Source organism: Schistocerca cancellata, chromosome 1 (assembly GCF_023864275.1).
Source record: "Schistocerca cancellata isolate TAMUIC-IGC-003103 chromosome 1, iqSchCanc2.1, whole genome shotgun sequence".
Taxonomy (NCBI): Eukaryota; Metazoa; Arthropoda; class Insecta; order Orthoptera; family Acrididae; genus Schistocerca; species Schistocerca cancellata.
The window spans coordinates 897,487,553-898,620,951 of record NC_064626.1 but is presented as its reverse complement, the minus strand read 5'-3'; the positions used below and the strand labels follow the sequence as shown (position 1 = coordinate 898,620,951).

General features: G+C 42.8%; 2 protein-coding genes, 2 non-coding genes and 2 pseudogenes across 4 annotated transcripts; 1 reads left to right on the top strand and 5 right to left on the bottom strand.

Moving 5' to 3' along the window:
* Window positions 1-35,212: 35,212 nt before the first annotated feature.
* Trnas-uga (transfer RNA serine (anticodon UGA)) lies at window positions 35,213-35,287 on the bottom strand. The gene has a single exon. It is a non-coding gene; the product is annotated as a tRNA-Ser (tRNA).
* A 188,764-nt stretch (window positions 35,288-224,051) lies between these two features.
* On the bottom strand, window positions 224,052-739,958 carry LOC126112383 (uncharacterized). The gene is made up of 20 exons (XM_049915011.1): window positions 739,947-739,958; window positions 739,389-739,605; window positions 573,898-574,034; window positions 479,198-479,486; window positions 432,067-432,355; window positions 428,059-428,085; window positions 422,750-422,759; window positions 415,902-416,126; window positions 355,373-355,561; window positions 354,122-354,151; window positions 346,474-346,576; window positions 330,312-330,528; window positions 281,445-281,624; window positions 275,615-275,792; window positions 274,123-274,146; window positions 236,155-236,254; window positions 235,928-236,046; window positions 235,806-235,861; window positions 224,263-224,457; window positions 224,052-224,094 (listed from the first exon to the last, which is right to left on the bottom strand). Exons 1-20 carry the CDS (start codon window positions 739,956-739,958, stop codon window positions 224,052-224,054), a joined length of 2,640 nt encoding a protein of 879 aa, XP_049770968.1.
* Window positions 277,036-277,153, bottom strand: LOC126100108 (5S ribosomal RNA; annotated as a pseudogene).
* Window positions 432,606-432,680, bottom strand: Trnat-ugu (transfer RNA threonine (anticodon UGU)). The gene has a single exon. It is a non-coding gene; the product is annotated as a tRNA-Thr (tRNA).
* Window positions 739,959-970,495: 230,537 nt separating the features above from the next.
* On the top strand, window positions 970,496-1,002,575 carry LOC126112217 (uncharacterized). Its single transcript, XM_049915010.1, has 3 exons — window positions 970,496-970,523; window positions 999,084-999,196; window positions 1,002,498-1,002,575. Exons 1-3 carry the CDS (start codon window positions 970,496-970,498, stop codon window positions 1,002,573-1,002,575), a joined length of 219 nt encoding a protein of 72 aa, XP_049770967.1.
* Window positions 1,002,576-1,095,097: 92,522 nt separating this feature from the next.
* LOC126095574 (5S ribosomal RNA) lies at window positions 1,095,098-1,095,215 on the bottom strand (annotated as a pseudogene).
* Between the last annotated feature and the right edge of the window lie 38,184 nt (window positions 1,095,216-1,133,399).

The following is a 1,133,399-nucleotide window of genomic DNA, read 5'->3' as shown; positions in this document are numbered from 1 at the left end:
GCCTTTGCTAATCAGATGCTCACAATGATTGATAGTGAACGATTTGATGTTGGCTGCATCTGGTTTACAGATGAAGCACACTTCCACCTGAATGGATACGTGAATAAGCAGAACTGGCGATTTTGGGGTTCCGAAAATCCATATTGATGTGAAGCGAAACCCCTGTATTCTCCAAAGTTACTGTGTGGGCTGCAGTATGCAACAGAGGCATTATTGGCCCCTTTTTCATTCGAGAAACGGTCACTGGTGCACGTTACGTTGCAATTTTGGAACAATTTGTCGCCACACAGCAAGCGTTAGAGGATCGACCAGGTACTGAATGGTTTATGCAAGATGGAGCCCGACCACATCGGACCGAACAAGTGTTTCGCTTTCTTGAGTAATACTTCGGGAATCGAGTCATTGCTTTGGAATATCCCAAATTTACTGGTGCAGGCAGGGATTGGCCTCCATATTCGCCGGATTTGACTCCCTGTGACTTTTTTCGTGGGGCACAGTGAAAGACATGGTCTGCCCGAAGCATCCCGCCACGCTGGACGAGCTTGAATCGGCGATCTCTGTGCCATGTGAATACATTTCCGTTGAGACACTACGACATGTGATGGCGAATTTCATTCTTCGTTTGCGCCACCTCTGTAGCGCCAATAGTGAACATTTTGAAATCATTGTGATGTGATTGTTTGCAAAGATTTTTTCATACAATTTTTTCACTGATGTATGCTGATATGAGCTGTACAGCGTACAGCGCCATCTGTTAGCAGCTTTTGTAACTATTATTTCAAACTGCTGTATAAACTTCTTACAGCTTTCACAATAAACACACCGTTTACTGCATTCCTCTATCGATCTTTGTTTTCGCGATATTTAATTTTGAAATCAGGGAGTCCTTTTCTGGACACCCTGTAACTGGTGCTATACTCTTCAGCCTACCGACCTACCCACTTTCCTCTCTCGTGCATTTTTATTTCTGACAACCATGTCCTCCTACAGCGTATAACACTACCACTCTTACTGCTGTACCATCGGAGGTGAGGGTATCATCTGGAGTGCCCCAGGGAAGTGTGGTAGTTCCGCTGTTGTTCTCTATCTACATAAATGATCTTTTGGATAGGGTGGATAGCAATGTGCGGCTATTGCTGATGATGCTCTGGTGTACGGGAAGGTGTCGTAGTTGAGTGACTGTAGGAGGATACAAGATGACTTGGACAGGATTTGTGATTGGTGTAATGATTGGCAGCTAACTCTAAATATAGGTAAATGTAAATTAATGCAGATGAATAGGAAAAAGAATCCCGTAATGTTTGAATACTCCATTAGTAGTATAGCGCTTAACACAGTCACATCGATAAAATATTTGGGCTGAACACTGCAGAGCGATATGATTGGTTCAAATGGCTCTGAGCACTATGGGACTTAACATCTGTGGTCATCAGTCCCCTAGAACTTAGAACTACTTAAACCTAACCAACCTAAGGACATCACACACATCCATGCCCGAGGCAGGATTCGAACCTGCGACCGTAGCGGTCGCGCGGTTCCAGACTGAAGCGCCTAGAACCGCTCGGCCACTCCCGCCGGCAGCGATATGAAGTGGGACTAGCATGCAATGGAAATTGTGGGGAAGGCGGATAGTCGTCTTCGATTCATTGGTAGAATTTTGGGAAGAAGTGGTTCATCTGTAAAGGAGACCGCTTATAAAACACTAATACCACCTATTCTTGAGTACTGCTCGAGCGTTTGGGATCCCTATCAGGTCGGATTGAGGGAGGACATAGAAGCAATTCAGAGGCGGGCTGCTACATTTGTTACTGGTAGGTTTGGTCATCACGCAACTATTACGGAAATGCTTCAGGAACTCGGGTGGGAGTGTCTGGAGGAAAGGAGGCGTTCTTTTCGTGAATCGCTACTGAGGAAATTTAGAGAACCAGCATTTGAGGCTGACTGTAGTACAATTTTACTGCCGCCAACTTATATTTCGCGGAAGGACCACAAAGATAAAAGAGATTAGGGCTCGTATAGAGGCATATAGGCAGTCATTTTTCCCTCGTTCTGTTTGGGAGTGGAACAGGGAGAGAAGATGTTAGTTGTGGTACGAGGTACCTTCCGCCACGCACCGTATGGTGAATTGCGGAGTATGTATGTAGATGTAGAACTTAAAGTTGGAGGCAGGTCGTATAACGAAACTATCTTGTTAAAGCAATTATCTTATAAAGCAACAGCGCAGTGTTACCCTTTGAAAGAAATTTTTTGTGTTACCGTAATGTACCTAAAGCAGGTGGCTTATCGGACATGAAAGTCGGAATTACGTAAATGTTTAACAAGTAACAAACAATATTTTACCTTGTCAAACTGTTCAAATTCTGAAGTAAAAACGGTCGCCAGCCTAATTAGGCATAGAAATGTGTAACATCTTTTCAAATATTAAGATATATGCAACTTTAATCGACAGACACAGCCTATACTTTATCACACGAGAGTGCAATGAACTCTGTCACTAGCAGATGATGACGTTAAAGAAAGTGCTAAAAGTTATAGAAGAACAAAGCTATTTGCATAAGCACAACAGATAATGACATACACTTTTGCCTTCAAGGCTTGTTCAAACTGAATGGTTTCAATAATATTACTATTAAAGTGCACTTTAGAATCATAAATTGGACATAGATTTAGTATCACTTTTCAAAGTCTTTTCTGTCTAGCAGGAGATGTGAATAAAGTTCACTGCAAAATTATAAATTGGGCATAGGTTTAGTCTTTATTTTACCAATTACTTTTCTAACTGACATGGTAATAAAAAAAGAGTTCACTAGCAAACAATTTCTCACAGTTCTCTGAAGAAACGAAGTAACCGTTTTCATGGATAATGACATTCCTAGCAACTTTACCTTTAGTGAGGATAAAACAGTAAGTGGGTACTCATGAACCGATATTACACTTATTAGAACAAAATGAACATACAACTCAACATAAATATCAAGGGTCATTAGAACTTTTTCTAATTAAATAACTTTGTGCATTTCGGCAACTTTCAATGGGGGCGGGGGCCCTTAATCTTGACCACTAAACAACACACTTTCATAAACAATTTAAAGAATACCAACTTAAGAAAACTGTTTCATAGTTCTTTACCTTTTTAAACCAGAAGTGAGAAATTTTGGTAGATCACAAAACAAAAATTACGAAAAAGTTCAGATACTATGAGGCTCTCACAAAAGCTACGCTTACTTCCTTCTTAGACTTTCACCAAAATCCACAAAATACTAGATAATTTACTTCACTCAATATTGAACAAATTTAATAACCTAATAGTCTTTCCTTTTGAATATCATTTTTCAAAATTGGGACACTCGGAAGTTGTAGTTAAAACGGTTCGGATCCTAAAAGGTGTTGTGATAAGGAAAAAATCAAGGTAGGTACTTAAATTCAATTATAAGTTACCTTACATTTGAGCACACTAAAACATCCAATGAGCTGATCCTTCTACAATTCCACCATTCCGTTACAGCGATTGCGCAATGTGGAGGCTAGTAGGTCCTGGCAGGTGGATCAATGATAAAGCTCTGTCATTTCTTGGTGGCGATGATATATACTATTTCCAAAACAGAGCTAGCTTACAAATACATCCGTCCGAGGCTTTGGCACATTGGAAAATGGCACAAAAAGCCTCTCTCAGCACCAACACAATCCACTGTTGTTACATGAGCTGTTGGCGGTTCAGTAGCTCGTCTCCGACTAACTCTTGGTTCCACCTTTCTATCCATGCCAACCACATTTTGCGCGCACTGCATGTTTCCGTTCCCGAGAGGAATCACAACACGCTTTCATCTTACAATTTACTAAAAATCCTAATTCAGGATCAGCAATTACATAACAGCAAACAGTCACTTTAAATAAAATAGATCAGTTAGACATATTAGAATTTCTACAAAAAATTATTCACACAGAAATTACAATTATATACAGTAAGTTTTGTCTCCCTCTAAATGAGGCAAAGAATTTAAATAACAGAGACACTACATCGTATAGGAATAAACCATGACATCAAAGTTATTACAAAGGAAAAAGCGAACACTCTTGTGGCATCAATACAATCAAACAATATTTACAATGTCTTAATGACAGAAGGTAGAACAGACAAAAAAAAAAAAAAAAGGGAAAATGTATGACAGTAGAACTATGGAGCTCTGGTGTTACAAGCGGTTGGTTGTTTTGAATGGAAAACATGTTTAGTGGATTTAATTAATTATTTTGAGAAGGCGACGATTTACACCTTCTACTGCAGTTTATGGTCGCTCAACAACAAAGTTATCAGCGCTCAGTCAGCAACGGAACACCAGGAAAAAAAAGTCCACTTGCGAGTATCACTCACGTTCTAAAGGTTTGGTAAAAAGATAATTATGATCAACATTATATTAATACACTATTGGCCATTAAAATTGCTACACCACGAAGATGACGGGTTACAGACGCGAAATTTAACCGACAGGAAGAAGATGCTGTGATATTCAAATGATTAGCTTTTCAGAGCATTCACACAAGGTTGGCGCCGGTGGCGACTCCTACAACCTACTGACATGAGGAAAGTTTCCAACCGATTTCTCATACACAAACAGCGGTTGACCGGCGTTGCCTTGTGAAACGTCGTTGTGATGCCTCGTGTAAGGAGGAGAAATGCGTACCATCACGTTTCCGAATTTGATAAAAGTCGGATTGTAGCCTATCGCGATTGCGGTTTATCGTATCGCGACATTGCTGCTTGCGTTGGTCGAGATCCAATGACTGTTTCAAGAATATGGAATCTCGATCCCTGAGTCAACAGATGAGGACGTTTGCAAGACACCAACTATCTGCAGGAACAATTCGACGACATTTGTAGCAAAATGGACTATCAGCTTGGAGACCATGGCTGCGGTTACCCTTGACGCTGCATCACAGACAGGAGCGCCTGCGATGGTGTACTCAACGAAGAACCTGGGTGCACGAATGGCAAAACGCCATTTTTTCGGATGAATCCAGGTTATGTTTACAGCATCATGATGGTCGCATCCGTGTTTGGCGAAATCGCGATGAACGCACATTGGAAGCGTGTATTAGTCATCGCCATACTGGCGTATCACCCAGCGTGATGGTATGGGGTGCCATTGGTTACACGTCTCGGTCACCTCTTGTTCGCACTGACGGCACTTTGAACAGTGGACGTTACATTTCAGATGTGTTACGACCCGTGGCTCTACCAGTCATTCGATCCCTGCGAAACCCTACATTTCAGCACGACAATGCACGACCGCATGTTGCACGTCCTGTAGGGCCTTTCTTGTTACAGAAAATGTTCGACTACTGCCCTGGCCAGCACATTCTCCAGATCTCTCACCAATTGAAAACGTCTGGTCAATGGTGGCCGAGCAACTGGCTCGTCACAATACGCCAGTCACTACTCTTGATGAACTGTGGTATCGTGTTGTAGCTGCATGGACAGCTGTACCCGTACACGCCATCCAAGCTCTGTTTGATTTAATGCCCAGGCGTATCAAGGCCGTTATTACGGCCAGAGGTGGTTGTTCTGGGTACTGATTTCTCAGGATCTATACACCCAAATTGCGTGAGAATGTAATCACATGTCAGATCTAGTATAATATTTTTGTCCAATGAATACCCGTTTACCATCTGCATTTCTTCTTGGTGTAGCAATTTTAATCGTCAGTAGTGTATTTTATGATTACTTTTGTAATTGTAAATAGTCTTCACGCGTTTGTCGCCGGATGACTTTGTGCAAATTCCACAATATTTCCTCGGAGCAACTGACCTGTCATAACATTGGTCTAGAATAGTCTTTTAGTGAGTGACGTCTGGCAGCACTGTTAGTAAACATAGCGTAAACCGTACGTGCAGGAGGGCCGCTCTGTGATTTTCGGGAGAGTGCGTTTTGGTATGGCACCATCTATCTGCAAATCATTACGCATGTGTGAGTTCCGCGTCTGCGCTGTCTTCGCGCGCGTGTTCTATATGCAGGGCGTCAATATGCAGACACCGTCAGTCGTACCTATTCAACAGCAGGGTTGAACCACCTGAATATGTTGGTCAGTTGCTCCGAGAAAATATTGTGGAATTTGCACAACGTCATCCGACGGAAAACCCGTGAAAACTATTTACAACATATACGTCTGGAAGGCTTGAAGAGTCACACTTCTGTAATTACAAACTATGGCTAATTTTTGTCGTTTTGCATGATACACGGGACTGTCCGTTTCCGACCGAAACTGGTTGCTCAATAAAGTGACAGTACGGCGATGTGCAAATCATTACGGCAGTTAGCTGTCATCAGGCCTTCACCCCACGGCTCATGAAAAGCTGCTCGACCACTGTAGCGCATGCTTTTCAACTCCTTACCGGCAGTCATTGTGCTGGCCCCAGTGCTGGTAGAACTTTGGAATTCATTAATGATTCTTTTCCCCTGATTTCAGGTGACTTTTTACATTCATCCTTCGTAATTTTCAACAGTTAATGTCTGTCAATACATCGAGGTCTGACTGGTCTTCCTTTAGCTGTGCTTCTTTCTGCCCACCACCACTTAAGTCACATCACCAGTTGTCGACTTCGGTAACTTTAGAAGGATTCAATTGTCCCTGATGGATTTGTTACTCATGTGACACTTAATGCCTAGTCCACATTGGAAGTCACTGAGCTTTCCTGACTGACCCACCCTGCCGTTCCTGCTTCTCTACTGATATTATTTTACACTGGCGGGTCCACCGTCGCGACACCTAGCGGTCAAATCCGCATTACGCAGCGGTATCCGTATACTTTTGATGAGATAAGTGGCCAGATTTCAAAAAGCTGTAGAAAGGTAACCACTGCTGAGAATGAAGTCAAATTTGAACAGCATATTATTAACGCAGAAGGAAACGTCATGGAGCAAGAAAAACATTTAACGAAAATTTTACCAACAGATGGCGCTGTTAACTTCTTAACGTAAATGGGATTGGCTACAGATGACGATAAATGGAAATACGCCGGCTACGGTTTGACTTGCACGTTACACCATCCATACTGTTCAATGTGCACTACAGCACTAGTTTGGCAGTCAGCAGTTGTGGAACTGTTAGTTAGGTAAGCCCGTATACCACAGTAAGGGCGTTCAACATCGGACGGGAAAACCCGATTTTTAATTATCCTGAGGCCAAAAAACACATGAAAAGGAAAATGTCATCTGTTTTTAACTGTCAAGGGGCCAAAAGCCGCACAAAATAAAATGAGATCAGTTTCTAGTTGTCGAGAGGCTGGCGCCGAGGCTTGTTCAATATGCTGTCCATCGTTTTCTGCGACAAGTTGAAGTCGAGAGTCATGTTTAGAATGCGTTGCGCAATGCGTGCCTTCAGTTCAGGTGCGTTCATAATTGGAGCACTGACCACAACACCTTTGAGATAGTCCCACAGTAAGAAGCCATACGGATAAAGATAAAATGATCTGGAAGTCCAAGCTGCAAGCAAATGACGGCTGACAATACTAACATTTCCGAAATGCCTCTGCAGCAGCCGCTTTACTGGTCGTGTAATGTGCGGAGGAGCGCCACCTTGCATAAAAATGATGCTACCCACAGATCCACGCTGTTGAAGAGATGGAATTACGTTTGGTACCCAAAAGACTCTCCTAGCGTTTACCAGTGACGGTACGGATAGCAGTAGCTCCAGGACTCATCTCTTCGCAAAAATACTGCCCTATGGTAAACGATGACGTCAACGAGTTCGGTACTGCACAGTCACCTCTGCAGAATGGAGTGGCACCGTTTGATGTGCTTGTAGATTTTACGCTGCCCATATTCTCCAGTTCTGCATGTTGACATGTCTTTGGAGATGAACATGGCCTTAATCTGTCCTCAGAATGGAACTGCCTGGCAGATTAAAACTGTGTACCGGACTGAGACTCGAACTCGGGACCTTTGCCTTTCGCGGGCAAGTGCTCTATCAACTGAGCTATCCAAGCACGACTCGGTCCGGCACACAGTTTTAATCTGCCAGGAAGTTTCACATCAGCGCACACTCCGCTGCAGAGTGAAAATCTCATTCTGGAAACATCCCCCAGGCTGTGGCTGAGCCATGGCTCCTCAGTATCCTTTCTTTCAGGAGTGCTAGTTCTGCAAGGTTCGCAGGAGATTCAAATGGCTCTGAGCACTATGGGACTCAACTGCTGTGGTCATAAGTCTACGCAGGAGAGCTTCTGTTAAGTTTGGAAGGTAGGAGACGAGGTACTGGCAGAAGTAAGGCTATGAGGACAGGGCGTGAATCGTGCTTGGGTAGCTCAGTTGGTAGAGCACTTGCCCGCGAAAGGCAAAGGTCCCGAGTTCGTCTCTCGGTCCGGCACACAGTTTTAATCTGCCAGGAAGTTTCATATCAGCGAACAATCCGCTGCAGAGTGAAAACCTCATTCCGTCCTCAGAATGTTCCATGGCCATTCACTGTCCACTTCCATGCGAGCAAGAAATTCCAGAGCGAACGTTCGTCATGCTGGCGGGTCAGCAGGAAGCAACTCCTTAACATTGGTGATTTTGTACGGATAGCAATGCAGCATGTTTCGTAGTATTTCATGCACCGTGCTCGCAGGCATGTCCAATTTGTGGGCAATTCCTCATGCACTGCGTGTTTGTACACAACCGCTAGATTCCTCCTGCAATGCTATTCATTGGACAAATATATTGTACTAGAACTGACATGTGATTACATTTTCACGCAATTTGGGTGCATAGATCCTGAGAAATCAGTACTCAGAACAACCACCTCTGGCCGTAATAACGGCCTTGATACGCCTGGACATTGAGTCAAACAGAGCTTGGATGGCGTGTACAGGTACAGCTGTCCATGCAGCTTCAGCACGATACCACAGTTCATCAAGAGTAGTGACTGGCGTATTGGGACGAGCCAGTTGCTCGGCCACCTTTGACCAGACGTTTTCAATTGGTGAGAAATCTGGAGAATTTGCTGTCCAGGGTAGCAGTCGAACATTTTCTGTATCCAAAAAGGCCCGTACAGGACCTGCAACATGCGGTCGTGGCCTATCCTGCTGAAATGTAGGGTTTCGCAGGGATCGAATGAAGGGTAGAGCCACGGGTCGTAACACATCTGAAATGTAACGTCCACTGTTCAAAGTGCCGTCAATGCGAACAAGAGGTGACCTAGACGTGTAACCAATGGCACCCCATACCATCTCGCGATGACGAATACACGCTTCCAATGTGCGTTCATCGCGATATCGCCAAACATGGATGCGACCATCATGATGCTGTAAACAGAACCTGGATTCATCCGAAAAAATGACGTTTTGCCATTCGTGCACCCAGGTTCGTCGTTGAGTACACCATCGCAGGCGCTCCTGTCTGTGATACAGCGTCAAGGGTAACCGCAGCCATGGTCTCCAAGATGATAGTCCATGTTGGCGCAAACGTCGTCGAACTGTTCGTGCAGATGGTTGTTGTCTTGCAAACGTCCCCATCTATTGACTCACGGATCGAGACGTGGCTGCACGATCCGTTACAGCCATGCGGATAAGATTCCTGTCATCTCGACTTCTGAAAGCATTATGACTCACTAAGTTATGGATAAAATTTCCTACTGCTACTTTATCGCGTAAACATTGAATGATACACTCTCCTTTCTAATTGGAACGAGGTCAATTTATGTATAAGTTTTATGTTCAGGAAACAGGTCAAGGTTTAGTCTGGGACAGTTGTTAAAGTCCCGGCTTCTATCGAGATCCTCAAAGACGAAGATCTACGAGACAATAATACAGCCTATAGCCTTATATGGAGCAGAGACCTGGACCTTCAACCAAAAGATGGAAAGAAAACTCCTGACATTTGAGAATGCCATCCTCACCCAGATTTTTGGGCCAGTGAAGCATGGAGACGAATGGAGGAAAAGAAAGAACTGTGAGTTGCAGGAGCTATACAAGCCGATGGACATCGTGGCAGTGATCAAAGAAAGAAGTGGTATGGACACGTAATGAGTAGAGAAGGCCAGATCATCAAACGGGCAGTGGCGAAAGATACTAGAGGCAAAAGACCGCGGTGAAGACCGCGCCTCCGATGGATTGATCAGGTCAGAGAGGGCTGAGGCTGTCTGAAGAAGAACACATGGACCGAGTACGCTGGAGAAGGCTGATTGGTGAGGCCAAAGACCGACTGCAGTTTGTGTGGCCAACACAGTAAGTAAGTAGCGATTAACTCGAAATAGAAGGGGGATACAGCAAAATGCAGTGTTAGATACAAATTGGAAGAGGCGTTAGAGATCACGTATCATTAACAATAACCACGATCGTAAAAGTAATATCGAAGATATTTCTAAGATTTAGTTTTGTTTCCTGGGAGCCCCTATTTGTGACGCTGATTTGGAAATAGCGAAAAAGGGATTTGAAATTTCAAATTTAATTAACGTGTTAATTAGCAAAAATAAATTCATTTTAACTCATGAGTGTTACATTGACGTTTTTAAGAAGGATCAAACATACATCAAATAAAAAGTAGGGCATTAATTTACAAGTCACTGAGTGTGTTCTTTCGCCTCTCATTCCTCGAGATGCCCCTCCCAATTTGTATCTAACATTAAATTTTGTTGTATCTCTCCTCTACTCTAACTTAATCCGTACTAGAACTAAAAACATATTTGCTTATTTGACTTTCATTGCACCATGCCATGACCGAGAATAATGTATCATTTTATTCGTAAAATGTGCAGCTCTTTTCAAACCTTTAATAAAATACTAGGGTTCCCATTAAAAAAATTTTATCCTCCATTCATCTTGAAAATCACATTGAACGTCACGGCCATTAGTAGCAATGCGTGACCCTCTTTGCCACCTACAACATTAATTTGATACATTTTTCGGTATCTCATCAGTATCCCAAGTTATTCCTCATTAAAGATTAAAATTGTCCCTCTTGTATATAGGGAAAAATTGTGCAGCTTTTTCTCGTTCAGGAATCGCATTTGAATGCCGATATGTGAAAAGATGGTGTTCTCACTAGTGTAAGATGGAGAAACATCTACCAGCACTTGTCGGAATTCGACAGCGGTAGGAACGTAACCTTTTGGGACTGTGCTTTATCTTTCCGCAGCGCTCCTACTCGTGTTGGTGAGGATACTAGAGCTGCCATAGGAATATGGAATCGACGGGTTCAGAAGGGCCATCATCACCACAATGTGCAGGGCACAGTGGGCAGGTTAATGATTATACTGAAATATCGGAGCATAAGCTAAAGATCAACAAGAGTACGTTGATGCAGGATCTGTCTTCTTAATTTTATGAACTTTGGTAATAATTTTGTTTTTTGACCACTTCGATTCGAAATATGTGGGCTCAATCCGGGAACTACTATATCACAGACTAAAACGTGACAGAGATACTCATTTATCTACTGAAATATACTGTTTCGTACGAAACAAACTTCCTTTACGAGTTACCGTAAATGACTACGGAAAGCAGTTCGCCGTTACATCTAAGGCAGTTTCCCAGTTATTCCTATCAAGGTTAAACACGATTCTGACTGAAATGGTTCAACTTAGCATTTAAGCCGTATTTTGTGTTGCAGCGACGTGACATGAAAATTAAGAGGACTTCATGTCTAAGAACATAAACCCCTGATGAAGCAAAAAGTGGTAAAAATAATGGCGGAATCAAAAAGCGAAAATAGGGGTAAAAGCGAACCAGGTGAATGTACTCCTATTAAGAAGAGGTTAAAAATCAGCCAACAAGTTGCAAATAAATGTTTATTAGCCCTTGACCATGGTTTCGATATTTGTAAAAATGTCTTCTCCAAAAGTAGTAGCCCTAAAAATGTATACACCAGTTACAAAATTATTTTTACAAACATAATAAAATATTAATACAACAATATTTATGAGATAAACGTACTCACTTATAACATCACATGATGGTACAATAGATTACATGAAGCCGGGAGGCACTTGTCATAAACAAAATTGATAAACCAAGAATTATTGCAAGCCATGCATTTAGTTAGCGCCAGATTACATATATTGTAGTTATGAATGAATACTAATTAGTGAATTCCCACAGGTCACAGGATAAAGTACTTGAATTAGTTATATGTGCCTTGTGCCACAGACTGAGGCCAACTGCTACAAAGTATACAGGCTCAAGCGACCAGGAAAAATTGGGCTGCAGAGGTGAGTGAGTTTGCTTTAGCTTATATTTGCACTTATTTCCCCATGAATTTGTAACAGTGAACTTTTGTAAACAGAACTCTATCTCCTGCATACTGAATTTATGTACAATATTACTCTGTCAGCAAAGGTATTAATAATTTTATACGTAACGTATGCCTGTAAATCATTTACATTTTTATTAGCCTTGTAGAGGAGATTTCATACTTAATTATAAAATGTTTTATTGTTATGTTGACAAGAGCCTCTACCTGTGGGCATTTACTAATGAGTACTCATTCTGAAATACATGTAATCTGGCGCTATCTAAAGCAATGGCTTGCAATAATTCTTGGTTTATCAATTTTGTTTGTGACAAGAGACGCTCGGCTTCATCTAATCTATTGTACCATCATGTGATGTAGTAAGTGAGTACGTTTACTCACAAATATTTTATTATGTTTGTAAACATAATTTTGTAGCTGGTGTATACATTTTAGGGCTACTACTTATGAAGAAGATATTTTTACAAATATCGAAACCATGCTCAGGGGATACCAAACCTTTATTTGCAAGTGGTTGGCTGATTTTTTTCTGTTTCGCAGCCATGTTTAAGATTTTGGTACTCATATTATGGTTTTCACTCGAAATTTTCGATGTCTGTACAAATCGTGTGAAGTTTTTTTTTTGTATTGTGAGCTCCGGGTTGCTATTAGGCCACACGACGTCATTAAATAGATGTCGTGGCACACAGCAAAAAGTTTTTTAGGAATGAATAGTGTTTTATGACTATGAATCTAATTTGTCTACTTTTAGTGCTGTGTCAATAAATAAATACATGTTTTAAAATCTCTTCTGTAATATTGTAAAGCAAAGCCAGTAAGTGTGACATTACTTGTTTGATGGGAAGAAGCAAGCAAACGAAACATAATTTCGCACTGTTTTACAAGCGAGAATTATATAAGAGTTCTGTTTCGCCTTTACTGATTCTCAGTTAGTGAGCTGCATTGCAGCTTATCGTCAATCAATCAGCGTCGTTCTTCGCTTTATGCTGAGTTTCCATTTCTCTGTCGAGGACTGGTTGTCCGTTTTTGTAGGATACTACACCGTGTGGGAGCTGCATATACGTCCGTGTTATCAATAGTTATAAATGTGAATGGCACTACAGCAGTGATTGAGACCGATGATTAAGATAGGCGTCCTTTGTGAGCCTCGGAAGTTTCATTTCCGCGTGCGTCCTGTCTCGTGATAGCGTTCGATATTCCACGAGCGCGTCGCCGTTATTAAGGGCTTTTCTGCGAGCCTCTGGACAGAACCATCAATGTTCACTGGCGGTGGATGTACACGTGTCAGCTCTGCAGATTCTTGTGTGGTGAGCGGTGGGAGAACACACGTCCAAGCTGCAGCATGTTCTCCTGCTCAAGTCACGGGCAGGCTGCGGGAAGAAGTTTCGTTACAAGCTTACAGAGTTAATCTGATAACTTATATGAAATCTGATAGTTTCTGGTTGCAGTAAAATATAATTTTACATCGTATACACTAGTGCCAGATTTTATGCCTGGAATCAAATATCTTTCCTACAGTCTTTTGCAAGCTTTCTGGTTTTTTAACTAATCTCCTACATGCTCCATACTTTAACTTGGTCTTCACGTTCGTTAACAAACATAATTAGTATGGTTCTAAAATGCAAATTGTAAACGGTAAAACTATCCTCTCGCGGAGAATGAAAATCCCTTGTAACCTCCCCCTCACTTACCGACCTTAATGACAGTGAAAAATGAAACCGCGTGTACCTAATGGGAGTTTTGGAAAAGCAATCGTCACCGAAGTTAACCTGTCGGTAAAGAGGGAGGAAAGGGTTACATCTAAATGAAAGGAAATGTGCTAATGAAACTGGTGGAAATTAATTTTGAAAAGGGGTAAAGTTAATAAAGAAAGTAAATGTGCAGCCGTTACGTTAACAATTAACTAGCGGTAATTAGGTATTTGAGATTTGGGGGAAATCACGGTCGCCAGTCCTAAGGACAATTACTATAGTAACTGAAAAAGAAAGGTTGTTACACATATAATTAGCACTAGAAGCGTGGCAACTGAAGGTTGACACGTGTAGTGTGAAAACTGAAAGTTTGTCAGAAGTAATAAATTTCGCTACACCCTGACTTAACTTAGCAAAAGAGTTAATGAAACCGGAAAATCGAAAGTTAATTCAGTGACTGAAGTTAATAGTGAGCTTTCTTTCTGAAGCACATCGGAATTCAGTAAAACACGGTTAGTCTTGGACTACCTCAACAATCATTTCAAAAGCTACTTGAATCTACGCAATTTAGAAATAAGAGATTTAACTTTGAACTTGAATTAAATGATTCTGAACAATTAACAATAGAAAAATTTAGTACGTACCAAGCTGAGCTGCAGTCACAGGTAAGCTAAAATATGGTAAAAAAAACTCGCACTCTTAATTTGTGCTTGTGTAATCTGAATATTGTATCCAGCTAACTGAACTTTGAAATTAAAGCAGTAAATGATGTTACTTTAATGCTGGCGTCTGAATTTCAACGACACTCGGGTTCATTCCGGAAAAGGAAGGGACCCTGCTTGGCAATGCAATTGGGACAATGAGCAACAAAGTTTCATTCTAAGTTGCTGTAATTATAGTTACGAAAATGGTACAGTTTGAAAAGCTGAGGTCTGCCATACAGTTCTAAAACTTTACTTGCGTCCAGTCTTCCTTGTCGGTTGATTGAAGGTTTGAAGCCGTCGGTCGAGGAGGTGGCGGCAGTCACTCATTGTCGGCCGTCGCTGTTGCAGAAGCTGGATGTTGGCGCGCCTTCTTCTCGACACGGTCACCAGACGAAACGGGCTCTTGATGCGCGCTAGTTAATGTTTCCCGTCCGCGACACCATGTCAGAAACTATCATCGCGAGTCGAGCGCAATTACATGCTGCCAAACCCCGAAAGCGCGGCAACTCGCGGGAGCGTCACACAACACAACTGCTCCACTCGCTACCCCAGCCAGACTCCTTCCGCTCAGCCCGCGCTCCACGCGGCAGAGTTAACACTACCAAAGATCCTAAACACTTTGATTCTTCACACGACCTATCGACGTAATCGTTCGATAGCAGTTTTCCCTAGGCAAGACCCAGCGTAAAAATACAAATAATATTTACGAAACAAACCAATTATACATCGACATAAATGCATAAATATACAAATAGTAAAACAATTACAATATACAAAGAGACAGAAATGTCATATCTTGAGGTAACAAAGCAAGGAAAAAAAATAGTACAATAGATGGAAATAGGAGGATATGCATTTCCGGCGTTACACGTGCCCCACATTGTCTGAGGATGTTCGTGTAACGTAAACAGACTCAGAAAATGTCCCAAAAAAGAAACAGCGGAAATGCATATGCTCAAAACATCAAAAAAAATTTAGCATTCGCCTAATTAACCATAAACCAATTTTTAGACAATAATAATTGAGTGGAGACACTCCTAATCTTATTCCACTCTGTCATCTTGCACAAAGTAAAACAGGTTGACAACATATCAAAATTCATAAAAAACATAGAAAATGGTTTAGCTATTCCAAAATCATTAAAATTCGTAACACTATATAAAATGGAATACTATTTGCAAAATTGATCAGAGTACATGGTCATAAAAAAACAGGTATATCAAAATACGCAAACTAATAATTAATTACATAGAATACACATTTTTATGTAACCTTTTCATAATTAATTTTCTCGTCATGTCCAATTAACGCTAAACAAGAAAATAATATACAGCAGATCGAAAAAAAAACATAAATATTGACAGCAGAATTCTTTCACATCAGCTGTCCGGGAAGAAAAGCAACTCCACATTCCGTACTCGCGAGTACAAAGAATGCCGACAGCGGCACAAGAGCCGACAGCGGCACAAGAGCCGATAGCGGCTTCGCCTCGCAAGTATTGTTGCGCCTGCCTGTGCGGCACGCTTGATCTCACTCGCCTGCGTAACGGCATTTCCAGAACGTCCGTTTCACTGAATTCTTTAGGAAAAACTCACTCCCGAGTAATCTCAAGAAGTCCCTTAATACTATCACAGTGGATAACTCAACACTGTCCATCATCATACACATGTACTAGCCTGAAACTTAAAACAGCGTCTAAGTACATCAGCAGTGACTAGTAAAACACACATTCATGAAATATTACAGCAAGTTACAAAATCATATTTACATTCCTTAATCTACTGTGACTCAGCTGAAAACTTAGACTAGCAGCTTGGATTTTTCAGATGATTGCTAATCAGTTACTCTTAAATCATTTAGTCAAAATTAATTACTTATTAATTACAACTTCTTTAATGACCTCTAGGTCAGGCAAAAGCATCATAACATGGCACATCCTTAAATCTTACACTCTATATTTACATACTGTACAAATTACCCATTGTGTGGTATTAATCGATCCTAGGTTGGTACAATTTCAAGTCTACAATATTCCGTATACCTAATCGTTTTCCAGAGCTTGGATACTCTAAGCAATAAGCATTTGTGTGAGGTATACCAATGACTTTATATGGTCCATTATAAACAAACTTAAATTTAGAGATTTCATGGTCTATCTCGCTCGATTTCTCATGAGCTTTTACAAGTACTAAGTCCCCGATTGCAAACTTAGCAAAACGCGCTTTAGCGTCATGACGACGTATGCGAGCATCGGCTTTTAGCTTCATTACTTCTCGCAAACGATCTTTTTTCACACCAATACTAATGTCAATCCGTGGAGGGAATTTGATTATCTCTTCCACTAAACTTTTACTTCTGTCATCCAACAGGATTTCCTCTGGAGAAAATCCCGTCGATTCATGTCTCAAGGTGTTCATAATTCTCTCAAATACTGCTACGTATTTGCCCCATGCCCTATGATTGTGATGGCAATAGGTACGGCAAAGTCGGCCTAGCTCGCGCATATACCTCTCAGCGGGATTTCCAGCCGGACAGTAAGCTGAAATATGGATCACTTTGACCCCATTACTTTCCATACCTTCATTCCACAACTTAGAAGTAAATTGTGCCCCATTGTCTGATAGAATCGCCTTGGGCTTACCAATATGAACAAAATAATCGTTCACAAGCTTGCTATAGACCGCTTTGGCCGTAGCTTTCCTAATCGGGTATAGTTTGATGAACTTGGAAAAAGCTTCTAGCACTACTAAAATATAGGCAAAGTTTCCTGATGACTTGGGCAAAGGTCCGTACAAGTCCACGCACAGTAATTCAAAGGTGTCGTTAGGCCTTATACTTTGCATAGGACCACGACTCGTACAGTTGGTAACCTTCACCTTCTGACATAAATCGCAAGTTTTCACTCTGTCAGTAACGCGTTTTAACATGTTGTTAAAATGCACTACTTCACTCAGCTTTTCCGTACATTTCTTAGGTCCACAGTGACCATACGCCAAATGGTAGTAGTCTATTATTTCCGTGACGTATTTGGTGGGCCAGAATACCCGCCAAATATTACTATCTTCACCCTTACGTATGTACAAGATATGATCGTATATCTTGTAATACTTTCTTAATTTCTCTCCTTCTGGACTCCTTTCGTCATATCGGGTTTTCACCATATTTAAACAACCGTCCTCGTTCTGATGACGACGTAGATTCTTACAGATGTCCACTACTAATTTACGTCCCTCAACTTCTTTAAAATAGTATAATTTGACCACTCCATCTGACTCATCTTTCAATACATCTTGATTAGACTCGGGCAACCGCGACAGCGCATCCGCTACGCAATTGTCGGTCCCTTTTACGTAACAGATGTCATAGTTAAATTGCTGTAAATACAGCGACCACCTAGTCAGTCTTTCGTGAAGTAGTTTACAATCCTTCAGATAAGTGAGTGCCTTATGGTCCGTATGAATAATCACCTTACGGTCCCATAGGTAACCTTTGAACTTCTTGAATCCCCACACGATAGCGAGACACTCTTTCTCAGAAATCGTGTAGTTTCGCTCACTTTTTGATAAAGTTCGACTCGCGAACGCTATCGTCCGGTGTTCCTTGTCCTCTCCTTCACCAACTTCTTGGAACAGTTCTACCCCCACCCCGTAATTCGACGAATCCGTTCCCAGATGGAAGGGTAGCGATAAATCAGGATGAAATAGTATGTTAGATCTCAACAACTCGTCTTTTAATCTCTCGAAAGCGGCCTGACACCCGTCAGTCCACACAAACGGAACGTTTTTGCGTAAGAGGTTATTCAAATTTTCGTCATTAAACACTTGTCCTTTTACAAATTTGCGGTAAAATCCTGTTAACCCTAGAAAACTTTTTAACTGTTTCCTAGACTTGGGTGGAGGACAATTCCTTATTGCCTCTAGTTTCTCTGGGTCCTTCGTAATACCAGCAGTGGTAATTACATGCCCTAAAAATTTCAGTTCCTGCTTCACAAATTCGCATTTCTTTAGCTTTAGAGTCATTCCGCCACGGCGCAATGCTCTAAAAACTTCATCTAACAGGTCACAATGGTCATGCCAAGTGGCATTGGCCAACAATAGGTCGTCAACATATACAGTTAATCTTGAACCCAAAGCCGGTCCTAGCACTTTATCTAGGGCCCTGATGAATACGGACACAGATATATTAAGTCCAAACGGCAGTACTCTATACTGATAACACCTGCCCGCAAACAAGAAGGCGGTGTATGGCCTAGATTCTTCTTCGAGTTCTATTTGCCAGTAACTAGCCGTCAGATCGAGGCTAGTCATGAACTTAACGTCATGAAAACGTTGCAAAATCTCCTCCATACTCTCTGGTCTGTCTGTTTCGCGTTGAACGACCCTATTCAACGTGCGTGCGTCAATCACAATACGCACACTACCATCCCGTTTTGGTACAATGACCAAACCGTTATTGTATGGACTCGTACTTCTTTCAATCACTCCCCATTTGATCATCTTATCTATCTCCCGTTGCACTGCTTCCTTTTTGGACAGCGGTATAGCATACGGTCTCACGAAGAATGGTTCGTGCGGAATTACATGCAACTTGCATTTATATCCTTCCACAAGTCCCGGTTTGTCTGAAAACACACTCTTATTCCTCATTATTATTTCATACAGACCTCGTCTTTGTTCGTGTGTTACGTTTGACACACCGTCTACAATACTTTCCAATTCACTTTCTACACTATTGTCAATTCCGAGATTCCTCACATTACAGTAATTCAAATTCATACCTACGTCAATAGCATCCGGCCAGTTAACAATGTGTATAGGCTGGTATTGCCTATGCACACCGTCTCCTGCCTCGTCAAAACTAACTACTATTGTTTTATCTTGTGACGTACATGTCAAAGTTTTGCTTTCGCAATTGATCACTGCACGGTACTTTAATAGCCAATCTAACCCGATAATTACTTCAGTAGTCAAGTCTGGCACGACGACAAACTCTTGTTCAAATCGTGCCCCACATATCTCGAAGTGGACAAAAATCTGTTTTGTGACCGGTTTACTGGCCTTCCCAGTAGCACCGATAATTTTCACTCCTGTTACTGGCATAACTACGATGCCAGGTCTGTCTTTCAGTAACTCAAATATTTTCCCAGATACAGCACTCAATTCTGCACCGGTGTCAATCAACACGTTTAGTCGTAGGTCGTGCATATTAACAGACACTACTATCTGTCTACACTTGTCCTCGACTGTTTCTTTATTTTCCCACAGTAAATCCTCGTCTATATCCAGGTCATTCCAGAAAAAACCATCCGGCTTTGATCCTAAATCCGGCTTATCTGGCTGCTTTTTCAGCCTCTGTTCACATACAGTGTTAATTTCAACACGCTTGTCCTGAGGCTTAGTCTGTAGCTTCACCTCCAATACCGAAACCTTTTTCTGTAACTCGTCAACTAGTGAGTGTTGCTTTGCTATCAATTCATTAATCGTCACCTTCGTTGATTCCACTTTGGTCAGATTAATCTCATCTGCCAATCTACCTGGAGAAATGTGCCCAGTAGTATCTGCAATTACTTCCTCTAGATCTGCGCAATCCACACTGTTATCGTCTGACCGTATAATGTCAGCTCTAACCTCATACACGCTGTAATCTATGTGCTTTTCTACCAATTGCGTCCGGCTATCACTAAAATTTTCGTAATCTTTCTCCTTAATACTCTCGCAATGTTTAAACTGGAGGTTCGCGTCGGATGGGTCGGTTACTTCTACCACTGAAACTTTTGGTAAAGTCTGCCGGTTAGGGCCAGAACTTTCCGTTACTACTTCAACATCTAACTCCTGCGGGACGAAACACGACGAATCTTGCTCGTGCTCCCCCTTAACATCAACTATTTCTAGTAAAGTCTGCCGATTAGGGCCAGAACTTTCTATCATTTCACAAACACTATCTTCCTGCGGGACGAGACGCGGCAAATCCTGCACGCGCTCCCCATAAACACTTCTCCCATACAGACCCCTATAATCTCTTAGTTCGTCGTATAAGCGACCGAACTGCCTTAACCAGACCTCATCCCTCTCTGCATCCCCTCGCTCGATGACGGACGTTTTATCCGACATCTGACCTTCTCTCAACAATTGCGAATCATTCTTAAACTCAATCTCCAGTTCCGCTGTGGGTATTACAGCTGCCAATTTATGATCGATTTCCGGAACACTACTTAAATTGTTCTCACTGACAGCGAATGTATTTTCTACTGCCGTGTATACAGCTGGTCTACTACTTGTGGGCGCACTCTTTTCTCTTAACACTGGCACACTCTCCCGCCGTTGATTATTCCATACGGAATTTTCATAACGGCGACACCTGGGTTTTCTCTTGTTATTGGGCCGCCAAAATTTCTCCACGCCCGCTCGGCCCCTCACCGGCGCGGCTAATGGTTTCCCTGTCTCGTCCCAGCAGATACGCTCCCCAGATGCTGCTGAGGCGGCTGATCACACCCTCTGGCGTTATTACTATTCTGTGAAGCCCGTATCACGTTAGTATGATACTGGTTTCTGTCATTCCTGTTATTATTTGCATTGTACCGATTGTTATTACGGTCCGAGCCATTATTGTTATTGCTGCGGTATGCATTATTCCCATGGTTATCGTTGTTATGGTTGGGGTGGTACTCGTTGCTGTTACCACGGCCTCTACTACTGTCGCGATTATTGCGCCAATTGTCCTCGTCCTCAACTCTTTCCAGGAAATCATTCACTGTCCTATAATTGCTTCCTACGTAGCGTTTTGTATCATCTGGAAGCTTCTTGTAGAGTTCCCAGACTATTTCGGATTCCGTGCGGCGATCACGCAAATATTCCAACTTGCGGATCCAGCCCTCACAAAACTCCTTCATCGAGCCGCGCAAATTCGCATCGAAAGGCCTCGACACGACAAATTCGCGCCAGACACTTTGCTGTTTTTGCTCTGACCAGTATTCAGCCAGAAACAAATTTTTAAACTCGTCAAAAGTCAGGTTCGTAATGTTGAGGTTTAAGCCCCAACGCTTGGCATCACCAGCCAGCACATCAATAACCGCATTAATTTTTCTCTCATTAGTCCATGATCTGGGTAAAACTCTTTCACAATTTTTAATGAAATCCGTCGCGTATATACCGCCTTTTTTCAAGGGGTCGAACCGCTCCTCTTTCGTCAACAATTCCGAACTATGTGCACAGATTGGCACATAGCTCTGTTTTTCGTCAAGTTTCTTTTCTAATTCCGACACTCTCGTAATTACTTGGAAAGTGGTTGTCGCAAGCGTTTCCACTTCCCTCTTTTTCTCTTCGCAGGTATTAGCCTGCTCCCTCACTTTAGTGTCTACTTCGGACACTAAAGCCTTTAAAGTTTCCACCTTCTGTTGATCCTCTTTTTTCACTAATTGAATTTGTTCCGTCACCTTATTCTCGATGATCGGAGCAACTGCTTCTCCTACACTTTTCTCGATTCTGCTAATTTCGGAATCAAAACGAGTATTTATGCTCGCAATTTCCGCCTGAACGCCTATCATTTCCTGTTTAAGATTACCGATTTCGGTATTAATTACAACAATATCTTCTTTGATTTTATCAACTTTTGTATTAACAACTCCAACATTGTTGTTAACAACGTTAATAGCTTTGTTCTGACTGTCTAGCATCCGTTCAATTTTTTCAGACTGAGCTTCTTGCTTGGCAGCCTGAGCTTCTTGCTTGGCAGCCTGAGCTTCTTGCTTGGCAGCCTGATCTTCTTGCTTGGCAGACAGAGCTTTAATTTCTGCCGATTGACTCTTGATTTCGTTAATCAAAACATTCAATAAATCAGTTAAATTCCCGGAAACTACCGGTTTTACTTCCGTAGCGGCTTCCTCTTTAATTGTCCCCCCGTATTCGTCATCAAGGGATTCACATTTGATTTTCACTTCCGATTCCGAAACATTTTCTAAAGTGTGGAATTCCATTTCTGCTCTTTGTTGCGTTTCGGCGGTCGCGTCTTTCATGCTAGCCGCCTGCCCCTGAACAATGGGTACCGCGGTGCGCGTTTTCCACTGTTCGACCGATTGTTCCGTATCCAAGTCTACCAAATTTTGGCAATTGTTGCCTTCACTCATTTTAATAATTTTCAATATAAATGCCAAACCTCAAATATAATTAGGATTACCCCCACTACTTATTCTCGCTGACATAACGGCCTGTACGTAACCAGTACTTTGTTACGAGATTTGCACAATGCAAAATTCGTGTCCAGAACAACCTCAAATCCGAAGATTGTCCTGTCACCAGGTCGCCACGTGTAACATCCCCCTCACTTACCGACCTTAATGACAGTGAAAAATGAAACCGCGTGTACCTAATGGGAGTTTTGGAAAAGCAATCGTCACCGAAGTTAACCTGTCGGTAAAGAGGGAGGAAAGGGTTACATCTAAATGAAAGGAAATGTGCTAATGAAACTGGTGGAAATTAATTTTGAAAAGGGGTAAAGTTAATAAAGAAAGTAAATGTGCAGCCGTTACGTTAACAATTAACTAGCGGTAATTAGGTATTTGAGATTTGGGGGAAATCACGGTCGCCAGTCCTAAGGACAATTACTATAGTAACTGAAAAAGAAAGGTTGTTACACATATAATTAGCACTAGAAGCGTGGCAACTGAAGGTTGACACGTGTAGTGTGAAAACTGAAAGTTTGTCAGAAGTAATAAATTTCGCTACACCCTGACTTAACTTAGCAAAAGAGTTAATGAAACCGGAAAATCGAAAGTTAATTCAGTGACTGAAGTTAATAGTGAGCTTTCTTTCTGAAGCACATCGGAATTCAGTAAAACACGGTTAGTCTTGGACTACCTCAACAATCATTTCAAAAGCTACTTGAATCTACGCAATTTAGAAATAAGAGATTTAACTTTGAACTTGAATTAAATGATTCTGAACAATTAACAATAGAAAAATTTAGTACGTACCAAGCTGAGCTGCAGTCACAGGTAAGCTAAAATATGGTAAAAAAAACTCGCACTCTTAATTTGTGCTTGTGTAATCTGAATATTGTATCCAGCTAACTGAACTTTGAAATTAAAGCAGTAAATGATGTTACTTTAATGCTGGCGTCTGAATTTCAACGACACTCGGGTTCATTCCGGAAAAGGAAGGGACCCTGCTTGGCAATGCAATTGGGACAATGAGCAACAAAGTTTCATTCTAAGTTGCTGTAATTATAGTTACGAAAATGGTACAGTTTGAAAAGCTGAGGTCTGCCATACAGTTCTAAAACTTTACTTGCGTCCAGTCTTCCTTGTCGGTTGATTGAAGGTTTGAAGCCGTCGGTCGAGGAGGTGGCGGCAGTCACTCATTGTCGGCCGTCGCTGTTGCAGAAGCTGGATGTTGGCGCGCCTTCTTCTCGACACGGTCACCAGACGAAACGGGCTCTTGATGCGCGCTAGTTAATGTTTCCCGTCCGCGACACCATGTCAGAAACTATCATCGCGAGTCGAGCGCAATTACATGCTGCCAAACCCCGAAAGCGCGGCAACTCGCGGGAGCGTCACACAACACAACTGCTCCACTCGCTACCCCAGCCAGACTCCTTCCGCTCAGCCCGCGCTCCACGCGGCAGAGTTAACACTACCAAAGATCCTAAACACTTTGATTCTTCACACGACCTATCGACGTAATCGTTCGATAGCAGTTTTCCCTAGGCAAGACCCAGCGTAAAAATACAAATAATATTTACGAAACAAACCAATTATACATCGACATAAATGCATAAATATACAAATAGTAAAACAATTACAATATACAAAGAGACAGAAATGTCATATCTTGAGGTAACAAAGCAAGGAAAAAAAATAGTACAATAGATGGAAATAGGAGGATATGCATTTCCGGCGTTACACCCTATAGACGAAGAGTTGGTACAACACTGCGAGGCGTGGAATGAAGAAAATGGCCTGTCAGATTTTTTCCATGTGGTGTGGAACGTGACAGGTGAGATGCGATATCGTTTTTACTCCACAAGCAGAATTTAGAAGCTGAATAAAGTATGGAGTTAAACTCCATATGTGGTGGTTTTCTTTATTATTATTATTATTATTATTATTCTAGAGTGCGTTGTCCGAATATAAGGTGTGTCTAAGGATCATCAAATTGAGGATCTCTCGAAAGAGCGTCCTGTTAGGTATACCTTTCAGCTACGATTTGTTATAATATATGAGAGGATGCTACATATCACTAGTCAGAGGCTTCCTGTATTCGTTATAACTAGTATGCTACGAAAGTGTACCGTTTCATTGATACTGCAGGACGATGATGTATCAAAAGGACATCATTTTTGCACAATTTATTATAGTTAAGTGAGTGTTTAGAAGTGAATATCTCGCAAGCTATGTTGTAGTTCATAACAGTTACGTGCAGTAGGAATCTATTGTTTCCCTGTTATTCAACTTATATTTTATTTAACTGCTGGACCATCGACACCAATAAGTGTTTTGCAGAAATATACCGCATTCTGAAAAGTACTTCTACTAACGAACTCATCATTGAAAATCGTTAAAATAGTACCTGCATATTTTATTCAACTGAAGTCTTTCATTTATAAATTTCTATATTAATTCGCAATTGCCGAATGATAAGAACCTTCGACCATTCGATTCATATGTGTATTCATATTTTACATTGTAGATTCAGCAGTATTTGGCTTGTAATCCGGCAACTACGTATCCCAGCTCCCAGACAACGAAACCACCCAAAACTTCTAACACTTCAACATTGAGTCGGAGGGTACGTAGTTGGGGACCACCCACACCACCTCATTTCATGCATTTTTTGTTTTTGAAAGCCCGGATGTTATTGGTGCTATTTTTGTGACACCTTGTGGCAACTCGTTCATCACGTCATGGAAGTCACGTAGGAAAATATCCCAGGTGGCGTGTTGTTTCACGCAGTAGATACGGCAGAGTTTTCCCAGACTTTTCATCACTCTCTCTGCTGGCGACGATTGTGGATGTCGTATGGAACCGAAGATGGGTTTGACTCTGTGTTTCCGCAACATCTCTTTCCACTTCTCTGACCGGAACTGAGGTCCATTGCCGGAGATGATCCTGTCGGCATGGCCGCCTTGCGTGAGAAAATCCATGCAGAATGCTCTACATACTTGCTGCGCAGTTGCTTTCTTTAGTGGGGCTGAAGTGACATACTTGGATGTCAGCTCTACTACTACTAGGATGTAGCAGTACCCTCTATTTGTTCGCACGAGTGGGCCCATTAAATCTGTTGCTGCAAGATGCTTCAACTTAGATGGAATCATGGGATATAGAGATGCTTGCGTTGCCACAGTGACGTGCTTTGACTTCCGACACGCTTTGCACTCAGCCAAAACCCTCATGATTCTTCTGTCCATATTCTTGAAATATCACAGTGTGCGCAATTTTAAGTAGCACTTCCTGGGTCCAAAATTTTGCATGGCTTAGGTGTGTGTGCCAGAAGATCTTTTTTACCAGTTCATCTGGAATGCAAACGCTCCAGGGCGCTCCTTATCCCTCACTTCGAGAGAACAGAATGCCTTTTCGTACTAAGTAAAACTGCCTCAGTTTCGATTCCCTCTTGTCTTTCACTCTCTGTTTTAGAACAAATAGACCTGGATCCTTGTCCTGCTCCTAGCTGATTTCCTTGAGGCTCGAGGTTACATAATTCTCAAAGGCAACCTTCTTCATATAGAACAAGCTGTAGTGTTCGTCTTCCAGTGGGTTAGCCTCACTTGTTTCTAGCCCCACAGGTGAATGTGACAGAGCATCCGCAATATTGTTCACCTCCCTGTTATGTATGTGATCGAGAAGTCATACTCCTGGAGCAAGAGTACCCATCTCGTTAGACGTTTGTTTCGGAGTTTCGCTGTGAAAAGGAATTCCAAGGCTTTGTGTTCGGTGTACACTCTTGCTTTTCTCCCATTTAAGAAAAAACGAAATTTCTCGATGCCGAAAACAACCGCCAAAGCTTCTAATTCAGTGGCCGAATAATTTATTTCACATTTGCTGAGGACTCGGTTTCCAAAAGCAATGATTTCGTGAACCATGTTTTCCCCTTGCTGATATCGTTGGAAAATCACTACAGCAATCCCAAAGAAGGAACTGTTTGACGCCATGCAACAGTACTCCTCCTTGTTGGGGTGCGAAAGAATTGGCGCATTAATCAGCGTGGTTTTGAGGCCTTGGAATTCATCTTCCGCTACGTCGTCCCGTTCCCACGGCGTATTTTTTCCTGTGAGCTGGCTTAGCCACGGAGTCGCTAATTTCTTCACATAGATGAATCGTTTGTAGAAATTTGCGAAGCCACGTAGTTGTTTCTTGATTGTTGGCGTGGCAAATATGGTAATTGCCTCTATTTTGTCCGGATCTGGTGTGATTTCTTCCGCGGTATTGATATATCCGAGGAATTTTACTCGTGAGTTTCCTATGCATGACTTCGTGATGTTGGCGGTTACGCCGCATTCTTTGAAGGTCTGTAGGATTTCCCTGAGGATCGCACTGTGTCCTCTCCACGTCGGTTCTGCTATTATGAGTTCGTCCACGTAGGTGGTGATACCTTGCTTAATGGAATCATGTAAGATTCTATCGAGTCCTCTGATGAAAAAAGATGAAGACACTTTAGCCTGAAAGTAGACGTTTAAAGCGACAGCATTTCGTGAATGCAAGGACTGCCGTGTATTTCCTGCAACATGGGTGGAGCATAATCTGCCAGATACTGGACCGCAATTCAAGAGATGAAAAAATCGTAACACGATGAAATTTTGCAGGAGTTCCTACAACTTTTCCGGACGATCTGTCTTTGGCTCAATCATTGTGTTGATTTGGCGCGAATCCAGCACCAAACGGATCGAGGCGTCAGCCTTCTCTACCACTGTGAGTGGGTTGTTGTACATGGAGCTTGTTGGTTCAATGATGTCTTCGTCAAGCATCCTCTTGATCTCAAGAGAAACATTCGGGTAACAGGTACTAACCACACATACCAGAGCTTCGACCAGAAGTTGCTTCCAGACCGAAGTCCAGTCAAAATGGCTCTGAGCCCTATGGGACTTAACATCTGAGGTCATCAGTCCCCTAGAACTTAGAACTACTTAAACCTAACTGACCCAAGGACATCACACACATCCATGCCCGAGGCAGGATTCGAACCTGCGACTGTAGCGGTCGCGCGGTTCCAGACTGACGCGCCTGTTCCAGGCCACTCTGGCCGGCAGTCTCGCATCTCTCCATATATATATATATATATATATATATATATATATATATATATATATATATATATATATATATACTCCTGGAAATTGAAATAAGAACACCATGAATTCATTGTCCCAGGAAGGGGAAACTTTATTGACACATTCCTGGGGTCAGATACATCACATGATCACACTGACAGAACCACAGGCACATAGACACAGGCAACAGAGCATGCACAATGTCGGCACTAGTACAGTGTATATCCACCTTTCGTAGCAATCCAGGCTGCTATTCTCCCATGGAGACGATCGTAGAGATGCTGGATGTAGTCCTGTGGAACCGCTTGCCATGCCGTTTCCACCTGGCGCCTCAGTTGGACCAGCGTTCGTGCTGGACGTGCAGACCGCGTGAGACGACGCTTCATCCAGTCCCAAACATGCTCAATGGGGGACAGATCCGGAGATCTTGCTGGCCAGGGTAGTTGACTTACACCTTCTAGAGCACGTTGGGTAGCACGGGATACATGCGGACGTGCATTGTCCTGTTGGAACAGCAAGTTCCCTTGCCGGTCTAGGAATGGTAGAACGATGGGTTCGATGACGGTTTGGATGTACCGTGCACTATTCAGTGTCCCCTCGACGATCACCAGTGGTGTACGGCCAGTGTAGGAGATCGCTCCCCACACCATGATGCCGGGTGTTGGCCCTGTGTGCCTCGGTCGTATGCAGTCCTGATTGTGGCGCTCACCTGCACGGCGCCAAACACGCATACGACCATCATTGGCACCAAGGCAGAAGCGACTCTCATCGCTGAAGACGACACGTCTCCATTCGTCCCTCCATTCACGCCTGTCGCGACACCACTGGAGGCGGGCTGCACGATGTTGGGGCGTGAGCGGAAGACGGCCTAACGGTGTGCGGGACCGTAGCCCAGCTTCATGGAGACGGTTGCGAATGGTCCTCGCCGATACCCCAGGAGCAACAGTGTCCCTAATTTGCTGGGAAGTGGCGGTGCGGTCCCCTACGGCACTGCGTAGGATCCTACGGTCTTGGCGTGCATCCGTGCGTCGCTGCGGTCCGGTCCCAGGTCGACGGGCACGTGCACCTTCCGCCGACCACTGGCGACAACATCGATGTACTGTGGAGACCTCACGCCCCACGTGTTGAGCAATTCGGCGGTACGTCCACCCGGCCTCCCGCATGCCCACTATACGCCCTCGCTCAAAGTCCGTCAACTGCACATACGGTTCACGTCCACGCTGTCGCGGCATGCTACCATTGTTAAAGACTGCGATGGAGCTGCGTATGCCACGGCAAACTGGCTGACACTGACGGCGGCGGTGCACAAATGCTGAGCAGCTAGCGCCATTCGACGGCCATCACCGCGGTTCCTGGTGTGTCCGCTGTGCCGTGCGTGTGATCATTGCTTGTACAGCCCTCTCGCAGTGTCCGGAGCAAGTATGGTGGGTTTGACACACCGGTGTCAATGTGTTATTTTTTCCATTTCCTGGAGTGTATAAACGTTTTTCCGCAAAGTGCACGAACGACACCGCCCTCATCCCACCTTGAGCCAATCACAGGGCTTTAGAGGAGCTAAATCTCCCCTTCTATACGACAGCGGAAACTCATGTCGAACCAGCGCAAGAGTTAAGAAACCTGCGTCTCTGGAAAAAAAGAAACCGCCAGTTACTGGCCTTTTTAAGTTTTTGTGAAGGGAGAAGGTTTTTTTCCGAAGTCGCATCATTTACCGCGGCAACAAGCGAACAGATACAACCTTAAAGATCTTTATCTAAATCGCCTGTGCCTTGGAGCATGTTAGTTCTAGCTATGAGGTGTAATAAAGACTATCTCTCAACGTTTCTCAGACGCCAGAGTTTCTTCTACGACCGAGACGACCGATGGAAGTGGGTCACAGGCCTATTTGCAGTATCGGCGAACATGAAAACTAGAAAAATTTTATTAGGTGTGGCACAGCACACAATGTCCGGTTTATGACTCCACTGTGTAGATGCGGGCCTTCAATCCGTCGCCCCCAGCCCAGCTTTGGCTGTCGCCAATGGAGGTATAGCTTGGCACTGTCCTTCTGGAGACCTGTCTTGACTAGGGGGTGCTCTGTCGGTTCGCCGTCACTTGCTTTCAACTTCCAACATGCCATTTCTACAAACTAAGAACCATAAAAATACCTAATGCTTTTAGCGCCCTACCAGGCTCCATCAATGACTGCTCAGGCCGTTAATTTTCTAGAGTCTTGTTTAAGTTGTGTAACGTTGTAAGAAAATCTTTATGAAAAATAGGTGAGAGAGTAACTTGCCCTCTCTCAACATTTACTTTGTCGAATGTTTATCTCTGTTGCATACTGATTGTGATGGAATATTACAACCGTTGCCTACACTAGTCAGTAAGAGATAAGTTTCTCTTCAAAAAATAAAGGTGTCCAGTGGGTGCTAAAATAGCAATACTTTCTAGGTTTAGGTAGTTGCACCCCTCGGGGATTTTCCAGTCAGCAGTCCTATACGAAATTTACTTTTATAAAAGAGGAAAAATAAATAGTGGGTGCATTGCAGTGGGCTGTCTTCATAGTCACAGAACATGATTATTGCATGTAGCTCAACAGGTGTCGACACACATCCCTGAAGAGTAAAGTCACGAGTGGCTGAAGAAATTCTGTTATTAAATCCAGTGACCAACAAATATAAGAAAATTGAGACATCTCGTCAAATTCATGTGACCCACACCGTTTTCTTGTTCTTATTATTCTCTTAGAAATACATATTATCGCAATACATCTGTTTACAGTTTGTCTTGAAACTGGATCTCTAATCTTAGCCATCTTTTGAGAAAAGAATTCCACCATTCTTGCAGAAGTTCCCATATAAGGTCTCTGAGCATGTGCTGCGTGACCCTAACACAGCTTGGATCCTCGACCCATCCTGTAAGCGTACAATTAGAAGGTACTAAGAATTCCAGTAGCGCTCAGTACCTGGTGTCACATGTGTGTAGTATGCAAACCAATTTGCAGACTGTAATGCCCCAACGACAGAAAACCCCAATTAACAAACTTTGTGGAAACTTAAAGTAGAAAAGTGAGTCATCTCGACAGTGACGGCAACTATTGACGATAAAATGTACACTGTTACTTTGATTAACACCTATATTATTCAAATACTGAGAATAACATACAAAAAGGGGAGATAAAAGGAAAGGATTATCATAGATTCTTTATCAAACATCTATACAATAAATTCAAAATCATATGAACGAAGGTTAAAACCAAGAAAGTAAGTCAAAGGTAACATTTACCATGGAAGAGAGTTGTAGCCGCATCGAAAAGGAAATTCAGTGCGACTACAATGGAACTCGGATATGGAAATGTTCAGTTAGTTGCCCTTGAGTCGCTCTAGAGTACTTTTGCGGTAGTTGTCCGGATGCAAACGCTATTAGATTGTTTCAGTTTTGGAAGTTTAATAATTCGTGAGACAGAGATTGAAGTATTGCTCAGTCATTCGACTGAAGAAAGTTAATCTTTACCGTTTTCAACACGACGGTATAGTAAGACGAGTGTTAGACTTCAATTGAGTGATACTGGTTTATCGGACTTAGCGTTCGTACTGATGAACAGTTACAAACCTTGAGAGCAATGGATCAACGACACAAAACAATTCGTAGTCTTGAGTAGGACACAATAAAACGAAGACACGAAGAAAGACAAGTACGCCGATTAGTCAAAAGTTGTCGTCAGCGTCACGATTACTGAACTGAACAGAAGTTAATCTTGAATGACATATCGGTGTGCGTGAGTTGTAGGGACAAACAATTAATTACAGAAAGAACAATAAAACCTGAGTCAAAAGATAAATCTTACGTGTCGCCTAACTCATGAAACGGACAATACAAGTAAGTTGATTGACTCTTTAAACATTTTAAGTGACTTAGTGAGTACATGAATAGTGGACAGTGAAAAGTGATTAGTCTGAATCAGTATCACGGCATATTAAAAAAAACCATTTACTCCAACATAAGTTATTTCTGGAATTACGTCAGACCGTTGTTAACAACTTGGCGTAGCAACGGCATAGCAACGGAATAGTGGACAGAAAAATTTCATCCTCGCTATGTATGGTGTGAAAAACGACCGTAACGATGAAATCAGGAATCAAGATTTTATTTCATCACGGAACTAACCGGGCATACAAATAAAAATAAAGATTGCAGTTTACCAGTTCGCACAATCTGAGAAGTCTGTTGCGGACAGATAACAGAATGTTTCTAAAACCACGCGAGGAGTTGTGTTCTTACGAGAGTTACAGGTGCTGTTCCACGTCATACCGACGGGGACGAACATCGTTACGAGTCGCGTCTCCTCCCGGCTAATGAAGGAGGAGGGAAGGGACGTCACAAGATGCATTATTCTACCGTGAGTATACCAGTAATCATATTTGTGGATCAGCGTTCCCGACAACGGATTTTATATGGTCGTCTCTCTTCATGTAGCTCTGTAAAACTACGACTAAATAACAAATCCACTTATTGAGTACAGTGGAAAACTCTGTCAGAGTTCGACTAAAAATAGGTGTATTTTATTCTACTCACAGGCGTTATCTTGCATTTATCCACATTTAAGGCATGCTCATCTTGTATCCTTCTACAATGCTGTTGACTGGCACGTTGACAGTTACGCGTAGCGTCCCCCAAAGCATGTGTAATGCTAGCAACATCGTGACTGCAAATGTGCAGTGTTCGGCGCGATGAGAGCAACAGAATTGGGAGAGTCTGTCTTGTCAACACTCAGTACGTTGACCGTGAAGCCTGCAGTGATGTCAGCATTGGGTGAGGCGATCGGCGGTCGGAGGCAGCAGTCGAATGGGTCCGTGGCAGTACTGTGTTGCACCGGGTACCATTACTGATGGTATTGTTGATCCGTTGTCGATGTTGAGCAAAAGCAAAAACTCAATCAGCCAGAGGAAGATGGGTGTCGAGTGACTGATGTGCACTCGCTACTATCGTCATTTGATGTTCGGTAGAGGTAGTTTAATCACACAAAGCGTCCAAAGGCGTAATCATAAGTGAAGTGAGGGTTATCCTTATGCGGAGTCCAATCTTGTAAACGCTCGTGATACAACGAACGATGCGGCTGCTCCTCGGTTGTGCGTGACAAGTGCTGTAGGAGCATATTTTTCGCTGTCAGGTATTTGTCACTTGGAGGGGTTGCGAGAATGTTGTCGTTAACGATTGCTGCTTGACTGCTTGGGTGGCTGAGTAAGGTGACGTATTTCACATCGTCGGTGACGATAGTGTCCGTGCCGAAGATGCTTTCAGCCAGCCGCTGTGGCGGAGTGGTTCTCGGCGCTTCAGTCCGGAACCGCGCTGCTGCTACGGTTACAGGTTCGAATCCTGCCTCAGGCATGGTTGTGTGTCATTTCCTTAGGTTTGTCAGGTTTAAGTAGTTCTAAGTCTAGGGGACTGATGACCTCAGATGTTAAGTCCCATAGTGCTCAGAGCCATTTGAACCAAGATGCTTTCCGCGGTAAAGAACCAAGCCTGAGGGTTATCGGTTCGGAACAGCAAAAGCTGGAGATGTGATGCCACATGTTGCTCTTCAGGATAGTGTACTGGCAGCAAGGCCGTGTAGTCTGGATGTATGTATACGGCGGATCTTTTAGTACAGTCGATATGGCTGCCGGTAATGCAGCCGGCTGCATGAAACATGGACCGAACGAGGCATCGCAAGGCGCTGTCGGAAGATGATGCGTGACGAACGAGCACAAGTCCAGTGCGTGCGAATGAAAACAAGGCGCAATTGCGTAAGTAGGCTGTTTAGATTTTTATGTTGGTAACGCCACGTAGTTCTCTGTATGAAAATCGCTGACTGCGCTGTGTGCAGTCTATGGCTGGTTGGAGACATTGCTGGAATATTCGCTTGTGTAGTCTTGGGCAGTTGGATGTGAACGGCGTGTAGAGGGTGAGCCGCCAGCAGTGGTGAATGTGGAGAGAGAGATGCCAGAGTTTCGAGAGGTTACTATAAGCGGACGATCTGGACATGTGCCCGCCAGAAAAAGAACTTTGTGAAGATGGATGTCATGAATTGGTAGATATACATATGATGACGTTTGAACATTATTTAGGTAAATACATTGTTTGTTCTCTATCAAAATCTTTCATCTGCTAACTATACCTATCAGTAGTTAGTGCCTTCAGTAATCAGAATCTTTTATTTAGTTAGCAGTATTGGCGCTCGCTGTATTGCAGTAGTTCGAGTAACGAAGATTTTTGTGAGGTAAGTGATTCATGAAAGGTATAGGTTATTGTTAGTCAGGGCCATTCTTTTGTAGGGATTATTGAAAGTAAGACTGCGTTGCCCCAAAAATATTGTGTGTCAGTTTAGTGATGATCAGAGTAAGTAAAGAGACAACTGTCTGAGTACGGTCAGTTTCGTTCAGCTGTTTGAAAATCGAAAAACGTAAGAGTTTTTCCAGCACTGTCATTCTTAATTTTCCAAAGGGGACGGTTCAATTGGACCGAGACAATGCGAATGTTCATGCGACACTGCCGAAGTCGTACCAAAGGCGGGTTCTGCAGCGAAATCAATAAGAAGATTGTGCACTGTGCACCATGTGCTGGATGGTGGCTCCAGGCCTGAACGTAAATTTTTGTATTTATAATAAGTAGCACATGCCCAGCCAGGCAGAATTTTCATTAGGTTTGACGCCATAGGAATAACTGCGCCTACGACCGTGATGTAATCCAGGACAGAAAGAGGATCGGCACTGGTCGTAATATCAGCTGTATTTTGTTGCAGACCAAGATTTCAGCAAACAGTGCAGCTTTCATAAGTGGTGTAAATACAAAATAACACAGGAATCAGACATTGAGAAAGCACACTAACCAGAAGCCATGTCACAGTTTCTGATTGAATTACAGGGTGGTGGAGGAAATGTGCCACAATTTTGTCTCTGAATGAACACTTTACTGTCAAGATAAACTCAAAGGAACATATACTGTCATGGAAAACACTTGGAGAGTTGTTCTAACTCAGCACATGCTCACATCTTCACCATTTTGATTCCTAACTTCCCTCACACAAACGCTTGTGTTAGTGGTAAACCTACGGCACATGGTTTTCGTGATTTCATTGAAAGCTTGAAGAATAAAGCGTCTGATCTCCATTAAATCTTGTGGACGTTTCGGGAAAATTATTCCCCTTAGGTGCTACAAAGAAAGAAGTCACATGGGTTGAGGCGTGGACTATTGGTGGGGGGGGGGGGGGGGGGGCAACATTGTCCGGCTTTGAAACGACCTGGAAACCTGAGTGAAGTGAACCCGCATGTCAAAACGCTCGTGTAAAAAATGTAACACTGTGAAACTTCCTGGCAGATTAAAACTGTGTGCCCGACCGAGACTCGAACTCGGGACCTTTGCCTTTCACGGGCAAGTGCTCTACCAACTGAGCTACCGAAGCACGACTCACGCCCGGTACTCACAGCTTTACTTCTGCCAGTACCTCGTCTCCTAACACTGTGTTTGTAGTATCTAGCCTTGCTCCGTCTTGCTTGAGCCACTGCGTGCTGAAGGGCAACGCGGTAGTAAGAAGTTGTGGAACCAAGTAACTGTGGAGCATGCTCAAATAACGCACACTGTTCATAGTTTCTTCAAAGAAAAAAGGTCCAGTAAGTCCGTGACCGGAAATTGCGACCCGCACTGTAATCCTCGCAGCATGATGATGTCGTTCATGAGGGCCTTACGGATTTTCAGTAGCCCAAAAGCGTACATTTTATTTAACTACAACATCCAAATGAAAATGCACCTTGTCTGAAAAACCAAACGTTGTTGAGAGTTTGTTCCCCATACTCCGCCAAGTGGGCAACAGTGGTCTCGTCCACTTGTGTTTTGCAGTGAGCTTCTGAGCAGAGTTCATCTTGCTAGGGTACATCCGGAGGTCACTTTTAAGAATCCTTTGAATGAAGCATCTGGATATGCCGAGTTGCAGTACTGCCTTTCTGCATGATTTGCCGAGGCTTCCCTGTACAGCAACTCGTACCGCTTCAGTATTCTCCGGCGAACAAACAGGCTTCAGCCAACATCGCTTTGCTGCCAATGTTGACCCTTCCTGAACAAACTGATTATACACCCTGCGAATGGTCCACTTGCAAGGGACCCTTCTTGTGTTAAACTGTTGTCGAAACTGTCTCTGAGTCGCTACAAGACTTTCAGTTCCTTGAGAAAGTAACGCAACTTCCGATCACTGCTGCGTTGTTAGTTATCCATTGTCGGCCATGTTATAAATACTAGTCTCCTAGTGACGGTATCGAGAATTACGTGTCATTTCGTAACTCATTTGTTTTCCCAAGCTCTACTGCTACTACTGGTGAGATGGCCAACGGGATATCTAGAGCGACTTACAAATTATGTACGAAACAAATGTTGAAATATTTCGTGAACTACCTTGCACCTTGTTCAGTCAAAATGTGTAAGAAATTATTTAAATAAAAATATTGATATTATATGAAGTTAAATATTACGATGCAAGTGATGGTTCTCAACACATAATCTGCTGGTGGAATGTAGTGGTAGTACTACGCACCGATCAGATTCAGCTAATGGTCGACAATATTTGGTCGCCATATAAATATTGAAACTTTTCTTTAAGCCAGTAGTAGAATTTAAAACTTGATGCGAAACTACAGGCCACATTGAGGCAGATCAGGAGCTGACAGCGTCATCATCCAGCATTCATTCGCAAATCCTTGAAGGAAAAGAAAACACAGATGGTGAGTAATCTGGAAAATGGAAATTTCTAACCACAAAATTGGTTTAAAGAAGACTGACGCATTCTCATCGACGTGGTTATATCTATATTTTTCAATATTTTCTTTGATACACAACAATTAAATTTCACTCGACACAAAAAGACTTTCTCACATCCATTAAAGTACGTCTCATATCGCCAGAGGATAAACAGGAACGGAGAGAATATAATTGCATTCTTTCAGCCTCAAGCTAATCAAATAATGATTCTTTTATGCACGGTGGTGCGTAACATCTTGTTTAAACATACACTCCTGGAAATGGAAGAAAGAACACATTGACACCGGTCTGTCAGACCCACCATACTTGCTCCGGACACTGCGAGAGGGCTGTACAAGCAATGATCACACGCACGGCACAGCGGACACACCAGGAACCGCGGTGTTGGCCGTCGTATGGCGCTAGCTGCGCAGCATTTGTGCACCGCCGCCGTCAGTGTCAGCCAGTTTGCCGTGGCATACGGAGCTCCATCGCAGTCTTTAACACTGGTAGCATGCCGCGACAGCGTGGACGTGAACCGTATGTGCAGTTGACGGACTTTGAGCGAGGGCGTATAGTGGGCATGCGGGAGGCCGGGTGGACGTACCGCCGAATTGCTCAACACGTGGGGCGTGAGGTCTCCACAGTACATCGATGTTGTCGCCAGTGGTCGGCGGAAGGTGCACGTGCCCGTCGACCTGGGACCGGACCGCAGCGACGCACGGATGCACGCCAAGACCGTAGGATCCTACGCAGTGCCGTAGGGGACCGCACCGCCACTTCCCAGCAAATTAGGGACACTGTTGCTCCTGGGGTATCGGCGAGGACCATTTGAAACCGTCTCCATGAAGCTGGGCTATGGTCCCGCACACCGTTAGGCCGTCTTCCGCTCACGCCCCAACATCGTGCAGCCCGCCTGCAGTGGTGTCGCGACAGGCGTGAATGGAGGGACGAATGGAGACGTGTCGTCTTCAGCGATGAGAGTCGCTTCTGCCTTGGTGCCAATGATGGTCGAATGCGTCTTTGGCGCCGTGCAGGTGAGCGCCACAATCAGGACTGCACACGACCGAGGCACACAGGGCCAACACCCGGCATCATGGTGTGGGGAGCGATCTCCTACACTGGCCGTACACCACTGGTGATCGTCGAGGGGACACTGAATAGTGCACGGTACATCCAAACCGTCATCGAACCCATCGTTCTACCATTCCTAGACCGGCAAGGGAACTTGCTGTTCCAACAGGACAATGCACGTCCGCATGTATCCCGTGCCACCCAACGTGCTCTAGAAGGTGTAAGTCAACTACCCTGGCCAGCAAGATCTCCGGATCTGTCCCCCATTGAGCATGTTTGGGACTGGATGAAGCGTCGTCTCACGCGGTCTGCACGTCCAGCACGAACGATGGTCCAACTGAGTCGCCAGGTGGAAATGGCATGGCAAGCCGTTCCACAGGACTACATCCAGCATCTCTACGATCGTCTCCATGGGAGAGTAGCAGCCTGCATTGCTGCGAAAGGTGGATATACACTGTACTAGTGCCGACATTGTGCATGCTCTGTTGCCTGTGTCTATGTGCCTGTGGTTCTGTCAGTGTGATCATGTGATGTATCTGACCCCAGGAATGTGTCAATAAAGTTTCCCCTTCCTGGGACAATGAATTCACGGTGTTCTTATTTCAATTTCCAGGAGTGTATTATCTGATTCGCACATGGCATTTGCGATTAATAAGAATTACGCAGCAGGACACGGCAAATTACTGTCAAGGTATGCTATATAGCATGCAGTGGTAACAGGAATCTTTAATGATAATTATTGATGCTATCATTTCAGGAGTATAGCTTTTGTAATCGAGGATACCGTTTTTATGAAATATCACGTTTCTTTTATCTTGGCATTAAATACTGTGGTTTCAGTTAAGAAGTTTATGAACTTGGATATTAATTTTAAATGTACACATATACAAATATTTAGAGCAACAACTTATGAGAGCGGTTAAGTTTTATCTCATTAGAATCCCAAAGGATTAGATAGGTTTATCTCATTAGAATCCCAAAGGATTCTAATGTGATAAACTTTAACCACTCTGATATCTTTAGACAAATACTGACACTTTTTATTAAAGTAAATTTTTGCTTCTGTTATGACTTCTTATGGGCTCTTTAGTGCATAGGCTAATTTTTGTTAACTTACAAGTAATCTTATGGTTACCCTGAAGGTTGAATAGGAACAAATCTCAGTTTCCTTCGATCACTACAAACTGTGCCCCCCCCCAATTAGGACAAGGCTCAAAGAAAACCGTGAAAAATCCCAGGCGGGCCAGTTCAGCCATGAGTCACAAATGTTGTACTTTCTCACATTGATTTGATCAAGACTGAATTGATTGTAAAAATCTAGATATTTACTTCATTATCCATGACAGTTATTAAGTTGGCATTATGACTCTGTGCATTTTAAATGTACATATTAAGTTATTCAGATGGACAGTCAATTTACATAAACACGGATTCTTATTTTCTTTTTCAAACAGAATGAATTAATGAGGTGCAAATATAACTTGCATTATGATGTAATCAGCTGAACTGAGCGACAGGAACTGGTTCTAACGAGTTGAAGTGAACTAATACAGTATGTTTGAGTCATCAGATAAAACTGTTACCACCGTAAGCTGAACGATGCGAAAGTTATGTTTTTTCAGTGCTGAATGGTTGTACACCAGTTACTGATTGGCGACATAGTGTTGTTGAGACGCCGGCGAGGAATGTCCGTGGAGATCTATTGTGTCAGTCTGTGAGGCGGCGGCTTAATAATAATAATAATAATAATAATAATAATAGTAATAATAATAATAATAATAATCTGTCATAAATAATAGGAGGATATATGACAATATTGTTCGGCGTATTTTACTGGAGCCTGGAAACTATTTCTGTGGTCAGTCAGAAAGCGATGGAGAACATACTGACCATAGTTCCCAGTCTGAAAGTCCACATTCTTGTCCAGCCCACTGAAAGAAATGTTTATATTCTCTATTTGCTCAGAGGGATCAGGATTATAAATATAAACGAAGATTTTGCGTTCTAATTCATAGATATATTTCGTACAGCTTCACACACACAACATTGTAATATTCATTGTTAATACTAAGAATAATTATCTCTATCCTAAACAACACTATGAACAGTTCAGAGGCGACCTCTACGGTAAGTTCCTATTAAATCGTCCTTCGCCCTGACTTCTGATAATCAAAATAATTGCTCGCCACAAAAGTTGAAAATACGCATCACCACTTGCCACACAGGTTTGTTAACATTATGGGCGGCCCACTAACAGTTACTTCTGCGAAATGTAAGCGATCCAGAATAGTGTACAGTCCTCGCGATTTCACTCCCTATTCAACCGAAAATATGAGCTAAGTTGCTGTCTGGCTGTGACGTCATCTGTGGCATCACGTACTCCGACATTTGACTGAGGCGGAACGTAAAGTGGCTGGGTGCGAAGTGAACAACGTCTTGCCTCTTGGGTGCAGCGGACGGCCAAGACACCTGCTCTTATCTGCTCTATGCCCACGGTAGTAGCCTCTAAACGGCCGCTTTCTCAGACACATAATATTTTATAACATTGTTGTGTTTTAATTTTGAATTTTCTTAATTTTTGTATGAATGTAGTTAAGTTGGATAAAATCACAGAAAAAGTTTTAGCTCGCCTGCGTTTGAACTTTGCCGTCTAGAATTTTTAGAACAGAACTGACAGTAGAACATGACCTCTGAACTTCAACTTTAACAGACCTTGTACTGTTATTATTTACATCCAGGCCTTGAAACTTGTTATAGCTCTGTTATTTAATAGGTTTCATCGCGTGCTGTAACCAAAACTTTCTAGCATTAATATAAGAGATACTTAATCTACTACAAATAAGGACATTTTTGATCCAAATTTAGTTTTCAGCAAATTACTCGAAAACTATTAGAAGTTGCTCAATGGGGTTACACAATGCTTTTATACTAAACTGAAGCTTCATACAATTTTTCATATTTTTAAGTCTAAAATTTAGAGTCTTCAATTTTTCTTACAGACGTGGATTCTGACCAAAATATTACTTTCATCACGTTGAGACCTGTACCAGTTAATTTTGACATACATCTGCACATTATGACCAATTTTTGGGTTACTAGCTTCATTATTTAGCGCCACTTATTTTTTCAAAAAACGATGTATTTAGGGAAAAATATTCATCCGACCAATCTGAGATTTGACAGTTTAAACATTAATATACTGAAGCACATGCTGACAAAGTTTGGAAAAGCCACCTTAACTTTTAATTTCGTTTTTAAATTATGATGCAATACTTGTGTGCTACGCAAAGATACGTTGTGATGACGTGGCGCTATTAGCAATGAACTGTCGTAAGTGCAGGCACACACGCTCGCCTCTGTATCTTTCAAACGATGGTTCAAATGGCTCTGAGCGCTATGGGACTTAAAATCTGTGGTCATCAGTACCCTAGAACTTAGAACTACTTAAACCTAAGGACATCACACACATCCATGCCCGAGGCAGGATTCGAACCTGCGACCGTTGCGGTCACGCGGTTCCGGACTGAAGCGCCTAGAACCGCACGGCCACATCGGCCGGCTCTTAAACGATGCAGCGCTTGTTTCGCTACAAGTCAACGGTTGTGATGTTTTGGAGCAGTATAGACTTCGACACAGATCACCATACACCTCTCTCATCACGATGACGATGACGATGATCATCATCATCATCATTATCTTTAAACTGGACCAATGGATCTGTCGCACTTCGTCTTACATGCAATATTTTCTTCAGTCTTTTCTCTTGGTGTCTCGCGCTGAACTTGAAAGGAATGATGATTGTTATTTTGTAAGCTCAGATATTACATGCCTTTACACTCTCGGTCCATGCTTTGTGACCTTCTTGTCGTGATGTTTCATTTAGGTGGTGTGAGAGAAAGATGGCATCTCAATTACGATTAGAGCCTTACTGCCTTGGGGAAATTGTGGCAGTTATATCTATGACGTGCTATTCAGAATGAGATTTTCACTCTGCAGCGGAGTGTGCGCTGATATGAAGCTTCCTGGTGGATTAAAACTGTGTGCCAGACCGAGACTCGAACCCTTTCGCGGGCATTTGCACTCGGGCAAGGTCCCGAGCTCGAGTCTCGGTCCGGCACACAGTTTTAGTCTGCCAGGAAGTTTGATGACGTGCAATTATCCTTAAGATCGCATGTGAGCGGCTTTAATTTAATCCTCAGAGTGATTTTGCTTGGATAAGGAACTGATGTGTCTTTTAGTGTGTTTCAGTGTAGCCCACAGAGCTCACTAAGTCTAATGTATGTCCTACGTCACCTGAAATTGTACTAGTTGATATCCAGGCCCTGTTATTTACCTGGCTGCTTGCTGGTGGGAGAGACACAAACTGTAACTAGAAAAGTTTATCATTTCGCCCGTATTCTAAATTTTATTGACTGCTGATCAGCGGAGGATGCCCCTCAAGGCTCTGAGTTGTTTGTAGTATTCCATTTAATGAAGTTTCTTAATGTTTTAATTGTAATAGAATACCCTTTGTATTTATCCATACTTATTGTGTTACGTAGGGCGAAAATTGTTTATAGGGTCTTGTTGCCTTTCATTGGTAGCCGGAACGTGGTGCTAAGGTGACCGGATTGGAGGCGCCCTTGCCGTTTGGTCGATAATTTACGACTTGGTCAGTGTTAAAAATAAACACTAAGCATGAAGACCTGCTTAACATAATTGCACCCATACTGTAGTTCAGTACGTTGTTTCTCCGCTCTGTGCGGGTCATTTGAAGATCTGGTACGTGAATGTTAACTAATAGGATTTCCTGTATCTCAGGTGCATCTGCCATATTTGCTATTTAAGTTTGGCTGGGCCATTCCAGCCGCAAGAGCAAGTTCGGGTCCCCTCAGAGCATTCGGTCGGTTCCAACGGCATCATGGTTTTTGCAAAGGCAACATACACATCGGAAATGTTAGCCCGTGAGTGAAGCAGCGGCAAGGGGTTCTCAGTTTTTACATCGTGCTTGCCTCTGTTATGTGTGGATCCTATAGACAAGTTTAGTTTATTGCCAAATATTATTGTGTACACTTTCGGCTCTGTGGCTTTGAGATTTGATGTAATAGTTGTATTTGCTATCTTGTTAGACTGCTTTGTGTCTCCTGTTATAGTGTGTAAGCCAAAGAAGTTGTTCAAATTGTCAATCTCTAAGTAAAATATTAATACTGAACGTTTTAAAATTTCTTGCCTGGTGGTTTGTTTGTGCCAGTTAATTATCTTACGATATCTTTCAGTGACGGACTGAGCGGCTGGTCCCGGCGGAGGTTCGAGTCCTCCCTCGGGCATGGGTGTGTGTGTTTGTCCGTAGGATAATTTAGGTTAAGTAGTGTGTAAGCTTAGGGACTGATGACCTTAGCAGTTAAGTGCCATAACATTTCACACACATTTGAACATTTTTTGAACGATCTCTTTGGATTTTCTCAAATTAATTACTGGTTTGTTTTTAGCAGCGACACATATTTTTCTGAAGTAATATTGACTGCTTAAGAAATTGTGGAAGAAAATGCTTTTCATGTTAGTGCCATGATGAGGGCAATACTTTCATGAAAATTATTCTATTCATTGGTGGTAACCTCTTTGGAGACATGCTATCCCATAATTATGAGATTATTTGTCTTGTTTCTTGTTAGTTCTATAGGGCAATATTATGTGACCTTAAATTTTTTCCTTATTGTCAGACGTGGGTCAATTAAAAATTTTAGTGGGTTATTTCAATTTTCTTATTAATCGGTTTCTCTTGTTAACTGGTGGCACTTGTTATTTGTGTAATAAAGACATATTTGTACTTTTAATCAAACGGTGAATGCTGTTGAAGAAAAAACCTCAGGGGTCCAGTCCTTCTATTTGGATAATTTCCGAGAAACCCTTAGGGTGCCAAGGCCCATATCAGCCACCTTGTGCAGCACATAACCTGTACGATATCTCCTCTCTTGCCTTCCCTACCTGCTATGGTTCTTGCCGCAATTGTGATTATAGTTGTGACTGTTACCATTGATGTGGTTCCTAAGATGAAAAATTTTCCTCAAAGTCATTATAGGGTCTGTGAAAATCATTAAATTGTCTAACTTCTCTATTGTTACTAGTGCTACCAATAGTCATCAATTTGATTTGGTGATTATTACGAATTTTAATGACTTTGTGAATAAGATTAGTTGAATTGGGATGGACATGAAGTTCTCTAAATGTGACTCACTAACATGAATTAATTTTTCAGACATTTATAATAGTAGTTTCGCCTTTACTACGAGTAAAAGATCACAATGAGACATAGGCTCATCCCAGTATCGGATATGATTGAGGTATCCCTAAAGTAACGCCTCAAATTTCCCGGTCGAAAGCTAAACATCTCAGCGTTAAATATCTCTTTGCATAATCTCTCCTAGATTCCTGTTGAGCAGTATTTCGCCACGAAAGCTCCCTGAAATTCGTTATACCTATGACAGGTTACCACTGCCTCAGCTCTCCACAGCGCGGCATATTTTGCATATCCATCCACGTTCATGGTAACATTCAACGAAATGCTTTGATAAACACAACTGGGACTGCCTGTGTTTGATTAATTTTTATTCTGTCAGGATGGTAGCATACTCGGGTAGAGACCCCGTAACAATCTGATTCGATTACAACAATGTGGTGGACAGCGTGGCTCGCTCACAATAAGTCTCTCTTGCTTGTGAATCAAACCCATGAACACCATCTGGACCGTGTATTCATGACTAATTATCATTTACAACATCTTTAACTTGAAACAGTTCGTTAGTAATTCTTTCTTCCCACTAGTTAAAATTATAACACCAATGGAAGAAAAATTCAGCCAACTGCTTTTTTTTTTTTTTTTCATTGCTTGTCATTCAGCAATTACTGCAGTTCGTGAGCTATCACGCTGAACTGAAATGCGCTCTACCATTAACTTCATGATTGATCATCTTCTCAGTTTGTTCATCCGTAGACGACATACAGTTAAAAAAATCGATTAGAAACTACTTACTCTCTGATGCAAATTCTTCCCTTATTTTCTTCTCTTGTTTGAGTGGTAAAATGTTAATTCACTCAGAGACTACTAACAGTCTCAGATAAAGTATCTTGAGCCGTATGAATTTCTTCAACATTACAAGCTTAATGTTGCGAGTATGCCCACCTGCACTCCTTTCAGTCATTAATCTCTTCTATTAACGGTGTTGCCACAAGAGAAATTTTCTTTTTCGTGGGCATAGGTTCTTGCTTTGCTGAGATAACACTAACACGATTGAGAACAGCTGAAACAGTTCCAACTATTGACTCCATGTTATGGAATAATTCCACAAGTGGATCTTTCGATTTAGTACTCTGTGAGACTTGTTTAACATCTACAGCCGCTGTCTGAAAATTTCGTTGTTCGTTAATATCCATTTTGATTTGTCTAGTTATTTTTATCACAACAACCAAAAAATTCTGAAAAATTGAAAAATTTAACTATCTGGGTATTAGAAATGATAATAATTAGTAATAACATTTACATCTAGTTGTTCTAAATGAGATAGCTATGCTACAGCATATCAATAAAGAGAAACAATCTTGGAGCGCACAGCGTCTTAGCCCACGTGGTACGTCAATTTTAAAAAAATCTGTTCCTACTATTCTACACTATATCTACACTACAAATTGAAATCTGAACGATTAGATCAATTTTTATTTGGTGCGAGTCTATCAGATCCCCGTACTAACTGTGATGAAATTTTGTTCATTTTTTTGCTGTCTCCACTACTGAAGTCCCCAGATGCGACAAAAACTCGTGCTCTTTGCATGTTTACGGACTCTAATGGTAATACGAGGCTCCAACGCTCATTCAGCTGCATGTAACAGAAAATTAGAAACATTTAACACACATCCATAATTTCATTATAGAAGCATTTTTAATTTAATTGTCTACTACTTAAAATATTTACTTGGTCCTGTTTATTACGTAGCCCTTCTGATCGAACCGCCTTGCCTGTTCAAAATGTGTGAGAATTTCTTTTGAAGAAAGTGACATATTATATGAAGTTAAACATTACACTGCAAGCTATCATTTTCAACACATTGGCCGCTGGCGGAATGTGTGCGGTAGTACTATGATTACCGATCTTTTTCAACCAATGGTCCACATTATCTGGTCGCCATATAAATAATTATATGTTTCTTTATGCCAGTAGTAGAATTTAAAACTTGAAGTGAAGGTGCAGGTTGTGTTGGACCAGACCATGAGCTTATAACGATAGCAGCCTACATTTATTCACAAATGCTTGAAGGAAAGGGAAACAGATGGCGAAGGATCAGGAAACATCTAATTCCAAAATTAATTTGTGTGGAAGACTGACGTATTCTCACCAGAGTGACTGGATTTATATTTTTCAATGTTTCCTTTGATAAAGAACAATTACATTTCACTCGACAAAAATGGTGTCACACACCCATTACATTACGTGTTATATCGATAGAGGACAAAGAAGAACAGAGACAATATATTTGCATTCTTTTTGCCTCAAGCTAATGAAACAGTGGAATTGGGAAATGATTCTTTTGTGTGCGGTGGTGCGTAACACCTTGCTGAAACATATTCCGTGACTCGCACTCGTCAGAATACGATTAGTAAATATTATACAGCAGGACACGGCAAATTATGGTCAAGGTATGCTACAAGATCTACAAAATGCCAATGGTACCATTACAGACCGTTAAGGGTAGTCGTGTTGGCTCACCATTGCTAGAACGAGACACTTTCAATATAACATCGGCATAGACAAGCATCAGGCTGAGCTTTACAGAACCATGCAGCTAACATGATCTATATTTACATCAACATGGATACTGTGCAAATCACACTTAAGTGCCTGCCAGAGGGTTCATCGAACCACCTTCACAATAATTCTCTATTATTCCAGTCTCGAACAGCGTACGGAAAAAGAACAAATATATCTTTCCGAGCGAGTTCTGATTTCACTTATTTCATTATGATGACCGTTTCTTCCTATGAAGTTCGGCGACAACAAAATATTTTCGCATTCGGAGGAGAATGTTTGTGACAAATTTAGTGAGAATATTTCGCTGCAAAGGAAAACGCCTTTGTTTTAATTATGTCCACCAGAAATCCTGTATAATATTAGTGACACTCCCTCCTCTATTTCACGATAATACAAAATGTGCTGCTCTTCTTTAGCCTTTCTCGATGTACTCCGTTAATCCTATCTGGTAAGGATCTCAGACCGCACAGTACTTCAAAAAGAGGACGGGCAAGGGTAGTGTAGGCAGTCGCTTTAGCAGACCTGTTACATTTTCTAAGTGCTCTGCCAATGATACGCAGTATTTGGTTTGCCTTCTCCACAACAATTTATATGTGTTCTTTCCGATTTAAGTTGTTCATAATAGTAATTCCTAGTTATTTACTTGAATTTACTGCCTTTAGATGGAATGATTTATCGTGTAACCGAACTAGCACTCATGTGGATGACCTCACACTTTTTGTCATTTAGGGTCATTTGCCAATTTTCGCACCATACAGATATCTTTTATAAATTGTTTTGCAATTTGTTTTGATCTTCTGATGACTTTACTAGACGATAAACTACCGCAGTCTCTGCAAACAACATAAGACGGCTGCTCAGATTGTCTCCCAAATCGTTTATGTAGATAAGGAACAGCAGAGGTCCTATAACATTACCTTAGGGAAATCACTTCTGTTTTAATCGGTGACTTTCCGTCAGTTACTACGAAGTGTGACCTCTTTGACAAGAAATAAAAAATCCAGTCACATAAATGAGACGATTTCCATAAGCGAGCAATTTCACTGTAAGCCGCTTGTCTGGTACAATGTCAAAAGCCTTCTGGATATCTAAAATATGGAAATCCTTATCAATAGCACTCAACACTTCGCGTGAGTAAGGAGCTAGTCGTGTTTCACAAGAACGATAGTTTCTAAATCCGTGTTGACTGTGTGTCAATAGGCCGTTCTCTTAGAGGTAATTCGTAATGTTCAACACCATATATATTCCAAAATCCTGCTGCATATCGACGTTAATGATATAGGTCTGTAATTTAGTGGATTACTCCTACTCCTTTCTTGAATGTTGATGCGAACTGTGCAACTTTCCGGTCTTTGGGCACGGATCTTTCGTCGAGCGAACTGTTGTATATGACTTAAGTATGGAGCTATTGTCTTCACTTAAAGCTTCCGGGCTGATAGGCCGTGGTCGATGTATGAAACTGTGCCCTGACGTTTCGTCTCCGACTGCGGGAGACATCCTATGAAGTAAAGCGGCGAACTGCAAAGAAAACTCGAAGAAGCGCTGATTATATAGGCAATGCAGAGGGCGCCACTGTTCATCACGTGGCGTCAGGTATGAGTCTGTCTCTGGTAATACCAACATTCTCGATCGAAAGTAATCGATCGACACGTTTCCGGCGCAACTCTGTCGTCCAAATTTTAGCCAATTTAATATCTTCCTCTTTCCTGTTAAAATTATGCACGCATATATAGAGAGGCTATCGAGATTGATAAACACCGTAAGGAAGGGAGATAGTCTGTCAGGAAGGCGTCAAGTGAATTTTTATCTGCTCTTTTGAACAGGTATATATTTCGTTTATTTTTGGAGGACTTGACGGTTACAATATTCAGTCTCGCTAAGATAACCCTGCGTTCACTAATCAATATATCCGTTTTGATGTTTGTTATTAGCTCAGGATTATTTGTTGCTCACAGGTCAAGTGTGGGCTTATGCCATGCTGGATGGCCAACGCTCTCTATTTCCATTATCCATATACGAAAAAAATAGGTTACGATAAAAATTTTATACGTACGAATAACGTGAAATCAAAATAATTATTGTAAAATTCAATTTTGTCAAGAGGCATATAAATTAAAACTTTATGTTCAACAAAATATTACAACACCAGAAACAAGCTGACAAAAAATTTACAGTTGTTCATTCTTCGCTTTATTTTATAATCTATAAATGTACAATACAATCACCGTATACATGTTTGTAGACACAACGTACTGAAGTTCTGAAATCAGTGTCATGGCTGCCAAGTGAAACTAAAATACAATATCTTTATAATATGCTTATTAGCAAATTTTAGAAAACATAAGTGGCATACATTCATATTAAAAGCTACAGTCACACTAAAAAGGATGAAATCTAGATCTGCAATAAAATAAAGATGATATTACGACGGATGCTGACTGACTTCCTGTGATGGATTAGATGATGTGTGTGAAATCGTATGGGACTTAACTGCTAAGGTCATCAGTCCCTAAGCTTACACACTATTTAACCAAAATTATCCTAAGGCCAAACACAGACACCCATGACCGAGGGAGGACTCGAACCTCCGCCGGGACCAGCCGCACAGTCCATGACTGCAGCGCCTCAGACCGCTCGGCTAATCCCACGCGGCGGTGTGATGGATTACATCACAGTCATGGGCACAACTAATTCCATGGAATCAAGCCTGATTAAAATTCTGCCTAGCTAGGCATGGACTACTTACTATAAATATAAAAATCATAGGGTCCGGCCTGGACTCGCTATGTTGCACATCATTTTCTACCAGTTGTCTATTCCAAAAAATATAGCTCCAATGCATGCATGCACAGGCCCGCTTCAACGAAAGTGGTAAACGAAAAGTGTTAAAGTGTAGACAGAAATGTGAAGTCAGTTTTTATGAGAAGTGAGATTAGGGAAAAGAAAAAATGTTGAGTAACCCTTTATATAGTTTGGATTTTGAATTGAAAAAACTCCTATCTCCATTAATGTTTGACATTTTTTCCGGTGTAGTGATGGATGTTAATATGCTTATTTTAATTTGTATGCCCCTTGTGAAATCATATTTTACTGTAATCATCTTGAATTCATCTTATTCTTATATGTAAAATTTTTTATTTTAACCCACTTTTTCATACATGAATAATGGAAATAGAGGGCATTGGCCATTCGACATGGCGTAAACTGAATCTACATGACTGCTTAAAATGGTCTGTAAAAGTACAATTAATATTTTATTCAATTTTCACATGGTCCTTTGTCAGTGTGCTTCCCCAGTGTCTGATTGCTGTGTTATTTTGTATTTACAGTAGTGCTGTTACATAAAATCTAGACCTGCAATAAAATGCAGACGGTATTACCACCGACGCTGACCCTCTTTCCGTCACGTTGGTCATTTATCGACACACGAAATGCCGCGCGGGGTAGCCGCGTGGCAAAAGGCGCCTTGTCACGGTCTGCGTGGCTCCTCCCCCCCCGTCGGAGGTTCGAGTCCTCCCTTGGGCACGGGTGTGTGTTGTCCTTAGTGTAAATTAGTTTAAGTTAGTTTAAGTAGTCCGCAAGCTTAGGGGCCGATGACCTTAGCATTTTGGTCCCATAAGACCTTACCACAAATTCCCGAAACACGAAGATAACGCCTGCCAGTTGCGTAATCGATGGTACAACATTTAGAGTTTTTATCGCATTTTAAGGTGTTCTTTATTTTTGTTTTATTATTAAAGTTTTTAAGGTTTTCATTTGAAACACCTTGTATATGAAGAAAGGAACAGAAGTGACTGGAGGAGATCGGAGACGTTCTAGAACAGAACTGACAAGCATAGTCTATCCTTCGATTCATGTTTCAGCAATGAAGACAATTGGGCCAAGTGGAAAAGTAGTTTAAGGTACGTTGCTGCATCTACAACAAGCGTCACTATTTGTGTTATATTTCAGTTACTACTTTTATCTTTCGTTTCAAGCCATGTGGAATTTTATATTTCGGATGATCCCCAACACTTGGGGAAAATGTGTCATATTTTGTATACTAGCGACATTTTCCTCGATATGACTAGCAGCCATGAACGTTATCCACAAACAATTGCTACTTAACTAACAGAGAAAAAACCAAAGAATAAGTATATAAATAAACTTTAATTTATCCGATATTTTGCAAAAACAGATATAATGTCTGTAAAAAGAAAGATGGGAAACATGAATTTAGCATATTAAGAAAACATACGTGTACGGATTTAGTTATTAATGAGCGGTCTTGTCACCCACGGTGATACTTCGATGGTATACAGGCCACTAAGATTGCCACTAAGCCAAGAGGAAGTAGTAAAAGAACTAAGTATTTTAAAACAAGTGGCCGTAGCGAACGGATATACATCCAACGAGGTGATGAATATTTATAATAAGATAAAGAATAGGCAAATGAAACAAATGGAAGGAAGTCAAGTCGCAGTTAAGAGGAACAACAAGAAAAAATACGTGACTCTCACTTACAGTGGAAGAATTACAGATAAGGTTGAAAGATGCTTTCGTAAATCCGACGTTAAAATAGGGTTCCGAACAAATAACACGATACAATTGAAGCTCCGGCACAAAATATGTAATAGCAGGAATGAATTTGAGGATTCAGGTGTATATAAGATCAAATGTGATGACTGCTGTAAACAATATATAGGGAAGACTTGTTGGAACTTCGAAACCAGATTCAGGGAGCACACCTACTCTCAAAACAAAATAGCGTTTGGGGCCCATATGGCTGCCTTAAAGCACTCAGTCACGAACACTGAACATTCTGCATAAAGCTCATAAGGGACGGTTTTTTATCATTTTGGAAGAAGTTGAAATATACACTCACAAAAAGAAAGACCCAGATTTAATTCTCAACGAGCAAAGCGAGTTCAATCATAACGCCTATTTTAGTATTCATGACGACTTACTGACATGATCTCTGTTGCGTATAGAAATCCAAGCCGAAGGATGAGAGATAGTGCATGGTGAAAAAGCTGGAAGATGCGTGCAGCGCCTAACGTCGTTGACCGTGCTCTCCTGCACGGCCCTCTTACCCACGGCGATGGACATCAGACGACTGAACGGCTTGCGGCACAACACCGAAATAGCGGGAACCACGGAAGCAGACCATGGAAGAAAACAAGCCTACACCAGCGCCATGGGTATAGAATTCGCTCTTTGTTTTAGATCGTACAAAAATGATAATATTATTGTGTATTTTAATTTTGAGTACAGATTTTAACATTGACATCTATAGATTTTAATTAAGTATTTTTAGAGATCAAAGTAAATAACAAAAATCTACTTAACACAGTATGTGCATATGTAATGTAACAAATGTTCCAGACACCACCTGTCGGTAATAGTTTTATAATTAATATAAATGACGTGCATTCTGCCAACAAATTTTATGTGACGGAGCATGTGAAGGTTGCTGTGTGTGGGCAGGTTACTCCTGTACCTGAAATTTGCAGGTAGGTTCTGGTACATTTGATGTCAATCGGATAGGATGAAAAAGGTTTGCATTTGTGAAATAGTAAATTAGTATCATTATCGTTTAAGATCTACATCTAGATCTACATCTACAGTTATACTCCGCAAACTACCCAACGGTGTGTGGCGGAGGGCACTTTACGTGCCACTGTCATTACCTCCGTTTCCTGTTCCAGTCGCGTATGGTTCGCGGGAAGAACGACTGCCGGAAAGCCTCCGTGCGCGCTCGAATCTCTCTGATTTTACATTCGTGATCTCCTCGGGAGGTATAAGTAAGGGGAAGCAATTTATTCGACACCTCGTCCAGAAACGCACCCTCTCGAAACCTGGACAGCAAGCTACACCGCGATGCAGAGCGCCTTTCTTGCAGAGTCTGCCACTTGAGTTTGCTAAACATCTCGGTAACGCTATCACGCTTACCAAATAACCCTGTGACGAAACGCGCTGCTCTTCTTTGGATCTTCTCTATCTCCACCGTCAACCCGACCTGGTACGGATCCCACAATGATGAGTAGTGCTCAAGTATAAGTCGAACGAGTGTTTCGTAAACCACCTCCTTTGTTGATGGACTACATTTTCTAAGGACTCTCCTAATGAATCTCAACCTGGTACCCACCTTACCAACAATTACTTTTATATGATCATTCCACTTCAAATCGTTCCGCACGCATACTCCCAGATATTTTACAGAAGTAACTGCTATCAGTGTTTGTTCCGCTATCATATAATCATACAATAAAGGACCCTTCTTTCTACGTATTCGCAATACATTACATTTGTCTATGTTAAGGAACAGTTGCCACTCCCTGCACCAATTGCCTATCCGCTGCAGATCTTTCTGCATTTTCTAATGCTGCAACTTCTCTGTATACTACAGCATCATCCGCGAAAAGCCGCATGGAACTTCCGACACTATCTACTAGGTCATTTATATATATTGTGAAAAGCAATGGTCCCATAACACTCCCATGTGGCACGCTAGAGGTTACTTTAACGTCTGCAGACGTCTCTCCATTGAGAACAACATTCTGTGTTCTGTTTGCTAAAAACTCTTCAATCCAGCCACACGGCTGGTCTGATATTCCGTAGGCTCTTACTTTGTTTATCAGGCGACAGTGCGGAACTGTATCGAACGCCTTCTGGAAGTCAAGGAAAATGGCATCTACCTGGGAGCCTGTATCTAATACTTTCTGGGTCTCGTGAACAAATAAAGCGAGTTGGGTCTCACACGATCGCTGTTTCCGGAATCCATGTTGATTCCTAGAGAGTAGATTCTGGGTTTCCAGAAACGACATGATACGCGACCAGAAAACATCTTCTAAAATTCTACAACAGATCGACGTCGGAGATATAGGTCTATAGTTTTGCGCGTCTGCTCGACGACCTTTCTTGAAGACTGGGACTACCTGTGTTCTTTTTCAATCATTTGGAACCTTCCGTTCCTCAAGAGACTTGCGGTACACGGCTGTCAGAAGGGGGGCAAGCTCTTTCGCGTACTCTGAAGATGGTCGTGTGAATAAACATTTTTGCAATCAAGGCGGATTATAAGTAACATTATCCGATATTCTCATGCGGGACTAATGATGATATGCCTACTGATGATGAAGACGAGTTTACAAAAATGTTACCGACTTTCGAGCGGAGAGAAGTTGCCGACAGGTTGTGACGTCCGAAGGCGCGTCCAGAAGGTACGTGGGGGTTTGTCACACGCACTGCTGCCCGTGGTGCCCACAGCGACACAGTATGTGACGCAGAAACGGCCGCCCGCGGTACAGCACTTAATGGAAATTAAAACTCGGGGCTAATTTCCTAAAAATCCGCCGCGCGAAAGTTAATTAGCGCTCCCTGAATTGGATGTCGCCGTTACTCGCGGGTGACGAGCGTGAAATTGCTCCCACCGCGCGCCGCGCCGCGGTGTCCTCGTGGCCAGCAATGCGCTGGCCGGCGGGGAGCCACTCACAACAGCCACACCACGCCCTCGGCTCCCAGAAGGTGGACAGAACAGGGCTACCGGTTTCTTGAGAGTTTCCAGACGTCTGCCACCGTCGTTTTGCAAGAAATCCTAGAGCCTATGAAACTATCAAACTTTTCTGCAGGTCACTAAAGCTTTATACGACACTTAGATTGTCTACGTGATGTCTTTTCTTTCGGGCACTACATCAGTAGTGCCTGAATAAGTTGAGAATCTGGGTCTGACGGAAGGTGTGCTGGGTTAGTCCGTACAGTTGCACTGACCACCGTGTTTGGATGGCGATGGACGAACACCGTCTCACAAGTGGCGCGGCAGAAGACGTATGGCGGTTGGCTACACACATTTTGTCGTATTTTCTACGAGTGGCTCCGGAACACATTACACCTCGGTTTCTCCTATTTCCGGATCAACAGTATTTCCCGCGCACCAAGACCAACGCTGTCACGTGGATCCGTGCGCATGCGGTATACTAATTATTTCACGATGGACCTAAAGATGTATTCGACTTTTGGAACTACCTACAAGAACGTCATTGCAAGATCGTACGGAACCCAAAATACTGACAGTATTTTTCTAATTACTTAGGGAGTGCCCTACGCCATCCTCCACGCAGCTGGATCATAAACAGGTAGAAGAAGACACCCATTGAGTGAGCTGAGAAGACTAAGTTCGAGTCTCGGTGGAAAACATACGACATTCGTGAAGATGTACCTGGATGATGAAGCGTAAGGAGAGTAGCGACACACCCTTCTGCCGAATGTACGCAGCACTTTTTTTTTCGTTTTCCCCATATACATTACCTCAGTGTAGGAACGTGTCGAGATATTGTTTACTTTACTCAGAGCACGATGCGGTGATAGGTACATTTATTTTTGTTGTGGTATAAATTAAAACCAAATTAAGAATATATTGAAAACAGCGAATAAAAATAAGTAAATAAATAAAATTCCCACAAACGATTCCCTTTCACCATTCCTCATTGCTTGACGGATGAGGGGGACACTGTGACCAGGCCTCGGGTTACGACCCCTGATCGCTCTGCCCTCCTAAAAAAAAAAAAAAAATGGGCGCAGTGGTCAGCGCGCCTGTCTAGTAAGCAGAAGATGCGGATTCGAGTCCCTGTCCGGCTCAAATTTTCACCTATTTTCCACTGATTCAAATCAATGCCCAATGGCAGCTAATGACATTAACTCCTTTGTGTCTTGACTTAGACTGTCATCGTAGCTCAACCCTGTCAGCAGAGTCGTAAAACTTTCGCCTCTAAGAACTAATGACTCGCTTAGTGAACAGCTAGAAGGTTTCCTTATTCGTACTTTTCCTAAACTTAGTGTAATATTAGTAATTTTCGCCTCACAAACATTAATATACGCTCAATAGTAAACGCCTGATGGCCTAAAGTTATCGAACAATTGTAAAGTAAAAAAAATGAACAATCGCATAGCAGTGATAGAATCTATTATTCTGTATCTTTGCCGTTCTTGCGCGGTGCCAGTAAATCTCTATGTACATGTATCGATTAATGGTGTAAAAAAGAACTCTGTTGTTTCAAGACAAATGAGGCTTTTGGCGCCTCACCTTTTACTGTTTGTATTCCATGAGAGGCGGACGCGGACTTGCTGCGTTCCGCAACTGTATTTTATATTCTAAGTGAAAGTATTGAGTGAATATGCTAATTGTTATTTTTTCCAATCAGAAAACATGTAGTTTCTTGTAACTGATATCGAACAGACAGAGTCAAGAGGACATTTTGACTGTTATGTATAAAGTATCTAACCACAATGGTCATTTATTGTAATTTAATATAAAAAGGTACGTAGCATTAAAAAACGTGTGTTAAAGATAAGTGTGCTTATTTTCGTAAATTAACCTTGATGATTCCATCTCCTTATTTACCTGTATGATAATTATTTTTGTGTTACTTCATCACCAGAAATACGATCACGCTGATGGGCCGAATGCAGCATGAGGCAGAAGGAACATTATCGTTTTCCTATTATTTCTGAACCAACTCCTTTTTTTTTAATTGTGTAGTGTTGCATTTCTTTTAAAGTCTATAAATCTTCTGGTCCCCTAGTGTTGATCCGGGTATGACTACATCGCGACTATAAAAATGCAGAGAAATGATAATGTTTCTTCCGAACGATCTCAAATATATATATTTATATATATCAATATGCTGCTCTTATTCAGGTATTTAATGCTCAACGTATGTTATTATAATAGTGTAATCAATCCCTGATTCTGTTGCCAAGTGGCCCACCAAAATATTCATTTTTTCGACATTAAAAAAAAAAGTAACAGTTCTTTTTATTTTCGTTCCCCAAGAGCAACGCTACACTTGGCGCCCGAACAGGGACTCGATCAAAAAAAAAAAATCATTTCATTTATGTGTTTAAAAATTTTTCAGTGCTTGTTCTAATAATTGTTTAATTTTTTCATGTGGATGCAATTCAACCGAGAAAGAGAAGTGGGAAACCTTTTAATTAATTCAGAAGAACGATTGATGAAATTACCAAAAAACGCGAGTATTCATCTGTATCACCATCAAGACAGCCATAGTAAGTGAAATTTTTATACGCAGTATCCAAGCTTTCGTAGTGACGTAGCATCTTTCGAGTTGATCAGAACGTAAACCTGTCTTTCCTTGCCTTGAAACAGCTTTACTTCAATTTGTCCATAGTCCATTCTTATGTAGTTAAATTCAGTGAAAGTGTACCATTGTTGTCAGTGCATAAAAAAGTTACGATATGGCGGATAACAACGCTCAAAACTGGTAAAACGTGTGATATTTCATTTGTTTGTAAATAGTAGGAACCATCTTGTCTTCTTGGCGTAAATGAACGTCAGTTGTTACCCAGAGTTTAAATTTCATCTTAGGTCCCAGTAAGCCATAGCACTACGTCACAGACAAACGACTGACGGCAGTGACAAACAATATCTGTAGCATTTTGACGTTTGACAAATAATTCATGAACATGGCTGACGGTAAACAGCGGACACAAACAAAACCAGACGACAGCGGTGATGCGAATGGACCTCACTATCCATTACGATCACGCGCGATAGGTACACGAGCGGAGGCAGAAACAGCCTCGACCGAAGTTTTAGAAGCTGGTCCTAGCGTGCAAACTATTCCCGCTTTTGAAAAAAATGACTTGGCTGCAATGATCGAAGCAATAATGGAACGCAAGTTCGAAAGTCAAAGACAGAGAGAGGCGCAAAGACAGAAACGAGAAAAGCAGGAAAAATTAGATGAAAAGGCCCGCGAAGAAAAAGAGAAGGCCGAAAGACGGCATAATAAAAATCAGGTCCTTACAAATCTGTGTAACTCAGTAAAAGCAGACATAAATTCAGTAAAAACAGAAATAGATTCGGTAAAAACAGAAATAAATTTGGTAAAAACAGAAATAAATTCGGTAAAAACAGACATAAATTCAGTAAAAACAGATCTGCAAACGGAGATAAATGACCTAAATACACGGTTAAATTCGGTAAAGGCCGAACTAAAGGCAGACATAACATCTGATTTAAATACCCTGTTGGGTAATGTCCAAAGCCAAATCAGTAGTCAGATCACGACCATGAGGCTAGAAATTGACACACAAGTAGAGTCAAAAATAGAGGATATTTCAAAACGATTAGATGAAAAAATCGAAGCAGCCAAGGGAGAGATAAATTCAAAAGTGATGGAATATCAAAAACAAGCTGCGACCTTAAAAGAAGATTATACTGCAATCTCTGATGAGGTCAAAGGAGTTAAAACCGCAGTAGACACGATCGAGAATGTTGTTGATGATCTTTCTAAACAGATTGAGACTCTTAATGTAGAGGATCAAATAAAGAATACTGTTAAGGCACATGCTGAAGCATTGTCCGACCACTACCAAGAGTGGATTAAAAACAAAGACGGATTCATAGAAAACAAGGTCAAGAACGAACTCAGGGAAACTGTCAAAAACGTGACCTTTGAAATATTGGCGGCCCCTGGAAAAACAGGAGACACGGTGATGTCAGAATTAGGCCAGATAAGACGAACGTTAGCTCAAGATTTACCTGAATGGCGTCAACAGATAGTTGATGAAGTTCGTACACTAAAATGTCAAGTTGCAAATTCCCCACCTCCCGTGTCAGGAGACTGGAATAATTCACCACGAAGTAATGAACAACAGCAGGTACATTACCGTTCACCATTTGATAACGCTCAAACTCATAGTTCTGTAGAAGCACAAGTTAACCAGAGTACCAGCCCACCCACTTTCGTCAGTTTGATGCAGGAGGAAAGCGTGATCAAACATCGTATTTTTCCGACCTTTCACCCACAGAAAAGAGAAATTCATCCTATAGTGTTCCTCCGAAATTTTTCAGGAATTTTCCCAAATAGCTGGAGTGACCGCCAGCGAATTCAATTCGTTAGTGGATTTATCGTAGGCGATGCTGCCTTATGGGGAACCGAAATGGTCGACTCTTGTAAGAGTTACAAAGAGTTTGAACAGATGTTTTTAGCTAAATTCTGGAGTTCTGGTGTGCAGCAGCGCCTGAGAAAAGAGGTTTACAACGCCGAAGTGTTTAACAGTAAGCGCGGTAGTTTGAGGAGGTATTTTGAAAAGTATTTAGCGAAAATCAAGTTCTGGGATTCGCCGATCACCGCCAAAGACGTTATTATGATTCTAAAAACTAAGCTACCTATTGCGATTAGAGAAAAGTTAGTAAACGTGTCTGAGGACGATACGGACACTTTCCTATCTCTGTTAGACTCGTTAGATCTGATTTACGAGGACGCTAGAGTTGATGTTGGCAACGCTCACTTCAGTGCAGGCGGCCAGCACAATACAGAATATGCAGGCAACAATGGTGGCCGAGCGAAAGCGCGTCACAGCGACAGCCAGTACCAACCCCACAACGGTTTCAAAAATAAAAACACTACGTACTCCAACAGCAAATACAAAAATAAGTACAATAACGGCCAGAGATACAATCCAATATATAATTCGTCAACACCTCAGTACGAAAATGCACATTATAACACACAGTACCAGCAATATGGAAACACGCAACCGAGCAACGGTAATTATCAAAACGATCAGTCTTACGATTCAAATCGTCAGTGGAAAAGAAATAAATGACATAATCAAGGTGGAGACCAACGTACACCTTTCAGTAACGGTTACAATCAACACAAGCCACAGCAAAATACCTTTCAGCCACAAAATATAAACTTCACGCAACAAGCGAACGGACCTTCGGGAAGTCTGAAGCCTAAACGCCCGCATAATACGCAAATTTATTATGCGCAAGCGAATACGCCAGGACAACAAGATCCATTTCCAACCGAGTTCGTACCACAAAACCAACACCAGTTCCAGACGGAAGAAACTTTAAGAAATATAAATCAGCAGGAAAGTAAGCGTCGAGCGGAAAATTAAAAGCAGCACCTTTGAGCCTCCTAGAGGATGCTGCAGGTTTGAATGGGGGCACCCTGTCCCTTAGTCCACACGAAATTAAAGCAATTAGGTATGACAAAGAGACAAACTTACGGGATGATCTAGTAGCAGACACTGAGACGAAAGACAATGATGACGTATGGGACGAACAAGTTCAAGCTTCCATAAGAGTATCAATTGCCAACATACCAGTAATAGCCATTGTAGATACAGGAGCTAATATAAATGTCTTATCTTTATGTTTATTTAAGCAAATATCCTCTGTATGCAAAGTTTTATCATTTCCAATTCAAGGTTGCACCGTATCGGGAGCAATTGGTCCACTAACACAACGTGTAAATCTTCAGACTCAGCTTCAAATCCAGATAGAGTCTATTTCAGTAACGTGCATTTTTCTTATTGTTAAAAACCTATCAGTGCCATGTATCCTGGGTATGGAATTCTTGAGGCATACGAAAGCTAAAATTGACATCGAGTGTGGAATCTGTACTCTAGTAGCGAGCCAGCAACAAGTAACTGTAAATTTGTTAAGAAGTAAGGTGAAGACAAACTTTGGGGTGCTTCGAATAGCTGTACGGCCATGGACTAAAAGACAACAGTACAGTCAGACAGAAGACGTGACAGATCCTGAAAGTGTTAATGACGATGAGTATAAAGACCTAATTCCCGGTCAGAATGAATTATACGGTAAAGCTAGTGAGTCCACTGAATTATCCAAACAACAGAAGAATGAGCTTTACAATTTGTTAACAGATTACGTTCAAGTATTTTCTAAGAAACCTGGACTAATAAAAGGCTTTGAATATCGAATGGATGTCCTGCCCCATTCAACCTACTGTAGAACAAGCTATTCCATTCCATATGCGAGACGAGAAGCTGTCAAGTGCGAGATCAGGAAAATGTTACGCTGGAATGTGATAGAAGTATCTCATTCACCTTATTCGAGTCCTTTATTGTCTGTACTAAAATCAGATGGTAGCGTAAGGCTAGTCCTAGATGCAAGATTAATCAATAAAATTATAGTACCCATAAGAACGAGACCAGAGGCTCTTGAAGAGCATCTGCAGAAATTTCACGGAGTTAAGTATTTGAGCACCCTTGATTTGAAAAGCAGTTACTGGCAAGTAAAACTTGCGCAGGAGTCTAGGAAGTACACTGCGTTTATATTTGCAGGTAGATCTTACCATTTCAAAGTTGTACCGTTTGGACTAAATGTGAGTTCCGGAATTTTTATTTCTGCCCTTGACTATGTACTGGGTCCTGAACTTTTAGGCGAGGTAACAGTCTATGTGGATGACGTTCTTGTAGCATCGAGAAATTGGGAAGATCATGTGGCCCTTCTGCAGAAGATATTTCAACGATTCAGAGAGTATGGTGTTACAGCAAATCTTAAGAAATCCAAGTTTGGAAAAAGTGAAATTAAATTTTTAGGACACATCATCACCCCTGAAGGAATTAAACCCGACCCGGAAAAATTGTCTGCTATAAAAAACTTTCCAACCCCTGTTACAAAAAGGCAACTGAGAGGATTTATCGGTCTTACGTCATTTTTCAGACGTTTTGTTCCCAATCAGGTACTGAACAATACCGCTCTTCACAACCTTTTAAAAAAGAATTCACATTGGAATTGGACGCCGGAATGCCAAGACGGATTTAAGAAAATTAAAGACAGTCTGGTTAACAGTAACATTCTCCATCATCCTCAGATGGATAAGGAATTTTGTATTACTGCAGACGCTTCCTTTGTGGGTATCGGCGCTTGTCTTTTTCAGATTCAATTAGTAAATGGACACGAGCAAATCCAAGTGATTAGCTTTGCGAGTCGAGTGTTATCAGAGTGTGAGAAGTCTTATTCGGTTACGGAGTTGGAGGCACTTGCCGTAATATGGGCTTTTAGGCGATTTAACTATTATATCTATGGAAGAAAAATTAAAGTCTATTCAGACCATCAAGCCTTATCATTCCTCCTTACATGCAAGTTGCAACACCCTCGTCTTACTCGATGGTGCTTATTCCTGCAGGAATATGACTTTGACATTGTATATATTAAAGGTAAAGACAATGTTATAGCAGACGCACTTTCTCGCTCACCTGAGGGCTTACCAGAAACCAGCGAACTGGTGGAACAAATGTCTAATTATAAAGTTTTGTTAATGAAAGATCCAATTCACAGAAAGTATTTTCTTCAGTTATGTAGGCAGATTCAGATTCTTCAAAATACAGATCCAAAGTGGAAAAAGGTTATACAAATTCTTCACGAAAATCCAGCCCACAAGTTGTCCAAGTTTTATAAAGTTCATAACCAAGTGCTATTTCATAAGACGTCTGAGTCATCTGAGAGGTGGTGTGTTTGCATCCCTCGAAATTTCATTGAACATCTTCTGTGGTACACTCACATTTCATGGGGTCACTACGGACCAGAAAAATGTAAAAGGAAAATCTCGACTTACTGTTATGTTCCGAATCTACACCAGAGAATCCATAAATTATTGAGAAACTGTGTCATCTGTCAAAAGGCAAAATCCTTAAACGTTTCCACTTCAATCCCACTAAATCCAATAATTGCTGAAAGGCCAAACCAGCTTCTTAGTATTGATTTGGCAGGTCCACTACCCACCGGTAGGGGAGGCGCTAAATACTTAGTAGCAATCCTGGATAATTTTTCTAAGCACATAAGACTGTACGCAGTAAAATCTTCTTGTGCAAATCCAATAATTCGTCGCATGGAAAATGACTATTTCCCACGATTCGGGGTTCCAGAATCAATCTTGTCCGATAATGCTTCAAATTTCACATCACGCCCGTGGCGTGCATTTCTTGCTCGCCATGGAATCAAACAAATTTTGATATCCCTGTTTCGACCGCAATCGAATCCGACAGAAAGAATCTTCAAAGAATTTAACAGATTTATAAGGACGTACATTCCGAATAAGCAATCTAAGTGGGTAGACTTCGTAACACCTTTCGAACAGATTGTAAACCACCTTCCTCATCTGTCGACCGGATTCACGCCACATGAGTTAATGTCAAGATCAAAAGAAAGGAATGAATGGATAGACCCCCTTCCAAAGTTACAAGACAACGAATTGGACCTAGACGCAAAAATCAGGCAAGCTCTCATATCATTGACAACGTATGCTAACCTCCGAAAAAAGGCATTTGATAAGAAGGTAAACAGAGTTATAGATTTCAAAGAAGGAGAAAAGGTATTAGTCAGGACTCACTTTAAACCATCCCTGTTGTTAAAGAAGAATCGTAAGTGGCAACATATTTATGAAGGTCCCTTTGTGATAATGAGGAAACCACACATTGGTAGCTATTTGTTATCTGACCCTGCCACGAATAAAATCAAAGGATTGTTCCACCATCATGATTTAAGAAAATTTTATAACGCCAGGAATTAAGTTAATTTAAGCTGTATGAAAATTCTAAGGTATTGGAGATCAGGATTAACCAATGAGTAACAAGAATTGAACTGAACTGAACTGACTACGGACGTTAACCGGTGCTAAAAGGAAACCTTATGTATCAAAACAACGTGTCTGGAAAATAAAATACAGAATAAGTTGTAGACAAGTATTAACATGAATAATCTTTATGTAAACAGGAGGACATGTCCTAGAGGCGATTTTCAATTTTAGTTATAAGTTAGTATGTAAGAAAAATGATGTACTCGAGAGGTATTAATTAGCCCCGAGGTACTAAAATGAGGAAAGAGGAAGGAGCGAATTATGCACTTCTCTCGGTACATAGTAATTTGAGAATGAGCAGGAAGGAGCGAATAATGCACTTCTCTCACTAAATAGTAATATGAAAATGATGATTCTATGTGCTTAGTATTAGTAAGTGAAATTTAATCGAGGACAAGTTAATGACCTGTTTTAAAAGGAAATACTTAAACGTCCAGACAAAAGAGGAAAGTTGTGAGAAAAGATTCGATTCCATGAGGTTACTCCCTATTTTCAAATGTGACGTAAATAAGGCACCACCTGTTAGCGCAAAACAGTCGGTAGATTTAACTTGTAACTTCCAGCACAGTGCTGTGCCAGCGATGAAATAACATCTCTTTGAAGTAAACAGATACCTAGGATTAAGCATGAACAAATTGATAACCTTAAGTAAAAGCGTGATGGAATAAAAGGGAAGTTTATTATATAACGCAAAGTAAGATGAGTCCAGACTATAAACAAGCTGAGTAAAAGAACATATGAATAGCATGGTTTATTATGCCAACTTCACGGTACTATTGAGCATTAGCGATACTGCAAATTCACAAGCTAGCAGCAAATAGAATAAGGATCTCGCCCAAGCTTCACAGGTCGCGACAGCAGCAAACAACAACACTCTAGTGAGAGGCTTATATATACAAATGATAATTAATACCCAAGTGCGTAATGCATAAACTTGACTTAGTCTAAGAAATGAGCAAAGAGTAGTAAGCAAGCTGCAGTAAGATACATATTAGATATACATGCTTGAAGTGATAGATTTTATTTTAAGTGCGCACTGCAATATTTATTGTTTTCTCTGTGATTATGTGATTATTGAATCCCTTTCCTAAGTGCAAATCCTTTAAGATCCTTGATCCTATCCACTCCTCAGGATCAACTTGTAAAGATGCACGTGTGCTTAGGAAGTGAGGCACTACATATAAAAATGAGTAGGTTCGCGACGCGCATATTGCTTTTGTAATGCGCAATGTAAATTAAATTTTCGACCAGGTTGAGCAGTAATTTAAATTCTGTCGACGATCTGTGAGTAGGCCCGCTTTGCCCACTTTTCTTTTACGACTGTTTGTATTTCTACACGAAATCCCGAGGCGGAATTGCTATTTTCAAATCTGTCCTCGAACTTTCTTTAAAGACAAGCACATTCGAGAGAAACTTTGACATAAATGAAGCTCCCCTCACAAGTCACTAAATAAAACGAGCAATTTAAAAAAAAATGTATTGGGCCTACAAAATGAATAAGCAAGCGTGATAAAGATTACTATGAATGAAATTAATTTGTAAAGGAGATTGGAATGGATTTGGTCAAAGAAAAAGGACTTATAATAGCCTACCTGTGACCGTAGGCATAAATAAAAAAAAAGACTAATTAAGAAACAATTGTTCTGATTCAAAGTGGTCAATTAGATTAATTCTCGATTTAAATGAACTCTTGTAAATATTAGTATGTAAATCAACTTGTAAACACCGTGTGATGTTATGAAGCGAGAATTTCTTTTAATACACCGTTCACGCAGACGCTCACCACAGTGCAAGTGAAGTTTTAAAGTTCGACGATTTTCAGTGGCAGTATTCTACTGCACCATATGTGTAAAAAAATTCATTGATGTGTGCAGTGTGTAATAATCAGTGTCATTCCACACGTGCAGTTGCAGCGGTAGCTACCACTTACCTGTGAATCCGTAACTGGATAGTGGACAGGAAGTGATATGAGGCAGTTTCGGTGGCAGAAGCTCCCTCCAGCAATCTAAAAAGCACAAAGCCACGATCCGCCGAACAAAAGCGACGCACGGCACCTCAAGCGCGAAATTAACGCTCTGCAAGAAAGCTCCGGTCACGTGCGCGCGCACAGACTGAATTTCAAGATTGCTCGCAACAGTGGAGGCGGACAGCCACCACGTGACGAAATAATGTAAACGTTCAACCGCCAACACAGTTGCTGTGCGCTACATTCTGTAGCAAAAACATTCACACCCAGTACTGAAAGCATTTTGTATGTATCATAAATCTTCCGAGAGACTCTAAGATAGAGAAGTTAACGTAATTAGTATAATGACTGATTGTACACAGAGACAAGTCACAAGGTCACCTCTGAACACTGTTGAAATGTAAACTTTAACGAAAGGTCACGATACGAATGAAAATAAGCACACGAAAATACGTCAAAGGATCCGATCCTTCCTAAATCCCATCCCATATGTATATAAAATTAGTTTTGTAAGCTATTCTAATATAAGATATTTTATCTGTTTCATATGTGAAATAATTCGGAGAGCCACACTCGAGCCCTGAAAGTGAAAGATATGGACTTCCTTGTCGAAGCCATCACCAGTGGCCGCTCTGCAATCCAAGTCTATCATAAATAGCGTATGTGCGACGAAAATAAAAGTACAATTAAGTGCGACAACGGACAAAGCAGTCAATCGACAAGACGATGACAATATAATGAATACAGTCAAAACAGAAAGTTGTGTACCAGTTGTGATAGTCAAATTACTTTTGCAACGTTGAAAAATGAAGTGTGACTCTATTTCCTTATAAAGTTTGTAAATATGTGTACTTATAGCCTTAATTTTAAGAATCATCAAGAAAGACTGAATCCATGCAAACACTGATAGACACACAGAACAAATTCACAATGATCCACCGTCAGTAATTACAAATTGAAGCGTTAATTCTTTTATTATGAAATGAATGTAAAATGAAATTTTTAATAACCTGTATGTTACACCCGAAAATTACAAATATTCCAATGGGCATGAGGATGAAAGTAATACCTTCGGTATTCCTTCCCTCCTCATGGGAGGCAGTGTAATATTAGTAATTTTCGCCTCACAAACATTAATATACGCTCAATAGTAAACGCCTGATGGCCTAAAGTTATCGAACAATTGTAAAGTAAAAAAAATGAACAATCGCATAGCAGTGATAGAATCTATTATTCTGTATCTTTGCCGTTCTTGCGCGGTGCCAGTAAGTCTCTATGTACATGTATCGATTAATGGTGTAAAAAAGAACTCTGTTGTTTCAAGACAAATGAGGCTTTTGGCGCCTCACCTTTTACTGTTTGTATTCCATGAGAGGCGGACGCGGACTTGCTGCGTTCCGCAACTGTATTTTATATTCTAAGTGAAAGTATTGAGTGAATATGCTAATTGTTATTTTTTCCAATCAGAAAACATGTAGTTTCTTGTAACTGATATCGAACAGACAGAGTCAAGAGGACATTTTGACTGTTATGTATAAAGTATCTAACCACAATGGTCATCTATTGTAATTTAATATAAAAAGGTACGTAGCATTAAAAAACGTGTGTTAAAGATAAGTGTGCTTATTTTCGTAAATTAACCTTGATGATTCCATCTCCTTATTTACCTGTATGATAATTATTTTTGTGTTACTTCATCACCAGAAATACGATCACGCTGATGGGCCGAATGCAGCATGAGGCAGAAGGAACATTATCGTTTTCCTATTATTTCTGAACCAACTCCTTTTTTTTTAATTGTGTAGTGTTGCATTTCTTTTAAAGTCTATAAATCTTCTGGTCCCTTAGTGTTGATCCGGGTATGACTACATCGCGACTATAAAAATGCAGAGAAATGATAATGTTTCTTCCGAACGATCTCAAATATATATATTTATATACACTCCTGGAAATGGAAAAAAGAACACATTGACACCGGTGTGTCAGACCCACCATACTTGCTCCGGACACTGCGAGAGGGCTGTACAAGCAATGATCACACGCACGGCACAGCGGACACACCAGGAACCGCGGTGTTGGCCGTCGAATGGCGCTACCTCCGCAGCATTTGTGCACCGCCGCCGTCAGTGTCAGCCAGTTTGCCGTGGCATACGGAGCTCCATCGCAGTCTTTAACACTGGTAGCATGCCGCGACAGCGTGGACGTGAACCGTATGTGCAGCTGACGGACTTTGAGCGAGGGCGTATAGTGGGCATGCGGGAGGTCGGGTGGACGTACCGCCGAATTGCTCAACACGTGGGGCGTGAGGTCTCCACAGTAATATCGATGTTGTCGCCAGTGGTCGGCGGAAGGTGCACGTGCCCGTCGACCTGGGACCGGACCGCAGCGACGCACGGATGCACGCCAAGACCGTAGGATCCTACACAGTGCCGTAGGGGACCGCACCGCCACTTCCCAGCAAATTAGGGACACTGTTGCTCCTGGGGTATCGGCGAGGACCATTCGCAACCGTCTCCATGAAGCTGGGCTACGGTCCCGCACACCGTTAGGCCGTCGTCCGCTCACGCCCCAACATCGTGCAGCCCGCCTCCAGTGGTGTCGCGACAGGCGTGAATGGAGGGACGAATGGAGACGTGTCGTCTTCAGCGATGAGAGTCGCTTCTGCCTTGGTGCCAATGATGGTCGTATGCGTGTTTGGCGCCGTGCAGGTGAGCGCCACAATCTGGACTGCATACGACCGAGGCACACAGGGCCAACACCCGGCATCATGGTGTGGGGAGCGATCTCCTACACTGGCCGTACACCACTGGTGATCGTCGAGGGGACACTGAATAGTGCACGGTACATCCAAACCGTCATCGAACCCATCGTTCTACCATTCCTAGACCGGCAAGGGAACTTGCTGTTCCAACAGGACAATGCACGTCCGCATGTATCCCGTGCCACCCAACGTGCTCTAGAAGGTGTAAGTCAACTACCCTGGCCAGCAAGATCTCCGGATCTGTCTCCCATTGAGCATGTTTGGGACTGGATGAAGCGTCGTCTCACGCGGTCTGCACGTCCAGCACGAAGGCTGGTCCAACTGAGGCGCCAGGTGGAAATGGCATGGCAAGCCGTTCCACAGGACTACATCCAGCATCTCTACGATCGTCTCCATGGGAGAATAGCAGCCTGCATTGCTGCGAAAGGTGGATATACACTGTACTAGTGCCGACATTGTGCATGCTCTGTTGCCTGTGTCTATGTGCCTGTGGTTCTGTCAGTGTGATCATGTGATGTATTTGACCCCAGGAATGTGTCAATAAAGTTTCCCCTTCCTGGGACAATGAATTCACGGTGTTCTTATTTCAATTTCCAGGAGTGTATATCAATATGCTGCTCTTATTCAGGTATTTAATGCTCAACGTATGTTATTATAATAGTGTAATCAATCCCTGATTCTGTTGCCAAGTGGCCCACCAAAATATTCATTTTTTCGACATTAAAAAAAAAAAAAAGTAACAGTTCTTTTTATTTTCGTTCCCCAAGAGCAACGCTACATTAGACATGTCGGAATTTTAATAAGCAAGGTGCAGTGGAAGGCCTTAACGGTGGTTTCTATGAGCTTACAAAATTTCTAAGAGACAGACTGCAGTGTGACAGCCACAATGGGCGTTAGCAAACCAAAGAGGTACTCGCACACAGGTAGCTGTCTAGCTGGTGTGAATGTTTCCTGACTGATAAGCAACACTGTCTAAAGTTAACTTCACGGCACACTTACTGTCTGAACAGCGATAAGTAACGTCAGTATGAAATCAATAATCACTTGATCTCCAATGGAAAATTTAAGAAATTAGAAACACTGTAGATCAGTGGTCGTCAAACCTTTTTGCTCAAGAGCCAATACTGACACTGGGGGCAGCATCTCGGGCAACATGTGTACCGATATTATTATTAACTGGTAACCACTATAAATTTATATGATATGAGGTCCCAGTAGACTAGCTGCCAGTGAGGGTGAAATAAGTTGGCCACCGATCCCGAAGTACTGATCGTTAAAAGTTGCCACCATTTCGGAAATATCGTGTCGGCTCTGTTTCCCAGTTTGCTGCGATCTTTGGCGACATGAAAGTCGTGACAATGTTACTGCTGAAGAATTGTTATCGTGTACTCTGTCACAGCGGATGATTAACTGGTTAATAACGGTCGTTGTATTTAAATGCATGATGGAATACGAGGCACGACTACAGATGTTCACTAAATGTTTTGAACGACATTTTTATTCTACTGATTGAATGGTATTATAACAGTCTTAATTTAATTTCATGGTCCTTGTTACAAAGAAGTGCCGCATTTGAAGATGGTAGTCTCTGTAATGCGCCTTCTCGAATCCATATTACTTCTGTGTCTAAATTTATACGATAACACCTGATCGGCACGAGCCGCGCATACCCTTGAATTGGCAGTTCTGGAAGACAACCAATGAAACATCTCCCCTCTCACATCCTTAAAATATTACTGTCTCTGTAAGTATTCCTGTTTGTTACTGAACAGGGAAACAAACTTTTACGAGTAGGAAGCTTTTAACGTTAGTTGACGTTTTTGGATGATGCTGTTAGTTCCTAGACGCATATTATTTTAAAATACGGCTGAAAAGCGCGGGCCGCGCAAATATGTGATCCGGGTCGCATTCTGTCCGCGGGCCGCACCCTGACAACTGTTATTGATAATTTCACACAGATTGATATAAAAAATTGAATCGCATTGTATCGCATTTATACTAAAAATTATTAATAATGGTCTTGTTTGTGTAAGAAGTATACAGACAAAATTTTACTACTGTGTCAAATGAGGTATAATAATCAGCAAAGTTAAGTCCCTTTACTCCCCAAACCAACCAACCAACCAATAATCAACAAGGGGTCATTAGATGATACTTGCCAAGCTCTATCGCCTGACCGTACGGTATGCTGGGTAAAAACATTTAGCTGTCAGCATTAACAATGCATACCAGTGCAATAGTAACAGTCACTGAGTAACATCAACAAATAATAATTGTCTGTTAATATAACGTGATGGAGAGCACTGTCTACAACATTTTTACTTTTGACAATGTAATTCATTTTTTGAAATGTATGACGCGTAGTAGTCTTTATTACTAACGGGTTCGGTATTCTACGATCTTCTCAGTATCGGCATCAACCAAAATAAAGCAAATCCAACTCCAGATAAATACGAATATACATCGCTTACCTAAAAGGCTGTATACGAAGAAACTCTTACGAAAAAGATTAATATTACTTAATTTTATAACAATTTCAGACACACAAAATTACGTATTACACGTAAAACTTTCATAGTGGTGTATATACAGAACGGCAGTAATTGCTGAAACACAGAAAAGAGACGACCCATTAGAACAGCAGATCGTCATATAGTAAACAAATGCACGGAGTAGATACTAAGGACGGTTCATACAAGCATTCAATGAAGCAGATATGTAATTCGAGCTAACTCCTTATAATCGATTTTACAACAAATAGTTGCAACATTGCATATGGTGTATATGAAATGATTACATTTACAGATCAATAGCACAAACGGTTCTGAGGTAGGACATGTCGATCCATGCTGAAACACCCACATAGTACGTGTTGTAGCTTCTGCGGGCGGCAATGCAGGCGCTGTCACTGTCATCCAGTCGATCCTACAGAAGGCGAATACTGTCCTGGGGAAAGTTACGCCAAGCCTTCTCGACCTATTCACGCAGTTCTGTAAGAGTTGCTGATTGATGAGTCGCACGGGTCACTTCTCATCCCACCATATCCGACTCATTGTCGATTGGAGACAAGCCGGGAGGTTGTGCCGGCCAGGGAAGTTGCTGCAGTTCTTGCAGAGCAGGTTCACTTTCACGGGCAGCGGTGGGCGATCACTGTGCTGCTGGAACAACACACCACCCTCCTGTTGCAAGAACGGCAAAAGGGCAGGTCTAACAACATTCTGTACGCAACGAGCGCTGGTTAGCGTCCCCTCCCCTCCAGATACACCAAGCTTGAACGAGAGTTGTAGCTTATCGCACCCCCAGACTATAAGGCCTGGGGTGGAGCCAGTATGGCTTTGACGAATGCACTCTACGAGGCAGCACTCACCAGGTCTACGTTGTACGCGCCAATGACCATCATTTGCCTGCAGGCAGGAACTGCTTTTATCGCTGAAGAGCACAGTGCGTTGTCCAATTACGCAAGCACCAGTGGAGCTGTGCACGTCGATGCTGTGGCGTGAGTGGAAGACGGCCTACACTGCTAATAACTGGTTCCCTACAGTGTTGACACCCCTGGGCTCACAAGTCCTCTTATCTATACTACGGTAGCCTTACGACCTGCCACTGCTGCCCCTACAATACGACGGTCATGGCAGACGTCTGTGCTGCGTGGACGTCCAAAATCTCACCTATGGATGTGAGAACGTTAACGTGACCACTGACTCCAGCATCGTGGCAGAACTGAAGCAGCACGGCCACCTTGTCTGGCAATTCTCCGAAAAGACCATTCCGCCACTGGGAAGGCCACAATTTGACCTCTTTCAGACTCGCTCAGTATGTTACAGAAAGCATGAGTGCATCTTCGTGGCACGGTTGACTGCTTGCTTTACACGTTTGTATCACACTCAGCCTTATGGCTGTGAGCATTCCCTACTGAAGGGTTGACACAAGTGACTTTCTGGTGGCCATGTCGTTATTCTATTTGTCGGTGGATGACGCTGAAACCATTATCAGTACGTCTACCGTCCACCATTTGGCAAATTACGCACTACTTAAGACTGACAAACTTGAGAATATCACTGATGAGCTAAATAAATAAATAATTTTAATAACTGGGCTCCAAGAAATGAGAAGCACGGTGGAACGCAAGGATACAGCGTATATAAAGGGAAAACAGATCAGAGGATTATGAAGCAATGACCCAGATTTGTAACAGGATTTATAGTGAATATAAAAATAATAGATTCAATAATTCATTTTCAAGAAATATCACCAAGAATCATAACACAAACTCTTAAGATAATCATTAAAACTTAACACAGTAATAAATAGTCTTGCTTCTACGAATGGAAAAAAATTTCTAGCAAAAACAAAGGAAGAGGTAGATAATTTTGTGACCTTCTCGAACGAACTGTGAGCAGAATAAATAAACAGAATTTAAAAATCTTCCTGGGAGACTTCAATGCCCATTTGGAAAAAGGAAGGAAAACAAAGATATAATTGGAAAACGGAGTCCACATAACTTTACAAACAAGAATGACCAAAGACTCTGCAGAGAACACAACCTTATACCTAAATCAAAATACTTCAGAGAAAGCCAAATAAAACATGGAAACACCCAAACTTAAGGACGGGGTAGTGGTAGTGTAGAAAATACCTTTGACATATTTTGGCACGATGCGCCCTCCCCATACATAAAACAAAAGTTTCGAGATGAATCTACTGCCCGGCCGTCTATTAAACCTGAAAAGAACAAAATGTCGCAGAAGTTAGCCCGTTTTCCACATGAGAATATTTTGGGGTGAGAAGTGAAGGGAATTATGTTCAAAGTTCCATTAGACTGATAACTTCTAAGAGACAGATAGTTACAACTTTTCTTTTGCACTGCACGACGTTTTCAACAAACAGATAGCACAATAGAGTAGCTCAAATGGAAAGGAACACTTCCTATTTAAATTTCTGCATCCTACACTGTTGGCAGTTCTGTGTAGGCGGCAGTTACGTGATTTTATTTCTGTGATTACAAAATAGTCGAATGTATGCACTGGGTAGCCGACGCAGCTAGTTCATGACGATTAGGTAAACCAAGTAAATGAATGTAATGAACATGCTACAAACCACTACAGGGAGCCTGTGTGTCAGAATTCTCATCCAGTCTGGCGCAACGTTGTTATGATAGAAAGATGAGTCACAGAGAAGAGGATTTGGTGGTCTATTGGCTTGTAGATAGGTTCTTATACTTATGGTCTGGGTTCGATTCCAACTTCTGCTGATGATTTTCGATAACGAGAGACAAATTCTATTCCCTTCTGGCTACACCAAGTGAAGAAGGTATAATGGCATTGTGGTCTGAAATTCACGTTAAACATGATATTCCTTCTCTAGCAAGTAGACGTTTTGTTGAACCACAATAAAGACAGGAGTCGCGTCACGTAGAAACTCTATCAGCAGTAATCTTTCTTATACTAGTAATTTATTTCTAGAGACGAAACAAACGCTATGTAGGGTCACAGGTCACTTATTCCATCTTTTATTTGAGCTTCTGCATGTCGATAAAATTGGTTATGAACTGGGAATGCAACTCAGACCGCCCTTAACGCGGAATTCTATCCCTTCGTGACAATACAGCTCGACTACAATTTGTTGTTTGTTCAAAACTGCAGATTCCGCAACATCTACACATACTGCGCGTGAATTGGTTCGAATCCTGGCCCGGCACTAAATTTTTCATTATATATTATCAAGCTCTAGCATGAGAACACCTATCTGCTGGTGGATAATAATTTAGATTTTTAATGTATTTTCATTCGTTGTCAACACTAACGATATCTGACGTTTTTTTATGCCCAGTGAGACACAGAACTATTTGCGAGATCACTGTAAGTTCAAGGATGTTATTCCGAGCTGCTGGTGGAGAAAAATTCGGTAGCTGACGTCTCTGCGTGCAGCCAACAACGATATGTGTGGGGTTCGATTCCCAGTCAGCACTTAAGTCTTCATCATATTATTTCTTGTTCAAACATGCTCACATGTCTCTACTAGTGTAGCAAACCCATATTTAACGTTCGTTTTCTCTAGAATATAACAGCGATAGCTGCCAGGTTGGTGTCCTGGGAGGGAAAAAATTAATGTTTCGCCTCGTCATTTCAGTTAAAACCTCTAGCTACTGCCGAGAAAATCCGATATGTCACATTTGATTGTGCTTCGATAACAATACGATTAGGTTCAGGGTTCGAATCCCTGTCCAACACAAAGCTTTACCTCACGGAATTTGTGGTACGTTACTTGTGAAGAAGCAATATTTAACATCTCTCGTAGTTCGTTAACTGGGACAATTGATGCTGGGTAGGAATTCGCGTCCATTAAAAATGCTTACATTATGTAATTTAAAGTTGATATTTCCTAACTGATACTGTCTAAAATAGAGGTATATCGCTCCCTGTATGCCTAGTCAGGAATGACTGTTAGTTTCTGTCAGTCACGAAATCTTTGCTTAGTCTGCATGACCTGGGTTTGAGTCCATATGCAGAACGTGCGGTTCGTCGTGTCATTTAAGTTCATACATATTCTCAACTAGCAGCTCGTTAAAATGTTAAATTTTTGATGTCATTTTGTGTTAAATAATAAGTACGGTATGTTACTTTGAAGAGGAAATCATGAATATGACGTACTTATTACGTGCATTACCTATCTAATATAATAATGACAGTGGTAACATTTCAGGTACGTCATTTACAGTAATAACTGTGAGCTTACAAGCCTTAAGGACAGTCTTATCTGTAATAAGGTGTTCCATAATATTTGTAGTATCGTATTACTACTTTACATCTTGAGTTATTGCGATACAGAGCAGTGTTTTCTAGTGGTGACTTGTTGGAACCATTTTGAATAGTCAAACGACTGTACCGAGGAGCGATTAGGGGACCTGCTAGACAGCTGCGTTATGTGGGTTGCATGCGAATCAGGCGAAATGCAATTCAAGTCGTTCAGATACTTTTGAGCACGACTGTACATAATTAGATGACAATTCTGCTGGAACTGGCAGCGCTTGTGGCAAACTACAGTGGCTGTCAAATTGTCGGTATAGCAACCATGGACTTGATAGCTCTTCTTGGCATCGTAAATTTAACCAAACGTGGTAAACAATGAAACTATGGTAAATAGACCACTTTACGTTCCATCCGAGGCTAATTTACATGCTCGCAAGCTCTTCGTACCTCAATTTATGCCACAATAGCTGACCAAGACTGCCTCTGACCACTCAGTAACACAGTCAAAACTCGACTAACTCGCCACAAAGGTATCGAAGCCTTGCTCTTCAAGTCCACATTTCCCGTCTCGTCGAACTATTTCCGTAGCGGCGGGGCTTTGCTACAGGTTTTATATTTAGCTTCCCTACTTATGGAGCAGTAAAATATACAGAGTTTTTACAAATTATTACAGTCACAGACTATTACACATAAAACCAGAGGTGCAATTGCAACATAATTTCTTAAAACGCCAAAATAATTATCATGAGTATTACATACATTGAAGTGCCAAAGAAACTGGTATAGACACGCGTATTCAAATACAGAGATATGAAACAGGCAGAATACGGCGTTTCGGTCGGCAACGCCTATGTAAGACAGCAAGTGTCTAGCGCAGTTGTTGGATCGGTTCCTGCTGTTACAGTGGCAGGTTATCAAGATGTAAATGAGTTTGAACGTGGTGCTATAGTCGGAGCACGAGCAGTGGAACACAGCATCAACGAGGTAGTGATGAAGTGGGGATTTTTCCGTACGACCATTTCACGAGTGTATCTTGAAAATTAGAAATCCGGTAAAACATCAAATCTCCAACATCGTTCCGGTAGGAAAAAGATCCTGCAAGTACGGGACCAACGACGACTGCAGAGAAGCGTTCATCGTGACAGAAGTGTAAGTCTTCCGCAAATCGCTGCAGAGTTCAATGCTGGGCCATCAAACAAGGGTCAACGCGCGGACCTTTCAACGAAACATCATCGATATGGGCTTCCGGAGCCGAACGCCCAGTCATGTACCCTTGATGACTTCACAACACAAAGCTTTACACCTCGCCTGGGCCCGTGAACAACGACATTTGACTGTTTATGACTGGAAACATGTTTGCCTGATCGGACGAGTCTCGTTTAAAATTGTATCAAGCGGATGGACGTGTATGGGTATGGAGACAACTTCATGAATCTATGGACCCGCATGTCATCAGCGGCTGTTCAAGCTGGTGGAGGCTCTGTTATGATATGGGGCGTGTGCAGTTGGAGTGATATTGGACCCCTGGTACGTCTAGATACGACTCTGACAGGTGACACGTACGTAAGCTCCTGTCTGATCACCTGCATCCATTCATGTCCGTTGTGCATTCCGATGGACTTGGGCAACTCCAGCAGGACACTGTGACACCCCACACATCCAGAATTGCTACAGAGTGGCTGCAGGAGCACTCTTCTGACTTTAAACACTTCCGCTGGCCACCAAACTCGCCAGACACGAACGTTATTGAGGATATCTGGGATGCCTTGCAACGTGCTGTTCAGAGGAGATCTCCACCCCTTCGTACCGTTACGGATTTATGGACAGCTCTGCAGGATTCATGGTGTCAATTCCCTTCAGCGCTACTTTAAACCTTAGTCGAGTCCTTGCCACTTCGTGTTGCGGCTTTTTTTAGTGCTCATGGTGGCCTTACACAGTATTAGGCAGGTGTACCAGTTTCTTTTGCTCTTCAGTGTATTTACACAACCAATGATCTTGACTATGCCGATACACTAGAGCACAATGTCAGCAGAGACCTTGCACGGATTATACATTAACCTATCGATTATTGGTGTTACACCATCACCTCTACTGATCTAGGTCTCAGTGTGAAACCGTGTTCCTTGGACGGTATACGGCGGTGGAGTTTTGATTTTGTGATAGTGGTTCACCAGTGATAGACTTCCGACCAAACAATAATTTCAGAGTTATTGCTTAGCGTTAGCGAACGACAACCTCAGAGATTTACAATTTCTTTTGTGTCAAAAAAATCAGGGAGATTACAAATTGTGCGTTCACACCATATGGAGTTGCGTCCCCGAAGACATTGTTTGCGAATGAGTTCATTTTCTACTTTTTGTAATAAAGTATTATTTATAAGTACTACATAGGAATCTTTCTTGCGTGTGTGGATTCACTCTTGTCGTTACAATACTGACGGTGTGAGAAGAGAACCAGGGAAGTGTTATTCGACTGATAGGGTTTTTACCGAAATACTCGTTATTTCACCGTAGCTTGTAAAATGAATTAGTGCCTTACGGTGAAGCCGTGTCACTAGATAAGTGATCCTCTCATTCAGCTCTTATCACTGCTCTTTTGAACGACCATACACGAACCTGAAGTGACTTTCAGACTAATTTGCAGCACCCGCATTACGAATCACTCCGTGTCTTACAGGAGGAGGTGCAATACCGGTCAAGGGGTAGATCTTTGGGACTGCAATACCGGTCAAGGGGTAGATCTTTGGGACTGGAGTTGGTGATAGGCATTCCGTAACCGAGCGGTCTGATTTGATTAAGACCACATCCACATGACTGGTGTGGACTGATGCTCTCTAAACTGGCGACCCCTACTCGACACAAAGAACAGAATCTCAATGCAGTTGACCGGAGAAGACGGGGATTTGGTCCCCTCGTAAATGAGAGAACCGACGAAATTGATGTAAACTGGTAATGTCTGAGCCGTAAATAAATCCAGAAGAAAGTAGCTTACGGTAATACGATATATCAAAGTTTTTTAAAATTATTATTACAATAGATACTTAACAGGCAAACTGAAACTGACCAGGATGTTGCGCTACAAACACTACTCTCAACAATATGCACCGGTTTATCAAAGTCTTTACGAGGATTTGCATGGAGGAATGTATTCGGTGAGTTCACATTCCCGAACGCACTGAACCGATCCTTATCTAAAGGAATGAAAACGTGGGGGTCGAGATGCCTCGATAGCTTTCCATTCAGAAACCACGGTGAGAACTAAACACGCACTGTTGGTCTGGAATATTTAACTCATGTACAGCAGGAAACATGTGGGAGTAAATGCCCAGATCCTATTTGATAACGTTCTGACATGACGATCCTTCAATTCCCACTTGCTCTGTAAACCGGGGTTGCGATTTTGCTGGAACGTTTTGCAAAATTGTCTCACACCTGAGTAATATTTTCTGGTGTTCGTAGTCGTATCGGAAAGATTTATAATAACGTCTTTTATAATAATGTCTTTTGTGATAACGTCATTGTCATGAACTGTCTAAAACTTTTTCGGAGAAATATTATTTGGTAAAGCTGTAGAGTCAAGTTGAGTAAGGAAATCAGAAATAATCATGAAATGAAAACTATTTATTGCTTTTCTTACGTGATTTTGTGATAAGGAAAATGCGGATAGGTAACTCTGAGGACAATTACACTGGCGCAGATGTAAAGACACTGACCAGTCCATGCCCTGTGCAAGCTGGTGCTTCTTCAACAAAGCCGTTAAATCCTAATCCTGGTTACTGTCAATGAATTGTCGTGACAGTAAAAATAAAAAGTTAATAAGAAAGCAAAGGAAACTACCTTACCTGCCATATGAATAGATACATTTCCTAAGAGATGTGACTATCTATAAATGTTTGTCAAGCCTGTTCTTGTTAAAATTAGAACATTTGTCGAGACGTATGAGCCGTAATGTCAGTGAGGTGAAAACGGTAATTTACCTTTTTTTTGTAATCCGTTAATTACAGTGACACCTGTCTCGCAACCTTAGGAAATATGCCTACATTTCAGAGCACTGTTACGAAACTTGCTTACGGATTGAAACTATGTGCTGGTCCAGATCTCCAAACGGAACCTTCCCTTTCGTGGCCAGTTTTCTTCCTAAATTAGCTATCCTGGTACGTTTCACAACAAGCACCAGAGCTTCATTTCTGCCAGTACTTCTCGACTACTTTTCAGACTTATTCAGAATACGGTTACGGTTATTCTGTCCTTGTGGGTGACTGTCGGAAGGCTGGCCTAACTTCAAGTTCTTGCTGTAAATAGACAAACTTTTTACGGTGTTTTGCCACTATGTTATCAGGTACCCAGCGTATGTTGCCCTACCTCTGGTGTTCAAAACAACTGCAAGCCGTTTGGCATAGCCTTTAGAATCTTGTGGCGTCCTAGACGCATTGGATTCTGTAGACGCTCCTCAAATTCGGAAACAAAAATAATCACAGTAGTTTCTGGAAAATGCAGCTCCCTGGGGGAACGACATAATTCATTAATGGATTCAAAAGGTTAGAAATAATATTACTTCTGTCTATGGCTTCTATGCTGCATTCTGATAGTATCACATTTCAGTGTTTCCCATAGGGTAACACTGCAGCCATCGGAGTTTGCCCCAAGATACATTTCTAGAATAGGAAACGTCGTAGAAGCCGTGGTATTCCGACACGGCCAGTTACTGGTGTAACAGATTCCATGATTCAGTATCCAAAACCGAATTTTCTGCCTCTAGAATTGTAACTCTCTATCAGTTCAGCCACAAATTGCTACATGTTCTGCATCACACAACAGTAACAACTACGACTCCATTTTCATCGATGTGTTGCGGACATGTAACACCTTTTCGACATTAGTTATTTCAGAGATATTCCACCACTTTCGTAAGGCGCTACAGGAAACAGCTGACAATAACAGAACTCCCTCGCGGTTTCTATGGCACTCCTAAGAGCCATCACAACATCAAGTCCTAAGACAAAAGTTACGAAGAACATCTTCTGCCACTCTCTGCTCATGTAATCTGCCCAATGATTGGTCTGTAGCTTCGGCGTTGTTGTATTCTTATTGTACCCAGTCACATTCCCTGTACATTTTCTACAGGAATTCGTTTTTATGGTAGAGCGTTGGACTCCATGTTCTGACGTGTTACACAGTCATCATCTCACACACCGAAATATCTATAAAGGTTCCCGAAGATTGACAGAAATAAGTGTTTATATTGGTTTTGTGTTCGCCATGTAACTATTGATGAATTTCTAAGTGTCTAAAAAGTATTCATTTTTTCGTGTGTAACGAAATGAAAGCAGGTACAAACATTCTTAATTAAGATGGGGCATTTCACTTCAAAAAGATTGCAGATCGAATGATGTATTTCTTTTTCATTCAAAACATCCAAATAATAAGGATTTTTTTAGAGACAGAGAAAGTATATGAGGACATTGAAAGGATAATACAGGACGTAAAGGGAGATGAAAATCTAATAGTCATGGGGGACTAGAATGTAGTTGTAAGGAAAGGGGTGGAAGAAAAGGTTGCAGGAGAATGTGGAACTGGGACAAGGAATGAGAGAGGAGAAAGACTGATTGAGTTCTGTAATAAATTTCAGCTAGTAATAGCGAATACTCTGTTCTAGAATCACAAGAGGAGGAGGTATACTTGGAAAAGACCAGGTGATTCGGGAAGATTTCAGTTAGATTACATCAGGTCAAACAGCGATTCCGAAATCAGATACTGGATTGTAAGGCGTGAGCACATACTGACTCAGATCACAACATAGTAGTGATGAAGAGTGGGCTGAAGTTTAAGACATTAGTCAGGAAGAATCAATACGCAAAGAAGTGGGGTAGAGAAGTACTAAGGGATGACGAGACACGCTTGAAGTTCGCTAATACCATAATAGAGTGATAAGGAATAGCTCGGTAGGCAGTACATTTGAAGAGGAATGGACGTCTCTAAAAAGAGCAATCACAGAAATTGGAAAGAAAAACATAGGTACAAAGAACTGCGAAGAAACTATGGGTAATAGAAGAAATACGTTTGCTGATCGATGAGAGAAGGAAGTACAAAAATTTTCAGGGCCATTCAGTACTACAGAAATATAAGTCGCTGAGCAATGAAATAAACAGGAAGTGTAGAGAAGCTAAGACGATGTGGCTGCATGAAAAATGTGAAAAAATCGAAATAGAAATGATTGTCGGAAGGACTGACTCAGCATATAGTAGAGTCAAAACAACCTTCGGTGACATTAAAAGCCAGGGAGGTAACATTAAAGACTGCAACGCGAGTTCCACTGTTAAATGCAGAGGAGAGAGCGGGTAGGTGGAAAGAGTACAGGGCTATTACAAATGATTGAAGCGATTTCATAAATTCACTGTAGCTCCATTCATTAACATATGGTCACGACACACTACAGATACGTAGAAAAACTCATAAAGTTTTGTTCGACTGAAGCCGCACTTCAGGTTTCTGCCGCCAAAGCGCTCGAGAGTGCAGTGAGACAAAATGACGACTGGAGCCGAGAAAGGTACGTCGTGCTTGAAATGCACTCACATTAGTCAGTCATAACAGTGCAACTACACTTCAGGACGAAGTTCAACATAGATCCACCAATTGCTAACTCCATCCGGCGATTGTATGCGCAGTTTAAAGCTTCTGGATGCCTCTGTAAGGGGAAATCAACGGGTCGGCCTGCAGTGAGCGAAGAAACGGTTGAACGCGTGCGGGCAAATTTCACGCGTAGCCCGCGGAAGTCGACGAATAAAGCAAGCAGGGAGCTAAACGTACCACAGCCGACGGTTTGGAAAATCTTACGGAAAAGGCTAAAGCAGAAGCATTTCTTAAACAGGAGATCGGAAAACCAATGGCTCGGTCGTGGTGGAGATCATGATCAAGAATGCATGTTATGGCCTCCACGCTCTCCCGACTTAACCCCATGCGATTTCTTTCTGTGGGGTTATGTGAAAGATTCAGTGTTTAAACCTCCTCTACCAAGAAACGTGCCAGAACTGCGAGCTCGCATCAACGATGCTTTCGAACTCAATGATGGGGACATGCTGCGCCGAGTGTGGGAGGAACTTGATTATCGGCTTGATGTCAGCCGAATCACTAAAAAGGCACATATCGAACATTCGTGAATGCCTAAAAAAACTTTTTGAGTTTTTGTATGTGTGTGCAAAGCATTGTGAAAATATCTCAAATAATAAAGTTATTGTAGAGCTGTGAAATCGCTTCAATCATTTGTAATAACCCTGTACATTGAAGCAGCAACAAAACGATTATTCACGTTGTTGTGTAGAATGTATGAGTTTGGTGACATACTATCTGACTTTCGGAAAAAATATCATCCACACAAATTGAAGGCTGCAAGAGCTGACAAGTGCGAGAATTATAGCGAGAATTAACAAGCTCTTGCATCCAAGTTGCTGTCAGTAATAATGTACAGGATAATGGAAATGAAAATTGAGGATGTGCTAGATGACGATTAGTTTGAATTTAGAAAAGGTAAGGGCACTAGAGACTGAATTCTGACGTTGTGGTTTGGTTGATAATGGAAGAACGACTAAAGAAAAATCAAGACACGTCCATAGGACTTGTCGACCTGGAAAAAGCATCCGGAAACGTGAAATGGTGCAAGATGTTTGAAATTCTGAGAAAAATAGGGGTAAGCTATAGGGAGAGAGGGGTAACACACAATACGTACAAGAGCCAAGATGGAATAATTAGAGTGGACGACCAAGAGGAGGAGAAGATCAGTGTTTAACGTCCCGTCGACATCGTGGTTATTACATACGGAGCACAAACTCGAATTAGGGAAGGAAGCATCCCGGTATTTGCCTGAAGCGATTTACGGAAATCACAGAAAACCTAAATGTGGATGGTCGGAAGCCGGTTTGAACCATCGTCCTCCCGAATGCGAGTGCAGTGTGCTAACCACTGCCCCACCTCGCTCTGTGACGACCAAGAGCTAGGTGTTCGCATTAAAAAGTGTGTAAGACACCAACACTGTTCAACCTGTACATCGAAGAAGTTTCAGGAATGGAATTAAAACTCAAGGGGAAAGATATCAGTGATACAATTCGTTGATGACACTGGTATCCTGAATGAAAGCGAAGAAGAATCACTTGATATGCTGAATGGAATGAACAATCTAATGAGTACAGAATATGGACTGAGAGTAAATCGAAGAAAGACGAAAGTAATGAGAAGTAGCGGAAATGAGAACAGAAAGAAACTTTACATTAGGATTGATGGCCACAAAGTAGATGAAGTTAAGGAATTCTACTAGCTATGCAGCAAAGTAACCAATGACGGACGGAGCAAGAAGGGCATAAAAAACGGACTAGCACTGGCAAAAAGTGCATTCCTGGACAAGAGAAGTCTACTAGTATCAAACATAGGTCTTAAATTTGAGGAAGAAATTTCTGAGAATGTACGTTTGGAGCAGAGCATTGTATGGTAGTGAAACATGGACTGTGGGAAAATCGGAACAGAAGAGAATCGAAGCATTTGAGATGCGGTGCTACTGGCGAATGTTGAAAATTAGGTGGACTGATAAGGTGAGGTATGAGGAGGTTCTGCAAAGAATCGCACATGATAGGAATATGTGGTGGTGGTGAAAATGTGGACATGTGGGAAACACTGACAAGGAGAAGGGGCAAGATGATAAGATCATCTGTTAAGACATCAGGGAATAACTTCCATGGGACTTGCGGGAGCTGTAGAGAGCTAAAGCTGTAGAAGAAGACAGAGACTGGTATATGTCCAGCAAATAATTGAGGACGTATGTTGCAAGTGCTACTCTGAGATGAAGAGGTTAGCACAGGAGAGGAATTCGTGGGAGGTCGCATCAAACCACTCAGAAAAAAAGTGCTGCGTGGGCGTCCGGAGCCCGGTCATCCTGCGACCATACGTTCCCGTGACTACCGCTGATAGCAATCATGTACAGTGGCTAAGTCTTTCTGCAATATCACAGAAGGAACATCCAGCTTCTCGTACCTTATTATACGACTTCGTTCAAACCCACTGAGGTGCAGACAATGGCGTCTTTATCGGAGAAGAAAGGAATATGTGGAAGACACTGAGAAGGAGAAGAGGCTGTACGCAGCTGTAGAAGACAAAAACTGTAGAGGAAGACAGAGATTGGAATACTTTCAACAAATAAATGAGGACGTAGGTTACAAGTGCTACTCTGAGATGAAGAATTTGGCACAGGATAGGAATTCTTAGCAGGCCACGTCAAACCAGTCAGAAGACCGATGACCTAAAAAAAGAAGTTTGGACAGAAGTCTGCTGTTTTCGGAGTGAAAATCCTAACGGATGACGCAAAATGTTGGTGGAGATCGAGATTAGAGAACACGTTTCTTCAATTGCTTAGAGATTCCAAATCGGAACCAGTAATAATATACGCCAGAACTGCTAAAAGCAACATTCTCGGAAAGATCTGGATCACTGTGTCTTAATAGGTATTATAAGGAGTGTACACGTGAAATATGCTACCAATTGTTGTAACATTAGAACCAGGGCGGCGAGGCAACAATATCGCTACGGGTTTCCTCGGAAACAGCAGCTCAACAGAGCCGCGGTGGCTATATAAGGAGGCTCCCTGTGCATGAAATACAGTCCAGTTCAGCAGCAGGTGAGGGCAACACGGGGTGACGGCAGCTGCGAGTTTTCACCTGAGTGTAGCCAAGTCTGTGACTCGACAGGTTGTTCGGCGACTACGCGCCTACAGGTCTTGGCGTCTGCGACTCTTCACGTCTGCGAGTTACACGCCTGCACGATACGCGCTGGCGACTGAACGCCTCTATGGTTCACCATATCTATGCCGGACTACTCATCTGTGACACCTACATGTGTGTGAACGTACGTCTGGAACTCTTCACCATTTGTGCCTACAGGACTGTGACTCGGACGAATTTAGGACTTCACATCTAGGACTGCTGCGTTTTTGTGCGTTGCTCGTCTGGCTGACTTAGTTTTCCGTTTTATTCGGGCAGGGGTTTTTTATTATTTACTCTGAGTGTTTGTTCTGTTCGTTTGTGTTGATTCTGGCCATTGGCCTACGATTTTACGCTGAGTTTTTAATGTGTTATCGGTGGTTGGCTTTTCCTTTTTATCTCTATGGTCGGCCAACCACTGTCACACTCTGTGTGATTTTAATTTGTTTCGTCTGATCTCTGTAGGGGTATTTCTTGTCCTGTGTCGTCTGACGTCTTTCCTGTTGTTCGTTTTTTATTCTCTTTGGGTGGTTTTACTTTTTTGGAAAAAGGGACCGATGACCGTCGCAGTCTGGTCCCTTTCATCCCCCCCAAACCAACCAACTCCACGCTGCGCGTCTGAGAATCTTTCCAGCAGTACGCGGTCTGCGAGTCTGTGCTGTACCTCCACAAGTCTACGCATCTGCTACTCTACTAGTTACGCGCCCGTGAATCTACGCTATGCATCTACACCAAACGTCCACGAGCCTACACTGTGTCCTCGAGCTTACGCGATGCTTCGGTCAGGAGAAGAACACTGCAAGGGCAATGGCAAACGCCTTATAGCCGCGATGCCAGTCCTGTTGCTACCACGTGTAATACCCAGAAGACCTTGCGCTGGACCTTCTAGGCCATGCGTTGCCTTGCTGGACCGTTCGTCGGTCTTTCGCAGGAGGGTCTTTACGGTTAGTGCTTCAGACTGTCTGGGCTGACCGTTGGCGAGTGAGCACAAAGCGTAGTCTCGTGTACGTGTAGCGTAGGCTGCTTAGCGTAGATTCTTGGCCGTGCAATGTAGAGTCGATGACGCTTACACTCTTGGATACCTCGTATAGACTCGCAGAGCGCGGACTCATAGCGAAGATGCGCAGCTTAGCGTCCCCGACAACTCGATTCGCAGATGTTACAGTACAGACACGCAGTAGGGTCAGGTATGTAGTCCTAAGTCCTAAATACGTGAGTCACAACCCTGCGTGCAAAAATTGTGTGTGTCCCAGATGTACTGCCCCATACGTGTAGGAATCACAGGAAGAAGTCGAGCAGGCGTGTGATTCGCAGGTGTAAGAGCCGCAGACAAGAGTCGCAGAGGCATATTCGTCGGCAGGCAGGTCTGTGGTGTCGCGAACGTATCTGCACTCACGTGAAAAATTCTTGCTGTGTAAAGCTGGCGTCGCTCTGTGCTGCCCCCTCCTGCTGGAACGAACCGGACTGTTTTCCATGGACAGTGCGACACTACGCTGCGGGCCGGTGATGGTGTGCTACGTGTCGGCTACCCTACGTAGGGAGGGACTCTACCGACTCATCGCGCCTGTGTCACGCATGACTCCTCTACATGACAGATGCTTAGCGTCGCCGCCCCATCCAGTGCGTCCAGCTGACTACGGACCCTCAGTTCCGACCAGGGTTTTCGGGAGGTTTTCCTTGGTTGTAAGGCAAATGCCGGAACTGCTTACCCCCCTCCCATCGATACAGAGAGAAACCATGTACAGAAGAAATTGCAAAATAAATACTATAACCTTACTTTGCCTTTGTTTTTACTGAATTTTGACATGACTGCGCCTGTGACAGTTCCATCACTGCGCCTTTGATTACGGTGAATGGCTATCCGACAGCATTGCATGAAGCTGTGGTACACGAAGAGAGATCCGTCGACGCCACAATAGGGGAGCAAACAGCTTTCGAAAGACACTTCCTCGCCAACGTAACGTCAGCGTAGCATTGAGAGACATACGATCAGTGATAACAGTTTCGTAATACTCTACTGTTCAGAGCGTATAGAAGCTTCAAGTGTACCCTATTTATAACAATCTCTGACAGTCCGGTTTTTACTGGTGACGAGATGCCGCACCAGAAAAAACTTTGCGTTGTCAGACGACAGCAAGCGTTTCCTGTATCAGAACGTGTTATGCTGACGGTACGTGCAGATTCCCACTGGAGCTAAGCAAACGTGTGTCTCCATTGTGAACATAGTAAACTATGTTCCCGGTGGAGCCGGTAAGCCTTATTCAGTCTTCGTAAACCAATTAATTTGCATGCTTCGAAAAATCGCAATCTGTCCATTTAGCTTAGTGTTCACCATAACAGAGATCGCTAACGCATGCTTCTGTGATGGCGCTCGACCCGGGCCAAGCTGTTATGTTAGAACCCTGTTAGAATATTTTCACAGCTAATATTTGGCCAGCGGAGAGAAGAGGTGGCGGCGTGAAGTTCCCGAATCACCAGTCTTTGCGCCAGTGTCCTGGATTAAATGCCAAAACTCTCCGCAGTGTCTGATGAAGTGAGGGCATGTGGCACTTGTGATCAGTCCGTCGTAGGGGACATAAAGAGTCGGAGGCCCCCTTCATGCACTGTATAAGTACTCATCACAGTCATCAACGCTGTAGAAATGCACACTTGACACTTCATAACAGGTCAGAGGAAGGCATTGGCAAACCACCACCATTAGAAGCTTGTCCAGGACGGCGATGCTGCATCTACTCCCCTACATTCATTGTCTCAGTACAATACTTCAGTACAATACTCTATGTTATGTATTATGTATGCATCTTACATTTACTTATAACAGCTATAAGAAAAAAAACACTTACTGCGACATGTGTAACATAGTCAGTGGCCAGCTACAGTGTGCAGTACCAAGACGACAAAATGAGCTCACTATCGTCAGCCACTGCTGTTCAGTTACAGAATCCGTTTCTCTTATAGAGTAAAAAATTTGCCATGCGAAACAAGAAAATAACACTATCTTGAATCGAATAAGAGCGTAGTATTACTGACCGTTGCATTTCAACTAAGCCGCGTACCGAACCTGGAAGTTTCTCAACCAGTTCAGAAGAATATTATGCTGGTTCGCGATCAGCACGATATAAAACTAATACGAAAGCTTGTTCAACAGTCTACATATCCACCCACGTTGACATACCATAATACGTCTTGCGGTACGTGGTGGAGGGTACTTTTTGCAGCACTGTCGCTGCCTCTCCCCTCTCCCTTTTTCTGTTCCATTGACAAAACGTACGTGAAAGAAATGATCGTCGGTAAAGCTCCGTACTGCAGCGCGGTATGGGATCTGTATCAGTTAAGAAGTTTGATCGGTTTTGACAAGGGCGAGTTGGAATCGTTTTGAATATATCGAAGTGCGTGTTCAGTAGGGCAGAAATTACATTCTTGGGATACTTTATTTCCTCTGAGAGCTCACGCTCGCTGCCAGAAAAGATAGAGGCTACCCCAGCATAGCTCGATCAGAAATGGCCATGGAATTGCTCCGGTTCTTAGGGGTCCTCAACTTTTATCGTTGCCACTTGCCCCATGCAGCAGGGATCTAAAAACTCTAACGGCGAAGCGAAGCATCTACATCTACATGATATTCCGCAAGCCACCTAATGGTCTGTGGCGGAGGGTACTTTTCGTACCACTAACTGAGCCCTCCAGTCCTGTTCTACTCGCGAATAGCGTGTGGGAAGAATGACAGTCGGTAAGCCTCAGTATTGGCTCTAATTTCTCGAATTTTCTCGTTTTGCGAGACATATGTAGGGGAAAGTAATATGTTGTCTGACTTTTCCCTCCCTTGTAACCTCTGCCAATGGAGTTCGTTAAGCATCTCCGTAACGCTCTCGTGGCGACTAATCGATCCTGTGACGAAACCTGCCGCTCTTCGTTGGATCTTCTCTATCTCTTCTATCAGTCCTATCTGACAGGTAACACAGAGACATGAACAATACTCAAGAATGTGTCGCACAATCGCCTTATAAGCCACTTCTTTCGTGGATGAGTTACATTTCCTTAAGATTCTTCCTATGAATCTGAGTATGGCATCTGCTTGTCCCACTATTTGTTTTATGTGGTCATAGTTGAGGCGATACTACTAGCACTTCCTGCTTTGGACGCTCCTCTCGCGCTTGTTGCTGACGCAAGCCACTGTCGTTGACGCGAGCCAATCAGTAAACGGCGCCCTACTACAATAATATGCAAACGATGCTTGGCAGCCTCTCGCCCTTTTCTCCTTGAAGCTGATGCCAAGGCAGCAACAATAGAGGCGTTTGGTAGAGAATTCTTAGCCCTCCACGCCTCTATAAAATACAGGGTGTACCACTCAAACCTCCTTGATTTCAAAGACCCAGGAAAAAAATCACAGTAGATACGACAATGAAAAATGTACCATATTGTAGAGCATCGCAAAGAATTTTTTTGTTTATCATCAATACACCTCTACATGTAAACCATCTGTAGCACAAAGAATATCGAGTCTATATTCAATTTCTTGCCAAGTTCTATGTAACATTATTTCCTCTGTTATTGGTGCAATCCCATTAGTGATACGATGCCGCAACGTAGGAATATCGTCCACTTTGGTCGCATACAGTCGGTTCTTCACGAACGTGGTGGCCAGGCAACGGGTCCACCGCGTCAGATCCAACGACTGGGAAATTTCCTATCCAGGAACTTGCGAACAGCTATTGACCAATGTGGCGGAGCTCCAGCTTGTTGAAAAATAATGTTGTGTTGGAAGTCTTGTATCTGAGGGCACACAAACTGCTCCAACATGTACAGATACACTGACCCATTCAATGTTTGTTACGCAAAGAAGAACGGTCCAAAACTCCTGTCATGCATTAGCCCACACTACACATTTAGTTTAGGGCTATCACAAACATGTTCAATGACAATGTGGGGATTTTGCGAACCCCAAATCCGAACATTATGCCTATTAACCCTTCCCGATAGATGAAAGGTTGCCTCATCTGAGAATAAACATCTTTCCATGAAGCTGGCATCCTCATCAATACGCTGCAGCTTATCCGCAGCAAATAGTTGTCGGCGTGGTTTGTCGTTCAGCGTCAGATGTTGCAGAATTTGCACTTCGTAAGCACACATACGAAGACGCTAGTGAACTACACGATGCAGTGTTGATCGAGGTACAGTCGTGCTCAAAAGCATCCGAACGACCTGAATTGCATTTCGCCTGATTCGCTTTCAACCCTCATAACGCAGCTGTCTAGCAGATTCTCTAATCGTTCCTCGGTACAGTCGTTTGACTATTGAAAATGGTTCCAACAAATCACACTAGAAAACACTGCTCTGTATCGCAATAACTCAAGATCTAAAGTAGTAACACGATACTACAAATATTATGGAACGCCTTATCACAGATAAGACTGTCCTTAAGGCTTGTAAGCTCACATTTATTACTATAAATGACGTACCTGAAATGTTACCACTGTCATTATTATATTAGATAGGTAATGCACGTAATAAGTACGTCATATTCATGATTTCCTCTTCAAAGTTAACATACCGTACTTATTATTTAACACAAAATGACATCAAAAATTTAAGATTTTCACGAGCTGCTAGTTGAGAATATGTATGAACTTCAAATGACACGACGAACCGCACGTTCTGCATATGGACTCAAACCCAGGTCATGCAGACTAAGCAAAGATTTCGTGACTGACAGAAACTAACAGTCATTCCTGACTAGGCATTCAGGGAGCGATATACCTCTATTTTAGACAGTATCAGTTAGGAAATATCAACTTTAAATTACATAACGTAAACATTTTTAGTGGACGCGAATTCCTACCCAGCAACAATTGTCCCAGTTAACGAACTACGAGAGACGTTAAAAATTGCTTCTTCACAAGTAACTTACATGAAATGCCGTGAGGTAAAGCTTTGTATTGGACAGGGATTCGAACCCAGAACATAATCGGATTGTTATCGAAGCACAATCAACTGTGATATATAGGATTTTCTCGGCAATAGCAAGATGTTTTAACTGAAATGACGAGACGAAACATTAATTTTTTCCTGCTCAGGACTCCAACCCGGCACCTATCGCTGTCATATTCTAGAGAAAACGAACGTTAAATATGGGTTTGTTACACCAGCAACAACATGTCAACATGTTTGAACTAGAAATAATATGACGAAGAGTTCAGTGCTGACTGGTAATCGAACCCCACACATATCGTTGTTGACTACGCACAAAGAGACGTCAGCTACCGTATTTTTCTCCACCAGTAGCACGGAATAACATCCTTGAACTTACAGTGATCTCGCAAATAGTTCTGTGTCTCACTGGGAGTCAAAAACATCAGATACCGTTAGTGTAGACAACGAGTGAAAATACACTAAAAATCAAAATTATTATCCACCAGCAGACAGGTGTTCTCATGCCAGAAATTGATAATACATAATTCAGGTCCAATATGTGGCGTTGTTGAGGAATCTGCAGTTTTGAACAAACAACAAATTATAGTCGAGCTGTATTGTCACGAAGGGATCAAATTCCGTGTTAAGGGCGGTCTGAGTTGCATTCTTTAAGGAACCATTTGCACTCGAGCTCAGACAATATTTAATTTAGTTAACTTAGATTATATGTATCGATTTTTTAAGACAAGAGAATGCAAAATAAAGCAATTAACACCGCTCTCTTGTCACAGCCAGTAGGCATCAGCACACTCTCATGTCATTCGTTGTCCTAGAAGGACTTAATATTTTGTGCGGCTCCACAGTTAGCCATATTGATGTTTATTAGCAGAAAAGAGGCGCAGAATTAATAAGTCGCTCTCATTTGTGAATGATCTGCAATTATTTCCCTATAATTTTACGTACGTGTCAATTATATCGTAATGTATATGTTAAAATGAATATATGTTTTATTTAATCGTATGCTTTTCTTTGTTTTAGTAATTTTAGTCACTCCATTTTCATGATTGAAGCTCAGGTAAGATATTAGACTTTGTCTACAAAAAATTATAATGAGCCCTGGCTACGTTCCGTACATCTTCGGACGTGCGAAGCTCGATAAATTCACGGCGTAAATTTTAATCTGTCAATTACTTACTCAACCAAACACCAAGCAAACAAACAAGTATTATTATTACTATTACAAATTATTACTATTATTATTATAATATTATTATTATTTTAATTTTTTTATTTGCTAAACTGGCGACTATGTGCCAGGACTCATTATTGTATCTGTACTACAACTAATTGTTCTTTTTCATGTACATCCTGACCGGCAACAACCCATGTGACGAGAATATGGAAGAAAGCGAATAAAATCTGGAGACAATTTGGACTGGAAATGCAATCTTCGCATCAAGACGATATGTACGGTAAGACGCAGCACTCGCGCATCCACAATTGATTCCAAGCACATTTTTCATTCAAAATTATTTTTCTCAGCATTAAATTCAATATTCAGTTTCCATTCAGTAATTTTTTCCAAATTCTGCGAAATCTCATTATTCAGACGATTACATACCGATCCAACAATACGTAAGTTACATTGCAAATATGGCCGACATTGTACAAGATTCAAGCAACATGGCTAGTCACCATTAACACGTATGCTACTTTCGATCTTTAAAGTCATCTCTCAATCATTCTCAGTCATTTAAACACACACATAGGCAGTACATTTTCACACTACGCGCTTAAACATTTTTTTTTCTTGCACACAATTTATTCACGATATGGTAAAAACTCGACACCAGTACACAATGGAACAACAATCAAGTAATGCAAACATGGATACACAGACACATTCAGACACAGAAATCAATACAGACACGCAAACACATCAAAATAACCTGCCACACACACACACACACACACACACACAAACGCCGAAAGGAGCAATTCAGAACCAAACCTGAGAGAGCACGTCACGTCTAATGACGCGGCGTGGGCAAGTTCATTTTGCAATCAAAATTTTGCCGGGATACTGAATTCAATTTTGGAAGGCATATCCAATATTAAGCAAGATAATGACGAAAAATTCACACAATTAATGACAGACAATGCAGCTTTCAGAAATGAGATAAAATCAGACTTCGCCACAGTGACTCAAAAGGTAGATGAAATTAATACACGTCTTTCCAAACAGGTTGACGATCTTACGGAAAAATTTGAAAATTTAGAGTTACGACAAAGCGACAATGCCATTCGCATCCATGAATTGACAAAAGCCTGTGAAACTGTTAATTGCAAATTAGAATCAAACACGCACGCATGTGACGAAATCAATTTAAAGGTGAATACAATAGAAACAGAGAGGCAGAACCCCATTTCTCTCGCATTAATTCACAATTTAAAGAATGGACAGCACACAAAGACCAAATTTTTGAAGAATGCATACAAAACAAATTGCCACATATTGTGCACGATTCTGTAGTGGAATACATGAACAATAGGCAAGTAATCGATGACGATATGCAAACAAAGACAACTCAATGCCAAGCACAACAGAATAGTACACCCACAACACATTTTGACACACATAGAAGAAAATCTCTATTCGGAAATGAACACATGTACACACACGAATTTCAACACTCAAATACACAATACACTGACGCGCATAGCAACAGATACCAGAATTCAATGATTACACGGAAAGAGACAGACAAACACCTAACAAAGAAGAAGAAAGTCTATTCAAGCAGCGTAAATTCCAACCTTTTATACCAGGCAAAAACGCTGTACATCCTGTCATCTTCTTAAAAGCTTTTAGGAACGCATTCCCACGTTCGTGGAGCGACCACAAACGCATTGCGTACGTTGTGGATTACATTCAAGGGGACGCTGCTGTCTGGGCTTACCATGAAAGCGACAGATGTGTAACATACGAGCAGTTTGAACGCGCCTTCTTGAATAAGTTTTGGTCACCCACTGTGCAGGAACGTATCCGCAAACAAGTCACTGAACCCGAACACTTCAATCCTAAAAACGGCAACCTGCGCAGATATTTCGAGAAGTACCTAAACATGACACACTTCCTTAATGAACCAGTGAAACCAAAAGATGTGATCCGATCACTGAAAGCAAGACTTCCTTTCAATATTAAAGAGAAATTACTGCACTTACCGGACGACGATCCTGAATACTTTTTGGAAAAGTTAGATGCTGTTGATTTACTGTATGAAGAACAAGAACCAACACACAACTCACGCAGTAGGAATCAACATGTGTACATTGCTACATTACCAAACATGCAGCAAAATTCACAACACACAATAAACATGCAAAACAATCACCAAAACTCACAGCTGCATACAAACAACAACTGTAACTATATACAGGGAGATAACCCGTACAAAAAACGAAGAAACGACCATTTTAATTCAAGAAGGAATAACGGAAACAACAACGGACACAAAGCCAAACAGAAATACTGGCATAGAAACAACAACACAGATTACACAAGAAATGAAACACCTACACCGCACTTTAACCAGAACGACAACCTGTATTATGTGAGACAGTGGTAAACACAGCAACCGCCACCACAAAATCATATTCAGATGCCACAAGGGAATTTTGCACAAACAAGCAACACAAACCAACAAGTGATTTCAGCCAGCCGAAAACAGACAGACGATTGGCAAAGACAATATCCTAATGTAAATATTATTGAGTAGCTAATGAAACTACAACTACACTTGCCAATGACCAGACAAACCAGGTAAACTAGAACCAGTCATTATTGAGCCCCAGGTTGTGACTGAGGAACATTTGGGGGGCAACTTCAATTTAGAAACTACGTTTGAATACACACGTGCTAGTGAAACTGTGAAACAAGAAAAATTAACATTTACACAACAAGAGTTGCCTACACTATTCTTAAGATATAATGAAAGTGGAAACTTAGCTGAAGATCTGATAAATGACAACACACAATGTCACAATGTAAAGAAAAGATATGTACTGTCTTCCACCTCAGGCATTGTAGGAGGTATACTTACTAACATAATTATTGATACAGGAGCTGCTGTCAGTATGATTTCTCACAATTTTTATACTATGATGAAGAAAACTTCTAAGATACCAGAGTTCCCAGTTCAAAACTGTTTAATATTAACTGCATTAGGTAATAAGTCAAGTAGAGTTAATAAGCAGGTATTTGTGACTGTTAATATGGGAAATGGAATCGTACAATGGCCTTTCCTAGTTGTCCAAAGCCTTGCTGCCAATTGTGTATTGGGTATTGATTTTCTTTGCGAGAAGGACTGCACTATAGACTTATCCAAAGGCATTTGTTATTTTAAGTATGAAGGCAGAGACATAGTTTTGAACTTGGACACTCGACTAGTAGACCATAACAAGCACTGTTCTGGCTACAAGATACAGATTATACGTGAGACTGACATAGATTCCACACAACAACCTGTATCACACGGTGAGGTAGTGAATGATGTACTTACACAAATTAATTCTAAGTTATCAGAATGTGATGCTATTAATGAAGAGGAGAGATCGCAGCTTAAACATATTTTACTTAAGAATAAGGATGTTTTCACTAGTAAGCCAGGTAGGATCAACACATATATGTATACGATTGAAGTCAAGCCTCACCAAATCTATTACCACAAGTCATACAATGTACCTCTAGCTCTGCGACCTGCAGTTTGGGAAGAACTAGAGAAAATGATTACATGCAATATTATAGAACCATCAACATCTCCATATTGTAGCCCTTTGCATGTAGTGAAAAGACACAATGGAAGTATCAGGTTAGTATTAGATGCAAGAGCTATCAACCAAATTATCTTACCTGTGATGACACAACCAGAAAATCTTGACGAACAACTTCAGAAATTCTTGGATGAAAAATATTTCTCTACAATAGACCTTAAAAATTCGTTTTGGCAGGTGCCAATAAGCAAAGAATCCAGAGAATATACAGCCTTTATGTTTGGTGGCAGAACTTATCAATTTTGTGTATTACCATTTGGCCTAAATGTAAGCTCAGGAGTATTCATTACTGCACTAAACACTGGACTCGGTGATGATTTACTAGAAACTGTTACACACTATGTAGATGACATACTGATTGCCTCAAAAACCTGGAAGGAACATACTGATACCCTGAACATTTTACTATGGAGATTCACCCAAGCTGGTATCACTGCCAATATTTGTAAATCTAGATTTGCTTGTTCTGAGATCAAATACCTAGGACACATAATCAACACTCAAGGCATTAAACCTGACCCTTCAAAATTAGATGCTATCAGACATTTCCCCAGTCCCACTACAAAGAAACAGTTAAAATCATTTCTCGGTCTATGCTAATTTTTCAGACGATTCATACCTAAACAGTTACTCAATAGCAGATACTTACTAAACTTATTAAAGAAGAACCAGGTATGGATTTGGAACCAAGACTGTGAAAATGACTTTACTAAAATCAAAGAAGCCTTAGTAAATTGTAACATGCTGGAACATCCAGACTTCAATTTGACTTTTGTATTGCTTGTGATGCATCAAACATTGGTTTGGGATGTTGTTTATTCCAACTTGTTAAAACAGAAACTTCAGAACATATTAAGATCATTGGTTTTGCCAGTCAGACTTTAACGGAATGTGAAAGATCTTACTCCACCACAGAATTGGAAACATTATCTATTATATGGGCATTTAAAAAGTTTAATTATTATCTGTATGGAAGACACACCATTATATACACTTACCATCAAGCACTTACCTTCCTTTTGTCATGTAAACTCATTCATCCTAGACTTACACGATGGACACTTGCATTACAGAATTACTCTTTTGAAATCAAGCACATCAAGGGAAAAGACAACATAATAGCTGACACACTTTCAAGACTACCGCAAAGATTACACCATAACAATACAGACTTTGAGAACACACATGATTACAGAATACTACTCATGCAAGACAAACAGTTTACACAATACTACATAGACCTATGCAAGAACATGGCAACACTACAAGATTCAGATCCACACTGGTACAAAATAAAACAAATCATAGTACAACAACACAATGACACTTTACAAGACAGATACATGTTACACAGCAACATACTTTTCTACAAAAGACACACAAATGCTACTAACTGGTGTGTTTGCATACCACAAGATTCTGTGCACAAACTCATTGCACACACTCACACAGTTTGGGGACACTCTGGAACAAAGAAATGTCTAAACAAGTTACAAATGTATTGCTATTTTCCAAACATGAGAAGAAAAATACATGATGTTATCAGCAAATGTCTCATATGTCAAAAATCCAAGCCACAAAATCAATCCACCAAAACAGATTTGCACTCTATCTTACCCACTGGACCTTGAGAGATACTTTGTACAGATGTTAGCGGACCTCATCCAACTAGCATTGGTGGTTGTAAATACATTCTAGCATTTTATGACATATGTTCTAAGCACATCAAACTTTTTGCCATTAAGTCACCCACAGCAAACACCATCATCAGAAGATTCACAAATGATTACATGCCATACTGTAGAAAACCTAAAGCCATTCTATCAGATAATGCCACGTATTATGCAGGATTCATCTGGAGAAAATTTCTAAAGGACAATAACATTAAGAGTATCTTTATTTCAAAGTTTCATGCATCAGCCAACCCTTGTCAGAGAATTTTTAGAGAATTAAATAGATTCATGTGAACTTATACCTCAACACAGCACACAAACTGGATACATTATCTAGCACTTTTTGAGGAAATACACAACAATTTAAATATATACAACACACCCTATACTCCCAGAGAAATCATGTTTGACACAAAGGAAACTAATGAATGGAGCAACCCACTACCAAAATTTTCTGACACCAAACCTTCACATGAGGAAAAGGTAAGGGAAGTACTCATTGCAATTACTGAACAAGCTGACATTAGAAATAAGAACTATGGTGCTAATCTGAGAAGAAGGCAAAACTTTACAATAGGCATGCAAGACCCACTACAAATCGTCATCACCTCTAAAACGTAATGTCAAGTGGCGTCCATTATATGAAGGTCCTTACACAATCATTGATATACCACACCCTGGAGCATATCTGCTACAAAACCCCAAGAATAAGAGAATTTTAGGTTTGTACCCTCACAAAGATTTGAAAACTTTTAGCCATTAACAGAGTATACTGATACAACAACAAGGTAAGTCACATCTGGTACTTCAAGCTGGAAGAAGAAGAAGATATATAATCTTAAGTATCTACATTTTACAGCACCAGCAATAACAGCAGCAGCAAGAAGATAAGACACAAGAAGAACTAACAATTTTCATGCAAAGCACAGTTACAGATTATATTTATTAATACCCTGCAGCCAAGCTGACAGACTAAATGACTGGAGACAATTGCTGCCCTGAACCTGATATATTAATTGGCATGTTAGACACTTGATTTGCTATTCACACTCACACCACAATCCACATGAACACAACATGCACAAAAAACATTCTACAGGAAATGACATGAGAGATTAATTGAGCAAGGCTATATATATATATATTTTATTTTAATTGTAAATGATACTTTGTGCCTGCACTAATTTGGAATTGATTGTGGATGTGACGTGTCATGTCTTACTGTAATCATGACTTTTCAGGACAGATCATCTCCAAGAAGTTTTCTAACCTACTATGAAAGTTTATGTTGCAGGAAACATTTAATGAGGAAGTGTAGTACTGATGTAAAGGAAAATATACTTAAAAAGGAAAACTTTATTCAAAACAAAAAAAAGTGGAAGAGCCCTATAAAAGGAAATGGAATTTCTTAATGTATCACAATACAATGAATCTATAACATATTTTTTTATGTCTGACCCATATGTATTTGTAAATATCTAGTTTAATGCAATTGAAAAATGTAAAATATGTATATGTCTAAGCAAACAATGTAACGTAAATGTATAGGTACATGTTCCACAGAAAATTTTTTATATCTATGTAAACATGTAACAGAAAACTGTACTCAAAGTGAAGTGATATTTGTTATGTTTTGTGCTCTCTGTTGTGAACGAACATTTTGTTTTGCAACGAACAATGTATGAACAAGTTGTGTGCAAATATTTAAAAAAACGGTTCACTGCGCTCATGATGGGACACTATAGGTGACGTGAATCGCAAAACCACGGCACACTTTTCGACGAAATGACGACACAATATCCAGGAGACGACATACGCCTTTTGGAAGACGAAATATAGAGGTTACTGAGTAGATGTAACACGGACTGGTCAGTATGGAACCACTGACACCATGAATTCCTACCAAGACGAAACCACATTTTAACTACGTCTTCCAAAGCACGCTTCAATGCGAGATTCTTGATCTCCAACTTGTTTCTTCAAGAACTTTCGTCTCAATGTAAACAAAACGAGTGACACGTGACATTTATTTTAAAGTGCAAAGTAGTGGTGGGCAGGAAATCGCGTATCTGTTAGAAATCACAGTGACTGAGAAGTCACAGATATCACAGTAGCAACTTTACAGAATCTAACTGCGATTTCAGTCACAGTTAGCAGTCGCAAGTAGTATTTCATATTCAAAGACGTGAGCCATCTATTGCTCGAATTTAGCACTGCTTTCTGCGATTTCAGTGACAAGTCGCAACTAAGAGTCGCAAGTAGCAACTAAAAAGCGCGGTTAACAGTGGCATCTGTTGGCCAAAGTTCGTACTACGTCCATCTCTTCGATACGGTATCGGGTCTAACTGCGATTTCCGTGCCAAATCGCAACTAAGAGTCGCAAGTAGCAACTAGAAAGCGCGGTTAACAGTGCCATCTGTTGGCCAAAGTTCGTACTACGTCCATCTCTGCGATACGGTATCGGGTCTAACTGCGATTTCCGTGACAAGTCGCGACTAAGAGTCGCAAGTAGCAACTAGAAAGCGCGGTTAACAGTGCCATCTTTTGGCCAAAGTTCGTACTACGTCCATCTCTGCTATGCGGTATCAAGTCTAACTGCGATTTCCGTGACAAGTCGCAACTAAGAGTCGCAAGTAGCAACTAAAAAGCGCAGTTAGCACTGCCATCTGTTGAGCAAAGTTCATACTACGCTATTCGCTACCGAGTCAAACTGCGATTTCTGTGACAAATCGCAAGTAAGAGTCGCAAGTAGCAACTAAAAAGCGCAGTTAACATACTTTTCCTAGTGTCATCTGTTGACCGACGTACGTACTTTGTTATGAGAGCCTTGTGCCTCACGAGTTCGATGTGCTGTGTGTGCATATGAAGGGCTTATTTCAATAGTGGTACAAGTCCATTTTTGTTCATTTTGAGATACAGAGTCGTAAAGTTAATGAGCGCTGACAAATCTGCATTTGAGATACCAGAAATATCCAAGCATATGGCTTCTTGCTAGAGATGAACCTTTATTTATGTTTGTTTGGATCACTAATTTCAGACGCATTATAGACAGAAAAGTGGAGGTAATGGACTTGTACCACTATTGAAATAAGCCCTTCATATTATATGACGACATGCACATTCAGCATCAGTTATGGTTGGTCAAATACTGCTGTGACTCTGAATGTATTATATTAATAAGAAACAACATTGCCTTTTTCTCCTGAAAATATCAAGTAACGTAACAAATGTGTTTGATTCTGCTTCCAATATGACAGTTTTGGTTAATACTCCACAGCCTACAGGACTTAGTAGTGTTAACACAGCAGAACTCAGACATCTGTATAAGTGTAGAGAAATGAAAACAGTCATATGAATGCCTCACTTTTGTTCCGACACAGTTCAAGACTCGGAGAAAAGTTTTACACCTGGTGTTCTACATGGCAACTTCACACACAAGAACTTTTTGCCGACACTACTACCACCTACATAAGTAAGCTTTTCCTGTGTTACTTTCAAGTAATGCACTTAAGCTATTCCTGATTTAACTGGAAGATATGTACTTCCCACTTTCATGTCAACAGCCTCAAAATGCATATTGTAGACTTCGGGATAAGTTACAGGTCAGTGTCACACCAAGATTTAGGAGAAAGGGGGGGGGGCGGCATGTCACTCTTCAACAAGTGTTTACCAATAAGTAAGTGGCGGAAAATTATGGGTATAGGGCGGCTTAAACATGTGGAAAATGAGATTTTTATTATTCACTCACTGTATTTGACATTTATTATTCCTTTAAAATCGCACAACAACTTCAATAAAACACAGTTTAATCATTCACACACTTATTTCACAATTATTTCACTTTTAAACTGCAAATCCTCTAAGAACTGTCTTGAATCTTCACGAGTCTCTCTCAACAACAGCCTTGGTGTGGATAGATACGTACAGCAACCAGTAATCAGAGTCAGAACTGTGTCTGCAAAAAAACAAGGATTATTAAACAATTTTTGCTGTCATTAATTACTAGCAATATAATTGACAGAGTAGATTGCTAATATTTGCTATAATGAATATCACATTTGCAAGAACGATCACACTGAAGTAATTAAGTACATCGAAACGCTTAGAAACTAACCTCTCGTCTGACGAAAACGGTCTAAAGACGTAGTGGCAATTTCTTCAGATCTGTTGACAACGATATTTTGAGTTATCACTTTACTGAGTGACTGAAATGTAGTTCAGGTACCTGTGAACATAACAATATGTTACAATTCATTTTTTAAATACGAACTATTACGGTACTGTACGGCTACTTACATATTAATTACACTATTAATATTTTCACAGTTGTTTCTTTAATACAAAATTAAAGTCAACGCAAGAAAAAACGTAAAACATACTTGCCAAAGACAGGTTTGTTGAGATGCAATTTTCTGTGTTGACAGATGTAACTTTCTCATACGGTGGTAAGTCGCAGAAATCGCAGGAATCACAGAAATCGCAGAAGTAGCAGAAGTCACAGAAATCGCAGAAGTAGCAGAAATCGCGGAAGTAGCAGAAATCGCAGAAATAGCAGTGGCGGAGGGATACACGACCTATGTTCCTTAACTGCGACTCTTAACTGCGACAAATCACAGTTAAGAATCACAGATACTCAAAAGTAGCATTCACAGAAATCACTGATATCGGAAAATCGCAGTTTAGCCCATCACTAGTGCAAAGACTTTAGCGCAGTATAAACCTTTACTACCAAGTGACATTCTATAGAGAATATGTTCACATATCTCTGAATATGCACAAAACCTTTAATTAATTTTATTTATTGAATGAACATGTGTAATAACATTTTGAAGTGAAAGAGAACAACGGACTATACGCCCAACAATTTTTTACAAAATAACAGCACAAGTGAATACGAACTGTGAAATTTGTTACAGTCTATGTAGAACTGTTGTACAAAAGTGAGAGCAGTGATAGTACTGAGCCAGTGCACTGCACTTTGGTACCGGAGATCCCGGGTTCAATACCGCTCGGAATCAAATATTTTTCTTTTTTCTTTTCACTTTCATTTATCTTGTATGTAAATATTATTTATGTATTTGTATAGATGTATGACATTTATGATATTATATGTATGTTGAATCTGTGAAACATGGTACGTAACGACTTATGATTCATAACATGATAAATAAAGAAAATACGTCAACAAATTGCTCAGCTGCAGGTGGTACACCTTTGCCTTCGCAATTTGGGGGGTAGTTTAAGGAACCATTTGCTCTCGAGCACAGCCAATATTTAATTTCGTTAACTTAGATTATATGTATCGATTTTTTAAGACAAGAGAATGCAAAATAAAGCAATTAACACCGCTCTCTTGTCACAGCCAGTAGGCATCAGCACACTCTCATGTCATTCGTTGTCCTAGAAGGACTTAATATTTTGTGCGGCTCCACAGTTAGCCGTATTGATGTTTATTAGCAGAAAAGAGGCGCAGAATTAATAAGTCGCTCTCATTTGTGAATGATCTGCAATTATTTCCCTATAATTTTACGTACGTGTCAATTATATCGTAATGTATATGTTAAAATGAATATATGTTTTATTTAATCATAAGCTTTTCTTTGTTTTAGTAATTTTAGTCACTCCATTTTCATGATTGAAGCTCAGGTCAGATATTAGACTTTGTCTACAAAAAATTATAATGAGCCCTGGCTACGTTCCGTACATCTACGGACGTGCGAAGCTCGATAAATTCACGGCGTAAATTTTAATCTGTCAATTACTTACTCAACCAAACACCAAGCAAACAAACAAGTATTATTATTATTATTACAAATTATTACTATTATTATTATTTTAATTTTTTTATTTGCTAAAATTCTCAGTTCAGAACAAATTTTAGCAACATACAGAAGCTCAAATAAAAGATGGAATAAGTGTCCTGTGACCCTACAAAGCGTTTGTTTCGTCACTAGAAGTAAATAACTAGTATAAGAAAGGTTACTACTGTCGCCCTCCTGACTTTATTGTGGTTCAACCTAACGTCTACTTGGTAGAGAAGGAATATCATGTTTAATGTGAATTTCAGACCACAATGCCATTATACCTTCTTCACTTGGCGTAGCCAGAAGAGAATAGAATCTGTCTCTCCCTATCAAAAATCACCAGCAGAAGTTCGAATCGAACACAGACCATGAGTGTATCAACCTCTCAGCAACCCAACAGTCCACCAGACACGCATCTCTGTGGCTCATTTTTCTATTGTAATGCCGTTGCGTCACACTGGATGACAATTCTGACACACAGGCTCCCTGTAGTGGTTTGCAGCATGTTCAGTAGATTCATTAACTTACTTGACTGAATCGCCATGAACTAGCTGCCTCGGCTACCCAGTGCATACATTCGACTATTTTGTAATCACCGAAATAAAATCACGTAACTGCCACCTACACAGAACTGCCAACAGTGTAGGATGCAGAAATATAAATAGGAAGTGTTCCTTTCCACTTGAGCTACTATAATGCGCTATCTGTTTGTTGGAAACGTCGTGCAGTGCAAAAGAAAAGCTGTAACTGTCTATCTCTCACAAGTCTACATCCGCCCATATCCATTATCTCACAACACTGTGGAATGCGGAAGTTCTGTATGATTTGTTGTTGACATCTTGAACAAGCGTAGCTACTCTTCAGCTAGTAGTGTAGCGGTAAGTATAATGCACTATAGACAAAATGTCACGAGTTCAAATACATCCACTGCTAAATTTTTTAAAACGCAATTCTCTTGTCTGCTGAAGTAATCAGTCTAATGGAACTTTTTTTGAACATAATTCCCTTCACTTCTCAACTAAAAATAGTCGCATGTGGAAAAAGGGCTAACTACTGCAACATTTTGTACTTTTCAGGTTTAATAGACGGCCAGGCAGCAGATGCATCTCGAAACTTTCGTATTATGTTTGGGGAGAGCGCATAGTGCCAAAATACGTCAGAAAAGTATGTTCTACATTAGCTGTCATGTGGTAGTGGCATTTTATTCTTCTTCAAACCTTGAGAATTCGCATATATCGTTGACGATTAATTTATCTCTCATGTTTACTATTGTTTAAACATCACTAAAAGAAACACTACGAAATTTGTGCACTGTAATATAAGAAATGAAATAAAACTGCCCACGATAACCTTACGACGAAAGTCTGTTTTAATAAAGCTGAGTATCTGTACACAAGCATGCCTCTATCGAACGTAATAAGTAAAATACTACTCACTTTGATTTCGATTTGGTCTGTGTTTAATTGGTATGCTGTGTCATACTCAAGAGGTATGCAAATAAAGCATTTCATGAATAAAGTTATGTATTCCTAGAAACCCAAAATTTGCTTGTCAGCAACGAAAAGAGGCATTACCCGTTGTGCTGCATTGTAAGTTATTCACCATTGCACTATGAGCCGAAAGTATTTTCTTGCGTTTTCCTTATCGATTTTTGATCTGACTGCTTGTAGCTCTTTCACAGAAGGGATAAAAACGTCACAGTCAGCGAGACTGGAATCGCGACCCAGGACAGACGTTTTCTTAGAGGGCAGCATGTTACCACAGAGCTAGCGAAGAGGTATACATTTTGGGATTCCTATTACGAGGCCAATAGTAACTAGAACTCGTAAATCACTATTTAAAGCACACGATTAGTTGCGATTTCCACGTGCAACGACTTTCCTGTGTTGAAAACCGTAAATGTACAGACTTTTGTACACCTCAAGCGATAATAACTCAGATTATTCTATGGAAATGACAGGAAAAATCAAGTGAACTTTGAGGCTTAATTCCGTGCACACCAGGAAGTAACTCGTCGATCACAGAGCTGCCAAACATACCTTGCCTTGTTGCCAAATCTCAGTTACAGTACCAGCAGGAAAAGACGAACCGATGTGTTCCTACAAAGGGCTGGAAAGTGACCATAGCTGGCATCTCAAAGACGCGGCTGGCACGGCCTGGAATGCGTCTGATTTGCATTTCTGTAACTAGGTTTAGGGACTGGAGCGTAGTTACTAATAATAATCAGAACTGACTGTAACCTTGCATCATAAATCAATAACTCTCATAGTTGTTTATATATTCCTTTCGTAAGTGTACTCAAAACTAAGATATTCATTCATGGACGTGTTCGTGCCTGGCCGAAAGCCGAGCACAACAAAGAAGAAAAATGAAAAAAACAACGTGTGTGTGTGTGTGTGTGTGTGTGTGTGTGTGAGTGTGAGAAAGAGAGACAGAGAGACAGAGAGAGGGAGGAAAGAAAGAAAGAAAGAGAGAGAGAGAGAGAGAGAGAAATATAAAAAAGAATGAGAGAGAGAGAGAGAGAGAGAGAGAGAGTGAGAGAGAGAGAGAGAAAATATTGTTGTAAAGAAATTGCATCATGGTATGTGAAGAAATCTTTAATTAAAATGACATGTTCCACATTATTACGATATTTCGCATTCATGATCCATTCAACAAATATTAATCGAATGAAATCAAATCTAATCAAATCTAATCATATTGCTTGATTAGCCATGAAGAGTCATGAATTACCGAAATATTCGCCAATATCGGTAACCAAATCTAAACTTGAAAATAAAAGACCACAATTTTTGTAATAAACCTGGACTCCTATCAAGACCTTTCGTCTCTGTTAACTAACCACGAATGATGTGTAATATACCTCCATTCATAAGTAACAAAGTGTGCATGCATTTGAAGGTGGAGCGCATGATGAGAAGTTCTGTGACAGAGATACGAAACCAACACGTAATCGGATTGTTAACTAAGTAAAATCAAATGTTATGTGTCGGTTTTTCTTACCAGCTGCTAGGTGTTTGAATCTGAAAAAAGGATACAAATTTTTGTACCTGAGCGACAATCGAATAGCACACCTACCGTCCTTCTTTATCATCCTTGTATATGGTTTAAGAATCAATTGGTTACTCACCGACAGTAAGATGAGTGCGTGTCTGACCAAAAATAACGACACCTATTGCGATTGTTGGCACCACATGAACAGACATTGAAAGTGCATATTAATTTTCACTAGTAGGCCGGTATGCACGTGATAGGGCTTGAAATGAAATTATGAGTATTTTTGTACTGGATCAGTATTCTGACCCACATACTTACTTTTGGATTAGACCTAGAGGAGACTGCAGTCTTGGGGAAAGGATCGAAATGACTGAACTATACTGTTCCGAGAGATTCAGATCCTCGAGAGAGGAGATGCGAATTCAAATCACAGTCCATCACCAAATTTTTCTACGTCTGCAGTTCAATCAAGTACAAGTAATATAAGAGCCCTGTTCCTTTGAATGGCTATCGGTTCATCACATAAAATAAAATTTTCTAACGTAACTAAGTTTACTGGCGGCAGTATTACTGTTTACCATTTCTTCCGCCTATGTCATTTCCCAACGTAAACTGGCTCTGCCCAGTTGGTAATGAAGGAACATGATGTTTAATGTGGATTATGAATTATAACGTCTTTCTCTTGAGGTTACCAGAGGTAAAGTAAATTTGTTTGTGCCTCTTACAAGTAAATGTCTGAATCCACGCATTGCCCCTGAGATAGTTCGTTCCACCAGACCATTGTGGCCATATTTCCCAGCCCCAGTAGTGTGCTGTAACGGATGATATGCTTAGCTTACAAAATTAGTCACGGTGGAAAACGTGCGAGTCTATTATATGGTTAAGAAGAAGCAATCTTCTGACACAGAGATTAAGCTATTCTCATGTCAGGAGGATGTAAAGACTCTTCATTTACTTGCGCCCAGAAATGGCTGTCGAATACTGCCAAACCAAAAGCCAAGGGATCTTACTGCCTTCCGATATACGTCGCTGTCAGTTCTTACATATGATTTGGTCGATGTGATCTGTTTCAAGTTGTGTATGACAGAGAATGTTGTAGAAAATCAATTATTTTCCTTTGCAATAAACAGAAAGATTTTCATTCTAAACTACCGAAATTCAAAATTTTCGCAATATCAGTTCAAATTTAATATTCGCTTCTGTAATGTGGGAAAGTATTTCGCAGCTGCAAAACCTGCATCTGACCCATTGACCTTACGCTCAGTCGCTGACCATAAATTCTAGCTCAGAGTGACACCAGTTTAAGTAACCTAATGTAGCGAAGACTGTTTGCCAAGTGCTCTTTCTCACCAGAAAATACGCAATTAACCCATTGGGCTCGATCAGTACACTATAACAGTAATTTCTGTGTGTATGCAATGCGTACGGATTGTAAAATTTAGTGGTGCTCTCTCTTCCACTTCTATATGCAATATGCCTGATCCAGGCGGGCCTTTTATCATCACAGGTCCTGGGCAGTGCAACATTATACTGGCAACAGTAATGTGCTTTTACTGACAACCTCACTGTTCGTTTTACCTGATTTTGTAATCTTTTAAATACAACAACATGACTTTCCAGTGGGAGACTTTTCGTTCCCGTTTACCTTCTGTGAAATTTGTCAGTAAGCTTTTTGTCTTCCAACCAGCGAAATGCGGCAGAGAACGGTTGGTAAACGATTCACAATCCACGATTTAGTGCCGTTAAGACGATTTCTTTAAACATTGTCGTAGCTGAAGGAATTTAGTTTCTTCTTAAGTCGTCCTATGCAGCAACGTTCACAGTTATCTCAAATAGGAAAAGCTCTTTATCCAGGTACGGAGGTTGTAAAACAAACTTCCCACAGTTTGTGTCAGGTTGATCTTTTCGTCTGATAGCACTGTGTAAGTATTTAGTCTAAGAATTATCACAACCAGTGTTCATGTAGCTGTGGGAACCATTGGTTAAAAACGAGTTTAACACCAGTGGGTACATTACTGCTAAATATTCAAAATGATTATCAATCTTAGACTTAGTTCATTCAGAAACTGTGGCGTATTTATAATATTGAAGCTAGAATGTGTATCCTTTGCTTCCTTGAGTAGGCACTGGATGACATTTACACACACCTATACAATACTATGAATACTGTGAACGCTATAGTTAACGTTGCTCTCAAACCAATTTTGTGTTTTTAATTCTTCTGGGTCTTCAATGTGCAATATGTGTTGCAGATACAGTCTTAGACAAAGAAAGTGACCGGCGTGTCATTCACGTAAGGTGGACAACACAGTCGTGCTCCCCTCAGGATTCTATGTCCGGCAATATGCTCGGTCTGGCAACATTGAAGACAGCAGCACTTCCCAGAGGAAGTTTGACTGCAGTCTGAGTACATCAGTCTTGACTACAATCATAGTCTTGGGGTAAAACACGAGAGTAGGTAATACGACATCTGGCAACAGAAAGCACACGTCAACAAAACTTTCACTGACCCTTTCCTCTCGGTGCTGAAGCTATGAGTTTAATTCAAGCGAATCTGTAATATATTTCGCTTTCTGTCACATTGGTAATAACAGTTAGGTTCAACACTATTTTAGGGAGAGATTTCTTGGCTGGCCATCTGCCTCTGAACACCGCATGCGTCCGAGTTCTCTGGAGCCCATTTGCTGCCTATCGGCGGGACTTGAGGCACTGCACTGCCTCGCCTTCTGCTGACAACGTCTGCTCCACTCGTCACTCTGGACAGTGTAACATGCTTTAATGTTGTTGAGTGGTGACCCATAAAATCTGTCTACGATTTGTGTCTCAAACTCGATAGCAACGGAGGTACAAAACCGTTTTTATTTGATGAGTATTTTATTTCACTAGTATGCAATACATCAATGTGGCACAGAATTAATTTCATTGTTCCTGATCCAGTGTGCTACAATTAAAGCGTCATATTCTGTTCTTTTTCCTTTCACAGGAGATTCTTCAGATAACTTATTTTTGTCATGGATTCATATGTGTTTGTCAAGGCACAGAGAGTAAATGCAATGTAATGCATTTGGTTAGTTTCTTTGAGCCCGCATCTCGTGGTCGTGCGGTAGCGTTCTCGCTTCCCACGCCCGGGTTCCCGGGTTCGATTCCCGGCGGGATCAGGGATTTTCTCTGCCTCGTGATGGCTGGGTGTTGTGTGCTGTCCTTAGGTTAGTTAGGCATAAGTAGTTCTAAGTTCTAGGGGACTGATGACCATAGATATTAAGTCCCATAGTGCTCAGAGCCATTTGAGCCATTAGTTTCTTTGATTCCATATGGTAAATGGATGCAAAACATTGTGTCAATACCTTTCAGAACATGCTCTATAGCTACTCAGGCAAATTACTTGTTTTGAGGTCCATACATTAATTAATGGAGAAGTGAACGCTGTTCAAAAGTGATATTTAAAATATTCATTTGGATTTAAGGTGACAAAAGCAAGCAAAACACAAATATTTCTTGCATCATGCGCAACACACAAACGAAATCTCGCTGTTCTGACGTGGTGGCTGATATATTGCTTGGAAAATATATCTGATTCATGTTGCTAAATACAGCTCTATCAGATATCAATGTGGATGCGTACCAAGCGTATAAAAGTATATTTTGAAATACACAGAAAGGCACAAAAGAGTATTCGACTGAAACATAGCCATGAACAAGATTGTGACAGGGGTCGACAGCATCGACGTCTACCACCTTGCCAACTCGAACGGTGACAGAGCTCGGCCAGTTACTTACGTTTACTGGTATCAAAGCTACAGCATGAAAATACAAAAATGTTAATAACCTGATGATCATTAACTTTGGAACCCATAGTAAAGTAAAGTAGACGTCAGTTGCAAGATTAGTTTGAACACCACAGGGCTTTAATAGGCTCAGACCTGTTGGAGGTGGTATGCCGTAGCTTTCCTCCAACCTTTGAGTCGACTTGCCTAGACAGTTAATAGGGGAACCTACAGTTTAACGTGGCTTTCGGACCACAGTGCAACTCAGCATTTTTCACCCATTGGTGTTAAACTCGTTTTCAAACAATGGTTACCACAGCTACATGAACACTGCTTGTGATACCTCTTGGACAAAATACTAACACAGTGCTATCAGACGAAAAGATCAAGCTGACACAAATGTGGGAAGTAAAAGCACATTACTGTCATGCTTGGGTAGCTCAGCTGGTAGAGCACTTGCCCGCGAAAGGCAAATGTCCCGAGTTCGAGTCTCGGTCCGGCACACAGTTTTAATCTGCCAGGAAGTTTCACATTACTGTTGTCAGTATAATGTTGCACTGCCCAGGACCTGTGATGATAAAAGGCCCGACTGGATCAGGCATATTGTATATAGAAGTGGAAGAGAGAGCACCACTAAATTTTACAATCCGTATGCGTTGCATACACACAGCAATTACTGTTACAGTGTACTTATGGAACCCAACGGGTTAATTGCGTATATTCCGGTGAGAAAAAGCACCGGCAAACAGTCTTCGCTACATTAGGTTACTTAAACTGGTGTCACTCTGAGCTAGAATTTATGGTCAGCGACTAAGCGTAAGGTCAATGGGTCGGATGCAGGTTTTGCAACTGTGAAATACTTTCCCACATTACAGAAGCGAAAATTAAATTTGAACTGATATTGCGACGATTTTGAACTTCGGTAGTTTAGAATGAAAATCTTTCTGTTTATTGCAAAGGAAAATAATTGATTTTCTACAACATTCTCTGTCATACACTACTTGAAACAGATCACGTCGACCAAATCATGTGGAAGAACTGACAGTGACGTATATCGGAAGGCAGTAAGATCCCTTGGCTTTTGGTTTGGCAGTATTCGACAGCCATTTCTAGGCGCAAGTAAATGAAGAAAGACAGTGCGTTTGTGTTATAAAGTGACGTCTTTATCAATTGCTTCAGTTTTTATGTAATCTACGAGTAATTGCTGATATTTGACATTAACATGAAAAGAATAGCCGGCCAAAGTGGCCGAGCGGTTTTAGGCGCTTCAGACTGGAACCACGCGACCGCTACGGTGGCAGGTTCAATACTGCCTCGGTCATGGATGTGTGTGACGTCCTTAGGTTAGTTAGGTTTAAGATGGTCTAAGTTCTAGGGGACTGATGACTTCAGAAGTTAAGTCTCACAGTGCTCAGAGCCATGAATAGAATTCCGTAGACAGGAAAAGAACCTGTTCCTTGCAACTACTTCTATAATGACCAAAAGGCATTAAATGATGTTCAAGCACATGTGTTCCAACAGCGGTATCAAGAAAATGATAGTAATAACGACGGTAATATTGGAATTATACGATAACTTCGCACTTCACATTTTAATGAAAGATTTCTTTACATACCATGATGCAATTTCTTTACAACAATATTTACTCTCTCTCTCTCTCTCTCTCTCTCTCTCATTCTTTTTTATATTTATATTTATCTCTCTCTCTCTCTCTCACACACACATTGTTTTTTATTCTTCTTGTTTGTTGTGCTCGACTATTGACCAGGCGCGAAAACATCCATGAATGAATATCTTAGTTTTCAGTACACTTACGAAAGGAATATATAAACAACTATGAGAGTTACTGATTTATGATGCTTAGTTTACAGTCAGTTCTGATTATTATTAGTAGCTACGCTCCAGTCCCTAAACCTAGTTACAGAAATGGAAATCAGATGCATTCCAAGCCGTGCCAGCCGCGTCTTTGAGATGCCAGCTATGGTCACTTTCCAGCCCTTTGTAGGAACACATCGGTTCGTCTTTTCCTGCTGGTACTGTAACTGAGATTTGGCAACAAGGCAAGGTATGTTTGGCAACTCTGTGATCGACGAGTTACTTCCTGGTGTGCACGGAATTAAGCCTCAAAGTTCACTTGATTTTTCCTGTCATTTCCATAGAATAATCTGAGTTATTATCGCTTGAGGTGTACAAAAGTCTGTACATTTACGGTTTTCAACACAGGAAAGTCGTTGCACGTGGAAATCGCTACTAATCGTGTGCTTTAAATAGTGATTTACGAGTTCTAGTTACTATTGGCCTCGTAATAGGAATCCCAAATGTATACCTATTCGCTAGCTCTGTGGTAACATGCTGCCCTCTAAGAAAGCGTCTGTCCTGGGTCGCGATTCCAGTCTCGCTGACTGTGACGTTTTTATCCCTTCTGTGAAAGAGCTACAAGCAGTCAGATCAAAAATCGATAAGGAAAACGCAAGAAAATACTTTCGACTCATAGTGCAATGGTGAATAACTTACAATGCAGCACAACGGGTAATGCCTCTTTTTGTTGCTGACAAGCAAATTTTGGGTTTCTAGGAATACATAACTTTATTCATGAAATGCTTTATTTGCATACCTCTTGAGTATGACACAGCATACCAATTAAACACAGACCAAATCGAAATCAAAGTGAGTAGTATTTTACTTATTACGTTCGATAGAGGCATGCTTGTGTACAGATACTCAGCTTTATTAAAACAGACTTTCGTCGTAAGATTATTGTGGGTAGTTTTATTTTTTTTCGTATAATACAGTGCACAAATTTCGTAGTGTTTCTTTTAGTGTTGTTTAAACAATAGTAAATATGAGAGAGAAATTAATCGTCAACGATATATGCGAGTTCTCTGACGTTAGGTATAACAGTCTGACAATGCACATCCAGTTTATTGATTACATGGATGCAGAAAACTTGTTCTGAATTAAAGCTGTCAAACAAGGTTTGAAGAAGAATAAAATGCCTCTACCAGACGACAGCTACTGCATAAAATACTTATCTGACGTATTTTGGCACGATGCGCTCTCCTCAAACATAATACAATAGTTTCGAGAGGCATCTGTTGCCTGGCTGTCTATTAAACCTGAAAAGAACAAAATGTCGCAGTAGTTAGCCCTTTTTTCACATGCGAATATTTTGAGTTGAGAAGTGAAGGGAATTATGTTCAAAGTTCCATTAGACTGATAACATCAGCAGACAGCAGAATTGCGTTTAAAAAATGTAGCAGTGAATGTATTTGAACTCGCGACGTTTTGTCTATAGTGCATTATACTTACCGCTACACTACTAGCTGAACCATAGCTACACCTCCTCAAGAAGTCAACAACAAATCCTACAGAACTTCCGCATTCCACAATGTTGTGAGATAATGGATATGGACAGATGTAGACTTGTGAGAGAGAGACAGTTACAGCTTTTCTTTTGCACTACACGACGCTTTCAACAAACAGATAGCACAATAGAGTTGCTCAAATGGAAAGGAACACTTCCTATTTAAATTTCTGCACCCTACACTGTTGGCATTTCTGTGTAGGTGGCAGTTACGTGATTTAGTTTCGGTGATTAAAAAATAGTCGAATGTATGCACTGAGTAGCCGAGGCAGCTAGTTCATGGTGATTCGGTCAAGCAAGTTAATGAATGTATTGAACATGCTGCAAACCACTACAGGGAGCCTGTGTGTCAGAATTATCATCCAATGTGTCGCAACGGCGTTAAAATAGAAAAATGTGTCATGGCGTGCGTGTCTGGTGGGCTGTTGGGTTGCTGAGAGGTTCGTATATTCAACGTCTGGGTTCAATTCCAACTTCTACCGATGATTTTTGATAGGGAGAGACAGATTCCATTCTCTTCCGGCTACATCAAGTGAAGAAGATATAATGGCATTGTGGTCTGAAATTCACATTAAAAATGATATTCCTTCTCTACTAAGTAGACGTTAGTTTGAGCCACAATAAAGTCTGGAGTGGCGACATGTAGAAACTCTATACCAGTAACCTTTCTTATACTAGTTATTTATTTCTAGTGACGAAACAAACGCTTTGTAGGGTCACAGGACACTTATTCCATCTTTTATTTGATCTTCTGTATGTTGATAAAATTGGTTCTGAAGTGGGAATGCAACTCAGACCGCCCTTAACACGGAATTTGATCCCTTCGTGACAATACAGCTCGACTACAATTTGTTGTTTGTTCAAAATTGCTGATTCCGCAACATCTCCATATATTGCGCCTGAATGGGTTCGAATCCTGGCCCGGCACTGAAGTTTTTGTTATGTATTATCAAGCTCTGGCATGAGAACACCTATCTGCTGGTGGATAATAATTTTGATTTTTAGTGTATTTTCATTCGTTATCAACACTTACGCTGTCTGACGTTTTTGACTCCCAGCGAGACACAGAACTATTTGCGAGATTACTGTTAGTTCAAGGATGTTATTCCGAGCTGCTGGTGGAGAAAAATTTGGTAGCTGACGTCTCTTTGTGTGTATTTATTTTTTATTTATTTATTTATGTATTGTTCGTTGGGACCAAATTAAGGAGAAGTCTCCATGGTCGTGGAACGAGTCAATACTTGAAATTATAACACCATATCAGAAACAGATAAAATGAAATATAAAAAAACAGGTGACAAGTCGTAAGTTTAAATAAAGAAAATCAACAATGTAACACTGGAATTTTCTTAATTTTTTAGCTCTTCCAGGAGCTCCTCGATAGAATAGAAGGAGTGAGCTATGAGGAAACTCTTCAGTTTAGACTTAAAAGAGTTTGGGCTACTGCTAAGATTTTTGAGTTCTTGTGGTAGCTTATTGAAAATGGGTGCAGCAGAATACTGCACTCCTTTCTGCACAAGAGTCAAGGAAGTGCATTCCACATGCAGATTGGATTTCTGCCTAGTATTAACTGAGTGAAAGCTGCTAACTCTTGGGAATAGGCTAATATTGCTATCAACAAACGACATTAAAGAAAATATATACTGTGAGGGCAATGTCAGAATTCCCAGACTATTGAATAGGGGTCGACAAGAGGTTCTCGAACTTACACCACATATAGCTCGAACAGCCCGTTTTTGAGCCAAATATACTTTTTTTGAATCAGAAGAATTACCCCAAAAAATAATAGCATACGACATAAGCGTATGAAAATGTGCGAAGTAGACTACTTTTCGTGTTGAAGTGTCACTTATTTCAGATACTGTTCTAATGGTAAATAAAGCAGCATTTCGTTTCTGAACAAGATCCTGGACATGGGCTTTCCACAACAGTTTAATATCTATCCGAACGCCTAGGAACTTGAACTGTTCCGTCTCGCTTATATGCCCATTATGTCTGATCAAAATATCAGTTCTTGTTGAATTGTGAGTTGGAAACTGTAAAAACTGAGTCTTACTGTGATTTAGCATCAAATTATTTTCCACAAGCCACGAACTTATTTCATGAACTACATTATTTGGTACTGTTTCAATATCACACACAAGATCCTTCACTACCAAGCTGGTGTCATCAGCAAACAGAAATATTTTTGAATCACCTGTAATACTAGAAGGCATATCATTTATATAAATAAGAAGCAGCAGTGGCCCCAGCACCGACCCTTGGGGAACGCCCCCACTTAACAGTGCCCCATTGGGACTGAACATCACTACCACTCTCAATATTGCGGAGAATTACCTTCTGCTTTCTGTTCTTAAAGTAAGAGGCAACCAATTGTAAGCTACTCCCCTTACTCCATAATGGTCCAACTTCTGCAGTAATATTTTGTGGTCAACACAGTCAAAAGCCTTCGTTAAAGAAAACACCTAGCGTTCGCAACCTTTTATTTAATCCGTCCAAAACCTCACAGGGAAAAGAGAATATAGCATTTTCAGTTGTTAAACCATTTCTAAAACCAAACTGAACATTTGACAGTAAATTATGTGAATTTAAATGCTCCAGTAACCTTGTATATACAACCTTCTCGATAACTTTAGCAAACACCGATGGCATAGAAATAGGTCTATAAGTGTCAACATTATCCCTATCTCCCTTTTTATAAAGTGGCTTCACTATCGAGTACTTTAATCGGTCAGGAAACCGACCACTCCTAAAGGAAAAGTTACAGATATGGCTAAGTACTGGGCCAACATACATAGAACAATACTTCAGTATTCTGCAAGATACTCCGTCATATCCATGAGAGTTCTTGGTCTTTAGTGATTTAATTATTAACTCAATCTCCCTCTTGTCAGTATCATGGAGGAGCATTTCAGGTAACAGTCTCGGAACACTTTTTTTCTAAGAGCGCTATATGATTCCCTGTTGGGACTAGGTTTCTATTTAGTTCACCTGTTATATTCAGAAAGTGATTATTAAATACTGTACATATATGCGACTTATCAGTAACACGGACATTCCCACTACGCACTAATTCTATATCCTCGACCTGTCTCTGCAGACCAGCCACTTCCTTTACGACTGACCATATGGTTTTAATTTTATCCTGAGACTTAGCTATTCTATCTGCATACCACATACTTTTTGCCTTCCTAATAACATTTTTAAGCACCTTATAATACTGTTTGTAATGGGCTGCTGCATTTAGATTCTGACTGTTTCTAACGTTTTGATATAATTGCCACTTTGTTCTACAAGATATTCTTATCCCTATAGTCAGCCACCCAGGCTGCCTGTTTGTGCTAGTACCCTGTTTTGAACGTTCTAACGGAAAGCAACTTTCAAAGAGCACGAGAAAAGTCTTGAGAAAAGCATTATATTTATCGTCTAATGTATCAGCGCTATAAACATCCTGCCACTCTTGTCCCTTGATAAGGTTTACAAAGGTCTAACAGCAACTGGATCAGCTTTCCTAAATAGCTGATGACTATATTTAACACGTGTTGCAGCACAAAAATCTTTTAGAGTTAAAATTTGTGCATCATGATCTGAAAGGCCATTCACCGTTTTGCTAACAGAATGCCCTTCTAGTAATGAGGAATGAAGAAAAATGTTGTCTATGGTTGTTCTACTGTTCCCTTGCCCTCTCGTTGGAAAGAATACGGTTTTCATAAGATTATATGAATCAAGGAGGTCTACCAGCATCCTCTTCCTTGCACAATCACTTATACAATTAATATGGAAGTCACCACATATAACTAACTTTTTGTATTTCCTATAAAGTGAGCCGGCCGAAGTGGCCGTGCGGTTAAAGGCGCTGCAGTCTGGAACCGTAAGACCGCTACGGTCGCAGGTTCGAATCCTGCCTCGGGCATGGATGTTTGTGATGTCCTTAGGTTAGTTAGGTTTAACTAGTTCTAAGTTCTAGGGGACTAATGACCTCAGCAGTTGAGTCCCATAGTGCTCAGAGCCATTTGAACCATTTGAAGCCTATAAAGTGAACCAAGAATCTCCTCTAGCTTTAGCAAAAATGTTGTGAAATCGGAGTCTGGGTATCTATAAATAACAACAGTTAGAAGTTTAGCTCGATTAAATTTAACCACACCTGCACAACATTCAAACACCTTTTCAGTGCAGTACTTTGAAACATCAATTGACTCAAATGGGATGCCGTTTTTCACATACATGGCTACTCCCCCACACCACATAGAGCTCCTCGAAAAGCTGCCAGCCAACCTGTATCCTGGTAAAGGAAGCCTCTGAATTATCTCCTTATTTAAGAAGTGTTCAGATATACCAATAATTTCAGAGTCAACATCTATAAGCAATTCACTAACTTTATCCCTAGTACCTTGTATATTTTGATGAAATATACTAATTCCCTCACTACTCGGATACCTAAGCTTTGTCAAAAGTGGTTCCTTTGTTAGAGAGACTTCCCTTAAGCAGGAATACCTATCAGCTGACTTCAATCTAAAAACGGTGCAGCTCTAACACCCACTACTGCAGGAATTTTCCCATGAGTGATCCCACCAACCCCACCTATGCTGTCACCTATAAGCTTTGCCAACCTCCCCTTCCCATACCTGTTGAGGTGCAGGCCATGTCTAGTGAAACCCGTCCTGCTGATAGACTCCACCGACACCACTGAAATGTGACCCATGCTTTCTGTCATCAGCGCACCCCCAAGTCTCATGTTATTACGCCTGACGGCTGTATTAAGATGAGGCCGATCGTGACGCTGAAACAGTTCCACGAAATGCACATTCGTGTTGCCAGTCTGAGTGGCTATCTTTTCCAGGTCACCATCTATGTCATACTCCACATCCCTATCAATACTATTACCAGCCCCAGCCACAATCACTATCTTATCCTCTTTAGTAAAATCCCTACATAACCCCCCTATGTTAACAGTCACCTGAGCCAATCCTGCATTAGGCTTCACAATGCTGGTGACCTGGTACTCACTTCCCAGCACTTCCTGCAATTGCTGGCCTACACCTCTGCCATGAGAACTACCTAACAGCAGAACCTTCTTCTTCCTCTTCGACTTTACATTTGTTCTAGCCACTGTAACTACTGAGGTCTGCTGCATACTTCCTACATCTACAGCTACTAGAGATTCCTCTCCACTGGACTCTGACAGTTGGCCATATCTATTGTAAACACCAATAGTAAAACTATCTGAAAATCTTTTTCTCCTAGCAGATCTCTGCCAACAGCCAGCTCCCATTCCCCAACCCCCTTCTCCCTCCTCATCCTATCTAGCTCCTCCTGTGCGTTTTTCAACTGCACCTGAAGGGCACAGATCTTACGCTCCTGCTCCTCTATCAACTTACTCTTGCTACATAACCTGCAGTTCCAGGAGAGGATCTCACCAGAATGCCCACTGGCTTCGCCACTGCATTCCCCCCAGTGAAAATACTTCGAACAAGTCTCACACCGCAATCCACTACTCACGAACCTACGGCAAAGCCCACACTTCTCACTCATGGTAAAATTTTACTTTTTCTAAGTTCCGCTACTACAATAAGAAGATGTTAAAAACCTGACTACAATAATCACAAAATTACTCTACATGGGAAGTAACTACTATTATTAACAGTATTAATAAACAACAAATGTGAATATAACAAAAGAGTAATACAGAAAGAGAATCAAACGTCTAATGGCAAAGTAACGAAGCTGAAAACAGTTCCCAAAAGGTTCTTCTGAAATTATTTCACCAGAAAACACAAAAAACACCGGTTGAAGACTACTAAAGTTCCTAAATTAACCACTATACACAAACAATTAATTAGTACTTAGCTTTCGATGCGCCGCTACAGCTGAACTGGTCAGCGTGGAATGTAAACACAGGTAAGAGGTTACGTTGCTCGATACGAAACACAAATATCGGGTCACAACACAAGAAAGGCAGAGGTGAATGAAGAAACCACTAATAAGGGGTCAACAGAAACATCCGATCTCACGCGTCGGCTTTGACCCGTGACGTAAGGGTGTTGTGGTGTGTGACGTCATTACGGCGCGGAGTTTGGCTTGTGAGTGTGGCGTGTTTGTAGATGTTGCCTCGTTGACGTTACCTTAGTCGGAGTTTTAGGGCCTGTAATATATAGTTTACCTTTTTACTGTACTTTTTGTTTTAACGTCGTCTATGAGACTTTTATCAGTTTGCCATTAGATTGTTCAATCTTTATGGTCTATATGTTTTGTCGCTACTCGTTATGTCTAATGAATCAATATTTTTTCTCTTTTTTATTTGTTTCTTTTTTTTATCTTTTGATTGACCTACACATTGACCTGTAGCGTAGCCCTGAATACGAGGTTAGGTTGGGAGTTTTTTTTTTGGTGGGGGGCCTGGCCTTGAGTACCACTTGTTTATTATTATCTTTGTTTGCTATCAATGTTAGCAGATTGTTCTTGTGAAACCTTTGTGTGTGTTGTTTTTCTATGTGTTTTCGTCTTTGTGATACGTATGCCATATTGGAATTGTCGTTTATGGTCGTTTCCGCCATATTTGTGACGTCATGGGTCAAAGCCAACGGGTTAGATCAACGCTTCCGTATTTCCCTAATAAGTCACTTATATAGTAAATATTATCACAAAAACCGTTAAAATATGTATCTGAAACCTAAAAATATATAAAAACTTAAGAGAGCGATCTCACATGCAGTCACTCGCTTATGACGTCACACCAAAGAGTGTAGTCAACAATGATATGTGTGGGGTTCGATTACCAGTCAGCACTGAACTCTTCGTCATATTATTTCTAGTTCAAACATGCTCGCATGTCGCTGCTGGTGTAACAAACCCATATTTAACGTTCGTTTTCTCTAGAATGTAACAGCGATAGGTGCCGTGTTGGAGTCCTGAGCAGGAAAAAATTAATGTTTCGTCTCGTCATTTCAGTTAAAACATCTTGCTATTGCCGAGAAAATCCTATATGTCACAGTTGATTGTGCTTCGATAACAATCCGATTATGTTCTGGGTTTGAATCCCTGTCAAACACAAAGCTTTACCTCACGGCATTTCATGTAAGTTACTTGTGAAGAAGCAATATTTAACATCTCTTGTAGTTCGTTAACTGGGACAATTGATGCTGGGTAGGAATTCACGTTCATTAAAAATGTTTACGTTATGTAATTTAAAGTTGATATTTCCCAACTGATACTGTCTAAAATAGTGGTATATCGCTCCCTGTATGCCTAGTCAGGAATGACTGTTAGTTTCACCAGTCACGAAATCTTTGCTTAGTGTGCATGACCTGGGTTTGAGTCCATATGCAGAACGTGCGGTTCGTCGTGTCATTTGAAGTTCATACATATTCTCAACTAGCAGCTCGTGAAAATCTTAAATTTTTGATGTCATTTTGTGTTAAATAATAAGTACGGTATGTTACTTTGAAGAGGAAATCATGAATATGACGAACTTATTACGTGCGTTACCTATCTGATATAATAATGACAGTGGTAACATTTCAGGTACGCCATTTATTGTAATAAATGTGAGCTTACAAGCCTTAAGGACAGTCTTATCTGTGATAAGGTGTTCCATAATATTTGTAGTATCGTGTTATTACTTTACATCTTGAGTTATTGTGATACAGAGCAGTGTTTTCTAGTGGTGATTTGTTGGAACCATTTTCAATAGTCAAACGACTGTACCGAGGAGCGATTAGAGAACCTGCTAGACAACTGCGTTATGAGGGTTGTATGCGAATCAGGCGAAATGCAATTCAGGTCGTTCGGATACTTTAGAGTACGACTGTACGTGTCATTCTTGGTGCGCATTCAAGACTTGAAATGTCCTTCACTGTGCTGAAAGCATATTTCTGCACACGTTGAAAACTGAAAACAATTACCACTACTCATGTCTTAAATGTATATGTCTTATAGAAATATCTCGACATACAGTGAATCAAGATATTTTGATTTTATCTACACTCCTGGAAATTGAAATAAGAACACCGTGAATTCATTGTCCCAGGAAGGGGAAACTTTATTGACACATTCCTGGGGTCAGGTACATCACATGATCACACTGACAGAACCACAGGCACATAGACACAGGCAACAGAGCATGCACAATGTCGGCACTAGTACAGTGTATATCCACCTTTCACAGCAATGCAGGCTGCTATTCTCCCATGGAGACGATCGTAGTGATGCTGGATGTAGTCCTGTGGAACGGCTTGCCATGCCATTTCCACCTGGCGCCTCAGTTGGACCAGCGTTCGTGCTGGACGTGCAGACCGCGTGAGACGACGCTTCATCCAGTCCCAAACATGCTCAATGGGGGACAGATCCGGAGATCTTGCTGGCCAGGGTAGTTGACTTACACCTTCTAGAGCACGTTGGGTGGCACGGGATACATGCGGACGTGCATTGTCCTGTTGGAACAGCAAGTTCCCTTGCCGGTCTAGGAATGGTAGAACGATGGGTTCGATGACGGTTTGTATGTACCGTGCACTATTCAGTGTCCCCTCGACGATCACCAGTGGTGTACGGCCAGTGTAGGAGATCGCTCCCCACACCATGATGTCGTGTGTTGGCCCTGTGTGCCTCGGTCGTATGCAGTCCTGATTGTGGCGCTCACCTGCACGGCGCCAAACACGCATACGACCATCATTGGCACCAAGGCAGAAACGACTCTCATCGCTGAAGACGACACGTCTCCATTCGTCCCTCCATTCACGCCTGTCGCGACACCACTGGAGGCGGGCTGCACGATGTTGGGGCGTGAGCGGAAGACGGCCTAACGGTGTGCGGGACCGTAGCCCAGCTTCATGGAGACGGTTGCGAATGGTCCTCGCCGATACCCAAGGAGCAACAGTGTCCCTAATTTGCTGGGAAGTGGCGGTGCGGTCCCCTACGGCACTGCGTAGGATCCTACGGTCTTGGCGTGCATCCGTGTGTCGCTGCGGTCCGGTCCCAGGTCGACGGGCACGTGCACCTTCCGCCGACCACTGGCGACAACATCGATGTACTGTGGAGACCTCACGCCCCACGTGTTGAGCAATTCGGCGGTACGTCCACCCGGCCTCCCGCATGCCCACTATACGCCCTCGCTCAAAGTCCGTCAACTGCACATACGGTTCACGTCCACGCTGTCGCGGCATGCTACCACTGTTAAAGACTGCGATGGAGCTCCGTATGCCACGGCAAACTGGCTGACACTGACGGCGGCGGTGCACAAATGCTGCGCAGCTAGCGCCATTCGACGGGCAACACCGCGGTTCCTGGTGTGTCCGCTGTGCCGTGCGTGTGATCATTGCATGTACAGCCTTCTCGCAGTGTCCGGAGCAAGTATGATGGGTCTGACACACCGGTGTCAATGTGTTCTTTTTTCCATTTCCAGGAGTGTAATACTGTAAATGGTAAACATATTGCGTATAGCTTGGCGAAAGGGCCCTCGATTCGTGAATTAAAAAAAAAAAAAGTTTTCTTAATATTTGTTTCCTTTTACTAACTCGTTTAGAGCAGTCACGCACGTTGTCCGTTCAACACTGTAGGCCCTATAAGACTAAGACTGAACAAAACGTGATTACCGTTAAACGATGAAGGCAGTATTATTTTCTATATAGGAAATTGGTTTTAAGTAGGTAAATTCGTTGAAAATAGCTTTTGTATCTAATACGACTTCTGCTGCCTCGTAAGGAACGGTGTCTCTTTGGTATGGTCGTTTGTTTCTCCACACTCTTCATTTTCTGCCTCTGAGCTATGAGAATTAACAACGTATCACATGTAGCATACCTATTTCTCTTCGCGTTACTGTGCCCGTACTCTTCTTAGTGCAGTATATAAAAATGAGTACTAGCATAGTAAATTTATTTTTGCTTTACCACCATATCACGCCTGAACGTTATTTCAGCGTTGTACATCCTTTTCAGGGTAGAATATGGAACTACATAAGCTGCTATAACTTCTAATAAAGCTACGCCGAGGTGGTGCCGGCCATATATAACCGCTGACTGAAATCCATGATCGTTACGCAATCTTTTGTTGCAACTGCAACGGTGCAATATACTTACTTAGACTATCTCACATCTTTTACATGTGTCTAAGACGAACTGAAAGTAGTAAGAAATTCAGTCGTTGATTTTTATTTCAACTTTCACTTTTTAGTCCTGTCCTTCCTTGACTATCGAAGGAGATGCTTTGAGGCTGTTTAGTTTTTGACGTGTGAATTAGGAGATGACTATAAGCTAAAAAAAAATGTAGCGCATTGGTTAGCACACCGGCCTTGCATTCGGAAAGACGACGGTTCAGGTCCGCGTTCTGATTTAGGCTTTCCGCGATTTTCCTAAATCGCTTGAGGCAAATGCCGGTATGGTATTTCTGAAAGAGCATGGTTGATTTCCTTCTCCATCCTTCCCTAATCCGAGCTTGCGCTCAGTCTATATCTGGCTTTCAAAAATCATGCGCGAGATTTTCATATTCTCTGGCACGCCTACGTTCAAACTACTAGTCATACAGAAAAAATTAACATCATCTTTTCATAGTGAAACGTCCCCTTTGAACAATTATACAAGACTGTGCATAAACTGACACAATATTTTTAGCGCAACGCAATCTGACTATCAAAGATCCCTGCAAAAGAATGGCCCTGAGTAACATTAAACTATACCTTTCAGAAATCACTTACCTCACAAAAATCTTCATTACTCGAACTACTGCAATACAGCGAGCGCCACTACTGCCAGCTAAATAAAAGATTCTAACTACGGAAGGCACTAACTACTGATAGGGATAGTTAGCAAATGAAAGATATTAATAGAGAACAAACAATGTATTTACCTTAATAGTCATAATATATATAGCAGTTCATGACAAATTACAAAACTCCGCCATCTCTCTCCCCACATCCACCACTGCTGGCGGCTCACCACCAACTGCGCAACGCTACGCGCTGTTCACATCCAGCTGCCGCTGCCCAACACTACAATGGCAGACAACAATGCAAACTAGCCACAGACTGCACACAGTACAGCCAGTGATTTTCATACAGAGCGCTACGTAACGTTGCCAATAAGAAAACATAAACAGCCTACTTACATAAAGAAAACATAAACAGCCTACTTACATAGCCCCCACGCTCCCCACAAAAAATTTTACAAATAGTTTTGGCCAGTGGCCAATAATGATTTGAAAATTTTTTTGATAATTACAATAACAAAGATATCAAATGCACACACTTATTTATACAATGTTGGTCAAACGCTAAAATTTTCTCACAGTCCATAAAGACAGTCCAGATTGTTCATCATAGTAGTAATTTCAGTGTTTTTTTTTTCTAAGTCTGAGCAGTAAAAGACAATGCACACGGAAGTAGTGGATGTCCATGCAGTCTTGAAGAAGAAGTGTTGTCCTTCCAATAGAAAGACAGTGCTGACTCTTGACACGCTGACAGGTAATGGGCCACAACAGAGCAAACCCACAGCAGAGTCAGTCGAAGTTTTGAAGAATATTGGTAGGTAGGTCATCACAGTGTAGACCCACTGTAGTCCTGGTAGAGATTGTGGTATTAGTGGGCCACCAGAGGTGCAGACCCACTGCAGTCCTTGTAGAAATAATGGTATTGGTGAGCCAGCAAAGGTGTAGACCCACTGTAGTCCTTGTAGAAATAATGGCATTGGTGAGTCATCAAAGATGCAGACCCACTGCAGTCCTTGTAGAGATGGCCAGCAGCCATCTGTTGTGACTGTGTGGGTGTACAATCACCATTGAAGAGTCTTGCAGTTAATATAGCAAGTCCATAATCACCACTTGTGCACTCACAAAGTTTTTTGAATTGTCCTTAGAACCAGCAATGCTGTTATCCAGCCCCTTGCTGAATTAGTAACACACATGCAAACACTAACAGTCCCTTATAACATGAGAATACAATTACAAAGGTACAAAATACATCATTAAAGAACATAACAATACAGATAACATTTGTAGTACAGGCTTTACAACAGAATAGAAATAAACATATACATCAGTGTTATAGGAGTTATGAGTACCTACATAAAAGATCAGAATAACATTTGAAACATCAACTTCACACATGAACATTAAAACAAAACAGAATAAATAATGTCTAAACATCTTTACAAAGTAAATAACATATTATTAATGCCAATTATATTTGAGGAGAACAGTATTCCTCATCATAGTGAATGTAGCTTAATATTAAAAGAAGAAAAAATTCTATGAAACTACACAGAGACAGGAAGAAAACAAATACACAAGGGTACACAAACACATAGTGGGATAACACAAAAGGAAAGGACAGGGTTCGTTTTCAGTGTAACATTTGGTACTGCAGTCCAACCCAAAACTTCATTCCATATATCGTCCCTCTTATTTCATTTGCTCCAGCCAAAAAAACATCCTATCCAAGCATGCTTTCTGTATTCTGTTCACATCCTCTTTCAAAAATAGTTTTTCTCCACTGTGCACTACTTTTTTGGCCAAACTATTTTCTTATAGCTTCTTAACGCATTTCTTCCAATTCATCATAGTTAGTTTCTTATATAGTCTACCCCTTCTTAAGCTAACTTAAATCTACTGAGCTCAGATGCTAAACTAAGGGACGAGGCAATGCAGCAGCATAAAACAATTAATGCAAACATCAATGACAAAAAATTCAAATTGGCAAAGTAAGCAACAATATTACAACTAATATAAGGCACTGTGCAGCAAACAAGAAATATAAAACAGTAGTAAAACTAGCTTAGAAGTGTAACACAAAGTCAAATTCAGTAACACTATGCCTGGCAAACAGCAGCAGCAAATGCAATAACTTATATCTAAACATGACATAGCTCAAGCAGAAAAAAACATTACACTAAAGACAATAATGCAGACAAGGGAAATGTATATTCACATCTTAATGTCTATGTAATTAAAGTGGTGCACCACAACTATTTCTACAAAAGAAATTACCAAGTACTTGAAAAGAAAATGATATATGCAGTTACTGTTATTAGTCCCTTCTTAGTGTTCTTTCCATTCCAAGAGCTCCTTTTTCGAAGAATGTGGGTCATAAAATAATTATTTAATAAATCTGTTGACAGAAAGTGTTCACATTAGCAAATGCATTTAATTTTATTTTATAAAACCAATGCTGCAACACAGCTGGAAAACAGGTATCAAATGAAATAAGCAATTACGCAAACCAAAGCATAAAAATATCATTCAGTAGTCATGTGACATTTCATAAGTTAGTAGAAATTCTCTCAACTCTTGTAGAAAGACGCTTGTCATAATCAGGTGTGCAGATGTAAGTATCTTTCCAAGTAATGAGGGTGTCGCATTTGCAATGTTTTCTCTAAAGGAATGTCAATGGCGAGGATAATGGCCTCCCTTTTTCTTTCACCTAATGGCTTTCTTTTGTCAGACGACTACCTCTCAGGTGGGCGCCCAAAACGCATTACGTCAAGGTCACTTACCTTTCTCACTGAAATATTTACGACAGCAGTTTCTGCTACAGTGACAGTCTCATATACAAAATTTCACAGGTCAAGAATTTGCATTACAAATCTGTAGAAACAAAATCCTATTGATATAACAGTGTCCAAAAAATTTTCGTCGGCATTGTAATACATTCACGCATTTACATACATTTCATAACTCTTAAAGTGCGATTCTTGGTTTCCAACAACCTTTTTCACAAGTCAGAGTCCCTAAACACTACTCATTATTCCTTACCTCATTATACATATACATATTCGTCGACACGTCAATCTTGCGACGACACTTCAATATTTCATCGTAATAAATACATAGCATAATCAAATTCCTCATATAGCATCAGCTTATTGATCATAAACATACCTCAACAGCATAATACACATCGTCGTCATAATAATAACATCATAACACCTCAGTCAACTCTCAAAATCGTCGTAGCTTCCTCCAATAATTTCAAAACCCAAAAAAATTCTCTGCTCATGTCAAAAGTGTCATCTGCCTCAAACGTACTTTAAAAATCGTGATCCCATACCAAATATATCATTCAAAGCTCTCATAATATCACAATGGGTCTGAAAAAATATGAACAGTTCACAAAGTACAGACAAAATACAATTTCGTAAGTGTGAAGTAATCCAACTCTGTAATTGCGTAAACATGTGTCACTGATGTAAAAAAAGTTTATCTCTCAGTTAAATGATCAGATAGCTGTGTAATTATGTGTTAGAGGAATATGGTACCGATGTGTAAAGTTGTATAAGCAAATACCATATTAGCTAGGGCTCCTTGTGCTTGCCAAACACATGGTACACAAAGTAAGCGTGTACCCCCCTGAGGATTAATGTAATTATACCCTCAGGTGTTACAGATTACAGCAATGGAATGAAATGTATAACGGAAAACCTTTATGTCATTGTACTTCAAATATCTTTAAAAATAAATGTTTTAAGTATAAAATTAATCACTCAAATACGTGTACTGTAGCGCTAAACTGTGCGTCTTATTGTAAGATAATCTCTGTGGAAGTGTCGTAGTTATCGTCCTCCGAAAGCTAAGTTCTGCAGAAGTCAATGTACTTACCTCATGATAAACAAAAGTGAAATGCTTTGCGTATAGATATCTTACTTATTACGCTTATTGCCGTGATGAAGAAAGTACTGTGCTGTAACGTATTGTTGTGCTATGGAAAAGGCTGTCTCATTGTAGCTATACCACAAAAGTTACTACTAAAACATGTTTTGCTTTCCAGAAGAATTCAGAAAAACTGCAGATATCGCTGTTCACATCCAGCTGCCGCTGCCCAACACTACAATGGCAGACAACAATGCAAACTAGCCACAGACTGCACACAGTACAGCCAGTGATTTTCATACAGAGCGCTACGTAAGGTTGCCAATAAGAAAACATAAACCGCCTACTTACATAAAGAAAACATAAACAGCCTACTTACAATAGGAAATGTAATGCAGTTGAATTTTGTACTGGGATACGTTTCCACTAGAGGCTGTAGTTCTCGAGTGACTTTCAAATGCACCCCCACTCCCACACTGAGCCCCCACCGGTCAGGATTTCTAATATGTTGTTCATGGTACTCACTCCTACCACCGTACAAAGATTTCTGACTACACGAACTGTCCCCAATATTCAACCCTCTTTGATCTCTGTTGATTAGATTATTATGCCAGCAGAATAGTCGCCTACTTCGTTAACATTATTAATTTATAAGTGCCCATGAGGGCAATGAAAGAAAACAACTTCTGTAAACTTTGCGCTAAAATTAATTACGTTGACAATTCGATCCAAACTTAACACTTACAAGAACAGTAGCTTCATAGTCGTAAGCGCTAACGAATACAGCGATGTAATTGTTTAATTTATTCCTGTTGAAATTCAAAAACTGTTAGGCAAAATTTACACGAACGTCAGTTTTACTATCTGTAAGTGCTCGACTAAGCTGGTGGCGTAATACGGCCAGTCAGTGAAGAGTAAAAATGGTAGATTGTGGGAAATAATTCTTGGAGTTGCAAATTTTTGTACAGTCATAGGAGGGACTGCCATGAAAAATATACTAGAAATTATGACCAATGGGGCTGAGTGTGGGAGTAGTGATGCATTTGAAGGTAATTTTTGTACGTTTTTGTTGAATAACTCGAAAACTACGGCCTCTAGCGGCAACGTATTCCAGTACAAAATTTAACTTTATTAAATTTCCTACAAAAAGGTCATGTTTATTTTTTCATTAGGCGACAGCAGTAACTCTCGATTTATGCTGGAAGCGAGTAAACTAGGGTTACTGATCAACGATGAGAAAACAAAATATATGGTTCTCTCTCGTCGACAAACTGATATGGACGCCATCAGTATAGGCGATCATAATTTTGTAAGAGTCGAAAACTTCAAGTATCTGCGGTCAATATTGTTGAATAAAAGTGAGATAGAGAAGAAAATACGACGAAGACTAATAAGAGCCAATCGGGTGCACCAGAATGTAAATCACTTATACGCATCGTATCCCAGGAAAGCAAAGTGTCACTAGTGCGACCGGTTGTATTGTACGGTTGCGAGACATGGGCAAGTACACAGACAATGGAAGGGCGCATTCGTGCGTTTGACAGGAAGATTTTTAGGAAAATTTATATTACGGCATACAATGCAGCAACTGCAAGATGGGAAAGAAGGCACAATGAAGATGTGTACCAGCGGTTTAAGAAAGCTGATATTGGGAGAGTGATTGCAAGAAGAAGGTTACGTTGGGAAGGACACGTTCTACGAGTAGCGAGTACCCCCTAACAGAGCATTTCTATACCAGCCAACTGGTAGACATCCAAGTGGTCGTCCGCGAACGAGGTGGAGAGACAGAACCTTAGTGACCATAGAAGAAGCAGACCCAACAGCGAGCATTGAAGATGCCCGAAGCAGAAGTAAATGGGCAATCACATGTAATAAATTTCTGGAATGTTAACTGTTTTGTCATGATTCGTAGACTTCATGTGTTAATCACTTCATTATTTCTATGTATGTTTTATATTTGTATATTTTTGAAACCTTCCTGGCAGATTAAAACTGTGTGTAGGACCGAGAAGAGCTTCTGTGAAGTTTGGAAAGTGGGAGACGCGGTACTGGCAGAATTAAAGCTGTGAGGGCGGGGCGTGAGTCGTGCTTGGGTAGCTCAGTTGGTAGAGCACTTGCCCGCGAAAAGCAAAGGTCCCGAGTTGGAGTCACGGTCCGGCACAGTTTTAATCTGCCAGGAATGTTTCATATCAGCGCACACTCCGATGCAGAGTGAAAATCTCATTCTGTGTATCTTTGTCTTGTGCCATGGGCCCAAGTAACTGTGTATGTGCAATAAGTGATGATGATGACTAATAGTTTGCGTGTAGCGAGCGAGAAAAATGAAAATCTCGGGTGTCGTTTTTGACGGCCAGAAATAGAATTGCAGGTTGCATAAAATGACAGCATTAGGGGCAGCTGAATCACCGTGTTTATGCGAGACTCCCTACACGTACTAGGCCCATTTAAAGACATGGCTTGTGTTCAGAGATTAAACAGTCTTCTGGTTAAACAGAGGCATATAGAAGTGTGAGAATGTTTGGGTGATACTGTGCTTCGAACGAATTAGTGTCATTGAGTGTTATACCACTGTGTTGGTCGTGTTTTATCTGGTGTGAAAAGAGAGGTAGTTTTCTGATACTGATATTTTATTTTATGGACAAATTGGAATGAGCTGTTACTTTGTTCAAGAACAGTGCAAGATATGATTTTCCCAAAGGATTTGTAGCACTACAGTATTAGATTTTTTTTAAACATCCGCAGGTTAAACGGCTGTGCGAGTAATTCCAAACTTCAATACATTAGAGTTTATCTGTACAGTGTATCTATCATTAGCCGCCGCGTTGTGTAAGAATAAACGGTTCATTCAATATATGAAATTAAATCGTAGCCTATGTAATTATTCGTTCTCTTAAACTGATCAGCGATTTCTCTGTATAAAAAATATAAGCAAATAATGGTTATTTGAAAGCAAATAATCCGTAGTTGGTATATGTCAAAGAGTCAGTCATGGGGGATTACAGAGAACGAACGATGGTATTGTTAGTCAGAGGTCTCTTGGAAATGTAGTAGTGCAGTAACCAAGTACCTAAGTTTTCGGATGTGCTTGCCATTATACGACTGATGTGCAAAACCAACTAAAAGTGATTGTAGATCCTACAACTATACCATAAACGTAAAAAGCAATGTTATTGATTTAACTGAAATTGACAGGTAGTAAATGAACAAATGAAGGAAAGTTCCATGAAAAGAAGAAAGCGTCGGGCTACATTAAGCCTTATTTACAAATATAACAACTGGTATTAGAAACATCGCGAAATTGTCCACAAATCAAAACCGCTAATAGAAAGATAAAGCGCAATAAATGCAATACACAGAAAATCGCAATAATATTTTTTTAATCAACTGTAAATGTAGTGTAATTTTACAAATTTGTTTCGGTCTCTAACAAGTAATTCGCAGTGTCATTATACCTGTTTATAATTGACATATGGATAAGGAAATAAAATAGTTAGAGAAATACATTTTATAATTTTATTCCTGTACATTGTCTCGGCGTGTTTTGTGCTTTATGAGTGGTTAAGATTGGCATAGACAGTTTGTTCCTGATCATAAATTCCAGAATATAGTATTTTTATGGTAAAATGTGAAGGATAGGATATGTGTCCCATCGTGACAGGCAGTAGATGTCAGTTGACGATTACTAAGTTTCGCGAAGTCAAGTATTGGTGTTGAGGGTACAAACCCGTTGCGTTGCTGCTAAGTGTCTGCTTTTATGCTGCTGATATTCGAACCATTGCTGATTCCAATCGTGATAAGCTTTTGCGGATCAGAAAGTCACGTTGTGTAGTACTTCACGGTTTTCTGTCCATCATTCTAAACTGTACGTTTTGAGACATTAAAAGGTAATACTTGTGCAGATATGACTACAGTGCGATCGGTATGTATGAAGCTATCCGGATAGGGCTTTCCAACATTTTAAAACGGGCACTATTGTTTATGTTGCCCATTCTTCTGGCACAATGGCTTCGTTTCCAAATGTCATTGAAGGCTTTCGCAAGAAAATTTGTGGCACTTTTGATAGGTTACTGATCACAGAACAATGGATCTGGTAATAGCGTGGTGGTGTTTTTCTAAAAAATTCAATGCTACCAACTGATGTAAATGTAATAGGATCATTTGTTATTGAAAGTAGAGTTACAATGTCAACGAATTAGTCTATATCGGAAGCTGTTTTAGGTTTCCTCGAATGCGAGTAAAACGTTGGCCATAAGTGACTGGATGAGGTACATTTCGATAACTGTGTGTAGAATTTCTTCTAGTGTTTTGCATGTCTTAAGAGAGAGATCGATAGCTACGTTCACATTTTTCTATAAAGAATGTGGTTCTCTGATGTATATTTTTTAAGTATACTTCCAGTCTTGAACGTTCTCGCTTCTTACCAACTACTGGCTGTCGACTGATGGCTACTAACGCTATTTTGTGTTGAATAGCAAGTGCTGTTGCTACGTCTATGTAATCCAAGAAAATAATGCTACTTTCTTATGAGGTCCACATGTTACGTTGGCGTGCAATGTCTTAAAGTATTTCGACGAATTAGCTTCCTTGAAGCCCTGTTTAATGGTTGGATTGTAGGCAGTGACGGGGTTCTGGGTGAGACAGTAATACCTGAGTTTTAATAGGACCTCACGCCTCGGGAATTGGGAAGGAAACTATGTTTGGAAATGGAAATGAGGTGATACAGATATTTTATGCAGGTGGCCACTATGGTGAGAGCTTCCACGGGAAGCCACCGATAAGCTGACTTTCACGGCTTCTAGATTTCCCAGCTGGTTTAGTGCAGTGACTTACAGAGTCTTGAAAGTCTTCACATCATAAGAAGTAGCCAGGGTAGCACACACACACACACACACACACACACACACACACACACACATACACACACACACACACAAACACCGTATCACGTGCATTTTCCCGCTATTGAGAAACCAAAAAGTGGGATTGGCCTTGGAATTGTACAAGGATGCTATCTTAATGGTTTTGCAGAGAAAACGAAGATGCAAAAAATGGTTCAACTGGCTCTGAGCACTATGGGACTCAGCTGCTGTGGTCATAAGTCCCCTAGAACTTACAACTACTTAAACCTAACTAACCTAAGGACATCACACACATCCATGCCCGAGGCAGGATTCGAACCTGCGACCGTAGCGGTCGTGCGGTTCCAGACTGTAGCGCCTTTAACCGCTCTTCCACTCCGGCCGGCAACGAAGATGCAGATCAATCCTAGAAGATAGCTATTAAAAATTCAGAGGCAAAGAATGAGGTAGTTTGACAGTAGGGTGTAGGGAGCAGTTGATTGCTCAAGGAGGGGAGAAGAGTATTGGGAGAGAATGAGGCACTCTAACGACAGACGAAAAGTTGCTATTGCAGAGTGTGGCGAGGGTGGCGTGCGAAGGCACTGCAGAAGCCATGGACGACTGTAAGTTTGCACACCGAACAGCCATATTACCGATAAAATGGTAAAATAATTAACAATTTCACTATACTACACGAATGTGTTTGTGTGGAAAATATAGAGGAATTGTAGTCTAGGAGCGGGTGTAGTAATGGAGAACTGAATATAAGACTGGAGAGCGACCTACTAAAACTGCGTTTACAGTACTGACAAGCAATTTGTAATTAACGTGCCTTTTTTTAGGTGAAGACGGAATCCAGTTGTGTTAAAGAAAATAAAAGTTATTTCATAGTATGATTTCTATTCATTTGTTTTCTTCGACATAATTAGTCTGTCAATTCGGTTCCCTTACATGTTTTTATATTTCATTTTGGTCGATATGTTTTGTTAAAGATGACAACGGCCGCGGAAGCCTACACTCACGCAAAGTTGGTATTGTCAAGTAAGAATCGAGGCGGCGAAGGGCAAGGAAATCACACGCTAAAATAATCGTTGCATAATGGTGGGAACCAATGAACGTAGAGGCACACTTCGACTCCAGATGCGTAGATTCATTTGCCGAACACACTCGAATCGACCACTGAGGCACGCAATCGGGGTTTTGGAACTCATGCTTCATCGTTTATTACGATAAGATCAAACCAATTACACACACATCAAAAAAAGTTTTGCATCACAAAGGTTCCGAGAGTTCCGGAACCTGTACAGAAAATTGGAATAAAGATCAACATGAACATCATTTCCGTTTTCTGTATTGCTCATGAAAACCACACATTGCATTTTGTACCACCATACAGCGAGACCTTCAGAGGTGGTGATCCAGATTGCTGTACACACCAGTACCTCTAATACCCAGTTGCACGTTCTCTTGCAGTGATGCAAGCCTGTATTCGTCGTGGCTTACTATCCAAAAGTTCATCAAGGCACTGTTGGTCCAAATTGTCCCACTCCTCAACGGCGATTCGGCGTAGATCCCTTAGAGTGGTTGGTGGCTCACGTCGTCCACAGACAACCCTTTTCAATCTATCCCAGGCATGTTCGATGGGGTTCATGTCTGGAGAACATGCTTGCCACTCTGGTGGACCGATGTCGTTATCCTGAAGGAAGTCATTCACAACATATTTACGATGGGGGCACGAATTGTCGTCTACGAAGACGAATTCCTCGCCAATATGCTGCCGATATGGTTGCACTATCGGTCGGAGGAGGGCATTCACGTATCGTGCAGCCGTTACGGCGCCTTTCATGACAACTAGCGGAGTAGGTCGTTCCCACGTAATGCCCCCCCCCCCCCCCCCCCCGCAGCCATATAAACAGCAATGAACCTCCACCTTGCTGCACTCAGAGAACAGTGTGTCTAAGGCGTACAGCCTGACCGGGTTGCCTCCAAACACGTTTCCGACGATTTTCTGGTTGGAGGCGTATGCGACACTCATTGGTGAAGAGAACGTGATACCAATCCTGAGCGGTCGATTCGGCATGTTGTTGGGCTCATCTGCTCCGCGCTGCATGGTGTCGTGGTTGCAAAGATGGACCTCGCCATAGACGCTGGGAATGAAGTTGCGCATCATGCAGCCTACTGCGCACAGTTTGAGTCTTAACAAGACGTCCTGTGGCTGCACGAAAAGCAGTATTCAACATGGTGGTGTTGACGTCAGGGTTCCTCCTAGCCATAGCCCATAGGTAGGGGTCATCCACTGCAGCAGTAGCCCTTGGGCGGCCTGACCGAGGCATGTCATCGAAAGTTACTGTCTCTCTGTATCTCCCATGTCCGAACAACATCGCTTTGGTTCATTCCGAGACGCCTGGACACTTCCCTTGTTGAGAGCCCTTCCTGGCACAAAGTAACAATGCGGACGCGATGGAACCGCGGTGTTGACCGTCTAGGCAATATTGAACTACAGACAACATGAGCCGTGTACCTCCTTTCTGATGTAATAACTAGAACCGATCGGCTGTCGGACCCCCTGCGTCCAATAGGCGCTGTTCATGCATGGTTGTTTACATCTTTGGGCGGGCTGAGTGACATCTCTGACCAGTAAAAGGAACTGTGTCTGTGATACAATACCCACAGTTAACATCTTTCTTCAGAAGTTCTGGGAACTGGGGTGATGCAAACCTTTTTTTGATGTGTGTATTTACTACCTCCTCTCGCAATTGTAGTCTATTTTGTGCTTTGTAATCAGCGAAAAATACACTATCTGACAAAAAAATGATACATACAGAAGACGTGGTAGGATGTCAAGTATACAACATCTATGTCTATGTAAATGTTTACAGTTACAATTCTCTCCGTCGCGTTGAACAAGCACCAGAGTTCATTAGTCTTCCTCCAGTTTAATGTCGCTGCCATGACTAGTAGGGCAAATAACGGGCGTGGACAGAGTCAGATGTTGAGTGATCACCGTTAAGGACACAGAAATGCCGCGTACTCTCGTGTCACAACGTTGTCAGCACCAGAGAGATTTTGCAACAGGACTCGTTGTAGGTATCCATTTGGCCGGCTGGTCGAATCGTGCATTATCCAGATTTGTGGGGCATTGGGATGTGAGAGCGGGCCGATGTTGGAATGAGGGCAGGCATATTCGTCGTCAGGGTTCCAGCTGACTAACCACGTCTGTCTGCCACATTGTAACCCTTTCATACGTAACCCTGCCATCTGAGAACAAATGCCGCGAGGAGTGGCCGCGTGGTTAGAGGCGCCATGTAACGGATTGAGCGCCCCCTCCCCCCCCCCCCCCCCCACCGGAGGTTCGAGCCCTCCCTCGGGCATGGGGGTGTGTGTTGTTCTTAGCATAAGTAGTTGAAGTAGGCTCGTTTACACCACAACACAAACAGCTGTGTTTTGAGTGATGTCGCGACTGGGCATCATGGGCTTCTGGTTAATGGCGTCGCATTGCGTGAAGCGACGAATCGCAGTTCTGTACTGTTCCGAATGACCGTCGACGGTGAATATGGCGGCGTTCTGGTTAGAGGTTCCATTCTCCCACGTTTTGGAGAGACATAGCGATATGGGGGAGCTACCGGGTATGACTTCAGGTCACTGCTGGAAATGGTTGAGGGAAAACTGACGCCACAACGGTACATCGACATCCTGCGTCCTGATGTATACCACCAATGCGCCATGTTGAGGTACTCCCGTGGCCAGCAAGATCCCCAGATCTGTCTCCAAAACAACATGTTGTAGCGTGCGTTGGTTGGGTGAATAGCTGTAGCTGTAGCTGGGGTCTCTGTCATCTCTCCTCGTAAGAGTCTGAGTTGATACAGATTATCTAAAGACGAAAGACATGGCCTTCGGAGGTGTAACAACTATCGCTCAGATGTCGGACTTCGTTTCGTACAGCAGGTGTTTCGTCGTCTAGGAAAGAACTGATTAACAAAAAATAGCTCTAAGCGCTATGGGGTTTAACATCTGAGGTCATCAGTCCCCTAGACTTAAACTACTTAAACCTAACTAACCTAAGGACATCAGACACATCCATGCCCGAGACAGGATTCGAACCTTCGACCGTAGCAGCAGCGCGGTTCCTGACTGAAACGCCTAGAACCGCTCGGGCAAAGAGGCCGGCTAACTGATTAACAAAAAGGGACTGCAGGGAAGCTGCAGATCAATGAAAGTCAGTATAGTCTGGCAACGCATCTACATAGAAACTGACACGTAAATGAGAGGTAGCCGTGTCACAAGTTTCCTAAACTATCACTATCAATAATGCAGCCGCTGGGTGAGCAATGGACTTGCAGTAGGACAAGTGAAAGAACAAAACTTCATATAAACAATAACGTCTTCAGAATAAAGAGCAATCCTAGAGAGATTGCAGCAACGAATTAACATGAAGAAATATGAAGAAAGAAGCTACCGCACGGTAATATGTGTCGGGCAGTGGAGCTTACCACGCTTCTTGCGCCGGTATCTCGTAGCGCAAAAGCAGCGACAGCTTAGCACAGTCATCTTAGATACAGCGTGCTTCGTAATTCTAAACATCAGGAGCAGCTCGCGAATGACTAACATACGGCTGTTTCCAAGATAATGAAAGAAACACTTGCCACAAAATGACGCTAACTGGTGCATGATAGCCGGCCGGGGTGGCCGAGCGGTTCTAGGCGCTACAGTCTGGAACCGCGCGACCGCTACGGTCGCAGGTTCGAATCCTGCCTCGGGCATGGATGTGTGTGATTTCTTTAGGTTAGTTAGGTTTAAGTAGTTCTAAGATCTTGGGGACTGATGACCTCAGTAGTTAAGTCCCATAGCGCTCAGAGCCATTTGAACCATTTTTTGCTGCATGATAAATCTCGCGATGTCTACATCTTCAAAAACTGCAACGGAACGGGCTGGAGGGTTGCTCTCTGGGCTACTTAAAGACTCGGTCGATGAACCGCAGTGCACCTCCGAGGCCAAGGCAAGGTCCTTGTAGCCACCGTAACAGAGATTGAAGGTTCCGCTGTTCTATCCGACTGGAGAGACCAAGTTTCTGCCATAATGTTCGGTGGTCCGAAACGGTGTGGATTCCCAGACCGCGGGAGACTTTTTATGTCTGGGCAGCCGTGTGGCTTCAACGACGATTCGACATAATGGCCAGGATATAAGCTATATGTCGCCATCTTGGGCGTTTTCTATCTTCAATAAACGGGGAATGTCAAAATTATCCTACCACATCCAGCCGATGATCCTGTATGCAGACAATACGTTGGTATTGTCAGCAGACCTAGGAAAACTAGTTTAGTAGTATTAAATGTCTAATTAAGATTGACGACTTATCATTCAACTGACAGGTCTTAGTATGGCATCAATTTATTCCGAACTTTACGAGGGGCATTCAGTAACTATACAATACATTTCTTCCTCGTCCAATTTTCGGTCGAAATGATGCAGAATTTGTTATGGGGCATCGTGGATTATTCCCACTTCAGCCGCCTACAGTTTCATGAAGTTAAGGTATGTGGCAGCGTTATTTGTAGCCTTCAAAATGTCGTCTGTAGCAGAGATGCATTCCAAGCAGAAAACTGCCATTGAGTTTCTTCTGGCGGAAAACCAGAGGATCGCAAATATTCATATGATGATGAAGAGGTGCCATACTCCGAGGAGTGTAGGGAACGATGCCTACTAGGCAAGGTCGTAGCGGAGGTGGTTTGCCATTGCCTTCCTCCAACCGCAATGGGGATGAATGATGATGATGAAGGCAACACAACAACACCCAGTCGTCTCGAGGCAGGGAAAATCCCTGACGCGCCAGGAATCGAACGCGGGACCCAGTGCGCGGGAAGCGCGAACGCTACCGTCAGGCCACGAGCTGCGGACAGAGACCTGGCAGTGAACAAAACCACGGTGAGTAGTTGGGCGAGGCGTCTGTCATCATCGCAACAAGGCCGGGCAAACGTGTCCGACCTCCAATGTGCCAGCGGGCCGCACACACCTGACTCCTGTAGTCTTAGAACGTGCGTACACTCTCATTCGAGATGATCGACAGATGCAAACGAATTTCGCCTTCTATATGGCAACGCAAGGCCTCATGTAAGTCTGCTCACCCGAGAGGAGCTCAGAAAACTTCACTGGACTGTTCCTCTAAATGCACCCTACAGCCCCGATCTCGCACCTTCTGACTTCCATCTGTTTGGGATAACGAAAGATGCACGCCACGGGAAGCAGTACGTGGTTGATGAGTAGGTTATTGATGCTGCAAGACGTTGGGTCCGACGTCTATCGGTAGAGTAGTACCATGAAGATGTACAGGCCCTCCCAGTAAGTTACCGGAAGGCCGTCACATTGAATAGAAATTATTTTGAAAAATAGGGTTTTGTGAAGAAAAGAGTGGCGAATAACATGATATATTGTAATACAAAATAGAAACAACCTGCTCTCAAAAAAATTGTTGCATTACTTACTGAATCCACCTCTTTTTGGCAGTTAGAATCTATGATCATAATAAAAGGATTTACTTTATTACTCTCTCTTTATTTGTGATGGGGACTAATCTGGACAGAGGCTGTCTCTTCTTCACGTGCGTTATATGAATGACAAAGTCACAGCGGTACAATGTGTAGGACCAGCTCGAACGTCAATACCTTCCCAGTGACAGCATACTAGATACCAAGGACCAGTTATTACAGTTGTGGACCGGCTTCCCTCTGGAGAGGATAGAACGGCTTTGTGACAACCTTCCCAACCGACTCAATGCATTTGTCCAGAGGGGTGGAAAGTCATACTGATGAGTGGGTTCGTACTGCCGGGTTCTTTGTAAGCTTGACTCGATTCTCTAATCACTAAAATAACATCACATTCCCTCTCATTTCTTTTCCTTTTCCGTTCTGGGGCTCAACTGTTTATGTCGGGCTGTGTAGTCTGTCCGTTGAACATACCAACATTGTCCTGACGTGATTTAAGAAACTCAAGTCAAATCAAATTAATGGTGCGCGGAGTGGAATGCACCATCTTTCGTCGCGTATGAATCTACTGTCTCTTGAAAAATGATTGGTAATCGCCTTGTGCTTACAGGGAGACGGAAGAGTTTCGCTTTAAAGCTGTGGCTCTTTGTAGAGGAACCATAGGGGGCTTTTAGCAGCGCTGCGTTCGTGGTTCGCTCCGTTTGTGACGCGGTGTGTCATTTTTAGGGCGGCGGTAACGGCGGCAGAGTTCGCCGGGAAATTGATTCATATCCCAGCCGTCCGATATCCGGGCTGGCGCGAGCCGGTTCGGCGTCTTAGCAGCCTGCCTGCACGCCGACCAATCAGCAGGCTGCAGATAGCGGCGCTATCTGGCGGCGGCGGCGGCGGCGGCTCCGGGCGGCGCTCCAGTAATTGCAGAGCCGCGTCGCCCCGCTCAGCCACCGCCCATACAGGCGGTGGGAGCCGCTGCGCCTCTAACGCTTCAGAGGTACAAGGAAACCTTGCCGTCGACGTAGTAAGTCGGGCTCACACAGAGATGTGAACGAGATCTGCACTTGGTGCAATAAATGGCGCCTCTTTATAACCCACTAAAACCTCTACCAACTGATTCTTTAAAAAATCGAACGTCTTCATCTACATACATACTCCTCAAGCCTCCTTACGGCGCGTGGCAGAAGGTACTCTGTACCACTACCAGCCATTTCCTTCTCTGTTCCACTCGCAAGTAAAGTGGGGGAAAAATGGCTTATGTATGCCTCCTTATCACCCTTTAACTCTCGTATCTTCCCAGTCCTTACGCGAACTGTATGTTAGCGGCCGTAGAATCGTTCTGCAGCTCGTTTCAAATGCCAGTACTTTTAATTTTCTCAATTTGTTTCTCGAAAAGAAAGTCGCCTTCCCTCCAGGGGGGGATTACCACATGAGTTCCGGAAGCATCTCTGTAACACTTGCGCGTTGTTCGAACCTACCGGTAACAAATCAAGCAGCTCGACTCTGAACTTCTTCGACGTCTTCCTTTGATCCGACGTGGTACGGATCCCAAACACTCGAGCAGTACTCAACAAGTCAAACTAGCAACTTATAGCACTGTGCGATCTCCTTTAGCGCACGTTCCTAAAATTCTCCCAATAAACCCAAGTAACCATTTGTCTTCTCTGTCACAATCCTCACGCGCTCGTTCCGTTTTATATCGCTTTGCAGCGTTACGCCCAGGTATTTAAATGACTCGACTGTGCCAGGCAGGACACAGATAATGCTGAAACTTCCTGGCAGATTAAAACTGTGTGCCCGACCGAGACTCGAACTCGGGACCTTTGCCTTTCGCGGGCAAGTGCTCTACCAACTGAGCTACCGAAGCACGACTCACGCCCGGTACTCACAGCTTTACTTCCGCCAGTACCTCGTCTCCTACCTTCCAAACTTTACAGAAGCTCTCCTGCGAACCTGCAAGTGCTCAGAGCCATTTTTTTGCCAATGGAATTAACAGTAAAGAAATTACAAATTAAAAACACTGAAAGGAAAAACGCTTCCTAACGTTCAGAAAATTATATCTATTCTGTCACGAACGGCGTTTCGGCTTCCCAGGCCATCTTCAGATGACAACTGAGCGTCGCAAACGAAGGAAAACATGATGTACGACTTGAACTGATATTATTTCTGCAGAAGATACAAAAATGACAGTGTATTTACAAAGCAAAACATTACATTTTTGTTACTTAGCAATAATTACATTAACTAAAAAAGGGGTGGAGTGAACAAGCTTTTTATTTGGAGGTACAATTAACGATAGATAATAAGATGAGTTTGAATGAAATATTAAACTTAATTTAACAAAGGCAAAAGGAAACTGAGTCTGATTTATAGTAAATGGTGATCAGAAAAGATTGAAAATTTCTTCTTTAGTCTCCAGCTTCTCACATGTTCTCGTAGCCTGATCGCCACTGCTGTGCCTGACTGAATAATACACACTTTTTCACACTGCTTGGAAGCGATTTTATATATATCATTCTATGTCAAGGGCTGAAATTTGTCTTTACTATTGAACAAAAATTTTGATGTGCTATTGGTATTATAAACTGCAGGTCTGCAGTGGCGACGTTTTAACTTTTGTTGTAAGGTTGAGATATAACCATTGTTGTAAGCGTTACGTTTGATTATCTGCAGTTCTGTCTGAAAAGCTGATTCAGATAATGGAGCAGATACGAGGCGACGCACCATCGAATGGAAAGCTGTATGTTTGTGACTGGGACAGTCATTACCGTATCAGTAGCTACGTTTGTTCTGTAAATGCTAAATAAGTGTGTTCTTTTACTAGTAGCTGTAGTAAGGTCCAAGAAATTTATAGAAGAGCCTGCTAGCTGTAATGTAAACTGAATTTTCTCATGTTGTGAGTTTCAATGCTGTTGTAATGTATTTAATTGTCTATTGGTACCGGCCCGCAAAAGCAGAACATCATCGACATATCAGAACCAGTACCTAAATTTGCAGTTCAATGATTCTTTCTGTAAGAGACCATTAGGAATTGTTTTCCTTTTTAATATTACTATCATATTCTGCCAAGCACCGACGGAAACTTCAGTTAATGTACTAAATTAAACCGTCGTGTCTGAGACTCAGGCTGCATGCATTAACAGTGAAAATGTAGTAAGCGATGAACTTTTTTCCTTCCATTATTTTATGGTGTGTGTCAGCTAGAAATAGTTTCGACAAGGTTTTAAATTAACTGTAAAGTCTGTAACAAGTCCCTAAGTTCCCCCATTCTCAAACACTGGATGGATACAGTTTGGGTAATTTCTGTGGTGTGCGTCACTCTGCCTCAAGATTCTAACGGTAATACTTTAACATTAGAGTATACCTCTTCATGAGCAGATTATGACGGCATGAGAGTATACCGCTTAATGATTAGATTACGACGGCATTTCAAATTTTGAAATTCACTCAGTAATTATATGAAATATTGAAAATCAAATTTCGTTGCCCCTGGAAGTCGTGAGATAGCAAACTACAACTAGGAACTTGCACAGCACACCGGGGTATCCAATTAGTCATAGAGAGGTGGATAAATAGGAGATATTGAGTATAACAATGAGAACGAACGAGACAGTATTCAATTACAAGATGAATGGCAAAGATGTGGAACACGTCACAGCGAAGAACTATCGGGTGTTTCAAAATGAATATCGGCATATTAAGACTTCGCAGAATTCATTTTATTCAACTTACAATTGATACAGTTATTTCTGAAAGGAACCAACGCCAAAATCTTAAGTTTTCTGGGACGAAGGAGAACGTTTTGTGTGTGCGTACATCGAATGTAATAGGTTGGGTTTTCTGATGTTTAAAGAGCAGAATGAAATACATGTTTTACTATGACTGCAGTTGATAGGTTTTGCAATCTCTTTGAAGAAAATAAGGGCAAAAATCTTGGAATAAGGTCATTTTCCTGAGAAAGTAATTCATACTCAATGTCCTGTTATGTTTTTAGTTTTTTCTGATTTTACTCATACATTTCGCAGTATTGTAACTCAAATCAAAGTACGTACGAAATGGTTTCACTGATCACCATCATCAGCTGCAGTAGCAGTGTTAGGTACAGGCCATTTCATCGAATCATCATAGAAATACCTATATCCACGCGGAAGATGATAAAGTAGACGACAGCCACTGGTCCAGTGTAAGCCGTATTAAAATTAAAAAAAAAAGACTTTTCCAGAAATAAAAGATCAAGGGTATTCTTCTGTAATTCTCCTATACATTCAGAAGCCAAAACACCTGATTACCTTGATATGTTCAAAATGCATGAAGTAACATGGCTGGAACTTGATTTTTAGAAATAACAACGGTCACACTACGAAAAGCGAAACGCAAGGCATGGTGCATAAAGATTTCGGTAGATGGCATGCAAATATGATCACCATTGAAAGGGCATTATTCCAGAAGTAAATCCCTTTAAAAATGACGTCGCTGTAACTAAGTCGCAAAAGCATGTTTACAACGTGTGGAATAATTCCCTGTTCAAGCAAGAAGATGTCTCTACGTGTGTAGAATCTAACACCTTTCTTAATTCATTTTCTCAAAATTTGGAGTAAGGCCTCTTCAAAAATTACAATTTCACTTATAATACACCAAATGAAAGAGCAAATCAAACATTTTTTCCCAAGTTTTCGATGTTAGCACCATTCCTCATACGACACACATCGAATCGATAGGCCAGTTATTCCCAAACATTGATCAGTATGTCTGGAGTAACTGTTGCAACAACTGCTTGAACCCTGTTTCGTAATTCGGGTGGATCTGTTAATAGGAGAGGTATGTACGCATGTTGCTTTATGAACCCCAAAGATAATAATCGCATGGCGTCAGATCGGGTGAAGTGCCATGCGCGCCCTTGCGGCCAACGCAGCGGTCGGATACAACGTCATTTAACCCATCACGTACTGAGTAACGCCAATGAGGCAATGCACCGTCTTCCTGCCAAAAAATGGTCTGTGGTACAGCTTCTTGCAGTCGGGGAAACAGCCACAATTCTAGCCCATCAAGATAAGAAACACCAGTTACAATTGCTTCATCAAAAAGATGGGCCCATAAACTTTCCTCAAGGATACGCCACAGTAAACATCCAGTTTAAGGGAATCTCGTTGCAACTGTGCTATCTCGTGATCCCCAGATGCGCAAATTACATGTATTCTCATTTACACTTAGGTGAAATATCGATTCTTCATCGAAGACACCACGATCCAGAAAATCATCGTCACGTAGCAACATTTCGTTTGCAAAGTTGCCCTGTGAACCGTATCTGTAGGCTTTGGAGCTTGTAACAACTGTAAACGATAGCGTCATCTTAAAAGCCTCCACACAGACGTCACTAGAGTTGCTAATTCACGACTAGCTTCCAGAACTGATTTCTTCAGTCATTCTTGTCCTTTTGCAAAGTCAGTCAGTATCTTCAAACTGATGATACCAACTGCGGATGTTATCACCACTTGGAGGATTACAATGGAACTTAATACGGAACGCACATCCAGTCCTTAGAAACTGTAAAACACAAAAAGCTTCCTATTCACTAGTCGCCATCTTTGCTACTAATGCTTTCTAAAGGAATACTCAAGAAACAGGACCACGCGCACAGGTACACAAACAAAACTGTTTGAGTTGCTCTTTCAGTTGATGTGGTCTATGTACACTCCTGGAAATTGAAATAAGAACACCGTGAATTCATTGTCCCAGGAAGGGGAAACTTTATTGACACATTCCTGGGGTCAGATACATCACATGATCACACTGACAGAACCACAGGCACATAGACACAGGCAACGGAGCATGCACAATGTCGGCACTAGTACAGTGTATATCCACCTTTCGCAGCAATGCAGGCTGCTATTCTCCCATGGAGACGATCGTAGAGATGCTGGATGTAGTCCTGTGGAACGGCTTGCCATGCCATTTCCACCTGGCGCCTCAGTTGGACCAGCGTTCGTGCTGGACGTGCAGACCGCGTGAGACGACGCTTCATCCAGTCCCAAACATGCTCAATGGGGGACAGATCCGGAGATCTTGCTGGCCAGGGTAGTTGACTTACACCTTCTAGAGCACGTTGGGTGGCACGGGATACATGCGGACGTGCATTGTCCTGTTGGAACAGCAAGTTCCCTTGCCGGTCTAGGAATGGTAGAACGATGGGTTCGATGACGGTTTGGATGTACCGTGCACTATTCAGTGTCCCCTCGACGATCACCAGTGGTGTACGGCCAGTGCAGGAGATCGCTCCCCACACCATGATGCCGGGTGTTGGCCCTGTGTGCCTCGGTCGTATGCAGTCCTGATTGTGGCGCTCACCTGCACGACGCCAAACACGCATACGACCATCATTGTCACCAAGGCAGAAGCAACTCTCATCGCTGAAGACGACACGTCTCCATTCGTCCCTCCATTCACGCCTGTCGCGACACCACTGGAGGCGGGCTGCACGATGTTGGGGCGTGAGCGGAAGACAGCCTAACGGTGTGCGGGACCGTAGCCCAGCTTCATGGAGACGGTTGCGAATGGTCCTCGCCGATACCCCAGGAGCAACAGTGTCCCTAATTTGCTGGGAAATGGCAGTGCGGTCCCCTACGGCACTGCGTAGGATCCTACGGTCTTGGCGTGCATCCGTGCGTCGCTGCGGTCCGGTCCCAGGTCGACGGGCACGTGCACCTTCCGCCGACCACTGGCGACAACATCGATGTACTGTGGAGACCTCACGCCCCACGTGTTGAGCAATTCGGCGGTACGTCCACCCGGCCTCCCGCATGCCCACTATACGCCCTCGCTCAAAGTCCGTCAACTGCACGTACGGTTCACGTCCACGCTGTCGCGGCATGCTACCAGTGTTAAAGACTGCGATGGAGCTCCGTATGCCACGGCAAACTAGCTGACACTGACGGCGGCGGTGCACAAATGCTGCGCAGCTAGCGCCATTCGACGGCCAACACCGCGGATCCTGGTGTGTCCGCTGTGCCGTGCGTGTGATCATTGCTTGTACAGCCCTCTCGCAGTGTCCGGAGCAAGTATGGTGGGTCTGACACACCGGTGTCAATGTGTTCTTTTTTCCATTTCCAGGAGTGTAAGTTGAACGTAACAAATTCTGCAAAGCCTTAAATCCACGATATTCATTTTGAAACACCCAGTATTTGGGTGTGATAGTAAGAAGCGATATGAAATGGTTCAAATTGGAAAAGTCAGTATTAGGGAAGTCGAGTAGCAGAGTTAGATTTCTTGGTATCTTTCGGAGAAAGTGCAGCGCATCTGTATGCTGAATCGCATGTAAAACGCTATTGTGACCAATTCTAGAGCGTTCTTCGAGCGTTTGGATTGCTTGTCGAGCAAGCGTGACAACAGGCATCGAACGAATTCGGAGGCGCGCTACTGGCGCCCTAACAGTTCCGTACAGCCCGTATGAAAGTGTAGCGGAAGCGCTCGACGAAATGAAATGGGCATTTTTAGGAAGGAAGGCGACCGTGTAAGCCTGTAGGGTAAATTTAGGGAACCAGTATTTCCGGAATAATTCGGGGCGGTTTTGCTGCCACCATCATGTATCTCGCGCATGCGTGATGAGACTGAGGTAAGAGGAATTAGAGCTTTCCAGAGATGCATATTCGTTTCTCCCTCGCGCAGTACACAAATGGAGCAGGACAAAACTCGTTAATATCAGTACAGCGTACTCTCCGCCATCCACTGTACAGTTTCTTGCCGAGTATACAGGCTGAACCGTAACTCCGTCGAAAGACTTTCAGAAGTGGTAGTATTGATGCATACCTCAAGAGCTACGGACACTTCGTCATCTTCAGTACTGTAAGACACGCTCCTGTACTCCAAGGTCTTTGCTTTCCATATTTAGAGGCCTGGGAGTACGGAACAAAACAAGAACAATATACGCAGCAAACATGGGTTCTGAAGGGCATACGTTAAGAGCTATGAGCACCTGTTCAGTAGAAGAGGTGTGTTTCACAGTAGCGAGGAGGAACAAGTGCTCAAAGCTCCTAAGGTATTTTAGAACCCATGTTTACGAGACTTTTTTTCTTGTATTGGTCCACACTCCCACCTCTGAAAGATTGTCAGTGGAGTTCTGATTCACCCTCTATGTGTATATGTTGGAGATCTAGATTTCAAATGTATCGAATTCCATAAATTACAGGAAAATCATAATACAGGTAAATTCAAAATTAATATAGGCATTACAAGCTGCTATAACTGTTTAATGCATAGTGATACATCTATAAATATTACAGAGACTGTAAAAGAAAGTTCAATATTTCAATCGTTGCGCATGCACAGTGAATCGGAAAGTCGAAGCATGCACGGTGATGCATAATTGAAAGGTTTTGTGTCATAAGTGGAAAAGGTGGATCCAGTAGAGAAGATATTTTCCTTGTTAGAATTTAACAGTGGTCGTCTAGCCATCACAGTGCACAGAAGATTGTGTCAGTGATGCGATCGAGCACCTCTAATTGCCAACAATATTTGCAGATTGCATTGGCAGTTTGAAGAAACAGGATGTTGGAAAGAATTCGCCTTTCGTTTGAACAAAAGTCTGCGGAAACCGCGCAGTGAGATAAAAAAGCCAAAAAACACTGTTTGGGTTGTTCTCAATGAGAAGCTGAAAACGAAACCGTACGTAATTAAAATTTTACAAGGATTGGAACAGGATTATAATATCAAACGTGTGAATTATGCTACGGCAATGGAAGCAATGAGGTAAGAAACATTTCTTGCATTTCTAGTTTTCAGCGACGATACGACCTCTGGCACAAGCGAAAATGTTAACCAGTATAGCATTCGACAGTGTGAAGCAGTTAGGACAGATCACCCTAAATATTTCCAGAATGAATAAATATAGCGCGGTGTGGTTGTCGCTCAGTTATAGAGGGCAACATGGTGAGTTTCCTGCCGTTCGCACGTAACTTTTTCTTTTATAGTCTCCGAATTACGACACCGACTTTGTTCTTTTTCTTCTAATGGAACTGCATACTTTTTTCTGTGGCATTTGAAAGAAGCTTCTAAGACAACTTCAAGGACGTAGCATGCGTGGGACTTGATCAGATAATACCAAGATAACAGGGCCGCAAACCACTGTCGCACCGCCGGCCGGAGTGGCCGAGCGGTTAAAGGCGCTACAGTCTTGAACCGCACGACCGCTACGGTAGCAGGTTCGAATCCTGCCTCGGGCATGGATGTGTATGATGTCCTTAGGTTAGTTAGGTTTAAGTAGTTATAAGTTGTAGGGGACTTATGACCACAGCAGTTGAGTCCCATAGTGCTCAGCGCCATTTGAACCATTTTTGAGCCACTGTCGCACCGTCGGGAGAAGAGGTTACACAATCGTCTACCCTATTACACCAGATGTAAGTAAACACGTAACTGAGGTACGGTTCGTGAATTTGTTATCACGACTGTAATACTAAATGCTCGAAATGCTGATCTTGAAGTCTGTTACATGCTATAAAGCGATTCTTAAGAAACAATACCGCACGATGTATTTCGTCTGGAGTTAACGGCAGCACAAACCCGTGTCATAAGGTATATCATGCCTTCGGAAGTCGTCGGTACTTCCTAACTCACCTCTTGTTTTAATTTTCGTCACAGATAAAAGTATAGAAGTAAGTTTCGTGTGCATGCAGACCATTTTGCATTTCCTGAACGACTGTTCCAATGTTCTCCAGCTGTTCTCGTAAGAGGATTTGTTATTACACGTCCGGAATGGGAGGTACATCTGTCATGTTAGTACCAAACTGACTGTCTTGTGTCCAGTGGGATGTCTTCCAATAAACGGTCAACAGCTTATCTAAGGAACTCGAAATACTTGAGTGTATATAATTCCACTAAAACCGCAGGAATCAATGATATGGGTCTTGTAAAACACTCACCAAACGTTTGTAGACCAAGAACTTTGTTTTTATCCGCTTCTTTGAGTCAGTGCAGATTTTCCACTGACGATTAGCGCTTGGTTTGGAAACCGAAGATTCTTCCTTAAACGAAAATTTTGCATAGATATGCCACAGCGCTTTGGACTTTTAGTAGATAACACTCGGCGAACTGTACCCAATTTTCGAAGTCATTGCCATGAAGCTGTGAATGCAGCGAATGAAATGCGATGGAATGTACTGTACACAGGACACTCGTTTGGCTGATCCTTCCCGTACTTTCGAGATGCCTCTTAGTGACATTTGCATTCTGTGTTACTGCTGCTAAAATGTTAGTTTCATTTCTTTCATCTGTTGCTCATCTTTTTCGTTTGTGTATTTTGTTCTCCACATTTCCAGCTTTTAGCTCTTTTTTTAAAAAATTGTTTGCAGAGACACTTCGTGAGTGCTTGTCATGATCTGGATGCTCTTTATCATACAATCGGACCACTGCTCCAATAGTTTGGCGACATTCGCCATAAACGATATTAACTTTTTTCCACTGTCGTATACATTATGTGTACGTTAATAGCTTTACAAGCAAGTTACCTGACTGCTACGACAGCAGTACTCAGATCCATGGGTCTTAAGTGTACAGGTAAACACAAAAACCATACGTGTTTGCCTCTTCTCCGACGTTAGTGGTTTGCGCCACTGTTATCTTGTGCTACTTGAAGAAGTCCCATGCATCCTATAGTTGAAATTCCTCTAGAAGCTTCCTTCAACTGCCACAGAAATAAAATATATAGTTCCATTTAAAAAAAGTTGGTAACGTAATTTGGCGACTATAAACGATAAAAATTACTTGCGAACGTCAGAAATTCGACGTTTTGTCCGCTGTAACTTGGCATAAAGTGCACCTGGATATAGACTGGCAGAAAAAATAGCAACGCCAAAAAATAATTAACATGGAGTAATGAAATTTTGGTAATACGTTTGTCTAGGCAACGTATTTAAGTGATTAAAATTGCAAGCTCACATATTAATGTGAGCGCGAGATAAGCCAATGCAAATGTGAAATGCTGATACATTAATAACAAGTGTAAGCGCCGGTCTCTACATCTACATCTACATGGATACTCTGCAAATCACATTTAAGTGCCTGGCAGAGGATTTATCGAACCACCTTTACAATTCTCTATTATTCCAATCTCGTATAACGCGCGGAAAGAATGAACACTTATATCTTTCCGTACGAGCTCTGATTTCCCTTATTTTATCTTGGTGATCGTTCCTCCCTATGTAGGTCGGTGTCAACAAAATATTTTCGCATTCGGAGGAGAAAGTCGGTCATTTCAATTTCGTGAGAAGATTCCTTCGCAACGAAAAACGCCTTTCTTTTAATGATTTCCAGCCCAAATCCTGTATCATTTCTGTGGCACTCTCTCCCATACTTCGCGATAATACAAAACGTGTTGCCTTTCTTTGAACTTTTTCGATGTACTCCGTCAGTCCTATCTGGTAAGGATCCCACACCGCGCTGCAGTATTCTAAAATAGGACGGGCAAGCGTAGTGTAGGCAGTCTCCTTAGTATGTCTGTTACATTTGCTAAGTGTCCTGCCAATAAAACGCAGTCTTTGGTTAGCCTTCCATACAACATTTTCTATGTGTTCCTTCCAATTTACGTTGTTCGTAATTGTAATACCTAGCCATTTAGTTGAATTTACGGCTTTTAGATTAGACTGCTTTATCGTGCAACCGAAGTTTAACGAGTTCCTTTTAGCACTCATATGGATGACCTCACACTTTTCGTTATTTAGGGTCAACTGCCACTTTTCGCACCATTCCGATATTTCTTCTAAATCGTTTTGCAGTTTGTTTTGGTCTTCTGATGACTTTATTAGTCGATCAACGACAGCGTCATCTGCAAACAACCGAATACGGCTGCTCAGATTGACTCCAAAATCATTAATATAGATAAGGAACAGCAAAGGGACTATAACACTACCTTGGGGAACGCCAGAAATCACTTCTGTTTTACTCGATGACTCTCCGTCAATTACTACGAACTGTGACCTCTCTGACAGGAAATCACAAATCCAGTCACATAACTGAGACGATATTCCATAAGCACGCAGTTTCACTACGAGCCGCTTGTGTGGTACAATGTCAAAAGCCTTCCGGAAATCCAGAAATAAGGAATCTATCTGAAATCCCTTGTCAATAGCTCTCAACACTTCATGTGAATAAAGAGCTAGTAGTGTTTCACAAGAACGATGTTTTCTAAACTCATGTTGACTGTGTGTCAATAGACCGTATTCTTCGAGGTAATTCATAATGTTCGAACACAATATATGTTCTAAAATCCTGCTGCATATCGACGTTAACGATATGGACCTGTAATTTATTGGATTACTCCTACTACCTTTCTTGAATATTGGTGTGACCTGTACAACTTTACAGTCTTTGGGTACGGATCTTTCGTCGAGCGAACGGTTGTATATGATTGTTAAGTATGGAGCTAATGCATCAGCATACTTATTGGTACACAGTCTGGACCATAAGACTTGCTTTTATTAAGTGATTTAAGTTGCTTAACTTCTCCGAGGATATTTACTTCTACGTTACTCAGGTTGGCAGCTGTTCTCGATTTGAATTCTGGAATATTCAATTCGTCTTCTTTTGTGTAGGCATTTGGGAAGGCTGTGTTTAGTAACCCTACCTTGGCAGCACTGTCTTCGATAGTATCTCCATTGGTATCGCACAGAGAAGGCATTGATTGTTTCTTTCCGCTAACGTACTTCACATACGACTAGAATCTCTTTGGATTTTCTTCCAGGTTTCGAGACAAAGTTTCGTTGTGGAAACTGTTATAAGCATCTCGCATTGAAGTCCGTGCTAAATTTCAGGCTTCTGTAAAAGATCGTCAGTCTTGGGGATGTTGAATGCAAGCATGCAAACGTGTATGCACTATGTTTTACGGGTGCCGGATATCAGTTTGTGGGATGCAGTTCCATACCTGTTGGACTTGGTTGGATTTGTTTGAGACTGACGCTGGAGTTGTCGTCCGCTGATGTCTCATATGTGCGCGAATGTAGACAGATCTGATGACCCAGGAGACCAAGACTACATGTCGACACTCTGTAGAACATGTTGTGCTACAGCAGGAGTATGCGGACGAGCGTTATCTTGTTGGAAAACACCCCCTGAAATGCTGTTCATTAATGGGAGCACAAAAGGTCGTACACCAGACTTATGTACAAATTTGCAGTCAGGAACCGTGGGATAAGAACGAGAGTGCTCCTGCTGTCATACGAAGTCGCACCTCAGACCATAACTCCAGGTGTAGATCCAGTGTGTCCAGCACGAAGACACGTTGGCTGCAAGTCCTCAACTCGTCTCTTTCTAAACAACACACGGCCGTCACTGGCACCGAGGCAGAAACAGCTGCCATCAGAAAACACAACAGACCCCCTCTCTGTCCTTCAATGGGCTCACGCTTGACACCACTGAAGTCGCAAATGCCTGCGGTTTGTGGCCAGTAGAATGTGAGCTGAGGATGTCTGACTCTGAACTGTCCTTGAAATAACCGATGATCGTTGTGTCGCTGTGACCGAGCGAGATAGTGCGGTGGTTAACGTACTGGACTCTCATTTGGAAGGGCGGCGGTTCAAAACCGCGTCCGGCTATCCAGATTTAGGTTTCCCGTGGTTTACCTAAATCGCTCCAGAAAATGTTGGGATGGTTCCTTTGAAAGGGCACGGCCGATCTCCTTCCTCATCCTTCACGCAATTCGATCTTGTGGTCCGTCTCTAATGACCTCGATGTTGACGGGACGTTAATCTACCTTCCTGTCCTTGTGCCGCTGTGATGCCAACTGCTGTCCAATTGCTGCTGAAGATGCAGTACGATGCGCCAAACACGATGGTCTTTCCTCTTGATAGTGAAACGTGGCCGTCCGGAGTCCAGTCGTCTTGCGACCATACATTAGCGTGACCACCTCTCCAAGTAATCATGTATAGCGGCTAAATTTCAGCGAAGTCTTTCTACAGTGCCGCAGAAGGGACATCCAGATTCTCGTAGCGCTATTACACGACCTCGTTCAAACTTAGTGAGGAGTTGATGGTGGCGTCTTTGCCGCCTTAAAGGCATTTTTGACTAACATCAGCTCAAGTCCATTCTGAAAAGCAACTAACGGTGACAACCGTTACAGCGTGTACTTAAAACACACCTGAGTTGCATCCTCATGCGACTGGAGCGAAATTTGAGTAAATGTAGAAACACGCGTACCAACATTCGTTTATGGCTCACAACACCTTCTTGATGTTTTTTTTATCGGTGTGTTTATTCATTCTGGATATATTTAGGATAGCCTGTCTCAGCTGCCCCTCATTGTAGAAAAGCATCAGCGTTACTCACTGAAAGGTAATATGTTCTGCACAGTAACAGCGCAACAATGGTGAGATCCATTTTGGTTCACTGAACCGTTTCAACAATTATTTAGCTGAAGATTCGCACTTTTTTAAATCAACATGTTTAGTCGTGCGGAACATGACTTTAATGTCTTGTGCATTTGGCTACCTACAGAGAGGTCAGAGACAGTCTGAAAGCTTGTAAGGGGAGTTGCAGGGTAGCTTGTGCTGAAAAATTAAATGTTAAGAAAAAATTCGATACGCTGCGTCGCTTTCGGGTTAATTGGCATGGAAGTTAACGAATCTGGCCGTGGCGCTCGCAAATTCAAGCGGCCCGCCGTATACAGTCACTGTCAGTTGTCATGATTGCGTAGATGACAGCGCACGAGACTGTTCAGCCTTTGGTTCGGGTTAGATCCTTACTACAATTCCTTGTACAGTTTTTGTGTCGCTCTCTTGTTGAGTATTAGAAAACCGAACGAAGGACAAGTTTGGCAACACCGAATCTGGCGGGCCGTTTGAATGTACGGGCGCAACGGCTTGAATGGCTAACTCCAATACTAATTAACGTGGGAGCGACACAACGTATCTAATTTTTTTCTTAACGGTTGTTTTTCAGCATACGTTACTCTGCAACACCCTTAAAATCTTTTCAGACTGTTTCTGACCACCCTGTAGATCCCTCCGGCACTGAGAGATTTCATTTTGTGGTGTTATGTGAAAGACATTGTGTATGTGTTTTCTTTGAAGAAAGCAATTGTAGCACTCAGAACGTCCATTTCTGTTGCAATCGCATAGGTGGCTCCACATGTGCTTCAGAATGTATGGTGTGAAATGAAATATCGCTTATATGTTGTCTTCATCTACAGCCACATCTACGCCATTCGTCCAAGAAGTTCCGAGACCGATTTTATTCCTGGCGTTTAAGCGACATCAGCGCTGTTAGCTACAGTGACAGCTTGAACTAATAACTGTAAACAACAGAAGCTTAATTCGAGTAGTAAGCTCGGAGCAGGCGGTGTTAAATAGTGGACGTGCGGCCCCAAAATGTCAACATTGTTGTGTCAGGAAACACAATCGAGCAAAATGTGTGTCCAAGACTTTCTCCATAACGTTCTGAAGAAGAGAAAATTGTGTGCAAAGTCTGTCACGCACTCCCGAACAGAAACAACGACGCACTGACGCCTGTCGCTTATTGATTCAAATACAAAAATGCAGGCAGCTCTTTTCTGGATTCGTCACGAGCGACGAGACTTGGTGTTATCACCAGAAATACACATGAAGGATAAACTCTTTGACGACGTAAACGACATTCAAGCCAATGTGACACATCACACTAAAAGACTTTTCTTACACTTTCAAGTCGTTGGTTGGAGTTCCTGTGCGTTGTACTTGAGAGTGTGGGAGGGAAGGGGGCTATGTAGAACACCTGAAACATTAAAACCACCATCTTAACTTTTCTCTATTTTTAATAATCCAATACCGAACACTTTTGGAATGACGAAGTACCCCCATATCCACACTTTGCAAAATGCTGTGAACTGCATGGCAGGGGTTCGTCTCATTGTACTAGTTATTAGTGCTTCTCTCCGTTCCATTCACGTACAGACCGCGGGAAGAATGAATGTTCAGTTGCCTGAGTGCCCACTGTAACTTATCTAATCTTTTGGTGGCGTTCTCTGCGGGAGAGATGCATGCAAAGTTGTAGTATATTTCTAGATTCCTCATTCAAAGCTAGTTCTTGAACCTTTGTAAGTAGCCTTTCTCATGGTAGTTTGCGTATACCTTCAACTGTCTACCACTTCAGTTTCTTCTTCATCTTCGTGACACTCTTCCACGGGACAAACAAACATGTGACAATTCGTGCTGCGCTTTTCTGTATACGTTCAATATCCGTGGTTAGCCCTATTTGGTACGGGCCCCCCACATTCGAGCAATATTCTAGGATGGGTAACACGAATGTTTTGTAAGTAATCTCCTTTTTAGACTCGCTTCATTTCGCTAGTGTTCCACCGATAAGCGGATGTCTGCTGCCTCCTTTACTCGCGACTGATCCTGCGTGACCGTTCCATTTCGTATCCCTAAACATTGTTGGACAGAGGTATTTGTATGAGTTCAAGCGGATGTTCCTGTTTTCGTGCATGTAGTTGTAGCAATTCGGGGAAGCAAAACGATGAATGGGAGTTTCTGCTGGTCTGAATAACACGACGAATTACTGGGAGTGACAAATTTTGCGATCTGGTTTCAGGATTATCGTAGGAGAATCTCACCCCAAACATATATAGCACGAATCTTTGTTCCTTTGAGCTTACTTGTAGCCTTTAATAATAGTTAACTGCGTCCAGGCTAAAAAGGTACGTCGCACACACTACACAATGAGCTGTATCTTTTTTACATTCACGCCAACGCCAAATCAGTTCATTTTACTTAATTCAGATCGAATTGAAATGTTTATGAACGTAGTTGTTTTCTCTTTCTGACTATAGCATTAGCCACGTTAAAGTTCGTAAATGAAACATTAACTATTATTCACAGCTAACAAACAGTTACACGAAACCAGTGATTTTAACTACAGTCAATCAGGGTAACTTTGTACCACTTTTCACCATTTTTGAAAGTACTGGACACAAAACAAATTACACATCGCAACAGACATTTAAATTTTTTGCTTCTATAGTTACTGAGAGCTTGGAGAGTGAAAATGTGTACTAACTATGCCCTACTAAAGTAAAATTTCAGTTTTAATGCTGGTACAAAGTTACACTGTTATTCAGGATAATTTTAATCCAGTCTTCGAAAACAGAGACTTTTTCCTATATCTAATGCTATGGTTACATTTAGATTGTGCCGGAGGGAAATCAGATGTTACTAAGAAGTTCAAATGGTTAAAATGGCTCTGAGCACTATGAGACTTAACTTCTGAGGACATCAGTCACCTAGAACTTAGAACTAATTAAACCTAACTAACCTAAGGGCATCACACACATCCATGCCCGAGGCAGGATTCGAACCTGCGACCGTAGCGGTCGCTCGGTTTCAGACTGTAGCGCCTAGAACCTCACGGCCACTCCGGCCGGCTACTAAGAAGTAAAAACAAACAGGGCTAGTTCAGTACTGCAGGTTTGCTCTGAAATATCAAGATGTTTGTCTGCATCTGGCATTGTTCAACTTGAATCACTGTCACCAGACAGCCAAGGCAATTAAAGGCTAATAACAAACGTAATAGCTTGTAGGAAGTTGAGAAGGCAACTTAAATACTAACTAGAAATCAAAGAGGTAAAAACTATTACTTTTCGTACAGAATAGTGCAAGTAGATGGAGCAGCAGCCATTTGAAATAAAAGTGGTAAGTGTTACAAAGATACTTAACTAGTAAAATGTTATACTCATTGACAGTATACGTTGCATTCAGGTTCCTCAAACAATTGACTAGTAGATAGGATAGCGCTCGCTGTTTGAAAATTCCGATGAATAATGCTGAAAACAGTCACTTTAACTTCAGACTATGGTATTTTGTTTTAACTATCATTTATTCTATGTTTCTCTATCTTTAATTAATTTCAGATTTTAGGGAAAACTTTATCTGTTGTGAAATGGAATTTCCGTCTTAGCGGTGGATTTAACTTTTAATAATTGATCGGGTATATAATTTAATTTGTTAAACACTTCTTTTTACGTACAAATCACATAAGCAATCACAACAGAGCTTATCCAGAATAGGGCGTGTCTAACGCCCAACAGAACAGAATAGAACGAAACCGAAAGCGTACAACGATTTCTGGGCGCGTCAGTCTGGAACCGCGCGACCGCTACGGTCGCAGGTTTGAATCCTGCCTCGGGCTTGGATGTGTGTGCTGTCCTTAGGTTAGTTAGGTTTAAGTAGTTCTAAGTTCTAGGGGACTGATGACCTCAGATGTTAAGTCCCATAGTGCTCAGAGCCAACCGTACAATGATTGTCCTGTCTTATATTCTGTAAAACAATCTAAGATAGGAAGCTATAGCTTCATAAACTTCTGCGTTCGTTCCCTCTTTCCTTCATCTTTGTGTTGTGTTTATATTGAAAATTTCCTTATATTTTCTCGAAAACTTTTATTGAAGGAAAGAAACAACTAATCTAAGCTTTATTCACTTTACCAAAAATGAGCGAGTGGTCACAGAGTCGATAGATTTCAATTTTCACTCGTTGATAACACGATTTTTTCTGAACTTTTAAAACAAGTTGCCAATCTTTACAACATTTTGAAATCTTGTCAAGACACGAATGAATATTTGGCAGCTTTTTCAGCCGGCACTTCATTATAGACAACTATATCATCTCCAAAATGTCTGAGGTTGACAGCAAGGTCATTAATTTACAACATGAACTACAAGGGTCCCAACACATTTTACTTGGAACACATACTTAACTGAATTATTTTTGGACGTTCGCTGCGCCTCTTACGTACAGTAGTGTTCACAGTAGTAATCTATTATACTTGTGGCACAATGCGCCGGATAGCGTTGCTCCAATGTAGATATGGTCTGATGAAATCTTTCCCCATGTTCATCGGAGACTTGCCCAAAAGAAACAACAGGAAAAGAAGCCAAGTGTGAGTAAAAAACGTGGAATTTTAACGACGTGTTACAACCGAGATTATGGTAAGACTGTCGTAGTTCGTCCACTAACACATCGCTGTTGTCCGTTCTCTTATTCCCAAAGAAGTCAGAACACAGTTTTTTTGAACAATTCCAACAGTCCAGTTCAGGAGGGCTCAAAGCTGTGGACAAAATCAGGATCGTGCATAAGTTGTCTACTCTGATAGCTCCTGTATGTTTCTTTCAAAATAGTGGGATAAGCTACGGGAGCTGGAGGATATACATTGCTACTGTGAGGGAGTACCACTTTGAGAAAGGGGCCATCAACGATAAGTCACCATTCCTATGATAGATGTTTCATTCCCATAGCATTAAACAGACCATTCACGTCATCGCAGAAAGAGAGTGAGTCTTGAATTTCAAAGAATGGCTCGAAGGGAGCCTGACGACGTCGAAAGAAACAAATCCTAGCATCTTCGTCCAGTACAGACCCCCCCCCCCCCTCGTTACAGACTGTCGACCTTGCACCGTACCGACAGCGCGGAAGGACTGTGTGCAGCCGTAGTTGTGGAAAGATTGAGCCACCCGGTGGTGGGCGTTTAATTATTTCTTTCTTCGGTGAGAACATCCCTTATTCATAACCGCAACGCCGCGCGAGATTGTCCGAGCGGTCTAGGGCGCTGCAATCATGGACTGTGCGGCTGGTCCCAGCGGAGTTTCGAGTCCTCTCTCGGGCATGGGTGTGTGTGTTTGTCCTTAGGTTAATTTAGGTTAAGTAGTGTGTAAGCTTAGGGACTGATGACCTTAGCAGTTAAGTCCCTTAAGATTTCACACACATTTGAACATTTTTGAACATAACCACAACCTTGCGTATGCCAACTCTTGGTTGCTCAAGCGTTACTTGAAGCAATTCATCTCCTTTTAAGTATTTCAAAGTGACTTTCTAGCGCGAAAGGGCACTCTTTCCTTAAGGAAATGTTTCATGTTGACTATGACAAATGTAATAAAACGAGTATTTACTGAGATCAATGGTATCAGAGGAATCAGCCTGCGGCTGAAACGAATCGGAAGAATTGTATTTTCAGATGTTTTATAAGAAAATCTAAGCGAGAAGCCAGTCTTTTTTTCTCTTTTCTCCATAGAACTTAGAAGACATATTTTGTGTATGTCTCTCTGTAGTAGCATTAGTTTTCATTTATAGTTAAATATATTAAAACGGGTTATATCTATGCTTCATTTAAAAAAGAAATGTACTTCCCATAATTATTAAGTGGTACATGATTTACGATTTGTTTGTAGTATTTGTTTCATAAAAGCTAGTTGGAATTGCGAGTTCAGTTCATCACGGTAAAGAGACGCAAAATGCCGAGTGTAATTCGTGTTCAGCCACTGATTTCATTCTGCTATAAGCAAAGCGCATCGCTGAGATTATTTGCGGATCATTTAACAGTGACTCGCGATCATTTTGAGCATGCACAGATTACGTATAATCTGGCTATTGTGTCCCAACTGTGAACCTGCTCCTCTCCAGTCAGATACAGGCTCCACAGAACTGACGGTAGTGTTAAATTACTACGGCTCGTGAATGGTAAAGACTTCAGAAGCCATTTTCACTTTGAAATCAATGCTTTCTCTTTTAGATGCGCATCAAATGCAATAGGAATAATGCAAGCCACCATCAATAGTGACCGTTTCTCCATTGCTCAATGAGAAAAAAAAACTGTACTCATTTGCTAATTTGATTTTCACACATTCTGTCATTTTATTCAAATACCGGAGCCAAAAACGTCCGTCGCTCCCCCATCAGAGTTGGCTTTTGTGCTTTCCCGACCTGGTATCAATCTCGATATACAGGGTCGTCCATTGGTAGTGACCGGGCCAAATATCTCACGAAATAAGCATCAAACGAAAAAACTACAAAGAACGAAACTCGTCTAGCTTGAAGAGGGAAACCAGATTGCGCTATGGTTGGCCCGCTAGATGGCGCTACCATAGGTCAAACGGATATCAACGGCGTTTTTCTAAATAGGAACACCCATTTTTATTACACATTCTTGTAGTACGTAAAGAAATATGAATGTTTTAGTTGGACCACTTTTTTCGCTTTGTGATAGATGGCGCTGTAATAGTCGCAAACATATAAGTACGTGGTATCACGTAACATTACGCCAGTGCGGACGGTATTTGCTTCGTGAAACATTACCCGTGCTAAAATGGACCGTTTACCAATCGCGGAAAAGGTCGATATCGTGTTGATGTATGGCTGTTGTGATCAAAAGGCCCAACGGGCTTGTGCTATGTATGCTGCACGGTATCCTGGATGACATCATCCAAGTGTCCAGTCCGTTCGCCGGATAGTTACGTTATTTAAGGAAACAAGAAGTGTTTAGCCGTATGTGAAACGTCAACCACGACCTGCAACAAATGATGATGCTCAAGTAGGTGTTTTAGCTGCTGTCGCGGCTAATCCGCACATCAGTAGCAGACAAATTGCGCGAGAATCGAGAATCTCCAAAACGTCGGTGTTGAGAATGCTACATCAACATCGATTGCACGCGTACCATATTTCTATGCACCAGTGATTGCATGGCGACGACTTTGAACGTCGTGTACAGTTCTGCCACAGGGAACAAGAGAAATTACGGGACCATGATAGATTTTATGCACGTGTTCTATTTAGCGATGAAGAGTCATTCACCAACAGCGGTAACGTAAACCGGCATAATATACACTATTGGGCAACGGAAAGTCCACGACGGCTGCGACAAGTGGAACATCAGTAACCTTGGCAGGTTAATGTATGGTGCGGTATTAGGGAAGGAAGGATAACTGACCCCCATTTTATCGATGGCAATCTAAATGGTGCAATGTATGCTGATTTCCTACGTAATGTTCTACCGATGTTACTACAAGATGTTTCTCTGCATGACAGAATGGCGATGTACTTCCAACATGGTGGCTGTCCGACACATAGCTCGCGTGCGGTTGAAGCGGTATTCAACAGCATATTTCATGACAGGTGGATTGGTCGTCGAAGCACCATACCATGGCCCCACGTTCACCGGATCTGACGTCCCCGGTTTTTTTTTGTGTGGGGAAAGTTGAAGGATATTTGCTATCGTGAACCACCGACAACGCCTGACACCATGCGTCAGCGCGTTGTCAATGCATGTGCGAACATTACGGAAGGTGAACTACTCGCTGATGAGAGGAATGTCGTTACACATATTGCCAAATGCATTGAGGTTGACGGACATTATTTTGTGCATTTATTGCATTAATGTGGTATTTACAGGTAATCAAGTTGTAACAGCATGCGTTCTCAGAAATGATAAGTTCACAAAGGTACATGCATCACATTGGAACAACCGAAATACAATGTTCAAACGTACCTACTTCTGAATTTTAATTTAAAAAACCTACCTGTTACTAACTGTTCGTCTAAAATTGTGAGCCATATGTTTGTGACTATTACAGCGACTCCTATCAAAAAGCGAAAAAACTAAAACATTCATATTTCTTTGCGTATTACACGAATATGTAATAAAAATGGAGGTTCCTATCTAAAAGAACGCAGTTGATATCCGTTTGACCTATGGCAGCGCCATCTAGCGGGCCAACCATTGCGCCATCTGGTTTCCCCCTTCAAGCTAGACAAGTTTCGTTCTTTGTAGTTTTTTCGTTTGACGCTTATTTCGTGAGATATTTGGCCCGGTCACGATCAATGGTCCAACCTGTATAAAGCGCAATGTTCTCACTGACTGACTGACTCACTTATCATCGTCCAGCCTAAATTCTAAGGATATAAATTTTAAATTTCGAGGTGTGGTTCTTATACTGTAGGCATCGTTTAAGAACAAATTTTTCGAAATAGTGGATGAAGTATTTTTTTGAAAAATGTCGCCATTAAAGCAATTTTGAAGCTAGTGCTACAAAAATTGGTTTCTCGATCAGAAATAAAGCAATTTATGTTTCAGAATGTTTGGAAGTTTGACACTATGAGGTTCAAATAGTAGATGAAAGCTGGTTTCGAAAGTATTTCATTATTAAGAAACTACTAAAGAATTTTAAAGCTACATCTGCTTCTCGGTCACAAATAAAGAAACACGCCTTCAAGTGATTTGGAAATTGAACTCCTAAGGGCCTGAAATAGGAGATGAGCATTTTTGTGAAAATAGTTTATTATGAAAGTATTTTTAAACCTCACTCTATCAAAATTTAAAGTTGACTTCTCAATTAGAAATTTCACTGTTTCTGTAAATTCAACACCAGTGGGGGTGAAACCGGGAATGGAAGTTTATGGAAATACTTCACTGTACAAACTAAATCTACACTATGTGATCAAAAGTATCCGGACACCTCAAAAATATACGTTTCTCATATTAGGTGCATTGTGCTGCCACCTACTGACAGGTACTCGATATCAGCGGCCTCAGTTGTCATTAGACGTCGTGAGAGAGCAGAATGGGGCGCTCCGCGGAACTCAGGACTTCGAACGTGGTCAGGTAATGGGATGTCATTTGTGTCATGCATCTGTACGCTTGGTTTACACACTCCTAAATATCCCTAGGTCACTGTTCCCCATGTGATAGTAAAGTTGAAAAGTGAAGGGACACATACAGCACAAAAGCGTACAGGCCGACCTCGTCTCTTGACTGACAGAGACCGCCGACAGTTGAAGAGGGTCGTAATGTAATAGGCAGACATCTATCAAGACCATCACACAGGAATTCCAAACTGCATCAGGGTCCACTGCAAGTACTATGACAGTTAGGCGGGAGGTGAGAAAACTTATATTTCATGGTCGAGTGACTGCTCATAAGCCACACATCACGCCGGTAAATGCCAAACGACGCCTCGCTTGGTGAAAGGAGAGTAAGCACTGGACGATTGAATGGTGGAAAAACGGTGTGTGGAGTGACGAATCACGGTACACAATGTGGCGGTCCGATGGCAGGGTGTGGGTATGGCGAATCTTGGTGAACGTCATTTGTCAGCGTGTATAGCAACAAACGGTAAAATTTGGAGGCAGTGGTGTTATGGTGTGGTCGTGTTTTTCATGGAGGGGTCTTGCACCCCTTGTTGTTTTGTGTGGTACTATCATAGCACAAGCCTTTCTTTTTGGTCATCAGTCTTCAGACTGGTTTGATGCCGCCCGCCACGAATTCCTGTGCTAATCTCTTTATCTCAGAGTAGCACTTGCAACCTATGTCCTCAACTATTTGCTGGATGTGTCCCCATCTCTGTCTTCCTCTGCAGTTTTTACTCTCTTTAGCTCCCTCTAGTACCATGGAAGTCACTCTCTCACCTCTTAACACATGACCTATCACCATGTCCCTTCTCCTTATCAGTGTTTTCGACATATTCCTTTCCTCTTGATTCTGCGCAGAACCTCCTCATTCCTTACCTTATCAGTCCACCTAATTTTCAACATTCGTCTGTAGCACCACATCTCAAATGCTTCGATTCTCTTCTTTTCCGGTTTTCGCAGAGTCCATGTTTCACTACCATACAATGCTGTACTCCAGACGTACACTCGACAGCAAAAAATGTGGGTCACGCCTGAATTCCAACGTGTAGGCTGCACCTGAATGTATGCAACCAACACTGCATATCTGTGTTGCACATCGTCGCAACCCTCCACAGTACAGTCGCTGTAAGATACACAATGGGTAGCGCTAGAGTCTACTAGAGAACACCGGTCTTTATGACAGTCTGTCCAGATGTAAAGTAACACCACGATAGTGCAGAAGAGATCAGACAGTCCTTAACGTTAGTAAACTAAACTTAATTACAATAAGTGACATTTAAAACGTTATGAGACAACTAATTTTGTCACATAAATCGTTCAGTAATCTAAAGGGCACAATTACATATTTGAGACAGTATATGGATTTATAAAGTTTTATGGCAATTGGAAACAAGTTTTTTGCTGTCTAAAAGGTTTACCCAACACATACTGAACGTCGTTCAGCGTTCAACGGGGAGTGGTTTCGCATCAACTTTATATAATACTAAGCAGTTAAAATAAAACGTGATTAACGGCGGCAAGCACTCTACGGAAATTCCAACATTAACAGCGAATCACAATTAATATCATAGTTCACATTACTCATCAACAGTTACTTGTACACAAAGTTGTACTTTAAATGACATGACCAACGTCTTCGTTCTGGATCCAGATGCAAACCCAGAACGTAAAGCCATTGTTAACCAAGCATAGCTTTGTGTCTTATCGAGAGTCGATCACTAGGCAGAAAGAGCCGTCAAATATTGACGTTCGCACCAGTATCACTTATCAATTCTCAAATTCAACGTAAATGACGATAATGTTTGTACGAAACCAGGAACCCTAACATGACAATTACCTTCTTCGTAATTAACCTCGAAAGACTTTGTATATTGTTGCATTGTCAAGGAAAAAAGGATGCACACGTTTAAAATTGAAATGCCATCATGTAATGCTGGTGACAAGGATGCAAACCCAGCACCTAATCGGATTGTTGAATAAATACGTAAAATCAGAATGTAGATATCTCAGTTTGTCACCAATAGTGAGGTTGGAACCTTAAATGACGACTGAAGTTGTACTGCCTGACTGGGATTCGAACCCGGCACCTACCGCCGTCGTTGTCTAACCAGGAACAGACGAGAAATGTCCAGTGTTGGTCCACCATTCGCGAGATGGCGCACGTTTAACTAGAAATAAGGTGACGCAAACGTCTATGCTGAGTGAGAGTTGAACGCCGCACACATGGTTATGAAGACACGTTAATAATCAAATTCTTATTCATTAGTAGCTAGGAGTAGCATGTTTACTGGCAAACCTTAATGCCTTTCTCATCTCTAGTAACGTGTTGTCTAATATCTACGATATCATGGTGTTAATTTACAAGTGGTTCAAAATGTTTCAAATGGCTCTGAGCACTATGGGACCTAACATCTGAGGTCATCAGTCCCCTAGACTTAGAACTACTTAAACCTAACTAATTTAAGGACATCACACACACCCATGCCCGAGGCACGATTCGAACCTGCGACCGTAGCAGTCGCGCTGTTTCGTACTGAAGCGCCTAGAACCGCTCGGCCACAGTGGCCGGCCATCTAATGCAGAGCACTTACAAGAAAGAATAGTTTCCTGCGTCATGCTATTGCTATCTAGGTGAAATATTTTGTAGTAGATGTGTTTAACCAACAGCCCAGAACGATTCAGCACTGCTGCGCCGCACGCCTCTGCCTCTGCCGCTCCGTTTGACGTAAATATGTTTACCTCCTCTCCTGGCATCAGTACAAGAGCGGCAAGCAGAAATACACATCAGGCTGTCTGCTGTAATGGCCTACTGGGAGAGGTCTATTCGAGATAGAGTCGTCGGTGGATGTTCCAACAGAGAAGCTGGCAGATGGTATGGCGTACCACATACCACTGCAACGAGATGGTAGAGGATCTGCCTTGAAAGAGGCACCAACAACAGGGCTCCTGGCTCAGGCAGGAAGAGAGTGAGCTCACAGCAGGAAGACAGGGACCTAGTGTATAGGAGCAGAGAAAGTCCCTTTCTGAACGCGAAGCAGTTGCGGCGGGAGACCAACTTCCCCGGCTCCAGTGACACGATTCGTCGAAGTCTGAGAGACGCTGGACTGCATGCACGACGATCCACCGTGAGACAAGAACTCAGTGAAGACAACGTTTTATACCGGCTAGCATTTGCGGAGCTCCATCTGAGGGCGTCGTGGGACAACGTCATTTTCACTTATGAGAAGGTGTTTTCCACCAGTAACGACGGTCCACGAATCGCTTACAAGCCGCAAGGGACTCGCCATCGACGCAAATATGTAACCACGCCGAGAAGTGGCCGGCTTGGGATTTCTGCCTGAGGGGCGGGAATTCAAAAAAATTCAAATGGCTCTGAGCACTATGGGACTCAACTGCTGTGGTCATAAGTCCCCTAGAACTTAGAACTACTTAAACCTAACTAACCTAAGGACATCACACACATCCATGCCCGATGCAGGATTCGAACCTGCGACCGTAGCGGTCGTGCGGTTCCAGACTGTAGCGCCTTTAACCGCTCGGCCACTCCGGCCGGCAGGGGCGGGAATTCTTCACAGGATAGAAGGAACTCTGGACAACGTGCAATATGCCCACATATTGGAAAATGTGATGCTTCCGTCAGTGCGAATGCTGTACGCAGAAGGGGACATCACATTGCAAGAGGACCATTCTCCTATTCACAAGTCTGCATTTGTTCAGCAGCGGCTCTCCACGATTCACGCCAACGTCATGGAGTGGCCGCCACGGGCGGCTGATGTGAACCCCATGGAAAACATGTGGCTGAAGTCGCCAGAACATTAACAGAGAACTGCCCACGAAACCAACCAACTACTGCGGACGCTCTTTGGGACTGCGTCCTGGAAGTCTGGGAGGAAGTTGCTTCATCAGGCCGTTACGTCCGAAGGCTTATACATTCTATGCCAAGACGCATGATACAAGTACAAAATAATGAAGGATTCTGGATAAAATATTAGAGTCCTTAAAATGTTTTGTTATGTCTTCTTTTTCGTCATTTTTCCTCATTGGGAGCTAGTGGAAGTTCGCGTGGCACCAGACAAGATACAATATGGGTTAGTTTTCCTTTGAATTGCCTTTTAATGGAAGTGGGTTTCTTTTGAATATAAAATTTATTAAATATTCTATTTTGATTTCATTTATACCCTGTCTAGATACTTACAAACTAATCAGCGTAGATGGACTCTGTCACAATTGTTTTTGTTATTTCAAATACATCTCTCTCTTCCCCACCACCCATGAATACACCCTCCGTCCTCCACACAATATGCAAACGATTTCATATTATGTTTACTCGTTGTTAATATCTCCTCTATTCTCTCTCACACACTCTCTCTCTGACACTATCGCCGCAAGTGCCCTTCTATTCCATTCCCCCAAAACTTTATAAACAAATCTAGCGGTTTCCATTGACGCTGCATTTTGCCTTTACTCTCTATCATTCCTCTCACCACCTATGAAACCCCATTCTTTGATCTCCCCTTCCCTATAACCTATTATTCGTTCTGAAAACAGTCCTTCCTTATCTCTCGGTCCTAAGATAAAACGAACTGTGGCACACATCTAAGTAAGCAACACTCTGCAAGCATTTCACGCTTATATTTTGCACTTCTGTACTTCTATCTATTTCCAGATCCCGCCGTCCTTCCTGTTTCCCGTCCCTTGACATATGCATCTACATCTAAATGAATACTCTGCAATTCATAATTATGTGCTTGGCAGGGTGTTCTGTGGTCTGATGGATTAATCTTGTATTGATGTGTAAAACGTGTAGGTTTACATCTCACGTCAGGCGTAGATTTTTAACACACACAAGCAACTCTCCTTCACCTCTAGTAACGCCAAGTGCAGAACGCCAGTAAGCTCTGTAGTTCAATATCCGCTGTAAAGATAACATCCCTTCGCGGCCGCCTGGGGCAGAGCGGCATTCGTTTCAGCTGTGACAGATGGAGAAACCCCAGAAGTCAGAGACTCTGTCACCAGCAAGCCGTCGTAAACTAGAACACGTATTTCATTTAATGAACCAATGGCCACGTAAATTCTTAAGGCTGTTACTTTATTTGAAACTGAGACGTTGAAAATTGTGGTGCTGGACTGGGATTTGAATTCGATTTCACTGTGTTCCCGAAGATTGCAAACTCTTCTAGGCGTCCTCGAAAGGCACCTATCTGGTTTCGAATCCTGATCAGCACAAAATATTCATTATTTCATTTCAAGCCCTAACATGTGCACTCCGAACTACTGGTGAAAAATAGTTGCATTTTCAACGTCTCTTCGTGCGTTGTCAGCTATAACGTGTTCGTTTCAACTCACAGCAACGTGATGAGCTTTTTATCACAACATTACAAGATCAAACGTTTCCTTACATCTTTTCAAGTTCAAACTTTCCTCTCCATCCTACTGGTGAAAACGGATTTGGGTTTGACGTTGTGTTCGTTGTGATCACCAACGACGACATGTTGTTGATTCAACTTCTAGCCAGCAGAGTATTTTCCATCAGATCATTGAAAGTACAAACATGCCATTCCTAGCTATTACTGGAAAAGAATTTGATAGTTAAAGATTCTTCATAACCACGTGTGCGGGATTTGAATTTCATTCAGCGCCTGATGTCTAGCTAAACATGCGCCCATTTCACTACTGGTGAACCAGCAATAGCTATTTATCGTCTGTTCCTGGCTAGAAAACGAAGGTGCTAGATGCTGGGTTCGGATCCCAGTCAGGCAAAAACAATTCTATCGTCAGTTAAGGTTCCAGCATTTCGCTATTGGCGAAAACATTTCATATTTATTTAACTTCTGATTTCATGTACAGTCGTGCTCAAAAGTATCCGACCTGAATTGCATTTCACCTGATTCCCATGCGACCTACATAACGCAGCTGTCTACCAGGTCCTCTAATCGCTCCTTGGTACAGTCGTTTGACTATTGAAAATGGTCCCAACAAATCACCACTAGAAAATACTGCTCTGTATCGCAATAACTCAAGATGCAAAGTAATACCACGATACTACAAATATCAGGGAACACCTCATCACAGATAAGACTGTCCTTAAAGCTTGTAAGCTCACATTTATTTGCAATAAATGACATACCTGAAATGTCAGCACTCTCATTATTACGTCAGATAGGTAATACACGTAGTAAGTTCGTCGTATTCATGATTTCATCTTCAAAGTAACATACCATACTTGTTATTTAAAACAATATGTCATTAAAAATTTACGTTATTCAAGAGCAGCTAGTTGAGAATATGTATGAACTTCAAATGACACGACGAACCGCCTCGTTCTGCATATGGATTCAAACCCAGGTCATGCACGCTAGGCCGCGGTGGCCGTGCGGTTCTAGGCACTTCAGTCCGGAACCGCGTGACTGCTACGGTCGCAGGTTCGAATCCTGCCTCGGGCATGGGTGTGTGTGATGTCCTTAGGTTTGTTAGGTTTAAGTAGTTCTAGGTTCTAGGGGCCTGATGACCTCAGATGTTGAGTCCCATAGTGCACAGAGCCATTTGAACGAATCATGCAGGCTAAGATTTCATGGCTGACGGAAATTAAGAGCCATTCCTGACTAGGCATAAAGAGAGTGATATACCTCATTTTTGCACAGTCTCAGTTAGCAAATATCAACTTTAAATTACATAACGTAAACATTTTTAACGCACGCGAATTCCTACCCAGCATCTATTGTCCCTGTTAACGAACTACGAGAGATGTTAAATATTGCTTCTTCACAAGTAACTTACTTGAAATACAGTGAGGTAAAGCTTTGTGTTGGACAGGGATTCGAACCCAGAACCTAATCGGATTGTTATCGAAGCACAATCAACTTTGACATATCGGATTTTCTCGGCAGTGGCTGGATGTATTAAATGAAACGACGAGACTAAACATTAATTTTTCCTTCCCAGGACTCCAACCCGGCACGTATCGCTGTTATATTCTAGAGAAAAGGAACGTTAAGTATGGGTTTGTTACAACAGCAGCGACATGTGAGCATGTTTGAACTAAAAATAATATGACGAAGTTTTCACTGCTGACTGAAAATCGAACCCCAAACATATCGTTGTTGACTACACACATAGAGACGACACTTACCGAATTTTTCTCCACCAGCAGCTCGGAATAACATCCTTGAACTTACAGTGATCTCACAAATAGTTCTGTCTCAGTGGGAGTCAAAAACATCGGATACCGTTAGTGTAGACAACGAATGAAAATACGCTAAAAATCAAAATTATTACCCACCAGCAGATAGGTGTTCTCATGCCAGAGATTGATAATACGTAATGAAAACTTTAGTGCCGGGCCAGGATTCGAACCCATTCAGACGCAGTATGTGGAGATGTTGAGGAATCTGCAGTTTTGAACAAACAACAAATTGTAGATATCGTTAGTGTTGACAACGAATGAAAATGCATTAAAAATAAAAATTATTATCCACCAGCAGATAGGTGTTCTCATGCTAGAGCGTGATAATACATAGTGAAAAGTTTAGTGCTAGGCCAGGATTCCAACCCAGTCATGCGCAATATGTGGAGATGTTGAGGAATCTGCAGTTTTGAACAAACAACAAGTAGTAGTCGAGCTGTATTGTCTCGAAGGGATCAAATTCCGCGTTAAGGGCGGTCTGAGTTGCATTCCCAGTTCAGATCCAATTTTATCGACATACAGAAGCTCAAATAAAAGATGGAATAAGTGTGCTGTAACCATACACAGGGTTTGTTTCGTCACTAGAAATAAATAACTACCATAAGAAAGGTTACTGGTGACAGAGTTTCTACATGTCACCACTCCTTACTTTATTGTGGTTCCACCTAACGTCTACTTGGTAGAGAAGTAATATCATGTTTAATGTGATTTTCAGACCACAATGCCATTATACCTTCTTCACTTGGCGTAGCCATAAGAGAATAGAATCCGCCTCTCGCTATCAAAGAACATCGGCAGAAGTTAGAACCGTCCGAGACCATCATCATATGAAACTATCATCAGTCCAACAGACCACCAAACCCTCTTCTCTACGACTCATTTCTTTATCATAACAGCAATGCGGCACACAAGATGAGAATTCTGACACACAGGCTCGATCGGCGTCGATCGTTAGTAGCGTTGTCTACATCAAGTTTAAAACCGCTGATATTTGCGAACAGATCTTGCAGTCATGTAGTGCTAAGCTTAAATTTAAGCACTGTGATGCGAACATCGGAGAGGTTAAGGTTTTGCATGCAGGATTTGGTCTTCGAACTCTTCGAATTACCATTTGAAGTACCTGCGGCTGAAATCGACGCGGTGCTCAAAAATTATGGTAAAGTTGTTAGCAATGTTGCCGAAAAATGAGCGGCGTTTAAGGTTCCTTTCCTGAACGGTGTTCGGCAGGTTAAAATGGAACTGCAGAGGCACATACCATCTTACGTTACTATTTGTGGATACAGGGCGATCGTCATATATGACGGTCAACCGCGTACCTGCTCTGGGTGCGGTGCCACGGATCACGTTCGTGCTCTATGTATCCAACGAAGGGTGACGCAGTTGCCACCAGGAGACACCGTGCCAGCTAATACGATGACTTCACTAACGCTGACATACACTCCTGGAAATTGAAATAAGAACACCGTGAATTCATTGTCCCAGGAAGGGGAAACTTTATTGACACATTCCTGGTGTCAGATACATCACATGATCACACTGACAGAACCACAGGCACATAGACACAGACAACAGAGCATGCACAATGTCGGCAATAGTACAGTGTATATCCACCTTTCGCAGCAATGCAGGCTGCTATTCTCCCATGGAGATGATCGTAGAGATGCTGGATGTAGTCCTGTGGAACGGCTTGCCATGCCATTTCCACCTGGCGCCTCAGTTGGACCAGCGTTCGTGCTGGACGTGCAGACCGCGTGAGACGACGCTTCATCCAGTCCCAAACATGCTCAATGGGGGACAGATCCGGAGATCTTGCTGGCCAGGGTAGTTGACTTACACCTTCTAGAGCACGTTGGGTGGCACGGGATACATGCGGACGTGCATTGTCCTGTTGGAACAGCAAGTTCCCTTGCCGGTCTAGGAATGGTAGAACGATGGGTTCGATGACTGGTGTACGGCCAGTGTAGGAGATCGCTCCCCACACCATGATGCCGGGTGTTGGCCCTGTGTGCCTCGGTCGTATGCAGTCCTGATTGTGGCGCTCACCTGCACGGCGCCAAACACGCATACGACCATCATTGGCACCAAGGCAGAAGCGACTCTGATCGCTGAAGACCACACGTCTCCATTCGTTCCTCCATTCACGCCTGTCGCGACACCACTGGAGGCGGGCTGCACGATGTTGGGGCGTGAGCGGAAGACGGCCTAACGGTGTGCGGGACCGTAGCCCAGCTTCATGGAGACGGTTGCGAATGGTCCTCGCCGATACCCCGGGAGCAACAGTGTCCCTAATTTGCTGGGAAGTGGCGGTGCGGTCCCCTACGGCACTGCGTAGGATCCTACGGTCTTGGCGTGCATCCGTGCGTCGCTGCGGTCCGGTCCCAGGTCGACGGGCACGTGCACCTTCCGCCGACCACTGGCGACAACATCGATGTACTGTGGAGACCTCACGCCCCACGTGTTGAGCAATTCGGCGGTACGTCCACCCGGCCTCCCGCATGCCCACTATACGCCCTCGCTCAAAGTCCGTCAACTGCACATACGGTTCACGTCCACGCTGTCGCGGCATGCTACCAGTGTTAAAGACTGCGATGGAGCTCCGTATGCCACGGCAAACTGGCTGACACTGACGGCGGCGGTGCACAAATGCTGAGCAGCTAGCGCCATTCGACGGCCAACACCGCGGTTCCTGGTGTGTCCGCTGTGCCGTGCGTGTGATCATTGCTTGTAGAGCCCTCTCGCAGTGTCCGGAGCAAGTATGGTGGGTCTGACACACCGGTGTCAATGTGTTCTTTTTTCCATTTCCAGGAGTGTATGTGGCGGCAGCCCGCACGATCATGGCCAACGTGGAACATTCAGATGTGGACACAATTTCCAACGTCTTGGACGACGACCAAGTGACGCCAATGGAAACTTCCACTGCAGAGGACATCATTGATGTAACCCCTGAGGTTCCAACGGAAACTAACGAGCCAGTGGGTACGAATTTGGCCAGCCTTCACTGTGATGATGCCGGCGGGGTGACCGAGCGGTTCTAGGCGCTACAGTCTGGAACCGCGCGACCGTTACGGTCGCAGGTTCGTATCGTGCCTCGTGCATGGATGTGTGTGATGTCCTTAGGTTAGTTAGGTTTAAGTAGTTCTAAGTTCTAGGGGACTGATGACCTTAGAAGTTAAGTGCCATAGTGCTCAGAGCCATTTGAACCATTTTTCACTGCGATGTACAATCCCAAGGAAACATCAACCTTTCGGTCACTGGCAACAAACAGATGCCAGTCTCAGCGCAAACGGCAGGATTAACTGGTGGGGAAGATAGCGTTTCATCTCCAGAGGCTGACGAAAATGGAAGGCGAGGCAGTTCGCCGAAGAAACATAAGAAAAGGAGGATAGCCCACAAGAATGCTGAGCAAACTGCACCAAGTTTGCGTGAGAAAGGTTTGCAAATTGCCGGCGACCTTACCGATGCCCTACACGGAAACCCTGATGAGAAGCAACAGAGTGGCGCCAGCGATGTGGCAGACACCACGGAGCCCCTTTCAGAGGTCGAAGACCACGCTCTCGCTGAAGGGGAAAAGACTACACGCCGGGTCTTCAGGGATAACTCCACACACCTCCGTCTGGCTGAGACAGCCTCACACACCAAGAGGGACTCAGTTAATGTTGGCGACTGGGCAGATGACGTAGAAGGCATGTCAGTGGACACTGAAACGGATAAGGTCGGCTCGGCGAAAGGTGCTTTCTCAGCTGTGAGGGATGAAGAACTCAAAAGGACAGGACCTGCTTCAACAACTCCGACAGGGGACGCTGACTATTTTTCTGATACTTATTAATGGTTCCCGCCGACGTCTCCATTCCATACTTGGATTGGGACTTCGCACCACTAGCTGGAAATGCCTCCTCCGTTTCAGGACTACAAGTTAGCCACGTTAAATATCAGTAAAATTATTTCGACTCAGAAGCTGTACAGTCTTCGCGACTACCTTTACAGCTGTGACGCGGATATTGTGATGCTGCAGGAGGTGGACGACAACCTTCACCTAGACATTCCTGGCTACGAAGTGGTAAAAAACACCACTACGCATAGCTCCTCCGGTACGGCTTTCCTAATCAAAGAAAGAGTGACCATCTTTGACGTCGAACTACTGGAAAACGGGAGAGGCATTTCGTGTCTAATTCACGATATACGATGTATAACATCTACGCTCCTTCTGGTAATCAAAATAGAGTGCGCAGAGCCCAGTTCTTTGCTACTGACCTGTTATATCTGTTACGACGGAATCCAGAAGACGTGGTACTTGGGGGTGACTTCAACTGCGTTTTAAAGCCTAAAGATCAAAGGCCGAATTTTAATGGTTGTCCAACTCTCGCAGAAACAGTGCGTCAGCTCGAACTGGAGGACACATGGGAAATGCTACATGGGGACCAAAGCTGCTTTACGTATTACACCGCACAAACTGCCAGCCGCATCGATAGCATATATGTGGGGAAAACTCTGAGGGGGCAAATATCGGCAACGGAAACGTGGCCAATATATTTCTCAGACCACTTGACCTACCACTGTACCATTCGTATGACCAGACAGAAAACGTTCCGTGGAAAAACAGGATGGAAATTAATTGTAGACATCCTCCGAGGGCAAGGGCTACGAGAACAGTTGCAGGAGGTCTGGGAATCGAGTCTACACAGACAGGCTACTTTTCCGTCTGTCACGATGTGGTGGTGCCACTATACAAAGCCTCGACTTATTAGGTGCTTGAAGGCCTGTAGCTATGCCAGGAGCCGCTTGCAAAAGGAGACCTTTGAATTTTACTTTAGATGCCCACGTGATTTATACTCCGAAACGTCTGTCACGCACGAAAACACCGTACAAATTAAAAGGATTAAGGCAAAGTTGTTACTACTGAAACGGAAACAAATGGAAGGTCCCAAAATCCGCTCTAGAGACACCAACAGTACTTCCGATGAACATCCATCCTCGTTCCACCTCAGCCCGCATCTCGTGGTCGTGCGGTAGCGTTCTCGCTTCCCACGCCCGGGTTCCCGGGTTCGATTCCCGGCGGGGTCAGGGATTTTCTCTGCCTCGTGATGGCTGGGTGTTGTGTGCTGTCCTTAGGTTAGTTAGGTTTAAGTAGTTCTAAGTTCTAGGGGACTTATGACCACAGCAGTTGAGTCCCATAGTGCTCAGAGCCATTTGAACTCGTTCCACCTGTGCAGAGAGAAACGACGAGCAAGACAAAAACTGATCAGTAAATTGAAAACGGAGGATGGCAGCTTCTTGAGGACTCAGATGGAAATAAAGGATTATATCACTGACTATTACCGGAGACTCTATATGGCAGACCCGACAGATGATGAGATCATCTGCGCCATGCAAGATCTTCTAACAGCGAAACTAGCCGAGGCTGACAGGGAGTCACTGATGAGTGAAGTCACTGCGGATGAAATTAAGATGGCCTTGAGAAAGGCTCAGCCTAATAAATCCCCTGACGCGGATGGACTTCCCATTGAATTTTATAAGGAATACTGGCATCTACTGGAAAATTGTTTCGTGCATATATGTAACGAAATTAGAGCAGGTCTGCAACTACCAGAAGACTTCAATGGCAGTTTATTTGTACTTGTTCCGAAACAACACCCGCACGAAGACATCACTCATTTTCGACCAATTTAGTCCGGAACCGCGGGACTGCTACGGTCGCAGGTTCGTATCCTGCCTCGGGCATGGGTGTGTGTGATGTCCTTAGGTTAGTTAGGTTTAAGTAGTTCTAAGTTCTAGGGGACTTATGACCTAAGATGTTGGGTCCCATAGTGCTCAGAGCCATTTGAACCATTTCATTTTCGACCAATCTCCCTCCTGAATTCCGACTATAGGATTGTGGCCCGCGTGTTTGTAAATAGAATTAAAAACGTCCTAGGGACGATAATCCATCACAGCCAGTCAGCAGCAGTACCTGGACGCACTATCTTCAAAAGTCTTGCGGATTACAGAGAGATCATCTCGTTCAGTGCAATTACACGGCCGACTGCAGCAGTTCTTGCTTTAGACCAATGTAAGGCTTTTGACCGGGTTTCACACCGCTATCTGTTCCAAATTATGAAACATCTTGGATTCGGTGACGACTTCATTACAGTGATTCAAAATATGTACACCGCTGCCACATCTAAGGTAATTGTTAATGGTCAGTTCACCCGACCGATTCCTATTGAAAGTCAGTAAGACAAGGATGCCCCATGTCTATGCCTCTCTACGTAATAGCAATTGAGCCACTTCTCCGGATGCTCCATTGCAAACTTCAAGGCTTAACTGTCTACGCATGCAACATAAAATGTATTGCCTATGCGGACGACGTGAGTGCTGTTCAAAAATGGCTCAAATGGCTCTGAGCACTATGGGACTTAACAGCTGTGGTCATTAGTCCCCTAGAACTTAGAACTACTTAAACCTAACTAACTTAAGGACATCACACACATCCATGCCCGAGGCAGGATTCGAACCTGCGACCGTAGCAGTCACACGGTTCCGAACTGCGCGCCTAGAACCGCGAGACCACCGCGGCCGTCCGTGAGTGCTGTCATACGGTCGGAACAGGAGCTACTGGAGATCACTGACAGTATCACTGAATACGAACGAGCATCAGGCTCCAAATTAAATTATACGAAGACCAGATTATTGCCGATTGGGGGAGGCTTTCCGACAGATGTAACTTGTCCCTACAGGTTGTGCGAGACTGTCAAACTGCTAGGTATAAAAATGAGCAGCTGCCCTATAAGAACAATGGCAGTCAATTGGAAAGAACTCTTGGCCATCACGAAAGCCTGCCTTCAACAAAATAAAAGCAGAGAACAGAATCTGCTTCAACGAGTTCAGTTCATCAATACCAAGATCCTTTCCAAAATCTGGTATGTTGGGCAGGTTCTCCCGGTGGTAGACACTATTGCCAGGGGCATCATGTCGGCAGTCGGATGGTATGTTTGGAGGGGTGAAATATTCAAGGTGGGGATCAACGTCGTCACTCTCCCTCCGGCGGAAGGGAGCCTGGGTCTAATAGATGTCCCAACGAAATGCAAGGCTCTCCTCGTACGTAATACACTGCAGCTGTGCCACAAATACCCCGACAGCGCACTTCGTATGGCCATAAGGACATATCAACCGTACAACATGTTAATACCAATAAACCTGGGGGAAGTGCACTATAAGGCGAATCATATCAGGATGTTTCTCTTAGAAGCCAGCTACCTGAAGTCGAAATCGAGTGCTCCATTAAGTGATCTAACATCTGCTCAACTATATCGGCTGATGAACGAAACTGGAAGAGCCAACCGCATGGTGACGAAGTACCCCTCTACGGACTGGACTAGAATGTGGACAAACATCGATAACAGTGTTCTGGGCACTGACGTCCGATCCACTTGGTACAAAATTGTCAGTCAGACAATACCAACTAGAGAGCGACTCCCTGAAATACATCTGTCGGTGTCAGACAAGTGTCGAGAATGTAATGTCATTTACACCTTACAACACCGTTGTGCCTGTGGTGAGAACGGCCATATATTGAACTGGTGTCGTAGGACCATGGCTTCGATCTGCAGGACAACAACGCAGAACATCTCTCTAACATCGATTCTCCAACCGGATGGAACTTACTATCCGGTAACCAAAAAGAACACGTGGACGTGGTTGGCAGCGCACACACTGCACTACATCATTAATGCCCAGGAAGACCGGACGTACATGGGCTACAGAGTATACCTAGCCACACAGGCTAAGTTACTGATGAGGGACCCAAAATATAAGAGAAAGTTTGGCAATTATATCGTGGCATTACAACTAATGACGATATGACACACCTACGATGAAGAGACTTATAAGAGGATGCTACTGGTGAGTCGCTGTTAATGTTGAGATTTCCTAAGAGTGCTTGTTGCCGTCAATCGAGTTTTTCTACTGGTTCGCCAATATCCAGTTTCCAGAGCCACTCGCCGTTGAGCGACCTTCAGCACGTGGATGGAAAACCTTTTAGAGAGCGAAAAACTTTTTTTCCAATTGCCGTACAGCTTTGTAACTCCATATATTGTCTCAAATATTTAATTTTGACTAAGGATTACTGTACGATATATGTAAAATAATCCGTTTTCTCAGAACTTTTGGAATGTCACTTGTTGTAATTAAGGTTAGTTTATGGGTGTTATGGGGTGTCTCATCGCTAAGAACGTGTTTTCTAATATGTTTTGTATGACGATATTAGTTGACGCTTTGACTGACTGCCATAAAGACCTTTGGTCTGTTAGTAGTCTCTTGCGATACCCATTGTGGGTAGTCGAACGACTGTACCCCACGGGGTTTTGGTGTTTAGAGGACCTGCAACACAGCTACGTTATGTTGGTTGTATTCGGCAGTGACCCACTTTTTTTGCTGTCAAGTGTACATTCTCAGAAATTTTTTCCTCATATTAAGGCCGATATTTGATGTTAGTAGACTTCTCTTGGCCAGGAATGCCCTTTCTACCATTGCTAGACTGCTTTTGATATCCTCCTTGCGCCATCTGTCGTAGGTTATTTTACTACCTAGGCTGCAGAATTCCTTAACCCCATCTACTTTGTGACCATCAATCCTGATGCTAAGTTTCTCGCTGTTCTCATTTCTACTACTTTTCATTGCCTTCGTCTTCCTTCAATTTACTCTCGATCCATACTCTGCACTAATTAGACTGTTCATTCCGTTCAGCAGGTCATGTAATTCTTTTTCACTTTCGTTCAGAATGCCAATGTGACCAGCGAATCTTATCATTGATATTCTTTCATCTTGAATTTTAATTCCAACACTGAATGTTTCTTTTATTTCCATCATTGCTTTCTCGGTGTACAGATTGAACAATAGGTGCGAAAGGTTACATCCTTGTGTTACAATCTTTTTAATACGAGCACTTCATTCTTGGTCGTCCACTCTTATTATTCCCTTTGGGCTGTCGTACATATTGTATATGACCCGTCTCTCCCTACAGCTTACCCCTACTTTTCTCGCCGGCATTTGTGGCCAAGCGGTTCTAGCGCTTGAGTCTGGAACCGCGTGACCGCTACGGACGCAGGTTCGAATCCTGCCTTGGGCATGGATGTGTGTGATGTACCTAGGTTAGTTAGGTTTAAGTAGTTCTAAGTTCTAGGGGATGACAGATGTTAAGTCGCATAGTGCTCAGAGCCATTTGCACCATTTTTGAACCTACTTTTCTCAGAATTTCGAACATCTTACACCATTTTACATTGTCGAACGCTTTTCCCAGTTCGACAAATCCTATGAAGGTGACTTGATTTTTCTTTAGTCTTGCTTCCATTATCAACTGCATCGTCAGAATTGCCTATCTGGTGCCTTTACCTTTCCTAAAGCCAAACTGATCGTCATCTAGCGCATCCTCAATTTTCTTTTCCATTCTTTTCTACATTATTCTTGTAAGCAACTTGGATGCATGTGCTGTTAAACTAATTGTGCTGTAATTCCTGCACTTGTCAGCTCTTGACGTCTTCGGAATTGAGTGGATGATGCTTTTCCGAAAGTCAGATGGTATGTCATCATACTCATACATTCTATACACCAACGTGAATAGTCGTTTTGTTGTCACTTCCCTCAATGATTTTAGAAATCCTGATGGAAGGTTATCTATTCCTTCTGCCTTATTTGATCTTAAGTCCTCCAAAGCTCTTTTAAATTCTGATTCTAATACTGGATCCCCTATCCCTTCTAAATCGACTCCTGTCTCTTCTTCTATCACGTCAGACAAATCTTCCCACTCATAGAGGCTTTCAATGTATTCTTTCCACCTATTCGGTCTCTTCTCTGCATTTAACAGTGGAATTCCCGTAGCATTCTTAATGGTACCACCCTTGCTTTTAGTGTCACCGAAGGTTGTTTTGACTTTGCTGTATGCTGAACCTGTCCTTCCGACAATCGTTTCTTGTTCGATGTCTTCACATTTTTCCTGCAGCCGTTTCGACTTAGCTTCCCTGCACGTCCTATTTATTTCATTCCTCAGCGACTTGCATTTCTCTATTCTAGAGTTTCTGGAACATTTTTATACTTCCTCCTTTCATCGATCAACTGAAGTATTTCTTCTGTTACCCATAGTTTCTTCGCAGTAATCTTCATTGTACATATGTTTTCCTTCCCTACCTCTGTGATGGCCGTCTTTAGAGACGTCCATTCCTCTTCAACTGTACTGCCTACTGAGCTATTCCTTATTGCTATATCTATTGCCTTAGATAACTTCAATCGTATCTCGTCATTCCTTAGTACTTCCGTATCCCACTTATTTGCATATTGATTCTTCCTGACTATGTATTAAACGTCAGCCTACGCTTTATCACTACTATACCTTGATCTCAATCTCTATCTGCTTCTGGGTACGCCTTACAATCCAGTATCTGATTTCAGAATATCTGTCTGACCATGATATAATCTGAGATCTTCCCGTATCACCCGGCCTTTTCCAAGTATACCTCCTCCTCTCGTGATGCTTGAACAGAGTATTTGCTATTACTAACTGCAACTTGTTACAGAACTCAATTAGTCTTTCTCCTCTCTCATTCCTTGTCCCAAGCCCATATTCTGTTGTAACCTTTTCTTGTATTTCTTCCACTACAACTGCAGTCCAGTCCCCAATGACTATTAGATTTTCATCCCCCTTTACATACTTCATTATCCTTTCAATATTCTCATACACGTTCTCTATGTCTTCATCTTCAGCTTGCGACGTCGGCAAATATACCTGAACTATCGTTGTCGGTGCTGATTTGCTGTCGATTCTGATGAGAACAACCCTATCACTGAACTGTTCGCAGTAACACACTTTCTGCCCTACCTTCCTATTCATAACGAATCCTCCTACCGTTATACCATTTTCTGCTGCTGTTGATATTATCCTGCGCTCGTCTTACCAAAAATCCTTATCTTCTTTCCACTTCACTTCCCTAACCCCTACTATCTCTAAACTGAGCATTCGCATTTCCCTTTTCAGATTTTCTTGTTTCCTTACCACCTTCAAATTTCTGACATTCTACGCCCCGACTCTATGAACCAGCTGACAAGGACGCCGTAAGTATTACACTTTCGATTTGTAGATTCTGTTCCAAATTTGAGTGAGATAAATAGAGCAGGTTTAGAGCTATTTAATATCCTAAGTTGTTTTGCGTTGGTGTGCGAGACACACCCCGGACATGTCATCTTTTTTTAATTTTTTAATTTTTTTTAAGATTGCGCTTGGGTACTATGTTGGCCGGGCTAGATTTAAAATGGTAATGGCTCAGTTGTATGCTTTGATGTACAGGGTGTTCAAAACAAAGTGTCGAATACTTTGAGAGGTGGTAGTACTCACCGAAACCAGAAAAATTATTCCAATAAACATGGGTCTGAAAATGAATACTTTCTACACGTGTTTACGGGAGGTGTTCAACGCGGCGTCCATTCATGACAATGCACCGCACCGTTCTGTCCACCGGCGACAGGAATGATGCACCTTTTGAAGTATACCTGGTTGTTGTACCTGCTGGCACGCATTGAAGACGTGACCCTGCAGTGTCCGCACATCGTTGATTGGCGTGGCGTAGACCAATTTCTTCAAGTGTCCACATAGTGAAAAGTCCAGTCGATTGAGGTCTGGAGAACGAGCAGCCCAAGTGGTGAAACACCATGATACCTACGCAATGTTGACAGTACTATACAATAAGACACACAAACACGACGAAAACTAACGAAGCCTACAACACGACTCGAACCACACAACTGGTTGCAAACCGCGTGATGGTACGTAGAGTACTGTGAGTACATCATAATATCCTGACGACACATTTGACGGAGCGCCAGTGCAAAGACTGTGCTAATATCGCAACCAAGCGTCGCGCAGCCCTTCCTATGAGTATAAACACGTGTTTCTCTCGGAGAGTATGCGTCTCCGGACCCACGCTTACTGGACTTATTTTCTTGTTTCGATGAGTACTACCACCTCTTAACTATTCGTCCTTTTTTTTTGGACATCCGATATATATACATGCGTGTGGGTTCTCTGGTAAATATCTGTTTACTTTAGAGTTCTGAGTTTGCCGCGCGTGGTAGCCGCACGGTCTGAGGTTTCTTGTCGCGGTCCGTGCGGCTCCCCCCGTCGGAGGCCCGAGTCCTCCCTCGGGCATGGGTGTGTGTGTTACCCATGGCGTAAGTTAGTTTAAGTTAGACTGAGTAGTGTGTAGGCTTAGGGGCCGACGACCTCAGCAGTTTGGTCCCATAAGACCTTACCACAAATTTCCAACTCTGAGTTCGACGCATGAGTAACTGCTTAAAGGATTGTGGTTGTCTTCCTTTTGACTTGAGGTCGCCGTTGGGATTGTCCTCTTGGTCGTATGAAGAAAAAGTCTCTGCAAAGTTATAAGACTGGTTAATTGGGGAAGCTGTGAGTGATTGCGTCCGGCTACTATGTCCACAAGTGTTTAAATTCTTGTCATACTAATGCTTAAATGCGTGACCGTGTAGGCACAAACCGAGGTGTGGTATTTTAACGAATACTGTCAGTAAGTGAGTGCCTAGAGTTTAATGGAAGTCTATGTGTGCTTCGGCAGCAGTGCCTAAAGATTAATCACACTCTGTGCTGTATGTCAGTGGTGCCACCACTCCCACCCTGTACGATAATTCAGGCACTTTCACTTAACTGTACGGAACTTGCGCTGTAGTTTTTATTTATAGTATTTATGAACTAAGAGTAACCATCACGCGTACCTGTGGGCATTAGGGGACGCAAATGCTTAGTAGTGGTTTTAAGTTGTTAACTCGGTAATATTATGTGACTTTGTTCCTGTCTGTCATTTTTTAAACTAGAGCTAACTTTAGATTAGTGTCTCCACATTACTAACTATATGATTGTAAATTTAAGAAAGGAAATTATTTGGCTGCATTGTTACAGTACTGTAATGATTTGTTCGTATCTCTGGAAAAAATTGCTGTCAGTAATTGTTATTGTATAAATAAACTCCTTGTTGATTGTGGACTTCGTTTGATGGGGAACTAATACCTTACCGCTCCAAACGTAGTTCCTTACCGTAGCAACTAATATCTATCTGACTCGTCTTTGCAGTGATACGAAAATTAAAATAGGACAATACAAAAGGTGCGTTAACATTTATCCTTCTGTTCACTACCCTCAATCTCAATTTCCGTCTCGTTCAGGAGTTCCTGAACACTAACTTTTATATCACTTGCTTTGCTGCAGCTAACATGATATTTTTTTTTTTTTTTTTTTTTTTTTTTTTTTTTTTTTTTTTTTGGAGAGGGTCTTCTTACTATTCTGCTACAGTGGTCGTGGAAGGCTTTACGCAGCCCCCTCTTAACAACCACAAGCGTTTCCTTCGGCATCTCCTTGTCCTTAGCTGTATATGTTGTTTTAGACCTATTACGCAGTAATGTTTGTTCCTTTAGATGCTTCTTTACACTGACCGTATAACACGTAGTTTCCCTCTGATCAGGAACAGTTCTACTAGCTACTTATCCATCAAGTGTATGGTCAATTATTCAGATAAACCTGGGCAACAGTTCTTCTACATGCTTCTCCCCCAGAGCTAAATGTTTCGACTTCGTTATTGAGGTACGACATTACTACATTTTCAGAACACATAAATCTTTCTACAGCACTTGTTTTATGATTGTTCTTCGTAGTTTGCTAATCACTGTTGCTACAACAGCCTCATGGTCACTGATACTAGTTTAAACATTAACATCCCCAAAGAGATCAGATCTATCAGATCCGCTATACTTACATCATGATTAGGCTTCCAGTAATCTGTTCTAGGTAGTTTTCAGAGAAGGCATTTTGTAATGTTTCGCAGGACGTCTTGTCACGCGCTCCACTTACAGAACTATAATTTTCCCAACTGATTGTTGGATGCTGTCCGTAGCATTCTTCATGGTATGTGACAGCATTGTCGATATGTAGAATTCTGCAACGTTTCGACGTCTGTTGCAAATGGGCTTCCTCAGCATGTTATACTGTTGGATAATTAAGGACTCCTCCGACGATGACAGAATGTTGAGAAACTTACGTACCAGTGAACTACGGTTTCGTCTAAAGTTTACGATTACATGTGGAGTAGAGTATGGTGGTACATGAAAGTACTCTATTGTAAGTTTATGCCCACTCTTGATAAATTGTCTTGCATCTCCCAAGAAGTTTCAGTATCTATTTCAATGAATTTAAGTTTGCTTTCTACTGCAGCAAATACATTACCTCCTTTGTGCATGTTGTAATTGTTATGGATGTGCCGCTATAACATTAAAGAGTTATAGCTATTTGTAATTATTCATTTTCAATTGGACTGTACGGCAATAATTCGATAAGGATAAAAAATGGACACAAAACGCCAGTGTTGTTTTACCGCTCTATAAAAGTTACTATACACTAACCAGCGGCGCTCTAACACTTGTCATCTAATGTACACTCCTGGAAATTGAAATAAGAACACCGTGAATTCATTGTCCCAGGAAGGGGAAACTTTATTGACACATTCCTGGGGTCAGATACATCACATGATCACACTGACAGAACCACAGGCACATAGACACAGGCAACAGAGCATGCACAATGTCGGCACTAGTACAGTGTATATCCACCTTTCGCAGCAATGCAGGCTGCTATTCTCCCATGGAGACGATCGTAGAGATGCTGGATGTAGTCCTGTGGAACGGCTTGCCATGCCATTTCCACCTGGCGCCTCAGTTGGACCAGCGTTCGTGCTGGACGTGCAGACCGCGTGAGACGACGCTTCATCCAGTCCCAAACATGCTCAATGGGGACAGATCCGGAGATCTTGCTGGCCAGGGTAGTTGACTTACACCTTCTAGAGCACGTTGGGTGGCACGGGATACATGTCGACGTGCATTGTTCTGTTGGAACACCAAGTTCCCTTGCCGGTCTAGGAATGGTAGAACGATGGGTTCGATGACGGTTTGGATGTACCGTGCACTATTCAGTGTCCCCTCGACGATCACCAGTGGTGTACGGCCAGTGTAGGAGATCGCTCCCCACACCATGATGCCGGGTGTTGGCCCTGTGTGCCTCGGTCGTATGCAGTCCTGATTGTGGCGCTCACCTGCACGGCGCCAAACACGCATACGACCATCATTGGCACCAAGGCAGAAGCGACTCTCATCGCTGAAGACGACACGTCTCCATTCGTCCCTCCATTCACGCCTGTCGCGACACCACTGGAGGCGGGCTGCACGATGTTGGGGCGTGAGCGGAAGACGGCCTAACGGTGTGCGGGACCGTAGCCCAGCTTCATGGAGACGGTTTCGAATGGTCCTCGCCGATACCCCGGGAGCAACAGTGTCCCTAATTTGCTGGGAAGTGGCGGTGCGGTCCCCTACGGCACTGCGTAGGATCCTACGGTCTAGGCGTGCATCCGTGCGTCGCTGCGGTCCGGTCCCAGGTCGACGGGCACGTGCACCTTCCGCCGACCACTGGCGACAACATCGATGTACTGTGGAGACCTCACGCCCCACGTGTTGAGCAATTCGGCGGTACGTCCACCCGGCCTCCCGCATGCCCACTATACGCCCTCGCTCAAAGTCCGTCAACTGCACATACGGTTCACGTCCACGCTGTCGCGGCATGCTACCAGTGTTAAAGACTGCGATGGAGCTCCGTATGCCACGGCAAACTGGCTGACACTGACGGCGGCGGTGCACAAATGCTGCGCAGCTAGCGCCATTCGACGGCCAACACCGCGGTTCCTGGTGTGTCCGCTGTGCCGTGCGTGTGATCATTGCTTGTACAGCCCTCTCGCAGTGTCCGGAGCAAGTATGGTGGGTCTGACACACCGGTGTCAATGTGTTCTTTTTTCCATTTCCAGGAGTGTATGTCTGAGAGCATGAAAGCTCTGCTCTGAGAGCGGCTGAAAGAACCATCTTGGGCTAATTAGATCGAGATATTATTTACTTCACAAATTGCGATGGACTGATGTCTGCAGGTTGGTCACACTTGGACAGCGGTAAGCGTGTTCTTCCTTCACGAACTGCAGGAAAAAATTCACCTCCGATTCAGAACGCCCTGGGACTACGACTCACTGTGATTGCTAATATTTGCTGTTACGCTTTCAGAGTAATACGCGCCTGGGTACCAGGGTAGAGCGTGTTAAAGTTCCGCTTTCGGGACGGGGAGGCGCCGGCTGCGGACTGTCAATCCATACGGCGGATTAACGGCGAGTATTGGTGCGCCGGCAGCCTACCGGTTAGACGATTTCCCACAGCCAACTACGTGAATACTGGGCTGATACCCAGGAAGACAATTCTAAAATATTTAGAAAAACTTTCACCTGAACTGCACTACACGAAGACAGTTGGGATACGAATATTCCGTCCCGGCAGGAGGGTGTGGGGTAAGGGGATGGGGCCAGGAAGGGCTTCCGGCTACCTTTAAACTCACTATCTCAAGCCCGTAACAATAACCACACTGATCCTGTATCGATGTGGGACGGAAGCACAAGGAAAGCCGCTTTCAGAGGAACATGGCCGCTACCACATTCCGACAGGTAAAAACGGTTAAAATGGCTCTGAGCACTGTGGGACTTAACATCTGACGTCATCAATCCCCTAGAATTACTTAAACCTAACCAACCTAAGGACATCCCACAATCCATGCCCGAGGCAGGATTCGAACCTGCGACCGTAGCGGTCGCGCGGTTCCAGACTGAAGCGCTTAGAACCGCTCGGCCACATCGGCCGGCGTTCCGACAAGAGACAACATTCATCATCTACAGTTATTCAGCAGAAAGTAGATCATCGCAAGGAATGACTTTGCCCGATCTGTCGATCTGAAATACACTGAGTCTGTTTTGGATAGCCTTGGGATGTGCATGCTGCTTGCAGTTCTCCTTTCCTGATTCTTTACCTGCAGCTAGCGGCATTGCAAGAAGAGTGATATTCACTTCCTATGGATCTCATATAGACCATCACTAAATCACGTATCGTTGTACGTTCAGTATCGATGTGTGAGGAAATCCCGACTCACGTTCAGTCACCACCATACCAGAGTACTCCGCTGATCTCAGATACACAGACAGATATTAAAATATTATATGCGATTGTATTCAGCCACACAATTCTCCATGAGGACCTTAAATTAGTAATGATAGTGTTGTGTTCATCAGTCCTGGACGTTAAATTTAGTGGCTATCTTTATGATGTTCTGGAAGACGTGGTTATCTACCACAAATTTTTCAATTATATGAGGTACAGGGGTTGGACAAAAACATGGAAACATCACGAGAAATGCATGCTTGAACATAAGGGCAGATGCTAGCCAAACCTGCTGTTGTTTCAAGAGGCACTGAATCGAAGATTTATACCGCATACAGGGAAAGCGGAAAAACATCATTCGCGAAATCATAACTTGGTCGAAAGTGTGTGTTGAAGAGGACAGTGACGAAAAATAAATAGATCAACAGCTGCAAAACTCACTGCAAAACTGGATGTCACACTTGCGAGCCCTGTCAACAGCAAAATAACACGAGTGGAGCTCCATAAGTTGGCAATCGCAGGGCGAACTGGAATTCGTAAACCACTCATCAGTGAGGCAGATGTACGTAACAGGAAAATGTGGTGCCGAAGCAGTAAAACTTGGACGATGGAGCAATGGAGGAAAGCCATTTGATCGGATAAGTCCTGTTTGACACTGTTTCCAACTGCTTCGGTGATGATTTTGACAGCCAGATCACGGTATTCCATGGGCCCCGTCGTTACTCTTCGACATCGCCTTACTGCCAAGCACCGTTTTGGCTCATCAAGCCCACCACATAGTAGATTATTTGTTCCTCAATGGTTATACTTTGTTCCAAGAAGACAGGGCCCCTGTTCATACAGGTCACATAATACAGGACTTATTTTGTGAGTTGTTTGTTGTTGTTGTGGTCTTCAATCCTGAGACTGGTTTGATGCAGCTCTCCATGCTACTCTCTCCTGTGCAAGCTTCTTCATCTCCCAGTACCTACTGCAGCCGATGTACTTGAGGACAATATTATGGAAATGAAAGAGGATGAAGATGAAATGGGAGATATGATACTGCGTGAAGAGTTTGACAGAGCACTGAAAGACCTAAGTCGAAACAAGGCCTCGGGAGTAGGCAACATTCCTTTAGAACTACTGACAGCCTTGGGAGAGCTAGTCCTGACAAAACTCTACCATCTGGTGAGCAAGATGTATGAGACAGGCGAAATTCCCTCAGACTTCAAGAAGAGTATAATTATTCCAATCCCAAAGAAAGCAAGTGTTGACAGATGTGAAAATTACCGAACTATCAGTTTAATAAGTCACAGCTACAAAATACTAACGCGAATTCTTTACAGACGAATGGAAAAACTAGTAGAAGCCGACCTCGGGGAAGATCAGTTTGGATTCATAGAAATGTTGGAACACGTGAGGCAATACTGACCCTACGACTTATCTTAGAAGAAAGATTAAGGAAAGGCAAACCTACGTTTCTAGCATTTGTAGACTTAGATAAAGCTTTTGACAATGTTGACTGGAATACTCTCTTTCAAATTCTGAAGGTGGAAGGGCTAAAATACCGGGAGCGAAAGGCTATTTACAATTTGTACAGAAAGCTGAGCATGAAGATGAATTATCGCATCTCCCTTCGGCACCACAGTTACCAGATCGCAGTATTATTCAGCCTTTGTGGTCTGCTTCAGACTGAAGGGTGCTTGACTGCTGATCACTACTGTTGTCATTAACGGCACTTGGCACTATTTTACAGGAAGCAGGGTAGGTATCGCCTGTATGACAGCATGATTTAGCGTTACGAGAGACGAGTTTTGGAGAAGTCTTGACGTTGGAATACCACTGCTTTCCTTGGTACAAAGCTCAAACTTTTCTCATCGATAATTTCTGTGAGAGAGAGTAGCAGTAATGGCCAAATGTTATTTATAATATTATAGAACCAATTTTTTTGTTCTTTTGTTACCGTAATGCGTGGTACAAAGATAGAATTACGTTCATCGACTAATTTATAATTTATTTCAGTAGTGCCAGTAAGCAATATGTAAGTATTTTGACAAGTAATACAGATAATTAAGATGTGGGTGTACTTTACACTGCAAAGTGTGGTACAATAATCGAATTTTGGTTGTTGCCAGTGTACTTTAACCTGTACGTTTTATCAGTAGTGCCAGGATGTGAGTGATGTGTATTTTTTTAAGGCTTCTAAACGATTAAGTTATGACAGTGGTGCCATGCCTTTTTTATGCTCTAAATTTTGAGTAATACTTCTATTTTTGTGTAAATATGGAGTTTTCGTTCATGATCAGATATCCGTAATTCTGTAATAACACTTGCATATTAGGATAACCAACTTGTGTGTGTGTGTGTGTGTGTGTGTGTGTGTGTGTGTGTGTGTGTGTGTGTGCGCTCGTTTGTGCCTGTGGAAACAACGAGTAACATAAACATTGCATTTTTATGTTGCTGACGCATTTTTACAAACATTTTAGACAAACAAGTACATCATGCAATTGACAAAAAGCATGTGTTTCATAGATCAATTTAGATGTTGAAATATTTAATTTGAGGAACTTACACTCAGTGTGACAAGAGATCAAACAAGCTACGTCCCTATACATATTTTGGTTTGCATGTTGACGGTGAAAATAACATTGTGACATTAGACACTAACATTTGTGTGTGTGTGTGTGTGTGTGTGTGTGTGTGTGTGTGTGTGTGTATGTTGTTATCTTCTTCCCTCCTAAAATGATGCCGGTCATTTTATTTCGTTTAGGCTTTGGACAGACTGTCTACTGTTCGGTTAGCATGCGACATTTGTTTTACGAAATTACATAATAATACGGCAACTGTTGACAGAATTGTTAATAAACGCGTTAACAATTTGTTTTTGTTAGAACAAACAGCAAAGAACAAAACACAAGTGTTACTTAATCTGTAAATGCATGGTATAAACATTGTGTGTGTATGTTTTGATGATGGAAAGGCTTACTGGAAGTTACACCCTTTATGTAATTTTGTTGATAAACGCTTTTGAACATGACGCAAACTTCAGGTTGGTCAAATACTTCTGGACGTGTCACCAGTTTATGCCTTTTAGGTGAATCATACTTATTTTCAGTTCACCTCCGTAGCTGAGTGATTATCGTAGGCATTGCACCTCCACATAACAGAAGAAGAACGGCAGCAGAAAAAGAGAAGCGGAAACAGGGGACAGATCCAATATACCGCTTGTTCGGATGTGAATACCAACATCCAAGATTAAGATCATGAAAGAGTTTCCTCCGTTCAACAGAACCACTTTTAACGTCACCTGCAAATCGTCGAATACAGCTTTGGCGTAACTCACCGTCAGAGAGGTACTGGGACAACCCTAAAGAAGAGCCTGCTAAAGGACGTCACCTCCCATAAAAAACATGGAAGGTCCTCAACAGGCTGAGAACTGGTGTATCTCGATGCAAGATAAATTTTAAGAAATGGGGTTTCTCCCCAGGAGATGAAATACGCGAATGTGGCGAACGGCAAGATCATCAACACCTGCTCAACTGCAGAAACCTCCCAGCTCCATGCCCGATGGACGATCGGGTTATCGCCAATGAAACAGCAGTTCAAACGGCGGAATTTTGGATGTCATATGGAATTTATTCATGTACTTATACTGTTTGTAAATTGATGTCATATGGAATTTAATCATGTACTTATATTGTTTGTAAATCGCTGTCTATCGGCTATATATGTATGTTATGTTCTGGACACGAGTAAATAAATAGAAATGGCAGGTGACGGTCATGCGGTGGACCTAGGTTCGATTGCTGGTGCTGCCAAGGAATTTTACTTTGTGGGAGAGTGGGTACAGGGTGCACTCATCCCCGTGATAATTGTGGAGTCTGCAAAACGGCTGATGGAGCAGCGTGCTGACCGCGTACACCACCATGCTACATTTGCGTGCTGCCGGGAGGCAGGGCATGATACGACAACCAGTAGACGTCCCTTGGTCCTTCATTGCCTTGTGAGGAGCTTGTGTACCTATTTTCATAAATAATACAACTCATGCAGATACTTTTGAACATGGTACCACCTTGGAATGCAGCGTCAGTGGGCTTGCAAAGCATAACCGGGCTATTTCTGCCATTAAAAAGCTTTTTCTTCGAATATTTTTGAATTTATCGCTAACACAGCTGGGTTAGTCCCTCCAACTTTCATTTTTGAATTTTCTGTCAGTCCCTCTTTTATGGTTACGTCATTGTCCCTGGTGTGCAGTTAACGTGCATTAGCACTTGCACTTTTCACAATAATTTAAATGCAAACTTGGCCCTTAATAGGCGTTGTGTTTCTATTCTGCCTTGGTCTTACACCACCACCAAGCTGACAAGACGATTGCCCCAGCCATGTCGTAGCCTGTCACAACTGCCCCTGCCTTAGCGTACTCCTGGGGACACCACTTGCTGTTCACTATCCAAGCCCAGCAGTCTTTTGCATCTACATCTACATCTACATGCATACTCTGCAAATCACATTTAAGTCCCTGGCAGAGGGTTCATCGAACCACCTTCACAATTATCTATTATTACAATCTCGTATAGCGCGCGAGAAGAATGAACACCTATATCTTTCCGTACGAGCTCTGATTTCCCTTATTTTATCTTTGTGGTCGTTCCTCCCTATGTACGTCGGTGTCAACAAAATATTTTGGCATTCGGAGGAGAAAGTTGATGATTGGAATTTCGTGAGAAGATACCGTCGCAACGAAAAACGCCTTTCTTTTAATGATGTCCAGCCCAAATCCTGTATCATTTCTGTGATACTCTCTCCCAAATTTCGCGATAATACAAAACGTGCTGCCTTTCTTTGAACTTTTTCGATGTACTCAGTCAGTCCTATCTGGTAAGGATCCCACATCGCGCAACAGTATTCTAAAAGGGGACGGACAAGAGTAGTGTAGGCCGTCTCCTTAGTAGGTCTGTTACATTTTCTAAGTGTCCTGCCAATGAAACGCAGACTTTGGTTAGCCTTACCTACAACATTTTCTATGTGTTCCTTCCAATTTAAATTGTTCGTAATTGTAATACCTAGGTGTTTAGTTGAATTTACGGCTTTTAGATTAGACTGATTTATCGTGTAAACGAAGTTTAACGCGTTCCTTTTAGCACTCATGTGGATGACCTCACACTTTTCGTTATTTAAGGTCAACTGCCACTTTTCGCACCATTCTGATATTTCTTCTAAATCGTTTTGCAGTTTGTTTTGATCTTATGATGACTTTATTAGTCGATAAACGACAGCGTCATCTGCAAATAACCGAAGACGACTGCTCAGATTGTCTCCCAAATCGTTTATATAGATAAGGAACAGCAAAGGGCCTATAACACTACCTTGGGGAACGCCAGAAATCACTTCTGTTTTACTCGATGACTTTCCGTCAATTACAAGGAACTATGACCTCTCTGACAGGAAATCACAAATCCAGTCACATAACTGAGACGATATTCCATAAGCACGAAATTTCACTACGAGCCGCTTGTGTGGTACAGTGTCAAAAGCATTCCGGAAATACAGAAATACGGAATCGATCTGAAATCCCTTGTCATTAGCACTCAGCACTTCATGTGAATAAAGAGCTAGTAGTGTTTCACAAGAACGATGTTTTCTAAACCCATGTTGACTGTGTGTCAATAGACCGTTTCCTTCGAGGTAATTGGCTCTGAGCACTATGCGACTTAACTTCTGAGGTCATCAGTCGCCTAGAACTTAGAACTAATTAAACCTAACTAACCTAAGGACATCACACACATCCATGCCCGAGGCAGGATTCGAACCTGCGACCGTAGCGGTCGCTCGGCTCCAGGCTGTAGCGCCTAGAACCGCACGGCCACTCCGGCCGGCTTTCGAGGTAATTCATTACGTTCGAACACAATATATGTTCTAAAATCCTGCTGCATATCGACGTTAACGATATGGGCCTATAATTTAGTGGATTACTCCTACTACCTATCTTGAATATTGCTGTGACCTGTGCAACTTTCCAGTCTTTGGATACGGATCTTTCGTCGAGCGAACGGTTGTATATGATTGTTAAGTATGGAGCTAATGCATCAGCATACTTCGAAAGGAACCTAATTGGTATACAGTCTGGACCAGAAGACCTGCTTTTATTAAGCGAATAAAGTTTCAGCACTTAAAGATTTTGCATTTTGATAATAAATAACTAAACAATAAGAAACCAAACCTAAACCATTCTTCACTACTCCGAGGATATTTACTTCCACGTTACTCATGTTGGCAGCTGTTCTCGATTCGAATTCTGGAATATTTACTTCGTCTTCTTTTGTGAAGGCATTTCGGAAGGCTGTGTTTAGTAACTCTGCTTTGGCAGCACTGTCTTCGATAATATCTCCATTGCTATTGCGCAGAGAAGGCATTGATTGTTTCTTGCCGCTAACATACTTCACATACGACCAGAATCGCTTTGGATTTTCTGCCAGGTTTCGAGACAAAGTGGAAACTGTTATAAGCGTCTCGCATTGAAGTCCGCGCTAAATTTCGAGCTTCTGTAAAATTTCGCCAATCTTGGGGATTTTGCGTCAGTTTAAATTTGGCATTTTGTTTCGTTGTTTCTGCAACAGTGTTCTAACCCGTTTTGTGTACCAAGGAGGAACAGATCCGTCGTTTGTTAATTTATGTGGTATAGATCTCTCAAGCGCTGCCGATACTATTTCTTTGAATTTAAGCCACATCTGGTCTACACTTATATTATTAATTTGGAATGAGTGGAAATTGTCTCTCAGGAAGGCGTCAAGTGAATTTTTATCTGCATTCTTGAATAGGTATATTTTTCGCTTATTTTTCGAGGATTTGTGTATTACAATATTCAATCTTGCTACGACAGCCCTGTGTTCACTAATCCCTGTATCGGTTTTGATGCTTGTTATTAACACAGGATTATTTGTTGCTAAGAGGTCAAGTGTGTTTTCCCAACCGTTTACTATTCGCGTTGGCTCATGAGCTAATTGCTCGAGATAATTTTCAGAGAATGCGTTTAGCACAATTTCGGATGATATTTTATGCGTACCTCCGGAATTAAACATGTATTTTCGCCAACATATCGAGTGCAAATTAAAGTCACCACCAACTATTATCGTGTGAGTCGGGTACGTGTTTGAAATCAAACTCAAGTTTTCTTTGAACCTTTCAGCAACTGTATCATATGAATTGGGAGGTCGGTAAAAGGATCCAATTATTATTTTATTCCAGTTGCCAACAATGACCTCTGCCCATACTAACTCACAGGAAGTATCTACTTTAATTTCGGGACAAGTTAAACTACTTCTGACAGCAACAAACACCCCTCCGCCAACCGTGTTTAGCCTATCCTTTCGGAACACCGTTAGGTTCTTCGCAAAAATTTCGGCTGAGCTTATATCCGGCTTTAGCCAGCTTTCAGTGCCTATAACGATTTGAGCATCAGTGCTTTCTATTAGCGCTTGTGGCTGGCCATCTTTCTCTTAGGGCAGCTTCTCCTTACTGTGTTGGAGATGTCACTGAACTAATAGATACAGGAAGTCAGCTCCGTTTTAGAGGATATCTTCTGTCATTTTATATCTTCTCGAATATTATTAATGCTTAAGTCCAAAACAAGGAGAGGAATTCGTGGCAGACGGCATCAAACCAGTGAGAAAACTGAGAGTATAAAAAAGGTTCAAAAACAACTTAGTTTACGCAATGCAAAAGGTACCCACAATCTCTTAGATTTCTCTCTCTTTTTGTGTCAGTGTTTTCTTCTGTGTTTCTGTAGAAGACAACGTTTAATCTTTCCCGTTATTGTGATTTCCCGGTCTATAATTTTCCGAAGTACTTTCTTCTCTTCCTTTTTCATCTCTTCGTACAGCAAATACCTTTTTACTAATTTTGAACCCAAATAGGAGTCCAGTTCTGTTTGCTGACTGTTTTGTTCAATGTACGTCATGCACCGATGGAAGGTTTTCTATTGTGGCTGCTCTGAAAGTAACTACTTTCGTAGAATATTTATGGTTCACTTTTAGCTGCAAATTCATTGAGGAATTTTATAATCTGTTTTGATCTTGAATCATCGATTAATCAAGTCTGGAGGCAGTGGAAATAAAATAGGCATTTAACGTTGTTCTTAACGGATTTAGTCAGTGTTCTACTATCGTAACAATTTTTCATTTTCATATGTTTCATCCCAATACCAAACCTATATTATATATAACAGGTGAGTAACCAGTAACATACAGGGTAGGGTCTGATACGAAAGTTAACGTCAGAAATGAAATCCAAATTAAATTGATATTGGAGCCCACAGTTTCAAGATCAGCAACGAAATCTCATGCACCTGTGATACGTTCACTGTAAATGTACTTGTGGACTACATGTGTACAGAGGGTATAGACGTTTCCTCTCAGGAGTGCCAAATATCCCACGAAGATTGGAGTGGGGCAGAGGGATTCCCATTTGGAAATATGTGGTAAGGATTTTCCGTTTCCAGAATCCGCCAGATAACCAAGTAAAATCTCCGCAAAACCTCGGTCAAAACCAGGATTTTGAAACTATATTAGTTTATTTTTGAGGCGCTGTTGTCCTTTGTACCAGATAGAGATCCAGACTGTGTGCATGTATGTCTGTTCAAATGGTTGAAATGGCTCTGAGCACTATGGGACTTAACATCTATGGTCATCAGTCCCCTAGAACTTAGAACTACTTAAACCTAACTAACCTAAGGACATCACACACATCCATGCCCGAGGCAGGATTCGAACCTGCGACCGTAGCGGTCGCGCGGTCCCAGACTGAAGCGCCTAGAACCGCTCGGCCACACCGGCCGGCCTGTATGTGTGTTGTGTGTGCGTATCTGTCTGGAGTAAGAATAAACAGAAGAACGAATGGAATTCGTCTTCTATGAGTTATACTCGGTGTCAGATGTTGCTCTAACGTCCAATAGTGTTGAAACAATGCAGTGCCGATTTATAGGTTATATTCTGGTCCTCGACTTTCTGTATTTCCCTACAAATAACTGTTTTTCAGAATGAGATTTTCACTCTGCAGCGGAGTGTTTTATATTTTTTTAGTTGTTTTGGTAATGGAAGCTTTATTCGCTTGCATCTATTTACTTGTGACATTTTTCTTGCTTCGCCTATCCTGATTGATTCTTTTCAAGAGCAGTATCTTTCATTTGTTCCCTAAATTGTGGTGTTTAGAGGATCGCTATTCTCGTTGGTCCTACACTTCATCTTTGTTTTGTTTACACTTAGCACATATTCTATTCGTTAGTTCTTCAAAGTCTTCTTTATCTTCGCAGTTTTCTCTATTTGTCTTCCACTTTTATTTCTATCATAAATTGTCTTTCTCTTTCGCTACTGCTTGTCCAGCGCACAAGTTGAATAGTATTGTAAATAAGCATCTTCATTGTCTCAAAAATCAGGATGACAGTTTACTTCCACTTAAAATTACTCTGCTATTCCTTGCAGATTACACGCCTTGTCTTTTTCCCGATTTTCGTCGAGATTTCAAACATGTTATTACAGCTTCAATTGAAATACTTTTTCTCTGGTCCTATAAATGTCGTAAACTTGTATCAACAACAACAAACTGAAAATTACTTCTTTGGAATCTTAAAGTATTTCTGAAACCAATATAACCTTCGTTCAAGATGTATTTAATATTAGTGCTTTGTGTTACTCCAGCCAGTATTTTACAAATATGACATTCAAAGTTACATGCAGTTCTTAATTTGGTTTATTCGCACCTGCCTCGGTACTGAAACAATAATGACTCGGCACATTATCAGTAAAGTAAATGACATAGTGGTACAGCAGGAGGACATATTAGTTGGTTATAATGTGGTATCGCTATTCGCTATCGTTTCGCTCAATGAAGTGTTGCAACAGCTGAAATGGATTTTTCTTCCCGAGGTTGCAAAACTGTTTAAATAGCCTCACAACCACGTATTTCAAATAGAACGATGAGTTCTATTAACAGATGGATGGTGTCGCTTCCTTAAGCCCGGTTATAGCGAACTTCTTTATGGAAAAATTCGAGGAGCAGGCATTGAAAACTGCGAACAAGAAACAGAATATGTGGTTCCGGTATGTGGATGATACTTTTGTTTTGTGACGGCATGGCAGGGAGGAACTGGAACGTTTTCACAAACATCTCAACGGGATAAATCCGAAGATTTGGTTTACCGTGGAGGAGGAAGCAGGTGGAAGATTGAAATTTCTTGATGTGCTTGTTTTTAAGAAAGAAGATGGTAGCTTAGGGCACACGGTTTATCGAAAACCCACGCACACAGATACCGACACCGGGAATCGTACCACCAGCCACAACAAAAGCGAGACGTCATGAAAATGTTGGCGGGCAGAGGAAGAAAAATCTGCGAGCCAGAGCTGCTTGACGCAGAATTAAAACATCTCACCAAAGCATTGCTGAAGAATGGTTATTCGTTCGCTGATGTAAAGAGAGTGTTAAGACCATGCCGTAAAAATCGTAGCGATGCTCAAGCGCCGATGTAATCGAAAGTTTATATGCCATTCATTAAGGACGAGACTGACCGCACAGGAGCAATTTTGAAAAAGCGGAACATCGCTGCAATCTAAACACCCACACGGAAGATCAGGATCAACTAAAAGCGGGTAAGGATGCTTGCCAACCGCTGGAAAAAGCTGGAATTTATAGGATTCCGTGTTATTGTGGGGAGGTGTATGTGGGTACTTCAAAAGGAACTGTCAGAAAACGACTGCACGAGCACAAGGGCAATTGAAGAAGAGGGTAGATTGACGGATCAGCTGTTGCGGAACATGCTTTATGGCCAGAAGACCACCGCATTCATTTTGAAAGGACTGAAGTACTGGCAGACACAGCGGATATCGTGAAAGGTTATACAGAGAGGCCAAAGAGATTGTAAAAGACCCCAGGAATTTCAGTTGGAAGGAAGAGGGCATAAAATTGAATAACATCTGGATTCCGGTGCTGCAGAAGATGTGTACCGGTGTTCCCCCATCGGGTGGTAGGAACAGCGGACGACAACTGTCGACAATGGCCAGTTGCGCTCGCGTATTCAAAACACGTGACGTCACGCCAGTGCGCGGAAGCACGAGGAAGCGGAATTTTGCTGTAGTCAGTAGCGAGTCAAGGTGTGAATCGGACATTCAAAGAGGCTACGATATCCCTCGAAAATGTCCTCCGCGGATGGGGACGAAACGCTGGGTTTTATGGTGAAATCCATTTGACCATGGCATTATAGCCCGGAACATTTTATTAATTATCAATAATGATTTATTTAGAAATCTGATTTTACCTCCGAGTTCATAGATGTGGACATCAGGTAAAATAATATTTCCAAAAGGATGATATATTTATATCTATGCATGCCTTTTATAATCACTCTCTCGTTCCTACTCCTCAAGCATTCCGAGTTTCCTGTTGATTTCCAAGAAAACTATATTGTTTTCTTCTTCTACTTTGTGTTGTTGCGTTGCCTGTATTCACAGAAGGGACTCTGCCTCATACCGAGTGTTCCAAAATTTCTATTACTGGCTTTTAGGGGTAGTAGATTGTTACACTAAGTGCATCAAGCGTTGTGTTTTTCGCATTTATGTGTAATGGTTCGTTTTTATGTTTCATATTTAACAACTCCTGGAATTACGCAACCTTTAAATAATAAAATAATACAGTAATCCTTATGTGCGTAAATTAGGACAATTCACATAATTACAGCCAATTTCACCTGAGCTGAGACACGGTCCCAAAGACTAGCTGCACATTTTGTTTAAAATGCGAAGCTTCTGAAAGTAGCCACCATTTGAGTATGAGATAGTAGTAGTTCTCAAGCTATTTAATAGAATAATAAAAGTTTTTTATGGTTTTATAAGGCGACTTGTTGCAAGTAATAACACAGAAGACCCGCTATTGGAACCAAATTTGTCATTACTTTTCTATCCAGCAACATTAATGGTTTGATGCACACTTAACCGCTGATGGACTTCTTATACGTTTTAATATCTCTACACAATTTATTTCTATATGCAGGGTGTAACGAAAAGGTATGACCATACTTTCTCGAAATATTTATGACTCGTAGAGGAAGGAAATGTGTTCTATGGGCTGAAAACGCTTTATTTCCATGCTATAGCTCAGTTTATACAACTATTCAGTATATCATTCAGGGGAGACACAAGAGATATCTAGAGTTGAGTGTTGCACCTAAGTTTCAATGTTGCATTTTTAAAAAAAATGGTTCAAATGGCTCTGAGCACTATGGGACTCAACTGCTGTGGTCATAAGTCCCCTAGAACTTAGAACTACTTAAACCTAACTAACCTAAGGACAGCACACAATACCCAGCCATCACGAGGCAGAGAAAATCCCTGACCCCGCCGGGAATCGAACCCGGGAACCCGGGCGTGGGAAGCGAGAACGCTACCGCACGACCACGAGATGCGGGCTTGCATTTTTATCTGAGACATTTATGAGGGAGAAAATTCCTTACCTCTGCACCTGGATTCCCGACATTTGTTATGATGTAAACACCCCTAGAGTTTATGAAGATTGTATGGTGGTCACTAAATTCAATTTCTTAGATCAATTTACAGTGCTGCGAGAAGTTAGAGACATATCTATGACAGAAAAGTAGCTGTGGTAAAGAGCATGCTACAATTTATCGACTATGCAGGAAAACTATTATCGTTGCATATTGAGGTACATTCCCAGAAAAACTGAAAGACATTCGTCTTTTAAAGGACAGCACACAGAGCAGAATTAAGCACTTTATGTACACTTGTTCTTACCACACTTGTATTGAAAATTTACATTTGCGATCTTTATTGACGCAAACTTGTCTCTCACCATCTGACTGAAGTCTGCGATTTCTATCACGAGACTTCTTTCAGTGGATATCATCGGCAATGCCGACAATGTTTCCTGGTTCAAAGAGTTGCAAAATAATGATTTTATTCTTTCCAAAGTTGAAAAGCGGCTTTGTACTTCAACTAACGTCATAGGAATTTTGAGGATTATCTTCAACAGTTTCTAGCACTCAAGTGAACATCTTCCCTATTGGACTATCAGCATCAGACAATGATCTAAACTCTTGTTCTAGGTAGGTAGAAGACAGTTAATGACATAGTTTCATCTCATCCAAAAACGTATTCACTGAATACACTTCCTTTAAGACATGCTCAGGACACGTAAAACGGTACAAGGGGAATCTTTCTGGAAGAAACAATGATGAAATTGCAAAATGATCTGAGAAATTGAAGCGATATTCAGTCTCAGAACTTACCACACCGCACATCTCCTTTGCTTCTCTTCTCCACTCAGTCTTGTCCATCTTCCTTTTCTTCATTGAGCAGTCAGTATATTCATTACCACTGGGATCATGATAACATTTATTTAAAATGCTGAAATGGCCTTATGGGCAGAGCACGTATTAGTATTTCCAAGCTGCAGCAGACCAACGAGAAATTCGACTAATGGTATTACTTTACCGAAGAAATCCAACCAATAATTAATGCTACAACCGGGAAGAACTTTTTTGTGACCAAGAGACTCGTGAATTGTAGATTTATTCATTACAGAGCCACCTTCCAATATGTGATTCATTCACTTAACAATCTCGCAGTCATGATCTGCGTTTATGGATCGAGACTGAAGACTTCACCTAGTAGGACAAGATAGAGACGAGCGCTTGCTCACATCCAACCTTCCCCCCCCCCCCCCCCCCCTCCCCCTCCGCCCCACAAAATATTTTCACATCGCGATAGATTGACGCCGCCTTGTTCATTATAAGATTAACTTGATGGGCGTAGCAGTGTACATATTCTGCGCCAGAACAGATTTTTTTCACAAATACTTTTACGTCGGCAGAGATGCCTCCCCATGAGTCTGTGCAATTAATTTTGGGGGAGTCTCATTTACTTTTCATTTGTCTCATTCTTAAAGAAAACTCGAAGCCAACGTTTGTGCACCACCTTTGGAAGGAACCGGGAAACTCTAGAATCTTTCTGTTGGTTTTCCTCTTAAAACATAACGGTTTCCAACAGCCATCTGAAATACGTTTAATATATCACTAGTTTCATCTGCCATTACGGCTAAAAATTTCTAATTCGCTTATTTCCTTTGAAATTTCTTCTTAGTATACCTCCAACATAATTTGCAGATGTTCAGTATGAATTATTTTGGTTGTTCCCTTCAAACAGTCGCTATTTTAGTTGATATTTTAGTGCTGTGTCGAATTCAGCGCTAAAATTAATCAGTTCTCTTTAAATACCAGGGTTTCGTGACGATTCAGTTTCATCATGACTCCATTAGGCCTATTCAAAGGAACTACAGAAACTATTTCAATCTTTATTAAAACATTTAATACATACCCATCACTAACTTCTTCATTATATTCCGTTATTTTCCTTGTGTACGCACTATTAACTTGTTTAGCTAACAGTTCCAAAAAGTGCCAGTGTTAAACAATTTTGTTTGTGAACAGCTTCACTTTGGTACGCAGATGCTTTATGTTCGTAACTCTCACATTCGTCCAAGAGGGTTCTCTACCAAACAAAAGGCCAGGGAAGTACAACAACGTGTTTTTAACTTCACAACCACATAACCAATCACTGTTTTTGTGTGCCCATTTTAAATGTTCTCTAAACTATTGATTTCCAATATTAATATTTTATAAAATATTTAAAATTAGTCTCTTTATAGCACGCTTCTTCTTATGAGATAGATGGGAAAAGTCAGTATCTTGTAAATTATTTACACCATTCATTTCCAGTCGACTCTACAACCTAGAAACTACGTGACGAGTTTGTTGTCACTGTCCAGAACGTGTCAGATACAACAATGCCCAGAAAACTGCGATATGAAAAATCAAAACACTTAGTCGCATTTAACGCCACAACAGTACAAAAGGTTTTTAGAAATAATATTTACGTACGTAATAAACATAAACATTGTAGCTACAGTAACGGAACAGTCGCAATGTTCTACCACTTACTCAAATGTCACAACGTTAGCAAGAAATCTAAAGTTTATTTAAGATTGACAAAAATGTAAAATGCAGTTATGCTGATGAGAAAACATTTCCCCAAATTTCCACACACAAAACGAAATTGGAAATGAAACACAATTACAATGGTTGCTGTTGAATTATTAATATTGGAAATATTTTACTTGGCGGAATGGTATGCCCAAAGGCTTGGATTACAGATTAACGTTATAGGAGAAGTGTCCCCCATAGAGTGGTGCTATCTAACGGTGCACTCGGAACTGTTTCTAGTCAGGGAGTTTGCTCGCCGACTGCAGCACCCTGTGGGTAACGTGCTGCCTAATGCTGTGGACAGACCTCAAACGTGCCAGCTCGGAGTATGGGAACCATTCAATAAGTACTGCAACAGACTTCTTTCTCACCCACTTTCAGTGGAAAAAAATGTAGAATTTGTTGTGGGATATCGTGGTCGCAGGTTCGAATCCTGCCTCGGGCATGGATGTGTGTGATGTCCTTAGGTTAGTTAGGTTTAAGTAGTTCTAAGTTGTAGGGGACTAATGACCACAGAAGTTAAGTCCCATAGTGCTCAGAGCCATTTGAACCATTTGAACCCCTATAGTTTCATGAAGTTCCGATAGCTGACGGAGCTATACCTAACCTTCAAAATGGTGTCTGTAACGGAGAAGCAGGGTGAGTCACTGGGGAAGGCCTCTGTCATCAGCGAAACAAGGTCACGCGGACATGTCCAATCTCTGTTGCATCGGTCTTTCACACACAGCAGTGACTCCTGCAGTGTTGGAACGTGCGTTCACTCTCATTCGAGGTGATCGACGGATCACAAACAAACATCTTGATGCTCAATTTTGCGTCTCGGTTAGTAGTGCTGACACACCCGTCTACCAGTTAGGGTACTCAAAGGTGTGTGCCCGCAGGTTTCCTCGCTGCCCAACGAAGACCATAAACAGTAACGGATGACCATTTGTTCTGAATTGTTTGTGCGTTACGAGTCTGATCGTGACAATTTTCTGTCGAACATCGTCACAGGCGATAAATCATGGGATTATCATTTCGAACCGGAAACAAAATGGCAATCGATGGAGCAGCGCCACACCATCCCGCATCCGAAGAAAAAAAATTCAAAGCCACGCCCTCTGCCGGTAATGGCGAACGTTTTCTGAGACTCTGACTGGGTTATTCTGTCTGATGTCCTCCATCATGGTGTAACGATCAACCCTGAAGTGTATCGTGCTTCCCTCAGTGAACTGAACAAACGACTTCAGCGTGTTCGTCGCCACAAATACGCAAACGAACTTCTCTTCCCCCATGACAAAAATGGTTCAAATGACTCTGAACACTATGGGACTCAACTGCTGTGGTCATAAGTCCCCTAGAACTTAGAACTACTTAAACCTAACTAACCTAAGGACATCACACACATCCATGCCCGAGGCAGGATTCGAACCTGCGACCGTAGCTGTCGTGCGGTTCCAGACTGTAGCGCCTTTAACCGCTCGGCCACTTCGGCCGGCCCCCCATGACAAAACAAGACCTCGCACAAGTCAGCGAGCCAGAGAAAAGCTCACGAAACTTCATTGGACTGTTCTTCCTCATCCACCTTACAACCCGTATCTCGCACCTTCCGACTTCCACCTGTTTGGTCCAGTGGAGGATGAAGTCCGCGGCATGCAGTACGTGGATGACGGGGAGGTTACTGACGCAAAAGGCGTTGGCTCCGACGTCGATGAGTGGAGTGGTACCATTCTGGCACAAAAGCCCTCCCAATAAGGTGGTGTAATGCTGACGCACTGTTGAAAACTATTGTTTTGTAGCCAAATGAAAGGGGCACAATATGGTCTATTGGAATCCTGAATAAAACCAACCTGCTTTCAGAAAATCGAACGCCCCTCGTACAATAGACCGCGCTCTCCACCAGGGAGTTGTACTAGAAACCCCCCTGGTGTGCTTCGAGCTCGACATCGCTTTTTGGGTCCGTAACGAGGCAATAGGACGTTGAGCGACCAAGGAAGTTGACTGTAACATACTTCACGGTAAATATTACGCTTCCTAAAACAAAAAGGTATAAGAAAAGAGGACATGTGAAGTGTAAAATCATTTGGTGTTGTGCAGCACTGCAACAATGTCACGTACCACCACTACGTATCACGCAGGAAAAGAACTTATCAGCACAGTAGTAAGTACTTTTCTGAATTAACTATTTAAAATGCCCTCCTTTAGGAAGGATAGATGCATCAACCCTCTGTCGCATTGAATTCCCGATGCACTGATGTATCTCTGGAGAACTGAGTATTGTTCCGCATCCTTTCACAATACGGGTTCGAAGACTGTACATCGTATACCGGCTTTCCATAGACAAGAGCTTTCAGATGTTACCACAAATATTAGTGGGTTTAGATCCGGAGAGCTCAGAGGCCAAGGAATCGGGAGGAGGACAGTTCAAGTCCCCGTCTGGCCGCCAAGACTGAGGTTTTCCGCAATTTTCCTGTATGCAAATGATGGGATGGTTCCTTTGAAAATGGCATGGCCGTCTTCGTTCCCCATCGTTTCGTAATCAGAGATTATGCTCGTCGTGTAATAGCCTCTCTGTCAATGGGACTTATCTTCCTTTTTTCCTTCATTTCTCTGGGCGTCGAATGTTAACTGCGGAACATTTCATGTAGGAAAACGTTTCTTATATTGCTGGCACGCTCTGCTTCCGTGTGTTTCACTTGATTAATTTGATTATGAAGAGAAATAGAAAATGAGCTTTAATGCGGAAATAAATCTTTTTCGAGTGCATTTTATTCAACTGTGTATGAAGAATGTTTGGTGACAGTTTGTCTATGCCTTTTTTTTGCACCACATATTAGCAACATATCTTTAGGCACTAGTTTAAACATGGGGATCTCCGAGCTTCAGTCTCCGACGAAAGCGAAGATGTCATGCGATCCTAAAAAAATCAGGCAGTCTGTGTAATACTAGAAATAAAATCCATAAAATTAGAAATATAATAATTTATTTTAGCTATTTTTGTACAAATGATCTCATAAATATGTCATTTAACAATAATAAATTATTACATCCTCGTTAACCAAGATTTCCAATTACTCATTTTGCTAAAATTTTAGAGATATACACAGTCCTTCAGTTTGAGACTCACTTCTAAAACATTCTGAAAGCCCTATACTCTATTACATACATACGTAATACAAACAAGCTTACTACCTTATGTTAGAATATGTTCTTCAAGTCGTGAATTTTAAGTGAAATCTGAAACCATTATTTCAGAACAAAGTCTTCAATTTGATTTTTCGTATCTAAACAATTGCATATTCACACTCAAACACTTTCACAACCACCTGAGGGCAATGATGCTGATATTTCAAATAAAAGCACGCTTTTCCGTCTTAGGAAACTTTAGTTTTGCAAATATTAAGTTATTGCTTGTGTTGCTAAGGCTATCTTAACGCCAGTAATATAAAATGACAGAAAGATGAATAACCGTTATTTAACGTTTTCACGGCTAGACTCGTGTGTACCACAGGCACTGGAAAAAGATAGTTGTGCAAAGGAATATCTGAGGCTGAATAATGTTTTTAAATGATGTTGTCATCTCAAAAGCAAAATTTCGTTGATGTGAAACACACTTTCTTCAAAGAAACCGCATTTTAAATTATTCGACGTTCTTAGAATGAAGAAGAGGATCTATTAGTCTTTATTGTACTGATGTATTTAGAAGCTGATATGACGCAAGCATAAAACATCCAGGGTGATTATTTTGTTGGCGGCACCACATAACATCTGCAGCAAAGACTTAATACCGACTGAGGCAGAAACTCGTGGACTCAGCATGCAGTACCATGTTAAATGAGAATCTACAGTAAATGAACCAACTTAACTGATGCCCTTAAAGCGTACCTAATAATAAAATACCACAAGAAACCGAAACGAGAACTCGATCCTTGTGGTGTAAAACAAAATAATGTAGCCATGTTTAGGGGACTTTTAGAAAAGTATACCTTAAGGAAGTATACTGAAAAAAGAGATACAACAAAGTAATGCACTATTTGGGTTGCCGATACGTCACTCACTTCATATGACGTAATAACAGCTTATGCTTATCAGAAACATTCTAAATGCTAGAAGTTTCTACAGTCATGTGACGAAATAGTTTCTCTACAGCTATTTGACTGCTAAATAACAGACACTGTCAACAGCGCTGTTAGTAATTCCTATACTTAGCGATACCTTTCGGTACTGAATAAAGGAGGCAGTAACATTAATTTTTGACTTACAAAATAAGCCAGTAATCGTTCGGTAAGCACATCGCACAAACATGGAATGGACAGCACCATTGTTAGTTTACACTCGTTGATTGTCCACAAAAAACTGTAAACATTACCAGGAGACCTCTAAGCTAATTGGCAGTATAGCCGCTGATGAGGCGGCAGTAATTCGCATCACGAGTAAGCCACTCAGACGGTCTAAAAAGAGGAAAACCAAACGGACAAACAGTTCTGAAACACTGTGGCAGGGCAGTAACATGTACGTAGTACTCAAACCGCCAGATAAGGCATCTACAGCCTCCAACAACACGGTATCACTTATTAAAATATCTATACATTCAACTGTTGATAAAAAGTGCTACATTTCCATTCATTATTATTAACATTTTCTTTGTAATATAAATTTTATTACCTCTCAATAATCTTTAATTACAATTAACAATAAAAAATAAAGTTTGGGGATTTTCTACAGGGATATTATTCCAAAAGGTGAAAATAGCTTATACGAAGTACTTAAGTTTATGAAAAATCTTGTAGTGAAATAAGATGCTAGAAAGAATCGATAGACACTTGTTGCTTTTACGTAGTCAACAAACATCACACATTTTGTTATTTTGCTGCTCGAACATTATGGAACATGTTCGTAACTTAACTTATATTTTTAAGGCATGTGAAGAGTCAATTCAGTTATTGTCATGATTAAGAAATATGCACAACAATAAAAATCTATAATCTCAGGTTCGTATTTGATTGTAAGCGAAAGTATCTGTGGGTCAAAAATTATTGAATAATACCAACAAACAACATTTCCATATTGCGACTGGAAAAAGTTATAGTTCGCAACTGCCTGAGTTGCAAAGCGCAGTGGAAAGGAAACACACATTATAAACATGCCATTTCATACCAAATATATTACAACTGTAGCGAGGAAAATTGTTTCATATATTGTTAACATTTACCGTTACAACGAATGAACACTTTGGTTTAAAATGTCGGTAGATATTCAAAGATATATTATCTTGCAGAGGACTCTGATTGCCAGAAATCAAACTCGAGATCCCAGCTGCTGGTGTCTGCAACCTCAGTATTCCTGTTCTACTGATATAGTCCGTATCAGTGGTATTGTGCGTGTCTTTTCTTCGTAGTTACAGTGAAGCCGCTGCTTACATTTTCCTCTGAAAAGCCAAAGTCACGCCACCCTTCACGTCACACATGTCAGTCCTTGTGCAAAGTAGGACGATCAAAGAACAGCTGCCAGGGCAGCTTCAGACGGGGAACGGGGTTGCTAATAGTAACGTTTATGTCAAAATGAAGCGGCCTACGCGCGAGGCGGCAAGAACGAAATTTATTGAGCGTATCTATTCTGCCAATACGTACCGTTCTGTCTGTTCGTTATTTTATATGACTATGAAGCAAGCAATATGGAAAAGAGCTATGTGGGTGATTAGAAGTCCTAACTTTGAAAGACTGACAGCTTCATAAATGTGTATCACTAATTGACTGTTGACATCAATTCAGACTCACATGTGCCTGACGCTGAGAGTTGCACACGAGCGCGTTGAAGTTAATGGCTAATCTGCACATCGTTTACGGCAGGCATGCTCTCAGAAGCGACTTGCGATTCAGGACTATGATATTGATACTGCAGATAATGTGAGCTGCGACGTTTTGCGAACACGTAAGTTACAACAGAGAAAAAGGTGTTTCATGGACACAAATTTCATACTTCGGTAATAACCGGATCCAGAGGGAAATGGGATATTATACTGAAAATTGTTGCGAGAGACTTTGAATTGGCACTTCTTGTACTGTCCAACTCGTGTCAAAGTCATTACGCAGTCTTTTGCTCAGTCACACCATAAGTGTAGGGGTATTTGTTTCATAGAGTATCTTTAAACTCTTTTTATGTTACCTTCCATTTACAAAATGGTAGCACAGATTAACACAATGAAACAGGAAGTTTTGAAATGCACCATGACAGCAGCCATTTGAAATTTGTTGCACTGCGAAACAGTGTGTGTCCTCTACAAACAACTTCGCTGCTCAGTAATCAGAAAATGAAGGAAGATTAAGGTGTAACGGCCTGTCGACGACGGGATCTCAGTCTCGGTTTGAGTTAGGATGTAGAAGCAATTTGGCCGTCTCCTTTTCAAACGGATTCGCCGAGAAAATGTCTTAAGCGATTCAGGAACACCACGGGAAAACTGATTCTGGATAGGAGGATACGCAATTGAACCAGCGTGCTCCCGAATACTCCGTGTCTAGTGACCTTGTAACCAACGCGATTTTAAACACTAATACTCCTTTTTCTCGATAAAAAAACAGATGAACGATGTAGAGGCTGTATATTTTATACGAAAAATAAAAATGAAGATGTGAAAAAAATAACTGCGAAAAGAGGAAAGAGAGAAGGTTAGAGTTTAGCGTCTCGTAAACGATTAGCTTCTTAAAGACGCAAAATAAGCTGGAATAGAACGTGGAGGGGGAAGGTAATCGATAGTGTTCTTTTCTTAGGAACTTTACCGGCATTCGACTCAATTGGTGTAGGGAACGGACGGGAAACCTAAAACTGTACGACCGAACAAGGATTTGCAACCTCTTCTCCTGAAACTGAATGACCGAGAAGTGGGTGCTACCGCGGAAGAACGAAGCAGTGGACGCTTCACCATTACTGAGCTCGACACTGCTGCTGCCACGTTGTTCCGAGAGAAATTTAGCTACCGGTTTAGGACTTTGGTTTCTGAAGTTTCAAATAGTACACAAACCGATACAATAGTAAACCAACTCAATATTTTCCTGGACATATTGTTGATGTATTTGGAGACCAGCTCTCACATGGCCGGTCATACGAACCAGCAGAATTATTGTTACTGGGCGGACAGCAAAGCCCATGTACTTTACGAGGACTAATTAGATCAGTGTGTGACTTTACGGCGTCTACCTTCAATAGGGTAGTCTAACATCACACTTCCGACGTAAGACCGCGGCAACTACGCGAATTTTATTCGGTAACCATGTTGTATAATTTCGTTGAGATTTTGTCGTATCAATGAGACTGCACGGGCCTCCTAGTCTTTTTTTTTTTTAACTTTTTGGCGCTGCAGCAAGATCAGCACTAGGCCACGCAGTCTGGCTTAAATAAATTTATGAATTGAAGATACAAATTGTACATTTGAGGTAAGAAATTGCAGCGACTAAACTGGAGCCTCAACGATAAATACGAGTGGGACGAATTCGTATATAGAGGAGAACACTGTCAACAGGACATTATTTCTAAAAACGGACAATTTTGTCTATGTATTAGAACTCGCATCGCCTGCTCTCTAGGCACATGTGCTGACCGCTACACCACATTGGCAATATGGCTTTCAAAGGCACGATGGTGTAGTGGTTAACGAATCTGCATAGGGAGCAGGGGACTCAGGTTCGAGTCACCGTCATTTGTCGCTTCAGCCTGCAGATATAAATCATACACCTTTGAGAATTGAAAAGGTCTCTTGAACCATATAGGTTCATTTGATTTTATTTGTTGACTTCAAAAGGATTTGTGTCAATGAAGGGTTGTTATTGGCTTTATTTTCATTTTCGGCAAATTTTTCAAAAATCCCCGTTTTTTTGTTCCATACTGTAGTGTAAAATCTGTGCTGGGCTATGGGTTTTAACAAACAGTCTTTCTCGCCGTCGCAGGAGAGTGTAATATCGCTAATGATGTACTTAAGCGTGAAGCGATACTGTAAGTTAAGATACTGTAACTTACGAAATGCTGAAATAATTTTGAAGGTTCTTGCTGCTTGGTAGCAATCTGCTGGAATGTAAAGTCGCGCGGGCGAGAGTGACGTGAAAGGTGCGTCTGGCAGTGAAGAGGTCCTCAGCTGTAGAAGGGCTGGCAAGGCGTGTAGCTTAGCTTGGTCCTTGGCGCTGGGCAGTGTAGGCGGCTGCTGTGGCAGTTCTGCGGGGCGTCGACGTCCGCGTCGCAGGCGGCGCATCCGCGCAACCGCCTTCCGACAGTGCGAAGCTCATCCTCTGCGCTCTTTCTGCGTCACTAGCGCCTCTCATCACCATTTCAAACGTTTATGACAAATGCCAACGCTTGCAGCACCATCATTCAGGGGCACAAAACGAGTTCTTTAAACGAGTTCTTTATGGAATCCCCACCGTGAAGAATGTCTACATGCTCTTTATGGAATACGAATATATTCGGCTAAAGCAAATCACAAGAATAATTTCAGTAAAGATGGTAATCGAAACTGAAGAGTACAAGAATACGTAAATCAAAAATACTGGTTCTTCTTATTGTTGTAAAATGGATCTCGAAACGCTTGGGTCAATTCAGTTGCTAAATTCGTTTAAAGCACACTTCCGTTTCAGTGGTGATGTTGCTTTGCTTGGTACCAAATTGTGCATAATTACCACACGGTTGATTTTATTTCAGAAAGCCCTTCAAATATATGTGAATTTACAATTACGGTACATTGGATATTTAGATTTCTATTTCGCTGCTTCTTTAGCAGTCACACGCTTAAGCTTTTATTTTGTTCGTGGTTCACAGTAAAGTTTGTGCAGGCATTTGATTTTGTTTCAGAACGTTTGCTGTGTTTATTAGCACTGAACCAAGAAAGAAATGTGTCTGTTTAATTCAAAATGTGCTATTGAAGAAGCGTTGAAATGGAGCTGTAAATATCAACAATATTGTGTAGCTCAATTTGCAAATTTTGGTATCTGTCTTCATGACAATTATTAAATGTTGTAGTTTAGCCATTTTTCTCAACAGGGAAAGAAAAGAGCAGGAGTATATTCTAAGTATAGTTTAAATTAGCGGCATAGTGTTCGGAATGTACTGCAATAGAAACTAACTGAAAACGGGATTTGTATGTCAATGAAATGCGTGAGATAGCCATGCTCATAAAATCGGAAGCGGAAGTAGCAATTCCATAACGTAACGAAAAATGAATTTCCGACTACTTGGCATTCTTGGAGAGAGTACATTCCACTCCACAGGTCTATACCGTAGAAATTGTCAGGAGAAATATATATTTACCGAGACAAGAGGCACTGAAGTTTCTTAAAAGGTGGATACAATGGCACAGGCTCTCGAAACGGCGTTGCTTTAAAGTCCTTACATAATCCGGAAGCGACTTTCCGGCAGAGCAGCAGGATTCTGAGAAACCCATACGAGGGTTATTTGGAAAGTAAGGTGCGATCGGGCGCAAAATGGAAACCACAGTGAAAATCCGATGAAGTCCTGCACATATATGTTGGCCAGTGTTTCTAATATGCCCGTCGATCGCATCACGTCACTCTTTTCACTTCTGAGCTCATGGTGAACACCTAAAGATGCCAAGATAAGTAGTGTCTCCCGCCAAGTGTGAGGGCCTTGTGAGATTTCACCTGACGCCATGCAGTCCACGTAACATAACTGTTATGCGTTTCCTTTTTCGTGACAATTTTCACTTGCTCTCTGCATGGACAGTAAAGACAGTCCTGCAGCGCTGTCGATGGGACGTGTTTGATCACCCATATTACAGCCCGTAATTGACTCCCCCTAAGTTTTATCTCTGCATGTATGAACCGCTGGTTATGAAGACAAAATTCTGACACAGACAACATCCTGACAGAAAATTGGTGAAAGCACAGATGGCTGACTTCTAAGACGAGGGTACTGGAAATTTTGTACAGTGCTACGACGAATGTCTAAGGAGGAGCGGAGACTATGTAGAGAAGTAGCTGGAAGGTGTAGCTCAATGCTGCAAATAAAATACTTTGACTTTCACAGTGATGTCCATTTCGCGACCGATCGGACCTGACTTTCCGAATAGCTGTCGTACAATCGTCGCTCTTTTTCTGCTTATACGTGAATGATGTATCGAATTAACGAATACTGCACACTAAGTAACACTGTTTCCCCTCCCTCCCAGCTATCAAAGGCAAAGTTACTTACTTCCTGGGTATTACCTGACTGTGTGGCGTTACGTTATCCACAATCGCCTGATGGAGATTGCCCATTATATTCTTGCCTTGCTGGCTCTACTTGCGCAGATACCTCTGCCACTTTGGAGTATTGGGTGTTTCCGAAGCCACTAGCCAGAATCGAATGCTTTGACGCATTTTCATGGATGTTCGTGTCAACTGCGTGCGTCGTGTTCATGCGCGATGAGAGTTTTTGCACGTTCCTTTGTTGTGGAAATGAAAAGGTGGAAGTGGGTAAAATCTGGTGCTGACGGAATGCATACTCTTCTCGAATAGCACCAATCGTCCAATCTAATGGATGATCACCATCGACAATAGTACATATCCTCAATGCTAAGAGGTTTGGATGCAAACGTAGAACATCGGCACAGGGTATGTTGTTGGTGAAGGTATTCCACCATCTCTGTATTCCTTTTATGGCCGTATTCTCCGAATAAAAATTACTTTCAAAATTGGTTTGAGTGCCATAGAAATACAGGGGTAGTTTATAGTATCAATGAAGGCGAATGTCATTCTCTATGTATAGCTGCACTAATGTGTACAGTGACGCAAGCAAATCATACCAAATGGATGGCAATCAACATTTTGCCAGAGACGTTAAAGAACTTTTCAACATACTCATATGCATGAAAGTAAATTGTCCAGATGAAGTACTCCCTCTGAGTGATGTCTCATATTGTTGGATTTGGATTTACTGCATTATTACTCAAGGAAATGGGAGCGAAGTAACACTTACTCCACGGCGTTGATTTACCAAAGGAATACCCATTTCGTATCAAGTATGCTGTCCAATCTTTGCTGAGACACTGCTTTGTTATGGTACTGTTAAAACATTTATTTCCGACAGTTTGTTCCATTCAACTTATTGTTCAAGAGCAGAACGTGTTTCACAAATTAAACTTTTCGGTTTTTCGGTTCGAGAGGTATTCCTTTTTCTTTTCTAGGTAACAGAAATGAATTCTAGCGTTTCTGTTATTCGGAAACCCAATACGTAGCGTACTCCGAAACTAAACTACACAGTACCAAAGGGGTAGGCGTGTCTACTCATTCGTGTTACGAAAGTTTTTATTCCGCTCCTGAATTTGGTATATAAATCACAGAGTAAAAGCCTGAAGATAAAAGCCGCATTAACTACTGATAAAAAAAAATCGTCAGCGTGTGGCACAAGGGGCTTGGAGAAGCGTTAAAGATATCAATTTGACGATCTGAATGTTTATGCCGTTGTTTAATCTCACTTGGATCGATATCCAGCCCTACTCGCGGGAAAAGTGCGTCTATCTACAGCTCCACATGGAGTCTCAATAACGTTAGGTCGCTACCGAATCTCACATGAACAGACTAAATGTGCATGATGTCAGTCACTGGTTTCTTGGGACTGCACTCGTGTGTCTGACTCTGTTTGAATTAGCTCAGTTATCGGAAGGCTTTGTCATTTGACACTGGGGACACTCTTCGTATGCAGACATTGTACGCCACCATCGTATCTAGTTCTGTAGAGAAGTTTGAAGAGCATCTTTCTCTAGTAATCTCAGGTACGGAAGCTGCTTGTTTAGCAACTGGCAACTGAATTATTTCAACTTCAGCAGAAGTAACGTTTTACGTGCGTCTGTCATCACCCAGAATTCAGACAAAACGTGTTCATGATGTCGATATGGGCACCAAACCATACAGGTGTCAGATACATTTCGGTATTTCTTCAGTCCAGAACTGACCAGAAAGCTATGATACATGGAAGCAGTAGTCTATAGGTGGTGACAGCGTGTAGTCGTGATCAGTAACATCCGCTTCACTTTTTATATACTGTCAAATGAGAGATGGCTTCTACACTCCGTTTGCAGATTGCATGTTGATTAGAGGTCTCACAACAGACCGCCTAGCGCTGCCGCTAATAGTCCAACAAGGTTAGCGCCGAAAGAGGGAGCGAAATAGGAAGCAAATTAGTCGCTTCATCAGTTTTAGTGAGGCCCTAACTCTCAGCTGGCGATAATGGGGGGCGTAAGAGGAAAGCCGAGAACAGATGGTTCGGGCCATTTAAACGGCCGTAGCAGGTGCCTCCTAACTACTAATTAAGGAGCGAGGGCGGTCCCGGGAAGGGGTGGGGGGAGGGTTGCAAGGGGGGAGGGGGGGTTGGCCTCTTCCTGTAATTAGAAAGGGCGGCCATGGCCAGTGCTCTCACCTCAAACGAAATTAACCAGCCAGCGGCGTCCTCCATTCTGGATGAATTAATGTGGGGGGCGCTATCGCACTTTTCTCGGCCCCTCTGGGCGGCTACTCGTACGAAGCTGAAAGTCGATCTGCGTTTGGCCAGCTATGTGCACTTCCCCGTCTCCTCTACAGAAGAGCGGATACTGCACCGAAGTAATCTCGAGAGACGACTGTTTTGCAGTGGAAGGTTCTCGGGCCAATTGATTCCTTTTACCTAAGATATGCTCGAATATAAGTTTATCTGATTTTTAACATTTTGTTACACATACGTCAAATTTCACAACAAATTTCAGCAGGTTTCGACGTCAATCAGTCATCTTCAGATATTCTTTAAAGGCCGTGGCATCAGTATAATTAGTGTCGCCTTCACCAGCTGATGCTGTTCGTCTACATGCTACAAGCGACAGTTACGGAATGTGTCTCTTGTAACGCGTGCTTAATCCAACGGCTCTCGCGAGAGGCAGAATTATTTGTACCAACTTAAAAGCCCATCAATGACTGTGTATCTACTGCATATAGTGGAAACCTGAATGATGTGACGCAAAATGCGTACTTATTTTCTCTCTTAGTTTTTATTTTTCTGGCGCGGGACACATTTCCGTTAACGTATTTTAGGAAACTACATTTAAACTTTGTTAACTGAACGAAACTGAAGAACTTGGGTTCGATCTAAGAACCCAGATCTGTGTACATACATCCAATTCTTAATTTTAAGTGTTATGACTTTCTGTACAAATTACTCTCGGATGTACAGGTGTATAGTAGCTCTAAATGGCGGTACTACGTCTTCCAGCGATTTAGAAAAGGGAGTATACCAAGGTATTTTAATAATCAATTTCATTTTACTGCAAAGTATTACAGAAATTCATCACTGATGGCCTATCCGTAAAAGTTCTAACAGAAAGTCATAAAACTGAAATGATGCACTTTTGAATATAAGTGCAGTGATCAGCAGTATGAGAGCAAGTGACAGCTGACAAGACATTTGAGTGGCGAGTTCATACGCACAACACATACGTTGAAACAAAACTGAGAGTAACAACGAGAAATCAGCATCAAATCTGAGCAAGTGTTGCAGATACGGAGAGGGCTCTAGTAGGTTGCCGTGCTTGTCATCCTGAGGGAAAACCAATGACGGTTTGCTGTTTCGTGTGGTTCTAAGAAGGTAAAAGTGTATTAGAATGCTACACGTCAGGTGTGTTGAGAATGCCTGAATCGATTTAAGGAAATCACAGGAAGCCTAAATTTAGACGGCCGGACGCGGGTTTGAACCTGCCTTTTCTTAGCCATGTGTTGGATGTGTCTTGATCGATGTGTGGCTGTGTTACATGATACGAGTGTTTGCAATGAAGTGTTTTCTTTTTCCAATTCACTTTCCTTGTATGATATTAAACTGGTTTTTCACTGCGAGAATTACTTATAAATCGTTTATAATGGTGGATAGGTCATTTACGAAAATGAAATTTTCCAACGAGTATTGGAAAAGTGACTGCTCGCTCACTTGCTGTCCGAGGCTTGTCGCTTGATGAAACAGTGGCTACACCGAACGACGCTTACTGAAAAGATCTCTTCGTTATTGCTTCCCTAGCCGAGCAGAACATCGTTCCGCCGTTACTCTCAACTCGTACGAAGAGTCTAAGATCGGATGGGCATGTGATTCAGTCTGGCGAGAAGTGGTGGCGGCATGGAGTTTCTCATGGAGTTCCAGTATTGCAAACATAAGTTCAAGTAATTTTGTAGCGAGATAAGTTGCGAGAAGGTAGCATTCTGATACTGAAATTGCCCGCTGGATGCCTTGCTTGCGTCTAGCAGGCTTCATAGTAGTTTTAAAGAGGCGTAGAAAATGGGTCAACACCAAATTTGTCCTTTACTTCTTTTTTTAAAAAAGTATTATATTCTTCCATCTCATATCTCATTGCCTATCGCACTCAACACTGAGTGTTTTACGTTTTGGGTGTCACGATAAGTCTTGGAGTCCAGTTGCTGTTCACTCGGTTTTGCTTCAGAAATCCTTATTTCGTTCCAAAGCAACTCTGTGGTTTCTTATAGAATGAGGATATGTTAACTGCTACCTGTAATTTGTTTGGTCAATGGGAGGGTTATTATCTGTTGATCCCTTAGAACTCTGCGACTGGACCTAGATTTCGCTGTACTTATACTTCTACTTTTCTCTAAACGCTGGCGTGAAAAAAAATACATTTTATTCGGCGAACTGTTGCTCATGGCAAACTACTTATCAGAGAAGAAAAGCAGCTAGGTCTACAAGTGCTAATAACTTTCCTAATCGTCAGCTATTCGCTTCAGGTATACGATTTTTATGAGCATGAAGAGAGAGTCTTCGGTTCTTAGCATTTCGTTGTGAAGAGTTTGTGCCAAGTCATTTCATTAAGACCGGCAGTTGTGAGCCATTTTCATGACTATGGTGGAAAGTTTTGAAATACAGCTTCCATGTTCTTGCTACAGCGTAGTGTCGTAGAATAGTCGTCTGGAAAGTTGGGTGAAAGGTCTCATAAAATAAAGAAAACAAGGGTCACAAACAAGATATATTTACAGGCTTCCAAACGTAATCACCAATAGCTGCAACACACTTCTGACATCGGTTGTAAAGCTGTTGGAAACTGTCGGCAAACGCTTCTTGTGAAATCAATTGGAGCACCGTGGTCAAGCGTTGTTGGATATCCGCTTCGTTACAGGAGATGAGACCTGTTGCTACCAGTATGATTGGGACACCAAGCGACAGTCAGTGGCATGAAGTCCATCGTTTTCCAGCCTCCCAAAAAAGTTTACTGACAAAACCAAAGATTAAGAAGATGTTGGTCTCCTAAGGCAAGAGGTCCATCCATCAGGAATTTTTACCCGCGAGAGGCGAGGAAGACGATGAGCATCGTGTGTCTGTGTGTTCCTTGGTATACAGATCGTATTGGTAACACCATATCTCGTCCCCTGTAATGATGCGGATATCCAACAACCTTTGAGCATGGTGCCTAGAGTGATTTCACAAGAAAAGTTTAATGACATTTTACCATCAGCTTTATAGCGGATGTCATAAGTGCTTTGCAGCTAATGGTGATTACTTTGGAGCTCTGTAAACGTATTAGGTTTTTAACTCTTGTGTTCTTTATTTTTGGAGACCATTCATCAAACTCTTCGGACGAATTTTGCATTTATTATGAATGCTCTGGAGGTGAAATGAGGGTAAAGGAGTGACAGTCTACCTTAATACAGAGCTTACTTTTGTCAAGCAGTAAGACAGATGCTTAACGTACGCATACGACGATCGAGCCACTATCGACAATGTCATATGTTTCACCCCTCAGAGACTGTTGAGTATCTTGCAATTTTTCAAAGAAAACTCATCTGTGGATAAGGAACTCTGTTCCTCTAGCTGGCATTAGTTTACTGCAGCATCAAGACTAAAACTTTCTTCTTCCGTATCGGAGAACACAGCACTTATGGGGCTACCGACTTCGTCTAGGAAGGCGATTATAGCAACTGAGATACGAGAATGAGAACTTTAATGGTTGCTACTATTTATTTACGACTTATACAAAATAAGTACATGTTTCAAAAGTGAGATCACCAGCAATGTGTATAACTCGTTGCCAGCGATGTGGAAGTCGTAGGGTGCCCTAGCATCGCCAGTTGTGCTGATAGTGGAGCGGTTTATTGCCCGACGAATCTCTGTAACAGTTCTGAAGCGAATGCCGTGAAGTGCTTCCTTCAATTTAGGAATCAAGTTGAAGCTACAAGGGCTTAAGTCCGGACTGTGTTCCGAAAATGAACGGATTAGAGAAAGAAGCGGCGTCGCTTTTTGCAGAACCCGCCCATCATTTTTCAGGAAAATGCTCGAGCGCATAAAATAATGAGTGATTTGTTCGATCGATGGGGCTTGGAAGCGCTGTGTCACCAACCACACTTCCAGAAATTGAGCTTGTGATTTCGACTTGATTCCTAGATTGAAGGAAGCATTTCATGGCATTCGCGTCAGAACTGTTACAGAGATTCTTCGGACAATAGACTGCTCCAAGCGAACTGTCAATACGATTGGCGTTGTTAAGGGTTTCCTGGGACTTTTAAATCACTGGCAACGGGTTACGCACAATGCTAGTGAATACTTTGATGGACAGTCAAATTTTGAAACATTTATATCTTTTAAGTTGTAAATAAATAGTTGCCACTATTGAAGTCCTAATCCTCTTTGATGGAGTTGTCGTATCGAGTCTTTGGGTCCTAAGGCGCTGTTTGAATAAATTCGGAAGTGTTATAGAGATTCTCAAGGAACTTAATCCCTAGTGGAGGGAGTATAAAACGAGGATGTTAATGAGATCTACTGTCGTCTGTGTATATTTTGTATAGGAGTCATAACGACACGACAATGGAGTGTACCTAATGTTATTTACAGGCAGTTATTTATCTTTTCTTCAACGGAAATGATACATAAAAGAGACAAAACTAACAATGCCACTGAATGTTCTCTGAAATTCGCTATTTTATGCCTTACGCAATTACTGTATAGGGTGGATCACAATTAACTGCAAAAACTGGCACTGGTGAAAATATTTGAAAACAGAAGCGAAAACATTCCAGTAAGCGTGGGCTCCTAAAAGAGCCCATTCAAGTATACTTGTGAATGTGTGATCAAGGACCGCCACTGAATTCCTTATAAAATATTGTCCTAGTGAACACAAATGTATTTGAAATGTAAGATTTTCCGTTATGTACCCACGTAATTGGGCTCAAATTTTAAGTATACCATAACTTAAGAAGGAGTACAATACTATTTCAGCGTGTTACATGTTACGGTTTACTGAACCCTTGCACCTGTTAAAGGAGATGTCTCATGCGTCATTCTCGCATTTGGATGACATACTGCACTCGTCTCTGTAGTTGAGCGGTGCATACGTCAGCATCGATATCTGCCGCTAATCATATCTCTCTGGTTTTCGGATCCTGGCGACGGGTTCGCAGGCGTCCACTGAGAAGACGCACGACAAGCTGATTTAAAAGAATGTGGAATATCTCCTGGCCTCAATGTTACCCTACTGTTTAGCGTAGTAACTGGGGTTGCTCACCAAGGAGTGACGATCGGTTCGTTGTCTTCTGGATGGCTGCTGAAAGCATGCTTACTATATCTGAAGAATCATTGCTTCCTGTCTCTCTTTATGCTCGCGGGTTTATGTCTTCAGAGTCGGTTCTACTGCTTTGGTTTGTGGTACAGGGTATTCTGCCACGCACCACACGGTGGCTTGTGCAGTATATAGGTGTATATGCAGATGCTGAGCTGCCGGTATTTACTATACAGCCATGTACAGGAGTGTCAACAAAAACGGTGAGCACCTTTCGTTAAATGTGACTAAAGTGCTGGTTGTTATTTGAGCGACGCTTTGCTATAAAGGCTGAAAGTGGGTTGTCGCCTGTCTTGCTTTGCGTAACAATTTGTGGATCAACATTCTGGTTTACCGGTACAAGCCCGAATATATTAAACCTAATTGTAAAAGTCAAACAGAATTTAGATTTTAGTGTTAATTGTTTTATGAAAGTTTTATTTCTGTATTTATTTACTGGCTAGGAATTAATCTTTAAATTGTGTGTTTCCTTTTGAAGGCCCATATATTAAAACTTGAAAGAAGTTAACCTCTGAAAGATTTATTTTTCTGAATACTCATGCTTCAGTTACTGTCATTTTATTGAGTCATAGTTAAAACCTGAAAGAGCCATATCAGATTACTTATAAATTTATATTTTTGTTATCTTATGACTATGTGGTTTTAAGTATTGCTCTCTCTCTCTCTCTCTCTCTCTCTCTCTCTGTGTGTGTGTGTGTGTGTGTGTGTGTGTGTGTGTGTGTGTGTGTGTGTGTGTGTTTTTCAAAGCATTTATAATCCAAAGTGAATGAAGGCACCGAATGATGGCTGGGTTCAACTCGAGCTAGTTGTCTCGCCTTAACTTTTATTTAATGATCAGACGTATTTATTTCAGTTGTTTCAATCAAGAATAATATTATCAATCAGTTCCCTGCACAAAATTTTGCTAAAAGTCATTTTCTTATTTAAACAGAACTTTGTTTGTTCCTAACTTACAGTATTTCTTAAAGTATTACGGACTTGTACGATTATTTTCATTGTGTGATCTGTTAAATGTTTTTTGATGGTCTTTTATCGTTTATTTCGTGAATGTTCAAATGACGCTGAGGCAAATAAGTATTGTTAAGAGTCTTGTTAATTTTTGGCTCAGCATCTTAACGCTCCCAGTTTCAAGCGCACTACCTTCTCAGTGGTGAATTACGAGTTATAAAAAGAACCGTATCGTATCGTAATGCCTGTCAACTTCGTACAATTCCCTGCGACATATCTTCAGTGGCGTCAACGACAGAACTGTAAATTTTTGAGATGACTCTAGGCAGAAAAAAGCAGAGGACAGATGTCAGCTGATCGTTGTTTACACTGGCAGGAAAATGTGCCAGTGACCCATCCATCGTGCACCACATTCTGCAACTGTGGACCACGTGTGAAATTTCAGCCCAATTAGAAGGAGATTTAATGTAATTGTTTACATTTCAAATACATTTGCACTGTAGTGGTTGAAGTAAGAATGCATTCTGTTCAGAGAAGGACAGAGAACGCTCCAAGAAGTCACGGGCGTGTATTCTGGGTGTCCCACGTCACACGCTCCAGTAGCTGCCTGGTAACGCATGCGTGAGCCTCGCTTCAGGCCACTGTTTCTGCTGCTGACTCTTCCTAGATAAGTTTAAATGCTCGGAAAACTATCGCTCCAGCTTGTTAACGTAATACAGGGTGTCCCACTCGTAAGGGACCTCAGGAAGAATGTAATAAATTATGAATAAAAAAGGGAAAACAAGGAAACCCCGCGATTAGACACTCCTCAGTCATTGATCATCAGATGCTGTCTGGAGGGACAGCACATCGCACTCCCGGCCTCGGAGCCGCTACCTTTCAGTCAAACACCTCCTCGGTTGACATAAGGAGGCTGAGTGGATCCCATTCCAATCCCACTGCGGAAAAATCCCTGGCAGTACCTGGAATCAAACACGAGTCCCCTGCATGAGGATGTGTTCTGTCACGCTGACCTCTCGGCTACGGAGGCGGACAAATATAAAACGATATGAAAACAAAAAGAAAACAAATATGTACGCGACATATTTTCATGGTTGAGAAATGAAGGTACATTACATGAGGTGCTGGAAGTGGCCTCTACCGTACCTGCATACACAGTTCAACACCGCGTTGCATGTGCGTGAATGCTGTGTCGGAGAATTGGATTTCACAGCGAATGTTCTAAAGTAACTCGTTGACATGACATCGTCTGTGAAATGTGGGAACAATGAGATTCCATGAGCTATGTGTGGGTCTCGGGTTTAAACGTGGCGTGGCTTACTGTTCGTGGTGTTCCGCGCGACTTGCTTCTTCCACTGCTGTTCGATTCTGACGATGTACCGGTATTCTGTGGAAGGGGGCGTGTTTCTTGTAAAGCAGTACTGGACATGCGGTTCCTTTAAGAAATGTCAGCGACTGTTTTAGAATGTTTCGGCAGTCAGCTTATTATAAATAGTGCACTAAAGGTTTGGTGACGAAGCCTGGAGACAAATGGAACATTATTAGATATGGACGTCGCGGGGGTGCCGGCAGTTCTCGGGAGAAATTGCATCGCCCACAAAGTCTCTTCACCGTTTGTCACAGAAATCTAGAGTATCGCGTTGCCTGTTTCACAGAGCTGTAAAGAGAGCTGGCCGGTAGCCCTTCAACTTTACAGCTGTGCCTGAAGTGATACATACAAACGCCAAACATACTGCCACTTTTTCAATGATTTATTGCCGAAAGGCCAGGAATGTTTCAGTACAGTACAACAGCGACGGTGCGTGGTTCCATTTGTCCCGACACCTGAACCCAGAAAACACACGTCTGGTCGAGTAGTGATAATGAGGCTGCTGTCATTGAGGAACCCCTTGATTCACAGAAGGTCGGTGCGTTTCGTGAATTTCTGAACCAGTTGGATGGCGAGGAACTGACACATGGCTGTTACCAGCGACAACGGCCTACATGACCACGCGTCTAGAGCGCGTATGGCTGCAATGAAATCGTTTTTCCCTGACTGAGTGGTTACCAAAGGATTACCGCTCCGAAGTTCGCCTGACAAGACACCCTCCTAACTTTTTTCCATGGAATCACCTCAAAGGTAAGACGCAGAAGAACAAACCACGCATCGTCGACGAGTTAGGTGGGAACACTCGCTTGAGAACGCCCGCTAGTCTGGAAGCAATATTAACGAACATGCAGACTCATATTGATCTATGTATACGGATGGGGGAAAGTCACTCCCAGTGCCCCCTATAATGTACCTTCATTTCTCAACCAAAGATGTACGTCATGTTTCATACCCTTTACTCTTTAGATTCTTATAACGTTTCTTCCGCTGTGCCTTACGAGTGCACCGGTACTTATTGAACACTACAACGACTAACTAAAGGACACGGCAGAATGACGCTATTAAATAGAGCGTCACGTGTACGGCACACTGTTCGTTGTCACAGTTCATGGCCCGCCACCCACCTTCTTAAGTGTGCACCACTATAGTGAGGACAATATTTCGTACTGAAGTCACAGTTTGCTCGGTATTACCTCGGAAACGACCAATTAGCGGGCCCACGTTTACTGGACCGTTTTTCTTTCTTTTGTCCATTAAAATTATCCGGGCTGATATGCCGTGGTCGGTTGATGAATTCTGTGTTAAATCCCAACGTTTCGTCCCCTTCTGCGGAGGACATCTTCAAGGGGGTCTTGCTCGATGGAAGGTCCAACACACCCATTGGCTCGCTACTGACTGCCGCTGAATTCCGTGTCCGCGCGCTCCCGCGCCGAGGCGTGACGTCACGTGTTTTGAAAACGTCAGTGCAATTGGCCGCTGTCCGCTGCCGTCATCGCCGTTGCCATCCCGCAGTGGTGGACGGGTGGTACACATCTTCTTCAACACAGGCATCCATATGCCGTTTAATTTCACGCCCTCGTCCTTTCGATTGAAATTATTAGGGTGTTTGGCGATTTTGATTGCCTCCCTGCAATAGAGCCTTTCGTAATATCCGCTTGTGGCCGCTAGTACTCGCGTCTTGTCGAAACGAATATGGTGGTTACCTGGCTGGAAAGCATTCTCCGCAACAGCTGATCCTTCCGTTTCTCCTCTCCTATAATTGCCCTTGTGTTCTTCGAAACGTTTTGAAACAGTTCTTTTAATGGTACCCACATAAACATCTCCACAGCTGCATAGGATCCTATACACTCCAGATTTTCCAGTGGTTTGCGAGCGTCCTTGTCAGGCTTACGGTATTCCTGTATCTTCCTGGTGGCTTGTAAATTACGGTAATACTCCGCTTCGTCAAGATCCTCCCTATTCTTTCCGTTACATTTTTAACAAACCGCAGCAAAACCTTAGATATTGCTGTAGCCTGTACGTCACTATGATTCCTGCGTGGCTGGCCTCAACGCACGTTTTATTTCGGCGGACGAATATCCGTTCTTCATTAGTGCATAGTGGAGATGTTCCGTCTCAGCGTCGAGCAACTCAGGTTCACAAATATTTCTAGTTGTGTCCGCTAACGTCTTGATAACACCCCGCTTCTGTTGTGGGCGGTGGTTCGAATCCCGGTGCAAATAACGCTCCGTGTGCGTGGGTTTGCGGTATACTAAGTGGCCCAACTACCATTTTCGTTTCTAAAAACAAGCACATCGAGGAAATGTAAACACGTGACGTCACGCCACGTTTGGAAGAGCAAAAGGGCAATTGTAGAAGAGGAGAAAAGGAAAGATCAGCTGTTGCGGAGCATGATTTCCAGCCAGGTAACCACTATATTCGTTTCGAGGAGACGCAGTTACTAGCGGCCAGAAGCCGATATTACGAAAGGCTCTATCACAGGGAAGCAATCGAAATCACCAAACACCCTAATAATTTCAATCTAAAAGAGGAGGGTGTGAAATTAAACGGTATATGGATGTCTGTGTTGAAGAAGATGTGTAAAACCCGTCCACCACTGGGGGATGGCAAGGGCGATCGACGGCAGCGGACAGGGGCCAATTGCACTGATGTTTTCAAAACACGTGACGTCACGCCTCGGCGCGGGAGCGCGCGGACACGGAATTTAGCGGCAGTCAGTAGCGAGCCGGTGGGTGTGTTGGACCTTCCATCGAGCTACAGACCCCCTCGAAGATGTCCTCCTCAGACGGGGACGAAACGTTGGGAATTGACACAGAATTCATCAACCGACCACGGCATAACAGCCCGGATAATGATAATTGACATGACATTTCCGGCCATGAAAGTCTACATTTTAGTTTCTTTCTTTTATCGTATATTTTGACCCGTGTCAGTCTTCGCTACTAATAATGGTACATTCTGTGTATGGAGACGTAACTGAATCTAGTATTGTGACTGTGCACGTCATTTTGGTAAATACTCAACGAAAGTATGCAAATGCAGAATTAAAATACCGAACAGATAGTTAAAAGGGTGCGGTAGCAACATCTCGTTTTAAGCGGTGCCCGATTGTGCGAATGGGTCGGGTGCTGCAAGCGTCGGCGAGGCTTCGGCATACGCGCCAGAGGGTGCGGAGCGAGCGAGAGGGCGGCTCAGAGCTTCAGCGCGGCCGTCGGAGGGCGGCAGGCGGGCGCGGCGCGGCGGCGCGGGGCGGACAGCGCGTCACTCAGACGGTGGTGACGCGGTCCACCTCGACGTAGCCCGCAGAACTGTCCGTTTGTCAGCAGATGACCTCCTTGGAGTGCGGCGCGGAGGCGGCGGGGCGCACGGCGACGCCGGCGCCGCTGCTGGAGCTGCTGAGGCGCGAGCGCGCGGCGCGCCGGCGGCGGCGGCGGCGGCGGAGGGCGGCGCCGCACAGCAGCGCGCCCAGCGACAGCAGCGCCGCCAGCGCCGCCGCGGCCCACGGCAGAGGCACCAGCCGCGCCCAGCACTCCGACAGCCGCTCGTCCGCGCCCGACGGGCAGTGCGCCACGCCGTCGCACCACAGCGACGCGTTGATGCACGCGTCCAGCTCCGGGCAGCGGTGCGGGCAGTCGTCCTGCACGAAGTTCTCCGGCGGGTGCACACTGCGCCTGCGGCACGACACAAGTCCGTCAAGAGTCTCCTGCTGGAATAGCGAGTCGAAATACACTGGCGGAGAAATGATTAGTACGCCATTATAGAGTTTTCCAATTCACTAAAGATTTATTGTTGCAACAGTTCGTTTGGATTGACTAAATTTCGTTCATCATGTTAGATGTTTCTGGAAACAACTGATCGTTCATGGTTTAAATTATGAAAACTGCACCAGTTACTTACGTCGTGATGCTTAGCAAAGCATTTCAAGAATTTATTCTCATTTTCAAGTGGACTTCTATATTTCTTTACATGAACATGTTTGATGAAACTTCCTGGCAGTCTCCTTCTGTAAAGTTTGGAAGGTAGGAGGCGAGGTACTGGCAGAAGTACAGCTGTGAGGACGGGGCGTGACTCGTGCTTGGGTAGCTCAGTTGGTAGCGCACTTGCCCGCGAAAGGCAAAGGTCCCGAGTTCGAATCTCGGTCCGCACACAGTTTTAATATGCCAGGAAGTTTCATATCAGCGCACACTCCGCTGCAGAGTGAAAATCTCATTCTGGAAACATGTTTGGTGTTTGCACGAGTGATGTTCTGCCTCTCTTGCGCCTTTCTGTGACTAGACTACAATCGGAAAATCGGGCAGTGTTTCCAAATGCTAATGTTAGAAATGCTATTCTTGTTTGTCTGCTTATTGGTACTGTCTCCTCCACCACGCAGAATATTGCATACACGCAAATCGTCACTTATACTGTTTGTTTACAAAACATGCTACAAAAATATTACGACTCTATGTTTCGCAAAGAGTTAGTAAGTACGCAGTCTGAGGTGTTACAATGCTTCTGGATTACGTTATGCATGTACATAAGGTTGTCAATTATAAAATGTATTTTACCACTTTTGACTACTGAATTATCGATTAAATTTTTATTCTAGTGAGAAAATGTACGCCGGCCGGGTGGCCGAACGGTTCTAGGCGCTACAGTGTGGAACCGCGCGACCGCTACGGTGGCAGGTTCGAATCCTGCTTCGGGCATGCATGTGTGTGAAGTCCTTAGGTTATTTATGTTTAAGTAGTTCTAAGTTCTAGAGGACTGATGACCTCAGAAGTTAAGTCTCATAGTGGTCAGAACCATTTGAACCATTTTTGAGAAAATATACATATTTGCGAAAATTGTTACAGTTACGATGTGCAGGAGAAACATTTGTAGAAATTAATTCATTCACTATCTAGTTTGTCACTGAGAATATTTCTCCTTGGTTTCTGTGGTGTATAGAAATTTCAAGCCCCTCCATTAAATCCATTGCATGAGATTTTTGGAAGTGGAGGAGTGTCTTAAGATCTTCTGTGTTTCAGAACGTGTGTCCAATATCTTTTATGTGTCCTCCTATTGCTCATTTTCTGAATTGGTTATGTGACATTGGCCACTCATTCAGAAAGATAGATAAAGATCTTAAGATACTCCATGACTTCCCAATATATCATAAATGTTTGTAATGGAGGAGCTTGAAATTTTTGAACACCAGAAAAAGCAAGGAAAAAAAATTCTCAGTGACAAACTAGATAGTGAATGCGTTAATTTCTTCAAATGTTTCTGCTGTATATCATAACTGTACCAGTTCCACAAATATGTACATTTCCGCATCAGAAAAGAAATGTAATCGATAATTTAGTAGTTTAGTAGTCAATAGCAGTAAAAATACATTTCATAATTGACAACCATATATATATCAAACAAGTTTTACATCACCCCAGTTCCCAAAACTCCTCAAGGTAGAGGTTGACTGTGGATATTGTGTCAGAGACACAGTTCCTTTGACTGTTCAGAGATGTCACTAAAACAGCCCAAAGATGGAAACGACCATGCATGAGCAGCGCCTATGAGATCGAAGGGGTCCCACAGCCGATCAGTTCCAGTTATTTCACCAGGAAGGAGGTACACGGCTCGTGTTCCCTGTAGTTCAACCACGCCTAGACGGTCGATACCGTGGTTCGATCGCGTTCGCACTGTTACTTTGTGCCAGGAAGGGCTCTCAACAAGCGAAGTGTCCAGGCGTCTCGGAGTGAACCAAAGCGATGTTGTTCGGACATGGAGGAGATAGAGTAGGACAGGAACTGTCGATGACACCTCGCTCAGGCCGCCTAAGGGCTACTATAGCAGTGGATGACCGCTACCTACGGCTTATGGCTCGGAGAAAACCTGACAGCAACGCCACCATGTTGAATAACGGTTTTCGTGCAGCCACAGGACGTCGTGTTACGACTCTTAACTGTGCGCAATAGGCTGCATGATGCGCAACTTCACTCCCGACTTCCATGACGAGGTCCATTTTTGCAACCACGACACCAAGCAGCGCGGTACAGATGGGCTCAACGACATGCCTAATGGACCACTCAGGATTGGCATCACGTTCTCTTCGCCGATGAGTGCCGCATATACTTTCAACCAGACAACCGTCGGAGACGTGCTTGAAGGCAACCCGGTCAGGCTTAACGCCTTAGACACACTGTCTAGCGAGTGCAGCACGGTGGAGGTTCCCTGCTGTTTTGGGGTGGTCATCGAAGACGCGGTAACGGCTGTACGATACGTGAATGCCATTCTCCAACCGATAGTGCAACCATATCGGGAGTATATTGGCGAGGCATTCGTCTTCATGGACGACAATTCGGACCCCCATCGTGCACATTTTGTGAATGACTACCTTCAGGATATCGACATCGCTCGACTAGAGTGGCCAGCATGTTATCCAGACATGAACCCTATCGAACATGACTGGGATAGATTGAAAAGGGCTGTTTATGGATGACGTGATCCACTAACCACTCTGAGGGATCTACGCCGAATCGTCGTTCAGGAGTGGGACAATCTGGACCAACAGTGCCTTAATGAATTTGTGGATAATGCCACGACGAATACAGGCATGCATCAATGCAAGAGGACGTGCTACTGGTTATTGGAAGTACCGGTTTGTACAGCAGTCTAGACCACCACCTCTAAAGGTGTCGCTGGAAGGTGGTACAACATGCAATGTGTGATTTCATGAGCAATAAAGAGGGCGGAAATGATGTTTATGTTGATCTCTATTCCAATTTTCTGTACAGGTTCTGGAACTCTCGGAACCGTGGTGATGCAAAACGTTTTCTGAAGTGTGTATATATACACTGTAACAACTCAAACTCTGTACTTACTATTTGTAAACCAAAGTGTCGTAATATGTTTGTAGCATGTTTTGTAAACAAACAGTGTAAGTGATTGTTAGCGTGTATGCAGTATTCTGTGTAATGGAGGAGGCACAATATCTGTAAGTAGACAAATACAGGTACCATTTCTAACATTAGCATTTTAAACCCTCACAGATTCATTTTTTCCGATTTTTCGGCTGCAGTCTAATAGCAAGGAGGCGCTCGAGACATGTTCATGTAAACAAATGTATAAAATCACTTGAAATTGAGAATAAATTCTCGAAACGCGTTGTGCTAAGCATCAAAACATTAGTAAATGCTGCAGTTTTCATTATTTAAATCATTAAACCATATGGAGTACATGAAACGATTACATTTACAAATCAACAACACAAGCGGCTCTGACGTACCAGGTATCGATCCACCCTGAAACACCCATATTACTACGCGGTGTAGTCTCCACGGGCAGCAATGCATGCGCTGACTGTGGCATCCAGTCGATGGCACAGATGTCGAATACAGTTCTGCGACATGTCATGCCACGCCTGCTCGACCAGTTCACACAGTTCTGTAAGAGTTGTTGGTTGACGAGTCAAAAAAGTCACTTCTCGTCCCGTCGTATCCCACACGTACTCGATTCAAGACGAGTACGGAGTCCATCCTGGCCAGAGAAGCTGCTGCACGTCTTACAGAGTTTCACGGGCAGTGTGTGGGCGATCATTTTCCTGATGGAACAACACATTATCTTCCTGATTACTTCTCATGGTCGGGGTTCACAGTCAAGTAGGATTTTTTAAAGGACATCACATTTTCCATTGACTGCAGAAATTATTTATTTTGCAGTTGCAGTTTCAGGACATTTTCAAGAGGTACTGCAAAAGATTTTGCACTTAAATTTTGCTTCAGTACACGTCACACTTTAAAATCCTTCGACATGTGTATACATCATTGTCAAAAATATGCCTTTTCGCTGTTGAAATACAGTAACATCAGAGGAGTGCGAATATCTGTGCATCGTAAAATGATGTAAATTACAAGAAATTTTCGCACCAGCGGCCTTAGTTTTCGTGTAAACCGTGTGGTAGAACATTGATTTGTTACGATGTACTAATAGTTGGTATTAGAGCTGCACCTTTCTTAGACTGAAGTCAGCTGATATACTTGCTTAAGGGAAGTACCTCTAACTAAGGGCTCACCGTGAGAGGATATAATGTTTCCAAGTAGAGAAGGAATTAGTATATTTCATCAAAATATAAGTGGTATTAGAGATAAAGTTTGTGACCTACTTACAGATGCTGATTCTGAAATTATTGGTGTATCAGAGCACCACTTATATAACTTGGCAATTCATAGGCTTCCTTTACCAGGATACAGATTAGCTGGCTGTTTTTCAAGGAGTTACTTGCGGGGTGGGAGAGTGGCTATGTACGTAAAAAAACAGTATTCGATTTGAGTCAAATTGATCAAATGGCTCTGAGCACTATGGGACTCAACATCTATGGTCATCAGTCCCCTACAACTTAGAACTACTTTAACCTTACTAACCTAAGGACAGCACACAACACCCAGCCATCACGAGGCAGAGAAAATCCCTGACCCCGCCGGGAATCGAACCCGGGAACCCGGGCGTGGGAAGCGAGAACGCTACCGCACGACCACGAGATGCGGGCGATTTGAGTCCATAGACATATCACTGCACTGCACTGAAGAGATACTTGAATGTTGTGCAGGGGCAATTGTTGTTGTTTATAGGTCCCCTAACTCTGAACTTCAGAGCATTTCTGCTCAAGCTAGAGAGGATTCTTGATTCACTTTGTAGGAAGTACCTGAAAGATTTCGAAAGCTAGGTATATTTTTTGATTTAACTAAGGCATTTGATTGTGTTGATCACAAAATATTGTTCCAGAAGTTGGACCATTACAGAATACGGGGAGCAGCTCACAATTGGTTCACCTCTTACTTTAGCAACAGACAGGTAAAGGTCATTATTCACAATGTTAAGAATGGCTGTGATGTGGGGTCTGAGTGGGGTACAGTTGAGTGGGGGGGGGGGGGGGGAGGGTCGAGGGGGTGTCCCAGGGATCAGTTTGGGGCCACTCCTGTTCCTTATTATATAAATGATATGCCCTCTACTATTACAGGTAACTCTAAAATATTTCTGTTTGCTGATGACACTAGCTTGGTAATACAGGATTTTGTATGCAACATTGGTTCGGTTTCAAATAGTGCGGTTCATGACCTAAGTTCATGGCTTGTAGAAAATAAACTAACGATAAATCACAGTAAGACTCAGTTTTTACAGTTTGTAACACACAATTCAACAAAACCTGACGTTTTGATTTCACAGAATGGGCATATGATTAACGAAATTGAACAGTTAAAATTTCTGGGGGTTCAGATAGATAGTAAGCTGTCGCGGATAGCTCACGTTCAGGATCTTGTTTCCATTTTTACTACTGGAACGGTATCTGGAGTGAGTAACCGTTCGACACAAATATTAGTCTACATTGCTTATTTTCATTCGCTTATGCCGTATGGTATTATATTCTGAGATAACTCTTCCTATTCTAAAAGAATATTTTTGGCTCAGAAACGGGCGGTTCAGGCAATAAGTGTAAGTTCACGAACCCCTTGTGGACCCCAGTTCACAAGTCTGCGTTTTTTGACATTGGCCTCTCAACATATATATTCCTTACTGTCATTTCTTGTTAAAATATTAGCTTATTTCCAAGACTAAGCAGTTTTCTCTCGGTTAATACTCGGCAGAAATCAAACATGCATTTGGAACGGACTTCCTTAAGTCTTGCGCAGAAAGGTGTGCAGTATACTGCTGCATCGATTTTAAATAAGCTACCACTCAAATTCAAAAACCTTAGCAGTAATCCACGCGCTTTAAAATCGAACCTGAAGAGTTTGCTCATGGGTCACTCCTTCTATTCTGTCGAGGAGTTCCTTGAGAGATTAAGCTGATTCTTGTTGTATTGCTGACTGCGTTTACTTAAACTTATGGACTGACTTTTTTCGGATTCATAAACATTTATTTTCATCTGTTATTGTTTTTATGTTGTAATTTTATGTACTGGCACGTTCCATGATCTTGGAGATTTGCTCCTCAATTTGGTCCTACGGAACTTGAGTAAATAAAAAAATTTAGGTGAATGATGTTAATACTGGCAACATTTCACGTAACTGACATCACTTTACGATGCACAGAGCTTCGCACGCGTCTGATGTTACTGTATTTTTGCCGTGTACGTCGATGCTGTAGCGAGAGTGGAAGATGGGCAAGAGGTGTGCGTGCCCGAATTCTACAGCTAATAACCGGTTCGCATCAGTTCGTGTTAACATGTCTGGTCTTACAAGTCCTCCAGTATGTGCTGTGGTAGCTGTACGATCTGCCACCATTGTTCTAAAATACGACGATCCTGGCAGGCATCTGTGTTGCTTGGACGGCCAGAACCTTGTCTGCGGGTGATTCAGCACGTCCAGCAATTCTGAGAAAGGACCGTTCCACCACTCAGAAGACCAACATCCCTCCCCTACCCCATAAACCGTATCCATTCCACTGGGGGTGCGAACCCTTAAACCAGAAGATCCACGGGAGGGAACTGATAAACAAGATCTGGAGCTGATAAACAAGCATCCGATCTTCACCGACGAGGACTGGCGGTACATGACTGACCAAGCAGTGCTGTACATCCAGCAACACACGCCACCAGTGGACATCTCCCTCCTGAAGAAGATCGAGTTCAGGCAGCCCGGAAGTAACAAGAAAAAGAAGAATAAGAAGCCGTCGGAGGCATCCGGCAGATAATTCTTTCTTTTACAGAAACCAGAGACCAATTCAAAACCTGAGGAAAAACATCCCTAACAGCGAGGAATTGAGGAGTAATAGCTTAGTCAAGCTTAAACTCCTACACCTCGGGCCAAGGCAGGCCCGTCAATATAGCGACAGCGACAGCCACTCAGAAGGCCACAATTTGACTCCTTTCAAACCTTCTCAGTTGACTATAGGAAGCACGAGGGCTTCTTCATAGCATGGTTGCCTGCTTACTTCACGCGTTTACATTACACTGATCCTTCTGGATGCGAGCATTCCCAAATAAAGGGTAGACATACATGCGGGTCTGGTAGCTATGCCATTACGTTATCTGTTGGCGGATGGTGGTGAAACCATTATCAGTACAATTACTGTCCCTCAGGTGGCAAATGCTGCCGTGGGATCAAAATCGACGTCGTATTTCGATGTCTACAAATTTTTTTGTGGCAGTGTATTTAGAAGGCGTTACAGAAAACAACATAAATTTCACACACTGGAGCATACAGTCTATTCCAAATAAGCTCTTTTATTCTCAAAGTACCGGGAAGCCAAGGCAAAATCGTTGCAAGAAAAATGCAAACAAATCTAAAAAGAAATGATGGTGGGAAAGATTGATTCAGCCTGTCGGCAAATCAAAACAATCTCCGGTCAAACATAGGCGTCAACATTAAGAGTGCTTCAGGAATTCCTAAGCTGAGTGCAGAGGAGAGAGAGAAGGCAGCTCGAAGGAGTAGACTGAAGGCTTCTATGAGGGGGAGAACGTGATAGCGAAAGAAATGGGAGTCGATATTGCACACATAGTGGATCTAGTACAAAAGTTTATGGAGCTTTGAAAGTCAAATGAAGCAGGAATGGTAGATAACATTCTTTCCAAATTTCTAACCTCATTAGGGAAAATAGCGACCAATACATTATTCGAGTTGGCGTGCAGAATCTATTATACTGGAGGCATTTTATCAGACTTTTGGAAAAATATCACTCGTACAACCAATAAGATAGCAATGAAAGGTAAGTGCGACAAGTATCACACTCCCAGCCTAACAACTCACGCATCCAAGTTCCTGATAAGGATAATACACGAAAGAATACAAAAGAAAATTCGGATCTGTTAGATGACGGTCAGTTTGGATTTGAGAAAGGTAAAGGAACCAGGGAGGAAGACCTGACATTATAACTGACAACTGGAGCAAGATTTAGAAAAATAAAGGTACATTTACAGGATTTATCGACCCATAAAAAGCGTTCGATAGTGTAAAATGGTGCAAGATGTTAGAAATTCTGAGAAATATAGCAGTAAGTTCTAGGGAAAGGCGGGTAATATACGATATATACAGGAAACAAAAGGGAGCAATAAGAATGGGAGACGAAGAACAAAGTGCACAATTGAAAAGGGTGCAAGACAGGAATGCAGTCTCTTATAATGTTCAGACTTATCGAAGAAGCTGTGTCGGAAATAAAAAGAAGGTTCAGGATATGGATAAAAATTAAGGGTGAAAGGTTCCATGATAATATTCGCTGAAAATGAACACACTTTATACGCAGCGATCGTAGGTAGGCACTTTTCCCCCGCCAAGATTATAGGTTACAACAGTCTTATGCTGCCATCATCTGATCTTCTTGAACTTGCTGTAAAATTGCCATATTACATTACGTGAAGTCAAAGCATAAAAATACACTCCCTACGCCTACATGTCTTGATAAAAAGCAAGTTCCAGAAGATCAGATGATGGCAGCATAAGACTGTTGTAACCTATAATCTTGGAGGGAGAAAAGTGCCTACCTACGAAACCGGTCATCTTGGAGCAATGTACTTTACAAAACATAAGATTCGCTGATGACATTACTATCCTCAGTGGAAGTGAGGAAGAGTTACAAGACCTCTTGAATGGAATGAACAGGGTTATTTGAGCGTCTCGGAAATGCTAAGAAAAGTACTCAAGTTATGCGAACTATTCCTGTCTAATATCTATAACAATATACCGGGTGTCTCAGGAGTCTTTCCCTGATTACAGATTTTGGTAGGGTATGAAATATGACACATAGATGTATATTTTTGATCTTGAACTGCATGTGACATATTCAAGTTTTTGTATACGTACACACTTAGTGTTACTTTGTTACAGAGCCCCGTGACGTAACAACAGCGGAGTCGGACACCATCTGCAAACAACATGTACTCAAACCAGGAGAAGGCAAAATGTGTCCTCTGGTATCACGAGACACAGACACCAAAAGCAGTCCCGAGAAAATTCCAGACAGTGTAACATAGACAGCCACTTGATGTTAGAAGAATCAAGATGCAGTATCCGAAGATTAAGGCAACAGGAAGCGTCTGTGATCTCCCTAGAAGAGACAGACCTGGAGCTAGCGCACAGATAATCAGACAGTGATGATTCTGAACGCACGGAGAAGAACTTTTGTATGTAGGATGCGGTGCACTGGTGTCTTTGGAATCTGCAACTCACGTGAGGCTCTGCGGACTGACTTTTTCGGACTTCCTACGAAGGCATTTCTCTAAGCACTAGGTGCAGGTCTGCCTGTTTTAAGAAGATCACAAACGCTCCCTGTGTCCTTAAACTTCGGACAGCGCATCTTGATGCTTCTAAAGCCTCGTGGCTGTCTATTGTATGGCGCCAGGAGTTTTCTTTGGAATGTTTTTGGTGACTGCGTCTTGTGTCATCAGACGACACATTGGGCTTTCTCCTGGTGTGAGTGCATGTTATTTGCAGATGGTGCCCGATTGCGCTGTTGTATCGTCACGGGGTTCTACAACAAACAAAGTGGCAGTAAGAATGTACATGGTGACAATTATTGAACTATATGAAAGGAAACGTAAATTAGTTACAAACTACGGCGTGCACACGTTTTATTCGACATGTAAACGTCACTAAAGATATTCGGATTTAGCTATAACATGTTCGATATAACAGGCATAATTGGCGATGATTTGGCGCAGACGAATAGCGAAATTCTGCATGATCCGCTAAAGTGTCGGAACATCGATGTTATCAATGACCTCCTGAATGACTGTTTTCCGTTCGGCAATGGTTTTGGGAATATTGCTGTACACCTTGTCTTTAATATGGTCCCACAAAAAGGAGTCGTATCTGTTCAGATCCGGAAAATATAGCGGCCAATTGAGGCACATGCCAGTGGCCTCTGGGTATCCCAGACCCAGAACGCGGTCCCCAAAGTACTCCCCCAGGACACCAAACACTCTCCTGCCTTTATGGAATCGAGCTCCGTCTTGCATGAACTGTATCTGGTCGAAATCATGGTCACTTTGGATAATGAGGATGAAATCATCTTGCAAAACCTTCACGTACCGTTCGATAGTCACTGTGCCATCAAGGAATATCGCACCAATTATTCAGTGGCTATTCATTGCACACGATCCGTTGAGGGTGAAGAGGCTTCTCGATCTCGAAATGCGTATTCTCAGTCCCCAAAATGCGCCAATTTTGCTTATTGACGAACCCACCCAAATGAAGGTGGGTTTCGCGCTAAACCAATCCATGCATGCGCATACTAATTCCCATCATGCCCCGCGTTAACCGTGTAGTTTGAACGTCCTAAAGCAAACCGTTGAGAAGTTAAGACGATTTTATTTCATATAGTTTAAAAACTTAAATATGTCACACGAAGTTCAAGATAAAAAGTGTTGGTCTCTGCGTCACATTTTATGCCTTATGAATGTCTGTAATGAGGGGAAGGCTTCTGGGACACTCGCTATATTTAGTACAACTAACTAGCTGTTGTTTCTTTATTCATTTAAAGTCAATGATGCCTATGTGTTCCACAACATGACAGCAACATATATACACCGTGAAATATTGGCAGCTGTAGTCAGCGCTTGTCATTGGACTAGAACTCAACGCCAGCTGTGGATGGCGGCGCTCTATGAATACAAAGGACAAAAAGGGGCCTCCTGCAATAAATGCATGTATTCCCCAACGGACACGCACGGAGGTCCAGTCGATACTTTCACAACTTGCAATGGTTAGACAAAATATCACAAAAAGATATAAACATAACCATCACAGCCCACGATCAGCTGACGAAAGCTTCAGCAACCATATGGTGTTCCTGGGTGGTTGAATACTGTCGACATATAGTATCGCCCTCATTTAGGAAAGGATGACGTCTTTCATGGCAATGAAACAATTGCGGAATCAGCGAGAAGATTTTACCTTCAGTTTGTGAATCGATACAGGATGGCGGTATTGGGTGCTGGGATTTTTCACCGACGCCAAAAAAAGCGAGGGACAGTGGTGCTCGCAGCCAAAGCGAAGCGTGCCGTGGGAGGTGCGGAGTGAGAGCGACCGTGGGGCGGAGAGAGAGGTGTAGGGCGGTGCGCACCTACCTCCGCGCGAGCTCGAGCCAGGTGAGCGAGTAGGCGCCGGGCTCGACGGCGCGCAGCTCGACGACGACGCCGCGGGTGGTGGGCGGCGGCGTGGGCGGCGGCTGCTGCTCGAACAGCAGGGCGGCGGTGGCGTCGTGCGGCAGCCAGCCCTCCGAGAAGAGCTCGACGAGCCGGTGGCGGCGGTCGTGGCGCGCCGGCGACGGGCACACGACGAGCGGCTCGTGGGCGGCGCCGCCCAGCTCTAGCGGGCCGTCGCCCCACAGCGCCAGCCCCAGGCCGCGGCCGCCCGTGTGCAGCAGCACGCGGTTGCGCGTCGCGCACTCGCCGCCGCCGCCCCCGTCGCCCCCGCCGCCCTCGCCGTCCGTCTCGTTGAGCGCGATGCCGCGGATCTTGACGTACAGGTAGCGGCCCACGCCGGGCTCGATCAGCCACGGCTGGCCGTCGCAGTACTCCTGCCGGCAAACACGCTCGTGATCGTACAGTTCTAAATGAGGCGACCGACGTATCTGGAATATACTTCATATTTATTACAGTTTCTACTCACTACAAGGCGCGCAAAACGGCTCACTGCTATGACACAGAGTTATAACACTTTGTTTTGAAACGGGTGCGAGAGATTGCAGCTGCCCCTCCTTCCCCCCTCTCTTTAAAAACATGCGTGAATATACAAATTAGTAGGTTATAGTCAGTTGGGAGGTGAAATAGGTAACGCATGGCGAATTTGTTCACGTGAAATACACTACCAGAGAAAAAAAATAGAAACACCCTCAAGGACATGGTCATTTTTCTGAAAAATGAGGTGACAGGTAGTTCATCATTGTAGGAGTATATGATAACAAATTCAGACCAAATGAAACACGCATGTCACAGTAAAGGGTGCCCAAACAGTGGCACAGAGTACCCCTCCCTGACAGCAAAGCGGGCGCCTATTCTCGCATGCAGACGATCATGAAAATACCGAATGGCATACTGACTAGAGTGTCTGAAGCATCTTTTTGTTGCGTTTCGGCAACGATTTCTTCAGGCCCGAGAGCACGAGTAAGTCCCCGCTTCATTATGTCCCATGCGTATTCACTGAGCGAGAGACCCGGCGATCTTGCTGGCCAGGGAAGGTGTTATACAACACGAAAAGCAAGTTGCGTCATATGAACCGAATGTGGACATGCACTGTCCTACAGGAAAAAACACATCACCTTCTTGTCAAAGAAATGGTAGGACAATGGGGATTTTAGCGTTTGCAATGTAGCGATCACTGGATATTTTACCGTAGAGAAATACCAAGTATGAACGCCAGATATAACTGTGCCGCCCACTTCCACCAAACCACGAAGCGTAGGATATGGCCTGTGTGTCATTGGTAAACGCACTCTGGAATAGGCAGTCCACCAGGTCTACGCAATAGACGTGCCATTCCACTCTCTATTCTACTTTTTCATGACACCAGGGAATCGTGTTTGGCGGTGTCGTTGTGCCAGCCTGACTTTCATACCGAAGAACTGTGGAGATTTTAGAGTGTTTCAGGAGAAAAATAAACTGACGATGGAAACCCGTGTACGAAACCGTCACCCACCGAGGCACCAGAACACTATATTCTTAGAAGACAAGGCCTTTCTATGCAGCAGATTCTCCACTGGCGATCGTGGCAGTCAGTCGCGATCACTGAATAACAAACAGCATTGGGAGACGTTCCACTTATGGTCCATCCGATTACAAAGTCACGTTTGCTGCAGAAAGGGCGACCTGTAACTTCGTTGTTCTGTAATCCGTTTCCGGACACGGGTTCCTATTTACTATTTGTTCCTCGAGACACTCCCCTCAACCCCTCGAAGTTTGTCGCAACATTTCTGGAACGCCCTGTTTAACCGCGAACTATTATTAAGACAGTAGTAAATTGATTTTCAAGATAAAAACCTTTTATTTACACAAAATAAAAGATTAAGATATTCTATCTGATTTACATAGTCACTCCCGAAAATTTATGTTATCCAAATTGCAATGTTCTCCTACAAGATAGCAAACTACAGACCTGCAAGACACTCGCGTCCCGCGGTTGTCCACGCTTCAGGGATCGTTTCCTGCAACAGGAACTAGTGCCCGTAAGCCAAACAGATCCGTGATCATCCCTCATGTTGGGAAATGGCCCGGAAAACAACAAACACATCACGCTGATTTGTACACTCCTGGAAATGGAAAAAAGAACACATTGACACCGGTGTGTCAGACCCACCATACTTGCTCCGGACACTGCGAGAGGGCTGTACAAGCAATGATCACACGCACGGCACAGCGGACACACCAAGAACCGCGGTGTTGGCCGTCGAATGGCGCTAGCTGCGCAGCATTTGTGCACCGCCGCCGTCAGTGTCAGCCAGTTTGCCGTGGCATACGGAGCTCCATCGCAGTCTTTAACACTGGTAGCATGCCGCGACAGCGTGGACGTGAACCGTATGTGCAGTTGACGGACTTTGAGCGAGGGCGTATAGTGGGCATGCGGGAGGCCGGGTGGACGTACCGCCGAATTGCTCAACACGTGGGGCGTGAGGTCTCCACAGTACATCGATGTTGTCGCCAGTGGTCGGCGGAAGGTGCACGTGCCCGTCGACCTGGGACCGGACCGCAGCGACGCACGGATGCACGCCAAGACCGTAGGATCCTACGCAGTGCCGTAGGGGACCGCACCGCCACTTCCCAGCAAATTAGGGACATTGTTGCTCCTGGGGTATCGGCGAGGACCATTCGCAACCGTCTCCATGAAGCTGGGCTACGGTCCCGCACACCGTTAGGCCGTGTTCCGCTCACGCCCCAACATCGTGCAGCCCGCCTCCAGTGGTGTCGCGACAGGCGTGAATGGAGGGACGAATGGAGACGTGTCGTCTTCAGCGATGAGAGTCGCTTCTGCCTTGGTGCCAATGATGGTCGTATGCGTGTTTGGCGCCGTGCAGGTGAGCGCCGCAATCAGGACTGCATACGACCGAGGCACACAGGGCCAACACCCGGCATCATGGTGTGGGGAGCGATCTCCTACACTGGCCGTACACCACTGGTGATCGTCGAGGGGACACTGAATAGTGCACGGTACATCCAAACCGTCATCGAACCCATCGTTCTACCATTCCTAGACCGGCAAGGGAACTTTCTGTTCCAACAGGACAATGCACGTCTGCATGTATCCCGTGCCACCCAACGTGCTCTAGAAGGTGTAAGTCAACTACCCTGGCCAGCAAGATCTCCGGATCTGTCCCCCATTGAGCATGTTTGGGACTGGATGAAGCGTCGTCTCACGCGGTCTGCACGTCCAGCACGAACGCTGGTCCAACTGAGGCGCCAGGTGGAAATGGCATGGCAAGCCGTTCCACAGGACTACATCCAGCATCTCTACGATCGTCTCCATGGGAGAATAGCAGCCTGCATTGCTGCGAAAGGTGGATATACACTGTACTAGTGCCGACATTGTGCATGCTCTGTTGCCTGTGTCTATGTGCCTGTGGTTCTGTCAGTGTGATCATGTGATGTATCTGACCCCAGGAATGTGTCAATAAAGTTTCCCCTTCCTGGGACAATGAATTCACGGTGTTCTTATTTCAATTTCCAGGAGTGTAGTTCACGGAAGCCATTGCAGCCCCCACGAGAGGCGTCGAGTCCGCTTGCAAGCCGAGCACTTTTTCTGGATTACACCCCTTCACTATCCTCCACACATACAAAATCCTGATCTGACCTATTCTCTGCTATCCAAATATTACACGGGTCTCCGCCGTTCCGAAGTTCTATAAGGCCCACCCCAAATCCTCGAACGGCATGCGCTCCGTCTCCCTCTCCACATCCGTTTACCTTCCCTCACAAGGGTCCTCTACTATCTCATCAAATTCCCACCCCTCCTCATCCACATCGAACATTTCATGTCTCTTATACTATCTACAAACTAGATTTCAATCACCCCGTTGTCTCCCATCTGATCACCAACCTGATATGCTCCCACGCCTTCACAAATACAACCCTCCAGCTCTAAAAACAGTCCGTGTCCTGTCCCAACCCAACTTCAAGCAATTCCCTCTTCCAGACATAGAGATCCGCCCCGATATTTATCCCTCCAACTAACTTTAAGTGTTTCCACTTATCCCATTCCACATCAGGGTTCCTCTTTCCCTTTTCCTCTCCATCTATCCCCGCCTCTTTTCTCTTATAACCAGTACTCTAGCCTCACACTACACTACTCCCCACCCTTTGTCTTTCCCACCTACTGTATTACTTACTATCCACCTCATCTCCGACTTACCATCTCCATAGTTTTCCTTACTAACAGACACCTGTCCATTTAGCTATACCCCTCAACCTTGTGGAACATACTCTCTCCTTTGACAATACTTCTTATCCAGTGCAGGTCCTTCAGATTTTAAGCGAAAGAGCAGTACTCCAGTGTTTTTATCAGAAGAATGTCACCTTCCTGCGATGTGTTTTTAAAATGTATGTATTTTTGTACTTTTTTTAGCGGTCCATCTATGATTTTTAATTTGAAATGGCAAAACAACCCAAAATGTTGTTTCTCATTCTCACTATAAATTTGTTAATTCGCTTGGCTGAAGAGCGAAATATTGTACTGCTGACAGCTCACCCGCCGCCCTTATGGGGCGAGGGGGTTGAAATAGCAATAAAGAACAAAGAAAAAAAAACACGGATCTGCAGACCGGCCTCAGCCAACCAACCAGTCATTCATTCGATCTCATTAGGGCAGGCACCAGTTTGATCTGTAGTCCATCAATTAGAGTCTCGATAAGGAACCATTGTCTGACAGTCGCCATGAAGGGTTATCTTCGAACACCTGTCGCGTTTAGGACAGTGATTTTTCTTTCTTCAATCTTTGGCCTTACGCCAGATAAGCGTATATGGCATCGCTTTGCTGAGACCACGACTGATTGATGATTTTGGACTTGAACATTTTTCTTACTCACTTTCGCCTTCCGCAACTTATCATTGTTTGACTTTCTTGTTTGGGACTGAAAGTACAAAACGAACTTTCATTTATATGTAACTTAACACTCCAGGAATGAGACATATGTTCTTTAATATTCAAATAAAACTATTTTACATTTTATGCTTATCCGTACGGTTATTTTAGGACCCGTGACTGTTAACGGAATGTAAATACATAAAACTGCAAGAAGTCACTTTTTTGAATAGTTATTTATTATTTCATGAACCGGTTTTCGAACCTTTTCAGGTTCATTTTCAGATGGTTTTCTGGAAGTTACGTCACTATTTCTAGCTTAACGCAGTTACTGGCTTTGTGACAAAGATGGAACATGTTTTAATGTGTTACCATGAGTATTGTTTATCTGTCAATATGGACGCAAAATTTTAGTTTTGAAATTACTGCGACAGTATGGGCGGCTTTGTTTCTGTCCATCTGTCTGCTTCGATTTTGATGGCCAGTTGGTACATCACTTCATACATTTTTACACAATTTGTATACAATAACACTGTGATAGCGAAACTTTGCCAGCATTCAGCATGTGCTATACAACTGTTGCTTGTTATAAAGATCTTGACAAACAGATATTTAAGGCCTACTTTGCTCGAAGGTGTTATTTGTTTTTGTGAGCAAAGTAGGCCTGTTTCATATCTTACAGATTGTGTAAAAGTGTATGAAGTGATGTACCAACTGGCCATCAAAATGGAAGCAGACCGATGGACAGAAAAAAAGCCGCCCATGCCGTCGCAGTAAGTATAAAACTAAAATTTTGCATCCATATCGACAGATAAACAATACTAATGGCGATACATTAAAGCATGTTCCATCTTTGTCACAGAACCAACACCCAGCATTATACTAGAAATAGTGATAACTTCTAGGAAATCATCTGTAGTTGAATTTGCAAAGGTTCGAAAACCGGTTCATGGACTAACAAACAACTATTTAAAAAAGTGACTGGCTGCACTTTTGTATATTTACATTGTTATCCTGAACAGAGTTCTCATTACACTCTCACCGGCGCGAGGCATATCACAAATAGCGGGCATTTTCTTTCGAATACGATTTTCAAATCTCTGCCAAAAGTTTCTCGGGCGAACAAGCGTTCGGAAAAGAGATCACTTCTTCATAAATGGTAGCTTTCAGCGATATTAAACTCTGTGACTTGTTAATGTGGATACGCTTTTCAAGTATACACACAAAAAGTCACAAGTGCAGGACAGGTCTTGTGATTTTGGTGGCTACGGGAAAATGTTCCTCAGAAGTTCCATCGATGCACTTGGACCGTGCAGTGTTGCACCATCCTGTAGGAAGTAAACACACGTTGCGCACAGCGAAGTCTCCTTGTTGTTGAAAGTTCGTATCTTTGATCTGCTGAGCCGCCAGCAGTTTATACTGACGGAGTTCAAATGTAAAACTTTTCTTACAGATTCACGGCTCACCTGTAGACACGAGCTGGCGTTCGTGCCGTCTCGGTGACCTGATGATGTCTCTCGCACGATGGCGACGTTTTCGGGGATCGTCGCTTCTTTTTGTCAGAGCCTAACGGTTTCTTACTTATGTAGTCTGTTGTTCTGAAAGCTGTAACCCGTTGTAGGATCGTATTGCGACTTAGGACTGTGCGATGAAAACGAGGATGAAGTACTCACTGTTCTGCAACGTCAGCATCTAGGACAGAGGAACTGTACGCGAGCGCGAGGTGCTCTACTGTCCACTGTTCCATTGCTGCTGAATTGGCGGACAGTGCAGTAGTGAATGGCGTATACGCCGTCTCCCTCCCACTGACAATGGTGTACTAGCCAGTGCAGAAACGTTCGTATCCCCATAGGATATCCTGTAGTTCACCCAGCACAAAAATGGACTGTATAATGAAGGACTACTGATATAGGGTGATTTCCAGTTGTTGGACGCGGGTTAGGGAGTACGACGTTTCAAAATGTAACATCTCATTACCTGGCCGTTCCTGTGCGACCTCCCTTTGGCCATTTCCTATGACAGGGTCGTATTTCTGAGGGAACCAGGCTTGTTTCAGCCTGGAGTTGGCATATGGGATTTTGCACCGGGTTGGAAGGGCCGACTAGACGCATTTTAAGAGCGAGTGTTTCCTGATAACGGCTGTTACAAAAAAATCCTGCCAGGAGACAGCACGAAGCAGTAACAGCAAGTGGCCAATGCGAATGCCTACACTCTGCTCCTGATTCTTATCGACTGAAAGGCTTATATTTTAAATAATTTCGTTGAGCAGTGGAGAAGTCGCGAAATAAAGAACTATGGTGGAGAAGTTGTGCGCCCTGTCATCATCGTGAACACCAGAAATCGGCAGGCAGCCCTGGTGGGGTTGACGTCGCGGATCGGAGGGTGGGGTATCTTTTTAAGCATCAGAAAGCGCGTTTCCGTGCGCGGATGTCGGATTATGCTTAGGCACTTTGTGAGAACTGCTAATTAGCGAATGTGAACTTGGTAGATAAAAGATGGTGGCCTTGCGGTTCTAGGCGCTTCAGTCTGAAACCGCGCGACCGCTACGGTCGCAGGTTCGAATCCTGCCTCGGGCATGGATGTGTGTGGTGTCCTTAGGTTAGTTAAGTTTAAGTAGTTCTGAGTTCTAGGGGACTGATGACCACAGATGTTAAGTCCCATAGTGCTCAGAGCCATTTGAACCATTTGATAAAAGAAGGGCTCAGAAGAGAGCGTGAAGCCATCAGCTAGCTGGACGTGTTTTTGGATAAGAGTGACGACTTGTTACGGTTAATCGATACGAATAAATTCCACTTGTTTCCTCGCAAATTTGAGAATGGTATTTTTGTGTGACTCTTCCCCTGTTGACTTAACCTGTTCCTGTTTTTCCCACACTCGTATGTAATGGAATGTCACACTCGAAACTCAGGGCTTACACGATGTCATGGCGACTTCAGAGACTAGCAGCACTTGGTACAGAATATGAAGTGTATGTTAATAACATTCATCTGATCATAAGCCTGCACCGCTTCGATAGCTGACTAATGTGCGAATAAAATATTTAAAAAAGTTATAAAGCGACTGGTCACAGTTTTCATTCAAATAATTTGCCGGCTTGTTGCTAGCATTTACTGGAAAATGTTAACCGCATTTCTTGTGTGATGCCCGCATCTCGTGGTCGTGCGGTAGCGTTCTCGCTTCCCACGCCCGGGTTCCCGGGTTCGATTCCCGGCGGGGTCAGGGATTTTCTCTGCCTCGTGATGGCTGGGTGTTGTGTGCTGTCCTTAGGTTAGTTAGGTTTAAGCAGTTCTAAGTTCTAGGGGACTTATGACCACAGCAGTTGAGTCCCATAGTGCTCAGAGCCATTTGAACCATTTGAACCTTGTGTGATGGACAGAGGCGTTAATTGTAGTGACAACCTGACCTGGCTGTCACAGTACCAGCTAAGATGAACTGGGTGCTGGTGGGAGGAGCACAGCGAGTGTGCAACCGGGCGAGGCTGTACGGTGGGGTAACAGTCGGAACATACTGCAACCGAGTCAGAGTTTGATGCTTGCCTGCCAGACTGAGCTAGCAGTGAAGACGTGGCGGGCTTCTGTATGCACGGACTACGGAAAAATTCGGGGGTTACTTCGACCATCGGTGACCGCAACGCATCGAACAGCTGTCAGTTTTATCCAACGAGTCTCAAATTACGTATGGTACATTAAGGCTATAAAGATGTGAGGACACATTTTTATTCTTACAGACGCGACGAGCTCATCTACTCATCAAAACAGTTTGTACGACGAAAATTAGCTAAGCTACAGCAAACACCTACAGTTACATGATAACTCTACACTTCACATTTATGTGCCTGGCAAAGGGTTCATCGAACCACCTTCAAGCAATTTCTCTACTCGAATAGTCCATGGGTGTACTGCCGGTCCATAGTGTTATATGGGCACAATATTTCGGCGATCAGACACGTCGCCATCGTCAGGTGCGCTGACGATCTGAGCTACTGATTTTTTTTTCTTTATTGAATTTCAATTCCCCCCGAAGGGGGCGGGCTGGCAGCAGCTTAGTATGCCGCTCTTCAGCCTACAGACTTTGTGAGAAAGATGAAGAGAATAAATAATAAAAACAGGCGACAAAATCGGAGACGTAAAGAGTAACATGGCGAAAAGAAATCGTGGAACTTAAAACAAAGAACAGAGGGATGATGACGCTAATAAAATACATACGAAGCAGACAGGGAAAACAATAGACAGACAATTAAAAAACATGGCGACAGCCTGGATTCTGGTCGCAAAAGACATAAAATTCACACCTAGCGACAGCATGGTTTCTGTTCGCAACACGAGAAAGACGAACAACACTGAATAGTCACTGGAACACTGCACTAAAAAGGTGGCAAATGTGACAGACCACAGCCGAGAGCAGGTGGGGGGAAACTGGACAGATGATGGGAAAACAAAAAAGGGGGAAAGGAGAGTAAAAGCGAAGGGGGGAACCGGGAAAGGAGCTGATGGAGGATGAGGACCCAAAAGAGGGGTGGGGGGCAGACGCGACAGGGAGTGGGGTAGGCAGAGGAGGGGAATACAAAAGGACTTGGGGGAGGGGAGAAGGGAGGTAGTGAGAGGTTTAGTGGGGAGAAAACAGGACGGAAGGGGGGAAGAGGGAGCCCAGAGAAAGGACAAAGGAAAGGAGGGGGAGTGAGGATCAGAGTTGATAGGAGAGATAAATTGAGGGAGAGAGGGCATCGTCCGGGAGGGGGTGTTGATGGAAGCCACCTTGGGAAAGGAGATGTAGGGTGTAGAGATGGAGGGTAGGGGGGACACAACGGTGAAGACGTGGCAGGGGGTGGGGATGAGAGGAGCAACCAGGGGGTGAGGGGGTTCAAGACGGCGGGAGGTGTAGAGGATGCGGATATGTTCGAGGAATAGGAGCAGATGGGGGAAAGGAATGAGATCATAGAGGATCCGCGTGGGGGACAGGAGGCGTATACGGAAGGCGAGGCGGAGTGCATGACGCTCAAGGATCTGGAGGGACTTATAGAATTTGGGGGGGGGGGGGGGGCAGATATCCAGGCAGGACTGGCGTAACAGAGGATGGGACGGATTAAGGATTTGTAGGTGTGGAGGATGGTAGAGGGGTGCAACCCCCACGTCGAGCTCCTGAGGGCAGGCGGCAGTCCTAAATCCCCTCCCCCTGCGAGGCGTTCTCTCCGCGGTCCGCGCCCTCGGCTGCGCGTCGGCAGTCACTGAGACGCTGGCGTCGGTGTAATAGTCCCATCCACCATGGTCGCCCGTTCGTTTTCTTTGCTGAGCGTCTTTTTAATTAGACTCAGTGCTGGTTTCCGTGCCTCGCTGGGGCTATAGCAGCAATCTCGGCTGAAGAGTCCGACCCTGGTACGAATTCCGATAGCTTCTCCAACGACGCTGTCCCAGCATTTAGATGTCTGTGCCAAGACCCTGGTATTTAGTGATTTTCAGACAAACAGTGCTCTGCGACCGCCGACTTGTTGGGGTACCTAAGTCGAGTGTACCTCTGATGTTCTCGGCAACGATCTTCGATGGTGCGCAATGTCTGTCCAATATAAGTCTTCCCACACTGACACGGAATCTGATATACGCCGGCCTTCCGCAAACCGAGATCTTCTCTGATGGTATGGGAACTAGCATTGAGTCTACTTAAAAGGACGCTCAGCAAAGAAAACGAACGGGCGACCAGGGCGGACGAGGCAATTACACTGACGGCACTACAGACGCCGACGCCAGCGTCTCAGAGACCACCAACGCGCGTTTGCGGATCGCGGAGAGAACGCCTTGCAGGGGGAGGGGATTTAGGACTGCCGCCTGCCCTCAGGAGCTCAGTTCGTCAGCTCACCTGACGATGGCGACATGTCTGATCGCCGAAATATTGTGCCCGTTGGACACTATGGACTGGAAGTACACCTGTGGACTGTTCGAGCAAGAAATGCGCCGGAAGAAATGTAAGAATCACAATTTCTCAACTGTTCCACTGTCGAACGGCACGTGAAAAAAACGAGCACGTAAATCTTTTCTGTGTGAGCTCTGATTTCTCTTATTATGACGATCATTTCTCTCTGTGTTGGCGGGCGCCAACAAAATACTTTCACACTTTGAGGAAAAAGTAGGTGATTAAAGTTCCATGAGAAGATCCGACCGCAACGAAAAACACCTTTAATGATTGCCATCCCAGTTCGTGTACCATATCCGTGGCACTCTCTCCTCTGTTTCGCGATGATACAAAACGAGCTGCCCTTCTTTGAAGTTTCTTGCAGTTTCATCCGATGCGGATTCCACACCGCGCAGCAATACTCCAGAATAGAGCGGACAAGCGTGGTGTAAGCAGTGTCTTTAATAGATCTATTGCACTTTCTAAGTGGCCTGCCAAAAAAGCGCAGTCATTGGTTTACGTGTTTTTTTTGGTTTGGTTGTCGGTATGATCGTTCCAACTCAAGTTATTCGTAATTGTAATCCGTAAGTATTTAGTCGAATTTACAGTTTTTAGATTTGTGTGATTTGTCGTGTAACCGAAATTTAGCGGTTTTCTTTTAGTACTCATATGAGTGACTTCATACTTTTCATTATTTAGAGTCAACTGCCACTTTTCGCCCCGTACAGATATCCTGCATACATTATTTTGGAATTGGTAGTGATCATCTGATGACTTTAAAAGACGGTAAATGAAAAGCATCTCCAAACAACCTAAGAGGACTGCTCAGATTGTCTCCTATGCCTTGTATGTAGATAAGGAACAGCAGAGGACCTGTAACACTTCCATGGGGAACGTCAGATATTACTTATCTTTTACGCTATTACCTTCCGTCAGTTACCACGAACTGTAAGCTTTCTGACAGGTCACACGAATCTAGTAGCACAACTGAGGCGATACTCCTTAGGCAAGCAATTCGATTAGAAGTCGCTTGCATATAAAGCGCATAAAGCATGTAAAGTACATACATCTTTGCACTAATCAATGAAGCATAAATTACTGTTACAGGTGCATACTGCACGTCCTAAGATAGCTACTATCAATAGCCTATTCTGACAAAAAATTTTCATTTTCATACGATACTGCACTGATTAACAGTAAACTACATGCAGATTGAGCCGGAACGCCCTAATTCAGGCACTCACACATATTAAAACGATAGCACGGTATAAGACTGATTTCATTGAAAAATTAGGTTGATTTAAACAGTACTTAATGAAAGTGATTTTAATTCAAATATCGTGTGATGTATATAATACTTGACAGTTCCAGTAAAAAGTATGTGAAAAGCCTTTTTAAAATGTCTTGTATTAACGAGCAGAACACTACTGAATTATGCGTTATTTCTAATTTTTACAGTTGTCAGTTGAAGCAAGTCAATAGTGGGGTCGAGGCGAACACGTGTGGATCGGTGCTCCCCTCGCTGCTCTCTTGTTTTCGCGCGTGGGGGAGCGCACACGCTCCGTGCCGGCGGAAGCAGGGGTTCAGCCTCGGGATTGGGCAGAATTCACGTAGTGTGAGACAGGTGACAGAAATCCTATTTCGAGTGGATCACAGTATACTGAGAATTTTTCGCGAGTGTTGCAGCTGCACTTTGAACAGCAAGTGTGTTCGCTGGACTCTGAATTTTAGGGAGGGAATAAATTTACGCGGTCAATAGAGTTACGCGTGATTTTGTATTCTGAGGAGATGATTTACACTCACTCACATTTGCAACCGTGTAACAGAAACGGAAATCCAGTTTATGGCGTTACTTAAGCGTTTCGTGGCTCAATTTGAATTCGAGGTTCGTGTTAACACGGTTTAGACGCGATGTATGAACACTGCTGCATGTGAACTTGTACTATATGATACATAAAGCTATGGTCCGTCACTATCAGAAACTCTATTGTGTGTTATGAAACCCATGCTCGCTAGGTATTTTAAAATTGGTTTGGGCAATCGGAAGTTGATATATCCGAGCCAACTACTACTTGAGGTTCTGCACCGGCCGGGGTGACCGAGCGGTTCTAGGTGCTACAGTCTGTATCCGCGCGACCGTTACGGTCGCAGGTTCGAATCCTGCCTCGGGCATGTATGTGTGTGATGTCCTTGGGTTAGTTAGGTTTAAGTAGTTCTAAGTTCTAGGGGACTGATGACCTCAGCAGTTAAGTCCCATAGTGCTCAGAGCCATTTTTTTGAGGCTCTGCAACCGGGAGTAATTTACAGAATTAATTGGGCGAGCACTGTTTGCAACTACCCAGTTAAGGTAACAAAGTATAATTCAAGAGCGGCGAAGTGATCACGTCAGGAACCTGAGATTCGCCGATCTGTCTGTCGGGGTTTTGCTTTACGCTGCGGCAGCGGTATGTGGTTGTGGCACGTGGTTTTATCTTGACGACTTTCCCCTGAGAGGCTAGATATGTTCAGCATGGAGATAGCTCTTACTATAAGATTCTGATAACGGATTATGCGGAAACGCGCAAAACTGCCTAGTTAATAAAATAAGTTTTCAAGACCGAAAATTACGGGAGTCCTTTCGAAAGTTATGCCTTCTATTTTTATTCACGGAAAGTAAAGGAGATATGTAAATCACAACAGCACAGATGAATAGAGCAATAGCTATAGACTGTCTTTTTTCCACATAGTCACCACCATTCGTTATGCACTTTCGCCAACGATGAACCAGAACCTGCATGCGCACTTGTAAGACCCTGAACCAACTGAGGCTAATCACTTCCTTACAACTTTGACAACAGCATCCGAGTCTTGAAAATGTTGGCCACGTAGTCCTTCTTTCAGAGGCCCAAAGAGATAGAAGTCGGAAGGTGCTAAACTGGGATTGTACGGTGGATGTTGTAAGACAGTCCAGCCGAATTTTACAATGAGTTGCGTGCTCGCAAATCTGGTGTGAGGCCTGGCGTTATTATGTTGCAGATGAAAGTTGTTTCGGAGTAACGATAACTAACGGCACGAAGATGAAGAGCGCAAGAGAAAAGAAGGTTGTGAGACAACGTTAGCCAATAGCCCGCTGATAAGGACTGCACCATGACAGGAGCGGCCTCTAGCCGAAGAGGATATGTGCGCCGCTCCTGGCAGCCGCGGCCGCTCAGGACCAGACTGGGACTCTCAGACCAGCACAGTACCAGACCAGCACTACGACAGCAGTTATTAGTGATCCGTATCCATTGCTTACGCAGACATTATGTATAGTCAAGGACTCTGAGTTATTTGCCTTTCGCCCATCGCTTGCGACCCGTTCTTATAAATAAAAAGTTATGTATTGTAAATCTTCTTTATTGTAATAAAAACTATTAATGTGATTTGCTTGAATTGTTGTATAGCATTCCGAGAACGCAGCATCATTTAGGCACCCTATACGACACGGTTGGGCAACACCCCACAGAAGTTCTTCTCTGTCCTTATGAAACGTCCCCTTAGAACAATTATACACGACTGTGCTTAAACTGACACACAATATTTTTAGCGCAACGCAATCTTACTTTCAATAATCCCTACAAAACAATGGCCCTGACTAACATTAACCTATACCTTTCACAAATCACTTACCTCACAAAAATCTTCGTTACTCGAACTACTGCAATACAGCGAGCGCCACTACTGCCAGCTAAATAAAAGATTCAAACTACCGAAGGCACTAACTACTGATAGGCATAGTTAGCAAATGAAAGATTTTAATAGAGAACAAACAATGTATTTACCTTAATGATCATAATATATATAGCACTTCATGACATCCAGTCTAACAAATGTGCTGTTTCTGATGGACGCACGTCCAGATTATCCATTCTCAAAAATCCGCCATCTCACTTCCCCACATCCACCACTGCTGGCGGCTCACCTCCAACTGCGCAACGCTACGCGCTGTTCACACCCAGCTGCCCAACACTACAATGGCAGACAACAATGCAAACTAGCCACAGACTGCACACAGCACAGCCAGTGATTTTCATACAGAGAGCGCTACGTGGCGGCGGCGTTACCAATATAAGAACCTAAACAGCCTACTTACACTTACCCTGAAAACTCGGCTTTCAACTTAGTCGGTGTCGTCTTGTAGCGTGCTGAACTGACAGCTTTTCCAGGGTCCAGGACATCCAAAAGGACTACACTCTGGCTATCCTAGAAGATTTCGCACATCAGTCTGCCCGTAGAGGGCTGTGTCTTGAATTTCCTCTTCGACGGAGAATTTGCATGTCGCCATTCCATGGACAGCTTTTGAATTCAGGCTCATAGTGCTGACACCACGTCTCATCTCCGGTGACGAAACTTCTTCTCATCTTCAGCTTCGTATTGGTCCAGCAGGTCCCTACATATTTCCATTTCATGAATTTTTTTGTTCTTCTGTAAGCTTCCGAGGGCCCCATATCGCACAGACTTTGCGATAGCCAAGATGTTCCAATATTGTTTCCTAGACATTATAACCGACATTCAGCTTTGCACACAATTCTCTGGTCGTTATCCGGCGATCACCATTGATGAGTTGATCAAGACGCTTTTCATTGCGAGGGATAAGAGCTGTGCAGGGTCTACCGGGCCGTGGCTTGTCGTACTCTTTTCACCACTTTGAAAATGCTGTAACCATCGCTAGCATTGCTCACGTCTATTGTATCGCCTCCATACATTTCTAGCAATTGTCGATGGATTTCAATTTGCGCAATTTCTTCAGCAGCGAGGAATTCAATCACATATCACTTTTTTGTGCGCTCCTCCATAATAGACTCCATTTTGGAACACTCCTCTGCTGGAACCAATTACCACAGAACAATGGAACAACTTGCAGATGAAAGAGGAAGGTTCAAACATTAGCGCTAGACCAACGACATCTGGCGCGGACATCCAAAGTCACCACAGTAATTAGGAGGCATTGCTTTTGGAAGGACCCTCGTATATTGAAGCAAGTCAATCACATTTCATGACATTTCATAGTTTTATCAACTTCTGGAAAGCGTTTTTTCTCTGACTGAGTTTAACCTATTTTTATCATGGTATGGGGGAAGGTCACGCTGGGCACAGCATTGAGTGAGTTTTATTTAACTTTATTACGTTTCATATTCGGCACTCCATGTTAATTTAATCAGCTTTCCTAAACATGAAGGCAAATGGATGAACACTGATGAATTCAGGTACAGTTTCTTGATTCAGCCTTGTATCAGGACCTCGGAACGACCGTTGAGTTTGATCTGCTGGTAAGCAGAGGAATAAATGTAAGGTTTTATGATCCAACCTTACAAGATCGTCATCGGAAACGAGCCATCACAGAACTAAAAATAATACCCCAACAAACTATACGTCTACATCGTAACCTTAAACATGAATAAAACCTTCTCGGATTCAAACCGCGTCCATTCGAAGCCACGAATTGACGCGGCTTGAAGGCCCAGAAGATTTTATTCAGACATGCCGCCGCGAAAGACTTCGAGGACACAGATCTTAAACTTGTATACATTAGTTATGAACACGTAGTTCTCAGACATTTGTAAGCAGGTAATACAAGGGCTATTTGGAAAGTAAGGTCCGATCGGCGCTAAATGGAAAACACAGTGAAAAACCGAAGAAGCTTTGTTCAGATGTGTTGGGCAGTGTCTCTAGTATGACCATCGATTGCGTCACGTCTCTCTTTTCGGTTCTGGAAGCATAGTGAGCATGTAAGGCTGCACAGATAAATAGTGTCTCCCACCAAGTATGAAGGCCTGATGTCATGCAGCCCACATGACATAACTTTCACGCTCTTTCTTTTTCTTGACAATTTTCGGCCGCACTTTGCAGGGGACATTAAGATGCTTCTGTTGCGTGTTGGATGCGAAGTATTTGGTCACTTAAAATATAGCCCATAATTGGCTCCCTCTGAGTTTCCTCTCTGCTCCCATTAACCGCTGGCTATGCAGACAACACTGTAGCACAGACAACGAGCTGAAGACCAGCGTAGAGAGTTGGCGGCAAGCATAGGCGGCTGTCTTCTATGACGAAGGTACCGGAAAGTTGGTACAACTCTACGACAAATGTCTAAGTCGGAGCGACGACAATGTAGAGGAAAAGCTGGAAGGTGTAACTGATTGTTACAAATAAAACATTTTTGAATTTCATAGTGATCTCCATTTCACGATCGATCGGACCTTACTTTCCGAATGGCCATCATATGTACATAAAACCTTCTTTCTCTTCTGTATGTTGCAACTTTTGTTCGCTCGTTATTTTTATAGGACTCCACCTTTTGTTTTCATGCTGAGACAACAAAAAATGGTTCAAATGGCTCTGAGCACTATGGGACTTAACATCTGAAGTCATCAGTCCCCTAGAACTTAGAACTACTGAAACCTAACTAATCGAAGGACATCACACACATCCATGCCCTAGGCAGGATTCGAACCTGCGACCGTAGCGGTCGCGCGGTTACAGACTGAAGCGCCTCGAATCGCTCTGCCACAGCGGCCGGCGCTGAGACAACAAACTCATCCTTTAAACACAGCCACTCGACCAGTGATCGACAGCCGCTGCTTCTAGACTGTGGAAACCCCAAATCCACTGGAGATTAGTACAGACAACACCTATACATCGGAGCGGAATTGTTTGGTTTTTCCAAAACCGTTTCTAAACTGTTTGCCGATTCGGACGCCTGTGGCTGTGGACAAGTTCCGTGCTAATATCTGAAGACGACTGGCAGCTTTCTCGTGGTGAATCAGTAGATAATTTATTAGGGCGAGAATTCTCGGAGGCGATTAAGACCCGCGGGTGTGCCGTGGCGCTTTGTCGGCGGACGCCCGGCGTCTGGCAGGTCGCGGTAATCGCCAGGCAGGCGTCTGCGCTGAATTATTGAGGCGGCCTAAGCGCTGCTGAGGGGCGACCACCCTCTTACACCAGGACCGCCAATTACCAGGCATGACGCCCTGCAGGAATCCCAGCCACACCATTGCGGCTGCGCCTCGGACACCGGGCAGACAGCTAAACGCTACGAGTTCGCATGCGGCTGTTCTATCCTGGCAAAGAATCTTCATCATAAGGCAATGCTCATTTTACTGTACTGTATTTGACCGTTTACAAATGGGGAAATCAATTTTATTGGGTGAACAATAGAGCAAGATGTTTAAAATCTCCAGGAAAATTTGTTATAAGCTGTATGGAAGAGCTAGTAATGTACTACATTCACGGAAAAAATAACACCAAAAATAATTAATGTAGAGTAATGAAATTTCAGGAATACATTTGTCTAGGTAACGTATTTAAGTGATTAACACCGCATGATCACAGGTTAATGTAAGCGCGAGATACGCCATTGTAAATCTGAAATGCTGGTACATTAATAACCGGTGTAATCGCCAGAGCGTTGAATACAAACATACAAATGTTAATACATTATATTGTACAGGTCCCGGATATCAGTTTGTGAGATGGATATCCATGCCTGTTGCTCTTGGCCGGTCAGTACAGGGACGGTTAATGCTGTTTGGCAATGACGCTGGATTTGTCGTCCGATGATGTCCCATATGTACTCGATAGGTGATAAATCTGGTTCTTGATCAGGTCAAGGCTACAAGTCGACACTCAGTAGAATAAGAGTGTTATCCTGTTGGAAAACATCCCATGGAATACTGTTAAAGAACGGTGGCACAAAAGGTCGAATCACCAGACTGACACACAAGCCTGCAGCCAGGCTGCGTGGTACAACCACGAGATTGCTGCTGCTGTCACACTAAATCGCACCTCAGACGAGAACTCCAAACGTAGGTCGAGTGTGTCTACCACGCAAGCAGGTTGGTTGCAGGCTGTCAACTGGTCTCCTTCGAAATAACACACAGCCGTCACTGGAACCGAAGCAGGCATCCATCCTGCCCTCCAATGATGTCTTGCTTGACACCACTGAAGACACAAATGGCGGGGGTTTGGGATCGGTGAAATGCACGCTACAGGGCGCCTGGCTTTGACCTGTCCTTGAAGTAAACGATCTGTAACTGTGGTGCTAACTGCTGCCCAAAGTGCTGCTGCAGGTACAGTACGATGCCCCAGAGCCATTCCCCGAAAACTATCGTCTGTCCTCTCGGCAGTGCCACGTGGTCGTCCATAGCCCGGTCTTCTCGCGACCGGATATTCTCGTGAGCACCTCTGCCAGCAGTTACGTACAGCGGCCACATACACGGCACGTTTTCTGCAGTATCGCAGAAGGAACATTCAGCTTTGCAAAGCCCTTCGTTCAAACTCAGTGAGGTGTCGACAAACTCCTCTTTGTCAACTTAAAGGCATTCTAACATCGATTCACCACGTCCAGTCTCAAAGGTAACTAACGCTCACGACTGTTAAGCGTGTATTTAAAGCAAACCTGATTTGTATGCTCACAGTGGTACTTCTAGCGCCACTCTTATGCGACTGGTGTGAAATTTGTATCGACATCATCTTTCAGATGTAGAAACATACCTACTAAATTTCGTTTATGTCGCACAACTCCTTCCTGGTATTGCAGTTTTTTTTTTCATCAGTGTAAGGACTTTTCAAATTAAAAGCTACGAAACGCCGAAACAACCAAACCAGTTGAAATCCGCATATGCCGCTATGGGATAACGAAGTGTGGCATCTAGTGACGTGAACGTAGTGTCGTCACCTCTCGCTAAAAATTCAAAGCCGTGCCCGTAGCAGACAAGGTGATGCTCCTCGTATTTTTCGACGTTCGAGGTCCGATACTCATCGAATTCCTTGAGCACAGAGAAACCATAACACTGACATGTACAGTAGACACTTCGTAGCCTACGCAAGTCCATCAAGAGCAAAGGGCTTGGGATGCTCACGGAGGGGGTGGTTCTGTTCCACGATAACACGCGTCCGCATGTCTCCAGGGCCACAGAAAGAGCAATGGTAAAGTTCGGCTAGGTGCAGCTTGAGCATCCGCCCTTCAGACCGGACATGTCGTCCTGCGACGTGCGTGGGTTTGGTTCGCTAAAAAAGTATCTCTAAGGGAAGTGCTTCAACTCAGACTACGAAATTAAGGGCACCGTGGAGGACTGGCTCCTATCATAGCCAAAGGGAATCCTTCGGCTCGTAAAACTGTTGTACATGTGCGCTTAGGCCTCTAGTGATTACTTCTGCATAATGTCTTCAATTATACGCACAATGTTGTTTCGTAAGTTTTCTTTTGAACACTCCTCATACAAGAACTGACATAGGACGGTAAGAGTGGATGATCAAGTGTGTAGGGCTCTGTTACAAAAAGTGAGTCACACAGGGACAATCTTTCTCCTCTAGTGCTCAAGCTGTATATCGAAGAAGCAATGAGGTACGTAAAGGAAGGTTTAGAAGTGGGATTAAAATTCAGAGTGAAAGAGTATCGACAATAAGATTTGCTGATAACATTGCTATCTTGTGGAAGAATGTCAAGACATCTCGACTGCAATGAATAGTCTATTGAGCACAGAATATGAACTGCAAGTAAACAAGCGAAAGACGAAAAGTATTGAGAAACAGAAGAAATGGGATTAGCGATGAACTTAACGTTATCAACCACCAGTCGTTAGAGGACAAAGAGGCCGCCATTCTATTACAATGTGGAGACCCTAACGACAGGTACGAAGCAGTACACATCTGATGTAAAATGACGAAACCAGGTAATCAGATAACCGTTCTGTTCGTTCTGCTGTGATACATAGGATATATCTTTATGTGTAGATAGAGATTAATGTGTTCTTTAAATCTTGTGCATGTGATTCAAGACAGGGAAAGACAGATACTCAACCAGCGAAACAGATCGAAACAGGGGAAGAACAATTGCTACTGTTCCTTATGGCCTCAGAAAAAAACCAACACTGTTTTCCATGGTGTGCCATGCATTCAGCGAGATTTTTGAGGAATCCCTGAGCATTGTTCCACATTTCTAGGAAAGTTAACTTCATCTCCGGAACATTTGTACGAATTATTGCTCTATGTGCAGAATGATTCCAGCAACTTTAAATAGAACTCAACAAATAGACAACACCAACATTCAAAGTATTCTCCTTACCTGGTAGCGTGTCGTACACCAGATGAACTCTTTGAGGATGGAGTTGTATAGAAAAAGGGAAGAACTGCCAATAGCACCAATACGAGAAGAACACGTAAGCCGATGAATGCCATTCATTCTTCATATCATGCTAAAGAATGCTCTCTCCAGACAAAAATACGTTGGTTGTCACCCTCGATACTACTGGCTGTCTGTTCTCGCTTCCCACGCCCGGGTCCCCGGGTTCGATTCCCGGCGGGGTCAGGGATTTTCTCTGCCTCGTGATAGCTGGGTGTTGTGTGCTGTCCTTAGGTTAGTTAGGTTTAAGTAGTTCTAAGTTCTAGGGGACTTATGACCACAGCAGTTGAGTCCCATAGTGCTCAGAGCCATTTGAACCATACTGGCTGTCTCATCAGATAACAAAACACACAATTCACCTCGGTACCCTCATCACATTGCACAGCTCATTGCACCACAAATCTTAAAGCAACTGGAACTAGCATCAACATCCTTCACTGAAGCGAACTGTATACTAAAAATTTTAAAAAACGAAAACTGGTAAGCTGTTATTGAGATTTCATACAGAATTCTGGAAAGTTGCTCTACCTTAATAAGTAATATTCTTAGTGATATATGTAATGTATCACTGGCGCAGGGAATTTTCCAAACAGAATAAACCTCTTCGTAAGAAAAGTGACAAGAAAAATTAACAATTATTGTCCAGCTACCTTACTGACATCTTTCCCAAATATTCCAAAAAGCTATGTACTCGGCCGTTGTCTTACATTTAAGAAGAAGCAATTTACTTACCATACCACAGTATGGATTCCAGAAGCGTTACTCGGCTGAGAATGTTATTTATACATTCACCCATCAATTATTATAAGCCTTAAATAACAAAATATCCCCAGTTGAAATATTTTATGACGTTTCCAAGGCGTTTGGTTGTGTAGATCGTGCCACACACTTAGAAAACCTCAAGCTTTATAGAATCGATAGCTTTACAAACAACTGGTTTCAGTCATACTTAACAAACAGTGTGGATAATGTTGTACTGAATAATTCAAACAATGTCGAAAATTTTATAGACTGGTGAAAAAAAGCACAGGGGGCTTCCACAGGGTACGATTTTGCGTTCACTCCCAGTCCTTTTTGATCCATCAGTCTTATCAGTGGTTTCATGCCGCCTGCCACGAATTCATCTCCTTTGCCGCCCTTTTCATCTCTTAGTAACACTTACACCCTACGGTGTCAGTTATTTGTTGTACATATTCCAATTTATGGCTTCCCCTAAAGCTTTTACCCTTTCAGTACCATGCAGGCTCTTAACATATGTCCTGCCATCCTGTCCCTTCTTCTTGTCAGTATTTACTGCATGTTCCTTTATTTCCCGATTCCGCGGAGAACCGCCTCATTTCTTCTATTATCAGTCCGCCTAACGTTCAACGTTCTTCTGTAGCACCACATCCCAAACACTTCGATACGCCTCTTCCGGTTTTTCCACTGTCCATGATTCACTACCACACAATGCCGTGCTCCAAACGTACATTCTCAATCCTTCCTCAAATTAGGGCCTATGCTTGATGCCAGTAAACGTCTCTTGGCCAGGAATGTCCATTTTGCCATTGCTAGTCTGCTTTTCATATTCTCATTGCTCTGTCCGTCGTGGGGTTATTTAGCTTCCAATGTAGCAGAATCCCTTAACTTCGTCTACTTCGCGATTACAAATTTTGATCTTGAAGTTCTCGCTTTCATATTTCTGCTACTTCTCATTACTTTCGTCTTCTTCGATTTACTCTCAATGAACAATATGTACTCAATAGACCGTTTATTCCATTTAACATACTGTTATTCTTTTTCTCTTTCACAGACGGTAACAATGTCGTCGGTGAATCGTATCATCTACGTCCTTTCATCCTGAAATTTATTCCCACTCTTGAACCTTCCTTTTATTGCCGCCATAGGTTCTTCGATGTATATACTGAACAGTAGTGTCGAAAAATTGTATCCCTGCCTTACACACTGTTCAATCCTAGCACTTCGTTCATGGTCTTCCAGTTGGGGTTCTTTGGGGAGGGGGCCCGACAGCGAGGTCAGCGGTCTCATCGGATTAGGGAAGGACGGGGAAGGAAGTCGGCCGAGCCCTTTCAAAGGAACCATTTAGGGAAATCACGGAAAACATAAATCAGGTTGGCCGGACGCGGGATTGAACCGTCGTCCTCCCGAATGCGAGTCCAGTTTGCTGGCCACTGCTGGTCTTCCAGTTTTATTGTTCCCTCTTGGTTCCTGTACAAATTGCATATTACCCGTCTTTCCCTATAGCTTACCCCTACTTTTCTCAGAATTTCAAATATCTTGCACCATTTTACAATGTCGAACGGTTTTTTTCTAGATCGACAAATCCTGTGAACATGTCCTCATAAGCCCTAATTTGAATTTCTGAGAATGTACGTTTGGAGCACGGCGTTGTGTGGTAGTGAATCATGGACAGTGGAAAAACCGGAACAGAGGCGAATCGATGTGGTGCTACAGAAAAAAGGTTGAAAATTAGCTGGACTGAGAATAGAAGAAATGAGGCAGTACTCCGCGGAATCGGTAAATAAAGGAACGTATGACAAACACTGACAAGGAAAAGGGACAGAACGACAGGACATATGTTAATAGATCCGGGAATAGCCTGCATGGTACTAGAAAAAGCTGTAAAGGGTAAAAACTTTAGGGGAAGCCATAAATTGGGACATGTCCAACAAGTAACTGATATCGAAAGTGGAAGTGCTTCTAAGAGATGAAAAGGTTGCACAGGAGAGGAATTCGTGTCGGGCCGCATCAAACGAGTCAGGAGACTGATGACTCAAAAAAAAAAAAAAAAAAAAAAAAAAAAAAAAAAAAAAAAAAAAAAAAAAGAAGAAAATGAAAACGACACTAACAAACAACAGAAAGGCGCATATGAAATTTCCACTTGGTGTAATGAATGACAGCTGTCTTTAAATGTGGATAAATGCACGATAATAGCTGTAGTAAAGAGCACGACAACATCCATTTACAAGAGCAGCCGTGACGTCTTGAACACAAAATGGTTCAAATGGCTCTGAGCACTATGGGGCTTAACATCTCAGTTCCACTAGTGGGAATAAGTTACAAACCAAAAGAAACTGCTTAGCATCATCGTGAGCACAAATCATCCGCGAGTGGTAGCTGTCACAAGAAGACAGCAAACAGTCGGGCTAAGGCAACGATTCTTTTACGGTGCAAAGGTTCAAATGGTTCTGAGCTCTATGGGACTTAACAGGGGAGGTCATCAGTCCCCTAGACTTAGAACTACATAAATCTAACTAACCTAAGGACATCACACACATCCATGCCCGAGGCAGATTCGAACTCGAGACCGTAGCAGTCGCCCGGTTCCGGACTGATGCGCCTAGAACCGCTTGGCCACCGAGGCCGGCTTCTTGAAGACATTATGTCGTGTTAGTATTTAGGGGGAAGCGTACGGTGAAAAAGAGAGAAGTATAAAGTGGAAGCAAAACCAAGTGGAAACATAACCGTCCAAAAATAATATATATAGGGAAAATTAACCACCTGAGGTAGGCTTACGTTAATCTCACAAACGACCCTATATCGTCTGGCTCCCATACTACAGCAAACCTGCCTGGCAACTCCAGCTCTACTCACACAGCCAACTAGTAGGCAGAAGCAAGAATCCGAAGACACAACACACAAACAACCTCTTCACGACTCCACACAACGAACAGCTGATTTCAAAATCAAATTGAACTCTCCGATGACGGCTTGGCATGTTTTAGGTACGCTGACGATTTAGCCAGCGCAGGAGATAACGTCAGAGACCAGATACAAAGGTAACACCTCTCCTCTAACATTTGCAGAACACCCAAGAATGAACTGTCGCTACTGTCACAAACCTGCCAGTAGCCGTGCTACCAGCCCAGAACGTCGCAGAAATTTTTTCCCATGGAGCTTGTCGTGGCACTTTTTTCCCTCTACCCTTAAAACCACTGTCCTTCAATCGCGTTCTGTCTGCTTCTACTCGTATCTCCTCAATGGGACAGTATCAATGGGTGATCGCACTCACGCAACATGGCAAACCTCCGCATCCTGTGAGTCCTCGATTCGAATACCAACCATTTTCGCAGTGTTGACAATGAAACTTTTTGTCTTCTACATCTATCTACATCTACAAAGATACTCTGCAAATCACATTAAGTGCCTGACAGAGGGTTTATCGAACCACCTTCACAATTCTCTATTATTCCAATCTCGTACAGCGCGCGGAAATAACGAACACCTATATCTTTCCGTACGAGCTCTTATTTCACTTATTTTAACGTGGTGACCGCTTTTCCCTATATAGGTCGATGTCAACAAAATATTTTTGCATTCGGAGGATAATGCTGGTGATTGGAATTTTGTGAGAAGATTCCGCCCCAACGAAAAACGCCTTTGTTTTAATGATATCCAGCCCAAATCCTGTATCATTTCAGAAACACTCTCTCCCATACTTCGTGATAATACAAAACGTGCTACCCTTCTTTAAACTCTTTCGATGTACCGGTACTCCGTCAATCCTATCTGGTAAGGATCCCACACCACGCAGCAGTATTCTAAAAGAGGACGGACAAGCGTAGTATAGGCAGTCTCCTTAGTAGATCTGTTACATTTTATAAGTGTCCTGCCAATAAAACGCAGTCTTTGGTTAGCGTTTCCCACAACATTTTCTATGTCCTTCTTCGTCATTATACTAGTGCGGGCGTGGAGGGGTCCTACTTGTTCTAGGGGTACTACTAAGATATAAATGTGACGATCGTGTAAAATCAGTATTAGGGAAGGCGACTGGAAGACTCATTTGTTGGAAGGTTACTTCTAAAATGCAATGTAAAGGGACCCACATTCAAAATTGTAGTGCGACTTGTTCCAGTGTTTGAAGTCTTTATCGAGTAGACGTAACAACAGACATCGAAAGATTCAGAGACTCGCTAGGATCGTAGCATGTCAATGTAGTCAATAGAGAAGTACTCGTATAACAAAATTTATCGGGAAACTTGAACAGGGATTCTTGGAAGGAACACGACAAAGTTCTCGCGAAAGCCTGTTGGGTAAAGATACAGCACTCATACTAAGGATAGGTGCAACGATTATGTTGCTACTAACGTATACCACGTATAAGGTCATGAGAAAAAGAAGAGGGATTAGGGCGGCTACAGAGATACACAGACAGTCATTTTTCCCTAATTCAATATGTGAATGGAACAGAACGGAAATCGATATGTTGATGTACCGTCGACCATACGGTGTACACTAAGGTGACAAAGGTCTTGGGATGGCGACATGCACACATGCAGATGTAGGTAGTATCGCGTATACAAGGTATAAAAGGGCACTGCAGTCGAGGAGCTGCTATTTGCACTCAGGTGATTAATGTGGAAAGGTTTCTTACGTGGTTAAGGTTGCACGACGGGAATTAACAGACTTTGAACGCAGAATGGTAGTTGGAGCTAGGCGCATGGGGCATTCGATTTCAGAAATCGTTAAGGAATTCGTATTCTGAGAAACACAGTGTCAGGGGTGTACCAATAATACCAAATTTCATTAATTAATCTCACCACGGACAACCCGGTGGCAGAAGGCCTTCACTTAACGAATGAGAGCAGCGGCGTTTCCTTAGGGTTGTCAGTGCTAACAGACAAGCAACAATGTGTGAAATAGCCGCAGAAATCAATGGGAGACATACGACTAAAGCATACGTTAGGACAGTGCGGTGAAATTTGGCGTTAATGGGCTATAGCAACAGACTACCGACGCGAGTTACTTTGCTAACAGCACATTACCTACATAGCCTCTCTTGGTCTCGTAAACATATAGGTTGGACCCTAGACGACTGGAAAACTGTGGCCTGTTCAGTCCCGATTTCAGTTGGTAAGAGCTGATGATAGGGTTCTAGTATGACGCAGACCTCATGGAGCTATGGCTCCAAGTTGTCCACAAGACACTATGAAAGCTGGTGGTGGATCTATAATGGTATGGGCTGTGATTACATGGAATGGACTGCACACCCAGGTGCAACTGAACCGATCATTGACTGAGAATGGTTATGTTCGGCTATTTGGATGCCATTTGCAGCCATTCATGTACTTCACGTTCCCAAACAATGATGAAATTTTTGTGGATGACAGCGGGCCATTTTCACCGTATCGCAGATGTTCGTCCGATGGGATTCTGGAAGGCAAGTCATTCCCTCGAACTGTCCAAAATCTTCAAACCAATTGCGTGCACTACGCCGGACAAAAGGAGATCCCACATGAGCTTAAGATGTATCCCACGACTTTTGTCACCTCAGTGTGTAGTGGCTTGCAGAGTACATATTATTCGCTGATGCAGATAGATGACCGCGCGACGGAGACGAGATCTTGTCTTTCAGTGGCTGTTAGTGGCGTACGATTCCAGTGGATCAGGACCTAAAGGCTTAGTTTTTCCCCAGTTCGCTTAAAGTGAACTGTAGGGAAGGTTCACATTGCTTGCTGAATTTTGGTTTCGCAATTTGCTAGTCTGACGTAAGAGTTAAAGACTTTCCTATGATAACAAGTATGCTGCTAGTACCATTAGGTCAGTATTAATATTTGCAAAGAGTTAGCAATCTGTCGTAAAAATACGTTGGCGGGAGAAGGGGATGATCAAAGACAATGCTCGTAGTGGAGCCAAAAGCGAATCATCTACACCCCGAAACTGATTGGATGGAATACTTCATTATACATTCCTTTTTATTTCTACGAAGTGAATATTTACGACTGTCAGTATTTTGGAAATACTGTGATGCCAGCAAATTCATCATAACAGTTCTGCTCTATTCATTAAAGCTAAACTTTTATAATGAAGTGGCAATAGAAAATTTAATTGTGCGTTAAGTGTGCGTCGTTCAATGGTTTTAAGCTATTTGTGACCTGAGTGCATTTTTTCGCATGGAGCTCAAGTGTCATCGAATTATAATTCTCTCATTATAATATTCTATGCTCACTTGTGTTTATTGTGAAAAATCGAATTTCGTGGTTTACACTGGTGTGTCCACTTCCACACCGTCAACGCTTTTTTAAGCTCTTGAGCTATAACAGCGCTTCTGCACTGACTCCGACGCGAATTTATCCACTTGCGGCAAAGTGGTAACGGCACAAGTTATACACTCAGCATGTGAAACCGGAAACTGGTATCTGTGGAATGTACTGTGGTAAATGTTCAGTGAAAATGAGAACTTAACTATACGGAGAGGATGGACACTGTGCCTGCTCGACGTGCTAATTTTAGTCCGTTTAAACCGTAGCAGAAATGAGATTAGTGGCAGCCGTGGCATCAAAAGGTGGGGAGCATGAAGTAGACGAAATGAGGGAGCAAGATTACTCTTGATGCACGCAGCAAGCAGAATATAAGAAGCCAGCATAAATAAGGCACAGAGAGCATCCATCGTTAAAAGAATTTTTGAATGTCCATCCTTCTGGTTACAGTTCTGGGGGACTTCGGCCGTTTACTTATGTAATAAAATGAAATACCTGCATCCGTCCTTTCGGTGTTATTTATTATATGGATACCAGTTTTGGTGCTTCAGGCTTTAACTAAGGCTGAGATCCAACATCTAGGAACTGGTTTCCGCAGGCTATCTGTAACAGCAATGTTATGTCGCCAACCATCAACTACCAACTAAGGTAAGGAAAATTCAAATAGAACGTTCTATTTTGTATGATTCTCCAGTAAATTGGTAGTTGATGGTTGGAGGCACAACATCGTTGTTACAGGTAGTCTGAGAAAACCAGTTCCTAGATGTTGGAATCGTGTATTCGATTGGAGTTAGCCTCTCACCGTCTGTTAAGGCCTGAAGATGGCGTATTGACGCTTCAAAACTGGTATCACATAATAAATAACATCGTAAGGACGGCTGTAGGTGTTCCATTTTGATACACTCGTCAAAAGAAGTCCATTATTTTTGGTCGCGTTTGAATATAAAAGACATTTATTCATAAAATGTATTACTGCAGTTTCGGCTGTTTGTCCAGTACCAGGTTGAGTACAGCAAACATTGTTCTTCAGCCATGTCAAAGTTTGAGTCATATCCAAAATGTTTATAGGATGTTTCAAAGTCTTTGCATCAAACGTCTGTGAGGTGATAGATCACGTCATGGGGAAAAACTTTTGTAAGAGACATGTTTGCTGATGCTTCCCAGCGACGCTAGGTGTCTTTCTCTGGCATTCTCCGGCCCTGGGACGACGAGATTTCGACGAACTAGCATGGTCTACTAGCCAGGTGTGCTGCATCCGGATACTACAGGAAAGGCACTAAAGTGTTTGAGACGTGGTGTTACAGAACAACGCTGAACATTAAGTACACATCTAGGAATTGAGAAGTTTCTCCACAGTATCGATGACGAAAGGAAAGGAAAGGTGTAAAAGAGCAGTGCAGAGGCGGAGCTCTCATCCGTACTCAGGTGATTCACGTGAAAAGGTGCCCGACGTGGAATTGACAGACTCTGAAAGCACGATAACAGAGCATGTGTTAGGATTTTAGAGAATAGCTTCTATATGAAAGTGAGTCGTAGATGGCAAGAATGCTAGCGGAAGACAGAAATTGGACAATATTCAATAAAAAAATTATGGAATCTGGATGTAGGTGTGACGCTGAGATGAAGAGATTGGCAGGAGGGATAAAATCGTGACGGGTTGCAACAAACTGGTCTCAGGACAGATGCTACCCTCCCGTTGCACTGTAAAATAATCGTTTCTTTAGCCCGACAGTCTGTTGTCTTCTCGTGACAGCTAACAATCACAGATGATTTGTGCTCACGATTATGCTAAGCAATTTCTTTTAATTTGTAACTTATTCCCACTAATGGAACGAATATCTGGGATTGATAGCTTCTGACGAACGAAACCAATCAAATTAATAAAGTGATACACAACCTGTGGCTACGTTTCGACCATTACGCATTTCTTTGCGGATTGGTCGATACCAGATGTATTCGAGCCACAGATTTGGTGTCTCCCTGAGTAAAATGGTGCTTGGCCGGTTTCAGCCGGCACAGCCTGTGGCTACGGCAGTCTGGCTCTTGGGTCAACAGTCTGGTCCTCCGGGATGGCGAGCCGAGTGCGCCCGCCGCTCTACATACAGCGCCCTATTATACTGAGGTCACGGAACTAATGGGACGGGGATATGCACATAAACAGGTGGCTGTCACAAGGTGTAAAAGAGCAGTGCAGAGGCGGAGCTCTCATCCGTACTCAGGTGATTCACGTGAAAAGGTGCCCGACGTGGAATTGACAGACTCTGAAAGCAGAATGGTAATCGGAGCTCGACGCATGGGACATTCCGTTAAGGAAATCGTTAGGAATTCAATATTCTGAAATCCACAGTGTCAAGACCGTGCCGAGAATACTAAAATTTTCTGGCATTACCTCTCACCACGGACAACGCAGTGCCCGACGGCTTTCACGTAACGACCAAGAGCAGCAGTGTTTGCATATAGTTGTCAGTGGTAACAGACAAACAACACTGCGTGAAATTACAGCAGGAATCAATGTGAGACGTAGGATAGTGCTGCGAAATTTGGCGTTAATGGGCTGTGGCAGCAGATGACCGACGCAGTGCCTTTGCTAACAGCACGAGATCTCCTACAGCGCGCCGGCCGCGGTGGTCTAGCGGTTCTGGCGCTGCAGTCCGGAACCGCGGGACTGCTACGGTCGCAGGTTCGAATCCTGCCTCGGGCATGGGTGTGTGTGATGTCCTTAGGTTAGTTAGCTTTACGTAGTTCTAAGTTCTAGGGGACTTATGACCTAAGATGTTGAGTCCCATAGTGCTCAGAGCCATTTGAACCATTTTCCTACAGCGCCTCTCTCGGGCTGATGACCATACCGACTGGACGCTAAACGACTGAAAAACCGTGACCAAGTCAGATGATTAAGTTACTCATTGTTGCGATCGGTTTGAAGAACATTCTGGACAATTCGAACAAATAGTTTGTGCTCCCTGATCGCCCGACATGAATCGCATCGAATTTCTGGAACACAATCGAGAGGTCAGTCCGTGCACAAAATCCTGCACTGGAAACACTTTCGCAATTATGGCTGGCTGTGGAGGCAGCATGGCTCGGTATTTCTGAAGGGGATTTCCAACGACTTGCTGAGTCGATGCCATGTCGAGCTGCTGCAATACCACGGGAAAAGGAGGTCCGACACGGTATTAGGAGGTATCCCATGACTTTTGTGTTCTTGTGTATAGCAGACCAGCACGCCAAGTCTCTCGGCTCATCCACACATGGGGCCGTGCTCTCTCCTTGCAGACTCACCACTCCAGCCCGTTACCTGTGCTGTGGCGTTGCGTCAGTTTGACGGGGAGAGAACGTAGCTGACGTGTAATAACTGATTCTTAGTATGTGTCAATAGATTCTTACTTTGTGATTATCAGTGATTCAACTCTATGAGAACGCGACGTCTTTTGTTCCGTCAACGTTTGCTTGATTTGCCCTATTGGATATTAAGAATCTACACAGAGAAAAGATATTCTGTAATCGTTACTTCTAATCACAAAAAATAAACTAACCAAGGCAAAAATTAGTCATCATCATCATCATCATCATCATCATCATCATCATTTAAGACTGATTATGCCTTTCAGCGTTCAGTCTGGAGCATAGCCCCCCTTATACAGTTCCTCCATGATCCCCTATTCAGTGCTAACATTGGTGCCTCTTCTGATGTTAAACCTATTACTTCAAAATCATTCTTAACCGAATCCAGGTACCTTCTCCTCGGTCTGCCCCGACTCCTCCTACCCTCTACTGCTGAATCCATGAGTCTCTTGGGTAACCTTACTTCTCCCATGCGTGTAACATGACCCCACCATCTAAGCCTGTTCGTCCTGACTGCTACATCTATAGAGTTCATTCCCAGTTTTTCTTTGATTTCCTCATTGTGGACACCCTCCTGCCATTGTTCCCATCTACTAGTACCTGCAATCATCCTAGCTACTTTCATATCCGTAACCTCAACCTTGTTGATAAGGTAACCTGAATCCACCCAGCTTTCGCTCCCATACAACAAAGTTGGTCGAAAGATTGAACGGTGCACAGATAACTTGGTCTTGGTACTGACTTCCTTCTTGCAGAAGAGAGTAGATCGTAGCTGAGCGCTCACTGCATTAGCTTTGCTACACCTCGCTTCCAGTTCTTTCACTATGTTGCCAACCTGTGAAAATATGCATCCTAAGTACTTGAAACCGTCCACCTGTTCTAACTTTGTTCCTCCTATTTGGCACTCAATCCGTTTATATTTATTTCCCACTGACATTACTTTCGTTTTGGAGATGCTAATCTTCATACCTTCTGATCTAGCTCTGAAATATTACTTTGCAAACTTTCAATCGAATCTGCAATCACAACTAAGTCATTCGCATATGCAAGACTGCTTATTTTGTGTTCACATATCTTAATCTCACCCAGCCAGTCTATTGTTTTCAACATATGATCCATAAATAATATGAACAACAGTGGAGACAGGTTGCAGCCTTGTCTTACCCCTGAAACTACTCTGAACCATGAACTCAACTTACCGTCAACTCTACCTGCTGCCTGACTATCCATGTAAAGAACTTTAATTGCTTGCATAAGTTTGCCTCCTATTCCATAATCTTGTAGAACAGACAATAACTTCCTCCTAGGAACCCGGTCATATGCCTTTTCTAGATCTATAAAGCATAGTTTGCTCTGATTGTTGCCAGAATCATATATAAAGTACCAGGGAAGCAGGTTGCTAGCCTTACTTGCCCCGAGTCCCACTGGGTTTTACCCCTAACGGCTGAGGGACTAACCGGTGGATTTGGTAGTCTTTGCCGTATGAGCACAAAGGTGACCACGACTCAGAATATGTCCGAGATGCCCAGCCTTATTCCAAAGTAACTGGTATCCCGACTGTCAGGTCCACTTACTTGGCCACTCATACGTTGCCCGTGGTTCATGAACTAGGACATGACTACAGGAACCCACACCATGAACCAATTAGTCAACCCTAGAAAAATCATCACAAGTGTCATTTAACAGAATGTAATTCCACCACTGGACTTGATAACCACCTGGACTCGGTTAAGAAGTAAGTCGATTAGGTTGTGCAAGTACGTCGCATCAAGGTCAAACCACTTGCTGAGGATTTCACCTTGCAAGTTTGCCAATTTGTGGGGATGCTGATGTCAGCATTTTACCCGTTGTTCCAACATCTCACACGGGTTTTCTATGGTGTTTAAGTCAGTTGATCTTGCAAAACAGTCCAGATGTAACAAGTTGGAGTAGTGTTCACAAAACTACTCACATCTTCTTCCAGCCCAATGAACTGTGCTGCTATCTTTATGTGTCTGTGCGAGCAATGGCCTCTTGTGTGCAGTTCGCGACGCAATGTTCCCTCACAAACAGGTTGAAATGGACCTTCATTCAGTGCCTGCAGAAATTCCTGTCAGGTTTCGAAGCGATTTTGATTCACAAGCCTTGAAACGTGCCTTTGGCCTCTCTCAGTCAGGATCTTTTAATGATCACAATTATGTCGTCATGTTTCATAGTCACGTGTGTTACACTACTGCTTGTAGAAACGTTGAACGGTCTTCCACGAAACACCAACTAATCCAGCAACTTCCACTCTGTCACGTCCTTACATTTACCCATATTTACACATAACGCCTGCTTTAAACATAGATGTTTCGCTGATCGCTCGCCTTAAGCTCACCTAGGGGCACGTGTGGCTGAGCACGTGACTCGATTTATGTGTCATCTGTGAGGCCTTAACGAGTCTTCTGTGTGTGCCCACTGGGGTGACACTTTTTTTGTCCTTTGAGCTTATCTATGCGTACACTGTAACTGACTCAGAACTATAAAGTATAATGTGGTGCTAAAGTGATGAAAGTTCGCATACTGCCAGAATGCATTCTATTACTACCCACACAAAATGCCGGCCATGCAGGGCAATCTAGACGTCAGGTGTTACAGAACTTTTTAACCCCCACCCCCACCCCTACCGAACAGATTGACAAGAAAGCGAGTTAATATTGAATTTTGTGAACTGTCATCCAGTTCTGAGCTATGTTTAAAACTTCAAATCTCTCACTGGGAAGTTAGTTTTGAACCAACCGCAAAATTTGTTTTGAACAGACAGGCAAGAAAGATACCTGTTAAAAACGCTGTAGAAAATTGCAAGCTCCCTTCCGCAGCGGATCACATACTCTTCAGCTGTGTTCCGTAGGGTAAGACCACCTGCGTTAGTTTGCGGCTTGACTGGCGGCAGAAAACAATCCAGCCTGGAAAAGGCGCCCATTGACAGGCTGGTCATACCTGAGGCCAGCATCAAACCTTACACGGTTCCTACAACTAATAAATCACAGGAAACTGAGGGAAGGTAAGACAGAAGGGGAAGAATGCTCCACTAAGAAAAAATAATGGAAAGACCGAATTTTCCGAACGTAGGCGGAAAAGACAGAATGGTTTCTTTTGTTTTTGTTTTCCTTCATTTAATTTCGATTTCCCCCGAAGGGGGCGGGCTGGCAGCAGCTTAGTACGCTGCTCTGCAGCCTACAGACTTTTTAAAACATAAGAATAAGAGAAGAAACAATAAAAGCAGGCGATAAAACGGTGATTTAAATTGTAAAACGGCGGAAAACTGAGGAAAGTTAAAACATAAAGCAAAGGATTGGCAATGCGAATAAAATACTGAGGAATCAGACAGGTAACATAGTAGACAGACAATTAAAAAACATGGCGACAGTCAGGTTTCTGTTCGCAAGAGATATATATAAAAAAATCACACCCAGCGACAGTATGATGTCCGTTCGCAACAGTTCCGAAAAGACACACGACACAGAACACTCACTGTAAACACTGCACGAAAATGTCGGCACAAAGATGACACACCCTAGCCAAGGGCAGATGGGGGGGGGGGGGGGGGGGACAGAATGGTTCAGCGTTTCCTCCATATATATGCTCGTATAGCAGAAGTGTGCAGACCTGTGTCAACAATATTAGAGCTAAGTGAAGTACTGATGATAGCGGTGAATGCACACCTCGAATTCATACCGTATAAATTATGATGTAGTCAAAATTGTGAAAGTTTCTGTTCTAGTTCTTGAAACAGTCACTAAAGAATAGCTTCTTGTGACGTGTGGTTCTGCGCTCCCGTGTCTCTGAAGTCTCGCCACCTGCCGTGTACGGCGCTGCTAAGTGACGTTCTCCGGCGGCTGTTGTGACCTGAGGCGTACAATGGCTAGAGACGACGTCTTCTCTCGAGTGACGTGGTCTAGTGTGGAACTAGCTAGCAGTGTGGGCCTCCTCTTGCCACTGTAGTGATAAGCTTTCCTCGTTTTATGGTCGAGGCGTGAAGCCGTGAATTTAGAGGTTGCTGTGACAGGCTTTCCATCGTGCCGTTATGGGCAGTACGGTGGAGCTGCGTACTGTTTAGTGTTCTTCAGTGCAGCTGAACTGCTTAAAGTATCTTGTCCTGTTGTTTGAGCGCGGTTACTCATTCGTCGAATGTTGGAAGCATCGGATAGTATTCTTACTTTCTGCCAGCTGTAGCGAGAGTTGTTTATTATAAGGAGCGGCAAGCAGACGTCTCTGTGCTTTGCGGTGAATGTAATATGGCTGAAATGCGTTGTCTTCAGTGGGATTGGTTCAGCAAACGACGCGTGGAAAGTGGTTAGGAATACGTGTCGTGTTTGTTTGGTGTGCGAACCGCGTGTAGGAATAGTTTTTAATTTTGTGTCGGTCTCATGTTTTCCACTAGTGAGTGTGTGTGTGTTGCCGTCACGGTTTGGCACCACATCTGGTGAAATCGTTTTGATCGCTTGCCCTGGTTTCCAGCGCCATGTACCACTTCTAATGGAATATTTACACTGATGAGGCAAAATGTAATGACTACCTGCTTAATGACTTGTTTGTCCGTCTTTGAAACGAAATACATCACTGATTGTGCATATAGTGGATCAGACAGTTTGTTGGTAGACTTGTGGAGCTATGTCGCATTAGATTTCTATGCACATGTCACGTAATTCGCGTTAACAACGGGCCGCTGATTTACATACGCGGTATAGAAATGCCGTGTGGCTAGGGCATCCCGTCAGATAGATCGTTGGCTTGGTGCAAGTCTTTCGAGTTGACGCCTCTTCGGCGACTTGCGTGTCGATGGTGATGGAATGATGATGATAAAAACAGCACAATACCCAGTCCCTGAGATGAGAAAATCTCCGACCCAGCCGGGAATTGAACCCAGACCGTTAGGCATGACATTCCGTCGCGCTGACCACTCAGCTACCAGCGGCGGACATAAGCGGTGATGGCGCCCGATAGTGACCCAGGTGGGTTGCATAGGATTTACATCAGCTGAATTTGGTAGCCGAGACATCAACGTGAGTTCCCTATAACGCTCCTCAAACCACTGTAGCACGGTTAGTTTCCGAGACACGGACAGTTATGGTGCTGGAAGACGACATCGCCGTCGACGAAGACATCAAGGGTGTTAGCAGCTGTCAGCGTGTGTTTGATTACTACCACAGGTCCCATGCAAGCGCAGGAGAATCTCTCCCATAGCATAATACTGCTCCTACCAGTCTGCGTCCGTGGTGCGCTGCACGTTTCGAGCCGCCGTTCACCTCGATGACGGCAGACATGTTTCCATTGATCGACGGACGAATCCCGATGGTCCCGTACCTACTGCAATCGTAAATGACGATGTCTTTGGGTCAACATGTGAATACGTAAGGATTTTCTGCTGTGGAGCTCCACGTTCAATAAAGGTACCATAAACAGTGTGCGCCAGCAATGTGCTCTTTCCGCAGAGGTGCCTTTGTCAGTGTCGCTTATCTTACTGGATTTCCCCATTTGCAGCCCGTACCTTTGCTGGAGTGATACCCCACCCGTGTCTGCTCCGGTTACATACAATGCTACCGCGTCACGTGCCCACAACGCCACCATGCGACATCGAATCATAATGTTTTGGGGCATGTGTGTTTTACCATATATTCGATAGGTTTGGAGTTTTAGTACTCGAAAATTTATATCGCACGCTTAGTACTGTGAGTTGTGCTTTGAGATCTGAGCTGCACAATCCTGTATTCGATTTCCGTAACACTGGCTACCTGGCACAATGACCGTCATCATTAATCCATTGGGCGGATTCCCATCAGACGTACCAGCCCTAGAAGAGATGCTGTCCTGACGGGTACCGTACCTATGTAATGCACGTTGTTAATCATCCATAGTCAATACGTTACAATTTTCAGATCCTAAATTCGATGGGAATCAGACTCTGCTAGCTCCTCCACGAGGTATATGCTCTTGCTTGCTGCCTCGATGGTCGTCTGAAAATGAGAAGTTGCCGCAAGGAATCGAGCTGAGCACTAATGGATTCTCCGATCGTTTCGCACATAAGTTCCACTTAGTTCACGTGCAAGCAGTGGTTCAATTTCAGACGAGGATTCAGAATGTGCAGTGAAAACACCTCAATGGCGTCATGGGTCTACATTTGTGATACACTATGCCCTGATTTCAAGTGAAGATTACAATTTCAAGTGTTTTGCTCATCCCAGTTCTACTGGCTTCAATCAGTTTATGCGACCGAGCTACAGTTTACTCATCCTGCAAGGAGTTAGCGTCTTTGAATGGTCAACACACGAGTTAAACCCGAAAAGTATTTTTTAAATCTTATGCATCTGGTGTTCTTGGGGGTGAGAGTGATGCCGAGCTATGTGTGGAGGGAGTGGGGGGCATTACGAAACTGTAACGCTATCAGAACCGAACCGTATAGTGGGGTTGGCGGAAGAAGTTACGTACATCAACTGCGAAGCGCAAACGGCTGCAAGTGGAGACAATAATCGTCTATAGAGCTGCGACTGGGAGTGTTGCGACTGAGACATGTAAAAGCGTGTTACAAAACTGTTTGAGGGAGACACACGTAATAATGTCTTCAAGCCCACTGGAATTGTCAGGGAATTTCTTTCGCCGACAGTTGCTTTATAAACTGTAAGGCGCGTACGCCTTCTTCTCCTATAGTATCGTGGCATCTTCTGTGTGAGCGATCCAATGTTGTTGCTCGCGCGCCTGTACGAAGACTGACGCCTTCTTACCAGATTCATTACTTATATAGACAAAACTGTTGCATCCTTGAGCCCCCGGTTATAGATGTACACTTGGCGGTTCTCGGTTGACGCTGTGGATCTGAAAATCCGAAGTCGCGTGGATTTACTGGACGCGTGCTGTAGTACACTACTGGCCATTAAAATTGCTACACAAAGAAGAAATGCAGATAATAAACGGGTATTCATTGGACAAATATATTATACTAGAACTGACATAAGATTACATTTTCACGCAATTTGGGTGCATAGATCCTGAGAAATCAGTACTCAGAACAACCACCTCCGGCCGAAATAATGGCCTTGATACGCCTGGGCATTGAGTCAAACAGAGCTTGGATGGGGTATACAGGTACAGCTGCCCATGCAGCTTCAACACGATATCACAGTTCGTCGAGAGTAGTGACTGGCGTATTGTGATGAGCCAGATGCTCGGCCACCATGGACAGGACGTTTTCAATTGGTGAGAGATCTGGAGAATGTGCTGGCCAGGGCAGCAGTCGAACATTTTTTTGTATCCAGAAAGGCCCGTATAGGACCTGCAATATGCGGTCGTGCATTATCCTGCTGAAACGTAGGCTTTCGCAGGGATGGAATGAAGGGTAGAGCCACGGGTCGCAACACATCTGAAATGTAACGTCCACTGTTCAAACTGCCATCAATGCGAACAAGAGGTGACCGAGACGTGTAACCAATGGCAGCCCATACCATCACGCCTGGTGATACGCCAGTATGGCGATGACGAATACACGCTTCCAATGTGCGTTCACCGCGATGTCACCAAACACGGATGCGACCATCATGATGCTGTAAACAGAACCTGGATTCATCCGAAAAAATGACGTTTTGGAACTCGTGCACCCAGGTTCGTCGTTGAGTACACCATCGCAGGCGCTGCTGTCTGTGATGCAGCGTAAAGGGTAACCGCAGCCACGGTCTCCGAGCTGGTAGTCCATGCTGCTGCAAACGTCGTCGAACTGTTCGTGCAGATGGTTGTTGTCTTTCAAACGTCCCCATCTGATGAGTCAGGGATCGAGACGTGGCTGCACGATTCGTTACAACCATGCGGATAAGATGCCTGTCATCTCGACTGCTAGTGATACGAGGCCGTTGGGATCCAGCATGGCGTTCCGTATTACCCTCCTAAACCCACCGATTCAATATTCTGCTAACAGTCATTGGATACCGATCAACGCAAGCAGCAATATCGCGATACGATAAACCGCAATCGCGATAGGCTACAATCCGACCTTTATCGAAGTCGGAAACGTGATGGTGCGCTTTTCTCCTCCTTACACGAGGCATCACAACAACGTTTCACGAGGCAACGCCGGTCAACTGCTGTTTGTGTATGAGAAATCGGTTGGGAACTTTGGTCGTTTCAGCACGTTGTAGGTGTCGCCATCGGCGCCAACCTTGTGTGAATGCTCTGAAAAGCTAATCATTTGCATATCACAGCATCTTCTTCCTGTCGGCTAAATTTCGCGTCTGTAGCACGCCATCTTCGTGGTGTAGCAATTTTAATGGCCAATAGTGTAGTACTAGCAGCACGCGTCTCATTTGGCTTGTCATGTTTGTAAACACGCCACAGACTAGCCCGGCATGTAACCGACCAGGCAGTCTGCGGAAACGGTAGGTAGGAAAGGCAAGCCGGCCCGACGATTCGCACCCAGCTGCACAGTCGTGCGAGCCAGCCGGGTGACGGTGGTGCCCGCGTACTGGACGGGTGACGCTCTGCGGAGGGTAGGAGGGGGTGAAGGTTGGCGGCTCACCTTCTCCGGCGAGCGCAGACGAATCTCCCCGCTGGGGCCGGAGAGGCGTCGGTTCTCGGCGCAGGGCTCGGCGGCGACGGCGCGCCACGTGGCGTGGAAGCCGATGTGCGAGAAGTCCTCGGTGGCGTTCATGGCGGTCACGCGGAAGCGCAGCTCGACGGCGGTGGCGGCCGACAGGAAGGAGAAGGGCGCGCCGGCGGGGCACAGCAGGCGGCGGCGAAGCGGCGGCGCGTCGGCCCACGGCACGTCCAGCAGCCACAGAGAGGCCGCCGCCGAGCAGCGCCGGCCGCCCGTGCGCACCGCCGTCACGTTCACCTGCACGCGCTCGCCGGCCGGCGCCGCCGCCGTCGCCGCCGCCGACAGCCGGTACGTGCAGCTGCAACACGACGACACGCCGTGCGCTCTCGTCACAGCCGCAAAAGCTCGTGTCTCTCGAGCCACAGGAAATGAAATCTACTTATCCACGTTCTCACGACCACCTAAACTCAAATGGTTCAAATGGCTCTGAGCACTATGGGACTTAACATCTGAGGTCATCAGTCTTCCAGAACTTAGAAATACTTAAACCTAACTAACCTAAGGACATCACACACATCCATGCCCGAGGCAGGATTCGAACCTGATACCGAAACGATCGCGCGGTTCCACACTGAAGCGCCTAGAACCGCTAGGCCACAACGGCCGGCCCACCTAAACTAATATAATTTTTACGAGCTTAAAGTAGCGCCAAGTTGTGGATATAATGAACAGCACAAGAGGTGGTTCAGTCTACTGCATCCAGAGAAAGCAGAAGTACCGTGACAGGCTCTGGGAAATGAAAGAAAAAAAAATGGCTCTGAGCACTATGGGACTCAACTGCTGAGGTCATTAGTCCCCTAGAACTTAGAACTAGTTAAACCTAACTAACCTAAGGACATCACAAACATCCATGCCCGAGGCAGGATTCGAACCCGCGACCGTAGCGGTCTTGCGGTTCCAGCCTGCAGCGCCTTTAACCGCACGGCCACTTCGGCCGGCGGAAATGAAAGAGTTTGCTTATAGAGTCTGGAGTATTTTGGCATAGTTTCGGTCACTGCAAATTATTACACGGCAAGGTGGACCGTAGACTCGGCCGTACCGCGAACCAACTTGATCACGTGGTGCTCCAGGTGCAGTACCTGATCGTTATAACCTGACTCTGCCAGCTTTCTGTTAAAGTCGTAAATATACACTAAAAAAAAGCACCCCATCTTCAGGTCACGATTGGGCTACAGTGACCATCCGACCGCCGTGTCATCCTCACAGGAGGATGCGGATAGGAGGCGCGTGGGGTCACCACACCGCACTCCCGGTTGTTATGATGGTATTCTTGACCGAAGCCACTACTATTCGGTCGAGTATCTCCTCAGCTGGCATCACGACGCTGACCGCACCCTGAAAAATGGCAACAGCGCATGGCGGCCTGGATGGTCACCTATCCAAGTGCCAACCACGCCCGACAGCGCTTAACTTTGGTGATCTCACGGGAACCGGTGTATCCATTGCGGTAAGGCCGTTGCCGTTAAATATTCATTAAGGTCTCCAAAGTCATGGGATAGCGGTATGCACACATACACATGGCAGTAGTATCACATACACAAGGTACAAAAGGGCAGTGCATCGGCGGAGCTGTCGTTTGTACTAAGGTAATTCATGTGAAAAAGATTCCTACGTACGACCAGAATTAATAGACTTTCAACTAGGAATGGTGGCTGGAGCTAGACGCTCGGAGCATTCCATTTCAGAAATTGTTAGGGAATTCAGTCTTCTGGGATCCACACTGTCAAGAGTATGCTGAGAATAAAAAAATTTCAGGCATTACATGAGCACCACGCACAACGGAACGGTCGACGGTCTCCACTTTAACGACCGAGAGCAGAAGCATTTGTGTAGAGTTGTCGGTGTTAACAGACAAACAACGCCGAGTGAAATAAACGCAGATGAGTAGGAACAACAAGCCTGTAACGTTCGGATACAGTATCACCAGTGTCCTGCTTCACACACTCAAATCGTTTAAATTTCTGGGCATAATATTACATAGCGATATCAACTGGAACGAGCCTTAGAGAGGAGTGGTAGGGAAGTCAAATGGTTTGTCGGGAAAGTTTTAGGAAAGTGTGTCTCACTCGTAAAGGGGACTGCATATAGGATGCTGGTGAGTACTGTTCTTGAATACTGGTCGAGTGTTTGGGATTTGTACCATGTAGGACTGATGGAAGATATTGAAGCAGTTCAGAGACAGGCTGCTAGATTTGTTACCGGTAGGCTCGAACAACGATTATATGTTATGGAGATGCTTCGAAGAACTCAAATGGGAATTTCTGGAGGGAAGGCGACGTTCTTTTCGAGAAATACTATTGAGAAAATTTACAGAACCGACATTTGAAACTGGCTGCTGACGTTCTTTTCGAGAAACACTATTGGGAAAATTTACAGAATTGACATCTGAAACTGGCTGCCGAACCATTCTGCTGCCACCAGCATACATTTCGCTTAAGCACCACGAAGATACGAGAAATAAGGGCTCATACAGAGGCATATAGACAGTCGTTTGTCCCTCGCTCTGTTTGCGAGTACAACAGCAAGGGAGATGATAATAGTGGTACAGGGTACCCTTCACCACGCACCGCACGGTGTCTTGCGGGGTACCTATGGAGATGTAGACGTAAATCAATGTAGGACGTACGAAGAACGTATCCGTTATGGCAATGTGGCGAAATTCGGAATTAATGGGCTGTGGCCGCAGATGACCGACGCGGGTACCTTTGCTAACAGCACGACATCGCCTGCAGCACCTATCCAGTGACCGTGACCATTTGGGTTGGACCCTAGACGGCTGGAAAACCGTGGCCTGTTCAGTTCATAAAAGCTGATGGTAGCCTTCGAGTGTCCTGCAGACCCCACGAAGCCACGGATACAAATTGTCAACAGGGCACTGTGCTAGCTGGTTGTGGCTCTGTGATGATGTGGGCTGTGTTTATATGGAATGGACGGGTTACTCTGATCCAACTGAGCCGATCATTCACTGGAAATAGTTACGTTCGGCCACTTGGAAACCATCTGCAGCCATTCATGGACTTCATATTCCCACACGTGTCATCGTGCTCCAGCTGTTCTCGATTGGTTTAAACAACATTCTGGCAATTCGAGAGAATGATTTGGCCACTTATATCGCCCGACGACTTGCTGAGTCCATGTCAAGTCGAGTTGCCGGACTACACCGGACAAAAGGAGGTCCGACACGATATTGAAAGGTATTCCATGACTTTTGTCAGATCATTGTATTGAAGATAGGAAGCAGAAAGCAGTGACAGTGCAGACGGAAAGTGTGAATCTACGTAAAAGTCAAACATTATGTGAAATGATTATGTAAAAAAAAGTATTAGAGAAATATTTGACGCTCATTTTATGATCCTCAAAATCACGTACAGTTGTTGTGTCACCTCACTCAAATGTTTCTCCAGTTTATTTTAACTTTTAATTTTACACAAATCATTTCACGAAACATGCAACGGATTTATCTCAAATTTGTTTCATTTTCAAGTTTTGTTCAGATATCATGAAATATAACATATTTAAATATCTTTTATTGTTAAGAGTATATAGATCATAAGAAAGCAAAAGGGTTTCAGTGCCGCGCAAGGTAGCCGAGCGGTCACCCCATTTGTCTGTTTCCGATTATTCGTTTGATTTCTAAAATTCAGACAAATTCCAATGTGTAATTTTGCCTCAAATCAGAAACTTCAATTTTTTTAATTGTTGTGATTTTCCTCGAGCCAGTAAGTATTTTTCTAGAAAATTATGCTTCAAGTTTCTCGATTTGACACCCCTAGTAGTCAGTCTCCCACTCTACGCCCGACTATGAAAATTCGTACAAAAATCCATCGCGTATTTTCTAGGGAATTTTATTTCGCTCCCCTCAAACATTAGACCAGAAATATTGTAAGCTTAAAATATGAAGCCAACGTCCTTGCCGCAGTGGTAACACCGGTTCCCGTCAGGTCACGGAAGTTAAGCGCTGTTTTAGATTAGGTTAGATTTACTTTCATTCCAATTGATCCGTAGTGCGGAAGTCCTCCAGGATGTGGAACATGTCAAAAACAACAATACATGACAAATATTTACAACTAAAACAAATAAGCTAATGTACCATTCCACAGATCCCAAGTGGAATGATCATCATTTTTTAATGAACACTGTATGAAAGTCATTTTACAAATACTAATGCACTGAATTTAAAATTAAAATTAAAAAGTTATAAGGTAATAAACATTTAATACAACTACTATAATCCTTATTTACAATGAACACATTATTGCACTGAAATGGTGCAGAAGTTATATTTATATATACACACACACACACACACACACACACACACACACACACACACACACACATATATATATATATATATATATATATATATATATATATATATATATATATAAATCTGTTGGTTTTACTGAGAAATTCATCAAGGGAGTAGAAGGAGTTGGCCACCAATAAATTCTTTAGGCTTCTCTTAAACTGAATTTCATTGGTTGTTAAGCTTTTTATGGCTGCTGGCAAGTTATTGAAAATGTGTGTCCCTGAATAATGCTCACCTTTTTGTACAACACTAAGTGACTTTAAATCCTTGTGAAGATTATTCTTATTTCTAGTATTGATTCCATGAATTGAGCTGTTCGTTTGAAAAAGTAATATATTTTTAATGACTAATTTCATTAAGGAATAAATGTATTGGGAAGCAGTAGTTAGTATCCCTAGTTCCCTAAACAGGCTTCTGCAGGATGTTGTTGAGTTCACACCACATATAACTCTTACTGCACGTTTTTGTGCCGGGAAAACTTTAGCTTGGCTTGATGAATTATCCCAAAAAATAATCCCATATGACATTATGGAATGAAAGTAAACATAGTATGCCAGCTTTTTCATTTTTATATTCCCTATGTCTGACAAAATTCGCCCTGCAAACAGAGATTTGTTAAGATGCTTCAGCAGTTCTGTGGTGTGCTCCTCCCAGTTGAATTTATTATCTAGCTGCAATCCCAAGAATTTAACACTGTCCACTTCTTCTATCTTCTTGTCATCGTATGTTAGACATATACTCTTGGGACACCTCTTACAAGTTCTGAACTGCATGTAGTGTGTTTTTTCAAAGTTTAGTGACAAGGAATTGGCTAGGAACCAGTGATTAATGTCTACAAATATTTTATTAGCTGATCTTTCTAAGACTACACTTGATTTGCTATTTATTGCAATGTTTGTATCATCGGCAAACAAAACGAACTTGGCATCTGGTAATGTTACTGACGAAAGGTCATTGATATACACAAGAAAAAGTAAGGGCCCCAAAATGGGCTGTTGGACTGGGTTAACACTTAGGAATGGATTTAGGTGTATGAAAGGTAGACTTGTGATTTCAATGGTGTGCATGTAAGAGCTAGAAATCCTTGCTGCTAATACTCAGTAATAAATTCCAAACTTGTTATGAAATTTGAAGTATTATAATTCCATATTTTCCCAGTCAATCACAAATAGTATGCTCATAATAACGGGTGTTATCGTGGTAGTATTGGTTAGGGAACACAATCGTTGATAGAAGTGAATTCGGCCGAGCGAGTACAAATTAAACAGTCCGATTGCCTGGTCAGGTTAAGTAAACAAACAAACTAAATTGTGAAAGCAATTTACTAGTAGGCAGCTTGCACGGTACTCAGTTGAAACTGTCGATAGGCATCAGTGCAGCGTTTACTCCCGCAGGAATAAAGGTACTTGATACCGAGGAGGAGAAAGAACTGTCCCTCACCTGATGTTGTGCGCGCCGCCGCGACCGTACAGGAAGACGTTGGGCGGCGTGGAGAGCTCCTGCAGGCCATCTTGCGGCGAGGCGGAGAACTGCCGCGCGCAGGGCCGGCGCGGCCCCGCCAGCGGCTCACCGGCCTCGCGGACGTCCACGAACTCGTACTGAGCCACGAACTCCACCGGCCTGCGTCACACAGGCTTCCACAGTCACCTCACATTCCAGCCAGCCACATAACTACAGACTAGATCTCATGCCACAACAAATACTATTGTTCACAAACAAAAGTCAGTGGGCGTGTATTTACAAATACGTATACGGAACCTGTGCAGTGAGTGAATGCTGAATTATTTGAGATCTTTTCCTTTTTTCACATGTTATCTATTTTGGTTTTCCAACTGATATAAGTTTTGCAGTTGCAAAATGATTACACATAATTATTTTGAAATTTAGCAGTTATTGTTAACTGACCATAAGCTACAAATATATTGGCCTTAAAATAAAAATAAAAAAGTTGGTTGGTGACATAGACGAGTAGTGTTACTTAGGATTTGGGTTTTAGATTTATAAAAGATGAGAAGCTTAATATCTGTAGAGTCATCTACTGTAACTATAAAACCGTCGTGCTAACCTTTTCGAAAGTGGATCGGTTTGTTGATAGTATTATTATTTCAAAAATTAATTACCAGATTATTGTGTATTCCCGCATTGCACTTATATGTATCATTCATGATGGTCAGTATGTGGTATAACCAACATACAATATGTTTATATTAGCATCGATGCATTCCTTATGTTACCTTCTTTGAAGGGAAGTTAAGTGAGGTGGCATTTTCTTGGTTATTTTTTTCTACAGAGAAGAAGGAGACGGTGAATAAATGAGAGAGAGGGAGAAAGGTAGAGGGAGAGAGAGAGAGAGAGAGAGAGAGAGAGAGAGAGAGAGAGAGAGAGAGTGAGAGAGAGAAGGTGTGTGTGAATGTATGTGTGTGTGTGTGTGTGTGTATGTGTAAGAGAGAGAGAGGGGGGCAGAGAGAGCCACAAGAGAGACATGAGAATGAGAACAGAGAAATAAGACACAAAGAGAGGAAGAGAAAAGAGAAAGATGCAGATGGTCTAAAAGATTAAACAGTGACAGTGGAGTGTACAGAGACGTAAACTAAAGGCACAAGGTGTGTGTGTGTATGTGTTTGTATTTAATGAGATTTGTTGAGTCGTTACAGGGACTAGAAAGGAATATGTGTACGTAGGGAAGAGTTGAAAGACGCTTCTACCGTTATTTTCTTTCGTTTGCCAGTACCTCCTGCTGACCGCGACTATTGCCCTTGACTTTAATATATTTTTAAAGTACACTCTCCATAAAGGGGAAAATGTTTGATTCTCGGAGAAGCGTGTTCAGATCTACTTACTTCTCGATCTCGAATTATTTATCTGAATGTAGTATTTTCGTATTTCACTGCGCACGTGTCACAACATCGATCCATGTGCAGTTGAAAGAAACGTAGCGCGGAAAAAATAGAATGCACCTAGTCATAATACTCGGAACGTTTGCGGGACGCAAAAAATGTACCTGTCATGTTGGTAGAACGGGAGGAGATAATGTTAAGAAGCGGGTGATCCAATAGTAGTGTCAGAGTTCGACACACCATTGAATGATTAGTGTACGAACGAAGTCGATTGGAATCGATGAGATACCTGTAAAAGTTATATTAAACGCATTGTTTCGATCCGATATACAAAAAATTAGATAGTAAAGAAAATTTTTCTTATGATTATGATATTACTTAAGAGATGACGAGTGTGTACATACAACAGCTATTGGGCTATGAACGTGACATTTCACGCTTGTAACCGTCTGGCCACAATGATTTTAAGCAGAAGAACAGAAATTAAAATTATGGCATACCGAAAGGAGATCATTTTGACTTCAGAAGCAAAATGGAAACTGATAAATAATTCTAAAGTTACATTTTATAACCGATAATACGAATAAATTGTTATTTAACTGAAAATAATTTTTAAAGTAGCATCTTTTATATCGGACTATAAAGTATAAAATAATTTACCTTAGCCTCATACGGATATCTAATCTCACACAGATAGTTCTGAAAATTTGTGATCGTGAATTGTTAAAAGTATGAAAGTACTTGTCAGACTTCTAACGAAAAACGTTAGAAACATGAAAAAGACAACAGTTTGAGGGTGATTCTTCATGTCTCAATTTTATATTACGTGCGACCCATGTTTTTCGCTGTAAAATTTATGAGAATTTTCGTAGCTATTAAAAATCACAATTACAAAATTTTCCGAACTATCTGTAAAGAATCTGTATGGGACAAAGAGAAATTGTTTTATACTTTTTAATTCGTTATAAAACTAAAACCTTTTTAAGTTAAAAATTTATTTTTTATATAAGTACTCAATTTCTGTTTTTAGTCTTGTATGTGTAAAATGTTTCTTTCGATGTTAAACGTCTTGATGAGAGTACGACAGACACGTCGGGTAAATTTCAGGTTTATTTCAGTTTGCTTTCACCTGAGTCAAACAATAGACTCATTCTTCCTACAGCTTGAGGAAAGTCTGTAAAGGTAATAATTGGAGAGATTAGAGCTCACACGGAAGATATCCAGCATTTGTAATTCCCACGAACCATTCACGACTGAAACAGGAAAAGGGGGAAATGGCAGTAGTACACGAAGTACTCTCCGCCACATAGCAGACAAGAAAGCGAGTCAACATTGTATTGTCATTCAGTTCTGAGCTATGTTGAAAGAGTCAAGTCTCTAGTTCATCAGGGAGTTTGTTAGAAACCAATTGCACCGAATTTGTACCGAACAAAGACAATGACAAGAGAGCAAGTTAGTAAAAACATAGTCAAATGAGTCACATATACACAAAATTTGTTTTAAATTGCTCCAACCTCAGTTTCATGGGTGGTAGTGAGGTCTTACAGTAGTTTTTTCCAGATTGCAAATTATACTTGTACTTCCCAGTTTGATCAAAATGGCTTCATGCACTACAGAGGTGCAGCTATAAATCAAATGAGTTTTCGCAGACGCCTTTTGCAGCAGGTGATGTACGACATTGCGTCTGTAGGGGTTGTGACGCAACCCGCTAAGCACAGCCGTCGTGCAGGAACTCCAATTCGACAGGCGGTGCTCGGCGTTACGCATCTTTCTCAACCAGTTTTAACGAAATAATTGGAGAGATTAGAGCTCACACGGAAGATTTCCAGCATTTGTAATTCCCACGAACCATTCACGACTGAAACAGGAAAAGAGGGAAATGGCAGTAGTACACGAAGTATTCTCCACCACATAGCAGACAAGAAAGCGAGTCAACATTGTAGTGGACAGAAATACAGTCTGCACTTGGACACAGTTGTTTTAAGCACACCACAGGAAGCTGAGTCTAGTCTTCCCCTGTTCCAGGCATGTTGTTTCCAGTCCCACATTATTGCACTGTCATTGAGTTCTGAACTATGTTTAAAATTTCAAGTCCCTAGCTCACTGGAAAGTTAATTTAAAATCAACTGCAAAATTTGTACTGGAGAGACAGACAGACAAGAAAGCGATCCAATGAAAACATGTTAAAAATTGATTTATATGTTCTTCGTATTAGTGGTAGTAGACAGCGCATTGAAGAAGGTTAGGTTATGTTAGACACAAAATAATATTTTATAAATTTTGAGAAGAATTGAGACATGGTAAAGAAGCAGACGAGCAGTCTACAATATCTAAACAGAGCACAAAAAAATGGCTGAGCATTATGGGACTGAACATCTGAGGTCATCAGTCCCCTAGAACTTAAAACTACTTAAAACTAACTAACCTAAGGAGGTGGAGAGGAGGAGATTAGTGTTTAACGTCCCGTCGACAACGAGGTCATTAGAGACGGAGCGCAAGCTCGGGTGAGGGAAGGATGGGGAAGGAAATCGGCCGTGCCCTTTCAAAGGAACCATCCTGGCATTTGCCTGAAGCGATTTAGGGAAATCACGGAAAACCTAAATCAGGATGGCCGGAGACGGGATTGAACCGTCGTCCTCCCGAATGCGAGTCCAGTGTGCTAACCACTGCGCCGCCTCGCTCGGTCAACTAACCTAAGGACATCACACACATCCATGCCCGAGGCAGGATTCGAACCTGCGACCGTAGCGGTCGCGCGGTTCAAGACTGAAGCGCCTAGAACCGCTCGGACACACAGGCCGACTAAACAGAGCACAGTTTATATATTAAAGTGTCTGTCAGATGTAGCCAAGCCCATATTAAGAAGGACGCAAACCAATTTTTCAGACTGACATAGGGAACAATTAACAGTGCTAATGCACACGACATAACGCTTCTGGTTGAAATGAAAGATTAGAGGTATCAAGTGGAATTTACGCGACACTTACTACACAGTTTATACTGATGGACAGAGCACAGACGAACTGATGTAGAGAAATAGAACTTTAATCATTCTTTCGTTGAACAAATGAATAGGGGAAAACAAACAGAGCTCTGGTGAAGGGCAAACAGAACGATCCACCCTGTCTGTTCGCAGGTTTCGCCCAGTTCAAATGTGCTGGAATTCCACATAGGTATATTTGCTCGGCGGGGTTGTGATTAATGTAGTGGACTTATTCACACACAGTGAACAGCGGACAGAAATACAGTCTGCACTTGGACACAGTTGTTTTAAGCACACCACAGAAAGCCATCTGTCTAGGTAGGAAGCCCCACAAGATAGCCAGCGGAGGGAGACGTCAGAAGCAGACTAAAACACTCGAAGAAATATTTCTTCACAAAAATAACTCTGCTGTTATTGAACATTGTCAAGAGATTGCTGATGATATTTTTGGAAGTGTACTTACGAAACATAACATGTATGAAGTTTATGAACTCCGGAGAGGATGAAAAAGGAAAATACTGAATTAAAGTTGGTGCCACAGGAAATTTGAAATATTAAATATAAAATATAAAAAATTGACTGGTGTATGAAAAACAGACGCAAAAATAGCTATGTCGAAAACCCATACCAAACGAAGGGGCGTGTGCTTGGGACATCTAATAATGTATTAAGGAACAGTTAATTTAAGACTGGAAACATAGACGTTGTAGAAGCATAATTTATTAGTAAACGATTATCATTGATGTTAGGTGCAGCAGATATGCAAATATGGCAAGGCTAGGGAACAATAGAAGGAGGTGGTGGATAGAATCAAAACGTTTAAAGACAGGTAAATTAGGAATTAAGAAGAAAAAGGCAATGTCAGTGGAGCCGGAGAAGAACCAGGAAGAAGATTCCAGTAGCAGAGCTGTAACACTGGATGTAACAAAAATGGAAAAAACGAGGTAGTATTAACATCTGGAAACTCTTGTGGTAGTGAATTAACTAAATTGAGCGTAAGAATTGCAAGTGGAGGACATTTTATTCGCGTTTAATCGCTTCGATTGTATGGTTTATTGAAAATACTAATTGTAATCTAAAACACTGCATCGCAAACACAATCCTGTGGATGAGTGAAAAATAAACAAGTCAATATTACCCTTGTAGGTCCCTCAAGAACTCTAGAAAATCTTGGATTTTCAATAAACAAATTCATTTTATTTAGCGCGGTATCACATCATTGAGAAAATCGATTAACCTTACAAGTTGTTTTCCACTACGTTCAGAAGTAATTTTAGGAATGCCACTTATTTATGTCGAAAGAAAGCCAGACATGAAATTTGCTAATTTACTTAATTTTATGTTCTTTAGGCGTTAAGGCTGTTGGTTGAATTAAATAAAGTGTTCCACGTAGTTTTATGTTCATTTAAATCTATTGAACGTCTATCTTCTTCACACACATTTTCAGACTACTTGTGCATCATCTGACTGCTTACGATATAAAAATTAACGCATTAATGAGTTTTTATGTTGTGACAACTGCCTCACCATATCCTAAACACAACGTAGATAGTTGTGTGCCTTGCAAAGCACAGTGTTACAAATCTTATTCTATCACGTAAATTTTACGGAAATTTGGCATCTATGATTATTTGAAAAATAAGGAAATTATAAAGAATTAGCTGGTTTCCATGTGAAGCAAAATGGCAAGAAATGAAGTTATATGATGTAATTATTGTAGGAATAAGCAATATGAGAAAACTGAAACAATTACAATTTGTGCTTTTATGAGCCAATGGAGGCAAGTTATAACGACGGGAAACTAAATAACCGAAGACCAAAACACACTATTAATGGAATAATAAAAATCATTCGTGTGAATTCAGTTTTCTTGTTTTACTGTCTTTAGGATTATTATTTATACTGCAATATTCAAATCAAAATCGTAAACGGACGTAAAATCCTTGTTTTAAAATAAGCTGAGATAAAAATTTAACTAAACAAAGATATTATGTCAGTTATAATGTATATGGCAAATATATTTGTAGTGTTTGCTATCATATGTAGTATGGGATGGGAGGGGATTTATCTCTAATGGTGAAAACTTTGATTATTCTATCATTTTCAAACAAAAGTCTTTTACGGAAAATAAAGTTATTAATATATACGCCGGAGTCGAAGCTGCTAACTTCTGCCAAAGTAATATCATCTTCGTGGGCATCCGAAAGGATAAACAAAGAAGCTCGTTGACGCTGTTTTCCAGGTTTTTGACTTTTCCTTTCCCCTCCTCCCTCATCAGTGCCAAGCCAAATGAACAACACAAAATAGCCTGATGTTTTGCGAGAAGTTTGATGCAAATATTACATGCCTAAGTGTCTCATAGGACGAGACATTGTGCTACAAATAAGTATGGCAATTTACGTCCTTGGCAGGTACGAAATATTGTGATGTAGTAGAACTACATTTCTGCTGATCAGTCTAGCTCGATTAGGCGAAGTAGTTTTTTCGGAATATGATGCATTTTATGCATCGTTGGCAGTATCGTCCAATCGTCAATACCAATAATCAGTACCTCAGGAAGCAGCAACTAGTATGTAGCGCCTTCTACGGAAGAAGTTCCAGATTCGGCGTCTGTCTGTTTTGGTTACCGGCGGTTTCTATGTATAAAGACGTAAAATGTGTCGCATGTCACAAAAATTTGATGTGCGGCAGTAATTAAGACACCGGGTTCTTACTTGAAAGGAGCGGGATTCGAATCCCTTAAGGACCACATTCGTTTGGCATCTTTTAGATTACAGAAAATACCTTCGTCCGATAACACATTGATACCTTCAGCAAACGCAAATACGCCAACTGACATTGTTGGCAGTTTGTAATTATATTATTTACAGGACTTTAACCTTAAGACTTACTATATTCTCCTCCCCATTGTCAGTGTATGAGATACAGGAAATTTCTCTTGTAGGGAAGCGGATCAGATACATCTGCAACTGACAGAACGTGTTTTCCTCAGGGAGAATTGACCCACCCAGCTACTTGATACGGTCATTTTCTTATCTTTAGAAATGTGTTTTAGTACAGCGCAAAACAGCTACTGTGTGACGAGAGACGGTTTCCACTTACGCTCGTACTTCGTTGTCGATTGTTCAGTTTGTCACTACGAAGTATCGTACAGTCCGAATGCAATATACAGAATAGTTGCCGTATGATTCATTTGTTCGCTGTGTCGTGTGTAAACGCTCTATTCACGTTCTTGGTTGTCAATCTTGTGATCAAGTATTAATGGGAAAAGAAAAGCATATAAGGGCAGTGTTCATGTTTTCCTTAAACGATTACACAATGTAACAGCATTCGGTGTAATTACCTATTAGTGCGAGATCTTCCCATTAGTTGGTCATGTCCTGGAACAATCTGACAGTGTTTAGAAATGTCGTACCCAACTTATCTGAGTGTTCGACAAGACGTGACGAACAAATGAATTGCGGCCGGTATTTCGCTTTTGGTGTAGAGTACTGGACGAGTTCCACTGCCCCGTCTCGCATTACTGGCAGACGCAGAACTCTGTCGTGGCTTTTCTTATCTCGTTATTTTCCATGGTCCAGCAGTCCTCGAGCTATCCATGCAAAAATCTCAATCCTTCGAAGAAGGATAGAGCGGGTGGAGAATGAATGACTCAGACACAACTAAAGTTAGAGTCACGAACGATAGCGGCTGAGCTCAGGTTTGTACTGTGAACGTACGTCACACATTATCCGACAGTTAATAAGCGTCCAGTAGCGTTCCGAGGACTGTGCTGGAAATGTCGAAGCCAGTGTGAGCATTAGATTTGATTGTAGTGAACTATTTAGCAATTTTATATTCAATTTATTGCGAGGGTTTTCATCGATGATGGTGGTGGTAAGTGACAGATTCTACACAAGCCCGCGAGAGACATAATTTGCAGGACACACACTTTCTTCCAGCGCAATGTATGTGTACGCGCATAACGCAGGTGTCGCTTGGAACCGATTACAATGGCATCCCTGACCTGAACAAACCGTCATCGTTCGTGAATCTGAATAGAGAACGCCCTGTCACCTCCCCCCCCCCCCCCTGTCTCCCCACCCCCCTTATCCGAAACCATATCGCACGTTAATCTGACAACATTCGTACCGAGATTATCGGTTAATACCTCCCCAGGTGAAATGAATTTTTATCACTGAGGGCTGGCCAGCAGGTGAACCAAAGTTTCTGGCATATACATCCTGGTCAGTGAACTGCGGACAGAAGACAATGTCTGGATCCTGAGCATATTCAGAGTGTTTAAGGAAAGGAAAGTGTAAACGGAAATGATGGTATGATGATGAAAAGCTTTGAAATCTGAGGTTTCAAAATGATAATCAAAAACTGACTACTTAAGAAACGAAATGGAGAGGTATTAAACAAAACTGGCAAAACCTGTGGACAGTACCTACGAGAAAAGGAGATATGGTGGTGGTACATACTCCGAGACACTCTTGGTCAGCCACACAGCGAAAGATCTGATACTGGGTCAAGAAAACTACAGTGGTCAGCGCCATTGTGCTCCGTCTCTGATGACGTCATCGACAGGGAATGCGGAAGTTGGTGGCTGAACAGGGTCTACTTATTTTGAATAGCACTGAAGGGTTTACCCCTGACAGTATTCACATTCCCTGCTCGTAAAAGTCACAATGACGACACTTCTGATTAACTGTAGAACAATGGAATACACCTATCGATCAGGAAATAGGTCAGCGGTCTCTGATTCTGTTCCCTGCCTAGTTGTGGAAAAGATTTCTTCTTCCTCCAAGATCAAAACCAACTAGGACATTACAGCCGCGCGGGATTAGCCGAGCGGTCTAGTGCGCTGCAGTCATGGACTGTGCGGCTGGTCCCGGCGGAGGTTCGAGTCCTCCCTCGGGCATGGGTGTGTGTGTTTGTCCTTAGGATAATTTAGGTTAAGTAGTGTGCACGCTTAGGGACTGATGACCTTAGCAGTTAAGTCCCATAAGATTTCAAACACATTTGAACATTTTTAGGACATTACATGTCTGACACATTATCATTGACGATGGGAGAATGATTTACTCAAGGAATGAAGATTTCAGCACGAGGAGGGAAGAAGTGAAGAACAGCATCGGGACAGTCAACACAGTGGCGATCGTAGAACACTGTCACACGAATAACCCAATGTAATAACTTGTGTCGATGGTTACAGTGAACGTAGCTCGTTTTCAGTCAATACGCGGTTATAAATACAGTACTTAGCTCCCTTTTACATCGTATGTCGCTGATCAAAGTTCAACAACGTAACTGCTGGAGATTTCAACATAAAGGCAAATGAAACAGCATGGTTCCAGAGACCTTCAAGTCCAAATATATACACTCCTGGAAACGGAAAAAAGAACACATTGACACCGGTGTGTCACACCCACCATACTTGCTCCGGACACTGCGAGAGGGCTGTACAAGCAATGATCACACGCACGGCACAGAGGACACACCAGGAACCGCGGTGTTGGCCGTCGAATGGCGCTAGCTGCGCAGCATTTGTGCATCGCCGCCGTCAGTGTCAGCCAGTTTGCCGTGGCATACGGAGCTCCATCGCAGTCTTTAACACTGGTAGCATGCCGCGACAGCGTGGACGTGAACCGTATGTGCAGTTGACGGACTTTGAGCGAGGGCGTATAGTGGGCATGCGGGAGGCCGGGTGGACGTACCGCCGAATTGCTCAACACGTGGGGTGTGAGGTCTCCACAGTACATCGATGTTGTCGCCAGTGGTCGGCGGAAGGTGCACGTGCCCGTCGACCTGGGACCGGACCGCAGCAACGCACGGATGCACGCCAAGACCGTAGGATCCTACGCAGTGCCGTAGGGGACCGCACCGCCACTTCCCAGCAAATTAGGGACACTGTTGCTCCTGAGGTATCGGCGAGGACCATTCGCAACCGTCTCCATGAAGCTGGGCTATGGTCCCGCACACCGTTAGGCCGTCTTCCGCTCACGCCCCAACATCGTGCAGCCCGCCTCCAGTGGTGTCGCGACAGGCGTGAATGGAGGGACGAATGGAGACGTGTCGTCTTCAGCGATGAGAGTCGCTTCTGCCTTGGTGCCAATGATGGTCGTATGCGTGTTTGGCGCCGTGCAGGTGAGCGCCACAATCAGGACTGCATACGACCGAGGCACACAGGGCCAACACCCGGCATCATGGTGTGGGGAGCGATCTCCTACACTGGCCGTACACCACTGGTGATCGTCGAGGGGACACTGAATAGTGCACGGTACATCCAAACCGTCATCGAACCCGTCGTTGTACCATTCCTAGACCGGCAAGGGAACTTGCTGTTCCAACAGGACAATGCACGTCCGCATGTATCCCGTGCCACCCAACGTGCTCTAGAAGGTGTAAGTCAACTACCCTGGCCAGCAAGATCTCCGGATCTGTCCCCCATTGAGCATGTTTGGGACTGGATGAAGCGTCATCTCACGCGGTCTGCACGTCCAGCACGAACGCTGGTCCAACTGAGGCGCCAGGTGGAAATGGCATGGCAAGCCGTTCCACAGGACTACATCCAGCATCTCTACGATCGTCTCCATGGGAGAATAGCAGCCTGCATTGCTGCGAAAGGTGGATATACACTGTACTAGTGCCGACATTGTGCATGCTCTGTTGCCTGTGTCTATGTGCCTGTGGTTCTGTCAGTGTGATCATGTGATGTATCTGACCCCAGGAATGTGTCAATAAAGTTTCCCCTTCCTGGGACAATGAATTCACGGTGTTCTTATTTCAATTTCCAGGAGTGTATATGGGGTGTCCCATTTATCTTGACCACCCTAAATAACTGTTTGTCCAGATGCAAATTACAAAATGTTTCAAGCAAATGTTCTTTAGCTGTCAGGGGAACAGAAATAAGCATGATTGCCTTCTCTGTAGTTTTGTTATTTACAACGATATAAACAGCTGTATGACTTTTTAAATGGCACCCTGTATTTTTATTCGGCAATTCATTTCCTCTCCTAAAGATTTATTCAAAAGTATATCGCAGTGTGCCATTCACCGAAACACAAAGTTATTTGTTACAAAACACAACAATGACGTTGACGCTCCCAGCGCTTAGTGCAGGTATTCGGGGTAATAGAACATATCCCCGTGCTGATGTTGACAGAGGACAAATGTAAACACAAGCAGAATGCACACCCGTCATTCCGTCAACCGTCGTCAGTTGAAGAGTTGTGGGAGTAGAATGTACACCAACGAAGAGTAGGTAGAAATGCTACTCATCTAGGGGGTGTGTAAGTTAGCATAAAAGTAATTACAGTACTGTTTTCTTATGTATGGAAACGTTTAGTACAGTAGTTTAGTCCTTTTAAATACTGTTGTGTTGGGTAGATATACAGTAAAGGCTGTCCGTTCTACAAACTGCATCGACATAACATTTCTTTTATTGCTATTGTTGAAGGTAGGCGAAATGCTACGCAGGCAGCGGAACTGTATAGAAAGCGATATCCTGACAAGAACCTACTTTCCCGACAGATGTTTTCTCGTCTTGTTGCGACGTTTCAGGAAACGGGAAGTTCCAACCCACGACAGCGCAATCGTCGTAGCAGTCGCAAAGATGAAGCTGCCGAAGTTACTGTTCTCGCTTCCGTTCCTATGAATCCACATGTGAGCACACGACAGCTTGAACACGAGATCGACGTTCCTAAAACCAGTGTACATCGTATTCTTACACGTCTACGGTTCCATCCTTACCATGTATACCTACATCAAAAATTGCATGGGAATTATTTCCAGAATCGTGTACGGTTCTGTCAGTGGGCACAGCAGCAAATCCTTTCCAACCCGAACTTCTTCTTCAATGTTCTATTTACCGATGAATGTTACTTCTCAAACAAGGAGCATGCATTACTGGTTCAGCGACAACCCACGATGGGATGGCTTAGACAGGTGGAACATCAGCGTCAATAGAAAGTTAACGTCTGGTGTGTGATGCTAGGTACTACAATAATTAGCCCTTATTTCGTCAATGGTAGTCTAAAGACACAGCGTATGCCAAATTCCTCACACGAATTCTTCCTCCTCTTCTAGATGAAGTGCCGCTAAGAACCAGAATGCTTATTTGGTATCAACGCGATGGATGTCCAGCACATAATGCCTTGCGTGCGCGTCGTGTTCTGAACCGAAGGTATCCTGCCAGATGGATTGGTCGAGGGGGAGCAGTTACTTGGCCTGCTAGGTCTCCTGATTTAAATCCTGTGGACTTTATTCTTTGGGGATGCATTAAAGACGTTGTCTATCGCGATATTCCAACAACTCCAGAGGACATGCAGGAACGTATCGTGCTTGCTTGCAATTCTCTTCAGCAGGCAACAATGGAAGCGGTGAACACTTGTTTCATTCAACGAGTGCTCTAGTGTATCGGTGTCCAGGGTCACGTTTGAATGTTCTACTCCTGGGCAATGCTACAGGAGAGTCAAAGTCAATTTTGTGTTATGTTTTTACTTGGTTTTCATTTGTTTTCTGACAACTCCAGGAAGTGGACAAGTTTGTGATCCCGGGCTCAAAGTCAGTGTTGTGTTATGTAATTAATAACGCCATGTTTCAGTGAATGGTACACTGTGATACATTTTTGAGTAGGTCTTTAGGAGAGGAAATGAATTACCGAATAAAAAATACAGTGTGCCATTTAAAAAGGCATACCGCTGTACATATCTTTGTAAAAAACAAAGCTACAACGAAGGCAATCATGCTGGTTGATATATGCAGTGAAGTGACGAATGAAAATCTTGTACCAAGGCCGGGATTTGAAACTAGGCCTCCTGCACAGTAGGCAGACGCACAAACCACTACGCCACCCTGGCACGCCCGCCTCCTAGCGTAATCCGCGCAGTTGTGCACAGCCAGTATGCCAGGTTGGCGTAGTGGTTAGCACATCTGCCTAGTGAACAGGAGCCTTGGGTTTGAATCCCGGCCTTGGTACATATTTTCATTCAGTCTATATTTACACAACGTAAATGAAATACTTAGTGGCTCAACACAATCATTAAGTTTTCAGTGAAATTAATAAAAAATATCCACTAGTTGGATTATGTGAGCTGAACTATAAACTGGCCAAAGCGCACACCCGGTCACTGGCATTATTTACGTCAGGAATGTTCTGAAGCGGCGCATTTTGGTAGAAAACTTCTCCATTAGACAGAATTCGAATATCAAGAGTGACAAGGCAGCCTGGGTTCTGCTCGCTGGAAATGGCTCCGTAACGGTCGGAGTGACACCTCGCTAATTGCGACCAGTGACCCGAGGGGGAAACACACAGTAGTAGGGTTGCTGAAGGGGGTGGGGGGGGGGCGGAGGACAGAGAGGGTTGGAGGGCGGTGTGCGATGCCAGACACGGTGTCCGAATGCAATTAGCCGCAGCACTGGTCTCGTGTAGTGGCGGCTGCAAATGAACCAGAGACCACCAAATATAAGCTATGCCCAGTTCTAGTGTTACACACGATTCTGTAACTAAACGAAGCACTTTGTGGTTTTGTTTAAAATCTTTACACGTCATGGGAACATTTCCAAACGAAACAAAATTTGGCAGAAATTTTTATGTTTGTGAATCAACCTGTCGCATGGACGTAGATTATGCACATCGTGATGACGTAAGTAATTTGTCGATTGTGAAGTAGAAGATCTCGTCCACCTTGGTAACATCGCAACTCCAACATTTAACTTCCAAGACGTCGTTAGGTTAAAGGCAACCGAAGCCAGTTTTTGTAGACATGAACTGCTGCGTGTGACAAACAAAACAAATGTTTAGGAAAATTAATATTATTTCTACAGTCATCAGATAGTAGCGAAAATTTTGAGTATAATCATTTGGAAATTAGTGCAATTCCTTTGATCAAGTGCTGTTTCGAGATAATGGATGAAGGAGACAGGAAAACAGTTCCTCATAACTGCGTCTATAGGTACCACTTGAGAATGCTCTGTGAGCCTCGTACGATCGACACTTCTGTTTCGAACAAAGCAATGAAGTAGACGAGAAGACGCAATTAGCTATGAAGTGTAAAAGGAGGGATTTAGATTAATGTATGCAGCCTCGTAAGGTCGACGTACCAGCTCATTCGTGACTGCCTTGCCGATTAAAGTGTCTAGCGATATCTTATTAATTGTTGCAGCAATAAAGAGTTGCTAGATTTTAAATTGTTTGTGTATGCAAACCTTGAAGGAACATACACAGGTCGGACTGATATTTTGCTACCACGTCTGTACCATGGGGTTGAGAACGAACAAGTAACACGAAAGAAGGGAAACACGGAAGGGTGGGAAAATGTAGGTAAGGACAACATTTACAGCACAAGTACTCGTGGAATCTGGGCCATTAGAGACGGAACCGGAGAAAGACTACGAAACAGACTGGTTGTGGTCTTGTTGAAGGAGCCAGAGAGCTATTCAACTGAACTGGTTTAAAGTGAAACCGCGGAAACGCAAATACAAGGTATTTGATCCCCGTGCCTCCCAAATACACTTTTTTTTATACTGATCCTCGGTCTTCGGGCCACGTTAGGATAAATGAGGTAGTAAAACGGAACCTAAAGGTACTGGGAATATAGGTAAATCTTGACAATTAACATTTCATTATATAAGGTACTGCAACTGTCTTTTCTAAGAAGAAGTATTTTTAGTGTCAATTGACCACATAATAAATGGATAATGACTAGTTTCGATCATATATAATGCACATCTTGAGATCAGAATGTTCACATTTTTTGATCAGTTAAAAGTAATTAGTTTCGTAGATTGTCATTACGAATGTTGTTTTGGAAACTAAAATTCCAGAGCTGAACTCTGTTTTCATTTTATTTTGTTATATTTGATTTTTTACTACTAGTTTCGGTGTCACAGCACCATTCTCAAGCACTCCTGGTAAACATTTCATCCGTCACCTGGTGAGACACATTTTTCATGATCTTCTCCATTATACTATGTGATGAAATTTATTTGTGAATAGACGATTAAATATTATTATATTTACAAAACAAATACTTTATCACGTACAGAGTCACAGATAGATTTCTCCTTTGAAAATAATGGAGAGGACCATGAAAAAGGTTATTATATACCGGTGCGAGCGAAACTAGTCATCGTTAATGTCATGCAACTAACTGTAAAGATAAACTTTTCTTGTAGGTAAATGATTTGCTTGAATCTAGTGTGGACGGAAAAGGACAATATGGTGATGTGAGTAATTTAGGGAGCGACAGAACGTAACGACGAGGCCGCTGGGAAGGAGTGTCACTGAAATGGCGAAGATGATGGTGCGTTCACGTAGTACCTTCACTAGTGACTGCCAAGAACTGGACGAAGGGCAGTGAAACAGGTAGTAGGCCATAATACTTTGCTTATCAGTTTCTAAGGAAATAACATATTTGATGAACTTCAGCAAGTAATCGTGGCTTGATAGAGTTCACTGTCATTCATTTGTATTTTCTTCTATAGTTCACTCGCATATCAAGGTTCAGGAAAATAAGAATGACGTTAGTTAATATACAGTAATGACAGAAAATTACTAGTAGCCGAGCTCAGGCGGAGTTGATGCTCCACGTTGCCTATCTAAATGAGTTGATGCCTTTATTTAATATTCTCACGATATGGGTACATGGGATATTTGTTTTGTAAATAAAACCGCCTTTTTCTGCTGACACGAAGAGGCGCTTTTATTTACAAAACAAATATTTCTATGCTTGCTGTGAGGATGGTCAGGCAATCGAACTCGTTATTGGATATAAGGGGTTTATTCTTTCGCACCCCTGTGTCTGTACAAATTTGCAGTCAGATTTAAAAAACAACAGAAGAAAGGGTGACTCATGAAATATACTGATCACCTAGAACATTATGACCTCTGACCTACTACGATATAAACCCGTTCACGCAATAGCAGCGACACTTGAAGGGGAACGACTGCTAGTCAGACACACGCACGGTGCATGGAGTGTCAGTGAGCGTGGTTTCCGTGTGTAGAATGGGGAAGGCGCGCGGCCTATCTGAGTTTGATCGAGGGTAGTTCGTGATGGCCCAGAGGCTCAGTACGAGTATTTCGGAAACTGCACAACTTGTCGTGTGTTCGAGGAGTGCTGTGGTCTTTACCACGTGGTGAAACCAAGATGAAACCACGTTCAGTCGTCGTGAGGTTGGGCGGCTACTGCTCATTAGAGATCGGACGTCGTAGGCTGGGAAGACTAGTAAAAAAGGACAGACGGCGAATTGTGGGGGAACTAATATCAGACTTAATGCTGGGCAGAGTAAAAGTGTGCCTGAACTCACAGGGCACCGAACACTTCTAAGATGGGCTTCTGCAGCAGACGACTAATCCGTGTGCCAAAGTTAACAAAACGATATCGGCAACTACTACTGAACTGGGCACGTGACCACCGGCACTGGACGTTGGTGAGTGGCAGAGCTTTGCACGGTCTGATGAATCCCGATACATTCTTCATCATGTCAATAGCTAGCCGCGGATCCTTCGTTTTCCAGGAGAACAGTTCCTTGACTTCTATACTACGGGACGGAGACAAGGTTACTGCTACTCCATTACGCTCTGGGCAACGCTGACGTAGGCATCCATGGCTACAGTGGGAGCTCGCGCAAGGGAAAATGACGGCAAAGGATTATCGTATAATGGTTGCAGATCACGTACAGCCCTTCCCGATGGCAGTGGCATTTTTCAACAGGATAATGCGCCATGTCACAAGGCAAGGAGTGTGATGGAGTGGTTCATGGAACACAATGGCAAGTTTCAGTTGATTTGCTGCTCCCACCTCCAGCTCGCCAGATTTGAACCCGATCGATCACATCAGGGATGTGATTTTACATGGCGTCAGACCTCATCGGCCCGCTATCCGGAATTTAAGGGAATTAAGTGACTTGTATGTGTAGATGTTGTGCTAATTCCCTCCAGCGGCCTACCAACGCCCATTTCTTCCATGCCACTACGCGTAGCCCCTTTTATCCGTGCCAAAGGTGGACATACCGACTATTGAGTAGGTGGTCATAATGTCTGTTACTTTCCAGAAGGACTACTCAGCAGCTAAATTTGATCTAGGACGACAGTACGATAATCAGGATTACCAGAGAAGGCTTAGCGCTACCGTCGTAAAAGTGAAATTCTATTGATTTGAGTGGACTTGGCGCTGTGTATGCGAGCTAATGAAGGTTGCCGTAACAGCCTGTGGTTTTTCCTACAGCCAAGATAGTAACAAATGGACACGGTAACCGTAATACAATCTACTCCACACAGTTTAACAACACACAGAGGAATGTGTGCTGACAGGTGCCTGTATCGTCACTACCTATTTACTGGCATCGCTTGAGCCACATCTGTGACAACACTTTTGAAGACTTGCTGCAGTTTTTGTGACAGGACGTCAGATCGATTAAAACATTCAACAGAGTAGAAAATTTATAAAGTAAAACTTACATATAAATTCAGGTGTAGTGAAGGCTGGTTGCACAATATGTTAAACAAATGAGATGAAGTATCAAATTATCTGTTTGCAAATACTGTTACAATTAACCGCTGTTTACGATCATCTCTCTTGCCGAGACAAAATGTACGTCTCCCGCTGAAGTACTGATAGACAACGAAAAGAAAGTGAATTAATTTATTATTTAGCTTATGGAGCATTGCGCGCATTAGAATTTTCCGCTACTACCCCTACACTGTGGTACGAGGGATATTTAAATGTAAGCAGCTATGTCCCTTTTGTAGAAAATGGTACCACCGAGACGTACAAACAGTAAACGCTTGTTAATTAAATTAAAAAGTGTGTATTGTTTCTGTGCTTCTAGGTGCTACAAATGTAAATCCACAATTATCTAGGAACTGTTAGATGGTTCACTCTTCTTGTTCCAGTGATTGTTTCATTTTAAGGATATATCAGTTCTTTTTCTATTTTTCCTATCTGATTGAAACGTGCAACTTGCTGGGTGTTCGCGTATTAATTTACCCAGCGTCGGAAGAGAGAGACATTCTGTAAGTAACTGGACAGCTAATCTCGCAAGACAGGTGGAACTATGTATTACCAAGCCATTGTAAAGCAAAAGGATCGGAGGTGTTACGCAGTGCAGACGCTTCGAACAAATTCAGCGCGATATGTACGTATTTCAGCAACTCCAAGCTGTCATCGTATCCACATGACAGTAATTACATTCGTCAGAAGATCCCAGGTTCGATACTCCTAACTGTCGAGGCGTCTTCCTTTACGGTATGGGCTCCCTCAGACTGTGAAGACTTCCAAGGACCTCCTTGAACGAGAACCGACGATTACAGTTAGGGGAAACTGGCCGTAAAGGCCGTTAAGAAAAAAGAACGGAAGATTAGGGATTAACATCCTGTCGAGAACGAGGACGTTAGAGACTGAACATAAGCTCGGATTGTTTTGCTAAGGATAGGGAAGGAAATCGGCCGTGCCCTTTCAAAGGCACTATCCAAACATTTGCCTGGAGTGATTTAGTGAAATCGCAGGAAACCTAAAACTAGATGTTCGGACGCGGAAGTGAATCATCGGCATCTCGAATGCGAGTCCAGTGCGCCATTTCGCTCGGCTGAACTGTTGATAGAGACGACGCAGTCAGTGGCTGACAAAGTGGTCAGCTGATATCGCATGGCCGCTAGTCTATTCACGTGCGCACGAACACATACACACACACACACATACGGTGATGGGCAGTAACATTACGATCACGTGTTTAGTAGCGCATTGGTTCATCTTTGGAACGCAATACAGCAATGATTCTACGTGGCATTGATGCAGCAGGTCCTTGGTAGGTTTACGGAGGTACATGCCACTAGATGTCTACTTATAGGTCGTTCATTTCCCGGAAATTACTGGCCGGTGGTTTGTGGGCACTGAACTGGCGTTCGATAGCGTTCAAGATGTGTTCCATTTAGTTCAGATCAGGTGAATTTGGTGGCAAAGACATCAATATAAGTTCACTACTACGCTCCTCAAACCATAATAAAGTGATTCTGGTGTTGTGGAAACAACTGTCTTGTGGCTGTAAGGTGTCATCGCCATCGGGGAAGACATCAAGCATAAACAGATGCAAGTAGTCCACAATAATGTTCATGCAGACCACAGCTGTCACGGTGTCTTCGAATACTACCATAGGCCTCCCGAAGGTCAGGAGAATATCCCCCATAGTACAATGTCGCCCACATCAGCGTGCGTCCTTGACACCTGTGCACGTTTCAGAGTATCTGGACACGATCATCGGTGTAACAATAAATGTGATTCATTCGATCAGGCGACACTGTGCCCTTTGTCCACGGTCCAATATAGATGATCACGTTCCCACTTCAACCGTTACTTACGGTGTCGTTGGGTCAACATGGGATCATGTAGGGGGCGTCTGCTGCTAAACCCCATTTTCAACAAGTTGCAGTCAACGGTGTGCTCCGGAACCTTTGTGGCTGCACCAGTATTGCAGCCTCTCGTCATATTTTACACGTATCGCGTCCTGCCATACTTTACACAGCGGGCAAACCTTCGACCACCATGTCCTGTGATGAGAGGTGGATGTTCAACACCTTTTCGCTTTATTGTGGTTTAACAGTGCACCTGCTTTCCACACACGGTCACGACGCAACAAGCGAACAACAGACCAGCTTGCCCGTTTCCGAGATAGTCGTTCCCAGCCGTCGGCTCGTAAAAGTCTGGTATTTGCGGAAGTTGCTAATGTCAGGGGATTTCCCCATATGTGGCACAGATCGTCGCTAGAGAAATTCCCCGTTCGTGTCTGCTCCGCTTATTTACTTTCCTTACAGCTGGCAGTGTCTTCACCTCCCCCCCTTCCCCTCCTCCAGAAGGCATTCGGCCTCCCTGTTGACAGTCAATGGTCATAATGTTTTGCCTCAGCGGTGTATAATCCAAATATCCCTCCCACGTTCTTCATTTAAGATGGACACCGTACGACGCAACGTTATTTTTACCTACCTGCGCGGACATAATTGACAAGGGAACCATAAGAATTTCCTTTCAACGGTCTGATTCATATTGAGACGATGTGCAAAGCAGGAATAGGTCTTCAGTATATCAAAATAGGAGGAAGTTTCAACCATTATTGAGATTAGTTTCATATGCGCCAGATCTCTGTATAGAACCTCACTGCCGGTACTTCTTTATATTCTTATCCCGCCTAATTATAACAACAGATTTATTATGACTGTGCAAATTATCAGTATCTAATGACTCATTTGTTGTTCTAGTAATATTTATCCTGAACAAAATAAGAAAAAACTTTTTTTTCGTAAGGAGATTGGATATAAAACCAGGATACACAAGAACTTTCAATCAAAACAGTGTAGTCATTATATGTATATTATTGTATGTTCATTTGTGAAATGTATAATGTGTTGCCTGTGAAGCTCTGCACGAATCAAGATGATACTAATCATAGAAACATGGAAAACAATAATTATAGCGACAGACAGAAAATGTGATGAAGGCAGAATTTTCAAATGTGCATGGCTTTTTCGATGTGTATTGTAAAACAAACTTGTTTTACATTGATTAACAGATCCCTGTCATCACATAATTTCGTCGCGAACCCACGCATATCCGTTGTTAGAATTAAGGGAGATGAAAAAAAATACTGGAAGCGAGATTTATTACAGAGACCTTGTGATTATGAAATACAGTGATTATTCTCTCGACTGCGGACTCTTTGAATTCTAAGTGACAATATGAAGTATATAAACACGTATGAATTTTCTCGGAAATGGTTGAGATTAGTGTCTCCCGGCTTACATGTATTGAAGTCCTAATTGTCCCCTACCATCGTTTCAGTATGAATCAGATCAGTGAGGGCAAGTTTGTACGGTTGCTTTGTGAGCTCGAGGGGGTTAACCTCTCCCTTCCGTATAACATGAAGAACTGACTGTTCAGCAGCAAATTAAGACCATACTCGGTGCACCCCATTAGTGCCCCTAGCAGTTCGTTCTTAAAAGTAGTGTTACGTGCCTGACAGAGAATCTGTTTCCATGTACTAAGTATTAGGAATTCGGCCCTTGCCCTTCACATATTGGACATGGGAATAATGACTTCTGATAAGTTTCTCTTCGTAACTGTGTTTGCGTCATTATATGTATAGATAAGGGGTTCCATCTAGAAAACCTGTTACGCAATTCTTTAGTTTTCAAGAGATATTAGCGGTCGATCAGTCATCAAGCGTCTGTCATTTCAGTATTTGCAACACTCGTGTGCCTCTTTCACTCGAGCTATTAAATTCTACAATTATTTAACCATCCTTCTTTATATACATTTGATGTGCAGATGTACAGATCTTGTACAAGAAAATTGTAGATTCTGGGGCCTCCAAAACCTTCTGTTGCTATTAAGCCATTACACAACTGCACAAAACATGAGAAGATTCCAAAGACGGAAGTAAATGAACATTATTCTATGGAATACTATCGAATAAGAAGACAGATACTACGAACATAAGAATAAGTAATGAAAAATGTACATGTTTTTGCGGACTTTAGTAATTCCACATTTAGTAAACAAAGAAATCCATCTTGACAATATTGTACGGATTTCTTGATTAACGTGGCGTGAACTATAAACTATCTTTTCTTATTTCTCTAGCAGTTTCATTAAGCAAGACTGTTTTCTTTTCGAACTTGGACGTTTTGAGATTACAGGATAACACATGTGGACGAATTCTGTGGTAGAGGTTTTGATAGAAATGTCAGTTCGAAAAACGAGTTGCTGCATGAAGTTTGAGGATCTTTTTGAGGAAGTAATATTTTATTTCTTCAAGAAACTGTCGCATGACAGCCTTAAAGCAAAATACTAAACTTTTTAGTCACAACATATTTAGCGTATTTGCAAACCTATTTTTTGATTACAGCTATCTTCGCAGAAGTTCTTGAACTCATACTCTATGTCTTAGGTCAATACCAGTCATTTGAAGCTTAACGTCACCTCTAGAATTGATAGAAAAATAAAATTTCTGCGTCACTTTAGTGTATTTCAGTAAGTGAAAATGTTGTATTTCATTAGAAATCTTTCTAAACTCCTCCACTAACCAAATTCCAGCGAAAATGAGCTGCGGCTCGCCAGCACATCCCTCGTTTGAAGTTATGAAACCCATGCAACGTATTAATAACTACGAAACTGACTGGCAGTCGTCGAAGAAAAGTTGCATTGAAGTAGGGGAGAGTGGTGTATCCCGGAGCCCTTTCCGGAGTTGCCTCCAGCCAGCCATTTAATAAAGGTTTCACATACTTTCTTATTCTATTTTGAAATGATACCACTCGCTTAATATGTACTGCAGTCTTTTCCTGAAGTTACAAAAACTACGCCATAAAAGTAAGGTTTTTCCAAATTTGAAAAAACTGTTCCAAGGAACACCATGGTCGTGTACCTACTAGCAAATATTATTTTCAAAATTAAGGGAGTGTTGCAAACGAGAAAATCCTGTCAGCACTGTATTTAATATTCCGCATGTTGAATTATTACCCTGCTAAACACTACTTATCCGTAAGTGAAACCTGATTGAAAAGAAGTAGTATCAAAAATCAGTTACAAGCTGAAAACGTTTTGAAATAGAAGCTATTGGCAACTAACACAAATTTCTATTTTGGAGACAGGGAGAATTTTTAACCTGTAAAGAAACTCAGAACATTTGCAAATATTACGTGCTCCATGGTAGAAGACCTTCCGTTTCAAGGTACTTGAAGCACGACTGACAAAGTATGGTTTGACCGTACACATGTTATGTAGATAGTTTTTTAATACACAGAATTTTACTCACCATAAAACTCTGTAACTGGAGAATTAATAATTCGAGGGACGTTGAATAAGTAATGAAATACATTTTTTCTGGAAGCGGGATGGTTTTATTCAGGATTCCAAGGATTCCAATACATCATATTATTCCCCATGCTTTTGGCTACAAAACGGTGTTTGTCTACATAATCGCCGTTCAAAGCAATTGCCTTACACCACCCTAAGAGGGGGCTTGTATGCCCTCATGGTACCACTCTACTGGTGGACGTCGAAGCCAACGTACTGCTGCATCAATACCCTCACTCATCATCCACCTACTGCTTCCCGCGGAGATCATCCTTCCTTCGTTGGGCTAAACAGTTGGAAGTCGGAAGGTACGAGATCCGGGCTGCAGGGCGGATGAGGAAGGACAGTCCAACGAAGTTTTGTGAACTCCTTTTGGGGGCGCAGACTTGTGTGTCATGGAGAAGGAGAAGTTTGTCTACATTTTTATGGTCCTGAACACCCTGAAGTCGTTCCTTCAATTTACTGGCAGTACCACGTGGGAGATCGAACAGCTCTGCGTGACCTTGTTGTGATGACGACAGACTCCTCGTCCAACGACTCACATTGCTTTCGTTCACTGCCAGGTCTCTGTAGACATTCGGCATTCTCCTATGAATATCTCCGATGCTCTCGCTTTCGCAAAAAGAAACGCAGTGATAGCTCTCTTATTGGAACGCACCTCCTTTGTAGATGCCATTTTGGAGGCTATTTAGAGCGCCGCTACTTATCGGAAGTTTATGATACTACAGGGCGCCCCTTCCAGTCACCCCGCAAACTATTCGTTTGTTTCTTTCGTCAGTCGACTCGACTGAATCGAGTTATCGAGTAGTTGTACTTTCCTATGTAGCACCCTCGACCACGTCGTCTTATTTTATACGTTTCTGCCTGGCACATAGATAGCTAACACATTCCTGTGAGAAAAGCCGCTGCCATACTACTGATCTCGATACGTTATTCTGTCTGGTATTTGTTAGAGAAAAATCGCGAATATTCTACTGTTTTGTGATTAAAAAGAGAATAATGGGAGAGATACTTCAATAAAAGAAACGAACATAAACGCCCTCAATGATCGTGACTCTGTTATGCAGGCGTTGTCTGATTATCCTAGATCTGACTATCCTACTTTGCAAACGATGTACAAAATATTTGCTTGTCTGTTGCATCTATTGCTACTGTAGAAAGAAGTTTTTCAACATTGCGGCGTATAAAGACATGGCTGAGGTCGACAATGAAGGAGGATCAACTTAATGGCTTAACTCACCCTGACGTTGATTGGCCTATTGACGATGTAATTAACCAATTTTCCAGACGCATACAATTCATCATTTAAGGAATAGAATCAAAATTGTAATTTTTTTACATCATAAAATGGCATCGTCTTGTATCATAAGATGGAATTATTTAAATAAAACAATCTTAATCTTTGCATGTGACTTGATTATTTTTTATTACGGTAAAAGTAAAGGTAGCTCAAGGTATCTTTAGCGCCCCCTCCTTGAGGTCTTTCTGTATCCGCCACTGAGCTGAAGCAGGAATATGTCATGAAGTCCGACAAGAAATTCCGCATTTTTTCAACCGAAAATGGCCGAGACAAAAAAATTGTTGCATTACTTATTGAACGCACCTCGTATCTTCCAGAAAGGAAATATATATTTCACAGCACTTATATATGCATAAATCATAAAAGCCACAAACGCTGCAAAAAACACGACTTCATATGCGCAGCAACGAGAATAGTACAAAATGATGGAAACTGCTTATGATTATCTCTGGTGGAGATTCCTTCATGTGATTCTAAAATCTGTGACTAGACTGAAACATCGACCGAGAAGCATGGTGTGTTGCTAACAAGGGAACCTCCCCATCGCACCCCGCTCAGATTTAGTTATAACTTGGCATAGTGGATAGGCCTTGAAAAACTGCACACAGATCAATCGAGAAAACAGGAAGAAGTTGTGTGGAACTATGAAAAAATAAAGAAAATATACAAACTGAGTAGTCCATGAGCAAGATATGCAACATCAAGGATCGCGTCAACGCGTGAGCGCCGTGGTCCCGTGGTTAGCGTGTGCAGCTGCGGAACGAGAGGTCCTTGGTTCAAGCCTTTCCTCGAGTGAAAAGTTTAATTTTTTATTTTTAGACAATTTTAGTGTGGGAGTAGACGTGATTACCATTCCTCCAGGTTGTACACCTCTAGTGCAACCGTTAGATGGAGGAGGAGGAGATTAGTGTTTAACGTCCCGTCGACAACGAGGTCATTAGAGACGGAGCGCAAGCTCGGGTGAGGGAAGGATGGGGAAGGAAATCGGCCGTGCCCTTTCAAAGGAACCATCCCGGCATTTGCCTGAAGCGATTTAGGGAAATCACGGAACACCTAAACCAGGATGGCCGGAGACGGGATTGAACCGTCGTCCTCCCGAATGCCAACCGTTAGATGTGTTTGGTTTTCGGCAAGTGAAATACTTTGAGAAAAGATTATATGATTTTGCGAAGCTGCACAGGTACACAGAGCAGTATTGTTTACGTGATCGTGTGTCAATTATCAAAGTTTAGGCACTCACACATAATCAACTTTGCTCTCCAAAATTCCATGACATGTTCAGATTTGCTTGGACATATGCAGGATTTGACGGTCTAGGCACGGAAAAATTTGAAAACGTTAAATACATATGTTTTGACAGAGCACAGGGAAAACTGTGCGACTGTGAAACTGTTGCATTCCTTTGTTGCATTTTATGTGACAAACTGTTACTTCATCATGTTTTTGGGAGTGATTATCACATCAACAAGAAAAGCTAAATCGGGCAAGGTAGAAGAATCTTTTTACCCATTCGCCAAGTGTACAAGTTAGGTGGGTCGACAACATATTCCTATCATGTGACGCACATGCCGTCACGTGTCGTATAGAATATATCAGACGTGTTTTCCTGTGGAGGAATCGGTTGACCCATGACCTTGCGATCAACTGTTTTCGGTTCCCATTGGAGAGGCACATCCTTTCGTCTACTAATCGCAGGGTTTTGCGGTGCGGTCGCAAAACACAGACACTAAACTTATTAAAATGAACAGACACGTTAATGAACGATCGGACAGATCATAAATTTGTGAAAATAAAGAAAGTAAACGTTTTACTCGAGGGAAGACTTGAACCAAGGACCTCTCGTTCCACAGCTGCTCACGCTAACCACGGGACTACGGTGCTCCTGCGCTCACACGATCATTGATGTTGCCTATCTTACGCATGGACTACTCGGTTTGTATATTTTGCTTATTTTTTTCATAGTTCCACACAACTTCTTCCTGTTTTCTCGATTGATCTGTGTTCAGTTTTTCAAGGCCTATCCACTGTGCCAACTTGTAACTAAATCTGAGGTGGGGTGCGATGGGGAAGTTCCCTTGAAAGTACACTTATCCTCCAGATACAACACTCTCCCCTACTACTAAGCGTAGAAAATTATTGGCCAGAAAAGTAAAAGAATTCAACATTGCAGAGATACAAAAACTGTTCACCTGTTGTACTGTCAGTAAAATGATGCATTGTGAGCGGTACGATCATAACACTTGAACTGTCAGCTTCAGTACTGGGCGGGCACATGTTCGTCATCGTTATTTCTCAGCCATTGTGACTATTCTACAATGCTCAAAGATGCTCATTATCGGTCTCATGTAGTGAAATCTAGACTATGTGGTATTTTCAGAACGTATGAACGATCAACTAGTCTTACTTGACAGTTGTTAACGATCGTGGGAAGTGTGAGTGCTGTTAGTTACATATGTTTTCATCATTAATTACACAGCCAATTGGTATCCTGATGGGACGCAAGGGTGACTGCGACGTACTTTCGAACAATTAACTAACAGTTCTAGAAGTGACATGAACAGTGACGCAAATTTAATTCGTTGGATTAAAATACCGTGTCAACACGCAATTACGAGGTAGTGCCTCGACCTATATTAGCGCGCGTTAATTTGAGATTTTCATTACGGACTTGATTCAATCACCGAGTTTCGTCCCACGGGGCAGGTAATGAAACAACGTGTATTCGAAATGCACCGGTGCCTTTTTATTGCTATTTATTTTCCCCTTATTATGAACAGCAGGCCGGCAATGAAATGGGAGGCGCGAGCAGTGCCAATTACCGGCCGTACTCTGCTAGTTGCCGTCTGTGCCGCACCGTAGCAGCCGATCGCGGTGCAAATCCGTTTACAATACGTTATCCCGCAAAAAAAATATGAATTGCAAATGGGCGCTGCGCGGGCGACCGTGTCGGGGGAGAGCGCGAAAGATAGCAAATGAGGCGTACTCTGCAGGGGGTGGGGGTGAGAGGTGAGGGAATGGCGGTAGTGTGTACCCGGCAGCGTTTCGGCGTAGGCGACCTGTGCTCCGCTGCGAGGCAGCTGCTGTTGCAGTCACTATTACAAGGCAAGCTTTGGGACATGCGGCTCCGTGGAGCTGCTAAAAGAAGTGTCGCAAAAAGCTAACGGTCTGCACAAATCGCTAGTAGGGCAGCGTAACCGGAAAATGGGCTACCACGAATAAACGAAAGGCAGAGTTATCAGTATTGTATGTAGACTTTTATCACAGCAAGATTTTCTACTCCGAGACTTGTCAATGAACGATGGTCTCAGTGGAGGACTCTCACATTACTGTCCTGAACTAGCTCCAAGCGAAGGTGATCTGCTGTTTCCTTCTTATTAGGTCCGTGTTCACGACCCTAGGACGACTATTCGGAAAATAATGTCCGGTCTATTGCGAAATGATAGTGAAAATAAAAAATGTTTTATTTGCAACAGTTAGCTACACCTTCCATATGCTTTTCTACATAGTCGCCTCTCCAGCTGAGACATTTATCATAGCATTACATCAACTTTCTAATACCCTCGTCATAGAAGGCAGCCACCTGTGCTTTCTACCAGTTCTCTACGCCGATCTGCAGGTTGTCCGTGCCAAAATGTTGTCTTCAGAACCAGTGGTTCATCAGAGCAGGGATGAAAGTCAGGAGGCGCTGCAGTCATTGATTGTGCGGCTGGTCCCGGCGGAGGTTCGAGTCCTCCCTCGGGCATGGGTGTGTGTGTTTGTCCTTAGGATAATTTAGGTTAAGTAGTGTGTAAGCTTAGGGACTGATGACCTTAGCAGTTAAGTCCCATAAGGTTTCACACACATTTAACATTTTTTTTTTATTTGAAACTCAGGTGGACCCACGTCCGGGCTGTGTGTTTGGTGATCAAACACTTCCCATCGAAAACACTGAAGGACCGTCCTCATTGCCCGTGCAGTGTGCTGCAGAGAATTGTCATGAAGAAGGAACTGCATGACAGTTATGTTGTGTGGACTGCATGAAATCTGGCGAAATCTCTACAGGCACTCATACTTGGTGGGCATCTTTACCTGCTGATTGTGCGCTCAAAACTGGAAAGTGCGACGTGTCGCTGTCGACGGGCGTGGTAGCGACTCAGGCCAACACATCTATGCTCAGCTTCATCGGATCTTCAATGTCATGTTCATTTCGTGATCGACTGGACCTTACTTTCTGAACAGACCTGGTATATCGTATTGGTGTTTTTATTGAAAACCCAAGCCAAGTTACCATCGCGTCTTAAGTTTCATATGTTGCGTCCTACGATTTATTTTACAGATTTTGTATTTTTAATGACTGGTTTTATCTGTGTCAACTTATTTCTTTACTAGGATTACTAGACCGCATTATGATTAGCATGTAGTACATTTTTCTGTGACGGGTGTTTTATTTGCCGTAAATTTTTCCTGTCAAAAAAATCTTTTGGATTTCAGTTTATGAACTGTATTACTTTTAGATAATGACTTCTATTATTATTTTATGTTGCCATCTATATTTTATATTTACCTCGCTTTTTTGAGTAACACAGGTTGAGCGTGCATCTGCCCCCTCTACTGCGGTCCCGGCGGAGGTTCGAGTCCTCCCTCGGGCATGGGTGTGTGTGTTTGTCCTTAGGATAATTTAGGTTAAGTAGGGACTTATGACCTTAGCAGTTAAGTCCCATAAGGTTTCACACACATTTAACATTTTTTTTTTATTTGAAACTCAGGAAAACCCAAGTCCCGGCTGTGTGTTTGGTGATCAAACACTTCCCATCGAAAACACTGAAGGACTGTCCTCATTGCCCGTGCAGTGTGCTGCAGAGAATTGTCATGAAGAAGTTTAGCTTGCTTTTGTAAGTGTGGTGAAGAAGCACGAGAGGCAGTTCGTGTGTGACGTCCATTACTCTGACACATTACTCTGTAACAAGCCCAATAGGTATGTTTCTTCCAATATGTATGTACTTTTTTATTTCATATTTATCGTAACTATTTTCTATTATTTAGTTCCGATAATGGCTTTTTTTAGCAACTTAAATCGGCGAACCTTCTTATTATTTTCTATGATCAAGACAATTTCAATAAGAATACTTTGATGATTACATGCGCACTGTACTTATAATATGAGGTCACGTTGTTGTGGCTGAGTATGCAGAGTGAGTGGCTCGCGGAGTTATTTCTTGGTGTATATTTTACACTGCAGAAGGTAAAGAGGGAGTGTGTACCGCGTCACAGACAAACAGCCTGCTGCCAGCTGATGGCGTGGAGTTCGACTCCGCCTTGTGACGGAGAGCTCGCCACGACAAAGGTTCGGAATTGTGAGACGTCGCTTGAACATACGGAGTAGAACGATGACCTTGGTACCTAAGTAAGCGACCATCATCCGATTTTAAAAATAGCAGCTATGTGCAGTATGTGTATCCCTAAGGAAACAACTATGCTCCCTGTGTGGAGTTGCTCTTTTTAAAATTTCATGGTGGCTGTTCAGGTAAATAAAAATGTGACTGGTTCAGTTTATTTAGATAACAAGATCATCTGTCTCCTTCAAACGTCCAAGTCACCTAATTTCATAATTCTGCTTTAAAGCTCATATAGCTACGCAGAGTCTCCTCAAGTGAGCACTCTTAGCATTGGGGATGGTGAGCTTTCCACCGAAGCGAAAGTTGAACTGTGGAATGTTCAGTTTACTAATACAGATTTACAGCACAGATTCTGCATGTCAGGAACCGTGTGCCACCAGCTCACCGTGCACTATCGCTGGTTCTGAAAATTTGTTGCACTTTCATTATTCAAAACAGCTGCCTGAGCACCAAGACCCTTCATTCTACTGCGGTGCCGTCTCTTCGCGCTTTAGGAAATGTTACACAACATAATTTTTAATTCTGTGTACGAGCTATGGCGTAAATGACGCACGTCGTCCACAGCTGTTCTGTCGTCGTCACCCAGAAAGAGTGCCCAACGGTACCCATACTCAGCAGCAAGTTCTTTGTTTTATGGACAGAATCTGTGTCAATATTTATCATTAGTTGCGCTATCATCTACAAGGTGCTGGTACGATACGGAATTAGAAGAGGAATGATTCCTAAATCTCTCTCGACCATATCCTGCGACGCATATATGTACTCGTATACAGGGTGTTACAAAAAGGTACGGCCAAACTTTCAGGAAACATTCCTCACACACAAAGAAAGAAAATACACTCCTGGAAATGGAAAAAAGAACACATTGACACCGGTGTGTCAGACCCACCATACTTGCTCCGGACACTGCGAGAGGGCTGTACAAGCAATGATCACACGCACGGCACAGCGGACACACCAGGAACCGCGGTGTTGGCCGTCGAATGGCGCTAGCTGCGCAGCATCTGTGCACCGCCGCCGTCAGTGTCAGCCAGTTTGCCGTGGCATACGGAGTCCCATCGCAGTCTTTAACACTGGTAGCATACCGCGACAGCGTGGACGTGAACCGTATGTGCAGTTGACGGACTTTGAGCGAGGGCGTATAGTGGGCATGCGGGAGGCCGGGTGGACGTACCGCCGAATTGCTCAACACGTGGGGCGTGAGGTCTCCACAGTACATCGATGTTGTCGCCAGTGGTCGGCGGAAGGTGCACGTGCCCGTCGACCTGGGACCGGACCGCAGCGACGCACGGATGCACGCCAAGACCGTAGGATCCTACACAGTGCCGTAGGGGACCGCACCGCCACTTCCCAGCAAATTAGGGACACTGTTGCTCCTGGGGTATTGGCGAGGACCATTCGCAACCGTCTCCATGAAGCTGGGCTACGGTCCCGCACACCGTTAGGCCGTCTTCCGCTCACGCCCCAACATCGTGCAGCCCGCCTCCAGTGGTGTCGCGACAGGAGTGAATGGAGGGACGAATGGAGACGTGTCGTCTTCAGCGATGAGAGTCGCTTCTCCCTTGGTGCCAATGATGGTCGTATGCGTGTTTGGCGCCGTGCAGGTGAGCGCCACAATCAGGACTGCATACGACCGAGGCACACAGGGCCAACACCCGGCATCATGTTGTGGGGAGCGATCTCCTACACTGGCCGCACACCACTGGTGATCGTCGAGGGGACACTGAATAGTGCACGGCACATCCAAACCGTCATAGAACCCATCGTTCTACCATTCCTAGACCGGCAAGGGAACTTGCTGTTCCAACAGGACAATGCACGTCCGCATGTATCCTGTGCCACCCAACGTGCTCTAGAAGGTGTAAGTCAGCTACCCTGGCCAGCAAGATCTCCGGATCTGTCCCCCATTGAGCATGTTTGGGACTGGATGAAGCGTCGTCTCACGCGGTCTGCACGTCCAGCACGAACGCTGGTCCAACTGAGGCGCCAGGTGGAAATGGCATGGCAAGCCGTTCCACAGGATTACATCCAGCATCTCTACGATCGTCTCCATGGGAGAATAGCAGCCTGCATTGCTGCGAAAGGTGGATATACACTGTATTAGTGCCGACATTGTGCATGCTCTGTTGCCTGTGTCTATGTGCCTGTGGTTCTGTCAGTGTGATCATGTGATGTATCTGACCCCAGGAATGTGTCAATAAAGTTTCCCCTTCCTGGGACAATGAATTCACGGTGTTCTTATTTCAATTTCCAGGAGTGTATGTTATGTGGACATGTGTCCGGAAACGCTTACTTTCCATGTTAGAGGTCATTTTATAACTTCTCTTCAAAACACATTAATCATGGAATGGAAACACACAGCAACAGAACGTACCAGCGTGACTTCAAACACTTTGTTACAGGAAATGTTCAAAATGTCCTCCGTTAGCGAGGATACATGCATCCACCCTCCGTCGCATGGAATCCCTGATGCGCTGATGCAACCCTGGAGAATGGCGTATTGTATCACAGCCGTCCACAATACGAGCACGAAGAGTCTCTACATTTGGTACCGGGGTTGCGTAGACAAGAGCTTTCAAATGCCCCCATAAATGGAAGTCAAGAGGGTTGAGGTCAGGAGAGCGTGGAGGCCATGGGATTGGTCCGCCTCTACCAGTCCATCGGTCACCGAATCTGTTGTTGAGAAGCGTACGAACACTTCGACTGAAATGTGCAGGAGCTCCACCGTGCATGAACCACATGTTGTGTCGTACTTGTAAAGGCACATGTTCTAGCAGCACAGGTAGAGTATCCCGTATGAAATCATGATAACGTGCTCCATTGAGCGTAGGTGGAAGAACATACTGACGAAACTAAAATGAGCTCTAACATGGAAATTAAGTGTTTCCGGACACGTGTCCGTGTGTGAGGAATGTTTCTTGAAAGTTTGGCCGTACCTTTTTGTAGCACCCTGTATAATTTACTTCAAAATAATTAATAAAGTTTCCGAATTTTTCAGTCTGTAGATGTTAGAAATAAATTGCAACGCCTGATAGCTAACAAGATTACTACGTGGCGTATTCCGAAAGTAAGTTGCGACCGGTCGCAAAATGGAAACCACACCGTAAATCAAAATGTTTTATTTGCAATTGTAAGCCACACCTTCCAGCAATGTCTCTCATATTCGTCGCCCCGTCTGAGACATTTGTCGTAGCGTTGTACCAACTTTCCAATACCCCCGTCATAGAAGGCAGCTGCCTGCACTTTTCGCCGATTTTCTACGGTGATCTGCAGTTCGTTGTCTATGCCAAAACGTTGACTTCGTAGCAAGCGGTTCATGTCAGCAGAGATGAAAATCAAAGGGAGTGAAGTCCGGGCTGTATGGAGCGCAGTCAAACACTTCCCATCGAAAACGCTGCGGGGACGTCCTCAATGCCCCTGCAGAGTGCGGCCGAGAACTGTGTGTATTGTCCGTGACACCATCATGTAGTCGCAGCAACTCCTTCTGACCCAAGTTGGCGCCAGTGCCCGTGTCATATGGCCAACTGGAAGATGGCAACTGTAAGGTTGCTGCTCGCATACATTTCGCCCGAAGTATAGCGCTTGTGTAGCATTAATATAAGTGTGACATATATGCAATGATATAGTGCAGGTACCTTGTGGTTCGTATCCTAAAATAAGCCATGTACCCATATATTTTTATCACAAAGACAAGAAAAACAGCCCAATTTAACTAACTAAAGTTAGGTATTTTTTAATACGATTTTGTCAAATATAAAGGGCGAAGACGACAATGCATTGGCGGCAGTATATTAGTAGTTACTTTTCTAGACATTTTCGTCGTAACTGAGAACACCAACAAAATTGATATCACAAGTGACAGTTTGTACGGATATTATTTTGTTGAAAAAAGACTGATATCATTTCAAATGAATGTAAGGAATCAGTCCTAGAGTTTCCCGACAGAGAACATTTGCTGCACGTACCTGAGCTCAATTCTCATATTAGAGTCTGCTATGGATGTTATTAATTTAGCCGGCCGGTGTGGCCGTATGGTTCTAAGCGCTTCAGTTTGGAACCGCGTGACCGCTACGGTCGCAGGTTCGAATCCTGCCTCGGGCATGGATGTGTGTGATGTCCTTAGGTTAGTTAGGTTTAAGTAGTTCTAAGTTCTAGGGGACTGATGACCTCAGTAGTTAAGTCCCATAGTGCTCAGAGCCATTTGAACCATTTTTTTGTTATTAATTACAGTTACCGAGATAGCTGAAGATTTCCCGCTCGAGAAATGTGGATAGACTCTCCTGTTGTACGTACATGTTTGACAATGTTTGACAAGCGCTGCTCCGAATGAAGAAGACCTATTTAGTCGTTTGTATGCAAAAAAAAAGAGAAACACAGGTGTCATTTCATGTCGCTCACAACACATTACAGAGAGCTACCAGCTGTATCTTCAGGTTTCGGAGACCTGTCAAACAAATTCGATAGCCGTGTATTTAATAAAATATTTATATATAATTTATATATTATATAATTTACACACACATATTGCAGAAGCTCTGTGGCACCACTTGGGGCTCCACAGCATCTACCTTAAGAACATCCGCACTTGGCTTGGTGTATCCAGTGGCAGAATACTGTGCCCCAGTGTGGCTCAACAGCAAACACACACACATAGTAGATAGCCAACTTAATGCAACAATGCGTATTATATCAGGCACAATCAGGCCAACTCCTACAGTGTGGCTGCCCGTTCTCAGTAACATAGCCCCTCCTAACCTGCGCCGTGAACACGCTCTGGTTAGAGAATTTCAAAAAATCATGACCAACCCTCAATTACAAATCCATGAAGATACTCACGACATCCAAGGAAACCGACTCCGGTCTAGACATCCTCCACTAAAGACCGCACAGGCTCTGCACCAAACCAACTTCAAAATAAATGACCGATGGAAAGAGGAATGGGAGAGCAGAACAGTAGTAAACTGCCACAGTATGCCATGCATCTTTAGTAAACCAAAAGGATTTGATTGCCCTCGCAAAGTTTAGTCAACTCTTAATCGCATCAGAACCAACTGTGGGAGATGTGCCGACTCCTTACACAGATGGGGTAAACTTCCTTCGGCCGCTTGCGACTGTGGCGCTGAGAGACAGACGGTCAAACACATCGTGCAGGAATGCCCACTAAGGGCATACGAGGGTGACCCACAAGATTTCCTAATGGCGACCCAAGAGGCAATCGACTATTTACTATCTAAGCTGGACGTCTGCTTGTGACTGGTCTTCTGTGAGTGTAACTTTACAATTGGAGGTGTCCTTATATACAAACTGTTATTTATTGCTCTGTTTATACATATGTGATTTTTTTAAAAATCGTGTTGTTTCTGTAATTTTTACTGTGATGTTATGAGCCATACGCTAAATAAATAAATAATATATATATATATATATATATATATATATATATATATATATATATATATATATATATATATATATATATAACATTTATATGTATAACATAATATTTAATAAAATTTTCGGCATAGAAGGTTGAAATCACTAAGCTGAAAGAACAGCAGAGTGGATAACAATGTTAATGTAATAATGTTAAAGAAGTAAATGATAATGCTGGAATATTATTTTCTTTAAATGTGTGAACAAACGTAATTAATAGAATCAAAACGGTATATCACAGTACATAGTTTTCTTTCGAAGACCAGTCGTCCGAGAATTCATTGCACAGGCCACACGTCACAGGTTCACTTGTATTTGTTGCATGAATGATATTTTTTGAGGGAAAAATGGAAAACAAATATAGTGTATCATGTCTTTTTATTGCTGAGGCACAACTGTTCCACCCACAGTTGACCATATTTACCATAGCTCGATTTCTGAGTCTAACAGCCAGACGCCAGTAAAACAAAAACAGGAAAGAGCGTCAATCGTCAATAAATGACGGTTTCTTTGTAGATAGTGACAACTATTGCACCATTATTTCAAACTTGAGGGACGGAAAGAGGATGATCATATCCCAACATGGGATCAGCATAGACAGACCTGAAATTTAGATGCACAGGTGTACGTCCGCGAAACGGCGGTGCAACTATCCTGATGTCCCTCTGAAGCGATTCAGCGAGACCGCTGGGAAACTGAATCTTTATAGTGAGGAAAATGTACCACATTTATATATTTTTATACACCAGTCACAGATTTGAAATAGGAGCTGAAGTTCGTCTCCTGTATTCACAATATTCAACTAAATCATACCTTAAGTTAAAAAAAAGGAAAAATGACCAATTATTTGTAGCATTTTCATACATTAGATTTAAGAACACAATGAAGGCTCTATCGGCCGTTGGTTACTTCTGCTACAGTTATCTGAGAAGAGGCCATGGTCGATACATTAGACTGGTCACTAACGTTTCGTTCACATTTGCGAAGGATTGAAGAGCGACTAGTATAACACACTGACCACAGCCGGGAGTTGTTACATGTTTGTTATCCTCGGAATAGAGTCCAGTTTCCCTATTTACAAGACTGCATTGCAGTTGTTTTCTATTTCAGATTCAATGTCACAGATTTAAAAATCTTCATTCTTTCCTTTTATCCTGGTAGGTTGCGCATGTGCTCTCAACGTCATTAGTTGTAGCACTCTCTTCACGAGAGTGGAATTCGAGCAATCGTTGCCCATCTCTCACTTACAGTGATTATCAAATTACTTAATTAAATATCAGATCGTCGAAAGAATTACAAATTTTACAGGCTGAGATAAATGACATTAGGCGGCACAGAATATTATACATTGAAGAGCCAAAGAAACTGGTACACCTCCCTAATATCGTGTAGGGGCCCCTCGAGCACAGACAAGTGCCGCAACACGACATGTCATGTGCTCGACTAATGTCTGAAGTAGTGCTGCAGGGAATTGACACCATAAATCCTGCAGGGCTCTCCATAAATCCGTAAGAGTAGAAGGGGGTGTAGATCTCTTCTGAACAGCACGTTGCAACATATCTCAGATATGCTCAATAATGTTCATGTCTGGGGAGTTTGGTGGCCAGCGGAAGTGTTAAATTCAGAAGAGTGTTCCTGTAGTTACCCTGTAGCAATTCTGGGCGTGGGACGTGTCGCATTGTCCTGATGGAATTGCCCGAGTCCGTCGGAATGCACAATGGACATGAATGGATGCAGGTGATCAGACAGGACGCTTACTTACGTGTCACCTGTCAGAGAAGTATCTAGATGTATCAGGGGTCCCATATCACTCCAACTGCACACGACCCACACTATTACAAAGCCTCCACCAGCTTGAACAGTCCCCTGCTGACGTGCAGGATCCATGGATTCATGAGCTTGTCTCCATACCCGTACAAGTCCATCCACACGACACAATTTGAAACGAGACTCGTCCGACCAGGAAACATGTTCCAGTGATCAACATCCAATGTCGGTGTTGACGGGCCCACGCGTGGCGTAAATCCTTGTGTCGTGCAGCCATCAAGGATACACGAGTAGGCCTACGACTTCGAAAGCCTATATCGATGATGTTTCGTTGGATGGTCCGCACGCTGAGACTTGTTGATGGCCCAGCAATAAAATCTACAGCAGTCTGCGGAAGGGGGGCACTTCTGAGATGTTGAACGGTTCTCTTCAGTCGTCGTTTGTCCCGTTCTTGCAGGATCTTTTTCTGTCCGCAGTGATGTCGGAATCTGATGTTTTAGCGGATTCCTGATACTCACGGTACACTCGTGAAATGGTCGCACGGGAAAATCCCCACTTCATCGCTACCTCGGAGATGCTGTGTCCCATCGCTCGTGCGCCCACTCTAACACCACGTTCAAACTCACTTAAATCTTGAAAACCTGCCATGTAGCAGCAGTAACAGATCTAACAACTGCACCAGACGCTTGTTGTCTTATATAAGCGTTGCCGACCGCAGCGACATATTCTGACTGTTTACACGTCTCTGTATTTGAGTACACATGCCCATACCAGTTTCTTTGGCACTTCAGTGTACTTAATTTCTGTAAACACAAATAAAAAACATAACGGTTCAGTCTGTGGGAATCACTACGTGTCACGTATATTTAGAAACAGGAGCATCGGCGATGTCAATTTCATGAGGTTAAAGCAAAAACGTAATTTCCTTAAGGGTAGTGTGTGGTTCCTAAAGAAAATCGCACATATAATCACGTAGCCAGAAGCGAGATCGCGATGTCCGACATCGAAGATAACATACAGGTTGTATGTCCTAAGAGTCGTCAGGCACATTTTTCTCTGGTGTCTCGGCAGATACCTGCAAATTTTGCTTTTGAAATGTGTAGCAGGAGTCACCTCAAACTACTTACAGGAGGTGTCGGTTTATTGCCCATTACAAACAAAATGATTTTGAAAACCGGAATTTTACGTGTCCATTCGATAAAATGATCCCATATTAGTTTAGTGGCATATTCCTTTTTTCGACATCTATTCAAACGGACGGTTAAACAAGAAGAATAACCATCTCTCCAGCAATGACAGCACCGCCGTGACTGCTACGCCATGCAGCAGTGCTGCACAGCCGCTGCTGGAGTACTGATTAATCTTCGTGTTTTAATCTCCCTGATGATCCACATCGATAAAACGAACATCGCACTAGACTAATCTCCGATCGATCTATCGAATGGGCACGTAAAATTTCGCTTTAAAAATAATTTTGTTTGCAGCAGAAAACAAACCGACACTTTCCATCGACATTGAGCGTCGCATGAAAGACATGATGAGCAGTGTTTTTTTGGGATGACTCCAGCTATTGGTATCTACCGATACATAAGAAAAAACGTAGTTTTTTAAGAGGGACACCCGATATGTTCCAGTGCCGTAAGACAGGACTTAATGAGTGAACAGGGTAAAAATCTGGGTCCACATTTTATGTCACTGCACAGTTTGATCATCTTGTTTCCTGATTGCTCAGACACGGTACGCGACACACGGAAACGTTCTTGGTAATTTCGCAGAGAGAACTATGCCATGTATAGAATTTTAGGCTTTAGATCCTTACCGTCCTGTCTAAGTTTTCTCAGTCATTTTAAATAAAAATTATCACTCTATGAAAAATAATTTACACTATATGCGCTTCAAAATATCCGGTACGGTGGTTCTTATCCATCATTTTAGTGCTGACGTATCTACTATCATGATTAAGATGTCATTTTCATTTCTACTTTTTTTCTAGTGTATTGTACCTTTACTTCATATAATCTGTTGATTGTCATACTAAAATAGCTGTAGATGAAGGATTTACTTTCGAATAGCACGAAGAAGACATAGACAGAGAAGCAAGTCTTCACACTCTTGAAAATACTCCATTGATCACATTGACCGAGGTATGATAGCAGAATAAAGTTTTTATTCAAGTAACCAGTTTCCACGTGCTGTGGAGTCGCTAGGAAAACACACAGGGCGGAATTAGTGGGGCATAAAATCGAATAGTAGGCAGCTTTAGCTAGCACTGTAATAAAGTTTTTGAAAGATCAGACTCGGACAAGTAGGTACTAATAACGCAATCTTGAAAACTTCTAGAATATAACAGGCATTTTATTAAGTCCATCGGCTTACAAAAAGTACTTTTCCTGAGATTACTTTTGCTTAATCTATAACTCCACCTATTACCTGAAATATGCATATATTGTGTATATAACGAAAAATTTCTGTTAAGAGATTAGTTATTAAGCAAAATGATCTAAACATGTTTAAATACTCTACTGTTTGTTCACCAGCGCCATTAATTCATAGGAAAGCTAGTAATGTTCTTATGACTATAATTTACCATTTGTCTACCAGTGTCAGGTTAACAGTGAATAGTATAGGCATCTTTATTCATCGGATGTTATTATTATTATTATTCGTTTTACAATTAGACTGTCATACCAAAAATAAGTTTATTCACGTTTTGCGACTTCCATCACCAACAGCACATGCAGAGAAAGGAATGCTGAATATCAAAGTTTTATGAGATGTAACGCTTTGTGATATAACGAACATAGTCAACTGAACCACACTGTTATCTAATAAATTATAGCAGATAAAAGCAGAGTAGTGTTTAAATAACCACTATATGACGGTTTTCGTGTTGAGGTATTGATTGTATTGACTTATAGGAGAGTATAGTTTGTGAAACAATGGAGGCTTGATTAAAGTTCAAAATAAATGCTTTGCACCTACACATAGCTACTCACACTCCTCTATAACACATAAGCGTGGGGGAAAAAGGGCCAATAAATAAATCAGTTGATTTAAAAAAAATTAAAACTTCCTTAGTAAGTGATGGGAGTAGAAGCTGATTTCCGCTTTGTTGTCATTCATATTTGCCTGAAATACAATATGTTAACCAGACATGTAAGTTCTTACGAAAGCAGTGAAGTGCTTCAGTAAGCTTCTGTAATGCAGGTTGCAAGGAATTAAACAATTTAAAGAAATGATTGGTTATTGTACTTTCAACTGAGGTTGGTAACTGGTTCTGTTCCTAACGACCCGAGGAAAAATATGTCTGTTTACCTTCGTAATATCAGCCATAAATTCAGGATCATCGGCGTGTATTGTTACGCTATTCCTGACGACATTTTCACCTAATAAACTTTTATTCTGGATCAATGAATATTGTTGGCTTTTATCACTAACCCAATACGTTTCCTTTTTTAGGTTTCTGAAATACAATATATTTTCGTAATGGTAGTAGTGTATGAACACACTTTTGTCGTCAGATTTTTACGTTAAAAGAATTGTCAACAAAATCTCTAATTTTTACCAAGTATCACCATTATTGAAAGTATTTTTTATAATTAAAGGTAAACTACAAGTAACATTTATTCATAAGAGAAAACACAGACTTTTCAGACGTCTTATAAAATTATGAAAATAATTTAATTTGTTTAGTATTAATGATAAGCCAGAAAGATTTCTGCAAGAGCGAAGAGAAAATTGATGGGAAACAAGACATCATATGCAGCCTAAAATCTTACTACTGCGATGGTAACACCCGATGTTTAAGAAACAAAAGACTGAGCTATCATATTGCCAATTTTTGTTCTCGATTCATACCTTCCCATCAAACGTGAAAAATTCACAGACCAAAGCCTTGGCAATGCTTGGACAGGTTGTCCATACAGCATTCCAACTTTTTCTGGAATTTTAGCTGTGGTTCTCCATACGGATTCGATAGAAGCTGCGTTCAAACACTTCTCTAGTTCTTCTGGTTTAGATTTTAATACTTTGGGAGACTGCCAGAGTGAGTACTTGAACAAAGCATTCTTAGAGGTGTATTAAAACACTACTCCACGTCTGACATCTAAATTGGTTGCTTCTGTTGCTGGGACATATGTACCAACCAAGAAGAAAAGCGCTTGCTAGAGCAGTGAGAAGGTAAATAAAATACTGGAAACGTATCTTTCTAAGCGACCAGTATTTCGAGTAGTTTAATTTAGTTCTCCATTTATTTTCTACAGTTAGATTCTCAGTGACCGAGTCCCGTATAGCCTGTACCAAATATTCCAATATTTCATGTGTCTCTTGCAGTGAATTCTCTGTTATCTGAGTAACTAGTTCGGGATAACAAAGTACAGTTTCGTTCTTTACTTCTTTTTCCACTTTCCTTGTTGACTACTATCATTACTATGCAGAACTTCGATGATGATCAGCAGACAGACAAACATATTCGAAGGCTCCAGTTCATTTATAAAGCCTTATGCACAAAGCTTGTAAGGGTGTTGCAGGATAGGTTGTGCTGAGAAATAGTGGGTTTCCGCGTTAATTAACATAAAATTTAGACAATCAGGTCGATGCGAGCGCAAATTCAAGCAGCCCGCCAGTTAGAATTAGCGCCCAATGTTCTCGCAGTGTGCAGCAGATGAAGCGCACGAGACTGCTCAGCCTTTGGCTCGGGTTCGGTCCTTAATACCGTCCGTTCCATACCAGTTTTTGTATCGTTCTCTTGTTCGGTTCTAACAAACCAAACGAAGAACACATTTGTCTATATTGTCCCTGGCGGACCGCTTGAATTTGCTCTCGCAACGCCTATCAGGCCAACTTCGCTTCTAATTAACTCGGAAACAGCGTACCATATAAAATTTTTTCTTAACAGTTATTTTTCAGCATAACCTACCCCGAAACACTCTTATAAGATTTCAAGCTGTTTCTGAGCACCCTGTATATACAGGGTGGTCCATTGATCGTGACCAGGCCAAATATCTCAAGAAATGAGAGACAAATGAAAAAACTACAAAGAACGAAACTTGTCTAGCTTGAAGGGGGAAACCAGATGGCACTATGATTGGCCCGCTAGATGGCTCTGCCATAGGTCAAACGGATATCAACTGCGTTTTTTTTTTTAAATAGAAGCTCCCATTTTTTATTAGATATTCGTGTAGTACATAAAGAAATATGAATCTTTTAGTGGGACCACGTTTTTCGCTTTGTTATAGATGGTGCTGTAATAGTCACAAACATATGGCTCACAATTTTAGACGAACAGTTAGTAACAGATAGGTTCTTTAAATTAAAATACAGAACGTAGGTAAATTTGAACATTTTATTTCGTTTGTTCCAATGTGATACATGTACCTTTGTGAACTTATCATTTCTGAGAACGCATGCTGTTACAGCGTGATTACCAGTAAATACCACATTAATGCAATAAATGCTCAAAATGATGTTCGTCAACCTCAATGCATTTGGCAAAACGTGTAACGACATTCCTCTCAACAGCGAGTAGTTCGCCTTCCGTAATGTTCGCACATGCATTGACAATTGGCTGACGCATGTTGTCACGCGTTGTCGGTGGATCACGATAGCAAATATCCTTCAGCTTTCCCCACAGAAAGAAATCCGGGGACGTCAGATCCGGTGAACGTGCGGGCCATGGTATGGTGCTTCGACGACCAATCCACCTGTCATGAAATAAGCTATTCAATACCGCTTCAACTGCACGCGAGCTATGTGCCAAACATCCATCATGTTGGAAGTACATCGCCATTCTGTCATGCAATGAAACATCTTGTAGTAACATCGGTAGAAGATTACGTAGGAAATCGGCGTACATTGCACCATTTAGATTGCCATCGATAAAATGGGGGCCAATTATCCCTCCTTCCATAATGCCGCACCATACATTAACCCGTCAAGGTCGCTGATGTTCCACTTGTCGCAGCCATCGTGGATTTTCCGTTGCCCAATAGTGTATATTATGCCGGTTTGCGTTACCGCTGTTGGTGAATGACGCTTCGTCGCTAAGTAGAACGCGTGCAAAAAATGTCATCGTCCCATAGTTTCTCTTGTGCCCAGTGGCAGAACTGTACACGACGTTCAAAGTCGTCGCCATGGAATTCCTGGTGCCTAGAAATATGCTACGGGTGCAATCGATGTTGATGTAGCATTCTCAACACCGACGTTTTTGAGATTCCCGATTCTCGCGCAATTTGTCTGCTACTGATGTGCGGGTTAGCCGCGACAGCAGTTAAAAAACCTACTTGGGCATCATCATTTGTTGCAGGTCGTGGTTGACGTTTCACATGTGGCTGAACAGTTCCTGTTTCCTTAAATAACGTAACTATCCGGCGAACGGTCCGACACTAGGATAATGTCGTTCATGATACCGAGCAGCATACATAGCACAAATTTTGTCCACAAGAATCGTACTGTCCCATGCACTTTAACTCTGTAGTTGTTTTCCATTTGCCCTGCTATTTCAATCACCACTATGATGCACCTGTTATCTGTGCCGCTGCAGAACTCTATCTGTAGGAAATCCAGAGCACATACTCTATTCTGACAATGCTACACTCTTGTTGCGCCATGTTCTTAGCGTGCAACTTATTTTCGGAATTTTCTACGACATGCTTTCTGAAGCGGAGAATTGAGACCACCCTGGCATTTGCCTAAACGAGCGTGAAGAAAGCACTCAAAACCACATTCAGGCTGACCGTTGATTCAGGCAAGTCATATTCTAAACATAAGGTCTGTTTTAATCTGTTAAAATATTACTAAATCGAAAAAAATGTCGCACAGATGCAGCGCCATCCACTGATTGTTTACGAATCCTCTGAAGTCATTATTTTGATTCAGTACTCTTTCCACTGTAACCGAAAACAAACAGCACTAGCTTCGAAAATCGTCGATCAAGCCACTTATGAAGTGCGTACGTTAATTCGATTTTTGTGTGCAGATGACGTATGGCTGTTAAGGTTTATCAGAAGCTGTACCAGCTTTATGGGTCTACAGCAAAGAATCAACACAATCTAGTCAGTGGTGTCGAAACATTAAAAGTGGCTTTATAAGTATGCGTGGTGAAGAATGGTGTGGTCGGGTGATGAAATTGTGTAACAATTGGGCGAAATACTGCGAGTAGTCCGATCAGTGCTGTGGTTGGTGAATTTCCTCATTTTGCACTTTACTATTTAATTATTGTCATGGAAAATCTCGGATACAGATAATTTTGTGCAAAATGGGTAATGAAAAGGCTTCACGACCAAACAAAGAGCAGAGAATGTCAAGCAGACGAGCGTTCTTGGACTACTATCGACTATGTGGATATGATTTGTTGTCCCATACTCTTATGGGTGACGAGAGGTATATACCATACACTGACGCAGTATAAAAACGTCAATAAGTTACAATATTCAACTTTGGCAAAAACGAAAAAAAATCAAGCAATCTGCTTGCAGGGGTGGAAAGATGACTACCGTTTTGTTCGAAGAAAATACGCTTATTTAGGTTGATTTCATGTAACATGAATCACAATTCCAGGCGAAGTTTTATGTGAAACGCTCAACAATCTGAGACGTGAAGACCAAAATGGACGACAAGAGAAACAAATGTCCTGCATATCTCTCCACGGCAACGTATATCCTCAGACTGCTGGCTGTAGCGAGTATCGATTCAACATTAACGTTGAGATCTTTTCGACTACCTACCCTAAAAAAAACGGACCTCGCACGCAGCGACTGTTATCTCTTTCTGCATTCGAAACAATGGCTTATTGGACACCGGTTCGAGTACGAAAAAGAACTGAAAGCATGTTGCCAGCTGGTTCAATTTCCGCGCGGAGAACTTCTCTGAAGAGGGACTGAAGAACTAGTGCAGCGTTACGAAAAATACTTAGAAGTGAACGGAAATTACGTGGAAAAGTGAAATAGATGTGTGAGAGATTGAAACCATCGACGAAAGCTTTTTATAACGAATATACAGTGACGGAAATTGTATTTGCACACTATGAACACCTTGGCCGAGCACTACCCAATTGATAGTCCAATATTTCCATTCTTCTAGGGTTCTTTGATTAAAATTTCAACCATATGTGAGCTTATTTTCAATATTTTCAGTTTGGAAAAAAAGTCATTCCTGCAGTTGAAGATTATTGTATGTACAGGAAGATTATTGTGTCCGTCTAACGCTCCAGCAACTTTGTAGATGGAGATCGCAACACAGCAAGTCCAATGCAGTTTGTCGCCATATGCCGGCCTTTGAGTAAGGTGAAATCATCGGCATTGAAAATATGTCCACAGATTGCATAAACAGTCGTCTGCAACGCAATGACTGCAGGTCGAATGTCAGAGGAAGTGTATTTATGTGCCTTCCCAAAGGATGTGACGAACAGACTAATGACATTAGTTAAAATCAGGTCACAGTTTACATGCAAAGAGTCACCACGAACTGTCACAAACAGATTACTGGAAACAGGACGAAGATATCTAGTTGTTACGCGTGTGACACCATATCACAGACAATAGGGACAAGCATGGTGTAGAGTATAAGGAAATACGTGATGCGTTCGCCTGGACGTGTGTAAAGTGACCCCGTTAATATGATATAATTAAATGTTGCCTTCCAAAATAACGGCTAAGGAAGATGTTAGCTACAAAATTAAATAAGAATCACAATTAATTCAGTTTATCACACTGAAAGTGCACGATAAAACATACGACAAAGATTGACTAATCAAAACTAATATCTTGGCAAGGTTGGTTAAAGAATTGTTTGGAGAGCCGACTGGCTGCTTGGTGGATGACGAGCGGAGACGGCTGCTGGCGGAGAAGTCTGTAAGTGTGTGATTTTGTACAGACTGCCTCCTAAAAGGAAGACCCGTATTTTCGCGTTTTCGTCCGTCATGTGTTTAGAGTAATAAAACTGTGCATATTCCAAGTGCCGACCTGTAAAATGATGTCTTAAAAGAAACTGGTCCCCTTCCCTGACTATTGTCTCAGGCAGTTAACCAGTAATACGTTCCATAACACCTGGAATTGAAAAACTGTGTCCTGCTCTCTTTCTATCTCTGGCTGTGGCCAGTAAGGTGAGACTTCGGCAGCACAGTCGAGTTTCTCTCTTTAACGTCTAAATTGTTTTTGCCAGCCAGTCGTGGCTTCCCTTACATTACGTTAAAAATTGGGTTTTGTAGTATGTGCGTTCGGTGGTATTACACGCCAACAAAGGTGGCCTAACCTAAGAGTTCTCACTTTACTTGCTGATGTTATCTGTTGAGGATAACAGATTCTGTTGGTGGTCGCACACCACGGGAGACCGTATCTGTATTGTGACTTATGGCGTCGGGCGCCCATGGGCGGTGCCTTAAAGGAAGGCCAGCTGATCAAGAAGCATTGACATTCGCCACTTTAGGCGAGCCCTTCTGAGAACTCTTCCTAAGGGCGGCCTCCCATGTTGGCCTACATAACCAGCTGCACCAGGGCACTTGGAGCTTAGCTCATTGTTCATTCACAGTGGCCACTTATTTAGAAGAACCATGGAGTTCAGTATTAAAACGTAAACTAGTAGTACTGGCAATCACTGATACTGATACAAATCTCATTTATCGCTAGGGATGGATTATTCCCATTTGACTGGTCTTTTTAATTCTAGTTTATATCAGATATGGGACGGTTCTAAAAAAAATACGGTCCTGTAACAACAGGCAGCTTGAAATGGGACAAAGAGTGGCTCTCGGTAGTGTTCAGCAGTGAGTCTAGCATCTGCCTGTTGATAGAGGACCTGGTGAAAGTTTACACGGACCACCGATTCTAGAGACCGCTACCCCTACGCTACCTGGACTGTTTGTGAACGGAGCTCCTGTTGAGGACTGACTGAGAAATTGTTGAAGGGAGGCTGAATGCCCGCCATTACGTGGCAAGTATAGTAATCCTGTTGTCATACCTTTCATCGCCAGGATACCAAATGACACACTCCAGCAGGATAATAAGTCACCAGACAGCAGTTCACACCATAAAAGACTTGAGGAATGTATGGACCATTCTGATCCCCTGATTCTTCGTTCATTTAGCCTGCCTAGAATACGACATGAAGACGGGTATTGCATACCAGCCTCCAATGAACGGCAGTAGCAAATGTTTCAGGAGAGGTAACATGTTTATGAAGATGACTTTCGGGGACTGTTTGTTTTCAGAGCACAAATAATAGAAGAGTGAAATTGCGCCAGTGAGAGCCACATTTGATAGTCATGTTTATGATGTATATCAGTTTTGAATAGAAAGGAAGTTTTATTATTCAGAGTGAATCAGACCTCCACCGACAAAGTTTCAGTGATGGTAGTAAGGACCAAACCAAGAAAAAAATGTTTAGTAAACATGGGTTCTAAAATACATAGAAGAGATGAGTCGCACACTAGCGAAGCCGAACATGTACTCATTTCTCGTAAGGTATGCATTTTACAGTTCATGGTTACTAGACTTTTTTTCTTTTTTTGGTCCATACTACCACCTCTGAAAGTTTCTCAATTGAGTTCTGGTTGATCCCATATGATATACGTTGTGTGATGACATCTCTAGGAAATATGATAAGTGTCGGACTGGTGCTTTCATGACGTAACACTTTTCATTCCTGTCAGTGTGTACGAGTATGTACGAATGGCGTTCGATAAGTAATGCAACAATTTTTTTTCTCAACCAATTTCGGTTGAAAAATGCGGAATTTATTGTGGAATATTCCCGTTTCAGTTCCTATACTTCATGATGTTACGACAGGTGGTGGCGGTAAACGCAGCCTTCAAAATTGCGTCTCTAACGGGAGTGTGTTCCAAGCAGAGAGCCCTCATTGGATTTCTTTTGAAGGAATACTGCAGCATCGCAGACATCTATAGGCGCATGCAGAATGCTTACGGGGACATGTCATGGAAGAAGGGCTGTCCAATCTCCTGTCTGCCTGTTGGCCGCTCACAGCTGTGAATCCTGCAGTGTTGGAACGTGCAGACACTCTCATTGGAGGTGATCGATGGATCACAACGAAACACCCACTGCTCAAATGCACATATCTGCTGATACTGTTGACACAATCGTCCACCAGTTGGTGAACTCAGACGTATGTGACCACTTGGTTCCTCGCCTTCTAACAAAAGAGCACAAAGAGCAGCGAAGGACCATGTGTGTGGAATTGATTGCGCGTTCCGAGACTGAGGGTGACAATTTTTTGGCGAACATCTTTACAGATGATGAAACATGGGTTCATCACTTCTAACCGGAAACAAAATGGCAATTCATGGAATGGTGCCACACCACCACTACTCCGAAGAAAAACTTCAAAGCCGCACTGTCAGCTGTAAAGTCAGGGCGACGGGGTCTGAAAGGATTATTCTGTTTGGTGTTCTTCCTGAAGCTGTAGCAATCAACGCTAAAGTGTACTGGGCTACACTCAGGAAACTGAAGAAACGACTTCAGCATATTCGTCGCCACAAAAATACAAACTAACTTCTCCTTCTCCGTGGGAACGCAACGCCTCACCCAAGTCTACGCACTGGGGAAGAGCTCAAGAAACTTCAATGGATTGTTCTTCCTCATCCACCCTACAGCCGTGATCTCATACATTCCTATTTCTCTCTGTTTGGTCCAATGACGGATCATGATATAGAGTATTAGAATCCTGAATAAAACCAACCTGCTTCCAGAAAAGAAATGCTTTTCGTTACTCATTGATCGCCTCTCGCAGAGACGTGAGCGGGCACCTGGTTGTGCCGGGCGCCGCCACTGACCTGAGCGCGGTGGCCTCCCGCACGTGCATCTGCAGGGTGAGCACGGGGCCGGCAGAGAGGAAGCTCTCGGTGGGCGAGCAGGGCCTGGAGGCGTTGGCGCGCAGCAGCGCGTGCTCACACGAGCGCGGCGACACGTCGCGGCAGAAGCGCGCCAGCAGCGTGCCGTTGCCGTTGCCGTTGGCGTTGCCGTTGGCCGCAGGGGCAGCGCCGCCTCCTCCTGCCGGGAAACGCACCTTATCCTTCTTGTCTTGCTCGCTGCAAGACAGACACGCCACCCGTTTGCTAGCTACTCTCTGCAGCCTCCCCCGTTGTAGCTAGCAAAGGACATGGGACCACGCCGCTACGACCGTCTGTACATAAGTTCGCCACAGATACCTTTACATCCAAATCAAACAAAACATTTTGCTACATTTCTACACATGAGTTTCAGAAATTTTGACATTTGATCGATAGAACTTTTTCTCGGATTTATTAAGTTTTGATAGACGTGTGCATGGTCTCTTATTACAATATGTTATAAACATTAAAATGTTACACAACAAACAAAGAGAAATACATTACATAGTTCTGAACACAACGTTTGATTTCAAACACTGATATGTTCTCTGGTTCATAGTTTCCAAGAAAACATAACGAGCAAACTACAATTTGCGAAAAAAAGGATGATTGGTCGCCATTAGCGATAGTCCTACACTACAATGGTCTAGAGAGGTATGCGACATATCTACGTAAAGCAATCACTGCTGGATATCTGATGATCGATAAATTCCGAAACGCACCGTACAAGCGATAAAGTTCATTCCTGGCCTCATGTTAGAATTTTGCGATTCCGACTCAGTGAAATGGTTCAAATGGCTCTGAGCACTATGGGACTTAACTTCTAAGGTCATCAGTCCCCTAGAACATAGAACTACTTAAACCTAACTAACCTAAGGACATCACACACATCCATGCCTGAAGCAGAATTCGAACCTGCGACCGTAGCGGTCGCGCGGTTCCAGACTGTAGCGCCCAGAACCGCTCGGCCACCCCGGCCGGCTGCGACTCAGTGAGCCTGAATGCAGTACTACTGATGGTTATAATACTGGTAGCCTGCCTTCGGCATGACTTTATGTCACATTTATATCACATATTATTCAGGCTATAGACTGAATACGATCTCAATCACAGGGTCATAAATGTACTGTCATGCTCAGAAATATCAGTGTGCAATGCAGTGTAGCGTGGCTAGGATGCGGTTCTCGGTTGGTCACAGATGTTATACAATGAAGAGCCAAATAAACTGGTACATCTGCCGAATACCGTGTAGCACCGTCGCGAGTACGCAGAAGTGCAACGCTACGTGGCATGGACTCGACTAATGTGTGAAGCAGTGCTGGAGGGAATTGACACCTTGAATCGTGCAAGTCTGTTCTTAGATCCATAAGAGTACGAGGGGGTGGAAAGTTCTTCTGAACAGCACGATGCAAGGCATCCTGTTCATGTCTGGGGAGTTTGGTGGCCAGCCACTCTGTAGCAATTCTGGACGTGTGGGGTGCTGCATTGTCCTGCTGGAATTGCCCAAGCTCATCGGAATGCGCAATTGACATGAATGGATGCAAGCGATCAGACAGTATGCTTATGTACGTGTCACCTGTCAGAGTCGTATCTAGACGTATCAGGGCCCTATATCACTCCAACAGCACACACTCCACACCATTACAGAACCTCCACCAGCTTGAACTGTCCTTTGCTGACTTGCAGAGTACACGACCATCCGCTCGAAACAAGTTGAAACGAGACTCGTCTGAGGCAACGTATTTGCAGTGATCAACAGTCCATTGTCCTTGTGGTATCGATAGTTCTGATGCCACAGCGTAGATGCACGCTTGTAGGTTGGCACTACGAGAGCGGACGAACTACGCCAACCACAGCGCCCTCTGGTCGACGCTGTGAAGCTCAACAAGCGCCACTCTACTCTCTGCCCAGTTGATCAAGAGCAGGCGACCTAGCAACTTAACTTCTACTTGTATGAGGGCTAGCCATTATAGACTTTGGCTTTGTAGCTTCTAGTAACTGTTAGCTTTGATACATGAACGGCTTCGCACCTACGTGCTCATTTGTACCAAAAGTTAAGTAATGTGTTTGTATATGTTTATACGCCAGTAAAGGTGCTTTAAGTTTACTTGCAGTATCGAAGTGCTTTACCTCACCTGCTCCTACTCGCTTCCTTCATTCGGCCTATTTTACAGATCTCAGGAGCAGACCCACGCGCCGCCTTCCAGGCGGGATACAAAAGTCGGTATTGACGGGCCCTGGCGAGCCGTAAAGCTTTATGCCGTGCAGTCTTCAAGGGTACATGAGTGGATGTTTTGTTTAATGTTTCGCACGCTGACACTTGTTGATGGCCCAGCATTGAAATCTGCAGCAGTTCGCGTAAGGGTGGCACTAGTGTCACGTTCAACGTTTCTCATCAGTCGCGTTGGTCCCGTTCTTGCAGGATCTTTTCCCAGCCGCAGCGACGTCGGAGATTTTATCTTTTACCGGGTTCCTGATTTTCACGTTACACTCGTAAAATGGTAGTACGGGAAAATCCCCATTCCATCTCCACCTCGGAGATGCTGTGTCCCACCGCTCGTGCGCCGGAGTATAACACCACGTTCAAACTCTCTTAAGTCTTGAAAACCTGCCATTGTAGCAGCAGTAATCTATCTAACAACTGCGCCAGACACTTGTTGTCTTATGTAGGCGTTGACGACTACATCGCCGTATTCTGCCTGTTTACATATCTCTGTATTTGAATACGTATTCATTCCTGACCATATTACGTGGTCGCCCTTTTGTCTGTCTGTGACACTGGAGTTAGTCTCTGGTATCCGGTGGTGTGAGAGCTTTGTCAGTCATAGAGCCGCCTAATGCTGCCTGTGTTGGAGGAACAGGTTGGTTCCCATATAGGCAGATGAGTAATCTATCTAACAACTGCGCCAGACACTTGTTGTCTTATGTAGGCGTTGACGACTACATCGCCGTATTCTGCCTGTTTACATATCTCTGTATTTGAATACGTATTCATTCCTGACCATATTACGTGGTCGCCCTTTTGTCTGTCTGTGACACTGGAGTTAGTCTCTGGTATCCGGTGGTGTGAGAGCTTTGTCAGTCATAGAGCCGCCTAATGCTGCCTGTGTTGGAGGAACAGGTTGGTTCCCATATAGGCAGATGAGTAATCTATCTAACAACTGCGCCAGACACTTGTTGTCTTATGTAGGCGTTGACGACTACATCGCCGTATTCTGCCTGTTTACATATCTCTGTATTTGAATACGTATTCATTCCTGACCATATTACGTGGTCGCCCTTTTGTCTGTCTGTGACACTGGAGTTAGTCTCTGGTATCCGGTGGTGTGAGAGCTTTGTCAGTCATAGAGCCGCCTAATGCTGCCTGTGTTGGAGGAACAGGTTGGTTCCCATATAGGCAGATGTTGTCCAGTACCTGTTAGAAAAAATCGTGTAACAAGTTTTGGCAGAGGGCAACGCTGTCCAAACCAGCGCTGGTAGCAGGAGCAACATGCAATCGGTGAACCTGCCTGAACTCTGATACTAATGTTAATCGAAGGCTTTAATGTTACTTTCCGTCACAAACAAATTACTTGGCGCGACTCGTAAAATTCAGACACCTCCCTCGACTAACGCAAGAAGCGGGTGAAGACAGACTGCTGGCAGAAGTTTCGACATAGCTACCGAAGAATGAGGGTGGTTCCTCGTGTCGTCATCGAGTGAAGGGGCCGAGAGCGTAATAAAGTCGACGCAGCAGAAAGCTGCAGGCGTCACGGTCTAGATGGCCCAGTTACTACACACCGAATTGTTATAGCCATGTGACCGGACCAGATGCAGCAGCGAAACAGATACGTACCGTACCAGTATAAATAAGCCTAATTTTTATTGAAAGGGATAGCAATGTGGCAACCGTCCTCTGGCAGGTGAGCGAGGCGTCACGGTTCTACGAGCAGCCGCCACTTGCCGTACATTAATGGGCGGCCTACAGCTAGTTCTAAGTCCGATGCTGTGCCAGTGAGACATCAGCGGGTGTACTTTCAACTGATGCCACCCTTCTGCCCCCGGAGGCAACTCTTCAAGACCAGGACGGTGCAGCTGTCACGGCCACGTCTGCCTGGGTGGCAAAATACCCAGAAGATATGATCAAGTATCAATGTATCTTCGTACAACGTACGCACCATCGGTAGGTATGTAAATGGTTTAGAGCTGTATTTTCTGTGCATTAATTTTGTCTACTTTGATTTTCGGTCTCTTTTTTCTGCATTTGCAGATATAGAGGCTGTACAGTGTAAATAGCATCTTTTGCAACTATAAAGAAAGTCTTAGTAAGACCAAACGCGTTCCACTTAATTCTAAAGTATCTACAGTGGTCGCTGTAACTAAATGAATTTTTTCTTTCAGCATTTTATTTGCTAAGATCATGAACAGTATGCAAGCCTTGACATACAAGTGCAAGCAGTATTAATTCATATCGTTACTCACGATTTTTTGTTGTTAACGTCATTCTTCCTGTTCTTCCATTATATAATAGTGAGTCAGGAGGTTAGGTACATGCTTTGAAGGGTGACGGTATTAGTGACTCTGAACAAAAAACTTCATATGGACTTATGCCCTACTCCAAATGGTTTCCGTGATAGAACACATTTGATATAACTTTTGTACGTTTTTCTTGAATAACTCGAAAACCGCACCCTCCAGCGACAACGTGTCGCAGTACAAAATTAAACTGTATTAAATATGCTACAAAGAGGTCCTACTCATTTTTTTCTCTAAAAATAATGAATGGTTTGTGCGAAGAGAGGGCGAGAATGTTGAAAAACTCTCTCGTCGCGCATGCGCTGTAGCTTACGTCGTTTTTGTAGGCCAATTTGAGGTAGTATATTGAGGTAGCAAGTTGAGGCGAACAGTTTGATACGTGACACTTGTGGTCTATCAAGTCGAGAAACTACCTCAAACTGGCCTACAAAAACTATGTAACCTACAGCGAATGCGCGTAGAGCGAGTTTTTCAACATTCTCGCCCTCTCTTCGCACAAACCATTAGTTCTAGAGAAAAAAATGAATTGGACCTTTTTTGTAGGAAATTTAATTTAGCTTACTTTTGTACTGCTACACGCTTTTACTGGAGGGCGTGGTTTTCGAGTTATTCAAGAAGAACGTACAAAAGCGGTATTAAATGTGTTCTATCTCGGAATCCATTCGGAATAGGGCATACGTCCATATGAAGTTTTTTTGTTCAGAATCACTTATATATACTATTACACCTCAAAGCATGTACCTTTCCTCCAGGATCACCCTGCATATGTATATATTAGAATTTTAACATAAAGGATTTTCCCTAATAACAATAAACATATTCACGTTTTTGTGTATTGTAATGGACTACTGAATCTCGTTATTTCGTGTGTTTCGTTTTACTGTTGCGAGACGGGTATCTTCTTCTGTTTGTTTTGATAGTAGCGGGAGAGTCTGCTGTTGCTCTCTCTCTGTGTGTGTGTGTGTGTGTGTTCATATTTTTTTCGGTGTACGTGTGTCCATTATCTTAAATTTAATTTTTTTTCTAGTGGGAGTGATTGTTTGTTTCTTTATGTGTGTGTGTGTGTGTGTTTAAAAATGGTTCAAATGGCTCTGAGCACTATGGGACTTAACGTCTGAGGTCATCAGTCCCCTAGAACTTAGAACTACTTAAACCTAACTAACCTAAGGACATCACACACATCCATGCCCGAGGCAGGATTCGAACCTGCGACCGTAGCGGTCGCGCGGTTCCAGACTGTAGCGCCTAGAACCACTCGGCCACCACGGCCGGCTGTGTGTGTGTGTGTGTGTGTGTGTGTGTGTGTGTGTGTGTGTGTGTGTAAAGGGAGCTGAAATGTCTTAACTACTGCGTGTGTGAAATATTGTTTTACTGTGGTACAATGGAGGCTTATCTATTGTGATGATATTGGCTAGTTTGTGATATTATTTTGTGGTGTCTCCTTTCTCTATAGTGTGTTTCATTAGTTTAAATAACTTCTGGTTGCTGTTGTTTGTCTGGTCATTTATTATGTGTTTCTTCTGTGTTACTGCCCTTTGAATTTGGAAGTTTTCTTGCAAATATTGTCTTTTGTGTAGTTTATACCTTATTTCAAAGGTTTCACCTGTCTGCCTTGAGTATAGAACATCACAGCTGCTGCACTGGAGCTGGTAAATCTCAGATTTTTTTGTACATATCAGTATGATCTGTCTTGTTCAGTCATTTCTTTATCGAGTTATTAACTTGGTGTGCTACTTTTATGTCTTGTTTCTTGAGGATGTTCTCAATTTTGTGTGTCACTTTGTTTCCGTATGCGAGAGTGTACCAGCTTGCTGCTGAGATTCTGTGTTGTGCCCTTGCTGTATAGTGGTGGTGATGTTGGTATGTATGTTCGTGGTGAGTGTTGTAGATGAATACGTACATCCCGAGCCGCGCAGAGTGGCCGCGCGGTTTGAGGCGCCATGTCACGGACTGCGCGGCCGCTCCTGCCGGACTTTCGAGTCCTTCCTCGGGCACGGGTGTGTGTGGTGTACTTAGCATAAGTTAGTGTAAGTAGCGTGTAAGTCTAGGAACCGATGATCTCAGCAGTTTGGTCCCTTTAGTAATTCACAAAAATTTTAACATTTGGACATCTCGCAGTAGCAAAACAAAACACACGAATTAGCTAGATGACTGTGGTTCTTCACAACATACAACAACATGAATATGTTTAATATTAGTGCAAATGTTGTGTGCGAAACTCTAACACCTCTGTGTGAAGGAACAGAAAGAATGACGTAAACAACAAAAACACCTTGAGTGACGATAAGAATTAATACTGTTTATAGAATCATGTTAAAGCTTCAGAACTATTCATGATCTTCGCAAACAAAATTGCAAGAGAAACAAACCATTTTGTTACAATGCTCACTGAAGAGGCTTGAGAATTAAGTGAAACGCGTTGGTCTTAATAAGACTTTCATTGTAGTTGTAAAAGACGATATTTAACCCATACAACTTCCAGTAGCTTTGTTCGTGTTTAGTGTTGTTACCACGTCCGGCAAGGTATACGACAGGTATGAACTGCGTTAGATGCCGAGTGATCACTGTAGGAGTCTGAGAGGATCCTCATTGTGGGTCCCCATTTGGCCGGCTGGCCGAATCGTGCAATAGCGATGTGTGTGAGGCATTCAGATGAGACAGTAACCCGATGCTGGACTGCATTGGAACGTGTTGGGCAGATATATACTCCGTCAAGGATCTGGTCGACGACATCTGGTCACCTCGAGGGATGAAACCAATACTGTCCTCCGAGACATCTCTGCCTACTATCCGAAAACTAGTACTGACAACATTCTGAGTCACGCCGCAAAGTTGGTCAGAGCCTAGCAACAGTCGGGCTAGGGGATTAGCGTCCCAATCCTAGGGTACCGTCATCACGGCACAAATGGGTGCATTTGTAGTAGAGCCGTGACTGGGAAGCGTGTTCTGCTGATTAATGGCGTTTCACTTTGTTCAACGATGAATCGCGGTTCTCAATTGCCACGGATGACCATCAACAGACAGTATAGCGGCGACCTGGTTAGAGGTCCAACTCTTCCCATGGTTTGGAGAGACACAATGGTACTACGCGGAGTGGGGAGTCGTCGGGTATGTCTTCACGTGACGGCTGATAGTGCTTGGGGAAACTCTGACGGCAGCACGGTACGTCACCGATATCCTGCGTCCTCACGCGTTGCCTCTCTTGCGACAGCGTTGTGGTATTGTGGTGCCTTTTTTCTACATAACAATACTCGTCCACACATGGGACGTGACTCTGTGAACTGTCTTCGAGATTTGAAGGTTGTTATGTTATGTTCACCGGGGACCTAGAAAAGACGGAGAGGCTCCGTCCCCGCCGCAGCCGCAGTGGTCTGCAACCCTACGACAGCTACCGCAGTCCACTTCACCCCTTCGCCGCTCTACATCAAACCCAGGGTTATTGTGCGGTTCGGCTCTCGGTGGACCCCCAGGGAACGTCTCATACCAGACGAGTGTAACCCCTATGTTTGCGTGGTAGAGTAACGGTGGTGTACGCGTACGTGGAGAACTCGTTTGCGCAGCAATCGCCGACTTAGTGTAGCTGAGGCGGAATAAGGGGAACCAGCCCGCATTTGCCGAGGCAGATGGAAAACCGCCTAAAAGCCATCCACAGACTGGCCAGCTCACCGGACCTCGACACAAATCCGCTGGGCGGATTCGTGCTGGGGACCGGCGCTCCTCTCCGCCCGGAAAGTCGTGCGTTAGACCGCACGGCCAACCGGGCGGGCGATGTGAAGGTAGTTCCGTGGCCAGCAAAACTCCCGCATCTGATTCCGAAAGGACATATGTGCGACCTACTAGGATGTAAGTTTCATCTCTGTGACAGTACCCAGTTCAACAAGTACCAGAAACAACAGCTATGGGCCAGATCGCCTCGAGAGAGGATACAATGGCCTTATGATACCTTTTCCAAACGAATCAGTACACACGTCGCGGCCAGAGAAGTGCAAAGTTGTACTGACAACTGGACTCATATTTCCAAATTCCTTTCAAATATGACTCGGTTTTGTAATGACATAAATATCATCACATATCCTCGCAACTCTTCAAATTTCATTTCGTTTTCTGCTCCCCTTATGAGTACTTCACTTTTTTCGTCAGGCAGTCTATATCACGTTGGAATCTTTGCTCAGTTGTGATAATCTGGCTTGCACCATAATTCATGTCTTGACGTATTCGGTGCTAACGTATTTAAATACAGACCTACCCTGTTGCCTTCAGCACACATGTCGACAGGCCTGCTGCTTTCAGCACACATATCGACGGGCGAGTATTCATGTTAAGATATCTGAGTATAGATCATCATGCTACTTCTTTCGTTATGCACGAAAAGCGACTGAAGTTGTTTTTTGTTTTGTTTTGTTTCCTTACTTTGGATAGAAAGCCTGTTCGAGTACTGAAGAATATGGCAGTTGGAAGGCAGAGTGATACTGGTAGTCTATGAAGTTTATTAGGTTAGAAAAGAAAGGCATGTGGTGTCACCGCCAGACATCACATTTGCTAGGTGGTAGCCTTTAAATCGGCCGCGGTCCGTTAGTATACGTCGGACCCGCGTGTCGCCACTATCAGTGATTGCAGACCGAGCGCCGCCACACGGCAGGTCTAGAGACACTTCCTAGCACTCGCCCCACTTGTACAGCTGACTTTGCTAGCGATGGTTCACAGACAAATTACGCTCTCATTTGCCGAGACGATAGTTAGCATAGCCTTCAGCTACGTCAATTGCTACGACCTAGCAAGACGCCATTACCAGTTACTATTGATGATGTTCAAATGGTTCAAATGGCTCTGAGCACTATGGGACTCAACTGCTGAGGTCATTAGTCCCCTAGAACTTAGAACTAGCTAAACCTAACTAACCTAAGGACATCACAAACATCCATGCCCGAGGCAGGATTCGAACCTGCGACCGTAGCGGTCTTGCGGTTCCAGACTGCAGCGCCTTTAACCTCACGGCCACTTCGGCCGTCTATTGATGATGTAAAACATGTACCGTCAAGAGCGATGTTCACCAATTAGGGATTAAAGTTAAGTATTCCAGAAGATACGTACGTTTTTTGCTAGTCTCAATTCCTTGTCCTGTTCCAGACCTCACGCCAGCCTGCGTGAGCTTAAACGCGTGCCTTTCGGCTTCCTCATAGTGGATTGGCTGTCTTGCCAATCCACAACAAGGCAGACAATGTAGTTCAAGCTCATGGACCGGCGATTCAGTTATCTGGGCATTTACACACTGTAGACTGTTTGTCACTTAAGTTTAACTTGCTATCGGAGCCAAAACGTAAAATATAATGCCGTTCTGAAATGACATTATACAGTACAAATAGGTACTGTCCTTCCTTTATCATATAGTTATTAACAAATCGCATTTTCAGCTTTAGGTACTCTCCATTACAACACTCGTATGCGTATTCGGTAACATTGTATGAGGACTCTACTCATATTTCATGCTCATATTTTACATTATAATTTCTCTTCAATTCTAACAGCCATACCGAAAACACACTGCAAGTACTTCTATTTGAAAATCAATAATTGTGTCCAGACCTATGTTAAAAATGATTTACAGAGTACATTATATAAAACATATGCAAATAAAATAATATTAAATCGCCAATCTTATTAAAGACAAAAACAACTACATGTGCAACGTATGAACTTCTGTTAGAAAAAAGTGCAACTTCACAACACAAGTAAATTTTGACAAACTTCAGTTGGATATTGATTTATTTTTATTTACAAAAAGTACTAAGAAACGAAATTATACTACGATTTCCACTTAGCCTTTTAATAAATGGTGCCATGTGTGTAGTAATTGTGTCATTGGGGATTGCAGCTGGTAGCACTTTCTCGGAAAGATGATGTTTAATTCATACAAAGATGAGAGTAAAATCAAGATCATTGAAGTACGTTTCGATGGAATATATGACGAAGTATAAATTTCAAAACGGGCGCCGACAAAGCAATTAACTTCAGAGAGAGGGAGAGCAGAGATTGGGTACAAACTCATATTTTCATGTCTTTCACAGTTTAACATCTGTTAGTGGCGAAGAAATTAGAGATATTAAAAATGTTTGCTGTAGAATTAAACTAAAATATAGCCTGGCAAGTGATATTACGAAGAACGAGCGAGGGGGAGACCGCAGTGACTCGAGAGTGTTACTAGCTGCATTTTTCCCGCCTTATGACCAGTCTACAGTGGCGCAAGAAGGGTAATTGGCATCCAGAACAAACGTATCCTTTCGGCACCCACTTTTCCTGCCCATATCTCCCCGTTTTTTTGTTTAATCTTCATTACTTCTTAGGCCATCTATTCGTTTATGGAGATCGACCCAACTTTACAAGGAAATAAAAGGTACAGATGTCGCTGATACGATATCAAATCTGGTAAAACACGCGAACCAAAAACGCGCTCTTTGCAACAAAATAGAAATTTTTCTGTCATGGTTTCATTGCAAATCAGTTAACTATACGGACCAAAAGAGAGCCATCTTTAAAATTTACTCTTTACACTTCCGTTGCAGTGGCTGACCTGGCGTAACGGGTAGCCGAAAAACAAGGCAAGCAGCTTAAGTGTTTCCATCGTTGTTGACGATGGTATCTGGGGGACACAGAGGCGCAATGAACTTTACTATGTGAAATGTTATACACTTCATCAGCCTGCACTTTACTGATGTTGATAATACATATAATGTACATTTCATCATGAGAGGTATCTGTGTACAATAAAAGCATCGTAAGGATGCACCAGGCGTAATATTGCTCGTATTTAACAAACAGTAATAAGCTTAAAACCTTAAAAATGAGCGTTATAACTAATTTCGCATACAACCACTAGTATTCAGAATGTAACCTTCAGCAAAGCGTTTCGGAGTTAACCTCCCATCATCTGGCTATCTCTGTTAACCCTTCATCAACATTCACTTAAAAAGCACACATAGACAAAAAATACAAAAAAATAATTCAGATATAGAGTCCTTGTCTTACTTTAAAAACGCTACCAACAGAGACTCCATTCCGTTAACTGATATAATCGTCCATCCAAAAAGGCGAGTCTGTCCTATAGCTGTTATACCAGTCACATCAGCTTCAAGTCCCGTAAGATGCCTTCCCGTGCACCGCTGACTAGTTCAGTAAAGAAGTATACGGCTCCAACAGACCGAACTGAGCCTTCAGACGTCCTACAGCATGTTACAAGAGACATGAAGAGACAACTTACCAATTGTTACATGCCCCAAACCGCTCGTCTACAGTGAGGTGACAAAAGTCGTTGGATACCTCTCAGTATCGTGTCGGACCTCCTTTTATCCGGCGTAGTGCAGTAACTGGACGTGGTGTGATCTCAATAAGTCCCCTATAGAAATACTGAGCCATGCTGCCTCTAATCCTCCATAGTTGCTAAAGTGCTGCCAGTGCAGGATTTTGTGCATGAACTGATCTCTCGATTATGTCCCATAAACAGGTGGTCTGGGGGCCAGACCATTCACTCTAATTATCCAGCACGTTCTTCAAACCAGTCGCGAACAATTATAGCACTGTGACATCGCTCATTGTCATCTATAAAAATTCCGTAGTTGTTTGGGACGATGAAGTCCAAGAATGGATGCAAATGATCTCCAAGTAACCGAACACAACCAATTACACTCAATGATCGGTTTAGTCGGACTATAGGACCCAGTCCATTCCATGTAAAACACAGCCTACACCATGTTGGAGCAACCACCAGCTCGCACAGTGCCTCGTTGACAACTTGGGTCCATGGCTTCGTGGGGTATCCACCACACTCGAACCCTACCATCAGTTCTTACAAACTGGAATCGGGGTTTATCTGCCCTGGCCACGGTTCTCCATCGTCTGGGGTTGAACCGATACAGTCACGAGCGAAAGACAGACGCTGCAGGCGATGTCGTTCTGTTGGCAAAGGCACGCGCGTCGATCGTCTGCTTCCATAGTCCATCAACGCCAAATTCGCCGCACTGTCGAAACGGAAAAATTCGTTGTATGTCCCACACAGATTTCTGCGGTTGTTTCACGCAGTGTTGCTTGCTGTTAGCACTGAGAAGTCGATGCAAACGCCGCAGCTCCCGGTCGTTAAGAGATGGTCGTCGGCCACTGTGTTGTAAGTGATAGAGAGGTAATGCCTGAAATCTGGTATTCTCGGCACACTCTTGAAACTGTGGGGCTCGGAATACTGAATTACTTAACAACTTGCGACATGGAATATCCCAAGCGTCTAGCTCCAGCTACCATGCCGCGTTCAGAGTCTGTTAATTCCCGCCGTGCGACCATAATCGCGTCGGAAATCTTTTCACATGAATCTCCTGAGTATGAATGACAGCTCCGCCGATGCACTGCCCTTTTATACCTCGTGTAAACGATAGTACCGCCATCTGTATACCTGCATACTGCTTTCCAATGAGTTTTATCACCTCAATGTATGCCGTATTAACGCTTAGCTTAAAAAAAGTTCCAATATGCCGTTGGAGAAATTATTGTCACTGTCGCCCGTTTGTACATTAGGTACATTGTTCAATAAATCTCGATGAACTGCTGTTTCAATACAATGTGCATTGCGTGATGCGAAATATGTAGGACAGACGGGAAGAAAATTTCCTAGAAGGTGTAAGGATGATGCAGACGATTTTACACTGAGCAATTACGGTAAACCGAAGGTTATTCAACATATATCTGAGACTAGTTATCCGCTAAAAGGCGTCGAAGGCGATTTATGGGTGATGCACGCAGACAGGAAAGGAAGTAAACTACTTGAAGAACTTGAATCAGCAATTGACAAAGACAGATTCTATAATGTACAAAAACGGCTGAAGGTGGTAATGCTTCCTTCAACGGTATTTTATTCTTTTTTAAACTTAATCTTAATACGGTGTATGCGAGCAGTTTTGCATAGGCAACCATTCGAAAGCTGTCTCTTTGTGTTTCTTGTAACATGATATGGGACGGCTGATAGCTCAATGTAGTCTGTTAGAGTCGTATTATACTTGTTACTGAACTAGCCAGTGCACGGTAAGGCAGCTAATGGGGCTTGAAGCTGATGTGGCCGTTATTACCACTATAGGTCAGCAAATATTTTGTAGTAGGGTAGTAATATTAGCAAGCGGAACAAAGAAGCTAGTGTTGCCGTTTTTAAAGTGAGACGAACACTTTCCGTCCAAATATTTTTTTTTTTTAATTTTAAGACGGTGTGCGTTTTTAAGTGCATATTTCGTTTAGGGTTAACACAGTCAGATAATTGGATCTTGTCTCCTGCAACGCTTTACTGAAGACTATATTCCTAATAATACTGGTTTATGGTAAATTAATTATAACGATTATTTTCACGATTGTTACCTCCTATCGTTAACCCTAGAACACTAAAAGGGGGACGTGAGAAGTGTTACATCGTTATTAACCAATCGTAAATTTTACTACTCCATATTTTATTCATGGAAAGTCAAAATTTATAGTTTGTGCACTAATTAATTGGAACTGTAAGGTCTCCAATGGTGTCTAACAACAACAATAATAATAATAATAATAATAATAATATCAGGCGTTCTCCACTCTTCAGCAGTTGCCCTGTATCCCCATTCACCATCTTTCACGATCATGGCAGTCTTCCTCTTTCAGATCTCTCTTGCTTATCATTTCAGTTACTCCCGTTTTCCATATTAATCTCAGCTATCCCGACAGCGACTATTCCGGGATTGCTTCTCGCCATCGTCCTTGTTCCATTCGCCGTGCATGGTCATACCGCAGAAGAGCTCTATTCCCAATTCTTTGCACGACTGGTTGTTCCATCTCCATATCTCCTTAAATTCATCATTTCTTCTCAACTCTGTCCTATATATCCTCGCTGTCCTGCTTATTCCCTGCATCTCTGCTGCCTGTACTTTGCTTCTCGGTCATTAAGGAAGGAAGGAAGAAGGGAAGGAAGGAAGGAAAACTGGGTTTAACGTGCCGTCGACAGCGAGATCGAGATGGGGCCCAAGCTCAGACTGTGTCAGGGATGGGTCAGGAAATCTGCCGGCCCCTTTCAAAGGAAACATCCCGGCATTTCTTGGAGCTATTTAGGGAAATCACGGAAAACCTATATCTGGATGACCACAGGTGGGTTTGATCCATCGCCTTCTGAATGCGAGTCCAGTGTAGTAACCACTGCCCCACCTCGCTCGGTCTCTGCCGTTCCCCTAGGGTCCATCCTTCTGCACCGTATGTTAACATACTTTCCACTACTGATTGCAGAAACCTCTTCTTTGTTTCCTTTGATATTGACCGGCTCCACAGAACTTCATAGTTGCTTGTCTTGCCTGTTGGATCCTGCATTCCACATCTTCTTCATCGGTTCCCGAGAAATGAACAATCGATCCTAGGTATTTAAAATATTCTACATTTTTAACAGCTCCTTGCTGCAGTACTGTTCTACTTCCATCTGTTTCCACTACTAGATATTCTGTTTTGCTCATATTTATTCTAAGTCTGCCTCGTTCAAATGTTTCTGTTAAGTTCTTTGTCTTAAATTTGTGTTGTTGGAATCTGATCTTCGGCAAATAACACTGCGTAGATAGTATCATGCTGCAAAGGAAAAGCCATTCGTCCGCATGACTGATTCCACAATTCAAACACATACTGCACACACATTTTAACAGAGCCGGCGACATACTGCAATCCTCTCTAAGTCCTTTCTATGTTTGGAATGTCTCACTCAACTTTCTCCCTACTTTAACTGCTGCGTGCGATTTGTGGTACATTCTTTGAATCAGGAATATCTGCTGTGCTTCTACAATCATATACTCCATTGCTTCTCATAGTCCGTTTATGTGTACAGATTTATACGCTCTTTTTAAATCCATAAATACACTTCCTGACCATTAGAACACACGTTCTCACTTATTTGTCCAAGATCTTCCAATTGTGAAACCTATCTATTACTTCCACATCTTTCCATCAATGTCGTTTTCCAACCTGTTTTTCAGTACAGCACTAAAATGTCTGGTTGTAGAGCCCTACAATTATTTGGGTGCTTCTGGTTTCCTTTTTTATAGGTAGCAGATATGTATGATACACGCCACTCTCTTGTTATTTCCCTCCACAGTCTAATTGAGCAATTTACATAAATGCATCACCGTTTGAGTGGGCCCACGTTTCCACAATTCCATCACAAATCCTCCTGGTCCACTTGTCTTTCCATTTCTTGCCTTTCTCAGTGTCTCTTTTACCTCTTCCTCTAGTATAGGTCTGTATTTCCTCACATAAGTTTCCCATTCCCCTTCCTTAGAATTTGTTATTAATTTCTTAGCCCTCTTTTGATGTACCTGGTTTCTATTCCAGTCCTTTACACTCCCAGAACTTAACCATATATGACATAGTTTCTTCATTCCCTCAAACGCCTCCAACAACTCTGTGGTCGTCCATTCAGATCTTACCTCTCTCCCTGTCCCTTCCTAAAGCATTCTCCTCTGCTTCGTTATTTGATTGTTTCAGGAAACTGTACAACTCATTAGCACTCCAAACCTGCTTCACTGCATCTAGTCTCAGATGTAATCTTTGCTAATACGATCTTTCACTCTTTCTTCTTGTAGCAGATGTCTCCTATGTTTTGGATCCTCCATAGTTCTACTTCCAGCATCCTCCCCTTTTTCCTCCTGCTCCATCTTGGGCTTAAACAGAAAAACAATTTTTGAAGTAACTATAAAATAATCGGATGCCTTTGCCTTTTCTTGCCCTTACAACTTTCAAATTAATTATCCGCTGCCTCCGTACTATTACATAGTCTATAATTGATTTTATGTTCTTTGAAGGATTGGGTCAAGTGTACTCACATAATATTTCTTTCTGCTGGAGTTGGCGACTCATAACAGTACGCTTCTGAACCTTACAGAAGTTAATAAACCTCCTTCCGTTATCATTTTCTGCATCTTGTCTCCAGTGTTCTACTTTTTCCAATTCGTCCATTTAACTACCCTGTTATAAACAATTTACTGCATATGGACATTAATGAGCCACTTCTTGTAAATCATCCCATTTTTTCTCTTCAGGCGCATCTTCGTTAGGGCCACAATTAATTCCAGTTTTATTCTATGAATTTTTATTTTACATTTGTTATCCTTTCATTCACTTCTTTCCAGTTAATTACTCCTTGTTTCCATTTTTCCGCTCCAGAACAGAATATAGTCCCTAATTACTTCCTATCCAGATCCTTTCTTTTTCATTTCTTTTATTAACAGGATATCTATTTTCAGTAAAACCATTTCTTTAGTTATATTCTTGATTTTTCCTTGTAACCGTTGTACATTCCATGTATCACAAATCAGAGCCCTTCTTCTTAACCAGAGTCGCTGTCTTTTGATCTTTCTGGCCTTTTTATTTTGCTTGGGAAACGTAACAAGACGTATTTTTTCTGCCGTGGGATGCCAACCTCCCGCCGAGTCCCCAACATGAAGGACTGGGATTTTTCTTCAGGGTTCACTCCATTAGGGAGGCTGCCTTCAATATGGCTAAGAGCACCCCATACCCATGCTACCATTTCAAGAAATGTCACGTACAAAATAAGTACAAAATGTCCTATATTACACCCTATACTGACAACACCAGATTGCCGGAAATCGCGAATTGTTTCCAACTGCAGTTGTAAATTTTATGAGGGTTTCATAATAAAATGTTAAAATGGATATTATAGGAATGATGAAAGATGACATGAGTCAACACTTCACTGTCATGTATGCTACAAGTATCAAAAAGTAAAAGTTAGAAATGTACAAATTCTAATTGTGTCAGCAGTGCTATGCAGTACAACCGCGTTGGAGAGTCGAGGAGCAGATGTAGGCTTTTTAGTATGGCCATTCTGACCTCCTCGTCACATACAGGTTCTCAAGTGTGCAGCAGGAGGAAATTCAACAAAGTTCATGTTGCACCCAGGTCTTTTTACTGATCTTGTACAGTGTGCAGTGATGCTCCTGACCGACGTCAAGCCGGCATAGTAGGTGTCGGACACACGGTGTTTGGTGATGGTGAGCTGTCAAGATCCTAGCCATTGCCAGGGACAACACAATGTAGCTTGGGTGCAGGGAATTCCTGCTGGTGAGGCAGCTGGTGCTGAGTAAGTGCTAGAGGTGCATCCATACATTGCGGCAACGCAACGAGTTGCTGATTGCAACAGCCTACCCGGCAGTGGCATGCAGTGAAGGCGATCTCATCCAGGGAGTGAACTCTGACTCATGATGCCTGGCTGGCAGTGTCCAGGGTCAGCTGTTGCTAAGTGGGTCTGTGGCCAGCAGGGTTCCTGTTCGGTACTGGGGTGAATGAATAGTAGTTATGAAGAGTAGGCTGAAGTTCAAGACATTAGTCAGGAAGAATCAATACGCAAAGAAGTGGGATACGGAAGTACTAAGGAATGACGAGATACGTTTGAAGTTCTCTAACGCTATAGATACAGCAATAAGGAATAGCGCAGTAGGCAGTACAGTTGAAGAGGAATGGACATCTCTAAAAAGGGCCATCACAGAAGTTGGGAAGGAAAACATAGGTACAAAGAAGGTAGCTGCGGAGAAACCATGGGTAACAGAAGAAATACTTCAGTTGATTGATGAAAGGAGGAAGTACAAACAAGTTCCAGGAAAATCAGGAATACAGAAATACAAGTCGCTGAGGAATGAAATAAATAGGAAGTGCAGGGAAGCTAAGACGAAATGGCTGCAGGAAAAATGTGAAGACATCGAAAAAGATATGATTGTCGGAAGGACAGACTCAGCATACAGGAAAGTCAAAACAACCTTTGGTGACATTAAAAGCAACGGTGGTAACATTAAGAGTGAAACGGGAATTCCACTGTTAAATGTAGAGGAGAGAGCAGATAGGTGGAAAGAATACACTGAAAGCCACCTATGAGGGTGAAGATTTGTCTGATGTGATAGGAGAAGAAACAGGAGTCGATTTAGAAGAGATAGGGGATCCAGTATTAGAATCGGAATTTAAAAGAGCTTTGGAGGACTTACTGTCAAATAAGGCAGAAAGGATAGATAACAATCCATCAGAATTTCTAAAATCATTGGGGGAAGTGGCAACAAAACAACTATTCACGTTGGTGTGTAGAATATATGAGTCTGGCGATATACCATCTGACTTTCGGAAAAGCATCATCCACACAATTCCGAAGACGGCAAGAGCTGACAAGTGCGAGAATTATCGCATAATCAGCTTAACAGCTCATGCATCGAAGCTGCTTACAAGAATACTATACAGAAAAATGGAAAAGAAAATTGAGAATGCGCTAGGTGACGATCAGTTTGGCTTTAGGAAAAGTAAAGGGACGAGAGAGGCAATTCTGACGTTACGGCTAATAATGGAAGCAAGGCTAAAGAAAAATCAAGACATTTTCATAGGATTTGTCGACCTGGAAAAAGCGTTCGACAATATAAAATGGTGCAAACTGTTCGAGATTCTGAAAAAAGTAGGGGTAAGCTATAGGGAGAGACGTGTCATATACAACATGTACAAGAACCATGAGGGAATAATAAGAGTGGACGATCAAGAACGAAGTGCTCGTATTAAGAAGGGTGTAAGACAAGGCTGTAGCCATTCGCCCCTACTCTTCAATCTGTACATCGAGGAAGCAATGATGGAAATAAAAGAAAGGTTCAGGAGTGGAATTAAAATACAAGGTGAAAGGATATCAATGATAAGATTCGCTAATGACATTGCTATCCTGAGTGAAAGTGAAGAAGAATTAAATGATCTGCTGAACGGAATGAACAGTCTCATGAGTACACAGTATGGTCTGAGAGTAAATCGGAGAAAGACGAAGGTAATGAGAAGTAGTAGAAATGAGAACAGCAGTAAAATAACCAATGACGGACGGAGCAAGGAGGACATCAAAAGCAGACTCGCTATGGAAAAAAAAGTTATTTCTGGCCGAGAGAAGTCTTTTAATATCAAATACCGGCCTTAATTTGAGGAAGAAATTTCTGAGGATGTACGTCTGGAGTACAGCATTGTATGGTAGTGAAACATGGACTGTGGGAAAACCGGAACAGAAGAGAATCGAAGCATTTGAGATGTGGTGCCATAGAGGAATGTTGAAAATTAGGTGGACTGATAAGGTAAGGAATGAGGAGGTTCTACGCAGAATCGGAGAGGAAAGGAATATGTGGGAAACACTGATAAGGAGAAGGGACAGGATGATAGGACATCTGCTAAGACATGAGGGAATGACTTCCATGGTACTAGAGGGAGCAGTAGAGGGCAAAAACTGTAGAGGAAGACAGAGATTGGAATACGTCAAGCAAATAATTGAGGACGTAGGTTGCAAGTGCTACTCTGAGATGAAGAGGTTAGCACAGGAAAGGTATTCGTGGCGGACCGCATCAAACCAGTCAGTAGACTGATGAAAAAAAAAAAAAACTGGGGTCCCATTGGTGCTAGATGCAGGATCGTAGGGCAAGTGGTCCTCTCGTACGCTGGAATGGCGGTGATGGCTGAAGCAGGGGGGTGGTGATTAAGTGATGACACTTATCTCGTTCAGACACACGTAGCCCACTCTACAACAGTCTTAGGCTTGATGCCCTTTGCTGGCTGGATGGGTGCTGTTTATATGAGCTTTGACACATCTTGTTGTAGTGTAGACACCACAGGTGTCACGTAGTCGCCCTCTCATAATGCTGAAGTGGTCTCCGAGTTTTCAATAACACTGTGATCCCAGAACGGGTAGTCATACCGACTTATTGAAACTGGTTGGGGTGGTGTAATGCTGAGATGGTTGCTTTCTGTCTTCTGCAGTGCTTAAGCAGCAATCAGACAGTGACCTGAAAGAGCTGGCCATAGGCCACTACAAAATGTATTGTAACTATGGCTGAAAATTAATGATTTTTACTTTGCAATATCGTTAAGGGTTTGGACGTTAGCAATTGCCAGTCTTGTCGTCTCTAAACCAGGATGGCGTGTGCACAATGTTGGGTTGTGTAATACCAGCAACAAGGTGGTCATGAAATCAGAAGAGCTCGCTTAGCCAGTGTATTCTTTACCATTAAGATACTCAAAAAATGGTTTATGGAGGTTGTTTGATGTCATGAGTTGACTCCCGGACTGCAGTTCCTACCTCAGAGTAGCACAAAGCAGCAAGTTTAACCATGATAGCACGTGAACGATGGGCAGGAGTGCTGCCTCAGTGGCTCGTGGTGGGCTCACATTCGGGAGCCTGAAGTCACGCACCAGCAGTCAGCAGACATGCATGTGCTGGGCAGACCCCTTCTGCAGCCCATGAAGCACGTGGCGGGCTTCTGTGCAAGCCCTGAATAGAAGATCCCCTTGGAGATGCACAGAGACCAGATTAAGTCACCCTGGAGGTGCTTCCATTCTGGAAATTTGTCTATGAGCAGCTTGCAAACCAGCAGCTAGCGGATAAAGCAGCTACATGTAGACCAAGCTCACTGGCCGAAATAGGACTGTCAACTGGCGTGGTCTCGGCGTCAGTAGCAGTCAGATGCAACGTACTGTAGGTGTTTGTAGTCACTCTCCGTAATATTTTTGTGGCAGGACTCTAGTCACGCAGGGCACCGAGCCAGTGTAGCGTGAAGAAATTTAGCTCGCCCCTGCAGTGCACTGGTGTCACACATCACTCTATTTCAACAATAATCCAACGCTGGCAGTAGAATTTCAAAGGCAGCTAGTTTTCCTGCCTTACCATGGGTTGGCAACTGTTTGATAGTTCAGTAAACGTGGTGGCGATAACTTATATTAAGCCACCCTTGTATTAAGTTTTTTAAACTAGAAATTTTTATCAAATACGAGTAACGTTATGCTCTATGGTGCTTGCTTATGGTACTTTTATTATGAACAGACACATTATATGATGAAATGCATATTCTGAAATCGATCGAAGTGGTTCTTAAGGAACTTTTATTCAATACAGCCACAACCTCTTCATGATTTACTTTCATGCAGGTGGTTATAATTAAACTGATGGTGTTCTGAGTGCTGCATGGTTGGTTGTGTACATTGTAAGACGCTGAAACATCATAGGTATGTTCATTAATTGGTGTGCTCATGGAGTATGTTGAAGAAAATAGTAGTTTCACTTTCTGCGACCAGATGAACATACGGCCCCTGTAAGCTGTCAGAATGTGGTGCAGTTGCAAGAAAAGGAGAGGAACGATCAAATGCGTGATAATGATGCTTCTGCCACATTTATTAGGATATGGTTATACGTTAAAACCTGTGTTCTATGCGGTCTCCTGAATCAGCAACGTCCTGTATCCGTAACATGGGATGGTGGACAGTTACTCATAGCATATCCGGTGTAATCAGAGTGTCGTATTGTTGTATGCTGTCCTTCAGATCAGGAAGAGTCTGGATACATCCCTGTCAGACAAGACCTGTCAGATATTTCCAAACCGCAAGCCATACAGATATAGGGTGTGGGATCTGGGTGGTCACAGAGTCACATAAGCTGAGTGCACAAAAGCATGGTTGAGTAGAACCACTTATGCGAAAGTTCTGTGCATTCACGGGACCATGCAGATTAAAATGTGCCTTGTCCATCCAAAGGATATTCACTGGCCACATGTCATCCATTTTAATGACTACCAAAAAAGGAAGGGAAAGTCATAGCGTTTCAGCTTATATTGGGACTTCATTTGGTGCACATTCTGAATCTTATAAGATACTAGCATAAAATGCGCCGCAAAACCATTTGAACTGTTGGCGAGATGAAAGACAATCCCTGTGATACAGGTCGAACACTGACTGCAGTGTTTGAGGGAGGTGCTGCACGGTAATTACAGCAGCTTCATCAACTGCCATAGGAACGGGCCAATTCCCACTCCCTGCTGCACTACTTAATTTTTCTCTTTCTTCAAATTTATTGATCGTATTCTTTAACCCATTTATTGTCATGAGGACATTTCGTACCTGTTTCTGTCGGCAATATTCCCTCTGCTATAATACCAACAGTCACTTCACAAAAGAAGGAAGAACACGTCGCCTAGCGTCATACAGTATACTGTCAACAAAACAGAAAACATTTCAAATTATGATTGCTTACAGCGCCATAGTTTCGCCTAGTGGCAGAAAGTGGGATTATTATTTTTTTCTGTATACTCCGCAAGGGCTGCGGTTAATGAATATATCTACGATGTTTCAGTATCCTGCAATGTATACAGCCCCAACTGCAGCACTCCAAACACAGTCAGTTTAATTACACTACTGGCCATTAAAATTGCTACACCACGAAGATGACGTGCTACAGACGCGAAATTTAACCGCCAGGAAGAAGATGCTGTGATATCCAAATGATTAGCTTTTCAGAGCATTCATACAAGGTTGGCGCCGGTGGCGACACCTACAACGTGCTGACATGAGGAGAGTTTCGAATCGATTTCTCATACACAAACAGCAGTTCACCGGCGTTGCCTGGTGAAACGTTGTTGTGATGCCTAGTGTAAGGAGGAGAAATGCGTACCATCACGTTTCCGACTTTGAGAAAGGTCGGATTGTAGCCTATCGCGATTGCGGTATATCGTATCGCGACATTGCTGCTCGCGTTGGTCGAGATCCAATGACTCTTAGCAGAATATGGAATCGGTGGGTTCAGGAGGGTGATACGAACGCCGTGCTGGGTCCCAACGGCCTCATGTGACTAGCAGTCAAGAAGACAGGCATCTTATCCGCCTGGCTGTAACGGATTGTGCAGCCACGTCTCGATCCCTGAGTCAACAGATGGGGACGTTAGCAATACAACAACTATCTGCACGAACAGTTCGACGACGTTCGCAGCAGCATGGACTATCAGCTCGGAGACCATGGCTGCGGTTACCCTTGACGTTGCATCACAGACAGGAGCACCTGCGATGGTGTACCCAACGACGAACCTGGGTGCACGAATGGCAAAACGTCATTTTTTCGGATGAATCCAGGTTCTGTTTACAGCATCATGATGGTCGCATCCGTGTTTGGCGACATCGCGGTGAACGCACATTGGAAGCGTGTATTCGTCATTGCCATACTGGCGTATCACCCGGCGTGATGGTATGGTGTGCCATTGGTTACACGTCTCGGTCACCTCTTGTTCGCAATGACGGCACTTTGAACAGTGGACGTTACATTTCAGATGTGTTACGATCCGTGGCTCTACCCTCCATTCGATCCCTGCGAAATCCTGCATTTCACCAGTATAATGCACGACCGCATGTTGCAGGTCCTGTACGGGCCTTTCTGGATACAGAAAATGTTGGACTGCTGTCCTGGCCAGCACATTCTCCAGATCTCTCACCAATTTAAAACGTCTGGTCAATGGTGGCCAGTAACTGGTTTCGTCACAATACGCCAGTCACTACTCTTGATAAACTGTGGTATCGTGTTGAAGCTGCATGGGCTGCTGTACCTGTATACGCCATCCAAGCTCTGTTTGACTCAATGCTTAGGCGTATGAAGGCCGTTATTACGGCCGGAGGTGGTTGTTCTGGGTACTAATTTCTCAGGATCTATGCACCCAAATTGCGTGAAAATGTAATCATATGTCAGTTCTAGTATAATATATTTGTCCAATGAATATGTTGTGGGTTGGCAGGAGAGCCAACACCGTGTTATTAGAGGCAGCCGAAAGGCACGCGTTTTAGCTCACGCAGGCTGGCGTGAGGTCTGGAGCAGGACAAGGAAATTAGACTTTAGAAAAAACGGACGTAGCTTTAATTCATAAATGGTGAACGTCGCTCTTGACTGTACATGATTCACAATATCAATAGTAACTGAACATGGCGCCTTGCTAGGTCGTAGCAAATGATGTAGCTGAAGGCTATGCTAACTATCGTCTCGGCAAATGAGAGCGTATTTTGTCAGTGAACCATCGCTAGCAAAGTCGGTTGTACAACTGGGTACAACTGGGGCGAGTGCTAGGAAGTCTCTCTAGACCTGCCGTGTGGCGGCGCTCGGTCTGCAATCACTGATAGTGGCGACACGCGGGTCCGACGTATACTAACGGACCGCGGCCGATTTAAAGGCTACTACCTAGCAAGTGTGGTGTCTGGCGGTGACACCACAGAATACACGTTTATCATCTGCATTTCTTATTGGTGTAGCAATTTTAATGGCCGGTAGTGTATATGCGACTAGTTTTAATACCTTCCAGTCCATTCTCTTCTACTACCGTTACTTATTCGTCCTCCCCGTCCTACCTTGCCATCCCGCTTACAGTTTCCTTTAGCCGAACCTAATTTCTTCGCCCATAATAAAAACGCAGCCCCACAGAAAGGGGCTCAGAACACGCGCCCTGGCAGCAGTGCCCTAGTTGCGGCACTGTGGTGTAGTGAACTGTGGTGTAGCTACGCGTAGTGCGGTGGCGGTGGCGGTGGCGCTCACCACTGGCGGTCGACGGCGAGGCAGAGGGCGTGCGGCGCGGGCGGCAGCTCGCCGTCGAAGAGCGCGAGGCTGGCGGCGTCGCAGTCCTGCGGCGGGTCGCCACCCGCGTGGAACTTGAGCAGCGCCAGCCAAACGCGCCGGCCGGGCGGCGCGCGCACCGCGTAGCGGCAGGTGGCGCCGCGCGGCAGCGAGTGCCGGGGCGCCTCCAGCCAGCCGCGCCACGGCGGGCCCTCCACCGAGAACTCGCACCGCTTGTTGCGCACGTACGTCCACGACTGCTGCGGCACGTACCGCACCTGCAACGCAGCCGCTAACTGACGAGGGAAGGTCACGGTAGTTGTCGCGGAGAACAGAACAGAATTATTTATGATATGCTTCACGAGTTTGCAGCCGGATCGTGTCGTCGTCCAGACACAATATTTCGGCGGACCAGCTGGCCGCCATCTTCAGGTGAGTTAATGCTATGCACTGCCTCGCCGGAACCGAATTCCAGCCACAACGACGAAAGCCTTTGTACACCATGAAAAGAGCACCGCGCGTGTGTGAGGTGATAGGCAGCGCCTCCTGGCGGCAAGTAGTCACGCAGCGCGCCGGTGGGAGAAACGATAAATCGCAACAGCACTAGTTGGAAGAGTCCACTGATCGAAAAGAAGACCGGTGTTTAATGTCGGACAAAATCGGATTCCATATCTTACTTAGAGGAATACCTTTATCCCTGTTAATAATGTTACTGGATAATCCAATTTCAATCGATTCTTTAAGAACACATTCCCAATACCAAGAAGCAGGAGAGATCGATTGTGTGTTGTCATACATCATCCTGTGTCCTTCCTTAAGGCAATGTTCCGCCACTGCCGACTTCTCAGGCTGGAACAACCGTGTGTGCCGATGATGTTCCACACACCGGTCCTGAATAGTTTGACCAATATACTTCTTTCCACAGTGACACCGAATTTCATAAACCCCGGGCCTCCTCAAGCCCAAATTATCTTTAACTGAGTCAAGAAGGGCTCTAGTCTTGGCCACCGGCGTAAAAACACTTTTAATATCATATTTTCTTAAAATTCTTGAAATTTTGGATGATATACTTCCCGCAAAGTGTAAATAAGCAACAGCTTCAAAAGTATCCTCTGTTGGCTCCTGTGACGGACCAAACTGAGGAGCACGGCATATTTGTTGTTCCGTATATCCATTCTGTTTAAAAACAATCTTCAAATGATCAAGTTCTTCTTTCAAATGCTCCTCGTCAGAAATGGCATAAGCTCTTTTCACCAGAGTGCGCGAAACTCCACTACGTTGGTGTAGCGGATGACAGCTGGTCGCATGAAGATAGCGGTCAGTATGAGTAGGTTTCCGAGACACACTATGTCCAAAAGTCTCATCATCCTTTCGGTGGATGGAAGTTTACCATCACTTTCCATTTCCATGGTAAATTTAATACTTGGATGTAGACAATTAAAATGATCTGAGAAGCGATTCAAAGCATCAATTCCATGTGGCCAAACCATAAAAATGCCAATAAGGTATCTCAAAAAATACTTTGCTTTAAGAAACGAAGTTTTAAGTACCATGTCCTCAAAGTCTTCCATAAAAAGATTGGCGACTATGGGGGAGAGTGGACTCCCCATAGCCACACCGTCAATTTGCTCAAAATATACATCATTAAAAACAAAATACGTTGAAGTCATCTCACCCACGCGCGGTGCTCTTTTCATGGTGTATAAAGGTTTCCGTCGTTGTGGCTGGAATTCAGTTCCAGCGAGGCAGTGGACTAGCATTAACTCACCTGAAGATGGCGGCCAGCAGGTCCGCCGAAATATTGTGTCTGGACGACGACACGATCCGGCTGCAAACCCATGAAGAATATCAGAAGTTATTACGCCGGGAAAGTCTACGAAATCATAATTATTTTTGATTTTAAACTGACTAGAAAGAAAAACCGCAATGCTGCAACAGTATTGACAGGAGAGGGAGGAGCAGGGGGAGCGGTGATAGGTTTCCCCTCTTTACTGGAGCCATCCATTTACGTGTCGTACTGCAAGCAGCCAAGTGGCCACGATACATCAGATTTGCATGTTAGAGTAGATCAGATTATCTTTCACAATGGGGGTGCCACATTTATTTACACTGACCTATTCTCCAGGCTGACCAATACATCCATCGCCATAAGCGAATACAGTATAATTATTATATGCTGGGATCCGCTCAGCTCTCTTCTGAACCTCCAAGCTGTTTATTCCGTCCACCCACTAGTTACCGGATTCAGGACTGCACCCACATGCTCCAATTGGGGGATGTCTCTGTAGCATTCCTCCGGATCCCAGGACATGTTGACATACGCGGAAACGAGGCAGCCGATATAGCGGCCAAGTCTGAGTCTCTCTTCCTCGACCCGCTGTTCGCATGGTTCCCTTTGCCGATCTATATAGCGTTTTATGTTGTCGTTTTGCTCTTTTATGGCACACACATTGGTCTGTACTTCCCGATGATAAATTACGGGACAAAAAACCTCTTCCCTGTGCTTGGACCACTTCCTCCCGGCCTCGTCGTCGGTATGAGGTAATTTTAACTAGACTCCGGATTGGGCACTGTCTTTTTAGCCATCGACATCTTGTAAGTGGCGATCTTCCCCCGCTTTGTCCCCACTGCTCTCAACCGTGGACGGTGGGACACCTTTTACTTCATTGCCCCTATTTTACTCCTCTACGCGTCAGTTTACAGCTGTCGCCTGACATATCTTCCATTTTAGCAGATGACACCAACTTAGTCGATCGCGTCCTTGAGTTTATCAGTATCAATGAGGTGACATCGGTAATTTGAAGCTCTTTCCGGGGAAAACAACCCCACTTCAATAGCAGTTTTCTAAGATTTCATTCCGTTTATAGTTTCCCTCTTTCTTGAGTATCGCTCCCATTGCTGCTCATTTAAATTTCCGTATTTTACCCCGATGGGGCTTATGACCGTAGCAGTTTTGTGTATTAAACCATAAAAAAAACAAGACAATCAGTAGCTGTGAAACTATTGGTGGAGTACTTAGGTACTGTAGAATATGTACCTACACAAGAAGAGTAACAGTTGACAGAAGAAGATTATGTACCAGTAGAAGTTATTACACTTTTAATAGATGAAGAGGCATCAGATGAAGAAAATGATAGTGCCTTGGCAGCGAGGGATGAAGCAATGTCACCACTGGTTGATTTCCAGGGAATGAGCGGTTCATCTTATTAGCCATTACCTCCAAGAAAACGAAAGAAGTTTCGAGAAGGATATCTGACGGATGCGTACAAGATACGGACGGAAACATCAAGGGGAAAAAGTTGAAAACATTGAGCCTCCCCGTCTGTATTGTCGTGGAGTAATAACTGATATGAGACCGCAACTGAAAATTACAACAGTGTTGGCACAGAAAAGGAAAATAAAGACCAGGATTGTGTTATAAAATTCCTGAAAACAGTCTAAAACAACGTCATTCGTCAAACTCAAAAATTCTGCGGATTATAAAAGATCGTGAATTGCGTGATCATTTTGTAGCAAAGACATAGCGAAACGCAATAATGTAAGTTCATGTCTGCACATTGACACTTTGGGAACTGGGCCTCACAATTCACTGTAGTTCAAAACTTCCAGCTAGTGGATAAAGAAATTTAAATGTAAGAATAAGACTGTCTGTCGCAAATTATCCCACAAACTTAGCAGCGGTTGATAGAAGCGAATGCCGCTATTCAACAAAAAGCTTCTCAATTAATCAGAGAAACCAGGTTTCTCTTTTAGGAAAAAGTCTCTCACCTGACCAAGTAATTAACGCTAATCAATCAAGATTTGGCTCTGAGCACTATGGGACTTAACTGCTGAGGTCATCAGTCCCCTAGAACTTAGAACTACTTAAACCTAACTAACCTAAGGACAGCACACAACAACCAGCCATCACGAGGCAGAGAAAATCCCCGACCCCGCCGGGAATCGAACCCGGGTACCCGGGCAATCAAGATTTGATAAAGAGGACGGACTCTCGCATTGAAGGGAAACAAGGATGTCTTTTCAGCGTCTGCATCCATAGCGACAAAGACAGACTCTTATATAATAATGCTTTGGATTGTGATGGATGCTACCCCATTTTTATGTTCTTGTATCGTAATCCATAGTCATTTTCTGGAAAATATGGGTATAAATCTACTGAACATTAAGCTTTTGCAAGCAAATATAACGAATAAGAATTTAAAAGGCTTCCTACAAAAAGTAATGTTGACAGATATACAAGACAAAACTGAAACCCTTCTTTTGGTTGACTCCTTGTCAGCCAACAGAGACGACGAACTATGCAACGTTGAACAAATCAAGAAATTGATCACGGCAAAGCGTACAGGCATTGTTCAACCTCCCGAAGTTTTCTTCGTCCGTCCACATAAAAATTTTGTGAAATTTATCAAAGACACAAATATGGTAACTTCTGACAACGACAATAACTTGAAGCGTAGAAACCACTACTGACGCCTTCAGACGTTTGTGTATTTCCTGGTTTCGGCGGCACCACCGTCCAACTTATTCAAAGATGTATTTTTTTAATACGGCTACACCAAAAACTTCCCTGTTGTATGATAAATATCCTTGAATATAGCTTCGAAGAAAGGTTAACGGAAGAGTGTTCCAGTAAGAAGTGTGACCAACCTGCTTTCATCAAATGTGCACACAGCGAGAACTGTCTATGCGTTCACCATGCTGATATGCTGATATTACTGACCTGTATATTTTTTACCTCCAGTAATGTAATCAAGTAAGTAAACTCTCTTACAGAATGTTAAAAGTCATATTATTGACTACTTGTCTCAAATAATCCATTTTCGTAATAAATCATTCACACTTACAGCATTCTCATCGTAGTTTTGAGGGCTGATGTCTTCTGTTCTAATAGTTCACAGCAGTTACAGTATTTATGGTGTATGCATATCTTGTTGCTCTATTAACTGCGCTATGTATTAATATAATTTACGCTGCAGTATATCGTGATCTTTCCTTGTGAGAACACCGCACAGAGAATCAGTCGCGGGTGTTTTTAGGGTTCCATGCCTCAATCGGTAAAAACGGAACCGTTATAGGATTGCTTTCTTGTCCGGCTGTCTGTCTGTATGTATATCTTGCCCACTGTTAGGAAACCTTTCTCTCAGGAAAAGGAAGACGTATCAAGCTCAACTTTACGGCACATGTTACGGTCTGTGGTCCCATACCGGTGTAAAAATTTTAGGTTTCTCAGTCAGTGCAATAAAAAGCCTCAGTCTATTATGTCATATATTTTGATATTCTAAAACTGACACATTAAAACCTGTACGGTGCTTCCCGTTGACATAGGCTCATGAAATTTGGCAAGAACCGAGGGTTTCATAGTAAAAATAAAGGAAAAACCAGAAGACTGTTAATTTATAATTAGAAAACAAAAAATTCTTTCATCGTTTTTTATATGTCTATCCGTTCCTCCGTCCGTCTGTTAACAATCTTTTTCTCTGGAACACATTTGCGTATAAGTTTATCTTTATATCGCATAGTAAGGTCTATGGTCCCTTGTCGATGAAGAAATTTTAAGCTTCCAAGTCAATGCAGTCAATACTTTCGGCCATTTATGTCACATATTTTGATACTCGAAAACTCACACGTCAAAACCTATAGGGTACTTATCGTTGACCTGGAGTGATGAAATTTGGCAAGAAGCAAATTTTGACATTGAAAATACAAGAACAAATCAGAAAATGGTTAATTACTCATTATATCACACGAAACAAATGTTTTTCTGTCATTTTTCATCCATATTTTTGTTTGTTTGTCTGTTAAGACACCTTTTTCTCTGGAACCAGTTGGCATATAAAGTTCAAAGTTATGTCACATATTAAGATATATGGCCCCTGGTGGTGTAAAAAATTTAAGCTTCTAAGTCAATGCAATGAAAAATTCGGCCATTTATGTCACATATTTTGATACTCGAAAACTCACACGTCAAAACCTATAGGGCGCTTCCCGTTGGTATACAAAGATGAAATTTGGCAAGAAGACAGATTCCACACGAAAAGTAAAGGAAAAAAACCTAAAAATTGTTAATTTGTTACTACACAATAAAAAATTATTTTGTCATTTTTATCCATATGTCTGTTTCTCTGTCTGTATGCTTAGACCAGTTTTCTCTAAGACATGTTGACGTATCAAGTTCAAATTTATGTCACATACTATAAAGTCTATGGTCCCTAGAAGGTGAAGAAATTTTGAGCTTCTGAGTCAATGCAATCAAAATATCCGGCCATTTATGTCAAATATTTTTATACTCGAAAACTCAGTCATCAAAATTAGTAATATATTCCTGGTTATTGTGCCGTGTTCGAATGGATTTCACATTTAAACCCACCGTTTTGCTGCCGTCTGCGAAGGACATTTTCAAGGAGGATGACAGCTTCTTTGGGTGTCCGATTCGCACCCTGCTCTGCTACTGTCAATCGGACACTCAAAGAAGCTACGGATGGGAATGAAACGCAAGACTTCAAATATGAAATCCAATCGACCACGGCACAATATCGGGGAACATCTTATTAATTGTGAAACTTCCAGCCGTGGCGTTCAGATTTTACTCATCAAAGCCTATGGGGTACTACCAGTGATCTGGAACCATGAAATTTGCAAGAATAAATTTTTCAAACTACAAGTACAGGAAAAAATTGGAAAATTGTTAATTTGTAATTATGTCTCACTAAAAAGTTATCACTTTATTATCCATCTGTCGGTCTGTTCGCCTTTTAAGACTTCTTTTCATCTGGAACGGTTGGCATTCAACTTCAAATTTATCTCACATTTTAAGGTATATGATCCCTTTGCAGTGTCAAAAATTTAAGCTTCTAAGTCATCGCACTGAAAAGATTGTGCTCTTTATGTCACATATCTTGAAACTCGCAAACTCAATTATCAAAACATATAGTGTACTTCCCTTTGGCCTAGAATTATGAAATTCTGCAGGAAGCAGATTTTCACATTACAAGTAAAGGAAAAAGTCCCAAAATGATTAATTTGTAATTTGTAATTTTTGGCTCAGAAACTGGCAGTTCGGGCAATAAGTGGTGTAACTTCGCGAACCTCTTGTCGACCCCTGTTCACTCTGGATACTCTGACATCACCCTCTCAATAAATGTATTCTTTACTGTCGATTCTTCTTAACAATATCAGCTTATTCTCAAGAGTTAGCAGCTTTAACTCAGTTAATACTAGGCGGAAATTCATTCTGCATTTGGATCGCACTTCGTAACTCCTTTGCAGAAAGGGGTGCAGTATACTGCTGCATCCATTTTCAATATGCTACCACAAGAATTAAAAAATCTTAGCAGTAATCCACGCGCTTTCAAATCGAAACTGAAGAGTTTCCTCATGGGTCACTCCTATTCTGTTGAGGAGTTCCTTGAAAAATTAAGCTGATTCTTATGTTATATTGTTGATTACGTTTACTTAAAACATATGGCTTAATTTTTTTTGGGTTCATAAGCATTTCATTTCAACTGTTATTACTTTTACGTTGTAATTTCATGTACTGACACGTCCCATGACCTTGGAGATTTGCTCCTCAATTTGGTCCTATTGAACTAGTCGTGTAAGGAAATAAATAAACCAAACAAAAAATATTTTGTGCCATTTTTTATCCGTATGTCTGTCTGTCCGTCTTCTGCCCGTCTTTTAAGACCCCTTATCCTATGGAACAGGTTGGCATATCAATTTCAAATTTGTGTCACATACTATAGTCCTCTGGTGACGTAAAAGAAATTAAATTTCTAAGTCAATGCAACCAAAAGATTCAGTCATTTATGTCACATTTTGATACTTTCAAACTCACACATCAAAGCATACAGGGTATACTTCCCGGTGACTTAGAATCATGAAAATTTGCAAGAAGTAAGGTTTCACAGCACATGTAGAGTAAAAACTTTGAAACTTGTTAAGTTGCAATTATATGACATAAGAAATATCTTTTTACTGTTTGAATATACGTTGCATTCATTATCTGTCAAAAGCATAATAGAAGAACATTACTATATGGAAACATAAAATGTAAGTTCTTGTCATGTTTTAGTATATAAACAAAATTGTTTTATTAAATCTTCTCTCTCTACATATGTAAATTTAAGTCCTCTGCTCGCTTCTTTTTGTATATCCGGGCTAATCTGAGGAACTACTGTAGAGATTTTGATACGACCAAGGAATTCTCCGCGGGCAATTTCCTGCCATTATCGATATCGATAACAGAGAAAAATCGTTGAGATTCTCGATTCCCAGGATGGATAAAGTAAGGTTTCACAGCACATGTAGAGTAAAAACTTTGAAACTTGTTAAGTTGCAATTATATGACATAAGAAATATCTTTTTACTCTTTGAGTATACGTTGCATTCATCATCTGTCAAAAGCATAGTCTGTACTTTCATATATTAACACCAATTTAATATCTTGCAGCGGCGTATTCTACAGTTTACCTACACTGGTGTGCAAAACTAAAGAGCGAAAGTAAGTTCTGCATGACGTGTCACTGCCAAGTCACATAAGATACGAACATAAATGGCACTTTCACTCAAAAACAATAATTGCACTACAATCACGGCGGCTCTTGATGATCCGCAGGGCATTAAAACTGATGCAGCATGGTTATTACTAGCGTGTGCTATCACCACAGACGGCAGTGCATCTCTCCAACGTGCTCTCGTGCTGGCTACAAGGTTAGTACGTTCTTGTGGTACCGTTCCTCCGACTGCGCTGTTGACAGCTACTGGATGAATGTTATGAAATAATATGTACAGCAACAGTCACTTTTTACTAATATTTTATTTGCACGACGCGTTTCGATAGCATGCTGCTATCATCAGGTGCATTTACAGTTATCTCTACTCTGTAGTTAACATGGAGTGAGTTTGGTTTCCTTTGTTGTGTGTGCCAGTGAGTTTATTAGTCGAAAAAGACGCACGTTCAGGAAGATAACAGAAAGATAACAGAAACAGATACTACCAAACACAGCTCATCTTGCTAGCCCACGACAAACAAGCATGCTGTATACAGTGCATTATCTAACAGATCCAGCAGTACACCAATGGCTTAGTATGCAAAGCTTGATGAGATTAGAACAATCTAACAAATAGCTGCAATAAATGGCTTCGACGACACACTAACTGACAGCCTCACATAAAACAGAAAGAGATACACTCCTGGAAATGGAAAAAAGAACACATTGACACCGGTGTGTCAGACCCACCATACTTGCTCCGGACACTGCGAGAGGGCTACACAAGCAATGATCACACGCACGGCACAGCGGACACACCAGGAACCGCGGTGTTGGCCGTCGAATGGCGCTAGCTGCGCAGCATTTGTGCACCGCCGCCGTCAGTGTCAGCCAGTTTGCCGTGGCATACGGAGCTCCATCGCAGTCTTTAACACTGGTAGCATGCCGCGACAGCGTGGACGTGAACCGTATGTGCAGTTAACGGACTTTGAGCGAGGGCGTATAGTGGGCATGCGGGAGGCCGGGTGGACGTACCGCCGAATTGCTCAACACGTGGGGCGTGAGGTCTCCACAGTACATCGATGTTGTCGCCAGTGGTCGGCGGAAGGTGCACGTGCCCGTCGACCTGGGACCGGACCGCAGCGACGCACGGATGCACGCCAAGACCGTAGGATCCTACGCAGTGCCGTAAGGGACCGCACCGCCAATTCCCAGCAAATTAGGGACACTGTTGCTCCTGGGGTATGCGAGGACCATTCGCAACCGTCTCCATGAAGCTGGGCTACGGTCCCGCACACCGTTAGGCCGTCTTCCGCTCACGCCCCAACATCGTGCAGCCCGCCTCCAGTGGCGTCGCGACAGGCGTGAATGGAGGGACAAATGGAGACGTGTCGTCTTCAGCGATGAGAGTCGCTTCTGCCTTGGTGCCAAAGATGGTCGTATGCGTGTTTGGCGCCGTGCAGGTGAGCGCCACAATCAGGACTGCATACGACCGAGGCACACAGGGCCAACACCCGGCATCATGGTGTGGGGAGCGATCTCCTACACTGGCCGTACACCACTGGTGATCGTCGAGGGGACACTGAATAGTGCACGGTACATCCAAACCGTCATCGAACCCATCGTTCTACCATTCCTAGACCGGCAAGGGAACTTGCTGTTCCAACAGGACAATGCACGTCCGCATGTATCCCGTGCCACCCAACGTGCTCTAGAAGGTGTAAGTCAACTACCCTGGTCAGCAAGATCTCCGGATCTGTCCCCCATTGAGCATGTTTGGGACTGGATGAAGCGTCGTCTCACGCGGTCTGCAAGTCCAGCACGAACGCTGGTCCAACTGAGGCGCCAGGTGGAAATGGCATGGCAAGCCGTTCCACAGGACTACATCCAGCATCTCTACGATCGTCTCCATGGGAGAATAGCAGCCTGCATTGCTGCGAAAGGTGGATATACACTGTACTAGTGCCGACATTGTGCATGCTCTGTTGCCTGTGTCCATGTGCCTGTGGTTCTGTCAGTGTGATCATGTGATGTATCTGACCCCAGGAATGTGTCAATAAAGTTTCCCCTTCCTGGGACAATGAATTCACGGTGTTCTTATTTCAATTTCCAGGAGTGTATATTAAACCACTTTCCACTCAGAAAAGTAAAAGGAAACTCACTGGTTGCAATCCCTTCACAGACAAACTCTCCTACCAAATAGCAAACATTTTCAGACCACAAAGCATTAGCATTGTCATCACAACATTAACAAAACATACAGATAAACACTAACAATAAGGCATTTGTGAAATAGTACGAAGTACCTGCAAAGCCATCTAAGTAGGACAAACCAGGCGAGACGTCCAAAAAAGATAGAACAAACACATAACTGCCTACGACACTAACAACTAAAACAAATCAGAAAAAAGAGGGAACAGTCACCCACATAAATGTCACAGGGCATCCATTCCCTGATGTAGCACATGATGATCTTCATATATTACATAAAACGGACAAGGGAAACATAATGGACTTATATGAAGAATTGGAAATATTTATTCATGGGACAGTACTTGGAGACATGTTAGTAAATGATAAACTTGAAAGTAAAAATATAAACTTTTTAAAAAAATTCTCCAGTGTTGAATTTTTATTTCAATGGAAGAAAATGTTCTTACCAGTTATTAACCTATTATTTGCCATGACATAAATACATATAGGTATAAATGTTTCATCTTCACTTGTCGCTACTGCTTTAGCAATAGAAAATTGTTTATCTTAGCTTTTAACATCCTTTGGATTGATTTAAACAAATGATTGTAAAAATGTAGAGTTACAATGGACTTCTCACTGTCCTCTGTGTGCCAGACAACGAAATTACTGACAGAAATGTAAGTAAATGCACTAACAAAATGACCAATCATGCTTATCGCCTAACGCACACACTGTAAAATATTTATCTTCCTGAATAGGCGTCTATTTCGACACAATCTCACTGCCACACACGGTGTAAAAGTGAATGTAACTGCACCTAATGATAGCAGCAAACTGCCCAAAAGTGTCGTGCTAGTAAAATATTAGCAACAAAATGGTTCAAATGGCTCTGAGCACTATGGGACTTAACATCTATGGTCATCAGTCCCCTAGAACTTAGAACTACTAAACCTAACTAACCTAAGGACACCACACAACACCCAGCAACAATTGACTATTAAACTATATACACTGAAGAGCCAAAGAAACTGGTACACTTGTCTAATATCGTGCACGGCCCCCGCAAGCACGCAGGAGTGCTGAAACGCGAGTGGTATGGACTCGACTAATGTCTGAAATAGTGCTTGAGGGAACTGCCACCATGAATCCAACAGGACTGTCCATCAATTCTTAAGAGTACGAGGGAGTGGAGATCTCTTCTGAACAGCACGTTGCAAGGCATCCCAGAGATGCTCGATAATGTTCATGTCTGGGGAGTTTGGTGGCCAGCGGAAGTGTTTAAACTCAGAAGAGTGTTCCTGGAGCCATTCTCTAGCAATTCTGGACGTGTGGTATGTCGTATTGTCCAGCTGGGGTTACCCAAGTCCGTCAGAATGCACAATGGATATGAGTGGATACAGGTGGTCACACATGATGCTTACGTTGGTGTCACCTGTCAGAGCCGTATCTAGACGTATCAGGGGTCCCATATTACTCCAACTGCACACGCCCAACACCATTACAGAGCTTGCAACAGCTTGAACAGTTCCCTGCTGACATGCAGGGCCGGCCGATGTGGCCGAGCGGATCTAGGCGCTACCGTCTGGAACCGCGCTACCGCTACGGTCGCAGGTTCGAATCCTGCCTCGGGCATGGATGTGTGTGATGTCCTTAGGTTAGTTAGGTTTAAGTAGTTCTAAGTTCTAGGGGACTGATGACCTCAGAAGTTAAGTCCCATAGTGGTCAGAGCTATTTGAAACAACATGCTGGGTCCAAGGATTCATTAGGTTGTGTCCATATCTGTACACGTCCATCCACTCGATACATTTCGAAACGAGATTTGTCCGACCAGCGTGCAGCTCGACATTTTAGTAGGAGCGATGCCACTATTCGACGGTGTCGACAGGAAAGGATGAGCCATGGTCGAAACAGCCTCAAGAAGGATGCCGTTGACGTAGAGAAACGGCAGAACGAGGGGATCGAGTAATCGTCAGAGAGGCACTCAGACTCACGAATTCATCATTATCACCGATCTCACATGCAACTGGTACTTCAGTGACCACAAGGACAATTAATAAGCGGCTCACAGAAAAGGGGCTGAGCTCGCGGCGTCCCTTGCGCCGACTACCGTTGACCTCTTACAGACCCCGTTTGCAATGGCTTCGGGCACATTCAACCTGGAACCTCACTGACTGGAGCAGAATTGTCTTCACTGATGAGTCGCGCTTCACACTGAGTCCCGATGATGAAGGAAGATGTGTTTGGATATGCTCCAGCCAGCGGTGGGATACCAATCTTAATGTCGCCTGCCATACGGCCCAACAGCCAGGAGTGATGGTGTGGGGTGCCATTTCATTTCATAGCAGGACCCCTTTGGTTGTCATCCGCGGTACCCTTCCAGCAAAGCGGTACGTTGTCGATATTCTACGCGCCATTTTATAGCCCTTCATGGCAAGCCATTCTGGGCTTACATTTCAGCAAGATAATTCCCTACCGCTTGTCGTGGTGCTTGCCAAGCCCTACTGTGACCAGCACGGTCGCCGAATCTCTTCCAAACTGAAAACGTTTCGAGCATTATGGGCAGGGACCTCCAACCAGCTCGGGAATTTGAAGGTCTGACGTGTCAGTTGGATAGAATTTGGCATGATATCCCTCAGCAGGACATCCAACAACACTATGAATCGGTGCCCTGCCGAATAACTACTTGCTTAAGGGTCACAGGTAGGCCAAAAATTTATTGACTTGCTAAATTTGTGAAACTCTATCTTGAATAAACGATCAAATTTTTCTGAAATTATAATCATTTGTTGTCTGTATATATCCATCACGTCTAGTGATTTCCATCCCATTCGGAAAATTTCTTCGTGGTCCTTTTTTTTTGTATGAGAGTGTAAATACGTAGTCGTAAGAGTAAAGATACAGAATGTTAATACACTTTGTTTTACTTAAAAAGCTTTAAGAGTTTTCACGTGAAAAATTCGGAGTCAATATTTCTCATCTCGCACTCTTCTTTCGATACCGCTTAAATATCGTTAGAAAGATTCAATTGTAAAAATACTCGATATCGAAACAAAAATACTGAATACTTACTTGTATCGGAACATCACTAGGTGGGGTTTCTGGGACGGAGTTTTTGATTTAAAGTCAGGAGTTACTGACCTTTTTTGATCAAAGACGCTTTTTTTCCGTTACGGAGAGCTAACAAAGCATTCGCAAGTGCGTTCCCATGAATCGGCAGTGAATACTCCTTAGGCTCTTTCCTATTTTTTTCGACCTCCCTGTAGAGAATGGCCTTAGAGCTGAGCGTAGAGCCATTACATTGCTGAAGGTGGTGTTGGATAAAAGTGACGGACTAGCCTGATACCAACAAGTTTCATTCTTTTCTGTGCAATTCTGGGAGTGTTGTATTTGTATGACTCTTTCACTACTGACTGTGAACTTCCCTGTTTGGTTGTAGTGGTGGTTACCGGCGGGAGTTGCCGGTAGCCAGCTGGAGGTAATGTATCGATCTGTTAGCGGTGCACATATTCCAATCCAATGGTATGGCCTCGGAGTCTTTTCTGATTGCTACAGGGGTTTTAATTATTGGCATTGGAATTCTGAGAAACTTAACCCTGTCTCGTGCGTCAAGGAGAGCTGTCAACCCTTAGGTTGAATGATTCGGAGTACAAGAGCAGAGAGTTAAGGCGACTGCGCTAATCAACGCGTTTCAGATTAAATCTGTAATTCGCGTAATTTGTCCAGCGCTCCAAGCATCGTCAATAATACTTGGAGCCTGGCTCTGTCGCTAACAGGGGGACCCCGTTGCCACTCGTCATCACCGTGTTCGTCCAAATTTGCGGTGTATCCAGGGATTGGCCAGGAATGAAAGTGATGGAAGTGGGACTTCCACTAGGCCAAGCATTTGGAAAAAATTAGTATTTCTGGCGTGGGACAGGTCAGGTATGAGGCATTTATGTTAGATTAGTTTCCAGGCAACGTTTGGTGCAGGGGAAAGAGTGCGTAAGGTAATGCGAAGGTCGTAGGTCCGAGACCCTTTCCCAAAATATCTTTTTCATCTTAAACCGAGAATATGCTCAATATATTGTATTTCAGATGACGGAATCCTAAATGCAGGGAAACAAATTTCTTCTTTTAACTGACACCTGAGGAGGACAAATAAATCCACAATTGGGCGACGAGATTTTTTAAGGTGAAGAAGGATTGCCGTCATATAGTATTATGGTGATTCCCTCCCAAATGCACAGCGCTTGTGCAACCCTGCGATGTCTGTTTTTATCGATAGCTAAGGAATTTGATCAAAAATCTTCAAAATTGACTTTATCTCTTCGAGAGAGAAAAAGAAATCACATACCGATAAAATTGCATCAACATACATTCCATTGTACATCAGAAGCTATCCTCGCCAATATTTGGTAAACTGAATTTTATGCGTAGTTTACTGACAAATTGTGCGATGAGAGAGAACCAAGTCTGTTTTTGCATAGAAACTTTAAAGTAACCACGTAATTGTAAAAGTTAGACTTTGCTAAAGTGTGCAAAATACCGAAAATATTATCGCTTCCCCTGTTTCCACGATGAATATTAACCGAGCACGTGTAAATCATCAACTTCAAAACATTAAAAGTATTTGATTATATACAGAGTGATACTGTTGCCCCTACCTCTGGGTTGTATGCAACCTGCAATGTCTTCAAGAAATAATGCTCTAGATTTTCACATTCCCTCACTCGATATGTGCAAACTATTATGCCTACAGGAAAATTGAACCGGATGTTGTCGTAGCAAATGTAATACAGTTAAATTTTGTACTGGGATGCGTTTTTGATGGAGGTATTTGAAGGTTACTTTTGTATGTTGTTCTTGAATAATTCTAAAACTAAGTCCTTTAGCGAAAATGCATCACAGTAGGAAATCTAACTACGTCAAATTTCCTACGAAAAGGTCCTACTAATTTTTTCTGTAGGACCAATAGGTTGCACCTATTGGTGCAATATGGTGCGAGAGAATATGGAAATCTCGGATGTGGCATTTGAAGGTGTTGCTGGTTGTATAAAACGCAGTGGTAGGGCAGCTGAATCATCCTTAAGTGAAGTTCTCCTATACTGCTTACTGTCCCAACCTCGAAATTTATTTGGAATCCTAAATTTTTCTTGTATTTTCTCTTCATGCAATTTGTCAAAAAATTAATACATACAGTATAATGAGTATTGTTCCGTTTTCTTTGTAGTGTAAGTAATGTAAAAATTGAAAATAAAATGAAGATTCCGCATAGGGATTCGAGCCCATGGTCTTCGGATTACCATTCTGTATTCTTTCCGCTGCGCCAAACGTTACCTGCGCCAAAAATGCTATTTTCTTCTGTATGGTTGGCCATATGAAGTCTCATTTCTGTCACCGCCCAAGATCAGCGTCTACCATATCCATGGTAGCCAACTACGGAAGGTCGTCGAGTGGACGTCACCCATCGTTATTCACAGCCATCTCTTTGGAAATCGCCGTGCTGCTACGTCTTTGGAATTGTATCCAGCGTCTCCATAGAAACCAACAACAATTATTTTCCCAACATGCCCATAGAGGGCAACAACCTATACCCAACGAATGTAATGTTTATTTTTTTCCTTTTTGAGGTTCTTAGTGTATTTCACAGTAGATGTATAAACAAGCTTTTTCTTCATTATTATAAAATTATTCTACATAATTTCGACGTTCTATTTACTAATAAGTACGTCTTCTTGTACATCATTCTTTCGACTTGTGCCTGATTGGCCAACGCTGACATCGTTCTGTCAACTGTACGCGGAGCTCCCAGTATTTAAGAAATAACTGTACTGCTCTCTCCAGCAGTTGACTATAGTCATTCAGCGGTTGGTGCTCGGTGCACAGCCGTTGTCTCTTAGATATGGATATTAAGTATGCCACTAACTTATAGCCTATGTTATATTACAGTTGAAGGTCGAAAGACGGTCATGTGATGATCAAAACAGAGCACCTTTTAATAAACGTTCCTTGTGATCTAGACTGTTTTATAATTATTTGCAAATATTACACTATAATCGGTGACTTTCTCTAGCAATGTTTTCAGAAATAATTGGACGAAATCGGTGAGAAGGCGAGCAGGCATGGTTCCCTTGTGTCATTTCGCGCTCGCTACGGAATCGTAGAGGCACGGGTGAAAGGAACTTTTCGGAGTGTTCTTTAGACGTGGAATGTAGCAGACATTGTGGTTTGATCCTATTTTAACTCGTGGGTGGGTTATGGACAAAATCAGAATGCAAAATACCATATTTTCTCAACTAGGGTTGAAATAAACTTTCTCCATTTAAGAATCTGATACCTGAAATCCATGCCACTTACAGTCTTAGACTTTTTAAAATTACTAAGTAGACATCAAAAATACTTGATCAACCCCTGGTGTGAATACTAGGTTTCTTTATTTCGTACTTCGATTGTTGGCTTGGAATGGCGCAGATACTGTGCGTGCGTCGGTTGAATAGCTCTGTTCTGGGCAGTAGGGAGCTGAGCGCAGAGCGAGGGATTATATCCGCAGTATAGACATCCACTGGGAATGAGTCGGCGAAGCAATACTACACCACTGCCGTTCAATGATGGCTGAATCCTGGGCGGGGAAGTATCGGTCTATAGAAATCCGAGTCCGAAGGTAAGCGGATGACGTCCGACGTAAAGCAATTGATCTGACGTGTATAATGCATAGCAGAGCTCCGGGCCCTCGTTTTGGTTGCATTCGCTCGATACACATCGAGCCAGTTGGCTTTGCACTGGCCAGAACCATGTAGTTGCTTACGAGGGGAGCAGGATGCAAACACAAAGCGCGTGTACTGATAATTACGTTGTTTGTAAGCTAACTGCAATCGCTCTGGACTAGACACCTGTGCGTACGATTTGTGTGGCTGTTTCAGATTAGTGGCTTCATGCTGCAGGTGTCTCTGATGCTTCTGCAGTATGACGCAGTCTTTGCATTCTTACGGCTCACAATGGTTTGAACAGAATAGAGAGGATGAAATGACGGAACGTACAACTTCACGATTTTGTCTGTGGAATTTTTATTGATACTATTAAACAACAAATAAGTTGCATATGCTAACTTCACTGCCTCATATGGTAATTAGCATCCATAACATCGTGATAGATATGTTCAGTGGCGTTGCCACTTGTCTACATATGCTGAACTGAGATCGTTCTGTCGAGCTTTAACTGTCAGCTAACGGTTCCCACAAAGGCCAAAGAGAACTTTAATACTACTTGGTAGTAACTTTAACGCAATTTTAAGATTGGACATGTTGAATGGTTGTTATAGACAGTTGATTTCTATACTTTACTTCAACATTTCTCATACTTCTATTGCTTTTGTCGATCTACATACATAATAAGTTCATCTGCAGTTATCACATAGTAGAACTGTTTTTAGTGTTCTACTGCCTTACAGTTCTTCATTATTTATGTTATTGTTCAAAGAAAGAACGCTGTTCATCTGCAGTTATCACATAGTAAAACTGTTTTTAGTGTTCTACTGCCTTACAGTTCTTCAGTTTTTACGTTATTGTTCAAAGAAAGGACACCATGTTATTTCTGTTTTTCCGTTACTGTAATCTTTGACTAGACCAAAGAACATTTGTAACCTTAAATGTAAACTGAAGGTGGAGGGGGGGGGGGAAGAAAAAAAGTAAAGGGACTATTGATGTCGGTTGCATAGCGACTTTATGCGGAATCAGCGACGGCGACTCAAAATGTGTGCCGGACTGGGATTCGAACATTGGATCTCCAGTCTATTAAGCAGTTGCGTTAATCATAGCACCACCCGGACACAGTATTTACCGTAATTGCGCGTACTATCTCGGCACACCTCTCGGACGACCCGCACTCCCACCTAGCGCCACCTTTCCGCAGTCGTTGTCCATGTTCTCGATGTTCGATAGATTAGATTAGATTAGTACTTGTTCCATAGATCATGAATACGACACTTCGTAATGATGTGGAACGTGTCAGGTTAATAAAAGGTGTCTATACAAGATATTACATTAGACAAAATATTACATGACACTCAATATTTTTTTTATTTTTTATTTTTTGTGGGGTTGGGAAATTACCCACTTACTATATCCAAAAATTCATGCAATGAGTAGAAGGAGTTACCATTAAGAAATTCTTTTAATTTCCTTTTAAATGCTATATGGCTATCTGTGAGACTTTTGATGCTATTAGGTAAGTGACCAAAGACTTTTGTGGCAACATAATTTACCCCCTTCTGAGCCAAAGTTAGATTTAACCTTGAGTAGTGAAGATCATCCTTTCTCCTAGTGTTGTAGCCACGTACACTGCTATTACTTTTGAATTCGTTCTGATTGTTAATAACAAATTTCATAAGTGACTATATATATTGTGAGGCTACAGTGAAGATTTCTAGCTCTTTAAATAAGTGTCTGCAGGATGATCTTGGATGAGTTCCAGCAATTATTCTGATTACACGCTTTTGTGCAATGAACACTCTTTTACTCAATGATGAGTTACCCCAGAATGTGATGCCATACGAAAGCAGAGAATGAAAATAGGCGTGGTAAGCTAATTTACTCAGATGTATATCGCCAAAATTTGCAATGACCCTAATAGCATAAGTAGCTGAACTCAAACGTTTCAGCAGATCCTCAGTGTGTTTTTTTCAGTTCAACCCCTCATCATTGCATACACGTAGAAATTTGGAATATTCTACCTTAGCTACCGATTTCTGATCAGAGTCTATTTTTATTAATGGGGTCATTCCATTTACTGTGTGGAACTGTATACACTGTGTTTTGTCAAAGTTTAATGATAGCCAATTTGCAGAGAACCACTTAATGATTTTCTGAAAAACATCGTTTAGAATTTCACCAGTTAATTCTTGTCTGTCGGGTGTGATAGTTATACTTGTATCATCGGCAAAAAGTACCAGCTTTGCATCTTCGTGAATATAGAATGGCAAGTCATTAACATATATTAAGAACAGCAGAGGACCCAAGACCGAACCTTGCGGTACCCCATTCTTGATTGTTCCCCAGTTTGAGAAATCATCAGTTTTTTGCATATTATGTGAAGTGTTTATTTCAACTTTCTGCACTCTTCCAGTTAGGTATGATTTAAACCATTTGAGCACTGTCCCATTCATGCCACAGTACCTGAGCTTATCTAGAAGTATTCCATGATTTACACAATCAAAAGCCTTTGATAAATCACAATAAATCCCAACGGGTGACTTCCAGTTACTCAGAGCATTTAATATTTCATTAGTGAAAGTATGTATAGCATTTTCCGTTGAGAAACCCTTCTGGAAACGAAACTGACATTTTGTTAAAACTTTATTTTTACAAAGGTGTGAAGCTACTCTACAATACTTTGAGATTCTCGCAGTAGGTCAGACATTATTGCGCATCTCCACTGGGGAAGGTGCTTTCGTTGCCCATCGAGGCAAATCCCAAAGAAGAGACACCGCGCATGCATGTAATTTGTAATCTTTCAGGTATTCATACTTTTTATATGCTTCAAATTGCTCTCTTTGACGATCACGTGGTAGTTGTACTTTGACAGTTATGTGTCAGCATTATGTGTGGTGTTATCACTAGGTGTGCACGACCATAACTGTTGCACGGCACAGCGCAGTTATATGGCCTCTGTTAAGGCAGACTGTTATCACAATTATACGAGGGTTATTCGGAGAGTAAGGAACGATCGGTTGCGAAATGGAAACCGCAGTGAATATCCGATGAAGTTTTGCACAGGTGTGTTGGGCAGGGTCTCTAGTATGTCCGTCGATCGCGTTACGTCGTTCATTTCAGTTCTGAGCACACATGGAGCACATAAAGATACCTAGAACAATAGTGTCCTCCGCCAAGTACGAGGGCTTGGTGAGAAATTTCGCCTGAAGCTATGCAGCCAGCATAACATAACTGTCGTGCGTTTTCTTCTTCAAGATAAGAACGAAACATTGTCTCGAAATTTGGTAGAAAATCCAAAGAAATTCTGATCGTATGTAAAGTACACAAGCGGCAAGACTCAGTCAATACCTTTGCTGCGCAGTGCCGATGGTACTGTTACCGACGACTGTGCCGCTAAAGCGGAGTTATTGAACGCAGTTTTCCGAAATTCCTTCACCAGGGAAGACGAATGGAATATTCCAGAATTTGAAACACGAACAACTGCTAGCATGAGTTTCTTACAAGTAGATATCTTAGGGGTTGCGAAGCAACTCAAATCGCTTGATACGGGCAAGTCTTCAGGTCCAGATTGTATACCGATTAGGTTCCTTTCAGATTACACTGATACAATAGCTCCCTACTTAGCAATCATATACAATCGCTCGCTCACCGATAGATCTGTACCTACATACTGGAAAATTTCGCAGGTCGCACCAGTGTTTAAGAAGGGTAGTACGAGTAATCCATCGAACTACAGACCTATATCATTGACGTCGGTTTGCAATAGGGTTTTGGAGCATATACTGTATCCAAACATTATGAATCACCTTGAAGGGAACGATATATTGATACGTAATCAGCATGGTTTCAGAAAACACCGTTCTTGTGCAACGCAGCTAGCTCTTTATTCGCACGAAGTAATGGCCACTATCGACAGGGGATCTCAAGTTGATTCCGTATTTCTAGATTTCCGCAAAGCTTTTGACACCGTTCCTCACAAGCGACTTCTAATCAAGCTGCGGGGCTATGGGGTATCGTCTCAGTTGTGCAACTGTATTCGTGATTTCCTGTCCGGAAGGTCGCAGTTCGTAGTAATAGACGGAAAATCATCGAGTAAAACTGAAGTGATATCGGGTGTTCCGCAGGGAAGCGTCCTGGGACCTCTGCTGTTCCTGATCTATATAAATGACCTGGGTGACAATCTGAGCAGTTCTCTTAGGTTGTTCGCAGGTGATGCTGTAATTTATCGTCTAGTAAGGTCATCTGAAGACCAGTATCAGTTGCAAAGCGATTTAGAAAAGATTGCTGTATGGTGTGGCAGGTGGCAGTTGATGCTAAATACGAAAAGTGTGAGGTGATCCACATGAGTTCCAAAAGAAATCCGTTGGAATTCGATTACTCGATAAATAGTACAATTCTCAAGGCTGTCAATTCAACTAAGTACCTGGGTGTAAAAATTATGAACAATTTCAGTTGGAAAGACCACATAAATAATATTGTGGGGAAGGCGAGCCAAAGGTTGCGTTTCATTGGCAGGACACTTAGAAGATGCAACAAGTCCACTAAAGTGACAGCTTACACTACATTCGTTCGTCCTCTGCTAGAATATTGCTGCGCGGTGTGCGATCCTTACCAGGTGGGATTGACGGAGGACATCGAAAGGGTGCAAAAAAGGGCAGCTCGTTTTGCATTATCACGTAATAAGGGAGAGAGTGTGGCAGATATGGTACGAGAGTTGGGATGGAAGTCATTAAAGCAAAGACGTTTTTCGTCGCTTCGAGATCTATTTACGAAATTTCAGTCATCAACTTTCTCTTCCGAATGCGAAAATATTTTGTTGAGCCCAACCTACATAGGTAGGAATGACCATCAAAATAAAATATCAAAAATCAGAGCTCAAACAGAAAGGTTTAGGTGATCGTTTTTCACGCGCGCTGTTCGGGAGTGGAATGGTAGGGAGATAGTATGATTGTGGTTCGATGAACCCTCTGCCAAGCACTTAAATGTGAATTGCAGAGTAATCATGTAGATGTAGACATGTAGGTATAGAAATCTCAGCCACATTCTGCAGGGGCAATGAAGATGCTCCTGCATCGTTTTCACTTTGAAATGTATGATACCCAGAATACAGCCCGTAATTGTCTCCCTCTTGAGTTTCATCTCTGCTCACATGAACCGCTGGCAATGAAGACAAAATTTTGGCTCAGACAACGAGCTATAGGCCAGCTTAGGGAATTGGCGGAAACCACTGGCAGCTGCCTTCTATAAGGTGGGTATTGGAAAGTTGGTACAACGCTACAACTAACGTCTAAGTCGGATCGGCGACTGTGGAGATAAGTAGCTGGAAGTTGTAGCTAATGCAAACAAAACAGTTTTTATTTTCACTGTGGTTGACATTTCGTGACCTTTAGTTCCTTACTTTCCTAATAGCCCTCGTATATGTTCTGTATTTGGGTGGCTCATAAGTGACGAAAATATATATTTGATCCATTGATGTACACTATGTCAGTACTATGATTTTTAAACTGGCCTTTTTTAATTCCTCAATTTTCTACTATGCTTGTGTATATTCTATATTCGCAGTTTTTTTACCTTACAGTTTTCTCCTGTGAAGACGACTGTCAGAATTGAAACCGGTAGAGAATAAACATGCAATAAGAATGAAACTGCTTGTCGGCACAATGTTCATAGCTGACAAAAGCTGCAAAGAGTTCGCCGTGTTTAATGTTCCCAAGGCGTTCTCGAGAAGTCATTCAAAAAAGATTTTTTAGGAGCAGTAGATGCCACAATCATCTTGTTCATAGAGATTAATAATAGTATTTTCACATCGCAGGTTTGTGCTATGCTATAGAGTTGCGTGCTGTTACTGGATGATAAACCTAATGTCAAAGTTAGTAAGTAGAAAAGCGAATTTGTTTAAAATAAGTATCTGTAAGAGGAAAATGGCGATTTTTAGAATCTTGAGTTTCAGTTTCGAGTGGTGTGCATCTTGTAAGATTCTACCCCCTATTCATCCTATTCTTAATGGAGATTAAGGTCGCAAGTTTAATTAAGGCAGCTCGTATTCTATTTAGTTGTTGGATGGAACTAACTCACCAGTAAACACCGGAAGGTGAAGAGCTGCGACCGTGTATCCAGTACCTATTCCATGTAACTGTTTGGATATTATTTATTTCAATTCAGCGTATGATTGTACGTACATGAATTATATTCAGTTATCATGTATACGCCAAGTACATAAGCATACCCTTACCCGTGAAAGGCTAAGGTTCTATAGTTTAAATCTGTCAGGAAGTTTCACATAAGCGCACACGCCACTGCAGAGTGAAAATTTATTCTGGATACGCACATATAGCTACTGTTTACAACTGCACCCTAACAGTCCTATTTCGCACGCAGAGACGTTGCTACTTTAACAATTATGTTTCCGCTCTGGTTAATGCCATTCTGGAAATTCACCATGAAAATCATCACAGCTTGGACGAAATATCGTATAAGACAATTACTGTTACTTGTTAATCACATGTAATTGTTAACCTTACCATTTGAGCCACTATAAAACTCGAACGCTATTTCCTTGATAACGCCTTATTAGAATTTTTCCTTGCTAATATTCTTCCTCTCATTACCTTTCCACTGTTTACTTATCGTCAACATCAGCTACACATCTTATATTAACTAATCTTCAATGTAATTTAATTCATAAAAATTGCGACCACCTCCACTAGAGTCCACGACTCACTGATCAACTGCAAGCGGATACTAAAATTCGCATTTTCAGTGCAACAATGCCCAACGAACTTCACTCCCAAAAAACTTGGTCTCACATGCCAATTTCTGGCATTTACACCAACTGCCGCTCCAACCACTTAGTATATAGAGAGGCATTATGGCTAGAAGTCAGACTTACGAAAAGTTAATAGTTTTGCGGTAGATCAAGAATTCCATTATTTTAATTATTATGTGTTTCTTAACTACGATTCTGCATTTAAACAGCACATCGTGACTGCAGGTGTCGATTTAGCTCTAGGTGTGCGTTGCACGTCGAGTGCGCAACAAAACTACACCCTGAGTAAATATTTTATTTCACTGACGTTCTTGCTGCTGTATTTGGTCCACTGTTTACAGTGTTTAGTGGCAGTATTGTTCTAGGTTTCCAATTCGCATAAATATGTCTAAATGAGTGGAGGATTCACAACTTACTTCTAAACCCTCTTCACAGAACCGTGTTAACTGTTCTTTTTCAATGAGATCTATATTGATAAAATGTTATACAGCAACTGAAATAGGGTATAAAGAACTACTGCATGCTCCAACTATGTAACTCGACTTACTGAGGTCCGAAAATCTGGATTTTCACATATAAACATAACTAACCTTTACCTTGCAGCTTCGTTCACGTAGGTGTACGACACATTTATTACACACATCTCCTCTTCCCCCACCCCTTTGTCTGTATCAGTCTCCTCCACTCTCTCTCAGTCCATCTCCTGCTCTCCCATTTCTCTGCTCGCCTCATCCTCTACCCTGCCTCACAATCTATCTCCTTCCTTCCCCTTCTCTCTGTTCAGTCTTGTCCATCCGTATATTTTGCCCCTGCGAGGCATGCAGACTCTACCTGCACAACATGGTAGTTGTGCAGGACAACCTACATGACACACACACACACACACACACACACACAAACAAACCTACACACACACACACACACACACATACACACACACACAAACACATATCCTTTTTATGTATATACAGGGTGTCCCATTTATCTTGACCACACTAAATAACTGTTTGTCCAGATGCAAATTACAAAATGTTTCAAACAAATGTTCTTTAGCCGTCAGGGGGACATTAATGAGCATGACTGCCTTCGTTGTAGCTTTGTTTTTTACAAAGATATGTACAGCGGTATGCCTTTTTTAAATGGCACACTGTATTTTTTATTCGGTAATTCATTTCCTCTCCTAAAGACCTACTAAAAAATGTATCACGGTGTACCATTCACTGAAACACGGCGTTATTAATTACATAACACAACACTGACTTTGAGCCCGGGATCACACACTTGTCCACTTGCTGGAGTTGTCAGGAAACAAATGAAAACCAAGTAAAAACATAACACAAAATTGACTTTGATTCTCCAGTACCATTGCCCAGGAGTAGAACATTCAAAGGTGCTCAAAGTGGTGACTCTGGACACCTGTACACTGGTGCATTCGTTGAATGAAAGAATCATTTACTGCTTCTAGTGTTACCTGCTGAAGAGAATTACAACCAAGCACAATACTTTCCTGCATGTCCTCTGGAGATGGAAAATCGCGATAGACGTCTTTAATGCATACCCAAAGAAAAAAGTCCAGAGGATTTAAATCAAGGGACCTAGCAGGCCAAGTAACTGTTCCTCCTCGACCAGTCCATCTGGCAGGATACCTTCGGTTCAGAACATGACGTGCACGCAAGACATTATGTGCTGGACATCCATCACGTTGTTACCAAATAAACATTCTGGTTCTCAGCGGCACTTCATCTAGAAGAGGAGGAAGAATTCATGTGAGGAATTTGGCATACGCTGTGTCGTTTAGACTACCATTGACGAAATAAGGGCTAATTATTGTAGTACCTAGCATCACACACCAGACGTTAACTTTCTATTGACGCTGATGTTCCACCTGTCTAAGCCATAGTGGGTTGTCGCTGAACCAGTAATGCATGTTCCTTGTTTGAGAAGGAACATTCATCGGTAAATAGAACATTGAAGAAGAAGTTCGGGTTGGAGAGGATTTGCTGTTGTGCCCACTGACAGAACCGTACACGATTCTGGAAATAATTCCCATGCAATTTTTGATGTAGGTATACATGGTAAGGATGGAACCGTAGACGTGTAAGAATACGATGTACACTGGTTTTAGGAACGCCGATCTCGTGTTCAAGCTGTCGTGTGCTCACATGTGGATTCATAGGAACGGAAGCGAGAACAGTAACTTCGGCAGCTTCATCTGTGCGACTGCTACGACGATTGCGCTGTCGTGGGTTGAAACTTCCCGTTTCCTGAAACGTCGCAACAAGACGAGAAAACATCTGTCGGGAAAGTAGGTTCTTGTCAGGATATCGCTCTCTCTACAGTTCCGCTGCCTGCGTAGCATTTCGCCTACCTTCAACAATAGCAATAAAAGAAATGTTATGTCGATACAGTTTTACTGTATGCCTACTCTACACAACAGTATTTAAAAGGTCTAAACTACTGTACTAAATGTACCCGTACATAAGAAAACAGTATTGAAATTACTGTTCTGCTCACTTACATTCCCCATGAGTAGCATTTCTACCTCCTTTTCATTCTATTCACACAACTCTTCCACTGACGATGGTTGACGGAATGACGGGTTTGCATACTACTTATGTTTACATTTGTCCTCTGTCAACGTCAGCGCGTGGATGTGTTCCATTACCCCGTATACCTGCACTATGCGCTGGGAGCGTCAACGTCAATGTTGTGTTATGTAATTAAGAACGTTGCGTTTCAGTGAATGGGACACTGTGATACATTTCTGAATAGGTCTTTAGGAGAGGACATTAATTACCGAATAAAAAATACAGTGTGTCATTTAAAAAAGTCATATCGCTGTTCATATCTTTGTAAAAAACAAAGCTACAACGAAGGCAATCATGTCGATTGATGTCCCCCTGACGCCTAAAGAACATTTGCTTGAAACAATTTGTAGTTTGTATCTGGATAAACATATTTAGGGTGGTTAAGATAAATGGGACACCCTGTATAAGGATTACATACGTACTGTACTGTGCTGTTGGTAAGTTACTGGACTTAGAAAGCGGAGGTTGACGAATCAAATCCAAGTCCGACTATCGATATTTATGTTTTCCGTGATTTACCTAAACCACTTATGGCAAATACTGGGATGGCTTCCTTGAAAGGGCGCAACCGTTTTCATTCCTCACCGTGCCCCAAACGGAGGTTGCGCTCCATCTCTAACGATCTCATCTATGATGAGACATGAAACGTTAATCTTCTTTGCTTCCATTTATAAAGCAGTCGATAAGGTTGATTAAAACTTTGCAGCCACGCGGGATTAGCCGAGCGGTCTGGGGCGCTGCAGTCATGGACTGTGCGGCTGCTCCCGGCGGAGGTTAGAGTCCACCCTCGGGCATGGGTGTGTGTGTTTGTCCCTTAGGATAATTTAGGTTAAGTAGCGTGTGAGCTCAGGGACTGATGACCTTAGCAGTTAAGTCCCATAAAATTTCACACCCATTTTTTTTAAAACTTTGCAAATTTTGTATGGGGGGAGGAGAGGGGAATCCAGATTCTATCAGTTCCCCAGAGTGCCTACCATACGCCTGATCTCTCCATGAATCCTTACCATATATAGAAAGGGCGTTCCTTTATAGGATTCAGTCATAACTATCAATGTATCTGCTGTAGCAGCAGACTTGTTCGTATAATATTCTACAATGGAAGTTTAGCGTCCTATATGGCAACTCTGTGCCTCGAAGGGGTAGTTCTGTCAATCTGCACCACTGCACAGTCTTGCAACCAAGCGATAGAGTAAGCTGTGACCAATGATTGGAAAGTGAACCACGTTTACGGAGCAACGGCAATGTGTTCTATAATCACTGAATTGGCTCGCCTTCTAACGTTAACAGAACAACGGAATAAAAAATGCAACATGTTCGGGTTCAGCGAAGGCTACAATGAGCACATGCCAAGGAGTTATGTACAAACTCAGACTAAAAAGTCTTGCGAGAACCAGTCCGCTCGAAGACTCGATTTCGTGCAGCGAGAGTTCTCCTCAGCATTCAGTTCAGCACCACTCTGCCGGAGGAGGTGCTGCAACTGTCTGTCATAAATCCGTGCCTTGTGGTAGTGTTTCAGCAGCGCAACACACTACCTCACAAATTTCATATTCTGAGCTACTGTCTGAAAGCTGTGCTACAGAGTGCAGCATGTCTGCTCTCTCCTAAAAATGAAAAATGAGGCATGCTACAGATCCCAACTGTTTCCTGTACAGTGATTAAGATTATATGAATATAATCTTAAAGCTTGTCTCCACGCTCAACGTCATCTCTACGTAATTACTGCAACCTACATCCATTTGAACCTGCTTACTGTATCCAAGCTTTGCTCTCCTTCAACAGTTTTTACCCTTCACACTTTCTTCCATTATCATATTAACCATTACTTCATGCCTCAGAATACGACCTATCAACCGACCCCTTGTTTTAGCCTAGCCATGGCATAAATTTTTCCGCCCAGTTTGGTTCAGAACCTTCTCTTTAATTGTTATTCAATCTACCCACCTAATATTTACCAGTCTCCTGTAGCGCCACATTTCAAAAGCTGTTATTCTCTCATTATTTCAATATTTATCGTCGAGTTTTCACTTTCGAACAAGCATACACACCAGACAAGTATCTTCAGAGAAGCCTTCTGACATTTAAATTGATAATTGATGTTAATAAATTTCTAATTTTCAACAACGATTTTGTCGTTAAGTTTGCGTTTTATATCTCTCTAATTCGGGCATCATTAGTTACTTTGCTGGCAAAATAGCAAAAATCATCTACTAATTTTGTCATCAAACTTTTTCGGCAAATGCTCTAAACGTGGATTTGCGTTTCTTGAAAGTATCTTCTAAGGTAAGTCGCAGGGTCAATATTGCCTTGAGCCTCCTCCGGTACTGAAACTGATCGTCCTCGAGGTCGGCTTCTACCTGTTTTTCCACTGTTTTGAGAACTGTTTTTATGTAAATAGACGACAATATTAGTAATAGGTAGAGAGTGTCATCAAAATAGCCTAAAAAATAGAGAACTGCGCGGAAAAGCTCTGGCTACAGAAGGTTATAGATGCATTATGCCATTAATATTTCTAGAAGCTTGTTAAATGATGCTGATTTCCTGTCCTATTACCATGAGCAAGTGTCTCCTAATTTAGTTAATAGACACGTATTCAAGGCGAGAGTTGATACTATCTGACTTAAATTTTAACTTACGTCAGTTTTTTCCCCCGTTTCCATATTCAGTCTATTTAGAATGGTCGTTTTTAATGAAAATTTGGCTACTAGGGCGTTTTTACTACGATCCCACTGGTTGCCTGAAAATGGCTTAAAAACAGAAGGACTACGCATAATGAAAATAAAAAATAATCGGCGTTTGAGCGTTTCATTGTACAATAAATATGATACTACATAAACTACCCACAGAATGCGTTATTAATACACAACATTCGTTCTTGTTGATATTGGAAATGAAGAGTATACTTTCAAGCGCTACGACGTCACTGCAAAATTATTTTTACTTTACCACCGCTCTAAGTGGACTGACTGGGACTACTAATGTTACTATTCACAGAACTTTGTTTTTCATACTTGCGGCGGAACTGTAGCGAGCACCACGTAGTGTAGTAGTCTATACTAAAACTTTAGTGTATCAGCGCTTGTGGAAACAAGAGTCGTCGTCCCGTGGCCTGGCTTAAAACTAGAGCCACCGCTTCCCCCAGCCTCCCCCCTCCTCCCACGCCCTTATCCCAGCTCGTCGCTGTCCTGTCCGTTGCCTAAAGCATCAGATTCTTTTACTGCTGTGAGTTTAAGTCGCCTTGTACTCTTACTTGGTCACAATGACGGTGGCCAAGCACGATTAAAAAGTCGGAAGGGAGAGCGAAGCTGTATTTAAGAGCCGAATAAAGACTCAGTTAAACATGTTAGGCTGGTGCACAAGGTGGTAGCGTTTTTGATTTCCGTATTGGTATTTCGGTTCCTGTGGGCTTATTTATCGATTGTCGTTTTTGTATGTAGTTTACTGTTGCTATTCGAGTTTACCCATAGTCGTTTTGTCATCTGGAGGTAGGCAGTGGAGCTGCGGACGCTACAAAATATAGTGCCAAGTGGAGACATATTCTTCTGTTTGATTTCAATACAGGGGTGACAGTAATGGAGGCGGCCAGAGATATTTGCAGCTTGTATCATCTGCTGAACGGAATGGACAGTCTAATGAGTACGGAATATGGATTGAGAGTAAATCGAAGAAGAACGTTATGAGAAGTAGCAAAAATGAGAACAGCGAGAAACTTAACATGAGGATTGATACTCACGAAGAAGGGGAAGTTAAGGAATTCTGCTACCTAGGCAGCAAAATAACCGACGGATGGAGCAAGGAGGACATCGAAAACAGTCTATCACAGGCAAAAAGGGCATTCCTGGCCAAAAGAAGTCTACGAGTATCAAATGTGGGCCTTAATTGGAGGAAGAAATTTCTGAGAGTGTACGTTTGGAATACAGCATTGTATGGTAGTGAAACATGAGCTGTGGGAAAACCAGAATATGAGATATGGTGCTACAGACGAATGTTGAAAATTAGGTGGACTGATAAGGTAAGGAATGAGGAGGTTCTGCGCAGAATCGGAGAGGAAAGGCTGCGCCTTTAGCAACATCTATAGGATATTTCTGCATTATGTAAGGGTGTGCGAATACTGTTGGTCAGTGTATGTTCATTTTCACAGGTTTGGGATGGCATAGACGCGTTAGATTGCTAGGCAGTGGCATCTATGGTGTATCCACGTGCGAGGCACATGGAGCCACAAGAGCTGACATTTACTGGAAAACTTCGTCCTGGCAAACATAACTAACTTCTTAATGAAGTGGACTAACAGTCCAGGAAAATGATACAAAATTACCTCCATACTTACTATAACTACGTAGTTAGTATCTCTCAGCTGCTGTCCCGACATACATAAAATTAATAATCGCCATTAAGCATTCATTAACAAACTGAAACTTCCGTGTTATTACAGGCCCCAAAGTCTACCAAATTTTCAGTTACTCCATATAGATTTTACTGGTTACATTTCAGTTCCCTGGAAAGTGTGACGTCGCAAACTCATTCTTACGTTTTAGACGCAGGGTATTTGGGTTGACCTGAGGCTCGTCTGATTGCTAAAAAGCGAAGAAATATAACAGAAAAGAAACAGAAGAGAATTTTAAGGATGACGAGAAGACATTGTACCGCATATTAGAAAGCAGAGGGAAGAAAAATGAAAACATCAACAAAGAAGGAAAAACCGGGTTGGAGGCACAACAAGTTTTGAAAGTATGGAAATAATACTTTCAAAAACTGTATGGAGGGCAGGATGAAACAAATGCATGTGGTGAAATAGAGGAAGACGAAAGAACTATCACCATCACAGAGGAAATAAAATATCTACAGATGCTGGATGTAAAGAAAGCTGTGTTAGAAACGAAAAATGGCAAAGCTCCTACAGTAGACGCCATCACAGTGAAAATTATCAAAGGCACAGGACTTATCGGAATTGTGGGGGTAGTATAGAGTAGTGAGGGTAGTGTAGATACGTGGAAAGATTGCTGATGATTAAACAAAGACAATTATTGTACGTAACTTTAAGAGGGGTAAAAGACCCTCTGTGACAATTACAGAGGAATAGCACTACTGTGCCACTGCAAGAAGATTTAAGAAAAGATAATTTTACAGGAAATCAGGAATAAGATAGACCCATAATTACGAGAGGAACAACAAGGATTCCGACCTTGAAGATCAACTATAGATGCCATATTCACAGCCAGATATGTTCTAGAAAAAAATGGGAATTTGGGAAAGACATGTTGTTGCATGAACCATGGACCTTGCCGTTGGCGGGGAGGCTTGCGTGCCTCAGCGATACAGATGGCCGTACCGTAGGTGCAACCGCAACGGAGGGGTATCTGTTGAGAGGCCAGACAAACGTGTGGTTCCTGAAGAGGGGCAGCAGCCTTTTCAGTATTTGCAGGGGCAACAGTCTGGATGATTGACTGATCTGGCCTTGCAACACTAACCAAAACGGCCTTACTGTGCTGGTACTGCGAACGGCTGAAAGCAATGGGAAATTACAGCCGTAATTTTTCCCGAGGGCATGCAGCTTTACTGTATGGTTAAATGATGATGGCGTCCTCTTGGGTAAAATATTCCGGAGGTAAAATAGTCCCCCATTCGGATCTCCGGACGGGGACTACTCAAAAGGACGTCGTTATCAGGAGAAAGAAAACTGGCGTTCTACGGATCGGAGCCTGGAATGTCAGATCCCTTAATCGGACAGGTAGGTTAGAAAATTTAAGAAGGGAAATGGATAGGTTAAAGTTGGATATAGTGGGAATTAGTGAAGTTCGGTGGCAGGAGGAACAAGACTTCTGGTCATGTGAATACAGGTTTATAAATACAAAATCAAATAGGGGTAATGCAGGAGTAGGTTTAATAATGAATAAAAAAAATTGGAGTGTGGGTAAGCTACTACCAACAGCATAGTGAACTCATTATTGTGGCCAAGATAGACACGAAGCCCACGCCTACTACAGTAGTACAAGCAGTAGCTACTACAGTAGCACCGCAGATGATGAAGAAATTGATGAAATGTATGATGAGATAAAAGAAATTATTCAGGTAGTCAAAGGAGACGAAAATTTAATAGTCATGGGTGACTGGAATTCGAGAGTAGGAAAAGGGAGAGAAGGAAACATAGTGGGTGAATATGGGTTGGGGGAGAGAAATGAAAGAGGAAGCCGTCTGGTAGAATTTTGCACAGAGCATAACTTAATTATAGCTAACACTTGGTTCAAGAATCATAAAAGAAGGCTGTATACGTGGAAGAATCATGGAGATACTAGAGGGTATCAGATAGATTATATAATGGTAACACAGAGGTTTAGGAACCAGGTTTTAAATTGTAAGACATTTCCAGGGCAGATGTGGACTAACCACAATCTATTGGTTATGAACTGTACATTAAAACTGAAGAAACTGCAAAAAGGTGGGAATTTAAGAAAATGGGACCTGGATAAACTGACTAAACCAGAGGTTGTACAGAGTTTCAGGGAGAGCATAAGGGAACAATTGACAGGAATGGTAGAAAGAAATACAGTAGAGGAAGAATGGGTAGCTCTGAGGGATGAAGTAGTGAAGACAGCAGAGGGTCAAGTAGGTAAAAAGACGAGGGCTAGTAGAAATCCTTGGGTAACAGAAGAAATAATGAATTTAATTGATGAAAGGAGAAAACATAAAAACGCAGTAAATGAAGCAGGCAAAAGGGAATACAAATGTCTCAAAAATGATATCGACAGGAAGTGCAAAATGGCTAAGCAGGGATGGCTAGAGGACAAATGTAAGGATGTAGAGGCTTATCTCACTAGGGGAAAGATAGATACTTCCTACAGGAAAATTAAAGAGACCTTTGGAGAAAAGAGAGCCACTTGTACGAAAATCAAGAGCTCAGATGGACACCCAGTTCTATGCAAAGAAGGGAAAGCAGAAAGGTGGAAGGAGTATATAGAGGGTCTATACTATTGACGGCCTTGGGAGAGCCAGTCCTGACAAAACTCTGCCATCTGGTGAGCAAGATGTATGAGACAGGTGAAATACCCTCAGACTTCAAGAAGAATATAATAATTCCAATCCCAAAGAAAGCAGGTGTTGACAAATGTGAAAATTACCCAACTATCAGTTTAATAAGCCACAGCTGCAAAATACTACCGCGAATTCTTTAGAGACGAATGGAAAAACTGGTAGAAGCTGACCTCGGCGAAGATCAGTTTGGATTCCGCAGAAATGTTGGAACACGTGAGGCAATACTGACCCTACGACTTACCTTGCAACATAGATTAAGGAAAGGTAAATCTACATTTCTAGCATTTGTAGACTTAGAGAAAGCTTTTGACAATGTTAACTGGAATACTCTCTTTCAAATTCTGAGGGTGGTAGGGGTAAAATACAGGGAGCAAAAGGCTATTTACAATTTGCACAGAAACCAGATGGCAGTTATAAGAGTCGAGGGGCATGAAAGGGAAGCAGCGGTTGGGAAGGGAGTGAGACAGGGTTGTAGCCTCTCCCCGATGTTATTCAATCTGTATATTGAGCAAGCAGTAAAGGAAACAAAAGAAAAATTCGAAGTGGGTATGAAAGTCCATGGAGAAGAAATAAAAACTTTGAGGTTCGCCGCTGACATTGTAATTCTGTCAGAGACAGCTAAGGACTTGGAAGAGCAGTTGAACGGAATGGACAGTGTCTTGAAAGGAAGATATAAGATGAACATCAACAAAAGCAAAACGAGGATAATGGAATGTAGTCAAATTAAGTCGGGTGATGATGAGGGAATTAGATTAGGAAATGAGAGGCTTAAAGTAGTAAAGGAGTTTTGCTATTGGGAAGCAAAATAACTCATGATGGTCGAAGTAGAGAGGATATAAAATGTAGACTGGCAATGGCAAGGAAAAGCGTTTCTGAAGAAGAGAAATTTGTTAACATCGAGTATAGATTTAAGTGTCAGGAAGTCGTTTCTGAAAGTATTTGTATGGAGTGTAGCCATGTATGGAAGTGAAACATGGACGATAAATAGTTTGGACAAGCAGAGAATAGAATGCTGAAGATTAGATGGGTAGATCACATAACTAATGAGGAGGTATTGAATAGAATTGGGGAGAAGAGTAGTTTGTAGCACAACTTGACAAGAAGAAGGGACCGGTTGGTAGGCCATCTGAGGCATCAAGGGATCACAAATATAGCATGGGAGGGCAGCGTGGAGGTTAAAAATCGTAGAGGGAGACCAAGAGATGAATACACTAAGCAGATTCAGAAGGATGTAGGTTGCAGTATGTACTGGGAGATGAAGAAGCTTACACGGGATAGAGTAACTTGGAGAGGTGCATCAAACCACTCTCACGACTGAAGACAACAACAACAACAACATTGTTGTTGCATTCATAGATATAAAAAAGGCTCATGATACTGTTAGAAGGGAAGAGATATGTCAAGATCTGAATAGACGTGACTGTCCAAAGGAGTGGAACTCAGACTCAGAAAAATGTACAAAAATGCTTGAATTGTTTATATTAGCTGGTAATAAATCAGAATGGTTTATATGTGATAGAGGGATGCGGCAAGGAAGTGAGTTCCCACTAGTGCTTCTACTATGCACATAGTAAGGAAAGTTTGCCAAGGGTCAACAGCGGATGATATGGAAAACGTAGCATACGAACTTGATGTTATGATCTGAGAAGAAACTGAGCAGAAATTAAAAGAACAACTAAACACGTGCCAGAGAGTGACTGAAGAAGCAGGAATGGAAAGAAGCTTGGCAAGAAGTGAAGTAATGAAGATCAGCAAGACAAATGAAAAAATGAAGGATGTACTTCGCAATGGAAAAATTATTATAGAAGCAGATCGTTTCAAATATCTAGGAAGCAAATTGACCAAGGAAGGAAACATCAAGGATAAAATTTCGAAGATAATAGGAAATTGGTCGAAATTTTTTTGTTGTACATCTGACATAATTAGAAATTGGAAAATAACTGCGTAAGCAAAGATCATGATGCACAAGTCATATTGTGTGCCAATTTTGACTTATGGATCCAAATGCTCGACTTGAACAAAGTGTAGAGAACAAGGGGCTATTTTTAGGAAATATGGTGCGAAATTGTGATTTAGTGTGTTTCAGTGCATGATACGCCAGCCTCTTGGCAAACGGCAGACGAGGGCTGGCTGGTGCGTTATGCAGGTGACGCAGTTTTGCAACGAGCATCGGTATGTGTGTACGTTCACGCCAGCCATCAGAACGCAGCATTAGCAGAATTACACAGGCGCGGGCCACGTGTGGCGCGGTTGCGTTAGCCAACTCATCGAGGACCTTCTAATAAACACGCTGCCGAGTAACCGGCGGATTCAGAAGCGGCCTGCACTATTTAAGGACATCAGAGGTGGGGGTCGGCATTCGGTTCGACCGATTGGGCGTTTGGTCGCTGTCAAGTCGTCATCAGTGACGCTGTCCCTAAGGACTGGCCGGCGGAGGGCATTGCCCGCTGCTGCACCGGCGACTCCCGGTGTCGTCACGAGCCACCGCGTCTGCGAGCTGGGCCGGGCCTCGTGCCACTAACCTCCTACCGCCTGTGCAGCCGCTGACCGAGTGCGGCGTTGCGTTCCCTGGGCTGCGTGCATCAGCACGTTTCCACGACGACACGAGCGGTGGGGCTGCGCTACCGGAAAATGTATTAGAAGAACCAAAATAAAGAGGAAGATTGCTAAAAACAGCCCCTTCTTCTACCCAGCCATGCCCTACAACACCGACCACGTCACCCGCTCCGGTCATCCTATTACAAAAGAAAGATCTGTGCAGAATGCAACCAACAGAATTGCCCTTTCTACAAGGGATCCTCACTATGACGAGAAGGGGCACGATAAGGCATGAAATAACGCGAAACACCCTGCAGATCAAGCCCTAAAAAGAAACTGTGGAGAGTAATAGTCTTAAACGATTTGGCAACAGTAAAAGAATGGGACTGCAAAGACTCCTGAGAAGAGTCCTAGAATGGACAGAATCTGGACGAATACCAACTGGAAGACCACGAATAAGATGGAGAGACCAGGTGAAGGACGATGTAAACAAAAGAGGACTGCAACGGGAGAAGATGCAGAAAGGTAGACTGCGGGGGAAAAGAGAAGTTTGGAAGAAGCTCTGTAAACGACTTGTTTAAGCAGAAACGTTTCGGTAAGAAGAGGACGCAGGGTGCCGCCGTTCCGCCTTGCGCGCTGCTAGCGGCTCTGTGGCGGCTGTTGGAACTGCCTGCGAGTGTGCGTCTGCCAGAGATGGAGCGGCCGCCTCATTACGCGCAGGCGCCGCTGCTCGCATTTGGCTCCGTTCCACGGCGCTCGCCACGCGAGGGCCATTCGCCTGTCCCAGCCGTGTGGAGGAGCAGCGAGCTGCTGTCAAATTACTGCGGCTCCTCTTACTTTACTGCCGTCACTCCGCAGCCCCGTTTTGTTTTACTCTTATTTGTCTTCTGTCACATCACCCTGATGAAACACACTTACGAGCAAAATAAATTGCAACGTATTTCCTTCCATGCACTGCCGTGGCACTTTTCGCACTGCGCTAGCGCTTGTTAATTTCACGATCTGCGGAAACCAGCGGACTGTGACCAGCTTTGTACTGCTCACACACAATTGACTCCTACCGCGTCCTTCACCCCTGTGTCCTGCCGCACAGCAGATGTACTCACAACACGGCAGCCGCCCGGAGTGGCCGAGCGGTTCTAAGCGCTACAGTCTGGAAACGCGCGACCGCTACGGTCGCAGGTTCGAATCCTGCCTTGGGCATGGATGTGTGTGATGTCCTTAGGTTACTTAGGTTTAATTAGTTCTAAGTTCTAGTGGACTGATGACCACAGACGTGAAGTCCCATAGTGCTCAGAGCCATTTGAACCATTTTGAACAACGCCACATAAGACTTGTTTACAACATCAGCAGGGGTTAATAAAACGCCAAGACCGCTACTGCGATCGCAGCCCGGTATAAACAAAGATAAGACACTCTGCAGAGGGGTGTGTGCTGATTTGAAACGTGGCACATGAAAACTGCATGCTAGACCGAGATTTCAACGTGGGGCCTTTGTCTTTAACGGGAGAATGCTCTACCGACTGGGCTTATACAAGCACGACCCACAGCGCTCCCTCAGAGCTATACTTCGCCAGAGTCCCAATTCTTACCTTCCAAACCACGCAGAAGTTTTCCTTCACACCTTGCGGGACCATCACTCTTGGATAAAAGGATACGGTCTGGCACAGTTTTAATGTACCGGCGGCCGGGGTGGCCGAGCGGTTCTATGCGCTACAGTCTGGAACCGCGCGACCGCTATGGTCGCAGGTTCGAATCCTGCGTCGGGCATGGATGTGTGTGATCTCCTTAGGTTAGTTAGGTTTAAGTAGTTCTAAGTTCTGACGACCTTAGAAATTAAGCCCCAAAGTGCTCAGAGCCATTTGAACCATTTTTTTAATGTACCAGGAAGTTTCAGATCAGCGAGCACTCCGCTATAGCGTGGAAATGCATTCGGAAAGGGACCACTGTGAGGCTGGTCCCGGCGGAGGTTCGAGTGCTCCCTCGGGCATGGGTGTGTGTGTTTGTCCTTAGGATAATTTAGGTTAAGCAGTGTGTAAGCTTAGGGACTGATGACCTTAGCAGTTAAGTCCCATCAGATTTCACACACATTTGAACATTTGAAAAGGACCCCTCAGGCTTTGACTAATCCATATCCCCGCCAATGGACTTTCTTCCGGTAGTGCTAATCTTACAAGGTAGGCAGGAGAACTTCTGTGAAATTTGGAAAATGTAGGAGCGACTAAAAATTCCCACTCAATGGCCCTACGGTCCAGAATCGGTATGACAAACAGGCAAAATTCCTGTGAGTATTTTGGCAGTCATCCTAACAACCGACGCGGCCTGTTGAAGATACTTTTTTTCGATAAAACACCATGTTCTGCTGTGTGAAGAAGCCCGTAACTGCCTACTGCACATTGTCGTCCGACAAGAACCGGTGAGCCTTCAAGGCCATTTCTAAGAGACTGAAGGCTTGATGGGGAGAGATCAGTACTACAGGGAGGAGGCAGCGGGGTGCTCGAGTGTTTCCCACTTGTTCTTAACATATGGGCCGGCCTCTCAAATCGACTGGCCTCTTGTGTCGAATCGCAACCAGCACGGAACTCGGCGCACCATTACACTACAGTGGTTTTTCACAGACATGCTGCCTCATACACATTCTTCATTCTCTGATGGATGTCTACCAGTCTTTGTCCTTCGTCAACCAAGAAAAGAGTAACAGCGTGCTGACCTGTTTGGGCACATTTGATAGCAACGTCATACTTCACATTTCTGCATTTATCGCACGCACGTCGGAAAGACACAAATGTCACATTAATTCCTTGGCTACAAAATGGCTCTGAGCACTATGGGACTTAACATCTGAGTGCATCAGTCCCCTAGACTTAGAACTACTTAAACCTAACTAACCTAAGGAAATCAGACACATCCATGACCGAGGCAGGATTCGAACCTGCGGCCGTAGCAGCAGGGCGATTCCGGACTGATGCACCTAGAACCGCTCTGCCACAGCAGCCGGCCTACTTTTTTCATGTTGGGTACTCCATATCAGCGATCTCAGTAGTCATTAGACATCGTGAGCAGAATGGGAGATTTCCACACTCCTAAACATCCCTAGGTCCATTGTTTCCGATGTGATTGTGAAGTGGAAACATGAAGGGACACGTACAGCACAAAAGCGTACAGGCTGACCTCGTCTGTTGACTGACAGAGACCGCCGACAGTTGAAGAGGGTCATAATGTTTAATAGGCAGACATCTATCCAGCCCATCACACAGGAATTCTTAACTGCGCCAAGATCCACTGCAAGTCAACATGACAGTTAGGTGGGAGGTGAGGAAACTTTGATTTAATGGTCGAGCGGCTGTTCATAAGCTACACGTCACGCTGATAAATGCCAAACGACGCCTCGCTTGGTGTGAGGAGCATAAACTGTGGACGATTGAACAGTGGAAAAATGTTGTGTGGAGTGGCGAATCACGGTACACAATGTGCCGATCCGATGGCACGGTGTGGGTATGGCGAATGCCCGGTGAACGTCAGCTGCCAGTGTGTGTAGTGTCAACAATAAAATTCGGAGACGGTGGATATGGTGTGGTCGTGATTTTAATTGAGGGGGCTTGCACCCCTCGTTGTTTTGCAAGGCAATATGACAGCACAGGCCTACATTGATGTTTTAAGCACCTTCTTGCTTCCCACTGTTGAAGAGCAATTCGGGGATGGCGACTGCATCTTTCAACACGATCGAGCACCTGTTCATAATGCACGACCTGTGGCGGAGTTGTTACACGACAATAAAATTCCTATAATGGACTGGATTTTGCACCTTTGGGTTTTGCCACGCGTCACTGACCGACATCGATACCTCTCCTCAGTGCAGCACTCAATGAAGACTGGGCTGCCATTCCCCAAGAAACGTACCAGCATCTGACTAAACGTATGCCTGCAAGAGTGGAAGCTGTCACCAAGGCTAAGTGTGAGTCAACAACATACTGAATTCCAGCATTACCGATGGAGGGTGCCACGAACTTGTAAGTCATTTTCAGCCAGGTGGCTGGGTACTTCTGATCACATAGTGTAGGAGATGTATAGGCGGAAGTACGTGGCGGTTGTAATTATAGTTTCGCTACTTGATCCAGTGTGGACGGAAAACTATTTACCATACGGGTACCCAGCTTTATAGACTTGATGTTCAGACTTTGCACTGCAGATTTTACCTTGTTATTGTTGTTAGTGTTAATGTCATGACTTGCCATTAGACGCCGGTACTGGTTTGGCGACGTAGGAGGAACTCTGACTCCAAGAGCCACGGATATGAAGGAAGGAAGAAAGGTTGGTGAGCGGGAGTGTTAACGTCCCGTCGACATCGAATTCATTAGCGACGGAGCACAAGCACTGATTGAGTCAAGGATGGGGAAGAAATCGCCGTGCTCTTTCAAAGGAACCATCCCAGCTTTTACGTGGAGCGATTTGGGGAATTCACGGAAAACCTAAATCTGGATGTCCGACGCGGATTTGAACCATTGTCCTCTCGAAAGCAAGTCCACTGTCCTAACCTTGGGTTACCTGGCTCGGTGTCAAGGGTAGGCACGGTAAACCCACACGTTACTGTGATCTGCTTCTTCAAAATGTGATCCCTGCTCTACGTGAGGGAAGTGCTTTAGACTCAAGTGTTTTGATGTGCGCAGTCGTTAAGCATTTGTACAGGTTAGTTCATACATTCTTTGCGTGTTTCCCTTGCATTATCTAGGCATGGACTCGTGTTTCAGTAACTGCTGTTCAACGTCGATTAGAATGGACAGGAGCTGTGATTGCTGTGTTCGGATGAGGGCTGAGTTGGCATCCCTTCGCTCACAGCTGCAGGCGGCGCTGACTTCGGTCGCGCAGCTTGAGGCTGTTGCCAATGGGCACCACTGTGGGGAGCTGGACATGGGTATCACGGGGATGTGAACCTCGTCCCGTCTGTCCCCAGATCGATCTGCCGCTGTGGTTGCCCCGGTTGCTGCTCGCAGTGGGGCTGAGCCCTCGCCTGTGGTTGATTGGGAGGTCATTCCAAGGCGTGGCAGGCGGCAAAAGACGTCCCCGGAGGCTGATCAGAAAGCCTCCCCGGTGCCTCTGACAAACAGGTTTCAGGTACTGTCTTTGGCTGAGCCAGATGCAGCAGCCTGCCCTGTTTCAGAGGATGATTCTCAGCTTTGAAGGTCCAGGCAATCACATAGGGTAGGCTTATTGGTAGTTGGGAGCTCCAATGTTAGGCGCATAATGGGGCCCCTTAGGGATATGGCAGCTAAGGAGGGGAAGAAATCCAGTGTGCACTCCGTGTGCATTCTGGGTGGAGTCATTCCTGATGTGGAAAGGGTCCTTCCGGATGCCATGAAGAGCACAGGGTGCAGCCAGCTGCAGGTGGTGGCAGATGTCGGCACTAATGACGTGTGTCGCTTTGGATCTGAGGAAATTCTCTCTGGATTCCAGCGGCTATCTGATTTGGTGAAGGCTGTTGGTCTTGCTTACGAGATGAAGGCAGAGCTCACCATCTACAGAACCGACTGCGGACCTTTGGTGCAGAGCCATGTGGAGGGTCTGAATCAGAGGCTCGGTTTTGCGACCGTGTTGGCTGCAGATTCCTTGACTTGCGCCATAGGGTGGTGGGGTTTCGGGTTCTGCTGGATAGGTCAGGAGTTCACTACACTCAGCTGGAGGCTACACGGGTAGCGGAGGCTGTGTGGCGTGGACTGGGCGGTTTTTTAGGTTAGAAGGCCTTGGGAAACTATGGGGTGGGCTGCAATCTCAAAGGGTGCATGGCAAATACAGGACGTGTTTGGATCAAGGAACAGTCGGAACTGTAGTTGTAAATTGTTATAGTTGTGCTGGGAAAGTTCAAAAATGGTTCAAATGGCTCTGAGCACTATGGGACTTAACATCTATGGTCATCAGTCCCCTAGAACTTAGAAATACTTAAACCTAACTAACCTAAGGACAGCACACAACACCCAGCCATCACGAGGCAGAGAAAATCCCTGACCCCGCCGGGAATCGAACCCGGGAACCCGGGCGTGGGAAGCGAGAACGCTACCGCACGACCACGAGATGCGGGCGCTGGGAAAGTCCCTGAGCTTCAAGCGCTAATAGAAAGCACAGAAGCTGAAATCGTTATAGGTACGGAAAGGTGGCTAAAGCCTTAAATAAGTTCTGCAGAAATTTTTACGAAGTCTCAGACGGTGCTCAGGAAAGATAGATTAGGCAGAATTGGTGGTGGAGTCTGTCAGTAGTGGTTTATCTTGTAGTGAAGTCGAAGTAGATACTCCGTGCGAATTGGTATGGGTGGAGGTTATACTTAACAGCCGAACTAAGTTAATAATTGGCTCCTTCTACCGACCCCCAGACTCCGATGGTATAGTTGCTGAACAGTTCAGAGAAAATTTGAGTCTCGTAACAAATAAATACCCCACTCATACAGACATAGTTGGTGGGAACTTCAACCTTCCCTCGATATGTTGGCAAAAATACTTGTTCAAAACCTGTAATAGGCAGAAAACATCTTCCGAGATTGTCCTAAATGCTTTCTCTGAAAATTATTTCGAGCAGTTAGTCCACGAACCCACGCGAATTTTAAATGGTTGCGAAAACATACTTGATCTCGTAGCCACAAACAATCCAGAGCTAATAGAGAGCATCATGACTGATACAGGGATTAGTGATCACAAGGTCGTTGTAGCTAGGCTCAATACCGTTTCTTCCAAATCCACCAGAAACAAACGCAAAATAATTTTATTTAAAAAAGCGGATGAAGTGTCACTAGAAGCCTTCCTAAGAGACAATCTCCATTCCTTCCGAACTGACTATGCAAATGTAGACGAGATGTGGCCCAAATTCAAAGATATAGTAGCAACAGCAATTGAGAGATTCATACCTCATAAATTGGTAAGAGATGGAACTGATCCCCCATGGTACACAAAACAGTTCCGAACGCTGTTGCAGAGGCAACGGAAAAAGCATGCGAAGTACAGAAGAACGCGAAATCCCGAAGATTGCCTAAAATTTACAGACGCGCGAAATTTGGCACGGACTTCAATGAGAGATGCCTTTAATAGGTTCCACAACGAAACATTGTCTCGAAATTTGGTAGAAAATCCGAAGAAATTCTGGTGGTATTTAAAGTACACAAGCGGCAAGACGCAGTCAATACCTTCGCTGCGCAGTGCCAATGGTACTGTTTCCGACGACTGTGTCGCTAAATCGGAGTTATTGATGCAGTTTTCCGAAATTCCTTCACCAGGGAAGACGAATGGAATATTCCAGAATTTGAAACACGAACAGCTGCTAGCATGAGTTTCTTAGAAGTAGATACCTTAAGGGTTGCGAAGCAACTCAAATCGCTTGATACGGGCAAGTCTTCAGGTCCAGATTGTATACCGATTAGGTTCCTTTCAGATTACGCTGATACAATAGCTCCCTACTTAGCAATAATATACAACCGCTCGCTCAGCGATAGATCTGTACCTACAGATTGGAAAATTGCGCAGGTCGCACCAGTGTTTAAGAAGGGTAGTACGAGTAATCCGCCGGCCGCGGTGGTCTCGCGATTCTAGGCGCTCAGTCCGGAATCATGCCTCGGGCATGGATGTGTGTGATGTCCTTAGGTTAGTTAGGTTTAAGTAGTTCTAAGTTCTAGGGGACTGATGACCTCAGAAGTTAAGTCCCATAGTGCTCAGAACCATTTGAACCATTTTGAACGAGTAATCCATCGAACTACAGACCTATATCATTGACGTCGGTTTGCAGTAGGGTTTTGGAGCATATACTGTATTCAAACATTATGAAACACCTCGAAGGGAACGATCTATTGATACGTAATCAGCATGGTTTCAGAAAACATCGCTCTCGTGCAACGCAGCTAGCTCTTTATCGCACAAAGTAATGGCCGCTATCGACAGGGGATCTCAAGTTGATTCCGTATTTCTAGATTTCCGCAAAGCTTTTGACACCGTTCCTCACAAACGACTTCTAGTCAAGCTGCGGACCTATGGGGTATCGTCTCAGTTGTGCGACTGGATTCGTGATTTCCTGTCAGGAAGGTCGCAGTTCGTAGTAATAGACGGCAAATCATCGAGTAAAACTGATGTGATATCAGGTGTTCCCCAGGGAAGCGTCCTGGGACCTCTGCTGTTCCTGATCTATACAAATGACCTGGATGACAATCTGAGCAGTTCTCTTAGGTTGTTCGCAGATGATGCTGTAATTTACCGTCTAGTAAGGTCATCCGAAGACCAGTATCAGTTACAAAGCGATTTAGAAAAGATTGCTGTATGGTGTGGCAGGTGGCAGTTGACGCTAAATAACGAAAAGTGTGAGGTGATCCACATGAGTTCCAGAAGAAATCCGTTGGAATTCGATTACTCGATAAATGTATAATTCTCAAGGCTGTCAATTCAACTAAGTACCTGGGTGTAAAAATTACGAACAACTTCAGTTGGAAAGACCACATAGATAGTATTGTGGGGAAGGCGAGCCAAAGGTTGCGTTTCATTGGCAGGACACTTCGAAGATGCAACAAGTCCACTAAAGAGACAGCTTACACTACGCTCGTTCGTCCTCTTTTAGAATATTGTTGCGCGGTGTGGGATCCTTACCAGGTGGTTAGAATATTGTTGCGCGGTGTGGGATCCTTACCAGGTGGGATTGACGGAGGACATCGAAAAGGTGCAAAAAAGGGCAGCTCGTTTTGTATGATTACGTAATAGGTGAGAGAGTGTGGCAGATATGATACGCGAGTTGGGATGGAAGTCATTGAAGCAAAGGCGTTTTTCGTCACGGCGAGATCTACTTACGAAATTTCAGTCACCAACTTTCTCTTCCGAATGCGAAAATATTTTGTTGAGCCCAACCTACATAGGTAGGAATGATCATCAAAACAAAATAAGAGAAATCAGAGCTCGAACAGAAAGGTTTAGGTGTACGTTTTTCCCGCTCGCTGTTCGGGAGTGGAATGGCAGGGAGATAGTGTGATTGTGGTTCGATGAACCCTCTGCCAAGTACTTAAATGTGAATTGCAGAGTAATCGTGTGGATGTAGATGTGCAACTGAGCTCCACTTCACACTGCTGGTAAGGTCGTTCCGTAACACATTTGAAGAAAACCGAATCAGTGGCCTATCGTTCCAAATCGTGTAGCCACCAAGATCATCAGATTTGAACCAGTGTGATTTGTGGCTGTGGGTATACCTGAAGGACAGGGTTTATCAGCGGGACACTTCATACTCGATGTTGAAGTCTGAAGGCGAGCAAGGCGAGGGAAGTAGCCAACATCCCACCTCAGACATTTCAGGCGGCAGTATAGCAACCTCTAGTGCGATTCCAGACTGTCGTGGACGCAGATGGTCGTCACACTGAGCAACATTTGTAACCTGAAATGTAAACATGATACGCAGTTAACGTATGTTAGCCTCTCGTGCGGATATTAAATTGTTACATTCAGTGGTTGACTCGTATGTCCTTACAAATGTTTCCACAAAGCTTCTTTGTCACGATTCTGTTTTTCGTGGAGTAGCGAAAGATTTGTTATAGCTATCCCGTACAGGTGTGATAGCGGGTCGCGAGTCGCGCTTGGATAGTTGAATCAGAAGACACCATTGTCTGGTTTAGACGACTGGCAGCATTTGTGTGAAAAGTGGAACTTCTTTGTTTCAGTAGACATACTTTGTTTGCTCTAGATGAAGAAGAAGAGTTCACTCTAGAATGGAAGATTGTTTTTTCTGCTCAGAGTGAAAATTGGTCATTTTACAAGAGAAATGTAGTAGCCCTAAGGGCGAGTTTTGAATGATCTAGAAGAGGAGCCTTGTTTGTGACAGGTGTCTCGTTCGTGTTAGAACAAGAACGCTAATCTGAAAGAGGAGACCCGTCTGTTCTAGACGAAGAGAAGCCCAGTTTGTTTTAGAAGAATAACGATCCTTGTTTTAGGAAAGGAACAATTTTTATTTTAGAAGAGGATGCTTATATGCCTTTAGAAGAGACTTTTGTTTGTTATAATGGAAGAATCTTCCTTGTTTCAGAACAACAGTTTCATTTGGCTTGGTAGAAGAGTACCGTTTGTTTCGGAAGAGGTGCCTTGTTTGAACCTTGAGAAGAACTTTTTCTTTTTGGTTCGACGAGGAACCGTGGTTATTTGTTTCGTTGAAGAGGAGTTATTATACGTAATGCCTTAACACAACGTAGATTAAGCGTCAGAAGCTAGCCACAGGGGAAATTTTTGAAGGTATTAAGAACGGGCTTGAAAGATCAAGAAAGATCGGTAGAACACTTTCCCGCCAAGAGCATGAGTTACAGGTTCGAGTCCTTGCCTGTCACACAGTGTTAGTCTGACAGGTTGTTTCTAAATGTAAAATTTTTTATCTACTCTATTACAGATCTACAATACATTTTCTCAGTTAAATATGCTGAAGCACTGCTCCTATTTGCCGGCCGGGGTGGCCGAACGGTTCTAGGCGCTACAGTCTGGAACCGCGCGACCGCTACGGTCGCAGGTTCGAATCCTGCCTCTGGCATGGATGTTTGTGATGTCCTTAGGTTAGTTAGGTTTAAGTAGTTCTAAGTTCTAGGGGACTGATGACCTCAGAAGTTAAATGCCATAGTGCTCAGAGCTATTTTTGTACTGCTGCAATCTTAATCTTCGCAATTGGAGCAAGATAGCTGACACACAACATGTTACCAGTGTCGTTAAATATCGGAGAGAAACATATTCTGCGTCCGTCAAGCTGGGTGTCGTAACAAGCAGGCCTGCATCTGCTGGTCGCAAGTACTGAACTACAAGTGTCTCTCCTGAATGGCCTTATATTCTGACCAGCTCGCGCGACTTAACGTTTGTGCCTATCAATCATGTTACCTTTACATTTAATAAAGCTTATGCCTGAATCCTTACGAAAATAATTCGCCGTTCCACGTAACCAGGTGGGAGACGAACATTCTTTGCCTGTTTGCCTTAAAAGTAGGAATTTTTCGTAATAAGTAGTACATTCAGAGTTTAAATGGAAAGTTATGGTTCGTCGACTTAGTTTTAAACGGAAACATGTTTATTAGGAGCATAGGAGCGGCTGGACAGCTTGTTCACACCAAGGACGGTTGGCGGCCGTGCCGGGTGGCAGTAGGGGTGGCGGTTATCGCTGAAACAACAACTTTTCGGTTATATCGATTTTTTCCACGCCATTTAAACGTGACTATTAAAACCGCTCGAAGTAACCGGTTTCTGAAATAATTGATCTTTTCCAATTATTTCTTGTTAAAAACGTAAAAATCGAACAGAGATTGAATTGTTTTTAGTGCATCAGTTTCGAGATACGCAGAATGAAAGTATTTAATTCATCTACATCTGTATACGTCCTTCGCAAGCCAGCTTACGGTGCGTGGTGGAGAGGGTCCTGTACCTCTTCTAGTCATAAAATAATAAATAGGCAAAAAAAGAAAACTTAACCCATCCATCGTTCGCTGCTAGTCTCGAAAAGTGGTAAGTGATTGAATACTACAGAAAACATCAGTATTTTCTTATTGATACCAGTTTTATGAAACTCTGCTCAAAAATAATGTAATCGGGGACCATGTCGTTGTGGGCATTACGAATAGTCAGTGCTAAAGGGTGAAAACTGTGGTTAAAAAACTGCTTTTCAAGTCAATTTGTTCGTTATCAGAGAACTGCAATCAGATAAAGGCACATTATGAAGACATAAGCAGAACAGCTGCTTTCTATTTTTATTTTGTGCTATGAATGAACTGTCGTTAATTTTTTAATTTATTACTGTCACCGTAACTTCCTTTCTCTTATTTCCTTTCTCTTATTTAATAGAAAGCCAGACATATCTTTAATTTTTTGAAGCAAATGAAGCATTGTATTTCATTGCTACGTCACTTCGTAAAACGTTTCCAGACTAGAGTTGATGCAATTCAACAGTGGAATACAACGGATGTTAGGCAACTACTGCTAAAACATTCTTATTTAAAAAAATATAAAATTGTGGTATTTCTGCTATGGATAATTGATATTTCGGTTTTTTACTCGGTCATTAGTAAAAAGTAAAGAAAATAAAAACACCTGTTACAACAGAGACCGAATAAATAACAAAAGCTACCAGTTATTCAGAACTAAAATACCGGTATCGGTTTTAAAGGACAGTTTTTCCCATCCCTAGGCCGCATTCCGTCGATGCCTTCCCTACGGAGTAGCATTCCACCTAGCCACGTATGAACAGCTGCTACGGCTCTTCAAATACTTGGCGCGCGTGTACATGCCATCATTTTGTACTGTAACCACAGAACTTGATGTAGACTTGTTGGCCCCTTTGTCATACGTTCGTTTCATTACATTAGTTATGATCGAAGGCTACGGAAGTTGTTTCCGACTATCGGAGGAGACTGACAGTGGCCGAACTAGCAGCCAAATATTTCGTGTCAGCGACATGCCTACCCAGCAATTACGTGGAGGAGGTGTCTTATTGATTTCCATTCCTTCAACGGAGTTCAAGGAAATTTCTGGACACGGGGCACTATTCTCAATTTGTTCTCCCATGTCCCCAAATCTCAAATTGTCGACGTCTTACTATTTACTTATGTAACGTATGACTACATCACTAAAAATTATGAAACTAATGTCCAGGCCACGAATGGAGAAGACAGAGCTATTAGCTGCGTAGACAGGCATTGTCTCCTATAAATGCGATGCTTTGTTTCCTTGGCTGACGAAGTTTTCGGAATGAGGATGAATTTTTTAATAAAATATTTCGTTATATTAAAAAAATTCTAAATCCATGAAAACTGGTATTTCGCTTCTCGGCTGGATGTAAAGAAATACATGTTATGGGATGAAAATTTATGAAAGGCATGATTAACAAAAACCTTGGACTCCATCTGCGAGAATCGTTTTTGGATCAGAAATACGTTCGGAAAATACTATAGAAGCCTTAATTAGCGTGAAAAGTTTAGAAGGTTTTGCAATTTGTGAACTAAATCAAAGAAAGCTATTTAACAGTCACCACGACAAAATGACTTTAACGGAATTGTTTAGAAAAGAAACGGCTCATTAATATATTAATTTGTCAGTAGTGCTAAAATGTGTAAATAAAATTATTCTTTTAATGTAATTACTACTCAAACGTGAGCAAAACACCGGGTACTAAGCTAGTTTTTGAATATTGACCATCAGTATGGATCTGTACCAGAGATAGATCGACAGAAGAAATAGAGGAGATCCAAAGAGAGCAGCCCGTTTCTTTACAGGTTCATTTAGTAAGCACGAAAAAGTGACAGAGATGATCAACCAACTCCACTGGTAGGCACTGCAAGAGAGGCGTTCTGCGTCACGGTGTGATTTACTGTTAAAGTTCCACGAGGTTATGTTCCTAGAAGACTCAATAAATATAATACCTGCCCCTACGTATATCTCGCGGAAAGATCGTAAAGATAAAATTCGAGAGATTCGATCTCACACGGAGGCTTACCGATAATCGTTCTTTCTGTGAATTATTCGCGACTGGAAAAGCAAAAGGCAAAAGGGGAAAAGTGTGAGGGGCCACACATTAGGCTGGTTTGCTGGGTATAGATGTAGATAAAGAAGTAGTACAGAAAGAAAATCATTTGATGACATGTGGTTTCTTTAATTCAGCTGAAGTGCAAGCATAGTCTGAGGGTCTAACCGAGTAGCTACCTGTAATAAACTACGTTTGTGAAGGACAGATACATGTCAGTCAAGTGAACTCTATACAAAAGTTAAGGCAAATGACAGTACACAAATCATAATGATAACAGAACCAACTAATCATATCCCAGTCACGTTCAGTGGACGAAAGTTTAAGCAAGGGAAGCGACGGTAGGTTTCAAGACCTCGTCATACATGGCGGGCCATTATCCTGCTGAATAGTGGGGAGTGTAGGTACGAACATAAGCCATCACCCCATACATACCTCTAGGGGTAGCGAAAGCAGGTGGATATCCCTAATTACATGGGAGGGGGGGGGGGCACCCCACTTCGCTTTCCACCGTTTATGCTCATTTTACCTTGCATTTTTGCCTGAGAGGATGTGAATTCGACCACCAGAACCTGAAATTCTTAACAGTTTCAATAATTTCTCCGTTCTCACGCTATACAAATACTGATGGTGGGAAAATATCCAAAGTGTCCTTATCTTCCCACACGTTTTTCTTCACGAGATGACGCTGTGATTATCCTGGCAAAAAATATTTGTTTTATTCTGTTGTGATCAGGCGAATGTAAAGCAATAATTATCAACACAATAATTATCAACATAACAGTCTCATAATTCTATTTTTGTGAGTTACTCGATGTATGTTCAAAATGATGCGTACACTGTTGTTCATCTTTGTATAGAAGCTGAATCCTAATGATATCAAACGAGTTCTTGCGGCACTACTCTTCGAATGCTAGTTTGCACTAGTAGTATTTAAAAAAACTGCGTTAAGACGCCATGAAAGTGGTAGCAACAATGTGGACATTACGATAATATTCACTGATGATACCACTGTTAGGTCACTTAATGTTTTACTTGGTAATCATACTGTTTATGTACGAACATCCATGCACTATACGCACTTTCAGTAACCAACAACAACAAAAAATGTTATATACAGTTCATCTCACAAGCACGATGCCTTACAATCCACCGAACTAAGGTCATGTCTAAACCTATTCATGTATCCTGCAGTAAGAGATAAAAAAATACGCTGCCGAAAATAATAAACTGTGAACGTTATCATCGCTCCTCTCCCTACTGTAAAACTACTGATTTTTTTCACTAGTTCACGCATTTGGTGCCATGAAATTATACATTATACAGTGAGGATGCAGTACCAAAGCAATAAAAAAGTTGTTATGAATTTATTTCAACGAAGTATCACCTGCGGCAAAAGATGTTGGTTCAACAGGTAACGCATTCCCTTATAGTGTAGCGGTACTGTCTCCAGACAGTGTAAAGGGAGGTCAGAGCATTTATTTCGCTTGCATTGCTCGTGAAAAACAAGAGAAAGCAAGAAATTATTTCTGCTTCGGTCGACATAAAGCCGCTGATCTTTTCTTCATATTTCAAATATATCTTGAGGATCTGAGTAGATGGACAACGTTATTTTGATTAATTTTATTTAACCAGGATAGCATAATTATGAAACACACACATACTTCTATGCAATGAGGTTCCAAAAAGTCATATCATGTAGGACCTCTTCTTTCACAGCATAGTGCCGCAGCAAGACGTGGCTTGGACTCAACAAGTTATTGGAAGGCCCCTGCAGAAATACTGAATCATGCTGCCGCTATAGCCGTCCATAATTGCGAAAGTATTGCCGGTGTAGGATTCTCTGACCTCTCAATTATGTCCCATAAATGCTCGATGAGATTCATGTCGGATGATATGGGTGGCCAAATCATTTGCTCGAACTGTTCAGAATAATCTACAAACAAATCGCGAACTATTGTGGCCCGGTGGCATGGCGAATTATCATCCATAACAAAATTCCATCGTTGTTTGGGAACGTGAAGTCTATGAATGGCTGCCAATGGGATTAAAGTAGCCAACATAACCATTTTCAGTCAATGATCGGTTCAGTTGGACCAGAGGACCAAGTGAATTCCATGTAAACACAGTCCACAACATTACAGAGCCACCACAAGCTTGCAGAGTGCTTTACAACTGAAATCGGGGATTCTCTGAGTTGGCCACGATTTTACAGCCCAGGAGAGACACTGCAGCAAAGGCACTTGCGTCGGTCGTCTGCAACCATAGCTAGTTAACGTCAGTATCCTAACGGATACGTTCGTCGTATGTCCCACATTGATTTCTACCGTATTTACGCAGTGTTGCTTGTCTGTTAGCACTGACAACTCCACGCAAACGCCATTGCTCCCGGTCACTATGTGAAGGCCGTCAACCACTGCGTTTACCGTAGTGAGTGGTAATGCCTGAAATTTGGTAATCTCGGCGCACTCTTGACACTGTGGGTTTCGTAATATTGAATTCCCTAACGATTTCCGAAATGGAATGTTCCATGCGTCTAGCTCCAACTACCATTCGGCGTTCAAAGTCTGTTAATTCCCGCCGCGCGGCCATAATAACGTCGGAAACGTTTTCACACGTGTCACCTGAGCACAAATGACAGCTCCGGCAATGCGCTGCCCTTGTATACCTTGTGTACGTGATAGTCCCACCATCTTTATATGTGCATATCACTATACCATGGCTTCTGTCACCTCAGTGTATATAGTCATGTACACATCTGCCGATTACAGAAGCATCTGCATAGGCCGTTGCGATCAATTTAATTATAGATATTAATTACTGATCAACTACAAAGTTGTAACGAATGGAGGTAGAGACGACTTTTCAATATGTTTCTACATAGTAACTATAAATTACACGGAGCGTAATTACTCAAAATATAATCGTGAATGTTGATAGGGCGGCTTGCGATCACTCGCGTGCCACTGTCATTTCCTGTTCCAGTCGCGTATGGTTCGTGGGAAGAATGACTGCCGGAAAGCCTCTGTGCGCGCTCGAATCTCTCTAATTTTACATTCGTGATCTCCTCGGGAGGTATAAGTAGGGGGAAGCAATATATTCGATACCTCATCCAGAAACGCACCCTCTCGAAACCTGGACAGGAAGCTACACCGCGATGCAGAGCGCCTGTCTTCCAGAGTTTGTCACTTCAGTTTGCTAAACATCTCCATAACGCTATCACGCTTACCAAATAACCCTGTGACGAAACGCGCCGCTCTTCTTTGGATCTTCTCTATCTCCTCTGTCAACCCGACCTGGTATGGATCCCACACTGATGAGCAATACTCAAGTATAGGTCGAACGAGTGTTTTGTAAGCCACCTCCTTTGTTGATTGACTACATTTTCTAAGAAATCTCCCAACGAATCTCAACCTGGCACCCGCCTTACCAACAGTTAATTTTATATGATCATTCTACTTCAAATCGTTCCGTACGCATGCTACCAGATATTTAACAGAAGTAACTGCTACCACTGTTTGTTCTGCTGTCATATAATCGTACAATGTATTCGCAATACATTACATTTGTCTATGTTAAAAGTCAGTTGCCACTCGCTGCACCAAGTGCCTATCGGCTGCAGAACTTCCTGCATTTCGCTGCAATTTTGTAGTGCTGCAACTTCTCTGTATACTATAGCATCATCCGCGAAAAGCCGCATGGAACTTCCGACACTATCTACTAGGTCACTCATATATACTGTGAAAAGCAATGATCCTATAACACTCCCCTGTGGCACGCCAGAGGTTACTTTAACGTCTGTAGACGTCTCTCCATTGAGAACAACATGCTGTGTTCTGTTTGCTAAAAAGTCTTCAATCCAGCCACACAGCTGGTCTGATATTCCATAGGCTCTTACTTTGTTTATCAGGCGACAGTGCGGAACTGTACCGAACGCCTTCCGGAAGTCAAGGAAAATAGCATCTGCCTGGGAGCCTGTATCTAATATTTTCTGGGTCTCATGAACAAATAAAGCGAGTTGGGTCTCATACGATCGCTGTTTCCGGACTCCATGTTGATTCCTACAGAGTAGATTCTGGGTTTTCAGAAATGACATGAGTCGCGAGCAAAAAATATGTTCGCACCGAGCGAGGTGGCGCAGTGGTTAGACACTGGACTCGCATTCGGGAGGACGACGGCTCAGTCCCGCGTCCGGCCATCCTGATTTAGGTTTTCCGTGATTTCCCTAAATCACTCCAGGCAAATGCCGGGATGGTTCCTTCCGTCCCCGTCCTTCCCTAATCCGATGAGACCGATGACTTCCCTGTCTGGTCTCCTTCCCCCCCTCCCCCTCCCAAAAAAAACAACAACAACAACAAAAAACATGTTCTAAAATTCTACAACAGATCGATGTCAGAGATATAGGCCTATAGTTTTGCGCATCTGCTCGACTACCCTTCTTGAAAACTGGAACTACCTGTGCTCTTTTCCAATCATTTTGAACCTTCCGTTCCTCTAGAGATTTGCGGTGCACGACTGTTAGAAGGGGGGCAAGTTCTTTCGCGTACTCTGTGTAGAATCGAATTGGTATCCCGTCAGGTCCAGTGGACTTTCCGCTGTTGAGTGATTTCAGTTGCTTTTCTATTTCTTGGACACTTATTTCGATGTCAGCCATTTTTTCGTTCGTGCGAGGATTTAGAGAAGGAACTGCAGTGCGGTCTTCCTCTGTGAAACAGCTTTGGAAAAAGGTGTTTAGTATTTCAGCTTTACGCGTGTCATCCTCTGTTTCAATGCCATTATCATCCCAGAGTGTCTGTATATGCTGTTTTGATCCACTTACTGATTTAACCTAAGACCAGAACTTCCTAGGATTTTCTGTCGAGTCGGTACATAGAATTTTACTTTCGAATTCACTGAACGCTTCACGCATAGCCCTCCTTACGCTAACTTTGACATAGAGTAGCTTCTGTTTGTCTGAGAGATTTTGGCTGCGTTTAAATTTGGAGTGTAGCTCTCTTTGCTTTCGCAGTAGTTTCCTAACTTTGTTGTTGAACCACGGTGGATTTTCCCGTCCCTCACAGTTTTACTCGGCACGTACCTATCTAAAACGCATTTTACGATTGCCTTGAACTTTTTCCATAAACACTCAACATTGTCAGTGTCGGAACAGAAATTTTCGTTTTGATCTGTTAGGTAGTCTGAAATCTGCCTCCCATTACTCCTGCTAAACAGATAAATCTTCCTCCCTTTTTTTTTATATTCCTATTTACTTCCATATTCAGGTATGCTGCAACGGCCTTATGATCACTGATTCCCTGTTCTACGCTTACAGAGTCGAAAAGTTCGGGTCTGTTTGTTATCAGTAGGTCCAAGATGTTATCTCCACTAGTCGGTTCTCTGTTTATTTGCTCGAGGTAATTTTCGGATAGTGCACTGAGTATAATGTCACTCGATTCTCTGTCCCTACCACCCGTCCTAAACATCTGAGTGTCCCAGTCTATATCTGGTAAATTGAAATCTCCACCTAAGACTATAACATGCTGAGGAAATTTATGTGAAAGGTGTTTCAGATTTTCTCTCAGTTGTTCTGCCACTAATGCTGCTGAGTTGGGAGCCAATTATTAACCTAGCTCGGTTGTTGAGTATAACCTCCACACATAATAATTCACAGGAACTATCCACTTCTATTTCACTACACGATAAACTACTACTAACAGCGACAAACACGCCACCACCGGTTGCATGCAATCTATACTTTCTAAACACCGTCTGTGCCTTTGTACAAATTTCGGCAGAATTTATCTCTGGCTTCAGCCAGCTTTCCGTACCTACAAAGATTGCAACTTCGGTGCTTTCTATCAGCGCTTGAAGTTTCGGTACTTTACCAAAGCAGCCTCGACAGTTTACAATTACGAGGGCTATCCACAAAGTACATTACGTTTTGGAATTACAAATAAATAACGTATTGGAAATTTTTTTTATTATATACAGATGAAAGCCACACTTAAATACTACTTTTCTACATAGTTGCCATTTAAATTAAGGCACTTATCGTAGCGATGGACGAGCTTCGAAATTCCTTCGTCGTAAAATTCGGCCGCCTGCGCCTTCAACCATGTGGTTACCTCTTTTGGGACAGAAAAGGTGTGATTTTTGTGGATTTTCTGGAAAGAGGCACTACAATAAACTCTCAAAGGTATTGCCAAACTCTGCACAACCTCAGAAGAGCAATACAAAACAAGCGCAGGGGAAAGTTGGGCTCAGAGATCTTGCTGATTCACGACAACGCCCGGGCCCACACGGCAAATGCCACTCGTGAAGTTCTCGAATCTTTTAAGTGGGAGTTGTTTCCTCATCTGCCGTACAGTCCAGACCTGGCACCGAGCGACTTCCACTTATTCCCAGCAATAAAGAAGTGGTTGGCTATGCAGCGTTTTGATGACGACGCACAGCTTCAAGAAGAGGTAACCACGTGGTTGAAGGCGCAGGCGGCCGAATTTTACGACGAAGGAATTTCCAAGATCGTCCATCGCTACGATAAGTGCCTTGATTTAAATGGCAACTATGTAGAAAAGTAGTATTTAAGTGTGGCTTTCATCTGTATATAATAAAAAAAATTTCCAATACTTTATTTATTTTTAATTCCAAAACGTAATGTACTTTGTGGATAGCCCTCGTACGATACCGATTGCTGTTTGGTCCCCGCATGTTCTGACTTTGCCCCGTACCCTTTGAGGCTGTTGCTCTTTCTGTACTTGTCCGAGGCCATCTAACCTACAAAACTTCCCAGTCCACGCAACACAAGCCCTGCTACCAGTGTAGCCGCCTGCCGCCCTATGGCGCAAGTCGACCTCTTTGACGTATGGGCGAGATCTCCTGCGCAGGCAGATTATTAACATGGTGTCGTAAAGACTCGATGTCACGTGAATGACGTAGAAGGGTCGTTTGAATTATATATGGCGGCTTGTAATGATTGCATGGTATGGTAGCCATGGGCTGGCTGTTCGACGCGATTATTGGCCCTTACATGACTAAATAGACGATCGGCCACGTAAGTTGAGAATAACGTCGGCACAAGGTAAGTAGGGGTGACCAAACACTCGAGTCTGTGGTCCTCATTCGTCATCAAGTCACTGTATGGTACTGAAGTACAGCCATGATGATATGTGTCAGATTCTCAGAGTATATTTTTAAAATTCCTTTGAAAGAGAACGAGTCCTCGCAAGTTAACATCCATGGACTCGATGCATTTACGATATGATCGGTGAATCACTCGTTTTCAGCATGATTGACTTCAGCAACGCCTCATTTATAGGCGGCCATGGAGACAGGAAGCAAGACCCGTATATCCCGAGGAGGAGCCACTGGCAACTACAACGATTCGATGTTACATCGAGTTTATAGTCTGGAGGTTGTGACGTATATGGCTGATTAATAGCATGTATTAGAAAGATCGGTCACCCACAAGCACATTCATTGCCAAACAATTTTTTTTCATTTGATAAGCACTACAATAACTTCTGTTTTGTGACTGTTTTAAGTCGTTGTGTTATCGCCTGGATTGTCAGTGGCAGTGAACGAAAGTGGTAACTCACACTCAGGTGTTCACCAGCTACTTGGAATGTAACATTATTTCAGACTTCGGGACGAACACGACACTGTTTGCTTGTTTCTAGTTGGTGGGCTGTGAACGCTTACAGGGGAAGCCTTGGTGCTAGGGGGGGATTTTCGTAGCGCGCTGCAACCCTCACCCCCTAGCGAGGATGAAATTCGAGGCTGAGGACAATTATTTAGACAGATATAACAGTGAAACAGCGCAGAAGAGTAATCCAGATCCGGCAATAAACGTCTCCGAGTTAATCTACGAAGCAATGCGTCGTGTAATTCCTGTGCCGCGCCGCGCTTCGCAAACAGTGAGCAAATTCCGCCACGGCCGCGAGTGGGACTCGGCGCGACGTCACTGAAACTCCAAGGACTAGAAGAGAGGAACGTCTCAGAAGACCGTGTTTGTACGTAATAATAATAAAAAAAAGTTTTGATAGTCAAGGCATGCTGTTTTTGGCATTCTGTTCTTTGAATTTATTGCCAAGTGCTATCAAACCAATCTTTACTGTCTTTTGGTAGCAATCCCATTTGCATCAGAGGAGCTATCCCGCGTTGCTTGTTACACTGATCGCAGCACCAAGGATATAAGCGAAAGATGATGTCTATTCAAATTACGCGGCAGTCGTATAGAATACGCTAGTAACGCCACTATGAGGATGGAAATCAGATTTGCTTTAAGTACACGATGTAACGGTCGTGAGCGTTGGTTATCTTTGAGACTGGACGTGGTGAGTAGGTGTTAGTCAAGAACGACTTTAAAGAGACAAAGACGGCACTATTAGCGTGTCTTAGAATTTGAACGAGATCGTGTGGTAGGGATACGAGAAGCTGGATGTTCTTTCTGCGATATTGCAGAAAGACTTGGCAGGAACGTAGCCACTGTGCATGATTGCTGGTAGCGATGGTCCGAGAATGTACCGAAGAAGATGGGTCACCGGACGGCCACGTGATACTACCGAGAGGGAGGATCATCATGTTCGGCGTATGGCTATGGCGCATCATACAGCACCTGCAGCTGCATCTGAGAAGCAAATGGCACCAGAATGGTACAACGAACTATTGCAAATCAGTTACTTCAAGGACAGCTCTGAGCCAGAGGCTCTGTAGTGTGCATTCCACTGACCTCAAACCACCACCATTTGTAACGTCACTGGCGTCAAGCGGGAGCTCACAGGAGGACAAGATGGAATTGTGTTTTCTGCTGAAATCAGGGTCTGCCTCAATGTCAGTGATGGCTGTGTGTGGGATAAAAGGGGACGGCAGTTGAGAGGCTGAAACCAACCTGTCAGCGCGCTAGACACACTGGATCTTGGTAATTCAAACTGTTGCGCTGCCAACCATGAACGGCATTCCAGGGGGGTGCATCCCAACAGGATAACACTCGCCCAAATTCCGCTATTGTAACCCAACATGCTCTACAGAGTGTCAACTGTTGCCTTGGACTGCTCGCTCGCCAGATCTGTCTCCAATCGCGAATGTGTGGGGCATCATCGGACGACAACTGCGGCATCATCCACAACCAGCATTAACCATTCTTGTGTTGACCGACCAAGTGTGGCTGGCATGGAACTCAACCCTACAAATTGAGATCTGGAACTTGTATAACACATTGCAAGCACGTTTGCCTGCTTGCATTAAACATTCTACTCCGGTTTTTAATGCACCAGCATTCAGATTTGCAATGGCTTATCTCACGCTTACATTAACCTGCGGTCTTACAATGTTAATCACTAAATAGGTTACCTAAACAAATTTATTCGAGGAATTTCGTTTCTCTATGTTAATTATTTTTTGGAGTTGTGGATTTTCTTCTGTCAGTGTATAGAATACAGAAGCTGAGTGATTTTAGAACTGTTGTGATGCATGCCTGAAGTGTACATGTTCCACGTGAAGTATCAAGTACGGAGGGTGGGCCAAAATATGCAAACGTCGCGAAAATTGCATGCTTGAATATTAATTCAGATGCTGGCAAAGCCTGCAGGTTGCCCTGTTGAATCTGCACCTGTGAAATGTCGTCAAATACGTTGCAAGTATCAAGTGTGGTCAAAACATATCCTGTGTAGCTGTGAGTGTATGTTGGAACTAAGTGTATTCGAAAGTGGAGAAATAGTTGGTGCTCCTACGGTTGTTACTTCCGTAACCAAGCTGCAGAAGTGTTTGGTGTTTTAAGAAGCTCTATATCGAAATTTATACCGCATACAGGGAAAGCAGAAACATGTCATCCGTTAAGTCACAACGCGAACGAAAGTATGTGTTGAATGGTGGTGACTGACGATCTTGCAAGATGGTTGTCACTATAAACAGCTGCAAAAGTCACTGCAGGAGTGAACGTCTTACTTGTGAACCACGTCAACACCACAACAACATGAAGGGATCTTCACAAGGTGGGAATTACTGAACGAGTTGTAATTCCAAAATCAGTAATCACTGATGTATGTGTTCACTCCAGGAAAACGTGGCACTCTAGCCATGAAACATGGACTAGGTAGCAATGGATGAGTCTTTTTCACACTAACATCCGGCTGCTTTTACGTCCGAAGAGCGCAAAATAATTAGGGTTCAGTGAGGATTTGGGTAGCCGTATCTTGACATCCATTGAGCCAAATGAGTACTTCGCAAGGTCGCATTACTGTCAAGTATTTAGAGATCATTTTGGCTGGTGAGATCCATCCCATTGTACAATATTTGCTCCCCAATGGTGATGCCGTTTCCCAGGATGACAGTCCCCCCCCCCCCCCCCCAATTCACTCAGCTCACATCGTATGACGCTCAAGTGTCACATCTCCTTGGCTACCACAGTCACCAGATTTCGATATTATTGAGATTTATATTCTGCTTTGCAGAGAAGAGTCCTTGATCACTGTCCACCTCCACCATCGTTCACTGAACTTGCCACTATTTTGCAGGAACGCTGGTATGAGATCCCTTGGAAACCATATAGGCTCTGTATATCTCCATTCCGAGATGACTGGAAGCTGCTTTGAATGCCAATGGTTTCCCTACGACGTATTAGGTGTGGTGACGTGTTGTTTTTGTGGTTTTTCCTTATTGTTAACCTATCCCCTAGGTCCCCAAGCAGCACTGTCAAGTCCTTGACTGTAATGTCGAACGGGGTTGATTCGTGAAAGTGGATAACTTCGGGATTGTGAGAATTCCGAGACACGTACTTGGGCTTTTCTGTGTTCAGAGGGGAGGAGCGCTCGTGAAGTGGCCAGAGGACGTGCTGGCTGCAGGGTAGGGGAGGCGCGTAGGCGGCCTACCTGCACGTCCAGCTGGAAGCCGTGCAGCGGCAGCGGCGGCGGCGGCTGCTGCAGGAAGGTGCCGTAGGGCGCGGTGGAGAACTGCACCAGCAGCTCGGGCCCGCTGCTCACCGCCTCGGGCACCGGCTCGCCGCCCCCGCAGAAGCGCAGCAGCACCGGGTCGCGCGTCGTGTAGCCGTCGTACACCGTCACGTAGTCCTGCACCTCGTCACACTCCGACCACACCTGCCGGCCACGGCCACGTCACAGCACCGTGAAGCGATCACATTTTCCACAGTTCTCGGTTGACAAGACACGTTGCGAGTATTTCTGGATACTGGCCATTAATTTTTTACTAAGTATCACTCTGGCTGAAAATTAAAAGAAAGGAAGATGTTAGTCTTTAATACAAGGACTATTTTTTTCTCGCGAAATATAAGCTACAGTGAAAGGCCGGTATGTTTTTTTGCATCGTTTAACTGCACACTTCTTTACATAGTCGCCGCTCTGACTTAGATATTTGTTGTAGCATTGTACCAACTTTACAATGCCCTCATCATAGAAGATAGCTTCATGTGCTTTCCGCCAATTCTCTACGCTGGTCTGTAGCCGGTTGTCTGTCAAAATGCTGCCCTCATAGCAACCCGTTACTGTGAGCAAGATGATGAAAATCAGAGGGTGCCAAGCTCAGGCTGTGCGGTAGATGATTTAGAGTTTCCGATCAATAATTCCGCAAGGGTTTCTTTGTTGCAGCTGCAGTGTGCAGCGGAGCAGATGTGTGGGGTTTCAGTTGTGCTGCTTAGCATACCCCAGAGATGCCAGAGCCCAGTCATTGGTGACCTACACAGAAGATTCAAAATGGGTCTGAGCACTATCGGACTTAACATCTGAGGTCATCAGTCCTCCGTAAGTTAGAACTACTTAAACCTAACTAACCTAAGGACAGCACACACATCCATGCCCGAGGCAGGATTCGAACCTGTGACCGTAGCAGTCGCACGGTTCCGGACTGAAGCACCTACAACCACTCGACCACTGCGGCTGGCCTACAGAGAGGGAAGAGTCCTAGCTAAAGGCTCAATTATGAGAGTAATACACAGATATGGCAAGTGACTGCAAGACTGTTAGTGATTAAAGAAAGAATGTGGAAAAGTATCTGCACACGCCTGTAATGTCACCAGTGTGCACGATGAAAGAAAATAGTATATTGTTAGGAAATTATAATGTTGCACAAATGGAAATGTCTTATTGAATGATAATTACTAGGTATGGCCTAATAAAGCATGAAAATATTGGTGCTGCACCACGATCGAATATGTTAACGAGAGGAAGGATCGCCATAGCAGAAACAAGAGGTCACTGTAGCAATCAGCTCCATTATCGTAAAGCACCAAAATCTGTATTACCCACTGACACACGCAAATGAGCATTTAGTAAATGGACAAGGAATGATAGTTGATTAACTTAATCTTGGCATGGCTGGGTAACCACGCTAAAGGCTCAATTATGAGAGTAATACACAGATATGGCAAGTGACTGCAAGACTGTTTAGTGATTAAAGAAAGAACTTGGAAAACTATCTACACACACCTGTAAGGTCACCAGTGTGAACGATGAAAGAGCTATCTGTGAAAAGTTAGAACTATGCGGATAGCTCCTGATCGGTGATTGCAGTGGCAGCCCTTTCTTACTACGCTCATGCAGCATGAACGCCGAGGTGGTGTCAGTAATGGTTGGAGACACTGAGTCCAGCTCGTCCTCTGTACTCAGTACTAAGGTCGAGACATCCCGCTATATGTCAGCAACCCTCGACTAGCAACGAGTCTGCCATCTTCGGACCTCCAGCAGCAAGTATCCTGTATCTTAACACTGCAAACTTGGCTGTTTCTGCCAAAGCGGGAATCTCGCCGCCAATAGTGGCAGACATTGCGAGTTGAGCCCAGTAAAAATTACGTAACAAGGTTAAACAAACCTCTATTCGTGCTGATTTTGTTGTTATTAAACAATGGTCAAACGGTGTGGGAGGTCAGGAAACATCTCCCACTCCATAATATGATTCTGGAGCTACAAAAAAGGAAGGCTTACACATAGACACAAACCGGGGTGCGGGGGTGGGCGAATCGAATTCCGTTCCTGGCTACTTTAGCTGGGAGTCAGACTTTAGCTGTTACATGTTTAGGATGCTTCTCCCTTTCCAGTCAGCTTCGAAGCTTTCAGTTCTGCATAAAAATAACGACCCTCCCTGTAGTAAAAGTGAAGGTAAAAGCTATTAGCTAGGCAGTCACTGGTAGTACTGAATATTGTCTCCAGTTACGATGCACTGTAAGAGCGTGAGTACGCTGACCAAAAGGGTATGAGCATATAATATCGTCAAATGTGGTATGTGACAGCTTAGGAACAAAGCTGCCACGTAACAACTTTGACAAAGAAGGACGATGCCTGATGACAAAGTTCCTCTTCGCTTCCTGAATTGCCCATCATAGTTGTTCAATGATAGACGATTTTCTCGAATCGCCTGACGCACCGGCAGAACAACATCATCGGTTGACACTCGATTCCTTCCCTGATTACCCGCTTCATGAATGTCTGTGCGTACTGCTTCAAACTTCCAGCGCCATTACCGCACTTTGCTGTTAGGCTTGACAGTTACGTTACGTGGGCTGCATGAAATCGGGTGGAACCCCTCAACATGAAGAAATCGAATGATAGCATGCACTTCACACTTTGGCGGGAGACTATTGTTCTACCCTTTTTAGATGCTCACTGTGCACTCAGAACTGAAAAGTGCGATGGGATACAATTTACGGGCATGCTAGAGACACCGAACAACACATTGCAAGAGGCTTCGTCGGATGTTCACTGTGGTTTTTAATTTCGCAACCAATCAGACATTTAAAGAAAAAAAAAGCCCTCGTGTTACCCATGTAACTAAGAGAGAGTAAATTTAATTTTCTTGTCTAGCTATTTCACCTGATATGCTACATGTATTAGAATCTAGAAAAATCCTCAGACCTCATTAAGAATGTGATAATAATGCCTTTTCCAAAGAAGAGAGCTGCTGACATGTGAGAATACTACCGAATTAGTTTAATAAGTGATGGTTGCGAAATACCGACACTAATTCTCACAGAAGAATGGGAAAAATGACAATAGCCAACCGCGGGGGAGATCCGTTTGGATTCTGGAGAAATGTAGGAACACATTAGATAATAATGACTTATCGTTTATAGCATTTATAATAATGTTGGCTCGATTACACTCTTTGATATTTTGAAAGTACCAGGGATAAAATTAGAGAGCGGCACGTTATTTGCACTTGTGCAGAAACCAGCCTGCTGTTATAAAAGTCAAAGAAAATAAAAGCAAAGTAGTACTTCCGAAGGAAGTAAGACGTGATTGTTCTCAGTCAATGAAGTGATGTAATCTGCACTCTGGGTAAGCAGTAAATGAATGCAACGAGAAATTTAGAAAAGGATACTGGGATAAGAAATCAAAACTTGCAGTTTCTGGATTATGGGACTTGGAGCATAAATTATGTCACAGTAGGACGTTATGCAGAGAATTAGTAGACAGTATGCTGCTTGATATTTTATTTATATATATAAACTTATTTCTGCTTTATTGCCATCATCAGTACATCTGCAGTAAATGAAGCAGGCAAAAAGGAATACAAACGTCTCAAAAATGAAATCGACAGGAAGTGCAAAATGGCTAAGCAGGGATGGCTAGAGGACAAATGTAAGGATGTAGAGGCTTGTCTCACTAGGGGTAAGATAGATACTGCCTACAGGAAAATTAAAGAGACCTTTGGAGAGAAGAGAACCACTTGTATGAATATCAAGAGCTCAGATGGCAACCCAGTTCTAAGCAAAGAAGGGAAAGCAGAAAGGTGGAAGGAGTATATAGAGGGTTTATACAAGGGCGATATACTTGAGGACAATATTATGGAAATGGAAGAGGATGTAGATGAAGATGAAATGGGAGATAAGATACTGCGTGAAGAGTTTGACAGAGCACTGAAAGACCTGAGTCAAAACAAGGCCCCGGGAGTAGACAACATTCCATTAGAAGTACTGATGGCCTCGGGAGAGCCTGTCATGACAAAACTCTACCATCTGGTGAGCATGATGTATGAAACAGGCGAAATACCCTCAGACTTTAAGAAGAATATAATAATTCCAATCCCAAAGAAAGCAGGTGTTGACAGATGTGAAAATTACCGAACTATCAGTTTAATAAGTCACAGCTGCAAAATACTAACGCGAATTCTTTACAGACGAATGGAAAAACTGGTAGAAACCGACCTCGGGGAAGATCAGTTTGGATTCCGTAGAAATGTTGGAACACGTGAGGCAATACTGACCTTACGACTTATCTTGGAAGAAAGATTAAGAAAAGGCAAACCTACGTTTCTAGCATTTGTAGACTTAGAGAAAGCTTTTGACAATGTTGACTGGAATACTCTCTTTCAAATTCTGAAGGTGGCAGGGGTAAAATACAGGGAGCGAAAGGCTATTTACAATTTGTACAGAAACCAGATGGCAGTTATAAGAGTCGAGGGGCATGAAAGGGAAGCAGTGGTTGGGAAAGGAGTGAGACAGGGTTGTAGCCTCTCCCCGATGTTATTCAATCTGTATATTGAGCAAGCAGTAAAGGAAACAAAAGAAAAATTCGGAGTAGGTATTAAAATTCATGGAGAAGAAGTAAAAACTCTGAGGTTCGCCGATGACATTGTAATTCTGTCAGAGACAGCAAAGGACTTGGAAGAGCAGTTGAACGGAATGGACAGTGTCTTGAAAGGAGGATATAAGATTAACATCAACAAAAGCAAAACAAGGATAATGGAATGTAGTCAAATCAAGTCGGGTGATGCTGAGGGAATTAGATTAGGAAATGAGACACTAAAAGTAGTAAAGGAGTTTTGCTATTTAGGGAGTAAAATAACCGATGATGGTCGAAGTAGAGAGGATATAAAATGTAGACTGGCAATGGCAAGGAAAGCGTTTCTCAAGAAGAGAAATTTGTTAACATCGAATATAGATTTAGGTGTCAGGAAGTCGTTTCTGAAAGTATTTGTATGGAGTGTAGCCATGTATGGAAGTGAGACATGGACGATAACTAGTTTGGACAAGAAGAGAATAGAAGCTTTTGAAATGTGGTGCTACAGAAGAATGCTGAAGATAATGTGGGTAGATCACGTAACTAATGAGGAGATATTGTATAGGATTGGGGAGAAGAGAAGTTTGTGGCACAACTTGACTAGATGAAGGGATCGGTTGGTAGGACATGTTCTGAGGCATCGAGGGATCACAAATTTAGCATTGGAGGGCAGCGCGGAGGGTAAAAATCGTAGAGGGAGACCAAGAGATCAATACACTAAGCAGATTCAGAAGGATGTAGGTTGCAGTAGGTACTGGGAGATGAAGAAGCTTGCACAGGATAGAGTAGCATGGAGAGCTGCATCAAACCAGTCTCAGGACTGAAGACCACAACAACAACAACAGTACATCTGAAAACAATCGCATTTATTAATATTTTACATAACATATAATTTATAAAGGTTTCTTACATTGGATGTTTGACTCACGTCCTGTCGTTGTAAATGGACATACCGTAAGTCAACTTTGAGTAAACTATTAATTACTGCTGTCCGTAGTTGTCGGCTGTAATATATTTTCAGCGACGTTTCAAAGTTGTTCGGTGATTTTATGTTTCTCGTTTATTATAATACATTTTTTTATTATTTTGACTGTCTTTGAAATTCAAGTTTTACAGCTAGTTGCTTACTCGTAGATATTTGTTTTGTTGTGGGTCGTATGCCTATGGAACTGTTATTGATGTATTTGTAATCTTTGGTGTTTTGGTTATCCGTTATACCCATATGGGAACCTTTATATTTTATGAAGTAACAGCTTTTTCATGAGATGAGAAAACATTTTATTTTCCAAGCACAGATCAAAAACTAACAAGAATAAACAACTCGTAACCAAGCCGCCTACGGCAAAGATAAATATCTATCAGCTGCAGCTTTCACCCGCTGTTTTTGGCGCAGTGGATAAATGACGTCGCCACATCAGCCCCCCTCCTTTTGAAACCGGGTGCACCAGGTATGTGGGGAAACTTGCACTTGATTTTTCTACCAGCTCTCGTGAAAACATCTGGTGCAGGCAATGGCTGCTCCTGTTCTGCACTTGCTGCTTCGTTGTCCTCTTCTGAAACCGAGGGCTCGGCGAGACTATCTGCTGTTTCTTTGGCTTCCACGTTTGAGGGTGATTTTTCAGACCGAGGAAGGAGTGTACCCTCTTCGGTGTAAGCAGGTTTAAGCCGCTCAATTGAGACTGTCTCTTCTTTACCATCCTTATCGATTTTGAAGCTGTGGCTTCCTCTTGTGATTACCCTGTATGGTCCAGAGTAAGGCGAAACAAGCGGCGGGCGCACCGTATCGTCCCTAAGCCACACTTGGGACGTTGCTTGCAGGTCTTTATGTACAAACACTCTCCGGTCTCCATGTCTGACAGGGTTAGTGGGTTTGATGTTTCTCATTCTAACGCTGAGTTGTCTCGCGAATTGCGTGCATAACTCAGGGGCGAACGGCAGTGTAGATGCTGGAACGATAAATTCTCGAGGAACCCTCAATTGCTCTCCATAAACCAATTCTGCGGAAGAGCATTGTAAGTCCTCCTTCACGGCCATTCTCAATCCGAGTAGGACCAGCGGTAGTGCTTCAGGCCATGAAGTGGAACTACACATTAATGCAGCTTTGAGCGTGCGGTGTAGTCGTTCCACCATTCCATTACTAGATGGATGATAGCTTGTGGTGCGTAGGTGGTTGCACCCGCACAGTAGTAAAAGTTCATTGACAAGTTGACTTTCAAACTGCTTTCCGCGATCTGTTGTTATGTTTTGCGGAACGCCAAACCTGGAGAACCATGAATGCAACAGTGCTTTTGCAACCGATTCCGCAGAAATGTCTTGTATTACAACTACTTCTGGCCACCTGGTAAAACGATCAATGACTGTGAGCAAATAGCGTTGTTCTGAAGAGCATGATAGCGGGCCCACAATGTCCACATGTATATGTGAAAATCTTGCAGAAGGCGTCGGGAAGTCAGCAATAGGTGCAAAAACATGTCTGCCGATTTTATTACGCTGACATGTTAGGCATGCACGCGCCCATGCACGACAATCTTTTTGTATTCCAGGCCACACTACTTTGGAGGAAACTAACTTGGCTGTAGCTCGTACTCCTGGATGTGATAGGTTATGTAGTGCACTACAAATCTCGCGACGATATTGTTCTGGTATGTAAAGTCGCTCCTTTCCTTTTGCTACATCACACCAAATTCCGTCTGCAACATTTGGGACAGACACACGTCTGAGCTGCAGCGCAGTTCTCTGTTCCTCTATTAGACGGCGCAAGAAAGGATCTTCTCGTTGTTTAGACGCTAACTCGGTCCAACGAATTGAATTTAAACTGGCACAATTCCTAGACAGGCAATCTGGGACCAGGTTGTCTTTTCCTGAAATGTGACGCACGTCAGTTGTGAACTGTGCAATGTAATCGACTTGCCTGCACTGACGTGGTGAATTGAGCTCTGTGTCTCGTTGAAATATAGCTACTAACGGCTTGTGATCGGTAAAAATTGCAAAGTGCCTCCCTTCGACAGATGTGCGAAAACGCTTTATGGCTAAGTAAATAGCAAGCAACTCACGGTCAATAGCACTCCAATTTTGCTGCTGTCGAGTCAGGTTTTTAGAGAAAAATGCGAGCGGCTGCCATCTGCCATCAACTTCTTGCTGTAGCGCTACACCCACTGCTGTTTGGCTCGCATCAACCATGAGCGCTAAAGGAGCGCTCAATCTTGGATGTCCCAGTAGTGTTGCCCGAGAAAGACATTTCTTTAAGTCATGGAAAGCTGCTTCAGCATCTGGACTTCATGGAATTTTACGATTTCCTGTTGTATTTTTACCTGCAAGTAACGTTGTGAGTGGCTCTTGGGCGGCAGCTAATTTAGGTAAGTGACGTCTGTAATAGTTGAGCATGCCCAAAAATCTGCGAAGTCCTTTGTAAGTTGTGGGAAGGGGCATCTGTTGCACTGCTTCAAACCGCTCAGGCAAAGGTGACAGGCCTGCTGCTGAAACCAAATATCCCAGGAACTTAACCTCGCGTTTTCCAAACGTGCACTTTGTTTCGTTAATATTTATGCCATACTCTGTCAGACGGCGGAAAAGCTGCCGCAGATGTTCGACATGCTGATATACAGAACCAGAGAATACTAAAATGTCGTTCATATAACAAAATACGAATGGTAATTCTCGAAGCACCTTATGCATGAATCTTTGCCATGTTTGGGCAGCGTTTCTGAGGCCAAATGGCATAAAATTGTACTCAGACAAACCGAATGGTGTGATAACTGCTGTTTTTTTAATGTCAGATGGAGCCATGGGAATCTGGGAAAATGCTTTGGCGCAATCAGTCACACTAAATATTTTGGCATTGCTAATCGTACTGTTAAAATGAGTCACATTGGGTACTGGGTAGCGGTCGGGAATTGTGCGGGCGTTGAGTGCCCTGTAGTCTCCACATACTCTCCATGGATTGTCTTTTTTACGGACCATGTGAATTGGAGATGCCCATGAACTATCAGACCTACTTACAATACCTGTTTTTAGAAGTCTGTCGAACTCAGCTCGCGCAGCGAGCAGCATCTCTGGAGGCAGACGCCGCGGGCGGAAGGCAACGGGTTGACCTTGTGTCGTGCTGATGTGGTGTTGAGTATTGTGTCTGCATTTCCTGGTTGCGTTGACGGGTTCGGTAAGTGCTGGAAAGTCTTGAAGCAGTTTACGAAAAAGTGATTCCTCCGACAGTGTTCTGATATTGCCTACAGTATACGAATCGTTACGACTGACGGGTGTCCTCTTGCGTGACGCACACGTGTGCGCCCCGCTTAGTTGCGGGTACGAAATCGTATCACAATATCCCGACGCAGATGACGCGGTAGAGGAGCCGGAAACCTTCGTGCGGAAAGACACGGGCACATCGCACTGCACTTGAACCGACGCGGAAGACGCAGTAGGCAATATCTCTTCTGTGGGAACTGTCACCAAACGACGGTTAACTAGGTCGAGCATAAGTCGGTAGTTCCGTAAAAAGTCCGCTCCAATTAAGGACTCGGCACATCAGCAACCACAAAAGTCCATTTTGGATGGAAGTTGGAATTCAGATGTAATGCCAACTGTTTCTCACCATAGGTAGATATTCTGGAATTGTTTACCGCAGTCAGCACATGTTGCGTTGTTGTCGTGAGTATATCACTTCTCTTTCTTGGAAAAACACTGACTTCTGAACCTGTGTCAATCAGAAACTTCTCACCTGAAGAGAGGTCCAACGCGAACAATCGGTGTGGTTGGTTGACTGCAGATACCGTGGCGTTTTCACCTCTTTGAATCACGCTATGACTCGGGCGCCTATGTTGTTGTTGACGAACGTTAGCGCCCTTTAACGCCCGCCTTTTAAGTTTGGGTTAGCTGCAGGGTTGAATACATTGACGGGCAGTGTTATCGAAGCGTCTGTGGTACCAGCACCATTGATCTGTCAAATCTTGTTGCATAGCATTTTTCGTCTTTTCGAACTGCGACTTCGTAGCTGCTGGTGGTGTGAAGTTACTTGCACGTTGAGTTTTGTCACTTGTGCTGCCAGTTGCTGTATGGTGGGTTCGGTCGATGAGCACTGCTGTTGGGAAGTATTATTGCATGTTCCTGGCTCACTGACGTCAGATTCCATCACACTACACGTTCTTGGGCCTCTATCCTGGCTGTAGTTGAATTCGGAACACGCAGAAACGTCGGTTAAGGTGTTTGCGATGGTGTCTGCCTTTTTTGCTAAGACTTGCAATGGTAAGTCTGTTTCTGCTGCAATGACGGCACGGATGTTGGCAGGAAGTTTACGAAGCCATATTAGACGTAAAGACTCTTCAGGTAGGAGTTCCGGGCCGGCTAATGTACGTAAGGCTTTGAGTACTTGTGACGGAGTCTTGTCGCCGAAATCTTCGTATGCGAAAACTTTTTGTAGTCGCAAATCTGGTGACAACGTATAATGCTGTATGAGAGCTTCCGTTAGCACAAAGTAATTTTGTTGCGACAAGGTTTCTTTTACTTCCTCTATCACTTCTAAATTTAGATGTGAAACCACTATATTAAATTTGTCATTGTTGTTAGACACCCCACGCTGCCGAAATATGCACTCAAGACTGCGTAAACCAAAGCTGGGGGCGCATCAACCAGAACGCGGAAAGCTTCACATTTCCGTGTCGCGTGTAGTACTCTCATCTTTTGCGTTAACATCTGTCGTTCCGTTTTGTGGCGAATCAAAGGGCGTGGACCGCGATCCTTGGTCGAACCGACTGTTGTCTTCAATCTTGATTCCACTGCCCCATGCTTTTGTATCTGAATTCATTATTCTTGTCGGTATATATATTTTCTTTATGCTTCTGCTACGATTTTTCGGGGTCACCACTATGGGAGCCTTTATATTTTATGAAGTAACAGCTTTTTCATGAGATGAGAAAACATTTTATTTTCCAAGCACAGATCAAAAACTAACAAGAATAAACAACTCGTAACCAAGCCGACTACGGCAAAGATAAATATCTATCAGCTGCAGCTTTCACCCGCTGTTTTAGGCGCAGTGGATAAATGACGTCGCCACACCCATATATAAAATTCAATAACTTTTTTTTTGAACTGTGTGCGCTTGAAATCGCTTTGTTTAATATACGTTCACACTAAGGATTATCCCGAAGATATACTGAATGAACAAAACGATTTCAAGCATACTCAGTTAAAAAAATTTACTGAAATTTTGTATAGGGATAACGGATAACCAAAGCACCAAAGATTACAAACACATCCATAACATTTCCATAAATACACGACTCGTAGCAACATAAATATCTCTGAGTAAACAACTAGCTATAAAACTTGAATTTCAACTAGTGTCATAATAATAAAAAATGTATTATAATATACATGCAACATCAAATCATCGAACAACTTTAAAACGTTACTGAAAAATTTTAATAGCCGACAACTACGGACAGCGGCGGTAGTTTACTCAGAGTTGACTTACGTCCGTTTACAAAGTCAGGACGTTAGTACAGAATCGAACACAAATAATCTTTATGCAGGCTTAGCATTAGTAAAACCGACAAACGCACGGACAGATTGACAGTAAATTGAGGAAAAAAGATTCTATGAACGTGTATCCTGAAATGAATCGTTGCGACGGTAGACGGCGCTGCGAATGAAAGTTCCTCTGACCAACTGGCGTGTGTTCCTCGTACGTTTCCGGATGTGTGATTGACGTGGCGTACGGAGCAGCAGAATGAACCGACATTCCTGTCAGGAACAAGCCGGGAGGGGTTTGAGTACGGACAAGCAGGTGGAAACGATCGAGAGGCAGCACGGCTATACCAAAAAAAGTACCCTCACAGACATCACGCACATAACACAACATTTCAAGCTCTTTTTTAGGTCCTTTCGGACAGACGAATGTACAGGAAGACGGTGGTTTGCGCGTACACCAGATTTGGAGGCTCTACGAGATATTGAGACGAATTGTAGCGCAAACTCCAGGCAGTGGTGCTCCAGCAGGGTGTAAGCAAAAGTACGATTATGTGTATCCTGCATGACAACCGCTGCTATCCCTGTCACCTGCAACTACTACAAGGGTTATCAGCTGCGGTTTCCCTCCACAGGAAGGATTTTGTCAATGGATTTTTCACCACAGCATCACAATTACGGAATTTTTCATCAATCCTCTTTACTGACGTGTGAACGCGTGCATTGCGTACCCTGGAGGCCACTTTGAACACCTGTTGTGACGTGGATGCGTTACAGCTTTGTACTGTGTTCCCGGACGATATAGTGTCGTTGCAAGCACACCGTCCATTTCCAGAAACATGTTCAAAGGACCTTTCTTCCTCCATTTCCAGTCAGGAATCCGTCCCTGCAGTTTGTCCGTTTTATTATTGGTTACCATGTATACTGTGTAAAATATAGATACATGCAGATGTTTGCAGATGTACTGATGAAGCTAATAAAGCCGAAATAAGCATATGTACAAACGTAAAATATCAAACAGTATACTATCTAACACCTACCCCCATGAACCATGGACCTTGCCGTTGGTGGGGAGGCTTGCGTGCTTCAACGATACAGATAGCCGTACGGTAGGCGCAACCACAATGGAGGGGTATCTGTTGAGAGGCCAGAAAAACGTGTGGTTCCTGGAGAGGGGCAGCAGCCTTTTCAGTACTTGCAGGGGCAACAGTCTGGATGATTGATTGATCTGGCCTTGTAACACTAACCAAAACGCCCTTGCTGTTGTGGTACTGCGAACGGCTGAAAGCAAGGGGAAACTACAGCCGTAATTTTTCCTGAGGGGATGCAGCTTTACTGTATAGTTAAATGATGATGGCATCCACTTGGGTAAAATATTCCGGAGGTAAAATAGTCCCCCATTCGCATCTCCGGGCGGGGACTACTCAGGAGGACGTCGTTATCAGGAGAAAGAAAACTGGCATTCTACGGATCGGAGGGTGGAATGTCAGATCCATTAATCGGGCAGGTAGGTTAGAAAATTTAAAAAGGGAAATGGATAGGTTAAAGTTAGATATAGTGGGAATTAGTGAAGTTCGGTGGCAGGAGGAACAAGACTTCTGGTATGGTGAATACAAGGTTATAAATAAAAAATCAAATAGGTGTAATGCAGGAGTAGGTTTAATAATGAATAAAAAAATAGGAGTGAGGGTAAGCTACTACAAACAGCACAGTGAACGTATTATAGTGGCCAAGATAAACACGAAGCCCATGCCTACTACAGTAGTACAAGTTTATATGCCAATTGGCTCGGCAGATGATGAAGAAATTGAAGAAATGTAGGATGAGATAAAAGAAATTATTCAGGTAGTGAAGGGAGACGAAAATTTAATAGTCATGGGTGACTGGAATTCGACAGTAGGAAAAGAGAGAGAAGGAAACATAGTAGGTGAATATGGATTGGGGCTAAGAAATGAAAGAGGAAGCCGTCTGTTAGAATTTTGCACAGAGCATAACTTAATCATAGCTAACACTTGGTTCAAGAATCATAAAAGAAGGTTGTATACATGGAAGAATCCTGGAGATACTAAAAGGTATCAGATTGATTCTATAATGGTAAGACAGAGGTTCAGAAACCAGGATTTAAATTGTAGGACATTTCTAGGGACAGATGTGGACTCTGACCACAATCTATTGGTTATGAACTGTAGATTAAAACTGAAGAAATTGCAAAAAGGTGGGAATTTAAGGAGATGGGACCTGGATAAACTGACTAAACCAGAGGTTGTACAGAGTTTCAGGGAGAGCATAAGGGAACAATTGACAGGAATGGGGGAAAGAAATACAGTAGAAGAAGAATGGGTAGCTTTGAGGGATGAAGTAGTGAAGGCAGCAGAGGATCAAGTAGGTAAAAAGACGAGGGCTACTAGAAATCCTTCGGTAACAGAAGAAATATTGAATTTAATTTATGAAAGGAGAAAATATAAAAATGCAGTAAATGAAGCAGGCAAAAAGGAATACAAACGTATCAAAAATGCGATCGACAGGAAGTGCAAAATGGCTAAGCAGGAATGGCTAGAGGACAAATGTAAGGATGTAGAGGCTTATCTCACTAGGGGTAAGATAGATACAGCCTACAGGAAAATTAAAGAGACCTTTGGAGAAAAGAGAGCCACTTGTATGAATATCAAGAGCTCAGATGGAAACCCAGTTCTAAGCAAAGAGGGGAAAGCAGAAAGGTGGAAGGAGTATATAGAGGGTCTATACAAGGGCGATGAACTTGAGGACAATATTATGGAAATGGAAGAGGATGTAGATGAAGATGAAATGGGAGATACGATACTGCGTGAAGAGTTTGACAGAGCACTGAAATATCTGAGTCGAAACAAGGCCCCGGGAGTAGACAACATTCCATTAGAACTACTGACGGCCTTGGGAGAGCCAGTCCTGACAAAACTCTACCATCTGGTGAACAAGATGTACGAGACAGACTTCTAGAAGAATATAATAATTCCAATCCCAAAGAAAGCAGGTGTTGACAGATGTGAAAATTACCCAACTATCAGTTTAATAAGCCACGGCTGCAATATACTAACGCGAGTTCTTTACAGACGAATGGAAAAACTGGTAGAAACCGACCTCGGGGAAGATCAGTTTGCATTCCGCAGAAATGTTGGAACACGTGAGGCAATATTGACCTTACGACTTATCTTAGAAGAAAAATTAAGGAAAGGCAAACCTACGTTTCTAGCATTTGTAGACTTAGAGAAAGCTTTTGACAATGTGGACTGGAATAATCTATTTCAAATTCTAATGGTGGCAGGGTAAAATACAGGGAGCGAAAGGCTATTTACAATTTGTACAGAAACCAGATGGCAGTTATAAGAGTCGAAGGACATGAAAGGGAAGCAGTGGTTGGGAAGTGAGTGAGACAGGGTTGTAGCCTGTCCCCGATGTTATTCAATCTGTATAATGAGCAAGCAGTAAAGGAAACGAAAGAAAAATTTGGCGTAGGTATTAAAATCCATGGAGAAGAAATAAAAACTTTGAGGTTCGCCGATGACATTGTAATTCTGTCAGAGACGGCAAAGGACTTGTAAGAGCAGTTGAACGGAATGGACAGTAACTTGACATACAGTGCTCACTTTTTCGTCTCTGTATTTGCCCCAGATGCACGACCCCCACAATACTCCAAACTAAATTGTACCACCTGATGACGATTCGTCAGACGATTCGATACCGGTCATGAATAAATAAAAATTGAAGAAAAAACGCCGATTGGTTGCAATAATTCCTGAAATCTTATCTAAATCATTTTGCAATTCGTTTTGGTCATCTGATGACTTTACAAGACCGTAAATGACAGCATCATCTGCAATCAGTCTAAGACGGATACTCAGATTGTCTCCTATGTCGTTAATATAGATCAGGAACAATAGGGAGCCTATAACAGTTCCTTGGGGAACACGGGATATTACTTCTGTTCTACTCGATGACTTTCCATCTATTACTACGAACTGTGACAGGAGATCAGGAATACAGTCGCTCAACTGAGACGATTTTCCATAGGCAAGCAGTTTTGTTAGAACACGCTTTTGTCTACATCTACATGGATACTCTGCAAATCACATTTAAGTGCCTGGCAGAGGGTTGATCGAACCACCTTCACAATTCTTTATTATTCCAATCTCGTATAGTGAGCGGAAAGAATGATCAGCTATATCTTTCCGTACAAACTCTGATTTCCCTTATTTTATCGTGGTGATCGTTCTTCCCTATGTAGGTCGGTGTCAACAAAATATTTTTGCATTCGGAGGAGAAAGTTGGTGATAGGAATTTCGTGAGAAGATTCCGTCGCAACGAAAAACGCCTTTCTTTTAACGTCTTCCAGCCAAAATCCTGTATCATTTCTGTGACACTCTCTCCCATATTTCGCGATAAAGCAAAACGTGCTGCATTTCTTTGAACTTTTTTGATGTACTCCGTCAGTCCTATCTGGTAAGGATCCCACACCGCGCAGCAGTATTGTAAAAGAGGACGGACAAGCGTAGTGTAGGCAGTCGTCTTAGAAGGTCTGTTACATTTTCTAAGTGTCTCCCAATAAAACGAAGTCTTTGGTTAGCCTTTCCCACAACATTTTCCATGTGTTCCTTCCAATTTAAGTTGTTCGAAATTGTCATACCTAGATATTTAGTTGAATTTACGGCTTCTAGATAAGACTGATTTATCGTGTAACTGAAGTTTAACGAGTTCCTTTTAGCACTAATCGACTTGTGATCGACGTCATTAAAAATAAAACAACGATAATGGAACGTAATCGAAGTAAATAAGATTATGCTTGGCAAATTAGATTACGACAGCAAAATAACTGGCGGTGGTCGAAGAAGACTAGTGATAACAAGAAAAGGGTTTTTGAAAAAGGGAACTTTGTTCAACGTGTAATACGAATTTAATTACTTTCCTCTGTGGATGTACCTTAAGTCGGCGGTCGTGCTGGGAGCGGTCGGAGGCGGCGCCGGAGGCGAGCCCGGAGCCGGGGGCGGCGGCGGCGGGGGGCGCGGCGACGCCGGAGCCGTCGCCGATGCGCGGCTGTCCGCTGAGGTGGCTGCTGCGGATGGCGACGAGCTGGCCGCGCGGCTGCCGCACGGCGATGAGCGCGTGCTGGCCCGGCGGCGCCTCGTGCTGGCGCACGGCGTAGTAGCAGGTGGCGTTGCGCGGGTACACGCCCGGCCAGTTGGGCGACTGCAGCCGGCACGGCCGGCGCGAGCACTCGCTGAACAGCCGCGAGCACGACGTGCCCGCCATCAGCTCGCCCAGGTGGAAGCCCGCCTCCGGCTCCCCGGCGCCGCCCTCGCTCTCGTTGTGCCGGCCCGGGCCTGCGGGCGTCGACACCGGCACTTCAGAGTGGCGTCACAAGAAAATATTTTTTATTTTAGGGACTGAAGACCTAAGACGTCAACATCGTACACGAAATCGTCTTTATTTGATAGATTAGCACTTTCAGCTAACTCTGTAGTCGTCCTCAGATAATAAAACATTATTGATTGGAATGAAATGATAATTAAATCAAGATCCTAAGCTGTCGACAGGTGTTGGTATGCATCAACGGGAACAGTTGATAATGTGTGCCCCGACCGGGACTCGAACCCGGGATCTCCTGCTTACATGGCAGACGCTCTATCCAACTGACCCACCGAGGGCAAAGAGAATAGTGCGATTCCAGGGATTTATCCCTTGCACGCTCCCCGTGAGACCCACATTCCTAACTTAACGTCCTCACACTACATTCGTTGTGCCCCTGCCCACTACACTCATTACTCGCGGCACACAATCTTACCGAGTCCCGTAAGAGTTTCCCGGCCGTGGTGGCCGAGAGGTTCTAAGCGCTGCAGTCCGGAACCGCGGGACTGCTACGGTCGCAGGTTCGAATCCTGCCTCGGGCATGGATGTGTGTGATGTTCTTAGGTTAGTTAGGTTCAAGTAGTTCTAAGTTCTAGGTGACTGACGACCTTAGAACTTAGGTCCCATAGTGCTCAGAGACATTTGAACCATTTTTTGAATCCGTAAGAGTTCGGGCAATGAGTGTGCATTCAGCACAGAAGAAGAAGGTCAAAGGCCGATTAGCCTTAACTATATGAAGATGGTATCTGTTCTTTCGGACATGCCCGAAAGAACAGATACCATTATCATATTCTTTATGAGTGTTGCAGCCATTACGGCTTCACACGTCGTCAACATATTCCTTAAGGAATGTTTTACGATCTAAAGACAGATAGATACTTGGCTGAAACTAGTAATTCATCCAAATAAGCAACATTTCATGTGTGGTCTTAACGTCATGGATTTTCAATCCCTAACATAAATAAAAGATTTACGACAGATCGCTTGTCTCCTGGCTCATAACGTCAACAAATCTGATCAAAACAAGACACTGTTCCATGTTGCGATGCAGCAGAAAACTGAGTTAACAGAGTATTTCAGGAACAAAATCTTTAACATATCTTGGTGAGTGACCATGTCATCTGTAATAAAACTGCTGCTTTCAAATGGTTCAAATGGCTCTGAGCACTATGGGACTTAACATCTGAGGTCATCAGTCCCCTAGAACTTAGAACTACTTAAACCTAACTGACCTAAGGACATCACACACATCCATACCCGAGGCAGGATTCGAACCTGCGACCGTAGCAGTTGCGCGGTTCCGGACTGAAGCGCCTAGAACCGCTCGGCCACCGCGGCCGGCTCTGCTGCTACTGCAAACAGGTGACTGTTGATAAAGTCTGCTCGCAGTAGCAGCCGAAACGTTGGTGTATCAGTTATACAAGGTGCTTAAGAAAAAGCGTTACATATACCTACAGGACGACTGGTCAAAACTAGAATAAAAGTTCATACAACGAAGTCAGGAAACCAATACCGGTTGAGATACGGGCTGTTGATTACCTGTTGTTCGTAGCATGCATTTTATTTACAGATGAGGCAGAATTTACAAGAGAGGACATAGTAAATTACCACAATACCAATACGTGGGCAGATGCAAATCAATCGTAGACGTCAGGCAGCATGATCGTTTAGGTACCAGTGTATAGGCAGGAACTTCGCTTTCTAACAGAGAGATGGTTTAAAATGGTTCAAAACTCTCTGAGCACTATGGAACTTAACATCTGATGTCATCAGTCCCCTAGAAGTTAGAACTACTTAAACCTAACTAACCTAAGGACATCACAGACATCCATGCCCGGGACAGGATTCGAACCTACGACCGTAGCGGTAGCGCCGTTCGAGATTGAAGCGCCTACAACCGCTCGGCTACACCGACCGGCAACAGAGAGATGGGAATGAGAGGAGAGACTGGTCTATATGTCTACAGGTATTGGTTTGCAGACACGGGAACTCCTCTTCTAGTTTCGACCAATACTACCTACTTCAGGAATGTTACACCTTTTTCTTAAACACCTTGTATATTACGTGGTCAAACACCTAAAATGATTTTACTGAAGTGGAGTTCAGTCGTCGGTCTACGCTCTAGTATCTTGAACAGTTCTTGATGGGTAGAGGCCGGCCGGAGTGGCCGTGCGTTTCTGGGCGCTACAGTCTGGAACCGCGAGACCGCTACGGTCGCAGGTTCGAATCCTGCCTCGGGCATGGATGTTTGTGATGTCCTTAGGTTACTTAGGTTTAAGTAGTTCTAAGTTCTAGAGGACTGATGACCTCAGAAGTTGAGTCCCATGGTGCTCAGAGCCATTTGAACCATTTGATGGGTAGAGTTTCGACAGCAGATAAATTCAGTTTAAAGTGTAGATGCATCCAATTTTACGCCTACAAAGTTAACGAGGATGCTAGAGTTAGTAACAACAAAATATTTAAACTTGAGGAAAATAACAAACAAACACAAGTTAACACATATAACATACATCAATTTTTAACCTTTCAAAACTTTGACCAATCTAATTCTCGCTGGTATCGATTTCACTGATGCTGAAGTAAGTTATTTAAACAAGCTGTAATATATTTATCCTAGCCGCTACCGTCACCCCGTCCGCTACCTACTGTGGATACCACAGTTGGTTTTTGTTACTCGGGATAAGGTGGGTGTTGTCGATCATAGAGATCCTATATCAGCATTTGTGTAATCGTTCTAAATGTATTGTGGGCGAGCATTGCTATGCTTATTTCACCGGCGGGCAATTTAGTGCAATTGGCATATTTCATCACCTACTGTAAATTAAAAGCTCCTGTATAAAAACAGGTCTTTATTGAAAAGTGCTACTAGCTGGAGCACAAAATGACCGATGGAAACTCTCGAATTCGGTTCCTGAGGCTAAACTGCTGAATCAACGGTAAAAGGAATTTCTAGGAGCTGCTTGATATTCACTATGTCGAAAAAAGAATTGTCTGACAGTCTTCGAAGGTCGTGGGAGGCAGGGAAAACGTGCAACTATCCGACAGTGTGTTCAAGTGCTCGAGAGTGGAATTGTGATTGAGGCATTTCAGGTTTCTTGCCGATCCTTCCGATTTAGTAGCGCGAGTACGTGGTCCGTAGGTAGAGGCCTATCAGATCGCTGGGCCAGTAGCTAACGAGAAGTGGTGGACTTGGTGAGGTTTAAATGAAGCCAACAAAATCCATTTGTTTGGCGGAAATTTGAAATAAGGCGTTTTGTGGACCTTCTGATCAATTGGCTTTGTACTGTACTCCCGGGTTTTCATTGTGCAGATTATCGGAAAAGCTGATAAAACCCTGGCGGAAGGCTATGTACGAACTGTTGCCGGTGTATATTTTCCAGTCCAGCTTTCTTTCTTAAAGTAGATATGGGCCTTAATTAATGAATTTCGAGTAGGGACAGATTAATGAAAGGTTAGTGACTCATTTTTAGACTGACTTAATAGAGTAGCCGTTTAGTAAGCTAATGTACATCTGTGAATAAACGCAGAGCAATATGTCATCTAATTTGTTTTAGGTGACACACATCGCTAAGAATGTGTGGATTCTGGCCACTACAGCAGTGGTATTTATGATATGCCGTGGAATCTCCGAGGACGGATGAAAGAAGTGGCTCGAGTTGTCTGAAAATTAACAGGATTTTACTTGCCTTTTTGTAATTTAATGACATAATTATCGATAATAATGGTCACATAGGTCTAAATCGGCTGGTTGTCATAGACTAATAAATACGGCTGAATTAAGGATAGTGAGATATGATTTGTATTATACATCCAGCCGGTTGCAACAAGATTTAATTTGATTTGGTTTCGACACGACTATGGATGTCTTCATCAGAAAAACCAGAAACAATTAAATGGATGAAAACAGCTTTACGAGCAATGTGCTTTCGTCATATAAAGTAACTTCTTAAATTCATATTTAAAACCATATAAAAATTACAGGTACTGGAACTGATACAACAATGGTCAGTAAAACAGTATAAAGTAAAATTGTATAACAATATAACAATGGTCATTAAAACTTATATCTACATGACGTAGCATACTGTACGCCACTGAGGGTTGTAAGAGGAAACAAGCTCTGGAGATGGCATCGTCTGATGAAGACACCCATGTTAGATGGCGAAACCAGGTCAAGTTAAACCTTATTGCGACCGGTTGCATATTCTTGTACGGTTGCTGGCTCACAGCCATGCTTAGAACTGTAAGATAATGCGATAATGTATAACACAGCAGTCGGACAGGTAAGAAGAAATGCCGTGGGTAAAAGGTACAGTGGAACCAACGAATTTTTTCTTCACTCAAAGGAAGCCGAATTCATGAAATTAAACTAGGACTTTGTAATACTTCACTACTGAGAGCTGGGGACTCGAAGGGACAATTGTGCTGCAGCTGGTACGCGATACTTCCCCAAAAGTCAGACAGGGACTTGTTTACTGAAGTGTTTGCTTCCCCTGGAAAGGGTTGCCTCAGTTAACGTCTGAATGAAGACAAGTGGGACTCCGCAGAATCACAAGCACCTGTGTACACTTGAGCAAAGCACAGGCATTCCCACAACGAACAAGCGGGCTTGTTGTTGGGTGACTGCTTTCTTGAAAACTCAGGAATGCAGACAAAGACTTGAAGGAATATCCTAAGGAGTTGTCCACACTGAGAATTACCTCAACACGGAGCATCTGAGAACGAGATGGGAGTTCCTGGGTTACATGCCATCGACAGGAACTTCAGACATACAGTGAGCAGAGGCTGGGAGGAGTGGTTACGCAATGGCCATCAGTTATTGGGTGGGATTGCAATTGAACCCATCAGTGACAAAGACGAGATGATGAAAAATTTGGTGTCAAGGAGGACAGAGTGAGCGAGAGAAGTAAAAATAATCTACCAAGCAGGAGCAGCTAAGGGGAGACAGGTATCAGAGTAGCAGCTGAAATCGATATATAATAAACAGATTAAAAATTTACGAGTGATACTACCCTTCCTCCTATCTTGATTAGCAGAGAGTCAGCTGTGAATAAACAGACAGTGAGCAGTCGAGCAGTCAAGCAGTCAGCAAGTTAGCACCGAATAGAGAGAGAGGGCTTGGACAGGAGGTGAGAGACGTGAGTTTTTCTCTAAGCATGCCAACCTATTGTCGACGCAGTCTTCAGACTTTGAGTTAGATCCCTGCAGCCGCGCTGTGTAGCTGCGCGGTCTTCGGCGCCTTGCCATGGTTCGCGCGGAAACCCCCGTCGGAGGTTCGAGTCTTCCCTCGGGCATGGATGTGTTTCTTGTCCTTAGCTTAAGTTAGGGTAAGTAAGTTAAGTGATGTGTAAGCCTAGGGGCATCAGCAGTTTGGTCCCATAGGAACTTACCACAAATTTCCATAATTTCCAAGATCCCTGCATTAATTCTGATGTGTGTTACACTTTGTGACATACTTATTTCCTACGCCATATTGAATATGCATCCTAAGCAGCCCAATGCACGAATCTTTAAGCATACGACTGAATTTCCTTATTTGATCTGCCTCTATGAGATAATCACCAAAGACATTACTCGCTGAGGGTGCAAGCACGGCAACACCGCATCGGCTGCGGAGCGTTGTCAGCCAGTGAAGAAGAAGAAACGAGTTACGCTGTCCAGTGCATCAACGAAAAGATGATGTGAAGATGAAAGCCGCCAGCTGTGAACCAGGTACAACGCGTCACGCCAACATCGCGTCTTCGTCACACTCCTTAGTGCGAAATTGTATCTGTTCAGAGGTGAGAAGAGATATTTCGTCTCCCTCCCCCCCTCCCAACCCCACCACACTTGAAACATATCTCGGCCTTCAGATTTATATTTGTACTGTTGATATAATAATAAACGTACATGTTTCCCTGTTTTAATTCTGTAATTAATTTGTCTTCTCTTCGGCCTGATTTGCGTATCCTTTTTATTTTACTACATTTTGGCGCCCAGTGTGGGACGACCTTATTGGCATATTAATTTATCTGCAAAAATAAATTTCAGAGCATATAATGTGAGACGACCTCAATTTTCAAGCACTACACGTTTCATCAGAATGAGTAAATGTGCAAATACCACGACGAGAAAAAGGTAGAAATTTGAGTTCACACGGAGGTTTATCGTCGCCATTCGCGGCAGGAGCAGGGAGTGGAAAGTGCCAGAAGTATCCTCCAGCGTACAGCGTAAGGTGGCTTGCGAAATTTAAATGTACGACATATTTATGAACGTGAAGATTATAAAAAAACGGAACAATCGTGTTACCGAAAATCATTGTAGGGTTTCATTACACAAATGGATAAGCAACTATCTCGAATGTTTTAAATACTCTTTTTCTGTGGTAAAAGGCAGAATTTGGAAGAAAATGTAATAAATTCTTTGAGACCAACTTGGTGTCAGAGATGCAAGAAAATAAGGAAAGCCAGAGGCTTGGCTCTAGTGGAGAAACGCGAAGATGAATGGGAACGTTTCTATTGTCTTTGCTGACACGTAAAACTTTCGACTCTGTTTAATGTCAGCTTATGCTCAGTTTGTTGAAAATATGTGGGACTCGTATGAAAAGATGGGAGATTTACTTCTCAGATTTAAAGAAACAAACGATTGTGAGCAGGGATCCAGAGTTACGAAATGTGTGGAACAGGACTACAGAAATTCACTGCCTCTTTTTATTAATCAGTCTCAGGAAGTGACACTGGGGAACGTTACACAGGGGACACTAGGTATTAGGAGGAACGGCAGTAGAAGACAAATTTTCGTAGGCGGTAGTGTGATCCTAATCTCTCCATTGTTGTTGACTATGGGATATCGGCGGTACACAGCCGCAAAGTGTTTTATTGTGTGAAATGTTAAGACGTCCACAGAGTACGCTTTCCTGACACATAATATTCTTACAACATACATGTGTGCTGTAAACAAAGTAAAAAATAGCATACCTTTGCATGATTGATTTCGCTTGGTAAAGCGATTTGGGAAGGATACCGACGGTCACTGGCTATTCGTGTACCGACATATTTAATTGAATATATGTAAATTGTTTTACGGACACATGTGATAATAGGTGTATTCCAAAATCGATCATGTATGATGTATGATTAATTAACATAAAAAGGTTTAGTCTGAGGAAATCTGTGATCTTGCACATAATAAGAAAAAAATCTTAGCAGACGTCATTAAAATAACTAACCATTATTATATGTGACTGAGCAATGTCTTATTGATAATAACAGAGTCACTGAAATGAAAGAAGTAATAAATACATTTAGACACAATATGCTGAACACAAATATAAAACCGTTTTATAACCTGACCTTTCGCTAACGCACGCTTGTGCTGTGGCGCTCGACTCTGGGGGTAAACAGGTTCGAATCCTGGTGGTGGAAAAAGTTTCACTGGCAACATTTGCCGGCAAGGGGTGGAGAGGTGGTGACGTAAAGTTGCTGATGACCAGACATTGCGCCAATGTCATGGTTTAAACACCAAACCAGTCCGCAGTGTCACGTGAAGTGAGGGCAGTGACACAGTTAACGATGATCTGTCCACCGAATGGGAACGTTAAGCTCTGCGGCCCCCTCTGTGCTATTCGCGAAGTGTTTGCTGTATGCCGGCACTGGGGTTCAACCTCTCCCTTCTCTCATCAACATGAAAATCATCATCGTCATCATCATCATCATACAACACAAACATTACACTACACTCCACACATACCCACAAACAATACATACATGTAGTATTACAAATATTGTAACGGAGCGTGTTATAAACAAATAAAAAAATCTGACCGTCAATGATGACCGCGCACGTGGTGCATTGTGTCAGTGCGATAGCAATCTGGGAGCCAAAAATGTCGAACGACGTTGTGAACAAGCAGCATGTTGATTCGTGCTGTCGAGATCGAATAACAAATCAGGAGGTATTGAATTGAACCAGGGGAAAAAGATATTTATTCCACAACTTGACTTAAAAAAGGAATAGGTTGATAGGACATATCCTGTGGCACAAGGAAATGTCACTTTGGTAATGAAGTGAGAGAAGAGTGAGAGAAGGTCGCTAAAAATTGCAGAGGAAGACCAAGGGATGAATACAATTGGTAGGTTCAAATGGATGTAGGTTACAGCAGTTACGCAGAGACGAAGAGACCTACGCTGGATAGACTACTGTGAGGAGTTACATCAGACCGGTTTTATGACTGAAGATCGTAACAACGACAACAAATAAAAAAACTTTTAAAAATGGTATCCTCATTGTACGAGGGCGTGCTGAGAAGTAGTGGCACCGAGTTTTTTTATGCGGAAACTCTTAAATCTTGTTAGAAAAACTAGCGTTATTAAATTTTTACAACTTCATTCTTTATGTGTACATATTTATTTGACAACAGGCACCGCGGCGATGAACACATTTCTTCCAATGAGGGACCCCTTTGTTTATAGAGTCACTGTACAATGTTTGGCTTCGTTGACGGCGCCATAAGCTCATTTCTGCTTGCAACGGTTTGTGGGGAAGTAGAACCACTGGCTCTATCCACCAATAATATCGCTGCCCTATCGCAGCAAGAACAACTGTATCTTCGCTAGGCCAGTTCTCTTTAGTACGCGCTCTACGATACACGCATTGGTTTACGCTACGAGAACAGAAGTATTCACAGTAAGTGACGGGAGTGCGGGGGATTATTTATCGTCGTAATTACCACGCCCCCTTCCCACTACCTACAGCTTCATCACTATCAACTTGAAGTCTTCGAAGGTGTTCTTTAAGTTTTGGAAACAGATGAAAATCAGATTGGGTGAAGTCGATACTGTATGGAGGATGGTCGGTGACAGTGAACACAAAGCCGGCCTGTTGCAGTTGTCGCAGCGATCATGTGTGATCTGGCACTGTCAAGTCGAAGGAGAGGATACTCCATGTGCGGATGAACTCTTCACATTCGAAAATAGACTACAGCACGGGGTTGCTCACGCACCGACGTAGCTATGTTACACATCTCTATGTCAAGCGCTACGATTCGGAGCTCTCTAGCGGCAGAGCGCTGCAGATACGTAGATATGAAGAATAATGATGTAGAATGTTAATAAAGTTTGTTTTATTTGAAAAGCTTTAAGAGATTTCACATAAAAATTCGAAATCACAATCTCTCAGCATGCCTGTCTTGGCATTGATAATGAAAACGTCAGGTGTGGTCTACAAACTATGGCATCAGTTGTTTATAGTTGTTGGTTAAATTCACGGGTGCCGCAGACCGAGTGAGCGTATGGTTCACGACGAAGGTGAGCTGATGAAAGAGGAGACCATATTCTCACCTTCATGTAAACTAGATTTTATATGCACTTAAAATAACGGAATATTGCAGTAGAAGAATGTATCGTTCTATAAGGAAACGAATTTAAAGTTACGATTAAAGTTATCTGTCGGTGACAACTGTTTGGAATGACAGCTACTACCGTCTCTTATTCCTGTCAGAATTCGTCAGTAAACGTGACTTCCGCACGTTTATTTCCTCCGGCATTGCAGCGAATGATTTCGTGAAGCATAGCGTGTGAGTTGCGTCAATTGCCTTATAAAGGAGAGGAAATGAAGTAAGCCAAGGAGTCCTTTGAAAACCATGTTTACTGCAACTATCAAAAAGCGATAAGGACTAAAACAACTAGTAGGTCACGAAATGAAGTATGTTAAAGAACAGTGTCGAGAATCTATTCATGTGAACCACACTAGTGGTTATCTGCTGTCTTTGACAGTTCTAAACACCTATTCATTGTTAGGATATTTTGTATTATTTATGGATTTGAAACGATCCAGACCCATAACTCGTGCTCGTTTCCGTCTTTACAAGCCGAAGCATAGTAGGAACACTGATCTACGATACACAGAATTCTGTACAACGTGCACTAAACTGTTAAACACATAAAAAATGTGACGAAGCAATTTACTAATTGCAGATCAACGAACATAGGAGATCACGAACTGTTGCTAAACGTTCACTCTTTCCTGTCGTAAACACTAACACAGCTGGTTTGCGGAACCGGCCGGCAGTAGGCGAAAATATAGGCAATAGAGTGGCCAAACGCCACAAGAAATTGCTTTAATGCTTATCATTGCTGACGACTCTGAGTATCCGCAATGAAATACAAGCTAACATTTACTGTCCTACGTCTTATATAGCAAACAGTGTTAAGACTGTTTTCGAAAGAGAACAGGATTAAAAATAGCGTGAAATAGTTTTCTCCAAATCATTGCGTGACCGCCAAAAGTGTTTAAGAATCCTTGAGTAGACAAATATTTTTACCCATATATAAATCCAAACGTGAGGTACCGATACCAAGATACAGTATCTATAGAGAGTCAAGAGCCTTGTCTCACGAGATTAATTTATTACTCCCGGACGTGGCCACATCATTCCAATTCCGAGAAGTAGCCGAGAAAGTCAAAACGAAATTAAATGATCACATTCTGTTAATTCTTTCAGAGATACATTTTGGTCTTACGTATTCTTCTCTAGTGTCTTTCACATCGGTAAAGATCTGTCATTTTTTCTTTCAAGACATTGATGAAACGAAGAAAAATAAATTTTTCAGCACTGAAGTAATCGCAACTTTTTCTTTACATGGGATTTGGTAGAAACATTAAAATGAGAACACTCTCTGCCTCTTAATTTCCACGAGGCTTACAAATTACATATATTGGAGGGTAATTTAAGTTTTTCCTGGCAAATAAATAGCTTGATATTAATTTCCACATACGAGGCGTTGTGATCGTTAATGACAGTTCACATGTTTACAAATTAGGCAATCACAAATCGGTATCGATGGAACGAACAGTAAACGTTCTTAGCGCAATATGCAAGCAGATGAGTGCCGAGTTAATTAATGAGCCGTGTATTAACAGCAAATATGGGCAGCTTGTGTAACTCGTTGACTAACGCACTGGAGAATAATTTTGTTGATGGAAGTGTGTGATCAAATTACGGAACGCTGTTTCACGTAATCTACCACTGATCGTTTGCACAAAACAACTTGAGACGAGCCTTGCTGATTGACAAAGTAAGCCGAAGTAGTACCGAAAAAAGCACTGCCCGGAATTTGCTGGTTTTCTTACATTTGCAGAGACTACTAGTTTGATAGTCAGTAGAGCATTTTGCTTCTGTAGCACGTCCAACACACACGCAAACGATTGACTGCAGTCGACTGCGGGTAGTTAACCGTTTGCAGTTAGAACTTAATCGCTACTTTGATGTCTAATTTGTGAGCTTCTACCATCTAACTTTAATTGTAACGGTTTGAAATCCGAGATTTTACTTTTGTTTCATCCTTATCTTCTCAATATTTATTAATTACGAATAAAGAATTCGATGCAGCACTGTGGACCATCTACAGATTATTATCAACGGAACGACGAAACAAATATCACTTAGCACTACCTACATCTACATCTATGTAGATATTCCGCACGGTACCTTGTGCTAGTAATGTCCTTTCCAGTACCACTCGCAAATAGAGCGAGGGAAAAACGACTGTCCATATGCCTACATATGACGACTAATTTAGCGTATCTTAGCTCCGTGGTCCTTACGTGAAATGTATGTCTGCCGCAGTAGAATAGTGTGGCAGCTTCAGATGCCATTTCTCTAAATTTTCTCAACAGCGTTTTTCAAAAAGGACGTCGCCTGCCCTCCAGGGATTCCCATTTGAGTTCCCGGAGCATCTCTGTAACAAATGGTTCAAATGGCTCTGAGCACTATGGGACTTAACATCTGAGGTCATCAGTCCCCTAGAACTTAGAACTACTGAAACCTAACTAACCTAAGGACATCACACACATCCATGCCCGAGGCAGGATTCGAACCAGCATCTCTGTAACAATTACGTCTTGTTAGCTACAAGTAACAGATCTAGCAGCCCGCTTCTGAAATAATTCCTTCAGTCCGACATGGTACACATCGCAAACACTCGTGCAGTACTCGAGAGTGGGTTGCACCAGCGTCCCATATGCGGCTTCCTTTACAGGTGAACCACTCTTTACTATAATTCTCCCAATAAATCGACGTCGGCGATTTGCCTTACCTACCACAACTTTCACATGCTCGTTGCATTTCATATCGCTTTGCAACACTACGCCAAGGTATTGAAATGAATGTACCAAGTATGACACTGATAATAGTGTATCTCAACATTACAGATTTGTTCTTCATACACATAGGCATTAACTTACATTTTTCCACATTTAGAGCTAGCTGCCATTCAGAACACCAACTATAAATATTGTCTAGCTCGTCTTGTGTCTTCCTGCAGTCACTTAATTTCGACACCTTACCAATACACAAGTCCTGTCACTTCACTGGGGCACTCCTGACGATACCCTTGCCTCTGATGAACACTCATCGTCGAGGACAATCTACTGGGTTCTATTACTTAAGAAATCTTCGAGCCACTCACATATCTGTGAACTTACTCCGTACGCTCGTACCTTCGTTGACAGCCTGCAGTGGTACTCCGTGTCATTTGCTTTCCGGAAATGTAGAAATATGGAATCTGCTTGTTGCCCTTCATCCATTGCTCGCGGTGCATCTTGCGAGAAAAGGGAAAGATGTGTTTGGCACGAGCGATGCTTTCTGAAACCATGCTGATTTATGGAAATCAGCTTCTCAGTCTCAAGAAAGTTTAATGTATTCGAACTTAGAATATTTCAAGGATTCTGCAGAAAACCGAAGTTAGTGATATACATTTCGCGTAAGGACCACGAAGATAAGATACAAGAAATTAGGGCTCATATGGAGGTATACAGACACTCGTTTTCCCCTCGCTCTATTTGCAAGAGGAACAGGAAAGGGAATGACTAGTAGTGCTCCGCACTGTGCAGTGGCTTGCGGAGTATGTATGCAGATGCAGATATAGCCATATGTTCCTATATTCACTCGTGAGCAGCTGTGTCACGCACCCCCACCCAGTCGCCCTGATGAGAGCGGTACTAAAACCTGCCACGAACTCTGCGAGACGGCACAGTCATTGGGGAGATGTCCTGAGTCAGCAACAACAGACCGCCGCCCACAATTCGCGGAAATTAGTTCGGAGTTGGGTCCAAGGCGCGCAGTGGCTTTCCAGGTGTGCTCTACAGGACTGAGGTCAGGTGATCTGGACGGTAAGAGGGATGCATAAGCATCCCCCTGTTAAACGATTGCGACCCATTTCTGAAGCGAGAGAGTCGTTCATTGATTTGTTGATAGTACAGTAACAGTAAAGTGTGAAACTATTCGCGGCTTTTATCCGTTGGGACGAGAGTTAGTTCATACATTACGATAGTGAAGGCTCCTCATTGTGTTAAAAAAAAATATTATTAGCTAGAGAAAGAACTTCGCTTGGCAGAATTTTGTACATTTTCAATTACTTTATTTAACCCACGTAGCAATGAAATCAGGTTCAAGTTTGGCATAGAAAAAGATCAGAGGAATAATTTCGTAAATGTCAAATACCGCAGCAGTTTAGACACAATGAAAAGCTATGTTAAAAGATATAGTTCAAAGTGACGTGGAGAATAATTTGTAAATTTCGTGATTATACGCCAACGGCGCTCCAAATGGCTTGACCTCTGATAGACCTATTACAGTTTTATACGTTGACCTGCAGGTATTGATTGCCGTGTGACTGTAGAGCTTAGACGCTACACCTGCGCGTGTGGGGCTCAATCGATACGTCTGCGCCAGAACATAGGAAAAACACTGAATCGTAGAGGTCGGGAAACGTACCGGGTGGTTATAATTAAAGTGCAGATACTCACGGACGTCCAGTTCCGGCTGTAATTGTCGTATGACAGCGAAAGTTGGCAGATATGCTAAAGGGTTAATGTGGAACCGTTTTGTATTGGAAAAAAGTTAGTTCCAACTGTGGCCTCCAGGTGCAGATCTGGTGCAGTACACAGTTTATATGACATCCATTCTGTCATTTGGCAAAGCGAGCGAGTAGTACGGCAATCGAGAATAGAGACCGTAAGCTGTTAGTCTAACCGTTTTATGTGAACGACAGCAATTACAGTGCTGTTCTAAGAGAGTATCGCTGACTGAAACGTCTGAGGAGAGGCTCGATGGTATTAAGTGGTTTAAATAAGCTCATTCATTCATCCATGCGGCCAGAATTTCCTAAAGGTAGCATCTCCGATGGCCTTGTTTCCCTCGATCAGGTCCTGTGTTGTGCAGGGTTGTTCAAGGTGAGGACAAATTAGCAGGTGGGCCGGGTCTTGTATTGTTCCGCATGCGCAGGATGTATCTCGACCAGCTGGAAGAATGTCCCATTTTCGCATATTGGTTTGCAAAAAGGGACGCCCACCCTAAGACGATTGAGCGATATCCAAGTATGGTAGGGCAAGCCATTTCCTGGAGCTAGCTCTTCCTTTACAGGGATATCAGGTAGTAGCTTGCTCTTCCATCTGGTGATGTGGTTAGACTGTGGTGTTCCCTCTAGTGGTTGATTCCTGGCGATGAAGCTCTTTCTCGACTTCAGTCGACGGACTACAGCCTGATGATCATGCAGTGGATGTCGGGGATCGTAAGTTTGCTTAGCCCTCTCTAGATCAGCTCCAACAGCCCTTCTAATAGTGGGGGCTTGTCTCAGAATCCCTTCTAAGTCATTTTCTTGCAGTAATGACACATTTAGATTCCACTGGTTTCAGAACCGTCGCATCGGTCGTATCGCGAGACTGGTGCCCACCAACACGTTTCGATGGTCAGTGAAATACACCAGAGTTGTTTCAACTCTTTCCAGACTTTGTGACACATAGATTTATGTCTGATATTTAAACTCGGGTGAGCTTGGTTTGCCACTTGGAGGAGGAAGCCGACCTATCCCGTTGGAAGTTATTGGCGAGGTTGCTTTTGCTGAAACTGACCATGCTACTGCTCGTGCGGTGTCACGGGAATTGTCTATCCTATGGTCAACAGTACGGAAAGTTTTGCGGTCTGCTTTACACTGGTTCCCGTACAAAACCCAGACGGTGGAGCAACTGAAATGGCATGACTGGTTCAAATGGTTCAAATGGCTCTAGGCACTATGGGACTTAACATCAGAGGTCATCAGTCCCCTAGACTTAGAACTACTTAAACCTAAGGACACCACACACTTCCATGCCCGAGGCAGGATTCGAACCTGCGACCGTAGCAGCCGCGTAGTTCCGGACTGAAGCGCCTAGAACCGCTCGGCTACCACGGCCACCTGAAATGGCATCATCCGTAGCAACATACTGACTGATCTTCAGTTTCTGACAAATATCGAAGCTGATGACATGTGGCCGGCCAATATCCTATGGAGTGACAAGGCACACTTTACACTAAAGGGTGCAGTGAATACACAGAACTGTCGAATTTGGGGTGCTGTTGAACCGAGTTTTGTGCATGGAGAGCCATTGCACTTGCCGTATGTGACTGTGTGGTGTGGATGCACAAGCACCTTTACCCTCGGTCCGTTCTTCTTCGAAGAGAATCCATCCAGAGGGTCTGTCAGGTGTATCATGACGTCCGCCTGTTATCGATACCTACTTGTACAGCATGTGATTACTTCTTTGGAAGAGGGCAACTACGTGAAAATCACTGCTTTCATGCAACACGGGGAACACCTGATGTCATTCGCTCAGCGAAAAATCTGCTTAATGCAACCTTCCACGGAAGTGTTATCTCCAGAGGTTTTCTAGATGCGTGGCCTGCAAAGTCGCCTGATATGAATCCAGGTGACTTTTATCACTAGGGACAGCTAAAAGAACGCGTTTACCAGGGACACGTTCGGTCTCTAACTGATATGAAGGCCAGCATACAGGAACACATTGCTCGGAACTGATGCGAGAACATTGGTCAAGTCGTTTTGCGGATGCAGCCTCTCGACGACATTTCCGGTGCTCATACTGAAAAAATTGTATAATCGGCGGTTAATAATAAAATCCACACTATGCGTTTCTCACTCCTTTCACTTTTTTCTGCCCACATTCCTTTCCTAAAGCCATCACACATGGAAAAATTTCTGTACGTCTTTCTTGCATTCACAGCACTAGACTTGCACCTGGTGGCCAAAATTGAAACTAATTTTTTCCAGCGTAAATCGGTTGCGCATTAACGCGTTAGAGTACCTACCAAGTTAAGTGGCCATACGATAATTACAGCCCGCACAAGGCCTCTGTGAGTAGGCGCGCTTTAATTACAGCCACCCTTTAAGTGTGAGATATATTTAGCCTGTGCTTATAGGAGTTTAAAGGTGATATAGAACAACCAGATTGATGAAACTTGATCATTCGTCATATTCGATCTTTTTAAAATGTGTGGAGAAAAGTTTCTATTTCAAGTCACAAAAACGTTCGTACAAGCAAAGCCAGAGCAGAGTTTAACGTCCCAATAATATAGGTTGTTACGATGTGGCCTGACTGGGAGCGTCATCTCAACATTTGCCTCAAGAGATTTACGGAAGAATCCGGAAATTTGAATCCAGGAACACCACATTCCTTTAGAAACATAGCCTACTGCTGTAAGAGCTGCGGCAGCTCACTTTATCACAATATTCTTGGCCCCGTCGGTGCATGTCCACTAAAAAGACAGCTATTGTCATGCTCTATGGACCTGCACTTTGGTTCTGAAACTCACTTGGAATGTGTGTGTTCTTATATAAGTCGACTCTGGCTTTCCTTCATAGATATAGATGCGGACAAACATTACTTCTATTCGTAATTTTCGCTCTTTACTGTGTTTTCGACTATCGACTTGGGACTGATTTTGGACACTCCCATTACAATATTAACATCAGTGGTCTACCTAATCCAGCGACGGGCTACAACTCTTAGGTAAATGGACTAGTTGCATTCGCGTTATGTGATCTGACATCTGGGAACCTTTAAGGTAACTTTTTCGATAATGTTCAATTTTCATAACCGTATCCATCAATCTACGCAGCATACGAAGTACTGAAGGAAATAATAATAGCCAACGCAAATTTAAATACTGTTTACAAGAAATTAGAGCACATCTCTTTCACTGAGTTAGAATCAGCTCATGTAGCGAAGAGTATAGTGTACGCAACTTAAGGGGTTCAGTTACTTGCGTACGAAATGGTGAACATACGTACCTAAATACAAACAACAGCTCCGAATGAATCAAAATTCGAAAAATGTGTAAAACAGTGGTTCTCAAACCGGGCACCTATGGTAGTAGAGCTACCACTTGACACGATACTTTGTAATAAGTTTGTTTCCGACATTCTTATGATGAACCAAGGCCGAAACACGTCAATAAAGTTTTTATAACAAGTGGATTCTTGTCATTTATCGTCCTACTCGACCTTGTGTCACAAGTTAAACAAAAGCACTGATTGACGACATCGCATATTTCGCCTCTACGAAACTGTAGCCGTCTTTGTTAATCCTCACAGTTTGTCGTCGTGAAGGGTTAGAACCGAGCCTGAAATGGCTCCGTTATTACATAGCAATTAGAAGTCATGTGGAAGTTTCAAAGTCTGGCTTCAGCGGAGGAGATAGAGGGGGGATGGAGGAATAAAGGAGGAGAGAAAGATAGAGAAAGAGAGGACTCTGCGTTAATTTGCCGAGTGTCGACGGGGCAGGGCGCTCAGAGTTGGGAATGTGGGTCAACGTAGCCACGTGCTGGTGGTTTGTGACCTCACGACCCGCTAAACAACAGGAGCACACCAGCAGGCGCGTCGTATTAGCAGAGGTATTTGCTTATAATTCTCACTGAAGCTTGGCATCAAAATAGCCAGCGCAAAACAAACGACCTCTATTTTCACCAACATTGGTAAATTACTGTTTATAGAAACAAAAAGAGAATTTAACATTAAATTTGACAGCAAGGCAAATAGAATACAGGCGTGAACCATTCTTCCATGTCTCATTGTACTTGTCAAGTTTTTCACACAGGAGTTTTACTACGTTGCTGGAAATTCGTGCGATTATCAATCTTATCTATTTGTTGATCCAAAACGCACTTAGATCTTATGAGGCCCAGCTGCTGCTGGCTAAGAAACAAACCGATTTGTTTATTTATGAATGTCAGGCGTGAGACATACCTCAATTAATTTCCAATCTTTAGATAATAATTTATCTAAACGAGAAAAATGGATTTCACAACGAGGTGAACAGCTGATGTTGTTGGAGTGGATCTCGAGAGACTGTTGAAAAGACTGGAGAATTAGATGGAGGATAAGGAAGACGTGTCGTCTTCAGCATACCGGAGCATACGGCATTGGTCTGGGTATGGCAACAGGATGTACCTGCAGAAGTTGTTGGTGACAAAAAGGGGAGGCTGGATCAGAAAGGAAGCTATGAGACAAATAACTGAATAGAACTGGGTATGTTTATGGTTTGAAAATGAGCCGGAATGTTCTCTGTCTATTGCACTCATAATCCATATTGTTACAAATCCCGTTTTGAAGAACTGTTGAGAGGGGTTTATTTAGTCATACAAAATGTCGAAAGAAGGAGTTTTTATTTATATTTCCAGATGTTAGTGATCGCCATTACAGCACGTTTTGTTTACTGTTATTTCAGTACCGCCATTTATACAGGATGTCACAAAAAGGTACGGCCAAACTTTCAGGAAACATTCCTCACACACAAAGAAAGAAAATATGTTATGTGGACATGTGTCCAGAAACGCTTACTTTCCATGTTAGAGCTCATTTTATTACTTCTCTTCAAATCACATTAATCACGGAATGGAAACACACAGCAGCAGAACGTACCAGCGTGACTTCAAACACTTTGTTACAGGAAATGTTCAAAATGTCCTCCGTTAGCGATGATACATGCATCCACCCTCCGTCGTATGGAATCCTTGATGCGCTGATGCAGCCCTGGAGAATGGCGTATTGTATCACAGCCGTCCACAATACGAGCACGAAGAGTCTCTACATTTGGTACCGGGGTTGCGTAGACAATAGCTTTCAAATGCCCCCATAAATGAAAGTCAAGAGGTTGGTTGGTTGGTTTGAGGATTAAAGGAACCAAACTGCAGAGGTCATCGGTCCCTTGTTTCATAAACACACCCAGCACAGTGAAACCATCCACCAGTCAGGCGAAGCACTAAAATTATAATTCCGGGGGAAGAAAAGCCCCATGGTCAATGGTAAGACAACACGGAAAACGGAGCACAGCAACAAAAACAACATAGAGAATAAAGGCAGAAGGAATTAAAACTGCACAGCAGAGGACTGTGGCTGGCTGATCACGAAAAGAATAGGATGAGCCAGCCACTGTGCAACACGTTAAAACCTCCAGCCTAAGAGATTAGGGTGGAGTAGAATTACAACACAAAACAAAGTAAAAGATACAGCACAAAAGAGGGTGACGCAATAAAATTAGAGGGACCTATAAAAGCCACTTGCTCGAAGAAAACCTAAAACACGATCTGCCATAGAGACATCGTCAGCTAAAAGACACGATAAATCACCCAGGAGGTTAAAAGTTCGCCTGAGGGCGGTTAAAAGAGGACATTCCAACAATATATGGGTCACCGTCATGGTTTCACCACAGCGACAATGAGGGGGGGTCCTCTCGACGCAGCAGATGACCATGCGTCAGCCAAGAGTGACCAATGCGAAGCCTACAGAGAATAACAGAATCCCTGCGAGAGGCCCGCATGGAGGAACCCCACACGATCGTAGTCTCCTTTACACGCCGCAACTTGTTGGGTACAGACAGAGTGCGCCATTCGTCTGCCCACATCCCAAAGACCCGACGGCGTAACACCGATCGGAGATCAGTTGCCGGGAGGCCGATCTCCAAAGGCAGTTTGCGGGTGGCTTCTTTAGCTAACTTGTCGGCGTGTTCGTTTCCCGCTATCCCAACGTGTCCCGGGGTCCATATGAACGACCACGCTGTGCAAGAGCATGAACGGACTCCTGGATGGCAACAACAATGAGATGGCGTGAGTAGAACTGGTCATGAGCCTGTAGACTACTGAGAGAGTCGCTGCAAATGACAAAAGACTCGCCAGTGCTGGTACGAATCCGCTCAAGGGCACGAAAAATGGCTGTTAGCTCTGCGGTGTAAACACTACAGCCGTCCGGCAAGGAGCGCTGGTCTACATAGTCCGCATGAGCGTAAGCATACCCCACACGGCCATCAACCATCGAGCCATCTGTATAGATAACCTCCGAGTCGCGGGATGCATCGAGGAGAGCAAGAAATTGGCGGCGCAAGACTGCAGGAGGAACTTTGTCCATTGTGAGAGGTCCAGCCGAAGCTGCGGCCGACGAATACACCAAGGTGGTGTATGTGGGTGGACCTGAAAAGACTCGAGGTCACTAAGGAGTGACCGAACACGGATCCCAATGGTATGGCCTGATCAAGGCCGCCGGTGTGGGGTATGGACTGCCGCATTAGCGAAAAGGAGACGGTAGTTAGGGTGACGGGGAGAACAACGGACGTGGGCAGCATAGTTGGCTAACAATTGTTGACGCCGAATACGAAGCGGAGGAACCCCAGCCTCAGCAAGGAGGCTATTAACAGGGCTGGTGCGGAATGCTCCTGTCGCCTGTCGAACCCCACAGTGGTGAACGGGGTCCAGTAGTTGCAACGCCGAGGGCGACGCTGAGCCATACGCTACACTCCCATAATCAAGCCGGGACAGCACAAGGGCTCTGTAGAGCTGCAGCAGCGTATTACGATCTGCACCCCAAGGTGTGTTGCTGAGGCAGCGAAGGGCATTCAGATGCTGCCAGCACTGACGCTTGAGTTGACGAATATGTGGAAGCCAAGTAAGCCGGGCATCGAACAGCAATCCCAGAAAACGGTAAGTGTCAACAACCCTGAGCATGGCATCCTGAAGATAGAGCTCAGGGTGGGGATGGACGGTTCGACGCCGACAAAAGTGCATAACACAAGTCTTCGCAGGAGAAAATTGAAGCCCATGGGCTAGGGCCCACGCCTGCGCCTTGCGTATGGCTCCCTGCAACCTACGTTCTGCAACACTAATGGTGGAAGAGCTGAAAAGATGCAGAAATCGTCAGCATATAACGTGGGTGTGACAGACGACCCTACTGCTGCAGCAAGGCCATTAATGGCCACAAGGAAAAGGGGCACGCTCAATACAGAGCCCTGTGGAACGCCGTTCTCCTGGATATGAAGCGAACTATGGGATGTGCCAATGAAAACGCGGAATGTCCGAAGAGATAAAAAATTCTGAATAAAAATGGGGAGAGAGCCCCGGAGACCCCACCCGTGCAACGTGGCGAGAATATGGTGCCGCCACGTCGTGTCATATGCTCTGGAGAGGTCGAAAAAGACGGAGACGAGGTGTTGGCGCCTGGAAAAAGCAGTGCGGATTGCAGACTCAAGAAAGACCAAAGGATCGGCGGTGGAACGGCCCTGACGGAAGCCACTCTGGCACGGAGCTAGAAGACCCCGAGACTCGAGCAGCCAACACAGCCGTCGACTCACCATACGTTCCAATAGCTTGCACAGAGTATTTGTCAAGCTGATGGGCCGATAGCTCTCCACATTAAGCGGGTCCTTACCAGGCTTCAGCACCGGAATGACGGTACTCTCCCGCCACTGCGACGGAAAGACACCATCGCTCGATATGCGGTTGAAGATGGCAAGAACACACCGCTGACAGTCCGGGGACAGGTGTTTGATCATCTGATTGTGGATGCCATCTGGCCCAGAGGCTGTATCGGGGCACTGTGCCAGGGCGCTTTGAAGTTCCAACAAACTAAATGGGGTGTTATACGCCTCAGGGTGGCGAGAAGTAAAAGAAGCCGTTTGCATTCCTCCTGGCGTTTTAGCGCGCGGAACGCGGGCGGGTAATTCCCCGACGCAGAGGCCCGAACATAGTGCTGGGCGAAATGCTCGGCGATTGCATCGGCATCGGTGGATACCGCCCCGTTGATGGTAAGCCCTGCGACACCTGTAGAGTGCTGCATCCAAAGATGCGCCGAATCTTCATCCACACCTGGGAGGGTGAAGTACGGGAACCAATGGTGGAAACGTACCTCTCCCAGCACTCCTGTTTCCGCCTTCTGATGAGCCGCCGTGCCTGAGCGCGGAGACGTTTGAAAAAAATTAGGTTCTCCAAAGACGGGTGCCGCTTATGTCGCTGAAGAGCCCGCCGACGTTCTTTAATGGCTTCAGCGACCTCTGGAGACCACCAAGGCACTGACTTTCGCCGGGGGCACCCTAATGAACGAGGAATGGTACGGTCCGCAGCGGGAGCAATCGCTGCAGTCAGTGTCTCAATCGCCACATCGATGGTACCGTGGGGGAGAGAGTCAACAGTGGCAGCAGAGGAGAACGTTTCCCAGTTTGCCTTGCTAAATGCCCATCGAGGCAAGCGTTCATGGGAGCGACGCTGGGGTAGTGAAAGGAAGATGGGAAAATGGTCTCTACCACACAAGTCGTCATGGACTCTCCAGTGGACCGATGGTACAAGACCTGGGCTGCACAACGACAGATCTATGGCCGAGAACGTGCCATGCGCCACACTGAAATGTGTGGCGGCGCCAGTGTTTAAGAGGCAGAGGCCGAGTTGGGAGATGAGATTCTCGACATCTCTGCCTCGGCCAGTAACCTTCGTTCCACCCCACAGGGGATTGTGGGCGTTAAAATCCCCCAGGAGAAGAAAAGACGTGGGAAGTTGGGTGACAAGTGCAGCCAATTCGGTCAGGGAGACTGTACCACCTGGAGGGAGATAGACACTGCAGACGGTTATGTCCTGGGTAGTCCTTACGCGGACAGCCACAGCTTCCAATGCTGTTTGAAGGGGCACAGGAGCACTATATACAGAGGTAAGGACATACACGCAGGCTCCACCTGACACACAAGTGTAAGCGCTACGGTTGCAGTAATAACCCCTGTATCCACGGAGGACAGGGGTCCGCATTGCCGGGAACCAGGTTTCCTGGAGGGCAATGCATAAGTCAGGTGTCATGCTTAGAAGCTGACGTAGCTCAGGTAGATGGCTAAAATAACCGCCACAGTTCCACTGGAGGATGGTATTTTCCATGTCTGTGAAAGGCGTGACGGGACTGGGAAGGCAGATTACGCTGCTGGGTCACCTGCTGCCTCCAATGGAGCACCCGTGCAAATGCTATCCATCGTGTCCAAGGGACCGGCGAGAGCGAGGTCCTCAGTGGACGCCAGAAGCTCCACCTCGTCCTCAGACGCAGAGCTTGTAGGAGGCGGTGGGACGGGTGCCACCGCAATATCGTTGGTCTTGGGGACTTTCTTCTTTTTCTGCTTGTCGCGCTGTGCCTTCGGTGGGTCAGGCTTCATGGGCTTCACTGGGTCAGTCTCAGGGACAGACGATGACCGGAAGGCTCTACTACCAGGGACGGGTGGTTGTTTCAGCCACTTTCGTGTGTCCGCTTTTCCACTGGTCGGAACTTGCGAAGGGAGGTCCCCAAGGGATCCCTTCATGGCGAGAGTAGCCGAAGAAGTCTTACGCTTCTCCGGCTGGGAAGGGGGAGCTGATGTCACTGATGCTTGGGAGTGTGCTGCTCCTGAAGAAGATGGAGCAGGAGCAACAGGGAGTGAAGTGCCCCCCACGACCAAGGGGGCCGGTGAATTCTGACAGAGCTGAGAGCGAACTGCAGGTGACGACACTGTAGAGGTTCGAACCGGTGTTGCAGCAGCGGCATAGGTAGACGTCATAGGCACAGGATGTAGCCGCTCATATTTCCGCCTTGCCTCGGTGTAGGTGAGGCGGTCCAGGGTCTTATATTCCATCATCTTGCTTTCCTTCTGGAAGATCCGACAGTCCGGTGAGCAGGGTGAATGGTGTTCTCCGCAGTTAACACAGATGGGAGGCAGAGCACATGGAGTATTGGGATGCGAAGGACGTCCACAATCTCGACATGTGATGCTGGAAATACAGCGAGATGACATGTGCCCGAACTTCCAGCATTTAAAACACCGCATCGGAGGAGGGATATATGGCTTCACATCACAACGGTAAACCATCACCTTGGCCTTTTCGGGTAAAACATCACCTTCGAAAGCCAAGATGAAGGCACCGGTGGCTGCCTGATTATCCCTCGGACCCCGATGGACGCGCCGGACGAAGTGAACACCTCGTCGTTCGAGGTTGGCGCGTAATTCATCGTCGGACTGCAGAAGAAGATCCCTGTGGAATATAACACCCTGGACCATGTTGAGACTCTTATGCGGCGTAATGCTAACTGAAACATCCCCCAACATGTCACAATTGAGCAACATCCGTGACTGGGCAGAGGATGCTGTTTTGATGAGCACAGAACCAGAGCGCATTTTGGACAAGCCCTCCACCTCCCCGAACTTGTCCTCTAAGTGCTCCACAAAAAACTGGGGTTTGGTCGACATAAACGATTCTCCATCAACCCGCGTACACACGAGGTACCGGGGTGAATAGTCTCCACTGCCTTCTTTAGCAAGACGTTCCTCCTATGGAGTGGCCAAGGAGGGAAATGATCTTTGATCTAATTTCTTTCCATCGATCGCTTAGAGACTGCTGGTGGAGGCCCACCAGCGAGAGATGATGTACCACGCTTCATTGCGGGTCATCCGCCCTGATGCCACCTACTCCGACCAAGGACCCTCCCCACGGGCGCCACCCAACCACAGCAAAGGCCACCTGGCAGGATGGCCGTTGCCGGGAGTCCCGATACCTTGGCATACGTGGGGAGTTAACGGCGCAGGCATCAGTAGAGCGATCACTGTGTTGTCAGGGGCTACAACCAACAGGGTACATGGCGGCCTCACCACTACGGACTGGCTACCATGTTGGATCTTAGGTACAAAAACGTCCAAGGTCGTCGTCGCAGTTAAAAGAAACACTGCAGAGTGCAGCGTGGTAATCGCACCCAGGGACGTATCCACGCCCAAGAGATCGAAAACGAGCGGGACACCATTGCAACGACGAGAAAGCCAGCTAAAGGTCTAATTGCACGATGGATACAGTGCACCATGTATGTAAGGCGCCCTTCCCCAATTGGCTCGCTCTTCGGAATAATTTAGAAAGATGGAGGTCAAAACGAGAGGGGACCATCACATAAGGCCGAAACATGTGAGACTCCTTTTAGTCGCCTCTTACGACAGGCAGGAATACCGCGGGCCTATTCTAACCCCCGAACCCGCAGGGGGGAAAGTCAAGAGGGTTGAGGTCAGGAGAGCGTGGAGGCCATGGAACTGGTCCGCGTCTACCAAGCCATCGGTCACCGAATATGTTGTTGAGAAGCGTACGAACACATCGACTGAAATGTGCAGGAGCTCCATCGTGCATGAACCACATGTGTCGTACTTGTAAAGGCACATGTTCTAGCAGCACAGGTAGAGTCTCCCGTATGAAATCATGATAACGTACTCCACTGAGCGTAGGTGGAAGAAACTAAAATGAGCTCTAACATGGAAATTAAGCGTTTCCGGACACATGTCCACATAACATCTTTTCTTTATTTGTGGCCACATAACATCTTTCCTGAAAGTTTGGCCGTACCTTTTTGTAACACCCTGTATACTGCAGGGACTACAGCGAGTTGGCCGGGTCGAGAAGTGTGCCACCTTGCGTGCCTAACTGACGGTTTAGGCAGCCTAAGAAAGTGCTGTCCGGATACAAACCCAGCGCAGCCTTCGTGAGGTGTAACAGATCCGAGCCGTGGAAGTCGAAATCTCAGCCCCGCCACATTCAGATGTAATATAGTCTGCAGGTAGTGTAGAAAGCGGGAAAGGGAATGGGCACAGAATTTAAAATTATGGTTACTCGCGAATACAAAACACATACGCAATTCCTATCACACTTTCACATACTCAGGGAGTGTGCATAAGGAGAAATCGGGCACAGGATGCGTCCCGTTTACGTTAAATCTAATTTAATAAGTTCGAGACATTTCGCTCGGAATTCATTACTGCCTTTTGTGCTCTTTTCTTATGAGCAGGATAAAGTTACGCTCTACGGAGGTTGAATAATCACGTTTTTCTGAAGTTCATTTGCGGAATTAATTTAATTTTCTGCCAACCGATTTTGACGGCAACGGCTCTTCATTTAAGGCTCTTAATTAAAGCAGCCTGTTGTATTACTGAACCCGCAACTGTTTCTTTCATCCGTAAAAGCGCTTCCGAGACACGCTGTGATCCCCTGCTCGCAGCCTAGAGTCGATTTCTAACGTATTTGCGATTGTAATTATCTACCTTCGACGCCTACCATCGTGGCCAGTTACGCGTGAGGCAATACTTAAATTTTTCTTACAACTTTTATTCATTCTAGGAAGAAAAAATATCAGTTATACTTTTCTATCTACATAATTGTCGTGATAGAAGTAACTATCTTTGGAAAGGCACTACTCATTCTGCAACAAATTAAAAAAAATGTAAATCGGTATTCACTCATAAACATAAATCACAAAAACGGCTATAGCCCGGTTATGCAAAAAGGAAACTTTAGTATTGTTGTGGACTGGCAAGACAGCCAATCCACTATGAGGAAGCCGAAAGGCACGCTTTTAAGCTCACGCAGGCTGGCGTGAGGTCTGGAACAGGACACGGAAATGAGACTAGTAAAAAACGTACGTAGCTTCTGGAATACTTAACTTTAATCCATAATTGGTGAACATCGCTCTTGACGATGTTTTACAGCATCAGTAGTAACTGGTAATGGCGCCTTGCTAGGTCGTAGCAAATGACGTAGCTGAAGGCTATGCTAAGTATCGTCTCGGCAAATGAGAGCGTAATTTGTCAGTGAACCATCGCTAGCAAAGTCGGCTGTACAACTGGGGCGAGTGCTAGGAAGTGTCTCTAGACCTGCCGTGTGGCGGCGCTCGATCTGCAATCACTGATAGTGGCGACACGCGGGTCCGACGTATACTAACGGACCGCGGCCGATTTAAAGGCTACCACCTAGCAAGTGTGGTGTCTGGCGGTGACACCACAAGTATGTTCTCACTACAGGGTTGCTTCTACAACGAAACAGTGCAATATGCAGTGCCCAGCATCGTCTGCTGTTCGTCGTAGCCAAGTTCATGTTAAAAGTATAAAACAGAATTGGCTTTTTATTTCCTTTTCTTTCGCGTTTTAGGGATCCGTATCTCAACGGAACCCTTACAGGATCACTTGTTGTCTGTCTGTCTGTATGTCGGACTGTTAAAACCCTTTTTCTCTGGAACGGATACACATTTCAAGCTGGAATTTATGTCACATTGTAAGGTCTGCAGTCGCCTGGTGGTGTGGAAAGCGAAAGCTTTTAAGCAAATGTAATCAAAAGATACGGTCACTCGTAAACTCACTCATCAAAATCTATGGGGTAGTTCCCGTTGACCCAGAATCATGAGATTCGGCAAGAAGCAAAGTTTCACAGTAAAAGTAAAGAAATATGACCGAAAATTGTTGTTTTGTGACTATAGTACACGAAAAAAAGTATTTTTACTAATTTGTTGTCTGACTGTCTCTCCGTCCGTTTGTTAAGATCCCTTTTTCTCAGGAACGGGATGACATATCAGGTTGAAATATATGTTGCATACTAAGGTCACTTAGTGATGTACTGTCCGCAGCTCGTGGTCTAGTAGCTAGCGTTGCTGCCTCTGGATCACGGGGTCCCGGTTTCGATTCCCAGCCGGATTGGGGATTTTCTCTGCCCGGCGACTGGGTGTTTGTGTTGTCCTCATCATTTCATCATCATTCGTGAACGTGGCGAGATTAGATTGGGACTAGAGATTGGGACTTTGTACGGGCGCTGATAACCGTGCAGTAGAGCGCCCCATAAACCAAATATCGTTATCATCATTGGCGATGTATTGAATGTAATCTTCTCAGTCAGTGTAGACAAAAGATTCGACCGTTTATGTCACATATTGTGACACTTGTAAACTGTCTCATCAAAATGTGTAGCTTACTTCCCGTTGACGCAGAATCATGCAAAATGGCAAGAAGCAAGGTTTCACAGTACAAGTAAAGGAAAAAAATCCGAAAATGGTCAGTTTCTAATTATATCATACAAAAAGCTTTTTTAGTCATTTTTAAAAGCCTTCCTGTTTATCCTGTTAAAACCCCTTTTCCTCGGGATTGAGTAAACGTGTGTTCACCTGTATAGATATCGATAACATGGAAACATCGTTGAGATTTTCGATTCCTGGGATGGATGAACTATCTATATACATAATTAAGTTTGTGCGGCACCTTCTGTGAGCAAGTACTACTCGCGCTTATCTGGATTTTATTTTTAGATTTGCCTTTGGTTACTCTCTTGGCCATACACTCAGTATTCAGATCCACTTTAATTTTAAATATAGTGGTTGCACACGCTGCATTTATTCATGCGGATTCATTTCCGTTAAAGGAAAGCAGTTATCTGCACGAAGGTTAAGCTCTGAAATGCTTTACTACATATGGCCCTACTGGAGGTGTTACACCATGCCTTACGTTGATCTTTGAACAGATTTACCCAGCCAATTATAGGGGGACCTACAGTTTAGAGAGAACATCGATTTATCTCACTGCAACCTGAAAGCCAGTGTAGATAATGGGCCACATACTGCTGTATACAAGAGACATACTGAGTAACATAATACTATAAACCCAGTCTCTAGACGAGAGGCGATCGCAGATCGCGATGCTGCCCTGACACACACCGAGGAAGGCAAGAGGACTGACGTTTATGAGTGAGAGTACATAGCTGGTTGAATGACAACAATTCGTCAGTTATTGATTTAATAAACGAACTTCAGTCCCGGGTCATTGCAGACTGTGGGTAGACCAGACTGTAGAGAAGTCGAGGTTTTTTAAAAATTAGTCTTTCTGTTGTTCGTAGTGTACGGAACACCATGTAACTAGAAAATATGCAGCACAGCGTAAGGTTTAGACGTTTGCCACTGAATTATATTCGATATTACCCGCTTGAACAAGCAGGACTACGAGGCGATGGGAACTGCTGTTTCTCTTTGCTGCAACCATGGAAAGACTGATGTCGCGCCTAGTTCCACACATAGAAGGTCGCGTGTGCAGTACTCAGTGACTGTCATATGATTTACTGTAAATTATCTGTCTGCCAATCTGTATTTATAATTTTCGCATACATTATGTACATTTTCGGACATCTCATGGCGTTACGCTTCTGTATTAACCTTTTGAAGATGACAGATTAATGTGTAGAATCCGGTAAAGCGAAATAAAAATAATTGTGCAACTGACGACTGAATTTTATTCTGAAACAACAACATAAACTCTGAACTACCGATCCGTGAAGGGGCGCAGTCTTTTAAGGATGAGTTCCGGTTTAGTTTTCAAATCGGTAGTAGAGTTTTCTAGACTGACAAGAAGCCGGTACTCGTTAACATCCGTAAAAGATTCGCTCGGAACAACTCTGCTTGTTAGACTGTCAGTCTTACGGATATCCACCCGCTGTAGTCTATGAAGCCAGAGAATATTGGTTAAGAGTCCGTTTCTTTTAAAATTATTTTGAAAAATGAAGAAACGACAGAACAGTTGGTTCATCCACAATCTTTTACTGTGTACAGGACCGCTTTGGCGACACTTGAAATTCCATTATCTAGTGTAAAAAATAAAACACCTGATCATCTGACGTCATCCTCACCCCACTATTGTCACGGAACTACACGTTCCGCGTCATGACAACAATGCCGTGAGGATGACCTTAGATGATTTGGTGATTTTTTACATCAGATGACGGAACTTTAAGTGTTCCGAAACTGGTTGTGTACACTACAAAAGATTGTTGATCTAGCAACTGTTCTGTGGTTTCTTCATTTTTCGAAATGCAGTTGTATAGTTACGGCTGCTCCATAAGAAGAACTCATTATATTTTTAAAATTAATTGGGTATAGTTACGGTTGCTCCATAAGAAGAACTCGTCATATTTTTAAAATTAATTGAAGGTCTAATAGTAATATATATTGCATCAAAACCAATGAATTTTTAAAGGAAGACAGGAGCCGGCCGGTGTGGCCGTGCGGTTCTAGGCGCTTCAGTCTGGAACCGCGTGACCGCCACGGTCGCAGGTTCGAATCCTGCCTCGGGCATGGATGTGTGTGATGTCCTTAGGTTAGTTAGATTTAAGTAGTTCTAAGTCCTAGGGGACTGATGACCACAGATGTTAAGTCCCATAGTGCTCAGAGCCATTTGAACCAATTTTTTAAGGAAGAAAAATTCCTATTGGTTGTCAAACGTAACTCAGTATCTATATTCTTATACCTGACTTTGTGAGATACCTATCGTTAATCGAGATCAGTCGAGATGAGGAATAGCTAAGTGTTTGTTGTCTGTACATCGAATTGTATTATTGGTTCAAATGGCTCTGAGCACTGTGGGACTTAACATCTTAGGTCATCAGTCCCCTAGAACTTAGAACTACTTAAACCTAACTAACCTAAGGACATCACACACATCCATGCCCGAGGCAGGATTCGAACCTGCGACCGTAGCAGTCCCGCGGTTCCGGACTGCAGCGCCTAGAACCGCACGGCCACCACGGCCGGCAATTGTATTATTGCCTCTGTTCATTGATGTTATATATCCCATCGGTTTAGACTTTGTTCGAGCGAGCAGGCTGATGCAGTGGATAAGACAAGAAAGTATTTTAATTCTCTTTGGACCTCGGGACTTAGGTCTTCCGTAATTTCCCTAAATCGTTTAAGGCAAGCACCTTTGAAAAGAAGACCAAGGATTTTTTTTTCCTCAACCTTCCTCAAAACCGGGCTTGAGATACGTCGGTAATGACCATGTTGCCGACAGTACGTCAAGCTCTTATCATTCTTCTCTTCCATTTGACCTTATTCGATCATTCGCGCTGATACACTTCTGACATTGTTACTGACAGTTATCAACCGATATGACTCTCATCTGCAGTCATTTGATGTTAATTGAATGCTCAGTATGTTTACATTTGTTACTGCAATCATGACCATTTCAATTAGGAAAGTCTAGCTAAGATGTGTAACAACACTTTAGCCCTGATGGCAACGGCATGAACTCCATATTTGTAAGCCATCCTGATCCGATCTACTTCCTCGATATCACAGATGAGCTCGAAAGGTTTCATTTCAGACCACAAGCGGTGACGCAATAGCTCTTTGATGGTCGTTTACTGTTTTTTCAAACCAGTCTGATACAGTTCAGGAGGAATAGCGTGGCACTTTGACTTCCTAAGATAATGGCTGCTAGGGGATGCTGTAGGTGAATGCAGGGACTAGTTCGCCTGTGCTATAGTGGTGTATAAATAAGAAGGTGGGTGCGTGATGTGTTCTGTGCAGAGAGGAATGCAGAATTTTATGCCACAATGTCAAGTCTTGCAAATCCTTGTAACTGGCAGTGCTGATGTGAGTGCCCTACTGGACCATTGCTTCCGCTCCTGATTCTCCGAAGGAAAATTATTTCGTTGTAAATCACTGTCGTCTCTTAAGTAATACTTGTTTGCTTTATGCCTCCGATACTGAACAATACAGTGTCCAGTACCGTCATCATACCAAAAATAACATGAAAATCAACGCTAAGTGTTCTTCGCGTACCATGAATTGCATGCTACAGACAAAAGAGGCCGGATGACACTTTTGGCTGCAACATCATCTGCTCACTTTTCCTCGCCACTTTGCCTAACCCCGCCACCTGCCCTCTTACGAGCGTTCAGTGACCCTGTGAGGTACGGTGAGCAGAGGTACACTTGTGGGACAATGGCTTTTCTACCCCATACGGAGAGGCTGGTTCGCGGTGGTATCGATGTTTACTGATTGTTGTCGTCCAGTACTGAATCGGTGGTTGCTTCGTTGCATTTTGTCCTGTCTATCCGCAATAGTAGATGGTGGTTCGTATTATCAACATGCTGCAGGCTGTATCCATTGCTTATGGGAATGGTAATGACTCGGTGGTATGTGAAAAGTGTAGTAGTTGCAGGACCTCAGAGGTTTGTCTCCGCGTCAGGCACCCACGAACTGACCATGATCTAATGCTATGTCACCTCGCGGCTTCCCCATTAATTCCTTGACGCTGATGACGAAGCCCGACGTTCTGTCGTCGTGTCATATCCACTTCTCCATTCGCAGTGACAACAGTAGTGTCCGGTCTCCACACGTCAGTTATCACTAAGTGCTCATGAATTTTTTATCTTGTATTAAAGAGAAACACAATAATAGCAATCACAATGAAGGAACAAGTATTTCCAAGTATCTGACATTAAAGTCACTTTTGCACCATGGCGCTTTTGTCTAGCGCACAGTGAAGGAATTAAGGGCACCAGGGTGTATGTTATCGCCTGATCTATATGGGCACATCCTTTCACGTTAGCGCTAAGATGCCGTTTAAGCAAACTTAATCTGTTTGTTGATTAAGGAGTTTATAGGGGGGATGTAATGGAAAATGTAAACATTTATTTAAAAAATCATTACAGCCGTATTTATTAATGTACAAATCTAAAATTTTGCATGTGTAAAGCAAAAGAGCTGTGTTTTAAAGGAAAACTATAATGAAATATGTAGGATTAATATTTTGCCAGAAATACGAATTTTAATTTTTCTTATTGTCTTCTTTATAAAAACCAAACCTAAAATTCTAATCATGCAATTAATATGATAATTCTATTGTAGTTTCCTGAGAAGGTTGTAAGACCACTGAACTACAGTTATTAATTTATGGTACAAATTGTATCATTAACAGACTTTTTAAAGTTCTAGATCCAAAATTAACTATTTTTCTACATCTAAAAATCAGAATGTAATTGCAGGATCTCGTTATTTTTAGTTCGAGGGAGATAGCAACACGTTGCGAATAGTTCCTGAAAATTTCATGGCATTAACGCATATCCTTTTTGAGCAAAGGCTTCTCACAACGTAAAAAATGTGAAACAGAGGTTCAAAGATTTTCTTCTCGTACTTCTACATGTAATAAGCTTACCGCAATGTTAGAATCCTCCGTACTGTTACTCCTATCCTCCAGGTTTCTCTTCTCTCCTCTTCGAATTTGCCTTTCCTGTATTTGCAGGTAAGACACTGATCTGTTAGCTCTCTTGAGCCTTCTCTCGTCGATGGTGTAAAATGCTTTTGTTGTAAACATACCACGATCTATAACACCTCTCTTGAGCAGTTTAGCTCTGCCATTATTGCCGTTATTGTAACATACAACTGCATCATAGATACCTATTTTGAGTACTCCAAGTCCACAGAGTGTCCTTTTTGACCATATAATACAAATTAAATTACTAATCCTTTCATTTGCATTTTGTGTGTTTTCGTGGAGATACTTCCTCAGTAAATCAGGATTTGCAAGAAACCTGAATGTTAGCTTAATTGTATTCGTAACAGATTCTGGTAATGAATGTTAATGTGAATACGTCTCATTTCTGTTGTTGAACTCACACCAATCGTCTTTCAGACACAGATTGTGCTTTGGTGTTTGGTCAGCGGATAGTTTGTGGAAAAAAACTGCCCACACAGTACGCTTCATTGCCTCCAAATTACGTGTGTTTTTCCTGATAGCTCTCCCATAAAATAAGTGAAGAGAATCAATTTTTTTCAGAGTAAGTCTGCCGTTTCCTCCTGGTGTTTTCACATCCTCAAGTACTTCACCTTTCATCAAGCGACGAAGCCTACCACCAAGACTCTTTAGGATGTGGCCAACACATTCCAACTTTTCTATTGTTGTATTGTACGGATTTTTATCTGTTACAGCTTTGAACGAAGAGGAGTCCCCATCACCAAGGTACTTAGTACACTATGTGATCAAAAGTATCCGGACACCTGGCTGAAAATGACTTGCAAGTTCGTGGGGCACTCCATTGGGAATGCTGGATCTCAATTTGGTGTTGGCCCATCCTTAGCGTTGATGACACTTTCCACTCTCGGAGGCATACGTTCAATCAGACGCTGGAAGGTTTCTTGCGGAATGGAAGCCCATTCTTCAAGGATTGCTGCACTGAGCAGAGGTATCGATGTCGGTCAGTGAGGCCTTGCACGAAGTCGGCGTTCCTAAAAATCCCAAAGATGTTCTATAGGATTCAGGTCAGGACTCTGTGCACGTCAGTCCATTACAGGGATGTTATTGTCGTGTAACCACTGCGCCACAGCCGTGCGTTACCAAGAAGTGCTTGATCGCGTTGAAAGATGCAATCGCCATCCCCAAATTGCTCTTCAACAGTGGAAAGCAAGAAAGTGCTTAAAACATCAATGTAGGCCTTTGCTGTGATAGTACCACTAAAAACAACAAGGGGTGCAAGCCCCCTCCATAAAAAACACGACCACATCATAACACCACCGCCTCCGAATTTTACTGTTGGCACTCACACGTCGGCAGATGACGTTTCCCGGGCATTCGCCATACTCACAACCTGCCATCGGATCGCCACATTGTGTACCGTGATTCGTCACTCCACATCAAGTTTTTCCACTGTTCAATCGTCCAGGGTTTACGCTCCTTACACCAAGCGAGGCGTCGTTTGGCGTTTACCGGCGTGATGTGTGGTTTATGAGCAGCCGCTCGACCATGAAATCCAAGTTTTCTCACCTCCTGCCTAACTGTCATAGTACTTGCAGTGGATCATGATGCAGTTTGCAATTCCTGTGTGATGGTCTGGATAGATGTCTGACTATTACGCATTACGACCCTCTTCAACTGTCGGCGGCCTCTGTCAGTCAACAGACGAGGTCGGTCTATACACTTTAGTGCTGTACGTGTCCCTTCACTTTTCCATTCCACTAACACATCGGGAACAGTGGACCTAGAGATGTTTAAGAGTGTGGAAATCTCGCGTACAGACGTATGACACAAGTGACACCCAATAACCTGACATGTTCGAAGACTGTGAGTTCTGCGGTGCGCCCCAGTCTGCTCTACTGAGGTCGCTGATATGGATTACCTGGCAGTAGGTGCCAGCCCAATGCACCCAATATGAAAAACGTATGTTTTTGGGGGTGTCCGGATATTTTTGACCACATAGTGTGTATCTAACACCATACTGGTCCTCACAACTGCAGCAGCTTCCATGCCCCCACTTGAGCCACTATAGTTTTTAGAGCATGCTACTGAATGTTTTTCTGGCCACAGTTTCTCACTGTCTTCGTTGTTGGACATTTTCCTTGTTGCACACTGGTGGCAGCATTTAGACATAATTTCTATACCTAAAACTTTTCCTGAGTCAATACCAATAACAGAGATATGTGACCCTTTTGCATCCAGGTCCCATCTACAGACACACACAGGTCAGTAACATTTGTAGAGGATTCACTGTCATGAATATCTACCCCAGGATCTACACTCCTGGAAATTGAAATAAGAACACCGTGAATTCATTGTCCCAGGAAGGGGAAACTTTATTGACACATTCCTGGGGTCAGATACATCACATGATCACACTGACAGAACCACAGGCACATAGACACAGGAAACAGAGCATGCACAATGTCGGCACTAGTACAGTGTATATCCACCTTTCGCAGCAATGCAGGCTGCTATTCTCCCATGGAGACGATCGTAGAGATGCTGGATGTAGTCCTGTGGAACGGCTTGCCATGCCATTTCCACCTGGCGCCTCAGTTGGACCAGCGTTCGTGCTGGACGTGCAGACCGCGTGAGACGACGCTTCATCCAGTCCCAAACATGCTCAATGGGGGACAGATCCGGAGATCTTGCTGGCCAGGGTAGTTGACTTACACCTTCTAGAGCACGTTGGGTGGCACGGGATACATGCGGACGTGCATTGTCCTGTTGGAACAGCAAGTTCCCTTGCCGGTCTAGGAATGGTAGAACGATGGGTTCGATGACGGTTTGGATGTACCGTGCACTATTCAGTGTCCCCTCGACGATCACCAGTGGTGTACGGCCAGTGTAGGAGATCGCTCCCCACACCATGATGCCGGGTGTTGGCCCTGTGTGCCTCGGTCGTATGCAGTCCTGATTGTGGCGCTCACCTGCACGGCGCCAAACACGCATACGACCATCATTGGCACCAAGGCAGAAGCGACTCTCATCGCTGAAGACGACACGTCTCCATTCGTCCCTCCATTCACGCCTGTCGCGACACCACTGGAGGCGGGCTGCACGATGTTGGGGCGTGAGCGGAAGACGGCCTAACGGTGTGCGGGACCGTAGCCCAGCTTCATGGAGACGGTTGCGAATGGTCCTCGCCGATACCCCAGGAGCAACAGTGTCCCTAATTTGCTGGGAAGTGGCGGTGCGGTCCCCTACGGCACTGCGTAGAATCCTACGGTCTTGGCGTGCATCTGTGCGTCGCTGCGTTCCGGTCCCAGGTCGACGGGCACGTGCACCTTCCGCCGACCACTGGCGACAACATCGATGTACTGTGAAGACCTCACGCCCCACGTGTTGAGCAATTCGGCGGTACGTCCACCCGGCCTCCCGCATGCCCACTATACGCCCTCGCTCAAAGTCCGTCAACTGCACATACGGTTCACGTCCACGCTGTCGCGGCATGCTACCAGTGTTAAAGACTGCGATGGAGCTCCGTATGCCACGGCAAACTGGCTGACACTGACGGCGGCGGTGCACAAATACTGCGCAGCTAGCGCCATTCGACGGCCAACACCGCGGTTCCTGGTGTGTCCGCTGTGCCGTGCGTGTGATCATTGCTTGTACAGCCCTCTCGCAGTGTCCGGAGCAAGTATGGTGGGTCTGACACACCGGTGTCAATGTGTTCTTTTTTCCATTTCCAGGAGTGTATTTCGTTTTGGTTTGTTTGCACCAATTCCTCCACTGTTTTCTTCATAGAAACTTTGGCAGTATCGCATACAGCATCAGACATTTCTTTATTTATTTTTTCAAACCTTACACAAGGTGGAGGCATCTTCAGAAAACCACATAATAAATTATTTCCTTCCTTGTCCTGTTCCAGGCATCTCGGAGCATATACTAACCTAAAATTGTTTTGGTAGGTACCGGTGTCAGTTTTTTTGCAAAAGGAAAATGAAAATTTATAGCCACATGGATTACAAATTAATTTAAAATCACAAGCTATTCCCACTCTTCTTTCTTCAACAACAATCATGCATTCCGTAATTTTACAGCTAACACATGAACATGAAAACTTTATAGCCTGGCAGAGAAGCTCTAAATCAATAAATACGAATCCAGTGGAATCTATATCAACATCATTCACGCATCTATACAATTCTCCTGTCCCAAGTTTCGAAGCTGAAGCTGAGGGCCTATGTTTTTCTTTCCGAGCTGCTTCCTCTTTTTTGTTGGTAAATCGATTTCCATGAAACCTCCGTTTCCTAAACACAGTTATTCCACCAACCATTATGCATAAATCTTGACTTCCAAAAGGTTTGTGAATTCAACCTTCCATCTACTAATATGTGTTATTATTGTCAAAACGTAAATAAACCACATGCAAGAAAGTTTTCAGGCAAAGATATAGATGTCGGCCAGAGATATAGATGTCAGCCAAAGATATCGAAAGATAATAGCCGTCACACTGACAAAAATTCCGCTGAAGAAAGCAGTTTCCCAAATGTCGAGAAAGGTGGGAATAGCCGCCAGTGCCGAGATAATCAGTTTAACAATTTAAAGGCGTTTCTAAAGCTGCTATCACGATAAAATTCACGCACAACATAGATTGAACTGTGTTGATCAAGAAAACTATTTTTGAAAAATCGACTTTTTGGACCAAAATCCATTACATCCACCCTTAAGCAAACTTAACCTGGTTGTTTATTAAGAAGTGCGTAAGTGCGCCTTCTATAGCAGATGTGTTCTTCGTGAAGATGTAAACGAGACTTTTACCTACGATACTGTTGGCAGTAACCTCCATCGTCACTGTAACATCTGTTTAGGTGCGAAGATGGGAGGTGGTTGGGGAGATGTGCGTTCAGTTTGTGCGCAACATCACATTCGACTACAAACATCATTTTGTTGTCTAATGCTGGTTTTACATTATCAACTGTACAGGGTGTGACGGGTACAACTGCAGAAATTTTTGTGTATAGTACCTTAATATGTACAAATATCAGAGTATTGGTTGTTTTTTCTTTGTGTGGAACAATTTTCCCAAAAACAAGTCACAAATTTTACGACCTAATGTTTTCCGCACGGTCGTAACTGCACCAGTAAATGGACTACGCCTATCAGTATAGATTAAGCTTTTTGCATCCGCACGTCCACACTTCAACACCTGACCTTGTGTCCGGGGCAAAATAAGCATTAACGGCTTTCTCACATCACACATACTTGGAGATACTAACCAACGGTAAAAACATACGACTTGTAATGGTTTTAATTATTAGTCTACGAATGATGTAAATATTGATGCAATGTTGTTCAGTACACCGTTCTCAGTCACCAACAGAAACAACTGTACTTATAGCCGTCACACTCCGTATTTATTAGTGCAGTTTGCGTTTCGATTAGGACTTGTGTTATGCCTTTATATATTTGTATGTATATATAAATTCGCGTTTGGATGAATTACGCCAAGGTGGGTGAACGTACAGAGCAGGAGACTCGTACAGACCCAATACCAAAGTGCTGCTGCTTTACAGATTCTACCAGTTTCCATAACAAGTCTCCTTGTGCAGGTAGCATTTCCTTTTTTCTGTTGCTGCGACGTAATTTTCCTAAGAGAGAAACGAGTCGTTCTTTCGATTGTTAGTATAGGAAAGTGGTTGGACTCCTGACCTTCTGACATTTTGTTTCTTTCAGCGCGACTCATGAAAGTCAAACGGACGTGTCTGTCGATGCTTACTGCCTGTGCAGCCTGTTACTTGCATTTACAGAAACAGAGCTCAGCACAGTAGTAACATACTTCATGGAGCTCCAAGAATATTCATCTCCTGCCTGGTAGTAGGGGAGTCGTGAAAGGCCTGTTTAATTTCCGCTGACGGCATCAGTTGTCAGACTGTGGGTTCTTGCAGTGTTCGTGGGTCAGTCACGACGACGTCTTACTACTGCTCACTTCTGTTGTAGAGTGAATTATGTCTGCGTCCAGTAACAGGGCGTACAAGTGCAGGAAGCATGTATACAACAGGAAATGTACAAGAATATTGAAGTGTAACGTCCCGCCGATGACGAAGTCATTCGAGATGGAGCGAAAGCTCGGATGCGGATAAAGAAATCAGCCGTGTCGTTCCAAACGAACAATCTCGTGATTTTCCTTAAGCGATGTAAAGAAACACGGTAAACCTAAATCTGGGTAACTGGACGGAGTTTTGAACCACCATCTTCCTGAGTACGCGCCCGGTGCCTTAACAGTGAGCGTCGGTGAAAGAGAGCATAGTCCGGCAGAGTTATAGCGTGTTGCTTGTACTGATGCTAGCAGAGTGCCTTTAATATGCTTCTGTTAGACGGTGCTATTTGGAAAATAAAAAAAAATCGGAATGGCTCTACAATATTTAGCAAAACACACTTTTCTCTGCTCCGGAGGAAAAGTATGAATGACTGTAGAGAAAGATACGGTCACAGTACATCTCAGATTGTTCTTTCCGGCCAGTAACAGGCCGAACTTGAGTAGGACGTAAGAAATCCCAGCTGAGAATGTTCGGGAAGAAATTTCTAGTTTCGACATTTGAACCTATCCCTTCGCTTGGTCGCTATATTCCGTATAAAGTATATTTACGGAATGCAGCAGAAACCAAAACACAAACACAAGAGCCACGATGCACACGCAATGTGCGTGTCTATACCAGATGGTCAAAAAGTCAGTATAAATTTGAAAACTGAATAAATCACGGAATAATGTAGATAGAGAGGTACAAATTGACACACATGCTTGGAATGACGTAGGGGTTTATTAGAACCAAAAAAATACAAAAGTTCAAAAATGTCCGACAGATAGCGCTTCATCTGTTCAGAATAGCAATAATTAGCATAACAAAGTAAGACAAAACAAAGATGATGTTCTGTACAGGAAAGGCTCAATATGTCCACAATCATTCACCAACAACAGCTGTAGTCGAGGAATAATGTTTTGAACAGCACTGTAAAGCATGTCCGGAGTTATGGTGAGGCATTGGCGTCGGATGTTGTCTTTCAGCACCCCTAGAGATGTCGGTCGATCACGATAGACTTGCGACTTCAGGTAACCCCAGAGCCAATAATCGCACGGACTGAGGTCTGGGGACCTGGGAGGCAAAGCATGACGAAAGTGGCGGCTGAGCACACGATCATCACCAAATGACGTACGCAAGAGATCTTTCACGTGTCTAGCAATATGGGCTGGTTCTAATAAAACCCCATGTCATTCCAAGCATGTGTGTCAATTTTTACCTCTCTGTCTACATTATTCGGTGGTTTATTACGTTTTCAAATTTGTACTGACTTTTTGATCACCGGTGTTTTACATCAACTGCTGTTATCAAGAGCTTTGCTGCGATCGAAGAGTTTCTGCTGATGCTCCTTACTGATTCATCAGCACTTACTCTGAATGACAGTGTCTTCCCACAAGGTCGCTGGCTGTCCATGCACCTATTAAGTACCAATGTTCTGGTTAAGCGATAACCAGCAGCCATTAAGTGATTGAAACAATGCATTTTTAGCCATCAGGAGTCTATTAAAAAAAAAAAAAAAACGTAAATGACTACCAACTTCGGTCATGGATCATTTTTACAGCACGTAAGGTGAAAGCAGACCAGGTATAAAAGATATTTCATGTTCGTTTTAGGCTGATACAACATCAAAGCTGTCCTAGTGAGAATCAACAATCAATAGTCAGATACAGTAGTAACGAAAACGCTTCTCACTGATGAATGTCCAAATCACATTAATCACTGTGAAGCGCGTTTTTTTTCCTTTTCTCGAGTAGTGTCGTGACCTGTGCAACTTTCTAATCTTTACGTAGAGGAAGAGGTACAAATATGGAATAGGGTAGTAATATGGAATACAATTATTTATCGTCTTGGAAGTACCGTAGTTTGGTTAGCTGCTCAAAATCTACGTTCACCAACTGTAGACTGCTTTGGGATACATTCATTTTACAGTTGGCGGTCATTGCGAGTGAGTGAAGCTGTATTAACGAATTCACTAGGCGGATTATTTGTTGCAGGCTGCTGGTTTTCAATTTCATTCTTGTTATAACACATAAATTATTAATATGTTTTGTAAACAGACGTTTAGCTAATACATTAAGCCGTAAAATGGCTTGATTATTGCCTATTTAAATTTAATTTTTTATTTTATTTGCGTTTCTGAATTTCAAACTGGCTGTGTCCATATTTGTACCACAGTATTCCATATTTGTACCACACTTTCAAAACCTGTTTTACTTATAGGAATTGTTTCAGAAATGACTTCACGAGCTCGAAAGCAGTGGGGTGAGTTTGCTATACAAACAGTATTTAAAATGTTAGAGAAAAGAAATGTGGATGTTATAAATCTCGCACGTCAGCATCTTGTGCCTGCCTCCTCACGCCTCCCCCAAGATGCAACCGCCGGATGGAACTTTCATCAGTCCTTTGAAAGCCTATTATTCTGAACTGGTACGTGGATGGATGAGGGAAAATGCGGGTCCAGTAACAAACGTGAACATATAGGATGACAGGAATATACCGGTTAAACCCCCACATTTTCACGGATGCAGATTTTATTGTCAGCAACGAAGGAATAATTAAGGATTTACCTAATGATAAAGTCAATGAACCATCTACAGGAGCTGTGGCTTTGGCTTCTAAAAGTGGAAAAGCTAATGTAGAAGTAGAGGGAAGAACATCTGAAACTACACCATGACAAATCTCACCCACTGCACAAATGTAGAAGAGTCCAGGAATGAAGGGAAGAAAAGCAGGTCCTTCAGCAGGCCCAACCTTGTCTCCATACAAGGGATCTCTTGAAGTATCGACGACAGCAATAAATAAACCGGAAACAAAGAAGCAGAGGCCACCAAAGCCTAGGAACCAAGAATCATCTGATTTTGAGGATGATGTTTTTAACGTGAGAGAAGATTCGTCCACACTTAGTAGCGTTCTGGACAACGGGGTACCCACTAATGGAGATAGTAATTGCCTCTTTTGCTCAGGTAAATTTTCGTAGATCGAGGCAGGGGAAGAGTGGGCAATGTATCTAATGTGCGAAAGGCGAAATGTAATCGCATACTGAATGTTCATGTTACGGTAAAGGACGATATGTGTGTGACTTCTGCAAGTGAAGTTACTTAGGATGAGGAATTCAATAACTGAAAATGGTATATTTCGCCTGCTTTTCTATTGTGTTATTATATTTTATAATGTTTTCTTTGACAATGAATTATTAGATTTTCCATTATTTGTTTTAATTTTAAGAAACTTGAAACGAATGGATTATTCCATATTTTTACCCCATAATCTGAAGTGCGAAAAATGTCAAACTTTGTGTTAAGCCTAATTTAGAAATGTTCTTGACCTGGTATGTATTCGAAAATATAGGAAGCATTAAAATGTATCCCAGAGTATGTGCTACATATATTTTGTTTGTTTAATGTGAAAATCTAGGAAATTTGTAAACGAAAAGCAAAATGGTATTCCATATTTGTAGCACTTCCTCTTCGGATATTTTGTCGAGCGAGCGGTTGTATACAATTACTAAGAATGGAACTGTTATATGAGCTTACTCCGAAAGGAACATAGTTATTAAGTGACTTCAGTTGCTTTGCTACGCCGAGGACATCTATTTCTATGTCACTAATGTTGACAGCTGTTCTTGAGTTTGGAATATTTACTTGGTCTTCTTTGCAGAAGGAACTTCGGAAAACAGTATTCACTAACTCCGGTTTAGTGGCGCTGTATTCGGTACCACTGCCATTGCTATCGTGCACCTTGACTGTGTTTGCCTTTGGTGTTCGTTACGTACGACCTTGATCATAACAATGTCCAATTTTCGGTATCATTACAGTAAGTAATAAAAATGAACGGTGAGGATGAAGACTTCCAGAAACTTCACTTAGTAGCTGAGGAGTCAAAGTGTCTCGGCTTATCCACAGATACTCGACGGTATCTGATTGTAAAAAAAAAAAAAAAGAACTGTAGTACCTCTTGTGCCTTTTAGCGCCGTATAACTTTGGCTGAGATGCTGGCGCAGTGGCTAGCGCTGCAGCCTTTCAGTTTTCCGTTTTGCGTTTATTTATTTCCCTTATCCATGCGGCGTGTCCGTAGAAGTTTCCTATCTAGCTAGGGGATACAAGGGCGTTATATTAATTGTCAAATTACAACTAGATTTCACAGTAAGTGTGATACATTTAGTGTACAGTATGTATGTGAGTGTATGATATTTTCAGGGTTAAAATGTTTTTAAATTCTTGTTTTCTTGTATATCATTCTTATCTCTGCGTTAAGGGCCTTGCTGCAGTGGATACACCGGTTCCCGTCAGATTACCGAAGTTGAGGGTTGCCATTTTCCGGGTGCACTCAGCCTCGTGATCCCAATTGAGGAGCTACTCGACCTAGTAGTAGCGGCTCCGGTAAAAGAACACCATCATAACGACTGGGAGAGCTGTGTGGTGGGTGATCACACCCCCCTCCTAACTGCATTGTCAGCTGAGGATGACTCGGCGGTCGGATGGTCGCGATGGGCTACTTTTAGTCTGAAGACGGAGTGTTTTCCTTATTCTTACCTCAATAATTACATTAATTCTTATATTTTATTCTTATGTTTATTCCTTGAATGATACCAATGGTAGAGACCTTCTAAACACAGATATTCCGAACACTATGAGCAGAGTTCGCAGGCAGGTTTGCTACAGTAATATTTCTTCACATGAATTTCACTCGAGAAGGAATCGTCGTTAACATTGCTGATGATTTCATGAACTGGTGATAATTCCTCGAAAACCGGACAAAGCGGATCTCTTTACCGAAAACTCGTGCTTGCAACTGATTATTATGAATCGAGATACACCATAGGGATTTTATAGAAAACGTTTTCGGATAATTTTCTCATTTCTTCATTTATTTTAATTGATTCACCAGACATACAATTAGGAGACGAATAAGGACAACGTTATTTCAATACACTTTCGAAACATTCACATAGTAATCTTCTGTAGACGCGGGTACGTGTATGAAAACAAAAATAAAAACAATGAATGGGGTTTCGAACACGGGAAGGAAGCAGGGGGGGGGGGGGCTGTGCCTCGGCTTCGGTTGAATTACACTGAAGCGACAAAGATACTGATACAGGCATGCGTATTCAAATACACGGATATGGAAACAGGTAGAATACGGCGATGCGGTCGGTTACGCCTATATAAGACAACAAGTGTCTGGGGCAGTTGTTAGATCGGTTACTGCTGCTACAATAGTAGGTTGTCAAGATTTAAGTGCGTGGTGCTATAGTCGACGCACGAGAGATGAGATACAGCACCTCAGAGGTAGTGATGAAGTGGGGATTTGCCCTACGACCATTTCAGCAATGTACCGTGAATATCAGGAATCTTGTAAAAAATCACATATCCGACATCGACGCGGCCGGAGAAAGATCCTGCAAGAAGCGGACCAACGACGACGAAATGGTGCAGATTTCAATGCGGGCCCTTCAACTGTTCAACGAAACATCAACGATAGGGGCTTTCGGAGTCGAGGGCCAACTCGTGTACCCTTGATGAGTGCACGAAACAAAGCTTTACGCTTCGCCTGGGCCCGTCAGCATCGACATTGGACTGTTGCTACTGGAAACAAGTTGCCTGGTTGTATCGAGCGGATGGACGTGTACGGTGAGAAGACAACCTCATGAATCCACGGACCCTTCCTATCAGCAGGGGACTTTTCCAGATGATGGAGGCTCTGTAATAGTGCAGGGTGTGCGGTTGGAGTGATATGGGACCCCTGATACGCCTAGATACGACTGTGACACACGTGTGTAAGCATCCTGTCTGATCACCTGCATCCATTCATGTACATTGTGTACTACGACGGACTTGGGCAATTTCAGCAGGACGATGCGACACCCTACAAATCCAGAATTGCTACAGAGTGGCTCCAGGAACACTCTTCTGAGTTTAAACAGTTCCGCTGGCCACCAGACTCCCCAGACATGAACGTTGTTGAGCATTCTGGGATGCCTTGCAACGTGCTGTTCAGAAGAGATCTCCACGCCCTGGTACTATTACGGACAGCACTACAGGATTCACTGTGTCAGTTCCCTCCCGCACTACTTCAGACATTAGTCAAGTCCATGGCACGTCGTGTAGGAGGCACTTCTGAGTGCTCCGTTGGGCCGTACACGATATTAGGCAGATGTGCCAGTTTCTTTGGCTCTATCATTCGCTAAAAGGAGCATAAAGTAACTCGAAAACGGATAAGCTGAGATACGTATTCGCTCACTGTGATCCCTCTTCCACTAAGTTCGTTGTAAATCGGGTTATGAGACTAAATCGCTCTAAAGCGAAAGGTGGCGGGCTATCTTCCCTCCATGCACATACACTGGCTGCCATATCACAATAATTAGGGGGAAGAAATAATACACTACTGATCATTAAAATTGCTACACCACGAAGATGACGTGCTACAGACGCGAAATTTAACCGACAGGAAGAAGGTGCTATGATATGCAAATGATTAGCTTTTGAGGGCATTCACACAAGATTGGAACCGATGGCGACACCTACAACATGCTGACATGAGGAAAGTTTCCGGCCGAATTCTTATACACAAACAGCAGTTGACCGGCGTTTCCTGGTGAAACGTTGTTGCGATGCCTCGTGTAAGGAGGAGAAATGCGTGTCATCACGTTTCCGACTTTGATAAAGGTCGGATTGTAGCCTATGGCGATTGCGGTTTATCGTATCGCGACGTTGCTGCTCGCGTTGGTCGAGATCCAATGACTGTTAGCAGAATATGGAATCGGTGGGTTCAGGAGGGTAATACGGGACGCCGTGCTGGATCCCAACGGCTTCGTATCACTAGCAGTCGAGATGACAGGCATTTTATCCGCATGGCTGTAACGAATCGTGCAGACACGTCTCGATCCCTGAGTCAACAGATGGGGACTTTTGCGAGACAAAAACCATCTGCACGAACAGTTCGACGACGTTTGCAGCAGCATGGACTATCAGCTCGAAGACCATGGCTGCGGTTATCCTTGACGTTGTATCACAGACAGGAGTGCCTGCGATGGTATACTCAACGACGAACCTGGGTGCACGAGTGGCAAAACGTCATTTTTTTCGGATGAATCCAGGTTCTGTTTACAGCATCATGACGGTCGCATCCGTGTTTGGCGAAATCGCAGTGAACGCACATTGGATGCGTGTATTCGTCATCGCCATGCTGGCGTATCACCCGTCGTGTTGGTATGGGGTGTCATTGGTTACACGTCTCGGTCACCTCTTGTTGGCATTGGACGTTACATTTCATTCGATCCCTGCGAAACCCTACATTTCAGCAGGATAATGCACGACCGCATGTTGCAGGTCCTGTACGGGCCTTTCTGGATACAGAAAATGTTCGACTGCTGACCTGGCCAGCACATTCTCCAGATCTCTCACCAATTGAAAACGTCTGGTCAATGGTGGCCGAGCAACTGGCTCGACACAATACGCCAGTCACTACTCTTGATGAACAGTGGTATGGTGTAGAAGCTGCATGGGCAGCTGTACCTGTACACGCCATCCAAGCTCTATTTGAGGCGTGTCAAGGCCATTATTACGGACAGTGGTGGTTGTTCTCGGTACTGATTTCTCAGGATCTATGCACCCAAATTGCGTGAAAATGTAATCACATGTCAGTTCTAGTATAATATATTTGTCCAATGAATAGCCGTTTATCATCTGCATTTCTTCTTGGTGAAGCACTTTTAATGGCCAGTAGTGTAATAAATTAGTCGTGAATCTCTTTTGGACGCATTGTCGCACGAAGTTCCCTTCCCGGCGTTTTTACCGCAAAGTGCAAGAGCAGTGGAGAGGAGCTTACCCGGCAGCAGCAGCGGCGGTGGCGGGTGCGGCGGGCCGTAGCGCACGACGGCGGCGGCCCTGGGCAGCGTCTTGTAGGCGAGCCGGAAGTCGAAGCCGTGGCCGGCGGCGCCCGAGCCCTGGCCGGCGCGCGCCAGCCGCAGCACGCGCAGCACCAGCGACACGGAGCGCGTCTCGCTCACGTACACGGCCGAGCCCCACGACGCGCCGCACCACTCGCCGCCGCCGCGCGGCCGCTCCGACTCGGAGATGTGCAGCGCGCCGTCCGGGCAGCCGTCCGCCGTGAACGACACGAAGCGGCCCAGCGTGAAGCTCTCGAACGTCAGCTGTCGGCACGCGGCACAACACGGCACCGCATTAGTTTCACGCCATCAGGGAAAGTTCCTGCAGCTTGCGAAGGCAGCACTGTCTGACAAGACAGAACCGCGAAATTCACACCGTAACCAGCCTCAGCACCACCAGTCTTCCGTACGCCGAGGGCACTGAGGAGGTACCTGCTCCCTCCTTCCCACTGTCCAGCTGGAATAACACATCTTGTAAGCAGACGCAACGTAACTTTTCCTTCTTTACATCTGTGTACTGCGTCACTAGGTGAATGAGTTACGAATGGATGTCTTGGAACACTGTAAATAAGAAATTAAAACGGAAAAGAATTAAAGTTAACTTAAGTAAGAGTAGGGAACGTGATGAGAAATCAACCTCAAACTTTATTATTCTCTTTAAGAGCAAGAGACGGAGTAAGAAATGAACTGAAATTTTCTTTTTATCGCCGGCCGGAGTGGCCGAGCGATTCTAGGAGCTTCAGTCTAGAACTACGCGACCGCTACGGTCGCAGGTTCCAATCCTGCCTCGGGCATGGATGTGTGTGATGTCTTTAGGTTAGTTAGGCTTAAGTACTTCCAAGTTCTAGGGGACTGATGACCTCAGATGTTAAGTCCCATAGTGCTCAGAGCCATTTGAACCATTTGAACCTCTTTTCTTTTTACCGTTTTCATTACCTCTTGACCGTCTGTCTGTCTGGAACAAATTTTGAAACTGATTTTAAACTAACTTACCGATGAGCTCGAGGCTGGAAATTTTGAACATAACTCAGAAATGGATGAGAATGCAATATTAACTCGCATTCTTGTCCGTCTCTTCGATAGGGTTGCAGGTGAAAAGTGTTGTTAACTCTGACATTTAGGATCCCCTTCATCTGGGTTCTTGAGTGGGTAATACTGGAATGCGTTTTAGGAGATGTATGTGTGGAGGGCATGGCTGGGCAGAGAGATGGGGAGGAGGTGATGGATAGTGAGAGGTAGAGGGATGAGATGTGTGTGTGAATTGCTAAGGGACCAAACTGCTGAGGTCATTGGTCCAAAGACTTACGCACTAATTAAACTAACGTATGCTAAGAACAACACATACACCCATGCCCGAGGGAGGACTCGAGCCTCCGGCGGGAAGGGGCCGCGCAGTCCGTGACAAGGAGCCTCAAACCGCGCGGCCACTCAGCACGTCAAAAAGATGAGGTGCATAGACACACGGTGGAGGAGTAGATGGACACATAGAAGTTGGAGGAGGTGATGGACAGAGAGAGAGGGGAGGATGAGATGGATAGAGAGGAATGAGGAAGAAATGTGCAGAGAAAGAGAGAGAGAGAGAGAGAGAGAGGAGGAGGAGAAGGACAGACAGACGGCGGAGGACGAGATGTGAGCAATGAATGTGGCATATGAATAGAAGGGCGAAGCTGCAGGTATAAAGCTAGTACTGAAATACAATTATTATAGACATCATACAAAATTAATTTTTCTTGCTTCTTTATTTAGAAAATAACACATAAACTGATTGCTATATTGGAAAAATTGGAAATTTGTGGTAAGGTTTCATATGACAAAACTACTGAGGTCATCGGTCCCTAAACTTACGCACTACTTAATCTAACGTAAACTAACTTACGCTAAGAGCAACACACACACACACACACACCCATGTCCGAGAGAGGACTCGAACGCCGCGCGGGATTAGCCGAGCGGTCTATGGCGCCGCAGTCATGGACTGTGCGGCTGGTCCCGGCGGAGGTTCGAGTCCACCCTCGGGCATGGGTGTGTGTGTTCGTCCTTAGGATAATTTAGGTTAAGTAGTGTGTAAGCTTAGGGACTGATGACCTTAGCAGTTAAGTCCCATAAGATTTCGCACTGATTTGAACATTTTTGAGGGCTCGAACCTCCGACGGGGGGAACCGGGCGGACCGTGACAAGGCGCCCTAGACCGTGGGGCTACCCCACGCGGCGCTATATTATTTGTAGCTAGGTATAACACTATTATATTGAAGATAGAATAAAATGTAAAGACACTGAAATAAACTTGAAATTAATATATGTCTCTCTTATAATGTGATCGAAAAACTTCACACAGACAAGACTGGAAATAATATCTCTTTAATTTACAACGTCTTTAAATCGGAGTAAAAAGTATAAAATAATTTCTCCTAGTCCCATACAGATTCCAAAACAAATACAAAGAGTCCTAAAAATTTGTGAGTGTCAGTTTTTAATAGCCATGAAAATATTTGTAAATTTCAAATGAAAACTGTGGGCCCCATACACTACATAATTGATACATGAATAGTTCATCTCCTATACACTATTCATTGAATGATACATCAATAGTTCACCTCCTGACTATTATTTATTGCATGCGATCCATGTTTTTAGTGGTATATTAAAAGTTGATTTTTATTTAACTAATTATTCTGTTTAATTTTAACTGATTGCAGTGCCGCAGCGTGTGGAGTGCGCTCTGCGAACAATCCAGTGAAACAAACGCAGGCGTGATGGTGGTGGTTTGCGCTAATAGAGAACGGCACTTGACGGCGAAAATTATGATATGTGAGCGGAAATTTCTGACGTGGAACAAACTCTACTCTCGGGACATATATACATGGAAGCAATTGTTCGCGATAAGTGAACTAATATGGTTATTATTAGTGCGTCATGACTATGATTTTGTACTCGTTCCTGATGGAAATTTATAAGAGGAGTAATGTGGACGGGAAAATGAATCTGTTAAAATAATCTGTTATCCTGAGTGTGAATAAGACTGCAGTTTATCAGGAAACAAAACAGTATATGTCTTTTAGATTACATTTTAACTTAGATGAATATAATGCAATGGTCTATGCTTCGAATTATGAACGAATGGGTAATTGTAATGAGAAATTAATCAATATTTTGCTACTGTTGTGTGAGTAAAATTTTTTTTTCTTTTTCTTTTTACATCTGGCAGCACTGACGTGTTCTCTGTTGCTAAGGCAGGAGAAATCCTATCATAAGTAATAACTGAGAAAATAAAAATGTTAGTGAGATATCTTTCTCAGGTCAATTTGATGCAGTACAGATTTTATTGCTGGAATATTTCATGAGTTCAATAACGTCACACCGTAGTGGTTCAACGTACAGAGCAAGCTGCACTGAGTGCAGCACCATTATTACAAAAACCTGTTATTTTAAGATTATGCTTTTATGATTGATACGTTTGGAGCGCTAGAACTGTGATGTTATATTGACAATTTGGAGTTACGTCCTATAGACATTTTATAAAACGTATACTACAAGAACTTTTCATTAACAAAGGGGATAAATTTCCCGTATGAATCCGCGATCATTATGAATATTTTATGAATAGAAGTGCCTAGACTGCTTAATAAATTTCTTTATTTGCCAATGTTATCATCAGATGTCTATGATTAAGATTAAAGGACTATGAAGAGCGACAGGCGTTTCTTACACATCAAGGGACAAAAGATGAAAAATTAAAAACTTTTGGGATAGTTTCCTCAATAAAAGGCTTAGAATTTGAGTATCTGTATTAAAGATCTGCAGCTAATCGGGGTACCAACTAACAACTTGGGTCAAAAATTTATACAAAAAATGAAAGCTCTAGCCGACAGGCGGCGCTACAATGAAGCACGTTGCCTTGCAATTAAAAAAAAAAAGAAAAGTTAAGTCATAGTTTTTTAGTACTGACACTGACCGTTGTTTTGCATTTCCACCCATTTTAAATTTTTATGATTTTAATTTTTCCTCTTCCGTAGCTTGATGTTGTATAACTAACACCTGTCGCTCTGTATGTTCCGTTAATTTAATCGCAGTAGTCTGATGACGGCAGTATCCGAAACGGTATAACAAATAAATTAATAAATTTACTAAGCGATCTAGATGGTTTTGCTCACAGAATCGGAGAACATTATTTTCATCTTGGTCACGAGTGCCGCCGTGAATATCCACATCACAGGCACTAATAAGGGCTGGGTTCATTTGGTTTAAGTGTACAGCGACGAGTACCACCAAGTTCTAGTAACACTGTTTCCTTTGAGGTGATGGTCATTCGCAATAGGTAGCAGCAAGTGTTGTTATTTTATCATGTTTCAGATGAGATGTGATGTCACCCGTCCACTCCCCACCCCCCTTCCCACCCGTGCCTCCCTCCCCCTTCCCCTCCCCCTCCCTCTCCACCTCCCCCCAATCTTCATCCTACACTAGAGGTCCATGCTAGGAGTCGTCACGTGTATTTCCTCGTGTGGTTCGACAAATATTTACACTTTCGTTTTTGCGGTATGAAGCAAGAGTCAACCCAAAAAACCGCTCATCGGGTCTTTTATAAGATACTTACAAAGGAAATTGCCCCTCAGATTTAGTGGTGAAATAGGCCAGTGGACAGCCCGTCAAAAACTGAACACAGATCAAGCATGAAAACAGGAAGAAGATCTACTGAACTGTGAAAAAAGAAATAAAATAGAAACAGTGAATCCCCAAGCTCAAGATGTGCAACATCTAGCTCCCTGCAAGAACCACAGCGTCGTGGTTTTGTGCTCCCGGTGTTGGACTGCGAAGTGGGAGATCCGTATTCAACTCTCCCTCGTGCCCCAATTTTGTTTCACAAAATTACAGACGTTCCGCCCGGTCATTTACGTGTCTGTTTTCCTTCTGTAGTCTTGGCAGTTGCTATACTGTACATTGGCTATAGGATATAAATCATGTTGTAAGAATATACAGGTTGTATCAAAAAGGATGGCGCAAACTTACACGGCTGAAAGTACACGATAATGGAAGCACATATGTCCCAGTAACCACGGGTCCGCAAACGAAGCATCCACTGACGTCATTGTAAACGTCGTCCTAGTTAGTACACATAAATTTGAAATTTAGACTTTACTACTGGGTTGTACTTCGCAGTTAGTTCACATTTCACGTATGGGATACCGGTTAAAGGAGGTGTTCGAAGTGTTTTCCTTGCATCTGGATGCAATACTGTGCTCGTCTCTGCAACGAATTTCGAATCCTTTCGAAAACCGCTGGATAATTCCGGAATTCTTGACAAGCATGTACAGTTCTCTACTGCAGTTCTTCAACCGTGTTAACGGGTGCGCTGTACACTTTGCTTTTGAGGTGACCCCAGACACAAAAATCCAAGGGATTTAGATCAGGTGATCTTGCAGGCCTCTACGTATACATCTTTGGTTGTATCTGCGCGTTGGATGCCGTCTCACACCAGCAGCATAATGTGCCGAAGCTCCATCATGTATGTAGCACATACTCTGACGTTGCTGAAGGGGAGCATCCTCAAGCAATCCTGGACGATGACGCCGCAGAAAGCTGAGGTACCTCCGACCGTTACGTTGTGGTGGAAGAATGTGTAGCCCAATGAGTTGATAGCCTAATACCCAAAACCACACACTTAGTGAGGAACGTTGTTTATTTGGTGACTCATGAGTAGCACGTCGGTTTGTTTCACACCACAAATGTGTATTATAATAGTTAAACACACAATCGCGTGTGAATCCTGTTTCGTTTGTAAATAAAATGCTGTTGCAGCCACTGACAAAACATCACTCTAGGAACAGAGTCCGCATCATTGAGACATTGAACTCGTTGGAGGTTGTAAGGGTACAGAAAACAGCGATGTAAAATTCTTCATACACTACTGTGGCTTAGTAAAGGCACCTGTGTGGCAATTCTTCTTGTCGAGGTTCCTGGAGAGCGTTGAACTGCTTCCAACACCATATCTTCAACCCCAGGCGCAATGCGAGCAGGCCTACCTCCTGCTCTGCCATGTTTATAAAACCCTGTTGTTCTCTCAGGTGCTGATGGACCCTTGTAAATGGACGACTTTCGGGTTGTCTTCGATCAGGATATGTTTCTTGGTACAAGTGTGCAGGCTCCCGTGCATTGTCATTAGCCCTACCATACATGAAATGCATATCAGCATACCCTCCGTTGCTGTACGGTTCCATAGTGGCACTCCTCAGACGCGACTGATACCCTTTGAGACTGTGTACTGTATCCGTCCTGTACGTTCTGCGTTTGTGGTGTGATGTCAGCTCTACCTCTCGGCAATGTTCCGTTGTGTAAACAGCGAACATAGGACTGCCTCCAACGCGCAAGGGGGAAATGTTAAAGAAAGCCGTCAGTGGTGGCATGGAACCATACACTCGTGATTATCTCGCAAGCGGCTCGTTTGCGGACCCGTGTTTACTGGAACATTTGTGCTTCTATTAGCGTGTACTTTCAGCCGTGTAAGTTTGCGCCATCCTTTTTGATATATCCTCTTTTACCATCGCAAGTTAACGTGATAAATAGTGAGGGCATTCTAGATGCTGCATAGACCTCTAACAACAAATAAACGGGTGTGCAGTATGTTCCAACAAAAGAATTAAAGAGTCAAAACCTCCAAACCGCAATGCAAGAGTCATAACATGCGATACTTGTGTAGAACAAACAGGATGTACGTAAGTCTGGAGGTCCCTTCCTTACACCCCGGTGTTGCAAACGGACGTTATACCACTACACAGACAAAAATTTGAATCCAGCGAGCAGACACGTGAATGTCTGGACGGACAGTTGAGAACTATGGGAAACAAAAGAAAAATGCGGGGCACAATGAAGATCTGAACCCGGATCTCTCACTGCGAATTCCAACAGCGTGACCACGTAACCAGGACGCCACAGCGCTTCAATTTCGCTCGATGTCTGCGAGCTAACATCCCAAAGATGTTCGGGCTCACATGCGGTTCCTCTTCGTCGAAATGTCTTGGCTCAAACTCGTCTAGGTGTTGAACAGAACGTGTCGCATTACATGCCCTAAATTAGACACTTGTGACCCTTTGGTTAAATTGTCTGGCTGATGGCAAGTTTGCGAAATACATAATTAACATAACATATAATAACAGTATTAATAATGTCGGGAACTAAATTAACGACCCATAAATAACGTAGGCCACACAGTTGCGATTTGGTTAGAATAATGTTTATTTAGAAAGCAAACTAACAGCGAAAGTGGTCGTATTTAGAGTTACTGTTACACTCGAGCGCATATCCATTTGACACAGATCGATAATTCACAATCTCATCGAGAATTATAAGTTCGATACTCCAACTCGTTAACTAGCAAAAAGTTGGAGTTAACACCAGGCGCGCGGCTTCTCACCGCTCAGAGACTAAGTCCCGCGATACCACACAACGCGAAATTTTCTAAATCCTTTCACTTCCTAGTTGCCTAAAGACCGACTGTCCGCTTTCGCGTCTCAATCTCAACTGCACCCTTTGGTGTCTCCAGCCGAACTGTCTCCTGTGGTGTCTCGACCAGAACTACCGCTTTCGCACCAGCACTCTCTCTCTGCCCGTCCCCGGCCGCGTTTTCCCGCGCGCCGAACATCTCTCGCTCAACTGACTAGGGCAGTTCCCTTTCCCTTGGCTACAGCTTATTCTACATTATTTTACATTTTAACATATTTAAATAATCAAAGCTTGCCCACTTTCACGTTCTAAATAAAGTAACAAAAATACCCATTACATAATAAACGTTAAATTGTTTTACATAAAACCAATACAATTTCTTTCTTAATTTTGAATGTCACGGACAGTAGCCTGCACCAATGTGCTTTCTGATAAATAAATAAAGAACAAAGTAAGTGTTATGCACTAAACTGTGCAACAAAATTCTATTACCTAATGATTCAATAAGGTCATGCTGTCAGCGTTCAATGTGTTTTGTGTGGAGGAAATGATGATCTGATGCTTAACTGAAAATACTGATAATTTAAGTTTACTACATCGTTTAAACAAATAAAGTTACAGAGTTGATATTTACAACGCTTGTCATTTTAATGATGCGCTTCTATATGAAATGTGGATCGTTAAGATTGACCAAAGCGTTTTGATTTTAGCATTGAGGTCTTTCTGGTCGGCTGTTTATAATTTTATTATTGAGGTCTTTGTTACAACACTTGTTAATTTCACTTTAACAGTAAATCCTAAAATATTATAGGTATGATCAACATTCAAGTTTTATGGGGATCACCATAAAAATTTATGGAGGATGGCTGATTAAAATTACTGTGGCTTGATTTCCTGCATTACTACAGAATTAAAGAGTATTCATAAATGTTTCCCTTTACGGCCGATCTTAGGTCCGCCATATTTAACACTGCTGCGTCACCTTGATCACAAAGGGCTTCTACTGGGTTTCCCTATGACCTAGGTTCTCGTCTGTCTCACTCGCACACTACAGCGCTCAGGCCTCAATAGACAACAGACGCCTGTGAGTTTCCCCATCTCGTGGTGAATCTGTTGTGGCACGCGGTCCTGGATGACATGGTTCGTTTCACAATTCCTGTAGGCTGACCCTTTCGGCCATATATTTAAATGGGGGTGCAATGCTCGTTAACTCACATGTTGCTCATCTTCTGCTTGTACCGTTCGCTGCTTCGATTTTGTTTCTTTTTTCACAGTTCAGTACCCCTTCTCCCTGTTTTCATGCTTTATCCTTGCCCAGTTTTTGACGGGCTACCCCATGGACCATCTGAGGGGGCTGCGATGTGGAGTTTCTCTCGTTAATGTCGACGGAAAGAATAAGTTTGTTTCCCGTTGAGAACAAAACCAATTTTAATTCGGAATTTTACGTGCTGATTCGATTAGGCGGTCCCGAATTGATCTGGTGCGACATTCGTCTGATCGAGATGTATTAAAAGGGACAGTAAAACACGAAGACTAATAAGGACTCCAGCAGCGACTGACCAGTGCTTCTGCATGGCGGTAGCAGTCTGCGCCGGCCAGGATGGTGCAGGAGCATTGATTGTACGTCGAGTTTTACTGTCACTATTAATACATGTCGATAAAACGAATATCGCAATAGACTAAATTTCGACCGTGTTTTTAAACGCGTTTTGTTCGTAACGGGAAACGTAACGACGCTCAGCGACGCATGAAAGACTTGGCGAACAGTATTTGTCTGGGCTGACTGCGGCCACATACCGCAGAAATGAAATTGCAAATATCTGTTGAAACGCCAGAGAAAATGCGCCTGACGTGTATTAGGAGGGCATCCCGTGTGTGGTATCGTAACAGCAATATGGACCTTCAGCGCCGTTGTGGGATCTTATGTATTCAAACGGGAGCCACTAATCGTTGCTTGCTCCCCTGTGCTATTAGTATGAGAATTTACGATGCGTGAAATTCCGTTTTGTCGTTCCCCGCTTAAGCAACTGCTACTGTGTTCTTTATACTGTCTGGAGACAATTTTTGCCTTTACCCTCCCCTTTCCTTCCTCACTTTATGTAACTTTTATAGGGACACTCTAAGACCATTGTATCTCAGGTTTATGTAATATGAAAGACCGAACGTTTCTAAGTGGGACATAAACTTGATATTAGGTCTGCTCGAAGACCTGACTCAAGAGTGCAGAAAAATGGAAATGAAGCAGTAGAAATTCTCTAATAGTTTTTCATTTATTTGCAGTACCAGAGTTCTGGTGTACAGCCGGAACGCAGCGGCTTGACCAGTCTAATATAGCTTGTTACACGTAACAATAATGCATTTTCAAAACTAGTGCTTAGTTTGTAGGCAGGACTCAATTTTGCTTCTGTATTTAAATAGAATGTTGTATTAGAGCAATACTTATTTTTCTCTGTAATTATTAATTATATAAAATATAAGTAATGGGAAATAAGACATATCGGATAACTAAGGAACAGAAGAATTACAGATTAGTAGCGAGTGTCATCAGAAAGAAATGGTTCAAATGACTCTGAGCCCCATGGGACTTAACTTCTGAGGTCATCAGTCCCCTAGAACTTAGAACTACTTAAACCTAACTAACCTAAGGACATCACACACAACCATGTTCAAGGCAGGATTCAAACCTGCGACCATAGCGGTCGCATGGTTCCAGATAGTAGCGCCTAGAACCGCTCGGCCACCACGGCCGGCTCATCAGAAAGATCATAGTCAAACTTTGTGTAAGTGTGAGAGTATCTCTCGCTTCACTGGATTTTTTTAATGCTTAGTTATGTGTTGTTCTATATGTAGTGGCATGCTTTACTGCACTGGTTACGAGTTATGCACTCGTAATGTAGCCACATCTACATCTACTTACACACCACACAAGCCGATGGCTCTTGGGGAAAACGCCTATGTATATGCCTCTGTAATTTCACTTAACTCTTCCCGTCCTATCGGCCATTTTAATGGCTGGCGAGCACCAGAACACTGACGATAAAACAAGAATGATTATTTTCGTAGAAACATTGAAACAAACAAATGCAATATTAATATGTATTTTCAATATAGACCCACCAGAAGAAAAACAGAAAAATTTGTGGAACAGATATTTATTGATAAACCATCTTGCACTGAAAACTACCTATCCAGATATCTGTTTCTGAAACCAGATACCGCTTATGACTAATTTAATTTAAGGCTACTCGTCTCTCTGGCTATTACTACACTGAAAGACTGCACACGTTTCAGGTTCGTCAACAGGGTTGCAATAAAGTTTCCCAAAGTGATACTCCATAACAATTCCCTAGTTTTCAGATACAGCTTTAGCATTCTTCCCTGACTAATTTTGAGACTTTAAGGGGAAGTAATCAGGTAAGTAGTCTAAATAAAAACTATTTTTAGTTAAAGAACTTCTGTGTTTACTAAAAGTTTATTTGAACTTTGAATTAATAGCAAGTTTTTTCTCCTTCTCCCAGACGAGATAATGCGTCAGATCGGAGAAAACACATGAAAGGAATATGTAGTACACAGTAAAACTGACGTTTCAGAAGTAAGAACGATAGCACTGGAGTACATTTTCTTTGCCAAATAGTACTCAGTGTTTTGTCAAACAATAAAAAGTCAAACAAAAAATTAAAGTCAATCAATCAAAACCAGTCAAAACTCCTTTGTGACAGAAAAAAATCTATCCGTCAGTTCCAGTTGGTTCAGTGGCCCTTTCGGCCGGTATCCATGACTTTCTGGCCTCGACCTCATTAACTTTCTGAACGATGGACCTCTTCCGTCTAGCTGTCTCGGCTTCATCTTCTTTACATTGCTTCTGCTTTAAAGCCTCGCCACACCGATGTCGAACACTGCGATAGTCCAGAATCGTATTCTTGTTAACGTCAATCTTTAAGACACCGCCAGTCGATTTGAGGTCGCCATATACTTGACGTACGACTACCAATGACTTGTTTTCTTGGTTGACTATCAAACAGTCTTTGTTAATGGAGAAACTTTGCTCTGCTGAGACCTTGACCATGGCACAGAATGTGAATCTTTTGAAGAAGGCTATACAAGTGCTGACAGGTTGCATCACCGTCTAATAAGTCTCTTCAAACGTGATCGAACCTCATCTCACTTTTCTTGTAGTATGCGAAGAGATCCAAAATTTCTTGCTTACCAAGAAGTTGACGAATTATTTCTCAACTTTAATACAGTCCTTAAATATCATGTAATTCACTGCAAAGCATTTGAGATTCTACTCTTGTTAGTCTTGGGCTACTATTTATCTCAAATGGAATGCAAACGATTGTGTATCTAAAAATGCTATGCTTCAAAGGTGACTTTAGAAGCGAGTTTGAGCACATTTAGATCACAAAATCCATGCACTCAGTCCTGAAAACTAAAACATCTTTGACATGCACTTCTACGTTTCTCAGCTGAAGAGGTACAGCACGACCTAAGATAATTTCTTTGGCAGGAATAAGGCTACCTTCATTATCAAGTTTTGTATCACATACCGATTTCGCAGCAGAAAATACATCAGGCTTAACTACCACAGACATCACATCTGCAAGAACAGAAGACAAAGTATTCCGTCCATTGCGCTAGAAACGAGATTTTCCAGTGTTTTATCAAAGTTCCCCCGCATTTCCCTGTCACATCTGAAATTCCCTATACTCCCTGATGTCCCAGATTTCCAGAACTTGTGGCAACCCTAATTCTATGTCTACATCAAGCGTATTCGTGCCGTTAATGCCTTCGTATGTTCTGTGTCTTACTTTCTCTTTGCACTACTACCACCATGCTATGTGATTAGCCCTCAAACAGTTGCCAACTCAGAAATACATCTAAACATTTTATACAGTCTTTAAGAGATGACAGAGGCTGTCGCAGTGGGTGCCATTCCTGTGTTTCCTTAGAGATTCAGCGTTCTCTTTCGACGTACGTGACAACAATCGTGTGAAAACTTTGAGGTTTTTCTTTGATCAGGCAGCCACACGGGCGCTGTTGTCTCAGCTATACTCCATGTTTTCCAACATAAAATGTTAGCATCTGGAAATGCTTCAAGGCCACCAAATCACAATGGTTGCCCCACACTACAGCAAGTGTCAGCCATGTACTACCTCCAAACAGAGCTTGTACATCACATGTGAAGTTCAGGCGCAGTCCTCGAAACACATTTGGACCTCCAATAAGTTGTTGTTTATTGAACTGTCCAGCCAAGTCAATATCAGTTGCCTTCAATGCACGATACACAGGAACGCTGTGCCACAGGCGACGTCGCCATGCACGTCGCCGAGGCATTGCTGTGGCACGTTAATACAGGTAAACGTAGAGCTGAGCGCTTGGCGGCTTCTGATTGGCTGGGTAGCCTGTGGCGCGCAGTACGAATCGTGGCGGGCATTCAAATCCGCGCAACACGCTCCCTAGTGTGAAAACTTTGAGGTTTTTCTTTGATCAGGCAGCCAGACGGGCGCATAAATCGTTCTGTAGTCCCTCGATTTACAAGAGAACATTCCCAAGTGTCACGAAACGATACTGATGAAACTTGGCGGAAGTGAGGACGATCAAATTTCTATTTGTGGTCAATTTAATTTTTAATGGGTAAAACACATCACGAAAGCCTGTTTGACATCTTAAATTTAGAGGAAATATCTTCGAAAAGATGATATATAAAAATGTTTTTCATATAAAATCTGATAACATATCCTAGAATATAACAACTATACAGCTATTTTTCTCTCGCTGGAAAAGAAAACATCTTTCAGATATCTTTCGACTTGGTCAGAAGCTCGTTTACGAGATTTCAATGCTGTCACAAGCACATGTTGGGCTTCAAAAAGAGATTTTCGGTTTCTTGCTCCAAACTCACCATTAATTTGTTTTAAAACGATAAGGTCAGTGGTTAGTATAAAAAAAACTTTTTTGAGCGACGTACCCGACAACAAGAAACATCTGGTGAACCCAAAGGGCTCGATGGCACAGGTGCAGCCGTGGAATGTATACAGCTTTCGATGTTGGAAGAACTGTATGAGATGATATTCAGATTCGGTTCTGTTGAATGATTATTTTGCTAGTCTCAATTTGAGGAACAATATAATCAAGCTGCAGCCATTAGTACGTTATCAGTTCTCTTCGCCAAAGCTTACCTATGTATTGAAATAAGCCTATTGCAAATCAGGAATTTAAATATCTCCTGTCACAATATGAAATCCAACAGAATTTTGTTCTGTATTATCTGCTCCGTTGTGTATATTACGTGAAGAAATTTCTCTAAAAAAAACGCTAAGTTTTAAGCGTTTTCTTACAAATTATCATTACTGTAATTATTTTCTCTCATAGTAATGAGTTACTTTTTATTTTCCATTAATGAAATGCACGTATGTGAAACGGTAAACTACAAAAACCGTGAGCATAAAACGTAAAATAACAATTTATAACATAAAACAAATTTAATACAACTAATCAGAGCAATACTGAATGTTTAGCTATTTTAATTCGGTATTTTGAAAATACTCCGAAAGCACATTGTGTACAGCTTATTTTCCAGAAACGGTATTTCAGAAACCTGCTTTCTTACACAGGGACGGTTGTGGTTTGAAAGTATGTTGTAACAAAAATTATCAATTTTCAAAATTAATTAATGGTCTCGGGGTGTTTTACAAAATTTCAAATTATTACAAAAGTTGATTATACAATTTTCAAGAAAATTAATTAATGAGAAACATTCTTTATATATCATCGTTTCGAAGATATTCTCTCTAAACCTAAATTGCCAAATAACTTTTCGTGGTGTGTTTTACCTATTAAAAGTGAAATTGGGCACAAACAAAAAACCATATATTGCACTACTTTACACGCCAAGTTTCATCGAGATTGTTTATTAACACTTGGAAGCATTCTCTTGTTAATCAGAATCCGTTGTTGTGCACGGAAAACCATGTAAGCAAAACTGGAATACAGGTAGTGGAATTTTCGCTGACAGACCTTCCAGCACTCGCAGCAGTGTTGTGTATTTGTTTCTTCTGAACGCAGCTCAAAATATGTTTCCTTGCCCGTACTGCGTAATGAATTAATAACAATCATCGATCCGCTCTTTCCAGCTTGGCGTGCCGCTGGCTGACGCAAGTCTGCTTTCAGAGTAAACAAAAGTTAACTGAAAACATGATTCTTTTAGTACGTTTATGGAATTTTCCGAATGAAGCTCAATTCGGATATTTTTCCCACAGCAACATCCGCCACGCAGATTCCTATTTATACTTTGAATACGAGGCAGAAAGTTGTCAAACACGATACGCTACAGGGTTTTCTGTAGAAATTAGAAAGCTGTATCTAACGGAACTAGGCGTGTTCGTGGTGTGGAGTGTAAGTACTGGAAGGTGGGAGCAAGAGGTGCAGGAGAGGTGGCAATACGGTCTTGGAAATACGATTTTCCGAAATTCTACTCTGCTAAGAAATACGTTAGTGTAGACGAATATTTCATATTGTGAACGAAAAAATTGTAACTAATCGGCCGGCCACTGTGGCCGAGCGGTTCTAGGCGCTTCAGTCCGGAACCGCGCTGCTGCTGCGGTCGCAGGTTCGAATCCTGCCTCGGGCATGGATGTGTGTGATATCCTTAGGTTAGTTAGGTTTAAGTAGTTCTAAGTCTAGCGGATTGATGACCTCAGATGTTAAGTCCCATAGTGCTTAGAGCCATTTGAACCATTTTGTAACTAATCACATTCAGTCGTACTAAGCTTTGTTTTTAATAATTCATGGTAGCAAAATACTGACACGAATTATTTACGGAAGAATGGAAACACTGGTAGAAGCCTACCTCTGGGAAGGTCAGTCTGTGCTCCGGAGAAATATTGGAACCCGTGACTAAATACTGACTCTACATCTTAGAAGATAGGTGAAAGAAAGGAAAACCTACGTTTATAGCTTTTGTAGACTTAGAAAGCTTTAGAAAATGTTGACTGAAATACACTCTTCGAAATTCTGAAGGTAGCGCGGGTAAAATACTGGGAGTGAAAGATGATTTACAACTTGTACAGAAACCAGACGGCATTTGTAAGAGACAATGGACATGAAAGGGAAGCAACGGTTTGGAAGCGAGTAAGACAGGGTTGCAGACTTCCCCTCATGATATTCAATCTGTCCATTGAGCAAGCAGCAAACGAAGCCAAAGGAAAGTTTGGGAAAGGAATTAAAGTTCAGGGAGAAGAAATAAAAACTTTGAGATTTGCCGATGACAATGTAATTCACCCAGAAACATCGAAGGACTTGGGAGAGCAATTGGACAGAATGGTCTGTGTCTTGAAAGGAGGATATAAGATGAACATTAACAAAAGTAAATAAAGATAATGGAATGTAATCGAATTAAATCAAGCAATGTTGAGGAAATTATATTGAGAAATGAGATACTGATACTTGTAGATGAGTTTTGCTATTTGGGTACTAAAACAACTGATGATGGCCGAAGTTGAGAGGATATAAAATGTAGACTGGCAATGGCAGGAGAAACCTTTTTGAAGAAGGGAAATCTGTTGACACCGAAAATAGGTTTAAGGGTTACGAAGTCTTTTCTGAAGACGTTTGTCTGAAATGTAGCCCTGAACGAAAGCGAAACGTGGACGGTAAGCAGTTCAGACAAGAAGAGAATACAAGTTTTTGAAATACGGTACTACATAAGAATGCTGAAGATTAGATGAGTAGAAGCGCAACTAACGAGGAGGTAATGAACAGAACTGGGGAGAAAAGGAATCTTTTTGCATAAATTGACTAAAAGAAGTGGACGGTTGATGGACACATTCGAGACATCAAGGAGTCATCAATTTAGTGGTGGAGGAAAGTATGGAGGATAAAAATTGGAGGACACCAAGAGACGTGTACACTAAGCAGGTTTGAAAGGATATAGGTTGCAGTAGTGTAATTTCGAGATGAAGAGGCTTGCACAGAATAGGGTAGCGTGGAGAGTTGGATCAAAGTAGTATTTGGACTAAGACAACAACAACATATTTCGTTTCTAAACTCCGTGTCCCTCATCAGATGGAGAATATTTTGATGTACACTTTGTGAACAATGCAATGGAAATTTGAATAAAAACGTGCCTGGGTATAAATTACTAGATAAGCTTGATATCTCTGAAGTTGTGAAACACGGACAGTAGTCACTTGATCTTCTTTGAGGTTTATCACCAATACTGCAGTAGCGTCGAACAATGTAGAGAAATACTGAAATCGAAGAGAATCGTCGTCGGTTGTGCACCGTTTTTCTCGGAGAGCGGGCGTCATTATCGAGTCTTGCAGCGGAGCGTGGCGCTGGCCGATATTCCATCACTGGCTGGCACCGCATCTGCGGTCAGAACTGATCCGCCGCGCTGAAAGTCATTAGCGACCCTTTGTGTCTCTCCCCGTTAACGCTGAGGCGACGCCGCGTCGACATTTGGCGGTAGAGCGAAATTGCGGTTTAGGAGCGAACGGAGAGCTGCAGAAAGATGCCGCCATTTCCGCGCTGTGGACTGAGCCGGCTATCGTACGTGGCAGGCACGTGGGACACGTATGTGTGTGTCGCAGCGCGGACTGCGCTGGGATTAGCGGACGCGGCCGCGCTGCCTTTATCTGGCAATCCGTGACGCCCGTAAATCGTTCCTTTTGTTGGGGCGCGACCGCGGGCGAAGTGTTTTCCATTTTCGGCTTTTATTGTGCTACTGTTCAGCGTCGGATTTGCGTTTATCCGAGAGTAGAATTTGGGCGTTTGCAGAACGCTGTTGTTTCAGATGTCGTTGTCCGCAGCTGTACATTCGGAGCGGTGTCCGCTAGCGATCCATCGCTTTCCTCTTACAGTAAATGAACGGTGTGCGTTTTGATAATCGACGAACATTCACACAATGTGACGTCAGTACTTTGGTAGTGAATAAACTGTTACAGCTTCTCATTCCTGCCAACGAATTAGACTTGCCTGTAAACCAGGAAATATGAGATGTGTTCATCAACAACAAACCCCTTCATTTTTCCATCTAACCAATATTTACTTGTAAGCGTTTCGTAACGGAACAATAATGCATCCATTCCTTAGCATGGAAGTTCTCCACCTGACAACTAAACCAGGTGGACAAGAGAAAAAATGTTCAAATGTATGTGAATTCCTAGGGGACCAAACTACTTAAACTAACTTGAACTAACTATTGCTAAGAACAACACACACACCCATGCTCGAAGGAGGACTCGAACCTCCGGCGGGGCGGGCCGCACAACCCGCGAAGGGCGCCTCGAACCGCGCGGCGACAATTTGTAATAGCCGCTGGAGGCGACATTGGGACTGTAGGATGCGTAATCAAGAAGTACCCAACGGAAACGATCAACAAAATCCTTGATACTAGTAGCGACGTGGGGGACGTGCATTCTGGCATTCTGGTGGAGGACGACTATTTCAGAGGGTACATGAAATGCGTTCGCATTTACGAATATTAATAATCTTTTTCTTCTTCTTCTTTCTTTGCTGTACAGCTCATGATGAGCCTTGGCCTCTTCTACAATTTCCTACCATTTCTCTCGGTCCTTTCTATAGTCCATCTTCCTAAGATCTTCAATTACTCCATCTTCCCATCTGGCTCTTGGTTGACCACGTCCTCTCTGCCCTCCTGGCTTTCCTTGTAATATTCTTTTTGGTACTTCTGTATCATTCATACGAGCCACATGTCCCGCCCACCTCACTCTGGATAATTTCACTATCCTTCTGATGGGTTGGTCTTTGTATATAATATTAACAACTATCGGCTGTATAATGGAATGACGACAATGATAACTTGAAATGATAATGAAGTCAAGACCTTTAAGCTGTCGGCAGGTGTTGATATACATCAACGGAGACAGTTGAAAAAATGTGCACCGACAGGGACTCGAAATCGGGATCTCCTGCTTACATAGCAGACACTCTATCCATCTGGGCCGCCGAGGGCACAGAGGATAGTACAACTGCAGGGATTTATCCCTTGCACGCGTCCCGCGAGACCCACATTCCCAACTCAACACCACAATCTACATTCCTAGTGCCCATGCCCATTACACTCATTACTCGCGGCAGAATCTTACCGAGTCCCGTAGGAGTTTGGGCAATGCGTGTGCATCCGCACTGACGAAGGTCAATGGCCGGTTAGCCTCAAGTATATGAATGTGGTTCAAATGGCTCTGAGCACTATGGGACAACATCTGAGGTCATCAGTCCCCTAGAACTTAGAACTACTTAAACCTAACTAACCTAAGGACATCACACACATCCATGCCCGAGGCAGGATTCGAACCTGCGACCGTAGCGGTCGTGCGGTTCCAGACTGTAGCGCCTAGAACCGCTCGGCCACACCGGCCGGCTATGAAAGTGGTATCTGTTATTTCGGACATGTCCGAAAGAACAGATACCATCTTTATACAGGGTGATTCAAAAAGAATACCACAACTTTAAAAATGTGTATTTAATGAAAGAAACATAATATAACATTCTGTTATACATCATTACAAAGAGTATTTAAAAAGGTTTTTTTCACTCAAAAACAAGTTCAGAGATGTTCAATATGGCCCCCTCCAGACACTCGAGCAATATCAACCCGATACTCCAACTCGTTCCACACTCTCTGTAGCATATCAGGCGTAACAGTTTGCGTAGCTGCTGTTATTTCTCGTTTCAAATCATCAATGGTGGCTGGGAGAGGTGGCCGAAACACCATATCCTTAACATACCCCCATAAGAAAAAATCGCAGGGGGTAAGATCAGGGCTTCTTGGAGGCCAGTGATGAAGTGCTCTGTCACGGGCTGCCTGGCGGCCGATCCATCGCCTCAGGTAGTTGACGTTCAGGTGCTTGAACCAATTTCAGACGATAAGGTTTGATAAGTCGATTTTCCTGGGCTGCGAACAAATGCTTGCTGGATGCGTGCTACATTTTCATCACTCGTTCTCGGCCGTCCAGAACTTTTCCCTGTGCACAAACACCCATTCTCTGTAAACTGTTTATACCAACGTTTAATACACCACCTATCAGGAGGTTTAACACCATACTTCGTTCGAAATGCACGCTGAACAACTGTCGTCGATTCACTTCTGCCGTACTCAATAACACAAAAAGCTTTCTGTTGAGCGGTCGCCATCTTAGCATCAACTGACGCTGACGCCTAGTCAACAGCGCCTCAAGCGAACAAATGTACAACTAAATGAAACTTTATAGCTCCCTTAATTCGCCGACAGATAGTGCTTAGCTCTGCCTTTTGTCGTTGCAGAGTTTTAAATTCCTAAAGTTGTGGTATTCTTTTTGAATCACCCTGTATAATGATAATTTGTGTCGAACCGGGACTGCTACCCTGATTTCTGGCATATCGCGAGCGGTCGCCTTACCATTAGGCTATCCGACCACGCCTCACGACCAGACCAAAACTTCGATAGGCCGTCAGTCACGCGTGTACAACCTGCAGCCGTACACCCATTATGTATGTTACCGTACAGGGAGACAATTTTAATTGAAAGTCGCTTTGCCCAGCATCGGCGAATAAATACGATACCGCAATGTCTGTGTTGTTCATAAGTATGACGCAAAATTTTTTTGGACTTGTATGCATGTTCGGAAGTGCGAGGCAAAGTTCCTTCGCACGTGCTTAATTTCGAGAGGAATTTTGCATCGTACTTCTGCACAACACAGGCACTGCAATATCTTATTTCGGAGGAGTTCCTTGGGCCGTCAATTTTGGACGATAGCGCTCAGCTTGGTGCGCGTTTTACATTACACCTCAGCAGGAAATGTTGACCCGTGATCCATGAAATCAAACAAAAGAACACTCTATTCGTTTCAAGAAAAGAGTGTCCATAATTTACTGACTCTTGTAAGGAGAATGCTTGATTTTTTTGGGTTTTGATGGAGGAGGTAGGTGCCACTGTGTTGAATGTTATTTTCATTTTGCGTTGGTGTAGGATTCCTCGTCTCGACACCCGTAACAACGTGGGAAAACATATTCTCTCCATCTTGTCGATAGCTTGTTCGTTTGATCTTTGCTCTTTGTGAGCCGTGGTAAAAATTGCTGTTTTGAAGAGCGCGCCACAGCGCGTAGTGTGAAGCAGTCGCCCTCCGTTTCTGGTGGTGGCGCCGCTGTGGCAGTCGCAGCTTTGGTGTCTCCCTCTGGTGGGAAAGGTTGCCTGTTCACGTACCTTTAAGGGGCGCTATGAGCTCGCCAGTCAGTCAGTCGGAGGCAGTCTGGGTCAGTCTCTCGTCCCCTGCTTGCTATTCAGTCTCTCGTCCGCATTTGTTAGGCAGTTAGTGTCTGTCTGTCTTCCGGAGTGCTAGGATGTCTTTTGTTCGGATCAACCTTTAAAGCCGGCAAAATGAGAGTCTTTCCATTCCGCCAGTAACAGTGGTCGCCCGGTCGGGGCTCAGTTCCTGCATCTGACTCTGCACGTTAGGCCGCCAATCTGCTCGAGTTTTCTCAGGCAACGGTCAATAGAGCTCTGCATTTCGATGAAAACAACCGCTCGAGCATTTCCCATTTCGTGCCGCTGCTCAACGGCTGGGAAAGGCCCACGCTGTGATACGACTGTGGAGGTCTAATGCACCATGTGGCCGGTTGCCCTCCATCTCTCGGTTATCGGTTGGACTGTCGAGCACTGCCGGGCGCTCGAGCGTACTCGCAGTCTCGGCCGGTGACAGTACAACCGCCGCGCGCTCTACAGTGCCGAATCGCATTAGAAACCGTGTGTAAACGCAGTTGACGACCTGGCTTTGAGCAGCGCAGACAGCGTTATGGATAAACCAAGTATAGGTCGTAAGCATTCCATTCATGAAACGAAGAGAAGTATTATGGAGAGAATTAGGAGCGGGTCATTAGTCCTGAAGAAGAAAGACATGTCGGAAGAGGAGGCGAAAATTGTAGCTTGGAAATCGTTTGCACTTGTAGTGGATTCTGTCACGCAGGCTTCTGCTGGTTTCGTGCAATGTACCACATGTGAAACCATACTTTCGTACCAGTCAAGCACAACAGGTATGATTCGGCACTGCAAAAGTAAATGCAGAGCCGAAGTCCACCGGCCACGTGCAGTACCAAGTAGCATAAAGAAAGTTGTTGTTGATAGGTTGGTCGATATGAGTGGAATAGATTTGCTACCGTTAAATACTTGTAGTAAGATTGGCTTCAAGAATTATTCGCAGGAGCTCATCAATGTTGGCGCCACTTACGGCAAAGTCAGTATAGAAGATGTTCTTCCGCACCCTACCACTGTATCGCGGCATATTAAAGAAAAAGCAGACAAAACATGGGTGACAATGGTGCCCAAGCTAATATGTGCCTTAAAGAACAAAATGTGCGCTTTAGACGCTGATCTGTGGTCTGATAACTACAAGAAGAGAAATTTTTCGACTGTGACGTCGCATTATGTGAATGATGATTGGCAGATAGAAACGCTTGTTTTGATAACAGCCGAGTTTCCGGACGTACCTAAGACAGGAGAGAACATACGGCACGAAATCGAAGAGCGGATGCTTGAGTTAGGAATTAACAAGAATGATCTTACGAAATGTTCCTTTTTCACCGACCAAGGAGCTAATATGAATAAGGCACTTGAATCTTACGACCGTTTGCCCTGCTTTGATCACTGCTCGATGGCTGTGCTTCTCACACATTTCAAGAGACGTTTTTAGAAGACGAATCCCCTGAAATCCTGTCGTGTCTACTATCAGCAAGAGCTATAGTAGGCTATTTGAAGAGATCGGGTCACCTGGAGGGGTCTGCGGCACTCTGTGAAGCAAGAAGCTGTAACTCGGTGGAACAGTATACTGTTAATGCTCAGTTCCGTCATAAGTCAAAGCGACGACATTCAAGATCTACTAGAATCCCGGGGGCAATCGACACTCTTAGAAACCTTCCAAGAAGGATGCGTACGAGACGTAGTCGCTTTTCTAACCTCCTTTAAAGAAGCGAGTTTGGATTTGGAAACTGCAAAGGTAACAACGCTGGAACGTGTGCTGCAGTGGTACAAGAGTCAGTTACATCATTGTGAACCAATAGACAGTGACAATGAGGTAAGAACACTTTCTATAGGTTACGATTCTTTATACAACTGTTGAATTACCAGAGTGCAGTTATGTATATTGGGTTTCCTTTTCAACTCATGGCGAAAATAAAAAGGAGAGCAGCATACTTCATCACAGAGAAGTGCAAAATTGAGGCTATCCATTACGTTGCCACGGTACTACGGCCATCGCGGCGTCATTTGAAGAAACTCACAGCAGACATAAAGCAAGCCGCGTATTCTGAAGTTCGACGATTGTACTCGGAACTGCCCGTAAATGGTAAGGTTCATTCACTGAAACCAATTAGTAAACGAATGTTTGTTTGTCTAATCTGCCATCTTTCGTTAGATCAACATTTATTACGTCTACAATGTGATATTTGGGAAAGGTTTCGCAGCTTAAACATTCCACAATGCTTTTTGATGTAATATGTGCGATATATATAAAATGTCACCGTAAATATAGTCGTTTAGTAACCAGTAATTCTAACTACGGTGTATACATATTGAAAGGTGACAGGAATATCTTACGGATGTTTTCATTCATGTTTAGAGTCCATTCAAGCAAACAGTGACCAAGTTCTTCCCATGAAAAAGTCCAGGATGGACTGGAGTTCGAATGAGGACGACGAAGATGGACACACAGTTACTACCAATGAACTCGACAGGTACCTTTCGCTCTCCATCCGACTGTAGCTGTGCCGAAGGAAAAATTTTGCAGTGGTGGAAAACGCACGCGGGGTTATTTCCAAGGCTTTCGGTAGTAGCCAGAAGAGTTCTCTGTATTCCTGCCATCAGTGCTGCCAGCGAGAGAAATTTTAGACAGGCCGGTCACCTGCTGTCCAGCAAAAGATCGTGCCTGTTATCGGACAAGGTGGATGATCTCTTATTGAGCCATCACAATTACGTAAGTATTCACAACATACCACGTAATCACAAGGAAGGAAACATTCCTCAAACTCTATAAACTTTCATTGACTTCACAGGAAGAAGTTCAAACCGCCAGCTGTAGTAATAGCTCCAGGAACACAAATGACGCCTGTGTATCAGGGAGCACCAATGACGAAAAACGAATTGTATAGTCATGATTCACTTGTAACGTTATTTACAGGTCATAATTTGTTCAGAAATTAACGTTGGTGCAACAAAATTTCGTGAATATTAGTTTTAACTCCGTCATTCCTTCCCGATCCTGCATTCAATGTTAGTACAACGTATACGTGGCCGAGTTTGGAGATAGGCTACACATAGTCCACGAGTAGACTACTGTGTTCCCGTTTGTCTACCGAACGGAACAAAACACTAAATAAAGACATTACAGTTTTTAACGTTACAATTACTGGAATACATGATAACCTCAAAGGCGAAACTCCAGTAGTCTTCAACATACTAACAATCATCAAATGTAACATATACAAGTGTATTGTTTAGGTCATAGAACTGGTAATAAACGACTGAAGACATTTGTAAAAGAAATAAGTGAGTGGTTCATGTGAAGCGGTGGCCTCTGATCTCAAGGAGTGTGACGACGCGCCGCTCGCTGGCACTGAGTCCACCGGTTACTGGCGACCGGCCGAGCGTTTGGCGCACTCGGCTGCCCACAGGCGGCGGAAGAGGACGCTCGGCTGCGTACTCCCGAGAGCCAGAGGGGCGACCGGGACTCGCCGGTAAAAATCGGAGATAATGCAGACCTCTAATGGTCAAGGCGGTTGGATCGATCGGTCGGTCGGTCGGTCGCGCACTGAGACACAAGATGACTTGTCCGTCTTGAGCATCGGCGCTTGTGAGGTCGCCACGTGAGTCCAGTGGGCCGCGCCGTATAGCGAGGGGTAGTGGCTTCGCGGACGACACGAGAGCAACAGGAGTCAACCCACGACACCAGTCTGGCCGGTGCGAACTGCGACGCCGTGAGACGGGAGATCGGCGCGCCTTCCTGCGTCCGTTGAAGTGGTTGGCAGCGGACGGTTCGGGAGAGCGATTTGGGGGTGCTGCGCCAGGTCTTCTCCAGAAATCGCAGTTTATTAGAAGTTAAGTGACTGGTGATGTGTTGTTTCATTTGCTTGTTAAATTCTACTTGTTTTCTTGGTCAGTCTCTCGTCCCCATCTTGCTCGTCTGTCTCTCGTCCGCATTTGTTAGGCAGTTAGTGTCTGTCTGTCGTTCGGAGCTGTCTGTGTCATGTTTTTAGGATTCGGCGCGTTAACGAATTTATTGCTTGGAGTGTAACGGCCTAATTCCTGAAATATGTTTTGATCTTGCCTATCATCTTGAGAGGCGGTATCTGTGTACTGTAGAACATCTTAACTTGTTTGGCCAACCTTGTATAATTTTATATAAGATTGCATTTCATGGGCTTTTATTTAAATGGTCATTTTAGTATATAAAGTTGCCACCCTTCCACCGCAAGACTTTTCTTAGAAGTTAAAATCAAGTTGCACCTTCGGTGGTAAGGTTAATATTTTAATTTTAGTGTTTTGTACCATTTCCATCCCTCCTACGGGGTGCATAGTTTGTGTAATTTGTTAAAACTTTTAGTTTAATGTAATCTGGTGTGTTGCAGATTTCCACCAGCGTAGTCTTTCAGAGGTTGTTGTGAGCGGTCGTAACTACGGCCGTGTCAAAAGGGAGCGGCAAAGTTCTCAGCCCGAAAGCTCATACAGTCAAAAATTTGTTTCTTTATGCCTCTGAATAAATTGTAACTTGATATTTAGAGGGTACTTTCTGATTATGATTTTAAATCGGTTTCTTTTAAAAAAATTCTTTAGGCACCATTAAAGTGAATAAATTACTATTTGTCAAAAAAGGAATTTGCTTATGATTTCATCAGTTACTCCCAGGCAAATGCTTCCACGCTCACATGGTGTGATTAAATGTGTTAATGTTCTTGATGAATCGCTAGTAAGTAGAATAAATTCTTAAGTATATTCTTTGAAAATAAATCCACGCTTCACTTTGTATTGGTTGGTAAGCATTTTCTGTAGCCACTTTGCACACAGTTTTCCATATTCGAGCTTTCTCCTGACAGTAGTGTAAATATTGATAAATTAAACACAAAAAATTTATTACCAAATGCACCAGTTATCAACAGTCGATCAGGTCGTTGACGTGATTAACCATGCATTCAGTGTGACATCATGATGCAATACCCGATGCAATAGTCGGATATAAACAACACTATACCGCATTATATTTTACGGAAGGGCCAGTCAGCCACCAATACTACAGATATCACAGATGTGAAGTTCTGTTTGTAGAATGAAAGAATGTGCAAACGTTATAGGGATTTTGTTACATTACCAGCATACATTTCATATTTAGACGCTCTCACACAGTGTTGTTTTAATTCAGTTGTTATGCTGAACAATTTTAACACGTTGTGTATGCTCGTAAGTTCACAAAACCCGAATAAAAGTTGCAGTTTTTCATTCTTTATACAGAACTTTACAAATGTGATACTTGTACTTACAGCTACTTTGATTTTGCTGCATTGTTATTAGCGATGAGGGACGTCATCACATGGTGTTTTCTTTCATATTGAGCAGCGATCATGACATGCTATAAGCATAAAACATAATTTCTGTGTTCCTTCAAGAATTTCTTATTAAATTAATTAAAGATGTTGTTGAATTTAGACTAACGAAAATAGAACATTCAATACTTCAAAAAAGACAAAATGGAAAGGCGGTGTCCTATACGGCCGGCCGGTGTGGCCGTGCGGTTCTAGGCGCTTTAGTCTGGAACCGAGTGACCGCTGCGGTCGCAGGTTCGAATCCTGCCTTGGGTATGGATGTGTGTGATGTCCTTAGGGTAGTTTGGTTTAAGTAGTTCTAAGTTCTATGGGGCTGATGACCACAGATGTTAAGTCCCATAGTGCTCAGAGCCATTTGAACCATTTTGTCCTATATGGTATTCAAGCTACCGTTTCTTATCGCAACTGGGAAGACATTCAGTAAATACGAATCTACAGTCGTTACTGAAAACACAAAATGCGGTCGTAACTTGTTAAGTTACATTTAATTTGCGTCAGTACTCTTCTAATCGCTGTGAAGTTATGACCAGTGCTGTAACTGGTCGTTGCAGTCGGGGTGCGAGCTCTGGGTGTCGTTCCCATGGGTGTGCGATTTTGTGACAGAACAAGGAAAATGTGGAAGGGCAAAATAAAATGAGAAGAGGGAAGGCACAGTAGGTGGCTGGAGGGGGGAACAGGAAAAAGGTAATGAAGTAGAGGTAGAGACAGAAGTAGAAGGAGAACGGATAGAAAGGGGCTAGAATCGGAAAGGGACGAAGACGTGTGAAGGGAATTCACGAGGAGATTCGGACTGGAATGTGTTCAGCAACAGTTCCATAAGACCGAGAAGTTTTTTTCTTTTTTTCAACTACTAGGCGGAGACTCTCTCGTTATGCCAAGTGAACCAACACAGCGAAAGCGTAGAGAGTTTATTTCGTCATTGTTGTTTGTTTACTATGGCTTCGCATTGACATGAAACAACGAAAAAGGACTCACGTAATTGCTGCATGCAGTGTGACTTTGGACTCTTTTCTACTGTTCGGATTGTGTGGTGTTCGCGATTAGAGTGCAACTACTCACAGAGGTCCAGTGTTGGCTGTATTTATCATATGACAGCGAACTTGGTAGATATGCTAATGTGTTAAAGCAGAACCGATTTACGCCTAGAAAAAAAAAAAATTAATTCCAATTTCGGCCACCAGGTGCAAATCTGGCGTTGTTGACCTCGTCGTTTTACGGGTCCAGCACGGATCCAGCATCTCGTAGACGTCCCCGGTGCTTATACTGAACAAATTGCGTTAGCAGTGGTTAATAATAAAATCAATGTTAAGCTTTTCTCACTTGTTTCACCTTTACTGCACACGTCTCATTCCTAGTCAATTACGTATGGAAAAATTTCTATGAGTCTTTCTTCAATTCACGGAGCTAGATTTGCACCTATCGGCCAAAAATCTGTTCCACATTAATGGATTAGCATGTCTGTAAGTTTCGCTGCCAAATGATAATTATAGCCCACACTGTACTTTCGTGAGTAGGTGTACTTCAATTATAACTACCTATACAAAGAATAGTTATTAAAATGTGTAGCTTTTGCTTCATTTTAAAGTTGTGTTGATCTCAATAAATGCAAAGGCTAAAAAGCGGTGAAGATTCAACAAAAATTCAGAATTGATCTCTAGGATTTCCTGGGCATAATGGTGCTGTTCAGGATGCTCAGCCGGGAAGTTGACTCCAGTTTCAGGAAAATGGAATCAGCAACTCGGCTGAATATCGAAAAGCACACCACTAAAAGGTGGGGAGTTGTCGCGAGGGGGCTTCGGTTGCACTGTCGCAATTTCCTCTGGGCGCCAACTACCCTAGTTGCGCCACTGTGTACGGCAAGGTTTCCTATTTGTTTCACTGCCTACTGAGGTCTGACGTGGGTTGAATGACTGATCAGCGTGTGTGATTTCTTATTTTCCCTCACTGTTCCTTCGGGAGTTGTAATTAGAAAGATGATTCACAGGATTTTTTGACAAACTGTCGGTGACATTTAGTAAAGAAATATACCGGCTTCCGTAGCCTAGATGGATAACGCACTCTTGTGGGGTGGCGCTCGCCTCGGATGTAAACTGGTTCGATTCCTGGTGGTGGATATAATTTTCACTACCAGTATTTGGCTGGAAAGGGGCGAAGAAGTGATGGTTTTCCTGATCACCAGTCTTTGCACCAATGTTCCAGATTAAAATCCAAACTTCCGCGCAGTGTGTAGTGAGGTGAGGCCTTTTAACTGTTGATGGTGATCAGTCCACCGCATGAGGCCATTGACTATTAGAGAGGGGTAAGCTAAGTGCTGGCACCGTGTTGCACCATCTTCTTTCTCTCATAAACATCATACAACACAAACTGAACACTGCGCTGCACATGCATCCATTATATCCACCTAAAATCCACAAATATACCTACGACACAACTTCCACATATCCGCAAGGAAAGGAGCCAAGGTGTGTGGAAGAAGACCATCATTGCCGACGCGTGGGTGAACTCCCCCCCCCCCCCCCCCGGGCGATTTTCTATCATACAACGCTATTTTTACAGAAAAAATGTTAAAGCAACAGACTGCCGAAGCTAACAATTTTCAGGTGATGAAGTAAGACACCAACCCGAACGTCGATTTGAACACTACAATGCTTTTCTAGGCACTGTGCTAGCGGACATGATAGACCCTTCACTTTCTCAGACTTACGTATGCACCGGCTGTCAGGCATTTATAAGGGGCTATAGTTCACCCTGAATTTGAACAGCGATGTGGCTGTACATAGTGTTATTCACTATTATTAACAAAGGAACATTCCCAGACGTAAGTAAACGATCTTGATGAAACTTGGCAGATATCTAGAGAAGTCAAAGTAACGTAATACGTGTTTTTTCGTTTTTGCCCAACTTCATATTTAAGGGGTTTAACACACTCTGAAAGGTAACTTGGCATATTTTAGGTTTAGATCGGATATCTTCGAAACCATGATACACAAAAAATGTGTTAGATATAAAAAGTGAAATGTAATTCACATTCTTGAAACTGTGTAATCAACTTCTGTAATAATTTGAAATTTTGCTGAATACCCTACCACCCTTAATTAATCTTGAAAAATGAAAACTTTTGTTACAACATACATTAAAGAAGCTTTGAAGCCACAACTGTTCATATGTAATAAAGCTGGTTTCTAAAATACCATTTGTGGCAAGTAAACTGTACAAAGTGCACTGTATGAGTATCTTCAACATACCTGATTAAAATATCCGAAAGTTCATTATTATTCTAATTATTTGTTTTACTATTTTTTATTCCTGAAGTTGTTATTTTACGTTTTACATTAATTTTTTTGTTTATTAATTTAGCACTTCACGTATGTGTATTTTGTTAACTGAAAATAATAACCAACTCATTGTGATATAAATCATTGTAATAATGTAATATGCAAAAGCAATGCTTAAAACATAACGTACTTTTACAGTATGCACATAAAATGAACGAAATTTCTTCACACAATACACCTGACAAATTTTTCATTTTTCAAAATTAATTCATGGTGGTGAGGTACTTTGCAAAATTTCAAATTATTACGAAAGTTGATAATAAAGTTTTTAAGAACGTTAATTATATTTCAACTTTTGCGCGAAACGCACTTTTTATATATCATAGTTTTGAAGAAATCCCCTCTAAACCGAATATATCAAATTATTTCCAGGGTGTGTTTAAGTAATAGAGCAAAAACGAACAAATACATATTGCATTATTTTGACACATCTACACACTTGCCACCTTTCATGAAGTTCCCTTGTAAGAAAAGGCAAAGGTCCTCGGTCCTTAGGGAGGATGGCGGATATTGTACAGAACTCTGCAAGTGTCTGTGCGCGATCGCTACGAGAGCAGAAGGTAAGGACGTGTTGGTTCTGCGTATTCGTGGAATGCGGAAATGACACGTTTTGAACTGCAGAACTGAAATTTTACTACACTCGCTGAAGGAAGACATTGCCTTATCTCATTTGTTGTTGGGTAATAATAAACAGTCAATAAGATGCAAAAATAAAGAAAACAATCATGAAATTATCCGTTATTTACGTGTCAAGTAGAATGAAGCTTAGAGTGGGATGCTTCCAAACGTTCTGACTGTCCTTGTGAATAAAAACATCCGACAAGTTAAGACACTGTTGTGCGGGTCATCGAAACTGGATCCTTGGGTTTTGTGGGCAGTGCTTTACCAGTTATGCTGCCCAAGCACAGGTCACGGAGAGATTCAAGGATTCACCCTGTTATCTATGTAAAGTCACTATGTTGCATAGAACTCTGTGCTCGAGAGGATAGATCAGTAATATTCGACAAACCCATGAACGATTGTTAGAAGTTTCGAGTATGCTGGGAATGGACGAAGAGGGAGAGTTTAAAGCTTCGACGAGATGGAAGTTGTGGTCGCGGCTGAGTGAGAGCGCCCTCAGCCGGCTGTGCGGGGGTCCTGAGGGTTGCGGCCGTTCCCTTTAAGGGCGCTTCTGCTTCATTATTTCGACCGGCTGGCCGTAAAGCGCGGGCGGGCCGCCGACCGCGATACGCCGTCCCGTCCCGTCGTTAGGATCGCGGCTGCTGTCATTGAAGGGCCGAGGACCGACGGCTGGCTGCGCCGCTCTCCGGATGCTTTCTCTTTTTTCTTTTATTTTTTTTGGCGCCTCTCAACGAGAGCCGTTTCTCATTATACGGCGCATCATGCGCCGCGGCATCATCGATACGGAGGTATCAAATTTACGCCTGTTAACTCCGCTCCAGTTACCGTACCGTTCCCGAGAAGCAGAAAAAAATCACGTTATCGATTTGTTCCTGTAAAAGTTAACAGTATTCTCGCCCAGTAATTGACAGAGAATTGTATGTAGCGTATAGTTATTGACTGCCAGTTTAGCCGAAAGCTCTAATGCGCTGCTTCTTGGACTCAGGTAGGTGTGCCGGCTCCAAATGGAATCCGCCCGGCGGATTAGCGACGAGGGCCGGTGTGCTGGCCAGCCTGGATGTGGTTTTTAGGTGGTTTTCCACATCCCACTAGGTGAATACCGGGCTGGTCCCCACGTCCCACCTCAGTTACAAGACTCTCAGACATTTGAAAACGATTGCCCTATTACATGGCTTACAGTGGACACAGACAGCTGGGGTATACCAATTTCCGTCCAGAGGGGTCCAGGGTGACAGCAGGAAGGGCACCTGGCCACCCTCTGATACTGTTGTTGTTGTGGTCTTCAGTCCTGAGACTGGTTTGATGCAGCTCTCCATGCTACTCTATCCTGTGCAAGCTTCTTCATCTCCCAGTATCTACTGCAACCTACATCCTTCTGAATCTGCTTAGTGCATTCATCTCATGGTCTCCCTCTACGATTTTTACCCTCCACACTGCCCTCCAATGCTAAATTTGTGATCTCTTGATGCCTCAAAACACGTCCTACCAACCGATCCCTTCTTCTAGTCTAGTTGTGCCACATACTTCTCTTCTCCCCAATCCTATTCAATACCTCCTCATTAGTTACCTGATCTACCCACCTTATCTTCAGCATTCTTCTGTTGCACCACATTTCGAAAGCTTCTATTCTCTTCTTGTCCAAACTAGTTATCGTCCATGTTTCACTTCCATACATGGCTACACTCCATACAAATACTTTCAGAAACGACTTCCTGACACTTAAATCTATACTCGATGTTAACAAATTCCTTTTCTTGAGAAACGCTTTCCTTGCCATTGCCAGTCTACATTTTATATCCTCTCTACTTCGACCATCATCGGTTATTTTACTCCCTAAATAGCAAAACTCCTTTACTACTTTAAGTGTCTCATTTCCTAATCTAATTCCCTCAGCATCACCCGACTTAATTTGACTACATTCCATTATCCTCGTTTTGCTTTTTGTTGATGTTCATCTTATATCCTCCTTTCAAGACACTGTCCATTCCGTTCAACTGCTCTTCCAAGTCCTTTGCTGTCTCTGACAGAATTACAATGTCACCGGCGAACCTCAAAGTTTTTACTTCTTCTCCATGAATTTTAATACCTACTCCGAATTTTTCTTTTGTTTCCTTTACTGTTTGCTCAATATACAGATTGAATAACATCGGGGAGAGGCTACAACCCTGTCTTACTCCTTTCCCAACCACTGCTTCCCTTTCATGCCCCTCGACTCTTATAACTGCCATCTGGTTTCTGTACAAACTGTAAATAGCCTTTCGCTCCCTGTATTTTACCCCTGCCACCTTCAGAATTTGAAAGAGAGTATTCCAGTTAACATTGTCAAAAGCTTTCTCTAAGTCTACAAATGCTAGAAACGTAGGTTTGCCTTTTCTTAATGTTTCTTCTAAGATAGGTCGTAAGGTCAGTATTGCCTCACGTGTTCCAACATTTCTACGGAATCCAAACTGATCTTCCCCGAGGTCGGCTTCTACCAGTTTTTCCATTCGCCTGTAAAGAATTCGCGTTACTATTTTGCAGCTGTGACTTATTAAACTGATAGTTCGGTAATTTTCACATCTGTCAACACCTGCTTTCTTTGGGATTGGAATTATTATATTCTTCTTGAAGTCTGAGGGTATTTCGCCTGTCTCATACATCGTGCTCACCAGATGGTAGAGTTTTGTCATGACTGGCTCTCCCGAGGCCATCAGTAGTTCAAATGGAATGTTGTCTACTCCCGGGGCCTTGTTTCGACTCAGGTCTTTCAGTGCTCTGTCAAACTCTTCACGCAGTATATTATCTCCCATTTCGTCTTTATCTACATCCTCTTCCATTTCCATAATATTGTCCTCAAGTACATCGCCCGTGTATAAACCCTCTTCCACCTTTCTGCCTTCCCTTCTTTGCTTAGAACTGGGTTGCCATCTGAGCTCTTGATATTCATACAAGTGGTTCTCTTCTCTCCAAAGGTCTCTTTAATTTTCTTGTAGGCAGTATCTATCTTAACCCTAGTGAGACAAGCCTCTACATCCTTACATTTGTCCTCTAGCCATCCCTGCTTAGCCATTTTGCACTTCCTGTCGATATCATTTTTTAGACGTCTGTATTCCTTTTTGCCTGCTTCATTTACTGCATTTTTGTATTTTCTCCTTTCATCAATTAAATTCAATATTTCTTCTGTTACCCAAGGATTTCTATTAGCCCTCGCCTTTTTACCTACTTGATCCTCTGCTGCCTTCACTACTTCATCCCTCAGAGCTACCCATTCTTCTTCTACTGTATTTCTTTCCCCCATTCCTGTCAGTTGTTCCCTTATGCTCTCCCTGAAACTCTCTACAACCTCTGGTTCTTTCAGTTTATCCAGGTCCCATCTCCTTAAATTCCCACCTTTTTGCAGTTTCTTCAGTTTCAATCTGCAGTTCATAACCAATAGATTGTGGTCAGAATCCACATCTGCCCCAGGAAATGTCTTACAATTTAAAACCTGGTTCCTAAATCTCTGTCTTACCATTATATAACCTATCTGATACCTACTAGTATCTCCAGGATTCTTCCAGGTATACAAACTTCTTTTATGATTCTTGAACCAAGTGTTGGCTATGATTAAGTTATGCTCTGTGCAAAATTCTACAAGGCGGCTTCCTCTTTCATTCCTTCCCCCCAATCCATATTCACCTGCTATGTTTCCTTCTCTCCCTTTTCCTACTGACGAATTCCAGTCACCCATGACTATTAAATTTTCGTCTCCTTTCACTACCTGAATAATTTCTTTTATCTCGTCATACATTTCATCTATTTCTTCATCATCTGCAGAGGTAGTTGGCATATAAACTTATACTACTGTAGTAGGCATGGGCTTTGTGTCTATCTTGGCCACAATAATGCGTTCACTATTCTGTTTGTAGTAGCTAACCCGCACTCCTATTTTTTTATTCATTATTAAACCTGCTCCTGCATTACCCCTATTTGATTTTGTATTTATAACCCTGTAATCACCTGACCAAAAGTCTTGTTCCTCCTGCCACCGAACTTCACTAATTCCCACTATATCTAACTTTAACCTATCCATTTCACTTTTTAAATTTTCTAACCTACCTGCCCGATTAAGGGATCTGACATTCCACGCTCCGATCCGTAGAACGCCAGTTTTCTTTCTCCTGATAACGACGTCCTCCTGAGTAGTCCCCGCCCGGATATCCAATTGGGGGACTATTTTACCTCCGGAATATTTTACCCAAGAGGACGCCATCATCATTTAATCATACAGTAGAGTTGCATGTCCTCGGGAAAAATTACGGCTGTAGTTTCCCCTTGCTTTCAGCCGTTCGCAGTACCAGCACAGCAAGGTCGTTTTGGTTAATGTTACAAGGCCAGATCAGTCAATCATCCAGACTGTTGCCCCTGTAACTACTGAAAAGGCTGCTGCCCCTCTTCAGGAACCACATGTTTGTCTGGCCTCTCAACAGATACCCCTCCGTTGTGGTTGCACCTACGGTACGGCCATCTGTATCGCTGAGGCACGCAAGCCTCCCCACCAGCGGCAAGGTCCATGGTTCATGGGGGGCCTCTGACACTAATATCGCCAAATCCATAGTAACAAGGCCGACCCCGCGTTGAAGTGGGACAAAGCCCCCAAGAAAATGATGTGTTATTGAATATGCTAGGCACTGCATTATTGTGTGATGTTTTCGGTGCTTCCAACTCTACATCTATATTTACGTGGTTAAAGTGCAATGCACACTAAACTGCTTGGCAGAGGATTCATCGAATCACCTTCAGACTATTGCTCTACTGTTCCACTCTCGAAGAGCGCGAGGGAGAAACGAGCACCTTTCCGTGCAAGCTCTGATTTCTCTTATTTTATTGCGATGATCATTTCTCTCCACCGTTGACCATATGGTTCACCAACCCCACAAAACAACCCATGTTATCAAAGAATACGTGACCTTTAGTTGTTACTAAGAGAGTACTCATTGCCTACGTGTACCATTGAAATGAGCTGATGGGTATCCGGGATGGAGGGGGCGGAACTCGTTAGTTTAATGACATATGGTTCCTGACACTAAATTGATACGTATGATGTGTGGTGGGTTAGGCTTCGCCGGCTGCGGTGGCCGTGCGGTTCTAGGCGCTTCAGTCCGGAACCGCGAGACTGCTACGGTCGCAGGTTCGAATCCTGCCTCGGGTATGGATGTGTGTGATGTCCTTAGGTTAGTTAGGTTGAAGTAGTTCTAAGTTCTAGGGGACTGATGACCTTAGATGTTAAGTCCCATAGTGCTCAGAGCCATTTGAACCATTTGGTTAGGCTTCGATTTGATTTGCGACGAAGTCTGTTTTTTTGTTTTTGACGATAACGAAGATTATCGACCCAGGCACGTTAAGGATACTAGACAAATTGTCTCTCTTTCCTAGGGAACTACACCATAGCTTGATCATTTATAACAAAGGAAAGTCTCATAAGGAAAGAGGGAATTGAATGAAGACGCGCAATAAGTTCGCGATATTTTCTGGTTGGCTCTGAGCACTATGGGACTTAACATCTGAGGTCATCAGTCCCCTAGAACTTAGAACTACTTAAACCTAACTAACATGAGGACATCACACACATCCATGCCTGAGGCAGGATTCGAACCTGCGACCGAGATATTTTCTCTGAAACAATATTGCACTGGTACAAAAATTAAGATAGCTTCATTTCACTGCTGTGGTTTAGATCCCCGCCTGAAATCCTGATCTGAATTTCCATGAGCTCCCTTAATCACTCCATTGAAATGTAGAGACATTTCCTTCATCACATCAACGACCAACAACCAACCAACTCACAGTGAACTCAGCCAGTGCTTCGTCTCTCACTATTCGAAAGGCTAGGATAATGCAGGGTAATTTGGACAGAATTTTATTTAGTGTGATGAATGGCTTCTTGTTCTAAATGTGGGCAAATGTAAGTTAATGCAGATGAGTAGGAAAACCAATCCTACAGTAGTGGAGTGCGACATAAGTGGTGCACTGCTTGACAAGGTGAAGTGGATTAAGTATCTACGCGTCACGTTGTAATGTGACATGAAATGGATCGAACCCATATTGTCCATTGAAGTGTAGGCGAATGGTCCGGTTTCTTGCAAGAATTCTAGGGAAATAATGTAGCTCATCTATGAAGCAGCCAATGTGAAAAATACTTGGGCGACCATGTTTTGAATACTGTTCGTGTTGCTGATGAGTCCTCCCACCTGTGCGCCCGTGGTCGAGGAAAGTTTTCGCTTCGTGACGTTTCGCCCACAGCTGTGAAAAGTTTCTTCTGCCACGGTCATACAAACCGGAAGACTCGTCCGCAACTAATACATTCGGTCGTGAAAGCCTTCATTTCTGTTGGTGTGTTTGGATTTTCTGGTCGGATTTACGTAACACATCAAAGCAATTCATATGCGTGGCGCTACATTTGTTACCGAGAGCTTCTATCAGGACGTAAATATACAGAAATGTTCCGTAAACTAAAATGAGGGTCACTGGAACGATTTTTGCGAATCACTATTGAAAAAGTTTAGAGAACTAGCATTTCTGACAGACTGCTGTACAATTCTACTGCTGTCATTTTGTGTTCGACTGTGAAAACAAGATAGGAGACATCAGGGCTCCTACAGAAGCATGCAAATAGTCGTTTTTTCATTTCTACATTTGTGTGTGGAACAAGAAAGAGAACGTCTAACATTGCGGTGAATCTGTATCAGATGGCTCTGACTAATCTTGGGTGATCTATGTCAACTCCACGAAAAGGTCCACTCGAACTTGAATGCACTGAGGTGTCATCGATCCGAGCAGATCCCACACAAGAGGAGTCTTTACTAAATCCCCTTGTGAAAAGCTGTTCTGAAAAGGCTTGACCCTATTTTTATTAGACCTTGATTTCAGTTTGAAGTCCCATAGAGTACCGTGTGTGAAACGTGGAAAAAATATTCCGATTACATTACAAATGCGAAAGTTTGTATGTGAGTATGTATGTTATTCCTTAAAGCTGAAACGGCTCGGCGAATTTGGAAGAAATTTTGAATGGATGAGTTAGCTTATACCCTGAATTAACTCATAGTCTCTTTTTAAAAGTATGTACTACAAGATATTTATTGATCTGAAGAATACGACGCAAAATGCGGAACAACAATTAGTCTTCCAAAAAGCTATTTCCTCTTTGCGGTTCGAGAAAATGCTTTCATTGTTTAGTATTTTCTACATAGTACCACTCAACGTAATGAATACAGTGCTTGTACAATCCTCAAAGTGTTTAATCCATACTTCCATACATGCCCATTGCATTTTAACCGCTGAGTGAGGCGTATGTTGTAGCTTCTGAGACGCTTGAAGAGGCAGAACGACGGTGTCGTTTAAATGCTGTGCCATAGAGAGACATCGTGCCTCTAACACGTAGAAAGTGGAAGGCTTCTAGTGAGGCTGGATTTGATTATGATATGCGAGCATATCTGCTGGTAACAGGCAAACACGTGAGGGCAGATGACTTTGTTGTTAATAGAAACGTTATAAAATTTGCGCATCGTCGAGTTAGCATCTTTGTTACTACTTCACGCTGAAACTGCTGGACAGATTTGAACGAACTTTGGAATGGAGATAGCCTATACCCAGAATTATCTCGTAGGCTACCTTTTCTTACGAGAAAAATTCACTGTTCCCATGCGATGGTGAACGAATTAATGTAGATTTCTGGCTCTGCACACACACCTCGACAATTACCTTTTCTTACGAGAAAAATTCACTGTTCCCATGCGATGGTGAACGAATTACTGTAGATTTCTGGCTCTGCACACACACCTCGACAATTATGATCTTTTCCGTTTAAGGTAGTTCGCAAACAGTTGTGAAATTTTTTACTGACTTTCCCGCCACATTTTGTGATTCGGTACTAGGTCGTGTAATTTTTTTTCTTTTGGGAAACGAGTGAACTGTCAGCGACACGTATTCTGTCAGCTTCTTCCATCCTCTCAAAATGTGGTGTTTTGTTGTTAGATGTCGCCCAGTTTGCTGGGTCGCAGTACCTGCAAGAGGGAACTTTAGTGATGGCGCAAACACGTCGACAGTGGGTTTCGGAATTAAATTTCTTTATAAATAACTGTTTAATCCAGGTTAACACCGCGGGGCATAGCTATTTACATTATAAATATTTAAGCTCACGCTGTACTTACGTTGCGACGGGCTGCCGCGAAACGTAAACAGCGGGTGATTGACAACGGCCTCGTCACGATTCATTGATGTTGTCGCTGTTCTGTTTACTTTTTTTCTGCAGCTTTTTATTGCAGATACCTTGAACAGTTTACTCATATTATTTTTATGTCTAACTCTGAACAATGTGGTATAGTTTTTACCCCATTTAAAATTGTATTTTTTAGAAAAAATAGGAAACGTGATTAAATTTCAATTAAAAAAATACCGCATAAATACGAAGGTCACTCCAAAAGAAATGCACACTATATTTTTTAAATCCATCTTTTATTTTACATGTTTGAAAGTTGTACAGTTTGTAGATACATCCTTTAGGAACAATATTTTAATTTCTCCACATAATTTCCATCCCTCTCAACTGCCTTACGCCCTCTTGGAACTGGCGCCTGTATACCCGCACGGTAAAATTCTGGACCAACCTGGTGGAGCCATTGTTTGGCAGCGTGCACAAGGGAGTCATCATCTTCAAACTTGTTCCACAAAGAGAGTCTTTCAGTTTCCCAAAGACATGATAGTCACATGGAGCCAGGTCGGGACTGTAAGGCTGGTGTTCCAGTGTTGTCCATCCGAGTTTTGTGATCGCTTCCATGGTTTTTTGACTGACATGTGGCCGTGCATTGTCGTCCAACAGCAAAACATCCTGCTTTTTCCGATGTGGTCGAACACGACTCAGTCGAGCTTGAAGTTTCTTCGTCACATATGCATCAGAATTTATGGTGGTTTCATTTGGCATGGTGTCCACAAGCAAGAGTCCTTTGGAATCGAAAAACACCGTAGCCATAACTTTTCTAGCAGAAGGTGTGGTTTTGAATTTTTTTTTCCTTGGTTGAATTTTCATGATGCCACTATATTGACTGCCTCTTCGTCTCTGGTGAAAAATGATGGAGCCATGTTTCATCACCTGTCGCAATTCTTCCAAGAAATTCATCTCCATCATTCTCGTACTGTTCCAAAAGTTCGCTGCATACCATTTTTCTTGTTTCTTTGTGAGCCACTGTCAACATCCTGGGAACCCAACTGGCACAAACCTTTTTTAAGGCCAACACTTTCAGTGTTCTGCAAACACTTCCTTCCCCTATCCCAACGTAGCGTGACAATTCGTTCACTGTGATGCGTCTGTCAGCAGTCACCAATTCGTTAACTCTCTGCACATTGTCTGGAGTGTGTGCAGTACGAGGCCTGCCGCTGCGAGGACAATCCTCAATATTGCCGTGCCCGCTTTCATCACGTAACCTTCTTGCCACCGACTAACTGTACTGCGATCGACAGCAGCATCTCCATACACCTTTTTCAATCTCTTTTGGATGTTTCCCACTGTCTCGTTTTCACAGCACAGGAATTCTATGACAGGATGTTGCTTCTGACGAACGTCAATTGTAGCAGCCATCTTGAAGGCTTGCTGTGACGGCGGCACTCACGGGAACAGGTTGAACTAAGTTTGAAAAAAAGCGGGAAGGATGTATCTACACACTGTAAAAGTTTCACACATGCAGAATGAAAACTGTATTTTTACAAAAATAGTGTGCATTTCTTTTGCAGTGACCCTCGTACCACCTCAGATTTTGAATTTTATTTGAAAATTTTACTGTGAATATTTTATGAGCGACGAGTCTGGGAATCACGTGATTTTATTGAATCACGTAAGTCTGACCCTAAAAAAATAAAATAAAATAAAATAAAAAAGTAAAAAATACATAATGCCGGAGGCACTTGTTTATCAGAGCAGTGAGTTTACTAACAAGGAGACGGCACGACCGTGGTGCCGGGGATTTGTCCGAAATTTTGTGTATTGAAAGAGGACCCCAACACCTCACATGGTTAAAGTATTAGGACGCACTACTCGCAAAATCCCGAGAAAAATCGATCCAAAGTTTCTTAGGTGCCGTATGAGAATAAAATGTTAGTCTGTTGCCGAGCCGCCGTTTGGCCTACATCGTTAGCGCTCGAGCCCTTAAGCCAGAGGTCTCGGATTCGATTCCTCCTCCGGCACTTTATTTTATTTTGTTGCTTGCAAAATTGCAGCGCATTGTTACAGGAGAATCGTGAAATTAATTCCCGGGTAGATTGTATAAAAATTCATTCCATAATTCACCATCAGTTATCGTCACCAATATTCCGAGAGGTGATTCAATATTCCTGGTTTGCCTCAAAATTATCAGAAACTGAAAAAATGTTCGTAAATGTTAATGGGGCATGTTTTTGTACAGATTTATTGCAAACGCCCTGTGATTGTAAAAAAATCCGCTTTTATATGTTGCGCAAGATATCGCAAAAATTATTGCTTTGTTTGTTTTTACAATAATTACCACTGCGGTTTTTGTTTATAATTATTATATGTATAAAAATTGAATGTTTCCCAATCGACTTTCTTATTCTGATTTAAAACCAAAAGTTTCTCTTCATATACTTTACAATGAAAAATGGAAAACCCACCACCATGAATTGTGTTGTTGGACGTAGAGAAAATAATTTTTATTCAATAATGTAACTAACTTGTTAAAGATAATGTAGGTTTGGGAAACTTTCTGAATAATTGGTGGAATAACAAAAGAAAATGAAACAGAAAAAAAAGTGCCGGAGGAGGAATCGAACCCGAGCCCTCTGGCGTAAGAGTCGGAGCCCTAAACATCATTTTTTTTTTTGGCAGACGCTCTATCCATTTTTTTATTCAAAAGAAAACAAATACTGCAATTATACTGGTTTCTCCTTCCAGTAAACAAAAATTAGTCTCCTTCGTATTGATGGTGAAGAAGCAGTCTTTTGGAACAAAAAAACGTTTCTCAAAGCCAAAATCAAATTTCTTTTTCCTTTAAGAACAAATGATGAGGAATAAATAAGGAAAAGTATTTTTTTAATATAAAGTCCTCGTGCGACTTGTAGCTAAAGACCAGTTCTTACAGGAGCTCCTGAAGTGTCTCCGCCTACAGCAGGCCAGCTCGTCCAAATGTGTCTTCTCATTGCGTAGGCGTGGGTTCTGGGTAGCAGATCAATTGAGTTCGGTTCGGTTAATACAATTTTCAGCTTCTCAGGGCTTGGACGTTCCAGCTACGAGGTGGGTCATCGAAAGTACTCCGTAAGAAATTGGAAAAATATTGCTTATAGCGTGGGTTGCGTATCAGGACGCAGTGTCGTTCGTTGAGATAAGTCCAATATCCTAGCGTAGACTTGTCGCCAGAAGTAAAAAGATAGCGGATCGTGTGGCCACAGATCCAATTCACAGTGAGTTTTGGCGGCGGGATAGAAAGTCTTATCGGGGTACGAAAGCATGTGTGACATCTAGGACAGACGGCGGCTCGGCGAGGCACTAACATTTTATACTCATACGGCACTTAAGAAACTTTGGATCCATGTTTCTCGGGATTTTCCGGGTAGTGCGTCCTAAGATTTTAACCACGTGAGGTGTTAGGGATCCTCTTTCACCACACAAAATTTCGGACAAATCCCCGAGCCCACGGTCATGCCGTCTCCTTGTAAGTATTAAGTCAACCCCTCCTTCAGATGACATAAAACTGAATCCTCGCAAAAAATGCAAGGTTCATTGCTGTCCGAAATGAAATGGAAGCGCACACGTATGTAGATGTACGTTGTAGAGGGCATCGCTGGCTGAGTCCTACTTGCAGATCTCGGGGAGCTTTTTTGCTCGCTTGTTATTTGACTTACAAGTTCCAGCGAACAGTGTCGGGATGAGGGGACGGAAACGGTGCGGTGGGGTCGCGCTGCCTGGAGAGCATCTCCTGGAGTGACGCCGGCTGGAGGGGCCCGGAGCGCTCGTTACACAGCAGGCGGGCGCGGCGCGGCGCGGCGCGGCGAGGGCCTCGTTACCACGGCGGGCCCCAGACACAGGCCACAGCCGCAGGGACCACGCACTCAATTTGCACGCCGGCCGGCGCGTCTCCGCAGCACGAGGATCGCCACAACCACCACTCTTCGCCCATCCTACCTCTCCATAGTCTGGCTCTCCACCGCTCCACCACTCTCTCACTTCGAAGTTGCTTCCAGCCATAAAATGCTGCTCCCACAGTAATGCGGAGGTTCTGTATGGACTCTCCCGACGACCTGCTTGTATACGAGGCGGAAGGAGGGAGGGGGGGGGGCAGCCATAAGCGGATCAGAATAACAAAGCGATTGAGAGCGAAACAAAATTGAGTGATGAGAAAGGGGGCGAAGTTGGTCCGCCAGCGCGCTCACGCGCTGTATGGCTGTAGCAGCAACAGGTGTGCGGTTTCTTACAAGGGAAACTCCCCCTCAGATTTAGTGGTAGGATGGCCCAGGGAATAGCCTGTTAAAAACTGAACAGGAAGAAGTTATACTGAAATGTGAAAAAGGAAGCAAAATGGAAACAGTGAATGGTTCAAATGGCTCTGAGCACTATGGGACTTAACAACTGTGGTCATCAGTCCCCTGGAACTTGGAACTACCTAAACCTATCTAACCTAAGGACATCAGACACATCCATTCCCTAGGCAGGATTCGAACCTGCGGCCTTAGCGGTCACACGGTTCCAGGCTGAAGCGCCTAGAACGGTCCAAGCTGAAGATGTGCAACATCGTGAACACCAGTAACCACGGTGTGGTGGTTATGTGGTTACGGAGCTGGACTGCAAAGGGTCCATGACGCTGTGGTTCCTGCAATTCGCTCGACGTTGCAGATCTTGAGCTTGAACAGTTCACTGTTTCTATTTTGATTGTTTTTTCACGGTTCTGTACACCTTCTTTCTGTTTTCATCCTTTAGCTACGTTCAGTTTTTGACGAGCTATCCACTGGGACATCTTGCCACTAAATCTGAAGGGGGTGCGATGGGGAGTTTCCCTTGTTGGTAACTTCTCACGTCGCATTTCAAAGTACGAAATTCACTTTGCAGGATCGTAATATCCTTCTAGCTTAACAGACGCACACCTATGTGTAAAATGACGTCACGTTCTTATTATTTATGTAACTCAACAAACGCAACGGCAAGCGCAATGTCTTTTACAAAAATCAGAATGAATGACAATCAACAGTCGTATTCGATACGAAAGGGGTACTAAAATGGATCTGAATCGTTCATGTAAATACAATAACTAACAATATTAAAACAGTATAAACTGCTTCAGTATTTACCAATGACTTTAGTGTGCAGGTTCAGCATCGTACTTGTGCAGGGAAGTATTTCTTAATAACGAGATGAGATCTACTGAGCAACATACACAGTTCAGAATGATTTTCTTCCTCGAAACTGTCGTTGTCTGAGCTTTGGTCCGTGAAAGAATCACTGGAATTGCCCTAGAATATAATTATTCTTTTTATGTTACATTCTAGGCTTACTTCGCTTTTCCACTCTTCCTTAACTACCGTTTCAGTGTGGTGTACCACATTACTCACTGTTATTATTTGTGGCCGACCGAGGTGGCCGACCGGTTCTAGGCGCTTCAGTCCGGAACCGCGTGACTGATACGGTCGCAGGTTCGAATCCTGCCTTGCCTCGGGCATGGATGTGTGTGATGTCCTTAGGTTAGTTAGGTTCTAGCGGCTGATGACCTCAGATGTTAAATTCCATAGTGCTCAGAGCCATTTGAACCATTTGATCCATTATTTGTGCCACTACTTCCTATTACAGTCTTTGAATTTCTGCCACAGTGAAGCTTTTGTTATTTGTAGTGTTTAATCTGCGCCCAAATTATTTCGATGGGGTTGAAGTGGCAGTGGTATGGTGGAAGCTTAAAACCCCGTGCCGATGTGCTTTAGCTACCAAGTCCAAAACATATTGTTGAAACTGTGACTTTTTGTTTTCACTATTTCCATGAGCTTCAACTTACGCAAATCGTCCTGAATTTTCACATTTTGGCGTTTCAACCATTAAACAATGTCGACTATTTTCGTTGTCGTCGCCGCAGATTCTTCTTTAATAACTGAAGGAATGGTATGGGGCATCAGCCACTACATCAGACGGATGATTTAAGTTTCCCAATAATTTATCCTTGAAGCAGTTCAGAAAACAATCGTGGTTTATCTCCTCGTGGGTGTCGCTGGTTTTTCTTGATTTGTAAACGAGGAGACAGGTGCGAAACCAGATACAGTTCCAGAGCGCAAGACGATAATTTTTGCGCCCTTTTCTACATCTACATCTGCATCGACATCTACATGATTACACTGCTATTCACAATAAAGTGCCTGGCAGAGGGTTTAATGAACCACCTTCAAGCTGTCTCTCTACCGTTCCACTCTCGAACGGCACGAGCGGAAAACGAGCATTTAAATTTTTCTGTGTGAGCACTGATTTCTCATATTTTATCGTGATGATTATTTATCCCTATGTAGGTGGGTGCCAACAGAATGTTTTCGCAATCGGAGGAGAAAACTGATGATTGAAATTTCATGAGAAGATCCTGTCGCAACGAAAAACGCCTTTGTTTTAATGATTGCCACTCCAATTCACGTATCATGTGTCTGACACTATCTCCCTTACTTCGCGATAATACAAAACGAGCTGCCCTTCTTTGTACCTTTCTCGATGTCATCCGTCAGTCCCACCAGATGCGGGTCCCACACCGCACAGCAATACTCCGGAATAGGGCTGACAAGCGTAGTGTAAGCAGTCTCTTTGGTAGACCTGTTGCACCTTCTAAGTGTTCTGCTAAAGAATCGCAGGCTTTGGTTTGCTCGACCTACAATATTATCTATGTTATCGTTCCAATTTAGGTTATTTGTAATCGTAATCCCTAAGTCCAAAAATAATTCAAATGGCCCTGGGCACTATGGGACTTGACATCTGAGGTCATCAGTCCCGTAGAACTTACAGCTACATAAACCTAACTAACCTAAGGGCATCACACATATCCATGCCCGAGGCAGGATCCGAACATGCGACCGTAGCGGGCACGCGGTTCCAGGCCGTAGCGCCTAGAACCGCTCGGCCACCCCGCCCGGCAATCCGTAAGTATTTAGCTGAATTTACAGCCTTCAGATTTGTGTGACTTATCGTGTAATCGAAATTTAGCTGATTTCTTTTAGTACTTATGTGAATAAGTTCGCACTTTCCTTTGTTCAGGGCCAATTGCCACTTTTCGCACCACACAGATATCTTATCTAAATCATTTTGCAAGTCGTTTTGATCGTGTGATGACTTTACAAGACGGTAAATGACAGCATCATCTGCAAACAATCTAAGACGGCTACTCAGATTGTCTCCTATGTCGTTAATATAGATCAGGAACAAAAGAGGGCCTATAACACTTCCTTGGGCAACGCCGGATATTACTTCTGTTTTGCTCGATGACTTTCCGTCTGCTACTACTACGAACAGTGACCTTTCTGACAGGAAATCACGAATCCAGTCGCACAACTGAGGCGATACTCCGTAAGCACGCATTTTGGTTAGAAGACGCTTGTGAGGAACGGTGTCGAAAGCCTTCTCGAAATCTAAAAATATGGAATCAATTTGACATCACCTGTCGATAACACTTATTACTTCATGAGTATAAAGAGCTAGTTGTGTTTCACAAGAACGATATTTTCTGAATCCGTGCTGACTATATGTCAATAAACCGTTTTCTTCGAGGTACTTCATAATGTTCGAATGCAGCATATGTTCTAAAACCCTACTGCAAATCGAAGTTAGTGATATAGGCCTGTAATTCAGCGTTGCTCCTACTTCCCTTTTTGGGTATTGGCGTGACTTCAGCAGTTTTCCAGTCTTTAGGTACGGATCTTTCTGTGAGCGAGTGGTTGTATATAATAGCTAGATATTGAGCTATTTTATCAGCATACTCTGAGAGGAACCTGACTGGTATACAATCTGGACCGGAGGCCTTGCCTTTATTAAGCTGCTTTGCTTTTCCACGGGAACAGCAGAACTTCTACATGTGCTACCGCCTAACCAGTCTTTTCTGACGAAATGGCAGGCATTTCTATAGGTTCCGTCGAGCAACACAGTGTCTTCAAAATGCACTTTAACGATATTTCTTAAAAATAGATAATGTCACGCTGCGATGTCACCTGTCTCCACTATAATTTTCCGTGTACTATTTTTTTTTTCTGTACCGAAAACCAAGGGCTCTGACAACCGTTTACAAATGAGTTTTGCTGCCACTGAACAACTCTGCCTCGCGAAGAGTAACGCACAGTATTTTTACATATGGATCGTCTTTATCTCATAATATCAGCATATGCGATGATGAACAGCATCTTGTTCAAAAGGGTCCAAGTTTGTCACTTGTGGTTCTGTCCTCTTTCTACCAGGTGTCCGTAGTTTAGATGAAGTAAGCTCATCTTCTTCTTCACAGTACTTTTCCTTACAAACCTTAACCACAGAGCTCCTATGCATCTTGAAAGCGTCTGCAGTTCTTTCGACTATCTCCGTTAGAGGCCACAAGAGTCGCACCACTGTCTTCTTCTCGATATATTCCCGCACGAAGCACGCAAACTCACGTATCTGACTACACAAAACACGAGCAGACCGCTGAACTTCCCGTTTAGCAACAACACTTTCTTGCACATTTGCCTGCAAGCTTCAGACATTCTATAGCGCAAAACAAACTCACAGCACAGAGCCGCAACGCGCACAACCAAACGAACCACAACTGTTAATTCTATCAGTCGCGGTCGTCGTCTGCAAGTGGCTACTGTAGCCGCTACCTGCAGTCGCAGAGAGATTTCGATAACGGCGAGCGCAACAGGAGGAGTGGACAAATGCGTTCTCTGGTTTGCTGTTGTACAGTAGCAGCCCTATAAACAGCTAGATGTCAGTCACTTTGTTATTGAGACCTGGATATAGGCCTTGATCGAATTCGCGCGGCGGGTTGGTGACCCTCTGCAATCCAATACTGAACTGGCGGCTGACTGGCTGCATGCACTGTAATCCGTCTGAAAGCCGCGGTGGCGGACTACGGTCAGTGCCATCAACAAAGTGTTGTACGCAATGATAGGCTCTGGCGGCGGTGATGTCCCTTTATTCAACATACACGGAAAGTGAATAACGAAACCGTGGTGCCCGCTCGATTTCGGAGATGGAGCATTCCATTCGTTGGAAAGCCACTAACTTGTGCTTATGTCTCGTATTGCCCTTCCTTGACTAGATTCGCAGAGTAAAGGAATCGTTTCACGTGACGTGAAAACGTTTGTGGACGAGGAACAGAAATGTCACAGTGTGGGATCCCAAATTCCACTACAGTGCGAAGTGTGAAAGGAAGAATACACCCTGTCATATTTTTCCCTCTTGGAGAGGAGCGTTGGCACTTACACGCAACATCGGTTTTACGTCACAAGAGGCTCTTAGGAAACGCCAACTTGTATTAAGTCACACAGTATTGAACTACTTATTTGGCGGTTTTTGTGTTACAGTGGACGTGGCATGAACATAAACTGTTTCTCGGCTTCAGCGCATTAAGGCTCTCTCGAAAATTCGTCGTTTCAGGAACGGTTTATTTTAATAAAATGACAAGAAACTACGTACCGTAAGTTAAAGGGTTTTCGTATTTGATTGCGTTATAACTTGCATGATATGAAACTATTCGTATACCGTTACAGTGCTATGGCACAATGATGATTTATCAAAAGCGTGTCTTTTATGATACAGTTCGTCAAAGTTAAATATCAAATATTCACGTTAACAAAGATTGAAAACCGCCTTGAGAGAAGTGGCCGTGCGGTTAAAAGCGCTGCAGTCTGGAACCGCAAGACCGCTACGGTCGCAGGTTCGAATCCTGCCTCGGGCATGGATGTTTGTGATGTCCTTAGGTTAGTTAGGTTTAACTAGTTCTAAGTTCTAGGGGACTAATGACCTCAGCAGTTGAGTCCCATAGTGCTCAGAGGCATTTGACCCATGCGGACCGTCTTGAGAAAGGACTGGAGTAATATCATTCAACGACTCCTTTACCGTTTGACAGCTAGCACGAACAACAGGCGCAGAATGTGCATTGATGCCCGAGGAGGGTATATTCATTATAAGAGTCCCATATCGGCTTTTCTGTCGGGAATGAAACCTGTGTCTAACAAGAACGTTATTTATATCTGTTATCCTGATTTCTTATTTGGTGAAATCTGTACCATTTTCCATTATAAGTATACCAATCCACTTTTATTATGTACTGTGTTTCGTCTCGTCCATCATTGCCTTTGATTATTCCTGTCCAAAAATATCTCAGTTCCTTAGCAATTGTCAAGAAGAGTAGTATGTACCTCAGATCGCTATGTAGCGTATGTAGGGTTCCTCTACCAGCAATTCGCTGTCCAAGCCATCGACGGGTCCACAATCTTCTTTGCGATTGTCTCCGCCCTCCTTCGACGACCACCAACAGATTTAGGGCAACTATTTTACGTACGTCCATTTTCGTAAACAAACTGCGCCACACGCAGCCGACAATTGCCGCTGGAATGGCTGGGGTCGCAAATCACGATGAGCACGTTTAGTGAGATGCAGCGGGTCGTTTTCAGAGTTCGCAGTAACCATGGCGGACACCATGTCTGATTTACTTCGCAATAAGAAACACCTCCCGAGTGAGGACGGCTTATCTGCCAGTGCGATGGCTAACGACATGGCAGTCACGTGACACGCCGAGGTATTTTAGCGTGACAACTAGAACGCTTTGCTCCATTTCATTAGTTATCTGTGGTTCAGTCGCTCGTTTGTCTGTTAGCTATAGTGACATTGTTCATCACAGGAAACCATTAAAAAGCTAAAGGTATCAAAAGCTGAACTGGAGAAGGGTCGAGCAGTCGTAGCGAAATTAACACTCTGATATCCACCTAAATTGATTAAACAAAACAGAGGTCAACCTAAAGTATGTTGACGGGACTTGAACGTTACTGTTCTCGAGAATGAGACCATCGCTAATCATTGCGTAAGATAACCCGATCGTTTAGGTTCCAAATATGGTAGAAAAATAAAAAAGTGCTAATTAATATCGCCAACTTTTTATTTTGTACGTTCTGTTCTTCAAGAGTGACGAAAAATCGTTTAACTGCTGCTGGTGTTCTGGAAACTCTCTGTTCCTGAACTGTTACTTAAGCCCTTTGCTGTTTCAGCTGATGAGGTTGCGACTAATCTACTGTAAAATTAATGACCCCCTCCGAGGCCGGAACACAACGCAGAGATTTTCCCATGGAGGCATCTGGAAGAACTTCACCTGAATTTTTCTCTGCTGAAATACCCTTACTGCTTTCGGGGACTCGTAAAATATTTGTCTCATTTGAGTCTACATATGTATGAGACGTACTTACTTTCTGTTGTGATAATTAAAGTGTCTATCTAACTAAGAAACACTTTGTTCGAAAATATTTAATTATTTCTATGTAAGTAATAAATTTTTATAAAATGATTTCAATCTATTTTGACCTATACTAGAATTTAGAGAAATGACAAGAAGTGAATCTAGAGTTACATATAGGTACTATTGACTTTGAAAAAGCTTTTGAAAGTGCGAACAGACGGAAACTATGGAGCACAGTGACAAAAGCTGGATATCCTACACATCTTATTGAAGCTATAAAGAGCTTGCATAAGGACACAATGATAATAATGATGGTTGCCAATAATAAAACTAAAGAAATCTCTATCAATGAGGGTCGTAAACAAGGCTGTAGCCTCCCACCAACATTAATTAATGTAAATGACTGGATTAAGAACTGGAGACTGGAAGAAAAGTCTTATATGTGCAGGTGATATAACCAGTTAGGAAGAAAATTAATATGAGCTACAAAAAGCATAAATTACGGAAAAGGGAATGTAACCTCTCCACATGGGAAATATCCCACCCAGAATAATAATGAGTGATACCAAGGTCTCCAGATGTAATTTTTTAGGATCTGATATAAGCTATGATATGCACAAGAATACAGGAAAGAAGAGTAACATGTATTAATCAGTTTAAGGAATGATAAATAAACGACTGCAAAAGAAAATACAAAAATAACCTAACTTATAATTTTTTGAGAGCACGGGTAAACCAGTGTTGCTATATGGAAACGAATTCTTAAAAAAGTGATAAAAGTAACATATAAGCAGCAGAAACGACGTTTCTCGGGAAAGTTAGAGGTCTTACCAGGGAAGACCTTGAAAGAAATGAGGATATTAAGATATTTATAATATTACTGTAAATACTGACGAAAATAAGACAATTTGGAACATCACCTACAGAAAGTGAGTGTGGAGGATCTTCCCTTTAGGCTACACATTACCAGGCAAGAGGAAGAAGGGACTTAGAAAGACCCAGATTGAGGTGGCAGTGACCAACGTGATGAGAAAAGTATAAGGAGTCGGCACTGAACAGAGTGGTTCTAGAATAGGTTTAGTCATTCCAGTATTTGGGAAGTTTGATAATTTTCAGCGGAAGTTGAACAGAGGAAGTGAGACTCAGAGTCTCCATGGGAAAGAGGGCTTGCAGGAGAGTCAAAGGTTTGCTGACAGCCAGAAGCATCCTCATTAGAAAGAGGTTTACGAAATATTTAGCGTGAAGTGTGGCGTCTTATGATTCTGAAAAGTGGACAGTCACAGAGAGACCAAAAATATTTATAAAGTTTTGAATTATGGTTATGGAGAAAAATGGAGAAAGTGAAATGGATCGACAGAATGAGAAATGAGGAGGTGCTGAGCGGGGTAGGGGAGCAACTTCATGAGGATGATACAGAAGGGAAAAACATTTTGGACGGTCCAGGTGAAATTCATGAAGGAAAAATTAGAAGGAAGAAGAGGGAGAGGAAGAAGTAGGTTTGGAATATTAACTGATGTGAAGAGAGGAAGAAGTTACAAGCACATGACGGAGGGTGCTCAGGATATAGGGATATGGAGGGCTTGCAGTTGATACCTGTCTGAAGACAGATTTACTGAATGAAGATTACCACAAGTAAAACGTAGTGTCTCGTTATTAACGGCACTTGCAACAAACACTTTTCTCCTGTTAATTTGTCCCAGCAACCAGTCACTGTTAACAGTGTTATTTATTTACGCAAACTGCGCCACTACTGTATCGAACCGACAGGTTCACCTTCAGACGGCTGTTCATGCTCGCACTACATTTATTATTATTTACATTAATTGTTGTAACCAAACCAGCCAACATTTAACGTAAACAACAACAAATGTAATATAGACGTGATCAGCCGTCTGAAGAGGAAGCCGTTGGTTCTAAACTAGTAACGGCACTATTTGTGTAAATACACTCCTGGAAATGGAAAAAAGAACACATTGACACCGGTGTGTCAGACCCACCATACTTGCTCCGGACACTGCGAGAGGGCTGTACAAGCAATGATCACACGCACGGCACAGCGGACACACCAGGAACCGCGGTGTTGGCCGTCGAATGGCGTTAGCTGCGCAGCATTTGTGCACCGCCGCCGTCAGTGTCAGCCAGTTTGCCGTGGCATACGGAGCTCCATCGCAGTCTTTAACACTGGTAGCATGCCGCGACAGCGTGGACGTGAACCGTATGTGCAGTTGACGGACTTTGAGCGAGGTCGTATAGTGGGCATGCGGGAGGCCGGGTGGACGTACCGCCGAATTGCTCAACACGTGGGGCGTGAGGTCTCCACAGTACATCGATGTTGTCGCCAGTGGTCGGCGGAAGGTGCACGTGCCCGTCGACCTGGGACCGGACCGCAGCGACGCACGGATGCACGCCAAGACCGTAGGATCCTACGCAGTGCCGTAGGGGACCGCACCGCCACTTCCCAGCAAATTAGGGACACTGTTGCTCCTGGGGTATCGGCGAGGACCATTCGCAACCGTCTCCATGAAGCTGGGCTACGGTCCCGCACACCGTTAGGCCGTCTTCCGCTCACGCCCCAACATCGTGCAGCCCGCCTCCAGTGGTGTCGCGACAGGCGTGAATGGAGGGACGAATGGAGACGTGTCGTCTTCAGCGATGAGAGTCGCTTCTGCCTTGGTGCCAATGATGGTCGTATGCGTGTTTGGCGCCGTGCAGGTGAGCGCCACAATCAGGACTGCATACGACCGAGGCACACAGGGCCAACACCCGGCATCATGGTGTGGGGAGCGATCTCCTACACTGGCCGTACACCACTGGTGATCGTCGAGGGGACACTGAATAGTGCACGGTACATCCAAACCGTCATCGAACCCATCGTTCTACCATTACTAGACCGGCAAGGGAACTTGCTGTTCCAACAGGACAATGCACGTCCGCATGTATCCCGTGCCACCCAACGTGCTCTAGAAGGTGTAAGTCAACTACCCTGGCCAGCAAGATCTCCGGATCTGTCCCCCATTGAGCATGTTTGGGACTGGATGAAGCGTCGTCTCACGCGGTCTGCACGTCCAGCACGAACGCTGGTCCAACTGAGGCGCCAGGTGGAAATGGCATGGCAAGCCGTTCCACAGGACTACATCCAGCATCTCTACGATCGTCTCCATGGGAGAATAGCAGCCTGCATTGCTGCGAAAGGTGGATATACACTGTACTAGTGCCGACATTGTGCATGCTCTGTTGCCTGTGTCTATGTGCCTGTGGTTCTGTCAGTGTGATCATGTGATGTATCTGACCCCAGGAATGTGTCAATAAAGTTTCCCCTTCCTGGGACAATGAATTCACGGTGTTCTTATTTCAATTTCCAGGAGTGTATGTAGCATTATTAACGATGGCTGGTTGTGTTTTCTTCTCCGTAAGAATCAACTAGTAAAGCTTTTGTTAGTGGCGCTTTGCACCCATCAGTTTCCTGTTATAAAAGTTACAAAACCGCTAATAACGTGACATTTTCAAATTTATCTAATTATTTTTTGTTCGAAGCGGTGAGCAGCTTAATTCTATAGCATGACAATAGCTTTTCAATTTTTTGGATACTAGTCAGTGATGTGCAAACAAAGATAAATTGTTTTTTCATTCTCCTCACTAATGCCATATACGGCACTTAGAACTCTTCAAATCATGGAGACAATATAGAGCCGATACTGCTAAAAATACTGTGAAACGAAGATCAAAGAGAGAGGGTAAGAGAGAGAGCTGTGCTATGTAAGGAAAACATCCAGAAACCCACATTTGTTCGTTTTAGACGTCAGCGAAGCGAAAAATACGCAAGAGGTGTCCACGCAAACGGGGACCAGCACCTCTGTAGGAAGGCTGCAGCCACCGCATGGCGCCCCGGCCCGTTGCTGGGACACAGTGGCAGACACCGTAGTGCTTTTAACTAATTATAAACTGGGTGAGTTGGAAACGGTCTTGGAAAGAAATCAGGGGAAATTGCTGCGCCTTGTAGTACTTCAGACTGGTGCGTCAGTAGCTCACAGAGCTGCACACGGAGTCTCACTGAAACAGTACAAAGTAAAGGTGGTGCATCGAGAAACCAACGCGGATACTATTGCTGTTATATTGCAGGCTGCTATTGCAGTCTGCGAGAGATAAATGTTCAAAAAATACCGTGGTCAAAACCACCTCGAAATACTGTCTTAGATGCATGAGCGGCATATGCTTCAAATTGTTCTAAGTAGCTGTAAATTTTTTCATTACTAGATAGTTCCCTGAAAAAAAAAACAGCAATTCACTAACAGATCAAAAGTATCCGAACACATATTAGTGGTAATTAATATGGGGTCTGCCACCTGTCGCTTTTATGACGGATTGAAGTCTGCTCAGGACAGTTTCAGTGAGGCGTCTGGAGGTCTGTGGTTGAATAGCAGCCGATTTTTCCTCAAGCGCCGAAACAGAGTCTCCTCACACCACACCGGTCTTCCTTATGCAATCGGTTGGCTGATTTTTACATATTTTTCAAATTTGTGTATACGGTTGCTGCAAAACGTCAGCCATGTTCAAAGTTGTACAGAGAAGGTAATGATGTACGCCGCGCTCTTGAGCGAAGTCTATTTTCTAACTTACCCCAATGGTGATCGATTGCGTTCATGTTGGGACTCAGGACAAACAATCATCGTCTCCAAAGTGTTCTTCTCCGTACGTGGTACACAATTCTGTAAAAACGTGATCATATTCTTCTGTATGCAGTGTTTTCTTAAGCGCAGTAAGGAGATCACTTCCTAAGCACGAGAAACACGCTCATATCAAAACATCATCTTCTCCGCACTTCACTGTTGGTATTACACGTGATGCCAGTTAACGTTCTTCAGGCATTCGCCATAACGAAAGGCTTTCTTCGGTAGACCACAGGGTACAGCTGAATCATCACTCCAACTCACTCTTTTCCAGTCATCCACCGACCAGTGGCGTCACTCTATACACCGTCTCAAGTGTCGCTTAGCAGTGACTACAGAAATGTGCGGCCTGTGAGGAGCTCCGATTGTGCCAGCTGGATTTTTGGTAACACGTTGGAGCTCACAAGTGGCTCCTTCCTCTGATTTCATGCGATTTTTGAAAACCACTCTCTGCAAAGTTCGACGGTCTATTTCCTCGTGTACACGAGGTCAGCCTGGTCTTGGTTTAGCTTTGGTCATTCCCTCGCGTTTCCACTTCACCATCACGTCACCAGAAAGGGGCTTGGACAGTTTAGGGAAAGGTGAAATGTTACTCAAGCGACGCCCCGGGACTAGTCTACGCCGCGCGGTCGGGGGCGTCTTGTCACGGGCCGCGCGGCTCCTCCTGTCGGAGGTTCGAGTCCTCCCTCGGGCATGGGTGTGTGTGTTGTCCACAGCGTAAGTTAGTTTCAGTTAGATTAAGTAGTGTGTATGCTTAGGGACTGATGACCTAAGCGATTTGGTCCCATAAGGTCTTACCACAAATTTACAATTTTACAAGTCTACGTTGGAAGTCAAGTGGTTCTCTTCAGCTACCCACTCAGCTGTTACTGCACTTCTACTGGCGATGCTGTACTCTGCGTCTCCTTTTGTACTGCTGGTTCGGCCTATCTCGACTTCTAGTGATCAATTCCGCATCACTTAGGACGTCGGGACACTTTTGATCAGATAGTGTATGGTTCACATACGTATACAAAGTTATCGTTTGACAGAAAAACTATGTTTCATTAATTTGTGTTGTATAGGCTCTTTATGTATCTGACGAAGATTTTCATAACTGCAGTTCGTACTACGAGTTCAGAAACCACCGCAAATGTAGCTATATTTCATCAATCAGTTTCATATTTCATCAATCGATTCACTACCGTTACTGCAGTATACAGAACATGCCCACCCCCAAGATCACAGATGGTTGGAGGAACCATCAGCAACGCTAGGAGTAATCCTAGAACCTTCCACCACCAGGACAACAAAAATAACCAGTCCAAAAGGCTTTTATCAAAACCAGGTCTGACAGAAGTATTTGTACTTATATTTGTAAATAGTTATACTGTGCCCTCCTGGATACGAAAATAATACACACATCAGATGGTTCAAATGGCTCTAAGCGCTATTGGACTTAACAACTGAGATCTTCAGTCCCCTAGACTTGGAACTACTTAAACCTAACTAACCTAAGGACATCACACACATCCATGTCCGCGGCAGGATTCGAACCTGCGACCGTAGCAGCAGCGTGGTTCCGGACTGAAGTGCCTAGAACCGCTCGGCCACAGCGGCCGGCAATACACACATAAAAAATGTTTTGCATCACCTCGGTTCCGAGAGTTCCGGAACCTGTACCGAAAATTGGAATAGAGATCAACATGAACATAATTTCCTCCCTTTTTATTGCTCATGAAAACCAGACACTGCACACTATTGGACTTAACAACTGAGATCTTCAGTCCCCTAGACTTGGAACTACTTAAACCTAACTAACCTAAGGACATCACACACATCCATGTCCGAGGCAGGATTCGAACCTGCGACCGTAGCAGCAGCGCGGTTCCGGACTGAAGTGCCTAGAACCGCTCGGCCACAGCGGCCGGCAATACACACATAAAAAATGTTTTGCATCACCTCGGTTCCGAGAGTTCCGGAACCTGTACCGAAAATTGGAATAGAGATCAACATGAACATAATTTCCTCCCTTTTTATTGCTCATGAAAACCAGACACTGCACACTATTGGACTTAACAACTGAGATCTTCAGTCCCCTAGACTTGGAACTACTTAAACCTAACTAACCTAAGGACATCACACACATCCATGTCCGAGGCAGGATTCGAACCTGCGACCGTAGCAGCAGCGCGGTTCCGGACTGAAGTGCCTAGAACCGCTCGGCCACAACGGCCGGCAATACACACATAAAAAATGTTTTGCATCACCTCGGTTCCGAGAGTTCCGGAACCTGTACCGAAAATTGGAATAGAGATCAACATGAACATAATTTCCTCCCTTTTTATTGCTCATGAAAACCACACACTGCATATTGTACCACCATACAGCGAGAGCTTCAGAGGTGGTGGTCCAGACTACTGTACACACCGGTACCTCTAATACCCAGTAGCACGCCCTCTTGCATTGATGCATGCCTGTATTCTTCGTGGCATACTATCCACAAGTTAGTCAAGACACTGTTGGTCCAGATTGTCCCACTCCTCAACGGTGATTCGGCGTAGATCCCTCAGAGTGGTTGGTAGGTCTCGTCGTCCATAAACAACCCTTTTCAATCTATCCCAGGCGTTCGATAGGGTTCATGTCTGGAGAATATACTGCCAACTCTAGTCGAACGATGTCGCTATCCTGAAGGTAGTCACTCATAAGATGTGCACTATGGGGGCGCGAATTGTCGTCCATGAAGACGAATGCCTCGCCAATATGCTGCCGACATGGTCGCACTATCAGTCGGAGGATGCCATTCACGCATCGTACAGCCGTTACGGCGCCTTCCATGACCACCAGCGGCGTACGTCGGCATAATGCCACCTCAAAATAGCAGAGAGCCTCCACCTTGCTGCACTCGCTGGACAGTGTGTCTAAGGCGTTCAGCCTGACCGGGTTGCCTCCAAACACGTCTTCTACGATTGTCTGGTTGAAGGCATATGCGACACTCATTGGTGAAGAGAACGTGATACCAGTCCTGAGCGGTCCATTCGACATGCTGTTGGATCCGTCTGTACCGCGCTGCATGGTGTCGTGGTTGCAAAGATGGACCTCGCCATGGACGTCGGGAGTGAAGTTGCGCATCATGCAGCCATGTTGCTGTCAGGGTTCCTCCGAGCGATAATCCGTAGGTGGAGGTCATCCACTGCAGTAGTAGCCCTTGGGTGGCCAGAGCGAGGCATGTAATCGACAGTCCCCTTCTCTCTGTATCTCCTCCATGACCGAACAACATCGCTTTGGTTCATTCCGAGACGCCTGGGCACGTACCTTGTTGAGAGCCCTTCCTGCCACAAAGTAACAATGCGGACCCAATAGGACGGCGGTATTGACCGTCTAGGCATAGTTGAATTACAGAAAACAAAAGCCATGTACCTCCTTCCTGGTGGAATGACTGGAACTGGTCGGCTGATAGACTCCCTCCGTCTAATAATAGCTGCTGATGCATGGTCCTTTGGGAGGGCTTAGTGACATCTCTGAACAATCAAAGGGACTGTGTCTGTGACACAATATCCACAGTCAACTATTATCTTCAGGAGTTCTGAGAACCGGGGTGATGCAAACCTTTTTTTCATGTGTGTAAAAATAATACCGTTAACCTGGAATTTTTCTTCATGAGTTTAGATCTGTGACCATATGCTACTGTTATATGAGTTTAATTGCTAAATGGTCTCATGATTTACTCAGCCTTCTTTTTAATGCCGCTACCAACTCGTTCTCTCGGCTAAAAGCGCCACTGCCCATGCCACATTGTCCCAGCAACGTGACGGAATGCCACTGGAATGCCCTGGTTTCCGCGAACTCCGGAGACTGCTTCCTCCGTAAGTGAAACAGCCTGCAGTACTTAGGACTTCCTACTGTTAAAGAGTTTGATCTTCGGTGAAAGCTCCTGAATAACTTAGGAATACTGAAGGACGAAATTGTTTCCCTTATTCCTGTATCATTGCATACTTATTGAAGCCTTTTGAGGAGAACAGATGTGACAAGTAAAAATCGATCGAAACAATAGTTTATCCGAAAGAAATTCCCTTTGCTTTGGAGTGGTGCTTTTGTCAAGAATGTCCATTAATTTTTTTAACCACGCTTAATAGGCCTTATTATGCAGCTGCTGGCAATGGAAACACCCTTGTGTGAGAAATTATGCTGTTGTCTGAACGTTGGGGATAAATACTTACGTTCCGTTCTGAAATCTGCCATAGTCAACAATCAGTGACAGGAACGATCCCGACTGATGACCATAGATGTTAAGTCCCATAGTGCTCAGAAACGATCCGATATCATCACAGTGCCTCCACTGTATTTCATTATAGCTATAACATCTACATCTACATCTGCATCTACATGATTACTCGTCAATTCAAAATTTGGACCTGGCAGAGGGTTATCGAACCGCTACTTTTCTACTATTTCACTCTCGAACAGCGTACGGGAAAAACGAGCACTTAAATCTTTCTGCTTGCTCTGATTTTTCTTACTTTATTACGATGTCATTTCTCCCTATGTAGATGGGCGCCAAAAAATATGTTCACACTCTGAGGAGAAAGTTGGTGATATAACTTCATGAGAACGTCCTGCGATAACGGAAAAAGCCGCTGTTTTAATGATTGTCACCGCAATTTGTGTATCACAACCGTGGCACTCTCCCCCTATTTCGGATAATACAAAATTCTTTGAACTTTTTCGATGTCCTCCGTCAATCTGATGCTGCTCCCACACCGCACAGCAATACTCCAGAAGAAAGTGGACAAGCGAAGTGTTAAGAAGTCTCTTTACAAAATCCGTTACATTCTTCTGAGTATTCTGCCAATAAATCAGAGTCTTTGGTTTGATTTCCCCGCAATATTATCTACGTGATCGTTGCAATCATCCCTAAGTATTTAGCTAAGTTTATATCCTTTAGATTTTTGTGATTTAGTGGATTCTTTTTAGTGCTTACGTGAATATCTTCACACTTCTCACGATTCAGAGTCAATTGACACTTTTTGCACAATAAAGATATCTTGCCTAAATCATTTTTCCCATTAGTTTTGATCCTCTAATGACATTACTTGACCGTAAATGACACCATAATCTGCAAACAAATTCTGATACATACTGCTCGCTTGACACATCACGTATCGTGGCGTCACTCACGCGGACGCTTAACTGAGTGGAACATTTTATATTGAGTTGAGCTACAGTGAATGATCGTGACAAGCTAATATTTTGGTGAGATAAGATTAATGGGTGCAGGAAGAAGCCTCTTGTCATCGGATAAAGAAAGAATGCTTACTGGGGCCGTATAATGTCAACGGATTCTATACCAGATGAGGAACCGGAAACTTGTTCATTTAGGGACGACATTGGTGTGAGACAGTATGTGATCTGACAAAGGTATAGCACTTGAACAGTTTATGTCCAGCAGTTGCTAAAAATAATTTGAAGATGCAACTGTTGTACAGGTGGCAAGAAAAACGGAATTCCCGTACCATGTATTGATGCTGAGTAAAACCTGAATGATGAGCAATGGGTTGCTATACTATTTCTCTCAAAGAAATGTGGTCGATCTCCATGAAATATTCTGCTGAATAATAGGAAAACTTCTCTTTCTTTGCCATCTAGCAAGATGCAGTCAGTAGTGGGTAACAATGTGTGCCCTTTGAATGACGATGACCAGTAAAAATTGTCCCACAGACTTAGCCAGCTACGTTAGGATCAATTGACAACCACGACATGATCGTTCAGACTATGCTTTATGCTTTATCTTGCATTGTGAGTTAAGGAGTAGGAATGACTTTAAAACATACTCTCGATTGACATAACACGTTTCCCTTCGTCGCCAGTCCACGTCTTGTGCAGCTAGCGTCACTGCCAACTCTCCTTACATTCATTTTTTTGAAAATGATTTGCCAATAACATCTTCACTATGAATGTTTCCTTTCGTACCGTTTTTTGCTGTTGACGCAATATTCAATAGATGCATATTAAGCCCATCAGTGACTTTCAAGGCTGTAGTCTAAAGCATTTCGATAAATGATCTGATTCGAAGAGAGCATCGTAGCCACTAACATTAAGGAGACACTGCATTTAATGATATAAGAGTGAAACTATCAGCGTCTTCATTCGCTTATTTTCATCTTACAAAAGTGATACATATTTAAAATTATGCATGAACGATTCTGAACTTCGAACATTCGTTTCTATGATTTCATTTGTGTATTTTACAGAGTGAGGCTACGCAACCGTGAAAACAGCGAACTTACGCTGGCAGGAACTGGTTTTAAACATCTGTCTGCACATTCTCATTTGAGTTTTCTGCTGTTCCCCTAAATAATTTCAGATGAATGCGAAGCTGGTTCCATCAAGAAGACTACTATCATTTCCGTGAATTTCCGTCAGTTACCCTGTCCAGCTGCATCAGTGATTCATTTCTGATAACATTAATTCTCTGTTAACACTGTATGGTACCTTCTCTTGCAAAACCGAGTGTTGTGTATCAACTTTCTGCAAGAACCCAGAAATTGAAAATATAATAATTTTATTTCCGCCGGTACTGAAATCTTATCCAAAGAGTAAGAAACTGGTATAGAATACGTATTCTTTTCATTCGGAATGGACAATAAGTTATGAAAAGCCTGGAACGAAGAATAAGGACAGCTGCTACAGAAGTAGTAAATGGACGAATGTTCCAGTTATTGCGGAAAGATGTTAGATATTGACTATTGAAGATAACAAAAACGTGCACGCTTTTCAGAAAACAGCCAATATTGTTAGATCACGGATAATCGAATGTGAAGATATCACAAATAATGTATTTTTAGATCGATATGTGCTTGCTATAGGATTGAGTAAGAATACATACGACTGTTCATGCGAATGCTTTCTGAGCTGTTCACCTACAATGATTTATGTTCCCACTGAGCGATTTTATTTAGGTTTCGAGTGTATTTTATCTTAGACGGAGCCACTTGCTGTAAAGTTTCTGTTCTTTATGTTAGTACCTGAACAGTCACGACAGAGGTAGTAGCACAAGGCGATTAGTGAAACTCCGATATTCACCGTAAAGGAGGAAAGTAAAATGATACACGAATACTGAGCACGTTACAGGAGCGCATAACTCGAGACTAGGCACCCGAAAGCGACCAAGCAATCTCTCTGTCAGCGCCCATCCATCACGGCTACCGGTACGGGCAACAGAGACTTCGGAAAGAGGCGTCCCGGGTATCTTTATCCCCCCCTCCCCACCAGTCTCGCGGGGGTTATGGAATAAATCTCCTGTAACGTATTGATAGGCCTTCCGATCTGGCTTTGTGCACGAAGTCGTCGCGTATATTTCAAAAATATTGGTTCGCGTGTCACTTTTATTGCAGAGTCCCCCGCTGAACGGGAAGCCCCGCACCGTGCATTATGGAGGAGTGGTGCGCAGTGGGAGCGGACTCGGGAAGTGGGACAACGGACACACGCAGGTGAATAAATCGCGCCCGGACACGCGTAGCGGCTGGCGCTCTTCATCTGATACGGAACCCAGTTATGCGCAAACCGCAACTGAGTGCACCTGCTGTGGCTCCAATCTTTCAGCCCACCGTTGACAGTGCATTTGCTGACTGAGCAACGTCGTCTATCATAATGCATACATGCTGTCTTTTTTGTCGTTAGGCCTCGTTTCCGTTGCGGCAGTTACATGTTTATATGGGGTGTTTATAATTAAACTGACGGTGTTCAGAGTGCTGCGGTGCGCGCTGTACTGGGTGGTCCATTGATAGTAACCGCGCCAAATATCTCACGAAATAAGCATCAAACGAAAAAACTACAAAGATCGAAACTCGTCTAGCTTGAAGGGGGAAACCAGTGGGCGCTATGGTTGGCCCGCTAGATGGCGCTGCCATAGGTCAAACGGATATCAACTGCGTTTCTTTTTTAAATAGGAACCCCCATTTTTATTACATATTCGTGTAGTACGTAAAGAAATATGAATGTTTTAGTTGGACCACGTTTTTCGCTTTGTCATAGATGGTGCTGTAATTGTCACAAACATTCCGCCAGTGCGGACGGTAGTTGCTTTGTGATACATTACCCGTGTGAAAATGGACCGTTTACCAATTGCGGAAAAGTTCGATATCGTGTTGATGTATGGCTATTGTGACAAAAATGCCCAACGGGCATCCAAGTGCCCGGACCGTTCGCCCGATAGTTACGTTATTTAAGGAAACAGGAAGTATTCAGCTACTTGTGAAACGTCAACCACGACCTGCAACAAATGATGATGCCCAAGTAGGTGTTTAAATGCTGTCGCGGCTAATCTGCACGTCAGTAGCAGACAAACTGCGCGAGAATCGGGAATCTCTAAAATGTCGGTGTTGAGAATGCTACATCAACATCGATTGCACCCGTACCATATTTTTATGAAACAGGAATTGCATGGTGACGACTTTGAACGTCGTGTACAGTTCTGCCACTGGGCACATGAGAAATTACGGGACGATGACAGATTTTTTTGCACGCGTTCTATTAAGTGACGAAACGTCATTCACCAACAGCGGTAACGTAAACCGCCATAATATGCACTATTGGGCAACAGAAAATCCACGATGGCTGCGACAAGAGGAACATCAGCGATCTTGGTGGGTTAATGTATGGTGTGGCATAATGGGAGGAAGGATAATTGACCCCCATTTTATCGATGGCAATCTAAATGGTGCAATGTATTCTGATTTCCTACGAAATGTTCTACCGATGTCACTACAAGATGTTTCACTGCATGACAGAATGGCGATGTACTTAAAACATGATGGATGTCCGGCACATAGCTCGCGTGCGGTTGAAGGGGTACTGAATAGCATATTTCATGACAGGTGGATTGGTCGTCGAAGTACCATACCACGGCCCGCACGTTCACCGGATCTGACGTCTCCGGATTTCTTTCTGTGGGGAAAGTTGAAGGATATTTGCTATTGTGATACACCGACAACGCCTGACAACATGCGTCAGCGCATTGTCAATGCATGTGCGAACATTACGGAAGGCGAACTACTCGCTGTTGAGAGGAATGTCGTTACACGTTTAGCCAAGTGCATTGAAGTTGATGGGCATCATTTTGAACATTTATTGCATTAATGTGGTATTTACAGGTAATCACGCTGTAACAGCATGCGTTCTCAGAAATGATAAGTTCACAAAGGTACATGTATCACATTGGAACAAACGAAATAAAATGTTCAAACGTACCTACGTTCTGTATTTAAATTGAAAAATTGTGGGTTTTTGTTCATTTATTGGTACACTCGCGGAGTGTGTTGAGAAAAATATAGCTCCACTTTCTGCCACTAGGTGAAAATATGGCACTGTATGCAGCAGAATGTGAAATGTGTCCTGTTTTGACGTCAGTTTGCTGTATGGCTTGGTGACTCATGTTGGTTTGTTTTGTGCAGTTGGTGTAAAGTGTTAAGAAGACTTAAGTTTCCTGTTCGAAACGGAATAGCTATGAGAAGAAAGACCGTGCACTGCTGGTAGAATTGTTTAGAACGGCAGCAACGACAACGCTGCGTTGCGGGACTATCGCCGACATAAACAGCTGGGGAGAAGATCCATGTCAATAAACGGGCTAAAGAATATGATCAAGAAATTTGAGGAATCAGGAGGAAAAGCGGGGAGGCGGCCGACTACGACGGCAGTTTTTGATGAAGTTGCTGTATCTACGGCTGGCCTTGCAGCACACGCCTCATATTCTGCAGTCAGTGCTCGAGTTTTGTCACGGGAATTGTCTCTCCACTGGTCAACAGTTCAAAAGATTTTTGGCGGACATTTAACACTACAAGATTTAGAATGTGCACCAAATGGAGCCCTAAGATAGGCTACAACGCCTTGACTTTACCATTTGTTTTATAGCACGCATAGGAATGGATGACATGTGGCAGGGGATTATTCTTTGGATGGACAAGGCACCTTTTAAACTGCATGGTCCCGTGAATGCACGGAACTGTCGCATATGGGATCCTGCTCCACCCTCTGTTATGCAGGAACATCCACTGCACTCAGCTTATATGACTGTGTCGTGTGGTTTCACAAGTTCCTTCGTTCTCGTATAATCAGGTGAAAGATTTTCTGTGAGTAACGTTCGGCAGTGACCACATCAGGTCCAGGCAATTTCAAGATATGTGGCCTTCCAGGTCCCATGTCCTAGAGCCATGTGACTTCTGGTTGTGGGGATATCTGAAAGAGCGTGTCTATCAGGGATGTATCAGGACTCTTCTTGAGCTGAAGGCTAGCATTTGACAACATACCGCTCTGATTACATCTGATACGCTGCGAGCTGCTGTCTGTCGACTACGCCATGCTACGGATACAGCTTGTTGCTGAGTCAAGACACTACACTAAACAAATGTTGTAACTTGTGACCATATCTTAATAAAAACGCCAGAACGAATACTGTCATGTGTTGGACCGTTCCTCCCATTTTGTTGCACCCATACCACATTCTGACTGCTTACAGTGCCCTATTTTTACGTGGTGGCAGAAAATGGAACTGTACTCCGTGAGCGCTCCAATTGATGAACATAACTACAATGTTTCAGCTCCTGTAATGTACCCGTATAAAGTCCGCACTGCAGCACTAGAGACACAGTTTAATTGTAACCACCCACTAGTTTATATACTGTCCTCTGCGAATTTGACGAAAGTCTAATTTAGACAGTGGTTACTGTAACAATGTGGTTTTTCTTACAAATTTGCCTGCCTGAATCGTAAACACTTCTCATGTTTCAAACTGCCGTGATTAAACAGTATTGAATTGCAATTGCTACACTGATGGAGTTACATGGATGACATTTTCTGCTTGACAGAGGAGCCAGAAACGAAGATACAACAACTACACACAGGGATAAACACACAATAACGTGAAGTTCACGTTAGGGAAAGAACAAGTAGGGCAAATAAACTTTTAAATATATCAATCGCAAAGAAAAGAAACAACACTCATTCAATATTTACTGGAAAACCACCACATAGGCACAATACCACACCAGTTATCAAACCATCCACAGTCCCAAAAGCAAACAGCTCTCAGGTACATGGTCCACAGACAAAACACTGTACCTTTAGACAAACAGAACTACAAAAAAGAGCTAGACATAACAACTCATATAGCAAAAAGCATTCGATACCAAGAACCTCCAGTTACAAAATTAAGAAAGAGAAACCACGAAGACATAAAAATAAAGCCAGCTAAACTAGTCAACAAAACATCAACACAAATCTAGGGACCTACATCACAAACACACCAACATCACAACTATTTGATAACACGTACACTACATTAAAACTCAGCAGACAAGCTGGTACACGTTTATATATGGAAACAAACTGACACAGAGAATTGGTAACGTCCTTGAGAAACAAGGAACAAAAATAGCTTACCAAAGTTATAACTCAATACGGACACACTTAAATAAGAAGAATGACACTAATATATATAAAATATCTGGCGTTTACCATCTTCAGTGTAAGAGCTGTAATGCTCTATACTTAGGACAGGTCAGCAGAACGTTTGAAATACGGTAGAAAGCGCATAAACTTCCCGTTCAGCATTTGTAGAAGCCCTCCGACAAGAAAACCAAATCCTCTACACAATAAAAATAGACACTAGAATAAGCAGAATCACAAAAAATACCAAACACAAGAAAACTTCATTTTAGAAAAGAAGCACATAATAATTAACCAAACATTACGAACCAAACGCCATTTTTACTAGTAAAACAAATAACAAATAAATAGCAAGCCATCTAGCCATCACAAAACTGTGACCTAAACAAGCCAACATACCCACTCATGTTCACAGTACGATAGCAAAGTAATAATAATAATTTGTGAACACAGAACGCAGGATACGTCATCTCTCCTTACAAAAACAGACACATGTGCGCGTGTGCGCACAGACACACACACACACAGAAATGTGATGATATGTCATGCCACCAAAAAAAAAAAAAAAGCTATTACAAGAAAAAGAAGAAATCGCCCTCTTTCACTCACGGAAGTCAAGACATTTCACATCACCCAGTATCTCTTATTCAGTTTTACGTATACATGTAAACAAAAGAAAGGACAATCGCATCCCACAATTCCGAAATGAAATGGCTCTACACTACATGAAACGCAAATGTATTCAGTGTCAGTGAAAAACAGTGTGCTGTAATACACTCCTGGAAATTGAAATAAGAACACCGTGAATTCATTGTCCCAGGAAGGGGAAACTTTATTGACACATTCCTGGGGTCAGATACATCACATGATCACACTGACAGAACCACAGGCACATAGACACAGGCAACAGAGCATGCACAATGTCGGCACTAGTACAGTGTATATCCACCTTTCGCAGCAATGCAGGCTGCTATTCTCCCATGGAGACGATCGTAGAGATGCTGGATGTAGTCCTGTGGAACGGCTTGCCATGCCATTTCCACCTGGCGCCTCAGTTGGACCAGCGTTCGTGCTGGACGTGCAGACCGCGTGAGACGACGCTTCATCCAGTCCCAAACATGCTCAATGGGGGACAGATCCGGAGATCTTGCTGGCCAGGGTAGTTGAGTTACACCTTCTAGAGCACGTTGGGTGGCACGGGATACATGCGGACGTGCATTGTCCTGTTGGAACTGCAAGTTCCCTTGCCGGTCTAGGAATGGTAGAACGATGGGTTCGATGACGGTTTGGATGTACCGTGCACTATTCAGTGTCCCCTCGACGATCACCAGTGGTGTACGGCCAGTGTAGGAGATCGCTCCCCACACCATGATGCCGGGTGTTGGCCCTGTGTGCCTCGGTCGTATGCAGTCCTGATTGTGGCGCTCACCTGCACGGCGCCAAACACGCATACGACCATCATTGGCACCAAGGCAAAAGCGACTCTCATCGCTGAAGACGACACGTCTCCATTCGTCCCTCCATTCACGCCTGTCGCGACACCACTGGAGGCGGGCTGCACGATGTTGGGGCGTGAGCGGAAGACGGCCTAACGGTGTGCGGGACCGTAGCCCAGCTTCACGGAGACGGTTGCGAATGGTCCTCGCCGATACCTCAGGAGCAACAGTGTCCCTAATTTGCTGGGAAGTGGCGGTGCGGTCCCCTACGGCACTGCGTAGGATCCTACGGTCTTGGCGTGCATCCGTGCGTCGCTGCGGTCCGGTCCCAGGTCGACGGGCACGTGCACCTTCCGGCGACCACTGGCGACAACATCGATGTACTGTGGAGACCTCACGCCCCACGGGTTGAGCAATTCGGCGGTACGTCCACCCGGCCTCCCGCATGCCCACTATACGCCCTCGCTCAAAGTCCGTCAACTGCACATACGGTTCACGTCCACGCTGTCGCGGCATGCTACCAGTGTTAAAGACTGCGATGGAGCTCCGTATGCCACGGCAAACTGGCTGACACTGACGGCGGCGGTGCACAAATGCTGCTCCGCTAGCGCCATTCGACGGCCAACACCGTGGTTCCTGGTGTGTCCGCTGTGCCGTGCGTGTGATCATTGCTTGTACAGCCCTCTCGCAGTGTCCGGAGCAAGTATGGTGGGTCTGACACACCGGTGTCAATGTGTTCTTTTTTCCATTTCCAGGAGTGTAGAACGCCTATGTATAGGTGAACATAAGGAATGAAGTAGGAGACAAAAAATTGTGAGTACTAATTGTATTTTAGTTCTGTCTAATAGTAGCAAACAGATTTGTAAGGCAATCCGCATTCTTGCAGTGATCACTGAAGTTGATCTAAAATAAAGCGAAACTTATATGGTCTAAGTAAGACTGTATTACTTATCGTAATGTACGCTGGAATTTTTTATTTGTGTATTTGCTGATTTATTTATTTCGTCAAGATTTGCGTTACCAGGCCCTCTGTTACATCTAATTGAGCATTCTGCATATTTTAAATTCATGTCCGCAATAGACACAAGACTTACATTTAATATAGGATACAACTCACAGGAATAAATTAAAATTTTAATATCGTTCATTTATCGCACTGAGTTGCATATTTTTTTTTACTAGCTGACTATTTCCGATCACAGTCCGTCATCTTCAGATCTTTGTTGTAGCGTAAGTGTGGCGTGGTTCCTCTACAGGAAGTACGCCCCAGAATATTATATTATATAGTGGCTGCGCAGACGTAGAAGAATGCACAAGTGAGAAGGAAAAATAATATATATATATATATATATATATATATATATATATATATATATATATATATATATATATATATATTTAAAACATCAACATCGTTGCTAAATTCTCTTGCGAAGAATACATCGGCAGTAGTACCTAAGAAGTAATTATAACATAAATAATGGAAAGATTTCGTTGCTGAGTTTATATTAGTCGATGAAAAGTAGAACAAAAAGGCAGATTACGTAAATTTACGCTCAGGGCACTGGAAAAACAATGGACATGAGCCAAGGGGCTGGAAGGGAGAGAGAGAGAGAGAGAGAGAGAGAGAGAGAGGGGGGGGAACTTCTTAGAAACACATGTAATTGACAGTGGTGGAAAGTAAGTGTCGTGACTGAGGAAAGCAATGACAAAGTAGCACATCTGAGAGAAGATGAGGACGTATGCTTTGCTGCTTGACAGGTTGGAAACCAACCTATGTGTCAATGTTTAGGGAAAAGTTATGAAGTTGACGAAAGGAAGTGCTTTAGCTTTTTCTTGTGTGCAACAGGTCACTGAGTCTTGCGCAGAGTGGGGGTAGCTGATTCGAGAGGAAGACGATAGAAACAGAGAAAGAATTTAAGAATATTTTAGTTTTATGGATGAGTACAGCTAGGATACTAGATAACTAGGGCATCGTGCTGCAATAATCTCTGTCGTGAGGTTCTAGGATGCATATACACTAAGTAGCCGGCGAAATTCGCATTGAGTACGGTAGTCACGTAGCTTATCTGACGCATCCATACTAACTGGGCGAATGAGGCACTGACATAATTAAATATACGGATGTTACAGAGTCATGGTAAGGTCCAACTGTATAGGAAATTCGCTACTCTTGCCGATTTGAACTGCATCGCAATACTGAATGTTCATCAGAATGAGTGACTGTGCAACTATATGTTTCAAATTCTGTTGAAATATAGTCTAAAATTTAATCTTTTTTCTCACGGAGTTAATTTGAATGTGAAATGTAAATCTAATTGAGCAGAATTATTAAATGGAAGGAACTGACTGCGTCACACAGAAGGCTCCTCTCCCTGTTCTTTTATCCATCATCGGCGCAGGATCGGCATGGCGATTAACAGATTTGGCACAGTTAGTTAAGGGGTGGCCGGATGGCCTTCCTGCTGCCACCCCGTTACCCCCGGGACGCAATATGTGTCCCGCAACTGTCTGCGTGTCGTGTTATTCCTGTGAAAGTTAACGAAAGTCTTACGCAAATGTTTGCGAATCGTGCAGGGGTCACAAACTACGGCGGCGAGCCGGATCCGTCCCGTGACGTCAGTTAATCCGACCCGAGGCCTACGAAGAAGATAGGCCGCGGCGCGTACGTCACGAAGGTAGTCCTGCGCTCGTTCGCTCGCTCAAATCAGCAGACAAACTACGTTTCTACACCTGATAACTCGTACCTAGGCGTGTCCGTACAAACGAAAACGGAATCATCTATTTGTATCCGCTATTATGGAATCTTACTGTTATTTGTCCTATAATGATGGGAAGTCAATGGGCCTACTTATACGAGGTGCATTCAAGTTCTAAGGCCTCCGATTTTTTTTCTAATTAACTACTCACCCGAAATCGATGAAACTGGCGTTACTTCTCGACGTAATCGCCCTGCAGACGTACACATTTTTTACAAAGCTGACGCCATGATTCCATGGCAGCGGCGAAGGCTTCTTTAGGAGTCTGTTTTGACCACTGGAAAATCGCTGAAGCAATAGCAGCACGGCTGGTGAATGTGCGGCCTCGGAGAGTGTCTTTCATTGTTGGAAAAAGACAAAAGTCACTAGGAGCCAGGTCAGGTGAGTAGGGAGCATGAGGAACCACTTCAAAGTTGTTATCACGAAAAAACTGTTGCGTAACGTTAGCTCGATGTGCGGGTGCGTTGTCTTGGTGAAACAGCACACGCGCAGCCCTTCCCGGACGTTTTTGTTGCAGTGCAGGAAGGAATTTGTTCTTCAAAACATTTTCGTAGGATGCACCTGTTACCGTAGTGCCCTTTGGAATGCAATGGATAAGGATTACGCCCTCGCTGTCCCAGAACATGGACACCACCATGTTCTCAGCACTGGCGGTTACCCGAAATTTTTTTGGTGGCGTTGAATCTGTGTGCTTCCATTGAGCTGACTGGCGCTTTGTTTCTGGATTGAAAAATGGCATCCACGTCTCATCCATTGTCACAACCGACGAAAAGAAAGTCCCATTCATGCTGTCGCTGCGCGTCAACATTGCTTGGCAACATGCCACACAGGCAGCCATGTGGTCGTCTGTCAGCATTCGTGGCACCCACCTGGATGACAGTTTTCGCATTTTCAGGTCGTCATGCAGTATTGTGTGCACAGAACCCACAGAAATGGCAACTCTGGAGGCGATCTGTTCAACAGTCATTCGGCGATCCCCCAAAACCATTCTCTCCACTTTCTCGATCATATCGTCAGACCTGCTTGTGCGAGCCCGAGGTTGTTTCGGTTTGTTGTCACACGATGTTCTGCCATCATTAAACTGTCGCACCCACGAACGCACTTTCGACACATCCATAACTCCATCACCACATGTCTCCTTCAACTGTCGATGAATTTCAATTGGTTTCACACCACGCAAATTCAGAAAACGAATGATTGCACGCTGTTCAAGTAAAGAAAACGTCGCAATTTTAGGTATTTAAAACAGTTCTCATTCTCACCGCTGGCGGTAAAATTCCATCTGCCGTACGGTGTTGCCATCTCTGGGACGTATTGACAATGAACGCGGCCTCATTTTAAAACAATGCGCATGTTTCTATCTCTTTCCAGTCCGGAGAAAAAAAAATCGGAGGCCTTAGAACTTGAATGCACCTCATAATTTGTTTCGGCTGTACTGGCGTACAATAAAATAAAATCGTGTTGAAATGATTATCACTTGCATAAGGCACCATTTACAGCATGTAATGAGTACTGTTAAGCAGAAGAGACTAAATGCTATAAACATGCCTTTATACCATTTATATCGAATATTGGTCTAAAATTAAATGTTCCTGTGGTACTGTTAATCAGCAAGACTTCATAATAGCAGATTCCAGTGGAAGATGCAATTCTCGTTAGTACTTACACGCCCAGTTGCGAGTTAACAGGTTGAGAAACGAATTTTGTCTGCTGAGCTGAGCGAGCGATAGAGTTCGTGACGTACGCGCCGCGGCCTGTCTTTCTCGTGGGCCTCTATCCACCCCGTCGATGGCATTTGAATCTAAGTCATAAACCTCATATGGAGCACGACACGTATCTGCCCTACTGCTGATGTTATAGAAGTACGTGCAGGCATTAAACTGCATCACAATTTGTGCATGGTGAACCACTCAAACTCCTTTTGTGATTTCTCGAACAGCAAAATGGCCAACCATCACGGGAACGTTAGTTACTATTTCAGCAAGTCAATAGTTCCCTCTCTAAATTTCACTCGACGCCGACATCGCGACATACGGATCCGGATGTCTTTGTACACAAGGATGTACAGACATGTTCTCATGTCATGTTGCATACAAATTCTATCAAGTTACCGCTACAAACACCTTACGTGGGCCCTTGTCCCGTTATATCCTGAATGAAATTCATTCGGTGACATGCACTCAATCATCGTCAGTTCCAGTGTCTTCTTGCAGTAACTGATTCTGAATTTTGTGACTTGCCTTATCGCACAGCAGTGAGGTGGCTCAGCTGTGTCGAAGTTTTGTTTTGTTTTTACGAGCTCCTAAACGAAATAGAATTATCACTGAAAAAGAAAGCAGTACCACAATTCTCAGATCTTGCCTGGCATCCCATATGAATAAACATCCCATATGACATCGCATCCCATATGAATAAACTGAACTTGAAATTTCAGGGAAACGATAACCTCGTCTGTGATCTCTACATAATCATGAAAGGATTTTGGAGAAAGCTGTCATTTTTTGAAGCACACCTAGGAGGAGGTATGTTTTCTCATTTTCATTTCCCGAAGGTGTCAATTTTGATTCCCGAAAAGAATTAATCGTGACTTTAAGAAGCATTTCGAGAGAGATTTCTAGATCTTGATAGAACTCAGTGTGCAGTTCTTCTGTTCCGGAATCCGTTTGATAGTGCCATCGATGATATGCCAGATGAATTGCAGTTGGAACCTGTAAATTCGCAAGCAAATAACTTGTTGAAAGAGAAGCACAGAGAAGGATAACTTGCTGAATTTTACCGCTGATTACATTATGTTGCATTTCCGAAACTGAAGGAATTTGCTGTCGGTATGACATCAGTGTTTGGAAAAACTTATGTCTGTGAGGTAACATTAAAAAAATAAAGTTCCTAAAACCAGCACATCAAAGGAGTTTGGTTGATGCACATTTGAAACCATTTCTTTTGAGTGGATACAGCAATAACAAACCAGACACTGACAATGTCTAGAAAGCAAAGTGTCAGTTTCTGAAATCTCACTGATGATTTTTGCTGCTTTGTTTGTTATCTTGGGGTACCTGAACAATAAACTGATGCAACTATCTTGTAAATGTTGTCGAAGAGAGAGACTTCCCTCTACGAGAATGTTTTTTTATAAATAAATATGTTGGTTGTACGTGCTTTTTATTCGTTGCATGCCCCTAACCGATTGAGCCCTGTCGGCTCGTTCTATGTTTTTACATCTTCGCCTACGGGCGCGATCCGTGTCTGTCTAGTCACTGCGTGGCGCTTCGGTCGTCTTTTAGTTGACTCTTTGGTTATACTTCCTTTGAACGGGTTGTTGGGCAAGTGGGCAGGCAGTCGGTGGCAATCAGGGAGAGAGAGGCAAGAGGCACAGGTCACGTACAGTGAGCTGTCGACGGAGCTTACGGGGCGCACGATTGTCTAACCGGCTGGTAGTCGGTAGAGTTGTGTTGGTCAGCAATACTTGGGCCTAATGTCGACGCAGCCGGTTTACTCCAAATTAAGGAGGCATACTGGTGGTAAGCTCCTATGGGACCAAACTGCTGAGGTCATCGGTCCCTAGGCTTACACACTACTTAATCTAACTTAAGCTGACTTACGCTAAGGACAACACACACATCCATACCCGAGGGTGGATTCGAACCTCCTACGGTCTGAGCCGCACGAACCGTGTCAATGCGCCCAAGACCACGCGGCTACCCCGCATTGCTAAGGAGGCATAGTCACTGATGAGGATATTGGAGAGCTGTTCATTTTGTGGTGCCTTCTGTTCCGCCCTGTGGAGTTTAGGTTTTCGTCACTTGACTGACACATGTGCTCCCGTGTTGAAGTTACTCCCGCTACGCTGGGTTGTATGTGGTTCTCCATCACTCTGTCTCAAGTGCTAAATTTACCTTTTGGTGCCCCTGTCTGAAATTATCTGAGTGCCATATCTGATGTGTTTTAAAATTTCTGTTAATTGCAACTTGTTCATTGTCTGCTTACCTTGTCATTCGGGCCTGAAATTAATGTCACATGTTCTAGGCCGCCACGTGTATTAGTGACCACTGAGGTCGAAATCTGGTCTTATTTGTAATGGAAGTTGTTGCTTCCTTGAGTGATATAACCACTACAAAATTCCCTACGGCCGTGGAAGCAAACGCTAGCGGCCCAGTGAGTCTTGGTTCATTTGGGTGATCAAGTTCCATAACACTGGTGAGATTTTACCCCTTTCCAAAAAAATAATATTCATTGTTTTAAATATAATGTTTATTGTAGTGTTTGAGGGTTAACCCTCAAGATCCTCCTGTTACCTTTTATAACACTTAATGTGTTTGAGTACCCTGTGATTTCTTGCTTATTACATTAACTTGATGTTACATTTTATTGTAAGATTAACCGGTTAATCCTCTTAGTTGAATAAAAATCTCTCGGTGTACATGCCGCGTCAATTCAGGATAAAACTCCAAGCTTTCGACCACTACCTCCATGGTCGTCGTCAGGACTAAAACTGACTGTCGTGAACTTTTTTTTCTTTATTGTTATTTTAACACCTGAACAATCAGGTAGGCTGGCAGCGGCTTGCTACGCCGCTCTTCAGCCATAGTGTTGGCAATAACAGTACAATAACGGAGAATTAAAATGAACATAGTGACGGGCAAAAAATAGTGGTCACAGATATACAAAAAACACGGAGCCGTTCACACTCGACGATAACGACACTGAAAACACGTTGACACGGCGCACATAACACTGATGAATCCGATGGCACAAGTGAACGTAGAAGCGTGACGGCGGACACTAAAAACACAAAACGACGTCACACACGCGAGACACTGATGCCGATGACCTCCGGCGCGCGAAAGTCCACGTAGCGTGTGCGAGTCCGGGGACCTGCCAAGAGGAGAAGAAGGGTGAGGGGGGGTGGAGAGGGTGGAGAGGGGTGAACAAAGATGCCAATGGCTGAGGAGATGGGAGGAAGAGTAGAAGGACAGGGGAGGGGAGGCCCGGGGGAGGAGTGGGGAGAAGGGGAGAAGGGACGGAGGGTGCCCAAAGTAACAGATACAGGAAGAGAGAGGGAGGATCAAAGTTGGTAGGAGGGGTAGATGGAGGGGAGGAGGACATCATCAGGGAGGCGGAGCTGGCGGAAGCCACCTTGGGAGAGGGTAAGGAGGGTGGAGAGATGGAGACCGGGTGGGACGTGGGAATACAGGCGCAGCAGCGGGCAGGGGTGGGAGAGGACGGGTGAGACAAGCAGATGAGGAGGATTGAGTTTGCGGGAGGTGTACAGGATCTGTATCCTTTCAACGAAAAGGAGGAGGTGGGGGAAGGGGATGAGATCATACAGGATCCGCGTGGGGGAGGGGAGACGGATGCGATAGGCGAGGCGGAGAGTATGGTGTTCAAGGATTTGGAGGGATTTATAAAAGGTAAGGGGGGCGGAGATCCAGGCCGGATGGGCGTAACAAAGGATAGGGCGGATGAGGGATTTATAGGTGTGGAGGATGGTGGAGGGGTCCAGACCCCACGTACGGCCGGAAAGGAGCTTGAGGAGACGGAGTCGGGAGCGTGCCTTGGCTTGGATTGTCCGGAGATGGGGAGTCCAGGAGAGGCGACGGTCGAGGGTGACGCCAAGGTACTTAAGGGTGGGAGTGAGGGCGATAGGGCGGCCATAGATGGTGAGATAGAAATCAAGGAGGCGGAAGGAAGGGGTGGTTTTGCCTACAATGATCGCCTGGGTTTTGGAGGGATTGACCGTGAGCAACCACTGGTTGCACCAAGCGGTGAACCGATCAAGATGGGATTGGAGAAGGTGTTGGGAGCGCTGCAGGGTGGGGGCAATGGAAAGGAAGGCGGTGTCATCGGCAAACTGGAGGAGGTGGACGGGGGGTGACGGCGGCTGTCGTGAACTAGCGAGGTTCCCACTTTTATATGCCAAGGACGGTTTCTGATTGGCTGGCATACGTCATAGCAACAGCGATATGGCACGTAGTGAAGTGGTGCCCTCTACTTCCATAGATGTAGTTTCTATCCTGCGTTGCTCGCAGCGCCATCCCTTGAATTAGGAGGTAAAGTGCGGGAAGTTTTTCTCTGCTATTTTTCTTTATCCAGTGCACTCTTCCAAGTGTTGCTAAGTGCATAGCCGTTGTCTCTGTTAAAATTATTATCGCTAAGTCTAATTTCGACTGCTTCCCGGATCACAGAGTCCCAGTAATTCGATGCGTGGGCTATTACTCTGGTTCCTTCAAATAAAATCTTATGCTTGTTAAGCAGGCTATGTTCAGCCACCGCTGATTTTTCCAAATACCTGTATTTTAGGTGGCGCTGGTGCTCGATGCAGCGGTCGGCAACGGTTCTTACAGACTGGCCCACGTAATTCTTGCCGCATTCACAAGGAATAGTATAAATTGCCGGCACTCTTAAGCCGAGACTATCTTTGACTGATCTCAACATTTCCTGAATTTTCCTAGGTGGTCGGAAAACTGGTTTTACTCCTTGCCTCTTCAGGACTCTGGCTATCTTGCTCGTTGTAGCACCGCAAAAAGGAAGCCGCGCTATGTGTTGGTCCTCTTCTTGTTTATGGAAGGCATCGTGTCTTACTTTCTTGGACAATCCTCTTAGTTATTCTTAGTGTAATATTCTTGTTGTAATACGTAAGGTTTGGTTGAGTCTTGGGGCCACGCTCACATTGAGTTTCTTGTCTTCGTCTGAGCCATATGTTCTATAATTATTATGCACGAATTATATGTTTGGTTGTTTGCTCTCGGCTTTCCGAACTGTTCGTAGCCTGTTCGCGTCGGCTGTGTATGTCCGCGCGGGCGGCGCGTCGCTTCCCGTCTCACCGTGGCCTCTGAGACTTTGCTGCCTCCTCGCTTGCTACGACATCCCTCTTAAGTTGACTTTCTAGCTCGTAGCAATTGCGCATTAATTTAACCAGATGTGCCTGTTATTCCAAATCGTATTTCTCAGACCTGAAGTTTGATTTTAACGAAATATTTTTAATATTGGTATAATGCAAAATTTGTGAAATGGTAATTTTTTATTTTTCCACGTCGGTATCTTGATTATGCCCAAGAGGCTTCTCTGATTGATCAGATATTGGATTAAGCATAAAGTATTAGAACGGACCTCAGCTCGTCAAATACCAAAATTGTGTAATTTTATGTTACTACACTTCTTGTAAGTTATATTCATTAACGTCAAGCACCCTTTTAGCCAGCCAAATGTTGGAATTGTAATCTTTAGAATCACTGCTGTCACTGTTTGTCCAGAGCTAGGCGGTGCTTGAGTTATATTTGATCGTACTACTTGCTTGTTGGTCCTTCCTAAATTGGTGCATTTTATTCTTTTAAATTTACTAATTAATCATAGGTTGGTTCATTTGGAGAAATTTGGGAGTAACTGCCTGAATCATTTGTATTGGTGGTAACTTCTAAGGGACCAAACTGCTGAGGTCATCGGTCCCTAGGCTTACACACTATTTAATCTAACTTAAACTAACTTACGCTAAAGACAACACACACACCCATGCTCAAGGGAGGACTCAACCTCCGACGGGAGGAGCTGCTAGAACTATGGCAAGGCGCCTTAGCCCGCACGGCTACCCCGCGCGGCAATCATTTGTATTTTATTGTTGTTTTTGGTATCTGTGCAATAAAAGATTGTGAAGTAGCAAATGATGTGATAAATGGCCTGCACCTTTCCCATGCCCATTTAGCTGTTTCCTTATCGTGGAGCTCTAAAATGGTTCAAATGACCCTAAACACCTGAGGTCATCAGTCCCATAGACTTAGAACTACTTAAAGCTAACTAACCTAAAGACAACACACACATCCACGGCCGAGGCGAGATTCGAACCTGTGACCGTAGCAGCAGCGCGGTTCCGGACTGAGGCGCCTAGAACCGCTCGGCCACAGCGGCCGACTTATCATGGGGCGTCCACTGACATTTCACATGATTGATACGGAATTCTGAACGTAGTTTCTCGTCTTTTTTCCCACAGCTCTCGCTTTGGCTCCCAAGTTTTGTACAGCATGATGATGCGGCTGACATTCGTCCTTCTTTCAGCTATCTGGTCCTTTGTGAAAAAGGTGTGGAGACATCTGACCTAGTGAGATGCCGGAAACCGTCTAAAAGCCACATCCAGGCTAGCCGGCACGACAACCCTTGTCGCTAATCCACCAGGCTGATCGATCCGGGATTGGATCACCTCCCCCTCCCGAAAGCGTCACTTTATCACGCACGGTGATCGGTCGGACCCGCGAACACAGTCCCTGTGTAAGGATAAAACGGATGAGGGCAGAAAAGAATGAGGGTTAGCGGGAAAGGAAAAGCAAGCCAAGCAAAGAAGATCAGTGTTTTACACGCTATCGACTATGGGGTCACTGGGGGCGTTGCCCGGCCTTGTGTCGGCTAAGTTGGTGCACAACAGCTGTCTCGACATTGCTGCATGTGCCTCAGCAAAGGAAAGGTCGGAATGCATGAATGTTGAGGGACAGACTTGACTCGACACCTTTCTTCCAGAGTGAGAATCTAGTTCCTTATCCACTGCGCTACCTCAGCGACCATTCAACTATAAGACTAGTGAGAGATAGTGAATCAAGGCTCCCGAGTTCGAGTCTCGGTCGGGCACACAGTTTTAATCTGCCAGGAAGTTTCAGCCATAGGTTTGGTTACCGGCATTAATATTGACATATTACTGGTATATATCTGACATATTTCATTTATCTCATAGGCTACTCTCTGTAGTCCATCTTCACTGTTCGAGAATCTTCATTGTTCGAGATTAAAACTTGGTCATCCGCGAATAGCAACGTGGTTGATTAAAATAGTTTGAATAATTCCGTAGTTTCATCTTACACTGCCATTCAGTTTCCTCAATACAAACATTAAAAAGCAGTGGCGAAAGGCTGTAACGTTGCAGAGCTCCTAACTCAATAGCCTCTGTTTGTCATAATCCCCAACTATGTGGTTCAAATGGCTCTGAGCACTATGGGACTTAACTGCTATGGTCATCAGTCCCCTAGAACGTAGAACTACTTAAACCTAACTAACCTAAAGACATCACAAAAATCCATGCCTGAGGAGGATTCGAACCTGCGACCGTAGCGGTCAGGCGGATCCAAACTGTAGCGCCTATAACCGTTTGGCCACCCCGGCCGGCCCAACTATTTGGATTCTTGTATTATTATACATCTTCTGAACTACCTGCATATGATTTACTGGCATGTCTCTTCTTCTCAATATCTCCCATAATAAGATTCTATTTATTTTGTGAAGGCTATTATATAATCTACAAAAAGAATGGATATTTGTTTATCTTAATTCTTGTATTTCTTTGTATTTTGTTGTAGCATGAATGTAATAAAGAACAAAGACTGTTTGAAGTGTTACAAAAATAATGGACTGGTGAAATGGTTATACGAAATATGCGTAATACATACAAAAATTAGAGCATGCTCTCCTAGTATATACTACTACTACACTTTTTATTTATGGGTGATTTAGTAATCCTGTCGTACGTGCAAATATGAGATACGGGCGTATCAACATGTACAACGTCGCACACGCCCGACGAGGGCGTCTGTGGCGGCAATGTCGTCGATTCAGCAAGCTGGTCATGTGGAGTTTCGTTACGGGCAAGCGACTTATCCTCGTACAGGATTGTGCTTCGGCCGATGACCACCGCATGCCGTAAGTGACACGGTACTTAGTAATTTGAATTACATTTGAATTACATACTGGTACATAACGATGTAGCAGTGCTTGAACTTATGTCAATTTCAACCTGGGACTGTCACTTCTGTTATTGATATCAAGAGCTATTACAGTTTGGTTTGGTAGACAAATAGACGATTTTATCCTGTTGTTACAGAAAGTTTACCGTATCTGTGTTCAGTAAATGGTGTTCGCTCTAAAGTCAGGATTACAACAAATACCTAGACAACTTTCACTAAAAACGCTTTATCAACAGTGAGACGTTAAATGTACAGGATTAACAACGATTGCACACGCATGTAATGGTAAACATATTTCTTAACTGCGTGCATTGAAAAATCAGAAAATTTGCCATGTAATTATCAGTGTTCACATTGTAGGAAAAGTAAGTTGAACTCAAATTTCATGTCAGACCAAGTACCTATCAGCCGACTTCCGAACAAACTGACCAACAATATGTAACTGTTAGAAAAGCAGCTAATGGGTGGCAAACTGACAAATTCTCCCATGTGCGATTCCATCCCCTATCCTCAGTATGTGAATCTTGTGCCCCGTCTATAATGATCTCGTCGCCGGAATATTAAGTCCTTATCTCCCTCCCTTCCTTTAATATGCTCACAATAGAACTGAAACAACGAGAAAGACTCAATAATCAACATGTCTAATCGCAAAAACCATCGGATCACTAGTTGATGATCATTTTAACAATAACAATAAAAGTCTGGTTTATGTGTCACATTATGAAATTAAATGTTCAGTGCAGTAAGCTACGCGAAGTTCATTTGGTAATAAACACCACAACTTCTGATGACTTGTGCTTAAGAATGTGTGCTGAGTACCGTATAATTATTCGAAATAATCACTGACAAACGTTCCTATTTGTGTATTGAAGTTTTCGCCTGGTAGCGGTTTTAAATGCAAGAATTCTTACCGCAATGTTAATAGTAAATTGACTGAATACCTGCCGACCCGCTGGTTAGTCACAACGTCAGGAGAACCGTTCCCGATGATAATGCCCTCGCTCATGAGAGGGATGATTCTAAGATTTCGTTCGTGCACGGAAAAGGATATTCTATTTCTCTTCCCTCTGCTAATAAGACGAACACGAAGAACCACGATCTTTGAGGCACACGACTCCTTTAAGTTCGCCATAATTGGAACTTCAGAAGTCTCTGCAGACAACCGTTGTGTTAAATGTTCGCTAAAAGCTTTCACGCTCGTTAGGTACCTTGGAAGTTCATTTAAAGGAGACTTTTCGTTAATGTAGTTTTCTTTAAGGTTAAAATTACGTAAAAAGATACTCTTTTCTCTTTTCTGCAAATATCAAGTTTAAAATCCACTGAGCTTATGTTCTGCTTCCATACGGCCAAGACCGAAGGAAATCTTTTTCGTGAATTTCTTCGCCTTTTATTGTTTACTTTCGCAACTAGAGAATGCAGACAGTCTGAAAGTCGTTGTTTCTGTGTTGGAGACAGCAAAGAATCTCGTTAGAGCAAGGCTGGGAACCAAGCAGTGACGACTCCAGGCAATTCTTCTTCTCTAGGTTATGCTGCAGCGTTCGTGTAAGCGTGTAAGGATACGTCGGTTTCGACAGACGAAATAGCAGCGGGAAACTAAAAAAAAAACGTGAGCTGGTTATATGTTTATTAGGAGGCCTCAGAACGTGAAATTAAGGAATAATTGTTGAATCAGAAACGTGTTCAAAAATAGTTTTTTATTTTGCTAATAATTGGAAATAAAGCTAAAATGAAAAATAAAATTTCTTGGTTACCAATTGACATTTCAACAGCTCGAAACCTCAAATCAAAAGGAAAGATTGTCAAATGGCAAGCAACACTGCCTACGGGAGACCAGGCACCTCCAATCCCACCCAACGAACAATTGGCCTCTGGAAATGGACTAAAATGGCCATTATGGAGAACCCTCAACCGCTACGAACTGAGGTGGGCAGATGCAACGTAAACATGTGTAAATGGGGATACCGAGATGGGACGGACACGTGCCAGTGCGGACAGACCCAAACAATGGACCACCTCCTGGAATGCAGCAACATGGGGGAAGTGTGCAGGAGAGAAGATCTGGCAAACGCTACGGCAGTGGCAGTTAAATGCGCTGAATTTTGGCGGGACGTGATATGATATACATACTATGTTTGTCTTTACATTGTAATGTGACTTCCCAATTTGGGTTTGTTTTATTTATACATATGTGTATTGTATTTGTATTTGTGTGTATATGTAATATGTGGGTTGTCTATGGCTTGGACACGATTAAATAAAAAAAAATTAAAAGGGAGAAAGAGAATCATATAAATTTCCTCCTCAGACTCCAAGAAATCTAACAGCACACGCCATTACACAAGGATACTTCTTCATTTGAGAAGTCAGTGTCACGAAATGTGATCAGAGGTACTTAAACTGACGAATATTGAAGCATGTAAACATGAATACAAATATAACAGCGTTCTGACAAACTGAGATAGAAAACAACTGGAGAACCTGAGCTAGCGGAAATGAATGAGACACAAGAAAATGAGTTTCATCTACTTACATTTTCGTTTTAAAAGTGTAGTTGGAATATACTAGCTCGATCATATTTCACAAGACATAACGTTAAAGCCTTGCACTAGATTTGCAACCATCTTTCGCATTAAATCATAATCCACCTGTCTTGATACCCAAAGCAATTTCTTTATTTATTATCTCTTGACGCATTTCAGGAGAACCTTGTCGTTAGATCTGTTGTATGAAAGATACATATTGGAGAAAATACAGAAAAGCCATACACTGCAACAAGGCAGTGAAGCTGAAAAACGTAAATGCAAAGTATCTTCCTACTTCGTGCAGTAACACCATCAGAGGGCAAAATGAGATAGACAGTACGATATGGTTCAAATGGCTCTGAGCACTATGCGACTTAACATCTGAGGTAATCAGTTCCCTAGAACTTAGAACTACTTAAACCTAACTAACCTAAGGACATCACACACATCCATGAGTACGATATGGTATGAGGTAAACTATTTTACCAGTAGGTCGCGTTTGTGTCAGTACTGCCTACGACAGCTATATGAGAAAGAGCTATTTAATAAGGGAATCACACTGTACTAACAAATTTTTGATCGCAGGAAGTCATACAAATGAAAATAGCTCAGCATATATGGTCATCAGCCTACTGACTGGTTTGATGCGGCCCGCCACGAATTCCTTTCCTGTGCTAACCTCTTCATCTCAGAGTAGCACTTGCAACCTACGTCCTCAATTATTTGCTTGATGTATTCCAATCTCTGTCTTCCTCCACAGTTTTTGCCCTCTACAGCTCCCTCTAGTACCATGGAAGTCATTCCCTCATGTCTTAGCAGATGTCCTATCATCCTGTCTCTTCTCCTTATCAGTGTTTTCCACATATTCCTTTCCTCTCCGATTCTGCGTAGAACCTCCTCATTCCTTACCTTATCAGTCCACCTAATTTTCAACATTCGTCTATAGCACCACATCTCAAATGCTTCGATTCTCTTCTGTTCCGGTTTTCCCGCATTCCAGGTTTCACTACCATACAATGCTGTACTCCAGACGTACATCCTCAGAAATTTCTTCCTCAAATTAAGGCCGGTATTTGATATTAGTAGACTTCTCTTGGCCAGAAATGCCTTTTTTGCCATAGCGAGTCTGCTTTTGATGTCCTCCTTGCTCCGTACGTCATTGGTTATTTTACTGCCTAGGTAGCAGAATTCCTTAACTTCATTGACTTCGTGACCATCAATCCTGATGTTAAGTTTCTCGCTGTTCTCATTTCTATTACTTCTCATTACCTTCGTTTTTCTCCGATTGACTCTCAAACCATACTGTGTACTCATTAGACTGTTCATTCCGTTCACACCTTTGTCCTGAGCCACTGATTTGTTTTTGTAAAGTAGTAGCATTGCTCCTGCACTAGCTTCTATTTTCTCTAATAACACCTTTCTTAACTATCTATTATTGCTCTGGCTATTAACTTCCATTTCTTCACCTTGTATATCATTAATCCCTAGCCTACTATGTATCTTTTCAAACTATTTTTATTAGCTTCCAGTCATTTATGGAGTCCTCTTGCAGTTAGTCTGTTTTCCTCCCTCACGGTCAGCAGGGAGGATCCAAATTCAGTTTTGAAACTGTCCTAACGCTCCGCTGTTCAATGAGAACAAGACAAGCAGTGGAAGCGGAATAAGAATCTGCTGATGCGTCATAACTATCAATAAGATGAGGTGGCTGAAACACGTCAAAAATTGTTGATTTCGCATTCATGACAACACAAAACATATTTTGATTGTGAGTAGTAACATCACTAGCTGAACGCACACTGACTGCTGGGCAAAGAAACTGAGTCACCATTATCACTTTTTGCGTAGCAGTAATTGGCAAGATTTTTGAATCAGAATGATCTATAACTCGAAATTCTTCTCGTCAACCGAGCAAGGTGGTGCAGTGGTTAGACACTGGACTCGCATTCGGGAGGACGACGGTTCAATCCCGCATCCGGTCATCCTGATTTAGGTTTTCCGTGATTTCCCTAAATCGCTCCAGGCAAATGCCGGGATGGTTCCTTTCAAAGGGCACGGCCGAGTTCTTTCCCCGTCCTTCCCTAGTTCGATGAGACCGATGACCTCGCTGTCTGGTCTCCTTCCCCAAAACAACCAACCAACCAATCTTCTCGTCAGGATGAGTTCTGCTGGTCTCTTTACGACTAACTCTAGGTTTCTCCACTGTACAGGGTGATCAAAAGTAACTGCACACACTTCTTCACTGTAATGTATGCACTAAAATAAAAGTAAATTGTTAAATAAAGTCTTAACTGAAATTTCTTTCTTTCAGAGTTATGCAGCAGAGTGGAGGCTTCAAGCTAAACACAAACACATAAGTAATTCTTCTCAGAAGGCAACGACACGAGGGGACCCGAAATTCAACACAACTAATAACTGTACATTTACCCCAGGACATGTCCGAAATGATATCCGTGTAGACAAAGAGAGTGACGTGCTCAACGTCATGGTACTCTCTTTCAGGCTCTGTTCATTTCATTCTGCATAGCCTCACAACCACTTTCAGTTCGCTGCAGTAGTTGTGCTACATTCTCAATTGAAACACCATACACGAGCTTCTGGAAAAGGCCCCAAATTTAGAAGTCCAGACAGCTAAGATACGGCGATTTGACGGGCCAAGCAACTGGTCCTGCATGAGCTATCCACTCGTCGGGATAAGAAACACTGAGGCACGCTCTCGCCTCCCATTGAATTTTGCAGGGGTTCCATCGTGCATAAACCATAAGATGTTTCGTGTAGCGAGTGGGACATCACGAAGCAGATTACCCAGTTCATGTTTCAAAAGCCGTCGATACACTCTGACAGTCAGGCACTGTGGAATAACATGACGTCCAAGAAACTGATTGTCCACTACACCATATCAGATGTTCACTCTAAAACAATGTTCATATCCTCTTACTGTAGTTACGCGAAGATGCTCATACAGCCACACATACGTGTTATGCGTGTTCACGATATCCGCACGACTAAAGAGGCTCTCATCTGCAAAGTGTGCCCGATGACCAAACAGTGGATCAGCAGCATGGTGCTCGAGTATGCACTGATAGAAATTTTGAGGTCCAGGATAATCTACAGGTGTCAGCTAATGTAGCTTCTGCAGATGAAATGGGTGGAATTATGGACTCCGAAGCAGGCGCCATACAATTGATTCAGGAACCCCTACAGTAGCACTTACATGGCGGGTACTTGTGGCCATATCATCATCTACCATTTCCAGCACGTTCTCAATACCCACTCCATCCATTTGAGACCATCTTCACAGTGGGGCATCACGAGTGCCACATTCTTTAGACGTCTTCCACAGCTGTGAAAATCTGACATTTTGGTTCTCTTCTGTTTGGAAACACTTCCATATACCGTCGCCTTGCAGCTCGTGCACTGCCTTCTGCTGCGTTGTATAGGTAGTGGAAATCCGTGTGTTCACCGTTTCAGTACGCCATCATACCGTACACGAGGACTGCAATCTATGAACTACTGGCTGAATGAATGTACGCAGCACGTCTAGTGCCGTTACACTACAACAACGTCATAGAGTACAGCGGACTACACCGATGTCACATAAACAAAAGCATTTCCTGTTAGTATCAACCGAGCGCTGTTGAGGTGTGTATAAAGCAAGTCGATATGCAGGTGAACACGACATGCCAGAAGCTTGTATTGGCCCATGATACAATGCCTACCACAAATGACATTATGCATCATAACTTGCAACTAAAACAATTTGAGACAAAACATTATCTAACAAGTTATTATTATTTTGATGTATACATTAAACCCACGAAGTGTATACAGTTACATTTGAATAACCCTATATACTAGTTATTAATATCACCAAAAAGGGAAACAAGCAACCATCTCAAAATCATCTAAGAAGACACTAAGTTATAAAGAGATTTATAAGTAGAAAATTGTTTAAAAATGAAATGCTGCAAAAACCAGTTTTTAACACCGAGAACATACTGCCACTCCTTGCAAGGTAGATTTTATCAGATCAGCACAGAAACCTTCAACAATGCTCAGCCTAATGGAAACTCATATGTTAAGCAACGCGTCCCGTTAACTTCCAGAAAACAAAACCCCTGCTCTTTTACTACTGGCAGGCAATTCGACAGAAATTAATAGTGTGTTTGTTGTTTAGAAAGCGCCAAGCATTTTCGAAGGTAGTGCTATTATAGTCATATGCAAAAATAAAATTCTAACGCCCATGCAAAGATCTGATCTCAAACAATACCACAATAGTCTCCACACACTTTCATACAACTGACCGCTCTCAGTACGCTCGAGAATATGTAAGTGACTTCATGAAGGTAACAGACACAGCTAATTTGTGTTTGCTTCACACTCCTAATGTTAGGCGATGATGTGCGACTATTTCCCCAAGTATGTATCTATTTATGCACGATGGATGCAAGAGCTAAGCATAAGAATAAAAATTATTGAATAGAAATCCAAGATGTCACTTACGTAAAGAAAACAATTTCCTGTTTGTCCACCACTCGCCTGACCTCAGCTCAACAAAGTAGCTGCGCTCTGTGTGCAACGCATTTAGAAAACACCGATAAACGCTAGAGACGACTGTTCAACACGTGCTGCTAAAAATAAGTATATTGAACTTCACACAACACAAACGAAAATTACAAGTTTACAGTGCGAATCGTGTACATATCCAACTTTATAAAACAAGCTTACAACCTCAGAAGTATAATATGACTTCCAGCCTCAACTCTTTGTCATAAAATGTAGCATGAAATATTTGATAATAAAAAGTAGAATGAATTAAACCTACAAATAATTCGCTATCCACCTTCTCAACACTTAACAGTTCACACCTGCTGTAAGCTTACTCCTCCGCAACTAGGCTCGATTAAATAAATAAGCATTCTAAGACAATAAAACCGAAGCTCCACGTAGACAGGATCCGAATGGGACGTAAATTCGTACATGTACAGAAAACAAGTGACTACAATTTCAGAAAAGTTGGATGATTTACTCAAGAGAAAGGGCTTTACTAATTGAGGAAGACACTGACCAATTTCCATCACACTGACCAATTTATACACCATTTGGATAATGTTTTCGTAGCGCGTCTCCCTTTCTTTCTTTTTCTTCTTTTTCATTCTCCATCGAATAAGACTGATTCATTGTAGAAACAGCATGTCACTTTAGTTATGGCTTCGGAAGTCAACACGTATTATTACTACAAACACTTTTCACTCCAGTCCGCTAGGTTGATATCCTCTACAAACAAGAAGCATGTGGCGAACGCTGCCACCAAGGCCTGTAATTGGCTGTGAGACAACAGCCCACAGTGTAACAAATGTGTAACGGAGCAGGCCAGTTAGTTATCTCAAAATTATTATAAAAGTAACTACTATGAATCCTGCAGAAGCAAAACAGATGGCGAGAAAATGAAAGAGCCGACAAAAGGCACTTTTCAAGCGCATGGTAGTAACAATTGTTCAGAAAACTATAATAGATGACAGTCAAAATTTAAACCAATCTTTTGGAAAACAATAAATAGTACACACGATTTAAATAATAACATGTCAAAAATTAAACTTAACACAGTGTGGAAAGGTAAGGAACAGGGGCATTTACTACGATTAAAATGAATCACAGATATTTGTGACTTAGTAGTATATTACTCTACAGTCATCACGGTTATCAGTCACTGCATTGTATCACGAAAACCTCAATCATCAGTCACTGCAATTTCTTCAACGAATGGTACGTCGCAACTCACCCGAAACGAAACATGTCAGCGCTAATTTGTAACTGTAATTACTGTTAGCTTTTTCTAATTTCATTGTAATGACTGACCTCGATGTTGCAACCATTACCTGTTACTAGGCCAGAAATAATCTAACCCGTGGTCTAGGGGTAGCGTCTTTGATTCATAATCAAAAACGTCTTCCGTCCTGGGTTCGATCCCCGCCACTGCCTAAATTTTCATAAATAATCAGCATTGGCGGCCGAAGACTTCCGGCATAAGACGTCAGCCTCATTCTGCCAACGGCCTTGCCAAAGAGGGCGGAGGAGCGGATAGAGGTTCAGGGCAGTCTCTTGTCCTAGGAATGGGAAATTGCCCCTAAAGGCGGAAGAATCAGCAATGATCAACGACATGAGGATGCAGAAGGCAATGGAAACCACTGCATTGAAGACACGTAACGTGTATCCACAGGACATGTGGCCTGTATTTGAAGAAGTGTCATGATGATCTCTCCATTGGCAAAAGATTCCGGAATAGTCCCCCATTCGGATCTCCGGGAGGGGACTGCCAAGGGGGAGGTTACCATGAGAAAAAGATTGAATAATCAACGAAAGGATAACGTTCTACGAGTCGGGGCGTGGAATGTCAGAAGCTTGAACGTGGTAGGGAAACTAGAAAATCTGAAAAGGGAAATGCAAAAGCTCAAGCTAGATATAGTAGGGGTCAGTGAAGTGAAGTGAAGTGGAAGGAAGACAAGGATTTCTGGTCAGATGAGTATCGGGTAATATCAACAGCAGCAGAAAATGGTATAACAGGTGTAGGATTCCTTATGAATAGGAAGGTAGGGCAGAGGATGTGTTACTGTGAACAGTTCAGTGACTGGGTTGTTCTAATCAGAATCGACAGCAGACCAACACCGACAACGATAGTTCAGGTATACATGCCGACGTCGCAAGGTGAAGATGAACAGATAGAGAAAGTGTATGAGTATATTGAAATGGTAGTGCAGTATGTAAAGGGGGACGAAAATCTAATAGTCATGGGCGACTGAAATGCAGTTGTAGGGGGAGTAGAAGAAAAGGTTACAGGAGAATATGGGCTTGGGACAAGGAATGAAAGAGGAGAAAGACTAATTGAGTTCTGTAACAAGTTTCAGCTAGTAATAGCGAATACCCTATTCAAGAATCACAAGAAGAGGAGGTATACTTGAAAAAGGCCGGGAGATACGGGAAGATTTCAATTAGATTACATCATGGTCAGACAGAGATTCCAAAATCAGATACTGGATTGTAAGGCGTACCCAGGAGCAGATATAGACTCAGATCACAATATAGTAGTGATGAAGAGTAGGCTGAAATTCAAGACATTCGTCAGGAAGAATCAATACGCAAAGAAGTGGGATACGGAAGTACTAAGGAATGACAAGATACGTTTGAAGTTATCTAACGCTATAGATACAGCAATAAGGAATAGCGCAGTAGGCAGTACAGTTGAAGAGGAATGGACATCTCTAAAAAGGGCCATCACAGAAGTTGGGAAGGAAAACATAGGTACAAAGAAGGTAGCTGCGAAGAAACCATGGGTAACAGAAGAAATACTTCAGTTGATTGATGAAAGGAGGAAGTACAAACATGTTCCGGGAAAATCAGGAATACAGAAATACAAGTCGCTGAGGAATGAAATAAATAGGAAGTGCAGGGAAGCTAAGACGAAATGGCTGCAGGAAAAATGTGAAGATATCGAAAAAGATATGATTGTCGGAAGGACAGACTCAGCATACAGGAAAGTCAAAACAACCTTTGGTGACATTAAAAGCAACGGTGGTAACATTAAGATTGCAACGGGAATTCCACTGTTAAATGCGGGGGAGAGAGCAGATAGATGGAAAGAATACATTGAAAGCCTCTATGAGGGTGAAGATTTGACTGATGTGATAGAAGAAGAAACAGGAGTCGATTTAGAAGAGATAGGGGATCCAGTATTAGAATCGGAATTTAAAAGAGCTTTGGAGGACTTACGGTCAAATAAGGCAGAAGGGATAGATAACATGCCATCAGAATTTCTAAAATCATTGGGGGAAGTGGCAACAAAACGACTATTCACGTTGGTGTGTAGAATATATGAGTCTGGCATTATACCATCTGACTTTCGGGAAAGCATCATCCACACAATTCCGAAGACGGCAAGAGCTGACAAGTGCAAGAATTATCGCACAATCAGCTTAACAGCTCATGCATCGAAGCTGCTTACAAGAATAATATACAGAAGAATGGAAAAGAAAATTGAGAATGCGCTAGGTGACGATGAGTTTGGCTTTAGGAAAAGTAAAGGGACGAGAGAGGCAATTTTGACGTTACGGCTAATAATGGAAGCATGGCTAAAGAAAAATCAAGACACTTTCATAGGATTTGTCGACCTGGAAAAGCGTTCGACAATATAAAATGGTGCAAGCTGTTCGAGATTCTGAAAACAGTAGTGGTAAGCTGTAGGGAGAGACGGGTCACATACAATATGTTCAACAACCAAGAAGGAATAATAAGAGTGGACGATCAAGAACGAAGTGCTCGTATTAAGAAGGGTGTAAGATAAAGCTGTAGCCTTTCGCCCCTACTCTTCAATCTGTACTCCGAGGAAGCAATGATTGAAATAAAAGAAAGGTTCAGGAGTGGAATTAAAATATAAGGTGAAAGGATATCAATGATACGATTCGCTGATGACATTGCTATCCTGAGTGAAAGTGAAGAAGAATTAAATGATCTGCTGAACGGAATGAACAGTCTAATGAGTACACAGTATGGTTTGAGAGTCAATCGGAGAAAGACGAAGGTAATGAGAAGTAGTAGAAATGAGAACAGCGAGAAACTTAATATCAGGATTGATGGTCACGAAGTCAATGAAGTTAAGGAAATCTGCTGCCTAGGCAGTAAAATAACCAATGACGGACGGAGCAAGGAGGACATCAAAAGCAGAGTCGCTATGTCAAAAAAGGCATTTCTGGCCAAGAGAAGTCTACTAATATCAAATACCGGCCTTAATTTGAGGAAGAAATTTCTGAGGATGTACGTCTGGAGTACAGCATTGTATGGTAGTGAAACATGGAGTGTGGGATAACCGGAACAGAAGAGAATCGAAGCATTTGAGATGTGATGCTATAGACGAATGTTGAAAATTAGGTGGACTGATAAGGTAAGGAATAAGGAGGTTCTACGCAGAATCGGAGAGGAAAGGAATATGTGGAAAACACTGATAAGGAGAAGAGACAGGATGATAGGACATCTGCTAAGACATGAGGGAATGACTTCCATGGTACTAGAGGGAGCTGTAGAGGGCAAATACTGTAGAGGAAGACAGAGATTGGAATACATCAAGCAAATAATTGAGGGCGTAGGTTGAGACTGATGAAAAAAAAAAAAAACAGAAAAGAGGAAACATCAGTGATGAAAATTGAAGTAACTATTTGCGTTTGTCTGTATGTAGAAATTTTGTTCCACTCCACCTGTGATAATTAAATAAAACGTATCGTAGGTAATAGGTACTCTTTCGAACCACGATATCTTTCAAGCACTCCTACTAATCTTATTCCTTCATTCAATAAAGCAAGCTAGGAAACAAAACGCATTGCAGGGGAAGGAGCAGACAGAAGGTATGGCGGGGAGGGGAGATAAGCGGGTGGCCAGCTTGCCCCTGTGTGCACGCAGAACGACTGTTAACTGCACGCATGCAAGTGCACCGCACACGTGCAGGATTCCTGCCCGCCCCTGCTTGAAGGGAAGAATGTGAGATGAATACGAATTGTCAGAAAGATTTGAGATGTTAGTCTTTCAACACTTCGACAATGTTTAGAAAAGAATATTGGAGAGTTAATTCTTAGTACTGAGAATGAGATTAAATAGTAAAAAAGGTTGATGAACTGAATTTCCGGTTGCTCAACTAGAGGTCAATGCTGAGCAGAGTCTTAGTGGTACAGTCTGTCAGGACTGGTGAGTAGAGAAACTAAGATAAATGTCAAGGTTTAAAGAATTTCAAATGGAGATTAATAGGTGAAGGTAATTAGTACAAGAAATAAATGAGAGATCATCAAAGGTTGAAGAGAAGATAGGTTAAGATAGTGAAGGTCCATGTGATAGCGAAGCTCGTGTATCTAGTGATGAGGAAGACTTAGGCCTCTATGATGAGCCAGATAATTTGTCTTATTAAGAGAGGAGGAGCATACAACCCAGTTATAGTGATTTTCATGGAGATAATTTATCTGATGAGAACATGTGTATTTTTGGTTTAACCATTTTTTAACTGTAAAAAAGTTTCAAATATATAGAAATTCTAGCAATGACATTTATCCTCTCCCTTGCAGGGAGCAATTTAATTTTGCACTTCCACATATTTGTTCTGCTACCGACAAAATTGAATTTGTCTGTGGTTATTTGGAATCTGACCTGCTGTACATATGTGTACAATGATTAAAAACGGTGAATCATATTTAGGGACTAATTCTTGTCTGCGTATTGGAGTGAGGCAGTAAGAGGTGGGGTCAAACACAGCATTAGGTTGACGCAAACTTTCAGCAGTTCTGAATATAACAGCTGAGCAAGATTCTTTGAACTTATGATATTGAAAAATCAATTTTTATACCATACTCAAATTCCTGTAGAATTGATTGGGCTTTGTCTTGTGGACCTTCCGTCACATGTATATCAAATTATTCTTGCTGGTGATGTGGAAGATGACTTGGAAGGTATCCAAAGATTGCTATAGGAGTTTGAGTATGACAGTAGTGATGAAAATGGTCATGTTAGGAACAATAATGAATCTGTTTATCGGGACCTTTGGCCGTGATAGAGTAGAAATTGGGAGCATGGGCGATATGGTGTGTGACATGATAGGTATGGCATCGGCAAATGGAGACATCATGATCAAAGACCAGATCACAATACGAACAGTGATTATAGGAGAGGCAGAGTCAGTTGGAATTTTGGACATTTTGATAATTTCAGATTAGCAGTGTTAATGACGGACATATTCATGGGAATGATGGGGATTCAGGCCCATGCATTTGGGAGATATGGTCAGCTGATAGTCATCAGCTGAGTAGGGTATTGTGATTGTGACTAGCTATGAACAATTGAATGTGTTGAATTTCAAACTTGTGGGGAGTTGTTTCTTGATGAGAGACAGGCAAATGTAAATTATTTGGTGAGTCCACTGCTTCAGATATATATTAATGATTTTGTCTTGTGTTTTTGATACAAATAGCCAGGTGTCCAACTCGAGTGAGGTAGCATTTCAGAGGTGTGAAAATTTAGGTACATAGCCTACACTTCCTTTACAGTGAACTAAGGTGAAGGGGGCAATGCTGGAAAAGTGTAAAGGTGACAAGACAAGCGTCAAAGTAGGAGATTCTCTGAGAATTTTGTGATAATGCTGAAGTTGGCGATTGATGCAGTTTTGGGGGTAGATTTTTTGTCAAAGCACCAAACAGTGATAGAATTTGGTTGCAGTGACATGTTATTGAAATGTAATGAGTCCAAAATGAAGTTGAAATTTGATGAGTGTTCATTTTGTTGAGAAGGATTAGAATCACCATCTTAAATTTCTCATGAGGTTAACATTGTCTCTTGTGTCAAAAAGTCTGTTTGGAATAAGAGTGTGACTAACGTAATGCTATTACTACATTGCCAGAGAAGTGTTTGTGCAGAACGAGCTACAGGGAATCAAGATGACTGTGTTAACGAGGTAACGAAAGAGAATTCGTTTGGCTTACTGCAACGATATTCTACAGAATTTTTTGAACATTCTGGTACAATCAGATTTTCCTCTTCAGTTTAAGGTGAAGGAACATAAAGATTCGTTGTCAGGTTATATCCTATCCCAACAATTTATAAAGAAAACGCTAAGGCAGAGCATGATTAAATGTTACATCAAGGTGTGATCAATCTGGTGTGAGTCCTTTAATGTCAGACGCTCATTTAGCCAAAGAAAAGTTTTAACTAAAGACAGTACATACTAAATTTTACTCTTTATATTGGAGACACTGGTTTACTATATACTCTAGCTAAAGTGCCCTCTGCTGGCAGTAGGTTCTTGTATAAATACCTGACGCAATTTGAGTATTATCAGCTCGTACCATGTACTCAACTGTTTAACTTGACGGTGATTTTTTATCAGAATATTTTAACGGTATGTATGGCTGCTATACATGGCTGTAAATATTTTATATTTTTATATTTCATGCATCATTGATACTGCATAGATTTAGTCTTAACTAATTGAACCTGGTCGCTTACACATTTCTTTTTTATTTACCACAGATCTGAAGATGGCGGTAATCCGAACCGGTGATAAAGTATAATGAAATCTGTGTGATCAAGACGGACTTGTGAAAATAAAAATTTCTAATAGAGTCTGCTTTCATATTATTTATTGTGTTGTTGCTCCCAAGGGATGGTAAATACCGGTATTCTCATAAACACCACTGCGGTTTCACTAGACGGCGGCACCAAAACTACGCACAGAAAAGTGGCGTGTACTGATTCGTGTAGCAACTGAAGTTCCAATGCGTAACATGCACGGTGGCGCAGTTGTAGAGGACACCACTAAGGACAACCATGTCAGAACCTGTAGACTAAACATCTGCTCTGTATTTCGCACCAAATTAGCTCACATGTGCAGATGGCAAACCAGAGAACAGATTTACAAAGTGGGATGCTATCGTTGTGTCTTTTTGGGCAGCAATGACTTCAATGAACTGTAAGCACGTGCTCCTCTACTCTTCTACTGGCGGCGTGTAACGCGTCTTAAGCGGTGCCCATATTTAGAACTTGTAATGTGATTTAAAAGCCTTGAGAGATGCTGTATCCATTGGCATGTATCTATTTTCTATACGTATTGTAATTTTCATGCAGTCATCTTCTGAAACCCTGGAGACACTTATGAATTACCCCTTACAGTAGCCAAAGGACACGCTAATGGGGCATAACAGACACCCTGTGCACTTGACAGACTTTAACTTGCGATTTGACAAAACTGTGAATGAGTAGAGTGTTACCTGCACGAGGTCACCCAGGTCGCCGCCGCTGGCGGTGAAGGTGAGCCTGCAGACGAAAGGCAGGCGGTCCTCCCGTGGCCGGTGCAGCTCCAACTCGTACGTCCGCCCCAGGTCGCCGTAGTAGGTGCGGTTGCACGCTGGAACAGGCACGGGGAAGTGGCTGTTACTACTCGTCGGTACGTCTTCAGTCGTCATACAGCGTACATCATCAACTGTGGCACGTTATTTATTTATTTATTTATTTATTTATTTTTTTTTTTTTTTTTTTTTGCCACTGCAAAGTTTATGTGTTGCTGTTCCGTAACCCATCAACCCATTCGTCAGGGAGCGCTATCCATCCGTCTCTAACGACCGCGTCACCGACTGAATGTTAAACCTTGATTCTCCTTCCTCTTTCTTCGGGTATCCGAGGGGGAAGTGAAGGCAATTGAAAAGGAAGCGGAATCAAGTTAAAATGAGATGGGAGATACCGTAGTGCGAGATAATTGTACAGAAAACTGAAAGTGGTAACTTGCAACGAGGCTTCTAGAGTTGATGACATTTCGGCAGACTTAATGTGATTCTAGGGAGAGTCAGCCACGACTAAGCTATTCCACCTAGTGAAGGAGATATACAAGTCAGATGAAATACTGTCAGACTACAAGAAGAATGAAATAATTTCAATTCCAAACAAGATAAATGCTGACAAGTGTGAATATTACTAAACCATATGCTTAATAGACCATAGTTGCAATATACAGACGCAATTTGTTTATAGCGGAATGGAAAAACTGCTAGACGCTGACCTCGGAGAAGATCAGTTGGAGTTCCAGAGAAATGAAGGAACACCCGAGGTAATATTGCTCATGCGACTTATCTTTGAAGGTAGGATGAAAAAGGGAAAACCTACGTTCATAGCATTTGCAGATTTAAAGAAAGCTTTTGACAAGATTGACTGGAATACACTCTTTTGAGTCTAAGGGTAGCTGCGATAAAATACAGGAATTTGACAGCGGAATTAAAGTGGAATAAAGCAGAAATAAAAACTCTGAGATGATATTGTGATTCTGTCAGAGATGACAAATGACTTGAAAGGACAGTTGGATGGAGTGGATAGTGTCTTGAAAAGAGGTTATAAGACGAACATCAAGAAAACTGAAACCAAGGTGATGGAATGTAGTGAAATTAAATCAGGCAGTACTGAGGGTATTACATCAGGAAAAGAGGAGCTAAAAGTAGCAGGCGTGTATTTCTGTGTGTGTAGCAAAACAACTTATGATGGCTGAAGTAGAGAGGATATCAAATAGAGACTGCCGACACCAAGCAAAGTATTTCTGAAAAAGAAATTTGTTGACATAGAATATAAATTTATATGTTAGGCAGTCTTTACTGAAGGTATTTATCTGGGGTGTAGCCTTGCATGGAAGTGAAACGAGGCCCTAAATAGATCAGACGGGGAGAAGCTGAAAACTTTTGATATGTAGTGCTACAGAAGAATGCTGAAGATTAGATCGGTAGGTAGAGCAACTAATTCGGCGGTACTGAATCGAACTGGAAGAAAAAAGAAATTTAAGGATAAATTTACTAAAAGGAAGGATCGGCTGACAGCAAACATCCTGACGCATAAATGAACCGTCGATTTTGTAACGGGGGGAAGTGTGGGAAGTATAAAAATTGTCAAAGGACAGCAAGGTTGACAGTAGATTACCACATTTATGTAGAAACGAAGATTGATTGCAAACGATGAACGAGTGTTGAGAGCTGCTTCAAAACAGTCTTCAGACTGAAGACACAACAAGAAGAAGAACTGAAAAAGGTGTTAGTTTGGTGTCTCAAGGAATGTCTAAGCCCGCATCTCGTGGTCGTGCGGTAGCGTTCTCGCTTCCCACGCCCGGGTTCCCGGGTTCGATTCCCGGCGGTGTCAGGGATTTTCTCTGCCTCGTGATGGTTGGGTGTTGTGTGCTGTCCTTAGGTTAGTTAGGTTTAAGTAGTTCTAAGTTCTAGGGGACTTATGACCACAGCAGTTGAGTCCCGTAGTGCTCAGAGCCATTTGAACCACTTTTGAATGTCTAAGGAGCGAAAATTATACCTGGAGTTGAAAAAGATTTGAAGAATGATACCTGCCATCAGCTTAGTAGATTCTACTTTATTCAGGAGAAACAGAAGTGCAACAGCGTGAAATAATTTCTTCGGAAACATGAGCTATGGAAATAAAATAAAGTTTATGACTATTACAACTATAATAGTAGAATGGAGCTGCTATTTTGATACGCGAACTTTAACGTAATCCTCTGATCTCGAGAAAGTAAATCAGAGAGCTGATGTCGGCTTTCAGATACAATACCAGTTTGACCATATCAGTCATTGTCTATGACTCTTTACAATAATGAGTGCAGAAGGTTAGAGATGTTCTTGTTGTCCATTAAACTGCCTCTTTGCGTTCTTAGTCGGCAACGGTACAAAGCAACAGCTAGAAGGAAGGAAGATCAGGATTTAACGTTGCGCCGACGAAGAGGCCAAAGAGAGGAACCACAAGCGCCGATTGAGGAAAATTAAGAAATGAAATCGTTTATGGCCTTTCAAAGAAAACGCCACAGTTTTTACTTTAAGTTATTTAATGAAATCACGGGAATCCTTACAGTACGCCTTGCAGCGTCTTACCACTGTACCACCTTAGATAGAGTGTGCTTCACTGAGTATTGCGACATGGGAAATCATTGAATACTGCTGGAGGTAAGAGGTCTCGAATGAACAATGCACGTGAGGTCCTTGCTTTTAAACGGCTTGTGATTCATAACGATGCCTGCTTAATGGATACGGTGGTCGCCTTATCGAAAATGCAACGCTTAATCGAGTGTGAAGTGTTCAGTACCGTGTTTAGCATTTTCCGCAACTAATGACAAGTTATAGAAGATGGAATATTACTGTTTACATAACTTACAGGCATGTATTTAATTTATCAATCTTGGGTCTACCTCCTAAGCAGCTTCTATGAAAATCTGGTAAACGTCCGTGATGGAGACGCTTGGTACATGGGGTCACGACGCTCGGTGATGAGCACAACGACTTGCGGTGATGACCAATATTGTGGATGCGTTTAATTTTGTGAACTTCGCGCTGTCGCCTTAAACCAGTAATGGCTACAGCATGACTTGCGAGCAGCACGCAGCCCTTACGTCTATCTGGTGTGGCTGACTTGACAACGCTGTATACGCACTGAGTGTGTTTAACTTTCATAACAAATTAAGTCGTCGGATAGACCTCCAGACTGAAGCAATGTCTCATTCATACGCCGACGAAATTGACCGAAACTCTTCATAAAAAATGTAAAACCTGAAGATTATTCATGTAAAATGTCAGACTTCGGTGAAAAACTGAATGACAGGTTTACTGATTAGACGACACTTAAACTTACGTTGGAAAAGTCCTTCCGCTACTGATGTGAGGGGCAGATGTTCCGTTTCACTATCAGTCATAAAAAATTCAGCAGCTGTCGAATTGGAGCTACTGGAACTACGAAAGGACAAAGGATTAAAGGGCTGAAATAAGGTTCAGAACCCACCAACTAAGAGTGTGGGAAGAGGTTGATATAAATTTTTGGGACCACTTATTTGTATGAATCACAGAGTCAACAAACATATTCGTTAACTCCAAATATCGATCTGAGCTAAGTGATTCACAATTAAGTGAACTCTTCTCAGCTGCTACTGAACACTCTAACACGCATGTAACAGAATAAATTCTTCTTATTTCAGGTTGTTTACAGGAAATTGTCCAATGATCTCAGTTTTAAAAAAATGAAATAAATATTTTTTAGTTACTGAAATAAAAACGTTTCTTCATTAACTCTCCAGCAGGAGCGCTGGCTTATAAAGTACTCCAAAAGCAAATTAAATTTATTTTTTGCGAGTTAAGATTCTTTACTGGGTCTGAGCAAACAGCCATTGCTTCATTATTGTTTCGGGTAAGTGCTGATAAGTTGTGTCCATTGTTGAACACCTGTAGTGCGACTTTGAGAAGTTTAAAAGAGAACGTGTCACGTTAGACGTACAATATACATTACGGGGATGGTTATCTAAGTAAAATTTCTCCCGTTTAGTTTTTCTATTTTCATTAATATAGCTACTGTCTTGCATCTGGTTTTGTATTCAGGTGGTGTGTAAAGTACAAAAGACGTTTTTCTTGATCAAGTCTCATAAAAACGTAACAACTGACAAACTGTATGAGTCATTAAGTACGAAATCTGATGATTAAATAGATTAAGATGATGATGATGACAATTCTCATGAATAAGATAAATCCATTCACAACGCAAGCATGATTCACGAAGTGAGCAGGAATACGATCTCGAAGAAGACTGTAGTGAGTAAATGGAAGAAAATCTACATTGCGAAAAAAATGTGACAACATTTGTGTTTATTATAATAAGATTACAAATAGTGAATTCTAACAAAACATACCATTTAATTTAAATAACACAAAAATGATTCATCTCATAATGTTAGGAGACTTTTGTATGTTATGGATCTCTATACATAATTCTACCACAAGCACGCCAACTGTAGCAAAGTGTGTCAGTTAACTTGAAATAACAATAAAATACTAACAAAAGACGTAGTCCTTAAATTCAGCTCCAGTGAAGTGATCTGCGGTAGATTGGTATGGAGCACAAAGTACACCGCGCATTCGCAAACACAAGAGAGCGCTCGCGTCCCCGTGGGGGTTGATGTTACCTAACCGTCTCTCAACTGCACGATTCTTTTCGAATCAACTTCAAGGTTGCAGTTCCCAATGATAACGTTCATACTGACCATTCCTGCTGTATAAAGCGTTAATCATAAGTACCTCTGGTGTTTCAGAAGGCGACTGTACGAAAATTACATACGTACCGAAAATACTCGCATTATACGATGTTCAATATGGCCACCGTTACTGATGCGTAACACTTCAATACGTCCATACAATTCGTTGAAGTCACTGACACAAAATACCCGAAAAGACATCACAGCTGTCAGATTTGGCAGACATTGTGAGTGTGATGTCTATCTGAAGCCATAAACTAATGCGATGAGACAATACGGAGTGAATGTTTGGTCTAAGTGTTCTTGCATACCTGCACACTAGTACCACGACGAGTATTACGAATCGAAAATTGGAAAGATGGTCTATGCATTGACATGTGTAATGTTTCTGTATTTCACGTAGTTTTATCACTGTCATTTTCTGAAAACTGGAGGTAATTATAAATAACCCTGTACTAAAATTCGTTGGGAAGCAGCAGGATACAGGAATGTAGAGCGGTGTGGATGTCTACTGACTCGCATAAACAGCGGAGTGGTTCCTGTGAAGCGTAAGACCAGAGCGCTGGGCGACACCTGACCGCTACCACCGGAGCGAGGTGTGATTCCCCTGGTGTTGCGGCAACCCTTCTGTCACCGCTGCGTTGCAGGACGCCGTCCCGCCGGCGCGGCCCACTGACCTTTGCGCGCCCAGCCGTGCGTGCTGTCGTCTGCTCCACACACTCGCCCTGGCGCCCGCTGACCCGTGACCCGCCACGCGCGGCTATTTTAAGGTTTCTGCTCACCTGGAAGAGGGCCAGTTTATACGTAAATTCTGCAGCTCAACGAGTTTCCGATGGGCTACGCCCCTATGAACTCGTGGAACGATTTTGCTTTTTTCTTTGCAAGGCATTACTTTTTATTTTTTATCAGTTTTAATGCACCACTAAGTGCGACGCGTTTGAAAATAAAGCAACAGCTCACTTTGACCAGGACCATGTAAAAGGGCCACTGAGGACGTTCGCTGCCGCGTTGAAACATGGCACACTGGTGTTCACTGATGTTGAGGATGCGTGGAGATGTGGTTTTCGAGGCAAAATGTGGATTCTGCACTTCAAGATAGTGTACAAATCCTGCTGACATATTTAGAGAGAATAAAGTGGGGACGATACAAAATCGTCTAACTCAGCAGAAAAAGAAAATCAAAATACCCGTTTCTCTAAAATTCACTTATTATTGGAGTAGGTTATGTGTAATACCTTAGCTACAAATTCTGCTCTACAACACCAAAAGTATGCTGCTCCAATTTCGATTCTCTTCGTGTAATTTTTATAAAGGAAGTCTGTTGTAGGACGACATAGTATGTAAACGCATTTTAACCGGAGGATGGCCAAGCCTTTTTGTCTAACTTGTATGCCTATGGGGGGGGGGGGGGGGGGGGGTCCGCGAGCTCACAAGTATTAAATAAGTTTACTGACGAAATTACAACTTTCAAAATGGTTTATGTATTTTAACTAAGGCATCGGTTTATAAATGTTGTCAATTGCTATAAATATTGGATTGAGTGAATAAAAAATTAACATGTTACAGTACAAAATACTGATGTGTTCATATACAATAGACTACTCTGAGTCCTCAACTTCAAGGCAAGAGACACACTTCACAATTTCTTCTGAATGTGTTACACACATGTTTCTGACACTGTCAACAATACTGTTTTGGTTTACTTAGATTGTTGTAGCTCTGCTTCTTTGTTTTAGCTTTTCTTACACAAATATGGCACTGATATTTCCCTGCAGGAGGCTGACGTGCTTCTGTTCTCCCTTCTTTGATTTTCTTTTGTAGAATAGTCTCCATTGATTGAACAACTTGGTTAGGTAACCCTCTTGCATTGGCACTTCTTTCTTCTACCTGCAATTTCACTAGTTCCATTCCAGCATGCAGAAAATAAAGTTTCCGTTTGTTGTGTTTCTTTTCATTCCATCTTGGTTGTTGTTGGATGAATATGGTGGTTGCATTGATAGCACAAATGTCGATGAGAGAGTAAAATACAGATAGAGGCCATCTCTTTGTTCCCCTCTTGCAGGTGTACATACGCACCATTTGATCAATGGTATCAATTCCACCTTTAGTGGAATTATAATATGCGTTTATCTCGGTTTTATTCTTCTCTCCTCCAACAGTGCCTTTATCTTGGTGCATTGTTGACAACTTCAGTAAGTTTTTACTTGGTTTCGTTTTTGCTGTGTAGGACGCCAAAGTTACTGGAGGCCTACGTGTTCAGAACTGCACTAACTCACTGCAAGTTTACAAGATAAATAACAGCTGACTGACATCAACAAAGTAAATCGATTGTTGTGAATATCAAGAGTACCAACAAACAAGAAACTAACTTGCATTGTTGTAGAGATGAGAAATACGAAATCCTACTAAGTGAAATTTTCTATAGCTTGGAAGGCTAAGGGGGGGGGGGGTGTTTGTTGGACCCATAAAATATATTGACACTAACGTTTAATAAAATAGCCAGCAAACAATAACTAAAAAGGGAATATGTAGTATGAAAGTTACTTGGGCAAAAGCAAGGGACATAAAAAATTGTGGGTTCAACGAACCTCCCCCCCCTTAGGCGTCCTAGGGTTAAATATGGAAGGACAGCATTCAGTGTATATTACGGAAAACGGTTACACTGTCAGAATGAGCAGAAATTCTCCTGACGCCCATATATTTAAAATGTCGAAAATCATGAAGCTTCTATAAACATTATATAAGCACGACATGCATGCATGTTATTAACGGTACTAAATCTAATTTTTTTCCTTATTATTAGCAACTACGTCTTTCGCCGATTAGGTGGTGCTTAGATATTATTAATATGACAATTGCCGATAAGACGCCTAATTTAGGCTCTGTGCTGTACAAACTAACGCTCACAGGAGCCAAACGATGAGTCGTATTTTCGGTAAAGAAAGAAATGAATCATAACGTTGGAATCAGCCGTTGTTAGTGTCACCTTGAGGAAAATGCTAAGCAAAGGAGATAGATAGACATGTAAATAGTTAAATAGATAGATAGATAGACAGACAGAGAGAGAGAGAGAGAGAGAGAGAGAGAGAGAGAATTACTATGAGAATCCTGCTCTTACTTAGACTATCAATTTCTCTTGACAGTATGAGTGATATGAAAAGGCATTTTCAGTAATAAAAAATGACTAAAGAATGTCTTCCTTTCAACCGTGACACCTGATACAAGGATGTGGGATTCACTTTTTTGTACATCACCAGGCAATACTGCAGTTTCCTTAAAAAGATTTGTGGACTTTTGAAGTGGATGTATGAGCAAGGAGTTTTGTGATGTAATTTTTGCTACACATCTGCTTTCATGAATAAAAATATCCACTTTGTTAAAATTAATTTTCATCAGAATTTTATTGTTCACCCAAGATCGAGATACTTGTACGTCAACTCCGAAAAACCGCAACAACGTTTCTTTACTCTTCAGTGATACTGTCTCTGCCGCTATGTTTGGTAGTATTTACGTCTAATCGAAAAGTGGCTAAGTCCAGTATACTAAGAATTTATTTGGTGATTTATTTGCAGTTTCGTGGTATGAGAGAACACTTGAAGATAAAAAGTCTCGGAAGAAATTTTAACATAGAATTGTCTTTATATACTGGGCAAACTGGGGGGCAGGGGTGCGCACTCTAGGTGGAGGAAGCTCAACAGCTCCTTTGCCTCGTGCTTCACTATGTTGTTGTTAATATAACACATTCTTCAGTCTGTGCTTTGTATTATTAAATCAGCCTGTTGTGCTTTGTAAAAGGAAATAGTACGTTTTTGGTTTTGCACATTGAGCGAAAATGTCTGCTAAAAGAAGATTGTATAAAGAAGAATATATTAAGTATGGATTCACATTTACTGAAAAAAAAACAATGTCCAACTTACACAGTGTGTTCTGTGTCATAATGTCCTCATTAACGACATATTACGGCTTGTGTGTCAGGAAAGTCATATAACAACAGCTCAGCCGGCACTGAAAAGTAAACCATGGAGATATATGTTGGAAAAAGAAATTATTTAAATAACGAAAAAGAAATTCTTTAAAACACATGGAATTGTACTCAACTAGGAACTTTCAGCAGTAAAACGACAAAGTCGTTGAACCACCATATGAAACTGCTGTCTGAAAAGCAAAAAAATAAAAAAAGACCTCATCTTACTGGCATTAATCAAACATTCCATTCTTCAAACAACTAGAATAATTTTTGGAGAAGATAGAAAAATGGACAACATACCTGTATCAAACAGCAATGTGCAACGTATTATGGAAGAAACGGGTCTGAATTTGAAAGAACAGTCAGTTAAAAGACTAAAAACGTCTGAGTTTGTTGCCTTGCAATGGCACGACTGTACTGATATAGCTCAACAACGTCCTTTTGTGGTAAACTATGCTGCTGATTTGTAGACGAGTAGAATGTAATGGAAGAACTATTATTTTAAAACTTGGAAACAACATCAAAAGGTTTTGGCGTATTTTCTGCAGTTAATGAATTTTTGGGTGGATATGGTTTGTCTTGAGACAGAATTATGAGAATTTGTTCTGAAGGAGCACCAGCCATTTTAGGTTCACGTTCTGCATTCCTAAGTCGTGACTAAGGAAAACAAAAATCCTAATCTTATTGGTTCTCACCTTGCGATCCACAGACAATTCCGAGCTTCCAAAACTTTACCTGCAAAAGTAGACACTGTACTGGAAGTGGCTATCAGTGTAGTTAATAAAAGTAAGTAATGTGCTGTTCGAGTTCTATGTAACGATCACAGTGCTGAGCATCAATCTTTAATTTTTCGTAAACAAGTACGGTGGCCTCCGAAGTGCAAAATGCTTATCAGGCTGTATGAACTGAAATCAGAAGTAAAACCATTTCCTTTGAGTCAAGAGAAAGCTGACCATCATTCATTCATTGATGACAGGTTTACACTTTCCTTAGCATAGTTTGCAGGCTTCTTTGAAATCCTGAATGACCTGAATTTGAAATTATGAATGCCAGTGTTGCTATAAGGGGCTTCTTAGAAGAGATACAACTATGGTAGCGTCTCCTGCATGCTCCCATTACTAATTTTTCGTCATTACCTCGGTTCTGTGAACTTCGAGATAGGCAACAGTGCGATGCCAACGAGTTGAGAGTTATCGTAAGTGAACACCTGGGCCGACTTGAAGAAGAGTTCAAACTTTATTTTCCTCATTTATCTTCCGAAGACTGGCGGTGCAAATTAGCAAATCACCCTGCCCAGCTGACGTGCGTGGACGTCCTGGTGAAATACAAAAGGATACAACTTAATTATAATGTTACGTGAATGCTAAAGAAGAGTTTCAAAAAATGGCGTTGAAGAATTTTTGTAGAGTGTCCTCCCTGTTTATCCAGAAGTGGCGAAGTTTGTCTCAAAGGTTCTCGTACAATTCGCGTCTACATACCCATGTGCGAGACGATTCTCGACACTAGCCGTCATGAAAACAAAACAACGCAGTCGTCTAAACGTGTAAAATGACTTTTTGGTTTAACCATTTTGAAACTAAACATTCAGTATCTGCTTAAAGAAAAACCATTTAAACCATATCACTAAACGTCCTGAAGTTTTCTTGTGGTTTTCATCATGTAAAAAGTTTGCTGTGAAATGTGTTGTCCGAGTGAATACAGTATCGTTAGGTATTGAAGCAAGACATAAAGACATTTCTATTTCGGCTATCAAGTCCCTTGAAACTCTTTCGGTTTACATTATTTTACATTTGATATTATCTTTTACTAAAGTGCGCATCATAGATTATTATCTTTTAACGCTTTTCGAGAAAAACAAATAAATAAAATAAATAAACATAGGGAGGGGGGCATGAGATATTCTGGTGTTGCAAAGCGGGTATCAGATAGAAATGATTGTTAACTGCTGTGCTAAACAGGCAGAGATAAACCTGAGGTGGTGTGAGGGATCAAACACTGGGAGGTACTGACAGAACTGAGCTGTGATACCTAGACACTTCTGCTTGTAGAAACATTGCCTATGATGTGGAAAATTTCGGGACCGAGTCTCGGTGCGGTACACAGTTTTAATTCGCTAAGATGATATTCATTAATGACTGAAGAAGTATACCTCCATAACAAATCGAACGTCCAAGTTTAGTTGAAATTACAGTTGTTATATTGGCTTTATAAATTAGAAACTTATCACACAATTGTAGAAAGTACAGGCAATGGACAAGTGAATGGAAATATGGTTACTCTTACAGATCTGCGAAGGACCACAGTTTTTAGACGAACTGTTGATATGAGGATGGAAGCAACAGCAGGGATAACCGTGCTGGTTCAGTCGTGTCGATTCTGGTCAGATCTGCAACGACCGGCCATTGGCAGAAAGCTGGCAGAAGTGTGGATACAGATTGTTTGATTATCATTTTCCATGGTTGGCTGTGGGACCCAGACGGGTCTTTCCTTCGCGCACAAGGGCACCTTACCTTCGTGAAGTGTGATAGTTGTATGTTATGTATTTATGTTGAGAGTACGTGACGGTAACATGCCCGTGTGGTGTGATGTTCCTGTTTGTGTTGTATGATGATGGTGAGGGAAGAGAGACGGCGAAACCTGGTGCTGGCACATAGCCTACTCCTCTCGAATGGCACCAAAGGGGTTACTAGTTTTAACGATCGCATCCGACGGTCAGATCATTATTAAGAATGTCACATGCCCTCACTTCAGGAGGTTTGGAATTTAATCCAGGATACAGGCGCAACGTTTACTAATGATGAACTTCCCTCCGGCGTTTATCTTGCCTTTGCTCTCCAAGTACTTGCTCTGAAAATTTATTCCACACTAGTGTCCTAACCAAATTAGCGCTGAGCTGATGATGATGGTGTTTGGTTTGTGGGGCACTCAACTGCGCAGTTATCAACGCCTGTACAAATTCCCAACCTTTTCTCAGTCCAATCTCGCCATGTGCATGAATGATGACGAAATGATGAGGACAACACAAACACCTAGTCATCTTGCGGCAGGTGGACATCCCTGACCCCGCCGGGAATCGAAACCGGGACCCCGTGCTCGGGATACGAGAAGGCGACCGCGAGACCACGAGCTGCGGACCCGCCGAGTTGAGCGCCACTGCACATGTGAGCGTCAGTGACCGCGACTAAGGAGGCAGGTTGGATGCAGATGTGAGAATGTGATTAAATTTTCACTCTTCTGTTGATCATAGATGGTGTAATTAATTGCTAACCTCAGATTACACGTTGATAAGGTTCACCCATACACGTCCACAAATGACTGATCTTTTCCATTATCTATCAAAGGTGAGAAATTTCCTTTATCCGTACAGTCACCGAAAGGGTACAGTATCAAGCAATATCCACATAGACTCCATGAACATGGCATGCATGCATACCAATTACCACTTGTTACTTAAGGAAGCATTTCGAGTGGACATCGCAATCTAACGCGGGTAAATATAAAAAGAGGCTATCTGACTACGAAGCAGTTGTCCATACTTTTCAGGTCTTTTAAACTTTATTGCATCTGTGACTTTTTTATGTTTATGTTTATGATTTTATGTCGCTCATGTTGGATTGTTGTTTATTAACCACAACTGTTTATGACATAAGATATAAATTAAAAGAATTATTGTGTCAGCCGATTTTATTTACTCCCATGGCGCATTTCTAAACTTTTCACCCTGATCTTCAGGCGGGTCAGAGGATTCCATAACATCTTTGATGGAGGTAGCCAGTGGGACTGTTTGTATTTTATCTCATGTTTGTGTGACAGTTATGATGAAAACGTATATTTATAACGACCTTCAGTATACTTTCTGCTGGAATATCCTAGAAGTTAAGTTCAAATCACACGACTGGCCACATACAGCAAACAAAAATATAATGTAAATCAGTGATCCACCCGACTATGAGGGAGTAAGGCCTCGAGAAGCGTGTGGTCCAGAATTAAAACTAATGACTCAGTTTATTGTTTTAATTTATCTTTTACGTGTGTGGCTATTAGTGTAGGTCTATTTGAACAGAGGATATTCCCTCAAACACTACATTATATCACTCAACACGACAGCGTTGTGATTACGTGTCTGTAGCTCTCCGGGAAGTTTGGGGCCCCTGGACAGGTGAAACCGACGCTACGGGCATCGAGTTATCAGTCTAGTTCGAGGCCGACTATATTGCGAAATTGAACTCTTCGTAGCCGGCCGGAGTGGCCGAGCGGTTCTAGGCGCTACAGTCTAGGACCGCGCGACCGCATGGATGTGTGTGATGTCCTTAGGTTAGTTAGGTTTAGGTTGTTCTAAGTTCTAGGGGACTTATGACTTCAGCAGTTGAGTCCCATAGTGCTCAGAGCCATTTTTTGAACTCTTCGTTAGGGCAATAATGTGATCACGCTTTGTATACCAGTACCTGGATGTCAGTGCGTGTGATCTCCTACCGTCTGGTTTCAGACACTAACCCACGAAACTGCTCTGTAGCACCTGGTGTCACGTTATTGCGTAGGTGAAGAATATTGCCATTTGAAATTTTGACGTGTCGGATATTTTGCTGGATATCAGCATCGTTCATGCACAATATTTCGACAACGTGACGATCAGGTGACGTCTGACGAAGATAACTAATAATGTTGTCGAAACATTGTTAATGAATGATGCTGATCTCCGGCAGAATACTGGACTCATTAAGATGTCAACGGATCGCCGGGAAAACCTGAATAATTGCAATATATTACTTTCACGATTCCTGTTAGTCTGACGGAACCTCGCTTAACAATCTTGGCGATCACAGTCTGCCCTTCCCTTTCTTACAAAAGAGTAGAAAAGACTGTGTGGTCGGGGAATCCTCAGATATAGTAGCTGCGATTTTTAGCAAAAAACTTCGCAACCAGCTGTTTTTTGAACCTATTTTATTAAGGCATTACCGGTTTTGTGGCTTATAGCTACATCACTAGGTTCATGTAAATATTGAAACATGTTAAATTACATGTAGGAGAATAGAGAAGACCCAACCTTCGTAGTTAAAATGATAATGCCCGTAGGTCAATGAATGATAAGTTGAGCGATGGAAAACATCCCTGCCAAGTAACAAGGATGCACCAACGACTCAACACAACGAAAAGCTACCCAGTTGAGCCGCAGAAACCACAAGCTACACTAGACACGCGGAGCGACGCGGTGAAAGAAAGTCCTCCTTACATGGCGTAGGAAATTTTCTGTCGTCCAGCTATTGATTCACAGACTATCCACCTTACGGACACTATGGTTTTATCTATGAAAGTTGGGCCTTCTGTATCGTCTGCCGTGTTCTTTACCACGCTTTACTGTTCACATGAACCTGATGATGAGGCTAAAGGCAAATAAACTTGTAGCATCTTAGTCGGTACACATGCAACAGCGTGCGTATCTATTATGTTCCAAAACGCCGCGCATAAAAACGGGATTTCCCGGTGCTCATATCTCGGGTTCTGTTGGTGATAAAAAATAGGGTCAAGCGTTTTGGACAGCTCTTGGACTGGAGACCTCTTGGATACTCAACAGAAGGATCGCCTTAGTGTCACTATCCTGCAGTGCAGAGTCAAAGTAGAAACATAACCCACTTCCTCCTACTTAGGGAAATGAAGCAAATCGGTCGCTTCTTCTTGCATTTGTTTTGGTATACGGTTGGCTTCATGGGAATTGTGGAGGCACCATTCCTTCATGGATGGTTTCTCGGTGAAACCCAAAACAATCGATCTTTATTCGTTTCCGAGATACGAAGGTTCGAAATTACCCTACTATTGTGCGTAAAATATGCACGTCAAATCCCGTGTGGGGCTAAAACGTAGTTTATGAGGTGACGTGGCACAGAGAAATATGTTGTAAAACTTCTCCGTTATCATCTGGTAACAGTGTGTCGTAATTCTCAAACACATGCAAAATTTTATTACTTTTCAAATCCGATCTGAGATGTAAAACTGGTTTTGTGTTATTTAAGTTTCACATAAACACGCTATCAAAATTTTACTGAGCAGTACATTTGTTTTCATATGAGTTATATGCCGTGGTGTAGCAGAGAATAGGAGACGACCAGCGAAAAAATGCTCCTGTCAGACCACAAAAATGCTGATATGTTTCTGTTTATTTAAAGGAGACTGACTGAAAAATTGGGTGCCAACGGCCTCATTGTACCTTTCTCAGTACCTTTAAAAATGTTCCCAAAAATGTTGGTTTGTGAACATATTCGCGCTTTTCTGTTCTGAGAGAAAATAAGACAGTGGCAGTGGCAAAGAGACAGAAAAGTAATAAGCACTGGAAGATAATAGACAGTGTTGTATTATATAAAGAGCGAAAGAGAAAATGGCAGTATATGTGAGGGAAAGGGGCACAGTGGCAGTGTATCATAGTTGACAGTGACAGAACAGTTCTATGGAAAGAGTGACGGAGAAGGGGGAGGGAAGTAAAGAGAAAGAGAAAGTGGAAGTTCGTAAAAGTAACTGGTAATGAGAGACAGTGGCAGTCAGGAGGAGCAGCAGGTGTAGGAAGGAAAGAACGAGAGCAGTAACAAAGAGCAAAAGGGAGACAGTGACGGAGACAGTGACAGGAGCCAGTAATAGTAGGTAAGAACGAAGGAGACTGTGACAGTGATACAGGAGACAATGACCCAGAGACAAAAAGAGTTAACGGCAATGAGCTGGGTTGAACGAGTGAGTGTGAAAGGGCAACCGGGAGTGGATGGGTAGGAGCGACTTACGACGATAGATTAGTGGGTATGAGTGAGTTGCGGTTAATGGAGGTTGTGGTAGTTTGAGGTGAGTTACAAGTTACAAAAAGCGCGAATATTTTCGCAAACCAAATCTTTTGGGAACATTTTAGAGGTGCTGAGGAACGTAAAAGGAGGCAGCTAGTGCCCCTCTTTTCAATCAGACTCTTTGCAATTCTTTCGCTGGCAGAACTGGTTCAAAATACAGCTGACTGCGGAATTCTTGCTAATAAAGTCTGCAAAAGAGTGTTCTTCTGGGGCTACGCCTATGCCTTCTTTCTGTAGGCTTCATTATTGCTTGCGACCATAATCGGGCCGTTCTCTCTCTGCATATTGCATTCACATACAGTCCTTTGAATAAACTATCAGAATTATTCTACTTGTATGAAAATGATTTCACCCGTGTCATGACTCCAGTGTTGCCCGGCGCCGCTGTAGGATGGCCAGCCGGAAGCCAGCGCCGCGCGTGAAACGTCCTCTGGGGCCGCGAGCGCTGGACGCGCAGGGACAATGAGCCTACTGGGTGGCGGGCTTCATTACGACGCGTGCCGTGGTTACGCCCCTGCGGCAGCTGAGCGTTCTAACGAGGCGAGACGAGGCGCGCTGCGCGGCTGCGTGGCGGGTTGCGGGCCGCGCGGCGCGCCTAACGCACGCCTATTATGCTGACACGCGCGCGCGTCAGCGCAGCTTTTGTGGCGCCTGCGGCGGCCGCTGTCTAATGAGGTGGTGGGGGCACTAATTGGAGAGGCATCAGACACCCCTACCCCTCCTCTCCCGCGCTTCCGTCTGTACTTGCGAGATGCCGGAGCTGTACACCGCTCACCGAGCAAGTGATCGCCACGCTTTCAGTCTCTGAGTGTGACGGATCGTTGGATGACTTGTAGGCTAAGGACTGACACTGGCCCGTAGCGGTGCATCCGGATGATCCTTTGGTGTACACTGTCAAATCGAATGACATTGATGGAAATAGATCATTTTACAACACAATTTTACGAGGGCTGTCCAGAAAGTAACTTACGATTGATCGCGAAATGAAAATCACAGTGAAAATCAGAAATGTTTCATTTGTAACAGTTAGCTACACCTTTCAGCTACTTCTCTACGTAGCCGCCGTTCTGACTCAGACATTCGTCGTAGCGTTGTACCAACTTTCCAATACCCTCTCTCCCGGCCGTTTTGCCAACATTCCAGACCGTGGAGCCGCTACTACTCGGTCAAGTAGCTCCTCAGTTCGTATCACGAGGACGCCGTACCAGTGATACCACCAAGGAAAAATTATTGGCAGTACTGGAAATCGAACCCGGGTCCTCGGCATAACAGTCATCTACACTGACCACTCACCGAAGGAGGCAGACTTTGACGATTAACAGCTGTTGTAAATATTGCGAAATGGATTCGCGAGCTGCGAATACTGTTTGACGTCAGCTATATATTTTATTCGTGATGCATCGAAGAGTCCGGATTTCCCGCTTATTGCGAGGGGAAATCAGAGTTCGAGTCCCGGTCCGGCAGAGATTTTCGATGTGTCATGAATAAAATATACAGCTGACGCCAAACCGTCTACACAATTTGCAAATCCATTTCGTATAATGAAGCACGTTACACCCTTGTTTCGGGGCGGGACTTTGGGCTGGTACTAGATGTTTTAGAAATATGTATTATGTTGTTATCTTTTAACTTGTAAATTATTAGGTATTATCACTTTTTATATGAAATATAGAATTAGATTTATGTGAAAAACAACAGTGTATGTTACTACATCACTCTTCTGAAAAAGAGCATCCAGTTATGAACAACAACAAAAAAATTGTTTTCCGTATTATGTGATTTGCGCTTCAGCCACTATTTTTTCTGCATTTTTATTGGTATTTAGTTTCATTTTGTACGATTTATTGTAGCTGTAATTTTAATGTTTCATTTTATTTTTCAATCGACGGTAAAAACAGAGAAAAACAAAAGACACAAAGAGTATTAAAACCATCTGCTAAGAAGGCTATTGGTCGACATCGGGAACGCAGTACAGCAGCGATTCTTTGTCACACGGATTCGACACATCCTGCACTACATATCTGCATACAGATAACGTAACTGCCGGAAATTACGGACCGGTGATTTGTTGGCGGGGAACTGGTGCCCGATAATGTCTCAAATGTGTTACATCATGTTCAGATCAGGTGAAATTAGTGGCCAAGACACTAATACGTGTTCTTTATTATGCTTCTCACACCACTGTAACATCTTCTGATTTTGACACGGACATTTCTACTGCTGGAAGATGCCATGGCCATCGGGGAAGACATCAAGCGTGAGTGATCCAGGTGTTCGTAATAATGTTAGCCAGTCCCGAGGACGCGCAGGTGATTGCCCCTATAACATAATAATGCTCCTCTGCCCACCTCCCCACCGCAGTCTTTGTAAACGACGCAGTGCATGCTTCTTGCTGCCGTTCGTCTGGTCGATAACGTATTTCGACACGACCATCGACCTCGTGTAAGGAGAATCGTACAGTCGACACGCTTCCATTGATCCACGACCACCTTCGCAATTCAGAGATTCTGGTTCCCAGGCGCCGGGTCATAAGAACATAGTAAACTCGTTAATGTCTGTCAATTTCTCCACTTGCGGTCTTCATCGTCGGTAGAATGTTCCCACATCTGTCTCTGCTTCGCTTATACACCGTGCTTAAAACTTTTGGGTCAGATTCAAACAGGTAAAAGCGGATCCACAGCCTATTATATTGAGATAGGGAACCTGTGGTGTGAAATACATATTTGTTGTGTTGCGGACATGCACAGCGTACACCACATTGTAAGTAGGCTGTTTAGGTATTTATGTTGGTAACGCCACGTAGCGCTCTGTATGAAAATCACTGACTGTGCTGTGTGCAGTCTGTGGCTGGTTGGACTCATAGTTGGAATATTCGCTTGTGTAGTGTTGGGGAGTTGGATGTGAACAGCAAGTAGCGTTGGGCAGTTGGAGGTGAGCCGCCAGCAGTGGTGGATGTGGAGAGAGAGAGATGCCAGAGTTTTGAAAGGTTACTATAACCGGACGATCTAGACTTGTGTCCGCCAGAAAAAGGAAATTTTCTGAAGATGGATGTGATGAATTGATAGATATATATATGATGACTTTTGAACACTATTAAGATAAATAACATTGTTTGTTCTCTATCAAAATCTTTCATTTGCTAACTATGCCTATCAGCAGTTAGTGCCTTCAGTAGTTAGAATATTTTATTTAGCTGGCGGTATTGACGCTCCTGTATTGCAGTAGTTCCAGTAACTAAGATTTTTGTGTGGTAAGTGATTCAGGAAAGGTATAGGTTATTGTTAGTGTGGGCCACTTTTTTGTAGGGATTATTGAAAGTGAGACTGCGTTGCGCTAAAAATATTGTGAGTCAGTTTAGTGATGATTGAGTTTTGCTCAGCTGTTTGAAAATCAAATAACGTAGAAGTTTACCAGCACAGTCATTCATAATTTTTCTAAGGGGACGTTTCAACATATCATCAATGTAGCTCTTAGTAATGCTTCAGAGTGACATCTGGTAATATTTTCAACAGCCGCAGCAGTCATGTCTGGAGTGAGGACAATCCCCACTGCACCCATATCGGAGGCCACCAGCAAAGATCCTCTGTCGACGTATGGGCCTAGTAGGACCTTATTTGCTGCCTCCCCATTGACAAGTCTCCGTTACCTGGTGTTCCGGGACAAGTGCTGTCACAGTTCGTCGTGACTATACTCCTTGTTTTCCGTGAAAGGGTGTGGTTTAACACGACAGTGCAAAAGCACACTTCGATGATAATATCTGCAAGCACCTGAACAATACGTACCCTCATCATTGGCTTGGAAGGGGAAGTCCTGACCCATGGAAGGGTTATCAGTGGATCTCAAACCTATGGACGTTTTCCTCTGGGGTTGTGTCAAGACGTTCGTATATGAAACACCCGTAGAAGCGGGTGAAGACCTGCTTGATAGAGTCCAAGCTGCCTGTTTCCTGGTACTGCAGACACCAGAATGCCTTAGAACTTCATGCGCCGTTGCTGTGGATGCACTGAAGCTGGTAGTCGTCACTTTGAACACTTACTATGAGCTACGTTGTTGCCATGCTGTGTACGTTATGTCCGTATATAACACAATAAATACGCTTTTCCGACCGTTAGAACTCTATTTCAATATAACCGCTTGTGGATCCACTATCAGTTGTTTCAATTTGACGCAAAAAGTTTAAGGTAGCCAGTATATTTCCGTTACACAACCACGCAGCATTCAGTCTCGTGGTAGATAGTAGGTATCATGTTTTGGTTCATCAGTGTATGTCCCGAACTGATAATGCCAGTCATCTTACTTCACTCAAAACACATCGTCAGAAAATAAAGTAATAGATCCCCGAAGAGACTGATACTTTTATTGGCTCGGTTACATTTTTTAACTCTACATTGACAATACCGAATAGCTTATAAAGTTTTTTCGCCTCTTAGTGAGGGCACTCTGTGATTGATCAGTCATATGACGGGAGTCACATCGAGGGCTCATTATCGTTGGTGCGTCATATGACGCATCTCATGGTTAAATGATTAACGAGTGTATAGTACATTACACCCACTCTGGACACTGTGCCTGATAAGGAAATGTGGAGGGGAAACCGTTCTGGATCTGGTTAGCAGCGGATCTACTTAGTGTGTAGCGAGTTGCCTACGTGGTGGGCGCCCCAGTAGCAGCGGGCCTTTGTGCCTCAGCTAGACGCCTGGCGCCGTACTGAGCGCGTTTCACGGCACGGCGGATTAGCAGTCCGGCAGCCACTGTGTAGCCGGGCTCTCCGCTCTACTTGGTCCATTGTCACACCGGCTATGGACTAGGCGCCAACCGAGCAGACGTCTGCTCACTCCGCAGGCTTCTGCGGCTGTGCTTACGATATTGTCTGCACGGTGCTCACGATGCCTGATCATTTCGCACCGGCTTCTGGCAATCGAGGGTCGTAACCGTGTAAGGTGAGAATAAATTAGCGGTTAGGAGCGTTTACATACCTTGTTACGCGAGCATTGTGCTTTAATAACTGCTGTTGGTGTGCTGCTGTGTGAATACTGGTTTGACGCATTATCTCTACATTACTCCGTCCCGTGCAAATATCTTTGTCTGTGCATAACTACTGCAACCAACATCCAGTTGAGCTTGCTTACTCTACACAAGCCTTGGTCTCCCTCTACACTTATTTAATTCCACCCATCCCCCAACGCTATACAAACGTCCTCGATTACCAAACTGACGACTTCTTGATGCCTCAGAACATTTTGTATCAACACATCCCTCCTTTATAAAATTCCTGGATGCCCCAGTATATGTTCTATCAACCCATTCCCTTTTTAAGTGAAGTTTATTTACTCTCAAATTCGATTCAGTATCTCTTCGCTGCAGGCCGGGGTGGCTGAGTGGTTCTAGGCGCTTCAGTCTATAACCGCGCGACCGCTACGGTCGCAGGTTCGAATCCTGCCTCGGGCATGGATGTGCGTGACGTCCTTAGTTAGGTTTAAGTAGTTCTAAGTTCTAGGGGACTGATGATGTCAAGTCCCATACTTCTCAGAGCCATTTGAACCTCTTCCCTATTTATCAATCTAATCGTCACCATTCTCCTGCAACATCACAATTCAAAAGTTTCTAATCTCCTCTTGTCCAAAATGCTTATGGCTCGTGTTCGACTTGCGCTTCAGTCTATGCAAAAAACAAACATCTTCAGAAAAGATTTCCTAACATAAATTTGTATTCGATGTTAAAAAATTTTTCTTTTTCAGAAATTATTGTCTTCCTGTTCTAAATCCGCATTTTATATTCTCTGTTCTCCGCCAATCATCGATTAATTTATACTCAAATAACAAAGTTCATCTACTGCTTCTAGTATCTCATTTACGAACCTTATTCCCTCAGAATCATCCGATTTAATTCGATTACTTTCCATAACACTTGTTTAACTTCTGTTGATCTTCATATTATAACATATTTCAAGGCACTATCCATCCTGTACAACTGATATTCCAAGTCGTTTGCGGTCTATGACAGAACTACAGTGTCATAATCAAGCCTCAAAATTTTTATTTCTTTTCCCTGAATTTTAATTCCCTTTTCAAATTTAGCCTTGGTATCCTTTACTGCTTGCTCATTGTGCGGACTGAATATCATCGGAAATAGGGCACCACCTTCACTCCCTTCTCAACTGTTGCGTCCCTTTGATGTCCTTCGTCCCTTATTACTGAATTATGGTTTGTGTACAAACTATGAAAACCATCCACTCCCTGTGTTTTATCCATGATACCTTCAGAGTTTTTAATAGTATATTCCAGTCAACAGAGTCCAAATTTTTCTCTAAATATACAAACACTGTAAACACAGGTTTGCCTTTCTTCAGTCTATCTTCTAACATAAGCTGTAGGGTTACCATTGCCTGGTGTATTCCTACATTTCATTGCAAACCAAACGGATATTCACTGAGGTCGGCGTCTACCAGTTTTTCCATTCATCTGTAAACAATTTGTATTAATATTGTGCAACTATTATCTATTTACGTCTCAGAAATGCGACAATGTCTTTCTTAGTGTTATTTCATCATCTGCGTGTTCCTCCGAGCAACTAATAATTGTATCATACTGATAAGACAGTTGAGCTCATTATTCAGGCAATGCTCTCGAAAAATAGTTGAGAGATACAAGGAAAACTGTTTTTAGAGTAGAGGCAGCGTGCTCTATTAAATGAAACTGAACACAAACTCTGCGATGAGGTTCAACGGATCCTACAACATCCAACAATCGCTCCTTCCCACATTGCCCTAAGGCATTATTTAAGATAACATTAGAGGAACATGAATATTGCACAACGCTCTATCGACGTCAAAGCTGTTGCATTTGGAAATCTAAGCTCTTTCAGCTGGTTCGTCACATTATCTTCACGAACCCGGACCTAGATCTGCCATCAACGCGATTTATTTGTGGTACAGAGGGCTGAAGTAGAGAAAACAAATGTCTGAGATTTTGTCGTCATGAAGAGGAGCACCAAGGGGGGGGGGGGGGAGGGGGGAAGTTTCAAATCCACGGGTGGCGCTCCAAGTTTAGGTCTTCCATGACTTCCCTAAATCATTCCAAGCAAATGCGAGGATGGTTTCTTTGAAAGGGCACGGCCGATTTCCTTCCCACCCTTGACGCATTCCGAGCTTGTGCTCCGTCTCTAATGACCTCCATGTTGACAGGACGTTAAACATTAATCTTCCTCATCATATATTTCGAGAGGACCGTTGCTAAGACGGGTGCAGCATTGGTTTTCTCTATCATTTAATGTATTTCATAATCACTTCTTAAATTCCAGATTTATTTGCTTTTTATTGAATGCAAGAGTTTCATCTTAATTATTGCTTATAATATTTCTATTTCATCTAATTTAAAATTTAGCGCTATGCGTTCACTGACGCATAGATATTGTGGTTTCACCACCGGTTTGCAATGTATTATTTTTGCATTTCTTGAAATGTGATTTTTATTGTACATAGCTTTTGTTATCATGTATGCCCTTTGAGTTTAGCGTATCCTTTCATTTATAACAGATTGTGTTAACCCATTTTCTCGAATTACGTACTTAAAGTTTTTGACCTTTTCTGTTTGATCAACGTCTGTAGGTAAAATTATAAGTACCGTATTTTTGTATCCGAATGACACATTTGATTTTCTCTGCGGAGCTTCAAAAAAGCTGCTCAGCTGGCTGGTTGTTGCAAGAGATCGACATGTATTTATGCATCTACTAGATTTTTTAGATAGTGAAGCAAAATCTTCTACTTCGTTCGTAGGTTATATTTTATATATTTCAAATTGTGATCCCAAATTATATTTCTTACAATACATGGTTGAGGAGGACTGCAAGTAAGCCTTTATTTTGTTTTCCAATTATATCTATTTTAAAGGGTCTAGAAATTTCTTCCATGAACTTTAGTTTTGAGAACGTATTTGAAATAGTTTCATAAAATAAATAGGCTAGCTTGATTTTAACAACAAATTACCGGATTACTAGAGCTTCCGCATCAACAGGGACAGGTCTTCTTGAAATCAACAGACGTTACAACTTTGTCTTGAGAGTATAGCAGAGTGAGACGGAATATGGATTTCAAGTGGTTCAAATGGCTCTAAGCACTACGGGACTTAACATCTGAGGTCATCAGTCCCCGTAGACTTAGAACTACTGAAACCTAACTAACCCAAGGACAGCACACACATCCATGCCCGAGGCAGGATTCGAACCTGCGACCGTAGCAGCCGCGTGGTTCCGGACTGAAGCGCCTAGAACCGCTCGACCTATGGATTTCAAAATTGAATATCTGTTCTCGGCAGGATCTGCCTTTAGCAAAGAATTTTTCAAAGTACTTGATAAGTTTTGTGAATAAAAGCGGCTTGTTCGCTTAACATATGTCTTTATTTACAACTTCATTTCGGTTCAATCACATTACAAAATAAAACTTGCCGATCAGGCATAAATTATATTGTTACTGATACTCAACATGGTTTAATAGTTCTATGTTGTAATCTGATGATGGCAGTAGCTGAAACGAAGTTATAAGTGAAGACATATATTAAGCGGTCTGAACGGTTTTATTAATAATGTGTGCACAAAAAAATGTGTGTTAATGTCTAAGGGACCAAACTGCTGAGGTCATCGGTCCCTAGACTTACACACTACTTAAACTAACTTATGCTAAGAACAACACACACACCCATGCCCGAGGGAGGACTCGAACCTCCGTTCACTGCGTGCGGTCTGTGTTCACAATGATCATGGACGCACACAGGAAATTTATTTCCTTTTTAATGTGTTACGCAACTCGAAGGAGAGATATTCCTCCATCATTATTGAACTCATTTCGTAAACATTGCGTTCTTCTAACAACCTTTCTGTTTTTCATACTTTTCCAACAACCATTTGCAGAAATTCTATAATCGTAGTTTTTGACCATTTCAGAAGTTTAGCTGTTGTGAATTATGCACACCGGGTTTATAAATTTTTAGAGCGTTGGTTTTATTTGTAGCTATTTTCAGTGTTAAAAATGACGAGAGCTGATTAGCGAAAGGATTTTATTCAAATTAAAAAAATTACCACTTCTTAATATTTCCAGGAATATCCTTTCCAATGACGTCATCCTTAAATATTTCCATTTCGGTAAGTTACTATAATTAGCTCCCCTACTCTACAGTTTAGGACGGAAGCAACTTCCGCATGATGGGTTACTGCCAAGCTACATAGTTCCATGAAAACTGGACCATACATAGAAGGTAACTGAAAGCGATAAGCAGTGAGACAAACGGAAATGAGACTTCCATTCAAAAACAGTAATTACATTGAAGCTACCGCGATTCACGATAGTCCCAAATGTCGCAACATGGTTCTTAAACATAGTGGGAGGCAATGCATTCTCTGCAACATGCTCCAGGCTGGCAACAAGGGTAGTAACGAGTTCTTGTGGCGGGACGTTTCGTTGCTCCGCCAGCGTGGTGGACAACTGTCGGTTCATCGTTGGTGCACGTGAATGTGCTACGATACGTCTCACGCACGTGTCCCACACGTGTTACATGGGATTTAAGAGGGTGGAATGGACAGGCCAGTCCATTTGCCGAATATCCTCTCGGGCTGCGCCTTCTGCACTGTTAAATGTCGTCGCGAATTGACGTCCCTAAAATTGAAGTCACGGTCAAAATATGTCCTGGAAAGAAGCACATAAGGAAAGATAACAGTGTTACAATAATGAGCGTTCGAAGAATTGGAGGTCAGTGCGCCGGTGCAACATTGTCTCTCACTACACCATAACACCTGGACCACCGAAAACGTCATGTGCGTCAGTGTTCCTGGCCGTGTTATGTACCCTCATATGGAGAGAAGCGGGAGCACGTAATGCACCCAGTAACATTGTCGAACATCATCATTTTGGTGGTCCAGGTGTTACAGTGAGGGAAGTCATAATGTTGCGTGGGTGTGCTGACCTCAAATCTTTGAAAATGGTACACTCACGTTACCGTAACACTGTACTCTTTCTCCCTCTTCTTCAGAGAGTATGACAGGTGCCATAAGGAGGTCTTCAACATCTTGGAGAGTGAGGCATGTGGTGTAGTTCCTGAGCGCTACTGTGGAACTAAGTGCTCTACCTGAACACTAATAGGATAAGCGAGTGCAGTAGGTCTCTTGCAGTTTCATCTCTGGAGACATATTTGAATCCGAGTAGTTTGATGGAACTGGAAGGACTGACGATTATTATGATAACTTAGGAACTAAAACTTGTTCTATCGCCGCTCAGATCTCTCTTGTGGCAGTCGCAAGGTCTGTTATAGCAGTTTCACATTCCTGTGTTAATGATTTTGGCAATGTCAGTACCGTCGAATGTTTGAATTAATGGGAAGAAATAACTGTCCGAAAGATTCTGGTCGTAAGAATTATATTAATGGCGTTATCTGTATTTCCTACATCCACATCATCGTTCACTAATACATATTCACGGATGAGCAATTCACGTGAATTATACGCATAAATATGAAAGCTGAATCAAACTTAGTGTCGATTGAGATAGAGCCGTGAAGGAAATACGAATCCCAAGGGCTGGTTCCCGAACTGAACATACATGCGGCACAGTCCGTTAGACGACGCTGTAAGATAGTCTAAAGAGAAAAGACATCGCTGCACACATCGGTGTTGTAGCTCCCTGGGTCAATGAAAGAACAATCCTGCCGCGAAAAAAAAAAAAAATATCATTACGTTTCGAGGCTTGAATCCACGTCTTCTTCCCTTGACAAAAATGCCGGTTCCAGTGGTTCACTGTTTCAATCTGTCAGAGTAATCATATCGAGGCTCGGCCCACTGCGTGGTAAAAGTCGCTTTCAGAAATCTGCGTACGCTTCCGTCGCCTCGCCTGCAGCTCAACGGGCCAGGCAGCCAGACAGCCGTCTGATGGCCGGCGCTCCCCGCCCCTGTACGGTCCGCTACCCGCCTGCCAGCCTTTTGTGGGGCTCTGCTCCTCTCAGCGCGCTGCCTCTGATCGTGCTCGCCGAGATGGCGATTTCCGTCACAAAGCTCTCGTCTACAAAACGCTTTGTTTACTTGCTTCTCTGTGTTTTTGTAACTCCGTGAAAGCGGCGAAACGCCCAAAGAACTGTCAGCTCTGGGGTTTTTGACTCAGTAAATCAGTTCTCCTAGCAGAAAAAATATTTTCGCCCCGAAATAGTGCCCATACCTCCCCTAGGCAGTAGAATAACATGCAGGCAGCATAGATTCTAGATAACAGTTGTCATCCATGAATTAGCAATTAATATGTTTCTTTGCCCTTAGACTTTCCCGTCGATTCGTTATCACCTCTTAGAGTCGGGCGTACTGTCGGTGGTTCGCGTCCTCCCAGCACGATATTTCGCAGTCGTAGCTCGGTGTGTTCATCAGGTGTTTCACTCTCAGGACTGAAAAACTGAACGAAAGACATAGATCTAATTATTATTTGGCAGATTAGTCCTTACAACAATAATATTCATAGGATGAAGTACTCTGCAATAACATGTGCAACAGTAGGAAAAAACTTTTTATAACAGTTGTTGCCCTCTAATAAAACTCGGGGAATGTCTTAAGATGTACTGATCTACATAATACTTGACAATATTCTACGGCAAAGAGCTTATAGGGAACCTAGCAACACAAACAAGTATCTACTCGCACCACCCCCACCCCAGAAGCAAGCAGATCTGAACACTGTCTTCGCGTGAGTTCCAGGAGTCTATAAAGTGACGTGTGGTTGTTGTAAATCATTTATCAATGAAACTGAGAGGACAATATAAGAACGCGTTAAAGAGCACGAACGCTACACACATATAATACAAAATGTAAAATAAGCCGTACCAGGGACTCAGTAAGAAAGATCCCACGTTATGAATTTTACGAACACACGCATGACAGGCCGCAGAATGTAATATTTATACAAGGAAAGTCTGCGAAGCAGTCGAAATACTGACTAATGAATACAGTTTCAATAGAGATAACGAATACAGCCTCCCACCTCCGTGGCTACCTGGTATCATGGTAGTAAACAGCCAGCCTTGGTGAGGATAACAACTAACACGAAACAACCGAGACGACATGACAAAAGTAATATCCAGGAACACCAATGGAATTCTGAAGAAGATGCAAGTAGAGGGATCGAACTGTCGACTACTGGAGAAAGCTGACAAGAAATATGACGCATGATTACGCTTCAGAAGATTTTATCATCAAACTGTTTAAATAGCTAAGGGTCACAGTAAGAAGCAAGGTGAACAGAATGATCGCGTAAAATGAGCAGAAGGCGAATTGTAGCCAGATTTATCTGTGTTATGGGAGGATGAAAAAGTGAAGTATAGGCAACATTCTTATAACACATATTTCAGGATTAGCGACCTGCCTCGACTCCGCTTGGGTAGCTCTAAGTATCTATGACCAGGCGACTTATTTTATCATATGTAATGAGAAGCGAGATAATGCATGACGCTTTGGATCAGGCTTTCATAGCAGCTCGCTTTCAGAAGGAGTTTCCGGAGAGCGAGCTCAAGCATGATGTTCTCGAGCTGCAAAAAGTCTTGTTTCATGTTCTTCATTGAATTCTTGACGCCGGCCGGAGTGGCCGAGCGGTTAAAGGCGCTACAGTCTGGAACCGCACGACCGCTACGATGGCAGGTTCGAATCCTGCCTCGGGCATGGATGTGTGTGATGTCCTTAGGTTAGTTAGGTTTAAGTAGTTCTAAGTTCTAGGGGAATTATGACCACAGCAGTTGAGTCCCATAGTGCTCAGAGCCATTTGAACCATTTGAATTCTTGACACGGCATAGTCCTGAGTCTTTTAGGCATTCTAGTGTATTGAGATAGCCTCTATCGTTTTCTAGGCATTTTATTCGTAAACAAAACGAAATCAGAATTTAATAAGTTGGCACCCAGAGATTTTAGCAAGTTGGCCTGGTAGTTCACAGAAGCGAGCTAGGATTGCATTCCATCAGTATAGCGCATATGAGAAGTTAACAAAGATGTTCTCACAACAATGCAGTTACTTCCATGAAATATGTTATGTGAGGACAGCCACGTGCGAGCAGTGCTCACGCACTGGGGGTTCCATACAAAACTTAACTATGTATATAGACAGTTCACCCATTCCGAGAATCAAGTATCTCGGCAATTTTGGCTTTTATCGATATCGATACTGCAAAAATATCGGCCCCATGGATTCCAAGACTTTCGAGAATGTTTTAAATTTATGTTTGAAGTCGGATAGCGAATAACAAAGGAAGTATTTTTTCATGTGATATAATTACAAATTAGCAACCTTCGGATTTTTTCCTTTGATTATCCTGCGAAACGTTGCTTCTTGTCAGATTCTATGATTATAGACCAGGGGGAAGTACCCAATAAGTTTTGATGAGTGAGTTTGCGAGTATTAAATTATATAACATAAAAGGCCGTATCTTTTGGATGCGTTGACTTAGCAGCTTGTGGTTGTTGTAGCGCTAAGGGACTGTAGATCGTTGTATATGTCTACCCACTCCTGTGAAAAGGGGCTTTGTGTGTGTGTGTGAAATCTTATGGGATTTAAATGCTAAGGTCATCAGTCCCTAATCTTACACACTACTTAACCTAAACTACCTAAGGACAAACACACACACCCCCCATGCCCGAAGGAGGACTCGAACCTCCGCCGGGACCAGCCGCACAGTCCATGACTGCAACGCCTGAGACCGCTCGGCTAATCCGGCGCGGCCAAAGGGGGGCTTTTCACCATTGAACAGGCAGATAGACAGATAGACAGACGAACAACCGATTAATCCTGTTAGGGTTCCGTTTTTATCGAATGAGGTAGGGCATCATAAAAAGATAAGATTATTGCCTTATGAAGACCTATTGGGACACATTTATTCTTTGTTTCAGACGTTTACAAAGCAGACAGTAGTTGTTAACATTATCATTAAGACTGTACAGAATCTTGCGCAGTACTCGTATATACAAGATGTTTTACGATTACTGTTACAGATTTCTAGGCGTTGCAGAGGAGTTTTATTATAAAAAGTTTTAATAAAAACTCTTGGTCGGAAACTTACCGTTTGTATGTAAAATAAGTTTGAAGATCGGATTATTTTCAAATCTCCCGCTTGAGGGCACGCGCACAGTGAAGACAGTGAGCTGTTCTACCTGACGAAGGACTCCTCTTGATAGTCGAGAGTGCGGTGCGTCCATGGAGCTCCACAGTCAACCCTCCGAGTTAGGAACGTACCAATTTATTGCAGCCGTTGTTAAAGGCAAAACAAAACAGGACGTGGTGTCATAATTATGACGTCGACTGACGATGGCGTCCTCATCCCAGTTTGTGTGCGTACCTTGATGCGAGAGATTTGAAAGTCATCTCATCTTCAAACTTATTTTACATCCAAATGGTACATTTCTGGCAATGGCTTATTTATCAAAACGTCATTTACTAAGTCTACTCTAGAACCCCTGGAAGGCTGTAATAGGAATTGTGAAACCCCCTATACGCAATATGGCCTTTAATTCTCTAGAATTAATGGCGACGAATTTTTACTGTTTACTTAAACACAATGAGACACACTTGACGCTCCGCCGTGCATCGCCCAGTATACATTTTCAGTCCTTTCCTGGCCCACAGACATACCTCTGAATTTGTAGATCTCTTTGACTAAGGCAATTTCCGAATTTTTTATTGGTTAGATACGGTGATAATTAAGCTGGAAAGATAGATGGTACAACACTGAGACTTGCTGTCAACAGAATAATGGCGAGTTACTGTTACCGTATGAGTCCGCGCGTTGTTGTGCAGTAGGATGAAATCAGGAGAGGCGAACTGGGACGAACTCGTTGCATTCGTACTAAAGAGCGTTTTCCAGTTCCTTACAATCTCACCAGGAAGCGCTAATTTTTGGCTGTCAACGTCACTGATACAGGCAAGTATGGTCAACATAATTTTTGAGAACATTTACTTCGGTCAAGAGAATAAATTATCGATCCATTCTAAACTCGGGCGTTTTGTTTCAAGGTCTTGTCATGAAGAATGGTTCCCATTGCGGTCAATTATAGTTAATTTCGTAACAATACACGACTGGCACGTCCCCTTACTCCGGTACCAGAGCGCGTAATACAAACTCCCCTATTTAGTGATTCTGCATTCATCCGAGACGTCGTTTTCTGGATCTCACTAATCAGCATAGCTATAGTTGCGATGTTGTCACTGATGCGAGCTGTTGTTGGACGTTCGCCGCGTTTTCAGTCCCCCAGCTTTCATGAAATAGTTTGTGTCAATCATGAATGGATTTCCTAATCAGAACGCCTCCCGAATCTGTTCTTTGGTGAAAAATGAGCTTCTTACAAATAAGTAATTCCTACCTGCCGAACTTCCTTGACGTCCCTGTCCCAAATATGACACTGAAACGTACAATCCCCATGTTTATGAGAAGTCCACATTAGGTTCAAATCGTTCAAATGGCTCTGAGCACTATGGGACTTAACATCTGAGGTCATCAGTCCCCTAGAACTTAGAACTACTTAAACCTAACTAACCTAAGGACATCACACACATCCATGCCCGAGGCAGGATTCGAACCTGCGAGCGTAGCAGCAGCGCGGTTCCGGACAGAAGGGCCTAGAATCGCTCGGTCACAGTGGCTGGCGATGTCCACACTCATCAGCCACGGGGACTATAGTAATGTCCCTCAAACTGACTGGTCGAAATGGAACATTCTCCTAATTGAGCCGTTGAGCGAATCAACGGAATAAGAAAGCTATATAAATTAGACTTTAAAAATTTGGACCACACTGTGTACGTCAGAGTACAGTGCCTTCTAGTGTGCAAATGTTTATTCATCAACATGCGGCTTTGCGGAAGACTACCCGCCTCAGTACCTGAGTCTTGCACCGGACTAGTTCCTCACACTGCGTGATCTCAACGCCTGTGTCGCGTTACGTGGCCCTGAGAGAAGATTTAGAATCAGCTGGTCCTGAGAGAACTCTTTTTCAAAATGCAGACGTTCGCTATTAGTTTCTGTTGGGCTTACTGGGGTGAAAATATAGGTAGAACTTAAGGGGTCCCCGATAGTACACGTTCTTCATAACTGACTTTTACACAGCCCTCAAGTTTTCATTTTGCGAAGGACGACGGACTCTTGACTCTCTGTTACCAGTTAGCTCAGTATTTCTTCGTGGTCCTTCCAGTCTATTGCATAGTGACCTTCTGAACCTTAGAAGTATTGCTATTGCTACTCCTTTCTCCACCGTAAGAAGATTCAAATTGCCATTGACTAAACATAAGAAAGAAGAAGAATTATTTAGTAACGAGTCAGCGGAGAGGATTGGAGAGAATAGATTGGAGAAGCACATCAGACGAATATAAGAGGCGACCAAAAAGTTTCCATTCGAACGCCATACTAACGCCTGGCCTACATGTCGGTGTTTATATACCTGCATCGGTGTCGCACTAGCTTGCGTATACGCTGCAGCAGCGCAAACGGAGAGTCTTCGACGACCTCTACAACTAGACAACCCCAGAAACATAACGCTAATAAGGTGGAACACCGCCTGGTGCTTTCACAACGGCCACAATTCGGGGAGAAAGACAGTTCACAAGTTTCTTTAGATTTACTACATCTAACTGAAGGCACTCTTCGATAATCGAATCCTTTAGAGGTAGTAAATAACTGAGATGTTTATTTCTACATTTCACCCTCGCTGAAGCGCCAAAGAAACTGGTATAGGCATGGGTATTCAAATACAGCGATATGTCAACAGGTAGAATACGGCACTGAGATCAGCAACGCCTATATAAGACAATAAGTGTCTGGCGCAGTTGTTAGATCGGTTACTGCTGCTGCAATGGCAGGTTATCAAGATTAAAGTGAATATGAATGTGGTGTTACAGTCAGCATACGAGCGAAGAGACACAGCATCTCCGAGGTAGCGATGAACTGGGGATTTTTCCGTGCGGCCATTTCACGAGTGTAACATGAATATCAGGCATACGGTAAAACATCAACTCTCCGACATAGTTGCTGCCGGAAAGAGATCCTGCAAGAACGGAACCAACGACGACTGAAGAGAATCGTTCAGGGTGACAGAAGTGCAACCCTTCCGCCAACTGCTGCAGATTTCAATGTTGCGCCATCAACAAGAGTCAGCATGCGAACCAATCAACGAAACGTCATCGATAAGGGTTTTTGGAGCCGAAGGTCCACTCGTGTACCCTTGATGACTGCAAGGCACAAAGATTTACTCCACGCCTGGGCCCGTCAACGCCTGTATTGGACTGTTGATTAGATGTTGGAGGCTTTGTAATGGTTTGGTGTGTGTACAGTTGGAGTGACATGGGATCCCAGGTACATCCAGATACGGCTCTGACAGGTAACACGTACGTAAGCATCCTGTCTGATCACCTGCATCCATTCATATCCATTGTGCACTCTGACGAACTTCGAAAATTCCAGCAGGACAATGCGACACCCCACACGTCCAGAATTGTTACAGAGTGGTTCCAGGAATAGTCTTCTGAGTTTAAACACTTACGCTGGCCACCAAACTCCCCAGACGTGAACATTATTGAGCATATCTGAGCCTTGCAACGTGCTGTTCAGAGGAAATCTTCAGCCCCTCGTACTCTTACGGATGTATGGACAGCTCTCTAGGATTCATGGCGTCAGTTCCCTCCGACATTAGTCGAGTGCATGCCACGTCGTGTTGCGGCACTTCTTCGTACTCGTGGGGCTCCTACACGGTATTAAGCAAGTGTATCCGTTTCTTTGGCTCTTCAGTACGTAAATATTCCCAAAAAATTCCCCTGGGAAACATAGCATTTAGCGGGCCAGCGGAAGTGTGCCTGAGTGTTTGTGAAAACAGGAATGTAACTATTCCCATTTTAGAAGATAAAAGTGCACATAGCATCTCGAATTTGTACGAAAAAGAGCAACAGTTTGATTACCGAGCTCGATCAAATTAACATTTATCAGCTGACGACATAAAGTCTATAAATTAGTCCGCGATCTTGATACGGCCTTTATTTGTAAAGGCACGCACAATTTACCTAGATATACAGATTTTGACGTTTATATCTGCATTAGAATAGTTTTATCATCTGAAGATGGCAATGGCCGAAACCGGTAATTGTGAATTACACAATTTATGTGGTAAACAAGGACCTTTAGAAAGGAGTGAGCTGTTTGGTTCATGTTCACGGTCACTTGAATTAGGGAGACAAGTCATGATGCGAAGATCACCACCAAAATATCACAGAATCATCCTAGGACTGAAGTACTCTTTCCACACATGCGTTAAGCCCATCGTTGTACTCGCCTTATATTATCTGAAAACAGGCAAAATCGAGACTCGTTGGACCATGCTAAACGCTTCCAGTCAGCCACTGTCAAGGTTCCGTCTTTTTTGGTCCATCAAAGATTTGAAAGCTGATGTCCCGCTGAGAGAAATGGCCTTTTGGGAGTACCCGATTCCAAATGTACATACAGTTCGCTTTGCAATGTCCACTCACAAGTTGATCTCGATAGACCTGTGTTCACTGGCAGAAACAACTTAAACAAATTCTCACTGACCATGCATGACACTCAGCTCTGATCCCTCTTGACTAAAAATCTGTTGCGGTCACTGTTCTCGCCATACTACATGACAGAATGGTGCACCGTGCCCTGTTTGTAGACCGTGTTGGTATGCAAGCTACTTCATTGACGGTGTGGACACGAGCCGAAAAGAATACTATAGCTCCTTTCTAACAGTCCGTCCGCAGCTCGTGGTCTTGCGGTAGCGTTCTCTCTTCTCACGCACTGGGTTCCTAGTTCGATTCCCGGCGGGGTCAGGGATTTTCCCTGCCTCGAGATGACTGGGTATTGTTGTGTCGTCTTCATCATCATCATTCATCGCCATTACGGTCGGAGGAAGGCAATGGCAAACCACATGGCAAACCACCTCCGCTAGGACCTTGCCTAGTACAGCGGTGCGGTCCCCTACACTCCTCGGAGTATGGGACCTCATCATCATCATCTAACAGTCCGTCACGTCTCCACTTCGACCCATATACACGGTCCAGTCACAGTAATGTGACCGCCACCTACGTTCGACTTCGTCGTGCAGTAACCACTTACAGACGGCAGATGAGAGCACTAGCAGTTGAGGGCATATAAAGTGTGCCGGGGACGCGGAAAATAGTGCAGTCATTGTCGTAATGAGGAGATGGAGTGATTTATCTGACAAAGGATGAAGGTTTTTCCGAACGGATATGCTCCTAAGCTGTTCTGGTGCCGCCGTGCATAAACTACTGTATATCGTGCCTGGTAAAATGGCGCTGTCCAAAACTGGTGCCGAGGCAACAGTGGTGCACCACGTGAACGACAGCTGCTGAGAGGTGTACGGGCGAATAGATGAGCAATTGTTGAGCAACTGACCGCACAGATGAACCAAAGTGGTACCAGCACTGTCTCCTCAACGACCGTTCAGCGAATACTGCTGCGTGTGGCCATCCGTAGCAGGCGCCTGGTTCACTCGCCAATGCTACTGCTGTTCATAAAAGCCGAAGGCTGGAATTTGCACACCGACACCGCAAATGAACGAGCATTTAATGGCGACAGTTGGCCTTTTCAGATAAATCACGTTTTACCCTCCATCGGACAGATGGCCGTTGGCGTGTACGTCCATGCAACAATCGTCGGAAAGTTCGAGGCCAGAGGAAAGGGCGTTGTTATCTGAGGATTGATTTTTGGCATTCCCTTGGTGACGTTGTCATTCTAGAATGCACAGTGGAACAACACAAGTATGTATCTATCCTTGGGGACCATGTCCACCACTATATGCAGTTGGTTTTTCTCTCGATGGCATCAATAAGCAGGAATTAAAAGGAAGGTCAGCGTTGGTCCGTAATATTGATGTTTTATTGAAAGCACAATATTGTGATCGTTTCTCAGTTTTGGTTATTGATAACTTGATACCAGATACAACACCGAAGATGATCACTATGTGATCGAAAATCGATTCTGCTATTAATAAAACATCAAATTACGACCAACGCTGACCTTCCTTTTAATTTAACAAATATGGTGGTTGTGCACACAGCACTCCATGGAGTCGGCAATCAATAAAAAGCAGGACATGCAACGAGCCACACAGCTTGCCATGTGTGTGCGTAGTTCGAGGAGCAGCAATATGATTTGGCCACCGAATTCCCCATATTTAAGCCCCTTTGGAAATATGTGGTATCACCTCGATCCGGCTTTCCGCACCATCGATCTTCAATCGCGAAACCGAGTGCAGTTGGCCACAGCACTGTAATCGGCATGACACCACATCCCCGTCGATACCTTCCAGAACCTCGATGACTCTTCCTGCACGTCTGCGCTGCAAAAGATGGTTATTCAGGCTTTTTACAGATGGTCACATGAGTGTTACTCAATCACATAACTGCGCTGATTCAACAGAATCGACTGCCACACACGCATCACTCACGTTACCAGAGGAGGATAACATGAAAGAATCTTTACACTATCTACAGTAGTCCAAAGCGAGCAGGGTGCTGTAGTACAGGAAGTAATTAATATTTTGTCAGGCGAGGGTATTCACTGTACGTTTCTGAGGAATCTCCAGAAGTACTCCAAATAGATTGCTGCCATTCAATATTTGTGCATAAGTGGCAATAGTTTTACAGTATTTCTCGGCCTAGTAAATGAGATAATTTGGTTCAAGAATAGCTGGAATAAACGGTCATCTATTTTGGTTTCAGTGCGCTTGTTAGACTCGTTTTGCCGAGGTGCCGCAGTGGGCATTATGTAACTCGCGTTTTGTCTCCCGGCAGTCTTTGAGGAATTACGTCCTTTTGAAAAGGACGATAAAAAGAAATCTCGCTGCAGCGGCTGGCCGCCCTAATTTGTGAGAAGCGGCTGTTTATTTCCCCAAAGCGTGGGAAGGGGGGGGGGAGGGGGAAGGGAGTGCTCCCACCTTGGCAACAGGCTCTCGTTTAGCGCGCCGCGATATCTCCTATGGTAAACGAGCGTATTAAAATTTACGCGGCCAGCGCACGGTGCCGCCATTGGATAATGTAAGACGGGGTGGGAGGCAGTTTACGGGCCTCTCCGGACGTAACGATGCGGGTTTACTGGCCCCGTGGCGGCGTGGGTGGCGGGGGCGGAAAGCGGCGACGCCGGCAGGAGCGGCAGCGGCGGCGACCAGCAGGTAGTAAAGCCGCGCGGCCCCCAGGGTACCCACGCACCAGCTGCGATCGGAAAACGAGAAGTGTCCATAAACGTTGCAGCGCAATATGCAGGCAGCAGGGCGAGATGACGCATCGGGAACACCCGGCTGTACATTTCCGTTCGCAACGGTACTGTCTGAGGGGACAGATGCCGCAGCCGGCAAGGCAAGGCCACATATACCATTCGACTATTTGTTTGTTACGCCAAGTCGCAAATGCTACGCTAATTAAAGGAAAATGTACACTTCAACCCTTTAAGTGACAATATACAGCTACAAGGTCACTATGCAATTCACAACTAAGTGCCTGGCAAAGGGTTCAACGAACCACCTGTTTCTCTACCATTCCACTCTTGAACAGCGCGCAGGAAAAACGAGCACTTAAATCCTTCAGTGCGGGCTCTGATCTGTCTTATTTTATTATGACGGTAATTCTTCTCTATCTGAGAGGGCGCCAAAAAAACGTTTTCACACTCTGAGGAGAAAGCTGGTTATTGAGTTTTCAACAGAACAGGCTCTGCTAAAGGATATACTACGCCTTCTACATCGCTGGCAACGGGTTTTACACAACGCTGGTGGCTACTTTGAAGGACAGTAACAGGTACAAACATGTAGCTCTTTGTATCGGTTGTGAATAAATAGTTGCCACTATATAAATTCCAACCCTCGTATAATCCCTAAACATTTAGTTCAACTTACAGCCTTTATATTTACCGTGTAACCGAAATTATCGAGTTCCTTTTGGTATCCATGTGGATGACTTCACACTTTTCGTTATTTAGAATCAATTGTCAATTTTGCACCATACAGATATCTTGTCTAAATCGCTTTGAAATTTTCTTTTGTTCATCTGATGACTCTATAAATGACAGCATCATCTGAAAATAATCTAAGAGGGCTACGTCGTTTATGTAGACCAGGAACAGCAGAGGACATATAACACTTCTTTCGGGAACGCCAGATATTACTTCTGTTTTACCTTATGACTTTCTGTCAGTTTCTACGCACTGTGACCTATCTGACACGAAATCACGAATCCAGTAACACAAATGAGACGATACTTCGTAGTCACACAATTTGATTAGAAGTCGCTTGTGAGGCGCGGTGTCAAAAGCCTTCCCAAAATCTCTGTCAATAGCACTCATTACTTCGTGAGAACAAGGAGCCAGATGTGTTTTACAGAAACGGTATTTGCTAAATCCTTGTAGGCTGGTTGTCAATAAATCGTTTTCTTCAAGATAACTCGCAATCTTGGAATACAGTATATGTTCCAAAATCCTAATAGGAGTCGCCTTTAGCGATATGAGTCTGTAATTTAGCGGATTATTCCTATTTCCTTTCTTGGGTATTGGAGTGACTTATGCAAATTTTCAGTCTGTAGGTACGGATCACTCAACAAGCGATCCGTTGTATACGATTGCTAAATATGGAGCTATTGTATCAGCATACTCTGAGCGGAACCTGACTGGCCTACAGTCAGGACCAGACTCCATGTCTTTTTTAATTGATTTTGGCTGCTTTGCTACATTGAGGATATCTACATCTAAATTACTCGTATTAGGAGCTTTTCTTGGTTCGAATTCTGGAATATTACTTCGTCTTCTACGGTGAAGGAATTTGGGGAAACCGAATTTAGTAACTCTGCTTTAGTGGCATTGTCATCAGTAACATCACCATTGATATCGCGCAGTGGAGGTACTAATTGTCTTCCCGTTGGTGTCCTTTTAATAGGACCAGAATCTGTTCGGACTTACTGGCAGATTTCGTTCTGGAAAGTGTTAAAAGCAACCTGCATTGAAGTTCGCGCTATATTTAGAACTTCCGTAAAACTACACCAATCTGGAGAACTTTCGTTCTTTTAAATTTGGTATGCCTTTTTTGTTGCTTCTGCAGCAACGTTCTGACCTGTTTAGTGTACCATGGGGAATCAGTGCCATCTCTTATTAATCTATAAATGAATATCGTTCTCATATTCTGTCAGTGGAATATACGAGTATGTTCCGATAGTGTTGTTGCTAAGGTTGTAGCGTACTTTAAGATCTATGAGCACGTCTTCATCCTCGATACTGTGAAACGTGCCTCTTCTACTGCAAGATCTTTGGTTTCCATATTTTTAAAGGAGGTAGTATGGACCAAAAGAAGTAAAAGTTCACAGTACATATGGGATCTGAAACGCGTACCTTAAGAGTTATAGGCACTTGTTTAGTAGGAACAGGGGAAGAGCAGTTATGACATTGAATTATGATGAAGATGGAAACATTACATAGAGAAACTACAATGCGTACACAATTACAGGGCCACTTTTTCGAAAACACATTATTGTTTCCCATTTCAACACGGAAGTTTGAAATTCGGCTAAAAGATGTCTAAAAGCTTCCTCTGTAACTATACGAATGTCTGGCACCTTGTGACGTCACCCTCGGGCTCGTTGACGCTTCAATCAGCAAAGTGCCGACACATCCGAAGAAAAACCGTCAGAGCTCAGAATTCCACGTGAAGTGTGATATCACTATGCCACCAAATTTCGCCATAAGTCTGCCCAACGCAGCCGTGGACGTTACACACTATGCGAAGATCCACATTTCACACCTTCTTTTGACGCATCTGTAATAGAGGTCAGAACCGCGACGCCCAGCGTTGAAATTACTCAGTTTTCTTATGAATGGCTGAAGAAAACATTTCAGCCACCTCGACGCTTAGAATCGACACGAAAAGGCCTTCAGGGAAGCCATAAAGAGCGTCAGTGAAACCGCGTTTCCCTTGGGGAGTTGTTTTACACGTATTTTGCTATATGTGAGTGCAAGTTTTCTCGGCTAATTTCATATATGAAGTCTTCCCAGGTTTTCAGCCGAGTAGCGTCGTCGTTTCGATGGAATGCGTCTCCATTATCTTCAGGCGAAGTGTCGTTATATCCTCGCTCTCACTCTCACACTTTCCCCTTTTTGGGGAAGTGTGTGGGGGAGTTTGTAGCCTTTCGGCGTTTACTCCTCTGTGTGCTTGTGTGTGTGATTTTATCTGTGATTTTTTGGTGTCTGTGAAATGTGATGTATGTTCTGCATGTGTCTGGTACTTGCCTGAGGTTGGCGTGATGATCGGTAGTATGTGGGAGGGAGCAGGATTAGGGATTTGATATTGGGAGTTTCTCTTTGACTTGGTCGTCGAAGATCGTCATTGGGCGTTTGTGCTTATCGCGGGACATGTCATACCGACCTATGGAGTGGATGAAGACGTTTCCCGATATGGAAGAGCCCTCGTAGAAGGCCCTTGCCAGATCTTGGAAACGCTCTCTCAGGAGTAGGATTTCAGCTGCGGCGTGCAGATCATCGGTAGGGAATCCGAGGGGTAGATGTAGTGCCCTTCTTGATGATGATGATGTTTGGTTTGTGGGGCGCTCAACTGCGTGGTTATCAGCGCCCGTACAATTTCCCAACCTTTGCTCAGTCCAATTTCGCCACTTTCCTGGATGATGATGAAATGATGAGGACAACACAAACACCCAGTCATCTCGAGGCAGGTGAAAATCCCTGACCCCGCCGGGAATCGAACCCGGGACCCCGTGCTCGGGAAGCGAGAACGCTACCGCGAGACCACGAGCGGCGGACAGTGCCCTTCTTGCCATACGCGGGTCCTCCAACGGCCAAGATCGCGAGAATTCTCAAGAAACAAAAAGTGATGGTTCAAATGGCTCTGAGCACTATGGGACTCAACATCTTAGGTCATAAGTCCCCTACAACTTAGAACTACTTAAACCTAACTAACCTAAGGACATCACACACACCCATGCCCGAGGCAGGATTCGAACCTGCGACCGTAGCAGTCCCGCGGTTCCGGACTGCAGCGCCAGAACCGCTAGACCACCGCGGCCGGCAACAAAAAGTGAAGATCGTTTTCCGCGCAGAGGGGAAAATCAAAGACCTTCTCGGTTCAACCGAGGATCCACTAGGTTTGACGGCACCTGGTGTGTACGAGATCGGATGCGAATGTGGGATGCAATATATAGGACAGACGCAGCATTGCATCTCACAGCACCGCAATGAACACATCAGGCATGTACGCTTGGATAAGACCAACAAATCTGCTGCGGCGGAACATAGCACTGATGAGAAGCACACCTTCGATATGCAGTAAAATATGCAGTAAAAACGGATTTTGGGTCTCAATAATCAAGGAGTCGCTAGAAATACGGATACACGACAACCTAATCAACCACGACATTGGCTACTATCTCAGCACATCCTAGGAGCCTGCAATCAGGAAAATCAGAAAAGAACGTTCCGTTCCACCAAGGGCCACGGACAGAGCAGACAGAGACGGACGCCGGGACACGAACCCAGCACACTCGTCACCCCCACCACCAGCCGCTCCAGGCGCATCGGGCGATTCCGCGGGCGCGTGATTGGCCGGCGGAGGGATGCGGAGAGCGGTCCAGCTGAGATATCAGCCCGCGACCGACGATACAGAAACATAGAAATAAGAGACCTCCCAAGACGAGTGTCCCCCCAGGCGATCAAAACAGACTTGACTGCCCAGGGGTACGTCGTCAAGGCGGTCCACCAGATGGGCAACATCAATAGCAAGTGGCCACTATACCAGGCCACACTCCCAGACATCCCCCTGAACAAAAGGGAGATAAAGATGGTTCTGGCTGTGCCTGTCACCACTGAACCGCTGCGCCGTAAGAACAAGACGGTGCAGTGCTTCAGGTGTCAGGGCCTGAATCACATCGCCGCCTACTGCACCATGCCAGTAAGGTGCAGGAAGTGCGCTGAGGCCCACGACACAAGAACATGTACACTACTACACACGGACCCACAAATAAGGTGCGCGCTGTGTGGCAAAAACCACAAAGCGGGTTACCAAGGTTGTGAGGTCCACAAACGACACACACAACAGGCAAAGGGCGCAAAGGCCGTCCCCCACACACACAAGCAAAACACCATAAACCCACATAGACACACAAGAAAACAAAACATGACAACACACACGGACAAGGCCTGGGTTAAACCAAGGCCCGACACACCGAGGGCGACTTATGCGGAAGTGATTTCTCCTCCAAGGAACCATGAAAGCGTGGCCCAATCATCACAACACCAGACACAATCACGAGAACAACACCGGGAAATACACAGCAACAACGACCAGGTCCTCCATGACGGAGGAAGCTCTAGGGAATCCCACACACACTCCCCCCCCCCCCCCCCCCCCATGGATCAGTTGTTAGGCGTAATGGTGCAGACCATGAACCTCGTCATGGAAATGATGAAGGAATTCAGGGAAGCCCAGAAGCAGAACACACAGATCCTCGTCGCCCTTCAGGCAACAGTCCAGCAGTCGCCCCCCTCTGCGACTTCCTCAGTAGTATCAAAACACCATCATGAATAGACGACCGAATATTCAAGGCCTGACAATGTGCGTCTTTAACGCAGACGGCATTGTTAATCAAGAGGTCGAGTTCCGGGAACTCATGAAGGAGTTCTCCATCGACATATGCATGATGGGGGAAACCCACCTAAAGCCGGGAGTAAAAGCGACAGTTCCCAACTACGTTAGCTACCGTAAAGACAGGCCAACCCAAGGCGGAGGAGTGGCCATATATGTAAAAAGAGGGATCCCCCACCACCAGGTATTCTTACCAGCTACCAACAAAATCGAAGCAGTGGCGGTGGAAGTAACCACTGCCACTGGACCCCTAACAATTGTTGCAGTCTACCGACCCCCACATGACCAGATAGATGAGGGAGACATAGCTGCTCTAGGGCAAATTGAAGGCAAACTCATAATAGGGGGAGACTTCAATGCCAAACATCCTGATTGGAATTCTAGAGTAACCTCCAGAGCAGGCGCCAAACTGCAACAACTAGCGCGCACCCACCACTTCGAAACATGGGGTCCAGTCGAGCCCACACATTTTCCAAAAAATGGAGGCAGGCCCGACGTGATAGATGTAGCTCTCACAAGGAGGATCGCAGGGTTTGTGACCGCAAGGACAATCAACAGAATGTCCTCCGACCACAACCCAGTGGTTCTGGAGGTCGATGTGGGAGAATGGGTAGCACTCCCACGGTACCAGACGTCGTACAAACGTACAGACTGGGAGCGATACCAAGAAACTGTCGCCTCTGATATCGCTCGCGCTCCGCCACCTACTGCCGAAACAGTAGAACAAGCGCTACAAGACCTAACAGGCAGCATCTTGCAGGCAGCGGAAGAAGCCACCCCTCCACAAAGGGATGTCCCACCGCCGCAAATACAGCTCCCGGAACACTTGCTAGCTCAAATTCGACATAAGAACAGAGTAGCAAAAGAGTGGAAGGTCACCAGAAATCAGGCCACCAGGAGGCTGCTCAATCGTCTACAGAGAGAACTGAAGGTAGCGCTCAATGAGCACAGAAACCAGCAATGGCAAAACCGCCTCATGGCTCTCAAAGTAGACGATCATACACTATGGCAAGCGACAAAACAGTTTACAAAACGACGCGCTAGGATGCCGCCACTGCATGGCGAGCGGGGACTGGTCTATAGCCATGCTGGAAAGGCCAACGCCTTCGCCGACTCCTTCGAGAAGCAGTTCCAAGCGGCAGAACCCCAGGATGAAGAGCATGAAAGAGTGGTCCGTCGCCAGCTGGCTGTCTTCCTCAATGCCGAGGAGGACCCAGAGGACGAACCCATACTTTTTGCCCCCGAGGACGTGGCAAGAGTAATCAGGGCCCTCCCTACAAAAAAGGCGCCAGGGCACGACAGTGTCACAAACCAGTTAGTCAAAAAACTCCCACCCACAGCGATCACACACCTCGCGAACGTCCTCAACGAGATTACTCGAAACCCGTGTTTTCCCAGCTTGCTGGAAACATGCGGAAGTGGTCGCGATACACAAACCAGGGAAAGACCCTCTATTCCCGCAGCACTACAGGCCGATTAGCCTCTTGCCAACTCTCAACAAGATCTATGAGCGCCTCCTGCTAAGACCCATACAAGAACATATTACCAGAGAGCAAATTCTGCCGGATTTCCAATTTGGCTTCCGACAGAACCACTCTGCCCCACAACAGGTCATGAGAATGGTTGAAGCAGCCACAGAGGGCTTCAACCACAGAGGCTACTGCGGGATAGTGCTACTAGACGTAGCCAAAGCCTTTGATTCAGTATGGCATAGAGGGCTACTCTACAAGTTGTACACACAAGGGTTTCCCGGGAGCATAGTTCAGCTGATCAAGAGCTATCTCACGAATAGGACTTTCTCCGTCAAAGTAGAAACTGCCACCTCCACCAGAAGGCGTATTCGTGCTGGGGTGCCACAGGGATCGGTCCTGGGGCCCGTATTGTACAGTTTGTACACTGCGGACACTCCAACGGCCCCCCTGATGCACACCGCACAGTACGCTGACGATACAGCCTTCTACACGAGAAACGCGAACAAGGACCTGGTCATCCGTAGGCTACAAAAGGTTTTAGATGACACAGAAACTTGGGCCCGTCGCTGGCGCATCACCATCAACTCTGAGAAGACGCAGGCAATGCTGATTACCCGCAGGCTCGGAAGGCGCGATCCTCCTCAACGTCCCCCCCTCCACCTTCACCTAAATGGAACCCAACTCCCCTGGCGCTGAACCGCCAAGTACCTTGGCGTAACCTTGGACTCTCGTCTTACGTGGAAACCCCACATAGACGAGATCCACAGGAAGGCCTGCGCCAGAATGTCCATCCTATATCCTATCCTGAACACAACCAGCTCCCTTCCCTGCCCAGTAGCAGTAAATGTGTACCAGGCCCTGATCCGGCCAGTAATGGAGTATGCGTGCCCTGTCTGGGGATACGCGGCAAAGCAGCACCTGGACAAACTCCAGAGGCTGCAGAACCGCGCCCTCAGAAGGGCACTGCACTTACCTCTTGGATTCCCTACAGACGACTTGCACGCCGCAGCCGAAATCCCACTCCTGAGAGAGCGTTTCCAGGATCTGGCAAGGGCCTTCTATGAGGGTTCTTCCAGATCCGGAAACGCACTCATCCACTCCCTAGGTCGGTATGACATGTCCCGCGATAAGCACAAGCGCCCTATGATGATATTCGACGACTAAGTCGAAGAGAAAATCCCAACACCCAATCCGTCATCCTGTTCCTTCCCATATAACAACAAACTTCTCGCCTACCTCAGGCAAGTACCAGACACACTCACAACAATCATCACAAATCACAGACACCAAAAACTATAGAAAAATCACATACACACGTTCACAGGGGAGTAAAAGCCGAAAGGCTACAGACTCCCCCTCACACTTCCCCAAAGAGGGGAAAGCAACAGATGAGAGCAGCGACGATATCCCGACACTTCGCCTGAAGATGATGGAGACGCATTTCATCGAAACGTTGCTACGAGACGACGACGATGCTACTCGGACGACAATCCGTGAAGACTTCATATACGTATTTTGCTGTCAAAAACGACAGTTCGCAGTGCGATGAGCAACAGGACGACGTTATCGACAACATATGGCTATGCTGATGCCTCCTGTACGATTAAACACTTCTCACCTGGACTTCGTGAGGCCTGCAACCCTACTGCACATGATGGCATCCCTTTGAAGTGGAATGCGACTGCAATTTTTTCCCTGGTGTACAGGATGGAACCACTGTGGACCATTCCAAAGCATTCATGAAATTAGGAAGTGATCTAGAGTAGCAAACAGTTTTATGGTTTTTCAGCCGCCCTCCTGTTTGTTTCGCGCCTTCCATGGTGTGGTCACAGGGTGCGGGTGGGGTGTTGGGGGACTGCGTGAATAAAACGGCAGGATCACTTTACGAGCCCCCTCCCCCCCCCCCCCCAAGTACCGCCCATGTACCTTTGATGGCCACATTAAAATGTCTCCGTACACAGACAGCCATTCACTGATTTCTTGGCGTCAGTATAACAGGCAACCGTTACGACACCATGCAGCTGAGTGGCGCTACGCCGTAGAACTAGCGCCTCCTGGCAGCATGCTAAATCCGAGGAGTGTCGAAACGTTTTCACACCGGCGACTAGGAATCTGAATGGCCCTCTCTGTACATCGTGAAGCCTATTCGAGTCAGTTCCGTGTTGAGCTGTGTATGAAATATTTTACTCGATAACGCATAAGAAAACCGCATGAGTTCAACGTTCGGCGTAGCTAGCGTCAAAAGAGGATGTGAAATGTGGCTAAGAGGGAGGTTGACGAACTTTCCATCGTGTGAGACGTTCACGCTGGCGTCGGACAGAAGCCACGATAGCATGTGGACAATTTACAAATTCACCCGTTTCGTGAATGCTTCCACCCTTAGTCCGAAAGTCAATGATCACCTCGTTTTGGACGTCAGATTAATCAGTCCGTTTCCGCATTGTGGCAATGACTGCTCTCGCTTATTCGAGGTATGCTGCCACGGGACGGTAGGTTTGAAACTGCTCAATCCTGAGAAAATTGGATTATTTCTTTTATTTCTCCCGTCTCAGTTGCATTGATATAAAATTCAGCGGTAGCAGTTACCGGTTTAGGGCTGTCGCGCCCATTCTCAAACCACGCACCTTACTGTAATCGTAATTATTAATACAATATGGTGCCAAAAGGCACGAACAGCTTGTGTACACCATATATTTTGCTGCTCAGAAGCTTTTCGTGACTTTCGGCACAATGTTGCATGAATAATTACCGTTAATAGCAACGTGTGTGGTTTTAGAATGGGAGTCCGAAAGTGGTAGCCTCTACACCTGAATTCTATAATAATGAAACTGAGACAGACGAAATAAAAAAAAATATATAGAATTTCCTCAATGACTGCACTGTTTCCCGCGTCCCCTGGTCACTCTTTATACAGGGTGAAAAGTATTTAAACCGACAAACTCTGGGAGGTTGTAGGGGACATCAAAACAAATATTTTTCCCTAATGTCATTTTTCCTATGAGGATTATTTAAACCGGTGGAGGCCGTATTACGCTCTTCAGTTGTTAGAGGCCGTATCACAATCTTTATTTGTTAGAGGGCGTATTACGCTCTTCAGTTTTAGGCAATTGCTGTCCACCAGTGTAGTAGTGTATTGGCTCTGTTTACTAATGGAGCGATACACCTGGAGTGAGTACACTGATATGGTTGGTGCATACTACGTAGCGCACCATAACGGACGAACTGCACAGCGGGTTTATCAACAACAATATCCTAATCGCCGTATCCCGCATCATACGACCTTTGCTGCTGTGTACCAACATCTGCATGAGACCGGGTCATTTAGCAGATTACCTGGACAGGGACGCCATTGCACGGTACGAACGTTGCAATTTGAGGAAGTTGCCTTCAGTCAGCACTCGTGCAGTTGCACGTAACATGCGGACGAATCAGACGAATGTAAGAACAGTCCTTCGAGAGCAATTACGTCCATTTCACTTACAGCCTGTCCACAACCTGGAACCAGCTGATTATCCAACCAGAGCACAGTTTTCGCATTGGTACCCGGAACAGTGTGAAATGCATCCTACATTTCCCTCCTCTGTGTTTTTTACCGATGAAGCAACGTTCGGGCGTGATGGAGTCTTCAACATGCACAATTCGCACGTTTGGAGTGAGGATAACCCACATGCCACAGTTACCAGCGCCCATCAAGTGCGGTTCTGCATTAATGTGTGGATTCTGGTTGTTGGGGACTGTTTAATTGGGCCGTATCTGCTACCTAGGCCATTAAGTGGCAGGCACTATTACAATTTTCTCGCCAGAGCATTGCCAAAATTGCTGGAAGACGTCTCGCTCCCTACAAGACAACGCATTTGGTTCCAACAGTACGTGGCGCCGGCACATTTCAGTCATCGTGTGCGTCGATTCCTAGACCGACGGTTCCCAGAAACGTGGATTGGCAGAGGTGGTTCTGTACCGTGGCCTGCTCGATCCCAAGATACGTCCCCCCTGGACTTCTTTGTGTGGGGAGAGATGCGCAACCTTGTTTACGCAACTCCTGTTGCATCAGAAGAGGATCTGGTTCCTCGGATAGTATCAGCAGCAGGAACAATTCAGGATACAACTGGGGTTTTAGCCCGTGTCAGACAGAACATGATCCGACGGTTTAACGTTTGTTTACGTGTCAATGGAGGCATTTTTGAAAAATCTACTGTAATTGAAATTGGGTTGTGTTAATGTGTTGTCTGTTGGTTATAAAAAATGGAAAAGTGTTTCTTGGTTTAATTAATTTGTCGCCAGAGAAATCTTCCTCTGCCGTTTTAAATACTCCTCATAGGAAAATAATGACGTAAGGGAATAATATTTGTTTTGATGTACCCTATAACCTCCCAGAGTTTGTCCGTTTAAATAGTTTTCATCCTGTATACCCTCCACTTCTAGCGCTGCCACCTAACGGATGTGAGGGGTTATTCCCTGTTGTCGTCGAACATATGTGGTCGCTACATTAAGGTGACTGGATCGCGTACTTTGGAGCAGTACTCCTGGGTTTTCATTTGTAAAGAAAAGTATGAAAACAGAGTTCATCATTTCTTTCCTTTTTTTGTTGCCCTCAATTTTTCAATTTCTGTCTTACCCGTAAGTGAACGGACACTAAATCTTGTGCCACCAACAGCCAGCCGGCCGGTGTGGCCGAGCAGTTCTAGGCGCTTCAGCGTGGAACCGTGCGACCGCTACGGTCGCAAATGGTTGAAATGGCTCTGAGCACTATGGGACTTAACAGCGGAGGTCATCAGTCCCCTAGAACTTAGAACTACTTAAACCTAAGGACATCACACACATCCAAGCCCGAGGCAGGATTCGAGCCTGCGGTTCCAGATTGAAGCGCCTAGAACCGCTTGACCACCACGGCCGGCGCTACGGTCGCAGGTTCGAATCCTGCCTTGGGCATGGATGTGTGTGATGTCCTTAGTTTTAAGTAGTTCTAAGTTCTAGGGGACTGATTACCTCAGATGTTAAGTCCCATAGTGCTCAGAGCCATTTGAACCATTTGAACCAACAGCCTTTATAACGACCGAAATTGATTTGGTGTTCGTGAAACACGAATGTTGGCAAATATGTAACGTAGTTATTTTGCTGTAGGGTTGTGCTACTTTCTGAACACCCTGTACGTTAACAAAAGCCGGACGAGCCTTGACAAGTGTGCGGTGCGAGGCCGGCGAGGCTCCGGTCCGGCGCCAGTCGGGCGCCACCGTGAGGGCCCGTGGCGTGCAGCGCGCAGTGCGCGGCCGCGGTGCCGGCACTCGTTAAACAAGCGGCGGCGGCCGAGCACCCTCGCCGCCCGCAGAGAGGGCTCCTAATTGAAATAATTCGCGTCCCCCACTCGACTCGCCGCTCGCCGTCCCGCCGACAGCCCGACGCCACGCCGCTCTCACTGCGGCTGCCGGCTGCACATCTCGCTCACCGCGTAAACAACCACACACACAATACGTCTTCTCTGCCGAACAGGAGACGTATCTTTCTACCCACAGGCAAAACTAGTCTATGGTAATCGAGAATTCGGAAGTGTTATTTCCTTGCAAATTCCAACGCAGCGCTACAACTGAAACAATGATATCGAGCTCTAGCGACCGAGTCGCACTTCTCTCTCAGCGCTATGTAATGCAGCATCGGTTGTGTTGTCTGCGCACGCGTGTGTTAATTACCGTTACGATGCAGCTGTCAAACGGGTTTTCCCGTCAGCCGCCAGGAACGCTCCGGCCGCGGTTCTAGGCGCTTCAGTGTGGAACCGCGCGACCGCTACGGTCGCAGGTTCGAATCCTGCCTTGGGCATGGATGTGTGTGATGTCCTTAGGTTAGTTAGGTTTAAGTAGTTCTAAGTTCTAGGGGACTGATGACCTCAAAAAAAGGTCCAAATGGCTCTGAGCACTATGAGACTTAACCTCTGAGGTCATCAGTCGCCTAGAACTACTTAAACCTAACTAAGGACAACACACACAGCCATGCCCGAGGCAGGATTCGAACCTTCGACCGTAGCGGTGGCTCGGTTCCAGACTGTAGCGTCTAGAACCGCACGGCCATTCCGGCCGGCTGATGACCTCAGAAGTTAAGTCCCATAGTGCTCAGAGCCATTTTATGAACCAGGAACGTTTAAATCGACGGCGATTTACCCCGAGCCGTCATGGAATTCTGATATTGACAAATGTGTTCCGTTGTGTATTCTTTTCTAACTACCATTAAATAGTTTCGAGATGAAGGATACGTTTTGTCTTTTGAGTAGATTGCATATCGTCAACCTGATTACTACAGTTTTAGGCAAGAAATTCCAATCCTTAAGTGGTCGAAGCTGAGAGGATATAAAATGTAGACTGGCAATGACAAGAAAAGCGTTTCTGAAGAAGAGAAATTTGTTAAGATCTAGTACAGATTTAAGTGTCAGGAAGTCGTTTCTGAAAGTATTTGTATGGAGTGTAGCCATGTATGGAAGTGAAACGTGGACGATAAATAGTATAGACAAGAAGAGAATAGAAGTTTTCGAAATGTGGCGCTACAGAAGAATGCTGAAGATTAAATGGGTAGATCACATAACTAATGAGGGGGTATTGAATCTATTGGGGAGAAGTTTCTGGTACAACTTGAGTAGAAGAAGGGATCGATTGGTAGGACATATGCTGAGGATCAAGGGATCACCAATTTAGTATTGGAGGGCAGCGTGGAGGGTGAAAATCGTAGAGGGAGACCAAGAGATGAATACACTAAGCAGATCCAGAAGTATGTAGGTTGCAGTAAGTACTGGGAGATGAAGAAGCTTGCACAGGATAGAGTAGCATGGGGAGCTGCATCAAACCAGTCTCAGGACTGAAGACCACAACAACAACAACAACAAGGAACATAAGGAAAAGGCAGTTCACGCCTGCAGTGATCAATTCCACGCACCTTACGCTAGACGACCGATCGGTCGACGACGACTGTCTCAGTTCGACCGAGGAGCAGAAGGGGAGAGGGAGAGATGCGCTAATGGCGTATAATATAAACTGCCCGAAAACAAAATGCAGCACCCTCAAAGACAAGGCCATTTAATTGACAAGTAATGTGATAGGTAATTTATCATTACACAAGTATATGATAACAAATTCGGACGAAATGGGACACACACGTCACAGTAAAAGTTGCTCTAACAGCTGCATCAGTACACAGTTTACCACCCCTCTCACGGCAACGCAGGCGCCTATTCTCTCTGATAAACGATAACAAAGGTGCCGAATGGCATCCTTCGATAGACTTTCCCAAGCATCTTGCGTCTTTTGTTGCAGCTCCACAATGGTTCTTGCAGACCCGGGAGAACGAGGAAGTTCCCACTTCATCATGTCGCATGCGTGTTCAGTTGGCGAAAGTCCAGGTAATCTTGATTTCCAGGGCAGTAGTTGTTCAGTACGAAGACCACGTTGCGTCGCAGCGGCCGTATATGGAGATGCATTGTCCTGCTGAAAAGGCACATCGCCTTCCTATCGAGGAAATGGCAATACCTGAGCAGTGTAACCGGCATTACTCATCTACATCTACATGGATACTCTGCAAATCAGATTTAAGTACCTGGCAGAGGTTTCATCGAACCACCTTCACGATTCCCTATTATTCCAATCTCGTATAGCGCGCGGAAGGAATGAACACCTATATCTTTCCGTACGAGCTCTGATTTCCCTTATTTTATCGTGGTGTTCGTTCTGCCCTATGTAGGTCGTTGTCAACAAAATATTTTCGCATTCGGAGGAGAAAGTTGGTGACCGGAATTTCGTGAGAAGATTCCGTCGCAATGAAAAACGCCTTTCTTTTAATGATGTTCACCCCCAAATCCTGTATCATTTTTGTGACACTCTCTCCCATATTTCGTGATAATATCTGCTTTTTTGAATAGGTATATTTTTCGCTTATTTTTCGAGAATTTGGGGATTACGATATTCAATCTCACTACGACAACCCTGTGTTCACTAATCCCTGAACTGCTCACTTTACGCTCCCCAAACAATACATATGACCGCGAGATGTAATTTATGGCTCCCCACACGATGAAGCCAGGGTAAAGATCTATGTGCCGTGGGGTAATACACTCTGGAATAAGAAACTGACAGGGTATACGCAAAACATATGTAAATTCGCCACTCGCAAACAGATAGAACGTAAACTCTTCACTGAAGACAACAGAGCGCCATACCACTCTCCGCTCACCTCTTTCACGATACGGCACTAGCCGTGCTTGGTGGTGTCGTGGTTTCAGTGGCAGTCTGGCCGAAGGCAAACGTGATCTCAATCCTCCTGCAAGCAGACGGTTCCCAATGCTCCCTGTGAAGACAGTGGGTGCAACATGTAGTCATACTCCATTCTTGCATGCTGTTCGATCGGCCACCGATGCTCCACGCTGCGTCGACCTCTACGTGCGTCTGTATTACGTGGACTTAGGGAATCTAGTCTACGATAGTTTCGAATGTTCCGCAAACCACTCTCGAAAGCAGGGTAAACCATCTACACATTGTGTCCAACAGGTCCAACATACCGTTGATACGTCCATCCAGTTTCCCGCAGGCTTCCAATGTGGCTCCGTTAAAATGCCTGAATTTGTTCAGCAGGAGTATGTACTCGTCAGAGTGGCGTGATTGTACTCTGAATGAATGTTTCAAACACTGTTCACCTCTAAAACGAGCACAGTTGCTGCCAGCAGAGTCAAAACGGAGAGCGCACAGACCAGCCTGCTGTGCGCCATCTGATTGCCGATGACCATAAATAGCGGACCCCTCAGTATACACACACTGATAAGCCAAAAAATTATGACTACTGCCTACCGCGAGGTTGGATGCCTCCTGGTCGTGTTGTGAACACGCGACGTGGTAACAAAAGTATGTAAACGGAGCATACACGGAGGGGGATCACCCTAGCGAAGATATGGGCTGTAAATGGGGAAATCCATTGAGATAAGCGACTTTGACAAAGAGTAGATTATTATTACCAGAATATCTCAAAAACGGCGAAGCTGGTCGAATGTTCACGTGCTACTGCCTTGAGCATGTATGCAAAGAGGTAGGACAGTGAAACTACCACTAGGAGCTAAGTGGTTGGACATCCACGACTCTTCACAGAACGTGGTGCTCGGAGTCTTGTCTCCACTCTAAAGTAGGACAGATGGTGGTCTGTGGCACCCCTGCAGAAAGAGCACAATGCTGGTGCACGCACAAGTGTTTCGGAGCACAATGTTCATCGTACATTGGTGAACACGGAGCTTCGCAGCAGACCACCCCCATGTCTTCACATGTTGACCCAATAACATTGTCAACTGCGAATGCATTGGGCACGGGAACATCGGGATTCGAACTTCGATCAATGGAAACGTGTCGGCTCTTCCCGTGAATCACGTTTTTTGCTACACTAGATCGATGGCCTCTCCACAAACGCTGTCATCGTCCAGATCGAACCGTGGAGCTAGCCACGGAGGAAGGCTGGTGGGAACAGAGACTTTCTCCTGCGCTCGCATGGGACTTGAGGTGGTAATCGAAGAGACATTGTTAGTTGCAAACCGCCTGTATCCCTTCATGCTTGACGGCTTTCCCGACGGCTATGTCGCTTTTCAGCAGTATCATTGTTCGTGTCTCGGAGACAGAACTGTGCTACAGTGATCCGAGGAGCATTATAGTGAACTCACGTTGATGTCTCGGCCACCAAGTTCACCTGATATAAATCTTATGGAGCCCATGAGGGTCGCTATTGGGCGCCATCACCGCTTACGCAAAGCAAGGCCCCGTTATTACATGACATGTGCGTAGACATCTACTGCCATATACATCCACAATCCTATCAACAAACTGTCGCATCCTTGATACGCAGAAAACAGTGATGTACTTCGTTCCAAAGACGGACAAACAAGCTGCTAAACAGCTTGGCTCATTGTGGAAATCAGAAGTTACTTTTGCAATGTTTATTATACAGAATTACTGCCTTAAATGTGGAGACTACCCTCACAGTGTACCTGCTCCATCTAATAAGATTTCATGACAGCAAAATAATATGATACATAAGATCAGCTACAGCAACACTTTAATAAGACACAAGATGTAGAAATGTTAGCAAATGGACAATATTCTACCAACTGAATATTAATGTCAGAACCTTTACTTAAAGTTGCTCAGTAACTGGTCACTGTGGTAACACACCAAAATTACCTAAGCAATAGGACTACTTCAAACAATAACCGAACAGAAATATATGTAACTGCCTTGGAGAAAAGTAAGCAACATTCTGTCGCCGCATCGCCGTCGCATCGGACACAGAAGCCTCATATCAGTCAGTGATCTGGGCACAGGCAGAAACGCGCGCTGTGTGTTACGCCGGCCTGCTGGCTATTGTCCAGTCGAACTCGTGCGGAATACTCCTCATGGACAGTAAGTGTCCATCAAAATCGGCCACAACGAGAACAGCTGTGCCTTCTACATTGCGTAGTTTGCTCGATCGGCAGCGTCAGCATGAAATTCAAATGAAACGGTAACGTGGCCATCACGGCACAGGCGCTGTCTTTCGAACATGCAAAGCCCTCTGTAACAAGAGATGGGAACGCATGACACAATGAGTTTTACAGTACCGACAAAAATGTTAATTTATATAACTCTGTGTTTACAGCACATCAGCACAGAATACTGATCAGCCTACGTCTTCTTCTTCTTCATCATCTTCATCTTCTTCTTCTTCTTCAAGTCGACGAGAGTATTCAACCGTACAATATAGCGTGTATCACTATTAATAGAGAAAACTGGAACAGGTGGAAGTATACGGTGGTATAAAAAAACCCTTCAGTAAATATTGTTCCGCTGTTATCTACTATAGACGATTTAAGATCGAGGAAGTCCAGCCCCGCGTTTTCAGCATCAGCGTCTGTTTCATGTTTTCTGTAAGCCAACGTATTCGGATAATGTCGTATCACTTTAGACCTATTTCCTCCCCACATTTCATTTCTATTGTGCTTTTATTCTACCTACAACACCGTGATTTCTACGCATGTACACTGGTTAGTGAGGCTCCATGTGCTATTTTTCCAGTTATTTCGTAACACTTCCCTCCTAGTATATTTGTTCAAACAGCATGCTTCATCAGTACGATGTTTTCTGTAAGCCAACGTATTCGGATAATGTCGTATCATTTTAGACCTATTTCCTCCCCACATTTCATTTCTATTGTGCTTTTATTCTACCTACAACACCGTGATTTCTACGCATGTACACTGGTTAGTGAGGCTCCATGTGCTATTCTTCCAGTTATTTCGTAACACTTCCCTCCTAGTATATTTGTTCAAACAGCATGCTTCATCAGTACGATCACTCCAATTAACACGACAGTTTTATGGTTGTCTATTCACGCACAAGGTTTCTTGTACAGTTTGTACATTTTGTAAACAGTCTGCTGCGTTTATTGAGTCTGTGAGCTTTTTATAAACTAACTGGCCTCATGACATACGTTTTACCTCCTCTCCTTTTCCTCTTTTCAACTATTTGGTTAATATGTACTAGGAAAATCACACACACTGTTCATTGCAGCTACGCGATTTTAGGACGCGCAGGAGCGCCGGCTACTATAGGTAACTTAAGGCTAGAGGCCTCCACTCTTCAGCCAATCGGCGCATGTCAGTAGCTCTGAACGTAACATATTGACGCTCTATAGGATCCGATGCCACGCTCTATATTTAAATGCCATTTTGACACAAATGTTTCAAATAGCATACTGTATGCTGTTGTATCCTGCGTCAAATATGTGATGTTTAGCAAAAAAATTTAAGTTTTCAAGACAAATCCCTACAGCAGATGGCTACTACTTTTATATCATGTATTTCCATGGTGATTAAGTGGAGTCAACGACTCCCACTTTGACTATATATAATGTGATTTTACGTGAGTGCGCTTCTCTGGAAAAAATTCTATAACATTCCTGTAATTTGGTTATTGTAATGTTACTAATTTTGTTAGATACGTAATGTCGTAATCTTGTTAGTAGGTCCTATATCTTTTGAAGGAGAGGGTTTTAAAACTGTCGAAACTATGGTCAAGGTTTAATAAACTTGTATTTTGCAACTGGTTGGCTGTTATTTCAAATGTATTGAAGCTATTGCATGCACAGTTGCTGTAGTGCTGCCATGTCCAAAATTATTAGAAAAGTAATTACATGGTAGGACTCAAAACCCGAATGAAAGTTTATACAACTGCATATGGGAACGAATACCAAAAACTGTCCTGATAGGACTAAATAATTCTTAAATAGGTGTACTGGATACTCTGTTATGTTTAAGTGGTGGTGCAGTGTCGAGGTTTAACGATATGGAATTGATGGAAGTGCCTGGTAGACTATGTATGCAAAGCAATTTGTCATAGATCGCAGTTTTTAACTTTAACTTCAATTTTTATCCCCATTACGGTCGGAGGAAGGCAATGGCAAACCACCTCCATTAGGACCTTGCCTAGTACGGCGATGCGGGTCTCCCGCATCGTTCCCCTACGCTCCGTCACGGATTATGGGACTTCATCATTATCATCATTCCCAAACGTTCATTTTTGATGTTCTGAAAAACATTGGTTAAAAACTAATAAAGATAGAGGGCAGAAATTTTGTATGTCTTAAAACATACTTAATTAGCTAGCCGACTATTCTTAAAAAATTAAAACTGAAAATTAAAGATTTTTTAAAGGAAAACTATGATTTAATTACAGAAATTTTTGAAAATCGTTATGAAAAAAATTTTTGAACCATAATTTATGACAGAAACATCCTTTTCAAAGTCTTCTTTAAAGATAATGCTGTAAAGAAGTTCCAGAAAAAAATCCGTCTCCTACTTTATTTTTATTTCGAGATATGTGTACCTATGCTGTACATAATTAGTTAACATGCACCATTTAATTATTCTTTGAACTACACTGTGTAGAAAATTGTCATATTTTTCACCATTTCCCTTGAGTTCACGAACCAGTGTCCTTAAAAGATATCTGCACTTTATTTTATATGACGTCCTCGCATTTGGGTGCAATACTGCACTCACATCTGCAATGAGTTTTTGATAAGATGACCCCAGACAGCAAAATGTCCGATGCCCTGTGATGTATGTACCCCATTTCTGAGCCGTGGGCCATGGGTGAAACGTAGGCCGAGTAACATGGGGACCTAACCTAAAAGTATACATTTCAAATACTTGTTTACTAATGAGGACACGAACCAATAATGAGGACAATACCTCATACAAAGCCAGTTCCGGTTCGTAACAACAGATTCACAGTTCCATTAAATTTCGGGCATGCAGCCGCGCAAATAAAATTTCTTCTACTGATATTTCGGCCGCGTATCGTCCGGCCATCTTCAGAGCGAGTCACAAGACTGATGACAAGGTGCCAAGCGCGGCCTTATATGCTCCACCGCGGCGGTACTGCGCATGCGGGTCACAGATGCTGCGCCGCCTGTGGCGAAAGCGTACGGACGTTCGATGTGCTTATCGATGTTTGATCGGCGGCGATGACACGGTGACGACTTCTCTGCAATTTAATTAGTCCAAGAGCCGGATTCCATGCTTTGTCCAAATTGAAACCTTTATCTCTGTTTATTAAATTGTTGGCTAATCGAATTTCTATGGCTTCCTTGAATACAGAATCCCAAAAAGAAGAGGTGGATGTTAAAATCTTCACATCACTGTAATTCATGGAATGACCCGTATCAATACAGTGTTCGGCCACAGCAGACTTGTCTGGTTGTAATAGGCGTGTATATCTTCGGTGCTCCACACACCTTTCATGAACGGTGCGTGTTGTTTGACCTATGTATGACTGCTCACAATTTCCGCAAGGAATCTGGTACACACCCGCCTTACGAAGCAATAAATCGTCCTTTACAGAGCCGAGTAAAGCCGCAATCTTCGTGGGGGGCCGGAAGATCACCTTCACACAGTGTTTCTCTAGAATACGGCCTATCTTTGAAGAAAGAGCACCCACATAAGGCAGAAACGCCCTAGATCTGAAGAAATTACTATCTTCTTCCGCATCGTATACCTTCTTTTTAGGTTTTACATCGAATGCTCTACGAATTTGTTGCGGAGAATATCCATTCGATTTAAAAATACTCTTGAGGTATGTTAGCTCTCCTTGTAAATTGTCTTCATCGGATACACAGTGCGCCCGATGCACTAAGGTCTTAAGGACACCCATGCTCTGAGAAGGGTGATGGCAGCTACTGGCATGAAGGTATAGATTTGTATGCATTGGTTTCCGATGTACGGCATGTCCTAATGTGCCATCACTTTTACGGCGAACGACAACATCCAGAAAGGGGAGGCACCCGTCTTTTTCTATTTCCATGGTAAATTTAATGCTAGCATGGATAGAATTCAAATGCTGAAGAAATCGATGTAATTCATCCATACCATGGGGCCATATCACGAATGTGTCGTCCACGTACCTCCAGAAGACCGTGGGTTTAAAACATGCTGAGTCCAGTGCCTTGTCCTCGAAGTCTTCCATGAATAAATTAGCTACCAGAGGGGAGAGGGGGCTTCCCATGGCAACACCGTCAATTTGCTCATAAAATTCACCATCAAACTGAAAATAAGATGATAAAAGCACATGTTCAAATAAGGCCGTAATGTTCTTATCAAAATGTTGGTTGATAAGAGCTAAAGAGTCCTTTAAAGGTACCTTGGTGTATAATGATACTACGTCAAAACTAACAAGAACATCCATACTATTTAGCCTGACATTGCTAAGTCTCTGAATAAAATCCATAGAATTACGAATGTGGTGACTACATTTTCCTACCAATGGTTTTAATAAGGAAGCTAAATATTTGGCAGAAAAATATGTTGGTGAACCAATAGTGCTCGTTATAGGTCTCATAGGCAAGTCCTCTAGACGCTCATCCTTATCCATCTTGTGAACTTGTGTATGGATGTTCTTGTTAGTTTTGACGTAGTATCATTATACACCAAGGTACCTTTAAAGGACTCTTTAGCTCTTATCAACCAACATTTTGATAAGAACATTACGGCCTTATTTGAACATGTGCTTTTATCATCTTATTTTCAGTTTGATGGTGAATTTTATGAGCAAATTGACGGTGTTGCCATGGGAAGCCCCCTCTCCCCTCTGGTAGCTAATTTATTCATGGAAGACTTCGAGGACAAGGCACTGGACTCAGCATGTTTTAAACCCACGGTCTTCTGGAGGTACGTGGACGACACATTCGTGATATGGCCCCATGGTATGGATGAATTACATCGATTTCTTCAGCATTTGAATTCTATCCATGCTAGCATTAAATTTACCATGGAAATAGAAAAAGACGGGTGCCTCCCCTTTCTGGATGTTGTCGTTCGCCGTAAAAGTGATGGCACATTAGGACATGCCGTACATCGGAAACCAATGCATACAAATCTATACCTTCATGCCAGTAGCTGCCATCACCCTTCTCAGAGCATGGGTGTCCTTAAGACCTTAGTGCATCGGGCGCACTGTGTATCCGATGAAGACAATTTACAAGGAGAGCTAACATACCTCAAGAGTATTTTTAAATCGAATGGATATTCTCCGCAACAAATTCGTAGAGCATTCGATGTAAAACCTAAAAAGAAGGTATACGATGCGGAAGAAGATAGTAATTTCTTCAGATCTAGGGCGTTTCTGCCTTATGTGGGTGCTCTTTCTTCAAAGATAGGCCGTATTCTAGAGAAACACTGTGTGAAGGTGATCTTCCGGCCCCCCACGAAGATTGCGGCTTTACTCGGCTCTGTAAAGGACGATTTATTGCTTCGTAAGGCGGGTGTGTACCAGATTCCTTGCGGAAATTGTGAGCAGTCATACATAGGTCAAACAACACGCACCGTTCATGAAAGGTGTGTGGAGCACCGAAGATATACACGCCTATTACAACCAGACAAGTCTGCTGTGGCCGAACACTGTATTGATACGGGTCATTCCATGAATTACAGTGATGTGAAGATTTTAACATCCACCTCTTCTTTTTGGGATTCTGTATTCAAGGAAGCCATAGAAATTCGATTAGCCAACAATTTAATAAACAGAGATAAAGGTTTCAATTTGGACAAAGCATGGAATCCGGCTCTTGGACTAATTAAATTGCAGAGAAGTCGTCACCGTGTCATCGCCGCCGATCAAACATCGATAAGCACATCGAACGTCCGTACGCTTTCGCCACAGGCGGCGCAGCATCTGTGACCCGCATGCGCAGTACCGCCGCGGTGGAGCATATAAGGCCGCGCTTGGCACCTTGTCATCAGTCTTGTGACTCGCTCTGAAGATGGCCGGACGATACGCGGCCGAAATATCAGTAGAAGAAATTTTATTTGCGCGGCTGCATGCCCGAAATTTAATGGAGTATTCATTACGCCGCGAGAAGTTGAAAATGCACAGATTCACAGTTATCTCGCAAACGGTACATTGATTGAGAACCTTTCCTTATGTTCTCCTATGCTTTCACCAGCGTCTGTTTCCGCTATTAATTAAGATATACAGTATCTGGTCGAGTTGCCTGGAATTCAATGAATAACCGAAAGGTGAGTTATTCGTATCAGAGGATGCTCAACGATAACAATACCATGACTGCAGACGTAACTGCACAGAAAGAAAAACAACAACAGCAACGCATCTTTACCTTATTTAAGCTGTTAATTGAAAGTTTACGACTGCTCTTCTTATCTCAGTTTGCAACGGTTGTTAAGCCTTACATTTATTTCAGGACCGCAGAGCCCATTGACTGAATAGAGATATGAAGTCTACAAGCTGCAACAGCCTTATTAGTGAGTATATTTCACTTACAGGCAAAGAAATACGTACGATCTGAATCGGTTTAGAGAGTGAGAATGTTCTGAACGCAATGTGACTACTGATGTGGTGTTTTGGTGTCTCTTCTATCACATATTCAGATTGAAATTTATGTGTGCGACTTCGAATGTTTGTAATAGTCATGAAAGTTAGCGTTTCTTGTGAGGGCAACCAATTCTAAGTTTGTTGTTTTCATGGGACCATTCTTTGTAGATCACATTGCCTTATCACTAATTCCACACCTGGGTATTCTCATCTTACAAACAGAGCTATTGTCTTAACTTGTCAATTTTGATAATTGACCAGTAGATCTGGTAGCAAAGTCCTGAAAGCTATCAGATTATTAATGATGGTTCCATGAATTTTCTCGTAATATAGTTATCAGGTGAGTAATGATGGTTGTGTGAATTTTTTCATAATATAGTTATCACTGCTGTATCTGAAAAATTCGAAGAAAACTCTACATCTGCAAACACCTTGTCATTGTTTATGACATTGATTTTCTCTTTCTGCCTTTTCCAATGCTTGCTGAAAAGTCAATTAACAACCAATTTATGAGAGGCTTATGGCAACGCAGAGTGTGAAAATCATACATTTTAAATGTTAATATTCTCTTAGTGGGGTTTCATTCACTTACAAGTTTTTGAAGGACATCATTCTGACATTTGACAGTAAAATTTAGAAATCAATAATATTATAGCTAAAGGCAACCATGATATTATTTTAAAATATTTAAATGTCTCCAAAAATATAATTCAAACATTTGATGTACAGTGTCAAATTATGATTTGACATGGCTGTGGGAAGGGGAGGAGGTGAAGAACGCATAACATGGTGAATAAATTCCATGAAATTAAGTATTATTATGAAATCACTGAAAATTGTATGAAAATTATGGTGTAATTTTTGTGCAACTGAAACTTAGTTTCCTTCTAAAATGATAATTAAACGATTACATCGCCAGCCAATTTGGAAACAAATGTTTTATTTGTCTTACTGTGTGAAATAAGTGGAATAATCACAACAGTGCACTTGGAAACATTTTTATGTCATATTTTGAATAATAAGCTTCTGACATTTGGCACAGTGTGCTGGAGGTGAATTCAAACAAAGAAGCAAGTCATAATATATCTAAAATATTCTGTTAATCAGATGATGAAGCAGCCTTTCCATTTATATTTAGACTCAGATGGACAGAATATAAAATCTCATCACAGAAAAGAGTTTGAGTAAATTTATGCTTGAAATAAAACCGGCTTTATCAGTTTTATCAACCAATTCTACTTCGTAAGTTGCTTCAGCACATTTGAGATTATGTTTTAAAGTTTTTAGGAATGGTTAATACTAGTTATGCTAGTGCATTACTTTAAGCCTACATTCTACAGTATGCACAATACTTGAAGTTTTTTTTGGGGGGGGGGGGGGGGAGGGTATTCACGTGAAAAATCTTCTGTATTTTGACCTATTATGGATTTTTGCAAAATATTCCAAATTCACATTAAAATTTCTTGGAATGCAAGTTAAATAATTATCTGAAAGATATTAGGTACTTAGCCAGATTCACTCAAATTTTGTGATACTGGTCTCCAACTAGCAAAAGCGGTATATATGAAGAAGCGGCGTTCTTTCCCTGAACACTATTGAACAATACGATTCGCGAATAAATCAGTGTGTCAAAGCAGTAAAATAAAATAGATTTTGGTGCTGCTTAATTACACTGTGCCGAAAACCCTACAATGTTAGAATTTTTTTCATAAGCCGAAGTTAATACCGAAATGTATTGCGTGTGATTTAGTTAAGTTAAAGATTTGGTGTTGGACGCAATGGAAACGAAATTTTACAGGTAGGGTGCAGTGTAGTTTCCACTAGTAACCGCTTTCGTAACTTTATGCTGAATGGAATGAGCCTTATTGATCGTGCAGTAACGCCCCAGGGAAGGATCAATGGATGAATGCCGAGAAGTTCAGATCCCACAGCACTGGCTTTTATGTTTTGTGGATCTTATACGCAATACTGTTTGTTTCATAAATGTTTGTGGATATTCTTTTTGTAACCTGCTGGCAGAACTGTCATGACCCAGCAGACGTGGATAAATCAGATCGTCTCTTTGTGCCTTGGTAAGGCTAGTAATAAAAGTACACAAACTTACAGACTTACACAAAATCTGTCTACGACAACAACATCTTGCTTGAGTACAGTATCAAATTATTGTTATGTTAAACATCTTAACAGTCTTTTTCATAATTGCTGTATCTTTTGGAATACATTTTATTAATTGTTTAATGAAGTAACAAATGTTGTTAAATAAAATATTTACAAATTGCAAAGTGAAACTACCCACTCAAGTATTTGACAACTTTCTGAATGAAAGTGGAGTCAACGGAACGACGCTCTGTCTCTACCGTTTTTTTAACATCACTCTGGACAAAGTCATCTCAGAGTAGGAAAAATAATTCGAAAATCCAAAATTACTGGACATTAATACATGTTGGACGACAGAAAGACGATCTAAATTGTATACCTAGTCGTTTCAGACGACATGGCGGCATTACCAAATGATGATTCTACTGTAGTTAGATAGGAACCTTCAAAGAATGCTCTGAAACAGTTTGCTTAGAAATTTCCTTCTAAAAACTCAACTAATTTGCTCAAAACTCGACATATGGAAGCTGCATACAAAGTATGACAAATCGAGGGAGTCCCGTACCTAGACAACATTGGTGACACCCTTGAACCCGGTGGGGAATAAAAAATAGCACCCAAAAATTACCTAAAAAACTTTAGAGGGATCAAATCTACAACAAGAAAAGGCTCTCTAAAACACAGTTATCATACCAAAAGTTCTGTATGCCAGAGAAAATCTCACAGTTCAAATAAAGACGACGTGGGAAACAAATTGACAGAGGAACGCAGAATTAGGACACAGATTACAATCATGTTATAATTATGTAATATTAATAATCATAATCACATTATAATTATGTATTATCAGTCCAAAAAGAAAAAAAAAAGATAATTTCAAGAAAAACAAAAACTCTAGGGTGGACATCGGAGAAAGAAGATAAATATTTTATAGACATATCCACAGACTCCCAGAGACAAGATTTACAAAATTTTTATGTACAAGGAAAGACTGAAAACTGTCCCATGGATGCAATAAGTTTCGGGCAGAAACTCATTCAGAGAAAACACTGACAGATACAAAACGGAGAACGAAACTGCCGAGAATAGAGCGAAGAAATGTACTGAAGAAAGAGGGAGAAGAAAAGAGACGTGCATGGATACGTAGCAAACTGAATAATAAAGCTTTACTATATGTGATGCAGTACGATCCAATCGCACTGATAATAATAATAAACCTTAATTCTTTGTTGAAAGACTATCCTACGTGACAAAAGAGGAAGGGGATGACAGATTGTGAGCAGCTGCACGAAAAATATCTGTGGAATGTGAAGCATCTCATTGATACGTTAAGCAGACGCTAATTGCACCCTATTCAGTCTTGCGAACACGTCTAGAAGTCCCAACAACATAATAAATTTAGTGATACACGTCATTTAAACCGTTGTCATCATATCAACGTCAAATAAAATCAGAAAATTTATAAATAATAATAATAACATTAGTAATAATAATAATAATAATAATTATTATTATTATTATTACTATTGTAATATAATAATAATAATAATAATAATAATAATAATACTAATCCCCGTGGAGGCCCGGGAAAAGAATAGGCCTCCGGTATGTTCTGCCAGTCGTAAAAGGCGACGAAAAGAACAAACCACTAATAGGGCTAACCCCCCTTTTAGTGTGATTACTTGGTTCAGGACAGAACTAAAGAAGCCTTGGACAAGCGCCGTCATGGTCGGGGACGACGCTTGAACCCTATGCCCGCCCACAATGGTAACGACACTGCTAGCCAACTGGAAAATAATTTAAATCCGAATAGAGGTGTTTTGCAGGATATGCTTCCTGCAACCACCCTAGAAGGAAAACAAAGACAGAGGATGAGATGGTCAGATGAAGTTAATCGACACCTCATGTTCTGTTATTACCAAGCAACAAACCTAGGAACCAACACAACTGGATACAGATCACAAGTATACACAACATTTATTACCAGATACCCGGAATTAAAATTTTTATCAGAACAAAGACTAGTTGATCAGATCCGTGTAATAATCAAAAGTAACAGGATACCCCAGTCAGAATTAGAAAACATCAAACAACAAGTACAACAAATACTGGAACAAAATAATGTGCAATCAGAAGAAGAAGAAAACACAGTAATGGACTCAAACATCCCAGAGCAAACAAACAAAGATCAACACGCATCAATTAAACAATCAGAGGAAAACGAAATCTTAAGACAGCCACCAGAACAAGCACAAATAGAAAACGAAGAGAGACACGTGTTAGATATAGAAGAGAAATTTCAGCTGACATATATAGAATACAAAGACACAAATACAGACATCAGACCATTCTTGCATAGACCGCCAAATAACCCACAAGTCGAAACAACAATAAAAACTATCAACACAATCATACACAACAAAATAAATGAAAACACAACTATGGAAGAGTTACAACTACTGGTTTATATAGGAGCACTCACTACACTAAATATACACACTAGGCAGAGATCAGAACAAACCAAAACACAAAAGAAACCCACAAAACCAGCATGGCAACACAGGTTACAGATCAGAATAGAAAAACTGAGAAAAGACATCGGACAGCTAACACAATTTATAAGAAATGAAATATCAGACAAAAAACGAAAAAGGTTAGGTAAAATCTCACAACAAGAAGCAATAGAGCAATTAGATGAAAAAAAGCAGAAATTGCAAGCATTGGCCAAACGACTTAGAAGATACAAAAAAAGTGAAAATAGAAGGAAACAAAACCAAACATTCAACACAAACCAAAAGAGATTTTACCAAACAATGGATAACACACACATTAAAATAGACAATCCACCAAACATAACAGACATGGAACACTTCTGGAGCAGCATATGGTCAAACCCGGTACAACATAACAGGCATGCACGGTGGATACAAGCAGAAACAGACACATGCAAGATGATACCACAAATGCCTGAAGTGATAATTTTGCAACATGAAGTCACCCGAGCAATTAATTCTACACACAATTGGAAAGCCCCTGGAAATGATAAAATAGCAAATTACTGGCTAAAGAAGTTCACCTCAACACATTCACATCTAACTAAGTTATTTAACAGTTACATTGCAGACCCATACACATTCCCTGATACACTTGCACATGGAATAACCTATCTGAAACCTAAAGATCAAGCAGACACAGCAAACCCAGCTAAATATCGCCCCATAACATGCCTACCAACAATATACAAAATATTAACTTCAGTCATCACACAGAAATTAATGACACATACAACACAGAACAAAATTATAAATGAAGAACAAAAAGGCTGCTGCAAAGGAACACGAGGATGTAAAGAGCAACTGATAATTGATACAGAGGTGACATATCAAGCTAAAACTAAACAAAGGTCCCTACACTATGAATACATTGATTACCAAAAAGCCTTTGATAGTGTACCCCACTCATGGTTACTACAGATATTGGAAATATACAAAGTAGATCCTAAATTGATACAGTTTCTAAACACAGTAATGAAAAACTGGAAAACCACACTTAATATCCAAACAAATTCAGATAACATCACATCACAGCCAATACAGATTAAGCGTGGAATATACCAAGGAGACTCATTAAGTCCTTTCTGGTTCTGTCTTGCTCTGAACCCACTATCCAACATGCTAAATAATACAAATTATGGATACAATATTACTGGAACATACCCACACAAAATCACACATTTGCTATACATGGATGATCTAAAACTACTGGCAGCAACAAATCAACAACTCAACCAATTACTAAAGATAACAGAAGTATTCAGCAATGATATAAATATGGCTTTTGGAACAGACAAATGTAAGAAAAATAGCATAGTCAAGGGCAAACACACTAAACAAGAAGATTACATATTGGATAACCACAGCGACTGCATAGAAGCGATGGAAAAAACAGATGCCTATAAATACCTAGGATACAGACAAAAAATAGGAATAGATAATACAAATATTAAAGAAGAACTAAAAGAAAAATATAGACAAAGACTAACAAAAATACTGAAAACAGAATTGACAGCAAGAAACAAGACAAAAGCTATAAATACTTATGCTATACCAGTATTGACCTACTCATTTGGAGTAGTGAAATGGAGTGACACAGACCTAGAAGCACTCAATACACTTACACGATCACAATGCCACAAATATAGAATACATCACATACATTCAGCAACAGAAAGATTCACATTAAGCAGAAAGGAAGGTGGAAGGGGATTTATAGATATAAAAAACCTACATTATGGACAGGTAGACAATTTAAGAAAATTCTTTCTAGAACGAGCAGAAACTAGCAAAATACACAAAGCAATCACTCATATAAATACATCAGCTACACCATTGCAATTTCATAACCACTTCTACAACCCTTTAGATCACATAACATCAACAGATACAAATAAAGTAAATTGGAAAAAGAAAACACTACACGGCAAGCACCCGTATCATCTAACACAGCCACACATAGATCAAGACGCATCCAACACATGGCTAAGAAATGGCAATATATACAGTGAGACGGAAGGATTCATGATCGCAAAACAGGATCAAACAATAAACACCAGATATTACAGCAAGCATATTATTAAAGATCCCAATACCACAACAGATAAATGCAGACTTTGCAAACAACAAATAGAAACAGTAGATCACATCACAAGCGGATGTACAATACTAGCAAATACAGAATACCCCAGAAGACATGACAATGTAGCAAAAATAATACATCAACAACTTGCCATAAAACATAAACTAATAAAACAACACGTTCCCACATACAAGTACACACCACAAAATGTACTGGAGAATGATGAATACAAATTATACTGGAACAGAACGATTATAACAGATAAAACAACACCACATAACAAACCTGACATCATACTCACCAATAAAAAGAAGAAATTAACACAACTAATTGAAATATCCATACCCAACACAACAAATATACAGAAGAAAACAGTAGAAAAAATTGAAAAATACATCCAACTGGCTGAGGAAGTCAAGGACATGTGGCATCAGGATAAAGTTGACATTATCCCAATTATACTCTCAACTACAGGAGTCATACCTCACAATATTCACCAGTACATCAATGCAATACAGCTACATCCAAACATATATATACAACTACAAAAATCTGTAATTATTGATACATGTTCAATTACCCGAAAGTTCCTAAATGCAATATAACATATACCATACAGTTACAAGGAAGTCACGCTTGACCGAGGTCCGCGTCACGTTCCATTTTTTAACCAGACTTAAGTCTGAGAAAAAAAAGTCAATAATAATAATAAACCCAGTAGAGGCCCGGGAAAAGAATAGGCCTCTGGTATGTTATGCCAGTCGTAAAAGGCGACGAAAAGAACAAACCACTAATAGGGCCAACCCCCCTTTTAATGTGATTAATTGGTTCAGAACAGAACTAATGAAGCCTCGGACAAGTGCTGTCATGGTCGGGGACGACGCTTCAACCCTATGCCCTTCCACAATGATAATGACACTGCCAGCCACATGTAAAATGATTTAAATCCAAATAGACGTGTTTTTCAGGATATGATTCCTGCAACCACTCTAAAAGGAAAACTAAGACAGAGGATGAGATGGTCAGATGAAGTTAACCGACACCTCATGTTCTGTTATTAGCAGGCAACAAACTTAGGAACCAACACAACTGGACACAGATCACAAGTATACACAACATTTATTACCAGATACCTAGAATCAAAATTTTTAACAGAACAAAGACTAGCTGATCAGATCCGTGTAATACTAAAATATAACAGGATACCCCAGTCATAATTAGAAAACAAAAACAAGTTCAACAAATACTGGAACAAAATAATGTGCAACCACAAGAAGAAGAAAATACAGTAATGGACTCAAACATCCCAGAGCAAACAAAGAAAGAACAACACGCATCAATTAAACACTCAGACGAAAACGAAATCTTAAGACAGCCACCAGAAGAAGCACAAATAGAACACGAAGTGACACACATGTTAGATATAGATATAGAAGAAAAATTTAAGCAGACATATATAAAATACAAAGACACAAATACAGACATTAGACCATTCTTGCATAGACCACCAAATAACCCACAAGTCGAAATAACAATAACAACTATCAACACAATCATACACAACAAAATAAATGAAAATACAACTATGGAGGAATTACAACTACTGGTTTATACAGGAGCACTCACTACACTAAATATACACACTAGGCAGAGATCAGAACCAACCAACACACAGAAGAAACCCACAAAACCAGTATGGCAACACAGGCTACAAATCAGAATAGAAAAACTGAGGTAAGACATTGGACAGCTAACACAATTTATAAGACATGAAATATCAGACAAAAACGAAAAAGGTTAGGTAAAATCTCACAACAAGAAGCGATAGAGCAATTGGATGAAAAGAAGCAGAAATTACAAGCATTGGCCAAACGACTTAGAAGATACAAAAAAAGTGAAAATAGAAGGAAACAAAACCAAACATTCAATACAAACCAAAAGAAATTTTACCAGATATTAGATAACACACACATTAAAATAGAAAATCCACGAAACATAACAGACATGGAACACTTCTGGAGCAACATATGGTCAAACCCAGTACAACATAACAGGCATGCTCGGTGGATACAAGCAAAAACAGATACATACAAGATGATACCACAAATGCCTGAAGTGATAATTTTGCAACATGAAGTCACCCAAGCAGTTAATTCTACTCACAGTTGGAAAGCCTCTGGAAAAGATAAAATAGCAAATTACTGGCTAAAGAAGTTAACCTCAACACATTCACATCTAACTAAATTATTTAACAGTTACATTGGAGACCTCACACATTCCCTGATACACTTACACATGGAATAACTTATCTCAAACCTAAAGATCAAGCAGACACAGCAAACTCAGCTAAATATCGCCCCATAACATGCCTACCAAAATATATAAAATATTTTCAGTCATTACACAGAAATTAATGACACATACAACACAGAACAAAATTATAAATGAAGAACAAAAAGGCTGTTGCAAAGGAGCATGAGGATATAAAGAGGAACTGATAAGAGATGCCAAGGTGACATATCAAGCTAAAACTAAATAAAGGCCGCTACACTATGCATAATTTGATTGCCAAAAAGCTTTTGATAGTGTACCCCACTCATGATTACTACAAATATTGAAAATATACAAAGTAGATCCTAAATTGATACGTTTCCTAAACATAATAATGAAAAATTGGAAAACCACACTTAATATCCAAACAAATTCAAATAATATCACATCACAACCAATACAGATTAAGCATGGAATATACCTAGGAGACTCATTAAGTCCTTTCTGGTTCTGCCTTGCTCTGAACCCACTATCAAACATCCTAAATAATACAAATTGTGGATACAATATTACTGGAACATACCAACACAAAATCACACATGGATGATCTAAAACTACTGGCAGCAACAAATCAACAACTCAACCAATTACTAAAGATAACAGACATATTCAGCAATGATATAAATGTGGCTTTTGGAACAGACAAATGTAAGAAAAATAGCATTACGTATTGGATAACCACAAAGACTGCATAGAAGCAATGGAAAAAATAGATGCTTATAAATATCTAGGATACAGACAAAAAATAGGAATAGATAATACAAATATTAAAGAAGAACTAAAAGAAAAATATAGACAAAGACTAACTAAAATACTGAAAACAGAATTGACAGCAAGAAACAAGACAAAAGCTGTAAATACTTATGCTATACCAATATTGACCTACTCATTTGGAGTAGTGAAACGGAATAACACAGACCTAGAAGCACTCAATACACTTACACGATTACAATGCCACATATATAGAATACATCACATACATTCAGCAACAGAAAGATTCAAATTAAGCAGAAAGGAAGGTGGAAGGGGATTTATCGACATAGAAAACCTACATTATGGACAGGTAGACAATTTAAGAAAATTCTTTATAGAACGAGCAGAAACTAGCAAAATACACAAAGCAATCACTCATATAAATACATCGACTACACCACTGCAATTTCATAACCACTTTTCAACCCTTTAGATCACATAACATCAAGATACAAATAAAGTAAATTGGAAAAAGAAAACACTACATGGCAAGCACCCGTATCATCTAACACAGCCACACATCGATCAAGATGCATCCAACACATTGCTAAGAAAAGGCAATATATACAGTGAGATGGAAGGATTCATGATTGCAATACAGGATCAAACAATAAACACCAGATATTACACCAAGTATATTATTAGAGATCCCAATATCACAACAGATAAATGCAGACTGTGCAAACAACAAATAGAAACAGTAGATCACATCACAAGCGGATGTACAATACTAGCAATTACAGAGTACGACAATGTAGCAAAAATAATACATCAACTACTTGCCATACAACATAAACTAATAAAGCAACAAGTTCCCACATACAAGTATGCACCACAAAATGTACTGGAGAATGATGAACACAAATTATACTGGAACAGAACCATTATAACACATAAAACAACACCACACAACAAACCTGACAACATACTCACCAATAAAAAGAAGAAATTAACACACCTAATCGAAATATCCATAACCAATACAACAAATATACAGAAGAAAACAGGAGAAAAAATTGAAAAATGCATCCAACTGGCTGAGGAAGTCAAGGACATGTGGCATCAGGATAAAGTTGACATTATACCAATCATACTATCAACTACAGGAGTCATACCACACAATATCCACCAGTACATTAATGCAATTCAGCTACATCCAAACGTATATATACAACTGCAGAAATGTGTAATTATTGATGCATGTTCAATTGCCTGAAAGTTCCTAAATGCAATGTAACATATACCACACAGTTAAAAGGAAGTCACGCTTGATCAAGGTCTGCGTCACTTTCCATTTTTTACCAGACATAACGTCTGAGAAAGGAATATAATAATAATAATAATAATAATACGTACATTAGCTGGCGTGAAAAGTGAAGCCCCTAGGAGGGGAAGAGGGAACGATATTAAGCTTAACAGGATGAGAGGGTATGCAACATTATTTCCGTAATTACAAAGCTGAGCCAAATTTGCAGAAAGCTTGATAGTACGGGTCCATGTATGAGCATGACGTTGCACCACATCTGGCTGGCATGTATGCCCTGATTCGATTGGTAAAGGTGTCACAAAGCCGTCGTATCCTCTTCTGAAGTAAGTTGGTTAACAACTGTTGCAACTGGTTCTTAATATAATGGGTACTGTCACTAGGATAGTAGATGTGTTAGCTGTTCCTTCACATGTTGGGCCGGGATAGATGTGGAGCACCTCCACATCATCAAGACACCTCAGAGAAACATGTGTCAGACATGGATGAGGTTTATGACGTGATGACGTCGCATGGGAGGTAACAAATGAGGATGCTGGATGTTCGTGACATACTGACGTACCGTCAGAGTTCTAAGCTTTGACTCGGAGTCATACTTGATACCAGGAGTGCCTCTCCGAAATATTAGAAGACTGGGACCTCTCCTCAGATCGCCGCCATAACCACCGACGATGGTCGTTTGGGGGGGTAGTGTAGAACAGCGATCCATCGGTGAACACAGCGCGATGTCAGTCATCAGTAGTCGGTGCTTCTCCGTCAAGGCACCATTCCAAAAGTTTTGATGTTTAGATGTGAACGGCATGGGACGGTACGCACCTAGTTCGGCAGCTGATAGTGTCTGACCAATGGTACGGGGTGACACAGAATGTTGCTGAGAGACCATGTTCTCGGATGGCAGGAGCAAATGTAAAGCGGTTACGATGCTCTTGGTGCACAATACGGCGATCCACCCTTGTAGTTGCAGATTTGATCGACTGGAACCTTGGCGAAGTGTGCGCCAGCCGTTCCGTCCCCATTCAGTGGTTCATCAGGTCACTGGAAGATCAGAATGTTCCACTAACCTTGATGACACTCGATTCTATCAGACGGGCAAACGGAGGCCCACAATGAGACTCTTTTCAAACTCTATCAGGTGTTGATGACGCTGTCTGATACGAATGTGCGGCATCTCTGTGCCGTCCACAATGATCGATCAAGTCTAACACTCTTCACGCCCATTATGTACCCTGCTTGATAACACCAAACACGAACCACACTAACGCACCCTGGTGGCCATTCAAACTGCGAACTCTAATAATTTATCAATCCAACGATGGTGAAACCTGAACAAAGTTTCATTTGTACCCGATTCTGTCTCCTGGGTGCTTCACCTTTTTGTCAGGCAATGTATTAATGATAATGTTACAAATATTCAACGGTCAACTGAAGCAACAAGTGTGAACAATATGATAATCCTGTAGTAATTTAATGACAAGAAACTAGTGGAGGTTGATTGTCTCTGCGTTCCTCTGATATGTTATGAAATGTCGACGGTGTATTTGTATCATTTGAGCAGCTGTTACCAGTGCTGCGACAGCAAGATAAAATTTGGCGAAAGGCCGCAGCTTGTATGCAGCCATACTGGAACACTGCGCTGCGGGTAGCGTGAACACTACACCCTCTATTTGCAGCCGGCAAAGCACTCTGAATTGCGGGTGGCCTAACCACAGTGCCGCTACGAACTGCCGGTCCGAACAGCGGCTCGCCACTGAACTGTTAAAAACACGACGCCGCTACGGCCTCTCCAAGCTGTCTGCCGTCCCATTCCAGCGGGAATTAAAACGGTCGGCATTTTATTACGGCGGCCAGCGCTCGTACATAATCTTAATTAAATTCTGTATTCTAATATTTCCGCGTAACGCACCCCATAAGATACTACAGCACCCTGTTTCGGACGTACTAGGGCATTAATAAAAGTTTAATAACCGCGAGGAGCAGCCCGGAGCTGGCCCGTTACATAAATTGTGTAGCAAATCGTAAAAATGGCGCGCGGCCCGTGAGCGTGACCTGGCTTATTGATTTAGGGGAAGCGACGGCGCGCGGGTGGCAAAAGTCGGTGGAGGCCCTCTTTACTGCCCAATATATCTGGATGGCGACTCAATTTGTGGTGTACCCGGCGCCACGTCAGACTAGGAGCCGGCTTGTTGCGGACTAGCCTCCAGAGGCCGCGACGAGGGCCCTCCGCATCTGAGCTGCGGAAGGCGGCCCCGGACAATGGTAATCCTCCACAATTTCCCGCCACAGTGCACGTCAATTACCGGCGGCAGGAGCTAGGCGGAAGCCGATGTCGTGGCCACACTGCTGTCAATTACAGCGGTCGGTGAAAATTATCTCATGTGGACATGTCAAGATGTGTCTGTCAGGCGGAACGTCATATTTGTCGAGGAACCTCTTGAAGAACAGCCAACTGAGGGATAAGGCTTTTTTTTTCAGGACCTCGTTCAACTAAGCACACTGGATAAAAGCCTTCTGATTGGTTTGGTGTAACCCATCACGAATTCTTCATCTCACAGTATCACTTGCACCAGACGTCCGAAATTCCAGTTTCTGTCTTCTTCTACAGCTTTTACGCTCTAAAGCTGCCGGCCGTTGTAGCCGAGCGGTTCTAGGTGCTTCAGTCCGGAACCGCGTGACTGCTACGGTCACAGGTTCGTATCCTGCCTCGGGCATGGATGTGTGTGACGTCCTTAGGTTAGTTAGGTTTAAGCAGTTCTAAGTTCTATGGGACTGATGACCTCAGATGGTAAGTCTCATAGTGCTCAGAGAAATTTGAACCTCTACAGCTGCCTCTACCAGCACGGAAGTCATTTCCTGATGTCTTAACACATGTCCTATTATTCTGTACCTTCTTCCTGTCAGTGTTTTCCGTATGTTCTTTTCTACGGTTCTGCGGAGAACCTCTTCATTTCTTATCATTTCACCTAATTTTCAACACCTTTACATACTACTACAACTCAAATCCTTCACTTGTCTTCTGTTCTGTGTTTCCCAAAGTCCATGATTCACTATATACAGTGCTGTGTTCGAAACGTACATTCTAAAAATTTTCTTCCTCAAATTAAGGCTTATGTCTGATTCTAGTAAACTACTTTTATCCAGGAAACCTTCTTCGCTTGTGCTAGTCTGCTTTTTACATCCTTCTTTCTTCATCTGTCGTAGGCTTTTCTGCTTCCGAGGTAGGAGATGTCCTTAGTTTCATCTACTTTTTGAAGACCAGTTTTGAAGTGAAGTTTCTCACTGTTCTCATTTTTGCTGCAACTAATTAGTTTCATGTTTCATGTTTGGTTTACTCTCAATCCACATTCTGTACTCATTAGAATGTTCATTCCATTAGAAATATAGTGTAATTCTTCTTCACTTTCACTAAGGATAGCAATATTATCAGCGAATATAATCATTGATATTCCTTCACCTTGCATTTTAATTCCACTTTTGAATTTTTCCTTTAATCAGTCATTGCGTGATTGAATAGTAGAGACCAATGATTGCATTCCTGTCTTACACCTTATTTTGTCCAACCACGTCATTCTCGGGTTTTCAGTCTTATTGTTCCCTCCTGCCTCTTGAACACATTGAATATTTACCCATCTTTTCCTATAACTTTGCCCGTATTTCTCTGAATTTCGAACATCTTGCACTATTTTACATTGTTATATGCTTTTTCCAAGTCGACAATCCTATTCACGTATATTTGAATTTTCTTCAGCCTACTTCTATTATCAAGCGCAGCGTCAGCACTCCCTGGCTGATGCCTTTACCTTTTCTAATGCCAAACTGATCGTCATCTAATAGATCCTCAGTTTTCTGTTTTATATCATCTTCATCAGTGATTTGGTTGCGTGAGCTGTTAAGCTGGTATTTATCTGCTCTCGCTATCTACAACAGTGGATGATATTTTACCGAAAGTATGATATGTCGCCAGTCTCATAAATTTTACACACCACCTTGAATAGTACTATTGTTGCCATTAATTCCAATGACTTTAGAAACTCGGTTGGTATGTTAGTTATTCTTTCTTCCCTATTTGATCTGAGGCCCTCCCAAGCATTTTTAAATTATGATTGATACTGGATCCCCCATCCCTTCAATTGCGAGTGTAGAGTCTTCTTCTATCACGTCATCAGGCAGTTCCTCCTCCTCATAGAGACCTTCAATGTACTGTCACCGTCTATTCGCTTTCTCTTCTGCGTTTAACAGACAAATACCTGCTGTACTCCTCACGTTGCTGCCATTGCTATTAATGTCACCAAGGGTTAACTTCTTGCTAAGCTGAGTCAGTCCTTCTGAATTCATTTCCATTTCTTTCACTTTTACCTGCAGCAAATCGCCTTGGCGTCCATGCACTTTCTATTTACTTGATTCCTAAGTGAGTTGTATTGCTGTTTTCTTGTGTTTCTTTGAACGTTTTCGTACTTTGTTCTTTCGGCGATTAATTGAAATATTTTTGCTGCTACCCAATCGCAGTTGCCTTCCTTGTTCTTATGTTTGTCTGCCCAACATCTATGATTGCTCTGCTTAGAGATTTCCACTAGAGATACTACTCCTAATCGCATCCAGGCCATGTTGTAAATTACTCGTCTTACTAACATACCCCATTTCCTTTATTTCGGTTAGTATAATTTCTCACGTTGTATTAAAAAAAAGATTTACTTTTTATAATCACAGTTGCTTCAATCACCTGCTTAGGATCACTTTTATATCTTATCTGTTTGTAATTTAGGATCTATGAAAGACAAGATTGTTTTGTTCAGCCACATCTTTGGAATATGTCATCAAAGATTATTATTCCGTTATGTTCTTCTGTGTACAACTATTGTAATTTGCCTATACTTCACTAGTTTAATGTGTCAAATAATTTGTCTTAGTTAGATAATCTTACATCGCATTTACACTGAAATAATCCCAATGTTTTATTCCTAACTCTAACATTAACGTTTTTCATCTCTGGAAATGGAGATACTTTGTACATTCACTAGTTTAAAATCTTTGATCCAACAAAACTTTAACTGTACCACATACTTATCTTCGTACCTGATGATGGCGTAACAGTCGAAAAGCGGTTCGTGTAACAAATATTAAATATTGCAGAATATTACACCAGTGTTTGGCGTGTTTCATTCATAACAACTCCACTTCGTTGGAGTCTATACAAAAGCAAACGAACTCAATAACTTTCCAACTGATTTGTTAAAGCACCTAAAGTAAGTTTGACGCGACAGAATATGGTAGTTACTATTCGAATCCAGAAATGATTTAAGTGCATGCCACTAGATGGAGTGTCAAAGCGTTCGGACAAAGCCACCTACCTTTCACAGGGACCGATCTTCCAAATTACTGAATATCTCTCACAACCTAAGCAGAGCTTAAATGTATAATTGGGTTGTCTACATTCCAGGTCCGGTCCCTAGTTTTAAGTTAGGATTCAGTTTCAGGACAATATATAATTCTGGACTAGTTACAGAATTGTCAGTTTTATGAACACGGTTGGTGTGTGTAGCATGTTCTAAATTGTCAGAAATTCTACACCTCTGTTCCCAAAAGAAAGTGACAAAACTGTATGAGACATTAATTGCTCGTACAATGACTAGCAATATAATTTCAAAACTCATCACAATTTTAACAAAATTAGTTTTTAGTAATAATCATAATTTTTTATTATAAGCATTTATATTCTCAACGGTCCTTATCAGTTATACGAAATAACGTTCGCCTAAGCCATAATGTTCTTTATTAAAGAGTATCGGTTTTGAAAATCCTGTGGCTTAAGGGATTTGGTCGTAGGCATTCGCAGTTACATTTCATAGGATGAGTTACTGCTCTAATTGTAAGTTCGTAGCCATTCCTCTGACATGTACCTACTAATTGCCCACGGTAAAATCACTGGCGGCGGAGGTTTTCTGAAACCAACAGCATTAGCGAGACTTTGTTTGACAGAACATTTTTATTTATTGTACTCTTTTTATTGTCTTGATATCATCTTTCCATCTGTTCCCATCACGCTATAATCCTTTCATGTATATCGCATTCTACGTCTCTAACGACATTCAAGTCAACGGACAATAAACCGTAACATTCCTTTCTTTCCTCTCAGACATTGAAGTGTTTCTCCCTCCAGCAATTCATTACTTTTGTAAGTCTTCTACCAAGAGCTTTCTCCTCATCTGTTCTATCTAGTACCGTCTCATCCTTTATTTTATTCATCCACTTAACGAGTAATGTTCTCCTACTGTATCATACATTTTAAGTGTTTCTAGTTCTCTGATTTCTCCGAAAGTCTGCTTTTGAATTCTGCACAAACCACACCTCATCGCAACAGTTTCAGGATTTTCATTCTCTGAGACCAGTAATTGGCAGGTCCCTTTTGCTCGCTTGGCACACTTGCGTAAGCTTGCTTCTTTGATAGGTCTAATTTCTTACTACTTACGCTGCGTTCACTAACGCAACTAAAGTGGCGCGACTACTCGTAGTACTGCAGTTGCGTGTGTGACCACCTAGTTTTCGGTGGCGTCACTGCAGTGGTAACATTTTTTTTTTCCATTTCACCAAGAGTCATGCCATTAGCCTTTCCCCAGCAATGAATAGCACCTTTCGACTGTCCTCTGGCGGTTGTATTTCCCAGTACCAGAATTCTGCACCATTTTCGTAAGATATCATTGTGTTTTCATTTTCGGATCAAATGAAAGTCAAAATGTGATCGGCACGTACGATTTCGCAGTTTCTGAAACTACGTATGAAGAGCGGCCTGATATTACTGTTTAATATTTTTGCAAGAATAAATAAAGGCGAGTCTTGTAAAAATCGTAGCCTGAAAGACGAAGAAATTTAGAACTTGTGGATTGTATGTGGTAAATAAACCCCATGTGGAATGTGAGAGTGGATAAAGCAAAAATTTGAAGTATCTGAAAATCTAATGTTGACGAGTACAATGTATCTCTGAAACCTTGATAGTGTGGCAGTACTGCACCGTAGGATAGAAGGGTGAAACAGGTTCTGAAATGTTGCAACCATAACGCGTGGAAGGCAAGTGAGGCATACAACCTACTCACCACACACACACATACACACACACACACACACACACACACAAGTTATATAAGTTTCCATGGAACCAAAGCGTTACAGTCACTGCGCCCAAGCGAGGCCAGAATTAGCAACACACAGGCTTACAGGGCCTGACCGTAGCACTCCCCTTTAGGTGCGTGATGAACACATTTACTGGCCTGTCTCGCAATCTTTTCTTGTCCAACATATCATAATTCGTAGCCATAACTGCCCACAGACACACGAGACCCCAAGTTTCAAAACGCCAAGTCTTTATTCTGACCGGAGGGGCACTGGCTGCTTGTCTGTTGCCTCTTCCAGAGCGCGGGCAACAACAGCCTGCACAGCTCGCAACAGAGTTCCCAGCTACTTTACGGATCCGCGAGATATCACAGTTTCTGCCAGACGGAGCAAACACCATCTCTGCCTAGTGACTCAATTAATCAGGGTGATGCCAACATAGTTACTGAAACAAAATCGTTCCACGGTGGTGCTGCCGCAGACGATATTTACAAGGAAATTGCTCTTTAGTATGCCATAGGGGACAGCATTTTCGACTTCAATTGTTATTTATTTTATAGAGGTGTTAATTCCCGTGTAAAATTCGCTTTCGTATGTAACATTTGAGTGTATTTTCTAAGTCTATAACGCTTGCCCCAGTTCTAATGCCACAACCTGCACGATAACATTTATAAGCGTGCGACTTATCTCAGCTGACGTCATACTGAAAACAGTGTCATCCTGTAAGATTTTTGGCTTCTTACGTGAACTGTAGAGCTCAGTGCCACAGCTGTATTGCCCGAGCCGTGGAGTCTCTTAAGTAGAGGAGGGAACGCGGCTTCAGGCAAGGGTAAAAACCACATTCATTCTGGAACTTCCTGGTAAATTAAAACTGTGGAACCTTTGTCTTTCGCAAGCAAAAGCTCTAATTTACTGGCTTTCTGGATGTGCTTATACAGCCATCTCAATAGTGTTAGTTATGATGAGACGACAGTACAACTCTCCGCCAGACCCGGAATCGAACCCTGACCCCTTCGGTTAGCAATGTACCGCGCAATTACCGAGGCGGACGCAAAGCGTCCTTGGGTAGTCGGTTGAGCACCTGCCAGCGATAGGCAAACGTCTTGAGTTCGAGTCTCGGTCCGGTAGGCAGCTTTAGTCTTCCAGGAAGTTTCATAACGTACTCCGCTGCAGAGTGAAAAAATAGCGGCCTAGTTGAGACAACCATTTCGATATCAGTTCTTCCCTTTCGCTGCTTCATTAACGTATAACATTTACAGAATGTCACGCTTTCAGAACATCAATTTATACTCATTGAAAAAAATAGATCGAAGTCACATTTCCGAAGTTCCCTTAAAAAGGAACTGAAACTGAACTCTGGAAACCTGTGCCTGGGTACAAACTTGGATACTGTATATTTCTGTGTCGGGGCTTCAGTGCAGAGTGCAAAGTTGTGTTATCGCCATATCCAGCACGTTCAGTTGCCTGGACGGGTGTTCGGTAATGATGCGTCGGCCTCGTTCCGTCGCCCACTTAGTGCCTCTGAAACTAGGCACGCAGTATCACGTCACGAAATAATGAGCTTCGCATTACGGGCGGGTCGCACGCTGTTGGAATACGACACGAGTACCGGAAATTACAGCAGCAGCCTGCCGAACCATATCGACCCATGAAAGTAGGATAACTACTAGTTACTGTTCTTTCTGCATCGGTTTTCAGTGCCAGAGATACGTTATTAGTGATTTCAGCCTCAAGACAGTCTGCACAAGAACAGTGAGTTGTGAAGGCATAATATCAGTATCGAAGTAATCATTTAAAGCTTTAGCATAGTTTGTTGGGGAAAATTGTTGGCACGCTACTAGCTGCGCCGACATAATCCCTTCCAACAGCGGTATAGCGACGATTTCTGTGGGTTTCAATCAAGCAATCAGTTGAGAGCATGGTCCAAGAGTTTTACGCTAGTCGTCTGATACATCTTATAGAGCTGAGTGCAGACATCATGATAGGTACCATTTTGACAACCGCTATTGAACGCTGTAATGAAATCCTTAAGAGACAGAAGAGAAAAGCCTGTTATATTTAAAGTTTCACGACAGGAATTACATATTCGCTAGAGTTTCCTACCTTTCGCTACATAATGTCTTCATAGCATCTACTGGTGCTTAAAATTTTTTTGTCTTTCTCTACGTTACTTGCTGATGCTGTGGAAGAGAGTTGAGCGAACTGCACCGTACAGAAAAATACCTCTCGGAAGCAGTTACATTAAAATGGGGAGATCGAGTAGCTCGTACGCTTTTTCGAACTCATAATACACTCCTGGAAATGGAAAAAAGAACACATTGACACCGGTGCGTCAGACCCACCATACTTGCTCCGGACACTGCGAGAGGGCTGTACAAGCAATGATCACACGCACGGCACAGCGGACACACCAGGAACCGCGGTGTTGGCCGTCGAATGGCGCTAGCTGCGCAGCATTTGTGCACCGCCGCCGTCAGTGTCAGCCAGTTTGCCGTGGCATACGGAGCTCCATCGCAGTCTTTAACACTGGTAGCATGCCGCGACAGCGTGGACGTGAACCGTATGTGCAGTTGACGGACTTTGAGCGAGGGCGTATAGTGGGCATGCGGGAGGCCGGGTGGACGTACCGCCGAATTGCTCAACACGTGGGGCGTGAGGTCTCCACAGTACATCGATGTTGTCGCCAGTGGTCGGCGGAAGGTGCACGTGCCCGTCGACCTGGCACCGGACCGCAGCGACGCACGGATGCACGCCAAGACCGTAGGATCCTACGCAGTGCCGTAGGGGACCGCACCGCCACTTCCCAGCAAATTAGGGACACTGTTGCTCCTGGGGTATCGGCGAGGACCATTCGCAACCGTCTCCATGAAGCTGGGCTACGGTCCCGCTCACCGTTAGGCCGTCTTCCGCTCACGTCCCAACATCGTGCAGCCCGCCTCCAGTGGTATCGCGACAGGCGTGAATGGAGGGACGAATGGAGACGAGTCGTCTTCAGCGATGAGAGTCGCTTCTGCCTTGGTGCCAATGATGGTCGTATGCGTGTTTGGCGCCGTGCAGGTGAGCGCCACAATCAGGACTGCATACGACCGAGGCACACAGGGCCAACACCCGGCTTCATGGTGTGGGGAGCGATCTCCTACACTGGCCGTACACCACTGGTGATCGTCGAGGGGACACTGAATAGTGCACGGTACATCCAAACCGTCATCGAACCCATCGTTCTACCATTCCTAGACCGGCAAGGGAACTTGCTGTTCCAACAGGACAATGCATGTCCGCACGTATCCCGTGCCACCCAACGTGCTCTAGAAGGTGTAAGTCAACTACCCTGGCCAGCAAGATCTCCGGATCTGTCCCCCATTGAGCATGTTTGGGACTGGATGAAGCGTCGTCTCACGCGGTCTGCACGTCCAGCACGAACGCTGGTCCAACTGAGGCGCCAGGTGGAAATGGCATGGCAAGCCGTTCCACAGGACTACATCCAGCATCTCTACGATCGTCTCCATGGGAGAATAGCAGCCTGCATTGCTGCGAAAGGTGGATATACACTGTACTAGTGCCGACATTGTGCATGCTCTGTTGCCTGTGTCTATGTGCCTGTGGTTCTGTCAGTGTGATCATGTGATGTACCTGACCCCAGGAATGTGTCAATATAGTTTCCCCTTCCTGGGACAATGAATTCACGGTGTTCTTATTTCAATTTCCAGGAGTGTATTTTCCGATTGTGGTACTGCAAAATTCATACATAAAACTGCGAACATATGATCACGTAGTTGGTCGTTTTAAGGACATGCTGCACTGATAATAAACCAAAAACGTCTTCATTGTCACTATGTGCAGGTCAAAACATTTTGTGTTCAAGCAGAACACGGTACTTGTAAGACGTATATGGAATTTAAAATCCTCAATTGATAAGGATCTCTGTAATTTAGAACAATAATACGCAAAATGTCAACGGGATATGGGGTTTATGTGACACGATGGAGAGCTTCTACAGTTGCTAAAGGTTAGAAACCTAAAGACATCAAGTAGATCTGAGAAGTTCTTTTGCAGGCGGTTGGAGATGATATCATGATAAACTGCTGCAGTTTACGGCCTTAGCGTTACCTTTATCATATTAAAGGTCTACTTCTAATGTTATACCATCAGTACAGGTGTAATATTAAGACCTGTTATAAAGACCACTAAGCAAAAATTACTACTATAGCATTATGATTTTAGAAACTAGGACTGGTTGTTGCTTGGAAGCAAAATTCATTACAGTGGCAATTCTTGAGTCTTCTATTATTTTAACGAAATATGATAATAGATGAAATAGAGCAGCAGGAGAGAGGTGAAAATTTATGTCATTACTCGCGAGGGAACTATTTGAATGGTTATCTAGTAATCGCGCAGACATATTACGTGCAAGAAAAGTTGTCGAAAAATGAATCGAAGAGTTGCCAAAGGGGTGATGTCCAGTTTTTTTTATTAACTAATTTTTACATCTGTATGTATCGTATGGTATAATGGAGTCATGTCCCATCAACAGTACAGCTCCTTAGAAGGGTATTGAGTTAGAAGTGGTCATGTCCATATAAACAAGCGTATAGTAGACCTGTTCCAATAAAAAAAGAAGAAATTTGACACTGTAGAGAAAATTATTCAATACATAATGACGAGCAGAGACCATTTTATAAGGATGGACAAGATAAAGTTGACTCGTGTCCACCACTATCTGCTTTGCTGTATTGTGGTTGTCGTTATGTTTCGGATGTGTTAGGAATAAACTTGTATGCTCACAACATTCTCTTTTATTGCTATAATGAACATGAATAACATAAAGTTGCAAAATACAATCCTTCTGCTGCAAACAGAACCCTAGTTGACTCTTCAACAGTAAAAGGGTCGTAATTTGGTTATATCCACTACTGTTAAACTTGTTTAGTAACCGCAGTCGGTGACTAAAGTATGCTGTAACGGTGTATATTATTACACCTTGGCGTCAATTTCTACGTGCCAGCTTCACGACACCATACTTAAGTCCGTCGTGTAGTAAAACGGTTTCTTGTGTCTCCTGAAAAAAATTAACTTCTGGGACATGAGCCGTTTTCCAACTCACCAATTCAAAATTTCGCTAGGCTAAAATGTCACCTTTTTTACTTTCATATTTCACAAAACGTTAGTGCTGCTGGTGCACAGGTAACTGAGCCACATCTAAAATGGAATTCATTTAACTGCTAAGGTGTGACTGCAGCACGGAGCACGCTGTATCGTCTTCCTTGTACTCCAGCTCATTGTGTAGTACATGTTTAAGTTATAGAGCTATGTCCAGCACAGATTTAATTATGGTTTCCATTTCTTTACCTGAATACAAAATATTTTAACCGTCACTATCCCACTTTCAAAAAATGGTTCAACTGTCTCTGAGCACTATGGGACTTAACTGCTGAGGTCATCAGTCCCCTAGAACTTGGAACTACTTAACCCTAACTAACCTACGGATATCACACACATCCATGCCCGAGTCAGGATTCGAACCTGCGACCGTAGCGGTCGAGCGGTTTCATACTGTAGCGCCTAGAACCGCTCGGCCACACCGGCCGGCTATGCCACTTTCTTGGCCTTTAACGATGCAGTATAAGATAAGGCCAAAGCTACTCTACAAGTCTGTGCGCCTGACGGTGAATGAGTGTTTGAACTTGGGCAATACTAAAAGAGCAAATGTGCAACCACGAGTGCAATTTTATTTTTAGAACGATTTAGATTTAGGTGTTTTAATCCTATTGCTCCATGCCTTCAGTCTCATTCATTGTACAAGATAAAATTAATCATTGGGTGCAGTGTGCCCACAGTATGACAAACTTGTAATATATATTTCTGCATGTTTATAACTGCCATACCAGTTTGATAAAGAACCGAATCTGTATAGTCATGTGTTTTATAAAAGGATTATACGAAGCTGAACCGTGCCACCACGAATTGCTTTCTACTTCCAAAGCGTCACCAGGGCTGTGTACATACTAGACAGTACAGCACACCGGACAGAATTGGTCACATCCAGGAGACTTCACGCTTAAAACCGTGTAGCACCGCCTGTAACCTTGATAATGGACCCGGGTCTACGAGGCAGAGAGTCGACAAGTTTCTCTCCGGGTATGTCTCACCAGCTGAAGCTACTCACCAATGATTAGATCCCGTACATTAAACTCTCTAAACCAAAGGAAACTTATAAGATCCCATGGTGATATGAAACTGCGGGTGTTATATGCTACGTTTTACCTGCTGTTCCAGAAATTTCTGTCGAATTAACACTGAGTGCTTTAGAGGGCCCGTTGGTGTGTGACGGAATGCGTAAGTGATCGTAAAATCAAGAACATTCGCCTAAAGCCCAGTGAGCACGGTTTCGTCGTATCAGAAAATAGGAGTGTCCGCATTTGACATACACTCATGGAAATGGAAAAAAGAACACATTGACACCGGTGTGTCAGACCCACCATACTTGCTCCGGACACTGCGAGAGGGCTGTACAAGCAATGATCACACGCACGGCACAGCGGACACACCAGGAACCGCGGTGTTGGCCGTCGAATGGCGCTAGCTGCGCAGCATTTGTGCACAGCCGCCGTCAGTGTCACCCAGTTTGCCGTGGCATACGGAGCTCCATCGCAGTCTTTAACACTGGTAGCATGCCGCGACAGCGTGGACGTGAACCGTATGTGCAGTTGACGGACTTTGAGCGAGGGCGTATAGTGGGCATGCGGGAGGCCGGGTGGACGTACCGCCGAATTGCTCAACACGTGGGGCGTGAGGTCTCCACAGTACATCGATGTTGTCGCCAGTGGTCGGCGGAAGGTGCACGTGCCCGTCGACCTGGGACCGGACCGCAGCGACGCACGGATGCACGCCAAGACCGTAGGATCCTACGCAGTGCCGTAGGGGACCGCACCGCCACTTCCCAGCAAATTAGGGACACTGTTGCTCCTGGGGTATCGGCGAGGACCATTCGCAACCGTCTCCATGAAGCTGGGCTACGGTCCCGCACACCGTTAGGCCGTCTTCCGCTCACGCCCCAACATCGTGCAGCCCGCCTCCAGTGGTGTCGCGACAGGCGTGAATGGAGGGACGAATGGAGACGTGTCGTCGTCAGCGATGAGAGTCGCTTCTGCCTTGGTGCCAATGATGGTCGTATGCGTGTTTGGCGCCGTGCGGGTGAGCGCCACAATCAGGACTGCATACGACCGAGGCAAACAGGGCCAACGCCCGGCATCATGGTGTGGGGAGCGATCTCCTACACTGGCCGTACACCACTGGTGATCGTAGAGGGGACACTGAATAGTGCACGGTACATCCAAACCGTCATCGAACCCATCGTTCTACCATTCCTAGACCGGCAAGGGAACTTGCTGTTCCAACAGGACAATGCACGTCCGCATGTATCCCGTGCCACCCAACGTGCTCTAGAAGGTGTAAGTCAACTACCCTGGCCAGCAAGATCTCCGGATCTGTCCCCCATTGAGCATGTTTGGGACTGGATGAAGCGTCGTCTCACGCGGTCTGCACGTCCAGCACGAACGCTGGTCCAACTGAGGCGCCAGGTGGAAATGGCATGGCAAGCCGTTCCACAGGACTACATCCAGCATCTCTACGATCGTCTCCATGGGAGAATAGCAGCCTGCATTGCTGCGAAAGGTGGATATACACTGTACTAGTGCCGACATTGTGCATGCTCTGTTGCCTGTGTCTATGTGCCTGTGGTTCTGTCAGTGTGATCATGTGATGTATCTGACCCCAGGAATGTGTCAATAAAGTTTCCCCTTCCTGGGACAATGAATTCACGGTGTTCTTATTTCAATTTCCAGGAGTGTATGATGATGATGTAGAAAGAAGGGTCATCGAAAATGTGGAAGTAAATGTACTGATTCAGTTTCACATTAACTTCGAGGGCTGAGCCGAAGTCGTGGTACGAGAAACACCAGCAAAACGTCACAGACGCATCTGCTGCCAGACGTACACCGTGCACACATTGTGCCTCTCTCATGCGTCTGTGCACTTGACGCCTTGCGCGATTTGAAAAAGGGACACAATCGCGCCTCCTCAAGCCACAGTGCGCGCATCCATTCCGCTACTGTCCAGTTTCGATGTTGTTTCGCCGACTGAATACATGCAGCTATGAGCAATGGTCTTTTCTGAGGTACCCGACTCCTCATGTCCATTATGTGCTGTTCTTTTACAATGTTCTCTGGGAAGCTGGTTCATAAAGACCTGCATTCACTGACAACAGAAATTTCGCTCGGATTTGATAATCATTGACAAGGCGTGACACTCGTTTTAAATCCCTGTCCGTTAGGATCTTTTTATGTGGCGACTATTTTCTGGCACTGGGTTCCACCCTCTCCCTTCTTTCATCACAACGTTACAACAAAAACATGACATCACACTGCAGAAACATCCATCACTTTCATATATGGTCAACACGAATTTCATATACAAGGTGATTCGGCTGCCCCAACCAATGTCGCTTTTTGGAACTCACAACGTTATGGCTAGCCCATAAACGACGCACAAGTGTTTCATATTCACTTTCTAGATAAGCGCAAACTATTAGTCATACAGAAAAAATGAACATGACTATTTTTTAGGAGATTTAAGTGGTTTAATTTTTGTAGGGATACGGTTCCAGTAGAAGCCGTAGTTTTCGAGTTATCCAGAAAAAACATCTTTAAGCGAACCCTACTTGCACACTCAGATGTCCGCAGTTCAGCATTTGTAGTATGTTGTACCTGACACTCCCTCCTACCACTGTACAAAAACCTGCGACTGCACGAATTATTTCCCACATTCGACTGTTTTTGGTCTTCGTTGATCGGCCCTAATAGAAATTGTAAAATTGACATTTGTGTAAATTTTACCTGACAATTGAGAATTTTAACAGCATAAAATTAACTATTGTATTTGTCAGGCCTTTTGATTACGAAACTACTGTGCTTGTAAGATTTGAGTTTCGGTCGACCTGTCAACGTAATTAGCTTTAGCGTAACGTTTACAAAAGTTGCTTTTCTTTCATTACATTCACGGGCGCATTTGTCGAAACAGCCGACTGACTGTGCTGGTGGCGTAACAGCCCACTCAATAGAAACCAAAACAATGGTCGAATGTCGGGGATACTTCGTCTAGTCGGAATTCTTAGTGCGATGGTAGAAGGTAGTGCCACGAGCAACTTAATGAAAGTGCTGACTCATGGGGACTGAGTAATGGAGTTCGGGTAGGTCTGAAGATCACTTTTGTACGTTTTTCTTCAACAATCCAAAAAACCTTGGCCTCCAGCGGAAACATATCCTAGTATAAAATTCAACGACATTAAATTGCCTACAAAAAAGATTGTGCTCATTTTTTCTGTAGGACTAATAGTTTTCTTGTACCGAGCGAGAGAATGTGAAAATCTCCCGCGTGGTTTTTGAAGGCCAGATGTAACATTGCGGGTTACATGAAACGGCATAATTAGGGGCAGCTGAATCATCCTGTACAGGCGAGGAAAGTAATCAAAGTGCCTGGAGGAAGGAAACTGTATTGGATTAGGCTTCTGAACCAACCCCTCGGGGCCTCCCAACCAACAATGCGATACTAATCTTTCTTTTATGCGGTGCCACATGGCTGCTAGGTGAGCATCATTCTCTTTAGACCCTTTGGACCGTCTGTGTTGAAACAGCAACAAATCGGGCAATTGAGTTCACAGTGCGGTTATAGGCAATTGTAAACACTCTGGGTGTTACGTTTCTAAGTCGACCCATTTTACTGGACTGATTCCGTGCCACCAACTCGCTCATACAGACCGCTTCATTGCGACGAACGTCAGCCTGCTACCTCTTCTTCATCAGCTACAACACTATAAATGATCACTGGGCTTTTTTGAGGGGGTGAGTGGTATTTCGTTCGCTGAGCTTATAAAAGGACCTTCGTATCCTAAACACACATTTCTCAAACGGTAGCAGCACTAAATTCCAATAAGAATACAGTTTTTTTATTCGAAACCAGGATACTATAAGTGAATACAGCTGCAGTTTCTCTAATGTTCCCATTCCACGTCTTCATGGGCGGCACGAATGGATGCTTCGCTTTTCGAGAGACGCATGTAGGGGTGCAATTTATTACAAAGCAGCGTCCATGATTCGCGAAGCTTCTCTCGGCAGCATGCCTCAGTGGGGCGCTGTTTGAGACCGAGGAAGCTCCGATGAGGGCACAGAGGGCATCTGCAGCACGCCGGCCGCTCCCGTCCACTACATCACACTCGAGTGCACGCCCGCCGCCGTTTCTGAATATGAAGCCGGGAAAGAACGCGAGATTCAAATTTCGGGAGAGGCAGCTGCGTTGTTTAATAACTAATAGGGCGCAGCCGGCCGGCGGGAAACTTGTTTGCAGAAGCCGGCCGCAGTAAAGAACGCACGCCCTTTATTGCGTTCCGCGAGTTGGCAAGACTGGGACGGCCCCGCAGCGTGCAGTCCGCAGTCTCGCATTTCGCAACAAGTTTGTTGACCCCCTACCCTTCCCCCAGCCCCACAACTTGTCCTGATTCCGACATTTCTCTCGCAGGAAATTCCGTGTAGGTACGTGTTCTGGAGAGCTTCCAGAGAGACAGCGCTGGGCATCCGTTCGTTTGACATGAACAACCATTACATAACTATCAGCCAACACAGCGTTCTACGACACGAATCAAACATCACGCGTCAGTTGTCGTTGGATATATGTATTCCAGTAACAATCATATTTGTTCATAATCTGTACTTTAAAATGTGGCTGTAGTTCCCTCGACCTTTCATCATCAGGAACTCTACGATTTCTACATCAGTGGGCTCCATCTCCATTTCTCTGGTTTGTTCCAATTGACTACCGCTGTGCATCTACCGGCTGTCCCTCCTAAGAGTCGCCAGGTGAATTTTCTCTGGAGTTTCGGCGGATATTTCCAAATTCGTTTCCGAAATGTCTGTTAGTCAAAACAAATGGTATTCGTCATGTCTTTCATGTGACGCCTCCTGTCGACGGGAATATTGGTTTGTTTCTCATTACAAACGAAATGATTTTTAAAGCGAAATTTTACTTGCCTATTCGATATAGCAGTCTCACATTAGTGCGATATTTGGTTTTTTTATACGTATTAACAGCGACATTAAAACACGAAGAATGACCAGTACTCCAGCACCTATTTAGAAGCGCTGCTGCATAGCGGCAGCAATCAGCGCGAGCCACGGCGCTGCTCAGTTGCTGATGGAGTACCGGTTGTTATCCGTGTTTCACCGATCCCGTTGATACGTATCGACAAATTAATTTCGCAATAATTTAGTTCGTAACGGGAAACAAACCGACGCTTTCCGTGATTTAACCAAAATCACCTCAAATCGCCGCGATGGTTTACTGTAGAGGCCAGCTGCTTTCTTCCCGCAGATGAGCGAGTGTTCCTCACCAGTGACGTAGAATATCGACTTAACGTTAAAATCTGAACTTCTTGTTTCTTACTCACTGTCTCTTAAGGTGAAGGCATTAATGGCAATTCGTCAGCCAAATGGGAAAGTTCCGCTTGACTTCTATTCTGATGATAGTACTTTGTTTCATTTCCATTGCCACCTATTGAAATCTGTGGGCTAGCGGGACAAAGCGAATGCGGTTATATTTGTGGAAAGGGGCCAAAATAAGTTACTGTCAGTTGGCCTCAACTTCTAAACTTTATTTGTTAAAACACACAATCACACAAGCAACAGTCAAAACTCTCAAGGTTTTAACGAAAGACGTCCTTTGATTTAATTTGGATCGGCTGAAAGCCATATATGAAACTCTGGCAATCGCACGGCTTAAAGCCTAGAAAAAGAAATTACCAATTTTTAATTTAAGTTGGAAAACTCGGCGGAAGGCCACATACAAACTAGAAAATATTCCTTATGGATTAAGGCCTAGACAAAATTTTTCAACTTTTAATTTGAAATGGCTGAAAACTCGGCTGAAGCCCACATACCAACATTAAACCAATTTACAGCTTAAGGCCTAGGCACAAGGAATTTTCAATTTTAATTTTGAAAGGCTGAAACTCGGCTGAAGGCCACATACCAAACAAGAAAAAATTTTTTATGGCTTAAGGCCTAAGAAGAAAAGCCTTGCAATTTTAACAAGCTAAAACTGAAGACGACACAGAGTACTTAAGACTAAAAAGGAAATCATTATATCGGAAGGCAACCCAACCGGAAGCCGGCCGATGAACCAACCAACAAGATCAGTTCTGCTCCACCCGACCAGCACAAGGACAACAAGCTGTCAATAGCACAACGTTCTGGATACTGGTGCCCAATACAGCCAAGTCAGAGTAAACGCCCAAAACTACCAACAACACTTCAGCTGTGGAGCTACACGCCGTGCTGGACAGCATCAACATGACGAGGAAAATACATTGCCGAAAACCACATCAATGAACAGGACAGGTAACTGGAACGTCAGCGACCACAAGGCACAAGATACCACTGGTACACTTCATTAATGAAGGAATGAATTAAAGCCGCGCGGGATTAGCCGAGCGGTCTCAGGCGCTGCAGTCATGGACTGTGCGGCTGAACCCGGCCTCGGGCATGGGTGTGTGCGTTTGTCATTAGGATAATTTAGGTTAAGTAATGTGTAAACGTAGGGACAGGTGACCTTAGCAGTTAAGTCCCATAAGATTTCACACACATTTGAACATTTTTGAATGAATTAAATTAAGTTAAACACCACACAGGAAGCCGGCTGCAATTCTAGCCAACTTCAATGCACACACACGTTGTTGCTTGCGGGAATCTTCCAGAAAGCGACAACGAAGATCAAACGAAGAGATGTGATAGCAGTGGAGGCTTGAAGTAGGTTAAATGAGCACTCAACTTCAGTGTCCGGGATCGGTGGGTGACGAACTTCGTAACCCTCGCAAGAAGCGTCTCACAACTCCAACCGCGCATGCACGCTACCGGCAGCTCTGGCCAGACTATGTGCCAAGGAGACTTCCTTGCTGCTCTGCCCCAACCGACCGACTGCCTCACACACGGAAAAGGTCAAAAGACCAAATGCACGTCGGCCGATGAGACGAGCGACCGTACGACCAACCATCTGTCCTTCCGTCGGACAGTTCACAGACGCACTGGCTGTCCGCGCCTCACCGGCGCTCCGTCCCCGACTTCACTGCTGCTGCGTCCTTACTGACTCCCGACACACGACGACCCCGAAATACTGTCGGTCGCTCCAGAGATGATACTTATCGATAAGCGTTGCTGCTGCCACTCACGGGCAGTTAAGGCAGGAAGTTAGTGACGCCAGTAAATGGAATAAGAAAACGAAGCAGCAGTACGGTAAGAGAAGATGACAAACAATAAACGGGATGAACACGAGACGCGCACGGCTGACCCATTATAACTAGCACAACACTACTCATGACAGTGGTTTGCTCACGACTGATGTAGGTCGGGCGTACCAGATACTGGTAGGAGGGGAACAGTGCCAAAACCCGATCTTGCTATTTGAAATGTTCCGTACGTCACCATGCCCAGAATGATATTTAGTCAACAGTATGATTAGATGAAGCAGAAGGAGAGCGAAGCAAAGGCACCCGAGACAAACCCTACTAATTTACACGGAAGTTCTCTTGCTTTATTTTGTTTTTAAAAAAAATGTGTGTGAAATCTTATGGGACTTAACTGCTTAAGTCATTAGTCCCTAAGCTTACACACTACTTAACCTAAATTATCCTAAGGACAAACACACGCACCCATGCCCGAGGAAGGATTCGAACCTCCACCGGGACCAGCCGCGCAGTTTATTTTGTTTCTCTTTGAATTCATTTGAGAAGGTAGTATTGACATGGATATCCAAGAAAACTAAGGATGGATCCTACAAAATTATTGGCAAAGAGAGGACTTGATGTCGGAGACTGATTTATGTCAATATCAAACACCAGACGGGGCAAATATCCAAAATCGTTTTTGAATGCAAACTAGAGCTGCTCTGCAGATATAACTAACTGGCCGCTAAGCCGGAGTTACCGAGCAGTGCGCTCCTCTCGGATAACTGCGGTAGCATCACAGCAGGCTACGAGGAAACGGAGACGCTCACTGGCCTAGGAAAATCGAACGGACTTCCACACCGGTTGTTATTTCCATTATAATTATCCGGGCTGTTACGCCGTGGTCGGTTGATGAATTCAGTGTCAATTTGGGAATTGACACTGAATTTATCAACCGACCACGGCATAACAGCACGGTTAATTATAATGGACATGACATTTCCGGCCTTGAAAGTCTACATTTTAGTACTGGTTGTTATTGTCTATGTGACGTACTACATAGTTGTGTCAAAAACTGTGTAGTAAGATGGCCAGACCAAAAATTCATAGGCCTGGGTTTCTCACGAGCTAATTCTAGGATTTTGTTTTTATATTCACTGATTCTTTCACCTCTAATGATGAAATGAAATCGAATGATCGCACGGAACTGATCAACGGTAAATTTAGGTCGCCGATTTGCATGTTTTTTCAGTTGACTACACATTAGGCGACTTGCGTGTCGCCGATGATGAAATGAAGAAGAGGACAACACAAAACCCAGTCTCCGACAGGAGAAAATTTCCGACCCGGCCGGACCTGCTGCATTGCAGTCGGACGCGCCGACTACTCAACTAGGGAGGCGGACACTCCTGACGGTAGTTGCAGAATAAAGATGTCGAAGCAAAGATATGTTACTTAAAAATCGAAGAAGCAAAAAACTTTTTTCTGTGCAGGAATGACAAGTATGTCAGCCGCATACCACGGCACACTTCTCTGCAGTGCGAAAATCTGATTCTCTATGTGAGAAAGGCATAATGCTGATTTTATTATCAACCCTTCTGATGCAGTTTGTCCAACATGAACACCGGAGACGTCGGCAGGCGGCGCTGGGTAGTCGCGCGTTCTGTGGCTCCTTGTCACGGTCCGCGCGGCTGCCCCCGTCGGAGGTTCGAGTCCTCCGTCGTGTGTGTGTTGTACTTAGCGTAAGTTAGTTTAAGTTCAATTAAGTAGTGCGTAAGCTTAGGGACCGATGACCTCAGCATTTTGGTTCTTAGGATCTTACCACAAATTAAAAAAAAAAAAAACCGTCGGTGAGATGCTTCATCCGTAAAATGATGTGATCAGACATTATTCGCAGCAGCTACGGTGGAATATGAAACATGTGTTTCTGTACACTGGCATTCAGAGACCGAACGTGTCTCTGGAAAACGCGTTCTTCTAGATATCTCCAGAGCAAAAGTCACCTAGATTCAGATGAGGCGATCTTGCAGGCCATGCATCTGCAAATCCTCTGGAGATTACACGCTCGTGGAAGGTTGCATTAAGCAGATGTTTCACGGGGCGAACGACATGAGATGTTGCCTCATCTTGCATGAGAACGGTGGTGTCCACACAGTGTGCTCTTCCAAAGCAGGAATCAGATACTGTACAAGGTGGTCTCGATAACGTGCAGACGTCACGGTACGCCTGGCAGGCCCTCTGGGTGTATTCTCTTCAAAGAGAAATGGACCGGGAATAAATTTGCTTATGAATCCACACCACAGAGTCACACACAGTGAGTTCAGTGGCGCTTCCTGCACTAGACGCGATTTAACAGTCCCAGAAATTCGGCAGTTCTTTGTACTCACTGCTCTCTGTAGTCTAAAGTGCACCTTGTCACTCCATAGGATATTGGTCGGCCACATGTCTTCAACTTCGATTCATGCCAGAAATCGAAGAGCAAATTTAGATCGTTGGCGTGGATCATGAGGTTTCAGCTGCTGCGCCGTCTGGATCTTGTGCGTGAATCAGTGTAAAATCGACCGCAAAGCTTTCCGTACTGTTGGCAATGAGATGAACAATTTTTGTGATTCTGCACCAGCACTAGCACCGCCCGGAGTACGTACTGCATCGATAGTTACAGCAACAGCAACCTAGTGAATAACTTCCTCTGGGATTCGACGCCTTCCTCTTCCACTTTCCACACCAAGCTCAACCCGTGTTTTCGAATTTGACATCGAGCCTCTCCTCAGACCTTTCTGCCAGCAAGGTTCCTCTCTCATTTGTTTGACGTTTTCTGTTCACGTTCCGTTCCTAAGCGTTTTTGTACATCTTCTTTGCAGTCATAGCGCCAAATTTGCGCCTGGCGGCCAAAATATGAAGTAAATTTTTTTCACCGTAAATGTGTTCCGCATTTGCGCATTAGAATAGCTAACAAGTTGCGGTGCCATGCAGTAAAAACAACCCACGCTGGGCCTCTGTGAATTACTGCACTTTAATTATAACCACCCGGTACCTTTACTTAAAAAAATACGACGCAAAAGTATGCAAAGACTACAGCTCAATTAGTTTCATCAGTCATGTTACAGACGAGAGTCATACTAAGAAAACTGAAAATTGAGGAAAATCCTGGGGAAGACCAGGTTGGGTTCGGAAAGGATTAAGGAACAAGAGATGCTGTAGGTTGTGGGAGAAGACTCAACTGGAGTATGTTGCCCATATTCTTTTGAGGATGTTCGTATAGACTGGAAAGATATAACGTAAACAAAGCAAAAAGTGACAATAGAGGATGAGGAGACTGAAGAGATGAGCATTGCAACAGGTGTACAGTAAGAATGTTCAAGGTTACCAAAGTTAATCAACGTATATGGAGGTGAACTGATAGGTACGTCCATAGACGATGCGAGAGGTATTGTAATTGGAGGAGAAAGGACAGAGACTACAAAATACGCGGATGATCTAGCAGTGCTGAGGGAGTCAGAAGGGGAGCTCCGGAAGGTGCTGAAGAGTTGGTTGGTTGGTTGATTTGGGGGAGGAGACTAAACAGCGAGGTCATCGGTCCCATCGGATTAGAGAAGGTGGGGAAAGGAAATCGGCCGTGCGCTTTCAAAGGAAACATCCCAGCATTTCTCTGAAGCGCTTTAAGAAATTCACGGAAAACCTAAATCAGGAAGGCTGGATGTGCGTTTGAACCGTCGTCCACCCGAAAGCGAGTCAGTGTGATAACCACTGAACTACCACGCTCGGTTATTCAAGAATGTTGCAAGAAGGGACGAGGAGTATGGGATGTTGCGTCCACATGTAGTAAGCGTTGCTTCACGCAGTGGAGAATGGCAAAACAGAGGCAGCCGGCGATCGCGTAATTGCGAAGTAAGCGCGGCACAGATAGCCTTGCTGAAAGTTCCAGTCTACCAACAAGCTGATGCAAGGACGCACACAGACCGAGCGCCAAGCGAAGCCTGGAGAGTGCTGAGTAAGGAAAAGTGAGGCCAGCACGCTAAGTTACGCTGAAATATACTGCGGGAGTATTAACAAGAAGCTGCCACCGAGGGTAAAAAACGTCCTCCTGCCGGATATTAATAGTGGAGTGCAGGGAGCAACGGACAGAAGCCATTAGGAAGCAGTTCGGATCTGAGGATAGACGTGGTCCGTGTCCGAATATTCAGTCTTCGTAGGTGACGATTCCGGACGTCTGTTCCAGCTCGCAGGAGTCATCCATTCGCCGCCGGATGTCAGTTTCAGCTCTGGGGGTCGGCCCGAGTTCGGTCGGCGTCATAGCTGACTAACTACAGCGAGAACTTCCAGCAGGACCGGCCACAGCGAGGTCTTGGTCACAGGCGCCGCCGGGGACTGACGCCCGGACTTCACGGCAACCCGGCCACGCCGCGTGGTCCGTCCATGACGGGACGTCACGGACATAGCGACTGACGGCTTCCCAGCCGCCGGTGCAGCAGGCGTAGGCACCTGACCTCACGGCGACGCGGTTGCCGAGCGGCGACGAGTTCATCTCAACCACAGGACATCCTGACTTTCTGCGGTGGCCTGAGGCTCCGAGTGCCATCATCGGCGCGCGTGGCGCGCATTTTCGGACAATCTACACAGCAGCAGCCTGGCGGAGGGATCCGCAGGGCTGGGCAGCGACGACGAGGGAGAAATTGTAAAGGAAGTTCAATAAATAATTTTAAAACTCCACGCCGTCTCAGTCTTTGACGCAGCCACTGTGTCTGCTGCTAACAAGTCTGGGCGTTACAGTCTGGAACCGCGAGACTGCTACGGTCGCAGGTTCGAATCCTGCCTCGAGCATGGATGTGTGTGATGTCCTTACGTTAGTTAGGTTTAAGTAGTTCTAAGTTCTAGGAGACTGGACCTTAGAAGATTAGTCCCATAGTGCTCAGAGCCATTTGAACCATTTTTTTGCTAACAAGTGGCCATCGGTCGTAACAAGCCGCGCGTCGTCGAAACAAGTAGCAAACGGCCATAACAGGGATCAAGATAAATACAAGAACGGCACAAATGAAGAGAATAACTAATTAGGCATCACCATCATATTCCTAGACTGAAAAAACACAGAACAAATAAAATCCTTTCTGTACCTGCGAAGCTTAATGAGATATAACGGAAGATCTACAGAAAAAATAGCGGGGAGGATATCTATGGGTAAGAGGGCATTGGGATAGATGAAATAGCTACCAACATCTAGAAGAATTCAAATGGAGCCGAGGAAAAGTTTTGCTAAATGTTATGTCTGGAGTGTAACATTATAGAGCAGTGAATCGTGAACAGTGAAAAAGAAAAAAGAAAGATATTTAGAAAGAATTAAAATGTGACTATGGGGAAGAATAATTAAGGTGAAGTGGACTGACAGATGTAAGAAACAATGAAAAAAATAGAAAAAGAAAGAAGAACAATTCTTGGTTAGGACTTTACTGCGTAGGAATTGTCTGCAACAAAGAATGGTAGAGGGGAAAGTGGAATGAGTGAGAGGAAGAGGTAGTAAGAGAACTGGATAATGGACGACATTATAAGATGACGAACATTCAAAAAGAAGAAGAAGAAGAAAGATGCTCAGAACAGCATACGACAGAGAGCCTTCAGGTAAAACCTGTCATAAGACGTCTACACTAAAGAAGAAGGTAAGATAAAGTTTAATATCGATACGGTGCAAGACTGATAGGTCACGTAGGTGCTGTAGCTTGGCCTCCAAGATCGCCTGACCTCTCTTCTCTGGATTTTTCTGTGTGGTGTCATTTCAAGTAAGTATTTGCATGTAGCATAGTATTTCATATTGAAGACAGAGTCGGCTCGTAACCACACATCTGCACTTATTGTTTGAGGAACCGTTTGCATTGTGATGTTTTTGTTTCAAGGATTTTGTTTATTCGTCTCCATCAATATTAAATGCACAAAAATAGTCCCCATCAGATAAAATATAGTTTTGCAAGCGTTTTTCTCCATCCCTAAAACGCTTCTGCAAGTAGATCTTGGAGATAACGTTTTAGCTCTCTCACCAAGATGTATTTAATCTGAACTTTGGTTGTGAAAGGCTCTTCAATGTTATCGTTACTGTTGGGAATTAATAACAGTCACATGGAGCTATGTCTGGGGAATATGGGTGATGGGGTATCATTACAGTATTGCTTTTCGCGAAAATTTCACGAAGAAGTGACAAAGTTTGTATATGTAAATCATCGTGTTGCAAAAGCCATGGGCTTTTTCGAAAAAAAATCGAGGTGTTTTTTATGGGGTTGTATCACATAAACGGCTTTGAAATTGTAAATTGTACACTTCATTGTTCGATCGATCTTGCACCAAGAACTCATCGAATGACACAGTACATAATTACATGAGACCGCACTTTTCGGGCATGTTGAAGTTCACGTGGTCTAGGTGTAGCTTCTATAAGTAGTAATTAGAACGTCCTGGGTGCTTCGATCTATCCAAGACACTACTGAAATTCTGAATGAAGATAATGAGCAATGGTGGCCGGAGATTTCCGTTGGAAGGAGTCACACTCATTCTGCAGTCGCCCTTGTCAAAGAGGGCAGAGATGCGAACAGAGATTGGGGGCACACTGTTGGCCTTCGGGTAGGGCGCTACGCCTAGAAGGTGTAAGAATCAGCAGTGATCGAAGGGGTGAAGGTGCAGAGGAAGATGGAAACCATTGCAGTAAAGACACAATGTGTAGCCACGGGACAGGTCGCTGTAATGGAAAATGTGTCATGATGGGCTCTCCACTGGCAAAAGATTCAGGATTAGTACCCCGTTCTGATCTCTAGGAGAGGACAAGTCGGGGACAACATTAAGAAAAAGGTTGAATAACCAGAAAAGGGGTAACGAGACGTAAAATGACAGAAGTTTGAACTGGCAGCGAAATTAGAAAACGTGAAAAGACAAATGTAAACACTGAATCTGTATAGTGGGGCCATGGAAGCGAAACGTAAGGAAGGGTTTCTGGTCAGACTCATACATAGTAATATCAACAGCACTAGGGTAAGGTATTACAGGAGTAAGATTCGTTATGAACTGATATCAGTGGAAAGTGTGTGTTATTTCGAAGAGTTCAGGTAGGGTTATTCTTATTAGAAACGACAGTAAACCAACGCCAACAATAATCGTTAAAGTATACTTGTCAATGCCAGCAGCATAAGATGAACTGATAGAGAAAGTGTATGAGGATTAGTATGCCAAATTAAAGTGTATAAGGATTAGTATGCCAAATTGAAAAGAACCGAAACCTCCAAGATCATCGAAGTTTTACAGAAGCTCGATATTTAGCGCGAATTTCTTTGCGAGATGCTTCTAATTGTTTCCACAACGAAACTCGGTCTCGAAATTTTACAGAAAACCCAAAGAGATTCTCGTCGTATGTAAAGTACACCAGAAGAAAGACTGCATCATAGCGATAATGACGTTACTGACGAAAGTGCCTCTAAAGTAGATTACTAAACACAGTTTTCCGGAATTCCTTCATCAGAGAAGACGAAGTAAATATTCAGGAATTCGGGAATTCGAATTAAGTTCAACTACCAACATGAGGAACTTATTAGATATACTCGGTGAAGTGAAGCAGTTCAAATCCCTTAACAAAGGCAAAGCCTCTGGTCCAGATTGTGTATTAGTTATGTCCCTTTCAGAGTATGCCAATACAACAGTTCCATGCTTAGGAACACAATCTCTCGCTCGTCGAAACATCCATACATAAAGACTGGATAATTGCTCAAGAAAGGAAACAGGAGTAATAAGCTGAATTACAGACCCATACCGCTAACATCGACCTGCAGTAGGATTTTCGAACACGAAGTAATGAGTGCTATCGATAGAGCATGTCAAATGAATTCCATATTTTCAGATTTCCAGAAGCCTTTTGACATCGTTCCTCACAAGCTACTTCTAGTCAAATTGCGCGCCTGTGGATTAACGTCTCAGTTATGCGAATGAACTCGTGATTTCCGGTCAGAAAGATGCAGATCGTAATAACTGACAGAAAGTCACCGTGTAAAACGGAATAATATGTGGAGTTCCACTACGAAGTATTACAGGCCCTCTGCTGTTCCTGATCTACAGTAATGAAAATCTGAGCAACCCTCTCAGATTGCTTGCAGATGATACTGTCATTTACCGTCCTGTAAACTAATCAAGTGATCAAAACCAATTGCAAACTGGTTTAGACAAGATATGACTATGGTGCGAAAAGTGGCAAATAAACCCTAAATAATGGAAAATGTGAAGAAAAGCTCGTGTGTACTAAATGGTATTCGCTTACTTTCTGTTACTAGTTAAATAATACAAATTTAAAAGCTTTAAAATCAATTAAATACTTACGAATTAAAATTATAAAGTATTTAAGAACTTAAATTGGAACGATGACGTACATAATATTGTGGGGAAAACAAGACTGCGACTTGTGTATAAAATATTCTCGGTATTCTTGCCGCGTCAGTTCTAGATAAAACTGACGCGGCAAGAATACCGAGAATATTTTATACATAAGTTCCGCCGCGAAAAACTTCGTTCCCAAGACTACGACTTATTGGCAGAACAGTTAGAAAATGCCACAGGTCTACTAAAGGGACTGCTTACTCTACGCTCCCTTCTGGAATATTGCTGTACTGTGTGGGATCCGCATCAGATATGACTGACGGACGATATCGAAAAAGCCGAAAGAAGGGCGTCTCGTTTTGTATTATTGCGAAATAGGGGACAGGGTGCTAAGGAAATGATACTCGAATTTGGGAGGCAATCTTAAAAAGAAGGGTGATTTTCATTGAGGCAGGATCTTCTCACGAAATTTCAGTCACCAGCTTTCTCCTCAAAATGTGAAAATATTTCGTTGACACCAATGCACACAGGCAGAAATAATCATCACATTAAAATAAGAGAAATCAGAGCTTACACAGAAAGATTTAAGTGTTCATTTTTCCCACTCGCTGCTCGAGGGTAGAAAGGTAGAGAAATAGCTTGAGGATGAGTCCTCTCCCAGGAATATGATTGTGAACTGCAGAGTAATCATGTAGGTGTATATGTATATGGAGATGTAATGTAATTCAATATGCAAGTGGAGATGATAATCCAGTGGTCGTGGGGGAATGAATTGAAGTTATGAGGAAAGAAACAAAAGTCGGAGCTACGGGAGAGCATGGAAGTCGTTGTAGGAATGAGAGTAGAGAAAGATTGATTGAGTTGTGCAGTAAATTTCAGCTAGTAGTACCGACTCCAATCTTCAAAAATCGCAAGCGGAGGAGATATATATGGAAAAGACACTGAGTCACTGGAATATTGCATTACACGTATTACATCGTTGTCAGAGATCCAGAAATCAGATACAGAACTGCGATCGCAAGTTATTAATGATGAACCATGGGCTGAAGTTTAAGAAGATCGTTCGGCAGATTCAGTGTGCACAGAAGTGGGATTGTAAGGTACCAAGGAATGATGAGATGCGTTTGAAGTTGTCTAAGGATGTAGATAGCGTGTTAATGAATAACTCAATAGGAAGTTCAGCTGAAGAAGACTGGACGTCTGTAAAAAAGGACTACCACAGGAGTATGACAAGGTAAAAGGAAGATAAATGCGAAGAAACTTAAGGTGACAGAAGAAATACTTCAAATGACTGACGAAAGAAGAAAAAACAAAAATTTCGGGAAAAGACAGGAACGCAACAACTAATGTTCAAATGTGTGTGAAATCTTATGGGACTTAACTGCTAAGGTCATCAGTCCCTAAGCTTACACACTACTTAACCTAAATTATCCTAAGGACAAACACACACACCCATGCCCAAGGAAGGACTCGAACCTCCGCCGGGATTAGCAGAACAGTCCATGACTGCAGCGCCCTAGACCTCTCGGCTAATCCCGCGCAGCTGCAACAACTAAGTCATTTGGTGATGAAGTAAGTAGGAAATGCAGGAAGCCGCAGCAAAATTGCTGCAGGAGGAATATCAATAGATCGAAAAGAAGATGGTTATCGGAATGGACTGATTTAGTATACTGTAAAGTCAAAAGAACCATTGACAAAATTCAAATTTTAGAGCTTTGGAAGGCTTGCGATTAAATGAGGCGGAAGTGACAGATAACATTACTTCGGTATTTCTAAAATCCTTGGAAAAGTTGGCAACCAAAAGACATTTCAGATTGGTGTGTAAAATTTATAAGACTGGAGATGGTATCTTTCGAAAAAGTATCACCCACATCATTCCGAAGACGTCAAGTGCGGATAACAGCGAGAACTATCGCAAAATCAGCTTAACAACTTATGCATCGAAGATGCTGACAGCATGAATATACAGGGGGACATTAACCAGTATTGTTCTGTTTCTTCTAGCTCCGTGAATTACGAAGATATAAAAAAAGTAGCACCTTATATTTTTCATCCGGTAATTCACTTATTCGTCTCAAGTCCTGTTCAAAACCGCACCACAGTGTACCACTCATGTAAACATCAGGTTATTCTTCTTCTTCTTGCGTTACGGCCTCTGTAAAAAACGTAACTCAAATTTGTCTTTGACTTCTGTGCTAGCACACAGCGCAAGTTCTCGGGGTAACGTAACTCGTCTAGTTGCTGAAGTTGACCGTAAACAAATGACAAATGGAAACACAAGGAAAGTGCACACCAGTCATTCAGCTGAAGGTTTGTGTGAGTATAGTGTACACTAATGAAGAGAAGGTTAAAATGATAGCCATCTACGTAAACTGTAAATTTGCGGTAAGATCTTATGGGACCTAACTGCTTAGGTCATCGGTCCCTAAGCTTACACACTACTTAATCTGACTGAAACTGACTTACGCTATGGACAACACACACACCCACGCCCGAGGGAGGATTCGAACCTCCGACGGGGGAAGCAGCGCGGACCGTGACAAGACGCCCCAGATAGCGCGGCTACCCCTGCGCGGCACCCTCTACGGAGAATGTAGGTTAGCTGAACAGTGACTGATATAATGTTTTCTTAGTTACCATACGGATGCTTGGAGTAAGGTACTGTAGTAATTTTAACGATACGTTGTGTACAGTAAAGGCAGTTCTTCATAGAACACTTCCGCAGTTTTGTCTGTGTTAGTTCTAGGATTGAAACTTCTCATTAAGTGTCGCAGCTAGACGAGATAACATCCGTCAGGAAGGTGAGTCCTTGTCAGGATATCACTCTCTCCAGAGTTCCTCTGAATAGATAGCAATACGTCTGTCTTCAACCCAGTAAAAGAAAAATAATGTTGATGCAGTTTTTAATAAAAGACGGCATTTACTGTATGCAACATTTCGTGGTGTACGTAACACACACGCAGACCTTCAACACTAGATTGTTTACTGAATAACCGATGTGCCTTTTCCCTGTATCCTTTTGTTTACTGTGATCCGCAAAAGTTGGACGAGTTACGTTACGCTGGGTACATTTTTTTTAATGAAAATGAAGAACACACTTCGAATGCTGCAATCACAGTGTAGAAACTTTCATTGTTCCAAGATGACCGATTTCAAAAGTCTTATAGTGCCATCATCTGATCTTACGGAACTTATTGTACAGCTGCCATATGACTTTACATGAAGTCAAAAGCATAAAGGACTCTCCACACTCATACATATCTTGATAAAAATCGAATTGATAAAATGCTTACAGTTGATAAAATGCTCGTGCCATCCATGTAGCGAACATAACTCTCCCAAGCTTTCCGCACACTGGATGTTTATCAAGATATGTTTGCGGGCCTTCTATGCTTTGATTTCACATGGCAGTTTCGTAACAAGTTCCATAAAATCAAACGATGGCAGCATAATACGGTTGATCCTGAACATATTGCCGGCCGTTGTGGCCGAGCGGTTCTAGGCGCTTCAGTCTGGAACTGCAAGACCGCTACGGTCGCAGGTTCTAATCCTGCCTGGGGCATGGATGTGTGTGATGTCCTTAGGTTAGTTAGTTTTAAGTAGTTCTAAGTTCTAGGGAACTGATGACCTCAGATGTTAAGTCCCATAGTGCTCAGAGAAATTTGAATATTTTTTGAACCTGAACATTTTGAAACAATGAAAGTGCCTACAATGCGATCGCCGCGTACGAAGTGTGTTTTTCATATCTAACCATGCCGATTTCCCCACAGCACAGCATAGCATCTGTACCTTATAATCTTTTTTTTATTTTATTTTTATTTTGCCTTCTGCCTGAATACATAATTTAACCATCAACAATATTACAAAATCAGATTTTTTTAAAAAACTTATAAATGAACGTATTACTTTAAAATAACCAAACAATATTTCTTCAGTTTATTAAAAAGGGGAATGCTTGTTTAGTCTCTAAATACAGAAGTTGTAAGTAAATGATTTTTAAGGATATTTAAAAACAGAAATGTACAGTCAGTAAGCTTCGAGATACAAAATTTTTTCAATTAACGACTGAAAAAATAAAATAAATTACATACACCCTCTAGGTCTGTAGTAAATTTTAAAATTACTGACTAGAATAAATCTTGTCAGGCAACTAAGAACTGCTTATCATTCTGTAGTAAAAAAGCAGTAATGCTTGTCGGGAATGGTATACGAAGCATTCTCAATTCTTCTAGAAGTTAATCTCTTTGTTGCTGGAAGTTGGAAAAAGTGAAGATTAAATTATTAGTACCTTCAACGTCTGAATTATTGCGAAGTGTCTGAATTTTTTGGTTATAGGAGATACAAATGAGAGGGAAAGCTGCCGTGACTGAATCTCATCAGAGTAATTGTAGGAATACGTAGATCTGCTGTGTAGTGACATGTTATGATACTAAGGTAAGCGACGCATGCGGTGTTAGTCCAAACATAATACTTTTCTTTACTTACTTCTTCCCAAGGGAAACCACTTTCTGTTTTTGCTTGTTGTAAGAAGTAGATGAAAGATAACTGGATATCAAGGGAAGGTCGGTATATAGCAGCTTCCCTGGCCAATTGGTCTATTGTTTCGTTACCTTTTATCCAAAGTAAATTAATATATTTATTTGTTCTAGAGCATTACGTTATTTCGTAGGCCACGTCGATAACAAGTTTTCTACTGTCTTTTCCAAATTCCTGGTTTCTAAGGCACTGATAATGGTTTTTGAATCAGAAACAATCGAAAGCTTTCCATCACGATTACCTCTGCTTCTGCTGCATGAGAAGGGGCTGATGATGGAAGCTGTTCGTACTGATCTATTCTTGGAATGAAGAAAGCATACAAAGCGTTATCTTCTGATTCAGTTCTTGAACACTCAGTGTAAACACAGAGAACATCGCTAAAGTTTTCACGTATATACATGCTGGAAATCGAGTTGAGGTTGGTTTCTGCCAGTGTTTACACAACATTTCAAGTAGAAAAAAAAAAGTTCAAATGTGTGTGAAATCTTGTGGGACTTAACTGCTAAGGTCATCAGTTCCAAAGCTTACACACTACTTAACCTAAACTATCCTAAGGACAAACGCACACACCCATGCCCGAGGGAGGACTCGAACGTCCGCCGGGACCAGCCGCACAGTCCATGACTGCAGCGCCTAAGACCGCTCGGCTAATCCCGCGCGGCTTTCAAGTAGAACACGAGTGGATGAAGTGCAGAGGAGAAAAGGATATTCATACACAGAAATTCTTCGCGGTATTATGAAACTGTTAGATAGACTTTTCACTTCTTGAAACCTTCTAGAAATGTCTGAATATCTGTATAATATTGTGTTATATAGAAAAGCGCGTAGCGTTTTACGTTTCTTAACGATTGGATAAGTCGTTAGGACTAAACTTTCAGTACCCACGTCACTGGGCACCTGAATTGTGTGCTGCTACAGGAGAGTCAAAGCCAGTATTGAATCACGTTTTTAATAACACCATGTTTACACGCGTGGTGCACTACGATATATTTTTGAATAGTTCTTGAGGAGAGGAAGTATATTACCGATTACAAAATGTTCGGTGCTATTTAAAATAAGAACTGTTGCTGTTTACAACTTCGTAAGGAATATTAATATTCCATTGGTAGCTAAACAAAATTTGCTCAACATATTTTTCTTTTTCGTCAGGATAAAAAAAAATTAGATGTTATTTAGAGAATCGGGGCAGCCTTTATGTGGTGTTCTACTAAAGAAAAGATGAAATACGTTTTGCCGTAAATCAATGTCAATGAAATAAGAGGAATTTTCAAGAAGAAATAGTTTTATTGTTAATCCCAGCAGAACTAGTGTCATTGTACAGATTGTAACACAATAAGGTTTATATCAATGGTACCTTAACGACATAGTTATCGTCATCCAGGCTGAGAAGCCGACCGCGGTGGCCGTGCGGTTCTAGGCGCTCCAGTCCGGAGTCGCGCTGTTGCTACGGTCGCAGGTTCGAATCCTGCCTCGGGCATGGGTGTATGTGATGTCCTTAGGTTAGTTAGGTTTAAGCAGTTCTAAGTTCTAGGGGACTGATGACCACAGCAGTTGAGTCCCATAGTGCTCAGAGCCATTTGAACCATTTGAACCAGGCTGAGAAGCGATAGTTTAGTCATACATAAAGAGAGCAACCATTGATTCTTCTTAGGTAATTCACCGTCGCTTATTTTTAGATTATTGTATCATCCTTGGTTAACATGACGTTTTGTTCAGTTTCTTAATTTCGTCAGTTTTTATTTTTATTATTTCGTTTTAATGTCCGATTGAGGTCATATGTAGCAGGAAGGCTGAAGTGAATGAAGTGTCATCTTGATTTGGGCCTACTACGGTTCTATGACATGATTTCGAGTGAAGGCTAGGATGCTTCCTTTGAGAGCCTGTGAGGTATTTATACGAATGTTATGTACCTCACAAAGGCTAGGTACGATTCTCACTTCAGTTCTTCTTCACCTGCTGCTTCGGCTGTAACGACACCCAATTCGAGGTGACGTTAATCCTTTGCCTTCCATTCAATGTCAGAGAGGGCTGAACAGTGTGTGCGTCGTTCTGCAAAGAGTTACACACAGAGACGTAACACATCTGTTAACACCTCTTTGTAGAACTAAACAACTTTGAATGATGACGCTTGCCCAGAAAAGGTGAATACGTCTCAGAGATGAAAAGATATGAATAGGCGCTAAAACGCCGTCACGGCTCGCTCTCGTATTGATATTACAAAGCGCGGCGACGCCTGCCTGGCAAAAACAGCGCAGCGTCGACGACACGGAGCTGGAGAGGCGCTGCTCGGCCGCTTTCATAGAGGGAGGGCCGCCAGAGGCGCGCGTGAGCGCCTGCGAGGGAAGGGGCGGGGCAGCAAGCGCACACGCGGCTCTCCCGCTCGCGGTTTATTCACCAGAAAGGGTTCCCACGTGGTGGCTCCACCATACTATGTGTTTCCAGCAAGTGCTAGGTCACACGTGCGGCGTGGCAATATACCGGGTGATCAGAAAGTCAGTATAAATTTGAAAATTGAATAAATCACGGAATAATGTAGATAGAGAGGTAAAAATTGACGCACATGCTTGGAATGACATGGGGTTTTATTAGAACCAAAAAAATACAAACGTTCAAAAAAATGTCCGACAGATTGCGCTTCATCTGATCAGAATAGCAATAATTAGCATAACAAAGTAAGACAAAGCAAAGATGATGTTCTTTATATGAAATGCTCAATACGTTCACCATCATTCGTCAACAATAGCTGTAGTCGAGGAATAATGTTGTGAACAGCACTGTAAAGCATGTCCGGAGTTATGGTGAGGCATTGGCGTCGGATGTTGTCTTTCGGCATCCCTAGAGATATCGGTCGATCACGATACACTTGCGACTTCAGGTAACTCCAAAGCCAATAATCGCACGGACTGAGATCTGGGGACCTGGGAGGCCAAGCATGACGAAAGTGGCGGCTGAGCACACGATCATCACCAAACGACGCGCGCAACAGATCTTTCATGCGTCTTGGGGAGGAGCGCCATCCTGCATAAACATCGTACGTTCCAGCAGGTGCTTATCAGCCAGGCTGGGGGTGATGCGATTCTGTAACACATCGGCATACCTCTCACCCGTCACGGTAGCAGTTTTGCTGTCCAGCGCCATCTGTCAGACATTCTGTGAACTTTTTTTTTGTTCTAATAAAACCCCATGTCATTCGAACCATGTGAGTCAGTTTTTACCTCTCTATCTACATTATTCAGTGGTTTATGAAGTTTTCAAATTAATACTGACTTTTTGATCACCCTGTATATCGACCATTAGGAAGCTGTAAGATTCAGCGCGCTGTTTAGTGGCCTCGAGCCCTACATGACATGTTGAAAGTTAAATTCGTGTTTTTAAATATGAGGCTGGTATCTGAGACATGGGTAGAATTTAATTTAAATATCGAAATATGTCTTAGTGCAGAGCTAGAGAATTACGAGAAAATTTATTTTTCAGTGTAAATACACGATGCTATCACTGAACGATGCGAAATCCACACTAACCAGTAAATCAAACAATACGTCAACTGACTGCAAAACAAAATATCTTAGTTTAAAGTGTTAACCCCAGCAGCGCAGGGTAGCTGCTTGGTCCAAGCCGTCTTGTCACGGTCCGCGCGGCTCCCACCATTGGAGGCTCGAGTCCTCCCTCGGGCATGGGTGTGTGCGTTGTCCTTAGCGTAAGTTAGTTTAAGTTAGCTCAAGTACTGCGTAATCTTAGGGACCGATGACCTCAGCACTTTGGTCCCATAAGACCTTACCACAAATTTCCGTTCGTTAACCCCAAATAATGCAAACCTTTAACGTAAGGTCGGCCGCTGCGGACGAGCGGTTCTAGGCGCTTCAGTCTGGAACCGCGCGACCGCTACGGTCACAGGTTCGAATACTGCCTCGGGCATAGATGTGTGTGACGTCCTTAGGTTAGTTAGGTTTAGGTAGTTCTAAGTTCTAGGGGACTGATGAACTCAGATGTTAAGTCCCATAGTGCTCAGAGCCATTTGAACCATTTTGAACTTTATCGTAAGTCTTGCAAACAATCACTGCACCAGAGCTATTATTGTAATTACACAACAAACCAACATAAAAATTAACCCATCTGACTTCCTGATAAAACTGCTTGAAAATTCACAAAATAGCACTTTACTGAAATCGTTTACTAGTATTAAGCCTCTGATCTGAAACTGATGTCATTTTTGCAAATACATTCTACCAATCTCTTTGCCTTACAGTCGACATGAACTTTGATGGTTATTAATTTTTTTAGTCTACCTGTGTGCACGAAACGCTCGTCTGCTCTGCAGTTTGTTGCTATTAGGAATAATGACGTGACCGTCAAAAATCAAATTTCATTTGCTGTCCTTGGGATGTGCAATGCAGGACGGTATCTCACCAATTTTCGTAAATGTTTCTCAGTACACAACTAAAAACCCGGCTCTGAGCACTATGGGACTTAACTTCAGAGGTCATCAGTCCCCTAGAACATAGAACTACTTAAACCTAACTAACCTAAGGACATCACACACATCCATCCCCGAGGCAGGATACGAACCTGCGACCGTAGCCGTCGCGCGGTTCCAGACAGTGGCGCCTAGAACCGCTCGGCCACTCCGGCCGGCAGTGTACAACTCGCGATGTGCAATAAGAGATGTGAAAGTAACGAAAATGGGAAATTAGTTTTTATGACTGATCAAAGAGAGGAAAGACTCCAAGTATAAGTGTGCTTCATTAAGCCATAACAGTAACACACCTTTTCATAAGGACATGTCCGAAAGAGTAGATATCTTCATAGAGGTAAGGCTTACCGGCCAATGATCTTCTTCAGTGCGGAATCACTCACATTGCTCAGGCTCTTACGGGAATCGGTAGTCTGACTGCCGCGAGTAATGAGTATCGTGGGCAGGGGCACTACAAATGTAGTGTGTGGATAGTAAGTTGGAAATGTGGGTCTCACGGTGAGCGTGCCAGAGATAAGTCCTTGCAGTCGCACTATCCTCTGTGTCCTCGATGGCCAAGTTCCGCTTCGAACGCCTAGCGGGAAGGTTCTTATTTATTTCACTTGCTGCAGCGTTGCTTGTGTGGAGTTTGCTTCGTTAGTGTTGTTCTGTCTGCCGAGGGAGTCGTAGCGCCTTACTGTCTGTTTGTGTTCATCTACTTGCAGCGGCGTCGGCCGCTCCGCTATGGTTGCAATGGTTTACACGTGTGTTCCACGAAAAGATACTGTGAGCTGTACTTTCGAAAAACAAGTGCGACACGTGCAGCCCGGGTCTCTAGAAATCCACGATAGGCTTGTCGATACAATTCATATGAACTCTGGTCAGGTCCACACCGCTAATTTTTATGGAGGCGTGTACGTGTTTTACTTGAAATTTATGGACACCCTTCACATTGAAAGATTACTGTCGCGACATGCTACTCAAGTCCCGTTCAAGCATCGCGATAATTCCGGTAGTATGGTGTCCCCCGCAGATGCTGAAATCGAATATACCAATGTTCTAGTGTCTCCCTCCAGAAGTCGACGACAACTTTCTGAAGGACATATTGATTCCATATGGTAACGTGAAAAGCGTCCGTCGTGAACGCTGGTGCACTAATCAAAGATTACAGTGTTATAGTGGAATTCGTTCCGTGGCAATGCATGTCAAACGCAATATTCCATCATATTTACAAGTGCGTGGTTACCGCGTCCGTGTCATGTATACTGGTCAAGAGGGAACCTGATTCCTATGTAGTGAAAGTGGACGCGCTCGGTCTAATTGTCCGCGGAGGGTTTTTGTATTAAAGCTGTCATTAGTGCAGCGTCGCAAATTGACGGTTGCTGATCTTGTTACTTCCACTCCCGTCGTCGGGTCTACTTCTGCTTCGAATAATAATGAACAAACAGTCAGTTCTGGTAGTCGTGTCAATGAATTTCCGCCTTTACCTCCGCGACAGATTCAGAATCCTATTGGCCCTCGGATTGAACCTATAATGGCGGCAAACAACTGACGTCGCACTCAAGATGGTGAGGATTTGGCTGTGCCTTCGGCGCCAACCTCCTCCGCATCGATTGTGTCCCTCCCTCCCCCTCCCCCGCTACAATACCTTCTGTGCGTGGTTCGATGAGTGGTGAAGAAGTTATCTCCAGCATCCCTCCTGCTCGCGAAGTGGCTCCTTCTGAGCTTCCTGTGTGTGGAGAGAGCGGAGTCGCCCCCCTTCGTCTTTGTGTCCTCCGTTACAGTCTGAGATGATGCAATGTCCTCCTGCTCCTTCGTCTTCAGCCGCCGACTGTTTCCTCCATTTGCCGTCTACAGCAACACCCGAGGAGAATTAAATTAGCGACCAAGTATCACCTGTTGCAATGGCAGTTCCACAGAATGCTTCCACCTTAGTGATTGGAACAGCATTACGTGAGCCTACTTCCGAGGGGGAGGAAGCTGTGCCCATGACCCCTCCACCTCCGCCTGCAGAGGCCGCCATCGCACGTAGCCGACAGAAACAGCGTATACAACCTGACAGTGCGGTGTCACGTAAGAAATCTAAGAAAAAAAGTTGTGATGACTAGGCGACTGGGGTTCTGGTCCTCCGATGTCTGATTCCCCTGTGGATTCCGCGATGGACCTTGACTCTCAGCTGTCTACATGATTCCACCCGGAGGATCCGTACATCCCTGTCCAGCTGTGATCAATGACCCAAGCCTACACGTTCCTTTCCTTAAACATTAATCGTGTGGAACCAGAATTGCTATTGGCTTCCCTGCGTCAGTTCATTTATGATTCATCTGCGGATATAGTCTTCTTACAGGAGGTGTTATTTAGTAATTTCTCCTTTCCTGATTTTCGTATGATCTTTAATGTAGCACCCGAACATTCTACGGGGACTGCCTTATTCTTTCGCGAAGGCATTCCTATTACTGAGGTAGAAATGTTGGATTCTGGCAGGGGCATAGGTTGTCAACTTTTTAATCTTACCTTGATTATTTTATGTGCCCCTTCGATATGGATCGTTCGCGTTTTTATAAAGAGAATATTGTTTATCTTTTGCGTAAGAGTCCTCCGGGTATTCTGTTGGGTGGTGATTTTAATTGTGTATTGCGTCCTACAGATCGATCTCCTAATTTTAATTTCTGTCGTGAATTACATGAATTGGTTCGCTCCTTACGCCTGAAAGACATCTGAATATGTAAATACCCGACGTTAGTTAAATTTAAACACTTTACTGCGACCTCTAGTAGCAGGTCAGATAGGTTTTACTTATCAGACTGCCTGAGAGATAGTATTTTTAATGTTGAAGTCATCCCAGCTTCCTTTACGGATCACTGTGCTGTGGCCACAACTCTCAATCTTGAACGGCAAACAGTCAAACTGTTTCGTCCTCCAGGGATGTTAAACGTCGCTCACCTAGCTGATCCCTCTCTCGACGACTTGATGCGAGTGGTGTGGGTGTGTATTCTATGGTCCACTGGTAAATACTCTTTCACCCTTGAATGGCGGACGCAGCTAGAAAAAGCGAGGCTCAGGCAAACTTTGATACTTTTCTGTGCTGCCAAAGCGCGAGACTTTCGGAAAACTTATGAACATTACTATTCCATCCTGCGTGAACTTCATGCTGCTCCGGATCACACCCCTCTGCGAATTGAGGATGTCAGGTGTGTAAAAGCAAAATTGTTGACTTTGAAGAGAATGCAAATGGAAGGTTTGAAAATCCGATCGAAACCGCGTTCATTGGTGACGGAAGAACTGACTTCCTTATATCATTTGCTTCGGCATCAGAGCCGTCGCCGACGCGCTTGCATTCATTCTCTCACGACAAATGATGAACGTACCGCCAGCCGCGGTGGTCTTGCGGTTCTAAGCGCTCAGTCCGGAGCCGCGCGACTGCTACGGTCGCAGGTTCGAATCCTGCCTCGGGCATGGATGTTGTGATGTCCTTAGGTTAGTTAGATTTAAGTAGTTCTAAGTTCTAGGGGACTGATGACCATAGATGTTAAGTCCCATATTGCTCAGAGCCATTTGAACCATTTTTGATTAACGTACCGTAATGGCGCAAGCTGATATAGTGCGTATCTTACACCAGTACTATGCAGACATCTATGACATCGATGAGTCCAATGAAACCTTTTACGACCCACTTGTCAGCATCTTGGATACGACTATTACATCTGAACATAATGCAACGCTCTTAGCTGCCTTTCAGCCTGAGGAAGTTTACAATCTTATTGTGGGATCGCCTTCTCAAAAGTCCCCGGGTCTAGATGGACTTCCAAAGGAATTTTACCTGCGCTTTTGGCCGTTGTTGGGTGATACCTTTACCTCCCTTTGTAATCAAATGTTGCAGGGGAGAGTAGTGCCGAACTCGTTCAAAGTGTAAAAAATTGTTTTAATCCCGAAACGCAATGGACAGGCTGCCCCTGACAGCTTTTGCCCACTTACTTTGTTAAACTTTGATTATTAGACTGTGGCGAGGGCAGTAAATAGTAGGATATCGGCTTTGATCGAGAAGATTGTTGCAAAACATCAAAGCTGCGTACCTGGTCGTACCATTCTTACCCCTTTTGTCGGAAGTCGTGACATGGTTACGGTACTGTTGTAATTTCCGTTCATTGTGCTTTTGCTTTTCTAGACTTCGATAAGGCATTTGATCGTGTTAATCACGACTTTCTGCTTCGGATTCTAGAGGCAATTGGTTTCACTGTTGACACACTGCGAGTACTCTCAAATCTGTTAACGGGTATTTCGTCTTCGGTGGTTGTTAATGGCCCGCTGTTAGTGACTTTGTTTGTGTTGTCTCCAGAGCCCCTACTTCGAATGCTAGAATCCCAGCTGACAGGTTGGACGCTAGAATGAAATTTTCACTTTGCAGCGGAGTTTGCACTGGTATGAAACTTCCTGGGAGATTAAAACTGTGGGCCGGACCGAGACTCGAACTCGTGACCTTTGCCTTTCGCGGGCTAGTGCTCTACCATCTGAGCTACCCAATCACGACTCACGCCCCGTCCTCACTGCTTCACTTCCATCAGTACATCGTCTCCTACTTTCCAAACCAGCTGGTAAACAGTGAAATTCAAATGGCTCTGAGCACTATGGGACTCAATTGCTGTGGTCATAAGTCCCCTAGAACTTAGAACTACTTAAACCTAACTAACCTAAGGACATCACACACATCCATGCCCGAGGCAGGATTCGAACCTGCGACCGTAGCGGTCGTGCGGTTCCAGACTGTAGCGCCTTTAACCGCTCGGCCACTCCGGCCGGCGGTAAACAGTGAAACAGTGAAACAGTGAGACAGTGACAGTGGCAGCTCAATATATAGTGTTTGACAGTGATGAAAATGAGGAATAAGAAAACGTGTAAGTGGTTGCAGATGACAAATTGTGGAACAAAACCGTCACTGCAGAAACACATCAGAAAAACCACACCATGTGGTAAAAAGATGAGAAATAAAAGCCCATTGAAGATGCTGCAACTGCAGTGAAACATGTTTGGGCTAAAAAACAAAACTGTGTTTTGCTAAAGGCGGACCCTATCCAAAAACATACGTATTGTTAAAGCAAACACGGAAAAAAGAGCTTCAACCCCAAGATGAGTATGCTACGACTTCCACATCGCTTTCAGCGGGTTATACGCAATGTTGGTGACTAATTTGAAGCCGGCTGTTGTGGCCGTGCGGTTCTGGGCGCTTCAGTCTGGAACCGCGTGACCGCTACGGTCGCAGGTTCGAATCCTGCCTCGGGTATGGATGTGTGTGATGTCCTTAGGTTAGTTAGGTTTAAGTAGTTCTAAGTTCTAGGGGACTGATGACCACAGATGTTAAGTCCCATAGTGCTCAGAGCCATTTGAACCATTTTATTTGGACTAATTTGAAGGCCAGTAAAACTTAGAAACACGTATCTATTTTTGCTTTTCTTGTGCAAATTTGCGTATGGAATTTCTCATTACTCGTTCGATAATCACAGTGCTCAATTTTCCGGGAAAAAATTGTAGCACGAGTTGCTTCTGTTGGTACATTTGCAGAACCAAATGCTTCGAGTAACTTTTAGATAATCATTTCGTGTATTTTTACTGCCGTCAGTCTCTATCAATGTAAGTTTCAAGCATATCAAACAACTTTTTCATCCCATATCTGTTTATATATTTGCTTCTGAAATGTTCTGTATTCTTAAATAGTAGTTCGAAATACGTAGTTTTTATTAAAATAGACTTCATTTTGCTTTGTCTGACTTAGAAGCACACAAATGGTTCAATTTGTGAATTTCGTTCTGTATGCACCAGGATCGTCGATGACGGTCGTTTCATTCAAATTTAATACGATATTATATACAGGTGTTGCTCCAGAGCTTGCGTGTGATTGGATAAAAAGAGACAAGATTGGCAAGGAACTTTGGTATCATTCCATTTATTATTAATTTAGATGGTACCATCATCTTCTGGTCGATGTAAATCAAGTCGTACTTGATGTTCAGGGGCGAGTCATTCTCATCGTATACGCTGACACACTGTGTAAAGATTCTGTAAATGTATTTGTATGATTGACATATAACACTATGAAGTTCTTTAACTTAACAATAAGCATTTACTCCATTATGTAACCGAGATATATTTGAATGGCGCAGTACAAATACGAATGTATGCAGTGTTTCGAACCAAGCAGCGCTTGCTGTTGTGGCAGGAGTTGTGGCAATTGTATGTGGTATTATTACTTTTCTACGTACGTAATTTTTACTTTCGTTCCTATTCCCTTCTGGAAAGTAAAAAAATTATAAGCGGTTAGTATGACATCATTTTGAACCGTCGCATAAAATGTAAAAGAGGATGGTGTGAAAAGGTGACGCATAGCTAAAGGTTTTAAGGAGCTGGAGAGAAATATTCTCGTCTTACGTCAACAACAAATGTTTGTCATTTATACAACGGACGCCGCAACGTGTGTGTACTCAGTTAACCGATTAGAGCGTACGTGTCGCTAAACAAAGCGGCTCCTCTGCGCGTTTGTTGCTTTTCGGGAAGCGTAATAACGGTCTTGATCAGCATGCGCCGCTGTTGTGCAGGGGCCTGCGCTGTGTAAGCTTTCGGTTTACAGGTTTACGACGCGCCCGTCACTGATGTTTTATGCAAATAGCTGTGCAATCCTCTTCAGCTGCTAACGACCCGCCGTGCATATTTTACGACCAGAGCTGTACGCCATAGCACCATCACTGTAATGAAGCCAGCAAAGTGCGGCCACGTCCAATTCTGACGCGAGTTTGCAATCCGGGATCGTGAATTACAATCCTGGGCAATATACTGCTGCCAGCGGGCAGGCGTTATCTTGTGTATGATCGTTTGTGATCGCTGATTTTAGCAGAGATTCTGTGCTGCAAGATAAAACTGAGCTTGTTTCGCAGCAACTTCATTATAGAATAACCAATAAGTATTCTAGAGGCTTATAATTAGTATTTCTGGTCAGTACGGTGTAACAACAAAAGTTAGCTGATTTCGCCGCGTAAGTTGTGATTTATTTCATCTTTATCTATACGACGACTCTGCAGTTCCGAGATAAAGCATTTGCCAGCAGGTACAGAGAACCACTTGCAGACTACTTCTCGATAGTTCCAGTATCGACCAGCAGGGGGGAAATATGAACACCTAAATCTTTCCGTCCCAGCTCTGATTTCTCTTTCCTGTTGCGATCATTTTTCCATTTCTCCATAATAAATATGGAAGCCAACAAATTATCTTGGCATTTGAAACGAGAAATCAGTGGTAGAAATCTTGTGAAAATATCACGACACAACGAAAAACATCTTTGTGTTAACGACTGCCACACCAACTCGCGTATATCCTTACACTCCCTTCCCTATTTCTCGACAACACATAACGAGCTACGCTTTCGAAGTCCTCAATCAGTTCTGCACTGACGGAAAGATATCACAACACCAAAAACGGGTGTGTGACGCAAACGAAAATTGGTGAGCGTGTTTCTACACCTGAAAGATAATGCCAGTTCAAATTTTGCGTCAGTCGCACAGGAGAGGCGATAGTAGCACCACTATGAGGATGCAAATCAGGTTTTGCTTCAAATACACACTGTAACGGTTGTGAGAGGTAGTTACCTTTGAGGTTGGACGTGGTGAGTTGATGTTGGTCAAGAATTCCTTTAAGGCGACAAAGACGCCATTATCAATACCTCACTGAGTTTGAACGAGGACGCGTACGACAAGTTAGACGTTCCTTCTGCGACATAGACGAAAAGCTTGGCAGGAATGTAGCCACTGTACATGATTGCTTGCGGCGGTGTCACGAAAATCTACTCCGTATTGACCGACCAAGTGCAACGGCAATGGAAATCCACCCCACAAACTGACATCCGGCACCTGCACAGCACGGTGGATGCACATTTGTATGCTTGCATTCAATATTTTGGTGGTTACATCGGTTATTAATGTACCAGCATCTCACATCTACAATGGATCTCTCACTCGTTTATTTACCTGCAACCTTGCAGGTACTGGCAGAAGTAAAGCTGTGAGTACCGGGCGTGAGTCGTGCTACGGTAGCTCAGATGATAGAGCACTTGCCCGCGAAAGGCAAAGGTCCCGAGTTCGAGTCTCGGTCGGGCACACAGTTTTAATCTGCCAGGAAGTTTCAACCTTGCATGTGTTCAAAACATAAATATGTTAACTAGACAAATGTATTCCGAACTTTCATTACCCTACATTAATTAGTTTCTCTTGTTGAGATTATTTCCGTTAGTGTATTTGGTAAAGATCCCGCGCCGCGCAGCAGTACTCCAGCAGAGGACGACAAGCGTAGCAAAGGAAATGATTTTAGTAGGCCTGTACATCTTCTAAGAGCTCTGTCTTGAAACTACGGTATTTGGTTGTCTTCCCCTCCTCCCCGTTCCTTCTACCTCAAAAAAAAAAAAAAAAAAAAAAATGTTCAAATGTGTGTGAAATCTTATGGACTTAATTGCTAAGGTCATCAGTCCCTACGCTTACACACTACTTAACCTAATTTATCCCAAGGACAAACACACACACCCATGCCCGAGGGAGGACTCGAACCTCCACCGTGACCAGCCGCACAGTCCATGACTGCAGCGCCTTAGACCGCTCGGCTAATGTCGCGCGGCTTTCTCCCCCCCCCCCCCCCCCAAATTTTCTATGTTATGTTTCCAATTTAAGTTGTTTAATTTTAATCCCTAGGTATATAGCTGAATCTACAACCTTTATGTGTTATCTAACGGAATTGTTTTACTAATTATGTGGAAGACTTGACGCTTCTCATTATTAAAGTTCAACTGTCTATTCATTCTAGGCAAACACCTTTTGTAAATCATTTCAAAATTAGGTTTGACTGTGGTAGGCGGTAAACGGCAGCATCAACCACAAATAATCTCAGAATGTTGCTCAGGTTACCTTCCAAATAGTTTGTATAAATCAAGGGGAACTCAGGCCCTATAAAATTTCGTTTGGGAACCCCAAATATTGCCTCGTTTCACAAGATAACTTCACGTCAGTTACTTCGAATTGTGTCTTCCTGACAGGAAATCGCGAATCCAGATGCACGATTCAAAAGATGTCCCACAGGCACGCAATCTGATTAGAAGCCACTTACGGAGAATGCTGGAAAAAGCCTTCTGAAAATCTAGAAATACAGAATCGACTTCAGATCTTCTGTCAAAAGCATTAATTTGTGTGAATAAAGAGCCAATAAAGTTTCTCAAGAACGATGTTTTCCTTAATCCATGCTGGTTATGAGTCAATAGAACGTTTTCGTTGAGGTGTTTCATAACGTTGGAACATAGTTTATGTTCCAAACCTCAAATGATGTCAATGATTGGTCAATAATTCTGCAGATTCCTTTTATTTCCTTTCTTGTATATTGAGGTGACTTGTCCTTCATTCCTATCTTTAAGTACAGATCTATCGTCCAGAGAGCGGTTGTATATAACTGCTAAGAACCGAGCTATTTCATGTTATTGGGATACAACGTGGACCGAAGACTTACCTTTATCAACTGAATTAAGCTGCATTGCTATACCGAGGACATGTGTTTCGAAATTCCTCTATGGATTTTGTGTTTATAACGTACTGATATCACACTAAAATGCTCATCACAGCCATAGGAGTACTGAATGTATTCTGAGGTAAATAAGTCACTTTATGAAACAGCATTTGGTGGTAGAAACTGGAGCGTTGGATGGTACATGTCATGCTTTGCTAATTTAAACCAACAGAGGAAGAGGATATCAAGTGTTCATGTCCATACGCCAGAGGAATGTATAATGAAGCAGCGACGTAGCATTTACCCATCTGGCTGCTGATGGCGGCTCCTCGGATGCTCGTGCGGCAACACGCTCGTAAACTGCTGACTGATGGCTGCAGTGCCACGGATTAAACAATGTGCAAATTTCGCGCCGGAAACGGATTATGTCAGCCCCAGGCAATGGTAGACGTTTCATGATATAGTGATGTTACATGGAATTTCCAAAATATGTTATCGTAAACTCAGTATGAATACATAAGAAGTCTGACGGGACAAAAGATTTCGAGTGCCGTCACGGATATTTTGTCGTTTCAACACATTAATTTAGAAACTGTAAATATCGACGAAATTCTTCAATAGATGTACAACTAAGATGTTATTTTATTTTATTTTATTTTGACGACAACTAGTTTCGGCATTCCACTATGATATCTTCAGGTCCGATATACATCTCTGAAAATAAACGATAATGCCATACAGTGCCATATATCCCTGGATTTCGTGAATTAAAACCATTTCACAAACTCTACCAAGTCTTCGAATGAAGCACTTGTGAAATAGTTTGAATTCACGAAATCCAGGGATATATCGTACTGAATGGCGTTATCGATTATTTTGAGAGATGCAGAAGGGACCTGAAGGTGGCATATGTCGTCAAAATAAAATAAAATATCTTAGTTGCACAGCTGTTGGAGAATTTCATTGATATTGACAATTACGTAACCAGTTGGTGTCCACTCTCCACGATGGATAAACAGATACATTATTTTAGAGGTTGGAAAGGTGTTAAAACCTTGATGATTGTGGTAACTTAATTAATGTCTTGTAACTAACGTCATTGCATGTCAATGTGTTGTAGAAGAGAGAACAAACGTCCACGCTGGAAACTACGAGCAAGTTGCGGCGAGGACTCTCCAATTGTCGGCAGAAGAGTCCAACAACTGACCGCGCCAGACATCCCATCTCATGTAGCTGGCCGCTACAAGACGCAGCAAAAGCCGCAGAAGAATAAAAATTTAATTGTTAAAAGCAATGGGAGCGTAATCTGATTGTCAAATAAGTGATCCCCTATGATAAATACGGGTCAGATAGTTCTGTTTGAGACGATGTAGAGCAAAGTCACCATTTCGATATAGAGTGTAACAGTCGTCTTGGAAAGAAAGATGATCGCTGATTTATCTGAGATCCCGAACAGTTAATTTGTTGGGAATATAGTCGATGAACTGGTTTGATTTGAGATGTCGATTTAGATTTGTTGGGAATTTTGATCACTTAGTCGGTGTGATCGGTTGCTGAATACGCATTTTGCAGTGTGTTAGTGTGTTGCCTACAATAAATGTCATTCTGTTAGAGGTGATCAGTATACGTTTGGGGCATCCAATTTTAGGTTTTCCGATAGTACGTTTTCAAAAGTTTAGCTACGACATTGTATACGATAGATGCGATAGTTACCACTCTGAAGGGGTGAAATTGATTGATTGTTAGTGGTCTCGGGAGCAATAAGTGACGGTCTATCCTGCTGACCAAAAATTGATGTGCGAATTGTAGAATCTGTGTTCTATGTTACGAAAAGTTAGATGTTTAGAGGAGTTCTACTCAGTCACGTAATTGGAGTAGTAGTAGTAATTCGTGGTTATTCTGGCACGCACAAGACATTGATAGTCGTTGTAATAGTACTTGATGGTTTTTGAGGTACGCATGCTCTAAGGTAATTGAGTGTAAGCAATAATCTTCTGGATGATGGCCGGCCGGTGTGGCCGTGCGGTTCTAAGCGCGTCAGTTTGGAACCGCGTGACCGCTACGGTCGCAGGTTCGAATCCTGCCTCGGGCATGGATGTGTGTGATGTCCTTAGGTTAGTTAGGTTTAAGTAGTTCTAAGTTCTAGGGGACTGATGACCTCAGTAGTTAAGTCCCATAGTGCTCAGAGCCATTTTTCTGGATGATGTAGAACCTACACTCAAAGGTATCTAAGTGTTTTGTTCTTGTTACTGTTGACGTTTTAATACGCACTAGTTGGTGTAAGAAATAATCTTCTGGATGATGTTGAACTTACGCTCTAAGGTAACTAACTGTATTGTGCTTGTTATTGTTGCCGTTTTAATACCCACTAGTGGGTTAGTGGCGTAACGTGTATGGTGTGTGTACCGTTGAGCAAGAGTTTCAACCAGTGATTGATAATACCACGACCCAGAATTTGCAAAAATGTAGACGTTGAGAGAATACAGCTACCAGAATACAGTACCATAGCGGAACCAATAAACACAATTGGAAATGAAGTCCCATGCTTCTTGACAGAGCGTAGGGGAATGATGCGGGAGACCCGCACCGCCATACTAGGAAAGGTCCTACTGGAGGTGGTTTGCCGTTGCCTTCCTCCGAGCGTAATGAGGATAAATGATGATGATGAAGACGACACAACAACACCCAGTCATCTCGGGGCAGGTGAAAGTCCCTGACCCCGCCGGGAATCGAACCCGGGACCCCGGAAGCTAGAACGCTACCACGAGACCACGCACGGCGGTCAGAAAACACAAAAGCCGACGATATTCCCATTGCTCGTCAGGGTGACGAATGACATTTAAAATTGGGACTGTTAGTGGGAACGCGTGAAGAGGCTGGGTTTTTCCAAATAATTTAATTTAATTCAGATTACAAGTGGTGGTGGCTCATAAGATTTTTGGTTTCATTTTTCTCTCTTTCCTGTTTCCGTTTAGTGTGGAATTAGTTTTGAGTCACTCGTTCACTATAATATTTGTCCGCCCGCGGTAGCTGAGTGGTCAGCGCGACAGACGGTCAATCATAAGGGCCCGGGTTCGATTCCCGGCTGTGTCGGAGATTTTCTCCGCTCAGGGAATGAGTGTTGTGTTGTCCTAATCATGATCGTTTCGTCCCCATCGCCGGCACCAGGCGGGCGGTCTACCCGACGGGAGGCCGTCGTCAAGCGACATTATTACACTATAATATTTGAAACTTGTATTGAATTTATTGAACTAAAAGTAAATAAACAAAGGGGTAAAAGTAAAGTTAGCGTTACATGCATTCATTTACTGGAAAGGGTAGAATCTCCGATAAAGCTGTTTGCTCAAATAGTTTTGAAAGCAAAAGATATCATTTTGATCTGCAAGGTATGCACAGTCCCTAAGATAAGTCATTTCTCAGTAGTGTCAGGACTAACGAAATAAGGAAAGATGTTTGTCGTAATTATATTCAATTACAGAAAAAGTTAAATATTGGATAATGTTTTAATGAAAATTTCCTCTGAGCGATACATGAAAAATAATAACTTCTCTAAATGAGAGATTAATTCAAAGGTTTAAAAAATAAAGAAGATATGAGTAAAAATATTAAAGAGATCAGAGGTATTATCTCAGAGGTAGATTGCCCATGGTTAAATTTTATTTCTGACTGCATCGATCGGTATTGGCGTAATAAGACACGAGTTTTGAAATAAATGTTTGAGAATTCTATTTAAACGGTAGTAACCGAAACTAATAATAGCAGCAACTACGCGGTTAATGCCTATAAGGTGTGTTAATTTGTGCTGAGTTTGATGAAGTAACCTGACGCTCTCCACTGCAGAGTATCGCACCGATCGATAGCATTTATTTGTGATAAATGACCAGCGGTACCCGAAGTATCTCACTCAAGAAGTTAAGAAATATCTTAACGCATTGGAAACTTCAGTTGTCCTATATGATAGTCTCATAGTTTGCATAATATTTCGTGTAAATAATTCCAAAACGATTTGTTGATATGAAAATTACCGTAGCAACATCCTGTATAGCAGAATTAGAGTTGGTGATTAAGAGTCATTTAAAAAGTTCCAGCGGCACAAGGTTTATTTAGTTCATATTTATTATCAGAGCATATACTAGTTCCGAAATGTAATATCTATTTACTACTTCCAACGTGCCTCAATTTTACTAACAGGAACAGTTAATTACATTCATGATCGTTTCACGTTTTATGCACGCACTGGCGGCTCACACCTGTTTTCTATACTGCTTTAGCAATGCGTTAACTGCGTGGAGCCAAGAGGCCGTAAACGTAATGAACAATCTTGGATTAAAATTTATCCAGCCGTTGTGGCCGAGTGGTTCTAGGCGCTTCAGTCCGGAACCGCGTTGCTGCTACGGTCGCAGGTTCTAATCCTGCCTCGGGCATGGATGTGTGTGATGTCCTTAGGTTAGTTAGGTTTAAGTAGTTCTAAGTCTAGGGGACTGATGACCTCAGATGTTAAGTCCCATAGTGCCCAGAGCCATTTTGTATTATAATTTAACTTTCTATTCGTACAGGAGACAAGATGTTACTAATCATAAAGACAGGGCTGAAGTTTTGTAGACAGGTTAGCGTAGCATCTCGCCACGATACAGGAAAATTGACAGACAGTTAGTTAAAGGCCATCTGATAAGTGGTCTTTCTTATGTTAAAATTTGTGACTCCTAATGCTGTTGGTACGAGTTACGAAGACATTGATCTTAATAGTTACCAACCGATAAGGAGAAACAAAAAATATGTTCTGGCATAGAGCGACCTACAACAAGCAATTAATGGCATTAAATGATAAAAACACAAAAATATATGGATATCACCGCGTAACTGCTAAGCAGTGCCCTCTAGTGTGTAATGGAAGTAGCGACGTTGTCAGAGACCAAGATGGCGACTAAAAAATTATAGAAGTACGCGCCGTGGCACGGACTGTAGTCATGGTAACGGTACAAATCGGTATATTGAAAGACTTTTGCGTGGACGACCCATGAAACAGGTTGCTGGAAAATTGAAAAACATCGTTACCACATGACGGCACATAGATGATAAATAGTGGAGATTATCATAATATCTTAATGTTACAGTTCGCATTATCAGTGACAAGCCATGTATTAAGTAAAAAAATAACAGAAATATTAAAAGATCGATGTATAACTATTGGACAATACCCTATTGTGGTATTATTAAGTACTAGAGGAGACACTATTGCCATGGTGCCACGGTGACGAAAATGGCAGCTAGGAAATGAGAGAGATATCCACTGCGTCGCCGACTGTAACCATGGTAAAACTTTTAGTGGGCGGCTTATAACATGTGTTGCTAGGAAATTAAAAAAAAAAAAGCGAATACCCAGTGTTAACGTAGGACGCCGTAACGCTAGTAAATAATACCTACTATCTGATGATAATAAAAATAAGCTAACATAGTCTTCATAGCAGTTACACACGCCAGTATTTAAAATTTACAAAATATTGGATGAAACATTCTTGTTTTGTTCTTTTGCTTATCGGCTGGAAACTATAAAGAACAGCTTCTTTGTAAATCGCGCACTAGGTGGCACTTCATCTCATTTTAATCTGTAAGCTCACTAATTGTAACATAGAAAAGTCTACTCTCTTATGTATGTTTCATATTATGTAACTATCTACCTATTTATATATTCGTACCTAGTTTACGATAACTTACTTTTTACATTTCATGTAACATCAATATCTCACATTTTGTGAAGCGTTTACCACTGGCTGGGGCTGACGTAATCCGTTTACGGCGTGAGATTGGTACACTGTTTAACCCTTGGCTCTGCAGCCATCAAATGTGTGTGAATTCCGAAGGGACCAAATCTGCAGTCATCGATCAGCAGTTTGCGACCGTGTTGCTGCATGAGGATCCAAAGACCCGCCATTAGTAGCCAGATGGCCAAATGCTACATCGCTACCTCATTATACTTTTTTTCCGACGCCATACACACCAAATCTTCTATAGCTGTGCTACTCTTGTTACTACAGTGCTCATTTTCTGAAGAAGACTTCTACACGAATTCCCTCAGAAGTTAAGTCGCATAGCGCTCAGAGCCGTACACGAATTCCAAATCGGTCAATAGTAAAATATGATTGCGATCTAGATTGCTGTTTTATGCCATATGTATCACCAGATCACCGTTACTCTGCTGGGACATGTTGTCCAAATTTATGATATTGAACAGATGATTCAGAGATGTTACTCCATTGGGATTCGTGACACAACAACGTTGACAGAGCACGGATGCACGCGTGAGATACAGCGTGCGGTGCCAACATGTTTTTGATTACATGGAAGGTAATTCGGAGGCCCGAAGCCGGAACGGCATCAAGAAATAGTGTGGTAATAGATGACTGTATCGGGGTAACAATTTAGAATGTAACCGTAGGATGAGTACAGTAAGCAGGATGGAATGGATGTAAGTTGAAGTGCTTTGCAGAGATGAAGAGGCTTGAACAGAATAGGAATGGGTGGAGAGCCATCTCTAATCAACGGTGGGAAATCTGCAGTAACAACATCACTACTGGAAGTCCCTGTCACCTAATACCATTAATCACATTGAGCGTGCAACACCACTGATCGCATGCCCTGTGACTGCTTCGAACAACAGCTTAGAAATCACAACTGTCTGGCTGAAGACCACAACAACAACAACAATAGCATAAAACAATGAGACAAAAGCGTTAGTTTTTTATTTTCAAATGTAAACGTTAAAGAGTTTTCCAACCCGAACTGTTGCTGAACTACAGTGGAATTCAGATGAACCGCTAATAGCACTGCACCTCATTTGTGTTTTTTATGTCTCGTGCGTCGTAATCGAATCGTTCAAACCGTAAACGATATTGGCACAGAGGCATTTTCCAGAGCCCCGCAGCCACTTATTAAAGCGAACAGCGTCCTGAGATGTTCAATACGACGCGCTGAGTCGGTCGATCGTACGGAATTGCGGTCGGATGTGTGGACGACCACGCTGCGAGCCGTCGCGCAAAGGGGCTGCGCACAGTGTAATGGGCGATCGTAAAACCGCGCGCGTTGTGCAGTGGACTGCAGCCGCTGTTTCGGCGCCAGAAGTGAGCGGACGATAACGAAGGTACCGCTTGCTTTCACTAAAAGTGCACGCCGTCCGTATCCCACGCAGCACCTGCCTCGTTCAATCAGGAACCTCGAAAGGTTGGAGCATTTTTTGCCAGTAGGGCGGGTTCTGCACTGGAGAAAAGGCAGCGAACTGCCGCCGCCATCGAACAAAGGTACTTAGCGATTCCGCGCTTCGATGTTTAATCCGAGACTAGGGCTCCTACACAATTTGGAATTTGGTCCGTGTGTAGGCTGCAGTGAAGGCGATTTTTGCTCGTTTTGGAACCCAGCGCAGTTGCTATATTGGAAAACAGAACTGCAGAGTAAGAGAATTTATACAGGGTCTATACCGCAACGAATTAGGTAATACAATGGCTAACAAAAGTCACAGCTATTCTGGAATCTGGAGACCGTTGGAAGGAAAGGCAGTGGGAGGCACATGAGTCTGGGGCACGTTACAAGCAAAAACAAAACATTGTTAGATGTTTTAGTAACTCATTACAAAAATAGTTAACTTGGAAAAAGAGGGCAGAAGCAAGTGGGCTTGGTCTGTTGTATACCTTCCGTCCACTAAGTTCCAAAACTGATCTGTTCCTGGCGTTTAAGCAACGTCTGTGCAGTAGCTACGATGGCAAATTGAGCCGACAACTCTAAACTACTTTTCAAATTATGCTGCTACGGTCGCAGGTTCGAATCCTGCCTCGGGCATGGATGTGTGTGATGTCCTTAGGTTAGTTAGGTTTAATTAGTTCTAAGTTCTAGGGGACTGATGACCACAGCAGTTGAGTCCCATAGTGTTCAGAGCCATTTAGCCAACTTTTCAAATTATATATAAATGAGCTAAAAGATAATGTCGGAAGCTCTATGAGGCTGTGAGGCTTTTCGCAGATTATGCTGTTGTGTACAGAGGAGTCGCGACGCTAGAAAATTGTGGCGGAACGCAGAAAGACTTGCAAAGGATAGACGCTTGCCGCAGGGAATTGCAGCTGATCCTAAACATAAACCAACATAAACAAGTGTTTTGTATTGCATGTACATGGACAGAACGACCCGTTATTGTATTATTATACGATGGTAGATCAATCACTGGAAGAAATTACCCCATAAAACATCTAGGAGTATGCGTATCGAGCAATTTGAAGTGAAACGAATACATAAAATTAATCGCAGGTAAAGCGCTTGTCAGAAGAACCTGCACGAAGCGTAGTCCATCAACTAAGTAGGTAGGTTACAAAACAGTCGTTCGACCAATACTTGAATATTGCTCGTCACTATGATATTGGACTGATAGAGGAAATAGAGAAGATACAAAGAGGAGTAGCACGTTTCTTTACGGGTTCATTTAGTGAGCACGAAAGCATCTCGGTGACCCTCAGCCAACTGCAGTGGCAGACGCTGCAAGAGAGGTGTTCTGCACTAAGGTGTGGTTTAAAGTTCCGAGAGCGTACGTTCCTGGAAGAGTCAACCAACGTATTGCTTCCTTCTACGTATATCTCGCGGTAAGACGATGAAGATAAAATGAGAGAGATTCGACCTCGCGCATAAGCTTACCAGATAATTTTCTTCCCACTGACCAGACTGGAACTGGAAAAGGTAGAAATGACACGGTTACATAAAGTAGCCCCCCACACAGCTAAAGTGGCTTGAGGAATGTACATGTACCTGTAGAGCTGAGGTGCGCCCGCATCTCGTGGTCGTGCGGTAGCGTTCTCGCTTCCCACGCCCGGGTTCCCGGGTTCGATTCCCGGCGGGGTCAGGGATTTTCTCTGCCTCGTGATGGCTGGGTGTTGTGTGCTGTCCTTAGGTTAGTTAGGTTTAAGTAGTTCTAAGTTCTAGGGGACTTATGACCACAGCAGTTGAGTCCCATAGTGCTCAGAGCCATTTGAACCATTTTTTGAGCTGAGGTGCATTCGACGTCAGTTGTGAGCAGACAGTGTTAAGTAGTGGTTGTGGCACGAATCGCAGTCGACTAACATCTCTAAATCAAATATTCAATACGGTCTCTAGCAGTTTTTAAAATGAGAAAAGCGTATGTACGGTTTCTTACGCACACCCTAATTCCCGGATAAAAGCGACGACGCGTGAACGCAGGCCATGAATTGACTGAAGCGACGAACGCAGACGATTCTTTTCCGGAAAAAATTATTGCGGGTGACGACGCTTAGCAATATGAACCTACCACAAAACGAAGTAGCACAGAGATTCACACGAAGAGTCAACGTTTTGACGACATAACCAACGTCCATGACAAGGTGACGTGGAAGTTGAGAGGTGTAGCAAAGAACACGTTCCCTGGGAATTTAGAATGGTGTATGAACGTTCTCTGCATACCACTCAAGTGAGAGGAAACTATGTAGAACGCCTGAAGCATTAAAACCACCATATAAAATGATCTCATTTTTTAAAAAAATCCAGTCTCGAAAGTTTTTGAACTGACGGCGTATGGCAGAATTCCAGTATTCGACTACAGTTACGTATATGAAGGTACAACTGACACCTTACTTCCCTCTGGAGGTGACGGCAAGATCTTCATAAGGAACTGCCGTAATCGGTTGTTACGCTGATTCACTCATTACAACTGCTCCCCAGCGACACATGACGCAGGAAAATAACTAAGACAGGATATAATGTGCGGATATCTTTGTAGGTAACACAGTTAATCTGCTCTACCCGACTGATGCGAGACGATCAGGGTGCCCAGAAAAGAGTCTTTCTGTGAGATGCTCATCATACTTTTCTGAAACACTTCGCGAGCGGTAAGGGGTGTATCTGTAACCAAGAGTACAAGTCTGAAGTGTAGCCAGAAGTTTAAAAACTAGCAAGGGAAAATCAGTTAGCAAAGAAGTCGGATACAGAAGTACTAAGGAATGCAGAACTACGCTTCAAGTTCTCTGAGACTATAGATACTGAGATAACGAATAGCTCAGTAGACAGTTCATTTGAAGAAAAATGGACAACTTTAAAAAGGGTAATCGCAGAAGTGGGAAAGAAAAACATAGGTACAAGTAAGGTAACTGCGAAGAAACCTTGGATAACAGAGGAATTACTTCAGTTGATTGACAAAAGAAGGAAGTACAAAAATTCTCAGAGAAATACAGGCATATAGAAATACTAGCAATTAAGAATTAAATAAATAGGAAGTGAAGGAAGGCTAAAGCAAAATGCTTACATGGAAAATGTGAAGAAATCAAAAAAGAAGTGATTGTCGGAAGGACTGATACAGCATATCGGAAAGTCAAAACAACTTCGGTCAAATTAAAAGCAAAGGCGATTCGACTGTTAAACACAGCAGAGATAGCAGATTGGTGGAAAGACTACATTGAAGGCCTCTACGCTGGGGAGGACTTGTCAGCTAACAAAGTAGAATGATGATGATGACGATGATGATATTTGGTTTGTGTGGCGCTCAATTGAGTGATTATCAGCGCCCATGTGATACAAGATGGAACCGGACTTGACAGGGAAGTCATAAGGCATCCTGCACTAGAATGAGAATTTAAGAGCTTTGGGTTCCTTAGGATCAAATAAGGCGTGAGGGATGGATAATATTCATCGAGATTTCTAAAATAATTGGGTGAACTGGCTGCAAAAGAAATATTCACGTTAGAGCATCGACAGTATGAGACTAGCGATATACCATCAAAATTTCGGAAAAAGATATTGTCCACGCAGTTTCGAAGATAGCAAGAGCCGACTAACGCAAGAGTTGTCACACAATCAGCTAAACAGGTCATGCATACAAGTTGCTGACAAGAGTAATACACAGAAGAACTGAGAAGAAAATTGTGGTTCTGTTAGGCGACGACCAGTTTGGCTTTAGGAAAGGTAAAGGCACCATAGTGGCAGTCCAGACCCTGCGGATGACAATGGAAGCAAGGCTGGAGAAAAATGGAGACATGTTCATAGAATGTGTCGACCTGGAAAAAGCATTCGACAATGTCATATTGGAATAATTTGGAAATTTGTGGTAAGGAATATGGGTCCAAACTGCTGAATTAATCTATAACACACAGCCATGCCCGAGGGAGGACTCGAAACTCCGATGGAAGGGGGTGGGGAGAGTGTCAGATTGTTCTAGAGGTTCTAAATTCTGAAAAAAATAGGGGTAATATACAATATGTACAAGAACCAAGAGGAAACAGTAAGACTGGAAGACCAAGAGCGAAGTGCTAGGCAAGAAAGATGTAACACAGGGATGCAGTCTTTTGTCCCTACTGTTCAATCTATCCATCGAAGAAGCAATGACGGAAATATACGAAAGGTCTTAATATAAGGAAGAAATATCGAAGAATGTACGTTTGGAACACAGTAGTGTATCGAAAACATGGACAGTGGGACAACCGGAACAGAAGAAAATCGAAGGATGTGAGATGTGGTGTTACAGAAGAATGTTGAATAGGGTAATGAATGAGTAGATTCTCTACAGAATCGTCGAAGAAAGGAACACAAAGGGTGTTTCTCCGTAAGAGCGTGCAAAAATTTAACAGGACATAGGGGATGCTCCACTGAACAATTTGAGGTTGGGCATCTTGGGTCGGAGAAGCCGGCTTAAGGAGATAATGGGAATCAAAGCACATTACTGTATACTTTTTATTTGCATTAGTTACAGTTAACTGCAAATACCATCATTGACTCCATGAACGCACCATTTGTGTTGAAACTGACCTTCATCAAGCTCAATGCAAACGTGACATCGGCGAACAAGATTCTGACGCATCTTGACAAATATCCGTGATGTTTCGAATCACATCACAGGCAGCTACATTTCTGGAAATTCTTCGCTTCCTTACAGGAAATAAAGAATGTACAAGTAAACAAACAGCACCGTACCTATAAACTTCTACGTATGTTAGTTGTAAATAAGGTGGAAAACAGTAACGCTAGACAAAGCGGTAGACAGGTCTACTTCCATATCTTAAGCTGACCACAGATTCCCTACCTCAAATTGTTCAATGGAGCATTCTCTGTGTCCTGTTATATTTTTGCACGCTGTTGCCGAAATACCCTGCATAGTAAACACTGAGAAGAAGAAAGGACACCATGATAGGACATCCGTTAAGACGTTAGGGAACAATTTCCATGGTACTAGAGGGATCTGCAGAGGGCAAAAATCGTAGAGAAAGGCGTAGGTTGCAATATATTCCACATATAACTGAGGATGTAGGATGCAAGTTCTAGTCTGTGTTGAAAAGGTTGGTACAGGAGGGGAATTCGTCACGGGAGCCAGTCACTCAATATCCTTATTGACACATCATCACCCAGCACAAATCGATAAGGATAGAAACTTGAAATCTGAAGAAGGTGTGTATCTTATAGTGTAGACATCTTTTAAGAAGCAATTTTTTTTACAACGCAAAGTGGTACTTGGTTTTTCTATCAGAAATAAAGAAATAAATCTTTCAGAATTTTTGGGAATTTAACCCTATGGGAGTGAAATAGTGGGTGGAAGTCTTTTTTTGTAAATATATCACTACTGAGGAGCTACTAAAGTATTTTTAAAGCTACATCTATGAACACTGGCATTTGACTTCTCGGTTACAAATAAAATAATACGTGTTTCAGTGCTTTTGGGGATAGCACCCTTAAGGGAGTGAAATAGGAAAGAGATTTTTTATGAATATATTTTATTTTTAATGCATTTTCAAAGCTAAATCTATGAAAATTTAAATTTGGATTCTCAGCTAGAAATAAAAAATAGGTGTTTCACTGTTTTTGGAAATTCAACCACTATGGGGATGAAACGGGGGATGAAAGTTTTTATGGAAATATTTCATTGTGCAAATATTTTTAAGCTAAATCTATGAAAATTTGTATTTTGCTTCTCTGTTAGAAATAAAGCATACCCATGTCACTGTTTTTGGAAATTCGACTACTAAGGAGGTGAAATAGAGGGCGAAAGGTTTTATCAAATTATTTCATTGCGAAGCCTCTTTAAAGCAAAATCTCTGAAGATTGGTGTTTGGCTTCTCGCTTAGAAATGACAAAATACATGTTCAACCCCTAAGGGGATGCAGTACGGTCAGACTGATTCACTGACTCATCGTCGTCCAGCCCAAATGCGGGTATCCACTATGAACAGCATAGTGAACGCATTAGCATACGCAAGATACACTCGAAGCCAACTCCCATCATAATATGCCAACTAGCTCCGCAGATTATCAAAAGGTTGAAAGAATATATGCTGCGATAAAAGAAATTATAGAGGTAACTCGCTTAGCTCTTGCTTCTTCGCTCGCATAGGGATGTTTTCGTTTTTATTTAATCGAATTTTTATGTTGTTTACAAATTTCAACGCCTTCTAAGCTTAGTTGTCGTCTAGGGTCCAATCGATATGGTCACGAACTCAGGAGGGGCTCTGCAGGTGATGTCATGCTGTTAGCAAAGGCACTCGCGTCGGTCGTCTGTTGCCATAGCCTATTAACGCCAGATTTCGCCGCACTGTCCTAACGGATACGTTCGTCATACGTGTCACACTGACTTCTGCGGTTATTTCAGGCTGTGTTGCTTCTCTGTTAGCACTGATAATTCTACGCAAACGCCGCCGCTCTCGGTCGTTAAGTGAAGGCCGTCGGTCACTGCGTTATCCACAGTGAGAGGTAATGACTGAAATTTGGTATTCTCGGCACACTCTGGACACAGTGGAGGTAGCGTTCTAGCTTCCCACGCCCGGGTTCCCGGGTTCGATTCCCGGCGGGGTCAGGGATTTTCTCTGCCTCGTGATGACTGGGTGTTGTGTGATGTCCTTAGGTTAGTTAAGTTTAAGTAGTTCTAAGTTCTAGGGGACTGATGACCATAGATGTTAAGTCCCATAGTGCTCAGAGCCATTTGAACCATTTTTGACACAGTGGATCTCAATATATTGAATTCCCTATCGATTTCCGAAATGGAATTTTCCATGTGTCTAGCTCCATCTGCCACTCCGTTTTCAAAGTCTGTTAATTCCCGTCGTGCAGTCATAATCACGTCGGAAACCTTTCCACATGAATCACCTGAGTACAAATGACAGAGCCACCAGCGCCCTGCCCTTTTATGCCTTGTGTACTCGATAATACTGCCATATGTATATGTGGATATCGCTGTCCCACGACTTTTGTCACGTCAGTGAAACCCGGTATTCTCCTGAACATACAGTAAGTCCTGCTTTTCTTGCCATCGCACTTCACCAATACCCATTATATCTTACTTCAACCTTTATATTGCGATTTCTAAATTCTCTAACCTCCTTACCCAATTAAGGGACCTAATACTCAAACCTCTGACCCGCAGAACGTGAATTTTGTTTTTCGTGGTAATATCTTCCTGAGTAGTCTCCGCCCAGAGATCAGAATTGAGGGCTATTTTATCTCTATCTTCGGCCCTGCAACTACTAGAAGGCTATTGCCGCTCTTCAGGAATAACATACAAGATTTGAGGCAATAAAAGTGGCCCAGACAGTTTGAAACCAAACGTGACAGCATTGAAGGAGAAAGAAAAGACCTACACTTACTTCCAACAGGATGGAGCAACTGCCCATACACCTGGCCGAACGTTGAAGGATATTTACACAATCTTCATGTCTGACGGATTTGTTAGCAGAGGTCACTCTGCTCGCGGCTATAGCTGGCCACCCAGGTCACCTGATCTGACGTGTGATTACATTATGTTATGAGACCTCAAGCCTAAGGGGTATCCTAACAACCATCACAGTCTTCAAGAACAGCAGCAGAACATTTCTGGACGACATTGAAGCAATTCCAGCAGTCTAGTTTCGAAGCTTCCTGGCAGATTATAACTGTGTGCCGGACTGAGACCCCAACTTGCGCGGGCAAGCGCTCTACCATCTGAGCTACCCAAGTACGACTCACGACCCGTCCTCACAGCTTCAGTTCTGCCAGTACCTCGTCTCCTGCCTTACAAACTTCACAGAAGCTCTTATCCTTTCTTCCAGGAGTGCTGCAAGGTTGGCAAAAGAGCTTCTGTGAAGTTTGGAAGGCAGGAGACGAGGTACTGGCAGAATTGAAGCTGTGAAGACGGATCGAGATTCGTGCTTGGGTAGCTCAGATAGTATCATGATGCGTGGCCCTTTTTACGTTGTGCCTGATTAATGTGGAAAGTGAAACTGATCCGAATCGGTGTTGCCACATTCTGGCTTGTTGGCAATTTGGGCAGAATCTGCAGGGTTCTGGGATGGTGAATAGCATTCTCAAATGAAGCCAAATTCCTTTATGTAAAAGATGTCTATATGATGTATATTTAGGTATATGTAATAGAGTAAAAAGATTTAGTACAATTTATACTATTATTCACTGGTGGAATTTCAGTACATTATGTACATATACATATACATATAATAGGAAAGCATATATATAATATTGAAAATTTGAAATAAATGACGGAGCCTATATATATATATATATATATATATATATATATATATATATATATATATAATTAAAAAGAGTGGTAGTGCATCTTCCAGTTCTGTTTTTTAATGATAAAAGCCACCTCTCTTGTGTTCCTGCAGTGTTATGAATATATAATTATAAAATAAAAATTAAAAAAATAAATAAAAAAGATGGTAGAGCACTTGCCCACGAAAGGCAAAGATCCCGAGTTCGAGTCTCGGTCCGGCACACAGTTTTAATCTGCCAGGAAGTTTCATATGAGCGCACACTCCGCTGCAAAGTGAAAATCTCATTCTGGAGTCTAGTTTCGATTCGCATTCAGCAACTTGCTAACAGGTCCGAAAATAGCCAAAAGTGGTCTTTTTCAACATCTGCTACAGTCAGGTTAGTGCTGTATTTCCTTCCCTCTGCTGTGTTTCTTTGTGCCAGGAACTCTGTTGTCCAGAGCACTTTTATTTGCCCTACACTGTATTTCTCGGACCTCTTCACAAATTACACTACGTTGTCATTGCACATACTGCATGACTCTCACTAAGGCACGCAATCCACCCTATGTCGGCAAATTTCGTGGTTGATTGTTGGTGTAGCAACGATACAGGTAGTAAATCGGAAGCGACTGATATTAGCGATTATGAGAAAGGGCAGATTCTTATGGCCACGGGGTTGGAAAAAGCATCTGGGAAACGGTGATGCCATCGTGAATATCACTAGAAAGTGCTTGAAGGAAGGTGAAACCACAAGTAGACGATAAGGTGTTCGACGCTGAAGCCTCATCACAGAACGTGAAAATCAGCTGTGTGACAGATCTGTCGACATAATACAACGAGCCGCGCGGGGTAGCCGAGCGGTCTTGGGCGTCTCGTCACGGTCCACGCGCCTCCCGTCGGAGGTTCGAGGCCTCCCTCGGGCATGGGTGTGTGTGGTTGTCCTCAGTGTAAGTTAGTTTCAGTTAGATTAAGTAGTGTGTAAGCTTGGGGACCGATGACCTCAGCAGTTTGGTCTCATAGTACTTACCACAAATTTCCATTTTCCATAATACAACGCTGGCTGGGACACAAATGTTTTGGATCACACCAGACCGCGCACATTGCTGAACATGGAACTCCGCAACAGACAAGACCTATGTCTTCCCATGTTAACATAACAGTATTACCAACTACGACTGGAGTGGGCACGGGATCATCGAGTTTCAATCATGGATAAATGGAAACATGGCACTTAGTTGGGTAAACCACGTTCTTTGTTACAACAAGTTGATGGTCGTGTTCGGATGCACAATCACCTTGGCGTACAGCTGCTCGTAACATGTACTATGCCACAGTTGCAAGGTGATGTGAACAGCATTATGCTTTCAAGGTCATTTAATTGAGATTGCAAGTGGTCTGTGGTAGTAATCGAAGCCAACATGACAACATTATTGAGGATTATCTGCATTCTTCCATTCCTGCCGTCTTCCCGGACGATAATGGCATCTTTCAGCAGAATATCTGTCCGTGTAACAGTGCCAGAATCGTGTAACAGTGGTTTGAGGAGCATGATAATGAACTGACGTTGATGTCTTGGCCACCAGATTTGCTTGATCCGAGGCTGATTAACCGTGCCTAGGACAGTATCGGGCTCCAACTTCGCACCCACAATCCATTGCCTCGTAAATTACGGAAACTGGTTGATCTGTGTGCTAATCTCTGCTGTCACATAGCTCCGGAAACCAACCAAGCCATGTCACGCAGATTCGCTGCTGTAATGCGTTCCAGAGGACGACCAACATACTTTTAGGCAATTAGTCGTAATATTTTGATTCATCAGCGTATATCCGTAACAAAACCAATAACTTTTCATGTATGTAAAACACTAACTGTACTACGACGCATCTACATAATTTAAAGGTTCAGAAGATGGTGAATGAAATAAGACAGAGGACACCCAATTGGATAGATGGGGTGAAATGCCTTTAGAGACGATAAACGGGATAATGGACAACGGAGGGAAGTCTCGAACAAGAAAAGTTGTCGACAAGGATATTGAAGAGATGTATAATGACAGGCCCCTGAATGGAAAGCAAGGAAAATTGTAGTGGAACCACGTGGAAGACGACTGTTATCGACAGCATGGTGACGTGTCATGCTACTGAATTCTGGAGCAAATCAGTGTCTGTCTATTTAGAGATTGCGGACACTGCTGCAGTAGGGTTGCTGCTTCCCTGGCTCGTTGTACCAGTATTTACACGAGGTACGGGGACGCATACACACACACACACACACACACACACACACACACACACACACACGTACACGTGCGAGGAGCTTTAAGCGTGCTCCAAGAGAGACCATAAAACAAAGGGTGGACGTTTGCGGCCGAGCGTAGAGCGGGCCACTCGGTTGGGCTGTTGCCGGCGCCGGTCCCAGCTGCGACGCAGCCGGCGGCCGTGGCTGGCCGGCTAATGAAGGCGCAGCCTAATCTGCATTCCCGCGCCACCTGCAAGCAGCAGCAGCAGCGGGCAGCGCCACAATGGCGCCCATTCACCGCACGGCTGCGACTCTGCGGAAGGAGACACCGATAGCGGCTCAGCCGCCGCTCCAATGCTCACCAGCCACTTCTGTGCCCTGAGGGAACGCCAATACAGTCTTCAGTATTCTCGGCATAAAGGTGCTAATAATTTAACTGTTCCTAATTGAGCCAGTTGTAGACGGAAAACTACAAGGGGCGTTCATTTAGTGCTGCAACACATTTTTTTCTGAATTCAGTTTGGTTTTATTCTGGATTCCAATACACCATATTGTTCCCCTCTCTTCTGGATAAAAAACCCTATTCTGAACGTAATCTTTTTACGCTAGTTTACTGGGAGACGCTGTATGTCCGCATGGTACCACTCTACTGGTCGACGTCAGAGCCAAATTCTTGCTGCATGAATAATCTTCCCATCATCCACGTACTGCTTTCCATGGAGTGTATCCTTCATTGTGTCAAAGAGATAGAAGTCGTAAGGTGCGAGAGCTGGGCACACAACTTTGAGTACCCCAATTGGTGAACAAGTGTGTCAGCGCTACCAACAGAGACGTCCAGCGAGGTGCTATATTGTGATCCGTTGATCACCTCGAATCAGAATGTCGTCACGTTCCAACACCACAGGAGTCACAGCTGTGTGCGACTGGCTGTAAGGTGGGAGATTCGACAGGTCTGCACAGCCTTGTTGCGACGATGACAAATGCCTCGCCCAACGACTCACCACCTTTTTATTCACTGCCAGGTCTCTGTAGACATTCTACAAGCGTCAATGAATATCTGCGATGCTCTGGTTTTTCATCAAAACGAACTCATTGACATCTCTCTCCTTGGAATGCACCTCCTTTACAGGTGCCTGTTTGAAAGCTACGTACAGCGCAGCCACCTATCGAAACTCAAGAAACTATAAGGGCTGAAGCGGGTATATTCCACAATGTCCCATAACAAATTCCGTATTTTTTCTATCGAAACTGGCCCTTTGTGTTTACAGTAAAGGTACTCAATTTTACAGGAATAATGTTCAGACTGGGCATTGCAGGATTTACCTTGCTACTAGCGTTAGCGTCGTGACTTGCGGTTACACGGCGCTACTGGTGCGGTGACCTAGGGGAATCCGTGCTCTACGGGCGAGATGTGCTTTGGATGCAACAGCTGTGATGCACGGTGGAGATCCACATCAACGTTGCTCGTGAGGTCACTCTGTTACTCTGTAACACATCTGGAGAAAAGATAGTCATTTGCCGATCGTTTCAAACTACGTGACCACCAAGTTCACCAGATTTGAACTAGTGTGATTGGGTTACCTGAAGGACAGGATTTATCAATGGAACACTAATACACGTTGTAGTTGAAGATGAGGTTAGCGAGAGAGGAAGCCATCATCCCACCTGATATGTTTATGGCAGCAGTAGAGCAGTCTATGGAGGGATTCAAGTTGTCATCGCATGGAGTAACGTTTATAGCCTTGAATGTAAACATCGTACGCATTTAACAAATTTTACCCTCTCATATGGAAATTAAAGTGTGTTTTTTTTCAATGGTTTATTCATTATTGCTCTTCCGCATGTCTTAAAAATGTTTCCACAAAGTTTCATTGGCCTACGATCACTTGTTTTATGTGGAGGCCCTCTGAAGTTGCGCAAGTTCAGTAGTAACCACCCTGTACATCCACTTAAAGCAATGTCGTCACTAATTCTGTGTCTATAGAAAATAACTGATCAAAAGTCGTTGGAGTGGTTGTCCTACTTGAACATGGGCCGAATGACGTCCAAATGTTGTGGATAGCTGCTGCTGCAGGAACCACCGATAGGCGCATGTTATCTGGACATTCTTGCAGACCACTTGCCTTTCTTTTGGTATTACAGTCGTCTGACGTTGATGGCACGTTTTAGGAGGACAATGAGACAAGTCATCGTGATCTGATCTTAAACAAAATGAACATTTAAGGAATTCTGTCGACATCCGAAGGCAAACTACGAACCCAGGAACAGTTGCGAGTGGCACTGCATGACGTGGGGATCAGCATCTCTCCAGAACGATTACAACACCTCGCAGAGTTGATGCCCGTGCAGCTTCTCTAAAATGAAATGATAATTAAATGGACACCCTAACTGCAAACAGGCGTTGATAGACATCATTAGGGACATGTTGAAAGTGTGTGCCCCGACCGGGACTCGAACCCGGGATCTCCTGCTTACATGGCAGACGCTCTATGCATGTGAGCACATATTTTCAACATGTCCCCAATGATATCTACCAACGCCTGTTTGCAGCTAGGATGTCGATTTAATTATCGTTTCAACCTCGCAGTGTCCTTGCCTCGACACATTACAACTATGAAGGATCGCAGAGGACTGAATAGCTATTAACATACAGCGTCTCCCCATTACTTTTGACCAATCAGTAAATATGTGTGTGTGTGTTTGTGTGCCTGTGTGCGTGAGTGACTGCATGTTTCATCTTATATATCGAACACCTAGAAAAGTTTCAACCAAAGCTGATACATTTGAGACTTACTACCAAGAGACAACTATCAATGGGTGGAAGACAACCCTAGTACTCCTTTGTATGGGACTGGTGTCGAGAGAATGGCGATATGTGAGAATAAGTCTGTAACACATCGAGACCTTTCATCCAGACAGGGTATTTTTTTTCTAAAAATGTCACATACACTTAGGTGAAGGAAGTCATGGAATACCTCCTACTATCGTGTTGGACCTCCTTTGGCCCGGCGAAGTGCAGCAGCTATACGTGGCAGGCACTCAACAAGTCGATGGAAGTCCCCTGCAGAAATATTGAGAGATGCTCCTACTATAGCCGTCCATAATAGTGAAAGTGGTGCAGATGCAGCATTTTGTGCACGAACTGACCTCTCGGTTATGACATAAATATTCAAAGGGATTCATGTTGGGCGACCTGGATACCAGGTTATTCGCTCGAATTGTCCAGACTGTCCTTCAAACCAATCGCGAACAACTGTGGCCTGTTGACATGACATCGTAGTGTGGAAACATTAAGTCCATGAATGGCTAAAAATGGTCTCAAAGTAGCCGAACATAACCATTTCCAGTCAATGATCGGTTCATATGGACCAGATGACCCAGTTCTTTCCGTGTAATCATAGCGTGCACAGTTATGGGCTACCACCAGCTTTCATAGAGCATTTTTGACAACTTGGGTCCATGGCTTTATGGGGCCTGCGCCACACTCGAACCGTTGTACCATCAACTCTTACCAACTCAAGTCGGGACTCATCTGACCAGGCCACTTTCTTCCAGTGGTCTAGGTTCAAACTGACGTCATAGCCCGTTGACGCCAGATTTCGCCGCAATGTCCTCACGGATACGTTCGTTATGCATCCTACATTGATTTTCTACTGTTATATCACACAATATTGCCTGTCTCAATGACGCTCTACGCAAACGCTGCTGCTCTCGGTCGTTACGTGAAAGCCGTCAGTGACTGCGTTATCCGTGGTGAGAGGTAATGCCTGGAATCTGGTATGTTCGTCACACTCTTGACACTGTGGATCTCGGAATATCGAATTTCCTAACGATTTCCGAAGTGAAATGTTCCATCCCTGCATCTAGCTGCAGCTACTATTCCGCGTTCAAAGTCTCTTAATTCCCGTCGGAAACCTATTCACATGAATCAGATGTACATCTACATCTACATGGTTATAAGTGCCTGGCAGAGGGTACAAATGACAGATCCGCCAATGCGCTTCCCTTTTATACCTTGTGTACGCGATACTACCGCTGTTTGTATATGTGCATATCGTTATCCCATCAGTGTATTCCCACAGGAGGTAGTAATGGTCAAAACAAAAGAAAAGTTCCCATAATGATATTTCCGGAAACCATACGTTTCCAGATATGGGCATTTGAAGAGCCGAATTTCATAGCTTGTTTTTTATTTAGAGATAACGCATGATTCACAAGAGATGGCACAGTAAATTACCACAATACACGCGGCATGCAAATGCAAATCCTCGAACAATCATGGAGGGGAGGATTCTGGATCGCTTCCTTGTCAACGTATGGAGAGGAATTGTCAGTGGCAAGCTCATAGGGCCACACACTTGACCAAATAGATTAACACGTGCTATGCAAAACATATTTCGGAGCTATGAGCTGCCAGTTCTAATGGGGAATGGTATGTTGTGACAAGACAGCGAGTGTGGTTAATACCCGGGGGGGGGGGGGCGCTACCCCATTTTCTATGGTTCCCATAGCAACGTCTTACAGGCTATTGGCTGTCGAGGAGCTCCGATAGAACGGCCTCACAGTTCACCCGACCTGAATCCGTTGGATTTATGGCTGTGGGTATGTTAAGGGCATCTAGGTATGCCCAACCCATCGACAATGCTCAGACGTTGTAGGAGCGCGTGATAAATGCATCACACGCAATCCGTATAGTGACAGATTTATTTGAAAAGGTGTGTGATTCAGTGTGAAGAAGGGCTGAAGGGTATATCATTTTGCGTAGTGACTACATGCTGCAGCGCCGATACTGTCGACTTCTACGTAGCAGATGGGAATGAAAGAGCAGATTAGCCCATATCTCAACAAGTATTTGTGTCCGGACAGATCATTACTGGAACATTTTCCTAGTTTTGACTATATACATCCTGTAGAAACTTTTTAAGCACCGTATATTTATGGTCATATCCGCAAAAATTTTCTACTGTGGGAAGTCTAACCGCCCCCCCCCCCCGCCTCCCCACCTCACAGCATAGCATTCGGATGTGTGTGTGTGTGTGTACGGCCGGCCAGTGTGGGCGAGCGGGTCTAGGCGCTTCAGTCTGGAAGGGACTGAAGCGCCTAGACCCGCTCGCCCACACTGGCCGGCCGTACACACACACACACACACATCCGAATGCTATGCTGTGAGGTGGGGAGGCGGGGGGGGGTGGGGGCGGTTAGACTTCCCACAGTAGAAAATTTTTGCGGATATGACCATAAATATACGGTGCTTAAAAAGTTTCTACAGGATGTATATAGTCAAAACTAGGATCCTGCCTCGGGCATGGATGTGTGTGATGTCCTTAGGTTAGTTAGATTTAAGTAGTTCTAAGTTCTAGGGGACTGACTCAGAGCCATTTGAACCATTTTTGTGTGTGTGTGTGTCTGTATGTGTGTGTGAATGGGATCACATATAGAAATAATGAAATACGAACCATATTAATGATGAATTTATATAGAGTTCGATATTTTTGGGTTAAGTGGTTTGACTCCTGATGACATTTAACACCTAGTCGTTGGAGTGGCAATAGGAGAAGGTTGAATGTAACGCATAACTCTGGTGCGCTTGGACTGCTGTCAACTAAGCTTCGTACACACGACACCTGCCTGCAAAGATAGATGCTATGGGTCAAGAACTATCTATAGGTCGTAATTATGTGTTGGTGGAAAGTGCGGAATGAGGGTAAGCACGAAAACATTATCGTGATACACCTGAGCTAATTCCACTCTCTCTTAATACGTCATTTGAGTATTGTACGCAAAATATTACTTGCATAAGACACTTGTAGCACTCTTAGGAATTGAGTGGAAGTTAGGGTTGGTATGCAAATATAAGCGACCATGAACTCTATGTAGCTGTAATTCATCTTGCTTTCAAATATAAGATTGGGATAAATAACCAACCGGGTAACATCGGGCAATCGGCTACTACTTTCAATGAAACTGCAGCTCGTTCACAGCGATAGAAAGTCATTGTCCTAGGGAAGAAGTAAGCGTTATTTCGTTCACTTCAGCACTCTTGATATGTCACTATTGTTACAGAATTTGCCGCAGTTTTCGCCGCTAATAGGGAAGCAAACCTATGTTATTTTGTCACGGGGAAATATAAACAATATAAGCACTAGTTTTTCAATTGCACGAAGTTTGAAGCAGAATGGTGGATGGGGATTTGACAGAATCCTCTCACTAATGAAAGGCACTAGTCCTATTCACAGTACCAATTCCTAGCTGCGGAGAGTCGGGAGGAGTTCTACAAAAGTGAAAAAAAAGTCAGGCACTAACGTCGATATAACTGACGTACGCCAATTCGGTCGTCTCAAACATTGGAGTTAATCACGTTTATACCCATGAATGGAAGAGGACAGGTGGTGAGTGCATGACCGTGGGACTGTGTATCTGTTTCCTGGTTCAGTTACAAAATTTTTCTCAGTAATTTAACACGTAATAGCATCTATTTTTGGAGTCATCAGTCTTCTGACTGGTTCGTTGCGGTCGGCCACAAATTCCGGTCTTGTGCCAATCTCAGCGCTACGGAGTACCACTTGCAACCTACGTTTTTGATGATTTGCCCGACGTGTTCCAATCTCTGTATTCCCCTATATTTTCACCCTCTACTCTACTCTCTAGTACCATGGAAATTATTGTCTAATGTCTTAACAGATGTCCTATCACCTTCTTCCTCTTTCTTATCACTGTCAGTTTTTTCCAAGTTCATCTTTCTTCTCTGATTCTGCAGAGGACCTCCCCATTCCTTATCGTATTCGTCTACCCAGCACTTCTGTAACACCACATTCCAAACACTGCGATTCTAGAAGGAAGAAGGAAGGAATATTAGGTTTACCGTCCGGTCGACACCGACGTGAGTGGAGAAGAAGCATAAAAAAATTTAAATGTGGATGGCCGGACAGAGGTTTGAACCATCGTGCTCCCGAATGCGAGTCCAGCGTGCCAACCACTGCGCCACCTCGCACCGTCACTACGATTCTCCTCTTGCACGGTTTTCCCACAGTCTGTGATTCACTACCTCACAATACTGTGCTCCAAACGCATGTTCTCAGAAATTTATTCTCCAGAATAGGGATGATATTTGATACTAACAAACTTCTGTTGGCTAGGAATGCACTCTTTACCCATGCTAATCTCCTCTTGCTTTGTCCGCCTTGTTTTGTTTTGCTTGCAAAATAGCAGAATTCCTTAACTTCGTCTACTTCGTGGATCCCTAATTTGATATTATGTTTATCTCATATCTCATTCTTCTACTTCCGTCATTCTTCGGTCTAATCTGAATCCATCCTCTATACGCATTAGACTGTTCGTTTCAAAGAACACTTCCTGTAATTTTTCTCCACTTTCAGTAAGGATAATAAAGTCATCAGCGAATCTTATTATTGATATCGTGCCAAACTGAGTTGTAATCCCGCTGTTGAACCTTTCTCTTGTTTCTGACGGGGGCGAAAGACCGCATCACTGTCTTACACCTTTACGAGCACTTTATTCTTGGTCTTCCATCCTAATTGTCAACTCTTCGTACTTGTACACATTGCATATTATCTTAGTACTATTCTTCTCATCATTTCGAACATCTTGCACCATTTTACATTGTTGAACCCTTTTTGTAGGTTGACAGATCAAATGAACGTGTCTTCTTTTTTCTTGTCTTGTTTACATTACCAACTGCAACATCAGAACTGCCTCTCTGGTGTCCTTACCTTTCCGAAAAAAACCACTCTAACAGGCCATGAAGACCGAGCGGTACTGATCGTCAGCTTGTAATGCTCAGGCCCGAGGCGTCACTGGATGCGGATATGAAGGGGCATGTGGTCAGCACACCGTTCCCCCGGCCGTATGTCAGCTTACGAGACCGTAGCCGCTACTTCTCAGTCAAATAGCTCCTCCGTTTGCTTCACAAGGGATGAGTGCACCCCGCTTGCGAGCAGCACATCCAAGTGCTAGCCCAGCCCGACAGCGCTTAACTTCGGTTAACCAATGTTACCAGTGCGGCAAGGTCGTTGACCTTACCTTTCCGAAAGACGAACAGATCATCATCTAAAAGACGCTCAATTTTCTTTTCTATTCTTCAGTATATTATTATTATTACTATCATTATTATTGTCAGTAATTTGGATACATGAGCTTTAAGCTGTTTGTTGAATACTTCTCGCGTTTGTCTACCATTGCTATCTGCGATTGTGAGGATGATGTTTTTCTGAAAGTCTGATAAGATATTTCCCGACTCATTGGTCGTACACAACAACTTGAATAGTTGATTAGTTGCCACTTCTCCCAATGGTTTTAGAAATTCCGAAGTAAGGTTATTTACTCATGCTGCCTTATTTGATCGCAGGTCCTGCAAAGGGCGATCCGTAAGTCGATCCCCTATGTATTGCATATCGACGCTCGTGGAACCCTCCAATGTACTCTTACCACCTCTCTGTTCCCTCCTCTGCGCTTAACAATAGAGTTCAGCTTTCACTCTTAATGTTGACATCTTTGCTTTTAATGTCACCGAAAGTTGTTTTCACTAAATCTTTCAGGCGACAATTTCTGTTTGAAGTCCTTTACATTTTTCCTACCGTCACTTCGCCTTGGATTCCCAGCATTTCCTAATTATTTAATTGCTAAGGGCCTTATATTTATGTATTTCTGAACTTTCCTGAATATTTTTGTACTTCCGTCTTTGGTCGGTCAACAGAAATATTTGCTCTGTTGCCCAATGTTTCTTTGCAGTTGCCTTTCTTGTATCGATGTTTGTCTGTCCAACTTCTGTGATTGCCCTTTTTAGATATTTCAATTCCTCTACAACTGGACTGGCCACTGTGGTATTCATTATAGCAGTATCTACTGCCTCAGAGAACTTCAAACGCACCTCATCATTTCTCAGTACTTCACTATCGCTCTTCTTTGCTCAGATGTCAAATTGCAGCTATGCACTGTGTTCTTGACCAAGCATACAGTACCATTTCTTATTTATAGTTTATTGTTAGAATAAAAGGTAGTGGTTTCAAAAAGTACATTTTAATAATACATTTGGTTGTTTTATAGCAGCTGTATTTACCAGCCGGCCAGTGTGGCCGAGCGGTTCTAGGCGCTTCAGTCTGGAACCGCGCGACCGCTATGGTCGCAGGTTTGAATCCTGCCTCGGGCATGGATGTGTGTGATGTCCTTAGGTTAGTTAGGTTTAAGTAGTTCTAAGTTCTAGGGGACTGATGACCACAGCAGTTGAGTCCCATATTGCTCAGAGCCATTTGAACCATTTTTTTGTATTTACCAGGTATCATTTTGCCTTATTTTTTATACATATAATTTTAATATTAGTTTCTAGCTTCTACAGATTGAAGTAAATAAGCCAGATTATTACGTCCACTTCTGTGTTACAAGGAGTACACACTCGAAAAAAATGCTGGTACGCTCAACGAAAAGAATGGAAAGTGTACTAAGAGTAGACAAAAGCGTTTTCGTCGTCAATTAGATATCGTTGGAAGAACAAGGCTCACCTGGCCGCAGACGTCAGAGGCTTTCCTGTTTTATAGAAGAGAACTGTCAGAAACCGTTGCCTATGGTGGAAGAGCCGAATGTTTGGGAAGAGACGAGTATTTTTAGGTGCAACGTTATTGCACACTGTCGCAAATGAGCTCCGCAGCAGACGCATGCTACTGTATTGTAACTGCTCCAATGTCTCCGCTGTAGTGGTTACGTGGACATCGTAGTGTCCCCGCTGCCCGTTAAGCCAAATCGTTGCTCACCTCTTCCTGAAAAACGACCATTCTACGGGTGAATCGCGGATCTTATATAACCTGGAGCCAATTCCCCTGGACCTGTGTTATACGCTGACGAGCCAAAAACTTAAGAGCAACTGCTGAATAGTACGTTAGTCGACTTTTGAAACGCAGCACAACAGGGATTACGCGCGGCGGGGATTCTAAAAAGACATCAATACGCCGGCCGAAGTGGCCGTGCGGTTCTGGGCGCTGCAGTCTGGAACCGAGCGAACGCTACGGTCGCAGGTTCGAATCCTGCCTCGGGCATGGATGTGTGTGATGTCCTTAGGTTAGTTAGGTTTAATTAGTTCTAAGTTCTAGGCGACTGATGACCTCAGAAGTTAAGTCGCATAGTGCTCAGAGCCATTTGAACCATTTGAACATCAATACGTTTCCTTAGTATCACGGATCTCAATCAACTGTATCACGATTCTGGAGACACATGTCCCACAGTGTGCGCTGAATGATGCACTCCGAAACGCCTCTCTGTGTCTGAAATGTATCAGTGTGCCACAGTTCGCTGCCTGTCTTGCTTAACAGAGCAGGCAAAAGTTCGACCTCCACGTCGTATCAAGAGGCGTGGCCGTCCAACACTTTATCCCGTACACGTGGTTTCACGGCCCATCAAACACTCTCAATATATTCGATACTGCAGCGCCTGTGTTGTTCAGAAGTACGAAGCAATCTTCCTTCGAAACAGGCACTGACGCTGTTTCTGGGTCAGCTGTGTCCAGTTCGGCACAAAGTTTGTTTGTCATCATTCCGTTATATAAGTGTTACTTATACATAATCGCAACTGCGAATATATATCATGTACTCTTCATACATTCTCACTACAGTGACACGCGAACAGCCGATCAGATACGCCGTTTAGACATGCTCGTTCCAAGGCGCGGTGCCACAACAATCTACCTTTGTTAAAGTTGGTATCTCGGTGGATTTTTACCATTTGCAATCCGCATCATGCCTAGAGTGATTCATCATCCATCTCTGCTCCTTTTATGTACCGTACATTCCTTTCTGTGCCACGTTCCCTTGCCAACGTTATAACCACGAGCATCAAGAGCGAGTAACTCTCTTAATTTTTTTCCGTGTAACATGAGGGCGTCGCATCATTACTGGTTAGAATAGGTCGTCATCTTATCACGCGATCGTGATAACTCTGTGTACGGTAGTACTCGACAAAGCGTAGTCTCGGACTTTGCAGTAACTACGCTTATCACGGGACGAATGAAAGCCTGGTTTACAGTTGCGAGTGCTTTTTATTTGTAGTGCAAGTATAGCAGTCGACAACAGAATATACTTTCATGGACTGATGCTGCGGCTTGCTGTTCGAGGCATTCTACGACCGGAAGCAAACAGTCGACGGAAGGAGCATATAATATGTTACAGTATAACACTGAAGCGCCAAAGGAACTGGTATAGGCATGAGTATTCAAATATGGTTCAGAGATATATAAACAGGCAGAATAAGACGGTGCGGTCGGCAACTCCTATATAAGGCAACAAGTGTCTGGCGCAGTTGATAGAACGGTTAGTACCACTGCAATGACAGGTTGTTAAGATTTAAGTGAGTCTAAACGTGTTTTTATATCGGCGCACGAGCGATAGGACACAGAATATCCGCAGTAGCTATGAAGCGGGTTTTTCCCATGCGAGCATTTCACAAGTGTACCGGGAATATCAGGATTCCGGTAAAACATCAAATCCCCAACATCGCTGCGGCCGGAAAAATATCTTGCAAGAACGGGACCAACGAAGACTGAAGACTATCGTTCAACGTGACAGAAGTGCAATCCTCCCGAAAAATTGTTGCAGATTTCAATGCTGGGCCATTAACAAGTGTTAGCGTGCGAACCATTCAACGAAACATCATCGAATGGGCTTCCGGAACCGAAGACCCACTCGTGTACCCTTAATGACTGCACGACACAAAGCTTTACACCTCGCTTGGGCCCATCAATAGCAACATTGGACTGTTGATGACCAGGAACATGTTTCCTGGTCGGACGAGTCTCAAATTGTATCGAGCAGATGCACGAGTATGCAGACAATCTCATGAATCCATGCGCCCTGCATGCCAGCAGGGGACTTTTCAAGCTGGTGGATGCTCTGTAATGGTGTGAAGCTGTGCAGTTGGAGTGATATGGGACCCCTGATACGTCTAGATACAACTCTGACAGGTGACACATAAGTAAGCATTCTATTTGATCACCTGCATCCATTCGTGTCCAATGTGCATTCCGACGGACTTGGACAATTCCAGCAGGATAATGCGACACCGCACACGTCCAGAATTGCTAGAGTATATCCAGGAACACTCATCTGAGTTTAAACACATCCGCTGACCATCGAAATCCCGACACATGAACATAATTGAGCATATCTGGGATGCCTTGCAATGTGCTGTTCAGAAGAGATCCCCAGCCCTCGTACTCTTACGTACTTACGGACAGCCCTGCCGGATTCATGGTGTCAGTTCGCCCCAGCGCTACTTCAGACCTAAATCAAGTCCATGTCACGTCGTGTTGCGGCGCTTCTGCGTGCTCGCGGGGCCCTTCACGATATTAGGCAGGTGTACCAGTTTCTTTGGCTCTTCAGTATATATGGCGACAGAAACTACCTTTAGTTATAAATATGACACAGTTAGTACTGCCAGCGGTGAGGTAACACCATAATACCATTTTTGGTCGTTGTTGGATTTGCGGCAAGTGTGTGGGTCCAACAGCTGTGCAACCAGCGTGCGAAAGTACACCTAATACATGCAGCGAGATACACTTGTAACGTCCACTGAGTGAGTGAACTTGTGACAAAGCACTGCACAATTTTGTGTGACAATGCGCGGTTAAAACAAACATGCGCAGACCTGTGGGGCCACCACTTCTGCGAGCAAACCTTTCGTCCTCTGCCGAGTATTATTGCGCGATCATGCGCAAGCTTCCTATCAGTTTGAATTTCACGAACCAATCGAGCGACACGATGATGGACTGCCAGAAGCTAATCAGCCTGGTGTAAACACGAAGAACTGAAAGACGCCTCGTTATCGCAATAGGAATATTACATCCAAGTTGTGGGAGTAGGCAAGATAGATTAAGTAGGCGAATAAATAAAGCTAGGATGTTTAAATTTAAGTAGAAGGGAGATCCGCTATAATCATAAAGATGTGAGAAGTTTCAACTGAATAACTATAAAACTATAGCGATAGCGTATCTCCAAAGGGCAAGTTCAGAGCTCGTCTACTGTGTGTAATGTAATTAAATTAATTCTCTCGCCCAAAATATTTTACTTAGCCACGTCAGACTTTTATTATGATTACTTACCTGTGTGCTGATTGCACATTTAAATTGAGACCTTCATCGGCCATCAGCAAAGGAAGCAATGATTTATTCGATAACTTAAAGTGGTGCATTACTAGCCCAGTGGCTAGTCGGGAGAGCAGATTTGATCTGGCGTTCCCTTAGCCGTCCGCACCGCGGCTTTATATGTAAGAACGCTGCGCTTGAAAGGAAGGCCCCAGTTCTTGCCAGATGCTGATTAGCGCACCACCTGTGCAGGGAGTCGCGTCGCGTTGGTATCATTGCTATAAACAGCCTCGGATGCCGTAATAAGTTACTCGGAATACGCGTAACCATGAAATCGTTTTCGAGTGAAGTGTTAATTCTGGGATGACTTTAATGATCTATCTTCAGTTTGCGTATGTCGTATTTTCACGTGCCGCCGCGGGACAGACATTCTACCATTATTTAGCGTGGCGTTTGATGAACATTATCATCAAATTATGGCGAGCATTCACTTAAACATTTAATTTTAACAGTTATAGTTGCATCAGTGCATTAGACTCTGAACTGCTCTGGTAGTAGGATTGTGTGGATTCTTTTTGGCCTGTGGCTTTCAGAATATAGTGTACATTTTCGAGAAAATGGTTTTTGATTATGAATCCCAGACAATCTCCTAATTCCTCAGAGCTATAAGCGGTAGCTATAAATGTATTTCTCAGATGAAGTGGGCACTAGGAATTCTAATTACAGGCTTCACGTTTTGCTAATCACTTTCTGGTTGCCAACATTGTAGTTAGAGAGCCAGTGTTGAGAACGGCAAACAACAGCAATAAATAAATAATAGGAACAAATATAACAAATTATTCCACCTGCCACCCCACAAAGGGGGGTAGGAAAACAAATGGCACTTGGTTGGGTGATAAGGTATATGTTGTGATTTCAGTGATTACAAAATCAAATCCTATTTACAAAGAACTTGGCAGTATGAGCTACTTATCAATATGATGTTGTATCCTCTCAAGGTCGAATGGATGTACTCAGTTGGGAAGGACGTCATAAAACTGTTGATCCTGCCCTGAAGCAAGCTGGCCCACAACAGATGTAAATGGAGTATGATATCCCAGATACTGGCACTGGAATGTAGTTGATGTCCTAGTTGGTCCCATGCACGTTCCACAGGGAAACGATCTGGGGATCTCACTGGCTACAGGAGTACCTCATCATCGTACAGATAGTTCACAGAGACAACTGCAATGTGTGGTCGAGCATTGTCCTGTTGCTAAATCGTCGCATGAGAGGTAATACATGAGGTGGCAGGATATGCGAGGAGCGCCGTTGTGCTGTCAGAGTTCTCTCTATCATTACCACTCGTGACTCCAAGTCATAACCGATGGCTCCCCACATCAAGCAGTCAGGAGTAACTTGCGTATGCTTGTCTGAAACATTCTAAGAACGAGACCTCTGCCCAGCTAGCCACATTATGTGCTGACGATAGTCATTTGGGATAGTTGTAAGCTGCCTGGATTTTATAGACCTTACATGAGCTTGATCCATAACTCTAGGACGATACAGTAAGAGATCTTCAGAAAATAATAATTACATTATATCAACAAACGGCAATTGCAGTTAATCTCATGTACCAAAAAGTAACAAAACAATCTCTACCAATATGAACAATGGTGTGGAACAAACAAGTTAAAGCGAAACGCATTTTGGAGATGAACAGAGCAGGTGGTTACTGATATCGTAAAACTCACATTTAGCAAGAGAATGGGGAGCTTCAGTGCAAAAAGGGATAAGGCCAGAACAATATATTATTGCTTTTAACGTAAATAAGGCCGGGACCGAGGGTAAGTGGCTCTGCGTCATTAACAGGGGTAGGCTGCGACCCAGCAAGGAAAAAAAAAGAGTTTATTCACCTCTAGCGAGATGGTGATTGGCTGAAGCCATACTTGGTGAAGCTGACGCGACACGATGGGGAGATCCCCATTATATAAAAGCATTTTGAGACCTTAAGGCTCTCTCTCTCTCTCTCTCTCTATCTCTCTCATAGTGGACCGCAAGTGTGTGGAAATAAGCTAGGGCGTTGAGAGCTTTGCTTTCTGCGAAGTGAGGATGATACGCTTCATGTATCGTGGCAGCAGATACCAAAGCAGTAGTTAATTATTCCTGTGGGAATTTTCGTGGGCAAAGAAATCGTGCAAGTCGCTCCAACCCATAGCGAGTGTGCAATAGGCATTATTCCGACCAGAAAAGATTAACGTTCTACAGAACGCAGGAAAGTTGCGGCTGAGTGAATTCAGTCAAGGCCAGAGTAGGGAATTAGTGTTTTAGATCCAGCACGGAGAGAACGCCATGCAGATGCCGCTTGGTAAAGTACCATCGCGCATTAGGCCACAGTAAATGTTGAGTCTAGATTTTGCTTAGTCCAACTTGCGTACGCTTTGACCACTGAATATTAAAAGCTGGGATGCTAACCTACCCTCAGTTTGAGTACATGAGAGTTTTTTCATCGGTTCAAAAAGTAAATTTATTCTCCACCGACTCAGTGCATTGACCAGCTACGACAATGTAGATTTAAATGTGCTGTTGAGGAATTTTAATAATCATTCTTTCCTGTGATAAAAAAAAATTCATGTGTAGAGATAACGATTTTAATAATCGTCATTTAAATATGTCCAAGAATTAAATATTGTGTTATTGAGAGTCAAAAGTAATGGGACATGATTTTTTATCACTCGACCCCTGAAAGCAATTGTTGATATATGTAGAATAAAAAAGGGAATAGCAGTATTGTCTTTCTAGAATATACCCGAAACTTTCACTTTTATTAATTCATGCATTCTAGGTACGTGACAGCAGCACTTCTAATGATTTTTGTTTTGATCTGCACCTGATATTAGCTGCCTCACAGCGCCAGGATCATATTTATTTAGAATGTCTGTCTGACACCCTGGGCTTGAGAACAAAGTTCAGATGTTTTTTCCTTTTGTGAGCTAAGTGGTAAGCAAATTTTGCACACATTAGTATAGTCACTGTGCAGGTACAAAGGTCGGATGTATGAGATAGTACAGGCTCGCGATTCATTCACTAAGCACAAAGTGACACCATTCATATGCAGTTCAAGCTTCCGGGTTAGGGCACCACTCCAAACACAGTCATTTGTTTAAGTTTCACATGTAGTTGGGGGCTATTTGATACTTGGTAAATAACAATATTTGGCAGCCAAGATCGTGTATTGTATTATTTTTATTTTTATTTTATTTCCCCAATGACTGATTTCGACAAAGTCTACCTGTCATTTCGGATCCTGTCAGTAACATTACTACCAGAAAGACCGACGATGACAGCTACTCTCTGTCGAAAATGGTCACTGGTGAAATAAACTAAAAGTGAACATATTACAACACGTGATCTTGGCTGCCAAATATTCTTATTTACGGCCATTTCTGTTGCGATGTTAATGAGAGGCTGCCGTGGGACGGTAATTTCCTAGTCTGGCTGCTACTAGTCTCCGACTAGTGGTGGGATTACACAGAATGTTGCAGGGATCAATTAGTTGTTCTCGGATGGCAGGTGCAGATGTGAAATGGACACCTAGCCCCTAGCCGGAAGAAACTTCAGTAAAACGCTACTGGAGCACCAGTAGATAGCCTCGGAATGTATCCTGATGACATGATCGCCAGGTAGAGAGCTGAATACTACAACAACAGTAACATATTTAACATATAATTGATAAATAGTCTACCATTTTTATTTTCTATCTTGTGTAACTGTTTATAATTGGTTTGACGTGCTATTTACTATTAAAAAAGGCATAATGTGTATCATGAAACATAAAAGTTGATCAGCCATATGGAATACAGTGATTTGAGTTCAGCCAAGTCCCACATAACCATCAGAGTTCATTAGGAAAACAAAATTCCATTTAAATCGTTATGGTACTGTAACTGGTCGTTTCCTGAGGCCGGTACAGAACTAGTGGGCAGTAGGGTTTTAGTTTAGAATTAATATGACTGGTGAAAACTTATGCGTGTTTTAAACTTCGCGCATAACTGCAAGATTTTATTTTTATTTATGCTTATGTATTTCGTTTCTTTTCCTAGATTAACTTGCTTGTAATTATATTATGGCTTTTTATTATTTGTTTAACCTGATAATCTAATATTATCATATTGTGTGAGATGTTTTTACGAGTTGTTCTAGGCATCTGGACAAGAGGTGTGAGATGTTGTTTTTACGAGTTGTTTTATGTATCTGGACAAGAGGTCATGTAAAATGATGCATAATAAAATGTTTAGAAAATCTGTTATACAAAATTCCATGGGATGGTGAATGGAATATCGGTGTCTCCTAAGCGGAAGCTAAACACTGTGTAATTTACGTATTGTATTAATGTATGTTAATCTGCACTGTGAATAATACAATTAAATATGAATTACTTGGAATGTTTATATGACTTAGTTATAAAAGGTCAACATTAAGAAATCGTTACCATCCTGGACTTTTACAGTATAACTTTACATAGGTCATTAGTGTGCATATATAAAACGTACACATTCTCACGTTGCACATTAATCAGTGTTGGCAAAGGACAGTTTGCGATGCAATTGACAACCAATAATGTTAGTGAACGTTTAATGGTTAACTTATCTGCATTCAGTACACTGTGTTTTTGAAGATAAATAGTACATCACTCTTCGATATTCATCGAATCTTTCACTTATATCTCCAGACAAATTTGTTGGAATCCAGTAAATGACAAGCTGACGTTTCCCTCTCGGGTCAGCCGGTGTGGCCGAGTGGTTCTAGGTGCTTCAGTCTGGAACCGCACGACCTCTACGGTCGCAGGTTCGAATCCTCCCTCGGGCATGGATGTGTGTGATGTCCTTAGGTTAGTTAGGTTTAACTAGTTCTAAGTTCTAGGAGACTGATAACCTGAGATGTTAAGTCCCATAGTGCTCAGAGCCATTTGAACCATTTCCCTCTCGGAGATTAGAACTTTGCTTTTCGTCCTTCTGCTCTAACTTTTGTAGAACTCAGCGTATTACGTTAGAATTATTTTGTTAATACCGGACGGTACAAGCTCTGAAAGATCATGAAACAGAAAATAAGGAAATATCATGTGCTTACGTCCAGACGAATAGTCTTCGTTGTCATTCTTCGCTTTTTCGCAAGCTGACGATTCCGTGATCAAATAATAAATACGTTGCCCCTCCACAGATACTAACTGAATACGTATTGCTCGTGGAATGTCGTGAGCAGCAAAGGAAAAGAAAGTTTTATTTGTTCTAGCAGCTTGAGAGTTAACTATGTGATCATATATTAGAATGTTGTGTAACAGCTCTACACTTGTTCCACGTGATCATTGACAATATTTAAGAAGAAACAAAAAGAAGGAATATTCTGTGCCGTACTATTACAATCGACGTCGTCAATTCAACATTTCACTTTCTGATGTGGCAGTGCCTTCCTTGTCAGCGTAAATCTCACAGGTTGTGAGTATATAGTGTCATTCACCTCCTAAAGCACCTCAAACGGCCCGAACACTTTTGGAGCTCGTGCTACGGCGATCAACAGCTGTTTTGCTTTGTGTAGAGGTGGACTGTCACCATGGGTGATTATCGTACTTTAACTGATCAATGATTTTATCACCTTTCGTGTCAACTACTACGAACTAAGAATATTCATTTCTCGAAATTTCTATTTGTACTAATATGAAATATGTCTTCCGAAGATAAGTTTCATATGTTTCAATCTGTACATTCATCCATTTTATTTGAAATATCACATGACTAGGTTCCTTAAATTTTTCTTATGAGAGAATGAAATTTATATACTCATCATCAATTTTTTCTCATTCATGTAATCATGTTGGAGGCGCAGCCGATATTCTTAAGCGGAAGCTACGTGCAAGATTCACAGAAGTCCTCCTATGCAGTTTCTCTGTTCCTGCCTGAAATTCGTTCAGTATTCGTTTCTAGATGAGCGGAATACAGAAACTATAGTTTGAAGGTTCGAAGACAGGACACGTACGTATTATGTAGGAGCATATGTTTGTTGGCGCATAGCTTTGTTATCAGCGTCACGTTTGCGGGACACTTTGGTTATTCCTTCATTCAAAGAACTGTCTTTTAGATTTTTAATAACTGCTTAAGCACAAATAATTACCTCTACGAAAGGTGTTAAATTTTATCTCATCTGTAACTTCACTACTTTGCTTTGGAATGTCATGGACAACAGTATTCAGACATAAATATTAGTGGCTTTTTGAGTAAGTAGACTTGCGCTCTACCGAAAATACCGTTCAGTAGTTTTGATACAGAGCATAAATGGCATAGTAAATGGTAGGATTACCAGTAGTCCTGATAGAATTGGTAGGGAAATAAACATTTATGTTTGTTTGTTTGTTTCTTTTGCACACGATTACAACCATACATCGCTTTGAGTTAGTCCATTATGTACGTTGAAAACTTCCAAAATATGAACTGCATTTTATAAGTTATAAAAATTAGTTGTTCATGTAACTTCTGTGCTTTTACATAACTAAAGCAATTACCTTTGAGGCAAGTAAATCTTGCAAGCACAAATATTTACAAAAATCTATATGGTTATTGTTTTTGTTTTGTAGCCAACAGGACGTTCATCATGAACAAAGGCAATGGTTTCCTGTTATTACTGGTAAGTACGAAGGCTGTTTATGAATAATAGAAACTTTTTTTATATAAGCTCGACGAAGTATTGAAGCGATATTGATATGTTTTTGTTTCAAGTTTTTTTTGTAATTTTACCTAATTTTGAGGAAACTGAGTTTTCTAGCGCTATACAATAAATCTGTATTCGTTTTGTATTTTTACTGCAACATCCCTGTGTTCCACGATACAAATCAACAATTTTATAATAAATCCTGAATTAAACATTGATAGTTTCTATTTTGCTATAAATAGTGATTACTTTTAAATAACACATGGGGATAACTACATAGAACAGAAAACTTCCCTTAGATTATGCAGTTCTTTTTGTGTCCTCACTACATTTCCAGATGTTTCACCGCTTTCAGTTTCTAGTGGAATCTAGTAAAGACACTGGTGGAAATTAGGTAAGGTCTGATAGATTTGCAACACACCTAATGCACAGGTAATGCAGTTATAATCCTATCAGACCAAAGCTCCTAGGAAAATTATCTGTTCTGCACTTAGTTGCGGTAATCTACGGTGGCCATAGTTTTACAACTATAGGAGTAAGTAAGACTCGATGATGAGGAGGGAGGGTTTAACGTCCTTTCGAAGAGGTCATTAGAAAAACGACAACGACCACAATGTCGGAATGGAAGAAGGATGGAGAAGGAAGTCGGCCTTATCCTTTTCGAACGAACACTACGAATAAGCTGGCCACGAATGACAGAATTATTACTTCATGGGCTTCAACATAAAATGTGAGCTAACGATTATATCACTTATATTAGATAACCCTGGTTTGTGGTAGCGTTGCGTAAGATACGATTTCAAAATTTTTCTGCTACAACTGAGAGGATTTTAGAGTAAGTTTTGTTCGTCATCGCCATGGTGATTACATATTTTATTTGAAATCTTGAGAATGGCAAACACTACTTTGGAGAAAATTTGCAATTAAATGTTCGCAAAGCTCGTGGAGATAGCCTAGTGGAAACAGCTCAGACTGTACGCTGAGAACAGTTCTCTTTAAATTTCAGAAATTTCGCCGCTTGAGTTTGGCGAAAAGCTTTTCTAAGCTCCTTCTTTGCGGCAGTCGCAATTACAAACTTTCGTATTCTTCAAGTTTACTGATCGGATTTCATCGTACAGAAAGAAACTTCTCAATACAATGGACAAAGCGACAGGAAACTTTTTACGTTGGCTATTTAAAAGGAGGAAGTTTTCCCAGTGTCAGCGACGTGAAAATGAAGCGGCTTATACTGTGCACGAAATAATGAAATTCATGTATTTGTCCGTACTTCCATATTTGTTGATTTTTATGCTGCTGATATTACTTCGTGTAAGCTGTATGGAGAGATTGCATCAAACATTGTAAAACTATTTCTACCGAATAACAGAGGTGATTGGAGGAGAATATTCTGCTCGTGTGAGAATGCTTCTTGTAATAATTGTTCAGTAAATGGAACATCAGCTCCTTAATTTAAGTAATGTGAAAGCGAAATTGTAGTTTTGTCAAAAATCGCAGGAACAGCATTCAGTAAATTTACTGACTAAATATACCTTTACAAAAGGCATTTCGTTGATGAAGCTACATTAGCGACGCTGTATTAAACAACTAGAAACACGTTTCGAAGATTATTTTAAAAGGACAGATGTCTTCATCAAATACTCGTCAAATTCAATGGATTCTGTTAAGGTAAATCGTAATTTTTGTGCGACTGTTCTCGAGATACTAGAGTGTCTAGTTGTATCTCACATTAGGAATAACTGAAGTTTTAGACCGTATTCTTAAACAAATAGGCATTGTCTATTAGATTCTGTATTAAAATTTACGAGCAAGAAATAACTACGAACAATCAAATTCTTAAGCTTCTATATCGTGTCGACACCCGCTAAACCTTCGGAGGAATGGGTGCTGCGAGACACAGAATACGGATCCATCAACGAGTAACACGTCTACTGATGAGAGCGGGGAGCCATACGCCGTCCTCATGCCTTGCCTCTAGCTGCGTGCATCGTTTCGTTGATCAGTTGCGTTTTCCTGTTGACTGATACGTGCTCCAGAGCTAGCAGATCTCAGATAGCGGTTCACTGGACATAGTCACCCTGGTGACGAACACATTTATCCCAAAGAGAGACCAGTGTGTTGATTCCGTCACTGTAGAATGTTTGAATTTGTTGACGGGGCCACAACCTCAACTGTGCTTGCACCGTTTCATCACCATCAAAAGCCAAGTTCTCGAAGGAGTTCTTTAAGTTCTGCAAACACATGAGAATAGGATGGGGACAGGTCGGGACTGTATGGATGATAATCGATGAAGTCAAACCAAGACGTCGGATTGTTGCAGATGTCGCAGCGCTCATGTGTGGTCTGGCACTGTTATGCTGAAGGAGAGGGTGCTTCATGTATGGACGAACTCTTCGAATTATAAACTCGGTTACAGCACACTGCTTCCCACACACCGAAATAGTTACGTCACACACCCATGTTACACGCTACAGTTTGGAGCCTTCTAGCGGAAGAGGGCTACTCGTATGCAGACGTGAAGAATAAAGATGTCCTACAGTCGCAGGTTCGAATCCTGCCTTGGGCATGGATGTGTGTGATGTCCTTAGGTTAGTTAGGTTTAAGTAGTTCTAAGTTCTAGGGGACTGATGACCTCAGAAGTTAAGTCCCATAGTGCTCAGAGCCATTTGAACCATTTGAATAAAGATGTAGAATGTTAATAACGTTTGTTTTATTTAAAAAACTTTAAGAGTTTATACATAAAAAATTCGGAGGCATTAATTTTCATGACCCTCTCGCACATGTGTGCCATAAACAAAATTCATATGGCCCCAAGCACTGTGGCACTTAACATCTGAGGTCATCAGTCCCCTAGACTTAGAACTACTTAAACCTAACTAACTTAAGGACATCACACATATCCATGTCCGAGGCAGGTTTCGAACCTGCGACCGTAGTAGCAGCAGCATGTTTCAGGACTGAAGCGCCTAGAACCGCTCGGCCACAGCGGCCGGCTGTGCCATAAACAGGTGACCTCTCTCATTGACGGGTGGATGCTGTAGAGCTGTGTAACAGCAGGGATGTTGATTGCTACGTCTCATCGGCTGTTCGGTCCATCCCAGTTATCAGAGGGCCAGTCAAGGAGTGACATGGTACCTGAGTATTCGTCGAATCAGGAACGTAGGTACATAGCTCTGTGATTACTGCTGTTGTCATCTTGGAGATGTCTAACAGCACATTCATCATGAAGATGAAAAAAGAAGCACTTGGTCATCGACGATACTGAAATAAGAATCCTAGTTCACATTTTTGCTAACTTGAAACATTAACTCACGAGAAACTCCCCCATAAAGGAACACATCCGGTCTGGGCTATATCCTTTACATCCTGCGCTTTATGCGCCTTATTGGGCAGTCGATGCAACATTTTAAAACAGACAAAATCGCGACTCGTCGAACCACACCGAACGCTACTGGCCAGCTACGCTAATGATCGCTCGTTGAAGACGAGTAGCTTTGGATACTGATGCTGTAGTATACAGAGAAGTTGCAGCATTAGAAAATTGCAACGAAATGCAGGAAGATCTGCAGCGGATAGGCACTTGGTGCAGGGAGTGGCAACTGACCCTTAACATAGACAAATGTAATGTATTGCGAATACATAGAAGGAAGGAGCCTTTATTGTATGATTATATGATAGCGGAACAAACAATGGTAGCAGTTACTTCTGTAAAGTATCTTGGAGTATGCGTACGAAATGATTTGAAGTGGAATGACCATATAAAATTAATTGTTGGTAAGGCGGGTGTCAGGTTGAGATTCATTGGGAGAGTCCTTAGAAAATGTAGTCCATCAACAAAGGAGGTGGTTTACAAAACACTCGTTCGACCTATACTTGAGTATTGGTCATCAGTGTGGGATCCGTACCAGGTCGGGTTGACAGAGGAGATAGACAAGATCCAAAGAAGCGCGGCGCGTTTCGTTACAGGGTTATTTGGTAAGCGTTATAGGGTTACGGAGATGTTTAGCAAACTCAAGTGGCAGACTCTGCAAGAGAGGCGCTTTGCATCGCGGTGTAGCTTGCTGTCCAGGTATCGCGAGGGTGCGTTTCTGGATGAGGTATCGAATATATTGCTTCCCCTACGTATACCTCCCGAGGAGATCACGAATGTAAAATTAGATAGATTAGAGCGCGCACGGAGTCTTTCCGGCAGTCGTTCTTCCCGCGAACCATACGCGACTGGAACAGGAAAAGGAGGTAACGGCAGTGGCACGTAAATTGTCCTCCGCCACACACCGTTGGGTGGCTTGCGGAGTATAAATATAGATGTAGATGTAGATACTGCTGTCATCGAAGGACTTTTGAGAGATAGCTAACTACAAATGTCCGTGGCATGCAGTTTCTTTCATAATGCTCGCTCAGAAAGGTACAGACTGACAGCAGAAATCCCGTTTCAACCCGCTTGTTATTGGCATTGTTTAACACTCTTGAGTAAAACAGTCCTGGTCGTGAAAATATTACTTTAATGACGTTTTTCGCCCTTGTGCGGCATCATCAAATTATCTACAAAACCAGTAGATGGAAAATAACAGTTAAAGTGTTGTCCTACCATCCACGGCTGGGGTAAAACATGTAACAAATTTTTTACGAATCATTAATTGAGAAGCATTTGCAGAACTATTATGCTTTGGAATAAGCATGTTTGTACGTCGAGCTAACCGTGGCATCTGCTTGGATAATGAACACGAATTGATGAAAGAACAAGATATTTTAGATATTTTATTATAGCCATGCATGATAGGGCATGCCTTAACTATTACTTTCCACTTATTCTTCTTGTAGATAATCTGATGATGCCCCACAAAGCCAAGACTGTTTTATTCAAGAATAATATTTATACGGTTTCTGTGCCAGTCGGTCAGACGTAGTGTAAAATGTTTTATATTTAACGTTTGTCTCCGTTTGCGGTGGTTAAGATTTTTTACAACTCCTGTTAATGAATTGCTTCACCACACACACACACACAAAAAAAATGGTTCAAATGGCTCTGAGCACTATGGGACTTAACATCTATGGTCATCAGTCCCCTAGAACTTAGAACTACTTAAACCTAACTAACCTAAGGACATCACACAACACCCAGTCATCACGAGGTAGAGAAAATCCCTTACCCCGCCGGGAATTGAACCCGGGAACCCGGGCGCGGTCTACGCGAAACATCAACAAATTGGGCAATGTGATTCACAGTGCAGTCATGGTTCAAATGGTTCTGAGCACTGTGGGACTTAACTTCTGAGGTCATCAGTCCCCTAGAACTTAGAACTACTTAAACCTAACTAACACATCCATGTCCAAGGCAGGATTCGAACCTGGGACCGTAGCGGTCGCGCGGTTCCAGACTGAAGCACCTACAACCGCTCGGTCACAGCAGCCGGCAGCAGTCAGGGTATGATCCAAACAGGATAGCTCCTTTCTGCCGTTCTATCGCGTCTCCATGTCGATCCATCTTATTGCAATGAGTCCATAAACATTACTTAATTGCCATGACATATGTCAGCAGCGGTATATGGCAACATGACTGCCTGAAAGCATTTGTGCAACATCTTAGGCGGTCTAAGGTGACCAGTGTGTTATTTTAAGGGCATAACTCATTTACTGTCCAATGGTTTTTTTTGACATATGTGATATCATAAATTGTATTCGTTAAATTGCAACTTGTAAATGGAGATCCTCAGAAACTCGATCTCTACTAAACAAATCAGCAACTAAATAATACAAATGCATTTACGGATGAATGAGGCTCCAGAGCAGCAGCTATCATATCGACAATATTTCAACGTCTGAGTGTTAAATCCTGATTAATCTTCCCATCTATGCCACTTGTCACACTCATCTGATTTTAGGGAGCAGACTGATACACTGAATACAGTATAATCGGCACCTTAGAAACTGGCTAGAGTCTAAGCACCATTGACTGGCACTATCAGTCGGTTGTAGCCCAATATTCCACGTGGGAGGAAGTATACAACAGCACTATAGGTTCTGTAGAGTACGTAAAACTATCCGCAGATAGGGTCGTTATCTTACCGTAAGCACCCGAACAAGTCCAACCCACACAGCGATTGTTCTGGCTACAAATATTGCGGAACTCTGAGAGTAATACATCTTGCAGAGACTTTGTGAGAATACTCATCCATCAGGTACACTCCCATCACATATGGGCCACAGCAGAGCTTGGTGAAGCTGATGTCTTGCTTACTATGAGTAGACCAAGGAGCAATGGGTTGTTCCTGTTTACGGATGAGACGCGCTCAGCCTTATCAATGATCCTCACTGCCTGTTCGCCTGACTTGGCTCTGCTACGCATTGCAACCCTGTTAATATTGTAGACTGATATGACGGTGCCAGTTGTCTTACTTTCGAAGCCATCATGTTAGGAACATCTGCACGACTACATGTGTTCCTGGAATGCTGTTGAAGCTACCATCTGTGGACACACAATTATGCATTCATATCTGCATTTTTTTTTTCAACGTAGCAAGTCCGCATTGGTTCCATCTAATGGGTTCTAATACTCGACCACGAAGGACTGATCTGATAAATGAATATCTGCAACGTAATATTACCTGTTACAGTGGCAAACCTGCTCCCCATTCTCTAGTCCGATTTAACATTGTCGGCCCAGTGAATATCGACACCAATGACTATTATACACTACCAGAAGGCATTTGTCCAGTATTGGTAGACGTCATCCCAAGTAGTGATCGACTGCCTCATCCTTAATAAGGGAATCTGTTATGTGACTTTTATTCTCATATGAGGGCACCGCATCTTTTATTTTTCTTCTGAATACCAGCAGCAGGGAGATGTCAAACATGGTATGTCGCATCCACAGCCCATGGTCAATTTTAAGTTACTGTATTTGTGTTATGTGCAACTAAACAGCGAGGAAACTCGTTAGGGCACACATTATCTCCGTCTTTATGTTTTAGGTTCTCGGAGGACCCTTATATTGAACATTCATCCAACTACCACCTAGATGCAGAGACGTTTGATGTGCCGTGCCGGCTTGGATCGGTCGGTCGATCACCATAACCGTGAGGGATCCATGCCGGTTCACCGCGCCAGGCGTTATGACCGGCACATGGGATAGGCAGTTAGAGACTGCTAGCGAAGGCGGAAAAGCATCTGAAGGAGCGGATACGATCTACCGCTGTTCAATCCTGGCGAATTAAACACTATCTCGGCGGATGGGGATCTGATCTGTACGAGGATGATAACTGCCCAAATGTGGGATGATGGTACTCTCCGGAGAGTTGACTGAGCCGAGCTTCTGGAGACCTTGAGTGACCCTCCACTACTGATTTATCAAATGTTTTGGTGTGCTTGTTAGTGCAAACTGTGTGCTCGCCGCTTTAACGTCGTGGTGCTCCGACGAGTTTCCCCGCAACCGTATTGCTGTATTTGTTGCCTGTCGGGGCTCATTCCGAAAAAGTGAAGCGTGTTTCAGTGGTGAAGCTTACTTTAATAAGAGCTGTTTCTTTCGTTGCAGAGTTATTATGGGCAACTGTTTATAAAAAAAGTGCTAGAGTTCGAAATTTTGTCTTGTCTGCTATTTTAAAAAAAGGGAATTTTATTTTAATAAGAGCTGTCCTTTTCACTGTAGTTATTACGGGTAAGCATCTGCAAAACATTTTTGGACACTGAATGTTTATCTGGTCTGCTAGTAAAAATAGTGAAGTTTATTTTAACAAGAGCTATTCTTTTTAGTGTAATTATTATGGGCAATCGTTTCGCAAATAATTTTGGAGTATTGAAGCCTTGTCTCGTGGCCGATTACTGTAATTCTGGTGTTACCCAGTTGTATACCCCATTATAATTCTGAGTTGCATGTATGGATAATTTGATTATCGTCATACGTATTCATTGGGTAGATGTTTTTACCAATTTACGTTGGGGTTGCAAATCGTTATGTACCAGAATGTGCCCTTCCTTTGTTGCGAAACCACTGCAGTGTTAGTAGTTTTCTAGATTAGTTTTGTCAGTCGTAGTTGACCTTGTTTGGGACCCGCCCAGCTAACAGTAGGATGGTGGGTGGCGCGCCTACACTGCCCATCCCGTTCGGTGGTTCATCATCGCCTGTGGCGCGGTTTGAACTGTATTTAACTAACTGATTTATTCTACGTCACCTACGGGCGTAAGGCATTTGTTGTGTGCTTACTACCACTTTTTAGTGAATTTTAAAGGTACTGTTCAAATTTCATATCCAAAGTCAATTCAATAAATTTAGAAATCTATAGAGACGCAATTTTCTGTCATTGGTAATGTTTTGTAACCAAAAGGCAGGTCTTGGTAATCTGCGAAATTTTTCTTTTCAAGAGTTTGGTAAAAAATAAAGAAATGGGGGCGGAGACAAAAGAATTTGTATTAATGTTCGATTGAATAAAATTGTTATCAACTGTGAGTGATGTTCCTTGTTACCTGACCCAGTCCTACCGCTCAAGTGTATGAGGCAGGTCAAAGAGTGTGCAAGACCATCGCGTTTGATATAGCGCCAGGTGACCACGTCGATATGAACAGCACAGTGAATATCGCTGGGAGACAGAGCACGGCAGAAGTCGCGCGCAGCACTAAAGATCACTGCAGACGCCGACTACGCTGTGAAAAACCTCTGGTATCAAGCGGCCTATGAAGTCCACGCCTATGTTCACCGGAGCTGGCCACTCCGCTGTATGAAGCTGTTTGGAACGCACCGTTCTAGTCCAGTCTTGACGACCTCACTGAGTTCTTAGATTTTGTACTGGGTAGCTTCTTTGATTGTTCGTACTCTGCTGTTGACGAACGGCACGCTTTGTTCTCCAGCTATTCTACTTTTAAGTCTGCAGGCTTTCGTGGCCGTTGTCACTGAAATTAAAATCTTCTGGGTTATTAGGCCGCGTCATATTTCTTAGAATAAACATGACGCGGCCTAATAACCCAGAAGATTTTAATTTCACTATTCTACTTGTGTTTAGTCGTTGTGGTCTCGAAACCGAATACCGCTTTGCAGGAGTCTCGTTTGGTGCGTTTAATGGGCAGTGTTCGTTTGCATCTTCCGGGATACGGAAGCTCGTGTATACAGCTGTATGGCGTTGCGTACAGTGTAAGACTTTCTCTAGCGCCGGCGGTACTCACGGGTGCAGCCGCGCGGCTCGTCCGACGAGTCTTGGCAGTCGTGCCGCTGGTCGCAGAAGCGGTTGAGGGGCACGCAGCGGGCGCTCTTGTGGCACGTGAACTCCGAGGGGCGGCAGGGGGCGGGCGCAGGCCCCGCGGGGGCGGCGTCGCCGGGGGCGGCTGCGGCGGCTGCGGGGGCGGCGTCGGCGGCTGGCGCAGCCGGATCAGAGCGCAGCCGCTGCGCCTGCGCCAGCAGCAGCAGCGACAGCAGCGTCCAACCTGCACAGTACCGTCGTCTTCTCAGACACGTCACGTCGTGGGATTTCTTAGTAATGGAGCAGCCATATACCCATCCCAACAGAGAAGCACAAAAATAACTTTGTCATTTACCAGGCAGATCAGCTAAACATCACACCATGAATCTGAAAACAATGTATCATGACATGACTGCAGGGCTGCTGTTTTTCGAGCAACTTACGCACGTACTACCAACACTTCAATTTACTAATAAAAATACTTCGCCTTGTACGTTATACGAATGTATGGTGTCCTTCTATTAGTGGACCACATGGTTCTTACCATGCGGGCCATCGTCGCCGCACGTACTCTTTCGAGTTTTCAGACATACAGCACCCAAACAATCAAGTTGTAAAAAGGCCGGTAATCAATACAAAACGCAGCTTTATACAGTAAAACATCAAATATTCCCTCCCTCCGCCCTCTAACTCCTTCCAGAGGACGAAGAGAAAACCTAATACGCCGGAAAGGTAGCCATTTCTACGACGAAATCCGATGTCAAGTGGAACTGACTGTTACACCACATGTTACGTGACCTTTTTTTTATTTTATTATTTTTTTTTATAAAAGATTTCGGTTTCCTCATGAGTTTGATACGGCCGGTCACAAATTTCTGTCTTAGCACTTACACCGTACGCTCTAAATTATATTTTGGATGTATTCCAATCGCTGTTTTCACCTTACGGTTCATCCTCTTCTGCTCTCTCTAGTACCATCTTAATGCATGTAGTATCATCCCGTCTCTTCTTATTGTCCATGTTTTCCATACGCTCCGTTCCTTGCCGATTCTGCGGAGAATCTCCTCATCCTTTACCTGATCAGAACACCACACAATGCTTCGATTGTCTTCTGATCCGGTTTTCCTACAGCCCATGTCTCACTGCCATACAACTCTGTGCTTCAAACGCACATTCTCAGAAATTTCTTCCCCACATTAACGCCGATGTTTGGTGCTAGAAGACTTGTCTTAACCGGGGATTCCCTCTTTCCCTGTTTGGTACTAGAAGACTTTTCTTAACCAGGGACGCCCTCTTTTCCTGTGCTATATCCTCCTAGCTTCGTCCATTATGTGTTATTTTGATTCAATTTATGATAATTTGTTAACTTCATCTGCTTTGTATCCCCTGTTTTCATGAAGGAATGAAACAAATCACTAATCTTATTTCTGCTACTTCTCATTCCTTTCGCCTTTCTTCGATTTACTCTCAATCCATTGTCTGTACCCACTGGATTCTTCATTCCATTCAGCAGCCTCTGTAATTCTTCTTCACTGTCACTGAGTGTAGCAATGTCATCAACGAATGTTATCACTGATATCCTTTCAGCATGAATTTCAATCCTATTCTTGAACCTTTATTTAATTTCCGACATTGCTTCCTCGATGTATATACCGAACAGGAGGAGCGAAAGACTGCATCCCTGTCTCACATCCGCTTTAATCCAAGCACTTATGCCTTCCTCTTCCAGGCTTATTGTTTCCTCTTGTTCCCTATAGCTTATCCGTATTTTTCTCTGAATTTCGATCTTGCACCACTTTACATTGTCCAACGCTTTTTCTAGGTCGACAAGCGCAATGTCAGAACTGCGTTTCTCGTACCTTTTCTTCTCCTAAAGCCAAATTGATCGTCATCTAACGCATCCTCAATTTTTTCCTGTTCTTCAGTATTTCTTGTCAGAAATCTGAATACATGAGACGATTAGCTGAGTGTGCGATATTTATTGCACTCGCTACGTACGATATCACCAACTCATACATTGTGCGCAGAAATCTGAAAAGTCGCTTCGCTGCCACTACCCTCAATGATATTAAAATTACTATGGAGTGTTACCTCTCCTTGCTGACTTGTTTGATCGAAAGTCCCCCAAAACTCTGATAGTGGACTTTCTGTGTCCTCCATATCGGCTCTCGTTCCTAACTTATTTGCAGCAGACAAGTGTTATCCATAGTAGAGGCCGTCGACGTACAGCTGTTTGACTTGTCTGTCTTTTCGACACCCATTTCAGTTTCCAGTTATTCACAAGTTTACTGGAAGAATTTCGCCTTGTCTTACTTGCACATCCTATCGATTTCATTCCTAAAGGATTTACATATCTGTATTTCTTAATTTGCCTGAACATTTTGTACTTCTTTCTTTCGTCCAACTGTTTAAGGAGTTTTCTGTTGACGAAGGTTTCTTCGTCGTTGCCTTCGTTGTACCCATGTCCTTTGTTCTTCAACTGAACTGGCTACTGTTGTATTGATTATCGCAGTATCTGTGCCTCAAAGAACTTCACACACATTTCATCATTTCTCAGTGTTTGATATTTTTCTGCTCTTCGCAAGTTGATTCTTGCACACGATTCTGTTAAACTTTACTCTCTATCATTAGTAAATTTAATTTTGCAATGTCTGTCCTGCCACGATATAATCCGGATGGAATTTCCCCGTATCACCAGGCATTTTGCAAATATACTTCCTCCTCTTTCGGTTTCTGATCAGTGTATATACTTTTACTTGCTGAAATTTATGGCATAACTCAGCCTTTCACCTCTCTTGTTTCTACTACCAACACCACATCCTAATATAATTCTTTTTTCTGTTACTTCCCCCATGATTATTGGATTACCTTCTCCTTTTGAGATGGGCGTACAATAAGTAATACATCACATTTTTCTGAAAACGTGTTGGTTTCATTCAGGATTCCGAAACATCATATTATTCCCCACTCTTTTGGCTATGAAGCTCTGTTCTCAACATAATCTCCGCCCAATTCGACGGTCTTCCGCCACCTGACTGGAAAGGCCTGAATGCCCGCACGGCACCGTTCTGCTGGTCGACATCGGAGCCATCGTCTTGCTGCATCAATAACCTCAATCATCACGTACCACTTCCCACGGAGTGCATCGTTCATTGGGCCAAACAGACAGGAATCGGAATGTGCGAGATCTGGGCTATTTGGAAAATGAGGAAAAACAGTCAAATGGTTCAAATGGCTCTGAGCACTATGGGACTTAGCATCTATGGTCATCAGTCCCCTAGAACTTAGAACTACTTAAACCTAACTAACCTAAGGACATCACACAACACCCAGTCATCATGAGGCAGAGAAAATCCCTGACCCCGCCGGGAATCGAACCCGGGAACCCGGAAACGGGAAGCGGGAACGCTACCGCACGACCACGAGCTGAGGACGGAAAAACAGTCAAATGAAGTTTTTGGGCTCCTCTCGGATGCGCAGAAATGAGTGAGGCCTTAAATTGTTACGGAGGAGGGGGAATTTCTTTGCATTTTTCTTTGATGAAGTCGTTTCTTTAGTTGCCTGAGGATAGCACAATACACTTCAGATTTGATCCTTGAGAAATGGCCAGCCGTTGTGGCCGAGCGGTTCTAGGTGCTTCAGTGCCGCTGCGGTCGCAGATTCTAATCCTGCCTCTGGCATGGATGTGTGTGATGTCCTTAGGTTAGTTAGGTTTAAATAGTTCCAAGTCTAGGTGGCTGATGGCCTCAGATGCTAAGTCCCTTAGTTCTCAGAGCCATTTGAACCATTTGAACCGTGCGAAATGAAGAAGGATGTCAAATTAAATAACCCGTTCTGAGTCGCCATGCCTTTATCGGTTGAATGTGTGACTTTGAACTGTTCCTTTGGAGGAGAGATGGTGTGGCGATTGTCCTTTTGTTTCCTCTTTGAAGTAATGAAAAGATGTTTTATCGCCTATGACGTTGTCTGGCAAAGAACTGTCACTATCAGTCTCTAACGTGCAAGAAATTCCGCATAGATCGCCCTTCTTTGTTCTTTGTGGTTTTCTATTAGATGGCGAGGAACGCAGCGGGCAGACACCTTTAAGTACAACAAATGGTGGACGAGTGTGCCAGGACTACCAAGAGAGGCGTGCAGTAGAGCAGCGAAGTGTCTGATTGTGTTACGTCGATCACCTTGAATGAGTGTGTCCTCACGTTCCAACACTGCAAGATTCAGAGCTGTGTGCGTCCGGCCGGCACGCGGAAGATCGAATGGGTTTGAGCGACCTTGTTTCGATGATGACCGACGCCTCACCCAACGACTCACCGTGCCATGTCTCCGTAGATATCCAACAAGCGCCAAAGAATATCTGCGATGCTCTGGTTTACCGCCGAAAGAACACAATGCTTGTAACGCACCTCCGTTACAGAAGCCATTTTGAAGGTTACATATAGCACCACGATATATCGGAACTTCATGAAAATATAGGGCCTCATGTGGGAATATTGAACTATGTTGCACGACAACTTACCCTTGTTTTTCAGCCAAATTGGCCGAAAAAAAAGTGTCAGCACTGTCCTGTGTCCGTGTCGCAGCACATGTTACAAGGAGCCATTAGGCTGGATGATAGATACCTGGACGCGATCATCAACCTTATGTGACAAGAAGTGGCTCGAAGCACTATGGGACTTAACATCTTGTAAGTAGGCTGTTTATGTTTTCTTATTGGCAACGCTACGTAGCGCTCTGTATGAAAATCACTGCCTGTGCTGTGTGCAGTCTGTGGCTAGTTTGCATTGTTGTCTGCCATTGTAGTGTTGGGCAGCTGGATGTGAACAGCGCGTAGCGTTGCGCAGTTGGAGGTGAGCCGTCAGCAGTGGTGGATGTGGGGAGAGAGATGGCGGAGTTTTGAAATTTGTGATACTGGATGGCATGAACTGCTATATATATAATGATTATTAAGGTAAATACATTGTTTGTTCTCTATTAAAATCTTTCATTTGCTAACTATGCCTATCAGTAGTTAGTGCCTTCCGTAGTTTGAATCTTCTATTTAGCTGGCAGTAGTGGCGCTCGCTGTATTGCAGTAGTTCGAGTAATGAAGATTTTTGTGAGGTAAGTGATTTGTGAAAGGTATAGGTTAATGTTAGTCAGGGCCATTCTTTTGTAGGGATTTTTGAAAGTCAGATTGCGTTGCACTAAAAATATTGTGTGTCAGTTTAAGCTCAGTCCTGTATAATTTTTCTAAGGAGATGTTTCATATGTCGACCCTTAGCCGAGGATACCTCACTGGAATCTTCTGATTTTTTTCTTGTAGTTTGTGTAATTAGTGCAGCCTTTGTTTATTGCTAGAGCGTAATTGTAGAGAGAATTTCCTTTGTAGTTGTAGTTTTTCATTGTTGTACAGTAAAACACTTGTGGCATGCATGTAGATTTGCACCAAGTATTTCGCAGCTGCGCTTGCAATTAACTAAATAATATTTTCAGTGTTATGTTAATGTGTTTTCTTATTTTTGCTCTTCAAATTGTGTTTTTCTGTGTTATCGTGTGAAATATTGTGACAATAATGTCATGTGAAAAACGTAATACTAGGCTCCAAAGTAAACTGAGAAATGACAGTGAAGACGAAAGCAGTGTGTTAGCGCCACCATGTAATGAATTAACTAATATTCAAAGTAGTAATTTGGTAATTGTGCATAGGGAAATGGAGCGGGCTGCAAATAATGGTGTAGGCAGTGAAACAATTAGTGAACAGGGAAGCATTATCGATCGATCGGTCGGCAACAGTTCGCCTCAGGAATCCGAAATGACAGGACACAATCTAGCAAATACTGCAGATTCAGATTTTGCTCCTCGCCGTTTTCTCAAATAAGTCAAGACACATTTTCTTCTTTTCAAAATGCGAATATTGCCGGTTCAAATGTATTGCCGAATAGCACTGAGAAACATGTTTCAGACACCAGTGCATTGTTATTACAATTAATGCAACAAATGGACAAAAGCTTCAAACGTTAGACACAATGGAACAAAATCTTCAAAAGTTAGACACCATGGAACAACACCAGAGACAAACACAGCAACAGTTAGACACAATGGAACAAAATCAGAGACAAACACAGCAAAAGCATCAAAAGTTGGACACAATGGAACAAAATCTTCGGAAGTTAGACACCACACTTGAACAAACACGTGAAGATTTAACTATTGAGTTACATAACATTGAATCGAAATGTCAAAAAGTCTGTAATGACGTAAAAACACAAATTTGTGAGCATTTTCAACCTATTTTTTCTCGGCATGAAAATGCATTACAGAATCACGAAGCAGCCATAAAAGAACTGCAAACTATTGTTCATGAAAATCACGACACCTTGCAAGCTAAAATTGACTCAGTTGCATCTACCGATTCGGTTACGCAACCTGCAAAAACTCGGGAAAACTTAAAAGACACAGTAGATTCGATTTCAACACAAATGGACACTCTGAAACTTGGTTCAGAAAAACACACTGAGGAAATGTGTTCACTATCGGAGAAAGTAGCCGAACTTTCGGATCAGTTCACTAACTTATCTACAAAGGTAGATGATAATATGAATGACACAAGACCCGTAGCCTTCACTGACACAGAAGAGTATGAACAAATTAGAAAATTCAAACAAAATCAAAATCAAATCAATACGCAGAACAAAAGAGAAATCTGGGAAGTACAAGATCAGTTGATGCAAGTAATACAATAATTACATATTTCAGAGGACACTCGCGCTCCAATACGGAACGAGGGACATAGAAATACGGAACAGCCACAAAATAATAACACGTGGCACTTCGGAAATTATGAAAGAAATTGGCAAGGTATACCGAATTTTGAGATGGAACCGCCGAAACGACGTAACAATGACCGACATGCGACTCGCCGACATGATGATTTTGACTATAAGCTGTTCATTACTACACGTAAATTCAAAACGTTTAAGAATTCTGACAACGACATTCATCCACAAGCGTGGCTCCACCAATTCTCTCATTGTTTTCCTCCCAACTGGTCATTAGAACACAGATTAGAATTTATGTGTGGCTACTTGGAGAATGAACCAGCTGTAAGAATGCGATCGGTCATTCACGATTGCCACAGTGAAGGAGAATTTTACCATGCCTTCCTCTCAGCATATTGGTCTCAAGCTACACAAGACCGAGTAAAACATAGCATCATAATGATGAAATACTTTGAACAATCTGAATTTTCCAGTCTTGTCAAATATTTTGAAGACATGTTGCATAAGAATCAATATCTTTCAAACCCATACAGCCCTTCAGAACTCATCCACATTTGCTTAATCAAATTGCCTGAACATTTAAGAAATATTATTTTGGCAGGGCGTTGCAAAGACGACATTGAAGCTTTTCAGGGACTCTTACAAGAATTAGAAATTCACACAGACAGTTGCAGGATGCGAAAACAGGAAAACAATCACTACAGGTCACATCCGTCACAATTCCGTGACGACAGAAACAATAACTGGACACGACAAGCCTATTCTTACAACGTAAATCGTGACCAAAGCAGACACCACCCTTATGACAACCACTGGCAGAATAATAGTTACAGAGAAAGATCGCATTTCCGTAGTAATGAATATGACAGAGACAATCATAGAAACAGACAATTTGGCAACCAGAACTATTATTATCACGGGAGACAGCATGACTTCAGATGCAATGGTCCACCGTGCAGTGATAATTCAGGGAGAAATTCTCCACCATGTGACCGACAAGAAAGAAATTACAGGAACTACCGATATGACGACAGACGATATAATCATAACGACAGACGCGAATTTCATCAGAACTGGCGGGATTTAAACAGGGCTGGGCCCTCTGGGCAAGGTGAATTTGCAGAAGTTAGGTCTCCAAATCCCAATAACGACGCGCGCCAACAAAGAAACAGACAATGACTCGCACTGCAGGCAGCCACGTGCGCCGGCTGGCTCAGGGCAAAATTACATAGACGCTAACCTTGAGAAAAATTCCAGTATTCTTTACTGACGTATACCACATGATAATTGCGTCGAAGTTGAAACACTGCGTACTAGGAAGAGTAAAGATTTACACCACATTTCACGTGTAAAACCGTTTATTGAGAGATAATGTGCTTTTTAACTTTGTCTTTGCCATATAACTTTTCACTTTACATTACTAGTATGCTTTGTCAGACTTAGAATCTGTTTATATGCAACAATGTTTGAAGTTAAATATCGAGTCAAGAACCAAGAGAACTTATTTAAATAGAAATTATGAATGCATTGTTATTGTGAACAGACGACACAGTGTAATTGTGTGTGCACATTCTTGCTTGTTAGTTGCACGATTATGTAACGACTATAAGGCTCACATACTTAGAACATTTAGTGCTGCTAATGAGATTTCAATGCAACATTTTGGTTTACTTGAAAATACATTCTGGATTTAAAGTACTTTCAGTGAGATACCAGATGACACAGTGGTTAGTTTATGTGACAGCTACACAATTTTATCACGACGCTACTAATGAGTGACAATTTACAATGTTGCTTTTGCGGTGTATCTGTTTTATATCTGCACAGTTTTTCTGAATTCTTCTGTAAAGTAAAACATGTTTTAGTAGTAACTTTTGTGCTATAGCTACAAGGAGACAGCCTTTTCCGTAGGACAACAATACGTTACAGCACAGTACTTTCCTCATCATGGCAATAAGCGTAATAACTAAGATATCTATACGCAAAGCATTTCACTTTTGTGTATCATGAGGTAAGTACATTGACTTCTGCAGAACTTAGCTTTCGGAGGACGATACCTATGACACTTCCACAGAGATTATCTTACAACAAGACGCACAGTTTAGCGCTACAGTACACGTATTTGAGTGATTAATTTTGTACTTAAAACATTTATTTTTAAAGATATTTGAAGTACAATGATACAAAGGTTTTCCGTGATACATTTCATTCCATTGCTGTAATCTGTAACACCTGAGGGTATAATTACATTAATCCTCAGGGGGGTACACGCTTACTTTGTGTATCATGCGTTTGGCAAGCACAAGGAGCCCTAGCTAATATGGTATTTGCTTACACAACTTTACACATCAGTACCATATTTCTCTAGCACATAATTACACAGCTATCTGATCATTTAACTGAGAGAGACAAACTTTTTTGTTACATCAGTGAGACATGTTTACGCAATTCGACCTTTGGATAACTTCACACTTACGAAATTGTATTTTGTCTGTACTTTGTGAACTGTTCATATATTTTCAAACCCATTGTGATATTATGAGAGCTTTGAATGATATATTTGGTATGGGATCACGATTTTTAAAGTACGTTTGAGGCAGATGACACTTTTGACATGAGCAGAGAATTTTTTTTAATTATTGGAGGAAGCTACGACGATTTTGAGAGTTGACTGAGGTGTTATGATGTTGTTATTACGATGACTATGTGTATTATGCTGTTGCGGTATGTTTATGATCAATAAGCTGATGCTATATGAGTTATTTGATTAAGCTACGTATCTGTTATGATGAAATATTGAAGAAGTGTCGACGAATAAGGTAAGGAATAATGAGTAGTGTTTAGGGACTCTGGTTTGTGAAAAAGGTTGTTGGAAACCAAGAATCGTACTTTATGAGTTATGAAATGTGTGTAAATGCGTGAATGTTTCACAATGCCGGCGAAAATTTTTTGGACACTGTTATATTTATAGGATTTTGTTTCTACAGCTTTGTAACGCAAATTCTTGACCTGTGAAATACTTTTATATGAGACTGTCACTGTAGCGGAAACTGCTGTCGTAAATATTTCCGTAAGAAAGTTAAGTGACCACCTGCACGTAATGCATCGTGGGCACCCAGCTGATGTCAGACGGCTGGAGAAAAAGCCATTAGTGTGTGCCTTTTCAGAGGCACAGGTAGAAAAAAAAAGGGAGGCCATTAACCTCGCTATTGACATTCCTTTATAGAAAGCACCGCAAATACGACACGCTCATTACTTGGAAACATTCTTACATCTGCACACCTGATTATGACAAGTATCTTTCTACGAGAGTTGAGAGATTTTTTTACTACCTTATGAAATGCCATATGGCGAATGAATGATGTTTCATGCCTTCCTTTGTACATATTTGCTCATTTTCTTTAATATCTAGTTCCTAGCTGCACTGCAGCATTGGTTAAAATAAAATTTTATAGATGTACTAATATAAATATTTTATGCCTACAGATCCAGTAAAAAAAATAACTGTATGTGGTACTTAAAAAAAAGAAGGAGCACAAAAACATTTCACAGGAATTGCATACAGAATTTTGTTTTCAAGTACTTGGTAATTTCTTTTGTAGTATAATTTGTGTTGCACCACTTAATTTACATAGACATTAAGATGTGAATATACATTTCCCTTGTCTGCATTACTGTCTTTAGTGTAATTTTTTTTTTTTGCTTGAGCTATGTTATGTTTAGATATAAGTTATTTCATTTGCTGCTGCTGTTTGCCAGGCATAGTGTTACTGAATTTGACTTTGTGTTACTCTGCTAAGCCAGTTTACTACTGATTTATTTTTCTTGTTTGCTGCTCATTGCCTTATATTAGTTGTAATATTGTTGCTTACTTTGCCAATTTGTATTTTTTTTGTCCTTGCTGTTTGTGTTAATTTGTTATATGCTGCTGCATTGCCTCGTCCCTAGGTATATATCTGAGCTCAGTAGATTTAAGTTAGCTTAAGAGGGGGTAGACTATGTAAGAAACTAACTATGATGAATTGGAAGAAATGCATTAAGAAGCTATAAGAAAATAGTTTGGCCAAAAAAGTAGTGCACAATGGAGAAAAACTATTTTTGAAAGAGGATGTGAACAGAATACAGAAAGTATGCTTGGATAGGATTTTTTTTGGTGGAAGCAAAGGTTGAAATAAGATGAAAGATCTATGGAATGAAGTTTTAGGTTGGACTGCAGTACCAAATGCTACACTGAAAACAAACCCTGTCCTTTCCTTTTGTGTCATCCCTCTATATGTTTGCGTACCCGTGTGTATTTGTGTTTTTCCTGTCTTTATGTGCTTAAGAGGGGGTAGACTATGTAAGAAACTAACTATGATGAATTGGAAGAAATGCATTAGAAGCTATAAGAAAATAGTTTGGCCAAAAAAGTAGTGCACAATGGAGAAAAACTATTTTTGAAAGAGGATGTGAACAGAATACAGAAAGTATGCTTGGATAGGATTTTTTTGGTGGAAGCAAAGGTTGAAATAAGACGAAAGATCTATGGAATGAAGTTTTAGGTTGGACTGCAGTACCAAATGTTATACTGAAAACAAACCCTGTCCTTTCCTTTTGTGTCATCCCTCTATATGTTTGCGTACCCATGTGTATTTGTGTTTTTCCTGTCTTTATGTGTTTAGCTGATGAGAGCTATGTTGTAGAATTTTTCTAACACTATGTTATTTACTTTGTAAAGATGTTAGACATTATTAATTCTGTTCTGTTTTAATGCTCATGTGTGAAGTTGATGTTTCGAAAGTTATTCTGATCTTTTATGTATTTACTTATGTCATAATTCCTTTAACACTGATGTATATGTTAGTTCGATTCTTTTGTAAAGCCTGTACTACAAATGTTATCTGTATTGTTATGTTTTTAATGATGTATTTTGTACCTTTGTAATTGTATTCTTATGTTATGAAATTGTAATTGACACCAGTTCATCATATTATTAACTTGTAAGTTACATTTCACTACACACATTTCTGTTGGTCATAGTATATGGACAATATGTGAGAAGTAGGGTGTGTTAGTGTTTGCACGTGTGTTAATAATTTAGCAAGGGACTGGATAACAGCATTGCTGGTTCTAAGGACATTTCAAAAATTTTTTGGTGAGTGCACAAGTGGTGGGTTATGGACTTGCTATACTATCTGCAAGACTCTTCAATGGTGATTGTGCACCCACACAGTCACAACAGATGGCTGCTGGCCATCTCTACAAGGACTACAGTGGGTCTGCATCTCTGATGGCCCGCAAATATAATTATTTCTACAAGTACTGCAGTGGGTCTGCATCTCTGGTGGCCCACCAATACCATACTCTCTACCAGGACTACAGTGGGTCTGCTCTGTGACGACCTACCTACCAATATTCTTCAAAACGTCGAATGACTCTGCTGTGGGTTTCCTCTGTTGTGGCCCATTACCTGTCAGCATGTCAAGAGTCAGCACTGTCGTTCCGTTGGAAGGACAACACTACTTCTTCAAGACTGCATGGAAATCCACTACTTCCGTGTGCATTTTCTTTTACTGCTCAGACTTTGAGAAAAACACTGCAATTTTACAGTGATGAACAATCTGGACTGTCTTTATGGACTGTGAGAAAATTTTAGCTTTTGACCAACATTGTATAAATAAGTGTGTGCATTTGATATCTTTGTTATTGTAATTATGAAAAATTTTATCAAATCATTATTGGCCACTGCCCAAAACAATTTGTAAATTTTTTTGTGGGGAGCATGGGGGCTATGTAAGTAGGCTGTTTATGTTTTCTTATTGGCAACGTTACGTAGCGCTCTAGACTTAGAACTACGTAAACCTAACTAACCTAAAGACATCACACACATCCATGAACGAGGCAAGAATCGAACCTCCGACCGTAGCAGCCGCGTGGTTCCGGACTGAAGCGCCTAGAGCCGCTCGGCCGCAGCGGCTGGCTGTGACAAGAAAAGTGAGTCACGTGACCAGGGACAAGTTTCCATTGACCATGGCCCCTCGCCCACTAAAATCGGAATTGACAATGTCGTTGAGTCAGTCCGGGATCATGTGTGCGTCGTTTGCTGCGGAGACCTATGTTTGACGCTATGGGCTGAACGGTGTGTCTGGAAAACCTTGTGCCTGCAGCCGCACTGTACTCTCTTGTCAGATGTGCCACAGATCATCGCTTGTCCTGCTTACAGAGCGAGCAAACCTCCGACCTCAACGTTCAACTGAAGAGTCGTGGACGTCGAACACTTCATCGCGTACTTGTAGTTTCATAGTCCTTCAACCACTTTGCATAGTTACTCACGACGGTGGCATGCTAACAACCGACCAGCTTTGCCGTTTTCGGTATACTCGTTAGCTGTTGACAGGCAATAGCAATCTGCCCTTTTAAAATATCTTCCACTCCATTAGGCCATCTGGTACAATAACCGAATGTAGAACATTTGAACTGGAAACTGTCTTGGTTGCAATTTATTCTTTTATTAACAACGCGCTTCAAAAAAAAAAAAAAAAAAAAAGGCTCTGAGCACTATGCGACTTACTTCTGAGGTCATCACACCTAAGGACATCACACACATTCATGCCCGAGGCAGGATTCGAACCTGCGAACGTAGCGGTCGCTGGGCTCCAGACTGTAGCGCCTAGAACCGCACGGCCGCTCCGGCCGGCACAACGCGCTTCGCCCTATTTTAAAAGTTCGCAGTCAGTAATGAAATTACCCATGTTTCATCATGCCACCTGTATAGGCAGAGACAGAATTCTTTTTTACATCAATGATCGACCACCTCTGCAGCGTCCCCCTCAACACATCTACAACCAGAGAAGTTGGTAACTTAAATTTTATTTCAGCTACTGATGGTTATTACCAAACGATGGTAGACAGAAAGTATAAAAGAAAATTATCGGGTAACAAGAACAATACACAACCTAATCTTTTGTCAACACCACAGCGATATACGAAGATTCTGTTTGTGAGTAAATTATCATATCAGTTAGCTAAATACTCAATGGCCGTGTAGGTTTTTCACTGCATAATAAAGTTCAGGACTTACTTTCATAATGAGAAGGGTATGCTACAATTTTGCAGTGAACACATGGTGTGTCGTGGGGCGATCGCTCTGGTTATAAAATAATTGAAAAGCCACGATCGCTTCAATATCGTTTACTAGATGACCGGTTTCAGCACTCTGAATGTGCCATCATCGGATCTGAAACGTGGATTAACATTTATAAAACAATATGGACATCATGGAACATGAGGCAGACCATCTGATAAAAATCATTGTCACAACCAATAAAAAATAATACAAAACTGCCCTCATGGTCGTTCTTTCCATAAAATATAAAACTGAAGTCACCAGATAAAACTACCACTGCTCGCCTAACACAGGTTGGCATCATCACTCATGCCATCTGGTGACTTTAGTTTTATATTTTATGGAAAGAACGACCATGAGGGCAGTTTTGTATTATTTTTTATTGGTTGTGACAATGATTTTTATCAGATGGTCTGCCTCATGTTCCATGATGTCCATATTGTTTTATAAATGTTAATCCACGTTTCAGATCCGATGATGGCACCTTCAGAGTGCTGAAACCGGTCATCTAGTAAACGATATTGAAGCGATCGTGGCTTTTCAATTATTTTATTTTAGAATACAGTGCCTACCATAAATTCTACATTGGGAAAACTGGACGGATGTTTAAAACGATATGTAGCGTGCATTTGTCAACCAAAATGGGTCAAGTAAACCAGCACTCTGCATTCGCTGAACACCTGTGACTACACGGTTCGAGCCACCCATGCTCGACGATGTTCTTTGTATCTTACATTGTGCTCGCAAAAGGGAAAAAACTTGGTTGATTGGAAGAATTGGAAATCCTTAACCACACGTATACTGTCGACGAACAATTTCTGAACGATGAACTCACTAATAAGAATAAAACATTTTATGATTCAGTGATGCCAGTTTTTAAAATGTTCACTTAATTTTGGTTATCCTTTCCTAATGGGTTCTCATTTCGGTTAATTTACACCCCCCGCTCCCCCAACTGATTCATTGTTAGACATTATACTTTTCAAGTCGAGTGAGGAATTGCTGTTTTACGAATTTGTTGTATCTCCAGTTATCGGGATGACCCCAATCTTTGGTAGTTATCTTACGATTTTATTTAGCTGCGATTGGTGTTACTACTCTATCTATTTCGAGTAATTCAAAGTTCCCCTTATGTGCGACTACGGTTTGATTGATCTCTTGGTTTCATTGCAATGATGCAACCATTTTAGACGGTTTTTGTAAGCATTAAATGTGCTGACTGTCATACTCTTAAAACTGCCTATAGCGCCACCTCTACACACTATATACAAGCCCCATCCTTTGTTTGCCTGTGCACCCGCTTGATGCTCCTCGCCTGAAGTTTCGGCATCTCTGTTTATTCTGTTTAAATGCCTTTCCCCCTCCGCGAGTTTGTTCCTACTATTGCACACGTCTGTCCTGCTGGTACGACATTATTCAGGTATGTTACGTTCAATTTGATTATTTATTTAACATTCTTTCTCGCCGTTACACAACATCACATTAGTTTTTTGACAAGGCCTCAGTCGGTTTATTTGATTTGATGCGTGCTTCAATCTATCACAGACCCGGTTTATGATTTTCAAAATGTTGTAAGTGGAAAATTTTAAGGTTTGTGACAATTCGTTATTCACATTTAAAACCGTGTATGCTAGGACCATACCCGAATTTTTAATAGCATTTTGTTATCCCTATAAATAAGCTGAATATGCCCGACTAAGGCGAAAAGCGTTGTTAATTAAAGAAAAAATTGCAACCAAGACTGTTTTCAACTCCAAAAATGTGCCGATGTCCGTATCGATGCTAGAATGGTTTCCCATTGGTCTCTACTCTGTTTATATACATTTATTCCTTTATTCTGCGTCCGGTGTCCGCAACGATTTCAGGCAGCTTTCAGTCGCGTGGTGGTCAGTGGTTATAATACTTTGGCTCACCATTTTCTTTTATTTGTATCTCAGGACGAGTCAGACGGAGAACATATTGCAATTTATCGTCACCGGTGGTACTACCAGATATTTGTGGCCGCGTATTCATTCGTCGTAATACGCTTAGGACCCCGTAAAAACGCATTGTTGATTTTAAAATTCTACTTTGTTGGCGTTTCGTTTCAGTCGGTGACAAAGTGCGGCGAACTTTTCGTGTACAGCAGACTGCACCGATTATTCTTGTTATTATTGTGAATGCGACATTTTCGGCGTGCAGGGCTGACGTGATGGAGGCAGCTGGTGGGCGCCACGCAGCCTGCAGGCCATCCATCACTCAGCAACACCCCCCCACCCCACCCCACCCACACGCGTGGCGCGGACATGGCCGCCTGTGCTTGTGACCTGCCCTGTGCCAGCAGAGCCCAGCTTCGCCGTTCGATCCCACAATTTGCTAATGTCGGTGCCGGTCTCGAGGAGCTTGCGCTTTAGCCTGTTTGCCTATTGGGGGGAGATCGTCCATCTTGCTGTGTGACACGGGAAAGCCCTGTAAACTGGCATCTGAAATTACATTCAGCCATTGGAAACATTTCTCTACACCAGCAAACCTTTCTCTGTGTTTGGTGATGCATACTTCCAGCGACGGCTAAGGTGATTTCCACTTTATAATTTCTACTTTATATTTGTAAACAGCATTTCTTTCCAACCGTCGTAAGAGTGTGATTTACTCTAACACCTTCTAAGATTTTGTCTGACGAATTTTCCCCATTTAATTTACTGATACTGTATTGTGTGATACCAAATTTGCACAGGTTACGTCTTTTAGGCAGGCTGATCAGAATAGTGGCCTCGCAGAAGTACTTAAAAGAGCGTACATAGGTCTTAAATAACCTCAAACTTGCATAACGTAATATAAACTTACGACTAGTACTACAGAGTCTTTACAAGACAGTGAGTTTATATCGAACTTGGGATACTACCAACTCCTTCAGATCAGGCCTCTGAGGTTCTAACGGTACCGACCAACCGCTGCGCCGTCCTCAGCCAATACAGGCCATAGATGCGGATACGGAGGGACATGTGATCAGCACACCGTTCTACTGCCAATTGTCAGTTTTCGTGAGCGGAGCAGCTACCTTTCAATGAAATATCTCATCAATTTTCACAAGGACTGAGTGCATCCTGCTTGCCAACAGCTTTCGGCAGACCCGGACTGTCTCCCACCCAAACGCTAGCCGATCACGAGGGAGCTTAAATTAGGTGATCTGACGTGGACCGTTATTACCACTGCTTCAAGGCTGTTAGCCTGACATTCAGATCTGAAAAAAAAAAGAAAAATACAAAACGCGGTAGAGGTCACAGCTAGATTCCATATGGAGGACTTGCAAAATACGTGCTGGTGTTCCATCGAGGTGAGGGAAGGTCACGCCAAACTCCATCAGCACTGTGAGCATCTATCTACTCTTCATAGCGTTCATCACTCTCCGGAGTCGGTGTGCCTCATTGAAAAACAGCATAATGCATATGGCAGGCGCTATTGGGGCTTTCGAGACTTGTGGAAATGAAACTGAATAGATGGCTCAGGAAGAAACAGTAATGAATCACAGTTAGTTGTTTTCGTGTGATTTAGTTCACTTATTCATGCGGAACCATGCCATTGAAAACTTTTCCAGATATTTGCCGAAACACTATTTGGTACTGGAGTGGAAATGAAATGTGGCAAAATACGGAGGTAGGAAACCTGGCATACACTGAAGGAGGTTGTGCACTGTTAGAGCAACGCCTTTCCTAAAATCTCTCTACAGATAATACTAACACGTTCAAGTTAAAGTGGCAGAAATAGTCTTCTCGGATTCTCGGACTGATTATGCCGAGAACTGAAGAGAGAGGAAGTAATAATAATATCAAAATATTAATAAAGTTGTGAAAAAATATGATGAATGACAGGCTTGCAAATAGTCGAGCCAATTGTTCTTTGAAGACACCCGTATCACAAATGATTCAAAGGGAAAAAGGAAGGCGGAATATCAGGGTTTAATGTCCTATCGATAACAAGGTCATTAGAGGCGTCCCCCAAGTTCAAACCGAATAATAATAGGAAAGAAAATCTGCTATTTCCTTTGTCAAGGAACCAATCCGGCATTCATCCTACCCGTTTCGGGTAAACCGTGAAAAGCCTGAATCTGCATGTTCGGCTGTGGCTTTGAACCACGTTCCTCCAGAACGCGAAACCATTGCCTCAACCACTGTGGCAATTCGCTCAGTAGACTATAGTGTTTCAAGCGTTACGGATGATGTTTCTGAGTGCCTGGATACGACTGACTTGGATGTTACGAAGCTGTTTTCCTTCCGTTTTCCTCAACATAGGTACCTCACGATGCCGAGGGGCAGTAGGGTGTCGATGGTATACTACGTTTCTTGGGGTGTCGATGGTATACCATGTTCCTTCGCCCGAATAATTTGCCGAGACACGTGAACGGTTGAAATGGTTCAAATGGCTCTGAGCACTATGGGACTTAACATCTGTGATCATCAGTCCCCTAAAACTTAGAACTACTTAAACCAACCAACCCAAGGACAACACACACATCCATGCCCGATGCAGGATTCGAACCTGCGACCGTAGCGGTCACGCAGTTCCAGACTGAAGCGCCTAGAACCGCACGGCCACACCGGCCGGCGTGAACGGTTGAAACGTGGCTTTTAGCCTCGTTTCATTAGTTTGAAACTGATTATTGTTTCACGCACGCAGTTATTACTGGAGTATGACATCATCAAAGACGCCTACAGTAATCGATTCTAATTCTCAGTTTACAGTGTTCTTTGAGCGACACGCAGGTACTCGATGATAGTTTCTTCACGAGTTCTTTGCACGACGACAGAGGAGGCGCGGTGCGCTAACACGTTAGTACAAACAGTTCTGTTCCGGTATCTGAAGGGAAAGGATAGAGACGATGACGGCCTCGTATGCGATTTCCTTTGTGGGATCTGACCATGGTTTCGGTGTTAAACGCACTGCTGTCGCAAATTTTTATTATTCTATCGAATCAAAAGTGTCTCAAGGAAGTATGGTGCGACGGTTACAACATTCAAGAAGACAACAAAATTGAAAAACAAAAAGCAACTAACGATACATTCAGAAATCTTTGTTCTTATTTTCGGCGAGTGATATATAGTGAACCGTTAGGCCTCTACTGTTAAGACGGTTTCTTAAAAGAGATTTTTTATGTAGTAAAGAGAAACATTTTATTGAGTAAAACGCAGGGTACAGTTCAAGGGTTCTTCTTTGGAAATCACTGGATTTGTCAACTAACCTGTAATTAAAATAATACAAGAACTACGTAAAGTTAACACACGTTAGCTTAAAACTGGCAGCTCTGTTTTGCTGAAATTTACAAGAAAATGCCTTGTATGAAGCTGCCCCGTGTCACCAACAATATTTCAAATTTGCATTAATATAGGTCTTACGAAATTTGTAAATTTGAATGTAAATGTAAATTTTGTAAATGTAGGAGAAGGGATTAGAAATTACAGATGGAATATATCTGCCTCATTTACTATTTGCTGTCATAGCACAAGAAGAAAGGGAGGATACAAATTACGTATGTAAGCAGTTAGCATTACAATAAAAAAAAACTGGATCGAAGATAAATTATCAGATAGCGGAATACTTACCGACGATCCAGATGGGAACGAAAAAATCTGTAATATTTGCTACCTCGGATATATTTGAGAAGAAGATGAAAAATCGGGTGCTGAAATGAATAAGAAAGTTATAACGGCAGGAGGGTCATTAGGACGCTCAGTTCAATCTTATAAAGTGGGACTCTGATGATCAGAAATGTCTTGTATGGAATTGAAACCTGAATAGCTAACCATGGCCGCGCGGGGTTAGCCGAGCGGTGTAAGGCGCTGCAGTCATGGACTGTGCGGCTGAGCCCGGCGGAGGTTCGAGTCGGGCATGGGTGTGTGTGTTTGTCCTTAGGATAATTTAGGTTAAGTAGTGTGTAAGCTTAGGGACTGATGACCTTAGCAGTTAAGTCCCATAACATTTCACACACATTTGAACATTTTTGAGATAACCATGAACGTAGTAATAAGCGGAAAGTACTAGAGGTGGACTTTTGGAGAAGATAAGGAAGACTTTCAAGAAAAGAATAAATGAGGAACTGTGTGTTGCATAGAGGACAATTGCAGTGGTATGCACGTGTAAAAAGAATAAATGAAGAAATAACTCTAGTATGGGAAATTGAAGGTAGAAGACTACCTGTCTGTAAAACTGTACAGTTAATAGTGATACGACTTGGTACAGAACTAGAGGATCTACAATATTGAAATGTATGTAGGAACGTGTTGAAGAAATAGTGTTGAATATTTGTGTGCTAATGTGTGAAATAACTTGAGCTGCTGTTGTATCGGAGAAAAAACCTGCTGTAAACTTAAATTAATAAATAAAATAATATTTAGTCAATGATACAATAATTTTTTGCAAACGTAATTTCGTAGCTGGGAGTTGAAATACTCCTGAGTGTAATAGTTGGTTCAGTGGGACTGCGGTTCCACTCGGGAGAGGGGGGAACGCCAGAGATTGAAGAGGGCTCTCCAGCAGAGAAAGTTTCCCGTTTTGCCGGAAGCGGAGATGGAGCCGCCGTTTGTTTAGCGGCCGGCGCTGCCACGGTCACCGGGTCGGGCCGGTCAGTGGAGGTGAGTGTTTTTACGAGGGCGGCGGGGGCGGCGGCAGCTGAGGAGCAGAGCTGAGAGTCGGACTAAAACTGGCCCCGATCAATACGTGGAGCAATGGCAAGGCGACACTCGGGCACGTAGCGGGCCGGCCGGCCGCTTAGTCAGGACCCCCCCCCCCCTCCTCCCTAGTCGCTGCTTCCAGCCGCCGGGACAGTCGCGCACGCAGTAGACTCCGGCTGGCGGCTCACTCGCCGGCAGAGCCTGCCTGACGCGCGCGCCGCCTCGGCTGAGGGCGACAGCCTGCGTCGCTTAACGGAAGAAGAACGCACCGAGAGGCCGCTAATACGGCTCCCTGGAGCCAAAAGTTAATACTGGAGGTGAATGAGAGCAAAATTTGCAAAGCGTTATTGTGGCATCCAATCCGAATGCTTTGATACAGAACTACACCTTAGTCTGTTCTGTGCAAGCCTTTCCATTTTCGAATAACTAGATCAGTTTGGATTCCGTAGAAAAATGGGAACACGTTAGGCAATACTGACTCTACGACTTATTTTAGAAGCTAGATTAAGAAAAGGCAAACCTACGTTTCTAGCATTTGTAGACTTAGAGAAAGCTTTTGACAATGTTGACTGGAATACTCTCTTTCAAATTCTGAAGGTGGCAGGGGTAAAATACAGGGAGTGAAAGGTTATTTACAATTTGTACAGAAATCAGATGGCAGTTATAAGAGTCGAGGGGCATGAAAGGGAAGCAGTGGTTGGGAAGGGAGTGAGACAGGGTTGTAGCCTCTCCCCGATGCTATTCAATCTGTATATTGAGCAAGTAGTAAAGGAAACAAAAGAAAAGTTCGGAGTAGGTATTAAAATCCATGGAGAAGAAATAAAAACTTTGAGGTAATTCTGTCGGAGACAGCAAAGGACTTGGAAGAGCAGTTGAACGGAATGGACAGTGTCTTGAAAGGAGGATATAAGATGAACATCAACAAAAGCAAAACGAGCATAATGAAATTTAGTCGAATTAAGTCGGGTGATGCTGAGGGAATTAGATTATTAAATGAGACACTTAAAGTAGTAAAGAAGTTTTGCTATTTGCGGAGCAAAATAACTGATGATGGTCGAAGTAGAGAGGATATAAAATGTACACTTGCAATGGCAAAGAAAGCGTTTCTGAAGAAGAGAAATTTGTTAACATCGAGTATTGATTTAAGTGTCAGGAAGTCGTTTCTGAAAGTATTTGTACGGAGTGTAGCCGTGTATGGAAGTGAAACATGGACGCTAAATAGTTTAGACAAGAAGACAATAGAAGCTTTCGAAATGTGGTGCTACAGAAGAGTGCTGAAGATTAGATGGGTAGATCACATAACTAATGAGGAGGTATTGAATAGAATTGGGGAGAAGAGGAGTTTGTGGCACAACTTGACTAGAAGAAGGGATCGGTTGGTAGGACATGTTATGAGGCATCAAGGGATTACCAATTTAGTATTGGAGGGCAGCGTGCAGGGTAAAAATCGTAGAGGGAGACTAAGAGATGAATACACTAAGCAGATTCAGAAGGATGTAGGCTGCAGTAAGTACTGGAAGATGAAGAACCTTGCACAGGGTAGAGTAGCATGGAGAGCTGCATGAAACCAGTCTCAGGACTGAAGACCACAACAACAACAACAACTGCGACGTATATCCATTTGAACAAGCTTACAGTACACGTCCCTTGCTCTCCCTATACAATCATTACCCCTCGACACTTTGCTGCACTATGCAAGTGGCCATTCATTGATGCCTCAGCTTGTGCCCTATAAACTGATCTCTACTTTTAATCGAATTCTGCAAGCAATTTATTTTTCTTCCAGTTCGATTCTGTATCTTCTCGTTAGTCACTCAATCCACCTACCAAATCTTTAGCATTCTTCTGTACTATCAGATTTCAATTCCTATGCTCTTCTTGTCTGAATTGTTTATCGTCCACGTTTCAATTTCATACAAGACTAAAATCCACACAAATAGCTTCAGAAAATACTTCTTAACGCTTAAAATTATGTCATATTTTTAAAAAATTCCTGTTCTTCAGAAAGATTTTTTTTCTGCATTCAGTCTACATTATACGGGGTGAAAATTATTTAAACTTACTGATTCTGGGAGGCTGCACGGGATACTGAAACAAATATTTTTCTCCAATGTCATATTTCCCTGTGAGGATTTTTTAAATTGGTAGAGGGAATTTTCTCTCCATGAAAATCAATTAAACAGACTAACTTTAATAAAGTGTTTTCCTGTGAGAACAAAAAGTAACACAAACAAGTTTCAATTTTTCTCTTCCAAAGGACAATAACATTAACACAAACATTTCATCTCGTCAAACTTTGCCGGAGTCATCTGCGCGTGAATGTCTTTAAGTGGACAAGCAGTTGCGCAGGTGCAGATCCACTCTCTCGTCCTCAACCTGGGTTGGCAGTGGATCGCAAGGCCGATACGACTGCCGAGAGGCAGAGGATGCAGTGAATGGCCGCATCCCAGTAGGAGTATCCTGACATACGCCCTTAACGCATATCACAGATGCCTTGCCTCATCGACACAGGAGCCGTGAGTATTTGCATATCGACGTTACCGGCCTCCTACACCGATGACTTATGACGGGGGATGGCAGCAAAAAGGACAAGGCTAGGACAGGATGAGGATAGGAGAATGGAGACGGATAGGACGTTGTGGGACACACTTTGGCTCCTCCCCTTCGGCCTATCCGGCTTCGGTGACCCTTCTGGTAGCATAGCCCTCCGGATCCAGAGCACGCAAACCTCCTCGCCCGCACGGACAGTGCTTCGTTAAGGCGCACGCACACACATCGCAGTTACTTCATTTACAGTAGTGGTTCAGAAATGGCTCCTTTGACTTGTAAACAGAGGTTACGCTGGTGGATTATATTCTGTCTAACACGCTCAGAGGCTGCAGGAGTGTCCGTAATTCCTACTGCTGATATCCTGGTAACTAGATCCTCTTTTGATCCAACAGGGGTTTTGTAAACAAGCGTGCACATGTCTCGTCACATGAAAAAGTCCAGAGTGTTCAAATGAGGAAACCGAAAAGGTTGTGGTACGGGACCACCACTGCCAATCCACTTGTCTGGAAACTATCGAACGAAGAATCGATGAAATGCGCCGGCGCCTCGTCATGCTGGAATCAAATGCGCAGTCATGTAGCGAGTAGCACTTTATCCAACAACTCTCTCAATGCTCTGGCAAGGAACTTGTAATACTGCCTCACATTTAATGGCCTATGTCCGATATGGAGTCCAGTTAAGCAGTCACCAACAACATCTGCCCATACCGTCCTGCAGAACCGGAACTGATGAGCACGACTAAATGTGTCATCTCGTTTAACATCGCTCAAAACTTGCGAACTGTTGCTGTTAAAGACCCTATCACGACCGAACGCTGCTTCATCTGTAAACAGCACAGAGGACGGAATGCAGCATACATTTGATACTGTTCCCATACCACTGCAAAAACTGCGCTCTTAGTGGATAATCATCTGGTTCCAGGTTACACACGCTGCAAATGAATTAACAATTGTTCAAGAATTGCGTTCCTTACACTCCTCTGATTCGTCTCCATGTTATGTGCAATCGCTCGATTCCTGAGAGCAATTACGCTATCTATCAGATTAAAAAACGCTCATAGGTAATTATGAAATTAGATAAAAATGTTTATTTTGAGCCAGTACAGAGATTTACCGACAATCATTATTCCCGCACACTATTCGCGAGTGGAACCGGGTTGGAGAGATCAGATAGTGGTACGGAAAGTATCGCCACTACACACCATTAAGTGGCTTGCGGAGTATGATGTAGAAGTACAGGGTTATTACAAATGATTGAAGCCATTTCACAGCTCTATAATAACTTTATTATTTGAGATATTTTCACAATGCTTTGCACACACATACAAAAACTCAAAAAGTTTTTTTAGGCATTCACAAATGTTCGATATGTGCCCCTTTAGTGATTCGGCAGACATCAAGCCGATAATCAGGTTCCTCCCACACTCGGCGCAGCATGTCCCCATCAATGAGTTCGAAAGCATCGTTGATGCGAGCTCGCAGTTCTGGCACGTTTCTTCGTAGAGGAGGTTTAAACACTGAATCTTTCACATAAACCCACAGAAAGAAATCGCATGGGGTTAAGTCGGGAGAGCGTGGAGGCCATGACATGAATTGCTGATCATGATCTCCACCACGACCGATCCATCGGTTTTCCAATCTCCTGTTTAAGAAATGCCGAACATGATAATGGAAGTGCGGTGGAGCACCATCCTGCTGAAAGATGAAGTCGGCGCTGTCGGTCTCCAGTTCTGGCATTAGCCAATTTTCCGCGGGCTACGAGTGAAACTTTCCCGCACGCGTTCAACCGTTTCTTCGCTCACTGCAGGCCGACCCGTTGATTTCCCCTTACAGAGGCATCCAGAAGCTTTAAACTGCGCATACCATCGCCGAATGGAGTTAGCAGTTGGTGGATCTTTGTTGAACTTCGTCCTGAAGTGTCGTTGCACTGTTATGACTGACTGATGCGAGTGCATTTCAAGCACGACATACACTTTCTCGGCTCCTGTCGCCATTTTGTCTCACTGCGCTCTCGAGCGCTCTGACGACAGAAACCTGAAGTGCGGCTTCAGCCGAACAAAACTTTATGAGCTTTTCTACGTATCTGTAGTGTGTCGTGACCATATGTCAATGAATGGAGCTACAGTGAATTTATGAAATCGCTTCAATCATTTGTAATAGCCCTGTATATGGTGTCTCGTGCAATCTACAAGAGTTTGTTGGATTAAATAATTTTCACCCCGTATATCGTCTCTACTTCGCCCATCATGGTACTTTGCTTGCACACAGCAAAACTCATATACTACTTTTACTGTCTCATTTCCTAATTTAATTCCCTCAGTACCTCCTGACCTCCTGATTTATTAGACACATTCCGTTACGTTTATTTTACTTCTGTTGATATTTGTCTTAAAACCTGTTTTGAGGACAGAATCACTACCTTTAGCTACTCTTCCAGGTCCTTTGCTGTCTCTGGCGGAATTACAACGTCATCAGCAAACCTAAATGTTTCATTATCTTCTCCATGGACTTCAGTTCCAGTTATATTTGGTTTCTTTTAGTGCCTGTTCAATGTAGAGATTGAGTAACATCGGAAATACACTACAGCTCTATCTTACAGTCTTTTCTACTGATTACCTTTCACATCTTTAGACTCTCATAAGTGCATACGATATTTTAGTGCCTATGTTATTCCTAATTACGATGGAATGTTCCTTCAGACTTGCAGTATGGAACAGGCACGGTGGCGACTATAGCTGTCATGAAATACATTAAATGCATTCGCAGTTGCGAATTTTGACAAGCGTCAGCTGTATAATGGAAATAGGACGAATAAGCGGAAAACCCGGCTTCGAGTCCCGTCCTACACAAATTTTCGTTGCCGTTGACAGTGAGCCGTGTGTACGTCCATCTTTCCACGGCTCGTTTCCTGAGCGTCGTGGGAGCCAATATTTTTGGTAATCTACAGTGTTTGGGCGCGATGTGGCTCTAGCATCTCGTTGCTGTCTTTTATTGATTCGCTTCTATTTCGTTTTTCCGTGGTTGTTCAGGGTTGGTCTTTTATGAAGCTCTTTCGTTTGAACTTCCGCCCGTAGTGTACCCACTATCGACTGCGAGTTCTGTCTTTGGTGTACTTAGAAACCGTAGGTTGGTAACACTACAGACTCACGTGTTTACTGCAGCAGACTCTCTGGCCTGTACTATTTATAGGCGAGCGCGGTCACGCTGGAGGAGGTTGTCGCGCAGTCGCCTTCGTGTCTGCTCTGGTGACGTCGACATCCTGCCTTCCGCGTACGGGTGTTATCGAACCCGCACTTCTACACGTGGAGGAACGTCAGCCTGATTGAGGCCGCTGTGTCCCCGGGAGGCGGATGGCAGTCTAATCATCGCCTGCGTCGACGAAGGCAAACAAACAGTAACCATCATGGGGCGGTGGAGCCGCCGTTCGACGAGGTTTTGAGTCCGGGAGCAGTTCGGCCGGGTCAGTGTCTGCCGGGACGACTGGGGACGGCTCAGAATTGTGCACAGCAGTCCCGGACAAACGATGAAGTGCGCCGAGGGAAAGGAGAAAAGAAGTTAAGTGTGAATGTTTCAAGTTGATCGTCCTTTGGGATTGAGTTCATCCAGTCGTCATTCCCGCCTTGTGGCCACCGCCGTGGCAATCCTCTGTTCTGTTCACTGGTGCAATTCTGACAGTGCAGATTCCTCCACGCATCGTTGCTAACCGGTGTAGTGGTGTATTTTGGTAGTTATTTGTGTACGTTTGCACTTCTATGTTTTGGTAGTTCATACTCCCGCCCTGTGGTTGCAGAATTTCGGGTGGGGAGTTAGTTCCTTGTCTCCCAAGATCTAGTGCTCTATTCTTATGGTTAATTCTAGTTCAGTCTAGTATTCTGTTAATCCCTGGGTATATGCGTCCGCCACACTATTTGCGCTGTATTCGCCGGCTGCGGTGGCTTCGCGGTTCTAGGCGCTCAGTCCGGAGCCGCACAACTGCTACGGTCGCAGGTTCGAATCCTGCCTCGGGCATGGATGTGTGTGATGTCCTTAGGTTAGTTAGGTTTAAGTAGTTCTAAGTTCTAGGGGACTGATGACCATAGATGATAAGTCCCATAGTGCTCAGAGCCATTTGAACCATTTTTTTGCGCTGTATTTATTCTAAGTGAGTTGCACTGACAGTAATTGGGGGTTCGAGTCCTGTCACGGAGCTGATAAGGGTTCACATTGGTTTCGGCTTGTCAGTTAGATGGTGTTGCCTTAGATGTTTGTTAACATTGGCATGTGAGCGTTGTCTAGCGCTACCGGGACCTAACGAAGAACATTGTGCTGATTAGGGAAGAATGTTGTTACACGTTCTTGTTTTCATTTCGATATCTGTATTTGTCAAGGCAACCGCATGAAGTAAGATCTGTTCTGAAGCTATGCTGGATCTTGCGCTCTTGGTATTTTTGGTTTTGTTTTGATCCCGACTATTTGTGTGTCAGGAATATGGAACTGTGTTATTAATGTTTGGCTTGAACAGCGGACACGCAGCTAATTTAGTACGTGTGTAGTGGCATGGCGTCCTCGTGAAGGCGTGTCCACTAGATTGCTATTGCGTCTCCTCAAAGTGTAATTTCCACCTTACTAAAATCCCCTCATTAAAAGGAAGGGAAAAAAACTTTAGAAATACCTTCTATTTGCATTAACTATCTTACCTGTCGCTGCTCACTGATTAAGCTAATGGGAGCACCTATCCTAAAAGCAACTAGCGCACTTCTGTTATGGTGGCCCTCTTGCCTATTTTGGTCCGAAAGATTGTATAAACAGGCTTACATGCTCCGTATCAAACTTCTGATGTTGTTTTTTTGAGTGATTGTGGATTATTAAAATTCATTATAATGCAAACGTTTGTATTTTACCAACCGTGTTTATAAGTTATTAATGTGATTGGCTGGAATGTAATACGAAAGTTTTAGGACCATAGTTTGTCCAGGTAGAAATTTTGAAGCCATGCTGTGTTGTGAATTCATGTTTTTTTGTTTTATATTGCAATGAGAATTTAAATGTGGTAAACCCATGCTTTGTGATTAATAATTAAATATTTAAGAGTGCGTTCACTTAGCGCTTACTTATGTGTTGTATTATTATTATTTTTAAAAAATTATATTAGGCGTTTTAATTTCTTAAATTAAAGCCTTTCCAATTCGAAAGTGGTGGCCCTCACAATTTGGGCAATTGTAAGCATCTAAGCAGGATTTACGTAATCGGTGTTACGTATTGTATGTTATGAATAAATTATTTATGTGTTAAATCACGTCTGATATGTCAATTCCTTGGCCCCGTCCACACCTTGGTCGTAGTCTTTTAATATTAAATGATCAGACCACCGTTCAAGACAGTATTTCCTTTTTCTTAGGTTTTTATTTCCCATACGTAAGATCAATTAAGATCTTTCACAGTATGTAAGAGAGAGAAATTGCGTGCATCACACTGAAATGGGATACTCCGTATTTTACAAAGGTTCTGTGACTGACTTTTCAAGCAACAGGAGAAAAGATGTAAGATCCCAAACACTGTAAGTTCTTGATTCATCTTATCTTGTTCTCTTCTTTCAAAAACCAACGTATCACAAAAATTTGCCACGTGCAATTAAAACGAAATAACTTTAGAGGAATTTCCACTTGGGTCACCACTGAAGCAGGTTCTTGCAATATGCAAAATATTTTTTACTGCTGCAGTATTATTATTTTTTTTTTACTAGCGCTCGTCTGTTTCCAATTTTACATAACAACACAGCGTCTCTTAGGTGAAACCGCATCATCACGTCACGAGGAAAAGCCGCAACTGAATCTGGGAAATCCTGACAATGTGGCTTTCTATCCGAAATACAGTATAGAGATCTTTGTTCGTAAAATACTTAATGCGTCTGTAACAAGAACCCTTATCTTCCGCTCGTTTTGAGCGATTAAATGTAAGACATGTAGTACACAGCATGTAACACTATATCCCGCCGACGATGGTATCACATGGACTCAGAGGTTCACCAAAATCTTTGGGGAGCCATCCTAATCCATTATCGCTGAAACGTCGGAGTTTGGTCTCAGCTGTGCCCGAGGCATTCAAGATATGCCTGAGGCCAGGCAACATGCGGAGCACACGGGAAGTGGGGAAGTTTCCTCAAACCATTGCGACTAGGGTTACCACCCGTACTTTATAAATGAGTACGGTTTTTTTGGAGTAGTTCTTATTTATATTGTATATGGACAATAAATTATGTGAAAATACTGTATTTCATGTAGGATTCATTTTCTGTAAATCATAAAAAGGCCGCAAACGTTGATCCCAATTATACGCGTAACGAATCGGTTGCGTAACTGGAAGAGGAACTGAACTCTCGTTTTTGACCACACCCCAAATGTCAGAAACGTCAATGTCAAAGTTTCAATTGAGTAAGAGTGAGAAACCGTTAATTTAGGATTCTTTACAAGAAGCAAGTACCGCATATGGTCTGCTAGACTGTGTAAAGGAAGTAAACATCTCTGTGGAGTATTTAATTCACAGAATGTTAGCCGACGGCCTCCACATTACAGCTCGTTTCGTATCGACACCAAATTCAGCGCTAAGAGTGACTTCCACATCGCTGGCGACGCTGGTCACTACTTTGAAGAGCAGTAAAACTTTGAACACGTATCTATCTTGTACGAGCTGAAAATAAATAGTTGCCACTATAAAAGTTCCAACCCTTACAATACTGATAACGAAAAATACTGCCGGCAATACGGTAGGAGCATATGACAGCAAAATCTGCCCAAATGAAACATACACGTCACAGTGTAGGATGCCGAAATAGTCGCATCGATACACTGGGTACCCTCCTATGGCGGCAGCGCAGGCGTGTATTCTTCCACGCCAACAATCATAAAGGTGCCAAAAGATGTCCTGCGATAGACTGACCGAAGCATCTTGTGCCTTTTGTTGCAATTCGGCACTGTTTCTTGCAGGCCCTTGAGAACGAGGACGTTCGCACTTCACCATGTCCCTTTCGTGTTCAATTGAATAGAGATCAGGTGATCTCTCCAGCCGGGGCAGTCGTACACCACGAAGAGCACGTCGCGCCGCAGCAGCCATATCTCCAAGTGTAACTGACGAGGCCGCGTAGACTGTGACCATCGTCGATGTGACGATCCCCTTTGAGAATAGGCGGATTGCGCTCGACAACGCTCGGCAACTAAAGAAGATAAAGTACGCCGACGTTGCGCACGGATTAGCCGTTGTTGGCAGTCTGGGGGCGTGGGACCGCCAGAATGATGCTGTGCTTCGGCACTTAGGCATCGCTAGCCGCTACTGCCAACTGATGCGGCGGCTGATGGTATCTGACACCATCAAGTGGTCCCGCGACATTTACGTGGAACACATCACTGGCCACCGCCAGTATGTGTCCCCCTAGACTGTGGCATGCTGTGACGTCAGGCTGCGAGACCCTCGAGACTGCAGTCGTCGGAGAACTTCGAGGTCGGTGCCTTCGTGACGGCGGTGTCGAGATTCTCCTCCACGACGCGGGATCTGCGGCGCCACATCATCTTCGCGCCGCACTGCAGCAGTGCCGAGTCAGTAGCGGTGCGTGCGGTGCTGCCTGGTACCCCTCCCTCCGTGGTGTCCGCCGAATATGGCCCCCACCTCGGTTGGCGCGGTGCTAGGCGGCGCCAAACGTGTGCCTACTGCCCGGCAGTCTCCAGCCATCGTGGGAAGCAACGCCCTCCTGGCACGACACCCCAGTGACGTCTGCCGCAAGGCGGACAGAGGGGAGAAGTCCGGCTGTGTGTGACCCGCCTGCGTGCGCGGCACACCAGCCGCTGGCAGCCGTGCATGTGTAGTGTGCTGTCAGGGCATGGAGAAGAATGGAAATAAAAAACAAAATAGATCCTAAATTAGCTCCAAACCTTCCCCGGTCTGACATAACTAAGGCCGCGCCTATCGCGGGATTAGTCTTAAGGTGATATACTTAAGTATCCGCGCCTAACGCGGCCTCACAATATTTAAGTAGTGGGCTTAACCCACGAGTTAGAATAATATTCAATTACTTAAGGGCGGTTAGAACCGTTTTCTATATATTTTAACTTAAAGCTTTCTTTAAATATGTAACACTCGAATTGTATAGAGTCCTGAATATTTTTCCTAAATTTATACTTCATAGTAATGTATCCTAAGAATTATCTCTGAAAATAAAATTGTGCTGAGAAAGCACATTATCTTTCTCTAAAAAATGGCACTAGTGCAGGGATGAAAGCCTGTGCAATGTAGCGGACACTGGTTACTGAGGAAACACCATAAAGCCTGGGATGGAATCTGTGTATCGTGGACGAATGCACTCTGGAATGGGCAGCTCACTAGGGCTACGCCATCGCTCGCATACAGACAGAAGATTCATCACTTAGAACAACAACGTTCCAGTCAACCGTTTCACGACACCAGGGTAGCCATGTCGCTGATAGCCTGGCCAGAGGCGCACCTGACCTTGATCCTGCTGCAAGTAGACGGTTCCCATGTCCATACAGCAGGTGCAACACGTATCCGAATTTCGTCACTGAGTGATGTTCGATCGCTCACACCTGCATGCACAGCACGTCGGTCTTCACTTACGTCTGTACTACATGTACGTCCAGAGCCTGGTCTACAGGTATGGGACTGTTCCGCAGACCACTACTGAAAGCAGTGACACCCCACCGATACACTATGTCCAACATGTCCCGCAATCTGTTGATAAGCCGATACATCTTCTCGATGACCCATTATGCGACCCCGTTCAAATGGTTGAAGGTATTCAGCATTCTAGTAGTCAAAACAAATGGCATGCTTGGAACAAGAGTACCATAAGGCTGTTTAGCCAAGAGTCCTGTAGTCTCAGCTATATTCCATGTCTTCCAAGCCAAAATGTTAGCATCTGGAAATGCTTCAAGGCCACCATAATCTGCCTGGTTGCCCCATACAACAGCAAGTGTCAACCAGGTCTCTCTCTCTCTCTCTTTCTATTTCTTTAGTCGGTTCCGACTCTTCGTGACCCCATGAACCAAACCACGCCACTTTTTCCAGTCTTGCACTTTCTTCCGTAGACCTTCCAGGTTGAAACACATTGCTTCTGTGATGCCATCGATCCATCTCATCCTCTGACGTCCTCCTCTTCTAGTTCCTTCAATCTTCCCCAGCATTAATGTTTTTTCCAGCGAGGCATGCCTTCGCATTGTGTGTCCAAAGTAGGTCAGCTTTTGTTTTAACATTAGACCTTCCAGGGAGAAATCTGGTTTAATTTGCTCCAATATTCATCTGTTGGTTCTCTTTGCAGTCCATGGAACTCTAAGAAGTTTCCTCCAACACCACAATTCGAAGGAGTCAATTCTTCGCCGTTCAGCCTTTCTAATGGTCCAGGTCTCACATCCATACTGCCAGGTACTACCTCCAAACACTGCTTGTACATCACATGTAAAGTTCAGATGGAGTCCACGAAAAACATTTGGACCTCCAATCAATTGCTGTTTATTAAACTGCCCAGCCAAGTCAATATCAATCGCCTTCAAACTGCGATACACAGGTACACTGCTCCGCCAGCGACGACGCCATGCACGTCGCAGAGGCATTTCTGTGGCACGTTAACACAACGGGACATCGTTGTACCCTAGAAACACATGTCGCAAACACTTCACTAAACTCAGCTCTGTTACTGCGTGCGTAGTCAAAACAGAGGGTGCATAATGGGGCATTCTGAGCGTCATCTGATCGCCGTTTCCGTGAGGAATGAATCTCTAACACTACAATCTTTCAGCAGTAACATAACGTGATTCAAATCGTTCAAATGGCTCTTAGCATCTGTCTCCTAGGCTTAGAACTACTTAAACCTAACTAACCTAAGGACATCACACACATCCATGCCCGAGGCTGGACTCGAACCTGCGACCGTAGGAGCAGCGCGGTTCCGGACTGAAGCGCCTACAACCGCTCGGCCACAGCGGCCGGCCATAACGCGATTCACTGAACACAGTTGTTGAGGTCGGTGCACTCTTTCCGCGGCAGTGTACGTGAACTAGTCTGTGGTTTTCTTATACAGTGTGTTCTGATTAGGGATATCCTTCGTGGAATATGCAGTATTTGAACAAGATTCAACCTATTTCACTAGACTATTTCTTCTAGATGAGTGGAGGCAGAAGCTCAAGATAGATTTTAACTTACTCATAGACACTAAAAGTGTGCCGTTTCCTGTGATCGCTAGTAGAGGTCTCACTTGGGGAAGCTAGCTCGGTAGCTCGCACGTTCAGTTCCGAATGAACGTCGAGTCGAGATGACGATATCAGAGAAAAAAAGCGTTTTGAATTCTCCATTTCAACAGCTGCCAGTTACATCTGTTCAGAGCTATTTTCGTCGAGAGTGCGATACTCTGCTTCTTACCCCTCAAAGTATCCGACGTTGGCGCTAGTCGTATCACGGCCCTCGTTGTTTATGTAAGGGGAAGTCTACAGATCAGCAGTTGTGTACTCGTTAAAGGCGTTAAGTGTATTTAATAGAGATTCGTACGTAGTCCACAGAAGTCATGCCGGGTGAGTGTTAACCATTCCTCACATGTCCTTGTAGCGTGTTCAGCGATGCTTGTATTTCAGACAATAAAGGTATCCAGCGCTACAAGTCCTTCATGTGTGTGATAACAAAAACGCGTTGAGTTTCATTCCGTGCGTGGAGATGAAAGTAACAGTTTCCAATTCACACTTAATGTTCGGTGATGAGAATGCGTTCCACTTAAGAGGAAAAAATAATTGCCACAAAGTTAGAATAGGGACACTTGATTGTAAGAGCACTTATTAACAGGGTGCTGCCTCAGCGGTGGATGGACCGTAAAAGTGCAATTGCGCCCTCCACCTCATAAGTATGTCTTCTCTATCAAGAATACTGGCGAACCGCGGCAACACACGATATACCAGCGGAAGCATGGAACGAGTTTCACCGTCTTCTCGATGTTTGTCTCGGGTGGATAGCACAGTGAACACTTATGAAGCGTAAATGTAGACTTTGTTATTAATTGTAATTGTGAACAATACTCCAAGGTTGTATGTGGTTGTATGTAATAGACGTATGCTCTTAAATTTGGATAGTTCTTTTGAAAGCAAACACGTTGGCCAGCTGAAAGTGGACATGAATGTCCGAAACTGAAATAAAGCACTTTAAAATTATTTGTGGCTGAATGTAAATAAAGCGTCAGATGTGTTTTTATTGCCTTTATGGAGTGTAGGAACACTGTATCACTGTTTTTGACAGGACTAAAGGACTAAAATGCCGTCTTCAGATCCACAGTGTACAGGCTACGAAATCATGTTTGTTGCGTTAGCCGGCCGCGGTGGTCTAGCGGTTCTAGGCACTCAGTCCGGAACCGCGGGACTGCTACGGTCGCAGGTTCGAATCCTGCCTCGGGCATGGATGTGTGTGATGTCCTTAGGTTAGTTAGGTTTAAGTAGTTCTAAGTTCTAGGGGACTGATGACCACAGATGTTAAGTCTCATAGTGCTCAGAGCCATTTGAACCATTTTGTTGCATTATTCACCACAAACACTTTGTGTTCTATGCGTAAGTTAGTGTTTCAGTGCAGTTAATATCTCCTTACTTGGTGGAGATATAATCTTGTGAATTGTGAGAAATCTTTCTGAAACACACTGTAATACTCGTGTATTCCGTGGTAGATAACAACATGTCAACGGCAGTGCTTGAGTACCACGTGAACATTTTGTGTGGCGCTATGTAGTGTTTATTGCTCTGAGACGTCGGTCGTCGTGTGCTGACGTCACATTTTGGGTTCCACCGACTGCGTCACATTCAATGGTATAAGATGCTCTGAGGTGCCAGGCACCTTTAGCTAACTCACAGACGTAGTCCCTGTAGGCGGTAAGATATTCAAACTGTTACTTACGACTGCGGTCGCATTTTGTCGTAATGACTGATCGTGAGTAAGTACACTATTGCTCATTCAGTAACGTCAGCTGCCATGCGTCTCTGCCTATTTGGGTAACATGTGCCTGCCCAGACTATCTCACTGCACAACAACACGACACACGCAACGCCATTGCCAAGCGATATGTGCGGAAGGGTTTGGGCATCTATACCCTATACAACGTGTACTCATCAACACATTTAATAACTTTTTAACACGGTTTATGTTCATTTAACTCAATATTGGTAAGGAAGTAGGAATTAAGCACGTACAGGATTATATAAGTGTTGTATTCATTATGTTGAATCGTATTATGTAGATCATACAAAAAATTAAAAGCACTTTCACTCATAGGAAAAAGTTCAAAAAGTGAAAGAGTAAATACCTTGAGAGAGTATTTATTGTTCCATGTTTTGCGGAGTATTCATCAAATTAACAAATGTGTCGTATTGCACACTTTCTAAAGTAGCCTATGTTCTTCCTCAATGTTCAGGCCATCTCCATACCAGATTTCATCACAAACTGTTGAGCGGTTTATCCGTGAAAGCATAACAGACGGAGTTACTTTCACTTTTATAATATTACTAGCTGTTACCCGAAGCTGTACGCGCATCTCATTAAAATGAAATGAAATTTGAATATGTCTTTATTGCCAGGAATCCCCATTTAGGATGTTCGGCCACTTGGTACAAGTCTTTTGACGACAATTCGGCGACTTCCGCGTCGATGATAAAATACTGATAAGGACAAAACACACACGCATAATCTTGAGCGGAGGAAATCCGACCCGACTGGAAGTTGATCCCGGGACCCCGCGATCAAGCGTCAGCATCGCTAACAAAGAGACAACGAGATGCTGATGCTTATCAGTAATTTTGTTACGTAGAGTGATATTGACGGTACTAAAATTAGAGTGTGGACTTCCTAAAATTATTAAATAGCGTTAAACTGACGGAGAAGCTGTAGTTCGGTAGAGCGCAACTGTTACAACATTTGTTCATGCAATAACATCAGCTGCTCCCACGTTTCTGCCTGTTACCCGCGGCTGCGCTTGCACATCGTAATGAAATGCAACCTTACTAAAGGTCTCTGAGCACTTTGGGACTTAACATCTGAGGTCATCAGTCCTCTAGAATTTAGAACTACTTAAACCTAACTAACCTAAGGACATCACACACATCCATGCTCGAGGTAGGATTCGAACCTGCAACTAAAAGTATCTCATGTTCTACATGTAAAGACGCGACATCTCTCTGTTTGTCTTACGATATTTAAAGGACGTAGTTGCTGTCAGTGTTCAAGCGTCTCAGAAGCTATAAGTGATGCGTGACGCTCAGCGGCTAAAATGCATCGGGCCTGTAACTGAAAGTAGAAGTACGGATTAAACGCGTTACGGATTGTTTAAGTGTTTTATTCATTGCACTAAATCGTATTATACAGGGTGTAAACAGTTTAAGCTGCCAGAATTGTACAAGCGGTACATCTCGGTGTGCTGGACAAAAAGTCTAATGAAATATAGCTGTATCACGTCCTTTATTTTTGTATTCTTAAAAGATAATAATTTTTACATTTGAAAGTAGATCCATTTCTGTTTACATTGTGAACTGACGGCATACGACGTTGCTTATGTGTTACCGACATCGACACGTCGGTCAAAGAAAGGTAGCGCATGAACCAGAGCAATGTAAACACTGGACATGTAGAACGACGCGATTCGCCGGCTAGGTGCTGCCGAAACAAGCTACACTACTGGAAATTGAAATAAGAACACCGTGAATTCATTGTCCCAGGAAGGGGAAACTTTATTGACACATTCCTGGGGTCAGATACATCACATGATCACACTGACAGAACCACAGGCACATAGACACAGGCAACAGAGCATGCACAATGTCGGCACTAGTACAGTGTATATCCACCTTTCGCAGCAATGCAGGCTGCTATTCTCCCATGGAGACGATCGTAGAGATGCTGGATGTAGTCCTGTGGAACGGCTTGCCATGCCATTTCCACCTGGCGCCTCAGTTGGACCAGCGTTCGTGCTGGACGTGCAGACCGCGGGAGACGACGCTTCATCCAGTCCCAAACATGCTCTATGGGGGACAGATCCGGAGATCTTGCTGGCCAGGGTAGTTGACTTACACCTTCTAGAGCACGTTGGGTGGCACGGGATACATGCGGACGTGCATTGTCCTGTTGGAACAGCAAGTTCCCTTGCCGGTCTAGGAATGGTAGAACGATGGGTTCGATGACGGTTTGGATGTACCGTGCACTATTCAGTGTCCCCTCGACGATCACCAGTGGTGTACGGCCAGTGTAGGAGATCGCTCCCCACACCATGATGCCGGGTGTTGGCCCTGTGTGCCTCGGTCGTATGCAGTCCTGATTGTGGCGCTCACCTGCACGGCGCCAAACACGCATACGACCATCATTGGCACCAAGGCAGAAGCGACTCTCATCGCTGAAGACGACACGTCTCCATTCGTCCCTCCATTCACGCCTGTCGCGACACCACTGGAGGCGGGCTGCACGATGTTGGGGCGTGAGCGGAAGACGGCCTAACGGTGTGCGGGACCGTAGCCCAGCTTCATGGAGACGGTTGCAAATGGTCCTCGCCGATACCCCAGGAGCAACAGTGTCCCTAATTTGCTGGGAAGTGGCGGTGCGGTCCCCTACGGCACTGCGTAGGATCCTACGGTCTTGGCGTGCATCCGTGCGTCGCTGCGGTCCGGTCCCAGGTCGACGGGCACGTGCACCTTCCGCCGACCACTGGCGACAACATCGATGTACTGTGGAGACCTCACGCCCCACGTGTTGAGCAATTCGGCGGTACGTCCACCCGGCCTCCCGCATGCCCACTATACGCCCTCGCTCAAAGTCCGTCAACTGCACATACGGTTCACGTCCACGCTGTCGCGGCATGCTACCAGTGTTAAAGACTGCGATGGAGCTCCGTATGCCACGGCAAACTGGCTGACACTGACGGCGGCGGTGCACAAATGCTGCGCAGCTAGCGCCATTCGACGGCCAACACCGCGGTTCCTGGTGTGTCCGCTGTGCCGTGCGTGTGATCATTGCTTGTACAGCCCTCTCGCAGTGTCCGGAGCAAGTATGGTGGGTCTGACATACCGGTGTCAATGTGTTCTTTTTTCCATTTCCAGGAGTGTATTTAAGCAGACATTTGGTTGTCAAGAAAGTGTAATTCGCTTTACGTAAGCAATAAACTAACCAGACGTTTTCTCTTTTACGAGTACAACATTACCATAACCATTACCATAACATTACCATACTAAGTCTAGGGGACTGATGACCTCAGATGTTAAGTCTCATAGTGCTTAGAGCCAAATCAAAGAAAATGTGTTTCCCTTACCACAAATTCAACCAGTCACCATGTAATTTGTTGTGTTTTAATTAAAACCAAGTGTTTCCTCTTTGTACAACAACAGCATAACGAAAATTAAATTCAGATTATTTTCCTTTGTTTCCTTTACACCAATATTACAATAAGTGTTCAAAATGCTCACCATTCGATTTGGCACATGCTCCATTACGGTGAACCCAGTTCCGTCCTGTTCGTTCACACACATGCACATTTGCGTGCACAGTAGCATAGAAAATCTTCTGCGAAAGTTCATCCACATTATTTACTCGCTGAGCATAAATAAGTTCCTTCACATGGCCCCAAAAGTAAAACTTCAGTGGATTTAAATCAGGACTGAGTGCTGGCCATCGATGTGGACCAAGACGTCTTATCCATCGTCCTGGAAATCGTCTATTCAAAAACCTTCGTACTATGTGACCAATGTAGGGTGGTACACCATCGTGGAGGAATCACACGTAATGACGTACGTCTAACGGAATTCGCTCCTCAGCCTCTAACGCACGTTCTTCGTGTTGGGACCCATTCCTTCTGTGGGGAGTTAGTAAAGAGCCAGTATAGCATATCAGAGCAGACAATACATTTCACACACAGAATTAAAAACAAAAAGGGAAAGATAACTACTCTACTTTGTTTGAAAGGATTGCAAAATACTCGAGTAAAAGCAGAGAATTATGATGATACAAACTGTTGGTGAACAGTAACAAATGTCGATCGTGCTGGAAGTCTTCGTTGTGAGAAGCGTCCTCGATAAATTCATACAGCTGCCCTCTCAACACCTCTTGGCTCACCATAAATTAAATGAATATCGCATAGTTCAGTGACAGTAACCCTCCCTTCAATCCTAACGTTTAATAGAGCTGCAATAACATCTGCGCAGGTGACTCGACGACTGCCGACGATCGGTGTATTACTGTGATTCAACCACGCAGGCCGTTGTTGCCAACGTGTTTGCGCTAGCGATGTCAATACGTGCAGCGGTAAATAACACCTACCGATTGCTTACATACGTGTACCGGTGTTGGGGGAGGGGCAGAGCAGGCAGCCCGTAGTGTTCTGATCCCGTTTAATGAATTCTCCCAGTCTACAGTGCATAATTTTTCCACAAGTGACGTCTAACTCGTGTGCGGTATCCAGTGTCTGCCTTTTCAAAAACATTGTCCCGAGATGAACAGTTTGTTATTATTATCATGGCTACTTATAGCGTTTACCGTATACTAGGGAAGAGCAGTTTGGATTCCGCAGAAATGTTGGAACCCATGACGCAATACTGACCCTACGAGTTATCTTAGAAGATAGATAAAGGAAAGGAAAACCTACGTTTCTAGCATTTGTAGACTTAGATAAAGCTTTTGACGATACTGACTGCAATACTCTCTTTCTAATTCTGAAGGTGGCAGGGATAAAATACAGGGAACGAAAGGCTATTTACAATTTGTACAGAAACCAGATGGCAGTTATAAGAGCCGAGGGGCATGAAAGGGAAGCATGTAATTCTAGAAGATTTCATTCTAGAAGATTTCATTCTAGAAGATGGGTTAACTGCTTGCAAAAAACTTTCTCATCAACATCGTTTGGTTGCAGAGCACAAGATACCTTCAGTAATTAACAAACAAGTGATCCAGAAAATTCATTCACACCAAATGTAAAGGTTATAATTGGAAGGAAAATCAACATTGGCCATATTTTGTTGTTTTATTGTCCGCAAAATCGTTTTTCAGTCTCTTAGTGACCATCGTCAGTGCTGTAATATACAAGTAAAATTGGTAGGCACTGGTATCAAGCCATAACCACAAGCTTAGAGCGATCACATAAGCTCTTTATGTGATCGCTCTAAGCTTGTGGTTATGGCTTGATACCAGTCCCTACCAATTTTAATTGTATATTACAGCACTATTGATGGTCACTAAGTGACTGGAAATCGATTTTGCGGGGAATAAAACAACAAAATACGGCCAATGCTAATTTTACTTCCAGTTCTATCCACTATTTGGTCGTGGTGCACACAACACTCCATGGAGCCGCCAATCAATAAATGTAAAGGTATTTACAAAAAGAAACGATCTGTTGTTTGAACTAAAAATCCACATAATTTTGTAATCATTTAACAACGATATTCAAATTGCAGAATAAATAAAAACGAAAACCCACTGATGATGGTGCAGTGGTGCCGAAACATGTTTGGGTACTGAGAAAAACGGTGTTTTGCATAACTGGTGGACCTCACATCCAACAATTTTAACTGCAAACACGGCCAATACAAGGAGCTGAAAATCAAAATGATGAATAAAAGCATATTAGAAATACGACAAAGCTCAAACGTCAATGAGTAAATAGCTTCTCCAGAGAGCAATTATTGTTTCACATTTCGCGTTATGTCCTTCAAATTAACAAAAAAATATTGTACTAAACACTTTCTAAAGTAGCCTAATTTCTTCCTCAGCGTTCAAGCTTCGTCCGTACAACAAATTTCATCAAAATCGGTTCAGTGGTTTAGTCGTGAAAGCGTAGCAGGTGCAGTTACTTTTGCTTTTATTATATTAGTATGGACATGGGTAGTATGGATTTATATCAATCATAGATGTGAACAAGACATGAAGTTTTAGAAAACAAATTGTATCTAGAGAGTTATTATTTCTGTCTACCTATAAAAGATAATTTGTTGGAATATAGACAGTATTTTTTTGGACGAGACTGTTCAGTGTGAAGATATGAGTTGGCTGTAAGATGGAGACAGTGACGTGCATTTGCACTCAGAACTTCCCTACGCAGTGAACAGAGCAGAGGGCCCACAAAGTTTTCTGCTGGGCAAGTGTCGTAAACTTGTGCTCTACTCTGAGTCTGTGATTGTCATTAAAACGGCAAGGGCACGAGGCGCGTGACCCCAGGCGTCTGATTGCGAACCGCGGCTTGTCATCTGTGAGCAGGGAGCAGGGAGCACGGAGCTGGAGGGCTGGAGCGCTGGAGCTCTGGAGGCCTGATTATGCCACCTCTGCAGAGGCAGGGCACAATCAGCGCCGCCAGATTAACGGCTGGCGCGATAATTTATGCAGATGCGGCCACGGGCTCCGCACCGCGACACAGGCCGCCGCTGTCTGCTGCAGCCGCGCGATAAACCACACAGCGCGAGGCGCCGCTGCCAAGACTCAGCTTACAGCGCGCTCTGCTGCTGTGTGTGCGGAAAACAGTAGTAGAAGAGAGAAACGTCGCATAAAAGAATGTCCCAGTTTGAATGATGTATTACAACACTGAATTAGACTACTTACAACTTATACATCAAATTTGGAGTAAACTAACCTACGAGGGTCACTCCAAAAGAAATACACACTATTTTTGTAAAAATACACTTTTCATTCTGCATGTGTGAAAGTCTTACAGTGTGTAAATCCTTCCCGCTTGTTTTCAAACTTAGTTCAAACTGTTCCCGTGGGTGGCGCCGTCACAGCATGTCTTCAAGATGGCTGCTACACTTGACGTTCGTCAGAAGCAACGTGCTGTCATAGAATTCCTGTGCTGTGAAAACGAGACAGTGGGAAACATCCACAAGAGGTTGAAAAAGGTGTATAGAGATGCTGCTGTCGATCGCAGTATAGTTAGTCGTTGCGCAAGCAGGTTACGTGATGAAAGCGGGCACGGCAATATTGAGGATTGTCCTCGCAGTGGCAGGCCTCATACTGCACACAATCCAGACAATGTGCAGAGAGTTAACGAACTGGTGACTGCTGACAGACGCATCACAGTGAACGAATTGTCACGCTACGTTGGGGTAGGGGAAGGAAGTGTTTGCAGAATACTGAAAGTGTTGGCGTTAAAAATGGTTTGTGCCAGGTGGGTTCCCTGATGTTGACAGTGGCTCACGGAGAAACAAGAAGAACGGTATGCAGCGAACTTTTGGAACAGTACGAGAGTGGTGGAGATGAATATCTTGGAAGAATTGTGACAGGTGATGAAACATGACTCCATCATTTTTCACCAGAGACGAAGACGCATCAATGGAGTGGCATCATGCAAATTCACCCAAGAAAAAAGAATTCAAATTAAAAACCACACCTTCTGATCGAAAAGTTATGGCTATGGTGTTTTTCGATTACGAAGGACTCTCGCTTGTGGACATCATGCCAAGTGGCACCACCATAAATTCTGATGCATATGTGACGACACTGAATAAACTTAAAGCTGGACTGAATCGTGTTCGACCACATCGGCAAAAGTAGCATGTTTTGCTGTTGCATGACAATGCACGACCACATGTCAGCCAAAAAGCCATGGCAGCGATCACAAAACTCCGATGGACAACACTGAAACACCCGCCTTACAGTCCTGACATGGCTCCATGTGACTATCATCTCTTTGGGAAACTGAAAGACTCTATTCGTGGAACAAGGTTTGAAGATGATGACTCCCTTGTGCATGCTACCAAACAGTGGCTCCAACAGGTTGGTCCAGAATTTTACTGTGCGGGTATACAGGCGCTAGTTCCAAGATGGCGAAAGGCAGTTGAGAGGGATGAAAATTATGTGAAGAAATGAAAATATTGTTCCTAAAGGATGTGTCTACACATTGTAAAACTTTCAAACATGTAGAATAAAATATGGATTTAAAAAAATGGTGTGCATTATTTTTGGAGTGACGCTCGTAGTTTTGACAAAATGCCTGTTGGCTTCTGTCTCGCGTTCTTTGGCCGACGTTTGTTTGACGATTTTTCTAACGTTTCGCCAGCACGAGTGACTCTCATTGTCATTGTCGGCCGAAGAATCCGAGACACAAGTCAACAGGCAGTTTGTCAATAAGAGGCAATGAAAGCCTTAACAATTTTGCACGACCTACTTTTCTTACAAATGTTTAGAGTGTGGACTTTCATTTTATAGCATACATCCAAGCTAACGTCCAATTATTCATACACCTTGGTTAACAAGTAAGGAGTAATAGAATCAATACTCTCTTCACTTCTGTGTCTCAACTCTGGCAAATCAACAGACAATGCCGGTATGTAGTCACGATCTTTTATAAACCTTCAAAGCAAAGTGAGGTCAGGTGAATGTGGCGGCCAGTGGTAAAGAGCTGTGTCCTATTTACCGTTACGAGCTATCCAACGGTCAGAGATTTCAACATTCAAGCACCCTCGCACATAGAGATGTCAATTCGAAGGGGCTACATCTTGCTGACAAATAAAGTTCCCAGTTTACCCTTCTAATTCGGTAAAGAGCTATTCTTGCAATATATCCATATAAGCTACCTCTGTCACAGTAGTTTCAGCGAGAAGGAAAAAGGATGCTCTTTACGCCGGGACACAGCACATATCTTCCCACTTCGATGAAAAGTAGCCTCATCCATCAGCACTACACGATCAAGACAGTGATCTTCCAGCTACAACACTTCACTTGCAAAACTATGGACATCTACATTATAATCTGCAAGCCACCTAATACTGAGTGGCGAAAGGGGACTTACGGTACAAGTAACTGAGACTCTGTACTTTGTTATAGTCACAACTGGCGCGTGGGAAGAATGTCAGTAAGCCTCTGGATGGGCTATAATTTCTTGACTTTTTCTCGTCGTGGTCATTACGAGAGATGTATGTGGGAGGAATTAATATGTTTCCGACTCTTCACGGGAAGTGCTCTCTCGAAATTTCAATAGCAAAACCTCTCCGTGATGCACAACGCCTCTCTTGTAACGTCCGCCAACGGAGTTCGTTGACCATCTAGGTAATGCTATTGAGCCGTCTAGAACAGGGGTTCTCAACAAAATTTTCTTGAGGACCCCCTCATCGAGCATGATTGGTACCTTGCCATATCACAGTATCAAGTACCTAAAAAGCCAATTTAAGAGTCTTCTTATACGTTTTCTATTTTTGGTACTTAGAAAAAACATTGACATATTCCTTATTGAAAAAATATTGAGCTTAAAACTTTTTCAATTTAGACACCATTGTTATTGTTAAATTTTTGATTGTTGCTCAAAATCTTTGTCTTCGAATCAGAGTGTTTAGTATAACAAACTCCTTAAAAAAATAAAAATTGAGTACGAACTGAAAATGAAAGGAACAAATTAAAACTGAGTGTATTGGTCTTTCAAGTGCACTACACTTGAGATTGCATTGAGTAGACATGTGTGAAAACACTAATTTCATACAAGGTATTATTTATCTCAAAAAATAGAGTTACAACAGAGTACTCCATCAGAAGCAGCCAAAACAAAAAATCTGTTATCATACGAAGTATATTTAATATATTTTTTATTCTAATAGCATCTTGCCGACCCCTCTGGCATAGCTCACGGACCCCTGGGGTCCGCGGACCACCTGTTGGGAACCACTGGTCTAGAAGATCCAGTGACGAAACTCGTCCCTCCTCGTTGAAACTTCTCTCTCTCTCTCTTCTATCAATGTTACCTGGTAAGAATCACGTATTAATGAACAGTGCTCAAGAATCGCTCGAACAAACTCCTTGTAGGCCACTTCCTTTGTGGATGAGCTGCATTTCCTTTACATTCTTCCTATGAATCTGTCAGGCATGTGCTTTTCCTCCTATTTGTTTTATGTGGTCATTCCACAGAAGGTTGCTTTGAATAGATACTCCTAGATATTGTACCTCGGCTACTGTTTCCAGCACTTTCTCATCAATAATGTAGCTGTTCAGAAGTGGATTTCTTTACCTATGTGCGTGTTATATGTTACATTTACTCATGGAGGAACGGAGCGAACTAAACTTCGCAAGATCTCTGTTTGTGGAATACTATAGAGCAGATTGTCTTCTCCAAGAACGTCATAATTCTTGAGCATAAAGCATTTTCTATAATTCTACACAAATTAACGTCAGTGATATATGTCCATAATTGTGGGCATCTGTCCTACGGCCCTTCTTGAAAACGGAAATGACCTGCGCCTTTTTCTAGTCACTACGTGACCTTCGTTGCTGCAGGGATATACGATAAACTGCATCTGGCTTTAAAGTATATAGCAACTGTAACTGGTATTGTAACGTAGTAAGTTATCTTCATCTACATCTACATCCATACTCCGCAAGCCACCTGACGGTGTGTGGCGGAGGATACCTTGAGTACCTCTATCAGTTCTCCCTTCTATTCCAGTCTCGTATTGTTCGTGGAAAGAAGGACTGTCTGTATGATTCTGTGTGGGCTCTAATCTCTCTGATTTTATCCTCATGGTCTCTTCGCGAGATATACGTAGGAGGGAGCAATATACTGCTTGACTCTTCGGTGAAGGTATGTTCTCGAAACTTTAACAAAAGCCCGTACCGAGCTACTGAGCGTCTCTCCTGCAGAGTCTTCCACTGGAGCTTATCTATCATCTCCGTAACGCTTTCGCGATTACTAAGTGATCATGTAACGAAGCGCGCTGCTCTCCGTTGGATCTTCTCTATCTCTTCTATCAACCCTACCTGGTACGGATCCCACACTGCTGAGCAGTATTCAAGCAGTGGGCGAACAAGCGTACTGTGGCCTACTTCCTTTGTTTTCGGATTGCATTTCCTTAGGATTCTTCCAATGAATCTCAGTCTGGCATCTGCTTTACCGACGATCAACTTTATATGATCATTCCATTTTAAATCACTCCTAATGTGTACTCCCAGATAATTATGGAATTAACTGCTTCCAGTTGCTGACCTGCTATTTTGTAGCTAAATGATAAGGGATCTATCTTTCTCTGTATTCGCAGCACATTACACTTGTCTACATTGAGATTCAAGTTATTACGAGATAACCTTCATTGCAGTAAATCATGCAGCCGTGTAGCCCGGTAACTGCAGGATTATGTCTTCGCTATGACTCACAGCGCAACTGACGCTACTAGCCGTGAGAACGGTCTCAAGTAACATCTAGTAGGAACGTAAATTCATACCCCCCTACGAATCTAAATAAATCACAGTAATCGTCATCCAATTTTACTCAAACTTGGTATACTATCTTTTGTTATTAAGTAAAGGATCCTGTAAAATTTTCAGACTTCTATCTCTTATAGTTCCGGAGATTGAGAAAATTACTTAATTGTCCAAAAACCGACACTTATGTTTTAAAATTCAGTTAGGAACAATAGCAATTTGTCTTTTATTATCATATAAAGTCACAAACAGAGTTCTGAGCGTATAAAATCACTTATTTGGAATTGTCTTTTCAAAACTTTAATTACTCTGCATTTCATAGTGTAAAAAGAATCATTCAAAATTATTATCTGCTTATTATTTTGTTGTGTGTATACATGGGACTGAATGAGAAAGTGTCTGTGGGACATACGAAAGAAAAACTTAATACTATTTTATGTAAAAACTTATGAAATTGAATCTTGGGAAAATTGTGGTGCAGCCACGAATCTCATGACGTATGTCGATGTGTGCTTGCTTTTGTAAGAAAGGAGCCAGAATAGTAGTCGGAAGTGTAATAAGTTTCTAAATTAATTAAAGATTATTTTGTATTTTGGTCCATACTATTAAATATTATATTAGAAATTGGCATTCGTATGACGTAAACGATTTTCTGATTGGTGATTGGCTCAGGCAAGTTTTGCCGCGAGAATGATCTAGAAGGATCATCCTGATTGGTTATTCAAACCATTAGCCAATCAGAATTAAGCTCTTCCCGAGCAGAAAGTTTGATAGGCACAAAGTGGGGTGGCATCGAGAGAGTCGATAGGCGCTTTTCGTACGTGTAACATCATGCTAAATGTCGACGAGAAAAAACTTGTAAAATGTAGAACTGTTGAGTTCATTGCTGTTAGGAAGTGTCGCGAACCTGGCAGTTTAAGTTACGGACATTTTTAGGACAATTTGATTATTTAATTGATGTGTTATGAGAGTGTGATATTTCGGTCTTAGTGAAATTCCGCGTGGCATATTTCGTATACTTTATGGAATACTTGGGCGAGCACTTCTAACTTTGAAGACCACTGATACGACCAAAGTTTCAACTCGCTATAGTAGTGGGTCAGTAACTGTCAGATCGAACATTAATCGGGTCGGACTGGTAGACATACTGGCTGCTTTTTTTCGTGTGAGAACATTTTTGTACAGGCAGTGAGATGGAAATAGTAGAGCAGTTAAAATAGTAAATTCGGACTTGATAGAAAATTTATGTGTTTCCTTAAGAATAAAAACTAGTTTACTAAAATTTCCGAAGGCTTACTGCAGGTAAACTGCATTTTCCCACCACCCGAAATTTGTTATAATGAACTTACAGAAACTGATTCGCAGCTTGAGTTACGCGGCCTCTGTGTGGTAGGTATTAGGTCGTGGTTTCATCAACGCTGCTTTATACGGCATGGGGAGTATCTACTACTGCAGAGTGAAGGGACGTCGAATGGAAGCCGTACTGAAGAAGGTGGACAATTAATGAGAGAGACTGTACGAACGAAGAACTACGACAAAGCCCTCTTCTTGGCTCTGAGCACTATGCGCCTTAACTTCTGAGGCCATCAGTCGCCTAGAACTTAGAACTACTTAAACCTAACTAACCGAAGGACATCGCACACATCCATGCCCGAGGCAGGATTCGAACCTGCGACCGTAGCGGTCGCTCGGCTCCAGACTGTAGCGCCTAGAACCGCACAGCCACTCCAGCCGGCAACAAAGCCCTCTCCGTCGCAGTATGCACACATGTGTAAACGTTTTCTTAAAACCTTTCCCACTGTCGTCTTTGGCAACTGAAGTTCATGACTTGCTTTCCGAACAGACATCTCAGGACTACAAAGGGAAGATGCCCTGACACGGTCAGAATCCTCTTCAGACAATTTTAATCGTCACCTGTCCCATGTCCCATGTCCCGAAATTTGTCGTGTCGATTTGACAATATCGTCGGCGGATGTTTTTGCCACATGGGAGGTCATAATTAACTTTAAATTGTATGCACATTGAACTGAAATTACGGATTTACACTTAGCAAACTGCAGAACACCAAACGTTTGCGCTGAGGAGTCGCCATTTTGCGTACGTGGTTCTGCACGTGGGGAAACAACAAAGCAATACCCGAGCATGCACTTATCTAAAACTGTTTGAGCTACTATTGCAACATCCTCTCAATTCTTACAGTTAGTACTATTAAAATTTATAACTGTGACATTCTTTAACGGACACCTTGTGCAGTGCAACGTTTGATATTTAAGGAGAACGCTTTTAATGTACAGTGACACGCTATTAATTTTCATTAACGGAAAAATCAGACGAGTGTAGCAAATACGAAAGAGCAGTAAAGGTATGTAAGTAGATTGGCGCAGACGATGAAAGTTGTTTTCGCTAGAAGAGTTCTGTTGTTATCAATTATTGATACAGAAACGTAGTGCAAATGCCTAAGGAGTTTAGCAGTCTGTGGAAGTGGAACGTGGACTACCCGAAATCCGGAAAAGAGAGAAAAGAAGAAAGCATTTGAAATCCGATGCTACAAAGCATGTTAAAGATTAAGTAGTCTGATAAAGTACAAAATTGAGATCTAGTAAAGAGAGTGGGTGTGAACAGTTGTCTATCGTAGACTCTTGCCAAAACAAGGACTAGCTGGTATGATATCTGATTCGAAATCCAGGAATAGATAACATTGAAATGAGAGGAAGAAGAGAGGGGGAAGTGGTAGGGGGGTCCGAAAATGCAGTAAGCAAAAGAGATTATGGAGAAGGTTGCTTGTCGTAGAACTGTAGAGACAACAAGATTAGCGCGAAGGAAAGAAAAAAATGGGAGGACAGCTTCAAACTACTAGAAGGATTGATGATAAGGCTGGGCGGAGTGGCCGAGCGGCTCTAGGCGCTACAGTCTGGAACCGCGCGACCGCTACGGTTCGAATCCTGTCTCGGGCGTGGATGGGTGTGATGTCCTTAGGTTAGTTAGGTTTAAGTAGTTCTGAGTTCTAGGGGACTGATGACCTCAGAAGTTAAGTGCCATAGTGCTCAGAGCCATTTGAACCATTTGAACCATTGATGATAAAAAAAAAGAAGGGAAGTTGTGTAAACTTAGATCCCAAACGTTCGCTGGTCTAAGGTGTCAATAGCATAATTGTACTTGTACCTCTTTGACTGAAGTGTGTAATTTTGAAAAATGGTTCAAATGGCTCTGAGCACTATGGGACTTAACTTCTGAGGTCATCAGTCCCCTAGAACTTAGAACTACTTAAACCTAACTAACCTAAGGACATCACACACATCCACGCCCGAGGCAGGATTCGAACCTGCGACCGTAGCGGTCGCGCGGTTCCAGACTGTAGCGCCTAGAACCACTCGGCCACTCTGGCCGGCTGTAATTTTGAACCAAGCGAGCGAGGAACTGTGCGGTTCTGGGACAAATGAATTAAGAAATCCTCCTCTTTAATACAGAGAGTACCAAAGAGTCGACTGATGACCGCAGAAGTTAAGTCGTATAGTGCTCAAGGCCATTTGAACCAAAGAGTCAAGTGAAATTACCAGCTTTTGATTTGTACAGTAGTTACAGAAATACGTAAGCATTTGGCCAAATACCACTGTAATTTACGATGTAAAGTGAAATGCTTCGCTTTTATGGCTGAAAAAAGAAATCAGAATTACAAATATACAGAGCTGTATCCGCTATTTCCGACATATTCGTCACGGGAAATGCCGCAAACGTCTTGAAATTAAAATTCACCCTTTACTCCATCCCCCTTAGCTGCACATTGATCTTTATGATAGTACGAGTTTCGCCCAATATCTGACAGTATTCTGTCGTGTAGTTCTATAAGGATGCGGCGGGTTGCATCCAAATAAGCTACATAGAGCTGCAGCTGATGAAATGCTAATCGAAACTACTCGTATAAAAATAAATGCGCAACTGAGGTGGCGCAAAATCAGTACTTATTGTTAGTGAACCATGAGAAACCATTCTTAGAAAATAAACTTAGAACCGACATTCAGACAGCGTTTGCAGATATTCTCTAGCTCCTTATTTACTATTTCCTCACGAATCATAAAAAGAGACCTACTCTAACATTGTTTAATACAGAAATAAATAACCGCTCATCTCGCATTACATCCTTCATTAGAGATACTACAAAAAAGTTTCTATTGCCCTCCACTTTATGGCAGCTTATACGCTCTAGATACTGATGTACATAGTCTGTAACTAAACGCAAATGACGTGTTATTTCAGCAATGACAACGTCGTCCACATGTAGGAAGGCTCGTCGCTGTGTTGCCAGTATTCGCCAACTAATTTTACTTCTAACTCAATACACCAAATATTTCGGTGGAGGATACGCCTATGATAAGACGTGGCTAGTGTCAGTACGCTTAGAAATATGGCCGGAATTGTTCTCGTAGATCTTCTTGCGGGTATCAGCTGTTCAGAGCGAGGGCAGCCAGTGACAAGGGTTCGCTCTTAAGCCGGCGCACGTTTCTGTCGGGCGAGGAGCCTGTGCTGTCACTGTGCTGCCGTGACAGTGATCTGCCTGTAGAGGGAACTCCATCGCGGGACGCGAGATCCATTTTTGTGGCGAGACGGCGGGTAGGCTGTAATTGAGAGCACAGGGCGGGCCAGCATCCTTCGCACCCGTAATCCGATTAAGCCGTGGGACCCCCGTCCCTCCCGGCCCCTGCAGTCTCCTGGTGTGTTGGCCGTGGAGCCCCTGCTGATCGGAAGGCGATGCCACCTAAGAAACATGGCGGGGAGCCAACGATTCCATGTGGTGACTTCTCTGGTAACGTGCGAAACGTTTATGCGTAGATTTTCACCGCCATTGCGTACGAGTGTGTGTAATAAAACATGCGGCTAATAACGTGGCGTACGTACAATTCATTAGTCACATAGCGACAACGAAACGTGTAGTATCTACACCACTGGACATTAAAATTGCTACGCCAAGAAGAAATACAGATGATAAACGGGTATTCATTGGACAAATATACTATGCTAGAACTGACATGTGATTACATTTTCACGCAATTTGGGTGCACAGAACCTGCGAAATCAGTACTCAGAACAACCACCTCTGGCCGTAATAACGGCCTTGATACGCCTGGGCATTGAGTCAGAGCTCGGATGGCGTGTACAGGTACAGCTGCCCATGCAGCATCAACACGATACCACAGTTCATCAAGAGTAGTGACTGGCGTATTGTGAGGATCCAGTTGCTCGGCCACCATTGACCAGAAGTTTTCAGTTGGTGAGAGATCTGGAGAATGTGCTGGCCAGGGCATCAGTCGAACATTTTCTATATCCAGAAAGGCCCGTACAGGACCTGCACGTGCGGTCGTGCATTATCCTGCTGAAATGTAGGGTTTCGCAGGGATCGAATGAAGGGTAGAGCCACGGGTCGTAACACATCTGAAATGAAACGTCCACTGTTCAAAGTGCCGTCAATGCGAACAAGAGGCGACCGAGAACGTGTAACCAATGGCACCCTATAACATCACGCCGGGTGATACACCAGTATGGCGATGACGAATGCACGCATCCAATGTGCGTTCACCACGATGTCGCCAAACACGGATGCGTCCATCACGATGCTGTAAATAGAACCTGGATTCACCGGAAAAATGACGTTTTTCCATTCGTGCACCCAGGTTCGTCGTTGAGTACACCATCGCAGGCGCTCCTGTCTGTGATGCAGCGTCAAGGGTAACCGCAGCCATGGTCTCCGATCTGATAGCCCGTGCTGCTGCAAACGTCGTCGAACTGTTCGTGCAGATGGTTGCTGTGTTGCAAACGTCCCCATCCGTTGACCCAGCGATCGAGACGTGGCTGCACTATCCGTTACAGCCATGCGGATAAGATGCCTGTCATCTCCTCCTTACACGAGGCGTCACAACGTTTCACCAGGCAACGCCGGTCAACTGCTGTTTGTGAATGAGAAATCGGTTGGAAACTTTCCTCATGTCAGCACATTGTAGGTATCGCCACCGGCGCCAGCCTTGTGTGAATGCTCTGAAATCTTATCATTTGCATATCACAGCATCTTCTTCCTGTCGGTTAAATTTCGCGTCTGTTGCACGTCATCTTCGTGGTGAAGCAATTTTAATGGCCAGTAGTGTAGTACAGTGGTGTCTAGCAGTTAGAGCTTTAACTTTACCTGTCTTCCTGACTAGCTGTGTTTCCTCACATGCTGTTAACAGCTACAAGCCCATAGTGTGCTTCTTAATACGGGTATTGGGTTACAGGTGCATAAGATCACGGAATCCGTTACGCTACGTTTCTAGTTGAACTCTGTTTGCATACTGAACAAAAACTAGCACAGTACACCCGCTCTTCACCTCACGGCTGTACTGAATTTTGCCCACAGATAAAAGAATCATGCAGACAATGAAAAATTCTGTTGTTCTATTAGGGTGTGCTACCGCATCCAAAGAAGAAAAGTGATTTTGCAACCAGTTTGATCTTCCCACCTGAAGAAAATCGTGAGTTTGATCCCAAAGTCTCAGTTTGATCTTCCCACCTGTGGTTAACGGTTTTTTGGTTCTTGTGCACAAGTAGATTATATATTGAGTAACAGTAGTTATTTACTGTAGTCGAGTCGGTGTAAGCTGATCCCTGGCAGCTCGGCGTGATGTTGACAGCTTTTATCGACTACAGGCGAAAAGAATAGCCACCTATTGAGCTCCGGCACCACTGAGGCGTTGTCGTAGAGACGTTTACAAAACCACGTAGCGTGACTGGTTGAGGTAGGAGCTCGAAGAAGGCCGCACCCAGGCCACTGTAACTGTCAGTATCTTAATGCACATTACTCGACTACAGTCACTGAACATCTTGTTACTAGGACCCATTCTAAAACACTAAGTATATTTTATGTTCACTGACGGCCGTTACGTATACGTTGATGGATTATTTCAGTGGTGAGAATGGGTTTTAACAAACAGTTCATTTCACGCGGTTAAACTCAGTGGGTCAGTGGTTAAGCACCGGACAACAGATCTAAGGCTCTGTTAGTCCTAGCATTTAAATCCGCTGCTGATCGTTTCCATCACTTCTGGCAATGATTGTTAGCGGGGATAATAGTTTCATTGCGCATCGGGGTTAACTTTGAGCTGTAGGTGCCCCTAAAACTGTTTTGATAAGCCAGTTCAATGGTCGGAGAAGGGCATCCGCATACCACGTCCACTAACACTACTGCTACTAAAGAACTTTTCTATTCGGACAAACCTTAGGACTGATGGAGGCTTTACTTTTTTTTACTTTAGAAGAACATAAAATACAAAACCCATAGGCCATCAACGAAGTTCCGAATGGCCTATTTATTTCCTAGAAATACTTCGTTAAAAGTAGCTGTGTTTACTTGACTAACAATACTGTGGGATCGTATAAGAAAGCGACTGGATGTTAGAATTTAAGCTGCTAGTGCATTGCTATCCTGAGTGAAAGTGAAGGAGAACTGTGGAATGTATTGAATGGAATGACCCGTCTAAGGATCACAGAATACAGACTGAGTGTAAATCGAAGAAAGACGACAATAACGGGACGTAGGAGAAATAAAAACATGATTGGTGAACACAAAGTAGATGAAGTTAAGGAATTCTGATACCTAGGAAACAAAATAACCCATCGTGGACGGAGCGAGGAGGATATAAGAAGCAGATTAGCATTGGCAGAAATGGCATTCCTGGCTAAGAGGTCTACCAGTATCAAACATGGGCCTTAATTTGAGGAAGAAATTTCTGAGAATGTACGTTTGGAGTATAGCACTGTATGGTAATGAAACATGGACTGTGGGAAAGCTGAAACAGAAGAGAGTCGAAGCATTTGAGATGTGGTGCTACAGAAGAATGTTGAAAATTAGGTGGACGGATAAGGTGAGGAATGAAGAGGTTATCTGGAGAGTCGAGAGGAAAGGAATATATGGAAAACACTGACAAGAAGAAGGGACAAAATGGTAGTGCATTCACTTCATCACGTGTTTGATATACGCTCCATTGCAGCGGACAACTTCGCGAAGGCGAGTACCTACGCGGCACAAGTCTTCATTTATCCCGCTACACAGCTGCACTATCCGGGCACGCATTTCCATAATATTCTGTGGTCGCGAACGAAACTGTTTCTCTCTCAAATACCCTACAAAAATCATATGGGTCTAAACCTGAACCTGAAGGTGACCAAAAGAATCCCCGATCTGGCGGTGCACATAACGAAGGGGCATTACACGATTGCCGAATATATCCTGTAGAAAATACCTTACAGCCGCATGAGGTGTTGCGTTATCTTGCGTGAAACACAAGGTGACAGGAAGATGTGGCCCAAAGTCATTTTGCAGGTTTGTCTTGTGTCGGTCAGCACTGACAGTTTCAGTGAAAAACAACTGTCCGATAAGGCCATGGCCGGGTGGAACTACTCACACCTTCACTTTTTTCCCCATATATTTTGTTCATGAACATGAACATTTTGTGGTCTTTCAGTAGTTCAAAATCGAACATTTTCTTTGTTTATTGTTCTATTTGGGCGGAAATAAGCTTTGCCTGAGAACCATTTATGGAACATTATTTCATCTTTTCTTCTGCTTATAGTCTTTAGTAAGGGAAGAACGTGTGATCTCCCTGTAAAATTCTTTGTGCAGAACAACGAGATAACCACATTTCCCTTCCTGCCCACCAGTATGACTTATTTGTACTTCGCTGAAAGGGGACCGTTAGCGCTGCGATATTTTCTCAGAACGAACAGCCGGTGCCTGTGGTCGTTTCCCTTCCAACAGACTGCCTTCTTCTTGAAATTCTGTCGTTAACCGGAGAATTACGTTCTTTGGTGGTGCCAAACGCATGTTGAATATTGCCCTAATGTTCTTTGCGTTGCTATGACATTTTTCAATTTCGCGTAATGTAGAGCTGCCATAACACGGTGCTGAACAGATAAACGTCATGCTCGGCCATGGTGAAACGCTAACTGCGAAACAAGGGACTAGCGGTATTGTAGCAAGACGACTTCTACCGACATTTCCATGAAACAAAACACGTTGGACCGTAATTTGAGTGAAATTTAACTAGAGATACAATTTGGTAATTTTAAAATGCGTCAACTATTCGTGCGCCACACTGTGGGGGAGGGTTGACTAGAAAGTAATGCCTCCACCTTCGTAACTCATCAACAATTGGGAGCATTGGTATGTGGCAGGTACTGGCTTATTCCGTAGCCTCTCCTCTACAGTTCCAGTTGGCGGGAAGCCTTAGCATTGAACGGTTGTGTTGTTACAGTGTAAAGTATGGAACCCTGCGCAGGCGGTCGGTCAGTGCTATTTCAGCAACGTGCAGTCATTGAATTCTTGACAGCAGAAGGTGTCACTTCAAAGGAGACACATCAGAGAATGAAAGCATTTGACGGTGATTGTGTTGATATGAGTACTGTGCATAGATGGGCGAGTAAGTTTTAGAAGTTGAGCCGGGAACAACTGACCTGCAGTACAAACAAAGATCTGGACGTCCTGTGACAGCAACCACCGAGTTTCACAAGCAAAACGTTGACAGATTGATTCAGGACTATCGTCGCCTCACTCAGATAGAAATTTCAAGCACAACCGACATTTCAAAACAACGTGTGGGTCACATTATTTCTATGCTTGGCTATAGGAAGATCTGTGCACGATGGGTACCCCGGATGCTGACTCCTGAAATGCAAGTTCACAGACTTGAAATTTGCCAGGAACTCCTCTCGCGTTACGAGAAAGAAGGTGACGCCTTTCTCTATTCAATTGTGACAGGAGATGCTTCTGATGAAGACGTTGAGAGAAGTGTGAGACTTCCATGACGGCTTCAGAAAACTTGTTCATCGTTGGCAGAAATGTATCCGATTGGCTGGTGATTATGTGGAAAAATGAATATTGGTAATTAAATATCACGTTCTAAGGATTATTTATGCGTCTGATTAATTAAAACCCGGCCGCGGTGGCCGAGCGGTTCTAGGTGCTTCAGCCCGGGACCTGCTACGGTCACAGGTTCGAATCCTGCCTCGGGCATGGATGTGTGTGGTGTCCTTAGGTTAGTTAGGTTTAAGTAGTTCTAAGTTCTAGGGGACTGATGACCTCAGATATTAAGTCCCATAGTGATCAGAGCCATTTGAACCATTTTTTCTATTAATTAAAATATTCCCTGCCAAACCCAACTAACGAAGGTGGAGGCATTACTTTTCGTTCAATCCTCGTATAAAACCCGTCCGGATTGCCGCGCGTGTTAATGCGCTGCTTCCAGGATTCATTGAAGGACCCCAGACCCTGACGAAACGGACAGTCTGTATGTGGTTTTTAGGCGTTTTCCCTCATCCGACTAGGTGAATACTGAGCTGGTACTCCTGTGCTACCTCCATTACACGATTCACCATCAATTAGAACTCGTTCTCACACTTTCACGTGGATAACACCAGATACAAACGGAGGGATACACAACTTCTGTCCCAGAGGGGACGGAAGGCTGAGGTGATGACAAGATGGACGTTCAGCTACCTTATACCACTAACATAACAGAATTCGGGTTAAAAGACGATATACAGGTTGATTTAGCTGCCCCTGTCTATGAGTTACAAGGAACCTGCACTCCCTTCAAAACCGACATGCGAAATTTTGATGTCCTCTCAGTCTCTACAACCGGTCCTATAGAAAAAAATGAACAAGACCTTTTAGCAAAAAATTTAATGTAGTTAAATTTTGTACCGGAATACGTTTTGCTGGAGGCCATGGTTTTTGAGTTGTTCAGGAAAAACGCATTTGAAGGTCATGCTTATACGTTTTTCTTGAACAGTTCTACCTATATGGCCTCTGTACAGAATTTAACTACATTAAATTTCATACGACAACGGGCTTGCCGCAGTGGATACACTCAGCTTCGTGATGCCAACTGAGGAGCTACTCGACCGAGTAGTAGCGGCTTCGGTCAAGAATACCATCTAAAGACCGGGAGAGTGGTGTTCTGACCCTGCGCCCCTCCTATATGCGTCCTCCACCGAGGATGACACGGCGGTCGGATGGTCCCAGTAGGCCACTCGTGGCCTGAAGACGGAGTGCTTTAAATTTCCTACAATGAGTTCCTGTTCATTTTTCTGCAAATCTAATGGTTTGCACATAATGACGAAATGAGTGTGAAAATCGTGTGCACGGCATTTGAAGACATTGTGGGTTGCATGTAACCCACAGGAAGGGGCAGCCGAGTCACCCTGTGCTGCACGCACGAACCACAACTCCACCGGCCGCCCGTCAAAGGGGGCGTCTTGTCACGATCCGCGCGCCGCCTCCCGTCGGAGGTTGGAGCCCTCCCTCGGGCGTGGGTGTTTGTGTCGTCCTTAGCGTAAGTTAGTTCAGGTTAGATTAAATAGTGTGTAAGCTTAGGGACCGATGACATCAGCAGTTTGGTCCCATGACACCTTACCACAAATTTCCAAATTTCCACAACTCCACCAATAAACTATCATAGGTGATAATACGGAAGAACACAAGAAAAAATATGGGCTCTAAAATGCATACCTTCAGAGCTTTGAGGGCTGGCTCATCTTTGAAATTGTCAAACAAGTCTCTTATGCTTAACATGTACTCGTAACTCTTAAGATATACCATTGTATACCAAACGTATTTTCTTTCTCTTGGTCCATACTACCTCCAGCCAAATTATGAAAAGGAAAGAGCTTTCAGAAGAAGAGCTGTGTTTCACAGTATCGAAGATGAATAGTGCTCATAGTTCTAAGGTATGCACTTTAGAGCCCATTTCATTACACTATTTTTTTCTCTTTTGTCCATACTTCAATCTCTGAAAGTTTGTCGATGGAGTTCTGGTTAACACTGTATGGTAGCGTGGTAGCGACCCGCCACGGCTTCGCAAGCGTAGTATCTATGTTCGGATGTCTTTTCTCACATATAGACAGGAAAATGTGTCAGAGGGATATATATTGGTGGAGAAGAATTCTGTCACAAAATTTTAACCCTAGATAGCTTATACAAGTAGGAACCAAAATAACTAATGTTGTGTATGTCAACAACGCACAGTTTTTAAACTACAGAAACTATGACACGCTCTACGATTGGCTGTGTCCAGAGCATTCGACAACAGGGCAATCCCACGGCCAATCGGCGGCCGTGGCGCCAAGTTTCCGTAGTTTAAAAATTGTACGTTGTCGACCTATGTAACATTAGTAATTTTGGTTTCTACTGGCATCAGCTACCCAGGGTTAAAATTTAGTGACACAATTTTTCTTCACACTGTATATATCTGTGTGTGTATTCTGGTGTCTTCTACAGGATGGTTACGTGTTCCACTAACATCATGTTGTCCTTCATGTACTTAAGTTCCCCCAAAACCCGAAATGCTATGTAAAGTGGAGGGAAAAGATTAATGCAATGAAGCAGTATACTATGAATTTTAGAAACTTTGTAATAAATACTATGTCCTATCACCTAAGCATACATTTAATTTCCACGATATTTTTCTCGTCCGTCCAAATAATTTTTTTGAAAAACTACATAATAAAATTTGTATCTGTATATAAGAGCAATGTCTATACAGGATAAAAATTTGTCGCATTGTTAGTACTACCCAGGTTCAAAACGGTTCAAATGGCTCTAACCACTATGGGACTTAATATCTGAGGTCATCAGTCCCCTAGACTAAGAACTACTTAAACCTAACTAACCTAAGGACATCACACACGTCCATGCCCGAGGCAGGATTCGAACCTGCGACAAGAGCAACAGCGCGGTTCCGAACTGAAGCGCCTAGAACCGTTCGGCCAACACGACCGGCTGCACAAGTTCCTCGATTTTCCTACTGTGGTGCATAGTGTTTGCGTTGCTACCTGACTATGGACCTCGAATCCCTGTGAACCGGCAGTGGAGCAAATGAGTTACAGTATTTTGTTCCCCCTATAACCAAGAAGTCTTCCTAAAACCTTTGTCGACGTCGCATTATGAGAGTTGCTTTTTATTTATTCTTGGAGCCAGATGTCACAGACAAAACTATGAAGCTCTAGTTTCTGTACGTTTGTGTCTTAGTGTGCACTACAAAGCAAAGAGATGACGTGCTAGACATGTGATACAGTGCACCAGTCAAGTAGGAAATTCCTTTTTTTATTACAATGGGTGGAGCGGGTTGTTACTAAGCTTCGGTTCTTTTCAGTCAAACACCAGTCGAAGTGGCAGTGGACCAGAAGGTTTCTCAGTTGGCAATAAACAGCAGGGCGATACTAGATCAAGATCAGGCTTTACAACAAAAGGAAGCACCAAAGTTTACAGTGTTATTTCCTGCATTTTTACTGAACGCCAATAAGCGTAGATTGTAAATAGTTATTCGCGGTCAGGTATTACATGATTGGAAGAGGATTTTGTATGATGGTTGTCTGAGCAGGATGAGAATTTTGATATGCACAGTAGTTTTATTTACCGTGTAAACACTAATGGCTGTTCCTGGTAACAGTGGGATCGCCACGCGAGGGTGCTTCGCGCCGTTGACAGGCGACGTCTGTCGCTTTCGGTCGCGGCGGTGGAATTTAATAATCGCGTGGCGGGCGCCGAACAGAGCACGGTGTTTTAGATTAATGCTGGCGCACCGCGGTCCAATTATCCGGTGATTACAAAGGCCCCGGCAACGCCAGCGCCAAGCGGCTGCGGCGGCAGGTGACTGTAATTAACGCTGTCCGGACAATCGCCGGCGCCACTGCGCGGCCAACTGCCAACCCTGTACTGCTTTCACTACAGTGGGGCGCTGCAGACCGATGGTTCCACTCGGGCGGAGGTCTATAGCTCTGCGAACGGGGGTTGATTCACGCTGCGTCACATTCATAGTACGACAACCGATGTCAGAATCTGGTGCACCTAGCACTGTGCTCTTTATCAGGCTAGCATACGATGTCAAGTCATATCATTATGATCGGCTCCTGGAAGTAATCTCTACAGTGCGTCGCTGCTAATAACATATATCACCGTCTTGTCGAGTACTTACAAATAGCATACATACAGGGTGAAGAAAAAATGCAGCATTGGGAGGCAGGCATGCGATTCCTCATTCAAATGGTTCAAATGGCTGTGAGGACTATGGGACTCAACTGCTGTGGTCATAAGTCCCCTAGAACTTAGAACTACTTAAACCTAACTAACCTAAGGACATCACACACATCCAGGCCCGAGGCAGTATTCGAACCTGCGACCGTAGCGGTCACGCGGTTCCAGACTGTAGCGTCTAGAACTCTCGGCCAACCCGGGCGGCGCATTCCTCATTCAAATCCAAGACAAAAGTGTATCTAGTAAAATAAGATTGGGTGCATTTTGAAACTTAGTGTATGAAAACAAGTAGCTGGCAACACTGTCACATCGGAAAATGCATCTGGAGGTCTAGAAGAGGAACGTGTATCACACCGCACTACCATACCAGCCGTTGTAAGTCACTGCGTAGACTTCTGGGACGCCAAACCCACATCCACCATGGAAATTCGGTCCGAATCCTCGTCAGGTTCCTGTGTTATTTTTTATACGTCTCCCTAGTTCCCGTTGTTTGTAAACAGTACACCATTTTGTCATACACTTAGTCGCAAAAGTATTCGGACAGCACGTAACGGCGCATAATTTTGCAGTTTGCCGCGTAAACAAATAGAGAAATTGCACTTTGTAATGTATTTGGGACTCTGGGTACGATGTCGCAACGTGAAACACGCGTCAAATACGAATAATTGTTGTTGGACATGTGTATGTTACGTAATATTTCCTGATAGCGGCATGGGAAGGTGCAACAAAAGTATTCGGACAAAGGCGAACAACGTGAGAGAATAGTTCATTCTGAGACGCACAGAGGGTGAAGCGACTGCAGTGTGTCCGACATTTCCGCGAGACGATAGCGATGATTGGTAAACACGTATCGCGAGCCTGTGCAGGTCTACGATGGGACGCAGAGGGAAGTGTTCTACGTTCGTGCAAAGGCAACTTGTCGTTTATCATCACGCGAAGGGGAAAACCTGCAGGGAAACTGGCGGAATAGTGAACATGAAGAAAAGTACAGTTCACGACATTATTAAAGAGAGAAAGAAGCCCAATTGGAATTACGTTGCAGTACAAGACCGCCACGGACATTTTCACAGAGAGATGAACGTGTGATTGTGCGAAAGGTACAACAGAATCCGAAAATATCTGCCACACGAATTACAAGTGAGGTGGAGGGAGACCATGGTATAGAAGTTCATCCCGAGACCGTGCGGAGAGTACTACGACGATCGCAGTACCATGGTCGAGTGGCACGGCGAAAGCCATTCATAAATGCAGTGAACCAGAAGAAACGTATGCAGTTTGAGAGGGAATACGCCGAATGCGATCAGGCTTGGTGGAATCGGGTGATATTTTGCGACGAACGTAAATTTACGTTATGGCAAAGCGACGGAAAGGCAAACGTGTGGCGAAAGACCAATGAAGAGCTGAATCCCAGGAACCTCAAACCAGGATAATGGTGTGGGAACATAATGGCGTGGGGATGCATGTCCGGCAACGCTGTGGGTGATTAGTGTTCGTTGATGATACGATGAACAAGGAAGCTTATTTGAATATACTGCGAGGACATTTGAAGCTGAGTGCACGACATCTAGGTATTGCGAACAACTTTCATTTTTATCAGGATAATGATCCCAAGCATACCGCGCATATTGTACAAATGTGGTTGCCCGAAAGCATTGCACAATCGAACATTTGTGGGCTAAATTAAAACGGACCCTCCGCGCGGACATCATCTATACGAAGGAGACCTTGAAACAGAAACTGCTCCAAGAATAGGCAAATATAGGCCCAGATTTCACGAAAAATCTCGTGAAAAGTATGCCTAGTAAATTGGAGGAGGTATTGAAAATGAAAGGCGGACCCACAAGGTATTGACATTTTCGTCGTACAACTTATGAACATATATTGGACAGTGTCCGAATACTTTTGTAGCAGCAGGGTGTACAGGATGTTTCATTTTTGTTGTTAATTTTTCTGTTATTTATGTTTTGGAAACGAAATAATACAATAATTCTTTTGTAATTAATGTTGTTACTCATATATATTGCTAATAAATATGTTTGGATTTCATAGTCAGTGTTTCTCGACTACTCAACGTGAAACTTCCCACTGTCCGAATACTTTTGCGACCGATTGTATGTCAATAGCCTAGTATGTGACTGTGGGATCCATTGAACTGCATGCACATGTCTACTAACCGCGCAGTGCACAGCCTTCATTGGTTGTGTCAGATTCAAGTAGGACGGAGTATACAAACGATGAATACGTCGATATGCCTTTGGTGCTGGGTGTATCCGATAACCAAGCTGGTACTGCTTATGCTGCACGCTAACCCCACGGTAACCCAATAATAATGTTTTCCGTCGCCCGGAGCAACGCTTCGGGGAAGCCGGTATTCTTAGTCCACGGGTAATGGGCAGAGGTCGTCGAAAGACAAGACGTACTACACAAACAGAGGACGTGTTTATCGAAACTGTTTACCGATATTTCAAGATAGTTCTAGATATATCAAAGAAGAGTTGTTGAAGAGTTGCACGATGAAGAATTGCATACATATCATTGCATGTTAAATCTACACCAGCAGCCGTGTGTCCGCATTCGGCGAGAATGTTTTTGTGAATGGCATTTAGACCAAGTGGATTTTATAAACAACGTGATATGGACTGATGAATCTAGCTTCACTAGTGAAGATATTTTCAACCTCCACAGCAGGCATTATTGGTCAGACCGCAACCCACATGTCACCTGAGAACGTGGCTTTCAGGAACGCCTTGGCGTAAACCTGTGGTTGGAATCGTGGGAGGAGTGCTTTTGAGCCCTTACCTATTGCCGGGCATATTAAATACGCCCCAGTACCGTAAGTTTCTTTGTAATATTTTGCCTGACGCATTAGAGAACGTTTCACGTGGTGTTCGGTGACAGCTATAGTTTCAGCATGATAGTGCACCGCCGCACTTTGGGATGAATGTGTGTAACTATTTAAATGAATTGTTTCCAGGGAAATGGATTGGTGGCGGAGGTCCACCGTTCTGGCCCCCACGTTCCTCGGATCTTAATCCACTAGATTTTTATTTGTGGGAACAATTTAAGGAAGAAGTTTATTGTATTCCACCCACAGATGTACACGACCTAATAGCTCGTGTGTGTGTACCAATTCGGCAGTGGTAGATGCAGATGTGTTGCGTAGGGTCCAGCAAAGAATATTACAGTGAGTGGCGAAGTGTTTCCATACGCAAGGTGATCGCTTTGAACATCTTCTCTAAGGTGAACATTGCTTGTACGTGTACGTACCGGCTCTGTCAAGGTAAGTCAGGACGTCAAACGTACAGAATGGAATTATTGTGCGTAGCACACTGTGCAATGTACTGCTGTTTACCTACTGTGTTTTTTGTACATCATTGGATAGAGACGACGTTATTGTATCCACTATTATTTTCTATTTTCTTTATTTGTGTCACGGACCAAACAAAGTGGTGGTTTACTTCTGAAAGAAGTTTATGTTACGTCTTATTGTTTAAATAAAGGTAAGAGCGACAGAAATAAATACATAACATACCGGATTGTGGAGATGTAAATTGGATATAGTTTATTCTTTAACTGAAAAAAAAAATGTTACTAAACCCATTGGTGGAACTAGGTTTTACTAGATACATTTTTGTATGGAATAGGGCTTAGGAATCGCATGCCGACCGCTAAGTTCGCTATTTTTTTGTTCACGAGGTGTATAATGCAAGAGAGTATTGATAGCGGAATAAACATATCCTGGGAGGGCTCGCCAATGTAAGACACTCTTACGCCATTAAAATACAAGTGATTCTGCCAGTGATCGAATATGTAGAAGATTACTGTTACTGTATTCATTATTCAATGCTGCATCCTGTACTGGTTGCTATGAGGAGAAAAACATTTATTCATATGGAATCAGGAACAGTACTATGAATTAAGACTTCCATGGTTCTTGAAACACGTACGAAAAAATATACAGAAAAAATATTTATCATTCAACGTAATGGGAATAAAAAACAATAACGATTTATTATGTATATTATTCTTTGTTCTACGTTAAGAATATTGTTAACTGTGAAAAAGTTGCATGATTTTTTGTATTTACTTACGCTGGTGTTGATCTTGGATGAGGATAGATGTGAGAGGCATTGTAAGTGTACTTACGTTGTATATGTTTATTTGATTTTAATATCTTATTTACGTATCTTTAGCATTCCTACATGTTGGGAGACAAATAACTTATTTTTTTCAGGATATCAGAACGCACAATACAAAGCGAGCCTATGATTGTTTGTTGTCGGCCATTTGCACGGCCGCTACCTCTTATTTGAATATTTCCAATATTAAACGCCACAGAGCCGCGGCAGTAACTCACAATGTTTTCATTTTAATTATATTATTTAACTGCAGTGTCATTTTAATTTATTTGCTAAGATTAATAGTAGTTTTCATTAAATTCTTGTGGTCGTCGCATGACGGCTATCTTTTACCTCAACTACGTACGTTGGTAGAATGTAACTTGCTCCGAAATGATTGGTGATAAATACGCCACACAATAATATTTCTCTACGCGAACTCATGACGTGAAAACAGTATCAATTTCAATGAAATTGCAATGCAAAAAGAACTTGAGATATTTTGTTAACATATTAGCTAGTTTGGTGCTGCACACTGCACCATTAAACCTTCAAATAATATTCCCAAATAAAAAAAGACTGTAATTTGCCCGTGGTCAGTTGTGTTGTCCCTCTGTGGCTTCATTTGATGTATAACTATACGTGTACGTGCCTACAAATCACACACTTTAATGAACTGCACGCTATTTGACGTACGGAACAGAACACAACATGCATATTAAAAAAAAAAGAAAAGAAAAAAACCACAATTCCCACGCAAAGGGCTCCTGTTTCTAATAACTCCTACGATTTTGGCGTGTGTCGTGATATGAAACAGTCAACTTTGCAAATATGTTATACTCGTAGAACAAATTGTTAGTTTAATTGCGTGGAATATTTCTTTAACGGATTTCGTTTCTTACACTGCTAATGGGTATTATAAAATGAACGAATAACTTAATTTTGCTTAAATCATTTAATAAAAGATCAAAATACCACACACAGTTTTACTGGTAAAAGTTTTATTTTATTACTTCACGAATACATTAAGGATTGGACAGGATTTTAATATACGAACCGTGGCTCTCTTTTAAACATTCAATCCGATTGACTTACTGATCAAATAAGTGAGATTGGGACCCAATACACACAATTAGAGCACACTGATCGACATACTACAACGGCATAGTCCGTTCACAGAAAAATTAGTGATTAGTGATGAAGGGGATAGCCGAGATATGTTCACAAAAGGGCACTTGGCTTAAGATGAAAATCTCATATCCCAACATTCATTCATTTATCGTGGAATAGAGATGAAAGTAACTACCACTCCCGATAACCTCTATGAAAGCTACATCGCTAAAACTTAGTAGGCAGAGAAGACTTAGCTCAAGTGAAACCCATGAAGACTCCGTTAAGTTCTACGACGTAAAAGTAAAGAAAAATAGTTCTCATATCCATGCATTGTCCGCAGATTTAGACCTCTACAATGGTTGATCATGAAATGAAATTCGATGTACTTTGACACATGGTGGAACACAATGCTATGCATCAAAGAAACCCCATCCCTTCCACAAGGAAATTCAATTAAAAACTGAAAAACAACATATAATCGTATATTTTAAGAGCGCTGAAGGTGCAGGCACTTTACGAAAGAAGTTGTGAAGGAATTCACGTAGTATGAAAAAGTCCCCAAACCATGAAAAATCCATTAAATTGCACTCCACCAAAATGATGAAAAATAATTCACCCATGTAGGTATTTACCCTGCTCCACTGATATCAATCTATACAATGACTAACAAATAACTGACTTTCGATGTGCTTCGAGTGGCAAGAGGTTAAGCACATTATGGTTCATACAAGGAAATCCCGTCTATCTGCTGAGCAAATCAGGACAAATTTGAAAACATCCACAGACATCCTTTATGCACCGAAGGTGCATGCTAAATAAGGAATATACTCAAATCCTACCACTGACTATATGGCACTGAAGCTGAACAAAGCCATCAACATTCAGGTCCCAAAAACTCATTAAAAACGTAAAATTTAACACTACGCTCCTCGCAAGTACATTCTTCGAATCTACTTTGCATTCTGAGAACAATTTTACTTTACTAGCGACATATGAGGATAAAGATTCTTTGTACTGCACCACATGTGTTAGCCAACTCACAGGCACACAAAGTATTCCCTACTAATATAAGAACGTAGGCTTCCGCGGCAGGTGTCATAGTGATTAAAATTCTTCTGGGTAGTATGCCGCGTCATTGCTAAAAACTACCAACAATAATAAACTAAAACCGGCGTTTCGGCCGAATTGCAAAGGCCTTCCTCAGTGCCGTTGCAATTCGGCCGAAACTTCGGTTTTAGTTTATTACTGTTGTTATGTTTTAGCAATGACGTGGCATAATACCCAGAAGAATTTTAATCACTTTTCCCTACTAAAACCACAAACCCATATCCGAAATTTCTCTTGCCGAAAAGCCTGAAATCAAAACTGTTAAATTTTACACTCTAAACACTTTCTGACACCTTTATCGATAGATTATCCCTAGGACATTTGCTCTTATCCGATCCCAGCGACAGAATGCCGTGTGAGACGAATAGTAACCGCTTTCCACTTTCCAGTTCAGACGATGTAACCAGAGATGACAGCGGTCCCCTCTGCAGTTTAACCGTGTACCTGATCAGCTACCAGGTAGCTGCTACCTGACCTACGGTAACCTAAACGTCCCTGCCTTTCTGGTGAAGGTACCACTAGTGGTGTAGCAAAATACCAGCAGAAGAAGATACCAGCTACTCTTATGAAAACTCAAATCTACTCATTCGAGTTGTGCACAGGGGACTGAAGGGAAAAATATATACGAGTAGGAAGGACGCAGGTGTACAAATATCGACGTAAATATCGAGAGAACGGCTTACTACCTAACAAGTGGCAATCTACCCATAAAATCAGAGAGCAGGCGACAATCATTTACGACAGCAGAAAAATACATGAGATGTATACCTTCAACACATCAATCAACATCTTACTTTTTCATAGATGGGCTAAGTCCCTACTTCTCTACCTATCACCAGAAAAAAATATTTTCTTTGTCTGGGAAAGAAGAAAGCCTACGACTGTGCTTCGAGTTCCAGGGTCTTCTTCAGTTTGAAAACTTGTGCCCTTATATCTGGTTAGCCCTTTGTGTGGCCCACCGCACCATTCACGTCCAATCGTTCATTTTTCTTCCTGACTGGTTGGATGTGGCCCGCCATGCTCTCCTGTGCCAACCAATTAATCTCAGAGTAGCACTTGCACCCTAAGTCCTCCCTTATTTGCTGGATGTATTCCAACCGCTGTTTTCGCCCACAGTTTTACCGTTTAGGTTCCCTCTAGGACCATGCAGGTTATTCGCTGCCGTCTTAAACACATGTCCTATCATCATGTTCTCTCGTCTTAAACACATTTCCTGTCGTCCTGTTCCTTCTCTGTGAATGTTTTCAACACGTTCTGTTTTCCATACGTTCCTTTTTTGTGAAGAGAACCTCCTCATTTATTAACTTATCTAGCCACCTGATTTTCAACATTCTTTTGGAGCACCATGTCACAAACGCTTCGATTCACTTCTGTTGCGGTTTTTCCACTGTCCAAGATTCACTATCATACAATGCTGCAATCGCATGAACTCAAAAATGTCTTCCTCTGATAAGGCCTATGTTTGATACTAGTAAACTTCCCTTGGCCAGAAATGTCCTCTTTGCCTGTGCTAGTTCACGTCCTTCGTCCTTCATGGGCTATTTTGCCGAGGTGGAAGATTTACTTAATTTTGTCTATTTCGTGATCACCAATTTTGATGTTAGGTTTCTCTTTACTCTCAGTTCTGTTACTTCTCGTTACTTACGTATTTTTGCAGTTTACTCTCAATACATACTCTGTACTTACAGACTGTTCATTTCACTCAATAGATCCAGCATCTGTTCTTCGTTTTTACTGATGATAGAAATGTACTCAGAGAATCTTATCACCGACACCCTTTCAACCAGAATTCCAGTCCCACTCTAGAACCCGTATTTTACTTCCGTCATTGCATCTTCAATGTATAGGCTGAACAGCAGAGGAAAAAGACTGCATCCCTGTGTTATACGCTTTTTAATCCGAGCATTTCGTTCTTGGTCCTCCGGTCTTATTGCTCCCTCTTGGTTCTTGTTCATATTATATATTAAACATCTTTCCCTACAGCTTACTCCTATTTTTCTTAGAATTTCAAACACCTTGCATCATTTTCAGTGTCAAACGCTTTTCTAGGGCGACAAATCCTATGAGAGTGTCTTGATTTTTCTCCAGTCTTCCTCCAGTTGTCAAGCGCAAAGTAAGAGCTGCGTTATCTGGTACCTTTAGCTTTTGTAAAGTCAAACTGATCGTCATGTAACGATCTTCAATTTTTCCCCAATATTCTGTATATTATTCTTGTCAGTAGCGTTGATGCATAAGCTGTTAAGCTGTTCTTCCACTTATCTGAATTTGCTATCTTCGGAATCGTGTGGATGAGATATTCTCTAACGCCTGGTAATAAATCGCATCTAATAGATTCTACACCCTAATTTAAATAATCATTTTGTTGTCATTTCCGCCAATGATTTTAGAAATACCGATGGAATGTTGTCTATTCCATCTGTCTTATTTAACTCCAGAGCTCTTTTAAATTCAGACTCCAATCCTCGATCCCCCCTATGTCTTGCATATCGACTCCAGTTTCTTCTATCACATCATCAGGCAAGTTCTCACCCTCATAGGTGCCTTCAATGCACTCTTAATGTTACCTACCTTTCTGTTAATTTTACCGAAGGTTATTTTGATTCTTGTATATGCCTAGTCGTTCATCCCGATGAACATTTCTTTTTCGATGTCTTTAAATTTTTCCTGCAGCCATTTCGCCTTGGCTATCCTGCACTTCCTGTTTATCTCATTTGCAAGGTATATTTCTTTGTTACTGTTTTACCCTGAATTTTTTCTACTTCCTTTCTTCGTCGATCAATTGAAATATTTCTTCTGGTAGCTAAGGTTTCCTCACACCTCTATTGTCCCTATGTTTGTCTAAATTGAGAATCTGTCGGACCTCCTCGATCGGGCTGCTTGCACCATGGGTCCTCACCTGAGAATCCTAGAGTGGCCGGCCACTGCTTTACAGTCGACATGGTTCCACACATCCCTGTGGCTATTTTCCACAACCTCTTTGATTCTCTTCCTGAACGCCCGGGTTGCAAAAGGTGGCTATTAAGGCTTTTGACAAGTGGTCGCATTATTATGACTGGACAGTGTATTTACTCAAGCCCCCAGCAGTAATAACGATGCAAGCTTTGAGAAAGTAATGGTTTCGTCGTCTTGCACAAGTGAGTTCTCAAAACTTTGGCTGTCGCGGTGATTACCTTTTACGGACCTGTACGCTGTTGCATACAAGGGGTCATGTTTTGAATGGAGTGTAGATATAATCAAGTTATCACCTGTACTTGACGTCTACCAAAAGTTATGAACATTTTTTATGTAAGAATTGCTTGCTCAGAAAGTAAGAAATATAATACACTCCAATATCGATTGGTATTTTGTCATTGTTAAAAGTGTCAGTTAATGCTGTAATTCGTTATTTGTTGTATTTTTTCAATATGGAAGAAAGAATTCCTCAATTTCTACACCAACGTAACGTTTAATGTGCTAAATAGGTAGTTCTTGAAGAGACTAACTTTTTGACCATTTACGTAGCAACAGCTGTTCGTGAAATATTTCAGTTGTTCCCGAAATTACGAATTAAGTTTATTTCAAGTACCCTTATTACTTCCAAGCAATTAAATACCCGCTTTGTGGAACTGAACCTCAAGCTGATCAATCTGATACCACTTTTCCATTTTCCACACTCCGTTCGGCTACAAAAATTCGGACAAAAATCCGATGTGTATCCGATGGAAGGATTGTTTGCACATTTGACCGGAAAAAAGTTTTTGTGTAGGCCAATGCATTCTCAGAAGCAAATTCATAAGGATTTAAGTCACCGAGTCAGGACAACGTTTATGCTAGGTTGGTTTTGGTTGTCAGATAAACACATGCCGGAACTACAGGATGTTTCAAAATGAATATACTGGTTTTAAGGTTCTGTGGCATTCACTACATTCAACTTAAAATTATAAAGAGCAATTGAAATAGTTTTTCTTACAGGTGTTCGATATGAGTACCATTTATCAGACATCGAGTCGATAGGCAAGATCTTCTCCAACCCTTACCAGCGTGTGTGTGTGGAGTAATTGTTGCAATAATGCCGTTTAAGAAAGCCGAGGTGGTCAGCTGGTAGTGGAAGTACATACACGTGGTCCTTTATGAATGCTGAAAGGTAAAGATTGCATGGTATCAGATCGTGTGTGAATGTGGAGGTCATGCAAAACGTCATCTGACTCCTAGCGATCAATCCAAGGTCGGGTACAACCTCGTTTAACCAATAGCATGCTGAACTATGTCAGTGAGGCAGCACTCCAATATACTGGCAAACAAATTTCTGTGGTTGTCATTCTTCCATTTGAGGAAACAGGCATAGTACTAGAGCATTAAGACAAGAAATACCAGTTACAGTTGCTTTACCGGTAAAAGAAAAGCCCAGAAACGTTCCACTGGGAAAACATTAAATTTAGGGGAGTCTTGTTGCAACTGTACCATCTCGTGGCGACTTGTTGACCTCCAGATGTGCACATTATGTATCTTCACATTTCCACTTAGGTGGAACGTCGATTCATCACTGATAACGACACGATCCGAATAATCTTCATCGTCATGCAGCAGCGTTTCGTTTGCAAAGTTGGTATGTAAGCCTTAGCCTGTAAGCTTTCGAGTTTGTAACAACTGCAAACGACGAAGACGTAGTTGTAAGGATCTCCTTAAAAGTCTCTACACAGACTTCAATTGCTGATTAAAGAGTAGTCTTTAGAACTGATTTCTAGGAGCTGCGCGTGAAGGGCTCTCTCACTTTTTCAACATGTTCCTCAGTCACTCTTGGTCGTTCCATATTCTTCCATTCTTTGCGCACAGGTATAAAAACTAAAGTGATTGACATATTTTAACTGAAGTTCAGTCTTGATCACAACACTTAGGTCTCAATAACATAGGTTACCGGTTTCGGTTATATTTATATAACCATCTTCAGACCCATGGCTCCTTTGGAGGATGGTAGGCGGAGCTCTCTTCAGCTGCTACAAAGTCAACTGATTTCAGTTGACTTTGTAGCAGCTGAAGAGAGCTCCGCCTACCATCCTCCAAAGGAGCCATGGGTCTGAAGATGGTTATATAAATATAACCGAAACCGGTAACCTATGTTATTGAGACCTAAGTGTTGTGATCAAGACTGAACTTCAGTTAAAATATAATAATCTATTCATCACTGTATTCCAAAAATGTTTATCAAAATTGTAAAAAGTGTTTGAGTTGCTCTTTCATTTGATTTATTGTTTATGATTGTAAGTGAATGCAATAAATGCTGCGAAGTCTTGAAATGGAAGTGAGCGTTTGGCGTCATTGGCCGGGAGGCCCCTTACGGGACAGGTTGGGCCGCCTTGGTGCAGGTCGTATTGCATTCGACACCACACTGGGCGACCTGCGCGGCGTATGGGGATGAAATGATGATGAAGACGAGACAACACCCAGTCCCTGAGTGGGGAAAATCCCCGACCCAGCTGGGAAACGAACCCGGGCCCGTAGGACAGCAATCCGTCACGCTGACCACTCATCTGTCGGGGCGGACTTACAAAGTCTTAAAACCCATACACTGATTGTCATTAAAATTGCAGCATCACATAGGCTGTATGTAACAGATATCAAATTGGCATGAACTCTATTACCTGCTTAGATATGAGACGACCACGCGAGTTGGAGTAACGGCGTCTACATTGTGTGTATAAAAATGATAACGCAAGATGTCTGTCATTCAGAAGTGGCATTTTAATGTCTGTTGTCTGAGAGAAGCTAATGCTTTGGCGCGTGGATGAAAGAGAGACGTCTACCAGCACGTCGGAAATCGGCTGTAACAGGGTTCTCGGCTATCGAGACTACGGTTTATCGTTCTGCTATACTTCAGCGCCAGTTTGTTGTGATTCCTCGACTGTCATGCGCACATGGAATCGGTGAGTTTAGGAGGGCTATACTCAGAGCTATGCTAGATCTCAACGACTCCAGGTAACTTGCTCCTGACTGGACACACATGTCGTTCTCTTAACCATACTAGAACGTGCAGTCACGTCATGCGCCTTGAATGAGGAAATGGGCTTATTTGCAACAAGTACCCGCACAACACGGGCAGTGCGACGAGGCTGGGGTACCACGGGCTGCACGAGCCCCGGTTCGGCCTACAGCATCTGACTGACCTCTTCAAATGCGAAGTCCTGAAGAAAAAAGTTCCCAAATTACATTAGTCATCGTAGTATATATCCAGCAATTCACGTGATGGTATGCGATGCAACTGGGTTCAGAACACGATCCCCTCTGACTTAGTCGGTAATTGGACAGGTGGAAGCCATTACATTTATGATGTTTTAAGGACAGTGGGTGCGCTCTGACTTCGAGGTACCCGTCACATTATCTTTCAACTGGATAAAGCAAGACCTCACATTTCCCGTGCTGTCCCGACTACTTCGATACAGAGGGTGCTGGACAATTGCCTTAGTCAGCAGGTACTCCAGATCTCCCATTTATTGAAAACACCTACCTGTCCTTTTGCTATCAGACTGGCAAGCCAGCACTCGCCAGCTACTACGACTGACACTTTGGTCTAGAATTGAAAGAGCGTGGAATGACGTACCCGTGTCTGACACTCAAGCTCATTTCGACTGGATGTCTAGTCGGATTAGAGCCAGATATAGCTAGATGTGGCAGCGCTGTGTACTAAATATTGTTACGGTACTGCGCGGTAGGAGAAAAGAATGTAATCGATTGACTGAGTTATCAATAACAAATTGTATACATCTATTAAATCACAATTTAGGAAAAAAACATAACAAATGATTTTAGATCGCTCCATAGAGCAAAATAAAATTCACCTTTCACTTCAGTTGGGTTGTTGTGGGGGAGGAGACCAGACAGCGAAGTCATCGGTCTCATCGGATTAGGGAAGGACAGGGAAGGAAGTTGGCAGTGCCCTTTCAAAGGAACCATCCCGGGATTTGCCTGGAGCAATTTTAGGGAAATCACGGAAAACCTAAATCAGGATGGCCGGACGCGGGATTGAACCGTCGTCCTCCTAAATGCGAGTCCAGTTTGCTAACCATTGCACCACCTCGCGCAGGTACCTTTCACTTGAGCACAGTTAAACAGATACAAGATTATTGGAATGAACAACTTTAAAAACAAAACTCGGAAATAGTCGTCTTCTTTGTTTCCACATTCTTCCAGCATGAGGTCGGGTTTGAACATATATGGTACTTCTCCACTTTCGTCTGTCTTTCCACCATTATTCTTCTACAACTGTTTTGTTCCAGTCCAGGTTCCTTCTTCTTAAACTCGTCTTCATTGAATCAATCCTTGCTCTAGATCTCCATCTTGTCCTCAAACTTGGTCTCCATCATTCGTTTTGGTATTCATCCATATTCCACTCTCTTTACTTGTCCAGACCATTTTAATCTATTGTTCTCAGTTTTCTCATTCAGCTTTTCTATTCCAATTTCATTCCTAACATCTTCATCTCTCACTATACCTTCATTAGCTTTCCCGAAGAACATGTTATGCATTTCATTTCCCTGGCCTGAATACGTCTCTCCTCTCTTCTTGTCACTGTACAGGTGTCCGATGCATGTGTCAGTACGAAGGAAAAGTACGTCTTGTACAGCATTTCCTTGTACTTTATTGGCATCTCCTTCCCCTTTCCCGTCCGCAGCCATTATATTTCAGATGTTTTAAGGACAGTAGCTGCGTTCTATCTTCGACGTACCCGTCACATTATCTTTCAACAGGATAACGCAAGACCTCACGTTTCCCGTGCTGTCCCGACCTATTACGATACAGAGGGTGGTCAACATTGCTGCCTTTGGATCACCGACTCAAAGGTTCGAATCCAGGGCGGGTCGGGGATTTTCTCCGCCTGGGGACTGGGTGTTTGTGTTGTCCCCATAATTTCATCATCATTCCGGGAAATAGCAACATTTTACTGTGACAAGATTGGGAATTTGTACGGGCGCTGATAACCGCGTTATTGAGCGCCCCACAAACCGAACATCATCATCATTATTCCCCTTTCCCCAGTCTTTAGGCACACATTTCTGAGTCTCCATTCAGCTTAGAAATCTATGTATGTAACCATTGCAGCCCAATAAGTCCAGTTAGTTCCGCTTCTAACATTGTAATATCTTTCTCTTCTTCCAGGCCCAAGTCCCCGTGCTGTACTTTTGTTCTCTTTTCAATACTGTTTTACACATTTCTATCTTTTCCTTAACTCTCTGGTTGCGTTATTAGTTCTCCCTTTCCCTTTTCCCCAACTTTCTTACATTTTGTAATTTCATAAAGCATTCTCTTATACCCAGTGACATCATTTTTTATCTCACGTGTGAACTCTTCCCAGCTTTTCTTCTTCTCTTCCGCTATCACTTTCTTACACTTATCTTTAATTTTGTAGCATTACTTTTTACTTTATTCCTTTTTATTTTTGTTCCATTCATATCACACTTCGCCGGCCGGAGTGGCCGTGCGGTTCTAGGCGCTACAGTCTGGAACCGAGTGACCGCTACGGTCGCAGGTTCGACTCCTGCCTCGGGTATGGATGTGTGTGATGTCCTTAGGTCAGTTAGGTTTAATTAGCTCTCAGTTCTAGGCGACTGATGACCTCAGAAGTTAATTCGCATAGTGCTCAGAGCCATTTGAACCATTTTTGAACCATATCACACTTCCTTCTTTTCTTTTACGCTCCCCTCACCTGCTCATTCCACCATGATGCCTTCTCATCCTTTGCCTTTCCTGACATTCTGTCACAAGTGTTTTCTGCAGTGCTTACAAATGCCGTTTTGAACTTTGTGTATTCCTCTTCTACATTTCCACATTTTGTGCTTGTTTAAGTAACTTTATGAACTTTACTTGTAGCTGTCTATCTTCTAGTTTCCACGCGTTTATATTCTTATTTCTTTCTGCCTTTATTCTTCAGTTTACTCATCCTCTTCTTTGCTACCACTGCCAGTCCATCAAAAGATTCTCCTGGGAACGCAGTTACATCCATCAACTATCCAAGATTTTTCTTTTTCACCAGAAAGTAGTCAATGAGCGTCTTCTTCCTTTGTCTCACCACCCATATCTTGTTATCACTTGGCCATTTTTTTCCTGAGGAAAGTTTTGCCCACAGTCAAACCGTCTCATTCGCAGAAATCAGTTTCTCTCCTCCCTCATTGTTTTCCATATCTGTATGAAACAATTAATTCTTCCTTCCCTCGTATTTCCTTTTCCACATGTGCATTTAAGTAACACATCACTATAGCTTCCATAACCATAATTACGCTCTCTAATTTCTCTAGTAATTCCTCGATATTCTTTATTTCTTGCCTGTGGTGCGTATCCTTGATGATGGTGTTTGGTTTATGGGGCGCTCAACTGCGGGGTCATCAGCGCCCGGTGCGTATACTTGGATGAAGTCCTTCACTCCATATCTGTCCTCAGCCGAAATTTCATCATCCCGTCACTTCCACCTATTCTTCTAGGGCTGATTTTACTATTACTCCGACTCCATTTTTAGCCCCTTGCCCAACAATGTGTGTATTCTTTCCTCATTTTCTTCGTTCCTCTTTCCTTCCATCTGACTTCACTAATCCCAGCATTTCTACATCCTCCGTCTCCATTCTGCCTTCCCATTAAGGATCATCACATCAATGATGCCACCTTCAATGCCCCGGTGATTAGTCGCCCAGTTCTCACAGTTCTCTGCAAGATACGCCCTAATCTTTCCCGAGGCTGGTTTTGAAGTACCATGTCATACACAATCTATTATTACGATGATGTCACCACCTACAAAGACCAAAAAAATGGTTCAAATGGCTCTGGGCAGTGTGGGACTTAACTTCTGAAGTCATCAGTCCCCTATAACTGAGAACTACTTAAACCTAACTAACCTAAGGACATCACACACATCCATGCCCGAGGCAGGATTCGAACCTGCGATCGTAGCGGTCGCCAAGCATAGAAACGAAATTTGGAGAGTGTGTTAATCTTATACTACAGGCATCGTTTAAGAATGCATTTATCGGAGTTCACCCTTAAGAGAGTGAAACAGGGAAAAAGGGGCTTTTCGTTGCTTTTGAGGACATTTTGAAGCTAGAGCTACGAAAATTGCTATTTGGTTTCTCTGTTGCAAATGAAAAAATCGTTTTTCAGCGTTTTTGGGAATTCAGCACCTAAGAGGGTTAAATAGTGGATGAAAGTTTTCTTTGAAAATAAATCGTCAGCAAAGAACATTACATTATGTAATTGTAACTTCAACCGCTAAAGGGGTCAAACAGGGGATACAATTTTTTATGAAAATATTTTGCTATATTAAAACATAGATGGTGCTGATCTTCTACGGTAGGCATGTTTAAGAAGGATTTTTTCTAAATCCCACCCGTAAGAGCGTGAAAATTCTTTTTGAAAATATGTCGCTGTTAAGGCAGTTCTAATACTAGAACCAGGAAAGTGGTATTTGGTTTTCCGGTCAGAAATAAAAAAAAGTGTTTCAGCATTATCAAAAATTCAACCTCTGAGGGAGTGAAATTGTCCGCGAAAGTTTGTTTGAAAATAAATCGTTATCAAAGAACTAATAAGGCACTTTTAAAGCTGCATGTACGAAAACTAATAGTTGGCTTCTCGGTCAGAAATAAGAAAACGGGTTTCAGTGTTTTTGGAAATTTAAACCCTAAGGAGGTGAAATGGGGGTTGAGGGAATTGAAAGTTTTAGAAAATATTTCATTATGAAGGCAGAATCGCGTTTTGTTCCGAAGAGCATTCTGGAAAGAGCATGCTCCTAGGGCCGTAATTAGCGTGAAAAGTTTAGAAGGCGTTGCAATTTGTGAACTATATCAAAGAAAGTTATTTTAATAGTGAGTGTGGCAAATCAGCTTTGTCAGAATTGCATAGTAAAAGAAACGGATCTTTAATACATTAATGTTTCAGTAGGCCTTATATACGTCTGTGAAACGATGTATATTGTAACTTACCATTACTCATGAAAAAATTTATATCTCATGTAAATGCGAGCCGGCCAAGCGGTTCTAGGCACTTCAGTCGGGAACCGCGTGGCTGCTGTAGTCGCAGGTTCGTATCCTGCCTCGGGCATGGATGTGTGTGACGTCCTTAGGTTAGAAGTTCTGAGTATGGGAGACTGAAGACCTCAGATGTTAAGTCCCATAGTGCTCAGAGCCATTTGAACCATTTTTTGTAAATGCGGTAACACGTACAAGAATATCCGTTTGAGGTGAGAGAAGACTGGCGCTGAAAACAATAGAACTACTAATCCGATTTCTCTCTCCCTCTTTTCTTTTTTGTTTTAAATCGCACTATGAAATTAAATTAAACCTGTTAGATTTCTCCAATTATGCAAAGAATGGCAACCATGTTAAGGGTTGCTAACTCTTTTATGGTGTTTAAATTTACGCATGACCAACTGGCGCAACAACATACAATTTCTATTACAGAAAAAGAGAAAAAATAATATGTATAGACCACAGCGAAAGCGATGCAGCGGGTGCTAAGCTAGTTTTCTGTATATCCTGCTGTAGCTGTGTTAACGCACAGCACTGAAGTAATCTAGTTTCCTAGACAACATTAGATGCGACAGTGATGAGTAACTTCTGATCTCGTTCCAAACAATTGTTTTAATTTTAGTGAACGATTTATGGTGCATAAATTACATCCCACGTCGTAAAACGTGTCTCTCTGCTAGCGTAAGAACGTGACTTGCAACAGAAACGAATGGGCGGACGGCGGGACAGCCGGGCCAGTATCAGCGCGCGATTGCCGGCGCCGGTGGCGAGTTTCCCTGCGATAGGGAGGCAGGCGCCAGCCAGCAGCGTCGCCCCGGCACGCCGACGACTCGCATCGGAAACCGATAGCGGCCGCTGCTGGCGCTCTCTGTCCCCTCCCACTTCCACTTCCAGCATTGTGGAAAGAATTTCATTATGGGAGCCACTGGACAGATCGTCACCAGGCGCGAATTAGTTATCCAGGCCAGCGCCGGCCGCCCGAACCGTCTCTTACGTTACAGCAATTTCGAATATCCTCTGCGTTGAAACGGGTTCCACGACCAGCGTAGTTTGCCGATTTCAGTATTTCATAGCGGCTCGCCAATTTTGTGTATCCTCTACCTTTCCTCTGTCATCATTAAAGGCTCAGAAATATTTTCTTACTACACTACTGGCCATTAAAATTGCTTCACCAAGAAGAAATGCAGATGATAAACGGGTATTCATTAGACAAATATATTATACTAGAACTGACATGTGATTACGTTTTCATGCAATTTGGGTGCATAGATCCTGAGAAATCAGTACCCAGAACAAACACCTCTGGCCGTAATAACGGCCTTGATACGCCTGGGCATTGAGACAAACAGTGCTTCCATGGCATGTGCAGGTACAGCTGCCCATGCAGCTTCAACACGATACCACAGTTCATCAAGAGTAGTGACTGGCGTATTGTGACGAGCCAGTTGCTCGGCCACCATTGACCAGAAGTCTTCAATTGGTGAGAGATCTGGAGAATGTGCTGGCCAGAGCAGCAGTCGAACATTTTCTGTATCCAGAAAGGCTCGTACACGACCTGCAACACGCGCTCGTGCATTATCCTGCTGAAATGTGGGGTACGCAGGGATCGAATGAAGGGTAGAGCCATGGGGCGTAACACATCTGAAATGTAACGTCCACTGTTCAACGTGCCGTCAATGCGAACAAGGGGTGACCGAGACGTGTAACCAGTGGTACCCCAAACCATCACGCCGGGTGATACGCCAGTATGGCGATGACGAATACACGCTTCCAATCTGCGTTCACCGCGATGTCGCCAAACACGGATGCGACCATCATGATGATGTAAACATAACCTGGATTCATCCGAAAAAATGACGTTTTGCCATTCGTGCACCCAGGTTCGTCGCTGAGTACACCATCGCAGCCGCTCCTGTCCGTCATGCAGCGACAAGGGTAACCGCAGCCATGGTCTCCGAGGTGATAGTCGATGCTGCTGCAAACGTCGTCGAACTGTTCGTGCAGATGGTTGTTGTCATGCAAACGTCCCAATCTGTTGATTCAGGGATCGAGACGTGGCTGCACGATCCGTTACAGCCATGCGGATAAGATGCCTGTCATCTCGACTGCTAGTGGTGCGAGGCCGTTGGGATCCAGCTCGGCGTTCCGTATTACCATCCTGAACCCACCGATTCCATATTCCGTTAACAGTCATTGGATCTCGACCAACACGAGCAGCAATGTCGCGATACGATAAACCGCAATCGCGATAGGCTACAACTCGACATTTATCAAAGTCGGAAACATGATGGTACGCATTTCTCCTCCTTGCACGAGGCATCACAACATCATTTCACCAGGCAACGCCGGTCAACTGCTGTTTGATGAGAAATCGGCTGGAAACTTTCCTCATGTCAGCACGTTGTAGATGTCTCTACCGCCTCCAACCTAGTTTGAATGCTCTGAAAAGCTAATTATTTGTTTATATCACAGCATCTTCTTCCTGTCGGTTAAATTTCGCGTCTGTAGCACGTCATCTTCGTGGTGTAGCAATTTTAATGGCCAGTAGTATAAGTGACATCTTCATAGCTCCGGATAACGGTTATTAGGTAGCTGCAGTATCTCTGGGTTTTTGAAAAGTATGTCACAACAACGCTTATTATCGAAAGTACGATCGTGTATGACATAAATTTTTTGACTCAATTTCGGATTTATTTCATAGGGAGAACACTGTATCTGGGATTAACTGAATTTCGCAGATGATTGCTTTCAAGTATGCTCAGAGGAGTATATTGGGACACCTTCTGTCCATGTTGTACGTTAATGATTTGGTATACAATATTTACATTACGCCATCGTCTGTAAGGCAGTAATATTCGGACAAAAATGCTCACATATTCAATTACATCTCGATAAGATTTGAAACTGCTGCAAAAATTGACAAATCACATGGCCACAAGTGTAAAATTGTTCACTTTAATGAACTGGCACGGAGCACTATGCGACTTAACTTCTGAGATCACCAGTCGCCTAGAACTTAGAACTAATTAAACCTAACTAACCTAAGGGCATCACACACATCCATGCCCGAGGCAAGATTCGAACCTGCGACCGTAGCGGTTGCTCGGCTCCAGAATGTAGCGCCTAGAACTGCACGGCCACTTCGGCCGGCACTTTAATGAACTGGAAAATGTAGAATATTATGACTGCAGTATATATCTGAGTTAATAATTTGTGTGAAGGTGAAATAGAATGATCACATAGGTTCACTTGTAGGGAAAGTAAGTGCAAGACGTCACTTGATTTGTAGTATGTTAGGAAAATAGTTATTCTAGAAAGGTGATTGCTTACACAACATTTGTTCGATCCATCCTAGAATACAGCTCTAGTGTATATGAGCCGTACCAAATAAGGCTAACAGGAGAGTTGTTTACAGAGTATTTTTGATAAGAATCATGGCATGTGCCTCATATTCATACCATTATATGGAAATGCATCAAAGTTATTGTACAAGCAAGATGACTGAATTGTAATAAATAAACTCTTGATTCAGTTTTTTTATTGTCTCGGTACATATTTGATTCAAATTTATCATTTTTAATCTTAAAAAAATCATTACTTACTGCCAGGAAACGTATTCCTAACTGTTAGGAGCCTGATAACCCTCATCGTAAACATACCAACAATGCAAACATGGTAGAATCTTAGGGAGCTAAGTGATTGTCATGTATAATGATTAACGGTCTATTCGTTACTGGAAAACAACCGCACGTGAGTTCCAATGCTGAAAAAACTTTTGAGCCATGATATTGACAGCAATGGTAAATGGCTTTCACTCTGGCATTCGAAGTAATCGAATTAACACCCTATCTCGACTGATAAATATCCGAAAATAATTTATTTGTTCGTGCTGTTGACAACTGTATTTAGTTAGTGTCAGAGAAATAAATAGATTTCACTTCAGACAGGCTTATACTATATGCCACAAAATACTGAAGCGAATCGACAGCTGAAAAAAGGACTTGATTCTTCTAGTCATCAGTCAGTACTTGCCTCCCCCCTCCCCACCGCCCAGAAAGCAAAGCACTAATAAGGGGAGATTGATTAATGTATGCTTTTTAAACACATATCAGATCTCAGAATGCTTACTTATATCATGTTTTACATTTCCCCAACCCAAAAAATGTGTATGCATGTAGAAAAGCACTGACGAACCGCACCGAAAGTAGTTCGCACTTGAATTACATCACACAGGCTCGTCACTACGGAGTAGCAGACGCGAAATATCTTTATTTTGGTGGCCGTAGAATGGTCTCTGTCTTAAGGCACTGACAATGAGACCTTTAACTCCAGCATCCGTTTAAGGCTGAACTACTCAGGTGGTCTGACACTCCAAAATGATAACAGTGTGACGGATATCCGAATGCCTGAATGTAACTGAAGAGCGACTTAATCGAAAATAAGGACAAGGTAGTCTTACTGTGTGGTTCATGGGAAATGTTAGAAATCTCTGCTCGATAAAGCTAGAAACGACAAGGATGAGTACAGGTATACCTAAAGTTGGCGATTAAATTGCTGCACCTGGAGGTTAAAAAAATGACGATTCGTTTAACATTCTGTATGTACAGTTAATAGGAAGAATAAGTGGTTAAAGTTCTCGGTGCTTTGGAGGAATTCGAGACACATCAAGCCGTACCGAGCTTGAATGGCAGATAGGACACAAAATCTCACGCTGCTTCAACTCTGTTACACGGTCCATCAAACGTAGTGGCAGGTGAGTGATGGTGCGCCAGTGTCTCTGCAATTCATGACGTGACGTTTTCAGTGAGAGAGAGATCTGAAGAACGTGCTGGCCATTGTAGCACACGCTGAATCCAGTTAGGTTAGAACAGCACGGAAAACATGCTGTCTAATGTTGTCTTGGCAAAACAGAGCCGTAGAATATATGGTACAGCTACCAATCTTAACATGTCAGAAATGTTACGGTTACTGTTCACCTTAGCGACTATACGAACGACATACAATATGGCAGTGCCCGTATTGTTCAGAAGTGCTAAGTTTTTCTTCGGACATGCTTGCTGAAGGGCAACCATCGGCTGTATAATGATGGAATAACGACTGAAAATTTGTGCCGGACCAGGAAGATTGTTGGCACAAAGCTGACGGCCGACCGTTGTGGCGGAGCGGTTCTAGGCGCTCCAGTCCGCAACCGCGCTGCTGCTACGGTCGCAGGTTCGAATCCTGCCTCGGGCATGGATGTGTGTGATGTCCTTAGATTATTTAGGTTCAAGTAGTTCTAAGTCCCATAGTGCCCAGAGCCATTTGAACCATTTTTGGCTGACGACGTACTGAAGTTTAGGTATGCTCATGGGTCGTATAGCCTAATGGTAAGGCGACCGCTCGCGATAAGCGGGGCATCCGAGTTCGAGTTCCGACCCGGCACAAATTTTCGTTGTCGTCATTCTATTCTACAGCTGATGGTTGTCCATCATTCTGTGAATACACTTCATGTATGTGAACCATAGGTGATTGTGTTGTATACCCAGTGGCATCCATACCACCACACCAGGTGCTGGAAACATACAACTATGGCGAATGAAGTCTGGCGACGTTTGTTCTTCCTGGAACATCTACACACATGTGAGACCACCTATTGCTATATGCAGAACCGGGACTCGTCGTCGGTCGAAAAACTGTCTGCGGGCCTCTCACTGCAATTTCGAGCAAATCGCAATGCTTTCAGCCCGTTGTCCTCCAGGCATCATTACAGTATCCGTGTTGATACTTGCCTTGCTAAAGCCAAGCCTCACCCGAGGTACGTGACGTGGCTGTAAGCTCCTGCACAGTGGGGTGAACCGAGCTAGTTGGCGCAGTGGTTAGCACACTGGACTCGCATTTGGTAGGACGACGGTTCAGACCTGCGTCCGGCCGTCTTGATTTAAATTTTCCGTGATTTCCATCAATCGCTCCATACAAAAGTGGCGATGTTTGCTTTGAAAGGGCACGGCCGACTTCTTTCCCTATCCTTCCCTAATCCGATGGCACCGATGATCTCACTGTTTGGTCCCCTCCCTCAAATGAACCAACCAACCAACAGTGGTGTGAACAATATGTCTGTCCTCTCAGGCGCTAGTCGCTTGTGGTGATTGAAACCAAGCATGGCGCTAATAAGGTAATCCTGAATCCATCGATTCCATAGTCGTATGACGGTCATGGAATCATGGCATTGCGAGAAGTATCATATTCGTATTACATTCTGACGACAGTCACGGGAACTGGACCAATGCGAAGTGTCAGCGCTGAACTATAAGACATAGTCTCGATAGATCGCGACCCTGCCACCATCACTGCCGATCCTGGACTCAGTCCTCATCTGTAAGCTGTGTTCTCTAACAGATAGACTGAAAAGTTCTCGCATTCATTGGAAAGCCCAATCCGCTTCTCTAGGAGCACATCATATCATAAGCATGAAAAATTCAAAACAGACGAAAATGCGCTTACAGTACTAGCTCTCTGCAGTAACAGACACTAGGAGCCACTGACGAAATGTTCTAAAAATGCATACTCCTGTAGTACTGGCCTGCTGGATATGCTCTGTGTGGAGGTTCGTTATTTGACAAAAAAGCGCCTCCTCAGCCTTGTGTATAAACAGCCTTGCATGATAGTCATCTCATCTCTTATCGTGAGCTGATGCTAACCACAAGCGAGCACAAAGTAATTTTTGCATCATCCAAGAGATTTATTTAATTCCCTATTCCACAGAAAATTTGAACGCTTGTTATTATAATACTGCGAAACCAGTTTGTTTACAGGATACTTATAGCGTTTACTTAGTGTATCTGGTTACATTTACATATTGGTAAACGGCATTATAAAACATATTCACTTTTGATAACGAGAATAGACATGTCATTCTAGTTCCTAGGTTTTGTGCAACAAAAATTTTCTCTCTGAGGATTGTGTTACCCAAAAATATAATTCCATGAAATTACTGAAAGAGAATATGTCAAGTTACCAGCAACGGCTACACAATAAAGTCGAATATTCCAGATCAACGTGCGTATGATAAAACGCACTGTAACCTTTGTCTTCTGTAGTTTGACCACACTTTTCATGCGTCCGCGATCAGTATTAGCGTACATAGTTCGGTCTAGGTGAGATATAACGTCTAATTATGTGCGTTGAACCTTGCACTTCTTCCTCCGGTACTCGACAGTTTATCAATTGAGCATCGTCAGCACTACAATAGGTCGATATCTCCGAGTCGACTATTTACTTAGCGGACTATATAGTAACGGATTTGCGAAAACTGAACCCTACTTGCAGTCTTACAATATACATCATGGTCCATTTTTCTAGCGTTACTGGCTAGTGCCTGGGGCTGACTGTCTCTTCAAAACACACTCGTTCAGTACAGCCTAAAATATGTGCTCAGATCTGTTACGACTAGTCTTTTGAATGCATTCCCTATTACTGCAGAGTTTCTTTATCTGATATAATGCAACGTCTCCATGCTCAACACGTCTTACTAACCAAGGGAAGTGTTGTGGTAGTGTAGTATAGTGTAGCGTGGAGAGAGGGTGTTCTCATCATGCAACCAAGGCAGGAGCTGCGGTTAGGTGATCACACGTGTCAGTAATTATTTAGCATCCATTGTACTTCCAGGTACTTCCAGTTTTTGCTCGCTACGTCAATTGATTGAAGTAAACACGGCTGGGCAGTCCGCTGAGACGGCGTTTCTCTGCAGTTCAACGCCGTAGCTGTCCCCCTGCATGAAACTGAAAGCATAATAAAAATTGCATTTCACGTTCTGGCAGCAGACACAGTCGCGACTTTATTCTTCCTCACACAAAAGCCATAAAATCTTTGGAACAGTGCCAAACACAGCATGTGTTGCTTTTCGAACACAGGCGTTCCTGAGTGTGCGAATGCTGTTCGTGGCCGGTAACAGCGAGTATAAATCCTCGGATGCAGTGGGAGATATCACATTCTTCTCAGATATTTGCACCGAATTATAAACGTTCCTTTTTGAACGCTGATTTATGTGCTGCAGTAACGTTAATAACGGAACAAATGAAATGAAATTTCGCACAAAATCCTATTCCTGCTCTGCGTTGAAGATATTTGTCACTGCTATGATCTCAGATCTTCGAGATATGGTCATTGTTTTGAGATACTAGTAGAAATGTTACAGACTTCTGATAAGCAATCCGTTCGTTGATAGTAGTATTTATTTGCCTATTTATAATCTGTAGATAAAGCTCGACCTTACGCTTGGCGACTCTTGCGTTAGCTGTTAGCAGCGACTAGCATGCAACCACAATTTATCGCCGCGTCTAAAGGGAACAACGTACGCGACTCAGACAGGCTAGCTGCCAGAAACCAGTAAAGCAGTCAGACAGTTTCCGGGCAAAAAATTGTCAGCCGCAAATGTTTTCCACAGACATGAAATATTAAACCCAGATTGTCAGCCATTGGATTTAAATACTGTACTCTGAGCTTGAAACGAAATATCGTGTACACAAGTGGTTCCAAGTGTTAATGGAAAAAGTTTCCAGTCTCCGGTACTGAGAGAGTAGAAGAGATCACGCAGTAAGACAGATTCATCTCTTTTGTTTTAGAAAAAGATACAGTCACTGCGAGTATATATGGTCAATTTTCTTCAATAAATGACATTATCCTAAGAACAACCACTGTTATGTTGTGTCCAATAACTGGTTGCACATACACTAATCAAAGGAAGTTGCGCTAATGCTTTGCCTTCGGATGACTAAATGCGTAACATTATCGGAAAAAGGGAGTGGTGATGTTTTTTAATTTATTGCCAGTAGTAACTATAAACAGTTGCATTGCGTTCTTAGGTCGTTTTAAAACTCGTCTACTGTCACTGGCCATGTTGAAAAATGGATTACACAGAAAATATTTTTGCGGAAAACAGAAATATTTTATATTAATCGGCAAATCTTCCACGGCTAGGTACAAATTTTTACAGTGAGTGTAGGTACAAGTCCAAGATGTAACTATGGATTTTTCCAAAGACTACTGAGCAACTCACTACTTTTCGAGTAACCTATTTAACAAAAGCAGAATGGTGTATGAAATCGGTGACATCAAACTTGTAAGAACGAATGTTAGCAATTAGGCAGAGTGTACTGTGTCTGGAACTTGGTAGGCAACATTTTGAAAATTTAAGATGAACAAAAAGAACTTTTGCGCCAGTTATCAATGACATGACTTTCGGAAACTTTGACCCAATTCAAATGTTAAGATAACTCCACGAAAAGAAATGGACAGTTTTCGATTTCACAGGCATTTCTTGGCGTTGTTTATTTAATAGAGCTTCCGGAACATCTTGATACTATGTGTGTATAATAGGAAATTTGCGGACTACAATCAGAGGCAAATACTGTGATAGGCTCAAAGGGTCAGTACAACGCGGGAAGATATCTCCCCGTGGATACTATGTTGGAATTACCGACCGGGAATATGCAGTAATTAAGACATTCAGACTGTATTGGGAAATAAAGAGAATTAAATACCCGCCCGATTACCTGTTTTAGGTCTTCATTGGTTTTCCTAATCGCACCAGGCTACCACGGTTGACACCTATATCATCTTTGACCAAATCTGTTAGTTCTTATTGCCTAAAGATATGGATGTAATAGGTACGTTAAACTTAACACACCTCACTCATAGCATTATTCAAAGAGCACCCTTGTACTTGCTAATACGCGTAGTGTATTCAGTGTCCAGGACAGCAAACTCTGCTACCAAAACTAAGGCAAAGAAAGAAACATCGGAAAAAGAGCTTTGAGAAGCACAGTATATGTACTGGTGTCCAACAAGCCTTCAAGAGTCTTACGGTATTACTCAAAGACAAACATTCACCTCCAGGAAAGTGAAGACTGAATGTAGTCGACTTATGCGCAGAAAGTTGGCTAGCTATGGAATATAAAAATGCATCCTTGTGTTTCAGCATGCAGCGCACTTTTTAGACGAAAAAGGTGTGATAACTAGCTAGGAAAAGTCCAGGACGATGTAAAGGACTGTAGTTTACCTTCATATTCTGTGGAGTGCTTTCAGAGGAGGTGACGAACAACAAAACAACATATTATCACGTCACGGGTTTCAACGGAACAGTAGTGTGAAACTTCCTGGCTAACATGTTCCCTATTTCAGTTTTCGTTTCGATACTAGGTTTGATTACGCTGAACTGTGCGTTGTTCAAGTGTATGATAAATTTCACAAAAAAATTCTGTTCACGATAGCATGAGATACGATAACTGTTGTATGTATTTTCTACATTTACATCTATTTATATACTCGACAAAGCACTGTGGAGCGTGTGGTAAGGGATATTTTGCATAGTGCCACTTATTAGGCCTTTTTTCCGTGCAGCAAGAACGATGGCTTAAACGTATCTGTGCGCTCTGTGATTAATCTAATCTTGTATTCGCCGTCCCTACCGATGATATACGAATGGAGTTTTGATATGTTCATACATTCCTCATTTAACGCTGGTTCTTAAAATTCCGCAAATAGGCTTTTGCGGGATGGCTGGCGTCTAACTTCAGGTATCTGCGAGTTCAGGTATTCTGATCCCACGATCTCCCGTGGGGCAACAAGCTTGTGGCTGATTAAGCTGCCCCACTGACTGATTCGTGTTTGACTCCTGCACAAGGCTTTTCAATAAATTCAGAAGTACAGTTGTGAAACTAAATGAAACTGTTGTGAATATAAAGACCAACAAGTTCTGTCTGTCTAATAACATTGCTCCTAACGTTATTAAGCTAAGTGTAAACAACACGTCATCTGCAGTACAGTGCGGAAAACAAATAATGGGTCGATTTTTATAGGAAAAGGAAGTTAGGTCCTTAAGTTGAAATAAAACAGCAAATTAATAATCAGTAAATTAATAATCAGTAAATCAATTCACAATCTCCTCAGTATTGCATGAATTCAAGGAAAGAACAAAATTCTACGCAGAAACCACACACACTAAGAATAAAATGGGAGACACATAAATAGAAACTGAATAGACTTGTCAACAAAAACTCATAGTCCCTTCCCCTCCCCCCTCTCTCTCTCTCTCTCTCTCTCTTTCTCTCTCTCTCTGTCTTGTATGCAACTGTTTGCTTGTTATTTCATTGTATATTACTACATTTTCTGAAGATGGAAAAAAATATTAAACTATTTCAAATATTCATATTCCCAAAGTAACTGCAGTTATAACATTCAATTTTAAATCTGCTACACGTAAATACACACAGGCCAGACCATGGACATTACATAACAACAACTGAAACAAGACAAGTATATTTTAGACACACACAAAAATGAAATCTCGTCTCCGAGCTGATAGTCCATGCTGCTGCAAACGTCGTCGAACTGTTCGTGCAGATGGTTGTTGTCTTGCAAACGTCCCCATCTATCTGACTCAGGGATCTAGACGTGGCTGCACGATCCGTTGCAGCCATGCGGATAAGATGCCTGTCATTTCGACTGCTAGTGATACGAGGCCGTTGGGATCTAGCACGGCGTTCCGAATTACCCTCCTGAACCCACCGATACCATATTCTGCTAACAGTCATTGGATCTCGACCAACGCGAGCAGCAATGTCGCGATACGATAAACCGCAATCGCGATAGACTACAATCCGACATTTATCAAAGTCGGAAACGTGATGGTACGCATTTCTCCCCCTTACACGAGGCATCACAACAACGTTTTACCAGGCAACGCCGGTCAATTGCTGTTTGATGAGAACTCGGCTGGAAACTTTCCTCATGTCAGCACGTTGTAGGTGTCGCCACCGGCGCCAGCCTTGTGTGAATGCTCTGAAAAGCTAATCGTTTGCATATCCCAGCATCTTCTTCCTGTCGGTTAAATTTCGCGTCTGTAGCACGTCATCTTCGTGGTGTAGCAATTTGAACGGCTAGTAGTGTAGTTGGCAGGCAAATGAAAACAAGACTCGGGGAAAAAGTAAGTGAGCTGTTTACTACATGAAAAGAATCGCCACAACTGTTTACACATTTATTCCACTGTGAGTCAAGACAGTCAGTGCCTTAATGGCTAAAGGTTTGCGGTTGCCTATGGAACCGTGATTGTACCTAGACGTGCACCACTTCATCCGAAGCAAATCGACGGCCACGAATGTCTTTCTTCATGGTTCCGGAAACATGAAAATCGTGTGCGGAGAGACTGGGAAGTATGAGGATGTGTAAGGGCTTCCCAGTGAAACTGCTGCCGCCTAGTCGGAACAACTTAGCAACATGTGGCAGGTATCAGCCTGCAACAGCACAATGCCGTCCGGCAATGTTCCCGGGCATTTGAACTTCTGGTGTTCTTCAGTTTTTGCGAAGTGTGAACGTTCTGCTGTCAGTTAATTGTTGCGTCTTTTTTCAGATAATCAGTGAGCAGCGGGTCCTTGCAGTCAAAGAAAAAGGCCGTCATGAACTACCCGGTGCTGACATGCCTGTTGTTTCGACCACGCTGTAGAAATTTTGCTGGGAAACTCTTACACATTCTCCATACCGTCTTTATCTCTCCTCATGCGATTTCCAAATTTTTGGAACCCTGAAGAAAGGCATCCGTGACCGTCGGTTTGCTTCTGACGAGGAAATGCAAGCCTGGGTACAATTATTTTTCCATGAAGGCACTAATCATTTGGTCTCAAAGTGGGATAAATATGTTAACAGCTAAAGTAATTATTTTTTTAATAATAAACATTTTACTTACTTTTTGCCTTCTGTCTTCTTTTCATTTGACTGTTTCTTATAGAATTAGCAACGTAATGAAGGAACAAGGAATCCCAAAAGCCTTTAGAACAAACAAAACAGGTAAAGCGGAAAACAAAAAATGCAGGAAAATATCAACTAATCTGCAAAATCTTCTAGTCTTACCACAAAGGACGAACTTGAGGGAATTTTAAAACCATTTGCGCTGAATTTGAGAGTAGTAGCCGTACTTTCACAAATCATTTAATGAATAACATCTAACACGCAAATGGGGGTGCGTACGGGGGCCGGGTCAGGCGCTGACTCTAAAATATCCATGTCCATAATAGTCAGAAATGAGTTTGTTAATTTGGAGACTCGTCATACCCAAGAACCAAATGCTATAGATACCACAATTTTCTGAACGAGAGATTTAGCGGAATAATGAATAAAAGCTCTGTTTTCCAGATTCCGAGGGACATTAAGCAGATCATGATTGACAGACAACAGACACGCAGTTATACATATGTAGAATTCGCTAGTATTCTATCCAAATATTCAAATTTATGGTGCTTACATATTATACACAAGGTTGCACATCACCTGAACGTTTGCTGAATACTAATGTGACTGTCACCGGAACGGAGTGTAGCAATGACATTCTCAGGAAATGAAACTCGAGCGACTAATGTGAGGACACCAATCGAATTCATTCTAATTCTACCTCACACGGATGAAGTCACAAAAAAAACAAGCTACAAACAGGTAATTGTCAAGCTAATTGTTAAGCTATCTGCATGACAGTGGACTAACAGCGCTTTTAAGCACAATGACTCACGTAGCAAATCAAAGACAACAAGCAACAGTTATTTATTTTTAAAATCCTCTCCCGACTGGTTTTGATGCAGTGCGCTACTACTTTCACTCCTGTGTCAATCTCTTCAACTCAGGGTATCATCTGCAATCAACATCCACAATTATTTGCTGGATATGTTTCAGTCTTTGTCTTCCTCTTCAACTTTACCCTCTATGTGTGTCTCTAGTACAGCGGAAGTTATTCCCTTGCGTCTTAACGTCGGTCCTATCATCCTGTCTCGGTTTCTTGTCAATGTTTTTCATATGTTCCTTTCTTCGCCGATTCTGCTGAGAAACTTGTAATCCCTTATCAGTCCTCATAATTTTCGACATTCTTTTGTAGCACTACATTCAAATGCTTCGATGCTTCTCTCTCCCCGTTTTCTTTCCCACAGTCCACGATTCAGTACCATACAATACTGTGGTCCGAAAATGCACTCTCAAAAAAAATCTTCCTTAGATTAAGGCCGATATTTGATACTAGCTGACTTCTCTTGACTGAGCTAATCCGCTTCGTATGTCATGCTAGCTTCGTCAGTCATGTTTTATTTCTCTTCCATTCATCAGAATTCCTTAACTTCGTCTACTTTTCCCTTTAGCTTACTCCTAGTTTTCTCAGAATTTCGAACATTTTCCAGCATTTTACATTGTTAGAGTGTTTTCTAGACCTATAAACGTTATAAACATGTCTCGATTTTTCGTACTTTCTCGCTATCTCCGCCACACACCGTCAGGTGGCTTGCGGAGTATGGATGTAGATAGATAGATATCTTCGGAATTATGTCAGTGATATTTTTCCGAAAATCTGATAGTATGTTGCCAGACTCATAGATTCTACACGCCAGCTTGAACGGCAATTTGGTTGCCCCTTTCGCCAATGATTTTAGAAATTCCGAAAAGATGTTATCTATACTTTCTGCCTTATTTGGTCAGAAGTCTTCCAGAGTCCTGTAAACTTTGACCCTAGTAATGGTTCCTCTATGTCATCCGGTTAGACAACCATTCCTCTTTCTGTCACGTCATCGGATTGTACCTTTCTCTAGTTGAACCCTTCAATGTACTATTTCCATCTATACACTCTGTCTTCTGCGTTCGACAGTTGAATTCTCCGTGCGCTTTTAATGTTGCAGCCCTTGCTTTTAGTTTCACCGAAGGTTATTTTAACTTTTCTATACGGCGAAATAGTTCTTCCAACAACAATTTCTTTTTCGAAAGCTTCACATTTTGCCTGTAGCCACCGCGCACTATCTTCCTTGCACTTCCAATTAATTTAATTCCTATGCTTGGATAAAATTCACAACGCCATCGCATCAGTGATATATTCACTTCCTCTTACCGTAGAAGTTATGTAGGGTCAAAGTAGGTCCCAGTAATAGCAGGCGTTCACGTCGCAAACGACATTCCGTATGACAAACATAACAGGTTTATTTAACGATGTTTGAAATGGGTCGAGTGGAGAAAAGGCACTGCATTCAACACGAACCCGAAATTAATCACAAGAGTTTTGAAATGAATTCAACTGCCCTTTGTAACAATTTATATTTCATCAAAATTAAAATAAAAAAAAATCAAAAGAAAAGATTCACTGATTGATGCGTACTATTGCTGGAATTAATTTGGCGATAACAAACAAACTGTTTTTCATCACGGTGCCCCTAAGAATTCCATATTGTTTGTAACAGGTTACTAATAAAACCTGAAAACCCTGCTGGTAACACAAGGGCGAAAAATATCTTACGGTATTGAATACTTAAGCTAGTCTGTTGTAATAGATTTATTGATGCCTCTTTCAACGAATTTGGTACTTCATTCAATTTAAATGCCGCATGAGGTTCACAAAAATTCTCATAATTCTGTGATCAGTGAAATTTGAAAAAAATGGAACTTCTTTATTTCATTTATTTACTAGTTCTGCATTTAGAAAGGTATTCATCATATATTGTATTAACCAAAATATTCTGATAGCTCTATACAGAGTTACAATATTCTTTACATTGTTCTTATAATAGTATACAATAATACAGATATTCTTGAGCAACTCTGTATTGAGTCAGAGAGTCTCACACACAAGTAAATGGTCCATTGACTGTCTTTCGGCACACTCACATTCAGGACTGTCCGATAGACCCCACTTGTTCATTAGTTGCTTACACCTAGCAACAATCGTCCTGACACGGTTCAAAGACGTCTACAATTTCCTCACGAGCTTCAATCTATTGATCTTCTTGTTGAGGTCGTCCACCAGGCTTAGGTTCTTACGCCCACGCAGAGACCATAGTTCTTTCGAAGGCGTCTTCGGGTCAAAGTCTAGCAGTTCTACGATTTTCCACAAAGGTGGCCTGGATTTAAGTCTGTTTGTAGGAGCTGGATCTTGGTTTATAGTGAGTTCTTTGTTGTTTAGGGTTTCTAATTATGATATTGTGACTAACTGTCATCGTTTACTGTCAGCGGGCTCTATGTTTGTTAGGACGGGGAGCCAGGCACATGGGGTGACTGCGAGTTCCAGAGAGTATCAACGTCGTCTCCTTCAGCTGGACATCCACGTCAGCTACGTGTACACTCGACATCCAGACGGGCGAAAAATATTCAGCCACGCTGTAGACAAGGGCTACCGCCGAAGTCCTCAATGTGCTCTCTCCACAACGCTAGATAGTTTCGGTAGCATAGCTTCGCAGGATTTTAGTTTCTGTTTTCTATATTCTAGGTGGTATTTGCGATATAATTTCATTCCCTAGTATTTAGGCTATCCTCATGCCTAAGAGAGCTCATACTGGGAGTCAGGAATTGCGCATTCAAATGATCACAAGCAACTATAAAAAAAGTTTTTCTAAATTTGAATTGATAATATGGTATCCATTTGATGATAAATAGAAAATTGCTGATACAACGGCTTTGGGATATTTGAAGATATTTCTTTCTGGATTATTTGAGAGCTGCTGAGTGTTGCCTGCGGAAACATAATACTCGAAAAACGTTGTTTTTAACACTCTAAATTTCAAATATGATTGGTCGGTCGTAAACCTACAACAGCCGCCTTCGTTCATGTTTTTGAATTAATTTTAGCCATACGCTGTCACCTGTGCAGTATTAATTGAGCCTATCATATGTGTTTCGGAATCCTCTCGATGTATATGGCAAGATTTTTTATACGAAACAAGTCTAAAGGTATTGACACTACAATTCTGTCCTTATTCGTTACGTGAGGCATGTCTGCTGAGAAGATAGTGGTACAGGACGAATTTTTATCGTTCTGTGTTCTAACGCAGATTTTTGTTAATATGCTACATTATTTAAAGGTAGGTGCCAAAAACACACATGAGCCGACGCTATAGTTTCTGTGGGTGTGTATAACTTTAGACTGTAGTTTGAAGAGCCTATATGGAAACATCGGAGAAAACGTATTAAACCACGAGAGCCTTTATTTACTCACATCCCCACCGTATCATCTGAAGCAAAGAAGATAAACTGATTCGGAACACGCACGCAAAGCGAGAACACGACCAATAAAGCATAATTTCAGAATAAAAGTTATGCTTATCTTGTGAACTTCATATTGCTGAAAATGTGTTTTGCAGCTAAATCTCTCTTTAATGAATCTTTGAAGTACATTTATAACTGAAGCATAAAATGAAAAGTCGGTGATGTAAAGGAACATGTTTATTTCCACACACAAAAGTGTAGTTATAAGAATCGTGTTTAGATTTTGGGAAGAATTAGTGCAATTATTACGTTTAATTAAACCTGCCTTTCTGATCAGAAAACCGTAATCCGATCACTAATTTTTTCCGTAATAAAATATAAAGCTGTAGCACCATATGAGGGTAGAGGTTTTGTCCCACTATACAGAACTGGCTGGCCAACAAATTCAATGGCATACCTAGCGTGGAAATTCGATGAGACTCTTCTTGGCATTGTACTAGTGGACGCTTTTCACTGGTAACTGGCCGAACGGTTCTAGGCGCTTCAGTCTGGAACCGCGCAACCGCTACGGTTGTAGGTTCGAATTCTGCCTCGGGCATGGATGTGTGTGATGTCCTTAGGATAGTTAGGTTTAAGTAGCTCTAAGTTCTAGGGGACTGATGATCTCAGATGTTACGTCCCATAGTGCTCAGAGCCATCTGAACCATTTTCACTGGTAATTGTCAGCCACTTCCTCTCATACCTACCTCATTAGATGTTTGTGATTCCACCGAGACACTGATGCTCATACTGTAGATGAAGTGTACGACATTACTTCGTACTGGTACATCTCTCGTTATCAAAATTGGGACAGAGAACTACCGCACTAACGAAGTCGTCCAGAGATGCATCCAAATAATTAGCAAAATGACGTAATCCGTAAGAAAAATAAAATAAGAACTACATTTCGAGGCAAATTCTCTGCCCATATTACGATCCAAACTCTTCGACGTTAAGAGTTCATTTATGGCAGCAGGTAAGGTACTTTGTATAAAAAAAAATTACGTGGAATACACGGAGACTAAACAAATTTTTCTTAATGGTAGGAAGGGAAAACAGATTCATTTCTGAAACGCCAGTTTCGTGGAATGTTTGGAAGCACATATCGTTCACATAAATAGAGCAGTGTTTTAAATTTCTTGGAGCTCTCGACTGCTCTTGAAGGCATTTGCGAGAGGGTCATTGACGCGCTCTGCGGGGAAAGTCAACAGACATCTCTTCTGGCCGAAATGAGGCCAATTACCGTTCCCGCTGCTGGGGGCCATCGCTTACAAATCAGCCCCGCGGAGAGCGCACCTCTCCACGCTAAGTGCCTGCCGCCTGCTTCCGTCGCTGTGAAAGCGCGACCCTCCTTTTGGTTTACGTCAGCGAGGAGAGGAAGGTCGCACCGCCATTAAGCAGGCCTGGGGCCTTCGTTCGCAGCTTTCTATGTGGACTTCTAAGGGAACGACTCAATAGTAAATATTATTTGTAAAAACTTGTGTCATCTACTGAGAGTCTCCCTTCGATTTCACGAAAGAGAAAGAAAAAATGTAAATTTTGAATTGCAAGTTCCGTTAATGAGGAAGAAAACAGGAGGAAATTCTACTAACGCTTGATGAGAGTTATAAGAGAAAGCTGAGCAAGAGAATTTTCAAACGTATTGACTGAAAAATCATCCTGCTATACAACACTGTACATGGTTATTACTATAGCAAAGTTTTAAATTTTATTCGTAAAATAGGGAAGAAGGAGAGTACCAGATCGTCAAAAATAACAACTCTTGGTTCGAATAAAACTAGAGTGAAAGAATTCTAATGAAAAGAGAACACATGTTCATGTCAGTCACATACGGGGAAAATAAATCTAATAAGAATAATAGTGCCTGAGTCTAAGGAAAGTATAAGCAAATATTGGACAAATGAAACGTGAAACTTCCTGGCAGATTAAAACTGTGCGCCGGACTGAGACTCGAACTCGGGACCTCCGCCTTTCGCGGGCAAGTGCTCTACCAACTGAGTTACCCAAGCACGACTCACGTCCCGTCCTCACAGCTTTACTTCTGCTAGTACCTCGTCTCCTACCTTCCAAACTTTACAGAAGGTCTCCTGCGAACCTTGCAGAACTAGCTCTCCTAAAAGAAACGATACTGCGGAGACATGGGTTAGCCACAGCCTGGGGGATGTTTCCAGAATGAGATTTTCACTCTGCAGCGGAGTGTGCGCTGATATGAAACTCCCTGGCAGATTAAAACTGTGTGCCGGACCGAGACTCGAACTCGGGACCTATTGGACAAATGCCAGCAGTACTTGCGCGCTGGGGGTTCCGTACAAACTCAGTTATGTATGTACATAGTTTTTCCATTCCGGGAATCGACGATGTCGACTGTTTTTGCCTGTTATCGACATTGATACTGGCAAGATATAGGCCCCAGGGATCCCAAGACGTTCGATAATGTTTTACTTTCAAGTTTGAAGTCGGATAACAAATGACAAGAAAGATATTTTTCTTGTGATATATTTATAACTAACAATTTTGTGATTCTTTTTCTCTGGTTGTACTGTGAACTTGCTTCTTGTTAAATTTCGTGATTCTTGGTCAACGAGAAACCCTATAGGTTTCGATGAGTGAGTGGCCGTATCTTCTGACTACACTGACCTAAAAGCTAACGTTTACTATACGGCCAAGGGACCATACCCAATCGTATGCGACATTAATTTCAACTTGACACGTCTTCCCGTCCCTCAGAAAAAGGGATCTTTAGAGGTGGGTGGACAGATAGAAGCCGCGTGGGATTAGGCGAGCGGTCTTAGGCGCTGCAGTCATGGACGCTACTGCTAGTCCTGGCGGAGGTTCGAGTCCTCCCTCGGGCATGGGTGTGTGTGTTTGTCCTTAGGATATTTAGGTTAAGTAGTGTGTAAGCTTAGGGACTGATGACCTTAGCAGTTAAGTCCCATAAGATTTCGCACACATTGGAACATTTTTTTCTGACAGATAGAAAATCTGATAACAAATGACTTTTTCCGTGTTATATAACTACAAATAAGCAATATTTTAACTTTTTCCTATTCTTGCCCTACAAACCTTGCTTACTGCCAAATTTCATGATTCTGTGTCTACAGGGAATACCATATAGGTTTTGTTCAGTGAGTTTTCCAGTGTCAGAATACGTTACAGATATGGCCGCATCTTTTGATTTCATTAACTTACAAGCTAGTAATATTTTATTACACCAAAGGACTACAGATCTCAGTGTATAATATAAATTTCAACTTTTACAAATACACAGTTTTCGGAGGTTTTCTTTCGGTTGTAGTGTGAAACCTTGCTTCTTGCCAAATTTCAGGTTTTGGGTCAAGGGAAAGTACTCCGTAGGTTTTGATGAGTGAGTCTGCGAGTGTCAAAATATGTGAGTACATTGCTTTTTTTGCTATATTGATTTAGAAACTAAAGTTAATTGTACCGCCAAGGTACTATGGACCTTAATATTTGACATAAATTTCAACTTAATTCGTTTACCTGTTCCTGAGAAAAAGGATTGCGAACACTCGGACAGACAGACAGACAGAGAGACGGACAGACGACAAAGTGATCTCACAGACTGAGGTACGGAGCCCTAGAAATGTTCAGAACGAGCTGTATAACGAGCGAGATGGCCCACGCACAGGTCTCGAAATCTTCACCAGCCCCCCCCCCCCCCCTGGTTGAGGTTTTCCGTGGTTTTGCAAAATCAGTTTTGGTGAATGGTGAGATTATTCCTTTGGAATGAGCTCTGTCGATTTGCTACCCCACCCACTTCGTGCATACCGCTTTGCTCTTGCTCTTCATTTTTACATATATTTTTTAAAAATCTCTTCCTATCTTATTACATGGCAAATATCTGCGCAGAGCAGGGGCAAGGACAATTTAGGCCTGAGTGCGAAGCTGCTGTATGCCATTCACTATGCCGAAATCATAAAAGGGCTTCAGATTTTTTTGTCCAATGCTGATAAATCAGAAAGGTCATCAAATTTCAGATAAATTTCAGAAGGTGAAATGCATCTCGACAGAAAATGAAACTTTTACTCGGTAATGCAATGCATGCAGCAGTGAAACTTTTGACAGAGTGAAGCTGAGAAATAATCGGAACTCGGATCCTTATCTTCCTCTAGAAAAGTTCGAACAACTGAACCACTGCGTCACGCGCCACTGACAGGCTAACAGCTTGTCCCGCCAGTAAGTCTGTCACTTAACAAACTCAGCTGCAAATTTCTTGGACGTCTTCCACATGTAGAACTCGTGGCAGAGAGATAAATTACAAGAGATACTCCTCTAAGTGAAAGTTTTGTCTTAGAAATATACCCTGGATTGTGTGTAGCATTTTTCCTCCATATTTGTTCCGTGTCACAGTTCTACCCTAGTATGCAGGAATTTGGAAACGTCGAAGGGTCGAAGGCAGATATTAACAGACTGAAGCTTTGAATCACACTTTCAGTTCCTGTAGTCTTCTCTGTCATAGATAATTTTCCGCCCTAAGTTCTGGTAAACCATTTAGTTTTATATAAGGGGCATTCAAATGAAACCCGGTCACTAGTGTAAAGTATCGGTAACGATTTTACTAACTCAAAAATTACACAATACACATACTCAAAAATAGTCGCCAAATTAACGATTTTACTAACTCAAAAATTGCACAATAGAAATACTCAAAAATAGTCGCCAAAACTGTTGGCACATTTATCCCATTGCGACAGTAGCCGATCGATTCCATCCTTGAAGAAGCCAGTAGGTTACTGTCGGATCCAGGCCTGGACCCAGTCACACACTTCGACGTCCGTTGCGAATCGATGTCCGCGAATAGCTTCTTTTAGAGGTCCAAACACATGAAAGTCCCAGCGTTTCCCATTGAACTGCTGCAGTGTTGGCTTCACTGCATTGACCGTGTGTGGGCTGGCATTTTCATGCAGGAGGATAAAGCCACTGGACAACATGCCTCGGCGTTTCGACTTGATGGCTCGTCTAAGGTTCTGTAACGTGGTTTGATAACGATGGACGTTGGTGGTGGTTTCCTGTTCCAGGAACTCGACAAGCAGTGGGTCCTTGTGATAAAAAAAGAGGCACATCATGATCTTACCAGAACTGGTGTACACGGCCTTTGATTTCTTTGGAGGTGGTGAAGCCGCATGTTTCTACTGCTTGCTCTGACGATTGCATTCCGGTTCAAAATGGTGACACCGTGTTTCGTCACCTGTGACAAGCCATATTTCTCCTCATGATAACGTTGCAGATGACAAAGGCAGTGCCATTCGAGTATTGTGCTGTTCAGCGATCAGTTGGTGGCGAACACACTGCTCACAGATTTTTCGAAAGTTGAAGTGTTGATGCCGGCCGCGGTGGTCTAGCGGTTCTAGGCGCTGAGTCCGGAGCCGTGCGACTGCTACGGTCGCAGGTTCGAATCCCGCCAAGTCCCATAGTGCTCAGAGCCATTTGAACCATTTTTTTGAAGTGTTGATGCATTATGGTATGGGCGGTGCCCACGCTAATACCCAGTAACCGATGGATCTCGTCCATGGTGATGCTGCGGTTGTCCAAGACTAAAGCATTCACTTCCGCATCCATTTCCGGTGTGGTGAAACGAGGAGCCCGTCCAGGACGAGCATCGTCTTCCAGTGAGTCGCGCCGCTCAAGGAATCGTTTGCGCCATTCCACAACACTTGAACGACTCCGACTGTAGTCACCGTACACAGCTTTCATCAGTCGATACATTTCACGGACTCCAACTCCCTCCGTCGCCAAAAATTGAATCACTCTGCGTTGTTCCTGCTTACTCGTCTGCATATTCTGTAGCGGACGATAACCTATGTGTCCACCTTCTCTTCCGTGTGAAACCACACTGGAGCTGTGCAAACACAAACGGTGCGCAGGCGTCACTCTCTCTACCAACAGATGGCGCCATCATACCAGCAGTTACGTGGTGCCACCTTACGTGTAAGGCAAAGATAAACGCTCTGACCAGGTTCCATTTTAATGAGCCGCATACAAATACAAAATATCAACAAAATATCTTATATGTTCGTCGTTGTACCAGAAAATTTTCATAGGGGTGTTAATGCAAGCATAATTGCATAGTTGCAATTCCGGTCTCTTTTTATGATGCAACAGGTGCCGAATCTTTGAAGAGAGATTATCTTCCTTATGAAACATAGATATTTGACGCACTTTCTCTGTAACAACCATAGAGACACGTGTTTATTTGTTCAAATAAAAGGAAACCAGCCAAACAACACGAAAATTGATTCAAAATGTTAGAAGTAGAACTGCTCCACCCAAGCCTCTGATGAACGCTACACAAATAAACGCTTAGGCTGTGGAGTGTGACTGTGAGAGTCTGGATAGCAGTTCATTGCTGTGAAAGGAATTCAGTTAAGCGATTCGTAATGTGTTTTGCCTCAACAGTAAATAACTCTTCAGAAGCATGTACAGTTCGTAAGGGCAATCTACAAGGTGATTCAGTTAACTTGTTCACCTCAAATATTACTAGAACCCATTGAGATATCGTATATCTCATTCTATCCAAACGAAACGTGAAAAAGTTCACACTAAACGAAGCATAGTCTCTTTTCATACTAGTATGAATTACAGAGATATCGTATTATCATCGCTTTTCCAAATATAAGTCTAATACACAAGTTTGCAAAACTTACGGGCGAAAGTAACTTTCGCATGATGTGTCACCGCCAAATATCATAGCTCGATGAACCGTGGGTCATGCATACGAAGATCTGATACAGTGTAGTACAGAAAATAATTGAAAGAAATATCCAATGAGACGAACAGAAGTAACACTTTTATTCAAAGACAGTTAATTACACTGAAGTGAGCGCGATTTATGATGGTCCCCATGACATTACAAAAGGCGGTAGGGTGCGCGATCATCGCAGGTGGCAGTCCGTGATCTGTAGCCTGCTCCCATGCCTACCACAAGAATGGTAACGGGTTCCATTCCTCCACCACCACGTTTGACAACTGATGAATGGTCGTTGATGCATGTGGACGTGCTGTAATATCTCTCCCAAACGCATCCCACAAGTGCTCGGTGGGATTTATGTCTCTTCGCCCAATACCTTTTCGTTCATGGAGCTTCTCCACTTGCGCAGTTTGAGGCAGTCGCGCATTGTCATCCATAAAAATAAAGCCAGGGCCGAGTGCACCCCTGAAAAGACGCGCATGGGGAAGGAGTACACTATTACAATAATTTATACCGTGATTGTACAGTGTTCAGAGAGTTGGAGGTCAGTATGCCTATGCAACATTATGCCTCCCCACAAGACAACACCTGTACCACCAAAACGACCACGTTCGGCAATGTAGGACGTACCCTTAGAGGCGAGAGGCCCTAACACGTAATACACCCAGGTACGTTGCGGGACGTGATCATTTTCTTGGTCCAGATCTTAAGGAGTGGGGAGGCACGACATGCATTGCATGACCATACTGATCTGCAAATCTCCTAACTTCGTACTTAGTACAACATACTCTTTACTCATGTGCGACTTTTCAGGTGTGCGTACGGCACTGACTTCATTTTTATAGATGGCAACACTTCATCTGATTGATGATACAAGGAAGCACAGAAATGTTCAGTGAAAGACAGGTCTGCAGCTATATGAAAGTCTTAGGAATGAAATAAATAGGAAGTGTAGTGAAGCATAGGCGAAATGACTACAGGAAAAATGCAAAGGAATCGAAAAAGAAATAATAAGCGATAGGACTGACTCGGCATATAGAAAAGACAAAATTATCTCAAACCAAAAGTGAAAGCAAGGGCGGTAACACGAAAACTAGAATGAGATTCGAATACTAACCGCAAAGAACAGAGCGAGAAAGCGGAAAGAGTATGTTACAGGGCTCTATAAGCGGTAGGAATTATCTAATGATGTGATATAAGAAAAAACTGGGGACGAAATGCGAGTGACAACATTCAATCGAAATTTATAAAATCATTGGAGGAAGTGCAGCCAAAAGATTATACAGGTTGGTGGGCAGAATCTATGAGACTGGCGATTTAATATCAGACTTCGGAACAGCAGCCACTCAATTCTGAAGACAGCAAGAGTTGATAACTGCTCTGTTTGTACCTGTACCTTGTCAGTTACATGTACTCGCTAATCATCTTACCTAGACAGAGGCGATGTATTTATTGTGTACGACCAAATCCATTTAATGATCTCTGTCAATCTTAGTGAGAGATTTATGTTCGCAGTTTATTGCAAACACGCGAGTCTACCTCGGTGTTTTCAGCCGTGACTTCCGGGCCGCGACCTTGGCGGCATCCAAGCCAACGCGCGAGGTCAAAGTCATTGCCGCGGGAGCGGTTTGCCGCGTCGTCTGCCATACCAAGCAAAAGTTGGGTTGACCGACTGCCGCCAGGATTGTAAGTTGTGGATTTGGCGGGATTAACTCATTAACTCATGAACTTTGAAAATTAAGATTCAAATATCATTCTTACTGTTATAAACTCAGATTCTGTATGTTTATTGAATACTGTTCCCTTCTTCTTATATTTGTAAATTTCAGTAGTTTGTCACTATATATGTCACTATTTCTTATTAATGTACAGTTTAATTGATCACTGTGTTTTTCTTAAATAAATGTTAAATTGGTGAAAACGACGAACTATCTGATGGGTCTCCCTTTCACGTGTTGATGTTTGATCCTTTCCTACCCTGGCTTTCAGTTTCCGTAAAGATTAACCAAAATTCAACTTCTATATAAATTTAAATTGATGATAAAAAGTTTATAAGACGAAGTAGAGACTTTCAGGCATTTTTTTAGTAACCAGTTGTCAGTATTCACTACGACAAGGCAGGGTGAGGAAACGGAGAGCTAAGAGGGGAGTTTGGCATCCTGGAGCCTTTTTCTGGTGCTTCCAAGTGGAAGACAGATACGCTGTCTGATCATAAGTATTGTGTCACCCCCTATGTAATGTGGAATGGAACACAACAAATCACGAGAATAAAGGATGGCGGGGACTATTGTGTTGTCATTAGAGAAGCAGTAACAGCGCAGTGCGTCCGTGAGGGGGGCACAGCGATTTCGAACGTGGGCTAGTACGAAGGTTATTCGGAAAATAAGGCCCTATCGGTCTCGAATTGGAAACCAAAGAGAAAATAAAAAACGTTTTATTTGCAACAGTTAGCTACACCTTCTAGCTACTTCTCTACATAGTCGCCGCTCCGATTCAGACGTTTGTCGTAGCGTTGTACCAACTTCCTAATTCCCTAGTCATAGAAGGCAGCCGCCTGTGGTTTCTTGCCAATTCTCACGCTGATCCGTAGCTTGTTGTCTGTGCCAAAATGTTGTCTTCGTAGCCAGCGGTTCATGTGGTCGGAGATGAAATTCAGAGGGAACCAAGTCCTGGTTGTACGGTGAGTGATCAAACACTTCCCATCGAAAACGCTGTTAGAGCGTCCTCGTTGTCTCTGCAGTGAGCGGCCGGGAATTGTCATGAAGAACAAGGCACGACAGTTATGTTGTGTGGACTGCATGAAATCAGGCGAAATCTCTCGCCAGGCCCTCATTCTTGGCACGGTACACTCTTTTCTAGGCATCTTTACATGGTCACTGTACGCTCAGAACTGAAAAGAGCGACGTAACGCTATCGACAGGTATACCAGAGACACTGTCCAACACATCTGTGCAAAACTGCGTAGGATTTTCATGTCACGATCGATCGGACCTTACTTTCCAAGTAGCCTTCGAAATTGGATATCACCTGAGTAACAAATCCATCAGGAACATCTCAACCCTAAAGCTACCAAGTCAGTTGTTGGTGATGTGATACTGAAGTGAGAACGTGAAGGAACAACCACAGCTGAACCAGCATCAGACAGACCTCGTGTACTAACTGACAGTGACGATCGAGAATTACGGAGGCTGGTTGTAAAATAAATCCGTGAAATCTGAGGAAGGAATCACTCCTGAGTTTCAAAGTGCTACCAGACGTTCATATAGCGCAATGACTGTGATTAGACAATTGAAAAGAATGGGGTACAATGATCGAGCAGCATCTTACGTTCCATGCCTGAGGCGGTTTAAAAAGCCTCGACAGTGCACGGTAGGGATGACGGTGATCGCTCAAACAACCGGTTCTCAGCTATACCGGGTTTCCTCGTCTCCAGTTTAACCTGAATTTTAAAACCGCTCAAAATCGGTTTCTGAAATAGACGATTTTCGGTTTTTTATTGGTATTCTTTCTAAGTAATAAATGTAGATTCCAAACAAACATGAAAGTGAACGAGAAGGAGATCTCGGTCAATATGGGGGCTGAGGCTGTGGCAGAAATCGGTCTCATTGTCTCCAGCAAAGATGGCGAAGGAGAATTACACGGGCGCGGCGACGGCTAAAGCGAAAGGTCACAAACTGATGACTTTCCCGCATCGCCACCGTTGGACAGTATCAATGTTTCGTCCTGAGCCAACGACAAAAGTAAGGGAAAGCAACAGAACCCTTTACTAGCCCAAGTCTTAGCTTTTCAGTAGGAGTCAATCAGTTTTTCGTTCTATTCCAAGTAACATTGTGGATGTTTTCTCCTTCTGTGATGTCGCAAGTTTGTTGCACCTCCTTCCATTTTTAATTTTTAAAGAAAATACAGCCCTTTACTTCGTTGCTACCGCACTTCGAAACTAGGCATGGTGCCACTGTGCAATGCTTCGATGCCCAAGAACGACAGTGAGAAATTACTGCATATACCAGCATCTGATAGGCCACACCACACGGCGAAAGGTACGTCACTGTCTCTGCAGTACCATACCCACTCTCATATCATGTCTTTGATGCTAGTTCCTGACTGGCGTCGTTGTTATTGAAATAGCACTGATCGCTTTAAGAACACCTCAAAACAATCGAAATTTTACGGGTAAGGATTACTCGTTTCTTAAAAAAGAGTTTAACTTAAAAACCAAAATTTTACCACCGCTGCTTTGGCAGACCGATGCCGTTTTAATAGCCAGTTATTAATAACGAACGAATAAAAACTGTTGTAATCGAGACCAGACAAATACTGAAAACTGCCGGTTATCGAGAACTAAAATACCAGTATCGGATTTAATCGGCCGGTTTTCCCATCCCTAATGGACAGTGGATGGTCGGAAGCGAATGATTTGGAGCGATGAGTCATGCTATACCCTGTGGTACTGTGACGGAAAGCTCTGCCATCATATGTAGAGTCACCAATGAAGTACGGAGGAGGTGGTGCTACAGTATGAGATTGTTTATCGTGGGTTTTCTTAAAAACACTAAATGCGGTAGGATATGAACAATTCTTGCAGTATTGTGTGCTGCGTACAGTAAAGGAACAATTCGACGATGACTGACTGTGTATTAAAGCAGCATCTGTACGGCAATGGTTAGTGGATAACAACATTCATGGAATGAACTGGCCTGCCCAGACTGTCACCTGACCCGAAGAGAAAGTCTTTCGGATAAGACAGAACGTTGACTCGCTCCAGAGCCCAGTGTCCAACATGATTACATTATGTAGTTCGGTTCTTGAAGAAAAATGGGCTACCATTCCTCCACAAACGTTCCTACACCTCACTGAAAGTGATGCCCAAGTGCTTTTTAAAGGCGAAAGGCGGACACACGCCATGTTAATGTCTACTAATAGCTATCCGGTTCTTTTGATCCGTTAGTGTATGTCGTACATGGATACCACAATATCTACATACAGTAGGATCAACAGAATCTCTTTATCAATAAAGCCGTGTTACATTTTATATAGAAAAAAAATCTATGCTGTGCTGTCGTCCCTGCTGCATCGACAGGAAACAAGTTCGGTAAAACGTCCGACAACACGCGCCCTCTGACGGCGTATACGGGCGCCAGCTCAGCTCGGCTCGGCGTGAGTGAAAGTGACTCGAGCGCTGCCACAGAGAGAGAGAGAGAGAGAGAGAGAGAGAGAGAGAGAGACAGATCTAACAGGCGCATCTCAGGTGCGTCCGAGGAGGGGTGGAGAACCGAGGGCGGCTGTGGGGGTGGCGGCTGTGGGGCTGGTGGCTATTGTGGCGCGGCGCGCGATCGATAGCGCGCGAGGAGCGCTCCGGAATGTGGCAAAACTCGCCGCCGTCGCCCCGGTGGCGGCCGATGGCGACGACAGCTGCCCACCGGAAACTCGAGACGGATTCTGCGCGCTCTTCCAGTGTACTCCCTCTGTTGCGCGCTGCCCGAGGAAATGTAGTAGGCCAGGGAATCCCCACACACGCTTCACTTGGAATGCTCCTCCTGTACCCACCGCCAGAGCTGCTGTGGCACAGTCCTGAAGACACCGATAGCTTATCCGGAACAAGGGAGTTTCGTTATAATTCCGACTCTGCAATTTTTTTTAACTATTATCGGTACGCATGAAAAATGAAAATATAACAAAGCCTGTTGAGGAAAAAAAATAGAGCCCAAAATACTCCCGCAGAATAAGACACCAGAAACTGAAGAGGAGTACAAGCGAAAACAAAAGCGTGTCAAACAAATAAGTAGACTAGCACACCAAGTCACTGGATCACTTCATAACTAAAGCACAGTAAGATACATGGGAGGCAAACTTTTCCTTAGAAACTAATGAATCACTTAAACGGAAAGATACTGCACAACTAAATATAATTAGCGAAGAACACTGAAAATAATTGTATAAAAAACTATGGCAAATAGAAGGTCCAGAATTTAAGGGGGAGGAGCGGATCGCATCACACAATAGTACGATGGATTCAGTTACAATAGAATAACTACAAGTAGTTTTAAAGGGTATGAGAAACAGGAGTGCATATGAAACATATGGTATTAATATGGAACTTTTAAAATATGCTTATCACTGGTGTGATTGTTGGATTATTACATTTATTTAATGAATGTTAGCACTGGTGTGAAATCCCAAACTGTTCGAAAATATCAGTAGCGATATCAAAAGGACAAAGAAACAATTGTGAAAATTATAGAGGAATTAACCACCTAAATTCAGGTTTTCAAATGCAAGCAAAAATAACCAACCGTCGTTTAAGAATCATAACATAGACTCTACTATTAGAAAAACAATGTGGATTCCGGAAAGGTCGTTCATCTAGTGGTAATACATTTACCATAAAAAGAATTTCAGAGAAACGACAAGAATTAAGTTAAGAAACGTTAAGAACCGTTTGACAGTCTGAACAGAAAGAAACTATGGGACATAATGATGAAAGCTGGCAGTCCTGGACATCTTATTCAAAAATGGTTCAAATGGCTCTGAGCACTATGGGACTTAACTTCTGAGGTCATCAGTCCCCTAGAACTTAAAACTACTTAAACCTAACTAACCTAAGGACATCACACACATCCATGCCCGAGGCAGGATTCGAACCTGCGACCGTAGACATCTTATTGAAGCTATACAAATCTTATACATGGACACAAAAATAATAATAAAAGGTGGTAATAATTAAACTGAAGAGATCACTACCAACTGAGTTGATAAAAAAAACGGAGACAGAAAGTAGGTACACAGACTAATAGGAACAAATATGTTAATATTCTTATGCACACAGGTGACGTTACAATTTTGGAAGAAGCTGTCGATGAGCTACAAAAAGCAGTCCAGAGTAATGGATAAAAAAAAGCATGATAAAGGCAAGCTAACCAACTACCATCACCAGAAATGAGATGTCTTAAGAAAATGAAAGCTGTTACCAACAAGACCGTATAAGAAACGAAGATATTAAGAATGTACTACATATTTATAAAATTAATGAAAAGATTGAACAAAATAAAACATTATCGAAGCACCACCTACAACGAAAGAGTACAGAGAAAATAGGAAGACCGAGAATGAGGTGGCAGTGAAAACTGAAGTTGGAACAGTCACAAGTGCCTAAGATTTTCAGTGCGGAAGAAGAAGAACAAGACGAGGCATGCAACAGCATGGTTACCAATAAGATACAAAACGTCGTTCATAAAAATGGGATTTTTCGGGGGCTCATATCTCGTTTTCTGTTGGTGACAGAAAGGTAGGGTCAAGTATTTTGGATAGCCCTTGGACCAGCGTACGGCGGTGGGCCTTAGGGGTTTATGTATACCCAACAGAAGGATTGTCTTAGTGTCACTGACCTACAGTATATGATCAAAGCTTTAATATTACACATTTCCTCCAGCTTAGGCTGATGTAGCAAATCGGTGGTTCTTTTTGCATTTGACGTGATCTACGTTGAGCCTTAGGGGTTTATGTAGGCGTCATTAGTTCATAGGTGGATCCTCAGAAAACCTGAAAAAAGCAGTTTATAATACTTTTTCGTACCAAAACCGAGCCTAGGATTCCAAGACAGCTATGCACAGCAAATGGCTGAAATGTTTGTAATATGTTTCTAAGTTCCCGATCTCGAACAACCTTGAAAATGTTTGTTGATATCTTTATATATTTCCAAGATACAGAGGTTCAATATTACTCTTCTTTGATATGTAAAACACGCACGTTAAATCCTATATGAGGCTACAGCGTAGTTTATGAGCTGACGTACACCGAGAAGTGTCCTGTTAAGTTCCTCAATTATCATCATAAGGGTTCTGGGAACCCCATGTTGTAGTACTGAATCTAATGTTTTTTTTTTTCTTTTGGCTAGAAATCCGCTCTGAGATGTAAAATTAGCTTTGCGATATTTCTTGTAAATCAACTATCAAAATTTTACTGATCATTACATTTCTTTTCGTATGAGTGACGTACCGTGCTGCAGAAGGAAAAGGAAGGGAATCAGCAGAAAAATGCTCCCATTGGAGCACAAAAAATGCGAATTTATTCCTGTTTATTTAAAAGACTCTGACTGAAAAGTGGGTTACCAGCTGCCACATTCTGCTTTCCTCAGCCGCGCGGGATTAGCGGAGCGGTCTAAGGCGCTGCAGTCATGGACTGTGTTGCTGATCCCGGCGGAGGTTCGAGTGCTCCCTCGGGCATGGGTGTGTGTGTTTGTCCTTAGGTTAATTTAGGTTAAGTAATGTGTAAGCTTAGGGACTGATGACCTTAGCAGTTAAGTCCCATAAGATTTCACACACATTTGAACATATTTTTTCAGGTTTTCTGAGGATCCACCTATGAACTAATGACGCCTACATAAACCCCTAAGGCTCAACGTAGATCACGTCAAATGCACGTCCTCAGCATCTTTAAAAATTTTTACAAAAATCCATGCATAGGATGACTGAGAGAATAGGAATGAATGAGGTAGCAGCAGTAAGAGAGCAAGAGGGAGACAGTGACGCTGAGAGGAGACTGAAGTACTAGGACAGAACGAAAGAGACTCTAGCTGTGACAAGGAAACAAAGTCAGTTTGAGAGACACCAAGAGAATGACAATGAGTTGGGCTGAATGAGTGAGTGACAATGGGAAAGTGGGAGTGAATGGGTGTGAGCGACTTACACCTGTGGAGTAGTTGGTGTGAGCGAGTTACAGTTAGGGGAGATTGTGGGAGTTAAAACGGGTGTTTCCAACCAGAAGACTGTGTGCGAATATCCTAGCTTATATTCTGCAAAGTATCAAACAGTGTAGCAATGTTGATCTGCATGATCACATATTATCCACAAACAAACGTGCGATTCATGGTGTAGTGTATATCGTGCCAATACTTTCGATTTTCGTTCCTGTCCCATTCGCCTATTGAGCGGGATTCTCATCATCTCTATGCAAGATAAACGATGACGGCAAAACGATGGTCTCACATTCTTCATGGCACCGTATATTCCTTATTATGTATGCGTATGTTGTTGTATGTATGTATGTGTGGATACATTGTACTGAAGGCGCAATTATTCGTGAAAAAAAAATTGAAGAAATTATAACTTAAAGCTAATAGAGATGCACCGATGTATTGTGTCTAATGCAATACGCTGAGAAAACTTGTCGTGAATAAGCAAAAACTCTCTTGCTAATGCTTAAAAGTCTCAATTACTAGAGCACGAAATACTGTTATTATTGTACTTCCACAGTCTTACAGAATCATATCATTCAGTCTTCGTCAAAAAATGTGTGGCGATAAGTCTTTAACCTAGAAAGAAAATTAAATCCGTAGTGGTGAAATCTCGTCGATATCGTAAGGCAGAAGCAACTGTCGATACCCTCCAGTCGCCTGTAAAACTTTTACTGTTCATAAACAGGCACTTGTATATGATCCTCGGATACTGCCTCTGTGCGACTCAGTCCACATTTGGTTATATGATGCGCAGCCGTTCGCAGATTTCTATTAATAACAGGAAAAAATTCCCTTGACCGTCCTTACAGATCCACCAGCAAACATCAATCAAACGTCCGAAGTTCCTATAGGAGCTTAGCACACTTTACTTCCTCAAAATTCACTTCACAAAATAGTTGAAATCGATTGAATTACCTTTTAGAGAATTTCCATATATTCACGCATACGAAAAAAGCGCAGGTGACGCCTGTATATAAGAAGGGTAGAAGGACGGATCCTCACAATTACAGACCAATATCCTTAACATCGGTTTGTTGCAGGATTCTCGAACATATTCTCAGTTCGAATATAATGAATTTCCTTGAGACAGAGAAGTTGCTGTCCATGCATCAACCCGGCTTTAGAAAGCATCGCTCCTGCGAAACGCAAGTCGCCCTTTTTTCACATGATATCTTGCGAACCATGGATGAAGGGTATCAGACGGATGCCATATTCCTTGACTTCCGGAAAGCATTTGACTCGGTGCCCTACTGCAGACTCCTAACTAAGGTACGAGCATATGGAATTGGTTCCCAAATATGTGAGTGGCTCGAAGACTTCTCAAGTAATAGAACCCAGTACGTTGTCCTCGATGGTGAGTGTTCATCGGAAGTGAGGCTAGGTCCGCTGTTGTTTTCTATCTACATAAATGATCTCTTGGATAGGGTGGATAGCAATGTGCAGCTGTTTGCTGATGATGCTGTGGTGTACGGGAAGGTGTCGTCGTTGAGTGACTGTAGGAGGATACAAGATAACTTGGACAGGATTTATGATTGGTGTAAAGAATGGCAGCTAACTCTAAACATGGATAAATGTAAATTAATGCAGATGAATAGGAAAAAGAATCATGTAATGTTTGAATACTCCATTAGTAGTGTAGCGCTTGACACAGCCACGTCGATTAAATATTTGGGCTTAACATTGCAGAGCGATATGAAGTGGGACAAGCATGTAATGGCAGTTATGGGGAAGGCGGATAGCCGTCTTCGGTTCATTGGTAGAATTTTGGGAAGATGTGGTTCATCTGTAAAGGAGACCGCTTATAAAACACTAATACGACCTATTCTTGAGTACTGATCGAGCGTTTGGGATTCCTGTCAGGTCGGATTGACGAAGGACATAGAAGCAATTCAGAGGCGGGCTGCTAGATTTGTTACTGGTAGGTTTGATCATCACGCGAGTGTTACGGAAATGCTTCAGGAACTCGGGTGGGAGTCTATAGAGGAAAGGAGGCGTTCTCTTCGTGAATCGATACTGAGGAAATTTAGAGAACCAGCATTTGAGGCTGACTGCAGTACAATTTTACTGCCGCCAACTTACTTTTCGTTGAAAGACCACAAAGATAAGAGAGATTAGGGCTCGTACAGAGGAATATAGGCAGTTATTTTTCCCTCGCCCTGTTTGGGAGTGGAACAGGGAGAGAAGATGCTAGTTGTGGTACGAGGTACCCTCCGCCACGCACCGTATGGTGGATTGCGGAGTATGTATGTAGATGTAGATAGATGTAGATTCCTCTAGACTGACATGCAGTCGGTTGTCAATATATTTCTTACTGCTACTTGATTACAAACTAAGAGGGGCTTTCAGTAAGTGATGCAACACATTTTTATCTCAGCCATTTCCGGTTGAACAACTACGGAATTTTTGTGGGACACTGGAATATTTCCGCTTCAGACCTTATAGTTCCATGAAGTTCCGGTAGGTGGCAGCGCTATACACAGTCTTCAGAATGTCGTCTGTAATGGAGGTGCGAATTGAGACAGAGAGGTTTTATTGAGTCTCCTTGGCGGGAAACCAGTGCATCGCAGATACACTCAGGCGCTTGCACATTGTCTATAGAGACCCGGGAGTGAGCGGAAGTATGGTGAGTCGTTGGACGAGACGTCTGCCGTGATCGCAAGAAGGTCGTGCAGAACTGTCCCGTCCTCCGCGTGCCGGCCGGCCGTGCACAGCTGTCGACCCTGCATTGCTGTCCTCAGCAAATTGAAAAAAAAAAAAAAAATGGCTCTGAGCACTATGGGACTCAACATCTCAGGTCATAAGTCCCCTAGAACTTAGAACTACTTAAACCTAACCAACCTAAGGACACCACACACACCCATGCCCGAGGCAGGATTCGAACCTGCGACCGCAGTAGTCCCGCGGTTCCGGACTGCAGCGCCAGAACCGCTAGACCACCGCGGCCGGCGGCAAATTGAAGAAACGACTTCAGCATGTTCTTCGCCACAAAAATGCAAACAAAATTTTTCTTTTCCATGACAACACAAGGCCTCAGACGTATGTGCACCCGAGAGGAGTTCACGAAGCGTCAATGGATTGTTCTTTCTCATCCACCATACGACCCGGATTTCGCACCTCCCGACTTACACCTTTTCGGCCCAACGAAGAATGCACACCGCGTGAGGCAGTACGTGGATGATGAGGAGGTAATTGATGCAGCAAGGTGTTGGCTCTGGGGTCGACAACTAGAGCGGTACCAACGGCATGCAGGTCCCCCCAGTAAGGTGAAGTAAGGCCGTCGCATTGAACGGAGATTATGATGAGAAATTGGGTTCCGTAGCCAAAAGAGTGGGGAATAATCTGGAGTATTATAAATCTGAACAAAACCAACCTGGTTTCAGAAAAAGTGTTGCATTACTTATTGAACGCCTGTGAGAAGCAGCATCTCTTCCATATGCTGTAACGGCGCTTTCGAAGCAGAGGCTGACTTCGTCTTTACTTCTCTGTGTCTGATATATTAATTCATTCACGTTCGTGGAACGATGATTAGCGAGTGAAAACAAAGAACGGAAAATATACCAGGACTAAACAGACAATATCTGTAGCTCACGTTTAACTAGTATTCAATTCTTTGTACTTATTCCTCTCTGTAAGTCTCCCACTCACTGCCAGGAATTGGTATGGCATTCCACAATGCTAACGTCTCCTATGCGCCTATAGCTTACCAAGGAGATTAAAGCAGTCTCAGATAGAAAACCTTAAATATGGGTATCCTCATTTCGGCAACATCTGTCCGAAAAGAAATATTCAGTGACACCGAACTGCATAACACTTGTATTGTTTGATAATTACAGTACTACGTTGGACTCGCATTTGGCAGAGCGACGGTTCAAATTTGCGCCCGGCCATCTTGATTTAGGTTTTGCCTAAGCTGCTTCAGGCAAATGCCGGGATTGTTTCTTTGAAAGGGCACGGACGACTTCTTTCCGCATCCACCGGTGAGCTATGTTTGCAACGTCCGACTGTAATATTATTTGTCATATTCCGCAATATTGACCGTGTTCAGGACGCAGGCGATTGTTGAACTGTGACTGATAGTACCCAAAGTGTTTAGGCTCAAATGGCTCTGAGCACTATGGGACTTACCATCGGAGGTCATCAGTTCCCTAGAACTTAGAACTACTTAACCCTAACTGACCTAAGGACATCACACATATCCATACCCGAGGCAGGAATCGAACCTGCGACCGTAGCAGTCACGCGGTTCCGCACTGAACCGCCTAGAACCGATCGGCCACCGCGGCCGGCCCAAAGTGTTTTCCGATACATCATTGCTGTTGTGCTGCTCTCTTTCCTTTCAGCGGATATCACCGCTTACAGGGCACTTGCAGCCTGAGCGTACAGCTGGCGTAATATTCACCGACTTCAAAGCGTACTCGGCCGAACCGAGGTCATTGGCAGAAAGCGTCTACGACAGCCAACTTCAGCTCCTATCTACGCAACAAGTGCGGCATATTACAGGTATGTTCCATTATATCTTTTGTCCTCATAGTGATTCGGTGTCATATATAGCTACTGTAGTTTTTAGTTCTACACTGGAGCGGTGTCACAGTGCCCCAATTTTTGAACTGCTGGTCTGCTACCGCAGCAACGCTTCCCATGACTTTTTAGCATCCCTGTCGGCTAGGTCACCTCTTAAACCGTGAGCAATGTTGATCGAAAATGGAATAACGTGTAAAATACATGAAGTCACACATCGTGCAAATGGTAAATGTAAATAGCGTAGGGGACCAGTCAGCAATAGTATCTTAGCTCGAGATACTGGAGGCACAAGCATCAAATCAGAAGAAGTAGGCCCCCTCTACAACAGTGCAACACATAGTTCCAAATGGTGCTTCAAACCACATTCAACCATATTTCTTGCTGTCACATGCATAGATAGAATAGGTGACTGCGTGGTGTGCGGAAGACGGCACCAAGAGATCCTGCGAGTGGGTGAGCATAACCTCTTCTGTATGCCGTAGCAGCGATGCTAAGTAGGAACTGATTTTGACTTTACGTCTGTGTGTTTGAACGCACTGATGCTCGAGGAATGATGATTAACAAGTGGAAAAACAGTAAATTTATCAGAACTAACATACAAAATCCGTAGCTCACGTTTAGCTAACAATCACGTTTTTGTACCTCTATATCTCCTGAAGTCTGCCAGGAATGGGTATGCCACTCCTCAGTGGTAGCGTCTCCTACGGGTCTACAGCCTGCAAAGGAGATTTAAGCAATCTCAGATAAAAAACTTCTAACATGGGTTGCCTTATTTCGGAAACATCTTTTCGAGAAAACTTAGGCAGCGATAATACATCTATTTTAACGCAGAGATCACGGAGTTGATTTGATAGGAAAATTTAGATGTTTTCTCCCTTAAAACGGAAGAATGAAAAAGAAGGAGAGAGAAATAGACAGACTGACAGATAGAGACAGAAAGAGAGAGAGAGAGAGAGAGAGAGAGAGAGAGAGAGAGAGAGAGAGATTTGGTCTAAGGAGGCAAAGTGAACCATTTAAGTGGTGCACTTGTATGACTACTTTCCGTGTGCTGATAGATTTTATTCATTCATGGAATTAAATACACGCTTATATTCCGGTAAGAGGATCTCACATCATTTCGGAAATTATTACAAGGAAATTCGGTACCTACGCACTAGTGAATGGATGTAATCAATGATGCTACAAGATGGTATTACAGAAACTACGTACAAAGTTGCTTTAAACCAGTTTAGTACATGAATAAATCCTCTTGGCTTTCAAGCTGCGTCAATAGAAATGTCGAGAGGCGTCAATAGAAATGTCGAGAGAATTTTATCTGATTATTCCTCTGTACGGGACTCCGAGGGTGCCATTAAAGAGCCGAGAAGAGGATATTCATATTTAGTCTTAAACTCAGGTCGTTGCAATCTTTACAGTGGTTGCTAATTTATAATTTTCTATAGGCTTTTGGAAATATTTATGGATTCCGTTCAGACCTAGCGGTTCCACGAAATGGAGGCCTTGCGTGAGGAACGACGCTTCTGCCGTAAATAATAACGTGTTGAGAGATAGGGCTGCGACTCTTATGGTTGGAGTTCAAGTCAAACTAATTATTTTAAAGTATTTCCAGCTGTATTGTAATTAGTACTGTTCTCTTTCTTTTCGTCTAAATTAATGCCCTCTTTGTCACATGGGTGTTAAACAGCAATAAAAAGGAGTAATGAGGGAACACAGCAGAATTAGTTTTTCCATTAATCTAAATGCGCTCTCCACATGCGTGAATTCATCGCACTCTGTAGTAGAAGGAAGGTCCACAACCCTGTTCAGAATATTGCGGACGTATTGTTTGTGTGGAAAAACACGTTGTCACATAGCAAGGTAAGCACTGTATTCATTCGTCTACCTTATGTTTACCGAAACGCAGCGTAAGGCTTGAAATATGCAACTATGGACGTCTCGTTTCCGTATTTCTTTCACTGACAACTGTTATCCCATTACAAACATGGTACATATGACGATTAAGAAATATGTAAGGATGTGCAGAGCGCATAAGAAGTGGCCACATAGCATTAGATCACATCATGGAGACATAACAAATACAATTTTTACGGTTATTGACTGGAAGAAAGGTAAAAATAGTGCAAATATACTAAACTGTTCTAAAATGAAATTGCTACATGTTTTTATGGTTTTACAATCACGTCCATAAATACTATACTAGCAGCTGATAGACTGTCCGTGTGATGGTTTAGAAGCTCTCCGTGTGAAGGTCACAATACGCTAAAAAGTCCATGCTGATACTGTAAGTTGTTGAATTTTATGATGCTGCTGTAGTAGTGGTAAAATTGAAGTTTAAACCCTCATATAAATTGACTGGCTTGTCGCAGTACCGCCAACCAGGAAATGAAAGGTGATTTAGATGACCTTCTGATGCTGAGATGCGCTGTGGAATTGGAATGTAGTTGGTTGGTTTGTGGGGATTGAAGGGACCAGACTACGAAAGGGATTATAGTACTAGCAGTCACTGTACCGTCATGTTTACCGTCAGTGAATATTTTAACTTCATGTGGGCACCGATTTTCGAAAAATTTCATATTTGAAGCGCAGATAGTTGTTGCAGAAGATGAGAGAATAACAAAACGAATTTCGTAGCACTGCTTCGCCCGGTGAACAGAAAAGTAACGAACAGTTGTTGTTAATTGGCGATTGCTATTCAATAGTGCGTTTTTTGTTTAAATAGAAAGAACTGTAATTTATCTGAAGAAACTCCTTAAATATGCTTCTAAGAGCATTGGATAGGCCAGTGTTGAAAGGCATCACTCTGATGCAGATTCCAATGTAGCGATGTGGTATTTTGGCTAAGTTTTTGAGATCTAACTTGACGAGTTTGAGGTGAAAGATCGCTCTTAAGGTAACTAAGGCCCCATCAGTGATCGTTGCATGATGAGAATTGCGGGGAACGTGCGCCCCAGAAAGTATAGGTCAAGACACAGGGAATGTTATCCTTGTTGTAGCCTCGGAAGAAAAGTCAGATGTGGGAATACCACCTCAGCCAATGAGTCTTTCTCTACGAATTCCACTTAAATGTATGTCAACTTCACCAAAACTGTCTTCCGTGCATTACCTTTGTTTATTCTGCATCCGAAGGCATTAGTTTGCCTTCTCACAATTGCTTTTTGGACAATATGACTCCAATTCGTATACTCTATTTCTGCATGTACTGAGCCACTTTTAAACTGCTCTTCGTAACTTCCCATGCTGTTTATTACCAACAGGGAAAGATAACACTTCGAAGGATGTGAGAGGAAAAATGATCTTTATGTGTCGTGTTTACACACACCAACCTTCTCTCAATAACACGGCTATTGACGCACTACATCGAGAGCATATCAAATGGCGCACTGGATATGAATTTTTAGTATTCCGCAAACCCTTCCTTAATCCCATTAATTTTATTTAGTGTACAGCTTCTACATAAAACACCACTGATGCAAAACGTTAGATGTGTATGGATGTGGAAAGTTTTACGAAAATATTGGCCGGAATAAGTCAAAAGAGAACGAAACAGATGAAAAAAGTAAGTAAACTGTTTATAATATCAAAAACAATCCCCGTAACTGCTCTTACATTTATCCCACTGTCGGATAAGAAGGTCAACGCCTTCATGGAAAAACGTTTGCGGTTGCCTACGGAACCATGATTGTACCCAGGTGTGCACCTCCTAGTCCGCAGCAAATCGACACCACGAACTTATTCTATAACGGCTCCAAAAATATGGATATCGGATTGGTAGAGATCGGGACTGTACAGAGGATGTATAAAGGCTTGTCAGCGTCCACGTGTCGCCAAGACAGTTTCGATGACGGTGCAGAATTTTGCTGGGAAGTCATTACACATACTTCACACAGCCCCGATGTCTAACCATGGGATTTCTGTAGTTTTGGAGCCCTGAAGAAAGACATTCGTGCCCGTCGACCGGCTTCTGACGAAGCTGTGCACGCGTGGCAACAGCGAACATTTTCCCGTGACTGTACTGACTGTTTTGTCACACATTGTAATATATGTATTAACGGTTATGGTGATTCCTTTTGAAACAATTAACAGTTTACTTTGTAAGCAGACTGTTTAGGTTTTTATGTTGGTAACGCCTCGTAGCGCTCTGTATGAAAATCACTGACTGTGCTGTGTGCAGTCTGTGGATGGTTGGACTCATTGTTGGAATATTCGCTTGTGTAGTGGGTTGGAGGTCAGTCCCTAGCAGTGGTGGATGTGGGGACAGAGATGCCAGAGTTTTGAGAGCGGACGATCTGGACGTGTGCCCGTCAGAAAGAGGATGTTTGTAAGACTGGATGTCATGATGACTTTTTAACATTATTAAGGTAAATACATTGTTTGTTCTCTATCAAAATCAATCATTTGCTAACTATGCCTATCAGTAGTTAGTGCCTTCCGTAGTTATAATCTTTTATTTAGCTGGCAGTAGTGGCGCTCACTGTATTGCAGTAGTTCGAGTAACGACGATTTTTGTGACGTGAGTGATACATGAAGGGTATAGGTTTTTGTTAGTCAGGGCCATTCTTTTGTAGGGATTATTGAAAGTCAGATTACGTTGCGCTAAAAATATTGTGTGTCAGTCTATTGATGATCAGAGTAAGTAAAGAGAGAAATGTCTGAGTACGTTCAGTTTTATTCAGCTGTTTGAAAATCAAATAACGTAGAAGTTTACGAGCACAGCAATTTATGTTTCTAAGGGGACGTTTCAACTTTCCTTTTTAGTATATCTCATTTTCATTTAACTACCCGTTATACATTCAATATTACTAGTAACATTTAATATCCTAGAACGTTATGCGTCAGAGGAATGGTCAAGGATTGTAGATGGCTGTAAAACACAAAGAACGATCGTAAAATGATTCAAAACTTCTAGGTAGGTGAAAGAAACACTGAGAGGGAAGTGTGTTTAGTTAAAACAAAAAATTTAATTTTTTATAGTTTGAAAACGAGAAAAAGGAAAGAACATGGTACGAGACATCCAAATCCTTATACATTTTTACAGCATGTTGCCTTTTATGTTTGCATGTTCAAGTGTAACATTATGATGAAGTGTTTAATAAAAATAAAAGTCTCCAGAAACTGAAAGTGAATAACTCACTCGTTGTTCTAAAAGTTTCGGAGGTAAAACAAAATTCTCATGGTCTGCGCTGAGGACTCTTAGAGACTGTTACTATAATTACAGTACCTAACCTGAAGACCACAGTGACATTACGCGCACATAAACTAAAATGTAAGTCTGTTACGTAGCTCTGTAACATTGCTACTAGTCATTTAGATTATTTATGAATCAAATGCGCACTACAAACATTGCTATAGGGAACGTGATACTGAAGTGACATAATTCTTGATGGTTATAATTTCTTCTCGTAATTGAAAGAAGCGGCCACTTTGCAACACTGGCTTCCTATCTGACACATATTGCATTCTTTAAATTTTATTACACCACTTGTCAGTTGTACACCCATTTTATCTGTGCAACAGGAGATTTCGTTGAGTGATTACAATCAGTTTCAGTGTATACTTCCAGATTTTTCTTGTACGAGATATTTGCCATATCAAGGAAAAAGGAGTCTCATAAATCTATAACAATTTACGTAAGATCGAATGATATCTCTTTAAATTTTACTTTTGGTCGGTGTGTATTAGTCTGTAATGATACACTGGTGATAACGGATTGTGCGCAACGTGTGTGTATGAATTATTTCTTATTTCAGAAATAGCGATAATTCGAGAATTTGGTAGTCTGTAATGATACCTTAGTGGTCAAGGATGGTGTAGCATGGGGGGATGAATTGGTGCGGATCTCATAAATATCAACATTGCCGACCTGACCTCATAATATAGACAAGGTAAACCTCATTTGTACAAATAGATCAGTATTCGTGTAATATGCTCTTCGTTTCCTCGGTGCACAAATTTCATTGGACCTTCTAGTTCCAAGCTTTAAAACCAGTTTTAAAACCTTGAAAGCTACGCTTCAAGTAGTAGTTTACAGCTGGTCGTATGCAGAAAATGGTTACTTTTAGAAATCAAAAGGCATGTAAATAATTATTGTGCCTTAATATTAGACTGAGGAACTGTGTTTTTTCTAACTTTCGCTAACTATTCTAGATGTTGAGAATTGGTTCAGATTTGTATAAATTTTGTTCTTTAGTGTGAAATAACCCATTTCCTGAAGTTGTCGTACGTGGACCTCAGGTGATAATGCATAATTGCTTTCAATTTGGTCTTCATCAACGGAATACTGAAATAACTGTTATTTCTGTACTATACAGCAATGCATGGAATATTAAATGATAGCAATATGATCTTCCTAATAACAGCAATGCGGGGTTATGCTATTGGAAAGATAGACGAATTCTCGATTTTAACTGAAGGTTTTTTGGCTGAGCTTGATGAGACTGAGTGGTACACAATAAGAATATTAAGATATCGTGCCGGTATCTAGGAGAAGAGGACGTCCATGTACAGTGATTCCACTGACAGTTAAGATGTAGATAATGTAGAAAATAAAAAGCCAAGAAGAGATGCATTGCAATCAAATTTAGAAGACAGATTTTAAAATTTTGTCCAAGTACCAAAATTTGTTGAGGCAAAAAATGCCTCAAAATGCAGGAAACCTGGCTGCAAGTACAAGATAAGACACGTGCGTCAAATGTGAACCACATTTAGTATTTGAAAAATAATTTTTGAAGCTTATCATGAAACGGGCCGCAAATGTTAATTTACCGACCCGGCAGTTGCAAATTATTACTTTCCAGAAATTATTGTATGATATTATTGCATATGCTTTCTTGCTTTTATGTAGTTGTTTTTGAGCATATCTGAAAAATACTGACATTAAGAATCCTATTTTCTGTATGCATTAGAGTATACAGTTTACTGTTTCAAATAAAAAATGTGTTTATTGCTGAATAAAATGTTTTTTGTTGAAGAAAGGGGAAAGACAATACAAAAATCAGACACTAGTACTTTTCACGATAAGGAAGACTTGAGGTCCACATGAAAAAAAAATTGCATTTGTGTTATTCTTGTTTATTAGTTTGCTGGGCCGAAATCCCAAAAGCGCTGCTACGTGATGACATAGTGTATTTCTGGGGTCAATCTGCATGTCTGTGTTTACTGCCTCTTAAATCGAGCGACGTCGGGTACCAGACACGGTGCTATTTCTGTGGCTTCTGTGTCACTCGACCCCGACAGCCCTGGTGAGCCCTTGGTTTGTAGGCCCGTCGCACGCAAGCTTGTAGCGCGTCCTTCACATATACGACAGTAGTAGCGAGTAGCTACGTGTTGAGGGTACACTGCATCCAAATATCATTAAGAATGTAACTTACACCCATTAATTATTGCGCAGCGATCGCAGTTTACACGTTGCATTCCGTCAACAACTTTGGAGGGATATAGAAAAAAAGTATCGTAAGGCAAAAAAAAAAGAACTAAAGATAATATGTTCTGTAACGTTAGCAGTAATCACGTATATACAGGGTGATTTCTCCCATTGTTCAAATGGTTCAAATGCCTCTAAGCACTGTGGGACTTAACATCTGAAGTCATCACTCCCCTAAACTTAGAACTACTTAAATCTAACTAACCTAAGGACATCACACACAACAATGCCCGAGGCAGGATTCGAACCTGCGACCGTAGCAGCAGCGCGGTTCCCGACTGAAGCGCCTAGAACCGCTCGGCCACAGCGGTCGTCTCTCCCATTGTGTACAAACTCTAGGGATTGATCGATGAGAGGATACGGAACAAAAAAATGTCTTATTAACTTATGTCAGAAAATACATGGTTTCTATGCTAGAGACCATTTATTCAGTCATACATAGTTACAGAGACTGCGGTATAATACGCGCTGTACCATGCAGTCACAGTTTCCATGTGCCTCAACGCAAGCGTGTACGCTCCGTAGCATGTTCTGCTTCACATATTCACATCGGCTAAGCTGCATCCGAACAGTGTCAAAGCAGCATGAGTACGCTGCTCCAATATCTCCATATCTGGAATGGACTCTGCATAAACGATACTACTGAGATGGCCCCACAGCCAGAAATCGCAGATTGAGATCCGGTGAACGAGCAGGTCATGCGACTAGACCCCCTCGTACTATCCATCGACCAGGGAAGACACGATTGAATTACATCCAGACGTTAACGGCGAAGTGGTTTGGAGCACTGTCATGTAGCAGCCGCATAACTTTTCGATTCATCAATGTCAGTTTCTCCAGAAGGGGAGGCAAAGTCATCCGCAAGGAACGCCGATAGTTCAGAGCTGCTAGGCGACGTGGAATGGAGACTGATCCTAAAATACGGTCGCCAATTATCCCAGCCCACACATTCCAGTTGCACCGATGCTGGTGATTCTGTCACCACACCATGGTGGTTCTGCGTACTATCCCACAAATGACTATCATGAAAGTTGAAGTTACCAAATCGCGTAAAGTTCATCTCATCTGTGAATAGAATGGATAAATCCCGGAATCGTGATTGCATGGTGAAGAAACCAGCGACAAAACTGCTCCCGATGCGGAAAGCCTGTCACTAGTAAGCCCTTCACACCCTGTAAGTGATAAGGGTAGTAACAACTGTCATGGAGGATATTACACACTGTCGACTGGCTTACCTTGTACTGGCGGACCAACTGCCTGCTCGTGTCACGGTGCTCGCCTTCCACAGTGTTGATCACATTTTCCTCCAAGTCTGGTGTTCGAACATTTCGGGTACGTCCTCTGTTATTTCCTGCTATCTCAGACAAACGACGAAACACTGTTGCAAATACTGAATGTTGTGGTTGTTGGCGGTGACAGGTCTCTTGATACAACTTTGCTACCAGCCGGCTTTACTTATGTAAACACCAAGTAGGCAAGCTCTCGATTCGAATACGGAAACACTTCGTACAACGCTGCATCACATTGACTACAAAGTAAGTCAGCAAGAGAAGTGAATCGGACACATCTCCAGTTACTATGGCAGGAGAGAGAGCTAGGACATGACGTATGAGGATCAGTACCACCCTCTAGGAGGAAACCATGCATACTGATCAAGAAAGCGAAAAGAGCCACAGAAATGGAAACACCTGAGCTCATCAAACGAGACTGCCATGCCATAAAACAAAGTGAGTGACGGTTACAAAACGTTTTCATGCAGACATCAGTCTAGCTTACAAAGTGACATCGTCTCTTACTAGATTTCTCTGCTTCCACAGGATAACCACAGCATTTATGAAAATACTGTTTAACACATACATGATCCTATTATGAGATTATTTTTGTAATGCCATATAGCCTGAAGATGAGGTATACCTTCGAAACATGTAGCACAATAAATAATACATTAATTAACAAATTTTGTGACTGGTAGCGGTAGTTGAAAATCTTTACAATCGCTAACTAGACTAAGAGACATTTTGATGGGACACATCTTAGACGTGGAACAGCTTCCTTCATTGGTACTAGAGGGAGAAATATTTTGGTGAAAACAGAGATTACGATAAATACAATAAGTAACGAGGACATTGGGCGTAGGTGCTACGGCGAGTAGAAGAGATTGCACAGTATAGATAATTCTGCGGGAGCAAACCAAACCTGTCAGAAAACTGATTGTGTATAAAGGGTAGTCTCATGCTAGCAGCACGCCCACAATTCAAAATTGTATACAATGAATAAATATAAAGGGTGGCAACGCTCATGTTTAGGGTGTTGTTTTCCTTTAACAGCGAGTTTGTATCGGAAACTTGATTCGACAAATTTCACTATTTCACAGGGCATGTTAAGTCTTTCTTACTGTACTTATGACGAATGGGAATAAACGAACTTGTTCTTGATAGATTGTAATTGTCTGTTTCCTGGTAATTTCAAATAATCGCCGTGAGCGCCGGAGAGTGGGTTGCGTCTGTGACCGCTTACCTCCCACGTTCCACCGTGACCCAACAAATGTCAGCGGGTCAGATACAGCAATACTGTACTTCAAGCAGCACGCTATCACTGTTTTCAAAGCTGCTTGTCGCTGTTCTTGCATCAGTTTCTTTTAATATTATTATTCAGAAGATTTGATCACTGAAACAGAAGATTTGTCAATCTCAAGAGGGTTTATGTGCGCATGTATTCCTCTAGTAACACTGTGGACAACAAGTCAAGTAAAATTGTGTGCAAGCGGCGCCAGAGTCTCCAAGTATATCCTTCATGTAATTATTAAGTAATGAGTGATTCCGTAGCGACAGAAAGTCAATATTTGTCAAATTTGTGGTAAGATCTTATGGGACCAAACTGCTGAGATCATCGGTCCCTAAGCCTACACACTACTTAAATCTAACTTAAACTAACTTACGCTATGGGCAACACACACACACACCCATGCACCCATGCCCGGGACAGTACTCGAACCTCCGACGGGTGTGGGGGGGCCTCGAACATCCGACGGGTGTGGGGGGGGGGGGGAAGGGAGCCGCATGGACCGTGGCAAGGCGCCCTGGACCGCGTGGCGGCAGAAAGACAGGTAAACTTGAGAATAGTTTCCCTAGGAGCACATGATGCTTTTGGTCGGTACTTCAATCTACAGACTGGTTTTAGAATCAGAAGGAATGTGTTCTAGAGGTCGCCTTAAGCACATTCTGCATTTCCTGCAGTCTTTGTTGGTGTCAGGCATGAATTTGTGTTCTGTGTAGCATCTGTTAATATTTCGTGTTCTACATTTGTAAGTGCTGTATAATATACTACAGCTATTTCGAATATATTGTTAATTCTTCTGGAATAGAATTTTATGGTGAGCGAAATGATACATATTTTTAGAACTGTTTTTATAACAAGTCTACAGTTAAGCCATAATTCGCCGGTCATACATCATCTTGTGTCTTGAAACTGAAGATCTTTTACTATGGAACAGGTGATACAAATGAACAATTTACTTGTCCTGAAAACAGAAATTTTACTTTCTAATCGCTTTTATTTCAAAATCTATTTACTTTATAACACTCCCAGTCTTTGGATAATAAAAATTATTTGTAACGAAGCTATTAATTTCGGTGGGTAAGACCATCTTCAGACCTCGAAAAAATGTAAGCACGTGTAGATAACCTAATTTACAAACGGACTCCCAACTCTACGAACGCACAATAGAAAACACTATAAAACAACTGTACAACATATCCATACCAGAGTAGAAACGTGTTGAAACACATATCACTTGATTTCGTGAGACGTTGTAGTCAAAATCATTAGCCATTTCGGCTGCACAAACAAATGAAAGTATGGTATGTAGAGAGCACCATTGAAGCGTGTATACTGCACATGAAGAGAGATTCACTTCTACTGTCTTGCATCGGCAGGAAACTTGACTTCACCCAAGCCCGCTAGATGTCGCCGCTGCACGTCAGTTTGCATAATTTCAAAGAAGTACACAGGGTGGTCCACTTAAACGTTTCAGCAGAAATGCCTCCGGAGCAACTATAGACATAGAAAAACGGCTTTCAAGGATGTGAATGGAAGGCAGGGATTCATAAAAACAATTACTATGACACATTCTAAAACGTAAGCAAATTTTATTTTCAACACAAAATATTTTTTTTTAATGGACACGCCGACTGTTTCTTAAGCAATTAGTAACACGAACAATCACAGAAAGAATGGTGTAGGCTGCATCGCAATACATTAATTATATCCAGAGAAATTGTAAAGTAAAGTTGACGCGTGAAATATACGAAACGCAGCACTATTGCACATCCCGAGACGCAGGAGTGAGCGTACGTTCCTCGTAATCGCGAATTTGATTGACGTGCTACGCTCCAATAAACGCTGTACTTATTGCTATTAATACTGCTATTAAGTGGACTGGAAACAATACAGATTTCCAGTCACACACAATAGAAAGTAAATAAAACATTTACTCGTTCGTGCTTTATTGATCTTGACTACGGTACCAGAAGAGAGAACGGTAACGAAAACCCGAAAATTATCGGCCAGGGTAAACATAATTGATGGTTGACCAAGGGTGTAACTGAGAGGTAAATGGTAGTTGTACGTAATTGTGTGACAGGACATCTGTATTGTTTCCAGTACACTTAATAATAGTGTAAATAACAATAAGTACAGCGATCATTTCATCGTAGTACGTCAACCACTTGGCGATTACGAGAAACATGGGGTTCGCGTTTGAGTCTCGGAATATGCAATAGAGCCACGTTTCGTTTGTTTCAAGTGTCGACTAACTTCGCAAATTCTCGGGATATAAATGACGTATAGCGATGAAATCAACGCCATTTTTTTTTAAATTTTTCATTTTGTTTATTCTGTAGGAAATCATGCGGGGTGTCGATTTAAAAAGAACTTAAGATTGCCTTGAAAATAATATTTGCTTACGTTTTACAATGTCTCATAATACTTACTTTCATGAGCCCCTGCCTTCCATTCACACCTGTGAAAGTCGTTTTTCAATATCTGTACTTGTCCCAGAGATTTTCGCTGAAACATTTAAGTAGTCCATCCCGTATAAAAACTTAGTTCTGTTTAGTACGAGTCTTAATTTCTCTTATCGCGTGGGCCTTCGTACGTTGGTGGCAGTGGGATCGTTCTACTGTCGGCTTCAATTGTCGGTTCTCTAAATTTTCGAAATAGCGTTCCTATAAAAGAACGTCGCTTTCCCTCCAGATTTCCCCTTTGAGCTTCCAAAGTATACCTGTAACACCTGCGTGTTGTTCGAACCTACCAGTAGCATATCTTGTTTCTGATGAACACTCGCCGTCGACGACAACGCACCGGGCTCTGTCTGTATTTGCGAAACCTTTTCCGCATACTCGTGTGTCGTTACGAGTCTGCAGTGGGGCAAATCTGAGGAAGGGGTAAGATACATCTACATCTGTACTCTGCAAACCACCGTGGGGTGCATGGCAGAGGTATGTCTCATTGTACCAGTTACTAGGATTTCTTCCTGATCCATTCACGTATGGATTGCGGGAAGAATGATTATTTGAATTCTTCTGCGCGTGTGGTTATTATTCTAATCTTATCCCACAAGCTAAGCTTTCTAAACTGTGCTGATTCGTGGACATAAGCTCTTCTGTCTCAAGGAAGTGTATTATACTCGAAATGAGAATATATTCGAGCGTGCTGCAGCAAACCGAGGTTCAGGATATCGGTCTATGATTTTGCGGGTCCGTTCTCTCTCCATTCTTATATGCAGGAGCCACCTGGGCATTTTCTAGTAACTTGGGATTTTGTGCTGGCATGTGATTCGCGATAAATAATGACTAAATTACGTATCAGTGCCGTAGAGTGTTTTTTCTAAAACCGAATTCGGATTCCATCTGGGCCTGGCGACTTACTTGCTTTAAACTCTTTGGGTTGTTTCTCTACGTCAGGAATGCTTATCATTATATCTACCATACGATTTCTTAAACGCAAAAATTAAAATTTAGGTTTTCCTTCCGCTATCTACTATTGCCACACCAGATTGGTCAACGATAGTCTTAGACTCGCTTACCGATTTTACGTTGATGAGAATTTTTCTCTGGTTCTCGGCAATATCTTTCGTTATGGTATGGCTGTGGTAGTTATTGTATGCTTCGCGCATCTATCTGTTTGCAGCCAACGAATTTCTACTAATTTCACACTAGTCTGCAGAGTATGGACATATATCTAGATGCAAAGGATTTGGGTGTAATCTTGCTGAAGAGAGTGTTCAACTATTTTCACTGAATTATTCATCTTAAAGAATTTGCTGACAATAAAATTATGCTGAAAACTTGCGAACACTGTGTTTGGGACAATTTTGTTACATCTGTTCATGCTTTTTTAATTACGAACTCAGAGCAATAACATACAAGAACTATTTGCTTCAAATACCATAAGAGAAGGAACTGAAAAATAATTTTAAAACAAAATATTGCTTTCTTATCGTTGGTTCTATAACATCTTTAACCCTTCCCTAACAGGTAGAAGGTCCTCCAAGGCAGTGCGGTAACAAAGGTGGGAAAATAGCTATTCAGAAAATATATAAAGACGCCAAGAAATCAGAAAAACTCATTTCTTCATTGAGGAGCTCCTGCTCACATCCATCAGTTGCCCGAACAATTACCGGTAACTCTAGTGGGAGTTGTTACAAATACTGAGAAAGATCATTAGTTTTACCTAAAATCTGCCCGTTCTTACTCTAGTGCTTAATAAGAATTAGACACTGAAAGCAGGAAATAAATGTGGTACATAAGACATTTTTTGTTCTTTTGTCTTATAGACTACAATGTCTGTAAATCGCAACGGAACATTCATCATCACTGACGGAAAATTCTAAATAACTTTCAATGACAAGCGGTGAAAACACTTTCTTGAACTCTTGGCTGAAGATAAGTACAGTAAAACAATCAATAGCAATATAGCCGAGCATTAACGCTTTAATGATGCCTTACGTGTACTAGTCTCCCATTTTAAATGTAATGCGCTATCTTAATACATTCTTGTCGCGGCGGAACCTATGGAAACGTTGTAATATTTTGTGAAACGGTAGCTTCTTTAATAATGTTTTGTCATTGTCGAATGCTAGAACGATGCATGTAAGCGCTAATGTCTATTAACGATCATTTCTCTAACTTTTTGTGCACATGATTGTTCATACTTATTAAAATTATCCTATAAACTCTCCGTTTGCCTTTCCTGTCTCAAAAATTCAGTAGTGCGAAATACAACTGAATATGTTGAGAAGATATATTTCTACACTGGATGTGGTCGAAAACTATTAAATTGAAATTGTCCATATAAGTGTGCGTGTATTTTCTCTAGTGTATGAACACTTGCACACTGATACAGCTAGTGCAATAATCCTAAGTAGCACAACTGTCTTTTCTTCCGAGGCGTACATCGCCGTCTAATATTGCCAGAGGCGCTACGTCAGAATGTCTCCTTTCCATTTTGCTTCAAATTGCTCTGACCGAAAAAAAGCATAGCAGATTTCTTCGCTCCAGCTTTCCTTTATCTCGCTCTCTCTTTTTTGTCGGGATTATCCGAAACAATCGCGCAATAACTGCTGCATTCTTCTCCCGCTGTGATATTGGCTCTGTGTTGCCCCTTTGATTTTACTGTTTGCTGTTTAAACGGTGCGTAGTCTGAGAGGGAAATTTCCTGCGACAGAGACGTATGAACTGAAATTTGTGCAGCATGATTGTATTTAATGTCTAACGCGTAGTGTGCAGTATCACACGAAGTTTGAACCGCCATAACGCAGTACAGTATGGAATATATTTCATGAAAATTAGCAATTAGTTGGACATCTTCCACAATTCTAACAGTATTTTGAGAAACTCCTTCTAGATATTTGTGTATAAAATGAAAAGAGTCTAATGTTACTCTGCACAAGTGTTTATGTTCAGTTATTCTACTGTTGGTAATGTATTTTTCGTACTTATTGTGCCCCTCGGTGCAGATACGTTGGAGAAACGTTTCAGTGTTGCTGACTTTTTTACCGGCGATTGCTTCCACTTTGTGTCCCCCATACGCAGTAAGTACATTGTTGGACGTTTACCGTTTAATAGAACAATAGGGTAGAATACAAGAACCATGAGATTCTTTTTCACAGGCGTTATTCCGTAGGCATCTGTGAACCTGAAGAGTCGTCACTGTTTCATGTTGTTGTTGCTGTGGTCTTCAGTCCTGAGACTGGTTTGATGCAGCTCTCCATGCTACTCTATCCTGTGCAAGCTTCTTCATCTCCCAGTACCTACTGCAACCTACATCCTTCTGAATCTGCTTAGTGTATTCATCTCTTGGTCTCCCCCTAAGATTTTTATCCTCCACGCTGCCCTCCAATACTAAATTGGTGATCCCTTGACGCCTCAGAACATGTCCTACTAACCGATCCCTTCTTCTGGTCAAGTTGTGCCACAAACTTCTCTTCTCCCCAATCCTATTCAATACTTCCTCATTAGTTATGTGATCTACCCATCTAATCTTCAGCATTCTTCTGTAGCACCACATTTCGAAAGCTTCTATTCTCTTCTTGTCCAAACTACACTCCTGGAAATGGAAAAAAGAACACATTGACACCGGTGTGTCAGACCCACCATACTTGCTCCGGCCACTGCGAGAGGGCTGTACAAGCAATGATCACACGCACGGCACAGCGGACACACCAGGAACCGCGGTGTTGGCCGTCGAATGGCGCTAGCTGCGCAGCATTTGTGCACCGCCGCCGTCAGTGTCAGCCAGTTTGCCGTGGCATACGGAGCTCCATCGCAGTCTTTAACACTGGTAGCATGCCGCGACAGCGTGGACGTGAACCGTATGTGCAGTTGACGGACTTTGAGCGACGGCGTATAGTGGGCATGCGGGAGGCCGGGTGGACGTACCGCCGAATTGCTCAACACGTGGGGCGTGAGGTCTCCACAGTACATCGATGTTGTCGCCAGTGGTCGGCGGAAGGTGCACGTGCCCGTCGACCTGGGACCGGACCGCAGCGACGCACGGATGCACACCAAGACCGTAGGATCCTACGCAGTGCCGTAGGGGACCGCACCGCCACTTCCCAGCAAATTAGGGACACTGTTGCTCCTGGGGTATCGGCGAGGACCATTCGCAACCGTCTCCATGAAGCTGGGCTACGGTCCCGCACACCGTTAGGCCGTCTTCCGCTCACGCCCCAACATCGTGCAGCCCGCCTCCAGTGGCGTCGCGACAGGCGTGAATGGAGGGACGAATGGAGACGTGTCGTCTTCAGCGATGAGAGTTGCTTCTGCCTTGGTGCCAATGATGGTCGTATGCGTGTTTGGCGCCGTGGATGTGAGCGCCACAATCAGGACTGCATACGACCGAGGCACACAGGGCCAACCCAGGCATCATGGTGTGGGGAGCGATCTCCTACACTGGCCGTACACCACTGGTGATCGTCGAGGGGACACTGAATAGTGCACGGTACATCCAAACCGTCATCGAACCCATCGTTCTACCATTCCTAGACCGGCAAGGGAACTTGCTGTTCCAACAGGACAATGCACGTCCGCATGTATCCCGTGCCACCCAACGTGCTCTAGAAGGTGTAAGTCAACTACCCTGGCCAGCAAGATCTCCGGATCTGTCCCGCATTGAGCATGTTTGGGACTGGATGAAGCGTCGTCTCACGCGGTCTGCACGTCCAGCACGAACGCTGGTCCAACTGAGGCGCCAGGTGGAAATGGCATGGCAAGCCGTTCCACAGGACTACATCCAGCATCTCTACGATCGTCTCCATTGGAGAATAGCAGCCTGCATTGCTGCGAAAGGTGGATATACACTGTACTAGTGCCGACATTGTGCATGCTCTGTTGCCTGTGTCTATGTGCCTGTGGTTCTGTCAGTGTGATCATGTGATGTATCTGACCCCAGGAATGTGTCAATAAAGTTTCCCCTTCCTGGGACAATGAATTCACGGTGTTCTTATTTCAATTTCCAGGATTGTATTTACCGTCCATGTTTCACTTCCATACATAGCTACCCTCCATATAAATACTTTCAGAAATGACTTCCTGACACTTAAATCTATATTCGATGTTAACAAATTTCTCTTCTTCAGAAACTTTTTCCTTGCCATTGCCAGTCTACATTTTATATCCTCTCTGCTTCGACCATCATCGGTTATTTTGCTCCCCAAATAGCAACACTCCTTTACTACTATAAGTGTCTCATTTCCTAATCTAATACCCTCAACATCACCCGACTTAATTCGACTACATTCCATTATCCTCCTTTTGCTTTTGTTGATGTTCATCTTATATCCTCCCTTCAAGGCACTATCCATTCCGTTCAACTGCTCTTCCAAGTCCTTTGCTGTCTCTGACAGAATTACAATGTCATCAGCGAACCTCAACGTTTTTATTTCTTCTCCATTGATTTTAATACCTACTCCGAATTTTTCTTTTGTTTCATTTACTACTTGCTCAATATACAGATTGAATAAAATCGGGGAGAGGCTACAACCCTGTCTTACTCCCTTCCCAACTACTGCTTCCCTTTCATGTCCCTCGACTCTTATAACTGCCATCTGGTTTCTGTACAAATAGTAAATAGCCTTTCGCTCCCTGTATTTTACCCCTGCCACCATTAGAATTTGAAAGAGAGTATTCCAGTCAACATTGTCAAAAGCTTTCCCTAAGTCTACAAATGCTAGAAACGTAGGTTTGCCTTTCCTTAATCTTTCTTCTAAGATAAGTCGTAAGGTCAGTATTGTCTCACTATTTCTACGGAATCCAAACTGATCTTCCCCGAGGTCGGCTTCTACTAGTTTTTCCATTCGTCTGTAAAGAATTCGTGTTAGTATTTTGCAGCTGTGGCTTATTAAACTGATTGTTCGGTAATTTTCACATCTGTCAACACCTGCTTTCTTTGGGATTGGAATTATTATATTCTTCTTGAAGTCTGAGGGTATTTCGCCTGTTTCATACATCTTGCTCACCAGATTGTAGAGTTTTGTCAGGACTGGCTCTCCCAAGGCCGTCAGTAATTCCAATGGAATGTTTTCTACTCCGGGGGCCTTGTTTCGACTCAGGTCTTTCAGTGCTCTGTCAAACTCTTCACGCAGTATCGTATCTCCCATTTCATCTTCATCTACATCCTCTTCCATTTCCATAATATTGTCCTCAAGTGCATCGCCCTTGTATAGACCCTCTATATACTCCTTCCACCTTTCTGCTTTCCCTTCTTTGCTTAGAACTGGGTTTCCATCTGAGCTCTTGATGTTCGTACAAGTGGTTCTCTTATCTCCAAAGGTCTCTTTAATTTTCCTGTAGGCAGTGTCTATCTTACCCCTAGTGAGATAAGCCTCTACATCCTTACATTTGTCCTCTAGCCATCCCTGCTTAGCCATTTTGCACTTCCTGTCGATCTCATTTTTGAGACGTTTGTATTCCTTTTTGCCTGCTTCATTTACTGCATTTTTATATTTTCTCATTTCATCAATTAAATTCAATATTCCTTCTGTTACCCAAGGATTTCTACTAGCCCTCGTCTTTTTACCTACTTGATTCTCTGCTGCCTTCACTACTTCATCCCTCAAAGCTACCCATTCTTCTTCTACTGTATTTCGTTCCCCCAGTCCTGTCAATCGTTCCCTTATGCTCTCCCTGAAACTCTGTACAACCTCTGGTTCTTTCAGTTTATCCAGGTCCCATCTCCTTAAATTCCCACCTTTTTGCAGTTTCTTCAGTTTTAATATACAGGTCATAACCAATAGATTGTGGTCAGAGTCCACATCTGCCCCTGGAAATGTCTTACAATTTAAAACCTGGTTCCTAAATCTCTGTCTTACCATTATATAATCTATCTGATACCTTTTAGTATCTCCATGATTCTTCCATGTATACAACCTTCTATCATGATTCTTAAACCAAGTGTTAGCTATGATTAAGTTGTGCTCTGTGCAAAATTCTACCAGGTGGCTTCCTCTTTCATTTCTTAGCCCCAATCCATATTCACCTACTACGTTTCCTTCTCTCCCTTTTCCTACACTCGAATTCCAGTCACCCATGACTATTAAATTTTCATCTCCCTTCACTATCTGAATAATTTCTTTTATTTCATCATACATTTCTTCAATTTCTTCTTCATCTGCAGAGCTAGTTGGCATATAAACTTGGACTACTGTAGTAGGTGTGGGCTTCGTATGTATCTTGGCCACAATAATGCGTTCACTATGCTGTTTGTAGTAGCTTACCCGCATTCCTATTTTCCTATTCATTATTAAACCTACTCCTGCATTACCCCTATTTGACTTTGTGTTTATAACCCTGTAGTCACCTGACCAGAAGTCTTGTTCCTCCTGCCACCAAACTTCACTAACTCCCACTATATCTAACTTTAACCTATCCATTTCCCTTTTTAAATTTCCTAACCTACCTGCCCGATTAAGGGATCTGACATTCTACGCTCCGATCCGTAGAACGCCAGTTTTCTTTCTCCTGATAACGACATCCTCTTGAGTAGTCCCCGCCCGAAGATCCGAATGGGGGACTATTTTACCTCCGGAATATTTTACCCAAGAGGACGCCATCATCATTTAATCATACTGTTTCATATACACACCAAAAAAAGTTCTGCATCACCCTGGTTCCCCGAACGCCTGACGATAGACGTTGACTGTGAATATTGTTCACAAACACAGTCTCTTTGACTGTTCAGAGATGTCACTAAACCCGCACAAAGATGTAAACAACAAAGCATGAGCAGCGCCTATTAGACGGAGGAGATCCGACAGCCGACCAGTTCCAGTCATTCCACCAGGAAGGAGGTACACGGTTTGTGTTGTCTCTAGTTCAATCATTCCTAGACGGTCAATACCGTGGTTCGATCTCGTCCGCATTGTTATTTTGTGCAAGGAAGGGCTCTCAACAAGGGAAGAGTCCAGGCGTATCGGAGTGAACAAAGCGATGTTGTTCGCATATGGAGGAGATAGAGATACAGGAACTTTTGATGACATGCCTCGCTCAGGCCGCCCAACGGCTACTACTGAAGTGGATGACCGCTACGTAAGGATTATGGGTCGGAGGAATGTTGAGTAATGTTTTTCGCGCAGCCACAGGACGTCGTGTTACGACTCAAGCTGTGCGCAATAGGCTGCTTCAGAGTGGCCCAACAACATGCCGAAAGGACCGCCCAGGATTGGCATCACGTTCTCTTCACCGATGTGTGTCGCATATGCCTTCAACCAGACAATCGTCGTAGACGTGTTTGGAGGCAACCCGGTCAGACTGAACGCCTTAGATATACTGTACAGCGAGTGCAGCAAGGTGGATGTTCCGAGATGTTTCCGGGTGGCATTATGTGGGGCTGAATTACACCGCTGGTGGTCATGGAAGGCGCCATAACAGCTGTGCGGTACGTGAATGCCATCCTCCGATCGATAGTGCAACTATATCGGCAGCATACTGGCGAGGTATTCGTCTTCACGGACGACAATTCGCGCCCCGTCGTGTACATGTTATAAATGACTTCCTTCAGGATAGCGACATCGCTCGACTAGAGTCGCCAGCAAGTTTTCCAGACATGAACCCTATCGACATTGATTGAAAAGGGCTGTTTATGGACGATGTGATCCACCAACCACTCTGAGGGATCTACGCCGAATCACCGTAGAGAAGTGGGACAATCTGGACCAACAGTGCCTTGATGAACTTGTGGATAGTATGCATGACGAATACAGGCAAGCATCAATGCAAGAGGAAGTGCTACTGTTATTGAAGGAACCGTGTACAGCAGTCTAGACCACCACCTCTGAAGGTCTCGCGGTAAGGTGGTACAACATGCAATGTGTGGTTTTCATGAGCAAGAAAAAGGGCGGAAATCATGTTTACGTTGATCTCTATTTTCTGTACAGGTTCCTGAACTCTCGGAACCGAGATGATGCAAAACATTATTGATGTGTGTAGTACGCTAGTCGGAATGTACTCGTACCTGATGAATTAACTGTTAGAGCAAACACAGCGTTGAGGGTTGAGGAATTCCAAATTGGATATGTTCCGTTCTTCAAACTAACGAATATTACAAAGTCCGATTAAGTCGGCACATGAGTGGCTTTTCGTTCCCTCTTTCTAGCTGAGAATGCGAATCCATATGCTGAAACATCTTTGGTAAAAAAAACTGATTTTTTAGCGTTTGTTTCTTTCTTAAAACTACCGGTTGAGTAATACACAGCACGGAAAAACTCGGTTTTCATTGTAAAAATCTTAATGTTTTATAAAATATTGCCGATCAAGAAAATATAATTTTAAAAAATTAGAAATTAAATACATGCTGCTTGCTGAAAAATCTCTGTCTATGTTTAGTATATTAAAAATGGTCGGAAAACTTCAACGTCGATTTTCTCGAGTATTTTCTACAGCTGCATCGAAATGCTTTAAGAGAAGTATATCTGAGTACTGACTTTGACGTAACATAAATATAGAAAATTACAGGAATTCGATGTCCTTTCCAGTTCGACTTGATGTCTAGCCAGGCTTCTAGAGGTGGCGGCTCCCTGTATACTCACAAATCACATATAAAATTTAATCATGTATTCGTTCTACTATATTGTATAGACACAGCAAATAAAATTTCGTTATTTGCCCTTTTTCCCACCGTTCCAGTTTTTATGGCCAGCAGTGTGTTTCGGACATTCGACAGTAGTTGGCAGCGAGACGAGTCGTGGGTCTGGAGGCGTTTCTCTGGCCACCTGAGGACGCGGCAGTAAACGCAAGCAGTGGGCGCCCGCTCCCCGTGTCGCCAGACGAGCTCCCGTGCCGATTTAATTTCTTTGGTCTTCCTGGCCCGGAGCCGTGGCAGCCTACAGTAGCAGTTAAGACGTATTTGTATCCTTTGATCTGCGCCGGGTGGCTGCGTCGGCTTCCCTTTGTGCGGGTAGTCCTCAGGGTGCTCGGATTTCATCAGACCGCCGGCAGCTCCAGCGTCACGCAGTAATTAAACAGAGGCCCCGGGCTTATTACGGACCGCAGTTACAGGAAGCAAACACCGTCGCTAAAGCGCGACTTCTGCTTTTAAATACAAGTGTAATTTGGGACCAGAACTGGGCACAACTGCTTTGTGAGTGTCGCTCGTAGTTAGACGACGAGCTACTACGTCACAACCGCAAACAGATCTTTCACGCAATAAGCATTTCTTTCTTAAATAGGAAGAGGGATGAATAGTATCCTCCTGGACTCTTTCACTGCATTAAAATTTTTATTTTGCTGCAGATGAACAAATATAAACTCTATGAAGAGTATAAAAAAAAGAGTAATGGCTTGTTAAAGATATAAATTGCAAAAATAATAGTAGTGTGCATGGGAGGGGTGGGGGGTAAGAGAACTGCTTGGATATGTACTAATACGTAAGGTATCCAAGTAAGGACACTGTGACAGTTACACTACTGGCCATTATTCTACACCACGAAGATGACGTGCTACAGACGCGAAATTTAACCGACAGGAAGAAGATGCTGTGATATGCAAATGATTAGCTTTTCAGAGCATTCACACAAGGTTGCCGCCGGTGGCGACACCTACAACGTGCTGACATGAGGAGAGTTTCCAACCGATTTCTCATACACAAACAGCAGTTGACCGGCGTTGCCTGGTGAAACGTTGTTGTGATGCCTCGTGTAAGGAGGAAAAATGCGTACCATCACGTTTCCAACTTTGATAAAGGTCGGATTGTAGCCTATCGCGATTGCGGTTTATCGTATCGCGACACTGCTGCTCGCGTTGGGCGAGATCCAATGACTGTTAGCAGAATATGGAATCGGTGGGTTCAGGAGGGTAATACGGAACGCCGTACTGGATCCCAACGACCTCGTATCACTAGCAGTCGAGATGACAGGCATCTTTACCGCATGGCTGTAACGGATCCTGCAGCCACGTCTCGATCCCTGCGTCAACAGATGGGGACGTTTGCAAGACAACAACCATCTGCACGAACAGTTCGACGACGTTTGCAGCAGCATGGACTATCAGCTCGGAGACCATGGCTGCGGTTACCCTTGACGCTGCATCACTGACAGGAGCGCCTGCGATGGTGTACTCAACGACGAACCTAGGTGCACGAATGGCAAAACGTCATTTTTCTGACGAATCCAGGTTGTGTTTACAGGATCGTGATGGTTGCATCCGTGTTTGGCGACATCGCGGAGAAAGCACACTGGAAGCGTGTATTCGTCATCGCCATACTGGTGTATCACCCGGTGTGATGGTATGGGGTGCCATTGGTTACACGTCTCGGTCACCTCTTGTTCGCATTGACGGCACTTCGAACAATGGACGTTACATTTCAGATGTGTTACGACCCGTGGCTCTACGCTTCATTCGATCCCTGTGAAACCCTACATTTCAGCAGAATAATGCACGACCGCACGTTGCAGGTCCTGTACGGGCCTTTCTGGATACAGAAAATGTTCGACTGCTGCATTGGCCAGCACATTCTCCAGATCTCTCATCAATTGAAAACGTCTGGTCAATGGTGGCCGAGCAACTGACTAGTCACAATACGCCAGTGATGAAGTGTGGTATCGTGTTGAAGCTGCATGGGCAGCTGTAACTGTACACGCCATCCAAGCTCTGTTTGACTCAATGCCCAGGCGTATCAAGGCCGTTATTACGGCCAGAGGTGGTTGTTCTGGGTACTGATTTCTCCGGATCTATGCACCCAAATTGCGTGAAAATGTAATCAGATGTCAGTTCTAGTATAATATATTTGTCCAATGAATACCCGTTTCTCATCTGCATTTCTTCTTGGTGTAGCAATTTTAATGGACAGTAGTGTAACACAACAAATAAAACGTTCTCTTCATTCCGTCTGGGTATAAAATTTAGACTTATCTCAGCGTTTACCTTTTTTAGTGAAGTGCATGGAGACTTTTAACAAAGTAATCCATATGTCCTTAAGCTATGTAGCACATGTTTGTTAAGCTCCTTTCCTTACCAACTTATAACACGCATAGACGATCACTTTAATGGCTATTCTGTGATGTTCTTGCAATAATAATATTTAATATTCCACGTTTTTGAAAGCTCCAAACCTAAAAATCATTCAAAGGAGGGTCAATAATCAGAACGATAAAAAAGGTGTCACTATACTTTGTATAGGACATATGTATTAAGGGCTATAGACTAACGTTGATGCTATTTATCGTTTATTACTAACTAGTTTTTGATCGAAAGAAAGCAATGCCTCTTCAAGATTACATAAACCGTAAAGGAACTAAAAGTTGGCGTCCGTCGTTTGTCGCATGATAGAACTGATCTTCATACAGCGTGATTGGGGTTTCAGTGGTACTAAGTAGATGAGAACGGGATGAGTTGTAAGCCTCAAAATCGACCACTAAATATGAACCCAATATTTCATCCCGCAGTTGGCAACCTAAACAGATTGTGGCGACAGAGTGTGCTTTCAGTTGTATCCTGCACTGAAAATTGTTTTCGTTGCTACTGGCGTACCAACAGCTTCACCCACAACAAAACACTCGTAAAACAATACCAACAAACAAGAATGTAACACTACATATACTGAACAAAAGGTGCCTAGGTCACAACTACACTATCTGATAGTGCACACATAGCTGTTAATGAGCACCCATATGGAATATGTCCACCCTTCGTGTTTATGACGACTTAAACTCTGCTGGGAACACTTTCACTGCGACGTCTGAATGTCTCAGGAGGACTGGTAGTTCATTCTTCCTCGGTTGCCCAAACCGGAGAAGGTAGTCGTGCTGGAAGCTGGGGTCTGGAACTCATTCCAAAGGCGTTCCATTTGGCTTAGATCGGGACTCAGAGCAGGTAAGTCCATTTCAGGAATGTTATTGTCCACAAACCATTGGCCCACAGATGCTGCTATGTGACAGAGTGCGTTATCATGGCTATGGAAACAGCCATCGTCTCCGAAATGTTCCAAAAAAATGCTACAAAAGGTGTTCAAGTCCTTCCGCATTTAGTGTTTTCTTTACCACGAGAAACATTCCCATATGAAAATATCGTCCTCTGTACTTCACTGCTGGCATTATATATGATGGCAGGTAACATTCTCCAGGCATTCGCCAAACCCAAACCTTTCCATCTGATTGCTACAGCGAATAGTGTGATCCATGACTGGAAATCAGTCGTTTCCAGTCATCCACTTTCCAGTGGTGTCGCTCTTTCACTACATTAACCTTCATTTGGCTTTGACCTTAAACTAATGGCTAATAAGGAGCTGCTCGACCACTGTACACAATTAGTTTTAACTACCTGTCACAGTCCTTGTGTTAGCTGGATAGCTGGACTTTGAAACTTACGAGTAATTCCTTCTGCTAGTTTCACGCAATGCTCGGCGACGGTACACCAAGCCGACCTGGTCTTGGTTTATATTTGGCTGTTCTTTACCATTTCACAATACATCTACATCAAGATCTACATGGATACTGTGAAAATCACATTTAAGTGATTAGCAGAGGGTTCATCGAGCCACTTCGCACTAATTCTCTATTATTTAAATCTCGTACAGCGCGCGGAAAAAACTATCACATATATCTTTCCGTGTGGGCTCTGATTTCCCTTATTTTATTATGATAACCCTTTCTCCCTATGTATGTCGGCGTCAACAAAATATTTTCGCAATCGGAGGAGAAAGTTGCTGACTGAAATTTCGTGAGAAGATTCCACCGCAATGAAAAAAGGTCTTCATTTTAATACTGTCCGTCCGAAATCCTGTATCAAGTCCATGATACTCGCTCCCCCATTTCATGATAATAAAAAAACGTGTCGATCTTCATTGAACTTTCTCAATGTACTTCGTTAATCCTATCTGGTAAGAATCCCCTGACCGCGCAGCAGTACTCCAAAAGAAGACGGACAAGCATAGTGTAGGCAGTGTCATTAGCAGATCTGTTACATTTGCAAAGTGTTCTGCCAATAAAAGGCAGTCTTTGGTTTGCCTTCGCCTCAACATTTTCCACGTGTTCTTTCCAATTTAAATTGTTCGTAATTGTAACTCCTAGGCAATTATTAAAATTTATGGGCTTTACATTAGACTGATTAATCGTGTAACCTAAGTTTAACGGATTTCTTTTAGCAACCATGTCGATGATCACACACACTTTTCTTTATTTAAGGTCAATTGCCGATTTTCGCACCATTCAGATATCTTTGCTATATCGTTTTGCAATTAGTTTTGATCTTCTCATGAGTTTACTAGGCGATAAACGACAGCACCATCTGCGAACAACCTAAGATGGTTGCTCAGATTTTCTCCTAAATCGTTTATGTAGATAGGGAACAGCACAGGCCCTATGACACTACCTTGTGGAACGCCGGAAATCACTTCTGTTTTATACGATGACTTTCCTTCATTTACTACAACTGTGACCTCTCTGACAGGAGAGACGATATTCCATAAACACGCAATTTCACTATAAGCCGCTTGTTTGGTACACAGAATCACTACCAGTCGACTTGTGGGCAGCTTTAGAGCGTCGGTAATGTCCCTGGGTGGTTTGTTACCCAGGAGACATTGAATGAATAGTCCAAGTTCGAAATCACATAGTTACCCTGACAGACCCACTGCTAACACTGCTTCTGTATTGACAACTCCATACATACCTCGTTCCTTGCTGGCCCTTAAGTCCACCGCTCGTAAAATGTAATGATCAGTTCAACATTTCCTATGGAATACTTTCCATCGTGTAGTGTATTTGTAACTTACAAGAACGGTAGCATAATATGGAAAGCGAAAGTTATGCGTACAAATGAAAATGTATTTCAGGCCACTCACCTGGACGGAGAAGAAACGCGTCTGGAAAAATAAATACAGCCTATATTCAGCTGTATTTAGACGGTCCCAACACAAGAATTATTAACGTACTGTCGGTGTAGGTATTTTTGTGAGTTGCACCGGGCGTAGACATTGAATCGATTGATGATCAGATATACAGTGTCAATGGTTAAGGAAACGAATTAGTGTTAGGGAACTACGACCGACTCGATTTAGTCACTCACGATCTCCATTTTTGACGTATGGTAGGCTGTTTGCTTGCACAAAGCCACTTCCGTTGTCTTGTATCATTCTTTTCCAAATAAAACTCCATCTTTTTAAAACTTCCCAGAATGCGAGTCTTTAACCTTCGTTCCTTTCTCTGTATATCATGCTCTATCTGGCAGTGATACTATTCTGAGCTAGTAATCGTCCTGTCAAATATATACCAGCGTCCTTATAGGTCACACGGAAACTATACCTGGTAAGTGTGACCCATAGTAGTAACTGTTCCGCTGTCGTGACGAGTTCTGTGACGTCTGACAGTTTCCGAAGGAGCCGCAGTTCGTAAAAAAAAACATTTAAACGAAATCATGGGCATATGTATTCTGATTTCCTTGGGTAGGCCACTGAAGACACTGAAATTGTGTACTTTACCTTACAAAAATAGCTGATGCTGCTGAGAACTAGGTAAAATCACACTTTTTCTCAGGTATGAATAATACACGCACATCAGCGGCAGAGAACTCCACATCGCAAGGTACTTGTAGAGTACCATCAAAAAATACAGTCATCGGCTTTAAGGTTTTTCTTGTCCAACCCCATCTCACATCCGTATGTTTCCGCACAATCATTCCTAAACTAATCTTTCTCTGAGAACAAAGGCGTCAACATCTCAGCATGAATTCACAACACTTCTTCCAATAAAAGGTACGTAGCTATGTGTTACCAGTTTTTCTGTTCCAGACGTTCGGATGAAAAATGTGTCGCATGAAACAAACTGCATTCCGAGAAAATACGGTCGCCATTGAAATCTAGAAAATTTTGCCTCATATTCTACTGGTTGCTTGTATTGGGCACTTTAGAATTCTCATACTTGGGCTGAATAGTTTGTAATGCTGCAATAAAAAGTTATTTGGCTTTATGAGAATCTGGATTTAACAACTTTACGAAACAGTTCCACAATCCTTTCTTTAGAGGGGCCTGTTGTCAGTTAAATGTCACTGTGTTCGCAATGTATTATTTTGATAAACACAGGTGAGACCAGTAAACTCACAGATAACTCCAGACATCATTTGTTCCCATCGAAGTTCAAGAATGCAAGTTTTTAAAAACGAACTTTCTCACCGTAGGCAAATACCTTAAATTCTTTCCAAGTTTCAACACTCACGTGTGGAACACGCCAACATTTCTACATTTCACTGCGTCACGTCCGACACGAGACACGCGCACAACGAATGACGTCAAGAGGTGCTAAACTCATGACCTTTAGAGGGTCACAGCGCGAAGGGTTACGGATGCCAGTTTGAATTAAACCTCCATTAGTAAAGTATGGTAGATAGTGATATTCATGCTGGCATGAAAATTTGTTTTGTGAAACTCTTACATAGCAAAAGGCAAATAAATCACTGCCCTTTCTAGGCTTCGTTATATTTAATTTCCACCCGTGTACATTTCAGCAAACGTCAGTTGTAATGCAGTAGTACCGTAATTTCGATAAATAGAAACAATTTGAAACTATTTTGCAGGTAGACAGAAAGCTTAAAAAAGGAACTGGAATCTTGGGTTACAAGAAAAGAAGATGCTGTTCAGGAATTCCATCAACTAATTTAAGGAACGTCACCCTTCTACCTACTTACAGTGAATAAAGCAAGGAAGCATCTTAAATCGAATATCAGTTTTTCAAACTCTGAATCTTCAGAAACTGATTGAAATTATCCTTGTATTGGACGGATCGGCAATTATCTAGACAATTATCACAGAAGAAATAACAGAACTGATGATGAAGTGGTTGCCGATGGAACATGTAAATTAAGACGCTAACGTCAAATAGGATAAACAAGACACTTCAACACTCACGGGAAATTGGAATTTTGAACAGTGACTGGGAGACGTTAAACATTTCATTCTCTCTGATAGATTGTAAATGGAGAAGTAAAGAAAGGATATAAATTAAAATAATGATATTGACTTACGGGGACACATTCGCGAAGGCACTCCCATAAGGAACGAATGTTAATATGAGCGTACTTAAGGTACACTTTCTGAACAAACTGGTACAAATAAAAAACCGAAACTTTTTCCAACATACAAACGAAATACTATACTCAAATCATGTAAACATTGGTTACTGTATTTTGTGTGTTATGAGTAATGCTCTTTTTGGTCTAGAAGAAAAAAATATACCTTTCTTAAACACCCTGGAGCTGGAAAATTTGTCCTTGGTGTCACTACAGGTCCCTTTTTGTCTGTTTAATCATCGTTTTATTAACAAGAAATACTGGGAGTTTGATGTGATTATCAGTGTTTGTTTTTGAGGAAAGTGTACTAGAATAACAAACTATGTAGTTTTGAGGAAAACTGTATTAAAGTTTTGCATACAAGAAACCAACCTACATTACCACACAGACACGTTTTTAGAACATTCCAGGACTATTTTGTGGCTCAGCTTCCGCCTCTATATCTCCTTTTCTTAAATCGTCTGGCTATCTTGGCCTCCTTAATAGCATTCCTTGTAGAAATTTCAGCACAGCAGATACAGTCCATGTAGATGCTTTACAGTCTCCTTTCAGTATTAATACCATCCTTTGTCCAAAAGAGTCTTAACAGAACAGTCTTCTTTTACGCATCGGCATTGAAGCTCATCACTTCATCACGAGCACCAACCTTTGCGTGTTTCTTTTGTAGTTGTTGGTAGCCTTGTCTAAATATCAGAATACAAATTTTCATTCTGATTCTGAGTTTTGCCACGGATAAACTTTTTCAACAGTTTTTGTTGGCTATGATATCTGAGAAGGGGTTTAACAGCAAGTAGAATGCTTCTGGAATTGAATCTTTATGCTTATAGTTGGAAACTATAAATGAGTTGTTGAATTTGCACAATCTGAGACTTCCTGGCAGATTATAACTGCGAGCTGGATCGAGACTCGAACTCGGGACCTTTGCCTTTCACGGGCAAGTGCTCTACCATCTGAGCTACCCAAGCACGACTCACTACCCGTACTCACAACTTCAATTCTGCCAGTACCTCGGGAGGTATGTCCATGTTTCTGACAACTGCCATAAAAACCTTCGTTAGAGTTTGGATCATTCAACTAAATTACTTCTTTTGCTACTGCGGAACACAAATAATTGCTGTACTATAGTCAATGCTCAGCAACACAAAGCAAAAGAGGGCGTGGCACTTAGTTACCATGCACCACGAAAAAATCAACAACTCCGGATCTAATGATCAAATTTGAATGAAAGAAATGGCATTTTGCAGCCAAATAATTGGGGCATTAATGAGACTAAAATAGTTGGGTTTTTTAAGTCTGTTCACGATTGTGTCCTCTTATTGTACAGTGTGGGGCAAATAAAAGGGACCTTGAGAAGAGAGTTCCAGGGTATAACGAAACACAGCAGAGAAATGGAACTACAATACTAACGTGACTATAGCATCTACATCTACATCTACGTAGTTACTCTGCAATTCACACTGAAGTGTCTGGCAGAGGGTTCATCGAACCATTTTCATACTACTTCTCTACCATTCCACTCTCTAATGGCGCGTGGGAAAAAGGAACACCTAAATCTTTTCGTTCGGGATCTGATTTCTCTTATTTTATTATGATGATCATTTCTCCCTACGTAGGTGGGTGTCAACAAAACATGGTGATTGAAATTTCGTAAATAGATCTCGCCGCAAAGAAAACAGCCTTCGTTTCAGTGACTGCCACCCCAACTCGCGTATCATATCAGTGACACTCTCACCCCTACTGCGTGATAACACGAAACGAGCTGCCCTTCTCTGCACTTTTTCGATGTCCTCCGTCAATCCTACCCGTTAAGGATCCCAACACGCGCAGCGTTATTCCAGCAGAGGACGGACAAGTGTAATGTAGGCTGTCTCTTTAGTGGGTTTGTAGCATGTTAAAGGTGATCACCATTCACCTCTCGGCACTCTTGGGCCCTGGTCATCAAGCTGCCTAAGGCGGATCGAAGCTGGACTGCTGCAATTGCAGAAGGCCCTTCTGAAATGTTCTGCTGCCGGTCTTGAAGGCTATGAGGGTTGTTGCGATACGGTTTAGACTTCAGGGCTCCACATACAAAATAAACGCACACTGACAGATCAGGTGACTTGGGTGGCAAGCTAGGGCCGCGAGCAGACTGCAGGTCGAGGTACAATATTCGTTCGCATGAACGTCGTGATATGCTGGTCTCTTGCGACAGGCATCGGGTTGATTTGGCAGGACTCTGAAGTATTTTACGGTAAACCGCAGCCACATTTTCTGGTGTGCAGGCACGTTTCAGAACTTTTCGTAACTTATACAAAACAGGTCTTGTCTGAAACCATTGCATGGCACTCGTGGCTGGCTCTTTAACACCATTAAACGTCTCAGCAAACAACTGACCGCATCTTTTCCACGACTTAATACGAAACTTTCCACAACGAACACCGCTACTCCACTGTGGGTACCATCGTCTACTTTGAACTGCTCCACTCACACTGACGTAGGCTGCACTACGACCTGGACCGGTATGGATCATGTGGCTTGCATACACGTGGTGTGCGCGTTACGGAGTGTGGTAATGTGTATACATTCACGTGCAATCGTATCCTCTCGTCCGCGCCACTTTTATTGGCCCCACTCTGTAGTATATATATAAATTTATTCAAGTTAGGGAGAGATATAAATAGATGTTATAATAGGAGGAGAGGCATATTAAAGACAAATGTGAATGTGAAAGTATAAAACTCTATAAACAGTAGTACTCATATATTTTTTCACGAAAGTCACTGATGTTGACCCAAAATTCACCGATTTCGACCACGAATAATAAAATGGAAACTTAAATCTTCTGACAATGGTAATACCCAAAGACAAGCGGAAACATAACAGTGGCAACAATTGCTTACTTTGTTCGGTGTAATGAAGAAAAAAGTGGCCAGATGAGGGTATGACTTGCGCACTAAGGGTTCAGTATAAACTTAATTAAGTATTCAGCCAATTTATTCATTGCGGGAATCGAGAATCTCCATTTATACATTTTATCGACATCGATACTGGCTAGATGTCGGTTCCAGGGATTTTAAGAATTTCTATAATGTTTTAATTTCACTGATATAAATGCGACATAAAGTCACGCAAGAGGTAGACGACCATTACAATAATAATCAGAAGTTCGGCAATCAGGCTAACTCGATCGTAATGGTAAAAGTAAAAAATCAGGCAAGAAATGACTTTATCGCTCATATGAAGCGTTTCGGAATTTATCCATCCTCAAGTATCCAGGAGTAATTACTCCACGTAGATATGACTTTTCAAGTTGTATGTGAAACAAAAATTCGCAGACTAGTTTGCGAATTTTTACATAGAATAAGTGAGTAGAGAACAAATTGTTGCTAGAAGAGGACCTGCGATGCTGTAGTCCCTCGTACAAACTAAGCAGTAAAAGAATGAAGGGAAGATAGAGAATATAACATCTAACTGTTGTTGATAGAGAGGCTGTTGTGGCATCTGCCTTGAGTTCATTCTCGAAAACATAAAACTTTTAATATTGATATCAGAACGAGGGGAGCACTGCCAGTTTTTGGAGTAATAGAGTGAAGAAGGATATTCTACGACCACCTAGAAATTGCATGCATTAAGGTGCCCACTACCTGATGTCGATCTAAATAAGAGATATAAATGAAAATTAAATATTTCAAACTAAGGAACGTCTTAGGAATGAAAGCAAACATAGTGGTCGGTGCCGAATACGTTCACATAGGATTTACGCATGAATATTTCCACTCCACGCATAAATCTAGTTACATACTTTTAAGAAAAGTTCAGAGTCAGTACAATGCGAGTGACATTAGTGATAAACTCTGGCATATCAATGCAGTGCACAACGGACGGTATTTGCGGCGCAGAGTTTGCAAGTTTCCGAATAGCATTTTCGTCAGGTCTCTGTTTTTACTGCGTTATTCTTCCTTGCACATTTTACAGTCTTTTGAATTCCCAAGGAAAGGAAGTCAGCCACCTGCATTAAGGACACAGATCAAGTACGCAATCGAGAGGAAAGAAGTTAGGCTGGAGTTGCGCCGAAAAACACCGGTTATTTATGGCGCGTCGCAGGCAGGCCGGCGGCAGGCGCGCTAGGAGGTACGTAACTTACGACCCAGTGAGAAGCAGCGGCGGCGGTCGGTCCCGCTCCGAGGACTGCCCACACGCGAAACAAACAACTTTGAGCCCGTCGTATGTGAGGGTCAGCGCACACGGTTTTACTGTTTCCGTCAGCAGCTGAAATACATGTCAGCTACATTTTCACCGTTGGGTCAAAACTATACAAGCGGTCAACAATTTAACTAAGACCTTGTCCGAAGAGGGGAATACGAGCGTCAGTGCACGAAATATACAGGCGATGAAATGCAACCGCGGGTATACTTATATTTGTGCTCAACTAGAGAAATGTTCCTTGTCTACCGTTACAATGTACGATGTTTCGATATACAGGGTGGTCCATTGATCGTGACCGGACCAAATATCTAACGAAAAAAGCGTCAAACGAAAAAACTTCAAAGAGCGAAACTTGTCTAGCTTGAAGGGGGAAACCACATGGCGCTATGGCTGGCCCGCTAGATGGCGCTGCCATAGGTCAAACGGATATCATCTGCGTTTTGTTTAAATAGGAACCCCCATTTTTTACTACATATTCGTGTAATACGTAAAGAAATATTAATGTTTTAGTTGGATCACTTTTTTCGCTTTGTGACAGATGGCGCTGGAATAGTCACAAACGTATACGTACGTGGTATCACGTAACATTCCACCAGTGCGCATGGTATTTGCTTCGTGATACATTACCCGAGTTGAAATGGACCGTTTACCAATTGTGGAAAAGGTCGATATCCTGTTGATGTATGGCTATTGTGATCAAAATGTCCAACGGGCGTGTGCTGTGTATGCTGCTCGGTATCCTGGACGACATCATCCAAGTGTCCGGACCGTTCGCCGGATAGTTACGTTATTTAAGGAAACAGGAAGTGTTCAGCCACATGTGAAACGTCAACCACGACCAGCAACAAGTGATGATTCCCAGATAGGTGTTTTAGCTGCTGTCGCGGCTAATCCGCACATCAGTAGCACACAAATTGCGCGAGAATCGGGAATCTCAAAACTGTCGGTGTTGAGAATGCTACATCAACATCAATTGCACCCGTACCATATTTCTATGCACTAGGAATTGCATGGCGACGACTCTAAACGTCGTGTACAGTTCTGCCACTGGGCACAAGAGAAATTACAGGACGATGACAGATTTTTTGCATGCGTTATATTTAGCGACAAAGCGTTATTCAATAACAGCAGTTACGTAAACCGACATAATATGCACTATTGGGCAACGGCAAATCCACGATGGCTGCGAAAAGTGGAACATCAGCGACCTTGGCGGGTTAATGTATGGTGCGGCATTGTGGGAGGAAGGATAATTGGTCCCCATTTTATCGATGGCAATCTAAATGGTGCAATGTATGCTGATTTCCTACGTAATGTTCTTCCGATGTTACTACAAGATGTTTCACTGCATGACAGAATGGCGATGTACTTCCAACATGATGGATGTCCGGCACATACCTCGCGTGCGGTTGAAGCGGTAATGAATGGCATATTTCATGGCAGGTGGATTCGTCGTTGAAGCACGTTCACCGGATTTGACGTCCCCGGATTTCCTTCTGTGGAGAAAGTTGAAGGATATTTGCTATCGTGATCCACCGACAACACCTGACAACATGCATCAGCGCATTGTCAATCCATGTGCGAACATTACGGAAGGTGAACTACTCGCTGTTGAGAGGAATGTCGTTACACGTATTGCCAAATGCATTGAGGTTGACGGACATCATTTTGAGCATTTATTGCATTAATGTGGAATTTACAGCTAATCACGCTGTAACAGCATGCGTTCTCAGAAATGATAAGTTTACAAAGGTACATGTATCACATTGGAATAACCGAAATAAAATTTTCAAACATACCTACGTTCTGTATTTCAATTTAAAAATCCTACCTGTTACCAACTGTTGGTCTAAAATTGTGAGCCATATGTTTGCGACTATTACAGCGCCATCTATCACAAAGCGAAAAACGTGGTCCAACTAAAACATTTATATTTCTTTACGTACTACACGAATATGTAATAAAAATGGGGGTTCCTATTTCAAAAAACGCAGTTGATATCCGCTTGACCTATGGCAGCGCCATCTAGCGGGCCAACCATAGCGCCATCTGGTTTCCCCCTTCAAGCTAGACAAGTTTCGTTTTTTGTAGTTTTTTCGTTTGACGCTTATTTCGTGAGATATTTGGCGTGGTCAGTATCAATGGACCACCCTGTATACTGGGTATTCCACTTATACTGATCACCCCACGCAACATTTTGTCCAGAAGCAAAATAAAAAAAATGTATCTAGCAAATGTTTAGGTACAAGGGAGGACACTACTCAGCGTAACGGGAATAATGTTCATTTATTTACTGTATAGCTACATGTAGTAATAGAGTTGTAAATCCGCTGTAGGCTACCGTAGTCTATCGTAAGGCAGAGTAGACTACTGTAGTTTTCCTAGTAGCTTTGACCAGTTACCGTCGTAACTGCATTAACTGTTGTCAGGTGTGTTGCATACCTATTGGGCTTCCACCATTCCGATAGCCTTACTTGCGTGTGCGATCAGTCTCTTACTAGGTTCTCCTAGAAGACGGCAGCTGTGAACATTCTAGAAACTGAGTGAGGATATATATAGAGCCGCGTAACTCACGCAACACTTTTGTTCCACATAGTTATCCACCAGACTATTATTTAAAAATAAACAGTATTTATAGCAAAACTGAAATTTTCAACGTTAAATTCTCATTTATTCGAAAATTGTTGATTTGTAACGTGTAACGGATGTAATATATCATCATCATCACTTAAGCCTGATTATGCCTTTCAGCGTTCAGTCTTGAGCATAGTCCCCTTTATAAAATTCCTCCATGATCCCCTATTCAGTGCTAACATTGGTGTCTCTTCTGATGTTAAGCCTATTACTTCAAAATCATTCTTAACCGAATCCAGGTACCTTCTCCTTGGTCTGCCCCGACTCCTCCTACCCTCTACTGCTGAACCCATGAGTCTCTTGGGTAAACTTGCTTCTCCCATGCGTGTAACATGACCCCACCATCTAAGCCTGTTCGCCCTGACTGCTACATCTATAGAGTAATAAAAATAAAAAAAATACGGATATTTCATGTAGCGCTCGAAAACGCAGTTTCGTAAGAAAATGTAAAATAAAAAAACATAAAACAAAACACAAAACAATGCTTCGTCGAGCTTATATGAAACATGTTTTCGTTATTCATTAACAACTTTCTCATTTATCAACAATAAAAGAAGCTGTTATCTTTTTTCATGATGCAGAGCGTTCTATTGAGTACAAAATAACGAGAATAATTATGTAGATAATTCTATGTTTGTGTATGTAAACTGTAAATGTACTGGGATCAAAAGTAATGACACTGGTTACATAAAAACGCCAAAGTTACGCGATAAACTAATTTTTGTCACCTATATATTACAATTTATATTTTAAAAGATATAAAATACTGAATGGACTATACTGAACGATATGAGGTTCTCATTATATGCAAAACAAACAAACAAACAAAGTCAAAGAGAAGTCGTCGGCCCCTAGTTTCTCCGTCACATATTTATGTACGTTTCTTTCCTTATAAATACTACCAATACTGTTCGTAATCGTACCATTTACTACACATATGTGTACTCTGTCTAAACTACCCAAACGTAGTTAGTATTGGTAGAGCACTGCTCTATGTAATACAGTACTGTAGTAATTTTAAACTATATGTTGACTACAGTAAAGGCATCGGAAACTGCTTCATTGTTACTTTTATTTTATTGTGGTTGAAGGGGTGCATAACACTTCCCCATCAATCACTACAGAGAGCGATATCTCGAAGAACATTTCATCGTCTTGTTGTTCTTACCTTTGTCCTAGCTCACATTTTCTATAGCTGAGTAGCACTTCTACCTTCCCTTCGTTGGTGTACAATGTACATTGTGCTCACACAAATCATCGGAGACCACTGACTGAATGAACAGTCTATATTTTCTTCGTTTTTCCATTTAACTGTCAGTTCTATCAAGTGAACGAGTTACGTTAAACCGGGTAGCTGCGATGTGTGCTAATACAGAAGACTCAAGATCCGTTTTGTGTTACGTTTTTAATAACGTTACGTTTACGTGCGTGGTACAGTATGATACGGTTCTGAACAAGTCTTGATGATAGAAAGTAGATTACCCGATAAAAACTGCAAGGTGCCATTTAAAAAAGTACTGCTGTTCATATCTTCATAACGAAGAGAGGTAACAGAAGGTTCTCATGTTGGTTGATGTTCTCCTGTCAGCTATACAACATTTATTTCATAATTACTTTTAAATACATTATGGGAGTGGCAGTGATCAATGAGTTACAAATATTTACTATTAAAAACAGTGTTGACCACGATTTATTTATTAAGGTGACCGGTTTCGACAACTACTGTGGTCATCTTCAGACCATTGAGAGGAACCTCTTTCTGCTGGAGAATCACTACTCCAGCAGAAAGAGGTTTTTTTTTTTATTCCGCTTCTGGACATTAAGTTATTTGGGATGGCCAAAGTAATTGGAACATCTTATATACAGGAATACCGCATGCAATGAAATTACTTTGATGCAATTATCAGATTTTCCAGAGGCTCGTTGACTGTTGTAAGTTTGCGACTTGAACTTCCAGGAAGACTGAAACTGTGTTTCGGATTGGGACACGAATATGGAATCTTACTAGTCACCTCAAGAAGAGAATAGAAGCTTTCGAAATGTGGTGCTACAGAAGAATGCTGAAGATAAGGTGGGTAGATCACGTAACTAATGAGGAGGTATTGAATAGGATTGGGGAGAAGAGAAGTTTGTGGCACAACTTGACTAGAAGAAGGGATCGGTTGGTAGGACATGTTTTGAGGCATCAAGAGATCACAAATTTAGCATTGGAGGGCAGCGTGGAGGGTAAAAATCGTAGAGGGAGACCAAGAGATGAATACACTAAGCAGATTCAGAAGGATGTAGGTTGCAGTAGATACTGGGAGATGAAGAAGCTTGCACAGGATAGAGTAGCATGGAGAGCTGCATCAAACCAGTCTCAAGACTGAAGACCACAACAACAACAACTAGTCACCTCTAATGCATGATTCGTGAGCTGTCCTCGCAGTTCCTATTACGCCATGACCTCTCTCCTTTAAAACTTCGCAGGTGCTCTCCTCCATAACATGCTCGACTAGCTCCAATTTGTGGCTGTATGTGGAACATGGATGGCATGTAAACGTCTCTGCAGTCGCTCCTGTGCATTTGAATAATTTCTATCAATGTCCTATTACTTGTGAATATTGATACTGAATGCGCGTCACGTGACGTATTTTAATAACTGTGCTGCGCGTATCTTTCTCTATCCGGCTAATTTTGTTACTGTACTCCCGAAAAACAACGCATTGCGGTTTCTCGTCTGCGTTGTAGCACGAAGCACTGGCAAGCGTGTCGACCGAAGGCGCTGCTTGAAGGCATTAAGCTAAAATGGTTCAAATGGCTCTGAGCACTATGGGACTTAACTTCTGAGGTCATCAGTCCCCTAGAACTTAGAACTAGTTAAACTTAACTAACCTAAGGACATCACACACATCCATGCCCGAGGCAGGATTCGAACCTGCGATCGTAGCGGTCGCGCGGTTCCAGACTGTAGCGCCTAGAACCACTCGGTCACTGCGGACGGCAGGCAATAAGCCACACAGCCAGAGGTCGAACACTGATGTACGTTTTTCTCCCACATGGGATGATAGCCGAGAAGCCTGCCCACTAAACTCTGTTGCACAGAAGATGCTTCTGGTCATTTCTTAAACGTGGTATAGAGACGTCCTTGTGTACTAGGTGAATTGATTTGGCACGCAAATGACCCCTAGATGATCGCAAATATGGCCATGAGACTTATCTCGTATGCACACCATATTCCACTGATTCATTTCGTACCACCACACAGTGGTACTTTGTAGACAGCAGCATTATCATAATACCACAGGAGTACTGCAATAAAAGATTACAGTGATGAGCAAAACTTACGGACAAAAATAATTTTCGCGTGATGTGTCAGTATCAGTTAACACAGCTCGATTAAACTTGCATCATACACAGAAAGAACTGCTACAGCGTAATACAGAAGGTAACGGAAAGAAATACGCAGTGAGACAAACAGAAATGGCACTTTTATTCAAAGACAATAATTACGCTGTGCTCATAGCGATTCATGATGGTTTTCTGGATCCTGCAAACGAGGGACGTGGTTCTCGATATAATGTGTGACCACCATGAGCGAACATACACACTCTGCAACGTGCTCCAATGCTGGCCACACTGTTGATAAGGAGTTATTGTGGGAGGACGTTCCATTCCTCCACCAGAGCGAGTGGCTACTGCTTGATGGTTGTTCGGGCAATGCATTCCATACGCCGAATAGCTTCTCGTTCCAACACCTCCTACACCTGAGCTGTTCGATGCGGCATCCACAAAATGGAAGTGAGCGCACAATGCATCCACTAAAAGGTACACGTGGACGAGGAGTACAGTGTCACAATAACGTTGACCGGTAAATGTACCGTGTTAAAAAATGTGGAGGTCACAGCACCCGTAGAACATCTTACGTCCATACACCAAAACGGTTGGACCACCGAAACGATCTTATATGACGAGAGCTGGAAACACATTCGTCACCAATCAACATTATTATAACTCTGTACTCTTTCGCTACGTCTGTCTTTCCAGGGGTGCATTCGACCCTGACTTCAGTTTTATGGATGACAATAAGGGAACACAGCGCAGGTGATGGGAGTAACTGGAACGAGACGATACTCGGCAAATGGGATGGCCTGCCGGTTTCCCCGACCAAAATCCCATCGAGCACGTGTGGGATGAGATGGAGGAACATATTGCACTACGCCCACATACACCAACGAAAGTCAACCTGTTGTCAACTGCACTGCTGGAGAAATGGGATGCCCTGCCACAAACTCGTGTCCAGCATGGGGACACTTCGCAGGGCATGCATTCCCGTCCCTCGTGATCACACATCATTTTTAGAACCATGTCCCACCTTTTGCAATGTCCAGAGGACCATCATTAATTGCGGTGATTCAGTGTGATTACTGTCTGTGAATTAAAGCATCATTTCTGTTCGTCTCTTCACGTGTTTGTTTCAGTTACTTCTGTAATATACTGTAGCAGTTCCTTCTATATACCTTCCAAGTTTCATCGAACTGTGTTTACTGGCAGAAACAGATCATGCAGAGTTATTTCGTTCTTACGTTTTGCACACCTCTGGATTTATACGGTGGGAGTCGAATACTATTGTCCACAACAGTTTCTAAATAACTTCAAAATTGTTCAAATGGTTCTGAGGACTATGGGAATTAACTTCTGAGGTCATCAGTCCCCTAGAACTTAGAACTACTTAAATCTAACTAACCTAAGGACATCACCCACACCCATGCCCGAGGCAGGATTCGAACCTGCGACCGTAGCGGTCGCGCGGTTCCAGACTGAAGCGCCTAGAACCGCTCGGCCACCCCGGCCGGCTTACGGTTGAACATCCAATCGACGATGAGGTCGTTAGAGTTGACACATAAGTTCGGACCGAACACGGATGCCGGATATCACTACTTTCAGTAATAGCATATCTCATTGTTCATGCGAAGTGATTTAGCGAAATCATGGATGGAGATTCCAGTCGAACTTCTATCTTCACAAAACACAATTTGATGGTTAATGGAGTACAGATGTGAATATAGAGGTAGATGACATCTACGAGTACCTCTGTATGTCCACCACCACTCTGAAATTAACAGTCTTGTTAGAGGGTTCACATATCCCCCTTCAGGCTATTTCTCAATCACTTCACTCTCAGGTATAGCACGTGAGAAAAATGAGCAACTAAACCTTTCCGTGCAAACTCTAATTTCTCTTATTTTATTGCAACGGTCATTTCTGTCTATGTAGGTGGGAGTCTAGGTGGTAGTCAATGAGATGTATTCACATTCGGAGGATGAAGACTGTGAATGAAATTTTGGGAAAAGAAAAACGCCTTATTTTAATAATTGCCACGCCAGCTCGTATATCATACCCGTGACACTCCCTCTTCTATTTCGCGATAGTACAAAACCACTCTTTGAATTTCTCATTGTCCTCCGTCAATCCTGTGTAGTAACAGTAGTACCACACCGCGCAGCAGTACCTTATCAGATGACAGAAAAGCGTAGAGAAGGCAGTCTCTTTAGCAGATTTATTCAACTAATAAAATGTAGTCTTTTGTTCGCCTTCCCCAAAATATTTTCTATGTCATGGTTCCAATTTAAGTTGTTCGTCATTGTGATTCTCAGTTATTCACTTGAATCGACGATCTTTAAATTTGTGTTGTTCATCGTGAAAATGAAATTTAGCAGAATTATTTTATTTATCACGTGGCGGACTTCAAACTTTTTATTGATTAAGTTCAACTGTCAGCTTGTGCGCTGTGAAATATTTTGTTTGAATTATTTTGCAATTAGTTCTGATTTTATTGGCTGTAAGTGCCTTCCAAAGCCTTTATACTGCACAGGATTTTCCGAAAGTATTTGTTCTAGTTAATACAGGAGGTAGACAAAACCTCAGAAAATTTTTTGGGGCAGTACAGTACACAGAAGTTGTACATGGATGAAGAGACCAACCAAAGAATTATATCAAAAGAGACAGGCTCACAGATATGATCAAAAGGAAACGCAGAGCAACGTTCTATTTAGACGTACATGGATTGGACAACAGTAGACTCACAAAGGAGATTTTTTGAGGTAGTAAACAATTCAATCAGAAACCCAATTTGTTTCAAGAAATTGAAAAAGTTCTAAGCTACGGGGGGATCAGTATTGAAAAGATACATGAAAGAGAGAAATTCAGAAACAAAATATGGGCAGAGTAAAGGAAACGGGAACACAGCCAGAGGGAAGAAGAAGGAAACAAGGAAAAAAAAATAGTAATCAGACAACATTCAAGTTAACCAATATTCTGAAGGCAAAAGTGTGTAATAATAATAATAACGATAGAGGAGGTAGAGAGCATCAAAACAAATGTATTTAACTATGGTACGTATGGTCCCTGAAGGTAATTTCTGATGCTAGGGACGATTTACACAGAAGGTAGCTGAGTACGGTAATTACAGCAGTGGCATTGACAGGAACTGCTCGAATGCGGGACCATTGGCTTGTATGCCTACAGTACATTGTCGGATCATTGATTTTCGTGACCATTAGAACATTCCTGGCATGTTCGCGATGGTGACAGTCACGATGGCAATTCTAGTGAGGAGATCTGTTTTCACAACGGTTTCATACACCAGCTGCTCCATATGCCCCCAGAGGAATAAATCCAGGCAGACGCTAGATCAGCTGGCCTGGGTGGCCAGATCACAGTTTCACATCGCCCGATCCATCGATTTCCGAAGGTGGCTCTCAGATGGTTCCTCACAACAGTGCTGAAATTGGCTGGAAGTTGCACGAAGATGCGATATCTCCGTCCGTTAAGGAAAAATGAAAGGATGTATGGTCCAATCAGCCTACGACTGGGAAGCCGGCTCACACCTTAACAGCTAATCGCTGTTGATGAACACGAAGTCGAATACCTCGTGGATTCTCATGTGCCAAACCACGCGAATTGTGGATACTGAAACAGATGTTACGAATAAAGAAAGCTTCAACGATGTGGCCGGAAATAAATATTGTCCACCAATATCGGATCCTTAATAGGTAGAAGTGAGAGGTGGAGAAAATCCAACGAAGAGCTGCACGTTTCGTCACGAGATCGCTTATTCGGCGCGAGATCATTGCCGAGATGTTCAACCAACTCCAATGGTAGACGTTATGAGAGGCGTTGTACATCACGGAGAGGTATACTACTGAACTTTCGATAGAGCACTTTCTGAGAAGATTCGGACAATATACTGCTTAGTCGCACAGGCAACTCGTATAATGACAACAATGAGAAAATTAGAGAAATCAAAGCCAGTACACAGGGTTTCCGACAATCATTCTTCCCAAGCGCCATTCGCTAGTGGAACTGGTTAGGGGGAGATCTGTTTCTGGTATCAGACGTACCCTCCACCACAAGCAGTGAGGCAGCTTGAGGTATTTTGCGTGTTTATGTCATTGCATTAAGGTTTCAAATGTGAGTTACAACCTACACTTAACGTTTAATGCATTGTACACGCCGTTCTTTAAGTCCTTTCAAACTATAAGTCTCATTACCAAATGAATGTATTTCTTTTACGTATGTAATCTGCATTGCTAATGAATAATTTGTCCTTGGGATATTCTTTCTTTGTCTGCTATGTAAAGATAAATGTTAGGGGATTCCTAATGTTCGAATATTTTATAATTACAATCTGAAGTGTATAAAGCAGGCGAAAACTTACATGTTTCTGTGCCTGAAATTTAAAATTTTCTTCTGCCACAAGTGTAATCATGTCCGTCTACAATGTGCGTGTAAATAAGTAAAAAGATTGAGCTTCGATAACAAAAGGCTGAAATAAAAAAACGACGACGAGGCCCTTTGACATAAATTTATGGTTCTGTCTGATGACATAACAGCATTAGTATTCGCTAATACGAATATGAGGTATGGTTACGCGAAAACACAACATCCTGACATTATTTCTATCGAATCAATGAATTTGTTATTTCTTCTGATAGTGGTTGATAGAGAGATTATCAATTTTCGACACTGTGAGTGCATAATATGCTATGAAAATTTGTGAGAATCTTTCGTTTCTCTCTCTCTCTCTCTCTCTCTCTCTCTCTCCCTCTCTCTCTCTTGTGGCTGTTGGTGGATGCTCCCAAAGTCTAAAACTGGATAACAGCCACTGAGGGCCGACTGCACCACTGTCGATTAAAAAGCAAGATACCGAGGGTCCCATGATCACGGTTGAAACTTAATCACTATTAAGGTGTCTCTGCACTGCCCCGGTGTTAAATTCCGGCTGGCAAAATCCTTTTAGCTAACTGGGAATCTGACTGAGGTTAACTCGGCGTGTTACAAATGGAAGTGCACATTATACGTGCGAAGATAATGGAAATCGTTGTTTGTGGTACTTACGTCTAACCTTCTTGGTATTCATGAGCGTTTTTCAATTTTTTATCGTAATTTAGGCTACAGAGGGCAAGAAAAAGATACCGACCTTCCCAAAATTTGAATTTATGGCTCAAAAATAGTTCAAATGGCTCTGACGTCATCAGTCGCCTAGAACTTAGAACTAATTAAACCTAACTAACCTAAGGACATCACACACATTCATGCCCGAGGCAGGATTCGAACCTGCGACCGGAGCGGTCGCGTGGTTCCAGACTGTAGCGCCTAGAACCACTCGGCCACCCCAGCCGGCGCCTTTGTTTATGTTACTATTTTTGTTTCAGTACTCTAACGAGAAATTATTGACTTTGAAAATCTATATTTGTTACACTATTGGTAGTACAATCTCTTAATACGATCGTTTGCAGACTCGGTAGCTATAATTTACAAGTTATTTGAGATATAAGTTTGTGTGCAGACTTCAGCTGTCGAACAGCGCCTCTCCTAGCACTCAATGGCCGCTCACAGAGGAGACCCCACCATATCCTTGGCTCCTCCCCTTCCGCGCCGTTTGCGGAAGTGTGACCAAGCTATTTTGTGCCTACTCTGCCACTCACGATTTTCGATACGGGAAATTAGTTGTGTTGTTGCGATGGTTTAGCAGTCCCCTCGCGCAAGGTGGTCTGTGCGTGTTCCTTGCGGCTGCTGCCCACACAGAGGAGGTGACGGCCCATTAGCTGCGCCGCGGGGCCAGTGTTGACACAGCGTGCCGCCGTCTGCTCGGCCCTGAGGGCGGAGAACAGCTGCAGCTCGCCACAGAGTCACCTTTCACATCTGCCCTGCGGCCGTATAATCGAGGCAAGGGTTTCCTAACAAAACTGCCGGGTACCGAGCATACATCTTGCGCTCAATGAGTCCAGAAAGTGCCTGCACAGTAATGTCTCGAGTCTGAAGTTTCTCCATGGATGAGTCATTTGATAACATGACCTCAGCCCGAGAACGTTAATTCATTACACACTCAATATATTCATTACTGAAACCAGAACATCGGTCAGCGGCTTGTTCGTATTTACCGTAGGATATTCTGAAATACCGCCGGAAAGTTCGTGCGCTTTCAGTAACGAACAGCACAGATAACCAAGAACTCTGCTCGTGTGCTGTGCTCTTGCACATGGGCCAATCTCTGTCGCCCGAGTACGCTATTCGCCCTCTACCACATGACGCTGGTTGAGCACGTAAAGGGGGGGGGGGGGGAGGAGGGCTGTGAAAGCGCTGCATGCAAGATGTGCTTCGTTCCATATTTCAAATTTCTCAACAATGTAGATCATAAACAACACAAATTTTTAGTGTTAATTGATTATTTTTGGCGCGCGGCTGGTATAATAAAATAACAATCGTGACTTATTTAATTTTATAATCGCCTTTCATACATATATTAATTGAAACATTGATATCATTATAGAGATGTGTACACTCTTCCCAAGGAAAATAACGTAGAACTGATGTACTGATTATACTTTACTCCAGTTGTTAATCTAATCTAACTTGTTGTATGGGCACTGTTTTTCGATTATAGTGTGATTGTTTTTCCTGATTTGCTCTCTTTGTATTTTAATTTTTTAATCGTATTACTACTCGAATGTCAAAGATGACATGTGCTCTGTGTTCGCGCCTCACCTTAGACGAGTAACGTGATTTCCAAGGTGGCTTATAAATATTGTAAATTCTTTGGCGACGGTAGTCAAAGTCTGATGATAGTCTTGTAATCCGTAAACTGGTTAGCTCAATGAATTAATCCTGTAGAAAATACACGATATTGTGATTTTACTTTTTGGTTTTTCTTCAAGTATTGTTTTGGATGAGAGTGAAAATTAAAAAAAGGCAGAGCGGAAGCCATCGCCATCATATAATCTAGACGTCTCGAACACAACCAAGAGGACTGCTCTGTTAAATTCTCATTGAATAGGAGGCTCATTTGCCACGGCATACCTAGGTTGTGGCAGCGGGAGCGCGTGCCATGGGTGAAGAAAAGTGGAAGTAGTTTGCAGAAATAGTAGTAGTAGTAGTAGTAGTACTAGTAGTTGCGGCAGTAGGACTAGTAGATGTGGTAGTAGTAGTAATCGTAGTAGTAGTACAAGAAGAACAAGAAGAAGAGCGGAAAGAGCTTTGTTTTTGCAAGCAGCAGGCCTGGGTGACCGAGCGGTTCTAGGTGCTACAGTCTGGAACCACGTGACCGCTACGGTCACAGGTTCGAATCCTGCCTCGAACTTAAGGATTATAAATGACCATGACATATGAAAAGTGAGTATATATTACTTAGGTGGTTGATATCCGCAGAAATCTAGCTCTAGTAAGAAGTTAATGAGTTTCGTTTTTTCTTATTCTTTGATCATTTCACTAAAATGTCCCCGTGTAAAGGTAACGACCACATTGTATGATATTACTTTTTGAGCACATCAGTTTGTTAATTAATTGCAGCGTTCACAGTATCTGTGCTTCTGGACGCTCATGTATCGGCCGTGTAATTATGGTTGAGTTGCCGATGCAAAACCAGCGGGCTGGTTGATTAATAACGGCTCATAAAATTTAAATTAATGCAGCCGCTGCACATTGCTTACTAATCTAAACGTAGCATGAATTTCGCTCTATTTCGAAGGAAGTATAAATTCTCTCTACATTTCATTCGGTCAATTATTCTCTAATTGACAGTGGTATGTCAGTAATAAGTGAAACCGCATAATAATCCGCGCTTATCCAGTAATTTATTCTGTTGCATCACTAGAACTACATCTGTTTTCAACTTTGAATAGTTCCGCATAATGAAACAAGCACAACTTATTATCACGTAACAGTAATTAACAACAATACTTAGTTTCTGGCTAGTATATTGATGACTTTATTTTCAACATAAGACCAGTTTCGCCACTTTCATTTTGTTTTAAATGGTTCAACGCTAGTTTTCATTAGTACACTCGCCGTATGTTTGAACAATATACATTGGTATCACTGAAAATTACTACACAACCATGAAAGAGTGAAAATAAAACGAAGCGTACAGGAAATTTGAGAGAAGATAAATAAAATTTAAAGCGAGTTATTCTGTTTAGCAACCTTCCCTGAAATAGTATATGAAGAGTCTGTAAAGAGAGTATCAAAAATACATGCATAAATATTTTGGATGGCTTCTTCACCACGAAGGAATTTAAAAAAATTTGATGTTAACAATATCCTTTTTTTGTTAGTATTTTACACGAGGTTACCGACAAATATAAATCTGATGATTAATTCTTACAGATTTGCTACAGGATGTGTTTCAATAAGAAATATTATGTGGGACTCCAATGCCTTCTAGTCTCATTTTTCGATATGCACTCGCCGATTTCTACCACGACAAATCGATTTTTTTCTATGAAGGTACGTAGAAAACTAGTTTATGCAAGATACATAAAATGTTATGGTCATCCGTGTAACGTTCCGACACTTTTTGAAGCTGTTCGCAAGAGACTGCGTCAGTCAATGATGTGAGAAGTTAACGCCTGTACAGAAGCAAGAGGTGAATATTTAGGCCATATTTTGTGAATGTCTAGGAATTAATGACACTGCGGATAATTCATATGATCTGACAATTACCAAAACCTGAGATGCAATGATGCAATGTTTTTTTGTGACAAGTAAATAATAGAAATTTTCCGGACGTGTAGAATTTGTGTACTTTATATGGTTTTACATTTGATTGTCGCTATAATGAGAAATGGTCGTTTCAGAGAACTCTGAGTACAATCGCAGCTAAAGGACACTTACGAAACTAATAATTCTTAATTATTTGAAAACTGCGTAAGTTTATTTTTATTAGTAATTATTTATTCACTGTGACTTTACTTGTCAGTACTATTTTTAAAAATCTTTCTTACTTTATTTTTTGTGTACTTTGACACCGCAGTGAATCTTTAAGACGTTAAAATTGAGTTAAATCTTGTCTTCATTATCATGCATATTTATTTAGATGCCAGTGCAATAAATATTTTTACCTGCTGCTGTTTACTACGTTATATTAAACTAGTAAACATCACTACCAATTATTGAGTTGATTTATGTAATTATATTGTTTTATGAATATATTATTTTATTTCTGTCAATATTAATAGGCACTCTGCTGACAAGTATCTTGGGTCTTTTAAGTTCTCTGGCGACGAGAGCTGGGGGACAGTCTATCGCCAAAAAGAAAGGAGACAACTGATGCGACATGTTTGTCAAGACATATTTTTGCATATTGACAGTATAGTAACTCATTTGGCAGCTATCAAGTTGAATGTCGAGGTGACGTATGAGCAACACGTTCCCTGCTGTTGGGAGTGGAAGTGTGTAAAAATCATGATAGTGCGTTTGTGCGTGTTAATTATATTTGAATCCCCAGGCATCGAGAAGAGAGAAGAATGAAAGCAAAATAAGCATAATAGATTTTAACATAACAAAGAACAGTTTACTGGCTCATGAAGAATATTACGAATTTCTTTAATGTACATGTTCGATAAAAGCGTCAATATTACATGCAGATATGCGTCGCCATCCCTTAATCCTATTATGTAAGGTCCCACACTAACGATCAAGAATTGATCGCATCAGTGTTTTGGAAACGACCTTGGCAATGGATGAATCACATATCTTTAAAATTCTTCCAGTGAATTCTGACATATGGGTTCGCAAAAACTATATTCTCTATGGATTCTTTCCTGAATATTTGTCATTGTGACTGATTCCAATTATTGCTCCGTACAAATAGGATCAAATGATTTTTGTCTTTTCGCCTATGTATCCTTCGTATAATGTAACTGTTCTTGCTGTAGGTCATATGCTAGTGTTTGCACCTAATGCTAAACGTCTGATTTTTTTCTCGTAGTTATTTTGGTGACTACTATTGATGAATACAGCTTAGATTTATGTCGTTTTGTAATGTTATCGAATTAAATTAGTATGCGGTTTATCGAATAGCACTTCATACCATCCCCATCATTTGCCACTTGCTCATCAATATTAAGGAATACCTTACATATGGCGTCGTGCATCATTTGCTACTTGCTCATCAATGTTAAGGGATACCTTACGCATGGCGTCGTAGTTTCCACAGCAAGAATACCTGCACTTTACCGTTGCATGACTACACCGCTGGATCACTTTAGTGTCGAAGAGAAACGCATTACAAATAACATCGCAGTCCCTACCACAACAATACCTGCAGTTTACCATTACATAACTACCCCGTTGGATCACTGTAGTATCGAAGAGAAATAAGCTAGAAGATAGTGTTATGTAACTAAGTGATCATATAGTCATATTAAAATCATTTGTTCAATATTGCTGGCTCCAGATATTTAGCCCGTCTTTATGTGATGCCATTAGTTCTACACTCCTGGAAATTGAAATAAGAACACCGTGAATTCATTGTCCCAGGAAGGGGAAACTTTATTGACACATTCATGGGGTCAGATACATCACATGATCACACTGACAGAACTACAGGCACATAGACACAGGCAACAGAGCATGCACAATGTCGGCACTAGTACAGTGTATATCCACCTTTCGCAGCAATGCAGGCTGCTATTCTCCCATGGAGACGATCGTAGAGATGCTGGATGTAGTCCTGTGGAACGGCTTGCCATGCCATTTCCACCTGGCGCCTCAGTTGGACCAGCGTTCGTGCTGGACGTGCAGACCGCGTGAGACGACGCTTCATCCAGTCCCAAACATGCTCAATGGGGGACAGATCCGGAGATCTTGCTGGCCAGGGTAGTTGACTTACACCTTCTAGAGCACGTTGGGTGGCACGGGATACATGCGGACGTGCATTGTCCTGTTGGAACAGCAAGTTTCCTTGCCGGTCTAGGACTGGTAGAACGATGGGTTCGATGACGGTTTGGATGTACCGTGCACTATTCAGTGTCCCCTCGACGATCACCAGTGGTGTACGGCCAGTGTAGAAGATCGCTCCCCACACCATGATGCCGGGTGTTGGCCCTCTGTGCCTCGGTCGTATGCAGTCCTGATTGTGGCGCTCACCTGCACGGTGCCAAACACGCATACCACCATCATTGGCACCAAGGCAGAAGCGACTCTCATCGCTGAAGACGACACGTCTCCATTCGTCCCTCCATTCACGCCTGTCGCGACACCACTGGAGGCGGGCTGCACGATGTTGGGGCGTGAGCGGAAGACGGCCTAACGGTGTGCGGGACCGTAGCCCAGCTTCATGGAGACGGTTGCGAATGGTCCTCGCCGATACCCCAGGAGCAACAGTGTCCCTAATTTGCTGGGAAGTGGCGGTGCGGTCCCCTACGGCACTGCGTAGGATCCTACGGTCTTGGCGTGCTTCCGTGCGTCGCTGCGGTCCGGTCCCAGGTCGACGGGCACGTGCACCTTCCGCCGACCACTGGCGACAACATCGATGTACTGTGGAGACCTCACGCCCCACGTGTTGAGCAATTCGGCGGTACGTCCACCCGGCCTCCCGCATGCCCACTATACGCCCTCGCTCAAAGTCCGTCAACTGCACATACGGTTCACGTCCACGCTGTCGCGGCATGCTACCAGTGTTAAAGACTGCGATGGAGCTCCGTATGCCACGGCAAACTGGCTGACACTGACGGCGGCGGTGCACAAATGCTGCGCAGCTAGCGCCATTCGACGGCCAACACCGCGGTTCCTGGTGTGTCCGCTGTGTCGTGCGTGTGATCATTGCTTGTACAGCCCTCTCGCAGTGTCCGGAGCAAGTATGGTGGGTCTGACACACCGGTGTCAATGTGTTCTTTTTTTCATTTCCAGGAGTGTATTTCGACGGTGTCTTTTTTTTTTTTTTTTTTTTTTTTCATCTTAAACTTGTGGCATTCTGGTACACTGGTGCCACTTAATAATTGCTGCCTACTGGTCTTTCTTGCACAAATTAGGGCTCTAGTCTCCGCACTGCTTAAATCCCACCCAGTCTGGTTTAATTTTTGTTCGGGTCATAAAGTCATTTGCTTCGTAGTCATCTGAAAGAAAATAACAGAAAATGGAGTCGATAAACCGTTGCCGTGTTACATTTCCCTTAAGGTAATTTTTGAAATTCCTTGTTTTGTTACAACTTAAAGATACTTGCGAACATCACAAATATCCGCTTCAAATTTACCTTTATTTATCTCTCACTTTAAAAGGTCGAGTTTCATTGCCACTGTTGTGGCAGACTTTTACCTGCGTTACCATTAGCTTTGAAATATTTATAATCAAGCGTAAGTTGTGAATTCTTCTCTTTATTCGTATCTGCTCTGATCGTGCTAGGGGCATTCAATAAGTTATGCAACACTTTTTTTCTGAAACCAGGTTGGTTTCATTCAGTATTCCAATTCATAATGTTATTCTCCACTCTTTTGGCTATGAAACTCTATTTTTCAACGCAATCTCCGTTCAACGCGACGGCACTACGCCACCTTAGTGGGAGGGTCTGTATGCCTACACGGCCCCATTCTGACCATGTTTCATCGCTTGTGACGATGTTAGACAAAAAATTTTCGCGATCAGTCTCGTAAAGCGCAAACAGTTCCCCACAGATGCTCTTTATGGTCTTGTGGTAGGCAGAGAGAAACTCCGTGGGCACCCACCTTTGAGTATCCCAACTGGTGGACGAGTGTGTCACCACTACCAACACAGACGCGCAGTTGAGCAGCGAGGTCTTTCACTGGTATCCGTCGATCATCTCAAACGAGAGTGTCCGTACGTTCCAACACTGCATGAGTCTCATCTGTGTGCGGCCGGCCAGCACACGGGAGACTGGCCGGGTTTGCGCGACCTGGTTGCGATGACGATGGACGTCTCAACCATCGACTCACCGTTCTTTTGTTTTCTGCCAGGTCTCCGTAGGCATTTTACAAGTGCCTATGAATATCTGCAATGCTCTGGTTTTCTAAATATACCTCTGCTTGGAACGCGAAGCCTGTTACAGCGTCGCCACCTATCGGAACTTCATGAAACTACAGGGATTGAAGCCGGAATATTCAACGATATCCCACAAACAATTCCCCATTTTTTTTTTTCAATTGAACTTAGCCGAAAGAATATGTTGCATTACTTATTGAACGCCCCTCGCACATTCAATGTAGTAGCTGGTCAAAAGTCATGCACTCGTGAAGGAAAAACATAAACGTGAATGAGAACGAAATTCTCATCAATTCGTCTTACGACCAGTATTTGCGTTTGACGATGATTAATTTTTGGCATTTGATATTATTATGAGTTCATTTTTAACTGGTTTAATTTGCACACTTATTTCATGTTAGCAGCGTCCAGTAAATGTACAGATTTCTTTGATACTGACTGTTGGTCGTGTTCAAGCCGGATATAGTGTAAAGCATATTTCCACTTAATATTGACAGAGGAAAGTTTCGAATGTAATGTCAAGTCGTCATCTCCGTAATTCGGTCGACTTTTAAAAATGAGAAGGTGACAACTTTATGACGGTGCTCTGCATATGTCACTCCGGTCTCTTGCTTAATCTCCAAACCTACGCATCTCTAAATAAATATATCCTTCTGATTGCCTCCTCTTTATTTCACTGCCTCTCGTTCGTTTTTGTCAAACACGTGAGGTTCTGCATCTTCCATCCAGCCGCTGGAGTGGTCTAAGAATCTGTCCCAGCCCTGCAAGTTGCCTTTCATTACACAGTGGGCACGTCCAAGCTACAGCGCACCCAGCGCGCCGAAGACTGCAATTTCGTTGCCCTGAGTCCAATCCTTCAGTCGTCGTAGAAAAATTCCACTCCATCTTAACAATTCCTTGTGGAACCTATGGTGCCTAAAAATCACTCCCGCTAAAACCCAGGCAATAACAACAGGACGAACCACTCGCCGATTCCTCTTTCCTTACTCCCACCTAATGAAACACAATCATCCTATACCACTTATTAAAATACCAAACAATTTTGGACTAAATTTAGACACCAAACACTAACCTCTAAGCCCCACTTATCAACTCTCTAATAAAGGGACCCATAGTAACCTAAAACTACAAACAGACTGAACACGGTGATTAAACTGTTCAGTCATTATTCACACTTACAAGGAATTATCCAATCTACGTTTATATTTGACAACGTTGCTTGAATTTAGTATTCATTCCAAAATTTATCGCTACCTACAATTCTACAAACGTCATGATCTCTGTCTAAGATTCGACATCTGTCAACTCTATCAAATTCCTAGAATTCATCTTAAAATGCAATACATTCCATTAACTTGAGGAGGAAATTTGAACCGTGTCTCGACTTCTCACAGAAGCTGGCATACCGTCGCGCCACTGTCGACACATATCTATATCGTGCCACGCCCTGCATGTCCGAACCCAAGGCAACCTTAAACAAACCCTGTTTTCTGATCCAGAAAACTATCCCCATTAGACTATAGTCCCGAGTTTAATGTCCCAATCATAAATCAAGGTTGTCTTATTTGGCTCTGAGCACTATGGGACTTAACATCTATGGTCATCAGTCCCCTAGAACTTAGAACTACTTATACCTAACTAACCTAAGGACATCACACAACACCCAGTCATCACGAGGCAGAGAAAATCCCTGACCCCGCCAGGAATCAAACCCGGGAACCCTGGCGTGGGAAGCGAGAACGCTATCGCACGACCACGAGCTGCGGACTGTCTTATTTGACTCTTCAACATACATTCGTATTTCAGATTCCACATACAGCTACATACAAATCATTCCCCAACCCTTCTACAAAATTCACACCACCGTATATTGTTTTATTTCGTACGGACTTTCACACTCACACAGCTACGATCACCAGAAGTAGCCAGTCATCCACTTGCCGTGCACAGTCGTCAAATCGTCAGCACTACCACATTCAGCAACATATTTTATGTACATTTTGACCACTCCTTTTTAACCTCTTTCAATATGTTACTGTCGTTCTGTAAATTTAAAATTAATTTCGGCTGCAGAGCCTGCCCCTTTGATAAGATATATTAACAATAAAAGAGGAAATTGGACAGGTGCGAATAGGACGCGAGCTCTGAGGGTTCCAAACAGATTTAATTATGTATATAAATAGCTCCTCTAAAGGATTTGATGTATGAGTTTGCGAGTATCAAAATATGTGACATAAATGGCTGTATCTATTGATCGCATCGACTTAGAAGCTTAATTTTTTTACACCACCATAGGACCATAGACCTTACTTTTCAATTTGATACCTCTAGTTCATCTTGAGAAAATGCAGTCTTAACAGCCGGAGAGACAAGCGGACAACAAAGTGATCCGATAAAGGTTCCGATCTTACCGAACGATGTACTGAGCCTAAAAAAAGGTGTAGCAGAAGTAGTAGTAATAAGTGAGATTAAAAATTACTTTTCATCTATATATCCAATATTACGTACTTACAATGAACAGCTAGAACATTACGACTGTCTACCCTCGCTGGAAGGAGTTGGCACTACGTGTGTAGACACAAGTTGCGTGTGTTAAGTCCCGGAAATTTCAGGGAGGGGGGCGATGAGCTCTGACACCACATTCTGTCACATCCTAGATGTGTTCGATCGGGTTCAGATATGGCGAGTTAAGTAGCCAGCACATCAATTGAAACTCGCCTCTGTGTTCCTCGAACCATTCCACTGCACTTCTGGCCTTGTGACATGAACCATTATCTTGCTGAAAAATGTCATTGACGTCGGGAAACACGATCGTCTTGAAGGGGTGTAATGTAGAAATATGCCTCGACTGTATTCGTATGCCCCATGGAAAGTGTGTCAGCCTCAGATGACCGTACGATGGCGACCGACCACTGCTTCTGCGGCAGCGCTGGAATAATCCCCTTCTGACTATCTATCGACGCCTTTATTACATATAAATGACAACGAGTATAAATTTGGAGCTCTACAGCTCTACATATATTCCACTTCGTGCACTACTCCGAAGCGTAGATAAATTCATATTACTGTGCGTAAACAGACGAAGAATTGATGGCGTGCGACTATCGCTCCTGTAACCAGTGTACGGTACTCCTTGGCCGTCATGATGCCTTGCACGAACTCCACATGACCCACGTGAATGTTCCCCAAAGAATAATGGAGCCGCTGCCAGATTGTTTCCGTCCTGCAGTTGACGTGTCAAAGAGCTGTTCCTCGGGAAGGCGACGGATTCGCGCCCTGCCATCGGCTTGGTGAAGACTGTATCGGGATCCATCAGAAAGTGCAGCGCTCTGTTACTGCACCAATTTCCAGTGTTGACGGTCAAGTGCCCATTTCAGTCATAGTTGCCGACACCGTGGTGTTAACATTGGCACATGCATGGGTCGTCGGCTGCAGAGGCCCATCGTTAGGAGTGTTCGGTGCACTGTGTGTTCAGACACACTTGTACTCCGCCCAGTATTAAATCTGATGTTAGTTCCACCACGCCGGCCGGAGTAACCGAATAGTTCTAGGCACTACAGTCTGGAACGGCGCGACTGCTACGGTCGCAGGTTCGAATCCTGCCTCGGGCATGGATGTGTGTGATGTCCTTAGGTTAGTTAGGTTTAAGTAGTTCTATGTTCTAGGGGACTGATGACCTCAGAAGTTAAGTCCCATAGTGCTCAGAGCCATTTGAACCAACCAGTTCCGCCACAGTTAGCCACCTTTTCTACACTCCTGGAAATGGAAAAAAGTACACATTGACACCGGTGTGTCAGACCCACCATACGCTTCGGACACTGGGAGAGGGCTGTACAAGCAATGATCACACGCACGGCACAGCGGACACACCAGGAACCGCGGTGTTGGCCGTCGAATGGCGCTAGCTGCGCAGCATTTGTGCACCGCCGCCGTCAGTGTCAGCCAGTTTGCCGTGGCATACGGAGCTCCATCGCAGTCTTTAACACTGGTAGCATGCCGCGACAGCTTGGACGTGAACCGTATGTGCAGTTGACGGACTTTGAGCGAGGGCGTATAGTGGGCATGCGGGAGGCCGGGTGGACGTACCGCCGAATTGCTCAACACGTGGGGCGTGAGGTCTCCACAGTACATCGATGTTGTCGCCAGTGGTCGGCGGAAGGTGCACGTGCCCGTCGACCTGGGACCGGACCGCAGCGACGCACGGATGCACGCCAAGACCGTAGGATCCTACGCAGCGCCGTAGGGGACCGCACCGCCACTTCCCAGCAAATTAGGGACACTGTTGCTCCTGGGGTATCGGCGAGGACCATTCGCAACCGTCTCCATGAAGCTGGGCTACGGTCCCGCACACCGTTAGGCCGTCTTCCGCTCACGCCCCAACATCGTGCAGCCCGCCTCCAGTGGTGTCGCGACAGGCGTGAATGGAGGGACGAATGGAGACGTGTCGTCTTCAGCGATGAGAGTCGCTTCTGCCGTGGTGCCAGTGATGGTCGTATGCGTGTTTGGCGCCGTGCAGGTGAGCGCCACAATCAGGACTGCATACGACCGAGGCACACAGGGCCATCACCCGGCATCATGGTGTGGGGAGAGATCTCCTACACTGGCCGTACACCACTGGTGATCGTCGAGGGGACACTGAATAGTGCACGGTACATCCAAACCGTCATCGAACCCATCGTTCTACCATTCCTAGACCGGCAAGGGAACTTGCTGTTCCAACAGGACAATGCACGTCCGCATGTATCCCGTGCCACCCAACGTGCTCTAGAAGGTGTAAGTCAACTACCCTGGCCAGCAAGATCTCCGGATCTGTCCCCCATTGAGTATGTTTGGGACTGGATGAAGCGTCGTCTCACGCGGTCTGCACGTCCAGCACGAACGCTGGTCCAACTGAGGCGCCAGGTGGAAATGGCATGGCAAGCCGTTCCACAGGACTACATCCAGCATCTCTACGATCGTCTCCATGGGAGAATAGCAGCCTGCATTGCTGCGAAAGGTGGATATACACTGTACTAGTGCCGACATTGTGCATGCTCTGTTGCCTGTGTCTATGTGCCTGTGGTTCTGTCAGTGTGATCATGTGATGTATCTGACCCCAGGAATGTGTCAATAAAGTTCCCCCTTCCTGGGACAATGAATTCACGGTGTTCTTATTTCAATTTCCAGGAGTGTATTTTACCAATCTGCCCAGCCTACGACGACATCTCTAATGAGGGATGGTTGCCCAACCCACGACGTCTGGACGTGGTTTCACCGTAGTTTCGCCGCGTGCTTAAGACACTCACCACATCACTACTCCGACAAATAGTGCAGTTTCCGAAACGCTCGTGCCGTCTCCTGGCCATCACAATCTGTCCTCTGTCAAACTCAGACAGATCGCTCTCCTTTCCCATTTCATACACGGACAGCTCACTCATAATACAGCACCGAGCTTGTGTCTGACTAGCGGTCATTCCTCGACAGGTGACGCTGCTATCGCCTGGACGGGTTTATATCGATAGTAGGTCGGTGGTCATATTGTTCTGGATAATCAGTGTATTTTTACTGATTGAAAGCAGATATTAGAACCGAGGGAACACAAGATTGTAAATTAGCTTAAATTTCTCGAAATACACTACTGGCCATTAAATTGCTATACCACGAAGATGACGTGCTACAGACGTGAAATTTAACCGACAGGAAGAAGATGCTGTGATATGCAAATGATTAGCTTTCTAGAGCATTCACACAAGTTTGACGCTGGTGGCAACACCTACAACGTGCTGACATGAGGAAAGTTTCCAACCGATTTCTCATACACAAACACCAGTTGACCGGCGTTGCCTGGTGAAACGTTCTTGTGATGCCTCGTGTAAGGAGGAGAAATGCGTACCATCACGTTTCCGACTTTGATAAAGGTCGGATTGTAGCCTATCTGTTTGTTCATTACAGAAATTGGAATTTATGATGCTACCCTAGTCATTAAGTAAAGCAGCGAGATACTGAAGTTCCCATTCAGTCTAACAAGTGTGAAATGAAATGCTACAGTCAGGCGAACACTATATTTTTGGAAGCGAATTGCTTTCCAGGTAAGCTGCAAGGTGGTAAGCTGCACTTTTGCGAGTCACGTGACCGTGCAACGAGATTTACGAGGCCATTCTCCTTCATATCGTATAGATTGTTTACGAGCTGGATATCTCGGCGTTCTGATTTATTAGTTTGGCGCATCTGTGGTGCGATAGTCGCACGCCATCAATTCTTCGTCTGTTTACGCACAGTAATATGAATTTATCTACGCTTCGGAGTAGTGCACGAAGTGGAATATATGTAGAGCTGTTGAGCTCCAAATTTATACTCGTTGTCATTTATATGTAATAAAGGCGTCGATAGATAGTCAGAAGGGGATTATTCCAGCGCTGCCGCAGAAGCAGCGGTCGGCCGGCATCGTACGGTCATCTGAGGCTGACACACTTTTCATGGGGCATACGAATACAGCCGAGACATATTTCTACATTACACACCGAACAAGGTTGCTGCTAGGTGGCACAAATTGTTCTGCATACGTGGACTCGTAAGCAGAAGTGGCCGAGGAGTGCATGAAGGAGATTACATTTTTGCCGTTCTGTGGCTCAGTAACAAAAAAGATTAGCCAGTTCCTAAAGAGACGTAACATCGATTCAGTTTACACGCTTCCAATAAAGATTCGTTACCTCACGAGGTCGCGTAGGATGATGCAGACCTCAGAATGCTAGGAATGTACAAAATACCGTTTTAATGTGGACAGTATAAATCGAACTGACCATGACCACTGTTCACCAGCGCCTTGTAGAACACGGGATGTATTTCCGCCTACCGTAGCCTGAGAAATCAGTGGAAGCAGAACATGCTCCGGAACTCGGCCACCGAACTGCATTCGACGAGATATCTACTACTAAATGGTCAAACGGTTTCTGCGATAGCATTATAAAGGACGCGACAGAGATAAATATTTGTGAAAACACCGTTTATAATGGCGGCGGTCTGGAGGTAAGCACCTCTTGGGACCCGGCCCTTGAAAGGTTGGAGCTGCCGTGTCCGTCTGGTAACCAAAACATTATCTTATATGGCGCTGGACTGTGACATCTCTGGCGATAGCACGGCTGTATAAGGACGGCAGTGGCAAATAAACACGACAGTGATCACTTTACAATGTCTTAGGAATACTCGGTTGAAAGTTCGTGGGTTCTTAACCACATGACGAGGTTGGAGGCTCTAGAGAATTTTATTAAAAATACCAGACATAAGAAACATTTCGTTGTAAGAAACATTTCGTTACAATTCCACAATGGTTAATCGTTAGATATAAAGAGGTAAGTTACTAAAGCGGTCAAATTCTCGCAAGAAAATTGTGTTTTGTAAAGAAGTACAAACCGCAAGAGAATGGACGAGTCTGGAGACATAATGCAGGTGTATATAAAGAGTCTGAGCAAATAAGCACATCAGAAGAGAAAAAGAGAGAGAGGAGAAAGAGAGAGAGAGAGTGAGAGAGAGAACGCCACACGAAGGAATGTGACATATACGGGGAATATCTGAAGTGTTATTTGAAGGCTCTACTTTATAAGTTTCATATTCTTAGACACACAAACACAGCCTTCATTGCGTGAACGGATAAAAATCAAAGAAATGTGGTCAGTTCAGTTACTCTGTTTTGCGCCCGACGACTTAACAAGCAATGCGCTACACACGTCACGCAGTGAGATGACGCAGACCCATATCTAACCCCGCACCGCTGTCCACCTCGAACTTGCAACTTCTCGCATCAGTCTTGGCAACTGCTTTAGAAACACAGCACATATAGTTCACACTAGCAAGGGAAATCTACGCTGTTCACATATATCACATCTGTCGTCACTATTAACTGAAAAAAGTTAGTATACAGTGATAGGTGGCATTTTATTACTATTAAATACTTTAGCATTTGTCATAGATAATGCAACGACTAGAATTCGGGGAAAAATAGCTCAGGAACCTTTGATTGTATTATTAACGGGGGAACAAATAGTTTTTCAGTAAAGAAAAGAAAGAGTGAAAATGAAAGTAGCGCCAAAGCAGTGTGGTTGGTTAGGAAAAGTGCCAGTAAACCCCCGATTCTTTAAAGACTTGAGCTCCAAAGTTTCTGGCTATTTTACAAAAGAGCCAAATATTTGACATTAAGCACGTAAGCGACAAAAAGGTTACGAAAGGTTAGAAATCATGTCTAAAATTTTTCAGAAGTCGCTAACTTCTCACATTATGCGAGGTAATCCACAAGGGTACCAAAAGAATTTGGGTATACGATAAATAGCACAAATCTAAGGGCTGTCAATTTGACTAAGTACCTAGGAATTACAATTACGAGCAACTTGAATTGGAAAGACCACACAGATAATATTGTGGGGAAAGCGAAACAAAGACTGCGCTTTGTTGGCAGAACACTTAGAAGATGCAACAAACTCACTAAAGAGACAGCCTACATTACACTGGTCCGTCCTCTGCTGGAATATTGTTGCGCGGTATGGGATCCTTACCAGGCAGGATTGACGGAGGACATCGAAAAAGTGCAAAGAAAAGCAGCTCGTTTCGTGTTATCGCACAATAGGGGTGAGAGTGTCACTGTTATGATACGCGAGTTGGGGTGGCAGTCATTGAAAAAAAGGCGCTTTTCTTTGCGGCGAGATCTATTTACGAAATTTCAATCACCCACTTTCTCTTCCGAATGCGGAAATATTTTGTTGACACCCACCTACGTAGGGAGAAATGATCATCATAATAAAATAAGAGAAGTCAGAGCTCGAACGGAAAGATTTTGGTGTTCCTTTTTCCCACGCGCCATTCGAGAGTGGACTGGTAGATAAGTAGTTGAAAATGATTCGATGAACCCTCTGCCAGGCACTTAAGTGTGAATTGCTCCCATGTTGATGTAGATGTAGATGAGAACAGTCTGCGTAATTTGCTATACGTTTAGTTTTTTCACGCATCTCAATGTTTATGACTGCATTTCTCTTGCACTATGTGTCATACATTGATACAATTATACAGGCCAACTCAGTGGAATATGTGGATACTGCCAGAAAAATTTGCTGTGAATAAACTCTGTAGTAAAGAAGAAGTCAATTGAAACATCACGCCTGATGCTGAGGTTTTACAGCATGAACAGTGATATAATTCTTTCCTATCACCAGTTTCTGAGGGGTGTCAGAGGGAAAGAGTTTCGTAAAAGTTTGAAATTACATGTAAAGTTCATTGTAAATCGATAAATGTTCTCGTTCTCCAATGCATGATGAATGTAGTCTGGGTATTTGCTAGCCGTTAGTTACGCTGTTTCAATACATGCACATTTTCTACTGTGTTCAAAACTTCAGGAAGAAACGAAGTTTTGCATAATGTGTCACTGTGAAGTAATATATCTCGATGAAACTTGGACCATGCATAAAAAGGACTGCTACAGCACACTACAATAAAGTGCAGTACAGAAGGTAATTGGAAGAAATACGCAGTGAGACGAACAGAAATGACAAACTAATGAAGTCACAGCAATATATCATGGTCCCCTGGATTTACAAAAGGCTACACATGTTTCTTATTAGTGCGTGTGATTACCACGGACGGCAATATCTACTCTCGTTATTTCCTTTGCACACTTTAACCCGCAGCTTCTGTCTGCTGAAGAAGTTTTGGAACGCGTAACACTTAATAAACAACTGTGCGATCAATGCCTTTCCTTATTTCAAAGTTGTGCCAAATCTGAATGATGGCCTCCCTTTGTCATGGATGTATTTCTCCATAAAGTAATGGAAATTAAATCTACTTCGCAGTTAAATGTATCATTGTCAGAGATATTTGAAGTCCTATTATTGGCTGCTAGTGTTACATTATGAATTGAACAAATTTCTAAGTAAGTTTGCGTATAATTTCTGGACTATAATTCATCTGAACGAATGCAAAATTCATTGCAGTTTTACATCGGCGACCAAATGAAAGAAACTGCATGACGGTAAAGAACTACGTATTTTGCAGAGTTTTTAAAATTATTATTATCACTCTATTGCAAAGTGAGAGATGCTTGTACAGGGACAGTAAATATTTAGGCGTTAGTAGTACGGACTATCTAAAACAAAACAATCCATATAAGACACTTCCAATTTTTATTGCTTATTGCGATACACAAATAACTTCCGGTTTTGACTGTTAGTAATACAGTCTATACACCTTTTTTTACCTTCTGTAATTTTTGTTTTGAAGTCCAAGCTGAGTATACGGTAGACGACTTTGTAACAACAGAGTGCAATATTCCAAAGCGTTTTCTAGTGTTTTCACTATAATGCGTGAGAATAGTGCAGTGCCCAGTATTCGTATTCATCTGAACGTGCAAATGAACAGCGCGTGGATGAAGCAGAAGACGTTGGAATGTAGTCCTTCAACAAGAATACGTAGGATTTCTACACCTACCGGTTTTCCTTATACAAGAATATCGTGGGCGTTAAATGTGCACGGTCCTTATACTTACCATTTACAGAGGATTCAACAGTTTCGAGAAGGTGACTGGCAGTCACCGACGGATCCCATCAATTCGTGACGGCGTCAATGACACTCGTAGCTCGCACCGATGGTCATATGAAAACCAACATGCCTTTGCAGAGACACGTTTTCAAAGATGGCTTCTCTGTCAAAGTGTGGTATGGTATGATGTGTTACAGCACGGTTTTACAGGTAGGTCATCATTATCTAGAGTTTCTTGTAAACGACCGTGGATCGGAAGAAATAGTCACTTTTCTTGGTGACCAAGACCTCCAGATCATGTCCATTCAGATGTATGTTTGTAGGCGTGGTTGAAAGGAAACTCTACAAAGAAAAATTAAACACAAGAGACGAATTGATCTTTCTGTTTATGAAGAGTGCTGCCCTCATGAAAGAATGCAAAGATGGTATCAGAAAAGCCACACCTGGTGTTATGAAGAGAATTTGAAAGTGTTTCGAAGTCAGAGGTGATCATTTGACTTTGCTTAACAACTTCTGTGTATGTTTAGGATACAGTGTGAGAGCTGTACGTCTGGTATGTCTGTAACGAATAGAAACTCGACGCATGTTGCACGGAATTTGTGTATTCGATTTAGTCTGAACTGTTGTTTCCTTTTATATGGAAAAAAACTCTTCCTGAAACACACTACATTTCATAATTATTTAATTACTGTCTTAGTTGGCATGTTTTTTGTAATATGCGTTGTCGTCATCCGTCTTGTTGTAATAAAATACGTTGCTGTTATCCTGATGTGTTCAACGTAACGTACATTTAGTGTATATGAAGCGTTAGCTCAGATCTATAAAAACTACTTATTTGATGTTTAGATTAAGTCCGGCACTGCTACGAGAGCAGAACTGCTTTTGCTCGTATACAATCTGTAGCATGTACGAGTGCACTGTGGCGTCTGTTCAGTAATTTAATTTAATTAATTGAAGAAGGAAACACATTATACGTGTCTTTCAGAGTCGTTTGGCCATGTCTCAATTACTACTTCGATTAAAGCTAAATTCCTTACAGCTTTGGATTGCGTTTATTGTACGTTGCAATGCTGCATGTAAGCTAAATATGGTGTAGCTCTGCTAGGATTAATTAGATACTTAATTAGGTTGAATACTCTAATGTTTTATAAATTGTGCCAAATTCTGAGCTTGTCTGCCTTGTGTATGCAAACTTATATGGTACTTGTAATCCAGACGGATCCCATTGGATTTTTAAGATAAATGGGGTGTGCGTTTCGGTTGCGGCGTTTGAATTCGATGATTCCGATAGCCTACCATCTTATAGTCAGTCAATAATTTCGAAGTTTTGCTTCGAGCACTGTTGCGTATGTGAGGATTATTCAAATGGTTCAAATGGCTCTGAGCACTATGGGACTCAACTGCTGAGGTTATTAGTCCCCTAGAACTTAGAACTAGTTAAACCTAACTAACCGAAGGACATCACAAACATCCATGCCCGAGGCAGGATTCGAACCTGCGACCGTAGCGGTCTTGCGGTTCCAGACTGCAGCGCCTTTAACCGCACGGCCACTTCGGCCGGCGTGTGAGGATTATTCGATGATACAATTGACTCATCAAGTTGGAGCGTAGGCAAACAAGCATAAGCCTGTGATACTGCATGACAGCATCACCCGCAGAAATCACTGCAACCAGTGGTGTCTCTGTATGAACTGTGGCAACAGCCGTCAGTCCCTGCCATCTGAGCTAGTCTGAGTCCCATATTTCTCTTCCCCTCTGGCACAGAAGACACACTGAGGACACAGGCATCACTTCCAATGTCACGGAATCTCGTCGTCTGGCCTGGAGAACAGAATTAGATCGGGCACTGTTAGAGGAACACAAGGCTCTACGTCCTTGTCATCATTCACGCTGTCGATTCTTCCATAATTTGCTCCAGCCTCTTGTCACCGTTCTTTCCAAAAATCCAAACCGTTCCACTGCACGTATCATCTATAAGTTGATGACATTAAGTTATATTGAAGTGCAAGTCCAACAAACCCGTGCACGTCCATCCATCTCGTAAATGCCGATTTACTTGCCCTATCGGTGTGGGCGCAGGTTTGAAATTTGCCCATCTAAAACACAAGCAATCTTAGTCGTTGACAAAAGATTTATTACCCCTTACTTTCAGAGGATCTCTTCCGCCATTAATCGTAAATGGCACGGAAATAACCTTCTCTTCTTCTGCAAAGAACTTTACGGATAATGCTGGACTATCATTTAGACTGGACTGAACACACAACTTCAGTCTGTAAGAAGGTATCATGGTCGTTTCACTCACTACAGAAATATAAAATAGTATTTCCTTTCTAGCGTAAAAAGAAGGTTGTAGAGACACTAATACTCCCCACACTTGACTATAGTAACGCCATTCTCCGACGATAACTTTCGTACGAAAGCTCACGCAGGCTGGAACTGCCGATGGATACTTGTGTACAGTACATTTTTGACATACGACTTTTTGACAATATTTCACCAGCCTACGAACAATTATCATGGTTACGTGCCGATAAGTGTAGAGACTATTATATTGTATGTTTTCTCTATCGCCTGCTCAATCATTACACTTCCTGTTATTTGTCCTCAACTGGTACTCTAGTATCTGAATAGCATGGAAGAAATACTCGTTCTCAACAGTAAAATTTTCTCTGTACCATCACATATTATAGTAATGTTTTCTAAATCATTTTCTGTAACAGGAACCCGACTTCGGTACAATCTTCCTCCAAATATCAGAGAAATTAAATACCTTCGAAACGTCAAAAGACAGCTAACGCTCCAGTTTCTATCACAATTGCCATCACTCCTGCACTTTGTGCAGCCCATTCTCTTCCTTCGCCATTCCCCATAACTTTTCCCGACTCACCTTTGACAGAGGTCTCTATTTATATTCTGATCCTTCCTAACAGACACAGTCACTGTCCTCTGAATCTCCTTTCCTTCCTTTATCCAGCCCGCTTCTGATAACGCTAAACATTGCTTCAGATATGATAAGCTAATCTGTATCATTCTAAATACCCTTTAAAATTATTATTGTAATTGGGAATATGTTATATTACGTTTGGAATGTGTTGCTCCTGGTGAGATGTAAGAGAGGGCCTCAAGGTCCTAATTTGGTCACGCTAAATAAGCAATAAATAAAGATTTCTTCTTTTGTCTTTGTGAAAATGGAGCATTCCAGTCGATAAGATGTTCAGAAGCAACAGTAAAGGAAGTACAGCAGCTATGTGCGGCCTGTCCGCTGTAGTAAACCAAATCGTCACGCGTCTGGCAACACCGTAGGAATGTGTGTTGGGTTCAGTGTTTTTTTGTTTCTACTACCTTACTCAGCATTTCTGGGACAACTATTTCTGTTGGTGAACACATATTCACAGAAATACACGTTTGCACCAATGTTTAGTGGGAACCCAAAGCAAAACTCTAAGGAAGGCCATTAATAACACTGTCCGAAACGGTCACATTCCCTGAAGAGATTGGTTGACAGTGACAACAGCCGCGGTAACATTCGCTTGCATTTAACCATGAGTTTTTGCATTCACTTATTTACGGTTTTAGCCGGTTTGATCGTTTCTACTTCGGAAGCACCTTTATCATAATGAGGCCTACAAGAAAAAACGAATGAATGAGTCTATAGAGACAGTTCCATGAATCCAGAATGACGTTTTCACTCTGCAGCGAAGTGTGCGATATTTTGAAACTTCCTGCTAGACTAAAATTTTGTACCGCACCGGGAATGCAACCGAGAATCTTAGTGTGGGATCTGGGGTAGCGATAATGGTGGAAGTGAAGTTGTAAGGGTGGGTCGTGAATCCGAATTCTATAGCTCTGTCGTTAAGAACTGTTCCGCAAGAGGCAAGGTTCTGGGTTCGAGTCCCGATCCCGTTTATCGTACTAGCCTGCCTAGAACTGTCACTTACATGACTCTTTTGAAAACTCAGTGTGTAGAAATTCTTAAAATTTTTCATAGCGCACGTTACAATTTTTTTTTTCTAGACTAAATGATTTGACATGGATGCTTGAAATAGTGACTTTTATGCTCAGGGACATGAGAAAAGAAACAAGAAAGAGTGGTGTTTGTTTCAGGGAGGCGGGGCGCTCAAAACTTGTTTGCGTGGGCCGTATTTTAACGGCAGTTCCTCTCTCGCAAGAAGAGGAGTGTTGCAGCGCAACCCTGTTATGAATCCGCTATAGAAAGCTGGTGCCAGTGAGCGGCCGCGGGCCGTGCGAATCGGTCGCCGGGGAGGAACAAAGCGGCTGCGCGAAGACCTGAAAGGGAACAGCCGCCGGGACGCGCCGCGCCGCGCTAACGTTTTTTGCCTCACCGTAATAAATAACACGCAACAACGAGACGCCCGTCGCACAGCGGCGTTCCGTCAATGCGTATGTGGAGAGGCGGACATGAGTGGGGAACACACGCCGCGGGTACACAACAAGCGAACAGGAGTACGAGCCCTTCTTAGTGTCTGCCTCCAGTTTAACAGCGGATACATTTAACCCTATGGCTGAGATTTCCATTTTGCCTCAGACCCCAGAAATTGGCGTAGTTATTAAATCCTTCTAAAGGTCAAATAGATTTTATGGCTTTGACCAGTGATCAGTCAGTTCACTTCTTGGTAAGTATTTTGAATTCCACTCATTTATAGTGTGTTTTGTTGTCATACTTCCGTTGATTTCGTTGATTTAACAGTATTTTTCTTTACGATAAATACGACATTTCTAATTTTCACTGTGCACCGTAACTAATAATACAGCTGCAGAACTATTTTTGTTGTTGTTGTTGTTGTCTTCAGTCCTGAGACTGGTTTGATGCAGCTCTCCATGCTAATCTATCTTGTGCAAGCTCCTTCATCTCCCAGTACCTACTGCAACCTACATCCTTCTGAATCTGCTTAGTGTATTCATCTCTTGGTCTTCCTCTACGATTTTTACCCTCCACGCTGCCCTCCAATGCTAAATTTGTGATCCCTTGATGCCTCAGGACATGTCCTACAAACCGATCCCTTCTTCTAGTCAAGTTGTGCCAGAAACTTATCTTCTCCCCAATCCCATTCAATACCTCCTCATTAGTTACGTGATCTACCCACCTAATCTTCAACATTCTTCTGTAGCACCACATTTCGAAAGCTTCTATTCCCTTCTTGTCCAAACTATTTATTGTCCACGTTTCACTTCCATACATCGCTACACTCCATACAAATACTTTCAGAAACGACTTCCTGACACTTAAATCTATACTCGATGTTAACCAATTTCTCTCCTTCAGAAACGCTTTCCTTGGCATTGCCAGTTTACTTTTATATTCTCTCTACTTCGACCACCATCAGTTATTTTGCTCCCCAAATAGCAAAACTCCTTTACTACTTTATGTGTCTCATTTCCTAATCTAATTCCCTCAGCATCACCCGACTTAATTCGACTACATTCCATTATCCTCGTTTCGCTTTTGCTGATGTTCAGCTTATACCCACCTTTCAAGACACTGTCCATTCCGTTCAACTGCTCTTCCAAGCCCTTTGCTGTCTCTGACAGAGTTACAATGTCATCGGCGAACCTCACAGTTTTTATTTCTACTCCCTGGATTTTAATACCTACTTCAAATTTTTCTTTTGTTTCCTTTACTGCTTGCTCAATATACAGATTGAATAACATCGCCGGCCGATGTGGCCGTGCGGTTCTAGGCGCTTCAGTCTGGAACCGCGTGACCGCTACGGTCGCAGGTTCGAATCCAGCCTCGGGCATGGATGTGTGTGATGTCCTTAGGTTAGTTAGGTTTAAGTAGTTCTAAGTTCTAGGGGAGTGATGACCTTAGAAGTTAAGTCCCATACTGCTCAGCGCCATTTGAACCATTTTGAATAACATCGGGGAGAGGCTACAACCCTGTCTCACTCCCTTCCCAACCACTGCTTCCCTTTCATGCCCCTCGACTCTTGTAACTGCCATCTGGTTTCTGTACAAATTGTAAATAGCCTTTCGCTCCTTGTATTTTACCCCTGCCACCTTCAGAATTTGAAAGAGAGTATTCCAGTCAACATTGTCAAAAGCTTTCTCTAAGTCTACAAATGCTAGAAACGTAGGTTTGCCTTTCCTTAATCTTTCTTCTAAGGTAAGTCGTAAGGTCAGTATTGCATCACATGTTCCAACATTTCTACGGAATCCAAACTGATCTTCCCCGAGGTCGGCTTCTACCAGTTTTTCCATTCGTCTGTAAAGAATTCGTGTTAGTATTTTGCAGCTGTGACTTATTAAACTGATAGTTCGGTAATTTTCATATCTGTCAACACCTGCTTTCTTTGGAATTGGAATTACTATATTCTTCTTGAAGTCTGAGGGTATTTCGCCTGTCTCGTACATCTTGCTCACCAGATGGTAAAGTTTTCTCAGGACTGTCTCTCCCAAGGCTGTCAGTAGTTCTAATGGAATGTTGTCTACTCCCAGGGCCTTGTTTCGACTCAGGTCTTTCAATGCTCTGTCAAACTCTTCACGCAGTATCGTATCTCCCATTTCATCTTCATCTACATCCTCTTCCATTTCCATAATATTGTCCTCAAGTACATCGCCCTTGTACAGACCCTCTATATACTCCTTCCTCCTTTCTGCTTTCCCCTCTTTGCTTAGAACTTGGTTTCCATCTGAGCTCTTGATATTCATACAAGTGGCTCTCTTTTCTCCAAAGATCTCTTTAATTTTCCTGTAGGCTGTATCTATCTTACCCCTAGTGAGATACGCCTCTACATCGTTACATTTGTCCTCTAGCCATGCCTGCTTAGCCATTTTGCACTTCCTGTCGATCTCATTTTTGAGACGTTTGTATTCCTTTTTCCCTGCTTCATTTACTGCATTTTTATATTTTCTCCTTTCAGCAATTAAATTCAATATTTATTCTGTTACCCAAGGATTTCTACTAGCCCTCGTCTTTTTACCTACTTGATCCTCTGCTGCCTTCACTACTTCATCCCTCAGAGCTACCCATTCGTCGTCTACTGTATTTCTTTCCCCCATTCCTGTCAATTGTTCCCTTATGCTGTGCCTGAAACTCTGTACAACCTCTGGTTTACTCAGTTTATCTAGGTCCCATCTCCTTAAATTCCCACCTTTTTGCAATTTCTTCAGTTTTAATCTACAGGTCATAACCAACAGTTTGTTGTCCACATCTGCCCCTGGAAATGTCCTACAATTTAAAACCTGGTTCCTAAATATTTTTCGTACCATTATATAATCTATCCGATACCTTTTAGTACCTCCATGATTCTTCCATGTATACAACCTTCTTTTATGATTCTTGAACCAAGTGTTAGCTATGATTAAGTTATGCTCTGTGCAAAATTCTACCAGACGGCTTCCTCTTTCATTTCTTAGTACCAATCCATATTCACCTACTACGTTTCCTTTTCTCCCTTTTCCTACTGTCGAATTCCAGTCACCCATGACTATTAAATTTTCGTCTCCCTTCAGTACCTGAATAATTTCTTTTATCTCATCATACATTTCTTCAATTTCTTCGTCAGCTACTTCGCATATAACCTTGTACTACTGTAGTAGGCATGGGCTTCGTGTCTATCTTGGCCACTATAATACGTTCACTATGCTGTTTGTAGTAGCTTACCCGCACTCCTATTTTTTTATTCATTATTAAACCTACTCCTGCATTACCCCTATTTGATTTTGTATTTATAACCCTGTATTCACCTGACCAGAAGTCTTGTTCCTCTTGCCACCGAACTTCACTAATTCCCACTATATCTAACTTTAACCTATCCATTTCCCTTTTTAAATTTTTTAACCTACCTGCCCGAATAAGGGATCTGACATTCCACGCTCCGATCCGTAGAACACCAGTTTTCTTTCTCCTGATAACGACGTCCTCTTGAGTAGTCCCCGCCCGGAGATCCGAATGGGGGACTATTTTACCTCCGGAATATTTTACCTAAGAGGACGCCATCATCATTTAACCATACAGTAAAGCTGCATGCCCTAGGGGAAAAATTACGACTGTAGTTTCCCCTTGCTTTCAGCCGTTCGCAGTACCACAACAGCAAGGCCGTTTTGGTTAGTGTTACAAGGCCTGATCACTCAATCATCCAGACTGTTTCCCCTGCAACTATTGAAAAGGCTGCTGCCCCTCTTCAGGAACCACACGTTTGTCAGGCCTCTCAACAGATACCCCTCCGTTGTAGTTGCACCTACGGTACTGCTATCTGTATCGTTGAGGCACGCAAGCCTCCCCACCAACGGCAAGGTTCATGGTTCATGTTACTCAATTCGTTTTCTTCCCGTACGTAGCTCCCCTTCTGATAACCATTCCGATGACTCCTGATACATATATTCCTAACTATGTATCGCTGTCTCCACTTCAGCTATGCAACTCAGGTGTAATCTAGATCAACCTGTAAATCTACCCTGCAAATCTACGTGAGGTGCATGGCAAAGAGTACGTCCTGTTGTACGAGTTATTTGTATTTCTTCCCGTTCCATTCACGCATGGAGAGTGGGAGGAATGAATTATTGTTTGAATGCCTCTGTTCGTGCAGTAATTATTCTTCTCTTATCATCATGATCCCTGTCTGACCGATAGGTAAGGGATTGTAGTATATTCCTAGAGCCATTGCTTAGAGCCGGTTCTTGCTACTTCATTAATGGACTTTCTCGGGATAGTCTATCTTCAAGAGTCCTCCAGTTCGCCTGTGACGATTCGTACTGCCCTTCTTTGTATATGTTCAATATACGCTGTTACACTTGAGCAATATTCTAGAATCGGTCGCACTAGTGATTTGTAAGCAATCTTCTTTGTAGACTGATTGCACTTATCCAATTTCTACAAATAAACCGAAGTCTACCATCTGCTTTACCCACGACTGACCCTATGTGATCATTCCATTTCATATACCTACAACGGTATGCAGGTATTTGTACGAGTTGGCCGCTGCATCAGTGACTCATTGACGTTAAAGTCATAGGATACTATGTTTATTCGTTTTGTGAATGAACAGTTTTACATTTCTGAATGTTTAAAGCAAGTTCCCAATCTTTGCACCACTTTGAAATCCAGATCTGACTCAATATTTATACAGCTTCTTTCATATAGTACTTCATTATAGATAACTGCGTCATCTGCAAAAAGTCTGAGCTTGCTATTAGTATAAGCCAATGGCCTTGCCGCAGTCGTAGCACCGGTTCCCGTCAGATCACCGAAATTAAGCGCTGTCGGTTTGGGCTAGCGCTTGGATGGGTGGTCATCCGGTCTGCCGAGCGCTGTTAGCAAGCGGGGTGCACTCAGCCCCTGTGAGACAAAGTGAGGAGCTACTTGATCGGGAAGTGGCGGCTCCGGTCTCGTAAACTGAAATACGGCTGAGAGAGCTGTGTACAGACCACATGCCCCTCCACATCCGCATCCAATTACGCCTGTGGGCTGAGGATGACACGGCGGCCGACCCGTACCGTTGGGACTTTATGGCCTTTTCGGGTGTTTAGTTTCTTTTACTATTAATATTGTCTGCAAGCTCATTGTTGTAGAATATGAACAGCAAGGGTGCCAGCACACTTCCTTGTGACACACCTGAAGTTCCTTCTACATCTGACAACGACTGCGTTATGCCTACCAAGAAGTCCTCAGTCCAGTTACAAATTTATCTTGATACCCCCTATGATCGTACTTTTGATAATAAGCGTATTTCTGATACTGAGTCAAATGCATTTCTCAAATCAAGAAATACTGCATCTGCCTGAGTCCGTTGATGCAAAGGTTTCAGTGTTTTCGAAATCCATGCTGGTTGGCATTGAGAAGGTCATTCTATTCGAGATATCTCATCATGTTTAAGTTCACAATATGTTCTAGGATTCTACAACAAGTCGATGTCAAGGATATTGGACCGTAGTTTTGTGGATAACTTCTTCCATCTTTCTTGTAGGCAGTCGTGATCTGTGCTTTTTTCCAAGAACTGGGTACGGTTTTTTGTTCGACGGGTCTGCGACAGATTATCCAGTTATTTAGAAGAGGGGCTAACTCAGCCACAAATTCAGTAGAGAATCTGACATGAATTCCATCGGGCCCCCGAACTTTATTCAATTATTTCAGCTGTTCCTCAGCACCACTGCCACTAATACCTGTTTCATCCATCTTTTCAGTTATTTTACACTTGATACGCAGTAATTTCTGTTTCTTTAGGAGTTTCTGTACAGTGACTGTATACCGTGGAGGTTCCCTCCCATTATGAAGTGTTCTACTTTGTACCGTACATATCTGTCCAGTGCATGGCCAACTATTCTTTTAAACCTTAGCCATAGTTCCTCTACGTGCTCCTGCCCTGTGCTGAAAGTTTCAAGTTCCTCTTTGATATATGACACTACTAATTTTTTATCTACTTTACTGAACACATATATCTTTCTGCTTGTCTTAGTTGTCCTTTGTCATTGTCGCCGCACTCACATACAGCTTCAATTTCCATCTCGATGAATTTGACTTTCTTGTCTACAGCGACAAATACACCACGTCCATCTCCCATCTGCATATCGTTTCGACATAGACTTAAATTTTCCCCAAAAATCCCACAACTATCTATTTCAGGTTTCAGCCATCTTTCGGTACGTAGTGTTATGTGTGGTTCACTGCTTTTGATGAGTGCCTCAAACTCTGGCACTTTGTTGTGAATGCTTTGGCAGTTACCAATTGTAATACCTCACCCGTGGGAGGGATTTCTTTCGATATTACACTGTTACTTCTGAAACACACACACACACACACACACACACACACGCACACACACACACACACACACACACACACACACACACACACACATCACATCACAAAATGACCTTTCGTTATACAGGGTGTAAATTTTAAGGGGCTCCGGAACGCCCTATACTTGCAATGTTAAAATAACGCTTATAAATTACATCTTTCCTCACAAAGTATTTGAGGTAGGAAGTTGAACTTTTTACAGATTATTTATTGGAATATGGGCTACAACTTAACACAGGGATTTTACAAAATTTTGGTCCAGTTATTAAAAATGATTTTTTTCAATTGTAATGAAAATTCACAACATTTTTTTGCAATTTTTTATTTATATATTCAAAAATATACAGTTTTTTGGAAAAAGGCTGTGTTAAATTATGCAGAAGGTACTGTGTAACATTTACTGAAAGCTTGAAACAAATATGTTTGGAAGATCCTTAGAAAACATGTAATTAGTATGAGAAAATAAAAGTTTTGGGAATCGAGCGACAAAGATTGGATTAACTTTTTAGTGCATTCCAGGTCCATAGGATGGATTATCTTCATCCTCTGCAAACTCCTCCTCCAGCTTCCTCTTGTTCCTCCTCCTGTTTACTCTTGCTTGTATTTCTAGACTCTTTACAGCCCTGTCAGCAGCCCGAAGGCGTTCCTCGTCTAAAGCAAGCATCGCTCGTACCATGTTAGAACCTATCTTCATTCCCATATTTCTAAATACCTTGCACCTTACAATGTTGCCATCATTGAAAGTCGCAACAGCAACTTTACTTTTACTCATTATTATACTTCAACAAAACAGAGACTCAAGAAACAGAATTAATTACGAATATTTTCGAGATAACGACAGAGTAAATAAACATGAAACAATCGACAATCACACCAGCGATATATAATGAAACATCACAGGTTAGCCACAACACATACTTTACCTCACATCACTAAAATGTACCTGATGAACACGGACGTTAATAATAACACCATTTGACAGCAGTTTAACAGCGCCACAGTGGGTCACGCCCATGTAGAACACATTTCAAAAAAAATTTAAAAATAGTTGTAGTCTTCGGAATTGAATAAATTATATATCTATTAAAAGGTAATAGTCTGCAGATTCAGAAAACGCAAAAAAGTAAAAATTGAACTTTTCATGACTTTGAGCCTTTCCGGAGCCCCTTAAGTTGGCAAACCAGAATAACTCGAAAAATAAGCTTCACACGAAAACGTGTGTAGAATCCAAAGTTGATTATTTTCGAGCGGGACATCTGCAGGTACTAAAATTAGCCAGCCACCGGGGGGTGGGGTGGGAGGCAACTTTAAAATTTTAATTCGGAGCCCCATTTTTTATTGCAGAATCAGATTCTACATAAAAAACTACGTACATTTTGTCTTAAACTTTTTTTTGATTACTCGTAGTTGCTGTTGCAATTCAAGAAAATCCATGTTCTCACTTTTGTGTAGAAAATGGTTACGAATAAGTAAAAAAATACTTATTTAATTCGTAAATTTTGATTCGCTAAAACTAAAACTCTCCCTCTCTCCCCATAGGGTAGGGTTTAAGAGAGAGGAATTAGAGTTTTACAAATGTCGACCCATATATTAATTTCTTTCCGCAGATTCGGATAAGTGTTGTTTGTTTCATGGTCATAAGGCCATACAACTTTTAATTGTCAAAAAAAGTCACCCCCCCCCCCCCCCATATGAGGAAAGAGAGAGAGTTTTAGTTTTAGCGAATCAAAATTTAAGAAGTAAATATGTATTTTTTATTTATCCGTAACCATTTTCCACGCAAAAATGAGAGCATTGATTTTCTTGAATTACAGCGCCAACTACCAAGAATCAAAACAAATGTTTAAGACAAAATGTACGTAGTTTTTGTATGTAGAATCTGATTCTGGAATAAAAATGGGGGTTCCTATCAAAAATTTTACAGTTTCCTCCCGCCCCACCACCAGGGGGCTGGGGTAGCGGCTAATTTTGGCACCAGCAGGTGTCTCCCTCGAAAATAATCAACTTTGGCTTCTACACATTTTTTCGTGTGAAGCTTATTTTTCGAGTTATTCTGGTTTGTCGACTTAAGCTTTACACCCTCTATGTATAAATAATTTCATATTATATATGGCGGCGTTGTGTTATACAGCTCTTGAGTCTGTTTTACTGAGCAGGTTGGTTTTCTCTCCGGTACTTTGGAATTGGCGCCATGGGCACCGATTGAATAGCTCCTCTGCCTGTTTCGTCATCCGTTCGTCAGCGGTGTTTCGCGCTCTCCTGTAGGATGGCGCTGTCGACGTCTGGAGTAGTCACGAGGCATGAAGTCCCGCCTGGGAGGCTCTCACAAGCGGGCCTTACGGACTTACGAGTTCAGTTCAGGATGAGACTTCGCAGGTTAGTAATATAACTCAAGGGCGTCCACTCATAAAAGTCGTAAGGTGCACTAGCCATAAGATTCCGAGAAAAAGGGCTCCAAAGTTTCATGCGGAGCTCATATATCGTTCATTGTCTACGCTCTGGCAGCAGAATGGAATGGCTGCGCCTGTAACGGACTCGCTTGCCACGCGAGCGGTCCGTGCTCAACCTTACCTTGCAGTACCTTTTTATTTTTAAATTTTTGTAAAAATTGCATCACCTTTTAAATAAAGTTAATGACCTAAAATCTTATCATTTAGAACACGAACAATTTTATTTTTATTTACGAAATGACTATTACAGCTAATTAACAAAAAATGTACGTGTAAACAATCGTCTATCGTAAACTCTGCAAGTTGTCAAAACATGTTTTGATTTCAATATTGTTATTATAATTATCATTCTGATACTTGTATATAAAATACTAAATTGACAAATAAAAAAAGATATTGTAACATTTTTTATATAATTAAAACCCTACAGACTGGTTTGTTACAGTGGTATTTAAAGCTTCAATTTACCACCATTAAAATGAACTTAAAATAATTGAACTTTAAAAAATATATACATTAATTGTAATGCACAAATTATGTTAATTACAGGTAACAGTCATTTCATAAATAAAATGATAAACTTTGTGATGAACAGGTACAAATTTACGTCACTAACTCTGTTAGAAGTTGTTATAATTAAAAGCAAGATAAAAAATTTCCCGGAGGCACAATCGAACCTGAATCGCCCACGTCGCAAACATGTCTGCTACAGGCGCAGCCAGTCCGCTGAGCTACCAAAACGTATACATTTGCCGGTATATGAGCTGCTGCTAATACTGTGGAGTCCTATTTCTTGGAATCTTCTGGCTAAATTGCTTTACAGCTTTTATGGGTGGACATCCTACTAGAAACCTGCGAAGTCTCACCCCAAACTAAATTCCGAGACCGTAAAGGCCCCTTGTCCGTGGTTTGCCGTCGCTGACTTCAATAGTAGCGTTCTCCACGGACCCTGCGGTGACGACTTTGAGTTATGTGTTTGCCATAGACCCGGTTGTCTGTTTCGTTCTCCAAGACGTGATCGCCATTCGGTAGCTTGAAGTTTCGTAAAAGATTTTTTTTTCTGTGGCCTCTTGATAGGTTAGTTGCAAGGTTGCAGAAGCTACAGGTCATGCAATCCGCTGTTGAATGGTGCTGTTATTGCGAGTGCTCGCTTGTGTGTTTGCAGCTCGTCACACCGTTGCGGACAGAGTTGTTGGTGGTGTTCGTAACTTTCTGAGTTACGACTCAGTCCGTTTACATTAATTTACAAGAATATAAGCGCCGGTGGGCACACAGTGGCAAAGTATAGCTTGGCTTTGAGCTGCTTCTACGTGTTACAGTGAGATGTCTACAGTAACAAGGATAGTTGGTGTTTAATTGCTTTTTCTTGTGATCGAGTGTTGATTAACGCTTTGTTCACGTAGTTGAGCTATGGGACCGTGTATTACAGCGTCTTGAACGTCTACAGACGGCTTTGTGGTTTTGAAGCCCTCGATCTGGTCGTTTTCTGTAATTTGAGTCGGTCTGGCACATCAGAAGAGGAGGAGGAGATTAGCGTTTAACGTCCCGTCGACAACGAGGTCACTGGAGACGGAGCACAAGCTCGAATTAGGGGAGGATGGACAAGGAAAGCGGCCATACCCCTTCGAATGAATCATCCAGGCATTAAGTCGTTTTCTGTAATTTGAGTCGGTCTGGCACATCAGAAGAGGAGGAGGAGATTAGCGTTTAACGTCCCGTCGACAACGAGGTCACTGGAGACGGAGCACAAGCTCGAATTAGGGGAGGATGGACAAGGAAAGCGGCCATACCCCTTCGAATGAATCATCCAGGCATTAACCTTAAGCGATTTAGGGAAATCAGAACAAAACTAAATCTGAATGACCGGACGGGGGTTTGAAGCGTCGTCCTCCCGAATGCGAGTCCAGTGTCCTGACCACTGCGTCACGCCGTTCGGTTTGGCACAGTGTAATCACTTGATATCGTATTGATTATGGGCCAGCGGATCATGCAGTATTTTACTCATAGTTTTAATTTTTTTACTGCGCATTTCGTTTCATGTAATATGTTTCCGCTACAGCCGTCAGCGAATCCAAATCAAGTTTCCGAATTACAGTTCATCGACGTCACGAACACTTTGTTGTGGCATACGATTTTCTGTGTATTGACGCGCGAACTTCATTAAGGCAGAACTAAGTTTGGATCAGAGGAATCGGTCTGGACGAAATTACTTTTAAAGGTCATTATAATACTGGACTCTCACGAGTAGTTCCTTTATTAACTACAAGTGCCATCCTTGAGCTACTGTTGATTAGCGTTTTTTAAATGGCCCTTTGAAGATTGTCTTACTGTATAAGTCCACAACGTTAGAAGCTGAAATAACTGCAAATCGACTGCAGAATAATTTATTTTACGGAGGGAATGAATCTTATTATGTAAGTGTCAGTTCACGTTTTCTCGTAACAGAGTCTCATGATTTATTTTATGTAGTATTACATTTAGCAAGTACTTTAATATCAGTACTGTTTTTCATTTTAGGACTCTTGGGAAGTCGGATTAGAGGATAGGTACAACTAATTCTGAGAACACCTACACATTTCGCTAAGAAGGCGCAGGAGCACCACAAGAATTCTCACCAAATACCAGTGGCAGAATTTACAAGAAAATGAAATAAGCATTACTCCCTCCAAACCACAAGCTTCCCACAAAATGAACAAGACGACAAAATTACAGAAATTCCTCGTGGTACGGAGAAGTAATAAAAGCAGATCCTTTTGCAACATTCTGTGGATGAAATAAAAAGATCCAATAACATCATTTCAGATTTAGCTCTTACGGCACTCCTGAGCGAGTGTTAATTTAAAGATGAGTGACGGAAATGCGTAACACCAGAAAAACCCCTAAATTGACAAAAAAACAGAATTTGTGGAATAACTGAAAATAAAGGCTTAACCATGAAACACGCCATATTAATTTCATTCGCCACTGGAAGAAACCAAAGAAAAAAGGTTAGGACTTAACATCTTGTCAACGATAAAGCGTTAGTGACGGATCACAAGCTAGGATTGGGGAAGGTTGGAGAAGGAAATAGGCCTTGTCCTTTCGAACGAAACGTCCGTGCATTCGCCTTTAGCCCATTCGGGGAAATGACGGAAATATAAAGACGAATGACGGGACGGGGATTCGAACCACTTCCTTCTCAAACAGGAGTCCAGTGTGCTACTACCATGGCGCTATCCCGCTCTGTGCGAATGGAATGAGGACGAGGTGAAGGTGTGTTGTCTCCGGAAGCACTGAACATATTCGACTTCCCTTAGGGAGACAGAATGAAAGGGAGACAGAATGAAATTAACTTACGCTCTGGCACTATTGATGTGCACACCTTATCTTCATTAATTATACTGATAGGGAAAGTGAGAATTTTGTGACCTTGTGTGACAACATCTGTGATAGAAGAAAGATAACTGTCTAAGCAGAAAACAAAGTGAAAACATTTGGCGACTGCAGATTGCTACTTTGTCGAATACTGGCATTATGAGACCGTGTCTGTGTACAAAGGACAAGCTAATTCTTGAAGAGAAGGAAACAGCAACCAGCCAGTTTTAATAATGCTATTTATTCACATAAATAGCGCTGTTATCAGCTTCAAACCGACAGGTTCATCATCCGACGGTCGTTCACGTTAAGATTTACATCCTTCCGTGTGGCATAACTTTTAGACGTGTGTGTGTGTATACCGCTTTACACTGTGTACGTAAATATGTACAAAACATGTGCTTGATACAGTAAGTATTCACTGCTACATGAACAGAAGTCGTCAACACTGCAACGTAACGACGCGGATTTTCAGTGACACCAACACGCCATGGAATTATCACCACAGAGGGAAATAAAAAGTGAAAAGTAATGTAAAGAATGACAAATACGTATCCTAACCTGAACAGTCGTCTCATAATGAACCTGTCGGTTTGAAACCTCTAACGGCGCTATTTATATGAATAATTACCAAGATTAAAAGTGGCTGGTTGCCGTATTGTTCTCTCCAAGAATCAAGTCTGGTGTAGAATGGTCCTTCATAGCTGTACATCGGGTTCTGTACCATTTCCTACGCGGATTGACAATCGTGCTTTTATAAACTCAGTCGATACGAACACGGTTAGCAAAAGACAATGTCTATAGCAGGGGCAACTTCTGAGACAGGTACACAAGACGCAACAATGCGAATCAAATATTGAGTGAATAACACACATTTTTACAACATGCAGAGGAGTCCTTTGACTCAATTAATTCATATTTAGTTAATTATGTAATGTTCATATAGTCACGATGCCCCGTAACTAAATTCACTACGTGGAAGTGCTGAGTGAAACACACTGGAATATATCCGCGCACCTACTTCTCCCAAAAGTATAAACAGAAAACGATGAATTTTAAGAGTAATGTTGCATAAGAGACTCTTATCAGCACCTACATAAATGGTGTAGATATTTTGGGTTCGGTTCTGATTACGTCCTGAACCTGGAACTTTGATGCCACCGTCTGATATGAGTTATATTAAGTTCTTGATCTTAGAGCGGGCTAAAGTACATAATGAAACAACTGGTTTTCATTTCCCTGTCTTATAACGCTAATAGGAAATGTCGGTGAGAAGTTCTCATACAGACAATGAGGATACGCCATAAAACTATTGTACAGCACATTTACTTGTTGTGGTTGCTACTGTCAGTCCGAAGACAGATCTGATACAACTTTCAGCTCTAAACTATATTAAGCAAGACTTATTCACCTCCGCTCTACTACTGCTCCCTACATTAATCTGAAGCTGCATCCTGTAGTGCAGGCTTGGTCTCTCACTCCACAGTTTGCCCCCCTCACGCTTACCTCCGTTACCAAACTCACTATGTCTTGAAGCCTCAGAATTTGTCCTATTAACTGATCTCGTCTTGTAGTCAACTTGTGCCATATATTTCTTTCCTCGAAAATTCGACTCAGAGTCCATTTTTCTCAGTCTCCGTTTAAAATAAGCTATTTTTACGGTTTCTTGGAAAGTCTAAAGAAGCAATCAAGTCTTTTCGCACATTGTTTATTGATTCTTGGATAATATTTTCTGATTCATTTAAGAAATTTAGTCATCTTGTAGTCCCCCTTCCGAGGGGTTAAAGTCCAAAATAAGGTGTATCCATGACGGAAGTCCTGAAATCAAAAAACAATCAGTTTTCTTAATCTATAGGGTATTGAGCACGGAATAATAGCACAATTTTTTGAAGTTTGACAAAATAATACAATGGCGAAAGGTTGAAACAAAGATGTAGTTTTGTCGTGTGTTTTTGGTTATGTTTTTGGCAAAAACTAATGAATAAATTAAAATAAAAACGTGTCTATTAGTCCTCATGGACATGTCGTAGGAGTAACTCAGCAAAATTTAAGATAGATATCATTATTAGTGGTCACGAAATCCATTCCGTCCAGTGTGTTTATTCATTCAGTGTATTTATTCATTCGTGATTTGAAGGAAAAAAGAAAACAAAATTACACGACAAAGCTACATCTTTCTTTCGAACATCCGCCGTTTCATTATTTTGTCAGATTTTTTTTTAAAATGTGCAGTTACTCCGTGCACAATATCCTACACACTAAAAAATTGTATATTCCTTTATTTCAGATAAGGTTTGCGGACTGCAAGACTTCCGTCATGGACACACCTCATTATGCAAGTATCCACATCAGCTCCTCGGATGGGGGGTTTAATGATGACTGATTTTCTTAAAAAATCAGAAAATATTGTCCAAGAGTTAATAAGTACTGTGGAAAATGATGTACGTTGATTGTTTCTTTAGTTATAAAAAATCTTAAAAATCGCTTATTTTATAGGCTAACGAGGAGATTGGACCCTTCAGTACCTCTTCATTAGTTATCCGCTCTGCCCATCTAATCTTTATCGTTTTCCTGTAGAACAATGTTTCAAAAACTCATACGCATGCTTAATTGCCAAATTTAGGACGTAGAACTATTACCAAAGCCATGTTTGATGTTTCAGGCCTTGGAAGCTATACATAACGGAGTTATGTAAGCAGTCGGTAGCAGGAATTCAGAACTGAGGGACTTAAACGTCATTTAGACGCTCGGCTGAGCTGCAATACACGTCTAAGGTTCGCTGAGGCCCTGTTTCGGGCACCGATAAATGTACTTAGCTGCTCGTGTTTCAAGGATTGCATTTATCATAGTCGGATAAGTTCACTACTTCGAATGTCTAATAGTTACAGGAATTTAAACCAGTACCAACAGTGACTATTAAGTGAAAGATGCTACGATAAGTACTGTTAACGAGTGAGATGGTGCCGTGGTTTAAGACGTTCACGCTGGCGCATACCGCTCACGCTCGACTCTACCAATTATGCTGCCAGCAATACACTATCATGTGATGTGTTGCCTATCAGCCAGGCGCAACGAACAGCTCTCAACAAAGTTTTTTTATGAATTATTCGACGAGAGAGCTTTCTTAACAATAAGACATCTCGTAATTTGTGATTAATTTAGTGTATAATTATTTTATGAGATCTTTTGTTATTTTAAAGATAAAATGTCAATATAGGCTGTTAAAATAGTAGCCCAGAGCATTTGAACACGACCGCCATCCGACGGTGAGAAACAGGAAAAGCAGTGCCGCCAGATGAAGAGAAGCGTGAATACGCACTGCCTCGCAGTGAGAAACACAATTCGCAGCGTCGGCGTGACCGTGTTAATGCATTTGACTCCCATTCAGCAGCAGCAGGTTAAAATACCGTGACAGCCATTCACATTTTCGCGTTTCCCCTCAATCGAATTAGGCAAAAGCTCGGAGACTTCCTTTCAGAACAGGCACATTCGAGTTTCTTGTCCAATCCGAGCTTACACTCTATCTCTAATAATCTTTTCGTCGACGGAGTATGAAAATTTGATTCAGTTTCCTTCCTCTGACGTACGCTATTACAATATCAGAGTTTTACACACCTCAAAACACAATGAAAGAATTGCAGTAGTTGGTCAATTATTGTGAACACCACCCTGGTGTTAAGGGTGGCAACTCTTAACTATCTTCTCCTTTACTTTTCGGCTTGTAACTATTCTGTTCCTCAGACTAGTTGCGCGTAATCCGTAGATGCGTCGCTTGCCACAAAATTTTGTATATGTACCGAATATTGAAAGTAAGTACTCCGTTCTGCAGCAGTGCAGAAATGTGAAACTATATTAGAGTCGTAACGGCTTCTTAGAGCGTTGCAACTGCTGAAAGGACAGCAACACGTGTTACTGAATGAATGATTCGGTTGCGTGAATGGAAGAGCGGACTTCAGCCAGTCTACCCTTCGCACAGCGCTAAGTAGGTCAGCATCACCCGCTCCCAAAAGCGCGCGTCACCGAACCAGTAAGAGACAAGAACACAGAAGCCACGAAACAGTGAACTTGCCAAGTGCCAAGTAAGTCTGAAACCGGCATAAACGGAAAAAAAGTCAGTAATCATTTGTGAATTTCTCGTGGTGCTGTGCCAGCTGTTAGTACGAGCAATGCTACGTACTTCAGCAATGATGAGCAGGAGCCCTCACGTCTGTAAAGCTACAGTCTACTTTCTGAAAAGCATACAGTCGGCATTATCAAAGAAAAGTCCACTATTGTAGCAAGTAGTTTTCTTAATGAGTTCTAATCACGTCTTTTGTGGTAGTGTTTTCCATCCACCAATCTTCGGTAGTAGTGCCGACGAGTACGACGAAAAGGAAATTTAAATATGATTCTCGGGGACAAGTGTAAATACATTCTTCTCATGTACTATGTACTAGCGTCAAAATATTTTTATACGCATAGTTATAGCCAATATGCAACTGTTAACGGAAGCTGACATTAACGTCATTCGCCAACTTTTCCAAGAGAGGATTGAGAGAATTACAGGTCTGGTATGATTTGTCGTTCTATTGTTGGTCTGTTTGTCTTCCTAATGCTTAAATTAATCAGTTGGAAATGCACTCTAATTTTCTTCAATTCTATTTATTTGCTACCTAAATACAACAATAGTGAGAGATAATGTTACAGGAGAAGTGTGCACACTTTGATTTGTTTCCGATGGGATAATTTCTAGGGTTAATGGCAAATGTGAATCTGTTCGACAGCTAGAATATTATGAACCAGTTGCTTCCTTGGTCAGACTGATGTTTTAGCGGACGAAGATGGAAGACTGTATTGGTGTGTAGTTCTTTTGCTTGTTTTAAGAAGATCAACATTTGGTTTCTTTTGGATGACCCGTACATCATTAACTGTGAAGCCTTTTGCTTCCTGTTAAGGTTTATAACGTGTGTAGGGATTTCAAAATGTTCTGAAAATATACTCTATGACTTCAGTAATCCGTGATTTTAGCTAGAACCTGTTTATCAATAGCATGTGTTTAGTATTAACAGGGGATTTGATAGTACTGTAGGTATTGTATATCGCCTTATTTCTCAGTGGCATTATTTGTTTTATTGGAAGAGAACGGCGGTGCAAGAAATTGTACAGAGATGTACAATGACAACTGGCTATAATTACATAGTATTATTAGCATTTGATTTTACTTAGTGAGAACCACAACAAGTTTAATTTGAGAGATTTAGAACAGTAAAATAAATAAATAACGAAACGCCGTTAGCAAGCGATAGCAATTTCCTTGGAGGTAAAAGACGTGAAACTGAATGGCAACACAATTCCAGCGCAGGTACATGAAACGGAAGTTTACATCATTCGTAGAATACAGGACCACACCGTCCCAGCTACGAAGGTGGGAAATTAAATATGAAAAGAGCGTGTTGATATTACAACCTACTAATTCTGAGAGAGGTCACTTAATGACAACATGAGGAATGACAGCACTGTTCAAGTGCGATGAAGATGATGAGATTGCGTGATCGATGTAAATCGAAAGCTTGATCGAGCAGACCGCTTACTTAGCGAAATACTTTATTTAAAATTTCAAATATATAATTAAATAACTACAGAACAGTTAAAAATAAAACGTACCCACACTTCTTGAGAAAGGCCAAGACCATAAATTGTTCAACCAGGCACTGTTAGCAAAAACTCCTATGCTCACGCAGCTTGTACAGAGCACATAAATATTCATTATTATAATTATCTGAATGGTTTTGATCGCATTCCATGGGGAAGTACCGTTTTCAGCCAAAAGTCATACATAAACACTAAAGGTACGGCTTTATAGCAATTCCGCGAAATAAGAGGGCAATGGTGTGCAATATAAGTAGCACATAAATTCATATTTACATCTAAATGCGCAATTATTGTGTTTTAAAATGAGTACATATAATGTACTGCTTTACAACAGCTCTGCGCAATAAATAGGCAATGGTGAGCTATATAAACGCGACAAAGATTTAGATTTATTAACAAATTCACGTTTCTCATATTAAAACTATTAAAAGTACTCAGATTATTAACAACCAATTCAGTAAAAAATTGGGCTTATGACAGCCTCGTTATGTAAAGTGAAATGGCACTCAACGTTTCGAGTGCCATTGCAGACCTTCTTCATCAGGATCACACTATAAGATATACCTAGTATGAGGAATGTATCCCAAAAGTATGGTATATTGCCCCAATAATAGTCGGTTGGAGCCTTTGACATAAAACAGATGATTGAATGTGAATAATTTAACCAAGATGACCTTTTTGAACTCACCCGTCTTTTATTTAACATTGTACTGAACTGAAAATGATAATAATAATGATAATAAATAACCAATCGATTCCTGCGCTGTAGGCCCAGTTGTGTGAGACAGAACACTGCCACAACTTGAATGAAATTTTGCTGAGATTAGTAAAAGAACAGCGACGCTTAACAATCAAAAATTCAGTTTCACACACAAAAGTAGTTTTTCTAGGAGCGATAATACGTAAGATATAATTCTTTGGAGTGTTTTAGTGTGCATCAGTGTAAGCTGATAGAAATTCCCTGAGTAGGGAAGTGGACTCGTCGGACGTTTGTGAAGGGAGACGCTAGTGGTGTAGGGCAGCGGCGGCTGCGCTGTGCCGTAACTAGGTCAACGCGAGCGGCGGCGGCGGCGGTAGCAACCTCTTGCGGGGGCGGCAGCGAGGGACTCACCGATCATGGCAGCGGCGGCAGGAGCAGCGGGCAGCGGGCAGCGGGCGGCGCGCGAGGCGGCGTCCCAGTCGCGGTCGCGTCGACGTCACGGTCAGCGTGGCGGGCAGGCAGGCTCGGCGCTCGGCGAGCGACTGGCGCGGCGCTCCTGTGTGCTCAGCTCTCTCGCCTCTCGCCTCTGGCTGCCGTTCCGCGCACGCGCTCCCGCTCTGCGCTGCCGTTCATACAGAGTACTCTATCGGAGGGCGAACCCTGAGACTACCGGCGGTGGACTAGAACACGCTGCGAGTGCTCGCCGCTACGACGAGGCCGGCGTGCGTACGCCGACCGAGTCTTTCCGGAGGACCGTGGCCGCTGGGGGAATGCTCGCTCCTGTGTGCGTACGTCAGTAGTGCGTGGCGCGCGGTGCGACTGCAGCCGACGTGAACGTCGGTGGGGCCCGCACTGGCACAGCGGTTCGCATCCCATCGCATCGCGGCTGCCGGGCCGCCGCCGCCGCCACCGCCGCCGATCGATAGCTGCAGTGCGCAGGACCGGACCCCCGCACCCCCGCTCCGCCCCCACACGGCTCGCCACACACGGCGGGCCGGCCGCCGCCGCTTCCCGCCACTCGCTCCTAACTTCGTTACAGCAGCCGGCCTCGATCTGTTCCTCAGACTTCACGGTATCTGCTCTCCGACGCGTTACGTGGCAATAGGCGTATTGTGTCACGAGGCCATTCCGGCCGTCTCAGACGATTACCAAAGGAGCAACCGTCTGCCACGAAACGACCCGTTCGGTTCTGCTGAGCATTACGTTCCTGCTGTAATGTTGATGCATTAAGTTGTTCTGAAAGCGGTGCTGATATTCATGACAATAAAAGCGGGTTAAAAGCTGTGAGCTGTCTGGGGAAGTTAACCTTGCATTACTGAGCAACTGTTTCACCAGGTATCCAGCCTAGCTTACCAAATTCCCAACCAGACTAACATTAATTATAATCTTTTAATAGTCATCTTACGACAACCGGTGATAAAGAAAAGTTGTTATGTGGATATGTGTCCGGAAACGCTGAATTTCCATGTTAGAGCTCGTTTTAATTTCGTCAGTATATACTGTACTTCCTCGATTCACCGCCATGATTTCATACGGGAGACTCTGCCTGTGCTGCTAGAACATGTGCCTTTACAAGTACGACACAACATGTGGTTCATACACGATGGAGCTCCTGCACATTTCAATCGAAGTGTTCGTACGCTTCTCGACAACATATTCGGTGACCCATGGATTGGTAGAGGCGGACCAATTCCATCGCCTCCACGCTCTCCTGACCTCAACCCTCTTGACTTTCATTTATGGGGGCATTTGAAAGCTCTTGTCTACGCAACCCCGGTACCAAATGTAGAGACTCTTCGTGTTCATATTGTGGACGGGTGTGATACAATACGCCATTCTCCAGGGCTGCATCAGCGCATCAGGGATTCCATGCGACGGAGGGTGGATGCATGTACCCTCGCTAACGGAGGACATTTTGAACATTACCTGTAACAAAGTGTTTGAAGTCACGCTGGTACGTTCTGTCGCTGTGTGTTTCCATTCCATGATTGATGTGATTTGAAGAGAAGTAATAAAATGATCTCTCACGTGGAAAGTAAGCCTTTCCAGATACATGTCCACATAACATATTTTCTTTCTTTGTGTGTGAGAAATGTTTCCTGAAAGTTTGGCCGTACCTTTTTGTAACACCCTGTATAAAGAGAATTTAATTAAAAAGAAATAAATCAGTTTATATTTGAATATTTATTTTAACGTTGATCATTGTTCCGTTAAAATTTCAGCATATTAAACTTGATTCATAACTAAACTGGTGCCTTATATAGGATTGTGAAAATGTGAGTTTGTAATCTTACGGAACACATCAAATATGGAGCCAAGATTGGGAGATCGCATACAACACGACATTCATAAAATAACACACGAAGAACGTTGAAAGATATGCAAGAGGAAATTAGCCACAACCAACCGATTCAATTTTCACCCAAAGAAGTTATTTCGTAGCGCAATCCTGTCCGTCATGAAATTACCACACACCGGTATACTGAATTCATACTAACTCTCTGTGAAATCTTGCCGAAAAGAATAGCTGAGGGCCACTTTGATGATTACACCACATCCTTCACGTGATCAACTTGGTTTACACAAAGAATGTAACTCTACAATAATTTTGATAATTAAAATAAATTACATCGAAACGCAATTTACAAATGAAAAATTTCGAACTGGTTACTATCGTCTTACTATTAACCTGATGGGTCAAACAATTGTATAAGCACGTGGTACTGCTCTCACAAAGGACACCCCACGTGGGTTGAACATAAAGAAAAGTTGCTATATTGAAAAATATTGTCAAGATGAGACGTTATAATCTCACGCACATTCGCATTTAAGATTGATGACCTTAGTTAGAGTTACGGCTTATCAACACGTGGTTCCACTTTACTCACAAAGTAATGACAAAGCGACTACTGGATGATATTCTGAACTACACACTCCAATTACACTATGTTACAATTTAAGATAACATTAGATATTTTAGATCTAAACCTGAAATAAAGGTGATTAAATTTTCAGTTAGGCTGAACTTAAGAAATCCATTGTCCTACGGACTTAGCAGAGACGCGCTTAGCTAGAGATCTTACCACATCAGACGCACGCCGCGGACAAACTGCCGTGGGCCCCTACCGAAGGTGCTTCACAGATAAAAACGGAAGTGACGAGAGAGGCAGCTTCCTATACCAACGTGACAAGGGGCGGACAGGACCATACCGAGAATAGAAACCTCTTTGCTTTTAGAAAGCGTAGCTACCTGTTCCGACGTTCGTCCTACTGTTCTCTAGCAGGGAGCATGCTACCATCAAGCATGCAACTAGAAATACATTGCTCATTCATCCTTTCACACAGAAGGGAAGGGGGATGACAGTATCTTATCATATACAGTATATAAAAGAAAGCGGATGTAGGTTCCGTATGAGACTGTGTGACATGAATTACATGTAAACTGTGTTTTAAAGTGTAGTGGTGTGACAGATCGTTCTTGATTATCTGTAAAAGTAGCGCGTTCCACTGCTCGGTCTCCTCCCAGATAGAGTCAGAAACACCATAGTAAATTTAGAAGTGACATGTATGCCGTAAATGACAACAGTTTTAAGAAATTAACATGAAAGGAATCCAACAGAGACCTTTCACTGCTGTCCACAATGAATTCTCGAATGGTTCTAACACCATTGGCTCTCGGTCGTCGAAGTTAAAGGGTGCTCCGAAATTCCCGTTACAAACTTCTAGGACTTGCAGGGGGGAGTGAATACATAAAATTCTGAACAGGAACCCGTGGCCGGAAATGTACTGCTTTCGTTATACAGCCGAGACTCATTCACGTGTCTGTGAGTGTTAGAGCAACATGTTTGATTTATACCTTTGCAGTACACACCGACGTGATCCTTATGAGTGGCGAAACTCATGGTAATGGAAGAGCTGCTCGGCGCCTTTATGAAGCTCCACCGCATAGCCTTTTCGCCACAATTCTGCAATGGCTTCGAGAAAGGGGTTGCTTCTCCGCCAGCAGGTATGACTGTGGCGCTGCAAGGCTACGCCGCACACCCGACCTTGTAGAGAAGCGTACTGCATCATGTTGAAGAGAACTCGTCAACGAATACACGAACGGTGTCTTTGGGTATTAGTAACTGGAATAGTAAAACAAGTGATGTACTGGGGCACGCCTAATCAGTTACTTGCAAAACTGGTCGCATTGCCAACATGTTTTGAAATGATTAACAAGGAAATTGTAAACTTCCAGACATGGGTTCCAATTCAAAATATTATGTACTCATTCCCCAAGTTCAAGAAGTTTGTAACAGGAATTTGCTAGCGCCCTGTATATTAATCCTGGTCTTAAAATACAGACAATCTCATCAAAAGTACCCGTGACTTAATCGCTTGATGTCACGACGAGCAGCGCAGTATTACATTGACAGCAGGGAGGTGCTAACAGCAGAATGTGTCAGTCAGCACAGTTTACTGGCCTTGAGTAGTCATTGGATGTCGCATGAGTAAAATACATATCACGGACATTTCAGTTCTTCTAAAGCTGCCCATATGGACTGTTGGTGATCTGATTGCGAAGTGGTAAGATGAATGAACAAGGACCGTCGGGCATTCTGCAGGGTGACTGAAAAAAAAGAGCCACATGAAGGAAGCGAAAGCAGTCACTCGTCAGTTCCAAAGTGCTACGAGCTGACCGGCTAGAAGAATGACTGTGCATAGGAAGTTCAAAGAACCGGTGCAATGGTCGAGCAGCTCCTCATTAGCCACACGTAAGTCAATGCTACAGGACGCATGCTGGATAGTGGATGACTGGAAACGAGTGATTTCAAATGATGAATCACTTTAAATCCAATGCGGAGCTTGAGAAGACGGTGAATGTGGAAGGATATGCACGCATATGAATGCATTGTGTGTTGTGCACAGTTGAAGAACAGTTCGAAGACCTTAATTGTATCAGCATGACACTGCACAGTTTCCTAAGCAGCATCACTGAGACAATGATTGGTGCACAATAATATTCCTGTCTGCCTAGTAACAAGGTGTTCTGGGTCCGGGTTTCGAACTTCGCCACTAAATTTTGAAAAAAAAAATAGTCATCAGCAATGGCGGCCGAGGACTTCTGACCTAAGAATTCATCCTCGTCCTGCTAACGGATGTCCAAAGACGGCGGAGGAGCCGACAGAGGTTCAGGGCACTCTCTTGTCTTTGGGGGTGGGAAACCGTCCCTAAAAGGCGGAAGAATCAGCAATGGTCAACGGTATGAGGATGCAAAAGGCAATGGATACTACTCAATCAAAGACACACAATGTGCATTCATAAGACATGTTGCCAACGTCACAAGCTGAAGACAGAGGAACTTTACGACGATACTTATCAGATAAATCAGTACCTAAAGGGAGATGAAAATCGAATAGTCATGGTGGATTGTAATGCGGTTGTAGGGAAAGGAGAAGAAGAAAGAGCTGTGAGGGAATTTGGGGCTGGTAGTAGGAACGTGAGAGAAGAAAGACTAATCGAGTTCTGCTATGAATATCAGTAAGGGGAGAAGGTATACTTGGAGAAGATCGAGGGACACTGTAAGATTTCGGTTAGATTACATCATGGTCAGCAGAGATTTCGAAATTAGGAAGTGGACTGTAAACCGTACCTAGGAGCAGATATAGACTCAGATCACAACTGAGTAATGATGAAGACTAGGCTGAAGTTTCAGAGGCTAGTCAGGAAGATACTGCGATAAATGGCTCAGTAGGCAGTTCAGTTGAAAAGGAATGAACATATCTGAGAAGTTCAATCTCAGAAATTGGAAAGAAATATATTGGTACAAGGAAGGTAACTGCGAAGAAACCATTGATATGAAAAGTTGATCGACGAAAGACGGAGGTACAAAAATGTGCAAGGAAGTTCAACAATACAAAAATACAAGTTATTTAAGAATGAAATAAATAGGAAGTGCATAGAAGTTAAGGCAAAATGGCTGCATGAAATTCGTGAAGAAATCGAAAAAGAAATAATTATCGGAAGGACAGACTCAGTGTACAGAAAATTCACAACAAACGTTGTGAATTCAAAAACAAGGTGAGTAAGATTACGAGTGCAATGGGAATTCCACAGTTAAAAGCAGAGGAGAGAGCGAACAGACGGAAGGAGAGTATTTAAGGTCTCTATGAGACGGAGAACTTGTCTGTGATGGAAGAAGAAACAAGAGTCGATAGGGAAGAGGTAGGAGATGCAGCATTAGAATCAGAATTTAAAAGAACTTTGGACGACTTGAGAACAAAGGGATAAATAACGTTACATCGGATTTTCTAAAATAGTTCGGGGAAGTGACAACATAGCGACAATTTACGTTGAAATCAATGAGACTGGCAATATACCATCAAACTTTCGGAAAGCTAGGAAGAGCCGATAAATGCGAGAACTATCTCATAATGACGAAATAAATCTCGGGTGAACAGCCTGATATGAGTGTGCATAGGACACAATATTTCGGCAATCGACCACGTTGCCATCATCAGGTGTGCTGATGTACGTGGTCGATTGCCGAAATATTGTGTCCTATGCACACTCATACCAAGCTGTTCACCCGAGATTTATTTCGTCATAAAATACGCCTGGAGAATTCGAAGAATCACATCTCATAATGAGCTTAACAGGTCCATGCAACCAAGCTGCTGACAATAATAAGATACAGAAGAACGGAAAAGAACATTGAGGATCTGTTAGATGACGATTAGTTTGACATTAGGAAACCGTGGTTTATTTTCAAATAATATTCTTAAGAATTTATTTACTAGCGATTCATCAAGAACATTAACACATTTAATCACACTATGTAAGCATGGAAGTAGTTGCCAGGGAGTAACTGATGAAATCATAACCAAATTCCTTTTAACAAATGGGGATTTTATTCAATTTAATAGTGCCTAAAAGCATTTTCTTAAAAGAAGCAGATTTAAAAATATAATCAGAAAGCACCCTCTAAATATCAAAGTTACAATTTATTCAGGGGCAGAAAGAAACAAGTTTTGACTGTATGAGCTTTCAGGCAGAGAACCTTGCCGCTCCCTTTTGACACGGCCGTAGTTACGACCGCTCACAACAGCCTCTGAAAGAGTACACTGGTGCAAATCTGCAACACACAAGATGACTTTAAATTAAGAGTTTTAACAATTTACACAAGCACACAAACTATGCACCCCCGTAGGAGGAATGGAAATGGTACAAAACACTAACAATTAAAATATTAACCTTGCCACCGAAGGTGTCACTTGATTTTAACTTCTAAGAAAAGTATTACTGTGAAAGGGTGGCAACTTTATATACTAAAATGATCATTTAAATAAAAGCCCATGAAATTCAATCTTATACAAAATTGTACAAGGTTGGTCAAACAATAGTTACGATGATCTACAGTACACAGATACCGCCTCTCAAGATCATGGGTAATAATATCAAAGTTTCCAAGATCAAAACATGTTTTAGGTATTAGGCCGTTACACTCTATGCAATAAATTCGTTAACACACCAAATGCGACAAACATGACAGAGGCAGATACTAACGTACGGTAGATTGATATGGAGATTACCGAAAAAGCCGAGCCTCAGGTTGCTCTGACCCGCCCCTACTCCACAAGGGAAAAACGGGCCACCCAGTTTATAAACAACCACCTTCCCGCGGCTGGGCAAACGGAGAAGAATGGTGAAACGACCCCAAAGCAAAAAGGCTGGTGACCTCACCAAGAAAACAAGTAGAATTTAACAAGAGAAAGTCAAACAACATATCACCAATCACTTAACTTCTAATAAACTGCGATTTCTCGAGGAAACCTGGCGCAGCACCCCCTAGTCGCTCTCTCGAACCGTCCGCTGCCAGCCACTTCAACAGACGCAGAAAGGCGCGCCGATCTCCCGTCTCACGGCGTCTCAGCTCGCACCGGCCAGACTGATGTCGTGGGTTGACTCCTGTTGCTCTCGTGTCGACCACGGAGTCACTACCCCTCGCTATACGCCGCGGCTCACTGGACTCACGTGGCGACCTCACATGCGCCGACGCTCAAGACGGACAATTCATCTTGTGTCTCAGTGCGCGACCGACCAGCCGAGCGATGCAAGCGCCAGTGACCATTGCCTGAGCAAACTCCAGCAGACTGGCGCAGACTCAGATGCAGGAACTAAGCCGCGACCGGGCGACCACTCCCTGAGTTCTCTTACTGACGGAGTGGAAAGACTCTCATTTTGCCGGCTTTAAAGGTTGATCCGAACCACAGACATACTTGCACTCCGAACGACAGACGGACACTAACTGCCTAACAAATGCGGACGAGAGACAGACTAGCAAGCTGGGGACGGGAGACTGACCCAGACTGACCTACTGGCGAGCTCATAGCGCCCCTTAAATGCAGGTGAACAGGCAACCAGAGGGAGACATCAAAGCTGCGATTGCCACAGCGGCTCCACCGCCAGAAACGGAGGGCGACTGCTTCACACTACGCGCTGCGGCGCGCTCTTCAAAACAGCAATTTTTTACCACGGCTCAGTAAACCCACCAGAGAAGTAGTTCTGACGTTGCCGTTGATAATGGAAGCAAGATAGAAAAAAAAGCAGGACACGTTCGTAGGGGAAAAGTGTTCGATAATGCACAATAGTGAAAGGTGTCCGAAATTTTGAGGTTGTACTACGGAAGTTATCGTACTGTATTTTGGATACGGGTCTTGCTACAAACAAGCCTATTTCCTGACTGTAGATTATTATGTGGCTGTACGATGCTGCACGGTGGACAGAACAATATATTCGCCCTCTCAGGCACTAGTCACGCAGGGCCACCGAGACCTGCATGGCATTAAGTATGGCTGTCCTGAACGCAGGCTTCCCTTTTCGTATGACAGTTGCGAGATCCAGAACAGCGAGAGAAACAGGGTTGTGTGGTTCTGTAATGACGAGGAGGAGAGGAAGTGCAGATGTAGGCAGCCAGTACACGAAACAGTTTACTGATTATCCAGTTAACAGGTGTAGAAACTGCGTGCCCAAGGGTGACCGTCGTCAGGTGGCGAGCGATGAACTTCGGGCAGGGACGGGCTGGCGTAGACGCGCCTGGGTAACCGCTTCTCGTCCACGAGATTCTGCTGCGGACTTGTTAGCAGTTGCCTCCCGTCACAGAGTATGGCGGCGGCACCACAGTTCCCCTTGCTGCAGGCAGAGTGAGTCCACATTCAGCGCAATGGTAGTCGGCAATGTTGCATGGGGTCAAAACCTGGACTGGTAGCAGGAGAGAGGTGGCTGGCGTCGACCCCGTTTGCGGTGGGCCGTAACCTCCCCACGGAGATGAGTTGCTTGGCTGCCCCCGGGGCTAGAACAAAATGGGTCCTGCAAATGCAGAAACCTCGTACTATCGCATCTTCACCTCTTGAAGGCTGGTATTTGCACGGGGAACTGGGTCGCTGTAGAGGAAACTGCCGGTATGGTTGAAACTCGTTGCCTGAATGTGGCATCAGGCTCTTATCTTGGCCCATACCATTGTAACTCAGAGGACGGCCACTGCAACGGTGGCCAGAATATCGATTTTATTCAGTAACAGTTGTTTAATGGCAGTTATTTACCAACGTAACGTCCAACGTAAGGCAAAAACCGTCGGAAAGCCCTGGCGGGCCGATCGGTGCAGACAGATTCAGAATACGTCTATGCTAAGTGACTCTGGTCGCGGAAGCCGGTGGAACTATATCTATAAAATGTTTTTTTCTGAATTTGCACGTTTCCTCCATCATGTATCAGACTTTCGTTTTAATGTACACTGATGAGCCAAGCCATTATGACCACCTGCTTAATACCTTCTTTGTCCGTCTTTGAAACGAAATACGTTACTGATTCTGCGTATCAGGGATCCTACAGTTTGTTGGTAGATTTTGGAGGTACGTGGCATTTTATGTCTACGCACAGCTCATGTAATTCACGTAAATAACGCGCCACTGATTGCCTATACGGTGATGGCGCCTGATAGCGACCCAGATAAACTCCATAGGATTTATACCAGGCGAATTTGGTCGCCGAGTCATCAACGTGTGTTCACTATAATGCTCCTCAAACCACTGTAGCATGGTACTGGCTCTGAAACACGAACAGTTATACTGTTGTGAAGACGTCAGTCATGTTGGAATGCAGGTGATTCGAAGCTGTCAGCGTGTCTTCGATTACTACCACAGATCCAGTGCAAGCGCAGGAGAATGTCTTCCACAGTATAATATTGCTCCCACCAACCTGTGTCTGTGGCGCCATGCACGTTTCGAGCCACCGTTCACCTCGATGACGGCGTTCGTGGAGACGACCATCGACCTAGTGTAGCAAAAATGCGCTTCACGCGAAGAGCCGACACCGTTCCACTGATCGACGATCGAATCCCGATGGCCCTGTGCCCACCGCAATCGTAATTCACGACGTCATTGGGTCAATATGTGAACACGTAGGGGTGCTCTGCTACGGAATTCTATGTTCACCAGTGAACGATGAACAGTGTGCTCCGAAACACTTGTACTTGCATCAGCATTGTGCTCTTTCTTTACAGAGCAGGCAAGCTTCCGAACCACACATTCCGTGAAGAGTCGTGGACGTCCAACCATTTAGCGCCTAATGGTAGTTTCACTGTCCTTCTACTTCTTTCCGTAGATGCTAACGACAGCAGCACGAGAACATTCGACCGTCTTCGCCATTTTCAAGAAAGTGGTTCAAACCGTTTGAGTAATAATAATCTGCCATGTGCCAAAGTCACTTATCTCTATGAATTTACCCATTATCAGCCCATGTCTTCGCTACGATGATCCCCCGTCCGTGGTTGCTTGTTTGCTTCTGTTACCACTTCACGGGCCGCAACGCCACCACGCGGCATCCAACATCCCGGTAGGCAGTGGTTGTAATGTTTAGGCTAATCAGTGTACGTGTTTCTCATATCTACGAAATTCGTGAAGAACAACATTTTAAGTTAAATCTGTACATGTATTCGGCACAGAAGAATAGTATCTAAAGGTGGTTGAAAACGTATTTTAAATGGGATTCTCTTTCTTCACTACGTCCAAGTACAATGTAACTTCCGTAACTTGCCATCATCACAGCATCATCATCGTCATCATCATCACTGTTTTCCTTGAAGTATTAGGCTCTTGCCTGTTCCGAACTCAAAGACAAAATCATTGCCATGTTTTTTCGAGGTCTACCATACCTCTTTTCCTATCCGGCTTGTGGTTCATGATTTTCTGGGGCATTCTGCAACCTGGCATTATCATGAGGTGTTGTCTCCAATTTTCTCGATACTTTTGAAGTTTTTCATTGTGGGTTCTGTTCTAATAGCATCATTTCTCATTTTAAGAGCCTTTAGTCTTCCCTAGTAACACATCTGCTGTCTGAATTTTATGTTCTTGTTTCTTTCTTCTTTTTTTGAGACAACCCAGCTTTCGTTTTCGTAGGAGAATACTGGAACCACCATAATTTAATGATGGCCTCCTTTTGTACTTTAGGGCCTAACGTTTTGATTATGGTTCCAGAGACAGCTTGGAATTTTTGTATTTTATTTCCAATACCAGAATCAAAATCAAAACTTATAGCACAGCATAAATAAGGGGTTTGAGAGACTTGTTCTAAAACAGAAATATCCAAAACAATTATAATAATGCCATTATTTTCGTTTTATTAATAGAAATTCTAAAACTGTATTTCCTTCACATTTCGATTAGCTGGTGTACATGTCATTGGAGGTCATCTCCATTCGTTTGAATAATATAGATGTAATGTGCAAAAAGGCACCACATTCAGGCAGAAATCGGTTAGAAGAAATGATTATTAACCAAAGTGTAACGCAAGGATCTGGACTATCACTTATCCTTTTTAATATTTACATCGACTTCATTCTGAAACTTCTGTAACTAATGTTGAGCCATGGTCGCATCAGACGCATTAGTTTATCAGCAAGTATTATATATGTGGACTTGCCGTCGAGTTAGTTGAGTTAGTTTATTCCTTGAATTTCATTATAGAAAGTAACAGTGAATGTCGCGGGATCCCTTAATCGCCGTGGGAGCGTTGCGGAGATGCTTAACAAATTTCCCTGTCAGTTGCTATAAGAGAGTTGTCAGGTGTGATGGTGAGGGTTAGCGTTGAAATTCAGAGATGGTATGTTCGAAGGGGAGTCGGACAACATATTACTTCCTCCCACGTATTTCTCGCCAAATGACCACGACAAGAAAATCACATAAATTACAGCTCATGCGGAATTTTACACAGACTCCTTCTTCCCACGCACCAATCACAAGTGGAATAGAAATGACGGAAAAATTAGTGGTAGTAGAAGCGCCCTCCACCATACACTGTGAAGTAGCTTGCGGAGCGTTGACGTTGATGTAGATGAAAGGCAATAAGCAATGAAAGATTTACAGGAAAAATTATGGATATCATTGGCTACTTGTAAAATGTAATCAGTTAGTACTCCATTTATACGTGTGATGCATGTCTGGCATTAATTTCTTCTATGGCGGTAAGGTGTACTGCCAACTTTGTGTAAATATGTTTTTCCGGGATGGTTTAAGATACTGTGCAAAGGTAAAGTTAATCTGAAAATTTTTCAGTCTTTGACTAAACCCAGCTCCAATTGTATAGTATCGTTCATTTACAATAATGTAAATGGGTAGGAAGTAAGAAACCATAATTCCGTAGAGATGGTAGATTCCTTGAGACGTACAGATGGCGATGGCATTGTGTAGGACACAATAAGTAGAAAATTAAACTGAAACGTAACTCCCTGGAGAACGTCCACAACATTCACTGGTAGCGGAGGATTTTAACGATGAAAATACAGCTCGGATAGTCTACGACCCAGTTAACTTTGCCGAAAAACGTGTTATCTGATCTCAATGGTCAGTGCTTCAGAGTATAGTATCTCCGCTCCATTATAAGTTTTATGGGTGAGTGGTGGGCTAGGCCTATCAGTAAATACTACAGTGCCAGATCAATTCTATGGTGTGGAACGTATCAGTCGAACAAACGGTGCATATTCGTATCGTTTCACTTTCGAGATTCTTGAGTACCACTTCAAAATCTTGTCACCGATCCAATGCTTCCGTTTTCTGTTGCTAAACCTTAGTCCGCTAATCAGGTCTCGCCCACTTGAACCGGATTCTCTAGTAACCAGTACTGCATTCGTTGAGAGATTCTACTGGGAGAACATTTCCTCATCGATCAAAATTTCGCACTTTTTCCAAACACCATTCTGTCAGATTGACAGGACTGCTTTTACTAACGATGTTCCTTTCCAAATCATGGATCATCCCTTTGATATCCGCTTTATCTTTTTTGAACATCCCTCTTTGAAGCACATGGTTGTCAAACGTTGCAATTTGTTAAACGCTGTGCAGTCGCACACAGCCAAAAAATCTACGGATTTATTATACACACTGTGTCACAATAAGCTGAACAGGGATTAAACAGTTATGTAACTCTGTCTGCGTTATTAAGCTAAGTACAGCTGTCTAATTTTGGTAGTAGGGGAGAGCCTCTTTCTGCTCAGAACAGAAATCGAGTTTTCATAATCAACAATGATACAACTAACGAGGCTGCTACTAGCTCTGTTTCCTCAAGAACTGTATCAAGAACTCTTTCCTTGCATTCCTATCAACTGTAAACTAGCATCTGGCAGAACTACTCAACTGTCTGAAACTAATTCTTTATAGCAAAGTGAAAGGTACCAACTTTTTCTGCGCAACCTCTTACTCGTTTTTCCTACCTGTCCCGTGGCATCTGTACACGTGTCACAATATTCAGTAGAGATACCTTCTTCTGAGCCTCGGTATGGTCTATGACTTTCACCTGTGCCATATCTCTGAGTTCGAAAAATGGTTCAAATGGCTCTAAGCAGTATGGGACTTAACATCTGAGGTCATCAGTCCCCGACACTTAGAATTTCTTAAACCTAACTAACCTACGGACATCACACACATCCATGCCCGAAGCAGGATTCGAATCTGCGACCGTAGCAGCCGCGTGGTTCCGGACGGAAGCGCCTAGAACCACTCGGCCACAGCGGCCGTCCTTTGACTACGGTTTCTTTGTACACAAAGAGATTCTCGTGGGAGACATGAAACAGGTATCGCATGTAAGATCTGTCCAATCAGATGTGAAACGTAGAGCTAAACCGTGTAGTTGGTGAAATCAGAGCCACTAGATGGATGAGCATCGTCTCTCAGCACGTGGATGACGCAGCATCTGCTTCCTGCGCCAGGAGGAGTATAAATGTTTTCTTGCAGAGGACCAAGTCTCTGCAGAGGATTACTGGAGTTCTCTCGAGGGTATGCAGAATATGGCTACTGCTTCAGCAAATCGTAAATTAAATAATTGTTAGTAATGGCTCTCATTTCTAATGGCTTTCTTGATGTGCCTATAAAGGGCGAACCACCTAAAACTTCCACCGCAAATATTGCGGATTTGAAAAGTGCTATTGATATGCGGTTTTCACAGGATGGATTAATAGTCAGGGGCGCGTACTGTTAGCCTATCAGCAGATTGTGACAATACTTAGAAGGTGTATTTTTGTGCAAACATACACTTTTAAATGGAACAACGCCTATTGAGATTAAAAACATTAAAAGTTGGGTAAATTAGATAGCCAATAGTGTTTGTGGAAGAATTTTAGGGCGAATTGTTTACAGGATATCGTATTTTGATAAGTTTCCAAACCGACACTTGTGCAATATCCGTGGTAGCGCACACTACAGAACACTATTTATGTGGATTCTGACCAATAACGAGATAATTGACCATCACAGGTTGTGTTCAAACTGACCACCAGCAGCGGCAATACACATCTCCAATGTAATATGGAACTACTGCTGCACACGTGCTAGCATTTCAGTAGTGATGTCTGAGCAGGCTGCAGTAATAAGTCGTTGCATATCATAGGGTGTAGTTGGTGTCTCCTTGTAGACAGACACTTTCAGCTTCCCCCACACAAAAAAGTCAAATCCAGGGAACCAGCCAGCAAGGTACAGGCCCTCTGCATCAAGTCCAACGATTTGGAAACAATTAGTGACGACATGCTATATTACATCGTGCACTATGGGCTGAACACCTATCATATTGGTACCACACGTTCCTCCTAGTCTCTAACGAACATCTTGTAGCATCCATGGAATATGGTCCGTTAGGAGACTGATATACTCGTGCGAGTTCATTGTTCTGTCTATGAAACACGAGCCTAAGAGCTGATGGTTCGCTTCCCACACCACACCTTTACACTCAATGGACGCTGGCGTTCCACCTGACGAAGCCAACACGGGTTGTTAACAGAGTAGTAGTGCTTGATTTGGTGATTTATCTGGCCATGCTTGGTAAATATGGCTCCATCACTAAACAATATACTGAAACATATGGAGTATCCTGTCTTAATGCCCATGTACAGGAATTAACACGATTCTCGTAATCGTTTCCATGCAACTCTTGATGTAGAGAGATATGATAAGTATGGAACCTATGTGGGTGGAGAGTGCACAGGACATTTGACTGACTCAAGCCGCTTCCTTGTACGATGGCGTGGGAGCTAACGTGCGGATCAACTGCAACAGCAGCAAGAATATTAATCTCCCCCGACTTCCTTCCTCACTTGGTTCCTTCCCTTACGTTGTCTAGGAAATATGTTGTGGTCGCCCACTTCAGACATCGTAGCGCCTACTGCATCGGCATCCCTTTTCACGTCCAACCAGCACGGGATTCCTGCATCACAGGGCGTATATTCACCAGGAAAAGGTACGCCGCCTGTGTTGCCAACTCAAATATTTACCGGCGGCCGCAACACAACACAACACCTGGTCACGACCAACGGCCGCCAAGAACCGCTACCTGCTCGCAGAGCATGCAGAACAGCTTCACCAGAGGCCACAGCTAGCCCAGGAACTACTTTGATAGCCAGGCGCGTGATCGCAAATAGTTCTGGCAGATACATCCGCCAAACGGGCTTTACAGAGTCGCTCACTACAGGGAAAGGGCAGTTCGAAGCACCGCTTGAAACTTCACACAGCTGCCACCCGGCAGCCACGGCCGGACGCCTCTTCTGACTGGCCAATCTCTTGCAGATGGACTTGGTATAGTCGACGTAGATCTTGATAATGTAGGATTGTTTGACTGTGATCTCTCCCCGTGGAGAGTCGGGTCTTTTCTATTATTATTTGTTATTTTACATTTGTGACGATCCGCAGTTGTGATCTAGTCTGTTGTTCTTTTGGAGATAGTATTATTGTTTCGTTTTGGCTAGTCCAATAAATTGTTTTCGGACTTGTGTTTTCCGCGTTTGCATTCTGCTAGCGCAGATACTTCATACTACACTACCACTTTCAAGCAACTGGTTGAAGAGGTTGATAAATAATTACCGAGACGGTTGACGGCTATTGGAACATTTGTCGCAGACACCGTACAAGAACGAACTACATTCTTCCTACGCTCTCCATATACCACGGGCATGTCACATTTTTCTGCACTGGAAAAATCCCATCGTCCACTCACGACCTACTATTTAGACTGTGACACACTAACTGACTAGCAAGTCGCAACGAACACACAAGCACACTATAACTAAACATAACAACATCGTACCTAGCAGCCACACAGGTTGAATGGCACAAACAAGTGTCGGTGTGGAAATTTTTCAAAATACGACATATCGTAAGCGACTCGCACTAGAATCCTGTAACAAACACCGCTGACATTTTCATTTACTGTGCTTTTAGTCCGTTAACGTCAATAGGCATTTTTCCATTCAAAAAAGGATATTTTTGTACAAAAAATACACTTTATGTTATCTAAATCTGTTTGTTGGCTAAGAAAACGATCCTGTGACTACCAATTCATTCTGTGAGAACTGCACATCAATATTACGAGTACTTTTCATTTCCGCAATATTTACGGTGCAAGATTTAAGTGATCCACCCAGTATCTGATCACAAAGTATTTGTTACTCGCCATTCGTGGTTAAAAAACCAAACTATTATCTGTCTTGCTATTGTCTGATTAAAATTACTTGATAGTTGACGTCTGTCACTTGTCCCTACAGTGTTGCCACATCGGCTGCCGGCTACCGCTCACTAATAGGAGACACAGAAACACGGCGAGTCACTGCACAAGTGCTGTTAATGTATAAAGCGAAGCAACTCTTGAAGCGGTCACCGCGAGGTACGACTAAAATGCGAGATGTTCTGTCGACAGTGGATTTTAAGTAAGCAATGACTGAAGTCCGGCAGAAAACGCACATTGTAGCCCCGAGTTTAAATTCATGTTCTATGCTAACGCCAATGTATCCGAGAAAACGGTTGTTAACAATCTGCAGCAGTGCTAGTTCTAAGTTCTAGGGGACTTATGACTTCAGATGTTAAGTCCTATTGTGGTCAGAGCAATTTGAACCATTTTGGAAGTGAAAAATCAAGTGACAAAGGCAGCAAATGTTGCCAGATACCTGAAAATACTGAATGGAGAAACAGATTTATGACAATGAGAAGGGTAGTTTCAGGTAACGAATGAGTGATAGCAAATAAAAATGTATAAAACGATAGTGCGTCTGTTGCGAAAATGCAGCAGAAACTAGAGCAAAAACAAAAAGATAAAACAAATGTTAATAGGAGTGGAAATGGAGGTACTAAGCCAGATTCAAAGAGCAATCACGTGGGATCAAAGAACAAATGAATGAATAAAAGAACAGAGTGGAATACAGGATGTAAATATATAGATGAAGGCAGGAAAATGAAATTGTAAGGATCATACGGAAGAGATGGACCCCACAAGACTAGCTAAAATTTGTAAACATGAATGACCGCAAGGACGACTACCCGGACGACTACGCAAGAGATGGAATAGCAGCTGATCTAGTACAATCACGGAATTAGACAGACAAACAGGGCAGCCTTAATCAGCAGCAGCAGCAGACGAAGAAGAAGAAGAGAAGAAGAAGAAGAGAACAAGGAAGAGGAAGAGGAAGAGAACTTATCTAGTGCGTACTCCCTGAGCTGGGATGGTTTCCTTTTCCGAAGTTCTCAGCAGGTTTCGAGTACGGTACTCGTCGTTGATGCGTGGGTACATCCATCCGTGAAAGGCTTCTCCAGTATGAGGCGCTTGAAACGAATGACTGTCGGTATGCTACGTTTCAACTCATTGCACTACTGACAAGGTGGCTTCCCTACTTGCACACTGTTGTAAGTGATAAGACGACGGACGTAAATACAATTTTAAAATTTAGTATAACGTCAAAACTACTCCTTACATTGTTAGGATATGAATATTGATGTCTGTCGGAGTGATTGTCTCTCTTGTTTTTTGTATCATTGGTCACCCAGCCACAGAGATATGGAAGTCAGTTTTAAGTATTCTACTTTTGAATATTCACGATTGACAATTTTGGTTATAAGGAACTTCAAAACAAACATCTTAGTGTGTGTGTGTGTGTGTGTGTGTGTATGTGTGTGTGTGTGTGTGTGTGTGTCTCTGTGTGTCTGTGTGTGTGTACTTGAAGAAGAAAAGATGCACAGCTGAAAGTTTTATTTATCAACTGTCGGAGTGCCCATTATTCACATCAGTATTCAGTCAGCCATATTTATCTCAATTACGGGTGTAAGCACTCTCATGTTATTACGTAGCCTTTTATTGAGACGTTTTTTATATCAAGACTGTAGCTGTTTGTTTTAATATATCAAAAAATAAACTCGTATGTGCAACTCACTCCGCAACAGTAAATTTGTATGAGTTTGTAACCCCTGACACAGTACTCGTTAAAGCCTGTGCTATGGTAAGTGAGCGGGATTCACCTTATGATAATGGATTTTCGCATGGATATCGACCGCGTGTACCTGAATGGTGGCAAATCAGAGTTACATCCACTCCGTAATAACAATGGTCCGTCAAGTAAGTTCGAAATGCAATTACACGTCAGGATGGATCAAAAGCAACCCAGAAGATGCTACCAATGTGATAATAATACGGCCGCCAGCCTGATTTGGCATCAACGAGATTCTTCACTGTACAAGTTGGTATATATTCATGCAAAACAACAAGTTGTAACACTGCATAATATAGTAGAATTTTAGAACCAGACCATCTATTGAACTGATAGTTTCACGTTCTGTACTGATATGGAAAACCATGCACTACACTATAATGTTTACAGAAAACTATATACTGTCTATTAATCTGATTAAAATCGGGCATAGGTTACCCACGAAATTGTACTTTCATACCACACACAAAATGTCAATTTTGATAAAGATAAAACACTGATAAATTTTGACTTTTATATTTACTTTAACTTTTGCTGGTCAAACCAATTTAGAACACTTCAGAATTCAAGTGAATTATGGGGGGACCCTGAAACTGTTATGATCGCTGTATTTAAAAAATTGATTACTGAATTTATTATTCGTTCAATATTTCCAGTATATATGTTACTACTCTTTTCATGTTATTTACTGCTCATTTAAATTCCTTTAAATCTGTCTCGAAATAATAAACTTCGTTACTATATCATTACTAAAGTTATCTTTCGACTTCGTTAGACCTTCGCTGTTCATTTACTTGTTCATTAACAAAACATTTCTTTAAACATCATTTTAATATAGCTAGTTCTGCAAATAATTATTATTAACACAATTTTTAATTTTCATTTCGGGACATTCGGATTGCAAGTTTGGACAGGACCCTGTCTAGGTTACTTGTGACGATAATTAAATGATGGAAAAGTTCTGGTAAAATTTAGGTTATTATTGCACCAAACAAACACAGTTCACTCTCTGATCCACACGAATACGGTACTAAAAGTTTCAACCTGCTAGTATCGATGCGGCGGTTGGCGGGCGGCGAGATGGCGAGGCACAGAGCACTCAAACAACCACAGCTATGGCTCTGGATGTGTCGGCACTTTAATTCTTCTTAGAGTCGCAATACTTTTCCATTTAGTGCCTATGGAATTTTGCCATGCTGTGTGGGCGTTGGAACGGCATACCAGAGGCTCAGTGTAGCTATGTCTTCCACGAGAGCCTCCTCGCTCCAGAAGGTGTTGCTCAAACCAGTGCCAAACTCCAACTACTACTGTGCCCTCGCTCCAGCAGGTGTTGCTCAAACCAGTGCCAAACTCCAACTACTACTGTGCCCTTTGTGCCTTGCAGTGCCCGCACGCATTTTCCCGCGCTCGCCTGCCGTCCACCTTTCACCGCTCCCTGACAGACCGGGTATTCACCCGAGGTTTTGCGTTCTACATATCCTAACACATTGCCTACATATGGACCAGATCACAGTTATAATAATAAACATCTTACAACAGTTTCAACATTTGCTACATTTCAATTCTATTACAAGATTACTGGACATTTGACATGAACATTAATATTCACATTGAAACTTATTTACAGTTTTCTTAACATAATGGCATGAAACAAGAAGAAATGAAATCAGAACATCAATTACACAAGTTTATCGAAAAATCAGTTGGAAAGAATTACTTATATGTACAATAGTACAGAGTCGTCGTTGTTACAAGTTCTAGTAATCAAGACAGTGTGCGACGTGAGCGTACTAAGCGTTGAATGTGTAAAATTGTCTGCTGAACGCTATCACAAACGGGCGGCGATCGGTGTAGGTGGTACGGGGCGTCGCGAGGCGTGGGACGGTGTTGTGCCAGGAGGGGCCAGGGAGGGCAGAAGAAAGGCGGTGCGGCAAGGCGCGCTGGCCGTGACAAATCGTCCGCAGGCCGCGGCTGCGGCAGCGGCAGCCAGCTGTGGGTGAGGGATGAGTGGCGCCGCCATCCGCACGCCCCGCTGTGCGGGTCTGGCCGCCTGCGCTCAGCTCTGGCCCTCTCCAAAAGAATCCACCACCTCAGGCGTGGCAGACAGTGGCAGTGGCAGTGATACGTCGTTTGTAAAATGCATTTGTACACACTACGTGAGACAAAGAAAGACGCACAACGAATGAATTTTCCGAATGGGACGGAAATCAGTACAAGTGCTGTACGTGTACAGCCAAACAAATGATTAAAATTTCAGGAAAATTTGGATAATTTGTTCAGGAGAAAGAGCTTCACAAATTGAGTAGATCAACAACGCTTTGATCCACCTCTGGCTCTTGTGCAGGCTTGACGGCTTGACGTTGAATGACATAGTTGTTGGACGTGCTCTTGAGGGATAAGGGGCCAAACTCTGCGAAATTAGCGCACCAGATCGTTGAAATCCGGAGCTGGCTGGAAGGCCATGCACGTAATGCTCCTAACGTTCTCAATTGGGGAGAGATCCGGGGACCCTTCTGGCCAAGGTAGGGTTTGGCAAGCATGAAGACAAGCATTAGAAACCGCCGGAATCAGAATCAACAGCAAACCAATACCGTCCACGATAGTTCAGGATGTCGTGCAGTCCGATTTTAGAGACGGAAGATTGGTTTAAATTAATATTGCACCTAATTTATGTCTTGGGAAGGGAGAGGAAGCGTTGGCGCAATCACACAGACTCAATCTGGTGCCCCACTGCACGTAAGAAATGTACGCCAAGTGGCCAAGAGTCCTACCAGCTGCCCATGCGGAAGTTGTCCTTCGATTGCATCGATCGAAGTAAGCCCGTGTCAATCAAAACGTGTCCTTCTTATTCTTTCTTGGGACACGGTAGAGTGGACGAGCCGATGTCGCAAGCGGAATATAAAAAGGTGGAGAAAGTTTATGAAGATAGTGAACGGCTAATTCAGTAGGTAAAGGGAGATGGAAATGTCATGGTGGATTGGCATTCGATTGTAGGGGAAAGAGTAGAGAAAAGAGGTACGAGAGAATATGCAATTGGTACTACGAATGAGCTAGGAGAATGACTAACTGACTTCTGCAATAAATTTCATCCCGTAATAGCAAATACTCTGTTCAAGACTCACAAGAGGAGGAAGTGTACTTAGAAAAGGCTGGGAGGCACAGAAAGATTTCAGTTAGGTTACGTCATAGTCAGGCAGAGAGCCAGGAATCACATACTTAGTTGTAAGGCGTACTCAGGAACAGATTTAAAAGACTAGTCAGGACGAATCAATGTGCAAACAAGAAGGATACGGAAATACTAACGAATAAGGAGATAAGTTTGAAGTTTCTGAAACTATAGATACTGTGATAAGGAATAGCTCAGTAGGCATTTCAGTTGAAGAGGAATGGACATCTCTCAAAGAGGCAATCACAGACGTTGTAAAGAAAAACATAAGTACAATGAAGATAAGTCAGAAGAAACTAAGGGTAACGGAAGAAATACAAAAGTTACTCGATGAAATAAGGAAGCACAAAATCGTTCAGGGAAATTCGCGTTAGAGAAATACAAGAAACTTAAGTATGAAATAAATAAGAAATGCAGGAAAGCCAAGGGGAAATGGCTGCATGAAAAATTTGAAGCAACTTGAAAACAAATGACTGTCGGAAGGACTGGCACAGCAAACCGAAAAGCCAAACAACTTTCGGTAAAATTGAAAGCAAGAATGGTAACGTTAAGAGTGCAGTGGAAAATTCACTGTTAAATGCAGAGGAGATATCGGATAGTTCGAAAGAGTACAATGAAGAATTTTATGAGGGGTAAGACCCTACTGACGACACGACACAAGAAGAAGACATAAGGAATCCAGTAGTAGAATCGGAAGTTAAAAGACCTTCGGAAGAAGATGGAATAATGGAGAAGAGATATATAACATTCATCATTCTAAAATCATCAGGGGGAGTGGCAACGAAACGATTATTCGCGCTGGAGTATAGAATATACACATGTCATTAGATTTTTGAAAAAAACATCATCCACACAATTCAGAAGATGACAAGAGCCGACGGCTGCGAGAATTATTGCACAATTAGATTAATAGTTAATACATTCAAGTTGCTGGCAAGAATAATATACTGAAGAATGGAAAAGAAAATTGAGGATGTGATAGACGACGATCAATTTGACTTCAGAAAATGTTAAGGCACCAGAGAGGCTATTCTGACGTTGCGGTTGATAATGGAAGCAACTCTAAAGAAAAATCAACGCACGTTAATATGATTTGTCGACTTGAAAAAAGCGTTCGACAATGTCAAATGGTGCAAGATGATCAAAATTCTGAGAAAAGTAGGGGTAAGCCGTAGGAAAAGACGGGTAATCAGAATGTATTGTAAAAGTAAGTGTACAATTTGCGTGCCTCTAAAACTCAGAAATGAGTCCCGGTACGATCAAGGGAATTATTGGTGTGGTAGCTCTCTATCCTCCATCCATTAAGAAGGTTCCCGTTTTTACTTAAGAGCGTGCTTTTGAAAACATGAGGGGAAAGTTTCGCCCTCTAGAAATTTCTAGAACATTCCAGAACATTAGAGAGTGTTCGAGAAGATTCGAGAACATTCGAGAGTATTCGAGAGCATTCCATAACAATCCAGAATGTTCCACAATGATCCTGGAGGTTCTGTAATGTTGGGAATAGTCCTGTACATTCATCATTGGTGGGGCTACGGATTGACGGATTGAAGAATAAAGAATTGCGACAAAATATTATAATAAAAGACTCTAACGCAAGCTAGCCATGAAAACACCACCCTACGAGAAGCGCGAACGAAGACAAGTAAGGAGCACAACCTAACAAATGAAGCATTCCACTACGACACGACGAAGACTATAACAAACGCAAATACGTAGTATACGTAAAAATGGATAACATCTGTCAATTTTTCTAGGCGAAAACATTCAGTAGGGACACAGCAGAATTCTGTTGCATGAATGGAAGATTCGATTACCACAACTGGAAGCACCTCCGCATGAACTTTTACATTCCATGACCGGGGAATCTCCAGAATCCAAACACTTTCTTCAAAATATAAAAGCGTACAACGCCTGCTTCCAAATGTCTTCTTTTGATATGACTCCGACAAACATTAACAGAGACGAAATCGATTATGTTTCTTTCATCCAAGGACAAATCTATCGTAACATGGGATCATTACTGCCACTACCCAAAGAATATCATGAATTTCTGCAAGCATATTTAATCGGAAATGAAGAAACGGAAACTGATCAATGATGCACAAATATCAGTGGACTGCTATGAGAAGTAGTCCAAGATGTACCGAGAATATTACACAAACACAATCAACTGATTCACTTATTCAAAACAGCACTAGACCGAATGATTTCTAATGACTAAAAAGTTATAGTTCTAGTCGATAAAAAGGCTACCTGGAGAACACGAACGTCGATTTAATGCACCTCAAGTAGACGAAGTCGCATCATAAGTGCGATATAACTGTACAACGAAGGAAAGGAGGACTACAAGGCATTCCAGAGGCACGCCGTTCATATGATGCCCCTCAATATCCATTAATATTTCTGCACGGATAGAACGGATATCATTTTAATGTGAAGAAAATCCAACACGAAACAGAAACAAACCAAAAAGTCACTTCCAAGGAGTTCATGCTTACCACTTCATGATCGGAGACAATGAAACATACAGTCACTTTCTCAACACACGCAGTTTACTCCAAAAATTCGCGGTAGATACACTCCTGGAAATGGAAAAAAGAACACATTGACACCGGTGTGTCAGACCCACCATACTTGCTCCGGACACTGCGAGAGGGCTGTACAAGCAATGATCACACGCACGGCACAGCGGACACACCAGGAACCGCGGTGTTGGCCGTCGAATGGCGCTAGCTGCGCAGCATTTGTGCACCGCCGCCGTCAGTGTCAGCCAGTTTGCCGTGGCATACGGAGCTCCATCGCAGTCTTTAACACTGGTAGCATGCCGCGACAGCGTGGACGTGAACCGTATGTGCAGTTGACGGACTTTGAGCGAGGGCGTATAGTGGGCATGCGGGAGGCCGGCTGGACGTACCGCCGAATTGCTCAACACGTGGGGCGTGAGGTCTCCACAGTACATCGATGTTGTCGCCAGTGGTCGGCGGAAGGTGCACGTGCCCGTCGACCTGGGACGGGACCGCAGTGACGCACGGATGCACGCCAAGACCGTAGGATCCTACGCAGTGCCGTAGGGGACCGCACCGCCACTTCCCAGCAAATTAGGGACACTGTTGCTCCTGGGGCATCGGCGAGGACCATTCGCAACCGTCTCCATGAAGCTGGGCTACGGTCCCGCACACCGTTAGGCCATCTTCCGCTCACGCCGCAACATCGTGCAGCCCGCCTCCAGTGGTGTCGCGACAGGCGTGAATGGAGGGACGAATGGAGACGTGTCGTCTTCAGCGATGAGAGTCGCTTCTGCCTTGGTGCCAATGATGGTCGTATGCGTGTTTGGCGCCGAGCAGGTGAGCGCCACAATCAGGACTGCATACGACCGAGGCACACAGGGCCAACACCCGGCATCATGGTGTGGGGAGCGATCTCCTACACTGGCCGTACACCACTGGTGATCGTCGAGGGGACACTGAATAGTGCACGGTACATCCAAACCGTCATCGAACCCATCGTTCTACCATTCCTAGACCGGCAAGGGAACTTGCTGTTCCAACAGGACAATGCACGTCCGCATGTATCCCGTGCCACCCAACGTGCTCTAGAAGGTGTAAGTCAACTACCCTGGCCAGAAAGATCTCCGGATCTGTCCCCCATTGAGCATGTTTGGGACTGGATGAAGCGTCGTCTCACGCGGTCTGCACGTCCAGCACGAACGCTGGTCCAACTGAGGCGCCAGGTGGAAATGGCATGGCAAGCCGTTCCACAGGACTACATCCAGCATCTCTACGATCGTCTCCATGGGAGAATAGCAGCCTGCATTGCTGCGAAAGGTGGATATACACTGTACTAGTGCCGACATTGTGCATGCTCTGTTGCCTGTGTCTATGTGCCTGTGGTTCTGTCAGTGTGATCATGTGATGTATCTGACCCCAGGAATGTGTCAATAAAGTTTCCCCTTCCTGGGACAATGAATTCACGGTGTTATTATTTCAATTTCCAGGAGTGTATTAGTGTTTGCTGAACTAACGTCCAAATACGTTACCTTTACTCCAATGAAGAGGGCGACAGGACGAACTGTATCACGAACCCTAATCCGGGATTTCCTACCACAGGTTGGTCATGTGAGTAAAATTATTTCTGATAACGGGCCACAGTTTAAGTCAAAAACATGGAAGGAGACGTTGCGTGGATGTAAAATTGATCCCATTTTTATATCTTCACACCATCCGAGCTCGAATGCTGCAGAACGGGTTATTAAGGAACTCGGAAACTTGTGCCGGTTGTACTGTAACAAACAGCACACGACATGGGACGTTTTCCTTAAAGACTTCCAGGAGGTGATCAATGAGGCACCCCATGGGATAACACAATTGGCACCCATTACAGTACTGAAAAACCGGATTCCTAAGGACTTGATAACCGAGGTCGTAAACTTCCCACCAAGGGCGCGAACGCAGCACCAAGCCATAGTGTATTTGGCTCTCAAGAGGATACGGGCTGCAGCAGAGGTCAGGAAGAGACGTGCCGACAGGGGAGCTCGTCTACGACACTTCCAAATTGGAAAAAGGGGGCTCGTGAAGTCTTTCCGACTTGCGAACAAACAAAAAATGAAATGCCAAAAATTCTATTCTGTTTACAACGGCCCGTAACGTATAAGGAGAGCAGCTCACCACAATGCTTATGAATTGGAGACGCTGAAAGGAAAGAAGTCCATAGGACTCCACCACATCTCTCACATAAATGAGATCGTGGAATAGTAGTAGTGTAAGTGGTGTAGATAGTAGAATGGGCAAATACATGAACCTGGCTATAGTAGTAGTGTAAGTGGTGTACGTAGTAGTATAGGCAAATATATGAACCTTTCTTCGGGGAACAATAATCATTGCATTAATAGATTAAGATTGTTAAAGTATTAACACGCTGCGTTTTCTCGCATAAGAATTTACTGCTGCTAACTTTTTTTTGTTTATGTTCGCGATCTCCACTGTCGATGCGGTAAGAGGCACTACCTTTCCATGAGCAGTTTTTGTCCTTTCCTATCTGGTGTCCATGTTAAGGGATAGTGATGAGTGACGAGATGTCGCACAAACGGGCGCATACAAGAACGTGCTCTTAGAAGCGTTCTGAGAAGTTCTGATACGCTCCATAGCGGCCACAACCAGTTCGTGAGACGTTCATACCAATGCTTGCAGGCACGCGTCAGTGCACTGCAAGATTGTGGTATATTGCGTGATTTCGAGGATGAATATGGGCAGTATAGTTTTTACAGTGATGCGCCAGCATCGTTGTCTTGCAAGTCGGGGTGAACCTGTGAGCGTTTGACTCCAATGGTGCTCTAGACGGTAGAAAGGCGTGCATAAAGCCTACCATGCCAATGTGCTGGTTGGGGATTTAGTGTGCTGTTTGTGACTGTCACAGATGAATAACCAAGGAATTATACTTGGAGATTCGTGACATACTGTGTAGCTGGTGTGTGGTGGGTGACGGAATCCTCAACAGGAACCATTCCTGGCTTGGTCATATTACATTGCTTCTGGAAAGGTGTGCTTTGATCGCGAAAACCACATAACATAGAGAAAGAAGTTGCAACTATAAATTTATTGTCTTGTATAGCCATGGCTAACCCAGTCTCTGGAGTTTCAGTGAGGCATAGTGAGAACTCGGAGGCCATGTCGTACGGCGCGCACATCACTGTCGTCAATAGCGGCGAGCAGCGAGACATCTCAGCGTAACAAGAATTATATAAGAGTGTTGTATAAGGTAAAAAAAAAATAATAGAGAGAGTACCATATACTAGGATAAATTAAACTTTAGGATTTTACAATAACTAGATCCTTAATAGTGTGGCGGTTTTCTACCACAAGTGTTTGGCGCGCGCCTGTTGAGATGCTATTTTTCAGGTCACCAAACCACAGACCCAAGATGGAGGGACGACGGGCGAGTGAAAGTAGCATAGTTGCATGTTCTTTATAGCACAGCATATACAGACCTGCATAACAACATAATTTAATTAAAAGACGTAGAATGTAGATCGTTGGCAAATGGTAGTTAATTCTTGAGCATGTCTACTGTCGATCTATATAATTAATAGTAATATTAGTGCGGGCCCGCATATTTAGCTGTTCATCCAGTGTAGCGTCACACACCATGTACAGTAGTGAGACCGGCCTCTACACAAATATCAAGATAAATTATTGCCATGTCTAAATTTGATACACCAAGATTTTGTTATAATGATAGCCATAGATTAATAACTATAAAAGTAAAATTAGAGTGTCTGAAATGACAGACCATCAATGTGTCATTATGTAAATTTATTATAACATAGAAGATCATGGGAAAAAGTTAGGCATAAGATTTTTGTCAGAACTGTGCAGATGACGGGTATCGTGGCAATGCAGAGGCCAGCCAGCGCAAAAACAAGAGGTCTTCGGCTACCTGCAAGAAGGCGAGCGTCCGGTCCTGCAAGCTGACAGTCACCGGGCCGTATACCTGAGGGATTAGGCGGGATCCTCGCCGGGCCACAAGCGAAAGTGAGGCTGGCCGTTGACAATGACACGTGACCCACACGCGACAGCCTGCTAGCTCTCCGGATACGGCAGCCATTTGGAGGGTTCCCTGCGGCAGACCACGTTGTCGTGAGTACACGAAGAAGATCACATATCGTGTCAGAACCTGCGCCTCATGTACCTCAGGACAGAAAGGGACGCTATATACTCACCTGTTTGGGTTTTTACAACTCACTAGCATTGGCCGATCTGCATACACAAAGCAGTATTGTGCCACACTAACAAATGTATGGTCTCATTTCTAACTTCTCCTCTCTATTAGAGAGCAGTTTTAGCAATCGTGGCTCCTAGTTCAATCCTGTATGGATGACCTCACACACTTGTGGAGTCACTCCACGTGCCATCATCCCTCGTCGAACTGCAATATTGGGAAACGTAAAGTACTGTCCAGCAAGAGAAGAGACCTAGACTAGTGATGTATCCCAACAAGTAGACCTCAGAGACAATTAATCGACGTGGGGAGAGCCTATCACTGTGTCTTCCTACCGTACTGCCGTGATCATATGCGTAGGTCTTGGTGCAATCTCAACAGAGTACTGCAGATGCTCCAGCACACCCTATTGCCGTTGCAACAACGTAGCAACAACACCCGACGTTTAGCCCTATGTGATGCCAGTACTGTGGAATTTGTGAAGTGCTTCGAATATTTCTAACAATGTGATTTAGTGCCTCGTTCTCAGCACAGTCGTGAACTTTGTGCAATGTGTACACACAACTTGATGCCCCATGAATCTTGTTTTTTTTTCTTAAATTTCTTTCTCTAGTGTTGTTTTTGTAATGTATGTTATACATTGTATGTGTTTGTGTTTTACACTGTAATTCTTATTACAAATTACTGTATTGTTCTCCACACCATGTTTTTTTTTGTATTTTGTATTTATTGTTGTGTGTATGCAAACAGTGTGCCTGAAGTCCCCATAAACTGAAGCAGATACCACCACTGTCATTGTGAATGGACCATCAGTTCAGGGAACATTTTGTAAAGGTTATTCTTGCTGCAGGGAGACAGAATGAATCGGAGGTTGTAATTAGATTCTGAAAGCTCACAAAGAGATTGTTAACTTAAATAGTATCATGTGTGAGTGAGTTCAGGTTAGTTTAATGATTAAAATTGTTGTAACATCTTGGGAATTTAATTGGGGAGCACTCCAACTCTGATTGTAGAGAATAAATTGCTCCATATTTGGCTCACATGCCCGGGCCATATTTAGAGAGTGAATGTCTCTGTGAATCGGTGTTTGGAAGGGGCTCCCTGGGTATGGATGTGTGATGTGAGTGTTAGTGTTCCATATTAAGAAGGTGAAGTTGGCTACATCATAAATAATCCTCCCTCTATGAGCTGCATTTTTCAGTTGCAGTGATTTTCTTTATAGAGTGCGGCATGTGCAGCCAGTTTGCGAGATTGTTCTTGGGCGATTGACTCACTACCTTGCTCCTAAGTGAGCCAACCGCTCACCAACTACAATCTAAAATGGCGTAGGGGCTATGAGAGGTGGCATGAACCCCCTCTCATATTTCTATCTTACGATTCTCCTCTCTAATTGCATGCAGTGAAAAGTCGCTATTCCTTCACACGCGGACTTCCCACGCAGCGTCTCTCGTCACCCGGGTGGTCCGGTGACAGGCGGGCTCTGCTGATCTGGAAAGGGTTAAGCCGACAGGTGTGAGGAAGTCGAGTGAATGCTTTGCAGACGCCAACATTGTCAAAAGACACGCCCGGAGGGGTCTGAAGTAGCGGCTGGGCTAGAGGTTCCGTTACTTCGCAGAAACTTAGCGAAAACACTTTCTGGCAGGCTACCAGCGAGGCGTGGGAATGACTTGTGTACCCAGGCAGTTGTGGCGGGAAAATTCCCGCGCTTTCTGCAAAATAGTAATTGTGATTGGCTTGCTCAGGGCATAGCTCCGTGACGTAGCAAAACCAGCGAAGAAATGGGCGCCAAGAATCTCCCTTGGTGGAATGGTAGTGTTCCGGCAATAGAGTGGAATTTTCCACTGGTTTTCGAGTTGCTGATTGGAACGGTTAACCACGGCCAGTGTCGTGGGGGCGGGAATGTTCTGTGTTCGGTTTGTATGGGTGCTCTTGTGGGGAGTCGGCTCTCGCCTTTCGGTCGAGGATGTCGAAGCAACCAGCCATCGCCTCCGGTACGCCAGATCGTGTTCTGGCAGTTAAGAAGACAGTTTGGTAATGTATGTCCGCAGCACCGGCAGATAGGGATTTTCCTAGGTGATAATCAGAGCTCAGCAGAGCGCGCCTGTTCGTCTTTTTCTAACTTTGTTTTGTCTTGAGTAGCAGCAATTAATGTTGGGTTAGCTGTGTGTCTCTCTTAAGATTTGAGTGGCAAGGAATTGGCTCCACAACCCACTTCATCTTAAACCTCACAATCTAGTTTAGGGACAACTTCACCTTCATAGCGTTTGTTTGAGTATCCAATTTGAGCCAATTTGATGTATTATAAATGTTTCATGTGTTTTTGTTTATTATTTTGTGTTTAGTCTTAATAAATCATATTGTTATTTTGGACAGAACTTTCCTTCTGTTAATCGGTAGAGCAACCCATCATTTCTCACTACGTTTATGAAACCTTCCTTTATTTAACTTATTTATCAAATTAAATTATTGCAGGTGCCAAACTCTTTTCTACTCCACTTGCAGGGTTGATTACAGTCAGTTCGCGTATATTTTTTAATCCATGTGCAACAGCAAAAGTCGGAGTTAGAATAGGGGGGGCTTAGAGCATCATTTACATATGGAGATTCTAGAAGAATTTAGTGTTAAATACACTGCTTGCCCCAGCACCTCGCAAATGTACATAATGGAATGGCAAAAACGAGGACTACCTCACTCACACAATCTCATATGGCTACAAAACAGAATTCATCTTATGGATATCGACGAAATGATCCAAGTTGAATATCCCAATGCACAAGAGGATCCAGAACTGTACGATTTAGTAGTAGTGAAAAACATGATTCGCAGACCATGTGTGCTATTAATCCCCAATTCCACATGCATGACTGATAGAAAGTGCACAAAAAATTCCCAAAACAATACTTGGACGACACACAACCCGCAGTTGATGGCCATCCCAAATACTGAAGGCGATAACCTAAAAACGGTGGCTTAGGCAGTGGTGAACTGGAAATAGATAATCAATAGGTAGTACCATATAACACAATACTTTCCAAAATATTCCAAGCACACATAAACGTAGAATACTGCAGTTCAGTTAAATCCCTCAAATATGTCTGTAAATAAGTGAACATAGGCAGTGACATGGCAGGATTTGAAAAAGCCAAAGGCAGCGAACAACAAAACAGAAACACGACGAAATCCCCATGTATCAAATGAGAAGATACATCAACAGTAACGAAGCACCAAGGCGACTTTTCAGTTTTCTCATACACGAACGCGAACCAGCTGTGCAAAATCTAGCAGTACATTTGGAGAATGGACAGAGAGATTACTTCACAAAGTACACCTCCAGAAAAACTGCAATCGGACCATCTCAGTACACAATATTAACAGCTTTCTACCAAATTTGCCAAACGGATTCATTCGCAAAAACATCACTGCATGTCGACGTCCCTACCTATTATACGTGGAACACAACAAGAAAACTCTTTCATTGACGAAATCAAGGAATTCCAGTACGAGATCATCTAGGAATCACGTAAACTGGTGCACTAGGCAGAGTATACACAGTACATCGGAAGAACGCCGAATGTTTCTATTTCCGTATGTTGTTACACTAAAAGCGGGTACGAACATGTTTAACAGATCTCAAGACTGTTGAAGGTTACGTATGCAAGACGTACAGAGAAACGTGCCAACGCATAGGACTACTGGAAAACAACCACCACAGGGAATTAATACTGCAAGAAGCCTCACTCATAGTCTCAGCTGGACAGATGAGAGACTTATTGTGTGTGTGTGAATTCCTTAGGGACCAAACTGCTGAGGTCTTCGGTCCCTAGATTTACACAGTACTTAAACGAACTTATGCCAAGAACAACACACACACACACACACAGACACACACACACACACACACACACACATACACACACACACACACACACAGCCATGCCCGAGGGAGGACTCGAACCTCCGGCGGGAGGGGCCGCGCAGTCCGAAACATGGAGCCTCAAACCGCGCGGTCACTCCGCCCGGCAGAGACTTATTCACCACAATATTAACAACATGTAACCCATAGTATCCAAAACAGCTGTGGGACTCCTTCAGAGAGAATTAGAGTGATGACGTACTGTACCAAATTCGACAAGCTCATCCTGAACTAACCATCGAGTTCAGTGGCGAATTCCTCAATGAATCAATCACTTGCCAAGAAGATAAACGTTTAGCAATAAACAACCAGCGGCTAGTGCTGCTTTGGATGCAAGCACCAAAAGATGCTATCGGTATGCTAAACTTTGCAATTACAATGGTAAAAAAGCTATAACATCGACGAATTACTTCAGTACATTGCTGACAACAAACGACTCCTCAATGACTATCAAAAGGAAATTTACAACCTTAAAATGGACCGGATCGACAAAAACATTGTTGGAGTTTTTTACTTGGCCGCACCAGGCGGCACCGGGAAAGCGTTTGTAATAAATCTATTGGTGTCGATAATACGTGCTAAACAACTAAACAACACATTTCATTTGCACTGTCATCTTCCTGCATTGCAGCCACACTTATGGAAGGAGGGCGATCAGCTCATTTCGTGTTATAACTACCGGTGAATATAGCGGAAGAACAATTCTCGGTATGTAAAATCTAAAGAGCATCTGGACTGGTAAAGCAAGCACAAGTTATTTTCTGGGACGAATACACAATGAAACATGAAAAATCACTCGAAGCCATGTACAGAGCATTACAAGACTTGAGAGGAAACTCTGAAGTGTTGGGAGGAGCTCTGCTCATACTCTTATGAGATTTCCGACAAACACTTCCAGTTATTCCCAAGTCGACATCAGCAGACGAGATTAAAGAGTGCTCAAAAAATAAAAAAAAATAAAATCACAACGCTGGCCACATATTCAAATACTGCGACCAACAAAAAGTATGAAAGTTGAACTATCGAAAGACGAAACAACAGCACATTTTGCTCAACAACTTTTACAAACAGACGAAGGAACGTATCCTACTGACCAGACGACCGATCTCACAAAATTCAATTGTGATATCTGCAACTCAGCCACTGCAGAAGACGAACTCGTGGACGTAATTTATTCAACCGTTGTTCACAGCTATAAAAATCCGGACCGGCTATTTGCAAGGAAAATTTTGGCAACTAAAAGTAATACTGTCGACGATATCAACTTTAATATTCAAAAGAAAATTCCGGTGAAGAGAGAATATATACCAATCGAACGACACGATGGTAAACATTGAAGAAAGTGTGAACTTCCCTACAGAATTTCTGAACTCTTTGCAAGTTCCAGGAATGCAGTTACACTGCCTTCGACTTAAAACTGGATGTCAATTGACACTACCCAGAAATCGCAACTCACCAAGACTATGTAACGGAACAAGGATGACAGTCAAACAGCTATCGAATAACATCATCGAAGCCTGACTTACGACTGGAAAGTATAAAGGAGACACACTATTTATCCCCAGAATACCACTGATCTCTATTGAACTGCCATTTCAGTTTATTTCAGTTTAAAAGACTCTAATTTCCAATCAAATTATCCTACAATTTTACAATTAACAAAGCGCAAGGACGATCTTAAAAATATTTCAGCATCAGCCTCAAATTTTCCTACTTCTCTCGCTGTCAATTATTCGCAGCTTGCTCTCGAATAGAAAATTCGAAAAATCTGTACATACATATCCCGGATAACAAAATTAAAAATGTTATTCGTAAATACCTCTAATACCTTAAATTTTATCTTTATACTGCGACTACCACACTATCGTGTGTAAACTCCCTGAGTGAAGTCGGGTACCACAGCTAGTGTATAATACGAAACTTCCTCGCAGATTAAAACTGTGTGCCGGGCCGAGAGTCGAAGTCGGGAACTTTGCCTTTGTCGGGAGAGTGCTCTACCGACTGGAAATACATAATATGTACAAGAACCAAGATGGAACTATAAGAGTGGAAGATTAAGAACGAAGTGCTAGGATAAGAAACCATGTACAGAAGTGGCGCAGTCTTTCGCTGCCTCTATTCAATTTCAATCTATACATCGAGGAAACAATGACGGAAATAAAAGAAAAGTTCTATAGCGGAATTAGAATTAGAGTTGAAAGCATATCAATGATAAGGTTATCTGGTTACATCGCTATGTTCGGTGAAAGTGAAGAAGAATTACAAGATCGCCTGAATGGAATGAACAATGCAATGAGTACAGAATATGGATTGACAGTAAACTGACGAAATACGAAATTAATGAGAGGCAGTAGAAATGACAACAGCGAGAAACTTTACATCATGATCGGTGATCACGAAGTAGAAGAAGTTGAGCAATTCTGCTGTCTAGATACCAAAATAACCCAAGACAGAGGGCGTAAGGAGAACATAAAAAGCAAATTAGTATTGGTAAAAAGGACATTCATGGCCATGAGAAGTCTACTAGTACCAAAGATGTGATGCTACAGAAGAAAACCAGGTGGACTGATATATGGAATGAGCAGGTTCTCCGGAGAAGCGGCGAGAGAAGTAATGTGTCAAAACACTGACAAGAATTCTCCTGCAAGTGCCCTCATGTATACAGTTCCAGAAATGAATGTACAAAAATAATCAAATTTTGTGCTAATTTTCTCATAGTTACAGCATTCTATCTAATAGTCACCTTAAGATTTGATCCCACCATCTGTTATTCAAAGAATCACTCATTTTATAATTTAATAGGATGTTTTAGACAGGCAGGTTGACTAATGGGTTTTTATTTTCTGCTCAAATACTAAACAGTACATCACGTTTTCTGACTCTGAAATTTCACGGTAATCACTGTCAGCAACCTAATCGGAACTTATACCCTTTGAAGGCAAGTCTCAGTTCTCTCTAAAAAAGCTCTAAATTTCGATACATATCATCCACAACTGCTCGTAACTTTTTGCGAGTTTAACTGATTTTCCAGAAAACGAATTAACACAATCTTAAAAGATGATTATCTATTCAGATTAAGCTACGTCCGGTCACAAGAATAGCTTACGAACTTCCAGCGTCCGACGAGCTAAATCATCTCTCAGTACTGAACGATGCAAAATATATCTTCTCTGTCTGGTCGAATAAAATGGTAACCAGTAGGCTTCTTATTTCATCTCGCACAATCCAGTAATATCCCTTTTTGCCCAGTACCACCAGTTACAAAATCAGTTTACACAAAAAACAAATTAATAAATCCCAAAAAGCAAATAAATTGAAATCAACGACATCTTGGCTCATCTGAAGGAGTGAAGCAGACATTACGGTATTAAAATACCGAAACTGTCAACTTTACGATTATAACAGGTCTCTAGTGTGGCTTGGCGTGGACAGTGACTCTATTCGGAGATGGTGGTGCGTCAGAAGAGGCATCTGGTGAACACAAGAAGCCCTTTATTATTGCTTATTTACATTCTTCAGTCTTTGATGCTGCTAGTGTTGATACCTAGCGAACTGGCGATTGCACGGACACAGTGTCTCCCGGAGTCACGTCGAAGTTGGCGGTATTGTGGGCCGTGCGCCGTCGCGGCAATATCTGTGTCAATCGAAGTCTCGCTTCACCAGCCCGTAGCTGAACAGCTGGCGTCAACTACTGTCACCGTGAATACGGAAGACTGCGGCTCCCCCTCAGTAGCACAGGATAAAGTGATCCTACTTAGACCATCACCAGATGCTTGGGTGGCTGGACAACTGCGACTCTACTCCCCTGCAAAAAACTGAGGCACGCTGCCGCTATAGCCGTCCATATTTGCGAACGTGTTGAAGGCACAGGATTTTATGCACGAACTGACTCTCAATTATGCCCCATAACTCTTCCATACGATTCATTTTGGGCGAACTGGATGACCACACCATTCGCTCGAACTGTTCCGAATGTTCTTCAAACAAATCTATAAAAATTGTGGTCCGGTGACATGACGTCGTTGTTTGGGAACATGAAGCCAATGAATAGTGGCAAATAATCTCTGGGTAGCCGAACGTAACCATTTTCAGCCTGTTGGAACAGAGGACCCAGTCCATTCCACGAAACACAGCCAACACCATTATGGAGCCGCCTCCAGCTTGCACAGTGCCTTGTTGACAACTTGATTCCACGGTTTGGCTAATCCTACCACCAGCTCTTATGTCGGGACTCATCTGACTAGGCTACAGTTTTCCATTGTCCAGGATCCAATCGATATGGTCAGGAGTCCAAGACAGGCACTGCAGGTGATGTTAGCAAAGGCACTCACATCGGTCGTCTACTGTCAGAGAACATTAACTCCAAATTGCGACGCAGTGTCATCGCACATCCTAGAATGATTTCTGCAGTTATTTTACGGAGTGTTGTTTGTTAGTAGTGACAACTCTACGCAAACGTAGCTGTTCTCTGTCGTTAAGTGAAGTTCATGGTCATTGCGTTGTTCGTGGTGAGAGGTAATGTCTGTAATCTGGTATTACCGGCATAGACGCTATGGATTTCGGAATGTTTAATTTCTTAACGATTTCCGAAACGAAATTTCCCATGCTCTAGCTCCACCTACCATTCCGTCTTCAAAGTCTTTCAACTTCTCTCGTGTGGCCATAATCACGCTGGCAACCTTTTCACATGAATCATGTGAATACAAGTGACAGCTACACTAAAGCACTGCACTTTCATATCTTGTGTAAGCGATATTACCGCTGTTTGTGGCTCTGAGCACTATGGGACTTAACATCTGTGGTCATCAGTCCCCTAGAACTTAGAACTACTTAAACCTAACTAACCTAAGGACATCACACACATCCATGCCCGAAGCAGGATTCGAACCTGCGACCGTAGCAGTCGCGCGGTTCCGGGCTGCGCGCCTAGAACCGCTAGACCACCGCGGCCGGCCGCTGTTTGTATATATGCATATATACATACACTCCTGGAAATTGAAACAAGAACACCGTGAATTCATTGTCCCAGGAAGGGGAAACTTTATTGACACATTCCTGGGGTCAAATACATCACATGATCACACTGACAGAACCACAGGCACATAGACACAGGCAACAGAGCATGCACAATGTCGGCACTAGAACAGTGTATATCCACCTTTCGCAGCAATGCAGGCTGCTATTCTCCCATGGAGACGATCGTAGAGATGCTGGATGTAGTCCTGTGGAACGGCTTGCCAAGCCATTTCCACCTGGCGCCTCAGTTGGACCAGCGTTCGTGCTGGACGTGCAGACCGCGTGAGACGACGCTTCATCCAGTCCCAAACATGCTCAATGGGGGACAGATCCGGAGATCTTGCTGGCCAGGGTAGTTGACTTACACCTTCTAGAGCACGTTGGGTGGCACGGGATACATGCGGACGTGCATTGTCCTGTTGGAACAGCAAGTTCCCTTGCCGGTCTAGGAATGGTAGAACGATGGGTTCGATGACGGTTTGGATGTACCGTGCACTATTCAGTGTCCCCTCGACGATCACCAGTGGTGTACGGCCAGTGTAGGAGATCGCTCCCCACACCATGATGCCGGGTGTTGGCCCTGTGTGCCTCGGTCGTATGCAGTCCTGATTGTGGCGCTCACCTGCTCGGCGCCAAACACGCATACGACCATCATTGGCACCAAGGCAGAAGCGACTCTCATCGCTGAAGACGACACGTCTCCATTCGTCCCTCCATTCACGCCTGTCGCGACACCACTGGAGGCGGGCTGCACGATGTTGCGGCGTGAGCGGAAGATGGCCTAACGGTGTGCGGGACCGTAGCCCAGCTTCATGGAGACGGTTGCGAATGGTCCTCGCCGATGCCCCAGGAGCAACAGTGTCCCTAATTTGCTGGGAAGTGGCGGTGCGGTCCCCTACGGCACTGCGTAGGATCCTACGGTCTTGGCGTGCATCCGTGCGTCGCTGCGGTCCCGTCCCAGGTCGACGGGCACGTGCACCTTCCGCCGACCACTGGCGACAACATCGATGTACTGTGGAGACCTCACGCCCCACGTGTTGAGCAATTCGGCGGTACGTCCAGCCGGCCTCCCGCATGCCCACTATACGCCCTCGCTCAAAGTCCGTCAACTGCACATACGGTTCACGTCCACGCTGTCGCGGCATGCTACCAGTGTTAAAGACTGCGATGGAGCTCCGTATGCCACGGCAAACTGGCTGACACTGACGGCGGCGGTGCACAAATGCTGCGCAGCTAGCGCCATTCGACGGCCAACACCGCGGTTCCTGGTGTGTCCGCTGTGCCGTGCGTGTGATCATTGCTTGTACAGCCCTCTCGCAGTGTCCGGAGCAAGTATGGTGGGTCTGACACACCGGTGTTAATGTGTTCTTTTTTCCATTTCCAGGAGTGTATATGTATATATGACTTTTGTCACCTCAGTGTACTCCAGTGAAGGCAGAGAGTTTAGCTTTCCAAGCGCCCAGGTGGTCAGGCGACGGACAGTGGTTCGAGCTCCGGCGACGGTGGTTATGGCAGAAACATCGGAACAGCGCTGACTGGGAGACTGAACGCCATACTACTGCCCAGCTGTTCGATCATTTTGAGCTGGCCTGTGGGGTTTACATGCGGCTCTCTGGGGCTGAAAATGTGCGGAAGTCATTGAGTTTCTGTGTCACAAATATTTGGAAATGTGCCCGAGGCCGCATGTCACCATGCGGTAGAAGGACAGACTGTAGAAACTTAATGAAGGCTGGTCAGTGCACGAGGCCGTTGACTCACGGATGTTTGGTGTGGCACATCTCGTTGCTGTTGATATTAGACTGTTGTCTGTGACTGCATCTGATTTACGTTTCTCGGCTGTGGTGGTGGCGGCTTGACCCCGTTACATAGTCATCATTCAACATACCCCCCTGCCCCCACTCCCCCCCCCCCCCCTATGTATGCGACCCACAGCAAGGCTGCACAATATGATTCCTATGGTCGTTCATAGTTATTAATAATTACAAATATTCGTACTTCACATACATTCCATTTTTACCCTTTTATTCACTCAGACGTTACAGCAAATAAAGGAATGACCTTCAACAAATGAAATAATAGTGCCTGACGGAAAATGAAAATATTACGTAAATTTTAGTTTTTTAACCAGCATGCTGTTCTTAGCTACAACTAGATTGAGGTTTGCTCGGACTTCAGGAATTTATTTATCGTGGAATGTCAAATTCTGCATTTCACGTGATTTTGTATATTCCAGAAATTATTTTAAATACGTTATTATAAGAATTATTTTAAATAGTTAGTTGAAATTCCTACTGTCTTTCAATATTAACATTCCAAAGGTTATACGAAAATTTTTAGCAATTCGCTTGCTGAAAATATCTTTCATAATTCACAGAGAAGCATATAATACATGCTAGCTGCAAGGTGCAGCTGCTCGGTTTTGCTTGACGACTCAGTCGGTTCACAGCTAACATACGGTGTTCTCACTGTGTGTAAACATTCTCTAGGACTCTGTGTCATTGAATGTGGGAAGAAATATTCTGACAGATTCCCTGTCAGCGATGTATCGGGTGGTTATAAATAAAGTGCAACTACTCGCAGAAACCCGGTGTGGGCCGTAACTGTCGTATGGCAGCGAATCATGGTAGATATGCAAATGGGTTAATGCGAAACCGATTTACGCTGGAAAACAAATTAGTTCCAACTGTGGTCACCGGGTGCAAATCTGGCGGTGTACGCTGTTTGTATGAGGGTATCACATCCACATTGTCATTTGATACGCCATAACGTGAGTGAGTAGTATGGCTATTGAGAAGAGAGACCGTGCGCTGTTAGTGAAACTGTTTGAGCAGAACAGTGGCAATTACAGTGATACATTGAGACAGTATCACCAACTGAAAGGTCTGAGGAAATGTCCGATATCATTAAATGGTTTAGAGACGATCATAATAAAACGCGAATACAATGGTGAGCTTGGTGTGGCACCAGGAAGAGGAATGTGTCTTATCCCAGAGGAAGTTATTTATAAGATGGCTGGTGCTGTAACTGACCTTACAGCACGTGCCTCGCGTAATGCTACTGCTCCTACAGTGACACGAGGATTGTCTATACCATGGTCAGAGTACGAAAATTTTTACGGCCTATTTGACATACGTACCCGAAGAAGCTACAATCGGTGCAGCAGTTGAAATCTCACGATTCGCAGCAACATTCTGAATTTGCTCTTCTGTTACTTCCACACATCGATGTTGATGACATGCGAAAAAGTGCTCTGTCAACAAGAGAATTCACTATTCCACACACCAGCGACAACAGTGGCGAAAGTGCTGAAGTGGGCTTTCAATTGTTTCCTCATCTATCCCATTTACGAACATTAGCCCCAAATAACATCTTCCTCCCTAACCTGAAATTTTTGCTTGCCGGGAAGAAACTTTCATCAAATGAGGAAATGATGGTTGCAGTCAAGGAGTATTTTGCAATGGTTGACCGAATCAGTTTTTCTGATAGGATGAAAAAGCTGTAGGATCACTGGACCAAGAGCACAGCTCTCACAAGAGACTATGACGAAAAGAAAGGCGAGTTGTTTACGAAACAAACTTTCTTTTTTTCCTTTTTTTACCAGACTTATCAAGCCACCCAGACTAAGCCTGGAAAAGTTATCATCGTCGACACAGAGACTTTTTTTAACATGTGAATCTTCCAACTCCTCAATTTCTTCAATATGGTGCGAAGTGGGTGCATACAGTTACCTATCACCACAATCCTCGTGTCAAGGGTTGAATGTCAAACATCTCTGGCCTATCTCATGGAGGGAGAGTGTGTGAAAATACGTACAATTTTTTCGTCACATGGACAATTAATCTCGGCACCTTGCTTGTTGATGTTTGAAGAAAACGAAGGAAGGAAGGAAGGAAGATTGCTTAACGTCTTGTCTACGGCTTTAGAGACGGAGCAAAACCTCGGATGGAAAAGGAAATCTACCATGAACACTTCAAAAGAACCATCCCAGCATTTGCGGGAAGCGATTTATGGAAATTACGGAAGACCTAAATCTGGAGGGCCGGATGGGGATTTAGGCCGTCGTCCACCAGATTATGAGTGCAATGAGGTGACCATTGCGCCACCTCACACGATGATGATGCTTGAGAAAAGTAAACGAGGGACCAGCAACAGACTATGTACGGGCACTTTCTTTCATTTACACAGTCGTCCATGAAAATCCACTTTCCTTTTACACAGTCATCCATAACAACATAGTGCACAAGCATTCATCGACGTGATCCACAGAATATACAGGACCTTACAAGAAATAGCCTATAGTGGATGGTGTTGGGTATTTCCCACTCGTCTCCATAGGGTGCCTAAGGGATGCTGCGTTCTCGGAATGCTATACAACAATTCAAGCAAATAACATTAGTAGTTTTATTTCTATAAGGTAGACTGACAATACTTAACGTTAATGCACAAAGGAGTCGTAAGAGACGGGCCACATGCAACATAAATCCGAGTCCTGTACACAATGTTCAATTGAGCAATGGACACAGATCACTACAATCTGATATCGTATCACTCTCTGCTAGGCCTTGCTAATAATCTGCGAATCCTGTCCACTAATGTCCGCAGAAGCTGGCAGGAGCGGCGTTTATATTCACTGCTTGCAGAGGTCGCTCCTGGCGCGGCGTGGCCCTTATCAGCGGGCTATTGGCTGACGTCACCTCACCTTCTGTGGTCTTGCATCCTTCTTCTTCGTTCTGGCGCTTGTGGTTACGTCAGAACCTCCCTGACCCCCAAAACGACGGACCGTCGTCGTGTAGGGAGTGCGACCACGGCGGGCGATGCCAGAGTGTGGTCGCAATCTCGGGCCGGTAGCTGTGGCTGCAGGGGGCGTCAAGCTTCCGGCCTTACACCGCCATCCAGCCTGTGCTCTCGCGGAAACGCCTCCTCGAAAACGACCAGAAGGGTACGCGTCCACCTCCTGCTGCCATGAACCAGGGGAAGAGCCGGCCGTTGTAGCCGAGCGGTTCTAGGCGCTTTAGTCTGGAACCGCGCGACCGCTACGGTCGCAGGTTCGAATCCTGCCTCGGGCATGGATGTGTGTGCTGTCCTTAGGTTAGTTAGGTTTAAGTAGTTCTAGGGGACTGATGACCTCAGATGTTAAGTCCCATAGTGCTCAGAGCCATTTGAACCATTTTGAACCAGGTGAAGGAGGCGACTGCTGCGGCGTGGGCAGGTCCAGCTCCATCAGTAGGACGCGGTGTCGTGATGATACCTTCTGGCGGCTGCCGTGGCCGCGCTGTCCTCTGGATCCGCAAATCTGCGGGAAAGGAGACTGAAAGATCATCGTGTACATGACAGAGGCAAAGTTGATTTTGATGGAAGCGCTACAAACCATGTGGACATGAAAAGAAATACATGCAAGCGCCAAGTCTACGGACCATCTCGCTTCCCGCCCACCGTCTGCTGGCGCTAAAAACCCAGTAAAAGACATTATAATGCCGCGCGAAGCGATACTAACGACCTTCCTTGGGCGCCGGATGCTGAGCAGGGTGGACCAGGTGGAGCAGTGTGCGATGGCGACGGCCGTGAAGCAATTCCGCTGGCGATGGTCCATCTTGTGAGTGGGAACGATATGACGCGAGAAACAATTGCAATGCTTGATCACTGGTGTGTGCGGAGCGAAGTTTGGTCATCTGCTGCTTGAAGGGTCTGAAAAACGTTCCGCTTCGCCGTTTGACTGTGGATGGACCGGTGCACTAGTTAGATGCTGTGTGCCATTGCGTTCATAGAATGTTTCAAATTCACTTGACGTGAACTGAAGTCCATTGTCTGGCAAAATTATTTCAGGTAAACATTCTAAGCAAAAAATCGATGACTACAGCTTTGTGCTACTTGACGTTGTCGAGTTCATTGGTACAGAAAAAAGAAATTTGCTACTTGAGTCAACAACAATCAACAGCAGAGTGTTCCAAAAAGGTCCTACAAATTCTATGTGCACACGTTGCTATGGTGATTGCGACGTAGGCCAAGCAAAGAATTTTTGTGGCGGAGCGGACTGATTTTTCGCACATGCATCACACTGGGACGTCATCTGTTGTATTTGGGCGACCATACCCTGCCAAGTACAGTATCGACCCGCTAACTAACTCACAGTGTCCTTGGTGAGGTAACTGCAACAGATCTTTTTGCAAAGATCAACACACGTGACTGTCCACTGTCATTTTGAACAAGAATCACACCTTTCAGTACAGCGACGCTATACTGACGTGGGGAATATTGGCGCACCACCGAATTCTTTATGCTATTCAATGAGTGAGGCCACGATGTGCGAATGCATGTGAGCAAAACGATCAAATCTCAAACAGCTTCCGTGTCCTGTGAAATTTTCTTGTAGTTCAGTGGAAAAGACTGAAGCAAGTCAGAATCCTGAGCATTGATGTGACAAAAACATGTAGCAGAAGCGTCAAAGTCTGTATCAGGGCTAATCGGAAGACCTGAAAGTGCGTCTGCACTACCATGTTGAGCTGTCGAACGATACACCATTTCGTACTGGTATTGAGACAACAACAAAGTCCATCTTTGAAATTTTTGGACAGTTCGTACAAGAACCGGTTTCGTGGATGAAACAAGGAATGCAAAGAGTTTGACATCAGGTACATTGTACAAGACCACATCACGCAACGTAATATCTGAATATAAAGCACTGCAAGCACATTTGATTTTGCGTTTCCTTGTCAGACCCTGCAAATCTCTTACCCACTTACGGTAAGTGTGTTCTGACCGTTTTTTGCAATTGAGGAATTGATACCTAGCTGCAACCACATTCACTTGTTAGTCATAATAGTTAGTTAGCGAAGCAATAACCTAGTCATAACTAAGTTCACTCGGAGTGAAAAAAAAGTTTTTGAATGAGGCGGAACACTGCACTTCCGACTGTTGATAATAGTCATGGAAGTTTCACAGTACCTGGGACTTTGTGAGCTAGCATATGGGCATCGAACTGGTGCAGCCACTTTTTCACTAAACTGTCGGAAAGGCGGTATAGCAGTTGTATAGCAAGCGGTGCTTGTTCCATCGGCCGCGCAGCGTTGGCAAGTAGCTGATGCATCGTGTTGAGTAGTGATGAGATCTGCTACGTCTGAAACTCAAACATCTACATTAGCTGTGTGGCATCTGACGCTTGCTGCTGCGGTGCCTGAGCTGGGAATGGGACAGGTGGGGTGGGCATGTTTGAAGACACAAATGGAACAAATAGACAAGGCAAGAAATCTAAATAACGACAAAATAAAAGAGATTTCCTGCAGCGCCCACCTGAAAAAAGTGATTAGCAAAAACGACAAGAAACTGTTAAATCAATCAAGCACCCCCGTAAAGTAAAGACAAGAGAGAAGTAAGGCGCCAGCACAATACAAACGAAAAGTTCGTGGCCGTCGGGCACTGGGTTCAGCGGATTCTCGTCGCCAGTTGTTGGGTATTGCCCACTCGTCTCCTATAGGTTGCCTAAGGGATGCTGCGTTCTGGGAATGCTATACAACAACTCAGGCAAATAACATTAGTAGTTTTATTTCTATAAAGCAGATTGACAATACTTAACTTTAATGTAGAAAGGAGTCGTAAGCGACGGCCGACATGCAACATAAATCCGAGTCCTTGCTATACACAGTGTTCAATCGAGCAACGGGTATGGATCACTACAATCTGTTCTCGTAGCACTCTCTGCTAGGCCGTGCTAATAATCTGCGAATCCTGTCCACTGATGTCCGCTGATGCTGGCAGGAGCGGCGCTTATATTCTTGCAGAGGTCGTCCTGGCGCGGCGCGGTCCTTGTCAGCGGGCTTTTGGCTGACGTCACCTCACCGCCTTCTGTGGTCTTGCTTTCTTCCTCTTCGTTCCGGCGCTTGTGGTTACGCTAGAGCAGATGGTACCTACACTTTTCCGGCACCCACCATTTAGTAGGTATAGAATTCAGTTCGAATAACTAATGGTGCAATGTCATCTGATGTATTCAGATATTCGTCAACTTTGTGTACTTAACGTCTTCACTATCAATGTGAAAGTATGAATAGACATGAGCTGCCGTTCCCTCTCAACATACTTTTCAGTATATGATTTTCAGATATTAACTACGAGGGCTTGTTAACATTCTAAATCTTTATGGCTCTGAGCACTATACGACTCAACTTCTGAGGTCATCAGTCGCCTAGAACTTAGAACTAATTAAACCTAACTAACCTAAGGACATCACAGACATCTATGCCCGAGGCAGGATTCGAACCTGCGACCGTAGCGGTCACGCGGTTCCAGACTGAAGCGCCTTTAACCGCACGGCAAATCTTTATTCTTCACATCTACATATTTATTTCTCCAAGTAGTCACCGCAGCGACAAACATATTTCTCCCAGTTTTTTGATGCCGTCACTGCAGAATGGTTGGCTTTGTTGATGGAGCCACACCCTCACCTTTGCTTGCACTGCTTCATCATTCACAAAGTGAGGACCTCGAAGTTCTTTTTAAGTTTTGGAAAAAAATAAAAATCCGATGTAACCACGTTGGGATGTATGGAGGATGATCGATGACAAGGATCTCAAGCCGTCAGACTGTTGCAGATGTCGTAACGATCGTGTGTGGTATGGCATTGTCACGCTGAAGGAGAGGGTACTTTATATGTGGAGAAACTCTTCGAATTCATTAACTCGATTACAGCACTCTGTTTCTCACTCATCGACATAGCTACGTTACAAACTGCCATGCTACACGCTACCATTTGAAGCCCTCTAGAGGCGGAGGGTTGCAACTTGCGTTACTGAAGCAGGGAAAAAGAGCGAGTAACTTGCGTGACCTGTAGTACCTCAACCGATATTGAGAACAAAATAAAAAAACTCGGAAGCATTACTTTTCAGCACGCCCTGATGGTTTAAATTCTGTTGAAATTTAATGTGCTTAACATTCCAGACGTACTCAAATAACATCTGGAAGCTTGCTCTAAATGTGGGAAAATGTAAATTAGTGCAGATGAGAAGGAGAAACCATTCCGTAAAGTACGCATATAGTATTAGTGGTGTGCTGCTTAGCTCAGTGACATAGATTAAATATCTCTGCTTAACGTCGCAAATCACATGAAACTGAACGAGCTAGTAGGGTTGGGTGAAAGGAATGCCAATGGTCGACTTACTAATAGAATTCTGTGAAAGTGTAACTCATCTATAAAGGAACCCTCAAACAAAATAATAGTGCGACTTATTCTAGAGAACTGTTCGAGTGCTTGTGATACCCACCAGGTTGGACTAAAGAAAGAAATCAAAGCAACTCGGAGTCGTGCTACTAGATTTAATACCGTTAAGCTCAACCAAAAGCGAGTATTACGGAAAGGTTACTTCGACTCAAATAGGAATCCCTGGATGGAAGAAGACTGTCGAGGAAGCTTAGGGAACAGCCATTTGCGACATTTTGTAGAAAGGTTCTCTTATAAACATACATCTCACGTAAGGACAGCGAAAACATTATAGGAGAAACTAGGACTAAAGATAACTGAATTTCACAAACCTAAATCTGAATACGCTCCGGCGATTGATCCAATGTTGTTTGCGTTCGGTGACACCAGGGTACGATAGTCAGTTAGATACGAAGAGGTCATACCACTTCCGCACGTGTTCCCTCCCCCCCCCCCTCTCTCTCTCTCTGTCTCTCTCTCTCACTCTCCCTCCATCACCGCCCCCCCCCCCCTCCGTTCACAGATTAAGCGTACTGAATTATCCACATTACGTCTCATCTTGAAACAATGGTAGAAGAGCAGCCAACATTTTAGGTCTTTTTTTTCAGAGCCAACGTGACATACGATAATGGATTCAATGGAGCCGAATATTACGAGTGTTTTGCTAAGCGGTTTTTAGGGGACAGCAAAAAATCTGCGTGTAGGAAGGAACAGGATTGCTAAAGAAGCTGTCTTAAAGAAGAAAAGTTTAATATAGGGTCACTACGGAATGAAGCTACAAAAAGTTTATATCAGAAACGCTTAGCAGAGAAAATTAAAAAGAACACCATTAACGCGGAGGATAACTCAGTCAGAGCCGTGAGAAAATCAAAGAAAGTATTGAAGCATCAGCTCAATCAGCATAAGTTATAAAGCAACAGAGGAGATCAAACAGAACACCAAGGTTTCGCAGAGGGGTTAAGGCAATGTGTAAAAATAAGAAAGAGGTGTGCTCATTTGAAATACAAAACGTTCAGAACACAAGCGTCTTATGAAGCTTCCGAAAGAACCCGAGTGACACGAAATCAGTAGTGAATCGTTTCAAGAAGGACTACAGGGAAATATTGTCTATAAATACAGAGCGTGAGCTCCATGTGCTGCAGAAACATGTTTGGAGAATTGTACGACAGCAGAGGAAAGAATTAAATGACATTTTGAAAATAGACAACATAAATGAGGAATCGTGGGTTGCATATTTAACAGGGATGTTTAAAAGTTAATAAACTATCAGAAAATGGAAAGAAATCTGAGATCTGTGTACAAGTAAACGTTGACGTTATTGTTTGACTAGATAAGGTAGAAGAAGTTGTGAGTCTTAAAAAACAAGAAGCCTCCAGGCAAAGATAGATATCCATTGAATTACTGGAAGTATGGAGGATATCCACTTGAATAATTAACCAAATTGGTTAACAGTGTTATAACTCGTAACAAAATTCTAAGTGAATGGAGAACTAGTATTACTGTTTTCATGTACAAAAAAGGAGACACGAAAGAGCCGTCCAACTGCAGAGGGATGAATCTAATGAGTTCACTTGTTCAATTTATAACAAAAAGAATAAGAAATGAAATAAAAAACATTACAACCCTTGCAGCGGAGCATTTTAGCTCTATATTTGTTAGGTCATGCACAGATCCAATATTCATTCTTAGAAAGGTTGCTGAGATGCCCATTATATGTAACATCAGTTTATCTTTGTTTTATTGACTTACAGAAGGCTTTCAATAGGATACAGTTAACAGATGTGGTAACCCTGCCCTACAATTCAGGAATCACTTCCAACTTAATGAAAACAACGGAAGACACTTATTCCAACTACTACATTCAGACGAAAATTTGTTCCAGGTTAACTTGATGTATTCGTGTTAATAGTGGTACTAGACAAAGTGACTCTTTGAGGCTGCTACTTTTTAACACAATCATGGACGAGGTAATAAAGAACGATTTGCTTGGTAGTGTTCATAGATCGAGGACAAAGAAATAAAAATTATTTGCTGTAATGATGCTGCCGTTCTGTTAGTAAGCAGAGAAGATTACCTGCAGAGAAACTTGTACATATACTTAACGTGACAGTCCCAAAAGTGACCGTATCTGTGGAAACCATTACATGCAAACTGGAAGTAGATGGAAAATTATCAAATACGTAATGACGTTTTACTATCTTGGTATTGAATTGTCCAGCATTGGGAATGTGAGAAGACGGTTAGAGAGCAAGTGGCAAAAGCAAACAATGTGGCAGGTTGTTTAAGCGACATATTTTCGAGAAAGAACATACAAAACAGTAATGAGACTAATTATGACTTACACTGCTAGACAACTCTGTAGTTTCCAAGATTCTTCCAACTTTTAATGTGTTAGAAGAATCTCGGAAAGTACAGAAATGAGAATTCTCCGGAGAATTTAAGGAGACGTACTGAGATATATATATAGAGAATTGAAAGCATTAGGAAAGGATGTAAAGTGAACTCCATTAATGAGTGGGCAAATACGAGAAAGCATGAGTGGGATGAATGCCTAGACAGGATGGGTGACAGAAGATTGTGAAAATCGTAAGAAATACGAGTAAATCATCAGCTGGTGAAAGAAATACAAGCAATGCAAGGACAAGATGGAGTGACAACCTAAGAGTAAAGTGAGGGGTACTGAAGGAAACAGGCCCTAGCCAAGGAAGGAAGGGAAAGAAAGAAGCAAATACTTAAAAGTGTAACCTACTGATGTTGTTCTATTAGATGTGCAGCCATCAGATAGCAACACAGTTTCTTCGTCTCTTCCGGTAATGCTGTATAGTCACAGCGGTAAGAACCAGACATTGAACATCATATGTTACTCGGAAAATTGTTTTGGTACAGCTGTCAATTACGTAAGACTCATTTACACATGGGCTGGAGGAGCAGGCGCCTGGAATCTCAACGTCAGTACACGCAGGTCGTCTCACATATCCTTACAGTTTTCATCGCTTTTGATTTACATTGTGATGTATATTAGTGGTTTTTTCTTACTAAATGAAGTAGTGTCATTACCAATAACTTTAATATATCTATTTGCGAGGTACATAAAAATGATCTGCTATCAAAATAACGCAGGTGTACAGTGAGATATTCTATCGATCAAGCGTTTACACACAGTCGTATAATGTACATGACAAACGTTTTATGCAGTTTTTACAAACATAGCTTGTCTTTCTGTTTTTTTCTTTTGCATTCCACACGCCGTCCTCGTGAGCTCGCAGTTGATTCCACTTCACACCACAAAACTCTCCAGTTCCCTCAGATACCTTTTTTTGACAATGTTTTTGGATTTGCCCTTTGCTGAAGACGGTCTGGCAGGGGGCGAAAGAAAGCTGCCTCGAAAATTTTCTTATTCTCAATTGGTCTTCCTTATTTGTGTTGAAAATAATAGCGACATTTATCGCAGCTGTGTTCATGTTGCTATAAAACACAATCATTGAGTATATTCTTTCATCTCTAGCTAAATTATATCGTACACTCATTCCGTCTGTCACATCAACTCTACTCTTTGTAAGGTTATAGAATACGATAATGTATGGTTCTTTGTCATTGCCCGTATTTTGTTCAATATTCCAATCGAGATGCATTGTGGACAGAAGTGTGTTTTTAAGCCTATAATTTGTAAAATAATTGTCATAAGTTATGTTGTACACTGTGTTCATGCCAGGCCGGCAAAGATTCTGAACATGTTCAGTTAGCCTGTTGCGAGTTTCTGATTCTTTATCGTTGAAGGAGGAAACAAATTTTGTTGATGCCCTAGGCGACAAGAAATATTTTAACTCCTGTGTCATATATTCCCAACAAATCTTGTAGATTTAGTCGCTGGGCACACGTCTACATCTACATCTACTTCGATACTCTGCAAATCACACTTAAGTACCTGGCAGAGGGTTCATCGAACCACTTTCACAATAATTCTCTGTTATTCCACTTTCTAACAACGCACTAAAAAAACGAACACCTATAGTACGTCAGCGTCAACAAAATATTTTCGCATTCGGAGGAGAAAGCTGATGATTGAAATTTCGAGAGAAGATACCACCGTAACGAAAAACGGCTTTGTTTTAATGGTGTCCATCCCAAATCCTGTATCATGTCTATGACACTCTCTCTCCTATTTCACAATAAAAGAAAACGTGCTGCTCTTCGTTGAACTTTCTCGATATACTCCGTTAATCCTATCTAGTAAGGACGTCAGACGGCGCACCAGTACTCCAAAAGAGGACGGACAAGCGTAGTGTAGGCAGTATTTTTAGCAGATCTGTTACTTTTCCAAGTTCTGCCAATAAAAAGCAATCTTTGATTTGCTTTACCCACAAAATTTTCTGTCCGTTGTTTCCAATTTGAGATGTTCGTAATTGTAATTTCTAGGTATTTAGTTGAATTTACGACCTTTAGATTAGATTGATTTACCGTGTAACCGAAGTTTAACGGATTCCTTTTAGCACTCATGTGGATGATATCACACTTTTCATCATTTAGGGTCAATTGCCAATTTTAGCACCTTTCAGATATCTTTTCTAAATCGTTTTACAATTTGTTTTGATCTTCTGATGAGTTTACTGGATGATAAACGACGGCATCATCTGCAAGCAACCTAAGGCGGCTGCTCAGATTGTCTCCTAAATCATTTATGTAGATAAGGACCAGCAGAGGGCCTATAGAGCCGCAATTTCACATTTAATAGTTTTCTGAGAATCTTTCTCCCTAGAAAAGTTCCCCTGGATATTTTGAATGTACCTGTTGCTACAGTTAACGAGTATGTGCACAATTTGTTCATCAAAGAATGCATTGTTCCCAGCACGGTAGACGATTTATAGCACTGTTTCCAACACTTTCCACACTCGGTTAGTGAGTTAAGACGTTATCACAACGTATGAGTTATTTCTTCAGTGGAACATGAGACTTCCATACTATTCCGTCTTTACCTACAGACACTTCACTATCTGCACCATAATTATTGTCTCCTGTTTCAGTATCCGATACTTCTTATTCGGCATGGGAATTACTTTTACATTCTGGATCCTGGATTTCTTCAAAATCGAATCCTCCGTCATCGGAATTATCAGCTACACTTCCAGCCATAGCTTCTTCAGTCAGCTGCCTAATTCTCTCCTCTTCTGCCTGTGTTTGACGTAAGCTAAACACGTTATTGTTAAAGTACTAGGTTCAGCATGCCAGTCGACTCCTATTACGATCACTTAAAGGAAAGACAGCTTCTTGGAAGCAATTGTCAGAGATTGTATTAATGTGAAAATGTTCTCTTTGGTCTCACAGACCATCCGCGTATACTTAGAGACTAACAGTGCGTTACAGTTCTCCCTGCCCAACACGATACCGAGTCTGTCCCCAATAGAGACTCCGTGAAATTGCTGATACTCGTCTTGCTGAAACAGAGACGCATACATGCATAAGTGTAGCAGCGTGCTGAAGTATTAACTCATGCAGCCGGAATATGAGCGTAGCACTCAGCAGCTCATTTCATACGATTTTGTGGTTATGAGTTTGTAGTCAAACAATAACATAAAACGAGCAGTTTCAGTTAATCTCTGACCTGACAGTTTTTGTCGGTTGCGTTACGTTATAAAGAGATGCTTTGTCTAAAGGGTAAACGCATCAAACACTACGAGCTTGAGATTTTCCTTACCTCGTTTGTGTAGCGACGTCTTCCTAAGGCAGAAGATGGCTGCGTGTGTGAGGTCTTGGGCGACGCCGTCGGATCATCGTCTGGTGAGCACTGAACTTCTCGTAAGGGAAGTTCCGGCCCGCTGGAGATAAATCGCTCCAGTGAGCACGTCTCTTTTACGTGCTCTCTTCGCGTCGGGAAAACATCAGGCGAGGGAACGTTCGCCTCCGATATCGAACGAATTCCTCTCGGTTGTAACGAGCGTACGCTTCTACGGGGGCAGCTGAAGTCTTAAAAAAGCACATAGTCGTAATGTACCACGAATGTAGGGAAAGGCTAACGACTAGTTGACAGTTAAGTTGCGTCAGTCTACACCTGGAACTTCAACGGCCCTTTTTCGACTATTTTATACATTCTAGACTTTCTAAATTACTAAGCACGACAGAAGCCACGAGCTTCGATACATGGCGTTCGCTGGGTAATTTTGTGAACTTCAGAGAGACTTAGTACTGAGCTCAAGTTAAGGGTTTTACTATCAGCTTCCAGCAGGAGTTGAGATGGAGGATACTATAGCGTTTCCTTTTTCAACAGGTTGGAGTACAACATTTTGTAACAATAAGTTGCCCGAAAGATGCATCAGCCTTGAGAGGTACACGGATCTTGCAGTGCACCTTCAAGGTCGCATTATCTCGCGTTATGCCACTTCTGTTCTTTTTGGAGTTTATGGAATACTCCATCTATGTGCCTCCTCTTCCAACAACAGTAAATGAACAACGACTGGCGCTGATTACCACCTATTTAGTAGCTTTAGACACAAATCATCGTCATCATTATGAACTGAATACAGTAACTTCGTACATGCTCACAGAACTATGGGAAGAGTGGTACTATCGTGTTGATGTTTGTCTCGCGTCCGGTGAAGGTCACAGTGAACATTTGTGCAAGGTAAATGAAAAAAAAAATGGCTCTGAGCACTATGGAACTTAACATCTGAGGTCATCAGTCCCCTAGAACTTAGAACTACTTAAACCTAACTAACCTAAGGACATCACACACATCCATGCCCGAGGCAGGATTCGAATCTGCTACCGTAGCGGTCGCGCGGTTCCAGACTGAAGCACCTAGAATCGCTCGGCGACACCGGATGGCGGTAAATGAAAACTTTGATCCTAAACCTAATTGTACAAAGTACCCCAAGCTTGCAGGTCTGTGCTTCTCTTGAAAATAAAAATTTAGTATTCTCACGCGTAACAAAAAATTTATCCTATGTTTCTGCTGCCATTCATTCTTTGAATATTCCCTAGTGGGCCTGTTACTGTAGCAGCAGCAGTCTGTACAAAAAAAAGAAGAAAAAGGTTACGACAATGGCAGTTTCCTTCCATAGGTTTTTCCACTCAAGTTAGAGCTCCGCTTTTAATTATTTGGTCATCTCGCCGTCAGCGGTACATTAAAGTCCAGCCTCCCTTCTTTCCTTATTCTAAGTTAATCTTCTAGCCAATACCACAGAGTGCTGACTTTTATCAAAGATGTATCTAAGTAACCATTTTATATCCATGAAGCGGTGTTTTAATGCTGTAATATCGTACTCATTTTCTCTGATGCTCGTTAAATAGGTATAGGCGAAATGTATCTGCCAACAGTGAATAACATTCATAATATTGTTTGATATCAGTTAAATTCCTTTCATTTATTATTCTCCCGAAATACAATTATGTACACTTAATGCATAAAAAATAGAGAAGGCATTTATTCAGCACAGGGTGGCAGTTGGATGATGATGAAGACAATAACGACTTGCATGTAAGTAAAAATTCATTTGTACGCGGAGTTCCAAATTCCAAGCTAAAAAAAAGAAAGAAAGATTCATACAGCGTAACTGACTGGGACACCTAACTGGAAATGCTTCCCTCTTCCGGGCACAGTCTTTTCCTCACGATGTGTGAGAGTGGTCTTTTTTGTTGAGTGTATTTGACTGTAATGGTTCTGTGCATAACGTGACGTCATGATTGTGTCGTACGATGAAGAGAGAAGGAAGGAGGTGGAACTCGGTGCCGAAACACTACCACACACCTCTCGAAAGCACCAAGGGGGCCGCTGAGCCTAACGATCCTATCTGACACACTGTTTACAATTAACAGCACCAGATTCCTTCACTGCAGAGAGGTTTGGAATTAAATCCATCAGGAACTTTTCGACTCTATCTTCCCTCACGTTGCGGTCAAATAGTGGTCGTGGAAATTTTTTCCACCACCAGGACTCGAAATGGCTGTTGCGGGGTCGAGCGCCACCACACAAGCGTGCGTTAGTGGCTTGGGCTACGGAGGCATGTAACACTGTTCTGTTTCGTAGTTCACAATCGGAGCTTCCAACTATCCCTGTTGTGTATTCAACTTGGATGACCACGCAGCTCTAGGAGAAGAGCTTTATCAGCCAAAAACCTGTCGAGGAAAAGTAATATGGCAGGCAATAAATTCCGTAGTAACGGCTCTATGTCTTTACTATTGAATACGAGGCGTATTCCAAGTGGTCACAAAAAAATAAGCTCCTGAGAAAAGGCTTTTATTGGCACTAATATTTTACCACATGTCTACTTTACTTTTCCACACAATCGTCATTCACATCTAGTCAGTTCCTGTAACGCTGCACCAGCTTCGTTAATCCCTCTGCATAGAAATCTGCCGCCTGGGGATTGAACCAGTTAGTGACGCCGGACTTCATCGTCATTTTGAAATAGTTTTCCTCCTAGTCACGTTTTGAATGCAAGAAAAGGAAACAGTCACGTCATGCAAAATCGGGACTGTACAGAGGGTGATCAAAAAGTTCCCAACGCAAATATTGACTCTTCTCCTTGGTTTTGACATGAAGGAGGATTATGTCAGGCGACAGTTTCCCACAGCATCGAGTTTGGAGCGCAAGTCTCAGTTTGGTTAGCGTTTCACAGTATAAATCAGTTGTAATTGTTGACCCACGGTCCATAAAATCACACAAAAGGACCTCCTTTTTTCTCTCAAAACACGGGAGTCGTCATTTTCCGAGTCGAGAACGGAGATGACTTAAACATTTTTGGTTTGGATGAACTTGAATGGTGCTGCTACGTTGACGGTTGTTTCGATTCTGCGTTGGTGAACGAGATCCACTTTTCGCCACTCCTTACAATGTGGAAAAACAAATTATCTCCATTTTGTCTGTAGCGCTCCAAAAGCTGTCACGGACTATGCATTCTTTGCTTTTTGTACTAATGAGTGAGTATCTTTGGAACCCACCTCGCTCACGGTTTGTAAAATCTAAGCTGTTCAGTGACAGTCCTGTAAATTGAGGTTCAAGCACTATTTTGGAATTCATTATCCAGACCACTAATCGTCCATCGCCGATCACTTCGAAGTTTTTTGTTCACTTGGTTAACGACTTCGTCGGTCCGGAAACTGGGCTTGCCATTCATCTGTTCATCGTGAACATTTGTACCGCGATTTTGAAATTCTCGACAACATTTTTGAACTCGTTTGTCACCTGTTATTTCAGGTCCATACAACAGGTATAACTCACGATGGATTTCGACAGCTGAAACTTCATTCAGGCCTACCAACAGTTAAATATTCGTCAGCAAACCTTAGTTTTGGAATACGCTCCTTAGATTCCATGCGTGAAGAGAGATTCTGGGATGTTAACAAAATGCCCATCATAAATCTGAAAAGTTTTCTGTTCCTAATTTCGCAAATTTGTTTAGATGTCGAGAAACGCGAGCATTATCAAATCTGGTCATTCCACTATCGTTTTTTATGTCCCTCGGATTTTGTAGTGCCAAACCATCTTTAGGGGCACGTACATTTACCTGATGAGATCTGACGAATTCCTTTCGGATTGTAGGCCCTGTTCGTCTTTTTTCAATTCACTTTGACGGTATGACTTGGGTATCATACGCGCTTTACTATTTTGCCGAGCTCTCGTCTTAAGGTGGTAAGCTTCATTTACTTCCGAAGTAACTTTATTTATTCCATTACTGGTGGAGAGCACCACTCAAGAATACGCTACTATGTTAGTAACTTAAGTAGGAAATAAGACAAAAATCTTCCCCCTATGAACCATGGACTTTGCCATTGGTGGGGCGGCTTGCGTGCCTCAACGATACAGATAGCCGTACCGTAGGTGCAACCACAACGGAGGGGTATCTGTTGAGCGGCCAGACAAACGTGTGGTTCCTGAAGAGGGGCAGCAGCCTTTTCAGTAGTTGCAGGGGCAACAGTCTGGATGATTGAGCGATCTGGCCTTGTAACGCTAACCAAAACGGCCTTGCTGTTGTGGTACTGCGAACGATTGAGAGCAAGGGGAAACTACAGCCGCAATTTTTCCCGAGGGCATGCAGCTTTACTGTATAGTTTAATGATGATGGCGTCCTCTTGGATAAAATATTCCGGAGGTAAAATAGTCCCCCATTCGGATCTCCGGGCGGGGACTACTTAAGAGGACGTCGTTATCAGGAGAAAGAAAACTGGCACTCTACGGATCGGAGCGTGGAATGTCAGATCCCTTAATCGGGCAGGTTGGTTAGAAAATTTAGAAATGGAAATAAATAGGTTAAAGTTAGATATAGTGGGAATTAGTGAAGTTCGGTGGTAGGAGGAACAAGACTTTTAGTCGGGTGAATACAGGGTTATAAATACAAAGTCAAATAGGGGTAATGCAGGGGTAGGTTTATTAATGAATAAAAAAATAGGAGTGCGGGTACGCTACTACAAACAGCATAGTGAACGCATTATTGTGGCTAAGATAGACACGAAACCCACGCCTACTACAGTAGTACAAGTTTATATGTCAACTAGCTCTGCAGATGATGAAGGAATTGATGAAATGTATGATGAGATTTAAGAAATTATTCAGGTAGTGAAGGGAGACGAAAATTTAATAGTCATGGATGACTGGAATTCAACAGTAGGAAAAGGAAGAGAAGGAATCGTAATAGGTGAATATGGATTAGGACTAAGAAATGAACGGATGCCGCCTGGTAGAATTTTACACAGAGCGTAACTTAATCATAACTAACACTTGGTTCAAGAATCATTAAAGAAGGTTGTATACATGGAAAGACCCTGGAGATAATAGAAGGTTTCAGATAGATTATACAATGGTAAGACAGAGATTTAGGAACCAGGTTTTAAATTGTAAGACATTTCCAGGGGCAGATGTGGATTCTGACCACAATCTATTGGTTATGAACTGTAGATTAAAACTAAGGAAACTGCAAAAAGGTGGGAATTTAAGGAGATGGGACCTGGATAAACTGAAAGAACCAGAGGTTGTAGAGAGTTTCAGAAAGAGCGTAAGGCAACAATTGACGGGAATGGGGGAAAGAAATACAGTAGAAGAAGAATGGGTAGCTTTGAGTGATTAAATAGTGAAGGCAGCAGAAGATCAAGTAGGTAAAAAGACGAGGGCTAGTAGAAATCCTTGGGTAACAGAAGAGATACTGAATTTAATTGATGAAAGGAGAAAATACAAAAAAGCAGTAAATGAAGCAGGCCAAAAGGAATGCAAACGTCTCAAAAATGAGATCGACAGGAAGTGCAAAATGGCTAAGCAGGGATGGATACAGGACAAATGTAAGGAGGTAGAGGTTTATCTCACGAGGGGTAAGATAGATACTGCCTACAGGAAAATTAAAGAGACCTTTGGAGAAAAGAGAACCACTTGCATGAATATCAAGAGCTCAGATGGAAACCCAGTTCTAAGCAAAGAGGGGAAAGCAGAAAGGTGGAAGGGGAGACACGGGAGATATGATGCTGCGTGAAGACTTTGACAGAGCACTGAAAGACCTGAGTCAAAACAAGGCCCCGGGAATAGACAACATTCCATCAGAACTGCTGACGGCCTTGGGAGAGCCAGTCCTGACAAAACTCTACCATCTGGTGAGCGAGATGTATGAGACAGGCGAAATACCCTCAGACTTCAGGAAGAATATAGTAATTCCAATCCCAAGGATGCAGGTGTTAACAGATGTGAAACTTACCGAACTATCAGTTTGTAACGCCGGAAATCCCCACATTGTCTGAGGATGTTCGTGTAACCTAAACAGACTCAGAGGTTTAATAAGTCACAGCTGCAAAATACTAACACGAATTCTTTACAGACGAATGGAAAAACTGGTAGAAGCCGACCTCGGGGAAGATCTGTTTGGATTCCGCAGACATGTTGGAACACGTGAGGCCATAGTGACCCTACGACTTATCTTAGAAGAAAGATTAAGGAAGGGTAAACCTACGTTTCTAGCATTTGTAGACTTAGAGAAAGCGTTTGACATTGTTGACTGGAATACTCTATTTCAAATTCTGAAGGTAGCAGGGGTAAAATACAGGGAAATATAGAAAGAGGTGAACATCCCAAGAATGACGGCTGTAATGGAGAGAAAAGTCCCATTTGTGATGTACAGCGACAGAAGTTTCAAAGAGCCGTTTGGGTTTCGTAAAGAATCTTATGAGTTGATGCTTTGAATGCTGGAGCCGTTACTGCAGCATAATTCTGATAGCACCGTGCTTTGTCTCCTAGGTTGCAACTTATTTGTGGACTGCGAATCTTTGGCACAAGTACTTACCAAATCATACTCGGGGATCTCATTAATATCCATCGTACTACTGCTGGAGGAGCTTTTAACAGTGTGATAAACAGTTTAATTGCCTTAAAGGCACTGTATGTGTCCATGCCACAGAGCCAAGAAAATATATAAAAGAACAAAAGAGAATTCTATGAAAATGGTGGATTCCCAAATGTCATAGGGGCCATAGATCGTGTACATATACCCATACGTTGTCCTTCTGGAGTACAAGCAGAACCATACAGAAATCGTAAGAATTTCTTTTCTTTTCTTTTTTTTTTTTTTTGGTCATCAGTCTACTGACTGGTTTGATGCGGCCCGCCACGAATTCCTTTCCTGTGCTAAACTCTTCATCTCAGAGTAGCACTTGCAACCTACGTCCTCAATTATTTACTTGACGTATTCCAATCTCTGTCTTCCTCTATAGTTTTTGCCCTCTACAGCTCCCTCCAGTACCATGAAAGTCATTCCTTCATGTCTTAGCAGATGTCCTATCATCCTGTCACTTCTCCTTATCAGTCTTTTCCACACATTCCTTTCCTCTCCGATTCTGCGTAGAACCTCCTCATTCCTTACCTTATCAGTCCACCTAATTTTCAACATTCGTCTATAGCACCACATCTCAAATGCTTCGATTCTCTTCTGTTCCGGTTTTCCCACAGTCCATGTTTCACTACCAATTTCTTCCTCAAATTAAGGCCGGTATTTGATATTAGTAGACTTCTCTTGGCCAGAAATGCCTTTTTTGCCATAGCGAGTCTACTTTTGATGTCCTCCTTGCTCCGTCCGTCATTGGTTATTTTACTGCGTAGGTAGCAGAATTCCATAACTTCATTGACTTCGTGACCATCAATCCTGATATTAAGTTTCTCGCTGTTCTCATTTCTACTACTTCTCATTACCTTCGTCTTTCTCCGATTTACTCTCAAACCATACTGTGTACTCATTAGACTGTTCATTCCGTTCAGCAGATCATTTAATTCTTCTTCACTTTCACTCAGGATAGCAATGTCATCAGCGAATCATATCATTGATATCCATTCACCTTGTATTTTAATTCCACTCCTGAACCTTTCTTTTATTTCCATCATTGCTTCCTCGATGTACAGATTGAAGAGTAGGGGCGAAAGGCTACAGCCTTGTCTTATACCCTTCTTAATACGAGCACTTCGTTCTTGATCGTCCATTCTTATTATTCCCTCTTGGTTGTACATATTGTATATGACCCGTCTCTCCCTATAGCTTACCCCTACTTTTTTCAGAATCTCGAACAGCTTGCACCATTTTATATTGTCTAACGCTTTTTCCAGGTCGACAAATCCTATGAAAGTGTATTGATTTTTCTTTAGCCTTGCTTCCATTATTAGCCGTAACGTCAGAATTGCCTAAAGCCAAACTGATCGTCACCTAGCGCATTCTCAATTTTCTTTTCCATTCTTCTGTATATTATTCTTGTAAGCAGCTTCGATGCATGAGCTGTTAAGCTGATTGTGCGATAATTCTCGCACTTGTCAGGTCTTGCCGTCTTCGGAATTGTGTGGATGATGCTTTTCTGAAAGCCAGATGGTATATCGCCAGACTCATATATTCCACACACCAACGTGAATAGTCGTTTTGTTGCCACTTCCCCCAATGATTTTAGAAATCATGGAATGTTATCTATCCCTTCTGCCTTATTTTACCGTAAGTCCTACAAAGCTTTCTTACATTCCGATTCTAATACTGGCTCTCCTATCTCTTCTAAATCGACTGCTGTTCCTTCTTCTATCACATTAGACAAATCTAAACCCTCATAGAGGCTTTCAATGTATTCTTTCCACCTATATGCTCTCTCCTCTGCATTTAACAGTGGAATTCCCGTTGCACTCTTAATGTTACCACCGTTGCTTTTAATGTCACCAATGGTTGTTTTGACTTTCCTGTATGCTGATTCTGTCCTTCCGACAATCATATCTTTTTCGATGTCTTCACATTTTTCCTGCAGCCATTTCGTCTTAGCTTCCCTGCACTTCCTATTTATTTCATTCCTCAGCGACTTGTATTTCTGTATTCCTGACTTTCCTGGAACATGTTTGTACTTCCTCCTTTCATCTATCAACTGAAGTATTTCTTCTGTTACCCATGGTTTCTTCGCAGCTACCTTCTTTGTACCTATGCTTTCCTTCCCAACTTGTGTGATGGCCCTTTTTAGAGATGTCCATTCCTCTTCAACTGTACTGCTTACTGCGCTATTCCTTATTGCTGTATCTGTAGCGTTAAAGAACTTCAAACGTATCTCGTCATTCCTTAGTACTTCCGTATCCCACTTCTTTGCGTATTGATTCTTCCTGACGAATGTCTTGAACTTTAGCCTACTCTTCATCACTACTATATTGTGATCTGAGTCTATATCTGCTCCTGGGTACGCCTTGCAATCCAGTATCTGATTTCGGAATCTCTGTCTGACCATGATGTAATCTAATTGAAATCTTCCCGTATCTCCAGGCCTTTTCCACGTATACCTCTTCCTCTTGTGATTCTTGAACAGGGTATTCGCTATTACTAGCTGAAACTTGTTACAGAACTTAATTAGTCTTTCTCCTCTTTCGTTCCTTGTCCCAAGCCCATATTCTCCTGTAACCTTCTCTTTTACTCCTTCCCCTACAACTGCTTTCCAGTCGCCCATAACTATTAGATTTTCGTCCCCCTTTACAGACTGCATTACCCTTTCAATATCCTCATAAACTTTCTCTGTCTGTTCATCTTCAGCTTGCGACGTCGGCATGTATACCTGAACTATATTGTCGGTGTTGGTCTGCTGTCGGTTCTGATTAGAACAACCCGGTCACTGAACTGTTCACAGTAACACACCCTCTGCCCCACCTTCCTATTCATAACGAATCCTACACCTGTTATACCATTTTCTGCTGCTGTTGATATTACCCGATACTCATTTGACCAGAAATCCTTGTCTTCCTTCCACTTCACTTCACTGACCCCTACTACATCTAGATTGAGCCTTTGCATTTCCCTTTTCAGATTTTCTAGTTTCCCTACCACGTTCAAGCTTCTGACATTCCACGCCCCGACTCGTAGAACGTTATCCTTTCGTAGATTATTCAATCTTTTTCTCATGGTAACCTCCCCCTTGTCAGTCCCCTCCCGGAGATCTGATTGGGGGACTATTCCGGAATCTTTTGCCAATGGAGAGATCATCATGACACTTCTTCAATTACATGTCACATGTCCTGTGGATACACGTTACGTGTCTTTAATGCAGTGGTTTCCATTGCCTTCTGCATCCTCATGTCGTTGATCATTGCTGTTTCATCCGCCTTTAGGGGCAATTTCCCACCCCTAGGACAAGAGAGTGCCCTGAACCTCTATCCGCTCCTCCGCCCTCTTTTTGACAAGGCCGTTGGCAGAATGAGGCTGACTTCTTATGCCGGAAGTCTTCGGCCGCCAATGCTGATTATTTATCAAAATTTAGGCAGTGGCGGGGATCGAACACGGTACCGAATACGTTTTGATTATGAATCGAAGACGCTACCCCTAGACCCCTAGACCTATCAATACACAAATAATCTATGATGACAATATGAATATTTTGAACGAGGTTAGCCGTTGGCTGGGTTCCACGCATGATGCACGCATTTGGGACAACAGTAGAGTTGCTGCAGAATTTGAAAATTGACAATATGATGGGTTGCTTGTTTGAGATAGTGGATGTGCTTTCTCCAAACATCTTATGACGACTGTGTTCCGAGATCGCACAGGAGCCTGTGGTGTGCGTACTGTAAGACCGTCGGTACATACACCATCAGATTATGTGACTTGTCGCTCTAGCGAAATAGGCGAATGTCAGCAATATGTCTCGTGGTCTTATCGTGGCGTGTTTGTCTTCTGCCGTTAGGTCAGACGATAGAAATGCCACTTGCACGCTTAGAGTAGCAGATCGACGGTGACCAACTTTAAACAGAACTTGATTAATTTTCACACACATTTATTAAACTAATAACAAGCCCTGTAATTACTTAACTTCGTTCTGGATGCTATTTACAATTGACAATCTGAAATTCCTTTGGTCTTGGTACGTTAATCTTATTCTCACATATCTCTGATACTTGACAAAGTGTCTATACATTTCTCTTGATGACTATGTACAGGAATATGATAATCTTATTAGGCGCAGACTGAAACTTGACTATAGACTGGTACAGACAAATGCAGACTAATACAGACTGACTAATCGGAGGTCTGTACACTCGTTATAATACCTCAAGCGTTCAGGTATCACTGCACGAGTGTGATCCGCGAGGAGAAAAGGTTCTACGTTAGCAGCAATCTCATTGGCTGCGTTACATATTAGTACGCGGATCGGCGGAAGCAGAATTTGGTCCGTCTCTAAGACAGCGCCATCTCGTAGTGTGGAGACGGACGAGCGCTGCGCTTGCGCTGTTGTGCTTAGCGGGGCGCGCTCTATTGGGAAAGTTGTGTACCTGCTGACTACGCGGAGCTATGTACATATCAGAGCCCAATCGCGCTACAATAGAGTCCATATTGCTACCAGATGTGTAATAGAGCGAGCCTTCGGTGTCTGGAAGAAACGTTTCCAAATGCTCACTAAAACAATGCCATTTAAACCAAACAGGCGTAGGAATGTTATTGTGGCTGCTGAAGTTCTACACATCTTTGGAATAGAAGTTACAGATGTATTTCACCCTGATGCTGTGGAGGTGAACGCATCGAACAATATGCATTTCAGCTAGAAGCAGATGCTGCTGGCCAAGCTGTCAGAAGGTCCGTTATACTTAATTACGTTAATTAAAATTGTACCTAGTTTGCTAGCAAAATTAGAAGTTAGTGGAAAGACTTTTCCTTCTTAAATGAATAACTAGGCCACCGAATGGTCACTACTGCGGTGGGAAGTGACTTATTTTATTTATGTGTAATTTTATAGTTATGTTCTTTTTTTCTTTCTTGTTTTTGATAGGGGATTAACATTCTCATTCTATTTCTTAATTGAGTAGAATGTTTCGAATACTTAAAAATGACTTCTTTTTTAATATTTCAAATTCAGATAATTATTAGAATGTGGTATTAACAAAAATTAGTACCGATGCTGAAATGAAAACACAAATATTATGCCATACAAGAAACAAGAACATATGAAGCATTTGAAAAATATCAAGGAAATAAAAGATGTTTTATACATATGAACGTTTTCTTATTCATTCACAAAAACCCAAATTTATCGAGCACATTGTCTGAAGAACTGGAACCTGATGTTTGCTCCATTACGTTCTTGAACTTATTCATAATTTTCATTTTAAAGTTATGCTCTTTTTCCATGATTTATCTTTGTCCTTCTATTAACAACATTATTGCATTGTATTTCCCTCTTATTTAACGCATTTTTAAGGAAAGAAGCTCGTCTGCTTTTTTCAACTGCTCTCGGTTCTTCACTGTAGCCGCATGTTCTCACCCTCTTTTGCTGGGCGCATCTTCTGATAAGCTCCCAACAGAGAATGCAGGCCGAGGTTCATAACTATGGGATAAAGTTCCACCTTCAGCAGTTTCATTGCTACCTTCAGAGCAATTATCATCATCGAAGTTGCTTGAAAGTATCACATTATCTTCAGATGTGTCATGGTCGTTAACTCCAGCGATCCCCTGGAAAACGTCTGGGATCATATCAACAACCATTTGGCTTATATCGTCGATCTTCGTCTCACTACTCCACCGGCAGTTTGAAATTGTTCTCGATTACATTTAGCTTTCATGCCCTTCCAAATTACTTTAAGCCGCTCTTGTGATTTTTGTGTAAGAGCTTCTGCGTTGTATTCAACGTGTATTTTTTCCCAAACATCCTTTTTTTCTTTTTGGCATGTTGACATCGTGCTTTTTAAATTGAATAGTAGTTATGTACTTTTACATTATTTCAGTAAACTGCTCTATTTCGTTCTCTGGAATGCTTTTTGAACGTTTCTTGGCTGTCTCCATGTTGCTACTACCTTGAATCTCAAAGTGGCCCTTAAATTAATACGTGCCACCAAACAACAATGGACTTTCGTAGCTGTAGATGGCGGAGTTAACAATAGATTCATCCATTAATAGCTCGTTTCTGCTTCATAATACACAGATCTTATCATTACTTAGCACAATAGCATTTAGATTTTACAATTCTAATGGAATATCGCCTCAGTTGTGCGACTGGATTCGTCATTTCCTGTAAGAAAGGTCACAGTTCATTGTAATAGACGGAAAGTCATCGAGTAAAACAGAAATAATGTCCGGCGTTCCCAAAGGAACTGTTATAGTCCTTCTATTGTTCCTGATCTATATTAACGACATAGGAGACAATCTCAGTAGCCGTCTTAGATTGTTTGCAGATGATGCTGTCATTTACCGTCTTTTAAAGCCATCAGATGATCAAAACTAATTTCAAAATTATTTAGATAAGGTATCTGTATGGTACGAAAAGTGGCAATTGACCATGAATAAAGAAAAGTGTGAAGTTATTCACATGAGTACTAAAAGAAATCCGCTTAATTTCGATTAGGCGATAAGTCACACAAATCCGAAGGCAGTAAATGCAACTACATACTTAGTGATTACAATTACAAATACCCTAAATTGAAACGATCACATAGATAATGTTGTGGGTAGAGCCAACAAAAGACTGCGATTCCTTGGCAGAACACTTAGGAGGTGGAACAGGTCTACTAAAGAGACTTGTCCGCCCTATTCTGGAGTACTGCTGTGCGGCGTGGGACTAATGGATGACATCGAAAAAAAGTACAAAGAAGGGCAGCTCGTTTTGTATCATTGCGAAGTAGGGGAGATAGTGCCATAGACATGATACGTGAATTGGGCTGGCAATCATTAAAAGAAAGGCTTTTTTCTTTGCCACGGGATCCTCTCGTGAAATTTCAATCACCAGTTTTCTCCTCCGATTGCGAAAACATTCTTTCGGCACCCACCTACATAGGGAGGAATGACCATCACGATAAAATAAGAGAAATCAGGGCTCGCACAGAAAAATTTAAGTTCTCGTTTTTCCCGCGCGCCGTTCCAGAGTGGAACGGTTGAGAGACAGCTGGAAGGTGGTTTACTGAACCCTCTGCCAGGCACTTTATTGTGAATAGCAGAGTAATCATGTAGATGTAGATGATTATAGACTTTCCTGGTGCATACTACAGATGAAAAGCTCCCGGGTGCCATCTAGGTTGTTGCATGTTATGAGGCTGCGTGTGGAATGGAGTTTGCGTCCCGTGAGAGAGGAAAAGACAGGTTATTAACTGAAAGAGTTGTTTTGTGATAAAATTGTGTACAAACACGGTTACATTCTACTACAAGTGCGAACGCTAAAAATCGTTGTCTCGCGTGCGAGTATTCCGTCCTAACGAGTAGCGGAGTGAACAAAGATAATAAACAACTTCTGTCAGAGGAGTCGGACGTATTACAGATACGCAGAAAAAGGAACCTTGGTTTTTTTAACGGCAGACTTGTTTTAATTTTCAATTACTGAGATTTTGATGTTAAAATATATAGTATAAAGGAAGAAGAGTAAATTACTATCGTAAAAATGGCTCTGAGCAATATGGGACTCAACTGCTGAGGTCATTAGTCCCCTAGAACTTAGAACTAGTTAAACCTAACTAACCTAAGGACATCACACACATCCATGCCCGAGGCAGGATTCGAACCTGCGACCGTAGCGGTCTCGCGATTCCAGACTGCAGCGCCAGAACCGCGCGGCCACTTCGGCCGGCTTACTATCGTGAAAGGAAAGTTTAAATTGTAAACAACTGAGACACTAAAACGAACTTTATTTAAAGGAGAAAAGGTACGTTGAAGTTTCATTTCAGGGTTCAGTAAGTACGAACTACTTGTATGACGCGTAAACCTAAGATATGTACTGAAACGTAGGAGGGAACCTGCAGCTTATACGATCAAATTCATCTTTGAAAATAAATTGCCTAGAAGAATAATATTTGCTTTAGACATAATTGCCTGACCTCCGAAGTCCAATGGACATCTGAACTCTGTTACTGTACACGAACATACGTCGTGAGGTTCACGTAAAGACTGATCGCAGTTTTTTGAATTCTAGCTAAATAATTAGACAACTTAATCAAGCAAAGACGAATGAACTGAACCTACATCTATCTGAACAATATAATAAATGGCGTATCGTTATCGAACCACCAGGCTTCAGTGAGTGATATTATCTTCTGATGAAGGGATGCGATTTGTGGTTGTCCGAGTATTTATACTCCATTCGCCTGTGGACGACTGTGACCTGTAGAGGCGGAGGGTGAGGAGAGGGATGGGGGCACAGTTTTGTGCTGGCAGATGGCCTGCCTTCTGGAGGATGCACCCGCTAGTACTAATATATATATATATATATATATATATATATATATATATATATATATATATATTGGGACATACGGAAATCCCTTCGCTTTGCCAGAAGATGGTGAGTATGACGCTAGTTGAAAAGTTACTGTATCTTAGCACACCATTCAGCTGGAAACCCAAGAGCTTTTCACCATTAGTATATGCTGGGAAAGTCGGTACTCACACATGCGGCACCTCTGTGGGGAGTAGATGTTCTGCAACTTCAAAACGCTGCAGAAAGAACACACAAGGAAAGCAAAACTTGTCAGCGCTTTGAATTTCATTCAACGGTGTTGAAATGAGTAAATTCTACCTCAGTTTTCGGAACTACGGCATCCGGTGAAATCGAAGATTATAGGACATAACAACGAGCGAGCATGGCCATAGTACGAGAGCACAGAAAGAACTGGACAAGAATGCACTCACAATTTTCGCACGCTACCTGGAGACTGCAACGACACTACTAGCACACACTTGGGAGTGGACGGACTGAAGCTCTTATTCCGACAGTGATATACGAAAACGGTACGCTGCCACGAAATAATCAGCAAATTTGACGTCATCTAGAACGCTGAGAAATGATACTAGAATGGTTGTGAATTTGACAGAGAGGAGTCGACTGTAACTTCGGCCACCGAAACCGGGTGAACCTCGCACTCGTCTCGAGGTCCAAACCGAAACGAGATATTAACAGTGGTGTGTAGGATGCAACTTCAGGCCTGCCATAGGGAGGATCAGAGGCGATTAGGCGGGAAAGTAATCGACAAGTTTCGACTTACGAAAGCAAACGTGGCAGCGACTGAGAGTCGATGTAGGCAAAGTGAATGCAATGATGATAATGACCACCGACGACCAGCACGAAACAGGCTTTTTACTACAGGACTCGGCCTACAAATAGCTCAAGAAGGACGCATCCATGAGAATGAGAGGAAAAACGGTTGTTGAAGGGCTCGGAGTTACAAGACGAAGTGGAGAAATAACTGTATCGTAGGGCCTTCTGAAATTCCACAAGGAAAGAGCACTTCTTCATAAAATACTCGACAGTGTTAATGTTCACAGTTGTGCACTGGCAAAATATATTATTGCACTGGCCAAATATGTTATTACGCTTCCAAAATCTCTTGCGGAGCACTGCGGTCACAAAGTAAAGAAGTCGGCTGCTTTCGTGAAAATTTTTAAAAGAATGCGACTGCAGAAGGATCACTTGCTCCTAAGCTTCGATTTTACCTAGCTCTTCCAAGAGACTTTTAGGTGCCCCTGGCTCAAGACTCTGAGCCGGAAATATTTGAATTTTTGAGGATATACTGTCTACCGCCTACTGTAAATACAACGGGCAACTTTCTTAAAAATTGACAGCGTAGCCGTAGATTCCCTCTTTCCCTGGGATTGCAAATTTCTACATGGAACACGTTGAGGTGACGGCGGTTTAAAATATTCAAATGTGTGTGAAATCTTATGGGACTTAACTGCTAAGGTCATCATTCCCTAAGCTTACACACTACTTAACCTAAATTATCCTAAGGACGAACACACACACCCATGCCCGAGGGAGGAATCGAACCTCCGCCGGGACCAGCCGCACAGTCCATGACTGCAGCGCCCCAGACCGCTCGGCTAATCCCGCACGGCTACGGCGGTTTAAACTGGACACCTACAGCCCAAGCATTTTTCCTCTTCGTCGACGATACATTTGCGATTTGGATTAGACTCTACAGAGAGAGAGAGAGAGAGAGAGAGGTGCAGCTTAACGGGAAGAGTTGCAAGGAGATAAGTGACTCGGCGCCGCTCTTGGCTGAAAGTACAACGCTGCTTGGAAAATGTAACATCAGAATTTTTTTTTACCGTCGCCCAAGACAAAGAGTTCCTTGGCTCTAAGAAAAAAAAATGTACGAAAACTGAACGTACCGGGAATATACAGCTTCCAACATGAATGTGGACAGCAATACATCTTGCAGACGTAGACCTATATCTCCTCAGCGAGGAACACATCAGCTGTGTACGATTTGAACACACCTTGGTAGAGCACTGCATAAACTAAGATCACACTTTTGATTATGGCAATACGAAGTTGGTATGCTGAGCAACCGACTCTATGGACTGCGTTAAATAGTAACCCACGAGAACCTCGTCGCTATGGACGAAGGTCAACAGTTTAGATCAGCATGGAATTCCGCGTTAGTGGCAACACGACGAGAGAGCGGCCAGCAGTGTCAAACAAGCAAGGCACCCATGCTGAGAAAGGAGCGCAGCCTGGTGCACGGGCCACACCGGGAGTATAGATACTGGGACATCCGCAAATTTCTTCACTACGACAGAAGATTATGAGTATGACACTCGCTGAAACGTCGCTGTACTGCTATGGATATTGGGACGTCTGCAGATCTCGCCATTTCGGCAGAAGACAGTGACATTCGTTGAAACATCGCAGTACAAGTCTAGATATCGGGACATCCGAAAATTTTGCCACTTCGTCCGAAGGTAATCAGTAAGATACTCGTTGAAATGTCGCAGTACTAGTGTAGCTACTGGGACATACGTAATTTTCAGTACTTCAGCAGAAGTACATGTGAAACTGGTGGAAACTTTGCGGTATCCTAACTCTACCATCCCGCTTGAAACACAGGAGATTTTCATTATATGTGATAAATACACTACTGGCCATTAAAATTGCTGCACCACGAACAAGACGTGCTACAGACGTGAAACTTAACCGACAGGAAGAAGATGCTGTAATATGCAAATGATTAGCTTTTCAGAGCATTCACACAAGGTTGGCGCCAGTGGCGACAGCTACGACGTGCTGACATGAGGAAAGTTTCCAACCGATTTCTCATACACAAACAGCAGTTGAGCCTGGTGAAACGTTGTTATGATGCCTCGTGTAAGGAGGAGAAATGCGTACCATCACGTTTCCGACTTTGATAAAGGTCGGATTGTAGCTTATCGCGATTGCGGTTTATCGTATCGCGACATTGCTCCTCGCGTTGGACGAGATCCAATGACTGTTAGCAGATTATGGAATCGGTGGGTTCAGGACGGTAATATGGAACGACGTGCTGGATCCCAACGGCCTCATATCACTAGCAGTCGAGATGACAGGCATCTTATCCGCGTGGCTCTAACGGATCGTGAAGCCACGTCTCGATCCCTGAGTCAACAGATGGGGACGATTGCAAGACAACAACCATCTGCACAAACAGTTCGGCGACGTTTGCAGCAGCACGGACTATCAGCTCGGAGACCATGGCTGCGGTTACCCTTGACGGTGCATCACAGACAGGAGCACCTGCGATGGTGTACTCAACGACGAACCTGGGTGCATGAATGGCAAAACGTCATATTTTCTGATGAATCCAGGTTCTGTTTACAGCATCATGATGGTCGCATCCGTGTATGGCGACATCGAGGTGAACGCACATAGGAAGCGTGTATTCGTCATCGCTGTACTGGCGTATCACCCGGCGTGATGGAGTGGGGTGCCATTGGTTACACGTCTCGGTCACCTCCTGTTCGCATTGACGGCACTTTGAACAGTGGACGTTACATTTCAGATGTGTTACGACCCGTGGCTCTACCCTTCATTCTATCCCTGCGAAACCCTACATTTCAACTGCATAATGCACGACCGCATGCTGTAGGTCCTGTACGGGCCTTTCTGGATACAGAAAATGTTCGACTGCTGCCCTGGCCAGCACATTCTCCAGATCTCTCACCAACTGAAAACTTCTGGTGGCCGAGCAACTGGCTCGTCACAATACGCCAGTCAGTACTCTTGACGAACTGGGGTATCGTGTTCAAGCTGCATGGGAAGCTGTACCTGTACACGCCATCCAAGATCTGACTCAATGCCCAGGCGTATCAAGGCCAGAGGTGGTTGTTCTGGGTTCTGATTTCTCAGGATCTAAACACCTAAATTGCGTGAAAATGTAATCACATGTCAGTTCTAGTATAACATATTTGTCCCGTTTACCATCTGCATTTCTTCTTGGTATAGCAATTTTAATGGCCAGTACTGTAACTAACAAGGTAATTAACACGAAACACAGCACACTAATCACCAATATATTGTAAATTGTAGGACGTGGTTTGAATTAGAACGGCACGTCGCTACGACGGCATGCTAATCTACATAATCCATAAAACCGTTGGAAACGTATGAAGCTAGTAACGGATTGTTCTTACCGCCTTCAAATCCATAACGCTGTGAGCCGGATTTTACTGCCGCACTCACGCATTAAGTTCAGTGTGTAGGCTCACAAAAATCGGTTAAACATGTGAGTAAACAACAATTCGTTTATGGACGATAGTTGGTCCTAAATGTTAACAACTCATGGTCACGGAACTGCAGTAAATAGCTCAACTACTGATCCCGGAGAGTGCACGCTTCTCAGTGACCGAGAGCGTAGTGTAGTCATGGGGTTGGTGTGAGGCAAAGGACGCACAAACTACGTCTCGTCTGGCGAGGCGCCTCTTAATTCGTCGACGCGACGGGACTCCATTCGGCGCCTGTTCAAATTTGCGTACGTGTCGGTGGTGTGTGCACACTGTACTCGATCCATGTGGTTCGCGGCTTTCAGAATCAGCGATCGGCGTAAACGTCCACACGACACCGAGGTCCAGCACGCGCTGGCTTCCGCTTTTGTCCCATCCGCTCCCGTGGTCGTTACACCGTTGCCAATGGTTGACCAAACTGTGAAACCCGCACTCGAGTGTAAATACTGGCGCGCCGCCGTCCACGCGATTCTGTGGTACGGTTGCCACACTTGTAAAGCTAGCAGATTCCAGCGATTCTGATAGTTCTTAACGAGAATGTCATTGCTATCCTGCTCATTGTTAGAGCTGTATTACGGAGAATAGTATCTTGGACAAAGATCTTTGTCAAAGATTTTGTTAAACTTCTTTGACCATACTGTCACTGCAGTTATTATACTATTGTAAAATTTTTCTTCATGATTGCTTGGGAAAGAAAGCAGAACGGTTAATCTTCTGTACAACACCATTTAATGCGTTATTGGTGGCGACTGCATTGCTGGAAAATAAAGAGAAATGGAAACATTAGCGCGCGAAACCGCAGGTAGAGAGAAGAATAGCTCAAGCGGTTCACCACAAGCTGATTCAGGTGTCCTTTAATAAGGAGCCCCTCATATTTACAACCAAGGTATTTAAGACATGCCGTTTCTTAATTTCATTCATGACAATCGATATTTTTGCAAGGCCTGCAACTGTGTGAGTCATGTCTGAATAATGAAACACTTTGCTAGCTACCAATTTTAGCAGGCTTAATCTGAAATGTTTCGAGAATTTATTGTAATTATCAAGAGCAAATATTTACATAGGTATCTTATGTGATCTTTTACAGTGTAATACAGATATTACCAGGATGTATCTGGTTGCAACTAAACATTCATAATATGAAACACACATGGTGGAAACTGTAATTAACACTTAGGTTTCGTATTAGCAGTCCAGGCCTCAAGGGTGTTGAATTCATTTCCTTTTTCGGTAAAATTTTCAGCAAATTATCTGTTCTTTGGAAGTCGTGTTTAGATTAATACTCCAGCGCTTACTTTATAAGATAGTCGTCAGTAAAAGCGGCATTTATGATCATACAAGAAATATATGGTAGTTCAAAAGTGCACTGAATACATTTTGAAATTATGTTCCTTAATTATTGAAACTTTGATTACCCTTTAACTAAAAAGCTTCCCAAAGGCTGGGGAATGAGTATCTGTGTCGTCAGCTTGGGTGGTCTGTGTACAAAACGAGATGGCTCATAGTTGCTATTAATGCGCGCAAAGTATAGGAATTCTTGTTAAAAGTTTATTCTAGCTGCTGTTCCATATTTCTTGAAGCCGGAATATTTTTAGTTTGGTCTTTCAGTGGCAGAATCTGTTAAATAATTTTGTTAGTATTTTCGTTTCTTGTTGTACTACGCTTTCGGGTTATAATAGTCAAACTGAGGATAAATAGAAAGAGATAAAATAGTTTACAAGAAAAAATAGAAGTTTGATGAGAATCTATGACAAATAGGGGCCACCAACGAACTGTAACTCTGAAATACTGGCTTAAAACATTCAAGAAACTGTCGACTCGCAAGCTGCATCTGATCATTTAACATGTCACCATCCCTACTGAGTGTGTGTTTACAACTTTCCAGTCTTCGCATAAGTCTAGTTTCTGCACGTTAATCTTCTTACACAAAAATACGGTTTGTCCTAGATCTATTACGACATTCAAATTTCCTCAAAAGGACCATTTATTTCTAAGGAAAACAATTTTACAATTGTTGAAACCATGGTCGAGTGTTGTTATACCTGCAACTGGTTGACTGATTTTCTCAAATAATTCCTTTACATCCACAGTTGCTGAACAGCAGCTATGTATAAAAATCTAGAACTTTGAATTTTGTAACGTTGGAAAATCACTTCAGATTTACTAACTGAAACTCAATAACTTTTTCCTTACTTAGAAATCAATAATACCTTCATGCACATATACTTTAATCATAAGAGAAACTTTCCAAGTAACAAAATATACAGGACAACAATATTATGCTGAAACATATGTATTAACTGATGCACGTTAATCGGCTTGAGCTCGATCCACGCCCTGGTAGGTGACTCACTTCAGTACTGGTTCTAAAGCGTACACACAGAAAATACATTAGATCTACGTAATATAAATGGCAAATAGCACATGAAGCCAAATATGACAGAGAAAATGAGAGCGGACAACTGAGTCCTTTCGAGACACAAATACTTAAGCAGAGTAAATAAACTATACCACACACTGGTCGGTTAATCTTAATTGACATAAAAAGACCATCTGAATAAAAAAAACCATGCTCTAATAGTGCAAAAAAAATCACGTCATTTGTGATCAAGGCTTACGGACAGTGATAAAAAATTCAAAGGTTGTTAATAACAGAAACACTCGCACTAGTAGTGCAATAAAGACAAATCTTTGTACATTAAGTAAGATACTCACACCCCACGAATTGCTCTTACAACAGACTAAATGTTTATCTTAGGCACTGAGCCGTGGCTGGCTCGCAATCGATTTCGCGTGCCTCGATTTGGATCATTATTTACTGGCGTCACTATTGGCAGCGCGATCGATTGTCGCTTGTCGCTTATTATCTCTCCTAAAGCACGCATTGAACAGCATTGGGAAGGCAGTATGAGCTATTCCGAACACATTGGGTAAGTCGGCCGTTAGCTCTGTTTGCACTCAGACCTGGTGTAACCGGTGAAGTCGGAATCACGACACCGAGCTGACTACGGCGTCCTTCTGTCAGAGGCCACGCACGCATTTGCCCGGCTTTTGATATTCCATGCTGTGCGGGACTGGGTACTGGGAGCCCCACTCGACATTAAAGGGTTATCGGATATCTGCCACATCGCGCGTTTATAGTCAGGATTTCTCTTACTACGATACGCCCACCTCTACTGCCTGTGCTTGGTAGCTTGCTGGGTGTAAGCCAAGGCTCCATTGTTTCAGCTTATTCATATTTCTGATCAGTCAAATTTGGCAGTATATATACTTGTACCCGCATTTTCAGTGTTTTAAGCATTTTGCATTTAAACTTATATTTTACATTTCTTTGCTTTAACAGAAATGTTCCTATTTGAATATATATATATTAAAATTGTATTGTAGATTTACATGTCTAAATACTACGGTAGGGGGCATTGCTTATGAGATCTAAAGGTACCGCTTCGCAGGGGTAAGTCTGTCGTTTTCGTTGTATAACTTTTTGTTTCACGCAAAGTTCGTTAACGTGTGGTTTGGCTAAATCACTATCAGATCTGGTTCTTGGCACTGATTAAGTTTCCCTGTAGCGAATTTTAGTCTGTTAAATGCTCTAAGAGTCATTACCTCCGCATTTGTTATGCTTTTGCTATTAAGAAAATTTGGTTAAGGATAAATTTTTGAAATTTTGCTATATTACTTAAAGTTCTGGTTTATGGAACCTTATTTAAGGCTTTACATTTCCTTTTAAATATGTTTGTCTTGCACATTTTGCGAATTCCGAGTAAATAAGTTTCATGTAAGTCTGCAGCCTTTCGTGGCCGTTGTCTCTGAAGTTAAAATCTTCTGGGTTATTAGGCCGCGTCATGTTGCTTCTATCTACGTTTCGACCCCTCTGCTCGGATCATTCTCAGGATCTTCTGGTGTCCACTACTGCTAGAACAGTAGTTTTTCTTAAACAAAGCACTGCCTTGATTATTATGTTATACGAATGTTTCAAAGTCATTTAACCATAATTACTGTTTGAGCCTAACTTTGCATTGTACTTGTCTCGTGACTGCATAACCTTAATCCATTTTGCTGTTTTGGTACCTGATAAAATTTTTAGTAGATGTTATGCTGATTTTTAGAAATTTATTTGCCCTCCTGTGTGTTAGGGGTATGTCTGTTAAAAAAAAAAAAACCTCAATTAGCTTCCCGAAAATTTTTGAAGGCTTTGTCACCTTTTCTTAACGTATCTTAAGAGATTGTTGCTGTTGCACATGGATCAGCTTCTCTTTTGTAAGGAAAGAGGTTTAAAAAATTTTTTTACTGTGTTATATTTATTCTGGCACTGTTGTGGTTTGTTAAAGAGAAATCATTTCTTAAAGCAAATTGTTGGTGTAAGCAACTAGTTAGCTTTACCCAGTCACTCAATTACTTGAGGCTATTGTATCAACTTATTCACGCTACGCCCAATGAACCATGGACCTTGCCATTGGTGGGGAGGCTTGCGTGCCTCAGCGATACAGATGGACGTACCGTAGGTGCATCCGCAACGGAGGGGTATCTGTTGAGAGGCCAGACAAACGTGTGGTTCCTGAAGTGGGGCAGCAGCTTTTTCAGTAGTTGCAGGGGCAACAGTCTGGATGATTGACTGATCTGGCCTTGTAACACTAACCAAAACGGCCTTGCTGTTGTGGTACTGCGAACGGCTGAAAGCAAGGGGAAACTACAGCCGTAATTTTTCCCGAGGGCATGCAGCTTTACTGTATAGGTTAATGATGATGGCGTCCTCTTGGATAAAATATTCCGGAGGTAAAATATTCCCCCATTCTGATCTCCGGGCGGGGACTACTCAGGAGGACGTTGTTATCAGGAGAAAGAAAACTGGCGTTTTACGGGTCGGCGCGTGGAATGTCAGATCCCTTAATCGGTCAGGTAGGTTAGAAAATTTAAAAAGGGAAATGGATAGGTTAAAGTTAGATACAGTGGGAAATAGTGACGTTCGGTGGCAGGAGGAACCACACTTTAGATCAGGTGAATACAGGAATATAAATACAAAATCAAATAGTGGTAATACAGGAGTAGGTTTAATAACGAATAAAAAAAATACGAGTGCGGGTAAGCTACTACAAACAGCATAGTGAACGCATTATTGTGGACAAGATGGACATGAAGTCTACGCCTACGACAGAAGTACAAGTTTATATGCCAAGTAGCTCTGCAGATGATGAAGAAATTGATGAAATGTATTATGAGATTTAAGAAATTATTCAGGTAGTGAAGGGAGACGAAAATTTAATAATCATCGGTGACTGGAATTCGAGAGTAGGAAAAGGAAGAGAAGGAAACATAGTAGGTGAATATGGATTGGTGGTAAGAAATGAAAGAGGAAGCCGTCTGGTAGAATTTTGCACAGAGCGTAACTTAATCATAGCTAACACTTGGTTCAAGAATCATAAAAGAAGGTTGTATGCATGGAAGAATTCTCGAGATACTAGAAGGTATCAGATACATTATATAATGGCAAGACAGAGATTTAGGAACCAGGTTTTAAACTGTAAGACATTTCCAGGGGCAGATGTGGACTCTGACCACAGTTATGAACTGTAGATTAAAACTAAGAAATCTGCAAAAAGGTGGGAATTTAAGGAGATGGGACCTGGATAAACTAAACCAGACGTTGTACAGAGTTTCAGGGAGAGCAAAAGGGAACAACTGAGAGGAATAGGGGAAAGAATTACAGTTGAGGAAGAATGGGTAGCTCAGAGAGTGGAAGTAGTGAAGACAGCCGAGGATCAAGAAGGTAAAAAGATGAGGGCTGGTAGAAATCCTTGGGTAACAGAAGAAATATTGAATTTAATTGATGAAAGGAGAAAATATAAAAATGCAGTAAAAAAAGCACGCAAAAAGGAGTACAAACGTCTCAAAAATGAGATGGACAGGAAGCGCCAAATGGCTAAGCAGGGATGGTTAGAGGACAAATATAAGGATGTAGAGGCTTATCTCACTAGGGGTAAGATAGATACTGCCTACAGGAAAATTAAAGAGACCTTTGGAGAAAAGAGAACCACTTGTATGAATATAGAGAGGTCAGATGGAAACCCAGTTCTAAGCAAAGAAGGAAAACCAGAAAGGTGGAAGGAGTATATAGAGGGTCTAAACAAGGGTGATGTGCTTGAGGACAATATAATGGAAATGGAAGAGGATGTAGATGAAGATGGAATGGGAGATACGATACTGCGTGAAGAGTTTGACAGAGCACTGACAGGCCTGAGTCGAAACAAGGCCCCGGGATTAGACAACATTCTATTAGAACTACTGACAGCCTCGGGAGAGACAGTCCTGACGAAACTCTAGCATCTGGTGAGCAGGATGTATGAGACAGGCGAAATACCCTCAGACTTCAAGACGAATATAATAATTCCAATCCCAAAGGAAGCAGATGTTGACAGATGTGAAAATTACCGGACTATCACTTTAATAAGTCACAGCTGCAAAATACTAACGCGAATTCTATACAGACGGATGGAAAAACTGCTACAAGCGGACTTCGGGGAATATCAGTTTCGATTCCGTAGATATGTTGGAACACGTGAGGCAATGAGGCAATACTGACCTTACGACTTATCGTAGAAGAATGATTAAGGAAAGACAAACCTACGTTTCTAGCATTTGTGGACTTAGAGAAAGCTTTTGACAATGTTGACTGGAATACTCTCTTTCAAATTCTAAAGGGGGAGGGGTAAAATACAGGGAGCGAAAGGCTATTTACAATTTGAACAGAAACCAGATTGTAATTATAAGAGTCACTGCATATTGAGCAAGCAGTAAAGGAAACAAAAGAAAACTTCGGAGTAGGTATTAAAATCCATGGAGAAGAAATAAAAACTTTGAGGTTCTCCGATGACATTGTAATTCTGTCAGAGACGCAAAGGACTTTGGAAGAGCAGTTGAACGGAATGGACAGTGTCTTGAAAGGAGGATATAAGATGAACATCAACAAAAGCAAAACGAGGATAATGGAATGTAGTCGAATTAAGTCGGTGATGCTGAGGGAATTAGATTAGGAAATGAGACACTTAAAGTAGTAAGGAGTTTTGCTATTTGGGGAGCAAAAAAACTGACGATGGTCGAAGTAGAGATAAAAGTAGACTGGTAACGGCTACGAAAGCGTTTCTGAAGAAGAGAAATGTGTTAACATCGATTATAGATTTAAGCGTCAGGAAGTCGTTTCTGAAAGTATTTGTTTGGAGTGTAGCCATGTATGGAAGTGAAACATGGACGATAAATAGTTTGGACGAGAAGAGAATAGAAGCTTTCGAAATGTGGTGCTACAGAAAAATGCTGAAGATTAGATGGGTAGATCACATAACTAATGAGGAGGTATTGAATATAATTGGGGAGGAGTTTGTGGCACAACTTGACTAGAAGATGGGATCAGTTGGTAGGACATGTCCTGAGGCATCAAGGGAATTTAGCATCGGAGGGCAGCATGGAGGGTAAAAATCGTAAAGGGAGGCCAAGAGATGAGTACACTAAGCAGATTCAGAAGGATGTATGTTGCAGTAAGTACTGGGAGATGAAGAAGTTTGCACAGGATAGAGTAGCATGGAGACCTGCATCATACCAGTCTCAGGACTGAGGACGACAACAGCAATAATGTGGTGGTTAACTAACTGTAAACAATCAAATGACTCTACTGTCCTGGGTTCGCCCTTCCATGTTTTCCTTGTCCTGCCCCATCTTGTGTTTACTGATTTAAGTAGTAGCTGCGAGTGGTCGTCTACGACTACTAAGTCCGGGGTGTGATCCAGCAAGGCTACTTCTGAGTTACTGGATCACCAGCAGAAAGCCCAGCGTCGCTGCTGGAGCTTCTCGAAGAGGTTGGAAGTGGAAGCACGAAGTGTTTTGCTCCCGTGCACGTTATGGATGTGCCCTTTTGGTTTGTACTGTCTTCTGGTTTTTCCAGCTGTTTGGTTTCGTATATAGAGGTTGTTTAAGTAGCGAGGAAATGTGGCCATATAGTTGTGACACTGCGCTGAATCTTTCGGCCCAGTCTCATTATCTTCATGTTCCCAGACTGCCGTGTCTTTGAATAAAAGGTACGGGTAGTCATTCAGAAACGGTCTTGCTGTCGTGGGACTTCCTCGATGTCGTAGAGTGGTCCGGATAGAAAGTCTTTTGGTAGGTGCAGAGCCAGGGAGAGGGCGTGATTCTGCAGAGGCTGCAGCTTCTTTGTGTGTTCTTCGGCTGCCTTTCCCCAGACGACGATGGCATACTCAGTTCAAAAATGGTTCAAATTGCTCTGAGCACTGTAGGACTTACCATCAGAGGTCATCAGTCCCCTAGAACTTAGAACTACTTAAACCTAACGAAGGATATCACACACATCCATGCCCGAGGCAGGATTCGAACCTGCGACCGTAGCGGTCGCGCGGTTCCAGACTGAAGCGCCGAGAACCGCTCGCCCACTGAGGCCGGCACGTACTCATTGACAAGGCGAGCAGGGACTGTGCAGTGTGACATCAAGACCTGGAGGCAGCGTGGAAGTCGAGTTCAGCAGGGAAAGAGCTTGCGTAAACGACATCGGAGTCTGGATTTCCTTTCCTGGATGTTCTGACAACAGATAAGCCGACGGTCCAGAGTGACGCCGAGACAGCGCGCCGTCGGCTTCCAGGAGACAGGGCTGCCGCATATCTTCTGAAATGGTACGGCATGAGACAATCAGCAATTTTGTCTTCGGGCCGGTGAAGTTGAGGAGCCACTTGGCTGCCCATTCGGGTAGTGTGTCGGTGACGGGCTGTAGTCACATTATAGAGTGTCGGCGTTCATGCCTTGTTGTATAGCGCCTATTCGTCAGCGTAGAGGGTTAGATGGACGCTGCCAATCTTGGGCGTGTCTTTCGTATAAAGCATGTACAGGAGCGGTCTGCTGAAACCGAATCCTGTGGCACCCCTGCTGCTAGAATGTGACGTACTGTAGACAGACCAGCCTCCACACTTACAGTGAAGGTCCTGCTTTGATGGTATGAGGGTATGAGGTGAACATGGGAGACTGGCGCCGTCTGCTCGAGTAGTCTGAGCGGGAGCACGGTGTGCCAGACGCTATCAAACGTTCGCGGGACATCTAGGAACACCGCGCCGAAGTGCTCACAGCTTTCATCGCCTCGAAGGCCTCATCAAACAGCGGCAGAAGTCTAGCGACCTTGTCTGAACATCAACTGCTCTTCTGTGACAACATGGCGTAGTAATCACTTGAGATAGACTCGCTCTAAAACGTTGGAGAACGCCAGCAGTAGACTGATGGGGCAGTAACTTTGTGCAACACGAAGATCCTTCCCCACATTATCGGGGGCCACTATCTCGGCGTGTGTGCAAGTCAGTCGTGTAGTAACGGTGCGGAAGATCTCACTGAAGATCGCTGCCCAGTGGGCAGTGGCTGCAGGAGACATGTGCCTCAAGGTTGTCTTGGATACCACCTCAGGGCCTGCTGCTTTCTTGAGGTTGCGCCCACGCAGGGTCAGCGAAACTTCATCAGTCGATGTGGCATGAATAGAGTCATGTCCACCCTCCCTCTGAAGGTGGCGTGCAAGTCTGCCTGCGACCACTGCATAGCGTATAGCGTCCACTGGGTCTTCTATCTACCGCTTTGTAAGCGTGTGACTGCGTGTGAGATCGCTCTCTAAGTTTTTATGTATTTTTAGGTTTCAGATACATATTTTAACGGTTTTTGTGATAATATTTTCAATATAAGTGACTTATTAGTGGTTTCTTCATTCACCTCTGCCTTTCTTCCTTTGTGACCTGATATCTGTGTTTCGTATCGAGCAACTTAACCTCTTACCTGTGTTTATATTCTGCGCTGACTAGTTGCAGCTGTACCGGCGCATCGAAAGCTAAGTACTAATTAATTGTTTGTGTATAGTCGTTTATTTAGGAACTTTAGTAGTCTTCAACCGGTGTTCTTGGTGTTTTCTGGTGAAATAATTTCAGAAGAACTTTTGGGCGCTGTTTTCAGTTTCGTTACTGTGTCATTAGATGTTTGATTTTGTTTCTGTGTTAGTCTTTTGTTATATTCTAATTTGTTGTTGATTAATACTGTTAATAATAGTAGTTACTGTCGGCCCCTGGTAGCTGGGTGGTCAGGGTGACAGAATGTCAATGTTAAGGGCCCGAGTCCGATTCCCGGCTAGGTCGGAGATTTTCTCCGCTCAGGGACTGGGTGTTGTGTTGTCCTAATCATCATCATTTCATCCTCATCGACGCACAAGTCGCCGACGTGGCGTCAAATCGAAAGACTTGCACCCGGCGTACGGACTACCTGACGGGAGGCTCTAGTCAGACGACGTTATTATTATTATAGTAGTTACTTCCCTTGTAGAGTAAGTTTGTGATTATTGTAGTCAGTTTTTAACATATTCTTATTGTAGCAGCGGAACTTGGATAAAGTAGTTTTCTTGTTTCAATAACTGTAAAATTTTACCATGTGTGAGAACTGTGGGCTTTGCCGTAGGTTCGTGAGTAGTGGATTGCGGTGTGAGGCCTGTACGAAGTATTTTCACTGGGGGGCGGGAGGGGGGGGGGAATGCAGTGGGGAAGCCAGTGGGCATTCTAGTGAGATCCTCTCCTGGAACTGCAGGTTATGTAGCAACAGTAAGTTGATAGAGGAACAGGAGCGTAAGATCTGTGCCCTTCAGGTGCAGTTGAAAAACGCACAGGAGGAGCTAGATAGGATGAGGAGGGAGAAGGGGGTTGGGGAATGGGAGCTGGCTGTTGGCAAGAGATCTGCTAGGAGAAGGAGATTTTCAGATAGTTTTACTATTGGTGTTTGCAATAGATATGACTAACTGTCAGAGTCTAGTGGAGAGGAATCTCTAGTAGCTGTAGATATAGGAAGTATGCAGCAGACCTCAGCAGTTACGGTGGCTAGGACAGTTGCAAAGTCGAAGAGAAAGAAGAAGGTTCTGCTGTTAGGTAGTTCTCATGGCAGGAGTGTAGGCCAGCAGTGCAGGAAGTATTGGGGAGTGAGTACCAGGTCACCAGCATTGTGAAGCCTAATACAGGATTGGCTCAGGTGACTGTTAACATATGGGGGTTATGTAGGGATTTTACTAAACAGGATCAAGAAGTGATTGTGGGTGGGGCTGGTAATAATATTGATAGGGATGGGAGTATGACTTAGATGGTGACCTGGAAAAGATAGCTACTCAGACTGGCAACACGAATGTGCATTTCGTGGAACTGCTTCAGCGTCACGATCGGCCTCATCTTAATACAGCCGTCAGGCGTAATAACATGAGACTTGGGGGTGCGCTGATGACAGAAAGCATGGGTCACATTTCAGTGGTGTCGGTGGAGTCTATCAGCAGGACGGGTTTCACTAGACACGGCCTGCACCTCAACAGGTATGGGAAGGGGAGGTTGGCAAAGCTTATAGGTGACAGCATAGGTGGGGTTGGTGGGATCACTCATGGGAAAATTCCTGCAGTAGTGAGTATTAGAGCTGCACCTTTTTTAGATTGAAGTCAGCTGATAGGTATTCCTGCTTAAGGGAAGGTATTGGAGATAAAGTTAGTGAACTGCTTATAGATGTTGACTCTGAAATTATTGGTATATGCGAACACTTCTTAAATAAGGAGATAATTCAGAGGCTTCCTTTACCAGGATACAGGTTGGCTGGCAGCTTTTCTAGCAGCTCTTTGCGGTGTAGGGGAGTACCTATGTATGTGAAAAACGGCATGTTTCAAAGTACTGCACTGAAAAGGTGTTTGAATGTTGTGCAGGTGTGGTTAAATTTAGTGGAGCTAAACTTCTAACTGTTGTTATTTATAGATCCCCAGACTCCGATTTCACAACATTTTTGCTAAAGCTAGAGGAGGTTCTTGGTTCAATTTATAGGAAATACAAAAAGTTACTTATATGTGGTGACTTCAATATTAATTATATAAGTGATTGTGCAAGGAAAAGGATCCTGGTAGACCTCCTTAATTCATATAATCTTTTACAAACCGTATTCTTTCCAACTAGAGTGCAAGGGTACAGTAGAACAACCATAGACAACATTTTTCTTCATTCCTCATTACTAGAACGGTATTCTGTTAGCAAAAAGGTGAATGGCCTTTCAGATCATGATGCACAAATTTTAAATCTAAAAGAATTTTGCACTGAAACGCATGTTAAATATAGTTATCAACTGTTTAGGACAGCTGATCCAGTTGCTGTAGAGGCCTTTGTAAACCTTATCAAGGAACAAGAGTGGCAAGATGTTCATAGTGCTGATACAGTAGACGATAAATATAATGCTTTTCTCAAGACTCTTCTCGTGCTCTTTGAAAGTTGCTTTCCGTTAGAACGTTCAAAACAGGGTACTAGCACAAACAGGCAGCCTGGGTGGCTGACTAGAGGGATAAGAATATCTTGTAGAACAATGTGGCAATTATATCAAAACGTTAGAAACAGTCAAAATCTAAATGCAGCAGCCCATTACAAACAGTACTGTAAGCTGCTTAAAAATGTCATTAGGAAGACAAAAAGTATGTGGTATGCAGGTAGAACAGCTAAGTCTCAGGATAAAATTAAACCCATATGGTCAGTCGTAAAGGAAGTGGCTGGTCTGCAGAGACAGGTCGAGGATATGGAATCAGTGCGTTGTGGGAATGTCCGTGTTACTGATAAGTCGCATATATGTACAGTATTTAATAATCACTTTTTGAATATAGCAGGTGAACTAAATAGAAACCTAGTCCCAACACGGCTTCATATAGCGCTCTTAGAAAAAAGTGTTCCGAGACTGTTAGCTGAAATGCTCCTCCATGATACTGACAAGAGGGAGTTAATAATCAAATCACTAAAGACCAAGAACTATCATGGATATGACGGGGTATCTAGCAGAATAGTGAAGTATTTTTCAATGTATGTTAGCCCAGTACTTAGCCATATCTGTAACTTTTCCTTTAGGAGTGGTTGGTTTCCTGACCGATTAAAGTACTCTGTAGTGAAGCCACTTTATAAAAATGGAGACAGGGATAATGTTAACTATTTTAGACCTATTTCTATGCCATCGGTGTTCGCTAAAGTTAATGAGAAGGTTGTATATACAAGGGTATGGGAGCATTTACATTCACATAAATTGCTGTCAAATGTACAGTTTGGCTTTAGAAATGGTTTAACAACTGGAAATGCTATACTCTCTTTTCTCTGTGAGGTTTTGGACGTATTAAATGAAAGCTTGCGAACGCTAGGTGTTTTCTTTGACTTAACGAAGGTTTTTGACTGTGTTGACCACAAAATATTACTGCAGAAGTTGGACCATTACAGAGTAAGGAGAGTAGCTTACAATTGGTTCGCCTCTTACTTTAAGAACAGAAAGCAGAATGTAATACTCCGCAATGTTGAGAATGGTAGTGATGTTCAGTCCCAATGGGGCACTATTAAGTGGGGCGTTCCCTAAGGATCGGTGCTGGGGCCACTGCTGTTTCTTTTTTATGTAAATGATGTGCCTTCTAGTATTACAGGTCATTCAAAAATATTTCTGTTTGTTGATGACACCTGCTTGGTACTGAAGGATCTTGTGTGTAATATTGAAACAGTATCAAATAATGTAGTTCATGAAATAAGTTCGTGTCTTGTGGAAAATAATTTGATGCTAAAACACAGTAAGACTCAGTTTTTACAGTTTCTAACTCACAATTCAACAAGAACCGATATTTCGATCAGACAGAATGGGCATGTTATAAGCGAGACGGAACAGTTCAAGTTCCTAGGCGTTCGGGTAGATAGTAAGCTGTTGTGGAAAGCCCATGTTCAGGATCTTGTTCAGAAACTGAATGCTGCTTTATTTACCATTAGAACAGTATCTGAAATAAGTGACAGTTCAACACTAAAAGTAGTGTACTTAGCATATTTTCATACGCTTATGTCGTATGGTATTATTTTTTGGGGTAATTCTTCTGATTCAAAAAGGGTATTTTTGGCTCAAAAACGGGCTGTTCGAGCTATATGTGGTGTAAGTTCTAGAACCTCCTGTCGACTCCTATTCAATAGTCTTGGAATTCTGACATTGCCATCACAGTATATATTTTCTTTAATGTCGTTTGTTGTTAGCAGTATTAGCTTATTCCCAAGAGTTAGCTGCTTTCACTCAGTTAATACTAGGCAGAAATCAAATCTGCATGTGGAATGCACTTCCTTGACTCTTGTGCAGAAAGGAGTGCAGTATTCTGCTGCATCCATTTTCTATAAGCTACCACAAGAACTCAAAAATCTTAGCAGTAGCCTAAATACTTTTAAGTCTAAACTGAAGAGGGAGTGCAGTATTCTGCTGCAACCATTTTCAATAAGCTACCACAAGAATTCAAAAATCTTAGCAGTAGCCCAAACACTTTTAAGTCTAAACTGAAGAGTTTCCTCAGGGCTCACTCCTATTCTGCCGAGGAGCTCCTGGAAGAGCTGAAAAATTAAGAAAAACAAAAAAAGGTATGTGAAATCTTATGGGACTTAACTGATAAGGTCATCAGTCCCTCAGCTTACACTCTACTTAACCTAAATTATCTTAAGGACAAACACACACACCCATGTCGGAAGGAGGACTCGAACCTCCGCCGGGACCAGCTGCACAGTTCATGGCTGCAGCGCAATTAAGCAAATTCCAGTGTTACAGTGTTGATTTTCTTTATTTAAACTTACGACTTGTCGCCTGAATATGTTTCTTATATTTCATTTTATCTGTTTCTACTATCGTGTTATAATTTCATGTATTGACTCGTTCCATGACCATTGAGACTTCTCCTTTATTTGGTCCCACGGAACTACAAATAAATAAATAAATAAAAATAATAATATTTACTTCAAAAGCATCGGCTACGGCGTCAGATTTTGCATTAAGTTCGAAAACAGCCCAGTTTCTATCCTGGAGCGAAGGTTCGTGCTGCGTGCGGCGGAGGAAGTACTTGGTCGTCCGCCATGCGGAACCATCTACGAAGTGGAGTGTAGAAATCTTGTTCAGTGTGTCTTTTAACAGCCGGAGACGATTCAGCATCTTCTTGGTGGTGGAAAGACGCATAGGCTGCAACAGCCGCAGCGTGAGCTGCGGGCGCGCTAGAATACCGTTTCCGACGCCGTAAAGGCGCCACCTGATTAGAAGCAAGAGAAAGCTTGGCTGAGAAACAGAAGGCAAAAAGATTCCGTAAGCTCAGCGATCGATATGAGAGCGTGCACGGCTCGGGCACATTCAGTGAGGTGTCTGAATGTCTGGTGAGGAATGGCAGGACATTCTTCCTCAAGAGCCGAAACGAAAGGAAGTAGTGATGTTGAACGTGAGGATCTGGAGCGAAATCGACGTTCTAACTCGTCACAAAGATGTTTCATTGTGTACAGGCCGAGCTACTGGGCAGGTTAATCCATTCGAGGAATGTTGTTATCCGCATACCATTGCCTCACAAATGCTGATTTGTGACAGCATCCCCTGTCACGCTGATACAAAAAAATCACGGTCTCCGAACAGTTCCTTTACTGGAGTTCTTCTCAACTTTTCTGAAACCATTATTCCTGAGTACCCCCATACCTCTCACCGTGATCATCAACGTTATCACCTAGCTAAACTTTACCAATTAGAATTAGTGTCTCTGAACACTTTTACTTTTAAAATGTTGAAAGCTAAATAATATTTTGCGTTTGTAGCCGTTATATTAAATCGTGACCTAACGAGTAAGTGATATACACTGAGCTGGGAAAAGTCATGCGATTGTGATATGCACATATATAGACGACGGTATAGCGCTTCGGAGGAACTCTCACTTGTACTCAGCTGAGGTTTCCGACATTCGTTATGGCCGCATGACGGGAGTTAACAGATTTTGTTGCGGAATGGTAGTTTGAGCTAGACGCATGGAACATTAAATTTCGGAAATCGGTAGAAAATTCATTTTTCAGGGATCCACAGTGACAAGAATGTGCCAAGAATACCAAACTATGAGGCATTACCTCTGACCACGGATAACGCAGAGACCGACGGCCTTCACTTAACGACCGAGAGCGGCGGCGTTTGCGTAGAGTTTACATACAAGCAACGCCGCGTGACATAACCGCAGAAATTAATGTGGGATGTACGACTGACGTATCCGTTAGGACAGTGTGGCGAAATTTTGTATTAATGGGCCGAGACAGCAGACGACCGATGCGAGTGCAGCACGACTTTGCTTGCAGCGCCTCTCCTGGTCTCGTGACCATATCGATTGGACCGTAGACGACTGGGAAATCGTGGCCAAGTCAGATGAGTCCCGGTTTCAGTTGGTAAGAGCAGATGGCAGGGTTCGAGTGTGACGCGGAACCCATGATGCCATGCACACAAGTTGTCGAAAAGGGATTGTGCAAGCAGGTGCTGGCTCTATTATCATGTGGGCTGTGTTTATATGGAGTGGAGTGGGTGCTGTGGTCCACCTGAACCGATCATTGACCGGAAATGGTTATGTTCGGCTACTGGAGAGTATCTGCAGCCATTGATTGATTTCGTGTTCCCAAACAACGATGCAATTTTTATGGATGACAGTGCTCCATGTTACGAACGTTAGACATAATTCGTCACCGGAAACACTTTCGCAATTATGGACGGTTGTAGAGTCAGATGGCTCAATGTTTCTGCAAGGGACTTCTAATGATTTGTTGAGTGCATGTCACGTCGAGTTGCTGCAGTACGCCGGGCAGAAGGATGTCGGACACGACATTAGCAGCCAGCCCATGACTTTAGTCACCTCAGTGTAATCAGTACTGCTTATTTTGCACAGACCTTTCTTACAGAATGGTGAAGCAATTCTCAGTGAAACACAAGTGCATTTTTTAGCATCTTCTCAGAAGAGTCAGCTAACTATCCACATTGAGGATAGACACTTGTGACAAAACATGCCTCTCCTGCAACACTCCTCTCCGTAGAAACGCATCCTTCACTCACACTCTGCACCCCCATTTAAAGTCAGTCGAGTTAAAACACGTGCATTGTACTTTGGCCTGCTATTCGTAAAACATTTGACTCTTGGAGTCCTCGCTGGCAGTATTTGTGGGTGATCACAGCCACTAATAATAATAATAATAATACTGTATAGGCACTCCATCAGTGTAGTAGCCACTACAAAATTACTATTGTTTTGTGCTCTCAATTACTTCATTTATTGTTTTATAGAGAATAATGAAGCAATGTCTGGTCTACTGTGGGAATTACCTACACGTTGCAGAAGGGATTTTCATGAGATATTTATGTTATATATATATATGTTATGTTATGTTAACCGGGGGCCTAGAAACGACGGAGAGGCTCCGTCCCCGCCGCAGTCGCAGTGGTCCGCAACCCCACGACGACTACCGCAGTCCACTTCACCCCTCCGCCGCCCCACACCGAACCCAGGGTTATTGTGCGGTTCGGCCCCCGGTGGACCCCCCAGGGAACGTCTCACACCAGACTAGTGTAACCCCTATGTTTACGTGGTAGAGTAATGGTGGTGTACGCGTACGTGGAGAATTTGTTTGCGCAGCAATCACAGACATAGTGTAGCTGAGGCGGAATACGGGTAACCAGCCCGCATTCGCCGAGGCAGATGGAAAACCGCCTAAACACCATCCACAGACTGGCTGGCTCACCGGACTTCGACACTAATCCGCCGGGCGGATTCGTGCCGGGGACCGGCGCTCCTTCCCGCCCGGAAAGACGTGCGTTAGACCGAACGGCCAACCGGGTGGGCTATAATCTTACAGTCATAGATGTATGATGGGGCCCAAAAGCTGTAAAGTATGTATATAGTAGGTTTGAAATCATTGAGCCCTTCTGCCCGACCCATTCTGCTGTTACAACATCTCTACTGACGACTTCTTTTCTACTGAGACATCTAGTTGTTAATTCCGCATTACATAGGGGTTGTTCAGGTGCAATCACGGAAAAAGAAATCACAACACCAAGAAAGAGTTGTGCGACATAAACGAAATTGGTAGGCGTTTTTCTACTTCTGAAAGATGATGTTTATTCCAATTTCGCGCCAGTCGAATAAGATGGCGCTAATAGCGCCACTATGAGGATTCAGGTTTACTTTAAATACACGCTGTCGAGAGCTTTAGTTACCTTTGAGATTTGACGTTATGAATGAAGAATGCCTTTAAGGTGATAATGACGCCTTTGTCAATATCTCACTGAGTCTGAATGACGTCGTGTAACAGCGCTATGAGATGCTGGATCTGCAGAAATTATAGGAATTTAGCCACTGTTTATGACTGCCGACAGTGCTGCTCACGATGTTGTACCGTGGCAAGAACACCGGGCTCTGGACTGCCACGTGGCACTACTGAGAGACAGGACCATCGTGTTCGGCGTATGGATCTGGCACATCGTACTGCATCTGCAGCAGCGATCTGAGCCACAGCTCGCACCACATTGACACAACGAATCTACTTCTATGACGGCTGCGAACCAGACGTCCTATAGCGTGCATTCCACTAACCACAAAACACTGTCATCTGCGACTTTAGTGGTGCCAAGCGAGAGCTCATTGGAAAGAGGGTGGAGGTCTGTTCTATTTTCTGATGATAGACGGCTTTTCCTCGTTGCCGGTGATGGCCACGGCTGTTAGAAGGGGACCTGTTGAGGGCCTGCAACCAACCTATCTGTACGCTACGCACTGGGCCCACTCGTGGAGTAATGGTCTGGAGTGTGTTTTCATATGTCAGAAAAAGCACTTCGTGGTTATCCCACGCACAATGACTACAGATTCGTACGTCCGTCTGGACAATCGACCTGCTGCGCTGCTATTCATGAACAGCATTCCTGGAGACCAGGAGGGGAGGTTCAAAAATGGCTCTGAGCACTATGGGACTTAACATCTGAGGTCGTCAGTACCCTAGAACTTAGAACTACTTAAACCTAACTAACCTAAGGACATCACACACATCCATGCCCGAAGCAGGATTCGAACATGCGACCGTAGCGGTAGCGTGGTTCTAGACTGAAGCGCCTAGAACCGCTCGGCCACACCGGCCGGTAGGGTTGGGGGGAGGGGGGGTAATTTCCAACAGGATACTGCTCGATTACGTACTACTTTTGTACCTAACATGCTCTACAGAGTGTCCACATGTTGCTTTGGGCAGCTCGATCACCAGATCAATCGAGCATATATGAGACATCATTGGACAAAAATCTTAGCGTCGTTCACAACTAGCATTAACCGTCCCTGTATTGACCGACCAAGTGCTAGAGGCATGTAAATCGATCTCACAAATTGACGTCCGGCACCTGTATAACACTGATTATTAGTGTACCAGTTTTTTCACATTTTCAGCGGGAACAGTGGGATCTTGCAATGTTAATCACTTAAATATGTTACCTGAACAAATATATACCAGAAATTTCATTACTCTACATTAACTATTTTTTTGTGTTGCGATTTTTTCCGACAGTGTACTTTGGATCACATATTGTAATTAAGAGTGCACACCTTACTGAAGAGAAAAATGTATAAGAAACGGATCAATAACTGACAATTTGTATTCGACTGCCCAGTGTCTGTGTCTGGAAACTTTGTTGTGACACTGATAGGACCCCTGCTTAACTAGGAGTATAAATTCTAATCCACATTCTTTATTTAGTTGCGTGATCGATTCTCATGTGTGAGGCTTTCACACATTGAGGAACATGCAGATTTATATCAAGCGCCAACTCTGTTCCCATGTTGGGTACTATAAAACCTCGAAACTTCGTAATTTCCTCGTGCGGAAGGTGACCCCATCTTTCGACGCACCCGCTCTACGTCCCGATATTTGCCGGATATTTCATGCAGCAGGTGCGGCCTCTCAGCCCTGGAGCCGGGGCCAGAGAGAACGCAGTGGGACGCAGCTGCGCCGGGAGACGTGCGTGCGTGCGTGCGGCGCGGCGCAGCTTCGACGCTGGCCGCGTATTATGGAGGCCGCGCGCCGGGCCTGTTATTTACGGAGTACTTGAAAAGTTGGGAGCCGGTCGCCTGGCGCCGGGACCGCCATCTGGCGCCATTGTCCCAGCGACATCTGTTGGCGACGCTCCAGCGCTATTAGCACCAGCGTTACGGCACGGTGCAGTACCATAGGATATGATCATACAGTCCCATTACGCAGACGCCTCGCCCAGGCGATCACAACATGCCGTCACGCATTACCCCTGTCAATTCCGTTAGGCAACCAGCCTTGCATGGTTGTGTTGCCGGGCTGTCTCTCTCGAACGTTGTGGGGACTGCTGAACGCAGCACTACAAATACTGAAACACTATGGTGCGGTACTCACTGTGGTGATACGATGTGCCATGAGACTCACGGTATGACGCAAGCTGGCTTCTCTTATATGTGGTGTCTGCCCTTGCGGATAAATATATAATTAAGGTGAGGTCAACTAACTGATCACTTGAGTGTGGATGTACACTAGGCCGGCGGGGGTGGCCGAGCGGTTCTAGGCGCTACAGTCTGGAACCGCGCGACCGCTACGGTCGCCGGTTCGAATGCTGCCTCGGGCATGGATGTGTGTGATGTCCTTAGCTTAGTTAGGTTTAAGTAGTTCTAAGTTCTAGGGGACTGATGACTACAGAAGTTAAGTCCCATAGCGCTCAGAGCCATTTGAACCATTTTTTTTTATGCACACTAGCTCGAGGGGATCGGCGAAATGCCACAAATAACGAGGATAATGGGAGCGGCACTACTTTAGTAGTGGTTGCCTAAGTTGTTAATTTGTGTCTGATGGGAGACGTGGTACGGAAATCCGTGCAGCTGCTATGACCATTGTGTCCGGATGCTGCAGTGTTCAGTGAATCTGCCTAGTAAGCAGGACATCCAGCTTCGAATCCCAGTCCAATACAAATTTTCAACTTTCCTCATTGATTTAATCAATGCCCACTGGTAGCGGGTGTCATTAAGTCATTTTTGTCTTGAGTGATACGATTCTCTGTCGTATCGCCGTACGCAACACAGAGTGCTGGTTCCTCCATGCAACGACGAGTGGCCTTCAATAAGTAATGCAATCCCTTTTTTCGTGGCCAATTTCTGTTGAAAACATATGGAATTTATTTTGTAACATCTTAGAATATTCCTGCTTCAGCTCCAGTAATTTCTTGAAGCTGCGATAGGTGGTGCCGCTATACGTAGCCTTCAAAATGGTGCCTGGAACGAAGGTGCGTTCCAAGCAGAGAACTGTAATTGAGTTTCTTTTAGCGGAAAATCAGAGCATCACAGATATTCACGGGCAATTGTAGGAAATCTACGGAGACAGTGAACAAAAGCACACTGAGTCATTGGCAGAGGCGTCTGTCAGAATCGCAACACTGTCGAGCAGATCTACCCGATCTTCCGCAGGCCGGCCAGTTGCGTAAGACTGTGACTCCTGCAATGCTGGAACCTACGGACACTCTCCTTTTAAGTGATCGAAAGGTCACAATGAAACGCTTCGCTGCTGAGCTGAGTACACAAGGCGTCATCATGTCTTTACACCCGAGAGGAGCTCACAAAACTTCGTTGTAGTGCTCTACCTCATCCACCCTACAGCCGGGAGCTCGCACCTTCTGATTTCCATCTGTTTGGCACAATGAAGGTTGCACTCCTCCAGAGGCAGTACGTAGATGATGGGTAGTTATTGAGGCAGAAAAACGTTGGCTTTGACATCTACCAGTAGAGTGAAAGCCTGCGGCCAAACAGGCCGTCCCGTTAATGTAGGAGGGCCTGTCGTTTTGAACGGCGATTATGTTGTAAAACAGGATCTGGTAGCCTAAAGAATGGGAAATAATATGATTTGCTGGAATTCGGAGTAAAGCCAACCTGATTTCAGAAAAACAAAGTGTTGCATTACTTATTGAACGCCCCATATATATTGTGGGATACACAAGCAGGGAAATTTCAAGTCATATAATGACTTATTTAGATGAAGCAATCCATGTCAGTAAATTTATTACTAAGGCTTGTAATTCTTACGTAAAAAATTAAAAGCCACTGCCTCCGGATTCGGGTGGCTTCTTCGCTATGCAATGTCTCTCATTGGGTTTTGGGGAAACTACTCAGCGGTTAAAGGAACTGATATTTTTGCATCTACATCTACATCTATATCCGTACTCCGCAAGCCACCTGACGGTATGTGGAGGAAGGTACCTTGAATACCTATATCGGTTCTCCCTTCTATTCCAGTCTCGTATTGCTCGTGGAAGGAAAGATTGTCGGTATGCCTCTGTGTGGGCTCTAATCTCTCTGATTTTATCCTCATGGTCTCTTCGCGAGATGTACGTGGGATGGAGCAATATACTGCTTGACTCCTCTAAACTTCTACAAAAGCCCGTACCGAGCTACTGAGCGTCTCTCGCTTTCGCGATTACTAAGATATCCTGTAACGAAGCGCACTGCTCTCCGTTGGATCTTCTCTACCTCTTCTATCAACCCTATCTGGTACGGATCCCAAACCGGTGAGCAGTATTCAGGCACTGGGCAAACAAGTGTACTGCAACCTACTTCCTCTGTTTTCGGACTCATTTCCTTAGGATTCTTCCAATGAATCTCAGTCTGGCATCTGCTTTCCCGACTATTAATTTTATATGGTCATTCCATTTTAAATCACTCCTAATACCTACTCCCAGATAATTTAGGAATTAACTGCTTCCAGTTACTGATCTGTTATATTGTAGCTAAATGATAAAGGATCTTTCTTTCTATGTACTCGCAGCACATTACACTTGTCTACATTAAGATTCAATTGCCATTCCCTGCACAATGCGTCAATTCGTTGCAGATCCTCCAGCATTTCAGTACTGTTTCCCATTGTTACAACCTCTCCATATACTACAGCATCATCCATTAAAAGCCTCAGTGAACTTCCGATGTTTATATATATTGTGAATAGCGACGGTCCTACGACACTCCTCTGCCGCACACATGAAATCACTCTTACTTCGGAAGACTTCTCTCCATTGAGAATGACTTGCTACGTTCTGTTATCTAGGAACTCTTCAATCCAATCACGCAATTGGTCTGATAGTCCAAGTGCTCTTACTTTGTTCATTAAACGACTGTGGGGAACTGTATCAAACGCCTTGCAGAAGTCAAGAAACACGGCATCTACCTGGGACGAATAGTGTGAGCTGGGTTTCACACGATCGTCTTTTTCGACACCCATGCTGATTCCTTCAGAGTAGATTTCTAGTCTCCAGAAAACTCATTATACTCGAACATAAACAACTGGTCGACGTTAGAGATATAGGTCTATAGTTCTACACATCTGCTCGACGTCCTTCTTGAAAACGGGGATGACCTGTGCCCTTTTCCAATCTTTTGGAACGCTACGCTCTTCTAGAGACCTACGGTACACCGCTGCAAGATGGAAGGCAAGTTCCTTCGCGTACTCTGTGTAAAATCGAGCTGGTATCCCATCAGGTCCAGCGGCCTTTCCTCTTTTGAGTGATTTTAATTGTTTTTCTATCCCTCTGTCATCTATTTCGATATCTACCATTTTTTCATCTGTGCGACAGTCTGGAGAAGGAACTATGTGCAGTCTTCGTCTGTGAAACAGCTTTGGAAAATGACATTTAGTATTTCGGCCTTTCAGTACCATTTTGGTCACATGGTGTCTGGACATTTTGTTTTGATCCACCAACCGCTTAGACATAAGGCCAAAATTTCTTGGGAATTTTTGCCAAGTCAGTACATAGAACTTTACTTTCGAATTCGTTGGATACCTCTCGCATAGCCCTCCTCACACTACATTTCGCTTCTTGTAATCTGCAAGGCTTTGGCAATTGCATCTTGCGGTCTGATATCACAATCTCGTGACGTGTTTTCTTTTCACTACTGCGCATAGTCATTGTAATACTTCGGAATTGAGTAAAATACAGTACTTATTTTGAAAAGTTTACAGCATATAATGCAACTGATGACCAGTTTATGTTTGAAGCATTTTAGATCATACAGTGCTGCATACCAAATGCAGCTAACATACTGAAATTGTCTTTAATGCTGAAAGGAGAATATCGAGTAAATATGTGATATACTTTAAAGTGACGTGTCACAATACAGGCTATTGCTGCCTACTGGGTATTGTTATATTGCTCCTGTGGACACGTGAATGTCACACAAATAACTACCATGTCGCATGATCTTCATTGCAGACATGTTATATAGCATATCGTATCGCCTCACTGGAAGTAGAGGAAATAATAAAATTTTACTTACTGTGCGTATGCAATACAGTAGGAAGAATACATGATTAAATTTGTTAGTGATTTGAGGATATACAGGGTGTGAAATTCAGTACCTAGGGCTACCACGTCATAGCAATTACAATTCTAGCTCATCTGGCCAACAACTGAGCTTGGATGACAGATTCAAGTACGGGGTTGGGTTGGGTTGTTTGGGGAAGGAGACCAAACAGCGAGGTCATCGGTCTCATCGGATTAGGGAAGGACAGGGAAGGAAGTCGGCCGTGCCCTTTCAAAGGAACCATCCAGGTATTTGCCTGGAGAGATTTAGGGAAATCACGGAAAACCTAAATCAGGATGGCCGAATGCGGGATTGAACCGTCTTCCTCCCGAATGTGAGTCCAGTGTGCTAGCCACTGCGCCACCTCGCTCGGTGATTCAAGTACGTCAATTCGTTCTGTTTTATCTATACGTCTGAGTTCATCAACCATAGATGCTGGTGAGTAATGGGGTACCAGTCTCATAGCAACCTCTGACCAGATATTTTCAGTGGAGGAGAGATCAAGAGAACATACTGAGCAGTGGAATGCTTGAACATCCTGTTTCAAAGTAGGTCAGGACAGTGGCGGCAACACGTGGTCTTGTGTTATTGTGTTCAAAGATAACATCACAGAGATCTTGAAAGTAGAGCATGGCCACCAGCCTTAACGTGTAAGAAATGTAACGGCTGCTATTCAAATTACTGGCTATGCGAAGCAGAGGTGATCGCGTTGTGTGCACAGTAGAACCTGTGGCAGCGCGCTCTAGTTATTTTCCTAAACATTCTCACTCAACTCAGTAAGCTGCTCAAAATCACTACCTCCTCTGAAGCAGCGTACAAAATGATCCAGCCAGAAAAAATTGTTTAAAAGACTTGCTGCTCAATAGGTGTTAGCAAAGTGCATAAAATTTTCCATCTTATAACTGAGAAGAGGGTGCATCAGCTCAGACGCATACTAAACAAAACAATGCGCTTTGTACTAACAAGCCCGCCCTAATAAACGATTCCAGATATAAAAACAAATATTCAAACGAAGTTTGCCCCATTGCATTCACTCACACAACACATTCAACATTACTAACCAGCTTAAGAACAGAGCTCGCCACTTGCTGTCCAAAGAATCGCAACTTTAACCAGTCGATAAACAGTTTCAAAGCCCACGCTAAGTTCATCAGTTTAATATGTTCACCCTATAGCATGAAGTTCACCAAGTTCCCGAAATACGTCTTAATAGCATGCCACGCTGAATTTTAATTTATTGGAAGAAATAATTCTCTCTATGAATCCCTAAGTTTCGTGAACGTCATTTCCCACTGTACTCATCACTTTCGGAATTATTCATCTTCAGAGCAAAATGCACTTAGAATTTGCCACAAAAATACTAGAGCACCCGTTAATACTGCCCATGTTGCTAATGCTGAAACAGGATTATTAGCGACAAGCGCGCACTAATGTCTCCCACTTCCTCAACGTGCAGTTGTTCTCCTCTCTGGCTGAAACATATTATAGGCAATCAGATACATAGCTTTTCACAGACAATGCGGCAGTTCTTAATTCTGAATTTAATGAATCATATGTCAAAATTTGTACTTTCCGAAAAGCAAACAATTTTTTAAAAGTCTTTACTTGCCTTAAGGAAAGAAGTAAGTACCTTGTTTATGGAATACCTAAACAGGATACGTTCAAAACAAGCATTTCATACCACTTATGTGGTTCACTACGAGATTATACAATGAGTTTCAAACTCACCGTTTTTGAGCACTTTAAAATTGTACGTAACGGAAGCATCGCCCCAGTTTAACCTCGTAGCTGTTTTAACGCCTGAGATTTAGGCAGCCCCTTCGACACCCGTCAGGCGCGTCAGTGTCACAGACGCTGTTGCTGAACTGTGGAGTCTTAGAGTGACCCTTTCGTTGGCACACATGACAATGTAGACTCCCTCCCCCAAGGTCACTACACAGGAGGATGCAAAACAGAAGCGTTAAAAAGTTTAAAACCCCTTTGCTGCCTCGGATCACGTCTAAATTTCATCGAATAGTATTTATTGAACGGTCCCTAGTTGTTCCAACCTGCATACCAGAGCAAAATTTTCGGTCGCACTGCACACCAAAGGGGTCAGATCACGTTCAATGAACTTACAGCCCCAAATTGTCCTTGGAGCAGTGTTGAAATGCCCACGGGTAACAGCAGAGTCGAACGTTATCAAGACCGTAGTCCTGTTGCTCATCCCACTGCAAACTGTCGTTTTTTGCAGCGAAAAGTGTGCAAATCAACGCCTCAACTCAGGGGTTGTTTCATTGACGCCATTAATACCAGCTCATGAGGCCTTTTCGTATCGATTCTGAGCCTCGGTGTGTCTGAAAAGTTTCTTTCGGTCTCCCATAAGTAAACCGCGGTTGTGCTCTTCATCACACAGGTGTCAAAAGAAGAGGTAAAATGTTGGTAAAGGGAGGTATTACGACCTTCCCATGGTGTGACACGTCCACGGTGGCGTTGAGCGGTATTGTGTTGAAATATGGTGCCAATGTGACGTCTTTAACTCGCCTTAAATCTCAGATGAACTTCCGAACTGTGGCCGTTTTTGCGCTCCTTTACGTCCACGTTGCTGGTTCAGGTACGTGGACGACACGTTCGTTATATGGCCTCATGATGAAACGGAGCTAAACAAGTTTCACGAATATTTGAACAACATGCTTGGGAAGATACAGTTCCCGCTCAAAGCAGAAAAGAAGGGTGCAATTCCATTTCTAAACGTCGACATATACAGGAGAACGGAGGGCACACTAGGACACAGAGTATAAAGCAAACATTCACATACAGACAAGTATCAGCACGCCGAATCCTACCACCACCAAACGCAAAACATTACATCCGAGCTTGAAAGGCTGTGCACAACGTTTCTAGCCAATGGCTACAGCCATAAGTCGATCCACACAGCGTTGTCGACGAACACAAGTAAGAAAGAAAAGCAAGAAATAGACAAACTGCAGCCAACAGTGCGCTTATGTAAAAAATGTTACTAACCGAATAGGCAAACACCTTAGCCGCTTTGGGGTGCAGACTGTTTTCTCTAGAGGTCGTAAGAACCAGGGCATGCTAGGCTCCACTAAGGACAAGATTGATGCATTACTCACTGCAAGCGTTTACAAGGTGGAATGCGAATGTGGAGAGGCATACATCGGCAAGACTGGTAGGTCAATAGCAACGCGCATTCGGGAATTCGAGCACTATATTCGTCTAGGGCAACACAACAAATCTGCAGTGGCAGAACATCAGCAAGGCTGCGGAAAAGAAATAAAATTCAGCGAAGTCAGAGTGTTGGACAAGCAGCCGGTTATGACAAAACGCAAAATCAGAGAGGCCATCGAAATACTTGAATTTGAAACATCCTAATAACAATAACAGGGAGGATTGACTCAGGCTTACCCCGTCTTGGCTGCCAGTAATCAGAGCCCAACAGACCGCACCGTCAACACGAGGAACGAGCACTACCGGCGAGTAACTTCCGCTGCAAGGCCGACGTCCATCATTTGGTGAACTGCAGCCAACTTCTCAGTCGACGGTGACCACCAATCATGCCACATAATTCAAGAGGCATTAGACAACAGAGTTTACGTTCTCCCTCCACCGCAATAACCTATTAAAATAAAGTTCCCTCCCTTCTTCCTTAAGTGGCCAATGAAACTAACTACTTTTTAAAAATTATGACGTAATGGCATGCGCAGTGAAGCTAGAACGCACCATTAGGCCCAGAGGAACGCCGCTGCAACCGTGGCCGAAACGTTGGTTTTTCTTCAGAAGCAGTAGTTTTATACACTATGACGCGGTACTATACCCAGAAAACTTTTATATCGACTGTCTCTGGCTGCGGAAGCCTACTCAGTTGTAATAACATCTGTAATCAGCACCAAATCTAAAAAAAATGATATGCTGGCGAAGAACATAAAAAAAATGATATGCTGGCGAGACACATATACACTAAGGCGGCAAAAGTCATGGCATATCTCCTAATGTCGTGCCGGACCTCCCTTTGCCCGGTGTAGTACAGCAACTCGACATGGCACGGATTCAACAAGTGGTTGGAAGTCCCCTCCAGAAATATTCAGCCTTGCTGCCTCTATAGCCGTCCATAAATGTGAAAGTGTGGCCGGTGCATTATTTTGTGCACGAATTGACCTCTCGATTATGACCCATAAATATTCGGTGGGATGAATGTCGGGCGTTTTGGTGCCCAAATCATTAACTCAAATTGTCCAGAATGTTCCTTCAAAACAGCCGCGAACAATTGTATCCCAGTGACATGACATCTTTGTTTCGGAACATGGAGTTCACGAATAGCTCCAGATTGTCTCCATGCAGCCGAACATAACCATTTCCAGCAAGTGATCGGGGCCGTTGGGACCGAGGACCAAATACATTCTACGTAAACATACCCCACACCATTAGAGAGCCACCACCAGCTTGCACAATGGTGGATGACAATTGCCATCAGCTCGTACCAACAGAAATCCGGACATATCTGACCAGTCCATGGTTGCCCAGTCGTCTAGGGTTCAACCTATATGGTCACGAGGCCAGGAGAAGCACTGCAGGCGGTGTCGTACTCTTAGCAAAGACACTCGCGTCGCTCGTCTGCTGTCATAGACGATTAACGCCAAACTGCACCGCACTATCCTAACGGATACGTTCGTCGTATGTCCCACATTCATTTTTGGGCTTATTTCACGCAGTGTTGCTTGTCCATGAGCCCTGAGATCTCTACGCAGACGCCGCTACTCTCGAACGTTCAGTGAAGGCAGTCGGTTATTGCGTTGTCCGTTCTGAGTGGTAATGCCTGAAATTTGGTATTCTCGGCACATCATTGACACTGCAGATCTCGGAATACTGGATTCCCCAACAATTTCCTTAAAGGCATGTCTCATGCGTCTATCTCCAACTACCATATGGCTGTCAAAGCTGTTAATTCCCGTCGTGCGGACGTAATCACATTGAAACACGTATGTAACATAGCAGCGATGGCGAGGCATTGTAGCATCTGTGACCAGAGAGTATGCGCTTGACCGCGCGAGTGTTGCGAGCGGTTCTCAGTCTGTCAGTCAGTCGTTGCGAGTCTGTAGCTCTGTCTAGTTGAGGGCAGTACAGTAGTAGTCGTTGAGAGCAGTTCAGTAGTGGTCTGGTCCGGTCACGGTCGCGAGCAGGACGCAGTCGGGAGCGTCGACATGGCATTCTGGTCAAGATGCTGAATGAGGTATATTGTTAATTAAGGTAATTATCAGATAATGTAAAGTTTATTTATTGTAATTAATTTCCAACAAGTGCCCCAATAATAATTTTGATTTCAAAAGCAATTTTAGAAAAAAAAAATTTATTTAATTGAATTAATTCCACTTCCCTTAAAGACAAATTTCAGTTAAATTACAAAAAAAAAGGGAATATTATTATTTGCAATGCAGTTCCTCCATGCTGTGCGCAAGAATAAGAGCAGAAATGTGACTAGCAGTTACAATGAGGTAAGAATTTAATTCTGATTTTTGTACAGGGCCAAAGACCGATATTTCGGTTTAATTGAATTTTCACTGCCACTGATTTCATTAGTACTGAATTGTTTTTCATTATTTTTGTGAGGAGCTTATACTTGGGTCAGATTCCGAATTTCTGTTTAATTGTCATTGTCAGTAAATTTATCTGCTGGAAGATTACGTTAGGTTGTATTCTTGTTAACATTCAAATTATAGTCTTTCAACATTTTGTGGGAAGGTTTCACTTGGCTCCATTTTATTAAATATTTATGTCCTTTCTTTTGAATTTTTGTGGGGAGGTTACACTTGGCGACACCCAGTCCAGGATCGTATTTCGTTGAGAATCTTTTGAACAACAGTCAGATATCTGCTCTTATTTGCTTAAATATAATTAGGCGTTGGCGCTACGCTTTTACTAATCTTGTGACTTTCTTTCTACAGGTCAACGGCAATTCGTTGCTCTGTTGTATTTGTGTGTTGCTTTTGCATTGTGCTTATTTATTTTGTGAATATTTGTGACTATTGTAAAAATGCCGCGAAAGACTGTGAATAGTGTATCGCGAAGTATTTTGAATGAAACTACCGACTTAAATAATGTAAACGATAGTAATTGTGACACGCAGTGTAATGATGACAATCCTGCGTTCACTGACAATCAATGCATTCCAACCACTAATGATGACTTTTATCTTAATGAGGAACAAACGAACTCAATTGTCTCGTCTGTTAACTTGACGACAATTGATGACGCGGAGCGGGCTATAGTAATGAGCGCTACCCAGCTTAATACAACCGGTTTGGAAGATTCAAGTAACATACAGACAAATTTTTCGAATGAAAATGGTCAGTGTAGTGAAAGTACGACGGATTTATTTAATTCCGAAATAGTGACTGACAATGTACACTCGAGTGACAAACGTTATTGTAAATTACAGAATGACCAAATGGTCGCACAAAACGTGACAATTGTCGGTACGCAATTAAACAGCACAGATAATAGAGTAGAGAATGGCTTGGGTCAAATTTTTGTAATATTACGACTAATGAATGAAAAACTGGACAACAATCTCAAACAAAGTAAACTGATTAATGAAAGGTGTAAACAATCGAATGAAGAACAAGACAACATTGATAAAAAAATCAAACAACTTAGTGAACGAAATGAACGGATTAGTGAACAGATTAAAGCCATTGCCGCGCAAAATTGTGATAATACAAGACAATTACGTGTGAATACTAAGACTTGTGCTAATAACAGTAATGAAAAGGTTGGCACTGTTGCACAAGAATTAAATTGTACACGTGTAAGCACAACAGAATCACATAAAGACAAGATTAATGCAGTCACTGAACAATGTTCAGCGAACGAAACACAGATACACGAAATTAATGCAGTCACTGAACAATGCCGTAAAAACACAGTACAGATACGCGACGAGTTTAATTTAGAGTCAGCGGAAGTTTCACACACTCCGAATACGGAAGTTGACGAGAAATTTGCACGACACAACAACCAAATTGACGAAAGTATTACAGTAACAGAATTAACAATTATTTCAGTCACCAATACGTCACAGAACCCGCCACGTTACGAGCATTTGTCAGACTCGCGCAACGCGTATAATGTGAGCAATTTACAGAGACTACGCGAATTAAAAGCCGAAAAGCTACGCGACTTAAAATCTGAAAAGCTACGCAACTTGAAATCCGAACTGACACAGACAAACAGATTCATACACAAACCCGAACGTGTTTTCAAATTCAATGACGAGAACGTAGATTACGAGCAATTTTTATCCGCCAGAAAATGTAAAGAATTTAATAATGACAGCGTACAGGTACACGCTTTGGACTGTATGCGACAATTTATTTTTGTACCTTCACCGCTATTATCTGTAATGGAGAAGCTAGTTTTGAACCTGATGCGACAATTTGCTATTGCATTTTTATCAGCATTGCCTGTAATGAGGAAACTTGAATTAGCAAGAATACAGCAATTTGATTTTGGAATTTTACCGCCATTGCATGTAACGCAAAAGCTAAAATTTATTTGTAGCGCATAATGAACCTCAGGGGATTCATTACACTTTAATGAATATGTGCCGTAGCGAGCATAGGGCCCCGAGCTGTAGTAGTGCTGTTTCATCTTTAGTTTTCTGCACTGCTGCCTTCTCTTCTACTATCCTTTATATCTATCAAAACAGCTCTTTAACTATTGCTCTACCTAGAATTAAGAAGAATGAATAATGAAAACCGGATTTGACAAGTTATACCGAAAGTGACAATTTTTATTAGGCACTCCAGAACTACCAGCGTAATTTTAATAACTGACAAAATTTTAATCATCAGTACGTGTAAAATTATCAGTAAAAGTAAACACATTTTGGTAACAATAGAAGTTTTCCACCGCAACAGCATAAAAGTCAACCGGTTAGCATACGTAACCAACAATGTAATGCACAAGGTCAACCAGGCTTTAATGTTCCGCCGCAAGCACGTATAGTCCCAGCTACAACAAATAGTAACGCATAGCCACAAGGAAATAACTACGCACAGAAAACACAGTATTTTAATTCCTATAGCAATGTGCCGTATACAAATGACTTTCACGACAGACGTAAAAATAATGAGCACAATTTTCAGCGTACATTTAATAACAGTCGATCTTTTCAGCAGCAAGAACATCAGCAACAACATATTTTCATGAATGAACCAGACAGTAGGTGTCATACACAGCGTAATACGTTAGGAAGAACTAACAGAAGAGTACAAATAGTAGAAATTCCACAGTGTCCCCCTGAAAATAATTACACGTCAGATAGAATTTAACCAGATACAGCACAGATTGCATATTTCAGTAACGCAAGCAATACCTTAGACACGCAGAATCTTGTCCACGAAAATGTTATTTGAAATACGCTTTGTTGAATGCTCCACTTTTATCGCACCCAGATCTTACCAGAAATTTTTCCATTGCCACCGACAGCTCTAACACCGCTTTAGGCGTACACATTTTCCAGGAAATTGAAGAAGATGGTTCAATAGTAATTAAAAACATCGCATTTGCAAGCCGCATTTTTGTCACCTGCTGAACGAAATTATTCCGTTACAGAATTGGAAACATTATGTGTTGTATGGGCTTTTACGAGATTTCGGCACTTTCTTTATGGAAGACACACTACAGTTTACACAGACCACAGAGCGATACAATTTTTACTTTCAGCTAAATTCACTCACGACAGGTTAAGCAGATGGAAACTTTACTTGCAGGAATTTAATTTCACAATTGTTCACATTCCCGGCACACAAAATGTTGTAGCAGACGCATTATCCCGTTCTCTTTGCAACAATCAGCAAGACATCGCAACCAACTTCTGTAAAGAAAATTTCAGCGTAATGTACATCCAACAAGTTGCATTTGAAAATTTTATTTCGTCGTCATTACAGGACATAGCAAAAGAGCAAAATAAAGACAACGTGTGGAAAGAAATTAAACACCTTTGGCAAGATAGGAAAAATGTTACGATTAGGAACCACTACACTGTACGCAATGACATTCTGTTTCGCCGCTCTCATCCTGACAGCAATAATTGGTTATTATGCATCCCTGATGAACTTGTTAACAAATTAATCTGGTACACTCATTTAAGTTACGAACATTACGGAGCACGAAAATGTTTTCTTATACTGAGACAGAACTGTTATTTTACCAACATGGAGAAACGTATTCGACGAGTTTTAGCGTCTTGTAAAATTTGCCAGAAAGCTAAATCAGACACCACTTCACATATTCCTCCTTTATATCCCATTGTACCTTTTAAATTAAGACACATGGCCGCAGTAGATATTTTTGGTCCGATTCCTAGAACTAACAGAGGTTTTTGCTACATCTTTGTCGCTGTTGAGCTCACTTCAAAATTTGTTACTTTCACTCCGTTACGCAAAGCTACTGCTAAAACTGTTTCAAAAGCATTTGTAAAGCATTTTTTATTTCATGTAGGGCATGTGATGAAAGTAATTTCCGACAATGGACCACAGTTTCGATCTGCAATATGGACACGTATGTTACGAGCTAGAAACATTTCTCCGATCTATATATCCAAGTACCATGCTTCTTCGAATCCTTGTGAACGGTTAATGAAAGAAATTGGTAAGCTGTGCCGAATATACTGCCACAAAAGACATATTGATTGGGATACACACATACTCTCATTCCAAGATGTAATTAATTCCATTCCAAATGAATCCACTATGCTATCTCCGTCTGTTATACTGAAAAACGTTGAACCACCAAACAAAATTAAAGAATTTGTAAATTTTCCTACATCTCGTCGCTTACGACACCACGAAATAATCGACATTGCACTGAACAACATCAAACGTGCCGCAGAGCGCCGGAGAAGACAGCAAAAACAGGTTTGTACTCGCCGCGACTTTCACGTTGGACAGAAAATATTAGTACGTACACACTATTTATCCAGCAAATTAAAAGGTAAGTGCAGTAAATTTGAACTTCTATACGCAGGTCCATATCGGATTCGCAGCATCCCTCACCCCAATGTTGTACACGTCGAAACTTTGAGAACCAGAAAATCGAAAGGCAATCACCATATCTCAAACATTAAACCGTTTATTGAATGAAATCACTTTATGATGTAACATGCTATGATGCCATTTACTAATGCAATTATTTCACCTGACTAATTACTGATAATTATCGTATTTTTCTTGGCAAGTGCTCGGCAAGGTAAGGTTAGCTGGTCGCTTTTCTTGTCGTTACACATCAGACCATGCACATTTTCCACTTTTTATGTACGATTGTATTCCAGTTTTGTCTATATGCACTGTGAAATAGTTAAGATATAAAACACACCAGTCGACTTTGACATTTTTTTTTTTTTTTTTTTTTTGGCCTTATGACATCTCAACATCGTGACTTTTACATTTTTTGCTGCTGCATTGTGATATTCTCTGTACATTTTGGCTTTGAATACTGTCAATGTCTTTGACATATTACATTGTCTGTCATGTTATGCTGTATGGTTAATTATGTTACCATAAACCAGTCATTATTTAGTGGGTATATGATTTAAATGCAAGACGTTAATTTCTGTTCATCAATTTCAGAAAGAAATGATGCGTGTAAGAAATAAATTCAACAGAAATGGGAATTTCAACTACGGAATAGACGAAAGAGGATACAAAAACTTTATGAGGAAGAGTAAATGGATCAGAATTAACAAGCATTAACAAGAATATACAATACTCATCGTAGAATAGCAGTCTTAACTAATTTTTTCTTTCAGAATACGAAGCAATTGATGCAGGCTGTCAGACAGAACTACACATTTTAGTTTTAGTGATGAAATATGTTAGAGATAAGGAATAATTGTGTAATGAATAATGAAGTGATTTTTTTGCAGATGATAATGAGTGATGATGAATAATGATGAAGAGTGTGCTACTATGGATAATGAAGTTTTTCTTTACAGGTGATGATAATGATGGAGTTACGAATAATGAAGTGATGAATAATGAAGTTTTTTCTTTGCAGATGAGGATAATGTTGAAGTTATGTATTTATGCTACGTAGTTGTTTAAGTATTTGTTGCAGTTTGTTCTGACTGCAGGTGTTATATTGCATAGTAGGATGACGGAAAGTTTTGGAAAGGACAGCTATGGAACACATGTTTATACACATTTCACTACTTGTTAATTCGAAGTTCACTACTTTTCAGCATAGTGTGCGTTTCTTCTTTCAGGTCAATAATCCATTTTGTATTTTTTCCAGGAGAAGTTTTTCATGATACTTACTAAACCTGTTACTTATTATACCTGTTCTAGTACTTGCATTTTTTTTAACCCATTTGTGTTTATCATTTATAAATGTGATCACATATACTGCCTTGTTACATAACCTTGCTACAGCTGACTCATGACGAATGACGTTACACAGGAACAACCCAGTACCATTTTTTTTTTCTTTTTTCTCTTCTTGCTTTCTCTTATAATTACCAAAAGCAATGCTTTGCTAGCACAAAACAAAAAAAATGTATTACCAGTCCCACATAATGTCACTAGTTTATGATAATTCTGAGTAATGCTGATCAGCAATGAATAATATGTCACTTGGAAAATAACGAATTAATTATGTTATGCTTTGTAATTGGAAAAGAATGCGATTGTTTAATAATGCCTTGTAATTAGGAAAACGCTAATGATTAATATTATATTGGAATGACAAATGATTAATTAACTGTAATCGGAAGAAGTCTAATGATTCTTGATTATGATTTGTAACTGGAAAGGAATGTGATTGTTTAATAATGCTTTGTAATTAGAAAAAGGCTACTAATTAATACTATTGGAATGACTATGCCATACTTTGTAACTGAAAAAGAATGCGATTGCTTCATAATGCTTTGTAAATAGGAAAAGGCTAATGATTACTACTATTGGAATGACCAATGATTAATTAACTATGCTATACTTCGTAACTGGAAAAGAATGCTATTATTTAATAATGCTTTGTAACTAGGAAAAGAAGGTTACTGATTCTATGTAAAACAATTAATGAACATTTTTCTGTAATACTACATTCATGGTACAGAAATGTTCAACACTGGGCTATGAATGCCCCAAATGAAAACTGTAATTGTCAATATTATGTGACTTAATGTCCTTCACCTCATGAGCTAACTACCCTGAATTACTGCAATGTCCATTTGTCCTGTCTATCCTAGTGATCATGGAGCACTACCTTTGGGTTTGCACTACTTCTACGTTGGTGTGCCTTGTAAAAGCGTGGTGTTGACACGACATGCTGTCCACCACCATGAGCGATGAAGACGTTATTATGGTCCCACTGTTTGGTGTACCTAATGTACTGCCAAAATGAGAACATGAAATATTACTACAAGAGTTCAGTGTCTTGGCTACACTGATGGATTCTGATGGGAAAAGAACTGCAAATTGTGTCACTTGGTGTTGTACTTCTGTGGAAAGATGTGGACTTTCAGAACAGCTGTGTGCAATCCAAAGTGCTACAACCATGATGCAATCCTTCCCTTTCCTATCCTAATTCTTGTCACATAGTGAAAATAATTTTTTGCTAACATTATTTATGTTCATGGGTTATACATTTTTTTTGATTCGCTGAACTCCAGTGCGAGTACACTTATGTCACTTGTCGATATGATTTTTGCCATTATGTTTATTTATTACAAAAATGCCTAAGACATTTTTTCGATTTGTTCTCAAGTACAGTATGTGCACTCCTGTCTTTTATATTGTATATACATTTTTTTTATTTGTTATTTTATTTTAATGATATGTTCTGAACTACAGTACATGTGCACTTATGTTGTGTGTTAATAGGTTTTGTTCTGAACTACAGTGCATGTGCACTTATGTTGTGTGTTAATATGTTTTCTACTGAACTTCAGTGCCTGTGCACTTTTCTCATTTTTCAATATGATTTGTACTATTCTGTATATTCAATACTTCAATGCGTATGCACTTATGTCATTTGTTACTAATTGTATATACATTTCATCATTTACTGATATGTTCTCAACTGCAGTGCATGTGCACTCATGTCACTTGTCAACATAATATTTTTTGCCAATCTGCTTATTTGTTCTGAATATGCTAAAGAATTTTTTCAGTGCCTGTGCACTTTGTTATCTGTCAAATAATTTGTATATACAGTTTTCTGATTTACTACTATGTTTTGTACTCACATTTTGTCTTTGTCTGATATATTTTGTACTTTGTGCGTGTGCACAACATTTAATTCATGTACTACATCTAAATATTCTGTAAGTTGTAGAAGTTTGTTAGTTAAAGAAAAATTTTGCCGCGCTTGGCAAGTCCAAATGACTCACCATCGCTGCCAAATTTTTGCCCCCCCAGTGGAGGGTTATGAAACACGTATGTAACATAGCAGCGATGGCGAGGCATTGTAGCATCTGTGACCAGAGAGTATGCGCTTGACCGCGCGAGTGTTGCGAGCGGTTCTCAGTCTGTCAGTCAGTCGTTGCGAGTCTGTAGCTCTGTCTAGTTGAGGGCAGTACAGTAGTAGTCGTTGAGAGCAGTTCAGTAGTGGTCTGGTCCGGTCACGGTCGCGAGCAGGACGCAGTCGGGAGCGTCGACATGGCATTCTGGTCAAGATGCTGAATGAGGTATATTGTTAATTAAGGTAATTATCAGATAATGTAAAGTTTATTTATTGTAATTAATTTCCAACAAGTGCCCCAATAATAATTTTGATTTCAAAAGCAATTTTAGAAAAAAAAAATTTATTTAATTGAATTAATTCCACTTCCCTTAAAGACAAATTTCAGTTAAATTACAAAAAAAAAGGGAATATTATTATTTGCAATGCAGTTCCTCCATGCTGTGCGCAAGAATAAGAGCAGAAATGTGACTAGCAGTTACAATGAGGTAAGAATTTAATTCTGATTTTTGTACAGGGCCAAAGACCGATATTTCGGTTTAATTGAATTTTCACTGCCACTGATTTCATTAGTACTGAATTGTTTTTCATTATTTTTGTGAGGAGCTTATACTTGGGTCAGATTCCGAATTTCTGTTTAATTGTCATTGTCAGTAAATTTATCTGCTGGAAGATTACGTTAGGTTGTATTCTTGTTAACATTCAAATTATAGTCTTTCAACATTTTGTGGGAAAGTTTCACTTGGCTCCATTTTTATTAAATATTGTCATTTCTTTAAAATTTTTGTGGGGAGGTTACAACATGAGAAAATTTTTTTCACAAGCACCACCTGAGTGCCAATGACAGCTCCGCCGGTTCACTGTCCTTTTATAGCTTGTGTTTCCGATGCTACCGACATCTCTCCATGTGCATGTTGCCATCCCAAGACTTTTGTCACATCAATGTGCAGGATCTGAAGGAGGAGTTCCTACTGCTTAACGACCAGCAACGAGCAGGACGCATATATCGTGATCGAGTAGATGTTGTTGCATGTGAAGGGACCCTGCTTGTACTACAGTTACGAGAGCTATTGGGAAAATAAGATCCGATTGGACGCGAAATGGAAATAATTGTGAAAATCAAAAATGTTTTATTTGCAACAGTCAGCTATAACGTCCAGCTACTTCTCTATGAAGTCGCCTCTCAAACTTAGATATTTGTCGTAGAGCAGTATAAACTTTCGGATACACTCTCGTAGCAAATAGCCGCCTTTGATTTTCACGAATTTACTACGCTATATTGCAGCTCGTTGTCTGTGCCAGAATGTTGTCTACGTAGCCATCGGTTCATGTGGGCAGAGATGAAACTCAGGGGGAGCCATTTCGGACTGTATTGTGGATGAGGAGAAACGTCCCATTGACAACGCATCTGGAGCGTCTTCATTGTCTCTGCAGACTGCAGCCGTAAATTGTCAAAAAGAAGGAAAGACATGACAGTTGTATTATGTGGGCTGCATGACATCAGGCGAAACCTCTCACCAGGCACTCATAATGGCGGGAGGCACTATTTTCTAGAAATCTTTACGAGCTCACTGTGCTCTCAGAACTGAAAAGAGTGGCGTGGCGTGATCGAGAGGCGTATTAGAGACACTGTACAACACATCTATGCATTGCTTTATCGAATTTCCACTATGGTTTCCATTTCGTGGCATATCGGACCTCACTTTCCGAATAGGCCTCGTAGTAACACATTATCCTGCCCGAAAATGTGTCGTTGATGCGCAACTGAATTCTAGCAGTCTTACAAACCAATGAATTCCATTTTATTTTATGCATTACTAGAAGGAACCGTGATCGCGGTTGTAGCTTACCAGTTCAGGAGAAAATTGTGGTTAACGACCATTATCTTAAAATCGAAGGAACTTCGGTCACATTTGGGCCCACCAGGGTACGTTCATGCTTCCTTAGTCAACTGCAAACATGTTTCCATGAAGGCGTTGGCTGTTGTGTCATAGGAGGCTGAATGATTAAAAAGTCATGGAGATTACTTTTGAAACAATAAAAATTTACTCACTTTTTTCATCTCTTAGTTGTCATTTAACTGCCTCTTACAGTGTAGTTGGACTTATGCTATGGTAATGGTTCTACTTCTTTTGTTGTACAACTCTGCAGTGATCGAACAGGTCGAATACCTTAAAGCGTGAACGCTTAATGTAATATCATTCATAAATACACTACGTGATCAAAAGTATCCTGACACATGGCTGAAAATGACTTAACAATTTCGATGCACCATTCATTAGTTATGTTGGTCCTCCCTTAGCCTTAACGACAGCTTCCACTCTCGCAGACATACGTTAAATCACGTACAGGAAGGTTTCTTGGGTAATCGAAGCCCATTCTTAACGGAGTGCTGCACTGAGCAAAGGTATCGATGTCGCTCGGTGAGGCCTGGCACGAGGTCAGCATTCGAAAACTTCCCAAAGGTGTTCTGTAGGATTCAGATGAGGACTCTGTGCAGGCCAGTCCATTACGGGGATGTTGTAGTCGTGTAACCACTCCGCCACAGAACGTTCATTATAAACATGTGCTCGTTCGTGTTGAACAATAGCCATCCCCGAATTTCTCTTCAACAGTGGGAAGCAAGAAGATGCTTAAAACATAAATGTAGGCCTGTGCTGTGATAGTGCCACGTAAAACAACAAGGGGTTCAAGCCCCCTCCATGCGAAACACGATCACGCCATAACACCACCGCCTCCAAATGTTACTGCTGGTACTAAACACGCTGGGAGTTGACGTTCACAGGGCATTCGCTATAGCCACACCGTGCCATCGGATCGCCACATTGTGCACCGTGATTCCTCACTCCACACAACGTTTTTCCGCCGTTCAATCGTCCAATGCTTATGCTCCTTACACCAAGCGAGGCGTCGTTTTGCATTTATCGGCGTGATTTTCGGATCATGAGCAGCCGCTCGACCATGAAATCCAAGTATTCTCACATCCTGCCTAACTGTCATAGTACTTGCAGTGGATCATGATGCAGTTTGCAATTCCTGTGTGCTTGTCAGGATAGGATTCTGCGTATTCCACATTACGACCCTCTTCAACTGTTGACGGTCTCTGTCAGTCAACAGACTAGGTCGGCCTGTACGCTTTTGTGTTGTGAGTCACCCTTCACGTTTCCACTTCACTATCACAGTGGACCTAGGGATGTTTAGGAGTGTGGAAATCTCCCTTACAGACATGTGATACAAGTGTCACCCGATCAGCTTGTAAGTAGGCTGTTTAGGTTTTTATGTTGGTAATGCCACGTAGCGCTCTGTATGAAAATCACTGGCTGTGCTGTGTGCAGTCTGTGGCTGGTTGGCATTGTTGGAATATTCGCCATTGTAGTGTTGGGCAGTTGGATGTGAACAGCACGTAGCGTTGCACATTGGGAGGTGAGCCGCCAGCAGTGGTGGATGTGGGGAGAGAGAGATGGCAGAATGTTAACAAGAACGGACGATCTGGACGTTTGTCCGCCAGAAAGAGTAAATTTGTAATAGTGGATATCATGAACTGATATATATATATATATATATATATATATATATATATATAAATATATATAATGACTTTTGAACACTATTAAGGTAAACACATATTTGTTTTCTATCAAAATCTTTCATTTGCTTAGTATGCCTGTCAGTAGTTAGAATCTTTTATTCAGCTGGCAGTACGGCGTACACTAGATTACTGTATTGCAGTAGTTTGAGTAACGAAGATTTTTGTGAGGTACGTGATACATGAAAGGTATAGTTTATTGTTAGTCAGGGCCATTATTTTGTAGGGATTATTGAAAGTCTGATTGCGTTGAGCTAAAAATATTGTGTGTCAGTTTAGTCTTGATCAGAATAAGTAAAGAGCGAAATGTCTGAGTACGTTCAGTTCTGCTCTGCTGTTTGAAAATCAAGTAACGTAAGGGGTTTACCAGCACAATCATTCATAAATTTTTTAGTGGACGTTTCAAGGTGACCACGTTCGAAGTCCTTGAGTTGCGCGGAGCGCCTCATTTTGCTCTCTCACGATGTCTAGCGAGTACTGAGTTTGCCGGCCGCGGTGGTCTCGCGGTTCTAGGCGCTCAGTCCGGAACCGCGCGACTGCTACGGTCTCAGGTTCGAATCCTGCCTCGGGCATGGATGTGTGTGATGTCCTTAGGTTAGTTAGGTTTAAGTAGTTCTAAGTTCTAGGGGACTGATGACCTAAGATGTTAAGTCCTATAGTGCTCAGAGCCATTTGAACCATTTGAGGTACTGAGTTCGCTGATACGGAGTACCTGGCAGTTGGTGGCGTTACGATGGACCTAATATGAAAAACGTATGTTTTTGTGGGTGTTCGGATACTTTTGATCACATAGTGTAGTTCATACTACATAACCCTCTGCCATGCTGGAACCTGTGCTGCTGATTTGAATCCGTTGTAACTTAGACTACATCAAAGTATTCGCCAAAGCATTTCGACGTGCAGTATGCGTTTTTCTACGTTAATGTCCACGTGATTTTTGACTGAACATCGTTTCCTCAGTCAGACCACTTCTTTGATTGCTCGTTGTCGCCTCTTATGATTTCGTTGTGGAAGCATTGTGTTGATCTAGGGGATTTGTTCTCATACGTCGATGAAACCAGAACGTCAAATTTTGATGAATGAGCGGTGAACAAAAAGACGTATCATGTGAGCTGCTGTTTTCAATTCGGGTGATAGGAAGAAGACATTATAGAAGTCTAGCATGTGATTTAAGAATTGAGCTGCTAAATATGGCGAGTGACGGTAGCCGTGGTACTATGATGGTGATCCCAGAGTTTACGTCAGAGCTGGTGATCACTCGCCGTAATTCGTACCACCCACGCAGCTTCTGGCAGTGGCTGTGACAAGCGCCGGCGTTCCTCGGCGCGGCGCTGCGCCATGGGCCGGCGCGCATATTTGCTCTGGGGGGAGGCGGGGGCGGGGGCGGGACGGCTGGTAATCGCGTTCCCTCGTCGGGGGATTTGTAGAAGCGGGGGGCGAGGGGCGGTCGTAGCGGCAGTCGGGCTGTTGACTCAGGGTCTGGGGGCGGCGAGTCGCCGGCGGCAATCTGCTTCCGTGCCTCGGGGCTGCAGCTGGACTCCGGGTGTGGCCGGATACTCCGGCCGTCACGTGACGCGTTGCCGGAAGCCTTGCCAGCAGCGCTGCAATATTTGGTAGAACAACTTCGCAATAAACCGTTCACCATACGGCAGTCAACATCGTGCCAAGAATCATTGATTAACCTATTAAAGGAGTACTTTAATGATCGTGAAATTTTGGGAACTGAATTGCAGAATGCCGTATTACACAGATGTACCCAGTCGGTAAGTAGCTGCTGTAACTGCCGGTCCTGAACCGTCGCTAAGTGTGCAGTTAGTGGTGTTCCAAGTTCAGTATAACAGGAGGAATCAGCCTGAGGGAACTTTTATTCCAAAGTCTGGTTTGATGCAACTTGCTACGATTGTCTATCCTATACAAACCTCTTCATTTCTCCTAAGCTACTGCAGCCTACACCCATTTTAAGTTGCTTTCTGTCTCCAAGTGTTGTTCTCTACCTGTAAATTTTATTCCTGACACATCCTCCACTACCACAATGACGATTTCCTGGTACCTCCGGATGTGTCCTATACCACGGTTGTTTCATTTAGTCAGGGTATGTCACATGTCTTGTTCTCAGTTTAGTTCAGTAACTCTTCACTAGTTACCTGGAATATCCAACTAATTTTCAACCGTCGTTTGTGGCACCACATTTCTAAAATATTCTGTTCTCTTTTTGTCTGAACTATTCATCGTCCACGTTTCACATCTGTACATGGTTGTACTCCAGAATAATCTGCCCATATATCAAAACGCATATGCTCGTTCTTCTGTATTCAGTGCTTACAAATTAATTATTTTAATGTTATGTGATTTCCAAAATGTGAGTTACTGGCTATTTCACGGCAAGATACCACATTTGAGTCAGGGTCCAACAAAGAGTGTTGATCTGTAAGGGATATTTACTTTTCACAACCTTGAATGCTCACATAAAACGTTAATAGTGGTAAAATTTTAAGAAGAAACTTTGTTAGGAAACTAAACATATGTGAACGGCGATGAAAATTTCGTAGTCTCGCGTGACTTAAACGCTTTAGTACGGTTTAGTCGCAGCAGCCTCTAGCCCATGAAATCCAAGTTTTCTCACCTTGTAACGCCGGAAATGCATATCCTCCTATTTCCATCTATTGTACTATAATTTTTTTCCTTGTTTTGTTACCTCAAGATATGACATTTCTGTCTCTTTATATATTGTAATTGTTTTACTGTTTGTATATATATATATTTATGCATTTATGTCGATTTATAATTGGTTGTTTTGTAAATATTATTTGTATTTTTACACTGGGTCTTGCCTAGGGAAAACTATGCTATCGAACGAATACGTCGATAGGTCGTGTGGAGAACCAGAGTGTTTAGGATCTTTGGTAGTGTGAACTCTGCCGCATGGAGCGCGGGCTGAGCAGAGAGGGAGTCTGGAGGGAGTAGAGCAGTGGAGCAGGTGTGTTGTGTGACGCTCCCGCGAGTTGCCGCGCTTTCGGGGTTGGGCAGCATGTAATTGCGCTCGACTTGCTATGGTAGTTTCTGACATGGTGTCGCGGACGGGAAGCATTAGCTGGCGCACATCAAGAGCCCGTTTCGCCTGGAGACCGTGTCGAGAAGAAGGCGCGCCAATATCCAGCTTCTGCAACAGCGACGGCCGACAATGAGTGACTGTCGCCACCTCCTCGATCGACGGCTTCAAACCTTCAATCAACCAACAAGGAAGACTGGAAGCACGTAAGGTTTTAGAACTGTATGGCAGACCTCAGCTTTTCAAACTGTACCATTTTCGTAACTATAATTACAGCAACTTAGCATGAACATTTGTTGCTCATTGTCCCAATTGCATTACCAAGCAGGGTCCCTTCCTTTTCCGGAATGAACCCGAGTGTCGTTGAAATTCAAACGCCAGCATTAAAGTAATATTATAGCATTTCACTGCTTTAATTTCAAAGTTCAGTTAAAGTATTCATAGCTGGCTACAGTATTTAGATTACACAAGCACGAATTAAGAGTGCGAGTTTTGTTACCGTATTTTAGTTACCTGTGACTGCAGCTCAGCTTGGTACATACTAAATTTTACTATTGTTAATTGTTCAGAATCATTTAATTCAAGTTCAAAGTTAAATCTCTTCTTTCTAAATTGCGTAGATTCAAGTAGCTTCTGAAATGATTGTTGAGGTAGTCCAAGACTAACCGTATTTTAATGAATTTCGATGTGCTTCAGAAAGAAAGCTCACTATTAACTTCAGTCACTAAATTAACTTTCGATTTTCCTGTTTTATTAATTCTTTTGCTAAATTATGTCAGAGTGTAGCGAAATTTATTACTTCTGACAAACTTTCAATTTTCACACTACACGTGTCAACCTTCAGTTCCCACGCTTCTAGTGCTAATTATATGTGTATTAACCTTTCTTTATCAGTTACTATAGTAATTGTCCATAGGACTGACGACCGTGATTTCCCCAAATCTCAAATATCTAATTACCGCTAGTTAATTGTTAACGTGACGACCGCACATTTACTTTCTTTATTAACTTTACCCCTTTTCAAAATTAATTTCCACCAGTTTCATTTGCATTTTTCCTTTCATTTAGATGTAACCCTTTCCTTCCTGTTTACCGACAGATTAACTTCGGTGACGATTGCATTTCCCAAATTTCCATTAGGTACACGCGGTTTAGTTTTTCACTGTCATTCAGGTCGATAAGTGAGGGGGAGGTTACACGCGGCGACCTGGTGACAGGAAAATCTTCGTATTTGAGGTTGTTCTGGACACGAATTTTGCATTGTGCAAATCTCGTAACAAAGTACTTGTTACGAACAGCTCTTTACGTCAGTGAGAATAAGTAGTGGGAGGAACTTTGGATTTGTCATTTATATTGAAAATTTGGTAGACTTGGATACGGAACAATCGGTCGAACAGTGGGAAACGCGCACCACGGTACCCATTGTTCAGGGGCAGGCGGCTAGCATGAAAGACGCGACCGCTGAAACGCAACAAAGAGCAGAAATGTAATTCCAAACTTTAGAAAATGTTTCGGAATCGGAAGTGAAAATCAAATTGGAATCCCTTGATGACGAATATGGGGGGACAATTAAAGAGGAAGCCGCTACGGAAGTAAAACCGGTAGTTTCTGGGAATTTAACTGATTTATTCAATGTTTTGATTAACGAAATCAAGAGTCAATCGGCAGAAATTAAAACTCTGTCTGCCAAGCAAGAAGCTCAGGCTGCCAAGCAAGAAGCTCAGTATGAAAAAATTGAACGAAAGCTAGACAATTAGAACAAAGCTATTAATGTTGTTAACAACAATGTTGGAGTTGTTAACACAAAAGTTGATAAAATCAAAGAAGATATTGTTATGATTAATACCGAAATCGGTAATCTTAAACAGGAAATGATAGGCGTTCAGGCGGAAATTGTGAGCATAAATACTCGTTTTGATTCTGAAATTAGCAAAATCGAGAAAAGTGTAGGAGAAGCAGTTGCTCCGATCATCGAGAATAAGGTGACGGAACAAATTCAATTAGTGAAAAAAGAGGATCAAAAGAAGGTGGAAACTTTAAAGGCTTTAGTGTCTGAAGTAGATACTAAAGTGAGGGAGCAGGCTAATACCTGCGAAGAGAAAAAGAGGGAAGTGGAAACGCTTGCGACAACCACTTGCCAAGTAATTACGAGAGTGTCGGAATTAGAAAAGAAACTTGACGAAAAACAGAGCTATGTGCCAATCTGTGCACATAGTTCGGAATTGTTGACGAAAGAGGAGCGGTTCGACCCCTTGAAAAAAGGCAGTATACACGCGACGGATTTCATTAAAAATTGTGAACGAGTTTTACCCAGATCATGGACTAGTGAGAGAAAAATTAATGCGGTTATTGATGTGCTGGCTGGTGATGCCAAGCGTTGGGGCTTAAACCTCAACATTACGAGTTTAAAAATTTGTTTCTGGCTGAATACTGGTCAGAGCAAAAACAGCAAAGTGTCTGGCGCGAATTTGTCGTATCGAGGCCTTTCGATGCGAATTCGCGCGGCTCGATGAAGAAGTTTTGTGAGGGCTGGATCCGCAAGTTGGAATATTTGCGTGATCGCCGCACGGAATCCAAAATAGTCTGGGAACTCTACAAGAAGCTTCCAGATGATACAAAACGCTTTGTAGGAAGCAATTACAGGACAATAAATGATTTCCTGGAAAGAGTGGAGGACGAGGACAATTGGCGCAATAATCGCCACAGTGGTAGAGGCCGTGGTAACAACAACGGGTACCACAGCAACCACAACAACGATAACCATGGGAATAATGCATACCGCAACCATGGCAGCAACAACAATAATGGTTCGGACCGTAATAACAATCGGTACAATGCAAATAATAACAGGAATGACGGAAACCAGTATCTTACTAACGTGATACGGGCTTCGCAAAATAGTAATAACGCCAGAGGGTGTGATCAACCGCCTCGGCAGCATCCGGGGAGCGTATCTGCTGCGACGAGACAGGGAAACCATTAGCCGCGCCGGTGAGGGGTCGACCGGGCGTGGAGAAATTTTGGCGGCCCAATAACAGGTGAAAACCCAGGTGTCGTCGTTATGAAAATTCCGTATGGAATAATCAACGGCAGGAGAGTGTGCCAGTGTTAGGAGAAAGGAGTGCGCCCACGAGTAGTAGATCAGCTGTAGACACGGCAGTAGAAAATACATTCACTGTCAGTGAGAACAATTTAAGTAGTGTTCTGGAAATCGATTATAAAGTGGCAGCTGTAACACCCACAGCGGAACTGGAGATTGAGTTTAAGAATGATACGCAATTGTTGAGAGAAGATCAGATGTCGGATAACACGTTCGTCATTGAGCGAGGGGATGCAGAGAGGGATGAGGTCTGGTTAAGGCAGTTCGGTCGCTTATACGACGAACTAAGAGATTATAGGGGCATGTACGGGAGAAGTGTTTATGGGGAGCGCGGGCACGATTTGCCGCGTCTCGATCCACAGGAAGATAGTATTTGTGAAGTGATAGAAAGTTCTGGTCCTAACCGGCAGACTATACTAGAAATAGTTGATGTTAATGGGGAGCACGAGCAAGATTCGTCGTGTTTCGTCCCGCAGGAGTAGGATGTTGAAGTAGTAACGGAAAGTTCTGGCCCTAACCGGCAGACTTTACCGAAAGTTATAGTGGTAGAAGTAGCCGACCCATCCGACGCAAACCTCCAGTTTAAACATTGCGAGAGTATTAAGGAGAAAGATTGCGAAAATTTTAGTGATAGGCGGACACGATTGGTAGAAAAGCACATAGATTACAGCGTATATGAGGTTAGAGCTGACATTATACGGTCAGACGATAGCAGTGTGGGTTGCGCAGATCTAGAGGAAGTAATTGCAGATACTACTGGGCACAATCCTCCAGGTAGATTGGCAGATGAGATCAATCTGACCAAAGAGGAATCAACGAAGGTGACAATTAATGAATTGATAGCAAAGCAACACTCACTAGTTGACGAGTTACAGGGAAAGGTTTCGTTATTGGAGGCGAAGCTACAGACTAAGCCTCAGGACAAACGTGTTGAAATTAACACTGTATGTGAACAGAGGCTGAAAAAGTCGCCAGATAAGCCGGGTTTAGGATCAAAGCTGGATGGTTTTTTCTGGAATGACCTGCATATAGACGAGGATTTACTATGGTAAAATAAAGAAACAGTCGAGAACAAGTGTAGACAGATAGTAGTGTCTGTTAATGTGCACGACCTACAACTAAACGTGTTGATTGACACCGGTGCAGAATTGAGTGCTGTATCTGGGAAAATATTTGAGTTACTGAAAGACAGACCCGGCTTCATAGTTATGCCAGTAACAGGAGTGAAAATTATCGGTGCTGCTGGGAAGGCCAATAAACCGGTCACAAAACAGATTTTTGTCAACTACGAGATATGTGGGGCACGATTTGAACAAGAGTTTGTCGTCGTGCCAGACTTAACTACGGAAGTAATTATCGGGTTAGATTGGCTATTAAAGTATCGTGCAGTGATTAATTGCGAAAGCAAAACTTTGACATGTACGTCACAAGATAAAACAATAGTAGTTAGCTTCGACGAGGCAGGAGACGGTGTGCATAGGCAATACCAGCCTATACACATTGTTAACTGGCCGGATGGTATTGATGTAGGTATGAATTTGAGCTACTGTAATGTGAGAAATCTCGGCATTGACAATAGTGTAGAAAGTGAATTGGAAAGTATTGTAGACGGTGTGTCAAACGTAACACACGAACAAAGACGAGGCCTGTATGAAGTGATAATGAGGAATTAGAGTGTGTTTTCAGACAAACCGGGACTTGTGGGAGGATATAAATGCAAGTTGCATGTAATTCCGCACGAACCATTCTTCGTGAGACCGTATGCTATGCCGCCGTCCAAAAAGCAAGCAGTGCAACGGGAGATAGATAAGATGATCGCATGAGGAGTGATTGAAAGAAGTACGAGTCCATACAATAACGGTTTGGTCATTGTAGCAAAACGGGATGGTAGTGTGCGTATTGTGATTGACGCACGCACGTTGAATAGGGTCGTTCAACGCGAAACAGACAGACCAGAGAGTATGGAGGAGATTTTGCAACGTTTTCATGACGTTAAGTTCATGACTAGCCTCGGTCTGACGGCTAGTTACTGGCAAATAGAACTCGAAGAAGAATCTAGGCCATACACCGCCTTCTTGTTTGCGGGCAGGTGTTATCAGTATAGAGTACTGCCGTTTGGACTTTATATATCTGTGTCCGTATTCATCAGGGCCCTAGATGAAGTGCTAGGACCGGCTTTGAGTTCAAGATTAACTGTATATATTGACGACCTACTGCTGGCCAATGCCACTTGGCATGACCATTGTGACCTGTTAGATGAAGTTTTTAGAGCATTGCGCTGTGGCAGAATGACTCTAAAGCTAAAGAAATGCGAATCTGTGAAGCAGGAACTGAAATTTTTAGGGCATGTGATTACCACTGCTGGTATTACGAAAGACCCAGAGAAACTAGAGGCAATAAGGAATTGTCCTCCACCCAAGTCTAGGAAACAGTTAAAAAATTTTCTAGGGCTCACAGGATTTTACCGTAAATTTGTAAAAGTACAAGTGTTTAATGATGAAAATTTGAATAACCTCTTACCCAAAAATGTTCCGTTTGTGTGGACTGACGGGTGTCAGGCTGCTTTCAAGAGATTAAAAGACGAGTTGTTAAGATCTAACATACTATTTCATCCTGATTTATCGCTACCCTCCCATCTGGGAACGGATTCTTCGAATTACGGGGTGGGGGTAGAACTCTTCCAAGAAGTTGGTAAAGGAGAGGATAAGGAACACCGGACGATAGCGTTCGAGAGTCGAACTTTATCAAAAAGTGAGCGAAACTACACGATTTCTGAGAAAGAGTGTCTCGCTATCGTGTGGGGATTCAAGAAGTTCAAGGGTTACCTATGGGACCGTAAGGTGATTATTCATACGGACCACAAGGCGCTCACTTATCTGAAGGATTGTAAACTACTTCACGAAAGACTGACTAGGTGGTCGCTGTATTTACAGCAATTTAACTATGACATCTGTTACGTAAAAGGGACCGACAATTGCGTAGCGGATGCGCTGTCGCAGTTGCCCGAGTCTAATCAAGATGTATTGAAAGATGAGTCAGATGGAGTGGTCAAATTATACTAATTTAAAGAAGTTGAGGGACGTAAATTAGTAGTGAACATCTGTAAGAATCTACGTCGTCATCAAAACGAGGACGGTTGTTTAAATATGGTGAAAACCCGATATGACGAAAGGAGTCCAGAAGGAGAGAAATTAAGAAAGTATTACAAGATATACGATCATATCTTGTACATACGTAAGGGTGAAGATAGTAATATTTGGCGGGTATGCTGGCCCACCAAATACGTCACGGAAATAATAGACTACTACCATTTGGCGTATGGTCACTGTGGACCAAAGAAATGTACGGAAAAGCTGAGTGAAGTAGTGCATTTTAACAACATGTTAAAACGCGTTACTGACAGAGTGAAAACTTGCGATTTATATCAGAAGGTGAAGGTTACCAACTGTATGAGTCGTGGTCCTATGCAAAGTATAAGGCCTAACGACGCCTTTGAATTACTGTGCGTGGACTTGTATGGACCTTTGCCCAAGTCATAACGAAACTTTGCCTACATTTTAGTAGTGCTAGAAGCTTTTTCCAAGTTCATCAAGCTATACCCGATTAGGAAAGCTACAGCCAAAGCGGTCTATAGCAAGCTTGTGAACGATTATTTTGTTCATATTGGTAAGCCCAAGGCGCTTCTATCAGACAATGGAGCACAATTTACTTCTAAGTTGTGGAAGGAAGGCATGGAAAGTAATGGGGTCGAGATGATCCATATTTCAGCTTATTGTCCGGCTGGGAATCCCGCTGAGAGGTATATGCGCGAGCTAGGCCGACTTTGCCGTACCTATTGCCATCACAACCATAGGGCATGGGGCAAATATGTAGCAATATTTGAACACCTTGAGACATGAATCGACGGGATTTTCTCCAGAGGAAATACTGTTGGATGACAGAAGTAAAAGTTTAGTGGAAGAGATAATCAAATTCCCTCCACGGATTGACATTAGTATTGTTGTGAAAAAAGATCGTTTGCGAGAAGTAATGAAGCTAAAAGCCGATGCTCGCATACGTCGTCATGACGCTAAAGCGCGTTTTGCTAAGTTTGCAATCGGAGACTTAGTACTTGTAAAAGCTCATGAGAAATCGAGCGAGATAGACCATGAAATCTCTAAATTTAAGTTTGTTTATAATGGACCATATAAAGTCATTGGTATACCTCACACAAATGCTTATTGCTTAGAGTATCCAAGCTCTAGGAAACTATTAGGTATATGAAACATTGTAGACCTGAAATTGTACCAACCTAGGATTGATTAATACCACAGAATGGGTAATTTGTACAGTATGTAAATATAGAGTGTAATATTTCACGATTTGCTAGATTTCCATGCTTTTGCCTGACCAAGAGGACATTAAATAAGTTGTAATTAATAAGAAATTAATTTTGACTAAATGATTTAAGAGTAACTGATTAGTAATCATCTGAAAAATCCAAGCTGCTAGTTTAAGTTTTCAGCTGAGTCACAGTAGATTAAGGAATGTAAATATGCTTTTGTACGTAGCTGTCAGATTTCATGAATGTGTGTTTTACTAGTCACTGCCGGTGTACTTAGACGCTGTTTTAAGTTTCAGGCTAGTACATGTGTATGATGATGGACAGTGTTGAGTTATCCACTGTGATAGTATTAAGGGACTTCTTGAGATTACTCGGGAGTGAGTTTTTCCTAAAGAATTCAGTGAAACGGACGTTCTGGAAATGCCGTTACACAGGCGAGTGAGATCAAGCGTGCCGCACAGGCGGGCGCAACAATACTGGTGAGGCGGAGCCGCTGTCGGCTCTAGTGCCGCTGTCGGCTCTTGTGCCGCTGTCGTCATTCTTTGTACTTGCAAGTACGGATGGCGGAGTTGTTTTTCTTCCCGGAAAGAATTCTGCTGTCAATATTTATGGTTTTTTTGGATATGCTGAATATTATTTTCTTGTTTAGCGTTAATTGGACTCTTATGACGAGAATATTAATCATGAAAAGGTTACATAAAAATGTGTATAATATGTAATTAATAATTAATTTGCGTAATTTGATCTACCTGTTTTTATGACCATGTACTCTGATTAATTTTGTAAATAGTATTCCATTTCTTGATAGTGTTACAAATTTTGACGATTTTGGAATAGCTAAACCATTTTCTATATTTTCTATGAATTTTAATATGTTGTCAACCTGTTTTATTTTGTGCAAGATGTCAGAGTGGAATAAGATTAGGAGTGTCTCCACTCAATTATTATGGTCTAAAAATTGATTTATGGTTAATTAGACGAATGCTAAATTTTGTTGATGTTTTGAGCATATGCATTTCCACTGTTTCTTTTTTGGGACATTTTCTGAGTCTGTTTACGTTACACGAACATCCTCAGACAATGTGGGGCACGTGAAACGCCGGAAATGCATATCCTCCTATTTCCATCTATTGTTCTATAATTTTTTTCCTTGTTTTGTTACCTCAATATATGACATTTCTGTCTCTTTATATATTGTAATTGTTTTACTGTTTGTATATATATATATTTATGCATTTATGTCGATTTATAATTGGTTGTTTTGTAAATATTATTTGTATTTTTACACTGGGTCTTGCCTAGGGAAAACTATGCTATCGAACGAATACGTCGATAGGTCGTGTGGAGAACCAGAGTGTTTAGGATCTTTGGTAGTGTGAACTCTGCCGCATGGAGCGCGGGCTGAGCAGAGAGGGAGTCTGGAGGGAGTAGAGCAGTGGAGCAGGTGTGTTGTGTGACGCTCCCGCGAGTTGCCGCGCTTTCGGGGTTGGGCAGCATGTAATTGCGCTCGACTTGCTATGGTAGTTTCTGACATGGTGTCGCGGACGGGAAGCATTAGCTGGCGCACATCAAGAGCCCGTTTCGCCTGGAGACCGTGTCGAGAAGAAGGCGCGCCAATATCCAGCTTCTGCAACAGCGACGGCCGACAATGAGTGACTGTCGCCACCTCCTCGATCGACGGCTTCAAACCTTCAATCAACCAACAAGGAAGACTGGAAGCACGTAAGGTTTTAGAACTGTATGGCAGACCTCAGCTTTTCAAACTGTACCATTTTCGTAACTATAATTACAGCAACTTAGCATGAACATTTGTTGCTCATTGTCCCAATTGCATTACCAAGCAGGGTCCCTTCCTTTTCCGGAATGAACCCGAGTGTCGTTGAAATTCAAACGCCAGCATTAAAGTAATATTATAGCATTTCACTGCTTTAATTTCAAAGTTCAGTTAAAGTATTCATAGCTGGCTACAGTATTTAGATTACACAAGCACGAATTAAGAGTGCGAGTTTTGTTACCGTATTTTAGTTACCTGTGACTGCAGCTCAGCTTGGTACATACTAAATTTTACTATTGTTAATTGTTCAGAATCATTTAATTCAAGTTCAAAGTTAAATCTCTTCTTTCTAAATTGCGTAGATTCAAGTAGCTTCTGAAATGATTGTTGAGGTAGTCCAAGACTAACCGTATTTTAATGAATTTCGATGTGCTTCAGAAAGAAAGCTCACTATTAACTTCAGTCACTAAATTAACTTTCGATTTTCCTGTTTTATTAATTCTTTTGCTAAATTATGTCAGAGTGTAGCGAAATTTATTACTTCTGACAAACTTTCAATTTTCACACTACACGTGTCAACATTCAATTCCCACGCTTCTAGTGCTAATTATATGTGTATTAACCTTTCTTTTTCAGTTACTATAGTAACTGTCCATAGCACTGGCGACCGTGATTTCCCCCAAATCTCAAATATCTAATTACCGCTAGTTAACTGTTAACGTTCCACCAGTTTCATTTGCATTTTTCCTTTCATTTAGATGAAACCCTTTCCTCCCTGTTTACCGACAGATTAACTTCGGTGACGATTGCTTTTCCAAAATTTCCATTAGGTACACGCGGTTTAATTTTTCACTGTCATTAAGGTCGATAAGTGAGGGGGAGTTTACAACCTTCCGCCTAACTGTCATAGTATTTGCAGTCGATCCCGATGCAGCTTGCAATTCCTGTGTGATGGTCAGGATAGATGTCTGGCTATTACACATTACGACCCTCTTCAAATGTCCCCGGTCTCTGTCCGTCAACAGACGAGGTCGGCCTGTACGCTTTTCTGCTGCGAGCGTCCCTTCACGTTTCCACTCCACTATCACATCGGAAATAGTGAACCTAAGGATGTTTAGGAGTGTGAAAATCTCGCGTACCGACGTATGACACAAGTGACACCCAATTACCTGACCAAGTTCGAAGTCCGTGAGTTCCACGGAGCGCCTCATTCTGCTTTCTCGCGATGTTTAATTATTACTGAGGTCGCTAATATTGAGTACCTGGCAGTAGATGGTATCACCTAACATGAAAAACGTATGTTTACGGGGTGTCCGGATACTTTTCACCACATAGTATACATGTATAAGTTAGGAGGAGTTGAAAAACAAAATATTGTATTGAAAAGTACTAACATGAATTCAATTGATAATATAACAGCGATGAGCAATTATATGAAATCCAGTAGAACAAATAAGTTGATGTAGCTTTATGTCTTAGTGGTAGGCTGTAGAGAAAGAGTGGCACCGTAAGCAAGTTTCCAACACAATTGGCACCTGTCTTGCAGTTGGTCGTTGAAGATTCCTAAGTAGAGTACGAGTGAAATGTGCTAGGGTCACATACTAAATAAGTTACACCACGTTTATAATTAGAAAAGAAACTGTGAACAGCTATTGGGAAAGACAAAGTAGAAGGAACTATTGTGCTTGTTCTTAAAATACTCTTGAAATATGCGTCACAGGAAATGACTGACGTTTCATACTACGTGAAGAGCGTTTGTAATCATGTGTCAGAGACATTTGCGTCTTGGGATTTGAAGCAGGGCTTAACATCGTTCACTGTTTGGTGTCAACCCAGAAATGTTGACTGTAAAAGAAATTTACCATATTTAAGAAAAGTAAAAAATTAAAATAGCATGATCGGTATCATAAACCCATTGTCAAAGACTCTGTAGACCATCGCCTAAAAGAGATGTATGTAAGCTGAAATACGTTGTCGTTGATCAGCACTTCCGCCATGATCATCTCACACCACTTCTTCTGGGTGTTGTGTTGCAGCACTCAGAAACGGGGCATCCGCAGAAATGATTGTTCCGTCCCGTAGTAGTAAAATGACAAATTTCCATAGCTCGCTACAGTAGCCATAAGGGGTAGCCAAAGGAAAACAACAAAGATGGAAAGAATGCAAGTACACCGTTAATCGTTTCCATAACTGTTAATAAAATCGACCTATTTCGAGATATTCATGCTTTCTTCTTTTTCTGTTAGCATAAGCACTGTTGTTAAATATCTGTGCCTTAGATCCATTTCTGTACAATCTGTGGTATCTAAGATGCTGAACTTACTGTTTAACTTAATCTGGCGGTAGCTGGCTGTTATGAACAGAATAGTACACTTTTGTTCGTTATCTCAAGGTACGTAGCTTATATGGGTTTTACCCAGCTTTTGAGACGTATCCCTGGATACTTTTTCCATTGGATTCGGCATGAGAATTCTATTGTAACAATGAGATTCATAGGCAGTGTCATCTGAAGGCGCCTTATTGCAATCTATACCCTCGCTCATCCCAACAACAATAAAGTTGGGTTTACAGTCGCCATCTGGCTCTTCCTTGATGCATCTTCCTCTACAGTAGTTTCATGGTAACTGCAATCCACGTTTGACTTTGCATATACAGCCACAACACAGGCTTCTCACAGACAGAATCAAGCAGTACGTTCATAGGTAAGCTGAAGCCAAGGATTCTCCATTCAAAACACACAAGTGAGTTGATCGTGAACCAGATCTCCAATGCCATTGCCAATAGCTATTGTAGCTGTTATATGTCACTCTAGAAATCGTTCTTGCAAACAGAGCACGAGACGGTCTGCGGTATACTAATACGAAAACTGCGAGGGCTGACAAACATTAGTTTCTCAAGTTTCTCGATCGGCAACAAATGGACAGAGTATGGGATGGTCGGTAGCAGAAGCCCCGAGGGAGAGTGTTGGGGCAGCAGTTGTTTGGGGGGCGGTGCGTGTCAGCCGCAGTGCCTTGGCCGGGTAGGGGTGGGCGGGTCGCATCTGGCGCCCTTATTGTGTGCGGGAACTTGTTAAAACTTGGCGACACCGCCCAACCGCGGCGCCCGTCCAGGACCAACTTTTATTGAAAGCGGCTCGCGCTGCGGCTATAGGTCTGCCCGCCTGTCGCTGACACCAGCAGAGGAAACCTCGCCGAATACGAACGCTTTCGCAGGATTCACTTACGTTATTACAGTAGAAATCTGCTCCCGAAACACGGTTATCACACTGAAAGATAGGGGATGTACCCATCAGGGTTAGCCACACTGATGAAAACTAGTTTATAAAATACCTACTCTGACTTCTACAAAACTGAGCATATATAGTTTTTACAGTCTCGCATACTGTAGTCCTCATCGAACATTCCTTATCGCACATCATTACGAAATGAGTCATTTAGAGGAGGCTATCTGCACCCACGAACGCCATCCAGCTCCCTCACGGGCAGCCGCAGGATGGATAGGCATTGCGTTCATGATCCGTTCAGCACACGAGTGGCCCATTTTCCCAGTCCTACCTGCGGGCACCCGGCTATACCATATCATTCCGTATGATACCGCCAGGCTCCCTGACTGCCCGGAGACGAGCTGCTGGCCCACCCCAGTACAGTTTACAACTGTGCGTGCAGGTGCCAGGCTGTCCGCAGATAGGCCCTTGCGCAACAACAGCCCAATCTAGAGGAATCGTGACAAGTCCCAGCTGTTCTGATTTTACGACCTGTGATACCTTTTTTCTTCTTGAACCTGCCGTATCTACCTATAATACTGAATAACCTACAGCATCATACCTACAATTACGAGATGCTGCATATTACTAATAGACGTACATTGCTGCAAGTGGAAAGAATTACACCATGAACATCTTGACCAAACGACAGCAATGCTTATGGGACATACTGATCAAAATTACATTTTTTATATGAACGTTAGTACTAAAAAAGCCATTGCTGCAGATGAAGAAGAGTGTCAGTACATGATGGTTACTGGATGTGTCAAAGTGGAGCTTTTCAGTTGGAGACAGTTTGCCTAGAGGAAATGTGCATGCAGCTTATTGCCATCTTTCTCACCATGAAAATGTGGAATTTATGGAATGAAGAACATGGCAGTAACATACCGACAGATTGCATGAACCGTTAATTGAGTGTAATGACTGCAGAACGATTTGTGATAATATGGACTAGGGACGACAGTGTGCCAAGAAGAGTTGGCATGGGTTCGTCCAGAACGTCTACACGGCGTGAAAATCATAGATTCTCTCGTATATGGATGGATTACAAGTGAAACGCCGGTAGAGTTCAGAGGCAGAGCGTCTCAATAAACCGACAAGAACAGATTACTGGAAGCTGGGTTAAAATGTCGAGTTGACATTCATTATTTGACGCTTAGTCTAACATATACAATGAAAATGCCGTGTGGATAGGGCCTCCCGTCAGGTAGACCGTTTACCTGGTGCAAGTCTTTCGAGTTGACGCCACTTCGGCGACTTGCGTGTCGATGGGGATGAAATGATGATAAGGACAATACAACACTCAGTCCCTGAGCGGAGAAAATCTCCGACCCAGCAGGAAATCGAACCTGGGCCGTTATGCATGACATTCCGTCGCGCTGACCACTCAGCTACCAGGAGCTGTAGAACGAGAGTCAACCAGGATAGTAAGTGGCGTTTTGTGATGTTCTGAGATATGTCTCGTTTATCTTTACAGCAGTCAGATCGACGCCAACATATGAATATATGGGCTTTCACCAGAAAGGTCACAATGAGTAGAGGTTCTGGAGACCAGCTTCTCTCCAAGTCCTTGAATCGTGCTGGTGTGGGAAGATATTCGATGTGACAATAGGGCTGATTTTTGTAATTGTCTATGGAAGGATTAATTCTCACCGCATCTGGTGACGCCTAAGGGCTGAGGATGACATGGCGTCCAGACGGTACCGTTGTGCTTTCAAGGCCTGTTACGACAGTGTATGGCTCTGAGCACTGTGGGACTTAACTTCTAAGGTCATCAGTCCCCTATAATTTAGAACTACTTAAACCTAACTAACCTAAGGATATCACACACATCCGTGCCCGAGGCAGGATTCGAACCTCTGCGTGGGAAGATGACCTTCCCGTATTGCTTTAATGCACAGATACTCGCGAAGAACAGCAACACTGTTGCTGTTGTTTTGATAAAACAACTTCACGAATAAGCCCCTATTCATCTTGTGTAAACCCACTTTGACTGTCAGGAACAGAAATACGTACTGGTGCTTGTGTTTCAAACCGATGTCCCCATAACAGTATCGGCGCCTAACGGCATGTCATGACACGAAGACTACAATGCAATGCAGTGCAATACAACGCAAATCCTGAAAAATGGTTCAAATGGCTCTAGTGCCTAGAACTGCTCGGTCACCCCGGCCGTGGTGACGGTGACGGTAAACCCTACCGTCGTGTCCTTCGTGAGCATGGTACCAAATGGCATATAAATGACGCATTTCAGCAGGCTTGGGCAAGATACCATTCTACAGTTCACTCCACAAACTTCTTGAGGGATGCATGAATCCTTGACTATGCTCTCTGGTCCCCTGATTTGTCACAGAAAGAGCATGGCTGGGATGTGATTGGGAGACAAATGGCTTCATAGCAGCCTCCAGCCAGCTATCTTCGTGAAATGGAACAGTGCATGTTTCAGGCGTGGGATGATACTCCTCAAGATAAAAACTCGGTGGCTGGTTTCTTCCGTGGCACAACTCATAGGGGTCACATGTCATACAGACGTCGATGATGGACATCAGTTCGAATGGAATGAAAGTTTCCTAATGTAATAGACTATTTGATGACCGTCTCCACAAAGTGTGGTAAATATCGGACCTGTATGGAATATTTCCATTTCCATTAATAATGTAGGACATTTTAGAGCTACTAAATTTGAAGTAAGATACCTGAGGTCGTATAAATAGCGAATCGCCTTGACAACCTTATTTTTTCCTTCGTGTATCTGTAAGAGAATGTGCATGTTAGTTATAATTAAACTTCCACTGCTTGAGCCAGTGTGGACGAAAAAATATTTACTGTACGATCACTCAACTTTATAGGAATGATGTTCAGACTGTGGTTGCAGGATTTGCGCCCGGCCGGTGTGGCCGAGCGGTTCTAGGCGCTTCAGTTTGGAACCGCGTGATCGCTACGGTCGCTGGTTCGAATCCTGCCTCGGGCATGGATGTGTGTGATGTCCTTAGGTTAGTTAGGTTTAAGTAGTTCTAAGTTCTAGGGACTGATGACCACAGATGTTAAGTCCCATAGAGCTCAAAGCCATTTGAACCATTTTGCAGGATTTGCGTTGTATTGCACTGCATTGCATTGTAGTCTTCGTGTCATGAGATGCCGTTAGGCGCCGATACTGTTATGGGGACATCGGTTTGAAACACAAGCATCAGTAAGTATTTCTGTTCCAGACAGTCAACATGGGTTTATAGAAGATGAATAGGGGCTTATTCGTGAAGTTGTTTTATCAAAACAACAGCAACAGTGTTGCTGTTCTTCGCGAGTATCTGTGCATTAAAGTAATACGGAGACGTCATCTTCCCAAGCAGCCGTTGAAGAACAAGATTCAGAAGTTCGAATTAAGTAGCGATTTGAGAATTGCACCACAAACTGTTGAAGAAGTTACTGTTGCCATTGCAGAGAATGCTAGACTCCGTGTGCGATCTTCAAGCAGTGCACGACCTGTGTCACGACAACTTAACAGTCCGGTGGTTCACCGATCGAAAAGTGCTGAAAAAAAAGGGGAAATGGTAGCCACACAAACTTCACATTATTCATCAACATTTGCCACATGACGCACTCATTCGAGTAATCATTGCTCTTACGTTTCTTGAAATGGTTGATGTTGACGACCTGTGTCGTTTGAACATTTTTGGAGTGATGAAGCACACTTTATAGCCCACTCGAGCAGTGAACACTCACAATGGTTCCATTTGGGGATCGTCATCGCTGACAAACATTCATGAAATTACCATGCATAGTGAACGTGTCACTGTGTGGTGTGGCTTCACAGCGAAGTTCATGATTGATCCATTTTTATTTGATGATCTTGGAACGAAACAATCAAGAACAGGCAGTGTGAACGGCAGACTTTCCTGTGACCTGTTTCGGCACCATGTGAACCCTGCTCTACGGCAGAGAGGCGCTTTGGACTCAACTGCTTTGATGCACGATGGAGATGATCGTCACAGTGAGCAACGTTTGTAACTTGGAACGTAAACAGTGTACGCAGTTAAAACATGTTACCCTCTCATGTCGAAAATAAAGGGATTCTTTCAATGATTTATTCGTTTATTCTCTTCCGCATGTCCTTACAAATCTTAGACCAAAATTTCATTGTCCTACGATCACGGGGCTCTTCCCACATAGCGAAAGTTTAATTATAACCACCTAGTGTCAGCGTCCGGTAGCTGAGTGGTCAGCGCGACAGAATGTCAATCCTAAGGGCCCGGGTTCGATTCCCAACTGGGTCGGGGATTTTCTCCGCCCAGTTACTGGGGCTGTGTTATTCTAATCATCGTCACCTCATCACCCTTGACTCGCAAGTCGCCGAAGTGGCGTCAAATCGAAAGTCTTGCACCCGGCGAACGGTCTACCCGACGGGAGGCCCTAGTCGCACGACACTTACTTACCACCTGGTATTTCTTGTTTCATTCATGGCTTCTTCGTCTCAAACTGTAGCAGTGCCCGGCTATTCCATACCCAAATATTGGCTCTGAACACCATGGGACTTAACATCTAAGGTCATCAGACTCCTAGAACTTAAACCTAACTAATCTAAGGACATCACACACATCCATGCCCGAGGAACGATTCGAGCCTGCGACCGTAGCGGTCGCGCAGTTCCAGACTGAAGCGCCTAGAACCTCTCGGCCTTTCGCACCATATATCAGGGCATGCACTCCGAAACGTAAGTGCACGTTGTATGTGGCAGTTAAAGTTTCTAGATTGTACTACCGCTACCGAACCGTCTGAAAATGGCATTTCTGATTATTTCTGTCACCAGCTGCCAGGACCGACCTGATATAAAGACTGACAACCCAGAGAAATCAGTGCCAAACACGTCTAGCGTCTGAGCCTGACGTGAGCGAACAGATATCTACATGTGTAAGGTATCATGTTATACCCGTGGTCTAGGGGTAGCGTCTTTGATTCATAATCAAAACGTCTTCGGTCCCGGGTTCGATCCCCGCCCCTGCCTAAATTTTGATAAGTAATCAGCATTGGCGTCCGAAGACTTCCGGCATCAGAAGCCAGCCTCTTCTGCCAACGGCTTTGTCAAAGAGGGCGGAGAAGCGGATAGAGGTTCAGGGTACTCTCTTGTCCTAGGGGTGGGAAATTGCCCCTAAAGGCGGAAGAATCAGCAATGAAGAATAATATACAGAAGAATGGAAATGAAAATTGAGAATGCGCTAGGTGACGATCAGTATGGCTTTAGCAAAAGTAAAGGGACGTGGGAGGCAATTCTGACGTTACGGCTAATAATGGAAGCAAGGCTAAAGAAAAATCAAGACACTTTCATAGGATTTGTCGACCTGGAAAAAGCGTTCGACAATATAAAATGGTGCAAGCTGTTCGATATTCTGAAAAAAGTAGGGGTAAGCTATAGGGAGAGACGGGTCATATACAATATGTACAACAACCAAGAGGGAATAATAAGAGTGGACGATCAAGAACGAAGTGCTCGTATTAAGAAGGGTATAAGACAAGGCTGTAGCCTTTCGCCCCTACTCTTCAATCTGTACATCGAGGCGGCAATGATGGAAATGAAAGAAAGGTTCAGGAGTGGAATTAAAATACAAGGTGAAAGGATATCAATGATACGATTCGCTGATGACATTGCTATCCTGAGTGAAAGTGAAGAAGAATTAAATGATCTGCTGAACGGAATGAACAGTCTAATGAGTACACAGTATGGTTTGAGAGTAAATTGGAGAAAGACGAAGGTAATGAGAAGTAGTAGAAATCAAAACAGCGAGAAACTTAACATCAGGATTGATGGTCACGAAGTCGATGAAGTTAAGGAATTCTGCTATCTAGGCAGTAAAATAACCAATGACGGACGGAGCAAGGAGGACATCAAAAGCAGACTCGCTATGGAAAAAAGGGCATTTCTGGCCAAGAGAAGTCTACTAATATCAAATACCGGCCTTAATTTGAGGAAGAAATTTCTGAGGATGTCCGTCTGGAGTACAGCATTGTATGGTAGTGAAACATGGACTGTGGGAAAACCGGAAGAGAATCGAAGCATTTGAGATGTGGTGCTACAGACTAATGTTGAAAATTAGGTGGACTGATAAGGTTAAAAAATGGTTCAAATGGCTCTGAGCACTATGGGACTTAACGTCTATGGTCATCAGTCCCCTAGAACTTAGAACTACTTAAACCTAACTAACCTAAGAACAGCACACAACACCCAGCCATCACGAGGCAGAGAAAATCCCTGACCCAGCCGGGAATCGAACCCGGGAACCCGGGCGTGGGAAGCGAGAACGCTACCGCACGACCACGAGATGCGGGCGATAAGGGTAGGAATGAGGAGGTTCTACGCAGAATCGGAGAGGAAAGGAATATGTGGAAAACACTGATAAGGAGAAGGGACAGGATGATAGGACATCTGCTAAGACATGAGGGAATGACTTCCATGGTACTAGAGGGAGCTGTAGAGGGCAAAAACTGTAGAGGAAGACAGAGATTGGAATACGTCAAGCAAATAATTGAGGACGTAGATTGCAAGTGCTACTCTGAGATGAAGAAAGGAATTCGCGGCGGGCCGCATCAAACCAGTCAGTAGACAGATGACAAAAAAAAAAAAAAAAAAAAAAAAGTTGTCAGGCAAATCCAACACTTTCCATGAAAACCCTGACATGATAAGCAAATCCAGTAGTATGTCACATAGCTCCGAATAAATCGTGACATTAAATAAACCAAAGTAATACGAGTAACGAGTGAGTAAATGGAATACCACAGACTAATACAAGAATGCCTAAATGCATGTCATACCTTACCACCGTCAGACAGACGCAGTTCCGAGGGGAGAAACGAGAACAGAACCCGAGAGCAGAACCGTGTTAAACTGGAAGGCCCTACGATAAGGGACGGACACCCACGTCGCCAGTTAACCGCTAGGACCACCCCCAGCCCATGTTAAAAGCTAGAGCCCTCCAGAAGAACAGTATAGTTCTTACAACAACACTAAAAGGACCACACCAGCTGCAAGTTCTGGCGTGAAACTTTTTCGCGTCTCTGATACGTTGCAAACTTTAATAACATTGCCCCACCATGAAAAGTATAACGTTTCTCATTGGATACACAGAATTTTTGTAGGCGGAGCTTAAGGTTAACATTCAGACCCTGATTGGTCAGATGAAAACACAGCCAGATAGTTTTTTTTAAACCAACTTCGGTAAATTGTAGTAAGGAGAAGTTAGGAGAGAGTTGCTTCCGAGATGGCGAGGTGAGCGGAGCTGTGCTGTCCACCGCCCCCTGAGGAACACCGACAAGGTAATGAATGCACGCAATGCTGCATAACAGCGCATAAAGCTTCGCTCAGAACTGCAGAAGTCTCATCTGTTACACCCCCTTTTTGCGTAATACTAATGTCGATCGTCAATTAAAGCTCATGGTGTTCACATTTGCCACTTGAAGTAAAAATCTGAAACGCAATGATTTTTCTGTTATATAGTTATTGAGAAGCCACATCAGCCACTGTAATTTACGACAAGTTAGATAAGTAATTAAAGATAATTGAGGGTCACTGTAGACTATTTTGATAGTTTTCTCTTTTGTGAAACTTAATTTAAACCTAGATTATAGATGTGATATGGCATAGGTCATCCTTCGATCCATTGTAGGACTTGGAAACCCATTCAGGGAATATTCGTTCACATTTTTGTTGAACACAGTTGCTTTTTACCATCCTGTATTAAAACATTTCCTTTTATCAATGGTGCAATTTATAAACAATGTTTTGTGAGCAGAATAAAATTTCCCATGGTAACCTTAACTGCTTTTTCGACGTTATTTTACGAGCGAACTAAAAATAGGAAAGCCTTGGACCCCTTCCACTAAATTTAGTTAGTATTAAGATTCATTTACAGGGAGTGCAGTGGAGCTGACGCTGAAATCATTAAGTATTTGGTTATATCATCGCTAGTCCCACTGAACTCTTCTGAGCTCTACATGTCATGTGTGGTCTGACGTCTCCTTATCAGCAACAGGTCCCAGGTTCAAATTAGTCAATTCCCTAAAAAAACACGCTCAGCGCGTCATTGCGCGAAACTGGTAGGGAGACACGATATAGAACAAACAGACACCACGCAAAATGTTAGAAAATGGCGACCCTGCTTGGATGGTAAAATACCATGATTGAAGGTCGACCACATGCCTAACTACTCCAGAAAAATATCGTGTTGAAAAATTTTCGTAGTAAAAAATTTTGTTCTTAAAGTTATACATAGTCGAAAACAGTAGCTGCAGCGGTAGATAGCAAGAAAGTATTCAATAGATAGTGAGACATTCTAGCAGAGACAATAGCATAATTAAGTTATGAATTTTAAAAATTGTTAGAATTAAGTTTTCCCTCCAATGCAAGTGCACAGGTGGCGGATACATCGTTGTTAAGTTGGTTCTGACCCAACAAGTAAGTGAATTGATTGTCAAGTCGTGTGTGCAAAAAGTTTATGAAACGCGTAAGATCGTATGAGCGCATGTTGACTCGAATTATGGCGCGTGAATTGCTTTTAAAATAGAAAATAAAGGATTCGGAAAGATTAGCAATGGCAAATCGAGACCTTGACCGAATTGAGGTAGAGACCCAGCATGAAAATAAACAGAGAATTGAGTACAGTACAACAGACGATGCAGTATCGCGAGAAATAGGACATATAACGCACCATAACGAGGATAATGTACGTTAAGGCATAGAAAACATAAGTCAGCATACGACAGAGGAGCCGGAAAGTAGAGAGACAGTTGATGAGGATTCTAACTTGCGTCTTGAATATGTAGAACCCATAGTACAGGTAATCAGAGCTCCCTCACCACAGAGTACGAGGAACGCGAGCAGAAACGTGTCACAGCACAGTTCAATGCAATCGGTTGCGAACCAACAGTTGGGCGAAAACACAGAGCGTAGGACGTCGCAAGAAAACGCAATAGGACCCACCAATCTAGCAGAATTATTGCAACACATTACGGAAACCTTGACAAGACAACATAAAGAAATAGCGAACCAAATTCAAATTCAGAATGCAGAAACCACGAGACAAATGCGTGCGATTAAAGAACAAAACAAAAAAATTCAGTTACACCTAAATCATATTGAAGACGAGGTAAAAGAATCTCGAGAAGTGATAGGAAACTTAATAACAGGTCACAATCTATTGAGAACAGACATTGACAAGGTACAAGCGGACGTACAAACTTTGCGTAATGACATTCAGGACGAGATCCAAACGTTACGTAACAACACCCATAGAGAAGTCAAGAAACTAGAGAAACAGATAAACGTAATTACTAGACAAGCAGCAGGTACAGCGCGTGAAATTGTTGAAAACAGTGTGCTACACAAACGTATCACAAAAGCAGCGCTGAAAAGATATGATAACCGCTTAGTCAAAATAGAAGCGCAAACGAAGCGACAATTTCAGAAATTGCGAACAGAGTTGTTGCAAACCATTGAAGAGCGTAGTGAACAGGATCGAACAAGCACAGAGTCTGCAACCACATCCGTATCTGTAACAGCACCGGAAAAAACAAGCAATTAACGAAGATATTACGCATTTGCGATTCCAATCACAGGCGGAAAGTAACATACGTGAAATCAGACAGCCTGCACAGCAACAAACACGTTTCGAAATTCTTGGTGAACAAACGTCATCACAAACACATGCGGAACCACAAATGTATGTTTCAAGACAGTTTGGATCGTGCAATGAAGCAGCAAGGTTAGCCAGACAAGATACCGAACCAATACCTGGCAATGGAAAGCCAGGTCGCGAAGAGTACAGTGCAATGCATTCAGCTACACGTTCACAACCGATGGGAAGAAAATTATTGCGTACAACTCCATCGACACTACGCAAGGGTAGGCGAAAGTTCGGGTGGACAATATCCAATGGATCTATCACAACCGGAAAGAACGACGGGAGAAATGACCAGAAACAAAAGTGGCGAAGAATCGCGAATTTCATATGGAACTATGACGAAGTACGACAACGATCATTTCCTCACAGTCAGAAAATTTCAACACTTTCGAGAAGGAAAGTCATTACATCCACGAACTTTTATTTATCAATTCCGAGTAGGATTACCAGAACACTGGACGCTAGCACACAAATTACATTTGTTATGTGCACACATGTCAGGAACAGTCGCAGAAACCATGCAGAATGTTGCACCGACATGCCGATCGTACGAAGATTTCAGAGAGAAGTTTCTCTCACGATATTGGTCCAGCGAAGCTCAGAACAGAGTGAAGTAAGAATTATTACAGAACCCATATTTTGAAAATTCAGGAGAAAGAGTCCCGTGAAATTTTTCGAATTAATGGCAAAGAAAAATCAATGCTTCGATGTACCATACAGTGACGGATAGTTGATTAAATTATGCACGATGAAGCTACCATTGAAATACCAGCAATCATTAGTAGGTCGCGGAGGCAATTACGTCGAAGCATTTAAAGGTATTCTAAGGGAACTAGAGTTCATATTTTCGGAAGATGACACAAGAAAAAGACGGAGCGCACGTGAAAACGAATGCAAAAAGCAGTGGAATCCACAAGACACAGTACGAAGAAACAGTAATTACGAACCATGTGATAACTTCGCACCAAGAAACGACAATAGATTTCAACAAAGAACCGGTTATGGATTTAGAAGAGAATATGGCAATAACTATAATTCACCCAGGAACGGCAACAACTATTACAGAGGGAATAACGACAACCAGAACGAGTACTGGAGAACCAATAAACCAACAAATTATCAACAAAGAAACCAGTATCAACAAGCTGAACAAGAAAAGAGAATACAGATAGAAGAGGTGGAGGTAAGACCACCAAATCCCGATAAACGTTCGAATTGGCAGCTAAGCGCCCATGCCAAAGAGAATGACCCACCGACCCAGGACAATTACAGCACCTTGAACATCATCATCATCATCATCATCATCATCACAGAGAAGTAAAAATCTTATCACGAGAAGAGAAGAAGGAAGAAACAAATCCGCAGGGACCAGATGAAAATGAAGACAAGAAAATAACAATATTGTGTTGCGACGAAATTAATTGGGAGAATACTGACGAGGAAGATGAATTACCAGAGGCATGCACAACGAATGTAGGAGGAAAGGACGAAGTAATGAGTATTGCAGAACTATTTGAGATGGAAACCAGGGAAAGCGAATTCAATGAGGATAATGCACAGTCAACAGAAGTTGAAAATAAGTTACGAGTGGGCACACAACTCAACGTATATAATGAAGGAAGTTATGAAGCGATAATTAGAGCATTTAGATGCGATTATGTGGAAGTAGCGACGAAGAAGGAGAAGATAGACGAGGATGAGGAAAAAGTAGAGGATGTTGAAGAAAGCGTAAATGAAGGAAGAAATAGAGAAGAGGAAATAATAGAGAGAGAAGTAGCAGTCGAAGCTTATCCTACAGAAAGTTCGAATTCACAAGGGAAATTCCTAAAAAGACTCATGTATGATTCAGTGGTGGATTCGTTGATGCAAGAAGAAGAAGAACAGAACCAATCCTTTCAAATTCAACCAATTGTGAAGGCCATGGTAAAGCAATCCCAGTCAATATTGTAATTGATAGCGGAAGTGAACTGACTGCGATCTCAGAAAATTTATTCATGCAGTGTAATGCCAATGAGGAATTGCCAGTTCTGAAAACACTTAAGATTAAAGTAAGAGGTCCTATTAGAAACAATGCTGCGGAAGTTACGAGACAAACAAGGTTAACTCTTTCGTGTCACGGTCAAAAGATCGAAACAAACTTCGTGATTATACCTAAAATAACTGTAGATTTGGTTATAGGTGCAGATTTTTTAAATGAGAGACGAGCGATAATAGATATTGGGAAAGGTGGCGTAACATTCTGGAATGTCACACTTCTCTTTGAGCAAAAGCTAAAATTAGAAGAAATACCAGTTATAAACAAACAATTAAGAATGATAAGAGATAAAGAGGATGAAGAATTAGAATGGTATGCACAAAAGGAGGAATCGCCTCAACTCATGTTAGAAGTCCATAAAGAAATCGACGAAAAATTGCAAGAAGTTCAAGGTATTTCAGAATGCAGTAAAAGAGAATTAGAGGGTATTTTACGAGATAAAGCAGAGGTATTTTTACCTAAGACTGGCAGTATTAAACACTTTCAGTACAAGTTTGAAGATTAATTTTATTACTGGTAAATAATCAGCACAATATTTCAAGATTATGTTGCAGATAGGATCGTCAGGAGAAAGAAGAATGAAGAGAGAGGAAGGTGGGTAAAAGAAAGTAGTTTCAATAAAAACAAAAACAAAAATAGCACCAATAGTACAATAGATTAAGGTGAAGGAATAAAACGTAGATAGTCTAACAGCATGAAATACTAAAATGCTATGCACCACGACACTACACAAAAAATAAAAAAAAAACGAATTTGAGGATTCTTTTAGAAGTTATGACTCAAAATATCTTTGAATTGTAACATGGAAAGGGCGCCGAAATTTGTAAAGCTTTTAAGAAGGCGTAAAACAATGTAGGTACTAGACATATGTTAGATGATTATAAGTAAAACTTTTTGTAAGAACCACTGTAAAAACTCCAGGTAAGACAAGATGCAACGACCCACTAGTTGCAACGAGAGAAGTATCAAGAAAGAAAAGGACGTAATTAGCAAGACACAATTCCTACAAGGCAGAAGCGTCGAGAGAAAGGAAAGGACAGCAAGACCAACAGAAGGCCCTTGTATCGGAAGTGGGCCATAAATCTGCCCACTAATCAGAACCCTGCTGGGACAGGACACGGAACCACACAGTGGCAGAGACACGACAGGACACCGAATGCCAGAAGGGACCGGTGCAGGGAGTGACAAGCAAACACTGGACTTCCACCGCTCCTAAACCCCGGAACGCCCCAACTCAGCGGAGCGAGCAAAAAACGGCCTGACGAGAAGACTGCTTGGGCAAGCCACCACTGGCAAAAAAATATGTGTAAAAGTCACAATACTGCTATTAAATAGCACACTGATGTATGAAACTGAAGAAAACTTCCACAAAGTAAAAATGACACTCCCAAACAATTTATCAAACTGTCACTAAGAGGAGAACTTCAAAGCGACTAGTTATCAATAAATATTTGCATATCCTGCCCAGAGAAGAACCAAGAAGCAAGGAAGAAGCAGAGAAAAAGCAGGAAGAACAGAAATCGAAGATTAGCAAGATTGAAACGAAGAAAGAAGATGGGTGAAGACTTCCACCGCTCCTAAACCCCGGAACGCCCCGACTCAGCGGAGCGAGCAAAAAACGGCCTGACGAGAAGACTGCTTGGGCAAGCCACCACTGGCAAAAAAATATGTGTAAAAGTCACAATACTGCTATTAAATAGCACACTGATGTATGAAACTGAAGAAAACTTCCACAAAGTAAAAATGACACTCCCAAACAATTTATCAAACTGTCACTAAGAGGAGAACTTCAAAGCGACTAGTTATCAATAAATATTTGCATATCCTGCCCAGAGAAGAACCAAGAAGCAAGGAAGAAGCAGAGAAAAAGCAGGAAGAACAGAAATCGAAGATTAGCAAGATTGAAACGAAGAAAGAAGATGGGTGAAGAATCCTATTGTAAACTAGTCGTCTGTGAAGTATTACAACGAAAAATGACCACTTTCAGCGACACATAACGATTACTTTCATGCATACAAAGCCAGTAAACCACGAGATTCTGCACTCAGAGCTCCATTCCATTATGGGACCTCCACAATGGCAACACACACTTGCAAAGCCAACAAGGAATGATGAACGAAGCTGTACATCAAATACTTGCTACATCCATCTCGCTCAAGTCCATCACCTTCGTGCAAAACTCATTCGCCAACCTCATGCTTAAACATTCATAGGATTGTGTGAAATCAAATTATGTGATGTTGGAAATGTGCAAAAGAAATGTGTGAAAAATTAAATAAGTTAAGCACACCAGACAGCTAATAAACTACAAAATAACAGTCATTGACTATGGGCTTAAGTAAAAAATAGACTATAGATAAAAATAAGTCATTAGTTCTGAAATGGACAGTATATAAAGAACAAAAGTAAGGCATAATAAACACTAAAACTATATGCCACTTATTTTCTCCTCATAAAAATAAAACAATAACTATATTTTACTTCTTTTCTCCTTATAAAAACAAAGAATAAAAAATTATCTTCTTGGATGTTTTCCCTTTTTTTAAATATTTGTACCATTTGTTAGGATAATATCTCAATACTTGTGTATGTATATTTCTTTGTCAAAGCATTTCTTGAAAATAATTCTTATTTGTTAGTGTAACAATGTTGAAATGAGTATCTAGAAACAAAAACATTTTACTTGTACATGGTATTTAGAAAATGTGTTAGGAATAGATTTTACTTAATTACTACATTTATAAAAACTATATTTATAAGAAAATCGATGTGAAAGACCCCTCACTTTCGATTACAAACTTCTAAAAAAACAAACTTCACAATTAAATAAAGAAAGAAAATAATTGAAAAATAGTACTTATAATAGAATAAAAATATTCTTACCTTGTCAATATAAACATATTTTTAATAATAATGGGGAAGAATATAAAAATATAAATTAGTAATACAAACTAGCATAGAACAGAATAACGTGGCTGAACAGTAGGCAACAAAATTTAGATAACGGAATAATTTTTGACTGACTTAGACAACGATTCAATCATTGCCTAACTTCAGCACAAAAATTAAGTTCAAAGGGTAGTGATATGTAAGGTGTCAGGCAAATCCAACATCATCCATGAAAACCCTGACATGATAAGCAGTATGGCAATAGAATGTCACATAGCTCCGAATAAATTGTGACATTAAATTAACCAAAGTAATATGAGTAACGAGTGAGCAAATGGAATACAACAGACTAACACAAGAATGCCTAAATGCATGTCATACCTTATCACCGTGAGACAGATGCAGTTCCAAGGGGAGAAACGAGAACAGCACCCGAGAGCAGAACTGTGTTAAACTGGAAGGCCCTACAATAAGGGACGGACACCCACATCGCCAGCTAACCGCTAGGAGCCCCCCCAGCCCATGTTAAAAGCTAGAGCCCTCCAGAAGAACAGTATAGATCTTACTATAACACAAAATGGACCACACCACCCGCAAGTTTTAGCGTGAGACTTTTTCGCGTCTCTGTTACGTCAGGACCACCCCCCAGCACATGTTAAAAGATAGAGCCCTCCAGAAGAACAGTATAGATCTTACGATAACACTAAAAGGACCACACAAGCTGCAAGTTTTAGCGCGAAACTTTTTTGCGTGTCTGTTACGTTGCAAACTTTAATAGCATTGCCCCACCACGAAAAGTATAACGTTTCTCATTGGATACACAGAATTTTTGTAGGTGGAGCTTAAGGTTAACATTGAGACCCTGATTGGTCAGATGAAAACACAGCCAGATAGTTTTTTTAAACCAACTTTGGTAAATTGTAGTAAGGAGAAGTTAGGAGAGAGTTGCTTCCGAGATGGCGAGGTGAGCGGAGCTGTGCTGTCTGCCGCCCCCTGAGGAACACCGACAAGGTAATGAATGCACGCAATGCTGCATAACAGCGCATAAAGCTTCGCTCAGAACTGCAGAAGTCTCATCTGTTACACCCCCTTTTTGCGTAATACTAGTGTCGAACGTCAATTAAAGCTCATGGTGTTCACATTTGCCACTTGAAGTAAAAATCGGAAACGCAATGATTTTTCTGTTATATAGTTATTGAGAAGCCACATCAGCCACTGTAATTTACGACAAGTTAGATAAGTAATTAAAGATAATTGACGGTCACTGTAGACCATTTTGATAGTTTTCTCTTTTGTGAAACTTAATTTAAACCTAGATAATAGATATGATATGGCATAGGTCATCCTTCGATCCAGTGTAGAACTTGGAAACCCAGTCAGGGAATATTCGTTCACATTTTTGTTGAACACAGTTGCTTTTTACCATCCTGTATTAAAACATTTCCTTTTATCAATAGTGCAATTTATAAACAATGTTTTGTGAGCAGAATAAAATTTCCCATGGTAAACTTAACTGGTTTTTCGACGTTATTTTACCAGCTAACTAAAAATAGGAAAGCCTTGAACATCTTCCACTAAATTTAGTTAGTATTAAAATTCTTTTACAGAGAGTGCAGTGGAGCTGACGCTGAAATCATTAAGTATTTGGTTATATCATCGCTAGTCTCAGAGCTCTACATGTCATGTGTGGTCTGACGCCTCCTTACCAGCAACAGGTCCCAGGTTCAAACTAGTCAATTCCCTAAAAAACACGCTCAGAGCGTCGTTGCACGAAAGTGATAGGGAGACACGATATAGAACAAACAGACACCACGCAGAATGTTAGAAAATGCTGACCCTGCCAGGATGGTAAAATACCATGATTGAAGGTCGACCACATGCCTAACTAGGCCAGAAAAATATCGTGTTGAAAAATGTTCGTAGTAAAAAATTTTGTTCTTAAAGTTATACATAGTCGAAAACAGTAGCTGCAGCGATAGATATTAAGGAAGTATTCAATAGATAGTGAGACATTCTAGCAGAGACATTAGCATAATTAAGTTATGAATTTTAAAAATTGTTAGAATTAAGTTTTCTCTCCAATGCAAGCGGACAGGTGGCGAATACATCGTTGTTAAGTTGGTTCTGACCCAACAAGTAAGTCGTGATTATCTCCAAGTTGAAGAAGTTTTGGCCTCTGGTGGACGTCATCTCCGAACTTGTATTCTGTAAGAAGGAGTCGAATGCAAATGAGACCACAACCTCTTCATCTCGGAATAGCATTTTCACCCATATCTTAAATTATTTGTTGGGGTATTCCAATCTCTATCTTCTCCTACAGTTTTTTCCCTTTACAGTTACCTCTAGTACCGTAAAAGTTGTTCCGTGGTATCGTAACTAGAACCGAATCACCCTGCCCCTACTTCTTGTCAGTTTTTTCTGCATATACCTGTCTTCGCCGATTCTACAGAAAACCTCAAATCTAGTGAGCTTTTCTTTTCTTTTTCTTTTGCGTCGACTAATGTAGTCCAGGTGTTATAAACGTTCTTTCTCTTTTCAAAAACAAGTGGCAAGATGCTTCCACATCAGACCTCATTGTATTAGGCGATAGAATCTCCTCCCACCCCCACCCCCCCCAAAAAAAACCTATTATCTTTCGCCAAATTAAATGTTCTGACTTTCGCAACTTTAGGTGTTACTTCTAAGAACTATATAAAAAACGAAAATCGGGATCACGTGGTGACAACTGACATAGGAAGCAAATACAAAATGAAAAGAAATTCTTACAAGCCAATTTCTGTTTTAGCTGAAAGTGTACGTTATGATATAGCAGGATCAACTGTTAACATGAAATAATTTAGGGCAAAGAAACGATAAGTTTTCTGTTGCAAGCAGTTTGATACCGGCAAAGTGCTTGCTAACGATCTTTGACTGCTGAAGAGCGGTGAATATAACAATACTATGTAACTGTACAGACATAACGCAAAAGAAATTTGCATTGTGTAGACACTAGAGGGCAGAAAGAGAGCGAGTACGCGTCTAATGCTGAGTGTTGCATATGATACAAATAGAGGCTCTCTTTTACATCAGTGCTCTACCATCTTCCTTCCTTCTCGCTATGCTTTCGCGAGTGTAACGAGTCTGAGAACGATGGCGTCGCTTTCTGCTCGTCCATTCGTTCTCTCTCATTGCTTCACGTTGGAGTGTAAGGCTAATCGTGAATTACTATGGGATCGGCCTAATCGTCGTCCCTAGTTTCCTACAGACTTAGAGTATGTGCATTGCTTGGCCAGAAATGAAAGTGACAGAAGTGGAGCTCGAGATGATCAAACGTTTCCTTTTTTTAAAGACATTTTTAGTACGAGTAGGCGGGACGTGAGACATTTATGTTAGCGTAGTTTCAAGGCAGCGGTTATCACAGAGGAAAAAGTACAGAACGGTAATACAAAGATCTAGGGGTCGAGTCCATTGTTGGAAAGGATTTTTTATTCACAATTTTTACAATACTTACACTGCAAATAACGCTCATTATATTCTGTTCATTAATATAGTCAAATGGTTGAAATGGCTCTGAGCACTATGGGACTGAACACCTGAGTCCATCAGTCCCCTAGAACGTAGAACTACTTAAACCTAACTAACCTAAGGACATCACACACATCCATGCCCGAGGAGGGATTCGAACCTGCGACCGTAGCAGCAGCACAGTTCCGGACTGAAGCGCCTAGAACAGCTCGACCACAGCGGCTGGCATTAATATAGTCATAAAACATACGAAAAAAGAAGGACAAAAGTAAATTTGGTGTTGCAAACAGTTCCCAAAAAAAGGATTGTACTTACAATGTCCACGGGGTTTCTGCAATTAGCTTTCCAAGTAGGGATTGTAACTAAAACGTACAGGACTTCCATTAGTTTCATTTTGATCTTACAACAACCTTCAGCAGCTGCAAGCGAGCTGTAACCTGCCCTGCTATTACGTTGAATATCACACCAGGATGTGTAAATCATCAAAACAATAAAATAATCTAATTTTATATGTGATATTCAAGTGTGCAGCTTACAGTCACTTCCTGGAAATTTATTTGCAATCCCTGATTTGCCTTTGCCTTTCTTTTTCACGCCTTTTTATTTAAATGTTAAAAAATGCAATATGATGAGTATTATTTCGGTTTATTTGCAGTATAAGAAACATAAAGTTGAAAATAAAAAGAAGTTTCCGTATAGGAACTCGATCCGCACACTCGGACTACCGTTCTCTTTCCGCTGCATCCATTGCTGTTTAAAAGCTGCGCTAACATAAGTGGGACACATGTCGCAGGACCGAAGCCAAAAATGTTATTTTTGTTAAACCCTTGGTGATTTGGAGCGGCCACATCAGTTTCATTTCTGCCCAAGGCCAGCATGTACCATAAATCGATGATGACAAGTACCCATAGTCCCCTTGTTAGCATGGTTGTTAAGCGCACGATCTTCCTGTCGCAAAGTTAGCACTGATAGGGCGAAATGACACTATCACTTTCAAATGACCTGTAACGAATTTGTGTTTTGTGAGACTGTGGAGGGTCTAAGACGAAAAGTAAGTAATGCTAAAGTGCTCCATTAGTTTAAGAGTGGTTTCTGGAACATCTTCTATGTTACATTCTACGCCTCGGAGGAAATGTAAAGAAATTTCTTCAAATGCAACCAAAGCGGTTGTGTTCTTATTTATTCCACCTGCGCTATGAGAATATATATGCGCTCCCACAAACGAAAGCTGGACACAGAACGTCACTGGTATGTCACTGCGACAAAAAAGCACGCTATTTGTGTATTCGTTTGGTCATAGCAACTTCCGTTTACTGGCTAGTAGCGACTAGTGTAACTGATCATTCATTTCTGCAACTTTTTCCAAGACTGTTACAAATTTATTTTTATAATTTATCGCCATTTAGAGACAACACTTCATCCTCATGCCCTGTTTTCTTGTGATTGTAATACGATGAAAGTGTGTGATTGTCAAGGTAATTGTTAAATGGTTCCTAAATAGATATTAAATATTAAAATAAACTGACAGCAGTCTTCAAAAAAGTTTCATACACACGCACATGTACATAGATACATATAAATTTACACACACGTACTGCCAGAAAAAAAATAGTACATCCTTTCAGCGGATTCCAATTCATTCAAGATATAGTATTGCAACAGAGTACGTGAAATGATTACATTTACAGATAAATAGCACAAGTGGTTCTGAGGTACCACGTATTGATCTATGCTGAAATATCCGCATTACTGCGTGGCGTAACGCCCACGGGCTGCAATACTCCGGCATCCTGTCGACTTTACAGATGGCGATGCGGGTCACTACTCCTTCCATCATATGACACACGTGCTCAGCTGGGGACAAGTACGGAGATCGCAATAGCCACGTAAGTTGCCGCACGTCCAGCAGAACACGTTTAGTTTCACGGGAAGTGCGTGGGTAAGCATTATCCTGTTGGAACAACAAATCACCTTTATGCTGCAAGAACGGCGACATAACTGGTCTAATAACATTGCGCACGTATCGTGTGTTTGTGTTTGGAGCTTATGGACACTGAACGTCGAGGTTATCAGCGCCCTTACAATCATTAAAACAAACAAAAGTGAGTAAAATCTCTAAAATTCTTGCACACAATGAGTATGAAATCTATAAAAGGGCACTTATTCAAATACTTCCACCTCACCCCGTTGAGCCACACAGCCATTCTACGTCAAACGCCTGAAGGCAACTGAGAAAGAGGGGAAGGTGCTACACCTGCGAATAAAACAGATATAAAACCATAAAAGAGCTAAAAAGAAACAGGGAAGTGTAACTGGATGATCACTATTTTCGTGATAAGCTTTTAATGATTGAGGTTGCCTTGCTATGCGCCTTGATAGTTCATACATGTTTGCTTATTGTGTCATTGTCAATTACGTGTGCTATTCGTGTTGCCTGTCCTGTTTCCTTCAGGTAATTGCAGTGATGTGGTGTCCTTTGTGCTACTTTGTGGACTAATATGTGATTTATAAGTTGTGTTGACTGCCCCTTTTGTGAAGTTAATCTCAGTTGGGCAAAGTATTTATACTGGATGATATATGCATACATTTTCGTCAATTTTTATGTTATTATATAAATGTCAAACTATTTGGAAAACTGTTCACTAACTCCTGGTTTATTTTGCCTTATGCATGCACTCTAGATGATTAGCTATCCACTCTTCCGCAACCCACAGACAAACTCAAGTGCCAGTCGAAGGTCGGGGCTATAGTTCCAATAAAATGTGTGTTAATAACTGGCTGCATTCCTCCGGCCAATGTGGATGTAGTCTCCAACACTGCGGCTTCCTTTAAAGTAAACCTAATAGCGACAAATTAATAACTGAAGAAGAAGTCAGATAAGGAATTCCCAATTCTTTGCAGCGTTAACGAAGTTTTCTCACATCCTTGGACTGAGATAACGAGGAATGAGTATTTGTTAAGTGAACTCTTCTGAACTAATACTACTTCTCTGAAGTGTAAACAGATTTCAAGAACGGAAGGAGTGGCTCAGTACAGCAAGCCTGAAAGCTGACTTGAAAATCTATTACGACATGGCTAATGCAATTTACGGCCCACATACTGAAAAGAAAGCAGTGAACACTATCAACGGGCTTCAAGAACCAGCTGTTTAGTTTTCACATTCAGGTCAGCTGCAAGCAACGACTTGTAAGCCTCTTATCGAACCGCTGATATCGAAAGTGACGTGCGCGCAGAACAAACGCAAAGGCTGATGAGTGTACCACGGGAAGCCCTGGAGAATGTGTGCAATCCTCACGGTAAGAACGATCCGTGCGCATAAAACAGTGTGAGAGAACGAAAAGTTTCGACAGAACTGTCCGTCTGCTTAGCTGAGTGGTAACGTGTTTGCATACCATGCAGAGGGCGCGAGTTCGATTCCCAGCCGGGTTGGAGGTTTTCTCCGCTCGTGGACTGGCTGTTGGGTTGATCTCATCATCACTGACGAGCAACTCGCCCAGTGTGGCGTCACCTGAAATAAGGCCTCCATCCGGCGGCCGAACTTTCCTGGACGGGGCCTCCCGGCCATCAATGCCTTACGATAATTTTTTTCGACGAAAATAAAGTGCATCGCTCAGAATATTGGTGTAATAAAAGCGCCAGTGTTTAGGTGGTCTCGGACTTTAAAAGAAAAGATGATTATAGAATTTTCTGTAAAATTAAGCTGCGATGAACAAGGTGAGTAATAACGACTCTGTGCACCGTCTGATATTGTTAAAGTGCTTCATAACAAGACCGTATTAATATTTATTGCGAAGCAGTTAAAGTGATCAAACTGGTCATGGTATCATTTCCCACACAACTAGGTCAAACACACTCTGAGACAAAAAGGGACTTATCCCAATGTGATACAAATTGGTAGATGTGACGTACATGTGCATATAAACAAATGATTACAATTCAGAAAAAACTGGGTGATTTTTTCAAGAGACGACGTTGTTTTCGGGGAAGACTATTGAGAAAATTTGGAAACTGGAATTTGAAGCTGACTGCAGAACGATTATGTTGCCTACAACACATCCTGCACGTAAGGACCACGAAGATAAGATACGAGGAATTAGGACTCATACAGAGACATATAGATAGTCGTTTTTTCCTCGTTCCGTTTGCATGTGGAACAACAAAGGAGATGGCTACTACCGGTGCGGGGTACCCTCTGCCAAGCGCCCTATGGTGGACTAAGGATTATCGATGTAGATGTAGACGTAAATAGAGTTTCACAAACTGAACAAGTCAATAACGCGTTGGTCCACCTCTGGCCCTTATAAAAGCACTTATTCGGCTTGGTACTGATTGACAGAGTTGTTCGATTTCGTCCTGAGGGATATTGTGTCAAATTCTGTACAATTGGTGCGTTAGATCAGCTCAAAATCCCGATCTCGTTGGGAGCCCTGCTCATAATGCTCCATACTTTATCAGTTGGGGAGAGATCCGTACGCGGGCCAGCATCATTGCTGAAATGTAAGCCTAGTGTGGCTTACAGTGAAGGACACCAAAACGGGATGTAGAATATCGTCGACGTACTGACGTCCAATATCTCTATCAATCGGTGCCAAACCGAATAAGGGCATAATTACCAGAGGTGGACCAGCGCGTTATTGATCAATTTGTGAAGCTCTTAATCTTGAAGAAGTCACCCAATTTTTCTGAAACTGTAACGATTTGCTCCTCTGTACGTGTATGTCACATCTACCGATTTACCTGCAATTCGGATAATTCCTTGGTGCTTCTTTTTTTGTCTTAGAGTGTTTTAATTAAGGAGTCAGCAGCATATTAACTACGAAAGTTATTGATCATTGGAAAGAATTAGCGTTCCCATACATCAACTCGTAACTGAGTTACCGAATAGGTGGTGGACAACATATGGCATATTTGTGAAATTTTGTTAAAGAACGTACGAGTGATGACGAACCTACCGGAAGGTGCTCAATAGGCGTCCTTCAGAAGAGTCGGCGGAAAACAAGGTTTAAATTTAAAAATATGTCTTATTCGGGAATTAAGTTTGATGCATACCACGCATACGATATCACTGCCTGAAAAATCGGTGCTGAAAGTTGGCTATTGATTATGCTGTGAATTGTTATTGCATCTGTCTCTTTCTGCAATTTCCTCTGGGTTTCCAGAAGCACACTGCAATTCTGAAGCCTCTAAATAAAGTTTTTAACCTGACGACACAAATAAACATCACACGGCTGGCATACAGGTCTGCAGTTTGGTGATATTACTTTTTCCGGACACGTCGTTTGACCCTCGTCATCTATAAACATTAGGGTAATAGTTTGTCCACCCCAGGAATCTAACATTAGACAAAACTTGTTGTTAGCAACGTATTGTTTTAAAACATTCTCAAGAAAAGTTCTGTAAATCGTATTTATCAATTTCCCGGATTTGGAGCAAGTAATGCATACATTTTTCAACGAGTCGGTTAAGCGATTGACCTCTTCTGTAACCCGAGGACCTAATGTAACATTCATTTCTTGTATACACAGGAAAACCTTAGACAACACTTATGAAAAAGCTGTGATGGCGTATTACGCCGTGTACGAATGTGTTAGTTTTTTTAATTTTTATTTTTTACTACCAACTGCGACAAGTGTTCGTTTTCCTTCCTTATGCGATAACGTGCGTCGAATGTTCACCTGATACTCACATCCTGTGTGATGAATGTTGATCATATAATCACGATTAAAACCGGTCGTAAGTGAGGCCGTTTGCGTGCTGAAAAGAGCCGCCACTTTCTGTATATCTTCTATATCTGCAGCTGATAGGCACTTGGTGCAGGGAGTGGCAACTGACCCTTGACATAGACAAATGTAATGTACTGCGAATACATAGAAAGAAGGATCCTTTATTGTACGATTATATAATAGCGTAACAAACACTGGTAGCAGTTACTTCTGTAAAATATCTGCGAGTATGCGTACGGAACGATTTGAAGTGGAATGATCATATAAAATTAATTTTTGGTAAGGTGGGTGCCAGGTTGAGATTCATTGGGAGAGTCCTTAGAAAATGTAGTCCATCAACAAAGGAGGTGGTTTACAATCTCTTTCGACCTATAGATGAGTATTGCTCATCAGTGTGGTATCCGTACCAGGTGGGTTGACAGAGGAGATAGAGAAGATCCAAAGAAGAGCGGCGCGTTGCGTCACGGGGCTATTTGGTAAGCGTGATAGCGTTACGGAGATCTTTAGCAAACTCAAGTGGCAGACTCTGCAAGAGAGGCGCTCTGCATAGCGGTGAAGCTTGCTGTCCAGGTTTCTTAGAGGGTGCGTTTCCGGTTCAAAAATGGTTCAAATGGCTCTGAGCACTATAGGACTTAACATCTGAGGTCATCAGTCCCCTAGAACTTAGAACTACTTAAACCTAACTAACCTAAGGACATCACACACATCCATGCCCGAGGCAGGATTCGAACCTGCAACCGTAGCGGTCGCGCGGTTCCAGACTGAAGCGCCTAGAACCGCTCGGCCACACCGGCCGGCTGCGTTTCCGGATGAGGTATCGAATATATTGCTTCCCCCTACTTATACCTCCCGAGGAGATAACGAATATAAAATTAGATAGATTCGAGCGCGCACAGAGGCTTTCCGGCAGTCGTTCTTCCCGCGAACCATACGCGACTGTAACAGGAGAGGGAGTAATGACAGTGGCACGTAAAGTGCCCTCCGCCACACACCGCTGGGTAGCTTGCGGAGTATAAATGTAGATGTAAATGTAGATGTATATTTTCTATCTCCTTGTGGGACACGTGTATAGTGACGTGCCGTTGATGAATTTTATATTCCGATTTGAAATTCCTTGCCCAAGATAATAGTGCAGCAAATGTAAAATCTTCGTCGGTCATATACTGGAACGCTGCACCTGCAGCTCAATGCTGGACTATTCTTCTTGTTACATTCTCGTTACGACGACGAGATTCGACAAATCGGTCGCATGTCCACTATTTTATCGCCTGGTATTTGTCGTATCTCATCTCTCCTTTAACGATATCATTTTCCCACAGTTTTATGTTCTTCTTCCTTTTCAGGGCTGTTGCTGCTCTATTCTGTGGAAAAATTTGTAAATTTGTGGTAAGGTCTTATGGAACAAAACTGCTGAGGTCATCGGTCCCTTTGCTTACTCTCTACTTAATCTAACTTAAACTAACTTACGCTGAGGACGACACACACACCCATGTCCGAGGGAGGACTCGAACCTCGGACGGAGAACGGGGGGAACCGTGCGGCCTGTGGCAAGACGCCTCAGCCGCGCGGCTACCCCGCGGGTACTCCATTCTATTGCAATGTTTGTAGGTTCCAATTTGGATGATTCCTGGCTAGCGCTACCGCCTCTACTTTTACTTCAAGGGGTATAGCGCCGTAGTTCAATCGTTTAGTAGCAGGTTCGTAATACTCATCGAGAATGGATGAAGGACAGATTGCCTGCAACGTGGACATTTCCAAAGTGATGTGACTATTTTGCGATTCACTTGTCGCGATATCTTCCACTGACTCACCTTCTGCTTCTTCATGGTATTGTTCTTCAGAATCAGCAAAAGTCATTTCGTTCGTCAGCTCCAAAAATCGCTCGACGGTAGCCGCTCCTGTCAACCTGGAACGCCGAGAAGCAGAATTGCCTGCTTCCGGCAGCGCATTGATAATACATCTGTCTTGCAACTCTTTTATAAACCAAAACACTGCATCGGTAACTTTCCGCTTGCTGTCGTATTTGACAGGCTCGAAACTATTATTTCAGCTCTGTTCGAAGGGTGTACATCCTCCATTAATTAGATTATGCAAACTGAAAGATATGACTCAACAAACAATAACCAATTACTGCGGCATAAACAGAAAATCATATTACCACAAACTACATGCAGTAGAAGTCATATGTTATTTACGGAAGATCGCTGTATTCTTTCACGAAACACATTTTATTCGGCGGATTAACGATGAAAAATCATTAAATGTATCCTCGAGGTTTGTGGCAGCCTAACGATCGGCCCTTGTGAGGAATTCGCAGCACTCTTACTCGGAGTTGTTTTCATGTGACAAGGCTTAAAAGTTTAATTCTTAACTAATTCACGTCATTTGGGAAATTAGTTTGCTTACCTTATTATTATTATTATTATTATTCCATGTTGAGTTGCGCATCTTATTAACCCTCCTATCCCTATGAAATCTGACACAAAAAACTACAATTTAAAAAAATGGAAACCATACAGTTTCCTCAAGATTCGAACCCGGGCTCTTCGCTTCCCAGCCAGTTAGCTTCGCCTTTGCGCTATTTTTTTCTGTTTTATTATCAAAATGACTTGGTATTACGATGAAACTTCAGTAGACTATACTGAAATCATCATGTAACATAATCTGCAAATGGGAGAAAAAATTATTTGTGATTACAGAATAATAAATAAAAGGAGAAAGGAAAAAACACCGGGAACGTAGCCGACAAATCACCAACAAGCTCACATGATATGTAAAAAAAAAGCACTCCGTCTTCAGGCCACGAGTGGCCTACCGGGACCATCCGACCGCCGCGTCATCCTCAGTGGAGGATGCGGATAGGAGAGTCGTGGGGTCAGCACACCACTCTCCCAGTCGTTATGATGGTATTCTTGACCGAATCCACTACTGTTCGGTCGAGTAGCTCCTCAATTGGCATCACGAGGCTGAGTGCACCCCGAACAATGGCAACAGCGCATGGCGGCCTGGATGGTCACCCATCCAAGTGCCGACCACGCCCGACAGCGCTTAACTTCGGTGATCTCGCGGGAACCGGTGTATCCACTGCGGCAAGGCCGTTGCCCCACATGATATGTATCAACAAATATTTTTATATCGTTTTTCTAGTCATTTTAATTTTTGTAATATCTTGCGTTTTTTTATATACTTTTATAGCTTGTAATAGAATCTCATGAACCATGGACCTTGCCGTTGGTGGGGAGGCTTGCGTGCCTCAGCGATACAGATGGCCGTACCGTAGGTGCAACCACAACGGAGGGGTATCTGTTCAGAGGCCAGACAAACATGTGGTTCCTGAAGAGGGGCAGCAGCCTTTTCAGTAGTTGCAGGGGCAACAGTCTGGATGATTGACTGATCTGGCCTTGTAACATTAACCAAAACGGCTTTGCTGTGCTGGTACTGCGAACGGCTGAAAGCAAGGGGAAACTACAGCCGTAATTTTTCCCGAGGACATGCAGCTCTACTGTATGATTAAATGATGATGGCGTCCTCTTGGGTAAAATATTCCGGAGGTAAAATAGTCCCCCATTCGGATCTCCGGGCGGGGACTACTCAAGAGGACGTCGTTATCAGGAGAAAGAAAAGTGGCGTTCTACGGATCGGAGCGTGGAATGTCAGATCACTTAATCGGGCAGGTAGGTTAGAAAATTTAAAAAGGGAGATGGATAGGTTAAAGTTAGATATAGTGGGAATTAGTGAAGTTCGGTGGCAGGAGGAACAAGACTTTTGGTCAGGTGATTACAGGGTTATAAATACAAAATCAAATAGGGGTAATGCAGGAGTAGGTTTAATAATGAATAAAAAAATAGGAGTGCGGGTTAGCTAATACAAACAGCATAGTGAACGCATTATTGTGGCCAAGATAGACACAAAGCCCATGCCTACTACAGTAGTACAAGTTTATATGCCAACTAGCTCTGCAGATGATGAAGAAATGGATAAAATGTATGACGAGATAAAAGAAATTATTCAGGTAGTGAAGGGAGACGAAAATTTAATAGTGATGGGTGACTGGAATTCGTCAATAGGAAAAGGGAGAGAAGGAAACATAGTAGGTGAATATGGATTGGGGGGAAGGAATGAAAGAGGAAGCCGCCTTGTAGAATTTTGCACAGAGCATAACTTAATCATAGCTAACACTTGGTTCAAGAATCATGAAAGGAGGCTGTATACATGGAAGAAACCTGGAGATACTGACAGGTTTCAGATAGATTATATAATGGTAAGACAGAGATTTAGGAACCAGGTTTTAAATTGTAAGACATTTCCTGGGGCAGATGTAGATTCTGACCACAATCTATTGGTTATGAACTGCAGATTGAAACTGAAGAAACTGCAAAAAGGTGGGAATTTAAGGAGATGGGACCTGGATAAACTGAAAGAACCAGAGGTTGTAGAGAGTTTCAGGGAGAGCATTAGGGAACAATTGACAGGAATGGGGGAAAGAAATACAGTAGAAGAAGAATGGGTAGCTCTGAGGGATGAAATAGTGAAGGCAGCAGAGGATCAGGTAGGTAAAAAGACAAGGGCTAATAGAAATCCTTGGGTAACAGAAGAAATATTGAATTTAATTGACGAAAGGAGAAAATATAAAAATGCAGTAAATGAAGCAGGCAAAAAGGAATACAAACGTCTCAAAAATGAAATCGACAGGAAGTGCAAAATGGCTAAGCAGGCATGGCTAGAGGACAAATGTAAGGATGTAGAGGCTTGTCTCACTAGGGGTAAGATAGATACTGCATACAGGAAAATTAAAGAGACCTTTGGAGAGAAGAGAACCACTTGTATGAATATCAAGAGCTCAGATGGCAACCCAGTTCTAAGTAAAGAAGGGAAAGCAGAAAGGTGGAAGGAGTATATAGAGGGTTTATACAAGGGCGATGTACTTGAGGACAATATTATGGAAGTGGAAGAGGATGTAGATGAAGATAAAATGGGAGATAAGATACTGCGTGAAGAGTTTGACAGAGCACTGAAAGACCTGAGTCAAAACAAGGCCCCGGGAGTAGACAACATTCCATTAGAACTACTGATGGACTCAGGAGAGCCAGTCATGGTAAAACTCTACCATCTGGTGAGCACGATGTATGAGACAGGCGAAATACCCTCAGACTTTAAGAAGAATATAATAATTCCAATCCCAAAGAAAGCAGGTGTTGACAGATGTGAAAGTTACCGAACTATCAGTTTAATAAGTTACAGCTGCAAAATACTAACGCGAATTCTTTACAGACGAATGGAAAAACTGGTAGAAGCCGACCTCGGGGAAGATCAGTTTGGATTCCGTAGAAATGTTGGAACACGTGAGGCAATACTGACCTTACGACTTATCTTGGAAGAAAGATTAAGAAAAGGCAAACCTACATTTCTAGCATTTGTAGACTTAGAGAAAGCTTTTGACAATGTTGACTGGAATACTCTCTTTCAAATTCTGAAGGTGGCAGGGGTAAAATACAGGGAGCGAAAGGCTATTTACAATTTGTACAGAAACCAGATGGCAGTTATAAGAGTCGAGGGGCATGAAAGGGAAGCAGTGGTTGGGAAAGGAGTGAGACAGGGTTGTAGCCTCTCCCCGATGTTATTCAATCTGTATATTGAGCAAGCAGTAAAGGAAACAAAAGAAAAATTCGGAGTAGGTATTAAAATTCATGGAGAAGAAGTAAAAACTTTGAGGTTCGCCGATGACATTGTAATTCTGTCAGAGACAGCAAAGGACTTGGAAGAGCAGTTGAACGGAATGGACAGTGTCTTGAAAGGAGGATATAAGATGAACATCAACAAAAGCAAAACTAGGATAATGGAATGTAGTCAAATTAAGTCGGGTGATGCTGAGGGAATTAGATTAGGAAATGAGACACTTAAAGTAGTAAAGGAGTTTTGCTATTTAGGGAGTAAAATAACCGATGATGGTCGAAGTAGAGAGGATATAAAATGTAGACTGGCAATGGCAAGGAAAGCGTTTCTCAAGAAGAGAAATTTGTTAACATCGAATATAGATTTAGGTGTCAGGAAGTCGTTTCTGAAAGTATTTGTATGGAGTGTAGCCATGTATGGAAGTGAGACATGGACGATAACTAGTTTGGACAAGAAGAGAATAGAAGCTTTCGAAATGTGGTGCTACAGAAGAATGCTGAAGATAAGGTGGGTAGATCACGTAACTAATGAGGAGGTATTGAATAGGATTGGGGAGAAGAGAAGTTTGTGGCACAACTTGACTAGAAGAAGGGATCGGTTGGTAGGACATGTTCTGAGGCATCGAGGGATCACAAATTTAGCATTGGAGGGCAGCGTGGAGGGTAAAAATCGTAGAGGGAGACCAAGAGATGAATACACTAAGCAGATTCAGAAGGATGTAGGTTGCAGTAGGTACTGGGAGATGAAGAAGCTTGCACAGGATAGAGTAGCATGGAGAGCTGCATCAAGCCAGTCTCAGGACTGAAGACCACAACAACAACAACAATAGAATCTAAAAGCAGAAGGATAAACGAAACCAGATTACATTCGAAATAGCAAACTAAGAAAATTCCAATTCGACTGCAAGGATTGTATACGCTCATATGTATCTATACTTCATCTATACACATTTTAAAATAGAACCGGAGCGATGCTGAGTCAAACCTCAAAAGAAAACGGACAAGGAAACCAGGACAAGCCGAAGCAATCAGATGGGAACATACATAAGAAAGAAAATCAGTTATCATCAGAAAAATTAAATTAACCAACACCTTGCTGACGGAAAACAAGATTCAAGATGTTCGCGAAGAGGTCTCGACATCGAGGCATTCGCAAGCATGTCCAATAGGCAGTGATCATGTACTGCACAAAGTTCATGTGATCTTCCACCTCGTCTTCTACAACATAATGAACGAAATGTCCCTGCAACCACGTAACAATATGGGTTTTCGATCGTGGAGGGAAAGAAGAATCTGGGCGCAATATAATATCCGTAGTATATGCAGTCTCAGAAGATCGATAAGGAAGACCAATTGTGTCCTGATCCAAGACCAGTTTGCCATATGACTCCACAAGTAAAACGATGTCGTGTCGTATCTGGAGATGTACAAAGATTACATAAATCCGTGTCACTAAGCCCAATACGCAAAATTCGCTCGCTGTTGAAATCAAATTACTTACTACCTGATACCACGAGGACGCTACGCGCATCGGCAAAATCGGAAGACTGATATTGAACCAAACTGTTCTCCGGGTCTTTCAACGAGGTTCGGGCAAGGGACTGCTTCCCAACGTGTCTTTAGGAATTTCATGGTGAGGACAGGTCTCCATAAGATGTCAGCCCCTAAATAGCTCACCGCAAGATAGAATTCACGAATGTGTTTTAACTTATAATTTATGCGACCAACATCAATATGAGGTTCAAGACTAGCAGGACGGACACAGAGAAATAAATGAGACGTGAATGTGTGAGTTTCTTGAGTCATCGTCAAAACAGTAAGCTGCACAAATAGCATCTGCGTCTCCCTTTCTATATCAGTCAGGTCCAGCCCCCCAAAGGAACGAGGCTTCGTGATCACCTCATACCCTAAGTGAAATATATGTCTTTTCCATAAGAAACGACCAGACGATTGTTGCAGTTTCTTCGCCATCATCGAGGGAAGCGGATACACTTTGTATGAGAAATATGTATCCAGTATTCGGACTTTCTGGGGCAGAGTAAGAGGATGCTTTTCATGCTCTAGTATCGCTCCCGGAATTTTTCCCATAACCGACTTCCAGTTGAGCGCCACCATATTGAGTGGACAACGACCGATGATGATACCGATAGACGTATGCCCTTGGTACAACCGCGTCATCAAAATCTTCGAGGTATATCAGCAGGACTGCAAATTTGAACCATCACATCATCCCCGTATGCGCGAACAGCTATAGTCCCGCCGGAAAGTGTCCAACCTGTCAGCTGGGATTCTAGCATCCGAAGCTGAGGCTCCAGGGACAACAATAACAAAGTCGTTGACAGCTTGCTTCCTTGAGGCACTCCCCTACGGATATCTACTGGGGACGTCAGTTGGCCATTAACAACCACCGAAGCCGAAATACCCGTAAACAGATTTGAGAGCACTCGCCGTGTGTCAAATGGTTCAAATGGCTCTGAGCACTATGGGACTTAACATCTGAGGTCATCAGACCCCGAGAACTTAGAACTGCTTAAACCTAACTAACCTAAGGACATCACACACATCCATGCCCGAGGAAGGATTCGAACCTGCGACCGTAGCGGTCGCGCGGTTCCAGACTGTAGCGCCTAGAACCGCTCGGCCACACCGGCCCGCGCCGTATGTCAACAGTGAATCCAACTGCCTTCAGAATTTGAAGCAGAAATTCGTGATTAACTCGATCAAGTGGCTTATCGAGGTCTAGAAAAGCATGGGCACAAGGGACGGACGTTATAGCAACAACCGAAAGCACGTCACGGCACGCGCGCTATAGGGGTAAGAATGGTACGACCAGCTTCGATGTTTTGCAACAGTCGACATCCTATTATTAACTGCCCTCGCCACAGTCTTATAATCAAAGTTGAACAGAGTAATTGGGCGAAAGCTATCAGGGGGAGCTAGTCCAGTGGGTATCGGAATTAAAACAATTTTTCCCACTTTTAACGACGTCGGCACTACTCTATCCTGCAACACTTCATTCAAAAAGGGGGGGGTAAAAGTAGCACCCGAAAACGGCCAAAAGCGCAAATAAAATTTCTTGGGAAGGCCGTCTAGACCCGGGGACTTTTGAGAAGGCGATCCCACAATAAGTTTGTTAACTTCCTCAGACTGAAAGGCAGCTAAGAGCGTTGCATTATGTTCATGGGTAATTGTCGTATCAAAGATGCTGACAAGTGAGTAGTAAAAGGTATCAGTAGACTCATCGATGTCATAGATGTCTACATAGTACTGGTGTAAGATACGCGCTGTTATCAGCTTGCGCCGTTACGATACGTCCATCATTTGTCGTGAGTGAATGAATACAAGCGCGTCGGCGACGGGTCTGATGCCAAAGCAAATGATATAAGGAAGTCAGTTCTTCCGTCACCAATGAACGCGGTTTCGATCGGATTTTCAAACCTTCCATTTGTATTCTCTTAAGGTCAACAATTTTGCCTTTACACGCCTAACATCCGTAGTTCGCAGAGGGGCGTGATCCGAAGCAGCATAAAGTTCACGCAGGATGGAATAGTAATTATTCGTAAGTTCTCCGAAAGTCGCGAGTTTTGGCAGCTCAGAAAATTATCAAAGTTTGCCTGAGCCCCGGTTTTGCTAGCTGTGTCCACCATTCAAGGCTGGATGAGTATTTCGCAGTGGACCGTAGAGTACGTTCCCACAGCACTCGCATCACATCATCGAGAGAGGGGTCAGCTGGGTGAGCGACGTTCAACATCCACGGAGGGCGGAACAGTTTGAGTGGTTGCCATTTAAGATTGAGAGTTGTAGTCACAGCACAGTGTCCGTAAACGAAGCTGGAAAAACTTCAAGATTAAGAATACTATCGTTCAGGCAGTCTGATAAGTAAAACCTATCAAATCTGCTACTAGAAGTCGCAGTAAAGTGGGTAAATTTAACAAACGTCGGGTATCTATATATATCCAGACGTCTTTTATGCGTAAGGAGCGGACCAATTCATGTAATTCACGAGAGATATTACAATTAGGAGATTGATCTGTAGGACGCAATACACAGTTATAATCACCACCCAACAGAATATCCGGAGGACTCTTACGAAACAGGTAAACAATATCCTCTTTATAGAAACGCGAACGATCCACTGCGCGACCAGTGCCAGAAGGGGCATATAAGAGAACCAAGGTAAGATTAAAAAGTTGACAAACTATGCCCCTGCCAGAATCCAACATTTTCACGTCAGCAATAGGAATGCCTTCACGAAAGAATAAGTCGGGCCCTGTAGAATATTAGGATCCTACATTAAAGATCACACGAAAACCAGGTAAGGAGAAATTACTAAATAACACCTCCTGTAAGAAGACTATGTCGCACATGAATAATAAATGAAATGACGCAGCGAAGCCAATCGCAATTATTCCACGCGTCATTGATCACAGCTATACACGTTATCGGCTCTCTCCGCGAAAAGCGTTGACCATGTGGATACATAACCGACATCTGTAAAAGCTTCTTTCCTCGATTTCTGGAAAAGTGTGCGTTTGCGGACCCCATACCTGACGATGAAAAACGCTCTATTTACGATTGTCTATAGATCCTGCCAATTTTGAGTCGATTGCCCATCATATCTTACAGTGCTTCGTTTTAGGTTATACACAAGCGACCTGCCAAATTTGAGCCGAATAGGGCAGTGCTCTCTTGAAGTTAAATATTTGCGTCATTGAATAATTTTATGTTTATGGGAACAGTAGGCCTATTTAGTAATTATACTTATAGGTATGTGTGCCTGATGTTGTGTTCAGAGCGGCACATCTTTTTACACTGACATCAGTCGTACCCGGAATTTGTTGGCAATCGATAATACTGGAGGATAAAATGTTTAGTGCTCTGTGACACTGCATCTACAGACCTTTCCTGTATGGCCGTCAACTATGTTTTCGATCAAAAATAAGGTGGAAGACCTCATCGTTTGCAGTTTAGGGGAACATGAAAACAGAGCACGAAATGTTAAAAAGAATACATATAGATTTCTTTCGGAAACATAAACCTGGTTTTATATGCTCTTTCGGAGAGCCTGGAAATTGTCCACTGTGTCTCTCGTGCGCTATTTCCAGTGCTGAACAAGTAGCTAAATATACAGAAGACGACCACCAACACGAATAAGAAACACTGGACGAAGTCCCTAACCATGGAGATAATGAAAGGGGTTTACTTCATCCCTCTTTCATTTTTCGCCATTCATATTTTATTGTAATTACAAATATGCTAGGTTGGCACATAAGATCGATACACATAACCGAGACTTTAGTCGTCAACAACATTTTCTCCTTCACTATTTACAACAGTCTGCCAACCTGTGACATTCGGGTAAGGGGTGAGATAGAAGAGGAAGTGGGAGAATACAAGGTCTACCTGTCAGGAGTCAAAGCAGGAATAGCACAATGGGGTGTAGGGCTTTACATCAGGAAAGAAATGGAACCCAGCGTAGTTGCAATAAGGTATGTAAACGAACGACTGATGTGGATAGATTTGACAGTGTCTAGCAAGAAAATTAGGATTGTGAAGGGACACATCAAGATAAGATGGATAGTTTTTATGAGGCACTCGGTGATGTAGTTGTTAGAGTAAAGGACAAGGACAGTGTTCTGCTCATGGGTGATTTTAACGCCAGTATTGGAAATCGAACAGAAGGGTATGAAAAGGTTATGGGTAAATTTGGAGAGGATACGGAGGCCAACAGGAACGGGCAACAACTCTTGGATTTCTGTGCCAGTATGGGCTTAGTAATCACAAACTCCTTTTTTAAACATAAGGACATTCACCGGTATACTTGGGAAGGCAGGGGAATCAGATCTGTCATTGACTATATAATAACAGATCAGGAATTCAGGAAGGCTGTGAGGGACACACGTGTATTCAGGGGTTTCTTTGATGACACTGATCATTCTTTAATCTGCAGTGAAATTGGGATTCTGAGGCCGAAAGTGCAGGAGGTCAGGTCCATATGTAGGACGATAAGAGTGGAGAAACTTCAGGATAAGGAAATCAGGCACAAGTACATAGCAGCGATCTCAGAAAGGCACCAGTTAGTTGAATGTAGTCAATTACAGTCATCGGAAAAGGAATGGACAAGGTACAGGGACACAGTACTAGAAGTGGCTAAAGAATGTCTTGGAACAGTAGTGTGTAAAAGTAGGATGAAGCAAACAGCTTGGTGGAATGATACAGTCAAGGCAGCCTGTAAAAGGAAAAAGAAGGCGTATCAAAAATGGCTACATACCAGAACCCAGGCAGACAGAGAAAGTTATGTTGAAGAAAGAAACAAAGCCAAACAGGTAATTGCAGCATCCAAGAAGATATCGTGGGAAGATTTTGGAAACAGGTTGGAGACTATGGGTCAAGCTGCTGGAAAACCATTCTGGAGTGTAATTAGCAGTCTTCGAAAGGGAGGTGAGAAGGAAATGACAAGTATTTTGGACAGGTCAGGAAAACTGCTGGTGAATCCTGTGGATGCCTTGGGCAGATGGAGGGAATATTTTGAAGAGTTGCTCAATGTAGGTGAAAATGCGATCAGTAATGTTTCAGATTTCGAGGTAGAATGTGATAGGAATGATGATGGAAATAGGGTCACATTTGAGGAAGTGGAAAAAATGATCAATAGATTGCAGTGCAATAAAGCGGCTGGGGTGGATGAAATTAAGTCGGTACTCATCAAATACAGTGGAATGTCAGGTCTTAAATGGCTACACAGGATAATTGAAATAACCTGGGAGTCGGAACAGGTTCCATCAGACTGGATAAAAACAGTAATCACACCAATCTTTAAACATGGAAACAGAAAAGATTGTAACAACTACAGAGGTATCTCTTTAATCAGCGTTGTGGGTAAAATCTTCTCAGGTATTGTTAAAAGGAAAGTGCGAGTATTAGTTGAGGACCAACTGGATGAAAATCAGTGTTGGTTTAGGCCTCTTAGAGGTTGTCAGGACCAGATCTTTAGCTTACGGCAAATAATGGAGAAGTGTTATGAGTGGAACAGGGAATTGTATCTATGCTTTATAGATCTAGAAAAGGCATATGACCGGGTTCCTAGGAGGAAGTTATTGTCTGTTCTACAAGATTATGGAATAGGAGGCAAACTTTTGCAAGCAATTAAAGGTCTTTACATGGATAGTCAGGCAGCAGTTAGAGTTGACGGTAAATTGAGTTCATGGTTCAGAGTAGTTTCAGGGGTAAGACAAGGCTGCAACCTGTCTCCACTGTTGTTCATATTATTTATGGATCATATGTTGAAAACAATTGACTGGCTGGGTGAGATAAAGATATGTGAACACAAAATAAGCAGTCTTGCTTATGCGGATGACTTAGTTGTGATGGCAGATTCGATTGAAAGTTTGCAAAGTAATATTTCAGAGCTAGATCAGAAACGTAAGGACTATGGTATGAAGATTAGCATCTCCAAAACGAAAGTAATGTCAGTGGGAAATAAATATAAACGGATTGAGTGCCAAATAGGAGGAACAAAGTTAGAACAGGTGGACAGTTTCAAGTACTTAGGATGCATATTCTCACAGGATGGCAACATAGTGAAAGAACTGGAAGCGAGGTGTAGCAAAGCTAATGCAGTGAGCGCTCAGCTACGATCTACTCTCTTCTGCAAGAAGGAAGTCAGTACCAAGACTAAGTTATCTGTGCACCGTTCAATCTTTCGACCAACCTTGTTGTATGGGAGCGAAAGCTGGGTGGATTCAGGTTACCTTATCAACAAGGTTGAGGTTACGGATATGAAAGTAGCTAGGATGATTGCAGGTACTAGTAGATGGGAACAATGGCAGGAGGGTGTCCACAATGAGGAAATCAAAGAAAAACTGGGAATGAACTCTATAGATGTAGCAGTCAGGGCGAACAGGCTTAGATGGTGGGGTCATGTTACACGCATGGGAGAAGCAAGGTTACCCAAGAGACTCATGGATTCAGCAGTAGAGGGTAGGAGGAGTCGGGGCAGACCGAGGAGAAGGTACCTGGATTCGGTTAAGAATGATTTTGAAGTAATAGGTTTAACATCAGAAGAGGCACCAATGTTAGCACTGAATAGGGGTCATGGAGGAACTGTATAAGGGGGGCTATGCTCCAGACTGAACGCTGAAAGGCATAATCAGTCTTAAATGATGATGATGATGATGCCAACCTGTCTGGAGTAACTTTTTGACTGTGCGACTGAAATCGGTCACGTGGTTTTGAGGCGAAGAACTCTCCAAGCCATGTTCGGAGCACATTTTCATCCGGAAATAAAGTGCCTTGAAGGGTACTCAATATAGAGCAATAAAGATGAAAATCTGACGGCGCAAGATCAGATGGAAAAGGTGGGTGCGGAACGATTTCCCGAACCAACTCCTGAATGGTGTTTTCTGTCAGTACGGTAGAATGCGGGCGAGCGTTATCGTGGAATAGCATCACTTCACGTAGTCTTCCTGGCCCTTGTGTTGCAAGCCGTCTGAGTTGTTGACAACAGTTGTCAGCAGTGATGGTGAGACTTCCGTAAAGCAATTCTTGGTACACTGCACAGTCGCGGTTCCACCAGATGCGCCTTTTCTGGATGCACACAGGTCTTTGTGCGGGGAATTTCTGATTTTTTGGGCTCAATCGTTCCTTTCGTTTCGTTATGTTAACATAAAGACTCAATTTCCCATCACCAGTAACGGTACAGGATGGGAACGCTCGGTGTTGTTCAAGATCTAATTGATGAACAAACGGATATGCCCATATTTTTTGATTTTGGCTTAGAGCATGTGGTACCCATATGCTCTATTCTTGATACTTCCCCATTACATGCAAATCTGGCTCGGTGGTCACAGTTCATCACATTTGCCAGTTCTCGAGTACACTGACGAGTATCATTGTGGGTTAGGGCACTTAAATGATCTTCACCAAACCCCGAAGCTCTTCTTCAACGTGTGACACCTTCTTAAAGAAAATCATTATTTTACTATGCTCTGTCTAGTGGCATTATCTCCATACATAGCCTAAATGTATTTGCCTACCTCCGCTTCTGTCATCCATCTACTGAACTCAAACAGAAAAATAAGTAGGAAATGTTCCGATATCTCCACTTGGCACTCCATGATCTCGCGTCCACAGCTCCACTCACTACCTTCAAATAGCTAAATGACAATATATAAAGGCAAATTGCAACAGTAAACTATAAATAAAGATGACAGGTGGTAAATAAACCCATAGGAATCGAAATATCAACATGCGAAACAAAAGCACTATGAGCTTATGCATCAAACGTTCTCTGTGCTACCTCATAAAGTGTCGAGAAACGGAGCACGTGACGAGCGAACATATGCTATGCAAGAATTCAGTACACTACTAGCTTCGCCACCTCCCCTTTTAAGTCCATAAAATATAAACATCCATAAAATAGAAACTTCATGATCATATTGCAAAAAAGTGGATCTACTGAGTTAACGGCAAACTTTATCATTAAAACTGCTGGATGATGTAACCTCAGAAGGAACTAGGAAGTATTTAAGTTGCAGTGTATATTTGGGTTAGTCGAAATAAAAACGTTTAGACCGCAGTTAGTATTATTGTCGACAGCAACTGCAGAACTTGTCACTACTAAAACACCAGTTTGAGAAACAAAGTTCTCTTGTCAGGACGATTAGATAAAGCGTTGTTGACTGTATCTTAAAGTAACTGGGGGAAAAGAAGGACGTAGGGAAACTAGTAAGCGGCCTCGGATGTCTCGTTAATAGAGATGTCCAAGGGTATTACGTCCTCAAGTGGTGACGACGAAAATACCTACTAGGTGACGTCTGTATAGGATAGTATGCTCTATGGCCATCCTTCAAGATTGTCAATGGTTGATCTTTATCTCCTGAATGCACACTAAATGCGGCTAAGTAACTGCTTGCACCGAAAAACACAAAGTAGGCAGCTGCTGATCATCTGCTCCAGGCTCTTTCCCATACATTTAGTACGGGCAAAACTACGAAAGCTACTCGAGCATGTACGGTCCTTCTCAAGTTTCAAGAGGGGGTGAAAGTCGTTTCTCTCCACTAATTCAAAACTGTCCTGTCAGATCAGCTTAAAAAAGGACGAGGAGCATTACTTGATGTAATTTGTGATGTAATGTACTGTTCTGTAATTGATCCTGACTAGATTATCTGTCACATACCACAGACAGTGCCGAGTCCAGCTCGAAGCACGAAAATGGGAGGTTATACGCTTCATTATTCGTGGAACTGAGGTCCAAACCACCGCTCTGTAAGGATGTGTCCTACTCGTAGCGGTGGCGATTATTTTAGTGAAATGTTTCAGCATTGTCTTGGCTATGTCCATTCGTTCGTCTGCAGCCTTCCATTTCTCATCACAACAGTTGTGGGGCTCCTATCTCACCCAGAAGTCCTCTTAACTCATAGAATTCTACTGTTGGCGGAACGGAGTTTAGTATTCAGGAACTGCGGATGAGGCATGGTGGCTCAACTGGTCGATCTTCGACAGTAAAAATTGATCTCTGCCAGATTTTCTCGACCAGTAGACAGGGCGCCTGAGGTGGGAGATTCATGATGTGATGTGGGCAGAGCGGAATGAGGGGAGACCACAGCATGCCCCTGTGTGCAGAGTTGCTCGGCAAGTGGCTGCTTTCGAAGCTTGGCAGCCTCTGCAGTCGTCGTATCCCTGGAACGCGGCCGAGATGAAGAACCGGCCGTGCGGGGCCTCCTTGATGGCAGAAAGTTAATCTTCTTGTGGCATATGCAGTGCAAAGGTTTAAGCCATCTGCTATGTTCCAACGACCTTCTGAACTGTCTGTGCATATAAGACGTAACAGACTTCCACTACTGTTCATTAAAATTGCTACACCAAGAAGAAATGCAGATGATAAACGATTATTCATTGGACAAATATATTATACTAGGACTGACTTGTGATTACATTTTCACGCAATTTGGGTGCATGCATCCTGAGAAATCAGTACCCAGAACCTCTGGCCGTAATAACGGCCTTGATACTCCTGGGCATTGAGTCAAACAGAGCTTGGATGGCGTGTACAGGTACAGCTGCCCATGCAGATTCAACACGATAACACAGTTCATCAAGAGTAATGACTGGCGTATTGTGACGAACCAATTGCTCGGCCACCATTGACCAGACGTTTTGAGTTGGTGAGAGATCTGGAGAACGTGCTGGCCAGGGCAGCAGTCGAACATTTTCTGTATCCAGAAAGGCCTGTACAGGACCTGCAACATGCGGTCGTGCATTATCCTGCTGAAATTTAGGGTTTCACAGGGATCGAATGAAGAGTAGAGCCACGGGTCGTAACACATCTGAAATGTAACGTCCACTGTTTAAAGTGCCGTCATTGCGAACAAGAGGTGACCGAGACGTGTAACTAATGGCACTACATACCACCGCGCCGGGTGATACGCTAGTATGGCGATGACGAATACATGCTCCCAATGTGCGTTTACCGCGATGTCGCCAAACACGGGTGCGACCATCATGATGTTGTAAGCAGAACCTGGATTCATCCGAAAAAAATGACGTTTTGCCATTCGTGCAATTAGGTTCGTCGTTGAGTGCACCATCGCAAGCGCTCCTGTCTGTGATGCAGCGTCAAGGGTAACCGCAGCTATGGTGTCCGAGCTGATAGTCCATGCTGCTGAGACCGTCGTCGAACTGTTGGTGCAGATGGTTGTTGTCTTGCAATCGTCCCCATCTGTTGACTCAGGGATCTAGACGTGGCTGCACGATCCGTTACAGCCATGAGGATAAGATGCCTGTCATCTCGACTGCTAGTGATATGAGGCCGTTGGGATCCAGCACGTCGTTCCATATTACCGTCCTGAACCCACCGATTCCATATTCTGCTAACAGTCATTGGATCTCGACCAACGCGGGCAGAAATGTCGCGATACGATAAACCGCAATCGCGATAGGCTACAATCCGACCTTTATCAAAGTCGGAAACGTGATGGTACGCATTTCTCCTCCTATACGAGGCATCACAACAACATTTCACCAGGCAACGCCGGCAACTGCTCTTTGTGTATGAGAAATCCGTTGGAAACTTTGCTCATGTCAGCACGTTGTAGGTGTCGCCACCGGCACCTACCTTGTGTGAATGCCCTGAAAAACTAATCATTTGCATATCACAGCTTCTTCTTCCTGTCGCGTCTGTAGCTTGTCATCTTCGTGGTGTAGCAATTTTAATGGCCAGTAGTGTAACATTTGAATTGCCTTGGGGTGTGTTCACGTGAATGTGAGCAAGACATTTACAAATCTGGATTGACGGATGAGATTTTAAAACTTGTATTGAATGTTAAGCCACTCTGAATTTAATTTAGTAAAATTTTGCAGGCGTAATGTTATACCTTGTGTAATGTCTTGTTCTAAGTGTTTTAATTATTTTTACAGCTTGGCCCCTATAACGGTATATTGTGGCTTTATATACGGGTTAAAGTGGGCCTGCGTACATGACATCGTACAAGCCGATTGGATGTAGCAACGTAGTTGCATATGACAAATTGCAAATAGAGACTAAAAGTTTGGGTGATGTGTGTCTTAGGCCTTAGCAGGTCCTTATCTTATTTCATTCTCATCCTGTTGCACTTGAACTTAATTTTATAAGCCACTGTAGTCACCTTATTGTGACCATACCAATGTATTATCAGAATTCAAAATACTGTTGTAATTACTAGAAATTTTTGTGTCTCATACTCCTGTGATAAACTGCATTTCAGGATTGCTGTAGAAATCAGTACCACAGGCACGCCACCACCGCTTCTCTATGATTGCACTGTGGTAAATACACTCCTGGAAATTGAAATAAGCCGTGTGGGATTAGCCGAGCGCTCTAAGGCGCTGCAGTCATGGACTGTGCGGCTGGTCCCGGCGGAGGTTCGAGTCCTCCCTCGGGCATGGGTGTGTGTGTTTGTCCTTAGGATAATTTAGGTTAGGTAGTGTGTAAGCTTAGGGACTGATGACCTTAGCAGTTAAGTCCCATAAGATTTCACACGCACCAAATTGAAATAAGAACACCGTGAATTCATTGTCCCAGGAAGGGGAAACTTTATTGACACATTCCTGGGGTCAGATACATCACATGATCACACTGACAGAACCACAGGCACATAGACACAGGCAACAGAGCATGCACAACGTCGGCACTAGTACAGTGTATATCCACCTTTCGCAGCAATGCAGGCTGCTATTCTCCCATGGAGACGATCGTAGAGATGCTGGATGTAGTCCTGTGGAACGGCTTGCCATGCCATTTCCACCTGGCGCCTCAGTTGGACCAGCGTTCGTGCTGGACGTGCAGACCGCGTGAGACGACGCTTCATCCAGTCCCAAACATGCTCAATGGGGGACAGATCCGGAGATCTTGCTGGCCAGGGTAGTTGACTTACACCTTCTAGAGCACGTTGGGTGGCACGGGATACATGCGGACGTGCATTGTCCTGTTGGAACAGCAAGTTCCCTTGCCGGTCTAGGAATGGTAGAACGATGGGTTCGATGACGGTTTGGATGTACCGTGCACTATTCAGTGTCCCCTCGACGATCACCAGTGGTGTACGGCCAGTGTAGGAGATCACTCTCCACACCATGATGCCGGGTGTTGGCCCTGTGTGCCTCGGTCGTATGCAGTCCTGATTGTGGCGCTCACCTGCACGGAGCCAAACACGCATACGACCATCATTGGCACCAAGGCAGAAGCGACTCTCATCGCTGAAGACGACACGTCTCCATTCGTCCCTCCATTCACGCCTGTCGCGACACCACTGGAGGCGGGCTGCACGATGTTGGGGCGTGAGCGGAAGACGGCCTAACGGTGTGCGGGACCGTAGCCCAGCTTCATGGAGACGGTTGCGAATGGTCCTCGCCGATACCCCAGGAGCAACAGTGTCTCTAATTTGCTGGGAAGTGGCGGTGCGGTCCCCTACGGCACTGCGTAGGATCCTACGGTCTTGGCGTGCATCCGTGCGTCGCTGCGGTCCGGTCCCAGGTCGACGGGCACGTGCACCTTCCGCCGACCACTGGTGACAACATCGATGTAGTGTGGAGACCTCACGCCCCACGTGTTGAGCAATTCGGCGGTACGTCCACCCGGCCTCCCGCATGCCCACTATACGCCCTCGCTCAAAGTCCGTCAACTGCACATACGGTTCACGTCCACGCTGTCGCGGCATGCTACCAGTGTTAAAGACTGCGATGGAGCTCCGTATGCCACGGCAAACTGGCTGACACTGACGGCGGCGGTGCACAAATGCTGCGCAGCTAGCGCCATTCGACGGCCAACACCGCGGTTCCTGGTGTGTCCGCTGTGCCGTGCGTGTGATCATTGCTTGTACAGCCCTCTCGCAGTGTCCGGAGCAAGTATGGTGGGTCTGACACACCGGTGTCAATGTGTTCTTTTTTCCATTTCCAGGAGTGTATGTTCTAAATTTGTCGAACGCTGGGACTGCGCCTCGGCCCGTATTTTGGCGGTGCAGTTTCCTCTCGGTAGTCCAGCCGTGTGAGAGCAGTGTGTGATGCGATAGCTTGTGCCCGTAATACTCCTGTTTCCTGCTCGCTGCATTTATGTTGAAGTATCTCGTGTTTCAGTAACCAATATGCACTACTGTGTATTACATTGCTTTTCTCTTTAGTGCCTGCTTAGTTCTTCTATGTTCAAATCATGTTTTGTATTTGAGTGACGTAATTAAATATTGTTTGTCTTTTAGAGTTGTCATGCGTCAGGGGTCTGGGTTTAATTTTAGCTGCTTTGAACTATGCCGGTGGGGTTCCAGTGTATGCAGGAGGTTTCCTAATTCCAAATTAGGTCCTCTGTGTCTGATTATTCAGGGTTGAAAATTTTGTGAACCTGATCGCACTGCATTTTGTTGGGCTTAGCGAGTTATTTGCTTCTGGTTCAAATGGTTCAAATGGCTCTGAGCTCTACGGGACTTAACATCTGACGTCATCAATCCCCTAGAACTTAGAACTACTTAAACCTAACTAACCTAAGGACATCACACACACATCCATGCCCGAGGTAGGATTCGAACCTGCGACCGTGGCAGTCGTGCGGTTCCAGACTGAAGCGCCTAGAACCGCTCGGCCTCACCGGCTGGGTTTGCTTCAAGTTAAATGCCTACCCCGTGAATTCTTACTGTTAATGAGGCGGAATATTCATTATCTTAAACATTCTGCAAAACTTAAATTTACATGTCTGAAAATGTGTAACGAACTTTGTGCCGCAAATTTAACCCAAAGGGCTACTCCCCAAGTTCTCGCAGTTTGATTTTTCTTTTGGCTGATTATTCATTTCTGAAATTTGTAAAACTTAGTTTAACAAATCTTTAACCCTACAAAGGACGTCTTCCGTTTGAAAATTAAACCTGCGTGCCCGTTTTACAGATTCCTTGATTTTACATGGATTGGATTTATGGGGTAATTTTTTATGTTGAACGATCTTACGATTGTCTGAATATATCATATATAACTTGATAAATTGAAAACGATTAAAGTGAATTTGGGGCCCACCTTGGTTTTCCTTAAAGTTGTTTTAAGTGTCTCGTGAGCTGTTTCAGTGACCACAATCTTCCTTTCCTTTCCTTTTCTAATTCGTCGGAATTTGGCCCTCGCTACTCCAAAGACTACGTGGTTTTCGGCAATGGGTAGGTTTTGAACGTACAAAAAGGCTCCCACCTATTTCTGTAACAGTGTGGTCTGTCCAGGTGGCTAATGTGGAGATGACTAACAGAATATGCCGAAGGAGTTATGGAACTCGGTCGGGAAATTTACGAACAAATGGGCAGATAGGCAATGACTAATGCGTGTCTGAGCAAAAATGAGTAAATGACTTGAATGAAAGTACACTAATCCTCAGCCCGCCCTGCTAGCCGCGCGTTATTATGCGCTGCTTCCCGAGCGGGAAGGCGTGCCAGTCTCCGGCATGAATCCGCCCTGCGGATTAGTGTCGAATTCCGGTGTCGGCCAGCCTGTGGATGGTTTTTAAGGTGGTTTTCCATCTGCCTCGCCTGGTTCCCTTTATACCGCCTCAGTTACCCTACATCGGCGATTGCTGCGCAAACACTGTCTCCACGTAGACGTACACCATAATTACAAATTTCTGGTATGAGATATTCCCGGGGGGCAGGGGGTCCACTGGGGGCCGAACTGCACAATAACCATGGGTTCGTTGTGGGGCGGCTGTGAGGTGGATGGATTGCTGTGGTCTGTTGTGGGGTTGTGAACCACTGAGACCTACGGCGGGACGAAGCCTCTCCGTCGTTTTCAGGTCCCCATTTCAATACACACATAGTCACACACTAATTGTCCAAAGTCTCTTGGAGGGCAAATACTACAAGTCCGTCTGCCGGACCTGATGTACACAGATGTCCCTCCAGGATGGCTCTCTTTTCTGATGCCGCTGTATTTTCTTTTATATTGTACACCAGGACAGGTCACCTCTTTCACATTGGCCCTCATATGAGACCATGTGTGGTCATCACCAACTCATTGTCACCCCTTGCGGTTTCTTCAAGTAAGCTATGTAACTTTTCCGATCAATGCTCAAACCAACGCCCTTCCTGTGTCATCTTTTAGAAAACTTATTCGTTCTGGCTTCTGTTGTCTTCTAGGCATTGCATTTTCTAAATAAGCGACGTGTGCATCATTCACATCCCCTTAATGAACACGCATTGTGGCGGTTTACTTCCGGGCACTACTCTGTCAGGCGAATCCAGACAGAAGAGTTGTCACTGGAATACAAATCGTTGCCTACTTTCCAATGTGCAGTACGTGAGAGTGCTGGAGAGAATACTGAAAGATCAGTGACAAAAAGAATGATCCCTCAGCAAATCTGAAATGCGTTTTCTATCCCATATTCGCATGGCGAAGGTGCTTTATCAGTAAGAGGTTCTCAACAGCTCTGCTCTGGGGTAGAGGTGTGTGGGGAGGCAGTGTATCTTATCAGGTGGGGCGGGGGGGGGGGGGAGGAGAGGGGAGGGATGGCAGTGGAGCCCCAGATAATGTTGCATGCTTTCATGTTCTCACACAGAAGGAATGGATGGTGGAGGTGTATGATAAAACTGGTAAGCGCCTCCTGGTGACGGGAGGGGAAGTAGAGTAACTTACGTTGCAGTCACTGTATACTGTAACAGCAACTGCTTGTTCTATAAAATTGTGGGAGAAATGCCGGTGACTTGGGGGTTCGATATTTCGGGACAATTTCGATCCTACACCGGTTTCACCACTACTAGTGGATTTTGTCAGCTACGTCGAAAAGGCCTTGCGATGTCTTACAACAGACGCAACTGAAGAAATTCCTCGGGAGTCTTGCAGTGCGCTGATGAGAGCCTCACCACCGAAGAGCAACATCTCGATTATGGAGAGGACAGTCCTCCGTAACATACGAGCAGACGTGGATACGGTAGTACTCAAGTCGGATAAAGGTCATACTACTGTCCACACTCCACTGGAGGACTTTTTTAATAAGATCCATATTTTACTGTGTGACTCTACGTAGTGCAAGATCGACAAGGATCCTACTAACCGAAAAGCAGCAGGATTTCTATCTAACAGTTCTCTTTCAAAGAACGAGTCCCCTCAGACTTAGTACTTCAGTTCCACCAAGGTTATATAAGTATTTCCCAAGACGATGAAGAATGTGTCCCTTTACGTCCTGTAGTGAGCAATACTGGAGCAGCCACCTATGATTTGGCCAAATATTTGGCATCCTTGTTCAAATCCATTGTAGGCAAGTGTCCACATCATATAAGAAAAGCGAGTAATTTTACGAGCGATTTCCAGTCACTTAATCTGGAAAGCAGCAACTTGTTGCTCAGTTTGAAGTCGTTTCTCTTTTTGCAAATGGTCTTATTACATCTTATTGGTAATAGGTTTGTTACTGAAATTACAGTATTATTTGAGCGTACTCTCTCCTCCAAGTATTTTTTATTCAACAACGAGTTCTCTGAACAATCTGACAGTGTTGCCATGCTGAGTCCTTTGTGGCCGATCTTTTTATGGAAGGTTCTGAGGAGCGAGAACTCGCCTCAGTTATTTTAAAACCAACAGTAGTTTGGCGATACGCTGATGACACATTTATAGTCTGTTCTCATTGTTTGGACAGTCTCCGAGATTTCCTTCAACATCTGAACTCCATATACGAAAAAGTAAAATTTATTATGGAGGTGGAGAAAGATAGTTACTGGCCGTTTTTAGATGGCTTGGTGAAAGGTTAGGGCGATAGCACAATTGACATCCTGATTTCGGGAGGTCACTCACACTGAATTTTATTTGTAATCTACTAGTTGCCATCATCTTGCATATACGATGGGCGTTCTAAAGACCTTGATCCAACGAGCCCATGCCATCTGAGATGTCGGTAACCTGCGAACGATGTTGGAACACTTGAAAACTTCAAAACGACTGCTTGTCTACCATATATTGGAAATATTTCAGCTAAAACAGGGAAAATATCAAGAAGACCTCCTTCCAAATTATTAGTACTTTTGGGATCTGTTAAAGACGACTTGGAGCTGCGCAAATCAGGTCTTTGCAGGATTCCGTGTGGATGCGGAAAATCTTATAAGGGCAAACGACGCGCATGATGCAGGATCTCATTATAAAATAGCAACGCCATACACGCCTTCTCGAAGCAAATAAGTCAGTTATCTGAACGCTGTATTTCCACTCCACTGCTCATTCCATGAAATATAATGGTAAAAAATATGGCCCATACGTCAAATTTCTGGAACTCAGTCATCAATGAATCAGTGAAAATATGACTGGATTTCAGAAAAACTCTGTACTCTAGGTAATCGGCGTCGTCCAGCAATCTTTGCTGCAGAATGCCTATTGCGATGCTGGAATTTGTATAATATTGGCAACCGTGGACTGTTGTGACTGAAGGCAGGAGCTGCAGGTTTTGAGTTATGTGCACCTTTACAACTGGACTTCGAAATTCAGATGTTTGTGCTAACACTGTTTATCTGTCGCTATATTGTCGAAAGTAGAGATTATAAAAACCGTGGTTATAGTTAAATGGTTAGGTTTATAATTTAAAACAGCAATCACGCATAGAAAACAAGATTAACGGTTTATGTTTTATTATAAACCCATCTTCAGATTGCTCTTACAGATATTCTACCTTTCCCGCTGGGTACTCGTTCCGTAATCGTTATTGTGCTTGTACACTAAGATAAAAAAGTGTTTCGTTTAAAAGTTCAGTAAAATTACGAGAGACCTTTTTTTTTCTTTGTAATCTTTACAGAGACATAAATGTAATTATCTTAACGTTATTAAAACGTGGGATGTGAAAACAACATCCCTTGGTGTCTATTTACGTGCGACGAATTCGTCATGTATTTGTGTTATACATTTTAAAGTTAACACATTTTGGCACTTGCGTTGTGTTAATACTTTTAAATTCTCTGGAAACTGCTTCAACACACACCATGTTTGTATTCCATGTACAAACATTATGGCATACATTACATTATAACTGACTGATCAGTAAAAATATTTTAATACAATATAGAGTACACTAGAGACTCGATGTCTATAGTTTGTTTTATCACTGTAACAACACTGTAACAACAAAAGAAAAAGAGAAGAAATACATGTTTTATTTTGCTATTGTACCTTACACATCAAATTCCCATGTTCAGCGATGATTTATTCAATGTAATAACAATTCAAGTGATCGCAATTGAATACACGTAAGATCTGATTAGATAGATCACACCTACAAACCTTGCATTGTTTGTTATATTGAGAAGCCCTTAATTTCATTACCACTAACAAGAGCACCAGCGAAAATGGAATAATGTTATCCTCGCTTAAAGTGAGTGTCTTGAAGAGCAGCGTTGAGTTCATGATTACCAACGTGCGACGACTGAAGGAAGGCGTTTCTTTCCTGTGGCTCTGACGAGCTTTGTGGGATGTGGCAGGCGGGTTTCATCCTTCAAACCTGTCGGCAAATAGTTCTGTTTAAGCCAACTCGTTCAGCCCGGCCCTTATCGTCATTCACGAATTTAAGACCGAGAGAAAGTTTTAATTAAAACTTACTTTCATTTCTGCTGCTGGAGATCCCTTCCAGATTTAAAACGATTATTGCCCTAGTTATCACTTTTGTTGAAGCCAGAAGGCAGATAATTTCGGAATTATTCGCTATTAGATTTTAATTAAATTCTACCTAAGTTACTGCAGAATGTTTCAAAGGCGTGGCTTAAGTCTCCGTTCAACTACCAACCGTATTATCACGGATTTAATTCAAGCACGTAAGGTTACATCTTTCTCCTCACGTCAAATGATGCATGGAATAAATACAAATTTCGAGTTGTGCTTCCGTTTTGTTGCTTTAGAAACCATATCGATAACGTTATCTTCTTTGGAAATATCCTTTAAACTTAAATTATAATTCATTATCTCTACCCTTTACGTCGCTGAACGCTATTATTGTAGCTCTATAGGGAACAGGGATTATTCTGGCATAAACTACATCCCCCTGAATTTATTCTCAGATAAAACAGGTTTCAATGCACTGCAGGCTGGGCATCTTGAAAATGGGTAACTTTGTTTAATGAATGACTGCAGCATTTTTTCTACTTTGGCCGTTATTTATTTATTTAACCTTCCATTCTTTTCAGTAACGGTTTCGGTTTACGAAGCCATTTTCTTGTGATTATCTCTAAATATTCCAAATGTCTAAATTGGTAAAGTCTTCACAATTTGTGTCTCCATTACTACTGATTTATAGATTGCTATTTAAAACAACAGTGTGAATAAAATACGTTCATTCTGAACGTTTTTATCACGCTGGTGATCAATTTTTGCTTCATAGAGGCCATGTCATTCTCGAAAATAGTTTCACATAACATCATTCTGGCATTGAGAAAGTTAACACTAGGCCTGCGCGTGGTTCACATAATAATATTGTGTGAAAACTGTTAACTGGTGTCGAGCTGCCAGTAAACAGGTGAACAAACATTTCAATGACTCTATTGTGAATTAATTCGTTACTGCCAGAATTCTCACGTAAAAATGAATATATTACTCATAAACTCAAACCTAACATTGAGTTATTCGTATGATGTGACCGTATTAATCAGTGAGCGATTGAATCATTCATTACTTTTAGTGGTGTTCCTTGTATGTGTAGTACACAGGTCAGAGCACAGAAACTGAGTTCTCACATGTTATTGTAAAGATAGTTTTTTCACTCAATGTGGTGCAACACATGCGAGTGTATAGTTCGATTTAAAAAACAATACAAGACTAGAAAATGGCCTAATAATCAGTTAATAATCTAATTAAACTGAACTCAACTCCCTAATTAGAATAACTTTATTCAAGCTAATACTGCAGGGATTAGTGACAATTTGGTGGCTGATGAGTTACATTTATATAAACAGAATGAAATTAAACGAATAAATAAGTCTTCTCTATACTGCCTTATGTACAATATTTTCACTCCCATCAGTTATACTATAAAAATGGGTAAGTAAACCATTAGCACGTGTATCCGCCATTTGTAGATGGTATTGTCCTGTTCGAAGGTATCCTGTAATGCCATTAACAATAATGAATAATATTAACATCTCGTCATATTTGATTAGAAAATCGAATCATCTAAGATTGAATCACCTTCATCGTATGGACCTTACACACTGACGTGGTTAATGAGTGCCTCATACACTAACGGTTTTTTTCTTATTACAAGTAGAGTGAAGTCACCTGGGGGAAGGGAGAAGCCCTGTTGGCATTCGGGATTTCGCCAGTGAAGGGGTATGTACATGATTGTGCGCCCTCAAGTGTGAATCTAACGGGCCGTAAGGCAGAAGAAGGTCGTTTGGTAACGTGACTAAAAACAGAGATCAATCATCCGCTCTCTGGACGTTCTGCAACAGCAATAGCCTAATGGAGGATGGGTACTGTAAAAGCAATTAATGATGAAGACGTGTATCACATTTGTCGACATCTAAAATTCCCCAGATGGTGGGACGAATCAATGCTCAATTTGACAGATATGAGGCAAGTGTTCGTCGTTTCCGACTGATTTTTTTCTTTTTTTTTAGCACTTTTCATTCCTTCCCATAGGGGGAAGGCGGGCCTCTCTAGAGCTTGCTTTGCTCTTTATAGGCCGAAGGGGTATAGGGGTTATTATTTGGTTATTTTATTTTATTTGTTTGCATATGTGCTACTGGAAATTGGGAGGGGGGGGAGAATTTATATCTCTCAGTTGGGAATTTATTTGCAGGAAGTTCGGGGGACAGCTCCGGTATTCACCTTACGGCCTAAGGAAAACCTGAAAAACGCGGCCAGAGCTGTCCGACTGATTGACATAGGCGGCGAATGATGTAGCCTAGATCTACGGTCGAAAAACTCATTGGAGGTGTAATAGAGAAGTTCACGTCATAATGACGGGAGAAACAACTTGATGTGGCCTGTATGCAAACAAATCCAGATAAAATTCTTCTGTTCGTTGGTAATCAGTGAAAGCTCACCTATCAAAATGATAAGAAATCCCAGCTGTGTGAATAAAATCATTGACATCAGTTATCGTCATCTCCTAGTACTCCACTGTTACGCACGATTTCGAGCAGCAGCGTGATCTGTCGACTTGGAAATGGTATAACCTTGTCGTGATCACCACTGTCGTGAGACAGTTTACTTTGTGACTTCTCACAGCAAGAGCACTTTGTTTATGATCGTGGTTCGGTGCCTGGTTGTTGCAGAGCAAGATGTATTAAGTTACGAGGCTCCATAATATGTGCATTTCAAGAACTCTCTGTGTAATGCCAATTTCTGAGTGAAACTTTTATTTTAGAATTTTTGCCTGCGTGTGATGAAACATATATAAAATTGAATTTGTACTAGAACAATAAATAATTTTGTTGGATAATAATTAATTATGTAATGTTTGTATAACCGTACTTCTAACATGTACGGTACATGTAGCGTCGACATTACAAATTTCGATATACATTAAATAACGGCTGAGTCGTGGCGGCTTCCTTCTTTCAAATCTCCCGCCGTGAGTACCAGAGAATTAGCGATTCCTCGCCACAGAGAGTACTTTCCAATTAGGGTGCGCGGCCGTACCGCCGCGAACAGCCGGCAGATTGCTTTTTTTTTTGTCTCATTTTGTTCGTTTTAGTTCGTTGTATCTGCTCGGTGCGGACGTCGCAAGACACCCGTTTCAGTTCGTAGTTGATCCATTATCTCAGTTTTTTTTATTACAGAGGGCAACTAACCCTCTGAGCGAACACGCTGAGTTACCGTGCCGGCAGTTGAAACGGCGGTTCTCTGACGTTATTCACGAGGACGCGTTATTGTAAGCGATCTTCGCCTTTTGTGTTACTTGAGCACCAAAATTTATTCCATTTGTACGTTCAAGTCATTTTCCTCCCATTTGGGGATTCAGTTTGTATGAACTAAGGTATGGATAGTCTGATGTTTCGGAGACTCATTATGTGCTAGATCTTTGAATTACGGGGTTACTGTGCTGCCGGCCGGTGTGGCCGAGCGGTTCTAGGCGCTTCAGTGTGGAACCGCGCGACCGCTACTGTCGCAGGTTCGAATCCTGCTCGGGCATGGATGTGTCCTTAGGTTAGTTAGGTTTAAGTAGTTGTAAGTTCAAGGGGACTGATGACCTCAGATGTTAAGTCCCGTAGTGCTCAGAGCCATTTGAACCATTTTTGAACCTGATTACGGGAGACTGAGAAAGAGGCTACTGGTGCATTAACTTAGACGCTCTCTCAGTTTGTTCCAGTCTTACGGCTGTCGTGGCACACGCAGAGGACAGGAACTGTCGGCCCCACAGCTCTGTTATGGGCCAGACGACCGCGTACATACACTGCCGACCATCGTCTTCGCCGAGCCAGCCGCCTCTTGCGTCACCTCACGCCACAAATAATTAAGTTACGTAGTCTTATTGTGGGCTTCTGTCGCAGTAATTGTAATATTTTGTTTCATTTTCCTCTTTTAAAAGATATATTGTTGTATTTGGTGCTTTAATTAATGCAGTTTAAGAGTTTCACTCTGTTGGGTTATGTTGTACAGTACTGTGAACGGCCATTTCCCTGGTTGTTAAATTACCTTAAATTTTACTGTCTGGCACCTGCCAGGTTTAAATTTTTGAACAGCTATCATCGTCCGTCTCTTAATTTGTTAATTTTTTAAAGGTTTTATTATGTGGCACTGGCCAAGTTTCATTAATTAAAGGGGATTTAGATGTAGAAGCAGGATGTTAATAGCATGCATTTATAAGTAACTCTCATCATTATCTCTCATCTTCTTGGTTTCACATTAGTTGGGATACAGTTTGTAGATATAAATTGTGGTATGAGTTTCTAAAAGGCCAGCTGGTACTATTTATCAGAATAATTACGTCGCATGTTGGCGTTGATGATTCTTCCTTTTTTTCCTAAATTTATAAATTCAAAATTACAGTGAATTCCTTTATTTCTTGCTGAAGTTTTATTTAAGTGCCTTGTGGGCTGGTTCTTAAAGAATTTTTTTGGATTAGGTCCATTTTAAATTGATTAAGAGGAAACAGCCGTAGGGTATATTCAGAAAGTTTGCCTATGTAAAACTGGAAGTTCGCGGTCTATAATCTTTTATAAGTAAAAGTTTAACAAATGGTGAATCATGTTTACTTGAACCCCTATCCATTCCTTCCACGTAATTTATCCTGAGCACCTGGGCGCCATTTGAACAGCCATTTATACAGTAGTGTCAGCCAAAAAACATTTCAGTACTTGATGAAATAAATATACACGTGAACATCGATCATTTCAAAAATTAAGGTAAAAAGTATCACTTACGGTAACAACCACAGAAAGTGATAATATTCCTGGAGTTGTTACTATTCTAGTAACGTACGGACTGTCGCCAATTATCTGTTTTCCGTTAATCCATTCGGAAGGCGAACTACCAATATCGTACAATGTAGATGTAAATGTAAGTGTTTAAAACACGTGCTACGGATGAGGAGAAAATTGAGCCGTGTTTTAAAACGCAAAAACTACGGTTGATTTTGTGATCATCAAAGCTATGGCATCACATTTGAACTATTGTAAATCTAGATTAATTCTCGGTAGGTTAAGGTAAAATATATGTTTAAGGAAGCGCTACTGGAAGGAAACAAATTTGGAAGAAAAAAGACTGCAGCAGTATACGTTAATGCTAATAGCTTGTGAACAAGCGCAACTTCATACTGGAATTGTTAGAACGAATGAAGATATATATAATAAATTGCCTACCTGATTAGAAATGTTCATATGAGATACATTAAACAAATTACTTTGAAGAATGAATATAAACGAAAATTAGGTATGTTTTCACGAAAACTCTATGGCTGATTTTCAATAAATTATTTATCCAGTAATTAAAAACTTTTGTCTCATCTCTCGTATTTGGTTTGAGCCATTCTGGAAAGAACTGAACTTCTTTCTCCATTACACGCCATTACATACGTAAAGTAAAATCCACATCCCTAGCCACTGGGTGCATGAAACCTGAAACCCTCTGATTAATGGTGACGTGGTTTCTTGAGATGACTAACCGAGCCTGTTACAAACACTACTCAGCTGTAGTCCTGGCTAGAAAATGTCCTTATCACTGTCCGCTATATGCATTACTGTTTGGAGTACTGACTACTGATAACATACGAAATATATCTGAATGTTCTGCTTGTAATTTAATTAGACGGAAACCGTCATTCATATTGACTGCTACACTTGTGCAAAGCCAATTATAATTTTGGTTTTGTATGTAAATTCACCTTCGAAGTAACGCATTTTTTACATTTGTCATAATGTAATTGCGTGAAACAAAAACTAATTATTTACTTTACTGCCACTGCATTCTCAATGCATAAGAAGCAATCAATACAACATTTTCCGTGCGTTGCAGTTCCTCAGCTTTGCTGTATAGGAACTGAAGCAATCAGTGAATCACGAAGAGGGAAAGAAACGGTCGGTGAGAAGAGGAAATGAGATGCCACGCGTAATTCAGCAGAGGCTTGCTGTTACGAGTGCTTCCACAGAGACTATGAGATAAATTGGGCTAGAGGGCTCGCAGAAATTTCAGTCGTCTTAAGGTAGTGTGTTCGGGAACCTTGGGAGTTCAGAAATAATAACAGGAGGTCACAACAACACATTTTCTGAAGCATAGGAATATTTCCGTCACTACCAAAATCCTACTGTAAGTAAGGCCTAAACTAGAGAATAGGAAGAATGCTGCCTGCAGATTTCTGCAGGTATCAGAAACACGTACGTCAGTCTTATAGGTTACTTTTAATAATTGCGAGTCAGCCAATTGGGTGGTTTTACAGTGAGGAGTAACAAGCGGGTGTCTGTTCAGGGATGGAGGAAAAGTATCGAGAGGGATGGGAGGGACTGCAGCAGCAGAGGAAAAGTGACTCTCCTTCAGAGTGAGAATGCCAGACCATACAAGAGCGTTGCGATATCGGCAACAATCCGAAGCCTTAGTTTCGCTATAATAGATCATTCTCCATAAGGCTCCAGTATATTAGGACACGTTTTTATAAAACAGATCTCAAGATGATAGACAAAAAATTAGTGACCACAGACGTGAACTAAAGGAAGTTTATTCTCCATACAGTCCACGTGCCCTAATCGCATTTTCATCTGTTTCCAAAACTTAAAGAACATCTTCGAACAAAGGCAAACATTCTGCACTGACGGTATCGACAAACTGTTCTCTCATTGGGAGAAATGTGTTGGTCGCCAGGGTGACTACGAGGAATAAATATGCCGATATAAAGAATAAAGATACAGAGTGTTAAGAACGTCTGTTTTACACAACGATCTTATAGAGTGGCCTGCTAATGAACTAACGACACGGCCTTCCATAACGCAGCGGCTAGTCGGTAATGAAAGACCCGACAGCGCCCGTATATGGAACCTTAGCTTTAACTTTACATAACTCAGTGTTAAGTGGTTCTCTCTATAGATCGAATACATCTTAGATTAACCATTGGAATGTGGATGAATACGTATTTCCGAACTGTTCTCGTGTCTAACAAACGTTTAGCTATGCACATCTTCCTGCCATATTCTCCCGATTGTCTTTACATTTCAGTAAGCCGGCCGTGGTGGCCGAGAGGTTCTAGGCGCTTCATTCCGGAACCGCGCGACTGCTACGGTCGCAGGTTCGAATCCTGCCTCGGGCATGGATGTGTGTGATGTGTTTAGGTTCGTTAGGGTTAAGTAGTTCTAAGATCTAGGGGACTGATGACCTCAAATGTTAAGTCCCATAGTGCTCATAGCCATTTTTTTAACATTTCAGTAAACATTTGACTATTAAGAATTGTTTCACTGATCTACGTTTCGAATGGTTTCAGGTTCTTCTTATCTTTTCACATTGTCCTAGTTCCATTTCGATACTTTGCTGTCTTGGAAACATTCGGAAACCTGACTTAATTCTTGTGTTATGTAAATGAGTGACACTAATAGATTTATGGTGATACATAGTTCTTCCTGCAACAGTGGTAATTATCTTCTGTAGCGGTAACCTTTCGGGTACCGAGTGGTAGGATAATTATTAGTTGTTGTAGTACATTCACTTCTCGAACTGCGTTTTATGCAATTTTGATGAGAAAATGTTGTAATACTTATCATCCTTATCGTATTTTTTGTTGTTTAGTACATTTACTTTCTAAGTAAAGACAGTACGTTCCGTTTATCAGTTCTTGTATGACATCGGCTTCATCACATAGTTGCGTTTCATAATTATTGCAGTCAAAGGTTAGTTCACTTTTATGTTTGCTGAAGTGCACAACATTACACTTTTCTCCATTAGGTGTTAACTGTGAGCTTTTGCCAAAGCTCTGATATTTGAATTTCTTGGCTACCGATTGCCCCCCCCCCCCCACTTCATACCCCTCAGTTACCTTTTTTATGTCTTCAGGCCACTAAAAGATGTCTTGGAAGGAAGGACGTTAGAGTCAATGAAAATGTACCTTACGAGTTGTCTCAGTCGTACACAAATGAGTTTATTTCATGAAGTATGGTGGTCCTTCCAAAACACTTTGGTGCAAGGTTACATATCATGAATCTTATTCTGAAACTTCGTTTCTGACTTATCACAAGGGTGCAGTTTGATATTGCAATCTCATTTTTAAGAAGATGTACTGCAGTAGATGTGAGACTGCAGATACGCCTCCTGGTCGACACAGGTGCCGTCGCCACAGTTTCTATGGAAAACAGCTGTGGTGATTTTTCCCGAAAGTGGACATTATGAAGCCACCCATTGACGCGGCGGGCGGGCCGTTCCAGGTGACGCTCCGGAGTCTGCATGCAACTAACCGCATCGGATGCGGAAAGCAGGCGGACTTGCGGTCGCGGGAAATTGCGTTGGCAACTCGATTTCCGGTCGCAGTGAGCAATCGCGTCCGCGAGTAATCAACCCAGCGGCTACAGTAAACGGCGACAGCAGCAGTTCCCGGGGAGGGGATGGGGGTCCCACTGTTTGGTAGCACTGGAGTATAGTGTGCTCTATAGCTGCTGTTTGCGCTAATGCTGCGCTGCTCCGGGGGCTGCTAAGTGAAAGTGTCATCTGTTTATGGACAGGTTTTAGTTAACAAGGGAGAAGTACGCATTTTACCTTACTAGTTATGCTAATGATGGAAAAGAAAAGTGGCGAACTGTTAGAAGACGATCAGTTTGGTTTTCGGAAAGGTGAGTAATCAGTCAGTTTTAGAGCTGCGACTGATAAAGAAACATCAAAACAAGTTTCTAAAAACAATGATAACAGAAGAGTAAGAACAAAATTCTCAGTTAAAAAAGGGTTTAAGACAGGGCTTTAATCTTTCGTCCCCACTGGATAATCTAAACATCGAAGTAGTAATGACGAAAAGAAAAGAAAGGTTCATGGTTATGATTCAGGGAACATAAACTAGAAAGGTAGCCAATTCCGGCGAGTACGCTCTCATTGGTCAATTACGTAACTTGGCAGCCAGCGCTGGCGCAGTCGAGCACTGGCTAATAGGAATCACAGACTAAAATATTTTTTACTGTTCTTTCCTTTCGATTTTGAGGATCTCATTGATGGGCTTCAAGATGATGCGAAATAATTAATTTTTGAATTATTTTAAAGCAAATATAAAGCGGAAAAAGCATTGATGACAACAATTTTCAATATCGAATGATAGCTGTAGATGCTCGTCACTAATACTTCCAGCTTAAGAGCGTGACTACGCAGAATATTTTACAGTTTTAAGTGCAACTTTAGTTCAAACTTATTTTGAGAATATATGGCGAAGGTGACGAGAATTACCTCATGATGTTGACCGGAAGATTTAACTCAAAGTTGCTGAACGCGATGCAGTCTATAGAACATTTCTTTTCGTCGAAGACCTCTTCATTGCATCCCATTTGGCTCTTTTATTCAAAAATCTAATGAGGATGAAAGTTCTCGTTCTTACAAACGAATCAATGACTTTCTTTACGATTTCGGGAAATCTTGATTGTACCAGTACTGTTAATCATCACGCGTTTGCTACTTGAAATATTTGTTCCATGAAGACATGCAAAAATAAGTTCGAAATCTGTCAACTGTAGAAAACCACTCAGGTGGTGGGAAAACAAGTGTACCTTCCGAAAGCACACTTATCCAGTCTTGTTTCGCCATTAATTTTGCATCGACATGGCATTTTGCAGTTGTAGTACCTAATGAACTGTCGATGTTTATGCACATGAATGCAATGTATACTGCCCAGTATTTTAAGGCATCATGGGTAACGTCTCCACTGGAGCTCTCTGAATCTCTAAGACCGCAATCACAAAGAAAATATTCATCTGGAGTATTGTGATTTGATGTGTCAGCCACTTTGTTGCAGAACTCATTAGACATAAAAAATCTCGAATTCTCCCACTTTTCTTCTGCAGAATTATGGTCTTCGTCCTCTGCAGTGGAAGCACCAAAGGACAAAGGCAATTTGTCGCATTGCCAGTCGGTATTAGTAGGCGTCTTCCATTTTTCATCTCAAAGGGTGTGCTATTATTATAAAATGAGTCAAGACCACGAAATTTTTAAAATAAGTTTTCTAGACGATGTTGATTCAGTCTGACAATCAAGATGTATGTTACCCCTTCATTTTTCATATCTGCGAAAAGTCCAAAAAGTGAATTTATTGATGCAACAAATCCTATTTCTTTTCCCTGTTAGCATATTCGAGCAAATTTACAAAAACCTTCTAAGGGAATTTGCCTGAATTCTGAGGTCGAAACAATAACCACTTCTAAGAGGTGCTTTCTAGTCTTGATTGTACCTCGAGCTCAACACGTCGAAAACGTCATTTATCAGTTCGATCAAGCTCTCTACATGATCTTTGTGGAAGTTTCTCACAGCTTGGCAGTGTGTCATGAAAATAGCTGAGCAGCAATTCTAACGTTTTGACACGTACGTCCACTCACATTCAAGTGAGCTTCTGATATGTGATCGAAGTATCATTTGTACGGTGCTGAAGATGCCCTCCTATTACAGTATTTGTAAATACGGTATTGTCAGGCAAGGTGATTCCATTGCCAACGAAGTGATTGAAGAATAATTTTAACAAATGTGGTACGTCCTAATAAAATCATACTTTTCTTGTATCATCCACAGGTTCATCTTAGTTATAGCTACAGTAAGTCATTTCCTCACTTTTGAATTTTTCGCTCCCATATCGCATGTAACCGCTACAACAGGAACCCCAACACCCTCAAGTTGTGTAATGATTGTCTGCAACAAAATGTCAGTGTTACAACAAAATCGTAATATACTGGCTGCTTCCACTTTGAAAATAAGCTGCTTATCGTGGCTTCTTGAACGTTCTTGTGTGCTCCAAGTATGACATCCTCGGATGAATCGTAGCTCACATGATTGCCAATGTTCATTTCATCAAAGCTTAGGAAATTCATAGCTTCAAATGGTATAAACATTACTCAACTGGCCTTAATTAAATCTAGTACTTCCTGGTTGACACTTAAACTGCTTGATCCATTTTTGACAGGGCAAAGGACAGTTCTTTCTTCTTAAGTATGCAGATGTTTTTGTAGAGAAAGCTCTCAGAGTATGGGCATTTCGAATGTCCTCCGAACTCCACTTTACAAGTTTATTTTCCTTCATCAGGCACCGAATCTGTCCTTGTGTGAAACACAGAGACTGTATAGACTTAACCTCCTTACTTACTATTTCTGTAACATGTTCCGAAAGGTATACCATGTTTTCTAGCTTTCTTCATAGTTGCAATTTTTTGCTCCACTAATGCCGTTTCTGCTCTTTACAATATTTCTGCTCTTTACAATAGCCAATTCTTTCTTCAAGTCCTTAATTCCTTGTTCTTTGATTATGAGGATCGGATTAAAGGAATATTCTGTGTTAATTGACTTGTCCACTTTTGTTTGCTTGGGAGACAAAACTTCGAATGTTTTGAGAGCCATTTTCCGCGTTGCTCTGATGTTACTTCGACTTTGTCTTTGTGTTACGTCGTCTTCGGCGTGGGCAGAATGAGCACCAGGTTTATTTCGAAGCGAGTTTGGTACTTCCTGATATGAAGCTGCATCTGAATTCTGCAACTTTCTTGTAGGTAAACTCATTTTGCATGTCCCGTTTATAATCATGTTGACGAAAATGCTCGGAACAAATCCTTGCATTTTTAATAATGATCTTGTGTTCACGTTTACAACGAGACAACCATTCACATTGGGAGTTATAAGTCTTTCGGAAACCGATGGTAAACGGCGCCCTCGGTTCTACGCCCAGAGATACTAGGGTTAGCAACAGCACAGTACGAAATGCATTTACTCATTTCACTCGGAAAATGCTGCGACCAACTGACAAGATTAGAAAAGATATAAGTTTGTACTGGAATGCGCTGCAAATGACGAACTACGCTCAACGAAATGAGTTCATAGCACTTCCAACAAAGTGGAGAGTGCCGTGAACACTGTTCAGTAGCTGCCCAGTGGCAGCACGCCTCGCCAGGCCGGGCGGTCGGCGAACACGCGGGAAGCCGGAATACAATACAACCCCTGACTCGGATTAAAATTCAGGGTGAAAAGATACCAAAGATTAGATTCGTGATGGCAATGTGGTCCTCACTGAAAGCGGGGAAGAATTACATGACATTTGTATGGTCTGAACAGGCCAGTGAGTAAGACTTTTTTTATTTGTTTATTTATTTATTGTGTCGTAAGTGAAACTGAAGAAAAAATACAGGGTCTGCTAAATGTGATGAATATTCTAACAAATACAGAATATGGGCTGAGAGCAAATTAAAGAAAGATGAAAGTAATGAGAAGCAGCAGAAATGAGAACAGGGAGAAACTTAAAATCATAATTCACGATCACGAAGCAGATGTTTAGGAATTCTGCCACCTAGGCAGCATGACGGATGGAGCAAGAAACTCAAAAACGGCAAACTGGCTCTGGCAGAAGGGGTATTCCTATCAAACATAGGCCTTAATGTGAAGAAGCAATTTCTGAGAATGTACATTTGGAACACGGTGTTGAATGATAGTGAGACATGGACTGTATGTATGTATGAAAAACGCTCACAAGAAGAAGGAAAAGGACAATATGACATGTGTTGAGATATGAAAGACTAACGTCCCTTGTACCAGGGGGAACCGTAGAGGATAAAAACTGGAAGCCAAGACAGTGTCAAATAGATTCAACATACAGTTGAGGACGTAGGATGCAAGTGCTGCTCTGAGATGAAGAACGTGGAACAAGAGAGGAATTCGTTCTGGGCCGCATAGAACCAATCAGAAGGGTCGCGCTTGTAGGATCTGACACTATCTGTCATAAAAATGTGATCACTACCTACCTTGTTTTTACATGGTCGTCTAGTCTTTGAAGGGATAGTGAGTGTGAAACTGAAAGCATTATCAAAATTATATCTCACGCTTTCCAGATACACGCCATTCAAGGTAATTCGGGTTTCTTCGGTCAACATCCCTGAGGTCGGTTTGTTGCTGCATACTGGTCTTTTTGAGCTTGCCAGGTATGGCCTTCCTTCCAGCATAACTCCTGCATCGTACATCGTCGACAATCTGCCTTATATCTCCCTGTCCACCAGGCTTGACCCAAGCGATTCATTCCTTCCACCATTCTTTCAGTGAAACTTTCTGCAGTGAATAATAACATAAAGTGTCCCCAGCCACTCAGTTGCTTCGATTCATTAGGTCCTTCTACGACAGCTACCAATATTAACTGCGTAATACCGAACAAGCATACGTTATTCTGTTTGCAGCTTAGAATATAAGAAACAAGGGAAGAAGAGATACCGAAAAATGTATTAATTTCCTATAATAACCAGCTGTACAATTCATTTTCTTAAATATGCGGCACTGAACCTCTTTTAGGCTTATATTATTCTACTATTCTGAAGCAGGTGAAAACTTGTCAAATACTCGTACACTACTCTACAAAACTTAAGGACGCGACAGAAAAAGTAACGTAACATATCACTACACGTTGGAAACGAATGAACGTGTAGTATCACGTGGCGGGAGGTCTGGACGTCACATGGTGAGTGGTCAATGTGACTTGTAGGGCTGGTTTTCCGTGATTTCCCTAAATCGCTCCAGTCAAATGCCGGAATGGTTCCTTTGAAAGGGCACGGCCGACTTCCTTCCCCGGTGAGACCGATGACCTCGCTGTTTGGTCTCTTCCCCCCAAACAACCCCAACTTGTAGGGCTAAATAGGGCTAGCCCCACAACACGAGGCAGTTGGAGGAACGGAAAAAGACAGTGTGTGTCGAACCAGCAAGCAGCTATCATGCACTGTGGTAATTTTCTTAACTACATGGCCCAGAGGGCAGAATCGGATGACTTCACACGGGGAAGAATCGTGGAGAAACTGGAAGAAGGGCGAAGTGTGAAGAGTGTAGCCTGTTTGGTATTGCTCAAAGCACTTTTCACGTGAATGGGGAGGGTTTCGAACTAGAGAAACTACTGCCATAAGATGGGACGTTTCTCCAGCAAGACCAGTTATAGAAGAATATGACCGCTACATTTTGCAATTGGAAAGAAGGGAGCAATTTCAAGCAGCGGGTGCAACTGTAACCACATGTAACAGGTTAGTCTGCATGGGGACGGCCTCTTTAGCCGACGGCCAGTACGTTGCGTTCTGTTGACACCAGCACATTGGCGGCAGCGTTTCCGATAGTGTCAAGAAAATAGGGACGTAAAATGTGATTTGAGACTTTCTCGGCGTATTCCATTCGTGAAATCTTCTCGGGTGATCAGCCGAGTAAAGGCGTCGTCTTCTCGCAACGTTTCGAAGGGTTTCGTACCCATCATCTTCAAGCGCTTGAAGATGATGGGTACGAAACCCTTCGAAACGTTGCGAGAATACGACGCCTTTACTCGGCTGATCACCCGAGAAGATTTCACGAAAAATAGGGACGTGCTCTTTTCGGATGAGAGCAGATTCAGTCTGAACGTATCCTCATGTCGCGAGAGGTGGGAACACATAATGCCCCCAGGAATAGTGTCGACACGATCGTCTTGGAGGTCCAGGTGTTATAGTGTGGGGAGGCATAATGTTGCGTGGGCATACTGAGCTCCATATCTTTGAACACGAGACACTCAAGAATCATTATGTCACTCTTCTCCTTTCCTATTTCTAGGGTGCATTCGTCCCTGACTTCATTGCTGTGTCTGGCAGCGTGCGACCGGAACCATAGGGCTGGTAAATGAACACTTGGAGCGAAAGAATATTCGGCGAATAGACGGGCCTGCTCGTTCTCCTGACTTAAATCCCACTGACCACGTGTGGGATGTGTTGGTAAGGTGTATTGCAGCATGTCCATCCACCAGCTGTCAACCGTGTTGGTGGAGGAATGGATTGCCCTACCAAATAAACTCCTTACCAATCTTTGGCCATCTTGGCCGGCCGTTGTGGCCGAGCGCTTCTAGGCGATTCAGTCCGGAACCGCGCTGCTGCTACGGTCGCAGGTTCGAATCCTGCCTCGGGCATGGATGTGTGTGATGTCCTTAGATTGGTTAGGTTTAAGTTGTTCTAAGTCTAGGGGACTGATGACCTCAGATGCTAAGTCCCATAGTGCTCAGAGCCATTGCAACCATTTGGCCATCTTGGGAGTACATCGCGGAGCACGCTTTGCGCTTCTTGGTGATCACACATACTGTTAATAAGAATCGTGCCTCCATTTTTTAATGTCCAGTGGACCGTCATAGATCGTGGTATCTTCTCTAAAAGTGTCTTTTCTGTTTCTCCGCTTGCGTATTTCTTTCTCTCTCTCTCTGTACTGTACTGCTTTGTGCTGTAGCAGTTCTTTTTTTGTATCGTCCAAGTTTTCCAGAGCTGTTCTTGGCAATGAAACATCAAGTGAAAGTTAATTTCGTGACTGAGTTTTGCGCACCAGTATAATTCCAGAACAATGAAATAAGAACTTGTGGATGTTTTGTGTTGCTAGATACAGCAAAAAATATTTTCTGAAAACTGTACGGCATGATTTGAAGAAGATTATGTGTACTAAAATATGTCGAACGTCTTCAAAGAGTCCCCTTAAACCATATTAGCAATATAGACATCGTGTATAAGCGGACGAAAATAGCCTGCTTAGTAACGACGTTGTCGCAGGAAT

Excerpts from the sequence above, each read along its gene's own strand:
- LOC126112217 (XM_049915010.1), top strand. The coding sequence starts at position 970,496 with ATGTCGAAGCAACCAGCCATCGCCTCCG. Across the intron at positions 970,524-999,083 it reads GCAACCAGCCATCGCCTCCG|GGGCCATAGATCGTGTACAT; the intron begins GTACGCCAGATC and ends CAAATGTCATAG. Across the intron at positions 999,197-1,002,497 it reads TTTTTTTTTTTTGGTCATCA|GTTAGCCGTTGGCTGGGTTC; the intron begins GTCTACTGACTG and ends ATTTTGAACGAG.
- LOC126112383 (XM_049915011.1), bottom strand. Across the intron at positions 330,529-346,473 it reads AGAAGAAAGAGTGAAAGATC|GAGGAGGCGGCGCTGCCCCT; the intron begins GTATTAGCAAAG and ends GTTTCCCGGCAG. Across the intron at positions 224,458-235,805 it reads TGGCTCGAGCTCGCGCGGAG|GCGCAGTGTGCACCCGCCGG; the intron begins GTAGGTGCGCAC and ends GTCGTGCCGCAG.